General features: G+C 44.8%; 400 non-coding genes across 400 annotated transcripts; all 400 read left to right on the forward strand.

Annotated features, from left to right (window-relative positions):
- Nucleotides 1–4,129: 4,129 nt before the first annotated feature.
- On the forward strand, nucleotides 4,130–4,201 carry TRNAG-CCC (transfer RNA glycine (anticodon CCC)). The gene has a single exon. It is a non-coding gene; the product is annotated as a tRNA-Gly (tRNA).
- Nucleotides 4,202–5,711: 1,510 nt separating this feature from the next.
- On the forward strand, nucleotides 5,712–5,783 carry TRNAG-UCC (transfer RNA glycine (anticodon UCC)). The gene has a single exon. It is a non-coding gene; the product is annotated as a tRNA-Gly (tRNA).
- Nucleotides 5,784–13,611: 7,828 nt separating this feature from the next.
- Nucleotides 13,612–13,683, forward strand: TRNAG-CCC (transfer RNA glycine (anticodon CCC)). The gene has a single exon. It is a non-coding gene; the product is annotated as a tRNA-Gly (tRNA).
- A 3,108-nt stretch (nucleotides 13,684–16,791) lies between these two features.
- TRNAG-UCC (transfer RNA glycine (anticodon UCC)) lies at nucleotides 16,792–16,863 on the forward strand. The gene has a single exon. It is a non-coding gene; the product is annotated as a tRNA-Gly (tRNA).
- A 3,123-nt stretch (nucleotides 16,864–19,986) lies between these two features.
- On the forward strand, nucleotides 19,987–20,058 carry TRNAG-UCC (transfer RNA glycine (anticodon UCC)). Its single transcript has one exon. It is a non-coding gene; the product is annotated as a tRNA-Gly (tRNA).
- Nucleotides 20,059–21,569: 1,511 nt separating this feature from the next.
- Nucleotides 21,570–21,641, forward strand: TRNAG-CCC (transfer RNA glycine (anticodon CCC)). The gene has a single exon. It is a non-coding gene; the product is annotated as a tRNA-Gly (tRNA).
- Nucleotides 21,642–23,166: 1,525 nt separating this feature from the next.
- On the forward strand, nucleotides 23,167–23,238 carry TRNAG-UCC (transfer RNA glycine (anticodon UCC)). The gene has a single exon. It is a non-coding gene; the product is annotated as a tRNA-Gly (tRNA).
- A 1,524-nt stretch (nucleotides 23,239–24,762) lies between these two features.
- TRNAG-CCC (transfer RNA glycine (anticodon CCC)) lies at nucleotides 24,763–24,834 on the forward strand. The gene has a single exon. It is a non-coding gene; the product is annotated as a tRNA-Gly (tRNA).
- A 9,395-nt stretch (nucleotides 24,835–34,229) lies between these two features.
- On the forward strand, nucleotides 34,230–34,301 carry TRNAG-CCC (transfer RNA glycine (anticodon CCC)). Its single transcript has one exon. It is a non-coding gene; the product is annotated as a tRNA-Gly (tRNA).
- Nucleotides 34,302–37,398: 3,097 nt separating this feature from the next.
- TRNAG-CCC (transfer RNA glycine (anticodon CCC)) lies at nucleotides 37,399–37,470 on the forward strand. Its single transcript has one exon. It is a non-coding gene; the product is annotated as a tRNA-Gly (tRNA).
- A 3,097-nt stretch (nucleotides 37,471–40,567) lies between these two features.
- Nucleotides 40,568–40,639, forward strand: TRNAG-CCC (transfer RNA glycine (anticodon CCC)). The gene has a single exon. It is a non-coding gene; the product is annotated as a tRNA-Gly (tRNA).
- Nucleotides 40,640–43,736: 3,097 nt separating this feature from the next.
- TRNAG-CCC (transfer RNA glycine (anticodon CCC)) lies at nucleotides 43,737–43,808 on the forward strand. The gene has a single exon. It is a non-coding gene; the product is annotated as a tRNA-Gly (tRNA).
- Nucleotides 43,809–45,333: 1,525 nt separating this feature from the next.
- Nucleotides 45,334–45,405, forward strand: TRNAG-UCC (transfer RNA glycine (anticodon UCC)). The gene has a single exon. It is a non-coding gene; the product is annotated as a tRNA-Gly (tRNA).
- A 4,691-nt stretch (nucleotides 45,406–50,096) lies between these two features.
- TRNAG-CCC (transfer RNA glycine (anticodon CCC)) lies at nucleotides 50,097–50,168 on the forward strand. Its single transcript has one exon. It is a non-coding gene; the product is annotated as a tRNA-Gly (tRNA).
- Nucleotides 50,169–51,685: 1,517 nt separating this feature from the next.
- TRNAG-UCC (transfer RNA glycine (anticodon UCC)) lies at nucleotides 51,686–51,757 on the forward strand. The gene has a single exon. It is a non-coding gene; the product is annotated as a tRNA-Gly (tRNA).
- Nucleotides 51,758–53,268: 1,511 nt separating this feature from the next.
- On the forward strand, nucleotides 53,269–53,340 carry TRNAG-CCC (transfer RNA glycine (anticodon CCC)). Its single transcript has one exon. It is a non-coding gene; the product is annotated as a tRNA-Gly (tRNA).
- A 1,517-nt stretch (nucleotides 53,341–54,857) lies between these two features.
- Nucleotides 54,858–54,929, forward strand: TRNAG-UCC (transfer RNA glycine (anticodon UCC)). Its single transcript has one exon. It is a non-coding gene; the product is annotated as a tRNA-Gly (tRNA).
- Nucleotides 54,930–56,439: 1,510 nt separating this feature from the next.
- On the forward strand, nucleotides 56,440–56,511 carry TRNAG-CCC (transfer RNA glycine (anticodon CCC)). Its single transcript has one exon. It is a non-coding gene; the product is annotated as a tRNA-Gly (tRNA).
- A 3,108-nt stretch (nucleotides 56,512–59,619) lies between these two features.
- TRNAG-CCC (transfer RNA glycine (anticodon CCC)) lies at nucleotides 59,620–59,691 on the forward strand. Its single transcript has one exon. It is a non-coding gene; the product is annotated as a tRNA-Gly (tRNA).
- Nucleotides 59,692–61,208: 1,517 nt separating this feature from the next.
- Nucleotides 61,209–61,280, forward strand: TRNAG-UCC (transfer RNA glycine (anticodon UCC)). Its single transcript has one exon. It is a non-coding gene; the product is annotated as a tRNA-Gly (tRNA).
- A 1,343-nt stretch (nucleotides 61,281–62,623) lies between these two features.
- Nucleotides 62,624–62,695, forward strand: TRNAG-CCC (transfer RNA glycine (anticodon CCC)). Its single transcript has one exon. It is a non-coding gene; the product is annotated as a tRNA-Gly (tRNA).
- Nucleotides 62,696–64,221: 1,526 nt separating this feature from the next.
- TRNAG-UCC (transfer RNA glycine (anticodon UCC)) lies at nucleotides 64,222–64,293 on the forward strand. Its single transcript has one exon. It is a non-coding gene; the product is annotated as a tRNA-Gly (tRNA).
- A 1,511-nt stretch (nucleotides 64,294–65,804) lies between these two features.
- TRNAG-CCC (transfer RNA glycine (anticodon CCC)) lies at nucleotides 65,805–65,876 on the forward strand. The gene has a single exon. It is a non-coding gene; the product is annotated as a tRNA-Gly (tRNA).
- Nucleotides 65,877–68,984: 3,108 nt separating this feature from the next.
- TRNAG-CCC (transfer RNA glycine (anticodon CCC)) lies at nucleotides 68,985–69,056 on the forward strand. The gene has a single exon. It is a non-coding gene; the product is annotated as a tRNA-Gly (tRNA).
- A 1,517-nt stretch (nucleotides 69,057–70,573) lies between these two features.
- Nucleotides 70,574–70,645, forward strand: TRNAG-UCC (transfer RNA glycine (anticodon UCC)). Its single transcript has one exon. It is a non-coding gene; the product is annotated as a tRNA-Gly (tRNA).
- A 1,343-nt stretch (nucleotides 70,646–71,988) lies between these two features.
- On the forward strand, nucleotides 71,989–72,060 carry TRNAG-CCC (transfer RNA glycine (anticodon CCC)). The gene has a single exon. It is a non-coding gene; the product is annotated as a tRNA-Gly (tRNA).
- A 1,526-nt stretch (nucleotides 72,061–73,586) lies between these two features.
- TRNAG-UCC (transfer RNA glycine (anticodon UCC)) lies at nucleotides 73,587–73,658 on the forward strand. The gene has a single exon. It is a non-coding gene; the product is annotated as a tRNA-Gly (tRNA).
- A 3,100-nt stretch (nucleotides 73,659–76,758) lies between these two features.
- On the forward strand, nucleotides 76,759–76,830 carry TRNAG-UCC (transfer RNA glycine (anticodon UCC)). Its single transcript has one exon. It is a non-coding gene; the product is annotated as a tRNA-Gly (tRNA).
- A 7,850-nt stretch (nucleotides 76,831–84,680) lies between these two features.
- TRNAG-CCC (transfer RNA glycine (anticodon CCC)) lies at nucleotides 84,681–84,752 on the forward strand. The gene has a single exon. It is a non-coding gene; the product is annotated as a tRNA-Gly (tRNA).
- Nucleotides 84,753–87,860: 3,108 nt separating this feature from the next.
- TRNAG-CCC (transfer RNA glycine (anticodon CCC)) lies at nucleotides 87,861–87,932 on the forward strand. The gene has a single exon. It is a non-coding gene; the product is annotated as a tRNA-Gly (tRNA).
- Nucleotides 87,933–91,010: 3,078 nt separating this feature from the next.
- On the forward strand, nucleotides 91,011–91,082 carry TRNAG-CCC (transfer RNA glycine (anticodon CCC)). The gene has a single exon. It is a non-coding gene; the product is annotated as a tRNA-Gly (tRNA).
- A 3,108-nt stretch (nucleotides 91,083–94,190) lies between these two features.
- On the forward strand, nucleotides 94,191–94,262 carry TRNAG-CCC (transfer RNA glycine (anticodon CCC)). Its single transcript has one exon. It is a non-coding gene; the product is annotated as a tRNA-Gly (tRNA).
- A 1,525-nt stretch (nucleotides 94,263–95,787) lies between these two features.
- TRNAG-UCC (transfer RNA glycine (anticodon UCC)) lies at nucleotides 95,788–95,859 on the forward strand. The gene has a single exon. It is a non-coding gene; the product is annotated as a tRNA-Gly (tRNA).
- A 4,703-nt stretch (nucleotides 95,860–100,562) lies between these two features.
- On the forward strand, nucleotides 100,563–100,634 carry TRNAG-UCC (transfer RNA glycine (anticodon UCC)). Its single transcript has one exon. It is a non-coding gene; the product is annotated as a tRNA-Gly (tRNA).
- A 7,862-nt stretch (nucleotides 100,635–108,496) lies between these two features.
- On the forward strand, nucleotides 108,497–108,568 carry TRNAG-CCC (transfer RNA glycine (anticodon CCC)). Its single transcript has one exon. It is a non-coding gene; the product is annotated as a tRNA-Gly (tRNA).
- Nucleotides 108,569–110,096: 1,528 nt separating this feature from the next.
- TRNAG-UCC (transfer RNA glycine (anticodon UCC)) lies at nucleotides 110,097–110,168 on the forward strand. Its single transcript has one exon. It is a non-coding gene; the product is annotated as a tRNA-Gly (tRNA).
- Nucleotides 110,169–118,030: 7,862 nt separating this feature from the next.
- On the forward strand, nucleotides 118,031–118,102 carry TRNAG-CCC (transfer RNA glycine (anticodon CCC)). The gene has a single exon. It is a non-coding gene; the product is annotated as a tRNA-Gly (tRNA).
- A 1,514-nt stretch (nucleotides 118,103–119,616) lies between these two features.
- TRNAG-CCC (transfer RNA glycine (anticodon CCC)) lies at nucleotides 119,617–119,688 on the forward strand. Its single transcript has one exon. It is a non-coding gene; the product is annotated as a tRNA-Gly (tRNA).
- A 3,103-nt stretch (nucleotides 119,689–122,791) lies between these two features.
- TRNAE-CUC (transfer RNA glutamic acid (anticodon CUC)) lies at nucleotides 122,792–122,863 on the forward strand. The gene has a single exon. It is a non-coding gene; the product is annotated as a tRNA-Glu (tRNA).
- Nucleotides 122,864–124,380: 1,517 nt separating this feature from the next.
- TRNAG-CCC (transfer RNA glycine (anticodon CCC)) lies at nucleotides 124,381–124,452 on the forward strand. Its single transcript has one exon. It is a non-coding gene; the product is annotated as a tRNA-Gly (tRNA).
- Nucleotides 124,453–129,156: 4,704 nt separating this feature from the next.
- Nucleotides 129,157–129,228, forward strand: TRNAG-CCC (transfer RNA glycine (anticodon CCC)). Its single transcript has one exon. It is a non-coding gene; the product is annotated as a tRNA-Gly (tRNA).
- Nucleotides 129,229–130,744: 1,516 nt separating this feature from the next.
- TRNAG-CCC (transfer RNA glycine (anticodon CCC)) lies at nucleotides 130,745–130,816 on the forward strand. Its single transcript has one exon. It is a non-coding gene; the product is annotated as a tRNA-Gly (tRNA).
- Nucleotides 130,817–132,324: 1,508 nt separating this feature from the next.
- On the forward strand, nucleotides 132,325–132,396 carry TRNAG-CCC (transfer RNA glycine (anticodon CCC)). Its single transcript has one exon. It is a non-coding gene; the product is annotated as a tRNA-Gly (tRNA).
- Nucleotides 132,397–133,912: 1,516 nt separating this feature from the next.
- Nucleotides 133,913–133,984, forward strand: TRNAG-CCC (transfer RNA glycine (anticodon CCC)). The gene has a single exon. It is a non-coding gene; the product is annotated as a tRNA-Gly (tRNA).
- A 1,515-nt stretch (nucleotides 133,985–135,499) lies between these two features.
- Nucleotides 135,500–135,571, forward strand: TRNAG-CCC (transfer RNA glycine (anticodon CCC)). Its single transcript has one exon. It is a non-coding gene; the product is annotated as a tRNA-Gly (tRNA).
- A 1,516-nt stretch (nucleotides 135,572–137,087) lies between these two features.
- TRNAG-CCC (transfer RNA glycine (anticodon CCC)) lies at nucleotides 137,088–137,159 on the forward strand. The gene has a single exon. It is a non-coding gene; the product is annotated as a tRNA-Gly (tRNA).
- A 3,096-nt stretch (nucleotides 137,160–140,255) lies between these two features.
- On the forward strand, nucleotides 140,256–140,327 carry TRNAG-CCC (transfer RNA glycine (anticodon CCC)). Its single transcript has one exon. It is a non-coding gene; the product is annotated as a tRNA-Gly (tRNA).
- A 3,125-nt stretch (nucleotides 140,328–143,452) lies between these two features.
- Nucleotides 143,453–143,524, forward strand: TRNAG-CCC (transfer RNA glycine (anticodon CCC)). The gene has a single exon. It is a non-coding gene; the product is annotated as a tRNA-Gly (tRNA).
- Nucleotides 143,525–145,039: 1,515 nt separating this feature from the next.
- On the forward strand, nucleotides 145,040–145,111 carry TRNAG-CCC (transfer RNA glycine (anticodon CCC)). The gene has a single exon. It is a non-coding gene; the product is annotated as a tRNA-Gly (tRNA).
- Nucleotides 145,112–146,637: 1,526 nt separating this feature from the next.
- TRNAG-CCC (transfer RNA glycine (anticodon CCC)) lies at nucleotides 146,638–146,709 on the forward strand. The gene has a single exon. It is a non-coding gene; the product is annotated as a tRNA-Gly (tRNA).
- A 1,527-nt stretch (nucleotides 146,710–148,236) lies between these two features.
- Nucleotides 148,237–148,308, forward strand: TRNAG-CCC (transfer RNA glycine (anticodon CCC)). The gene has a single exon. It is a non-coding gene; the product is annotated as a tRNA-Gly (tRNA).
- A 4,704-nt stretch (nucleotides 148,309–153,012) lies between these two features.
- Nucleotides 153,013–153,084, forward strand: TRNAG-CCC (transfer RNA glycine (anticodon CCC)). Its single transcript has one exon. It is a non-coding gene; the product is annotated as a tRNA-Gly (tRNA).
- Nucleotides 153,085–154,600: 1,516 nt separating this feature from the next.
- TRNAG-CCC (transfer RNA glycine (anticodon CCC)) lies at nucleotides 154,601–154,672 on the forward strand. The gene has a single exon. It is a non-coding gene; the product is annotated as a tRNA-Gly (tRNA).
- A 1,517-nt stretch (nucleotides 154,673–156,189) lies between these two features.
- Nucleotides 156,190–156,261, forward strand: TRNAG-CCC (transfer RNA glycine (anticodon CCC)). Its single transcript has one exon. It is a non-coding gene; the product is annotated as a tRNA-Gly (tRNA).
- A 1,515-nt stretch (nucleotides 156,262–157,776) lies between these two features.
- Nucleotides 157,777–157,848, forward strand: TRNAG-CCC (transfer RNA glycine (anticodon CCC)). The gene has a single exon. It is a non-coding gene; the product is annotated as a tRNA-Gly (tRNA).
- A 1,516-nt stretch (nucleotides 157,849–159,364) lies between these two features.
- TRNAG-CCC (transfer RNA glycine (anticodon CCC)) lies at nucleotides 159,365–159,436 on the forward strand. The gene has a single exon. It is a non-coding gene; the product is annotated as a tRNA-Gly (tRNA).
- Nucleotides 159,437–160,962: 1,526 nt separating this feature from the next.
- TRNAG-CCC (transfer RNA glycine (anticodon CCC)) lies at nucleotides 160,963–161,034 on the forward strand. The gene has a single exon. It is a non-coding gene; the product is annotated as a tRNA-Gly (tRNA).
- A 1,516-nt stretch (nucleotides 161,035–162,550) lies between these two features.
- Nucleotides 162,551–162,622, forward strand: TRNAG-CCC (transfer RNA glycine (anticodon CCC)). The gene has a single exon. It is a non-coding gene; the product is annotated as a tRNA-Gly (tRNA).
- A 4,694-nt stretch (nucleotides 162,623–167,316) lies between these two features.
- On the forward strand, nucleotides 167,317–167,388 carry TRNAG-CCC (transfer RNA glycine (anticodon CCC)). Its single transcript has one exon. It is a non-coding gene; the product is annotated as a tRNA-Gly (tRNA).
- Nucleotides 167,389–168,914: 1,526 nt separating this feature from the next.
- Nucleotides 168,915–168,986, forward strand: TRNAG-CCC (transfer RNA glycine (anticodon CCC)). Its single transcript has one exon. It is a non-coding gene; the product is annotated as a tRNA-Gly (tRNA).
- Nucleotides 168,987–172,091: 3,105 nt separating this feature from the next.
- Nucleotides 172,092–172,163, forward strand: TRNAG-CCC (transfer RNA glycine (anticodon CCC)). Its single transcript has one exon. It is a non-coding gene; the product is annotated as a tRNA-Gly (tRNA).
- Nucleotides 172,164–173,692: 1,529 nt separating this feature from the next.
- TRNAG-CCC (transfer RNA glycine (anticodon CCC)) lies at nucleotides 173,693–173,764 on the forward strand. Its single transcript has one exon. It is a non-coding gene; the product is annotated as a tRNA-Gly (tRNA).
- A 3,105-nt stretch (nucleotides 173,765–176,869) lies between these two features.
- Nucleotides 176,870–176,941, forward strand: TRNAG-CCC (transfer RNA glycine (anticodon CCC)). The gene has a single exon. It is a non-coding gene; the product is annotated as a tRNA-Gly (tRNA).
- A 1,516-nt stretch (nucleotides 176,942–178,457) lies between these two features.
- On the forward strand, nucleotides 178,458–178,529 carry TRNAG-CCC (transfer RNA glycine (anticodon CCC)). The gene has a single exon. It is a non-coding gene; the product is annotated as a tRNA-Gly (tRNA).
- A 3,106-nt stretch (nucleotides 178,530–181,635) lies between these two features.
- TRNAG-CCC (transfer RNA glycine (anticodon CCC)) lies at nucleotides 181,636–181,707 on the forward strand. The gene has a single exon. It is a non-coding gene; the product is annotated as a tRNA-Gly (tRNA).
- A 1,516-nt stretch (nucleotides 181,708–183,223) lies between these two features.
- Nucleotides 183,224–183,295, forward strand: TRNAG-CCC (transfer RNA glycine (anticodon CCC)). Its single transcript has one exon. It is a non-coding gene; the product is annotated as a tRNA-Gly (tRNA).
- A 3,105-nt stretch (nucleotides 183,296–186,400) lies between these two features.
- TRNAG-CCC (transfer RNA glycine (anticodon CCC)) lies at nucleotides 186,401–186,472 on the forward strand. Its single transcript has one exon. It is a non-coding gene; the product is annotated as a tRNA-Gly (tRNA).
- A 1,511-nt stretch (nucleotides 186,473–187,983) lies between these two features.
- On the forward strand, nucleotides 187,984–188,055 carry TRNAG-CCC (transfer RNA glycine (anticodon CCC)). The gene has a single exon. It is a non-coding gene; the product is annotated as a tRNA-Gly (tRNA).
- Nucleotides 188,056–191,170: 3,115 nt separating this feature from the next.
- TRNAG-CCC (transfer RNA glycine (anticodon CCC)) lies at nucleotides 191,171–191,242 on the forward strand. The gene has a single exon. It is a non-coding gene; the product is annotated as a tRNA-Gly (tRNA).
- A 3,115-nt stretch (nucleotides 191,243–194,357) lies between these two features.
- TRNAE-CUC (transfer RNA glutamic acid (anticodon CUC)) lies at nucleotides 194,358–194,429 on the forward strand. Its single transcript has one exon. It is a non-coding gene; the product is annotated as a tRNA-Glu (tRNA).
- Nucleotides 194,430–197,544: 3,115 nt separating this feature from the next.
- TRNAG-CCC (transfer RNA glycine (anticodon CCC)) lies at nucleotides 197,545–197,616 on the forward strand. Its single transcript has one exon. It is a non-coding gene; the product is annotated as a tRNA-Gly (tRNA).
- A 3,115-nt stretch (nucleotides 197,617–200,731) lies between these two features.
- On the forward strand, nucleotides 200,732–200,803 carry TRNAG-CCC (transfer RNA glycine (anticodon CCC)). The gene has a single exon. It is a non-coding gene; the product is annotated as a tRNA-Gly (tRNA).
- A 3,115-nt stretch (nucleotides 200,804–203,918) lies between these two features.
- On the forward strand, nucleotides 203,919–203,990 carry TRNAG-CCC (transfer RNA glycine (anticodon CCC)). Its single transcript has one exon. It is a non-coding gene; the product is annotated as a tRNA-Gly (tRNA).
- A 3,115-nt stretch (nucleotides 203,991–207,105) lies between these two features.
- Nucleotides 207,106–207,177, forward strand: TRNAG-CCC (transfer RNA glycine (anticodon CCC)). The gene has a single exon. It is a non-coding gene; the product is annotated as a tRNA-Gly (tRNA).
- Nucleotides 207,178–208,697: 1,520 nt separating this feature from the next.
- Nucleotides 208,698–208,770, forward strand: TRNAG-CCC (transfer RNA glycine (anticodon CCC)). The gene has a single exon. It is a non-coding gene; the product is annotated as a tRNA-Gly (tRNA).
- A 1,527-nt stretch (nucleotides 208,771–210,297) lies between these two features.
- TRNAG-CCC (transfer RNA glycine (anticodon CCC)) lies at nucleotides 210,298–210,369 on the forward strand. Its single transcript has one exon. It is a non-coding gene; the product is annotated as a tRNA-Gly (tRNA).
- A 1,516-nt stretch (nucleotides 210,370–211,885) lies between these two features.
- TRNAG-CCC (transfer RNA glycine (anticodon CCC)) lies at nucleotides 211,886–211,957 on the forward strand. The gene has a single exon. It is a non-coding gene; the product is annotated as a tRNA-Gly (tRNA).
- Nucleotides 211,958–213,484: 1,527 nt separating this feature from the next.
- TRNAG-CCC (transfer RNA glycine (anticodon CCC)) lies at nucleotides 213,485–213,556 on the forward strand. The gene has a single exon. It is a non-coding gene; the product is annotated as a tRNA-Gly (tRNA).
- Nucleotides 213,557–215,072: 1,516 nt separating this feature from the next.
- On the forward strand, nucleotides 215,073–215,144 carry TRNAG-CCC (transfer RNA glycine (anticodon CCC)). Its single transcript has one exon. It is a non-coding gene; the product is annotated as a tRNA-Gly (tRNA).
- A 1,523-nt stretch (nucleotides 215,145–216,667) lies between these two features.
- Nucleotides 216,668–216,739, forward strand: TRNAG-CCC (transfer RNA glycine (anticodon CCC)). Its single transcript has one exon. It is a non-coding gene; the product is annotated as a tRNA-Gly (tRNA).
- A 4,868-nt stretch (nucleotides 216,740–221,607) lies between these two features.
- TRNAG-CCC (transfer RNA glycine (anticodon CCC)) lies at nucleotides 221,608–221,679 on the forward strand. The gene has a single exon. It is a non-coding gene; the product is annotated as a tRNA-Gly (tRNA).
- A 1,516-nt stretch (nucleotides 221,680–223,195) lies between these two features.
- TRNAG-CCC (transfer RNA glycine (anticodon CCC)) lies at nucleotides 223,196–223,267 on the forward strand. The gene has a single exon. It is a non-coding gene; the product is annotated as a tRNA-Gly (tRNA).
- A 1,517-nt stretch (nucleotides 223,268–224,784) lies between these two features.
- Nucleotides 224,785–224,856, forward strand: TRNAG-CCC (transfer RNA glycine (anticodon CCC)). The gene has a single exon. It is a non-coding gene; the product is annotated as a tRNA-Gly (tRNA).
- Nucleotides 224,857–226,372: 1,516 nt separating this feature from the next.
- On the forward strand, nucleotides 226,373–226,444 carry TRNAG-CCC (transfer RNA glycine (anticodon CCC)). Its single transcript has one exon. It is a non-coding gene; the product is annotated as a tRNA-Gly (tRNA).
- Nucleotides 226,445–227,961: 1,517 nt separating this feature from the next.
- On the forward strand, nucleotides 227,962–228,033 carry TRNAG-CCC (transfer RNA glycine (anticodon CCC)). Its single transcript has one exon. It is a non-coding gene; the product is annotated as a tRNA-Gly (tRNA).
- Nucleotides 228,034–229,560: 1,527 nt separating this feature from the next.
- On the forward strand, nucleotides 229,561–229,632 carry TRNAG-CCC (transfer RNA glycine (anticodon CCC)). Its single transcript has one exon. It is a non-coding gene; the product is annotated as a tRNA-Gly (tRNA).
- Nucleotides 229,633–231,148: 1,516 nt separating this feature from the next.
- On the forward strand, nucleotides 231,149–231,220 carry TRNAG-CCC (transfer RNA glycine (anticodon CCC)). The gene has a single exon. It is a non-coding gene; the product is annotated as a tRNA-Gly (tRNA).
- Nucleotides 231,221–232,747: 1,527 nt separating this feature from the next.
- On the forward strand, nucleotides 232,748–232,819 carry TRNAG-CCC (transfer RNA glycine (anticodon CCC)). Its single transcript has one exon. It is a non-coding gene; the product is annotated as a tRNA-Gly (tRNA).
- Nucleotides 232,820–234,335: 1,516 nt separating this feature from the next.
- Nucleotides 234,336–234,407, forward strand: TRNAG-CCC (transfer RNA glycine (anticodon CCC)). The gene has a single exon. It is a non-coding gene; the product is annotated as a tRNA-Gly (tRNA).
- A 1,527-nt stretch (nucleotides 234,408–235,934) lies between these two features.
- Nucleotides 235,935–236,006, forward strand: TRNAG-CCC (transfer RNA glycine (anticodon CCC)). The gene has a single exon. It is a non-coding gene; the product is annotated as a tRNA-Gly (tRNA).
- A 1,516-nt stretch (nucleotides 236,007–237,522) lies between these two features.
- Nucleotides 237,523–237,594, forward strand: TRNAG-CCC (transfer RNA glycine (anticodon CCC)). The gene has a single exon. It is a non-coding gene; the product is annotated as a tRNA-Gly (tRNA).
- A 1,517-nt stretch (nucleotides 237,595–239,111) lies between these two features.
- On the forward strand, nucleotides 239,112–239,183 carry TRNAG-CCC (transfer RNA glycine (anticodon CCC)). Its single transcript has one exon. It is a non-coding gene; the product is annotated as a tRNA-Gly (tRNA).
- A 1,523-nt stretch (nucleotides 239,184–240,706) lies between these two features.
- Nucleotides 240,707–240,778, forward strand: TRNAG-CCC (transfer RNA glycine (anticodon CCC)). The gene has a single exon. It is a non-coding gene; the product is annotated as a tRNA-Gly (tRNA).
- Nucleotides 240,779–242,293: 1,515 nt separating this feature from the next.
- Nucleotides 242,294–242,365, forward strand: TRNAG-CCC (transfer RNA glycine (anticodon CCC)). Its single transcript has one exon. It is a non-coding gene; the product is annotated as a tRNA-Gly (tRNA).
- Nucleotides 242,366–243,882: 1,517 nt separating this feature from the next.
- On the forward strand, nucleotides 243,883–243,954 carry TRNAG-CCC (transfer RNA glycine (anticodon CCC)). The gene has a single exon. It is a non-coding gene; the product is annotated as a tRNA-Gly (tRNA).
- Nucleotides 243,955–245,470: 1,516 nt separating this feature from the next.
- On the forward strand, nucleotides 245,471–245,542 carry TRNAG-CCC (transfer RNA glycine (anticodon CCC)). The gene has a single exon. It is a non-coding gene; the product is annotated as a tRNA-Gly (tRNA).
- Nucleotides 245,543–247,059: 1,517 nt separating this feature from the next.
- TRNAG-CCC (transfer RNA glycine (anticodon CCC)) lies at nucleotides 247,060–247,131 on the forward strand. Its single transcript has one exon. It is a non-coding gene; the product is annotated as a tRNA-Gly (tRNA).
- Nucleotides 247,132–248,648: 1,517 nt separating this feature from the next.
- On the forward strand, nucleotides 248,649–248,720 carry TRNAG-CCC (transfer RNA glycine (anticodon CCC)). Its single transcript has one exon. It is a non-coding gene; the product is annotated as a tRNA-Gly (tRNA).
- Nucleotides 248,721–250,236: 1,516 nt separating this feature from the next.
- Nucleotides 250,237–250,308, forward strand: TRNAG-CCC (transfer RNA glycine (anticodon CCC)). The gene has a single exon. It is a non-coding gene; the product is annotated as a tRNA-Gly (tRNA).
- A 1,516-nt stretch (nucleotides 250,309–251,824) lies between these two features.
- Nucleotides 251,825–251,896, forward strand: TRNAG-CCC (transfer RNA glycine (anticodon CCC)). The gene has a single exon. It is a non-coding gene; the product is annotated as a tRNA-Gly (tRNA).
- A 1,516-nt stretch (nucleotides 251,897–253,412) lies between these two features.
- TRNAG-CCC (transfer RNA glycine (anticodon CCC)) lies at nucleotides 253,413–253,484 on the forward strand. The gene has a single exon. It is a non-coding gene; the product is annotated as a tRNA-Gly (tRNA).
- A 1,517-nt stretch (nucleotides 253,485–255,001) lies between these two features.
- On the forward strand, nucleotides 255,002–255,073 carry TRNAG-CCC (transfer RNA glycine (anticodon CCC)). Its single transcript has one exon. It is a non-coding gene; the product is annotated as a tRNA-Gly (tRNA).
- A 3,105-nt stretch (nucleotides 255,074–258,178) lies between these two features.
- On the forward strand, nucleotides 258,179–258,250 carry TRNAG-CCC (transfer RNA glycine (anticodon CCC)). The gene has a single exon. It is a non-coding gene; the product is annotated as a tRNA-Gly (tRNA).
- A 1,515-nt stretch (nucleotides 258,251–259,765) lies between these two features.
- Nucleotides 259,766–259,837, forward strand: TRNAG-CCC (transfer RNA glycine (anticodon CCC)). The gene has a single exon. It is a non-coding gene; the product is annotated as a tRNA-Gly (tRNA).
- Nucleotides 259,838–261,353: 1,516 nt separating this feature from the next.
- TRNAG-CCC (transfer RNA glycine (anticodon CCC)) lies at nucleotides 261,354–261,425 on the forward strand. The gene has a single exon. It is a non-coding gene; the product is annotated as a tRNA-Gly (tRNA).
- A 1,516-nt stretch (nucleotides 261,426–262,941) lies between these two features.
- On the forward strand, nucleotides 262,942–263,013 carry TRNAG-CCC (transfer RNA glycine (anticodon CCC)). The gene has a single exon. It is a non-coding gene; the product is annotated as a tRNA-Gly (tRNA).
- Nucleotides 263,014–264,530: 1,517 nt separating this feature from the next.
- Nucleotides 264,531–264,602, forward strand: TRNAG-CCC (transfer RNA glycine (anticodon CCC)). Its single transcript has one exon. It is a non-coding gene; the product is annotated as a tRNA-Gly (tRNA).
- Nucleotides 264,603–266,118: 1,516 nt separating this feature from the next.
- Nucleotides 266,119–266,190, forward strand: TRNAG-CCC (transfer RNA glycine (anticodon CCC)). Its single transcript has one exon. It is a non-coding gene; the product is annotated as a tRNA-Gly (tRNA).
- A 3,113-nt stretch (nucleotides 266,191–269,303) lies between these two features.
- Nucleotides 269,304–269,375, forward strand: TRNAG-CCC (transfer RNA glycine (anticodon CCC)). Its single transcript has one exon. It is a non-coding gene; the product is annotated as a tRNA-Gly (tRNA).
- A 1,516-nt stretch (nucleotides 269,376–270,891) lies between these two features.
- On the forward strand, nucleotides 270,892–270,963 carry TRNAG-CCC (transfer RNA glycine (anticodon CCC)). The gene has a single exon. It is a non-coding gene; the product is annotated as a tRNA-Gly (tRNA).
- A 1,517-nt stretch (nucleotides 270,964–272,480) lies between these two features.
- On the forward strand, nucleotides 272,481–272,552 carry TRNAG-CCC (transfer RNA glycine (anticodon CCC)). Its single transcript has one exon. It is a non-coding gene; the product is annotated as a tRNA-Gly (tRNA).
- A 1,527-nt stretch (nucleotides 272,553–274,079) lies between these two features.
- Nucleotides 274,080–274,151, forward strand: TRNAG-CCC (transfer RNA glycine (anticodon CCC)). The gene has a single exon. It is a non-coding gene; the product is annotated as a tRNA-Gly (tRNA).
- Nucleotides 274,152–275,668: 1,517 nt separating this feature from the next.
- TRNAG-CCC (transfer RNA glycine (anticodon CCC)) lies at nucleotides 275,669–275,740 on the forward strand. The gene has a single exon. It is a non-coding gene; the product is annotated as a tRNA-Gly (tRNA).
- Nucleotides 275,741–277,267: 1,527 nt separating this feature from the next.
- Nucleotides 277,268–277,339, forward strand: TRNAG-CCC (transfer RNA glycine (anticodon CCC)). The gene has a single exon. It is a non-coding gene; the product is annotated as a tRNA-Gly (tRNA).
- A 1,517-nt stretch (nucleotides 277,340–278,856) lies between these two features.
- TRNAG-CCC (transfer RNA glycine (anticodon CCC)) lies at nucleotides 278,857–278,928 on the forward strand. The gene has a single exon. It is a non-coding gene; the product is annotated as a tRNA-Gly (tRNA).
- A 1,527-nt stretch (nucleotides 278,929–280,455) lies between these two features.
- Nucleotides 280,456–280,527, forward strand: TRNAG-CCC (transfer RNA glycine (anticodon CCC)). The gene has a single exon. It is a non-coding gene; the product is annotated as a tRNA-Gly (tRNA).
- A 1,516-nt stretch (nucleotides 280,528–282,043) lies between these two features.
- Nucleotides 282,044–282,115, forward strand: TRNAG-CCC (transfer RNA glycine (anticodon CCC)). The gene has a single exon. It is a non-coding gene; the product is annotated as a tRNA-Gly (tRNA).
- A 4,704-nt stretch (nucleotides 282,116–286,819) lies between these two features.
- TRNAG-CCC (transfer RNA glycine (anticodon CCC)) lies at nucleotides 286,820–286,891 on the forward strand. The gene has a single exon. It is a non-coding gene; the product is annotated as a tRNA-Gly (tRNA).
- Nucleotides 286,892–288,407: 1,516 nt separating this feature from the next.
- Nucleotides 288,408–288,479, forward strand: TRNAG-CCC (transfer RNA glycine (anticodon CCC)). Its single transcript has one exon. It is a non-coding gene; the product is annotated as a tRNA-Gly (tRNA).
- A 1,514-nt stretch (nucleotides 288,480–289,993) lies between these two features.
- Nucleotides 289,994–290,065, forward strand: TRNAG-CCC (transfer RNA glycine (anticodon CCC)). The gene has a single exon. It is a non-coding gene; the product is annotated as a tRNA-Gly (tRNA).
- A 1,516-nt stretch (nucleotides 290,066–291,581) lies between these two features.
- On the forward strand, nucleotides 291,582–291,653 carry TRNAG-CCC (transfer RNA glycine (anticodon CCC)). Its single transcript has one exon. It is a non-coding gene; the product is annotated as a tRNA-Gly (tRNA).
- A 1,515-nt stretch (nucleotides 291,654–293,168) lies between these two features.
- On the forward strand, nucleotides 293,169–293,240 carry TRNAG-CCC (transfer RNA glycine (anticodon CCC)). The gene has a single exon. It is a non-coding gene; the product is annotated as a tRNA-Gly (tRNA).
- A 1,527-nt stretch (nucleotides 293,241–294,767) lies between these two features.
- Nucleotides 294,768–294,839, forward strand: TRNAG-CCC (transfer RNA glycine (anticodon CCC)). Its single transcript has one exon. It is a non-coding gene; the product is annotated as a tRNA-Gly (tRNA).
- A 1,516-nt stretch (nucleotides 294,840–296,355) lies between these two features.
- Nucleotides 296,356–296,427, forward strand: TRNAG-CCC (transfer RNA glycine (anticodon CCC)). The gene has a single exon. It is a non-coding gene; the product is annotated as a tRNA-Gly (tRNA).
- Nucleotides 296,428–299,532: 3,105 nt separating this feature from the next.
- TRNAG-CCC (transfer RNA glycine (anticodon CCC)) lies at nucleotides 299,533–299,604 on the forward strand. The gene has a single exon. It is a non-coding gene; the product is annotated as a tRNA-Gly (tRNA).
- Nucleotides 299,605–301,131: 1,527 nt separating this feature from the next.
- Nucleotides 301,132–301,203, forward strand: TRNAG-CCC (transfer RNA glycine (anticodon CCC)). Its single transcript has one exon. It is a non-coding gene; the product is annotated as a tRNA-Gly (tRNA).
- A 1,516-nt stretch (nucleotides 301,204–302,719) lies between these two features.
- Nucleotides 302,720–302,791, forward strand: TRNAG-CCC (transfer RNA glycine (anticodon CCC)). The gene has a single exon. It is a non-coding gene; the product is annotated as a tRNA-Gly (tRNA).
- A 1,517-nt stretch (nucleotides 302,792–304,308) lies between these two features.
- TRNAG-CCC (transfer RNA glycine (anticodon CCC)) lies at nucleotides 304,309–304,380 on the forward strand. The gene has a single exon. It is a non-coding gene; the product is annotated as a tRNA-Gly (tRNA).
- A 1,516-nt stretch (nucleotides 304,381–305,896) lies between these two features.
- TRNAG-CCC (transfer RNA glycine (anticodon CCC)) lies at nucleotides 305,897–305,968 on the forward strand. The gene has a single exon. It is a non-coding gene; the product is annotated as a tRNA-Gly (tRNA).
- Nucleotides 305,969–309,083: 3,115 nt separating this feature from the next.
- On the forward strand, nucleotides 309,084–309,155 carry TRNAG-CCC (transfer RNA glycine (anticodon CCC)). Its single transcript has one exon. It is a non-coding gene; the product is annotated as a tRNA-Gly (tRNA).
- A 4,690-nt stretch (nucleotides 309,156–313,845) lies between these two features.
- On the forward strand, nucleotides 313,846–313,917 carry TRNAG-CCC (transfer RNA glycine (anticodon CCC)). The gene has a single exon. It is a non-coding gene; the product is annotated as a tRNA-Gly (tRNA).
- A 1,527-nt stretch (nucleotides 313,918–315,444) lies between these two features.
- TRNAG-CCC (transfer RNA glycine (anticodon CCC)) lies at nucleotides 315,445–315,516 on the forward strand. Its single transcript has one exon. It is a non-coding gene; the product is annotated as a tRNA-Gly (tRNA).
- Nucleotides 315,517–317,032: 1,516 nt separating this feature from the next.
- TRNAG-CCC (transfer RNA glycine (anticodon CCC)) lies at nucleotides 317,033–317,104 on the forward strand. The gene has a single exon. It is a non-coding gene; the product is annotated as a tRNA-Gly (tRNA).
- Nucleotides 317,105–320,209: 3,105 nt separating this feature from the next.
- Nucleotides 320,210–320,281, forward strand: TRNAG-CCC (transfer RNA glycine (anticodon CCC)). Its single transcript has one exon. It is a non-coding gene; the product is annotated as a tRNA-Gly (tRNA).
- Nucleotides 320,282–321,797: 1,516 nt separating this feature from the next.
- On the forward strand, nucleotides 321,798–321,869 carry TRNAG-CCC (transfer RNA glycine (anticodon CCC)). The gene has a single exon. It is a non-coding gene; the product is annotated as a tRNA-Gly (tRNA).
- Nucleotides 321,870–323,386: 1,517 nt separating this feature from the next.
- On the forward strand, nucleotides 323,387–323,458 carry TRNAG-CCC (transfer RNA glycine (anticodon CCC)). Its single transcript has one exon. It is a non-coding gene; the product is annotated as a tRNA-Gly (tRNA).
- Nucleotides 323,459–326,564: 3,106 nt separating this feature from the next.
- On the forward strand, nucleotides 326,565–326,636 carry TRNAG-CCC (transfer RNA glycine (anticodon CCC)). The gene has a single exon. It is a non-coding gene; the product is annotated as a tRNA-Gly (tRNA).
- Nucleotides 326,637–328,153: 1,517 nt separating this feature from the next.
- On the forward strand, nucleotides 328,154–328,225 carry TRNAG-CCC (transfer RNA glycine (anticodon CCC)). Its single transcript has one exon. It is a non-coding gene; the product is annotated as a tRNA-Gly (tRNA).
- A 1,517-nt stretch (nucleotides 328,226–329,742) lies between these two features.
- On the forward strand, nucleotides 329,743–329,814 carry TRNAG-CCC (transfer RNA glycine (anticodon CCC)). The gene has a single exon. It is a non-coding gene; the product is annotated as a tRNA-Gly (tRNA).
- A 1,527-nt stretch (nucleotides 329,815–331,341) lies between these two features.
- TRNAG-CCC (transfer RNA glycine (anticodon CCC)) lies at nucleotides 331,342–331,413 on the forward strand. The gene has a single exon. It is a non-coding gene; the product is annotated as a tRNA-Gly (tRNA).
- Nucleotides 331,414–332,929: 1,516 nt separating this feature from the next.
- TRNAG-CCC (transfer RNA glycine (anticodon CCC)) lies at nucleotides 332,930–333,001 on the forward strand. Its single transcript has one exon. It is a non-coding gene; the product is annotated as a tRNA-Gly (tRNA).
- A 1,527-nt stretch (nucleotides 333,002–334,528) lies between these two features.
- TRNAG-CCC (transfer RNA glycine (anticodon CCC)) lies at nucleotides 334,529–334,600 on the forward strand. Its single transcript has one exon. It is a non-coding gene; the product is annotated as a tRNA-Gly (tRNA).
- Nucleotides 334,601–336,127: 1,527 nt separating this feature from the next.
- TRNAG-CCC (transfer RNA glycine (anticodon CCC)) lies at nucleotides 336,128–336,199 on the forward strand. Its single transcript has one exon. It is a non-coding gene; the product is annotated as a tRNA-Gly (tRNA).
- Nucleotides 336,200–339,312: 3,113 nt separating this feature from the next.
- Nucleotides 339,313–339,384, forward strand: TRNAG-CCC (transfer RNA glycine (anticodon CCC)). Its single transcript has one exon. It is a non-coding gene; the product is annotated as a tRNA-Gly (tRNA).
- A 3,104-nt stretch (nucleotides 339,385–342,488) lies between these two features.
- On the forward strand, nucleotides 342,489–342,560 carry TRNAG-CCC (transfer RNA glycine (anticodon CCC)). Its single transcript has one exon. It is a non-coding gene; the product is annotated as a tRNA-Gly (tRNA).
- Nucleotides 342,561–345,663: 3,103 nt separating this feature from the next.
- TRNAG-CCC (transfer RNA glycine (anticodon CCC)) lies at nucleotides 345,664–345,735 on the forward strand. The gene has a single exon. It is a non-coding gene; the product is annotated as a tRNA-Gly (tRNA).
- Nucleotides 345,736–347,250: 1,515 nt separating this feature from the next.
- Nucleotides 347,251–347,322, forward strand: TRNAG-CCC (transfer RNA glycine (anticodon CCC)). Its single transcript has one exon. It is a non-coding gene; the product is annotated as a tRNA-Gly (tRNA).
- Nucleotides 347,323–348,849: 1,527 nt separating this feature from the next.
- TRNAG-CCC (transfer RNA glycine (anticodon CCC)) lies at nucleotides 348,850–348,921 on the forward strand. The gene has a single exon. It is a non-coding gene; the product is annotated as a tRNA-Gly (tRNA).
- Nucleotides 348,922–352,036: 3,115 nt separating this feature from the next.
- TRNAG-CCC (transfer RNA glycine (anticodon CCC)) lies at nucleotides 352,037–352,108 on the forward strand. Its single transcript has one exon. It is a non-coding gene; the product is annotated as a tRNA-Gly (tRNA).
- Nucleotides 352,109–353,624: 1,516 nt separating this feature from the next.
- Nucleotides 353,625–353,696, forward strand: TRNAG-CCC (transfer RNA glycine (anticodon CCC)). Its single transcript has one exon. It is a non-coding gene; the product is annotated as a tRNA-Gly (tRNA).
- A 1,527-nt stretch (nucleotides 353,697–355,223) lies between these two features.
- TRNAG-CCC (transfer RNA glycine (anticodon CCC)) lies at nucleotides 355,224–355,295 on the forward strand. The gene has a single exon. It is a non-coding gene; the product is annotated as a tRNA-Gly (tRNA).
- A 1,527-nt stretch (nucleotides 355,296–356,822) lies between these two features.
- Nucleotides 356,823–356,894, forward strand: TRNAG-CCC (transfer RNA glycine (anticodon CCC)). The gene has a single exon. It is a non-coding gene; the product is annotated as a tRNA-Gly (tRNA).
- A 1,516-nt stretch (nucleotides 356,895–358,410) lies between these two features.
- Nucleotides 358,411–358,482, forward strand: TRNAG-CCC (transfer RNA glycine (anticodon CCC)). Its single transcript has one exon. It is a non-coding gene; the product is annotated as a tRNA-Gly (tRNA).
- Nucleotides 358,483–359,998: 1,516 nt separating this feature from the next.
- Nucleotides 359,999–360,070, forward strand: TRNAG-CCC (transfer RNA glycine (anticodon CCC)). Its single transcript has one exon. It is a non-coding gene; the product is annotated as a tRNA-Gly (tRNA).
- Nucleotides 360,071–363,196: 3,126 nt separating this feature from the next.
- On the forward strand, nucleotides 363,197–363,268 carry TRNAG-CCC (transfer RNA glycine (anticodon CCC)). The gene has a single exon. It is a non-coding gene; the product is annotated as a tRNA-Gly (tRNA).
- A 1,516-nt stretch (nucleotides 363,269–364,784) lies between these two features.
- TRNAG-CCC (transfer RNA glycine (anticodon CCC)) lies at nucleotides 364,785–364,856 on the forward strand. Its single transcript has one exon. It is a non-coding gene; the product is annotated as a tRNA-Gly (tRNA).
- A 1,516-nt stretch (nucleotides 364,857–366,372) lies between these two features.
- TRNAG-CCC (transfer RNA glycine (anticodon CCC)) lies at nucleotides 366,373–366,444 on the forward strand. The gene has a single exon. It is a non-coding gene; the product is annotated as a tRNA-Gly (tRNA).
- A 1,516-nt stretch (nucleotides 366,445–367,960) lies between these two features.
- Nucleotides 367,961–368,032, forward strand: TRNAG-CCC (transfer RNA glycine (anticodon CCC)). The gene has a single exon. It is a non-coding gene; the product is annotated as a tRNA-Gly (tRNA).
- A 3,114-nt stretch (nucleotides 368,033–371,146) lies between these two features.
- Nucleotides 371,147–371,218, forward strand: TRNAG-CCC (transfer RNA glycine (anticodon CCC)). Its single transcript has one exon. It is a non-coding gene; the product is annotated as a tRNA-Gly (tRNA).
- Nucleotides 371,219–372,745: 1,527 nt separating this feature from the next.
- TRNAG-CCC (transfer RNA glycine (anticodon CCC)) lies at nucleotides 372,746–372,817 on the forward strand. Its single transcript has one exon. It is a non-coding gene; the product is annotated as a tRNA-Gly (tRNA).
- A 4,703-nt stretch (nucleotides 372,818–377,520) lies between these two features.
- TRNAG-CCC (transfer RNA glycine (anticodon CCC)) lies at nucleotides 377,521–377,592 on the forward strand. The gene has a single exon. It is a non-coding gene; the product is annotated as a tRNA-Gly (tRNA).
- A 1,517-nt stretch (nucleotides 377,593–379,109) lies between these two features.
- On the forward strand, nucleotides 379,110–379,181 carry TRNAG-CCC (transfer RNA glycine (anticodon CCC)). The gene has a single exon. It is a non-coding gene; the product is annotated as a tRNA-Gly (tRNA).
- Nucleotides 379,182–380,708: 1,527 nt separating this feature from the next.
- Nucleotides 380,709–380,780, forward strand: TRNAG-CCC (transfer RNA glycine (anticodon CCC)). Its single transcript has one exon. It is a non-coding gene; the product is annotated as a tRNA-Gly (tRNA).
- Nucleotides 380,781–382,296: 1,516 nt separating this feature from the next.
- TRNAG-CCC (transfer RNA glycine (anticodon CCC)) lies at nucleotides 382,297–382,368 on the forward strand. The gene has a single exon. It is a non-coding gene; the product is annotated as a tRNA-Gly (tRNA).
- A 1,527-nt stretch (nucleotides 382,369–383,895) lies between these two features.
- On the forward strand, nucleotides 383,896–383,967 carry TRNAG-CCC (transfer RNA glycine (anticodon CCC)). The gene has a single exon. It is a non-coding gene; the product is annotated as a tRNA-Gly (tRNA).
- Nucleotides 383,968–385,495: 1,528 nt separating this feature from the next.
- Nucleotides 385,496–385,567, forward strand: TRNAG-CCC (transfer RNA glycine (anticodon CCC)). The gene has a single exon. It is a non-coding gene; the product is annotated as a tRNA-Gly (tRNA).
- A 1,516-nt stretch (nucleotides 385,568–387,083) lies between these two features.
- On the forward strand, nucleotides 387,084–387,155 carry TRNAG-CCC (transfer RNA glycine (anticodon CCC)). The gene has a single exon. It is a non-coding gene; the product is annotated as a tRNA-Gly (tRNA).
- A 1,516-nt stretch (nucleotides 387,156–388,671) lies between these two features.
- TRNAG-CCC (transfer RNA glycine (anticodon CCC)) lies at nucleotides 388,672–388,743 on the forward strand. The gene has a single exon. It is a non-coding gene; the product is annotated as a tRNA-Gly (tRNA).
- A 6,279-nt stretch (nucleotides 388,744–395,022) lies between these two features.
- TRNAG-CCC (transfer RNA glycine (anticodon CCC)) lies at nucleotides 395,023–395,094 on the forward strand. Its single transcript has one exon. It is a non-coding gene; the product is annotated as a tRNA-Gly (tRNA).
- Nucleotides 395,095–396,610: 1,516 nt separating this feature from the next.
- On the forward strand, nucleotides 396,611–396,682 carry TRNAG-CCC (transfer RNA glycine (anticodon CCC)). Its single transcript has one exon. It is a non-coding gene; the product is annotated as a tRNA-Gly (tRNA).
- A 1,527-nt stretch (nucleotides 396,683–398,209) lies between these two features.
- On the forward strand, nucleotides 398,210–398,281 carry TRNAG-CCC (transfer RNA glycine (anticodon CCC)). The gene has a single exon. It is a non-coding gene; the product is annotated as a tRNA-Gly (tRNA).
- Nucleotides 398,282–399,797: 1,516 nt separating this feature from the next.
- Nucleotides 399,798–399,869, forward strand: TRNAG-CCC (transfer RNA glycine (anticodon CCC)). The gene has a single exon. It is a non-coding gene; the product is annotated as a tRNA-Gly (tRNA).
- Nucleotides 399,870–401,385: 1,516 nt separating this feature from the next.
- On the forward strand, nucleotides 401,386–401,457 carry TRNAG-CCC (transfer RNA glycine (anticodon CCC)). The gene has a single exon. It is a non-coding gene; the product is annotated as a tRNA-Gly (tRNA).
- A 1,527-nt stretch (nucleotides 401,458–402,984) lies between these two features.
- On the forward strand, nucleotides 402,985–403,056 carry TRNAG-CCC (transfer RNA glycine (anticodon CCC)). Its single transcript has one exon. It is a non-coding gene; the product is annotated as a tRNA-Gly (tRNA).
- Nucleotides 403,057–404,572: 1,516 nt separating this feature from the next.
- On the forward strand, nucleotides 404,573–404,644 carry TRNAG-CCC (transfer RNA glycine (anticodon CCC)). The gene has a single exon. It is a non-coding gene; the product is annotated as a tRNA-Gly (tRNA).
- A 1,515-nt stretch (nucleotides 404,645–406,159) lies between these two features.
- TRNAG-CCC (transfer RNA glycine (anticodon CCC)) lies at nucleotides 406,160–406,231 on the forward strand. Its single transcript has one exon. It is a non-coding gene; the product is annotated as a tRNA-Gly (tRNA).
- Nucleotides 406,232–407,756: 1,525 nt separating this feature from the next.
- Nucleotides 407,757–407,828, forward strand: TRNAG-CCC (transfer RNA glycine (anticodon CCC)). Its single transcript has one exon. It is a non-coding gene; the product is annotated as a tRNA-Gly (tRNA).
- A 1,516-nt stretch (nucleotides 407,829–409,344) lies between these two features.
- On the forward strand, nucleotides 409,345–409,416 carry TRNAG-CCC (transfer RNA glycine (anticodon CCC)). Its single transcript has one exon. It is a non-coding gene; the product is annotated as a tRNA-Gly (tRNA).
- Nucleotides 409,417–410,932: 1,516 nt separating this feature from the next.
- On the forward strand, nucleotides 410,933–411,004 carry TRNAG-CCC (transfer RNA glycine (anticodon CCC)). The gene has a single exon. It is a non-coding gene; the product is annotated as a tRNA-Gly (tRNA).
- A 1,526-nt stretch (nucleotides 411,005–412,530) lies between these two features.
- TRNAG-CCC (transfer RNA glycine (anticodon CCC)) lies at nucleotides 412,531–412,602 on the forward strand. The gene has a single exon. It is a non-coding gene; the product is annotated as a tRNA-Gly (tRNA).
- Nucleotides 412,603–414,129: 1,527 nt separating this feature from the next.
- Nucleotides 414,130–414,201, forward strand: TRNAG-CCC (transfer RNA glycine (anticodon CCC)). The gene has a single exon. It is a non-coding gene; the product is annotated as a tRNA-Gly (tRNA).
- Nucleotides 414,202–415,717: 1,516 nt separating this feature from the next.
- TRNAG-CCC (transfer RNA glycine (anticodon CCC)) lies at nucleotides 415,718–415,789 on the forward strand. The gene has a single exon. It is a non-coding gene; the product is annotated as a tRNA-Gly (tRNA).
- Nucleotides 415,790–417,316: 1,527 nt separating this feature from the next.
- Nucleotides 417,317–417,388, forward strand: TRNAG-CCC (transfer RNA glycine (anticodon CCC)). The gene has a single exon. It is a non-coding gene; the product is annotated as a tRNA-Gly (tRNA).
- Nucleotides 417,389–420,503: 3,115 nt separating this feature from the next.
- On the forward strand, nucleotides 420,504–420,575 carry TRNAG-CCC (transfer RNA glycine (anticodon CCC)). Its single transcript has one exon. It is a non-coding gene; the product is annotated as a tRNA-Gly (tRNA).
- A 4,714-nt stretch (nucleotides 420,576–425,289) lies between these two features.
- On the forward strand, nucleotides 425,290–425,361 carry TRNAG-CCC (transfer RNA glycine (anticodon CCC)). Its single transcript has one exon. It is a non-coding gene; the product is annotated as a tRNA-Gly (tRNA).
- Nucleotides 425,362–428,487: 3,126 nt separating this feature from the next.
- On the forward strand, nucleotides 428,488–428,559 carry TRNAG-CCC (transfer RNA glycine (anticodon CCC)). Its single transcript has one exon. It is a non-coding gene; the product is annotated as a tRNA-Gly (tRNA).
- A 1,527-nt stretch (nucleotides 428,560–430,086) lies between these two features.
- Nucleotides 430,087–430,158, forward strand: TRNAG-CCC (transfer RNA glycine (anticodon CCC)). Its single transcript has one exon. It is a non-coding gene; the product is annotated as a tRNA-Gly (tRNA).
- A 3,115-nt stretch (nucleotides 430,159–433,273) lies between these two features.
- Nucleotides 433,274–433,345, forward strand: TRNAG-CCC (transfer RNA glycine (anticodon CCC)). Its single transcript has one exon. It is a non-coding gene; the product is annotated as a tRNA-Gly (tRNA).
- Nucleotides 433,346–436,460: 3,115 nt separating this feature from the next.
- Nucleotides 436,461–436,532, forward strand: TRNAG-CCC (transfer RNA glycine (anticodon CCC)). The gene has a single exon. It is a non-coding gene; the product is annotated as a tRNA-Gly (tRNA).
- Nucleotides 436,533–438,048: 1,516 nt separating this feature from the next.
- TRNAG-CCC (transfer RNA glycine (anticodon CCC)) lies at nucleotides 438,049–438,120 on the forward strand. The gene has a single exon. It is a non-coding gene; the product is annotated as a tRNA-Gly (tRNA).
- Nucleotides 438,121–441,235: 3,115 nt separating this feature from the next.
- TRNAG-CCC (transfer RNA glycine (anticodon CCC)) lies at nucleotides 441,236–441,307 on the forward strand. The gene has a single exon. It is a non-coding gene; the product is annotated as a tRNA-Gly (tRNA).
- Nucleotides 441,308–442,823: 1,516 nt separating this feature from the next.
- TRNAG-CCC (transfer RNA glycine (anticodon CCC)) lies at nucleotides 442,824–442,895 on the forward strand. The gene has a single exon. It is a non-coding gene; the product is annotated as a tRNA-Gly (tRNA).
- A 1,527-nt stretch (nucleotides 442,896–444,422) lies between these two features.
- Nucleotides 444,423–444,494, forward strand: TRNAG-CCC (transfer RNA glycine (anticodon CCC)). The gene has a single exon. It is a non-coding gene; the product is annotated as a tRNA-Gly (tRNA).
- A 1,516-nt stretch (nucleotides 444,495–446,010) lies between these two features.
- On the forward strand, nucleotides 446,011–446,082 carry TRNAG-CCC (transfer RNA glycine (anticodon CCC)). The gene has a single exon. It is a non-coding gene; the product is annotated as a tRNA-Gly (tRNA).
- A 1,527-nt stretch (nucleotides 446,083–447,609) lies between these two features.
- TRNAG-CCC (transfer RNA glycine (anticodon CCC)) lies at nucleotides 447,610–447,681 on the forward strand. The gene has a single exon. It is a non-coding gene; the product is annotated as a tRNA-Gly (tRNA).
- A 3,116-nt stretch (nucleotides 447,682–450,797) lies between these two features.
- Nucleotides 450,798–450,869, forward strand: TRNAG-CCC (transfer RNA glycine (anticodon CCC)). Its single transcript has one exon. It is a non-coding gene; the product is annotated as a tRNA-Gly (tRNA).
- A 1,527-nt stretch (nucleotides 450,870–452,396) lies between these two features.
- Nucleotides 452,397–452,468, forward strand: TRNAG-CCC (transfer RNA glycine (anticodon CCC)). Its single transcript has one exon. It is a non-coding gene; the product is annotated as a tRNA-Gly (tRNA).
- A 1,516-nt stretch (nucleotides 452,469–453,984) lies between these two features.
- On the forward strand, nucleotides 453,985–454,056 carry TRNAG-CCC (transfer RNA glycine (anticodon CCC)). Its single transcript has one exon. It is a non-coding gene; the product is annotated as a tRNA-Gly (tRNA).
- A 1,516-nt stretch (nucleotides 454,057–455,572) lies between these two features.
- TRNAG-CCC (transfer RNA glycine (anticodon CCC)) lies at nucleotides 455,573–455,644 on the forward strand. Its single transcript has one exon. It is a non-coding gene; the product is annotated as a tRNA-Gly (tRNA).
- Nucleotides 455,645–460,358: 4,714 nt separating this feature from the next.
- On the forward strand, nucleotides 460,359–460,430 carry TRNAG-CCC (transfer RNA glycine (anticodon CCC)). Its single transcript has one exon. It is a non-coding gene; the product is annotated as a tRNA-Gly (tRNA).
- A 1,516-nt stretch (nucleotides 460,431–461,946) lies between these two features.
- On the forward strand, nucleotides 461,947–462,018 carry TRNAG-CCC (transfer RNA glycine (anticodon CCC)). Its single transcript has one exon. It is a non-coding gene; the product is annotated as a tRNA-Gly (tRNA).
- Nucleotides 462,019–463,545: 1,527 nt separating this feature from the next.
- On the forward strand, nucleotides 463,546–463,617 carry TRNAG-CCC (transfer RNA glycine (anticodon CCC)). The gene has a single exon. It is a non-coding gene; the product is annotated as a tRNA-Gly (tRNA).
- Nucleotides 463,618–465,133: 1,516 nt separating this feature from the next.
- On the forward strand, nucleotides 465,134–465,205 carry TRNAG-CCC (transfer RNA glycine (anticodon CCC)). The gene has a single exon. It is a non-coding gene; the product is annotated as a tRNA-Gly (tRNA).
- Nucleotides 465,206–466,721: 1,516 nt separating this feature from the next.
- Nucleotides 466,722–466,793, forward strand: TRNAG-CCC (transfer RNA glycine (anticodon CCC)). Its single transcript has one exon. It is a non-coding gene; the product is annotated as a tRNA-Gly (tRNA).
- A 4,714-nt stretch (nucleotides 466,794–471,507) lies between these two features.
- On the forward strand, nucleotides 471,508–471,579 carry TRNAG-CCC (transfer RNA glycine (anticodon CCC)). The gene has a single exon. It is a non-coding gene; the product is annotated as a tRNA-Gly (tRNA).
- A 1,516-nt stretch (nucleotides 471,580–473,095) lies between these two features.
- TRNAG-CCC (transfer RNA glycine (anticodon CCC)) lies at nucleotides 473,096–473,167 on the forward strand. The gene has a single exon. It is a non-coding gene; the product is annotated as a tRNA-Gly (tRNA).
- Nucleotides 473,168–474,694: 1,527 nt separating this feature from the next.
- TRNAG-CCC (transfer RNA glycine (anticodon CCC)) lies at nucleotides 474,695–474,766 on the forward strand. The gene has a single exon. It is a non-coding gene; the product is annotated as a tRNA-Gly (tRNA).
- A 1,516-nt stretch (nucleotides 474,767–476,282) lies between these two features.
- On the forward strand, nucleotides 476,283–476,354 carry TRNAG-CCC (transfer RNA glycine (anticodon CCC)). Its single transcript has one exon. It is a non-coding gene; the product is annotated as a tRNA-Gly (tRNA).
- A 1,527-nt stretch (nucleotides 476,355–477,881) lies between these two features.
- On the forward strand, nucleotides 477,882–477,953 carry TRNAG-CCC (transfer RNA glycine (anticodon CCC)). Its single transcript has one exon. It is a non-coding gene; the product is annotated as a tRNA-Gly (tRNA).
- Nucleotides 477,954–481,057: 3,104 nt separating this feature from the next.
- TRNAG-CCC (transfer RNA glycine (anticodon CCC)) lies at nucleotides 481,058–481,129 on the forward strand. Its single transcript has one exon. It is a non-coding gene; the product is annotated as a tRNA-Gly (tRNA).
- A 1,516-nt stretch (nucleotides 481,130–482,645) lies between these two features.
- Nucleotides 482,646–482,717, forward strand: TRNAG-CCC (transfer RNA glycine (anticodon CCC)). The gene has a single exon. It is a non-coding gene; the product is annotated as a tRNA-Gly (tRNA).
- A 1,516-nt stretch (nucleotides 482,718–484,233) lies between these two features.
- On the forward strand, nucleotides 484,234–484,305 carry TRNAG-CCC (transfer RNA glycine (anticodon CCC)). The gene has a single exon. It is a non-coding gene; the product is annotated as a tRNA-Gly (tRNA).
- Nucleotides 484,306–485,821: 1,516 nt separating this feature from the next.
- TRNAG-CCC (transfer RNA glycine (anticodon CCC)) lies at nucleotides 485,822–485,893 on the forward strand. The gene has a single exon. It is a non-coding gene; the product is annotated as a tRNA-Gly (tRNA).
- A 4,701-nt stretch (nucleotides 485,894–490,594) lies between these two features.
- TRNAG-CCC (transfer RNA glycine (anticodon CCC)) lies at nucleotides 490,595–490,666 on the forward strand. The gene has a single exon. It is a non-coding gene; the product is annotated as a tRNA-Gly (tRNA).
- A 1,516-nt stretch (nucleotides 490,667–492,182) lies between these two features.
- Nucleotides 492,183–492,254, forward strand: TRNAG-CCC (transfer RNA glycine (anticodon CCC)). Its single transcript has one exon. It is a non-coding gene; the product is annotated as a tRNA-Gly (tRNA).
- A 3,116-nt stretch (nucleotides 492,255–495,370) lies between these two features.
- On the forward strand, nucleotides 495,371–495,442 carry TRNAG-CCC (transfer RNA glycine (anticodon CCC)). The gene has a single exon. It is a non-coding gene; the product is annotated as a tRNA-Gly (tRNA).
- A 1,514-nt stretch (nucleotides 495,443–496,956) lies between these two features.
- On the forward strand, nucleotides 496,957–497,028 carry TRNAG-CCC (transfer RNA glycine (anticodon CCC)). The gene has a single exon. It is a non-coding gene; the product is annotated as a tRNA-Gly (tRNA).
- Nucleotides 497,029–500,142: 3,114 nt separating this feature from the next.
- Nucleotides 500,143–500,214, forward strand: TRNAG-CCC (transfer RNA glycine (anticodon CCC)). Its single transcript has one exon. It is a non-coding gene; the product is annotated as a tRNA-Gly (tRNA).
- Nucleotides 500,215–503,329: 3,115 nt separating this feature from the next.
- Nucleotides 503,330–503,401, forward strand: TRNAG-CCC (transfer RNA glycine (anticodon CCC)). Its single transcript has one exon. It is a non-coding gene; the product is annotated as a tRNA-Gly (tRNA).
- Nucleotides 503,402–504,917: 1,516 nt separating this feature from the next.
- On the forward strand, nucleotides 504,918–504,989 carry TRNAG-CCC (transfer RNA glycine (anticodon CCC)). Its single transcript has one exon. It is a non-coding gene; the product is annotated as a tRNA-Gly (tRNA).
- A 1,516-nt stretch (nucleotides 504,990–506,505) lies between these two features.
- Nucleotides 506,506–506,577, forward strand: TRNAG-CCC (transfer RNA glycine (anticodon CCC)). The gene has a single exon. It is a non-coding gene; the product is annotated as a tRNA-Gly (tRNA).
- Nucleotides 506,578–509,692: 3,115 nt separating this feature from the next.
- TRNAG-CCC (transfer RNA glycine (anticodon CCC)) lies at nucleotides 509,693–509,764 on the forward strand. The gene has a single exon. It is a non-coding gene; the product is annotated as a tRNA-Gly (tRNA).
- A 4,714-nt stretch (nucleotides 509,765–514,478) lies between these two features.
- Nucleotides 514,479–514,550, forward strand: TRNAG-CCC (transfer RNA glycine (anticodon CCC)). The gene has a single exon. It is a non-coding gene; the product is annotated as a tRNA-Gly (tRNA).
- A 3,115-nt stretch (nucleotides 514,551–517,665) lies between these two features.
- Nucleotides 517,666–517,737, forward strand: TRNAG-CCC (transfer RNA glycine (anticodon CCC)). The gene has a single exon. It is a non-coding gene; the product is annotated as a tRNA-Gly (tRNA).
- A 1,516-nt stretch (nucleotides 517,738–519,253) lies between these two features.
- TRNAG-CCC (transfer RNA glycine (anticodon CCC)) lies at nucleotides 519,254–519,325 on the forward strand. The gene has a single exon. It is a non-coding gene; the product is annotated as a tRNA-Gly (tRNA).
- Nucleotides 519,326–520,841: 1,516 nt separating this feature from the next.
- TRNAG-CCC (transfer RNA glycine (anticodon CCC)) lies at nucleotides 520,842–520,913 on the forward strand. The gene has a single exon. It is a non-coding gene; the product is annotated as a tRNA-Gly (tRNA).
- Nucleotides 520,914–524,028: 3,115 nt separating this feature from the next.
- Nucleotides 524,029–524,100, forward strand: TRNAG-CCC (transfer RNA glycine (anticodon CCC)). The gene has a single exon. It is a non-coding gene; the product is annotated as a tRNA-Gly (tRNA).
- A 3,115-nt stretch (nucleotides 524,101–527,215) lies between these two features.
- Nucleotides 527,216–527,287, forward strand: TRNAG-CCC (transfer RNA glycine (anticodon CCC)). The gene has a single exon. It is a non-coding gene; the product is annotated as a tRNA-Gly (tRNA).
- Nucleotides 527,288–528,803: 1,516 nt separating this feature from the next.
- On the forward strand, nucleotides 528,804–528,875 carry TRNAG-CCC (transfer RNA glycine (anticodon CCC)). The gene has a single exon. It is a non-coding gene; the product is annotated as a tRNA-Gly (tRNA).
- Nucleotides 528,876–531,990: 3,115 nt separating this feature from the next.
- On the forward strand, nucleotides 531,991–532,062 carry TRNAG-CCC (transfer RNA glycine (anticodon CCC)). Its single transcript has one exon. It is a non-coding gene; the product is annotated as a tRNA-Gly (tRNA).
- A 1,515-nt stretch (nucleotides 532,063–533,577) lies between these two features.
- On the forward strand, nucleotides 533,578–533,649 carry TRNAG-CCC (transfer RNA glycine (anticodon CCC)). Its single transcript has one exon. It is a non-coding gene; the product is annotated as a tRNA-Gly (tRNA).
- A 4,713-nt stretch (nucleotides 533,650–538,362) lies between these two features.
- On the forward strand, nucleotides 538,363–538,434 carry TRNAG-CCC (transfer RNA glycine (anticodon CCC)). The gene has a single exon. It is a non-coding gene; the product is annotated as a tRNA-Gly (tRNA).
- A 3,104-nt stretch (nucleotides 538,435–541,538) lies between these two features.
- Nucleotides 541,539–541,610, forward strand: TRNAG-CCC (transfer RNA glycine (anticodon CCC)). Its single transcript has one exon. It is a non-coding gene; the product is annotated as a tRNA-Gly (tRNA).
- A 1,516-nt stretch (nucleotides 541,611–543,126) lies between these two features.
- Nucleotides 543,127–543,198, forward strand: TRNAG-CCC (transfer RNA glycine (anticodon CCC)). Its single transcript has one exon. It is a non-coding gene; the product is annotated as a tRNA-Gly (tRNA).
- Nucleotides 543,199–544,714: 1,516 nt separating this feature from the next.
- Nucleotides 544,715–544,786, forward strand: TRNAG-CCC (transfer RNA glycine (anticodon CCC)). The gene has a single exon. It is a non-coding gene; the product is annotated as a tRNA-Gly (tRNA).
- Nucleotides 544,787–549,499: 4,713 nt separating this feature from the next.
- Nucleotides 549,500–549,571, forward strand: TRNAG-CCC (transfer RNA glycine (anticodon CCC)). The gene has a single exon. It is a non-coding gene; the product is annotated as a tRNA-Gly (tRNA).
- Nucleotides 549,572–552,675: 3,104 nt separating this feature from the next.
- TRNAG-CCC (transfer RNA glycine (anticodon CCC)) lies at nucleotides 552,676–552,747 on the forward strand. Its single transcript has one exon. It is a non-coding gene; the product is annotated as a tRNA-Gly (tRNA).
- Nucleotides 552,748–554,263: 1,516 nt separating this feature from the next.
- On the forward strand, nucleotides 554,264–554,335 carry TRNAG-CCC (transfer RNA glycine (anticodon CCC)). The gene has a single exon. It is a non-coding gene; the product is annotated as a tRNA-Gly (tRNA).
- A 1,516-nt stretch (nucleotides 554,336–555,851) lies between these two features.
- Nucleotides 555,852–555,923, forward strand: TRNAG-CCC (transfer RNA glycine (anticodon CCC)). The gene has a single exon. It is a non-coding gene; the product is annotated as a tRNA-Gly (tRNA).
- A 1,527-nt stretch (nucleotides 555,924–557,450) lies between these two features.
- Nucleotides 557,451–557,522, forward strand: TRNAG-CCC (transfer RNA glycine (anticodon CCC)). The gene has a single exon. It is a non-coding gene; the product is annotated as a tRNA-Gly (tRNA).
- A 3,115-nt stretch (nucleotides 557,523–560,637) lies between these two features.
- Nucleotides 560,638–560,709, forward strand: TRNAG-CCC (transfer RNA glycine (anticodon CCC)). The gene has a single exon. It is a non-coding gene; the product is annotated as a tRNA-Gly (tRNA).
- Nucleotides 560,710–562,224: 1,515 nt separating this feature from the next.
- On the forward strand, nucleotides 562,225–562,296 carry TRNAG-CCC (transfer RNA glycine (anticodon CCC)). The gene has a single exon. It is a non-coding gene; the product is annotated as a tRNA-Gly (tRNA).
- Nucleotides 562,297–563,823: 1,527 nt separating this feature from the next.
- Nucleotides 563,824–563,895, forward strand: TRNAG-CCC (transfer RNA glycine (anticodon CCC)). The gene has a single exon. It is a non-coding gene; the product is annotated as a tRNA-Gly (tRNA).
- A 1,527-nt stretch (nucleotides 563,896–565,422) lies between these two features.
- TRNAG-CCC (transfer RNA glycine (anticodon CCC)) lies at nucleotides 565,423–565,494 on the forward strand. Its single transcript has one exon. It is a non-coding gene; the product is annotated as a tRNA-Gly (tRNA).
- A 1,516-nt stretch (nucleotides 565,495–567,010) lies between these two features.
- Nucleotides 567,011–567,082, forward strand: TRNAG-CCC (transfer RNA glycine (anticodon CCC)). Its single transcript has one exon. It is a non-coding gene; the product is annotated as a tRNA-Gly (tRNA).
- A 3,115-nt stretch (nucleotides 567,083–570,197) lies between these two features.
- On the forward strand, nucleotides 570,198–570,269 carry TRNAG-CCC (transfer RNA glycine (anticodon CCC)). Its single transcript has one exon. It is a non-coding gene; the product is annotated as a tRNA-Gly (tRNA).
- A 1,515-nt stretch (nucleotides 570,270–571,784) lies between these two features.
- TRNAG-CCC (transfer RNA glycine (anticodon CCC)) lies at nucleotides 571,785–571,856 on the forward strand. Its single transcript has one exon. It is a non-coding gene; the product is annotated as a tRNA-Gly (tRNA).
- A 1,515-nt stretch (nucleotides 571,857–573,371) lies between these two features.
- TRNAG-CCC (transfer RNA glycine (anticodon CCC)) lies at nucleotides 573,372–573,443 on the forward strand. The gene has a single exon. It is a non-coding gene; the product is annotated as a tRNA-Gly (tRNA).
- Nucleotides 573,444–578,156: 4,713 nt separating this feature from the next.
- Nucleotides 578,157–578,228, forward strand: TRNAG-CCC (transfer RNA glycine (anticodon CCC)). The gene has a single exon. It is a non-coding gene; the product is annotated as a tRNA-Gly (tRNA).
- Nucleotides 578,229–579,744: 1,516 nt separating this feature from the next.
- TRNAG-CCC (transfer RNA glycine (anticodon CCC)) lies at nucleotides 579,745–579,816 on the forward strand. The gene has a single exon. It is a non-coding gene; the product is annotated as a tRNA-Gly (tRNA).
- A 1,516-nt stretch (nucleotides 579,817–581,332) lies between these two features.
- Nucleotides 581,333–581,404, forward strand: TRNAG-CCC (transfer RNA glycine (anticodon CCC)). Its single transcript has one exon. It is a non-coding gene; the product is annotated as a tRNA-Gly (tRNA).
- Nucleotides 581,405–582,920: 1,516 nt separating this feature from the next.
- On the forward strand, nucleotides 582,921–582,992 carry TRNAG-CCC (transfer RNA glycine (anticodon CCC)). Its single transcript has one exon. It is a non-coding gene; the product is annotated as a tRNA-Gly (tRNA).
- Nucleotides 582,993–584,508: 1,516 nt separating this feature from the next.
- On the forward strand, nucleotides 584,509–584,580 carry TRNAG-CCC (transfer RNA glycine (anticodon CCC)). Its single transcript has one exon. It is a non-coding gene; the product is annotated as a tRNA-Gly (tRNA).
- Nucleotides 584,581–587,706: 3,126 nt separating this feature from the next.
- Nucleotides 587,707–587,778, forward strand: TRNAG-CCC (transfer RNA glycine (anticodon CCC)). The gene has a single exon. It is a non-coding gene; the product is annotated as a tRNA-Gly (tRNA).
- Nucleotides 587,779–590,893: 3,115 nt separating this feature from the next.
- TRNAG-CCC (transfer RNA glycine (anticodon CCC)) lies at nucleotides 590,894–590,965 on the forward strand. The gene has a single exon. It is a non-coding gene; the product is annotated as a tRNA-Gly (tRNA).
- Nucleotides 590,966–594,081: 3,116 nt separating this feature from the next.
- On the forward strand, nucleotides 594,082–594,153 carry TRNAG-CCC (transfer RNA glycine (anticodon CCC)). The gene has a single exon. It is a non-coding gene; the product is annotated as a tRNA-Gly (tRNA).
- Nucleotides 594,154–597,272: 3,119 nt separating this feature from the next.
- Nucleotides 597,273–597,344, forward strand: TRNAG-CCC (transfer RNA glycine (anticodon CCC)). The gene has a single exon. It is a non-coding gene; the product is annotated as a tRNA-Gly (tRNA).
- A 1,527-nt stretch (nucleotides 597,345–598,871) lies between these two features.
- TRNAG-CCC (transfer RNA glycine (anticodon CCC)) lies at nucleotides 598,872–598,943 on the forward strand. Its single transcript has one exon. It is a non-coding gene; the product is annotated as a tRNA-Gly (tRNA).
- A 1,516-nt stretch (nucleotides 598,944–600,459) lies between these two features.
- Nucleotides 600,460–600,531, forward strand: TRNAG-CCC (transfer RNA glycine (anticodon CCC)). Its single transcript has one exon. It is a non-coding gene; the product is annotated as a tRNA-Gly (tRNA).
- Nucleotides 600,532–602,047: 1,516 nt separating this feature from the next.
- Nucleotides 602,048–602,119, forward strand: TRNAG-CCC (transfer RNA glycine (anticodon CCC)). Its single transcript has one exon. It is a non-coding gene; the product is annotated as a tRNA-Gly (tRNA).
- Nucleotides 602,120–603,635: 1,516 nt separating this feature from the next.
- On the forward strand, nucleotides 603,636–603,707 carry TRNAG-CCC (transfer RNA glycine (anticodon CCC)). Its single transcript has one exon. It is a non-coding gene; the product is annotated as a tRNA-Gly (tRNA).
- Nucleotides 603,708–605,223: 1,516 nt separating this feature from the next.
- On the forward strand, nucleotides 605,224–605,295 carry TRNAG-CCC (transfer RNA glycine (anticodon CCC)). Its single transcript has one exon. It is a non-coding gene; the product is annotated as a tRNA-Gly (tRNA).
- Nucleotides 605,296–608,410: 3,115 nt separating this feature from the next.
- On the forward strand, nucleotides 608,411–608,482 carry TRNAG-CCC (transfer RNA glycine (anticodon CCC)). Its single transcript has one exon. It is a non-coding gene; the product is annotated as a tRNA-Gly (tRNA).
- A 3,115-nt stretch (nucleotides 608,483–611,597) lies between these two features.
- TRNAG-CCC (transfer RNA glycine (anticodon CCC)) lies at nucleotides 611,598–611,669 on the forward strand. Its single transcript has one exon. It is a non-coding gene; the product is annotated as a tRNA-Gly (tRNA).
- A 3,118-nt stretch (nucleotides 611,670–614,787) lies between these two features.
- On the forward strand, nucleotides 614,788–614,859 carry TRNAG-CCC (transfer RNA glycine (anticodon CCC)). Its single transcript has one exon. It is a non-coding gene; the product is annotated as a tRNA-Gly (tRNA).
- A 1,527-nt stretch (nucleotides 614,860–616,386) lies between these two features.
- TRNAG-CCC (transfer RNA glycine (anticodon CCC)) lies at nucleotides 616,387–616,458 on the forward strand. The gene has a single exon. It is a non-coding gene; the product is annotated as a tRNA-Gly (tRNA).
- Nucleotides 616,459–619,574: 3,116 nt separating this feature from the next.
- On the forward strand, nucleotides 619,575–619,646 carry TRNAG-CCC (transfer RNA glycine (anticodon CCC)). Its single transcript has one exon. It is a non-coding gene; the product is annotated as a tRNA-Gly (tRNA).
- Nucleotides 619,647–621,165: 1,519 nt separating this feature from the next.
- Nucleotides 621,166–621,237, forward strand: TRNAG-CCC (transfer RNA glycine (anticodon CCC)). The gene has a single exon. It is a non-coding gene; the product is annotated as a tRNA-Gly (tRNA).
- Nucleotides 621,238–622,753: 1,516 nt separating this feature from the next.
- On the forward strand, nucleotides 622,754–622,825 carry TRNAG-CCC (transfer RNA glycine (anticodon CCC)). The gene has a single exon. It is a non-coding gene; the product is annotated as a tRNA-Gly (tRNA).
- Nucleotides 622,826–624,352: 1,527 nt separating this feature from the next.
- Nucleotides 624,353–624,424, forward strand: TRNAG-CCC (transfer RNA glycine (anticodon CCC)). Its single transcript has one exon. It is a non-coding gene; the product is annotated as a tRNA-Gly (tRNA).
- Nucleotides 624,425–625,951: 1,527 nt separating this feature from the next.
- TRNAG-CCC (transfer RNA glycine (anticodon CCC)) lies at nucleotides 625,952–626,023 on the forward strand. The gene has a single exon. It is a non-coding gene; the product is annotated as a tRNA-Gly (tRNA).
- A 1,519-nt stretch (nucleotides 626,024–627,542) lies between these two features.
- Nucleotides 627,543–627,614, forward strand: TRNAG-CCC (transfer RNA glycine (anticodon CCC)). The gene has a single exon. It is a non-coding gene; the product is annotated as a tRNA-Gly (tRNA).
- Nucleotides 627,615–629,130: 1,516 nt separating this feature from the next.
- TRNAG-CCC (transfer RNA glycine (anticodon CCC)) lies at nucleotides 629,131–629,202 on the forward strand. Its single transcript has one exon. It is a non-coding gene; the product is annotated as a tRNA-Gly (tRNA).
- A 1,527-nt stretch (nucleotides 629,203–630,729) lies between these two features.
- Nucleotides 630,730–630,801, forward strand: TRNAG-CCC (transfer RNA glycine (anticodon CCC)). Its single transcript has one exon. It is a non-coding gene; the product is annotated as a tRNA-Gly (tRNA).
- Nucleotides 630,802–632,328: 1,527 nt separating this feature from the next.
- Nucleotides 632,329–632,400, forward strand: TRNAG-CCC (transfer RNA glycine (anticodon CCC)). The gene has a single exon. It is a non-coding gene; the product is annotated as a tRNA-Gly (tRNA).
- An 11,035-nt stretch (nucleotides 632,401–643,435) lies between these two features.
- TRNAG-CCC (transfer RNA glycine (anticodon CCC)) lies at nucleotides 643,436–643,507 on the forward strand. Its single transcript has one exon. It is a non-coding gene; the product is annotated as a tRNA-Gly (tRNA).
- Nucleotides 643,508–645,033: 1,526 nt separating this feature from the next.
- On the forward strand, nucleotides 645,034–645,105 carry TRNAG-CCC (transfer RNA glycine (anticodon CCC)). The gene has a single exon. It is a non-coding gene; the product is annotated as a tRNA-Gly (tRNA).
- A 1,516-nt stretch (nucleotides 645,106–646,621) lies between these two features.
- On the forward strand, nucleotides 646,622–646,693 carry TRNAG-CCC (transfer RNA glycine (anticodon CCC)). Its single transcript has one exon. It is a non-coding gene; the product is annotated as a tRNA-Gly (tRNA).
- Nucleotides 646,694–648,219: 1,526 nt separating this feature from the next.
- Nucleotides 648,220–648,291, forward strand: TRNAG-CCC (transfer RNA glycine (anticodon CCC)). The gene has a single exon. It is a non-coding gene; the product is annotated as a tRNA-Gly (tRNA).
- A 3,115-nt stretch (nucleotides 648,292–651,406) lies between these two features.
- Nucleotides 651,407–651,478, forward strand: TRNAG-CCC (transfer RNA glycine (anticodon CCC)). Its single transcript has one exon. It is a non-coding gene; the product is annotated as a tRNA-Gly (tRNA).
- Nucleotides 651,479–654,593: 3,115 nt separating this feature from the next.
- TRNAG-CCC (transfer RNA glycine (anticodon CCC)) lies at nucleotides 654,594–654,665 on the forward strand. Its single transcript has one exon. It is a non-coding gene; the product is annotated as a tRNA-Gly (tRNA).
- A 1,516-nt stretch (nucleotides 654,666–656,181) lies between these two features.
- Nucleotides 656,182–656,253, forward strand: TRNAG-CCC (transfer RNA glycine (anticodon CCC)). Its single transcript has one exon. It is a non-coding gene; the product is annotated as a tRNA-Gly (tRNA).
- Nucleotides 656,254–657,769: 1,516 nt separating this feature from the next.
- Nucleotides 657,770–657,841, forward strand: TRNAG-CCC (transfer RNA glycine (anticodon CCC)). Its single transcript has one exon. It is a non-coding gene; the product is annotated as a tRNA-Gly (tRNA).
- Nucleotides 657,842–667,296: 9,455 nt separating this feature from the next.
- On the forward strand, nucleotides 667,297–667,368 carry TRNAG-CCC (transfer RNA glycine (anticodon CCC)). The gene has a single exon. It is a non-coding gene; the product is annotated as a tRNA-Gly (tRNA).
- Nucleotides 667,369–668,894: 1,526 nt separating this feature from the next.
- Nucleotides 668,895–668,966, forward strand: TRNAG-CCC (transfer RNA glycine (anticodon CCC)). Its single transcript has one exon. It is a non-coding gene; the product is annotated as a tRNA-Gly (tRNA).
- Nucleotides 668,967–670,482: 1,516 nt separating this feature from the next.
- Nucleotides 670,483–670,554, forward strand: TRNAG-CCC (transfer RNA glycine (anticodon CCC)). The gene has a single exon. It is a non-coding gene; the product is annotated as a tRNA-Gly (tRNA).
- Nucleotides 670,555–672,080: 1,526 nt separating this feature from the next.
- TRNAG-CCC (transfer RNA glycine (anticodon CCC)) lies at nucleotides 672,081–672,152 on the forward strand. Its single transcript has one exon. It is a non-coding gene; the product is annotated as a tRNA-Gly (tRNA).
- Nucleotides 672,153–675,267: 3,115 nt separating this feature from the next.
- Nucleotides 675,268–675,339, forward strand: TRNAG-CCC (transfer RNA glycine (anticodon CCC)). Its single transcript has one exon. It is a non-coding gene; the product is annotated as a tRNA-Gly (tRNA).
- Nucleotides 675,340–676,855: 1,516 nt separating this feature from the next.
- Nucleotides 676,856–676,927, forward strand: TRNAG-CCC (transfer RNA glycine (anticodon CCC)). Its single transcript has one exon. It is a non-coding gene; the product is annotated as a tRNA-Gly (tRNA).
- A 1,527-nt stretch (nucleotides 676,928–678,454) lies between these two features.
- Nucleotides 678,455–678,526, forward strand: TRNAG-CCC (transfer RNA glycine (anticodon CCC)). The gene has a single exon. It is a non-coding gene; the product is annotated as a tRNA-Gly (tRNA).
- Nucleotides 678,527–680,042: 1,516 nt separating this feature from the next.
- TRNAG-CCC (transfer RNA glycine (anticodon CCC)) lies at nucleotides 680,043–680,114 on the forward strand. The gene has a single exon. It is a non-coding gene; the product is annotated as a tRNA-Gly (tRNA).
- A 1,527-nt stretch (nucleotides 680,115–681,641) lies between these two features.
- TRNAG-CCC (transfer RNA glycine (anticodon CCC)) lies at nucleotides 681,642–681,713 on the forward strand. The gene has a single exon. It is a non-coding gene; the product is annotated as a tRNA-Gly (tRNA).
- Nucleotides 681,714–683,240: 1,527 nt separating this feature from the next.
- Nucleotides 683,241–683,312, forward strand: TRNAG-CCC (transfer RNA glycine (anticodon CCC)). Its single transcript has one exon. It is a non-coding gene; the product is annotated as a tRNA-Gly (tRNA).
- A 1,515-nt stretch (nucleotides 683,313–684,827) lies between these two features.
- TRNAG-CCC (transfer RNA glycine (anticodon CCC)) lies at nucleotides 684,828–684,899 on the forward strand. Its single transcript has one exon. It is a non-coding gene; the product is annotated as a tRNA-Gly (tRNA).
- A 1,527-nt stretch (nucleotides 684,900–686,426) lies between these two features.
- Nucleotides 686,427–686,498, forward strand: TRNAG-CCC (transfer RNA glycine (anticodon CCC)). Its single transcript has one exon. It is a non-coding gene; the product is annotated as a tRNA-Gly (tRNA).
- Nucleotides 686,499–688,014: 1,516 nt separating this feature from the next.
- On the forward strand, nucleotides 688,015–688,086 carry TRNAG-CCC (transfer RNA glycine (anticodon CCC)). The gene has a single exon. It is a non-coding gene; the product is annotated as a tRNA-Gly (tRNA).
- Nucleotides 688,087–689,602: 1,516 nt separating this feature from the next.
- Nucleotides 689,603–689,674, forward strand: TRNAG-CCC (transfer RNA glycine (anticodon CCC)). The gene has a single exon. It is a non-coding gene; the product is annotated as a tRNA-Gly (tRNA).
- A 3,114-nt stretch (nucleotides 689,675–692,788) lies between these two features.
- Nucleotides 692,789–692,860, forward strand: TRNAG-CCC (transfer RNA glycine (anticodon CCC)). Its single transcript has one exon. It is a non-coding gene; the product is annotated as a tRNA-Gly (tRNA).
- A 1,527-nt stretch (nucleotides 692,861–694,387) lies between these two features.
- On the forward strand, nucleotides 694,388–694,459 carry TRNAG-CCC (transfer RNA glycine (anticodon CCC)). Its single transcript has one exon. It is a non-coding gene; the product is annotated as a tRNA-Gly (tRNA).
- A 1,515-nt stretch (nucleotides 694,460–695,974) lies between these two features.
- On the forward strand, nucleotides 695,975–696,046 carry TRNAG-CCC (transfer RNA glycine (anticodon CCC)). The gene has a single exon. It is a non-coding gene; the product is annotated as a tRNA-Gly (tRNA).
- Nucleotides 696,047–697,573: 1,527 nt separating this feature from the next.
- Nucleotides 697,574–697,645, forward strand: TRNAG-CCC (transfer RNA glycine (anticodon CCC)). The gene has a single exon. It is a non-coding gene; the product is annotated as a tRNA-Gly (tRNA).
- A 1,516-nt stretch (nucleotides 697,646–699,161) lies between these two features.
- Nucleotides 699,162–699,233, forward strand: TRNAG-CCC (transfer RNA glycine (anticodon CCC)). Its single transcript has one exon. It is a non-coding gene; the product is annotated as a tRNA-Gly (tRNA).
- Nucleotides 699,234–700,749: 1,516 nt separating this feature from the next.
- On the forward strand, nucleotides 700,750–700,821 carry TRNAG-CCC (transfer RNA glycine (anticodon CCC)). The gene has a single exon. It is a non-coding gene; the product is annotated as a tRNA-Gly (tRNA).
- A 1,516-nt stretch (nucleotides 700,822–702,337) lies between these two features.
- TRNAG-CCC (transfer RNA glycine (anticodon CCC)) lies at nucleotides 702,338–702,409 on the forward strand. The gene has a single exon. It is a non-coding gene; the product is annotated as a tRNA-Gly (tRNA).
- Nucleotides 702,410–703,935: 1,526 nt separating this feature from the next.
- On the forward strand, nucleotides 703,936–704,007 carry TRNAG-CCC (transfer RNA glycine (anticodon CCC)). The gene has a single exon. It is a non-coding gene; the product is annotated as a tRNA-Gly (tRNA).
- A 1,515-nt stretch (nucleotides 704,008–705,522) lies between these two features.
- TRNAG-CCC (transfer RNA glycine (anticodon CCC)) lies at nucleotides 705,523–705,594 on the forward strand. The gene has a single exon. It is a non-coding gene; the product is annotated as a tRNA-Gly (tRNA).
- Nucleotides 705,595–707,121: 1,527 nt separating this feature from the next.
- TRNAG-CCC (transfer RNA glycine (anticodon CCC)) lies at nucleotides 707,122–707,193 on the forward strand. Its single transcript has one exon. It is a non-coding gene; the product is annotated as a tRNA-Gly (tRNA).
- Nucleotides 707,194–708,709: 1,516 nt separating this feature from the next.
- Nucleotides 708,710–708,781, forward strand: TRNAG-CCC (transfer RNA glycine (anticodon CCC)). The gene has a single exon. It is a non-coding gene; the product is annotated as a tRNA-Gly (tRNA).
- Nucleotides 708,782–710,297: 1,516 nt separating this feature from the next.
- Nucleotides 710,298–710,369, forward strand: TRNAG-CCC (transfer RNA glycine (anticodon CCC)). The gene has a single exon. It is a non-coding gene; the product is annotated as a tRNA-Gly (tRNA).
- Nucleotides 710,370–711,885: 1,516 nt separating this feature from the next.
- On the forward strand, nucleotides 711,886–711,957 carry TRNAG-CCC (transfer RNA glycine (anticodon CCC)). Its single transcript has one exon. It is a non-coding gene; the product is annotated as a tRNA-Gly (tRNA).
- A 4,713-nt stretch (nucleotides 711,958–716,670) lies between these two features.
- Nucleotides 716,671–716,742, forward strand: TRNAG-CCC (transfer RNA glycine (anticodon CCC)). Its single transcript has one exon. It is a non-coding gene; the product is annotated as a tRNA-Gly (tRNA).
- Nucleotides 716,743–718,258: 1,516 nt separating this feature from the next.
- On the forward strand, nucleotides 718,259–718,330 carry TRNAG-CCC (transfer RNA glycine (anticodon CCC)). Its single transcript has one exon. It is a non-coding gene; the product is annotated as a tRNA-Gly (tRNA).
- A 6,290-nt stretch (nucleotides 718,331–724,620) lies between these two features.
- Nucleotides 724,621–724,692, forward strand: TRNAG-CCC (transfer RNA glycine (anticodon CCC)). The gene has a single exon. It is a non-coding gene; the product is annotated as a tRNA-Gly (tRNA).
- A 4,714-nt stretch (nucleotides 724,693–729,406) lies between these two features.
- On the forward strand, nucleotides 729,407–729,478 carry TRNAG-CCC (transfer RNA glycine (anticodon CCC)). The gene has a single exon. It is a non-coding gene; the product is annotated as a tRNA-Gly (tRNA).
- A 4,486-nt stretch (nucleotides 729,479–733,964) lies between these two features.
- TRNAG-CCC (transfer RNA glycine (anticodon CCC)) lies at nucleotides 733,965–734,036 on the forward strand. The gene has a single exon. It is a non-coding gene; the product is annotated as a tRNA-Gly (tRNA).
- Nucleotides 734,037–735,553: 1,517 nt separating this feature from the next.
- TRNAG-CCC (transfer RNA glycine (anticodon CCC)) lies at nucleotides 735,554–735,625 on the forward strand. Its single transcript has one exon. It is a non-coding gene; the product is annotated as a tRNA-Gly (tRNA).
- Nucleotides 735,626–737,142: 1,517 nt separating this feature from the next.
- TRNAG-CCC (transfer RNA glycine (anticodon CCC)) lies at nucleotides 737,143–737,214 on the forward strand. Its single transcript has one exon. It is a non-coding gene; the product is annotated as a tRNA-Gly (tRNA).
- Nucleotides 737,215–743,133: 5,919 nt separating this feature from the next.
- On the forward strand, nucleotides 743,134–743,205 carry TRNAG-CCC (transfer RNA glycine (anticodon CCC)). Its single transcript has one exon. It is a non-coding gene; the product is annotated as a tRNA-Gly (tRNA).
- Nucleotides 743,206–746,310: 3,105 nt separating this feature from the next.
- TRNAG-CCC (transfer RNA glycine (anticodon CCC)) lies at nucleotides 746,311–746,382 on the forward strand. Its single transcript has one exon. It is a non-coding gene; the product is annotated as a tRNA-Gly (tRNA).
- A 3,115-nt stretch (nucleotides 746,383–749,497) lies between these two features.
- TRNAG-CCC (transfer RNA glycine (anticodon CCC)) lies at nucleotides 749,498–749,569 on the forward strand. The gene has a single exon. It is a non-coding gene; the product is annotated as a tRNA-Gly (tRNA).
- Nucleotides 749,570–754,168: 4,599 nt separating this feature from the next.
- On the forward strand, nucleotides 754,169–754,240 carry TRNAG-CCC (transfer RNA glycine (anticodon CCC)). The gene has a single exon. It is a non-coding gene; the product is annotated as a tRNA-Gly (tRNA).
- A 1,516-nt stretch (nucleotides 754,241–755,756) lies between these two features.
- Nucleotides 755,757–755,828, forward strand: TRNAG-CCC (transfer RNA glycine (anticodon CCC)). The gene has a single exon. It is a non-coding gene; the product is annotated as a tRNA-Gly (tRNA).
- A 1,517-nt stretch (nucleotides 755,829–757,345) lies between these two features.
- Nucleotides 757,346–757,417, forward strand: TRNAG-CCC (transfer RNA glycine (anticodon CCC)). The gene has a single exon. It is a non-coding gene; the product is annotated as a tRNA-Gly (tRNA).
- Nucleotides 757,418–760,532: 3,115 nt separating this feature from the next.
- Nucleotides 760,533–760,604, forward strand: TRNAG-CCC (transfer RNA glycine (anticodon CCC)). The gene has a single exon. It is a non-coding gene; the product is annotated as a tRNA-Gly (tRNA).
- Nucleotides 760,605–762,131: 1,527 nt separating this feature from the next.
- TRNAG-CCC (transfer RNA glycine (anticodon CCC)) lies at nucleotides 762,132–762,203 on the forward strand. The gene has a single exon. It is a non-coding gene; the product is annotated as a tRNA-Gly (tRNA).
- A 1,509-nt stretch (nucleotides 762,204–763,712) lies between these two features.
- On the forward strand, nucleotides 763,713–763,784 carry TRNAG-CCC (transfer RNA glycine (anticodon CCC)). The gene has a single exon. It is a non-coding gene; the product is annotated as a tRNA-Gly (tRNA).
- A 4,725-nt stretch (nucleotides 763,785–768,509) lies between these two features.
- Nucleotides 768,510–768,581, forward strand: TRNAG-CCC (transfer RNA glycine (anticodon CCC)). Its single transcript has one exon. It is a non-coding gene; the product is annotated as a tRNA-Gly (tRNA).
- Nucleotides 768,582–771,696: 3,115 nt separating this feature from the next.
- TRNAG-CCC (transfer RNA glycine (anticodon CCC)) lies at nucleotides 771,697–771,768 on the forward strand. The gene has a single exon. It is a non-coding gene; the product is annotated as a tRNA-Gly (tRNA).
- A 3,115-nt stretch (nucleotides 771,769–774,883) lies between these two features.
- On the forward strand, nucleotides 774,884–774,955 carry TRNAG-CCC (transfer RNA glycine (anticodon CCC)). The gene has a single exon. It is a non-coding gene; the product is annotated as a tRNA-Gly (tRNA).
- Nucleotides 774,956–776,482: 1,527 nt separating this feature from the next.
- Nucleotides 776,483–776,554, forward strand: TRNAG-CCC (transfer RNA glycine (anticodon CCC)). The gene has a single exon. It is a non-coding gene; the product is annotated as a tRNA-Gly (tRNA).
- A 1,509-nt stretch (nucleotides 776,555–778,063) lies between these two features.
- TRNAG-CCC (transfer RNA glycine (anticodon CCC)) lies at nucleotides 778,064–778,135 on the forward strand. The gene has a single exon. It is a non-coding gene; the product is annotated as a tRNA-Gly (tRNA).
- A 4,725-nt stretch (nucleotides 778,136–782,860) lies between these two features.
- Nucleotides 782,861–782,932, forward strand: TRNAG-CCC (transfer RNA glycine (anticodon CCC)). Its single transcript has one exon. It is a non-coding gene; the product is annotated as a tRNA-Gly (tRNA).
- A 4,599-nt stretch (nucleotides 782,933–787,531) lies between these two features.
- On the forward strand, nucleotides 787,532–787,603 carry TRNAG-CCC (transfer RNA glycine (anticodon CCC)). The gene has a single exon. It is a non-coding gene; the product is annotated as a tRNA-Gly (tRNA).
- Nucleotides 787,604–789,119: 1,516 nt separating this feature from the next.
- On the forward strand, nucleotides 789,120–789,191 carry TRNAG-CCC (transfer RNA glycine (anticodon CCC)). The gene has a single exon. It is a non-coding gene; the product is annotated as a tRNA-Gly (tRNA).
- Nucleotides 789,192–790,719: 1,528 nt separating this feature from the next.
- On the forward strand, nucleotides 790,720–790,791 carry TRNAG-CCC (transfer RNA glycine (anticodon CCC)). Its single transcript has one exon. It is a non-coding gene; the product is annotated as a tRNA-Gly (tRNA).
- A 1,524-nt stretch (nucleotides 790,792–792,315) lies between these two features.
- On the forward strand, nucleotides 792,316–792,387 carry TRNAG-CCC (transfer RNA glycine (anticodon CCC)). Its single transcript has one exon. It is a non-coding gene; the product is annotated as a tRNA-Gly (tRNA).
- Nucleotides 792,388–793,900: 1,513 nt separating this feature from the next.
- On the forward strand, nucleotides 793,901–793,972 carry TRNAG-CCC (transfer RNA glycine (anticodon CCC)). The gene has a single exon. It is a non-coding gene; the product is annotated as a tRNA-Gly (tRNA).
- Nucleotides 793,973–795,499: 1,527 nt separating this feature from the next.
- On the forward strand, nucleotides 795,500–795,571 carry TRNAG-CCC (transfer RNA glycine (anticodon CCC)). The gene has a single exon. It is a non-coding gene; the product is annotated as a tRNA-Gly (tRNA).
- A 1,527-nt stretch (nucleotides 795,572–797,098) lies between these two features.
- On the forward strand, nucleotides 797,099–797,170 carry TRNAG-CCC (transfer RNA glycine (anticodon CCC)). The gene has a single exon. It is a non-coding gene; the product is annotated as a tRNA-Gly (tRNA).
- Nucleotides 797,171–798,698: 1,528 nt separating this feature from the next.
- On the forward strand, nucleotides 798,699–798,770 carry TRNAG-CCC (transfer RNA glycine (anticodon CCC)). Its single transcript has one exon. It is a non-coding gene; the product is annotated as a tRNA-Gly (tRNA).
- Nucleotides 798,771–803,484: 4,714 nt separating this feature from the next.
- TRNAG-CCC (transfer RNA glycine (anticodon CCC)) lies at nucleotides 803,485–803,556 on the forward strand. The gene has a single exon. It is a non-coding gene; the product is annotated as a tRNA-Gly (tRNA).
- Nucleotides 803,557–805,083: 1,527 nt separating this feature from the next.
- On the forward strand, nucleotides 805,084–805,155 carry TRNAG-CCC (transfer RNA glycine (anticodon CCC)). The gene has a single exon. It is a non-coding gene; the product is annotated as a tRNA-Gly (tRNA).
- Nucleotides 805,156–806,683: 1,528 nt separating this feature from the next.
- Nucleotides 806,684–806,755, forward strand: TRNAG-CCC (transfer RNA glycine (anticodon CCC)). Its single transcript has one exon. It is a non-coding gene; the product is annotated as a tRNA-Gly (tRNA).
- Nucleotides 806,756–811,469: 4,714 nt separating this feature from the next.
- TRNAG-CCC (transfer RNA glycine (anticodon CCC)) lies at nucleotides 811,470–811,541 on the forward strand. The gene has a single exon. It is a non-coding gene; the product is annotated as a tRNA-Gly (tRNA).
- A 1,524-nt stretch (nucleotides 811,542–813,065) lies between these two features.
- TRNAG-CCC (transfer RNA glycine (anticodon CCC)) lies at nucleotides 813,066–813,137 on the forward strand. Its single transcript has one exon. It is a non-coding gene; the product is annotated as a tRNA-Gly (tRNA).
- Nucleotides 813,138–814,653: 1,516 nt separating this feature from the next.
- TRNAG-CCC (transfer RNA glycine (anticodon CCC)) lies at nucleotides 814,654–814,725 on the forward strand. The gene has a single exon. It is a non-coding gene; the product is annotated as a tRNA-Gly (tRNA).
- An 11,108-nt stretch (nucleotides 814,726–825,833) lies between these two features.
- Nucleotides 825,834–825,905, forward strand: TRNAG-CCC (transfer RNA glycine (anticodon CCC)). Its single transcript has one exon. It is a non-coding gene; the product is annotated as a tRNA-Gly (tRNA).
- A 3,123-nt stretch (nucleotides 825,906–829,028) lies between these two features.
- Nucleotides 829,029–829,100, forward strand: TRNAG-CCC (transfer RNA glycine (anticodon CCC)). Its single transcript has one exon. It is a non-coding gene; the product is annotated as a tRNA-Gly (tRNA).
- Nucleotides 829,101–832,233: 3,133 nt separating this feature from the next.
- TRNAG-CCC (transfer RNA glycine (anticodon CCC)) lies at nucleotides 832,234–832,305 on the forward strand. Its single transcript has one exon. It is a non-coding gene; the product is annotated as a tRNA-Gly (tRNA).
- Nucleotides 832,306–833,832: 1,527 nt separating this feature from the next.
- TRNAG-CCC (transfer RNA glycine (anticodon CCC)) lies at nucleotides 833,833–833,904 on the forward strand. Its single transcript has one exon. It is a non-coding gene; the product is annotated as a tRNA-Gly (tRNA).
- A 1,527-nt stretch (nucleotides 833,905–835,431) lies between these two features.
- On the forward strand, nucleotides 835,432–835,503 carry TRNAG-CCC (transfer RNA glycine (anticodon CCC)). The gene has a single exon. It is a non-coding gene; the product is annotated as a tRNA-Gly (tRNA).
- Nucleotides 835,504–837,027: 1,524 nt separating this feature from the next.
- TRNAG-CCC (transfer RNA glycine (anticodon CCC)) lies at nucleotides 837,028–837,099 on the forward strand. The gene has a single exon. It is a non-coding gene; the product is annotated as a tRNA-Gly (tRNA).
- Nucleotides 837,100–838,614: 1,515 nt separating this feature from the next.
- TRNAG-CCC (transfer RNA glycine (anticodon CCC)) lies at nucleotides 838,615–838,686 on the forward strand. Its single transcript has one exon. It is a non-coding gene; the product is annotated as a tRNA-Gly (tRNA).
- Nucleotides 838,687–840,201: 1,515 nt separating this feature from the next.
- TRNAG-CCC (transfer RNA glycine (anticodon CCC)) lies at nucleotides 840,202–840,273 on the forward strand. The gene has a single exon. It is a non-coding gene; the product is annotated as a tRNA-Gly (tRNA).
- A 4,725-nt stretch (nucleotides 840,274–844,998) lies between these two features.
- On the forward strand, nucleotides 844,999–845,070 carry TRNAG-CCC (transfer RNA glycine (anticodon CCC)). Its single transcript has one exon. It is a non-coding gene; the product is annotated as a tRNA-Gly (tRNA).
- Nucleotides 845,071–846,598: 1,528 nt separating this feature from the next.
- On the forward strand, nucleotides 846,599–846,670 carry TRNAG-CCC (transfer RNA glycine (anticodon CCC)). The gene has a single exon. It is a non-coding gene; the product is annotated as a tRNA-Gly (tRNA).
- Nucleotides 846,671–848,185: 1,515 nt separating this feature from the next.
- Nucleotides 848,186–848,257, forward strand: TRNAG-CCC (transfer RNA glycine (anticodon CCC)). Its single transcript has one exon. It is a non-coding gene; the product is annotated as a tRNA-Gly (tRNA).
- Nucleotides 848,258–852,982: 4,725 nt separating this feature from the next.
- On the forward strand, nucleotides 852,983–853,054 carry TRNAG-CCC (transfer RNA glycine (anticodon CCC)). Its single transcript has one exon. It is a non-coding gene; the product is annotated as a tRNA-Gly (tRNA).
- A 4,716-nt stretch (nucleotides 853,055–857,770) lies between these two features.
- TRNAG-CCC (transfer RNA glycine (anticodon CCC)) lies at nucleotides 857,771–857,842 on the forward strand. Its single transcript has one exon. It is a non-coding gene; the product is annotated as a tRNA-Gly (tRNA).
- Nucleotides 857,843–859,369: 1,527 nt separating this feature from the next.
- TRNAG-CCC (transfer RNA glycine (anticodon CCC)) lies at nucleotides 859,370–859,441 on the forward strand. The gene has a single exon. It is a non-coding gene; the product is annotated as a tRNA-Gly (tRNA).
- A 1,515-nt stretch (nucleotides 859,442–860,956) lies between these two features.
- Nucleotides 860,957–861,028, forward strand: TRNAG-CCC (transfer RNA glycine (anticodon CCC)). The gene has a single exon. It is a non-coding gene; the product is annotated as a tRNA-Gly (tRNA).
- A 3,126-nt stretch (nucleotides 861,029–864,154) lies between these two features.
- On the forward strand, nucleotides 864,155–864,226 carry TRNAG-CCC (transfer RNA glycine (anticodon CCC)). The gene has a single exon. It is a non-coding gene; the product is annotated as a tRNA-Gly (tRNA).
- Nucleotides 864,227–865,753: 1,527 nt separating this feature from the next.
- TRNAG-CCC (transfer RNA glycine (anticodon CCC)) lies at nucleotides 865,754–865,825 on the forward strand. The gene has a single exon. It is a non-coding gene; the product is annotated as a tRNA-Gly (tRNA).
- A 1,527-nt stretch (nucleotides 865,826–867,352) lies between these two features.
- On the forward strand, nucleotides 867,353–867,424 carry TRNAG-CCC (transfer RNA glycine (anticodon CCC)). The gene has a single exon. It is a non-coding gene; the product is annotated as a tRNA-Gly (tRNA).
- Nucleotides 867,425–868,939: 1,515 nt separating this feature from the next.
- TRNAG-CCC (transfer RNA glycine (anticodon CCC)) lies at nucleotides 868,940–869,011 on the forward strand. Its single transcript has one exon. It is a non-coding gene; the product is annotated as a tRNA-Gly (tRNA).
- A 1,515-nt stretch (nucleotides 869,012–870,526) lies between these two features.
- On the forward strand, nucleotides 870,527–870,598 carry TRNAG-CCC (transfer RNA glycine (anticodon CCC)). Its single transcript has one exon. It is a non-coding gene; the product is annotated as a tRNA-Gly (tRNA).
- A 7,913-nt stretch (nucleotides 870,599–878,511) lies between these two features.
- TRNAG-CCC (transfer RNA glycine (anticodon CCC)) lies at nucleotides 878,512–878,583 on the forward strand. The gene has a single exon. It is a non-coding gene; the product is annotated as a tRNA-Gly (tRNA).
- Nucleotides 878,584–881,713: 3,130 nt separating this feature from the next.
- Nucleotides 881,714–881,785, forward strand: TRNAG-CCC (transfer RNA glycine (anticodon CCC)). The gene has a single exon. It is a non-coding gene; the product is annotated as a tRNA-Gly (tRNA).
- A 1,527-nt stretch (nucleotides 881,786–883,312) lies between these two features.
- TRNAG-CCC (transfer RNA glycine (anticodon CCC)) lies at nucleotides 883,313–883,384 on the forward strand. The gene has a single exon. It is a non-coding gene; the product is annotated as a tRNA-Gly (tRNA).
- A 4,725-nt stretch (nucleotides 883,385–888,109) lies between these two features.
- Nucleotides 888,110–888,181, forward strand: TRNAG-CCC (transfer RNA glycine (anticodon CCC)). Its single transcript has one exon. It is a non-coding gene; the product is annotated as a tRNA-Gly (tRNA).
- Nucleotides 888,182–889,708: 1,527 nt separating this feature from the next.
- On the forward strand, nucleotides 889,709–889,780 carry TRNAG-ACC (transfer RNA glycine (anticodon ACC)). Its single transcript has one exon. It is a non-coding gene; the product is annotated as a tRNA-Gly (tRNA).
- Nucleotides 889,781–892,906: 3,126 nt separating this feature from the next.
- On the forward strand, nucleotides 892,907–892,978 carry TRNAG-CCC (transfer RNA glycine (anticodon CCC)). The gene has a single exon. It is a non-coding gene; the product is annotated as a tRNA-Gly (tRNA).
- Nucleotides 892,979–897,703: 4,725 nt separating this feature from the next.
- TRNAG-CCC (transfer RNA glycine (anticodon CCC)) lies at nucleotides 897,704–897,775 on the forward strand. The gene has a single exon. It is a non-coding gene; the product is annotated as a tRNA-Gly (tRNA).
- A 4,725-nt stretch (nucleotides 897,776–902,500) lies between these two features.
- Nucleotides 902,501–902,572, forward strand: TRNAG-CCC (transfer RNA glycine (anticodon CCC)). Its single transcript has one exon. It is a non-coding gene; the product is annotated as a tRNA-Gly (tRNA).
- A 4,715-nt stretch (nucleotides 902,573–907,287) lies between these two features.
- TRNAG-CCC (transfer RNA glycine (anticodon CCC)) lies at nucleotides 907,288–907,359 on the forward strand. The gene has a single exon. It is a non-coding gene; the product is annotated as a tRNA-Gly (tRNA).
- A 3,126-nt stretch (nucleotides 907,360–910,485) lies between these two features.
- On the forward strand, nucleotides 910,486–910,557 carry TRNAG-CCC (transfer RNA glycine (anticodon CCC)). Its single transcript has one exon. It is a non-coding gene; the product is annotated as a tRNA-Gly (tRNA).
- Nucleotides 910,558–913,673: 3,116 nt separating this feature from the next.
- On the forward strand, nucleotides 913,674–913,745 carry TRNAG-CCC (transfer RNA glycine (anticodon CCC)). The gene has a single exon. It is a non-coding gene; the product is annotated as a tRNA-Gly (tRNA).
- Nucleotides 913,746–915,272: 1,527 nt separating this feature from the next.
- Nucleotides 915,273–915,344, forward strand: TRNAG-CCC (transfer RNA glycine (anticodon CCC)). The gene has a single exon. It is a non-coding gene; the product is annotated as a tRNA-Gly (tRNA).
- Nucleotides 915,345–918,460: 3,116 nt separating this feature from the next.
- On the forward strand, nucleotides 918,461–918,532 carry TRNAG-CCC (transfer RNA glycine (anticodon CCC)). Its single transcript has one exon. It is a non-coding gene; the product is annotated as a tRNA-Gly (tRNA).
- Nucleotides 918,533–923,259: 4,727 nt separating this feature from the next.
- On the forward strand, nucleotides 923,260–923,331 carry TRNAG-CCC (transfer RNA glycine (anticodon CCC)). The gene has a single exon. It is a non-coding gene; the product is annotated as a tRNA-Gly (tRNA).
- Nucleotides 923,332–929,644: 6,313 nt separating this feature from the next.
- TRNAG-CCC (transfer RNA glycine (anticodon CCC)) lies at nucleotides 929,645–929,716 on the forward strand. The gene has a single exon. It is a non-coding gene; the product is annotated as a tRNA-Gly (tRNA).
- A 1,517-nt stretch (nucleotides 929,717–931,233) lies between these two features.
- TRNAG-CCC (transfer RNA glycine (anticodon CCC)) lies at nucleotides 931,234–931,305 on the forward strand. Its single transcript has one exon. It is a non-coding gene; the product is annotated as a tRNA-Gly (tRNA).
- A 3,116-nt stretch (nucleotides 931,306–934,421) lies between these two features.
- Nucleotides 934,422–934,493, forward strand: TRNAG-CCC (transfer RNA glycine (anticodon CCC)). Its single transcript has one exon. It is a non-coding gene; the product is annotated as a tRNA-Gly (tRNA).
- A 1,527-nt stretch (nucleotides 934,494–936,020) lies between these two features.
- On the forward strand, nucleotides 936,021–936,092 carry TRNAG-CCC (transfer RNA glycine (anticodon CCC)). The gene has a single exon. It is a non-coding gene; the product is annotated as a tRNA-Gly (tRNA).
- Nucleotides 936,093–939,222: 3,130 nt separating this feature from the next.
- On the forward strand, nucleotides 939,223–939,294 carry TRNAG-CCC (transfer RNA glycine (anticodon CCC)). The gene has a single exon. It is a non-coding gene; the product is annotated as a tRNA-Gly (tRNA).
- A 9,520-nt stretch (nucleotides 939,295–948,814) lies between these two features.
- Nucleotides 948,815–948,886, forward strand: TRNAG-CCC (transfer RNA glycine (anticodon CCC)). Its single transcript has one exon. It is a non-coding gene; the product is annotated as a tRNA-Gly (tRNA).
- A 4,713-nt stretch (nucleotides 948,887–953,599) lies between these two features.
- Nucleotides 953,600–953,671, forward strand: TRNAG-CCC (transfer RNA glycine (anticodon CCC)). Its single transcript has one exon. It is a non-coding gene; the product is annotated as a tRNA-Gly (tRNA).
- Nucleotides 953,672–955,186: 1,515 nt separating this feature from the next.
- On the forward strand, nucleotides 955,187–955,258 carry TRNAG-CCC (transfer RNA glycine (anticodon CCC)). The gene has a single exon. It is a non-coding gene; the product is annotated as a tRNA-Gly (tRNA).
- Nucleotides 955,259–956,785: 1,527 nt separating this feature from the next.
- Nucleotides 956,786–956,857, forward strand: TRNAG-CCC (transfer RNA glycine (anticodon CCC)). The gene has a single exon. It is a non-coding gene; the product is annotated as a tRNA-Gly (tRNA).
- Nucleotides 956,858–958,385: 1,528 nt separating this feature from the next.
- On the forward strand, nucleotides 958,386–958,457 carry TRNAG-CCC (transfer RNA glycine (anticodon CCC)). Its single transcript has one exon. It is a non-coding gene; the product is annotated as a tRNA-Gly (tRNA).
- A 1,515-nt stretch (nucleotides 958,458–959,972) lies between these two features.
- TRNAG-CCC (transfer RNA glycine (anticodon CCC)) lies at nucleotides 959,973–960,044 on the forward strand. The gene has a single exon. It is a non-coding gene; the product is annotated as a tRNA-Gly (tRNA).
- A 3,126-nt stretch (nucleotides 960,045–963,170) lies between these two features.
- On the forward strand, nucleotides 963,171–963,242 carry TRNAG-CCC (transfer RNA glycine (anticodon CCC)). Its single transcript has one exon. It is a non-coding gene; the product is annotated as a tRNA-Gly (tRNA).
- A 3,126-nt stretch (nucleotides 963,243–966,368) lies between these two features.
- On the forward strand, nucleotides 966,369–966,440 carry TRNAG-CCC (transfer RNA glycine (anticodon CCC)). The gene has a single exon. It is a non-coding gene; the product is annotated as a tRNA-Gly (tRNA).
- A 7,901-nt stretch (nucleotides 966,441–974,341) lies between these two features.
- On the forward strand, nucleotides 974,342–974,413 carry TRNAG-CCC (transfer RNA glycine (anticodon CCC)). Its single transcript has one exon. It is a non-coding gene; the product is annotated as a tRNA-Gly (tRNA).
- A 1,519-nt stretch (nucleotides 974,414–975,932) lies between these two features.
- TRNAG-CCC (transfer RNA glycine (anticodon CCC)) lies at nucleotides 975,933–976,004 on the forward strand. The gene has a single exon. It is a non-coding gene; the product is annotated as a tRNA-Gly (tRNA).
- A 3,119-nt stretch (nucleotides 976,005–979,123) lies between these two features.
- On the forward strand, nucleotides 979,124–979,195 carry TRNAG-CCC (transfer RNA glycine (anticodon CCC)). Its single transcript has one exon. It is a non-coding gene; the product is annotated as a tRNA-Gly (tRNA).
- A 1,519-nt stretch (nucleotides 979,196–980,714) lies between these two features.
- On the forward strand, nucleotides 980,715–980,786 carry TRNAG-CCC (transfer RNA glycine (anticodon CCC)). The gene has a single exon. It is a non-coding gene; the product is annotated as a tRNA-Gly (tRNA).
- A 1,529-nt stretch (nucleotides 980,787–982,315) lies between these two features.
- On the forward strand, nucleotides 982,316–982,387 carry TRNAG-CCC (transfer RNA glycine (anticodon CCC)). Its single transcript has one exon. It is a non-coding gene; the product is annotated as a tRNA-Gly (tRNA).
- A 4,732-nt stretch (nucleotides 982,388–987,119) lies between these two features.
- Nucleotides 987,120–987,191, forward strand: TRNAG-CCC (transfer RNA glycine (anticodon CCC)). Its single transcript has one exon. It is a non-coding gene; the product is annotated as a tRNA-Gly (tRNA).
- A 4,716-nt stretch (nucleotides 987,192–991,907) lies between these two features.
- Nucleotides 991,908–991,979, forward strand: TRNAG-CCC (transfer RNA glycine (anticodon CCC)). The gene has a single exon. It is a non-coding gene; the product is annotated as a tRNA-Gly (tRNA).
- Nucleotides 991,980–996,264: the final 4,285 nt, after the last annotated feature.

Consider the following 996,264-nt stretch of genomic DNA (forward strand, 5'->3'; position numbering starts at 1 on the left):
CAAACGCTCAAAAGCCTCACACCGGGCAAGCCCTCACCGGGTAGATCTCTGGCTCCCAGTTAAAATCAAATCCTGAGCATGCTAGCGCTAGGATCAAAGAGAGAGGAGAGGGTTAGAGAGCTGCTATCTTGGTAAAGGCCTGAAACTGCTAGTTCCCAAGAGGGTCTGCACTTTCAGTTATGACTGACTGTGAGACGAGAAGATGAAGATTTTCTGCACCCAGCATACATTGCAGCATGCTTAGGCAAATGAGGAGCGAGACCCACCAATCCCTCGCCACTTCGCTGAAAGCTCCTCATCTGCATAAAGAGAACACTTTTACAAGGGAGCAGAGTGGCGCAGCGGAAGCGTGCTGGGCCCATAACCCAGAGGTCGATGGATCGAAACCATCCTCTGCTAATGTTACTTGATTTTTCCTCTGAGGACCAATCTTTCATTTCCACGCTGCCAGCATGGAAAAACGCAGGCTTGTGCTAGCTAGGTGAGAAAAGACTTCTCAACTATCTGTCTCTGCTGAAATACAAGAAAGTGATCATCAAAGGATCAACCCCATACTTTGAAAGTGAAGATACCCAATTATAAGCATAAATGACTGGTGGGACCTTCACATGTTTTTCCGGGCACGCTTTGAATTTCATTCTTGCCTTTTTGTTCTGCACTTATCAATCTTCTGGGCATTTCATGGAAGGCACTCTCTTTCTCTTCGCTGCTTTGCTTCCAAAGCTGCCTAAAGATGCTCATATTCACTATTGGTGCTGCTTCTTTCCATTTCTTCTCTTCTGCACAGCTTTATCCTTGGTTTCAATCCCCAGTTTCTTACCGTCTGCAAGAAAATTTCCACTGCTTTTCATGTTGGTATCTAAACCAAATGCACCATTGAAGCTGGTGCAAGATAGTCTCTGAACTCGGGGTTGTAATGTCTAGAACTGAGAGCACACATGTCAGAGAGCGTTGGTGGTATAGTGGTGAGCATAGCTGCCATCCAAGCAGTTGACCCGGGTTCGATTCCCGGACAACGCAATGCAAATATTTATATATTCTCCAGGCAGGATATATTTTAATGCAATATGTCACAAAACGGAAATATCATAAACAGATTAATCAGCCGGTATATAAAAAAAATAAACAAATACGTAGGCAGGCATCTCGATCGCCCCATCTGCTACATTCATTGTCCTAATATATACTATTTTCCATAAAGCAGAGTCACCACTCACATGTGCTGGTAATAAATATGTTGCAGGGGGCAGACAATGAAAGGGCCGAGCCCCGATCAGACATTATAACTCCAGCATCTCTAGGTTAAAAAGCATTTCTAGGCAATATCTAGCCTTTCAAAAAATTGGCAAGATCCCCCGATAAATCTAGCAAAAGTCCCAACGATTTTGTGCATACTTGTGCTCTCACCTGAATGCAGCGCCACCTTGTAGCCATCGGAGGTAACTGCGGCTCTCAAAATGTTTTATCAGAGGCCAAGTGGAGAGGACTCCAAGAAGCAGATGGCCACGGAAAGAGCCTCTGACTGCAGCAGGAAGGGTGGATACTTCAAATTGGTATCGTTTCCTGTCCAACGTCCTCTCACGTCCCAAACGCTCCCAAACGCACAAAAGCCTCACACCGGGTAGATCGCTGGCTCTCAGGTAAAGCCAAATCCTGAGCATGCTAGCGCTAGGATCACAGAGAGAAGAGAGGGTCAGAGAGCTCCTGTCCTGGTAAAGGCCTGAAACGGCTAGTGCCGAAGAGGGTCTGCACTTTCAGTTATGACTGACTGTGAGAGGGGAAGATGAAGATTTTCTGCACCCAGCATACCTTGCGACATGCTTAGGCAAATGAGGAGAGAGCCCCACCAATCCCTTGCCACTCCGCTTAAAGCTCCTCCTCTGCATAAAGAGAACACTTTTACAAGGGAGCAGAGTGGCGCAGCGGAAGCGTGCTGGGCCCATAACCCAGAGGTCAATGGATCGAAACCATCCTCTGCTATAATATTTCTTGTTTTTTCTTCTGAGGACCAATCTGTCATTTCCACGCTACCAGCAAGGAAAAGCGCAGGCTTGTGCTAGCTATGTGAGAAAAGACTTCTCAACTATCTGTCTCTGCTGAAATACAAGAGAGTGATCGCCAAAGAATCAACCCCATACTTTGAAAGTAAAGATACCCAATTATAAGCATAAATGACTGGTGGGACCGTCACACGTTTTTCTGGGCATGCTTTGAATGCCATTCTTGCCTTTTCGTTCTGCTCTTATCATTCTCTTGGGCATTTCATGGAAGGCACTCTCTTTCTCTTCGCTGCTTTGCTTCCAATGCTGCCTAAATATGTTCATTTCCACTATTTGTACTACTGCTTTCCATTTCTTCTCTTCTGCACAGATTTGGCCTTGGTTTCAATCCCCAGTTCCTTACCCTCTACAAGAAACTTTCTACTGCTTTTCATGTTGGTATCTAAACCAAATGCACCATTGAAACTGGTGCAAGATAGTCATTGAACTCGGGGTTGTAATCTTTAGAACCGAGAGCAACCACATCATAGGGCGTTGGTGGTATAGTGGTGAGCATAGCTGCTTCCCAAGCAGTTGACCCAGGTTCGATTCCCGGCCAATGCAGTGCAAATTTTTATATGTTCTCCAAGCAGGATTTGTTTTAATGCAACATGTCACAAAACGGAAATATCATGAACAGATTAATCAGACGTTAAATTAAAAAAAAAAAAAATACTTAGGCAGGCATCTCGATCGCCCCATCTGCTACATTCATTGTCCTATTAGATGCTATTTTTCAAAAAGCAGAGTCACCACTCACATGTGCTGGTAATAAATATGTTGCGGGCGGTAGACAATGAAAGGGCTGAACCCCGACCAGACATTCTAACTCTAGCATCTCTATATTAAAAAGCCTTTCTAGGCAATATCTAGCATGTGAATAAAAGTAGGCAAGATCCACCGATGAATCTGGCAAAAGTCCCCAACGATTTTGTGCACACTTGTTCTCTCACCTGAATGCAGCGCCACCTTGTAGCAATCGGATGTAACTGCAGCTCACAAAATGTTATATCAGAGAGCAAGTTGAGAGGACTCCAAGAGGCAGATGTCCATGGAAAGAGCCTCTCACGACAGCAGGAAGGTTGGATATTTCAAGATGGCAACATTTCCTGTCCAACGTCCTCACGTCCCGAACGCTCCCAAACGCTCAAAAGCCTCACACCGGGCAAGCCCTCACCGGGTAGATCTCTGGCTCCCAGTTAAAATCAAATCCTGAGCATGCTAGCGCTAGGATCAAAGAGAGAGGAGAGGGTTAGAGAGCTGCTATCTTGGTAAAGGCCTGAAACTGCTAGTTCCCAAGAGGGTCTGCACTTTCAGTTATGACTGACTGTGAGACGAGAAGATGAAGATTTTCTGCACCCAGCATACCTTGCAGCATGCTTAGGCAAATGAGGAGAGAGCCCCACCAATCCCTTGCCACTCCGCTGAAAGCTCCTCCTCTTCATAAAGAGAACACTTTTACAAGGGAGCAGAGTGGTGCAGCGGAAGCATGCTGGGCCCATAACCCAGAGGTCAATGGATCAAAGCCATCCTCTGCTATAATATTTCTTGTTTTTTCTTCTGAGGACCAATCTGTCATTTCCACGCTACCAGCAAGGAAAAGCGCAGGCTTGTGCTAGCTATGTGAGAAAAGACTTCTCAACTATCTGTCTCTGCTGAAATACAAGAGAGTGATCGCCAAAGGATCAACCCCATACTTTGAAAGTAAAGATACCCAATTATAAGCATAATTGACTGGTGGGACCTTCACACGTTTTTCTGGGCATGCTTTGAATGTCATTCTTGCATTTTCGTTCTGCTCTTATCATTCTCCAGGGCATTTCATGGAAGGCACTCTCTTTCTCTTCGCTGCTTTGCTTCCAATGCTGCCTAAATATGTTCATTTCCACTATTTGTACTACTGCTTTCCATTTCTTCTCTTCTGCACAGATTTGGCCTTGGTTTCAATCCCCAGTTCCTTACCCTCTACAAGAAACTTTCTACTGCTTTTCATGTTGGTATCTAAACCAAATGCACCATTGAAACTGGTGCAATATAGTCATTGAACTCGGGATTGTAATCTTTAGAACCGAGAGTACCCACATCATAGGGCGTTGGTGGTATAGTGGTGAGCATAGCTGCTTCCCAAGCAGTTGACCCGGGTTCGATTCCCGGCCAATGCAGTGCAAATTTTTATATGTTCTCCAAGCAGGATTTGTTTTAATGCAACATGTCACAAAACGGAAATATCATGAACAGATTAATCAGACGTTAAATTTAAAAAAAAATGAAATTCTTAGGCAGGCATCTCGATCGCCCCATCTGCTACATTCATTGTCCTATTAGATGCTATTTTCCATAAAGCAGAGTCACCACTCACATGTGCTGGTAATAAATATGTTGCGGGCGGTAGACAATGAAAGGGCTGAGCCCCGACCAGACATTCTAACTCTAGCATCTCTATATTAAAAAGCATTTCTAGGCAATATCTAGCATGTGAATAAAAGTAGGCAAGATCCACTGATGAATCTGGCAAAAGTCCACAACGATTTTGTGCACACTTGTTCTCTCACCTCAATGCAGCGCCACCTTGTAGCCATCGGATGTAACTGCAGCTCACAAAATGTTATATCAGAGGGCAAGTTGAGAGGACTCCAAGAGGCAGATGTCCATGGAAAGAGCCTCTCACGACAGCAGGAAGGTTGGATATTTCAAGATGGCAACATTTCCTGTCCAACGTCCTCACGTCCTGAACGCTCCCAAACGCTCAAAAGCCTCTCACCGGGTAGATCTCTGGCTCCCAGTTAAAATCAAATCCTGAGCATGCTAGCGCTAGGATCAAAGTGAGAGGAGAGGGTTAGAGAGCTGCTATCTTGGTAAAGGCCTGAAACTGCTAGTTCCCAAGAGGGTCTGCACTTTCAGTTATGACTGACTGTGAGAGGAAAAGATGAAGATTTTCTGCACCCAGCATACATTGCAGCATGCTTAGGCAAATGAGGAGCGAGACCCACCAATCCCTCGCCACTTCGCTGAAAGCTCCTCATCTGCATAAAGAGAACACTTTTACAAGGGAGCAGAGTGGCGCAGCGGAAGCGTGCTGGGCCCATAACCCAGAGGTCGATGGATGGAAACCATCCTCTGCTAATGTTACTTGATTTTACCTCTGAGGACCAATCTTTCATTTCCACGCTGCCAGCATGGAAAAACGCAGGCTTGTGCTAGCTAGGTGAGAAAAGACTTCTCAACTATCTGTCTCTGCTGAAATACAAGAAAGTGATCATCAAAGGATCAACCCCATACTTTGAAAGTAAAGATACCCAATTATAAGCATAAATGACTGGTGGGACCTTCACATGTTTTTCCGGGCACGCTTTGAATTTCATTCTTGCCTTTTTGTTCTGCACTTATCAATCTTCTGGGCATTTCATGGAAGGCACTCTCTTTGTCTTCGCTGCTTTGCTTCCAAAGCTGCCTAAAGATGCTCATATTCACTATTGGTGCTGCTTCTTTCCATTTCTTCTCTTCTGCACAGCTTTATCCTTGGTTTCAATCCCCAGTTTCTTACCGTCTGCAAGAAAATTTCCACTGCTTTTCATGTTGGTATCTAAACCAAAGGCACCATTGAAGCTGGTGCAAGATAGTCACTGAACTCGGGGTTGTAATGTCTAGAACTGAGAGCACACATGTCAGAGAGCGTTGGTGGTATAGTGGTGAGCATAACTGCCTTCCAAGCAGTTGACCCGGGTTCGATTCCCGGCCAATGCAATGCAAATATTTATATATTCTCCAGGCAGGATATATTTTAATGCAATATGTCACAAAACGGAAATATCATAAACAGATTAATCAGCCGGTATATAAAAAAAATAAACAAATACGTAGGCAGGCATCTCGATCGCCCCATCTGCTACATTCATTGTCCTAATATATACTATTTTCCATAAAGCAGAGTCACCACTCACATGTGCTGGTAATAAATATGTTGCAGGGGGCAGACAATGAAAGGGCCGAGCCCCGATCAGACATTATAACTCCAGCATCTCTAGGTTAAAAAGCATTTCTAGGCAATATCTAGCCTTTCAAAAAATTGGCAAGATCCCCCGATAAATCTAGCAAAAGTCCCAACGATTTTGTGCATACTTGTGCTCTCACCTGAATGCAGCGCCACCTTGTAGCCATCGGAGGTATCTGCGGCTCTCAAAATGTTTTATCTGAGGCCAAGTTGAGAGGACTCCAAGAAGCAGATGGCCACGGAAAGAGCCTCTGACTGCAGCAGGAAGGGTGGATACTTCAAATTGGCATAGTTTCCTGTCCAACGTCCTCTCACGTCCCAAATGCTCCCAAACGCGCAAAAGCCTCACACCGGGTAGATCTCTGGCTCCCAGGGATCACAGAGAGAAGTGAGGGTCAGAGAGCTCCTGTCTTGGTAAAGGCGTGAAACGGCTAGTGCCGAAGAGAGTCTGCACTTTCAGTTATGACTGACTGTGAGAGGGGAAGATGAAGATTTTCTGCACCCAGCATACCTTGCGACATGCTTAGGCAAATGAGGAGAGAGCCCCACCAATCCCTTGCCACTCCGCTGAAAGCTCCTCCTCTGCATAAAGAGAACACTTTTACAAGGGAGCAGAGTGGCGCAGCGGAAGCGTGCTGGGCCCATAACCCAGAGGTCGATGGATCGTAACCATCCTCTGCTATAATATTTCTTGTTTTTTCTTCTGAGGAACAATCTGTCATTTCCACGCTACCAGCAAGGAAAAGCGCAGGCTTGTGCTAGCTATGTGAGAAAAGACTTCTCAACTATCTGTCTCTGCTGAAATACAAGAGAGTGATCGCCAAAGGATCAACCCCATACTTTGAAAGTAAAGATACCCAATTATAAGCATAAATGACTGGTGGGACCGTCACACGTTTTTCTGGGCATGCTTTGAATGTCATTCTTGCCTTTTCGTTCTGCTCTTATCATTCTCCTGGGCATTTCATGGAAGGCACTCTCTTTCTCTTCGCTGCTTTGCTTCCAATGCTGCCTAAATATGTTCATTTCCACTACTTGTACTACTGCTTTCCATTTCTTCTCTTCTGCACAGATTTGGCCTTGGTTTCAATCCCCAGTTCCTTACCCTCTACAAGAAACTTTCTACTGCTTTTCATGTTGGTATCTAAACCAAATGCACCATTGAAACTGTTGCAAGATAGTCATTGAACTCGGGGTTGTAATCTTTAGAACTGAGAGCACCCACATCATAGGGCGTTGGTGGTATAGTGGTGAGCATAGCTGCTTCCCAAGCAGTTGACCCGGGTTCGATTCCCTGCCAATGCAGTGTAAATTTTTATATGTTCTCCAAGCAGGACTTGTTTTAATGCAACGTGTCACAAAACGGAAATATCATGAACAGATTAATCAGACGTTAAATTAAAAAAAAAATGAAATACTTAGGCAGGCATCTCGATCGCCCCATCTGCTACATTCATTGTCCTATTAGATGCTATTTTCCAAAACGCAGAGTCTCCACTCACATGTGCTGGTAATAAATATGTTGCGGGCGGTAGACAATGAAAGGGCTGAACCCCGACCAGACATTCTAACTCTAGCATCTCTATATTAAAAAGCATTTCTAGGCAATATCTAGCATGTGAATAAAAGTAGGCAAGATCCACTGATGAATCTGGCAAAAGTCCCCAATGATTTTGTGCACACTTGTTCTCTCACCTGAATGCAGCGCCACCTTGTAGCCATCGGATGTAACTGCAGCTCACAAAATGTTATATCAGAGGGCAAGTTGAGAGGACTCCAAGAGACAGATGTCCATGGAAAGAGCCTCTCACGACAGCAGGAAGGTTGGATATTTCAAGATGGCAACATTTCCTGTCCAACGTCCTCACGTCCCGAACGCTCCCAAACGCTCAAAAGCCTCCCTCACCGGGTAGATCTCTGGCTCCCAGTTAAAATCAAATCCTGAGCATGCTAGCGCTAGGATCAAAGAGAGAGGAGAGGGTTAGAGAGCTGCTATCTTGGTAAAGGCCTGAAACTGCTAGTTCCCAAGAGGGTCTGCACTTTCAGTTATGACTGACTGTGAGACGAGAAGATGAAGATTTTCTGCACCCAGCATACATTGCACCATGCTTAGGCAAATGAGGAGCGAGACCCGCCAATCCCTTGCCACTTCGGTGAAAGCTCCTCATCTGCATAAAGAGAACACTTTTACAAGGGAGCAGAGTGGCGCAGCGGAAGCGTGCTGGGCCCATAACCCAGAGGTCGATGGATCGAAACCATCCTCTGCTAATGTTACTTGATTTTTCCTCTGAGGACCAATCTTTCATTTCCACGCTGCCAGCATGGAAAAACGCAGGCTTGTGCTAGCTAGGTGAGAAAAGACTTCTCAACTATCTGTCTCTGCTGAAATACAAGAAAGTGATCATCAAAGGATCAACCCCATACTTTGAAAGTGAAGATACCCAATTATAAGCATAAATGACTGGTGGGGCCTTCACATGTTTTTCCGGGCACGCTTTGAATTTCATTCTTGCCTTTTTGTTCTGCACTTATCAATCTTCTGGGCATTTCATGGAAGGCACTCTCTTTCTCTTCGCTGCTTTGCTTCCAAAGCTGCCTAAAGATGCTCATATTCACTATTGGTGCTGCTTCTTTCCATTTCTTCTCTTCTGCAAAGCTTTATCCTTGGTTTCAATTCCCAGTTTCTTACCATCTGCAAGAAAATTTCCACTGCTTTTCATGTTGGTATCTAAACCAAATGCACCATTGAAGCTGGTGCAAGATAGTCACTGAACTCGGGATTGTAATGTCTAGAACTGAGAGCACACATGTCAGAGAGCGTTGGTGGTATAGTGGTGAGCATAGCTGCCTTCCAAGCAGTTGACCTGGGTTCGATTCCCGGCCAACGCCATGCAAATATTTATATATTCTCCAGGCAGGATATATTTTAATGCAATATGTCACAAAACGGAAATATCATCAACAGGTTAATCAGCCGGTATATAAAAAAAATAAACAAATACGTAGGCAGGCATCTCGATCGCCCCATCTGCTACATTCATTGTCCTAATATATACTATTTTCCATAAAGCAGAGTCACCACTCACATGTGCTGGTAATAAATATGTTGCAGGGGGCAGACAATGAAAGGGCCGAGCCCCGATCAGACATTATAACTCCAGCATCTCTAGGTTAAAAAGCATTTCTAGGCAATATCTAGCCTTTCAAAAAATTGGCAAGATCCCCCCATAAATCTAGCAAAAGTCCCAACGATTTTGTGCATACTTGTGCTCTCACCTGAATGCAGCGCCACCTTGTAGCCATCGGAGGTAACTGCGGCTCTCAAAATGTTTTATCAGAGGCCAAGTTGAGAGGACTCCAAGAAGCAGATGGCCACGGAAAGAGCCTCTGACTGCAGCAGGAAGGGTGGATACTTCAAATTGGCATAGTTTCCTGTCCAACGTCCTCTCACGTCCCAAACGCTCCCAAACGCGCAAAAGCCTCACACCGGGTAGATCTCTGGCTCTCAGGTAAAGCCAAATCCTGAGCATGCTAGCGCTAGGATCACAGAGAGAAGAGAGGGTCAGAGAGCTCCTGTCCTGGTAAAGGCCTGAAACGGCCAGTGCCGAAGAGGGTCTGCACTTTCAGTTATGACTGACTGTGAGAGGGGAAGATGAAGATTTTCTACACCCAGCATACCTTGCGACATGCTTAGGCAAATGAGGAGAGAGCCCCACCAATCCCTTGCCACTCCGCTGAAAGCTCCTCCTCTGCATAAAGAGAACACTTTTACAAGGGAGCAGAGTGGCGCAGCGGAAGCGTGCTGGGCCCATAACCCAGAGGTCGATGGATCGAAACCATCCTCTGCTATAATATTTCTTGTTTTATCTTCTGAGGACCAATCTGTCATTTCCACGCTACCAGCAAGGAAAAGCGCAGGCTTGTGCTAGCTATGTGAGAAAAGACTTCTCAACTATCTGTCTCTGCTGAAATACAAGAGAGTGATCGCCAAAGGATCAACCCCATACTTTGAAAGTAAAGATACCCAATTATAAGCATAAATGACTGGTGGGACCGTCACACGTTTTTCTGGGCATGCTTTGAATGTCATTCTTGCCTTTTCGTTCTCCTCTTATCATTCTCCAGGGCATTTCATGGAAGGCACTCTCTTTCTCTTCGCTGCTTTGCTTCCAATGCTGCCTAAATATGTTCATTTCCACTATTTGTACTACTGCTTTTCATTTCTTCTCTTCTGCACAGATTTGGCCTTGGTTTCAATCCCCAGTTCCTTACCCTCTACAAGAAACTTTCTACTGCTTTTCATGTTGGTATCTAAACCAAATGCACCATTGAAACTGGTGCAAGATAGTCATTGAACTCGGGGTTGTAATCTTTAGAACCGAGAGCACCCACATCATAGGGCGTTGGTGGTATAGTGGTGAGCATAGCTGCTTCCCAAACAGTTGACCCGGGTTCGATTCCCGGCCAATGCAGTGCAAATTTTTATATGTTCTCCAAGCAGGATTTGTTTTAATGCAACATGTCACAAAACGGAAATATCATGAACAGATTAATCAGACGTTAAATTTAAAAAAAAAATGAAATACTTAGGCAGGCATCTCGATCGCCCCATCTGCTACATTCATTGTCCTATTAGATGCTATTTTCCAAAAAGCAGAGTCACCACTCACATGTGCTGGTAATAAATATGTTTCGGGCGGTAGACAATGAAAGGGCTGAACCCCGACCAGACATTCTAACTCTAGCATCTCTATATTAAAAAGCATTTCTAGGCAATATCTAGCATGTGAATAAAAGTAGGCAAGATCCACCGATGAATCTGGCAAAAGTCCCCAACGATTTTGTGCACACTTGTTCTCTCACCTGAATGCAGCGCCACCTTGTAGCCATCGGATGTAACTGCAGCTCACAAAATGTTATATCAGAGAGCAAGTTGAGAGGACTCCAAGAGGCAGATGTCCATGGAAAGAGCCTCTCACGACAGCAGGAAGGTTGGATATTTCAAGATGGCAACATTTCCTGTCCAACGTCCTCACGTCCCGAACGCTCCCAAACGCTCAAAAGCCTCACACCGGGCAAGCCCTCACCGGGTAGATCTCTGGCTCCCAGTTAAAATCAAATCCTGAGCATGCTAGCGCTAGGATCAAAGAGAGAGGAGAGGGTTAGAGAGCTGCTATCTTGGTAAAGGCCTGAAACTGATAGTTCCCAAGAGGGTCTGCACTTTCAGTTATGACTGACTGTGAGACGAGAAGATGAAGATTTTCTGCACCCAGCATACATTGCAGCATGCTTAGGCAAATGAGGAGCGAGACCCGCCAATCCCTTGCCACTTCGGTGAAAGCTTCTCATCTGCATAAAGAGAACACTTTCACAAGGGAGCAGAGTAGCGCAGCGGAAGCGTGCTGGGCCCATAACCCAGAGGTCGATGGATCGAAACAATCCTCTGCTAATGTTACTTGATTTTTCCTCTGAGGACCAATCTTTCATTTCCACGCTGCCAGCATGGAAAAACGCAGGCTTGTGCTAGCTAGGTGAGAAAAGACTTCTCAACTATCTGTCTCTGCTGAAATACAAGAAAGTGATCATCAAAGGATCAACCCCATACTTTGAAAGTAAAGATACCCAATTATAAGCATAAATGACTGGTGGGACCTTCACATGTTTTTCCGGGCACGCTTTGAATTTCATTCTTGCCTTTTTGTTCTGCCCTTATCAATCTTCTGGGCATTTCATGGAAGGCACTCTCTTTCTCTTCGCTGCTTTGCTTCCAAAGCTGCCTAAAGATGCTCATATTCACTATTGGTGCTGCTTCTTTCCATTTCTTCTCTTCTGCAAAGCTTTATCCTTGGTTTCAATTCCCAGTTTCTTACCGTCTGCAAGAAAATTTCCACTGCTTTTCATGTTGGTATCTAAACAAAATGCACCATTGAAGCTGGTGCAAGATAGTCACTGAACTCGGGGTTGTAATGTCTAGAACTGAGAGCACACATGTCAGAGAGCGTTGGTGGTATAGTGGTGAGCATAGCTGCCTTCCAAGCAGTTGACCCGGGTTTGATTCCCGGCCAACGCAATGCAAATATTTATATATTCTCCAGGCAGGATATATTTTAATGCAATATGTCACAAAACGGAAATATCATAAACAGGTTAATCAGCCGGTATATAAAAAAAATAAACAAATACGTAGGCAGGCATCTCGATCGCCCCATCTGCTACATTCATTGTCCTAATATATACTATTTTCCATAAAGCAGAGTCACCACTCACATGTGCTGGTAATAAATATGTTGCAGGGGGCAGACAATGAAAGGGCCGAGCACCGATCAGACATTATAACTACAGCATCTATAGGTTAAAAAGCATTTCTAGGCAATATCTAGCCTTTCAAAAAATTGGCAAGATCCCCCGATAAATCTAGCAAAAGTCCCAACGATTTTGTGCATACTTGTGCTCTCACCTGAATGCAGCGCCACCTTGTAGCCATCGGAGGTAACTGCGGCTCTCAAAATGTTTTATCAGAGGCCAAGTTGAGAGGACTCCAAGAAGCAGATGGCCACGGAAAGAGCCTCTGACTGCTGCAGGAAGGGTGGATACTTCAAATTGGCATAGTTTCCTGTCCAACGTCCTCTCACGTCCCAAACGCTCCCAAACGCGCAAAAGCCTCACACCGGGTAGATCTCTGGCTCTCAGGTAAAGCCAAATCCTGAGCATGCTAGCGCTAGGATCACAGAGAGAAGAGAGGGTCAGAGAGCTCCTGTCCTGGTAAAGGCCTGAAACGGCTAGTGCCGAAGAGGGTCTGCACTTTCAGTTATGACTGACTGTGAGAGGGGAAGATGAAGATTTTCTGCACCCAGCATACCTTGCGACATGCTTAGGCAAATGAGGAGAGAGCCCCACCAATCCCTTGCCACTCCGCTGAAAGCTCCTCCTCTGCATAAAGAGAACACTTTTACAAGGGAGCAGAGTGGCGCAGCGGAAGCGTGCTGGGCCCATAACCCAGAGGTCGATGGATCGAAACCATCCTCTGCTATAATATTTCTTGTTTTTTCTTCTGAGGACCAATCTGTCATTTCCACGCTACCAGCAAGGAAAAGCGCAGGCTTGTGCTAGCTATGTGAGAAAAGACTTCTCAACTATCTGTCTCTGCTGAAATACAAGAGAGTAATCGCCAAAGGATCAACCCCATACTTTGAAAGTAAAGATACCCAATTATAAGCATAAATGACTGGTGGGACCGTCACACGTTTTTCTGGGCATGCTTTGAATGTCATTCTTGCCTTTTCGTTCTGCTCTTATCATTCTCCTGGGCATTTCATGGAAGGCACTCTCTTTCTCTTCGCTGCTTTGCTTCCAATGCTGCCTAAATATGTTAATTTCCACTATTTGTACCACTGCTTTCCATTTCTTCTCTTCTGCACAGATTTGGCCTTGGTTTCAATCCCCAGTTCCTTACCCTCTACAAGAAACTTTCTACTGCTTTTCATGTTGGTATCTAAACCAAATGCACCATTGAAACTGGTGCAAGATAGTCATTGAACTCGGGGTTGTAATCTTTAGAACCGAGAGCACCCACATCATAGGGCGTTGGTGGTATAGTGGTGAGCATAGCTGCTTCCCAAGCAGTTGACCCGGGTTCGATTCCCGGCCAATGCAGTGCAAATTTTTATATGTTCTCCAAGCAGGATTTGTTTTAATGCAACATGTCACAAAACGGAAATATCATGAACAGATTAATCAGACGTTAAATTAAAAAAAAAATGAAATACTTAGGCAGGCATCTCGATCGCCCCATCTGCTACATTCATTGTCCTATTAGATGCTATTTTCCAAAAAGTAGAGTCACCACTCACATGTGCTGGTAATAAATATGTTGCGGGCGGTAGACAATGAAAGGGCTGAACCCCGACCAGACATTCTAACTCTAGCATCTCTATATTAAAAAGCATTTCTAGGCAATATCTAGCATGTGAATAAAAGTAGGCAAGATCCACCGATGAATCTGGCAAAAGTCCCCAACGATTTTGTGCACACTTGTTCTCTCACCTGAATGCAGCGCCACCTTGTAGCCATCGGATGTAACTGCAGCTCACAAAATGTTATATCAGAGAGCAAGTTGAGAGGACTCCAAGAGGCAGATGTCCATGGAAAGAGCCTCTCACGACAGCAGGAAGGTTGGATATTTCAAGATGGCAACATTTCCTGTCCAACGTCCTCACGTCCCGAACGCTCCCAAACGCTCAAAAGCCTCACACCGGGCAAGCCCTCACCGGGTAGATCTCTGGCTCCCAGTTAAAATCAAATCCTGAGCATGCTAGCGCTAGGATCAAAGAGAGAGGAGAGGGTTAGAGAGCTGCTATCTTGGTAAAGACCTGAAACTGCTAGTTCCCAAGAGGGTCTGCACTTTCAGTTATGACTGACTGTGAGACGAGAAGATGAAGATTTTCTGCACCCAGCATACATTGCAGCATGCTTAGGCAAATGAGGAGCGAGACCCACCAATCCCTCACCACTTCGCTGAAAGCTCCTCATCTGCATAAAGAGAACACTTTTACAAGGGAGCAGAGTGGCGCAGCGGAAGCGTGCTGGGCCCATAACCCAGAGGTCGATGGATCGAAACCATCCTCTGCTAATGTTACTTGGTTTTTCCTCTGAGGACCAATCTTTCATTTCCACGCTGCCAGCATGGAAAAACGCAGGCTTGTGCTAGCTAGGTGAGAAAAGACTTCTCAACTATCTGTCTCTGCTGAAATACAAGAAAGTGATCATCAAAGGATCAACCCCATACTTTGAAAGTAAAGATACCCAATTATAAGCATAAATGACTGGTGGGACCTTCACATGTTTTTCCGGGCACGCTTTGAATTTCATACTTGCCTTTTTGTTCTGCCCTTATCAATCTTCTGGGCATTTCATGGAAGGCACTCTCTTTCTCTTCGCTGCTTTGCTTCCAAAGCTGCCTAAAGATGCTCATATTCACTATTGGTGCTGCTTCTTTCCATTTCTTCTCTTCTGCAAAGCTTTATCCTTGGTTTCAATTCCCAGTTTCTTACCGTCTGCAAGAAAATTTCCACTGCTTTTCATGTTGGTATCTAAACCAAATGCACAATTGAAGCTGGTGCAAGATAGTCACTGAACTCGGGGTTGTAATGTCTAGAACTGAGAGCACACATGTCAGAGAGCGTTGGTGGTATAGTGGTGAGCATAGCTGCCTTCCAAGCAGTTTACCTGGGTTCGATTCCCGGCCAACGCAATGCAAATATTTATATATTCTCCAGGCAGGATATATTTTAATGCAATATGTCACAAAACGGAAATATCATAAACAGGTTAATCAGCCGGTATATAAAAAAAATAAACAAATACGTAGGCAGGCATCTCGATCGCCCCATCTGCTACATTCATTGTCCTAATATATACTATTTTCCATAGAGCAGAGTCACCACTCACATGTGCTGGTAATAAATATGTTGCAGGGGGCAGACAATGAAAGGGCCGAGCCCCGATCAGACATTATAACTCCAGCATCTCTAGGTTAGAAAGCATTTCTAGGCAATATCTAGCCTTTCAAAAAATTGGCAAGATCCCCCGATAAATCTAGCAAAAGTCCCAACGATTTTGTGCATACTTGTGCTCTCACCTGAATGCAGCGCCACCTTGTAGCCATCGGAGGTAACTGCGGCTCTCAAAATGTTTTATCAGAGGCCAAGTTGAGAGGACTCCAAGAAGCAGATGGCCACGGAAAGAGCCTCTGACTGCAGCAGGAAGGTTGGATACTTCAAATTGGCATAGTTTCCTGTCCAACGTCCTCTCACGTCCCAAACGCTCCCAAACGCGCAAAAGCCTCACACCGGGTAGATCTCTGGCTCTCAGGTAAAGCCAAATCCTGAGCATGCTAGCGCTAGGATCACAGAGAGAAGAGAGGGTCAGAGAGCTCCTGTCCTGGTAAAGGCCTGAAACGGCTAGTGCCGAAGAGGGTCTGCACTTTCAGTTATGACTGACTGTGAGAGGGGAAGATGAAGATTTTCTGCACCCAGCATACCTTGCGACATGCTTAGGCAAATGAGGAGAGAGCCCCACCAATCCCTTGCCACTCCGCTGAAAGCTCCTCCTCTGCATAAAGAGAACACTTTTACAAGGGAGCAGAGTGGCGCAGCGGAAGCGTGCTGGGCCCATAACCCAGAGGTCAATGGATCGAAACCATCCTGTGCTATAATATTTCTTGTTTTTTCTTCTGAGGACCAATCTGTCATTTCCACGCTACCAGCAAGGAAAAGCGCAGGCTTGTGCTAGCTATGTGAGAAAAGACTTCTCAACTATCTGTCTCTGCTGAAATACAAGAGAGTGATCGCCAAAGAATCAACCCCATACTTTGAAAGTAAAGATACCCAATTATAAGCATAAATGACTGGTGGGACCTTCACATGTTTTTCCGGGCACGCTTTGAATTTCATTCTTGCCTTTTTGTTATGCACTTATCAATCTTCTGGGCATTTCATGGAAGGCACTCTCTTTCTCTTCGCTGCTTTGCTTCCAAAGCTGCCTAAAGATGCTCATATTCACTATTTGTGCTGCTTCTTTCCATTTCTTCTCTTCTGCACAGCTTTATCCTTGGTTTCAATTCCCAGTTTCTTACCGTCTGCAAGAAAATTTCCACTGCTTTTCATGTTGGTATCTAAACCAAATGCACCATTGAAGCTGGTGCAAGATAGTCACTGAACTCGGGGTTGTAATGTCTAGAACTGAGAGCACACATGTCAGAGAGCGTTGGTGGTATAGTGGTGAGCATAGCTGCCTTCCAAGCAGTTGACCCGGGTTCGATTCCCGGCCAACGCAATGCAAATATTTATATATTCTCCAGGCAGGATATATTTTAATGCAATATGTCACAAAACGGAAATATCATAAACAGGTTAATCAGCCGGTATATAAAAAAAATAAACAAATACGTAGGCAGGCATCTCGATAGCCCCATCTGCTACATTCATTGTCCTAATATATACTATTTTCCATAAAGCAGAGTCACCACTCACATGTGCTGGTAATAAATATGTTGCAGCGGGCAGACAATGAAAGGGCCGAGCCCCGATCAGACATTATAACTCCAGCATCTCTAGGTTAAAAAGCATTTCTAGGCAATATCTAGCCTTTCAAAAAATTGGCAAGATCCCCCGATAAATCTAGCAAAAGTCCCAACGATTTTGTGCATACTTGTGCTCTCACCTGAATGCAGCGCCACCTTGTAGCCATCGGAGGTAACTGCGGCTCTCAAAATGTTTTATCAGAGGCCAAGTTGAGAGGACTCCAAGAAGCAGATGGCCACGGAAAGAGCCTCTGACTGCAGCAGGAAGGGTGGATACGACAAATTGGCATAGTTTCCTGTCCAACGTCCTCTCACGTCCCAAACGCTCCCAAACGCTCAAAAGCCTCACACCGGGCAAGCCCTCACCGGGTAGATCTCTGGCTCCCAGTTAAAATCAAATCCTGAGCATGCTAGCGCTAGGATCAAAGAGAGAGGAGAGGGTTAGAGAGCTGCTATCTTGGTAAAGGCCTGAAACTGCTAGTTCCCAAGACGGTCTGCACTTTCAGTTATGACTGACTGTGAGACGAGAAGATGAAGATTTTCTGCACCCAGCATACATTGCAGCATGCTTAGGCAAATGAGGAGCGAGACCCACCAATCCCTCGCCACTTCGCTGAAAGCTCCTCATCTGCATAAAGAGAACACTTTTACAAGAGAGCAGAGTGGCGCAGCGGAAGCGTGCTGGGCCCATAACCCAGAGGTCGATGGATCGAAACCATCCTCTGCTATTATATTTCTTGTTTTTTCTTCTGAGGACCAATCTGTCATTTCCACGCTACCAGCAAGGAAAAGCGCAGGCTTGTGCTAGCTATGTGAGAAAAGACTTCTCAACTATCTGTCTCTGCTGAAACACAAGAGAGTGATCGCCAAAGGATCAACCCCATACTTTGAAAGTAAAGATACCCAATTATAAGCAGAAATGACTGGTGGCACCGTCACACATTTTTCTGGGCATGCTTTGAATGTCATTCTTGCCTTTTCGTTCTGCTCTTATCATTCTCCTGGGCATTTCATGGAAGGCACTCTCTTTCTCTTCGCTGCTTTGCTTCCAATGCTGCCTAAATATGTTCATTTCCACTATTTGTACTACTGCTTTCCATTTCTTCTCTTCTGCACAGATTTGGCCTTGGTTTCAATCCCCAGTTCCTTACCCTCTACAAGAAACTTTCTACTGCTTTTCATGTTGGTATCTAAACCAAATGCACCATTGAAACTGGTGCAAGATAGTCATTGAACTCGGGGTTGTAATCTTTAGAACCGAGAGCACCCACATCATAGGGCGTTGGTGGTATAGTGGTGAGCATAGCTGCTTCCCAAGCAGTTGACCCGGGTTCGATTCCTGGCCAATGCAGTGCAAATTTTTATATGTTCTCCAAGCAGGATTTGTTTTAATGCAACATGTCACAAAACGGAAATATCATGAACAGATTAATCAGACGTTAAATAAAAAAAAAAATGAAATACTTAGGCAGGCATCTCGATCGCCCCATCTGCTACATTCATTGTCCTATTAGATGCTATTTTCCAAAAAGCAGAGTCACCACTCACATGTGCTGGTAATAAATATGTTGCGGGCGGTAGACAATGAAAGGGCTGAACCCCGACAAGACATTCTAACTCTAGCATCTCTATATTAAAAAGCATTTCTAGGCAATATCTAGCATGTGAATAAAAGTAGGCAAGATCCACCGATGAATCTGGCAAAAGTCCCCAACGATTTTGTGCACACTTGTTCTCTCACCTGAATGCAGCGCCACCTTGTAGCCATCGGATGTAACTGCAGCTCACAAAATATTATATCAGAGAGCAAGTTGAGAGGACTCCAAGAGGCAGATGTCCATGGAAAGAGCCTCTCACGACAGCAGGAAGGTTGGATATTTCAAGATGGCAACATTTCCTGTCCAACGTCCTCACGTCCCGAACGCTCCCAAACGCTCAAAAGCCTCACACCGGGCTAGCCCTCACCGGGTAGATCTCTGGCTCCCAGTTAAAATCAAATCCTGAGCATGCTAGCGCTAGGATCAAAGAGAGAGGAGAGGGTTAGAGAGCTGCTATCTTGGTAAAGGCCTGAAACTGCTAGTTCCCAAGAGGGTCTGCACTTTCAGTTATGACTGACTGTGAGACGAGAAGATGAAGATTTTCTGCACCCAGCATACATTGCAGCATGCTTAGGCAAATGAGGAGCGAGACCCACCAATCCCTCGCCACTTCGCTGAAAGCTCCTCATCTGCATAAAGAGAACACTTTTACAAGGGAGCAGAGTGGCGCAGCGGAAGCGTGCTGGGCCCATAACCCAGAGGTCGATGGATCAAAACCATCCTCTGCTAATGTTACTTGATTTTTCCTCTGAGGACCAATCTTTCATTTCCACGCTGCCAGCATGGAAAAACGCAGGCTTGTGCTAGCTATGTGAGAAAAGACTTCTCAACTATCTGTCTCTGCTGAAATACAAGAAAGTGATCATCAAAGGATCAACCCCATACTTTGAAAGTAAAGATACCCAATTATAAGCATAAATGACTGGTGGGACCTTCACATGTTTTTCCGGGCACGCTTTGAATTTCATTCTTGCCTTTTTGTTCTGCACTTATCAATCTTCTGGGCATTTCATGGAAGGCACTCTCTTTCTCTTCGCTGCTTTGCTTCCAAAGCTGCCTAAAGATGCTCATATTCACTATTGGTGCTGCTTCTTTCCATTTCTTCTCTTCTGCACAGCTTTATCCTTGGTTTCAATCCCCAGTTTCTTACAGTCTGCAAGAAAATTTCCACTGCTTTTCATGTTGGTATCTAAACCAAATGCACCATTGAAGCTGGTGCAAGATAGTCTCTGAACTCGGGGTTGTAATGTCTAGAACTGAGAGCATTTATGTCAGAGAGCGTTGGTGGTATAGTGGTGAGCATAGCTGCCTTCCAAGCAGTTGACCCGGGTTCGATTCCCGGCCAACGCAATGCAAATATTTATATATTCTCCAGGCAGGATATATTTTAATGCAATATGTCACAAAACGGAAATATCATAAACAGGTTAATCAGCCGGTATATAAAAAAAATAAACAAATACGTAGGCAGGCATCTCGATCGCCCCATCTGCTACATTCATTGTCCTAATATATACTATTTTCCATAAAGCAGAGTCACCCCTCACATGTGCTGGTAATAAATATGTTGCAGGGGGCAGACAATGAAAGGGTCGAGCCCCGATCAGACATTATAACTCCAGCATCTCTAGGTTAAAAAGCATTTCTAGGCAATATCTAGCCTTTCAAAAAATTGGCAAGATCCCCCGATAAATCTAGCAAAAGTCCCAACGATTTTGTGCATACTTGTGCTCTCACCTGAATGCAGCGCCACCTTGTAGCCATCGGAGGGAACTGCGGCTCTCAAAATGTTTTATCAGAGGCCAAGTTGAGAGGACTCCAAGAAGCAGATGGCCACGGAAAGAGCCTCTGACTGCAGCAGGAAGGGTGGATTCTTCAAATTGGCATAGTTTCCTGTCCAACGTCCTCTCACGTCCCAAACGCTCCCAAACGCGCAAAAGCCTCACACCGGGTAGATCTCTGGCTCTCAGGTAAAGCCAAATCCTGAGCATGCTAGCGCTAGGATCACAGAGAGAAGAGAGGGTCAGAGAGCTCCTGTCCTGGTAAAGCCCTGAAACGGCTAGTGCCGAAGAGGGTCTGCACTTTCAGTTATGACTGACTGTGAGAGGGGAAGATGAAGATTTTCTGCACCCAGCATACCTTGCGACATGCTTAGGCAAATGAGGAGAGAGCCCCACCAATCCCTTGCCACTCCGCTGAAAGCTCCTCCTCTGCATAAAGAGAACACTTTTACAAGGGAGCAGAGTGGCGCAGTGGAAGCGTGCTGGGCCCATAACCCAGAGGTCGATGGATCGAAACCATCCTCTGCTATAATATTTCTTGTTTTTTCTTCTGAGGACCAATCTGTCATTTCCATGCTACCAGCAAGGAAAAGCGCAGGCTTGTGCTAGCTATGTGAGAAAAGACTTCTCAACTATCTGTCTCTGCTGAAATACAAGAGAGTGATCGCCAAAGGATCAACCCCATACTTTGAAAGTAAAGATACCCAATTATAAGCATAAATGACTGGTGGGACCGTCACACGTTTTTCTGGGCATGCTTTGAATGTCATTCTTGCCTTTTCGTTCTGCTCTTATCATTCTCCTGGGCATTTCATGGAAGGCACTCTCTTTCTCTTCGCTGCTTTGCTTCCAATGCTGCCTAAATATGTTCATTTCCACTATTTGTACTACTGCTTTCCATTTCTTCTCTTCTGCACAGATTTGGCCTTGGTTTCAATCCCCAGTTCCTTAGCCTCTACAAGAAACTTTCTACTGCTTTTCATGTTGGTATCTAAACCAAATGCACCATTGAAACTGGTGCAAGATAGTCATTGAACTCGGGGTTGTAATCTTTAGAACCGAGAGCCCCCAAATCATAGGGCGTTGGTGGTATAGAGGTGAGCATAGCTGCTTCCCAAGCAGTTGACCCGGGTTCGATTCCCGGCCAATGCAGTGCAAATTTTTATATGTTCTCCAAGCAGGATTTGTTTTAATGCAACATGTCACAAAAAGGAAATATCATGAACAGATTAATCAGACGTTAAATTTTTTAAAAAATGAAATACTTAGGCAGGCATCTCGATCGCCCCATCTGCTACATTCATTGTCCTATTAGATGCTATTTTCCAAAAAGCAGAGTCACCACTCACATGTGCTGGTAATAAATATGTTGCGGGCGGAAGACAATGAAAGGGCTGAACCCCGACCAGACATTCTAACTCTAGCATCTCTATATTAAAAAGCATTTCTAGGCAATATCTAGCATGTGAATAAAAGTAGGCAAGATCCACCGATGAATCTGGCAAAAGTCCCCAACGATTTTGTGCACACTTGTTCTCTCACCTGAATGCAGCGCCAACTTGTAGCCATCGGATGTAACTGCAGCTCACAAAATGTTATATCAGAGAGCAAGTTGAGAGGACTCCAAGAGGCAGATGTCCATGGAAAGAGCCTCTCACGACAGCAGGAAGGTTCGATATTTCAAGATGGCAACATTTCCTGTCCAACGTCCTCACGTCCCGAACGCTCCCAAATGCTCAAAAGCCTCACACCGGGCAAGCCCTCACCGGGTAGATCTCTGGCTCCCAGTTAAAATCAAATCCTGAGCATGCTAGCGCTATGATCAAAGAGAGAGGAGAGGGTTAGAGAGCTGCTATCTTGGTAAAGGCCTGAAACTGCTAGTTCCCAAGAGGGTCTGCACTTTCAGTTATGACTGACTGTGAGACGAGAAGATGAAGATTTTCTGCACCCAGCATACATTGCAGCATGCTTAGGCAAATGAGGAGCGAGACCCACCAATCCCTCGCCACTTCGCTGAAAGCTCCTCATCTGCATAAAGAGAACACTTTTACAAAGGAGCAGAGTGGCGCAGCGGAAGCGTGCTGGGCCCATAACCCAGAGGTCGATGGATCGAAACCATCCTCTGCTAATGTTACTTGATTTTTCCTCTGAGGACCAATCTTTCATTTCCACGCTGCCAGCATGGAAAAACGCAGGCTTGTGCTAGCTAGGTGAGAAAAGACTTCTCAACTATCTGTCTCTGCTGAAATACAAGAAAGTGATCATCAAAGGATCAACCCCATACTTTGAAAGTGAAGATACCCAATTATAAGCATAAATGACTGGTGGGACCTTCACATGTTTTTCCGGGCACGCTTTGAATTTCATTCTTGCCTTTTTGTTCTGCACTTATCAATCTTCTGGGCATTTCATGGAAGGCACTCTCTTTCTCTTCGCTGCTTTGCTTCCAAAGCTGCCTAAAGATGCTCATATTCACTATTTGTGCTGCTTCTTTCCATTTCTTCTCTTCTGCACAGCTTTAACCTTGGTTTCAATCCCCAGTTTCTTACCGTCTGCAAGAACATTTCCACCGCTTTTCATGTTGGTATCTAAACCAAATGCACCATTGAAGCTGGTGCAAGATAGTCACTGAACTCGGGGTTGTAATGTCTAGAACTGAGAGCACACATGTCAGAGAGCGTTGGTGGTATAGTGGTGAGCATAGCTGCCTTCCAAGCAGTTGACCCGGGTTCGATTCCCGGCCAACGCAATGCAAATATTTATATATTCTCCAGGCAGGATATATTTTAATGCAATATGTCACAAAACGGAAATATCATAAACAGGTTAATCAGCCGGTATATAAAAAAAATAAACAAATACGTATGCAGGCATCTCGATCGCCCCATCTGCTACATTCATTGTCCTAATATATACTATTTTCCATAAAGCAGAGTCACCACTCACATGTGCTGGTAATAAATATGTTGCAGGAGGCAGATAATGAAAGGGCCGAGCCCCGATCAGACATTATAACTCCTGCATCTCTAGGTAAAAAAGCATTTCTAGGCAATATCTAGCCTTTCAAAAAATTGGCAAGATCCCCTGATAAATCTAGCAAAAGTCCCAACGATTTTGTGCATACTTGTGCTCTCACCTGAATGCAGCGCCACCTTGTAGCCATCGGAGGTAACTGCGGCTCTCAAAATGTTTTATCAGAGGCCAAGTTGAGAGGACTCCAAGAAGCAGATGGCCACGGAAAGAGCCTCTGACTGCAGCAGGAAGGGTGGATACTTCAAATTGGCATAGTTTCCTGTCCAACGTCCTCTCACGTCCCAAACGCTCCCAAACGCTCAAAAGCCTCACACCGGGCAAGCCCTCACCGGGTAGATCTCTGGCTCCCAGTTAAAATCAAATCCTGAGCATGCTAGCGCTAGGATCAAAGAGAGAGGAGAGGGTTAGAGAGCTGCTATCTTGGTAAAGGCCTGAAACTGCTAGTTCCCAAGAGGGTCTGCACTTTCAGTTATGACTGACTGTGAGACGAGAAGATGAAGATTTTCTGCTCCCAGCATACATTGCAGCATGCTTAGGCAAATGAGGAGAGAGCCCCACCAATCCCTTGCCACTCCGCTGAAAGTTTCTCCTCTGCATAAAGAGAACACTTTTACAAGGGAGCAGAGTGGCGCAGCGGAAGCGTGCTGGGCCCATAACCCAGAGGTTGATGGATCGAAACCATCCTCTGCTATAATATTTCTTGTTTTTTCTTCTGAGGACCAATCTGTCATTTCCACGCTACCAGCAAGGAAAAGCGCAGGCTTGTGCTAGCTATTTGAGAAAAGACTTCTCAACTATCTGTCTGCTAAAATACAAGAGAGTGATCGCCAAAGGATCAACCCCATACTTTGAAAGTAAAGATACCCAATTATAAGCATAAATGACTGGTGGGACCGTCACACGTTTTTCTGGGCATGCTTTGAATGTCATTCTTGCCTTTTCGTTCTGCTCTTATCATTCTCCTGGGCATTTCATGGAAGGCACTCTCTTTCTCTTCGCTGCTTTGCTTCCAATGCTGCCTAAATATGTTCATTTCCACTATTTGTACTACTGCTTTCCATTTCTTCTCTTCTGCACAGATTTGGCCTTGGTTTCAATCCCCAGTTCCTTACCCTCTACAAGAAACTTTCTACTGCTTTTCATGTTGGTATCTAAACCAAATGCACCATTGAAACTGGTGCAAGATAGTCATTGAACTCGGGGTTGGAATCTTTAGAACCGAGAGCAACCACATCATAGGGCGTTGGTGGTATAGTGGTGAGCATAGCTGCTTCCCAAGCAGTTGACCCGGGTTCGATTCCCGGCCAATGCAGTGCAAATTTTTATATGTTCTCCAAGCAGGATTTGTTTTAATGCAACATGTCACAAAACGGAAATATCATGAACAGATTAATCAGACGTTAAATTAAAAAAAAAATGAAATACTTAGGCAGGCATCTCGATCGCCCCATCTGCTACATTCATTGTCCTATTAGATGCTATTTTTCAAAAAGCAGAGTCACCACTCACATGTGCTGGTAATAAATATGTTGCGGGCGGTAGACAATGAAAGGGCTGAACCCCGACCAGACATTCTAACTCTAGCATCTCTATATTAAAAAGCATTTCTAGGCAATATCTAGCATGTGAATAAAAGTAGGCAAGATCCACCGATGAATCTGGCAAAAGTCCCCAACGATTTTGTGCACACTTGTTCTCTCACCTGAATGCAGCGCCACCTTGTAGCAATCGGATGTAACTGCAGCTCACAAAATGTTATATCAGAGAGCAAGTTGAGAGGACTCCAAGAGGCAGATGTCCATGGAAAGAGCCTCTCACGACAGCAGGAAGGTTGGATATTTCAAGATGGCAACATTTCCTGTCCAACGTCCTCACGTCCCGAACGCTCCCAAACGCTCAAAAGCCTCAGCCCTCACCGGGTAGATCTCTGGCTCCCAGTTAAAATCAAATCCTGAGCATGCTAGCGCTAGGATCAAAGAGAGAGGAGAGGGTTAGAGAGCTGCTATCTTGGTAAAGGCCTGAAACTGCTAGTTCCCAAGAGGGTCTGCACTTTCAGTTATGACTGACTGTGAGACGAGAAGATGAAGATTTTCTGCACCCAGCATACATTGCAGCATGCTTAGGCAAATGAGGAGCGAGACCCACCAATCCCTCGCCACTTCGCTGAAAGCTCCTCATCTGCATAAAGAGAACACTTTTACAAGGGAGCAGAGTGGCGCAGCGGAAGCGTGCTGGGCCCATAACCCAGAGGTCGATGGATCAAAACCATCCTCTGCTAATGTTACTTGATTTTTCCTCTGAGGACCAATCTTTCATTTCCACGCTGCCAGCATGGAAAAACGCAGGCTTGTGCTAGCTAGGTGAGAAAAGACTTCTCAACTATCTGTCTCTGCTGAAATACAAGAAAGTGATCATCAAAGGATCAACCCCATACTTTGAAAGTGAAGATACCCAATTATAAGCATAAATGACTGGTGGGACCTTCACATGTTTTTCCGGGCACGCTTTGAATTTCATTCTTGCCTTTTTGTTCTGCTTTTGTGCCGCTCGCCGAGGAGTAATTGACCCGTGTTGCCTGCAGCTACTGGAGCCCCGTAGGGCATTGGCCTCACCTAACCTGTGTCCAGGGAGCCCCGTTGGGCATTGGAAGTTGATAGGTGAGCCGCTGTATAGGAGGACGGGACTGCGAGGACCAGCAGGCTGTGCGTGTTCCATCCAGCACACCTGCCGCCTCTTCCCGTGACTCCGCCCCCTGCTGACCGCTGAAAACTGCTCGCGGCCCCCGCTTCGCGGGAGCCGCTCGCCGAGGAGTAATTGACCCGTGTTGCCTGCAGCTACTGGAGCCCCGTAGGGCATTGGCCTCACCTAACCTGTGTCCAGGGAGCCCCGTTGGGCATTGGAAGTTGATAGGTGAGCCGCTGTATAGGAGGACGGGACTGCGAGGACCAGCAGGCTGTGCGTGTTCCATCCAGCACACCTGCCGCCTCTTCCCGTGACTCCGCCCCCTCTATCTCCAGCCAGTATAAGATCTGAAGGTATTACGCGTCAGCGGGACGCGTTTGCGGGACATCACCCGGGACAAAGCCCGGACTAAGGGCGGACCCTCTGAGACCCTCCGAGGCCGATCGAGGCTGGGCTGGGCCAGGAGTGACTCCGCTGCATTGTGGTAATTGGGAGTTTCTTCTTCATTTTCTTTCAAAAATTGCCATGGATTCTAGTGTGAATGTCATGCCTGGGGAGAAACCAAGGCCAGTGGTAAATGGCCCCCTTGACAGTTATTTTAAAAAATCCTACGTAATGGATAAGGAGCTGGACACTACCCTGGAGGAGCGTAGACTAGAACGTCGTCGCTCAATTGAAAACATGAAACGTAGAGCTCCAGAGGTTGTCTCCCCAAACATTCCTGCTGTTGATAGTGGTAGCAATGGTGTAAACGACACCCCCCTCTCGCAAGAGGGTGTTCCGCTATTATTACGTGACTGTTCGCCCTCAAACTGTGTCCCTAGTGTTCAGGTTATCAGCGACTCTCTCCCCCCACATGCCACAAGTCATTCTAAAATTTTCAATACGCGCCTTGTGGGACGGGGGGTAGGAAAAAAGGCTAAGAATCTGAACAAGGGGATTACTCACGGCCCTCCTCCCAGAAAAAAAAGGCGTAGGGTGGGGGTGATCAATGGGCCCAGGACACTGCATTCAGAATTTGGCCACTATCCTTCTAATGGGTCTGTTTCAGGGTTATTAATTGGGCCAGATCATAGCCAGACGACGGCCATTAGTACAAGTTCAAAGGCTGTGGACCCTGTTGTGACCCCCTTAGAGCCTGCTCTATCAACTGTAGTTATCCCACAGGTGCCTATTCCCACAGATTTTTTACCCCAACTGGGGGATATGATTAGCATTCTCCTTTTACCCATTACTGACATCTTAAGGAAGTTGGAGTATAGGCTAGCAAACATCGAATCTACAATGAGAAATATGGCCGTTGTAGGTAAGGTTACAAAGGATGGTACTAGTAAACAGGCTGGAGCTCCCCCTATAAATCTACCTAGGGAACCTCCTGATCTTAGTAGGAACGTAATGCAGACTGCGGCCCACCTAGTTCCGGACCAGGGCAGAAATGAACCTTTGTTGCCGAAGGAACATTTAGTTAGCAAGCCCGTCATGGAGTTGGGGGAGGAAGCCAGTATTGCCCCAGTAGGGAGTACCGTCCAGGCGCAGGGTAACCCTAGGTGGGAGGGGGCCCCTGGGATTCATGGTCTTCGGGTTGATTTACCCCCAGAAGCTGCACCCTTAGTGGTGGTGTTGACTGGGGTTCCTGTTTTAACTGATAATAAGAGTGAGGATTACGCCCAGCTTAAAAATAAAACTATCCACTGGTTAAGAACATATAGACCCATAAATAGGGAAGTAAATGGTGAGATATTACATGTTAGACGTCTCCCATGGCTTGGTGGAAGGAATAAAGACGTGGATGGAGATATAGTTCTGATCAATTTCAGAGACCCAGAAGCGGTAGCTTCTATATTGAACTGGCCTCTGGGCAACGGTAATAGCCAAATTCGCCCTCGATCTTTGACCTATTTCTATCCTAGGTCTTTGGTTTTCCCCACATCCTATGTAAGGAAAAATCGCTCAGTCTACACTAATGACCCCACTGCCCTTTATGCACCAAATCAGCGAATCGATCACCAAGGTTGGAATATGGTCCCCCCTAGCGGCCCCAGGAATAACAACATTCGGAGAATGGAGTACCTGAGGCCTTTTACTCCTTTAGAATTAGGGAATAGGTTTGATGTTTTTTCCAGCATGGATGATTGTGATTGAAAATTACAGTTTGGGCAGGGGAAGCGGGAGAGTCCAATTGGAGGTGGAGTTGTGGGGAACGTTACTGTGTTACCCAATGTGGTTGATGACCCTCAAAGCAGTGATGGGCTTCTCCAGGATGCGGAAAACATCACTCTAAGAACTTCTAATGTGTCAGATACCACCATATGTACTGCCGAAAAATGTATGATAAATCCAACAATATCATCGGCCACAATAGTTACCAACCCATCCCATGTCGCCTTAGAAGAGAACCTAAGGGCTATTACATGGAATATAGCTGGGCTAGCTTCTAAGGTAAACACCCCCATATGGGCTGATTTTATTAAACAAGGTTACGATATTATTTTCCTGCAAGAAACTTGGGATAGGGCTGAAGTACATGTTGAGGGCTATACTTCCTTTAATGTGCAGGCTGTGGCATCCCAAGCTGGTCGAGCCAAGGGCGGACTCGTGACCCTGATATCCACTGCACTGACTGAGTTCTGTGCTAGTGATCATGTAGTTCTAGGTGAACATGCCTCGGTTCTGCGTATGGTTCATAGCGGTTGCAGAGACTTAATAATAGTGAACTTTTATAACAACATAGCCGGGCACAAACAGGGAAAGTTTATTTCTGACATAGAGCAGGCCATTGATGCCTTTTTATTGAGTACACCCAAACCTGCTGCCATCATATGGGTGGGAGATTTTAACATTAAATCATGTACCTATGCACTCAAGGGGGCTTGTGGCCATAGGGAGGAGTACTCGGGAAGGGAAACAACATGTGTATATAATCATTTCCCGCATAACAACTATGGTAGTGCTCTGAATAACCTATTGGCCAAATATGATCTGGACCTCCTAGAGTGTGATAAGAACAAAAACAATGTTAGATGTCCGACATTTCACGGGAGGAACAGTCAATCATTTATTGATCATATTATGATATCTTGCTCTGTAGCTTATATCAATGTTTGGGTGATTGAACAAAAGGTCAGTGATCACAACAGTGTAACCGTTGAACTATTGGGTTGGGGAATCAAAAGGAATACCTTTGGTAAACCAATTCAGGACATTGTTGCAGTAAGACCGAATGGGATGAGAGTGAAATGGATAAAAGTTGACCCTACTAAACTTGTTGCCAATGTGATCACAAACTGTTGTGGTGAGGTTGAGTATTGCTTGTTGCTGGACCCATGCCCACGAATTCTGCTATCCAAATTCCTAACTATTACAAAAACCATTGAGAAATCCCTGACACACAAACCTCGGAAATTAAGGAAAGTTAAGGCGGTGTGGTTCGATGACCATTGTGCGCAGTCATTAAAAAGGTTAAAAATTTCACTTGATGCCACACCAAGAGACGTTTGTAAGATCAGGGAAGAGCGCCTTAACTATAAAACTGCACTCTCCATTAGGAAGAAGGAATTGCAGGATGCGGCATGGGAAAAATTAGATCTGGCTGCAGATACCAAAGATCATAAACTTTTTTGGGACACTGTAAATAGTCCATTCCTGAAGAACGACAATGTCCCTGAACTAACCTCGCATGTCAGTTGTCAGGCCTGGATAGCTCACTTCACTGGGATTTTTAATTCTGATTTTACTACTGTTTTTAATTCTAATGTTTTAATTGATACTCCAACCTGTTTTAAATGGGAGAAATTATTGTTCTCGGTGACACTAAGCGAGGTGATTGTGGCAATTGAAAAGAGTAAGGGGGGGAAAGCCCCGGGTCCAGATGGGGTCCCCGTGGACTTCTTCAAATCTGAGATTGTTTTATGGGCCCCCATTTTAACCCGTTATTTTAATGCTGCAATCGAGGACGAGTTACCAACCTCATGGGGTCAATCCATCTTAGTACCACTTTTTAAAAAGGGTTCTAGGGCTGAAGCACGAAATTATCGCCCAATTTCACTTTTAGACTCGTCGTTAAAGATTTTGAGTCGTATACTTCTGGTGAGACTAGAGACCTGGGCCGAGGACAATAATGTTCTTTCGCCTATTCAGTTTGGGTTCCGAAGGGGTCTAGGAACTATGGAGCAGTGCGTGAACCTTGAACTTATCATCGGCAAGTACACTAAAGCCAAGGAGGGGAATTTGTTTATGTGCTTTGCCGATCTAAGTTCTGCTTTTGATTTAGTGGAACACGCACTGCTCTGGCCAGTACTACTTGACATGGGCGCACCACCTGAAATCATCCACCTCTTGGCTAGAATGTATAGTAATCTTTCAAGTAAGGTTAGATTCGGAACAAATGGTGAATGCACCCCCCTTTTTAAAATTGGTAGAGGGATCCGACAAGGGTGTGTGCTTGCTCCCCTTTTATTCTCCCTTTTTATAAATCAGGTTGATCGATTTTTACAAGAATTTTATGCTGATGCTCCCATCATCAATGGTAAGCAAATACCCGTCCTATTATATGCGGACGACGCGGTCCTGATTTCCAGGACCGCGAATGGGTTGCAAAAGTTAATCGAGAAGTTTCATATTTTTATTCAGGGCAGAAAGCTTAAAATTAACAAGGGTAAGACTATGACTATGACCTGTGGTAAGAAAATAAAGAAAAACAAGTCATTCTTTTTAGATGGGGATAAACTTGAGGCAGTTCGACATTTCTGCTACTTAGGTATCACCTTTTCAGGTGATGGGAGATGGGTAAACGAGCAATCCTGTGTTGGTATGAAGATGACCAGAAATACAAATTGCATCTTCAGATTCGCCTCGAAATTGGGGGGTCGTAGAATTCGAGAGATGATTTCCATCTATAATTCAAGGTGCATGTCCTCTGTTTTGTATGGAGCAGGGATATGGGGATATAATCGCCAGATTGCGCTGTCCATCCAGCAAGAGGAAAACAAGTACTTGAAACGACTATTATGCCTTCCTGCTTCTGCCTCAAACGAGATTACCCACAGAGAGCTAGGCATAAATTATGTCACAGATCTGATTGCATTGCGTTCCTTGTCCCTATGGCGGTCCATATGGGCCAAAGAAGAAACTAGGTTTACCCAGGAAGTAATTTTGGACTGTATCCAATTAGATAGGCATTGGAAAATCCCCTGGTTAGAACATATTCACTCCTGGTATAAGATTCTCTTTGGCCAGGATATTTTTAAAGATATTTTAACAACATCGGTTTTAACAAAGCGTAACCTTAAAACCACTTACTTGGACCATACAAAAGGGACCAGAACGAAGGAGTATGCAATGCAAAGTACGTTCAAATTATATTTGGAGTATAACCTTAGTACAAGATTCCCACCTTATCTTACATTTGTTAGTATTAATTCTCATCGCTTCGTTCTAGCACGCCTGAGGTTGGGAATAGTCCACCATTTGGTGGCTTTCCCAACCGTAAAAAAACCCGGGTTATGTCTGTGCCCATGCGATGGGAAATCTAAACAGAGCATCTGCCACTTTTTACTCTTTTGTAATTTTTATTCTGGTTTTAGAAAGTTTTATTTGAAGCAATTATTTTTAGAATATAAGACATACAATACAAGAGCCGCAATACAATTGTTGTTTGATTTGGCTTCCCCAAATGTGTGCTATCGCGTGGCCACCTACATTTTAAAATGCACCTGGCACAGGAAATCAATTATTATATGATTCCCTCCTTCCGTTATCCCCGTTCACCCCGTTGGCTATTATATTTATGACTATTGGTGATTTACTGTTAAGTTACATTGTTTGTTGTGTATTTATTTTTGTACTGACATCTGCACAAACTTTTATTACAAACAAACTGCTGCTAAAATGTCTAAATTGAATTAACTCCCCCCCTAATAACCATTACTAAAATGTACTTAATGATTAAATTTAATTCTGTATTCAATGTGATATACTTTATTGATTTAACAATCTTGGCATGGATTGTGATGTGATTTTAAATGTTTTTTTTATTTTTTTTTTATTATTTTTATTTTCATAAATTTGATTTTTTATTGTTTTGATATATGTTGCTATATGGTTGTACCTGTACATACCGAATAAAGCATTTTGAATTGTTGAATTGTTCTGCACTTATCAATCTTTTGGGCATTTCATGGAAGGCACTCTCTTTCTCTTCGCTGCTTTGCTTCCAAAGCTGCCTAAAGATGCTCATATTCACTATTGGTGCTGCTTCTTTCCATTTCTTCTCTTCTGCACAGCTTTATCCTTGGTTTCAATCCCCAGTTTCTTACCGTCTGCAAGAAAATTTCCACTGCTTTTCATGTTGGTATCTAAACCAAATGCACCATTGAAGCTGGTGCAAGATAGTCTCTGAACTCGGGGTTGTAATGTCTAGAACTGAGAGCACACATGTCAGAGAGCGTTGGTGGTATAGTGGTGAGCATAGCTGCCTTCAAAGCAGTTGACCTGGGTTCGATTCCCGGCCAATGCAATGCAAATATTTATATATTCTCCAGGCAGGATATATTTTAATGCAATATGTCACAAATCGGAAATATCATAAACAGATTAATCAGCCGGTATATAAAAAAAATAAACAAATACGTAGGCAGGCATCTCGATCGCCCCATCTGCTACATTCATTGTCCTAATATATACTATTTTCCATAAAGCAGAGTCACCACTCACATGTGCTGGTAATAAATATGTTGCAGGGGGCAGACAATGAAAGGGCCGAGCCCCGATCAGACATTATAACTCCAGCATCTCTAGGTTAAAAAGCATTTCTAGGCAATATCTAGCCTTTCAAAAAATTGGCAAGATCCCCCGATAAATCTAGCAAAAGTCCCAACGATTTTGTGCATACTTGTGCTCTCACCTGAATGCAGCGCCACCTTGTAGCCATCGGAGGTAACTGCGGCTCTCAAAATGTTTTATCAGAGGCCAAGTTGAGAGGACTCCAAGAAGCAGATGGCCACGGAAAGAGCCTCTGACTGCAGCAGGAAGGGTGGATACTTCAAATTGACATAGTTTCCTGTCCAACGTCCTCTCATGTCCCAAACGCTCCCAAACGCACAAAAGCCTCACACCGGGTAGATCGCTGGCTCTCAGGTAAAGCCAAATCCTGAGCATGCTAGCGCTAGGATCACAGAGAGAAGAGAGGGTCAGAGAGCTCCTGTCCTGGTAAAGGCCTGAAACGGCTAGTGCCGAAGAGGGTCTGCACTTTCAGTTATGACTGACTGTGAGAGGGGAAGATGAAGATTTTCTGCACCCAGCATACCTTGCGACATGCTTAGGCAAATGAGGAGAGAGCCCCACCAATCCCTTGCCACTCCGCTGAAAGCTCCTCCTCTGCATAAAGAGAACACTTTTACAAGGGAGCAGAGTGGCGCAGCGGAAGCGTGCTGGGCCCATAACCCAGAGGTCGATGGATCGAAACCATCCTCTGCTATAATATTTCTTGTTTTTTCTTCTGAGGACCAATCTGTCATTTCCACGCTACCAGCAAGGAAAAGCGCAGGCTTGTGCTAGCTATGTGAGAAAAGACTTCTCAACTATCTGTCTCTGCTGAAATACAAGAGAGTGATCGCTAAAGAATCAACCCCATACTTTGAAAGTAAAGATACCCAATTATAAGCATAAATGACTGGTGGGACCGTCACACGTTTTTCTGGGCATGCTTTGAATGTCATTCTTGCCTTTTCGTTCTGCTCTTATCATTCTCTTGAGCATTTCATGGAAGGCACTCTCTTTCTCTTCGCTGCTTTGCTTCCAATGCTGCCTAAATATGTTCATTTCCACTATTTGTACTACTGCTTTCCATTTCTTCTCTTCTGCACAGATTTGGCCTTGGTTTCAATCCCCAGTTCCTTACCCTCTACAAGAAACTTTCTACTGCTTTTCATGTTGGTATCTAAACCAAATGCACCATTGAAACTGGTGCAAGATAGTCATTGAACTCGGGCTTGTAATCTTTAGAACCGAGAGCAACAACATCATAGGGCGTTGGTGGTATAGTGGTGAGCATAGCTGCTTCCCAAGCAGTTGACCCGGGTTCGATTCCCGGCCAATGCAGTGCAAATTTTTATATGTTCTCCAAGCAGGATTTGTTTTAATGCAACATGTCACAAAACGGAAATATCATGAACAGATTAATCAGACGTTAAATTAAAAAAAAAATGAAATACTTAGGCAGGCATCTCGATCGCCCCATCTGCTACATTCATTGTCCTATTAGATGCTATTTTTCAAAAAGCAGAGTCACCACTCACATGTGCTGGTAATAAATATGTTGCGGGCGGTAGACAATGAAAGGGCTGAACCCCGACCAGACATTCTAACTCTAGCATCTCTATATTAAAAAGCATTTCTAGGCAATATCTAGCATGTGAATAAAAGTAGGCAAGATCCACCGATGAATCTGGCAAAAGTCCCCAACGATTTTGTGCACACTTGTTCTCTCACCTGAATGCAGCGCCACCTTGTAGCAATCGGATGTAATTGCAGCTCACAAAATGTTATATCAGAGAGCAAGTTGAGAGGACTCCAAGAGGCAGATGTCCATGGAAAGAGCCTCTCACGACAGCAGGAAGGTTGGATATTTCAAGATGGCAACATTTCCTGTCCAACGTCCTCACGTCCCGAACGCTCCCAAACGCTCAAAAGCCTCGCCCTCACCGGGTAGATCTCTGGCTCCCAGTTAAAATCAAATCCTGAGCATGCTAGCGCTAGGATCAAAGAGAGAGGAGAGGGTTAGAGAGCTGCTATCTTGGTAAAGGCCTGAAACTGCTAGTTCCCAAGAGGGTCTGCACTTTCAGTTATGACTGACTGTGAGACGAGAAGATGAAGATTTTCTGCACCCAGCATACATTGCAGCATGCTTAGGCAAATGAGGAGCGAGACCCACCAATCCCTCGCCACTTCGCTGAAAGCTCCTCATCTGCATAAAGAGAACACTTTTACAGGGGAGCAGAGTGGCGCAGCGGAAGCGTGCTGGGCCCATAACCCAGAGGTCGATGGATCGAAACCATCCTCTGCTAATGTTACTTGGTTTTTCCTCTGAGGACCAATCTTTCATTTCCACGCTGCCAGCATGGAAAAACGCAGGCTTGTGCTAGCTAGGTGAGAAAAGACTTCTCAACTATCTGTCTCTGCTGAAATACAAGAAAGTGATCATCAAAGGATCAACCCCATACTTTGAAAGTGAAGATACCCAATTATAAGCATAAATGACTGGTGGGACCTTCACATGTTTTTCCGGGCACGCTTTGAATTTCATTCTTGCCTTTTTGTTCTGCACTTATCAATCTTCTGGGCATTTCATGGAAGGCACTCTCTTTCTCTTCGCTGCTTTGCTTCCAAAGCTGCCTAAAGATGCTCATATTCACTATTGGTGCTGCTTATTTCCATTTCTTCTCTTCTGCACAGCTTTATCCTTGGTTTCAATCCCCAGTTTCTTACCGTCTGCAAGAAAATTTCCACTGCTTTTCATGTTGGTATCTAAACCAAATGCACCATTGAAGCTGGTGCAATATAGTCTCTGAACTCGGGGTTGTAATGTCTAGAACTGAGAGCACACATGTCAGAGAGCGTTGGTGGTATAGTGGTGAGCATAGCTGCCTTCCAAGCAGTTGACTCGGGTTCGATTCCCGGCCAACGCAATGCAAATATTTATATATTCTCCAGGCAGGATATATTTTAATGCAATATGTCACAAAACGGAAATATCATAAACAGATTAATCAGCCGGTATATAAAAAAAATAAACAAATACGTAGGCAGGCATCTCGATCGCCCCATCTGCTACATTCATTGTCCTAATATATACTATTTTCCATAAAGCAGAGTCACCACTCACATGTGCTGGTAATAAATATGTTGCAGGGGGCAGACAATGAAAGGGCCGAGCCCCGATCAGACATTATAACTCCAGCATCTCTAGGTTAAAAAGCATTTCTAGGCAATATCTAGCCTTTCAAAAAATTGGCAAGATCCCCCGATAAATCTAGCAAAAGTCCCAACGATTTTGTGCATACTTGTGCTCTCACCTGAATGCAGCGCCACCTTGTAGCCATCGGAGGTAACTGCGGCTCTCAAAATGTTTTATCAGAGGCCAAGTTGAGAGGACTCCAAGAAGCAGATGGCCACGGAAAGAGCCTCTGACTGCAGCAGGAAGGGTGGATACTTCAAATTGGCATAGTTTCCTGTCCAACGTCCTCTCATGTCCCAAACGCTCCCAAACGCACAAAAGCCTCACACCGGGTAGATCGCTGGCTCTCAGGTAAAGCCAAATCCTGAGCATGCTAGCGCTAGGATCACAGAGAGAAGAGAGGGTCAGAGAGCTCCTGTCCTGGTAAAGGCCTGAAACGGCTAGTGCCGAAGAGGGTCTGCACTTTCAGTTATGACTGACTGTGAGAGGGGAAGATGAAGATTTTCTGCACCCAGCATACCTTGCGACATGCTTAGGCAAATGAGGAGAGAGCCCCACCAATCCCTTGCCACTCCGCTGAAAGCTCCTCCTCTGCATAAAGAGAACACTTTTACAAGGGAGCAGAGTGGCGCAGCGGAAGCGTGCTGGGCCCATAACCCAGAGGTCGATGGATCGAAACCATCCTCTGCTATAATATTTCTTGTTTTTTCTTCTGAGGACCAATCTGTCATTTCCACGCTACCAGCAAGGAAAAGCGCAGGCTTGTGCTAGCTATGTGAGAAAAGACTTCTCAACTATCTGTCTCTGCTGAAATACAAGAGAGTGATCGCTAAAGAATCAACCCCATACTTTGAAAGTAAAGATACCCAATTATAAGCATAAATGACTGGTGGGACCGTCACACGTTTTTCTGGGCATGCTTTGAATGTCATTCTTGCCTTTTCGTTCTGCTCTTATCATTCTCTTGAGCATTTCATGGAAGGCACTCTCTTTCTCTTCGCTGCTTTGCTTCCAATGCTGCCTAAATATGTTCATTTCCACTATTTGTACTACTGCTTTCCATTTCTTCTCTTCTGCACAGATTTGGCCTTGGTTTCAATCCCCAGTTCCTTACCCTCTACAAGAAACTTTCTACTGCTTTTCATGTTGGTATCTAAACCAAATGCACCATTGAAACTGGTGCAAGATAGTCATTGAACTCGGGCTTGTAATCTTTAGAACCGAGAGCAACAACATCATAGGGCGTTGGTGGTATAGTGGTGAGCATAGCTGCTTCCCAAGCAGTTGACCCGGGTTCGATTCCCGGCCAATGCAGTGCAAATTTTTATATGTTCTCCAAGCAGGATTTGTTTTAATGCAACATGTCACAAAACGGAAATATCATGAACAGATTAATCAGACGTTAAATTAAAAAAAAAATGAAATACTTAGGCAGGCATCTCGATCGCCCCATCTGCTACATTCATTGTCCTATTAGATGCTATTTTTCAAAAAGCAGAGTCACCACTCACATGTGCTGGTAATAAATATGTTGCGGGCGGTAGACAATGAAAGGGCTGAACCCCGACCAGACATTCTAACTCTAGCATCTCTATATTAAAAAGCATTTCTAGGCAATATCTAGCATGTGAATAAAAGTAGGCAAGATCCACCGATGAATCTGGCAAAAGTCCCCAACGATTTTGTGCACACTTGTTCTCTCACCTGAATGCAGCGCCACCTTGTAGCAATCGGATGTAATTGCAGCTCACAAAATGTTATATCAGAGAGCAAGTTGAGAGGACTCCAAGAGGCAGATGTCCATGGAAAGAGCCTCTCACGACAGCAGGAAGGTTGGATATTTCAAGATGGCAACATTTCCTGTCCAACGTCCTCACGTCCCAAACGCTCCCAAACGCTCAAAAGCCTCGCCCTCACCGGGTAGATCTCTGGCTCCCAGTTAAAATCAAATCCTGAGCATGCTAGCGCTAGGATCAAAGAGAGAGGAGAGGGTTAGAGAGCTGCTATCTTGGTAAAGGCCTGAAACTGCTAGTTCCCAAGAGGGTCTGCACTTTCAGTTATGACTGACTGTGAGACGAGAAGATGAAGATTTTCTGCACCCAGCATACATTGCAGCATGCTTAGGCAAATGAGGAGCGAGACCCACCAATCCCTCGCCACTTCGCTGAAAGCTCCTCATCTGCATAAAGAGAACACTTTTACAGGGGAGCAGAGTGGCGCAGCGGAAGCGTGCTGGGCCCATAACCCAGAGGTCGATGGATCGAAACCATCCTCTGCTAATGTTACTTGATTTTTCCTCTGAGGACCAATCTTTCATTTCCACGCTGCCAGCATGGAAAAACGCAGGCTTGTGCTAGCTAGGTGAGAAAAGACTTCTCAACTATCTGTCTCTGCTGAAATACAAGAAAGTGATCATCAAAGGATCAACCCCATACTTTGAAAGTGAAGATACCCAATTATAAGCATAAATGACTGGTGGGACCTTCACATGTTTTTCCGGGCACGCTTTGAATTTCATTCTTGCCTTTTTGTTCTGCACTTATCAATCTTCTGGGCATTTCATGGAAGGCACTCTCTTTCTCTTCGCTGCTTTGCTTCCAAAGCTGCCTAAAGATGCTCATATTCACTATTGGTGCTGCTTATTTCCATTTCTTCTCTTCTGCACAGCTTTATCCTTGGTTTCAATCCCCAGTTTCTTACCGTCTGCAAGAAAATTTCCACTGCTTTTCATGTTGGTATCTAAACCAAATGCACCATTGAAGCTGGTGCAATATAGTCTCTGAACTCGGGGTTGTAATGTCTAGAACTGAGAGCACACATGTCAGAGAGCGTTGGTGGTATAGTGGTGAGCATAGCTGCCTTCCAAGCAGTTGACTCGGGTTCGATTCCCGGCCAACGCAATGCAAATATTTATATATTCTCCAGGCAGGATATATTTTAATGCAATATGTCACAAAACGGAAATATCATAAACAGATTAATCAGCCGGTATATAAAAAAAATAAACAAATACGTAGGCAGGCATCTCGATCGCCCCATCTGCTACATTCATTGTCCTAATATATACTATTTTCCATAAAGCAGAGTCACCACTCACATGTGCTGGTAATAAATATGTTGCAGGGGGCAGACAATGAAAGGGCCGAGCCCCGATCAGACATTATAACTCCAGCATCTCTAGGTTAAAAAGCATTTCTAGGCAATATCTAGCCTTTCAAAAAATTGGCAAGATCCCCCGATAAATCTAGCAAAAGTCCCAACGATTTTGTGCATACTTGTGCTCTCACCTGAATGCAGCGCCACCTTGTAGCCATCGGAGGTAACTGCGGCTCTCAAAATGTTTTATCAGAGTCCAAGTTGAGAGGACTCCAAGAAGCAGATGGCCACGGAAAGAGCCTCTGACTGCAGCAGGAAGGGTGGATACTTCAAATTGGCATAGTTTCCTGTCCAACGTCCTCTCACGTCCCAAACGCTCCCAAACGCACAAAAGCCTCACACCGGGTAGATCGCTGGATCTCAGGTAAAGCCAAATCCTGAGCATGCTAGCGCTAGGATCACAGAGAGAAGAGAGGGTCAGAGAGCTCCTGTCCTGGTAAAGGCCTGAAACGGCTAGTGCCGAAGAGGGTCTGCACTTTCAGTTATGACTGACTGTGAGAGGGGAAGATGAAGATTTTCTGCACCCAGCATACCTTGCGACATGCTTAGGCAAATGAGGAGAGAGCCCCACCAATCCCTTGCCACTCCGCTGAAAGCTCCTCCTCTGCATAAAGAGAACACTTTTACAAGGGAGCAGAGTGGCGCAGCGGAAGCGTGCTGGGCCCATAACCCAGAGGTCGATGGATCGAAACCATCCTCTGCTATAATATTTCTTGTTTTTTCTTCTGAGGACCAATCTGTCATTTCCACGCTACCAGCAAGGAAAAGCGCAGGCTTGTGCTAGCTATGTGAGAAAAGACTTCTCAACTATCTGTCTCTGCTGAAATACAAGAGAGTGATCGCTAAAGAATCAACCCCATACTTTGAAAGTAAAGATACCCAATTATAAGCATAAATGACTGGTGGGACCGTCACACGTTTTTCTGGGCATGCTTTGAATGTCATTCTTGCCTTTTCGTTCTGCTCTTATCATTCTCTTGAGCATTTCATGGAAGGCACTCTCTTTCTCTTCGCTGCTTTGCTTCCAATGCTGCCTAAATATGTTCATTTCCACTATTTGTACTACTGCTTTCCATTTCTTCTCTTCTGCACAGATTTGGCCTTGGTTTCAATCCCCAGTTCCTTACCCTCTACAAGAAACTTTCTACTGCTTTTCATGTTGGTATCTAAACCAAATGCACCATTGAAACTGGTGCAAGATAGTCATTGAACTCGGGCTTGTAATCTTTAGAACCGAGAGCAACAACATCATAGGGCGTTGGTGGTATAGTGGTGAGCATAGCTGCTTCCCAAGCAGTTGACCCGGGTTCGATTCCCGGCCAATGCAGTGCAAATTTTTATATGTTCTCCAAGCAGGATTTGTTTTAATGCAACATGTCACAAAACGGAAATATCATGAACAGATTAATCAGACGTTAAATTAAAAAAAAAATGAAATACTTAGGCAGGCATCTCGATCGCCCCATCTGCTACATTCATTGTCCTATTAGATGCTATTTTTCAAAAAGCAGAGTCACCACTCACATGTGCTGGTAATAAATATGTTGCGGGCGGTAGACAATGAAAGGGCTGAACCCCGACCAGACATTCTAACTCTAGCATCTCTATATTAAAAAGCATTTCTAGGCAATATCTAGCATGTGAATAAAAGTAGGCAAGATCCACCGATGAATCTGGCAAAAGTCCCCAACGATTTTGTGCACACTTGTTCTCTCACCTGAATGCAGCGCCACCTTGTAGCAATCGGATGTATTTGCAGCTCACAAAATGTTATATCAGAGAGCAAGTTGAGAGGACTCCAAGAGGCAGATGTCCATGGAAAGAGCCTCTCACGACAGCAGGAAGGTTGGATATTTCAAGATGGCAACATTTCCTGTCCAACGTCCTCACGTCCCGAACGCTCCCAAACGCTCAAAAGCCTCGCCCTCACCGGGTAGATCTCTGGCTCCCAGTTAAAATCAAATCCTGAGCATGCTAGCGCTAGGATCAAAGAGAGAGGAGAGGGTTAGAGAGCTGCTATCTTGGTAAAGGCCTGAAACTGCTAGTTCCCAAGAGGGTCTGCACTTTCAGTTATGACTGACTGTGAGACGAGAAGATGAAGATTTTCTGCACCCAGCATACATTGCAGCATGCTTAGGCAAATGAGGAGCGAGACCCACCAATCCCTCGCCACTTCGCTGAAAGCTCCTCATCTGCATAAAGAGAACACTTTTACAGGGGAGCAGAGTGGCGCAGCGGAAGCGTGCTGGGCCCATAACCCAGAGGTCGATGGATCGAAACCATCCTCTGCTAATGTTACTTGATTTTTCCTCTGAGGACCAATCTTTCATTTCCACGCTGCCAGCATGGAAAAACGCAGGCTTGTGCTAGCTAGGTGAGAAAAGACTTCTCAACTATCTGTCTCTGCTGAAATACAAGAAAGTGATCATCAAAGGATCAACCCCATACTTTGAAAGTGAAGATACCCAATTATAAGCATAAATGACTGGTGGGACCTTCACATGTTTTTCCGGGCACGCTTTGAATTTCATTCTTGCCTTTTTGTTCTGCACTTATCAATCTTCTGGGCATTTCATGGAAGGCACTCTCTTTCTCTTCGCTGCTTTGCTTCCAAAGCTGCCTAAAGATGCTCATATTCACTATTGGTGCTGCTTATTTCCATTTCTTCTCTTCTGCACAGCTTTATCCTTGGTTTCAATCCCCAGTTTCTTACCGTCTGCAAGAAAATTTCCACTGCTTTTCATGTTGGTATCTAAACCAAATGCACCATTGAAGCTGGTGCAATATAGTCTCTGAACTCGGGGTTGTAATGTCTAGAACTGAGAGCACACATGTCAGAGAGCGTTGGTGGTATAGTGGTGAGCATAGCTGCCTTCCAAGCAGTTGACTCGGGTTCGATTCCCGGCCAACGCAATGCAAATATTTATATATTCTCCAGGCAGGATATATTTTAATGCAATATGTCACAAAACGGAAATATCATAAACAGATTAATCAGCCGGTATATAAAAAAAATAAACAAATACGTAGGCAGGCATCTCGATCGCCCCATCTGCTACATTCATTGTCCTAATATATACTATTTTCCATAAAGCAGAGTCACCACTCACATGTGCTGGTAATAAATATGTTGCAGGGGGCAGACAATGAAAGGGCCGAGCCCCGATCAGACATTATAACTCCAGCATCTCTAGGTTAAAAAGCATTTCTAGGCAATATCTAGCCTTTCAAAAAATTGGCAAGATCCCCCGATAAATCTAGCAAAAGTCCCAACGATTTTGTGCATACTTGTGCTCTCACCTGAATGCAGCGCCACCTTGTAGCCATCGGAGGTAACTGCGGCTCTCAAAATGTTTTATCAGAGGCCAAGTTGAGAGGACTCCAAGAAGCAGATGGCCACGGAAAGAGCCTCTGACTGCAGCAGGAAGGGTGGATACTTCAAATTGGCATAGTTTCCTGTCCAACGTCCTCTCACGTCCCAAACGCTCCCAAACGCACAAAAGCCTCACACCGGGTAGATCGCTGGATCTCAGGTAAAGCCAAATCCTGAGCATGCTAGCGCTAGGATCACAGAGAGAAGAGAGGGTCAGAGAGCTCCTGTCCTGGTAAAGGCCTGAAACGGCTAGTGCCGAAGAGGGTCTGCACTTTCAGTTATGACTGACTGTGAGAGGGGAAGATGAAGATTTTCTGCACCCAGCATACCTTGCGACATGCTTAGGCAAATGAGGAGAGAGCCCCACCAATCCCTTGCCACTCCGCTGAAAGCTCCTCCTCTGCATAAAGAGAACACTTTTACAAGGGAGCAGAGTGGCGCAGCGGAAGCGTGCTGGGCCCATAACCCAGAGGTCGATGGATCGAAACCATCCTCTGCTATAATATTTCTTGTTTTTTCTTCTGAGGACCAATCTGTCATTTCCACGCTACCAGCAAGGAAAAGCGCAGGCTTGTGCTAGCTATGTGAGAAAAGACTTCTCAACTATCTGTCTCTGCTGAAATACAAGAGAGTGATCGCCAAAGAATCAACCCCATACTTTGAAAGTAAAGATACCCAATTATAAGCATAAATGACTGGTGGGACCGTCACACGTTTTTCTGGGCATGCTTTGAATGCCATTCTTGCCTTTTCGTTCTGCTCTTATCATTCTCTTGGGCATTTCATGGAAGGCACTCTCTTTCTCTTCGCTGCTTTGCTTCCAATGCTGCCTAAATATGTTCATTTCCACTATTTGTACTACTGCTTTCCATTTCTTCTCTTCTGCACAGATTTGGCCTTGGTTTCAATCCCCAGTTCCTTACCCTCTACAAGAAACTTTCTACTGCTTTTCATGTTGGTATCTAAACCAAATGCACCATTGAAACTGGTGCAAGATAGTCATTGAACTCGGGATTGTAATCTTTAGAACCGAGAGCAACCACATCATAGGGCGTTGGTGGTATAGTGGTGAGCATAGCTGCTTCCCAAGCAGTTGACCCGGGTTCGATTCCCGGCCAATGCAGTGCAAATTTTTATATGTTCTCCAAGCAGGATTTATTTTAATGCAACATGTCACAAAACGGAAATATCATGAACAGATTAATCAGACGTTAAATTAAAAAAAAAATGAAATACTTAGGCAGGCATCTCGATCGCCCCATCTGCTACATTCATTGTCCTATTAGATGCTATTTTTCAAAAAGCAGAGTCACCACTCACATGTGCTGGTAATAAATATATTGCGGCCGGTAGACAATGAAAGGGCTGAACCCCGACCAGACATTCTAACTCTAGCATCTCTATATTAAAAAGCATTTCTAGGCAATATCTAGCATGTGAATAAAAGTAGGCAAGATCCACCGATGAATCTGGCAAAAGTCCCCAACGATTTTGTGCACACTTGTTCTCTCACCTGAATGCAGCGCCACCTTGTAGCAATCGGATGTAACTGCAGCTCACAAAATGTTATATCAGAGAGCAAGTTGAGAGGACTCCAAGAGGCAGATGTCCATGGAAAGAGCCTCTCACGACAGCAGGAAGGTTGGATATTTCAAGATGGCAACATTTCCTGTCCAACATCCTCACGTCCCGAACGCTCCCAAACGCTCAAAAGCCTCACACCGGGCAAGCCCTCACCGGGTAGATCTCTGGCTCCCAGTTAAAATCAAATCCTGAGCATGCTAGCGCTAGGATCAAAGAGAGAGGAGAGGGTTAGAGAGCTGCTATCTTGGTAAAGGCCTGAAACTGCTAGTTCCCAAGAGGGTCTGCACTTTCAGTTATGACTGACTGTGAGACGAGAAGATGAAGATTTTCTGCACCCAGCATACATTGCAGCATGCTTAGGCAAATGAGGAGCGAGACCCACCAATCCCTCGCCACTTCGCTGAAAGCTCCTCATCTGCATAAAGAGAACACTTTTACAAGGGAGCAGAGTGGCGCAGCGGAAGCGTGCTGGGCCCATAACCCAGAGGTCGATGGATCGAAACCATCCTCTGCTAATGTTACTTGATTTTTCCTCTGAGGACCAATCTTTCATTTCCACGCTGCCAGCATGGAAAAACGCAGGCTTGTGCTAGCTAGGTGAGAAAAGACGTCTCAACTATCTGTCTCTGCTGAAATACAAGAAAGTGATCATCAAAGGATCAACCCCATACTTTGAAAGTGAAGATACCCAATTATAAGCATAAATGACTGGTGGGACCTTCACATGTTTTTCCGGGCACGCTTTGAATTTCATTCTTGCCTTTTTGTTCTGCACTTATCAATCTTCTGGGCATTTCATGGAAGGCACTCTCTTTCTCTTCGCTGCTTTGCTTCCAAAGCTGCCATAAGATGCTCATATTCACTATTGGTGCTGCTTCTTTCCATTTCTTCTCTTCTGCACAGCTTTATCCTTGGTTTCAATCCCCAGTTTCTTACCGTCTGCAAGAAAATTTCCACTGCTTTTCATGTTGGTATCTAAACCAAATGCACCATTGAAGCTGGTGCAAGATAGTCTCTGAACTCGGGGTTGTAATGTCTAGAACTGAGAGCACACATGTCAGAGAGCGTTGGTGGTATAGTGGTGAGCATAGCTGCCTTCCAAGCAGTTGACCCGGGTTCGATTCCCGGCCAACGCAATGCAAATATTTATATATTCTCCAGGCAGGATATATTTTAATGCAATATGTCACAAAACGGAAATATCATAAACAGATTAATCAGCCGGTATATAAAAAAAATAAACAAATACGTAGGCAGGCATCTCGATCGCCCCATCTGCTACATTCATTGTCCTAATATATACTATTTTCCATAAAGCAGAGTCACCACTCACATGTGCTGGTAATAAATATGTTGCAGGGGGCAGACAATGAAAGGGCCGAGCCCCGATCAGACAATATAACTCCAGCATCTCTAGGTTAAAAAGCATTTCTAGGCAATATCTAGCCTTTCAAAAAATTGGCAAGATCCCCCGATAAATCTAGCAAAAGTCCCAACGATTTTGTGCATACTTGTGCTCTCACCTGAATGCAGCGCCACCTTGTAGCCATCGGAGGTAACTGCGGCTCTCAAAATGTTTTATCAGAGGCCAAGTTGAGAGGACTCCAAGAAGCAGATGGCCACGGAAAGAGCCTCTGACTGCAGCAGGAAGGGTGGATACTTCAAATTGGCATAGTTTCCTGTCCAACGTCCTCTCACGTCCCAAACGCTCCCAAACGCACAAAAGCCTCACACCGGGTAGATCGCTGGCTCTCAGGTAAAGCCAAATCCTGAGCATGCTAGCGCTAGGATCACAGAGAGAAGAGAGGGTCAGAGAGCTCCTGTCCTGGTAAAGGCCTGAAACGGCTAGTGCCGAAGAGGGTCTGCACTTTCAGTTATGACTGACTGTGAGAGGGGAAGATGAAGATTTTCTGCACCCAGCATACCTTGCGACATGCTTAGGCAAATGAGGAGAGAGCCCCACCAATCCCTTGCCACTCCGCTGAAAGCTCCTTCTCTGCATAAAGAGATCACTTTTACAAGGGAGCAGAGTGGCGCAGCGGAAGCGTGCTGGGCCCATAACCCAGAGGTCGATGGATCGAAACCATCCTCTGCTATAATATTTCTTGTTTTTTCTTCTGAGGACCAATCTGTCATTTCCACGCTACCAGCAAGGAAAAGCGCAGGCTTGTGCTAGCTATGTGAGAAAAGACTTCTCAACTATCTGTCTCTGCTGAAATACAAGAGAGTGATCGCCAAAGAATCAACCCCATACTTTGAAAGTAAAGATACCCAATTATAAGCATAAATGACTGGTGGGACCGTCACACGTTTTTCTGGGCATGCTTTGAATGCCATTCTTGCCTTTTCCTTCTGCTCTTATCATTCTCCTGGGCATTTCATGGAAGGCACTCTATTTCTCTTCGCTGCTTTGCTTCCAATGCTGCCTAAATATGTTCATTTCCACTATTTGTACTACTGCTTTCCATTTCTTCTCTTCTGCACAGATTTGGCCTTGGTTTCAATCCCCAGTTCCTTACCCTCTACAAGAAACTTTCTACTGCTTTTCATGTTGGTATCTAAACCAAATGCACCATTGAAACTGGTGCAAGATAGTCATTGAACTCGGGGTTGTAATCTTTAGAACCGAGAGCACCCACATCATAGGGCGTTGGTGGTATAGTGGTGAGCATAGCTGCTTCCCAAGCAGTTGACCCAGGTTCGATTCCCGGCCAATGCAGTGCAAATTTTTATATGTTCTCCAAGCAGGATTTGTTTTAATGCAACATGTCACAAAACGGAAATATCATGAACAGATTAATCAGACGTTAAATTAAAAAAAAAAAGAAATACTTAGGCAGGCATCTCGATCGCCCCATCTGCTACATTCATTGTCCTATTAGATGCTATTTTTCAAAAAGCAGAGTCACCACTCACATGTGCTGGTAATAAATATGTTGCGGGCGGTAGACAATGAAAGGGCTGAACCCCGACCAGACATTCTAACTCTAGCATCTCTATATTAAAAAGCCTTTCTAGGCAATATCTAGCATGTGAATAAAAGTAGGCAAGATCCACCGATGAATCTGGCAAAAGTCCCCAACGATTTTGTGCACACTTGTTCTCTCACCTGAATGCAGCGCCACCTTGTAGCAATCGGATGTAACTGCAGCTCACAAAATGTTATATCAGAGAGCAAGTTGAGAGGACTCCAAGAGGCAGATGTCCATGGAAAGAGCCTCTCACGACAGCAGGAAGGTTGGATATTTCAAGATGGCAACATTTCCTGTCCAACGTCCTCACGTCCCGAACGCTCCCAAACGCTCAAAAGCCTCACACCGGGCAAGCCCTCACCGGGTAGATCTCTGGCTCCCAGTTAAAATCAAATCCTGAGCATGCTAGCGCTAGGATCAAAGAGAGAGGAGAGGGTTAGAGAGCTGCTATCTTGGTAAAGGCCTGAAACTGCTAGTTCCCAAGAGGGTCTGCACTTTCAGTTATGACTGACTGTGAGACGAGAAGATGAAGATTTTCTGCACCCAGCATACATTGCAGCATGCTTAAGCAAATGAGGAGCGAGACCCACCAATCCCTCGCCACTTCGCTAAAAGCTCCTCATCTGCATAAAGAGAACACTTTTACAAGGGAGCAGAGTGGCGCAGCGGAAGCGTGCTGGGCCCATAACCCAGAGGTCGATGGATCGAAACCATCCTCTGCTAATGTTACTTGATTTTTCCTCTGAGGACCAATCTTTCATTTCCACGCTGCCAGCATGGAAAAACGCAGGCTTGTGCTAGCTAGGTGAGAAAAGACTTCTCAACTATCTGTCTCTGCTGAAATACAAGAAAGTGATCATCAAAGGATCAACCCCATACTTTGAAAGTGAAGATACCCAATTATAAGCATAAATGACTGGTGGGACCTTCACATGTTTTTCCGGGCACGCTTTGAATTTCATTCTTGCCTTTTTGTTCTGCACTTATCAATCTTCTGGGCATTTCATGGAAGGCACTCTCTTTCTCTTCGCTGCTTTGCTTCCAAAGCTGCCTAAAGATGCTCATATTCACTATTGGTGCTGCTTCTTTCCATTTCTTCTCTTTTGCACAGCTTTATCCTTGGTTTCAATCCCCAGTTTCTTACCGTCTGCAAGAAAATTTCCACTGCTTTTCATGTTGGTATCTAAACCAAATGCACCATTGAAGCTGGTGCAAGATAGTCTCTGAACTCGGGGTTGTAATGTCTAGAACTGAGAGCACACATGTCAGAGAGCGTTGGTGGTATAGTGGTGAGCATAGCTGCCTTCCAAGCAGTTGACCCGGGTTCGATTCCTGGCCAACGCAATGCAAATATTTATATATTCTCCAGGCAGGATATATTTTAATGCAATATGTCACAAAACGGAAATATCATAAACAGATTAATCAGCCGGTATATAAAAAAAATAAACAAATACGTAGGCAGGCATCTCGATCGCCCCATCTGCTACATTCATTGTCCTAATATATACTATTTTCCATAAAGCAGAGTCACCACTCACATGTGCTGGTAATAAATATGTTGCAGGGGGCAGACAATGAAAGGGCCGAGCCCCGATCAGACATTATAACTCTAGCATCTCTAGGTTAAAAAGCATTTCTAGGCAATATCTAGCCTTTCAAAAAATTGGCAAGATCCCCCGATAAATCTAGCAAAAGTCCCAACGATTTTGTGCATACTTGTGCTCTCACCTGAATGCAGCGCCACCTTGTAGCCATCGGAGGTAACTGCGGCTCTCAAAATGTTTTATCAGAGGCCAAGTTGAGAGGACTCCAAGAAGCAGATGGCCACGGAAAGAGCCTCTGACTGCAGCAGGAAGGGTGGATACTTCAAATTGGCATAGTTTCCTGTCCAACGTCCTCTCACGTCCCAAACGCTCCCAAACGCACAAAAGCCTCACACCGGGTAGATCGCTGGCTCTCAGGTAAAGCCAAATCCTGAGCATGCTAGCGCTAGGATCACAGAGAGAAGAGAGGGTCAGAGAGCTCCTGTCCTGGTAAAGGCCTGAAACGGCTAGTGCCGAAGAGGGTCTGCACTTTCAGTTATGACTGACTGTGAGAGGGGAAGATGAAGATTTTCTGCACCCAGCATACCTTGCGACATGCTTAGGCAAATGAGGAGAGAGCCCCACCAATCCCTTGCCACTCCGCTGAAAGCTCCTCCTCTGCATAAAGAGAACACTTTTACAAGGGAGCAGAGTGGCGCAGCGGAAGCGTGCTGGGCCCATAACCCAGAGGTCGATGGATCGAAACCATCCTCTGCTATAATATTTCTTGTTTTTTCTTCTGAGGACCAATCTGTCATTTCCACGCTACCAGCAAGGAAAAGCGCAGGCTTGTGCTAGCTATGTGAGAAAAGACTTCTCAACTATCTGTCTCTGCTGAAATACAAGAGAGTGATCGCCAAAGAATCAACCCCATATTTTGAAAGTAAAGATACCCAATTATAAGCATAAATGACTGGTGGGACCGTCACACGTTTTTCTGGGCATGCTTTGAATGCCATTCTTGCCTTTTCCTTCTGCTCTTATCATTCTCCTGGGCATTTCATGGAAGGCACTCTCTTTCTCTTCGCTGCTTTGCTTCCAATGCTGCCTAAATATGTTCATTTCCACTATTTGTACTACTGCTTTCCATTTCTTCTCTTCTGCACAGATTTGGCCTTGGTTTCAATCCCCAGTTCCTTACCCTCTACAAGAAACTTTCTACTGCTTTTCATGTTGGTATCTAAACCAAATGCACCATTGAAACTGGTGCAAGATAGTCATTGAACTCGGGGTTGTAATCTTTAGAACCGAGAGCACCCACATCATAGGGCGTTGGTGGTATAGTGGTGAGCATAGCTGCTTCCCAAGCAGTTGACCCGGGTTCGATTCCCGGCCAATGCAGTGCAAATTTTTATATGTTCTCCAAGCAGGATTTGTTTTAATGCAACATGTCACAAAACGGAAATATCATGAACAGATTAATCAGACGTTAAATTAAAAAAAAAATGAAATACTTAGGCAGGCATCTCGATCGCCCCATCTGCTACATTCATTGTCCTATTAGATGCTATTTTTCAAAAAGCAGAGTCACCACTCACATGTGCTGGTAATAAATATGTTGCGGGCGGTAGACAATGAAAGGGCTGAACCCCGACCAGACATTCTAACTCTAGCATCTCTATATTAAAAAGCATTTCTAGGCAATATCTAGCATGTGAATAAAAGTAGGCAAGATCCACCGATGAATCTGGCAAAAGTCCCCAACGATTTTGTGCACACTTGTTCTCTCACCTGAATGCAGCGCCACCTTGTAGCAATCGGATGTAACTGCAGCTCACAAAATGTTATATCAGAGAGCAAGTTGAGAGGACTCCAAGAGGCAGATGTCCATGGAAAGAGCCTCTCACGACAGCAGGAAGGTTGGATATTTCAAGATGGCAACATTTCCTGTCCAACGTCCCGAACGCTCCCAAACGCTCAAAAGCCTCACACCGGGCAAGCCCTCACCGGGTAGATCTCTGGCTCCCAGTTAAAATCAAATCCTGAGCATGCTAGCGCTAGGATCAAAGAGAGAGGAGAGGGTTAGAGAGCTGCTATCTTGGTAAAGGCCTGAAACTGCTAGTTCCCAAGAGGGTCTGCACTTTCAGTTATGACTGACTGTGAGACGAGAAGATGAAGATTTTCTGCACCCAGCATACATTGCAGCATGCTTAGGCAAATGAGGAGCGAGACCCACCAATCCCTCGCCACTTCGCTGAAAGCTCCTCATCTGCATAAAGAGAACACTTTTACAATGGAGCAGAGTGGCGCAGCGGAAGCGTGCTGGGCCCATAACCCAGAGGTCGATGGATCGAAACCATCCTCTGCTAATGTTACTTGATTTTTCCTCTGAGGACCAATCTTTCATTTCCACGCTGCCAGCATGGAAAAACGCAGGCTTGTGCTAGCTAGGTGAGAAAAGACTTCTCAACTATCTGTCTCTGCTGAAATACAAGAAAGTGATCATCAAAGGATCAACCCCATACTTTGAAAGTGAAGATACCCAATTATAAGCATAAATGACTGGTGGGACCTTCACATGTTTTTCCGGGCACGCTTTGAATTTCATTCTTGCCTTTTTGTTCTGCACTTATCAATCTTCTGGGCATTTCATGGAAGGCACTCTCTTTCTCTTCGCTGCTTTGCTTCCAAAGCTGCCTAAAGATGCTCATATTCACTATTGGTGCTGCTTCTTTCCATTTCTTCTCTTTTGCACAGCTTTATCCTTGGTTTCAATCCCCAGTTTCTTACCGTCTGCAAGAAAATTTCCACTGCTTTTCATGTTGGTATCTAAACCAAATGCACCATTGAAGCTGGTGCAAGATAGTCTCTGAACTCGGGATTGTAATGTCTAGAACTGAGAGCACACATGTCAGAGAGCGTTGGTGGTATAGTGGTGAGCATAGCTGCCTTCCAAGCAGTTGACCCGGGTTCGATTCCCGGCCAACGCAATGCAAATATTTATATATTCTCCAGGCAGGATATATTTTAATGCAATATGTCACAAAACGGAAATATCATAAACAGATTAATCAGCCGGTATATAAAAAAAATAAACAAATACGTAGGCAGGCATCTCGATCGCCCCATCTGCTACATTCATTGTCCTAATATATACTATTTTCCATAAAGCAGAGTCACCACTCACATGTGCTGGTAATAAATATGTTGCAGGGGGCAGACAATGAAAGGGCCGAGCCCCGATCAGACATTATAACTCCAGCATCTCTAGGTTAAAAAGCATTTCTAGGCAATATCTAGCCTTTCAAAAAATTGGCAAGATCCCCCGATAAATCTAGCAAAAGTCCCAACGATTTTGTGCATACTTGTGCTCTCACCTGAATGCAGCGCCACCTTGTAGCCATCGGAGGTAACTGCGGCTCTCAAAATGTTTTATCAGAGGCCAAGTTGAGAGGACTCCAAGAAGCAGATGGCCACGGAAAGAGCCTCTGACTGCAGCAGGAAGGGTGGATACTTCAAATTTGCATAGTTTCCTGTCCAACGTCCTCTCACGTCCCAAACGCTCCCAAACGCACAAAAGCCTCACACCGGGTAGATCTCTGGCTCTCAGGTAAAGCCAAATCCTGAGCATGCTAGCGCTAGGATCACAGAGAGAAGAGAGGGTCAGAGAGCTCCTGTCCTGGTAAAGGCCTGAAACGGCTAGTGCCGAAGAGGGTCTGCACTTTCAGTTATGACTGACTGTGAGAGGGGAAGATGAAGATTTTCTGCACCCAGCATACCTTGCGACATGCTTAGGCAAATGAGGAGAGAGCCCCACCAATCCCTTGCCACTCCGCTGAAAGCTCCTCCTCTGCATAAAGAAAACACTTTTACAAGGGAGCAGAGTGGCGCAGCGGAAGCGTGCTGGGCCCATAACCCAGAGGTCGATGGATTGAAACCATCCTCTGCTATAATATTTCTTGTTTTTTCTTCTGAGGACCAATCTGTCATTTCCACGCTACCAGCAAGGAAAAGCGCAGGCTTGTGCTAGCTATGTGAGAAAAGACTTCTCAACTATCTGTCTCTGCTGAAATACAAGAGAGTGATCGCCAAAGGATCAACCCCATACTTTGAAAGTAAAGATACCCAATTATAAGCATAAATGACTGGTGGGACCGTCACACGTTTTTCTGGGCATGCTTTGAATGTCATTCTTGCCTTTTCGTTCTGCTCTTATCATTCTCCTGGGCATTTCATGGCAGGCACTCTCTTTCTCTTCGCTTCTTTGCTTCCAATGCTGCCTAAATATGTTCATTTCCACTATTTGTACTACTGCTTTCCATTTCTTCTCTTCTGCACAGATTTGGCCTTGGTTTCAATCCCCAGTTCCTTATCCTCTACAAGAAACTTTCTACTGCTTTTCATGTTGGTATCTAAACCAAATGCACCATTGAAACTGGTGCAAGATAGTCATTGAACTCGGGGTTGTAATCTTTAGAACCGAGAGCACCCACATCATAGGGCGTTGGTGGTATAGTGGTGAGCATAGCTGCTTCCCAAGCAGTTGACCCGGGTTCGATTCCCGGCCAATGCAGTGCAAATTTTTATATGTTCTCCAAGCAGGATTTGTTTTAATGCAACATGTCACAAAACGGAAATATCATGAACAGATTAATCAGACGTTAAATTAAAAAAAAAATGAAATACTTAGGCAGGCATCTCGATCGCCCCATCTGCTACATTCATTGTCCTATTAGATGCTATTTTTCAAAAAGCAGAGTCACCACTCACATGTGCTGGTAATAAATATGTTGCGGGCGGTAGACAATGAAAGGGCTGAACCCCGACCAGACATTCTAACTCTAGCATCTCTATATTAAAAAGCATTTCTAGGCAATATCTAACATGTGAATAAAAGTAGGCAAGATCCACCGATGAATCTGGCAAAAGTCCCCAACGATTTTGTGCACACTTGTTCTCTCACCTGAATGCAGCGCCACCTTGTAGCCATCGGATGTAACTGCAGCTCACGAAATGTTATATCAGAGAGCAAGTTGAGAGGACTCCAAGAGGCAGATGTCCATGGAAAGAGCCTCTCACGACAGCAGGAAGGTTGGATATTTCAAGATGGCAACATTTCCTGTCCAACGTCCTCAACGCTCCCAAACGCTCAAAAGCCTCACACCGGGCAAGCCCTCACCGGGTAGATCTCTGGCTCCCAGTTAAAATCAAATCCTGAGCATGCTAGCGCTAGGATCAAAGAGAGAGGAGAGGGTTAGAGCGCTGCTATCTTGGTAAAGGCCTGAAACTGCTAGTTCCCAAGAGGGTCTGCACTTTCAGTTATGACTGACTGTGAGACGAGAAGATGAAGATTTTCTGCACCCAGCATACATTGCAGCATGCTTAGGCAAATGAGGAGCGAGACCCACCAATCCCTCGCCACTTCGCTGAAAGCTCCTCATCTGCATAAAGAGAACACTTTTACAAGGGAGCAGAGTGGCGCAGCGGAAGCGTGCTGGGCCCATAACCCAGATGTCGATGGATCGAAACCATCCTCTGCTAATGTTACTTGATTTTTCCTCTGAGGACCAATCTTTCATTTTCACGCTGCCAGCATGGAAAAACGCAGGCTTGTGCTAGCTAGGTGAGAAAAGACTTCTCAACTATCTGTCTCTGCTGAAATACAAGAAAGTGATCATCAAAGGATCAACCTCATACTTTGAAAGTAAAGATACCCAATTATAAGCATAAATGACTGGTGGGACCTTCACATGTTTTTCCGGGCACGCTTTGAATTTCATTCTTGCCTTTTTGTTCTGCACTTATCAATCTTCTGGGCATTTCATGGAAGGCACTCTCTTTCTCTTCGCTGCTTTGCTTCCAAAGCTGACTAAAGATGCTCATATTCACTATTGGTGCTGCTTCTTTCCATTTCTTCTCTTCTGCACAGCTTTATCCTTGGTTTCAATCCCCAGTTTCTTACCGTCTGCAAGAAAATTTCCACTGCTTTTCATGTTGGTATCTAAACCAAATGCACCATTGAAGCTGGTGCAAGATAGTCTCTGAACTCGTGGTTGTAATGTCTAGAATTGAGAGCACACATGTCAGAGAGCGTTGGTGGTATAGTGGTGAGCATAGCTGCCTTCCAAGCAGTTGACCCGGGTTCGATTCCCGGCCAACGCAATGCAAATATTTATATATTCTCCAGGCAGGATATATTTTAATGCAATATGTCACAAAACGGAAATATCATAAACAGGTTAATCAGCCGGTATATAAAAAAATAAACAAATACGTAGGCAGGCATCTCGATCGCCCCATCTGCTACATTCATTGTCCTAATATATACTATTTTCCATAAAGCAGAGTCACCACTCACATGTGTTGGTAATAAATATGTTGCAGGGGGCAGACAATGAAAGGGCCGAGCCCCGATCAGACATTATAACTCCAGCATCTCTAGGTTAAAAAGCATTTCTAGGAAATATCTAGCCTTTCAAAAAATTGGCAAGATCCCCCGATAAATCTAGCAAAAGTCCCAACGATTTTGTGCATACTTGTGCTTTCACCTGAATGCAGCGCCACCTTGTAGCCATCGGAGGTAACTGCGGCTCTCAAAATGTTTTATCAGAGGCCAAGTTGAGAGGACTCCAAGAAGCAGATGGCCACGGAAAGAGCCTCTGACTGCAGCAGGAAGGGTGGATACTTCAAATTGGCATAGTTTCCTGTCCAACGTCCTCTCACGTCCCAAACGCTCCCAAACGCGCAAAAGCCTCACATCGGGTAGATCTCTGGCTCTCAGGTAAAGCCAAATCCTGAGCATGCTAGCGCTAGGATCACAGAGAGAAGAGAGGGTCAGAGAGCTCCTGTCCTGGTAAAGGCCTGAAACGGCTAGTGCCGAAGAGGGTCTGCACTTTCAGTTATGACTGACTGTGAGAGGGGAAGATGAAGATTTTCTGCACCCAGCATACCTTGCGACATGCTTAGGCAAATGAGGAGAGAGCCCCACCAATCCCTTGCCACTCCGCTGAAAGCTCCTCCTCTGCATAAAGAAAACACTTTTACAAGGGAGCAGAGTGGCGCAGCGGAAGCGTGCTGGGCCCATAACCCAGAGGTCGATGGATCGAAACCATCCTCTGCTATAATATTTCTTGTTTTTTCTTCTGAGGACCAATCTGTCATTTCCACGCTACCAGCAAGGAAAAGCGCAGGCTTGTGCTAGCTATGTGAGAAAAGACTTCTCAACTATCTGTCTCTGCTGAAATACAAGAGAGTGATCGCCAAAGGATCAACCCCATACTTTGAAAGTAAAGATACCCAATTATAAGCATAAATGACTGGTGGGACCGTCACACGTTTTTCTGGGCATGCTTTGAATGTCATTCTTGCCTTTTCGTTCTGCTCTTATCATTCTCCTGGGCATTTCATGGCAGGCACTCTCTTTCTCTTCGCTTCTTTGCTTCCAATGCTGCCTAAATATGTTCATTTCCACTATTTGTACTACTGCTTTCCATTTCTTCTCTTCTGCACAGATTTGGCCTTGGTTTCAATCCCCAGTTCCTTATCCTCTACAAGAAACTTTCTACTGCTTTTCATGTTGGTATCTAAACCAAATGCACCATTGAAACTGGTGCAAGATAGTCATTGAACTCGGGGTTGTAATCTTTAGAACCGAGAGCACCCACATCATAGGGCGTTGGTGGTATAGTGGTGAGCATAGCTGCTTCCCAAGCAGTTGACCCGGGTTCGATTCCCGGCCAATGCAGTGCAAATTTTTATATGTTCTCCAAGCAGGATTTGTTTTAATGCAACATGTCACAAAACGGAAATATCATGAACAGATTAATCAGACGTTAAATTAAAAAAAAAATGAAATACTTAGGCAGGCATCTCGATCGCCCCAGCTGCTACATTCATTGTCCTATTAGATGCTATTTTCCAAAAAGCAGAGTCACCACTCACATGTGCTGGTAATAAATATGTTGCGGGCGGTAGACAATGAAAGGGCTGAACCCCGACCAGACATTCTAACTCTAGCATCTCTATATTAAAAAGCATTTCTAGGCAATATCTAACATGTGAATAAAAGTAGGCAAGATCCACCGATGAATCTGGCAAAAGTCCCCAACGATTTTGTGCACACTTGTTCTCTCACCTGAATGCAGCGCCACCTTCTATCCATCGGATGTAACTGCAGCTCACGAAATCTTATATCAGAGAGCAAGTTGAGAGGACTCCAAGAGGCAGATGTCCATGGAAAGAGCCTCTCACGACAGCAGGAAGGTTGGATATTTCAAGATGGCAACATTTCCTGTCCAACGTCCTCACGTCCCGAACGCTCCCAAACGCTCAAAAGCCTCACACCGGGCAAGCCCTCACCGGGTAGATCTCCGGCTCCCAGTTAAAATCAAATCCTGAGCATGCTAGCGCTCGGATCAAAGAGAGAGGAGAGGGTTAGAGAGCTGCTATCTTGGTAAAGGCCTGAAACTGCTAGTTCCCAAGAGGGTCTGCACTTTCAGTTATGACTGACTGTGAGACGAGAAGATGAAGATTTTCTGCACCCAGCATACATTGCAGCATGCTTAGGCAAATGAGGAGCGAGACCCACCAATCCCTCGCCACTTCGCTGAAAGCTCCTCATCTGCATAAAGAGAACAGTTTTACAAGGGAGCAGAGTGGCGCAGCGGAAGCGTGCTGGGCCCATAACCCAGAGGTCGATGGATCGAAACCATCCTCTGCTAATGTTACTTGATTTTTCCTCTGAGGACCAATCTTTCATTTCCACGCTGCCAGCATGGAAAAACGCAGGCTTGTGCTAGCTAGGTGAGAAAAGACTTCTCAACTATCTGTCTCTGCTGAAATACAAGAAAGTGATCATCAAAGGATCAACCCCATACTTTGAAAGTAAAGATACCCAATTATAAGCATAAATGACTGGTGGGACCTTCACATGTTTTTCCGGGCACGCTTTGAATTTCATTCTTGCCTTTTTGTTCTGCACTTATCAATCTTCTGGGCATTTCATGGAAGGCACTCTCTTTCTCTTCGCTGCTTTGCTTCCAAAGCTGCCTAAAGATGCTCATATTCACTATTGGTGCTGCTTCTTTCCATTTCTTCTCTTCTGCACAGCTTTATCCTTGGTTTCAATCCCCAGTTTCTTACCGTCTGCAAGAAAATTTCCACTGCTTTTCATGTTGGTATCTAAACCAAATGCACCATTGAAGCTGGTGCAAGATAGTCTCTGAACTCGGGGTTGTAATGTCTAGAACTGAGAGCACACATGTCAGAGAGTGTTGGTGGTATAGTGGTGAGCATAGCTGCCTTCCAAGCAGTTGACCCGGGTTCGATTCCCGGCCAACGCAATGCAAATATTTATATATTCTCCAGGCAGGATATATTTTAATGCAATATGTCACAAAACGGAAATATCATAAACAGGTTAATCAGCCGGTATATAAAAAAAATAAACAAATACGTAGGCAGGCATCTCGATCGCCCCATCTGCTACATTCATTGTCCTAATATATACTATTTTCCATAAAGCAGAGTCACCACTCACATGTGCTGGTAATAAATATGTTGCAGGGGGCAGACAATGAAAGGGCCGAGCCCCGATCAGACATTATAACTCCAGCATCTCTAGGTTAAAAAGCATTTCTAGGCAATATCTAGCCTTTCAAAAAATTGGCAAGATCCCCCGATAAATCTAGCAAAAGTCCCAACGATTTTGTGCATACTTGTGCTCTCACCTGAATGCAGCGCCACCTTGTAGCCATCGGAGGTAACTGCGGCTCTCAAAATGTTTTATCAGAGGCCAAGTTGAGAGGACTCCAAGAAGCAGATGGCCACGGAAAGAGCCTCTGACTGCAGCAGGAAGGGTGGATACTTCAAATTGGCATAGTTTCCTGTCCAACGTCCTCTCACGTCCCAAACGCTCCCAAACGCGCAAAAGCCTCACATCGGGTAGATCTCTGGCTCTCAGGTAAAGCCAAATCCTGAGCATGCTAGCGCTAGGATCACAGAGAGAAGAGAGGGTCAGAGAGCTCCTGTCCTGGTAAAGGCCTGAAACGGCTAGTGCCGAAGAGGGTCTGCACTTTCAGTTATGACTGACTGTGAGAGGGGAAGATGAAGATTTTCTGCACCCAGCATACCTTGCGACATGCTTAGGCAAATGAGGAGAGAGCCCCACCAATCCCTTGCCACTCCGCTGAAAGCTCCTCCTCTGCATAAAGAGAACACTTTTACAAGGGAGCAGAGTGGCGCAGCGGAAGCGTGCTGGGCCCATAACCCAGAGGTCGATGGATCAAAACCATCCTCTGCTATAATATTTCTTGTTTTTTCTTCTGAGGACCAATCTGTCATTTCCACGCTACCAGCAAGGAAAAGCGCAGGCTTGTGCTAGCTATGTGAGAAAAGACTTCTCAACTATCTGTCTCTGCTGAAATACAAGAGAGTGATCGCCAAAGGATCAACCCCATACTTTGAAAGTAAAGATACCCAATTATAAGCATAAATGACTGGTGGGACCGTCACACGTTTTTCTGGGCATGCTTTGAATGTCATTCTTGCCTTTTCGTTCTGCTCTTATCATTCTCCTGGGCATTTCATGGAAGGCAGTCTCTTTCTCTTCTCTGCTTTGCTTCCAATGCTGCCTAAATATGTTCATTTCCACTATTTGTACTACTGCTTTCCATTTCTTCTCTTCTGCACAGATTTGGCCTTGCTTTCAATCCCCAGTTCCTTACCCTCTACAAGAAACTTTCTACTGCTTTTCATGTTGGTATCTAAACCAAATGCACCATTAAAACTGGTGCAAGATAGTCATTGAACTCGGGGTTGTAATCTTTAGAACCGAGAGCACCCACATCATAGGGCGTTGGTGGTATAGTGGTGAGCATAGCTGCTTCCCAAGCAGTTGACCCGGGTTCGATTCCCGGCCAATGCAGTGCAAATTTGTATATGTTCTCCAAGCAGGATTTGTTTTAATGCAACATGTCACAAAACGGAAATATCATGAACAGATTAATCAGACGTTAAATTTTAAAAAAAATGAAATACTTAGGCAGGCATCTCGATCGCCCCATCTGCTACATTCATTGTCCTATTAGATGCTATTTTCCAAAAAGCAGAGTCACCACTCACATGTGCTGGTAATAAATATGTTGCGGGCGGTAGACAATGAAAGGGCTGAACCCCGACCAGACATTCTAACTCTAGCATCTCTATATTAAAAAGCATTTCTAGGCAATATCTAGCATGTGAATAAAAGTAGGCAAGATCCACCGATGAATCTGGCAAAAGTCCCCAACGATTTTGTGCACACTTGTTCTCTCACCTGAATGCAGCGCCACCTTGTAGCCATCGGATGTAACTGCAGCTCACAAAATGTTATATCAGAGAGCAAGTTGAGAGGACTCCAAGAGGCAGATGTCCATTGAAAGAGCCTCTCACGACAGCAGGAAGGTTGGATATTTCAAGATGGCAACATTTCCTGTCCAACGTCCTCAACGCTCCCAAACGCTCAAAAGCCTCACACCGGGCAAGCCCTCACCGGGTAGATCTCTGGCTCCCAGTTAAAATCAAATCCTGAGCATGCTAGCGCTAGGATCAAAGAGAGAGGAGAGGGTTAGAGAGCTGCTATCTTGGTAAAGGCCTGAAACTGCTAGTTCCCAAGAGGGTCTGCACTTTCAGTTATGACTGACTGTGAGACGAGAAGATGAAGATTTTCTGCACCCAGCATACATTGCAGCATGCTTAGGCAAATGAGGAGCGAGACCCACCAATCCCTCGCCACTTCGCTGAAAGCTCCTCATCTGCATAAAGAGAGCACTTTTACAAGGGAGCAGATTGGCGCAGCGGAAGCGTGCTGGGCCCATAACCCAGAGGTCGATGGATCGAAACCATCCTCTGCTAATGTTACTTGATTTTTCCTCTGAGGACCAATCTTTCATTTCCACGCTGCCAGCATGGAAAAACGCAGGCTTGTGCTAGCTAGGTGAGAAAAGACTTCTCAACTATCTGTCTCTGCTGAAATACAAGAAAGTGATCATCAAAGGATCAACCCCATACTTTGAAAGTGAAGATACCCAATTATAAGCATAAATGACTGGTGGGACCTTCACATGTTTTTCCGGGCACGCTTTGAATTTCATTCTTGCCTTTTTGTTCTGCACTTATCAATCTTCTGGGCATTTCATGGAAGGCACTCTCTTTCTCTTCGCTGCTTTGCTTCCAAAGCTGCCTGAAGATGCTCATATTCACTATTGGTGCTGCTTCTTTCCATTTCTTCTCTTCTGCACAGCTTTATCCTTGGTTTCAATTCCCAGTTTCTTACCGTCTGCAAGAAAATTTCCACTGCTTTTCATGTTGGTATCTAAACCAAATGCACCATTGAAGCTGGTGCAAGATAGTCACTGAACTCGGGGTTGTAATGTCTAGAACTGAGAGCACACATGTCAGAGAGCGTTGGTGGTATAGTGGTGAGCATAGCTGCCTTCCAAGCAGTTGACCCGGGTTCGATTCCCGGCCAACACAATGCAAATATTTATATATTCTCCAGGCAGGATATATTTTAATGCAATATGTCACAAAACGGAAATATCATAAACAGGTTAATCAGCCGGTATATAAAAAAAATAAACAAATACGTAGGCAGGCATCTCGATCGCCCCATCTGCTACATTCATTGTCCTAATATATACTATTTTCCATAAAGCAGAGTCACCACTCACATGTGCTGGTAATAAATATGTTGCAGGGGGCAGACAATAAAAGGGCCGAGCCCCGATCAGACATTATAACTCCAGCATCTCTAGGTTAAAAAGCATTTCTAGGCAATATCTAGCCTTTCAAAAAATTGGCAAGATCCCCTGATAAATCTAGCAAAAGTCCCAACGATTTTGTGCATACTTGTGCTCTCACCTGAATGCAGCGCCACCTTGTAGCCATCGGAGGTAACTGCGGCTCTCAAAATGTTTTATCAGAGGCCAAGTTGAGAGGACTCCAAGAAGCAGATGGCCACGGAAAGAGCCTCTGACTGCTGCAGAGCTCCTGTCCTGGTAAAGGCCTGAAACGGCTAGTGCCGAAGAGGGTCTGCACTTTCAATTATGACTGACTGTGAGAGGGGAAGATGAAGATTTTCTGCACTCAGCATACCTTGCGACATGCTTAGGCAAATGAGGAGCGAGACCCACCAATCCCTCGCCACTCCGCTGAAAGCTCCTCCTCTGCATAAAGAGAACACTTTGACAAGGGAGCAGAGTGGCGCAGCGGAAGCGTGCTGGGCCCATAACCCAGAGGTCGATGGATCGAAACCATCCTCTGCTATAATATTTCTTGTTTTTTCTTCTGAGGACCAATCTGTCATTTCCACGCTACCAGCAAGGAAAAGCGCAGGCTTGTGCTAGCTATGTGAGAAAAGACTTCTCAACTATCTGTCTCTGCTGAAATACAAGAGAGTGATCGCCAAAGGATCAACCCCATACTTTGAAAGTAAAGATACCCAATTATAAGCATAAATGACTGGTGGGACCGTCACACATTTTTCTGGGCATGCTTTGAATGTCATTCTTGCCTTTTCGTTCTGCTCTTATCATTCTCCTGGGCATTTCATGGAAGGCACTCTCTTTCTCTTCGCTTCTTTGCTTCCAATGCTGCCTAAATATGTTCATTTCCACTATTTGTACTACTGCTTTCCATTTCTTCTCTTCTGCACAGATTTGGCCTTGGTTTCAATCCCCAGTTCCTTACCCTCTACAAGAAACTTTCTACTGCTTTTCATGTTGGTATCTAAACCAAATGCACCATTGAAACTGGTGCAAGATAGTCATTGAACTCGGGGTTGTAATCTTTAGAACCGAGAGCACCCACATCATAGGGCGTTGGTGGTATAGTGGTGAGCATAGCTGCTTCCCAAGCAGTTAACCCGGGTTCGATTCCCGGCCAATGCAGTGCACATTTTTATATGTTCTCCAAGCAGGATTTGTTTTAATGCAACATGTCACAAAACGGAAATATCATGAACAGATTAATCAGACGTTAAATAAAAAAACAAAATGAAATACTTAGGCAGGCATCTTGATCGCCCCATCTGCTACATTCATTGTCCTATTAGATGCTATTTTCCAAAAAGCAGAGTCACCACTCACATGTGCTGGTAATAAATATGTTGCGGGCGGTAGACAATGAAAGGGCTGAACCCCGACCAGACATTCTAACTCTAGCATCTCTATATTAAAAAGCATTTCTAGGCAATATCTAGCATGTGAATAAAAGTAGGCAAGATCCACCGATGAATCTGGCAAAAGTCCCCAACGATTTTGTGCACACTTGTTCTCTCACCTGAATGCAGCGCCACCTTGTAGCCATCGGATGTAACTGCAGCTCACGAAATGTTATATCAGAGAGCAAGTTGAGAGGACTCCAAGAGGCAGATGTCCATGGAAAGAGCCTCTCACGACAGCAGGAAGGTTGGATATTTCAAGATGGCAACATTTCCTGTCCAACGTCCTCACGTCCCGAACGCTCCCAAACGCTCAAAAGCCTCACACCGGGCAAGCCCTCACCGGGTAGATCTCTGGCTCTCAGTTAAAATCAAATCCTGAGCATGCTAGCGCTCGGATCAAAGAGAGAGGAGATGGTTAGAGAGCTGCTATCTTGGTAAAGGCCTTTAACTGCTAGTTCCCAAGAGGGTCTGCACTTTCAGTTATGACTGACTGTGAGACGAGAAGATGAAGATTTTCTGCACCCAGCATACATTGCAGCATGCTTAGGCAAATGAGGAGCGAGACCCACCAATCCCTCGCCACTTCGCTGAAAGCTCCTCATCTGCATAAAGAGAACAGTTTTATAAGGGAGCAGAGTGGCGCAGCGGAAGCGTGCTGGGCCCATAACCCAGAGGTCGATGGATCGAAACCATCCTCTGCTAATGTTACTTGATTTTTCCTCTGAGGACCAATCTTTCATTTCCACGCTGCCAGCATGGAAAAACGCAGGCTTGTGCTAGCTAGGTGAGAAAAGACTTCTCAACTATCTGTCTCTGCTGAAATACAAGAAAGTGATCATCAAAGGATCAACCCCATACTTTGAAAGTGAAGATACCCAATTATAAGCATAAATGACTGGTGGGACCTTCACATGTTTTTCCGGGCACGCTTTGAATTTCATTCTTGCCTTTTTGTTCTGCACTTATCAATCTTCTGGGCATTTCATGGAAGGCACTCTCTTTCTCTTCGCTGCTTTGCTTCCAAAGCTGACTAAAGATGCTCATATTCACTATTGGTGCTGCTTCTTTCCATTTCTTCTCTTCTGCACAGCTTTATCCTTGGTCTCAATCCCCAGTTTCTTACCGTCTGCAAGAAAATTTCCACTGCTTTTCATGTTGGTATCTAAACCAAATGCACCATTGAAGCTGGTGCAAGATAGTCTCTGAACTCGGGGTTGTAATGTCTAGAACTGAGAGCACACATGTCAGAGAGCGTTGGTGGTATAGTGGTGAGCATAGCTGCCTTCCAAGCAGTTGACCCGGGTTCGATTCCCGGCCAACGCAATGCAAATATTTATATATTCTCCAGGCAGGATATATTTTAATGCAATATGTCACAAAACGGAAATATCATAAACAGGTTAATCAGCCGGTATATAAAAAAAATAAACAAATACGTAGGCAGGCATCTCGATCGCCCCATCTGCTAAATTCATTGTCCTAATATATACTATTTTCCATAAAGCAGAGTCACCACTCACATGTGCTGGTAATAAATATGTTGCAGGGGGCAGACAATGAAAGGGCCGAGCCCCGATCAGACATTATAACTCCAGCATCTCTAGGTTAAAAAGCATTTCTAGGCAATATCTAGCCTTTCAAAAAATTGGCAAGATCCCCCGATAAATCTAGCAAAAGTCCCAACGATTTTGTGCATACTTGTGCTCTCACCTGAATGCAGCGCCACCTTGTAGCCATCGGAGGTAACTGCGGCTCTCAAAATGTTTTATCAGAGGCCAAGTTGAGAGGACTCCAAGAAGCAGATGGCCACGGAAAGAGCCTCTGACTGCAGCAGGAAGGGTGGATACTTCAAATTGGCATAGTTTCCTGTCCAACGTCCTCTCACGTCCCAAACGCTCCCAAACGCGCAAAAGCCTCACATCGGGTAGATCTCTGGCTCTCAGGTAAAGCCAAATCCTGAGCATGCTAGCGCTAGGATCACAGAGAGAAGAGACGGTCAGAGAGCTCCTGTCCTGGTAAAGGCCTGAAACGGCTAGTGCCGAAGAGGGTCTGCACTTTCAGTTATGACTGACTGTGAGAGGGGAAGATGAATATTTTCTGCACCCAGCATACCTTGCGACATGCTTAGGCAAATGAGGAGAGAGCCCCACCAATCCCTTGCCACTCCGCTGAAAGCTCCTCCTCTGCATAAAGAAAACACTTTTACAAGGGAGCAGAGTGGCGCAGCGGAAGCGTGCTGGGCCCATAACCCAGAGGTCGATGGATCAAAACCATCCTCTGCTATAATATTTCTTGTTTTTTCTTCTGAGGACCAATCTGTCATTTCCACGCTACCAGCAAGGAAAAGCGCAGGCTTGTGCTAGCTATGTGAGAAAAGACTTCTCAAATATCTGTCTCTGCTGAAATACAAGAGAGTGATCGCCAAAGGATCAACCCCATACTTTGAAAGTAAAGATACCCAATTATAAGCATAAATGACTGGTGGGACCGTCACACGTTTTTCTGGGCATGCTTTGAATGTCATTCTTGCCTTTTCGTTCTGCTCTTATCATTCTCCTGGGCATTTCATGGCAGGCACTCTCTTTCTCTTCGCTTCTTTGCTTCCAATGCTGCCTAAATATGTTCATTTCCACTATTTGTACTACTGCTTTCCATTTCTTCTCTTCTGCACAGATTTGGCCTTGGTTTCAATCCCCAGTTCCTTATCCTCTACAAGAAACTTTCTACTGCTTTTCATGTTGGTATCTAAACCAAATGCACCATTGAAACTGGTGCAAGATAGTCATTGAACTCGGGGTTGTAATCTTTAGAACCGAGAGCACCCACATCATAGGGCGTTGGTGGTATAGTGGTGAGCATAGCTGCTTCCCAAGCAGTTGACCCGGGTTCGATTCCCGGCCAATGCAGTGCAAATTTTTATATGTTCTCCAAGCAGGATTTGTTTTAATGCAACATGTCACAAAACGGAAATATCATGAACAGATTAATCAGACGTTAAATTAAAAAAAAAATGAAATACTTAGGCAGGCATCTCGATCGCCCCAGCTGCTACATTCATTGTCCTATTAGATGCTATTTTCCAAAAAGCAGAGTCACCACTCACATGTGCTGGTAATAAATATGTTGCGGGCGGTAGACAATGAAAGGGCTGAACCCCGACCAGACATTCTAACTCTAGCATCTCTATATTAAAAAGCATTTCTAGGCAATATCTAACATGTGAATAAAAGTAGGCAAGATCCACCGATGAATCTGGCAAAAGTCCCCAACGATTTTGTGCACACTTGTTCTCTCACCTGAATGCAGCGCCACCTTCTATCCATCGGATGTAACTGCAGCTCACGAAATCTTATATCAGAGAGCAAGTTGAGAGGACTCCAAGAGGCAGATGTCCATGGAAAGAGCCTCTCACGACAGCAGGAAGGTTGGATATTTCAAGATGGCAACATTTCCTGTCCAACGTCCTCACGTCCCGAACGCTCCCAAACGCTCAAAAGCCTCACACCGGGCAAGCCCTCACCGGGTAGATCTCCGGCTCCCAGTTAAAATCAAATCCTGAGCATGCTAGCGCTCGGATCAAAGAGAGAGGAGAGGGTTAGAGAGCTGCTATCTTGGTAAAGGCCTGAAACTGCTAGTTCCCAAGAGGGTCTGCACTTTCAGTTATGACTGACTGTGAGACGAGAAGATGAAGATTTTCTGCACCCAGCATACATTGCAGCATGCTTAGGCAAATGAGGAGCGAGACCCACCAATCCCTCGCCACTTCGCTGAAAGCTCCTCATCTGCATAAAGAGAACAGTTTTACAAGGGAGCAGAGTGGCGCAGCGGAAGCGTGCTGGGCCCATAACCCAGAGGGCGATGGATCGAAACCATCCTCTGCTAATGTTACTTGATTTTTCCTCTGAGGACCAATCTTTCATTTCCACGCTGCCAGCATGGAAAAACGCAGGCTTGTGCTAGCTAGGTGAGAAAAGACTTCTCAACTATCTGTCTCTGCTGAAATACAAGAAAGTGATCATCAAAGGATCAACCCCATACTTTGAAAGTAAAGATACCCAATTATAAGCATAAATGACTGGTGGGACCTTCACATGTTTTTCCGGGCACGCTTTGAATTTCATTCTTGCCTTTTTGTTCTGCACTTATCAATCTTCTGGGCATTTCATGGAAGGCACTCTCTTTCTCTTCGCTGCTTTGCTTCCAAAGCTGCCTAAAGATGCTCATATTCACTATTGGTGCTGCTTCTTTCCATTTCTTCTCTTCTGCACAGCTTTATCCTTGGTTTCAATCCCCAGTTTCTTACCGTCTGCAAGAAAATTTCCACTGCTTTTCATGTTGGTATCTAAACCAAATGCACCATTGAAGCTGGTGCAAGATAGTCTCTGAACTCGGGGTTGTAATGTCTAGAACTGAGAGCACACATGTCAGAGAGTGTTGGTGGTATAGTGGTGAGCATAGCTGCCTTCCAAGCAGTTGACCCGGGTTCGATTCCCGGCCAACGCAATGCAAATATTTATATATTCTCCAGGCAGGATATATTTTAATGCAATATGTCACAAAACGGAAATATCATAAACAGGTTAATCAGCCGGTATATAAAAAAAATAAACAAATACGTAGGCAGGCATCTCGATCGCCCCATCTGCTACATTCATTGTCCTAATATATACTATTTTCCATAAAGCAGAGTCACCACTCACATGTGCTGGTAATAAATATGTTGCAGGGGGCAGACAATGAAAGGGCCGAGCCCCGATCAGACATTATAACTCCAGCATCTCTAGGTTAAAAAGCATTTCTAGGCAATATCTAGCCTTTCAAAAAATTGGCAAGATCCCCCGATAAATCTAGCAAAAGTCCCAACGATTTTGTGCATACTTGTGCTCTCACCTGAATGCAGCGCCACCTTGTAGCCATCGGAGGTAACTGCGGCTCTCAAAATGTTTTATCAGAGGCCAAGTTGAGAGGACTCCAAGAAGCAGATGGCCACGGAAAGAGCCTCTGACTGCAGCAGGAAGGGTGGATACTTCAAATTGGCATAGTTTCCTGTCCAACGTCCTCTCACGTCCCAAACGCTCCCAAACGCGCAAAAGCCTCACATCGGGTAGATCTCTGGCTCTCAGGTAAAGCCAAATCCTGAGCATGCTAGCGCTAGGATCACAGAGAGAAGAGAGGGTCAGAGAGCTCCTGTCCTGGTAAAGGCCTGAAACGGCTAGTGCCGAAGAGGGTCTGCACTTTCAGTTATGACTGACTGTGAGAGGGGAAGATGAAGATTTTCTGCACCCAGCATACCTTGCGACATGCTTAGGCAAATGAGGAGAGAGCCCCACCAATCCCTTGCCACTCCGCTGAAAGCTCCTCCTCTGCATAAAGAGAACACTTTTACAAGGGAGCAGAGTGGCGCAGCGGAAGCGTGCTGGGCCCATAACCCAGAGGTCGATGGATCGAAACCATCCTCTGCTATAATATTTCTTGTTTTTTCTTCTGAGGACCAATCTGTCATTTCCACGCTACCAGCAAGGAAAAGCGCAGGCTTGTGCTAGCTATGTGAGAAAAGACTTCTCAACTATCTGTCTCTGCTGAAATACAAGAGAGTGATCGCCAAAGGATCAACCCCATACTTTGAAAGTAAAGATACCCAATTATAAGCATAAATGACTGGTGGGACCGTCACACGTTTTTCTGGGCATGCTTTGAATGTCATTCTTGCCTTTTCGTTCTGCTCTTATCATTCTCCTGGGCATTTCATGGAAGGCAGTCTCTTTCTCTTCTCTGCTTTGCTTCCAATGCTGCCTAAATATGTTCATTTCCACTATTTGTACTACTGCTTTCCATTTCTTCTCTTCTGCACAGATTTGGCCTTGCTTTCAATCCCCAGTTCCTTACCCTCTACAAGAAACTTTCTACTGCTTTTCATGTTGGTATCTAAACCAAATGCACCATTAAAACTGGTGCAAGATAGTCATTGAACTCGGGGTTGTAATCTTTAGAACCGAGAGCACCCACATCATAGGGCGTTGGTGGTATAGTGGTGAGCATAGCTGCTTCCCAAGCAGTTGACCCGGGTTCGATTCCCGGCCAATGCAGTGCAAATTTGTATATGTTCTCCAAGCAGGATTTGTTTTAATGCAACATGTCACAAAACGGAAATATCATGAACAGATTAATCAGACGTTAAATTTTAAAAAAAATGAAATACTTAGGCAGGCATCTCGATCGCCCCATCTGCTACATTCATTGTCCTATTAGATGCTATTTTCCAAAAAGCAGAGTCACCACTCACATGTGCTGGTAATAAATATGTTGCGGGCGGTAGACAATGAAAGGGCTGAACCCCGACCAGACATTCTAACTCTAGCATCTCTATATTAAAAAGCATTTCTAGGCAATATCTAGCATGTGAATAAAAGTAGGCAAGATCCACCGATGAATCTGGCAAAAGTCCCCAACGATTTTGTGCACACTTGTTCTCTCACCTGAATGCAGCGCCACCTTGTAGCCATCGGATGTAACTGCAGCTCACAAAATGTTATATCAGAGAGCAAGTTGAGAGGACTCCAAGAGGCAGATGTCCATTGAAAGAGCCTCTCACGACAGCAGGAAGGTTGGATATTTCAAGATGGCAACATTTCCTGTCCAACGTCCTCAACGCTCCCAAACGCTCAAAAGCCTCACACCGGGCAAGCCCTCACCGGGTAGATCTCTGGCTCCCAGTTAAAATCAAATCCTGAGCATGCTAGCGCTAGGATCAAAGAGAGAGGAGAGGGTTAGAGAGCTGCTATCTTGGTAAAGGCCTGAAACTGCTAGTTCCCAAGAGGGTCTGCACTTTCAGTTATGACTGACTGTGAGACGAGAAGATGAAGATTTTCTGCACCCAGCATACATTGCAGCATGCTTAGGCAAATGAGGAGCGAGACCCACCAATCCCTCGCCACTTCGCTGAAAGCTCCTCATCTGCATAAAGAGAGCACTTTTACAAGGGAGCAGATTGGCGCAGCGGAAGCGTGCTGGGCCCATAACCCAGAGGTCGATGGATCGAAACCATCCTCTGCTAATGTTACTTGATTTTTCCTCTGAGGACCAATCTTTCATTTCCACGCTGCCAGCATGGAAAAACGCAGGCTTGTGCTAGCTAGGTGAGAAAAGACTTCTCAACTATCTGTCTCTGCTGAAATACAAGAAAGTGATCATCAAAGGATCAACCCCATACTTTGAAAGTGAAGATACCCAATTATAAGCATAAATGACTGGTGGGACCTTCACATGTTTTTCCGGGCACGCTTTGAATTTCATTCTTGCCTTTTTGTTCTGCACTTATCAATCTTCTGGGCATTTCATGGAAGGCACTCTCTTTCTCTTCGCTGCTTTGCTTCCAAAGCTGCCTGAAGATGCTCATATTCACTATTGGTGCTGCTTCTTTCCATTTCTTCTCTTCTGCACAGCTTTATCCTTGGTTTCAATTCCCAGTTTCTTACCGTCTGCAAGAAAATTTCCACTGCTTTTCATGTTGGTATCTAAACCAAATGCACCATTGAAGCTGGTGCAAGATAGTCACTGAACTCGGGGTTGTAATGTCTAGAACTGAGAGCACACATGTCAGAGAGCGTTGGTGGTATAGTGGTGAGCATAGCTGCCTTCCAAGCAGTTGACCCGGGTTCGATTCCCGGCCAACACAATGCAAATATTTATATATTCTCCAGGCAGGATATATTTTAATGCAATATGTCACAAAACGGAAATATCATAAACAGGTTAATCAGCCGGTATATAAAAAAAATAAACAAATACGTAGGCAGGCATCTCGATCGCCCCATCTGCTACATTCATTGTCCTAATATATACTATTTTCCATAAAGCAGAGTCACCACTCACATGTGCTGGTAATAAATATGTTGCAGGGGGCAGACAATAAAAGGGCCGAGCCCCGATCAGACATTATAACTCCAGCATCTCTAGGTTAAAAAGCATTTCTAGGCAATATCTAGCCTTTCAAAAAATTGGCAAGATCCCCTGATAAATCTAGCAAAAGTCCCAACGATTTTGTGCATACTTGTGCTCTCACCTGAATGCAGCGCCACCTTGTAGCCATCGGAGGTAACTGCGGCTCTCAAAATGTTTTATCAGAGGCCAAGTTGAGAGGACTCCAAGAAGCAGATGGCCACGGAAAGAGCCTCTGACTGCTGCAGAGCTCCTGTCCTGGTAAAGGCCTGAAACGGCTAGTGCCGAAGAGGGTCTGCACTTTCAATTATGACTGACTGTGAGAGGGGAAGATGAAGATTTTCTGCACTCAGCATACCTTGCGACATGCTTAGGCAAATGAGGAGCGAGACCCACCAATCCCTCGCCACTCCGCTGAAAGCTCCTCCTCTGCATAAAGAGAACACTTTGACAAGGGAGCAGAGTGGCGCAGCGGAAGCGTGCTGGGCCCATAACCCAGAGGTCGATGGATCGAAACCATCCTCTGCTATAATATTTCTTGTTTTTTCTTCTGAGGACCAATCTGTCATTTCCACGCTACCAGCAAGGAAAAGCGCAGGCTTGTGCTAGCTATGTGAGAAAAGACTTCTCAACTATCTGTCTCTGCTGAAATACAAGAGAGTGATCGCCAAAGGATCAACCCCATACTTTGAAAGTAAAGATACCCAATTATAAGCATAAATGACTGGTGGGACCGTCACACATTTTTCTGGGCATGCTTTGAATGTCATTCTTGCCTTTTCGTTCTGCTCTTATCATTCTCCTGGGCATTTCATGGAAGGCACTCTCTTTCTCTTCGCTTCTTTGCTTCCAATGCTGCCTAAATATGTTCATTTCCACTATTTGTACTACTGCTTTCCATTTCTTCTCTTCTGCACAGATTTGGCCTTGGTTTCAATCCCCAGTTCCTTACCCTCTACAAGAAACTTTCTACTGCTTTTCATGTTGGTATCTAAACCAAATGCACCATTGAAACTGGTGCAAGATAGTCATTGAACTCGGGGTTGTAATCTTTAGAACCGAGAGCACCCACATCATAGGGCGTTGGTGGTATAGTGGTGAGCATAGCTGCTTCCCAAGCAGTTAACCCGGGTTCGATTCCCGGCCAATGCAGTGCACATTTTTATATGTTCTCCAAGCAGGATTTGTTTTAATGCAACATGTCACAAAACGGAAATATCATGAACAGATTAATCAGACGTTAAATAAAAAAACAAAATGAAATACTTAGGCAGGCATCTTGATCGCCCCATCTGCTACATTCATTGTCCTATTAGATGCTATTTTCCAAAAAGCAGAGTCACCACTCACATGTGCTGGTAATAAATATGTTGCGGGCGGTAGACAATGAAAGGGCTGAACCCCGACCAGACATTCTAACTCTAGCATCTCTATATTAAAAAGCATTTCTAGGCAATATCTAGCATGTGAATAAAAGTAGGCAAGATCCACCGATGAATCTGGCAAAAGTCCCCAACGATTTTGTGCACACTTGTTCTCTCACCTGAATGCAGCGCCACCTTGTAGCCATCGGATGTAACTGCAGCTCACGAAATGTTATATCAGAGAGCAAGTTGAGAGGACTCCAAGAGGCAGATGTCCATGGAAAGAGCCTCTCACGACAGCAGGAAGGTTGGATATTTCAAGATGGCAACATTTCCTGTCCAACGTCCTCACGTCCCGAACGCTCCCAAACGCTCAAAAGCCTCACACCGGGCAAGCCCTCACCGGGTAGATCTCTGGCTCTCAGTTAAAATCAAATCCTGAGCATGCTAGCGCTCGGATCAAAGAGAGAGGAGATGGTTAGAGAGCTGCTATCTTGGTAAAGGCCTTTAACTGCTAGTTCCCAAGAGGGTCTGCACTTTCAGTTATTACTGACTGTGAGACGAGAAGATGAAGATTTTCTGCACCCAGCATACATTGCAGCATGCTTAGGCAAATGAGGAGCGAGACCCACCAATCCCTCGCCACTTCGCTGAAAGCTCCTCATCTGCATAAAGAGAACAGTTTTATAAGGGAGCAGAGTGGCGCAGCGGAAGCGTGCTGGGCCCATAACCCAGAGGTCGATGGATCGAAACCATCCTCTGCTAATGTTACTTGATTTTTCCTCTGAGGACCAATCTTTCATTTCCACGCTGCCAGCATGGAAAAACGCAGGCTTGTGCTAGCTAGGTGAGAAAAGACTTCTCAACTATCTGTCTCTGCTGAAATACAAGAAAGTGATCATCAAAGGATCAACCCCATACTTTGAAAGTGAAGATACCCAATTATAAGCATAAATGACTGGTGGGACCTTCACATGTTTTTCCGGGCACGCTTTGAATTTCATTCTTGCCTTTTTGTTCTGCACTTATCAATCTTCTGGGCATTTCATGGAAGGCACTCTCTTTCTCTTCGCTGCTTTGCTTCCAAAGCTGACTAAAGATGCTCATATTCACTATTGGTGCTGCTTCTTTCCATTTCTTCTCTTCTGCACAGCTTTATCCTTGGTCTCAATCCCCAGTTTCTTACCGTCTGCAAGAAAATTTCCACTGCTTTTCATGTTGGTATCTAAACCAAATGCACCATTGAAGCTGGTGCAAGATAGTCTCTGAACTCGGGGTTGTAATGTCTAGAACTGAGAGCACACATGTCAGAGAGCGTTGGTGGTATAGTGGTGAGCATAGCTGCCTTCCAAGCAGTTGACCCGGGTTCGATTCCCGGCCAACGCAATGCAAATATTTATATATTCTCCAGGCAGGATATATTTTAATGCAATATGTCACAAAACGGAAATATCATAAACAGGTTAATCAGCCGGTATATAAAAAAAATAAACAAATACGTAGGCAGGCATCTCGATCGCCCCATCTGCTAAATTCATTGTCCTAATATATACTATTTTCCATAAAGCAGAGTCACCACTCACATGTGCTGGTAATAAATATGTTGCAGGGGGCAGACAATGAAAGGGCCGAGCCCCGATCAGACATTATAACTCCAGCATCTCTAGGTTAAAAAGCATTTCTAGGCAATATCTAGCCTTTCAAAAAATTGGCAAGATCCCCCGATAAATCTAGCAAAAGTCCCAACGATTTTGTGCATACTTGTGCTCTCACCTGAATGCAGCGCCACCTTGTAGCCATCGGAGGTAACTGCGGCTCTCAAAATGTTTTATCAGAGGCCAAGTTGAGAGGACTCCAAGAAGCAGATGGCCACGGAAAGAGCCTCTGACTGCAGCAGGAAGGGTGGATACTTCAAATTGGCATAGTTTCCTGTCCAACGTCCTCTCACGTCCCAAACGCTCCCAAACGCGCAAAAGCCTCACATCGGGTAGATCTCTGGCTCTCAGGTAAAGCCAAATCCTGAGCATGCTAGCGCTAGGATCACAGAGAGAAGAGACGGTCAGAGAGCTCCTGTCCTGGTAAAGGCCTGAAACGGCTAGTGCCGAAGAGGGTCTGCACTTTCAGTTATGACTGACTGTGAGAGGGGAAGATGAATATTTTCTGCACCCAGCATACCTTGCGACATGCTTAGGCAAATGAGGAGAGAGCCCCACCAATCCCTTGCCACTCCGCTGAAAGCTCCTCCTCTGCATAAAGAAAACACTTTTACAAGGGAGCAGAGTGGCGCAGCGGAAGCGTGCTGGGCCCATAACCCAGAGGTCGATGGATCAAAACCATCCTCTGCTATAATATTTCTTGTTTTTTCTTCTGAGGACCAATCTGTCATTTCCACGCTACCAGCAAGGAAAAGCGCAGGCTTGTGCTAGCTATGTGAGAAAAGACTTCTCAAATATCTGTCTCTGCTGAAATACAAGAGAGTGATCGCCAAAGGATCAACCCCATACTTTGAAAGTAAAGATACCCAATTATAAGCATAAATGACTGGTGGGACCGTCACACGTTTTTCTGGGCATGCTTTGAATGTCATTCTTGCCTTTTCGTTCTGCTCTTATCATTCTCCTGGGCATTTCATGGCAGGCACTCTCTTTCTCTTCGCTGCTTTGCTTCCAATGCTGCCTAAATATGTTCATTTCCACTATTTGTACTACTGCTTTCCATTTCTTCTCTTCTGCACAGATTTGGCCTTGGTTTCAATCCCCAGTTCCTTACCCTCTACAAGAAACTTTCTACTGCTTTTCATGTTGGTATCTAAACCAAATGCACCATTGAAACTGCTGCAAGATAGTCATTGAACTCGGGGTTGTAATCTTTAGAACCGAGAGCACCCACATCATAGGGCGTTGGTGGTATAGTGGTGAGCATAGCTGCTTCCCAAGCAGTTGACCCGGGTTCGATTCCCAGCCAATGCAGTGCAACTTTTTATATGTTCTCCAAGCAGGATTTGTTTTAATGCAACATGTCACAAAACGGAAATATCATGAACAGATTAATCAGACGTTAAATTTAAAAAAAAATGATATACTTAGGCAGGCATCTCGATCGCCCCATCTGCTACATTCATTGTCCTATTAGATGCTATTTTCCAAAAAGCAGAGTCACCACTCACATGTGCTGGTAATAAATATGTTGCGGGCGGTAGACAATGAAAGGGCTGAACCCCGACCAGACATTCTAACTCTAGCATCTCTATATTAAAAAGCATTTCTAGGCAATATCTAGCATGTGAATAAAAGTAGGCAAGATCCACCGATGAATCTGGCAAAAGTCCCCAACGATTTTGTGATCACTTGTTCTCTCACCTGAATGCAGCGCCACCTTGTAGCCATCAGATGTAACTGCAGCTCACAAAATGTTATATCAGAGAGCAAGTTGAGAGGACTCCAAGAGGCAGATGTCCATGGAAAGAGCCTCTCACGACAGCAGGAAGGTTGGATATTTCAAGATGGCAACATTTCCTGTCCAACGTCCTCAACGCTCCCAAACGCTCAAAAGCCTCACACCGGGCAAGCCCTCACCGGGTAGATCTCTGGCTCCCAGTTAAAATCAAATCCTGAGCATGCTAGCGCTAGGATCAACGAGAGAGGAGAGGGTTAGAGAGCTGCTATCTTGGTAAAGGCCTGAAACTGCTAGTTCCCAAGAGGGTCTGCACTTTCAGTTATGACTGACTGTGAGACGAGAAGATGAAGATTTTCTGCACCCAGCATACATTGCAGCATGCTTAGGCAAATGAGGAGCGAGACCCACCAATCCCTCGCCACTTCGCTGAAAGCTCCTCATCTGCATAAAGAGAGCACTTTTACAAGGGAGCAGAGTGGCGCAGCGGAAGCGTGCTGGGCCCATAACCCAGAGGTCGATGGATCGAAACCATCCTCTGCTAATGTTACTTGATTTTTCCTCTGAGGACCAATCTTTCATTTCCACGCTGCCAGCATGGAAAAACGCAGGCTTGTGCTAGCTAGGTGAGAAAAGACTTCTCAACTATCTGTCTCTGCTGAAATACAAGAAAGTGATCATCAAAGGATCAACCCCACACTTTGAAAGTAAAGATAACCAATTATAAGCATAAATGACTGGTGGGACCTTCACATGTTTTTCCGGGCACGCTTTGAATTTCATTCTTGCCTTTTTGTTCTGCACTTATCAATCTTCTGGGCATTTCATGGAAGGCACTCTCTTTCTCTTCGCTGCTTTGCTTCCAAAGCTGCCTAAAGATGCTCATATTCACTATTGGTGCTGCTTCTTTCCATTTCTTCTCTTCTGCACAGCTTTATCCTTGGTTTCAATTCCCAGTTTCTTACCGTCTGCAAGAAAATTTCCACTGCTTTTCATGTTGGTATCTAAACCAAATGCACCATTGAAGCTGGTGCAAGATATTCACTGAACTCGGGGTTGTAATGTCTAGAACTGAGAGCACACATGTCAGAGAGCGTTGGTGGTATAGTGGTGAGCATAGCTGCCTTCCAAGCAGTTGACCCGGGTTCGATTCCCGGCCAACGCAATGCAAATATTTATATATTCTCCAGGCAGGATATATTTTAATGCAATATGTCACAAAACGGAAATATCATAAACAGGTTAATCAGCCGGTATATAAAAAAAATAAACAAATACGTAGGCAGGCATCTCGATCGCCCCATCTGCTACATTCATTGTCCTAATATATACTATTTTCCATAAAGCAGAGTCACCACTCACATGTGCTGGTAATAAATATGTTGCAGGGGGCAGACAATGAAAGGGCCGAGCCCCGATCAGACATTATAACTCCAGCATCTCTAGGTTAAAAAGCATTTCTAGGCAATATCTAGCCTTTCAAAAAATTGGCAAGATCCCCTGATAAATCTAGCAAAAGTCCCAACGATTTTGTGCATACTTGTATTCTCACCTGAATGCAGCGCCACCTTGTAGCCATCGGAGGTAACTGCGGCTCTCAAAATGTTTTATCAGAGGCCAAGTTGAGAGGACTCCAAGAAGCAGATGGCCACGGAAAGAGCCTCTGACTGCAGCAGGAAGGGTGGATACTTCAAATTGGCATAGTTTCCTGTCCAACGTCCTCTCACGTCCCAAACGCTCCCAAACGCACAAAAGCCTCACACCGGGTAGATCTCTGGCTCTCAGGTAAAGCCAAATCCTGAGCATGCTAGCGCTAGGATCACAGAGAGAAGAGAGGGTCAGAGAGCTCCTGTCCTGGTAAAGGCCTGAAACGGCTAGTGCCGAAGAGGGTCTGCACTTTCAGTTATGACTGACTGTGAGAGGGGAAGATGAAGATTTTCTGCACTCAGCATACCTTGCGACATGCTTAGGCAAATGAGGAGAGAGCCCCATCAATCCCTTGCCACTCCGCTGAAAGCTCCTCCTCTGCATAAAGAGAACACTTTTACAAGGGAGCAGATTGGCGCAGCGGAAGCGTGCTGGGCCCATAACCCAGAGGTCGATGGATCGAAACCATCCTCTGCTATAATATTTCTTGTTTTTTCTTCTGAGGACCAATCTGTCATTTCCACGCTACCAGCAAGGAAAAGCGCAGGCTTTTGCTAGCTATGTGAGAAAAGACTTCTCAAATATGTGTCTCTGCTGAAATACAAGAGAGTGATCGCCAAAGGATCAACCCCATACTTTGAAAGTAAAGATACCCAATTATAAGCATAAATGACTGGTGGGACCGTCACACGTTTTTCTGGGCATGCTTTGAATGTCATTCTTGCCTTTTCGTTCTGCTCTTATCATTCTCCTGGGCATTTCATGGAAGGCACTCTCTTTCTCTTCGCTGCTTTGCTTCCAATGCTGCCTAAATATGTTCATTTCCACTATTTGTACTACTGCTTTCCATTTCTTCTCTTCTGCACAGATTTGGCCTTGGTTTCAATCCCCAGTTCCTTACCCTCTACAAGAAACTTTCTACTGCTTTTCATGTTGGTATCTAAACCAAATGCACCATTGAAACTGGTGCAAGATAGTCATTGAACTCGGGGTTGTAATCTTTAGAACCGAGAGCACCCACATCATAGGGCGTTGGTGGTATAGTGGTGAGCATAGCTGCTTCCCAAGCAATTGACCCGGGTTCGATTCCCGGCCAATGCAGTGCAAATTTTTATATGTTCTCCAAGCAGGATTTGTTTTAATGCAACATGTCACAAAACGGAAATATCATGAACAGATTAATCAGACGTTAAATTTAAAAAAAAATGAAATACTTAGGCAGGCATCTCGATCGCCCCATCTGCTACATTCATTGTCCTATTAGATGCTATTTTCCAAAAAGCAGAGTCACCACTCACATGTGCTGGTAATAAATATGTTGCGGGCGGTAGACAATGAAAGGGCTGAACCCCGACCAGACATTCTAACTCTAGCATCTCTATATTAAAAAGCATTTCTAGGCAATATCTAGCATGTGAATAAAAGTAGGCAAGATCCACCGATGAATCTGGCAAAAGTCCCCAACGATTTTGTGCACACTTGTTCTCTCACCTGAATGCAGCGCCACCTTGTAGCCATCGGATGTAACTGCAGCTCACAAAATGTTATATCAGAGAGCAAGTTGAGAGGACTCCAAGAGGCAGATGTCCATGGAAAGAGCCTCTCACGACAGCAGGAAGGTTGGATATTTCAAGATGGCAACATTTCCTGTCCAACGTCCTCCAGTCCCGAACGCTCCCAAACGCTCAAAAGCCTCGCCCTCACCGGGTAGATCTCTGGCTCCCAGTTAAAATCAAATCCTGAGCTTGCTAGCGCTAGGATCAAAGAGAGAGGAGAGGGTTAGAGAGCTGCTATCTTGGTAAAGGCCTGAAACTGCTAGTTCCCAAGAGGGTCTGCACTTTCAGTTATGACTGACTGTGAGACGAGAAGATGAAGATTTTCTGCACCCAGCATACATTGCAGCATGCTTAGGCAAATGAGGAGCGAGACCCACCAATCCCTCGCCACTTCGCTGAAAGCTCCTCATCTGCATAAAGAGAACACTTTTGCAAGGGAGCAGAGTGGCGCAGCGGAAGCGTGCTGGGCCCATAACCCAGAGGTCGATGGATCGAAACCATCCTCTGCTAATGTTACTTGATTTTTCCTCTGAGGACCAATCTTTCATTTCCACGCTGCCAGCATGGAAAAACGCAGGCTTGTGCTAGCTAGGTGAGAAAAGACTTCTCAACTATCTGTCTCTGCTGAAATACAAGAAAGTGATCATCAAAGGATCAACCCCATACTTTGAAAGTAAAGATACCCAATTATAAGCATAAATGACTGGTGGGACCTTCACATGTTTTTCCGGGCACGCTTTGAATTTCATTCTTGCCTTTTTGTTCTGCACTTATCAATCTTCTGGGCATTTCATGGAAGGCACTCTCTTTCTCTTCGCTGCTTTGCTTCCAAAGCTGCCTAAAGATGCTCATATTCACTATTGGTGCTGCTTCTTTCCATTTCTTCTCTTCTGCACAGCTTTATCCTTGGTTTCAATTCCCAGTTTCTTACCGTCTGCAAGAAAATTTCCACTGCTTTTCATGTTGGTATCTAAACCAAATGCACCATTGAAGCTGGTGCAAGACAGTCACTGAACTCGGGGTTGTAATGTCTAGAACTGAGAGCACACATGTCAGAGAGCGTTGGTGGTATAGTGGTGAGCATAGCTGCCTTCCAAGCAGTTGACCTGGGTTCGATTCCCGGCCAACACAATGCAAATATTTATATATTCTCCAGGCAGGATATATTTTAATGCAATATGTCACAACACGGAAATATCATAAACAGGTTAATCAGCCGGTATATAAAAAAAATAAACAAATACGTAGGCAGGCATCTCGATCGCCCCATCTGCTACATTCATTGTCCTAATATATACTATTTTCCATAAAGCAGAGTCACCACTCACATGTGCTGGTAATAAATATTTTGCAGGGGGCAGACAATGAAAGGGCCGAGCCCCGATCAGACATTATAACTCCAGCATCTCTAGGTTAAAAAGCATTTCTAGGCAATATCTAGCCTTTCAAAAAATTGGCAAGATCCCCCGATAAATCTTGCAAAAGTCCCAACGATTTTGTGCATACTTGTGCTCTCACCTGAATGCAGCGCCACCTTGTAGCCATCGGAGGTAACTGCGGCTCTCAAAATGTTTTATCAGAGGCCAAGTTGAGAGGACTCCAAGAAGCAGATGGCCACGGAAAGAGCCTCTGACTGCAGCAGGAAGGGTGGATACTTCAAATTGGCATAGTTTCCTGTCCAACGTCCTCTCACATCCCAAACGCTCCCAAACGCACAAAAGCCTCACACCGGGTAGATCTCTGGCTCTCAGGTAAAGCCAAATCCTGAGCATGCTAGCGCTAGGATCACAGAGAGAAGAGAGGGTCAGAGAGCTCCTGTCCTGGTAAAGGCCTGAAACGTCTAGTGCCGAAGAGGGTCTGCACTTTCAGTTATGACTGACTGTGAGAGGGGAAGATGAAGATTTTCTGCACCCAGCATACCTTGCGACATGCTTAGGCAAATGAGGAGAGAGCCCCACCAATCCCTTGCCACTCCGCTGAAAGCTCCTCCTCTGCATAAAGAGAACACTTTTACAAGGGAGCAGAGTGGCGCAGCGGAAGCGTGCTGGGCCCATAACCCAGAAGTCGATGGATCGAAACCATCCTATGCTATAATATTTCTTGTTTTTTCTTCTGAGGACCAATCTGTCATTTCCACGCTACCAGCAAGGAAAAGCGCAGGCTTGTGCTAGCTATGTGAGAAAAGACTTCTCAACTATCTGTCTCTGCTGAAATACAAGAGAGTGATCGCCAAAGGATCAACCCCATACTTTGAAAGTAAAGATACCCAATTATAAGCATAAATGACTGGTGGGACCGTCACACGTTTTTCTGGGCATGCTTTGAATGTCATTCTTGCCTTTTCGTTCTGCTCTTATCATTCTCCAGGGCATTTCATGGAAGGCACTCTCTTTCTCTTCGCTGCTTTGCTTCCAATGCTGCCTAAATATGTTCATTTCCACTATTTGTACTACTGCTTTCCATTTCTTCTCTTCTGCACAGATTTGGCCTTGGTTTCAATCCCCAGTTCCTTACCCTCTACAAGAAACTTTCTACTGCTTTTCATGTTGGTATCTAAACCAAATGCACCATTGAAACTGGTGCAAGATAGTCATTGAACTCAGGGTTGTAATCTTTAGAACCGAGAGCACCCACATCATAGGGCGTTGGTGGTATAGTGGTGAGCATAGCTGCTTCCCAAGCAGTTGACCGGGGTTCGATTCCCGGCCAATGCAGTGCAAATTTTTATATGTTCTCCAAGCAGGATTTGTTTTAATGCAACATGTCACAAAACGGAAATATCATGAACAGATTAATCAGACGTTAAATTAAAAAAAAAATGAAATACTTAGGCAGGCATCTCGATCGCCCCATCTGCTACATTCATTGTCCTATTAGATGCTATTTTCCAAAAAGCAGAGTCACCACTCACATGTGCTGGTAATAAATATGTTGCGGGCGGTAGACAATGAAAGGGCTGAACCCCGACCAGACATTCTAACTCTAGCATCTCTATATTAAAAAGCATTTCTAGGCAATATCTAGCATGTGAATAAAAGTAGGCAAGATCCACCGATGAATCTGGCAAAAGTCCCCAACGATTTTGTGCACACTTGTTCTCTCACCTGAATGCAGCGCCATCTTGTAGCCATCGGATGTAACTGCAGCTCACAAAATGTTATATCAGAGAGCAAGTTGAGAGGACTCCAAGAGGCAGATGTCCATGGAAAGAGCCTCTCACGACAGCAGGAAGGTTGGATATTTCAAGATGGCAACATTTCCTGTCCAACGTCCTCACGTCCCGAACGCTCAAAAGCCTCACACCGGGCAAGCCCTCACCGGGTAGATCTCTGGCTCCCAGTTAAAATCAAATCCTGAGCATGCTAGCGCTAGGATCAAAGAGAGAGGAGAGGGTTAGAGAGCTGCTATCTTGGTAAAGGCCTGAAACTGCTAGTTCCCAAGAGGGTCTGCACTTTGAGTTATGACTGACTGTGAGACGAGAAGATGAAGATTTTCTGCACCCAGCATACATTGCAGCATGCTTAGGCAAATGAGGAGCGAGACCCACCAATCCCTCGCCACTTCGCTGAAAGCTCCTCCTCTGCATAAAGAGAACACTTTTACAAGGGAGCAGAGTGGCGCAGCGGAAGCGTGCTGGGCCCATAACCCAGAGGTCGATGGATCGAAACCATCCTCTGCTAATGTTACTTGATTTTTCCTCTGAGGACCAATCATTCATTTCCACGCTGCCAGCATGGAAAAACGCAGGCTTGTGCTAGCTAGGTGAGAAAAGACTTCTCAACTATCTGTCTCTGCTGAAATACAAGAAAGTGATCATCAAAGGATCAACCCCATACTTTGAAAGTAAAGATACCCAATTATAAGCATAAATGACTGGTGGGACCTTCACATGTTTTTCCGGGCACGCTTTGAATTTCATTCTTGCCTTTTTGTTCTGCACTTATCAATCTTCTGGGCATTTCATGGAAGGCACTCTCTTTCTCTTCGCTGCTTTGCTTCCAAAGCTGCCTAAAGATGCTCATATTCACTATTAGTGCTGCTTCTTTCCATTTCTTCTCTTCTGCAAAGCTTTATCCTTGGTTTCAATTCCCAGTTTCTTACCGTCTGCCAGAAAATTTCCACCGCTTTTCATGTTGGTATCTAAACCAAATGCACTATTGAAGCTGGTGCAAGATAGTCACTGAATTCGGGGTTGGAATGTCTAGAACTGAGATCACACATGTCAGAGAGCGTTGGTGGTATAGTGGTGAGCATAGCTGCCTTCCAAGCAGTTGACCCGGGTTCGATTCCCAGCCAACGCAATGCAAATATTTATATATTCTCCAGGCAGGATATATTTTAATGCAATATGTCACAAAACGGAAATATCATAAACAGGTTAATCAGCCGGTATATAAAAAAAATAAACAAATACGTAGGCAGGCATCTCGATCGCCCCATCTGCTACATTCATTTTCCTAACATATACTATTTTCCACAAAGCAGAGTCACCACTCACATGTGCTGGTAATAAATATGTTGCACGGGGCAGACAATGAAAGGGCCGAGCCCCGATCAGACATTATAACACCAGCATCTCTAGGTTAAAAAGCATGTCTAGGCAATATCTAGCCTTTCAAAAAATTGGCAAGATCCCCCGATAAATCTAGCAAAAGTCCCAACGATTTTGTGCATACTTGTGCTCTCACCTGAATGCAGCGCCACCTTGTAGCCATCGGAGGTAACTGCGGCTCTCAAAATGTTTTATCAGAGGCCAAGTTGAGAGGACTCCAAGAAGCAGATGGCCACAGAAAGAGTCTCTGACTGCAGCAGGAAGGGTGGATACTTCAAATTGGCATAGTTTCCTGTCCAACGTCCTCTCACGTCCCAAACGCTCCCAAACGCACAAAAGCCTCACACCGGGTAGATCTCTGGCTCTCAGGTAAAGCCAAATCCTGAGCATGCTAGCGCTAGGATCACAGAGAGAAGAGAGGGTCAGAGAGCACCTGTCCTGGTAAAGGCGTGAAACGGCTAGTGCCGAAGAGGGTCTGCACTTTCAGTTATGACTGACTGTGAGAGGGGAAGATGAAGATTTTCTGCACCCAGCATACCTTGCGACATGCTTAGGCAAATGAGGAGAGAGCCCCACCAATCCCTTGCCACTCCACTGAAAGCTCCTCCTCTGCATAAAGAGAACACTTTTACAAGGGAGCAGAGTGGCGCAGCGGAAGCGTGCTGGGCCCATAACCCAGAGGTCGATGGATCGAAACCATCCTCTGCTATATTATTTCTTGTTTTTTCTTCTGAGGAACAATCTGTCATTTCCACGCTACCAGCAAGGAAAAGCGCAGGCTTGTGCTAGCTATGTGAGAAAAGACTTCTCAACTATCTGTCTCTGCTGAAATACAAGAGAGTGATCGCCAAAGGATCAACCCCATACTTTGAAAGTAAAGATACCCAATTATAAGCATAAATGACTGGTGGGACCGTCACACGTTTTTCTGGGCATGCTTTGAATGTCATTCTTGCCTTTTCGTTCTGCTCTTATCATTCTCCTGGGCATTTCATGGAAGGCACTCTCTTTCTCTTCGCTGCTTTGCTTCCAATGCTGCCTAAATAAGTTCATTTCCACTATTTGTACTACTGCTTTCCATTTCTTCTCTTCTGCACAGATTTGTCCTTGGTTTCAATCCCCAGTTCCTTACCCTCTACAAGAAACTTTCTACTGCTTTTCATGTTGGTATCTAAACCAAATGCACCATTGAAACTGGTGCAAGATAGTCATTGAACTCGGGGTTGTAATCTTTAGAACCGAGAGCACTCACATTATAGGGCGTTGGTGGTATAGTGGTGAGCATAGCTGCTTCCCAAGCAGTTGACCTGGGTTCGATTCCCGGCCAATGCAGTGCAAATTTTTATATGTTCTCCAAGCAGGATTTGTTTTAATGCAACATGTCACAAAACGGAAATATCATGAACAGATTAATCAGACGTTAAATTTTAAAAAAAATGAAATACTTAGGCAGGCATCTCGATCGCCCCATCTGCTACATTCATTGTCCTATTAGATGCTATTTTCCAAAAAGCAGAGTCACCACTCACATGTGCTGGTAATAAATATGTTGCGGACGGTAGACAATGAAAGGGCTGAACCCCGACCAGACATTCTAACTCTAGCATCTCTATATTAAAAAGCATTTCTAGGCAATATCTAGCATGTGAATAAAAGTAGGCAAGATCCACCGATGAATCTGGCAAAAGTCCCCAACGATTTTGTGCACACTTGTTCTCTCACCTGAATGCAGCGCCACCTTGTAGCCATCGGATGTAACTGCAGCTCTCAAAATGTTATATCAGAGAGCAAGTTGAGAGGACTCCAAGAGGCAGATGTCCATGGAAAGAGCCTCTCACGACAGCAGGAAGGTTGGATATTTCAAGATGGCAACATTTCCTGTCCAACGTCCTCACGTCACGAACCCTCCCAAACGCTCAAAAGCCTCACACCGGGCAAGCCCTCACCGGGTAGATCTCTGGCTCCCAGTTAAAATCAAATCCTGAGCATGCTAGCGCTAGGATCAAAGAGAGAGGAGAGGGTTAGAGAGCTGCTATCTTGGTAAAGGCCTGAAACTGCTAGTTCCCAAGAGGGTCTGCACTTTCAGTTATGACTGACTGTGAGACGAGAAGATGAAGATTTTCTGCACCCAGCATACATTGCAGCATGCTTAGGCAAATGAGGAGCGAGACCCACCAATCCCTCGCCACTTCGCTGAAAGCTCCTCATCTGCATAAAGAGAACACTTTTACAAGGGAGCAGAGTGGCGCAGCGGAAGCGTGCTGGGCCCATAACCCAGAGGTCGATGGATCGAAACCATCCTCTGCTAATGTTACTTGATTTTTCCTCTGAGGACCAATCTTTCATTTCCACGCTGCCAGCATGGAAAAACGCAGGCTTGTGCTAGCTAGGTGAGAAAAGACTTCTCAACTATCTGTCTCTGCTGAAATACAAGAAAGTGATCATCAAAGGATCAACCCCACACTTTGAAAGTAAAGATACCCAATTATAAGCATAAATGACTGGTGGGACCTTCACATGTTTTTCCGGGCACGCTTTGAATTTCATTCTTGCCTTTTTGTTCTGCACTTATCAATCTTCTGGGCATTTCATGGAAGGCACTCTCTTTCTCTTCGCTGCTTTGCTTCCAAAGCTGCCTAAAGATGCTCATATTCACTATTGGTGCTGCTTCTTTCCATTTCTTCTCTTCTGCACAGCTTTATCCTTGGTTTCAATTCCCAGTTTCTTACCGTCTGCAAGAAAATGTCCACTGCTTTTCATGTTGGTATCTAAACCAAATGCACCATTGAAGCTGGTGCAAGATAGTCTCTGAACTCGGGGTTGTAATGTCTTGAACTGAGAGCACACATGTCAGAGAGCGTTGGTGGTATAGTGGTGAGCATAGCTGCCTTCCAAGCAGTTGACCCGGGTTCGATTCCTGGCCAACGCAATGCAAATATTTATATATTCTCCAGGCAGGATATATTTTAATGCAATATGTCACAAAACGGAAATATCATAAACAGGTTAATCAGCCGGTATATAAAAAAAATAAACAAATACGTAGGCAGGCATCTCGATCGCCCCATCTGCTACATTCATTGTCCTAATATATACTATTTTCCATAAAGCAGAGTCACCACTCACATGTGCTGGTAATAAATATGTGGAAGGGGGCAGACAATGAAAGGGCCGAGCCCCGATCAGACATTATAACTCCAGCATCTCTAGGTCAAAAAGCATTTCTAGGCAATATCTAGCCTTTCAAAAAATTGGCAAGATCCCCCGATAAATCTAGCAAAAGTCCCAACGATTTTGTGCATACTTGTGCTCTCACCTGAATGCAGCGCCACCTTGTAGCCATCAGAGGTAACTGCGGCTCTCAAAATGTTTTATCAGAGGCCAAGTTGAGAGGACTCCAAGAAGCAGATGGCCACGGAAAGAGCCTCTGACTGCAGCAGGAAGGGTGGATACGACAAATTGGCATAGTTTCCTGTCCAACGTGCTCTCACGTCCCAAACGCTCCCTAACGCACAAAAGCCTCACACCGGGTAGATCTCTGGCTCTCAGGTAAAGCCAAATCCTGAGCATGCTAGCGCTAGGATCACAGAGAGAAGAGAGGGTCAGAGAGCTCCTGTCCTGGTAAAGGCGTGAAACGGCTAGTGCCGAAGACGGTCTGCACTTTCAGTTATGACTGACTGTGAGAGGGGAAGATGAAGATTTTCTGCACCCAGCATACCTTGCGACATGCTTAGGCAAATGAGGAGAGAGCCCCACCAATCCCTTGCCACTCCGCTGAAAGCTCCTCCTCTATATAAAGAGAACAATTTTACAAGGGAGCAGAGTGGCGCAGCGGAAGCGTGCTGGGCCCATAACCCAGAGGTCAATGGATCGAAACCATCCTCTGCTATATTATTTCTTGTTTTTTCTTCTGAGGAACAATCTGTCATTTCCACGCTACCAGCAAGGAAAAGCGCAGGCTTGTGCTAGCTATGTGAGAAAAGACTTCTCAACTATCTGTCTCTGCTGAAATACAAGAGAGTGATCGCCAAAGGATCAACCCCATACTTTGAAAGTAAAGATACCCAATTATAAGCATAAATGACTGGTGGGACCGTCACACGTTTATCTGGGCATGCTTTGAATGTCATTCTTGCCTTTTCGTTCTGCTCTTATAATTCTCCTGGGCATTTCATGGAAGGCACTCTCTTTCTCTTCGCTGCTTTGCTTCCAATGCTGCCTAAATAAGTTAATTTCCACTATTTGTACTACTGCTTTCCATTTCTTCTCTTCTGCCCAGATTTGGCCTTGGTTTCAATCCCCAGTTCCTTACCCTCTACAAGAAACTTTCTACTGCTTTTCATGTTGGTATCTAAACCAAATGCACCATTGAAACTGGTGCAAGATAGTCATTGAACTCGGGGTTGTAATCTTTAGAACCAAGAGCACCCACATCATAGGGCGTTGGTGGTATAGTGGTGAGCATAGCTGCTTCCCAAGCAGTTGACCCGGGTTCGATTCCCGGCCAATGCAGTGCAAATTTTTATATGTTCTCCAAGCAGGATTTGTTTTAATGCAACATGTCACAAAACGGAAATATCATGAACAGATTAATCAGACGTTAAATTTTAAAAAAAATGAAATACTTAGGCAGGCATCTCGATCGCCCCATCTGCTACATTCATTGTCCTATTAGATGCTATTTTCCAAAAAGCAGAGTCACCACTCACATGTGCTGGTAATAAATATGTTGCGGGCGGTAGACAATGAAAGGGCTGAACCCCGACCAGACATTCTAACTCTAGCATCTCTATATTAAAAAGCATTTCTAGGCAATATCTAGCATGTGAATAAAAGTAGGCAAGATCCACCAATGAATCTGGCAAAAGTCCCCAACGATTTTGTGCACACTTGTTCTCTCACCTGAATGCAGCGCCACCTTGTAGCCATCGGATGTAACTGCAGCTCACAAAATGTTATATTAGAGAGCAAGTTGAGAGGACTCCAAGAGGCAGATGTCCATGGAAAGAGCCTCTCACGACAGCAGGAAGGTTGGATATTTCAAGATGGCAACATTTCCTGTCCAACGTCCTCACGTCCCGAACGCTCCCAAACGCTCAAAAGCCTCACACCGGGCAAGCCCTCACCGGGTAGATCTCTGGCTCCCAGTTAAAATCAAATCCTGAGCATGCTAGCGCTAGGATCAAAGAGAGAGGAGAGGGTTAGAGAGCTGCTATCTTGGTAAAGGCCTGAAACTGCTAGTTCCCAAGAGGGTCTGCACTTTCAGTTATGACTGACTGTGAGACGAGAAGATGAAGATTTTCTGCACCCAGCATACATTGCAGCATGCTTAGGCAAATGAGGAGCGAGACCCGCCAATCCCTTGCCACTTCAGTGAAAGCTCCTCATCTGCATAAAGAGAACACTTTTACAAGGGAGCAGAGTGGCGCAGCGGAAGCGTGCTGGGCCCATAACCCAGAGGTCGATGGATCGAAACCATCCTCTGCTAATGTTACCTGATTTTTCCTCTGAGGACCAATCTTTCATTTCCACGCTGCCAGCATGGAAAAACGCAGGCTTGTGCTAGCTAGGTGAGAAAAGACAAGAAAGTGATCATCAAAGGATCAACCCCATACTTTGAAAGTGAAGATACCCAATTATAAGCATAAATGACTGGTGGGACCTTCACATGTTTTTCCGGGCACGCTTTGAATTTCATTCTTGCCTTTTTGTTCTGCACTTATCAATCTTCTGGGCATTTCATGGAAGGCACTCTCTTTCTCTTCGCTGCTTTGCTTCCAAAGCTGCCTAAAGATGCTCTTATTCACTATTGGTGCTGCTTCTTTCCAATTCTTCTCTTCTGCACAGCTTTATCCTTGGTTTCAATTCCCAGTTTCTTACCGTCTGCAAGAAAATGTCCACTGCTTTTCATGTTGGTATCTAAACCAAATGCACCATTGAAGCTGGTGCAAGATAGTCACTGAACTCGGGGTTGTAATGTCTAGAACTGAGAGCACACATGTCAGAGAGCGTTGGTGGTATAGTGGTGAGCATAGCTACCTTCCAAGCAGTTGACCCGGGTTCGATTCCCGGCCAACGCAATGCAAATATTTATATATTCTCCAGGCAGGATATATTTTAATGCAAATGTCACAAAACGGAAATATCATAAACAGGTTAATCAGCCGGTATATAAAAAAAATAAACAAATACGTAGGCAGGCATCTCGATCGCCCCATCTGCTACATTCATTGTCCTAATATATACTATTTTCCATAAAGCAGAGTCACCACTCACATGTGCTGGTAATAAATATGTTGCAGGGGGCAGACAATGAAAGGGCCGAGCCCCGATCAGACATTATAACTCCAGCATCTCTAGGTCAAAAAGCATTTCTAGGCAATATCTAGCCTTTCAAAAAATTGGCAAGATCCCCCGATAAATCTAGCAAAAGTCCCAACGATTTTGTGCATACTTGTGCTCTCACCTGAATGCAGCGCCACCTTGTAGCCATCAGAGGTAACTGCGGCTCTCAAAATGTTTTATCAGAGGCCAAGTTGAGAGGACTCCAAGAAGCAGATGGCCACGGAAAGAGCCTCTGACTGCAGCAGGAAGGGTGGATACGACAAATTGGCATAGTTTCCTGTCCAACGTGCTCTCACGTCCCAAACGCTCCCAAACGCACAAAAGCCTCACACCGGGTAGATCTCTGGCTCTCAGGTAAAGCCAAATCCTGAGCATGCTAGCGCTAGGATCACAGAGAGAAGAGAGGGTCAGAGAGCTCCTGTCCTGGTAAAGGCATGAAACGGCTAGTGCCGAAGAGGGTCTGCACTTTCAGTTATGACTGACTGTGAGAGGGGAAGATGAAGATTTTCTGCACCCAGCATACCTTGCGACATGCTTAGGCAAATGAGGAGAGAGCCCCACCAATCCCTTGCCACTCCGCTGAAAGCTCCTCCTCTGCATAAAGAGAGCACTTTTACAAGGGAGCAGAGTGGCGCAGCGGAAGCGTGCTGGGCCCATAACCCAGAGGTCGATGGATCGAAACCATCCTCTGCTATATTATTTCTTGTTTTTTCTTCTGAGGAACAATCTGTCATTTCCACGCTACCAGCAAGGAAAAGCGCAGGCTTGTGCTAGCTATGTGAGAAAAGACTTCTCAACTATCTGTCTCTGCTGAAATACAAGAGAGTGATCGCCAAAGGATCAACCCCATACTTTGAAAGTAAAGATACCCAATTATAAGCATAAATGACTGGTGGGACCGTCACACGTTTTTCTGGGCATGCTTTGAATGTCATTCTTGCCTTTTCGTTCTGCTCTTATCATTCTCCTGGGCATTTCATGGAAGGCACTCTCTTTCTCTTCGTTGCTTTGCTTCCAATGCTGCCTAAATAAGTTCATTTCCACTATTTGTACTACTGCTTTCCATTTCTTCTCTTCTGCACAGATTTGCCCTTGGTTTCAATCCCCAGTTCCTTACCCTCTACAAGAAACTTTCTACTGCTTTTCATGTTGGTATCTAAACCAAATGCACCATTGAAACTGGTGCAAGATAGTCATTGAACTCGGGGTTGTAATCTTTAGAACCGAGAGCACTCACATCATAGGGCGTTGGTGGTATAGTGGTGAGCATAGCTGCTTCCCAAGCAGTTGACCTGGGTTCGATTCCCGGCCAATGCAGTGCAAATTTTTATATGTTCTCCAAGCAGGATTTGTTTTAATGCAACATGTCACAAAACGGAAATATCATGAACAGATTAATCAGACGTTAAATTTAAAAAAAAATGAAATACTTAGGCAGGCATCTCGATCGCCCCATCTGCTACATTCATTGTCCTATTAGATGCTATTTTCCAAAAAGCAGAGTCACCACTCACATGTGCTGGTAATAAATATGTTGCGGGCGGTAGACAATGAAAGGGCTGAACTCCGACCAGACATTCTAACTCTAGCATCTCTATATTAAAAAGCATTTCTAGGCAATATCTAGCATGTGAATAAAAGTAGGCAAGATCCACCGATGAATCTGGCAAAAGTCCCCAACGATTTTGTGCACACTTGTTCTCTCACCTGAATGCAGCGCCAACTTGTAGCCATCGGATGTAACTGCAGCTCTCAAAATGTTATATCAGAGAGCAAGTTGAGAGGACTCCAAGAGGCAGATGTCCATGGAAAGAGCCTCTCACGACAGCAGGAAGGTTGGATATTTCAAGATGGCAACATTTCCTGTCCAACGTCCTCACGTCACGAACGCTCCCAAACGCTCAAAAGCCTCACACCGGGCAAGCCCTCACCGGGTAGATCTCTGGCTCCCAGTTAAAATCAAATCCTGTGCATGCTAGCGCTAGGATCAAAGAGAGAGGAGAGGGTTAGAGAGCTGCTATCTTGGTAAAGGCCTGAAACTGCTAGTTCCCAAGAGGGTCTGCACTTTCAGTTATGACTGACTGTGAGACGAGAAGATGAAGATTTTCTGCACCCAGCATACATTGCAGCATGCTTAGGCAAATGAGGAGCGAGACCCACCAATCCCTCGCCACTTCGCTGAAAGCTCCTCATCTGCATAAAGAGAACACTTTTACAAGGGAGCAGAGTGGCGCAGCGGAAGCGTGCTGGGCCCATATCCCAGAGGTCGATGGATCGAAACCATTCTCTGCTAATGTTACTTGATTTTTCCTCTGAGGTCCAATCTTTCATTTCCACGCTGCCAGCATGGAAAAACGCAGGCTTGTGCTAGCTAGGTGAGAAAAGACTTCTCAACTATCTGTCTCTGCTGAAATACAAGAAAGTGATCGCCAAAGGATCAACCCCATACTTTGAAAGTAAAGATACCCAATTATAAGCATAAATGACTGGTGGGACCTTCACATGTTTTTCCGGGCACGCTTTGAATTTCATTCTTGCCTTTTTGTTCTGCACTTATCAATCTTCTGGGCATTTCATGGAAGGCACTCTCTTTCTCTTCGCTGCTTTGCTTCCAAAGCTGCCTAAAGATGCTCATATTCACTATTGGTGCTGCTTCTTTCCATTTCTTCTCTTCTGCACAGCTTTATCCTTGGTTTCAATTCCCAGTTTCTTACCGTCTGCAAGAAAATGTCCACTGCTTTTCATGTTGGTATCTAAACCAAATGCACCATTGAAGCTGGTGCAAGATAGTCTCTGAACTCGGGGTTGTAATGTCTTGAACTGAGAGCACACATGTCAGAGAGCGTTGGTGGTATAGTGGTGAGCATAGCTGCCTTCCAAGCAGTTGACCCGGGTTCGATTCCTGGCCAACGCAATGCAAATATTTATATATTCTCCAGGCAGGATATATTTTAATGCAATATGTCACAAAACGGAAATATCATAAACAGGTTAATCAGCCGGTATATAAAAAAAATAAACAAATACGTAGGCAGGCATCTCGATCGCCCCATCTGCTACATTCATTGTCCTAATATATACTATTTTCCATAAAGCAGAGTCACCACTCACATGTGCTGGTAATAAATATGTGGAAGGGGGCAGACAATGAAAGGGCCGAGCCCCGATCAGACATTATAACTCCAGCATCTCTAGGTCAAAAAGCATTTCTAGGCAATATCTAGCCTTTCAAAAAATTGGCAAGATCCCCCGATAAATCTAGCAAAAGTCCCAACGATTTTGTGCATACTTGTGCTCTCACCTGAATGCAGCGCCACCTTGTAGCCATCAGAGGTAACTGCGGCTCTCAAAATGTTTTATCAGAGGCCAAGTTGAGAGGACTCCAAGAAGCAGATGGCCACGGAAAGAGCCTCTGACTGCAGCAGGAAGGGTGGATACGACAAATTGGCATAGTTTCCTGTCCAACGTGCTCTCACGTCCCAAACGCTCCCTAACGCACAAAAGCCTCACACCGGGTAGATCTCTGGCTCTCAGGTAAAGCCAAATCCTGAGCATGCTAGCGCTAGGATCACAGAGAGAAGAGAGGGTCAGAGAGCTCCTGTCCTGGTAAAGGCGTGAAACGGCTAGTGCCGAAGACGGTCTGCACTTTCAGTTATGACTGACTGTGAGAGAGGAAGATGAAGATTTTCTGCACCCAGCATACCTTGCGACATGCTTAGGCAAATGAGGAGAGAGCCCCACCAATCCCTTGCCACTCCGCTGAAAGCTCCTCCTCTGCATAAAGAGAACACTTTTACAAGGGAGCAGAGTGGCGCAGCGGAAGCGTGCTGGGCCCATAACCCAGAGGTCGATGGATCGAAACCATCCTCTGCTATATTATTTCTTGTTTTTTCTTCTGAGGAACAATCTGTCATTTCCACGCTACCAGCAAGGAAAAGCGCAGGCTTGTGTTAGCTATGTGAGAAAAGACTTCTCAACTATCTGTCTCTGCTGAAATACAAGAGAGTGATCGCCAAAGGATCAACCCCATACTTTGAAAGTAAAGATACCCAATTATAAGCATAAATGACTGGTGGGACCGTCACACGTTTATCTGGGCATGATTTGAATGTCATTCTTGCCTTTTCGTTCTGCTCTTATCATTCTCCTGGGCATTTCATGGAAGGCACTCTCTTTCTCTTCGCTGCTTTGCTTCCAATGCTGCCTAAATAAGTTCATTTCCACTATTTGTACTACTGCTTTCCATTTCTTCTCTTCTGCCCAGATTTGGCCTTGATTTCAATCCCCAGTTCCTTACCCTCTACAAGAAACTTTCTACTGCTTTTCATGTTGGTATCTAAACCAAATGCACCATTGAAACTGGTGCAAGATAGTCATTGAACTCGGGGTTGTAATCTTTAGAACCAAGAGCACCCACATCATAGGGCGTTGGTGGTATAGTGGTGAGCATAGCTGCTTCCCAAGCAGTTGACCCGGGTTCGATTCCCGGCCAATGCAGTGCAAATTTTTATATGTTCTCCAAGCAGGATTTGTTTTAATGCAACATGTCACAAAACGGAAATATCATGAACAGATTAATCAGACGTTAAATTTAAAAAAAAATGAAATACTTAGGCAGGCATCTCGATCGCCCCATCTGCTACATTCATTGTCCTATTAGATGCTATTTTCCAAAAAGCAGAGTCACCACTCACATGTGCTGGTAATAAATATGTTGCGGGCGGTAGACAATGAAAGGGCTGAACCCCGACCAGACATTCTAACTCTAGCATCTCTATATTAAAAAGCATTTCTAGGCAATATCTAGCATGTGAATAAAAGTAGGCAAGATCCACCAATGAATCTGGCAAAAGTCCCCAACGATTTTGTGCACACTTGTTCTCTCACCTGAATGCAGCGCCACCTTGTAGCCATCGGGTGTAACTGCAGCTCACAAAATGTTATCTCAGAGAGCAAGTTGAGAGGACTCCAAGAGGCAGATGTCCATGGAAAGAGCCTCTCACGACAGCAGGAAGGTTGGATATTTCAAGATGGCAACATTTCCTGTCCAACGTCCTCACGTCCCGAACGCTCCCAAACGCTCAAAAGCCTCACACCGGGCAAGCCCTCACCGGGTAGATCTCTGGCTCCCAGTTAAAATCAGATCCTGAGCATGCTAGCGCTAGGATCAAAGAGAGAGGAGAGGGTTAGAGAGCTGCTATCTTGGTAAAGGCCTGAAACTGCTAGTTCCCAAGAGGGTCTGCACTTTCAGTTATGACTGACTGTGAGACGAGAAGATGAAGATTTTCTGCACCCAGCATACATTGCAGCATGCTTAGGCAAATGAGGAGCGAGACCCACCAATCCCTCGCCACTTCGCTGAAAGCTCCTCATCTGCAGAAAGAGAACACTTATACAAGGGAGCAGAGTGGCGCAGCGGAAGCGTGCTGGGCCCATAACCCAGAGGTCGATGGATCGAAACGATCCTCTGCTAATGTTACTTGATTTTTCCTCTGAGGACCAATCTTTCATTTCCACGCTGCCAGCATGGAAAAACGCAGGCTTGTGCTAGCTAGGTGAGAAAAGACTTCTCAACTATCTGTCGCTGCTGAAATACAAGAAAGTGATCATCAAAGGATCAACCCCATACTTTGAAAGTAAAGATACCCAATTATAAGCATAAATGACTGGTGGGACCTTCACATGTTTTTCCGGGCACGCTTTGAATTTCATTCTTGCCTTTTTGTTCTGCACTTATCAATCTTCTGGGCATTTCATGGAAGGCACTCTCTTTCTCTTCGCTGCTTTGCTTCCAAAGCTGCCTAAAGATGCTCATATTCACTATTGGTGCTGCTTCTTTCCATTTCTTCTCTTCTGCACAGCTTTATCCTTGGTTTCAATTCCCAGTTTCTTACCGTCTGCAAGAAAATTTCCACTGCTTTTCATGTTGGTATCTAAACCAAATGCACCATTGAAGCTGGTGCAAGATAGTCACTGAACTCGGGGTTGTAATGTCTAGAACTGAGAGCACACATGTCAGAGAGCGTTGGTGGTATAGTGGTGAGCATAGCTGCCTTCCAAGCAGTTGACCTGGGTTCGATTCCCGGCCAACGCAATGCAAATATTTATATATTCTCCAGGCAGGATATTTTTTATTGCAATATGTCACAAAACGGAAATATCATAAACAGGTTAATCAGCCGGTATATAAAAAAAAAAAAAAAATACGTAGGCAGGCATCTCGATCGCCCCATCTGCTACATTCATTGTCCTAATATATACTATTTTCCATAAAGCAGAGTCACCACTCACATGTGCTGGTAATAAATATGTTGCAGGGGGCAGACAATGAAAGGGCCGAGCCCCGATCAGACATTATAACTCCAGCATCTCTAGGTTAAAAAGCATTTCTAGGCAATATCTAGCCTTTCAAAAAATTGGCAAGATCCCCCGATAAATCTAGCAAAAGTCCCAACGATTTTGTGCATACTTGTGCTCTCACCTGAATGCAGCGCCACCTTGTAGCCATCGGAGGTAACTGCGGCTCTCAAAATGTTTTATGAGAGGCCAAGTTGAGAGGACTCCAAGAAGCAGATGGCCACGGAAAGAGCCTCTGACTGCAGCAGGAAGGGTGGATACTTCAAATTGGCATAGTTTCCTGTCCAACGTCCTCTCACGTCCCAAACGCTCCCAAACGCGCAAAAGCCTCACACCGGGTAGATCTCTGGCTCTCAGGTAAAGCCAAATCCTGAGCATGCTAGCGCTAGGATCACAGAGAGAAGAGAGGGTCAGAGAGCTCCTGTCCTGGTAAAGGCCTGAAATGGCTAGTGCCGAAGAGGGTCTGCACTTTCAGTTATGACTGACTGTGAGAGGGGAAGATGAAGATTTTCTGCACCCAGCATACCTTGCGACATGCTTAGGCAAATGAGGAGAGAGCCCCACCAATCCCTTGCCACTCCGCTGAAAGCTCCTCCTCTGCATAAAGAGAACACTTTTACAAGGGAGCAGAGTGGCGCAGCGGAAGCGTGCTGGGCCCATAACCCAGAGGTCGATGGATCGAAACCATCCTCTGCTATAATATTTCTTGTTTTATCTTCTGAGGACCAATCTGTCATTTCCACGCTACCAGCAAGGAAAAGCGCAGGCTTGTGCTAGCTATGTGAGAAAAGACTTCTCAACTATCTGTCTCTGCTGAAATACAAGAGAGTGATCACCAAAGGATCAACCCCATACTTTGAAAGTAAAGATACCCAATTATAAGCATAAATGACTGGTGGGACCGCCACACGTTTTTCTGGGCATGCTTTGAATGTAATTCTTGCCTTTTCGTTCTGCTCTTATCATTCTCCTGGGCATTTCATGGAAGGCACTCTCTTTCTCTTCGCTGCTTTGCTTCCAATGCTGCCTATGTTCATTTCCACTATTTGTACTACTGCTTTTCATTTCTTCTCTTCTGCACAGATTTGGCCTTGGTTTCAATCCCCAGTTCCTTACCCTCTACAAGAAACTTTCTACTGCTTTTCATGTTGGTATCTAAACCAAATGCACCATTGAAACTGGTGCAAGATAGTCATTGAACTCGGGGTTGTAATCTTTAGAACCGAGAGCACCCACATCATAGGGCGTTGGTGGTATAGGTGTGAGTATAGCTGCTTCCCAAGCAGTTGACCCAGGTTCGATTCCCAGCCAATGCAGTGCAAATTTTTATATGTTCTCCAAGCAGGATTTGTTTTAATGCAACATGTCACAAAACGGAAATATCATGAACAGATTAATCAGACGTTAAATTTAAAACAAAATGAAATACTTAGGCAGGCATCTCGATCGCCCCATCTGCTACATTCATTGTCCTATTAGATGCTATTTTCCAAAAAGCAGAGTACCACTCACATGTGCTGGTAATAAATATCTTGCGGGCGGTAGACAATGAAAGGGCTGAACCCCGACCAGACATTCTAACTCTAGCATCTCTATATTAAAAAGCATTTCTAGGCAATATCTAGCATGTGAATAAAAGTAGGCAAGATCCACCGATGAATCTGGCAAAAGTCCCCAACGATTTTGTGCACACTTGTTCTCTCACCTGAATGCAGCGCCACCTTGTAGCCATCGGATGTAACTGCAGCTCACAAAATGTTATATCAGAGGGCAAGTTGAGAGGACTCCAAGAGGCAGATGTCCATGGAAAGAGCCTCTCACGACAGCAGGAAGGTTGGATATTTCAAGATGGCAACATTTCCTGTCCAACATCCTCACGTCCCGAACGCTCCCAAACGCTCAAAAGCCTCACACCGGGCAAGCCCTCACCGGGTAGATCTCTGGCTCCCAGTTAAAATCAAATCCTGAGCATGCTAGCGCTAGGATCAAAGAGAGAGGAGAGGGTTAGAGAGCTGCTATCTTGCTAAAGGCCTGAAACTGCTAGTTCCCAAGAGGGTCTGCACTTTCAGTTATGACTGACTGTGAGACGAGAAGATGAAGATTTTCTGCACCCAGCATACATTGCAGCATGCTTAGGCAAATGAGGAGCGAGACCCGCCAATCCCTTGCCACTTCGGTGAAAGCTCCTCATCTGCATAAAGAGAACACTTTTACAAGGGAGCAGAGTGGCGCAGCGGAAGCGTGCTGGGCCCATAACCCAGAGGTCGATGGATCGAAACCATCCTCTGCTATAATATTTCTTGTTTTTTCTTCTGAGGACCAATCTGTCATTTCCACGCTACCAGCAAGGAAAAGCGCAGGCTTGTGCTAGCTATGTGAGAAAAGACTTCTCAACTATCTGTCTCTGCTGAAATACAAGAGAGTGATCGCCAAAGGATCAACCCCATACTTTGAAAGTAAAGATACCCAATTATAAGCATAAATGACTGGTGGGACTGTCACACGTTTTTCTGGGCATGCTTTGAATGTCATTCTTGCCTTTTCGTTCTGCTCTTATCATTCTCCTGGGCATTTCATGGAAGGCACTCTCTTTCCCTTCGCTGCTTTGCTTCCAATGCTGCCTAAATATGTTCATTTCCACTATTTGTACTACTGCTTTCCATTTCTTCTCTTCTGCACAGATTTGGCCTTGGTTTCGATCCCCAGTTCCTTACCCTCTACAAGAAACTTTCTACTGCTTTTCATGTTGGTATCTAAACCAAATGCACCATTGAAACTGGTGCAAGATAGTCATTGAACTCGGGGTTGTAATCTTTAGAACCGAGAGCACCCACATCATAGGGCGTTGGTGGTATAGTGGTGAGCATAGCTGCTTCCCAAGCAGTTGACCCAGGTTTGATTCCCGGCCAATGCAGTGCAAATTTTTATATGTTCTCCAAGCAGGATTTGTTTTAATGCAACATGTCACAAAACGGAAATATCATGAACAGATTAATCAGACGTTAAATTTAAAAAAAAATGAAATACTTAGGCAGGCATCTCGATCGCCCCATCTGCTACATTCATTGTCCTATTAGATGCTATTTTCCAAAAAGCAGAGTCACCACTCACATGTGCTGGTAATAAATATGTTGCGGCCGGTAGACAATGAAAGGGCTGAACCCCGACCAGACATTCTAACTCTAGCATCTCTATATTAAAAATCATTTCTAGGCAATATCTAGCGTGTGAATAAAAGTAGGCAAGATCCACCGATGAATCTGGCAAAAGTCCCCAACGATTTTGTGCACACTTGTTCTCTCACCTGAATGCAGCGCCACCTTGTAGCCATCGGATGTAACTGCAGCTCACAAAATGTTATATCAGAGAGCAAGTTGAGAGGACTCCAAGAGGCAGATGTCCATGGAAAGAGCCTCTCACGACAGCAGGAAGGTTGGATATTTCAAGATGGCAACATTTCCTGTCCAACGTCCTCAACGCTCCCAAACGCTCCCAAACGCTCAAAAGCCTCACACCGGGCAAGCCCTCACCGGGTAGATCTCTGGCTCCCAGTTAAAATCAGATCCTGAGCATGCTAGCGCTAGGATCAAAGAGAGAGGAGAGGGTTAGAGAGCTGCTATCTTGGTAAAGGCCTGAAACTGCTAGTTCCCAAGAGGGTCTGCACTTTCAGTTATGACTGACTGAGACGAGAAGATGAAGATTTTCTGCACCCAGCATACATTGCAGCATGCTTAGGCAAATGAGGAGCGAGACCCACCAATCCCTCGCCACTTCGCTGAAAGCTCCTCATCTGCATAAAGAGAACACTTTTACAAGGGAGCAGAGTGGCGCAGCGGAAGCGTGCTGGGCCCATAACCCAGAGGTCGATGGATCGAAACCATCCTCTGCTAATGTTACTTGATTTTTCCTCTGAGGACCAATCTTTCATTTCCACGCTGCCAGCATGGAAAAACGCAGGCTTGTGCTAGCTAGGTGAGAAAAGACTTCTCAACTATCTGTCTCTGCTGAAATACAAGAAAGTGATCATCAAAGGATCAACCCCATACTTTGAAAGTAAAGATACCCAATTATAAGCATAAATGACTGGTGGGACCTTCACATGTTTTTCCGGGCACGCTTTGAATTTAATTCTTGCCTTTTTGTTCTGCACTTATCAATCTTCTGGGCATTTCATGGAAGGCACTCTCTTTCTCTTCGCTGCTTTGCTTCCAAAGCTGCCTAAAGATGCTCATATTCACTATTGGTGCTGATTCTTTCCATTTCTTCTCTTCTGCACAGCTTTATCCTTGGTTTCAATTCCCAGTTTCTTACCGTCTGCAAGAAAATTTCCACTGCTTTTCATGTTGGTATCGAAAACCAAATGCACCATTGAAGCTGGTGCAAGATAGTCACTGAACTCGGGGTTGTAATGTCTAGAACTGAGAGCACACATGTCAGAGAGCGTTGGTGGTATAGTGGTGAGCATAGCTGCCTTCCAAGCAGTTGACCTGGGTTCGATTCCCGGCTAACGCAATGCAAATATTTATATATTCTCCAGGCAGGATATATTTTAATGCAATATGTCACAAAACGGAAATATCATAAACAGGTTAATCAGCCGGTATATAAAAAAAATAAACAAATCCGTAGGCAGGCATCTCGATCGCCCCATCTGCTACATTCATTGTCCTAATATATACTATTTTCCATAAAGCAGAGTCACCACTCACATGTGCTGGTAATAAAGATGTTGCAGGGGGCAGACAATGAAAGGGCCGAGCCCCGATCAGACATTATAACTCCAGCATCTCTAGGTCAAAAAGCATTTCTAGGCAATATCTAGCCTTTCAAAAAATTGGCAAGATCCCCCGATAAATCTAGCAAAAGTCCCAACGATTTTGTGCATACTTGTGCTCTCACCTGAATGTAGCGCCACCTTGTAGCCATCGGAGGTAACTGCGGCTCTCAAAATGTTTTATCAGAGGCCAAGTTGAGAGGACTCCAAGAAGCAGATGGCCACGGAAAGAGCCTCTGACTGCAGCAGGAAGGGTGGATACTTCAAATTGGCATAGTTTCCTGTCCAACGTCCTCTCACGTCCCAAACGCTCCCAAACGCGCAAAAGCCTCACACCGGGTAGATCTCTGGCTCTCAGGTAAAGCCAAATCCTGAGCATGCTAGCGCTAGGATCACAGAGAGAAGAGAGGGTCAGAGAGCTCCTGTCCTGGTAAAGGCCTGAAACGGCTAGTGCCGAAGAGGGTCTGCACTTTCAGTTATGACTGACTGTGAGAGGGGAAGATGAAGATTTTCTGCACCCAGCATACCTTGCGACATGCTTAGGCAAATGAGGAGAGAGCCCCACCAATCCCTTGCCACTCCGCTGAAAGCTCCTCCTCTGCATAAAGAGAACACTTTTACAAGGGAGCAGAGTGGCGCAGCGGAAGCGTGCTGGGCCCATAACCCAGAGGTCGATGGATCGAAACCATCCTCTGCTATAATATTTCTTGTTTTATCTTCTGAGGACCAATCTGTCATTTCCACGCTACCAGCAAGGAAAAGCGCAGACTTGTGCTAGCTATGTGAGAAAAGACTTCTCAACTATCTGTCTCTGCTGAAATACAAGAGAGTGATCGCCAAAGGATCAACCCCATACTTTGAAAGTAAAGATACCCAATTATAAGCATAAATGACTGGTGGGACCGTCACACGTTTTTCTGGGCATGCTTTGAATGTAATTCTTGCCTTTTCGTTCTGCTCTTATCATTCTCCAGGGCATTTCATGGAAGGCACTCTCTTTCTCTTCGCTGCTTTGCTTCCAATGCTGCCTATGTTCATTTCCACTATTTGTACTACTGCTTTCCATTTCTTCACTTCTGCACAGATTTGGCCTTGGTTTCAATCCCCAGTTCCTTACCCTCTACAAGAAACTTTCTACTGCTTTTCATGTTGGTATCTAAACCAAATGCACCATTGAAACTGGTGCAAGATAGTCATTGAACTCGGGGTTGTAATCTTTAGAACCGAGAGCACCCACATCATAGGGCGTTGGTGGTATAGGTGTGAGTATAGCTGCTTCCCAAGCAGTTGACCTGGGTTCGATTCCCAGCCAATGCAGTGCAAATTTTTATATGTTCTCCAAGCAGGATTTGTTTTAATGCAACATGTCACAAAACGGAAATATCATGAACAGATTAATCAGACGTTAAATTTAAAACAAAATGAAATACTTAGGCAGGCATCTCGATCGCCCCATCTGCTACATTCATTGTCCTATTAGATGCTATTTTCCAAAAAGCAGAGTACCACTCACATGTGCTGGTAATAAATATCTTGCGGGCGGTAGACAATGAAAGGGCTGAACCCCGACCAGACATTCTAACTCTAGCATCTCTATATTAAAAAGCATTTCTAGGCAATATCTAGCATGTGAATAAAAGTAGGCAAGATCCACCGATGAATCTGGCAAAAGTCCCCAACGATTTTGTGCACACTTGTTCTCTCACCTGAATGCAGCGCCACCTTGTAGCCATCGGATGTAACTGCAGCTCACAAAATGTTATATCAGAGGGCAAGTTGAGAGGACTCCAAGAGGCAGATGTCCATGGAAAGAGCCTCTCACGACAGCAGGAAGGTTGGATATTTCAAGATGGCAACATTTCCTGTTCAACGTCCTCAACGCTCCCAAACGCTCAAAAGCCTCACACCGGGCAAGCCCTCACTGGGTAGATCTCTGGCTCCCAGTTAAAATCAAATCCTGAGCATGCTAGCGCTAGGATCAAAGAGAGAGGAGAGGGTTAGAGAGCTGCTATCTTGGTAAAGGCCTGAAACTGCTAGTTCCCAAGAGGGTCTGCACTTTCAGTTATGACTGACTGTGAGACGAGAAGATGAAGATTTTCTGCACCCAGCATACATTGCAGCATGCTTAGGCAAATGAGGAGCGAGACCCGCCAATCCCTTGTCACTTCGGTGAAAGCTCCTCATCTGCATAAAGAGAGCACTTTTACAAGGGAGCAGAGTGGCGCAGCGGAAGCGTGCTGGGCCCATAACCCAGAGGTCGATGGATCGAAACCATCCTCTGCTAATGTTACTTGATTTTTCCTCTGAGGACCAATCTTTCATTTCCACGCTGCCAGCATGGAAAAACGCAGGCTTGTGCTAGCTAGGTGAGAAAAGACTTCTCAACTATCTGTCTCTGCTGAAATACAAGAAAGTGATCATCAAAGGATCAACCCCACACTTTGAAAGTAAAGATACCCAATTATAAGCATAAATGACTGGTGGGGCCTTCACATGTTTTTCCGGGCACGCTTTGAATTTCATTCTTGCCTTTTTGTTCTGCACTTATCAATCTTCTGGGCATTTCATGGAAGGCACTCTCTTTCTCTTTGCTGCTTTGCTTCCAAAGCTGCCTAAAGATGCTCATATTCACTATTGGTGCTGCTTCTTTCCATTTCTTCTCTTCTGCACAGCTTTATCCTTGGTTTCAATCCCCAGTTTCTTACCGTCTGCAAGAAAATTTCCACTGCTTTTCATGTTGGTATCTAAACCAAATGCACCATTGAAGCTGGTGCAAGATAGTCACTGAACTCGGGGTTGTAATGTCTAGAACTGAGAGCACACATGTCAGAGAGCGTTGGTGGTATAGTGGTGAGCATAGCTGCCTTCCAAGCAGTTGACCTGGGTTCGATTCCCGGCCAACGCCATGCAAATATTTATATATTCTCCAGGCAGGATATATTTTAATGCAATATATCACAAAACGGAAATATCATAAACAGGTTAATCAGCCGGTATATAAAAAAAAATAAACAAATACGTAGGCAGGCATCTCGATCGCCCCATCTGCTACATTCATTGTCCTAATATATACTATTTTCCATAAAGCAGAGTCACCACTCACATGTGCTGGTAATAAATATGTTGCAGGGGGCAGACAATGAAAGGGCCGAGCCCCGATCAGACATTATAACTCCAGCATCTCTAGGTTAAAAAGCATTTCTGGGCAATATCTAGCCTTTCAAAAAATTGGCAAGATCCCCCGATAAATCTAGCAAAAGTCCCAACGATTTTGTGCATACTTGTGCTCTCACCTGAATGCAGCGCCACCTTGTAGCCATTGGAGGTAACTGCGGCTCTCAAAATGTTTTTATCAGAGGCCAAGTTGAGAGGACTCCAAGAAGCAGATGGCCACGGAAAGAGCCTCTGACTGCAGCAGGAAGGGTGGATACTTCAAATTGGCATAGTTTCCTGTCCAACGTCCTCTCACGTCCCAAACGCTCCCAAACGAACAAAAGCCTCACACCGGGTAGATCTCTGGCTCTCAGGTAAAGCCAAATCCTGAGCATGCTAGCGCTAGGATCACAGAGAGAAGAGAGGGTCAGAGAGCTCCTGTCCTGGTAAAGCCCTGAAACGGCTAGTGCCGAAGAGGGTCTGCACTTTCAGTTATGACTGACTGTGAGAGGGGAAGATGAAGATTTTCTGCACCCAGCATACCTTGCGACATGCTTAGGCAAATAAGGAGAGAGCCCCACCAATCCCTTGCCACTCCGCTGAAAGCTCCTCCTCTGCATAAAGAAAACACTTTTACAAGGGAGCAGAGTGGCGCAGCGGAAGCGTGCTGGGCCCATAACCCAGAGGTCGATGGATCGAAACCATCCTCTGCTATAATATTTCTTGTTTTTTCTTCTGAGGACCAATCTGTCATTTCCACGCTACCAGCAAGGAAAAGCGCAGGCTTGTGCTAGCTATGTGAGAAAAGACTTCTCAACTATCTGTCTCTGCTGAAATACAAGAGAGTGATCGCCAAAGGATCAACCCCATACTTTGAAAGTAAAGATACCCAATTATAAGCATAAATGACTGGTGGGACTGTCACACGTTTTTCTGGGCATGCTTTGAATGTCATTCTTGCCTTTTCGTTCTGCTCTTATCATTCTCCTGGGCATTTCATGGAAGGCACTCTCTTTCCCTTCGCTGCTTTGCTTCCAATGCTGCCTAAATATGTTCATTTCCACTATTTGTACTACTGCTTTCCATTTCTTCTCTTCTGCACAGATTTGGCCTTGGTTTCGATCCCCAGTTCCTTACCCTCTACAAGAAACTTTCTACTGCTTTTCATGTTGGTATCTAAACCAAATGCACCATTGAAACTGGTGCAAGATAGTCATTGAACTCGGGGTTGTAATCTTTAGAACCGAGAGCACCCACATCATAGGGCGTTGGTGGTATAGTGGTGAGCATAGCTGCTTCCCAAGCAGTTGACCCAGGTTCGATTCCCGGCCAATGCAGTGCAAATTTTTATATGTTCTCCAAGCAGGATTTGTTTTAATGCAACATGTCACAAAACGGAAATATCATGAACAGATTAATCAGACGTTAAATTTTTAAAAAAATGAAATACTTAGGCAGGCATCTCGATCGCCCCATCTGCTACATTCATTGTCCTATTAGATGCTATTTTCCAAAAAGCAGAGTCACCACTCACATGTGCTGGTAATAAATATGTTGCGGCCGGTAGACAATGAAAGGGCTGAACCCCGACCAGACATTCTAACTCTAGCATCTCTATATTAAAAATCATTTCTAGGCAATATCTAGCGTGTGAATAAAAGTAGGCAAGATCCACCGATGAATCTGGCAAAAGTCCCCAACGATTTTGTGCACACTTGTTCTCTCACCTGAATGCAGCACCACCTTGTAGCCATCGGATGTAACTGCAGCTCACAAAATGTTATATCAGAGAGCAAGTTGAGAGGACTCCAAGAGGCAGATGTCCATGGAAAGAGCCTCTCACGACAGCAGGAAGGTTGGATATTTCAAGATGGCAACATTTCCTGTCCAACGTCCTCAACGCTCCCAAACGCTCCCAAACGCTCAAAAGCCTCACACCGGGCAAGCCCTCACCGGGTAGATCTCTGGCTCCCAGTTAAAATCAGATCCTGAGCATGCTAGCGCTAGGATCAAAGAGAGAGGAGAGGGTTAGAGAGCTGCTATCTTGGTAAAGGCCTGAAACTGCTAGTTCCCAAGAGGGTCTGCACTTTCAGTTATGACTGACTGTGAGACGAGAAGATGAAGATTTTCTGCACCCAGCATACATTGCAGCATGCTTAGGCAAATGAGGAGCGAGACCCACCAATCCCTCGCCACTTCGCTGAAAGCTCCTCATCTGCATAAAGAGAACACTTTTACAAGGGAGCAGAGTGGCGCAGCGGAAGCGTGCTGGGCCCATAACCCAGAGGTCGATGGATCGAAACCATCCTCTGCTAATGTTACTTGATTTTTCCTCTGAGGACCAATCTTTCATTTCCACGCTGCCAGCATGGAAAAACGCAGGCTTGTGCTAGCTAGGTGAGAAAAGACTTCTCAACTATCTGTCTCTGCTGAAATACAAGAAAGTGATCATCAAAGGATCAACCCCATACTTTGAAAGTGAAGATACCCAATTATAAGCATAAATGACTGGTGGGACCTTCACATGTTTTTCCGGGCACGCTTTGAATTTAATTCTTGCCTTTTTGTTCTGCACTTATCAATCTTCTGGGCATTTCATGGAAGGCACTCTCTTTCTCTTCGCTGCTTTGCTTCCAAAGCTGCCTAAAGATGCTCATATTCACTATTGGTGCTGCTTCTTTCCATTTCTTCTCTTCTGCACAGCTTTATCCTTGGTTTCAATCCCCAGTTTCTTACCGTCTGCAAGAAAATTTCCACTGCTTTTCATGGTTGTATCTAAACCAAATGCACCATTGAAGCTGGTGCAAGATAGTCTCTGAACTCGGGGTTGTAATGTCTAGAACTGAGAGCACACATGTCAGAGAGCGTTGGTGGTATAGTGGTGAGCATAGCTGCCTTTCAAGCAGTTGACCCGGGTTCGATTCCTGGCCAACGCAATACAAATATTTATATAGTCTCCAGGCAGGATATATTTTAATGCAATATGTCACAAAACGGAAATATCATAAACAGGTTAATCAGCCGGTATATAAAAAAAATACACAAATACGTAGGCATGCATCTCGATCGCCCCATCTGCTACATTCATTGTCCTAATATATACTATTTTCCATAAAGCAGAGTCACCACTCACATGTGCTGGTAATAAATATGTTGCAGGGGGTAGACAATGAAAGGGCCGAGCCCCGATCAGACATTATAACTCCAGCATCTCTAGGTTAAAATGCATTTCTAGGCAATATCTAGCCTTTCAAAAAATTGGCAAGATCCCCCGATAAATCTAGCAAAAGTCCCAACGATTTTGTGCATACTTGTGCTCTCACCTGAATGCAGCGCCACCTTGTAGCCATCGGAGGTAACTGCGGCTCTCAAAATGTTTTATCAGAGGCCAAGTTGAGAGGACTCCAAGAAGCAGATGGCCACGGAAAGAGTCTCTGACTGCAGCAGGAAGGGTGGATACTTCAAATTGGCATAGTTTCCTGTCCAACGTCCTCTCACGTCCCAAACGCTCCCAAACGCGCAAAAGCCTCACACCGGGTAGATCTCTGGCTCTCAGGTAAAGCCAAATCCTGAGCATGCTAGCGCTAGGATCACAGAGAGAAGAGAGGGTCAGAGAGCTCCTGTCCTGGTAAAGGCCTGAAACGGCTAGTGCCGAAGAGGGTCTGCACTTTCAGTTATGACTGACTGTGAGAGGGGAAGATGAAGATTTTCTGCACCCAGCATACCTTGCGACATGCTTAGGCAAATGAGGAGAGAGCCCCACCAATCCCTTGCCACTCCGCTGAAAGCTCCTCCTCTGCATAAAGAGAACACTTTTACAAGGGAGCAGAGTGGCGCAGCGGAAGCGTGCTGGGCCCATAACCCAGAGGTCGATGGATCGAAACCATCCTCTGCTATAATATTTCTTTTTTTTTCTTCTGAGGACCAATCTGTCATTTCCACGCTACCAGCAAGGAAAAGCGCAGGCTTGTGCTAGCTATGTGAGAAAAGACTTCTCAACTATCTGTCTCTGCTGAAATACAAGAGAGTGATCGCCAAAGGATCAACCCCATACTTTGAAAGTAAAGATACCCAATTATAAGCATAAATGACTGGTGGGACCGTCACACGTTTTTCTGGGCATGCTTTGAATGTCATTCTTGCCTTTTCGTTCTGCTCTTATCATTCTCCTGGGCATTTCATGGAAGGCACTCTCTTTCTCTTCGCTGCTTTGCTTCCAATGCTGCCTAAATATGTTCATTTCCACTATTTGTACTACTGCTTTCCATTTCTTCTCTTCTGCACAGATTTGGCCTTGGTTTCAATACCCAGTTCCTTACCCTCTACAAGAAACTTTCTACTGCTTTTCATGTTGGTATCTAAACCAAATGCACCATTGAAACTGGTGCAAGATAGTCATTGAACTCGGGGTTGTAATCTTTAGAACCGAGAGCACTCACATCATAGGGCGTTGGTGGTATAGTGGTGAGCATAGCTGCTTCCCAAGCAGTTGACCCGGGTTCGATTCCCGGCCAATGCAGTGCAAATTTTTATATGTTCTCCAAGCAGGATTTGTTTTAATGCAACATGTCACAAAACGGAAATATCATGAACAGATTGAGCAAACGTTAAATTAAAAAAAAAATGAAATACTTAGGAAGGCATCTCGATCGCCCCATCTGCTACATTCATTGTCCTATTAGATGCTATTTTCCAAAAAGCAGAGTCACCACTCACATGTGCTGGTAATAAATATGTTGCGGCCGGTAGACAATGAAAGGGCTGAACCCCGACCAGACATTCTAACTCTAGCATCTCTATATTAAAAATCATTTCTAGGCAATATCTAGCGTGTGAATAAAAGTAGGCAAGATCCACCGATGAATCTGGCAAAAGTCCCCAACGATTTTGTGCACACTTGTTCTCTCACCTGAATGCAGCGCCACCTTGTAGCCATCGGATGTAACTGCAGCTCACAAAATGTTATATCAGAGAGCAAGTTGAGAGGACTCCAAGAGGCAGATGTCCATGGAAAGAGCCTCTCACGACAGCAGGAAGGTTGGATATTTCAAGATGGCAACATTTCCTGTCCAACGTCCTCAACGCTCCCAAACGCTCCCAAACGCTCAAAAGCCTCACACCGGGCAAGCCCTCACCGGGTAGATCTCTGGCTCCCAGTTAAAATCAGATCCTGAGCATGCTAGCGCTAGGATCAAAGAGAGAGGAGAGGGTTAGAGAGCTGCTATCTTGGTAAAGGCCTGAAACTGCTAGTTCCCAAGAGGGTCTGCACTTTCAGTTATGACTGACTGTGAGACGAGAAGATGAAGATTTTCTGCACCCAGCATACATTGCAGCATGCTTAGGCAAATGAGGAGCGAGACCCACCAATCCCTCGCCACTTCGCTGAAAGCTCCTCATCTGCATAAAGAGAACACTTTTACAAGGGAGCAGAGTGGCGCAGCGGAAGCGTGCTGGGCCCATAACCCAGAGGTCGATGGATCGAAACCATCCTCTGCTAATGTTACTTGATTTTTCCTCTGAGGACCAATCTTTCATTTCCACGCTGCCAGCATGGAAAAACGCAGGCTTGTGCTAGCTAGGTGAGAAAAGACTTCTCAACTATCTGTCTCTGCTGAAATACAAGAAAGTGATCATCAAAGGATCAACCCCATACTTTGAAAGTAAAGATACCCAATTATAAGCATAAATGACTGGTGGGACCTTCACATGTTTTTCCGGGCACGCTTTGAATTTAATTCTTGCCTTTTTGTTCTGCACTTATCAATCTTCTGGGCATTTCATGGAAGGCACTCTCTTTCTCTTCGCTGCTTTGCTTCCAAAGCTGCCTAAAGATGCTCATATTCACTATTGGTGCTGATTCTTTCCATTTCTTCTCTTCTGCACAGCTTTATCCTTGGTTTCAATTCCCAGTTTCTTACCGTCTGCAAGAAAATTTCCACTGCTTTTCATGTTGGTATCGAAAACCAAATGCACCATTGAAGCTGGTGCAAGATAGTCACTGAACTCGGGGTTGTAATGTCTAGAACTGAGAGCACACATGTCAGAGAGCGTTGGTGGTATAGTGGTGAGCATAGCTGCCTTCCAAGCAGTTGACCTGGGTTCGATTCCCGGCCAACGCAATGCAAATATTTATATATTCTCCAGGCAGGATATATTTTAATGCAATATGTCACAAAACGGAAATATCATAAACAGGTTAATCAGCCGGTATATAAAAAAAATAAACAAATACGTAGGCAGGCATCTCGATCGCCCCATCTGCTACATTCATTGTCCTAATATATACTATTTTCCATAAAGCAGAGTCACCACTCACATGTGCTGGTAATAAAGATGTTGCAGGGGGCAGACAATGAAAGGGCCGAGCCCCGATCAGACATTATAACTCCAGCATCTCTAGGTCAAAAAGCATTTCTAGGCAATATCTAGCCTTTCAAAAAATTGGCAAGATCCCCCGATAAATCTAGCAAAAGTCCCAACGATTTTGTGCATACTTGTGCTCTCACCTGAATGTAGCGCCACCTTGTAGCCATCGGAGGTAACTGCGGCTCTCAAAATGTTTTATCAGAGGCCAAGTTGAGAGGACTCCAAGAAGCAGATGGCCACGGAAAGAGCCTCTGACTGCAGCAGGAAGGGTGGATACTTCAAATTGGCATAGTTTCCTGTCCAACGTCCTCTCACGTCCCAAACGCTCCCAAACGCGCAAAAGCCTCACACCGGGTAGATCTCTGGCTCTCAGGTAAAGCCAAATCCTGAGCATGCTAGCGCTAGGATCACAGAGAGAAGAGAGGGTCAGAGAGCTCCTGTCCTGGTAAAGGCCTGAAACGGCTAGTGCCGAAGAGGGTCTGCACTTTCAGTTATGACTGACTGTGAGAGGGGAAGATGAAGATTTTCTGCACCCAGCATACCTTGCGACATGCTTAGGCAAATGAGGAGAGAGCCCCACCAATCCCTTGCCACTCCGCTGAAAGCTCCTCCTCTGCATAAAGAGAACACTTTTACAAGGGAGCAGAGTGGCGCAGCGGAAGCGTGCTGGGCCCATAACCCAGAGGTCGATGGATCGAAACCATCCTCTGCTATAATATTTCTTGTTTTATCTTCTGAGGACCAATCTGTCATTTTCACGCTACCAGCAAGGAAAAGCGCAGGCTTGTGCTAGCTATGTGAGAAAAGACTTCTCAACTATCTGTCTCTGCTGAAATACAAGAGAGTGATCGCCAAAGGATCAACCCCATACTTTGAAAGTAAAGATACCCAATTATAAGCATAAATGACTGGTGGGACCGTCACACGTTTTTCTGGGCATGCTTTGAATGTAATTCTTGCCTTTTCGTTCTGCTCTTATCATTCTCCAGGGCATTTCATGGAAGGCACTCTCTTTCTCTTCGCTGCTTTGCTTCCAATGCTGCCTATGTTCATTTCCACTATTTGTACTACTGCTTTCCATTTCTTCACTTCTGCACAGATTTGGCCTTGGTTTCAATCCCCAGTTCCTTACCCTCTACAAGAAACTTTCTACTGCTTTTCATGTTGGTATCTAAACCAAATGCACCATTGAAACTGGTGCAAGATAGTCATTGAACTCGGGGTTGTAATCTTTAGAACCGAGAGCACCCACATCATAGGGCGTTGGTGGTATAGGTGTGAGTATAGCTGCTTCCCAAGCAGTTGACCCGGGTTCGATTCCCAGCCAATGCAGTGCAAATTTTTATATGTTCTCCAAGCAGGATTTGTTTTAATGCAACATGTCACAAAACGGAAATATCATGAACAGATTAATCAGACGTTAAATTTAAAACAAAATGAAATACTTAGGCAGGCATCTCGATCGCCCCATCTGCTACATTCATTGTCCTATTAGATGCTATTTTCCAAAAAGCAGAGTACCACTCACATGTGCTGGTAATAAATATCTTGCGGGCGGTAGACAATGAAAGGGCTGAACCCCGACCAGACATTCTAACTCTAGCATCTCTATATTAAAAAGCATTTCTAGGCAATATCTAGCATGTGAATAAAAGTAGGCAAGATCCACCGATGAATCTGGCAAAAGTCCCCAACGATTTTGTGCACACTTGTTCTCTCACCTGAATGCAGCGCCACCTTGTAGCCATCGGATGTAACTGCAGCTCACAAAATGTTATATCAGAGGGCAAGTTGAGAGGACTCCAAGAGGCAGATGTCCATGGAAAGAGCCTCTCACGACAGCAGGAAGGTTGGATATTTCAAGATGGCAACATTTCCTGTTCAACGTCCTCAACGCTCCCAAACGCTCAAAAGCCTCACACCGGGCAAGCCCTCACTGGGTAGATCTCTGGCTCCCAGTTAAAATCAAATCCTGAGCATGCTAGCGCTAGGATCAAAGAGAGAGGAGAGGGTTAGAGAGCTGCTATCTTGGTAAAGGCCTGAAACTGCTAGTTCCCAAGAGGGTCTGCACTTTCAGTTATGACTGACTGTGAGACGAGAAGATGAAGATTTTCTGCACCCAGCATACATTGCAGCATGCTTAGGCAAATGAGGAGCGAGACCCGCCAATCCCTTGTCACTTCGGTGAAAGCTCCTCATCTGCATAAAGAGAGCACTTTTACAAGGGAGCAGAGTGGCGCAGCGGAAGCGTGCTGGGCCCATAACCCAGAGGTCGATGGATCGAAACCATCCTCTGCTAATGTTACTTGATTTTTCCTCTGAGGACCAATCTTTCATTTCCACGCTGCCAGCATGGAAAAACGCAGGCTTGTGCTAGCTAGGTGAGAAAAGACTTCTCAACTATCTGTCTCTGCTGAAATACAAGAAAGTGATCATCAAAGGATCAACCCCACACTTTGAAAGTAAAGATACCCAATTATAAGCATAAATGACTGGTGGGGCCTTCACATGTTTTTCCGGGCACGCTTTGAATTTCATTCTTGCCTTTTTGTTCTGCACTTATCAATCTTCTGGGCATTTCATGGAAGGCACTCTCTTTCTCTTTGCTGCTTTGCTTCCAAAGCTGCCTAAAGATGCTCATATTCACTATTGGTGCTGCTTCTTTCCATTTCTTCTCTTCTGCACAGCTTTATCCTTGGTTTCAATCCCCAGTTTCTTACCGTCTGCAAGAAAATTTCCACTGCTTTTCATGTTGGTATCTAAACCAAATGCACCATTGAAGCTGGTGCAAGATAGTCACTGAACTCGGGGTTGTAATGTCTAGAACTGAGAGCACACATGTCAGAGAGCGTTGGTGGTATAGTGGTGAGCATAGCTGCCTTCCAAGCAGTTGACCTGGGTTCGATTCCCGGCCAACGCCATGCAAATATTTATATATTCTCCAGGCAGGATATATTTTAATGCAATATATCACAAAACGGAAATATCATAAACAGGTTAATCAGCCGGTATATAAAAAAAAATAAACAAATACGTAGGCAGGCATCTCGATCGCCCCATCTGCTACATTCATTGTCCTAATATATACTATTTTCCATAAAGCAGAGTCACCACTCACATGTGCTGGTAATAAATATGTTGCAGGGGGCAGACAATGAAAGGGCCGAGCCCCGATCAGACATTATAACTCCAGCATCTCTAGGTTAAAAAGCATTTCTGGGCAATATCTAGCCTTTCAAAAAATTGGCAAGATCCCCCGATAAATCTAGCAAAAGTCCCAACGATTTTGTGCATACTTGTGCTCTCACCTGAATGCAGCGCTACCTTGTAGCCATTGGAGGTAACTGCGGCTCTCAAAATGTTTTTATCAGAGGCCAAGTTGAGAGGACTCCAAGAAGCAGATGGCCACGGAAAGAGCCTCTGACTGCAGCAGGAAGGGTGGATACTTCAAATTGGCATAGTTTCCTGTCCAACGTCCTCTCACGTCCCAAACGCTCCCAAACGAACAAAAGCCTCACACCGGGTAGATCTCTGGCTCTCAGGTAAAGCCAAATCCTGAGCATGCTAGCGCTAGGATCACAGAGAGAAGAGAGGGTCAGAGAGCTCCTGTCCTGGTAAAGCCCTGAAACGGCTAGTGCCGAAGAGGGTCTGCACTTTCAGTTATGACTGACTGTGAGAGGGGAAGATGAAGATTTTCTGCACCCAGCATACCTTGCGACATGCTTAGGCAAATGAGGAGAGAGCCCCACCAATCCCTTGCCACTCCGCTGAAAGCTCCTCCTCTGCATAAAGAAAACACTTTTACAAGGGAGCAGAGTGGCGCAGCGGAAGCGTGCTGGGCCCATAACCCAGAGGTCGATGGATCGAAACCATCCTCTGCTATAATATTTCTTGTTTTTTCTTCTGAGGACCAATCTGTCATTTCCACGCTACCAGCAAGGAAAAGCGCAGGCTTGTGCTAGCTATGTGAGAAAAGACTTCTCAACTATCTGTCTCTGCTGAAATACAAGAGAGTGATCGCCAAAGGATCAACCCCATACTTTGAAAGTAAAGATACCCAATTATAAGCATAAATGACTGGTGGGACTGTCACACGTTTTTCTGGGCATGCTTTGAATGTCATTCTTGCCTTTTCGTTCTGCTCTTATCATTCTCCTGGGCATTTCATGGAAGGCACTCTCTTTCCCTTCGCTGCTTTGCTTCCAATGCTGCCTAAATATGTTCATTTCCACTATTTGTACTACTGCTTTCCATTTCTTCTCTTCTGCACAGATTTGGCCTTGGTTTCGATCCCCAGTTCCTTACCCTCTACAAGAAACTTTCTACTGCTTTTCATGTTGGTATCTAAACCAAATGCACCATTGAAACTGGTGCAAGATAGTCATTGAACTCGGGGTTGTAATCTTTAGAACCGAGAGCACCCACATCATAGGGCGTTGGTGGTATAGTGGTGAGCATAGCTGCTTCCCAAGCAGTTGACCCAGGTTCGATTCCCGGCCAATGCAGTGCAAATTTTTATATGTTCTCCAAGCAGGATTTGTTTTAATGCAACATGTCACAAAACGGAAATATCATGAACAGATTAATCAGACGTTAAATTTTTAAAAAAATGAAATACTTAGGCAGGCATCTCGATCGCCCCATCTGCTACATTCATTGTCCTATTAGATGCTATTTTCCAAAAAGCAGAGTCACCACTCACATGTGCTGGTAATAAATATGTTGCGGCCGGTAGACAATGAAAGGGCTGAACCCCGACCAGACATTCTAACTCTAGCATCTCTATATTAAAAATCATTTCTAGGCAATATCTAGCGTGTGAATAAAAGTAGGCAAGATCCACCGATGAATCTGGCAAAAGTCCCCAACGATTTTGTGCACACTTGTTCTCTCACCTGAATGCAGCGCCACCTTGTAGCCATCGGATGTAACTGCAGCTCACAAAATGTTATATCAGAGAGCAAGTTGAGAGGACTCCAAGAGGCAGATGTCCATGGAAAGAGCCTCTCACGACAGCAGGAAGGTTGGATATTTCAAGATGGCAACATTTCCTGTCCAACGTCCTCAACGCTCCCAAACGCTCCCAAACGCTCAAAAGCCTCACACCGGGCAAGCCCTCACCGGGTAGATCTCTGGCTCCCAGTTAAAATCAGATCCTGAGCATGCTAGCGCTAGGATCAAAGAGAGAGGAGAGGGTTAGAGAGCTGCTATCTTGGTAAAGGCCTGAAACTGCTAGTTCCCAAGAGGGTCTGCACTTTCAGTTATGACTGACTGTGAGACGAGAAGATGAAGATTTTCTGCACCCAGCATACATTGCAGCATGCTTAGGCAAATGAGGAGCGAGACCCACCAATCCCTCGCCACTTCGCTGAAAGCTCCTCATCTGCATAAAGAGAACACTTTTACAAGGGAGCAGAGTGGCGCAGCGGAAGCGTGCTGGGCCCATAACCCAGAGGTCGATGGATCGAAACCATCCTCTGCTAATGTTACTTGATTTTTCCTCTGAGGACCAATCTTTCATTTCCACGCTGCCAGCATGGAAAAACGCAGGCTTGTGCTAGCTAGGTGAGAAAAGACTTCTCAACTATCTGTCTCTGCTGAAATACAAGAAAGTGATCATCAAAGGATCAACCCCATACTTTGAAAGTGAAGATACCCAATTATAAGCATAAATGACTGGTGGGACCTTCACATGTTTTTCCGGGCACGCTTTGAATTTAATTCTTGCCTTTTTGTTCTGCACTTATCAATCTTCTGGGCATTTCATGGAAGGCACTCTCTTTCTCTTCGCTGCTTTGCTTCCAAAGCTGCCTAAAGATGCTCATATTCACTATTGGTGCTGCTTCTTTCCATTTCTTCTCTTCTGCACAGCTTTATCCTTGGTTTCAATCCCCAGTTTCTTACCGTCTGCAAGAAAATTTCCACTGCTTTTCATGGTTGTATCTAAACCAAATGCACCATTGAAGCTGGTGCAAGATAGTCTCTGAACTCGGGGTTGTAATGTCTAGAACTGAGAGCACACATGTCAGAGAGCGTTGGTGGTATAGTGGTGAGCATAGCTGCCTTCCAAGCAGTTGACCCGGGTTCGATTCCTGGCCAACGCAATACAAATATTTATATAGTCTCCAGGCAGGATATATTTTAATGCAATATGTCACAAAACGGAAATATCATAAACAGGTTAATCAGCCGGTATATAAAAAAAATACACAAATACGTAGGCATGCATCTCGATCGCCCCATCTGCTACATTCATTGTCCTAATATATACTATTTTCCATAAAGCAGAGTCACCACTCACATGTGCTGGTAATAAATATGTTGCAGGGGGTAGACAATGAAAGGGCCGAGCCCCGATCAGACATTATAACTCCAGCATCTCTAGGTTAAAATGCATTTCTAGGCAATATCTAGCCTTTCAAAAAATTGGCAAGATCCCCCGATAAATCTAGCAAAAGTCCCAACGATTTTGTGCATACTTGTGCTCTCACCTGAATGCAGCGCCACCTTGTAGCCATCGGAGGTAACTGCGGCTCTCAAAATGTTTTATCAGAGGCCAAGTTGAGAGGACTCCAAGAAGCAGATGGCCACGGAAAGAGTCTCTGACTGCAGCAGGAAGGGTGGATACTTCAAATTGGCATAGTTTCCTGTCCAACGTCCTCTCACGTCCCAAACGCTCCCAAACGCGCAAAAGCCTCACACCGGGTAGATCTCTGGCTCTCAGGTAAAGCCAAATCCTGAGCATGCTAGCGCTAGGATCACAGAGAGAAGAGAGGGTCAGAGAGCTCCTGTCCTGGTAAAGGCCTGAAACGGCTAGTGCCGAAGAGGGTCTGCACTTTCAGTTATGACTGACTGTGAGAGGGGAAGATGAAGATTTTCTGCACCCAGCATACCTTGCGACATGCTTAGGCAAATGAGGAGAGAGCCCCACCAATCCCTTGCCACTCCGCTGAAAGCTCCTCCTCTGCATAAAGAGAACACTTTTACAAGGGAGCAGAGTGGCGCAGCGGAAGCGTGCTGGGCCCATAACCCAGAGGTCGATGGATCGAAACCATCCTCTGCTATAATATTTCTTTTTTTTTCTTCTGAGGACCAATCTGTCATTTCCACGCTACCAGCAAGGAAAAGCGCAGGCTTGTGCTAGCTATGTGAGAAAAGACTTCTCAACTATCTGTCTCTGCTGAAATACAAGAGAGTGATCGCCAAAGGATCAACCCCATACTTTGAAAGTAAAGATACCCAATTATAAGCATAAATGACTGGTGGGACCGTCACACGTTTTTCTGGGCATGCTTTGAATGTCATTCTTGCCTTTTCGTTCTGCTCTTATCATTCTCCTGGGCATTTCATGGAAGGCACTCTCTTTCTCTTCGCTGCTTTGCTTCCAATGCTGCCTAAATATGTTCATTTCCACTATTTGTACTACTGCTTTCCATTTCTTCTCTTCTGCACAGATTTGGCCTTGGTTTCAATACCCAGTTCCTTACCCTCTACAAGAAACTTTCTACTGCTTTTCATGTTGGTATCTAAACCAAATGCACCATTGAAACTGGTGCAAGATAGTCATTGAACTCGGGGTTGTAATCTTTAGAACCGAGAGCACTCACATCATAGGGCGTTGGTGGTATAGTGGTGAGCATAGCTGCTTCCCAAGCAGTTGACCCGGGTTCGATTCCCGGCCAATGCAGTGCAAATTTTTATATGTTCTCCAAGCAGGATTTGTTTTAATGCAACATGTCACAAAACGGAAATATCATGAACAGATTGAGCAAACGTTAAATTAAAAAAAAAATGAAATACTTAGGAAGGCATCTCGATCGCCCCATCTGCTACATTCATTGTCCTATTAGATGCTATTTTCCAAAAAGCAGAGTCACCACTCACATGTGCTGGTAATAAATATGTTGCGGCCGGTAGACAATGAAAGGGCTGAACCCCGACCAGACATTCTAACTCTAGCATCTCTATATTAAAAATCATTTCTAGGCAATATCTAGCGTGTGAATAAAAGTAGGCAAGATCCACCGATGAATCTGGCAAAAGTCCCCAACGATTTTGTGCACACTTGTTCTCTCACCTGAATGCAGCGCCACCTTGTAGCCATCGGATGTAACTGCAGCTCACAAAATGTTATATCAGAGAGCAAGTTGAGAGGACTCCAAGAGGCAGATGTCCATGGAAAGAGCCTCTCACGACAGCAGGAAGGTTGGATATTTCAAGATGGCAACATTTCCTGTCCAACGTCCTCACGTCCCGAACGCTCCCAAACGCTCAAAAGCCTCGCCCTCACCGGGTAGATCTCTGGCTCCCAGTTAAAATCAAATCCTGAGCATGCTAGCGCTAGGATCAAAGAGAGAGGAGAGGGTTAGAGAGCTGCTATCTTGGTAAAGGCCTGAAACTGCTAGTTCCCAAGAGGGTCTGCACTTTCAGTTATGACTGACTGTGAGACGAGAAGATGAAGATTTTCTGCACCCAGCATACATTGCAGCATGCTTAGGCAAATGAGGAGCGAGACCCACCAATCCCTCGCCACTTCGCTGAAAACTCCTCATCTGCATAAAGAGAACACTTTTACAAGGGAGCAGAGTGGCGCAGCGGAAGCGTGCTGGGCCCATAACCCAGAGGTCGATGGATCGAAACCATCCTCTGCTAATGTTACTTGATTTTTCCTCTGAGGACCAATCTGTCATTTCCACGCTACCAGCAAGGAAAAGCGCAGGCTTGTGCTAGCTATGTGAGAAAAGACTTCTCAACTATCTGTCTCTGCTGAAATACAAGAGAGTGATCGCCAAAGGATCAACCCCATACTTTGAAAGTAAAGATACCCAATTATAAGCATAAATGACTGGTGGGACCGTCACACGTTTTTCTGGGCATGCTTTGAATGTCATTCTTGCCTTTTCGTTCTGCTCTTATCATTCTCCTGGGCATTTCATGGAAGGCACTCTCTTTCTCTTCGCTGCTTTGCTTCCAATGCTGCCTAAATATGTTCATTTCCACTATTTGTACTACTGCTTTCCATTTCTTCTCTTCTGCACAGATTTGGCCTTGGTTTCAATACCCAGTTCCTTACCCTCTACAAGAAACTTTCTACTGCTTTTCATGTTGGTATCTAAACCAAATGCACCATTGAAACTGGTGCAAGATAGTCATTGAACTCGGGGTTGTAATCTTTAGAACCGAGAGCACTCACATCATAGGGCGTTGGTGGTATAGTGGTGAGCATAGCTGCTTCCCAAGCAGTTGACCCGGGTTCGATTCCCGGCCAATGCAGTGCAAATTTTTATATGTTCTCCAAGCAGGATTTGTTTTAATGCAACATGTCACAAAACGGAAATATCATGAACAGATTGAGCAAACGTTAAATTAAAAAAAAAATGAAATACTTAGGCAGGCATCTCGATCGCCCCATCTGCTACATTCATTGTCCTATTAGATGCTATTTTCCAAAAAGCAGAGTCACCACTCACATGTGCTGGTAATAAATATGTTGCGGGCGGTAGACAATGAAAGGGCTGAACCCCGACCAGACATTCTAACTCTAGCATCTCTATATTAAAAAGCATTTCTAGGCAATATCTAGCATGTGAATAAAAGTAGGCAAGATCCACCGATGAATCTGGCAAAAGTCCCCAACGATTTTGCGCACACTTGTTCTCTCACCTGAATGCAGCGCCACCTTGTAGCCATCGGATGTAACTGCAGCTCACAAAATGTTATATCAGAGAGCAAGTTGAGAGGACTCCAAGAGGCAGATGTCCATGGAAAGAGCCTCTCACGACAGCAGGAAGGTTGGATATTTCAAGATGGCAACATTTCCTGTCCAACGTCCTCACGTCCCGAACGCTCCCAAACGCTCAAAAGCCTCGCCCTCACCGGGTAGATCTCTGGCTCCCAGTTAAAATCAAATCCTGAGCATGCTAGCGCTAGGATCAAAGAGAGAGGAGAGGGTTAGAGAGCTGCTATCTTGGTAAAGGCCTGAAACTGCTAGTTCCCAAGAGGGTCTGCACTTTCAGTTATGACTGACTGTGAGACGAGAAGATGAAGATTTTCTGCACCCAGCATACATTGCAGCATGCTTAGGCAAATGAGGAGCGAGACCCACCAATCCCTCGCCACTTCGCTGAAAGCTCCTCATCTGCATAAAGAGAACACTTTTACAAGGGAGCAGAGTGGCGCAGCGGAAGCGTGCTGGGCCCATAACCCAGAGGTCGATGGATCGAAACCATCCTCTGCTAATGTTACTTGATTTTTCCTCTGAGGACCAATCTTTCATTACCACGCTGCCAGCATGGAAAAACGCAGGCTTGTGCTAGCTATGTGAGAAAAGACTACTCAACTATCTGTCTCTGCTGAAATACAAGAGAGTGATTGCCAAAGGATCAACCCCATACTTTGAAAGTAAAGATACCCAATTATAAGCATAAATGACTGGTGGGACCGTCACACGTTTTTCTGGGCATGCTTTGAATGTCATTCTTGCCTTTTCGTTCTGCTCTTATCATTCTCCTGGGCATTTCATGGAAGGCACTCTCTTTCTCTTCGCTGCTTTGCTTCCAATGCTGCCTAAATATGTTCATTTCCACTATTTGTACTACTGCTTTCCATTTCTTCTCTTCTGCACAGATTTGGCCTTGGTTTCAATCCCCAGTTCCTTACCCTCTACAAGAAACTTTCTACTGCTTTTCATGTTGGTATCTAAACCAAATGCACCATTGAAACTGGTGCAAGATAGTCATTGAACTCGGGGTTGTAATCTTTAGAACCGAGAGCACCCACATCATAGGGGGTTGGTGGTATAGTGGTGAGCATAGCTGCTTCCGAAGCAGTTGACCCAGGTTCGATTCCCGGCCAATGCTGTGCAAATTTTTATATGTTCTCCAAGCAGGATTTGTTTTAATGCAACATGTCACAAAACGGAAATATCATGAACAGATTATTAAGACGTTAAATAAAAAAAAAAAATGAAATACTTAGGCAGGCATCTCGATCGCCCCATCTGCTACATTCATTGTCCTATTAGATGCTATTTTCCAAAAAGCAGAGTCACCACTCACATGTGCTGGTAATAAATATGTTGCGGGCGGTAGACAATGAAAGGGCTGAACCCTGACCAGACATTCTAACTCTAGCATCTCTATATTAAAAAGCCTTTCTAGGCAATATCTAGCATGTGAATAAAAGTAGGCAAGATCCACCGATGAATCTGGCAAAAGTCCCCAACGATTTTATGCACACTTGTTCTCTCACCTGAATGCAGCGCCATCTTGTAGCCATCGGATGTAACTGCAGCTCACAAAATGTTATATCAGAGAGCAAGTTGAGAGGATTCCAAGAGGCAGATGTCCATGGAAAGAGCCTCTCACGACAGCAGGAAGGTTGGATATTTCAAGATGGCAACATTTCCTGTCCAATGTCCTCACGTCCCGAACGCTCCCAAACGCTCAAAAGCCTCGCCCTCACCGGGTAGATCTCTGGCTCCCAGTTAAAATCAAATCCTGAGCATGCTAGCGCTAGGATCAAAGAGAGAGGAGAGGGTTAGAGAGCTGCTATCTTGGTAAAGGCCTGAAACTGCTAGTTCCCAAGAGGGTCTGCACTTTCAGTTATGACTGACTGTGAGACGAGAAGATGAAGATTTTCTGCACCCAGCATACATTGCAGCATGCTTAGGCAAATGAGGAGCGAGACCCACCAATCCCTCGCCACTTCGCTGAAAGCTCCTCCTCTGCATAAAGAGAACACTTTTACAAGGGAGCAGAGTGGCGCAGCGGAAGCGTGCTGGGCCCATAACCCAGAGGTCGATGGATCGAAACCATCCTCTGCTATAATATTTCTTGTTTTTTCTTCTGAGAACCAATCTGTCATTTCCACGCTACCAGCAAGGAAAAGCGCAGGCTTGTGCTAGCTATGTGAGAAAAGACTTCTCAACTATCTGTCTCTGCTGAAATACAAGAGAGTGATCGCCAAAGGATCAACCCCATACTTTGAAAGTAAAGATACCCAATTATAAGCATAAATGACTGGTGGGACCGTCACACGTTTTTCTGGGCATGCTTTGAATGTCATTCTTGCCTTTTCGTTCTGCTCTTATCATTCTCCTGGGCATTTCATGGAAGGCACTCTCTTTCTCTTCGCTGCTTTGCTTCCAATGCTGCCTAAATATGTTCATTTCCACTATTTGTACTACTGCTTTCCATTTCTTCTCTTCTGCACAGATTTGGCCTTGGTTTCAATCCCCAGTTCCTTACCCTCTACAAGAAACTTTCTACTGCTTTTCATGTTGGTATCTAAACCAAATGCACCATTGAAACTGGTGCAAGATAGTCATTGAACTCGGGGTTGTAATCTTTAGAACCGAGAGCAACCACAACATAGGGCGTTGGTGGTATAGTGGTGAGCATAGCTGCTTCTCAAGCAGTTGACCCGGGTTCGATTCCCGGCCAATGCAGTGCAAATTTTTATATGTTCTCCAAGCAGGATTTGTTTTAATGCAACATGTCACAAAACGGAAATATCATGAACAGATTAATCAGACGTTAAATTAAAAAAAAACATGAAATACTTAGGCAGGCATCTCGATCGCCCCATCTGCTACATTCATTGTCCTATTAGATGCTATTTTCCAAAAAGCAGAGTCACCACTCACATGTGCTGGTAATAAATATGATGCGGGCGGTAGACAATGAAAGGGCTGAACCCTGACCAGACATTCTAACTCTAGCATCTCTATATTAAAAAGCCTTTCTAGGCAATATCTAGCATGTGAATAAAAGTAGGCAAGATCCACCGATGAATCTGGCAAAAGTCCCCAACGATTTTGTGCACACTTGTTCTCTCACCTGAATGCAGCGCCATCTTGTAGCCATCGGATGTAACTGCAGCTCACAAAATGTTATATCAGAGAGCAAGTTGAGAGGACTCCAAGAGGCAGATGTCCATGGAAAGAGCCTCTCACGACAGCAGGAAGGTTGGATATTTCAAGATGGCAACATTTCCTGTCCAACGTCCTCACGTCCCGAACGCTCCCAAACGCTCAAAAGCCTCGCCCTCACCGGGTAGATCTCTGGCTCCCAGTTAAAATCAAATCCTGAGCATGCTAGCGCTAGGATCAAAGAGAGAGGAGAGGGTTAGAGAGCTGCTATCTTGGTAAAGGACTGAAACTGCTAGTTCCCAAGAGGGTCTGCACTTTCAGTTATGACTGACTGTGAGACGAGAAGATGAAGATTTTCTGCACCCAGCATACATTGCAGCATGCTTAGGCAAATGAGGAGCGAGACCCACCAATCCCTCGCCACTTCGCTGAAAGCTCCTCCTCTGCATAAAGAGAACACTTTTACAAGGGAGCAGAGTGGCGCAGCGGAGGCGTGCTGGGCCCATAACCCAGAGGTCGATGGATCGAAACCATTCTCTGCTATAATATTTCTTGTTTTTTCTTCTGAGAACCAATCTGTCATTTCCACGCTACCAGCAAGGAAAAGCGCAGGCTTGTGCTAGCTATGTGAGAAAAGACTTCTCAACTATCTGTCTCTGCTGAAACACAACAGAGTGATCGCCAAAGGATCAACCCCATACTTTGAAAGTAAAGATACCCAATTATAAGCATAAATGACTGGTGGGACCGTCACACGTTTTTCTGGGCATGCTTTGAATGTCATTCTTGCCTTTTCGTTCTGCTCTTATCATTCTCCTGGGCATTTCATGGAAGGCACTCTCTTTCTCTTCGCTGCTTTGCTTCCAATGCTGCCTAAATATGTTCATTTCCACTATTTGTACTACTGCTTTCCATTTCTTCTCTTCTGCACAGATTTGGCCTTGGTTTCAATCCCCAGTTCCTTACCCTCTACAAGAAACTTTCTACTGCTTTTCATGTTGGTATCTAAACCAAATGCACCATTGAAACTGGTGCAAGATAGTCATTGAACTCGGGATTGTAATCTTTAGAACCGAGAGCACCCACATCATAGGGCGTTGGTGGTATAGTGGTGAGCATAGCTGCTTCCCAAGCAGTTGACCCGGGTTCGATTCCCGGCCAATGCAGTGCAAATTTTTATATGTTCTCCAAGCAGGATTTGTTTTAATGCAACATGTCACAAAACGGAAATATCATGAACAGATTAATCAGACGTTAAATAAAAAAAAAAATGAAATACTTAGGCAGGCATCTCGATCGCCCCATCTGCTACATTCATTGTCCTATTAGATGCTATTTTCCAAAAAGCAGAGTCACCACTCACATGTGCTGGTAATAAATATGTTGCGGGCGGTAGACAATGAAAGGGCTGAACCCTGACCAGACATTCTAACTCTAGCATCTTTATATTAAAAAGCCTTTCTAGGCAATATCTAGCATGTGAATAAAAGTAGGCAAGATCCACCGATGAATCTGGCAAAAGTCCCCAACGATTTTGTGCACACTTGTTCTCTCACCTGAATGCAGCGCCATCTTGTAGCCATCGGATGTAACTGCAGCTCACAAAATGTTATATCAGAGAGCAAGTTGAGAGGACTCCAAGAGGCAGATGTCCATGGAAAGAGCCTCTCACGACAGCAGGAAGGTTGGATATTTCAAGATGGCAACATTTCCTGTCCAACGTCCTCACGTCCCGAACGCTCCCAAACGCTCAAAAGCCTCACACCGGGCAAGCCCTCACCGGGTAGATCTCTGGCTCCCAGTTAAAATCAAATCCTGAGCATGCTAGCGCTAGGATCAAAGAGAGAGGAGAGGGTTAGAGAGCTGCTATCTTGGTAAAGGCCTGAAACTGCTAGTTCCCAAGAGGGTCTGCACTTTCAGTTATGACTGACTGTGAGACGAGAAGATGAAGATTTTCTGCACCCAGCATACATTGCAGCATGCTTAGGCAAATGAGGAGCGAGACCCACCAATCCCTCGCCACTTCGCTGAAAGCTCCTCCTCTGCATAAAGAGAACACTTTTACAAGGGAGCAGAGTGGCGCAGCGGAAGCGTGCTGGGCCCATAACCCAGAGGTCGATGGATCGAAACCATCCTCTGCTATAATATTTCTTGTTTTTTCTTCTGAGAACCAATCTGTCATTTCCACGCTACCAGCAAGGAAAAGCGCAGGCTTGTGCTAGCTATGTGAGAAAAGACTTCTCAACTATCTGTCTCTGCTGAAACACAACAGAGTGATCGCCAAAGGATCAACCCCATACTTTGAAAGTAAAGATACCCAATTATAAGCATAAATGACTGGTGGGACCGTCACACGTTTTTCTGGGCATGCTTTGAATGTCATTCTTGCCTTTTCGTTCTGCTCTTATCATTCTCCTGGGCATTTCATGGAAGGCACTCTCTTTCTCTTCGCTGCTTTGCTTCCAATGCTGCCTAAATATGTTCATGTCCACTATTTGTACTACTGCTTTCCATTTCTTCTCTTCTGCACAGATTTGGCCTTGGTTTCAATCCCCAGTTCCTTACCCTCTACAAGAAACTTTCTACTGCTTTTCATGTTGGTATCTAAACCAAATGCACCATTGAAACTGGTGCAAGATAGTCATTGAACTCGGGGTTGTAATCTTTAGAACCGAGAGCACCCACTTCATAGGGCGTTGGTGGTATAGTGGTGAGCATAGCTGCTTCCCAAACAGTTGACCTGGGTTCGATTCCCGGCCAATGCAGTGCAAATTATTATATGTTCTCCAAGCAGGATTTGTTTTAATGCAACATGTCACAAAACGGAAATATCATGAACAGATTAATCAGACGTTAAATTAAAAAAAAAATGAAATACTTAGGCAGGCATCTCGATCGCCCCATCTGCTACATTCATTGTCCTATTAGATGCTATTTTCCAAAAAGCAGAGTCACCACTCACATGTGCTGGTAATAAATATGTTGCGGGCGGTAGACAATGAAAGGGCTGAACCCCGACCAGACATTCTAACTCTAGCATCTCTATATTAAAAAGCATTTCTAGGCAATATCTAGCATGTGAATAAAAGTAGGCAAGATCCACCGATGAATCTGGCAAAAGTCCCCAACGATTTTGTGCACACTTGTTCTCTCACCTGAATGCAGCGCCACCTTGTAGCCATCGGATGTAACTGCAGCTCACAAAATGTTATATCAGAGAGCAAGTTGAGAGGACTCCAAGAGGCAGATGTCCATGGAAAGAGCCTCTCACGATAGCAGGAAGGTTGGATATTTCAAGATGGCAACATTTCCTGTCCAATGTCCTCACGTCCCGAACGCTCCCAAACGCTCAAAAGCCTCGCCCTCACCGGGTAGATCTCTGGCTCCCAGTTAAAATCAAATCCTGAGCATGCTAGCGCTAGGATCAAAGAGAGAGGAGAGGGTTAGAGAGCTGCTATCTTGGTAAAGGCCTGAAACTGCTAGTTCCCAAGAGGGTCTGCACTTTCAGTTATGACTGACTGTGAGACGAGAAGATGAAGATTTTCTGCACCCAGCATACATTGCAGCATGCTTAGGCAAATGAGGAGCGAGACCCACCAATCCCTCGCCACTTCGCTGAAAGCTCCTCCTCTGCATAAAGGGAACACTTTTACAAGGGAGCAGAGTGGCGCAGCGGAAGCGTGCTGGGCCCATAACCCAGAGGTCGATGGATCGAAACCATCCTCTGCTATAATATTTCTTGTTTTTTCTTCTGAGAACCAATCTGTCATTTCCACGCTACCAGCAAGGAAAAGCGCAGGCTTGTGCTAGCTATGTGAGAAAAGACTTCTCAACTATCTGTCTCTGCTGAAATACAAGAGAGTGATCGCCAAAGGATCAACCCCATACTTTGAAAGTAAAGATACCCAATTATAAGCATAAATGACTGGTGGGACCGTCACACGTTTTTCTGGGCATGCTTTGAATGTCATTCTTGCCTTTTCGTTCTGCTCTTATCATTCTCCTGGGCATTTCATGGAAGGCACTCTCTTTCTCTTCGCTGCTTTGCTTCCAATGCTGCCTAAATATGTTCATTTCCACTATTTGTACTACTGCTTTCCATTTCTTCTCTTCTGCACAGATTTGGCCTTGGTTTCAATCCCCAGTTCCTTACCCTCTACAAGAAACTTTCTACTGCTTTTCATGTTGGTATCTAAACCAAATGCACCATTGAAACTGTTGCAAGATAGTCATTGAACTCGGGGTTGTAATCTTTAGAACCGAGAGCAACCACAACATAGGGCGTTGGTGGTATAGTGGTGAGCATAGCTGCTTCCCAAGCAGTTGACCCGGGTTCGATTCCCAGCCAATGCAGTGCAAATTTTTATATGTTCTCCAAGCAGGATTTGTTTTAATGCAACACGTCACAAAACGGAAATATCATGAACAGATTAATCAGACGTTAAATTAAAAAAAAACATGAAATACTTAGGCAGGCATCTCGATCGCCCCATCTGCTACATTCATTGTCCTATTAGATGCTATTTTCCAAAAAGCAGAGTCACCACTCACATGTGCTGGTAATAAATATGTTGCGGGCGGTAGACAATGAAAGGGCTGAACCCCGACCAGACATTCTAACTCTAGCATCTCTATATTAAAAAGCCTTTCTAGGCAATATCTAGCATGTGAATAAAAGTAGGCAAGATCCACCGATGAATCTGGCAAAAGTCCCCAACGATTTTGTGCACACTTGTTCTCTCACCTGAATGCAGCGCCATCTTGTAGCCATCGGATGTAACTGCAGCTCACAAAATGTTATATCAGAGAGCAAGTTGAGAGGACTCCAAGAGGCAGATGTCCATGGAAAGAGCCTCTCACGACAGCAGGAAGGTTGGATATTTCAAGATGGCAACATTTCCTGTCCAACGTCCTCACGTCCCGAACGCTCCCAAACGCTCAAAAGCCTCGCCCTCACCGGGTAGATCTCTGGCTCCCAGTTAAAATTAAATCCTGAGCATGCTAGCGCTAGGATCAAAGAGAGAGGAGAGGGTTAGAGAGCTGCTATCTTGGTAAAGGCCTGAAACTGCTAGTTCCCAAGAGGGTCTGCACTTTCAGTTATGACTGACTGTGAGACGAGAAGATGAAGATTTTCTGCACCCAGCATACATTGCAGCATGCTTAGGCAAATGAGGAGCGAGACCCACCAATCCCTCGCCACTTCGCTGAAAGCTCCTCCTCTGCATAAAGAGAACACTTTTACAAGGGAGCAGAGTGGCGCAGCGGAAGCGTGCTGGGCCCATAACCCAGAGGTCGATGGATCGAAACCATCCTCTGCTATAATATTTCTTGTTTTTTCTTCTGAGAACCAATCTGTCATTTCCACGCTACCAGCAAGGAAAAGCGCAGGCTTGTGCTAGCTATGTGAGAAAAGACTTCTCAACTATCTGTCTCTGCTGAAACACAACAGAGTGATCGCCAAAGGATCAACCCCATACTTTGAAAGTAAAGATACCCAATTATAAGCATAAATGACTGGTGGGACCGTCACACGTTTTTCTGGGCATGCTTTGAATGTCATTCTTGCCTTTTCGTTCTGCTCTTATCATTCTCCTGGGCATTTCATGGAAGGCACTCTCTTTCTCTTCGCTGCTTTGCTTCCAATGCTGCCTAAATATGTTCATTTCCACTATTTGTACTACTGCTTTCCATTTCTTCTCTTCTGCACAGATTTGGCCTTGGTTTCAATCCCCAGTTCCTTACCCTCTACAAGAAACTTTCTACTGCTTTTCATGTTGGTATCTAAACCAAATGCACCATTGAAACTGGTGCAAGATAGTCATTGAACTCGGGGTTGTAATCTTTAGAACCGAGAGCAACCACAACATAGGGCGTTGGTGGTATAGTGGTGAGCATAGCTGCTTCCCAAGCAGTTGACCCGGGTTCGATTCCCGGCCAATGCAGTGCAAATTTTTATATGTTCTCCAAGCAGGATTTGTTTTAATGCAACATGTCACAAAACGGAAATATCATGAACAGATTAATCAGACGTTAAATTAAAAAAAAAATGAAATACTTAGGCAGGCATCTCGATCGCCCCATCTGCTACATTCATTGTCCTATTAGATGCTATTTTCCAAAAAGCAGAGTCACCACTCACATGTGCTGGTAATAAATATGTTGCGGGCGGTAGACAATGAAAGGGCTGAACCCTGACCAGACATTCTAACTCTAGCATCTCTATATTAAAAAGCCTTTCTAGGCAATATCTAGCATGTGAATAAAAGTAGGCAAGATCCACCGATGAATCTGGCAAAAGTCCCCAACGATTTTGTGCACACTTGTTCTCTCACCTGAATGCAGCGCCACCTTGTAGCCATCGGATGTAACTGCAGCTCACAAAATGTTATATCAGAGAGCAAGTTGAGAGGACTCCAAGAGGCAGATGTCCATGGAAAGAGCCTCTCACGACAGCAGGAAGGTTGGATATTTCAAGATGGCAACATTTCCTGTCCAATGTCCTCACGTCCCAAACGCTCCCAAACGCTCAAAAGCCTCGCCCTCACCAGGTAGATCTCTGGCTCCCAGTTAAAATCAAATCCTGAGCATGCTAGCGCTAGGATCAAAGAGAGAGGAGAGGGTTAGAGAGCTGCTATCTTGGTAAAGGCCTGAAACTGCTAGTTCCCAAGAGGGTCTGCACTTTCAGTTATGACTGACTGTGAGACGAGAAGATGAAGATTTTCTGCACCCAGCATACATTGCAGCATGCTTAGGCAAATGAGGAGCGAGACCCACCAATCCCTCGCCACTTCGCTGAAAGCTCCTCCTCTGCATAAAGAGAACACTTTTACAAGGGAGCAGAGTGGCGCAGCGGAAGCGTGCTGGGCCCATAACCCAGAGGTCGATGGATCGAAACCATCCTCTGCTATAATATTTCTTGTTTTTATTTCTGAGAACCAATCTGTCATTTCCACGCTACCAGCAAGGAAAAGCGCAGGCTTGTGCTAGCTATGTGAGAAAAGACTTCTCAACTATCTGTCTCTGCTGAAACACAACAGAGTGATCGCCAAAGGATCAACCCCATACTTTGAAAGTAAAGATACCCAATTATAAGCATAAATGACTGGTGGGACCGTCACACGTTTTTCTGGGCATGCTTTGAATGTCATTCTTGCCTTTTCGTTCTGCTCTTATCATTCTCCTGGGCATTTCATGGAAGGCACTCTCTTTCTCTTCGCTGCTTTGCTTCCAATGCTGCCTAAATATGTTCATTTCCACTATTTGTACTACTGCTTTCCATTTCTTCTCTTCTGCACAGATTTGGCCTTGGTTTCAATCCCCAGTTCCTTACCCTCTACAAGAAACTTTCTACTGCTTTTCATGTTGGTATCTAAACCAAATGCACCATTGAAACTGGTGCAAGATAGTCATTGAACTCGGGGTTGTAATCTTTAGAACCGAGAGCAACCACAACATAGGGCGTTGGTGGTATAGTGGTGAGCATAGCTGCTTCCCAAGCAGTTGACCCGGGTTCGATTCCCGGCCAATGCAGTGCAAATTTTTATATGTTCTCCAAGCAGGATTTGTTTTAATGCAACATGTCACAAAACGGAAATATCATGAACAGATTAATCAGACGTTAAATAAAAAAAAAAATGAAATACTTAGGCAGGCATCTCGATCGCCCCATCTGCTACATTCATTGTCCTATTAGATGCTATTTTCCAAAAAGCAGAGTCACCACTCACATGTGCTGGTATGTTGCGGGCGGTAGACAATGAAAGGGCTGAACCCTGACCAGACATTCTAACTCTAGCATCTCTATATTAAAAAGCCTTTCTAGGCAATATCTAGCATGTGAATAAAAGTAGGCAAGATCCACCGATGAATCTGGCAAAAGTCCCCAACGATTTTGTGCACACTTGTTCTCTCACCTGAATGCAGCGCCACCTTGTAGCCATCGGATGTAACTGCAGCTCACAAAATGTTATATCAGAGAGCAAGTTGAGAGGACTCCAAGAGGCAGATGTCCATGGAAAGAGCCTCTCACGACAGCAGGAAGGTTGGATATTTCAAGATGGCAACATTTCCTGTCCAATGTCCTCACGTCCCAAACGCTCCCAAACGCTCAAAAGCCTCGCCTTCACCGGGTAGATCTCTGGCTCCCAGTTAAAATCAAATCCTGAGCATGCTAGCGCTAGGATCAAAGAGAGAGGAGAGGGTTAGAGAGCTGCTATCTTGGTAAAGGCCTGAAACTGCTAGTTCCCAAGAGGGTCTGCACTTTCAGTTATGACTGACTGTGAGACGAGAAGATGAAGATTTTCTGCACCCAGCATACATTGCAGCATGCTTAGGCAAATGAGGAGCGAGACCCACCAATCCCTCGCCACTTCGCTGAAAGCTCCTCCTCTGCATAAAGAGAACACTTTTACAAGGGAGCAGAGTGGCGCAGCGGAAGCGTGCTGGGCCCATAACCCAGAGGTCGATGGATCGAAACCATCCTCTGCTATAATATTTCTTGTTTTTTCTTCTGAGAACCAATCTGTCATTTCCACGCTACCAGCAAGGAAAAGCGCAGGCTTGTGCTAGCTATGTGAGAAAAGACTTCTCAACTATCTGTCTCTGCTGAAACACAACAGAGTGATCGCCAAAGGATCAACCCCATACTTTGAAAGTAAAGATACCCAATTATAAGCATAAATGACTGGTGGGACCGTCACACGTTTTTCTGGGCATGCTTTGAATGTCATTCTTGCCTTTTCGTTCTGCTCTTATCATTCTCCTGGGCATTTCATGGAAGGCACTCTCTTTCTCTTCGCTGCTTTGCTTCCAATGCTGCCTAAATATGTTCATTTCCACTATTTGTACTACTGCTTTCCATTTCTTCTCTTCTGCACAGATTTGGCCTTGGTTTCAATCCCCAGTTCCTTACCCTCTACAAGAAACTTTCTACTGTTTTTCATGTTGGTATCTAACCAAATGCACCATTGAAACTGGTGCAAGATAGTCATTGAACTCGGGGTTGTAATCTTTAGAACCGAGAGCACCCACATCATAGGGCGTTGGTGGTATAGTGGTGAGCATAGCTGCTTCCCAAGCAGTTGACCCGGGTTCGATTCCCGGCCAATGCAGTACAAATTTTTATATGTTCTCCAAGCAGAATTTGTTTTAATGCAACATGTCACAAAACGGAAATATCATGAACAGATTAATCAGACGTTAAATTAAAAAAAAAATGAAATACTTAGGCAGGCATCTCGATCGCCCCATCTGCTACATTCATTGTCCTATTAGATGCTATTTTCCAAAAAGCAGAGTCACCACTCACATGTGCTGGTAATAAATATGTTGCGGGCGGTAGACAATGAAAGGGCTGAACCCCGACCAGACATTCTAACTCTAGCATCTCTATATTAAAAAGCATTTCTAGGCAATATCTAGCATTTGAATAAAAGAAGGCAAGATCCACCGATGAATCTGGCAAAAGTCCCCAACGATTTTGTGCACACTTGTTCTCTCACCTGAATGCAGCGCCACCTTGTAGCCATCGGATGTAACTGCAGCTCACAAAATGTTATATCAGAGAGCAAGTTGAGAGGACTCCAAGAGGCAGATGTCCATGGAAAGAGCCTCTCACGACAGCAGGAAGGTTGGATATTTCAAGATGGCAACATTTCCTGTCCAATGTCCTCACGTCCCGAACGCTCCCAAACGCTCAAAAGCCTCGCCCTCACCGGGTAGATCTCTGGCTCCCAGTTAAAATCAAATCCTGAGCATGCTAGCGCTAGGATCAAAGAGAGAGGAGAGGGTTAGAGAGCTGCTATCTTGGTAAAGGCCTGAAACTGCTAGTTCCCAAGAGGGTCTGCACTTTCAGTTATGACTGACTGTGAGACGAGAAGATGAAGATTTTCTGCACCCAGCATACATTGCAGCATGCTTAGGCAAATGAGGAGCGAGACCCACCAATCCCTCGCCACTTCGCTGAAAGCTCCTCCTCTGCATAAAGAGAACACTTTTACAAGGGAGCAGAGTGGCGCAGCGGAAGCGTGCTGGGCCCATAACCCAGAGGTCGATGGATCGAAACCATCCTCTGCTATAATATTTCTTGTTTTTTCTTCTGAGAACCAATCTGTCATTTCCACGCTACCAGCAAGGAAAAGCGCAGGCTTGTGCTAGCTATGTGAGAAAAGACTTCTCAACTATCTGTCTCTGCTGAAATACAAGAGAGTGATCGCCAAAGGATCAACCCCATACTTTGAAAGTAAAGATACCCAATTATAAGCATAAATGACTGGTGGGACCGTCACACGTTTTTCTGGGCATGCTTTGAATGTCATTCTTGCCTTTTCGTTCTGCTCTTATCATTCTCCTGGGCATTTCATGGAAGGCACTCTCTTTCTCTTCGCTGCTTTGCTTCCAATGCTGCCTAAATATGTTCATTTCCACTATTTGTACTACTGCTTTCCATTTCTTCTCTTCTGCACAGATTTGGCCTTGGTTTCAATCCCCAGTTCCTTACCCTCTACAAGAAACTTTCTACTGCTTTTCATGTTGGTATCTAAACCAAATGCACCATTGAAACTGTTGCAAGATAGTCATTGAACTCGGGGTTGTAATCTTTAGAACCGAGAGCAACCACAACATAGGGCGTTGGTGGTATAGTGGTGAGCATAGCTGCTTCCCAAGCAGTTGACCCGGGTTCGATTCCCGGCCAATGCAGTGCAAATTTTTATATGTTCTCCAAGCAGGATTTGTTTTAATGCAACATGTCACAAAACGGAAATATCATGAACAGATTAATCAGACGTTAAATAAAAAAAAAATGAAATACTTAGGCAGGCATCTCGATCGCCCCATCTGCTACATTCATTGTCCTATTAGATGCTATTTTCCAAAAAGCAGAGTCACCACTCACATGTGCTGGTAATAAATATGTTGCGGGCGGTAGACAATGAAAGGGCTGAACCCCGACCAGACATTCTAACTCTAGCATCTCTATATTAAAAAGCCTTTCTAGGCAATATCTAGCATGTGAATAAAAGTAGGCAAGATCCACCGATGAATCTGGCAAAAGTCCCCAACGATTTTGTGCACACTTGTTCTCTCACCTGAATGCAGCGCCATCTTGTAGCCATCGGATGTAACTGCAGCTCACAAAATGTTATATCAGAGAGCAAGTTGAGAGGACTCCAAGAGGCAGATGTCCATGGAAAGAGCCTCTCACGACAGCAGGAAGGTTGGATATTTCAAGATGGCAACATTTCCTGTCCAACGTCCTCACGTCCCGAACGCTCCCAAACGCTCAAAAGCCTCGCCCTCACCGGGTAGATCTCTGGCTCCCAGTTAAAATTAAATCCTGAGCATGCTAGCGCTAGGATCAAAGAGAGAGGAGAGGGTTAGAGAGCTGCTATCTTGGTAAAGGCCTGAAACTGCTAGTTCCCAAGAGGGTCTGCACTTTTAGTTATGACTGACTGTGAGACGAGAAGATGAAGATTTTCTGCACCCAGCATACATTGCAGCATGCTTAGGCAAATGAGGAGCGAGACCCACCAATCCCTCGCCACTTCGCTGAAAGCTCCTCCTCTGCATAAAGAGAACACTTTTACAAGGGAGCAGAGTGGCGCAGCGGAAGCGTGCTGGGCCCATAACCCAGAGGTCGATGGATCGAAACCATCCTCTGCTATAATATTTCTTGTTTTTTCTTCTGAGAACCAATCTGTCATTTCCACGCTACCAGCAAGGAAAAGCGCAGGCTTGTGCTAGCTATGTGAGAAAAGACTTCTCAACTATCTGTCTCTGCTGAAACACAACAGAGTGATCGCCAAAGGATCAACCCCATACTTTGAAAGTAAAGATACCCAATTATAAGCATAAATGACTGGTGGGACCGTCACACGTTTTTCTGGGCATGCTTTGAATGTCATTCTTGCCTTTTCGTTCTGCTCTTATCATTCTCCTGGGCATTTCATGGAAGGCACTCTCTTTCTCTTCGCTGCTTTGCTTCCAATGCTGCCTAAATATGTTCATTTCCACTATTTGTACTACTGCTTTCCATTTCTTCTCTTCTGCACAGATTTGGCCTTGGTTTCAATCCCCAGTTCCTTACCCTCTACAAGAAACTTTCTACTGCTTTTCATGTTGGTATCTAAACCAAATGCACCATTGAAACTGGTGCAAGATAGTCATTGAACTCGGGGTTGTAATCTTTAGAACCGAGAGCAACCACAACATAGGGCGTTGGTGGTATAGTGGTGAGCATAGCTGCTTCCCAAGCAGTTGACCCGGGTTCGATTCCCGGCCAATGCAGTGCAAATTTTTATATGTTCTCCAAGCAGGATTTGTTTTAATGCAACATGTCACAAAACGGAAATATCATGAACAGATTAATCAGACGTTAAATTAAAAAAAAAATGAAATACTTAGGCAGGCATCTCGATCGCCCCATCTGCTACATTCATTGTCCTATTAGATGCTATTTTCCAAAAAGCAGAGTCACCACTCACATGTGCTGGTAATAAATATGTTGCGGGCGGTAGACAATGAAAGGGCTGAACCCTGACCAGACATTCTAACTCTAGCATCTCTATATTAAAAAGCCTTTCTAGGCAATATCTAGCATGTGAATAAAAGTAGGCAAGATCCACCGATGAATCTGGCAAAAGTCCCCAACGATTTTGTGCACACTTGTTCTCTCACCTGAATGCAGCGCCACCTTGTAGCCATCGGATGTAACTGCAGCTCACAAAATGTTATATCAGAGAGCAAGTTGAGAGGACTCCAAGAGGCAGATGTCCATGGAAAGAGCCTCTCACGACAGCAGGAAGGTTGGATATTTCAAGATGGCAACATTTCCTGTCCAATGTCCTCACGTCCCAAACGCTCCCAAACGCTCAAAAGCCTCGCCCTCACCAGGTAGATCTCTGGCTCCCAGTTAAAATCAAATCCTGAGCATGCTAGCGCTAGGATCAAAGAGAGAGGAGAGGGTTAGAGAGCTGCTATCTTGGTAAAGGCCTGAAACTGCTAGTTCCCAAGAGGGTCTGCACTTTCAGTTATGACTGACTGTGAGACGAGAAGATGAAGATTTTCTGCACCCAGCATACATTGCAGCATGCTTAGGCAAATGAGGAGCGAGACCCACCAATCCCTCGCCACTTCGCTGAAAGCTCCTCCTCTGCATAAAGAGAACACTTTTACAAGGGAGCAGAGTGGCGCAGCGGAAGCGTGCTGGGCCCATAACCCAGAGGTCGATGGATCGAAACCATCCTCTGCTATAATATTTCTTGTTTTTATTTCTGAGAACCAATCTGTCATTTCCACGCTACCAGCAAGGAAAAGCGCAGGCTTGTGCTAGCTATGTGAGAAAAGACTTCTCAACTATCTGTCTCTGCTGAAACACAACAGAGTGATCGCCAAAGGATCAACCCCATACTTTGAAAGTAAAGATACCCAATTATAAGCATAAATGACTGGTGGGACCGTCACACGTTTTTCTGGGCATGCTTTGAATGTCATTCTTGCCTTTTCGTTCTGCTCTTATCATTCTCCTGGGCATTTCATGGAAGGCACTCTCTTTCTCTTCGCTGCTTTGCTTCCAATGCTGCCTAAATATGTTCATTTCCACTATTTGTACTACTGCTTTCCATTTCTTCTCTTCTGCACAGATTTGGCCTTGGTTTCAATCCCCAGTTCCTTACCCTCTACAAGAAACTTTCTACTGCTTTTCATGTTGGTATCTAAACCAAATGCACCATTGAAACTGGTGCAAGATAGTCATTGAACTCGGGGTTGTAATCTTTAGAACCGAGAGCAACCACAACATAGGGCGTTGGTGGTATAGTGGTGAGCATAGCTGCTTCCCAAGCAGTTGACCCGGGTTCGATTCCCGGCCAATGCAGTGCAAATTTTTATATGTTCTCCAAGCAGGATTTGTTTTAATGCAACATGTCACAAAACGGAAATATCATGAACAGATTAATCAGACGTTAAATAAAAAAAAAAATGAAATACTTAGGCAGGCATCTCGATCGCCCCATCTGCTACATTCATTGTCCTATTAGATGCTATTTTCCAAAAAGCAGAGTCACCACTCACATGTGCTGGTATGTTGCGGGCGGTAGACAATGAAAGGGCTGAACCCTGACCAGACATTCTAACTCTAGCATCTCTATATTAAAAAGCCTTTCTAGGCAATATCTAGCATGTGAATAAAAGTAGGCAAGATCCACCGATGAATCTGGCAAAAGTCCCCAACGATTTTGTGCACACTTGTTCTCTCACCTGAATGCAGCGCCACCTTGTAGCCATCGGATGTAACTGCAGCTCACAAAATGTTATATCAGAGAGCAAGTTGAGAGGACTCCAAGAGGCAGATGTCCATGGAAAGAGCCTCTCACGACAGCAGGAAGGTTGGATATTTCAAGATGGCAACATTTCCTGTCCAATGTCCTCACGTCCCAAACGCTCCCAAACGCTCAAAAGCCTCGCCTTCACCGGGTAGATCTCTGGCTCCCAGTTAAAATCAAATCCTGAGCATGCTAGCGCTAGGATCAAAGAGAGAGGAGAGGGTTAGAGAGCTGCTATCTTGGTAAAGGCCTGAAACTGCTAGTTCCCAAGAGGGTCTGCACTTTCAGTTATGACTGACTGTGAGACGAGAAGATGAAGATTTTCTGCACCCAGCATACATTGCAGCATGCTTAGGCAAATGAGGAGCGAGACCCACCAATCCCTCGCCACTTCGCTGAAAGCTCCTCCTCTGCATAAAGAGAACACTTTTACAAGGGAGCAGAGTGGCGCAGCGGAAGCGTGCTGGGCCCATAACCCAGAGGTCGATGGATCGAAACCATCCTCTGCTATAATATTTCTTGTTTTTTCTTCTGAGAACCAATCTGTCATTTCCACGCTACCAGCAAGGAAAAGCGCAGGCTTGTGCTAGCTATGTGAGAAAAGACTTCTCAACTATCTGTCTCTGCTGAAACACAACAGAGTGATCGCCAAAGGATCAACCCCATACTTTGAAAGTAAAGATACCCAATTATAAGCATAAATGACTGGTGGGACCGTCACACGTTTTTCTGGGCATGCTTTGAATGTCATTCTTGCCTTTTCGTTCTGCTCTTATCATTCTCCTGGGCATTTCATGGAAGGCACTCTCTTTCTCTTCGCTGCTTTGCTTCCAATGCTGCCTAAATATGTTCATTTCCACTATTTGTACTACTGCTTTCCATTTCTTCTCTTCTGCACAGATTTGGCCTTGGTTTCAATCCCCAGTTCCTTACCCTCTACAAGAAACTTTCTACTGTTTTTCATGTTGGTATCTAACCAAATGCACCATTGAAACTGGTGCAAGATAGTCATTGAACTCGGGGTTGTAATCTTTAGAACCGAGAGCACCCACATCATAGGGCGTTGGTGGTATAGTGGTGAGCATAGCTGCTTCCCAAGCAGTTGACCCAGGTTCGATTCCCGGCCAATGCAGTACAAATTTTTATATGTTCTCCAAGCAGAATTTGTTTTAATGCAACATGTCACAAAACGGAAATATCATGAACAGATTAATCAGACGTTAAATTAAAAAAAAAATGAAATACTTAGGCAGGCATCTCGATCGCCCCATCTGCTACATTCATTGTCCTATTAGATGCTATTTTCCAAAAAGCAGAGTCACCACTCACATGTGCTGGTAATAAATATGTTGCGGGCGGTAGACAATGAAAGGGCTGAACCCCGACCAGACATTCTAACTCTAGCATCTCTATATTAAAAAGCATTTCTAGGCAATATCTAGCATTTGAATAAAAGAAGGCAAGATCCACCGATGAATCTGGCAAAAGTCCCCAACGATTTTGTGCACACTTGTTCTCTCACCTGAATGCAGCGCCACCTTGTAGCCATCGGATGTAACTGCAGCTCACAAAATGTTATATCAGAGAGCAAGTTGAGAGGACTCCAAGAGGCAGATGTCCATGGAAAGAGCCTCTCACGACAGCAGGAAGGTTGGATATTTCAAGATGGCAACATTTCCTGTCCAATGTCCTCACGTCCCGAACGCTCCCAAACGCTCAAAAGCCTCGCCCTCACCGGGTAGATCTCTGGCTCCCAGTTAAAATCAAATCCTGAGCATGCTAGCGCTAGGATCAAAGAGAGAGGAGAGGGTTAGAGAGCTGCTATCTTGGTAAAGGCCTGAAACTGCTAGTTCCCAAGAGGGTCTGCACTTTCAGTTATGACTGACTGTGAGACGAGAAGATGAAGATTTTCTGCACCCAGCATACATTGCAGCATGCTTAGGCAAATGAGGAGCGAGACCCACCAATCCCTCGCCACTTCGCTGAAAGCTCCTCCTCTGCATAAAGAGAACACTTTTACAAGGGAGCAGAGTGGCGCAGCGGAAGCGTGCTGGGCCCATAACCCAGAGGTCGATGGATCGAAACCATCCTCTGCTATAATATTTCTTGTTTTTTCTTCTGAGAACCAATCTGTCATTTCCACGCTACCAGCAAGGAAAAGCGCAGGCTTGTGCTAGCTATGTGAGAAAAGACTTCTCAACTATCTGTCTCTGCTGAAATACAAGAGAGTGATCGCCAAAGGATCAACCCCATACTTTGAAAGTAAAGATACCCAATTATAAGCATAAATGACTGGTGGGACCGTCACACGTTTTTCTGGGCATGCTTTGAATGTCATTCTTGCCTTTTCGTTCTGCTCTTATCATTCTCCTGGGCATTTCATGGAAGGCACTCTCTTTCTCTTCGCTGCTTTGCTTCCAATGCTGCCTAAATATGTTCATTTCCACTATTTGTACTACTGCTTTCCATTTCTTCTCTTCTGCACAGATTTGGCCTTGGTTTCAATCCCCAGTTCCTTACCCTCTACAAGAAACTTTCTACTGCTTTTCATGTTGGTATCTAAACCAAATGCACCATTGAAACTGTTGCAAGATAGTCATTGAACTCGGGGTTGTAATCTTTAGAACCGAGAGCAACCACAACATAGGGCGTTGGTGGTATAGTGGTGAGCATAGCTGCTTCCCAAGCAGTTGACCCGGGTTCGATTCCCGGCCAATGCAGTGCAAATTTTTATATGTTCTCCAAGCAGGATTTGTTTTAATGCAACATGTCACAAAACGGAAATATCATGAACAGATTAATCAGACGTTAAATAAAAAAAAAATGAAATACTTAGGCAGGCATCTCGATCGCCCCATCTGCTACATTCATTGTCCTATTAGATGCTATTTTCCAAAAAGCAGAGTCACCACTCACATGTGCTGGTAATAAATATGTTGCGGGCGGTAGACAATGAAAGGGCTGAACCCTGACCAGACATTCTAACTCTAGCATCTCTATATTAAAAAGCCTTTCTAGGCAATATCTAGCATGTGAATAAAAGTAGGCAAGATCCACCGATGAATCTGGCAAAAGTCCCCAACGATTTTGTGCACACTTGTTCTCTCACCTGAATGCAGCGCCATCTTGTAGCCATCGGATGTAACTGCAGCTCACAAAATGTTATATCAGAGAGCAAGTTGAGAGGACTCCAAGAGGCAGATGTCCATGGAAAGAGCCTCTCACGACAGCAGGAAGGTTGGATATTTCAAGATGGCAACATTTCCTGTCCAACGTCCTCACGTCCCGAACGCTCCCAAACGCTCAAAAGCCTCACACCGAGCAAGCCCTCACCGGGTAGATCTCTGGCTCCCAGTTAAAATCAAATCCTGAGCATGCTAGCGCTAGGATCAAAGAGAGAGGAGAGGGTTAGAGAGCTGCTATCTTGGTAAAGGCCTGAAACTGCTAGTTCCCAAGAGGGTCTGCACTTTCAGTTATGACTGACTGTGAGACGAGAAGATGAAGATTTTCTGCACCCAGCATACATTGCAGCATGCTTAGGCAAATGAGGAGCGAGACCCACCAATCCCTCGCCACTTCGCTGAAAGCTCCTCCTCTGCATAAAGAGAACACTTTTACAAGGGAGCAGAGTGGCGCAGCGGAAGCGTGCTGGGCCCATAACCCAGAGGTCGATGGATCGAAACCATCCTCTGCTATAATATTTCTTGTTTTTTCTTCTGAGAACCAATCTGTCATTTCCACGCTACCAGCAAGGAAAAGCGCAGGCTTGTGCTAGCTATGTGAGAAAAGACTTCTCAACTATCTGTCTCTGCTGAAACACAACAGAGTGATCGCCAAAGGATCAACCCCATACTTTGAAAGTAAAGATACCCAATTATAAGCATAAATGACTGGTGGGACCGTCACACGTTTTTCTGGGCATGCTTTGAATGTCATTCTTGCCTTTTCGTTCTGCTCTTATCATTCTCCTGGGCATTTCATGGAAGGCACTCTCTTTCTCTTCGCTGCTTTGCTTCCAATGCTGCCTAAATATGTTCATTTCCACTATTTGTACTACTGCTTTCCATTTCTTCTCTTCTGCACAGATTTGGCCTTGGTTTCAATCCCCAGTTCCTTACCCTCTACAAGAAACTTTCTACTGTTTTTCATGTTGGTATCTAAACCAAATGCACCATTGAAACTGGTGCAAGATAGTCATTGAACTCGGGGTTGTAATCTTTAGAACCGAGAGCACCCACATCATAGGGCGTTGGTGGTATAGTGGTGAGCATAGCTGCTTCCCAAGCAGTTGACCAGGGTTCGATTCCCGGCCAATGCAGTGCAAATTTTTATATGTTCTCCAAGCAGGATTTGTTTTAATGCAACATGTCACAAAACGGAAATATCATGAACAGATTAATCAGACGTTAAATTAAAAAAAAAATGAAATACTTAGGCAGGCATCTCGATCGCCCCATCTGCTACATTCATTGTCCTATTAGATGCTATTTTCCAAAAAGCAGAGTCACCACTCACATGTGCTGGTAATAAATATGTTGCGGGCGGTAGACAATGAAAGGGCTGAACCCCGACCAGACATTCTAACTCTAGCATCTCTATATTAAAAAGCATTTCTAGGCAATATCTAGCATTTGAATAAAAGTAGGCAAGATCCACCGATGAATCTGGCAAAAGTCCCCAACGATTTTGTGCACACTTGTTCTCTCACCTGAATGCAGCGCCACCTTGTAGCCATCGGATGTAACTGCAGCTCACAAAATGTTATATCAGAGAGCAAGTTGAGAGGACTCCAAGAGGCAGATGTCCATGGAAAGAGCCTCTCACGACAGCAGGAAGGTTGGATATTTCAAGATGGCAACATTTCCTGTCCAACGTCCTCACGTCCCGAACGCTCCCAAACGCTCAAAAGCCTCACACCGGGCAAGCCCTCACCGGGTAGATCTCTGGCTCCTAGTTAAAATCAAATCCTGAGCATGCTAGCGCTAGGATCAAAGAGAGAGGAGAGGGTTAGAGAGCTGCTATCTTGGTAAAGGCCTGAAACTGCTAGTTCCCAAGAGGGTCTGCACTTTCAGTTATGACTGACTGTGAGACGAGAAGATGAAGATTTTCTGCACCCAGCATACATTGCAGCATGCTTAGGCAAATGAGGAGCGAGACCCACCAATCCCTCGCCACTTCGCTGAAAGCTCCTCCTCTGCATAAAGAGAACACTTTTACAAGGGAGCAGAGTGGCGCAGCGGAAGCGTGCTGGGCCCATAACCCAGAGGTCGATGGATCGAAACCATCCTCTGCTATAATATTTCTTGTTTTTTCTTCTGAGAACCAATCTGTCATTTCCACGCTACCAGCAAGGAAAAGCGCAGGCTTGTGCTAGCTATGTGAGAAAAGACTTCTCAACTATCTGTCTCTGCTGAAACACAACAGAGTGATCGCCAAAGGATCAACCCCATACTTTGAAAGTAAAGATACCCAATTATAAGCATAAATGACTGGTGGGACCGTCACACGTTTTTCTGGGCATGCTTTGAATGTCATTCTTGCCTTTTCGTTCTGCTCTTATCATTCTCCTGGGCATTTCATGGAAGGCACTCTCTTTCTCTTCGCTGCTTTGCTTCCAATGCTGCCTAAATATGTTCATTTCCACTATTTGTACTACTGCTTTCCATTTCTTCTCTTCTGCACAGATTTGGCCTTGGTTTCAATCCCCAGTTCCTTACCCTCTACAAGAAACTTTCTACTGCTTTTCATGTTGGTATCTAAACCAAATGCACCATTGAAACTGGTGCAAAATAGTCATTGAACTCGGGGTTGTAATCTTTAGAACCGAGAGCACCCACATCATAGGGCGTTGGTGGTATAGTGGTGAGCATAGCTGCTTCCCAAGCAGTTGACCCGGGTTCGATTCCCGGCCAATGCAGTGCAAATTTTTATATGTTCTCCAAGCAGGATTTGTTTTAATGCAACATGTCACAAAACGGAAATATCATGAACAGATTAATCAGACGTTAAATAAAAAAAAAATGAAATACTTAGGCAGGCATCTCGATCGCCCCATCTGCTACATTCATTGTCCTATTAGATGCTATTTTCCAAAAAGCAGAGTCACCACTCACATGTGCTGGTAATAAATATGTTGCGGGCGGTAGACAATGAAAGGGCTGAACCCCGACCAGACATTCTAACTCTAGCATCTCTATATTAAAAAGCATTTCTAGGCAATATCTAGCATTTGAATAAAAGAAGGCAAGATCCACCGATGAATCTGGCAAAAGTCCCCAACGATTTTGTGCACACTTGTTCTCTCACCTGAATGCAGCGCCACCTTGTAGCCATCGGATGTAACTGCAGCTCACAAAATGTTATATCAGAGAGCAAGTTGAGAGGACTCCAAGAGGCAGATGTCCATGGAAAGAGCCTCTCACGACAGCAGGAAGGTTGGATATTTCAAGATGGCAACATTTCCTGTCCAATGTCCTCACGTCCCGAACGCTCCCAAACGCTCAAAAGCCTCGCCCTCACCGGGTAGATCTCTGGCTCCCAGTTAAAATCAAATCCTGAGCATGCTAGCGCTAGGATCAAAGAGAGAGGAGAGGGTTAGAGAGCTGCTATCTTGGTAAAGGCCTGAAACTGCTAGTTCCCAAGAGGGTCTGCACTTTCAGTTATGACTGACTGTGAGACGAGAAGATGAAGATTTTCTGCACCCAGCATACATTGCAGCATGCTTAGGCAAATGAGGAGCGAGACCCACCAATCCCTCGCCACTTCGCTGAAAGCTCCTCCTCTGCATAAAGAGAACACTTTTACAAGGGAGCAGAGTGGCGCAGCGGAAGCGTGCTGGGCCCATAACCCAGAGGTCGATGGATCGAAACCATCCTCTGCTATAATATTTCTTGTTTTTTCTTCTGAGAACCAATCTGTCATTTCCACGCTACCAGCAAGGAAAAGCGCAGGCTTGTGCTAGCTATGTGAGAAAAGACTTCTCAACTATCTGTCTCTGCTGAAATACAAGAGAGTGATCGCCAAAGGATCAACCCCATACTTTGAAAGTAAAGATACCCAATTATAAGCATAAATGACTGGTGGGACCGTCACACGTTTTTCTGGGCATGCTTTGAATGTCATTCTTGCCTTTTCGTTCTGCTCTTATCATTCTCCTGGGCATTTCATGGAAGGCACTCTCTTTCTCTTCGCTGCTTTGCTTCCAATGCTGCCTAAATATGTTCATTTCCACTATTTGTACTACTGCTTTCCATTTCTTCTCTTCTGCACAGATTTGGCCTTGGTTTCAATCCCCAGTTCCTTACCCTCTACAAGAAACTTTCTACTGCTTTTCATGTTGGTATCTAAACCAAATGCACCATTGAAACTGTTGCAAGATAGTCATTGAACTCGGGGTTGTAATCTTTAGAACCGAGAGCAACCACAACATAGGGCGTTGGTGGTATAGTGGTGAGCATAGCTGCTTCCCAAGCAGTTGACCCGGGTTCGATTCCCGGCCAATGCAGTGCAAATTTTTATATGTTCTCCAAGCAGGATTTGTTTTAATGCAACATGTCACAAAACGGAAATATCATGAACAGATTAATCAGACGTTAAATAAAAAAAAAATGAAATACTTAGGCAGGCATCTCGATCGCCCCATCTGCTACATTCATTGTCCTATTAGATGCTATTTTCCAAAAAGCAGAGTCACCACTCACATGTGCTGGTAATAAATATGTTGCGGGCGGTAGACAATGAAAGGGCTGAACCCTGACCAGACATTCTAACTCTAGCATCTCTATATTAAAAAGCCTTTCTAGGCAATATCTAGCATGTGAATAAAAGTAGGCAAGATCCACCGATGAATCTGGCAAAAGTCCCCAACGATTTTGTGCACACTTGTTCTCTCACCTGAATGCAGCGCCATCTTGTAGCCATCGGATGTAACTGCAGCTCACAAAATGTTATATCAGAGAGCAAGTTGAGAGGACTCCAAGAGGCAGATGTCCATGGAAAGAGCCTCTCACGACAGCAGGAAGGTTGGATATTTCAAGATGGCAACATTTCCTGTCCAACGTCCTCACGTCCCGAACGCTCCCAAACGCTCAAAAGCCTCACACCGAGCAAGCCCTCACCGGGTAGATCTCTGGCTCCCAGTTAAAATCAAATCCTGAGCATGCTAGCGCTAGGATCAAAGAGAGAGGAGAGGGTTAGAGAGCTGCTATCTTGGTAAAGGCCTGAAACTGCTAGTTCCCAAGAGGGTCTGCACTTTCAGTTATGACTGACTGTGAGACGAGAAGATGAAGATTTTCTGCACCCAGCATACATTGCAGCATGCTTAGGCAAATGAGGAGCGAGACCCACCAATCCCTCGCCACTTCGCTGAAAGCTCCTCCTCTGCATAAAGAGAACACTTTTACAAGGGAGCAGAGTGGCGCAGCGGAAGCGTGCTGGGCCCATAACCCAGAGGTCGATGGATCGAAACCATCCTCTGCTATAATATTTCTTGTTTTTTCTTCTGAGAACCAATCTGTCATTTCCACGCTACCAGCAAGGAAAAGCGCAGGCTTGTGCTAGCTATGTGAGAAAAGACTTCTCAACTATCTGTCTCTGCTGAAACACAACAGAGTGATCGCCAAAGGATCAACCCCATACTTTGAAAGTAAAGATACCCAATTATAAGCATAAATGACTGGTGGGACCGTCACACGTTTTTCTGGGCATGCTTTGAATGTCATTCTTGCCTTTTCGTTCTGCTCTTATCATTCTCCTGGGCATTTCATGGAAGGCACTCTCTTTCTCTTCGCTGCTTTGCTTCCAATGCTGCCTAAATATGTTCATTTCCACTATTTGTACTACTGCTTTCCATTTCTTCTCTTCTGCACAGATTTGGCCTTGGTTTCAATCCCCAGTTCCTTACCCTCTACAAGAAACTTTCTACTGTTTTTCATGTTGGTATCTAAACCAAATGCACCATTGAAACTGGTGCAAGATAGTCATTGAACTCGGGGTTGTAATCTTTAGAACCGAGAGCACCCACATCATAGGGCGTTGGTGGTATAGTGGTGAGCATAGCTGCTTCCCAAGCAGTTGACCAGGGTTCGATTCCCGGCCAATGCAGTGCAAATTTTTATATGTTCTCCAAGCAGGATTTGTTTTAATGCAACATGTCACAAAACGGAAATATCATGAACAGATTAATCAGACGTTAAATTAAAAAAAAAATGAAATACTTAGGCAGGCATCTCGATCGCCCCATCTGCTACATTCATTGTCCTATTAGATGCTATTTTCCAAAAAGCAGAGTCACCACTCACATGTGCTGGTAATAAATATGTTGCGGGCGGTAGACAATGAAAGGGCTGAACCCCGACCAGACATTCTAACTCTAGCATCTCTATATTAAAAAGCATTTCTAGGCAATATCTAGCATTTGAATAAAAGTAGGCAAGATCCACCGATGAATCTGGCAAAAGTCCCCAACGATTTTGTGCACACTTGTTCTCTCACCTGAATGCAGCGCCACCTTGTAGCCATCGGATGTAACTGCAGCTCACAAAATGTTATATCAGAGAGCAAGTTGAGAGGACTCCAAGAGGCAGATGTCCATGGAAAGAGCCTCTCACGACAGCAGGAAGGTTGGATATTTCAAGATGGCAACATTTCCTGTCCAACGTCCTCACGTCCCGAACGCTCCCAAACGCTCAAAAGCCTCACACCGGGCAAGCCCTCACCGGGTAGATCTCTGGCTCCTAGTTAAAATCAAATCCTGAGCATGCTAGCGCTAGGATCAAAGAGAGAGGAGAGGGTTAGAGAGCTGCTATCTTGGTAAAGGCCTGAAACTGCTAGTTCCCAAGAGGGTCTGCACTTTCAGTTATGACTGACTGTGAGACGAGAAGATGAAGATTTTCTGCACCCAGCATACATTGCAGCATGCTTAGGCAAATGAGGAGCGAGACCCACCAATCCCTCGCCACTTCGCTGAAAGCTCCTCCTCTGCATAAAGAGAACACTTTTACAAGGGAGCAGAGTGGCGCAGCGGAAGCGTGCTGGGCCCATAACCCAGAGGTCGATGGATCGAAACCATCCTCTGCTATAATATTTCTTGTTTTTTCTTCTGAGAACCAATCTGTCATTTCCACGCTACCAGCAAGGAAAAGCGCAGGCTTGTGCTAGCTATGTGAGAAAAGACTTCTCAACTATCTGTCTCTGCTGAAACACAACAGAGTGATCGCCAAAGGATCAACCCCATACTTTGAAAGTAAAGATACCCAATTATAAGCATAAATGACTGGTGGGACCGTCACACGTTTTTCTGGGCATGCTTTGAATGTCATTCTTGCCTTTTCGTTCTGCTCTTATCATTCTCCTGGGCATTTCATGGAAGGCACTCTCTTTCTCTTCGCTGCTTTGCTTCCAATGCTGCCTAAATATGTTCATTTCCACTATTTGTACTACTGCTTTCCATTTCTTCTCTTCTGCACAGATTTGGCCTTGGTTTCAATCCCCAGTTCCTTACCCTCTACAAGAAACTTTCTACTGCTTTTCATGTTGGTATCTAAACCAAATGCACCATTGAAACTGGTGCAAAATAGTCATTGAACTCGGGGTTGTAATCTTTAGAACCGAGAGCACCCACATCATAGGGCGTTGGTGGTATAGTGGTGAGCATAGCTGCTTCCCAAGCAGTTGACCCGGGTTCGATTCCCGGCCAATGCAGTGCAAATTTTTATATGTTCTCCAAGCAGGATTTGTTTTAATGCAACATGTCACAAAACGGAAATATCATGAACAGATTAATCAGACGTTAAATAAAAAAAAAAATGAAATACTTAGGCAGGCATCTCGATCGCCCCATCTGCTACATTCATTGTCCTATTAGATGCTATTTTCCAAAAAGCAGAGTCACCACTCACATGTGCTGGTAATAAATATGTTGCGGGCGGTAGACAATGAAAGGGCTGAACCCTGACCAGACATTCTAACTCTAGCATCTTTATATTAAAAAGCCTTTCTAGGCAATATCTAGCATGTGAATAAAAGTAGGCAAGATCCACCGATGAATCTGGCAAAAGTCCCCAACGATTTTGTGCACACTTGTTCTCTCACCTGAATGCAGCGCCATCTTGTAGCCATCGGATGTAACTGCAGCTCACAAAATGTTATATCAGAGAGCAAGTTGAGAGGACTCCAAGAGGCAGATGTCCATGGAAAGAGCCTCTCACGACAGCAGGAAGGTTGGATATTTCAAGATGGCAACATTTCCTGTCCAACGTCCTCACGTCCCGAACGCTCCCAAACGCTCAAAAGCCTCACACCGGGCAAGCCCTCACCGGGTAGATCTCTGGCTCCCAGTTAAAATCAAATCCTGAGCATGCTAGCGCTAGGATCAAAGAGAGAGGAGAGGGTTAGAGAGCTGCTATCTTGGTAAAGGCCTGAAACTGCTAGTTCCCAAGAGGGTCTGCACTTTCAGTTATGACTGACTGTGAGACGAGAAGATGAAGATTTTCTGCACCCAGCATACATTGCAGCATGCTTAGGCAAATGAGGAGCGAGACCCACCAATCCCTCGCCACTTCGCTGAAAGCTCCTCCTCTGCATAAAGAGAACACTTTCACAAGGGAGCAGAGTGGCGCAGCGGAAGCGTGCTGGGCCCATAACCCAGAGGTCGATGGATCGAAACCATCCTCTGCTATAATATTTCTTTTTTTTTCTTCTGAGAACCAATCTGTCATTTCCACGCTACCAGCAAGGAAAAGCGCAGGCTTGTGCTAGCTATGTGAGAAAAGACTTCTCAACTATCTGTCTCTGCTGAAACACAACAGAGTGATCGCCAAAGGATCAACCCCATACTTTGAAAGTAAAGATACCCAATTATAAGCATAAATGACTGGTGGGACCGTCACACGTTTTTCTGGGCATGCTTTGAATGTCATTCTTGCCTTTTCGTTCTGCTCTTATCATTCTCCTGGGCATTTCATGGAAGGCACTCTCTTTCTCTTCGCTGCTTTGCTTCCAATGCTGCCTAAATATGTTCATTTCCACTATTTGTACTACTGCTTTCCATTTCTTCTCTTCTGCACAGATTTGGCCTTGGTTTCAATCCCCAGTTCCTTACCCTCTACAAGAAACTTTCTACTGCTTTTCATGTTGGTATCTAAACCAAATGCACCATTGAAACTGGTGCAAGATAGTCATTGAACTCGGGGTTGTAATCTTTAGAACCGAGAGCACCCACTTCATAGGGCGTTGGTGGTATAGTGGTGAGCATAGCTGCTTCCCAAACAGTTGACCTGGGTTCGATTCCCGGCCAATGCAGTGCAAATTATTATATGTTCTCCAAGCAGGATTTGTTTTAATGCAACATGTCACAAAACGGAAATATCATGAACAGATTAATCAGACGTTAAATAAAAAAAAAAATGAAATACTTAGGCAGGCATCTCGATCGCCCCATCTGCTACATTCATTGTCCTATTAGATGCTATTTTCCAAAAAGCAGAGTCACCACTCACATGTGCTGGTAATAAATATGTTGCGGGCGGTAGACAATGAAAGGGCTGAACCCCGACCAGACATTCTAACTCTAGCATCTCTATATTAAAAAGCATTTCTAGGCAATATCTAGCATGTGAATAAAAGTAGGCAAGATCCACCGATGAATCTGGCAAAAGTCCCCAACGATTTTGTGCACACTTGTTCTCTCACCTGAATGCAGCGCCACCTTGTAGCCATCGGATGTAACTGCAGCTCACAAAATGTTATATCAGAGAGCAAGTTGAGAGGACTCCAAGAGGCAGATGTCCATGGAAAGAGCCTCTCACGACAGCAGGAAGGTTGGATATTTCAAGATGGCAACATTTCCTGTCCAATGTCCTCACGTCCCGAACGCTCCCAAACGCTCAAAAGCCTCGCCCTCACCGGGTAGATCTCTGGCTCCCAGTTAAAATCAAATCCTGAGCATGCTAGCGCTAGGATCAAAGAGAGAGGAGAGGGTTAGAGAGCTGCTATCTTGGTAAAGGCCTGAAACTGCTAGTTCCCAAGAGGGTCTGCACTTTCAGTTATGACTGACTGTGAGACGAGAAGATGAAGATTTTCTGCACCCAGCATACATTGCAGCATGCTTAGGCAAATGAGGAGCGAGACCCACCAATCCCTCGCCACTTCGCTGAAAGCTCCTCCTCTGCATAAAGAGAACACTTTTACAAGGGAGCAGAGTGGCGCAGCGGAAGCGTGCTGGGCCCATAACCCAGAGGTCGATTGATCGAAACCATCCTCTGCTATAATATTTCTTGTTTTTTCTTCTGAGAACCAATCTGTCATTTCCACGCTACCAGCAAGGAAAAGCGCAGGCTTGTGCTAGCTATGTGAGAAAAGACTTCTCAACTATCTGTCTCTGCTGAAATACAAGAGAGTGATCGCCAAAGGATCAACCCCATACTTTGAAAGTAAAGATACCCAATTATAAGCATAAATGACTGGTGGGACCGTCACACGTTTTTCTGGGCATGCTTTGAATGTCATTCTTGCCTTTTCGTTCTGCTCTTATCATTCTCCTGGGCATTTCATGGAAGGCACTCTCTTTCTCTTCGCTGCTTTGCTTCCAATGCTGCCTAAATATGTTCATTTCCACTATTTGTACTACTGCTTTCCATTTCTTCTCTTCTGCACAGATTTGGCCTTGGTTTCAATCCCCAGTTCCTTACCCTCTACAAGAAACTTTCTACTGCTTTTCATGTTGGTATCTAAACCAAATGCACCATTGAAACTGTTGCAAGATAGTCATTGAACTCGGGGTTGTAATCTTTAGAACCGAGAGCAACCACAACATAGGGCGTTGGTGGTATAGTGGTGAGCATAGCTGCTTCCCAAGCAGTTGACCCGGGTTCGATTCCCAGCCAATGCAGTGCAAATTTTTATATGTTCTCCAAGCAGGATTTGTTTTAATGCAACATGTCACAAAACGGAAATATCATGAACAGATTAATCAGACGTTAAATTAAAAAAAAACATGAAATACTTAGGCAGGCATCTCGATCGCCCCATCTGCTACATTCATTGTCCTATTAGATGCTATTTTCCAAAAAGCAGAGTCACCACTCACATGTGCTGGTAATAAATATGTTGCGGGCGGTAGACAATGAAAGGGCTGAACCCCGACCAGACATTCTAACTCTAGCATCTCTATATTAAAAAGCCTTTCTAGGCAATATCTAGCATGTGAATAAAAGTAGGCAAGATCCACCGATGAATCTGGCAAAAGTCCCCAACGATTTTGTGCACACTTGTTCTCTCACCTGAATGCAGCGCCATCTTGTAGCCATCGGATGTAACTGCAGCTCACAAAATGTTATATCAGAGAGCAAGTTGAGAGGACTCCAAGAGGCAGATGTCCATGGAAAGAGCCTCTCACGACAGCAGGAAGGTTGGATATTTCAAGATGGCAACATTTCCTGTCCAACGTCCTCACGTCCCGAACGCTCCCAAACGCTCAAAAGCCTCGCCCTCACCGGGTAGATCTCTGGCTCCCAGTTAAAATTAAATCCTGAGCATGCTAGCGCTAGGATCAAAGAGAGAGGAGAGGGTTAGAGAGCTGCTATCTTGGTAAAGGCCTGAAACTGCTAGTTCCCAAGAGGGTCTGCACTTTCAGTTATGACTGACTGTGAGACGAGAAGATGAAGATTTTCTGCACCCAGCATACATTGCAGCATGCTTAGGCAAATGAGGAGCGAGACCCACCAATCCCTCGCCACTTCGCTGAAAGCTCCTCCTCTGCATAAAGAGAACACTTTTACAAGGGAGCAGAGTGGCGCAGCGGAAGCGTGCTGGGCCCATAACCCAGAGGTCGATGGATCGAAACCATCCTCTGCTATAATATTTCTTGTTTTTTCTTCTGAGAACCAATCTGTCATTTCCACGCTACCAGCAAGGAAAAGCGCAGGCTTGTGCTAGCTATGTGAGAAAAGACTTCTCAACTATCTGTCTCTGCTGAAACACAACAGAGTGATCGCCAAAGGATCAACCCCATACTTTGAAAGTAAAGATACCCAATTATAAGCATAAATGACTGGTGGGACCGTCACACGTTTTTCTGGGCATGCTTTGAATGTCATTCTTGCCTTTTCGTTCTGCTCTTATCATTCTCCTGGGCATTTCATGGAAGGCACTCTCTTTCTCTTCGCTGCTTTGCTTCCAATGCTGCCTAAATATGTTCATTTCCACTATTTGTACTACTGCTTTCCATTTCTTCTCTTCTGCACAGATTTGGCCTTGGTTTCAATCCCCAGTTCCTTACCCTCTACAAGAAACTTTCTACTGCTTTTCATGTTGGTATCTAAACCAAATGCACCATTGAAACTGGTGCAAGATAGTCATTGAACTCGGGGTTGTAATCTTTAGAACCGAGAGCAACCACAACATAGGGCGTTGGTGGTATAGTGGTGAGCATAGCTGCTTCCCAAGCAGTTGACCCGGGTTCGATTCCCGGCCAATGCAGTGCAAATTTTTATATGTTCTCCAAGCAGGATTTGTTTTAATGCAACATGTCACAAAACGGAAATATCATGAACAGATTAATCAGACGTTAAATTAAAAAAAAAATGAAATACTTAGGCAGGCATCTCGATCGCCCCATCTGCTACATTCATTGTCCTATTAGATGCTATTTTCCAAAAAGCAGAGTCACCACTCACATGTGCTGGTAATAAATATGTTGCGGGCGGTAGACAATGAAAGGGCTGAACCCTGACCAGACATTCTAACTCTAGCATCTCTATATTAAAAAGCCTTTCTAGGCAATATCTAGCATGTGAATAAAAGTAGGCAAGATCCACCGATGAATCTGGCAAAAGTCCCCAACGATTTTGTGCACACTTGTTCTCTCACCTGAATGCAGCGCCACCTTGTAGCCATCGGATGTAACTGCAGCTCACAAAATGTTATATCAGAGAGCAAGTTGAGAGGACTCCAAGAGGCAGATGTCCATGGAAAGAGCCTCTCACGACAGCAGGAAGGTTGGATATTTCAAGATGGCAACATTTCCTGTCCAATGTCCTCACGTCCCAAACGCTCCCAAACGCTCAAAAGCCTCGCCCTCACCAGGTAGATCTCTGGCTCCCAGTTAAAATCAAATCCTGAGCATGCTAGCGCTAGGATCAAAGAGAGAGGAGAGGGTTAGAGAGCTGCTATCTTGGTAAAGGCCTGAAACTGCTAGTTCCCAAGAGGGTCTGCACTTTCAGTTATGACTGACTGTGAGACGAGAAGATGAAGATTTTCTGCACCCAGCATACATTGCAGCATGCTTAGGCAAATGAGGAGCGAGACCCACCAATCCCTCGCCACTTCGCTGAAAGCTCCTCCTCTGCATAAAGAGAACACTTTTACAAGGGAGCAGAGTGGCGCAGCGGAAGCGTGCTGGGCCCATAACCCAGAGGTCGATGGATCGAAACCATCCTCTGCTATAATATTTCTTGTTTTTATTTCTGAGAACCAATCTGTCATTTCCACGCTACCAGCAAGGAAAAGCGCAGGCTTGTGCTAGCTATGTGAGAAAAGACTTCTCAACTATCTGTCTCTGCTGAAACACAACAGAGTGATCGCCAAAGGATCAACCCCATACTTTGAAAGTAAAGATACCCAATTATAAGCATAAATGACTGGTGGGACCGTCACACGTTTTTCTGGGCATGCTTTGAATGTCATTCTTGCCTTTTCGTTCTGCTCTTATCATTCTCCTGGGCATTTCATGGAAGGCACTCTCTTTCTCTTCGCTGCTTTGCTTCCAATGCTGCCTAAATATGTTCATTTCCACTATTTGTACTACTGCTTTCCATTTCTTCTCTTCTGCACAGATTTGGCCTTGGTTTCAATCCCCAGTTCCTTACCCTCTACAAGAAACTTTCTACTGCTTTTCATGTTGGTATCTAAACCAAATGCACCATTGAAACTGGTGCAAGATAGTCATTGAACTCGGGGTTGTAATCTTTAGAACCGAGAGCAACCACAACATAGGGCGTTGGTGGTATAGTGGTGAGCATAGCTGCTTCCCAAGCAGTTGACCCGGGTTCGATTCCCGGCCAATGCAGTGCAAATTTTTATATGTTCTCCAAGCAGGATTTGTTTTAATGCAACATGTCACAAAACGGAAATATCATGAACAGATTAATCAGACGTTAAATTAAAAAAAAACATGAAATACTTAGGCAGGCATCTCGATCGCCCCATCTGCTACATTCATTGTCCTATTAGATGCTATTTTCCAAAAAGCAGAGTCACCACTCACATGTGCTGGTAATAAATATGTTGCGGGCGGTAGACAATGAAAGGGCTGAACCCCGACCAGACATTCTAACTCTAGCATCTCTATATTAAAAAGCCTTTCTAGGCAATATCTAGCATGTGAATAAAAGTAGGCAAGATCCACCGATGAATCTGGCAAAAGTCCCCAACGATTTTGTGCACACTTGTTCTCTCACCTGAATGCAGCGCCATCTTGTAGCCATCGGATGTAACTGCAGCTCACAAAATGTTATATCAGAGAGCAAGTTGAGAGGACTCCAAGAGGCAGATGTCCATGGAAAGAGCCTCTCACGACAGCAGGAAGGTTGGATATTTCAAGATGGCAACATTTCCTGTCCAACGTCCTCACGTCCCGAACGCTCCCAAACGCTCAAAAGCCTCGCCCTCACCGGGTAGATCTCTGGCTCCCAGTTAAAATTAAATCCTGAGCATGCTAGCGCTAGGATCAAAGAAAGAGGAGAGGGTTAGAGAGCTGCTATCTTGGTAAAGGCCTGAAACTGCTAGTTCCCAAGAGGGTCTGCACTTTCAGTTATGACTGACTGTGAGACGAGAAGATGAAGATTTTCTGCACCCAGCATACATTGCAGCATGCTTAGGCAAATGAGGAGCGAGACCCACCAATCCCTCGCCACTTCGCTGAAAGCTCCTCCTCTGCATAAAGAGAACACTTTTACAAGGGAGCAGAGTGGCGCAGCGGAAGCGTGCTGGGCCCATAACCCAGAGGTCGATGGATCGAAACCATCCTCTGCTATAATATTTCTTGTTTTTTCTTCTGAGAACCAATCTGTCATTTCCACGCTACCAGCAAGGAAAAGCGCAGGCTTGTGCTAGCTATGTGAGAAAAGACTTCTCAACTATCTGTCTCTGCTGAAACACAACAGAGTGATCGCCAAAGGATCAACCCCATACTTTGAAAGTAAAGATACCCAATTATAAGCATAAATGACTGGTGGGACCGTCACACGTTTTTCTGGGCATGCTTTGAATGTCATTCTTGCCTTTTCGTTCTGCTCTTATCATTCTCCTGGGCATTTCATGGAAGGCACTCTCTTTCTCTTCGCTGCTTTGCTTCCAATGCTGCCTAAATATGTTCATTTCCACTATTTGTACTACTGCTTTCCATTTCTTCTCTTCTGCACAGATTTGGCCTTGGTTTCAATCCCCAGTTCCTTACCCTCTACAAGAAACTTTCTACTGCTTTTCATGTTGGTATCTAAACCAAATGCACCATTGAAACTGGTGCAAGATAGTCATTGAACTCGGGGTTGTAATCTTTAGAACCGAGAGCAACCACAACATAGGGCGTTGGTGGTATAGTGGTGAGCATAGCTGCTTCCCAAGCAGTTGACCCGGGTTCGATTCCCGGCCAATGCAGTGCAAATTTTTATATGTTCTCCAAGCAGGATTTGTTTTAATGCAACATGTCACAAAACGGAAATATCATGAACAGATTAATCAGACGTTAAATTAAAAAAAAAATGAAATACTTAGGCAGGCATCTCGATCGCCCCATCTGCTACATTCATTGTCCTATTAGATGCTATTTTCCAAAAAGCAGAGTCACCACTCACATGTGCTGGTAATAAATATGTTGCGGGCGGTAGACAATGAAAGGGCTGAACCCTGACCAGACATTCTAACTCTAGCATCTCTATATTAAAAAGCCTTTCTAGGCAATATCTAGCATGTGAATAAAAGTAGGCAAGATCCACCGATGAATCTGGCAAAAGTCCCCAACGATTTTGTGCACACTTGTTCTCTCACCTGAATGCAGCGCCACCTTGTAGCCATCGGATGTAACTGCAGCTCACAAAATGTTATATCAGAGAGCAAGTTGAGAGGACTCCAAGAGGCAGATGTCCATGGAAAGAGCCTCTCACGACAGCAGGAAGGTTGGATATTTCAAGATGGCAACATTTCCTGTCCAATGTCCTCACGTCCCAAACGCTCCCAAACGCTCAAAAGCCTCGCCCTCACCAGGTAGATCTCTGGCTCCCAGTTAAAATCAAATCCTGAGCATGCTAGCGCTAGGATCAAAGAGAGAGGAGAGGGTTAGAGAGCTGCTATCTTGGTAAAGGCCTGAAACTGCTAGTTCCCAAGAGGGTCTGCACTTTCAGTTATGACTGACTGTGAGACGAGAAGATGAAGATTTTCTGCACCCAGCATACATTGCAGCATGCTTAGGCAAATGAGGAGCGAGACCCACCAATCCCTCGCCACTTCGCTGAAAGCTCCTCCTCTGCATAAAGAGAACACTTTTACAAGGGAGCAGAGTGGCGCAGCGGAAGCGTGCTGGGCCCATAACCCAGAGGTCGATGGATCGAAACCATCCTCTGCTATAATATTTCTTGTTTTTATTTCTGAGAACCAATCTGTCATTTCCACGCTACCAGCAAGGAAAAGCGCAGGCTTGTGCTAGCTATGTGAGAAAAGACTTCTCAACTATCTGTCTCTGCTGAAACACAACAGAGTGATCGCCAAAGGATCAACCCCATACTTTGAAAGTAAAGATACCCAATTATAAGCATAAATGACTGGTGGGACCGTCACACGTTTTTCTGGGCATGCTTTGAATGTCATTCTTGCCTTTTCGTTCTGCTCTTATCATTCTCCTGGGCATTTCATGGAAGGCACTCTCTTTCTCTTCGCTGCTTTGCTTCCAATGCTGCCTAAATATGTTCATTTCCACTATTTGTACTACTGCTTTCCATTTCTTCTCTTCTGCACAGATTTGGCCTTGGTTTCAATCCCCAGTTCCTTACCCTCTACAAGAAACTTTCTACTGTTTTTCATGTTGGTATCTAACCAAATGCACCATTGAAACTGGTGCAAGATAGTCATTGAACTCGGGGTTGTAATCTTTAGAACCGAGAGCAACCACATCATAGGGCGTTGGTGGTATAGTGGTGAGCATAGCTGCTTCCCAAGCAGTTGACCCGGGTTCGATTCCCGGCCAATGCAGTACAAATTTTTATATGTTCTCCAAGCAGGATTTGTTTTAATGCAACATGTCACAAAACGGAAATATCATGAACAGATTAATCAGACGTTAAATAAAAAAAAAAATGAAATACTTAGGCAGGCATCTCGATCGCCCCATCTGCTACATTCATTGTCCTATTAGATGCTATTTTCCAAAAAGCAGAGTCACCACTCACATGTGCTGGTAATAAATATGTTGCGGGCGGTAGACAATGAAAGGGCTGAACCCTGACCAGACATTCTAACTCTAGCATCTCTATATTAAAAAGCCTTTCTAGGCAATATCTAGCATTTGAATAAAAGTAGGCAAGATCCACCGATGAATCTGGCAAAAGTCCCCAACGATTTTGTGCACACTTGTTCTCTCACCTGAATGCAGCGCCACCTTGTAGCCATCGGATGTAACTGCAGCTCACAAAATGTTATATCAGAGAGCAAGTTGAGAGGACTCCAAGAGGCAGATGTCCATGGAAAGAGCCTCTCACGACAGCAGGAAGGTTGGATATTTCAAGATGGCAACATTTCCTGTCCAATGTCCTCACGTCCCAAACGCTCCCAAACGCTCAAAAGCCTCGCCCTCACCGGGTAGATCTCTGGCTCCCAGTTAAAATCAAATCCTGAGCATGCTAGCGCTAGGATCAAAGAGAGAGGAGAGGGTTAGAGAGCTGCTATCTTGGTAAAGGCCTGAAACTGCTAGTTCCCAAGAGGGTCTGCACTTTCAGTTATGACTGACTGTGAGACGAGAAGATGAAGATTTTCTGCACCCAGCATACATTGCAGCATGCTTAGGCAAATGAGGAGCGAGACCCACCAATCCCTCGCCACTTCGCTGAAAGCTCCTCCTCTGCATAAAGAGAACACTTTTACAAGGGAGCAGAGTGGCGCAGCGGAAGCGTGCTGGGCCCATAACCCAGAGGTCGATGGATCGAAACCATCCTCTGCTATAATATTTCTTGTTTTTTCTTCTGAGAACCAATCTGTCATTTCCACGCTACCAGCAAGGAAAAGCGCAGGCTTGTGCTAGCTATGTGAGAAAAGACTTCTCAACTATCTGTCTCTGCTGAAATACAAGAGAGTGATCGCCAAAGGATCAACCCCATACTTTGAAAGTAAAGATACCCAATTATAAGCATAAATGACTGGTGGGACCGTCACACGTTTTTCTGGGCATGCTTTGAATGTCATTCTTGCCTTTTCGTTCTGCTCTTATCATTCTCCTGGGCATTTCATGGAAGGCACTCTCTTTCTCTTCGCTGCTTTGCTTCCAATGCTGCCTAAATATGTTCATTTCCACTATTTGTACTACTGCTTTCCATTTCTTCTCTTCTGCACAGATTTGGCCTTGGTTTCAATCCCCAGTTCCTTACCCTCTACAAGAAACTTTCTACTGCTTTTCATGTTGGTATCTAAACCAAATGCACCATTGAAACTGTTGCAAGATAGTCATTGAACTCGGGGTTGTAATCTTTAGAACCGAGAGCAACCACAACATAGGGCGTTGGTGGTATAGTGGTGAGCATAGCTGCTTCCCAAGCAGTTGACCTGGGTTCGATTCCCGGCCAATGCAGTGCAAATTTTTATATGTTCTCCAAGCAGGATTTGTTTTAATGCAACATGTCACAAAACGGAAATATCATGAACAGATTAATCAGACGTTAAATAAAAAAAAAATGAAATACTTAGGCAGGCATCTCGATCGCCCCATCTGCTACATTCATTGTCCTATTAGATGCTATTTTCCAAAAAGCAGAGTCACCACTCACATGTGCTGGTAATAAATATGTTGCGGGCGGTAGACAATGAAAGGGCTGAACCCTGACCAGACATTCTAACTCTAGCATCTCTATATTAAAAAGCCTTTCTAGGCAATATCTAGCATGTGAATAAAAGTAGGCAAGATCCACCGATGAATCTGGCAAAAGTCCCCAACGATTTTGTGCACACTTGTTCTCTCACCTGAATGCAGCGCCATCTTGTAGCCATCGGATGTAACTGCAGCTCACAAAATGTTATATCAGAGAGCAAGTTGAGAGGACTCCAAGAGGCAGATGTCCATGGAAAGAGCCTCTCACGACAGCAGGAAGGTTGGATATTTCAAGATGGCAACATTTCCTGTCCAACGTCCTCACGTCCCGAACGCTCCCAAACGCTCAAAAGCCTCACACCGGGCAAGCCCTCACCGGGTAGATCTCTGGCTCCCAGTTAAAATCAAATCCTGAGCATGCTAGCGCTAGGATCAAAGAGAGAGGAGAGGGTTAGAGAGCTGCTATCTTGGTAAAGGCCTGAAACTGCTAGTTCCCAAGAGGGTCTGCACTTTCAGTTATGACTGACTGTGAGACGAGAAGATGAAGATTTTCTGCACCCAGCATACATTGCAGCATGCTTAGGCAAATGAGGAGCGAGACCCACCAATCCCTCGCCACTTCGCTGAAAGCTCCTCCTCTGCATAAAGAGAACACTTTTACAAGGGAGCAGAGTGGCGCAGCGGAAGCGTGCTGGGCCCATAACCCAGAGGTCGATGGATCGAAACCATCCTCTGCTATAATATTTCTTGTTTTTTCTTCTGAGAACCAATCTGTCATTTCCACGCTACCAGCAAGGAAAAGCGCAGGCTTGTGCTAGCTATGTGAGAAAAGACTTCTCAACTATCTGTCTCTGCTGAAACACAACAGAGTGATCGCCAAAGGATCAACCCCATACTTTGAAAGTAAAGATACCCAATTATAAGCATAAATGACTGGTGGGACCGTCACACGTTTTTCTGGGCATGCTTTGAATGTCATTCTTGCCTTTTCGTTCTGCTCTTATCATTCTCCTGGGCATTTCATGGAAGGCACTCTCTTTCTCTTCGCTGCTTTGCTTCCAATGCTGCCTAAATATGTTCATTTCCACTATTTGTACTACTGCTTTCCATTTCTTCTCTTCTGCACAGATTTGGCCTTGGTTTCAATCCCCAGTTCCTTACCCTCTACAAGAAACTTTCTACTGTTTTTCATGTTGGTATCTAAACCAAATGCACCATTGAAACTGGTGCAAGATAGTCATTGAACTCGGGGTTGTAATCTTTAGAACCGAGAGCACCCACATCATAGGGCGTTGGTGGTATAGTGGTGAGCATAGCTGCTTCCCAAGCAGTTGACCCGGGTTCGATTCCCGGCCAATGCAGTGCAAATTTTTATATGTTCTCCAAGCAGGATTTGTTTTAATGCAACATGTCACAAAACGGAAATATCATGAACAGATTAATCAGACGTTAAATTAAAAAAAAAATGAAATACTTAGGCAGGCATCTCGATCGCCCCATCTGCTACATTCATTGTCCTATTAGATGCTATTTTCCAAAAAGCAGAGTCACCACTCACATGTGCTGGTAATAAATATGTTGCGGGCGGTAGACAATGAAAGGGCTGAACCCCGACCAGACATTCTAACTCTAGCATCTCTATATTAAAAAGCATTTCTAGGCAATATCTAGCATTTGAATAAAAGTAGGCAAGATCCACCGATGAATCTGGCAAAAGTCCCCAACGATTTTGTGCACACTTGTTCTCTCACCTGAATGCAGCGCCACCTTGTAGCCATCGGATGTAACTGCAGCTCACAAAATGTTATATCAGAGAGCAAGTTGAGAGGACTCCAAGAGGCAGATGTCCATGGAAAGAGCCTCTCACGACAGCAGGAAGGTTGGATATTTCAAGATGGCAACATTTCCTGTCCAATGTCCTCATGTCCCGAACGCTCCCAAACGCTCAAAAGCCTCGCCCTCACCGGGTAGATCTCTGGCTCCCAGTTAAAATCAAATCCTGAGCATGCTAGCGCTAGGATCAAAGAGAGAGGAGAGGGTTAGAGAGCTGCTATCTTGGTAAAGGCCTGAAACTGCTAGTTCCCAAGAGGGTCTGCACTTTCAGTTATGACTGACTGTGAGACGAGAAGATGAAGATTTTCTTCACCCAGCATACATTGCAGCATGCTTAGGCAAATGAGGAGCGAGACCCACCAATCCCTCGCCACTTCGCTGAAAGCTCCTCCTCTGCATAAAGAGAACACTTTTACAAGGGAGCAGAGTGGCGCAGCGGAAGCGTGCTGGGCCCATAACCCAGAGGTCGATGGATCGAAACCATCCTCTGCTATAATATTTCTTGTTTTTTCTTCTGAGAACCAATCTGTCATTTCCACGCTACCAGCAAGGAAAAGCGCAGGCTTGTGCTAGCTATGTGAGAAAAGACTTCTCAACTATCTGTCTCTGCTGAAATACAAGAGAGTGATCGCCAAAGGATCAACCCCATACTTTGAAAGTAAAGATACCCAATTATAAGCATAAATGACTGGTGGGACCGTCACACGTTTTTCTGGGCATGCTTTGAATGTCATTCTTGCCTTTTCGTTCTGCTCTTATCATTCTCCTGGGCATTTCATGGAAGGCACTCTCTTTCTCTTCGCTGCTTTGCTTCCAATGCTGCCTAAATATGTTCATTTCCACTATTTGTACTACTGCTTTCCATTTCTTCTCTTCTGCACAGATTTGGCCTTGGTTTCAATCCCCAGTTCCTTACCCTCTACAAGAAACTTTCTACTGCTTTTCATGTTGGTATCTAAACCAAATGCACCATTGAAACTGTTGCAAGATAGTCATTGAACTCGGGGTTGTAGTCTTTAGAACCGAGAGCAACCACAACATAGGGCGTTGGTGGTATAGTGGTGAGCATAGCTGCTTCCCAAGCAGTTGACCCGGGTTCGATTCCCGGCCAATGCAGTGCAAATTTTTATATGTTCTCCAAGCAGGATTTGTTTTAATGCAACATGTCACAAAACGGAAATATCATGAACAGATTAATCAGACGTTAAATTAAAAAAAAACATGAAATACTTAGGCAGGCATCTCGATCGCCCCATCTGCTACATTCATTGTCCTATTAGATGCTATTTTCCAAAAAGCAGAGTCACCACTCACATGTGCTGGTAATAAATATGTTGCGGGCGGTAGACAATGAAAGGGCTGAACCCCGACCAGACATTCTAACTCTAGCATCTCTATATTAAAAAGCATTTCTAGGCAATATCTAGCATGTGAATAAAAGTAGGCAAGATCCACCGATGAATCTGGCAAAAGTCCCCAACGATTTTGTGCACACTTGTTCTCTCACCTGAATGCAGCGCCACCTTGTAGCAATCGGATGTAACTGCAGCTCACAAAATGTTATATCAGAGAGCAAGTTGAGAGGACTCCAAGAGGCAGATGTCCATGGAAAGAGCCTCTCACGACAGCAGGAAGGTTGGATAATTCAAGATGGCAACATTTCCTGTCCAATGTCCTCACGTCCCGAACGCTCCCAAACGCTCAAAAGCCTCGCCCTCACCGGGTAGATCTCTGGCTCCCAGTTAAAATCAAATCCTGAGCATGCTAGCGCTAGGATCAAAGAGAGAGGAGAGGGTTAGAGAGCTGCTATCTTGGTAAAGGCCTGAAACTGCTAGTTCCCAAGAGGGTCTGCACTTTCAGTTATGACTGACTGTGAGACGAGAAGATGAAGATTTTCTGTACCCAGCATACATTGCAGCATGCTTAGGCAAATGAGGAGCGAGGCCCACCAATCCCTCGCCACTTCGCTGAAAGCTCCTCCTCTGCATAAAGAGAACACTTTTACAAGGGAGCAGAGTGGCGCAGCGGAAGCGTGCTGGGCCCATAACCCAGAGGTCGATGGATCGAAACCATCCTCTGCTATAATATTTCTTGTTTTTTCTTCTGAGAACCAATCTGTCATTTCCACGCTACCAGCAAGGAAAAGCGCAGGCTTGTGCTAGCTATGTGAGAAAAGACTTCTCAACTATCTGTCTCTGCTGAAATACAAGAGAGTGATCGCCAAAGGATCAACCCCATACTTTGAAAGTAAAGATACCCAATTATAAGCATAAATGACTGGTGGGACCGTCACACGTTTTTCTGGGCATGCTTTGAATGTCATTCTTGCCTTTTCGTTCTGCTCTTATCATTCTCCTGGGCATTTCATGGAAGGCACTCTCTTTCTCTTCGCTGCTTTGCTTCCAATGCTGCCTAAATATGTTCATTTCCACTATTTGTACTACTGCTTTCCATTTCTTCTCTTCTGCACAGATTTGGCCTTGGTTTCAATCCCCAGTTCCTTACCCTCTACAAGAAACTTTCTACTGCTTTTCATGTTGGTATCTAAACCAAATGCACCATAGAAACTGTTGCAAGATAGTCATTGAACTCGGGGTTGTAGTCTTTAGAACCGAAAGCAACCACAACATAGGGCGTTGGTGGTATAGTGGTGAGCATAGCTGCTTCCCAAGCAGTTGACCCGGGTTCGATTCCTGGCCAATGCAGTGCAAATTTTTATATGTTCTCCAAGCAGGATTTGTTTTAATGCAACATGTCACAAAACGGAAATATCATGAACAGATTAATCAGACGTTAAATTAAAAAAAAACATGAAATACTTAGGCAGGCATCTCGATCGCCCCATCTGCTACATTCATTGTCCTATTAGATGCTATTTTCCAAAAAGCAGAGTCACCACTCACATGTGCTGGTAATAAATATGTTGCGGGCGGTAGACAATGAAAGGGCTGAACCCTGACCAGACATTCTAACTCTAGCATCTCTATATTAAAAAGCCTTTCTAGGCAATATCTAGCATGTGAATAAAAGTAGGCAAGATCCACCGATGAATCTGGCAAAAGTCCCCAACGATTTTGTGCACACTTGTTCTCTCACCTGAATGCAGCGCCATCTTGTAGCCATCGGATGTAACTGCAGCTCACAAAATGTTATATCAGAGAGCAAGTTGAGAGGACTCCAAGAGGCAGATGTCCATGGAAAGAGCCTCTCACGACAGCAGAAAGGTTGGATATTTCAAGATGGCAACATTTCCTGTCCAACGTCCTCACGTCCCGAACGCTCCCAAACGCTCAAAAGCCTCGCCCTCGCCGGGTAGATCTCTGGCTCCCAGTTAAAATCAAATCCTGAGCATGCTAGCGCTAGGATCAAAGAGAGAGGAGAGGGTTAGAGAGCTGCTATCTTGGTAAAGGCCTGAAACTGCTAGTTCCCAAGAGGGTCTGCACTTTCAGTTATGACTGACTGTGAGACGAGAAGATGAAGATTTTCTGCACCCAGCATACATTGCAGCATGCTTAGGCAAATGAGGAGCGAGACCCACCAATCCCTCGCCACTTCGCTGAAAGCTCCTCCTCTGCATAAAGAGAACACTTTTACAAGGGAGCAGAGTGGCGCAGCGGAAGCGTGCTGGGCCCATAACCCAGAGGTCGATGGATCAAAACCATCCCCTGCTATAATATTTCTTGTTTTTTCTTCTGTGAACCAATCTGTCATTTCCACGCTACCAGCAAGGAAAAGCGCAGGCTTGTGCTAGCTATGTGAGAAAAGACTTCTCAACTATCTGTCTCTGCTGAAACACAACAGAGTGATCGCCAAAGGATCAACCCCATACTTTGAAAGTAAAGATACCCAATTATAAACATAAATGACTGGTGGGACCGTCACACGTTTTTCTGGGCATGCTTTGAATGTCATTCTTGCCTTTTCGTTCTGCTCTTATCATTCTCCTGGGCATTTCATGGAAGGCACTCTCTTTCTCTTCGCTGCTTTGCTTCCAATGCTGCCTAAATATGTTCATTTCCACTATTTGCACTACTGCTTTCCATTTCTTCTCTTCTGCACAGATTTGGCCTTGGTTTCAATCCCCAGTTCCTTACCCTCTACAAGAAACTTTCTACTGCTTTTCATGTTGGTATCTAAACCAAATGCACCATTGAAACTGGTGCAAGATAGTCATTGAACTCGGGGTTGTAATCTTTAGAACCGAGAGCACCCACATCATAGGGAGTTGGTGGTATAGTGGTGAGCATAGCTGCTTCCCAAGCAGTTGACCCGGGTTCGATTCCCGGCCAATGCAGTGCAAATTTTTATATGTTCTCCAAGCAGGATTTGTTTTAATGCAACATGTCACAAAACGGAAATATCATGAACAGATTAATCAGACGTTAAATTAAAAAAAAAATGAAATACTTAGGCAGGCATCTCGATCGCCCCATCTGCTACATTCATTGTCCTATTAGATGCTATTTTCCAAAAAGCAGAGTCACCACTCACATGTGCTGGTAATAAATATGTTGCGGGCGGTAGACAATGAAAGGGCTGAACCCCGACCAGACATTCTAACTCTAGCATCTCTATATTAAAAAGCATTTCTAGGCAATATCTAGCATGTGAATAAAAGTAGGCAAGATCCACCGATGAATCTGGCAAAAGTCCCCAACGATTTTGTGCACACTTGTTCTCTCACCTGAATGCAGCGCCACCTTGTAGCCATCGGATGTAACTGCAGCTCACAAAATGTTATATCAGAGAGCAAGTTGAGAGGACTCCAAGAGGCAGATGTCCATGGAAAGAGCCTCTCACGACAGCAGGAAGGTTGGATATTTCAAGATGGCAACATTTCCTGTCCAATGTCCTCACGTCCCGAACGCTCCCAAACGCTCAAAAGCCTCGCCCTCACCGGGTAGATCTCTGGCTCCCAGTTAAAATCAAATCCTGAGCATGCTAGCGCTAGGATCAAAGAGAGAGGAGAGGGTTAGAGAGCTGCTATCTTGGTAAAGGCCTGAAACTGCGAGTTCCCAAGAGGGTCTGCACTTTCAGTTATGACTGACTGTGAGACGAGAAGATGAAGATTTTCTGCACCCAGCATACATTGCAGCATGCTTAGGCAAATGAGGAGCGAGACCCACCAATCCCTCGCCACTTCGCTGAAAGCTCCTCCTCTGCATAAAGAGAACACTTTTACAAGGGAGCAGAGTGGCGCAGCGGAAGCGTGCTGGGCCCATAACCCAGAGGTCGATGGATCGAAACCATCCTCTGCTATAATATTTCTTGTTTTTTCTTCTGAGAACCAATCTGTCATTTCCACGCTACCAGCAAGGAAAAGCGCAGGCTTGTGCTAGCTATGTGAGAAAAGACTTCTCAACTATCTGTCTCTGCTGAAATACAAGAGAGTGATCGCCAAAGGATCAACCCCATACTTTGAAAGTAAAGATACCCAATTATAAGCATAAATGACTGGTGGGACCGTCACACGTTTTTCTGGGCATGCTTTGAATGTCATTCTTGCCTTTTCGTTCTGCTCTTATCATTCTCCTGGGCATTTCATGGAAGGCACTCTCTTTCTCTTCTCTGCTTTGCTTCCAATGCTGCCTAAATATGTTCATTTCCACTATTTGTACTACTGCTTTCCATTTCTTCTCTTCTGCACAGATTTGGCCTTGGTTTCAATCCCCAGTTCCTTACCCTCTACAAGAAACTTTCTACTGCTTTTCATGTTGGTATCTAAACCAAATGCACCATTGAAACTGTTGCAAGATAGTCATTGAACTCGGGGTTGTAATCTTTAGAACCGAGAGCAACCACAACATAGGGCGTTGGTGGTATAGTGGTGAGCATAGCTGCTTCCCAAGCAGTTGACCCGGGTTCGATTCCCGGCCAATGCAGTGCAAATTTTTATATGTTCTCCAAGCAGGATTTGTTTTAATGCAACATGTCACAAAACGGAAATATCATGAACAGATTAATCAGACGTTAAATAAAAAAAAAATGAAATAATTAGGCAGGCATCTCGATCGCCCCATCTGCTACATTCATTGTCCTATTAGATGCAATTTTCCAAAAAGCAGAGTCACCACTCACATGTGCTGGTAATAAATATGTTGCGGGCGGTAGACAATGAAAGGGCTGAACCCTGACCAGACATTCTAACTCTAGCATCTCTATATTAAAAAGCCTTTCTAGGCAATATCTAGCATGTGAATAAAAGTAGGCAAGATCCACCGATGAATCTGGCAAAAGTCCCCAACGATTTTGTGCACACTTGTTCTCTCACCTGAATGCAGCGCCATCTTGTAGCCATCGGATGTAACTGCAGCTCACAAAATGTTATATCAGAGAGCAAGTTGAGAGGACTCCAAGAGGCAGATGTCCATGGAAAGAGCCTCTCACGACAGCAGGAAGGTTGGATATTTCAAGATGGCAACATTTCCTGTCCAACGTCCTCACGTCCCGAACGCTCCCAAACGCTCAAAAGCCTCACACCGGGCAAGCCCTCACCGGGTAGATCTCTGGCTCCCAGTTAAAATCAAATCCTGAGCATGCTAGCGCTAGGATCAAAGAGAGAGGAGAGGGTTAGAGAGCTGCTATCTTGGTAAAGGCCTGAAACTGCTAGTTCCCAAGAGGGTCTGCACTTTCAGTTATGACTGACTGTGAGACGAGAAGATGAAGATTTTCTGCACCCAGCATACATTGCAGCATGCTTAGGCAAATGAGGAGCGAGACCCACCAATCCCTCGCCACTTCGCTGAAAGCTCCTCCTCTGCATAAAGAGAACACTTTTACAAGGGAGCAGAGTGGCGCAGCGGAAGCGTGCTGGGCCCATAACCCAGAGGTCGATGGATCGAAACCATCCTCTGCTATAATATTTCTTGTTTTTTCTTCTGAGAACCAATCTGTCATTTCCACGCTACCAGGAAGGAAAAGCGCAGGCTTGTGCTAGCTATGTGAGAAAAGACTTCTCAACTATCTGTCTCTGCTGAAACACAACAGAGTGATCGCCAAAGGATCAACCCCATACTTTGAAAGTAAAGATACCCAATTAGAAGCATAAATGACTGGTGGGACCGTCACACGTTTTTCTGGGCATGCTTTGAATGTCATTCTTGCCTTTTCGTTCTGCTCTTATCATTCTCCTGGGCATTTCATGGAAGGCACTCTCTTTCTCTTCGCTGCTTTGCTTCCAATGCTGCCTAAATATGTTCATTTCCACTATTTGTACTACTGCTTTCCATTTCTTCTCTTCTGCACAGATTTGGCCTTGGTTTCAATCCCCAGTTCCTTACCCTCTACAAGAAACTTTCTACTGCTTTTCATGTTGGTATCTAAACAAAATGCACCATTGAAACTGGTGCAAGATAGTCATTGAACTCGGGGTTGTAATCTTTAGAACCGAGAGCACCCACATCATAGGGCGTTGGTGGTATAGTGGTGAGCATAGCTGCTTCCCAAGCAGTTGACCCGGGTTCGATTCCCGGCCAATGCAGTGCAAATTTTTATATGTTCTCCAAGCAGGATTTGTTTTAATGCAACATGTCACAAAACGGAAATATCATGAACAGATTAATCAGACGTTAAATTAAAAAAAAAATGAAATACTTAGGCAGGCATCTCGATCGCCCCATCTGCTACATTCATTGTCCTATTAGATGCTATTTTCCAAAAAGCAGAGTCACCACTCACATGTGCTGGTAATAAATATGTTGCGGGCGGTAGACAATGAAAGGGCTGAACCCCGACCAGACATTCTAACTCTAGCATCTCTATATTAAAAAGCATTTCTAGGCAATATCTAGCATGTGAATAAAAGTAGGCAAGATCCACCGATGAATCTGGCAAAAGTCCCCAACGATTTTGTGCACACTTGTTCTCTCACCTGAATGCAGCGCCACCTTGTAGCCATCGGATGTAACTGCAGCTCACAAAATGTTATATCAGAGAGCAAGTTGAGAGGACTCCAAGAGGCAGATGTCCATGGAAAGAGCCTCTCACGACAGCAGGAAGGTTGGATATTTCAAGATGGCAACATTTCCTGTCCAATGTCCTCACGTCCCGAACGCTCCCAAACGCTCAAAAGCCTCGCCCTCACCGGGTAGATCTCTGGCTCCCAGTTAAAATCAAATCCTGAGCATGCTAGCGCTAGGATCAAAGAGAGAGGAGAGGGTTAGAGAGCTGCTATCTTGGTAAAGGCCTGAAACTGCTAGTTCCCAAGAGGGTCTGCACTTTCAGTTATGACTGACTGTGAGACGAGAAGATGAAGATTTTCTGCACCCAGCATACATTGCAGCATGCTTAGGCAAATGAGGAGCGAGACCCACCAATCCCTCGCCACTTCGCTGAAAGCTCCTCCTCTGCATAAAGAGAACACTTTTACAAGGGAGCAGAGTGGCGCAGCGGAAGCGTGCTGGGCCCATAATCCAGAGGTCGATGGATCGAAACCATCCTCTGCTATAATATTTCTTGTTTTTTCTTCTGAGAACCAATCTGTCATTTCCACGCTACCAGCAAGGAAAAGCGCAGGCTTGTGCTAGCTATGTGAGAAAAGACTTCTCAACTATCTGTCTCTGCTGAAATACAAGAGAGTGATCGCCAAAGGATCAACCCCATACTTTGAAAGTAAAGATACCCAATTATAAGCATAAATGACTGGTGGGACCGTCACACGTTTTTCTGGGCATGCTTTGAATGTCATTCTTGCCTTTTCGTTCTGCTCTTATCATTCTCCTGGGCATTTCATGGAAGGCACTCTCTTTCTCTTCGCTGCTTTGCTTCCAATGCTGCCTAAATATGTTCATTTCCACTATTTGTACTACTGCTTTCCATTTCTTCTCTTCTGCACAGATTTGGCCTTGGTTTCCATCCCCAGTTCCTTACCCTCTACAAGAAACTTTCTACTGCTTTTCATGTTGGTATCTAAACCAAATGCACCATTGAAACTGTTGCAAGATAGTCATTGAACTCGGGGTTGTAATCTTTAGAACCGAGAGCAACCACAACATAGGGCGTTGGTGGTATAGTGGTGAGCATAGCTGCTTCCCAAGCAGTTGACCCGGGTTCGATTCCTGGCCAATGCAGTGCAAATTTTTATATGTTCTCCAAGCAGGATTTGTTTTAATGCAACATGTCACAAAACGGAAATATCATGAACAGATTAATCAGACGTTAAATTAAAAAAAAACATGAAATACTTAGGCAGGCATCTCGATCGCCCCATCTGCTACATTCATTGTCCTATTAGATGCTATTTTCCAAAAAGCAGAGTCACCACTCACATGTGCTGGTAATAAATATGTTGCGGGCGGTAGACAATGAAAGGGCTGAACCCTGACCAGACATTCTAACTCTAGCATCTCTATATTAAAAAGCCTTTCCAGGCAATATCTAGCATGTGAATAAAAGTAGGCAAGATCCACCGATGAATCTGGCAAAAGTCCCCAACGATTTTGTGCACACTTGTTCTCTCACCTGAATGCAGCGCCATCTTGTAGCCATCGGATGTAACTGCAGCTCACAAAATGTTATATCAGAGAGCAAGTTGAGAGGACTCCAAGAGGCAGATGTCCATGGAAAGAGCCTCTCACGACAGCAGGAAGGTTGGATATTTCAAGATGGCAACATTTCCTGTCCAACGTCCTCACGTCCCGAACGCTCCCAAACGCTCAAAAGCCTCGCCCTCACCGGGTAGATCTCTGGCTCCCAGATAAAATCAAATCCTGAGCATGCTAGCGCTAGGATCAAAGAGAGAGGAGAGGGTTAGAGAGCTGCTATCTTGGTAAAGGCCTGAAACTGCTAGTTCCCAAGAGGGTCTGCACTTTCAGTTATGACCGACTGTGAGACGAGAAGATGAAGATTTTCTGCACCCAGCATACATTGCAGCATGCTTAGGCAAATGAGGAGCGAGACCCACCAATCCCTCGCCACTTCGCTGAAAGCTCCTCCTCTGCATAAAGAGAACACTTTTACAAGGGAGCAGAGTGGCGCAGCGGAAGCGTGCTGGGCCCATAACCCAGAGGTCGATGGATCGAAACCATCCTCTGCTATAATATTTCTTGTTTTTTCTTCTGAGAACCAATCTGTCATTTTCACGCTACCAGCAAGGAAAAGCGCAGGCTTGTGCTAGCTATGTGAGAAAAGACTTCTCAACTATCTGTCTCTGCTGAAATACAAGAGAGTGATCGCCAAAGGATCAACCCCATACTTTGAAAGTAAAGATACCCAATTATAAGCATAAATGACTGGTGGGACCGTCACACGTTTTTCTGGGCATGCTTTGAATGTCATTCTTGCCTTTTCGTTCTGCTCTTATCATTCTCCTGGGCATTTCATGGAAGGCACTCTCTTTCTCTTCGCTGCTTTGCTTCCAATGCTGCCTAAATATGTTCATTTCCACTATTTGTACTACTGCTTTCCATTTCTTCTCTTCTGCACAGATTTGGCCTTGGTTTCAATCCCCAGTTCCTTACCCTCTACAAGAAACTTTCTACTGCTTTTCATGTTGGTATCTAAACCAAATGCACCATTGAAACTGTTGCAAGATAGTCATTGAACTCGGGGTTGTAATCTTTAGAACTGAGAGCAACCACAACATAGGGCGTTGGTGGTATAGTGGTGAGCATAGCTGCTTCCCAAGCAGTTGACCCGGGTTCGATTCCCGGCCAATGCAGTGCAAATTTTTATATGTTCTCCAAGCAGGATTTGTTTTAATGCAACATGTCACAAAACGGAAATATCATGAACAGATTAATCAGACGTTAAATAAAAAAAAAAATGAAATAATTAGGCAGGCATCTCGATCGCCCCATCTGCTACATTCATTGTCCTATTAGATGCAATTTTCCAAAAAGCAGAGTCACCACTCACATGTGCTGGTAATAAATATGTTGCGGGCGGTAGACAATGAAAGGGCTGAACCCTGACCAGACATTCTAACTCTAGCATCTCTATATTAAAAAGCCTTTCTAGGCAATATCTAGCATGTGAATAAAAGTAGGCAAGATCCACCGATGAATCTGGCAAAAGTCCCCAACGATTTTGTGCACACTTGTTCTCTCACCTGAATGCAGCGCCATCTTGTAGCCATCGGATGTAACTGCAGCTCACAAAATGTTATATCAGAGAGCAAGTTGAGAGGACTCCAAGAGGCAGATGTCCATGGAAAGAGCCTCTCACGACAGCAGGAAGGTTGGATATTTCAAGATGGCAACATTTCCTGTCCAACGTCCTCACGTCCCGAACGCTCCCAAACGCTCAAAAGCCTCACACCGGGCAAGCCCTCACCGGGTAGATCTCTGGCTCCCAGTTAAAATCAAATCCTGAGCATGCTAGCGCTAGGATCAAAGAGAGAGGAGAGGGTTAGAGAGCTGCTATCTTGGTAAAGGCCTGAAACTGCTAGTTCCCAAGAGGGTCTGCACTTTCAGTTATGACTGACTGTGAGACGAGAAGATGAAGATTTAATCTGCACCCAGCATACATTGCAGCATGCTTAGGCAAATGAGGAGCGAGACCCACCAATCCCTCGCCACTTCGCTGAAAGCTCCTCCTCTGCATAAAGAGAACACTTTTACAAGGGAGCAGAGTGGCGCAGCGGAAGCGTGCTGGGCCCATAACCCAGAGGTCGATGGATCGAAACCATCCTCTGCTATAATATTTCTTGTTTTTTCTTCTGAGAACCAATCTGTCATTTCCACGCTACCAGGAAGGAAAAGCGCAGGCTTGTGCTAGCTATGTGAGAAAAGACTTCTCAACTATCTGTCTCTGCTGAAACACAACAGAGTGATCGCCAAAGGATCAACCCCATACTTTGAAAGTAAAGATACCCAATTAGAAGCATAAATGACTGGTGGGACCGTCACACGTTTTTCTGGGCATGCTTTGAATGTCATTCTTGCCTTTTCGTTCTGCTCTTATCATTCTCCTGGGCATTTCATGGAAGGCACTCTCTTTCTCTTCGCTGCTTTGCTTCCAATGCTGCCTAAATATGTTCATTTCCACTATTTGTACTACTGCTTTCCATTTCTTCTCTTCTGCACAGATTTGGCCTTGGTTTCAATCCCCAGTTCCTTACCCTCTACAAGAAACTTTCTACTGCTTTTCATGTTGGTATCTAAACAAAATGCACCATTGAAACTGGTGCAAGATAGTCATTGAACTCGGGGTTGTAATCTTTAGAACCGAGAGCACCCACATCATAGGGCGTTGGTGGTATAGTGGTGAGCATAGCTGCTTCCCAAGCAGTTGACCCGGGTTCGATTCCCGGCCAATGCAGTGCAAATTTTTATATGTTCTCCAAGCAGGATTTGTTTTAATGCAACATGTCACAAAACGGAAATATCATGAACAGATTAATCAGACGTTAAATTAAAAAAAAAATGAAATACTTAGGCAGGCATCTCGATCGCCCCATCTGCTACATTCATTGTCCTATTAGATGCTATTTTCCAAAAAGCAGAGTCACCACTCACATGTGCTGGTAATAAATATGTTGCGGGCGGTAGACAATGAAAGGGCTGAACCCCGACCAGACATTCTAACTCTAGCATCTCTATATTAAAAAGCATTTCTAGGCAATATCTAGCATGTGAATAAAAGTAGGCAAGATCCACCGATGAATCTGGCAAAAGTCCCCAACGATTTTGTGCACACTTGTTCTCTCACCTGAATGCAGCGCCACCTTGTAGCCATCGGATGTAACTGCAGCTCACAAAATGTTATATCAGAGAGCAAGTTGAGAGGACTCCAAGAGGCAGATGTCCATGGAAAGAGCCTCTCACGACAGCAGGAAGGTTGGATATTTCAAGATGGCAACATTTCCTGCCCAATGTCCTCACGTCCCGAACGCTCCCAAACGCTCAAAAGCCTCGCCCTCACCGGGTAGATCTCTGGCTCCCAGTTAAAATCAAATCCTGAGCATGCTAGCGCTAGGATCAAAGAGAGAGGAGAGGGTTAGAGAGCTGCTATCTTGGTAAAGGCCTGAAACTGCTAGTTCCCAAGAGGGTCTGCACTTTCAGTTATGACTGACTGTGAGACGAGAAGATGAAGATTTTCTGCACCCAGCATACATTGCAGCATGCTTAGGCAAATGAGGAGCGAGACCCACCAATCCCTCGCCACTTCGCTGAAAGCTCCTCCTCTGCATAAAGAGAACACTTTTACAAGGGAGCAGAGTGGCGCAGCGGAAGCGTGCTGGGCCCATAATCCAGAGGTCGATGGATCGAAACCATCCTCTGCTATAATATTTCTTGTTTTTTCTTCTGAGAACCAATCTGTCATTTCCACGCTACCAGCAAGGAAAAGCGCAGGCTTGTGCTAGCTATGTGAGAAAAGACTTCTCAACTATCTGTCTCTGCTGAAATACAAGAGAGTGATCGCCAAAGGATCAACCCCATACTTTGAAAGTAAAGATACCCAATTATAAGCATAAATGACTGGTGGGACCGTCACACGTTTTTCTGGGCATGCTTTGAATGTCATTCTTGCCTTTTCGTTCTGCTCTTATCATTCTCCTGGGCATTTCATGGAAGGCACTCTCTTTCTCTTCGCTGCTTTGCTTCCAATGCTGCCTAAATATGTTCATTTCCACTATTTGTACTACTGCTTTCCATTTCTTCTCTTCTGCACAGATTTGGCCTTGGTTTCCATCCCCAGTTCCTTACCCTCTACAAGAAACTTTCTACTGCTTTTCATGTTGGTATCTAAACCAAATGCACCATTGAAACTGTTGCAAGATAGTCATTGAACTCGGGGTTGTAATCTTTAGAACCGAGAGCAACCACAACATAGGGCGTTGGTGGTATAGTGGTGAGCATAGCTGCTTCCCAAGCAGTTGACCCGGGTTCGATTCCTGGCCAATGCAGTGCAAATTTTTATATGTTCTCCAAGCAGGATTTGTTTTAATGCAACATGTCACAAAACGGAAATATCATGAACAGATTAATCAGATGTTAAATTAAAAAAAAACATGAAATACTTAGGCAGGCATCTCGATCGCCCCATCTGCTACATTCATTGTCCTATTAGATGCTATTTTCCAAAAAGCAGAGTCACCACTCACATGTGCTGGTAATAAATATGTTGCGGGCGGTAGACAATGAAAGGGCTGAACCCTGACCAGACATTCTAACTCTAGCATCTCTATATTAAAAAGCCTTTCCAGGCAATATCTAGCATGTGAATAAAAGTAGGCAAGATCCACCGATGAATCTGGCAAAAGTCCCCAACGATTTTGTGCACACTTGTTCTCTCACCTGAATGCAGCGCCATCTTGTAGCCATCGGATGTAACTGCAGCTCACAAAATGTTATATCAGAGAGCAAGTTGAGAGGACTCCAAGAGGCAGATGTCCATGGAAAGAGCCTCTCACGACAGCAGGAAGGTTGGATATTTCAAGATGGCAACATTTCCTGTCCAACGTCCTCACGTCCCGAACGCTCCCAAACGCTCAAAAGCCTCGCCCTCACCGGGTAGATCTCTGGCTCCCAGATAAAATCAAATCCTGAGCATGCTAGCGCTAGGATCAAAGAGAGAGGAGAGGGTTAGAGAGCTGCTATCTTGGTAAAGGCCTGAAACTGCTAGTTCCCAAGAGGGTCTGCACTTTCAGTTATGACCGACTGTGAGACGAGAAGATGAAGATTTTCTGCACCCAGCATACATTGCAGCATGCTTAGGCAAATGAGGAGCGAGACCCACCAATCCCTCGCCACTTCGCTGAAAGCTCCTCCTCTGCATAAAGAGAACACTTTTACAAGGGAGCAGAGTGGCGCAGCGGAAGCGTGCTGGGCCCATAACCCAGAGGTCGATGGATCGAAACCATCCTCTGCTATAATATTTCTTGTTTTTTCTTCTGAGAACCAATCTGTCATTTCCACGCTACGAGCAAGGAAAAGCGCAGGCTTGTGCTAGCTATGTGAGAAAAGACTTCTCAACTATCTGTCTCTGCTGAAATACAAGAGAGTGATCGCCAAAGGATCAACCCCATACTTTGAAAGTAAAGATACCCAATTATAAGCATAAATGACTGGTGGGACCGTCACACGTTTTTCTGGGCATGCTTTGAATGTCATTCTTGCCTTTTCGTTCTGCTCTTATCATTCTCCTGGGCATTTCATGGAAGGCACTCTATTTCTCTTCGCTGCTTTGCTTCCAATGCTGCATAAATATGTTCATTTCCACTATTTGTACTACTGCTTTCCATTTCTTCTCTTCTGCACAGATTTGGCCTTGGTTTCAATCCCCAGTTCCTTACCCTCTACAAGAAACTTTCTACTGCTTTTCATGTTGGTATTTAAACCAAATGCACCATTGAAACTGGTGCAAGATAGTCATTGAACTCGGGGTTGTAATCTTTAGAACCGAGAGCAACCACATCATAGGGCGTTGGTGGTATAGTGGTGAGCATAGCTGCTTCCCAAGCAGTTGACCCGGGTTCGATTCCCGGCCAATGCAGTGCAAATTTTTATATGTTCTCCAAGCAGGATTTGTTTTAATGCAACATGTCACAAAACGGAAATATCATGAACAGATTAATCAGACGTTAAATTAAAAAAAAAATGAAATACTTAGGCAGGCATCTCGATCGCCCCATCTGCTACATTCATTGTCCTATTAGATGCTATTTTCCAAAAAGCAGAGTCACCACTCACATGTGCTGGTAATAAATATGTTGCGGGCGGTAGACAATGAAAGGGCTGAACCCCGACCAGACATTCTAACTCTAGCATCTCTATATTAAAAAGCATTTCTAGGCAATATCTAGCATGTGAATAAAAGTAGGCAAGATCCACCGATGAATCTGGCAAAAGTGCCCAACGATTTTGTGCACACTTGTTCTCTCACCTGAATGCAGCGCCATCTTGTAGCCATCGGATGTAACTGCAGCTCACAAAATGTTATATCAGAGAGCAAGTTGAGAGGACTCCAAGAGGCAGATGTCCATGGAAAGAGCCTCTCACGACAGCAGGAAGGTTGGATATTTCAAGATGGCAACATTTCCTGTCCAATGTCCTCACGTCCCGAACGCTCCCAAACGCTCAAAAGCCTCGCCCTCACTGGGTAGATCTCTGGCTCCCAGTTAAAATCAAATCCTGAGCATGCTAGCGCTAGGATCAAAGAGAGAGGAGAGGGTTAGAGAGCTGCTATCTTGGTAAAGGCCTGAAACTGCTAGTTCCCAAGAGGGTCTGCACTTTCAGTTATGACTGACTGTGAGACGAGAAGATGAAGATTTTCTGCACCCAGCATACATTGCAGCATGCTTAGGCAAATGAGGAGCGAGACCCACCAATCCCTCACCACTTCGCTGAAAGCTCCTCCTCTGCATAAAGAGAACACTTTTACAAGGGAGCAGAGTGGCGCAGCGGAAGCGTGCTGGGCCCATAACCCAGAGGTCGATGGATCGAAACCATCCTCTGCTATAATATTTCTTGTTTTTTCTTCTGAGAACCAATCTGTCATTTCCACGCTACCAGCAAGGAAAAGCGCAGGCTTGTGCTAGCTATGTGAGAAAAGACTTCTCAACTATCTGTCTCTGCTGAAACACAACAGAGTGATCGCCAAAGGATCAACCCCATACTTTGAAAGTAAAGATACCCAATTATAAGCATAAATGACTGGTGGGACCGTCACACGTTTTTCTGGGCATGCTTTGAATGTCATTCTTGCCTTTTCGTTCTGCTCTTATCATTCTCCTGGGCATTTCATGGAAGGCACTCTCTTTCTCTTCGCTGCTTTGCTTCCAATGCTGCCTAAATATGTTCATTTCCACTATTTGTACTACTGCTTTCCATTTCTTCTCTTCTGCACAGATTTGGCCTTGGTTTCAATCCCCAGTTCCTTACCCTCTACAAGAAACTTTCTACTGCTTTTCATGTTGGTATCTAAACCAAATGCACCATTGAAACTGGTGCAAGATAGTCATTGAACTCGGGGTTGTAATCTTTAGAACCGAGAGCACCCACATCATAGGGCATTGGTGGTATAGTGGTGAGCATAGCTGCTTCCCAAGCAGTTGACCCGGGTTCGATTCCCGGCCAATGCAGTGCAAATTTTTATATGTTCTCCAAGCAGGATTTGTTTTAATGCAACATGTCACAAAACGGAAATATCATGAACAGATTAATCAGACGTTAAATTAAAAAAAAAAATGAAATACTTAGGCAGGCATCTCGATCGCCCCATCTGCTACATTCATTGTCCTATTAGATGCTATTTTCCAAAAAGCAGAGTCACCACTCACATGTGCTGGTAATAAATATGTTGCGGGCGGTAGACAATGAAAGGGCTGAACCCCGACCAGACATTCTAACTCTAGCATCTCTATATTAAAAAGCATTTCTAGGCAATATCTAGCATGTGAATAAAAGTAGGCAAGATCCACCGATGAATCTGGCAAAAGTCCCCAACGATTTTGTGCACACTTGTTCTCTCACCTGAATGCAGCGCCACCTTGTAGCCATCGGATGTAACTGCAGCTCACAAAATGTTATATCAGAGAGCAAGTTGAGAGGACTCCAAGAGGCAGATGTCCATGGAAAGAGCCTCTCACGACAGCAGGAAGGTTGGATATTTCAAGATGGCAACATTTCCTGTCCAATGTCCTCACGTCCCGAACGCTCCCAAACGCTCAAAAGCCTCGCCCTCACCGGGTAGATCTCTGGCTCCCAGTTAAAATCAAATCCTGAGCATGCTAGCGCTAGGATCAAAGAGAGAGGAGAGGGTTAGAGAGCTGCTATCTTGGTAAAGGCCTGAAACTGCTAGTTCCCAAGAGGGTCTGCACTTTCAGTTATGACTGACTGTGAGACGAGAAGATGAAGATTTTCTGCACCCAGCATACATTGCAGCATGCTTAGGCAAATGAGGAGCGAGACCCACCAATCCCTCGCCACTTCGCTGAAAGCTCCTCCTCTGCATAAAGAGAACACTTTTACAAGGGAGCAGAGTGGCGCAGCGGAAGCGTGCTGGGCCCATAATCCAGAGGTCGATGGATCGAAACCATCCTCTGCTATAATATTTCTTGTTTTTTCTTCTGAGAACCAATCTGTCATTTCCACGCTACCAGCAAGGAAAAGCGCAGGCTTGTGCTAGCTATGTGAGAAAAGACTTCTCAACTATCTGTCTCTGCTGAAATACAAGAGAGTGATCGGCAAAGGATCAACCCCATACTTTGAAAGTAAAGATACCCAATTATAAGCATAAATGACTGGTGGGACCGTCACACGTTTTTCTGGGCATGCTTTGAATGTCATTCTTGCCTTTTCGTTCTGCTCTTATCATTCTCCTGGGCATTTCATGGAAGGCACTCTCTTTCTCTTCGCTGCTTTGCTTCCAATGCTGCCTAAATATGTTCATTTCCACTATTTGTACTACTGCTTTCCATTTCTTCTCTTCTGCACAGATTTGGCCTTGGTTTCCATCCCCAGTTCCTTACCCTCTACAAGAAACTTTCTACTGCTTTTCATGTTGGTATCTAAACCAAATGCACCATTGAAACTGTTGCAAGATAGTCATTGAACTCGGGGTTGTAATCTTTAGAACCGAGAGCAACCACAACATAGGGCGTTGGTGGTATAGTGGTGAGCATAGCTGCTTCCCCAGCAGTTGACCCGGGTTCGATTCCTGGCCAATGCAGTGCAAATTTTTATATGTTCTCCAAGCAGGATTTGTTTTAATGCAACATGTCACAAAACGGAAATATCATGAACAGATTAATCAGATGTTAAATTAAAAAAAAACATGAAATACTTAGGCAGGCATCTCGATCGCCCCATCTGCTACATTCATTGTCCTATTAGATGCTATTTTCCAAAAAGCAGAGTCACCACTCACATGTGCTGGTAATAAATATGTTGCGGGCGGTAGACAATGAAAGGGCTGAACCCTGACCAGACATTCTAACTCTAGCATCTCTATATTAAAAAGCCTTTCCAGGCAATATCTAGCATGTGAATAAAAGTAGGCAAGATCCACCGATGAATCTGGCAAAAGTCCCCAACGATTTTGTGCACACTTGTTCTCTCACCTGAATGCAGCGCCATCTTGTAGCCATCGGATGTAACTGCAGCTCACAAAATGTTATATCAGAGAGCAAGTTGAGAGGACTCCAAGAGGCAGATGTCCATGGAAAGAGCCTCTCACGACAGCAGGAAGGTTGGATATTTCAAGATGGCAACATTTCCTGTCCAACGTCCTCACGTCCCGAACGCTCCCAAACGCTCAAAAGCCTCGCCCTCACCGGGTAGATCTCTGGCTCCCAGATAAAATCAAATCCTGAGCATGCTAGCGCTAGGATCAAAGAGAGAGGAGAGGGTTAGAGAGCTGCTATCTTGGTAAAGGCCTGAAACTGCTAGTTCCCAAGAGGGTCTGCACTTTCAGTTATGACCGACTGTGAGACGAGAAGATGAAGATTTTCTGCACCCAGCATACATTGCAGCATGCTTAGGCAAATGAGGAGCGAGACCCACCAATCCCTCGCCACTTCGCTGAAAGCTCCTCCTCTGCATAAAGAGAACACTTTTACAAGGGAGCAGAGTGGCGCAGCGGAAGCGTGCTGGGCCCATAACCCAGAGGTCGATGGATCGAAACCATCCTCTGCTATAATATTTCTTGTTTTTTCTTCTGAGAACCAATCTGTCATTTCCACGCTACGAGCAAGGAAAAGCGCAGGCTTGTGCTAGCTATGTGAGAAAAGACTTCTCAACTATCTGTCTCTGCTGAAATACAAGAGAGTGATCGCCAAAGGATCAACCCCATACTTTGAAAGTAAAGATACCCAATTATAAGCATAAATGACTGGTGGGACCGTCACACGTTTTTCTGGGCATGCTTTGAATGTCATTCTTGCCTTTTCGTTCTGCTCTTATCATTCTCCTGGGCATTTCATGGAAGGCACTCTATTTCTCTTCGCTGCTTTGCTTCCAATGCTGCATAAATATGTTCATTTCCACTATTTGTACTACTGCTTTCCATTTCTTCTCTTCTGCACAGATTTGGCCTTGGTTTCAATCCCCAGTTCCTTACCCTCTACAAGAAACTTTCTACTGCTTTTCATGTTGGTATTTAAACCAAATGCACCATTGAAACTGGTGCAAGATAGTCATTGAACTCGGGGTTGTAATCTTTAGAACCGAGAGCAACCACATCATAGGGCGTTGGTGGTATAGTGGTGAGCATAGCTGCTTCCCAAGCAGTTGACCCGGGTTCGATTCCCGGCCAATGCAGTGCAAATTTTTATATGTTCTCCAAGCAGGATTTGTTTTAATGCAACATGTCACAAAACGGAAATATCATGAACAGATTAATCAGACGTTAAATTAAAAAAAAAATGAAATACTTAGGCAGGCATCTCGATCGCCCCATCTGCTACATTCATTGTCCTATTAGATGCTATTTTCCAAAAAGCAGAGTCACCACTCACATGTGCTGGTAATAAATATGTTGCGGGCGGTAGACAATGAAAGGGCTGAACCCCGACCAGACATTCTAACTCTAGCATCTCTATATTAAAAAGCATTTCTAGGCAATATCTAGCATGTGAATAAAAGTAGGCAAGATCCACCGATGAATCTGGCAAAAGTCCCCAACGATTTTGTGCACACTTGTTCTCTCACCTGAATGCAGCGCCATCTTGTAGCCATCGGATGTAACTGCAGCTCACAAAATGTTATATCAGAGAGCAAGTTGAGAGGACTCCAAGAGGCAGATGTCCATGGAAAGAGCCTCTCACGACAGCAGGAAGGTTGGATATTTCAAGATGGCAACATTTCCTGTCCAATGTCCTCACGTCCCGAACGCTCCCAAACGCTCAAAAGCCTCGCCCTCACTGGGTAGATCTCTGGCTCCCAGTTAAAATCAAATCCTGAGCATGCTAGCGCTAGGATCAAAGAGAGAGGAGAGGGTTAGAGAGCTGCTATCTTGGTAAAGGCCTGAAACTGCTAGTTCCCAAGAGGGTCTGCACTTTCAGTTATGACTGACTGTGAGACGAGAAGATGAAGATTTTCTGCACCCAGCATACATTGCAGCATGCTTAGGCAAATGAGGAGCGAGACCCACCAATCCCTCACCACTTCGCTGAAAGCTCCTCCTCTGCATAAAGAGAACACTTTTACAAGGGAGCAGAGTGGCGCAGCGGAAGCGTGCTGGGCCCATAACCCAGAGGTCGATGGATCGAAACCATCCTCTGCTATAATATTTCTTGTTTTTTCTTCTGAGAACCAATCTGTCATTTCCACGCTACCAGCAAGGAAAAGCGCAGGCTTGTGCTAGCTATGTGAGAAAAGACTTCTCAACTATCTGTCTCTGCTGAAACACAACAGAGTGATCGCCAAAGGATCAACCCCATACTTTGAAAGTACAGATACCCAATTATAAGCATAAATGACTGGTGGGACCGTCACACGTTTTTCTGGGCATGCTTTGAATGTCATTCTTGCCTTTTCGTTCTGCTCTTATCATTCTCCTGGGCATTTCATGGAAGGCACTCTCTTTCTCTTCGCTGCTTTGCTTCCAATGCTGCCTAAATATGTTCATTTCCACTATTTGTACTACTGCTTTCCATTTCTTCTCTTCTGCACAGATTTGGCCTTGGTTTCAATCCCCAGTTCCTTACCCTCTACAAGAAACTTTCTACTGCTTTTCATGTTGGTATCTAAACCAAATGCACCATTGAAACTGGTGCAAGATAGTCATTGAACTCGGGGTTGTAATCTTTAGAACCGAGAGCACCCACATCATAGGGCGTTGGTGGTATAGTGGTGAGCATAGCTGCTTCCCAAGCAGTTGACCCGGGTTCGATTCCCGGCCAATGCAGTGCAAATTTTTATATGTTCTCCAAGCAGGATTTGTTTTAATGCAACATGTCACAAAACGGAAATATCATGAACAGATTAATCAGACGTTAAATTAAAAAAAAAATGAAATACTTAGGCAGGCATCTCGATCGCCCCATCTGCTACATTCATTGTCCTATTAGATGCTATTTTCCAAAAAGCAGAGTCACCACTCACATGTGCTGGTAATAAATATGTTGCGGGCGGTAGACAATGAAAGGGCTGAACCCCGACCAGACATTCTAACTCTAGCATCTCTATATTAAAAAGCATTTCTAGGCAATATCTAGCATGTGAATAAAAGTAGGCAAGATCCACCGATGAATCTGGCAAAAGTCCCCAACGATTTTGTGCACACTTGTTCTCTCACCTGAATGCAGCGCCACCTTGTAGCCATCGGATGTAACTGCAGCTCACAAAATGTTATATCAGAGAGCAAGTTGAGAGGACTCCAAGAGGCAGATGTCCATGGAAAGAGCCTCTCACGACAGCAGGAAGGTTGGATATTTCAAGATGGCAACATTTCCTGTCCAATGTCCTCACGTCCCGAACGCTCCCAAACGCTCAAAAGCCTCGCCCTCACCGGGTAGATCTCTGGCTCCCAGTTAAAATCAAATCCTGAGCATGCTAGCGCTAGGATCAAAGAGAGAGGAGAGGGTTAGAGAGCTGCTATCTTGGTAAAGGCCTGAAACTGCTAGTTCCCAAGAGGGTCTGCACTTTCAGTTATGACTGACTGTGAGACGAGAAGATGAAGATTTTCTGCACCCAGCATACATTGCAGCATGCTTAGGCAAATGAGGAGCGAGACCCACCAATCCCTCGCCACTTCGCTGAAAGCTCCTCCTCTGCATAAAGAGAACACTTTTACAAGGGAGCAGAGTGGCGCAGCGGAAGCGTGCTGGGCCCATAATCCAGAGGTCGATGGATCGAAACCATCCTCTGCTATAATATTTCTTGTTTTTTCTTCTGAGAACCAATCTGTCATTTCCACGCTACCAGCAAGGAAAAGCGCAGGCTTGTGCTAGCTATGTGAGAAAAGACTTCTCAACTATCTGTCTCTGCTGAAATACAAGAGAGTGATCGCCAAAGGATCAACCCCATACTTTGAAAGTAAAGATACCCAATTATAAGCATAAATGACTGGTGGGACCGTCACACGTTTTTCTGGGCATGCTTTGAATGTCATTCTTGCCTTTTCGTTCTGCTCTTATCATTCTCCTGGGCATTTCATGGAAGGCACTCTCTTTCTCTTCGCTGCTTTGCTTCCAATGCTGCCTAAATATGTTCATTTCCACTATTTGTACTACTGCTTTCCATTTCTTCTCTTCTGCACAGATTTGGCCTTGGTTTCCATCCCCAGTTCCTTACCCTCTACAAGAAACTTTCTACTGCTTTTCATGTTGGTATCTAAACCAAATGCACCATTGAAACTGTTGCAAGATAGTCATTGAACTCGGGGTTGTAATCTTTAGAACCGAGAGCAACCACAACATAGGGCGTTGGTGGTATAGTGGTGAGCATAGCTGCTTCCCAAGCAGTTGACCCGGGTTCGATTCCTGGCCAATGCAGTGCAAATTTTTATATGTTCTCCAAGCAGGATTTGTTTTAATGCAACATGTCACAAAACGGAAATATCATGAACAGATTAATCAGACGTTAAATAAAAAAAAAACATGAAATACTTAGGCAGGCATCTCGATCGCCCCATCTGCTACATTCATTGTCCTATTAGATGCTATTTTCCAAAAAGCAGAGTCACCACTCACATGTGCTGGTAATAAATATGTTGCGGGCGGTAGACAATGAAAGGGCTGAACCCTGACCAGACATTCTAACTCTAGCATCTCTATATTAAAAAGCCTTTCCAGGCAATATCTAGCATGTGAATAAAAGTACGCAAGATCCACCGATGAATCTGGCAAAAGTCCCCAACGATTTTGTGCACACTTGTTCTCTCACCTGAATGCAGCGCCATCTTGTAGCCATCGGATGTAACTGCAGCTCACAAAATGTTATATCAGAGAGCAAGTTGAGAGGACTCCAAGAGGCAGATGTCCATGGAAAGAGCCTCTCACGACAGCAGGAAGGTTGGATATTTCAAGATGGCAACATTTCCTGTCCAACGTCCTCACGTCCCGAACGCTCCCAAACGCTCAAAAGCCTCGCCCTCACCGGGTAGATCTCTGGCTCCCAGATAAAATCAAATCCTGAGCATGCTAGCGCTAGGATCAAAGAGAGAGGAGAGGGTTAGAGAGCTGCTATCTTGGTAAAGGCCTGAAACTGCTAGTTCCCAAGAGGGTCTGCACTTTCAGTTATGACCGACTGTGAGACGAGAAGATGAAGATTTTCTGCACCCAGCATACATTGCAGCATGCTTAGGCAAATGAGGAGCGAGACCCACCAATCCCTCGCCACTTCGCTGAAAGCTCCTCCTCTGCATAAAGAGAACACTTTTACAAGGGAGCAGAGTGGCGCAGCGGAAGCGTGCTGGGCCCATAACCCAGAGGTCGATGGATCGAAACCATCCTCTGCTATAATATTTCTTGTTTTTTCTTCTGAGAACCAATCTGTCATTTCCACGCTACGAGCAAGGAAAAGCGCAGGCTTGTGCTAGCTATGTGAGAAAAGACTTCTCAACTATCTGTCTCTGCTGAAATACAAGAGAGTGATCGCCAAAGGATCAACCCCATACTTTGAAAGTAAAGATACCCAATTATAAGCATAAATGACTGGTGGGACCGTCACACGTTTTTCTGGGCATGCTTTGAATGTCATTCTTGCCTTTTCGTTCTGCTCTTATCATTCTCCTGGGCATTTCATGGAAGGCACTCTATTTCTCTTCGCTGCTTTGCTTCCAATGCTGCATAAATATGTTCATTTCCACTATTTGTACTACTGCTTTCCATTTCTTCTCTTCTGCACAGATTTGGCCTTGGTTTCAATCCCCAGTTCCTTACCCTCTACAAGAAACTTTCTACTGCTTTTCATGTTGGTATTTAAACCAAATGCACCATTGAAACTGGTGCAAGATAGTCATTGAACTCGGGGTTGTAATCTTTAGAACCGAGAGCAACCACATCATAGGGCGTTGGTGGTATAGTGGTGAGCATAGCTGCTTCCCAAGCAGTTGACCCGGGTTCGATTCCCGGCCAGTGCAAATTTTTATATGTTCTCCAAGCAGGATTGGTTTTAATGCAACATGTCACAAAACGGAAATATCATGAACAGATTAATCAGACGTTAAATTAAAAAAAAAATGAAATACTTAGGCAGGCATCTCGATCGCCCCATCTGCTACATTCATTGTCCTATTAGATGCTATTTTCCAAAAAGCAGAGTCACCACTCACATGTGCTGGTAATAAATATGTTGCGGGCGGTAGACAATGAAAGGGCTGAACCCCGACCAGACATTCTAACTCTAGCATCTCTATATTAAAAAGCATTTCTAGGCAATATCTAGCATGTGAATAAAAGTAGGCAAGATCCACCGATGAATCTGGCAAAAGTCCCCAACGATTTTGTGCACACTTGTTCTCTCACCTGAATGCAGCGCCATCTTGTAGCCATCGGATGTAACTGCAGCTCACAAAATGTTATATCAGAGAGCAAGTTGAGAGGACTCCAAGAGGCAGATGTCCATGGAAAGAGCCTCTCACGACAGCAGGAAGGTTGGATATTTCAAGATGGCAACATTTCCTGTCCAATGTCCTCACGTCCCGAACGCTCCCAAACGCTCAAAAGCCTCGCCCTCACTGGGTAGATCTCTGGCTCCCAGTTAAAATCAAATCCTGAGCATGCTAGCGCTAGGATCAAAGAGAGAGGAGAGGGTTAGAGAGCTGCTATCTTGGTAAAGGCCTGAAACTGCTAGTTCCCAAGAGGGTCTGCACTTTCAGTTATGACTGACTGTGAGACGAGAAGATGAAGATTTTCTGCACCCAGCATACATTGCAGCATGCTTAGGCAAATGAGGAGCGAGACCCACCAATCCCTCACCACTTCGCTGAAAGCTCCTCCTCTGCATAAAGAGAACACTTTTACAAGGGAGCAGAGTGGCGCAGCGGAAGCGTGCTGGGCCCATAACCCAGAGGTCGATGGATCGAAACCATCCTCTGCTATAATATTTCTTGTTTTTTCTTCTGAGAACCAATCTGTCATTTCCACGCTACCAGCAAGGAAAAGCGCAGGCTTGTGCTAGCTATGTGAGAAAAGACTTCTCAACTATCTGTCTCTGCTGAAACACAACAGAGTGATCGCCAAAGGATCAACCCCATACTTTGAAAGTAAAGATACCCAATTATAAGCATAAATGACTGGTGGGACCGTCACACGTTTTTCTGGGCATGCTTTGAATGTCATTCTTGCCTTTTCGTTCTGCTCTTATCATTCTCCTGGGCATTTCATGGAAGGCACTCTCTTTCTCTTCGCTGCTTAGCTTCCAATGCTGCCTAAATATGTTCATTTCCACTATTTGTACTACTGCTTTCCATTTCTTCTCTTCTGCACAGATTTGGCCTTGGTTTCAATCCCCAGTTCCTTACCCTCTACAAGAAACTTTCTACTGCTTTTCATGTTGGTATCTAAACCAAATGCACCATTGAAACTGGTGCAAGATAGTCATTGAACTCGGGGTTGTAATCTTTAGAACCGAGAGCACCCACATCATAGGGCGTTGGTGGTATAGTGGTGAGCATAGCTGCTTCCCAAGCAGTTGACCCGGGTTCGATTCCCGGCCAATGCAGTGCAAATTTTTATATGTTCTCCAAGCAGGATTTGTTTTAATGCAACATGTCACAAAACGGAAATATCATGAACAGATTAATCAGACGTTAAATTAAAAAAAAAATGAAATACTTAGGCAGGCATCTCGATCGCCCCATCTGCTACATTCATTGTCCTATTAGATGCTATTTTCCAAAAAGCAGAGTCACCACTCACATGTGCTGGTAATAAATATGTTGCGGGCGGTAGACAATGAAAGGGCTGAACCCCGACCAGACATTCTAACTCTAGCATCTCTATATTAAAAAGCATTTCTAGGCAATATCTAGCATGTGAATAAAAGTAGGCAAGATCCACCGATGAATCTGGCAAAAGTCCCCAACGATTTTGTGCACACTTGTTCTCTCACCTGAATGCAGCGCCACCTTGTAGCCATCGGATGTAACTGCAGCTCACAAAATGTTATATCAGAGAGCAAGTTGAGAGGACTCCAAGAGGCAGATGTCCATGGAAAGAGCCTCTCACGACAGCAGGAAGGTTGGATATTTCAAGATGGCAACATTTCCTGTCCAATGTCCTCACGTCCCGAACGCTCCCAAACGCTCAAAAGCCTCGCCCTCACCGGGTAGATCTCTGGCTCCCAGATAAAATCAAATCCTGAGCATGCTAGCGCTAGGATCAAAGAGAGAGGAGAGGGTTAGAGAGCTGCTATCTTGGTAAAGGCCTGAAACTGCTAGTTCCCAAGAGGGTCTGCACTTTCAGTTATGACTGACTGTGAGACGAGAAGATGAAGATTTTCTGCACCCAGCATACATTGCAGCATGCTTAGGCAAATGAGGAGCGAGACCCACCAATCCCTCGCCACTTCGTTGAAAGCTCCTCCTCTGCATAAAGAGAACACTTTTACAAGGGAGCAGAGTGGCGCAGCGGAAGCGTGCTGGGCCCATAACCCAGAGGTCGATGGATCGAAACCATCCTCTGCTATAATATTTCTTGTTTTTTCTTCTGAGAACCAATCTGTCATTTCCACGCTACCAGCAAGGAAAAGCGCAGGCTTGTGCTAGCTATGTGAGAAAAGACTTCTCAACTATCTGTCTCTGCTGAAATACAAGAGAGTGATCGCCAAAGGATCAACCCCATACTTTGAAAGTAAAGATACCCAATTATAAGCATAAATGACTGGTGGGACCGTCACACGTTTTTCTGGGCATGCTTTGAATGTCATTCTTGCCTTTTCGTTCTGCTCTTATCATTCTCCTGGGCATTTCATGGAAGGCACTCTCTTTCTCTTCGCTGCTTTGCTTCCAATGCTGCATAAATATGTTCATTTCCACTATTTGTACTACTGCTTTCCATTTCTTCTCTTCTGCACAGATTTGGCCTTGGTTTCAATCCCCAGTTCCTTACCCTCTACAAGAAACTTTCTACTGCTTTTCATGTTGGTATCTAAACCAAATGCACCATTGAAACTGGTGCAAGATAGTCATTGAACTCGGGGTTGTAATCTTTAGAACCGAGAGCAACCACATCATAGGGCGTTGGTGGGATAGTGGTGAGCATAGCTGCTTCCCAAGCAGTTGACCCGGGTTCGATTCCCGGCCAATGCAGTGCAAATTTTTATATGTTCTCCAAGCAGGATTTGTTTTAATGCAACATGTCACAAAACGGAAATATCATGAACAGATTAATCAGACGTTAAATTAAAAAAAAAATGAAATACTTAGGCAGGCATCTCGATCGCCCCATCTGCTACATTCATTGTCCTATTAGATGCTATTTTCCAAAAAGCAGAGTCACCACTCACATGTGCTGGTAATAAATATGTTGCGGGCGGTAGACAATGAAAGGGCTGAACCCCGACCAGACATTCTAACTCTAGCATCTCTATATTAAAAAGCATTTCTAGGCAATATCTAGCATGTGAATAAAAGTAGGCAAGATCCACCGATGAATCTGGCAAAAGTCCCCAACGATTTTGTGCACACTTGTTCTCTCACCTGAATGCAGCGCCATCTTGTAGCCATCGGATGTAACTGCAGCTCACAAAATGTTATATCAGAGAGCAAGTTGAGAGGACTCCAAGAGGCAGATGTCCATGGAAAGAGCCTCTCACGACAGCAGGAAGGTTGGATATTTCAAGATGGCAACATTTCCTGTCCAATGTCCTCACGTCCCGAACGCTCCCAAACGCTCAAAAGCCTCACACCGGGCAAGTCCTCACCGGGTAGATCTCTGGCTCCCAGTTAAAATCAAATCCTGAGCATGCTAGCGCTAGGATCAAAGAGAGAGGAGAGGGTTAGAGAGCTGCTATCTTGGTAAAGGCCTGAAACTGCTAGTTCCCAAGAGGGTCTGCACTTTCAGTTATGACTGACTGTGAGACGAGAAGATGAATATTTTCTGCACCCAGCATACATTGCAGCATGCTTAGGCAAATGAGGAGCGAGACCCACCAATCCCTCACCACTTCGCTGAAAGCTCCTCCTCTGCATAAAGAGAACACTTTTACAAGGGAGCAGAGTGGCGCAGCGGAAGCGTGCTGGGCCCATAACCCAGAGGTCGATGGATCGAAACCATCCTCTGCTATAATATTTCTTGTTTTTTCTTCTGAGAACCAATCTGTAATTTCCACGCTACCAGCAAGGAAAAGCGCAGGCTTGTGCTAGCTATGTGAGAAAAGACTTCTCAACTATCTGTCTCTGCTGAAACACAACAGAGTGATCGCCAAAGGATCAACCCCATACTTTGAAAGTAAAGATACCCAATTATAAGCATAAATGACTGGTGGGACCGTCACACGTTTTTCTGGGCATGCTTTGAATGTCATTCTTGCCTTTTCGTTCTGCTCTTATCATTCTCCTGGGCATTTCATGGAAGGCACTCTCTTTCTCTTCGCTGCTTTGCTTCCAATGCTGCCTAAATATGTTCATTTCCACTATTTGTACTACTGCTTTCCATTTCTTCTCTTCTGCACAGATTTGGCCTTGGTTTCAATCCCCAGTTCCTTACCCTCTACAAGAAACTTTCTACTGCTTTTCATGTTGGTATCTAAACCAAATGCACCATTGAAACTGGTGCAAGATAGTCATTGAACTCGGGGTTGTAATCTTTAGAACCGAGAGCACCCACATCATAGGGCGTTGGTGGTATAGTGGTGAGCATAGCTGCTTCCCAAGCAGTTGACCCGGGTTCGATTCCCGGCCAATGCAGTGCAAATTTTTATATGTTCTCCAAGCAGGATTTGTTTTAATGCAACATGTCACAAAACGGAAATATCATGAACAGATTAATCAGACGTTAAATTTAAAAAAAAATGAAATACTTAGGCAGGCATCTCGATCGCCCCATCTGCTACATTCATTGTCCTATTAGATGCTATTTTCCAAAAAGCAGAGTCACCACTCACATGTGCTGGTAATAAATATGTTGCGGGCGGTAGACAATGAAAGGGCTGAACCCCGACCAGACATTCTAACTCTAGCATCTCTATATTAAAAAGCATTTCTAGGCAATATCTAGCATGTGAATAAAAGTAGGCAAGATCCACCGATGAATCTGGCAAAAGTCCCCAACGATTTTGTGCACACTTGTTCTCTCACCTGAATGCAGCGCCACCTTGTAGCCATCGGATGTAACTGCAGCTCACAAAATGTTATATCAGAGAGCAAGTTGAGAGGACTCCAAGAGGCAGATGTCCATGGAAAGAGCCTCTCACGACAGCAGGAAGGTTGGATATTTCAAGATGGCAACATTTCCTGTCCAATGTCCTCACGTCCCGAACGCTCCCAAACGCTCAAAAGCCTCGCCCTCACCGGGTAGATCTCTGGCTCCCAGATAAAATCAAATCCTGAGCATGCTAGCGCTAGGATCAAAGAGAGAGGAGAGGGTTAGAGAGCTGCTATCTTGGTAAAGGCCTGAAACTGCTAGTTCCCAAGAGGGTCTGCACTTTCAGTTATGACTGACTGTGAGACGAGAAGATGAAGATTTTCTGCACCCAGCATACATTGCAGCATGCTTAGGCAAATGAGGAGCGAGACCCACCAATCCCTCGCCACTTCGCTGAAAGCTCCTCCTCTGCATAAAGAGAACACTTTTACAAGGGAGCAGAGTGGCGCAGCGGAAGCGTGCTGGGCCCATAACCCAGAGGTCGATGGATCGAAACCATCCTCTGCTATAATATTTCTTGTTTTTTCTTCTGAGAACCAATCTGTCATTTCCACGCTACCAGCAAGGAAAAGCGCAGGCTTGTGCTAGCTATGTGAGAAAAGACTTCTCAACTATCTGTCTCTGCTGAAATACAAGAGAGTGATCGCCAAAGGATCAACCCCATACTTTGAAAGTAAAGATACCCAATTATAAGCATAAATGACTGGTGGGACCGTCACACGTTTTTCTGGGCATGCTTTGAATGTCATTCTTGCCTTTTCGTTCTGCTCTTATCATTCTCCTGGGCATTTCATGGAAGGCACTCTCTTTCTCTTCGCTGCTTTGCTTCCAATGCTGCATAAATATGTTCATTTCCACTATTTGTACTACTGCTTTCCATTTCTTCTCTTCTGCACAGATTTGGCCTTGGTTTCAATCCCCAGTTCCTTACCCTCTACAAGAAACTTTCTACTGCTTTTCATGTTGGTATCTAAACCAAATGCACCATTGAAACTGGTGCAAGATAGTCATTGAACTCGGGGTTGTAATCTTTAGAACCGAGAGCAACCACATCATAGGGCGTTGGTGGGATAGTAGTGAGCATAGCTGCTTCCCAAGCAGTTGACCCGGGTTCGATTCCCGGCCAATGCAGTGCAAATTTTTATATGTTCTCCAAGCAGGATTTGTTTTAATGCAACATGTCACAAAACGGAAATATCATGAACAGATTAATCAGACGTTAAATTAAAAAAAAAATGAAATACTTAGGCAGGCATCTCGATCGCCCCATCTGCTACATTCATTGTCCTATTAGATGCTATTTTCCAAAAAGCAGAGTCACCACTCACATGTGCTGGTAATAAATATGTTGCGGGCGGTAGACAATGAAAGGGCTGAACCCCGACCAGACATTCTAACTCTAGCATCTCTATATTAAAAAGCATTTCTAGGCAATATCTAGCATGTGAATAAAAGTAGGCAAGATCCACCGATGAATCTGGCAAAAGTCCCCAACGATTTTGTGCACACTTGTTCTCTCACCTGAATGCAGCGCCATCTTGTAGCCATCGGATGTAACTGCAGCTCACAAAATGTTATATCAGAGAGCAAGTTGAGAGGACTCCAAGAGGCAGATGTCCATGGAAAGAGCCTCTCACGACAGCAGGAAGGTTGGATATTTCAAGATGGCAACATTTCCTGTCCAATGTCCTCACGCCCCGAACGCTCCCAAACGCTCAAAAGCCTCACACCGGGCAAGCCCTCACCGGGTAGATCTCTGGCTCCCAGTTAAAATCAAATCCTGAGCATGCTAGCGCTAGGATCAAAGAGAGAGGAGAGGGTTAGAGAGCTGCTATCTTGGTAAAGGCCTGAAACTGCTAGTTCCCAAGAGGGTCTGCACTTTCAGTTATGACTGACTGTGAGACGAGAAGATGAAGATTTTCTGCACCCAGCATACATTGCAGCATGCTTAGGCAAATGAGGAGCGAGACCCACCAATCCCTCGCCACTTCGCTGAAAGCTCCTCCTCTGCATAAAGAGAACACTTTTACAAGGGAGCAGAGTGGCGCAGCGGAAGCGTGCTGGGCCCATAACCCAGAGGTCGATGGATCGAAACCATCCTCTGCTATAATATTTCTTGTTTTTTCTTCTGAGAACCAATCTGTCATTTCCACGCTACCAGCAAGGAAAAGCGCAGGCTTGTGCTAGCTATGTGAGAAAAGACTTCTCAACTATCTGTCTCTGCTGAAACACAACAGAGTGATCGCCAAAGGATCAACCCCATACTTTGAAAGTAAAGATACCCAATTATAAGCATAAATGACTGGTGGGACCGTCACACGTTTTTCTGGGCATGCTTTGAATGTCATTCTTGCCTTTTCGTTCTGCTCTTATCATTCTCCTGGGCATTTCATGGAAGGCACTCTCTTTCTCTTCGCTGCTTTGCTTCCAATGCTGCCTAAATATGTTCATTTCCACTATTTGTACTACTGCTTTCCATTTCTTCTCTTCTGCACAGATTTGGCCTTGGTTTCAATCCCCAGTTCCTTACCCTCTACAAGAAACTTTCTACTGCTTTTCATGTTGGTATCTAAACCAAATGCACCATTGAAACTGGTGCAAGATAGTCATTGAACTCGGGGTTGTAATCTTTAGAACCGAGAGCACCCACATCATAGGGCGTTGGTGGTATAGTGGTGAGCATAGCTGCTTCTCAAGCAGTTGACCCGGGTTCGATTCCCGGCCAATGCAGTGCAAATTTTTATATGTTCTCCAAGCAGGATTTGTTTTAATGCAACATGTCACAAAACGGAAATATCATGAACAGATTAATCAGACGTTAAATTTAAAAAAAAATGAAATACTTAGGCAGGCATCTCGATCGCCCCATCTGCTACATTCATTGTCCTATTAGATGCTATTTTCCAAAAAGCAGAGTCACCACTCACATGTGCTGGTAATAAATATGTTGCGGGCGGTAGACAATGAAAGGGCTGAACCCCGACCAGACATTCTAACTCTAGCATCTCTATATTAAAAAGCATTTCTAGGCAATATCTAGCATGTGAATAAAAGTAGGCAAGATCCACCGATGAATCTGGCAAAAGTCCCCAACGATTTTGTGCACACTTGTTCTCTCACCTGAATGCAGCGCCACCTTGTAGCCATCGGATGTAACTGCAGCTCACAAAATGTTATATCAGAGAGCAAGTTGAGAGGACTCCAAGAGGCAGATGTCCATGGAAAGAGCCTCTCACGACAGCAGGAAGGTTGGATATTTCAAGATGGCAACATTTCCTGTCCAATGTCCTCACGTCCCGAATGCTCCCAAACGCTCAAAAGCCTCGCCCTCACCGGGTAGATCTCTGGCTCCCAGATAAAATCAAATCCTGAGCATGCTAGCGCTAGGATCAAAGAGAGAGGAGAGGGTTAGAGAGCTGCTATCTTGGTAAAGGCCTGAAACTGCTAGTTCCCAAGAGGGTCTGCACTTTCAGTTATGACTGACTGTGAGACGAGAAGATGAAGATTTTCTGCACCCAGCATACATTGCAGCATGCTTAGGCAAATGAGGAGCGAGACCCACCAATCCCTCGCCACTTCGCTGAAAGCTCCTCCTCTGCATAAAGAGAACACTTTTACAAGGGAGCAGAGTGGCGCAGCGGAAGCGTGCTGGGCCCATAACCCAGAGGTCGATGGATCGAAACCATCCTCTGCTATAATATTTCTTGTTTTTTCTTCTGAGAACCAATCTGTCATTTCCACGCTACCAGCAAGGAAAAGCGCAGGCTTGTGCTAGCTATGTGAGAAAAGACTTCTCAACTATCTGTCTCTGCTGAAATACAAGAGAGTGATCGCCAAAGGATCAACCCCATACTTTGAAAGTAAAGATACCCAATTATAAGCATAAATGACTGGTGGGACCGTCACACGTTTTTCTGGGCATGCTTTGAATGTCATTCTTGCCTTTTCGTTCTGCTCTTATCATTCTCCTGGGCATTTCATGGAAGGCACTCTCTTTCTCTTCGCTGCTTTGCTTCCAATGCTGCATAAATATGTTCATTTCCACTATTTGTACTACTGCTTTCCATTTCTTCTCTTCTGCACAGATTTGGCCTTGGTTTCAATCCCCAGTTCCTTACCCTCTACAAGAAACTTTCTACTGCTTTTCATGTTGGTATCTAAACCAAATGCACCATTGAAACTGGTGCAAGATAGTCATTGAACTCGGGGTTGTAATCTTTAGAACCGAGAGCAACCACATCATAGGGCGTTGGTGGGATAGTGGTGAGCATAGCTGCTTCCCAAGCAGTTGACCCGGGTTCGATTCCCGGCCAATGCAGTGCAAATTTTTATATGTTCTCCAAGCAGGATTTGTTTTAATGCAACATGTCACAAAACGGAAATATCATGAACAGATTAATCAGACGTTAAATTAAAAAAAAAATGAAATACTTAGGCAGGCATCTCGATCGCCCCATCTGCTACATTCATTGTCCTATTAGATGCTATTTTCCAAAAAGCAGAGTCACCACTCACATGTGCTGGTAATAAATATGTTGCGGGCGGTAGACAATGAAAGGGCTGAACCCCGACCAGACATTCTAACTCTAGCATCTCTATATTAAAAAGCATTTCTAGGCAATATCTAGCATGTGAATAAAAGTAGGCAAGATCCACCGATGAATCTGGCAAAAGTCCCCAACGATTTTGTGCACACTTGTTCTCTCACCTGAATGCAGCGCCATCTTGTAGCCATCGGATGTAACTGCAGCTCACAAAATGTTATATCAGAGAGCAAGTTGAGAGGACTCCAAGAGGCAGATGTCCATGGAAAGAGCCTCTCACGACAGCAGGAAGGTTGGATATTTCAAGATGGCAACATTTCCTGTCCAATGTCCTCACGTCCCGAACGCTCCCAAACGCTCAAAAGCCTCACACCGGGCAAGCCCTCACCGGGTAGATCTCTGGCTCCCAGTTAAAATCAAATCCTGAGCATGCTAGCGCTAGGATCAAAGAGAGAGGAGAGGGTTAGAGAGCTGCTATCTTGGTAAAGGCCTGAAACTGCTAGTTCCCAAGAGGGTCTGCACTTTCAGTTATGACTGACTGTGAGACAAGAAGATGAAGATTTTCTGCACCCAGCATACATTGCAGCATGCTTAGGCAAATGAGGAGCGAGACCCACCAATCCCTCGCCACTTCGCTGAAAGCTCCTCCTCTGCATAAAGAGAACACTTTTACAAGGGAGCAGAGTGGCGCAGCGGAAGCGTGCTGGGCCCATAACCCAGAGGTCGATGGATCGAAACCATCCTCTGCTATAATATTTCTTGTTTTTTCTTCTGAGAACCAATCTGTCATTTCCACGCTACCAGCAAGGAAAAGCGCAGGCTTGTGCTAGCTATGTGAGAAAAGACTTCTCAACTATCTGTCTCTGCTGAAACACAACAGAGTGATCGCCAAAGGATCAACCCCATACTTTGAAAGTAAAGATACCCAATTATAAGCATAAATGACTGGTGGGACCGTCACACGTTTTTCTGGGCATGCTTTGAATGTCATTCTTGCCTTTTCGTTCTGCTCTTATCATTCTCCTGGGCATTTCATGGAAGGCACTCTCTTTCTCTTCACTGCTTTGCTTCCAATGCTGCCTAAATATGTTCATTTCCACTATTTGTACTACTGCTTTCCATTTCTTCTCTTCTGCACAGATTTGGCCTTGGTTTCAATCCCCAGTTCCTTACCCTCTACAAGAAACTTTCTACTGCTTTTCATGTTGGTATCTAAACCAAATGCACCATTGAAACTGGTGCAAGATAGTCATTGAACTCGGGGTTGTAATCTTTAGAACCGAGAGCACCCACATCATAGGGCGTTGGTGGTATAGTGGTGAGCATAGCTGCTTCCCAAGCAGTTGACCCGGGTTCGATTCCCGGCCAATGCAGTGCAAATTTTTATATGTTCTCCAAGCAGGATTTGTTTTAATGCAACATGTCACAAAACGGAAATATCATGAACAGATTAATCAGACGTTAAATTTAAAAAAAAATGAAATACTTAGGCAGGCATCTCGATCGCCCCATCTGCTACATTCATTGTCCTATTAGATGCTATTTTCCAAAAAGCAGAGTCACCACTCACATGTGCTGGTAATAAATATGTTGCGGGCGGTAGACAATGAAAGGGCTGAACCCCGACCAGACATTCTAACTCTAGCATCTCTATATTAAAAAGCATTTCTAGGCAATATCTAGCATGTGAATAAAAGTAGGCAAGATCCACCAATGAATCTGGCAAAAGTCCCCAACGATTTTGCGCACACTTGTTCTCTCACCTGAATGCAGCGCCACCTTGTAGCCATCGGATGTAACTGCAGCTCACAAAATGTTATATCAGAGAGCAAGTTGAGAGGACTCCAAGAGGCAGATGTCCATGGAAAGAGCCTCTCACGACAGCAGGAAGGTTGGATATTTCAAGATGGCAACATTTCCTGTCCAATGTCCTCACGTCCCGAACGCTCCCAAACGCTCAAAAGCCTCGCCCTCACCGGGTAGATCTCTGGCTCCCAGATAAAATCAAATCCTGAGCATGCTAGCGCTAGGATCAAAGAGAGAGGAGAGGGTTAGAGAGCTGCTATCTTGGTAAAGGCCTGAAACTGCTAGTTCCCAAGAGGGTCTGCACTTTCAGTTATGACTGACTGTGAGACGAGAAGATGAAGATTTTCTGCACCCAGCATACATTGCAGCATGCTTAGGCAAATGAGGAGCGAGACCCACCAATCCCTCGCCACTTCGCTGAAAGCTCCTCCTCTGCATAAAGAGAACACTTTTACAAGGGAGCAGAGTGGCGCAGCGGAAGCGTGCTGGGCCCATAACCCAGAGGTCGATGGATCGAAACCATCCTCTGCTATAATATTTCTTGTTTTTTCTTCTGAGAACCAATCTGTCATTTCCACGCAACCAGCAAGGAAAAGCGCAGGCTTGTGCTAGCTATGTGAGAAAAGACTTCTCAACTATCTGTCTCTGCTGAAATACAAGAGAGTGATCGCCAAAGGATCAACCCCATACTTTGAAAGTAAAGATACCCAATTATAAGCATAAATGACTGGTGGGACCGTCACACGTTTTTCTGGGCATGCTTTGAATGTCATTCTTGCCTTTTCGTTCTGCTCTTATCATTCTCCTGGGCATTTCATGGAAGGCACTCTCTTTCTCTTCGCTGCTTTGCTTCCAATGCTGCATAAATATGTTCATTTCCACTATTTGTACTACTGCTTTCCATTTCTTCTCTTCTGCACAGATTTGGCCTTGGTTTCAATCCCCAGTTCCTTACCCTCTACAAGAAACTTTCTACTGCTTTTCATGTTGGTATCTAAACCAAATGCACCATTGAAACTGGTGCAAGATAGTCATTGAACTCGGGGTTGTAATCTTTAGAACCGAGAGCAACCACATCATAGGGCGTTGGTGGGATAGTGGTGAGCATAGCTGCTTCCCAAGCAGTTGACCCGGGTTCGATTCCCGGCCAATGCAGTGCAAATTTTTATATGTTCTCCAAGCAGGATTTGTTTTAATGCAACATGTCACAAAACGGAAATATCATGAACAGATTAATCAGACGTTAAATTAAAAAAAAAATGAAATACTTAGGCAGGCATCTCGATCGCCCCATCTGCTACATTCATTGTCCTATTAGATGCTATTTTCCAAAAAGCAGAGTCACCACTCACATGTGCTGGTAATAAATATGTTGCGGGCGGTAGACAATGAAAGGGCTGAACCCCGACCAGACATTCTAACTCTAGCATCTCTATATTAAAAAGCATTTCTAGGCAATATCTAGCATGTGAATAAAAGTAGGCAAGATCCACCGATGAATCTGGCAAAAGTCCCCAACGATTTTGTGCACACTTGTTCTCTCACCTGAATGCAGCGCCATCTTGTAGCCATCGGATGTAACTGCAGCTCACAAAATGTTATATCAGAGAGCAAGTTGAGAGGACTCCAAGAGGCAGATGTCCATGGAAAGAGCCTCTCACGACAGCAGGAAGGTTGGATATTTCAAGATGGCAACATTTCCTGTCCAATGTCCTCACGTGCCGAACGCTCCCAAACGCTCAAAAGCCTCACACCGGGCAAGCCCTCACCGGGTAGATCTCTGGCTCCCAGTTAAAATCAAATCCTGAGCATGCTAGCGCTAGGATCAAAGAGAGAGGAGAGGGTTAGAGAGCTGCTATCTTGGTAAAGGCCTGAAACTGCTAGTTCCCAAGAGGGTCTGCACTTTCAGTTATGACTGACTGTGAGACGAGAAGATGAAGATTTTCTGCACCCAGCATACATTGCAGCATGCTTAGGCAAATGAGGAGCGAGACCCACCAATCCCTCGCCACTTCGCTGAAAGCTCCTCCTCTGCATAAAGAGAACACTTTTACAAGGGAGCAGAGTGGCGCAGCGGAAGCGTGCTGGGCCCATAACCCAGAGGTCGATGGATCGAAACCATCCTCTGCTATAATATTTCTTGTTTTTTCTTCTGAGAACCAATCTGTCATTTCCACGCTACCAGCAAGGAAAAGCGCAGGCTTGTGCTAGCTATGTGAGAAAAGACTTCTCAACTATCTGTCTCTGCTGAAACACAACAGAGTGATCGCCAAAGGATCAACCCCATACTTTGAAAGTAAAGATACCCAATTATAAGCATAAATGACTGGTGGGACCGTCACACGTTTTTCTGGGCATGCTTTGAATGTCATTCTTGCCTTTTCGTTCTGCTCTTATCATTCTCCTGGGCATTTCATGGAAGGCACTCTCTTTCTCTTCACTGCTTTGCTTCCAATGCTGCCTAAATATGTTCATTTCCACTATTTGTACTACTGCTTTCCATTTCTTCTCTTCTGCACAGATTTGGCCTTGGTTTCAATCCCCAGTTCCTTACCCTCTACAAGAAACTTTCTACTGCTTTTCATGTTGGTATCTAAACCAAATGCACCATTGAAACTGGTGCAAGATAGTCATTGAACTCGGGGTTGTAATCTTTAGAACCGAGAGCACCCACATCATAGGGCGTTGGTGGTATAGTGGTGAGCATAGCTGCTTCCCAAGCAGTTGACCCGGGTTCGATTCCCGGCCAATGCAGTGCAAATTTTTATATGTTCTCCAAGCAGGATTTGTTTTAATGCAACATGTCACAAAACGGAAATATCATGAACAGATTAATCAGACGTTAAATGTAAAAAAAAATGAAATACTTAGGCAGGCATCTCGATCGCCCCATCTGCTACATTCATTGTCCTATTAGATGCTATTTTCCAAAAAGCAGAGTCACCACTCACATGTGCTGGTAATAAATATGTTGCGGGCGGTAGACAATGAAAGGGCTGAACCCCGACCAGACATTCTAACTCTAGCATCTCTATATTAAAAAGCATTTCTAGGCAATATCTAGCATGTGAATAAAAGTAGGCAAGATCCACCGATGAATCTGGCAAAAGTCCCCAACGATTTTGTGCACACTTGTTCTCTCACCTGAATGCAGCGCCACCTTGTAGCCATCGGATGTAACTGCAGCTCACAAAATGTTATATCAGAGAGCAAGTTGAGAGGACTCCAAGAGGCAGATGTCCATGGAAAGAGCCTCTCACGACAGCAGGAAGGTTGGATATTTCAAGATGGCAACATTTCCTGTCCAATGTCCTCACGTCCCGAACGCTCCCAAACGCTCAAAAGCCTCGCCCTCACCGGGTAGATCTCTGGCTCCCAGATAAAATCAAATCCTGAGCATGCTAGCGCTAGGATCAAAGAGAGAGGAGAGGGTTAGAGAGCTGCTATCTTGGTAAAGGCCTGAAACTGCTAGTTCCCAAGAGGGTCTGCACTTTCAGTTATGACTGACTGTGAGACGAGAAGATGAAGATTTTCTGCACCCAGCATACATTGCAGCATGCTTAGGCAAATGAGGAGCGAGACCCACCAATCCCTCGCCACTTCGCTGAAAGCTCCTCCTCTGCATAAAGAGAACACTTTTACAAGGGAGCAGAGTGGCGCAGCGGAAGCGTGCTGGGCCCATAACCCAGAGGTCGATGGATCGAAACCATCCTCTGCTATAATATTTCTTGTTTTTTCTTCTGAGAACCAATCTGTCATTTCCACGCTACCAGCAAGGAAAAGCGCAGGCTTGTGCTAGCTATGTGAGAAAAGACTTCTCAACTATCTGTCTCTGCTGAAATACAAGAGAGTGATCGCCAAAGGATCAACCCCATACTTTGAAAGTAAAGATACCCAATTATAAGCATAAATGACTGGTGGGACCGTCACACGTTTTTCTGGGCATGCTTTGAATGTCATTCTTGCCTTTTCGTTCTGCTCTTATCATTCTCCTGGGCATTTCATGGAAGGCACTCTCTTTCTCTTCGCTGCTTTGCTTCCAATGCTGCATAAATATGTTCATTTCCACTATTTGTACTACTGCTTTCCATTTCTTCTCTTCTGCACAGATTTGGCCTTGGTTTCAATCCCCAGTTCCTTACCCTCTACAAGAAACTTTCTACTGCTTTTCATGTTGGTATCTAAACCAAATGCACCATTGAAACTGGTGCAAGATAGTCATTGAACTCGGGGTTGTAATCTTTAGAACCGAGAGCAACCACATCATAGGGCGTTGGTGGGATAGTGGTGAGCATAGCTGCTTCCCAAGCAGTTGACCCGGGTTCGATTCCCGGCCAATGCAGTGCAAATTTTTATATGTTCTCCAAGCAGGATTTGTTTTAATGCAACATGTCACAAAACGGAAATATCATGAACAGATTAATCAGACGTTAAATTAAAAAAAAAATGAAATACTTAGGCAGGCATCTCGATCGCCCCATCTGCTACATTCATTGTCCTATTAGATGCTATTTTCCAAAAAGCAGAGTCACCACTCACATGTGCTGGTAATAAATATGTTGCGGGCGGTAGACAATGAAAGGGCTGAACCCTGACCAGACATTCTAACTCTAGCATCTCTATATTAAAAAGCCTTTCTAGGCAATATCTAGCATGTGAATAAAAGTAGGCAAGATCCACCGATGAATCTGGCAAAAGTCCCCAACGATTTTGTGCACACTTGTTCTCTCACCTGAATGCAGCGCCATCTTGTAGCCATCGGATGTAACTGCAGCTCACAAAATGTTATATCAGAGAGCAAGTTGAGAGGACTCCAAGAGGCAGATGTCCATGGAAAGAGCCTCTCACGACAGCAGGAAGGTTGGATATTTCAAGATGGCAACATTTCCTGTCCAATGTCCTCACGTCCCGAACGCTCCCAAACGCTCAAAAGCCTCACACCGGGCAAGCCCTCACCGGGTAGATCTCTGGCTCCCAGTTAAAATCAAATCCTGAGCATGCTAGCGCTAGGATCAAAGAGAGAGGAGAGGGTTAGAGAGCTGCTATCTTGGTAAAGGCCTGAAACTGCTAGTTCCCAAGAGGGTCTGCACTTTCAGTTATGACTGACTGTGAGACGAGAAGATGAAGATTTTCTGCACCCAGCATACATTGCAGCATGCTTAGGCAAATGAGGAGCGAGACCCACCAATCCCTCGCCACTTCGCTGAAAGCTCCTCCTCTGCATAAAGAGAACACTTTTACAAGGGAGCAGAGTGGCGCAGCGGAAGCGTGCTGGGCCCATAACCCAGAGGTCGATGGATCGAAACCATCCTCTGCTATAATATTTCTTGTTTTTTCTTCTGAGAACCAATCTGTCATTTCCACGCTACCAGCAAGGAAAAGCGCAGGCTTGTGCTAGCTATGTGAGAAAAGACTTCTCAACTATCTGTCTCTGCTGAAACACAACAGAGTGATCGCCAAAGGATCAACCCCATACTTTGAAAGTAAAGATACCCAATTATAAGCATAAATGACTGGTGGGACCGTCACACGTTTTTCTGGGCATGCTTTGAATGTCATTCTTGCCTTTTCGTTCTGCTCTTATCATTCTCCTGGGCATTTCATGGAAGGCACTCTCTTTCTCTTCACTGCTTTGCTTCCAATGCTGCCTAAATATGTTCATTTCCACTATTTGTACTACTGCTTTCCATTTCTTCTCTTCTGCACAGATTTGGCCTTGGTTTCAATCCCCAGTTCCTTACCCTCTACAAGAAACTTTCTACTGCTTTTCATGTTGGTATCTAAACCAAATGCACCATTGAAACTGGTGCAAGATAGTCATTGAACTCGGGGTTGTAATCTTTAGAACCGAGAGCACCCACATCATAGGGCGTTGGTGGTATAGTGGTGAGCATAGCTGCTTCCCAAGCAGTTGACCCGGGTTCGATTCCCGGCCAATGCAGTGCAAATTTTTATATGTTCTCCAAGCAGGATTTGTTTTAATGCAACATGTCACAAAACGGAAATATCATGAACAGATTAATCAGACGTTAAATTTAAAAAAAAATGAAATACTTAGGCAGGCATCTCGATCGCCCCATCTGCTACATTCATTGTCCTATTAGATGCTATTTTCCAAAAAGCAGAGTCACCACTCACATGTGCTGGTAATAAATATGTTGCGGGCGGTAGACAATGAAAGGGCTGAACCCCGACCAGACATTCTAACTCTAGCATCTCTATATTAAAAAGCATTTCTAGGCAATATCTAGCATGTGAATAAAAGTAGGCAAGATCCACCGATGAATCTGGCAAAAGTCCCCAACGATTTTGTGCACACTTGTTCTCTCACCTGAATGCAGCGCCACCTTGTAGCCATCGGATGTAACTGCAGCTCACAAAATGTTATATCAGAGAGCAAGTTGAAAGGACTCCAAGAGGCAGATGTCCATGGAAAGAGCCTCTCACGACAGCAGGAAGGTTGGATATTTCAAGATGGCAACATTTCCTGTCCAATGTCCTCACGTCTCGAACGCTCCCAAACGCTCAAAAGCCTCGCCCTCACCGGGTAGATCTCTGGCTCCCAGATAAAATCAAATCCTGAGCATGCTAGCGCTAGGATCAAAGAGAGAGGAGAGGGTTAGAGAGCTGCTATCTTGGTAAAGGCCTGAAACTGCTAGTTCCCAAGAGGGTCTGCACTTTCAGTTATGACTGACTGTGAGACGAGAAGATGAAGATTTTCTGCACCCAGCATACATTGCAGCATGCTTAGGCAAATGAGGAGCGAGACCCACCAATCCCTCGCCACTTCGCTGAAAGCTCCTCCTCTGCATAAAGAGAACACTTTTACAAGGGAGCAGAGTGGTGCAGCGGAAGCGTGCTGGGCCCATAACCCAGAGGTCGATGGATCGAAACCATCCTCTGCTATAATATTTCTTGTTTTTTCTTCTGAGAACCAATCTGTCATTTCCACGCTACCAGCAAGGAAAAGCGCAGGCTTGTGCTAGCTATGTGAGAAAAGACTTCTCAACTATCTGTCTCTGCTGAAATACAAGAGAGTGATCGCCAAAGGATCAACCCCATACTTTGAAAGTAAAGATACCCAATTATAAGCATAAATGACTGGTGGGACCGTCACACGTTTTTCTGGGCATGCTTTGAATGTCATTCTTGCCTTTTCGTTCTGCTCTTATCATTCTCCTGGGCATTTCATGGAAGGCACTCTCTTTCTCTTCGCTGCTTTGCTTCCAATGCTGCATAAATATGTTCATTTCCACTATTTGTACTACTGCTTTCCATTTCTTCTCTTCTGCACAGATTTGGCCTTGGTTTCAATCCCCAGTTCCTTACCCTCTACAAGAAACTTTCTACTGCTTTTCATGTTGGTATCTAAACCAAATGCACCATTGAAACTGGTGCAAGATAGTCATTGAACTCGGGGTTGTAATCTTTAGAACCGAGAGCAACCACATCATAGGGCGTTGGTGGGATAGTGGTGAGCATAGCTGCTTCCCAAGCAGTTGACCCGGGTTCGATTCCCGGCCAATGCAGTGCAAATTTTTATATGTTCTCCAAGCAGGATTTGTTTTAATGCAACATGTCACAAAACGGAAATATCATGAACAGATTAATCAGACATTAAATTAAAAAAAAAATGAAATACTTAGGCAGGCATCTCGATCGCCCCATCTGCTACATTCATTGTCCTATTAGATGCTATTTTCCAAAAAGCAGAGTCACCACTCACATGTGCTGGTAATAAATATGTTGCGGGCGGTAGACAATGAAAGGGCTGAACCCCGACCAGACATTCTAACTCTAGCATCTCTATATTAAAAAGCATTTCTAGGCAATATCTAGCATGTGAATAAAAGTAGGCAAGATCCACCGATGAATCTGGCAAAAGTCCCCAACGATTTTGTGCACACTTGTTCTCTCACCTGAATGCAGCGCCATCTTGTAGCCATCGGATGTAACTGCAGCTCACAAAATGTTATATCAGAGAGCAAGTTGAGAGGACTCCAAGAGGCAGATGTCCATGGAAAGAGCCTCTCACGACAGCAGGAAGGTTGGATATTTCAAGATGGCAACATTTCCTGTCCAATGTCCTCACGTCCCGAACGCTCCCAAACGCTCAAAAGCCTCACACCGGGCAAGCCCTCACCGGGTAGATCTCTGGCTCCCAGTTAAAATCAAATCCTGAGCATGCTAGCGCTAGGATCAAAGAGAGAGGAGAGGGTTAGAGAGCTGCTATCTTGGTAAAGGCCTGAAACTGCTAGTTCCCAAGAGGGTCTGCACTTTCAGTTATGACTGACTGTGAGACGAGAAGATGAAGATTTTCTGCACCCAGCATACATTGCAGCATGCTTAGGCAAATGAGGAGCGAGACCCACCAATCCCTCGCCACTTCGCTGAAAGCTCCTCCTCTGCATAAAGAGAACACTTTTACAAGGGAGCAGAGTGGCGCAGCGGAAGCGTGCTGGGCCCATAACCCAGAGGTCGATGGATCGAAACCATCCTCTGCTATAATATTTCTTGTTTTTTCTTCTGAGAACCAATCTGTCATTTCCACGCTACCAGCAAGGAAAAGCGCAGGCTTGTGCTAGCTATGTGAGAAAAGACTTCTCAACTATCTGTCTCTGCTGAAACACAACAGAGTGATCGCCAAAGGATCAACCCCATACTTTGAAAGTAAAGATACCCAATTATAAGCATAAATGACTGGTGGGACCGTCACACGTTTTTCTGGGCATGCTTTGAATGTCATTCTTGCCTTTTCGTTCTGCTCTTATCATTCTCCTGGGCATTTCATGGAAGGCACTCTCTTTCTCTTCACTGCTTTGCTTCCAATGCTGCCTAAATATGTTCATTTCCACTATTTGTACTACTGCTTTCCATTTCTTCTCTTCTGCACAGATTTGGCCTTGGTTTCAATCCCCAGTTCCTTACCCTCTACAAGAAACTTTCTACTGCTTTTCATGTTGGTATCTAAACCAAATGCACCATTGAAACTGGTGCAAGATAGTCATTGAACTCGGGGTTGTAATCTTTAGAACCGAGAGCACCCACATCATAGGGCGTTGGTGGTATAGTGGTGAGCATAGCTGCTTCCCAAGCAGTTGACCCGGGTTCGATTCCCGGCCAATGCAGTGCAAATTTTTATATGTTCTCCAAGCAGGATTTGTTTTAATGCAACATGTCACAAAACGGAAATATCATGAACAGATTAATCAGACGTTAAATTAAAAAAAAAATGAAATACTTAGGCAGGCATCTCGATCGCCCCATCTGCTACATTCATTGTCCTATTAGATGCTATTTTCCAAAAAGCAGAGTCACCACTCACATGTGCTGGTAATAAATATGTTGCGGGCGGTAGACAATGAAAGGGCTGAACCCCGACCAGACATTCTAACTCTAGCATCTCTATATTAAAAAGCATTTCTAGGCAATATCTAGCATGTGAATAAAAGTAGGCAAGATCCACCGATGAATCTGGCAAAAGTCCCCAACGATTTTGTGCACACTTGTTCTCTCACCTGAATGCAGCGCCACCTTGTAGTCATCGGATGTAACTGCAGCTCACAAAATGTTATATCAGAGAGCAAGTTGAGAGGACTCCAAGAGGCAGATGTCCATGGAAAGAGCCTCTCACGACAGCAGGAAGGTTGGATATTTCAAGATGGCAACATTTCCTGTCCAATGTCCTCACGTCCCGAACGCTCCCAAACGCTCAAAAGCCTCACACCGGGCAAGCCCTCACCGGGTAGATCTCTGGCTCCCAGTTAAAATCAAATCCTGAGCATGCTAGCGCTAGGATCAAAGAGAGAGGAGAGGGTTAGAGAGCTGCTATCTTGGTAAAGGCCTGAAACTGCTAGTTCCCAAGAGGGTCTGCACTTTCAGTTATGACTGACTGTGAGACGAGAAGATGAAGATTTTCTGCACCCAGCATACATTGCAGCATGCTTAGGCAAATGAGGAGCGAGACCCACCAATCCCTCGCCACTTCACTGAAAGCTCCTGCTCTGCATAAAGAGAACACTTTTACAAGGGAGGAGAGTGGCGCAGCGGAAGCGTGCTGGGCCCAGAAGTCGAAGGATCGAAACCATCCTCTGCTATAATATTTCTTGTTTTTTCTTCTGAGAACCAATCTGTCATTTCCACGCTACCAGCAAGGAAAAGCGCAGGCTTGTGCTAGCTATGTGAGAAAAGACTTCTCAACTATCTGTCTCTGCTGAAATACAAGAGAGTGATCGCCAAAGGATCAACCCCATACTTTGAAAGTAAAGATACCCAATTATAAGCATAAATGACTGGTGGGACCGTCACACGTTTTTCTGGGCATGCTTTGAATGTCATTCTTGCCTTTTCGTTCTGCTCTTATCATTCTCCTGGGCATTTCATGGAAGGCACTCTCTTTCTCTTCGCTGCTTTGCTTCCAATGCTGCCTAAATATGTTCATTTCCACTATTTGTACTACTGCTTTCCATTTCTTCTCTTCTGCACAGATTTGGCCTTGGTTTCAATCCCCAGTTCCTTACCCTCTACAAGAAACTTTCTACTGCTTTTCATGTTGGTATCTAAACCAAATGCACCATTGAAACTGTTGCAAGATAGTCATTGAACTCGGGGTTGTAATCTTTAGAACCGAGAGCAACCACAACATAGGGCGTTGGTGGTATAGTGGTGAGCTATAGCTGCTTCCCAAGCAGTTGACCCGGGTTCGATTCCCGGCCAATGCAGTGCAAATTTTTATATGTTCTCCAAGCAGGATTTGTTTTAATGCAACATGTCACAAAACGGAAATATCATGAACAGATTAATCAGACGTTAAATTAAAAAAAAAATGAAATACTTAGGCAGGCATCTCGATCGCCCCATCTGCTACATTCATTGTCCTATTAGATGCTATTTTCCAAAAAGCAGAGTCACCACTCACATGTGCTGGTAATAAATATGTTGCGGGCGGTAGACAATGAAAGGGCTGAACCCTGACCAGACATTCTAACTCTAGCATCTCTATATTAAAAAGCCTTTCTAGGCAATATCTAGCATGTGAATAAAAGTAGGCAAGATCCACCGATGAATCTGGCAAAAGTCCCCAACGATTTTGTGCACACTTGTTCTCTCACCTGAATGCAGCGCCATCTTGTAGCCATCGGATGTAACTGCAGCTCACAAAATGTTATATCAGAGAGCAAGTTGAGAGGACTCCAAGAGGCAGATGTCCATGGGAAGAGCCTCTCACGACAGCAGGAAGGTTGGATATTTCAAGATGGCAACATTTCCTGTCCAACGTCCTCACGTCCCGAACGCTCCCAAATGCTCAAAAGCCTCACACCGGGCAAGCCCTCACCAGGTAGATCTCTGGCTCCCAGTTAAAATCAAATCCTGAGCATGCTAGCGCTAGGATCAAAGAGAGAGGAGAGGGTTAGAGAGCTGCTATCTTGGTAAAGGCCTGAAACTGCTAGTTCCCAAGAGGGTCTGCACTTTCAGTTATGACTGACTGTGCGACGAGAAGATGAAGATTTTCTGCACCCAGCATACATTGCAGCATGCTTAGGCAAATGAGGAGCGAGACCCACCAATCCCTCGCCACTTCGCTGAAAGCTCCTCCTCTGCATAAAGAGAACACTTTTACAAGGGAGCAGAGTGGCGCAGCGGAAGCGTGCTGGGCCCATAACCCAGAGGTCGATGGATCGAAACCATCCTCTGCTATAATATTTCTTGTTTTTTCTTCTGAGAACCAATCTGTCATTTCCACGCTACCAGCAAGGAAAAGCGCAGGCTTGTGCTAGCTATGTGAGAAAAGACTTCTCAACTATCTGTCTCTGCTGAAACACAACAGAGTGATCGCCAAAGGATCAACCCCATACTTTGAAAGTAAAGATACCCAATTATAAGCATAAATGACTGGTGGGACCGTCACACGTTTTTCTGGGCATGCTTTGAATGTCATTCTTGCCTTTTCGTTCTGCTCTTATCATTCTCCTGGGCATTTCATGGAAGGCACTCTCTTTCTCTTCGCTGCTTTGCTTCCAATGCTGCCTAAATATGTTCATTTCCACTATTTGTACTACTGCTTTCCATTTCTTCTCTTCTGCACAGATTTGGCCTTGGTTTCAATCCCCAGTTCCTTACCCTCTACAAGAAACTTTCTACTGCTTTTCATGTTGGTATCTAAACCAAATGCACCATTGAAACTGGTGCAAGATAGTCATTGAACTCGGGGTTGTAATCTTTAGAACCGAGAGCACCCACATCATAGGGCGTTGGTGGTATAGTGGTGAGCATAGCTGCTTCCCAAGCAGTTGACCCGGGTTCGATTCCCGGCCAATGCAGTGCAAATTTTTATATGTTCTCCAAGCAGGATTTGTTTTAATGCAACATGTCACAAAACGGAAATATCATGAACAGATTATTCAGACGTTAAATTAAAAAAAAAATGAAATACTTAGGCAGGCATCTCGATCGCCCCATCTGCTACATTCATTGTCCTATTAGATGCTATTTTCCAAAAAGCAGAGTCACCACTCACATGTGCTGGTAATAAATATGTTGCGGGCGGTAGACAATGAAAGGGCTGAACCCCGACCAGACATTCTAACTCTAGCATCTCTATATTAAAAAGCATTTCTAGGCAATATCTAGCATGTGAATAAAAGTAGGCAAGATCCACCGATGAATCTGGCAAAAGTCCCCAACGATTTTGTGCACACTTGTTCTCTCACCTGAATGCAGCGCCACCTTGTAGCCATCGGATGTAACTGCAGCTCACAAAATGTTATATCAGAGAGCAAGTTGAGAGGACTCCGAGAGGCAGATGTACATGGAAAGAGCCTCTCACGACAGCAGGAAGGTTGGATATTTCAAGATGGCAACATTTCCTGTCCAATGTCCTCACGTCCCGAACGCTCCCAAACGCTCAAAAGCCTCGCCCTCACCGGGTAGATCTCTGGCTCCCAGTTAAAATCAAATCCTGAGCATGCTAGCGCTAGGATCAAAGAGAGAGGAGAGGGTTAGAGAGCTGCTATCTTGGTAAAGGCCTGAAACTGCTAGTTCCCAAGAGGGTCTGCACTTTCAGTTATGACTGACTGTGAGACGAGAAGATGAAGATTTTCTGCACCCAGCATACATTGCAGCATGCTTAGGCAAATGAGGAGCGAGACCCACCAATCCCTCGCCACTTCGCTGAAAGCTCCTCCTCTGCATAAAGAGAACACTTTTACAAGGGAGCAGAGTGGCGCAGCGGAAGCGTGCTGGGCCCATAACCCAGAGGTCGATGGATCGAAACCATCCTCTGCTATAATATTTCTTGTTTTTTCTTCTGAGAACCAATCTGTCATTTCCACGCTACCAGCAAGGAAAAGCGCAGGCTTGTGCTAGCTATGTGAGAAAAGACTTCTCAACTATCTGTCTCTGCTGAAATACAAGAGAGTGATCGCCAAAGGATCAACCCCATACTTTGAAAGTAAAGATACCCAATTATAAGCATAAATGACTGGTGGGACCGTCACACGTTTTTCTGGGCATGCTTTGAATGTCATTCTTGCCTTTTCGTTCTGCTCTTATCATTCTCCTGGGCATTTCATGGAAGGCACTCTCTTTCTCTTCGCTGCTTTGCTTCCAATGCTGCATAAATATGTTCATTTCCACTTTTTGTACTACTGCTTTCCATTTCTTCTCTTCTGCACAGATTTGGCCTTGGTTTCAATCCCCAGTTCCTTACCCTCTACAAGAAACTTTCTACTGCTTTTCATGTTGGTATCTAAACCAAATGCACCATTGAAACTGTTGCAAGATAGTCATTGATCTCGGGGTTGTAATCTTTAGAACCGAGAGCAACCACAACATAGGGCGTTGGTGGTATAGTGGTGAGCATAGCTGCTTCCCAAGCAGTTGACCCGGGTTCGATTCCCGGCCAATGCAGTGCAAATTTTTATATGTTCTCCAAGCAGGATTTGTTTTAATGCAACATGTCACAAAACGGAAATATCATGAACAGATTAATCAGACGTTAAATTAAAAAAAAAATGAAATACTTAGGCAGGCATCTCGATCGCCCCATCTGCTACATTCATTGTCCTATTAGATGCTATTTTCCAAAAAGCAGAGTCACCACTCACATGTGCTGGTAATAAATATGTTGCGGGCGGTAGACAATGAAAGGGCTGAACCCTGACCAGACATTCTAACTCTAGCATCTCTATATTAAAAAGCCTTTCTAGGCAATATCTAGCATGTGAATAAAAGTAGGCAAGATCCACCGATGAATCTGGCAAAAGTCCCCAACGATTTTGTGCACACTTGTTCTCTCACCTGAATGCAGCGCCATCTTGTAGCCATCGGATGTAACTGCAGCTCACAAAATGTTATATCAGAGAGCAAGTTTAGAGGACTCCAAGAGGCAGATGTCCATGGAAAGAGCCTCTCACGACAGCAGGAAGGTTGGATATTTCAAGATGGCAACATTTCCTGTCCAACGTCCTCACGTCCCGAACGCTCCCAAACGCTCAAAAGCCTCACACCGGGCAAGCCCTCACCGGGTAGATCTCTGGCTCCCAGTTAAAATCAAATCCTGAGCATGCTAGCGCTAGGATCAAAGAGAGAGGAGAGGGTTAGAGAGCTGCTATCTTGGTAAAGGCCTGAAACTGCTAGTTCCCAAGAGGGTCTGCACTTTCAGTTATGACTGACTGTGAGACGAGAAGATGAAGATTTTCTGCACCCAGCATACATTGCAGCATGCTTAGGCAAATGAGGAGCGAGACCCACCAATCCCTCACCACTTCGCTGAAAGCTCCTCCTCTGCATAAAGAGAACACTTTTACAAGGGAACAGAGTGGCGCAGCGGAAGCGTGCTGGGCCCATAACCCAGAGGTCGATGGATCGAAACCATCCTCTGCTATAATATTTCTTGTTTTTTCTTCTGAGAACCAATCTGTCATTTCCACGCTACCAGCAAGGAAAAGCGCAGGCTTGTGCTAGCTATGTGAGAAAAGACTTCTCAACTATCTGTCTCTGCTGAAACACAACAGAGTGATCGCCAAAGGATCAACCCCATACTTTGAAAGTAAAGATACCCAATTATAAGCATAAATGACTGGTGGGACCGTCACACGTTTTTCTGGGCATGCTTTGAATGTCATTCTTGCCTTTTCGTTCTGCTCTTATCATTCTCCTGGGCATTTCATGGAAGGCACTCTCTTTCTCTTCGCTGCTTTGCTTCCAATGCTGCCTAAATATGTTCATTTCCACTATTTGTACTACTGCTTTCCATTTCTTCTCTTCTGCACAGATTTGGCCTTGGTTTCAATCCCCAGTTCCTTACCCTCTACAAGAAACTTTCTACTGCTTTTCATGTTGGTATCTAAACCAAATGCACCATTGAAACTGGTGCAAGATAGTCATTGAACTCGGGGTTGTAATCTTTAGAACCGAGAGCACCCACATCATAGGGCGTTGGTGGTATAGTGGTGAGCATAGCTGCTTCCCAAGCAGTTGACCCGGGTTCGATTCCCGGCCAATGCAGTGCAAATTTTTATATGTTCTCCAAGCAGGATTTGTTTTAATGCAACATGTCACAAAACGGAAATATCATGAACAGATTAATCAGACGTTAAATTAAAAAAAAAATGAAATACTTAGGCAGGCATCTCGATCGCCCCATCTGCTACATTCATTGTCCTATTAGATGCTATTTTCCAAAAAGCAGAGTCACCACTCACATGTGCTGGTAATAAATATGTTGCGGGCGGTAGACAATGAAAGGGCTGAACCCCGACCAGACATTCTAACTCTAGCATCTCTATATTAAAAAGCATTTCTAGGCAATATCTAGCATGTGAATAAAAGTAGGCAAGATCCACCGATGAATCTGGCAAAAGTCCCCAACGATTTTGTGCACACTTGTTCTCTCACCTGAATGCAGCGCCACCTTGTAGCCATCGGATGTAACTGCAGCTCACAAAATGTTATATCAGAGAGCAAGTTGAGAGGACTCCGAGAGGCAGATGTCCATGGAAAGAGCCTCTCACGACAGCAGGAAGGTTGGATATTTCAAGATGGCAACATTTCCTGTCCAATGTCCTCACGTCCCGAACGCTCCCAAACGCTCAAAAGCCTCGCCCTCACCGGGTAGATCTCTGGCTCCCAGTTAAAATCAAATCCTGAGCATGCTAGCGCTAGGATCAAAGAGAGAGGAGAGGGTTAGAGAGCTGCTATCTTGGTAAAGGCCTGAAACTGCTAGTTCCCAAGAGGGTCTGCACTTTCAGTTATGACTGACTGTGAGACGAGAAGATGAAGATTTTCTGCACCCAGCATACATTGCAGCATGCTTAGGCAAATGAGGAGCGAGACCCACCAATCCCTCGCCACTTCGCTGAAAGCTCCTCCTCTGCATAAAGAGAACACTTTTACAAGGGAGCAGAGTGGCGCAGCGGAAGCGTGCTGGGCCCATAACCCAGAGGTCGATGGATCGAAACCATCCTCTGCTATAATATTTCTTGTTTTTTCTTCTGAGAACCAATCTGTCATTTCCACGCTACCAGCAAGAAAAAGCGCAGGCTTGTGCTAGCTATGTGAGAAAAGACTTCTCAACTATCTGTCTCTGCTGAAATACAAGAGAGTGATCGCCAAAGGATCAACCCCATACTTTGAAAGTAAAGATACCCAATTATAAGCATAAATGACTGGTGGGACCGTCACACGTTTTTCTGGGCATGCTTTGAATGTCATTCTTGCCTTTTCGTTCTGCTCTTATCATTCTCCTGGGCATTTCATGGAAGGCACTCTCTTTCTCTTCGCTGCTTTGCTTCCAATGCTGCCTAAATATGTTCATTTCCACTATTTGTACTACTGCTTTCCATTTCTTCTCTTCTGCACAGATTTGGCCTTGGTTTCAATCCCCAGTTCCTTACCCTCTACAAGAAACTTTCTACTGCTTTTCATGTTGGTATCTAAACCAAATGCACCATTGAAACTGTTGCAAGATAGTCATTGAACTCGGGGTTGTAATCTTTAGAACCGAGAACAACCACAACATAGGGCTTTGGTGGTATAGTGGTGAGCATAGCTGCTTCCCAAGCAGTTGACCCGGGTTCGATTCCCGGCCAATGCAGAGCAAATTTTTATATGTTCTCCAAGCAGGATTTGTTTTAATGCAACATGTCACAAAACGGAAATATCATGAACAGATTAATCAGACGTTAAATTAAAAAAAAAATGAAATACTTAGGCAGGCATCTCGATCGCCCCATCTGCTACATTCATTGTCCTATTAGATGCTATTTTCCAAAAAGCAGAGTCACCACTCACATGTGCTGGTAATAAATATGTTGCGGGCGGTAGACAATGAAAGGGCTGAACCCTGACCAGACATTCTAACTCTAGCATCTCTATATAAGCCTTTCTAGGCAATATCTAGCATGTGAATAAAAGTAGGCAAGATCCACCGATGAATCTGGCAAAAGTCCCCAACGATTTTGTGCACACTTGTTCTCTCACCTGAATGCAGCGCCATCTTGTAGCCATCGGATGTAACTGCAGCTCACAAAATGTTATATCAGAGAGCAAGTTGAGAGGACTCCAAGAGGCAGATGTCCATGGAAAGAGCCTCTCACGACAGCAGGAAGGTTGGATATTTCAAGATGGCAACATTTCCTGTCCAACGTCCTCACGTCCCGAACGCTCCCAAACGCTCAAAAGCCTCACACCGGGCAAGCCCTCACCGGGTAGATCTCTGGCTCCCAGTTAAAATCAAATCCTGAGCATGCTAGCGCTAGGATCAAAGAGAGAGGAGAGGGTTAGAGAGCTGCTATCTTGGTAAAGGCCTGAAACTGCTAGTTCCCAAGAGGGTCTGCACTTTCAGTTATGACTGACTGTGAGACGAGAAGATGAAGATTTTCTGCACCCAGCATACATTGCAGCATGCTTAGGCAAATGAGGAGCGAGACCCACCAATCCCTCGCCACTTCGCTGAAAGCTCCTCCTCTGCATAAAGAGAACACTTTTACAAGGGAGCGGAGTGGCGCAGCGGAAGCGTGCTGGGCCCATAACCCAGAGGTCGATGGATCGAAACCATCCTCTGCTATAATATTTCTTGTTTTTTCTTCTGAGAACCAATCTGTCATTTCCACGCTACCAGCAAGGAAAAGCGCAGGCTTGTGCTAGCTATGTGAGAAAAGACTTCTCAACTATCTGTCTCTGCTGAAACACAACAGAGTGATCGCCAAAGGATCAACCCCATACTTTGAAACTAAAGATACCCAATTATAAGCATAAATGACTGGTGGGACCGTCACACGTTTTTCTGGGCATGCTTTGAATGTCATTCTTGCCTTTTCGTTCTGCTCTTATCATTCTCCTGGGCATTTCATGGAAGGCACTCTCTTTCTCTTCGCTGCTTTGCTTCCAATGCTGCCTAAATATGTTCATTTCCACTATTTGTACTACTGCTTTCCATTTCTTCTCTTCTGCACAGATTTGGCCTTGGTTTCAATCCCCAGTTCCTTACCCTCTACAAGAAACTTTCTACTGCTTTTTATGTTGGTATCTAAACCAAATGCACCATTGAAACTGGTGCAAGATAGTCATTGAACTCGGGGTTGTAATCTTTAGAACCGAGAGCACCCACATCATAGGGCGTTGGTGGTATAGTGGTGAGCATAGCTGCTTCCCAAGCAGTTGACCCGGGTTCGATTCCCGGCCAATGCAGTGCAAATTTTTATATGTTCTCCAAGCAGGATTTGTTTTAATGCAACATGTCACAAAACGGAAATATAATGAACAGTTTAATCAGACGTTAAATTAAAAAAAAAATGAAATACTTAGGCAGGCATCTCGATCGCCCCATCTGCTACATTCATTGTCCTATTAGATGCTATTTTCCAAAAAGCAGAGTCACCACTCACATGTGCTGGTAATAAATATGTTGCGGGCGGTAGACAATGAAAGGGCTGAACCCCGACCAGACATTCTAACTCTAGCATCTCTATATTAAAAAGCATTTCTAGGCAATATCTAGCATGTGAATAAAAGTAGGCAAGATCCACCGATGAATCTGGCAAAAGTCCCCAACGATTTTGTGCACACTTGTTCTCTCACCTGAATGCAGCGCCACCTTGTAGCCATCGGATGTAACTGCAGCTCACAAAATGTTATATCAGAGAGCAAGTTGAGAGGACTCCAAGAGGCAGATGTCCATGGAAAGAGCCTCTCACGACAGCAGGAAGGTTGGATATTTCAAGATGGCAACATTTCCTGTCCAATGTCCTCACGTCCCGAACGCTCCCAAACGCTCAAAAGCCTCGCCCTCACCGGGTAGATCTCTGGCTCCCAGTTAAAATCAAATCCTGAGCATGCTAGCGCTAGGATCAAAGAGAGAGGAGAGGGTTAGAGAGCTGCTATCTTGGTAAAGGCCTGAAACTGCTAGTTCCCAAGAGGGTCTGCACTTTCAGTTATGACTGACTGTTATGTTATGTTATGTTAAATTGGATTTGTTGAGCGCTTAATACCGAAAAGGTCTCTAAGCGCTGTAGAGGAAGAGTAGCATAGAAACCCAGCAGTTCACTTGATCGCTAAATTAAGCCCCAGGCTTCCACAAAGAGAATGGTTTTCAGTTGTTTCCTAAAAGGGAGAAGGCTGTCTTCAGCTCGAAGTTGACTGGGAAGCTTGTTCCAGAGAGTGGGAATTACGGAGGAGAATGCTCTCCCTCCTTTGGAGACATAGTTGAAGCTGGGACAGTATAGCAGACTCCCTGTGGAGGACCTGAGTACACGTCCAGGTACGTATTTTGTGAGGCGCTGTTTGATATAGGAGGGAGCTTGGCCATAGATGGCTTTATGGGCGATGCACAGGCCCTTGAATTTAGCCCTTTGTTTCACCGGAAGCCAGTGAAGGCGTTGGAGAAGAGTCGAGGCTGGAGTGTGTCTCGGTAATTTGAAAATGAGCCTGGCGGCATCATTCATTGCTATCTGCAGTCTTCTAACCAAGAAGTCAGGAAGGCCAATGTACAGGGAGTTGGCGTAATCGAGCCGGGCCAAGATAATGGCTGAAACAATGGTTCTCATAGTAGAAAATGAGAGAATGGGGGACAGTCTCCTTAGCAGTCGGAGAAGTCCTACACAGGTGCCAAAGACCGTGGAAAATTGGTTGGCCAGGGTGAGCTTGTCATCTATTTTGATGCCCAGGCTTTTGACTACCGGGATCGGGACAGGGGCCTCACCCAGCTCCTGGGGCCAGTACCGGGAGTTCCACGGATTGTGGTCATCTGATAATGCCAGGACTTCGGTTTTGTCAGGGTTGATTTTCAATGAATTTGCCATCATCCAGTTAACCGTAAAGCTTAGAATCTCTTTTGCTCTGGCTTGTGCATGGGGGGAGTTCTCGATGTGGAGAATGAGCTGTGTGTCATCTGCATAGTTAAAAATCTGGCAGTCCATGTCCGATAAGGCCTTGATTAAAGGACTGAGGTATATGTTGAACAGAAGAGGTGAGAGTGCGGACCCTTGCGGGACTCCACAGGTAATAGGGCCTTTCTCTGAGACCCACTCGCCCATCTGGATTCTTTGGGTGCGATCTGTCAGAAAGGAGGCGACCCATTGTAGGGCAGGTCCCACCACTCCCAGAGAGCGTAATCTTTCCAGCAGAGTGACATGGTTGACCGTGTCGAAAGCCGCCGACAGGTCAAGAAGGATCAACACGCAAGGCTTCTTCTTGTCAGCATTTAATCTAATATTGTCAAGAACCGATAGCATTACCAGTTCAGTGCTATGGTGTGCCCGAAAGCCTGCTTGCCTATCCCCCAGGAGATGGTGATCTTCAAAGAATCTAGAAAGATTCTGCAGCACGTGCTGTTCGAGTATTTTAGCGAGGAAGGGGAGTTGGGAAATGGGGCGGTAGTTCTTCATATTGGATATCTCAGCGCCGGGTTTTTTTAGGAGGGGGGTGATTCTAGCTTCCTTGAAGCTGTTAGGAACCATCCCTAAGCGTAGGGAGGCATTGAGAAGGGCCAGGATGTCATGCTCGATTTCTGGGAATGCAAGATTAAAAATCCTAGGCGGGCAGGGGTCGGCTGGAGAGCCAGATTTAGTCTTTTTGGCCAGGTCTTGGAGGGCCTCTATTCCCAAAAGTGGGAAGGAGGAAAGGGACTCGGCCATCCTGACCTGTGAGTCGACCACTACCTTGGGTAAAGGTGTACAGGGAGAAGTGCCGATCTCCATCAGGATGTCCTGAATTTTCTTTGAAAAGTATGTGAGGAAGTTATTACATTGTTCCTTGCTGGGTGGGGTGGTCTGTGATTGTTTTTGACTTAGTTCCTTCAGGATTCTAAACGTTTCTTTTTGTTTATTTGGGGCAGACAGGATTCTGTTTTCATAGAAAATTGCCTTGTTACGCAGCAGTGCTTTTTTATATGAGGCTAGTTCTCTTCTGTAGTCTGCCAGTGCCTGAGGGTTATAGTGTTTCCGCCATAATCGTTCATGCTGGCGGAGAACTCGTTTGGAAGTCCTAAGTTCTTCCGAGAACCACGGGGACCCATTGCCTTTAATACAGATTTTAACTTTCTTTTCCGGGGCCACTGTGTTAATTGCTGCAGAAAGTCGATCGGAGAAGGCAGCGACCCCCCCTTCTAGATCAACCTCAGATTCTGAATCCGCTGACGCCCATTTAATAGGAGGGAGATCGCGGAGGACGTTTAGCAGCGTCTGGCCTTCTATTTTGGACCAGGTACGCACAAGCTTCCAAGTCGCAGTGGGTGGCCTTGTGTGTTCAGTAAGGGGAAGTATCAAATGAATACAGGAGTGGTCAGACCAAGGGCATGGAACGACTTCTTTGAGTAATAAGGAAGGGATGGTGGACCAGACCAGGTCCAGGATGTGTCCCTGCACATGAGTAGGAGTGGTAATTAATTGGGAGAAACCGAGCTCGGTTAGAGTCTCTTCTAATTGACGAGCCTGAGCCTCCCTGGGTTGTTGATCCCAGTGGAAATTAAAATCTCCCATTACCAGGAGGTGTTGGAAGCGTGAACGGAGGTTGGTGATATATTCGATTAAAAGGTTAGTAGAGTTGGGGGGGCATTTCGGGGGGCGGTATAGCATAGAGATCGTGATGCTCGAGGAGTGATGACAGACCTTAATGGTCAGCATGTCAGCCCCTGCCAGAGTTTCACCAGACACTTTCTCTATCCTTAAGTGTTTTTTGAAAAGGAACGCTACCCCTCCACCTCTTTTACCGGTGGGGCGATTGTGCCAGACTATGTCATAACCGTCTGGGAGCGCCGCCAGTATAGTGGGTCCCGAATCTTCATCCAACCAAGTTTCCGACAAGGCCAGGATGTCTGGGGCCTCGTTTTGTAGAAACGTGAGAATTTCTATGGCATGTTTTTGGAGGGAGCGTGTATTCAGGACCATTACTTTCAGTGCTTGAGGCGTCGAAGTGGGGGGGGTCTGGGCCTGGGTGGGACTGGGGCGTGTGGGCCTATCCTCTGCTGGTATGAGGAGGCCTTCTCTCCTAAGAACACCGGTAGTCTCCCTATTCAAGGGGTAGTGGTCTCGGTTAAGGGTTCTTAATTCTACACTAGTGTAGAGTCGAGTTCGGGCAGAGATTTTGGCCCCTGGGCCCGGCAGGGCGCGGACGGGCGCAGACGGGCTTGCCTTTAGCGCGCCTTCGGCGCGCCAGCGGCGCGCCCGCTGCGCGCGTCCGCTGCGCGTCCGCTCCAGTGTAAAGAATATATACCCCCGTGACCCCAGGCTCCTCCCCGCCAATCGGCCCTGCTGTGCAGCAGCTGACACCCTCACAGTCTCTAGACCTTCGTGAGCGCGTGTGAGACGAGAAGATGAAGATTTTCTGCACCCAGCATACATTGCAGCATGCTTAGGCAAATGAGGAGCGAGACCCACCAATCCCTCGCCACTTCGCTGAAAGCTCCTCCTCTGCATAAAGAGAACACTTTTACAAGGGAGCAGAGTGGCGCAGCGGAAGCGTGCTGGGCCCATAACCCAGAGGTCGATGGATCGAAACCATCCTCTGCTATAATATTTCTTGTTTTTTCTTCTGAGAACCAATCTGTCATTTCCACGCTACCAGCAAGGAAAAGCGCAGGCTTGTGCTAGCTATGTGAGAAAAGACTTCTCAACTATCTGTCTCTGCTGAAACACAACAGAGTGATCGCCAAAGGATCAACCCCATACTTTGAAAGTAAAGATACCCAATTATAAGCATAAATGACTGGTGGGACCGTCACACGTTTTTCTGGGCATGCTTTGAATGTCATTCTTGCCTTTTCGTTCTGCTCTTATCATTCTCCTGGGCATTTCATGGAAGGCACTCTCTTTCTCTTCGCTGCTTTGCTTCCAATGCTGCCTAAATATGTTCATTTCCACTATTTGTACTACTGCTTTCCATTTCTTCTCTTCTGCACAGATTTGGCCTTGGTTTCAATCCCCAGTTCCTTACCCTCTACAAGAAACTTTCTACTGCTTTTCATGTTGGTATCTAAACCAAATGCACCATTGAAACTGGTGCAAGATAGTCATTGAACTCGGGGTTGTAATCTTTAGAACCGAGAGCACCCACATCATAGGGCGTTGGTGGTATAGTGGTGAGCATAGCTGCTTCCCAAGCAGTTGACCCGGGTTCGATTCCCGGCCAATGCAGTGCAAATTTTTATATGTTCTCCAAGCAGGATTTGTTTTAATGCAACATGTCACAAAACGGAAATATCATGAACAGATTAATCAGACGTTAAATTAAAAAAAAAATGAAATACTTAGGCAGGCATCTCGATCGCCCCATCTGCTACATTCATTGTCCTATTAGATGCTATTTTCCAAAAAGCAGAGTCACCACTCACATGTGCTGGTAATAAATATGTTGCGGGCGGTAGACAATGAAAGGGCTGAACCCCGACCAGACATTCTAACTCTAGCATCTCTATATTAAAAAGCATTTCTAGGCAATATCTAGCATGTGAATAAAAGTAGGCAAGATCCACCGATGAATCTGGCAAAAGTCCCCAACGATTTTGTGCACACTTGTTCTCTCACCTGAATGCAGCGCCACCTTGTAGCCATCGGATGTAACTGCAGCTCACAAAATGTTATATCAGAGAGCAAGTTGAGAGGACTCCAAGAGGCAGATGTCCATGGAAAGAGCCTCTCACGACAGCAGGAAGGTTGGATATTTCAAGATGGCAACATTTCCTGTCCAATGTCCTCACGTCCCGAACGCTCCCAAACGCTCAAAAGCCTCGCCCTCACCGGGTAGATCTCTGGCTCCCAGTTAAAATCAAATCCTGAGCATGCTAGCGCTCGGATCAAAGAGAGAGGAGAGGGTTAGAGAGCTGCTATCTTGGTAAAGGCCTGAAACTGCTAGTTCCCAAGAGGGTCTGCACTTTCAGTTATGACTGACTGTGAGACGAGAAGATGAAGATTTTCTGCACCCAGCATACATTGCAGCATGCTTAGGCAAATGAGGAGCGAGACCCACCAATCCCTCGCCACTTCGCTGAAAGCTCCTCCTCTGCATAAAGAGAACACTTTTACAAGGGAGCAGAGTGGCGCAGCGGAAGCGTGCTGGGCCCATAACCCAGAGGTCGATGGATCGAAACCATCCTCTGCTATAATATTTCTTGTTTTTTCTTCTGAGAACCAATCTGTCATTTCCACGCTACCAGCAAGGAAAAGCGCAGGCTTGTGCTAGCTATGTGAGAAAAGACTTCTCAACTATCTGTCTCTGCTGAAATACAAGAGAGTGATCGCCAAAGGATCAACCCCATACTTTGAAAGTAAAGATACCCAATTATAAGCATAAATGACTGGTGGGACCGTCACACGTTTTTCTGGGCATGCTTTGAATGTCATTCTTGCCTTTTCGTTCTGCTCTTATCATTCTCCTGGGCATTTCATGGAAGGCACTCTCTTTCTCTTCGCTGCTTTGCTTCCAATGCTGCCTAAATATGTTCATTTCCACTATTTGTACTACTGCTTTCCATTTCTTCTCTTCTGCACAGATTTGGCCTTGGTTTCAATCCCCAGTTCCTTACCCTCTACAAGAAACTTTCTACTGCTTTTCATGTTGGTATCTAAACCAAATGCACCATTGAAACTGTTGCAAGATAGTCATTGAACTCGGGGTTGTAATCTTTAGAACCGAGAGCAACCACAACATAGGGCGTTGGTGGTATAGTGGTGAGCATAGCTGCTTCCCAAGCAGTTGACCCGGGTTCGATTCCCGGCCAATGCAGTGTAAATTTTTATATGTTCTCCAAGCAGGATTTGTTTTAATGCAACATGTCACAAAACGGAAATATCATGAACAGATTAATCAGACGTTAAATAAAAAAAAAACATGAAATACTTAGGCAGGCATCTCGATCGCCCCATCTGCTACATTCATTGTCCTATTAGATGCTATTTTCCAAAAAGCAGAGTCACCACTCACATGTGCTGGTAATAAATATGTTGCGGGCGGTAGACAATGAAAGGGCTGAACCCTGACCAGACATTCTAACTCTAGCATCTCTATATTAAAAAGCCTTTCTAGGCAATATCTAGCATGTGAATAAAAGTAGGCAAGATCCACCGATGAATCTGGCAAAAGTCCCCAACGATTTTGTGCACACTTGTTCTCTCACCTGAATGCAGCGCCATCTTGTAGCCATCGGATGTAACTGCAGCTCACAAAATGTTATATCAGAGAGCAAGTTGAGAGGACTCCAAGAGGCAGATGTCCATGGAAAGAGCCTCTCACGACAGCAGGAAGGTTGGATATTTCAAGATGGCAACATTTCCTGTCCAACGTCCTCACGTCCCGAACGCTCCCAAACGCTCAAAAGCCTCGCCCTCACCGGGTAGATCTCTGGCTCCCAGTTAAAATCAAATCCTGAGCATGCTAGCGCAAGGATCAAAGAGAGAGGAGAGGGTTAGAGAGCTGCTATCTTGGTAAAGGCCTGAAACTGCTAGTTCCCAAGAGGGTCTGCACTTTCAGTTATGACTGACTGTGAGACGAGAAGATGAAGATTTTCTGCACCCAGCATACATTGCAGCATGCTTAGGCAAATGAGGAGCGAGACCCACCAATCCCTCGCCACTTCGCTGAAAGCTCCTCCTCTGCATAAAGAGAACACTTTTACAAGGGAGCAGAGTGGCGCAGCGGAAGCGTGCTGGGCCCATAACCCAGAGGTCGATGGATCGAAACCATCCTCTGCTATAATATTTCTTGTTTTTTCTTCTGAGAACCAATCTGTCATTTCCACGCTACCAGCAAGGAAAAGCGCAGGCTTGTGCTAGCTATGTGAGAAAAGACTTCTCAACTATCTGTCTCTGCTGAAACACAACAGAGTGATCGCCAAAGGATCAACCCCATACTTTGAAAGTAAAGATACCCAATTATAAGCATAAATGACTGGTGGGACCGTCACACGTTTTTCTGGGCATGCTTTGAATGTCATTCTTGCCTTTTCGTTCTGCTCTTATCATTCTCCTGGGCATTTCATGGAAGGCACTCTCTTTCTCTTCGCTGCTTTGCTTCCAATGCTGCCTAAATATGTTCATTTCCACTATTTGTACTACTGCTTTCCATTTCTTCTCTTCTGCACAGATTTGGCCTTGGTTTCAATCCCCAGTTCCTTACCCTCTACAAGAAACTTTCTACTGCTTTTCATGTTGGTATCTAAACCAAATGCACCATTGAAACTGGTGCAAGATAGTCATTGAACTCGGGGTTGTAATCTTTAGAACCGAGAGCACCCACATCATAGGGCGTTGGTGGTATAGTGGTGAGCATAGCTGCTTCCCAAGCAGTTGACCCGGGTTCGATTCCCGGCCAATGCAGTGCAAATTTTTATATGTTCTCCAAGCAGGATTTGTTTTAATGCAACATGTCACAAAACGGAAATATCATGAACAGATTAATCAGACGTTAAATTAAAAAAAAAATGAAATACTTAGGCAGGCATCTCGATCGCCCCATCTGCTACATTCATTGTCCTATTAGATGCTATTTTCCAAAAAGCAGAGTCACCACTCACATGTGCTGGTAATAAATATGTTGCGGGCGGTAGACAATGAAAGGGCTGAACCCCGACCAGACATTCTAACTCTAGCATCTCTATATTAAAAAGCATTTCTAGGCAATATCTAGCATGTGAATAAAAGTAGGCAAGATCCACCGATGAATCTGGCAAAAGTCCCCAACGATTTTGTGCACACTTGTTCTCTCACCTGAATGCAGCGCCACCTTGTAGCCATCGGATGTAACTGCAGCTCACAAAATGTTATATCAGAGAGCAAGTTGAGAGGACTCCAAGAGGCAGATGTCCATGGAAAGAGCCTCTCACGACAGCAGGAAGGTTGGATATTTCAAGATGGCAACATTTCCTGTCCAATGTCCTCACGTCCCAAACGCTCCCAAACGCTCAAAAGCCTCGCCCTCACCGGGTAGATCTCTGGCTCCCAGTTAAAATCAAATCCTGAGCATGCTAGCGCTAGGATCAAAGAGAGAGGAGAGGGTTAGAGAGCTGCTATCTTGGTAAAGGCCTGAAACTGCTAGTTCCCAAGAGGGTCTGCACTTTCAGTTATGACTGACTGTGAGACGAGAAGATGAAGATTTTCTGCACCCAGCATACATTGCAGCATGCTTAGGCAAATGAGGAGCGAGACCCACCAATCCCTCGCCACTTCGCTGAAAGCTCCTCCTCTGCATAAAGAGAACACTTTTACAAGGGAGCAGAGTGGCGCAGCGGAAGCGTGCTGGGCCCATAACCCAGAGGTCGATGGATCGAAACCATCCTCTGCTATAATATTTCTTGTTTTTTCTTCTGAGAACCAATCTGTCATTTCCACGCTACCAGCAAGGAAAAGCGCAGGCTTGTGCTAGCTATGTGAGAAAAGACTTCTCAACTATCTGTCTCTGCTGAAATACAAGAGAGTGATCGCCAAAGGATCAACCCCATACTTTGAAAGTAAAGATACCCAATTATAAGCATAAATGACTGGTGGGACCGTCACACGTTTTTCTGGGCATGCTTTGAATGTCATTCTTGCCTTTTCGTTCTGCTCTTATCATTCTCCTGGGCATTTCATGGAAGGCACTCTCTTTCTCTTCGCTGCTTTGCTTCCAATGCTGCCTAAATATGTTCATTTCCACTATTTGTACTACTGCTTTCCATTTCTTCTCTTCTGCACAGATTTGGCCTTGGTTTCAATCCCCAGTTCCTTACCCTCTACAAGAAACTTTCTACTGCTTTTCATGTTGGTATCTAAACCAAATGCACCATTGAAACTGTTGCAAGATAGTCATTGAACTCGGGGTTGTAATCTTTAGAACCGAGAGCAACCACAACATAGGGCGTTGGTGGTATAGTGGTGAGCATAGCTGCTTCCCAAGCAGTTGACCCGGGTTCGATTCCCGGCCAATGCAGTGTAAATTTTTATATGTTCTCCAAGCAGGATTTGTTTTAATGCAACATGTCACAAAACGGAAATATCATGAACAGATTAATCAGACGTTAAATAAAAAAAAAACATGAAATACTTAGGCAGGCATCTCGATCGCCCCATCTGCTACATTCATTGTCCTATTAGATGCTATTTTCCAAAAAGCAGAGTCACCACTCACATGTGCTGGTAATAAATATGTTGCGGGCGGTAGACAATGAAAGGGCTGAACCCTGACCAGACATTCTAACTCTAGCATCTCTATATTAAAAAGCCTTTCTAGGCAATATCTAGCATGTGAATAAAAGTAGGCAAGATCCACCGATGAATCTGGCAAAAGTCCCCAACGATTTTGTGCACACTTGTTCTCTCACCTGAATGCAGCGCCATCTTGTAGCCATCGGATGTAACTGCAGCTCACAAAATGTTATATCAGAGAGCAAGTTGAGAGGACTCCAAGAGGCAGATGACCATGGAAAGAGCCTCTCACGACAGCAGGAAGGTTGGATATTTCAAGATGGCAACATTTCCTGTCCAACGTCCTCACGTCCCGAACGCTCCCAAACGCTCAAAAGCCTCGCCCTCACCGGGTAGATCTCTGGCTCCCAGTTAAAATCAAATCCTGAGCATGCTAGCGCAAGGATCAAAGAGAGAGGAGAGGGTTAGAGAGCTGCTATCTTGGTAAAGGCCTGAAACTGCTAGTTCCCAAGAGGGTCTGCACTTTCAGTTATGACTGACTGTGAGACGAGAAGATGAAGATTTTCTGCACCCAGCATACATTGCAGCATGCTTAGGCAAATGAGGAGCGAGACCCACCAATCCCTCGCCACTTCGCTGAAAGCTCCTCCTCTGCATAAAGAGAACACTTTTACAAGGGAGCAGAGTGGCGCAGCGGAAGCGTGCTGGGCCCATAACCCAGAGGTCGATGGATCGAAACCATCCTCTGCTATAATATTTCTTGTTTTTTCTTCTGAGAACCAATCTGTCATTTCCACGCTACCAGCAAGGAAAAGCGCAGGCTTGTGCTAGCTATGTGAGAAAAGACTTCTCAACTATCTGTCTCTGCTGAAACACAACAGAGTGATCGCCAAAGGATCAACCCCATACTTTGAAAGTAAAGATACCCAATTATAAGCATAAATGACTGGTGGGACCGTCACACGTTTTTCTGGGCATGCTTTGAATGTCATTCTTGCCTTTTCGTTCTGCTCTTATCATTCTCCTGGGCATTTCATGGAAGGCACTCTCTTTCTCTTCGCTGCTTTGCTTCCAATGCTGCCTAAATATGTTCATTTCCACTATTTGTACTACTGCTTTCCATTTCTTCTCTTCTGCACAGATTTGGCCTTGGTTTCAATCCCCAGTTCCTTACCCTCTACAAGAAACTTTCTACTGCTTTTCATGTTGGTATCTAAACCAAATGCACCATTGAAACTGGTGCAAGATAGTCATTGAACTCGGGGTTGTAATCTTTAGAACCGAGAGCACCCACATCATAGGGCGTTGGTGGTATAGTGGTGAGCATAGCTGCTTCCCAAGCAGTTGACCCGGGTTCGATTCCCGGCCAATGCAGTGCAAATTTTTATATGTTCTCCAAGCAGGATTTGTTTTAATGCAACATGTCACAAAACGGAAATATCATGAACAGATTAATCAGACGTTAAATTAAAAAAAAAATGAAATACTTAGGCAGGCATCTCGATCGCCCCATCTGCTACATTCATTGTCCTATTAGATGCTATTTTCCAAAAAGCAGAGTCACCACTCACATGTGCTGGTAATAAATATGTTGCGGGCGGTAGACAATGAAAGGGCTGAACCCTGACCAGACATTCTAACTCTAGCATCTCTATATTAAAAAGCCTTTCTAGGCAATATCTAGCATGTGAATAAAAGTAGGCAAGATCCACCGATGAATCTGGCAAAAGTCCCCAACGATTTTGTGCACACTTGTTCTCTCACCTGAATGCAGCGCCATCTTGTAACCATCGGATGTAACTGCAGCTCACAAAATGTTATATCAGAGAGCAAGTTGAGAGGACTCCAAGAGGCAGATGTCCATGGAAAGAGCCTCTCACGACAGCAGGAAGGTTGGATATTTCAAGATGGCAACATTTCCTGTCCAACGTCCTCACGTCCCGAACGCTCCCAAACGCTCAAAAGCCTCACACCGGGCAAGCCCTCACCGGGTAGATCTCTGGCTCCCAGTTAAAATCAAATCCTGAGCATGCTAGCGCTAGGATCAAAGAGAGAGGAGAGGGTTAGAGAGCTGCTATCTTGGTAAAGGTCTGAAACTGCTAGTTCCCAAGAGGGTCTGCACTTTCAGTTATGACTGACTGTGAGACGAGAAGATGAAGATTTTCTGCACCCAGCATACATTGCAGCATGCTTAGGCAAATGAGGAGCGAGACCCACCAATCCCTCGCCACTTCGCTGAAAGCTCCTCCTCTGCATAAAGAGAACACTTTTACAAGGGAGCAGAGTGGCGCAGCGGAAGCGTGCTGGGCCCATAACCCAGAGGTCGATGGATCGAAACCATCCTCTGCTATAATATTTCTTGTTTTTTCTTCTGAGAACCAATCTGTCATTTCCACGCTACCAGCAAGGAAAAGCGCAGGCTTGTGCTAGCTATGTGAGAAAAGACTTCTCAACTATCTGTCTCTGCTGAAACACAACAGAGTGATCGCCAAAGGATCAACCCCATACTTTGAAAGTAAAGATACCCAATTATAAGCATAAATGACTGGTGGGACCGTCACACGTTTTTCTGGGCATGCTTTGAATGTCATTCTTGCCTTTTCGTTCTGCTCTTATCATTCTCCTGGGCATTTCATGGAAGGCACTCTCTTTCTCTTCGCTGCTTTGCTTCCAATGCTGCCTAAATATGTTCATTTCCACTATTTGTACTACTGCTTTCCATTTCTTCTCTTCTGCACAGATTTGGCCTTGGTTTCAATCCCCAGTTCCTTACCCTCTACAAGAAACTTTCTACTGTTTTTCATGTTGGTATCTAAACCAAATGCACCATTGAAACTGGTGCAAGATAGTCATTGAACTCGGGGTTGTAATCTTTAGAACCGAGAGCACCCACATCATAGGGCGTTGGTGGTATAGTGGTGAGCATAGCTGCTTCCCAAGCAGTTGACCCGGGTTCGATTCCCGGCCAATGCAGTGCAAATTTTTATATGTTCTCCAAGCAGGATTTGTTTTAATGCAACATGTCACAAAACGGAAATATCATGAACAGATTATTCAGACGTTAAATTAAAAAAAAAATGAAATACTTAGGCAGGCATCTCGATCGCCCCATCTGCTACATTCATTGTCCTATTAGATGCTATTTTCCAAAAAGCAGAGTCACCACTCACATGTGCTGGTAATAAATATGTTGCGGGCGGTAGACAATGAAAGGGCTGAACCCCGACCAGACATTCTAACTCTAGCATCTCTATATTAAAAAGCATTTCTAGGCAATATCTAGCATGTGAATAAAAGTAGGCAAGATCCACCGATGAATCTGGCAAAAGTCCCCAACGATTTTGTGCACACTTGTTCTCTCACCTGAATGCAGCGCCACCTTGTAGCCATCGGATGTAACTGCAGCTCACAAAATGTTATATCAGAGAGCAAGTTGAGAGGACTCCAAGAGGCAGATGTCCATGGAAAGAGCCTCTCACGACAGCAGGAAGGTTGGATATTTCAAGATGGCAACATTTCCTGTCCAATGTCCTCACGTCCCGAACGCTCCCAAACGCTCAAAAGCCTCGCCCTCACCGGGTAGATCTCTGGCTCCCAGTTAAAATCAAATCCTGAGCATGCTAGCGCTAGGATCAAAGAGAGAGGAGAGGGTTAGAGAGCTGCTATCTTGGTAAAGGCCTGAAACTGCTAGTTCCCAAGAGGGTCTGCACTTTCAGTTATGACTGACTGTGAGACGAGAAGATGAAGATTTTCTGCACCCAGCATACATTGCAGCATGCTTAGGCAAATGAGGAGCGAGACCCACCAATCCCTCGCCACTTCGCTGAAAGCTCCTCCTCTGCATAAAGAGAACACTTTTACAAGGGAGCAGAGTGGCGCAGCGGAAGCGTGCTGGGCCCATAACCCAGAGGTCGATGGATCGAAACCATCCTCTGCTATAATATTTCTTGTTTTTTCTTCTGAGAACCAATCTGTCATTTCCACGCTACCAGCAAGGAAAAGCGCAGGCTTGTGCTAGCTATGTGAGAAAAGACTTCTCAACTATCTGTCTCTGCTGAAATACAAGAGAGTGATCGCCAAAGGATCAACCCCATACTTTGAAAGTAAAGATACCCAATTATAAGCATAAATGACTGGTGGGACCGTCACACGTTTTTCTGGGCATGCTTTGAATGTCATTCTTGCCTTTTCGTTCTGCTCTTATCATTCTCCTGGGCATTTCATGGAAGGCACTCTCTTTCTCTTCGCTGCTTTGCTTCCAATGCTGCCTAAATATGTTCATTTCCACTATTTGTACTACTGCTTTCCATTTCTTCTCTTCTGCACAGATTTGGCCTTGGTTTCAATCCCCAGTTCCTTACCCTCTACAAGAAACTTTCTACTGCTTTTCATGTTGGTATCTAAACCAAATGCACCATTGAAACTTTTGCAAGATAGTCATTGAACTCGGGGTTGTAATCTTTAGAACCGAGAGCAACCACAACATAGGGCGTTGGTGGTATAGTGGTGAGCATAGCTGCTTCCCAAGCAGTTGACCCGGGTTCGATTCCCGGCCAATGCAGTGCAAATTTTTATATGTTCTCCAAGCAGGATTTGTTTTAATGCAACATGTCACAAAACGGAAATATCATGAACAGATTAATCAGACGTTAAATTTAAAAAAAAATGAAATACTTAGGCAGGCATCTCGATCGCCCCATCTGCTACATTCATTGTCCTATTAGATGCTATTTTCCAAAAAGCAGAGTCACCACTCACATGTGCTGGTAATAAATATGTTGCGGGCGGTAGACAATGAAAGGGCTGAACCCTGACCAGACATTCTAACTCTAGCATCTCTATATTAAAAAGCCTTTCTAGGCAATATCTAGCATGTGAATAAAAGTAGGCAAGATCCACCGATGAATCTGGCAAAAGTCCCCAACGATTTTGTGCACACTTGTTCTCTCACCTGAATTCAGCGCCATCTTGTAACCATCGGATGTAACTGCAGCTCACAAAATGTTATATCAGAGAGCAAGTTGAGAGGACTCCAAGAGGCAGATGTCCATGGAAAGAGCCTCTCACGACAGCAGGAAGGTTGGATATTTCAAGATGGCAACATTTCCTGTCCAACGTCCTCACGTCCCGAACGCTCCCAAACGCTCAAAAGCCTCACACCGGGCAAGCCCTCACCGGGTAGATCTCTGGCTCCCAGTTAAAATCAAATCCTGAGCATGCTAGCGCTAGGATCAAAGAGAGAGGAGAGGGTTAGAGAGCTGCTATCTTGGTAAAGGCCTGAAACTGCTAGTTCCCAAGAGGGTCTGCACTTTCAGTTATGACTGACTGTGAGACGAGAAGATGAAGATTTTCTGCACCCAGCATACATTGCAGCATGCTTAGGCAAATGAGGAGCGAGACCCACCAATCCCTCGCCACTTCGCTGAAAGCTCCTCCTCTGCATAAAGAGAACACTTTTACAAGGGAGCAGAGTGGCGCAGCGGAAGCGTGCTGGGCCCATAACCCAGAGGTCGATGGATCGAAACCATCCTCTGCTATAATATTTCTTGTTTTTTCTTCTGAGAACCAATCTGTCATTTCCACGCTACCAGCAAGGAAAAGCGCAGGCTTGTGCTAGCTATGTGAGAAAAGACTTCTCAACTATCTGTCTCTGCTGAAACACAACAGAGTGATCGCCAAAGGATCAACCCCATACTTTGAAAGTAAAGATACCCAATTATAAGCATAAATGACTGGTGGGACCGTCACACGTTTTTCTGGGCATGCTTTGAATGTCATTCTTGCCTTTTCGTTCTGCTCTTATCATTCTCCTGGGCATTTCATGGAAGGCACTCTCTTTCTCTTCGCTGCTTTGCTTCCAATGCTGCCTAAATATGTTCATTTCCACTATTTGTACTACTGCTTTCCATTTCTTCTCTTCTGCACAGATTTGGCCTTGGTTTCAATCCCCAGTTCCTTACCCTCTACAAGAAACTTTCTACTGTTTTTCATGTTGGTATCTAAACCAAATGCACCATTGAAACTGGTGCAAGATAGTCATTAAACTCGGGGTTGTAATCTTTAGAACCGAGAGAACCCACATCATAGGGCGTTGGTGGTATAGTGGTGAGCATAGCTGCTTCCCAAGCAGTTGACCCGGGTTCGATTCCCGGCCAATGCAGTGCAAATTTTTATATGTTCTCCAAGCAGGATTTGTTTTAATGCAACATGTCACAAAACGGAAATATCATGAACAGATTATTCAGACGTTAAATTAAAAAAAAAATGAAATACTTAGGCAGGCATCTCGATCGCCCCATCTGCTACATTCATTGTCCTATTAGATGCTATTTTCCAAAAAGCAGAGTCACCACTCACATGTGCTGGTAATAAATATGTTGCGGGCGGTAGACAATGAAAGGGCTGAACCCCGACCAGACATTCTAACTCTAGCATCTCTATATTAAAAAGCATTTCTAGGCAATATCTAGCATGTGAATAAAAGTAGGCAAGATCCACCGATGAATCTGGCAAAAGTCCCCAACGATTTTGTGCACACTTGTTCTCTCACCTGAATGCAGCGCCACCTTGTAGCCATCGGATGTAACTGCAGCTCACAAAATGTTATATCAGAGAGCAAGTTGAGAGGACTCCAAGAGGCAGATGTCCATGGAAAGAGCCTCTCACGACAGCAGGAAGGTTGGATATTTCAAGATGGCAACATTTCCTGTCCAATGTCCTCACGTCCCGAACGCTCCCAAACGCTCAAAAGCCTCGCCCTCACCGGGTAGATCTCTGGCTCCCAGTTAAAATCAAATCCTGAGCATGCTAGCGCTAGGATCAAAGAGAGAGGAGAGGGTTAGAGAGCTGCTATCTTGGTAAAGGCCTGAAACTGCTAGTTCCCAAGAGGGTCTGCACTTTCAGTTATGACTGACTGTGAGACGAGAAGATGAAGATTTTCTGCACCCAGCATACATTGCAGCATGCTTAGGCAAATGAGGAGCGAGACCCACCAATCCCTCGCCACTTCGCTGAAAGCTCCTCCTCTGCATAAAGAGAACACTTTTACAAGGGAGCAGAGTGGCGCAGCGGAAGCGTGCTGGGCCCATAACCCAGAGGTCGATGGATTGAAACCATCCTCTGCTATAATATTTCTTGTTTTTTCTTCTGAGAACCAATCTGTCATTTCCACGCTACCAGCAAGGAAAAGCGCAGGCTTGTGCTAGCTATGTGAGAAAAGACTTCTCAACTATCTGTCTCTGCTGAAATACAAGAGAGTGATCGCCAAAGGATCAACCCCATACTTTGAAAGTAAAGATACCCAATTATAAGCATAAATGACTGGTGGGACCGTCACACGTTTTTCTGGGCATGCTTTGAATGTCATTCTTGCCTTTTCGTTCTGCTCTTATCATTCTCCTGGGCATTTCATGGAAGGCACTCTCTTTCTCTTCGCTGCTTTGCTTCCAATGCTGCCTAAATATGTTCATTTCCACTATTTGTACTACTGCTTTCCATTTCTTCTCTTCTGCACAGATTTGGCCTTGGTTTCAATCCCCAGTTCCTTACCCTCTACAAGAAACTTTCTACTGCTTTTCATGTTGGTATCTAAACCAAATGCACCATTGAAACTGTTGCAAGATAGTCATTGAACTCGGGGTTGTAATCTTTAGAACCGAGAGCAACCACAACATAGGGCGTTGGTGGTATAGTGGTGAGCATAGCTGCTTCCCAAGCAGTTGACCCGGGTTCGATTCCCGGCCAATGCAGTGCAAATTTTTATATGTTCTCCAAGCAGGATTTGTTTTAATGCAACATGTCACAAAACGGAAATATCATGAACAGATTAATCAGACGTTAAATTAAAAAAAAAATGAAATACTTAGGCAGGCATCTCGATCGCCCCATCTGCTACATTCATTGTCCTATTAGATGCTATTTTCCAAAAAGCAGAGTCACCACTCACATGTGCTGGTAATAAATATGTTGCGGGCGGTAGACAATGAAAGGGCTGAACCCTGACCAGACATTCTAACTCTAGCATCTCTATATTAAAAAGCCTTTCTAGGCAATATCTAGCATGTGACTAAAAGTAGGCAAGATCCACCGATGAATCTGGCAAAAGTCCCCAACGATTTTGTGCACACTTGTTCTCTCACCTGAATGCAGCGCCATCTTGTAGCCATCGGATGTAACTGCAGCTCACAAAATGTTATATCAGAGAGCAAGTTGAGAGGACTCCAAGAGGCAGATGTCCATGGAAAGAGCCTCTCACGACAGCAGGAAGGTTGGATATTTCAAGATGGCAACATTTCCTGTCCAACGTCCTCACGTCCCGAACGCTCCCAAACGCTCAAAAGCCTCACACCGGGCAAGCCCTCACCGGGTAGATCTCTGGCTCCCAGTTAAAATCAAATCCTGAGCATGCTAGCGCTAGGATCAAAGAGAGAGGAGAGGGTTAGAGAGCTGCTATCTTGGTAAAGGCCTGAAACTGCTAGTTCCCAAGAGGGTCTGCACTTTCAGTTATGACTGACTGTGAGACGAGAAGATGAAGATTTTCTGCACCCAGCATACATTGCAGCATGCTTAGGCAAATGAGGAGCGAGACCCACCAATCCCTCGCCACTTCGCTGAAAGCTCCTCCTCTGCATAAAGAGAACACTTTTACAAGGGAGCGGAGTGGCGCAGCGGAAGCGTGCTGGGCCCATAACCCAGAGGTCGATGGATCGAAACCATCCTCTGCTATAATAATTCTTGTTTTTTCTTCTGAGAACCAATCTGTCATTTCCACGCTACCAGCAAGGAAAAGCGCAGGCTTGTGCTAGCTATGTGAGAAAAGACTTCTCAACTATCTGTCTCTGCTGAAACACAACAGAGTGATCGCCAAAGGATCAACCCCATACTTTGAAAGTAAAGATACCCAATTATAAGCATAAATGACTGGTGGGACCGTCACACGTTTTTCTGGGCATGCTTTGAATGTCATTCTTGCCTTTTCGTTCTGCTCTTATCATTCTCCTGGGCATTTCATGGAAGGCACTCTCTTTCTCTTCGCTGCTTTGCTTCCAATGCTGCCTAAATATGTTCATTTCCACTATTTGTACTACTGCTTTCCATTTCTTCTCTTCTGCACAGATTTGGCCTTGGTTTCAATCCCCAGTTCCTTACCCTCTACAAGAAACTTTCTACTGCTTTTCATGTTGGTATCTAAACCAAATGCACCATTGAAACTGGTGCAAGATAGTCATTGAACTCGGGGTTGTAATCTTTAGAACCGAGAGCACCCACATCATAGGGCGTTGGTGGTATAGTGGTGAGCATAGCTGCTTCCCAAGCAGTTGACCCGGGTTCGATTCCCGGCCAATGCAGTGCAAATTTTTATATGTTCTCCAAGCAGGATTTGTTTTAATGCAACATGTCACAAAACGGAAATATAATGAACAGATTAATCAGACGTTAAATTAAAAAAAAAATGAAATACTTAGGCAGGCATCTCGATCGCCCCATCTGCTACATTCATTGTCCTATTAGATGCTATTTTCCAAAAAGCAGAGTCCCCACTCACATGTGCTGGTAATAAATATGTTACGGGCGGTAGACAATGAAAGGGCTGAACCCCGACCAGACATTCTAACTCTAGCATCTCTATATTAAAAAGCATTTCTAGGCAATATCTAGCACGTGAATAAAAGTAGGCAAGATCCACCGATGAATCTGGCAAAAGTCCCCAACGATTTTGTGCACACTTGTTCTCTCACCTGAATGCAGCGCCACCTTGTAGCCATCGGATGTAACTGCAGCTCACAAAATGTTATATCAGAGAGCAAGTTGAGAGGACTCCAAGAGGCAGATGTCCATGGAAAGAGCCTCTCACGACAGCAGGAAGGTTGGATATTTCAAGATGGCAACATTTCCTGTCCTATGTCCTCACGTCCCGAACGCTCCCAAACGCTCAAAAGCCTCGCCCTCACCGGGTAGATCTCTGGCTCCCAGTTAAAATCAAATCCTGAGCATGCTAGCGCTAGGATCAAAGAGAGAGGAGAGGGTTAGAGAGCTGCTATCTTGGTAAAGGCCTGAAACTGCTAGTTCCCAAGAGGGTCTGCACTTTCAGTTATGACTGACTGTGAGACGAGAAGATGAAGATTTTCTGCACCCAGCATACATTGCAGCATGCTTAGGCAAATGAGGAGCGAGACCCACCAATCCCTCGCCACTTCGCTGAAAGCTCCTCCTCTGCATAAAGAGAACACTTTTACAAGGGAGCAGAGTGGCGCAGCGGAAGCGTGCTGGGCCCATAACCCAGAGGTCGATGGATCGAAACCATCCTCTGCTATAATATTTCTTGTTTTTTCTTCTGAGAACCAATCTGTCATTTCCACGCTACCAGCAAGGAAAAGCGCAGGCTTGTGCTAGCTATGTGAGAAAAGACTTCTCAACTATCTGTCTCTGCTGAAATACAAGAGAGTGATCGCCAAAGGATCAACCCCATACTTTGAAAGTAAAGATACCCAATTATAAGCATAAATGACTGGTGGGACCGTCACACGTTTTTCTGGGCATGCTTTGAATGTCATTCTTGCCTTTTCGTTCTGCTCTTATCATTCTCCTGGGCATTTCATGGAAGGCACTCTCTTTCTCTTCTCTGCTTTGCTTCCAATGCTGCCTAAATATGTTCATTTCCACTATTTGTACTACTGCTTTCCATTTCTTCTCTTCTGCACAGATTTGGCCTTGGTTTCAATCCCCAGTTCCTTACCCTCTACAAGAAACTTTCTACTGCTTTTCATGTTGGTATCTAAACCAAATGCACCATTGAAACTGTTGCAAGATAGTCATTGAACTCGGGGTTGTAATCTTTAGAACCGAGAGCAACCACAACATAGGGCGTTGGTGGTATAGTGGTGAGCATAGCTGCTTCCCAAGCAGTTGACCCGGGTTCGATTCCCGGCCAATGCAGTGCAAATTTTTATATGTTCTCCAAGCAGGATTTGTTTTAATGCAACATGTCACAAAACGGAAATATCATGAACAGATTAATCAGACGTTAAATTAAAAAAAAACATGAAATACTTAGGCAGGCATCTCGATCGCCCCATCTGCTACATTCATTGTCCTATTAGATGCTATTTTCCAAAAAGCAGAGTCACCACTCACATGTGCTGGTAATAAATATGTTGCGGGCGGTAGACAATGAAAGGGCTGAACCCTGACCAGACATTCTAACTCTAGCATCTCTATATTAAAAAGCCTTTCTAGGCAATATCTAGCATGTGAATAAAAGTAGGCAAGATCCACCGATGAATCTGGCAAAAGTCCCCAACGATTTTGTGCACACTTGTTCTCTCACCTGAATGCAGCGCCATCATGTAGCCATCGGATGTAACTGCAGCTCACAAAATGTTATATCAGAGAGCAAGTTGAGAGGACTCCAAGAGGCAGATGTCCATGGAAAGAGCCTCTCACGACAGCAGGAAGGTTGGATATTTCAAGATGGCAACATTTCCTGTCCAACGTCCTCACGTCCCGAACGCTCCCAAACGCTCAAAAGCCTCGCCCTCACCGGGTAGATCTCTGGCTCCCAGTTAAAATCAAATCCTGAGCATGCTAGCGCTAGGATCAAAGAGAGAGGAGAGGGTTAGAGAGCTGCTATCTTGGTAAAGGCCTGAAACTGCTAGTTCCCAAGAGGGTCTGCACTTTCAGTTATGACTGACTGTGAGACGAGAAGATGAAGATTTTCTGCACCCAGCATACATTGCAGCATGCTTAGGCAAATGAGGAGCGAGACCCACCAATCCCTCGCCACTTCGCTGAAAGCTCCTCCTCTGCATAAAGAGAACACTTTTACAAGGGAGCGGAGTGGCGCAGCGGAAGCGTGCTGGGCCCATAACCCAGAGGTCGATGGATCGAAACCATCCTCTGCTATAATATTTCTTGTTTTTTCTTCTGAGAACCAATCTGTCATTTCCACGCTACCAGCAAGGAAAAGCGCAGGCTTGTGCTAGCTATGTGAGAAAAGACTTCTCAACTATCTGTCTCTGCTGAAACACAACAGAGTGATCGCCAAAGGATCAACCCCATACTTTGAAAGTAAAGATACCCAATTATAAGCATAAATGACTGGTGGGACCGTCACACGTTTTTCTGGGCATGCTTTGAATGTCATTCTTGCCTTTTCGTTCTGCTCTTATCATTCTCCTGGGCATTTCATGGAAGGCACTCTCTTTCTCTTCGCTGCTTTGCTTCCAATGCTGCCTAAATATGTTCATTTCCACTATTTGTACTACTGCTTTCCATTTCTTCTCTTCTGCACAGATTTGGCCTTGGTTTCAATCCCCAGTTCCTTACCCTCTACAAGAAACTTTCTACTGCTTTTCATGTTGGTATCTAAACCAAATGCACCATTGAAACTGGTGCAAGATAGTCATTGAACTCGGGGTTGTAATCTTTAGAACCGAGAGCACCCACATCATAGGGCGTTGGTGGTATAGTGGTGAGCATAGCTGCTTCCCAAGCAGTTGACCCGGGTTTGATTCCCGGCCAATGCAGTGCAAATTTTTATATGTTCTCCAAGCAGGATTTGTTTTAATGCAACATGTCACAAAACGGAAATATAATGAACAGATTAATCAGACGTTAAATTAAAAAAAAAATGAAATACTTAGGCAGGCATCTCGATCGCCCCATCTGCTACATTCATTGTCCTATTAGATGCTATTTTCCAAAAAGCAGAGTCCCCACTCACATGTGCTGGTAATAAATATGTTGCGGGCGGTAGACAATGAAAGGGCTGAACCCCGACCAGACATTCTAACTCTAGCATCTCTATATTAAAAAGCATTTCTAGGCAATATCTAGCATGTGAATAAAAGTAGGCAAGATCCACCGATGAATCTGGCAAAAGTCCCCAACGATTTTGTGCACACTTGTTCTCTCACCTGAATGCAGCGCCACCTTGTAGCCATCGGATGTAACTGCAGCTCACAAAATGTTATATCAGAGAGCAAGTTGAGAGGACTCCAAGAGGCAGATGTCCATGGAAAGAGCCTCTCACGACAGCAGGAAGGTTGGATATTTCAAGATGGCAACATTTCCTGTCCAATGTCCAATGTCCTCACGTCCCGAACGCTCCCAAACGCTCAAAAGCCTCACCCTCACCGGGTAGATCTCTGGCTCCCAGTTAAAATCAAATCCTGAGCATGCTAGCGCTAGGATCAAAGAGAGAGGAGAGGGTTAGAGAGCTGCTATCTTGGTAAAGGCCTGAAACTGCTAGTTCCCAAGAGGGTCTGCACTTTCAGTTATGACTGACTGTGAGACGAGAAGATGAAGATTTTCTGCACCCAGCATACATTGCAGCATGCTTAGGCAAATGAGGAGCGAGACCCACCAATCCCTCGCCACTTCGCTGAAAGCTCCTCCTCTGCATAAAGAGAACACTTTTACAAGGGAGCAGAGTGGCGCAGCGGAAGCGTGCTGGGCCCATAACCCAGAGGTCGATGGATCGAAACCATCCTCTGCTATAATATTTCTTGTTTTTTCTTCTGAGAACCAATCTGTCATTTCCACGCTACCAGCAAGGAAAAGCGCAGGCTTGTGCTAGCTATGTGAGAAAAGACTTCTCAACTATCTGTCTCTGCTGAAACACAACAGAGTGATCGCCAAAGGATCAACCCCATACTTTGAAAGTAAAGATACCCAATTATAAGCATAAATGACTGGTGGGACCGTCACACGTTTTTCTGGGCATGCTTTGAATGTCATTCTTGCCTTTTCGTTCTGCTCTTATCATTCTCCTGGGCATTTCATGGAAGGCACTCTCTTTCTCTTCGCTGCTTTGCTTCCAATGCTGCCTAAATATGTTCATTTCCACTATTTGTACTACTGCTTTCCATTTCTTCTCTTCTGCACAGATTTGGCCTTGGTTTCAATCCCCAGTTCCTTACCCTCTACAAGAAACTTTCTACTGTTTTTCATGTTGGTATCTAAACCAAATGCACCATTGAAACTGGTGCAAGATAGTCATTAAACTCGGGGTTGTAATCTTTAGAACCGAGAGCACCCACATCATAGGGCGTTGGTGGTATAGTGGTGAGCATAGCTGCTTCCCAAGCAGTTGACCCGGGTTCGATTCCCGGCCAATGCAGTGCAAATTTTTATATGTTCTCCAAGCAGGATTTGTTTTAATGCAACATGTCACAAAACGGAAATATCATGAACAGATTATTCAGACGTTAAATTAAAAAAAAATGAAATACTTAGGCAGGCATCTCGATCGCCCCATCTGCTACATTCATTGTCCTATTAGATGCTATTTTCCAAAAAGCAGAGTCACCACTCACATGTGCTGGTAATAAATATGTTGCGGGCGGTAGACAATGAAAGGGCTGAACCCCGACCAGACATTCTAACTCTAGCATCTCTATATTAAAAAGCATTTCTAGGCAATATCTAGCATGTGAATAAAAGTAGGCAAGATCCACCGATGAATCTGGCAAAAGTCCCCAACGATTTTGTGCACACTTGTTCTCTCACCTGAATGCAGCGCCACCTTGTAGCCATCGGATGTAACTGCAGCTCACAAAATGTTATATCAGAGAGCAAGTTGAGAGGACTCCAAGAGGCAGATGTCCATGGAAAGAGCCTCTCACGACAGCAGGAAGGTTGGATATTTCAAGATGGCAACATTTCCTGTCCAATGTCCTCACGTCCCGAACGCTCCCAAACGCTCAAAAGCCTCGCCCTCACCGGGTAGATCTCTGGCTCCCAGTTAAAATCAAATCCTGAGCATGCTAGCGCTAGGATCAAAGAGAGAGGAGAGGGTTAGAGAGCTGCTATCTTGGTAAAGGCCTGAAACTGCTAGTTCCCAAGAGGGTCTGCACTTTCAGTTATGACTGACTGTGAGACGAGAAGATGAAGATTTTCTGCACCCAGCATACATTGCAGCATGCTTAGGCAAATGAGGAGCGAGACCCACCAATCCCTCGCCACTTCGCTGAAAGCTCCTCCTCTGCATAAAGAGAACACTTTTACAAGGGAGCAGAGTGGCGCAGCGGAAGCGTGCTGGGCCCATAACCCAGAGGTCGATGGATTGAAACCATCCTCTGCTATAATATTTCTTGTTTTTTCTTCTGAGAACCAATCTGTCATTTCCACGCTACCAGCAAGGAAAAGCGCAGGCTTGTGCTAGCTATGTGAGAAAAGACTTCTCAACTATCTGTCTCTGCTGAAATACAAGAGAGTGATCGCCAAAGGATCAACCCCATACTTTGAAAGTAAAGATACCCAATTATAAGCATAAATGACTGGTGGGACCGTCACACGTTTTTCTGGGCATGCTTTGAATGTCATTCTTGCCTTTTCGTTCTGCTCTTATCATTCTCCTGGGCATTTCATGGAAGGCACTCTCTTTCTCTTCGCTGCTTTGCTTCCAATGCTGCCTAAATATGTTCATTTCCACTATTTGTACTACTGCTTTCCATTTCTTCTCTTCTGCACAGATTTGGCCTTGGTTTCAATCCCCAGTTCCTTACCCTCTACAAGAAACTTTCTACTGCTTTTCATGTTGGTATCTAAACCAAATGCACCATTGAAACTGTTGCAAGATAGTCATTGAACTCGGGGTTGTAATCTTTAGAACCGAGAGCAACCACAACATAGGGCGTTGGTGGTATAGTGGTGAGCATAGCTGCTTCCCAAGCAGTTGACCCGGGTTCGATTCCCGGCCAATGCAGTGCAAATTTTTATATGTTCTCCAAGCAGGATTTGTTTTAATGCAACATGTCACAAAACGGAAATATCATGAACAGATTAATCAGACGTTAAATTAAAAAAAAAATGAAATACTTAGGCAGGCATCTCGATCGCCCCATCTGCTACATTCATTGTCCTATTAGATGCTATTTTCCAAAAAGCAGAGTCACCACTCACATGTGCTGGTAATAAATATGTTGCGGGCGGTAGACAATGAAAGGGCTGAACCCTGACCAGACATTCTAACTCTAGCATCTCTATATTAAAAAGCCTTTCTAGGCAACATCTAGCATGTGACTAAAAGTAGGCAAGATCCACCGATGAATCTGGCAAAAGTCCCCAACGATTTTGTGCACACTTGTTCTCTCACCTGAATGCAGCGCCATCTTGTAGCCATCGGATGTAACTGCAGCTCACAAAATGTTATATCAGAGAGCAAGTTGAGAGGACTCCAAGAGGCAGATGTCCATGGAAAGAGCCTCTCACGACAGCAGGAAGGTTGGATATTTCAAGATGGCAACATTTCCTGTCCAACGTCCTCACGTCCCGAACGCTCAAAAGCCTCACACCGGGCAAGCCCTCACCGGGTAGATCTCTGGCTCCCAGTTAAAATCAAATCCTGAGCATGCTAGCGCTAGGATCAAAGAGAGAGGAGAGGGTTAGAGAGCTGCTATCTTGGTAAAGGCCTGAAACTGCTAGTTCCCAAGAGGGTCTGCACTTTCAGTTATGACTGACTGTGAGACGAGAAGATGAAGATTTTCTTCACCCAGCATACATTGCAGCATGCTTAGGCAAATGAGGAGCGAGACCCACCAATCCCTCGCCACTTCGCTGAAAGCTCCTCCTCTGCATAAAGAGAACACTTTTACAAGGGAGCGGAGTGGCGCAGCGGAAGCGTGCTGGGCCCATAACCCAGAGGTCGATGGATCGAAACCATCCTCTGCTATAACATTTCTTGTTTTTTCTTCTGAGAACCAATCTGTCATTTCCACGCTACCAGCAAGGAAAAGCGCAGGCTTGTGCTAGCTATGTGAGAAAAGACTTCTCAACTATCTGTCTCTGCTGAAACACAACAGAGTGATCGCCAAAGGATCAACCCCATACTTTGAAAGTAAAGATACCCAATTATAAGCATAAATGACTGGTGGGACCGTCACACGTTTTTCTGGGCATGCTTTGAATGTCATTCTTGCCTTTTCGTTCTGCTCTTATCATTCTCCTGGGCATTTCATGGAAGGCACTCTCTTTCTCTTCGCTGCTTTGCTTCCAATGCTGCCTAAATATGTTCATTTCCACTATTTGTACTACTGCTTTCCATTTCTTCTCTTCTGCACAGATTTGGCCTTGGTTTCAATCCCCAGTTCCTTACCCTCTACAAGAAACTTTCTACTGCTTTTCATGTTGGTATCTAAACCAAATGCACCATTGAAACTGGTGCAAGATAGTCATTGAACTCGGGGTTGTAATCTTTAGAACCGAGAGCACCCACATCATAGGGCGTTGGTGGTATAGTGGTGAGCATAGCTGCTTCCCAAGCAGTTGACCCGGGTTCGATTCCCGGCCAATGCAGTGCAAATTTTTATATGTTCTCCAAGCAGGATTTGTTTTAATGCAACATGTCACAAAACGGAAATATAATGAACAGATTAATCAGACGTTAAATTTAAAAAAAAATGAATTACTTAGGCAGGCATCTCGATCGCCCCATCTGCTACATTCATTGTCCTATTAGATGCTATTTTCCAAAAAGCAGAGTCCCCACTCACATGTGCTGGTAATAAATATGTTGCGGGCGGTAGACAATGAAAGGGCTGAACCCCGACCAGACATTCTAACTCTAGCATCTCTATATTAAAAAGCATTTCTAGGCAATATCTAGCATGTGAATAAAAGTAGGCAAGATCCACCGATGAATCTGGCAAAAGTCCCCAACGATTTTGTGCACACTTGTTCTCTCACCTGAATGCAGCGCCACCTTGTAGCCATCGGATGTAACTGCAGCTCACAAAATGTTATATCAGAGAGCAAGTTGAGAGGACTCCAAGAGGCAGATGTCCATGGAAAGAGCCTCTCACGACAGCAGGAAGGTTGGATATTTCAAGATGGCAACATTTCCTGTCCAATGTCCTCACGTCCCGAACGCTCCCGAACGCTCAAAAGCCTCGCCCTCACCGGGTAGATCTCTGGCTCCCAGTTAAAATCAAATCCTGAGCATGCTAGCGCTAGGATCAAAGAGAGAGGAGAGGGTTAGAGAGCTGCTATCTTGGTAAAGGCCTGAAACTGCTAGTTCCCAAGAGGGTCTGCACTTTCAGTTATGACTGACTGTGAGACGAGAAGATGAAGATTTTCTGCACCCAGCATACATTGCAGCATGCTTAGGCAAATGAGGAGCGAGACCCACCAATCCCTCGCCACTTCGCTGAAAGCTCCTCCTCTGCATAAAGAGAACACTTTTACAAGGGAGCAGAGTGGCGCAGCGGAAGCGTGCTGGGCCCATAACCCAGAGGTCGATGGATCGAAACCATCCTCTGCTATAATATTTCTTGTTTTTTCTTCTGAGAACCAATCTGTCATTTCCACGCTACCAGCAAGGAAAAGCGCAGGCTTGTGCTAGCTATGTGAGAAAAGACTTCTCAACTATCTGTCTCTGCTGAAATACAAGAGAGTGATCGCCAAAGGATCAACCCCATACTTTGAAAGTAAAGATACCCAATTATAAGCATAAATGACTGGTGGGACCGTCACACGTTTTTCTGGGCATGCTTTGAATGTCATTCTTGCCTTTTCGTTCTGCTCTTATCATTCTCCTGGGCATTTCATGGAAGGCACTCTCTTTCTCTTCGCTGCTTTGCTTCCAATGCTGCCTAAATATGTTCATTTCCACTATTTGTACTACTGCTTTCCATTTCTTCTCTTCTGCACAGATTTGGCCTTGGTTTCAATCCCCAGTTCCTTACCCTCTACAAGAAACTTTCTACTGCTTTTCATGTTGGTATCTAAACCAAATGCACCATTGAGACTGTTGCAAGATAGTCATTGAACTCGGGGTTGTAATCTTTAGAACCGAGAGCAACCACAACATAGGGCGTTGGTGGTATAGTGGTGAGCATAGCTGCTTCCCAAGCAGTTGACCCGGGTTCGATTCCCGGCCAATGCAGTGCAAATTTTTATATGTTCTCCAAGCAGGATTTGTTTTAATGCAACATGTCACAAAACGGAAATATCATGAACAGATTAATCAGACGTTAAATTAAAAAAAAACATGAAATACTTAGGCAGGCATCTCGATCGCCCCATCTGCTACATTCATTGTCCTATTAGATGCTATTTTCCAAAAAGCAGAGTCACCACTCACATGTGCTGGTAATAAATATGTTGCGGGCGGTAGACAATGAAAGGGCTGAACCCTGACCAGACATTCTAACTCTAGCATCTCTATATTAAAAAGCCTTTCTAGGCAATATCTAGCATGTGAATAAAAGTAGGCAAGATCCACCGATGAATCTGGCAAAAGTCCCCAACGATTTTGTGCACACTTGTTCTCTCACCTGAATGCAGCGCCATCATGTAGCCATCGGATGTAACTGCAGCTCACAAAATGTTATATCAGAGAGCAAGTTGAGAGGACTCCAAGAGGCAGATGTCCATGGAAAGAGCCTCTCACGACAGCAGGAAGGTTGGATATTTCAAGATGGCAACATTTCCTGTCCAACGTCCTCACGTCCCGAACGCTCCCAAACGCTCAAAAGCCTCGCCCTCACCGGGTAGATCTCTGGCTCCCAGTTAAAATCAAATCCTGAGCATGCTAGCGCTAGGATCAAAGAGAGAGGAGAGGGTTAGAGAGCTGCTATCTTGGTAAAGGCCTGAAACTGCTAGTTCCCAAGAGGGTCTGCACTTTCAGTTATGACTGACTGTGAGACGAGAAGATGAAGATTTTCTGCACCCAGCATACATTGCAGCATGCTTAGGCAAATGAGGAGCGAGACCCACCAATCCCTCGCCACTTCGCTGAAAGCTCCTCCTCTGCATAAAGAGAACACTTTTACAAGGGAGCGGAGTGGCGCAGCGGAAGCGTGCTGGGCCCATAACCCAGAGGTCGATGGATCGAAACCATCCTCTGCTATAATATTTCTTGTTTTTTCTTCTGAGAACCAATCTGTCATTTCCACGCTACCAGCAAGGAAAAGCGCAGGCTTGTGCTAGCTATGTGAGAAAAGACTTCTCAACTATCTGTCTCTGCTGAAACACAACAGAGTGATCGCCAAAGGATCAACCCCATACTTTGAAAGTAAAGATACCCAATTATAAGCATAAATGACTGGTGGGACCGTCACACGTTTTTCTGGGCATGCTTTGAATGTCATTCTTGCCTTTTCGTTCTGCTCTTATCATTCTCCTGGGCATTTCATGGAAGGCACTCTCTTTCTCTTCGCTGCTTTGCTTCCAATGCTGCCTAAATATGTTCATTTCCACTATTTGTACTACTGCTTTCCATTTCTTCTCTTCTGCACAGATTTGGCCTTGGTTTCAATCCCCAGTTCCTTACCCTCTACAAGAAACTTTCTACTGCTTTTCATGTTGGTATCTAAACCAAATGCACCATTGAAACTGGTGCAAGATAGTCATTGAACTCGGGGTTGTAATCTTTAGAACCGAGAGCACCCACATCATAGGGCGTTGGTGGTATAGTGGTGAGCATAGCTGCTTCCCAAGCAGTTGACCCGGGTTTGATTCCCGGCCAATGCAGTGCAAATTTTTATATGTTCTCCAAGCAGGATTTGTTTTAATGCAACATGTCACAAAACGGAAATATAATGAACAGATTAATCAGACGTTAAATTAAAAAAAAAAATGAAATACTTAGGCAGGCATCTCGATCGCCCCATCTGCTACATTCATTGTCCTATTAGATGCTATTTTCCAAAAAGCAGAGTCCCCACTCACATGTGCTGGTAATAAATATGTTGCGGGCGGTAGACAATGAAAGGGCTGAACCCCGACCAGACATTCTAACTCTAGCATCTCTATATTAAAAAGCATTTCTAGGCAATATCTAGCATGTGAATAAAAGTAGGCAAGATCCACCGATGAATCTGGCAAAAGTCCCCAACGATTTTGTGCACACTTGTTCTCTCACCTGAATGCAGCGCCACCTTGTAGCCATCGGATGTAACTGCAGCTCACAAAATGTTATATCAGAGAGCCAGTTGAGAGGACTCCAAGAGGCAGATGTCCATGGAAAGAGCCTCTCACGACAGCAGGAAGGTTGGATATTTCAAGATGGCAACATTTCCTGTCCAATGTCCTCACGTCCCGAATGCTCCCAAACGCTCAAAAGCCTCACCCTCACCGGGTAGATCTCTGGCTCCCAGTTAAAATCAAATCCTGAGCATGCTAGCGCTAGGATCAAAGAGAGAGGAGAGGGTTAGAGAGCTGCTATCTTGGTAAAGGCCTGAAACTGCTAGTTCCCAAGAGGGTCTGCACTTTCAGTTATGACTGACTGTGAGACGAGAAGATGAAGATTTTCTGCACCCAGCATACATTGCAGCATGCTTAGGCAAATGAGGAGCGAGACCCACCAATCCCTCGCCACTTCGCTGAAAGCTCCTCCTCTGCATAAAGAGAACACTTTTAAAAGGGAGCAGAGTGGCGCAGCGGAAGCGTGCTGGGCCCATAACCCAGAGGTCGATGGATCGAAACCATCCTCTGCTATAATATTTCTTGTTTTTTCTTCTGAGAACCAATCTGTCATTTCCACGCTACCAGCAAGGAAAAGCGCAGGCTTGTGCTAGCTATGTGAGAAAAGACTTCTCAACTATCTGTCTCTGCTGAAACACAACAGAGTGATCGCCAAAGGATCAACCCCATACTTTGAAAGTAAAGATACCCAATTATAAGCATAAATGACTGGTGGGACCGTCACACGTTTTTCTGGGCATGCTTTGAATGTCATTCTTGCCTTTTCGTTCTGCTCTTATCATTCTCCTGGGCATTTCATGGAAGGCACTCTCTTTCTCTTCGCTGCTTTGCTTCCAATGCTGCCTAAATATGTTCATTTCCACTATTTGTACTACTGCTTTCCATTTCTTCTCTTCTGCACAGATTTGGCCTTGGTTTCAATCCCCAGTTCCTTACCCTCTACAAGAAACTTTCTACTGTTTTTCATGTTGGTATCTAAACCAAATGCACCATTGAAACTGGTGCAAGATAGTCATTAAACTCGGGGTTGTAATCTTTAGAACCGAGAGCACCCACATCATAGGGCGTTGGTGGTATAGTGGTGAGCATAGCTGCTTCCCAAGCAGTTGACCCGGGTTCGATTCCCGGCCAATGCAGTGCAAATTTTTATATGTTCTCCAAGCAGGATTTGTTTTAATGCAACATGTCACAAAACGGAAATATCATGAACAGATTATTCAGACGTTAAATTAAAAAAAAAATGAAATACTTAGGCAGGCATCTCGATCGCCCCATCTGCTACATTCATTGTCCTATTAGATGCTATTTTCCAAAAAGCAGAGTCACCACTCACATGTGCTGGTAATAAATATGTTGCGGGCGGTAGACAATGAAAGGGCTGAACCCCGACCAGACATTCTAACTCTAGCATCTCTATATTAAAAAGCCTTTCTAGGCAATATCTAGCATGTGAATAAAAGTAGGCAAGATCCACCGATGAATCTGGCAAAAGTCCCCAAGTATTTTGTGCACACTTGTTCTCTCACCTGAATGCAGCGCCATCTTGTAGCCATCGGATGTAACTGCAGCTCACAAAATGTTATATCAGAGAGCAAGTTGAGAGGACTCCAAGAGGCAGATGTCCATGGAAAGAGCCTCTCACGACAGCAGGAAGGTTGGATATTTCAAGATGGCAACATTTCCTGTCCAATGTCCTCACGTCCCGAACGCTCCCAAACGCTCAAAAGCCTCGCCCTCACCGGGTAGATCTCTGGCTCCCAGTTAAAATCAAATCCTGAGCATGCTAGCGCTAGGATCAAAGAGAGAGGAGAGGGTTAGAGAGCTGCTATCTTGGTAAAGGCCTGAAACTGCTAGTTCCCAAGAGGGTCTGCACTTTCAGTTATGACTGACTGTGAGACGAGAAGATGAAGATTTTCTGCACCCAGCATACATTGCAGCATGCTTAGGCAAATGAGGAGCGAGACCCACCAATCCCTCGCCACTTCGCTGAAAGCTCCTCCTCTGCATAAAGAGAACACTTTTACAAGGGAGCGGAGTGGCGCAGCGGAAGCGTGCTGGGCCCATAACCCAGAGGTCGATGGATCGAAACCATCCTCTGCTATAATATTTCTTGTTTTTTCTTCTGAGAACCAATCTGTCATTTCCACGCTACCAGCAAGGAAAAGCGCAGGCTTGTGCTAGCTATGTGAGAAAAGACTTCTCAACTATCTGTCTCTGCTGAAACACAACAGAGTGATCGCCAAAGGATCAACCCCATACTTTGAAAGTAAAGATACCCAATTATAAGCATAAATGACTGGTGGGACCGTCACACGTTTTTCTGGGCATGCTTTGAATGTCATTCTTGCCTTTTCGTTCTGCTCTTATCATTCTCCTGGGCATTTCATGGAAGGCACTCTCTTTCTCTTCGCTGCTTTGCTTCCAATGCTGCCTAAATATGTTCATTTCCACTATTTGTACTACTGCTTTCCATTTCTTCTCTTCTGCACAGATTTGGCCTTGGTTTCAATCCCCAGTTCCTTACCCTCTACAAGAAACTTTCTACTGCTTTTCATGTTGGTATCTAAACCAAATGCACCATTGAAACTGGTGCAAGATAGTCATTGAACTCGGGGTTGTAATCTTTAGAACCGAGAGCACCCACATCATAGGGCGTTGGTGGTATAGTGGTGAGCATAGCTGCTTCCCAAGCAGTTGACCCGGGTTTGATTCCCGGCCAATGCAGTGCAAATTTTTATATGTTCTCCAAGCAGGATTTGTTTTAATGCAACATGTCACAAAACGGAAATATAATGAACAGATTAATCAGACGTTAAATTAAAAAAAAAAATGAAATACTTAGGCAGGCATCTCGATCGCCCCATCTGCTACATTCATTGTCCTATTAGATGCTATTTTCCAAAAAGCAGAGTCCCCACTCACATGTGCTGGTAATAAATATGTTGCGGGCGGTAGACAATGAAAGGGCTGAACCCCGACCAGACATTCTAACTCTAGCATCTCTATATTAAAAAGCATTTCTAGGCAATATCTAGCATGTGAATAAAAGTAGGCAAGATCCACCGATGAATCTGGCAAAAGTCCCTAAGTATTTTGTGCACACTTGTTCTCTCACCTGAATGCAGCGCCATCTTGTAGCCATCGGATGTAACTGCAGCTCACAAAATGTTATATCAGAGAGCAAGTTGAGAGGACTCCAAGAGGCAGATGTCCATGGAAAGAGCCTCTCACGACAGCAGGAAGGTTGGATATTTCAAGATGGCAACATTTCCTGTCCAATGTCCTCACGTCCCGAACGCTCCCAAACGCTCAAAAGCCTCACCCTCACCGGGTAGATCTCTGGCTCCCAGTTAAAATCAAATCCTGAGCATGCTAGCGCTAGGATCAAAGAGAGAGGAGAGGGTTAGAGAGCTGCTATCTTGGTAAAGGCCTGAAACTGCTAGTTCCCAAGAGGGTCTGCACTTTCAGTTATGACTGACTGTGAGACGAGAAGATGAAGATTTTCTGCACCCAGCATACATTGCAGCATGCTTAGGCAAATGAGGAGCGAGACCCACCAATCCCTCGCCACTTCGCTGAAAGCTCCTCCTCTGCATAAAGAGAACACTTTTACAAGGGAGCAGAGTGGCGCAGCGGAAGCGTGCTGGGCCCATAACCCAGAGGTCGATGGATCGAAACCATCCTCTGCTATAATATTTCTTGTTTTTTCTTCTGAGAACCAATCTGTCATTTCCACGCTACCAGCAAGGAAAAGCGCAGGCTTGTGCTAGCTATGTGAGAAAAGACTTCTCAACTATCTGTCTCTGCTGAAATACAAGAGAGTGATCGCCAAAGGATCAACCCCATACTTTGAAAGTAAAGATACCCAATTATAAGCATAAATGACTGGTGGGACCGTCACACGTTTTTCTGGGCATGCTTTGAATGTCATTCTTACCTTTTCGTTCTGCTCTTATCATTCTCCTGGGCATTTCATGGAAGGCACTCTCTTTCTCTTCGCTGCTTTGCTTCCAATGCTGCCTAAATATGTTCATTTCCACTATTTGTACTACTGCTTTCCATTTCTTCTCTTCTGCACAGATTTGGCCTTGGTTTCAATCCCCAGTTCCTTACCCTCTACAAGAAACTTTCTACTGCTTTTCTTGTTGGTATCTAAACCAAATGCACCATTGAAACTGTTGCAAGATAGTCATTGAACTCGGGGTTGTAATCTTTAGAACCGAGAGCAACTTAACATAGGGCGTTGGTGGTATAGTGGTGAGCATAGCTGCTTCCCAAGCAGTTGACCCGGGTTCGATTCCCGGCCAATGCAGTGCAAGTTTTTATATGTTCTCCAAGCAGGATTTGTTTTAATGCAACATGTCACAAAACGGAAATATCATGAACAGATTAATCAGACGTTAAATTAAAAAAAAAATGAAATACTTAGGCAGGCATCTCGATCGCCCCATCTGCTACATTCATTGTCCTATTAGATGCTATTTTCCAAAAAGCAGAGTCACCACTCACATGTGCTGGTAATAAATATGTTGCGGGCGGTAGACAATGAAAGGGCTGAACCCCGACCAGACATTCTAACTCTAGCATCTCTATATTAAAAAGCATTTCTAGGCAATATCTAGCATGTGAATAAAAGTAGGCAAGATCCACCGATGAATCTGGCAAAAGTCCCCAACGATTTTGTGCACACTTGTTCTCTCACCTGAATGCAGCGCCACCTTGTAGCCATCGGATGTAAATGCAGCTCACAAAATGTTATATCAGAGAGCAAGTTGAGAGGACTCCAAGAGGCAGATGTCCATGGAAAGAGCCTCTCACGACAGCAGGAAGGTTGGATATTTCAAGATGGCAACATTTCCTGTCCAATGTCCTCACGTCCCGAACGCTCCCAAACGCTCAAAAGCCTCGCCCTCACCGGGTAGATCTCTGGCTCCCAGTTAAAATCAAATCCTGAGCATGCTAGCGCTAGGATCAAAGAGAGAGGAGAGGGTTAGAGAGCTGCTATCTTGGTAAAGGCCTGAAACTGCTAGTTCCCAAGAGGGTCTGCACTTTCAGTTATGACTGACTGTGAGACGAGAAGATGAAGATTTTCTGCACCCAGCATACATTGCAGCATGCTTAGGCAAATGAGGAGCGAGACCCACCAATCCCTCGCCACTTCGCTGAAAGCTCCTCCTCTGCATAAAGAGAACACTTTTACAAGGGAGCGGAGTGGCGCAGCGGAAGCGTGCTGGGCCCATAACCCAGAGGTCGATGGATCGAAACCATCCTCTGCTATAATATTTCTTGTTTTTTCTTCTGAGAACCAATCTGTCATTTCCACGCTACCAGCAAGGAAAAGCGCAGGCTTGTGCTAGCTATGTGAGAAAAGACTTCTCAACTATCTGTCTCTGCTGAAACACAACAGAGTGATCGCCAAAGGATCAACCCCATACTTTGAAAGTAAAGATACCCAATTATAAGCATAAATGACTGGTGGGACCGTCACACGTTTTTCTGGGCATGCTTTGAATGTCATTCTTGCCTTTTCGTTCTGCTCTTATCATTCTCCTGGGCATTTCATGGAAGGCACTCTCTTTCTCTTCGCTGCTTTGCTTCCAATGCTGCCTAAATATGTTCATTTCCACTATTTGTACTACTGCTTTCCATTTCTTCTCTTCTGCACAGATTTGGCCTTGGTTTCAATCCCCAGTTCCTTACCCTCTACAAGAAACTTTCTACTGCTTTTCATGTTGGTATCTAAACCAAATGCACCATTGAAACTGGTGCAAGATAGTCATTGAACTCGGGGTTGTAATCTTTAGAACCGAGAGCACCCACATCATAGGGCGTTGGTGGTATAGTGGTGAGCATAGCTGCTTCCCAAGCAGTTGACCCGGGTTTGATTCCCGGCCAATGCAGTGCAAATTTTTATATGTTCTCCAAGCAGGATTTGTTTTAATGCAACATGTCACAAAACGGAAATATAATGAACAGATTAATCAGACGTTAAATTAAAAAAAAAAATGAAATACTTAGGCAGGCATCTCGATCGCCCCATCTGCTACATTCATTGTCCTATTAGATGCTATTTTCCAAAAAGCAGAGTCCCCACTCACATGTGCTGGTAATAAATATGTTGCGGGCGGTAGACAATGAAAGGGCTGAACCCCGACCAGACATTCTAACTCTAGCATCTCTATATTAAAAAGCATTTCTAGGCAATATCTAGCATGTGAATAAAAGTAGGCAAGATCCACCGATGAATCTGGCAAAAGTCCCCAACGATTTTGTGCACACTTGTTCTCTCACCTGAATGCAGCGCCACCTTGTAGCCATCGGATGTAACTGCAGCTCACAAAATGTTATATCAGAGAGCCAGTTGAGAGGACTCCAAGAGGCAGATGTCCATGGAAAGAGCCTCTCACGACAGCAGGAAGGTTGGATATTTCAAGATGGCAACATTTCCTGTCCAATGTCCTCACGTCCCGAATGCTCCCAAACGCTCAAAAGCCTCACCCTCACCGGGTAGATCTCTGGCTCCCAGTTAAAATCAAATCCTGAGCATGCTAGCGCTAGGATCAAAGAGAGAGGAGAGGGTTAGAGAGCTGCTATCTTGGTAAAGGCCTGAAACTGCTAGTTCCCAAGAGGGTCTGCACTTTCAGTTATGACTGACTGTGAGACGAGAAGATGAAGATTTTCTGCACCCAGCATACATTGCAGCATGCTTAGGCAAATGAGGAGCGAGACCCACCAATCCCTCGCCACTTCGCTGAAAGCTCCTCCTCTGCATAAAGAGAACACTTTTAAAAGGGAGCAGAGTGGCGCAGCGGAAGCGTGCTGGGCCCATAACCCAGAGGTCGATGGATCGAAACCATCCTCTGCTATAATATTTCTTGTTTTTTCTTCTGAGAACCAATCTGTCATTTCCACGCTACCAGCAAGGAAAAGCGCAGGCTTGTGCTAGCTATGTGAGAAAAGACTTCTCAACTATCTGTCTCTGCTGAAACACAACAGAGTGATCGCCAAAGGATCAACCCCATACTTTGAAAGTAAAGATACCCAATTATAAGCATAAATGACTGGTGGGACCGTCACACGTTTTTCTGGGCATGCTTTGAATGTCATTCTTGCCTTTTCGTTCTGCTCTTATCATTCTCCTGGGCATTTCATGGAAGGCACTCTCTTTCTCTTCGCTGCTTTGCTTCCAATGCTGCCTAAATATGTTCATTTCCACTATTTGTACTACTGCTTTCCATTTCTTCTCTTCTGCACAGATTTGGCCTTGGTTTCAATCCCCAGTTCCTTACCCTCTACAAGAAACTTTCTACTGTTTTTCATGTTGGTATCTAAACCAAATGCACCATTGAAACTGGTGCAAGATAGTCATTAAACTCGGGGTTGTAATCTTTAGAACCGAGAGCACCCACATCATAGGGCGTTGGTGGTATAGTGGTGAGCATAGCTGCTTCCCAAGCAGTTGACCCGGGTTCGATTCCCGGCCAATGCAGTGCAAATTTTTATATGTTCTCCAAGCAGGATTTGTTTTAATGCAACATGTCACAAAACGGAAATATCATGAACAGATTATTCAGACGTTAAATTAAAAAAAAAATGAAATACTTAGGCAGGCATCTCGATCGCCCCATCTGCTACATTCATTGTCCTATTAGATGCTATTTTCCAAAAAGCAGAGTCACCACTCACATGTGCTGGTAATAAATATGTTGCGGGCGGTAGACAATGAAAGGGCTGAACCCCGACCAGACATTCTAACTCTAGCATCTCTATATTAAAAAGCCTTTCTAGGCAATATCTAGCATGTGAATAAAAGTAGGCAAGATCCACCGATGAATCTGGCAAAAGTCCCCAAGTATTTTGTGCACACTTGTTCTCTCACCTGAATGCAGCGCCATCTTGTAGCCATCGGATGTAACTGCAGCTCACAAAATGTTATATCAGAGAGCAAGTTGAGAGGACTCCAAGAGGCAGATGTCCATGGAAAGAGCCTCTCACGACAGCAGGAAGGTTGGATATTTCAAGATGGCAACATTTCCTGTCCAATGTCCTCACGTCCCGAACGCTCCCAAACGCTCAAAAGCCTCGCCCTCACCGGGTAGATCTCTGGCTCCCAGTTAAAATCAAATCCTGAGCATGCTAGCGCTAGGATCAAAGAGAGAGGAGAGGGTTAGAGAGCTGCTATCTTGGTAAAGGCCTGAAACTGCTAGTTCCCAAGAGGGTCTGCACTTTCAGTTATGACTGACTGTGAGACGAGAAGATGAAGATTTTCTGCACCCAGCATACATTGCAGCATGCTTAGGCAAATGAGGAGCGAGACCCACCAATCCCTCGCCACTTCGCTGAAAGCTCCTCCTCTGCATAAAGAGAACACTTTTACAAGGGAGCGGAGTGGCGCAGCGGAAGCGTGCTGGGCCCATAACCCAGAGGTCGATGGATCGAAACCATCCTCTGCTATAATATTTCTTGTTTTTTCTTCTGAGAACCAATCTGTCATTTCCACGCTACCAGCAAGGAAAAGCGCAGGCTTGTGCTAGCTATGTGAGAAAAGACTTCTCAACTATCTGTCTCTGCTGAAACACAACAGAGTGATCGCCAAAGGATCAACCCCATACTTTGAAAGTAAAGATACCCAATTATAAGCATAAATGACTGGTGGGACCGTCACACGTTTTTCTGGGCATGCTTTGAATGTCATTCTTGCCTTTTCGTTCTGCTCTTATCATTCTCCTGGGCATTTCATGGAAGGCACTCTCTTTCTCTTCGCTGCTTTGCTTCCAATGCTGCCTAAATATGTTCATTTCCACTATTTGTACTACTGCTTTCCATTTCTTCTCTTCTGCACAGATTTGGCCTTGGTTTCAATCCCCAGTTCCTTACCCTCTACAAGAAACTTTCTACTGCTTTTCATGTTGGTATCTAAACCAAATGCACCATTGAAACTGGTGCAAGATAGTCATTGAACTCGGGGTTGTAATCTTTAGAACCGAGAGCACCCACATCATAGGGCGTTGGTGGTATAGTGGTGAGCATAGCTGCTTCCCAAGCAGTTGACCCGGGGTTGATTCCCGGCCAATGCAGTGCAAATTTTTATATGTTCTCCAAGCAGGATTTGTTTTAATGCAACATGTCACAAAACGGAAATATAATGAACAGATTAATCAGACGTTAAATTAAAAAAAAAAATGAAATACTTAGGCAGGCATCTCGATCGCCCCATCTGCTACATTCATTGTCCTATTAGATGCTATTTTCCAAAAAGCAGAGTCCCCACTCACATGTGCTGGTAATAAATATGTTGCGGGCGGTAGACAATGAAAGGGCTGAACCCCGACCAGACATTCTAACTCTAGCATCTCTATATTAAAAAGCATTTCTAGGCAATATCTAGCATGTGAATAAAAGTAGGCAAGATCCACCGATGAATCTGGCAAAAGTCCCCAACGATTTTGTGCACACTTGTTCTCTCACCTGAATGCAGCGCCACCTTGTAGCCATCGGATGTAACTGCAGCTCACAAAATGTTATATCAGAGAGCCAGTTGAGAGGACTCCAAGAGGCAGATGTCCATGGAAAGAGCCTCTCACGACAGCAGGAAGGTTGGATATTTCAAGATGGCAACATTTCCTGTCCAATGTCCTCACGTCCCGAATGCTCCCAAACGCTCAAAAGCCTCACCCTCACCGGGTAGATCTCTGGCTCCCAGTTAAAATCAAATCCTGAGCATGCTAGCGCTAGGATCAAAGAGAGAGGAGAGGGTTAGAGAGCTGCTATCTTGGTAAAGGCCTGAAACTGCTAGTTCCCAAGAGGGTCTGCACTTTCAGTTATGACTGACTGTGAGACGAGAAGATGAAGATTTTCTGCACCCAGCATACATTGCAGCATGCTTAGGCAAATGAGGAGCGAGACCCACCAATCCCTCGCCACTTCGCTGAAAGCTCCTCCTCTGCATAAAGAGAACACTTTTACAAGGGAGCAGAGTGGCGCAGCGGAAGCGTGCTGGGCCCATAACCCAGAGGTTGATGGATCGAAACCATCCTCTGCTATAATATTTCTTGTTTTTTCTTCTGAGAACCAATCTGTCATTTCCACGCTACCAGCAAGGAAAAGCGCAGGCTTGTGCTAGCTATGTGAGAAAAGACTTCTCAACTATCTGTCTCTGCTGAAACACAACAGAGTGATCGCCAAAGGATCAACCCCATACTTTGAAAGTAAAGATACCCAATTATAAGCATAAATGACTGGTGGGACCGTCACACGTTTTTCTGGGCATGCTTTGAATGTCATTCTTGCCTTTTCGTTCTGCTCTTATCATTCTCCTGGGCATTTCATGGAAGGCACTCTCTTTCTCTTCGCTGCTTTGCTTCCAATGCTGCCTAAATATGTTCATTTCCACTATTTGTACTACTGCTTTCCATTTCTTCTCTTCTGCACAGATTTGGCCTTGGTTTCAATCCCCAGTTCCTTACCCTCTACAAGAAACTTTCTACTGTTTTTCATGTTGGTATCTAAACCAAATGCACCATTGAAACTGGTGCAAGATAGTCATTAAACTCGGGGTTGTAATCTTTAGAACCGAGAGCACCCACATCATAGGGCGTTGGTGGTATAGTGGTGAGCATAGCTGCTTCCCAAGCAGTTGACCCGGGTTCGATTCCCGGCCAATGCAGTGCAAATTTTTATATGTTCTCCAAGCAGGATTTGTTTTAATGCAACATGTCACAAAACGGAAATATCATGAACAGATTATTCAGACGTTAAATTAAAAAAAAAATGAAATACTTAGGCAGGCATCTCGATCGCCCCATCTGCTACATTCATTGTCCTATTAGATGCTATTTTCCAAAAAGCAGAGTCACCACTCACATGTGCTGGTAATAAATATGTTGCGGGCGGTAGACAATGAAAGGGCTGAACCCCGACCAGACATTCTAACTCTAGCATCTCTATATTAAAAAGCCTTTCTAGGCAATATCTAGCATGTGAATAAAAGTAGGCAAGATCCACCGATGAATCTGGCAAAAGTCCCTAAGTATTTTGTGCACACTTGTTCTCTCACCTGAATGCAGCGCCATCTTGTAGCCATCGGATGTAACTGCAGCTCACAAAATGTTATATCAGAGAGCAAGTTGAGAGGACTCCAAGAGGCAGATGTCCATGGAAAGAGCCTCTCACGACAGCAGGAAGGTTGGATATTTCAAGATGGCAACATTTCCTGTCCAATGTCCTCACGTCCCGAACGCTCCCAAACGCTCAAAAGCCTCACCCTCACCGGGTAGATCTCTGGCTCCCAGTTAAAATCAAATCCTGAGCATGCTAGCGCTAGGATCAAAGAGAGAGGAGAGGGTTAGAGAGCTGCTATCTTGGTAAAGGCCTGAAACTGCTAGTTCCCAAGAGGGTCTGCACTTTCAGTTATGACTGACTGTGAGACGAGAAGATGAAGATTTTCTGCACCCAGCATACATTGCAGCATGCTTAGGCAAATGAGGAGCGAGACCCACCAATCCCTCGCCACTTCGCTGAAAGCTCCTCCTCTGCATAAAGAGAACACTTTTACAAGGGAGCAGAGTGGCGCAGCGGAAGCGTGCTGGGCCCATAACCCAGAGGTCGATGGATCGAAACCATCCTCTGCTATAATATTTCTTGTTTTTTCTTCTGAGAACCAATCTGTCATTTCCACGCTACCAGCAAGGAAAAGCGCAGGCTTGTGCTAGCTATGTGAGAAAAGACTTCTCAACTATCTGTCTCTGCTGAAATACAAGAGAGTGATCGCCAAAGGATCAACCCCATACTTTGAAAGTAAAGATACCCAATTATAAGCATAAATGACTGGTGGGACCGTCACACGTTTTTCTGGGCATGCTTTGAATGTCATTCTTACCTTTTCGTTCTGCTCTTATCATTCTCCTGGGCATTTCATGGAAGGCACTCTCTTTCTCTTCGCTGCTTTGCTTCCAATGCTGCCTAAATATGTTCATTTCCACTATTTGTACTACTGCTTTCCATTTCTTCTCTTCTGCACAGATTTGGCCTTGGTTTCAATCCCCAGTTCCTTACCCTCTACAAGAAACTTTCTACTGCTTTTCTTGTTGGTATCTAAACCAAATGCACCATTGAAACTGTTGCAAGATAGTCATTGAACTCGGGGTTGTAATCTTTAGAACCGAGAGCAACTTAACATAGGGCGTTGGTGGTATAGTGGTGAGCATAGCTGCTTCCCAAGCAGTTGACCCGGGTTCGATTCCCGGCCAATGCAGTGCAAGTTTTTATATGTTCTCCAAGCAGGATTTGTTTTAATGCAACATGTCACAAAACGGAAATATCATGAACAGATTAATCAGACGTTAAATTAAAAAAAAAATGAAATACTTAGGCAGGCATCTCGATCGCCCCATCTGCTACATTCATTGTCCTATTAGATGCTATTTTCCAAAAAGCAGAGTCACCACTCACATGTGCTGGTAATAAATATGTTGCGGGCGGTAGACAATGAAAGGGCTGAACCCCGACCAGACATTCTAACTCTAGCATCTCTATATTAAAAAGCATTTCTAGGCAATATCTAGCATGTGAATAAAAGTAGGCAAGATCCACCGATGAATCTGGCAAAAGTCCCCAACGATTTTGTGCACACTTGTTCTCTCACCTGAATGCAGCGCCACCTTGTAGCCATCGGATGTAAATGCAGCTCACAAAATGTTATATCAGAGAGCAAGTTGAGAGGACTCCAAGAGGCAGATGTCCATGGAAAGAGCCTCTCACGACAGCAGGAAGGTTGGATATTTCAAGATGGCAACATTTCCTGTCCAATGTCCTCACGTCCCGAACGCTCCCAAACGCTCAAAAGCCTCGCCCTCACCGGGTAGATCTCTGGCTCCCAGTTAAAATCAAATCCTGAGCATGCTAGCGCTAGGATCAAAGAGGGAGGAGAGGGTTAGAGAGCTGCTATCTTGGTAAAGGCCTGAAACTGCTAGTTCCCAAGAGGGTCTGCACTTTCAGTTATGACTGACTGTGAGACGAGAAGATGAAGATTTTCTGCACCCAGCATACATTGCAGCATGCTTAGGCAAATGAGGAGCGAGACCCACCAATCCCTCGCCACTTCGCTGAAAGCTCCTCCTCTGCATAAAGAGAACACTTTTACAAGGGAGCAGAGTGGCGCAGCGGAAGCGTGCTGGGCCCATAACCCAGAGGTCGATGGATCGAAACCATCCTCTGCTATAATATTTCTTGTTTTTTCTTCTGAGAACCAATCTGTCATTTCCACGCTACCAGCAAGGAAAAGCGCAGGCTTGTGCTAGCTATGTGAGAAAAGACTTCTCAACTATCTGTCTCTGCTGAAATACAAGAGAGTGATCGTCAAAGGATCAACCCCATACTTTGAAAGTAAAGATACCCAATTATAAGCATAAATGACTGGTGGGACCGTCACACGTTTTTCTGGGCATGCTTTGAATGTCATTCTTGCCTTTTCGTTCTGCTCTTATCATTCTCCTGGGCATTTCATGGAAGGCACTCTCTTTCTCTTCGCTGCTTTGCTTCCAATGCTGCCTAAATATGTTCATTTCCACTATTTGTACTACTGCTTTCCATTTCTTCTCTTCTGCACAGATTTGGCCTTGGTTTCAATCCCCAGTTCCTTACCCTCTACAAGAAACTTTCTACTGCTTTTCATGTTGGTATCTAAACCAAATGCACCATTGAAACTGTTGCAAGATAGTCATTGAACTCGGGGTTGTAATCTTTAGAACCGAGAGCAACCACAACATAGGGCGTTGGTGGTATAGTGGTGAGCATAGCTGCTTCCCAAGCAGTTGACCCGGGTTCGATTCCCGGCCAATGCAGTGCAAATTTTTATATGTTCTCCAAGCAGGATTTGTTTTAATGCAACATGTCACAAAACGGAAATATCATGAACAGATTAATCAGACGTTAAATAAAAAAAAAAATGAAATACTTAGGCAGGCATCTCGATCGCCCCATCTGCTACATTCATTGTCCTATTAGATGCTATTTTCCAAAAAGCAGAGTCACCACTCACATGTGCTGGTAATAAATATGTTGCGGGCGGTAGACAATGAAAGGGCTGAACCCTGACCAGACATTCTAACTCTAGCATCTCTATATTAAAAAGCCTTTCTAGGCAATATCTAGCATGTGAATAAAAGTAGGCAAGATCCACCGATGAATCTGGCAAAAGTCCCCAACGATTTTGTGCACACTTGTTCTCTCACCTGAATGCAGCGCCATCTTGTAGCCATCGGATGTAACTGCAGCTCACAAAATGTTATATCAGAGAGCAAGTTGAGAGGACTCCAAGAGGCAGATGTCCATGGAAATAGCCTCTCACGACAGCAGGAAGGTTGGATATTTCAAGATGGCAACATTTCCTGTCCAACGTCCTCACGTCCCGAACGCTCCCAAACGCTCAAAAGCCTCGCCCTCACCGGGTAGATCTCTGGCTCCCAGTTAAAATCAAATCCTGAGCATGCTAGCGCTAGGATCAAAGAGAGAGGAGAGGGTTAGAGAGCTGCTATCTTGGTAAAGGCCTGAAACTGCTAGTTCCCAAGAGGGTCTGCACTTTCAGTTATGACTGACTGTGAGACGAGAAGATGAAGATTTTCTGCACCCAGCATACATTGCAGCATGCTTAGGCAAATGAGGAGCGAGACCCACCAATCCCTCGCCACTTCGCTGAAAGCTCCTCCTCTGCATAAAGAGAACACTTTTACAAGGGAGCAGAGTGGCGCAGCGGAAGTGTGCTGGGCCCATAACCCAGAGGTCGATGGATCGAAACCATCCTCTGCTATAATATTTCTTGTTTTTTCTTCTGAGAACCAATCTGTCATTTCCACGCTACCAGCAAGGAAAAGCGCAGGCTTGTGCTAGCTATGTGAGAAAAGACTTCTCAACTATCTGTCTCTGCTGAAATACAAGAGAGTGATCGCCAAAGGATCAACCCTATACTTTGAAAGTAAAGATACCCAATTATAAGCATAAATGACTGGTGGGACCGTCACACGTTTTTCTGGGCATGCTTTGAATGTCATTCTTGCCTTTTCGTTCTGCTCTTATCATTCTCCTGGGCATTTCATGGAAGGCACTCTCTTTCTCTTCGCTGCTTTGCTTCCAATGCTGCCTAAATATGTTCATTTCCACTATTTGTACTACTGCTTTCCATTTCTTCTCTTCTGCACAGATTTGGCCTTGGTTTCAATCCCCAGTTCCTTACCCTCTACAAGAAACTTTCTACTGCTTTTCATGTTGGTATCTAAACCAAATGCACCATTGAAACTGTTGCAAGATAGTCATTGAACTCGGGGTTGTAATCTTTAGAACCGAGAGCAACCACAACATAGGGCGTTGGTGGTATAGTGGTGAGCATAGCTGCTTCCCAAGCAGTTGACCCGGGTTCGATTCCCGGCCAATGCAGTGCAAATTTTTATATGTTCTCCAAGCAGGATTTGTTTTAATGCAACATGTCACAAAACGGAAATATCATGAACAGATTAATCAGACGTTAAATTAAAAAAAAACATGAAATACTTAGGCAGGCATCTCGATCGCCCCATCTGCTACATTCATTGTCCTATTAGATGCTATTTTCCAAAAAGCAGAGTCACCACTCACATGTGCTGGTAATAAATATGTTGCGGGCGGTAGACAATGAAAGGGCTGAACCCTGACCAGACATTCTAACTCTAGCATCTCTATATTAAAAAGCCTTTCTAGGCAATATCTAGCATGTGAATAAAAGTAGGCAAGATCCACCGATGAATCTGGCAAAAGTCCCCAAGTATTTTGTGCACACTTGTTCTCTCACCTGAATGCAGCGCCATCTTGTAGCCATCGGATGTAACTGCAGCTCACAAAATGTTATATCAGAGAGCAAGTTGAGAGGACTCCAAGAGGCAGATGTCCATGGAAAGAGCCTCTCACGACAGCAGGAAGGTTGGATATTTCAAGATGGCAACATTTCCTGTCCAACGTCCTCACGTCCCGAACGCTCCCAAACGCTCAAAAGCCTCGCCCTCACCGGGTAGATCTCTGGCTCCCAGTTAAAATCAAATCCTGAGCATGCTAGCGCTAGGATCAAAGAGAGAGGAGAGGGTTAGAGAGCTGCTATCTTGGTAAAGGCCTGAAACTGCTAGTTCCCAAGAGGGTCTGCACTTTCAGTTATGACTGACTGTGAGACGAGAAGATGAAGATTTTCTGCACCCAGCATACATTGCAGCATGCTTAGGCAAATGAGGAGCGAGACCCACCAATCCCTCGCCACTTCGCTGAAAGCTCCTCCTCTGCATAAAGAGAACACTTTTACAAGGGAGCAGAGTGGCGCAGCGGAAGCGTGCTGGGCCCATAACCCAGAGGTCGATGGATCGAAACCATCCTCTGCTATAATATTTCTTGTTTTTTCTTCTGAGAACCAATCTGTCATTTCCACGCTACCAGCAAGGAAAAGCGCAGGCTTGTGCTAGCTATGTGAGAAAAGACTTCTCAACTATCTGTCTCTGCTGAAATACAAGAGAGTGATCGCCAAAGGATCAACCCCATACTTTGAAAGTAAAGATACCCAATTATAAGCATAAATGACTGGTGGGACCGTCACACGTTTTTCTGGGCATGCTTTGAATGTCATTCTTGCCTTTTTGTTCTGCTCTTATCATTCTCCTGGGCATTTCATGGAAGGCACTCTCTTTCTCTTCGCTGCTTTGCTTCCAATGCTGCCTAAATATGTTCATTTCCACTATTTGTACTACTGCTTTCCATTTCTTCTCTTCTGCACAGATTTGGCCTTGGTTTCAATCCCCAGTTCCTTACCCTCTACAAGAAACTTTCTACTGCTTTTCATGTTGGTATCTAAACCAAATGCACCATTGAAACTGTTGCAAGATAGTCATTGAACTCGGGGTTGTAATCTTTAGAACCGAGAGCAACCACAACATAGGGCGTTGGTGGTATAGTGGTGAGCATAGCTGCTTCCCAAGCAGTTGACCCGGGTTCGATTCCCGGCCAATGCAGTGCAAATTTTTATATGTTCTCCAAGCAGGATTTGTTTTAATGCAACATGTCACAAAACGGAAATATCATGAACAGATTAATCAGACGTTAAATAAAAAAAAAAATGAAATACTTAGGCAGGCATCTCGATCGCCCCATCTGCTACATTCATTGTCCTATTAGATGCTATTTTCCAAAAAGCAGAGTCACCACTCACATGTGCTGGTAATAAATATGGTGCGGGCGGTAGACAATGAAAGGGCTGAACCCTGACCAGACATTCTAACTCTAGCATCTCTATATTAAAAAGCCTTTCTAGGCAATATCTAGCATGTGAATAAAAGTAGTCAAGATCCACCGATGAATCTGGCAAAAGTCCCCAACGATTTTGTGCACACTTGTTCTCTCACCTGAATGCAGCGCCACCTTGTAGCCATCGGATGTAACTGCAGCTCACAAAATGTTATATCAGAGAGCCAGTTGAGAGGACTCCAAGAGGCAGATGTCCATGGAAAGAGCCTCTCACGACAGCAGGAAGGTTGGATATTTCAAGATGGCAACATTTCCTGTCCAATGTCCTCACGTCCCGAATGCTCCCAAACGCTCAAAAGCCTCACCCTCACCGGGTAGATCTCTGGCTCCCAGTTAAAATCAAATCCTGAGCATGCTAGCGCTAGGATCAAAGAGAGAGGAGAGGGTTAGAGAGCTGCTATCTTGGTAAAGGCCTGAAACTGCTAGTTCCCAAGAGGGTCTGCACTTTCAGTTATGACTGACTGTGAGACGAGAAGATGAAGATTTTCTGCACCCAGCATACATTGCAGCATGCTTAGGCAAATGAGGAGCGAGACCCACCAATCCCTCGCCACTTCGCTGAAAGCTCCTCCTCTGCATAAAGAGAACACTTTTACAAGGGAGCAGAGTGGCGCAGCGGAAGCGTGCTGGGCCCATAACCCAGAGGTCGATGGATCGAAACCATCCTCTGCTATAATATTTCTTGTTTTTTCTTCTGAGAACCAATCTGTCATTTCCACGCTACCAGCAAGGAAAAGCGCAGGCTTGTGCTAGCTATGTGAGAAAAGACTTCTCAACTATCTGTCTCTGCTGAAACACAACAGAGTGATCGCCAAAGGATCAACCCCATACTTTGAAAGTAAAGATACCCAATTATAAGCATAAATGACTGGTGGGACCGTCACACGTTTTTCTGGGCATGCTTTGAATGTCATTCTTGCCTTTTCGTTCTGCTCTTATCATTCTCCTGGGCATTTCATGGAAGGCACTCTCTTTCTCTTCGCTGCTTTGCTTCCAATGCTGCCTAAATATGTTCATTTCCACTATTTGTACTACTGCTTTCCATTTCTTCTCTTCTGCACAGATTTGGCCTTGGTTTCAATCCCCAGTTCCTTACCCTCTACAAGAAACTTTCTACTGTTTTTCATGTTGGTATCTAAACCAAATGCACCATTGAAACTGGTGCAAGATAGTCATTAAACTCGGGGTTGTAATCTTTAGAACCGAGAGCACCCACATCATAGGGCGTTGGTGGTATAGTGGTGAGCATAGCTGCTTCCCAAGCAGTTGACCCGGGTTCGATTCCCGGCCAATGCAGTGCAAATTTTTATATGTTCTCCAAGCAGGATTTGTTTTAATGCAACATGTCACAAAACGGAAATATCATGAACAGATTATTCAGACGTTAAATTAAAAAAAAAATGAAATACTTAGGCAGGCATCTCGATCGCCCCATCTGCTACATTCATTGTCCTATTAGATGCTATTTTCCAAAAAGCAGAGTCACCACTCACATGTGCTGGTAATAAATATGTTGCGGGCGGTAGACAATGAAAGGGCTGAACCCCGACCAGACATTCTAACTCTAGCATCTCTATATTAAAAAGCCTTTCTAGGCAATATCTAGCATGTGAATAAAAGTAGGCAAGATCCACCGATGAATCTGGCAAAAGTCCCCAAGTATTTTGTGCACACTTGTTCTCTCACCTGAATGCAGCGCCATCTTGTAGCCATCGGATGTAACTGCAGCTCACAAAATGTTATATCAGAGAGCAAGTTGAGAGGACTCCAAGAGGCAGATGTCCATGGAAAGAGCCTCTCACGACAGCAGGAAGGTTGGATATTTCAAGATGGCAACATTTCCTGTCCAATGTCCTCACGTCCCGAACGCTCCCAAACGCTCAAAAGCCTCACCCTCACCGGGTAGATCTCTGGCTCCCAGTTAAAATCAAATCCTGAGCATGCTAGCGCTAGGATCAAAGAGAGAGGAGAGGGTTAGAGAGCTGCTATCTTGGTAAAGGCCTGAAACTGCTAGTTCCCAAGAGGGTCTGCACTTTCAGTTATGACTGACTGTGAGACGAGAAGATGAAGATTTTCTGCACCCAGCATACATTGCAGCATGCTTAGGCAAATGAGGAGCGAGACCCACCAATCCCTCGCCACTTCGCTGAAAGCTCCTCCTCTGCATAAAGAGAACACTTTTACAAGGGAGCAGAGTGGCGCAGCGGAAGCGTGCTGGGCCCATAACCCAGAGGTCGATGGATCGAAACCATCCTCTGCTATAATATTTCTTGTTTTTTCTTCTGAGAACCAATCTGTCATTTCCACGCTACCAGCAAGGAAAAGCGCAGGCTTGTGCTAGCTATGTGAGAAAAGACTTCTCAACTATCTGTCTCTGCTGAAATACAAGAGAGTGATCGCCAAAGGATCAACCCCATACTTTGAAAGTAAAGATACCCAATTATAAGCATAAATGACTGGTGGGACCGTCACACGTTTTTCTGGGCATGCTTTGAATGTCATTCTTACCTTTTCGTTCTGCTCTTATCATTCTCCTGGGCATTTCATGGAAGGCACTCTCTTTCTCTTCGCTGCTTTGCTTCCAATGCTGCCTAAATATGTTCATTTCCACTATTTGTACTACTGCTTTCCATTTCTTCTCTTCTGCACAGATTTGGCCTTGGTTTCAATCCCCAGTTCCTTACCCTCTACAAGAAACTTTCTACTGCTTTTCTTGTTGGTATCTAAACCAAATGCACCATTGAAACTGTTGCAAGATAGTCATTGAACTCGGGGTTGTAATCTTTAGAACCGAGAGCAATTTAACATAGGGCGTTGGTGGTATAGTGGTGAGCATAGCTGCTGCCCAAGCAGTTGACCCGGGTTCGATTCCCGGCCAATGCAGTGCAAATTTTTATATGTTCTCCAAGCAGGATTTGTTTTAATGCAACATGTCACAAAACGGAAATATCATGAACAGATTAATCAGACGTTAAATAAAAAAAAAAATGAAATACTTAGGCAGGCATCTCGATCGCCCCATCTGCTACATTCATTGTCCTATTAGATGCTATTTTCCAAAAAGCAGAGTCACCACTCACATGTGCTGGTAATAAATATGTTGCGGGCGGTAGACAATGAAAGGGCTGAACCCTGACCAGACATTCTAACTCTAGCATCTCTATATTAAAAAGCCTTTCTAGGCAATATCTAGCATGTGAATAAAAGTAGGCAAGATCCACCGATGAATCTGGCAAAAGTCCCCAACGATTTTGTGCACACTTGTTCTCTCACCTGAATGCAGCGCCATCTTGTAGCCATCGGATGTAACTGCAGCTCACAAAATGTTATATCAGAGAGCAAGTTGAGAGGACTCCAAGAGGCAGATGTCCATGGAAAGAGCCTCTCACGACAGCAGGAAGGTTGGATATTTCAAGATGGCAACATTTCCTGTCCAACGTCCTCACGTCCCGAACGCTCCCAAACGCTCAAAAGCCTCACACCGAGCAAGCCCTCACCGGGTAGATCTCTGGCTCCCAGTTAAAATCAAATCCTGAGCATGCTAGCGCTAGGATCAAAGAGAGAGGAGAGGGTTAGAGAGCTGCTATCTTGGTAAAGGCCTGAAACTGCTAGTTCCCAAGAGGGGCTGCACTTTCAGTTATGACTGACTGTGAGACGAGAAGATGAAGATTTTCTGCACCCAGCATACATTGCAGCATGCTTAGGCAAATGAGGAGCGAGACCCACCAATCCCTCGCCACTTCGCTGAAAGCTCCTCCTCTGCATAAAGAGAACACTTTTACAAGGGAGCAGAGTGGCGCAGCGGAAGCGTGCTGGGCCCATAACCCAGAGGTCGATGGATCGAAACCATCCTCTGCTATAATATTTCTTGTTTTTTCTTCTGAGAACCAATCTGTCATTTCCACGCTACCAGCAAGGAAAAGCGCAGGCTTGTGCTAGCTATGTGAGAAAAGACTTCTCAACTATCTGTCTCTGCTGAAACACAACAGAGTGATCGCCAAAGGATCAACCCCATACTTTGAAAGTAAAGATACCCAATTATAAGCATAAATGACTGGTGGGACCGTTACACGTTTTTCTGGGCATGCTTTGAATGTCATTCTTGCCTTTTCGTTCTGCTCTTATCATTCTCCTGGGCATTTCTGGAAGGCACTCTCTTTCTCTTCGCTGCTTTGCTTCCAATGCTGCCTAAATATGTTCATTTCCACTATTTGTACTACTGCTTTCCATTTCTTCTCTTCTGCACAGATTTGGCCTTGGTTTCAATCCCCAGTTCCTTACCCTCTACAAGAAACTTTCTACTGCTTTTCATGTTGGTATCTAAACCAAATGCACCATTGAAACTGGTGCAAGATAGTCATTGAACTCGGGGTTGTAATCTTTAGAACCGAGAGCACCCACATCATAGGGCGTTGGTGGTATAGTGGTGAGCATAGCTGCTTCCCAAGCAGTTGACCCGGGTTCGATTCCCGGCCAATGCAGTGCAAGTTTTTATATGTTCTCCAAGCAGGATTTGTTTTAATGCAACATGTCACAAAACGGAAATATCATGAACAGATTAATCAGACGTTAAATTAAAAAAAAAATGAAATACTTAGGCAGGCATCTCGATCGCCCCATCTGCTACATTCATTGTCCTATTAGATGCTATTTTCCAAAAAGCAGAGTCACCACTCACATGTGCTGGTAATAAATATGTTGCGGGCGGTAGACAATGAAAGGGCTGAACCCCGACCAGACATTCTAACTCTAGCATCTCTATATTAAAAAGCATTTCTAGGCAATATCTAGCATGTGAATAAAAGTAGGCAAGATCCACCGATGAATCTGGCAAAAGTCCCCAACGATTTTGTGCACACTTGTTCTCTCACCTGAATGCAGCGCCACCTTGTAGCCATCGGATGTAAATGCAGCTCACAAAATGTTATATCAGAGAGCAAGTTGAGAGGACTCCAAGAGGCAGATGTCCATGGAAAGAGCCTCTCACGACAGCAGGAAGGTTGGATATTTCAAGATGGCAACATTTCCTGTCCAATGTCCTCACGTCCCGAACGCTCCCAAACGCTCAAAAGCCTCGCCCTCACCGGGTAGATCTCTGGCTCCCAGTTAAAATCAAATCCTGAGCATGCTAGCGCTAGGATCAAAGAGAGAGGAGAGGGTTAGAGAGCTGCTATCTTGGTAAAGGCCTGAAACTGCTAGTTCCCAAGAGGGTCTGCACTTTCAGTTATGACTGACTGTGAGACGAGAAGATGAAGATTTTCTGCACCCAGCATACATTGCAGCATGCTTAGGCAAATGAGGAGCGAGACCCACCAATCCCTCGCCACTTCGCTGAAAGCTCCTCCTCTGCATAAAGAGAACACTTTTACAAGGGAGCAGAGTGGCGCAGCGGAAGTGTGCTGGGCCCATAACCCAGAGGTCGATGGATCGAAACCATCCTCTGCTATAATATTTCTTGTTTTTTCTTCTGAGAACCAATCTGTCATTTCCACGCTACCAGCAAGGAAAAGCGCAGGCTTGTGCTAGCTATGTGAGAAAAGACTTCTCAACTATCTGTCTCTGCTGAAATACAAGAGAGTGATCGCCAAAGGATCAACCCTATACTTTGAAAGTAAAGATACCCAATTATAAGCATAAATGACTGGTGGGACCGTCACACGTTTTTCTGGGCATGCTTTGAATGTCATTCTTGCCTTTTCGTTCTGCTCTTATCATTCTCCTGGGCATTTCATGGAAGGCACTCTCTTTCTCTTCGCTGCTTTGCTTCCAATGCTGCCTAAATATGTTCATTTCCACTATTTGTACTACTGCTTTCCATTTCTTCTCTTCTGCACAGATTTGGCCTTGGTTTCAATCCCCAGTTCCTTACCCTCTACAAGAAACTTTCTACTGCTTTTCATGTTGGTATCTAAACCAAATGCACCATTGAAACTGTTGCAAGATAGTCATTGAACTCGGGGTTGTAATCTTTAGAACCGAGAGCAACCACAACATAGGGCGTTGGTGGTATAGTGGTGAGCATAGCTGCTTCCCAAGCAGTTGACCCGGGTTCGATTCCCGGCCAATGCAGTGCAAATTTTTATATGTTCTCCAAGCAGGATTTGTTTTAATGCAACATGTCACAAAACGGAAATATCATGAACAGATTAATCAGACGTTAAATTAAAAAAAAACATGAAATACTTAGGCAGGCATCTCGATCGCCCCATCTGCTACATTCATTGTCCTATTAGATGCTATTTTCCAAAAAGCAGAGTCACCACTCACATGTGCTGGTAATAAATATGTTGCGGGCGGTAGACAATGAAAGGGCTGAACCCTGACCAGACATTCTAACTCTAGCATCTCTATATTAAAAAGCCTTTCTAGGCAATATCTAGCATGTGAATAAAAGTAGGCAAGATCCACCGATGAATCTGGCAAAAGTCCCCAAGTATTTTGTGCACACTTGTTCTCTCACCTGAATGCAGCGCCATCTTGTAGCCATCGGATGTAACTGCAGCTCACAAAATGTTATATCAGAGAGCAAGTTGAGAGGACTCCAAGAGGCAGATGTCCATGGAAAGAGCCTCTCACGACAGCAGGAAGGTTGGATATTTCAAGATGGCAACATTTCCTGTCCAACGTCCTCACGTCCCGAACGCTCCCAAACGCTCAAAAGCCTCGCCCTCACCGGGTAGATCTCTGGCTCCCAGTTAAAATCAAATCCTGAGCATGCTAGCGCTAGGATCAAAGAGAGAGGAGAGGGTTAGAGAGCTGCTATCTTGGTAAAGGCCTGAAACTGCTAGTTCCCAAGAGGGTCTGCACTTTCAGTTATGACTGACTGTGAGACGAGAATATGAAGATTTTCTGCACCCAGCATACATTGCAGCATGCTTAGGCAAATGAGGAGCGAGACCCACCAATCCCTCGCCACTTCGCTGAAAGCTCCTCCTCTGCATAAAGAGAACACTTTTACAAGGGAGCAGAGTGGCGCAGCGGAAGCGTGCTGGGCCCATAACCCAGAGGTCGATGGATCGAAACCATCCTCTGCTATAATATTTCTTGTTTTTTCTTCTGAGAACCAATCTGTCATTTCCACGCTACCAGCAAGGAAAAGCGCAGGCTTGTGCTAGCTATGTGAGAAAAGACTTCTCAACTATCTGTCTCTGCTGAAATACAAGAGAGTGATCGCCAAAGGATCAACCCCATACTTTGAAAGTAAAGATACCCAATTATAAGCATAAATGACTGGTGGGACCGTCACACGTTTTTCTGGGCATGCTTTGAATGTCATTCTTGCCTTTTTGTTCTGCTCTTATCATTCTCCTGGGCATTTCATGGAAGGCACTCTCTTTCTCTTCGCTGCTTTGCTTCCAATGCTGCCTAAATATGTTCATTTCCACTATTTGTACTACTGCTTTCCATTTCTTCTCTTCTGCACAGATTTGGCCTTGGTTTCAATCCCCAGTTCCTTACCCTCTACAAGAAACTTTCTACTGCTTTTCATGTTGGTATCTAAACCAAATGCACCATTGAAACTGTTGCAAGATAGTCATTGAACTCGGGGTTGTAATCTTTAGAACCGAGAGCAACCACAACATAGGGCGTTGGTGGTATAGTGGTGAGCATAGCTGCTTCCCAAGCAGTTGACCCGGGTTCGATTCCCGGCCAATGCAGTGCAAATTTTTATATGTTCTCCAAGCAGGATTTGTTTTAATGCAACATGTCACAAAACGGAAATATCATGAACAGATTAATCAGACGTTAAATAAAAAAAAAAATGAAATACTTAGGCAGGCATCTCGATTGCCCCATCTGCTACATTCATTGTCCTATTAGATGCTATTTTCCAAAAAGCAGAGTCACCACTCACATGTGCTGGTAATAAATATGTTGCGGGCGGTAGACAATGAAAGGGCTGAACCCTGACCAGACATTCTAACTCTAGCATCTCTATATTAAAAAGCCTTTCTAGGCAATATCTAGCATGTGAATAAAAGTAGTCAAGATCCACCGATGAATCTGGCAAAAGTCCCCAACGATTTTGTGCACACTTGTTCTCTCACCTGAATGCAGCGCCATCTTGTAGCCATCGGATGTAACTGCAGCTCACAAAATGTTATATCAGAGAGCAAGTTGAGAGGACTCCAAGAGGCAGATGTCCATGGAAAGAAACTCTCACGACAGCAGGAAGGTTGGATATTTCAAGATGGCAACATTTCCTGTCCAACGTCCTCACGTCCCGAACGCTCCCAAACGCTCAAAAGCCTCACACCGGGCAAGCCCTCACCGGGTAGATCTCTGGCTCCCAGTTAAAATCAAATCCTGAGCATGCTAGCGCTAGGATCAAAGAGAGAGGAGAGGGTTAGAGAGCTGCTATCTTGGTAAAGGCCTGAAACTGCTAGTTCCCAAGAGGGTCTGCACTTTCAGTTATGACTGACTGTGAGACGAGAAGATGAAGATTTTCTGCACCCAGCATACATTGCAGCATGCTTAGGCAAATGAGGAGCGAGACCCACCAATCCCTCGCCACTTCGCTGAAAGCTCCTCCTCTGCATAAAGAGAACACTTTTACAAGGGAGCAGAGTGGCGCAGCGGAAGCGTGCTGGGCCCATAACCCAGAGGTCGATGGATCGAAACCATCCTCTGCTATAATATTTCTTGTTTTTTCTTCTGAGAACCAATCTGTCATTTCCACGCTACCAGCAAGGAAAAGCGCAGGCTTGTGCTAGCTATGTGAGAAAAGACTTCTCAACTATCTGTCTCTGCTGAAACACAACAGAGTGATCGCCAAAGGATCAACCCCATACTTTGAAAGTAAAGATACCCAATTATAAGCATAAATGACTGGTGGGACCGTCACACGTTTTTCTGGGCATGCTTTGAATGTCATTCTTGCCTTTTCGTTCTGCTCTTATCATTCTCCTGGGCATTTCATGGAAGGCACTCTCTTTCTCTTCGCTGCTTTGCTTCCAATGCTGCCTAAATATGTTCATTTCCACTATTTGTACTACTGCTTTCCATTTCTTCTCTTCTGCACAGATTTGGCCTTGGTTTCAATCCCCAGTTCCTTACCCTCTACAAGAAACTTTCTACTGCTTTTCATGTTGGTATCTAAACCAAATGCACCATTGAAACTGGTGCAAGATAGTCATTGAACTCGGGGTTGTAATCTTTAGAACCGAGAGCACCCACATCATAGGGCGTTGGTGGTATAGTGGTGAGCATAGCTGCTTCCCAAGCAGTTGACCCGGGTTTGATTCCCGGCCAATGCAGTGCAAGTTTTTATATGTTCTCCAAGCAGGATTTGTTTTAATGCAACATGTCACAAAACGGAAATATCATGAACAGATTAATCAGACGTTAAATTAAAAAAAAAAATGAAATACTTAGGCAGGCATCTCGATCGCCCCATCTGCTACATTCATTGTCCTATTAGATGCTATTTTCCAAAAAGCAGAGTCACCACTCACATGTGCTGGTAATAAATATGTTGCGGGCGGTAGACAATGAAAGGGCTGAACCCCGACCAGACATTCTAACTCTAGCATCTCTATATTAAAAAGCATTTCTAGGCAATATCTAGCATGTGAATAAAAGTAGGCAAGATCCACCGATGAATCTGGCAAAAGTCCCCAACGATTTTGTGCACACTTGTTCTCTCACCTGAATGCAGCGCCACCTTGTAGCCATCGGATGTAAATGCAGCTCACAAAATGTTATATCAGAGAGCAAGTTGAGAGGACTCCAAGAGGCAGATGTCCATGGAAAGAGCCTCTCACGACAGCAGGAAGGTTGGATATTTCAAGATGGCAACATTTCCTGTCCAATGTCCTCACGTCCCGAACGCTCCCAAACGCTCAAAAGCCTCGCCCTCACCGGGTAGATCTCTGGCTCCCAGTTAAAATCAAATCCTGAGCATGCTAGCGCTAGGATCAAAGAGGGAGGAGAGGGTTAGAGAGCTGCTATCTTGGTAAAGGCCTGAAACTGCTAGTTCCCAAGAGGGTCTGCACTTTCAGTTATGACTGACTGTGAGACGAGAAGATGAAGATTTTCTGCACCCAGCATACATTGCAGCATGCTTAGGCAAATGAGGAGCGAGACCCACCAATCCCTCGCCACTTCGCTGAAAGCTCCTCCTCTGCATAAAGAGAACACTTTTACAAGGGAGCAGAGTGGCGCAGCAGAAGCGTGCTGGGCCCATAACCCAGAGGTCGATGGATCGAAACCATCCTCTGCTATAATATTTCTTGTTTTTTCTTCTGAGAACCAATCTGTCATTTCCACGCTACCAGCAAGGAAAAGCGCAGGCTTGTGCTAGCTATGTGAGAAAAGACTTCTCAACTATCTGTCTCTGCTGAAATACAAGAGAGTGATCGTCAAAGGATCAACCCCATACTTTGAAAGTAAAGATACCCAATTATAAGCATAAATGACTGGTGGGACCGTCACACGTTTTTCTGGGCATGCTTTGAATGTCATTCTTGCCTTTTCGTTCTGCTCTTATCATTCTCCTGGGCATTTCATGGCAGGCACTCTCTTTCTCTTCGCTGCTTTGCTTCCAATGCTGCCTAAATATGTTCATTTCCACTATTTGTACTACTGCTTTCCATTTCTTCTCTTCTGCACAGATTTGGCCTTGGTTTCAATCCCCAGTTCCTTACCCTCTACAAGAAACTTTCTACTGCTTTTCATGTTGGTATCTAAACCAAATGCACCATTGAAACTGTTGCAAGATAGTCATTGAACTCGGGGTTGTAATCTTTAGAACCGAGAGCAACCACAAGATAGGGCGTTGGTGGTATAGTGGTGAGCATAGCTGCTTCCCAAGCAGTTGACCCGGGTTCGATTCCCGGCCAATGCAGTGCAAATTTTTATATGTTCTCCAAGCAGGATTTGTTTTAATGCAACATGTCACAAAACGGAAATATCATGAACAGATTAATCAGACGTTAAATAAAAAAAAAAATGAAATACTTAGGCAGGCATCTCGATCGCCCCATCTGCTACATTCATTGTCCTATTAGATGCTATTTTCCAAAAAGCAGAGTCACCACTCACATGTGCTGGTAATAAATATGTTGCGGGCGGTAGACAATGAAAGGGCTGAACCCTGACCAGACATTCTAACTCTAGCATCTCTATATTAAAAAGCCTTTCTAGGCAATATCTAGCATGTGAATAAAAGTAGTCAAGATCCACCGATGAATCTGGCAAAAGTCCCCAACGATTTTGTGCACACTTGTTCTCTCACCTGAATGCAGCGCCATCTTGTAGCCATCGGATGTAACTGCAGCTCACAAAATGTTATATCAGAGAGCAAGTTGAGAGGACTCCAAGAGGCAGATGTCCATGGAAAGAAACTCTCACGACAGCAGGAAGGTTGGATATTTCAAGATGGCAACATTTCCTGTCCAACGTCCTCACGTCCCGAACGCTCCCAAACGCTCAAAAGCCTCACACCGGGCAAGCCCTCACCGGGTAGATCTCTGGCTCCCAGTTAAAATCAAATCCTGAGCATGCTAGCGCTAGGATCAAAGAGAGAGGAGAGGGTTAGAGAGCTGCTATCTTGGTAAAGGCCTGAAACTGCTAGTTCCCAAGAGGGTCTGCACTTTCAGTTATGACTGACTGTGAGACGAGAAGATGAAGATTTTCTGCACCCAGCATACATTGCAGCATGCTTAGGCAAATGAGGAGCGAGACCCACCAATCCCTCGCCACTTCGCTGAAAGCTCCTCCTCTGCATAAAGAGAACACTTTTACAAGGGAGCAGAGTGGCGCAGCGGAAGCGTGCTGGGCCCATAACCCAGAGGTCGATGGATCGAAACCATCCTCTGCTATAATATTTCTTGTTTTTTCTTCTGAGAACCAATCTGTCATTTCCACGCTACCAGCAAGGAAAAGCGCAGGCTTGTGCTAGCTATGTGAGAAAAGACTTCTCAACTATCTGTCTCTGCTGAAACACAACAGAGTGATCGCCAAAGGATCAACCCCATACTTTGAAAGTAAAGATACCCAATTATAAGCATAAATGACTGGTGGGACCGTCACACGTTTTTCTGGGCATGCTTTGAATGTCATTCTTGCCTTTTCGTTCTGCTCTTATCATTCTCCTGGGCATTTCATGGAAGGCACTCTCTTTCTCTTCGCTGCTTTGCTTCCAATGCTGCCTAAATATGTTCATTTCCACTATTTGTACTACTGCTTTCCATTTCTTCTCTTCTGCACAGATTTGGCCTTGGTTTCAATCCCCAGTTCCTTACCCTCTACAAGAAACTTTCTACTGCTTTTCATGTTGGTATCTAAACCAAATGCACCATTGAAACTGGTGCAAGATAGTCATTGAACTCGGGGTTGTAATCTTTAGAACCGAGAGCACCCACATCATAGGGCGTTGGTGGTATAGTGGTGAGCATAGCTGCTTCCCAAGCAGTTGACCCGGGTTTGATTCCCGGCCAATGCAGTGCAAGTTTTTATATGTTCTCCAAGCAGGATTTGTTTTAATGCAACATGTCACAAAACGGAAATATCATGAACAGATTAATCAGACGTTAAATTAAAAAAAAAAATGAAATACTTAGGCAGGCATCTCGATCGCCCCATCTGCTACATTCATTGTCCTATTAGATGCTATTTTCCAAAAAGCAGAGTCACCACTCACATGTGCTGGTAATAAATATGTTGCGGGCGGTAGACAATGAAAGGGCTGAACCCCGACCAGACATTCTAACTCTAGCATCTCTATATTAAAAAGCATTTCTAGGCAATATCTAGCATGTGAATAAAAGTAGGCAAGATCCACCGATGAATCTGGCAAAAGTCCCCAACGATTTTGTGCACACTTGTTCTCTCACCTGAATGCAGCGCCACCTTGTAGCCATCGGATGTAAATGCAGCTCACAAAATGTTATATCAGAGAGCAAGTTGAGAGGACTCCAAGAGGCAGATGTCCATGGAAAGAGCCTCTCACGACAGCAGGAAGGTTGGATATTTCAAGATGGCAACATTTCCTGTCCAATGTCCTCACGTCCCGAACGCTCCCAAACGCTCAAAAGCCTCGCCCTCACCGGGTAGATCTCTGGCTCCCAGTTAAAATCAAATCCTGAGCATGCTAGCGCTAGGATCAAAGAGGGAGGAGAGGGTTAGAGAGCTGCTATCTTGGTAAAGGCCTGAAACTGCTAGTTCCCAAGAGGGTCTGCACTTTCAGTTATGACTGACTGTGAGACGAGAAGATGAAGATTTTCTGCACCCAGCATACATTGCAGCATGCTTAGGCAAATGAGGAGCGAGACCCACCAATCCCTCGCCACTTCGCTGAAAGCTCCTCCTCTGCATAAAGAGAACACTTTTACAAGGGAGCAGAGTGGCGCAGCAGAAGCGTGCTGGGCCCATAACCCAGAGGTCGATGGATCGAAACCATCCTCTGCTATAATATTTCTTGTTTTTTCTTCTGAGAACCAATCTGTCATTTCCACGCTACCAGCAAGGAAAAGCGCAGGCTTGTGCTAGCTATGTGAGAAAAGACTTCTCAACTATCTGTCTCTGCTGAAATACAAGAGAGTGATCGTCAAAGGATCAACCCCATACTTTGAAAGTAAAGATACCCAATTATAAGCATAAATGACTGGTGGGACCGTCACACGTTTTTCTGGGCATGCTTTGAATGTCATTCTTGCCTTTTCGTTCTGCTCTTATCATTCTCCTGGGCATTTCATGGCAGGCACTCTCTTTCTCTTCGCTGCTTTGCTTCCAATGCTGCCTAAATATGTTCATTTCCACTATTTGTACTACTGCTTTCCATTTCTTCTCTTCTGCACAGATTTGGCCTTGGTTTCAATCCCCAGTTCCTTACCCTCTACAAGAAACTTTCTACTGCTTTTCATGTTGGTATCTAAACCAAATGCACCATTGAAACTGTTGCAAGATAGTCATTGAACTCGGGGTTGTAATCTTTAGAACCGAGAGCAACCACAAGATAGGGCGTTGGTGGTATAGTGGTGAGCATAGCTGCTTCCCAAGCAGTTGACCCGGGTTTGATTCCCGGCCAATGCAGTGCAAATTTTTATATGTTCTCCAAGCAGGATTTGTTTTAATGCAACATGTCACAAAACGGAAATATCATGAACAGATTAATCAGACGTTAAATAAAAAAAAAAATGAAATACTTAGGCAGGCATCTCGATCGCCCCATCTGCTACATTCATTGTCCTATTAGATGCTATTTTCCAAAAAGCAGAGTCACCACTCACATGTGCTGGTAATAAATATGTTGCGGGCGGTAGACAATGAAAGGGCTGAACCCTGACCAGACATTCTAACTCTAGCATCTCTATATTAAAAAGCCTTTCTAGGCAATATCTAGCATGTGAATAAAAGTAGGCAAGATCCACCGATGAATCTGGCAAAAGTCCCCAACGATTTTGTGCACACTTGTTCTCTCACCTGAATGCAGCGCCATCTTGTAGCCATCGGATGTAACTGCAGCTCACAAAATGTTATATCAGAGAGCAAGTTGAGAGGACTCCAAGAGGCAGATGTCCATGGAAATAGCCTCTCACGACAGCAGGAAGGTTGGATATTTCAAGATGGCAACATTTCCTGTCCAACGTCCTCACGTCCCGAACGCTCCCAAACGCTCAAAAGCCTCACACCGGGCAAGCCCTCACCGGGTAGATCTCTGGCTCCCAGTTAAAATCAAATCCTGAGCATGCTAGCGCTAGGATCAAAGAGAGAGGAGAGGGTTAGAGAGCTGCTATCTTGGTAAAGGCCTGAAACTGCTAGTTCCCAAGAGGGTCTGCACTTTCAGTTATGACTGACTGTGAGACGAGAAGATGAAGATTTTCTGCACCCAGCATACATTGCAGCATGCTTAGGCAAATGAGGAGCGAGACCCACCAATCCCTCGCCACTTCGCTGAAAGCTCCTCCTCTGCATAAAGAGAACAATTTTACAAGGGAGCAGAGTGGCGCAGCGGAAGTGTGCTGGGCCCATAACCCAGAGGTCGATGGATCGAAACCATCCTCTGCTATAATATTTCTTGTTTTTTCTTCTGAGAACCAATCTGTCATTTCCACGCTACCAGCAAGGAAAAGCGCAGGCTTGTGCTAGCTATGTGAGAAAAGACTTCTCAACTATCTGTCTCTGCTGAAACACAACAGAGTGATCGCCAAAGGATCAACCCCATACTTTGAAAGTAAAGATACCCAATTATAAGCATAAATGACTGGTGGGACCGTCACACGTTTTTCTGGGCATGCTTTGAATGTCATTCTTGCCTTTTCGTTCTGCTCTTATCATTCTCCTGGGCATTTCATGGAAGGCACTCTCTTTCTCTTCGCTGCTTTGCTTCCAATGCTGCCTAAATATGTTCATTTCCACTATTTGTACTACTGCTTTCCATTTCTTCTCTTCTGCACAGATTTGGCCTTGGTTTCAATCCCCAGTTCCTTACCCTCTACAAGAAACTTTCTACTGCTTTTCATGTTGGTATCTAAACCAAATGCACCATTGAAACTGGTGCAAGATAGTCATTGAACTCGGGGTTGTAATCTTTAGAACCGAGAGCACCCACATCATAGGGCGTTGGTGGTATAGTGGTGAGCATAGCTGCTTCCCAAGCAGTTGACCCGGGTTCGATTCCCGGCCAATGCAGTGCAAATTTTTATATGTTCTCCAAGCAGGATTTGTTTTAATGCAACATGTCACAAAACGGAAATATCATGAACAGATTAATCAGACGTTAAATTAAAAAAAAAATGAAATACTTAGGCAGGCATCTCGATCGCCCCATCTGCTACATTCATTGTCCTATTAGATGCTATTTTCCAAAAAGCAGAGTCACCACTCACATGTGCTGGTAATAAATATGTTGCGGGCGGTAGACAATTAAAGGGCTGAACTCCGACCAGACATTCTAACTCTAGCATCTCTATATTAAAAAGCATTTCTAGGCAATATCTAGCATGTGAATAAAAGTAGGCAAGATCCACCGATGAATCTGGCAAAAGTCCCCAACGATTTTGTGCACACTTGTTCTCTCACCTGAATGCAGCGCCACCTTGTAGCCATCGGATGTAACTGCAGCTCACAAAATGTTATATCAGAGAGCAAGTTGAGAGGACTCCAAGAGGCAGATGTCCATGGAAAGAGCCTCTCACGACAGCAGGAAGGTTGGATATTTCAAGATGGCAACATTTCCTGTCCAATGTCCTCACGTCCCGAACGCTCCCAAACGCTCAAAAGCCTCGCCCTCACCGGGTAGATCTCTGGCTCCCAGTTAAAATCAAATCCTGAGCATGCTAGCGCTAGGATCAAAGAGAGAGGAGAGGGTTAGAGAGCTGCTATCTTGGTAAAGGCCTGAAACTGCTAGTTCCCAAGAGGGTCTGCACTTTCAGTTATGACTGACTGTGAGACGAGAAGATGAAGATTTTCTGCACCCAGCATACATTGCAGCATGCTTAGGCAAATGAGGAGCGAGACCCACCAATCCCTCGCCACTTCGCTGAAAGCTCCTCCTCTGCATAAAGAGAACACTTTTAAAAGGGAGCAGAGTGGCGCAGCGGAAGCGTGCTGGGCCCATAACCCAGAGGTCGATGGATCGAAAGCATCCTCTGCTATAATATTTCTTGTTTTTTCTTCTGAGAACCAATCTGTCATTTCCACGCTACCAGCAAGGAAAAGCGCAGGCTTGTGCTAGCTATGTGAGAAAAGACTTCTCAACTATCTGTCTCTGCTGAAATACAAGAGAGTGATCGCCAAAGGATCAACCCCATACTTTGAAAGTAAAGATACCCAATTATAAGCATAAATGACTGGTGGGACCGTCACACGTTTTTCTGGGCATGCTTTGAATGTCATTCTTGCCTTTTCGTTCTGCTCTTATCATTCTCCTGGGCATTTCATGGAAGGCACTCTCTTTCTCTTCGCTGCTTTGCTTCCAATGCTGCCTAAATATGTTCATTTCCACTATTTGTACTACTGCTTTCCATTTCTTCTCTTCTGCACAGATTTGGCCTTGGTTTCAATCCCCAGTTCCTTACCCTCTACAAGAAACTTTCTACTGCTTTTCATGTTGGTATCTAAACCAAATGCACCATTGAAACTGGTGCAAGATAGTCATTGAACTCGGGGTTGTAATCTTTAGAACCGAGAGCAACCACAACATAGGGCATTGGTGGTATAGTGGTGAGCATAGCTGCTTCCCAAGCAGTTGACCCGGGTTCGATTCCCGGCCAATGCAGTGCAAATTTTTATATGTTCTCCAAGCAGGATTTGTTTTAATGCAACATGTCACAAAACGGAAATATCATGAACAGATTAATCAGACGTTAAATTAAAAAAAAACATGAAATACTTAGGCAGGCATCTCGATCGCCCCATCTGCTACATTCATTGTCCTATTAGATGCTATTTTCCAAAAAGCAGAGTCACCACTCACATGTGCTGGTAATAAATATGTTGCGGGCGGTAGACAATGAAAGGGCTGAACCCTGACCAGACATTCTAACTCTAGCATCTCTATATTAAAAAGCCTTTCTAGGCAATATCTAGCATGTGAATAAAAGTAGGCAAGATCCACCGATGAATCTGGCAAAAGTCCCCAACGATTTTGTGCACACTTGTTCTCTCACCTGAATGCAGCGCCATCTTGTAGCCATCGGATGTAACTGCAGCTCACAAAATGTTATATCAGAGAGCAAGTTGAGAGGACTCCAAGAGGCAGATGTCCATGGAAAGAGCCTCTCACGACAGCAGGAAGGTTGGATATTTCAAGATGGCAACATTTCCTGTCCAACGTCCTCACGTCCCGAACGCTCCCAAACGCTCAAAAGCCTCGCCCTCACCGGGTAGATCTCTGGCTCCCAGTTAAAATCAAATCCTGAGCATGCTAGCGCAAGGATCAAAGAGAGAGGAGAGGGTTAGAGAGCTGCTATCTTGGTAAAGGCCTGAAACTGCTAGTTCCCAAGAGGGTCTGCACTTTCAGTTATGACTGACTGTGAGACGAGAAGATGAAGATTTTCTGCACCCAGCATACATTGCAGCATGCTTAGGCAAATGAGGAGCGAGACCCACCAATCCCTCGCCACTTCGCTGAAAGCTCCTCCTCTGCATAAAGAGAACACTTTTACAAGGGAGCAGAGTGGCGCAGCGGAAGCGTGCTGGGCCCATAACCCAGAGGTCGATGGATCGAAACCATCCTCTGCTATAATATTTCTTGTTTTTTCTTCTGAGAACCAATCTGTCATTTCCACGCTACCAGCAAGGAAAAGCGCAGGCTTGTGCTAGCTATGTGAGAAAAGACTTCTCAACTATCTGTCTCTGCTGAAACACAACAGAGTGATCGCCAAAGGATCAACCCCATACTTTGAAAGTAAAGATACCCAATTATAAGCATAAATGACTGGTGGGACCGTCACACGTTTTTCTGGGCATGCTTTGAATATCATTCTTGCCTTTTCGTTCTGCTCTTATCATTCTCCTGGGCATTTCATGGAAGGCACTCTCTTTCTCTTCGCTGCTTTGCTTCCAATGCTGCCTAAATATGTTCATTTCCACTATTTGTACTACTGCTTTCCATTTCTTCTCTTCTGCACAGATTTGGCCTTGGTTTCAATCCCCAGTTCCTTACCCTCTACAAGAAACTTTCTACTGTTTTTCATGTTGGTATCTAAACCAAATGCACCATTGAAACTGGTGCAAGATAGTCATTGAACTCGGGGTTGTAATCTTTAGAACCGAGAGCACCCACATCATAGGGCGTTGGTGGCATAGTGGTGAGCATAGCTGCTTCCCAAGCAGTTGACCCGGGTTCGATCCCTGGCCAATGCAGTGCAAATTTTTATATGTTCTCCAAGCAGGATTTGTTTTAATGCAACATGTCACAAAACGGAAATATCATGAACAGATTATTCAGACGTTAAATTAAAAAAAAAATGAAATACTTAGGCAGGCATCTCGATCGCCCCATCTGCTACATTCATTGTCCTATTAGATGCTATTTTCCAAAAAGCAGAGTCACCACTCACATGTGCTGGTAATAAATATGTTGCGGGCGGTAGACAATGAAAGGGCTGAACCCCGACCAGACATTCTAACTCTAGCATCTCTATATTAAAAAGCATTTCTAGGCAATATCTAGCATGTGAATAAAAGTAGGCAAGATCCACCGATGAATCTGGCAAAAGTCCCCAACGATTTTGTGCACACTTGTTCTCTCACCTGAATGCAGCGCCACCTTGTAGCCATCGGATGTAACTGCAGCTCACAAAATGCTATATCAGAGAGCAAGTTGAGAGGACTCCAAGAGGCAGATGTCCATGGAAAGAGCCTCTCACGACAGCAGGAAGGTTGGATATTTCAAGATGGCAACATTTCCTGTCCAATGTCCTCACGTCCCGAACGCTCCCAAACGCTCAAAAGCCTCGCCCTCACCGGGTAGATCTCTGGCTCCCAGTTAAAATCAAATCCTGAGCATGCTAGCGCTAGGATCAAAGAGAGAGGAGAGGGTTAGAGAGCTGCTATCTTGGTAAAGGCCTGAAACTGCTAGTTCCCAAGAGGGTCTGCACTTTCAGTTATGACTGACTGTGAGACGAGAAGATGAAGATTTTCTGCACCCAGCATACATTGCAGCATGCTTAGGCAAATGAGGAGCGAGACCCACCAATCCCTCGCCACTTCGCTGAAAGCTCCTCCTCTGCATAAAGAGAACACTTTTACAAGGGAGCAGAGTGGCGCAGCGGAAGCGTGCTGGGCCCATAACCCAGAGGTCGATGGATCGAAACCATCCTCTGCTATAATATTTCTTGTTTTTTCTTCTGAGAACCAATCTGTCATTTCCACGCTACCAGCAAGGAAAAGCGCAGGCTTGTGCTAGCTATGTGAGAAAAGACTTCTCAACTATCTGTCTCTGCTGAAATACAAGAGAGTGATCGCCAAAGGATCAACCCCATACTTTGAAAGTAAAGATACCCAATTATAAGCATAAATGACTGGTGGGACCGTCACACGTTTTTCTGGGCATGCTTTGAATGTCATTCTTGCCTTTTCGTTCTGCTCTTATCATTCTCCTGGGCATTTCATGGAAGGCACTCTCTTTCTCTTCGCTGCTTTGCTTCCAATGCTGCCTAAATATGTTCATTTCCACTATTTGTACTACTGCTTTCCATTTCTTCTCTTCTGCACAGATTTGGCCTTGGTTTCAATCCCCAGTTCCTTACCCTCTACAAGAAACTTTCTACTGCTTTTCATGTTGGTATCTAAACCAAATGCACCATTGAAACTGTTGCAAGATAGTCATTGAACTCGGGGTTGTAATCTTTAGAACCGAGAGCAACCACAACATAGGGCGTTGGTGGTATAGTGGTGAGCATAGCTGCTTCCCAAGCAGTTGACCCGGGTTCGATTGCCGGCCAATGCAGTGCAAATTTTTATATGTTCTCCAAGCAGGATTTGTTTTAATGCAACATGTCACAAAACGGAAATATCATGAACAGATTAATCAGACGTTAAATTAAAAAAAAAATGAAATACTTAGGCAGGCATCTCGATCGCCCCATCTGCTACATTCATTGTCCTATTAGATGCTATTTTCCAAAAAGCAGAGTCACCACTCACATGTGCTGGTAATAAATATGTTGCGGGCGGTAAACAATGAAAGGGCTGAACCCTGACCAGACATTCTAACTCTAGCATCTCTATATTAAAAAGCCTTTCTAGGCAATATCTAGCATGTGAATAAAAGTAGGCAAGATCCACCGATGAATCTGGCAAAAGTCCCCAACGATTTTGTGCACACTTGTTCTCTCACCTGAATGCAGCGCCATCTTGTAGCCATCGGATGTAACTGCAGCTCAAAAAATGTTATATCAGAGAGCAAGTTGAGAGGACTCCAAGAGGCAGATGTCCATGGAAAGAGCCTCTCACGACAGCAGGAAGGTTGGATATTTCAAGATGGCAACATTTCCTGTCCAACGTCCTCACGTCCCGAACGCTCCCAAACGCTCAAAAGCCTCACACCGGGCAAGCCCTCACCGGGTAGATCTCTGGCTCCCAGTTAAAATCAAATCCTGAGCATGCTAGCGCTAGGATCAAAGAGAGAGGAGAGGGTTAGAGAGCTGCTATCTTGGTAAAGGCCTGAAACTGCTAGTTCCCAAGAGGGTCTGCACTTTCAGTTATGACTGACTGTGAGACGAGAAGATGAAGATTTTCTGCACCCAGCATACATTGCAGCATGCTTAGGCAAATGAGGAGCGAGACCCACCAATCCCTCGCCACTTCGCTGAAAGCTCCTCCTCTGCATAAAGAGAACACTTTTACAAGGGAGCGGAGTGGCGCAGCGGAAGCGTGCTGGGCCCATAACCCAGAGGTCGATGGATCGAAACCATCCTCTGCTATAATATTTCTTGTTTTTTCTTCTGAGAACCAATCTGTCATTTCCACGCTACCAGCAAGGAAAAGCGCAGGCTTGTGCTAGCTATGTGAGAAAAGACTTCTCAACTATCTGTCTCTGCTGAAACACAACAGAGTGATCGCCAAAGGATCAACCCCATACTTTGAAAGTAAAGATACCCAATTATAAGCATAAATGACTGGTGGGACCGTCACACGTTTTTCTGGGCATGCTTTGAATGTCATTCTTGCCTTTTCGTTCTGCTCTTATCATTCTCCTGGGCATTTCATGGAAGGCACTCTCTTTCTCTTCGCTGCTTTGCTTCCAATGCTGCCTAAATATGTTCATTTCCACTATTTGTACTACTGCTTTCCATTTCTTCTCTTCTGCACAGATTTGGCCTTGGTTTCAATCCCCAGTTCCTTACCCTCTACAAGAAACTTTCTACTGCTTTTCATGTTGGTATCTAAACCAAATGCACCATTGAAACTGGTGCAAGATAGTCATTGAACTCGGGGTTGTAATCTTTAGAACCGAGAGCACCCACATCATAGGGCGTTGGTGGTATAGTGGTGAGCATAGCTGCTTCCCAAGCAGTTGACCCGGGTTCGATTCCCGGCCAATGCAGTGCAAATTTTTATATGTTCTCCAAGCAGGATTTGTTTTAATGCAACATGTCACAAAACGGAAATATAATGAACAGATTAATCAGACGTTAAATTAAAAAAAAAATGAAATACTTAGGCAGGCATCTCGATCGCCCCATCTGCTACATTCATTGTCCTATTAGATGCTATTTTCCAAAAAGCAGAGTCCCCACTCACATGTGCTGGTAATAAATATGTTGCGGGCGGTAGACAATGAAAGGGCTGAACCCCGACCAGACATTCTAACTCTAGCATCTCTATATTAAAAAGCATTTCTAGGCAATATCTAGCATGTGAATAAAAGTAGGCAAGATCCACCGATGAATCTGGCAAAAGTCCCCAACGATTTTGTGCACACTTGTTCTCTCACCTGAATGCAGCGCCACCTTGTAGCCATCGGATGTAACTGCAGCTCCCAAAATGTTATATCAGAGAGCAAGTTGAGAGGACTCCAAGAGGCAGATGTCCATGGAAAGAGCCTCTCACGACAGCAGGAAGGTTGGATATTTCAAGATGGCAACATTTCCTGTCCAATGTCCTCACGTCCCGAACGCTCCCAAACGCTCAAAAGCCTCGCCCTCACCGGGTAGATCTCTGGCTCCCAGTTAAAATCAAATCCTGAGCATGCTAGCGCTAGGATCAAAGAGAGAGGAGAGGGTTAGAGAGCTGCTATCTTGGTAAAGGCCTGAAACTGCTAGTTCCCAAGAGGGTCTGCACTTTCAGTTATGACTGACTGTGAGACGAGAAGATGAAGATTTTCTGCACCCAGCATACATTGCAGCATGCTTAGGCAAATGAGGAGCGAGACCCACCAATCCCTCGCCACTTCGCTGAAAGCTCCTCCTCTGCATAAAGAGAACACTTTTACAAGGGAGCAGAGTGGCGCAGCGGAAGCGTGCTGGGCCCATAACCCAGAGGTCGATGGATCGAAACCATCCTCTGCTATAATATTTCTTGTTTTTTCTTCTGAGAACCAATCTGTCATTTCCACGCTACCAGCAAGGAAAAGCGCAGGCTTGTGCTAGCTATGTGAGAAAAGACTTCTCAACTATCTGTCTCTGCTGAAATACAAGAGAGTGATCGCCAAAGGATCAACCCCATACTTTGAAAGTAAAGATACCCAATTATAAGCATAAATGACTGGTGGGACCGTCACACGTTTTTCTGGGCATGCTTTGAATGTCATTCTTGCCTTTTTGTTCTGCTCTTATCATTCTCCTGGGCATTTCATGGAAGGCACTCTCTTTCTCTTCGCTGCTTTGCTTCCAATGCTGCCTAAATATGTTCATTTCCACTATTTGTTCTACTGCTTTCCATTTCTTCTCTTCTGCACAGATTTGGCCTTGGTTTCAATCCCCAGTTCCTTACCCTCTACAAGAAACTTTCTACTGCTTTTCATGTTGGTATCTAAACCAAATGCACCATTGAAACTGTTGCAAGATAGTCATTGAACTCGGGGTTGTAATCTTTAGAACCGAGAGCAACCACAACATAGGGCGTTGGTGGTATAGTGGTGAGCATAGCTGCTTCCCAAGCAGTTGACCCGGGTTCGATTCCCGGCCAATGCAGTGCAAATTTTTATATGTTCTCCAAGCAGGATTTGTTTTAATGCAACATGTCACAAAACGGAAATATCATGAACAGATTAATCAGACGTTAAATAAAAAAAAATGAAATACTTAGGCAGGCATCTCGATCGCCCCATCTGCTACATTCATTGTCCTATTAGATGCTATTTTCCAAAAAGCAGAGTCACCACTCACATGTGCTGGTAATAAATATGTTGCGGGCGGTAGACAATGAAAGGGCTGAACCCTGACCAGACATTCTAACTCTAGCATCTCTATATTAAAAAGCCTTTCTAGGCAATATCTAGCATGTGAATAAAAGTAGGCAAGATCCACCGATGAATCTGGCAAAAGTCCCCAACGATTTTGTGCACACTTGTTCTCTCACCTGAATGCAGCGCCATCTTGTAGCCATCGGATGTAACTGCAGCTCACAAAATGTTATATCAGAGAGCAAGTTGAGAGGACTCCAAGAGGCAGATGTCCATGGAAATAGCCTCTCACGACAGCAGGAAGGTTGGATATTTCAAGATGGCAACATTTCCTGTCCAACGTCCTCACGTCCCGAACGCTCCCAAACGCTCAAAAGCCTCGCCCTCACCGGGTAGATCTCTGGCTCCCAGTTAAAATCAAATCCTGAGCATGCTAGCGCTAGGATCAAAGAGAGAGGAGAGGGTTAGAGAGCTGCTATCTTGGTAAAGGCCTGAAACTGCTAGTTCCCAAGAGGGTCTGCACTTTCAGTTATGACTGACTGTGAGACGAGAAGATGAAGATTTTCTGCACCCAGCATACATTGCAGCATGCTTAGGCAAATGAGGAGCGAGACCCACCAATCCCTCGCCACTTCGCTGAAAGCTCCTCCTCTGCATAAAGAGAACACTTTTACAAAGGAGCAGAGTGGCGCAGCGGAAGTGTGCTGGGCCCATAACCCAGAGGTCGATGGATCGAAACCATCCTCTGCTATAATATTTCTTGTTTTTTCTTCTGAGAACCAATCTGTCATTTCCACGCTACCAACAAGGAAAAGCGCAGGCTTGTGCTAGCTATGTGAGAAAAGACTTCTCAACTATCTGTCTCTGCTGAAACACAACAGAGTGATCGCCAAAGGATCAACCCCATACTTTGAAAGTAAAGATACCCAATTATAAGCATAAATGACTGGTGGGACCGTCACACGTTTTTCTGGGCATGCTTTGAATGTCATTCTTGCCTTTTCGTTCTGCTCTTATCATTCTCCTGGGAATTTCATGGAAGGCACTCTCTTTCTCTTCGCTGCTTTGCTTCCAATGCTGCCTAAATATGTTCATTTCCACTATTTGTACTACTGCTTTCCATTTCTTCTCTTCTGCACAGATTTGGCCTTGGTTTCAATCCCCAGTTCCTTACCCTCTACAAGAAACTTTCTACTGCTTTTCATGTTGGTATCTAAACCAAATGCACCATTGAAACTGGTGCAAGATAGTCATTGAACTCGGGGTTGTAATCTTTAGAACCGAGAGCACCCACATCATAGGGCGTTGGTGGTATAGTGGTGAGCATAGCTGCTTCCCAAGCAGTTGACCCGGGTTCGATTCCCGGCCAATGCAGTGCAAATTTTTATATGTTCTCCAAGCAGGATTTGTTTTAATGCAACATGTCACAAAACGGAAATATCATGAACAGATTAATCAGACGTTAAATTAAAAAAAAAATGAAATACTTAGGCAGGCATCTCGATCGCCCCATCTGCTACATTCATTGTCCTATTAGATGCTATTTTCCAAAAAGCAGAGTCACCACTCACATGTGCTGGTAATAAATATGTTGCGGGCGGTAGACAATGAAAGGGCTGAACCCCGACCAGACATTCTAACTCTAGCATCTCTATATTAAAAAGCATTTCTAGGCAATATCTAGCATGTGAATAAAAGTAGGCAAGATCCACCGATGAATCTGGCAAAAGTCCCCAACGATTTTGTGCACACTTGTTCTCTCACCTGAATGCAGCGCCACCTTGTAGCCATCGGATGTAACTGCAGCTCACAAAATGTTATATCAGAGAGCAAGTTGAGAGGACTCCAAGAGGCAGATGTCCATGGAAAGAGCCTCTCACGACAGCAGGAAGGTTGGATATTTCAAGATGGCAACATTTCCTGTCCAATGTCCTCACGTCCCGAACGCTCCCAAACGCTCAAAAGCCTCGCCCTCACCGGGTAGATCTCTGGCTCCCAGTTAAAATCAAATCCTGAGCATGCTAGCGCTAGGATCAAAGAGAGAGGAGAGGGTTAGAGAGCTGCTATCTTGGTAAAGGCCTGAAACTGCTAGTTCCCAAGAGGGTCTGCACTTTCAGTTATGACTGACTGTGAGACGAGAAGATGAAGATTTTCTGCACCCAGCATACATTGCAGCATGCTTAGGCAAATGAGGAGCGAGACCCACCAATCCCTCGCCACTTCGCTGAAAGCTCCTCCTCTGCATAAAGAGAACACTTTTACAAGGGAGCGGAGTGGCGCAGCGGAAGCGTGCTGGGCCCATAACCCAGAGGTCGATGTATCGAAACCATCCTCTGCTATAATATTTCTTGTTTTTTCTTCGGAGAACCAATCTGTCATTTCCACGCTACCAGCAAGGAAAAGCGCAGGCTTGTGCTAGCTATGTGAGAAAAGACTTCTCAACTATCTGTCTCTGCTGAAACACAACAGAGTGATCGCCAAAGGATCAACCCCATACTTTGAAAGTAAAGATACCCAATTATAAGCATAAATGACTGGTGGGACCGTCACACGTTTTTCTGGGCATGCTTTGAATGTCATTCTTGCCTTTTCATTCTGCTCTTATCATTCTCCTGGGCATTTCATGGAAGGCACTCTCTTTCTCTTCGCTGCTTTGCTTCCAATGCTGCCTAAATATGTTCATTTCCACTATTTGTACTACTGCTTTCCATTTCTTCTCTTCTGCACAGATTTGGCCTTGGTTTCAATCCCCAGTTCCTTACCCTCTACAAGAAACTTTCTACTGCTTTTCATGTTGGTATCTAAACCAAATGCACCATTGAAACTGGTGCAAGATAGTCATTGAACTCGGGGTTGTAATCTTTAGAACCGAGAGCACCCACATCATAGGGCGTTGGTGGTATAGTGGTGAGCATAGCTGCTTCCCAAGCAGTTGACCCGGGTTCGATTCCCGGCCAATGCAGTGCAAATTTTTATATGTTCTCCAAGCAGGATTTGTTTTAATGCAACATGTCACAAAACGGAAATATAATGAACAGATTAATCAGACGTTAAATTAAAAAAAAAATGAAATACTTAGGCAGGCATCTCGATCGCCCCATCTGCTACATTCATTGTCCTATTAGATGCTATTTTCCAAAAAGCAGAGTCCCCACTCACATGTGCTGGTAATAAATATGTTGCGGGCGGTAGACAATGAAAGGGCTGAACCCCGACCAGACATTCTAACTCTAGCATCTCTATATTAAAAAGCATTTCTAGGCAATATCTAGCATGTGAATAAAAGTAGGCAAGATCCACCGATGAATCTGGCAAAAGTCCCCAACGATTTTGTGCACACTTGTTCTCTCACCTGAATGCAGCGCCACCTTGTAGCCATCGGATGTAACTGCAGCTCACAAAATGTTATATCAGAGAGAAAGTTGAGAGGACTCCAAGAGGCAGATGTCCATGGAAAGAGCCTCTCACGACAGCAGGAAGGTTGGATATTTCAAGATGGCAACATTTCCTGTCCAATGTCCTCACGTCCCGAACGCTCCCAAACGCTCAAAAGCCTCACCCTCACCGGGTAGATCTCTGGCTCCCAGTTAAAATCAAATCCTGAGCATGCTAGCGCTAGGATCAAAGAGAGAGGAGAGGGTTAGAGAGCTGCTATCTTGGTAAAGGCCTGAAACTGCTAGTTCCCAAGAGGGTCTGCACTTTCAGTTATGACTGACTGTGAGACGAGAAGATGAAGATTTTCTGCACCCAGCATACATTGCAGCATGCTTAGGCAAATGAGGAGCGAGACCCACCAATCCCTCGCCACTTCGCTGAAAGCTCCTCCTCTGCATAAAGAGAACACTTTTACAAGGGAGCAGAGTGGCGCAGCGGAAGCGTGCTGGGCCCATAACCCAGAGGTCGATGGATCGAAACCATCCTCTGCTATAATATTTCTTGTTTTTTCTTCTGAGAACCAATCTGTCATTTCCACGCTACCAGCAAGGAAAAGCGCAGGCTTGTGCTAGCTATGTGAGAAAAGACTTCTCAACTATCTGTCTCTGCTGAAATACAAGAGAGTGATCGCCAAAGGATCAACCCCATACTTTGAAAGTAAAGATACCCAATTATAAGCATAAATGACTGGTGGGACCGTCACACGTTTTTCTGGGCATGCTTTGAATGTCATTCTTGCCTTTTCGTTCTGCTCTTATCATTCTCCTGGGCATTTCATGGAAGGCACTCTCTTTCTCTTCGCTGCTTTGCTTCCAATGCTGCCTAAATATGTTCATTTCCACTATTTGTACTACTGCTTTCCATTTCTTCTCTTCTGCACAGATTTGGCCTTGGTTTCAATCCCCAGTTCCTTACCCTCTACAAGAAACTTTCTACTGCTTTTCATGTTGGTATCTAAACCAAATGCACCATTGAAACTGTTGCAAGATAGTCATTGAACTCGGGGTTGTAATCTTTAGAACCGAGAGCAATTTAACATAGGGCGTTGGTGGTATAGTGGTGAGCATAGCTGCTTCCCAAGCAGTTGACCCGGGTTCGATTCCCGGCCAATGCAGTGCAAATTTTTATATGTTCTCCAAGCAGGATTTGTTTTAATGCAACATGTCACAAAACGGAAATATCATGAACAGATTAATCAGACGTTAAATTAAAAAAAAAATGAAATACTTAGGCAGGCATCTCGATCGCCCCATCTGCTACATTCATTGTCCTATTAGATGCTATTTTCCAAAAAGCAGAGTCACCACTCACATGTGCTGGTAATAAATATGTTGCGGGCGGTAGACAATGAAAGGGCTGAACCCTGACCAGACATTCTAACTCTAGCATCTCTATATTAAAAAGCCTTTCTAGGCAATATCTAGCATGTGAATAAAAGTAGGCAAGATCCACCGATGAATCTGGCAAAAGTCCCCAACGATTTTGTGCACACTTGTTCTCTCACCTGAATGCAGCGCCATCTTGTAGCCATCGGATGTAACTGCAGCTCACAAAATGTTATATCAGAGAGCAAGTTGAGAGGACTCCAAGAGGCAGATGTCCATGGAAAGAGCCTCTCACGACAGCAGGAAGGTTGGATATTTCAAGATGGCAACATTTCCTGTCCAACGTCCTCACGTCCCGAACGCTCCCAAACGCTCAAAAGCCTCACACCGGGCAAGCCCTCACCGGGTAGATCTCTGGCTCCCAGTTAAAATCAAATCCTGAGCATGCTAGCGCTAGGATCAAAGAGAGAGGAGAGGGTTAGAGAGCTGCTATCTTGGTAAAGGCCTGAAACTGCTAGTTCCCAAGAGGGTCTGCACTTTCAGTTATGACTGACTGTGAGACGAGAAGATGAAGATTTTCTGCACCCAGCATACATTGCAGCATGCTTAGGCAAATGAGGAGCGAGACCCACCAATCCCTCGCCACTTCGCTGAAAGCTCCTCCTCTGCATAAAGAGAACACTTTTACAAGGGAGCGGAGTGGCGCAGCGGAAGCGTGCTGGGCCCATAACCCAGAGGTCGATGGATCGAAACCATCCTCTGCTATAATATTTCTTGTTTTTTCTTCTGAGAACCAATCTGTCATTTCCACGCTACCAGCAAGGAAAAGCGCAGGCTTGTGCTAGCTATGTGAGAAAAGACTTCTCAACTATCTGTCTCTGCTGAAACACAACAGAGTGATCGCCAAAGGATCAACCCCATACTTTGAAAGTAAAGATACCCAATTATAAGCATAAATGACTGGTGGGACCGTCACACGTTTTTCTGGGCATGCTTTGAATGTCATTCTTGCCTTTTCGTTCTGCTCTTATCATTCTCCTGGGCATTTCATGGAAGGCACTCTCTTTCTCTTCGCTGCTTTGCTTCCAATGCTGCCTAAATATGTTCATTTCCACTATTTGTACTACTGCTTTCCATTTCTTCTCTTCTGCACAGATTTGGCCTTGGTTTCAATCCCCAGTTCCTTACCCTCTACAAGAAACTTTCTACTGCTTTTCATGTTGGTATCTAAACCAAATGCACCATTGAAACTGGTGCAAGATAGTCATTGAACTCGGGGTTGTAATCTTTAGAACCGAGAGCACCCACATCATAGGGCGTTGGTGGTATAGTGGTGAGCATAGCTGCTTCCCAAGCAGTTGACCTGGGTTCGATTCCCGGCCAATGCAGTGCAAATTTTTATATGTTCTCCAAGCAGGATTTGTTTTAATGCAACATGTCACAAAACGGAAATATAATGAACAGATTAATCAGACGTTAAATTAAAAAAAAAATGAAATACTTAGGCAGGCATCTCGATCGCCCCATCTGCTACATTCATTGTCCTATTAGATGCTATTTTCCAAAAAGCAGAGTCCCCACTCACATGTGCTGGTAATAAATATGTTGCGGGCGGTAGACAATGAAAGGGCTGAACCCCGACCAGACATTCTAACTCTAGCATCTCTATATTAAAAAGCATTTCTAGGCAATATCTAGCATGTGAATAAAAGTAGGCAAGATCCACCGATGAATCTGGCAAAAGTCCCCAACGATTTTGTGCACACTTGTTCTCTCACCTGAATGCAGCGCCACCTTGTAGCCATCGGATGTAACTGCAGCTCACAAAATGTTATATCAGAGAGCAAGTTGAGAGGACTCCAAGAGGCAGATGTCCATGGAAAGAGCCTCTCACGACAGCAGGAAGGTTGGATATTTCAAGATGGCAACATTTCCTGTCCAATGTCCTCACGTCCCGAACGCTCCCAAACGCTCAAAAGCCTCGCCCTCACCGGGTAGATCTCTGGCTCCCAGTTAAAATCAAATCCTGAGCATGCTAGCGCTAGGATCAAAGAGAGAGGAGAGGGTTAGAGAGCTGCTATCTTGGTAAAGGCCTGAAACTGCTAGTTCCCAAGAGGGTCTGCACTTTCAGTTATGACTGACTGTGAGACGAGAAGATGAAGATTTTCTGCACCCAGCATACATTGCAGCATGCTTAGGCAAATGAGGAGCGAGACCCACCAATCCCTCGCCACTTCGCTGAAAGCTCCTCCTCTGCATAAAGAGAACACTTTTACAAGGGAGCAGAGTGGCGCAGCGGAAGCGTGCTGGGCCCATAACCCAGAGGTCGATGGATCGAAACCATCCTCTGCTATAATATTTCTTGTTTTTTCTTCTGAGAACCAATCTGTCATTTCCACGCTACCAGCAAGGAAAAGCGCAGGCTTGTGCTAGCTATGTGAGAAAAGACTTCTCAACTATCTGTCTCTGCTGAAATACAAGAGAGTGATCGCCAAAGGATCAACCCCATACTTTGAAAGTAAAGATACCCAATTATAAGCATAAATGACTGGTGGGACCGTCACACGTTTTTCTGGGCATGCTTTGAATGTCATTCTTGCCTTTTTGTTCTGCTCTTATCATTCTCCTGGGCATTTCATGGAAGGCACTCTCTTTCTCTTCGCTGCTTTGCTTCCAATGCTGCCTAAATATGTTCATTTCCACTATTTGTTCTACTGCTTTCCATTTCTTCTCTTCTGCACAGATTTGGCCTTGGTTTCAATCCCCAGTTCCTTACCCTCTACAAGAAACTTTCTACTGCTTTTCATGTTGGTATCTAAACCAAATGCACCATTGAAACTGTTGCAAGATAGTCATTGAACTCGGGGTTGTAATCTTTAGAACCGAGAGCAACCACAACATAGGGCGTTGGTGGTATAGTGGTGAGCATAGCTGCTTCCCAAGCAGTTGACCCGGGTTCGATTCCCGGCCAATGCAGTGCAAATTTTTATATGTTCTCCAAGCAGGATTTGTTTTAATGCAACATGTCACAAAACGGAAATATCATGAACAGATTAATCAGACGTTAAATAAAAAAAAAAATGAAATACTTAGGCAGGCATCTCGATCGCCCCATCTGCTACATTCATTGTCCTATTAGATGCTATTTTCCAAAAAGCAGAGTCACCACTCACATGTGCTGGTAATAAATATGTTGCGGGCGGTAGACAATGAAAGGGCTGAACCCTGACCAGACATTCTAACTCTAGCATCTCTATATTAAAAAGCCTTTCTAGGCAATATCTAGCATGTGAATAAAAGTAGGCAAGATCCACCGATGAATCTGGCAAAAGTCCCCAACGATTTTGTGCACACTTGTTCTCTCACCTGAATGCAGCGCCATCTTGTAGCCATCGGATGTAACTGCAGCTCACAAAATGTTATATCAGAGAGCAAGTTGAGAGGACTCCAAGAGGCAGATGTCCATGGAAAGAGCCTCTCACGACAGCAGGAAGGTTGGATATTTCAAGATGGCAACATTTCCTGTCCAATGTCCTCACGTCCCGAACGCTCCCAAACGCTCAAAAGCCTCGCCCTCACCGGGTAGATCTCTGGCTCCCAGTTAAAATCAAATCCTGAGCATGCTAGCGCCAGGATCAAAGAGAGAGGAGAGGGTTAGAGAGCTGCTATCTTGGTAAAGGCCTGAAACTGCTAGTTCCCAAGAGGGTCTTCACTTTCAGTTATGACTGACTGTGAGACGAGAAGATGAAGATTTTCTGCACCCAGCATACATTGCAGCATGCTTAGGCAAATGAGGAGCGAGACCCACCAATCCCTCGCCACTTCGCTGAAAGCTCCTCCTCTGCATAAAGATTACAGTTTTACAAGGGAGCAGAGTGGCGCAGCGGAAGCATGCTGGGCCCATAACCCAGAGGTCGATGGATCGAAACCATCCTCTGCTATAATATTTCTTGTTTTTTCTTCTGAGAACCAATCTGTCATTTCCACGCTACCAGCAAGGAAAAGCGCAGGCTTGTGCTAGCTATGTGAGAAAAGACTTCTCAACTATCTGTCTCTGCTGAAATACAAGAGAGTGATCGCCAAAGGATCAACCCCATACTTTGAAAGTAAAGATACCCAATTATAAGCATAAATGACTGGTGGGACCGTCACACGTTTTTCTGGGCATGCTTTGAATGTCATTCTTGCCTTTTCGTTCTGCTCTTATCATTCTCCTGGGCATTTCATGGAAGGCACTCTCTTTCTCTTCGCTGCTTTGCTTCCAATGCTGCCTAAATATGTTCATTTCCACTATTTGTACTACTGCTTTCCATTTCTTCTCTTCTGCACAGATTTGGCCTTGGTTTCAATCCCCAGTTCCTTACCCTCTACAAGAAACTTTCTACTGCTTTTCATGTTGGTATCTAAACCAAATGCACCATTGAAACTGTTGCAAGATAGTCATTGAACTCGGGGTTGTAATCTTTAGAACCGAGAGCAACCACAACATAGGGCGTTGGTGGTATAGTGGTGAGCATAGCTGCTTCCCAAGCAGTTGACCCGGGTTCGATTCCTGGCCAATGCAGTGCAAATTTTTATATGTTCTCCAAGCAGGATTTGTTTTAATGCAACATGTCACAAAACGGAAATATCATGAACAGATTAACCAGACGTTAAATTAAAAAAAAACATGAAATACTTAGGCAGGCATCTCGATCGCCCCATCTGCTACATTCATTGTCCTATTAGATGCTATTTTCCAAAAAGCAGAGTCACCACTCACATGTGCTGGTAATAAATATGTTGCGGGCGGTAGACAATGAAAGGGCTGAACCCTGACCAGACATTCTAACTCTAGCATCTCTATATTAAAAAGCCTTTCTAGGCAATATCTAGCATGTGAATAAAAGTAGGCAAGATCCACCGATGAATCTGGCAAAAGTCCCCAACGATTTTGTGCACACTTGTTCTCTCACCTGAATGCAGCGCCACCTTTTAGCCATCGGATGTAACTGCAGCTCACAAAATGTTATATCAGAGAGCAAGTTGAGAGGACTCCAAGAGGCAGATGTCCATGGAAAGAGCCTCTCACGACAGCAGGAAGGTTGGATATTTCAAGATGGCAACATTTCCTGTCCAATGTCCTCACGTCCCGAACGCTCCCAAACGCTCAAAAGCCTCGCCCTCACCGGGTAGATCTCTGGCTCCCAGTTAAAATCAAATCCTGAGCATGCTAGCGCTAGGATCAAAGAGGGAGGAGAGGGTTAGAGAGCTGCTATCTTGGTAAAGGCCTGAAACTGCTAGTTCCCAAGAGGGTCTGCACTTTCAGTTATGACTGACTGTGAGACGAGAAGATGAAGATTTTCTGCACCCAGCATACATTGCAGCATGCTTAGGCAAATGAGGAGCGAGACCCACCAATCCCTCGCCACTTCGCTGAAAGCTCCTCCTCTGCATAAAGAGAACACTTTTACAAGGGAGCAGAGTGGCGCAGCAGAAGCGTGCTGGGCCCATAACCCAGAGGTCGATGGATCGAAACCATCCTCTGCTATAATATTTCTTGTTTTTTCTTCTGAGAACCAATCTGTCATTTCCACGCTACCAGCAAGGAAAAGCGCAGGCTTGTGCTAGCTATGTGAGAAAAGACTTCTCAACTATCTGTCTCTGCTGAAATACAAGAGAGTGATCGTCAAAGGATCAACCCCATACTTTGAAAGTAAAGATACCCAATTATAAGCATAAATGACTGGTGGGACCGTCACACGTTTTTCTGGGCATGCTTTGAATGTCATTCTTGCCTTTTCGTTCTGCTCTTATCATTCTCCTGGGCATTTCATGGCAGGCACTCTCTTTCTCTTCGCTGCTTTGCTTCCAATGCTGCCTAAATATGTTCATTTCCACTATTTGTACTACTGCTTTCCATTTCTTCTCTTCTGCACAGATTTGGCCTTGGTTTCAATCCCCAGTTCCTTACCCTCTACAAGAAACTTTCTACTGCTTTTCATGTTGGTATCTAAACCAAATGCACCATTGAAACTGTTGCAAGATAGTCATTGAACTCGGGGTTGTAATCTTTAGAACCGAGAGCAACCACAAGATAGGGCGTTGGTGGTATAGTGGTGAGCATAGCTGCTTCCCAAGCAGTTGACCCGGGTTCAATTCCCGGCCAATGCAGTGCAAATTTTTATATGTTCTCCAAGCAGGATTTGTTTTAATGCAACATGTCACAAAACGGAAATATCATGAACAGATTAATCAGACGTTAAATTAAAAAAAAAATGAAATACTTAGGCAGGCATCTCGATCGCCCCATCTGCTACATTCATTGTCCTATTAGATGCTATTTTCCAAAAAGCAGAGTCACCACTCACATGTGCTGGTAATAAATATGTTGCGGGCGGTAGACAATGAAAGGGCTGAACCCTGACCAGACATTCTAACTCTAGCATCTCTATATTAAAAAGCCTTTCTAGGCAATATCTAGCATGTGAATAAAAGTAGGCAAGATCCACCGATGAATCTGGCAAAAGTCCCCAACGATTTTGTGCACACTTGTTCTCTCACCTGAATGCAGCGCCATCTTGTAGCCATCGGATGTAACTGCAGCTCACAAAATGTTATATCAGAGAGCAAGTTGAGAGGACTCCAAGAGGCAGATGTCCATGGAAATAGCCTCTCACGACAGCAGGAAGGTTGGATATTTCAAGATGGCAACATTTCCTGTCCAACGTCCTCACGTCCCGAACGCTCCCAAACGCTCAAAAGCCTCACACCGGGCAAGCCCTCACCGGGTAGATCTCTGGCTCCCAGTTAAAATCAAATCCTGAGCATGCTAGCGCTAGGATCAAAGAGAGAGGAGAGGGTTAGAGAGCTGCTATCTTGGTAAAGGCCTGAAACTGCTAGTTCCCAAGAGGGTCTGCACTTTCAGTTATGACTGACTGTGAGACGAGAAGATGAAGATTTTCTGCACCCAGCATACATTGCAGCATGCTTAGGCAAATGAGGAGCGAGACCCACCAATCCCTCGCCACTTCGCTGAAAGCTCCTCCTCTGCATAAAGAGAACAATTTTACAAGGGAGCAGAGTGGCGCAGCGGAAGTGTGCTGGGCCCATAACCCAGAGGTCGATGGATCGAAACCATCCTCTGCTATAATATTTCTTGTTTTTTCTTCTGAGAACCAATCTGTCATTTCCACGCTACCAGCAAGGAAAAGCGCAGGCTTGTGCTAGCTATGTGAGAAAAGACTTCTCAACTATCTGTCTCTGCTGAAACACAACAGAGTGATCGCCAAAGGATCAACCCCATACTTTGAAAGTAAAGATACCCAATTATAAGCATAAATGACTGGTGGGACCGTCACACGTTTTTCTGGGCATGCTTTGAATGTCATTCTTGCCTTTTCGTTCTGCTCTTATCATTCTCCTGGGCATTTCATGGAAGGCACTCTCTTTCTCTTCGCTGCTTTGCTTCCAATGCTGCCTAAATATGTTCATTTCCACTATTTGTACTACTGCTTTCCATTTCTTCTCTTCTGCACAGATTTGGCCTTGGTTTCAATCCCCAGTTCCTTACCCTCTACAAGAAACTTTCTACTGCTTTTCATGTTGGTATCTAAACCAAATGCACCATTGAAACTGGTGCAAGATAGTCATTGAACTCGGGGTTGTAATCTTTAGAACCGAGAGCACCCACATCATAGGGCGTTGGTGGTATAGTGGTGAGCATAGCTGCTTCCCAAGCAGTTGACCAGGGTTCGATTCCCGGCCAATGCAGTGCAAATTTTTATATGTTCTCCAAGCAGGATTTGTTTTAATGCAACATGTCACAAAACGGAAATATCATGAACAGATTAATCAGACGTTAAATTAAAAAAAAAATGAAATACTTAGGCAGGCATCTCGATCGCCCCATCTGCTACATTCATTGTCCTATTAGATGCTATTTTCCAAAAAGCAGAGTCACCACTCACATGTGCTGGTAATAAATATGTTGCGGGCGGTAGACAATTAAAGGGCTGAACTCCGACCAGACATTCTAACTCTAGCATCTCTATATTAAAAAGCATTTCTAGGCAATATCTAGCATGTGAATAAAAGTAGGCAAGATCCACCGATGAATCTGGCAAAAGTCCCCAACGATTTTGTGCACACTTGTTCTCTCACCTGAATGCAGCGCCACCTTGTAGCCATCGGATGTAACTGCAGCTCACAAAATGTTATATCAGAGAGCAAGTTGAGAGGACTCCAAGAGGCAGATGTCCATGGAAAGAGCCTCTCACGACAGCAGGAAGGTTGGATATTTCAAGATGGCAACATTTCCTGTCCAATGTCCTCACGTCCCGAACGCTCCCAAACGCTCAAAAGCCTCGCCCTCACCGGGTAGATCTCTGGCTCCCAGTTAAAATCAAATCCTGAGCATGCTAGCGCTAGGATCAAAGAGAGAGGAGAGGGTTAGAGAGCTGCTATCTTGGTAAAGGCCTGAAACTGCTAGTTCCCAAGAGGGTCTGCACTTTCAGTTATGACTGACTGTGAGACGAGAAGATGAAGATTTTCTGCACCCAGCATACATTGCAGCATGCTTAGGCAAATGAGGAGCGAGACCCACCAATCCCTCGCCACTTCGCTGAAAGCTCCTCCTCTGCATAAAGAGAACACTTTTACAAGGGAGCAGAGTGGCGCAGCGGAAGCGTGCTGGGCCCATAACCCAGAGGTCGATGGATCGAAAGCATCCTCTGCTATAATATTTCTTGTTTTTTCTTCTGAGAACCAATCTGTCATTTCCACGCTACCAGCAAGGAAAAGCGCAGGCTTGTGCTAGCTATGTGAGAAAAGACTTCTCAACTATCTGTCTCTGCTGAAATACAAGAGAGTGATCGCCAAAGGATCAACCCCATACTTTGAAAGTAAAGATACCCAATTATAAGCATAAATGACTGGTGGGACCGTCACACGTTTTTCTGGGCATGCTTTGAATGTCATTCTTGCCTTTTCGTTCTGCTCTTATCATTCTCCTGGGCATTTCATGGAAGGCACTCTCTTTCTCTTCGCTGCTTTGCTTCCAATGCTGCCTAAATATGTTCATTTCCACTATTTGTACTACTGCTTTCCATTTCTTCTCTTCTGCACAGATTTGGCCTTGGTTTCAATCCTCAGTTCCTTACCCTCTACAAGAAACTTTCTACTGCTTTTCATGTTGGTATCTAAACCAAATGCACCATTGAAACTGGTGCAAGATAGTCATTGAACTCGGGGTTGTAATCTTTAGAACCGAGAGCAACCACAACATAGGGCATTGATGGTATAGTGGTGAGCATAGCTGCTTCCCAAGCAGTTGACCCGGGTTCGATCCCCGGCCAATGCAGTGCAAATTTTTATATGTTCTCCAAGCAGGATTTGTTTTAATGCAACATGTCACAAAACGGAAATATCATGAACAGATTAATCAGACGTTAAATTAAAAAAAAACATGAAATACTTAGGCAGGCATCTCGATCGCCCCATCTGCTACATTCATTGTCCTATTAGATGCTATTTTCCAAAAAGCAGAGTCACCACTCACATGTGCTGGTAATAAATATGTTGCGGGCGGTAGACAATGAAAGGGCTGAACCCTGACCAGACATTCTAACTCTAGCATCTCTATATTAAAAAGCCTTTCTAGGCAATATCTAGCATGTGAATAAAAGTAGGCAAGATCCACCGATGAATCTGGCAAAAGTCCCCAACGATTTTGTGCACACTTGTTCTCTCACCTGAATGCAGCGCCATCTTGTAGCCATCGGATGTAACTGCAGCTCACAAAATGTTATATCAGAGAGCAAGTTGAGAGGACTCCAAGAGGCAGATGTCCATGGAAAGAGCCTCTCACGACAGCAGGAAGGTTGGATATTTCAAGATGGCAACATTTCCTGTCCAACGTCCTCACGTCCCGAACGCTCCCAAACGCTCAAAAGCCTCGCCCTCACCGGGTAGATCTCTGGCTCCCAGTTAAAATCAAATCCTGAGCATGCTAGCGCAAGGATCAAAGAGAGAGGAGAGGGTTAGAGAGCTGCTATCTTGGTAAAGGCCTGAAACTGCTAGTTCCCAAGAGGGTCTGCACTTTCAGTTATGACTGACTGTGAGACGAGAAGATGAAGATTTTCTGCACCCAGCATACATTGCAGCATGCTTAGGCAAATGAGGAGCGAGACCCACCAATCCCTCGCCACTTCGCTGAAAGCTCCTCCTCTGCATAAAGAGAACACTTTTACAAGGGAGCAGAGTGGCGCAGCGGAAGCGTGCTGGGCCCATAACCCAGAGGTCGATGGATCGAAACCATCCTCTGCTATAATATTTCTTGTTTTTTCTTCTGAGAACCAATCTGTCATTTCCACGCTACCAGCAAGGAAAAGCGCAGGCTTGTGCTAGCTATGTGAGAAAAGACTTCTCAACTATCTGTCTCTGCTGAAACACAACAGAGTGATCGCCAAAGGATCAACCCCATACTTTGAAAGTAAAGATACCCAATTATAAGCATAAATGACTGGTGGGACCGTCACACGTTTTTCTGGGCATGCTTTGAATATCATTCTTGCCTTTTCGTTCTGCTCTTATCATTCTCCTGGGCATTTCATGGAAGGCACTCTCTTTCTCTTCGCTGCTTTGCTTCCAATGCTGCCTAAATATGTTCATTTCCACTATTTGTACTACTGCTTTCCATTTCTTCTCTTCTGCACAGATTTGGCCTTGGTTTCAATCCCCAGTTCCTTACCCTCTACAAGAAACTTTCTACTGTTTTTCATGTTGGTATCTAAACCAAATGCACCATTGAAACTGGTGCAAGATAGTCATTGAACTCGGGGTTGTAATCTTTAGAACCGAGAGCACCCACATCATAGGGCGTTGGTGGCATAGTGGTGAGCATAGCTGCTTCCCAAGCAGTTGACCCGGGTTCGATCCCCGGCCAATGCAGTGCAAATTTTTATATGTTCTCCAAGCAGGATTTGTTTTAATGCAACATGTCACAAAACGGAAATATCATGAACAGATTATTCAGACGTTAAATTAAAAAAAAAATGAAATACTTAGGCAGGCATCTCGATCGCCCCATCTGCTACATTCATTGTCCTATTAGATGCTATTTTCCAAAAAGCAGAGTCACCACTCACATGTGCTGGTAATAAATATGTTGCGGGCGGTAGACAATGAAAGGGCTGAACCCTGACCAGACATTCTAACTCTAGCATCTCTATATTAAAAAGCCTTTCTAGGCAATATCTAGCATGTGAATAAAAGTAGGCAAGATCCACCGATGAATCTGGCAAAAGTCCCCAACGATTTTGTGCACACTTGTTCTCTCACCTGAATGCAGCGCCATCTTGTAGCCATCGGATGTAACTGCAGCTCACAAAATGTTATATCAGAGAGCAAGTTGAGAGGACTCCAAGAGGCAGATGTCCATGGAAAGAGCCTCTCACGACAGCAGGAAGGTTGGATATTTCAAGATGGCAACATTTCCTGTCCAACGTCCTCACGTCCCGAACGCTCCCAAACGCTCAAAAGCCTCGCCCTCACCGGGTAGATCTCTGGCTCCCAGTTAAAATCAAATCCTGAGCATGCTAGCGCAAGGATCAAAGAGAGAGGAGAGGGTTAGAGAGCTGCTATCTTGGTAAAGGCCTGAAACTGCTAGTTCCCAAGAGGGTCTGCACTTTCAGTTATGACTGACTGTGAGACGAGAAGATGAAGATTTTCTGCACCCAGCATACATTGCAGCATGCTTAGGCAAATGAGGAGCGAGACCCACCAATCCCTCGCCACTTCGCTGAAAGCTCCTCCTCTGCATAAAGAGAACACTTTTACAAGGGAGCAGAGTGGCGCAGCGGAAGCGTGCTGGGCCCATAACCCAGAGGTCGATGGATCGAAACCATCCTCTGCTATAATATTTCTTGTTTTTTCTTCTGAGAACCAATCTGTCATTTCCACGCTACCAGCAAGGAAAAGCGCAGGCTTGTGCTAGCTATGTGAGAAAAGACTTCTCAACTATCTGTCTCTGCTGAAACACAACAGAGTGATCGCCAAAGGATCAACCCCATACTTTGAAAGTAAAGATACCCAATTATAAGCATAAATGACTGGTGGGACCGTCACACGTTTTTCTGGGCATGCTTTGAATATCATTCTTGCCTTTTCGTTCTGCTCTTATCATTCTCCTGGGCATTTCATGGAAGGCACTCTCTTTCTCTTCGCTGCTTTGCTTCCAATGCTGCCTAAATATGTTCATTTCCACTATTTGTACTACTGCTTTCCATTTCTTCTCTTCTGCACAGATTTGGCCTTGGTTTCAATCCCCAGTTCCTTACCCTCTACAAGAAACTTTCTACTGTTTTTCATGTTGGTATCTAAACCAAATGCACCATTGAAACTGGTGCAAGATAGTCATTGAACTCGGGGTTGTAATCTTTAGAACCGAGAGCACCCACATCATAGGGCGTTGGTGGCATAGTGGTGAGCATAGCTGCTTCCCAAGCAGTTGACCCGGGTTCGATCCCCGGCCAATGCAGTGCAAATTTTTATATGTTCTCCAAGCAGGATTTGTTTTAATGCAACATGTCACAAAACGGAAATATCATGAACAGGTTATTCAGACGTTAAATTAAAAAAAAAATGAAATACTTAGGCAGGCATCTCGATCGCCCCATCTGCTACATTCATTGTCCTATTAGATGCTATTTTCCAAAAAGCAGAGTCACCACTCACATGTGCTGGTAATAAATATGTTGCGGGCGGTAGACAATGAAAGGGCTGAACCCCGACCAGACATTCTAACTCTAGCATCTCTATATTAAAAAGCATTTCTAGGCAATATCTAGCATGTGAATAAAAGTAGGCAAGATCCACCGATGAATCTGGCAAAAGTCCCCAACGATTTTGTGCACACTTGTTCTCTCACCTGAATGCAGCGCCACCTTGTAGCCATCGGATGTAACTGCAGCTCACAAAATGTTATATCAGAGAGCAAGTTGAGAGGACTCCAAGAGGCAGATGTCCATGGAAAGAGCCTCTCACGACAGCAGGAAGGTTGGATATTTCAAGATGGCAACATTTCCTGTCCAATGTCCTCACGTCCCGAACGCTCCCAAACGCTCAAAAGCCTCGCCCTCACCGGGTAGATCTCTGGCTCCCAGTTAAAATCAAATCCTGAGCATGCTAGCGCTAGGATCAAAGAGAGAGGAGAGGGTTAGAGAGCTGCTATCTTGGTAAAGGCCTGAAACTGCTAGTTCCCAAGAGGGTCTGCACTTTCAGTTATGACTGACTGTGAGACGAGAAGATGAAGATTTTCTGCACCCAGCATACATTGCAGCATGCTTAGGCAAATGAGGAGCGAGACCCACCAATCCCTCGCCACTTCGCTGAAAGCTCCTCCTCTGCATAAAGAGAACACTTTTACAAGGGAGCAGAGTGGCGCAGCGGAAGCGTGCTGGGCCCATAACCCAGAGGTCGATGGATCGAAACCATCCTCTGCTATAATATTTCTTGTTTTTTCTTCTGAGAACCAATCTGTCATTTCCACGCTACCAGCAAGGAAAAGCGCAGGCTTGTGCTAGCTATGTGAGAAAAGACTTCTCAACTATCTGTCTCTGCTGAAATACAAGAGAGTGATCGCCAAAGGATCAACCCCATACTTTGAAAGTAAAGATACCCAATTATAAGCATAAATGACTGGTGGGACCGTCACACGTTTTTCTGGGCATGCTTTGAATGTCATTCTTGCCTTTTCGTTCTGCTCTTATCATTCTCCTGGGCATTTCATGGAAGGCACTCTCTTTCTCTTCGCTGCTTTGCTTCCAATGCTGCCTAAATATGTTCATTTCCACTATTTGTACTACTGCTTTCCATTTCTTCTCTTCTGCACAGATTTGGCCTTGGTTTCAATCCCCAGTTCCTTACCCTCTACAAGAAACTTTCTACTGCTTTTCATGTTGGTATCTAAACCAAATGCACCATTGAAACTGTTGCAAGATAGTCATTGAACTCGGGGTTGTAATCTTTAGAACCGAGAGCAACCACAACATAGGGCGTTGGTGGTATAGTGGTGAGCATAGCTGCTTCCCAAGCAGTTGACCCGGGTTCGATTGCCGGCCAATGCAGTGCAAATTTTTATATGTTCTCCAAGCAGGATTTGTTTTAATGCAACATGTCACAAAACGGAAATATCATGAACAGATTAATCAGACGTTAAATTAAAAAAAAAATGAAATACTTAGGCAGGCATCTCGATCGCCCCATCTGCTACATTCATTGTCCTATTAGATGCTATTTTCCAAAAAGCAGAGTCACCACTCACATGTGCTGGTAATAAATATGTTGCGGGCGGTAAACAATGAAAGGGCTGAACCCTGACCAGACATTCTAACTCTAGCATCTCTATATTAAAAAGCCTTTCTAGGCAATATCTAGCATGTGAATAAAAGTAGGCAAGATCCACCGATGAATCTGGCAAAAGTCCCCAACGATTTTGTGCACACTTGTTCTCTCACCTGAATGCAGCGCCATCTTGTAGCCATCGGATGTAACTGCAGCTCAAAAAATGTTATATCAGAGAGCAAGTTGAGAGGACTCCAAGAGGCAGATGTCCATGGAAAGAGCCTCTCACGACAGCAGGAAGGTTGGATATTTCAAGATGGCAACATTTCCTGTCCAACGTCCTCACGTCCCGAACGCTCCCAAACGCTCAAAAGCCTCACACCGGGCAAGCCCTCACCGGGTAGATCTCTGGCTCCCAGTTAAAATCAAATCCTGAGCATGCTAGCGCTAGGATCAAAGAGAGAGGAGAGGGTTAGAGAGCTGCTATCTTGGTAAAGGCCTGAAACTGCTAGTTCCCAAGAGGGTCTGCACTTTCAGTTATGACTGACTGTGAGACGAGAAGATGAAGATTTTCTGCACCCAGCATACATTGCAGCATGCTTAGGCAAATGAGGAGCGAGACCCACCAATCCCTCGCCACTTCGCTGAAAGCTCCTCCTCTGCATAAAGAGAACACTTTTACAAGGGAGCGGAGTGGCGCAGCGGAAGCGTGCTGGGCCCATAACCCAGAGGTCGATGGATCGAAACCATCCTCTGCTATAATATTTCTTGTTTTTTCTTCTGAGAACCAATCTGTCATTTCCACGCTACCAGCAAGGAAAAGCGCAGGCTTGTGCTAGCTATGTGAGAAAAGACTTCTCAACTATCTGTCTCTGCTGAAACACAACAGAGTGATCGCCAAAGGATCAACCCCATACTTTGAAAGTAAAGATACCCAATTATAAGCATAAATGACTGGTGGGACCGTCACACGTTTTTCTGGGCATGCTTTGAATGTCATTCTTGCCTTTTCGTTCTGCTCTTATCATTCTCCTGGGCATTTCATGGAAGGCACTCTCTTTCTCTTCGCTGCTTTGCTTCCAATGCTGCCTAAATATGTTCATTTCCACTATTTGTACTACTGCTTTCCATTTCTTCTCTTCTGCACAGATTTGGCCTTGGTTTCAATCCCCAGTTCCTTACCCTCTACAAGAAACTTTCTACTGCTTTTCATGTTGGTATCTAAACCAAATGCACCATTGAAACTGGTGCAAGATAGTCATTGAACTCGGGGTTGTAATCTTTAGAACCGAGAGCACCCACATCATAGGGCGTTGGTGGTATAGTGGTGAGCATAGCTGCTTCCCAAGCAGTTGACCCGGGTTCGATTCCCGGCCAATGCAGTGCAAATTTTTATATGTTCTCCAAGCAGGATTTGTTTTAATGCAACATGTCACAAAACGGAAATATAATGAACAGATTAATCAGACGTTAAATTAAAAAAAAAATGAAATACTTAGGCAGGCATCTCGATCGCCCCATCTGCTACATTCATTGTCCTATTAGATGCTATTTTCCAAAAAGCAGAGTCCCCACTCACATGTGCTGGTAATAAATATGTTGCGGGCGGTAGACAATGAAAGGGCTGAACCCCGACCAGACATTCTAACTCTAGCATCTCTATATTAAAAAGCATTTCTAGGCAATATCTAGCATGTGAATAAAAGTAGGCAAGATCCACCGATGAATCTGGCAAAAGTCCCCAACGATTTTGTGCACACTTGTTCTCTCACCTGAATGCAGCGCCACCTTGTAGCCATCGGATGTAACTGCAGCTCCCAAAATGTTATATCAGAGAGCAAGTTGAGAGGACTCCAAGAGGCAGATGTCCATGGAAAGAGCCTCTCACGACAGCAGGAAGGTTGGATATTTCAAGATGGCAACATTTCCTGTCCAATGTCCTCACGTCCCGAACGCTCCCAAACGCTCAAAAGCCTCGCCCTCACCGGGTAGATCTCTGGCTCCCAGTTAAAATCAAATCCTGAGCATGCTAGCGCTAGGATCAAAGAGAGAGGAGAGGGTTAGAGAGCTGCTATCTTGGTAAAGGCCTGAAACTGCTAGTTCCCAAGAGGGTCTGCACTTTCAGTTATGACTGACTGTGAGACGAGAAGATGAAGATTTTCTGCACCCAGCATACATTGCAGCATGCTTAGGCAAATGAGGAGCGAGACCCACCAATCCCTCGCCACTTCGCTGAAAGCTCCTCCTCTGCATAAAGAGAACACTTTTACAAGGGAGCAGAGTGGCGCAGCGGAAGCGTGCTGGGCCCATAACCCAGAGGTCGATGGATCGAAACCATCCTCTGCTATAATATTTCTTGTTTTTTCTTCTGAGAACCAATCTGTCATTTCCACGCTACCAGCAAGGAAAAGCGCAGGCTTGTGCTAGCTATGTGAGAAAAGACTTCTCAACTATCTGTCTCTGCTGAAATACAAGAGAGTGATCGCCAAAGGATCAACCCCATACTTTGAAAGTAAAGATACCCAATTATAAGCATAAATGACTGGTGGGACCGTCACACGTTTTTCTGGGCATGCTTTGAATGTCATTCTTGCCTTTTTGTTCTGCTCTTATCATTCTCCTGGGCATTTCATGGAAGGCACTCTCTTTCTCTTCGCTGCTTTGCTTCCAATGCTGCCTAAATATGTTCATTTCCACTATTTGTTCTACTGCTTTCCATTTCTTCTCTTCTGCACAGATTTGGCCTTGGTTTCAATCCCCAGTTCCTTACCCTCTACAAGAAACTTTCTACTGCTTTTCATGTTGGTATCTAAACCAAATGCACCATTGAAACTGTTGCAAGATAGTCATTGAACTCGGGGTTGTAATCTTTAGAACCGAGAGCAACCACAACATAGGGCGTTGGTGGTATAGTGGTGAGCATAGCTGCTTCCCAAGCAGTTGACCCGGGTTCGTTTCCCGGCCAATGCAGTGCAAATTTTTATATGTTCTCCAAGCAGGATTTGTTTTAATGCAACATGTCACAAAACGGAAATATCATGAACAGATTAATCAGACGTTAAATAAAAAAAAAATGAAATACTTAGGCAGGCATCTCGATCGCCCCATCTGCTACATTCATTGTCCTATTAGATGCTATTTTCCAAAAAGCAGAGTCACCACTCACATGTGCTGGTAATAAATATGTTGCGGGCGGTAGACAATGAAAGGGCTGAACCCTGACCAGACATTCTAACTCTAGCATCTCTATATTAAAAAGCCTTTCTAGGCAATATCTAGCATGTGAATAAAAGTAGGCAAGATCCACCGATGAATCTGGCAAAAGTCCCCAACGATTTTGTGCACACTTGTTCTCTCACCTGAATGCAGCGCCATCTTGTAGCCATCGGATGTAACTGCAGCTCACAAAATGTTATATCAGAGAGCAAGTTGAGAGGACTCCAAGAGGCAGATGTCCATGGAAATAGCCTCTCACGACAGCAGGAAGGTTGGATATTTCAAGATGGCAACATTTCCTGTCCAACGTCCTCACGTCCCGAACGCTCCCAAACGCTCAAAAGCCTCGCCCTCACCGGGTAGATCTCTGGCTCCCAGTTAAAATCAAATCCTGAGCATGCTAGCGCTAGGATCAAAGAGAGAGGAGAGGGTTAGAGAGCTGCTATCTTGGTAAAGGCCTGAAACTGCTAGTTCCCAAGAGGGTCTGCACTTTCAGTTATGACTGACTGTGAGACGAGAAGATGAAGATTTTCTGCACCCAGCATACATTGCAGCATGCTTAGGCAAATGAGGAGCGAGACCCACCAATCCCTCGCCACTTCGCTGAAAGCTCCTCCTCTGCATAAAGAGAACACTTTTACAAGGGAGCAGAGTGGCGCAGCGGAAGTGTGCTGGGCCCATAACCCAGAGGTCGATGGATCGAAACCATCCTCTGCTATAATATTTCTTGTTTTTTCTTCTGAGAACCAATCTGTCATTTCCACGCTACCAACAAGGAAAAGCGCAGGCTTGTGCTAGCTATGTGAGAAAAGACTTCTCAACTATCTGTCTCTGCTGAAACACAACAGAGTGATCGCCAAAGGATCAACCCCATACTTTGAAAGTAAAGATACCCAATTATAAGCATAAATGACTGGTGGGACCGTCACACGTTTTTCTGGGCATGCTTTGAATGTCATTCTTGCCTTTTCGTTCTGCTCTTATCATTCTCCTGGGCATTTCATGGAAGGCACTCTCTTTCTCTTCGCTGCTTTGCTTCCAATGCTGCCTAAATATGTTCATTTCCACTATTTGTACTACTGCTTTCCATTTCTTCTCTTCTGCACAGATTTGGCCTTGGTTTCAATCCCCAGTTCCTTACCCTCTACAAGAAACTTTCTACTGCTTTTCATGTTGGTATCTAAACCAAATGCACCATTGAAACTGGTGCAAGATAGTCATTGAACTCGGGGTTGTAATCTTTAGAACCGAGAGCAACCACATCATAGGGCGTTGGTGGTATAGTGGTGAGCATAGCTGCTTCCCAAGCAGTTGACCCGGGTTCGATTCCCGGCCAATGAAGTGCACATTTTTATATGTTCTCCAAGCAGGATTTGTTTTAATGCAACATGTCACAAAACGGAAATATCATGAACAGATTAATCAGACGTTAAATTAAAAAAAAAATGAAATACTTAGGCAGGCATCTCGATCGCCCCATCTGCTACATTCATTGTCCTATTAGATGCTATTTTCCAAAAAGCAGAGTCCCCACTCACATGTGCTGGTAATAAATATGTTGCGGGCGGTAGACAATGAAAGGGCTGAACCCCGACCAGACATTCTAACTCTAGCATCTCTATATTAAAAAGCATTTCTAGGCAATATCTAGCATGTGAATAAAAGTAGGCAAGATCCACCGATGAATCTGGCAAAAGTCCCCAACGATTTTGTGCACACTTGTTCTCTCACCTGAATGCAGCGCCACCTTGTAGCCATCGGATGTAACTGCAGCTCACAAAATGTTATATCAGAGAGAAAGTTGAGAGGACTCCAAGAGGCAGATGTCCATGGAAAGAGCCTCTCACGACAGCAGGAAGGTTGGATATTTCAAGATGGCAACATTTCCTGTCCAATGTCCTCACGTCCCGAACGCTCCCAAACGCTCAAAAGCCTCACCCTCACCGGGTAGATCTCTGGCTCCCAGTTAAAATCAAATCCTGAGCATGCTAGCGCTAGGATCAAAGAGAGAGGAGAGGGTTAGAGAGCTGCTATCTTGGTAAAGGCCTGAAACTGCTAGTTCCCAAGAGGGTCTGCACTTTCAGTTATGACTGACTGTGAGACGAGAAGATGAAGATTTTCTGCACCCAGCATACATTGCAGCATGCTTAGGCAAATGAGGAGCGAGACCCACCAATCCCTCGCCACTTCGCTGAAAGCTCCTCCTCTGCATAAAGAGAACACTTTTACAAGGGAGCAGAGTGGCGCAGCGGAAGCGTGCTGGGCCCATAACCCAGAGGTCGATGGATCGAAACCATCCTCTGCTATAATATTTCTTGTTTTTTCTTCTGAGAACCAATCTGTCATTTCCACGCTACCAGCAAGGAAAAGCGCAGGCTTGTGCTAGCTATGTGAGAAAAGACTTCTCAACTATCTGTCTCTGCTGAAATACAAGAGAGTGATCGCCAAAGGATCAACCCCATACTTTGAAAGTAAAGATACCCAATTATAAGCATAAATGACTGGTGGGACCGTCACACGTTTTTCTGGGCATGCTTTGAATGTCATTCTTGCCTTTTCGTTCTGCTCTTATCATTCTCCTGGGCATTTCATGGAAGGCACTCTCTTTCTCTTCGCTGCTTTGCTTCCAATGCTGCCTAAATATGTTCATTTCCACTATTTGTACTACTGCTTTCCATTTCTTCTCTTCTGCACAGATTTGGCCTTGGTTTCAATCCCCAGTTCCTTACCCTCTACAAGAAACTTTCTACTGCTTTTCATGTTGGTATCTAAACCAAATGCACCATTGAAACTGTTGCAAGATAGTCATTGAACTCGGGGTTGTAATCTTTAGAACCGAGAGCAATTTAACATAGGGCGTTGGTGGTATAGTGGTGAGCATAGCTGCTTCCCAAGCAGTTGACCCGGGTTCGATTCCCGGCCAATGCAGTGCAAATTTTTATATGTTCTCCAAGCAGGATTTGTTTTAATGCAACATGTCACAAAACGGAAATATCATGAACAGATTAATCAGACGTTAAATTAAAAAAAAAATGAAATACTTAGGCAGGCATCTCGATCGCCCCATCTGCTACATTCATTGTCCTATTAGATGCTATTTTCCAAAAAGCAGAGTCACCACTCACATGTGCTGGTAATAAATATGTTGCGGGCGGTAGACAATGAAAGGGCTGAACCCTGACCAGACATTCTAACTCTAGCATCTCTATATTAAAAAGCCTTTCTAGGCAATATCTAGCATGTGAATAAAAGTAGGCAAGATCCACCGATGAATCTGGCAAAAGTCCCCAACGATTTTGTGCACACTTGTTCTCTCACCTGAATGCAGCGCCATCTTGTAGCCATCGGATGTAACTGCAGCTCACAAAATGTTATATCAGAGAGCAAGTTGAGAGGACTCCAAGAGGCAGATGTCCATGGAAAGAGCCTCTCACGACAGCAGGAAGGTTGGATATTTCAAGATGGCAACATTTCCTGTCCAACGTCCTCACGTCCCGAACGCTCCCAAACGCTCAAAAGCCTCACACCGGGCAAGCCCTCACCGGGTAGATTTCTGGCTCCCAGTTAAAATCAAATCCTGAGCATGCTAGCGCTAGGATCAAAGAGAGAGGAGAGGGTTAGAGAGCTGCTATCTTGGTAAAGGCCTGAAACTGCTAGTTCCCAAGAGGGTCTGCACTTTCAGTTATGACTGACTGTGAGACGAGAAGATGAAGATTTTCTGCACCCAGCATACATTGCAGCATGCTTAGGCAAATGAGGAGCGAGACCCACCAATCCCTCGCCACTTCGCTGAAAGCTCCTCCTCTGCATAAAGAGAACACTTTTACAAGGGAGCGGAGTGGCGCAGCGGAAGCGTGCTGGGCCCATAACCCAGAGGTCGATGGATCGAAACCATCCTCTGCTATAATATTTCTTGTTTTTTCTTCTGAGAACCAATCTGTCATTTCCACGCTACCAGCAAGGAAAAGCGCAGGCTTGTGCTAGCTATGTGAGAAAAGACTTCTCAACTATCTGTCTCTGCTGAAACACAACAGAGTGATCGCCAAAGGATCAACCCCATACTTTGAAAGTAAAGATACCCAATTATAAGCATAAATGACTGGTGGGACCGTCACACGTTTTTCTGGGCATGCTTTGAATGTCATTCTTGCCTTTTCGTTCTGCTCTTATCATTCTCCTGGGCATTTCATGGAAGGCACTCTCTTTCTCTTCGCTGCTTTGCTTCCAATGCTGCCTAAATATGTTCATTTCCACTATTTGTACTACTGCTTTCCATTTCTTCTCTTCTGCACAGATTTGGCCTTGGTTTCAATCCCCAGTTCCTTACCCTCTACAAGAAACTTTCTACTGCTTTTCATGTTGGTATCTAAACCAAATGCACCATTGAAACTGGTGCAAGATAGTCATTGAACTCGGGGTTGTAATCTTTAGAACCGAGAGCACCCACATCATAGGGCGTTGGTGGTATAGTGGTGAGCATAGCTGCTTCCCAAGCAGTTGACCTGGGTTCGATTCCCGGCCAATGCAGTGCAAATTTTTATATGTTCTCCAAGCAGGATTTGTTTTAATGCAACATGTCACAAAACGGAAATATAATGAACAGATTAATCAGACGTTAAATTAAAAAAAAAATGAAATACTTAGGCAGGCATCTCGATCGCCCCATCTGCTACATTCATTGTCCTATTAGATGCTATTTTCCAAAAAGCAGAGTCCCCACTCACATGTGCTGGTAATAAATATGTTGCGGGCGGTAGACAATGAAAGGGCTGAACCCCGACCAGACATTCTAACTCTAGCATCTCTATATTAAAAAGCATTTCTAGGCAATATCTAGCATGTGAATAAAAGTAGGCAAGATCCACCGATGAATCTGGCAAAAGTCCCCAACGATTTTGTGCACACTTGTTCTCTCACCTGAATGCAGCGCCACCTTGTAGCCATCGGATGTAACTGCAGCTCACAAAATGTTATATCAGAGAGCAAGTTGAGAGGACTCCAAGAGGCAGATGTCCATGGAAAGAGCCTCTCACGACAGCAGGAAGGTTGGATATTTCAAGATGGCAACATTTCCTGTCCAATGTCCTCACGTCCCGAACGCTCCCAAACGCTCAAAAGCCTCGCCCTCACCGGGTAGATCTCTGGCTCCCAGTTAAAATCAAATCCTGAGCATGCTAGCGCTAGGATCAAAGAGAGAGGAGAGGGTTAGAGAGCTGCTATCTTGGTAAAGGCCTGAAACTGCTAGTTCCCAAGAGGGTCTGCACTTTCAGTTATGACTGACTGTGAGACGAGAAGATGAAGATTTTCTGCACCCAGCATACATTGCAGCATGCTTAGGCAAATGAGGAGCGAGACCCACCAATCCCTCGCCACTTCGCTGAAAGCTCCTCCTCTGCATAAAGAGAACACTTTTACAAGGGAGCAGAGTGGCGCAGCGGAAGCGTGCTGGGCCCATAACCCAGAGGTCGATGGATCGAAACCATCCTCTGCTATAATATTTCTTGTTTTTTCTTCTGAGAACCAATCTGTCATTTCCACGCTACCAGCAAGGAAAAGCGCAGGCTTGTGCTAGCTATGTGAGAAAAGACTTCTCAACTATCTGTCTCTGCTGAAATACAAGAGAGTGATCGCCAAAGGATCAACCCCATACTTTGAAAGTAAAGATACCCAATTATAAGCATAAATGACTGGTGGGACCGTCACACGTTTTTCTGGGCATGCTTTGAATGTCATTCTTGCCTTTTTGTTCTGCTCTTATCATTCTCCTGGGCATTTCATGGAAGGCACTCTCTTTCTCTTCGCTGCTTTGCTTCCAATGCTGCCTAAATATGTTCATTTCCACTATTTGTTCTACTGCTTTCCATTTCTTCTCTTCTGCACAGATTTGGCCTTGGTTTCAATCCCCAGTTCCTTACCCTCTACAAGAAACTTTCTACTGCTTTTCATGTTGGTATCTAAACCAAATGCACCATTGAAACTGTTGCAAGATAGTCATTGAACTCGGGGTTGTAATCTTTAGAACCGAGAGCAACCACAACATAGGGCGTTGGTGGTATAGTGGTGAGCATAGCTGCTTCCCAAGCAGTTGACCCGGGTTCGATTCCCGGCCAATGCAGTGCAAATTTTTATATGTTCTCCAAGCAGGATTTGTTTTAATGCAACATGTCACAAAACGGAAATATCATGAACAGATTAATCAGACGTTAAATAAAAAAAAAAATGAAATACTTAGGCAGGCATCTCGATCGCCCCATCTGCTACATTCATTGTCCTATTAGATGCTATTTTCCAAAAAGCAGAGTCACCACTCACATGTGCTGGTAATAAATATGTTGCGGGCGGTAGACAATGAAAGGGCTGAACCCTGACCAGACATTCTAACTCTAGCATCTCTATATTAAAAAGCCTTTCTAGGCAATATCTAGCATGTGAATAAAAGTAGGCAAGATCCACCGATGAATCTGGCAAAAGTCCCCAACGATTTTGTGCACACTTGTTCTCTCACCTGAATGCAGCGCCATCTTGTAGCCATCGGATGTAACTGCAGCTCACAAAATGTTATATCAGAGAGCAAGTTGAGAGGACTCCAAGAGGCAGATGTCCATGGAAAGAGCCTCTCACGACAGCAGGAAGGTTGGATATTTCAAGATGGCAACATTTCCTGTCCAATGTCCTCACGTCCCGAACGCTCCCAAACGCTCAAAAGCCTCGCCCTCACCGGGTAGATCTCTGGCTCCCAGTTAAAATCAAATCCTGAGCATGCTAGCGCCAGGATCAAAGAGAGAGGAGAGGGTTAGAGAGCTGCTATCTTGGTAAAGGCCTGAAACTGCTAGTTCCCAAGAGGGTCTTCACTTTCAGTTATGACTGACTGTGAGACGAGAAGATGAAGATTTTCTGCACCCAGCATACATTGCAGCATGCTTAGGCAAATGAGGAGCGAGACCCACCAATCCCTCGCCACTTCGCTGAAAGCTCCTCCTCTGCATAAAGATTACAGTTTTACAAGGGAGCAGAGTGGCGCAGCGGAAGCATGCTGGGCCCATAACCCAGAGGTCGATGGATCGAAACCATCCTCTGCTATAATATTTCTTGTTTTTTCTTCTGAGAACCAATCTGTCATTTCCACGCTACCAGCAAGGAAAAGCGCAGGCTTGTGCTAGCTATGTGAGAAAAGACTTCTCAACTATCTGTCTCTGCTGAAATACAAGAGAGTGATCGCCAAAGGATCAACCCCATACTTTGAAAGTAAAGATACCCAATTATAAGCATAAATGACTGGTGGGACCGTCACACGTTTTTCTGGGCATGCTTTGAATGTCATTCTTGCCTTTTCGTTCTGCTCTTATCATTCTCCTGGGCATTTCATGGAAGGCACTCTCTTTCTCTTCGCTGCTTTGCTTCCAATGCTGCCTAAATATGTTCATTTCCACTATTTGTACTACTGCTTTCCATTTCTTCTCTTCTGCACAGATTTGGCCTTGGTTTCAATCCCCAGTTCCTTACCCTCTACAAGAAACTTTCTACTGCTTTTCATGTTGGTATCTAAACCAAATGCACCATTGAAACTGTTGCAAGATAGTCATTGAACTCGGGGTTGTAATCTTTAGAACCGAGAGCAACCACAACATAGGGAGTTGGTGGTATAGTGGTGAGCATAGCTGCTTCCCAAGCAGTTGACCCGGGTTCGATTCCTGGCCAATGCAGTGCAAATTTTTATATGTTCTCCAAGCAGGATTTGTTTTAATGCAACATGTCACAAAACGGAAATATCATGAACAGATTAACCAGACGTTAAATTAAAAAAAAACATGAAATACTTAGGCAGGCATCTCGATCGCCCCATCTGCTACATTCATTGTCCTATTAGATGCTATTTTCCAAAAAGCAGAGTCACCACTCACATGTGCTGGTAATAAATATGTTGCGGGCGGTAGACAATGAAAGGGCTGAACCCTGACCAGACATTCTAACTCTAGCATCTCTATATTAAAAAGCCTTTCTAGGCAATATCTAGCATGTGAATAAAAGTAGGCAAGATCCACCGATGAATCTGGCAAAAGTCCCCAACGATTTTGTGCACACTTGTTCTCTCACCTGAATGCAGCGCCATCTTGTAGCCATCGGATGTAACTGCAGCTCACAAAATGTTATATCAGAGAGCAAGTTGAGAGGACTCCAAGAGGCAGATGTCCATGGAAAGAGCCTCTCACGACAGCAGGAAGGTTGGATATTTCAAGATGGCAACATTTCCTGTCCAACGTCCTCACGTCCCGAACGCTCCCAAACGCTCAAAAGCCTCGCCCTCACCGGGTAGATCTCTGGCTCCCAGTTAAAATCAAATCCTGAGCATGCTAGCGCTAGGATCAAAGAGAGAGGAGAGGGTTAGAGAGCTGCTATCTTGGTAAAGGCCTGAAACTGCTAGTTCCCAAGAGGGTCTGCACTTTCAGTTATGACTGACTGTGAGACGAGAAGATGAAGATTTTCTGCACCCAGCATACATTGCAGCATGCTTAGGCAAATGAGGAGCGAGACCCACCAATCCCTCGCCACTTCGCTGAAAGCTCCTCCTCTGCATAAAGAGAACACTTTTACAAGGGAGCGGAGTGGCGCAGCGGAAGCGTGCTGGGCCCATAACCCAGAGGTCGATGGATCGAAACCATCCTCTGCTATAATATTTCTTGTTTTTTCTTCTGAGAACCAATCTGTCATTTCCACGCTACCAGCAAGGAAAAGCGCAGGCTTGTGCTAGCTATGTGAGAAAAGACTTCTCAACTATCTGTCTCTGCTGAAACACAACAGAGTGATCGCCAAAGGATCAACCCCATACTTTGAAAGTAAAGATACCCAATTATAAGCATAAATGACTGGTGGGACCGTCACACGTTTTTCTGGGCATGCTTTGAATGTCATTCTTGCCTTTTCGTTCTGCTCTTATCGTTCTCCTGGGCATTTCATGGAAGGCACTCTCTTTCTCTTCGCTGCTTTGCTTCCAATGCTGCCTAAATATGTTCATTTCCACTATTTGTACTACTGCTTTCCATTTCTTCTCTTCTGCACAGATTTGGCCTTGGTTTCAATCCCCAGTTCCTTACCCTCTACAAGAAACTTTCTACTGCTTTTCATGTTGGTATCTAAACCAAATGCACCATTGAAACTGTTGCAAGATAGTCATTGAACTCGGGGTTGTAATCTTTAGAACCGAGAGCAACCACAACATAGGGCGTTGGTGGTATAGTGGTGAGCATAGCTGCTTCCCAAGCAGTTGACCCGGGTTCGATTCCCGGCCAATGCAGTGCAAATTTTTATATGTTCTCCAAGCAGGATTTGTTTTAATGCAACATGTCACAAAACGGAAATATCATGAACAGATTAATCAGACGTTAAATTAAAAAAAAAATGAAATACTTAGGCAGGCATCTCGATCGCCCCATCTGCTACATTCATTGTCCTATTAGATGCTATTTTCCAAAAAGCAGAGTCACCACTCACATGTGCTGGTAATAAATATGTTGCGGGCGGTAGACAATGAAAGGGCTGAACCCCGACCAGACATTCTAACTCTAGCATCTCTATATTAAAAAGCATTTCTAGGCAATATCTAGCATGTGAATAAAAGTAGGCAAGATCCACCGATGAATCTGGCAAAAGTCCCCAACGATTTTGTGCACACTTGTTCTCTCACCTGAATGCAGCGCCACCTTGTAGCCATCGGATGTAACTGCAGCTCACAAAATGTTATATCAGAGAGCAAGTTGAGAGGACTCCAAGAGGCAGATGTCCATGGAAAGAGCCTCTCACGACAGCAGGAAGGTTGGATATTTCAAGATGGCAACATTTCCTGTCCAATGTCATCACGTCCCGAACGCTCCCAAACGCTCAAAAGCCTCGCCCTCACCGGGTAGATCTCTGGCTCCCAGTTAAAATCAAATCCTGAGCATGCTAGCGCTAGGATCAAAGAGAGAGGAGAGGGTTAGAGAGCTGCTATCTTGGTAAAGGCCTGAAACTGCTAGTTCCCAAGAGGGTCTGCACTTTCAGTTATGACTGACTGTGAGACGAGAAGATGAAGATTTTCTGCACCCAGCATACATTGCAGCATGCTTAGGCAAATGAGGAGCGAGACCCACCAATCCCTCGCCACTTCGCTGAAAGCTCCTCCTCTGCATAAAGAGAACACTTTTACAAGGGAGCAGAGTGGCGCAGCGGAAGCGTGCTGGGCCCATAACCCAGAGGTCGATGGATCGAAAGCATCCTCTGCTATAATATTTCTTGTTTTTTCTTCTGAGAACCAATCTGTCATTTCCACGCTACCAGCAAGGAAAAGCGCAGGCTTGTGCTAGCTATGTGAGAAAAGACTTCTCAACTATCTGTCTCTGCTGAAATACAAGAGAGTGATCGCCAAAGGATCAACCCTATACTTTGAAAGTAAAGATACCCAATTATAAGCATAAATGACTGGTGGGACCGTCACACGTTTTTCTGGGCATGCTTTGAATGTCATTCTTGCCTTTTCGTTCTGCTCTTATCATTCTCCTGGGCATTTCATGGAAGGCACTCTCTTTCTCTTCGCTGCTTTGCTTCCAATGCTGCTTAAATATGTTCATTTCCACTATTTGTACTACTGCTTTCCATTTCTTCTCTTCTGCACAGATTTGGCCTTGGTTTCAATCCCCAGTTCCTTACCCTCTACAAGAAACTTTCTACTGCTTTTCATGTTGGTATCTAAACCAAATGCACCATTGAAACTGTTGCAAGATAGTCATTGAACTCGGGGTTGTAATCTTTAGAACCGAGAGCAACCACAACATAGGGCGTTGGTGGTATAGTGGTGAGCATAGCTGCTTCCCAAGCAGTTGACCCGGGTTCGATTCCCGGCCAATGCAGTGCAAATTTTTATATGTTCTCCAAGCAGGATTTGTTTTAATGCAACATGTCACAAAACGGAAATATCATGAACAGATTAATCAGACGTTAAATTAAAAAAAAACATGAAATACTTAGGCAGGCATCTCGATCGCCCCATCTGCTACATTCATTGTCCTATTAGATGCTATTTTCCAAAAAGCAGAGTCACCACTCACATGTGCTGGTAATAAATATGTTGCGGGCGGTAGACAATGAAAGGGCTGAACCCTGACCAGACATTCTAACTCTAGCATCTCTATATTAAAAAGCCTTTCTAGGCAATATCTAGCATGTGAATAAAAGTAGGCAAGATCCACCGATGAATCTGGCAAAAGTCCCCAAGTATTTTGTGCACACTTGTTCTCTCACCTGAATGCAGCGCCATCTTGTAGCCATCGGATGTAACTGCAGCTCACAAAATGTTATATCAGAGAGCAAGTTGAGAGGACTCCAAGAGGCAGATGTCCATGGAAAGAGCCTCTCACGACAGCAGGAAGGTTGGATATTTCAAGATGGCAACATTTCCTGTCCAACGTCCTCACGTCCCGAACGCTCCCAAACGCTCAAAAGCCTCGCCCTCACCGGGTAGATCTCTGGCTCCCAGTTAAAATCAAATCCTGAGCATGCTAGCGCTAGGATCAAAGAGAGAGGAGAGGGTTAGAGAGCTGCTATCTTGGTAAAGGCCTGAAACTGCTAGTTCCCAAGAGGGTCTGCACTTTCAGTTATGACTGACTGTGAGACGAGAAGATGAAGATTTTCTGCACCCAGCATACATTGCAGCATGCTTAGGCAAATGAGGAGCGAGACCCACCAATCCCTCGCCACTTCGCTGAAAGCTCCTCCTCTGCATAAAGAGAACACTTTTACAAGGGAGCAGAGTGGCGCAGCGGAAGCGTGCTGGGCCCATAACCCAGAGGTCGATGGATCGAAACCATCCTCTGCTATAATATTTCTTGTTTTTTCTTCTGAGAACCAATCTGTCATTTCCACGCTACCAGCAAGGAAAAGCGCAGGCTTGTGCTAGCTATGTGAGAAAAGACTTCTCAACTATCTGTCTCTGCTGAAATACAAGAGAGTGATCGCCAAAGGATCAACCCCATACTTTGAAAGTAAAGATACCCAATTATAAGCATAAATGACTGGTGGGACCGTCACACGTTTTTCTGGGCATGCTTTGAATGTCATTCTTGCCTTTTTGTTCTGCTCTTATCATTCTCCTGGGCATTTCATGGAAGGCACTCTCTTTCTCTTTGCTGCTTTGCTTCCAATGCTGCCTAAATATGTTCATTTCCACTATTTGTACTACTGCTTTCCATTTCTTCTCTTCTGCACAGATTTGGCCTTGGTTTCAATCCCCAGTTCCTTACCCTCTACAAGAAACTTTCTACTGCTTTTCATGTTGGTATCTAAACCAAATGCACCATTGAAACTGTTGCAAGATAGTCATTGAACTCGGGGTTGTAATCTTTAGAACCGAGAGCAACCACAACATAGGGCGTTGGTGGTATAGTGGTGAGCATAGCTGCTTCCCAAGCAGTTGACCCGGGTTCGATTCCCGGCCAATGCAGTGCAAATTTTTATATGTTCTCCAAGCAGGATTTGTTTTAATGCAACATGTCACAAAACGGAAATATCATGAACAGATTAATCAGACGTTAAATAAAAAAAAAAAATGAAATACTTAGGCAGGCATCTCGATCGCCCCATCTGCTACATTCATTGTCCTATTAGATGCTATTTTCCAAAAAGCAGAGTCACCACTCACATGTGCTGGTAATAAATATGTTGCGGGCGGTAGACAATGAAAGGGCTGAACCCTGACCAGACATTCTAACTCTAGCATCTCTATATTAAAAAGCCTTTCTAGGCAATATCTAGCATGTGAATAAAAGTAGTCAAGATCCACCGATGAATCTGGCAAAAGTCCCCAACGATTTTGTGCACACTTGTTCTCTCACCTGAATGCAGCGCCATCTTGTAGCCATCGGATGTAACTGCAGCTCACAAAATGTTATATCAGAGAGCAAGTTGAGAGGACTCCAAGAGGCAGATGTCCATGGAAAGAGCCTCTCACGACAGCAGGAAGGTTGGATATTTCAAGATGGCAACATTTCCTGTCCAATGTCCTCACGTCCCAAACGCTCAAAAGCCTCACACCGGGCAAGCCCTCACCGGGTAGATCTCTGGCTCCCAGTTAAAATCAAATCCTGAGCATGCTAGCGCTAGGATCAAAGAGAGAGGAGAGGGTTAGAGAGCTGCTATCTTGGTAAAGGCCTGAAACTGCTAGTTCCCAAGAGGGTCTGCACTTTCAGTTATGACTGACTGTGAGACGAGAAGATGAAGATTTTCTGCACCCAGCATACATTGCAGCATGCTTAGGCAAATGAGGAGCGAGACCCACCAATCCCTCGCCACTTCGCTGAAAGCTCCTCCTCTGCATAAAGAGAACAATTTTACAAGGGAGCAGAGTGGCGCAGCGGAAGTGTGCTGGGCCCATAACCCAGAGGTCGATGGATCGAAACCATCCTCTGCTATAATATTTCTTGTTTTTTCTTCTGAGAACCAATCTGTCATTTCCACGCTACCAGCAAGGAAAAGCGCAGGCTTGTGCTAGCTATGTGAGAAAAGACTTCTCAACTATCTGTCTCTGCTGAAACACAACAGAGTGATCGCCAAAGGATCAACCCCATACTTTGAAAGTAAAGATACCCAATTATAAGCATAAATGACTGGTGGGACCGTCACACGTTTTTCTGGGCATGCTTTGAATGTCATTCTTGCCTTTTCGTTCTGCTCTTATCATTCTCCTGGGCATTTCATGGAAGGCACTCTCTTTCTCTTCGCTGCTTTGCTTCCAATGCTGCCTAAATATGTTCATTTCCACTATTTGTACTACTGCTTTCCATTTCTTCTCTTCTGCACAGATTTGGCCTTGGTTTCAATCCCCAGTTCCTTACCCTCTACAAGAAACTTTCTACTGCTTTTCATGTTGGTATCTAAACCAAATGCACCATTGAAACTGGTGCAAGATAGTCATTGAACTCGGGGTTGTAATCTTTAGAACCGAGAGCACCCACATCATAGGGCGTTGGTGGTATAGTGGTGAGCATAGCTGCTTCCCAAGCAGTTGACCCGGGTTCGATTCCCAGCCAATGCAGTGCAAATTTTTATATGTTCTCCAAGCAGGATTTGTTTTAATGCAACATGTCACAAAACGGAAATATCATGAACAGATTAATCAGACGTTAAATTAAAAAAAAAATGAAATACTTAGGCAGGCATCTCGATCGCCCCATCTGCTACATTCATTGTCCTATTAGATGCTATTTTCCAAAAAGCAGAGTCACCACTCACATGTGCTGGTAATAAATATGTTGCGGGCGGTAGACAATGAAAGGGCTGAACTCCGACCAGACATTCTAACTCTAGCATCTCTATATTAAAAAGCATTTCTAGGCAATATCTAGCATGTGAATAAAAGTAGGCAAGATCCACCGATGAATCTGGCAAAAGTCCCCAACGATTTTGTGCACACTTGTTCTCTCACCTGAATGCAGCGCCACCTTGTAGCCATCGGATGTAACTGCAGCTCACAAAATGTTATATCAGAGAGCAAGTTGAGAGGACTCCAAGAGGCAGATGTCCATGGAAAGAGCCTCTCACGACAGCAGGAAGGTTGGATATTTCAAGATGGCAACATTTCCTGTCCAATGTCCTCACGTCCCGAACGCTCCCAAACGCTCAAAAGCCTCGCCCTCACCGGGTAGATCTCTGGCTCCCAGTTAAAATCAAATCCTGAGCATGCTAGCACTAGGATCAAAGAGAGAGGAGAGGGTTAGAGAGCTGCTATCTTGGTAAAGGCCTGAAACTGCTAGTTCCCAAGAGGGTCTGCACTTTCAGTTATGACTGACTGTGAGACGAGAAGATGAAGATTTTCTGCACCCAGCATACATTGCAGCATGCTTAGGCAAATGAGGAGCGAGACCCACCAATCCCTCGCCACTTCGCTGAAAGCTCCTCCTCTGCATAAAGAGAACACTTTTACAAGGGAGCAGAGTGGCGCAGCGGAAGCGTGCTGGGCCCATAACCCAGAGGTCGATGGATCGAAAGCATCCTCTGCTATAATATTTCTTGTTTTTTCTTCTGAGAACCAATCTGTCATTTCCACGCTACCAGCAAGGAAAAGCGCAGGCTTGTGCTAGCTATGTGAGAAAAGACTTCTCAACTATCTGTCTCTGCTGAAATACAAGAGAGTGATCGCCAAAGGATCAACCCCATACTTTGAAAGTAAAGATACCCAATTATAAGCATAAATGACTGGTGGGACCGTCACACGTTTTTCTGGGCATGCTTTGAATGTCATTCTTGCCTTTTCGTTCTGCTCTTATCATTCTCCTGGGCATTTCATGGAAGGCACTCTCTTTCTCTTCGCTGCTTTGCTTCCAATGCTGCCTAAATATGTTCATTTCCACTATTTGTACTACTGCTTTCCATTTCTTCTCTTCTGCACAGATTTGGCCTTGGTTTCAATCCCCAGTTCCTTACCCTCTACAAGAAACTTTCTACTGCTTTTCATGTTGGTATCTAAACCAAATGCACCATTGAAACTGGTGCAAGATAGTCATTGAACTCGGGGTTGTAATCTTTAGAACCGAGAGCAACCACAACATAGGGCGTTGGTGGTATAGTGGTGAGCATAGCTGCTTCCCAAGCAGTTGACCCGGGTTCGATTCCCGGCCAATGCAGTGCAAATTTTTATATGTTCTCCAAGCACGATTTGTTTTAATGCAACATGTCACAAAACGGAAATATCATGAACAGATTAATCAGACGTTAAATTAAAAAAAAACATGAAATACTTAGGCAGGCATCTCGATCGCCCCATCTGCTACATTCATTGTCCTATTAGATGCTATTTTCCAAAAAGCAGAGTCACCACTCACATGTGCTGGTAATAAATATGTTGCGGGCGGTAGACAATGAAAGGGCTGAACCCTGACCAGACATTCTAACTCTAGCATCTCTATATTAAAAAGCCTTTCTAGGCAATATCTAGCATGTGAATAAAAGTAGGCAAGATCCACCGATGAATCTGGCAAAAGTCCGCAACGATTTTGTGCACACTTGTTCTCTCACCTGAATGCAGCGCCATCTTGTAGCCATCGGATGTAACTGCAGCTCACAAAATGTTATATCAGAGAGCAAGTTGAGAGGACTCCAAGAGGCAGATGTCCATGGAAAGAGCCTCTCACGACAGCAGGAAGGTTGGATATTTCAAGATGGCAACATTTCCTGTCCAACGTCCTCACGTCCCGAACGCTCCCAAACGCTCAAAAGCCTCGCCCTCACCGGGTAGATCTCTGGCTCCCAGTTAAAATCAAATCCTGAGCATGCTAGCGCTAGGATCAAAGAGAGAGGAGAGGGTTAGAGAGCTGCTATCTTGGTAAAGGCCTGAAACTGCTAGTTCCCAAGAGGGTCTGCACTTTCAGTTATGACTGACTGTGAGACGAGAAGATGAAGATTTTCTGCACCCAGCATACATTGCAGCATGCTTAGGCAAATGAGGAGCGAGACCCACCAATCCCTCGCCACTTCGCTGAAAGCTCCTCCTCTGCATAAAGAGAACACTTTTACAAGGGAGCAGAGTGGCGCAGCGGAAGCGTGCTGGGCCCATAACCCAGAGGTCGATGGATCGTAACCATCCTCTGCTATAATATTTCTTGTTTTTTCTTCTGAGAACCAATCTGTCATTTCCACGCTACCAGCAAGGAAAAGCGCAGGCTTGTGCTAGCTATGTGAGAAAAGACTTCTCAACTATCTGTCTCTGCTGAAACACAACAGAGTGATCGCCAAAGGATCAACCCCATACTTTGAAAGTAAAGATACCCAATTATAAGCATAAATGACTGGTGGGACCGTCACACGTTTTTCTGGGCATGCTTTGAATGTCATTCTTGCCTTTTCGTTCTGCTCTTATCATTCTCCTGGGCATTTCATGGAAGGCACTCTCTTTCTCTTCGCTGCTTTGCTTCCAATGCTGCCTAAATATGTTCATTTCCACTATTTGTACTACTGCTTTCCATTTCTTCTCTTCTGCACAGATTTGGCCTTGGTTTCAATCCCCAGTTCCTTACCCTCTACAAGAAACTTTCTACTGCTTTTCATGTTGGTATCTAAACCAAATGCACCATTGAAACTGGTGCAAGATAGTCATTGAACTCGGGGTTGTAATCTTTAGAACCGAGAGCACCCACATCATAGGGCGTTGGTGGTATAGTGGTGAGCATAGCTGCTTCCCAAGCAGTTGACCCGGGTTCGATTCCCGGCCAATGCAGTGCAAGTTTTTATATGTTCTCCAAGCAGGATTTGTTTTAATGCAACATGTCACAAAACGGAAATATCATGAACAGATTAATCAGACGTTAAATTAAAAAAAAAAATGAAATACTTAGGCAGGCATCTCGATCGCCCCATCTGCTACATTCATTGTCCTATTAGATGCTATTTTCCAAAAAGCAGAGTCACCACTCACATGTGCTGGTAATAAATATGTTGCGGGCGGTAGACAATGAAAGGGCTGAACCCCGACCAGACATTCTAACTCTAGCATCTCTATATTAAAAAGCATTTCTAGGCAATATCTAGCATGTGAATAAAAGTAGGCAAGATCCACCGATGAATCTGGCAAAAGTCCCCAACGATTTTGTGCACACTTGTTCTCTCACCCGAATGCAGCGCCACCTTGTAGCCATCGGATGTAAATGCAGCTCACAAAATGTTATATCAGAGAGCAAGTTGAGAGGACTCCAAGAGGCAGATGTCCATGGAAAGAGCCTCTCACGACAGCAGGAAGGTTGGATATTTCAAGATGGCAACATTTCCTGTCCAATGTCCTCACGTCCCGAACGCTCCAAAACGCTCAAAAGCCTCGCCCTCACCGGGTAGATCTCTGGCTCCCAGTTAAAATCAAATCCTGAGCATGCTAGCGCTAGGATCAAAGAGGGAGGAGAGGGTTAGAGAGCTGCTATCTTGGTAAAGGCCTGAAACTGCTAGTTCCCAAGAGGGTCTGCACTTTCAGTTATGACTGACTGTGAGACGAGAAGATGAAGATTTTCTGCACCCAGCATACATTGCAGCATGCTTAGGCAAATGAGGAGCGAGACCCACCAATCCCTCGCCACTTCGCTGAAAGCTCCTCCTCTGCATAAAGAGAACACTTTTACAAGGGAGCAGAGTGGCGCAGCGGAAGCGTGCTGGGCCCATAACCCAGAGGTCGATGGATCGAAACCATCCTCTGCTATAATATTTCTTGTTTTTTCTTCTGAGAACCAATCTGTCATTTCCACGCTACCAGCAAGGAAAAGCGCAGGCTTGTGCTAGCTATGTGAGAAAAGACTTCTCAACTATCTGTCTCTGCTGAAATACAAGAGAGTGATCGTCAAAGGATCAACCCCATACTTTGAAAGTAAAGATACCCAATTATAAGCATAAAAGACTGGTGGGACCGTCACACGTTTTTCTGGGCATGCTTTGAATGTCATTCTTGCCTTTTCGTTCTGCTCTTATCATTCTCCTGGGCATTTCATGGCAGGCACTCTCTTTCTCTTCGCTGCTTTGCTTCCAATGCTGCCTAAATATGTTCATTTCCACTATTTGTACTACTGCTTTCCATTTCTTCTCTTCTGCACAGATTTGGCCTTGGTTTCAATCCCCAGTTCCTTACCCTCTACAAGAAACTTTCTACTGCTTTTCATGTTGGTATCTAAACCAAATGCACCATTGAAACTGTTGCAAGATAGTCATTGAACTCGGGGTTGTAATCTTTAGAACCGAGAGCAACCACAACATAGGGCGTTGGTGGTATAGTGGTGAGCATAGCTGCTTCCCAAGCAGTTGACCCGGGTTCGATTCCCGGCCAATGCAGTGCAAATTTTTATATGTTCTCCAAGCAGGATTTGTTTTAATGCAACATGTCACAAAACGGAAATATCATGAACAGATTAATCAGACGTTAAATAAAAAAAAAAATGAAATACTTAGGCAGGCATCTCGATCGCCCCATCTGCTACATTCATTGTCCTATTAGATGCTATTTTCCAAAAAGCAGAGTCACCACTCACATGTGCTGGTAATAAATATGTTGCGGGCGGTAGACAATGAAAGGGCTGAACCCTGACCAGACATTCTAACTCTAGCATCTCTATATTAAAAAGCCTTTCTAGGCAATATCTAGCATGTGAATAAAAGTAGGCAAGATCCACCGATGAATCTGGCAAAAGTCCCCAACGATTTTGTGCACACTTGTTCTCTCACCTGAATGCAGCGCCACCTTGTAGCCATCGGATGTAACTGCAGCTCACAAAATGTTATATCAGAGAGCAAGTTGAGAGGACTCCAAGAGGCAGATGTCCATGGAAAGAGCCTCTCACGACAGCAGGAAGGTTGGATATTTCAAGATGGCAACATTTCCTGTCCAATGTCCTCACGTCCCGAACGCTCCCAAACGCTCAAAAGCCTCACACCGGGCAAGCCCTCACCGGGTAGATCTCTGGCTCCCAGTTAAAATCAAATCCTGAGCATGCTAGCGCTAGGATCAAAGAGAGAGGAGAGGGTTAGAGAGCTGCTATCTTGGTAAAGGCCTGAAACTGCTAGTTCCCAAGAGGGTCTGCACTTTCAGTTATGACTGACTGTGAGACGAGAAGATGAAGATTTTCTGCACCCAGCATACATTGCAGCATGCTTAGGCAAATGAGGAGCGAGACCCACCAATCCCTCGCCACTTCGCTGAAAGCTCCTCCTCTGCATAAAGAGAACACTTTTACAAGGGAGCAGAGTGGCGCAGCGGAAGTGTGCTGGGCCCATAACCCAGAGGTCGATGGATCGAAACCATCCTCTGCTATAATATTTCTTGTTTTTTCTTCTGAGAACCAATCTGTCATTTCCACGCTACAAGCAAGGAAAAGCGCAGGCTTGTGCTAGCTATGTGAGAAAAGACTTCTCAACTATCTGTCTCTGCTGAAACACAACAGAGTGATCGCCAAAGGATCAACCCCATACTTTGAAAGTAAAGATACCCAATTATAAGCATAAATGACTGGTGGGACCGTCACACGTTTTTCTGGGCATGCTTTGAATGTCATTCTTGCCTTTTCGTTCTGCTCTTATCATTCTCCTGGGCATTTCATGGAAGGCACTCTCTTTCTCTTCGCTGCTTTGCTTCCAATGCTGCCTAAATATGTTCATTTCCACTATTTGTACTACTGCTTTCCATTTCTTCTCTTCTGCACAGATTTGGCCTTGGTTTCAATCCCCAGTTCCTTACCCTCTACAAGAAACTTTCTACTGCTTTTCATGTTGGTATCTAAACCAAATGCACCATTGAAACTGGTGCAAGATAGTCATTGAACTCGGGGTTGTAATCTTTAGAACCGAGAGCACCCACATCATAGGGCGTTGGTGGTATAGTGGTGAGCATAGCTGCTTCCCAAGCAGTTGACCCGGGTTCGATTCCCGGCCAATGCAGTGCAAATTTTTATATGTTCTCCAAGCAGGATTTGTTTTAATGCACCATGTCACAAAACGGAAATATCATGAACAGATTAATCAGACGTTAAATTAAAAAAAAAATGAAATACTTAGGCAGGCATCTCGATCGCCCCATCTGCTACATTCATTGTCCTATTAGATGCTATTTTCCAAAAAGCAGAGTCACCACTCACATGTGCTGGTAATAAATATGTTGCGGGCGGTAGACAATGAAAGGGCTGAACTCCGACCAGACATTCTAACTCTAGCATCTCTATATTAAAAAGCATTTCTAGGCAATATCTAGCATGTGAATAAAAGTAGGCAAGATCCACCGATGAATCTGGCAAAAGTCCCCAACGATTTTGTGCACACTTGTTCTCTCACCTGAATGCAGCGCCACCTTGTAGCCATCGGATGTAACTGCAGCTCACAAAATGTTATATCAGAGAGCAAGTTGAGAGGACTCCAAGAGGCAGATGTCCATGGAAAGAGCCTCTCACGACAGCAGGAAGGTTGGATATTTCAAGATGGCAACATTTCCTGTCCAATGTCCTCACGTCCCGAACGCTCCCAAACGCTCAAAAGCCTCGCCCTCACCGGGTAGATCTCTGGCTCCCAGTTAAAATCAAATCCTGAGCATGCTAGCGCTAGGATCAAAGAGAGAGGAGAGGGTTAGAGAGCTGCTATCTTGGTAAAGGCCTGAAACTGCTAGTTCCCAAGAGGGTCTGCACTTTCAGTTATGACTGACTGTGAGACGAGAAGATGAAGATTTTCTGCACCCAGCATACATTGCAGCATGCTTAGGCAAATGAGGAGCGAGACCCACCAATCCCTCGCCACTTCGCTGAAAGCTCCTCCTCTGCATAAAGAGAACACTTTTACAAGGGAGCAGAGTGGCGCAGCGGAAGCGTGCTGGGCCCATAACCCAGAGGTCGATGGATCGAAACCATCCTCTGCTATAATATTTCTTGTTTTTTCTTCTGAGAACCAATCTGTCATTTCCACGCTACCAGCAAGGAAAAGCGCAGGCTTGTGCTAGCTATGTGAGAAAAGACTTCTCAACTATCTGTCTCTGCTGAAACACAACAGAGTGATCGCCAAAGGATCAACCCCATACTTTGAAAGTAAAGATACCCAATTATAAGCATAAATGACTGGTGGGACCGTCACACGTTTTTCTGGGCATGCTTTGAATGTCATTCTTGCCTTTTCGTTCTGCTCTTATCATTCTCCTGGGCATTTCATGGAAGGCACTCTCTTTCTCTTCGCTGCTTTGCTTCCAATGCTGCCTAAATATGTTCATTTCCACTATTTGTACTACTGCTTTCCATTTCTTCTCTTCTGCACAGATTTGGCCTTGGTTTCAATCCCCAGTTCCTTACCCTCTACAAGAAACTTTCTACTGCTTTTCATGTTGGTATCTAAACCAAATGCACCATTGAAACTGGTGCAAGATAGTCATTGAACTCGGGGTTGTAATCTTTAGAACCGAGAGCACCCACATCATAGGGCGTTGGTGGTATAGTGGTGAGCATAGCTGCTTCCCAAGCAGTTGACCTGGGTTCGATTCCCGGCCAATGCAGTGCAAATTTGTATATGCTCTCCAAGCAGGATTTGTTTTAATGCAACATGTCACAAAACGGAAATATCATGAACAGATTAATCAGAAGTTAAATTAAAAAAAAAATGAAATACTTAGGCAGGCATCTCGATCGCCCCATCTGCTACATTCATTGTCCTATTAGATGCTATTTTCCAAAAAGCAGAGTCACCACTCACATGTGCTGGTAATAAATATGTTGCGGGCGGTAGACAATGAAAGGGCTGAACCCTGACCAGACATTCTAACTCTAGCATCTCTATATTAAAAAGCCTTTCTAGGCAATATCTAGCATATGAATAAAAGTAGGCAAGATCCACCGATGAATCTGGCAAAAGTCCCCAACGATTTTGTGCACACTTGTTCTCTCACCTGAATGCAGCGCCATCTTGTAGCCATCGGATGTAACTGCAGCTCACAAAATGTTATATCAGAGAGCAAGTTGAGAGGACTCCAAGAGGCAGATGTCCATGGAAAGAGCCTCTCACGACAGCTGGAAGGTTGGATATTTCAAGATGGCAACATTTCCTGTCCAACGTCCTCACGTCCCGAACGCTCCCAAACGCTCAAAAGCCTCACACCGGGCAAGCCCTCACTGGGTAGATCTCTGGCTCCCAGTTAAAATCAAATCCTGAGCATGCTAGCGCTAGGATCAAAGAGAGAGGAGAGGGTTAGAGAGCTGCTATCTTGGTAAAGGCCTGAAACTGCTAGTTCCCAAGAGGGTCTGCACTTTCAGTTATGACTGACTGTGAGACGAGAAGATGAAGATTTTCTGCACCCAGCATACATTGCAGCATGCTTAGGCAAATGAGGAGCGAGACCCACCAATCCCTCGCCACTTCGCTGAAAGCTCCTCCTCTGCATAAAGAGAACACTTTTACAAGGGAGCAGAGTGGCGCAGCGGAAGCGTGCTGGGCCCATAACCCAGAGGTCGATGGATCGAAACCATCCTCTGCTATAATATTTCTTGTTTTTTCTTCTGAGAACCAATCTGTCATTTCCACACTACCAGCAAGGAAAAGCACAGGCTTGTGCTAGCTATGTGAGAAAAGACTTCTCAACTATCTGTCTCTGCTGAAACACAACAGAGTGATCGCCAAAGGATCAACCCCATACTTTGAAAGTAAAGATACCCATTTATAAGCATAAATGACTGGTGGGACCGTCACACGTTTTTCTGGGCATGCTTTGAATGTCATTCTTGCCTTTTCGTTCTGCTCTTATCATTCTCCTGGGCATTTCATGGAAGGCACTCTCTTTCTCTTCGCTGCTTTGCTTCCAATGCTGCCTAAATATGTTCATTTCCACTATTTGTACTACTGCTTTCCATTTCTTCTCTTCTGCACAGATTTGGCCTTGGTTTCAATCCCCAGTTCCTTACCCTCTACAAGAAACTTTCTACTGCTTTTCATGTTGGTATCTAAACCAAATGCACCATTGAAACTGGTGCAAGATAGTCATTGAACTCGGGGTTGTAATCTTTAGAACCGAGAGCACCCACATCATAGGGCGTTGGTGGTATAGTGGTGAGCATAGCTGCTTCCCAAGCAGTTGACCCGGGTTCGATTCCCGGCCAATGCAGTGCAAATTTTTATATGTTCTCCAAGCAGGATTTGTTTTAATGCAACATGTCACAAAACGGAAATATCATGAACAGATTAATCAGACGTTAAATTAAAAAAAAAATGAAATACTTAGGCAGGCATCTCGATCGCCCCATCTGCTACATTCATTGTCCTATTAGATGCTATTTTCCAAAAAGCAGAGTCACCACTCACATGTGCTGGTAATAAATATGTTGCGGGCGGTAGACAATGAAAGGGCTGAACCCCGACCAGACATTCTAACTCTAGCATCTCTATATTAAAAAGCATTTCTAGGCAATATCTAGCATGTGAATAAAAGTAGGCAAGATCCACCGATGAATCTGGCAAAAGTCCCCAACGATTTTGTGCACACTTGTTCTCTCACCTGAATGCAGCGCCACCTTGTAGCCATCGGATGTAACTGCAGCTCACAAAATGTTATATCAGAGAGCAAGTTGAGAGGACTCCAAGAGGCAGATGTCCATGGAAAGAGCCTCTCACGACAGCAGGAAGGTTGGATATTTCAAGATGCCAACATTTCCTGTCCAATGTCCTCACGTCCCGAACGCTCCCAAACGCTCAAAAGCCTCACACCGGGCAAGCCCTCACCGGGTAGATCTCTGGCTCCCAGTTAAAATCAAATCCTGAGCATGCTAGCGCTAGGATCAAAGAGAGAGGAGAGGGTTAGAGAGCTGCTATCTTGGTAAAGGCCTGAAACTGCTAGTTCCCAAGAGGGTCTGCACTTTTAGTTATGACTGACTGTGAGACGAGAAGATGAAGATTTTCTGCACCCAGCATACATTGCAGCATGCTTAGGCAAATGAGGAGCGAGACCCACCAATCCCTCGCCACTTCGCTGAAAGCTCCTCCTCTGCATAAAGAGAACACTTTTACAAGGGAGCAGAGTGGCGCAGCGGAAGCGTGCTGGGCCCATAACCCAGAGGTCGATGGATCGAAACCATCCTCTGCTATAATATTTCTTGTTTTTTCTTCTGAGAACCAATCTGTCATTTCCACGCTACCAGCAAGGAAAAGCGCAGGCTTGTGCTAGCTATGTGAGAAAAGACTTCTCAACTATCTGTCTCTGCTGAAACACAACAGAGTGATCGCCAAAGGATCAACCCCATACTTTGAAAGTAAAGATACCCAATTATAAGCATAAATGACTGGTGGGACCGTCACACGTTTTTCTGGGCATGCTTTGAATGTCATTCTTGCCTTTTCGTTCTGCTCTTATCATTCTCCTGGGCATTTCATGGAAGGCACTCTCTTTCTCTTCGCTGCTTTGCTTCCAATGCTGCCTAAATATGTTCATTTCCACTATTTGTACTACTGCTTTCCATTTCTTCTCTTCTGCACAGATTTGGCCTTGGTTTCAATCCCCAGTTCCTTACCCTCTACAAGAAACTTTCTACTGCTTTTCATGTTGGTATCTAAACCAAATGCACCATTGAAACTGGTGCAAGATAGTCATTGAACTCGGGGTTGTAATCTTTAGAACCGAGAGCACCCACATCATAGGGCGTTGGTGGTATAGTGGTGAGCATAGCTGCTTCCCAAGCAGTTGACCCGGGTTCGATTCCCGGCCAATGCAGTGCAAACTTTTATATGTTCTCCAAGCAGGATTTGTTTTAATGCAACATGTCACAAAACGGAAATATCATAAACAGATTAATCAGACGTTAAATTAAAAAAAAAAAAAATACTTAGGCAGGCATCTCGATCGCCCCATCTGCTACATTCATTGTCCTATTAGATGCTATTTTCCAAAAAGCAGAGTCACCACTCACATGTGCTGGTAATAAATATGTTGCGGGCGGTAGACAATGAAAGGGCTGAACCCCGACCAGACATTCTAACTCTAGCATCTCTATATTAAAAAGCATTTCTAGGCAATATCTAGCATGTGAATAAAAGTAGGCAAGATCCACCGATGAATCTGGCAAAAGTCCCCAACGATTTTGTGCACATTTGTTCTCTCACCTGAATGCAGCGCCACCTTGTAGCCATCGGATGTAACTGCAGCTCACAAAATGTTATATCAGAGAGCAAGTTGAGAGGACTCCAAGAGGCAGATGTCCATGGAAAGAGCCTCTCACGACAGCAGGGAGGTTGGATATTTCAAGATGGCAACATTTCCTGTCCAATGTCCTCACGTCCCGAACGCTCCCAAACGCTCAAAAGCCTCGCCCTCACCGGGTAGATCTCTGGCTCCCAGTTAAAATCAAATCCTGAGCATGCTAGCGCTAGGATCAAAGAGAGAGGAGAGGGTTAGAGAGCTGCTATCTTGGTAAAGGCCTGAAACTGCTAGTTCCCAAGAGGGTCTGCACTTTCAGTTATGACTGACTGTGAGACGAGAAGATGAAGATTTTCTGCACCCAGCATACATTGCAGCATGCTTAGGCAAATGAGGAGCGAGACCCACCAATCCTTCGCCACTTCGCTGAAAGCTCCTCCTCTGCATAAAGAGAACACTTTTACAAGGGAGCAGAGTGGCGCAGCGGAAGCGTGCTGGGCCCATAACCCAGAGGTCGATGGATCGAAGCCATCCTCTGCTATAATATTTCTTGTTTTTTCTTCTGAGAACCAATCTGTCATTTCCACGCTACCAGCAAGGAAAAGCGCAGGCTTGTGCTAGCTATGTGAGAAAAGACTTCTCAACTATCTGTCTCTGCTGAAATACAAGAGAGTGATCGCCAAAGGATCAACCCCATACTTTGAAAGTAAAGATACCCAATTATAAGCATAAATGACTGGTGGGACCGTCACACGTTTTTCTGGGCATGCTTTGAATGTCATTCTTGCCTTTTCGTTCTGCTCTTATCATTCTCCTGGGCATTTCATGGAAGGCACTCTCTTTCTCTTCGCTGCTTTGCTTCCAATGCTGCCTAAATATGTTCATTTCCACTATTTGTACTACTGCTTTCCATTTCTTCTCTTCTGTACAGATTTGGCCTTGGTTTCAATCCCCAGTTCCTTACCCTCTACAAGAAACTTTCTACTGCTTTTCATGTTGGTATCTAAACCAAATGCACCATTGAAACTGTTGCAAGATAGTCATTGAACTCGGGGTTGTAATCTTTAGAACCGAGAGCAACCACAACATAGGGCGTTGGTGGTATAGTGGTGAGCATAGCTGCTTCCCAAGCAGTTGACCCGGGTTCGATTCCTGGCCAATGCAGTGCAAATTTTTATATGTTCTCCAAGCAGGATTTGTTTTAATGCAACATGTCACAAAACGGAAATATCATGAACAGATTAATCAGACGTTAAATAAAAAAAAAAATGAAATACTTAGGCAGGCATCTCGATCGCCCCATCTGCTACATTCATTGTCCTATTAGATGCTATTTTCCAAAAAGCAGAGTCACCACTCACATGTGCTGGTAATAAATATGTTGCGGGCGGTAGACAATGAAAGGGCTGAACCCTGACCAGACATTCTAACTCTACATCTCTATATTAAAAAGCCTTTCTAGGCAATATCTAGCATGTGAATAAAAGTAGGCAAGATCCACCGATGAATCTGGCAAAAGTCCCCAACGATTTTGTGCACACTTGTTCTCTCACCTGAATGCAGCGCCATCTTGTAGCCATCGGATGTAACTGCAGCTCACAAAATGTTATATCAGAGAGCAAGTTGAGAGGACTCCAAGAGGCAGATGTCCATGGAAAGAGCCTCTCACGACAGCAGGAAGGTTGGATATTTCAAGATGGCAACATTTCCTGTCCAACGTCCTCACGTCCCGAACGCTCCCAAACGCTCAAAAGCCTCACACCGGGCAAGCCCTCACCGGGTAGATCTCTGGCTCCCAGTTAAAATCAAATCCTGAGCATGCTAGCGCTAGGATGAAAGAGAGAGGAGAGGGTTAGAGAGCTGCTATCTTGGTAAAGGCCTGAAACTGCTAGTTCCCAAGAGGGTCTGCACTTTCAGTTATGATTGACTGTGAGACGAGAAGATGAAGATTTTCTGCACCCAGCATACATTGCAGCATGCTTAGGCAAATGAGGAGCGAGACCCACCAATCCCTCGCCACTTCGCTGAAAGCTCCTCCTCTGCATAAAGAGAACACTTTTACAAGGGAGCAGAGTGGCGCAGCGGAAGCGTGCTGGGCCCATAACCCAGAGGTCGATGGATCGAAACCATCCTCTGCTATAATATTTCTTGTTTTTTCTTCTGAGAACCAATCTGTCATTTCCACGCTACCAGCAAGGAAAAGCGCAGGCTTGTGCTAGCTATGTGAGAAAAGACTTCTCAACTATCTGTCTCTGCTGAAACACAACAGAGTGATCGCCAAAGGATCAACCCCATACTTTGAAAGTAAAGATACCCAATTATAAGCATAAATGACTGGTGGGACCGTCACACGTTTTTCTGGGCATGCTTTGAATGTCATTCTTGCCTTTTCGTTCTGCTCTTATCATTCTCCTGGGCATTTCATGGAAGGCACTCTCTTTCTCTTCGCTGCTTTGCTTCCAATGCTGCCTAAATATGTTCATTTCCACTATTTGTACTACTGCTTTCCATTTCTTCTCTTCTGCACAGATTTGGCCTTGGTTTCAATCCCCAGTTCCTTACCCTCTACAAGAAACTTTCTACTGCTTTTCATGTTGGTATCTAAACCAAATGCACCATTGAAACTGTTGCAAGATAGTCATTGAACTCGGGGTTGTAATCTTTAGAACCGAGAGCAACCACAACATAGGGCGTTGGTGGTATAGTGGTGAGCATAGCTGCTTCCCAAGCAGTTGACCCGGGTTCGATTCCCGGCCAATGCAGTGCAAATTTTTATATGTTCTCCAAGCAGGATTTGTTTTAATGCAACATGTCACAAAACGGAAATATCATGAACAGATTAATCAGACGTTAAATTAAAAAAAAAATGAAATACTTAGGCAGGCATCTCGATCGCCCCATCTGCTACATTCATTGTCCTATTAGATGCTATTTTCCAAAAAGCAGAGTCACCACTCACATGTGCTGGTAATAAATATGTTGCGGGCGGTAGACAATGAAAGGGCTGAACCCTGACCAGACATTCTAACTCTAGCATCTCTATATTAAAAAGCCTTTCTAGGCAATATCTAGCATGTGAATAAAAGTAGGCAAGATCCACCGATGAATCTGGCAAAAGTCCCCAACGATTTTGTGCACACTTGTTCTCTCACCTGAATGCAGCGCCATCTTGTAGCCATCGGATGTAACTGCAGCTCACAAAATGTTATATCAGAGAGCAAGTTGAGAGGACTCCAAGAGGCAGATGTCCATGGAAAGAGCCTCTCACGACAGCAGGAAGGTTGGATATTTCAAGATGGCAACATTTCCTGTCCAACGTCCTCACGTCCCGAACGCTCCCAAACGCTCAAAAGCCTCGCCCTCACCGGGTAGATCTCTGGCTCCCAGTTAAAATCAAATCCTGAGCATGCTAGCGCTAGGATGAAAGAGAGAGGAGAGGGTTAGAGAGCTGCTATCTTGGTAAAGGCCTGAAACTGCTAGTTCCCAAGAGGGTCTGCACTTTCAGTTATGATTGACTGTGAGACGAGAAGATGAAGATTTTCTGCACCCAGCATACATTGCAGCATGCTTAGGCAAATGAGGAGCGAGACCCACCAATCCCTCGCCACTGCGGTGAAAGCTCCTCCTCTGCATAAAGAGAACACTTTTACAAGGGAGCAGAGTGGCGCAGCGGAAGCGTGCTGGGCCCATAACCCAGAGGTCGATGGATCGAAACCATCCTCTGCTATAATATTTCTTGTTTTTTCTTCTGAGAACCAATCTGTCATTTCCACGCTACCAGCAAGGAAAAGCGCAGGCTTGTGCTAGCTATGTGAGAAAAGACTTCTCAACTATCTGTCTCTGCTGAAACACAACAGAGTGATCGCCAAAGGATCAACCCCATACTTTGAAAGTAAAGATACCCAATTATAAGCATAAATGACTGGTGGGACCGTCACACGTTTTTCTGGGCATGCTTTGAATGTCATTCTTGCCTTTTCGTTCTGCTCTTATCATTCTCCTGGGCATTTCATGGAAGGCACTCTCTTTCTCTTCGCTGCTTTGCTTCCAATGCTGCCTAAATATGTTCATTTCCACTATTTGTACTACTGCTTTCCATTTCTTCTCTTCTGCACAGATTTGGCCTTGGTTTCAATCCCCAGTTCCTTACCCTCTACAAGAAACTTTCTACTGCTTTTCATGTTGGTATCTAAACCAAATGCACCATTGAAACTGGTGCAAGATAGTCATTGAACTCGGGGTTGTAAGCTTTAGAACCGAGAGCAACCACATCATAGGGCGTTGGTGGTATAGTGGTGAGCATAGCTGCTTCCCAAGCAGTTGACCCGGGTTCGATTCACAGCCAATGCAGTGCAAATTTGTATATGTTCTCCAAGCAGGATTTGTTTTAATGCAACATGTCACAAAACGGAAATATCATGAACAGATTAATCAGACGTTAAATTAAAAAAAAAATGAAATACTTAGGTAGGCATCTCGATCGCCCCATCTGCTACATTCTTTGTCCTATTAGATGCTATTTTCCAAAAAGCAGAGTCACCACTCACATGTGCTGGTAATAAATATGTTGCGGGCGGTAGACAATGAAAGGGCTGAACCCCGACCAGACATTCTAACTCTAGCATCTCTATATTAAAAAGCATTTCTAGGCAATATCTAGCATGTGAATAAAAGTAGGCAAGATCCACCGATGAATCTGGCAAAAGTCCCCAACGATTTTGTGCACACTTGTTCTCTCACCTGAATGCAGCGCCACCTTGTAGCCATCGGATGTAACTGCAGCTCACAAAATGTTATATCAGAGAGCAAGTTGAGAGGACTCCAAGAGGCAGATGTCCATGGAAAGAGCCTCTCACGACAGCAGGAAGGTTGGATATTTCAAGATGGCAACATTTCCTGTCCAACGTCCTCACGTCCCGAATGCTCCCAAACGCTCAAAAGCCTCGCCCTCACCGGGTAGATCTCTGGCTCCCAGTTAAAATCAAATCCTGAGCATGCTAGCGCTAGGATCAAAGAGAGAGGAGAGGGTTAGAGAGCTGCTATCTTGGTAAAGGCCTGAAACTGCTAGTTCTCAAGAGGGTCTGCACTTTCAGTTATGACTGACTGTGAGACGAGAAGATGAAGATTTTCTGCACCCAGCATACATTGCAGCATGCTTAGGCAAATGAGGAGCGAGACCCACCAATCCCTCGCCACTTCGCTGAAAGCTCCTCCTCTGCATAAAGAGAACACTTTTACAAGGGAGCAGAGTGGCGCAGCGGAAGCGTGCTGGGCCCATAACCCAGAGGTCGATGGATCGAAACCATCCTCTGCTATAATATTTCTTGTTTTTTCTTCTGAGAACCAATCTGTCATTTCCACGCTACCAGCAAGGAAAAGCGCAGGCTTGTGCTAGCTATGTGAGAAAAGACTTCTCAACTATCTGTCTCTGCTGAAACACAACAGAGTGATCGCCAAAGGATCAACCCCATACTTTGAAAGTAAAGATACCCAATTATAAGCATAAATGACTGGTGGGACCGTCACACGTTTTTCTGGGCATGCTTTGAATGTCATTCTTGCCTTTTCGTTCTGCTCTTATCATTCTCCTGGGCATTTCATGGAAGGCACTCTCTTTCTCTTCGCTGCTTTGCTTCCAATGCTGCCTAAATATGTTCATTTCCACTATTTGTACTACTGCTTTCCATTTCTTCTCTTCTGCACAGATTTGGCCTTGGTTTCAATCCCCAGTTCCTTACCCTCTACAAGAAACTTTCTACTGCTTTTCATGTTGGTATCTAAACCAAATGCACCATTGAAACTGGTGCAAGATAGTCATTGAACTCGGGGTTGTAATCTTTAGAACCGAGCGCACCCACATCATAGGGCGTTGGTGGTATAGTGGTGAGCATAGCTGCTTCCCAAGCAGTTGACCCGGGTTCGATTCCCGGCCAATGCAGTGCAAATTTTTATATGTTCTCCAAGCAGGATTTGTTTTAATGCAACATGTCACAAAACGGAAATATCATGAACAGATTAATCAGACGTTAAATTAAAAAAAAATTAAATACTTAGGCAGGCATCTCGATCGCCCCATCTGCTACATTCATTGTCCTATTAGATGCTATTTTCCAAAAAGCAGAGTCACCACTCACATGTGCTGGTAATAAATATGTTGCGGGCGGTAGACAATGAAAGGGCTGAACCCCGACCAGACATTCTAACTCTAGCATCTCTATATTAAAAAGCATTTCTAGGCAATATCTAGCATGTGAATAAAAGTAGGCAAGATCCACCGATGAATCTGGCAAAAGTCCCCAACGATTTTGTGCACACTTGTTCTCTCACCTGAATGCAGCGCCACCTTGTAGCCATCGGATGTAACTGCAGCTCACAAAATGTTATATCAGAGAGCAAGTTGAGAGGACTCCAAGAGGCAGATGTCCATGGAAAGAGCCTCTCACGACAGCAGGAAGGTTGGATATTTCAAGATGGCAACATTTCCTGTCCAATGTCCTCACGTCCCGAACGCTCCCAAACGCTCAAAAGCCTCGCCCTCACCGGGTAGATCTCTGGCTCCCAGTTAAAATCAAATCCTGAGCATGCTAGTGCTAGGATCAAAGAGAGAGGAGAGGGTTAGAGAGCTGCTATCTTGGTAAAGGCCTGAAACTGCTAGTTCCCAAGAGGGTCTGCACTTTCAGTTATAACTGACTGTGAGACGAGAAGATGAAGATTTTCTGCACCCAGCATACATTGCAGCATGCTTAGGCAAATTAGGAGCGAGACCCACCAATCCCTCGCCACTTCGCTGAAAGCTCCTCCTCTGCATAAAGAGAACACTTTTAAAAGGGAGCAGAGTGGCGCAGCGGAAGCGTACTGGGCCCATAACCCAGAGGTCGATGGATCGAAACCATCCTCTGCTATAATATTTCTTGTTTTTTCTTCTGAGAACCAATCTGTCATTTCCACGCTACCAGCAAGGAAAAGCGCAGGCTTGTGCTAGCTATGTGAGAAAAGACTTCTCAACTATCTGTCTCTGCTGAAATACAAGAGAGTGATCGCCAAAGGATCAACCCCATACTTTGAAAGTAAAGATACCCAATTATAAGCATAAATGACTGGTGGGACCGTCACACGTTTTTCTGGGCATGCTTTGAATGTCATTCTTGCCTTTTCGTTCTGCTCTTATCATTCTCCTGGGCATTTCATGGAAGGCACTCTCTTTCTCTTCGCTGCTTTGCTTCCAATGCTGCCTAAATATGTTCATTTCCACTATTTGTACTACTGCTTTCCATTTCTTCTCTTCTGCACAGATTTGGCCTTGGTTTCAATCCCCAGTTCCTTACCCTCTACAAGAAACTTTCTACTGCTTTTCATGTTGGTATCTAAACCAAATGCACCATTGAAACTGGTGCAAGATAGTCATTGAACTCCTGGTTGTAAGCTTTAGAACCGAGAGCAACCACATCATAGGGCGTTGGTGGTATAGTGGTGAGCATAGCTGCTTCCCAAGCAGTTGACCCGGGTTCGATTCACAGCCAATGCAGTGCAAATTTGTATATGTTCTCCAAGCAGGATTTGTTTTAATGCAACATGTCACAAAACGGAAATATCATGAACAGATTAATCAGACGTTAAATTAAAAAAAAAATGAAATACTTAGGTAGGCATCTCGATCGCCCCATCTGCTACATTCTTTGTCCTATTAGATGCTATTTTCCAAAAAGCAGAGTCACCACTCACATGTGCTGGTAATAAATATGTTGCGGGCGGTAGACAATGAAAGGGCTGAACCCCGACCAGACATTCTAACTCTAGCATTTCTATATTAAAAAGCATTTCTAGGCAATATCTAGCATGTGAATAAAAGTAGGCAAGATCCACCGATGAATCTGGCAAAAGTCCCCAACGATTTTGTGCACACTTGTTCTCTCACCTGAATGCAGCGCCACCTTGTAGCCATCGGATGTAACTGCAGCTCACAAAATGTTATATCAGAGAGCAAGTTGAGAGGACTCCAAGAGGCAGATGTCCATGGAAAGAGCCTCTCACGACAGCAGGAAGGTTGGATATTTCAAGATGGCAACATTTCCTGTCCAACGTCCTCACGTCCCGAATGCTCCCAAACGCTCAAAAGCCTCGCCCTCACCGGGTAGATCTCTGGCTCCCAGTTAAAATCAAATCCTGAGCATGCTAGCGCTAGGATCAAAGAGAGAGGAGAGGGTTAGAGAGCTGCTATCTTGGTAAAGGCCTGAAACTGCTAGTTCCCAAGAGGGTCTGCACTTTCAGTTATGACTGACTGTGAGACGAGAAGATGAAGATTTTCTGCACCCAGCATACATTGCAGCATGCTTAGGCAAATGAGGAGCGAGACCCACCAATCCCTCGCCACTTCGCTGAAAGCTCCTCCTCTGCATAAAGAGAACACTTTTACAAGGGAGCAGAGTGGCGCAGCGGAAGCGTGCTGGGCCCATAACCCAGAGGTCGATGGATCGAAACCATCCTCTGCTGTAATATTTCTTGTTTTTTCTTCTGAGAACCAATCTGTCATTTCCACGCTACCAGCAAGGAAAAGCGCAGGCTTGTGCTAGCTATGTGAGAAAAGACTTCTCAACTATCTGTCTCTGCTGAAACACAACAGAGTGATCGCCAAAGGATCAACCCCATACTTTGAAAGTAAAGATACCCAATTATAAGCATAAATGACTGGTGGGACCGTCACACGTTTTTCTGGGCATGCTTTGAATGTCATTCTTGCCTTTTCGTTCTGCTCTTATCATTCTCCTGGGCATTTCATGGAAGGCACTCTCTTTCTCTTCGCTGCTTTGCTTCCAATGCTGCCTAAATATGTTCATTTCCACTATTTGTACTACTGCTTTCCATTTCTTCTCTTCTGCACAGATTTGGCCTTGGTTTCAATCCCCAGTTCCTTACCCTCTACAAGAAACTTTCTACTGCTTTTCATGTTGGTATCTAAACCAAATGCACCATTGAAACTGGTGCAAGATAGTCATTGAACTCGGGGTTGTAATCTTTAGAACCGAGCGCACCCACATCATAGGGCGTTGGTGGTATAGTGGTGAGCATAGCTGCTTCCCAAGCAGTTGACCCGGGTTCGATTCCCGGCCAATGCAGTGCAAATTTTTATATGTTCTCCAAGCAGGATTTGTTTTAATGCAACATGTCACAAAACGGAAATATCATGAACAGATTAATCAGACGTTAAATTAAAAAAAAATTAAATACTTAGGCAGGCATCTCGATCGCCCCATCTGCTACATTCATTGTCCTATTAGATGCTATTTTCCAAAAAGCAGAGTCACCACTCACATGTGCTGGTAATAAATATGTTGCGGGCGGTAGACAATGAAAGGGCTGAACCCCGACCAGACATTCTAACTCTAGCATCTCTATATTAAAAAGCATTTCTAGGCAATATCTAGCATGTGAATAAAAGTAGGCAAGATCCACCGATGAATCTGGCAAAAGTCCCCAACGATTTTGTGCACACTTGTTCTCTCACCTGAATGCAGCGCCACCTTGTAGCCATCGGATGTAACTGCAGCTCACAAAATGTTATATCAGAGAGCAAGTTGAGAGGACTCCAAGAGGCAGATGTCCATGGAAAGAGCCTCTCACGACAGCAGAAAGGTTGGATATTTCAAGATGGCAACATTTCCTGTCCAATGTCCTCACGTCCCGAACGCTCCCAAACGCTCAAAAGCCTCGCCCTCACCGGGTAGATCTCTGGCTCCCAGTTAAAATCAAATCCTGAGCATGCTAGTGCTAGGATCAAAGAGAGAGGAGAGGGTTAGAGAGCTGCTATCTTGGTAAAGGCCTGAAACTGCTAGTTCCCAAGAGGGTCTGCACTTTCAGTTATAACTGACTGTGAGACGAGAAGATGAAGATTTTCTGCACCCAGCATACATTGCAGCATGCTTAGGCAAATTAGGAGCGAGACCCACCAATCCCTCGCCACTTCGCTGAAAGCTCCTCCTCTGCATAAAGAGAACACTTTTACAAGGGAGCAGAGTGGCGCAGCGGAAGCGTGCTGGGCCCATAACCCAGAGGTCGATGGATCGAAACCATCCTCTGCTATAATATTTCTTGTTTTTTCTTCTGAGAACCAATCTGTCATTTCCACGCTACCAGCAAGGAAAAGCGCAGGCTTGTGCTAGCTATGTGAGAAAAGACTTCTCAACTATCTGTCTCTGCTGAAATACAAGAGAGTGATCGCCAAAGGATCAACCCCATACTTTGAAAGTAAAGATACCCAAGTATAAGCATAAATGACTGGTGGGACCGTCACACGTTTTTCTGGGCATGCTTTGAATGTCATTCTTGCCTTTTCGTTCTGCTCTTATCATTCTCCTGGGCATTTCATGGAAGGCACTCTCTTTCTCTTCGCTGCTTTGCTTCCAATGCTGCCTAAATATGTTCATTTCCACTATTTGTACTACTGCTTTCCATTTCTTCTCTTCTGCACAGATTTGGCCTTGGTTTCAATCCCCAGTTCCTTACCCTCTACAAGAAACTTTCTACTGCTTTTCATGTTGGTATCTAAACCAAATGCACCATTGAAACTGGTGCAAGATAGTCATTGAACTCGGGGTTGTAATCTTTAGAACCGAGAGCAACCACATCATAGGGCGTTGGTGGTATAGTGGTGAGCATAGCTGCTTCCCAAGCAGTTGACCTGGGTTCGATTCCCGGCCAATGCAGTGCAAATTTTTATATGTTCTCCAAGCAGGATTTGTTTTAATGCAACATGTCACAAAACGGAAATATCATGAACAGATTAATCAGACGTTAAATTAAAAAAAAAATGAAAAACTTAGGCAGGCATCTCGATCGCCCCATCTGCTACATTAATTGTCCTATTAGATGCTATTTTCCAAAAAGCAGAGTCACCACTCACATGTGCTGGTAATAAATATGTTGCGGGCGGTAGACAATGAAAGGGCTGAACCCCGACCAGACATTCTAACTCTAGCATCTCTATATTAAAAAGCATTTCTAGGCAATATCTAGCATGTGAATAAAAGTAGGCAAGATCCACCGATGAATCTGGCAAAAGTCCCCAACGATTTTGTGCACACTTGTTCTCTCACCTGAATGCAGCGCCACCTTTTAGCCATCGGATGTAACTGCAGCTCACAAAATGTTATATCAGAGAGCAAGTTGAGAGGACTCCAAGAGGCAGATGTCCATGGAAAGAGCCTCTCACGACAGCAGGAAGGTTGGATATTTCAAGATGGCAACATTTCCTGTCCAATGTCCTCACGTCCCGAACGCTCCCAAACGCTCAAAAGCCTCACACCGGGCAAGCCCTCAGCGGGTAGATCTCTGGCTCCCAGTTAAAATCAAATCCTGAGCATGCTAGCGCTAGGATCAAAGAGAGAGGAGAGGGTTAGAGAGCTGCTATCTTGGTAAAGGCCTGAAACTGCTAGTTCCCAAGAGGGTCTGCACTTTCAGTTATGACTGACTGTGAGACGAGAAGATGATGATTTTCTGCACCCAGCATACATTGCAGCATGCTTAGGCAAATGAGGAGCGAGACCCACCAATCCCTCGCCACTTCGCTGAAAGCTCCTCCTCTGCATAAAGAGAACACTTTTACAAGGGAGCAGAGTGGCGCAGCGGAAGCGTGCTGGGCCCATAACCCAGAGGTCGATGGATCGAAACCATCCTCTGCTATAATATTTCTTGTTTTTTCTTCTGAGAACCAATCTGTCATTTCCACGCTACCAGCAAGGAAAAGCGCAGGCTTGTGCTAGCTATGTGAGAAAAGACTTCTCAACTATCTGTCTCTGCTGAAATACAAGAGAGTGATCGCCAAAGGATCAACCCCATACTTTGAAAGTAAAGATACCCAATTATAAGCATAAATGACTGGTGGGACCGTCACACGTTTTTCTGGGCATGCTTTGAATGTCATTCTTGCCTTTTCGTTCTGCTCTTATCATTCTCCTGGGCATTTCATGGAAGGCACTCTCTTTCTCTTCGCTGCTTTGCTTCCAATGCTGCCTAAATATGTTCATTTCCACTATTTGTACTACTACTTTCCATTTCTTCTCTTCTGCACAGATTTGGCCTTGGTTTCAATCCCCAGTTCCTTACCCTCTACAAGAAACTTTCTACTGCTTTTCATGTTGGTATCTAAACCAAATGCACCATTGAAACTGGTGCAAGATAGTCATTGAACTCGGGGTTGTAATCTTTAGAACCGAGAGCAACCACATCATAGGGCGTTGGTGGTATAGTGGTGAGCATAGCTGCTTCCCAAGCAGTTGACCCGGGTTCGATTCCCGGCCAATGCAGTGCAAATTTTTATATGTTCTCCAAGCAGGATTTGTTTTAATGCAACATGTCACAAAACGGAAATATCATGAACAGATTAATCAGACGTTAAATTAAAAAAAAAATGAAATACTTAGGCAGGCATCTCGATCGCCCCATCTGCTACATTCATTGTCCTATTAGATGCTATTTTCCAAAAAGCAGAGTCACCACTCACATGTGCTGGTAATAAATATGTTGCGGGCGGTAGACAATGAAAGGGCTGAACCCCGACCAGACATTCTAACTGTAGCATCTCTATATTAAAAAGCATTTCTAGGCAATATCTAGCATGTGAATAAAAGTAGGCAAGATCCACCGATGAATCTGGCAAAAGTCCCCAACGATTTTGTGCACACTTGTTCTCTCACCTGAATGCAGCGCCACCTTGTAGCCATCGGATGTAACTGCAGCTCACAAAATGTTATATCAGAGAGCAAGTTGAGAGGACTCCAAGAGGCAGATGTCCATGGAAAGAGCCTCTCACGACAGCAGGAAGGTTGGATAATTCAAGATGGCAACATTTCCTGTCCAACGTCCTCACGTCCCGAACGCTCCCAAACGCTCAAAAGCCTCACACCGGGCAAGCCCTCACCGGGTAGATCTCTGGCTCCCAGTTAAAATCAAATCCTGAGCATGCTAGCGCTAGGATCAAAGAGAGAGGAGAGGGTTAGAGAGCTGCTATCTTAGTAAAGGCCTGAAACTGCTAGTTCCCAAGAGGGTCTGCACTTTCAGTTATGACTGACTGTGAGATGAGAAGATGAAGATTTTCTGCACCCAGCATACATTGCAGCATGCTTAGGCAAATGAGGAGCGAGACCCACCAATCCCTCGCCACTTCGCTGAAAGCTCCTCCTCTGCATAAAGAGAACACTTTTACAAGGGAGCAGAGTGGCGCAGCGGAAGCGTGCTGGGCCCATAACCCAGAGGTCGATGGATCGAAACCATCCTCTGCTATAATATTTCTTGTTTTTTCTTCTGAGAACCAATCTGTCATTTCCACGCTACCAGCAAGGAAAAGCGCAGGCTTGTGCTAGCTATGTGAGAAAAGACTTCTCAACTATCTGTCTCTGCTGAAATACAAGAGAGTGATCGCCAAAGGATCAACCCCATACTTTGAAAGTAAAGATACCCAATTATAAGCATAAATGACTGGTGGGACCGTCACACGTTTTTCTGGGCATGCTTTGAATGTCATTCTTGCCTTTTCGTTCTGCTCTTATCATTCTCCTGGGCATTTCATGGAAGGCACTCTATTTCTCTTCGCTGCTTTGCTTCCAATGCTGCCTAAATATGTTCATTTCCACTATTTGTACTACTGCTTTCCATTTCTTCTCTTCTGCACAGATTTGGCCTTGGTTTCAATCCCCAGTTCCTTACCCTCTACAAGAAACTTTCTACTGCTTTTCATGTTGGTATCTAAACCAAATGCACCATTGAAACTGGTGCAAGATAGTCATTGAACTCGGGGTTGTAAGCTTTAGAACCGAGAGCAACCACATCATAGGGCGTTGGTGGTATAGTGGTGAGCATAGCTGCTTCCCAAGCAGTTGACCCGGGTTCGATTCACAGCCAATGCAGTGCAAATTTTTATATGTTCTCCAAGCAGGATTTGTTTTAATGCAACATGTCACAAAACGGAAATATCATGAACAGATTAATCAGACGTTAAATTAAAAAAAAAATGAAATACTTAGGTAGGCATCTCGATCGCCCCATCTGCTACATTCATTGTCCTATTAGATGCTATTTTCCAAAAAGCAGAGTCACCACTCACATGTGCTGGTAATAAATATGTTGCGGGCGGTAGACAATGAAAGGGCTGAACCCCGACCAGACATTCTAACTCTAGCATCTCTATATTAAAAAGCATTTCTAGGCAATATCTAGCATGTGAATAAAAGTAGGCAAGATCCACCGATGAATCTGGCAAAAGTCCCCAACGATTTTGTGCACACTTGTTCTCTCACCTGAATGCAGCGCCACCTTGTAGCCATCGGATGTAACTGCAGCTCACAAAATGTTATATCAGAGAGCAAGTTGAGAGGACTCCAAGAGGCAGATGTCCATGGAAAGAGCCTCTCACGACAGCAGGAAGGTTGGATATTTCAAGATGGCAACATTTCCTGTCCAACGTCCTCACGTCCCGAACGCTCCCAAACGCTCAAAAGCCTCGCCCTCACCGGGTAGATCTCTGGCTCCCAGTTAAAATCAAATCCTGAGCATGCTAGCGCTAGGATCAAAGAGAGAGGAGAGGGTTAGAGAGCTGCTATCTTGGTAAAGGCCTGAAACTGCTAGTTCCCAAGAGGGTCTGCACTTTCAGTTATGACTGACTGTGAGACGAGAAGATGAAGATTTTCTGCACCCAGCATACATTGCAGCATGCTTAGGCAAATGAGGAGCGAGACCCACCAATCCCTCGCCACGTCGCTGAAAGCTCCTCCTCTGCATAAAGAGAACACTTTTACAAGGGAGCAGAGTGGCGCAGCGGAAGCGTGCTGGGCCCATAACCCAGAGGTCGATGGATCGAAACCATCCTCTGCTATAATATTTCTTGTTTTTTCTTCTGAGAACCAATCTGTCATTTCCACGCTACCAGCAAGGAAAAGCGCAGGCTTGTGCTAGCTATGTGAGAAAAGACTTCTCAACTATCTGTCTCTGCTGAAATACAAGAGAGTGATCGCCAAAGGATCAACCCCATACTTTGAAAGTAAAGATACCCAATTATAAGCATAAATGACTGGTGGGACCGTCACACGTTTTTCTGGGCATGCTTTGAATGTCATTCTTGCCTTTTCGTTCTGCTCTTATCATTCTCCTGGGCATTTCATGGAAGGCACTCTCTTTATCTTCGCTGCTTTGCTTCCAATGCTGCCTAAATATGTTCATTTCCACTATTTGTACTACTGCTTTCCATTTCTTCTCTTCTGCACAGATTTGGCCTTGGTTTCAATCCCCAGTTCCTTACCCTCTACAAGAAACTTTCTACTGCTTTTCATGTTGGTATCTAAACCAAATGCACCATTGAAACTGGTGCAAGATAGTCATTGAACTCTGGGTTGTAATCTTTAGAACCGAGAGCAACAACATCATAGGGCGTTGGTGGTATAGTGGTGAGCATAGCTGCTTCCCAAGCAGTTGACCCGGGTTCGATTCCCGGCCAATGCTGTGCAAATTTTTATATGTTCTCCAAGCAGGATTTGTTTTAATGCAACATGTCACAAAACGGAAATATCATGAACAGATTAATCAGACGTTAAATTAAAAAAAAAATGAAATACTTAGGCAGGCATCTCGATCGCCCCATCTGCTACATTCATTGTCCTATTAGATGCTATTTTCCAAAAAGCAGAGTCACCACTCACATGTGCAGGTAATAAATATGTTGCGGGCGGTAGACAATGAAAGGGCTGAACCCCGACCAGACATTCTAACTCTAGCATCTCTATATTAAAAAGCATTTCTAGGCAATATCTAGCGTGTGAATAAAAGTAGGCAAGATCCACCGATGAATCTGGCAAAAGTCCCCAACGATTTTGTGCACACTTGTTCTCTCACCTGAATGCAGCGCCACCTTGTAGCCATCGGATGTAACTGCAGCTCACAAAATGTTATATCAGAGAGCAAGTTGAGAGGACTCCAAGAGGCAGATGTCCATGGAAAGAGCCTCTCACGACAGCAGGAAGGTTGGATATTTCAAGATGGCAACATTTCCTGTCCAACGTCCTCACGTCCCGAACGCTCCCAAACGCTCAAAAGCCTCGCCCTCACCGGGTAGATCTCTGGCTCCCAGTTAAAATCAAATCCTGAGCATGCTAGCGCTAGGATCAAAGAGAGAGGAGAGGGTTAGAGAGCTGCTATCTTGGTAAAGGCCTGAAACTGCTAGTTCCCAAGAGGGTCTGCACTTTCAGTTATGACTGACTGTGAGACGAGAAGATGAAGATTTTCTGCACCCAGCATACATTGCAGCATGCTTAGGCAAATGAGGAGCGAGACCCAGCAATCCCTCGCCACTTCGCTGAAAGCTCCTCCTCTGCATAAAGAGAACACTTTTACAAGGGAGCAGAGTGGCGCAGCGGAAGCGTGCTGGGCCCATAACCCAGAGGTCGATGGATCGAAACCATCCTCTGCTATAATATTTCTTGTTTTTTCTTCTGAGAACCAATCTGTCATTTCCACGCTACCAGCAAGGAAAAGCGCAGGCTTGTGCTAGCTATGTGAGAAAAGACTTCTCAACTATCTGTCTCTGCTGAAATACAAGAGAGTGATCGCCAAAGGATCAACCCCATACTTTGAAAGTAAAGCTACCCAATTATAAGCATAAATGACTGGTGGGACCGTCACACGTTTTTCTGGGCATGCTTTGAATGTCATTCTTGCCTTTTCGTTCTGCTCTTATCATTCTCCTGGGCATTTCATGGAAGGCACTCTCTTTCTCTTCGCTGCATGGCTTCCAATGCTGCCTAAATATGTTCATTTCCACTATTTGTACTACTGCTTTCCATTTCTTCTCTTCTGCACAGATTTGGCCTTGGTTTCAATCCCCAGTTCCTTACCCTCTACAAGAAACTTTCTACTGCTTTTCATGTTGGTATCTAAACCAAATGCACCATTGAAACTGGTGCAAGATAGTCATTGAACTCGGGGTTGTAATCTTTAGAACCGAGAGCAACCACATCATAGGGCGTTGGTGGTATAGTGGTGAGCATAGCTGCTTCCCAAGCAGTTGACCCGGGTTCGATTCCCGGCCAATGCAGTGCAAATTTTTATATGTTCTCCAAGCAGGATTTGTTTTAATGCAACATGTCACAAAACGGAAATATCATGAACAGATTAATCAGACGTTAAATTAAAAAAAAAATGAAATACTTAGGCAGGCATCTCGATCGCCCCATCTGCTACATTCATTGTCCTATTAGATGCTATTTTCCAAAAAGCAGAGTCACCACTCACATGTGCTGGTAATAAATATGTTGCGGGCGGTAGACAATGAAAGGGCTGAACCCCGACCAGACATTCTAACTCTAGCATCTCTATATTAAAAAGCATTTCTAGGCAATATCTAGCATGTGAATAAAAGTAGGCAAGATCCACCGATGAATCTGGCAAAAGTCCCCAACGATTTTGTGCACACTTGTTCTCTCACCTGAATGCAGCTTCATCTTGTAGCCATCGGATGTAACTGCAGCTCACAAAATGTTATATCAGAGAGCAAGTTGAGAGGACTCCAAGAGGCAGATGTCCATGGAAAGAGCCTCTCACGACAGCAGGAAGGTTGGATATTTCAAGATGGCAACATTTCCTGTCCAACGTCCTCACGTCCCGAACGCTCCCAAACGCTCAAAAGCCTCACACCGGGCAAGCCCTCACCGGGTAGATCTCTGGCTCCCAGTTAAAATCAAATCCTGAGCATGCTAGCGCTAGGATCAAAGAGAGAGGAGAGGGTTAGAGAGCTGCTATCTTGGTAAAGGCCTGAAACTGCTAGTTCCCAAGAGGGTCTGCACTTTCAGTTATGACTGACTGTGAGACGAGAAGATGAAGATTTTCTGCACCCAGCATACATTGCAGCATGCTTAGGCAAATGAGGAGCGAGACCCACCAATCCCGCGCCACTTCGCTGAAAGCTCCTCCTCTGCATAAAGAGAACACTTTTACAAGGGAGCAGAGTGGCGCAGCGGAAGCGTGCTGGGCCCATAACCCAGAGGTCGATGGATCGAAACCATCCTCTGCTATAATATTTCTTGTTTTTTCTTCTGAGAACCAATCTGTCATTTCCACGCTACCAGCAAGGAAAAGCGCAGGCTTTTGCTAGCTATGTGAGAAAAGACTTCTCAACTATCTGTCTCTGCTGAAACACAACAGAGTGATCGCCAAAGGATCAACCCCATACTTTGAAAGTAAAGATACCCAATTATAAGCATAAATGACTGGTGGGACCGTCACACGTTTTTCTGGGCATGCTTTGAATGTCATTCTTGCCTTTTCGTTCTGCTCTTATCATTCTCCTGGGCATTTCATGGAAGGCACTCTCTTTCTCTTCGCTGCTTTGCTTCCAATGCTGCCTAAATATGTTCATTTCCACTATTTGTACTACTGCTTTCCATTTCTTCTCTTCTGCACAGATTTGGCCTTGGTTTCAATCCCCAGTTCCTTACCCTCTACAAGAAACTTTCTACTGCTTTTCATGTTGGTATCTAAACCAAATGCACCATTGAAACTGGTGCAAGATAGTCATTGAACTCGGGGTTGTAATCTTTAGAACCGAGAGCAACCACATCATAGGGCGTTGGTGGTATAGTGGTGAGCATAGCTGCTTCCCAAGCAGTTGACCCGGGTTCGATTCCCGGCCAATGCAGTGCAAATTTTTATATGTTCTCCAAGCAGGATTTGTTTTAATGCAACATGTCACAAAACGGAAATATCATGAACAGATTAATCAGACGTTAAATTAAAAAAAAAATGAAATACTTAGGCAGGCATCTCGATCGCCCCATCTGCTACATTCATTGTCCTATTAGATGCTATTTTCCAAAAAGCAGAGTCACCACTCACATGTGCTGGTAATAAATATGTTGCGGGCGGTAGACAATGAAAGGGCTGAACCCCGACCAGACATTCTAACTCTAGCATCTCTATATTAAAAAGCATTTCTAGGCAATATCTAGCATGTGAATAAAAGTAGGCAAGATCCACCGATGAATCTGGCAAAAGTCCCCAACGATTTTGTGCACACTTGTTCTCTCACCTGAATGCAGCTTCATCTTGTAGCCATCGGATGTAACTGCAGCTCACAAAATGTTATATCAGAGAGCAAGTTGAGAGGACTCCAAGAGGCAGATGTCCATGGAAAGAGCCTCTCACGACAGCAGGAAGGTTGGATATTTCAAGATGGCAACATTTCCTGTCCAACGTCCTCACGTCCCGAACGCTCCCAAACGCTCAAAAGCCTCACACCGGGCAAGCCCTCACCGGGTAGATCTCTGGCTCCCAGTTAAAATCAAATCCTGAGCATGCTAGCGCTAGGATCAAAGAGAGAGGAGAGGGTTAGAGAGCTGCTATCTTGGTAAAGGCCTGAAACTGCTAGTTCCCAAGAGGGTCTGCACTTTCAGTTATGACTGACTGTGAGACGAGAAGATGAAGATTTTCTGCACCCAGCATACATTGCAGCATGCTTAGGCAAATGAGGAGCGAGACCCACCAATCCCGCGCCACTTCGCTGAAAGCTCCTCCTCTGCATAAAGAGAACACTTTTACAAGGGAGCAGAGTGGCGCAGCGGAAGCGTGCTGGGCCCATAACCCAGAGGTCGATGGATCGAAACCATCCTCTGCTATAATATTTCTTGTTTTTTCTTCTGAGAACCAATCTGTCATTTCCACGCTACCAGCAAGGAAAAGCGCAGGCTTGTGCTAGCTATGTGAGAAAAGACTTCTCAACTATCTGTCTCTGCTGAAACACAACAGAGTGATCGCCAAAGGATCAACCCCATACTTTGAAAGTAAAGATACCCAATTATAAGCATAAATGACTGGTGGGACCGTCACACGTTTTTCTGGGCATGCTTTGAATGTCATTCTTGCCTTTTCGTTCTGCTCTTATCACTCTCCTGGGCATTTCATGGAAGGCACTCTCTTTCTCTTCGCTGCTTTGCTTCCAATGCTGCCTAAATATGTTCATTTCCACTATTTGTACTACTGCTTTCCATTTCTTCTCTTCTGCACAGATTTGGCCTTGGTTTCAATCCCCAGTTCCTTACCCTCTACAAGAAACTTTCTACTGCTTTTCATGTTGGTATCTAAACCAAATGCACCATTGAAACTGGTGCAAGATAGTCATTGAACTCGGGGTTGTAATCTTTAGAACCGAGAGCATCCACATCATAGGGCGTTGGTGGTATAGTGGTGAGCATAGCTGCTTCCCAAGCAGTTGACCCGGGTTCGATTCCCGGCCAATGCAGTGCAAATTTTTAGATGTTCTCCAAGCAGGATTTGTTTTAATGCAACATGTCACAAAACGGAAATATCATGAACAGATTAATCAGACGTTAAATTAAAAAAAAAATGAAATACTTAGGCAGGCATCTCGATCGCCCCATCTGCTACATTCATTGTCCTATTAGATGCTATTTTCCAAAAAGCAGAGTCACCACTCACATGTGCTGGTAATAAATATGTTGCGGGCGGTAGACAATGAAAGGGCTGAACCCCGACCAGACATTCTAACTCTAGCATCTCTATATTAAAAAGCATTTCTAGGCAATATCTAGCATGTGAATAAAAGTAGGCAAGATCCACCGATGAATCTGGCAAAAGTCCCCAACGATTTTGTGCACACTTGTTCTCTCACCTGAATGCAGCGCCACCTTGTAGCCATCGGATGTAACTGCAGCTCACAAAATGTTATATCAGAGAGCAAGTTGAGAGGACTCCAAGAGGCAGATGTCCATGGAAAGAGCCTCTCACGACAGCAGGAAGGTTGGATATTTCAAGATGGCAACATTTCCTGTCCAATGTCCTCACGTCCCGAATGCTCCCAAACGCTCAAAAGCCTCGCCCTCACCGGGTAGATCTCTGGCTCCCAGTTAAAATCAAATCCTGAGCATGCTAGCGCTAGGATCAAAGAGAGAGGAGAGGGTTAGAGAGCTGCTATCTTGGTAAAGGCCTGAAACTGCTAGTTCCCAAGAGGGTCTGCACTTTCAGTTATGACTGACTGTGAGACGAGAAGATGAAGATTTTCTGCACCCAGCATACATTGCAGAATGCTTAGGCAAATGAGGAGCGAGACCCACCAATCCCTCGCCACTTCGCTGAAAGCTCCTCCTCTGCATAAAGAGAACACTTTTACAAGGGAGCAGAGTGGCGCAGCGGAAGCGTGCTGGGCCCATAACCCAGAGGTCGATGGATCGAAACCATCCTCTGCTATAATATTTCTTGTTTTTTCTTCTGAGAACCAATCTGTCATTTCCACGCTACCAGCAAGGAAAAGCGCAGGCTTTTGCTAGCTATGTGAGAAAAGACTTCTCAACTATCTGTCTCTGCTGAAACACAACAGAGTGATCGCCAAAGGATCAACCCCATACTTTGAAAGTAAAGATACCCAATTATAAGCATAAATGACTGGTGGGACCGTCACACGTTTTTCTGGGCATGCTTTGAATGTCATTCTTGCCTTTTCGTTCTGCTCTTATCATTCTCCTGGGCATTTCATGGAAGGCACTCTCTTTCTCTTCGCTGCTTTGCTTCCAATGCTGCCTAAATATGTTCATTTCCACTATTTGTACTACTGCTTTCCATTTCTTCTCTTCTGCACAGATTTGGCCTTGGTTTCAATCCCCAGTTCCTTACCCTCTACAAGAAACTTTCTACTGCTTTTCATGTTGGTATCTAAACCAAATGCACCATTGAAACTGGTGCAAGATAGTCATTGAACTCGGGGTTGTAATCTTTAGAACCGAGAGCACCCACATCATAGGGCGTTGGTGGTATAGTGGTGAGCATAGCTGCTTCCCAAGCAGTTGACCCGGGTTCGATTCCCGGCCAATGCAGTGCAAATTTTTAGATGTTCTCCAAGCAGGATTTGTTTTAATGCAACATGTCACAAAACGGAAATATCATGAACAGATTAATCAGACGTTAAATTAAAAAAAAAATGAAATACTTAGGCAGGCATCTCGATCGCCCCATCTGCTACATTCATTGTCCTATTAGATGCTATTTTCCAAAAAGCAGAGTCACCACTCACATGTGCTGGTAATAAATATGTTGCGGGCGGTAGACAATGAAAGGGCTGAACCCCGACCAGACATTCTAACTCTAGCATCTCTATATTAAAAAGCATTTCTAGGCAATATCTAGCATGTGAATAAAAGTAGGCAAGATCCACCGATGAATCTGGCAAAAGTCCCCAACGATTTTGTGCACACTTGTTCTCTCACCTGAATGCAGCGCCACCTTGTAGCCATCGGATGTAACTGCAGCTCACAAAATGTTATATCAGAGAGCAAGTTGAGAGGACTCCAAGAGGCAGATGTCCATGGAAAGAGCCTCTCACGACAGCAGGAAGGTTGGATATTTCAAGATGGCAACATTTCCTGTCCAATGTCCTCACGTCCCGAACGCTCCCAAACGCTCAAAAGCCTCGCCCTCACCGGGTAGATCTCTGGCTCCCAGTTAAAATCAAATCCTGAGCATGCTAGCGCTAGGATCAAAGAGAGAGGAAAGGGTTAGAGAGCTGCTATCTTGGTAAAGGCCTGAAACTGCTAGTTCCCAAGAGGGTCTGCACTTTCAGTTATGACTGGCTGTGAGACGAGAAGATGAAGATTTTCTGCACCCAGCATACATTGCAGCATGCTTAGGCAAATGAGGAGCGAGACCCACCAATCCCTCGCCACTTCGCTGAAAGCTCCTCCTCTGCATAAAGAGAACACTTTTACAAGGGAGCAGAGTGGCGCAGCGGAAGCGTGCTGGGCCCATAACCCAGAGGTCGATGGATCGAAACCATCCTCTGCTATAATATTTCTTGTTTTTTCTTCTGAGAACCAATCTGTCATTTCCACGCTACCAGCAAGGAAAAGCGCAGGCTTGTGCTAGCTATGTGAGAAAAGACTTCTCAACTATCTGTCTCTGCTGAAATACAAGAGAGTGATCGCCAAAGGATCAACCCCATACTTTGAAAGTAAAGATACCCAATTATAAGCATAAATGACTGGTGGGACCGTCACACGTTTTTCTGGGCATGCTTTGAATGTCATTCTTGCCTTTTCGTTCTGCTCTTATCATTCTCCTGGGCATTTCATGGAAGGCACTCTCTTTCCCTTCGCTGCTTTGCTTCCAATGCTGCCTAAATATGTTCATTTCCACTATTTGTTTTACTGCTTTCCATTTCTTCTCTTCTGCACAGATTTGGCCTTGGTTTCAATCCCCAGTTCCTTACCCTCTACAAGAAACTTTCTACTGCTTTTCATGTTGGTATCTAAACCAAATGCACCATTGAAACTGTTGCAAGATAGTCATTGAACTCGGGGTTGTAATCTTTAGAACCGAGAGAAACCACAACATAGGGCGTTGGTGGTATAGTGGTGAGCATAGCTGCTTCCCAAGCAGTTGACCCGGGTTCGATTCCCGCCCAATGCAGTGCAAATTTTTATATGTTCTCCAAGCAGGATTTGTTTTAATGCAACATGTCACAAAACGGAAATATCATGAACAGATTAATCAGACGTTAAATTTAAAAAAAAATGAAATACTTAGGCAGGCATCTCGATCGCCCCATCTGCTACATTCATTGTCCTATTAGATGCTATTTTCCAAAAAGCAGAGTCACCACTCACATGTGCTGGTAATAAATATGTTGCGGGCGGTAGACAATGAAAGGGCTGAACCCTGACCAGACATTCTAACTCTAGCATCTCTATATTAAAAAGCCTTTCTAGGCAATATCTAGCATGTGAATAAAAGTAGGCAAGATCCACCGATGAATCTGGCAAAAGTCCCCAACGGATTTGTGCACACTTGTTCTCTCACCTGAATGCAGCGCCATCTTGTAGCCATCGGATGTAACTGCAGCTCACAAAATGTTATATCAGAGAGCAAGTTGAGAGGACTCCAAGAGGCAGATGTCCATGGAAAGAGCCTCTCACGACAGCAGGAAGGTTGGATATTTCAAGATGGCAACATTTCCTGTCCAACGTCCTCACGCCCCGAACGCTCCCAAACGCTCAAAAGCCTCACACCTGGCAAGCCCTCACCGGGTAGATCTCTGGCTCCCAGTTAAAATCAAATCCTGAGCATGCTAGCGCTAGGATCAAAGAGAGAGGAGAGCGTTAGAGAGCTGCTATCTTGGTAAAGGCCTGAAACTGCTAGTTCCCAAGAGGGTCTGCACTTTCAGTTATGACTGACTGTGAGACGAGAAGATGAAGATTTTCTGCACCCAGCATACATTGCAGCATGCTTAGGCAAATGAGGAGCGAGACCCACCAATCCCTCGCCACTTCGCTGAAAGCTCCTCCTCTGCATAAAGAGAACACTTTTACAAGGGAGCAGAGTGGCGCAGCGGAAGCGTGCTGGGCCCATAACCCAGAGGTCGATGGATCGAAACCATCCTCTGCTATAATATTTCTTGTTTTTTCTTCTGAGAACCAATCTGTCATTTCCACGCTACCAGCAAGGAAAAGCGCAGGCTTGTGCTAGCTATGTGAGAAAAGACTTCTCAACTATCTGTCTCTGCTGAAACACAACAGAGTGATCGCCAAAGGATCAACCCCATACTTTGAAAGTAAAGATACCCAATTATAAACATAAATGACTGGTGGGACCGTCACACGTTTTTCTGGGCATGCTTTGAATGTCATTCTTGCCTTTTCGTTCTGCTCTTATCATTCTCCTGGGCATTTCATGGAAGGCACTCTCTTTCTCTTCGCTGCTTTGCTTCCAATGCTGCCTAAATATTTTCAGTTCCACTATTTGTACTACTGCTTTCCATTTCTTCTCTTCTGCACAGATTTGGCCTTGGTTTCAATTCCCAGTTCCTTACCCTCTACAAGAAACTTTCTACTGCTTTTCATGTTGGTATCTAAACCAAATGCACCATTGAAACTGGTGCAAGATAGTCATTGAACTCGGGATTGTAATCTTTAGAACCGAGAGCAACCACATCATAGGGCGTTGGTCGTATAGTGGTGAGCATAGCTGCTTCCCAAGCAGTTGACCCGGGTTCGATTCCCGGCCAATGCAGTGCAAATTTTTATATGTTCTCCAAGCAGGATTTGTTTTAATGCAACATGTCACAAAATGGAAATATCATGAACAGATTAATCAGACGTTAAATTAAAAAAAAAATGAAATACTTAGGCAGGCATCTCGATCGCCCCATCTGCTACATTCATTGTCCTATTAGATGCTATTTTCCAAAAAGCAGAGTCACCACTCACATGTGCTGGTAATAAATATGTTGCGGGCGGTAGAAAATGAAAGGGCTGAACCCCGACCAGACATTCTAACTCTAGCATCTCTATATTAAAAAGCATTTCTAGGCAATATCTAGCATGTGAATAAAAGTAGGCAAGATCCACCGATGAATCTGGCAAAAGTCCCCAATGATTTTGTGCACACTTGTTCTCTCACCTGAATGCAGCGCCACCTTGTAGCCATCGGATGTAACTGCAGCTCACAAAATGTTATATCAGAGAGCAAGTTGAGAGGACTCCAAGAGGCAGATGTCCATGGAAAGAGCATCTCACGACAGCAGGAAGGTTGGATATTTCAAGATGGCAACATTTCCTGTCCAACGTCCTCACGTCCCGAACGCTCCCAAACGCTCAAAAGTCTCACACCGGGCAAGCCCTCACCGGGTAGATCTCTGGCTCCCAGTTAAAATCAAATCCTGAGCATGCTAGCGCTAGGATCAAAGAGAGAGGAGAGGGTTAGAGAGCTGCTATCTTGGTAAAGGCCTGAAACTGCTAGTTCCCAAGAGGGTCTGCACTTTCAGTTATGACTGACTGTGAGACGAGAAGATGAAGATTTTCTGCACCCAGCATACATTGCAGCATGCTTAGGCAAATGAGGAGCGAGACCCACCAATCCCTCGCCACTTCGCTGAAAGCTCCTCCTCTGCATAAAGAGAACACTTTTACAAGGGAGCAGAGTGGCGCAGCGGAAGCGTGCTGGGCCCATAACCCAGAGGTCGATGGATCGAAACCATCCTCTGCTATAATATTTCTTGTTTTTTCTTCTGAGGACCAATCTGTCATTTCCACGCTACCAGCAAGGAAAAGCGCAGGCTTGTGCTAGCTATGTGAGAAAAGACTTCTCAACTATCTGTCTCTGCTGAAATACAAGAGAGTGATCGCCAAAGGATCAAACCCATACTTTGAAAGTAAAGATACCCAATTATAAGCATAAATGACTGGTGGGACCGTCACACGATTTTCTGGGCATGCTTTGAATGTCATTCTTGCCTTTTCGTTCTGCTCTTATCATTCTCCTGGGCATTTCATGGAAGGCACTCTCTTTCTCTTCGCTGCTTTGCTTCCAATGCTGCCTAAATATGTTCATTTCCACTATTTGTACTACTGCTTTCCATTTCTTCTCTTCTGCACAGATTTGGCCTTGGTTTCAATCCCCAGTTCCTTACCCTCTACAAGAAACTTTCTACTGCTTTTCATGTTGGTATCTAAACCAAATGCACCATTGAAACTGGTGCAAGATAGTCATTGAACTCGGGGTTGTAATCTTTAGAACCGAGAGCACCCACATCATAGGGCGTTGGTGGTATAGTGGTGAGCATAGCTGCTTCCCAAGCAGTTGACCCGGGTTCGATTCCCGGCCAATGCAGTGCAAATTTTTATATGTTCTCCAAGCAGGATTTGTTTTAATGCAACATGTCACAAAACGGAAATATCATGAACAGATTGATCAGACGTTAAATTAAAAAAAAAATGAAATACTTAGGCAGGCATCTCGATCGCCCCATCTGCTACATTAATTGTCCTATTAGATGCTATTTTCCAAAAAGCAGAGTCACCACTCACATGTGCTGGTAATAAATATGTTGCGGGCGGTAGACAATGAAAGGGCTGAACCCCGACCAGACATTCTAACTCTAGCATCTCTATATTAAAAAGCATTTCTAGGCAATATCTAGCATGTGAATAAAAGTAGGCAAGATCCACCGATGAATCTGGCAAAAGTCACCAACGATTTTGTGCACACTTGTTCTCTCACCTGAATGCAGCGCCACCTTGTAGCCATCGGATGTAACTGCAGCTCACAAAATGTTATATCAGAGAGCAAGTTGAGAGGACTCCAAGAGGCAGATGTCCATGGAAAGAGCCTCTCACGACAGCAGGAAGGTTGGATATTTCAAGATGGCAACATTTCCTGTCCAATGTCCTCACGTCCCGAACGCTCCCAAACGCTCAAAAGACTCGCCCTCACCGGGTAGATCTCTGGCTCCCAGTTAAAATCAAATACTGAGCATGCTAGCGCTAGGATCAAAGAGAGAGGAAAGGGTTAGAGAGCTGCTATCTTGGTAAAGGCCTGAAACTGCTAGTTCCCAAGAGGGTCTGCACTTTCAGTTATGACTGACTGTGAGACGAGAAGATGAAGATTTTCTGCACCCAGCATACATTGCAGCATGCTTAGGCAAATGAGGAGCGAGACCCACCAATCCCTCGCCACTTCGCTGAAAGCTCCTCCTCTGCATAAAGAGAACACTTTTACAAGGGAGCAGAGTGGCGCAGCGGAAGCGTGCTGGGCCCATAACCCAGAGGTCGATGGTTCGAAACCATCCTCTGCTATTATATTTCTTGTTTTTTCTTCTGAGAACCAATCTGTCATTTCCACGCTACCAGCAAGGAAAAGCGCAGGCTTGTGCTAGCTATGTGAGAAAAGACTTCTCAACTATCTGTCTCTGCTGAAATACAAGAGAGTGATCGCCAAAGGATCAACCCCATACTTTGAAAGTAAAGATACCCAATTATAAGCATAAATGACTGGTGGGACCGTCACACGTTTTTCTGGGCATGCTTTGAATGTCATTCTTGCCTTTTCGTTCTGCTCTTATCATTCTCCTGGGCATTTCATGGAAGGCACTCTCTTTCTCTTCGCTGCTTTGCTTCCAATGCTGCCTAAATATGTTCATTTCCACTATTTGTACTACTGCTTTCCATTTCTTCTCTTCTGCACAGATTTGGCCTTGGTTTCAATCCCCAGTTCCTTACCCTCTACAAGAAACTTTCTACTGCTTTTCATGTTGGTATCTAAACCAAATGCACCATTGAAACTGTTGCAAGATAGTCATTGAACTCGGGGTTGTAATCTTTAGAACCGAGAGCAACCACAACATAGGGCGTTGGTGGTATAGTGGTGAGCATAGCTGCTTCCCAAGCAGTTGACCCGGGTTCGATTCCCGGCCAATGCAGTGCAAATTTTTATATGTTCTCCAAGCAGGATTTGTTTTAATGCAACATGTCACAAAACGGAAATATCATGAACAGATTAATCAGACGTTAAATTAAAAAAAAAATGAAATACTTAGGCAGGCATCTCGATCGCCCCATCTGCTACATTCATTGTCCTATTAGATGCTATTTTCCAAAAAGCAGAGTCACCACTCACATGTGCTGGTAATAAATATGTTGCGGGCGGTAGACAATGAAAGGGCTGAACCCTGACCAGACATTCTAACTCTAGCATCTCTATATTAAAAAGCCTTTCTAGGCAATATCTAGCATGTGAATAAAAGTAGGCAAGATCCACCGATGAATCTGGCAAAAGTCCCCAACGATTTTGTGCACACTTGTTCTCTCACCTGAATGCAGCGCCACCTTGTAGCCATCGGATGTAACTGCAGCTCACAAAATGTTATATCAGAGAGCAAGTTGAGAGGACTCCAAGAGGCAGATGTCCATGGAAAGAGCCTCTCACGACAGCAGGAAGGTTGGATATTTCAAGATGGCAACATTTCCTGTCCAATGTCCTCACGTCCCGAACGCTCCCAAACGCTCAAAAGCCTCGCCCTCACCGGGTAGATCTCTGGCTCCCAGTTAAAATCAAATCCTGAGCATGCTAGCGCTAGGATCAAAGAGAGAGGAAAGGGTTAGAGAGCTGCTATCTTGGTAAAGGCCTGAAACTGCTAGTTCCCAAGAGGGTCTGCACTTTCAGTTATGACTGACTGTGAGACGAGAAGATGAAGATTTTCTGCACCCAGCATACATTGCAGCATGCTTAGGCAAATGAGGAGCGAAACCCACCAATCCCGCGCCACTTCGCTGAAAGCTCCTCCTCTGCATAAAGAGAACACTTTTACAAGGGAGCAGAGTGGCGCAGCGGAAGCGTGCTGGGCCCATAACCCAGAGGTCGATGGATCGAAACCATCCTCTGCTATAATATTTCTTGTTTTTTCTTCTGAGAACCAATCTGTCATTTCCACGCTACCAGCAAGGAAAAGCGCAGGCTTGTGCTAGCTATGTGAGAAAAGACTTCTCAACTATCTGTCTCTGCTGAAACACAACAGAGTGATCGCCAAAGGATCAACCCCATACTTTGAAAGTAAAGATACCCAATTATAAGCATAAATGACTGGTGGGACCGTCACACGTTTTTCTGGGCATGCTTTGAATGTCATTCTTGCCTTTTCGTTCTGCTCTTATCATTCTCCTGGGCATTTCATGGAAGGCACTCCCTTTCTCTTCGCTGCTTTGCTTCCAATGCTGCCTAAATATGTTCATTTCCACTATTTGTACTACTGCTTTCCATTTCTTCTCTTCTGCACAGATTTGGCCTTGGTTTCAATCCCCAGTTCCTTACCCTCTACAAGAAACTTTCTACTGCTTTTCATGTTGGTATCTAAACCAAATGCACCATTGAAACTGGTGCAAGATAGTCATTGAACTCGGGGTTGTAATCTTTAGAACCGAGAGCACCCACATCATAGGGCGTTGGTGGTATAGTGGTGAGCATAGCTGCTTCCCAAGCAGTTGACCCGGGTTCGATTCCCGGCCAATGCAGTGCAAATTTTTAGATGTTCTCCAAGCAGGATTTGTTTTAATGCAACATGTCACAAAACGGAAATATCATGAACAGATTAATCAGACGTTAAATTAAAAAAAAAATGAAATACTTAGGCAGGCATCTCGATCGCCCCATCTGCTACATTCATTGTCCTATTAGATGCTATTTTCCAAAAAGCAGAGTCACCACTCACATGTGCTGGTAATAAATATGTTGCGGGCGGTAGACAATGAAAGGGCTGAACCCCGACCAGACATTCTAACTCTAGCATCTCTATATTAAAAAGCATTTCTAGGCAATATCTAGCATGTGAATAAAAGTAGGCAAGATCCACCGATGAATCTGGCAAAAGTCCCCAACGATTTTGTGCACACTTGTTCTCTCACCTGAATGCAGCGCCACCTTGTAGCCATCGGATGTAACTGCAGCTCACAAAATGTTATATCAGAGAGCAAGTTGAGAGGACTCCAAGAGGCAGATGTCCATGGAAAGAGCCTCTCACGACAGCAGGAAGGTTGGATATTTCAAGATGGCAACATTTCCTGTCCAATGTCCTCACGTCCCGAATGCTCCCAAACGCTCAAAAGCCTCGCCCTCACCGGGTAGATCTCTGGCTCCCAGTTAAAATCAAATCCTGAGCATGCTAGCGCTAGGATCAAAGAGAGAGGAGAGGGTTAGAGAGCTGCTATCTTGGTAAAGGCCTGAAACTGCTAGTTCCCAAGAGGGTCTGCACTTTCAGTTATGACTGACTGTGAGACGAGAAGATGAAGATTTTCTGCACCCAGCATACATTGCAGAATGCTTAGGCAAATGAGGAGCGAGACCCACCAATCCCTCGCCACTTCGCTGAAAGCTCCTCCTCTGCATAAAGAGAACACTTTTACAAGGGAGCAGAGTGGCGCAGCGGAAGCGTGCTGGGTCCATAACCCAGAGGTCGATGGATCGAAACCATCCTCTGCTATAATATTTCTTGTTTTTTCTTCTGAGAACCAATCTGTCATTTCCACGCTACCAGCAAGGAAAAGCGCAGGCTTTTGCTAGCTATGTGAGAAAAGACTTCTCAACTATCTGTCTCTGCTGAAACACAACAGAGTGATCGCCAAAGGATCAACCCCATACTTTGAAAGTAAAGATACCCAATTATAAGCATAAATGACTGGTGGGACCGTCACACGTTTTTCTGGGCATGCTTTGAATGTCATTCTTGCCTTTTCGTTCTGCTCTTATCATTCTCCTGGGCATTTCATGGAAGGCACTCTCTTTCTCTTCGCTGCTTTGCTTCCAATGCTGCCTAAATATGTTCATTTCCACTATTTGTACTACTGCTTTCCATTTCTTCTCTTCTGCACAGATTTGGCCTTGGTTTCAATCCCCAGTTCCTTACCCTCTACAAGAAACTTTCTACTGCTTTTCATGTTGGTATCTAAACCAAATGCACCATTGAAACTGGTGCAAGATAGTCATTGAACTCGGGGTTGTAATCTTTAGAACCGAGAGCACCCACATCATAGGGCGTTGGTGGTATAGTGGTGAGCATAGCTGCTTCCCAAGCAGTTGACCCGGGTTCGATTCCCGGCCAATGCAGTGCAAATTTTTATATGTTCTCCAAGCAGGATTTGTTTTAATGCAACATGTCACAAAACGGAAATATCATGAACAGATTAATCAGACGTTAAATTAAAAAAAAAATGAAATACTTAGGCAGGCATCTCGATCGCCCCATCTGCTACATTCATTGTCCTATTAGATGCTATTTTCCAAAAAGCAGAGTCACCACTCACATGTGCTGGTAATAAATATGTTGCGGGCGGTAGACAATGAAAGGGCTGAACCCCGACCAGACATTCTAACTCTAGCATCTCTATATTAAAAAGCATTTCTAGGCAATATCTAGCATGTGAATAAAAGTAGGCAAGATCCACCGATGAATCTGGCAAAAGTCCCCAACGATTTTGTGCACACTTGTTCTCTCACCTGAATGCAGCGCCACCTTGTAGCCATCGGATGTAACTGCAGCTCACAAAATGTTATATCAGAGAGCAAGTTGAGAGGACTCCAAGAGGCAGATGTCCATGGAAAGAGCCTCTCACGACAGCAGGAAGGTTGGATATTTCAAGATGGCAACATTTCCTGTCCAATGTCCTCACGTCCCGAACGCTCCCAAACGCTCAAAAGCCTCGCCCTCACCGGGTAGATCTCTGGCTCCCAGTTAAAATCAAATCCTGAGCATGCTAGCGCTAGGATCAAAGAGAGAGGAAAGGGTTAGAGAGCTGCTATCTTGGTAAAGGCCTGAAACTGCTAGTTCCCAAGAGGGTCTGCACTTTCAGTTATGACTGGCTGTGAGACGAGAAGATGAAGATTTTCTGCACCCAGCATACATTGCAGCATGCTTAGGCAAATGAGGAGCGAGACCCACCAATCCCTCGCCACTTCGCTGAAAGCTCCTCCTCTGCATAAAGAGAACACTTTTACAAGGGAGCAGAGTGGCGCAGCGGAAGCGTGCTGGGCCCATAACCCAGAGGTCGATGGATCGAAACCATCCTCTGCTATAATATTTCTTGTTTTTTCTTCTGAGAACCAATCTGTCATTTCCACGCTACCAGCAAGGAAAAGCGCAGGCTTGTGCTAGCTATGTGAGAAAAGACTTCTCAACTATCTGTCTCTGCTGAAATACAAGAGAGTGATCGCCAAAGGATCAACCCCATACTTTGAAAGTAAAGATACCCAATTATAAGCATAAATGACTGGTGGGACCGTCACACGTTTTTCTGGGCATGCTTTGAATGTCATTCTTGCCTTTTCGTTCTGCTCTTATCATTCTCCTGGGCATTTCATGGAAGGCACTCTCTTTCTCTTCGCTGCTTTGCTTCCAATGCTGCCTAAATATGTTCATTTCCACTATTTGTTTTACTGCTTTCCATTTCTTCTCTTCTGCACAGATTTGGCCTTGGTTTCAATCCCCAGTTCCTTACCCTCTACAAGAAACTTTCTACTGCTTTTCATGTTGGTATCTAAACCAAATGCACCATTGAAACTGTTGCAAGATAGTCATTGAACTCGGGGTTGTAATCTTTAGAACCGAGAGAAACCACAACATAGGGCGTTGGTGGTATAGTGGTGAGCATAGCTGCTTCCCAAGCAGTTGACCCGGGTTCGATTCCCAGCCAATGCAGTGCAAATTTTTATATGTTCTCCAAGCAGGATTTGTTTTAATGCAACATGTCACAAAACGGAAATATCATGAACAGATTAATCAGACGTTAAATTAAAAAAAAAATGAAATACTTAGGCAGGCATCTCGATCGCCCCATCTGCTACATTCATTGTCCTATTAGATGCTATTTTCCAAAAAGCAGAGTCACCACTCACATGTGCTGGTAATAAATATGTTGCGGGCGGTAGACAATGAAAGGGCTGAACCCTGACCAGACATTCTAACTCTAGCATCTCTATATTAAAAAGCCTTTCTAGGCAATATCTAGCATGTGAATAAAAGTAGGCAAGATCCACCGATGAATCTGGCAAAAGTCCCCAACGGATTTGTGCACACTTGTTCTCTCACCTGAATGCAGCGCCATCTTGTAGACATCGGATGTAACTGCAGCTCACAAAATGTTATATCAGAGAGCAAGTTGAGAGGACTCCAAGAGGCAGATGTCCATGGAAAGAGCCTCTCACGACAGCAGGAAGGTTGGATATTTCAAGATGGCAACATTTCCTGTCCAACGTCCTCACGTCCCGAACGCTCCCAAACGCTCAAAAGCCTCACACCTGGCAAGCCCTCACCGGGTAGATCTCTGGCTCCCAGTTAAAATCAAATTCTGAGCATGCTAGCGCTAGGATCAAAGAGAGAGGAGAGCGTTAGAGAGCTGCTATCTTGGTAAAGGCCTGAAACTGCTAGTTCCCAAGAGGGTCTGCACTTTCAGTTATGACTGACTGTGAGACGAGAAGATGAAGATTTTCTGCACCCAGCATACATTGCAGCATGCTTAGGCAAATGAGGAGCGAGACCCACCAATCCCTCGCCACTTCGCTGAAAGCTCCTCCTCTGCATAAAGAGAACACTTTTACAAGGGAGCAGAGTGGCGCAGCGGAAGCGTGCTGGGCCCATAACCCAGAGGTCGATGGATCGAAACCATCCTCTGCTATAATATTTCTTGTTTTTTCTTCTGAGAACCAATCTGTCATTTCCACGCTACCAGCAAGGAAAAGCGCAGGCTTGTGCTAGCTATGTGAGAAAAGACTTCTCAACTATCTGTCTCTGCTGAAACACAACAGAGTGATCGCCAAAGGATCAACCCCATACTTTGAAAGTAAAGATACCCAATTATAAGCATAAATGACTGGTGGGACCGTCACACGTTTTTCTGGGCATGCTTTGAATGTCATTCTTGCCTTTTCGTTCTGCTCTTATCATTCTCCTGGGCATTTCATGGAAGGCACTCTCTTTCTCTTCGCTGCTTTGCTTCCAATGCTGCCTAAATATGTTCATTTCCACTATTTGTACTACTGCTTTCCATTTCTTCTCTTCTGCACAGATTTGGCCTTGGTTTCAATCCCCAGTTCCTTACCCTCTACAAGAAACTTTCTACTGCTTTTCATGTTGGTATCTAAACCAAATGCACCATTGAAACTGGTGCAAGATAGTCATTGAACTCGGGATTGTAATCTTTAGAACGAGAGCAACCACATCATAGGGCGTTGGTGGTATAGTGGTGAGCATAGCTGCTTCCCAAGCAGTTGACCCGGGTTCGATTCCCGGCCAATGCAGTGCAAATTTTTATATGTTCTCCAAGCAGGATTTGTTTTAATGCAACATGTCACAAAATGGAAATATCATGAACAGATTAATCAGACGTTAAATTAAAAAAAAAATGAAATACTTAGGCAGGCATCTCGATCGCCCCATCTGCTACATTCATTGTCCTATTAGATGCTATTTTCCAAAAAGCAGAGTCACCACTCACATGTGCTGGTAATAAATATGTTGCGGGCGGTAGACAATGAAAGGGCTGAACCCCGACCAGACATTCTAACTCTAGCATCTCTATATTAAAAAGCATTTCTAGGCAATATCTAGCATGTGAATAAAAGTAGGCAAGATCCACCGATGAATCTGGCAAAAGTCCCCAATGATTTTGTGCACACTTGTTCTCTCACCTGAATGCAGCGCCACCTTGTAGCCATCGGATGTAACTGCAGCTCACAAAATGTTATATCAGAGAGAAAGTTGAGAGGACTCCAAGAGGCAGATGTCCATGGCAAGAGCATCTCACGACAGCAGGAAGGTTGGATATTTCAAGATGGCAACATTTCCTGTCCAACGTCCTCACGTCCCGAACGCTCCCAAACGCTCAAAAGCCTCACACCGGGCAAGCCCTCACCGGGTAGATCTCTGGCTCCCAGTTAAAATCAAATCCTGAGCATGCTAGCGCTAGGATCAAAGAGAGAGGAGAGGGTTAGAGAGCTGCTATCTTGGTAAAGGCCTGAAACTGCTAGTTCCCAAGAGGGTCTGCACTTTCAGTTATGACTGACTGTGAGACGAGAAGATGAAGATTTTCTGCACCCAGCATACATTGCAGCATGCTTAGGCAAATGAGGAGCGAGACCCACCAATCCCTCGCCACTTCGCTGAAAGCTCCTCCTCTGCATAAAGAGAACACTTTTACAAGGGAGCAGAGTGGCGCAGCGGAAGCGTGCTGGGCCCATAACCCAGAGGTCGATGGATCGAAACCATCCTCTGCTATAATATTTCTTGTTTTTTCTTCTGAGGACCAATCTGTCATTTCCACGCTACCAGCAAGGAAAAGCGCAGGCTTGTGCTAGCTATGTGAGAAAAGACTTCTCAACTATCTGTCTCTGCTGAAATACAAGAGAGTGATCGCCAAAGGATCAAACCCATACTTTGAAAGTAAAGATACCCAATTATAAGCATAAATGACTGGTGGGACCGTCACACGTTTTTCTGGGCATGCTTTGAATGTCATTCTTGCCTTTTCGTTCTGCTCTTATCATTCTCCTGGGCATTTCATGGAAGGCACTCTCTTTCTCTTCGCTGCTTTGCTTCCAATGCTGCCTAAATATGTTCATTTCCACTATTTGTACTACTGCTTTCCATTTCTTCTCTTCTGCACAGATTTGGCCTTGGTTTCAATCCCCAGTTCCTTACCCTCTACAAGAAACTTTCTACTGCTTTTCATGTTGGTATCTAAACCAAATGCACCATTGAAACTGGTGCAAGATAGTCATTGAACTCGGGGTTGTAATCTTTAGAACCGAGAGCACCCACATCATAGGGCGTTGGTGGTATAGTGGTGAGCATAGCTGCTTCCCAAGCAGTTGACCCGGGTTCGATTCCCGGCCAATGCAGTGCAAATTTTTATATGTTCTCCAAGCAGGATTTGTTTTAATGCAACATGTCACAAAACGGAAATATCATGAACAGATTAATCAGACGTTAAATTAAAAAAAAAATGAAATACTTAGGCAGGCATCTCGATCGCCCCATCTGCTACATTAATTGTCCTATTAGATGCTATTTTCCAAAAAGCAGAGTCACCACTCACATGTGCTGGTAATAAATATGTTGCGGGCGGTAGACAATGAAAGGGCTGAACCCCGACCAGACATTCTAACTCTAGCATCTCTATATTAAAAAGCATTTCTAGGCAATATCTAGCATGTGAATAAAAGTAGGCAAGATCCACCGATGAATCTGGCAAAAGTCACCAACGATTTTGTGCACACTTGTTCTCTCACCTGAATGCAGCGCCACCTTGTAGCCATCGGATGTAACTGCAGCTCACAAAATGTTATATCAGAGAGCAAGTTGAGAGGACTCCAAGAGGCAGATGTCCATGGAAAGAGCCTCTCACGACAGCAGGAAGGTTGGATATTTCAAGATGGCAACATTTCCTGTCCGATGTCCTCACGTCCCGAACGCTCCCAAACGCTCAAAAGCCTCGCCCTCACCGGGTAGATCTCTGGCTCCCAGTTAAAATCAAATACTGAGCATGCTAGCGCTAGGATCAAAGAGAGAGGAAAGGGTTAGAGAGCTGCTATCTTGGTAAAGGCCTGAAACTGCTAGTTCCCAAGAGGGTCTGCACTTTCAGTTATGACTGACTGTGAGACGAGAAGATGAAGATTTTCTGCACCCAGCATACATTGCAGCATGCTTAGGCAAATGAGGAGCGAGACCCACCAATCCCTCGCCACTTCGCTGAAAGCTCCTCCTCTGCATAAAGAGAACACTTTTACAAGGGAGCAGAGTGGCGCAGCGGAAGCGTGCTGGGCCCATAACCCAGAGGTCGATGGTTCGAAACCATCCTCTGCTATAATATTTCTTGTTTTTTCTTCTGAGAACCAATCTGTCATTTCCACGCTACCAGCAAGGAAAAGCGCAGGCTTGTGCTAGCTATGTGAGAAAAGACTTCTCAACTATCTGTCTCTGCTGAAATACAAGAGAGTGATCGCCAAAGGATCAACCCCATACTTTGAAAGTAAAGATACCCAATTATAAGCATAAATGACTGGTGGGACCGTCACACGTTTTTCTGGGCATGCTTTGAATGTCATTCTTGCCTTTTCGTTCTGCTCTTATCATTCTCCTGGGCATTTCATGGAAGGCACTCTCTTTCTCTTCGCTGCTTTGCTTCCAATGCTGCCTAAATATGTTCATTTCCACTATTTGTACTACTGCTTTCCATTTCTTCTCTTCTGCACAGATTTGGCCTTGGTTTCAATCCCCAGTTCCTTACCCTCTACAAGAAACTTTCTACTGCTTTTCATGTTGGTATCTAAACCAAATGCACCATTGAAACTGTTGCAAGATAGTCATTGAACTCGGGGTTGTAATCTTTAGAACCGAGAGCAACCACAACATAGGGCGTTGGTGGTATAGTGGTGAGCATAGCTGCTTCCCAAGCAGTTGACGCGGGTTCGATTCCCGGCCAATGCAGTGCAAATTTTTATATGTTCTCCAAGCAGGATTTGTTTTAATGCAACATGTCACAAAACGGAAATATCATGAACAGATTAATCAGACGTTAAATTAAAAAAAAAATGAAATACTTAGGCAGGCATCTCGATCGCCCCATCTGCTACATTCATTGTCCTATTAGATGCTATTTTCCAAAAAGCAGAGTCACCACTCACATGTGCTGGTAATAAATATGTTGCGGGCGGTAGACAATGAAAGGGCTGAACCCTGACCAGACATTCTAACTCTAGCATCTCTATATTAAAAAGCCTTTCTAGGCAATATCTAGCATGTGAATAAAAGTAGGCAAGATCCACCGATGAATCTGGCAAAAGTCCCCAACGATTTTGTGCACACTTGTTCTCTCACCTGAATGCAGCGCCACCTTGTAGCCATCGGATGTAACTGCAGCTCACAAAATGTTATATCAGAGAGCAAGTTGAGAGGACTCCAAGAGGCAGATGTCCATGTAAAGAGCCTCTCACGACAGCAGGAAGGTTGGATATTTCAAGATGGCAACATTTCCTGTCCAATGTCCTCACGTCCCGAACGCTCCCAAACGCTCAAAAGCCTCGCCCTCACCAGGTAGATCTCTGGCTCCCAGTTAAAATCAAATCCTGAGCATGCTAGCGCTAGGATCAAAGAGAGAGGAGAGGGTTAGAGAGCTGCTATCTTGGTAAAGGCCTGAAACTGCTAGTTCCCAAGAGGGTCTGCACTTTCAGTTATGACTGACTGTGAGACGAGAAGATGAAGATTTTCTGCACCCAGCATACATTGCAGCATGCTTAGGCAAATGAGGAGCGAGACCCACCAATCCCTCGCCACATCGCTGAAAGCTCCTCCTCTGCATAAAGAGAACACTTTTACAAGGGAGCAGAGTGGCGCAGCGGAAGCGTGCTGGGCCCATAACCCAGAGGTCGATGGATCGAAACCGTCCTCTGCTATAATATTTCTTGTTTTTTCTTCTGAGAACCAATCTGTCATTTCCACGCTACCAGCAAGGAAAAGCGCAGGCTTGTGCTAGCTATGTGAGAAAAGACTTCTCAACTATCTGTCTCTGCTGAAACACAACAGAGTGATCGCCAAAGGATCAACCCCATACTTTGAAAGTAAAGATACCCAATTATAAGCATAAATGACTGGTGGGACCGTCACACGTTTTTCTGGGCATGCTTTGAATGTCATTCTTGCCTTTTCGTTCTGCTCTTATCATTCTCCTGGGCATTTCATGGAAGGCACTCTCTTTCTCTTCGCTGCTTTGCTTCCAATGCTGCCTAAATATGTTCATTTCCACTATTTGTACTACTGCTTTCCATTTCTTCTCTTCTGCACAGATTTGGCCTTGGTTTCAATCCCCAGTTCCTTACCCTCTACAAGAAACTTTCTACTGCTTTTCATGTTGGTATCTAAACCAAATGCACCATTGAAACTGGTGCAAGATAGTCATTGAACTCGGGGTTGTAATCTTTAGAGCCGAGAGCAACCACATCATAGGGCGTTAGTGGTATAGTGGTGAGCATAGCTGCTTCCCAAGCAGTTGACCCGGGTTCGATTCCCGGCCAATGCAGTGCAAATTTTTATATGTTCTCCAAGCAGGATTTGTTTTAATGCAACATGTCACAAAATGGAAATATCATGAACAGATTAATCAGACGTTAAATTAAAAAAAAAATGAAATACTTAGTCAGGCATCTCGATCGCCCCATCTGCTACATTCATTGTCCTATTAGATGCTATTTTCCAAAAAGCAGAGTCACCACTCACATGTGCTGGTAATAAATATGTTGCGGGCGGTAGACAATGAAAGGGCTGAACCCCGACCAGACATTCTAACTCTAGCATCTCTATATTAAAAAGCATTTCTCGGCAATATCTAGCATGTGAATAAAAGTAGGCAAGATCCACCGATGAATCTGGCAAAAGTCCCCAATGATTTTGTGCACACTTGTTCTCTCACCTGAATGCAGCGCCACCTTGTAGCCATCGGATGTAACTGCAGCTCACAAAATGTTATATCAGAGAGCAAGTTGAGAGGACTCCAAGAGGCAGATGTCCATGGAAAGAGCATCTCACGACAGCAGGAAGGTTGGATATTTCAAGATGGCAACATTTCCTGTCCAACGTCCTCACGTCCCGAACGCTCCCAAACGCTCAAAAGCCTCACACCGGGCAAGCCCTCACCGGGTAGATCTCTGGCTCCCAGTTAAAATCAAATCCTGAGCATGCTAGCGCTAGGATCAAAGAGAGAGGAGAGGGTTAGAGAGCTGCTATCTTGGTAAAGGCCTGAAACTGCTAGTTCCCAAGAGGGTCTGCACTTTCAGTTATGACTGACTGTGAGACGAGAAGATGAAGATTTTCTGCACCCAGCATACATTGCAGCATGCTTAGGCAAATGAGGAGCGAGACCCACCAATCCCTCGCCACTTCGCTGAAAGCTCCTCCTCTGCATAAAGAGAACACTTTTACAAGGGAGCAGAGTGGCGCAGCGGAAGCGTGCTGGGCCCATAACCCAGAGGTCGATGGATCGAAACCATCCTCTGCTATAATATTTCTTGTTTTTTCTTCTGAGAACCAATCTGTCATTTCCACGCTACCAGCAAGGAAAAGCGCAGGCTTGTGCTAGCTATGTGAGAAAAGACTTCTCAACTATCTGTCTCTGCTGAAATACAAGAGAGTGATCGCCAAAGGATCAACCCCATACTTTGAAAGTAAAGATACCCAATTATAAGCATAAATGACTGGTGGGACCGTCACACGTTTTTCTGGGCATGCTTTGAATGTCATTCTTGCCTTTTCGTTCTGCTCTTATCATTCTCCTGGGCATTTCATGGAAGGCACTCTCTTTCTCTTCGCTGCTTTGCTTCCAATGCTGCCTAAATATGTTCATTTCCACTATTTGTACTACTGCTTTCCATTTCTTCTCTTCTGCACAGATTTGGCCTTGGTTTCAATCCCCAGTTCCTTACCCTCTACAAGAAACTTTCTACTGCTTTTCATGTTGGTATCTAAACCAAATGCACCATTGAAACTGGTGCAAGATAGTCATTGAACTCGGGGTTGTAATCTTTAGAACCGAGAGCACCCACATCATAGGGCGCTGGTGGTATAGTGGTGAGCATAGCTGCTTCCCAAGCAGTTGACCCGGGTTCGATTCCCGGCCAATGCAGTGCAAATTTTTTATATGTTCTCCAAGCAGGATTTGTTTTAATGCAACATGTCACAAAACGGAAATATCATGAACAGATTAATCAGACGTTAAATTAAAAAAAAAATGAAATACTTAGGCAGGCATCTCGATCGCCCCATCTGCTACATTAATTGTCCTATTAGATGCTATTTTCCAAAAAGCAGAGTCACCACTCACATGTGCTGGTAATAAATATGTTGCGGGCGGTAGACAATGAAAGGGCTGAACCCCGACCAGACATTCTAACTCTAGCATCTCTATATTAAAAAGCATTTCTAGGCAATATCTAGCATGTGAATAAAAGTAGGCAAGATCCACCGATGAATCTGGCAAAAGTCCCCAACGATTTTGTGCACACTTGTTCTCTCACCTGAATGCAGCGCCACCTTGTAGCCATCGGATGTAACTGCAGCTCACAAAATGTTATATCAGAGAGCAAGTTGAGAGGACTCCAAGAGGCAGATGTCCATGGAAAGAGCCTCTCACGACAGCAGGAAGGTTGGATATTTCAAGATGGCAACATTTCCTGTCCAATGTCCTCACGTCCCGAACGCTCCCAAACGCTCAAAAGCCTCGCCCTCACCGGGTAGATCTCTGGCTCCCAGTTAAAATCAAATCCTGAGCATGCTAGCGCTAGGATCAAAGAGAGAGGAAAGGGTTAGAGAGCTGCTATCTTGGTAAAGGCCTGAAACTGCTAGTTCCCAAGAGGGTCTGCACTTTCAGTTATGACAGACTGTGAGACGAGAAGATGAAGATTTTCTGCACCCAGCATACATTGCAGCATGCTTAGGCAAATGAGGAGCGAGACCCACCAATCCCTCGCCACTTCGCTGAAAGCTCCTCCTCTGCATAAAGAGAGCACTTTTACAAGGGAGCAGAGTGGCGCAGCGGAAGCGTGCTGGGCCCATAACCCAGAGGTCGATGGATCGAAACCATCCTCTGCTATAATATTTCTTGTTTTTTCTTCTGAGAACCAATCTGTCATTTCCACGCTACCAGCAAGGAAAAGCGCAGGCTTGTGCTAGCTATGTGAGAAAAGACTTCTCAACTATCTGTCTCTGCTGAAATACAAGAGAGTGATCGCCAAAGGATCAACCCCATACTTTGAAAGTAAAGATACCCAATTATAAGCATAAATGACTGGTGGGACCGTCACACGTTTTTCTGGGCATGCTTTGAATGTCATTCTTGCCTTTTCGTTCTGCTCTTATCATTCTCCTGGGCATTTCATGGAAGGCACTCTCTTTCTCTTCGCTGCTTTGCTTCCAATGCTGCCTAAATATGTTCATTTCCACTATTTGTACTACTGCTTTCCATTTCTTCTCTTCTGCACAGATTTGGCCTTGGTTTCAATCCCCAGTTCCTTACCCTCTACAAGAAACTTTCTACTGCTTTTCATGTTGGTATCTAAACCAAATGCACCATTGAAACTGTTGCAAGATAGTCATTGAACTCGGGGTTGTAATCTTTAGAACCGAGAGCAACCACAACATAGGGCGTTGGTGGTATAGTGGTGAGCATAGCTGCTTCCCAAGCAGTTGACCCGGGTTCGATTCCCGGCCAATGCAGTGCAAATTTTTATATGTTCTCCAAGCAGGATTTGTTTTAATGCAACATGTCACAAAATGGAAATATCATGAACAGATTAATCAGACGTTAAATTAAAAAAAAAATGAAATACTTAGGCAGGCATCTCGATCGCCCCATCTGCTACATTCATTGTCCTATTAGATGCTATTTTCCAAAAAGCAGAGTCACCACTCACATGTGCTGGTAATAAATATGTTGCGGGCGGTAGACAATGAAAGGGCTGAACCCCGACCAGACATTCTAACTCTAGCATCTCTATATTAAAAAGCATTTCTAGGCAATATCTAGCATGTGAATAAAAGTAGGCAAGATCCACCGATGAATCTGGCAAAAGTCCCCAATGATTTTGTGCACACTTGTTCTCTCACCTGAATGCAGCGCCACCTTGTAGCCATCGGATGTAACTGCAGCTCACAAAATGTTATATCAGAGAGCAAGTTGAGAGGACTCCAAGAGGCAGATGTCCATGGAAAGAGCATCTCACGACAGCAGGAAGGTTGGATATTTCAAGATGGCAACATTTCCTGTCCAACGTCCTCACGTCCCGAACGCTCCCAAACGCTCAAAAGCCTCACACCGGGCAAGCCCTCACCGGGTAGATCTCTGGCTCCCAGTTAAAATCAAATCCTGAGCATGCTAGCGCTAGGATCAAAGAGAGAGGAGAGGGTTAGAGAGCTGCTATCTTGGTAAAGGCCTGAAACTGCTAGTTCCCAAGAGGGTCTGCACTTTCAGTTATGACTGACTGTGAGACGAGAAGATGAAGATTTTCTGCACCCAGCATACATTGCAGCATGCTTAGGCAAATGAGGAGCGAGACCCACCAATCCCTCGCCACTTCGCTGAAAGCTCCTCCTCTGCATAAAGAGAACACTTTTACAAGGGAGCAGAGTGGCGCAGCGGAAGCGTGCTGGGCCCATAACCCAGAGGTCGATGGATCGAAACCATCCTCTGCTATAATATTTCTTGTTTTTTCTTCTGAGGACCAATCTGTCATTTCCACGCTACCAGCAAGGAAAAGCGCAGGCTTGTGCTAGCTATGTGAGAAAAGACTTCTCAACTATCTGTCTCTGCTGAAATACAAGAGAGTGATCGCCAAAGGATCAACCCCATACTTTGAAAGTAAAGATACCCAATTATAAGCATAAATGACTGGTGGGACCGTCACACGTTTTTCTGGGCATGCTTTGAATGTCATTCTTGCCTTTTCGTTCTGCTCTTATCATTCTCCTGGGCATTTCATGGAAGGCACTCTCTTTCTCTTCGCTGCTTTGCTTCCAATGCTGCCTAAATATGTTCATTTCCACTATTTGTACTACTGCTTTCCATTTCTTCTCTTCTGCACAGATTTGGCCTTGGTTTCAATCCCCAGTTCCTTACCCTCTACAAGAAACTTTCTACTGCTTTTCATGTTGGTATCTAAACCAAATGCACCATTGAAACTGGTGCAAGATAGTCATTGAACTCGGGGTTGTAATCTTTAGAACCGAGAGCACCCACATCATAGGGCGTTGGTGGTATAGTGGTGAGCATAGCTGCTTCCCAAGCAGTTGACCCGGGTTCGATTCCCGGCCAATGCAGTGCAAATTTTTATATGTTCTCCAAGCAGGATTTGTTTTAATGCAACATGTCACAAAACGGAAATATCATGAACAGATTAATCAGACGTTAAATTAAAAAAAAAATGAAATACTTAGGCAGGCATCTCGATCGCCCCATCTGCTACATTCATTGTCCTATTAGATGCTATTTTCCAAAAAGCAGAGTCACCACTCACATGTGCTGGTAATAAATATGTTGCGGGCGGTAGACAATGAAAGGGCTGAACCCCGACCAGACATTCTAACTCTAGCATCTCTATATTAAAAAGCATTTCTAGGCAATATCTAGCATGTGAATAAAAGTAGGCAAGATCCACCGATGAATCTGGCAAAAGTCCCCAATGATTTTGTGCACACTTGTTCTCTCACCTGAATGCAGCGCCACCTTGTAGCAATCGGATGTAACTGCAGCTCACAAAATGTTATATCAGAGAGCAAGTTGAGAGGACTCCAAGAGGCAGATGTCCATGGAAAGAGCCTCTCACGACAGCAGGAAGGTTGGATATTTCAAGATGGCAACATTTCCTGTCCAATGTCCTCACGTCCCGAACGCTCCCAAACGCTCAAAAGCCTCGCCCTCACCGGGTAGATCTCTGGCTCCCAGTTAAAATCAAATCCTGAGCATGCTAGCGCTAGGATCAAAGAGAGAGGAAAGGGTTAGAGAGCTGCTATCTTGGTAAAGGCCTGAAACTGCTAGTTCCCAAGAGGGTCTGCACTTTCAGTTATGACTGACTGTGAGACGAGAAGATGAAGATTTTCTGCACCCAGCATACATTGCAGCATGCTTAGGCAAATGAGGAGCGAGACCCACCAATCCCTCGCCACTTCGCTGAAAGCTCCTCCTCTGCATAAAGAGAACACTTTTACAAGGGAGCAGAGTGGCGCAGCGGAAGCGTGCTGGGCCCATAACCCAGAGGTCGATGGATCGAAACCATCCTCTGCTATAATATTTCTTGTTTTTTCTTCTGAGAACCAATCTGTCATTTCCACGCTACCAGCAAGGAAAAGCGCAGGCTTGTGCTAGCTATGTGAGAAAAGACTTCTCAACTATCTGTCTCTGCTGAAATACAAGAGAGTGATCGCCAAAGGATCAACCCCATACTTTGAAAGTAAAGATACCCAATTATAAGCATAAATGACTGGTGGGACCGTCACACGTTTTTCTGGGCATGCTTTGAATGTCATTCTTGCCTTTTCGTTCTGCTCTTATCATTCTCCTGGGCATTTCATGGAAGGCACTCTCTTTCTCTTCGCTGCTTTGCTTCCAATGCTGCCTAAATATGTTCATTTCCACTATTTGTACTACTGCTTTCCATTTCTTCTCTTCTGCACAGATTTGGCCTTGGTTTCAATCCCCAGTTCCTTACCCTCTACAAGAAACTTTCTACTGCTTTTCATGTTGGTATCTAAACCAAATGCACCATTGAAACTGTTGCAAGATAGTCATTGAACTCGGGGTTGTAATCTTTAGAACCGAGAGCAACCACAACATAGGGCGTTGGTGGTATAGTGGTGAGCATAGCTGCTTCCCAAGCAGTTGTCCCGGGTTCGATTCCCGGCCAATGCAGTGCAAATTTTTATATGTTCTCCAAGCAGGATTTGTTTTAATGCAACATGTCACAAAACGGAAATATCATGAACAGATTAATCAGACGTTAAATTAAAAAAAAAATGAAATACTTAGGCAGGCATCTCGATCGCCCCATCTGCTACATTCATTGTCCTATTAGATGCTATTTTCCAAAAAGCAGAGTCACCACTCACATGTGCTGGTAATAAATATGTTGCGGGCGGTAGACAATGAAAGGGCTGAACCCTGACCAGACATTCTAACTCTAGCATCTCTATATTAAAAAGCCTTTCTAGGCAATATCTAGCATGTGAATAAAAGTAGGCAAGATCAACCGATGAATCTGGCAAAAGTCCCCAACGATTTTGTGCACACTTGTTCTCTCACCTGAATGCAGCGCCATCTTGTAGCCATCGGATGTAACTGCAGGTCACAAAATGTTATATCAGAGAGCAAGTTGAGAGGACTCCAAGAGGCAGATGTCCATGGAAAGAGCCTCTCACGACAGCAGGAAGGTTGGATATTTCAAGATGGCAACATTTCCTGTCCAACGTCCTCACGTCCCGAACGCTCCCAAATGCTCAAAAGCCTCACACCGGGCAAGCCCTCACCGGGTAGATCTCTGGCTCCCAGTTAAAATCAAATCCTGAGCATGCTAGCGCTAGGATCAAAGAGAGAGGAGAGGGTTAGAGAGCTGCTATCTTGGTAAAGGCCTGAAACTGCTAGTTCCCAAGAGGGTCTGCACTTTCAGTTATGACTGACTGTGAGACGAGAAGATGAAGATTTTCTGCACCCAGCATACATTGCAGCATGCTTAGGCAAATGAGGAGCGAGACCCACCAATCCCTCGCCACTTCGCTGAAAGCTCCTCCTCTGCATAAAGAGAACACTTTTACAAGGGAGCAGAGTGGCGCAGCGGAAGCGTGCTGGGCCCATAACCCAGAGGTCGATGGATCGAAACCATCCTCTGCTATAATATTTCTTGTTTTTTCTTCTGAGGACCAATCTGTCATTTCCACGCTACCAGCAAGGAAAAGCGCAGGCTTGTGCTAGCTATGTGAGAAAAGACTTCTCAACTATCTGTCTCTGCTGAAATACAAGAGAGTGATCGCCAAAGGATCAACCCCATACTTTGAAAGTAAAGATACCCAATTATAAGCATAAATGACTGGTGGGACCGTCACACGTTTTTCTGGGCATGCTTTGAATGTCATTCTTGCCTTTTCGTTCTGCTCTTATCATTCTCCTGGGCATTTCATGGAAGGCACTCTCTTTCTCTTCGCTGCTTTGCTTCCAATGCTGCCTAAATATGTTCATTTCCACTATTTGTACTACTGCTTTCCATTTCTTCTCTTCTGCACAGATTTGGCCTTGGTTTCAATCCCCAGTTCCTTACCCTCTACAAGAAACTTTCTACTGCTTTTCATGTTGGTATCTAAACCAAATGCACCATTGAAACTGGTGCAAGATAGTCATTGAACTCGGGGTTGTAATCTTTAGAACCGAGAGCACCCACATCATAGGGCGTTGGTGGTATAGTGGTGAGCATAGCTGCTTCCCAAGCAGTTGACCCGGGTTTGATTCCCGGCCAATGCAGTGCAAATTTTTATATGTTCTCCAAGCAGGATTTGTTTTAATGCAACATGTCACAAAACGGAAATATCATGAACAGATTAATCAGACGTTAAATTAAAAAAAAAAATGAAATACTTAGGCAGGCATCTCGATCGCCCCATCTGCTACATTAATTGTCCTATTAGATGCTATTTTCCAAAAAGCAGAGTCACCACTCACATGTGCTGGTAATAAATATGTTGCGGGCGGTAGACAATGAAAGGGCTGAACCCCGACCAGACATTCTAACTCTAGCATCTCTATATTAAAAAGCATTTCTAGGCAATATCTAGCATGTGAATAAAAGTAGGCAAGATCCACCGATGAATCTGGCAAAAGTCCCCAACGATTTTGTGCACACTTGTTCTCTCACCTGAATGCAGCGCCACCTTCTAGCCATCGGATGTAACTGCAGCTCACAAAATGTTATATCAGAGAGCAAGTTGAGAGGACTCCAAGAGGCAGATGTCCATGGAAAGAGCCTCTCACGACAGCAGGAAGGTTGGATATTTCAAGATGGCAACATTTCCTGTCCAATGTCCTCACGTCCCGAACGCTCCCAAACGCTCAAAAGCCTCACACCGGGCAAGCCCTCACCGGGTAGATCTCTGGCTCCCAGTTAAAATCAAATCCTGAGCATGCTAGCGCTAGGATCAAAGAGAGAGGAGAGGGTTAGAGAGCTGCTATCTTGGTAAAGGCCTGAAACTGCTAGTTCCCAAGAGGGTCTGCACTTTCAGTTATGACTGACTGTGAGACGAGAAGATGAAGATTTTCTGCACCCAGCATACATTGCAGCATGCTTAGGCAAATGAGGAGCGAGACCCACCAATCCCTCGCCACTTCGCTGAAAGCTCCTCCTCTGCATAAAGAGAACACTTTTACAAGGGAGCAGAGTGGCGCAGCGGAAGCGTGCTGGGCCCATAACCCAGAGGTCGATGGATCGAAACCATCCTCAGCTATAATATTTCTTGTTTTTTCTTCTGAGAACCAATCTGTCATTTCCACGCTACCAGCAAGGAAAAGCGCAGGCTTGTGCTAGCTATGTGAGAAAAGACTTCTCAACTATCTGTCTCTGCTGAAACACAACAGAGTGATCGCCAAAGGATCAACCCCATACTTTGAAAGTAAAGATACCCAATTATAAGCATAAATGACTGGTGGGACCGTCACACGTTTTTCTGGGCATGCTTTGAATGTCATTCTTGCCTTTTCGTTCTGCTCTTATCATTCTCCTGGGCATTTCATGGAAGGCACTCTCTTTCTCTTCGCTGCTTTGCTTCCAATGCTGCCTAAATATGTTCATTTCCACTATTTGTACTACTGCTTTCCATTTCTTCTCTTCTGCACAGATTTGGCCTTGGTTTCAATCCCCAGTTCCTTACCCTCTACAAGAAACTTTCTACTGCTTTTCATGTTGGTATCTAAACCAAATGCACCATTGAAACTGGTGCAAGATAGTCATTGAACTCGGGGTTGTAATCTTTAGAACCGAGAGCAACCACATCATAGGGCGTTGGTGGTATAGTGGTGAGCATAGCTGCTTCCCAAGCAGTTGACCCGGGTTCGATTCCCGGCCAATGCAGTGCAAATTTTTATATGTTCTCCAAGCAGGATTTGTTTTAATGCAACATGTCACAAAATGGAAATATCATGAACAGATTAATCAGACGTTAAATAAAAAAAAAAATGAAATACTTAGGCAGGCATCTCGATCGCCCCATCTGCTACATTCATTGTCCTATTAGATGCTATTTTCCAAAAAGCAGAGTCACCACTCACATGTGCTGGTAATAAATATGTTGCGGGCGGTAGACAATGAAAGGGCTGAACCCCGACCAGACATTCTAACTCTAGCATCTCTATATTAAAAAGCATTTCTAGGCAATATCTAGCATGTGAATAAAAGTAGGCAAGATCCACCGATGAATCTGGCAAAAGTCCCCAATGATTTTGTGCACACTTGTTCTCTCACCTGAATGCAGCGCCATCTTGTAGCCATCGGATGTAACTGCAGCTCACAAAATGTTATATCAGAGAGCAAGTTGAGAGGACTCCAAGAGGCAGATGTCCATGGAAAGAGCATCTCACGACAGCAGGAAGGTTGGATATTTCAAGATGGCAACATTTCCTGTCCAACGTCCTCACGTCCCGAACGCTCCCAAACGCTCAAAAGCCTCGCCCTCACCGGGTAGATCTCTGGCTCCCAGTTAAAATCAAATCCTGAGCATGCTAGCGCTAGGATCAAAGAGAGAGGGGAGGGTTAGAGAGCTGCTATCTTGGTAAAGGCCTGAAACTGCTAGTTCCCAAGAGGGTCTGCACTTTCAGTTATGACTGACTGTGAGACGAGAAGATGAAGATTTTCTGCACCCAGCATACATTGCAGCATGCTTAGGCAAATGAGGAGCGAGACCCACCAATCCCTCGCCACTTCGCTGAAAGCTCCTCCTCTGCATAAAGAGAACACTTTTACAAGGGAGCAGAGTGGCGCAGCGGAAGCGTGCTGGGCCCATAACCCAGAGGTCGATGGATCGAAACCATCCTCAGCTATAATATTTCTTGTTTTTTCTTCTGAGAACCAATCTGTCATTTCCACGCTACCAGCAAGGAAAAGCGCAGGCTTGTGCTAGCTATGTGAGAAAAGACTTCTCAACTATCTGTCTCTGCTGAAACACAACAGAGTGATCGCCAAAGGATCAACCCCATACTTTGAAAGTAAAGATACCCAATTATAAGCATAAATGACTGGTGGGACCGTCACACGTTTTTCTGGGCATGCTTTGAATGTCATTCTTGCCTTTTCGTTCTGCTCTTATCATTCTCCTGGGCATTTCATGGAAGGCACTCTCTTTCTCTTCGCTGCTTTGCTTCCAATGCTGCCTAAATATGTTCATTTCCACTATTTGTACTACTGCTTTCCATTTCTTCTCTTCTGCACAGATTTGGCCTTGGTTTCAATCCCCAGTTCCTTACCCTCTACAAGAAACTTTCTACTGCTTTTCATGTTGGTATCTAAACCAAATGCACCATTGAAACTGGTGCAAGATAGTCATTGAACTCGGGGTTGTAATCTTTAGAACCGAGAGCAACCACATCATAGGGCGTTGGTGGTATAGTGGTGAGCATAGCTGCTTCCCAAGCAGTTGACCCGGGTTCGATTCCCGGCCAATGCAGTGCAAATTTTTATATGTTCTCCAAGCAGGATTTGTTTTAATGCAACATGTCACAAAATGGAAATATCATGAACAGATTAATCAGACGTTAAATTAAAAAAAAAATGAAATACTTAGGCAGGCATCTCGATCGCCCCATCTGCTACATTCATTGTCCTATTAGATGCTATTTTCCAAAAAGCAGAGTCACCACTCACATGTGCTGGTAATAAATATGTTGCGGGCGGTAGACAATGAAAGGGCTGAACCCCGACCAGACATTCTAACTCTAGCATCTCTATATTAAAAAGCATTTCTAGGCAATATCTAGCATGTGAATAAAAGTAGGCAAGATACACCGATGAATCTGGCAAAAGTCCCCAATGATTTTGTGCACACTTGTTCTCTCACCTGAATGCAGCGCCATCTTGTAGCCATCGGATGTAACTGCAGCTCACAAAATGTTATATCAGAGAGCAAGTTGAGAGGACTCCAAGAGGCAGATGTCCATGGAAAGAGCATCTCACGACAGCAGGAAGGTTGGATATTTCAAGATGGCAACATTTCCTGTCCAACGTCCTCACGTCCCGAACGCTCCCAAACGCTCAAAAGCCTCGCCCTCACCGGGTAGATCTCTGGCTCCCAGTTAAAATCAAATCCTGAGCATGCTAGCGCTAGGATCAAAGAGAGAGGAGAGGGTTAGAGAGCTGCTATCTTGGTAAAGGCCTGAAACTGCTAGTTCCCAAGAGGGTCTGCACTTTCAGTTATGACTGACTGTGAGACGAGAAGATGAAGATTTTCTGCACCCAGCATACATTGCAGCATGCTTAGGCAAATGAGGAGCGAGACCCACCAATCCCTCGCCACTTCGCTGAAAGCTCCTCCTCTGCATAAAGAGAACACTTTTACAAGGGAGCAGAGCGGCGCAGCGGAAGCGTGCTGGGCCCATAACCCAGAGGTCGATGGATCGAAACCATCCTCTGCTATAATATATCTTGTTTTTTCTTCTGAGGACCAATCTGTCATTTCCACGCTACCAGCAAGGAAAAGCGCAGGCTTGTGCTAGCTATGTGAGAAAAGACTTCTCAACTATCTGTCTCTGCTGAAATACAAGAGAGTGATCGCCAAAGGATCAACCCCATACTTTGAAAGTAAAGATACCCAATTATAAGCATAAATGACTGGTGGGACCGTCACACGTTTTTCTGGGCATGCTTTGAATGTCATTCTTGCCTTTTCGTTCTGCTCTTATCATTCTCCTGGGCATTTCATGGAAGGCACTCTCTTTCTCTTCGCTGCTTTGCTTCCAATGCTGCCTAAATATGTTCATTTCCTCTATTTGTACTACTGCTTTCCATTTCTTCTCTTCTGCACAGATTTGGCCTCGGTTTCAATCCCCAGTTCCTTACCCTCTACAAGAAACTTTCTACTGCTTTTCATGTTGGTATCTAAACCAAATGCACCATTGAAACTGGTGCAAGATAGTCATTGAACTCGGGGTTGTAATCTTTAGAACCGAGAGCACCCACATCATAGGGCGTTGGTGGTATAGTGGTGAGCATAGCTGCTTCCCAAGCAGTTGACCCGGGTTCGATTCCCGGCCAATGCAGTGCAAATTTTTATATGTTCTCCAAGCAGGATTTGTTTTAATGCAACATGTCACAAAACGGAAATATCATGAACAGATTAATCAGACGTTAAATTAAAAAAAAAATGAAATACTTAGGCAGGCATCTCGATCGCCCCATCTGCTACATTAATTGTCCTATTAGATGCTATTTTCCAAAAAGCAGAGTCACCACTCACATGTGCTGGTAATAAATATGTTGCGGGCGGTAGACAATGAAAGGGCTGAACCCCGACCAGACATTCTAACTCTAGCATCTCTATATTAAAAAGCATTTCTAGGCAATATCTAGCATGTGAATAAAAGTAGGCAAGATCCACCGATGAATCTGGCAAAAGTCCCCAACGATTTTGTGCACACTTGTTCTCTCACCTGAATGCAGCGCCACCTTGTAGCCATCGGATGTAACTGCAGCTCACAAAATGTTATATCAGAGAGCAAGTTGAGAGGACTCCAAGAGGCAGATGTCCATGGAAAGAGCCTCTCACGACAGCAGGAAGGTTGGATATTTCAAGATGGCAACATTTCCTGTCCAATGTCCTCACGTCCCGAACGCTCCCAAACGCTCAAAAGCCTCGCCCTCACCGGGTAGATCTCTGGCTCCCAGTTAAAATCAAATCCTGAGCATGCTAGCGCTAGGATCAAAGAGAGAGGAAAGGGTTAGAGAGCTGCTATCTTGGTAAAGGCCTGAAACTGCTAGTTCCCAAGAGGGTCTGCACTTTCAGTTATGACTGACTGTGAGACGAGAAGATGAAGATTTTCTGCACCCAGCATACATTGCAGCATGCTTAGGCAAATGAGGAGCGAGACCCACCAATCCCTCGCCACTTCGCTGAAAGCTCCTCCTCTGCATAAAGAGAACACTTTTACAAGGGAGCAGAGTGGCGCAGCGGAAGCGTGCTGGGCCCATAACCCAGAGGTCGATGGATCGAAACCATCCTCTGCTATAATATATCTTGTTTTTTCTTCTGAGGACCAATCTGTCATTTCCACGCTACCAGCAAGGAAAAGCGCAGGCTTGTGCTAGCTATGTGAGAAAAGACTTCTCAACTATCTGTCTCTGCTGAAATACAAGAGAGTGATCGCCAAAGGATCAACCCCATACTTTGAAAGTAAAGATACCCAATTATAAGCATAAATGACTGGTGGGACCGTCACACGTTTTTCTGGGCATGCTTTGAATGTCATTCTTGCCTTTTCGTTCTGCTCTTATCATTCTCCTGGGCATTTCATGGAAGGCACTCTATTTCTCTTCGCTGCTTTGCTTCCAATGCTGCCTAAATATGTTCATTTCCACTATTTGCACTACTGCTTTCCATTTCTTCTCTTCTGCACAGATTTGCCCTTGGTTTCAATCCCCAGTTCCTTACCCTCTACAAGAAACTTTCTACTGCTTTTCATGTTGGTATCTAAACCAAATGCACCATTGAAACTGGTGCAAGATAGTCATTGAACTCGGGGTTGTAAGCTTTAGAACCGAGACCAACCACATCATAGGGCGTTGGTGGTATAGTGGTGAGCATAGCTGCTTCCCAAGCAGTTGACCCGGGTTCGATTCACAGCCAATGCAGTGCACATTTTTATATGTTCTCCAAGCAGGATTTGTTTTAATGCAACATGTCACAAAACGGAAATATCATGAACAGATTAATCAGACGTTAAATAAAAAAAAAAATGAAATACATAGGTAGGCATCTCGATCGCCCCATCTGCTACATTCATTGTCCTATTAGATGCTATTTTCCAAAAAGCAGAGTCACCACTCACATGTGCTGGTAATAAATATGTTGCGGGCGGTAGACAATGAAAGGGCTGAACCTCGACCAGACATTCTAACTCTAGCATCTCTATATTAAAAAGCATTTCTAGGCAATATCTAGTATGTGAATAAAAGTAGGCAAGATCCACCGATGAATCTGGCAAAAGTCCCCAACGATTTTGTGCACACTTGTTTTCTCACCTGAATGCAGCGCCACCTTGTAGCCATCGGATGTAACTGCAGCTCACAAAATGTTATATCAGAGAGCAAGTTGAGAGGACTCCAAGAGGCAGATGTCCATGGAAAGAGCCTCTCACGACAGCAGGAAGGTTGGATATTTCAAGATGGCAACATTTCCTGTCCAACGTCCTCACGTCCCGAACGCTCCCAAACGCTCAAAAGCCTCGCCCTCACCGGGTAGATCTCTGGCTCCCAGTTAAAATCAAATCCTGAGCATGCTAGCGCTAGGATCAAAGAGAGAGGAGAGGGTTAGAGAGCTGCTATCTTGGTAAAGGCCTGAAACTGCTAGTTCCCAAGAGGGTCTGCACTTTCAGTTATGACTGACTGTGAGACGAGAAGATGAAGATTTTCTGCACCCAGCATACATTGCAGCATGCTTAGGCAAATGAGGAGCGAGACCCACCAATCCCTCGCCACTTCGTTGAAAGCTCCTCCTCTGCATAAAGAGAACACTTTTACAAGGGAGCAGAGTGGCGCAGCGGAAGCGTGCTGGGCCCATAACCCAGAGGTCGATGGATCGAAACCATCCTCTGCTATAATATTTCTTGTTTTTTCTTCTGAGAACCAATCTGTCATTTCCACGCTACCAGCAAGGAAAAGCGCAGGCTTGTGCTAGCTATGTGAGAAAAGACTTCTCAACTATCTGTCTCTGCTGAAATACAAGAGAGTGATCGCCAAAGGATCAACCCCATACTTTGAAAGTAAAGATACCCAATTATAAGCATAAATGACTGGTGGGACCGTCACACGTTTTTCTGGGCATGCTTTGAATGTCATTCTTGCCTTTTCGTTCTGCTCTTATCATTCTCCTGGGCATTTCATGGAAGGCACTCTCTTTATCTTCGCTGCTTTGCTTCCAATGCTGCCTAAATATGTTCATTTCCACTATTTGTACTACTGCTTTCCATTTCTTCTCTTCTGCACAGATTTGGCCTTGGTTTCAATCCCCAGTTCCTTACCCTCTACAAGAAACTTTCTACTGCTTTTCATGTTGGTATCTAAACCAAATGCACCATTGAAACTGGTGCAAGATAGTCATTGAACTCTGGGTTGTAATCTTTAGAACCGAGAGCAACAACATCATAGGTCGTTGGTGGTATAGTGGTGAGCATAGCTGCTTCCCAAGCAGTTGACCCGGGTTCGATTCCCGGCCAATGCTGTGCAAATTTTTATATGTTCTCCAAGCAGGATTTGTTTTAATGCAACATGTCACAAAACGGAAATATCATGAACAGATTAATCAGACGTTAAATTAAAAAAAAAATGAAATACTTAGGCAGGCATCTCGATCGCCCCATCTGCTACATTCATTGTCCTATTAGATGCTATTTTCCAAAAAGCAGAGTCACCACTCACATGTGCAGGTAATAAATATGTTGCGGGCGGTAGACAATGAAAGGGCTGAACCCCGACCAGACATTCTAACTCTAGCATCTCTATATTAAAAAGCATTTCTAGGCAATATCTAGCATGTGAATAAAAGTAGGCAAGATCCACCGATGAATCTGGCAAAAGTCCCCAACGATTTTGTGCACACTTGTTCTCTCACCTGAATGCAGCGCCACCTTGTAGCCATCGGATGTAACTGCAGCTCACAAAATGTTATATCAGAGAGCAAGTTGAGAGGACTCCAAGAGGCAGATGTCCATGGAAAGAGCCTCTCACGACAGCAGGAAGGTTGGATATTTCAAGATGGCAACATTTCCTGTCCAACGTCCTCACGTCCCGAACGCTCCCAAACGCTCAAAAGCCTCGCCCTCACCGGGTAGATCTCTGGCTCCCAGTTAAAATCAAATCCTGAGCATGCTAGCGCTAGGATCAAAGAGAGAGGAGAGGGTTAGAGAGCTGCTATCTTGGTAAAGGCCTGAAACTGCTAGTTCCCAAGAGGGTCTGCACTTTCAGTTATGACTGACTGTGAGACGAGAAGATGAAGATTTTCTGCACCCAGCATACATTGCAGCATGCTTAGGCAAATGAGGAGCGAGACCCACCAATCCCTCGCCACTTCGCTGAAAGCTCCTCCTCTGCATAAAGAGAACACTTTTACAAGGGAGCAGAGTGGCGCAGCGGAAGCGTGCTGGGCCCATAACCCAGAGGTCGATGGATCGAAACCATCCTCTGCTATAATATTTCTTGTTTTTTCTTCTGAGAACCAATCTGTCATTTCCACGCTACCAGCAAGGAAAAGCGCAGGCTTGTGCTAGCTATTTGAGAAAAGACTTCTCAACTATCTGTCTCTGCTGAAATACAAGAGAGTGATCGCCAAAGGATCAACCCCATACTTTGAAAGTAAAGCTACCCAATTATAAGCATAAATGACTGGTGGGACCGTCACACGTTTTTCTGGGCATGCTTTGAATGTCATTCTTGCCTTTTCGTTCTGCTCTTATCATTCTCCTGGGCATTTCATGGAAGGCACTCTCTTTCTCTTCGCTGCTTGGCTTCCAATGCTGCCTAAATATGTTCATTTCCACTATTTGTACTACTGCTTTCCATTTCTTCTCTTCTGCACAGATTTGGCCTTGGTTTCAATCCCCAGTTCCTTACCCTCTACAAGAAACTTTCTACTGCTTTTCATGTTGGTATCTAAACCAAATGCACCATTTAAACTGGTGCAAGATAGTCATTGAACTCGGGGTTGTAATCTTTAGAACCGAGAGCAAGCACATCATAGGGCGTTGGTGGTATAGTGGTGAGCATAGCTTCTTCCCAAGCAGTTGACCTGGGTTCGAGTCCCGGCCAATGCAGTGCAAATTTTTATATGTTCTCCAAGCAGGATTTGTTTTAATGCAACATGTCACAAAACGGAAATATCATGAACAGATTAATCAGACGTTAAATTAAAAAAAAAATGAAATACTTAGGCAGGCATCTCGATCGCCCCATCTGCTACATTCATTGTCCTATTAGATGCTATTTTCCAAAAAGCAGAGTCACCACTCACATGTGCTGGTAATAAATATGTTGCGGGAGGTAGACAATGAAAGGGCTGAACCCCGACCAGACATTCTAACTCTAGCATCTCTATATTAAAAAGCATTTCTAGGCAATATCTAGCATGTGAATAAAAGTAGGCAAGATCCACCGATGAATCTGGCAAAAGTCCCCAACGATTTTGTGCACACTTGTTCTCTCACCTGAATGCAGCTTCATCTTGTAGCCATCGGATGTAACTGCAGCTCACAAAATGTTATATCAGAGAGCAAGTTGAGAGGACTCCAAGAGGCAGATGTCCATGGAAAGAGCCTCTCACGACAGCAGGAAGGTTGGATATTTCAAGATGGCAACATTTCCTGTCCAACGTCCTCACGTCCCGAACGCTCCCAAACGCTCAAAAGCCTCGCCCTCACCGGGTAGATCTCTGGCTCCCAGTTAAAATCAAATCCTGAGCATGCTAGCGCTAGGATCAAAGAGAGAGGAGAGGGTTAGAGAGCTGCTATCTTGGTAAAGGCCTGAAACTGCTAGTTCCCAAGAGGGTCTGCACTTTCAGTTATGACTGACTGTGAGACGAGAAGATGAAGATTTTCTGCACCCAGCATACATTGCAGCATGCTTAGGCAAATGAGGAGCGAGACCCACCAATCCCGCGCCACTTCGCTGAAAGCTCCTCCTCTGCATAAAGAGAACACTTTTACAAGGGAGCAGAGTGGCGCAGCGGAAGCGTGCTGGGCCCATAACCCAGAGGTCGATGGATCGAAACCATCCTCTGCTATAATATTTCTTGTTTTTTCTTCTGAGAACCAATCTGTCATTTCCACGCTACCAGCAAGGAAAGCGCAGGCTTGTGCTAGCTATGTGAGAAAAGACTTCTCAACTATCTGTCTCTGCTGAAACACAACAGAGTGATCGCCAAAGGATCAACCCCATACTTTGAAAGTAAAGATACCCAATTATAAGCATAAATGACTGGTGGGACCGTCACACGTTTTTCTGGGCATGCTTTGAATGTCATTCTTGCCTTTTCGTTCTGCTCTTATCACTCTCCTGGGCATTTCATGGAAGGCACTCTCTTTCTCTTCGCTGCTTTGCTTCCAATGCTGCCTAAATATGTTCATTTCCACTATTTGTACTACTGCTTTCCATTTCTTCTCTTCTGCACAGATTTGGCCTTGGTTTCAATCCCCAGTTCCTTACCCTCTACAAGAAACTTTCTACTGCTTTTCATGTTGGTATCTAAACCAAATGCACCATTGAAACTGGTGCAAGATAGTCATTGAACTCGGGGTTGTAATCTTTAGAACCGAGAGCACCCACATCATAGGGCGTTGGTGGTATAGTGGTGAGCATAGCTGCTTCCCAAGCAGTTGACCCGGGTTCGATTCCCGGCCAATGCAGTGCAAATTTTTAGATGTTCTCCAAGCAGGATTTGTTTTAATGCAACATGTCACAAAACGGAAATATCATGAACAGATTAATCAGACGTTAAATTAAAAAAAAAATGAAATACTTAGGCAGGCATCTCGATCGCCCCATCTGCTACATTCATTGTCCTATTAGATGCTATTTTCCAAAAAGCAGAGTCACCACTCACATGTGCTGGTAATAAATATGTTGCGGGCGGTAGACAATGAACGAGCTGAACCCCGACCAGACATTCTAACTCTAGCATCTCTATATTAAAAAGCATTTCTAGGCAATATCTAGCATGTGAATAAAAGTAGGCAAGATCCACCGATGAATCTGGCAAAAGTCCCCAACGATTTTGTGCACACTTGTTCTCTCACCTGAATGCAGCGCCACCTTGTAGCCATCGGATGTAACTGCAGCTCACAAAATGTTATATCAGAGAGCAAGTTGAGAGGACTCCAAGAGGCAGATGTCCATGGAAAGAGCCTCTCATGACAGCAGGAAGGTTGGATATTTCAAGATGGCAACATTTCCTGTCCAATGTCCTCACGTCCCGAATGCTCCCAAACGCTCAAAAGCCTCGCCCTCACCGGGTAGATCTCTGGCTCCCAGTTAAAATCAAATCCTGAGCATGCTAGCGCTAGGATCAAAGAGAGAGGAGAGGGTTAGAGAGCTGCTATCTTGGTAAAGGCCTGAAACTGCTAGTTCCCAAGAGGGTCTGCACTTTCAGTTATGACTGACTGTGAGACGAGAAGATGAAGATTTTCTGCACCCAGCATACATTGCAGAATGCTTAGGCAAATGAGGAGCGAGACCCACCAATCCCTTGCTACTTCGCTGAAAGCTCCTCCTCTGCATAAAGAGAACACTTTTACAAGGGAGCAGAGTGGCGCAGCGGAAGCGTGCTGGGCCCATAACCCAGAGGTCGATGGATCGAAACCATCCTCTGCTATAATATTTCTTGTTTTTTCTTCTGAGAACCAATCTGTCATTTCCACGCTACCAGCAAGGAAAAGCGCAGGCTTTTGCTAGCTATGTGAGAAAAGACTTCTCAACTATCTGTCTCTGCTGAAACACAACAGAGTGATCGCCAAAGGATCAACCCCATACTTTGAAAGTAAAGATACCCAATTATAAGCATAAATGACTGGTGGGACCGTCACACGTTTTTCTGGGCATGCTTTGAATGTCATTCTTGCCTTTTCGTTCTGCTCTTATCATTCTCCTGGGCATTTCATGGAAGGCACTCTCTTTCTCTTCGCTGCTTTGCTTCCAATGCTGCCTAAATATGTTCATTTCCACTATTTGTACTACTGCTTTCCATTTCTTCTCTTCTGCACAGATTTGGCCTTGGTTTCAATCCCCAGTTCCTTACCCTCTACAAGAAACTTTCTACTGCTTTTCATGTTGGTATCTAAACCAAATGCACCATTGAAACTGGTGCAAGATAGTCATTGAACTCGGGGTTGTAATCTTTAGAACCGAGAGCAACCACATCATAGGGCGTTGGTGGTATAGTGGTGAGCATAGCTGCTTCCCAAGCAGTTGACCCGGGTTCGATTCCCGGCCAATGCAGTGCAAATTTTTATATGTTCTCCAAGCAGGATTTGTTTTAATGCAACATGTCACAAAACGGAAATATCATGAACAGATTAATCAGACGTTAAATTTAAAAAAAAATGAAATACTTAGGCAGGCATCTCGATCGCCCCATCTGCTACATTCATTGTCCTATTAGATGCTATTTTCCAAAAAGCAGAGTCACCACTCACATGTGCTGGTAATAAATATGTTGCGGGCGGTAGACAATGAAAGGGCTGAACCCCGACCAGACATTCTAACTCTAGCATCTCTATATTAAAAAGCATTTCTAGGCAATATCTAGCATGTGAATAAAAGTAGGCAAGATCCACCGATGAATCTGGCAAAAGTCCCCAACGATTTTGTGCACACTTGTTCTCTCACCTGAATGCAGCTTCATCTTGTAGCCATCGGATGTAACTGCAGCTCACAAAATGTTATATCAGAGAGCAAGTTGAGAGGACTCCAAGAGGCAGATGTCCATGGAAAGAGCCTCTCACGACAGCAGGAAGGTTGGATATTTCAAGATGGCAACATTTCCTGTCCAACGTCCTCACGTCCCGAACGCTCCCAAACGCTCAAAAGCCTCACACCGGGCAAGCCCTCACCGGGTAGATCTCTGGCTCCCAGTTAAAATCAAATCCTGAGCATGCTAGCGCTAGGATCAAAGAGAGAGGAGAGGGTTAGAGAGCTGCTATCTTGGTAAAGGCCTGAAACTGCTAGTTCCCAAGAGGGTCTGCACTTTCAGTTATGACTGACTGTGAGACGAGAAGATGAAGATTTTCTGCACCCAGCATACATTGCAGCATGCTTAGGCAAATGAGGAGCGAGACCCACCAATCCCGCGCCACTTCGCTGAAAGCTCCTCCTCTGCATAAAGAGAACACTTTTACAAGGGAGCAGAGTGGCGCAGCGGAAGCGTGCTGGGCCCATAACCCAGAGGTCGATGGATCGAAACCATCCTCTGCTATAATATTTCTTGTTTTTTCTTCTGAGAACCAATCTGTCATTTCCACGCTACCAGCAAGGAAAAGCGCAGGCTTGTGCTAGCTATGTGAGAAAAGACTTCTCAACTATCTGTCTCTGCTGAAACACAACAGAGTGATCGCCAAAGGATCAACCCCATACTTTGAAAGTAAAGATACCCAATTATAAGCATAAATGACTGGTGGGACCGTCACACGTTTTTCTGGGCATGCTTTGAATGTCATTCTTGCCTTTTCGTTCTGCTCTTATCACTCTCCTGGGCATTTCATGGAAGGCACTCTCTTTCTCTTCGCTGCTTTGCTTCCAATGCTGCCTAAATATGTTCATTTCCACTATTTGTACTACTGCTTTCCATTTCTTCTCTTCTGCACAGATTTGGCCTTGGTTTCAATCCCCAGTTCCTTACCCTCTACAAGAAACTTTCTACTGCTTTTCATGTTGGTATCTAAACCAAATGCACCATTGAAACTGGTGCAAGATAGTCATTGAACTCGGGGTTGTAATCTTTAGAACCGAGAGCACCCACATCATAGGGCGTTGGTGGTATAGTGGTGAGCATAGCTGCTTCCCAAGCAGTTGACCCGGGTTCGATTCCCGGCCAATGCAGTGCAAATTTTTAGATGTTCTCCAAGCAGGATTTGTTTTAATGCAACATGTCACAAAACGGAAATATCATGAACAGATTAATCAGACGTTAAATTAAAAAAAAAATGAAATACTTAGGCAGGCATCTCGATCGCCCCATCTGCTACATTCATTGTCCTATTAGATGCTATTTTCCAAAAAGCAGAGTCACCACTCACATGTGCTGGTAATAAATATGTTGCGGGCGGTAGACAATGAAAGGGCTGAACCCCGACCAGACATTCTAACTCTAGCATCTCTATATTAAAAAGCATTTCTAGGCAATATCTAGCATGTGAATAAAAGTAGGCAAGATCCACCGATGAATCTGGCAAAAGTCCCCAACGATTTTGTGCACACTTGTTCTCTCACCTGAATGCAGCGCCACCTTGTAGCCATCGGATGTAACTGCAGCTCACAAAATGTTATATCAGAGAGCAAGTTGAGAGGACTCCAAGAGGCAGATGTCCATGGAAAGAGCCTCTCACGACAGCAGGAAGGTTGGATATTTCAAGATGGCAACATTTCCTGTCCAATGTCCTCACGTCCCGAATGCTCCCAAACGCTCAAAAGCCTCGCCCTCACCGGGTAGATCTCTGGCTCCCAGTTAAAATCAAATCCTGAGCATGCTAGCGCTAGGATCAAAGAGAGAGGAGAGGGTTAGAGAGCTGCTATCTTGGTAAAGGCCTGAAACTGCTAGTTCCCAAGAGGGTCTGCACTTTCAGTTATGACTGACTGTGAGACGAGAAGATGAAGATTTTCTGCACCCAGCATACATTGCAGAATGCTTAGGCAAATGAGGAGCGAGACCCACCAATCCCTCGCCACTTCGCTGAAAGCTCCTCCTCTGCATAAAGAGAAGACTTTTACAAGGGAGCAGAGTGGCGCAGCGGAAGCGTGCTGGGCCCATAACCCAGAGGTCGATGGATCGAAACCATCCTCTGCTATAATATTTCTTGTTTTTTCTTCTGAGAACCAATCTGTCATTTCCACGCTACCAGCAAGGAAAAGCGCAGGCTTTTGCTAGCTATGTGAGAAAAGACTTCTCAACTATCTGTCTCTGCTGAAACACAACAGAGTGATCGCCAAAGGATCAACCCCATACTTTGAAAGTAAAGATACCCAATTATAAGCATAAATGACTGGTGGGACCGTCACACGTTTTTCTGGGCATGCTTTGAATGTCATTCTTGCCTTTTCGTTCTGCTCTTATCATTCTCCTGGGCATTTCATGGAAGGCACTCTCTTTCTCTTCGCTGCTTTGCTTCCAATGCTGCCTAAATATGTTCATTTCCACTATTTGTACTACTGCTTTCCATTTCTTCTCTTCTGCACAGATTTGGCCTTGGTTTCAATCCCCAGTTCGTTACCCTCTACAAGAAACTTTCTACTGCTTTTCATGTTGGTATCTAAACCAAATGCACCATTGAAACTGGTGCAAGATAGTCATTGAACTCGGGGTTGTAATCTTTAGAACCGAGAGCACCCACATCATAGGGCGTTGGTGGTATAGTGGTGAGCATAGCTGCTTCCCAAGCAGTTGACCTGGGTTCGATTCCCGGCCAATGCAGTGCAAATTTTTAGATGTTCTCCAAGCAGGATTTGTTTTAATGCAACATGTCACAAAACGGAAATATCATGAACAGATTAATCAGACGTTAAATTAAAAAAAAAATGAAATACTTAGGCAGGCATCTCGATCGCCCCATCTGCTACATTCATTGTCCTATTAGATGCTATTTTCCAAAAAGCAGAGTCACCACTCACATGTGCTGGTAATAAATATGTTGCGGGCGGTAGACAATGAAAGGGCTGAACCCCGACCAGACATTCTAACTCTAGCATCTCTATATTAAAAAGCATTTCTAGGCAATATCTAGCATGTGAATAAAAGTAGGCAAGATCCACCGATGAATCTGGCAAAAGTCCCCAACGATTTTGTGCACACTTGTTCTCTCACCTGAATGCAGCGCCACCTTGTAGCCATCGGATGTAACTGCAGCTCACAAAATGTTATATCAGAGAGCAAGTTGAGAGGACTCCAAGAGGCAGATGTCCATGGAAAGAGCCTCTCACGACAGCAGGAAGGTTGGATATTTCAAGATGGCAACATTTCCTGTCCAATGTCCTCACGTCCCGAACGCTCCCAAACGCTCAAAAGCCTCGCCCTCACCGGGTAGATCTCTGGCTCCCAGTTAAAATCAAATCCTGAGCATGCTAGCGCTAGGATCAAAGAGAGAGGAGAGCGTTAGAGAGCTGCTATCTTGGTAAAGGCCTGAAACTGCTAGTTCCCAAGAGGGTCTGCACTTTCAGTTATGACTGACTGTGAGACGAGAAGATGAAGATTTTCTGCACCCAGCATACATTGCAGCATGCTTAGGCAAATGAGGAGCGAGACCCACCAATCCCTCGCCACTTCGCTGAAAGCTCCTCCTCTGCATAAAGAGAACACTTTTACAAGGGAGCAGAGTGGCGCAGCGGAAGCGTGCTGGGCCCATAACCCAGAGGTCGATGGATCGAAACCATCCTCTGCTATAATATTTCTTGTTTTTTCTTCTGAGAACCAATCTGTCATTTCCACGCTACCAGCAAGGAAAAGCGCAGGCTTGTGCTAGCTATGTGAGAAAAGACTTCTCAACTATCTGTCTCTGCTGAAACACAACAGAGTGATCGCCAAAGGATCAACCCCATACTTTGAAAGTAAAGATACCCAATTATAAGCATAAATGACTGGTGGGACCGTCACACGTTTTTCTGGGCATGCTTTGAATGTCATTCTTGCCTTTTCGTTCTGCTCTTATCATTCTCCTGGGCATTTCATGGAAGGCACTCTCTTTCTCTTCGCTGCTTTGCTTCCAATGCTGCCTAAATATTTTCAGTTCCACTATTTGTACTACTGCTTTCCATTTCTTCTCTTCTGCACAGATTTGGCCTTGGTTTCAATTCCCAGTTCCTTACCCTCTACAAGAAACTTTCTACTGCTTTTCATGTTGGTATCTAAACCAAATGCACCATTGAAACTGGTGCAAGATAGTCATTGAACTCAGGATTGTAATCTTTAGAACCGAGAGCAACCACATCATAGGGCGTTGGTGGTATAGTGGTGAGCATAGCTGCTTCCCAAGCAGTTGACCCGGGTTCGATTCCCGGCCAATGCAGTGCAAATTTTTATATGTTCTCCAAGCAGGATTTGTTTTAATGCAACATGTCACAAAATGGAAATATCATGAACAGATTAATCAGACGTTAAATTTAAAAAAAAATGAAATACTTAGGCAGGCATCTCGATCGCCCCATCTGCTACATTCATTGTCCTATTAGATGCTATTTTCCGAAAAGCAGAGTCACCACTCACATGTGCTGGTAATAAATATGTTGCGGGCGGTAGACAATGAAAGGGCTGAACCCCGACCAGACATTCTAACTCTAGCATCTCTATATTAAAAAGCATTTCTAGGCAATATCTAGCATGTGAATAAAAGTAGGCAAGATCCACCGATGAATCTGGCAAAAGTCCCCAATGATTTTGTGCACACTTGTTCTCTCACCTGAATGCAGCGCCACCTTGTAGCCATCGGATGTAACTGCAGCTCACAAAATGTTATATCAGAGAGCAAGTTGAGAGGACTCCAAGAGGCAGATGTCCATGGAAAGAGCATCTCACGACAGCAGGAAGGTTGGATATTTCAAGATGGCAACATTTCCTGTCCAACGTCCTCACGTCCCGAACGCTCCCAAACGCTCAAAAGCCTCACACCGGGCAAGCCCTCACCGGGTAGATCTCTGGCTCCCAGTTAAAATCAAATCCTGAGCATGCTAGCGCTAGGATCAAAGAGAGAGGAGAGGGTTAGAGAGCTGCTATCTTGGTAAAGGCCTGAAACTGCTAGTTCCCAAGAGGGTCTGCACTTTCAGTTATGACTGACTGTGAGACGAGAAGATGAAGATTTTCTGCACCCAGCATACATTGCAGCATGCTTAGGCAAATGAGGAGCGAGACCCACCAATCCCTCGCCACTTCGCTGAAAGCTCCTCCTCTGCATAAAGAGAACACTTTTACAAGGGAGCAGAGTGGCGCAGCGGAAGCGTGCTGGGCCCATAACCCAGAGGTCGATGGATCGAAACCATCCTCTGCTATAATATTTCTTGTTTTTTCTTCTGAGGACCAATCTGTCATTTCCACGCTACCAGCAAGGAAAAGCGCAGGCTTGTGCTAGCTATGTGAGAAAAGACTTCTCAACTATCTGTCTCTGCTGAAATACAAGAGAGTGATCGCCAAAGGATCAAACCCATACTTTGAAAGTAAAGATACCCAATTATAAGCATAAATGACTGGTGGGACCGTCACACGTTTTTCTGGGCATGCTTTGAATGTCATTCTTGCCTTTTCGTTCTGCTCTTATCATTCTCCTGGGCATTTCATGGAAGGCACTCTCTTTCTCTTCGCTGCTTTGCTTCCAATGCTGCCTAAATATGTTCATTTCCACTATTTGTACTACTGCTTTCCATTTCTTCTCTTCTGCACAGATTTGGCCTTGGTTTCAATCCCCAGTTCCTTACCCTCTACAAGAAACTTTCTACTGCTTTTCATGTTGGTATCTAAACCAAATGCACCATTGAAACTGGTGCAAGATAGTCATTGAACTCGGGGTTGTAATCTTTAGAACCGAGAGCACCCACATCATAGGGCGTTGGTGGTATAGTGGTGAGCATAGCTGCTTCCCAAGCAGTTGACCCGGGTTCGATTCCCGGCCAATGCAGTGCAAATTTTTATATGTTCTCCAAGCAGGATTTGTTTTAATGCAACATGTCACAAAACGGAAATATCATGAACAGATTAATCAGACGTTAAATTAAAAAAAAAATGAAATACTTAGGCAGGCATCTCGATCGCCCCATCTGCTACATTAATTGTCCTATTAGATGCTATTTTCCAAAAAGCAGAGTCACCACTCACATGTGCTGGTAATAAATATGTTGCGGGCGGTAGACAATGAAAGGGCTGAACCCCGACCAGACATTCTAACTCTAGCATCTCTATATTAAAAAGCATTTCTAGGCAATATCTAGCATGTGAATAAAAGTAGGCAAGATCCACCGATGAATCTGGCAAAAGTCACCAACGATTTTGTGCACACTTGTTCTCTCACCTGAATGCAGCGCCACCTTGTAGCCATCGGATGTAACTGCAGCTCACAAAATGTTATATCAGAGAGCAAGTTGAGAGGACTCCAAGAGGCAGATGTCCATGGAAAGAGCCTCTCACGACAGCAGGAAGGTTGGATATTTCAAGATGGCAACATTTCCTGTCCAATGTCCTCACGTCCCGAACGCTCCCAAACGCTCAAAAGACTCGCCCTCACCGGGTAGATCTCTGGCTCCCAGTTAAAATCAAATACTGAGCATGCTAGCGCTAGGATCAAAGAGAGAGGAAAGGGTTAGAGAGCTGCTATCTTGGTAAAGGCCTGAAACTGCTAGTTCCCAAGAGGGTCTGCACTTTCAGTTATGACTGACTGTGAGACGAGAAGATGAAGATTTTCTGCACCCAGCATACATTGCAGCATGCTTAGGCAAATGAGGAGCGAGACCCACCAATCCCTCGCCACTTCGCTGAAAGCTCCTCCTCTGCATAAAGAGAACACTTTTACAAGGGAGCAGAGTGGCGCAGCGGAAGCGTGCTGGGCCCATAACCCAGAGGTCGATGGTTCGAAACCATCCTCTGCTATAATATTTCTTGTTTTTTCTTCTGAGAACCAATCTGTCATTTCCACGCTACCAGCAAGGAAAAGCGCAGGCTTGTGCTAGCTATGTGAGAAAAGACTTCTCAACTATCTGTCTCTGCTGAAATACAAGAGAGTGATCGCCAAAGGATCAACCCCATACTTTGAAAGTAAAGATACCCAATTATAAGCATAAATGACTGGTGGGACCGTCACACGTTTTTCTGGGCATGCTTTGAATGTCATTCTTGCCTTTTCGTTCTGCTCTTATCATTCTCCTGGGCATTTCATGGAAGGCACTCTCTTTCTCTTCGCTGCTTTGCTTCCAATGCTGCCTAAATATGTTCATTTCCACTATTTGTACTACTGCTTTCCATTTCTTCTCTTCTGCACAGATTTGGCCTTGGTTTCAATCCCCAGTTCCTTACCCTCTACAAGAAACTTTCTACTGCTTTTCATGTTGGTATCTAAACCAAATGCACCATTGAAACTGTTGCAAGATAGTCATTGAACTCGGGGTTGTAATCTTTAGAACCGAGAGCAACCACAACATAGGGCGTTGGTGGTATAGTGGTGAGCATAGCTGCTTCCCAAGCAGTTGACCCGGGTTCGATTCCCGGCCAATGCAGTGCAAATTTTTATATGTTCTCCAAGCAGGATTTGTTTTAATGCAACATGTCACAAAACGGAAATATCATGAACAGATTAATCAGACGTTAAATTAAAAAAAAAATGAAATACTTAGGCAGGCATCTCGATCGCCCCATCTGCTACATTCATTGTCCTATTAGATGCTATTTTCCAAAAAGCAGAGTCACCACTCACATGTGCTGGTAATAAATATGTTGCGGGCGGTAGACAATGAAAGGGCTGAACCCTGACCAGACATTCTAACTCTAGCATCTCTATATTAAAAAGCCTTTCTAGGCAATATCTAGCATGTGAATAAAAGTAGGCAAGATCCACCGATGAATCTGGCAAAAGTCCCCAACGATTTTGTGCACACTTGTTCTCTCACCTGAATGCAGCGCCACCTTGTAGCCATCGGATGTAACTGCAGCTCACAAAATGTTATATCAGAGAGCAAGTTGAGAGGACTCCAAGAGGCAGATGTCCATGGAAAGAGCCTCTCACGACAGCAGGAAGGTTGGATATTTCAAGATGGCAACATTTCCTGTCCAATGTCCTCACGCCCCGAACGCTCCCAAACGCTCAAAAGCCTCGCCCTCACCGGGTAGATCTCTGGCTCCCAGTTAAAATCAAATCCTGAGCATGCTAGCGCTAGGATCAAAGAGAGAGGAAAGGGTTAGAGAGCTGCTATCTTGGTAAAGGCCTGAAACTGCTAGTTCCCAAGAGGGTCTGCACTTTCAGTTATGACTGACTGTGAGACGAGAAGATGAAGATTTTCTGCACCCAGCATACATTGCAGCATGCTTAGGCAAATGAGGAGCGAGACCCACCAATCCCTCGCCACTTCGCTGAAAGCTCCTCCTCTGCATAAAGAGAACACTTTTACAAGGGAGCAGAGTGGCGCAGCGGAAGCGTGCTGGGCCCATAACCCAGAGGTCGATGGATCGAAACCATCCTCTGCTATAATATTTCTTGTTTTTTCTTCTGAGAACCAATCTGTCATTTCCACGCTACCAGCAAGGAAAAGCGCAGGCTTGTGCTAGCTATGTGAGAAAAGACTTCTCAACTATCTGTCTCTGCTGAAATACAAGAGAGTGATCGCCAAAGGATCAACCCCATACTTTGAAAGTAAAGCTACCCAATTATAAGCATAAATGACTGGGGGACCGTCACACGTTTTTCTGGGCATGCTTTGAATGTCATTCTTGCCTTTTCGTTCTGCTCTTATCATTCTCCTGGGCATTTCATGGAAGGCACTCTCTTTCTCTTCGCTGCTTGGCTTCCAATGCTGCCTAAATATGTTAATTTCCACTATTTGTACTACTGCTTTCCATTTCTTCTCTTCTGCACAGATTTGGCCTTGGTTTCAATCCCCAGTTCCTTACCCTCTACAAGAAACTTTCTACTGCTTTTCATGTTGGTATCTAAACCAAATGCACCATTGAAACTGGTGCAAGATAGTCATTGAACTCGGGGTTGTAATCTTTAGAACCGAGAGCAACCACATCATAGGGCGTTGGTGGTATAGTGGTGAGCATAGCTGCTTCCCAAGCAGTTGACCCGGGTTCGATTCCCGGCCAATGCAGTGCAAATTTTTATATGTTCTCCAAGCAGGATTTGTTTTAATGCAACATGTCACAAAACGGAAATATCATGAACAGATTAATCAGACGTTAAATTAAAAAAAAAATGAAATACTTAGGCAGGCATCTCGATCGCCCCATCTGCTACATTCATTGTCCTATTAGATGCTATTTTCCAAAAAGCAGAGTCACCACTCACATGTGCTGGTAATAAATATGTTGCGGGCGGTAGACAATGAAAGGGCTGAACCCCGACCAGACATTCTAACTCTAGCATCTCTATATTAAAAAGCATTTCTAGGCAATATCTAGCATGTGAATAAAAGTAGGCAAGATCCACCGATGAATCTGGCAAAAGTCCCCAACGATTTTGTGCACACTTGTTCTCTCACCTGAATGCAGCTTCATCTTGTAGCCATCGGATGTAACTGCAGCTCACAAAATGTTATATCAGAGAGCAAGTTGAGAGGACTCCAAGAGGCAGATGTCCATGGAAAGAGCCTCTCACGACAGCAGGAAGGTTGGATATTTCAAGATGGCAACATTTCCTGTCCAACGTCCTCACGTCCCGAACGCTCCCAAACGCTCAAAAGCCTCACACCGGGCAAGCCCTCACCGGGTAGATCTCTGGCTCCCAGTTAAAATCAAATCCTGAGCATGCTAGCGCTAGGATCAAAGAGAGAGGAGAGGGTTGGAGCTGCTATCTTGGTAAAGGCCTGAAACTGCTAGTTCCCAAGAGGGTCTGCACTTTCAGTTATGACTGACTGTGAGACGAGAAGATGAAGATTTTCTGCACCCAGCATACATTGCAGCATGCTTAGGCAAATGAGGAGCGAGACCCACCAATCCCGCGCCACTTCGCTGAAAGCTCCTCCTCTGCATAAAGAGAACACTTTTACAAGGGAGCAGAGTGGCGCAGCGGAAGCGTGCTGGGCCCATAACCCAGAGGTCGATGGATCGAAACCATCCTCTGCTATAATATTTCTTGTTTTTTCTTCTGAGAACCAATCTGTCATTTCCACGCTACCAGCAAGGAAAAGCGCAGGCTTGTGCTAGCTATGTGAGAAAAGACTTCTCAACTATCTGTCTCTGCTGAAACACAACAGAGTGATCGCCAAAGGATCAACCCCATACTTTGAAAGTAAAGATACCCAATTATAAGCATAAATGACTGGTGGGACCGTCACACGTTTTTCTGGGCATGCTTTGAATGTCATTCTTGCCTTTTCGTTCTGCTCTTATCATTCTCCTGGGCATTTCATGGAAGGCACTCTCTTTCTCTTCGCTGCTTTGCTTCCAATGCTGCCTAAATATGTTCATTTCCACTATTTGTACTACTGCTTTCCATTTCTTCTCTTCTGCACAGATTTGGCCTTGGTTTCAATCCCCAGTTCCTTACCCTCTACAAGAAACTTTCTACTGCTTTTCATGTTGGTATCTAAACCAAATGCACCATTGAAACTGGTGCAAGATAGTCATTGAACTCGGGGTTGTAATCTTTAGAACCGAGAGCACCCACATCATAGGGCGTTGGTGGTATAGTGGTGAGCATAGCTGCTTCCCAAGCAGTTGACCCGGGTTCGATTCCCGGCCAATGCAGTGCAAATTTTTAGATGTTCTCCAAGCAGGATTTGTTTTAATGCAACATGTCACAAAACGGAAATATCATGAACAGATTAATCAGACGTTAAATTAAAAAAAAAATGAAATACTTAGGCAGGCATCTCGATCGCCCCATCTGCTACATTCATTGTCCTATTAGATGCTATTTTCCAAAAAGCAGAGTCACCACTCACATGTGCTGGTAATAAATATGTTGCGGGCGGTAGACAATGAAAGGGCTGAACCCCGACCAGACATTCTAACTCTAGCATCTCTATATTAAAAAGCATTTCTAGGCAATATCTAGCATGTGAATAAAAGTAGGCAAGATCCACCGATGAATCTGGCAAAAGTCCCCAACGATTTTGTGCACACTTGTTCTCTCACCTGAATGCAGCGCCACCTTGTAGCCATCGGATGTAACTGCAGCTCACAAAATGTTATATCAGAGAGCAAGTTGAGAGGACTCCAAGAGGCAGATGTCCATGGAAAGAGCCTCTCACGACAGCAGGAAGGTTGGATATTTCAAGATGGCAACATTTCCTGTCCAATGTCCTCACGTCCCGAATGCTCCCAAACGCTCAAAAGCCTCGCCCTCACCGGGTAGATCTCTGGCTCCCAGTTAAAATCAAATCCTGAGCATGCTAGCGCTAGGATCAAAGAGAGAGGAGAGGGTTAGAGAGCTGCTATCTTGGTAAAGGCCTGAAACTGCTAGTTCCCAAGAGGGTCTGCACTTTCAGTTATGACTGACTGTGAGACGAGAAGATGAAGATTTTCTGCACCCAGCATACATTGCAGAATGCTTAGGCAAATGAGGAGCGAGACCCACCAATCCCTCGCCACTTCGCTGAAAGCTCCTCCTCTGCATAAAGAGAACACTTTTACAAGGGAGCAGAGTGGCGCAGCGGAAGCGTGCTGGGCCCATAACCCAGAGGTCGATGGATCGAAACCATCCTCTGCTATAATATTTCTTGTTTTTTCTTCTGAGAACCAATCTGTCATTTCCACGCTACCAGCAAGGAAAAGCGCAGGCTTTTGCTAGCTATGTGAGAAAAGACTTCTCAACTATCTGTCTCTGCTGAAACACAACAGAGTGATCGCCAAAGGATCAACCCCATACTTTGAAAGTAAAGATACCCAATTATAAGCATAAATGACTGGTGGGACCGTCACACGTTTTTCTGGGCATGCTTTGAATGTCATTCTTGCCTTTTCGTTCTGCTCTTATCATTCTCCTGGGCATTTCATGGAAGGCACTCTCTTTCTCTTCGCTGCTTTGCTTCCAATGCTGCCTAAATATGTTCATTTCCACTATTTGTACTACTGCTTTCCATTTCTTCTCTTCTGCACAGATTTGGCCTTGGTTTCAATCCCCAGTTCCTTACCCTCTACAAGAAACTTTCTACTGCTTTTCATGTTGGTATCTAAACCAAATGCACCATTGAAACTGGTGCAAGATAGTCATTGAACTCGGGGTTGTAATCTCTAGAACCGAGAGCACCCACATCATAGGGCGTTGGTGGTATAGTGGTGAGCATAGCTGCTTCCCAAGCAGTTAACCCGGGTTCGATTCCCGGCCAATGCAGTGCAAATTTTTATATGTTCTCCAAGCAGGATTTGTTTTAATGCAACATGTCACAAAACGGAAATATCATGAACAGATTAATCAGACGTTAAATTAAAAAAAAAATGAAATACTTAGGCAGGCATCTCGATCGCCCCATCTGCTACATTCATTGTCCTATTAGATGCTATTTTCCAAAAAGCAGAGTCACCACTCACATGTGCTGGTAATAAATATGTTGCGGGCGGTAGACAATGAAAGGGCTGAACCCCGACCAGACATTCTAACTCTAGCATCTCTATATTAAAAAGCATTTCTAGGCAATATCTAGCATGTGAATAAAAGTAGGCAAGATCCACCGATGAATCTGGCAAAAGTCCCCAACGATTTTGTGCACACTTGTTCTCTCACCTGAATGCAGCGCCACCTTGTAGCCATCGGATGTAACTGCAGCTCACAAAATGTTATATCAGAGAGCAAGTTGAGAGGACTCCAAGAGGCAGATGTCCATGGAAAGAGCCTCTCACGACAGCAGGAAGGTTGGATATTTCAAGATGGCAACATTTCCTGTCCAATGTCCTCACGTCCCGAACGCTCCCAAACGCTCAAAAGCCTCGCCCTCACCGGGTGGATCTCTGGCTCCCAGTTGAAATCAAATCCTGAGCATGCTAGCGCTAGGATCAAAGAGAGAGGAAAGGGTTAGAGAGCTGCTATCTTGGTAAAGGCCTGAAACTGCTAGTTCCCAAGAGGGTCTGCACTTTCAGTTATGACTGGCTGTGAGACGAGAAGATGAAGATTTTCTGCACCCAGCATACATTGCAGCATGCTTAGGCAAATGAGGAGCGAGACCCACCAATCCCTCGCCACTTCGCTGAAAGCTCCTCCTCTGCATAAAGAGAACACTTTTACAAGGGAGCAGAGTGGCGCAGCGGAAGCGTGCTGGGCCCATAACCCAGAGGTCGATGGATCGAAACCATCCTCTGCTATAATATTTCTTGTTTTTTCTTCTGAGAACCAATCTGTCATTTCCACGCTACCAGCAAGGAAAAGCGCAGGCTTGTGCTAGCTATGTGAGAAAAGACTTCTCAACTATCTGTCTCTGCTGAAATACAAGAGAGTGATCGCCAAAGGATCAACCCCATACTTTGAAAGTAAAGATACCCAATTATAAGCATAAATGACTGGTGGGACCGTCACACGTTTTTCTGGGCATGCTTTGAATGTCATTCTTGCCTTTTCGTTCTGCTCTTATCATTCTCCTGGGCATTTCATGGAAGGCACTCTCTTTCTCTTCGCTGCTTTGTTTCCAATGCTGCCTAAATATGTTCATTTCCACTATTTGTTTTACTGCTTTCCATTTCTTCTCTTCTGCACAGATTTGGCCTTGGTTTCAATCCCCAGTTCCTTACCCTCTACAAGAAACTTTCTACTGCTTTTCATGTTGGTATCTAAACCAAATGCACCATTGAAACTGTTGCAAGATAGTCATTGAACTCGGGGTTGTAATCTTTAGAACCGAGAGAAACCACAACATAGGGCGTTGGTGGTATAGTGGTGAGCATAGCTGCTTCCCAAGCAGTTGACCCGGGTTCGATTCCCGGCCAATGCAGTGCAAATTTTTATATGTTCTCCAAGCAGGATTTGTTTTAATGCAACATGTCACAAAACGGAAATATCATGAACAGATTAATCAGACGTTAAATTAAAAAAAAAATGAAATACTTAGGCAGGCATCTCGATCGCCCCATCTGCTACATTCATTGTCCTATTAGATGCTATTTTCCAAAAAGCAGAGTCACCACTCACATGTGCTGGTAATAAATATGTTGCGGGCGGTAGACAATGAAAGGGCTGAACCCTGACCAGACATTCTAACTCTAGCATCTCTATATTAAAAAGCCTTTCTAGGCAATATCTAGCATGTGAATAAAAGTAGGCAAGATCCACCGATGAATCTGGCAAAAGTCCCCAACGGATTTGTGCACACTTGTTCTCTCACCTGAATGCAGCGCCATCTTGTAGCCATCGGATGTAACTGCAGCTCACAAAATGTTATATCAGAGAGCAAGTTGAGAGGACTCCAAGAGGCAGATGTCCATGGAAAGAGCCTCTCACGACAGCAAGAAGGTTGGATATTTCAAGATGGCAACATTTCCTGTCCAACGTCCTCACGTCCCGAACGCTCCCAAACGCTCAAAAGCCTCACACCTGGCAAGCCCTCACCGGGTAGATCTCTGGCTCCCAGTTAAAATCAAATTCTGAGCATGCTAGCGCTAGGATCAAAGAGAGAGGAGAGCGTTAGAGAGCTGCTATCTTGGTAAAGGCCTGAAACTGCTAGTTCCCAAGAGGGTCTGCACTTTCAGTTATGACTGACTGTGAGACGAGAAGATGAAGATTTTCTGCACCCAGCATACATTGCAGCATGCTTAGGCAAATGAGGAGCGAGACCCACCAATCCCTCGCCACTTCGCTGAAAGCTCCTCCTCTGCATAAAGAGAACACTTTTACAAGGGAGCAGAGTGGCGCAGCGGAAGCGTGCTGGGCCCATAACCCAGAGGTCGATGGATCGAAACCATCCTCTGCTATAATATTTCTTGTTTTTTCTTCTGAGAACCAATCTGTCATTTCCACGCTACCAGCAAGGAAAAGCGCAGGCTTGTGCTAGCTATGTGAGAAAAGACTTCTCAACTATCTGTCTCTGCTGAAACACAACAGAGTGATCGCCAAAGGATCAACCCCATACTTTGAAAGTAAAGATACCCAATTATAAGCATAAATGACTGGTGGGACCGTCACACGTTTTTCTGGGCATGCTTTGAATGTCATTCTTGCCTTTTCGTTCTGCTCTTATCATTCTCCTGGGCATTTCATGGAAGGCACTCTCTTTCTCTTCGCTGCTTTGCTTCCAATGCTGCCTAAATATGTTCATTTCCACTATTTGTACTACTGCTTTCCATTTCTTCTCTTCTGCACAGATTTGGCCTTGGTTTCAATCCCCAGTTCCTTACCCTCTACAAGAAACTTTCTACTGCTTTTCATGTTGGTATCTAAACCAAATGCACCATTGAAACTGGTGCAAGATAGTCATTGAACTCGGGATTGTAATCTTTAGAACGAGAGCAACCACATCATAGGGCGTTGGTGGTATAGTGGTGAGCATAGCTGCTTCCCAAGCAGTTGACCCGGGTTCGATTCCCGGCCAATGCAGTGCAAATTTTTATATGTTCTCCAAGCAGGATTTGTTTTAATGCAACATGTCACAAAATGGAAATATCATGAACAGATTAATCAGACGTTAAATTAAAAAAAAAATGAAATACTTAGGCAGGCATCTCGATCGCCCCATCTGCTACATTCATTGTCCTATTAGATGCTATTTTCCAAAAAGCAGAGTCACCACTCACATGTGCTGGTAATAAATATGTTGCGGGCGGTAGACAATGAAAGGGCTGAACCCCGACCAGACATTCTAACTCTAGCATCTCTATATTAAAAAGCATTTCTAGGCAATATCTAGCATGTGAATAAAAGTAGGCAAGATCCACCGATGAATCTGGCAAAAGTCCCCAATGATTTTGTGCACACTTGTTCTCTCACCTGAATGCAGCGCCACCTTGTAGCCATCGGATGTAACTGCAGCTCACAAAATGTTATATCAGAGAGCAAGTTGAGAGGACTCCAAGAGGCAGATGTCCATGGAAAGAGCATCTCACGACAGCAGGAAGGTTGGATATTTCAAGATGGCAACATTTCCTGTCCAACGTCCTCACGTCCCGAACGCTCCCAAACGCTCAAAAGCCTCACACCGGGCAAGCCCTCACCGGGTAGATCTCTGGCTCCCAGTTAAAATCAAATCCTGAGCATGCTAGCGCTAGGATCAAAGAGAGAGGAGAGGGTTAGAGAGCTGCTATCTTGGTAAAGGCCTGAAACTGCTAGTTCCCAAGAGGGTCTGCACTTTCAGTTATGACTGACTGTGAGACGAGAAGATGAAGATTTTCTGCACCCAGCATACATTGCAGCATGCTTAGGCAAATGAGGAGCGAGACCCACCAATCCCTCGCCACTTCGCTGAAAGCTCCTCCTCTGCATAAAGAGAACACTTTTACAAGGGAGCAGAGTGGCGCAGCGGAAGCGTGCTGGGCCCATAACCCAGAGGTCGATGGATCGAAACCATCCTCTGCTATAATATTTCTTGTTTTTTCTTCTGAGGACCAATCTGTCATTTCCACGCTACCAGCAAGGAAAAGCGCAGGCTTGTGCTAGCTATGTGAGAAAAGACTTCTCAACTATCTGTCTCTGCTGAAATACAAGAGAGTGATCGCCAAAGGATCAAACCCATACTTTGAAAGTAAAGATACCCAATTATAAGCATAAATGACTGGTGGGACCGTCACACGTTTTTCTGGGCATGCTTTGAATGTCATTCTTGCCTTTTCGTTCTGCTCTTATCATTCTCCTGGGCATTTCATGGAAGGCACTCTCTTTCTCTTCGCTGCTTTGCTTCCAATGCTGCCTAAATATGTTCATTTCCACTATTTGTACTACTGCTTTCCATTTCTTCTCTTCTGCACAGATTTGGCCTTGGTTTCAATCCCCAGTTCCTTACCCTCTACAAGAAACTTTCTACTGCTTTTCATGTTGGTATCTAAACCAAATGCACCATTGAAACTGGTGCAAGATAGTCATTGAACTCGGGGTTGTAATCTTTAGAACCGAGAGCACCCACATCATAGGGCGTTGGTGGTATAGTGGTGAGCATAGCTGCTTCCCAAGCAGTTGACCCGGGTTCGATTCCCGGCCAATGCAGTGCAAATTTTTATATGTTCTCCAAGCAGGATTTGTTTTAATGCAACATGTCACAAAACGGAAATATCATGAACAGATTAATCAGACGTTAAATTAAAAAAAAAATGAAATACTTAGGCAGGCATCTCGATCGCCCCATCTGCTACATTAATTGTCCTATTAGATGCTATTTTCCAAAAAGCAGAGTCACCACTCACATGTGCTGGTAATAAATATGTTGCGGGCGGTAGACAATGAAAGGGCTGAACCCCGACCAGACATTCTAACTCTAGCATCTCTATATTAAAAAGCATTTCTAGGCAATATCTAGCATGTGAATAAAAGTAGGCAAGATCCACCGATGAATCTGGCAAAAGTCCCCAACGATTTTGTGCACACTTGTTCTCTCACCTGAATGCAGCGCCACCTTGTAGCCATCGGATGTAACTGCAGCTCACAAAATGTTATATCAGAGAGCAAGTTGAGAGGACTCCAAGAGGCAGATGTCCATGGAAAGAGCCTCTCACGACAGCAGGAAGGTTGGATATTTCAAGATGGCAACATTTCCTGTCCAATGTCCTCACGTCCCGAACGCTCCCAAACGCTCAAAAGACTCGCCCTCACCGGGTAGATCTCTGGCTCCCAGTTAAAATCAAATACTGAGCATGCTAGCGCTAGGATCAAAGAGAGAGGAAAGGGTTAGAGAGCTGCTATCTTGGTAAAGGCCTGAAACTGCTAGTTCCCAAGAGGGTCTGCACTTTCAGTTATGACTGACTGTGAGACGAGAAGATGAAGATTTTCTGCACCCAGCATACATTGCAGCATGCTTAGGCAAATGAGGAGCGAGACCCACCAATCCCTCGCCACTTCGCTGAAAGCTCCTCCTCTGCATAAAGAGAACACTTTTACAAGGGAGCAGAGTGGCGCAGCGGAAGCGTGCTGGGCCCATAACCCAAAGGTCGATGGATCGAAACCATCCTCTGCTATAATATTTCTTGTTTTTTCTTCTGAGAACCAATCTGTCATTTCCACGCTACCAGCAAGGAAAAGCGCAGGCTTGTGCTAGCTATGTGAGAAAAGACTTCTCAACTATCTGTCTCTGCTGAAACACAACAGAGTGATCGCCAAAGGATCAACCCCATACTTTGAAAGTAAAGATACCCATTTATAAGCATAAATGACTGGTGGGACCGTCACACGTTTTTCTGGGCATGCTTTGAATGTCATTCTTGCCTTTTCGTTCTGCTCTTATCATTCTCCTGGGCATTTCATGGAAGGCACTCTCTTTCTCTTCGCTGCTTTGCTTCCAATGCTGCCTAAATATGTTCATTTCCACTATTTGTACTACTGCTTTCCATTTCTTCTCTTCTGCACAGATTTGGCCTTGGTTTCAATCCCCAGTTCCTTACCCTCTACAAGAAACTTTCTACTGCTTTTCATGTTGGTATCTAAACCAAATGCACCATTGAAACTGGTGCAAGATAGTCATTGAACTCGGGGTTGTAATCTTTAGAGCCGAGAGCAGGCACATCATAGGGCGTTGGTGGTATAGTGGTGAGCATAGCTGCTTCCCAAGCAGTTGACCCGGGTTCGATTCCCGGCCAATGCAGTGCAAATTTTTATATGTTCTCCAAGCAGGATTTGTTTTAATGCAACATGTCACAAAATGGAAATATCATGAACAGATTAATCAGACGTTAAATTAAAAAAAAAATGAAATACTTAGTCAGGCATCTCGATCGCCCCATCTGCTACATTCATTGTCCTATTAGATGCTATTTTCCAAAAAGCAGAGTCACCACTCACATGTGCTGGTAATAAATATGTTGCGGGCGGTAGACAATGAAAGGGCTGAACCCCGACCAGACATTCTAACTCTAGCATCTCTATATTAAAAAGCATTTCTCGGCAATATCTAGCATGTGAATAAAAGTAGGCAAGATCCACCGATGAATCTGGCAAAAGTCCCCAATGATTTTGTGCACACTTGTTCTCTCACCTGAATGCAGCGCCACCTTGTAGCCATCGGATGTAACTGCAGCTCACAAAATGTTATATCAGAGAGCAAGTTGAGAGGACTCCAAGAGGCAGATGTCCATGGAAAGAGCATCTCACGACAGCAGGAAGGTTGGATATTTCAAGATGGCAACATTTCCTGTCCAACGTCCTCACGTCCTGAACGCTCCCAAACGCTCAAAAGCCTCACACCGGGCAAGCCCTCACCGGGTAGATCTCTGGCTCCCAGTTAAAATCAAATCCTGAGCATGCTAGCGCTAGGATCAAAGAGAGAGGAGAGGGTTAGAGAGCTGCTATCTTGGTAAAGGCCTGAAACTGCTAGTTCCCAAGAGGGTCTGCACTTTCAGTTATGACTGACTGTGAGACGAGAAGATGAAGATTTTCTGCACCCAGCATACATTGCAGCATGCTTAGGCAAATGAGGAGCGAGACCCACCAATCCCTCGCCACTTCGCTGAAAGCTCCTTCTCTGCATAAAGAGAACACTTTTACAAGGGAGCAGAGTAGCGCAGCGGAAGCGTGCTGGGCCCATAACCCAGAGGTCGATGGATCGAAACCATCCTCTGCTATAATATTTCTTGTTTTTTCTTCTGAGGACCAATCTGTCATTTCCACGCTACCAGCAAGGAAAAGCGCAGGCTTGTGCTAGCTATGTGAGAAAAGACTTCTCAACTATCTGTCTCTGCTGAAATACAAGAGAGTGATCGCCAAAGGATCAACCCCATACTTTGAAAGTAAAGATACCCAATTATAAGCATAAATGACTGGTGGGACCGTCACACGTTTTTCTGGGCATGCTTTGAATGTCATTCTTGCCTTTTCGTTCTGCTCTTATCATTCTCCTGGGCATTTCATGGAAGGCACTCTCTTTCTCTTCGCTGCTTTGCTTCCAATGCTGCCTAAATATGTTCATTTCCACTATTTGTACTACTGCTTTCCATTTCTTCTCTTCTGCACAGATTTGGCCTTGGTTTCAATCCCCAGTTCCTTACCCTCTACAAGAAACTTTCTACTGCTTTTCATGTTGGTATCTAAACCAAATGCACCATTGAAACTGGTGCAAGATAGTCATTGAACTCGGGGTTGTAATCTTTAGAACCGAGAGCACCCACATCATAGGGCTTTGGTGGTATAGTGGTGAGCATAGCTGCTTCCCAAGCAGTTGACCCGGGTTCGATTCCCGGCCAATGCAGTGCAAATTTTTATATGTTCTCCAAGCAGGATTTGTTTTAATGCAACATGTCACAAAACGGAAATATCATGAACAGATTAATCAGACGTTAAATTAAAAAAAAAATGAAATACTTAGGCAGGCATCTCGATCGCCCCATCTGCTACATTAATTGTCCTATTAGATGCTATTTTCCAAAAAGCAGAGTCACCACTCACATGTGCTGGTAATAAATATGTTGCGGGCGGTAGACAATGAAAGGGCTGAACCCCGACCAGACATTCTAACTCTAGCATCTCTATATTAAAAAGCATTTCTAGGCAATATCTAGCATGTGAATAAAAGTAGGCAAGATCCACCGATGAATCTGGCAAAAGTCCCCAACGATTTTGTGCACACTTGTTCTCTCACCTGAATGCAGCGCCACCTTGTAGCCATCGGATGTAACTGCAGCTCACAAAATGTTATATCAGAGAGCAAGTTGAGAGGACTCCAAGAGGCAGATGTCCATGGAAAGAGCCTCTCACGACAGCAGGAAGGTTGGATATTTCAAGATGGCAACATTTCCTGTCCAACGTCCTCACGTCCCGAACGCTCCCAAACGCTCAAAAGCCTCACACCGGGCAAGCCCTCACCGGGTAGATCTCTGGCTCCCAGTTAAAATCAAATCCTGAGCATGCTAGCGCTAGGATCAAAGAGAGAGGAGAGGGTTAGAGAGCTGCTATATTGGTAAAGGCCTGAAACTGCTAGTTCCCAAGAGGGTCTGCACTTTCAGTTATGACTGACTGTGAGACGAGAAGATGAAGATTTTCTGCACCCAGCATACATTGCAGCATGCTTAGGCAAATGAGGAGCGAGACCCACCAATCCCTCGCCACATCGCTGAAAGCTCCTCCTCTGCATAAAGAGAACACTTTTACAAGGGAGCAGAGTGGCGCAGCGGAAGCGTGCTGGGCCCATAACCCAAAGGTCGATGGATCGAAACCATCCTCTGCTATAATATTTCTTGTTTTTTCTTCTGAGAACCAATCTGTCATTTCCACGCTACCAGCAAGGAAAAGCGCAGGCTTGTGCTAGCTATGTGAGAAAAGACTTCTCAACTATCTGTCTCTGCTGAAACACAACAGAGTGATCGCCAAAGGATCAACCCCATACTTTGAAAGTAAAGATACCCATTTATAAGCATAAATGACTGGTGGGACCGTCACACGTTTTTCTGGGCATGCTTTGAATGTCATTCTTGCCTTTTCGTTCTGCTCTTATCATTCTCCTGGGCATTTCATGGAAGGCACTCTCTTTCTCTTCGCTGCTTTGCTTCCAATGCTGCCTAAATATGTTCATTTCCACTATTTGTACTACTGCTTTCCATTTCTTCTCTTCTGCACAGATTTGGCCTTGGTTTCAATCCCCAGTTCCTTACCCTCTACAAGAAACTTTCTACTGCTTTTCATGTTGGTATCTAAACCAAATGCACCATTGAAACTGTTGCAAGATAGTCATTGAACTCGGGGTTGTAATCTTTAGAACCGAGAGCAACCACAACATAGGGCGTTGGTGGTATAGTGGTGAGCATAGCTGCTTCCCAAGCACTTGACCCGGGTTCGATTCCCGGCCAATGCAGTGCAAATTTTTATATGTTCTCCAAGCAGGATTTGTTTTAATGCAACATGTCACAAAACGGAAATATCATGAACAGATTAATCAGACGTTAAATTAAAAAAAAAATGAAATACTTAGGCAGGCATCTCGATCGCCCCATCTGCTACATTCATTGTCCTATTAGATGCTATTTTCCAAAAAGCAGAGTCACCACTCACATGTGCTGGTAATAAATATGTTGCGGGCGGTAGACAATGAAAGGGCTGAACCCTGACCAGACATTCTAACTCTAGCATCTCTATATTAAAAAGCCTTTCTAGGCAATATCTAGCATGTGAATAAAAGTAGGCAAGATCTACCGATGAATCTGGCAAAAGTCCCCAACGATTTTGTGCACACTTGTTCTCTCACCTGAATGCAGCGCCACCTTGTAGCCATCGGATGTAACTGCAGCTCACAAAATGTTATATCAGAGAGCAAGTTGAGAGGACTCCAAGAGGCAGATGTCCATGGAAAGAGCCTCTCAGGACAGCAGGAAGGTTGGATATTTCAAGATGGCAACATTTCCTGTCCAATGTCCTCACGTCCCGAACGCTCCCAAACGCTCAAAAGCCTCGCCCTCACCAGGTAGATCTCTGGCTCCCAGTTAAAATCAAATCCTGAGCATGCTAGCGCTAGGATCAAAGAGAGAGGAAAGGGTTAGAGAGCTGCTATCTTGGTAAAGGCCTGAAACTGCTAGTTCCCAAGAGGGTCTGCACTTTCAGTTATGACTGACTGTGAGACGAGAAGATGAAGATTTTCTGCACCCAGCATACATTGCAGCATGCTTAGGCAAATGAGGAGCGAGACCCACCAATCCCTCGCCACTTCGCTGAAAGCTCCTCCCCTGCATAAAGAGAACACTTTTACAAGGGAGCAGAGTGGCGCAGCGGAAGCGTGCTGGGCCCATAACCCAGAGGTCGATGGATCGAAACCATCCTCTGCTATAATATTTCTTGTTTTTTCTTCTGAGAACCAATCTGTCATTTCCACGCTACCAGCAAGGAAAAGCGCAGGCTTGTGCTAGCTATGTGAGAAAAGACTTCTCAACTATCTGTCTCTGCTGAAATACAAGAGAGTGATCGCCAAAGGATCAACCCCATACTTTGAAAGTAAAGATACCCAATTATAAGCATAAATGACTGGTGGGACCGTCACACGTTTTTCTGGGCATGCTTTGAATGTCATTCTTGCCTTTTCGTTCTGCTCTTATCATTCTCCTGGGCATTTCATGGAAGGCACTCTCTTTCTCTTCGCTGCTTTGCTTCCAATGCTGCCTAAATATGTTCATTTCCACTATTTGTACTACTGCTTTCCATTTCTTCTCTTCTGCACAGATTTGGCCTTGGTTTCAATCCCCAGTTCCTTACCCTCTACAAGAAACTTTCTACTGCTTTTCATGTTGGTATCTAAACCAAATGCACCATTGAAACTGTTGCAAGATAGTCATTGAACTCGGGGTTGTAATCTTTAGAACCGAGAGCAACCACAACATAGGGCGTTGGTGGTATAGTGGTGAGCATAGCTGCTTCCCAAGCAGTTGACCCGGGTTCGATTCCCGGCCAATGCAGTGCAAATTTTTATATGTTCTCCAAGCAGGATTTGTTTTAATGCAACATGTCACAAAACGGAAATATCATGAACAGATTAATCAGACGTTAAATTAAAAAAAAAATGAAATACTTAGGTCGGCATCTCGATCGCCCCATCTGCTACATTCATTGTCCTATTAGATGCTATTTTCCAAAAAGCAGAGTCACCACTCACATGTGCTGGTAATAAATATGTTGCGGGCGGTAGACAATGAAAGGGCTGAACCCTGACCAGACATTCTAACTCTAGCATCTCTATATTAAAAAGCCTTTCTAGGCAATATCTAGCATGTGAATAAAAGTAGGCAAGATCCACCGATGAATCTGGCAAAAGTCCCCAACGATTTTGTGCACACTTGTTCTCTCACCTGAATGCAGCGCCATCTTGTAGCCATCGGATGTAACTGCAGCTCACAAAATGTTATATCAGAGAGCAAGTTGAGAGGACTCCAAGAGGCAGATGTCCATGGAAAGAGCCTCTCACGACAGCAGGAAGGTTGGATATTTCAAGATGGCAACATTTCCTGTCCAACGTCCTCACGTCCCGAACGCTCCCAAACGCTCAAAAGCCTCACACCGGGCAAGCCCTCACCGGGTAGATCTCTGGCTCCCAGTTAAAATCAAATCCTGAGCATGCTAGCGCTAGGATCAAAGAGAGAGGAGAGGGTTAGAGAGCTGCTATCTTGGTAAAGGCCTGAAACTGCTAGTTCCCAAGAGGGTCTGCACTTTCAGTTATGACTGACTGTGAGACGAGAAGATGAAGATTTTCTGCACCCAGCATACATTGCAGCATGCTTAGGCAAATGAGGAGCGAGACCCACCAATCCCTCGCCACATCGCTGAAAGCTCCTCCTCTGCATAAAGAGAACACTTTTACAAGGGAGCAGAGTGGCGCAGCGGAAGCGTGCTGGGCCCATAACCCAAAGGTCGATGGATCGAAACCATCCTCTGCTATAATATTTCTTGTTTTTTCTTCTGAGAACCAATCTGTCATTTCCACGCTACCAGCAAGGAAAAGCGCAGGCTTGTGCTAGCTATGTGAGAAAAGACTTCTCAACTATCTGTCTCTGCTGAAACACAACAGAGTGATCGCCAAAGGATCAACCCCATACTTTGAAAGTAAAGATACCCATTTATAAGCATAAATGACTGGTGGGACCGTCACACGTTTTTCTGGGCATGCTTTGAATGTCATTCTTGCCTTTTCGTTCTGCTCTTATCATTCTCCTGGGCATTTCATGGAAGGCACTCTCTTTCTCTTCGCTGCTTTGCTTCCAATGCTGCCTAAATATGTTCATTTCCACTATTTGTACTACTGCTTTCCATTTCTTCTCTTCTGCACAGATTTGGCCTTGGTTTCAATCCCCAGTTCCTTACCCTCTACAAGAAACTTTCTACTGCTTTTCATGTTGGTATCTAAACCAAATGCACCATTGAAACTGGTGCAAGATAGTCATTGAACTCGGGGTTGTAATCTTTAGAACCGAGAGCAACCACATCATAGGGCGTTGGTGGTATAGTGGTGAGCATAGCTGCTTCCCAAGCAGTTGACCCGGGTTCGATTCCCAGCCAATGCAGTGCAAATTTTTATATGTTCTCCAAGCAGGATTTGTTTTAATGCAACATGTCACAAAATGGAAATATCATGAACAGATTAATCAGACGTTAAATTTAAAAAAAAATGAAATACTTAGGCAGGCATCTCGATCGCCCCATCTGCTACATTCATTGTCCTATTAGATGCTATTTTCCAAAAAGCAGAGTCACCACTCACATGTGCTGGTAATAAATATGTTGCGGGCGGTAGACAATGAAAGGGCTGAACCCCGACCAGACATTCTAACTCTAGCATCTCTATATTAAAAAGCATTTCTAGGCAATATCTAGCATGTGAATAAAAGTAGGCAAGATCCACCGATGAATCTGGCAAAAGTCCCCAACGATTTTGTGCACACTTGTTCTCTCACCTGAATGCAGCGCCACCTTGTAGCCATCGGATGTAACTGCAGCTCACAAAATGTTATATCAGAGAGCAAGTTGAGAGGACTCCAAGAGGCAGATGTCCATGGAAAGAGCCTCTCACGACAGCAGGAAGGTTGGATATTTCAAGATGGCAACATTTCCTGTCCAACGTCCTCACGTCCCGAACGCTCCCAAACGCTCAAAAGCCTCACACCGGGCAAGCCCTCACCGGGTAGATCTCTGGCTCCCAGTTAAAATCAAATCCTGAGCATGCTAGCGCTAGGATCAAAGAGAGAGGAGAGGGTTAGAGAGCTGCTATCTTGGTAAAGGCCTGAAACTGCTAGTTCCCAAGAGGGTCTGCACTTTCAGTTATGACTGACTGTGAGACGAGAAGATGAAGATTTTCTGCACCCAGCATACATTGCAGCATGCTTAGGCAAATGAGGAGCGAGACCCACCAATCCCTCGCCACATCGCTGAAAGCTCCTCCTCTGCATAAAGAGAACACTTTTACAAGGGAGCAGAGTGGCGCAGCGGAAGCGTGCTGGGCCCATAACCCAAAGGTCGATGGATCGAAACCATCCTCTGCTATAATATTTCTTGTTTTTTCTTCTGAGAACCAATCTGTCATTTCCACGCTACCAGCAAGGAAAAGCGCAGGCTTGTGCTAGCTATGTGAGAAAAGACTTCTCAACTATCTGTCTCTGCTGAAACACAACAGAGTGATCGCCAAAGGATCAACCCCATACTTTGAAAGTAAAGATACCCATTTATAAGCATAAATGACTGGTGGGACCGTCACACGTTTTTCTGGGCATGCTTTGAATGTCATTCTTGCCTTTTCGTTCTGCTCTTATCATTCTCCTGGGCATTTCATGGAAGGCACTCTCTTTCTCTTCGCTGCTTTGCTTCCAATGCTGCCTAAATATGTTCATTTCCACTATTTGTACTACTGCTTTCCATTTCTTCTCTTCTGCACAGATTTGGCCTTGGTTTCAATCCCCAGTTCCTTACCCTCTACAAGAAACTTTCTACTGCTTTTCATGTTGGTATCTAAACCAAATGCACCATTGAAACTGTTGCAAGATAGTCATTGAACTCGGGGTTGTAATCTTTAGAACCGAGAGCAACCACAACATAGGGCGTTGGTGGTATAGTGGTGAGCATAGCTGCTTCCCAAGCACTTGACCCGGGTTCGATTCCCGGCCAATGCAGTGCAAATTTTTATATGTTCTCCAAGCAGGATTTGTTTTAATGCAACATGTCACAAAACGGAAATATCATGAACAGATTAATCAGACGTTAAATTAAAAAAAAAATGAAATACTTAGGCAGGCATCTCGATCGCCCCATCTGCTACATTCATTGTCCTATTAGATGCTATTTTCCAAAAAGCAGAGTCACCACTCACATGTGCTGGTAATAAATATGTTGCGGGCGGTAGACAATGAAAGGGCTGAACCCTGACCAGACATTCTAACTCTAGCATCTCTATATTAAAAAGCCTTTCTAGGCAATATCTAGCATGTGAATAAAAGTAGGCAAGATCTACCGATGAATCTGGCAAAAGTCCCCAACGATTTTGTGCACACTTGTTCTCTCACCTGAATGCAGCGCCACCTTGTAGCCATCGGATGTAACTGCAGCTCACAAAATGTTATATCAGAGAGCAAGTTGAGAGGACTCCAAGAGGCAGATGTCCATGGAAAGAGCCTCTCACGACAGCAGGAAGGTTGGATATTTCAAGATGGCAACATTTCCTGTCCAATGTCCTCACGTCCCGAACGCTCCCAAACGCTCAAAAGCCTCGCCCTCACCAGGTAGATCTCTGGCTCCCAGTTAAAATCAAATCCTGAGCATGCTAGCGCTAGGATCAAAGAGAGAGGAAAGGGTTAGAGAGCTGCTATCTTGGTAAAGGCCTGAAACTGCTAGTTCCCAAGAGGGTCTGCACTTTCAGTTATGACTGACTGTGAGACGAGAAGATGAAGATTTTCTGCACCCAGCATACATTGCAGCATGCTTAGGCAAATGAGGAGCGAGACCCACCAATCCCTCGCCACTTCGCTGAAAGCTCCTCCCCTGCATAAAGAGAACACTTTTACAAGGGAGCAGAGTGGCGCAGCGGAAGCGTGCTGGGCCCATAACCCAGAGGTCGATGGATCGAAACCATCCTCTGCTATAATATTTCTTGTTTTTTCTTCTGAGAACCAATCTGTCATTTCCACGCTACCAGCAAGGAAAAGCGCAGGCTTGTGCTAGCTATGTGAGAAAAGACTTCTCAACTATCTGTCTCTGCTGAAATACAAGAGAGTGATCGCCAAAGGATCAACCCCATACTTTGAAAGTAAAGATACCCAATTATAAGCATAAATGACTGGTGGGACCGTCACACGTTTTTCTGGGCATGCTTTGAATGTCATTCTTCCCTTTTCGTTCTGCTCTTATCATTCTCCTGGGCATTTCATGGAAGGCACTCTCTTTCTCTTCGCTGCTTTGCTTCCAATGCTGCCTAAATATGTTCATTTCCACTATTTGTACTACTGCTTTCCATTTCTTCTCTTCTGCACAGATTTGGCCTTGGTTTCAATCCCCAGTTCCTTACCCTCTACAAGAAACTTTCTACTGCTTTTCATGTTGGTATCTAAACCAAATGCACCATTGAAACTGTTGCAAGATAGTCATTGAACTCGGGGTTGTAATCTTTAGAACCGAGAGCAACCACAACATAGGGCGTTGGTGGTATAGTGGTGAGCATAGCTGCTTCCCAAGCAGTTGACCCGGGTTCGATTCCCGGCCAATGCAGTGCAAATTTTTATATGTTCTCCAAGCAGGATTTGTTTTAATGCAACATGTCACAAAACGGAAATATCATGAACAGATTAATCAGACGTTAAATTAAAAAAAAAATGAAATACTTAGGTCGGCATCTCGATCGCCCCATCTGCTACATTCATTGTCCTATTAGATGCTATTTTCCAAAAAGCAGAGTCACCACTCACATGTGCTGGTAATAAATATGTTGCGGGCGGTAGACAATGAAAGGGCTGAACCCTGACCAGACATTCTAACTCTAGCATCTCTATATTAAAAAGCCTTTCTAGGCAATATCTAGCATGTGAATAAAAGTAGGCAAGATCCACCGATGAATCTGGCAAAAGTCCCCAACGATTTTGTGCACACTTGTTCTCTCACCTGAATGCAGCGCCATCTTGTAGCCATCGGATGTAACTGCAGCTCACAAAATGTTATATCAGAGAGCAAGTTGAGAGGACTCCAAGAGGCAGATGTCCATGGAAAGAGCCTCTCACGACAGCAGGAAGGTTGGATATTTCAAGATGGCAACATTTCCTGTCCAACGTCCTCACGTCCCGAACGCTCCCAAACGCTCAAAAGCCTCACACCGGGCAAGCCCTCACCGGGTAGATCTCTGGCTCCCAGTTAAAATCAAATCCTGAGCATGCTAGCGCTAGGATCAAAGAGAGAGGAGAGGGTTAGAGAGCTGCTATCTTGGTAAAGGCCTGAAACTGCTAGTTCCCAAGAGGGTCTGCACTTTCAGTTATGACTGACTGTGAGACGAGAAGATGAAGATTTTCTGCACCCAGCATACATTGCAGCATGCTTAGGCAAATGAGGAGCGAGACCCACCAATCCCTCGCCACATCGCTGAAAGCTCCTCCTCTGCATAAAGAGAACACTTTTACAAGGGAGCAGAGTGGCGCAGCGGAAGCGTGCTGGGCCCATAACCCAAAGGTCAATGGATCGAAACCATCCTCTGCTATAATATTTCTTGTTTTTTCTTCTGAGAACCAATCTGTCATTTCCACGCTACCAGCAAGGAAAAGCGCAGGCTTGTGCTAGCTATGTGAGAAAAGACTTCTCAACTATCTGTCTCTGCTGAAACACAACAGAGTGATCGCCAAAGGATCAACCCCATACTTTGAAAGTAAAGATACCCATTTATAAGCATAAATGACTGGTGGGACCGTCACACGTTTTTCTGGGCATGCTTTGAATGTCATTCTTGCCTTTTCGTTCTGCTCTTATCATTCTCCTGGGCATTTCATGGAAGGCACTCTCTTTCTCTTCGCTGCTTTGCTTCCAATGCTGCCTAAATATGTTCATTTCCACTATTTGTACTACTGCTTTCCATTTCTTCTCTTCTGCAGAGATTTGGCCTTGGTTTCAATCCCCAGTTCCTTACCCTCTACAAGAAACTTTCTACTGCTTTTCATGTTGGTATCTAAACCAAATGCACCATTGAAACTGGTGCAAGATAGTCATTGAACTCGGGGTTGTAATCTTTAGAACCGAGAGCAACCACATCATAGGGCGTTGGTGGTATAGTGGTGAGCATAGCTGCTTCCCAAGCAGTTGACCCGGGTTCGATTCCCAGCCAATGCAGTGCAAATTTTTATATGTTCTCCAAGCAGGATTTGTTTTAATGCAACATGTCACAAAATGGAAATATCATGAACAGATTAATCAGACGTTACATTTAAAAAAAAATGAAATACTTAGGCAGGCATCTCGATCGCCCCATCTGCTACATTCATTGTCCTATTAGATGCTATTTTCCAAAAAGCAGAGTCACCACTCACATGTGCTGGTAATAAATATGTTGCGGGCGGTAGACAATGAAAGGGCTGAACCCCGACCAGACATTCTAACTCTAGCATCTCTATATTAAAAAGCATTTCTAGGCAATATCTAGCATGTGAATAAAAGTAGGCAAGATCCACCGATGAATCTGGCAAAAGTCCCCAATGATTTTGTGCACACTTGTTCTCTCACCTGAATGCAGCGCCACCTTGTAGCCATCGGATGTAACTGCAGCTCACAAAATGTTATATCAGAGAGCAAGTTGAGAGGACTCCAAGAGGCAGATGTCCATGGAAAGAGCCTCTCACGACAGCAGGAAGGTTGGATATTTCAAGATGGCAACATTTCCTGTCCAACGTCCTCACGTCCCGAACGCTCCCAAACGCTCAAAAGCCTCACACCGGGCAAGCCCTCACCGGGTAGATCTCTGGCTCCCAGTTAAAATCAAATCCTGAGCATGCTAGCGCTAGGATCAAAGAGAGAGGAGAGGGTTAGAGAGCTGCTATCTTGGTAAAGGCCTGAAACTGCTAGTTCCCAAGAGGGTCTGCACTTTCAGTTATGACTGACTGTGAGACGAGAAGATGAAGATTTTCTGCACCCAGCATACATTGCAGCATGCTTAGGCAAATGAGGAGCGAGACCCACCAATCCCTCGCCACATCGCTGAAAGCTCCTCCTCTGCATAAAGAGAACACTTTTACAAGGGAGCAGAGTGGCGCAGCGGAAGCGTGCTGGGCCCATAACCCAAAGGTCGATGGATCGAAACCATCCTCTGCTATAATATTTCTTGTTTTTTCTTCTGAGAACCAATCTGTCATTTCCACGCTACCAGCAAGGAAAAGCGCAGGCTTGTGCTAGCTATGTGAGAAAAGACTTCTCAACTATCTGTCTCTGCTGAAACACAACAGAGTGATCGCCAAAGGATCAACCCCATACTTTGAAAGTAAAGATACCCATTTATAAGCATAAATGACTGGTGGGACCGTCACACGTTTTTCTGGGCATGCTTTGAATGTCATTCTTGCCTTTTCGTTCTGCTCTTATCATTCTCCTGGGCATTTCATGGAAGGCACTCTCTTTCTCTTCGCTGCTTTGCTTCCAATGCTGCCTAAATATGTTCATTTCCACTATTTGTACTACTGCTTTCCATTTCTTCTCTTCTGCACAGATTTGGCCTTGGTTTCAATCCCCAGTTCCTTACCCTCTACAAGAAACTTTCTACTGCTTTTCATGTTGGTATCTAAACCAAATGCACCATTGAAACTGGTGCAAGATAGTCATTGAACTCGGGGTTGTAATCTTTAGAGCCGAGAGCAGGCACATCATAGGGCGTTGGTGGTATAGTGGTGAGCATAGCTGCTTCCCAAGCAGTTGACCCGGGTTCGATTCCCGGCCAATGCAGTGCAAATTTTTATATGTTCTCCAAGCAGGATTTGTTTTAATGCAACATGTCACAAAATGGAAATATCATGAACAGATTAATCAGACGTTAAATTAAAAAAAAAATGAAATACTTAGTCAGGCATCTCGATCGCCCCATCTGCTACATTCATTGTCCTATTAGATGCTATTTTCCAAAAAGCAGAGTCACCACTCACATGTGCTGGTAATAAATATGTTGCGGGCGGTAGACAATGAAAGGGCTGAACCCCGACCAGACATTCTAACTCTAGCATCTCTATATTAAAAAGCATTTCTCGGCAATATCTAGCATGTGAATAAAAGTAGGCAAGATCCACCGATGAATCTGGCAAAAGTCCCCAATGATTTTGTGCACACTTGTTCTCTCACCTGAATGCAGCGCCACCTTGTAGCCATCGGATGTAACTGCAGCTCACAAAATGTTATATCAGAGAGCAAGTTGAGAGGACTCCAAGAGGCAGATGTCCATGGAAAGAGCATCTCACGACAGCAGGAAGGTTGGATATTTCAAGATGGCAACATTTCCTGTCCAACGTCCTCACGTCCTGAACGCTCCCAAACGCTCAAAAGCCTCACACCGGGCAAGCCCTCACCGGGTAGATCTCTGGCTCCCAGTTAAAATCAAATCCTGAGCATGCTAGCGCTAGGATCAAAGAGAGAGGAGAGGGTTAGAGAGCTGCTATCTTGGTAAAGGCCTGAAACTGCTAGTTCCCAAGAGGGTCTGCACTTTCAGTTATGACTGACTGTGAGACGAGAAGATGAAGATTTTCTGCACCCAGCATACATTGCAGCATGCTTAGGCAAATGAGGAGCGAGACCCACCAATCCCTCGCCACTTCGCTGAAAGCTCCTTCTCTGCATAAAGAGAACACTTTTACAAGGGAGCAGAGTAGCGCAGCGGAAGCGTGCTGGGCCCATAACCCAGAGGTCGATGGATCGAAACCATCCTCTGCTATAATATTTCTTGTTTTTTCTTCTGAGGACCAATCTGTCATTTCCACGCTACCAGCAAGGAAAAGCGCAGGCTTGTGCTAGCTATGTGAGAAAAGACTTCTCAACTATCTGTCTCTGCTGAAATACAAGAGAGTGATCGCCAAAGGATCAACCCCATACTTTGAAAGTAAAGATACCCAATTATAAGCATAAATGACTGGTGGGACCGTCACACGTTTTTCTGGGCATGCTTTGAATGTCATTCTTGCCTTTTCGTTCTGCTCTTATCATTCTCCTGGGCATTTCATGGAAGGCACTCTCTTTCTCTTCGCTGCTTTGCTTCCAATGCTGCCTAAATATGTTCATTTCCACTATTTGTACTACTGCTTTCCATTTCTTCTCTTCTGCACAGATTTGGCCTTGGTTTCAATCCCCAGTTCCTTACCCTCTACAAGAAACTTTCTACTGCTTTTCATGTTGGTATCTAAACCAAATGCACCATTGAAACTGGTGCAAGATAGTCATTGAACTCGGGGTTGTAATCTTTAGAACCGAGAGCACCCACATCATAGGGCTTTGGTGGTATAGTGGTGAGCATAGCTGCTTCCCAAGCAGTTGACCCGGGTTCGATTCCCGGCCAATGCAGTGCAAATTTTTATATGTTCTCCAAGCAGGATTTGTTTTAATGCAACATGTCACAAAACGGAAATATCATGAACAGATTAATCAGACGTTAAATTAAAAAAAAAATGAAATACTTAGGCAGGCATCTCGATCGCCCCATCTGCTACATTAATTGTCCTATTAGATGCTATTTTCCAAAAAGCAGAGTCACCACTCACATGTGCTGGTAATAAATATGTTGCGGGCGGTAGACAATGAAAGGGCTGAACCCCGACCAGACATTCTAACTCTAGCATCTCTATATTAAAAAGCATTTCTAGGCAATATCTAGCATGTGAATAAAAGTAGGCAAGATCCACCGATGAATCTGGCAAAAGTCCCCAACGATTTTGTGCACACTTGTTCTCTCACCTGAATGCAGCGCCACCTTGTAGCCATCGGATGTAACTGCAGCTCACAAAATGTTATATCAGAGAGCAAGTTGAGAGGACTCCAAGAGGCAGATGTCCATGGAAAGAGCCTCTCACGACAGCAGGAAGGTTGGATATTTCAAGATGGCAACATTTCCTGTCCAACGTCCTCACGTCCCGAACGCTCCCAAACGCTCAAAAGCCTCACACCGGGCAAGCCCTCACCGGGTAGATCTCTGGCTCCCAGTTAAAATCAAATCCTGAGCATGCTAGCGCTAGGATCAAAGAGAGAGGAGAGGGTTAGAGAGCTGCTATCTTGGTAAAGGCCTGAAACTGCTAGTTCCCAAGAGGGTCTGCACTTTCAGTTATGACTGACTGTGAGACGAGAAGATGAAGATTTTCTGCACCCAGCATACATTGCAGCATGCTTAGGCAAATGAGGAGCGAGACCCACCAATCCCTCGCCACATCGCTGAAAGCTCCTCCTCTGCATAAAGAGAACACTTTTACAAGGGAGCAGAGTGGCGCAGCGGAAGCGTGCTGGGCCCATAACCCAAAGGTCGATGGATCGAAACCATCCTCTGCTATAATATTTCTTGTTTTTTCTTCTGAGAACCAATCTGTCATTTCCACGCTACCAGCAAGGAAAAGCGCAGGCTTGTGCTAGCTATGTGAGAAAAGACTTCTCAACTATCTGTCTCTGCTGAAACACAACAGAGTGATCGCCAAAGGATCAACCCCATACTTTGAAAGTAAAGATACCCATTTATAAGCATAAATGACTGGTGGGACCGTCACACGTTTTTCTGGGCATGCTTTGAATGTCATTCTTGCCTTTTCGTTCTGCTCTTATCATTCTCCTGGGCATTTCATGGAAGGCACTCTCTTTCTCTTCGCTGCTTTGCTTCCAATGCTGCCTAAATATGTTCATTTCCACTATTTGTACTACTGCTTTCCATTTCTTCTCTTCTGCACAGATTTGGCCTTGGTTTCAATCCCCAGTTCCTTACCCTCTACAAGAAACTTTCTACTGCTTTTCATGTTGGTATCTAAACCAAATGCACCATTGAAACTGTTGCAAGATAGTCATTGAACTCGGGGTTGTAATCTTTAGAACCGAGAGCAACCACAACATAGGGCGTTGGTGGTATAGTGGTGAGCATAGCTGCTTCCCAAGCACTTGACCCGGGTTCGATTCCCGGCCAATGCAGTGCAAATTTTTATATGTTCTCCAAGCAGGATTTGTTTTAATGCAACATGTCACAAAACGGAAATATCATGAACAGATTAATCAGACGTTAAATTAAAAAAAAAATGAAATACTTAGGCAGGCATCTCGATCGCCCCATCTGCTACATTCATTGTCCTATTAGATGCTATTTTCCAAAAAGCAGAGTCACCACTCACATGTGCTGGTAATAAATATGTTGCGGGCGGTAGACAATGAAAGGGCTGAACCCTGACCAGACATTCTAACTCTAGCATCTCTATATTAAAAAGCCTTTCTAGGCAATATCTAGCATGTGAATAAAAGTAGGCAAGATCTACCGATGAATCTGGCAAAAGTCCCCAACGATTTTGTGCACACTTGTTCTCTCACCTGAATGCAGCGCCACCTTGTAGCCATCGGATGTAACTGCAGCTCACAAAATGTTATATCAGAGAGCAAGTTGAGAGGACTCCAAGAGGCAGATGTCCATGGAAAGAGCCTCTCACGACAGCAGGAAGGTTGGATATTTCAAGATGGCAACATTTCCTGTCCAATGTCCTCACGTCCCGAACGCTCCCAAACGCTCAAAAGCCTCGCCCTCACCAGGTAGATCTCTGGCTCCCAGTTAAAATCAAATCCTGAGCATGCTAGCGCTAGGATCAAAGAGAGAGGAAAGGGTTAGAGAGCTGCTATCTTGGTAAAGGCCTGAAACTGCTAGTTCCCAAGAGGGTCTGCACTTTCAGTTATGACTGACTGTGAGACGAGAAGATGAAGATTTTCTGCACCCAGCATACATTGCAGCATGCTTAGGCAAATGAGGAGCGAGACCCACCAATCCCTCGCCACTTCGCTGAAAGCTCCTCCCCTGCATAAAGAGAACACTTTTACAAGGGAGCAGAGTGGCGCAGCGGAAGCGTGCTGGGCCCATAACCCAGAGGTCGATGGATCGAAACCATCCTCTGCTATAATATTTCTTGTTTTTTCTTCTGAGAACCAATCTGTCATTTCCACGCTACCAGCAAGGAAAAGCGCAGGCTTGTGCTAGCTATGTGAGAAAAGACTTCTCAACTATCTGTCTCTGCTGAAATACAAGAGAGTGATCGCCAAAGGATCAACCCCATACTTTGAAAGTAAAGATACCCAATTATAAGCATAAATGACTGGTGGGACCGTCACACGTTTTTCTGGGCATGCTTTGAATGTCATTCTTGCCTTTTCGTTCTGCTCTTATCATTCTCCTGGGCATTTCATGGAAGGCACTCTCTTTCTCTTCGCTGCTTTGCTTCCAATGCTGCCTAAATATGTTCATTTCCACTATTTGTACTACTGCTTTCCATTTCTTCTCTTCTGCACAGATTTGGCCTTGGTTTCAATCCCCAGTTCCTTACCCTCTACAAGAAACTTTCTACTGCTTTTCATGTTGGTATCTAAACCAAATGCACCATTGAAACTGTTGCAAGATAGTCATTGAACTCGGGGTTGTAATCTTTAGAACCGAGAGCAACCACAACATAGGGCGTTGGTGGTATAGTGGTGAGCATAGCTGCTTCCCAAGCAGTTGACCCGGGTTCGATTCCCGGCCAATGCAGTGCAAATTTTTATATGTTCTCCAAGCAGGATTTGTTTTAATGCAACATGTCACAAAACGGAAATATCATGAACAGATTAATCAGACGTTAAATTAAAAAAAAAATGAAATACTTAGGTCGGCATCTCGATCGCCCCATCTGCTACATTCATTGTCCTATTAGATGCTATTTTCCAAAAAGCAGAGTCACCACTCACATGTGCTGGTAATAAATATGTTGCGGGCGGTAGACAATGAAAGGGCTGAACCCTGACCAGACATTCTAACTCTAGCATCTCTATATTAAAAAGCCTTTCTAGGCAATATCTAGCATGTGAATAAAAGTAGGCAAGATCCACCGATGAATCTGGCAAAAGTCCCCAACGATTTTGTGCACACTTGTTCTCTCACCTGAATGCAGCGCCATCTTGTAGCCATCGGATGTAACTGCAGCTCACAAAATGTTATATCAGAGAGCAAGTTGAGAGGACTCCAAGAGGCAGATGTCCATGGAAAGAGCCTCTCACGACAGCAGGAAGGTTGGATATTTCAAGATGGCAACATTTCCTGTCCAACGTCCTCACGTCCCGAACGCTCCCAAACGCTCAAAAGCCTCACACCGGGCAAGCCCTCACCGGGTAGATCTCTGGCTCCCAGTTAAAATCAAATCCTGAGCATGCTAGCGCTAGGATCAAAGAGAGAGGAGAGGGTTAGAGAGCTGCTATCTTGGTAAAGGCCTGAAACTGCTAGTTCCCAAGAGGGTCTGCACTTTCAGTTATGACTGACTGTGAGACGAGAAGATGAAGATTTTCTGCACCCAGCATACATTGCAGCATGCTTAGGCAAATGAGGAGCGAGACCCACCAATCCCTCGCCACATCGCTGAAAGCTCCTCCTCTGCATAAAGAGAACACTTTTACAAGGGAGCAGAGTGGCGCAGCGGAAGCGTGCTGGGCCCATAACCCAAAGGTCAATGGATCGAAACCATCCTCTGCTATAATATTTCTTGTTTTTTCTTCTGAGAACCAATCTGTCATTTCCACGCTACCAGCAAGGAAAAGCGCAGGCTTGTGCTAGCTATGTGAGAAAAGACTTCTCAACTATCTGTCTCTGCTGAAACACAACAGAGTGATCGCCAAAGGATCAACCCCATACTTTGAAAGTAAAGATACCCATTTATAAGCATAAATGACTGGTGGGACCGTCACACGTTTTTCTGGGCATGCTTTGAATGTCATTCTTGCCTTTTCGTTCTGCTCTTATCATTCTCCTGGGCATTTCATGGAAGGCACTCTCTTTCTCTTCGCTGCTTTGCTTCCAATGCTGCCTAAATATGTTCATTTCCACTATTTGTACTACTGCTTTCCATTTCTTCTCTTCTGCACAGATTTGGCCTTGGTTTCAATCCCCAGTTCCTTACCCTCTACAAGAAACTTTCTACTGCTTTTCATGTTGGTATCTAAACCAAATGCACCATTGAAACTGGTGCAAGATAGTCATTGAACTCGGGGTTGTAATCTTTAGAACCGAGAGCAACCACATCATAGGGCGTTGGTGGTATAGTGGTGAGCATAGCTGCTTCCCAAGCAGTTGACCCGGGTTCGATTCCCAGCCAATGCAGTGCAAATTTTTATATGTTCTCCAAGCAGGATTTGTTTTAATGCAACATGTCACAAAATGGAAATATCATGAACAGATTAATCAGACGTTACATTTAAAAAAAAATGAAATACTTAGGCAGGCATCTCGATCGCCCCATCTGCTACATTCATTGTCCTATTAGATGCTATTTTCCAAAAAGCAGAGTCACCACTCACATGTGCTGGTAATAAATATGTTGCGGGCGGTAGACAATGAAAGGGCTGAACCCCGACCAGACATTCTAACTCTAGCATCTCTATATTAAAAAGCATTTCTAGGCAATATCTAGCATGTGAATAAAAGTAGGCAAGATCCACCGATGAATCTGGCAAAAGTCCCCAATGATTTTGTGCACACTTGTTCTCTCACCTGAATGCAGCGCCACCTTGTAGCCATCGGATGTAACTGCAGCTCACAAAATGTTATATCAGAGAGCAAGTTGAGAGGACTCCAAGAGGCAGATGTCCATGGAAAGAGCATCTCACGACAGCAGGAAGGTTGGATATTTCAAGATGGCAACATTTCCTGTCCAACGTCCTCACGTCCCGAACGCTCCCAAATGCTCAAAAGCCTCGCCCTCACCGGGTAGATCTCTGGCTCCCAGTTAAAATCAAATCCTGAGCATGCTAGCGCTAGGATCAAAGAGAGAGGAGAGGGTTAGAGAGCTGCTATCTTGGTAAAGGCCTGAAACTGCTAGTTCCCAAGAGGGTCTGCACTTTCAGTTATGACTGACTGTGAGACGAGAAGATGAAGATTTTCTGCACCCAGCATACATTGCAGCATGCTTAGGCAAATGAGGAGCGAGACCCACCAATCCCTCGCCACTTCGCTGAAAGCTCCTCCTCTGCATAAAGAGAACACTTTTACAAGGGAGTAGAGTGGCGCAGCGGAAGCGTGCTGGGCCCATAACCCAGAGGTCGATGGATCGAAACCATCCTCAGCTATAATATTTCTTGTTTTTTCTTCTGAGAACCAATCTGTCATTTCCACGCTACCAGCAAGGAAAAGCGCAGGCTTGTGCTAGCTATGTGAGAAAAGACTTCTCAACTATCTGTCTCTGCTGAAACACAACAGAGTGATCGCCAAAGGATCAACCCCATACTTTGAAAGTAAAGATACCCAATTATAAGCATAAATGACTGGTGGGACCGTCACACGTTTTTCTGGGCATGCTTTGAATGTCATTCTTGCCTTTTCGTTCTGCTCTTATCATTCTCCTGGGCATTTCATGGAAGGCACTCTCTTTCTCTTCGCTGCTTTGCTTCCAATGCTGCCTAAATATGTTCATTTCCACTATTTGTACTACTGCTTTCCATTTCTTCTCTTCTGCACAGATTTGGCCTTGGTTTCAATCCCCAGTTCCTTACCCTCTACAAGAAACTTTCTACTGCTTTTCATGTTGGTATCTAAACCAAATGCACCATTGAAACTGGTGCAAGATAGTCATTGAACTCGGGGTTGTAATCTTTAGAACCGAGAGCAACCACATCATAGGGCGTTGGTGGTATAGTGGTGAGCATAGCTGCTTCCCAAGCAGTTGACCCGGGTTCGATTCCCGGCCAATGCAGTGCAAATTTTTATATGTTCTCCAAGCAGGATTTGTTTTAATGCAACATGTCACAAAATGGAAATATCATGAACAGATTAATCAGACGTTAAATTAAAAAAAAAATGAAATACTTAGGCAGGCATCTCGATCGCCCCATCTGCTACATTCATTGTCCTATTAGATGCTATTTTCCAAAAAGCAGAGTCACCACTCACATGTGCTGGTAATAAATATGTTGCGGGCGGTAGACAATGAAAGGGCTGAACCCCGACCAGACATTCTAACTCTAGCATCTCTATATTAAAAAGCATTTCTAGGCAATATCTAGCATGTGAATAAAAGTAGGCAAGATCCACCGATGAATCTGGCAAAAGTCCCCAATGATTTTGTGCACACTTGTTCTCTCACCTGAATGCAGCGCCATCTTGTAGCCATCGGATGTAACTGCAGCTCACAAAATGTTATATCAGAGAGCAAGTTGAGAGGACTCCAAGAGGCAGATGTCCATGGAAAGAGCATCTCACGACAGCAGGAAGGTTGGATATTTCAAGATGGCAACATTTCCTGTCCAACGTCCTCACGTCCCGAACGCTCCCAAACGCTCAAAAGCCTCGCCCTCACCGGGTAGATCTCTGGCTCCCAGTTAAAATCAAATCCTGAGCATGCTAGCGCTAGGATCAAAGAGAGAGGAGAGGGTTAGAGAGCTGCTATCTTGGTAAAGGCCTGAAACTGCTAGTTCCCAAGAGGGTCTGCACTTTCAGTTATGACTGACTGTGAGACGAGAAGATGAAGATTTTCTGCACCCAGCATACATTGCAGCATGCTTAGGCAAATGAGGAGCGAGACCCACCAATCCCTCGCCACTTCGCTGAAAGCTCCTCCTCTGCATAAAGAGAACACTTTTACAAGGGAGCAGAGTGGCGCAGCGGAAGCGTGCTGGGCCCATAACCCAGAGGTCGATGGATCGAAACCATCCTCTGCTATAATATATCTTGTTTTTTCTTCTGAGGACCAATCTGTCATTTCCACGCTACCAGCAAGGAAAAGCGCAGGCTTGTGCTAGCTATGTGAGAAAAGACTTCTCAACTATCTGTCTCTGCTGAAATACAAGAGAGTGATCGCCAAAGGATCAACCCCATACTTTGAAAGTAAAGATACCCAATTATAAGCATAAATGACTGGTGGGACCGTCACACGTTTTTCTGGGCATGCTTTGAATGTCATTCTTGCCTTTTCGTTCTGCTCTTATCATTCTCCTGGGCATTTCATGGAAGGCACTCTCTTTCTCTTCGCTGCTTTGCTTCCAATGCTGCCTAAATATGTTCATTTCCACTATTTGTACTACTGCTTTCCATTTCTTCTCTTCTGCACAGATTTGGCCTCGGTTTCAATCCCCAGTTCCTTACCCTCTACAAGAAACTTTCTACTGCTTTTCATGTTGGTATCTAAACCAAATGCACCATTGAAACTGGTGCAAGATAGTCATTGAACTCGGGGTTGTAACCTTTAGAACCGAGAGCACCCACATCATAGGGCGTTGGTGGTATAGTGGTGAGCATAGCTGCTTCCCAAGCAGTTGACCCGGGTTCGATTCCCGGCCAATGCAGTGCAAATTTTTATATGTTCTCCAAGCAGGATTTGTTTTAATGCAACATGTCACAAAACGGAAATATCATGAACAGATTAATCAGACGTTAAATTAAAAAAAAAATGAAATACTTAGGCAGGCATCTCGATCGCCCCATCTGCTACATTAATTGTCCTATTAGATGCTATTTTCCAAAAAGCAGAGTCACCACTCACATGTGCTGGTAATAAATATGTTGCGGGCGGTAGACAATGAAAGGGCTGAACCCCGACCAGACATTCTAACTCTAGCATCTCTATATTAAAAAGCATTTCTAGGCAATATCTAGCATGTGAATAAAAGTAGGCAAGATCCACCGATGAATCTGGCAAAAGTCCCCAACGATTTTGTGCACACTTGTTCTCTCACCTGAATGCAGCGCCACCTTGTAGCCATCGGATGTAACTGCAGCTCACAAAATGTTATATCAGAGAGCAAGTTGAGAGGACTCCAAGAGGCAGATGTCCATGGAAAGAGCCTCTCACGACAGCAGGAAGGTTGGATATTTCAAGATGGCAACATTTCCTGTCCAATGTCCTCACGTCCCGAACGCTCCCAAACGCTCAAAAGCCTCGCCCTCACCGGGTAGATCTCTGGCTCCCAGTTAAAATCAAATCCTGAGCATGCTAGCGCTAGGATCAAAGAGAGAGGAAAGGGTTAGAGAGCTGCTATCTTGGTAAAGGCCTGAAACTGCTAGTTCCCAAGAGGGTCTGCACTTTCAGTTATGACTGACTGTGAGACGAGAAGATGAAGATTTTCTGCACCCAGCATACATTGCAGCATGCTTAGGCAAATGAGGAGCGAGACCCACCAATCCCTCGCCACTTCGCTGAAAGCTCCTCCTCTGCATAAAGAGAACACTTTTACAAGGGAGCAGAGTGGCGCAGCGGAAGCGTGCTGGGCCCATAACCCAGAGGTCGATGGATCGAAACCATCCTCTGCTATAATATATCTTGTTTTTTCTTCTGAGGACCAATCTGTCATTTCCACGCTACCAGCAAGGAAAAGCGCAGGCTTGTGCTAGCTATGTGAGAAAAGACTTCTCAACTATCTGTCTCTGCTGAAATACAAGAGAGTGATCGCCAAAGGATCAACCCCATACTTTGAAAGTAAAGATACCCAATTATAAGCATAAATGACTGGTGGGACCGTCACACGTTTTTCTGGGCATGCTTTGAATGTCATTCTTGCCTTTTCGTTCTGCTCTTATCATTCTCCTGGGCATTTCATGGAAGGCACTCTCTTTCTCTTCGCTGCTTTGCTTCCAATGCTGCCTAAATATGTTCATTTCCACTATTTGTACTACTGCTTTCCATTTCTTCTCTTCTGCACAGATTTGGCCTTGGTTTCAATCCCCAGTTCCTTACCCTCTACAAGAAACTTTCTACTGCTTTTCATGTTGGTATCTAAACCAAATGCACCATTGAAACTGGTGCAAGATAGTCATTGAACTCGGGGTTGTAATCTTTAGAACCGAGAGCACCCACATCATAGGGCATTGGTGGCATAGTGGTGAGCATAGCTGCTTGCCAAGCAGTTGACCTGGGTTTGATTCCCGGCCAATGCAGTGCAAATTTTTATATGTTCTCCAAGCAGGATTTGTTTTAATGCAACATGTCACAAAACGGAAATATCATGAACAGATTAATCAGACGTTAAATTAAAAAAAAAATGAAATACTTAGGCAGGCATCTCGATCGCCCCATCTGCTACATTCATTGTCCTATTAGATGCTATTTTCCAAAAAGCAGAGTCACCACTCACATGTGCTGGTAATAAATATGTTGCGGGCGGTAGACAATGAAAGGGCTGAACCCCGACCAGACATTCTAACTCTAGCATCTCTATATTAAAAAGCATTTCTAGGCAATATCTAGCATGTGAATAAAAGTAGGCAAGATCCACCGATGAATCTGGCAAAAGTCCCCAACGATTTTGTGCACACTTGTTCTCTCACCTGAATGCAGCGCCACCTTGTAGCCATCGGATGTAACTGCAGCTCACAAAATGTTATATCAGAGAGCAAGTTGAGAGGACTCCAAGAGGCAGATGTCCATGGAAAGAGCCTCTCACGACAGCAGGAAGGTTGGATATTTCAAGATGGCAACATTTCCTGTCCAATGTCCTCACGTCCCGAACGCTCCCAAACGCTCAAAAGCCTCACACCGGGCAAGCCCTCACCGGGTAGATCTCTGGCTCCCAGTTAAAATCAAATCCTGAGCATGCTAGCGCTAGGATCAAAGAGAGAGGAGAGGGTTAGAGAGCTGCTATCTTGGTAAAGGCCTGAAACTGCTAGTTCCCAAGAGGGTCTGCACTTTCAGTTATGACTGACTGTGAGACGAGAAGATGAAGATTTTCTGCACCCAGCATACATTGCAGCATGCTTAGGCAAATGAGGAGCGAGACCCACCAATCCCTCGCCACTTCGCTGAAAGCTCCTCCTCTGCATAAAGAGAACACTTTTACAAGGGAGCAGAGTGGCGCAGCGGAAGCGTGCTGGGCCCATAACCCAGAGGTCGATGGATCGAAACCATCCTCTGCTATAATATATCTTGTTTTTTCTTCTGAGGACCAATCTGTCATTTCCACGCTACCAGCAAGGAAAAGCGCAGGCTTGTGCTAGCTATGTGAGAAAATACTTCTCAACTATCTGTCTCTGCTGAAATACAAGAGAGTGATCGCCAAAGGATCAACCCCATACTTTGAAAGTAAAGATACCCAATTATAAGCATAAATGACTGGTGGGACCGTCACACGTTTTTCTGGGCATGCTTTGAATGTCATTCTTGCCTTTTCGTTCTGCTCTTATCATTCTCCTGGGCATTTCATGGAAGGCACTCTCTTTCTCTTCGCTGCTTTGCTTCCAATGCTGCCTAAATATGTTCATTTCCACTATTTGTACTACTGCTTTCCATTTCTTCTCTTCTGCACAGATTTGGCCTCGGTTTCAATCCCCAGTTCCTTACCCTCTACAAGAAACTTTCTACTGCTTTTCATGTTGGTATCTAAACCAAATGCACCATTGAAACTGGTGCAAGATAGTCATTGAACTCGGGGTTGTAATCTTTAGAACCGAGAGCACCCACATCATAGGGCGTTGGTGGTATAGTGGTGAGCATAGCTGCTTCCCAAGCAGTTGACCCGGGTTCGATTCCCGGCCAATGCAGTGCAAATTTTTATATGTTCTCCAAGCAGGATTTGTTTTAATGCAACATGTCACAAAACGGAAATATCATGAACAGATTAATCAGACGTTAAATTAAAAAAAAAATGAAATACTTAGGCAGGCATCTCGATCGCCCCATCTGCTACATTAATTGTCCTATTAGATGCTATTTTCCAAAAAGCAGAGTCACCACTCACATGTGCTGGTAATAAATATGTTGCGGGCGGTAGACAATGAAAGGGCTGAACCCCGACCAGACATTCTAACTCTAGCATCTCTATATTAAAAAGCATTTCTAGGCAATATCTAGCATGTGAATAAAAGTAGGCAAGATCCACCTATGAATCTGGCAAAAGTCCCCAACGATTTTGTGCACACTTGTTCTCTCACCTGAATGCAGCGCCACCTTGTAGCCATCGGATGTAACTGCAGCTCACAAAATGTTATATCAGAGAGCAAGTTGAGAGGACTCCAAGAGGCAGATGTCCATGGAAAGAGCCTCTCACGACAGCAGGAAGGTTGGATATTTCAAGATGGCAACATTTCCTGTCCAACGTCCTCACGTCCCGAACGCTCCCAAACGCTCAAAAGCCTCGCCCTCACCGGGTAGATCTCTGGCTCCCAGTTAAATTCAAATCCTGAGCATGCTAGCGCTAGGATCAAAGAGAGAGGAGAGGGTTAGAGAGCTGCTATCTTGGTAAAGGCCTGAAACTGCTAGTTCCCAAGAGGGTCTGCACTTTCAGTTATGACTGACTGTGAGACGAGAAGATGAAGATTTTCTGCACCCAGCATACATTGCAGCATGCTTAGGCAAATGAGGAGCGAGACCCACCAATCCCTCACCACTTCGCTGAAAGCTCCTCCTCTGCATAAAGAGAACACTTTTACAAGGGAGCAGAGTGGCGCAGCGGAAGCGTGCTGGGCCCATAACCCAGAGGTCGATGGATCGAAACCATCCTCTGCTATAAAATTTCTTGTTTTTTCTTCTGAGAACCAATCTGTCATTTCCACGCTACCAGCAAGGAAAAGCGCAGGTTTGTGCTAGCTATGTGAGAAAAGACTTCTCAACTATCTGTCTCTGCTGAAACACAACAGAGTGATCGCCAAAGGATCAACCCCATACTTTGAAAGTAAAGATACCCAATTATAAGCATAAATGACTGGTTGGACCGTCACACGTTTTTCTGGGCATGCTTTGAATGTCATTCTTGCCTTTTCGTTCTGCTCTTATCATTCTCCTGGGCATTTCATGGAAGGCACTCTCTTTCTCTTCGCTGCTTTGCTTCCAATGCTGCCTAAATATGTTCATTTCCACTATTTGTACTACTGCTTTCCATTTCTTCTCTTCTGCACAGATTTGGCCTTGGTTTCAATCCCCAGTTCCTTACCCTCTACAAGAAACTTTCTACTGCTTTTCATGTTGGTATCTAAACCAAATGCACCATTGAAACTGGTGCAAGATAGTCATTGAACTCGGGGTTGTAATCTTTAGAACCGAGAGCAACCACATCATAGGGCGTTGGTGGTATAGTGGTGAGCATAGCTGCTTCCCAAGCAGTTGACCCGGGTTCGATTCCCGGCCAATGCAGTGCAAATTTTTATATGTTCTCCAAGCAGGATTTGTTTTAATGCAACATGTCACAAAATGGAAATATCATGAACAGATTAATCAGACGTTAAATTTAAAAAAAAATGAAATACTTAGGCAGGCATCTCGATCGCCCCATCTGCTACATTCATTGTCCTATTAGATGCTATTTTCCAAAAAGCAGAGTCACCACTCACATGTGCTGGTAATAAATATGTTGCGGGCGGTAGACAATGAAAGGGCTGAACCCCGACCAGACATTCTAACTCTAGCATCTCTATATTAAAAAGCATTTCTAGGCAATATCTAGCATGTGAATAAAAGTAGGCAAGATCCACCGATGAATCTGGCAAAAGTCCCCAATGATTTTGTGCACACTTGTTCTCTCACCTGAATGCAGCGCCACCTTGTAGCCATCGGATGTAACTGCAGCTCACAAAATGTTATATCAGAGAGCAAGTTGAGAGGACTCCAAGAGGCAGATGTCAATGGAAAGAGCATCTCACGACAGCAGGAAGGTTGGATATTTCAAGATGGCAACATTTCCTGTCCAACGTCCTCACGTCCCGAACGCTCCCAAACGCTCAAAAGCCTCACACCGGGCAAGCCCTCACCGGGTAGATCTCTGGCTCCCAGTTAAAATCAAATCCTGAGCATGCTAGCGCTAGGATAAAAGAGAGAGGAGAGGGTTAGAGAGCTGCTATCTTGGTAAAGGCCTGAAACTGCTAGTTCCCAAGAGGGTCTGCACTTTCAGTTATGACTGACTGTGAGACGAGAAGATGAAGATTTTCTGCACCCAGCATACATTGCAGCATGCTTAGGCAAATGAGGAGCGAGACCGACCAATCCCTCGCCACTTCGCTGAAAGCTCCTCCTCTGCATAAAGAGAACACTTTTACAAGGGGGCAGAGTGGCGCAGCGGAAGCGTGCTGGGCCCATAACCCAGAGGTCGATGGATCAAAACCATCCTCTGCTATAATATTTCTTGTTTTTTCTTCTGAGAACCAATCTGTCATTTCCACGCTACCAGCAAGGAAAAGCGCAGGCTTGTGCTAGCTATGTGAGAAAAGACTTCTCAACTATCTGTCTCTGCTGAAATACAAGAGAGTGATCGCCAAAGGATCAACCCCATACTTTGAAAGTAAAGATACCCAATTATAAGCATAAATGACTGGTGGGACCGTCACACGTTTTTCTGGGCATGCTTTGAATGTCATTCTTGCCTTTTCGTTCTGCTCTTATCATTCTCCTGGGCATTTCATGGAAGGCACTCTCTTTCTCTTCGCTGCTTTGCTTCCAATGCTGCCTAAATATGTTCATTTCCACTATTTGTACTACTGCTTTCCATTTCTTCTCTTCTGCACAGATTTGGCCTTGGTTTCAATCCCCAGTTCCTTACCCTCTACAAGAAACTTTCTACTGCTTTTCATGTTGGTATCTAAACCAAATGCACCATTGAAACTGGTGCAAGATAGTCATTGAACTCGGGGTTGTAATCTTTAGAACCGAGAGCATCCACATCATAGGGCATTGGTGGTATAGTGGTGAGCATAGCTGCTTCCCAAGCAGTTGACCCGGGTTCGATTCCCGGCCAATGCAGTGCAAATTTTTATATGTTCTCCAAGCAGGATTTGTTTTAATGCAACATGTCACAAAACGGAAATATCATGAACAGATTAATCAGACGTTAAATTAAAAAAAAAATGAAATACTTAGGCAGGCATCTCGATCGCCCCATCTGCTACATTAATTGTCCTATTAGATGCTATTTTCCAAAAAGCAGAGTCACCACTCACATGTGCTGGTAATAAATATGTTGCGGGCGGTAGACAATGAAAGGGCTGAACCCCGACCAGACATTCTAACTCTAGCATCTCTATATTAAAAAGCATTTCTAGGCAATATCTAGCATGTGAATAAAAGTAGGCAAGATCCACCGATGAATCTGGCAAAAGTCCCCAACGATTTTGTGCACGCTTGTTCTCTCACCTGAATGCAGCGCCACCTTGTAGCCATCGGATGTAACTGCAGCTCACAAAATGTTATATCAGAGAGCAAGTTGAGAGGACTCCAAGAGGCAGATGTCCATGGAAAGAGCCTCTCACGACAGCAGGAAGGTTGGATATTTCAAGATGGCAACATTTCCTGTCCAATGTCCTCACGTCCCGAACGCTCCCAAATGCTCAAAAGCCTCGCCCTCACCGGGTAGATCTCTGGCTCCCAGTTAAAATCAAATCCTGAGCATGCTAGCGCTAGGATCAAAGAGAGAGGAAAGGGTTAGAGAGCTGCTATCTTGGTAAAGGCCTGAAACTGCTAGTTCCCAAGAGGGTCTGCACTTTCAGTTATGACTGACTGTGAGACGAGAAGATGAAGATTTTCTGCACCCAGCATACATTGCAGCATGCTTAGGCAAATGAGGAGCGAGACCCACCAATCCCTCGCCACTTCGCTGAAAGCTCCTCCTCTGCATAAAGAGAACACTTTTACAAGGGAGCAGAGTGGCGCAGCGGAAGCGTGCTGGGCCCATAACCCAGAGGTCGATGGATCGAAACCATCCTCTGCTATAATATTTCTTGTTTTTTCTTCTGAGAACCAATCTGTCATTTCCACGCTACCAGCAAGGAAAAGCGCAGGCTTGTGCTAGCTATGTGAGAAAAGACTTCTCAACTATCTGTCTCTGCTGAAATACAAGAGAGTGATCGCCAAAGGATCAACCCCATACTTTGAAAGTAAAGATACCCAATTATAAGCATAAATGACTGGTGGGACCGTCACACGTTTTTCTGGGCATGCTTTGAATGTCATTCTTGCCTTTTCGTTCTGCTCTTATCATTCTCCTGGGCATTTCATGGAAGGCACTCTCTTTCTCTTCGCTGCTTTGCTTCCAATGCTGCCTAAATATGTTCATTTCCACTATTTGTACTACTGCTTTCCATTTCTTCTCTTCTGCACAGATTTGGCCTTGGTTTCAATCCCCAGTTCCTTACCCTCTACAAGAAACTTTCTACTGCTTTTCATGTTGGTATCTAAACCAAATGCACCATTGAAACTGTTGCAAGATAGTCATTGAACTCGGGGTTGTAATCTTTAGAACCGAGAGCAACCACAACATAGGGTGTTGGTGGTATAGTGGTGAGCATAGCTGCTTCCCAAGCAGTTGACCCGGGTTCGATTCCCGGCCAATGCAGTGCAAATTTTTATATGTTCTCCAAGCAGGATTTGTTTTAATGCAACATGTCACAAAACGGAAATATCATGAACAGATTAATCAGACGTTAAATTAAAAAAAAAATGAAATACTTAGGCAGGCATCTCGATCGCCCCATCTGCTACATTAATTGTCCTATTAGATGCTATTTTCCAAAAAGCAGAGTCACCACTCACATGTGCTGGTAATAAATATGTTGCGGGCGGTAGACAATGAAAGGGCTGAACCCTGACCAGACATTCTAACTCTAGCATCTCTATATTAAAAAGCCTTTCTAGGCAATATCTAGCATGTGAATAAAAGTAGGCAAGATCCACCGATGAATCTGGCAAAAGTCCCCAACGATTTTGTGCACACTTGTTCTCTCACCTGAATGCAGCGCCATCTTGTAGCCATCGGATGTAACTGCAGCTCACAAAATGTTATATCAGAGAGCAAGTTGAGAGGACTCCAAGAGGCAGATGTCCATGGAAAGAGCCTCTCACGACAGCAGGAAGGTTGGATATTTCAAGATGGCAACATTTCCTGTCCAACGTCCTCACGTCCCGAACGCTCCCAAACGCTCAAAAGCCTCACACCGGGCAAGCCCTCACCGGGTAGATCTCTGGCTCCCAGTTAAAATCAAATCCTGAGCATGCTAGCGCTAGGATCAAAGAGAGAGGAGAGGGTTAGAGAGCTGCTATCTTGGTAAAGGCCTGAAACTGCTGGTTCCCAAGAGGGTCTGCACTTTCAGTTATGACTGACTGTGAGACGAGAAGATGAAGATTTTCTGCACCCAGCATACATTGCAGCATGCTTAGGCAAATGAGGAGTGAGACCCACCAATCCCTCGCCACTTCGCTGAAAGCTCCTCCTCTGCATAAAGAGAACTCTTTTACAAGGGAGCAGAGTGGCGCAGCGGAAGCGTGCTGGGCCCATAACCCAGAGGTCGATGGATCGAAACCATCCTCTGCTATAATATTTCTTGTTTTTTCTTCTGAGGACCAATCTGTCATTTCCACGCTACCAGCAAGGAAAAGCGCAGGCTTGTGCTAGCTATGTGAGAAAAGACTTCTCAACTATCTGTCTCTGCTGAAATACAAGAGAGTGATCGCCAAAGGATCAACCCCATACTTTGAAAGTAAAGATACCCAATTATAAGCATAAATGACTGGTGGGACCGTCACACGTTTTTCTGGGCATGCTTTGAATGTCATTCTTGCCTTTTCGTTCTGCTCTTATCATTCTCCTGGGCATTTCATGGAAGGCACTCTCTTTCTCTTCGCTGCTTTGCTTCCAATGCTGCCTAAATATGTTCATTTCCACTATTTGTACTACTGCTTTCCATTTCTTCTCTTCTGCACAGATTTGGCCTTGGTTTCAATCCCCAGTTCCTTACCCTCTACAAGAAACTTTCTACTGCTTTTCATGTTGGTATCTAAACCAAATGCACCATTGAAACTGTTGCAAGATAGTCATTGAACTCGGGGTTGTAATCTTTAGAACCGAGAGCAACCACAACATAGGGTGTTGGTGGTATAGTGGTGAGCATAGCTGCTTCCCAAGCAGTTGACCCGGGTTCGATTCCCGGCCAATGCAGTGCAAATTTTTATATGTTCTCCAAGCAGGATTTGTTTTAATGCAACATGTCACAAAACGGAAATATCATGAACAGATTAATCAGACGTTAAATTAAAAAAAAAATGAAATACTTAGGCAGGCATCTCGATCGCCCCATCTGCTACATTAATTGTCCTATTAGATGCTATTTTCCAAAAAGCAGAGTCACCACTCACATGTGCTGGTAATAAATATGTTGCGGGCGGTAGACAATGAAAGGGCTGAACCCTGACCAGACATTCTAACTCTAGCATCTCTATATTAAAAAGCCTTTCTAGGCAATATCTAGCATGTGAATAAAAGTAGGCAAGATCCACCGATGAATCTGGCAAAAGTCCCCAACGATTTTGTGCACACTTGTTCTCTCACCTGAATGCAGCGCCATCTTGTAGCCATCGGATGTAACTGCAGCTCACAAAATGTTATATCAGAGAGCAAGTTGAGAGGACTCCAAAAGGCAGATGTCCATGGAAAGAGCCTCTCACGACAGCAGGAAGGTTGGATATTTCAAGATGGCAACATTTCCTGTCCAACGTCCTCACGTCCCGAACGCTCCCAAACGCTCAAAAGCCTCACACCGGGCAAGCCCTCACCGGGTAGATCTCTGGCTCCCAGTTAAAATCAAATCCTGAGCATGCTAGCGCTAGGATCAAAGAGAGAGGAGAGGGTTAGAGAGCTGCTATCTTGGTAAAGGCCTGAAACTGCTGGTTCCCAAGAGGGTCTGCACTTTCAGTTATGACTGACTGTGAGACGAGAAGATGAAGATTTTCTGCACCCAGCATACATTGCAGCATGCTTAGGCAAATGAGGAGTGAGACCCACCAATCCCTCGCCACTTCGCTGAAAGCTCCTCCTCTGCATAAAGAGAACTCTTTTACAAGGGAGCAGAGTGGCGCAGCGGAAGCGTGCTGGGCCCATAACCCAGAGGTCGATGGATCGAAACCATCCTCTGCTATAATATTTCTTGTTTTTTCTTCTGAGGACCAATCTGTCATTTCCACGCTACCAGCAAGGAAAAGCGCAGGCTTGTGCTAGCTATGTGAGAAAAGACTTCTCAACTATCTGTCTCTGCTGAAATACAAGAGAGTGATCGCCAAAGGATCAACCCCATACTTTGAAAGTAAAGATACCCAATTATAAGCATAAATGACTGGTGGGACCGTCACACGTTTTTCTGGGCATGCTTTGAATGTCATTCTTGCCTTTTCGTTCTGCTCTTATCATTCTCCTGGGCATTTCATGGAAGGCACTCTCTTTCTCTTCGCTGCTTTGCTTCCAATGCTGCCTAAATATGTTCATTTCCACTATTTGTACTACTGCTTTCCATTTCTTCTCTTCTGCACAGATTTGGCCTTGGTTTCAATCCCCAGTTCCTTACCCTCTACAAGAAACTTTCTACTGCTTTTCATGTTGGTATCTAAACCAAATGCACCATTGAAACTGGTGCAAGATAGTCATTGAACTCGGGGTTGTAATCTTTAGAACCGAGAGCAAACACATCATAGGGCGTTGGTGGTATAGTGGTGAGCATAGCTGCTTCCCAAGCAGTTGACCCGGGTTCGATTCCCAGCTAATGCAGTGCAAATTTTTATATGTTCTCCAAGCAGGATTTGTTTTAATGCAACATGTCACAAAACGGAAATATCATGAACAGATTAATCAGACGTTAAATTTAAAAAAAAAATGAAATACTTAGGCAGGCATCTCGATCGCCCCATCTGCTACATTCATTGTCCTATTAGATGCTATTTTCCAAAAAGCAGAGTCACCACTCACATGTGCTGGTAATAAATATGTTGCGGGCGGTAGACAATGAAAGGGCTGAACCCCGACTAGACATTCTAACTCTAGCATCTCTATATTAAAAAGCATTTCTAGGCAATATCTAGCATGTGAATAAAAGTAGGCAAGATCCACCGATGAATCTGGCAAAAGTCCCCAACGATTTTGTGCACACTTGTTCTCTCACCTGAATGCAGCGCCACCTTGTAGCCATCGGATGTAACTGCAGCTCACAAAATGTTATATCAGAGAGCAAGTTGAGAGGACTCCAAGAAGTAGATGTCCATGGAAAGAGCCTCTCACGACAGCAGGAAGGTTGGATATTTCAAGATGGCAACATTTCCTGTCCAATGTCCTCACGTCCCGAACGCTCCCAAACGCTCAAAAGCCTCGCCCTCACCGGGTAGATCTCTGGCTCCCAGTTAAAATCAAATCCTGAGCATGCTAGCGCTAGGATCAAAGAGAGAGGAAAGGGTTAGAGAGCTGCTATCTTGGTAAAGGCCTGAAACTGCTAGTTCCCAAGAGGGTCTGCACTTTCAGTTATGACTGACTGTGAGACGAGAAGATGAAGATTTTCTGCACCCAGCATACATTGCAGCATGCTTAGGCAAATGAGGAGCGAGACCCACCAATCCCTCGCCACTTCGCTGAAAGCTCCTCCTCTGCATATAGAGAACACTTTTCCAAGGGAGCAGAGTGGCGCAGCGGAAGCGTGCTGGGCCCATAACCCAGAGGTCGATGGATCGAAACCATCCTCTGCTATAATATTTCTTGTTTTTTCTTCTGAGGACCAATCTGTCATTTCCACGCTACCAGCAAGGAAAAGCGCAGGCTTGTGCTAGCTATGTGAGAAAAGACTTCTCAACTATCTGTCTCTGCTGAAATACAAGAGAGTGATCGCCAAAGGATCAACCCCATACTTTGAAAGTAAAGATACCCAATTATAAGCATAAATGACTGGTGGGACCGTCACACGTTTTTCTGGGCATGCTTTGAATGTCATTCTTGCCTTTTCGTTCTGCTCTTATCATTCTCCTGGGCATTTCATGGAAGGCACTCTCTTTCTCTTCGCTGCTTTGCTTCCAATGCTGCCTAAATATGTTCATTTCCACTATTTGTACTACTGCTTTCCATTTCTTCTCTTCTGCACAGATTTGGCCTTGGTTTCAATCCCCAGTTCCTTACCCTCTACAAGAAACTTTCTACTGCTTTTCATGTTGGTATCTAAACCAAATGCACCATTGAAACTGGTGCAAGATAGTCATTGAACTCGGGGTTGTAATCTTTAGAACCGAGAGCACCCACATCATAGGGCGTTGGTGGTATAGTGGTGAGCATAGCTGCTTCCCAAGCAGTTGACCCGGGTTTGATTCCCGGCCAATGCAGTGCAAATTTTTATATGTTCTCCAAGCAGGATTTGTTTTAATGCAACATGTCACAAAACGGAAATATCATGAACAGATTAATGAGACGTTAAATTAAAAAAAAAATGAAATACTTAGGCAGGCATCTCGATCGCCCCATCTGCTACATTAATTGTCCTATTAGATGCTATTTTCCAAAAAGCAGAGTCACCACTCACATCTGCTGGTAATAAATATGTTGCGGGCGGTAGACAATGAAAGGGCTGAACCCCGACCAGACATTCTAACTCTAGCATCTCTATATTAAAAAGCATTTCTAGGCAATATCTAGCATGTGAATAAAAGTAGGCAAGATCCACCGATGAATCTGGCAAAAGTCCCCAACGATTTTGTGCACACTTGTTCTCTCACCTGAATGCAGCGCCACCTTCTAGCCATCGGATGTAACTGCAGCTCACAAAATGTTATATCAGAGAGCAAGTTGAGAGGACTCCAAGAGGCAGATGTCCATGGAAAGAGCCTCTCACGACAGCAGGAAGGTTGGATATTTCAAGATGGCAACATTTCCTGTCCAATGTCCTCACGTCCCGAACGCTCCCAAACGCTCAAAAGCCTCACACCGGGCAAGCCCTCACCGGGTAGATCTCTGGCTGCCAGTTAAAATCAAATCCTGAGCATGCTAGCGCTAGGATCAAAGAGAGAGGAGAGGGTTAGAGAGCTGCTATCTTGGTAAAGGCCTGAAACTGCTAGTTCCCAAGAGGGTCTGCACTTTCAGTTATGACTGACTGTGAGACGAGAAGATGAAGATTTTCTGCACCCAGCATACATTGCAGCATGCTTAGGCAAATGAGGAGCGAGACCCACCAATCCCTCGCCACTTCGCTGAAAGCTCCTCCTCTGCATAAAGAGAACACTTTTACAAGGGAGCAGAGTGGCGCAGCGGAAGCGTGCTGGGCCCATAACCCAGAGGTCGATGGATCGAAACCATCCTCAGCTATAATATTTCTTGTTTTTTCTTCTGAGAACCAATCTGTCATTTCCACGCTACCAGCAAGGAAAAGCGCAGGCTTGTGCTAGCTATGTGAGAAAAGACTTCTCAACTATCTGTCTCTGCTGAAACACAACAGAGTGATCGCCAAAGGATCAACCCCATACTTTGAAAGTAAAGATACCCAATTATAAGCATAAATGACTGGTGGGACCGTCACACGTTTTTCTGGGCATGCTTTGAATGTCATTCTTGCCTTTTCGTTCTGCTCTTATCATTCTCCTGGGCATTTCATGGAAGGCACTCTCTTTCTCTTCGCTGCTTTGCTTCCAATGCTGCCTAAATATGTTCATTTCCACTATTTGTACTACTGCTTTCCATTTCTTCTCTTCTGCACAGATTTGGCCTTGGTTTCAATCCCCAGTTCCTTACCCTCTACAAGAAACTTTCTACTGCTTTTCATGTTGGTATCTAAACCAAATGCACCATTGAAACTGGTGCAAGATAGTCATTGAACTCGGGGTTGTAATCTTTAGAACCAAGAGCAACCACATCATAGGGCGTTGGTGGTATAGTGGTGAGCATAGCTGCTTCCCAAGCAGTTGACCCGGGTTCGATTCCCGGCCAATGCAGTGCAAATTTTTATATGTTCTCCAAGCAGGATTTGTTTTAATGCAACATGTCACAAAATGGAAATATCATGAACAGATTAATCAGACGTTAAATTAAAAAAAAAATGAAATACTTAGGCAGGCATCTCGATCGCCCCATCTGCTACATTCATTGTCCTATTAGATGCTATTTTCCAAAAAGCAGAGTCACCACTCACATGTGCTGGTAATAAATATGTTGCGGGCGGTAGACAATGAAAGGGCTGAACCCCGACCAGACATTCTAACTCTAGCATCTCTATATTAAAAAGCATTTCTAGGCAATATCTAGCATGTGAATAAAAGTAGGCAAGATCCACCGATGAATCTGGCAAAAGTCCCCAATGATTTTGTGCACACTTGTTCTCTCACCTGAATGCAGCGCCATCTTGTAGCCATCGGATGTAACTGCAGCTCACAAAATGTTATATCAGAGAGCAAGTTGAGAGGACTCCAAGAGGCAGATGTCCATGGAAAGAGCATCTCACGACAGCAGGAAGGTTGGATATTTCAAGATGGCAACATTTCCTGTCCAACGTCCTCACGTCCCGAACGCTCCCAAACGCTCAAAAGCCTCGCCCTCACCGGGTAGATCTCTGGCTCCCAGTTAAAATCAAATCCTGAGCATGCTAGCGCTAGGATCAAAGAGAGAGGAGAGGGTTAGAGAGCTGCTATCTTGGTAAAGGCCTGAAACTGCTAGTTCCCAAGAGGGTCTGCACTTTCAGTTATGACTGACTGTGAGACGAGAAGATGAAGATTTTCTGCACCCAGCATACATTGCAGCATGCTTAGGCAAATGAGGAGCGAGACCCACCAATCCCTCGCCACTTCGCTGAAAGCTCCTCCTCTGCATAAAGAGAACACTTTTACAAGGGAGCAGAGTGGCGCAGCGGAAGCGTGCTGGGCCCATAACCCAGAGGTCGATGGATCGAAACCATCCTCTGCTATAATATATCTTGTTTTTTCTTCTGAGGACCAATCTGTCATTTCCACGCTACCAGCAAGGAAAAGCGCAGGCTTGTGCTAGCTATGTGAGAAAAGACTTCTCAACTATCTGTCTCTGCTGAAATACAAGAGAGTGATCGCCAAAGGATCAACCCCATACTTTGAAAGTAAAGATACCCAATTATAAGCATAAATGACTGGTGGGACCGTCACACGTTTTTCTGGGCATGCTTTGAATGTCATTCTTGCCTTTTCGTTCTGCTCTTATCATTCTCCTGGGCATTTCATGGAAGGCACTCTCTTTCTCTTCGCTGCTTTGCTTCCAATGCTGCCTAAATATGTTCATTTCCACTATTTGTACTACTGCTTTCCATTTCTTCTCTTCTGCACAGATTTGGCCTCGGTTTCAATCCCCAGTTCCTTACCCTCTACAAGAAACTTTCTACTGCTTTTCATGTTGGTATCTAAACCAAATGCACCATTGAAACTGGTGCAAGATAGTCATTGAACTCGGGGTTGTAATCTTTAGAACCGAGAGCACCCACATCATAGGGCGTTGGTGGTATAGTGGTGAGCATAGCTGCTTCCCAAGCAGTTGACCCGGGTTCGATTCCCGGCCAATGCAGTGCAAATTTTTATATGTTCTCCAAGCAGGATTTGTTTTAATGCAACATGTCACAAAACGGAAATATCATGAACAGATTAATCAGACGTTAAATTAAAAAAAAAATGAAATACTTAGGCAGGCATCTCGATCGCCCCATCTGCTACATTAATTGTCCTATTAGATGCTATTTTCCAAAAAGCAGAGTCACCACTCACATGTGCTGGTAATAAATATGTTGCGGGCGGTAGACAATGAAAGGGCTGAACCCCGACCAGACATTCTAACTCTAGCATCTCTATATTAAAAAGCATTTCTAGGCAATATCTAGCATGTGAATAAAAGTAGGCAAGATCCACCGATGAATCTGGCAAAAGTCCCCAACGATTTTGTGCACACTTGTTCTCTCACCTGAATGCAGCGCCACCTTGTAGCCATCGGATGTAACTGCAGCTCACAAAATGTTATATCAGAGAGCAAGTTGAGAGGACTCCAAGAGGCAGATGTCCATGGAAAGAGCCTCTCACGAAAGCAGGAAGGTTGGATATTTCAAGATGGCAACATTTCCTGTCCAATGTCCTCACGTCCCGAACGCTCCCAAACGCTCAAAAGCCTCGCCCTCACCGGGTAGATCTCTGGCTCCCAGTTAAAATCAAATCCTGAGCATGCTAGCGCTAGGATCAAAGAGAGAGGAAAGGGTTAGAGAGCTGCTATCTTGGTAAAGGCCTGAAACTGCTAGTTCCCAAGAGGGTCTGCACTTTCAGTTATGACTGACTGTGAGACGAGAAGATGAAGATTTTCTGCACCCAGCATACATTGCAGCATGCTTAGGCAAATGAGGAGCGAGACCCACCAATCCCTCGCCACTTCGCTGAAAGCTCCTCCTCTGCATAAAGAGAACACTTTTACAAGGGAGCAGAGTGGCGCAGCGGAAGCATGCTGGGCCCATAACCCAGAGGTCGATGGATCGAAACCATCCTCTGCTATAATATATCTTGTTTTTTCTTCTGAGGACCAATCTGTCATTTCCACGCTACCAGCAAGGAAAAGCGCAGGCTTGTGCTAGCTATGTGAGAAAAGACTTCTCAACTATCTGTCTCTGCTGAAATACAAGAGAGTGATCGCCAAAGGATCAACCCCATACTTTGAAAGTAAAGATACCCAATTATAAGCATAAATGACTGGTGGGACCGTCACACGTTTTTCTGGGCATGCTTTGAATGTCATTCTTGCCTTTTCGTTCTGCTCTTATCATTCTCCTGGGCATTTCATGGAAGGCACTCTCTTTCTCTTCGCTGCTTTGCTTCCAATGCTGCCTAAATATGTTCATTTCCACTATTTGTACTACTGCTTTCCATTTCTTCTCTTCTGCACAGATTTGGCCTTGGTTTCAATCCCCAGTTCCTTACCCTCTACAAGAAACTTTCTACTGCTTTTCATGTTGGTATCTAAACCAAATGCACCATTGAAACTGGTGCAAGATAGTCATTGAACTCGGGGTTGTAATCTTTAGAACCGAGAGCACCCACATCATAGGGCATTGGTGGTATAGTGGTGAGCATAGCTGCTTCCCAAGCAGTTGACCCGGGTTTGATTCCCGGCCAATGCAGTGCAAATTTTTATATGTTCTCCCAGCAGGATTTGTTTTAATGCAACATGTCACAAAACGGAAATATCATGAACAGATTAATCAGACGTTAAATAAAAAAAAAAATGAAATACTTAGGCAGGCATCTCGATCGCCCCATCTGCTACATTAATTGTCCTATTAGATGCTATTTTCCAAAAAGCAGAGTCACCACTCACATGTGCTGGTAATAAATATGTTGCGGGCGGTAGACAATGAAAGGGCTGAACCCCGACCAGACATTCTAACTCTAGCATCTCTATATTAAAAAGCATTTCTAGGCAATATCTAGCATGTGAATAAAAGTAGGCAAGATCCACCGATGAATCTGGCAAAAGTCCCCAACGATTTTGTGCACACTTGTTCTCTCACCTGAATGCAGCGCCACCTTGTAGCCATCGGATGTAACTGCAGCTCACAAAATGTTATATCAGAGAGCAAGTTGAGAGGACTCCAAGAGGCAGATGTCCATGGAAAGAGCCTCTCACGACAGCAGGAAGGTTGGATATTTCAAGATGGCAACATTTCCTGTCCAATGTCCTCACGTCCCGAACGCTCCCAAACGCTCAAAAGCCTCGCCCTCACCGGGTAGATCTCTGGCTCCCAGTTAAAATCAAATCCTGAGCATGCTAGCGCTAGGATCAAAGAGAGAGGAAAGGGTTAGAGAGCTGCTATCTTGGTAAAGGCCTGAAACTGCTAGTTCCCAAGAGGGTCTGCACTTTCAGTTATGACTGACTGTGAGACGAGAAGATGAAGATTTTCTGCACCCAGCATACATTGCAGCATGCTTAGGCAAATGAGGAGCGAGACCCACCAATCCCTCGCCACTTCGCTGAAAGCTCCTCCTCTGCATAAAGAGAACACTTTTACAAGGGAGCAGAGTGGCGCAGCGGAAGCGTGCTGGGCCCATAACCCAGAGGTCGATGGATCGAAACCATCCTCTGCTATAATATTTCTTGTTTTTTCTTCTGAGGACCAATCTGTCATTTCCACGCTACCAGCAAGGAAAAGCGCAGGCTTGTGCTAGCTATGTGAGAAAAGACTTCTCAACTATCTGTCTCTGCTGAAATACAAGAGAGTGATCGCCAAAGGATCAACCCCATACTTTGAAAGTAAAGATACCCAATTATAAGCATAAATGACTGGTGGGACCGTCACACGTTTTTCTGGGCATGCTTTGAATGTCATTCTTGCCTTTTCGTTCTGCTCTTATCATTCTCCTGGGCATTTCATGGAAGGCACTCTCTTTCTCTTCGCTGCTTTGCTTCCAATGCTGCCTAAATATGTTCATTTCCACTATTTGTACTACTGCTTTCCATTTCTTCTCTTCTGCACAGATTTGGCCTTGGTTTCAATCCCCAGTTCCTTACCCTCTACAAGAAACTTTCTACTGCTTTTCATGTTGGTATCTAAACCAAATGCACCATTGAAACTGGTGCAAGATAGTCATTGAACTCGGGGTTGTAATCTTTAGAACCGAGAGCAACCACATCATAGGGCGTTGGTGGTATAGTGGTGAGCATAGCTGCTTCCCAAGCAGTTGACCCGGGTTCGATTCACGGCCAATGCAGTGCAAATTTTTATATGTTCTCCAAGCAGGATTTGTTTTAATGCAACATGTCACAAAACGGAAATATCATGAACAGATTAATCAGACGTTAAATTAAAAAAAAAATGAAATACTTAGGTAGGCATCTCGATCGCCCCATCTGCTACATTCATTGTCCTATTAGATGCTATTTTCCAAAAAGCAGAGTCACCACTCACATGTGCTGGTAATAAATATGTTGCGGGCGGTAGACAATGAAAGGGCTGAACCCCGACCAGACATTCTAACTCTAGCATCTCTATATTAAAAAGCATTTCTAGGCAATATCTAGCATGTGAATAAAAGTAGGCAAGATCCACCGATGAATCTGGCAAAAGTCCCCAACGATTTTGTGCACACTTGTTCTCTCACCTGAATGCAGCGCCACCTTGTAGCCATCGGATGTAACTGCAGCTCACAAAATGTTATATCAGAGAGCAAGTTGAGAGGACTCCAAGAGGCAGATGTCCATGGAAAGAGCCTCTCACGACAGCAGGAAGGTTGGATATTTCAAGATGGCAACATTTCCTGTCCAATGTCCTCACGTCCCGAACGCTCCCAAACGCTCAAAAGCCTCACACCGGGCAAGCCCTCACCGGGTAGATCTCTGGCTCCCAGTTAAAATCAAATCCTGAGCATGCTAGCGCTAGGATCAAAGAGAGAGGAGAGGGTTAGAGAGCTGCTATCTTGGTAAAGGCCTGAAACTGCTAGTTCCCAAGAGGGTCTGCACTTTCAGTTATGACTGACTGTGAGACGAGAAGATGAAGATTTTCTGCACCCAGCATACATTGCAGCATGCTTAGGCAAATGAGGAGCGAGACCCACCAATCCCTCACCACTTCGCTGAAAGCTCCTCCTCTGCATAAAGAGAACACTTTTACAAGGGAGCAGAGTGGCGCAGCGGAAGCGTGCTGGGCCCATAACCCAGAGGTCGATGGATCGAAACCATCCTCTGCTATAAAATTTCTTGTTTTTTCTTCTGAGAACCAATCTGTCATTTCCACGCTACCAGCAAGGAAAAGCGCAGGCTTGTGCTAGCTATGTGAGAAAAGACTTCTCAACTATCTGTCTCTGCTGAAACACAACAGAGTGATCGCCAAAGGATCAACCCCATACTTTGAAAGTAAAGATACCCAATTATAAGCATAAATGACTGGTTGGACCGTCACACGTTTTTCTGGGCATGCTTTGAATGTCATTCTTGCCTTTTCGTTCTGCTCTTATCATTCTCCTGGGCATTTCATGGAAGGCACTCTCTTTCTCTTCGCTGCTTTGCTTCCAATGCTGCCTAAATATGTTCATTTCCACTATTTGTACTACTGCTTTCCATTTCTTCTCTTCTGCACAGATTTGGCCTTGGTTTCAATCCCCAGTTCCTTACCCTCTACAAGAAACTTTCTACTGCTTTTCATGTTGGTATCTAAACCAAATGCACCATTGAAACTGGTGCAAGATAGTCATTGAACTCGGGGTTGTAATCTTTAGAACCGAGAGCAAACACATCATAGGGCGTTGGTGGTATAGTGGTGAGCATAGCTGCTTCCCAAGCAGTTGACCCGGGTTCGATTCCCAGCCAATGCAGTGCAAATTTTTATATGTTCTCCAAGCAGGATTTGTTTTAATGCAACATGTCACAAAACGGAAATATCATGAACAGATTAATCAGACGTTAAATTAAAAAAAAAATGAAATACTTAGGCAGGCATCTCGATCGCCCCATCTGCTACATTCATTGTCCTATTAGATGCTATTTTCCAAAAAGCAGAGTCACCACTCACATGTGCTGGTAATAAATATGTTGCGGGCGGTAGACAATGAAAGGGCTGAACCCCGACCAGACATTCTAACTCTAGCATCTCTATATTAAAAAGCATTTCTAGGCAATATCTAGCATGTGAATAAAAGTAGGCAAGATCCACCGATGAATCTGGCAAAAGTCCCCAATGATTTTGTGCACACTTGTTCTCTCACCTGAATGCAGCGCCACCTTGTAGCCATCGGATGTAACTGCAGCTCACAAAATGTTATATCAGAGAGCAAGTTGAGAGGACTCCAAGAGGCAGATGTCCATGGAAAGAGCATCTCACGACAGCAGGAAGGTTGGATATTTCAAGATGGCAACATTTCCTGTCCAACGTCCTCACGTCCCGAACGCTCCCAAACGCTCAAAAGCCTCACACCGGGCAAGCCCTCACCGGGTAGATCTCTGGCTCCCAGTTAAAATCAAATCCTGAGCATGCTAGCGCTAGGACCAAAGAGAGAGGAGAGGGTTAGAGAGCTGCTATCTTGGTAAAGGCCTGAAACTGCTAGTTCCCAAGAGGGTCTGCACTTTCAGTTATGACTGACTGTGAGACGAGAAGATGAAGATTTTCTGCACCCAGCATACATTGCAGCATGCTTAGGCAAATGAGGAGCGAGACCGACCAATCCCTCGCCACTTCGCTGAAAGCTCCTCCTCTGCATAAAGAGAACACTTTTACAAGGGGGCAGAGTGGCGCAGCGGAAGCGTGCTGGGCCCATAACCCAGAGGTCGATGGATCGAAACCATCCTCTGCTATAATATTTCTTGTTTTTTCTTCTGAGAACCAATCTGTCATTTCCACGCTACCAGCAAGGAAAAGCGCAGGCTTGTGCTAGCTATGTGAGAAAAGACTTCTCAACTATCTGTCTCTGCTGAAATACAAGAGAGTGATCGCCAAAGGATCAACCCCATACTTTGAAAGTAAAGATACCCAATTATAAGCATAAATGACTGGTGGGACCGTCACACGTTTTTCTGGGCATGCTTTGAATGTCATTCTTGCCTTTTCGTTCTGCTCTTATCATTCTCCTGGGCATTTCATGGAAGGCACTCTCTTTCTCTTCGCTGCTTTGCTTCCAATGCTGCCTAAATATGTTCATTTCCACTATTTGTACTACTGCTTTCCATTTCTTCTCTTCTGCACAGATTTGGCCTTGGTTTCAATCCCCAGTTCCTTACCCTCTACAAGAAACTTTCTACTGCTTTTCATGTTGGTATCTAAACCAAATGCACCATTGAAACTGGTGCAAGATAGTCATTGAACTCGGGGTTGTAATCTTTAGAACCGAGAGCATCCACATCATAGGGCATTGGTGGTATAGTGGTGAGCATAGCTGCTTCCCAAGCAGTTGACCCGGGTTCGATTCCCGGCCAATGCAGTGCAAATTTTTATATGTTCTCCAAGCAGGATTTGTTTTAATGCAACATGTCACAAAACGGAAATATCATGAACAGATTAATCAGACGTTAAATTAAAAAAAAAATGAAATACTTAGGCAGGCATCTCGATCGCCCCATCTGCTACATTAATTGTCCTATTAGATGCTATTTTCCAAAAAGCAGAGTCACCACTCACATGTGCTGGTAATAAATATGTTGCGGGCGGTAGACAATGAAAGGGCTGAACCCCGACCAGACATTCTAACTCTAGCATCTCTATATTAAAAAGCATTTCTAGGCAATATCTAGCATGTGAATAAAAGTAGGCAAGATCCACCGATGAATCTGGCAAAAGTCCCCAACGATTTTGTGCACGCTTGTTCTCTCACCTGAATGCAGCGCCACCTTGTAGCCATCGGATGTAACTGCAGCTCACAAAATGTTATATCAGAGAGCAAGTTGAGAGGACTCCAAGAGGCAGATGTCCATGGAAAGAGCCTCTCACGACAGCAGGAAGGTTGGATATTTCAAGATGGCAACATTTCCTGTCCAATGTCCTCACGTCCCGAACGCTCCCAAATGCTCAAAAGCCTCGCCCTCACCGGGTAGATCTCTGGCTCCCAGTTAAAATCAAATCCTGAGCATGCTAGCGCTAGGATCAAAGAGAGAGGAAAGGGTTAGAGAGCTGCTATCTTGGTAAAGGCCTGAAACTGCTAGTTCCCAAGAGGGTCTGCACTTTCAGTTATGACTGACTGTGAGACGAGAAGATGAAGATTTTCTGCACCCAGCATACATTGCAGCATGCTTAGGCAAATGAGGAGCGAGACCCACCAATCCCTCGCCACTTCGCTGAAAGCTCCTCCTCTGCATAAAGAGAACACTTTTACAAGGGAGCAGAGTGGCGCAGCGGAAGCGTGCTGGGCCCATAACCCAGAGGTCGATGGATCGAAACCATCCTCTGCTATAATATTTCTTGTTTTTTCTTCTGAGAACCAATCTGTCATTTCCACGCTACCAGCAAGGAAAAGCGCAGGCTTGTGCTAGCTATGTGAGAAAAGACTTCTCAACTATCTGTCTCTGCTGAAATACAAGAGAGTGATCGCCAAAGGATCAACCCCATACTTTGAAAGTAAAGATACCCAATTATAAGCATAAATGACTGGTGGGACCGTCACACGTTTTTCTGGGCATGCTTTGAATGTCATTCTTGCCTTTTCGTTCTGCTCTTATCATTCTCCTGGGCATTTCATGGAAGGCACTCTCTTTCTCTTCGCTGCTTTGCTTCCAATGCTGCCTAAATATGTTCATTTCCACTATTTGTACTACTGCTTTCCATTTCTTCTCTTCTGCACAGATTTGGCCTTGGTTTCAATCCCCAGTTCCTTACCCTCTACAAGAAACTTTCTACTGCTTTTCATGTTGGTATCTAAACCAAATGCACCATTGAAACTGTTGCAAGATAGTCATTGAACTCGGGGTTGTAATCTTTAGAACCGAGAGCAACCACAACATAGGGTGTTGGTGGTATAGTGGTGAGCATAGCTGCTTCCCAAGCAGTTGACCCGGGTTCGATTCCCGGCCAATGCAGTGCAAATTTTTATATGTTCTCCAAGCAGGATTTGTTTTAATGCAACATGTCACAAAACGGAAATATCATGAACAGATTAATCAGACGTTAAATTAAAAAAAAAATGAAATACTTAGGCAGGCATCTCGATCGCCCCATCTGCTACATTAATTGTCCTATTAGATGCTATTTTCCAAAAAGCAGAGTCACCACTCACATGTGCTGGTAATAAATATGTTGCGGGCGGTAGACAATGAAAGGGCTGAACCCTGACCAGACATTCTAACTCTAGCATCTCTATATTAAAAAGCCTTTCTAGGCAATATCTAGCATGTGAATAAAAGTAGGCAAGATCCACCGATGAATCTGGCAAAAGTCCCCAACGATTTTGTGCACACTTGTTCTCTCACCTGAATGCAGCGCCATCTTGTAGCCATCGGATGTAACTGCAGCTCACAAAATGTTATATCAGAGAGCAAGTTGAGAGGACTCCAAGAGGCAGATGTCCATGGAAAGAGCCTCTCACGACAGCAGGAAGGTTGGATATTTCAAGATGGCAACACTTCCTGTCCAACGTCCTCACGTCCCGAACGCTCCCAAACGCTCAAAAGCCTCACACCGGGCAAGCCCTCACCGGGTAGATCTCTGGCTCCCAGTTAAAATCAAATCCTGAGCATGCTAGCGCTAGGATCAAAGAGAGAGGAGAGGGTTAGAGAGCTGCTATCTTGGTAAAGGCCTGAAACTGCTGGTTCCCAAGAGGGTCTGCACTTTCAGTTATGACTGACTGTGAGACGAGAAGATGAAGATTTTCTGCACCCAGCATACATTGCAGCATGCTTAGGCAAATGAGGAGTGAGACCCACCAATCCCTCGCCACTTCGCTGAAAGCTCCTCCTCTGCATAAAGAGAACTCTTTTACAAGGGAGCAGAGTGGCGCAGCGGAAGCGTGCTGGGCCCATAACCCAGAGGTCGATGGATCGAAACCATCCTCTGCTATAATATTTCTTGTTTTTTCTTCTGAGGACCAATCTGTCATTTCCACGCTACCAGCAAGGAAAAGCGCAGGCTTGTGCTAGCTATGTGAGAAAAGACTTCTCAACTATCTGTCTCTGCTGAAATACAAGAGAGTGATCGCCAAAGGATCAACCCCATACTTTGAAAGTAAAGATACCCAATTATAAGCATAAATGACTGGTGGGACCGTCACACGTTTTTCTGGGCATGCTTTGAATGTCATTCTTGCCTTTTCGTTCTGCTCCTATCATTCTCCTGGGCATTTCATGGAAGGCACTCTCTTTCTCTTCGCTGCTTTGCTTCCAATGCTGCCTAAATATGTTCATTTCCACTATTTGTACTACTGCTTTCCATTTCTTCTCTTCTGCACAGATTTGGCCTTGGTTTCAATCCCCAGTTCCTTACCCTCTACAAGAAACTTTCTACTGCTTTTCATGTTGGTATCTAAACCAAATGCACCATTGAAACTGGTGCAAGATAGTCATTGAACTCGGGGTTGTAATCTTTAGAACCGAGAGCAAACACATCATAGGGCGTTGGTGGTATAGTGGTGAGCATAGCTGCTTCCCAAGCAGTTGACCCGGGTTCGATTCCCGGCCAATGCAGTGCAAATTTTTATATGTTCTCCAAGCAGGATTTGTTTTAATGCAACATGTCACAAAACGGAAATATCATGAACAGATTAATCAGACGTTAAATTTAAAAAAAAATGAAATACTTAGGCAGGCATCTCGATCGCCCCATCTGCTACATTCATTGTCCTATTAGATGCTATTTTCCAAAAAGCAGAGTCACCACTCACATGTGCTGGTAATAAATATGTTGCGGGCGGTAGACAATGAAAGGGCTGAACCCCGACTAGACATTCTAACTCTAGCATCTCTATATTAAAAAGCATTTCTAGGCAATATCTAGCATGTGAATAAAAGTAGGCAAGATCCACCGATGAATCTGGCAAAAGTCCCCAACGATTTTGTGCACACTTGTTCTCTCACCTGAATGCAGCGCCTCCTTGTAGCCATCGGATGTAACTGCAGCTCACAAAATGTTATATCAGAGAGCAAGTTGAGAGGACTCCAAGAGGTAGATGTCCATGGAAAGAGCCTCTCACGACAGCAGGAAGGTTGGATATTTCAAGATGGCAACATTTCCTGTCCAACATCCTCACGTCCCGAACGCTCCCAAACGCTCAAAAGCCTCGCCCTCACCGGGTAGATCTCTGGCTCCCAGTTAAAATCAAATCCTGAGCATGCTAGCGCTAGGATCAAAGAGAGAGGAGAGGGTTAGAGAGCTGCTATCTTGGTAAAGGCCTGAAACTGCTAGTTCCCAAGAGGGTCTGCACTTTCAGTTATGACTGACTGTGAGACGAGAAGATGAAGATTTTCTGCACCCAGCATACATTGCAGCATGCTTAGGCAAATGAGGAGCGAGACCCACCAATCCCTCGCCACTTCGCTGAAAGCTCCTCCTCTGCATAAAGAGAACACTTTTACAAGGGAGCAGAGTGGCGCAGCGGAAGCGTGCTGGGCCCATAACCCAGAGGTCGATGGATCGAAACCATCCTCAGCTATAATATTTCTTGTTTTTTCTTCTGAGAACCAATCTGTCATTTCCACGCTACCAGCAAGGAAAAGCGCAGGCTTGTGCTAGCTATGTGAGAAAAGACTTCTCAACTATCTGTCTCTGCTGAAACACAACAGAGTGATCGCCAAAGGATCAACCCCATACTTTGAAAGTAAAGATACCCAATTATAAGCATAAATGACTGGTGGGACCGTCACACGTTTTTCTGGGCATGCTTTGAATGTCATTCTTGCCTTTTCGTTCTGCTCTTATCATTCTCCTGGGCATTTCATGGAAGGCACTCTCTTTCTCTTCGCTGCTTTGCTTCCAATGCTGCCTAAATATGTTCATTTCCACTATTTGTACTACTGCTTTCCATTTCTTCTCTTCTGCACAGATTTGGCCTTGGTTTCAATCCCCAGTTCCTTACCCTCTACAAGAAACTTTCTACTGCTTTTCATGTTGGTATCTAAACCAAATGCACCATTGAAACTGGTGCAAGATAGTCATTGAACTCGGGGTTGTAATCTTTAGAACCAAGAGCAACCACATCATAGGGCGTTGGTGGTATAGTGGTGAGCATAGCTGCTTCCCAAGCAGTTGACCCGGGTTCGATTCCCGGCCAATGCAGTGCAAATTTTTATATGTTCTCCAAGCAGGATTTGTTTTAATGCAACATGTCACAAAATGGAAATATCATGAACAGATTAATCAGACGTTAAATTAAAAAAAAAATGAAATACTTAGGCAGGCATCTCGATCGCCCCATCTGCTACATTCATTGTCCTATTAGATGCTATTTTCCAAAAAGCAGAGTCACCACTCACATGTGCTGGTAATAAATATGTTGCGGGCGGTAGACAATGAAAGGGCTGAACCCCGACCAGACATTCTAACTCTAGCATCTCTATATTAAAAAGCATTTCTAGGCAATATCTAGCATGTGAATAAAAGTAGGCAAGATCCACCGATGAATCTGGCAAAAGTCCCCAATGATTTTGTGCACACTTGTTCTCTCACCTGAATGCAGCGCCATCTTGTAGCCATCGGATGTAACTGCAGCTCACAAAATGTTATATCAGAGAGCAAGTTGAGAGGACTCCAAGAGGCAGATGTCCATGGAAAGAGCCTCTCACGACAGCAGGAAGGTTGGATATTTCAAGATGGCAACATTTCCTGTCCAATGTCCTCACGTCCCGAACGCTCCCAAACGCTCAAAAGCCTCGCCCTCACCGGGTAGATCTCTGGCTCCCAGTTAAAATCAAATCCTGAGCATGCTAGCGCTAGGATCAAAGAGAGAGGAAAGGGTTAGAGAGCTGCTATCTTGGTAAAGGCCTGAAACTGCTAGTTCCCAAGAGGGTCTGCACTTTCAGTTATGACTGACTGTGAGACGAGAAGATGAAGATTTTCTGCACCCAGCATACATTGCAGCATGCTTAGGCAAATGAGGAGCGAGACCCACCAATCCCTCGCCACTTCGCTGAAAGCTCCTCCTCTGCATAAAGAGAACACTTTTACAAGGGAGCAGAGTGGCGCAGCGGAAGCATGCTGGGCCCATAACCCAGAGGTCGATGGATCGAAACCATCCTCTGCTATAATATATCTTGTTTTTTCTTCTGAGGACCAATCTGTCATTTCCACGCTACCAGCAAGGAAAAGCGCAGGCTTGTGCTAGCTATGTGAGAAAAGACTTCTCAACTATCTGTCTCTGCTGAAATACAAGAGAGTGATCGCCAAAGGATCAACCCCATACTTTGAAAGTAAAGATACCCAATTATAAGCATAAATGACTGGTGGGACCGTCACACGTTTTTCTGGGCATGCTTTGAATGTCATTCTTGCCTTTTCGTTCTGCTCTTATCATTCTCCTGGGCATTTCATGGAAGGCACTCTCTTTCTCTTCGCTGCTTTGCTTCCAATGCTGCCTAAATATGTTCATTTCCACTATTTGTACTACTGCTTTCCATTTCTTCTCTTCTGCACAGATTTGGCCTTGGTTTCAATCCCCAGTTCCTTACCCTCTACAAGAAACTTTCTACTGCTTTTCATGTTGGTATCTAAACCAAATGCACCATTGAAACTGGTGCAAGATAGTCATTGAACTCGGGGTTGTAATCTTTAGAACCGAGAGCACCCACATCATAGGGCATTGGTGGTATAGTGGTGAGCATAGCTGCTTCCCAAGCAGTTGACCCGGGTTTGATTCCCGGCCAATGCAGTGCAAATTTTTATATGTTCTCCCAGCAGGATTTGTTTTAATGCAACATGTCACAAAACGGAAATATCATGAACAGATTAATCAGACGTTAAATTAAAAAAAAAATGAAATACTTAGGCAGGCATCTCGATCGCCCCATCTGCTACATTAATTGTCCTATTAGATGCTATTTTCCAAAAAGCAGAGTCACCACTCACATGTGCTGGTAATAAATATGTTGCGGGCGGTAGACAATGAAAGGGCTGAACCCCGACCAGACATTCTAACTCTAGCATCTCTATATTAAAAAGCATTTCTAGGCAATATCTAGCATGTGAATAAAAGTAGGCAAGATCCACCGATGAATCTGGCAAAAGTCCCCAACGATTTTGTGCACACTTGTTCTCTCACCTGAATGCAGCGCCACCTTGTAGCCATCGGATGTAACTGCAGCTCACAAAATGTTATATCAGAGAGCAAGTTGAGAGGACTCCAAGAGGCAGATGTCCATGGAAAGAGCCTCTCACGACAGCAGGAAGGTTGGATATTTCAAGATGGCAACATTTCCTGTCCAATGTCCTCACGTCCCGAACGCTCCCAAACGCTCAAAAGCCTCGCCCTCACCGGGTAGATCTCTGGCTCCCAGTTAAAATCAAATCCTGAGCATGCTAGCGCTAGGATCAAAGAGAGAGGAAAGGGTTAGAGAGCTGCTATCTTGGTAAAGGCCTGAAACTGCTAGTTCCCAAGAGGGTCTGCACTTTCAGTTATGACTGACTGTGAGACGAGAAGATGAAGATTTTCTGCACCCAGCATACATTGCAGCATGCTTAGGCAAATGAGGAGCGAGACCCACCAATCCCTCGCCACTTCGCTGAAAGCTCCTCCTCTGCATAAAGAGAACACTTTTACAAGGGAGCAGAGTGGCGCAGCGGAAGCGTGCTGGGCCCATAACCCAGAGGTCGATGGATCGAAACCATCCTCTGCTATAATATTTCTTGTTTTTTCTTCTGAGGACCAATCTGTCATTTCCACGCTACCAGCAAGGAAAAGCGCAGGCTTGTGCTAGCTATGTGAGAAAAGACTTCTCAACTATCTGTCTCTGCTGAAATACAAGAGAGTGATCGCCAAAGGATCAACCCCATACTTTGAAAGTAAAGATACCCAATTATAAGCATAAATGACTGGTGGGACCGTCACACGTTTTTCTGGGCATGCTTTGAATGTCATTCTTGCCTTTTCGTTCTGCTCTTATCATTCTCCTGGGCATTTCATGGAAGGCACTCTCTTTCTCTTCGCTGCTTTGCTTCCAATGCTGCCTAAATATGTTCATTTCCACTATTTGTACTACTGCTTTCCATTTCTTCTCTTCTGCACAGATTTGGCCTTGGTTTCAATCCCCAGTTCCTTACCCTCTACAAGAAACTTTCTACTGCTTTTCATGTTGGTATCTAAACCAAATGCACCATTGAAACTGGTGCAAGATAGTCATTGAACTCGGGGTTGTAATCTTTAGAACCGAGAGCAACCACATCATAGGGCGTTGGTGGTATAGTGGTGAGCATAGCTGCTTCCCAAGCAGTTGACCCGGGTTCGATTCACGGCCAATGCAGTGCAAATTTTTATATGTTCTCCAAGCAGGATTTGTTTTAATGCAACATGTCACAAAACGGAAATATCATGAACAGATTAATCAGACGTTAAATTAAAAAAAAAATGAAATACTTAGGTAGGCATCTCGATCGCCCCATCTGCTACATTCATTGTCCTATTAGATGCTATTTTCCAAAAAGCAGAGTCACCACTCACATGTGCTGGTAATAAATATGTTGCGGGCGGTAGACAATGAAAGGGCTGAACCCCGACCAGACATTCTAACTCTAGCATCTCTATATTAAAAAGCATTTCTAGGCAATATCTAGCATGTGAATAAAAGTAGGCAAGATCCACCGATGAATCTGGCAAAAGTCCCCAACGATTTTGTGCACACTTGTTCTCTCACCTGAATGCAGCGCCACCTTGTAGCCATCGGATGTAACTGCAGCTCACAAAATGTTATATCAGAGAGCAAGTTGAGAGGACTCCAAGAGGCAGATGTCCATGGAAAGAGCCTCTCACGACAGCAGGAAGGTTGGATATTTCAAGATGGCAACATTTCCTGTCCAATGTCCTCACGTCCCGAACGCTCCCAAACGCTCAAAAGCCTCACACCGGGCAAGCCCTCACCGGGTAGATCTCTGGCTCCCAGTTAAAATCAAATCCTGAGCATGCTAGCGCTAGGATCAAAGAGAGAGGAGAGGGTTAGAGAGCTGCTATCTTGGTAAAGGCCTGAAACTGCTAGTTCCCAAGAGGGTCTGCACTTTCAGTTATGACTGACTGTGAGACGAGAAGATGAAGATTTTCTGCACCCAGCATACATTGCAGCATGCTTAGGCAAATGAGGAGCGAGACCCACCAATCCCTCACCACTTCGCTGAAAGCTCCTCCTCTGCATAAAGAGAACACTTTTACAAGGGAGCAGAGTGGCGCAGCGGAAGCGTGCTGGGCCCATAACCCAGAGGTCGATGGATCGAAACCATCCTCTGCTATAAAATTTCTTGTTTTTTCTTCTGAGAACCAATCTGTCATTTCCACGCTACCAGCAAGGAAAAGCGCAGGCTTGTGCTAGCTATGTGAGAAAAGACTTCTCAACTATCTGTCTCTGCTGAAACACAACAGAGTGATCGCCAAAGGATCAACCCCATACTTTGAAAGTAAAGATACCCAATTATAAGCATAAATGACTGGTTGGACCGTCACACGTTTTTCTGGGCATGCTTTGAATGTCATTCTTGCCTTTTCGTTCTGCTCTTATCATTCTCCTGGGCATTTCATGGAAGGCACTCTCTTTCTCTTCGCTGCTTTGCTTCCAATGCTGCCTAAATATGTTCATTTCCACTATTTGTACTACTGCTTTCCATTTCTTCTCTTCTGCACAGATTTGGCCTTGGTTTCAATCCCCAGTTCCTTACCCTCTACAAGAAACTTTCTACTGCTTTTCATGTTGGTATCTAAACCAAATGCACCATTGAAACTGGTGCAAGATAGTCATTGAACTCGGGGTTGTAATCTTTAGAACCGAGAGCAAACACATCATAGGGCGTTGGTGGTATAGTGGTGAGCATAGCTGCTTCCCAAGCAGTTGACCCGGGTTCGATTCCCAGCCAATGCAGTGCAAATTTTTATATGTTCTCCAAGCAGGATTTGTTTTAATGCAACATGTCACAAAACGGAAATATCATGAACAGATTAATCAGACGTTAAATTAAAAAAAAAATGAAATACTTAGGCAGGCATCTCGATCGCCCCATCTGCTACATTCATTGTCCTATTAGATGCTATTTTCCAAAAAGCAGAGTCACCACTCACATGTGCTGGTAATAAATATGTTGCGGGCGGTAGACAATGAAAGGGCTGAACCCCGACCAGACATTCTAACTCTAGCATCTCTATATTAAAAAGCATTTCTAGGCAATATCTAGCATGTGAATAAAAGTAGGCAAGATCCACCGATGAATCTGGCAAAAGTCCCCAATGATTTTGTGCACACTTGTTCTCTCACCTGAATGCAGCGCCACCTTGTAGCCATCGGATGTAACTGCAGCTCACAAAATGTTATATCAGAGAGCAAGTTGAGAGGACTCCAAGAGGCAGATGTCCATGGAAAGAGCATCTCACGACAGCAGGAAGGTTGGATATTTCAAGATGGCAACATTTCCTGTCCAACGTCCTCACGTCCCGAACGCTCCCAAACGCTCAAAAGCCTCACACCGGGCAAGCCCTCACCGGGTAGATCTCTGGCTCCCAGTTAAAATCAAATCCTGAGCATGCTAGCGCTAGGATCAAAGAGAGAGGAGAGGGTTAGAGAGCTGCTATCTTGGTAAAGGCCTGAAACTGCTAGTTCCCAAGAGGGTCTGCACTTTCAGTTATGACTGACTGTGAGACGAGAAGATGAAGATTTTCTGCACCCAGCATACATTGCAGCATGCTTAGGCAAATGAGGAGCGAGACCGACCAATCCCTCGCCACTTCGCTGAAAGCTCCTCCTCTGCATAAAGAGAACACTTTTACAAGGGGGCAGAGTGGCGCAGCGGGAGCGTGCTGGGCCCATAACCCAGAGGTCGATGGATCGAAACCATCCTCTGCTATAATATTTCTTGTTTTTTCTTCTGAGAACCAATCTGTCATTTCCACGCTACCAGCAAGGAAAAGCGCAGGCTTGTGCTAGCTATGTGAGAAAAGACTTCTCAACTATCTGTCTCTGCTGAAATACAAGAGAGTGATCGCCAAAGGATCAACCCCATACTTTGAAAGTAAAGATACCCAATTATAAGCATAAATGACTGGTGGGACCGTCACACGTTTTTCTGGGCATGCTTTGAATGTCATTCTTGCCTTTTCGTTCTGCTCTTATCATTCTCCTGGGCATTTCATGGAAGGCACTCTCTTTCTCTTCGCTGCTTTGCTTCCAATGCTGCCTAAATATGTTCATTTCCACTATTTGTACTACTGCTTTCCATTTCTTCTCTTCTGCACAGATTTGGCCTTGGTTTCAATCCCCAGTTCCTTACCCTCTACAAGAAACTTTCTACTGCTTTTCATGTTGGTATCTAAACCAAATGCACCATTGAAACTGGTGCAAGATAGTCATTGAACTCGGGGTTGTAATCTTTAGAACCGAGAGCATCCACATCATAGGGCATTGGTGGTATAGTGGTGAGCATAGCTGCTTCCCAAGCAGTTGACCCGGGTTCGATTCCCGGCCAATGCAGTGCAAATTTTTATATGTTCTCCAAGCAGGATTTGTTTTAATGCAACATGTCACAAAACGGAAATATCATGAACAGATTAATCAGACGTTAAATTAAAAAAAAAATGAAATACTTAGGCAGGCATCTCGATCGCCCCATCTGCTACATTAATTGTCCTATTAGATGCTATTTTCCAAAAAGCAGAGTCACCACTCACATGTGCTGGTAATAAATATGTTGCGGGCGGTAGACAATGAAAGGGCTGACCCCCGACCAGACATTCTAACTCTAGCATCTCTATATTAAAAAGCATTTCTAGGCAATATCTAGCATGTGAATAAAAGTAGGCAAGATCCACCGATGAATCTGGCAAAAGTCCCCAACGATTTTGTGCACGCTTGTTCTCTCACCTGAATGCAGCGCCACCTTGTAGCCATCGGATGTAACTGCAGCTCACAAAATGTTATATCAGAGAGCAAGTTGAGAGGACTCCAAGAGGCAGATGTCCATGGAAAGAGCCTCTCACGACAGCAGGAAGGTTGGATATTTCAAGATGGCAACATTTCCTGTCCAATGTCCTCACGTCCCGAACGCTCCCAAATGCTCAAAAGCCTCGCCCTCACCGGGTAGATCTCTGGCTCCCAGTTAAAATCAAATCCTGAGCATGCTAGCGCTAGGATCAAAGAGAGAGGAAAGGGTTAGAGAGCTGCTATCTTGGTAAAGGCCTGAAACTGCTAGTTCCCAAGAGGGTCTGCACTTTCAGTTATGACTGACTGTGAGACGAGAAGATGAAGATTTTCTGCACCCAGCATACATTGCAGCATGCTTAGGCAAATGAGGAGCGAGACCCACCAATCCCTCGCCACTTCGCTGAAAGCTCCTCCTCTGCATAAAGAGAACACTTTTACAAGGGAGCAGAGTGGCGCAGCGGAAGCGTGCTGGGCCCATAACCCAGAGGTCGATGGATCGAAACCATCCTCTGCTATAATATTTCTTGTTTTTTCTTCTGAGAACCAATCTGTCATTTCCACGCTACCAGCAAGGAAAAGCGCAGGCTTGTGCTAGCTATGTGAGAAAAGACTTCTCAACTATCTGTCTCTGCTGAAATACAAGAGAGTGATCGCCAAAGGATCAACCCCATACTTTGAAAGTAAAGATACCCAATTATAAGCATAAATGACTGGTGGGACCGTCACACGTTTTTCTGGGCATGCTTTGAATGTCATTCTTGCCTTTTCGTTCTGCTCTTATCATTCTCCTGGGCATTTCATGGAAGGCACTCTCTTTCTCTTCGCTGCTTTGCTTCCAATGCTGCCTAAATATGTTCATTTCCACTATTTGTACTACTGCTTTCCATTTCTTCTCTTCTGCACAGATTTGGCCTTGGTTTCAATCCCCAGTTCCTTACCCTCTACAAGAAACTTTCTACTGCTTTTCATGTTGGTATCTAAACCAAATGCACCATTGAAACTGTTGCAAGATAGTCATTGAACTCGGGGTTGTAATCTTTAGAACCGAGAGCAACCACAACATAGGGTGTTGGTGGTATAGTGGTGAGCATAGCTGCTTCCCAAGCAGTTGACCCGGGTTCGATTCCCGGCCAATGCAGTGCAAATTTTTATATGTTCTCCAAGCAGGATTTGTTTTAATGCAACATGTCACAAAACGGAAATATCATGAACAGATTAATCAGACGTTAAATTAAAAAAAAAATGAAATACTTAGGCAGGCATCTCGATCGCCCCATCTGCTACATTAATTGTCCTATTAGATGCTATTTTCCAAAAAGCAGAGTCACCACTCACATGTGCTGGTAATAAATATGTTGCGGGCGGTAGACAATGAAAGGGCTGAACCCTGACCAGACATTCTAACTCTAGCATCTCTATATTAAAAAGCCTTTCTAGGCAATATCTAGCATGTGAATAAAAGTAGGCAAGATCCACCGATGAATCTGGCAAAAGTCCCCAACGATTTTGTGCACACTTGTTCTCTCACCTGAATGCAGCGCCATCTTGTAGCCATCGGATGTAACTGCAGCTCACAAAATGTTATATCAGAGAGCAAGTTGAGAGGACTCCAAGAGGCAGATGTCCATGGAAAGAGCCTCTCACGACAGCAGGAAGGTTGGATATTTCAAGATGGCAACATTTCCTGTCCAACGTCCTCACGTCCCGAACGCTCCCAAACGCTCAAAAGCCTCACACCGGGCAAGCCCTCACCGGGTAGATCTCTGGCTCCCAGTTAAAATCAAATCCTGAGCATGCTAGCGCTAGGATCAAAGAGAGAGGAGAGGGTTAGAGAGCTGCTATCTTGGTAAAGGCCTGAAACTGCTGGTTCCCAAGAGGGTCTGCACTTTCAGTTATGACTGACTGTGAGACGAGAAGATGAAGATTTTCTGCACCCAGCATACATTGCAGCATGCTTAGGCAAATGAGGAGTGAGACCCACCAATCCCTCGCCACTTCGCTGAAAGCTCCTCCTCTGCATAAAGAGAACTCTTTTACAAGGGAGCAGAGTGGCGCAGCGGAAGCGTGCTGGGCCCATAACCCAGAGGTCGATGGATCGAAACCATCCTCTGCTATAATATTTCTTGTTTTTTCTTCTGAGGACCAATCTGTCATTTCCACGCTACCAGCAAGGAAAAGCGCAGGCTTGTGCTAGCTATGTGAGAAAAGACTTCTCAACTATCTGTCTCTGCTGAAATACAAGAGAGTGATCGCCAAAGGATCAACCCCATACTTTGAAAGTAAAGATACCCAATTATAAGCATAAATGACTGGTGGGACCGTCACACGTTTTTCTGGGCATGCTTTGAATGTCATTCTTGCCTTTTCGTTCTGCTCCTATCATTCTCCTGGGCATTTCATGGAAGGCACTCTCTTTCTCTTCGCTGCTTTGCTTCCAATGCTGCCTAAATATGTTCATTTCCACTATTTGTACTACTGCTTTCCATTTCTTCTCTTCTGCACAGATTTGGCCTTGGTTTCAATCCCCAGTTCCTTACCCTCTACAAGAAACTTTCTACTGCTTTTCATGTTGGTATCTAAACCAAATGCACCATTGAAACTGGTGCAAGATAGTCATTGAACTCGGGGTTGTAATCTTTAGAACCGAGAGCAAACACATCATAGGGCGTTGGTGGTATAGTGGTGAGCATAGCTGCTTCCCAAGCAGTTGACCCGGGTTCGATTCCCGGCCAATGCAATGCAAATTTTTATATGTTCTCCAAGCAGGATTTGTTTTAATGCAACATGTCACAAAACGGAAATATCATGAACAGATTAATCAGACGTTAAATTTTAAAAAAAATGAAATACTTAGGCAGGCATCTCGATCGCCCCATCTGCTACATTCATTGTCCTATTAGATGCTATTTTCCAAAAAGCAGAGTCACCACTCACATGTGCTGGTAATAAATATGTTGCGGGCGGTAGACAATGAAAGGGCTGAACCCCGACTAGACATTCTAACTCTAGCATCTCTATATTAAAAAGCATTTCTAGGCAATATCTAGCATGTGAATAAAAGTAGGCAAGATCCACCGATGAATCTGGCAAAAGTCCCCAACGATTTTGTGCACACTTGTTCTCTCACCTGAATGCAGCGCCTCCTTGTAGCCATCGGATGTAACTGCAGCTCACAAAATGTTATATCAGAGAGCAAGTTGAGAGGACTCCAAGAGGTAGATGTCCATGGAAAGAGCCTCTCACGACAGCAGGAAGGTTGGATATTTCAAGATGGCAACATTTCCTGTCCAACATCCTCACGTCCCGAACGCTCCCAAACGCTCAAAAGCCTCGCCCTCACCGGGTAGATCTCTGGCTCCCAGTTAAAATCAAATCCTGAGCATGCTAGCGCTAGGATCAAAGAGAGAGGAGAGGGTTAGAGAGCTGCTATCTTGGTAAAGGCCTGAAACTGCTAGTTCCCAAGAGGGTCTGCACTTTCAGTTATGACTGACTGTGAGACGAGAAGATGAAGATTTTCTGCACCCAGCATACATTGCAGCATGCTTAGGCAAATGAGGAGCGAGACCCACCAATCCCTCGCCACTTCGCTGAAAGCTCCTCCTCTGCATAAAGAGAACACTTTTACAAGGGAGCAGAGTGGCGCAGCGGAAGCGTGCTGGGCCCATAACCCAGAGGTCGATGGATCGAAACCATCCTCTGCTATAATATTTCTTGTTTTTTCTTCTGAGGACCAATCTGTCATTTCCACGCTACCAGCAAGGAAAAGCGCAGGCTTGTGCTAGCTATGTGAGAAAAGACTTCTCAACTCACTGTCTCTGCTGAAACACAACAGAGTGATCGCCAAAGGATCAACCCCATACTTTGAAAGTAAAGATACCCAATTATAAGCATAAATGACTGGTGGGACCGTCACACGTTTTTCTGGGCATGCTTTGAATGTCATTCTTGCCTTTTCGTTCTGCTCTTATCATTCTCCTGGGCATTTCATGGAAGGCACTCTCTTTCTCTTCGCTGCTTTGCTTCCAATGCTGCCTAAATATGTTCATTTCCACTATTTGTACTACTGCTTTCCATTTCTTCTCTTCTGCACAGATTTGGCCTTGGTTTCAATCCCCAGTTCCTTACCCTCTACAAGAAACTTTCTACTGCTTTTCATGTTGGTATCTAAACCAAATGCACCATTGAAACTGTTGCAAGATAGTCATTGAACTCGGGGTTGTAATCTTTAGAACCGAGAGCAACCACAACATAGGGCGTTGGTGGTATAGTGGTGAGCATAGCTGCTTCCCAAGCAGTTGACCCGGGTTAGATTCCCGGCCAATGCAGTGCAAATTTTTATATGTTCTCCAAGCAGGATTTGTTTTAATGCAACATGTCACAAAATGGAAATATCATGAACAGATTAATCAGACGTTAAATTAAAAAAAAAATGAAATACTTAGGCAGGCATCTCGATCGCCCCATCTGCTACATTCATTGTCCTATTAGATGCTATTTTCCAAAAAGCAGAGTCACCACTCACATGTGCTGGTAATAAATATGTTGCGGGCGGTAGACAATGAAAGGGCTGAACCCTGACCAGACATTCTAACTCTAGCATCTCTATATTAAAAAGCCTTTCTAGGCAATATCTAGCATGTGAATAAAAGTAGGCAAGATCCACCGATGAATCTGGCAAAAGTCCCCAACGATTTTGTGCACACTTGTTCTCTCACCTGAATGCAGCGCCATCTTGTAGCCATCGGATGTAACTGCAGCTCACAAAATGTTATATCAGAGAGCAAGTTGAGAGGACTCCAAGAGGCAGATGTCCATGGAAAGAGCCTCTCACGACAGCAGGAAGGTTGGATATTTCAAGATGGCAACATTTCCTGTCCAACGTCCTCACGTCCCGAACGCTCCCAAATGCTCAAAAGCCTCACACCGGGCAAGCCCTCACCGGGTAGATCTCTGGCTCCCAGTTAAAATCAAATCCTGAGCATGCTAGCGCTAGGATCAAAGAGAGAGGAGAGGGTTAGAGAGCTGCTATCTTGGTAAAGGCCTGAAACTGCTAGTTCCCAAGAGGGTCTGCACTTTCAGTTATGACTGACTGTGAGACGAGAAGATGAAGATTTTCTGCACCCAGCATACATTGCAGCATGCTTAGGCAAATGAGGAGCGAGACCCACCAATCCCTCGCCACTTCGCTGAAAGCTCCTCCTCTGCATAAAGAGAACACTTTTACAAGGGAGCAGAGTGGCGCAGCGGAAGCGTGCTGGGCCCATAACCCAGAGGTCGATGGATCGAAACCATCCTCTGCTATAATATTTCTTGTTTTTTCTTCTGAGAACCAATCTGTCATTTCCACACTACCAGCAAGGAAAAGCGCAGGCTTGTGCTAGCTATGTGAGAAAAGACTTCTCAACTCACTGTCTCTGCTGAAACACAACAGAGTGATCGCCAAAGGATCAACCCCATACTTTGAAAGTAAAGATACCCAATTATAAGCATAAATGACTGGTGGGACCGTCACACGTTTTTCTGGGCATGCTTTGAATGTCATTCTTGCCTTTTCGTTCTGCTCTTATCATTCTCCTGGGCATTTCATGGAAGGCACTCTCTTTCTCTTCGCTGCTTTGCTTCCAATGCTGCCTAAATATGTTCATTTCCACTATTTGTACTACTGCTTTCCATTTCTTCTCTTCTGCACAGATTTGGCCTTGGTTTCAATCCCCAGTTCCTTACCCTCTACAAGAAACGTTCTACTGCTTTTCATGTTGGTATCTAAACCAAATGCACCATTGAAACTGGTGCAAGATAGTCATTGAACTCGGGGTTGTAATCTTTAGAACCGAGAGCAACCACATCATAGGGCGTTGGTGGTATAGTGGTGAGCATAGCTGCTTCCCAAGCAGTTGACCCGGGTTAGATTCCCGGCCAATGCAGTGCAAATTTTTATATGTTCTCCAAGCAGGATTTGTTTTAATGCAACATGTCACAAAATGGAAATATCATGAACAGATTAATCAGACGTTAAATTAAAAAAAAAATGAAATACTTAGGCAGGCATCTCGATCGCCCCATCTGCTACATTCATTGTCCTATTAGATGCTATTTTCCAAAAAGCAGAGTCACCACTCACATGTGCTGGTAATAAATATGTTGCGGGCGGTAGACAATGAAAGGGCTGAACCCCGACCAGACATTCTAACTCTAGCATCTCTATATTAAAAAGCATTTCTAGGCAATATCTAGCATGTGAATAAAAGTAGGCAAGATCCACCGATGAATCTGGCAAAAGTCCCCAATGATTTTGTGCACACTTGTTCTCTCACCTGAATGCAGCGCCACCTTGTAGCCATCGGATGTAACTGCAGCTCACAAAATGTTATATCAGAGAGCAAGTTGAGAGGACTCCAAGAGGCAGATGTCCATGGAAAGAGCATCTCACGACAGCAGGAAGGTTGGATATTTCAAGATGGCAACATTTCCTGTCCAACGTCCTCACGTCCCGAACGCTCCCAAACGCTCAAAAGCCTCGCCCTCACCGGGTAGATCTCTGGCTCCCAGTTAAAATCAAATCCTGAGCATGCTAGCGCTAGGATCAAAGAGAGAGGAGAGGGTTAGAGAGCTGCTATCTTGGTAAAGGCCTGAAACTGCTAGTTCCCAAGAGGGTCTGCACTTTCAGTTATGACTGACTGTGAGACGAGAAGATGAAGATTTTCTGCACCCAGCATACATTGCAGCATGCTTAGGCAAATGAGGAGCGAGACCCACCAATCCCTCGCCACTTCGCTGAAAGCTCCTCCTCTGCATAAAGAGAACACTTTTACAAGGGAGCAGAGTGGCGCAGCGGAAGCGTGCTGGGCCCATAACCCAGAGGTCGATGGATCGAAACCATCCTCTGCTATAATATATCTTGTTTTTTCTTCTGAGGACCAATCTGTCATTTCCACGCTACCAGCAAGGAAAAGCGCAGGCTTGTGCTAGCTATGTGAGAAAAGACTTCTCAACTATCTGTCTCTGCTGAAATACAAGAGAGTGATCGCCAAAGGATCAACCCCATACTTTGAAAGTAAAGATACCCAATTATAAGCATAAATGACTGGTGGGACCGTCACACGTTTTTCTGGGCATGCTTTGAATGTCATTCTTGCCTTTTCGTTCTGCTCTTATCATTCTCCTGGGCATTTCATGGAAGGCACTCTCTTTCTCTTCGCTGCTTTGCTTCCAATGCTGCCTAAATATGTTCATTTCCACTATTTGTACTACTGCTTTCCATTTCTTCTCTTCTGCACAGATTTGGCCTCGGTTTCAATCCCCAGTTCCTTACCCTCTACAAGAAACTTTCTACTGCTTTTCATGTTGGTATCTAAACCAAATGCACCATTGAAACTGGTGCAAGATAGTCATTGAACTCGGGGTTGTAATCTTTAGAACCGAGAGCACCCACATCATAGGGCGTTGGTGGTATAGTGGTGAGCATAGCTGCTTCCCAAGCAGTTGACCCGGCTTCGATTCCCGGCCAATGCAGTGCAAATTTTTATATGTTCTCCAAGCAGGATTTGTTTTAATGCAACATGTCACAAAACGGAAATATCATGAACAGATTAATCAGACGTTAAATTAAAAAAAAAATGAAATACTTAGGCAGGCATCTCGATCGCCCCATCTGCTACATTAATTGTCCTATTAGATGCTATTTTCCAAAAAGCAGAGTCACCACTCACATGTGCTGGTAATAAATATGTTGCGGGCGGTAGACAATGAAAGGGCTGAACCCCGACCAGACATTCTAACTCTAGCATCTCTATATTAAAAAGCATTTCTAGGCAATATCTAGCATGTGAATAAAAGTAGGCAAGATCCACCGATGAATCTGGCAAAAGTCCCCAACGATTTTGTGCACACTTGTTCTCTCACCTGAATGCAGCGCCACCTTGTAGCCATCGGATGTAACTGCAGCTCACAAAATGTTATATCAGAGAGCAAGTTGAGAGGACTCCAAGAGGCAGATGTCCATGGAAAGAGCCTCTCACGACAGCAGGAAGGTTGGATATTTCAAGATGGCAACATTTCCTGTCCAATGTCCTCACGTCCCGAACGCTCCCAAACGCTCAAAAGCCTTGCCCTCACCGGGTAGATCTCTGGCTCCCAGTTAAAATCAAATCCTGAGCATGCTAGCGCTAGGATCAAAGAGAGAGGAGAGGGTTAGAGAGCTGCTATCTTGGTAAAGGCCTGAAACTGCTAGTTCCCAAGAGGGTCTGCACTTTCAGTTATGACTGACTGTGAGACGAGAAGATGAAGATTTTCTGCACCCAGCATACATTGCAGCATGCTTAGGCAAATGAGGAGCGAGACCCACCAATCCCTCGCCACTTCGCTGAAAGCTCCTCCTCTGCATAAAGAGAACACTTTTACAAGGGAGCAGAGTGGCGCAGCGGAAGCGTGCTGGGCCCATAACCCAGAGGTCGATGGATCGAAACCATCCTCTGCTATAATATTTCTTGTTTTTTCTTCTGAGGACCAATCTGTCATTTCCACGCTACCAGCAAGGAAAAGCGCAGGCTTGTGCTAGCTATGTGAGAAAAGACTTCTCAACTATCTGTCTCTGCTGAAATACAAGAGAGTGATCGCCAAAGGATCAACCCCATACTTTGAAAGTAAAGATACCCAATTATAAGCATAAATGACTGGTGGGACCGTCACACGTTTTTCTGGGCATGCTTTGAATGTCATTCTTGCCTTTTCGTTCTGCTCTTATCATTCTCCTGGGCATTTCATGGAAGGCACTCTCTTTCTCTTCGCTGCTTTGCTTCCAATGCTGCCTAAATATGTTCATTTCCACTATTTGTACTACTGCTTTCCATTTCTTCTCTTCTGCACAGATTTGGCCTTGGTTTCAATCCCCAGTTCCTTACCCTCTACAAGAAACTTTCTACTGCTTTTCATGTTGGTATCTAAACCAAATGCACCATTGAAACTGGTGCAAGATAGTCATTGAACTCGGGGTTGTAATCTTTAGAACCGAGAGCAACCACATCATAGGGCGTTGGTGGTATAGTGGTGAGCATAGCTGCTTCCCAAGCAGTTGACCCGGGTTCGATTCCCGGCCAATGCAGTGCACATTTTTATATGTTCTCCAAGCAGGATTTGGTTTAATGCAACATGTCACAAAACGGAAATATCATGAACAGATTAATCAGACGTTAAATTAAAAAAAAAATGAAATACTTAGGCAGGCATCTCGATCGCCCCATCTGCTACATTAATTGTCCTATTAGATGCTATTTTCCAAAAAGCAGAGTCACCACTCACATGTGCTGGTAATAAATATGTTGCGGGCGGTAGACAATGAAAGGGCTGAACCCCGACCAGACATTCTAACTCTAGCATCTCTATATTAAAAAGCATTTCTAGGCAATATCTAGCATGTGAATAAAAGTAGGCAAGATCCACCTATGAATCTGGCAAAAGTCCCCAACGATTTTGTGCACACTTGTTCTCTCACCTGAATGCAGCGCCACCTTGTAGCCATCGGATGTAACTGCAGCTCACAAAATGTTATATCAGAGAGCAAGTTGAGAGGACTCCAAGAGGCAGATGTCCATGGAAAGAGCCTCTCACGACAGCAGGAAGGTTGGATATTTCAAGATGGCAACATTTCCTGTCCAACGTCCTCACGTCCCGAACGCTCCCAAACGCTCAAAAGCCTCGCCCTCACCGGGTAGATCTCTGGCTCCCAGTTAAAATCAAATCCTGAGCATGCTAGCGCTAGGATCAAAGAGAGAGGAGAGGGTTAGAGAGCTGCTATCTTGGTAAAGGCCTGAAATTGCTAGTTCCCAAGAGGGTCTGCACTTTCAGTTATGACTGACTGTGAGACGAGAAGATGAAGATTTTCTGCACCCAGCATACATTGCAGCATGCTTAGGCAAATGAGGAGCGAGACCCACCAATCCCTCACCACTTCGCTGAAAGCTCCTCCTCTGCATAAAGAGAACACTTTTTCAAGGGAGCAGAGTGGCGCAGCGGAAGCGTGCTGGGCCCATAACCCAGAGGTCGATGGATCGAAACCATCCTCTGCTATAAAATTTCTTGTTTTTTCTTCTGAGAACCAATCTGTCATTTCCACGCTACCAGCAAGGAAAAGCGCAGGCTTGCGCTAGCTATGTGAGAAAAGACTTCTCAACTATCTGTCTCTGCTGAAACACAACAGAGTGATCGCCAAAGGATCAACCCCATACTTTGAAAGTAAAGATACCCAATTATAAGCATAAATGACTGGTTGGACCGTCACACGTTTTTCTGGGCATGCTTTGAATGTCATTCTTGCCTTTTCGTTCTGCTCTTATCATTCTCCTGGGCATTTCATGGAAGGCACTCTCTTTCTCTTCGCTGCTTTGCTTCCAATGCTGCCTAAATATGTTCATTTCCACTATTTGTACTACTGCTTTCCATTTCTTCTCTTCTGCACAGATTTGGCCTTGGTTTCAATCCCCAGTTCCTTACCCTCTACAAGAAACTTTCTACTGCTTTTCATGTTGGTATCTAAACCAAATGCACCATTGAAACTGGTGCAAGATAGTCATTGAACTCGGGGTTGTAATCTTTAGAACCGAGAGCAACCACATCATAGGGCGTTGGTGGTATAGTGGTGAGCATAGCTGCTTCCCAAGCAGTTGACCTGGGTTCGATTCCCAGCCAATGCAGTGCAAATTTTTATATGTTCTCCAAGCAGGATTTGTTTTAATGCAACATGTCACAAAATGGAAATATCATGAACAGATTAATCAGACGTTAAATTTAAAAAAAAATGAAATACTTAGGCAGGCATCTCGATCGCCCCATCTGCTACATTCATTGTCCTATTAGATGCTATTTTCCAAAAAGCAGAGTCACCACTCACATGTGCTGGTAATAAATATGTTGCGGGCGGTAGACAATGAAAGGGCTGAACCCCGACCAGACATTCTAACTCTAGCATCTCTATATTAAAAAGCATTTCTAGGCAATATCTAGCATGTGAATAAAAGTAGGCAAGATCCACCGATGAATCTGGCAAAAGTCCCCAATGGTTTTGTGCACACTTGTTCTCTCACCTGAATGCAGCGCCACCTTGTAGCCATCGGATGTAACTGCAGCTCACAAAATGTTATATCAGAGAGCAAGTTGAGAGGACTCCAAGAGGCAGATGTCCATGGAAAGAGCATCTCACGACAGCAGGAAGGTTGGATATTTCAAGATGGCAACATTTCCTGTCCAACGTCCTCACGTCCCGAACGCTCCCAAACAAACAAAAGCCTCGCCCTCACCGGGTAGATCTCTGGCTCCCAGTTAAAATCAAATCCTGAGCATGCTAGCGCTAGGATCAAAGAGAGAGGAGAGGGTTAGAGAGCTGCTATCTTGGTAAAGGCCTGAAACTGCTAGTTCCCAAGAGGGTCTGCACTTTCAGTTATGACTGACTGTGAGACGAGAAGATGAAGATTTTCTGCACCCAGCATACATTGCAGCATGCTTAGGCAAATGAGGAGCGAGACCGACCAATCCCTCGCCACTTCGCTGAAAGCTCCTCCTCTGCATAAAGAGAACACTTTTACAAGGGGGCAGAGTGGCACAGCGGAAGCGTGCTGGGATCATAACCCAGAGGTCGATGGATCGAAACCATCCTCTGCTATAATATTTCTTGTTTTTTCTTCTGAGAACCAATCTGTCATTTCCACGCTACCAGCAAGGAAAAGCGCAGGCTTGTGCTAGCTATGTGAGAAAAGACTTCTCAACTATCTGTCTCTGCTGAAATACAAGAGAGTGATCGCCAAAGGATCAACCCCATACTTTGAAAGTAAAGATACCCAATTATAAGCATAAATGACTGGTGGGACCGTCACACGTTTTTCTGGGCATGCTTTGAATGTCATTCTTGCCTTTTCGTTCTGCTCTTATCATTCTCCTGGGCATTTCATGGAAGGCACTCTCTTTCTCTTCGCTGCTTTGCTTCCAATGCTGCCTAAATATGTTCATTTCCACTATTTGTACTACTGCTTTCCATTTCTTCTCTTCTGCACAGATTTGGCCTTGGTTTCAATCCCCAGTTCCTTACCCTCTACAAGAAACTTTCTACTGCTTTTCATGTTGGTATCTAAACCAAATGCACCATTGAAACTGGTGCAAGATAGTCATTGAACTCGGGGTTGTAATCTTTAGAACCGAGAGCACCCACATCATAGGGCATTGGTGGTATAGTGGTGAGCATAGCTGCTTCCCAAGCAGTTGACCCGGGTTCGATTCCCGACCAATGCAGTGCAAATTTTTATATGTTCTCCAAGCAGGATTTGTTTTAATGCAACATGTCACAAAACGGAAATATCATGAACAGATTAATCAGACGTTAAATTAAAAAAAAAATGAAATACTTAGGCAGGCATCTCGATCGCCCCATCTGCTACATTAATTGTCCTATTAGATGCTATTTTCCAAAAAGCAGAGTCACCACTCACATGTGCTGGTAATAAATATGTTGCGGGCGGTAGACAATGAAAGGGCTGAACCCCGACCAGACATTCTAACTCTAGCATCTCTATATTAAAAAGCATTTCTAGGCAATATCTAGCATGTGAATAAAAGTAGGCAAGATCCACCGATGAATCTGGCAAAAGTCCCCAACGATTTTGTGCACACTTGTTCTCTCACCTGAATGCAGCGCCACCTTGTAGCCATTGGATGTAACTGCAGCTCACAAAATGTTATATCAGAGAGCAAGTTGAGAGGACTCCAAGAGGCAGATGTCCATGGAAAGAGCCTCTCACGACAGCAGGAAGGTTGGATATTTCAAGATGGCAACATTTCCTGTCCAATGTCCTAACGTCCCGAACGCTCCCAAATGCTCAAAAGCCTCGCCCTCACCGGGTAGATCTCTGGCTCCCAGTTAAAATCAAATCCTGAGCATGCTAGCGCTAGGATCAAAGAGAGAGGAAAGGGTTAGAGAGCTGCTATCTTGGTAAAGGCCTGAAACTGCTAGTTCCCAAGAGGGTCTGCACTTTCAGTTATGACTGACTGTGAGACGAGAAGATGAAGATTTTCTGCACCCAGCATACATTGCAGCATGCTTAGGCAAATGAGGAGCGAGACCCACCAATCCCTCGCCACTTCGCTGAAAGCTCCTCCTCTGCATAAAGAGAACACTTTTACAAGGGAGCAGAGTGGCGCAGCGGAAGCGTGCTGGGCCCATAACCCAGAGGTCGATGGATCGAAACCATCCTCTGCTATAATATTTCTTGTTTTTTCTTCTGAGAACCAATCTGTCATTTCCACGCTACCAGCAAGGAAAAGCGCAGGCTTGTGCTAGCTATGTGAGAAAAGACTTCTCAACTATCTGTCTCTGCTGAAATACAAGAGAGTGATCGCCAAAGGATCAACCCCATACTTTGAAAGTAAAGATACCCAATTATAAGCATAAATGACTGGTGGGACCGTCACACGTTTTTCTGGGCATGCTTTGAATGTCATTCTTGCCTTTTCGTTCTGCTCTTATCATTCTCCTGGGCATTTCATGGAAGGCACTCTCTTTCTCTTCGCTGCTTTGCTTCCAATGCTGCCTAAATATGTTCATTTCCACTATTTGTACTACTGCTTTCCATTTCTTCTCTTCTGCACAGATTTGGCCTTGGTTTCAATCCCCAGTTCCTTACCCTCTACAAGAAACTTTCTACTGCTTTTCATGTTGGTATCTAAACCAAATGCACCATTGAAACTGTTGCAAGATAGTCATTGAACTCGGGGTTGTAATCTTTAGAACCGAGAGCAACCACAACATAGGGTGTTGGTGGTATAGTGGTGAGCATAGCTGCTTCCCAAGCAGTTGACCCGGGTTCGATTCCCGGCCAATGCAGTGCAAATTTTTATATGTTCTCCAAGCAGGATTTGTTTTAATGCAACATGTCACAAAACGGAAATATCATGAACAGATTAATCAGACGTTAAATTAAAAAAAAAATGAAATACTTAGGCAGGCATCTCGATCGCCCCATCTGCTACATTAATTGTCCTATTAGATGCTATTTTCCAAAAAGCAGAGTCACCACTCACATGTGCTGGTAATAAATATGTTGCGGGCGGTAGACAATGAAAGAGCTGAACCCTGACCAGACATTCTAACTCTAGCATCTCTATATTAAAAAGCCTTTCTAGGCAATATCTAGCATGTGAATAAAAGTAGGCAAGATCCACCGATGAATCTGGCAAAAGTCCCCAACGATTTTGTGCACACTTGTTCTCTCACCTGAATGCAGCGCCATCTTGTAGCCATCGGATGTAACTGCAGCTCACAAAATGTTATATCAGAGAGCAAGTTGAGAGGACTCCAAGAGGCAGATGTCCATGGAAAGAGCCTCTCACGACAGCAGGAAGGTTGGATATTTCAAGATGGCAACATTTCCTGTCCAACGTCCTCACGTCCCGAACGCTCCCAAACGCTCAAAAGCCTCGCCCTCACCGGGTAGATCTCTGGCTCCCAGTTAAAATCAAATCCTGAGCATGCTAGCGCTAGGATCAAAGAGAGAGGAGAGGGTTAGAGAGCTGCTATCTTGGTAAAGGCCTGAAACTGCTGGTTCCCAAGAGGGTCTGCACTTTCAGTTATGACTGACTGTGAGACGAGAAGATGAAGATTTTCTGCACCCAGCATACATTGCAGCATGCTTAGGCAAATGAGGAGTGAGACCCACCAATCCCTCGCCACTTCGCTGAAAGCTCCTCCTCTGCATAAAGAGAACACTTTTACAAGGGAGCAGAGTGGCGCAGCGGAAGCGTGCTGGGCCCATAACCCAGAGGTCGATGGATCGAAACCATCCTCTGCTATAATATTTCTTGTTTTTTCTTCTGAGGACCAATCTGTCATTTCCACGCTACCAGCAAGGAAAAGCGCAGGCTTGTGCTAGCTATGTGAGAAAAGACTTCTCAACTATCTGTCTCTGCTGAAATACAAGAGAGTGATCGCCAAAGGATCAACCCCATACTTTGAAAGTAAAGATACCCAATTATAAGCATAAATGACTGGTGGGACCGTCACACGTTTTTCTGGGCATGCTTTGAATGTCATTCTTGCCTTTTCGTTCTGCTCTTATCATTCTCCTGGGCATTTCATGGAAGGCACTCTCTTTCTCTTCGCTGCTTTGCTTCCAATGCTGCCTAAATATGTTCATTTCCACTATTTGTACTACTGCTTTCCATTTCTTCTCTTCTGCACAGATTTGGCCTTGGTTTCAATCCCCAGTTCCTTACCCTCTACAAGAAACTTTCTACTGCTTTTCATGTTGGTATCTAAACCAAATGCACCATTGAAACTGGTGCAAGATAGTCATTGAACTCGGGATTGTAATCTTTAGAACCGAGAGCAAACACATCATAGGGCGTTGGTGGTATAGTGGTGAGCATAGCTGCTTCCCAAGCAGTTGACCCGGGTTCGATTCCCAGCCAATGCAGTGCAAATTTTTATATGTTCTCCAAGCAGGATTTGTTTTAATGCAACATGTCACAAAACGGAAATATCATGAACAGATTAATCAGACGTTAAATTAAAAAAAAAATGAAATACTTAGGCAGGCATCTCGATCGCCCCATCTGCTACATTCATTGTCCTATTAGATGCTATTTTCCAAAAAGCAGAGTCACCACTCACATGTGCTGGTAATAAATATGTTGCGGGCGGTAGACAATGAAAGGGCTGAACCCCGACTAGACATTCTAACTCTAGCATCTCTATATTAAAAAGCATTTCTAGGCAATATCTAGCATGTGAATAAAAGTAGGCAAGATCCACCGATGAATCTGGCAAAGTCCCCAACGATTTTGTGCACACTTGTTCTCTCACCTGAATGCAGCGCCACCTTGTAGCCATCGGATGTAACTGCAGCTCACAAAATGTTATATCAGAGAGCAAGTTGAGAGGACTCCAAGAGGTAGATGTCCATGGAAAGAGCCTCTCACGACAGCAGGAAGGTTGGATATTTCAAGATGGCAACATTTCCTGTCCAACATCCTCACGTCCCGAACGCTCCCAAACGCTCAAAAGCCTCGCCCTCACCGGGTAGATCTCTGGCTCCCAGTTAAAATCAAATCCTGAGCATGCTAGCGCTAGGATCAAAGAGAGAGGAGAGGGTTAGAGAGCTGCTATCTTGGTAAAGGCCTGAAACTGCTAGTTCCCAAGAGGGTCTGCACTTTCAGTTATGACTGACTGTGAGACGAGAAGATGAAGATTTTCTGCACCCAGCATACATTGCAGCATGCTTAGGCAAATGAGGAGCGAGACCCACCAATCCCTCGCCACTTCGCTGAAAGCTCCTCCTCTGCATAAAGAGAACACTTTTACAAGGGAGCAGAGTGGCGCAGCGGAAGCGTGCTGGGCCCATAACCCAGAGGTCGATGGATCGAAACCATCCTCTGCTATAATATTTCTTGTTTTTTCTTCTGAGAACCAATCTGTCATTTCCACGCTACCAGCAAGGAAAAGCGCAGGCTTGTGCTAGCTATGTGAGAAAAGACTTCTCAACTATCTGTCTCTGCTGAAATACAAGAGAGTGATCGCCAAAGGATCAACCCCATACTTTGAAAGTAAAGATACCCAATTATAAGCATAAATGACTGGTGGGACCGTCACACGTTTTTCTGGGCATGCTTTGAATGTCATTCTTGCCTTTTCGTTCTGCTCTTATCATTCTCCTGGGCATTTCATGGAAGGCACTCTCTTTCTCTTCGCTGCTTTGCTTCCAATGCTGCCTAAATATGTTCATTTCCACTATTTGTACTACTGCTTTCCATTTCTTCTCTTCTGCACAGATTTGGCCTTGGTTTCAATCCCCAGTTCCTTACCCTCTACAAGAAACTTTCTACTGCTTTTCATGTTGGTATCTAAACCAAATGCACCATTGAAACTGGTGCAAGATAGTCATTGAACTCGGGGTTGTAATCTTTAGAACCGAGAGCAACCACATCATAGGGCGTTGGTGGTATAGTGGTGAGCATAGCTGCTTCCCAAGCAGTTGACCCGGCTTCGATTCCCGGGCAATGCAGTGCAAATTTTTATATGTTCTCCAAGCAGGATTTGTTTTAATGCAACATGTCACAAAACGGAAATATCATGAACAGATTAATCAGACGTTAAATTAAAAAAAAAATGAAATACTTAGGCAGGCATCTCGATCGCCCCATCTGCTACATTCATTGTCCTATTAGATGCTATTTTCCAAAAAGCAGAGTCACCACTCACATGTGCTGGTAATAAATATGTTGCGGGCGGTAGACAATGAAAGGGCTGAACCCCGACCAGACATTCTAACTGTAGCATCTCTATATTAAAAAGCATTTCTAGGCAATATCTAGCATGTGAATAAAAGTAGGCAAGATCCACCGATGAATCTGGCAAAAGTCCCCAACGATTTTGTGCACACTTGTTCTCTCACCTGAATGCAGCGCCACCTTGTAGCCATCGGATGTAACTGCAGCTCACAAAATGTTATATCAGAGAGCAGTTGAGAGGACTCCAAGAGGCAGATGTCCATGGAAAGAGCCTCTCACGACAGCAGGAAGGTTGGATATTTCAAGATGGCAACATTTCCTGTCCAACGTCCTCACGTCCCGAACGCTCCCAAATGCTCAAAAGCCTCACACCGGGCAAGCCCTCAGCGGGTAGATCTCTGGCTCCCAGTTAAAATCAAATCCTGAGCATGCTAGCGCTAGGATCAAAGAGAGAGGAGAGGGTTAGAGAGCTGCTATCTTGGTAAAGGCCTGAAACTGCTAGTTCCCAAGAGGGTCTGCACTTTCAGTTATGACTGACTGTGAGACGAGAAGATGAAGATTTTCTGCACCCAGCATACATTGCAGCATGCTTAGGCAAATGAGGAGCGAGACCCACCAATCCCTCGCCACTTCGCTGAAAGCTCCTCCTCTGCATAAAGAGAACACTTTTACAAGGGAGCAGAGTGGCGCAGCGGAAGCGTGCTGGGCCCATAACCCAGAGGTCGATGGATCGAAACCATCCTCTGCTATAATATTTCTTGTTTTTTCTTCTGAGAACCAATCTGTCATTTCCACGCTACCAGCAAGGAAAAGCGCAGGCTTGTGCTAGCTATGTGAGAAAAGACTTCTCAACTATCTGTCTCTGCTGAAATACAAGAGAGTGATCGCCAAAGGATCAACCCCATACTTTGAAAGTAAAGATACCCAATTATAAGCATAAATGACTGGTGGGACCGTCACACGTTTTTCTGGGCATGCTTTGAATGTCATTCTTGCCTTTTCGTTCTGCTCTTATCATTCTCCTGGGCATTTCATGGAAGGCACTCTCTTTCTCTTCGCTGCTTTGCTTCCAATGCTGCCTAAATATGTTCATTTCCACTATTTGTACTACTGCTTTCCATTTCTTCTCTTCTGCACAGATTTGGCCTTGGTTTCAATCCCCAGTTCCTTACCCTCTACAAGAAACTTTCTACTGCTTTTCATGTTGGTATCTAAACCAAATGCACCATTGAAACTGGTGCAAGATAGTCATTGAACTCAGGGTTGTAATCTTTAGAACCGAGAGCAAACACATCATAGGGCGTTGGTGGTATAGTGGTGAGCATAGCTGCTTCCCAAGCAGTTGACCCGGGTTCAATTCCCGGCCAATGCAGTGCAACTTTTTATATGTTCTCCAAGCAGGATTTGTTTTAATGCAACATGTCACAAAACGGAAATATCATGAACAGATTAATCAGACGTTAAATTTAAAAAAAAATGAAATACTTAGGCAGGCATCTCGATCGCCCCATCTGCTACATTCATTGTCCTATTAGATGCTATTTTCCAAAAAGCAGAGTCACCACTCACATGTGCTGGTAATAAATATGTTGCGGGCGGTAGACAATGAAAGGGCTGAACCCCGACCAGACATTCTAACTCTAGCATCTCTATATTAAAAAGCATTTCTAGGCAATATCTAGCATGTGAATAAAAGTAGGCAAGATCCACCGATGAATCTGGCAAAAGTCCCCAACGATTTTGTGCACACTTGTTCTCTCACCTGAATGCAGCGCCACCTTGTAGCCATCGGATGTAACTGCAGCTCATAAAATGTTATATCAGAGAGCAAGTTGAGAGGACTCCAAGAGGCAGATGTCCATGGAAAGAGCCTCTCACGACAGCAGGAAGGTTGGATATTTCAAGATGGCAACATTTCCTGTCCAACGTCCTCACGTCCCGAACGCTCCCAAACGCTCAAAAGCCTCGCCCTCACCGGGTAGATCTCTGGCTCCCAGTTAAAATCAAATCCTGAGCATGCTAGCGCTAGGATCAAAGAGAGAGGAGAGGGTTAGAGAGCTGCTATCTTGGTAAAGGCCTGAAACTGCTAGTTCCCAAGAGGGTCTGCACTTTCAGTTATGACTGACTGTGAGACGAGAAGATGAAGATTTTCTGCACCCAGCATACATTGCAGCATGCTTAGGCAAATGAGGAGCGAGACCCACCAATCCCTCACCACTTCGCTGAAAGCTCCTCCTCTGCATAAAGAGAACACTTTTACAAGGGAGCAGAGTGGCGCAGCGGAAGCGTGCTGGGCCCATAACCCAGAGGTCGATGGATCGAAACCATCCTCTGCTATAATATTTCTTGTTTTTTCTTCTGAGAACCAATCTGTCATTTCCACGCTACCAGCAAGGAAAAGCGTAGGCTTGTGCTAGCTATGTGAGAAAAGACTTCTCAACTATCTGTCTCTGCTGAAATACAAGAGAGTGATCGCCAAAGGATCAACCCCATACTTTGAAAGTAAAGATACCCAATTATAAGCATAAATGACTGGTGGGACCGTCACACGTTTTTCTGGGCATGCTTTGAATGTCATTCTTGCCTTTTCGTTCTGCTCTTATCATTCTCCTGGGCATTTCATGGAAGACACTCTCTTTCTCTTCGCTGCTTTGCTTCCAATGCTGCCTAAATATGTTCATTTCCACTATTTGTACTACTGCTTTCCATTTCTTCTCTTCTGCACAGATTTGGCCTTGGTTTCAATCCCCAGTTCCTTACCCTCTACAAGAAACTTTCTACTGCTTTTCATGTTGGTATCTAAACCAAATGCACCATTGAAACTGGTGCAAGATAGTCATTGAACTCGGGATTGTAATCTTTAGAACCGAGAGAAACCACATCATAGGGCGTTGGTGGTATAGTGGTGAGCATAGCTGCTTCCCAAGCAGTTGACCCGGGTTTGATTCCCGGCCAATGCAGTGCAAATTTTTGTATGTTCTCCAAGCAGGATTTGTTTTAATGCAACATGTCACAAAACGGAAATATCATGAACAGATTAATCAGACGTTAAATTTAAAAAAAAAATGAAATACTTAGGTAGGCATCTCGATCGCCCCATCTGCTACATTCATTGTCCTATTAGATGCTATTTTCCAAAAAGCAGAGTCACCACTCACATGTGCTGGTAATAAATATGTTGCGGGCGGTAGACAATGAAAGGGCTGAACCCCGACCAGACATTCTAACTCTAGCATCTCTATATTAAAAAGCATTTCTAGGCAATATCTAGCATGTGAATAAAAGTAGGCAAGATCCACCGATGAATCTGGCAAAAGTCCCCAACGATTTTGTGCACACTTGTTCTCTCACCTGAATGCAGCGCCACCTTGTAGCCATCGGATGTAACTGCAGCTCACAAAATGTTATATCAGAGAGCAAGTTGAGAGGACTCCAAGAGGCAGATGTCCATGGAAAGAGCCTCTCACGACAGCAGGAAGGTTGGATATTTCAAGATGGCAACATTTCCTGTCCAATGTCCTCACGTCCCGAACGCTCCCAAACGCTCAAAAGCCTCACACCGGGCAAGCCCTCACCGGGTAGATCTCTGGCTCCCAGTTAAAATCAAATCCTGAGCATGCTAGCGCTAGGATCAAAGAGAGAGGAGAGGGTTAGAGAGCTGCTATCTTGGTAAAGGCCTGAAACTGCTAGTTCCCAAGAGGGTCTGCACTTTCAGTTATGACTGACTGTGAGACGAGAAGATGAAGATTTTCTGCACCCAGCATACATTGCAGCATGCTTAGGCAAATGAGGAGCGAGACCCACCAATCCCTCGCCACTTCGCTGAAAGCTCCTCCTCTGCATAAAGAGAACACTTTTACAAGGGAGCAGAGTGGCGCAGCGGAAGCGTGCTGGGCCCATAACCCAGAGGTCGATGGATCGAAACCATCCTCTGCTATAATATTTCTTGTTTTTTCTTCTGAGAACCAATCTGTCATTTCCACGCTACCAGCTAGGAAAAGCGCAGGCTTGTGCTAGCTATGTGAGAAAAGACTTCTCAACTATCTGTCTCTGCTGAAATACAAGAGAGTGATCGCCAAAGGATCAACCCCATACTTTGAAAGTAAAGATACCCAATTATAAGCATAAATGACTGGTGGGACCGTCACACGTTTTTCTGGGCATGCTTTGAATGTCATTCTTGCCTTTTCGTTCTGCTCTTATCATTCTCCTGGGCATTTCATGGAAGGCACTCTCTTTCTCTTCGCTGCTTTGCTTCCAATGCTGCCTAAATATGTTCATTTCCACTATTTGTACTACTGCTTTCCATTTCTTCTCTTCTGCACAGATTTGGCCTTGGTTTCAATCCCCAGTTCCTTACCCTCTACAAGAAACTTTCTACTGCTTTTCATGTTGGTATCTAAACCAAATGCACCATTGAAACTGGTGCAAGATAGTCATTGAACTCGGGGTTGTAATCTTTAGAACCGAGAGCAACCACATCATAGGGCGTTGGTGGTATAGTGGTGAGCATAACTGCTTCCCAAGCAGTTGACCCGGGTTCGATTCCCAGCCAATGCAGTGCAAATTTTTATATGTTCTCCAAGCAGGATTTGTTTTAATGCAACATGTCACAAAACGGAAATATCATGAACAGATTAATCAGACGTTAAATTAAAAAAAAAATGAAATACTTAGGCAGGCATCTCGATCGCCCCATCTGCTACATTAATTGTCCTATTAGATGCTATTTTCCAAAAAGCAGAGTCACCACTCACATGTGCTGGTAATAAATATGTTGCGGGCGGTAGACAATGAAAGGGCTGAACCCCGACCAGACATTCTAACTCTAGCATCTCTATATTAAAAAGCATTTCTAGGCAATATCTAGCATGTGAATAAAAGTAGGCAAGATCCACCTATGAATCTGGCAAAAGTCCCCAACGATTTTGTGCACACTTGTTCTCTCACCTGAATGCAGCGCCACCTTGTAGCCATCGGATGTAACTGCAGCTCACAAAATGTTATATCAGAGAGCAAGTTGAGAGGACTCCAAGAGGCAGATGTCCATGGAAAGAGCCTCTCACGACAGCAGGAAGGTTGGATATTTCAAGATGGCAACATTTCCTGTCCAACGTCCTCACGTCCCGAACGCTCCCAAACGCTCAAAAGCCTCGCCCTCACCGGGTAGATCTCTGGCTCCCAGTTAAAATCAAATCCTGAGCATGCTAGCGCTAGGATCAAAGAGAGAGGAGAGGGTTAGAGAGCTGCTATCTTGGTAAAGGCCTGAAACTGCTAGTTCCCAAGAGGGTCTGCACTTTCAGTTATGACTGACTGTGAGACGAGAAGATGAAGATTTTCTGCACCCAGCATACATTGCAGCATGCTTAGGCAAATGAGGAGCGAGACCCACCAATCCCTCACCACTTCGCTGAAAGCTCCTCCTCTGCATAAAGAGAACACTTTTACAAGGGAGCAGAGTGGCGCAGCGGAAGCGTGCTGGGCCCATAACCCAGAGGTCGATGGATCGAAACCATCCTCTGCTATAAAATTTCTTGTTTTTTCTTCTGAGAACCAATCTGTCATTTCCACGCTACCAGCAAGGAAAAGCGCAGGCTTGTGCTAGCTATGTGAGAAAAGACTTCTCAACTATCTGTCTCTGCTGAAACACAACAGAGTGATCGCCAAAGGATCAACCCCATACTTTGAAAGTAAAGATACCCAATTATAAGCATAAATGACTGGTTGGACCGTCACACGTTTTTCTGGGCATGCTTTGAATGTCATTCTTGCCTTTTCGTTCTGCTCTTATCATTCTCCTGGGCATTTCATGGAAGGCACTCTCTTTCTCTTCGCTGCTTTGCTTCCAATGCTGCCTAAATATGTTCATTTCCACTATTTGTACTACTGCTTTCCATTTCTTCTCTTCTGCACAGATTTGGCCTTGGTTTCAATCCCCAGTTCCTTACCCTCTACAAGAAACTTTCTACTGCTTTTCATGTTGGTATCTAAACCAAATGCACCATTGAAACTGGTGCAAGATAGTCATTGAACTCGGGGTTGTAATCTTTAGAACCGAGAGCAACCATATCATAGGGCGTTGGTGGTATAGTGGTGAGCATAGCTGCTTCCCAAGCAGTTGACCCGGGTTCGATTCCCGGCCAATGCAGTGCAAATTTTTATATGTTCTCCAAGCAGGATTTGTTTTAATGCAACATGTCACAAAATGGAAATATCATGAACAGATTAATCAGACGTTAAATTTAAAAAAAAATGAAATACTTAGGCAGGCATCTCGATCGCCCCATCTGCTACATTCATTGTCCTATTAGATGCTATTTTCCAAAAAGCAGAGTCACCACTCACATGTGCTGGTAATAAATATGTTGCGGGCGGTAGACAATGAAAGGGCTGAACCCCGACCAGACATTCTAACTCTAGCATCTCTATATTAAAAAGCATTTCTAGGCAATATCTAGCATGTGAATAAAAGTAGGCAAGATCCACCGATGAATCTGGCAAAAGTCCCCAATGATTTTGTGCACACTTGTTCTCTCACCTGAATGCAGCGCCACCTTGTAGCCATCGGATGTAACTGCAGCTCACAAAATGTTATATCAGAGAGCAAGTTGAGAGGACTCCAAGAGGCAGATGTCCATGGAAAGAGCATCTCACGACAGCAGGAAGGTTGGATATTTCAAGATGGCAACATTTCCTGTCCAACGTCCTCACGTCCCGAACGCTCCCAAACGCTCAAAAGCCTCGCCCTCACCGGGTAGATCTCTGGCTCCCAGTTAAAATCAAATCCTGAGCATGCTAGCGCTAGGATCAAAGAGAGAGGAGAGGGTTAGAGAGCTGCTATCTTGGTAAAGGCCTGAAACTGCTAGTTCCCAAGAGGGTCTGCACTTTCAGTTATGACTGACTGTGAGACGAGAAGATGAAGATTTTCTGCACCCAGCATACATTGCAGCATGCTTAGGCAAATGAGGAGCGAGACCGACCAATCCCTCGCCACTTCGCTGAAAGCTCCTCCTCTGCATAAAGAGAACACTTTTACAAGGGGGCAGAGTGGCACAGCGGAAGCGTGCTGGGCCCATAACCCAGAGGTCGATGGATCGAAACCATCCTCTGCTATAATATTTCTTGTTTTTTCTTCTGAGAACCAATCTGTCATTTCCACGCTACCAGCAAGGAAAAGCGCAGGCTTGTGCTAGCTATGTGAGAAAAGACTTCTCAACTATCTGTCTCTGCTGAAATACAAGAGTGATCGCCAAAGGATCAACCCCATACTTTGAAAGTAAAGATACCCAATTATAAGCATAAATGACTGGTGGGACCGTCACACGTTTTTCTGGGCATGCTTTGAATGTCATTCTTGCCTTTTCGTTCTGCTCTTATCATTCTCCTGGGCATTTCATGGAAGGCACTCTCTTTCTCTTCGCTGCTTTGCTTCCAATGCTGCCTAAATATGTTCATTTCCACTATTTGTACTACTGCTTTCCATTTCTTCTCTTCTGCACAGATTTGGCCTTGGTTTCAATCCCCAGTTCCTTACCCTCTACAAGAAACTTTCTACTGCTTTTCATGTTGGTATCTAAACCAAATGCACCATTGAAACTGGTGCAAGATAGTCATTGAACTCGGGGTTGTAATCTTTAGAACCGAGAGCACCCACATCATAGGGCTTTGGTGGTATAGTGGTGAGCATAGCTGCTTCCCAAGCAGTTGACCCGGGTTCGATTCCCGGCCAATGCAGTGCAAATTTTTATATGTTCTCCAAGCAGGATTTGTTTTAATGCAACATGTCACAAAACGGAAATATCATGAACAGATTAATCAGACGTTAAATTAAAAAAAAATGAAATACTTAGGCAGGCATCTCGATCGCCCCATCTGCTACATTAATTGTCCTATTAGATGCTATTTTCCAAAAAGCAGAGTCACCACTCACATGTGCTGGTAATAAATATGTTGCGGGCGGTAGACAATGAAAGGGCTGAACCCCGACCAGACATTCTAACTCTAGCATCTCTATATTAAAAAGCATTTCTAGGCAATATCTAGCATGTGAATAAAAGTAGGCAAGATCCACCGATGAATCTGGCAAAAGTCCCCAACGATTTTGTGCACACTTGTTCTCTCACCTGAATGCAGCGCCACCTTGTAGCCATCGGATGTAACTGCAGCTCACAAAATGTTATATCAGAGAGCAAGTTGAGAGGACTCCAAGAGGCAGATGTCCATGGAAAGAGCCTCTCACGACAGCAGGAAGGTTGGATATTTCAAGATGGCAACATTTCCTGTCCAATGTCCTCACGTCCCGAACGCTCCCAAATGCTCAAAAGCCTCGCCCTCACCGGGTAGATCTCTGGCTCCCAGTTAAAATCAAATCCTGAGCATGCTAGCGCTAGGATCAAAGAGAGAGGAAAGGGTTAGAGAGCTGCTATCTTGGTAAAGGCCTGAAACTGATAGTTCCCAAGAGGGTCTGCACTTTCAGTTATGACTGACTGTGAGACGAGAAGATGAAGATTTTCTGCACCCAGCATACATTGCAGCATGCTTAGGCAAATGAGGAGCGAGACCCACCAATCCCTCGCCACTTCGCTGAAAGCTCCTCCTCTGCATAAAGAGAACACTTTTACAAGGGAGCAGAGTGGCGCAGCGGAAGCGTGCTGGGCCCATAACCCAGAGGTCGATGGATCGAAACCATCCTCTGCTATAATATTTCTTGTTTTTTCTTCTGAGAACCAATCTGTCATTTCCACGCTACCAGCAAGTAAAAGCGCAGGCTTGTGCTAGCTATGTGAGAAAAGACTTCTCAACTATCTGTCTCTGCTGAAATACAAGAGAGTGATCGCCAAAGGATCAACCCCATACTTTGAAAGTAAAGATACCCAATTATAAGCATAAATGACTGGTGGGACCGTCACACGTTTTTCTGGGCATGCTTTGAATGTCATTCTTGCCTTTTCGTTCTGCTCTTATCATTCTCCTGGGCATTTCATGGAAGGCACTCTCTTTCTCTTCGCTGCTTTGCTTCCAATGCTGCCTAAATATGTTCATTTCCACTATTTGTACTACTGCTTTCCATTTCTTCTCTTCTGCACAGATTTGGCCTTGGTTTCAATCCCCAGTTCCTTACCCTCTACAAGAAACTTTCTACTGCTTTTCATGTTGGTATCTAAACCAAATGCACCATTGAAACTGTTGCAAGATAGTCATTGAACTCGGGGTTGTAATCTTTAGAACCGAGAGCAACCACAACATAGGGTGTTGGTGGTATAGTGGTGAGCATAGCTACTTCCCAAGCAGTTGACCCGGGTTCGATTCCTGGCCAATGCAGTGCAAATTTTTATATGTTCTCCAAGCAGGATTTGTTTTAATGCAACATGTCACAAAACGGAAATATCATGAACAGATTAATCAGACGTTAAATTAAAAAAAAAATGAAATACTTAGGCAGGCATCTCGATCGCCCCATCTGCTACATTAATTGTCCTATTAGATGCTATTTTCCAAAAAGCAGAGTCACCACTCACATGTGCTGGTAATAAATATGTTGCGGGCGGTAGACAATGAAAGGGCTGAACCCTGACCAGACATTCTAACTCTAGCATCTCTATATTAAAAAGCCTTTCTAGGCAATATCTAGCATGTGAATAAAAGTAGGCAAGATCCACCGATGAATCTGGCAAAAGTCCCCAACGATTTTGTGCACACTTGTTCTCTCACCTGAATGCAGCGCCATCTTGTAGCCATCGGATGTAACTGCAGCTCACAAAATGTTATATCAGAGAGCAAGTTGAGAGGACTCCAAGAGGCAGATGTCCATGGAAAGAGCCTCTCACGACAGCAGGAAGGTTGGATATTTCAAGATGGCAACATTTCCTGTCCAACGTCCTCACGTCCCGAACGCTCCCAAACGCTCAAAAGCCTCACACCGGGCAAGCCCTCACCGGGTAGATCTCTGGCTCCCAGTTAAAATCAAATCCTGAGCATGCTAGCGCTAGGATCAAAGAGAGAGGAGAGGGTTAGAGAGCTGCTATCTTGGTAAAGGCCTGAAACTGCTGGTTCCCAAGAGGGTCTGCACTTTCAGTTATGACTGACTGTGAGACGAGAAGATGAAGATTTTCTGCACCCAGCATACATTGCAGCATGCTTAGGCAAATGAGGAGTGAGACCCACCAATCCCTCGCCACTTCGCTGAAAGCTCCTCCTCTGCATAAAGAGAACACTTTTACAAGGGAGCAGAGTGGCGCAGCGGAAGCGTGCTGGGCCCATAACCCAGAGGTCGATGGATCGAAACCATCCTCTGCTATAATATTTCTTGTTTTTTCTTCTGAGGACCAATCTGTCATTTCCACGCTACCAGCAAGGAAAAGCGCAGGCTTGTGCTAGCTATGTGAGAAAAGACTTCTCAACTATCTGTCTCTGCTGAAATACAAGAGAGTGATCGCCAAAGGATCAACCCCATACTTTGAAAGTAAAGATACCCAATTATAAGCATAAATGACTGGTGGGACCGTCACACGTTTTTCTGGGCATGCTTTGAATGTCATTCTTGCCTTTTCGTTCTGCTCTTATCATTCTCCTGGGCATTTCATGGAAGACACTCTCTTTCTCTTCGCTGCTTTGCTTCCAATGCTGCCTAAATATGTTCATTTCCACTATTTGTACTACTGCTTTCCATTTCTTCTCTTCTGCACAGATTTGGCCTTGGTTTCAATCCCCAGTTCCTTACCCTCTACAAGAAACTTTCTACTGCTTTTCATGTTGGTATCTAAACCAAATGCACCATTGAAACTGGTGCAAGATAGTCATTGAACTCGGGGTTGTAATCTTTAGAACCGAGAGCAACCACATCATAGGGCGTTGGTGGTATAGTGGTGAGCATAGCTGCTTCCCAAGCAGTTGACCCGGGTTTGATTCCCGGCCAATGCAGTGCAAATTTTTGTATGTTCTCCAAGCAGGATTTGTTTTAATGCAACATGTCACAAAACGGAAATATCATGAACAGATTAATCAGACGTTAAATTTAAAAAAAAATGAAATACTTAGGTAGGCATCTCGATCGCCCCATCTGCTACATTCATTGTCCTATTAGATGCTATTTTCCAAAAAGCAGAGTCACCACTCACATGTGCTGGTAATAAATATGTTGCGGGCGGTAGACAATGAAAGGGCTGAACCCCGACCAGACATTCTAACTCTAGCATCTCTATATTAAAAAGCATTTCTAGGCAATATCTAGCATGTGAATAAAAGTAGGCAAGATCCACCGATGAATCTGGCAAAAGTCCCCAACGATTTTGTGCACACTTGTTCTCTCACCTGAATGCAGCGCCACCTTGTAGCCATCGGATGTAACTGCAGCTCACAAAATGTTATATCAGAGAGCAAGTTGAGAGGACTCCAAGAGGCAGATGTCCATGGAAAGAGCCTCTCACGACAGCAGGAAGGTTGGATATTTCAAGATGGCAACATTTCCTGTCCAATGTCCTCACGTCCCGAACGCTCCCAAACGCTCAAAAGCCTCACACCGGGCAAGCCCTCACCGGGTAGATCTCTGGCTCCCAGTTAAAATCAAATCCTGAGCATGCTAGCGCTAGGATCAAAGAGAGAGGAGAGGGTTAGAGAGCTGCTATCTTGGTAAAGGCCTGAAACTGCTAGTTCCCAAGAGGGTCTGCACTTTCAGTTATGACTGACTGTGAGACGAGAAGATGAAGATTTTCTGCACCCAGCATACATTGCAGCATGCTTAGGCAAATGAGGAGCGAGACCCACCAATCCCTCGCCACTTCGCTGAAAGCTCCTCCTCTGCATAAAGAGAACACTTTTACAAGGGAGCAGAGTGGCGCAGCGGAAGCGTGCTGGGCCCATAACCCAGAGGTCGATGGATCGAAACCATCCTCTGCTATAATATTTCTTGTTTTTTCTTCTGAGAACCAATCTGTCATTTCCACGCTACCAGCAAGGAAAAGCGCAGGCTTGTGCTAGCTATGTGAGAAAAGACTTCTCAACTATCTGTCTCTGCTGAAATACAAGAGAGTGATCGCCAAAGGATCAACCCCATACTTTGAAAGTAAAGATACCCAATTATAAGCATAAATGACTGGTGGGACCGTCACACGTTTTTCTGGGCATGCTTTGAATGTCATTCTTGCCTTTTCGTTCTGCTCTTATCATTCTCCTGGGCATTTCATGGAAGGCACTCTCTTTCTCTTCGCTGCTTTGCTTCCAATGCTGCCTAAATATGTTCATTTCCACTATTTGTACTACTGCTTTCCATTTCTTCTCTTCTGCACAGATTTGGCCTTGGTTTCAATCCCCAGTTCCTTACCCTCTACAAGAAACTTTCTACTGCTTTTCATGTTGGTATCTAAACCAAATGCACCATTGAAACTGGTGCAAGATAGTCATTGAACTCGGGGTTGTAATCTTTAGAACCGAGAGCAACCACATCATAGGGCGTTGGTGGTATAGTGGTGAGCATAACTGCTTCCCAAGCAGTTGACCCGGGTTCGATTCCCAGCCAATGCAGTGCAAATTTTTATATGTTCTCCAAGCAGGATTTGTTTTAATGCAACATGTCACAAAACGGAAATATCATGAACAGATTAATCAGACGTTAAATTAAAAAAAAAATGAAATACTTAGGCAGGCATCTCGATCGCCCCATCTGCTACATTAATTGTCCTATTAGATGCTATTTTCCAAAAAGCAGAGTCACCACTCACATGTGCTGGTAATAAATATGTTGCGGGCGGTAGACAATGAAAGGGCTGAACCCCGACCAGACATTCTAACTCTAGCATCTCTATATTAAAAAGCATTTCTAGGCAATATCTAGCATGTGAATAAAAGTAGGCAAGATCCACCTATGAATCTGGCAAAAGTCCCCAACGATTTTGTGCACACTTGTTCTCTCACCTGAATGCAGCGCCACCTTGTAGCCATCGGATGTAACTGCAGCTCACAAAATGTTATATCAGAGAGCAAGTTGAGAGGACTCCAAGAGGCAGATGTCCATGGAAAGAGCCTCTCACGACAGCAGGAAGGTTGGATATTTCAAGATGGCAACATTTCCTGTCCAACGTCCTCACGTCCCGAACGCTCCCAAACGCTCAAAAGCCTCGCCCTCACCGGGTAGATCTCTGGCTCCCAGTTAAAATCAAATCCTGAGCATGCTAGCGCTAGGATCAAAGAGAGAGGAGAGGGTTAGAGAGCTGCTATCTTGGTAAAGGCCTGAAACTGCTAGTTCCCAAGAGGGTCTGCACTTTCAGTTATGACTGACTGTGAGACGAGAAGATGAAGATTTTCTGCACCCAGCATACATTGCAGCATGCTTAGGCAAATGAGGAGCGAGACCCACCAATCCCTCACCACTTCGCTGAAAGCTCCTCCTCTGCATAAAGAGAACACTTTTACAAGGGAGCAGAGTGGCGCAGCGGAAGCGTGCTGGGCCCATAACCCAGAGGTCGATGGATCGAAACCATCCTCTGCTATAAAATTTCTTGTTTTTTCTTCTGAGAACCAATCTGTCATTTCCACGCTACCAGCAAGGAAAAGCGCAGGCTTGTGCTAGCTATGTGAGAAAAGACTTCTCAACTATCTGTCTCTGCTGAAATACAAGAGAGTGATCGCCAAAGGATCAACCCCATACTTTGAAAGTAAAGATACCCAATTATAAGCATAAATGACTGGTGGGACCGTCACACGTTTTTCTGGGCATGCTTTGAATGTCATTCTTGCCTTTTCGTTCTGCTCTTATCATTCTCCTGGGCATTTCATGGAAGGCACTCTCTTTCTCTTCGCTGCTTTGCTTCCAATGCTGCCTAAATATGTTCATTTCCACTATTTGTACTACTGCTTTCCATTTCTTCTCTTCTGCACAGATTTGGCCTTGGTTTCAATCCCCAGTTCCTTACCCTCTACAAGAAACTTTCTACTGCTTTTCATGTTGGTATCTAAACCAAATGCACCATTGAAACTGGTGCAAGATAGTCATTGAACTCGGGGTTGTAATCTTTAGAACCGAGAGCACCCACATCATAGGGCGTTGGTGGTATAGTGGTGAGCATAGCTGCTTCCCAAGCAGTTGACCCGGGTTCGATTCCCGGCCAATGTAGTGCAAATTTTTATATGTTCTCCAAGCAGGATTTGTTTTAATGCAACATGTCACAAAACGGAAATATCATGAACAGATTAATCAGACGTTAAATTAAAAAAAAAATGAAATACTTAGGCAGGCATCTCGATCGCCCCATCTGCTACATTAATTGTCCTATTAGATGCTATTTTCCAAAAAGCAGAGTCACCACTCACATGTGCTGGTAATAAATATGTTGCTGGCGGTGGACAATGAAAGGGCTGAACCCCGACCAGACATTCTAACTCTAGCATCTCTATATTAAAAAGCATTTCTAGGCAATATCTAGCATGTGAATAAAAGTAGGCAAGATCCACCGATGAATCTGGCAAAAGTCCCCAACGATTTTGTGCACACTTGTTCTCTCAACTGAATGCAGCGCCACCTTGTAGCCATCGGATGTAACTGCAGCTCACAAAATGTTATATCAGAGAGCAAGTTGAGAGGACTCCAAGAGGCAGATGTCCATGGAAAGAGCCTCTCACGACAGCAGGAAGGTTGGATATTTCAAGATGGCAACATTTCCTGTCCAACGTCCTCACGTCCCGAACGCTCCCAAACGCTCAAAAGCCTCGCCCTCACCGGGTAGATCTCTGGCTCCCAGTTAAAATCAAATCCTGAGCATGCTAGCGCTAGGATCAAAGAGAGAGGAGAGGGTTAGAGAGCTGCTATCTTGGTAAAGGCCTGAAACTGCTAGTTCCCAAGAGGGTCTGCACTTTCAGTTATGACTGACTGTGAGACGAGAAGATGAAGATTTTCTGCACCCAGCATACATTGCAGCATGCTTAGGCAAATGAGGAGCGAGACCCACCAATCCCTCACCACTTCGCTGAAAGCTCCTCCTCTGCATAAAGAGAACACTTTTACAAGGGAGCAGAGTGGCGCAGCGGAAGCGTGCTGGGCCCATAACCCAGAGGTCGATGGATCGAAACCATCCTCTGCTATAAAATTTCTTGTTTTTTCTTCTGAGAACCAATCTGTCATTTCCACGCTACCAGCAAGGAAAAGCGCAGGCTTGTGCTAGCTATGTGAGAAAAGACTTCTCAACTATCTGTCTCTGCTGAAACACAACAGAGTGATCGCCAAAGGATCAACCCCATACTTTGAAAGTAAAGATACCCAATTATAAGCATAAATGACTGGTTGGACCGTCACACGTTTTTCTGGGCATGCTTTGAATGTCATTCTTGCCTTTTCGTTCTGCTCTTATCATTCTCCTGGGCATTTCATGGAAGGCACTCTCTTTCTCTTCGCTGCTTTGCTTCCAATGCTGCCTAAATATGTTCATTTCCACTATTTGTACTACTGCTTTCCATTTCTTCTCTTCTGCACAGATTTGGCCTTGGTTTCAATCCCCAGTTCCTTACCCTCTACAAGAAACTTTCTACTGCTTTTCATGTTGGTATCTAAACCAAATGCACCATTGAAACTGGTGCAAGATAGTCATTGAACTCGGGGTTGTAATCTTTAGAACCGAGAGCAACCATATCATAGGGCGTTGGTGGTATAGTGGTGAGCATAGCTGCTTCCCAAGCAGTTGACCTGGGTTCGATTCCCGGCCAATGCAGTGCAAATTTTTATATGTTCTCCAAGCAGGATTTGTTTTAATGCAACATGTCACAAAATGGAAATATCATGAACAGATTAATCAGACGTTAAATTTAAAAAAAAATGAAATACTTAGGCAGGCATCTCGATCGCCCCATCTGCTACATTCATTGTCCTATTAGATGCTATTTTCCAAAAAGCAGAGTCACCACTCACATGTGCTGGTAATAAATATGTTGCGGGCGGTAGACAATGAAAGGGCTGAACCCCGACCAGACATTCTAACTCTAGCATCTCTATATTAAAAAGCATTTCTAGGCAATATCTAGCATGTGAATAAAAGTAGGCAAGATCCACCGATGAATCTGGCAAAAGTCCCCAATGATTTTGTGCACACTTGTTCTCTCACCTGAATGCAGCGCCACCTTGTAGCCATCGGATGTAACTGCAGCTCACAAAATGTTATATCAGAGAGCAAGTTGAGAGGACTCCAAGAGGCAGATGTCCATGGAAAGAGCATCTCACGACAGCAGGAAGGTTGGATATTTCAAGATGGCAACATTTCCTGTCCAACGTCCTCACGTCCCGAACGCTCCCAAACGCTCAAAAGCCTCGCCCTCACCGGGTAGATCTCTGGCTCCCAGTTAAAATCAAATCCTGAGCATGCTAGCGCTAGGATCAAAGAGAGAGGAGAGGGTTAGAGAGCTGCTATCTTGGTAAAGGCCTGAAACTGCTAGTTCCCAAGAGGGTCTGCACTTTCAGTTATGACTGACTGTGAGACGAGAAGATGAAGATTTTCTGCACCCAGCATACATTGCAGCATGCTTAGGCAAATGAGGAGCGAGACCGACCAATCCCTCGCCACTTCGCTGAAAGCTCCTCCTCTGCATAAAGAGAACACTTTTACAAGGGGGCAGAGTGGCGCAGCGGAAGCGTGCTGGGCCCATAACCCAGAGGTCGATGGATCGAAACCATCCTCTGCTATAATATTTCTTGTTTTTTCTTCTGAGAACCAATCTGTCATTTCCACGCTACCAGCAAGGAAAAGCGCAGGCTTGTGCTAGCTATGTGAGAAAAGACTTCTCAACTATCTGTCTCTGCTGAAATACAAGAGAGTGATCGCCAAAGGATCAACCCCATACTTTGAAAGTAAAGATACCCAATTATAAGCATAAATGACTGGTGGGACCGTCACACGTTTTTCTGGGCATGCTTTGAATGTCATTCTTGCCTTTTCGTTCTGCTCTTATCATTCTCCTGGGCATTTCATGGAAGGCACTCTCTTTCTCTTCGCTGCTTTGCTTCCAATGCTGCCTAAATATGTTCATTTCCACTATTTGTACTACTGCTTTCCATTTCTTCTCTTCTGCACAGATTTGGCCTTGGTTTCAATCCCCAGTTCCTTACCCTCTACAAGAAACTTTCTACTGCTTTTCATGTTGGTATCTAAACCAAATGCACCATTGAAACTGGTGCAAGATAGTCATTGAACTCGGGGTTGTAATCTTTAGAACCGAGAGCACCCACATCATAGGGCTTTGGTGGTATAGTGGTGAGCATAGCTGCTTCCCAAGCAGTTGACCCGGGTTCGATTCCCGGCCAATGCAGTGCAAATTTTTATATGTTCTCCAAGCAGGATTTGTTTTAATGCAACATGTCACAAAACGGAAATATCATGAACAGATTAATCAGACGTTAAATTAAAAAAAAAATGAAATACTTAGGCAGGCATCTCGATCGCCCCATCTGCTACATTAATTGTCCTATTAGATGCTATTTTCCAAAAAGCAGAGTCACCACTCACATGTGCTGGTAATAAATATGTTGCGGGCGGTAGACAATGAAAGGGCTGAACCCCGACCAGACATTCTAACTCTAGCATCTCTATATTAAAAAGCATTTCTAGGCAATATCTAGCATGTGAATAAAAGTAGGCAAGATCCACCGATGAATCTGGCAAAAGTCCCCAACGATTTTGTGCACACTTGTTCTCTCACCTGAATGCAGCGCCACCTTGTAGCCATCGGATGTAACTGCAGCTCACAAAATGTTATATCAGAGAGCAAGTTGAGAGGACTCCAAGAGGCAGATGTCCATGGAAAGAGCCTCTCACGACAGCAGGAAGGTTGGATATTTCAAGATGGCAACATTTCCTGTCCAATGTCCTCACGTCCCGAACGCTCCCAAATGCTCAAAAGCCTCGCCCTCACCGGGTAGATCTCTGGCTCCCAGTTAAAATCAAATCCTGAGCATGCTAGCGCTAGGATCAAAGAGAGAGGAAAGGGTTAGAGAGCTGCTATCTTGGTAAAGGCCTGAAACTGCTAGTTCCCAAGAGGGTCTGCACTTTCAGTTATGACTGACTGTGAGACGAGAAGATGAAGATTTTCTGCACCCAGCATACATTGCAGCATGCTTAGGCAAATGAGGAGCGAGACCCACCAATCCCTCGCCACTTCGCTGAAAGCTCCTCCTCTGCATAAAGAGAACACTTTTACAAGGGAGCAGAGTGGCGCAGCGGAAGCGTGCTGGGCCCATAACCCAGAGGTCGATGGATCGAAACCATCCTCTGCTATAATATTTCTTGTTTTTTCTTCTGAGAACCAATCTGTCATTTCCACGCTACCAGCAAGTAAAAGCGCAGGCTTGTGCTAGCTATGTGAGAAAAGACTTCTCAACTATCTGTCTCTGCTGAAATACAAGAGAGTGATCGCCAAAGGATCAACCCCATACTTTGAAAGTAAAGATACCCAATTATAAGCATAAATGACTGGTGGGACCGTCACACGTTTTTCTGGGCATGCTTTGAATGTCATTCTTGCCTTTTCGTTCTGCTCTTATCATTCTCCTGGGCATTTCATGGAAGGCACTCTCTTTCTCTTCGCTGCTTTGCTTCCAATGCTGCCTAAATATGTTCATTTCCACTATTTGTACTACTGCTTTCCATTTCTTCTCTTCTGCACAGATTTGGCCTTGGTTTCAATCCCCAGTTCCTTACCCTCTACAAGAAACTTTCTACTGCTTTTCATGTTGGTATCTAAACCAAATGCACCATTGAAACTGTTGCAAGATAGTCATTGAACTCGGGGTTGTAATCTTTAGAACCGAGAGCAACCACAACATAGGGTGTTGGTGGTATAGTGGTGAGCATAGCTACTTCCCAAGCAGTTGACCCGGGTTCGATTCCTGGCCAATGCAGTGCAAATTTTTATATGTTCTCCAAGCAGGATTTGTTTTAATGCAACATGTCACAAAACGGAAATATCATGAACAGATTAATCAGACGTTAAATTAAAAAAAAAATGAAATACTTAGGCAGGCATCTCGATCGCCCCATCTGCTACATTAATTGTCCTATTAGATGCTATTTTCCAAAAAGCAGAGTCACCACTCACATGTGCTGGTAATAAATATGTTGCGGGCGGTAGACAATGAAAGGGCTGAACCCTGACCAGACATTCTAACTCTAGCATCTCTATATTAAAAAGCCTTTCTAGGCAATATCTAGCATGTGAATAAAAGTAGGCAAGATCCACCGATGAATCTGGCAAAAGTCCCCAACGATTTTGTGCACACTTGTTCTCTCACCTGAATGCAGCGCCATCTTGTAGCCATCGGATGTAACTGCAGCTCACAAAATGTTATATCAGAGAGCAAGTTGAGAGGACTCCAAGAGGCAGATGTCCATGGAAAGAGCCTCTCACGACAGCAGGAAGGTTGGATATTTCAAGATGGCAACATTTCCTGTCCAACGTCCTCACGTCCCGAACGCTCCCAAACGCTCAAAAGCCTCACACCGGGCAAGCCCTCACCGGGTAGATCTCTGGCTCCCAGTTAAAATCAAATCCTGAGCATGCTAGCGCTAGGATCAAAGAGAGAGGAGAGGGTTAGAGAGCTGCTATCTTGGTAAAGGCCTGAAACTGCTGGTTCCCAAGAGGGTCTGCACTTTCAGTTATGACTGACTGTGAGACGAGAAGATGAAGATTTTCTGCACCCAGCATACATTGCAGCATGCTTAGGCAAATGAGGAGTGAGACCCACCAATCCCTCGCCACTTCGCTGAAAGCTCCTCCTCTGCATAAAGAGAACACTTTTACAAGGGAGCAGAGTGGCGCAGCGGAAGCGTGCTGGGCCCATAACCCAGAGGTCGATGGATCGAAACCATCCTCTGCTATAATATTTCTTGTTTTTTCTTCTGAGGACCAATCTGTCATTTCCACGCTACCAGCAAGGAAAAGCGCAGGCTTGTGCTAGCTATGTGAGAAAAGACTTCTCAACTATCTGTCTCTGCTGAAATACAAGAGAGTGATCGCCAAAGGATCAACCCCATACTTTGAAAGTAAAGATACCCAATTATAAGCATAAATGACTGGTGGGACCGTCACACGTTTTTCTGGGCATGCTTTGAATGTCATTCTTGCCTTTTCGTTCTGCTCTTATCATTCTCCTGGGCATTTCATGGAAGACACTCTCTTTCTCTTCGCTGCTTTGCTTCCAATGCTGCCTAAATATGTTCATTTCCACTATTTGTACTACTGCTTTCCATTTCTTCTCTTCTGCACAGATTTGGCCTTGGTTTCAATCCCCAGTTCCTTACCCTCTACAAGAAACTTTCTACTGCTTTTCATGTTGGTATCTAAACCAAATGCACCATTGAAACTGGTGCAAGATAGTCATTGAACTCGGGGTTGTAATCTTTAGAACCGAGAGCAACCACATCATAGGGCGTTGGTGGTATAGTGGTGAGCATAGCTGCTTCCCAAGCAGTTGACCCGGGTTTGATTCCCGGCCAATGCAGTGCAAATTTTTGTATGTTCTCCAAGCAGGATTTGTTTTAATGCAACATGTCACAAAACGGAAATATCATGAACAGATTAATCAGACGTTAAATTTAAAAAAAAATGAAATACTTAGGTAGGCATCTCGATCGCCCCATCTGCTACATTCATTGTCCTATTAGATGCTATTTTCCAAAAAGCAGAGTCACCACTCACATGTGCTGGTAATAAATATGTTGCGGGCGGTAGACAATGAAAGGGCTGAACCCCGACCAGACATTCTAACTCTAGCATCTCTATATTAAAAAGCATTTCTAGGCAATATCTAGCATGTGAATAAAAGTAGGCAAGATCCACCGATGAATCTGGCAAAAGTCCCCAACGATTTTGTGCACACTTGTTCTCTCACCTGAATGCAGCGCCACCTTGTAGCCATCGGATGTAACTGCAGCTCACAAAATGTTATATCAGAGAGCAAGTTGAGAGGACTCCAAGAGGCAGATGTCCATGGAAAGAGCCTCTCACGACAGCAGGAAGGTTGGATATTTCAAGATGGCAACATTTCCTGTCCAATGTCCTCACGTCCCGAACGCTCCCAAACGCTCAAAAGCCTCACACCGGGCAAGCCCTCACCGGGTAGATCTCTGGCTCCCAGTTAAAATCAAATCCTGAGCATGCTAGCGCTAGGATCAAAGAGAGAGGAGAGGGTTAGAGAGCTGCTATCTTGGTAAAGGCCTGAAACTGCTAGTTCCCAAGAGGGTCTGCACTTTCAGTTATGACTGACTGTGAGACGAGAAGATGAAGATTTTCTGCACCCAGCATACATTGCAGCATGCTTAGGCAAATGAGGAGCGAGACCCACCAATCCCTCGCCACTTCGCTGAAAGCTCCTCCTCTGCATAAAGAGAACACTTTTACAAGGGAGCAGAGTGGCGCAGCGGAAGCGTGCTGGGCCCATAACCCAGAGGTCGATGGATCGAAACCATCCTCTGCTATAATATTTCTTGTTTTTTCTTCTGAGAACCAATCTGTCATTTCCACGCTACCAGCAAGGAAAAGCGCAGGCTTGTGCTAGCTATGTGAGAAAAGACTTCTCAACTATCTGTCTCTGCTGAAATACAAGAGAGTGATCGCCAAAGGATCAACCCCATACTTTGAAAGTAAAGATACCCAATTATAAGCATAAATGACTGGTGGGACCGTCACACGTTTTTCTGGGCATGCTTTGAATGTCATTCTTGCCTTTTCGTTCTGCTCTTATCATTCTCCTGGGCATTTCATGGAAGGCACTCTCTTTCTCTTCGCTGCTTTGCTTCCAATGCTGCCTAAATATGTTCATTTCCACTATTTGTACTACTGCTTTCCATTTCTTCTCTTCTGCACAGATTTGGCCTTGGTTTCAATCCCCAGTTCCTTACCCTCTACAAGAAACTTTCTACTGCTTTTCATGTTGGTATCTAAACCAAATGCACCATTGAAACTGGTGCAAGATAGTCATTGAACTCGGGGTTGTAATCTTTAGAACCGAGAGCAACCACATCATAGGGCGTTGGTGGTATAGTGGTGAGCATAACTGCTTCCCAAGCAGTTGACCCGGGTTCGATTCCCAGCCAATGCAGTGCAAATTTTTATATGTTCTCCAAGCAGGATTTGTTTTAATGCAACATGTCACAAAACGGAAATATCATGAACAGATTAATCAGACGTTAAATTAAAAAAAAAATGAAATACTTAGGCAGGCATCTCGATCGCCCCATCTGCTACATTAATTGTCCTATTAGATGCTATTTTCCAAAAAGCAGAGTCACCACTCACATGTGCTGGTAATAAATATGTTGCGGGCGGTAGACAATGAAAGGGCTGAACCCCGACCAGACATTCTAACTCTAGCATCTCTATATTAAAAAGCATTTCTAGGCAATATCTAGCATGTGAATAAAAGTAGGCAAGATCCACCTATGAATCTGGCAAAAGTCCCCAACGATTTTGTGCACACTTGTTCTCTCACCTGAATGCAGCGCCACCTTGTAGCCATCGGATGTAACTGCAGCTCACAAAATGTTATATCAGAGAGCAAGTTGAGAGGACTCCAAGAGGCAGATGTCCATGGAAAGAGCCTCTCACGACAGCAGGAAGGTTGGATATTTCAAGATGGCAACATTTCCTGTCCAACGTCCTCACGTCCCGAACGCTCCCAAACGCTCAAAAGCCTCGCCCTCACCGGGTAGATCTCTGGCTCCCAGTTAAAATCAAATCCTGAGCATGCTAGCGCTAGGATCAAAGAGAGAGGAGAGGGTTAGAGAGCTGCTATCTTGGTAAAGGCCTGAAACTGCTAGTTCCCAAGAGGGTCTGCACTTTCAGTTATGACTGACTGTGAGACGAGAAGATGAAGATTTTCTGCACCCAGCATACATTGCAGCATGCTTAGGCAAATGAGGAGCGAGACCCACCAATCCCTCACCACTTCGCTGAAAGCTCCTCCTCTGCATAAAGAGAACACTTTTACAAGGGAGCAGAGTGGCGCAGCGGAAGCGTGCTGGGCCCATAACCCAGAGGTCGATGGATCGAAACCATCCTCTGCTATAAAATTTCTTGTTTTTTCTTCTGAGAACCAATCTGTCATTTCCACGCTACCAGCAAGGAAAAGCGCAGGCTTGTGCTAGCTATGTGAGAAAAGACTTCTCAACTATCTGTCTCTGCTGAAATACAAGAGAGTGATCGCCAAAGGATCAACCCCATACTTTGAAAGTAAAGATACCCAATTATAAGCATAAATGACTGGTGGGACCGTCACACGTTTTTCTGGGCATGCTTTGAATGTCATTCTTGCCTTTTCGTTCTGCTCTTATCATTCTCCTGGGCATTTCATGGAAGGCACTCTCTTTCTCTTCGCTGCTTTGCTTCCAATGCTGCCTAAATATGTTCATTTCCACTATTTGTACTACTGCTTTCCATTTCTTCTCTTCTGCACAGATTTGGCCTTGGTTTCAATCCCCAGTTCCTTACCCTCTACAAGAAACTTTCTACTGCTTTTCATGTTGGTATCTAAACCAAATGCACCATTGAAACTGGTGCAAGATAGTCATTGAACTCGGGGTTGTAATCTTTAGAACCGAGAGCAACCACAACATAGGGTGTTGGTGGTATAGTGGTGAGCATAGCTACTTCCCAAGCAGTTGACCCGGGTTCGATTCCTGGCCAATGCAGTGCAAATTTTTATATGTTCTCCAAGCAGGATTTGTTTTAATGCAACATGTCACAAAACGGAAATATCATGAACAGATTAATCAGACGTTAAATTAAAAAAAAAATGAAATACTTAGGCAGGCATCTCGATCGCCCCATCTGCTACATTAATTGTCCTATTAGATGCTATTTTCCAAAAAGCAGAGTCACCACTCACATGTGCTGGTAATAAATATGTTGCGGGCGGTAGACAATGAAAGGGCTGAACCCTGACCAGACATTCTAACTCTAGCATCTCTATATTAAAAAGCCTTTCTAGGCAATATCTAGCATGTGAATAAAAGTAGGCAAGATCCACCGATGAATCTGGCAAAAGTCCCCAACGATTTTGTGCACACTTGTTCTCTCACCTGAATGCAGCGCCATCTTGTAGCCATCGGATGTAACTGCAGCTCACAAAATGTTATATCAGAGAGCAAGTTGAGAGGACTCCAAGAGGCAGATGTCCATGGAAAGAGCCTCTCACGACAGCAGGAAGGTTGGATATTTCAAGATGGCAACATTTCCTGTCCAACGTCCTCACGTCCCGAACGCTCCCAAACGCTCAAAAGCCTCACACCGGGCAAGCCCTCACCGGGTAGATCTCTGGCTCCCAGTTAAAATCAAATCCTGAGCATGCTAGCGCTAGGATCAAAGAGAGAGGAGAGGGTTAGAGAGCTGCTATCTTGGTAAAGGCCTGAAACTGCTGGTTCCCAAGAGGGTCTGCACTTTCAGTTATGACTGACTGTGAGACGAGAAGATGAAGATTTTCTGCACCCAGCATACATTGCAGCATGCTTAGGCAAATGAGGAGTGAGACCCACCAATCCCTCGCCACTTCGCTGAAAGCTCCTCCTCTGCATAAAGAGAACACTTTTACAAGGGAGCAGAGTGGCGCAGCGGAAGCGTGCTGGGCCCATAACCCAGAGGTCGATGGATCGAAACCATCCTCTGCTATAATATTTCTTGTTTTTTCTTCTGAGGACCAATCTGTCATTTCCACGCTACCAGCAAGGAAAAGCGCAGGCTTGTGCTAGCTATGTGAGAAAAGACTTCTCAACTATCTGTCTCTGCTGAAATACAAGAGAGTGATCGCCAAAGGATCAACCCCATACTTTGAAAGTAAAGATACCCAATTATAAGCATAAATGACTGGTGGGACCGTCACACGTTTTTCTGGGCATGCTTTGAATGTCATTCTTGCCTTTTCGTTCTGCTCTTATCATTCTCCTGGGCATTTCATGGAAGACACTCTCTTTCTCTTCGCTGCTTTGCTTCCAATGCTGCCTAAATATGTTCATTTCCACTATTTGTACTACTGCTTTCCATTTCTTCTCTTCTGCACAGATTTGGCCTTGGTTTCAATCCCCAGTTCCTTACCCTCTACAAGAAACTTTCTACTGCTTTTCATGTTGGTATCTAAACCAAATGCACCATTGAAACTGGTGCAAGATAGTCATTGAACTCGGGGTTGTAATCTTTAGAACCGAGAGCAACCACATCATAGGGCGTTGGTGGTATAGTGGTGAGCATAGCTGCTTCCCAAGCAGTTGACCCGGGTTTGATTCCCGGCCAATGCAGTGCAAATTTTTGTATGTTCTCCAAGCAGGATTTGTTTTAATGCAACATGTCACAAAACGGAAATATCATGAACAGATTAATCAGACGTTAAATTTAAAAAAAAATGAAATACTTAGGTAGGCATCTCGATCGCCCCATCTGCTACATTCATTGTCCTATTAGATGCTATTTTCCAAAAAGCAGAGTCACCACTCACATGTGCTGGTAATAAATATGTTGCGGGCGGTAGACAATGAAAGGGCTGAACCCCGACCAGACATTCTAACTCTAGCATCTCTATATTAAAAAGCATTTCTAGGCAATATCTAGCATGTGAATAAAAGTAGGCAAGATCCACCGATGAATCTGGCAAAAGTCCCCAACGATTTTGTGCACACTTGTTCTCTCACCTGAATGCAGCGCCACCTTGTAGCCATCGGATGTAACTGCAGCTCACAAAATGTTATATCAGAGAGCAAGTTGAGAGGACTCCAAGAGGCAGATGTCCATGGAAAGAGCCTCTCACGACAGCAGGAAGGTTGGATATTTCAAGATGGCAACATTTCCTGTCCAATGTCCTCACGTCCCGAACGCTCCCAAACGCTCAAAAGCCTCACACCGGGCAAGCCCTCACCGGGTAGATCTCTGGCTCCCAGTTAAAATCAAATCCTGAGCATGCTAGCGCTAGGATCAAAGAGAGAGGAGAGGGTTAGAGAGCTGCTATCTTGGTAAAGGCCTGAAACTGCTAGTTCCCAAGAGGGTCTGCACTTTCAGTTATGACTGACTGTGAGACGAGAAGATGAAGATTTTCTGCACCCAGCATACATTGCAGCATGCTTAGGCAAATGAGGAGCGAGACCCACCAATCCCTCGCCACTTCGCTGAAAGCTCCTCCTCTGCATAAAGAGAACACTTTTACAAGGGAGCAGAGTGGCGCAGCGGAAGCGTGCTGGGCCCATAACCCAGAGGTCGATGGATCGAAACCATCCTCTGCTATAATATTTCTTGTTTTTTCTTCTGAGAACCAATCTGTCATTTCCACGCTACCAGCAAGGAAAAGCGCAGGCTTGTGCTAGCTATGTGAGAAAAGACTTCTCAACTATCTGTCTCTGCTGAAATACAAGAGAGTGATCGCCAAAGGATCAACCCCATACTTTGAAAGTAAAGATACCCAATTATAAGCATAAATGACTGGTGGGACCGTCACACGTTTTTCTGGGCATGCTTTGAATGTCATTCTTGCCTTTTCGTTCTGCTCTTATCATTCTCCTGGGCATTTCATGGAAGGCACTCTCTTTCTCTTCGCTGCTTTGCTTCCAATGCTGCCTAAATATGTTCATTTCCACTATTTGTACTACTGCTTTCCATTTCTTCTCTTCTGCACAGATTTGGCCTTGGTTTCAATCCCCAGTTCCTTACCCTCTACAAGAAACTTTCTACTGCTTTTCATGTTGGTATCTAAACCAAATGCACCATTGAAACTGGTGCAAGATAGTCATTGAACTCGGGGTTGTAATCTTTAGAACCGAGAGCAACCACATCATAGGGCGTTGGTGGTATAGTGGTGAGCATAACTGCTTCCCAAGCAGTTGACCCGGGTTCGATTCCCAGCCAATGCAGTGCAAATTTTTATATGTTCTCCAAGCAGGATTTGTTTTAATGCAACATGTCACAAAACGGAAATATCATGAACAGATTAATCAGACGTTAAATTTAAAAAAAAATGAAATACTTAGGCAGGCATCTCGATCGCCCCATCTGCTACATTAATTGTCCTATTAGATGCTATTTTCCAAAAAGCAGAGTCACCACTCACATGTGCTGGTAATAAATATGTTGCGGGCGGTAGACAATGAAAGGGCTGAACCCCGACCAGACATTCTAACTCTAGCATCTCTATATTAAAAAGCATTTCTAGGCAATATCTAGCATGTGAATAAAAGTAGGCAAGATCCACCTATGAATCTGGCAAAAGTCCCCAACGATTTTGTGCACACTTGTTCTCTCACCTGAATGCAGCGCCACCTTGTAGCCATCGGATGTAACTGCAGCTCACAAAATGTTATATCAGAGAGCAAGTTGAGAGGACTCCAAGAGGCAGATGTCCATGGAAAGAGCCTCTCACGACAGCAGGAAGGTTGGATATTTCAAGATGGCAACATTTCCTGTCCAACGTCCTCACGTCCCGAACGCTCCCAAACGCTCAAAAGCCTCGCCCTCACCGGGTAGATCTCTGGCTCCCAGTTAAAATCAAATCCTGAGCATGCTAGCGCTAGGATCAAAGAGAGAGGAGAGGGTTAGAGAGCTGCTATCTTGGTAAAGGCCTGAAACTGCTAGTTCCCAAGAGGGTCTGCACTTTCAGTTATGACTGACTGTGAGACGAGAAGATGAAGATTTTCTGCACCCAGCATACATTGCAGCATGCTTAGGCAAATGAGGAGCGAGACCCACCAATCCCTCACCACTTCGCTGAAAGCTCCTCCTCTGCATAAAGAGAACACTTTTACAAGGGAGCAGAGTGGCGCAGCGGAAGCGTGATGGGCCCATAACCCAGAGGTCGATGGATCGAAACCATCCTCTGCTATAAAATTTCTTGTTTTTTCTTCTGAGAACCAATCTGTCATTTCCACGCTACCAGCAAGGAAAAGCGCAGGCTTGTGCTAGCTATGTGAGAAAAGACTTCTCAACTATCTGTCTCTGCTGAAATACAAGAGAGTGATCGCCAAAGGATCAACCCCATACTTTGAAAGTAAAGATACCCAATTATAAGCATAAATGACTGGTGGGACCGTCACACGTTTTTCTGGGCATGCTTTGAATGTCATTCTTGCCTTTTCGTTCTGCTCTTATCATTCTCCTGGGCATTTCATGGAAGGCACTCTCTTTCTCTTCGCTGCTTTGCTTCCAATGCTGCCTAAATATGTTCATTTCCACTATTTGTACTACTGCTTTCCATTTCTTCTCTTCTGCACAGATTTGGCCTTGGTTTCAATCCCCAGTTCCTTACCCTCTACAAGAAACTTTCTACTGCTTTTCATGTTGGTATCTAAACCAAATGCACCATTGAAACTGGTGCAAGATAGTCATTGAACTCGGGGTTGTAATCTTTAGAACCGAGAGCACCCACATCATAGGGCGTTGGTGGTATAGTGGTGAGCATAGCTGCTTCCCAAGCAGTTGACCCGGGTTCGATTCCCGGCCAATGTAGTGCAAATTTTTATATGTTCTCCAAGCAGGATTTGTTTTAATGCAACATGTCACAAAACGGAAATATCATGAACAGATTAATCAGACGTTAAATTAAAAAAAAAATGAAATACTTAGGCAGGCATCTCGATCGCCCCATCTGCTACATTAATTGTCCTATTAGATGCTATTTTCCAAAAAGCAGAGTCACCACTCACATGTGCTGGTAATAAATATGTTGCTGGCGGTGGACAATGAAAGGGCTGAACCCCGACCAGACATTCTAACTCTAGCATCTCTATATTAAAAAGCATTTCTAGGCAATATCTAGCATGTGAATAAAAGTAGGCAAGATCCACCGATGAATCTGGCAAAAGTCCCCAACGATTTTGTGCACACTTGTTCTCTCAACTGAATGCAGCGCCACCTTGTAGCCATCGGATGTAACTGCAGCTCACAAAATGTTATATCAGAGAGCAAGTTGAGAGGACTCCAAGAGGCAGATGTCCATGGAAAGAGCCTCTCACGACAGCAGGAAGGTTGGATATTTCAAGATGGCAACATTTCCTGTCCAACGTCCTCACGTCCCGAACGCTCCCAAACGCTCAAAAGCCTCGCCCTCACCGGGTAGATCTCTGGCTCCCAGTTAAAATCAAATCCTGAGCATGCTAGCGCTAGGATCAAAGAGAGAGGAGAGGGTTAGAGAGCTGCTATCTTGGTAAAGGCCTGAAACTGCTAGTTCCCAAGAGGGTCTGCACTTTCAGTTATGACTGACTGTGAGACGAGAAGATGAAGATTTTCTGCACCCAGCATACATTGCAGCATGCTTAGGCAAATGAGGAGCGAGACCCACCAATCCCTCACCACTTCGCTGAAAGCTCCTCCTCTGCATAAAGAGAACACTTTTACAAGGGAGCAGAGTGGCGCAGCGGAAGCGTGCTGGGCCCATAACCCAGAGGTCGATGGATCGAAACCATCCTCTGCTATAAAATTTCTTGTTTTTTCTTCTGAGAACCAATCTGTCATTTCCACGCTACCAGCAAGGAAAAGCGCAGGCTTGTGCTAGCTATGTGAGAAAAGACTTCTCAACTATCTGTCTCTGCTGAAACACAACAGAGTGATCGCCAAAGGATCAACCCCATACTTTGAAAGTAAAGATACCCAATTATAAGCATAAATGACTGGTTGGACCGTCACACGTTTTTCTGGGCATGCTTTGAATGTCATTCTTGCCTTTTCGTTCTGCTCTTATCATTCTCCTGGGCATTTCATGGAAGGCACTCTCTTTCTCTTCGCTGCTTTGCTTCCAATGCTGCCTAAATATGTTCATTTCCACTATTTGTACTACTGCTTTCCATTTCTTCTCTTCTGCACAGATTTGGCCTTGGTTTCAATCCCCAGTTCCTTACCCTCTACAAGAAACTTTCTACTGCTTTTCATGTTGGTATCTAAACCAAATGCACCATTGAAACTGGTGCAAGATAGTCATTGAACTCGGGGTTGTAATCTTTAGAACCGAGAGCAACCATATCATAGGGCGTTGGTGGTATAGTGGTGAGCATAGCTGCTTCCCAAGCAGTTGACCTGGGTTCGATTCCCGGCCAATGCAGTGCAAATTTTTATATGTTCTCCAAGCAGGATTTGTTTTAATGCAACATGTCACAAAATGGAAATATCATGAACAGATTAATCAGACGTTAAATTTAAAAAAAAATGAAATACTTAGGCAGGCATCTCGATCGCCCCATCTGCTACATTCATTGTCCTATTAGATGCTATTTTCCAAAAAGCAGAGTCACCACTCACATGTGCTGGTAATAAATATGTTGCGGGCGGTAGACAATGAAAGGGCTGAACCCCGACCAGACATTCTAACTCTAGCATCTCTATATTAAAAAGCATTTCTAGGCAATATCTAGCATGTGAATAAAAGTAGGCAAGATCCACCGATGAATCTGGCAAAAGTCCCCAATGATTTTGTGCACACTTGTTCTCTCACCTGAATGCAGCGCCACCTTGTAGCCATCGGATGTAACTGCAGCTCACAAAATGTTATATCAGAGAGCAAGTTGAGAGGACTCCAAGAGGCAGATGTCCATGGAAAGAGCATCTCACGACAGCAGGAAGGTTGGATATTTCAAGATAGCAACATTTCCTGTCCAACGTCCTCACGTCCCGAACGCTCCCAAACGCTCAAAAGCCTCGCCCTCACCGGGTAGATCTCTGGCTCCCAGTTAAAATCAAATCCTGAGCATGCTAGCGCTAGGATCAAAGAGAGAGGAGAGGGTTAGAGAGCTGCTATCTTGGTAAAGGCCTGAAACTGCTAGTTCCCAAGAGGGTCTGCACTTTCAGTTATGACTGACTGTGAGACGAGAAGATGAAGATTTTCTGCACCCAGCATACATTGCAGCATGCTTAGGCAAATGAGGAGCGAGACCGACCAATCCCTCGCCACTTCGCTGAAAGCTCCTCCTCTGCATAAAGAGAACACTTTTACAAGGGGGCAGAGTGGCGCAGCGGAAGCGTGCTGGGCCCATAACCCAGAGGTCGATGGATCGAAACCATCCTCTGCTATAATATTTCTTGTTTTTTCTTCTGAGAACCAATCTGTCATTTCCACGCTACCAGCAAGGAAAAGCGCAGGCTTGTGCTAGCTATGTGAGAAAAGACTTCTCAACTATCTGTCTCTGCTGAAATACAAGAGAGTGATCGCCAAAGGATCAACCCCATACTTTGAAAGTAAAGATACCCAATTATAAGCATAAATGACTGGTGGGACCGTCACACGTTTTTCTGGGCATGCTTTGAATGTCATTCTTGCCTTTTCGTTCTGCTCTTATCATTCTCCTGGGCATTTCATGGAAGGCACTCTCTTTCTCTTCGCTGCTTTGCTTCCAATGCTGCCTAAATATGTTCATTTCCACTATTTGTACTACTGCTTTCCATTTCTTCTCTTCTGCACAGATTTGGCCTTGGTTTCAATCCCCAGTTCCTTACCCTCTACAAGAAACTTTCTACTGCTTTTCATGTTGGTATCTAAACCAAATGCACCATTGAAACTGGTGCAAGATAGTCATTGAACTCGGGGTTGTAATCTTTAGAACCGAGAGCACCCACATCATAGGGCTTTGGTGGTATAGTGGTGAGCATAGCTGCTTCCCAAGCAGTTGACCCGGGTTCGATTCCCGGCCAATGCAGTGCAAATTTTTATATGTTCTCCAAGCAGGATTTGTTTTAATGCAACATGTCACAAAACGGAAATATCATGAACAGATTAATCAGACGTTAAATTAAAAAAAAAATGAAATACTTAGGCAGGCATCTCGATCGCCCCATCTGCTACATTAATTGTCCTATTAGATGCTATTTTCCAAAAAGCAGAGTCACCACTCACATGTGCTGGTAATAAATATGTTGCGGGCGGTAGACAATGAAAGGGCTGAACCCCGACCAGACATTCTAACTCTAGCATCTCTATATTAAAAAGCATTTCTAGGCAATATCTAGCATGTGAATAAAAGTAGGCAAGATCCACCGATGAATCTGGCAAAAGTCCCCAACGATTTTGTGCACACTTGTTCTCTCACCTGAATGCAGCGCCACCTTGTAGCCATCGGATGTAACTGCAGCTCACAAAATGTTATATCAGAGAGCAAGTTGAGAGGACTCCAAGAGGCAGATGTCCATGGAAAGAGCCTCTCACGACAGCAGGAAGGTTGGATATTTCAAGATGGCAACATTTCCTGTCCAATGTCCTCACGTCCCGAACGCTCCCAAATGCTCAAAAGCCTCGCCCTCACCGGGTAGATCTCTGGCTCCCAGTTAAAATCAAATCCTGAGCATGCTAGCGCTAGGATCAAAGAGAGAGGAAAGGGTTAGAGAGCTGCTATCTTGGTAAAGGCCTGAAACTGCTAGTTCCCAAGAGGGTCTGCACTTTCAGTTATGACTGACTGTGAGACGAGAAGATGAAGATTTTCTGCACCCAGCATACATTGCAGCATGCTTAGGCAAATGAGGAGCGAGACCCACCAATCCCTCGCCACTTCGCTGAAAGCTCCTCCTCTGCATAAAGAGAACACTTTTACAAGGGAGCAGAGTGGCGCAGCGGAAGCGTGCTGGGCCCATAACCCAGAGGTCGATGGATCGAAACCATCCTCTGCTATAATATTTCTTGTTTTTTCTTCTGAGAACCAATCTGTCATTTCCACGCTACCAGCAAGTAAAAGCGCAGGCTTGTGCTAGCTATGTGAGAAAAGACTTCTCAACTATCTGTCTCTGCTGAAATACAAGAGAGTGATCGCCAAAGGATCAACCCCATACTTTGAAAGTAAAGATACCCAATTATAAGCATAAATGACTGGTGGGACCGTCACACGTTTTTCTGGGCATGCTTTGAATGTCATTCTTGCCTTTTCGTTCTGCTCTTATCATTCTCCTGGGCATTTCATGGAAGGCACTCTCTTTCTCTTCGCTGCTTTGCTTCCAATGCTGCCTAAATATGTTCATTTCCACTATTTGTACTACTGCTTTCCATTTCTTCTCTTCTGCACAGATTTGGCCTTGGTTTCAATCCCCAGTTCCTTACCCTCTACAAGAAACTTTCTACTGCTTTTCATGTTGGTATCTAAACCAAATGCACCATTGAAACTGTTGCAAGATAGTCATTGAACTCGGGGTTGTAATCTTTAGAACCGAGAGCAACCACAACATAGGGTGTTGGTGGTATAGTGGTGAGCATAGCTACTTCCCAAGCAGTTGACCCGGGTTCGATTCCTGGCCAATGCAGTGCAAATTTTTATATGTTCTCCAAGCAGGATTTGTTTTAATGCAACATGTCACAAAACGGAAATATCATGAACAGATTAATCAGACGTTAAATTAAAAAAAAAATGAAATACTTAGGCAGGCATCTCGATCGCCCCATCTGCTACATTAATTGTCCTATTAGATGCTATTTTCCAAAAAGCAGAGTCACCACTCACATGTGCTGGTAATAAATATGTTGCGGGCGGTAGACAATGAAAGGGCTGAACCCTGACCAGACATTCTAACTCTAGCATCTCTATATTAAAAAGCCTTTCTAGGCAATATCTAGCATGTGAATAAAAGTAGGCAAGATCCACCGATGAATCTGGCAAAAGTCCCCAACGATTTTGTGCACACTTGTTCTCTCACCTGAATGCAGCGCCATCTTGTAGCCATCGGATGTAACTGCAGCTCACAAAATGTTATATCAGAGAGCAAGTTGAGAGGACTCCAAGAGGCAGATGTCCATGGAAAGAGCCTCTCACGACAGCAGGAAGGTTGGATATTTCAAGATGGCAACATTTCCTGTCCAACGTCCTCACGTCCCGAACGCTCCCAAACGCTCAAAAGCCTCACACCGGGCAAGCCCTCACCGGGTAGATCTCTGGCTCCCAGTTAAAATCAAATCCTGAGCATGCTAGCGCTAGGATCAAAGAGAGAGGAGAGGGTTAGAGAGCTGCTATCTTGGTAAAGGCCTGAAACTGCTGGTTCCCAAGAGGGTCTGCACTTTCAGTTATGACTGACTGTGAGACGAGAAGATGAAGATTTTCTGCACCCAGCATACATTGCAGCATGCTTAGGCAAATGAGGAGTGAGACCCACCAATCCCTCGCCACTTCGCTGAAAGCTCCTCCTCTGCATAAAGAGAACACTTTTACAAGGGAGCAGAGTGGCGCAGCGGAAGCGTGCTGGGCCCATAACCCAGAGGTCGATGGATCGAAACCATCCTCTGCTATAATATTTCTTGTTTTTTCTTCTGAGGACCAATCTGTCATTTCCACGCTACCAGCAAGGAAAAGCGCAGGCTTGTGCTAGCTATGTGAGAAAAGACTTCTCAACTATCTGTCTCTGCTGAAATACAAGAGAGTGATCGCCAAAGGATCAACCCCATACTTTGAAAGTAAAGATACCCAATTATAAGCATAAATGACTGGTGGGACCGTCACACGTTTTTCTGGGCATGCTTTGAATGTCATTCTTGCCTTTTCGTTCTGCTCTTATCATTCTCCTGGGCATTTCATGGAAGACACTCTCTTTCTCTTCGCTGCTTTGCTTCCAATGCTGCCTAAATATGTTCATTTCCACTATTTGTACTACTGCTTTCCATTTCTTCTCTTCTGCACAGATTTGGCCTTGGTTTCAATCCCCAGTTCCTTACCCTCTACAAGAAACTTTCTACTGCTTTTCATGTTGGTATCTAAACCAAATGCACCATTGAAACTGGTGCAAGATAGTCATTGAACTCGGGGTTGTAATCTTTAGAACCGAGAGCAACCACATCATAGGGCGTTGGTGGTATAGTGGTGAGCATAGCTGCTTCCCAAGCAGTTGACCCGGGTTTGATTCCCGGCCAATGCAGTGCAAATTTTTGTATGTTCTCCAAGCAGGATTTGTTTTAATGCAACATGTCACAAAACGGAAATATCATGAACAGATTAATCAGACGTTAAATTTAAAAAAAAATGAAATACTTAGGTAGGCATCTCGATCGCCCCATCTGCTACATTCATTGTCCTATTAGATGCTATTTTCCAAAAAGCAGAGTCACCACTCACATGTGCTGGTAATAAATATGTTGCGGGCGGTAGACAATGAAAGGGCTGAACCCCGACCAGACATTCTAACTCTAGCATCTCTATATTAAAAAGCATTTCTAGGCAATATCTAGCATGTGAATAAAAGTAGGCAAGATCCACCGATGAATCTGGCAAAAGTCCCCAACGATTTTGTGCACACTTGTTCTCTCACCTGAATGCAGCGCCACCTTGTAGCCATCGGATGTAACTGCAGCTCACAAAATGTTATATCAGAGAGCAAGTTGAGAGGACTCCAAGAGGCAGATGTCCATGGAAAGAGCCTCTCACGACAGCAGGAAGGTTGGATATTTCAAGATGGCAACATTTCCTGTCCAATGTCCTCACGTCCCGAACGCTCCCAAACGCTCAAAAGCCTCACACCGGGCAAGCCCTCACCGGGTAGATCTCTGGCTCCCAGTTAAAATCAAATCCTGAGCATGCTAGCGCTAGGATCAAAGAGAGAGGAGAGGGTTAGAGAGCTGCTATCTTGGTAAAGGCCTGAAACTGCTAGTTCCCAAGAGGGTCTGCACTTTCAGTTATGACTGACTGTGAGACGAGAAGATGAAGATTTTCTGCACCCAGCATACATTGCAGCATGCTTAGGCAAATGAGGAGCGAGACCCACCAATCCCTCGCCACTTCGCTGAAAGCTCCTCCTCTGCATAAAGAGAACACTTTTACAAGGGAGCAGAGTGGCGCAGCGGAAGCGTGCTGGGCCCATAACCCAGAGGTCGATGGATCGAAACCATCCTCTGCTATAATATTTCTTGTTTTTTCTTCTGAGAACCAATCTGTCATTTCCACGCTACCAGCAAGGAAAAGCGCAGGCTTGTGCTAGCTATGTGAGAAAAGACTTCTCAACTATCTGTCTCTGCTGAAATACAAGAGAGTGATCGCCAAAGGATCAACCCCATACTTTGAAAGTAAAGATACCCAATTATAAGCATAAATGACTGGTGGGACCGTCACACGTTTTTCTGGGCATGCTTTGAATGTCATTCTTGCCTTTTCGTTCTGCTCTTATCATTCTCCTGGGCATTTCATGGAAGGCACTCTCTTTCTCTTCGCTGCTTTGCTTCCAATGCTGCCTAAATATGTTCATTTCCACTATTTGTACTACTGCTTTCCATTTCTTCTCTTCTGCACAGATTTGGCCTTGGTTTCAATCCCCAGTTCCTTACCCTCTACAAGAAACTTTCTACTGCTTTTCATGTTGGTATCTAAACCAAATGCACCATTGAAACTGGTGCAAGATAGTCATTGAACTCGGGGTTGTAATCTTTAGAACCGAGAGCAACCACATCATAGGGCGTTGGTGGTATAGTGGTGAGCATAACTGCTTCCCAAGCAGTTGACCCGGGTTCGATTCCCAGCCAATGCAGTGCAAATTTTTATATGTTCTCCAAGCAGGATTTGTTTTAATGCAACATGTCACAAAACGGAAATATCATGAACAGATTAATCAGACGTTAAATTAAAAAAAAAATGAAATACTTAGGCAGGCATCTCGATCGCCCCATCTGCTACATTAATTGTCCTATTAGATGCTATTTTCCAAAAAGCAGAGTCACCACTCACATGTGCTGGTAATAAATATGTTGCGGGCGGTAGACAATGAAAGGGCTGAACCCCGACCAGACATTCTAACTCTAGCATCTCTATATTAAAAAGCATTTCTAGGCAATATCTAGCATGTGAATAAAAGTAGGCAAGATCCACCTATGAATCTGGCAAAAGTCCCCAACGATTTTGTGCACACTTGTTCTCTCACCTGAATGCAGCGCCACCTTGTAGCCATCGGATGTAACTGCAGCTCACAAAATGTTATATCAGAGAGCAAGTTGAGAGGACTCCAAGAGGCAGATGTCCATGGAAAGAGCCTCTCACGACAGCAGGAAGGTTGGATATTTCAAGATGGCAACATTTCCTGTCCAACGTCCTCACGTCCCGAACGCTCCCAAACGCTCAAAAGCCTCGCCCTCACCGGGTAGATCTCTGGCTCCCAGTTAAAATCAAATCCTGAGCATGCTAGCGCTAGGATCAAAGAGAGAGGAGAGGGTTAGAGAGCTGCTATCTTGGTAAAGGCCTGAAACTGCTAGTTCCCAAGAGGGTCTGCACTTTCAGTTATGACTGACTGTGAGACGAGAAGATGAAGATTTTCTGCACCCAGCATACATTGCAGCATGCTTAGGCAAATGAGGAGCGAGACCCACCAATCCCTCACCACTTCGCTGAAAGCTCCTCCTCTGCATAAAGAGAACACTTTTACAAGGGAGCAGAGTGGCGCAGCGGAAGCGTGCTGGGCCCATAACCCAGAGGTCGATGGATCGAAACCATCCTCTGCTATAAAATTTCTTGTTTTTTCTTCTGAGAACCAATCTGTCATTTCCACGCTACCAGCAAGGAAAAGCGCAGGCTTGTGCTAGCTATGTGAGAAAAGACTTCTCAACTATCTGTCTCTGCTGAAATACAAGAGAGTGATCGCCAAAGGATCAACCCCATACTTTGAAAGTAAAGATACCCAATTATAAGCATAAATGACTGGTGGGACCGTCACACGTTTTTCTGGGCATGCTTTGAATGTCATTCTTGCCTTTTCGTTCTGCTCTTATCATTCTCCTGGGCATTTCATGGAAGGCACTCTCTTTCTCTTCGCTGCTTTGCTTCCAATGCTGCCTAAATATGTTCATTTCCACTATTTGTACTACTGCTTTCCATTTCTTCTCTTCTGCACAGATTTGGCCTTGGTTTCAATCCCCAGTTCCTTACCCTCTACAAGAAACTTTCTACTGCTTTTCATGTTGGTATCTAAACCAAATGCACCATTGAAACTGGTGCAAGATAGTCATTGAACTCGGGGTTGTAATCTTTAGAACCGAGAGCACCCACATCATAGGGCGTTGGTGGTATAGTGGTGAGCATAGCTGCTTCCCAAGCAGTTGACCCGGGTTCGATTCCCGGCCAATGTAGTGCAAATTTTTATATGTTCTCCAAGCAGGATTTGTTTTAATGCAACATGTCACAAAACGGAAATATCATGAACAGATTAATCAGACGTTAAATTAAAAAAAAAATGAAATACTTAGGCAGGCATCTCGATCGCCCCATCTGCTACATTAATTGTCCTATTAGATGCTATTTTCCAAAAAGCAGAGTCACCACTCACATGTGCTGGTAATAAATATGTTGCTGGCGGTGGACAATGAAAGGGCTGAACCCCGACCAGACATTCTAACTCTAGCATCTCTATATTAAAAAGCATTTCTAGGCAATATCTAGCATGTGAATAAAAGTAGGCAAGATCCACCGATGAATCTGGCAAAAGTCCCCAACGATTTTGTGCACACTTGTTCTCTCAACTGAATGCAGCGCCACCTTGTAGCCATCGGATGTAACTGCAGCTCACAAAATGTTATATCAGAGAGCAAGTTGAGAGGACTCCAAGAGGCAGATGTCCATGGAAAGAGCCTCTCACGACAGCAGGAAGGTTGGATATTTCAAGATGGCAACATTTCCTGTCCAACGTCCTCACGTCCCGAACGCTCCCAAACGCTCAAAAGCCTCGCCCTCACCGGGTAGATCTCTGGCTCCCAGTTAAAATCAAATCCTGAGCATGCTAGCGCTAGGATCAAAGAGAGAGGAGAGGGTTAGAGAGCTGCTATCTTGGTAAAGGCCTGAAACTGCTAGTTCCCAAGAGGGTCTGCACTTTCAGTTATGACTGACTGTGAGACGAGAAGATGAAGATTTTCTGCACCCAGCATACATTGCAGCATGCTTAGGCAAATGAGGAGCGAGACCCACCAATCCCTCGCCACTTCGCTGAAAGCTCCTCCTCTGCATAAAGAGAACACTTTTACAAGGGGGCAGAGTGGCGCAGCGGAAGCGTGCTGGGCCCATAACCCAGAGGTCGATGGATCGAAACCATCCTCTGCTATAATATTTCTTGTTTTTTCTTCTGAGAACCAATCTGTCATTTCCACGCTACCAGCAAGGAAAAGCGCAGGCTTGTGCTAGCTATGTGAGAAAAGACTTCTCAACTATCTGTCTCTGCTGAAATACAAGAGAGTGATCGCCAAAGGATCAACCCCATACTTTGAAAGTAAAGATACCCAATTATAAGCATAAATGACTGGTGGGACCGTCACACGTTTTTCTGGGCATGCTTTGAATGTCATTCTTGCCTTTTCGTTCTGCTCTTATCATTCTCCTGGGCATTTCATGGAAGGCACTCTCTTTCTCTTCGCTGCTTTGCTTCCAATGCTGCCTAAATATGTTCATTTCCACTATTTGTACTACTGCTTTCCATTTCTTCTCTTCTGCACAGATTTGGCCTTGGTTTCAATCCCCAGTTCCTTACCCTCTACAAGAAACTTTCTACTGCTTTTCATGTTGGTATCTAAACCAAATGCACCATTGAAACTGGTGCAAGATAGTCATTGAACTCGGGGTTGTAATCTTTAGAACCGAGAGCACCCACATCATAGGGCTTTGGTGGTATAGTGGTGAGCATAGCTGCTTCCCAAGCAGTTGACCCGGGTTCGATTCCCGGCCAATGCAGTGCAAATTTTTATATGTTCTCCAAGCAGGATTTGTTTTAATGCAACATGTCACAAAACGGAAATATCATGAACAGATTAATCAGACGTTAAATTAAAAAAAAAATGAAATACTTAGGCAGGCATCTCGATCGCCCCATCTGCTACATTAATTGTCCTATTAGATGCTATTTTCCAAAAAGCAGAGTCACCACTCACATGTGCTGGTAATAAATATGTTGCGGGCGGTAGACAATGAAAGGGCTGAACCCCGACCAGACATTCTAACTCTAGCATCTCTATATTAAAAAGCATTTCTAGGCAATATCTAGCATGTGAATAAAAGTAGGCAAGATCCACCGATGAATCTGGCAAAAGTCCCCAACGATTTTGTGCACACTTGTTCTCTCACCTGAATGCAGCGCCACCTTGTAGCCATCGGATGTAACTGCAGCTCACAAAATGTTATATCAGAGAGCAAGTTGAGAGGACTCCAAGAGGCAGATGTCCATGGAAAGAGCCTCTCACGACAGCAGGAAGGTTGGATATTTCAAGATGGCAACATTTCCTGTCCAATGTCCTCACGTCCCGAACGCTCCCAAATGCTCAAAAGCCTCGCCCTCACCGGGTAGATCTCTGGCTCCCAGTTAAAATCAAATCCTGAGCATGCTAGCGCTAGGATCAAAGAGAGAGGAAAGGGTTAGAGAGCTGCTATCTTGGTAAAGGCCTGAAACTGCTAGTTCCCAAGAGGGTCTGCACTTTCAGTTATGACTGACTGTGAGACGAGAAGATGAAGATTTTCTGCACCCAGCATACATTGCAGCATGCTTAGGCAAATGAGGAGCGAGACCCACCAATCCCTCGCCACTTCGCTGAAAGCTCCTCCTCTGCATAAAGAGAACACTTTTACAAGGGAGCAGAGTGGCGCAGCGGAAGCGTGCTGGGCCCATAACCCAGAGGTCGATGGATCGAAACCATCCTCTGCTATAATATTTCTTGTTTTTTCTTCTGAGAACCAATCTGTCATTTCCACGCTACCAGCAAGGAAAAGCGCAGGCTTGTGCTAGCTATGTGAGAAAAGACTTCTCAACTATCTGTCTCTGCTGAAATACAAGAGAGTGATCGCCAAAGGATCAACCCCATACTTTGAAAGTAAAGATACCCAACTATAAGCATAAATGACTGGTGGGACTGTCACACGTTTTTCTGGGCATGCTTTGAATGTCATTCTTGCCTTTTCGTTCTGCTCTTATCATTCTCCTGGGCATTTCATGGAAGGCACTCTCTTTCTCTTCGCTGCTTTGCTTCCAATGCTGCCTAAATATGTTCATTTCCACTATTTGTACTACTGCTTTCCATTTCTTCTCTTCTGCACAGATTTGGCCTTGGTTTCAATCCCCAGTTCCTTACCCTCTACAAGAAACTTTCTACTGCTTTTCATGTTGGTATCTAAACCAAATGCACCATTGAAACTGTTGCAAGATAGTCATTGAACTCGGGGTTGTAATCTTTAGAACCGAGAGCAACCACAACATAGGGTGTTGGTGGTATAGTGGTGAGCATAGCTACTTCCCAAGCAGTTGACCCGGGTTCGATTCCTGGCCAATGCAGTGCAACTTTTTATATGTTCTCCAAGCAGGATTTGTTTTAATGCAACATGTCACAAAACGGAAATATCATGAACAGATTAATCAGACGTTAAATTAAAAAAAAAATGAAATACTTAGGCAGGCATCTCGATCGCCCCATCTGCTACATTAATTGTCCTATTAGATGCTATTTTCCAAAAAGCAGAGTCACCACTCACATGTGCTGGTAATAAATATGTTGCGGGCGGTAGACAATGAAAGGGCTGAACCCTGACCAGACATTCTAACTCTAGCATCTCTATATTAAAAAGCCTTTCTAGGCAATATCTAGCATGTGAATAAAAGTAGGCAAGATCCACCGATGAATCTGGCAAAAGTCCCCAACGATTTTGTGCACACTTGTTCTCTCACCTGAATGCAGCGCCATCTTGTAGCCATCGGATGTAACTGCAGCTCACAAAATGTTATATCAGAGAGCAAGTTGAGAGGACTCCAAGAGGCAGATGTCCATGGAAAGAGCCTCTCACGACAGCAGGAAGGTTGGATATTTCAAGATGGCAACATTTCCTGTCCAACGTCCTCACGTCCCGAACGCTCCCAAACGCTCAAAAGCCTCACACCGGGCAAGCCCTCACCGGGTAGATCTCTGGCTCCCAGTTAAAATCAAATCCTGAGCATGCTAGCGCTAGGATCAAAGAGAGAGGAGAGGGTTAGAGAGCTGCTATCTTGGTAAAGGCCTGAAACTGCTGGTTCCCAAGAGGGTCTGCACTTTCAGTTATGACTGACTGTGAGACGAGAAGATGAAGATTTTCTGCACCCAGCATACATTGCAGCATGCTTAGGCAAATGAGGAGTGAGACCCACCAATCCCTCGCCACTTCGCTGAAAGCTCCTCCTCTGCATAAAGAGAACACTTTTACAAGGGAGCAGAGTGGCGCAGCGGAAGCGTGCTGGGCCCATAACCCAGAGGTCGATGGATCGAAACCATCCTCTGCTATAATATTTCTTGTTTTTTCTTCTGAGGACCAATCTGTCATTTCCACGCTACCAGCAAGGAAAAGCGCAGGCTTGTGCTAGCTATGTGAGAAAAGACTTCTCAACTATCTGTCTCTGCTGAAATACAAGAGAGTGATCGCCAAAGGATCAACCCCATACTTTGAAAGTAAAGATACCCAATTATAAGCATAAATGACTGGTGGGACCGTCACACGTTTTTCTGGGCATGCTTTGAATGTCATTCTTGCCTTTTCGTTCTGCTCTTATCATTCTCCTGGGCATTTCATGGAAGGCACTCTCTTTCTCTTCGCTGCTTTGCTTCCAATGCTGCCTAAATATGTTCATTTCCACTATTTGTACTACTGCTTTCCATTTCTTCTCTTCTGCACAGATTTGGCCTTGGTTTCAATCCCCAGTTCCTTACCCTCTACAAGAAACTTTCTACTGCTTTTCATGATGGTATCTAAACCAAATGCACCATTGAAACTGGTGCAAGATAGTCATTGAACTCGGGGTTGTAATCTTTAGAACCGAGAGCAAACACATCATAGGGCGTTGGTGGTATAGTGGTGAGCATAGCTGCTTCCCAAGCAGTTGACCCGGGTTCGATTCCCGGCCAATGCAGTGCAAATTTTTATATGTTCTCCAAGCAGGATTTGTTTTAATGCAACATGTCACAAAACGGAAATATCATGAACAGATTAATCAGACGTTAAATTTAAAAAAAAATGAAATACTTAGGCAGGCATCTCGATCGCCCCATCTGCTACATTCATTGTCCTATTAGATGCTATTTTCCAAAAAGCAGAGTCACCACTCACATGTGCTGGTAATAAATATGTTGCGGGCGGTAGACAATGAAAGGGCTGAACCCCGACTAGACATTCTAACTCTAGCATCTCTATATTAAAAAGCATTTCTAGGCAATATCTAGCATGTGAATAAAAGTAGGCAAATCCACCGATGAATCTGGCAAAAGTCCCCAACGATTTTGTGCACACTTGTTCTCTCACCTGAATGCAGCGCCACCTTGTAGCCATCGGATGTAACTGCAGCTCACAAAATGTTATATCAGAGAGCAAGTTGAGAGGACTCCAAGAGGTAGATGTCCATGGAAAGAGCCTCTCACGACAGCAGGAAGGTTGGATATTTCAAGATGGCAACATTTCCTGTCCAACATCCTCACGTCCCGAACGCTCCCAAACGCTCAAAAGCCTCGCCCTCACCGGGTAGATCTCTGGCTCCCAGTTAAAATCAAATCCTGAGCATGCTAGCGCTAGGATCAAAGAGAGAGGAGAGGGTTAGAGAGCTGCTATCTTGGTAAAGGCCTGAAACTGCTAGTTCCCAAGAGGGTCTGCACTTTCAGTTATGACTGACTGTGAGACGAGAAGATGAAGATTTTCTGCACCCAGCATACATTGCAGCATGCTTAGGCAAATGAGGAGCGAGACCCACCAATCCCTCACCACTTCGCTGAAAGCTCCTCCTCTGCATAAAGAGAACACTTTTACAAGGGAGCAGAGTGGCGCAGCGGAAGCGTGCTGGGCCCATAACCCAGAGGTCGATGGATCGAAACCATCCTCTGCTATAATATTTCTTGTTTTTTCTTCTGAGAACCAATCTGTCATTTCCACGCTACCAGCAAGGAAAAGCGCAGGCTTGTGCTAGCTATGTGAGAAAAGACTTCTCAACTATCTGTCTCTGCTGAAATACAAGAGAGTGATCGCCAAAGGATCAACCCCATACTTTGAAAGTAAAGATACCCAATTATAAGCATAAATGACTGGTGGGACCGTCACACGTTTTTCTGGGCATGCTTTGAATGTCATTCTTGCCTTTTCGTTCTGCTCTTATCATTCTCCTGGGCATTTCATGGAAGGCACTCTCTTTCTCTTCGCTGCTTTGCTTCCAATGCTGCCTAAATATGTTCATTTCCACTATTTGTACTACTGCTTTCCATTTCTTCTCTTCTGCACAGATTTGGCCTTGGTTTCAATCCCCAGTTCCTTACCCTCTACAAGAAACTTTCTACTGCTTTTCATGTTGGTATCTAAACCAAATGCACCATTGAAACTGGTGCAAGATAGTCATTGAACTCGGGGTTGTAATCTTTAGAACCGAGAGCACCCACATCATAGGGCGTTGGTGGTATAGTGGTGAGCATAGCTGCTTCCCAAGCAGTTGACCCGGGTTCGATTCCCGGCCAATGCAGTGCAAATTTTTATATGTTCTCCAAGCAGGATTTGTTTTAATGCAACATGTCACAAAACGGAAATATCATGAACAGATTAATCAGACGTTAAATTAAAAAAAAAATGAAATACTTAGGCAGGCATCTCGATCGCCCCATCTGCTACATTAATTGTCCTATTAGATGCTATTTTCCAAAAAGCAGAGTCACCACTCACATGTGCTGGTAATAAATATGTTGCTGGCGGTGGACAATGAAAGGGCTGAACCCCGACCAGACATTCTAACTCTAGCATCTCTATATTAAAAAGCATTTCTAGGCAATATCTAGCATGTGAATAAAAGTAGGCAAGATCCACCGATGAATCTGGCAAAAGTCCCCAACGATTTTGTGCACACTTGTTCTCTCACCTGAATGCAGCGCCACCTTGTAGCCATCGGATGTAACTGCAGCTCACAAAATGTTATATCAGAGAGCAAGTTGAGAGGACTCCAAGAGGCAGATGTCCATGGAAAGAGCCTCTCACGACAGCAGGAAGGTTGGATATTTCAAGATGGCAACATTTCCTGTCCAATGTCCTCACGTCCCGAACGCTCCCAAACGCTCAAAAGCCTCACACCGGGCAAGCCCTCACCGGGTAGATCTCTGGCTCCCAGTTAAAATCAAATCCTGAGCATGCTAGCGCTAGGATCAAAGAGAGAGGAGAGGGTTAGAGAGCTGCTATCTTGGTAAAGGCCTGAAACTGCTAGTTCCCAAGAGGGTCTGCACTTTCAGTTATGACTGACTGTGAGACGAAAAGATGAAGATTTTCTGCACCCAGCATACATTGCAGCATGCTTAGGCAAATGAGGAGCGAGACCCACCAATCCCTCACCACTTCGCTGAAAGCTCCTCCTCTGCATAAAGAGAACACTTTTACAAGGGAGCAGAGTGGCGCAGCGGAAGCGTGCTGGGCCCATAACCCAGAGGTCGATGGATCGAAACCATCCTCTGCTATAATATTTCTTGTTTTTTCTTCTGAGAACCAATCTGTCATTTCCACGCTACCAGCAAGGAAAAGCGTAGGCTTGTGCTAGCTATGTGAGAAAAGACTTCTCAACTATCTGTCTCTGCTGAAATACAAGAGAGTAATCACCAAAGGATCAACCCCATACTTTGAAAGTAAAGATACCCAATTATAAGCATAAATGACTGGTGGGACCGTCACACGTTTTTCTGGGCATGCTTTGAATGTCATTCTTGCCTTTTCGTTCTGCTCTTATCATTCTCCTGGGCATTTCATGGAAGACACTCTCTTTCTCTTCGCTGCTTTGCTTCCAATGCTGCCTAAATATGTTCATTTCCACTATTTGTACTACTGCTTTCCATTTCTTCTCTTCTGCACAGATTTGGCCTTGGTTTCAATCCCCAGTTCCTTACCCTCTACAAGAAACTTTCTACTGCTTTTCATGTTGGTATCTAAACCAAATGCACCATTGAAACTGGTGCAAGATAGTCATTGAACTCGGGGTTGTAATCTTTAGAACCGAGAGCAAGCACATCATAGGGCGTTGGTGGTATAGTGGTGAGCATAGCTGCTTCCCAAGCAGTTGACCCGGGTTCGATTCACGGCCAATGCAGTGCAAATTTTTGTATGTTCTCCAAGCAGGATTTGTTTTAATGCAACATGTCACAAAACGGAAATATCATGAACAGATTAATCAGACGTTAAATTTTAAAAAAAATGAAATACTTAGGTAGGCATCTCGATCGCCCCATCTGCTACATTCATTGTCCTATTAGATGCTATTTTCCAAAAAGCAGAGTCACCACTCACATGTGCTGGTAATAAATATGTTGCGGGCGGTAGACAATGAAAGGGCTGAACCCCGACCAGACATTCTAACTCTAGCATCTCTATATTAAAAAGCATTTCTAGGCAATATCTAGCATGTGAATAAAAGTAGGCAAGATCCACCGATGAATCTGGCAAAAGTCCCCAACGATTTTGTGCACACTTGTTCTCTCACCTGAATGCAGCGCCACCTTGTAGCCATCGGATGTAACTGCAGCTCACAAAATGTTATATCAGAGAGCAAGTTGAGAGGACTCCAAGAGGCAGATGTCCATGGAAAGAGCCTCTCACGACAGCAGGAAGGTTGGATATTTCAAGATGGCAACATTTCCTGTCCAACGTCCTCACGTCCCGAACGCTCCAAACGCTCAAAAGCCTCACACCGGGCAAGCCCTCACCGGGTAGATCTCTGGCTCCCAGTTAAAATCAAATCCTGAGCATGCTAGCGCTAGGATCAAAGAGAGAGGAGAGGGTTAGAGAGCTGCTATCTTGGTAAAGGCCTGAAACTGCTAGTTCCCAAGAGGGTCTGCACTTTCAGTTATGACTGACTGTGAGACAAGAAGATGAAGATTTTCAGCACCCAGCATACATTGCAGCATGCTTAGGCAAATGAGGAGCGAGACCCACCAATCCCTCGCCACGTCGCTGAAAGCTCCTCCTCTGCATAAAGAGAACACTTTTACAAGGGAGCAGAGTGGCGCAGCGGAAGCGTGATGGGCCCATAACCCAGAGGTCGATGGATCGAAACCATCCTCTGCTATAATATTTCTTGTTTTTTCTTCTGAGAACCAATCTGTCATTTCCACGCTACCAGCAAGGAAAAGCGCAGGCTTGTGCTAGCTATGTGAGAAAAGACTTCTCAACTATCTGTCTCTGCTGAAATACAAGAGAGTGATCGCCAAAGGATCAACCCCATACTTTGAAAGTAAAGATACCCAATTATAAGCATAAATGACTGGTGGGACCGTCACACGTTTTTCTGGGCATGCTTTGAATGTCATTCTTGCCTTTTTGTTCTGCTCTTATCATTCTCCTGGGCATTTCATGGAAGGCACTCTCTTTCTCTTCGCTGCTTTGCTTCCAATGCTGCCTAAATATGTTCATTTCCACTATTTGTACTACTGCTTTCCATTTCTTCTCTTCTGCACAGATTTGGCCTTGGTTTCAATCCCCAGTTCCTTACCCTCTACAAGAAACTTTCTACTGCTTTTCATGTTGGTATCTAAACCAAATGCACCATTGAAACTGGTGCAAGATAGTCATTGAACTCGGGGTTGTAATCTTTAGAACCGAGAGCAACCACATCATAGGGCGTTGGTGGAATAGTGGTGAGCATAGCTGCTTCCCAAGCAGTTGACCCGGGTTCGATTCCCGGCCAATGCAGTGCAAATTTTTATATGTTCTCCAAGCAGGATTTGTTTTAATGCAACATGTCACAAAACGGAAATATCATGAACAGATTAATCAGACGTTAAATTAAAAAAAAAATGAAATACTTAGGCAGGCATCTCGATCGCCCCATCTGCTACATTCATTGTCCTATTAGATGCTATTTTCCAAAAAGCAGAGTCACCACTCACATGTGCTGGTAATAAATATGTTGCGGGCGGTAGACAATGAAAGGGCTGAACCCCGACCAGACATTCTAACTCTAGCATCTCTATATTAAAAAGCATTTCTAGGCAATATCTAGCATGTGAATAAAAGTAGGCAAGATCCACCGATGAATCTGGCAAAAGTCCCCAACGATTTTGTGCACACTTGTTCTCTCACCTGAATGCAGCGCCACCTTGTAGCCATCGGATGTAACTGCAGCTCACAAAATGTTATATCAGAGAGCAAGTTGAGAGGACTCCAAGAGGCAGATGTCCATGGAAAGAGCCTCTCACGACAGCAGGAAGGTTGGATATTTCAAGATGGCAACATTTCCTGTCCAACGTCCTCACGTCCCGAACGCTCCCAAACGCTCAAAAGCCTCGCCCTCACCGGGTAGATCTCTGGCTCCCAGTTAAAATCAAATCCTGAGCATGCTAGCGCTAGGATCAAAGAGAGAGGAGAGGGTTAGAGAGCTGCTATCTTGGTAAAGGCCTGAAACTGCTAGTTCCCAAGAGGGTCTGCACTTTCAGTTATGACTGACTGTGAGACGAGAAGATGAAGATTTTCTGCACCCAGCATACATTGCAGCATGCTTAGGCAAATGAGGAGCGAGACCCACCAATCCCTCGCCACTTCGCTGAAAGCTCCTCCTCTGCATAAAGAGAACACTTTTACAAGGGAGCAGAGTGGCGCAGCGGAAGCGTGCTGGGCCCATAACCCAGAGGTCGATGGATCGAAACCATCCTCTGCTATAATATTTCTTGTTTTTTCTTCTGAGAACCAATCTGTCATTTCCACGCTACCAGCAAGGAAAAGCGCAGGCTTGTGCTAGCTATGTGAGAAAAGACTTCTCAACTATCTGTCTCTGCTGAAATACAAGAGAGTGATCGCCAAAGGATCGACCCCATACTTTGAAAGTAAAGATACCCAATTATAAGCATAAATGACTGGTGGGACCGTCACACGTTTTTCTGGGCATGCTTTGAATGTCATTCTTGCCTTTTCGTTCTGCTCTTATCATTCTCCTGGGCATTTCATGGAAGGCACTCTCTTTCTCTTCGCTGCTTTGCTTCCAATGCTGCCTAAATATGTTCATTTCCACTATTTGTACTACTGCTTTCCATTTCTTCTCTTCTGCACAGATTTGGCCTTGGTTTCAATCCCCAGTTCCTTACCCTCTACAAGAAACTTTCTACTGCTTTTCATGTTGGTATCTAAACCTAATGCACCATTGAAACTGGTGCAAGATAGTCATTGAACTCGGGGTTGTAATCTTTAGAACCGAGAGCAAACACATCATAGGGCGTTGGTGGTATAGTGGTGAGCATAGCTGCTTCCCAAGCAGTTGACCCGGGTTCGATTCCCGGCCAATGCAGTGCAAATTTTTATATGTTCTCCAAGCAGGATTTGTTTTAATGCAACATGTCACAAAACGGAAATATCATGAACAGATTAATCAGACGTTAAATTTAAAAAAAAATGAAATACTTAGGCAGGCATCTCGATCGCCCCATCTGCTACATTCATTGTCCTATTAGATGCTATTTTCCAAAAAGCAGAGTCACCACTCACATGTGCTGGTAATAAATATGTTGCGGGCGGTAGACAATGAAAGGGCTGAACCCCGACCAGACATTCTAACTCTAGCATCTCTATATTAAAAAGCATTTCTAGGCAATATCTAGCATGTGAATAAAAGTAGGCAAGATCCACCGATGAATCTGGCAAAAGTCCCCAACGATTTTGTGCACACTTGTTCTCTCACCTGAATGCAGCGCCACCTTGTAGCCATCGGATGTAACTGCAGCTCACAAAATGTTATATCAGAGAGCAAGTTGAGAGGACTCCAAGAGATAGATGTCCATGGAAAGAGCCTCTCACGACAGCAGGAAGGTTGGATATTTCAAGATGGCAACATTTCCTGTCCAACGTCCTCACGTCCCGAACGCTCCCAAACGCTCAAAAGCCTCGCCCTCACCGGGTAGATCTCTGGCTCCCAGTTAAAATCAAATCCTGAGCATGCTAGCGCTAGGATCAAAGAGAGAGGAGAGGGTTAGAGAGCTGCTATCTTGGTAAAGGCCTTAAACTGCTAGTTCCCAAGAGGGTCTGCACTTTCAGTTATGACTGACTGTGAGACGAGAAGATGAAGATTTTCTGCACCCAGCATACATTGCAGCATGCTTAGGCAAATGAGGAGCGAGACCCACCAATCCCTCGCCACTTCGCTGAAAGCTCCTCCTCTGCATAAAGAGAACACTTTTACAAGGGAACAGAGTGGCGCAGCGGAAGCGTGCTGGGCCCATAACCCAGAGGTCGATGGATCGAAACCATCCTCTGCTATAATATTTCTTGTTTTTTCTTCTGAGAACCAATCTGTCATTTCCACGCTACCAGCAAGGAAAAGCGCAGGCTTGTGCTAGCTATGTGAGAAAAGACTTCTCAACTATCTGTCTCTGCTGAAATACAAGAGAGTGATCGCCAAAGGATCAACCCCATACTTTGAAAGTAAAGATACCCAATTATAAGCATAAATGACTGGTGGGACCGTCACACGTTTTTCTGGGCATGCTTTGAATGTCATTCTTGCCTTTTCGTTCTGCTCTTATCATTCTCCTGGGCATTTCATGGAAGGCACTCTCTTTCTCTTCGCTGCTTTGCTTCCAATGCTGCCTAAATATGTTCATTTCCACTATTTGTACTACTGCTTTCCATTTCTTCTCTTCTGCACAGATTTGGCCTTGGTTTCAATCCCCAGTTCCTTACCCTCTACAAGAAACTTTCTACTGCTTTTCATGTTGGTATCTAAACCTAATGCACCATTGAAACTGGTGCAAGATAGTCATTGAACTCGGGGTTGTAATCTTTAGAACCGAGAGCAAACACATCATAGGGCGTTGGTGGTATAGTGGTGAGCATAGCTGCTTCCCAAGCAGTTGACCCGGCTTCGATTCCCGGCCAATGCAGTGCAAATTTTTATATGTTCTCCAAGCAGGATTTGTTTTAATGCAACATGTCACAAAACGGAAATATCATGCACAGATTAATCAGACGTTAAATTTAAAAAAAAATGAAATACTTTGGCAGGCATCTCGATCGCCCCATCTGCTACATTCATTGTCCTATTAGATGCTATTTTCCAAAAAGCAGAGTCACCACTCACATGTGCTGGTAATAAATATGTTGCGGGCGGTAGACAATGAAAGGGCTGAACCCCGACCAGACATTCTAACTCTAGCATCTCTATATTAAAAAGCATTTCTAGGCAATATCTAGCATGTGAATAAAAGTAGGCAAGATCCACCGATGAATCTGGCAAAAGTCCCCAACGATTTTGTGCACACTTGTTCTCTCACCTGAATGCAGCGCCACCTTGTAGCCATCGGATGTAACTGCAGCTCACAAAATGTTATATCAGAGAGCAAGTTGAGAGGACTCCAAGAGGCAGATGTCCATGGAAAGAGCCTCTCACGACAGCAGGAAGGTTGGATATTTCAAGATGGCAACATTTCCTGTCCAACGTCCTCACGTCCCGAACGCTCCCAAACGCTCAAAAGCCTCGCCCTCACCGGGTAGATCTCTGGCTCCCAGTTAAAATCAAATCCTGAGCATGCTAGCGCTAGGATCAAAGAGAGAGGAGAGGGTTAGAGAGCTGCTATCTTGGTAAAGGCCTGAAACTGCTAGTTCCCAAGAGGGTCTGCACTTTCAGTTATGACTGACTGTGAGACGAGAAGATGAAGATTTTCTGCACCCAGCATACATTGCAGCATGCTTAGGCAAATGAGGAGCGAGACCCACCAATCCCTCGCCACTTCGCTGAAAGCTCCTCCTCTGCATAAAGAGAACACTTTTACAAGGGAGCAGAGTGGCGCAGCGGAAGCGTGCTGGGCCCATAACCCAGAGGTCGATGGATCGAAACCATCCTCTGCTATAATATTTCTTGTTTTTTCTTCTGAGAACCAATCTGTCATTTCCACGCTACCAGCAAGGAAAAGCGCAGGCTTGTGCTAGCTATGTGAGAAAAGACTTCTCAACTATCTGTCTCTGCTGAAATACAAGAGAGTGATCGCCAAAGGATCGACCCCATACTTTGAAAGTAAAGATACCCAATTATAAGCATAAATGACTGGTGGGACCGTCACACGTTTTTCTGGGCATGCTTTGAATGTCATTCTTGCCTTTTCGTTCTGCTCTTATCATTCTCCTGGGCATTTCATGGAAGGCACTCTCTTTCTCTTCGCTGCTTTGCTTCCAATGCTGCCTAAATATGTTCATTTCCACTATTTGTACTACTGCTTTCCATTTCTTCTCTTCTGCACAGATTTGGCCTTGGTTTCAATCCCCAGTTCCTTACCCTCTACAAGAAACTTTCTACTGCTTTTCATGTTGGTATCTAAACCTAATGCACCATTGAAACTGGTGCAAGATAGTCATTGAACTCGGGGTTGTAATCTTTAGAACCGAGAGCAAACACATCATAGGGCGTTGGTGGTATAGTGGTGAGCATAGCTGCTTCCCAAGCAGTTGACCCGGGTTCGATTCCCGGCCAATGCAGTGCAAATTTTTATATGTTCTCCAAGCAGGATTTGTTTTAATGCAACATGTCACAAAACGGAAATATCATGAACAGATTAATCAGACGTTAAATTTAAAAAAAAATGAAATACTTAGGCAGGCATCTCGATCGCCCCATCTGCTACATTCATTGTCCTATTAGATGCTATTTTCCAAAAAGCAGAGTCACCACTCACATGTGCTGGTAATAAATATGTTGCGGGCGGTAGACAATGAAAGGGCTGAACCCCGACCAGACATTCTAACTCTAGCATCTCTATATTAAAAAGCATTTCTAGGCAATATCTAGCATGTGAATAAAAGTAGGCAAGATCCACCGATGAATCTGGCAAAAGTCCCCAACGATTTTGTGCACACTTGTTCTCTCACCTGAATGCAGCGCCACCTTGTAGCCATCGGATGTAACTGCAGCTCACAAAATGTTATATCAGAGAGCAAGTTGAGAGGACTCCAAGAGATAGATGTCCATGGAAAGAGCCTCTCACGACAGCAGGAAGGTTGGATATTTCAAGATGGCAACATTTCCTGTCCAACGTCCTCACGTCCCGAACGCTCCCAAACGCTCAAAAGCCTCGCCCTCACCGGGTAGATCTCTGGCTCCCAGTTAAAATCAAATCCTGAGCATGCTAGCGCTAGGATCAAAGAGAGAGGAGAGGGTTAGAGAGCTGCTATCTTGGTAAAGGCCTTAAACTGCTAGTTCCCAAGAGGGTCTGCACTTTCAGTTATGACTGACTGTGAGACGAGAAGATGAAGATTTTCTGCACCCAGCATACATTGCAGCATGCTTAGGCAAATGAGGAGCGAGACCCACCAATCCCTCGCCACTTCGCTGAAAGCTCCTCCTCTGCATAAAGAGAACACTTTTACAAGGGAACAGAGTGGCGCAGCGGAAGCGTGCTGGGCCCATAACCCAGAGGTCGATGGATCGAAACCATCCTCTGCTATAATATTTCTTGTTTTTTCTTCTGAGAACCAATCTGTCATTTCCACGCTACCAGCAAGGAAAAGCGCAGGCTTGTGCTAGCTATGTGAGAAAAGACTTCTCAACTATCTGTCTCTGCTGAAATACAAGAGAGTGATCGCCAAAGGATCAACCCCATACTTTGAAAGTAAAGATACCCAATTATAAGCATAAATGACTGGTGGGACCGTCACACGTTTTTCTGGGCATGCTTTGAATGTCATTCTTGCCTTTTCGTTCTGCTCTTATCATTCTCCTGGGCATTTCATGGAAGGCACTCTCTTTCTCTTCGCTGCTTTGCTTCCAATGCTGCCTAAATATGTTCATTTCCACTATTTGTACTACTGCTTTCCATTTCTTCTCTTCTGCACAGATTTGGCCTTGGTTTCAATCCCCAGTTCCTTACCCTCTACAAGAAACTTTCTACTGCTTTTCATGTTGGTATCTAAACCTAATGCACCATTGAAACTGGTGCAAGATAGTCATTGAACTCGGGGTTGTAATCTTTAGAACCGAGAGCAAACACATCATAGGGCGTTGGTGGTATAGTGGTGAGCATAGCTGCTTCCCAAGCAGTTGACCCGGGTTCGATTCCCGGCCAATGCAGTGCAAATTTTTATATGTTCTCCAAGCAGGATTTGTTTTAATGCAACATGTCACAAAACGGAAATATCATGCACAGATTAATCAGACGTTAAATTTAAAAAAAAATGAAATACTTAGGCAGGCATCTCGATCGCCCCATCTGCTACATTCATTGTCCTATTAGATGCTATTTTCCAAAAAGCAGAGTCACCACTCACATGTGCTGGTAATAAATATGTTGCGGGCGGTAGACAATGAAAGGGCTGAACCCCGACCAGACATTCTAACTCTAGCATCTCTATATTAAAAAGCATTTCTAGGCAATATCTAGCATGTGAATAAAAGTAGGCAAGATCCACCGATGAATCTGGCAAAAGTCCCCAACGATTTTGTGCACACTTGTTCTCTCACCTGAATGCAGCGCCACCTTGTAGCCATCGGATGTAACTGCAGCTCACAAAATGTTATATCAGAGAGCAAGTTGAGAGGACTCCAAGAGGTAGATGTCCATGGAAAGAGCCTCTCACGACAGCAGGAAGGTTGGATATTTCAAGATGGCAACATTTCCTGTCCAACGTCCTCACGTCCCGAACGCTCCCAAACGCTCAAAAGCCTCGCCCTCACCGGGTAGATCTCTGGCTCCCAGTTAAAATCAAATCCTGAGCATGCTAGCGCTAGGATCAAAGAGAGAGGAGAGGGTTAGAGAGCTGCTATCTTGGTAAAGGCCTGAAACTGCTAGTTCCCAAGAGGGTCTGCACTTTCAGTTATGACTGACTGTGAGACGAGAAGATGAAGATTTTCTGCACCCAGCATACATTGCAGCATGCTTAGGCAAATGAGGAGCGAGACCCACCAATCCCTCGCCACTTCGCTGAAAGCTCCTCCTCTGCATAAAGAGAACACTTTTACAAGGGAGCAGAATGGCGCAGCGGAAGCGTGCTGGGCCCATAACCCAGAGGTCGATGGATCGAAACCAACCTCTGCTATAATATTTCTTGTTTTTTCTTCTGAGGACCAATCTGTCATTTCCACGCTACCAGCAAGGAAAAGCGCAGGCTTGTGCTAGCTATGTGAGAAAAGACTTCTCAACTATCTGTCTCTGCTGAAATACAAGAGAGTGATCGCCAAAGGATCAACCCCATACTTTGAAAGTAAAGATACCCAATTATAAGCATAAATGACTGGTGGGACCGTCACACGTTTTTCTGGGCATGCTTTGAATGTCATTCTTGCCTTTTCGTTCTGCTCTTATCATTCTCCTGGGCATTTCATGGAAGGCACTCTCTTTCTCTTCGCTGCTTTGCTTCCAATGCTGCCTAAATATGTTCATTTCCACTATTTGTACTACTGCTTTCCATTTCTTCTCTTCTGCACAGATTTGGCCTTGGTTTCAATCCCCAGTTCCTTACCCTCTACAAGAAACTTTCTACTGCTTTTCATGTTGGTATCTAAACCAAATGCACCATTGAAACTGGTGCAAGATAGTCATTGAACTCGGGGTTGTAATCTTTAGAACCGAGAGCACCCACATCATAGGGCGTTGGTGGTATAGTGGTGAGCATAGCTGCTTCCCAAGCAGTTGACCCGGGTTCGATTCCCGGCCAATGCAGTGCAAATTTTTATATGTTCTCCAAGCAGGATTTGTTTTAATGCAACATGTCACAAAACGGAAATATCATGAACAGATTAATCAGACGTTAAATTTAAAAAAAAATGAAATACTTAGGCAGGCATCTCGATCGCCCCATCTGCTACATTAATTGTCCTATTAGATGCTATTTTTCAAAAAGCAGAGTCACCACTCACATGTGCTGGTAATAAATATGTTGCGGACGGTAGACAATGAAAGGGCTGAACCCCGACCAGACATTCTAACTCTAGCATCTCTATATTAAAAAGCATTTCTAGGCAAAATCTAGCATGTGAATAAAAGTAGGCAAGATCCACCGATGAATCTGGCAAAAGTCCCCAACGATTTTGTGCACACTTGTTCTCTCACCTGAATGCAGCGCCACCTTGTAGCCATCGGATGTAACTGCAGCTCACAAAATGTTATATCAGAGAGCAAGTTGAGAGGACTCCAAGAGGCAGATGTCCATGGAAAGAGCCTCTCACGACAGCAGGAAGGTTGGATATTTCAAGATGGCAACATTTCCTGTCCAATGTCCTCACGTCCCGAACGCTCCCAAACGCTCAAAAGCCTCACACCGGGCAAGCCCTCACCGGGTAGATCTCTGGCTCCCAGTTAAAATCAAATCCTGAGCATGCTAGCGCTAGGATCAAAGAGAGAGGAGAGGGTTAGAGAGCTGCTATCTTGGTAAAGGCCTGAAACTGCTAGTTCCCAAGAGGGTCTGCACTTTCAGTTATGACTGACTGTGAGACGAGAAGATGAAGATTTTCTGCACCCAGCATACATTGCAGCATGCTTAGGCAAATGAGGAGCGAGACCCACCAATCCCTCGCCACTTCGCTGAAAGCTCCTCCTCTGCATAAAGAGAACACTTTTACAAGGGAGCAGAGTGGCGCAGCGGAAGCGTGCTGGGCCCATAACCCAGAGGTCGATGGATCGAAACCATCCTCTGCTATAATATTTCTTGTTTTTTCTTCTGAGAACCAATCTGTCATTTCCACGCTACCAGCAAGGAAAAGCGCAGGCTTGTGCTAGCTATGTGAGAAAAGACTTCTCAACTATCTGTCTCTGCTGAAATACAAGAGAGTGATCGCCAAAGGATCAACCCCATACTTTGAAAGTAAAGATACCCAATTATAAGCATAAATGACTGGTGGGACCGTCACACGTTTTTCTGGGCATGCTTTGAATGTCATTCTTGCCTTTTCGTTCTGCTCTTATCATTCTCCTGGGCATTTCATGGAAGGCACTCTCTTTCTCTTCGCTGCTTTGCTTCCAATGCTGCCTAAATATGTTCATTTCCACTATTTGTACTACTGCTTTCCATTTCTTCTCTTCTGCACAGATTTGGCCTTGGTTTCAATCCCCAGTTCCTTACCCTCTACAAGAAACTTTCTACTGCTTTTCATGTTGGTATCTAAACCAAATGCACCATTGAAACTGGTGCAAGATAGTCATTGAACTCGGGGTTGTAATCTTTAGAACCGAGAGCAAGCACATCATAGGGCGTTGGTGGTATAGTGGTGAGCATAGCTGCTTCCCAAGCAGTTGACCCGGGTTCGATTCACGGCCAATGCAGTGCAAATTTTTGTATGTTCTCCAAGCAGGATTTGTTTTAATGCAACATGTCACAAAACGGAAATATCATGAACAGATTAATCAGACGTTAAATTTTAAAAAAAATGAAATACTTAGGTAGGCATCTCGATCGCCCCATCTGCTACATTCATTGTCCTATTAGATGCTATTTTCCAAAAAGCAGAGTCACCACTCACATGTGCTGGTAATAAATATGTTGCGGGCGGTAGACAATGAAAGGGCTGAACCCCGACCAGACATTCTAACTCTAGCATCTCTATATTAAAAAGCATTTCTAGGCAATATCTAGCATGTGAATAAAAGTAGGCAAGATCCACCGATGAATCTGGCAAAAGTCCCCAACGATTTTGTGCACACTTGTTCTCTCACCTGAATGCAGCGCCACCTTGTAGCCATCGGATGTAACTGCAGCTCACAAAATGTTATATCAGAGAGCAAGTTGAGAGGACTCCAAGAGGCAGATGTCCATGGAAAGAGCCTCTCACGACAGCAGGAAGGTTGGATATTTCAAGATGGCAACATTTCCTGTCCAACGTCCTCACGTCCCGAACGCTCCAAACGCTCAAAAGCCTCACACCGGGCAAGCCCTCACCGGGTAGATCTCTGGCTCCCAGTTAAAATCAAATCCTGAGCATGCTAGCGCTAGGATCAAAGAGAGAGGAGAGGGTTAGAGAGCTGCTATCTTGGTAAAGGCCTGAAACTGCTAGTTCCCAAGAGGGTCTGCACTTTCAGTTATGACTGACTGTGAGACAAGAAGATGAAGATTTTCAGCACCCAGCATACATTGCAGCATGCTTAGGCAAATGAGGAGCGAGACCCACCAATCCCTCGCCACGTCGCTGAAAGCTCCTCCTCTGCATAAAGAGAACACTTTTACAAGGGAGCAGAGTGGCGCAGCGGAAGCGTGATGGGCCCATAACCCAGAGGTCGATGGATCGAAACCATCCTCTGCTATAATATTTCTTGTTTTTTCTTCTGAGAACCAATCTGTCATTTCCACGCTACCAGCAAGGAAAAGCGCAGGCTTGTGCTAGCTATGTGAGAAAAGACTTCTCAACTATCTGTCTCTGCTGAAATACAAGAGAGTGATCGCCAAAGGATCAACCCCATACTTTGAAAGTAAAGATACCCAATTATAAGCATAAATGACTGGTGGGACCGTCACACGTTTTTCTGGGCATGCTTTGAATGTCATTCTTGCCTTTTTGTTCTGCTCTTATCATTCTCCTGGGCATTTCATGGAAGGCACTCTCTTTCTCTTCGCTGCTTTGCTTCCAATGCTGCCTAAATATGTTCATTTCCACTATTTGTACTACTGCTTTCCATTTCTTCTCTTCTGCACAGATTTGGCCTTGGTTTCAATCCCCAGTTCCTTACCCTCTACAAGAAACTTTCTACTGCTTTTCATGTTGGTATCTAAACCAAATGCACCATTGAAACTGGTGCAAGATAGTCATTGAACTCGGGGTTGTAATCTTTAGAACCGAGAGCAACCACATCATAGGGCGTTGGTGGAATAGTGGTGAGCATAGCTGCTTCCCAAGCAGTTGACCCGGGTTCGATTCCCGGCCAATGCAGTGCAAATTTTTATATGTTCTCCAAGCAGGATTTGTTTTAATGCAACATGTCACAAAACGGAAATATCATGAACAGATTAATCAGACGTTAAATTAAAAAAAAAATGAAATACTTAGGCAGGCATCTCGATCGCCCCATCTGCTACATTCATTGTCCTATTAGATGCTATTTTCCAAAAAGCAGAGTCACCACTCACATGTGCTGGTAATAAATATGTTGCGGGCGGTAGACAATGAAAGGGCTGAACCCCGACCAGACATTCTAACTCTAGCATCTCTATATTAAAAAGCATTTCTAGGCAATATCTAGCATGTGAATAAAAGTAGGCAAGATCCACCGATGAATCTGGCAAAAGTCCCCAACGATTTTGTGCACACTTGTTCTCTCACCTGAATGCAGCGCCACCTTGTAGCCATCGGATGTAACTGCAGCTCACAAAATGTTATATCAGAGAGCAAGTTGAGAGGACTCCAAGAGGCAGATGTCCATGGAAAGAGCCTCTCACGACAGCAGGAAGGTTGGATATTTCAAGATGGCAACATTTCCTGTCCAACGTCCTCACGTCCCGAACGCTCCCAAACGCTCAAAAGCCTCGCCCTCACCGGGTAGATCTCTGGCTCCCAGTTAAAATCAAATCCTGAGCATGCTAGCGCTAGGATCAAAGAGAGAGGAGAGGGTTAGAGAGCTGCTATCTTGGTAAAGGCCTGAAACTGCTAGTTCCCAAGAGGGTCTGCACTTTCAGTTATGACTGACTGTGAGACGAGAAGATGAAGATTTTCTGCACCCAGCATACATTGCAGCATGCTTAGGCAAATGAGGAGCGAGACCCACCAATCCCTCGCCACTTCGCTGAAAGCTCCTCCTCTGCATAAAGAGAACACTTTTACAAGGGAGCAGAGTGGCGCAGCGGAAGCGTGCTGGGCCCATAACCCAGAGGTCGATGGATCGAAACCATCCTCTGCTATAATATTTCTTGTTTTTTCTTCTGAGAACCAATCTGTCATTTCCACGCTACCAGCAAGGAAAAGCGCAGGCTTGTGCTAGCTATGTGAGAAAAGACTTCTCAACTATCTGTCTCTGCTGAAATACAAGAGAGTGATCGCCAAAGGATCGACCCCATACTTTGAAAGTAAAGATACCCAATTATAAGCATAAATGACTGGTGGGACCGTCACACGTTTTTCTGGGCATGCTTTGAATGTCATTCTTGCCTTTTCGTTCTGCTCTTATCATTCTCCTGGGCATTTCATGGAAGGCACTCTCTTTCTCTTCGCTGCTTTGCTTCCAATGCTGCCTAAATATGTTCATTTCCACTATTTGTACTACTGCTTTCCATTTCTTCTCTTCTGCACAGATTTGGCCTTGGTTTCAATCCCCAGTTCCTTACCCTCTACAAGAAACTTTCTACTGCTTTTCATGTTGGTATCTAAACCTAATGCACCATTGAAACTGGTGCAAGATAGTCATTGAACTCGGGGTTGTAATCTTTAGAACCGAGAGCAAACACATCATAGGGCGTTGGTGGTATAGTGGTGAGCATAGCTGCTTCCCAAGCAGTTGACCCGGGTTAGATTCCCGGCCAATGCAGTGCAAATTTTTATATGTTCTCCAAGCAGGATTTGTTTTAATGCAACATGTCACAAAACGGAAATATCATGAACAGATTAATCAGACGTTAAATTTAAAAAAAAATGAAATACTTAGGCAGGCATCTCGATCGCCCCATCTGCTACATTCATTGTCCTATTAGATGCTATTTTCCAAAAAGCAGAGTCACCACTCACATGTGCTGGTAATAAATATGTTGCGGGCGGTAGACAATGAAAGGGCTGAACCCCGACCAGACATTCTAACTCTAGCATCTCTATATTAAAAAGCATTTCTAGGCAATATCTAGCATGTGAATAAAAGTAGGCAAGATCCACCGATGAATCTGGCAAAAGTCCCCAACGATTTTGTGCACACTTGTTCTCTCACCTGAATGCAGCGCCACCTTGTAGCCATCGGATGTAACTGCAGCTCACAAAATGTTATATCAGAGAGCAAGTTGAGAGGACTCCAAGAGATAGATGTCCATGGAAAGAGCCTCTCACGACAGCAGGAAGGTTGGATATTTCAAGATGGCAACATTTCCTGTCCAACGTCCTCACGTCCCGAACGCTCCCAAACGCTCAAAAGCCTCGCCCTCACCGGGTAGATCTCTGGCTCCCAGTTAAAATCAAATCCTGAGCATGCTAGCGCTAGGATCAAAGAGAGAGGAGAGGGTTAGAGAGCTGCTATCTTGGTAAAGGCCTTAAACTGCTAGTTCCCAAGAGGGTCTGCACTTTCAGTTATGACTGACTGTGAGACGAGAAGATGAAGATTTTCTGCACCCAGCATACATTGCAGCATGCTTAGGCAAATGAGGAGCGAGACCCACCAATCCCTCGCCACTTCGCTGAAAGCTCCTCCTCTGCATAAAGAGAACACTTTTACAAGGGAACAGAGTGGCGCAGCGGAAGCGTGCTGGGCCCATAACCCAGAGGTCGATGGATCGAAACCATCCTCTGCTATAATATTTCTTGTTTTTTCTTCTGAGAACCAATCTGTCATTTCCACGCTACCAGCAAGGAAAAGCGCAGGCTTGTGCTAGCTATGTGAGAAAAGACTTCTCAACTATCTGTCTCTGCTGAAATACAAGAGAGTGATCGCCAAAGGATCAACCCCATACTTTGAAAGTAAAGATACCCAATTATAAGCATAAATGACTGGTGGGACCGTCACACGTTTTTCTGGGCATGCTTTGAATGTCATTCTTGCCTTTTCGTTCTGCTCTTATCATTCTCCTGGGCATTTCATGGAAGGCACTCTCTTTCTCTTCGCTGCTTTGCTTCCAATGCTGCCTAAATATGTTCATTTCCACTATTTGTACTACTGCTTTCCATTTCTTCTCTTCTGCACAGATTTGGCCTTGGTTTCAATCCCCAGTTCCTTACCCTCTACAAGAAACTTTCTACTGCTTTTCATGTTGGTATCTAAACCTAATGCACCATTGAAACTGGTGCAAGATAGTCATTGAACTCGGGGTTGTAATCTTTAGAACCGAGAGCAAACACATCATAGGGCGTTGGTGGTATAGTGGTGAGCATAGCTGCTTCCCAAGCAGTTGACCCGGCTTCGATTCCCGGCCAATGCAGTGCAAATTTTTATATGTTCTCCAAGCAGGATTTGTTTTAATGCAACATGTCACAAAACGGAAATATCATGCACAGATTAATCAGACGTTAAATTTAAAAAAAAATGAAATACTTTGGCAGGCATCTCGATCGCCCCATCTGCTACATTCATTGTCCTATTAGATGCTATTTTCCAAAAAGCAGAGTCACCACTCACATGTGCTGGTAATAAATATGTTGCGGGCGGTAGACAATGAAAGGGCTGAACCCCGACCAGACATTCTAACTCTAGCATCTCTATATTAAAAAGCATTTCTAGGCAATATCTAGCATGTGAATAAAAGTAGGCAAGATCCACCGATGAATCTGGCAAAAGTCCCCAACGATTTTGTGCACACTTGTTCTCTCACCTGAATGCAGCGCCACCTTGTAGCCATCGGATGTAACTGCAGCTCACAAAATGTTATATCAGAGAGCAAGTTGAGAGGACTCCAAGAGGCAGATGTCCATGGAAAGAGCCTCTCACGACAGCAGGAAGGTTGGATATTTCAAGATGGCAACATTTCCTGTCCAACGTCCTCACGTCCCGAACGCTCCCAAACGCTCAAAAGCCTCGCCCTCACCGGGTAGATCTCTGGCTCCCAGTTAAAATCAAATCCTGAGCATGCTAGCGCTAGGATCAAAGAGAGAGGAGAGGGTTAGAGAGCTGCTATCTTGGTAAAGGCCTGAAACTGCTAGTTCCCAAGAGGGTCTGCACTTTCAGTTATGACTGACTGTGAGACGAGAAGATGAAGATTTTCTGCACCCAGCATACATTGCAGCATGCTTAGGCAAATGAGGAGCGAGACCCACCAATCCCTCGCCACTTCGCTGAAAGCTCCTCCTCTGCATAAAGAGAACACTTTTACAAGGGAGCAGAGTGGCGCAGCGGAAGCGTGCTGGGCCCATAACCCAGAGGTCGATGGATCGAAACCATCCTCTGCTATAATATTTCTTGTTTTTTCTTCTGAGAACCAATCTGTCATTTCCACGCTACCAGCAAGGAAAAGCGCAGGCTTGTGCTAGCTATGTGAGAAAAGACTTCTCAACTATCTGTCTCTGCTGAAATACAAGAGAGTGATCGCCAAAGGATCGACCCCATACTTTGAAAGTAAAGATACCCAATTATAAGCATAAATGACTGGTGGGACCGTCACACGTTTTTCTGGGCATGCTTTGAATGTCATTCTTGCCTTTTCGTTCTGCTCTTATCATTCTCCTGGGCATTTCATGGAAGGCACTCTCTTTCTCTTCGCTGCTTTGCTTCCAATGCTGCCTAAATATGTTCATTTCCACTATTTGTACTACTGCTTTCCATTTCTTCTCTTCTGCACAGATTTGGCCTTGGTTTCAATCCCCAGTTCCTTACCCTCTACAAGAAACTTTCTACTGCTTTTCATGTTGGTATCTAAACCTAATGCACCATTGAAACTGGTGCAAGATAGTCATTGAACTCGGGGTTGTAATCTTTAGAACCGAGAGCAAACACATCATAGGGCGTTGGTGGTATAGTGGTGAGCATAGCTGCTTCCCAAGCAGTTGACCCGGGTTCGATTCCCGGCCAATGCAGTGCAAATTTTTATATGTTCTCCAAGCAGGATTTGTTTTAATGCAACATGTCACAAAACGGAAATATCATGAACAGATTAATCAGACGTTAAATTTAAAAAAAAATGAAATACTTAGGCAGGCATCTCGATCGCCCCATCTGCTACATTCATTGTCCTATTAGATGCTATTTTCCAAAAAGCAGAGTCACCACTCACATGTGCTGGTAATAAATATGTTGCGGGCGGTAGACAATGAAAGGGCTGAACCCCGACCAGACATTCTAACTCTAGCATCTCTATATTAAAAAGCATTTCTAGGCAATATCTAGCATGTGAATAAAAGTAGGCAAGATCCACCGATGAATCTGGCAAAAGTCCCCAACGATTTTGTGCACACTTGTTCTCTCACCTGAATGCAGCGCCACCTTGTAGCCATCGGATGTAACTGCAGCTCACAAAATGTTATATCAGAGAGCAAGTTGAGAGGACTCCAAGAGATAGATGTCCATGGAAAGAGCCTCTCACGACAGCAGGAAGGTTGGATATTTCAAGATGGCAACATTTCCTGTCCAACGTCCTCACGTCCCGAACGCTCCCAAACGCTCAAAAGCCTCGCCCTCACCGGGTAGATCTCTGGCTCCCAGTTAAAATCAAATCCTGAGCATGCTAGCGCTAGGATCAAAGAGAGAGGAGAGGGTTAGAGAGCTGCTATCTTGGTAAAGGCCTTAAACTGCTAGTTCCCAAGAGGGTCTGCACTTTCAGTTATGACTGACTGTGAGACGAGAAGATGAAGATTTTCTGCACCCAGCATACATTGCAGCATGCTTAGGCAAATGAGGAGCGAGACCCACCAATCCCTCGCCACTTCGCTGAAAGCTCCTCCTCTGCATAAAGAGAACACTTTTACAAGGGAACAGAGTGGCGCAGCGGAAGCGTGCTGGGCCCATAACCCAGAGGTCGATGGATCGAAACCATCCTCTGCTATAATATTTCTTGTTTTTTCTTCTGAGAACCAATCTGTCATTTCCACGCTACCAGCAAGGAAAAGCGCAGGCTTGTGCTAGCTATGTGAGAAAAGACTTCTCAACTATCTGTCTCTGCTGAAATACAAGAGAGTGATCGCCAAAGGATCAACCCCATACTTTGAAAGTAAAGATACCCAATTATAAGCATAAATGACTGGTGGGACCGTCACACGTTTTTCTGGGCATGCTTTGAATGTCATTCTTGCCTTTTCGTTCTGCTCTTATCATTCTCCTGGGCATTTCATGGAAGGCACTCTCTTTCTCTTCGCTGCTTTGCTTCCAATGCTGCCTAAATATGTTCATTTCCACTATTTGTACTACTGCTTTCCATTTCTTCTCTTCTGCACAGATTTGGCCTTGGTTTCAATCCCCAGTTCCTTACCCTCTACAAGAAACTTTCTACTGCTTTTCATGTTGGTATCTAAACCTAATGCACCATTGAAACTGGTGCAAGATAGTCATTGAACTCGGGGTTGTAATCTTTAGAACCGAGAGCAAACACATCATAGGGCGTTGGTGGTATAGTGGTGAGCATAGCTGCTTCCCAAGCAGTTGACCCGGGTTCGATTCCCGGCCAATGCAGTGCAAATTTTTATATGTTCTCCAAGCAGGATTTGTTTTAATGCGACATGTCACAAAACGGAAATATCATGCACAGATTAATCAGACGTTAAATTTAAAAAAAAATGAAATACTTAGGCAGGCATCTCGATCGCCCCATCTGCTACATTCATTGTCCTATTAGATGCTATTTTCCAAAAAGCAGAGTCACCACTCACATGTGCTGGTAATAAATATGTTGCGGGCGGTAGACAATGAAAGGGCTGAACCCCGACCAGACATTCTAACTCTAGCATCTCTATATTAAAAAGCATTTCTAGGCAATATCTAGCATGTGAATAAAAGTAGGCAAGATCCACCGATGAATCTGGCAAAAGTCCCCAACGATTTTGTGCACACTTGTTCTCTCACCTGAATGCAGCGCCACCTTGTAGCCATCGGATGTAACTGCAGCTCACAAAATGTTATATCAGAGAGCAAGTTGAGAGGACTCCAAGAGGTAGATGTCCATGGAAAGAGCCTCTCACGACAGCAGGAAGGTTGGATATTTCAAGATGGCAACATTTCCTGTCCAACGTCCTCACGTCCCGAACGCTCCCAAACGCTCAAAAGCCTCGCCCTCACCGGGTAGATCTCTGGCTCCCAGTTAAAATCAAATCCTGAGCATGCTAGCGCTAGGATCAAAGAGAGAGGAGAGGGTTAGAGAGCTGCTATCTTGGTAAAGGCCTGAAACTGCTAGTTCCCAAGAGGGTCTGCACTTTCAGTTATGACTGACTGTGAGACGAGAAGATGAAGATTTTCTGCACCCAGCATACATTGCAGCATGCTTAGGCAAATGAGGAGCGAGACCCACCAATCCCTCGCCACTTCGCTGAAAGCTCCTCCTCTGCATAAAGAGAACACTTTTACAAGGGAGCAGAATGGCGCAGCGGAAGCGTGCTGGGCCCATAACCCAGAGGTCGATGGATCGAAACCAACCTCTGCTATAATATTTCTTGTTTTTTCTTCTGAGGACCAATCTGTCATTTCCACGCTACCAGCAAGGAAAAGCGCAGGCTTGTGCTAGCTATGTGAGAAAAGACTTCTCAACTATCTGTCTCTGCTGAAATACAAGAGAGTGATCGCCAAAGGATCAACCCCATACTTTGAAAGTAAAGATACCCAATTATAAGCATAAATGACTGGTGGGACCGTCACACGTTTTTCTGGGCATGCTTTGAATGTCATTCTTGCCTTTTCGTTCTGCTCTTATCATTCTCCTGGGCATTTCATGGAAGGCACTCTCTTTCTCTTCGCTGCTTTGCTTCCAATGCTGCCTAAATATGTTCATTTCCACTATTTGTACTACTGCTTTCCATTTCTTCTCTTCTGCACAGATTTGGCCTTGGTTTCAATCCCCAGTTCCTTACCCTCTACAAGAAACTTTCTACTGCTTTTCATGTTGGTATCTAAACCAAATGCACCATTGAAACTGGTGCAAGATAGTCATTGAACTCGGGGTTGTAATCTTTAGAACCGAGAGCACCCACATCATAGGGCGTTGGTGGTATAGTGGTGAGCATAGCTGCTTCCCAAGCAGTTGACCCGGGTTCGATTCCCGGCCAATGCAGTGCAAATTTTTATATGTTCTCCAAGCAGGATTTGTTTTAATGCAACATGTCACAAAACGGAAATATCATGAACAGATTAATCAGACGTTAAATTTAAAAAAAAATGAAATACTTAGGCAGGCATCTCGATCGCCCCATCTGCTACATTAATTGTCCTATTAGATGCTATTTTCCAAAAAGCAGAGTCACCACTCACATGTGCTGGTAATAAATATGTTGCGGGCGGTAGACAATGAAAGGGCTGAACCCCGACCAGACATTCTAACTCTAGCATCTCTATATTAAAAAGCATTTCTAGGCAAAATCTAGCATGTGAATAAAAGTAGGCAAGATCCACCGATGAATCTGGCAAAAGTCCCCAACGATTTTGTGCACACTTGTTCTCTCACCTGAATGCAGCGCCACCTTGTAGCCATCGGATGTAACTGCAGCTCACAAAATGTTATATCAGAGAGCAAGTTGAGAGGACTCCAAGAGGCAGATGTCCATGGAAAGAGCCTCTCACGACAGCAGGAAGGTTGGATATTTCAAGATGGCAACATTTCCTGTCCAATGTCCTCACGTCCCGAACGCTCCCAAACGCTCAAAAGCCTCACACCGGGCAAGCCCTCACCGGGTAGATCTCTGGCTCCCAGTTAAAATCAAATCCTGAGCATGCTAGCGCTAGGATCAAAGAGAGAGGAGAGGGTTAGAGAGCTGCTATCTTGGTAAAGGCCTGAAACTGCTAGTTCCCAAGAGGGTCTGCACTTTCAGTTATGACTGACTGTGAGACGAGAAGATGAAGATTTTCTGCACCCAGCATACATTGCAGCATGCTTAGGCAAATGAGGAGCGAGACCCACCAATCCCTCGCCACTTCGCTGAAAGCTCCTCCTCTGCATAAAGAGAACACTTTTACAAGGGAGCAGAGTGGCGCAGCGGAAGCGTGCTGGGCCCATAACCCAGAGGTCGATGGATCGAAACCATCCTCTGCTATAATATTTCTTGTTTTTTCTTCTGAGAACCAATCTGTCATTTCCACGCTACCAGCAAGGAAAAGCGCAGGCTTGTGCTAGCTATGTGAGAAAAGACTTCTCAACTATCTGTCTCTGCTGAAATACAAGAGAGTGATCGCCAAAGGATCAACCCCATACTTTGAAAGTAAAGATACCCAATTATAAGCATAAATGACTGGTGGGACCGTCACACGTTTTTCTGGGCATGCTTTGAATGTCATTCTTGCCTTTTCGTTCTGCTCTTATCATTCTCCTGGGCATTTCATGGAAGGCACTCTCTTTCTCTTCGCTGCTTTGCTTCCAATGCTGCCTAAATATGTTCATTTCCACTATTTGTACTACTGCTTTCCATTTCTTCTCTTCTGCACAGATTTGGCCTTGGTTTCAATCCCCAGTTCCTTACCCTCTACAAGAAACTTTCTACTGCTTTTCATGTTGGTATCTAAACCAAATGCACCATTGAAACTGGTGCAAGATAGTCATTGAACTCGGGGTTGTAATCTTTAGAACCGAGAGCAACCACATCATAGGGCGTTGGTGGTATAGTGGTGAGCATAGCTGCTTCCCAAGCAGTTGACCCGGGTTCGATTCCCGGCCAATGCAGTGCAAATTTTTATATGTTCTCCAAGCAGGATTTGTTTTAATGCAACATGTCACAAAACGGAAATATCATGAACAGATTAATCAGACGTTAAATAAAAAAAAAAATGAAATACTTAGGCAGGCATCTCGATCGCCCCATCTGCTACATTCATTGTCCTATTAGATGCTATTTTCCAAAAAGCAGAGTCACCACTCACATGTGCTGGTAATAAATATGTTGCGGGCGGTAGACAATGAAAGGGCTGAACCCCGACCAGACATTCTAACTCTAGCATCTCTATATTAAAAAGCATTTCTAGGCAATATCTAGCATGTGAATAAAAGTAGGCAAGATCCACCGATGAATCTGGCAAAAGTCCCCAACGATTTTGTGCACACTTGTTCTCTCACCTGAATGCAGCGCCACCTTGTAGCCATCGGATGTAACTGCAGCTCACAAAATGTTATATCAGAGAGCAAGTTGAGAGGACTCCAAGAGGCAGATGTCCATGGAAAGAGCCTCTCACGACAGCAGGAAGGTTGGATATTTCAAGATGGCAACATTTCCTGTCCAACGTCCTCACGTCCCGAACGCTCCCAAACGCTCAAAAGCCTCACACCGGGCAAGCCCTCAGCGGGTAGATCTCTGGCTCCCAGTTAAAATCAAATCCTGAGCATGCTAGCGCTAGGATCAAAGAGAGAGGAGAGGGTTAGAGAGCTGCTATCTTGGTAAAGGCCTGAAACTGCTAGTTCCCAAGAGGGTCTGCACTTTCAGTTATGACTGACTGTGAGACGAGAAGATGAAGATTTTCTGCACCCAGCATACATTGCAGCATGCTTAGGCAAATGAGGAGCGAGACCCACCAATCCCTCGCCACTTCGCTGAAAGCTCCTCCTCTGCATAAAGAGAACACTTTTACAAGGGAGCAGAGTGGCGCAGCGGAAGCGTGCTGGGCCCATAACCCAGAGGTCGATGGATCGAAACCATCCTCTGCTATAACATTTCTTGTTTTTTCTTCTGAGAACCAATCTGTCATTTCCACGCTACCAGCAAGGAAAAGCGCAGGCTTGTGCTAGCTATGTGAGAAAAGACTTCTCAACTATCTGTCTCTGCTGAAATACAAGAGAGTGATCGCCAAAGGATCGACCCCATACTTTGAAAGTAAAGATACCCAATTATAAGCATAAATGACTGGTGGGACCGTCACACGTTTTTCTGGGCATGCTTTGAATGTCATTCTTGCCTTTTCGTTCTGCTCTTATCATTCTCCTGGGCATTTCATGGAAGGCACTCTCTTTCTCTTCGCTGCTTTGCTTCCAATGCTGCCTAAATATGTTCATTTCCACTATTTGTACTACTGCTTTCCATTTCTTCTCTTCTGCACAGATTTGGCCTTAGTTTCAATCCCCAGTTCCTTACCCTCTACAAGAAACTTTCTACTGCTTTTCATGTTGGTATCTAAACCTAATGCACCATTGAAACTGGTGCAAGATAGTCATTGAACTCGGGGTTGTAATCTTTAGAACCGAGAGCAAACACATCATAGGGCGTTGGTGGTATAGTGGTGAGCATAGCTGCTTCCCAAGCAGTTGACCCGGGTTCGATTCCTGGCCAATGCAGTGCAAATTTTTATATGTTCTCCAAGCAGGATTTGTTTTAATGCAACATGTCACAAAACGGAAATATCATGAACAGATTAATCAGACGTTAAATTTAAAAAAAAATGAAATACTTAGGCAGGCATCTCGATCGCCCCATCTGCTACATTCATTGTCCTATTAGATGCTATTTTCCAAAAAGCAGAGTCACCACTCACATGTGCTGGTAATAAATATGTTGCGGGCGGTAGACAATGAAAGGGCTGAACCCCGACCAGACATTCTAACTCTAGCATCTCTATATTAAAAAGCATTTCTAGGCAATATCTAGCATGTGAATAAAAGTAGGCAAGATCCACCGATGAATCTGGCAAAAGTCCCCAACGATTTTGTGCACACTTGTTCTCTCACCTGAATGCAGCGCCACCTTGTAGCCATCGGATGTAACTGCAGCTCACAAAATGTTATATCAGAGAGCAAGTTGAGAGGACTCCAAGAGATAGATGTCCATGGAAAGAGCCTCTCACGACAGCAGGAAGGTTGGATATTTCAAGATGGCAACATTTCCTGTCCAACGTCCTCACGTCCCGAACGCTCCCAAACGCTCAAAAGCCTTGCCCTCACCGGGTAGATCTCTGGCTCCCAGTTAAAATCAAATCCTGAGCATGCTAGCGCTAGGATCAAAGAGAGAGGAGAGGGTTAGAGAGCTGCTATCTTGGTAAAGGCCTGAAACTGCTAGTTCCCAAGAGGGTCTGCACTTTCAGTTATGACTGACTGTGAGACGAGAAGATGAAGATTTTCTGCACCCAGCATACATTGCAGCATGCTTAGGCAAATGAGGAGCGAGACCCACCAATCCCTCGCCACTTCGCTGAAAGCTCCTCCTCTGCATAAAGAGAACACTTTTACAAGGGAGCAGAGTGGCGCAGCGGAAGCGTGCTGGGCCCATAACCCAGAGGTCGATGGATCGAAACCATCCTCTGCTATAATATTTCTTGTTTTTTCTTCTGAGAACCAATCTGTCATTTCCACGCTACCAGCAAGGAAAAGCGCAGGCTTGTGCTAGCTATGTGAGAAAAGACTTCTCAACTATCTGTCTCTGCTGAAATACAAGAGAGTGATCGCCAAAGGATCAACCCCATACTTTGAAAGTAAAGATACCCAATTATAAGCATAAATGACTGGTGGGACCGTCACACGTTTTTCTGGGCATGCTTTGAATGTCATTCTTGCCTTTTCGTTCTGCTCTTATCATTCTCCTGGGCATTTCATGGAAGGCACTCTCTTTCTCTTCGCTGCTTTGCTTCCAATGCTGCCTAAATATGTTCATTTCCACTATTTGTACTACTGCTTTCCATTTCTTCTCTTCTGCACAGATTTGGCCTTGGTTTCAATCCCCAGTTCCTTACCCTCTACAAGAAACTTTCTACTGCTTTTCATGATGGTATCTAAACCAAATGCACCATTGAAACTGGTGCAAGATAGTCATTGAACTCGGGGTTGTAATCTTTAGAACCGAGAGCAAACACATCATAGGGCGTTGGTGGTATAGTGGTGAGCATAGCTGCTTCCCAAGCAGTTGACCCGGGTTCGATTCCCGGCCAATGCAGTGCAAATTTTTATATGTTCTCCAAGCAGGATTTGTTTTAATGCAACATGTCACAAAACGGAAATATCATGAACAGATTAATCAGACGTTAAATTTAAAAAAAAATGAAATACTTAGGCAGGCATCTCGATCGCCCCATCTGCTACATTCATTGTCCTATTAGATGCTATTTTCCAAAAAGCAGAGTCACCACTCACATGTGCTGGTAATAAATATGTTGCGGGCGGTAGACAATGAAAGGGCTGAACCCCGACTAGACATTCTAACTCTAGCATCTCTATATTAAAAAGCATTTCTAGGCAATATCTAGCATGTGAATAAAAGTAGGCAAATCCACCGATGAATCTGGCAAAAGTCCCCAACGATTTTGTGCACACTTGTTCTCTCACCTGAATGCAGCGCCACCTTGTAGCCATCGGATGTAACTGCAGCTCACAAAATGTTATATCAGAGAGCAAGTTGAGAGGACTCCAAGAGGTAGATGTCCATGGAAAGAGCCTCTCACGACAGCAGGAAGGTTGGATATTTCAAGATGGCAACATTTCCTGTCCAACATCCTCACGTCCCGAACGCTCCCAAACGCTCAAAAGCCTCGCCCTCACCGGGTAGATCTCTGGCTCCCAGTTAAAATCAAATCCTGAGCATGCTAGCGCTAGGATCAAAGAGAGAGGAGAGGGTTAGAGAGCTGCTATCTTGGTAAAGGCCTGAAACTGCTAGTTCCCAAGAGGGTCTGCACTTTCAGTTATGACTGACTGTGAGACGAGAAGATGAAGATTTTCTGCACCCAGCATACATTGCAGCATGCTTAGGCAAATGAGGAGCGAGACCCACCAATCCCTCACCACTTCGCTGAAAGCTCCTCCTCTGCATAAAGAGAACACTTTTACAAGGGAGCAGAGTGGCGCAGCGGAAGCGTGCTGGGCCCATAACCCAGAGGTCGATGGATCGAAACCATCCTCTGCTATAATATTTCTTGTTTTTTCTTCTGAGAACCAATCTGTCATTTCCACGCTACCAGCAAGGAAAAGCGCAGGCTTGTGCTAGCTATGTGAGAAAAGACTTCTTAACTATCTGTCTCTGCTGAAATACAAGAGAGTGATCGCCAAAGGATCAACCCCATACTTTGAAAGTAAAGATACCCAATTATAAGCATAAATGACTGGTGGGACCGTCACACGTTTTTCTGGGCATGCTTTGAATGTCATTCTTGCCTTTTCGTTCTGCTCTTATCATTCTCCTGGGCATTTCATGGAAGGCACTCTCTTTCTCTTCGCTGCTTTGCTTCCAATGCTGCCTAAATATGTTCATTTCCACTATTTGTACTACTGCTTTCCATTTCTTCTCTTCTGCACAGATTTGGCCTTGGTTTCAATCCCCAGTTCCTTACCCTCTACAAGAAACTTTCTACTGCTTTTCATGTTGGTATCTAAACCAAATGCACCATTGAAACTGGTGCAAGATAGTCATTGAACTCGGGGTTGTAATCTTTAGAACCGAGAGCACCCACATCATAGGGCGTTGGTGGTATAGTGGTGAGCATAGCTGCTTCCCAAGCAGTTGACCCGGGTTCGATTCCCGGCCAATGCAGTGCAAATTTTTATATGTTCTCCAAGCAGGATTTGTTTTAATGCAACATGTCACAAAACGGAAATATCATGAACAGATTAATCAGACGTTAAATTAAAAAAAAAATGAAATACTTAGGCAGGCATCTCGATCGCCCCATCTGCTACATTAATTGTCCTATTAGATGCTATTTTCCAAAAAGCAGAGTCACCACTCACATGTGCTGGTAATAAATATGTTGCTGGCGGTGGACAATGAAAGGGCTGAACCCCGACCAGACATTCTAACTCTAGCATCTCTATATTAAAAAGCATTTCTAGGCAATATCTAGCATGTGAATAAAAGTAGGCAAGATCCACCGATGAATCTGGCAAAAGTCCCCAACGATTTTGTGCACACTTGTTCTCTCAACTGAATGCAGCGCCACCTTGTAGCCATCGGATGTAACTGCAGCTCACAAAATGTTATATCAGAGAGCAAGTTGAGAGGACTCCAAGAGGCAGATGTCCATGGAAAGAGCCTCTCACGACAGCAGGAAGGTTGGATATTTCAAGATGGCAACATTTCCTGTCCAATGTCCTCACGTCCCGAACGCTCCCAAACGCTCAAAAGCCTCACACCGGGCAAGCCCTCACCGGGTAGATCTCTGGCTCCCAGTTAAAATCAAATCCTGAGCATGCTAGCGCTAGGATCAAAGAGAGAGGAGAGGGTTAGAGAGCTGCTATCTTGGTAAAGGCATGAAACTGCTAGTTCCCAAGAGGGTCTGCACTTTCAGTTATGACTGACTGTGAGACGAGAAGATGAAGATTTTCTGCACCCAGCATACATTGCAGCATGCTTAGGCAAATGAGGAGCGAGACCCACCAATCCCTCACCACTTCGCTGAAAGCTCCTCCTCTGCATAAAGAGAACACTTTTACAAGGGAGCAGAGTGGCGCAGCGGAAGCGTGCTGGGCCCATAACCCAGAGGTCGATGGATCGAAACCATCCTCTGCTATAATATTTCTTGTTTTTTCTTCTGAGAACCAATCTGTCATTTCCACGCTACCAGCAAGGAAAAGCGTAGGCTTGTGCTAGCTATGTGAGAAAAGACTTCTCAACTATCTGTCTCTGCTGAAATACAAGAGAGTGATCGCCAAAGGATCAACCCCATACTTTGAAAGTAAAGATACCCAATTATAAGCATAAATGACTGGTGGGACCGTCACACGTTTTTCTGGGCATGCTTTGAATGTCATTCTTGCCTTTTCGTTCTGCTCTTATCATTCTCCTGGGCATTTCATGGAAGACACTCTCTTTCTCTTCGCTGCTTTGCTTCCAATGCTGCCTAAATATGTTCATTTCCACTATTTGTACTACTGCTTTCCATTTCTTCTCTTCTGCACAGATTTGGCCTTGGTTTCAATCCCCAGTTCCTTACCCTCTACAAGAAACTTTCTACTGCTTTTCATGTTGGTATCTAAACCAAATGCACCATTGAAACTGGTGCAAGATAGTCATTGAACTCGGGGTTGTAATCTTTAGAACCGAGAGCAACCACATCATAGGGCGTTGGTGGTATAGTGGTGAGCATAGCTGCTTCCCAAGCAGTTGACCCGGGTTTGATTCCCGGCCAATGCAGTGCAAATTTTTGTATGTTCTCCAAGCAGGATTTGTTTTAATGCAACATGTCACAAAACGGAAATATCATGAACAGATTAATCAGACGTTAAATTAAAAAAAAAATGAAATACTTAGGTAGGCATCTCGATCGCCCCATCTGCTACATTCATTGTCCTATTAGATGCTATTTTCCAAAAAGCAGAGTCACCACTCACATGTGCTGGTAATAAATATGTTGCGGGCGGTAGACAATGAAAGGGCTGAACCCCGACCAGACATTCTAACTCTAGCATCTCTATATTAAAAAGCATTTCTAGGCAATATCTAGCATGTGAATAAAAGTAGGCAAGATCCACCGATGAATCTGGCAAAAGTCCCCAACGATTTTGTGCACACTTGTTCTCTCACCTGAATGCAGCGCCACCTTGTAGCCATCGGATGTAACTGCAGCTCACAAAATGTTATATCAGAGAGCAAGTTGAGAGGACTCCAAGAGGCAGATGTCCATGGAAAGAGCCTCTCACGACAGCAGGAAGGTTGGATATTTCAAGATGGCAACATTTCCTGTCCAATGTCCTCACGTCCCGAACGCTCCCAAACGCTCAAAAGCCTCACACCGGGCAAGCCCTCACCGGGTAGATCTCTGGCTCCCAGTTAAAATCAAATCCTGAGCATGCTAGCGCTAGGATCAAAGAGAGAGGAGAGGGTTAGAGAGCTGCTATCTTGGTAAAGGCCTGAAACTGCTAGTTCCCAAGAGGGTCTGCACTTTCAGTTATGACTGACTGTGAGACGAGAAGATGAAGATTTTCTGCACCCAGCATACATTGCAGCATGCTTAGGCAAATGAGGAGCGAGACCCACCAATCCCTCGCCACTTCGCTGAAAGCTCCTCCTCTGCATAAAGAGAACACTTTTACAAGGGAGCAGAGTGGCGCAGCGGAAGCGTGCTGGGCCCATAACCCAGAGGTCGATGGATCGAAACCATCCTCTGCTATAATATTTCTTGTTTTTTCTTCTGAGAACCAATCTGTCATTTCCACGCTACCAGCAAGGAAAAGCGCAGGCTTGTGCTAGCTATGTGAGAAAAGACTTCTCAACTATCTGTCTCTGCTGAAATACAAGAGAGTGATCGCCAAAGGATCAACCCCATACTTTGAAAGTAAAGATACCCAATTATAAGCATAAATGACTGGTGGGACCGTCACACGTTTTTCTGGGCATGCTTTGAATGTCATTCTTGCCTTTTCGTTCTGCTCTTATCATTCTCCTGGGCATTTCATGGAAGGCACTCTCTTTCTCTTCGCTGCTTTGCTTCCAATGCTGCCTAAATATGTTCATTTCCACTATTTGTACTACTGCTTTCCATTTCTTCTCTTCTGCACAGATTTGGCCTTGGTTTCAATCCCCAGTTCCTTACCCTCTACAAGAAACTTTCTACTGCTTTTCATGTTGGTATCTAAACCAAATGCACCATTGAAACTGGTGCAAGATAGTCATTGAACTCGGGGTTGTAATCTTTAGAACCGAGAGCAACCATATCATAGGGCGTTGGTGGTATAGTGGTGAGCATAGCTGCTTCCCAAGCAGTTGACCTGGGTTCGATTCCCGGCCAATGCAGTGCAAATTTTTATATGTTCTCCAAGCAGGATTTGTTTTAATGCAACATGTCACAAAATGGAAATATCATGAACAGATTAATCAGACGTTAAATTTAAAAAAAAATGAAATACTTAGGCAGGCATCTCGATCGCCCCATCTGCTACATTCATTGTCCTATTAGATGCTATTTTCCAAAAAGCAGAGTCACCACTCACATGTGCTGGTAATAAATATGTTGCGGGCGGTAGACAATGAAAGGGCTGAACCCCGACCAGACATTCTAACTCTAGCATCTCTATATTAAAAAGCATTTCTAGGCAATATCTAGCATGTGAATAAAAGTAGGCAAGATCCACCGATGAATCTGGCAAAAGTCCCCAATGATTTTGTGCACACTTGTTCTCTCACCTGAATGCAGCGCCACCTTGTAGCCATCGGATGTAACTGCAGCTCACAAAATGTTATATCAGAGAGCAAGTTGAGAGGACTCCAAGAGGCAGATGTCCATGGAAAGAGCATCTCACGACAGCAGGAAGGTTGGATATTTCAAGATGGCAACATTTCCTGTCCAACGTCCTCACGTCCCGAACGCTCCCAAACGCTCAAAAGCCTCGCCCTCACCGGGTAGATCTCTGGCTCCCAGTTAAAATCAAATCCTGAGCATGCTAGCGCTAGGATCAAAGAGAGAGGAGAGGGTTAGAGAGCTGCTATCTTGGTAAAGGCCTGAAACTGCTAGTTCCCAAGAGGGTCTGCACTTTCAGTTATGACTGACTGTGAGACGAGAAGATGAAGATTTTCTGCACCCAGCATACATTGCAGCATGCTTAGGCAAATGAGGAGCGAGACCGACCAATCCCTCGCCACTTCGCTGAAAGCTCCTCCTCTGCATAAAGAGAACACTTTTACAAGGGGGCAGAGTGGCGCAGCGGAAGCGTGCTGGGCCCATAACCCAGAGGTCGATGGATCGAAACCATCCTCTGCTATAATATTTCTTGTTTTTTCTTCTGAGAACCAATCTGTCATTTCCACGCTACCAGCAAGGAAAAGCGCAGGCTTGTGCTAGCTATGTGAGAAAAGACTTCTCAACTATCTGTCTCTGCTGAAATACAAGAGAGTGATCGCCAAAGGATCAACCCCATACTTTGAAAGTAAAGATACCCAATTATAAGCATAAATGACTGGTGGGACCGTCACACGTTTTTCTGGGCATGCTTTGAATGTCATTCTTGCCTTTTCGTTCTGCTCTTATCATTCTCCTGGGCATTTCATGGAAGGCACTCTCTTTCTCTTCGCTGCTTTGCTTCCAATGCTGCCTAAATATGTTCATTTCCACTATTTGTACTACTGCTTTCCATTTCTTCTCTTCTGCACAGATTTGGCCTTGGTTTCAATCCCCAGTTCCTTACCCTCTACAAGAAACTTTCTACTGCTTTTCATGTTGGTATCTAAACCAAATGCACCATTGAAACTGGTGCAAGATAGTCATTGAACTCGGGGTTGTAATCTTTAGAACCGAGAGCACCCACATCATAGGGCTTTGGTGGTATAGTGGTGAGCATAGCTGCTTCCCAAGCAGTTGACCCGGGTTCGATTCCCGGCCAATGCAGTGCAAATTTTTATATGTTCTCCAAGCAGGATTTGTTTTAATGCAACATGTCACAAAACGGAAATATCATGAACAGATTAATCAGACGTTAAATTAAAAAAAAAATGAAATACTTAGGCAGGCATCTCGATCGCCCCATCTGCTACATTAATTGTCCTATTAGATGCTATTTTCCAAAAAGCAGAGTCACCACTCACATGTGCTGGTAATAAATATGTTGCGGGCGGTAGACAATGAAAGGGCTGAACCCCGACCAGACATTCTAACTCTAGCATCTCTATATTAAAAAGCATTTCTAGGCAATATCTAGCATGTGAATAAAAGTAGGCAAGATCCACCGATGAATCTGGCAAAAGTCCCCAACGATTTTGTGCACACTTGTTCTCTCACCTGAATGCAGCGCCACCTTGTAGCCATCGGATGTAACTGCAGCTCACAAAATGTTATATCAGAGAGCAAGTTGAGAGGACTCCAAGAGGCAGATGTCCATGGAAAGAGCCTCTCACGACAGCAGGAAGGTTGGATATTTCAAGATGGCAACATTTCCTGTCCAATGTCCTCACGTCCCGAACGCTCCCAAATGCTCAAAAGCCTCGCCCTCACCGGGTAGATCTCTGGCTCCCAGTTAAAATCAAATCCTGAGCATGCTAGCGCTAGGATCAAAGAGAGAGGAAAGGGTTAGAGAGCTGCTATCTTGGTAAAGGCCTGAAACTGCTAGTTCCCAAGAGGGTCTGCACTTTCAGTTATGACTGACTGTGAGACGAGAAGATGAAGATTTTCTGCACCCAGCATACATTGCAGCATGCTTAGGCAAATGAGGAGCGAGACCCACCAATCCCTCGCCACTTCGCTGAAAGCTCCTCCTCTGCATAAAGAGAACACTTTTACAAGGGAGCAGAGTGGCGCAGCGGAAGCGTGCTGGGCCCATAACCCAGAGGTCGATGGATCGAAACCATCCTCTGCTATAATATTTCTTGTTTTTTCTTCTGAGAACCAATCTGTCATTTCCACGCTACCAGCAAGGAAAAGCGCAGGCTTGTGCTAGCTATGTGAGAAAAGACTTCTCAACTATCTGTCTCTGCTGAAATACAAGAGAGTGATCGCCAAAGGATCAACCCCATACTTTGAAAGTAAAGATACCCAATTATAAGCATAAATGACTGGTGGGACTGTCACACGTTTTTCTGGGCATGCTTTGAATGTCATTCTTGCCTTTTCGTTCTGCTCTTATCATTCTCCTGGGCATTTCATGGAAGGCACTCTCTTTCTCTTCGCTGCTTTGCTTCCAATGCTGCCTAAATATGTTCATTTCCACTATTTGTACTACTGCTTTCCATTTCTTCTCTTCTGCACAGATTTGGCCTTGGTTTCAATCCCCAGTTCCTTACCCTCTACAAGAAACTTTCTACTGCTTTTCATGTTGGTATCTAAACCAAATGCACCATTGAAACTGTTGCAAGATAGTCATTGAACTCGGGGTTGTAATCTTTAGAACCGAGAGCAACCACAACATAGGGTGTTGGTGGTATAGTGGTGAGCATAGCTACTTCCCAAGCAGTTGACCCGGGTTCGATTCCTGGCCAATGCAGTGCAAATTTTTATATGTTCTCCAAGCAGGATTTGTTTTAATGCAACATGTCACAAAACGGAAATATCATGAACAGATTAATCAGACGTTAAATTAAAAAAAAAATGAAATACTTAGGCAGGCATCTCGATCGCCCCATCTGCTACATTAATTGTCCTATTAGATGCTATTTTCCAAAAAGCAGAGTCACCACTCACATGTGCTGGTAATAAATATGTTGCGGGCGGTAGACAATGAAAGGGCTGAACCCTGACCAGACATTCTAACTCTAGCATCTCTATATTAAAAAGCCTTTCTAGGCAATATCTAGCATGTGAATAAAAGTAGGCAAGATCCACCGATGAATCTGGCAAAAGTCCCCAACAATTTTGTGCACACTTGTTCTCTCACCTGAATGCAGCGCCATCTTGTAGCCATCGGATGTAACTGCAGCTCACAAAATGTTATATCAGAGAGCAAGTTGAGAGGACTCCAAGAGGCAGATGTCCATGGAAAGAGCCTCTCACGACAGCAGGAAGGTTGGATATTTCAAGATGGCAACATTTCCTGTCCAACGTCCTCACGTCCCGAACGCTCCCAAACGCTCAAAAGCCTCACACCGGGCAAGCCCTCACCGGGTAGATCTCTGGCTCCCAGTTAAAATCAAATCCTGAGCATGCTAGCGCTAGGATCAAAGAGAGAGGAGAGGGTTAGAGAGCTGCTATCTTGGTAAAGGCCTGAAACTGCTGGTTCCCAAGAGGGTCTGCACTTTCAGTTATGACTGACTGTGAGACGAGAAGATGAAGATTTTCTGCACCCAGCATACATTGCAGCATGCTTAGGCAAATGAGGAGTGAGACCCACCAATCCCTCGCCACTTCGCTGAAAGCTCCTCCTCTGCATAAAGAGAACACTTTTACAAGGGAGCAGAGTGGCGCAGCGGAAGCGTGCTGGGCCCATAACCCAGAGGTCGATGGATCGAAACCATCCTCTGCTATAATATTTCTTGTTTTTTCTTCTGAGGACCAATCTGTCATTTCCACGCTACCAGCAAGGAAAAGCGCAGGCTTGTGCTAGCTATGTGAGAAAAGACTTCTCAACTATCTGTCTCTGCTGAAATACAAGAGAGTGATCGCCAAAGGATCAACCCCATACTTTGAAAGTAAAGATACCCAATTATAAGCATAAATGACTGGTGGGACCGTCACACGTTTTTCTGGGCATGCTTTGAATGTCATTCTTGCCTTTTCGTTCTGCTCTTATCATTCTCCTGGGCATTTCATGGAAGGCACTCTCTTTCTCTTCGCTGCTTTGCTTCCAATGCTGCCTAAATATGTTCATTTCCACTATTTGTACTACTGCTTTCCATTTCTTCTCTTCTGCACAGATTTGGCCTTGGTTTCAATCCCCAGTTCCTTACCCTCTACAAGAAACTTTCTACTGCTTTTCATGATGGTATCTAAACCAAATGCACCATTGAAACTGGTGCAAGATAGTCATTGAACTCGGGGTTGTAATCTTTAGAACCGAGAGCAAACACATCATAGGGCGTTGGTGGTATAGTGGTGAGCATAGCTGCTTCCCAAGCAGTTGACCTGGGTTCGATTCCCGGCCAATGCAGTGCAAATTTTTATATGTTCTCCAAGCAGGATTTGTTTTAATGCAACATGTCACAAAACGGAAATATCATGAACAGATTAATCAGACGTTAAATTTAAAAAAAAATGAAATACTTAGGCAGGCATCTCGATCGCCCCATCTGCTACATTCATTGTCCTATTAGATGCTATTTTCCAAAAAGCAGAGTCACCACTCACATGTGCTGGTAATAAATATGTTGCGGGCGGTAGACAATGAAAGGGCTGAACCCCGACTAGACATTCTAACTCTAGCATCTCTATATTAAAAAGCATTTCTAGGCAATATCTAGCATGTGAATAAAAGTAGGCAAATCCACCGATGAATCTGGCAAAAGTCCCCAACGATTTTGTGCACACTTGTTCTCTCACCTGAATGCAGCGCCACCTTGTAGCCATCGGATGTAACTGCAGCTCACAAAATGTTATATCAGAGAGCAAGTTGAGAGGACTCCAAGAGGTAGATGTCCATGGAAAGAGCCTCTCACGACAGCAGGAAGGTTGGATATTTCAAGATGGCAACATTTCCTGTCCAACATCCTCACGTCCCGAACGCTCCCAAACGCTCAAAAGCCTCGCCCTCACCGGGTAGATCTCTGGCTCCCAGTTAAAATCAAATCCTGAGCATGCTAGCGCTAGGATCAAAGAGAGAGGAGAGGGTTAGAGAGCTGCTATCTTGGTAAAGGCCTGAAACTGCTAGTTCCCAAGAGGGTCTGCACTTTCAGTTATGACTGACTGTGAGACGAGAAGATGAAGATTTTCTGCACCCAGCATACATTGCAGCATGCTTAGGCAAATGAGGAGCGAGACCCACCAATCCCTCACCACTTCGCTGAAAGCTCCTCCTCTGCATAAAGAGAACACTTTTACAAGGGAGCAGAGTGGCGCAGCGGAAGCGTGCTGGGCCCATAACCCAGAGGTCGATGGATCGAAACCATCCTCTGCTATAATATTTCTTGTTTTTTCTTCTGAGGACCAATCTGTCATTTCCACGCTACCAGCAAGGAAAAGCGCAGGCTTGTGCTAGCTATGTGAGAAAAGACTTCTCAACTATCTGTCTCTGCTGAAATACAAGAGAGTGATCGCCAAAGGATCAACCCCATACTTTGAAAGTAAAGATACCCAATTATAAGCATAAATGACTGGTGGGACCGTCACACGTTTTTCTGGGCATGCTTTGAATGTCATTCTTGCCTTTTCGTTCTGCTCTTATCATTCTCCTGGGCATTTCATGGAAGGCACTCTCTTTCTCTTCGCTGCTTTGCTTCCAATGCTGCCTAAATATGTTCATTTCCACTATTTGTACTACTGCTTTCCATTTCTTCTCTTCTGCACAGATTTGGCCTTGGTTTCAATCCCCAGTTCCTTACCCTCTACAAGAAACTTTCTACTGCTTTTCATGATGGTATCTAAACCAAATGCACCATTGAAACTGGTGCAAGATAGTCATTGAACTCGGGGTTGTAATCTTTAGAACCGAGAGCAAACACATCATAGGGCGTTGGTGGTATAGTGGTGAGCATAGCTGCTTCCCAAGCAGTTGACCCGGGTTCGATTCCCGGCCAATGCAGTGCAAATTTTTATATGTTCTCCAAGCAGGATTTGTTTTAATGCAACATGTCACAAAACGGAAATATCATGAACAGATTAATCAGACGTTAAATTTAAAAAAAAATGAAATACTTAGGCAGGCATCTCGATCGCCCCATCTGCTACATTCATTGTCCTATTAGATGCTATTTTCCAAAAAGCAGAGTCACCACTCACATGTGCTGGTAATAAATATGTTGCGGGCGGTAGACAATGAAAGGGCTGAACCCCGACTAGACATTCTAACTCTAGCATCTCTATATTAAAAAGCATTTCTAGGCAATATCTAGCATGTGAATAAAAGTAGGCAAATCCACCGATGAATCTGGCAAAAGTCCCCAACGATTTTGTGCACACTTGTTCTCTCACCTGAATGCAGCGCCACCTTGTAGCCATCGGATGTAACTGCAGCTCACAAAATGTTATATCAGAGAGCAAGTTGAGAGGACTCCAAGAGGTAGATGTCCATGGAAAGAGCCTCTCACGACAGCAGGAAGGTTGGATATTTCAAGATGGCAACATTTCCTGTCCAACATCCTCACGTCCCGAACGCTCCCAAACGCTCAAAAGCCTCGCCCTCACCGGGTAGATCTCTGGCTCCCAGTTAAAATCAAATCCTGAGCATGCTAGCGCTAGGATCAAAGAGAGAGGAGAGGGTTAGAGAGCTGCTATCTTGGTAAAGGCCTGAAACTGCTAGTTCCCAAGAGGGTCTGCACTTTCAGTTATGACTGACTGTGAGACGAGAAGATGAAGATTTTCTGCACCCAGCATACATTGCAGCATGCTTAGGCAAATGAGGAGCGAGACCCACCAATCCCTCACCACTTCGCTGAAAGCTCCTCCTCTGCATAAAGAGAACACTTTTACAAGGGAGCAGAGTGGCGCAGCGGAAGCGTGCTGGGCCCATAACCCAGAGGTCGATGGATCGAAACCATCCTCTGCTATAATATTTCTTGTTTTTTCTTCTGAGAACCAATCTGTCATTTCCACGCTACCAGCAAGGAAAAGCGCAGGCTTGTGCTAGCTATGTGAGAAAAGACTTCTCAACTATCTGTCTCTGCTGAAATACAAGAGAGTGATCGCCAAAGGATCAACCCCATACTTTGAAAGTAAAGATACCCAATTATAAGCATAAATGACTGGTGGGACCGTCACACGTTTTTCTGGGCATGCTTTGAATGTCATTCTTGCCTTTTCGTTCTGCTCTTATCATTCTCCTGGGCATTTCATGGAAGGCACTCTCTTTCTCTTCGCTGCTTTGCTTCCAATGCTGCCTAAATATGTTCATTTCCACTATTTGTACTACTGCTTTCCATTTCTTCTCTTCTGCACAGATTTGGCCTTGGTTTCAATCCCCAGTTCCTTACCCTCTACAAGAAACTTTCTACTGCTTTTCATGTTGGTATCTAAACCAAATGCACCATTGAAACTGGTGCAAGATAGTCATTGAACTCGGGGTTGTAATCTTTAGAACCGAGAGCACCCACATCATAGGGCGTTGGTGGTATAGTGGTGAGCATAGCTGCTTCCCAAGCAGTTGACCCGGGTTCGATTCCCGGCCAATGCAGTGCAAATTTTTATATGTTCTCCAAGCAGGATTTGTTTTAATGCAACATGTCACAAAACGGAAATATCATGAACAGATTAATCAGACGTTAAATTAAAAAAAAAATGAAATACTTAGGCAGGCATCTCGATCGCCCCATCTGCTACATTAATTGTCCTATTAGATGCTATTTTCCAAAAAGCAGAGTCACCACTCACATGTGCTGGTAATAAATATGTTGCTGGCGGTGGACAATGAAAGGGCTGAACCCCGACCAGACATTCTAACTCTAGCATCTCTATATTAAAAAGCATTTCTAGGCAATATCTAGCATGTGAATAAAAGTAGGCAAGATCCACCGATGAATCTGGCAAAAGTCCCCAACGATTTTGTGCACACTTGTTCTCTCACCTGAATGCAGCGCCACCTTGTAGCCATCGGATGTAACTGCAGCTCACAAAATGTTATATCAGAGAGCAAGTTGAGAGGACTCCAAGAGGCAGATGTCCATGGAAAGAGCCTCTCACGACAGCAGGAAGGTTGGATATTTCAAGATGGCAACATTTCCTGTCCAATGTCCTCACGTCCCGAACGCTCCCAAACGCTCAAAAGCCTCACACCGGGCAAGCCCTCACCGGGTAGATCTCTGGCTCCCAGTTAAAATCAAATCCTGAGCATGCTAGCGCTAGGATCAAAGAGAGAGGAGAGGGTTAGAGAGCTGCTATCTTGGTAAAGGCCTGAAACTGCTAGTTCCCAAGAGGGTCTGCACTTTCAGTTATGACTGACTGTGAGACGAAAAGATGAAGATTTTCTGCACCCAGCATACATTGCAGCATGCTTAGGCAAATGAGGAGCGAGACCCACCAATCCCTCACCACTTCGCTGAAAGCTCCTCCTCTGCATAAAGAGAACACTTTTACAAGGGAGCAGAGTGGCGCAGCGGAAGCGTGCTGGGCCCATAACCCAGAGGTCGATGGATCGAAACCATCCTCTGCTATAATATTTCTTGTTTTTTCTTCTGAGAACCAATCTGTCATTTCCACGCTACCAGCAAGGAAAAGCGTAGGCTTGTGCTAGCTATGTGAGAAAAGACTTCTCAACTATCTGTCTCTGCTGAAATACAAGAGAGTAATCACCAAAGGATCAACCCCATACTTTGAAAGTAAAGATACCCAATTATAAGCATAAATGACTGGTGGGACCGTCACACGTTTTTCTGGGCATGCTTTGAATGTCATTCTTGCCTTTTCGTTCTGCTCTTATCATTCTCCTGGGCATTTCATGGAAGACACTCTCTTTCTCTTCGCTGCTTTGCTTCCAATGCTGCCTAAATATGTTCATTTCCACTATTTGTACTACTGCTTTCCATTTCTTCTCTTCTGCACAGATTTGGCCTTGGTTTCAATCCCCAGTTCCTTACCCTCTACAAGAAACTTTCTACTGCTTTTCATGTTGGTATCTAAACCAAATGCACCATTGAAACTGGTGCAAGATAGTCATTGAACTCGGGGTTGTAATCTTTAGAACCGAGAGCAACCACATCATAGGGCGTTGGTGGTATAGTGGTGAGCATAGCTGCTTCCCAAGCAGTTGACCCGGGTTCGATTCACGGCCAATGCAGTGCAAATTTTTGTATGTTCTCCAAGCAGGATTTGTTTTAATGCAACATGTCACAAAACGGAAATATCATGAACAGATTAATCAGACGTTAAATTAAAAAAAAAATGAAATACTTAGGTAGGCATCTCGATCGCCCCATCTGCTACATTCATTGTCCTATTAGATGCTATTTTCCAAAAAGCAGAGTCACCACTCACATGTGCTGGTAATAAATATGTTGCGGGCGGTAGACAATGAAAGGGCTGAACCCCGACCAGACATTCTAACTCTAGCATCTCTATATTAAAAAGCATTTCTAGGCAATATCTAGCATGTGAATAAAAGTAGGCAAGATCCACCGATGAATCTGGCAAAAGTCCCCAACGATTTTGTGCACACTTGTTCTCTCACCTGAATGCAGCGCCACCTTGTAGCCATCGGATGTAACTGCAGCTCACAAAATGTTATATCAGAGAGCAAGTTGAGAGGACTCCAAGAGGCAGATGTCCATGGAAAGAGCCTCTCACGACAGCAGGAAGGTTGGATATTTCAAGATGGCAACATTTCCTGTCCAACGTCCTCACGTCCCGAACGCTCCAAACGCTCAAAAGCCTCACACCGGGCAAGCCCTCACCGGGTAGATCTCTGGCTCCCAGTTAAAATCAAATCCTGAGCATGCTAGCGCTAGGATCAAAGAGAGAGGAGAGGGTTAGAGAGCTGCTATCTTGGTAAAGGCCTGAAACTGCTAGTTCCCAAGAGGGTCTGCACTTTCAGTTATGACTGACTGTGAGACAAGAAGATGAAGATTTTCAGCACCCAGCATACATTGCAGCATGCTTAGGCAAATGAGGAGCGAGACCCACCAATCCCTCGCCACGTCGCTGAAAGCTCCTCCTCTGCATAAAGAGAACACTTTTACAAGGGAGCAGAGTGGCGCAGCGGAAGCGTGATGGGCCCATAACCCAGAGGTCGATGGATCGAAACCATCCTCTGCTATAATATTTCTTGTTTTTTCTTCTGAGAACCAATCTGTCATTTCCACGCTACCAGCAAGGAAAAGCGCAGGCTTGTGCTAGCTATGTGAGAAAAGACTTCTCAACTATCTGTCTCTGCTGAAATACAAGAGAGTGATCGCCAAAGGATCAACCCCATACTTTGAAAGTAAAGATACCCAATTATAAGCATAAATGACTGGTGGGACCGTCACACGTTTTTCTGGGCATGCTTTGAATGTCATTCTTGCCTTTTTGTTCTGCTCTTATCATTCTCCTGGGCATTTCATGGAAGGCACTCTCTTTCTCTTCGCTGCTTTGTTTCCAATGCTGCCTAAATATGTTCATTTCCACTATTTGTACTACTGCTTTCCATTTCTTCTCTTCTGCACAGATTTGGCCTTGGTTTCAATCCCCAGTTCCTTACCCTCTACAAGAAACTTTCTACTGCTTTTCATGTTGGTATCTAAACCAAATGCACCATTGAAACTGGTGCAAGATAGTCATTGAACTCGGGGTTGTAATCTTTAGAACCGAGAGCAACCACATCATAGGGCGTTGGTGGAATAGTGGTGAGCATAGCTGCTTCCCAAGCAGTTGACCCGGGTTCGATTCCCGGCCAATGCAGTGCAAATTTTTATATGTTCTCCAAGCAGGATTTGTTTTAATGCAACATGTCACAAAACGGAAATATCATGAACAGATTAATCAGACGTTAAATTAAAAAAAAAATGAAATACTTAGGCAGGCATCTCGATCGCCCCATCTGCTACATTCATTGTCCTATTAGATGCTATTTTCCAAAAAGCAGAGTCACCACTCACATGTGCTGGTAATAAATATGTTGCGGGCGGTAGACAATGAAAGGGCTGAACCCCGACCAGACATTCTAACTCTAGCATCTCTATATTAAAAAGCATTTCTAGGCAATATCTAGCATGTGAATAAAAGTAGGCAAGATCCACCGATGAATCTGGCAAAAGTCCCCAACGATTTTGTGCACACTTGTTCTCTCACCTGAATGCAGCGCCACCTTGTAGCCATCGGATGTAACTGCAGCTCACAAAATGTTATATCAGAGAGCAAGTTGAGAGGACTCCAAGAGGCAGATGTCCATGGAAAGAGCCTCTCACGACAGCAGGAAGGTTGGATATTTCAAGATGGCAACATTTCCTGTCCAACGTCCTCACGTCCCGAACGCTCCCAAACGCTCAAAAGCCTCGCCCTCACCGGGTAGATCTCTGGCTCCCAGTTAAAATCAAATCCTGAGCATGCTAGCGCTAGGATCAAAGAGAGAGGAGAGGGTTAGAGAGCTGCTATCTTGGTAAAGGCCTGAAACTGCTAGTTCCCAAGAGGGTCTGCACTTTCAGTTATGACTGACTGTGAGACGAGAAGATGAAGATTTTCTGCACCCAGCATACATTGCAGCATGCTTAGGCAAATGAGGAGCGAGACCCACCAATCCCTCGCCACTTCGCTGAAAGCTCCTCCTCTGCATAAAGAGAACACTTTTACAAGGGAGCAGAGTGGCGCAGCGGAAGCGTGCTGGGCCCATAACCCAGAGGTCGATGGATCGAAACCATCCTCTGCTATAATATTTCTTGTTTTTTCTTCTGAGAACCAATCTGTCATTTCCACGCTACCAGCAAGGAAAAGCGCAGGCTTGTGCTAGCTATGTGAGAAAAGACTTCTCAACTATCTGTCTCTGCTGAAATACAAGAGAGTGATCGCCAAAGGATCGACCCCATACTTTGAAAGTAAAGATACCCAATTATAAGCATAAATGACTGGTGGGACCGTCACACGTTTTTCTGGGCATGCTTTGAATGTCATTCTTGCCTTTTCGTTCTGCTCTTATCATTCTCCTGGGCATTTCATGGAAGGCACTCTCTTTCTCTTCGCTGCTTTGCTTCCAATGCTGCCTAAATATGTTCATTTCCACTATTTGTACTACTGCTTTCCATTTCTTCTCTTCTGCACAGATTTGGCCTTGGTTTCAATCCCCAGTTCCTTACCCTCTACAAGAAACTTTCTACTGCTTTTCATGTTGGTATCTAAACCTAATGCACCATTGAAACTGGTGCAAGATAGTCATTGAACTCGGGGTTGTAATCTTTAGAACCGAGAGCAAACACATCATAGGGCGTTGGTGGTATAGTGGTGAGCATAGCTGCTTCCCAAGCAGTTGACCTGGGTTCGATTCCCGGCCAATGCAGTGCAAATTTTTATATGTTCTCCAAGCAGGATTTGTTTTAATGCAACATGTCACAAAACGGAAATATCATGAACAGATTAATCAGACGTTAAATTTAAAAAAAAATGAAATACTTAGGCAGGCATCTCGATCGCCCCATCTGCTACATTCATTGTCCTATTAGATGCTATTTTCCAAAAAGCAGAGTCACCACTCACATGTGCTGGTAATAAATATGTTGCGGGCGGTAGACAATGAAAGGGCTGAACCCCGACCAGACATTCTAACTCTAGCATCTCTATATTAAAAAGCATTTCTAGGCAATATCTAGCATGTGAATAAAAGTAGGCAAGATCCACCGATGAATCTGGCAAAAGTCCCCAACGATTTTGTGCACACTTGTTCTCTCACCTGAATGCAGCGCCACCTTGTAGCCATCGGATGTAACTGCAGCTCACAAAATGTTATATCAGAGAGCAAGTTGAGAGGACTCCAAGAGATAGATGTCCATGGAAAGAGCCTCTCACGACAGCAGGAAGGTTGGATATTTCAAGATGGCAACATTTCCTGTCCAACGTCCTCACGTCCCGAACGCTCCCAAACGCTCAAAAGCCTCGCCCTCACCGGGTAGATCTCTGGCTCCCAGTTAAAATCAAATCCTGAGCATGCTAGCGCTAGGATCAAAGAGAGAGGAGAGGGTTAGAGAGCTGCTATCTTGGTAAAGGCCTTAAACTGCTAGTTCCCAAGAGGGTCTGCACTTTCAGTTATGACTGACTGTGAGACGAGAAGATGAAGATTTTCTGCACCCAGCATACATTGCAGCATGCTTAGGCAAATGAGGAGCGAGACCCACCAATCCCTCGCCACTTCGCTGAAAGCTCCTCCTCTGCATAAAGAGAACACTTTTACAAGGGAACAGAGTGGCGCAGCGGAAGCGTGCTGGGCCCATAACCCAGAGGTCGATGGATCGAAACCATCCTCTGCTATAATATTTCTTGTTTTTTCTTCTGAGAACCAATCTGTCATTTCCACGCTACCAGCAAGGAAAAGCGCAGGCTTGTGCTAGCTATGTGAGAAAAGACTTCTCAACTATCTGTCTCTGCTGAAATACAAGAGAGTGATCGCCAAAGGATCAACCCCATACTTTGAAAGTAAAGATACCCAATTATAAGCATAAATGACTGGTGGGACCGTCACACGTTTTTCTGGGCATGCTTTGAATGTCATTCTTGCCTTTTCGTTCTGCTCTTATCATTCTCCTGGGCATTTCATGGAAGGCACTCTCTTTCTCTTCGCTGCTTTGCTTCCAATGCTGCCTAAATATGTTCATTTCCACTATTTGTACTACTGCTTTCCATTTCTTCTCTTCTGCACAGATTTGGCCTTGGTTTCAATCCCCAGTTCCTTACCCTCTACAAGAAACTTTCTACTGCTTTTCATGTTGGTATCTAAACCTAATGCACCATTGAAACTGGTGCAAGATAGTCATTGAACTCGGGGTTGTAATCTTTAGAACCGAGAGCAAACACATCATAGGGCGTTGGTGGTATAGTGGTGAGCATAGCTGCTTCCCAAGCAGTTGACCCGGGTTCGATTCCCGGCCAATGCAGTGCAAATTTTTATATGTTCTCCAAGCAGGATTTGTTTTAATGCAACATGTCACAAAACGGAAATATCATGCACAGATTAATCAGACGTTAAATTTAAAAAAAAATGAAATACTTTGGCAGGCATCTCGATCGCCCCATCTGCTACATTCATTGTCCTATTAGATGCTATTTTCCAAAAAGCAGAGTCACCACTCACATGTGCTGGTAATAAATATGTTGCGGGCGGTAGACAATGAAAGGGCTGAACCCCGACCAGACATTCTAACTCTAGCATCTCTATATTAAAAAGCATTTCTAGGCAATATCTAGCATGTGAATAAAAGTAGGCAAGATCCACCGATGAATCTGGCAAAAGTCCCCAACGATTTTGTGCACACTTGTTCTCTCACCTGAATGCAGCGCCACCTTGTAGCCATCGGATGTAACTGCAGCTCACAAAATGTTATATCAGAGAGCAAGTTGAGAGGACTCCAAGAGGCAGATGTCCATGGAAAGAGCCTCTCACGACAGCAGGAAGGTTGGATATTTCAAGATGGCAACATTTCCTGTCCAACGTCCTCACGTCCCGAACGCTCCCAAACGCTCAAAAGCCTCGCCCTCACCGGGTAGATCTCTGGCTCCCAGTTAAAATCAAATCCTGAGCATGCTAGCGCTAGGATCAAAGAGAGAGGAGAGGGTTAGAGAGCTGCTATCTTGGTAAAGGCCTGAAACTGCTAGTTCCCAAGAGGGTCTGCACTTTCAGTTATGACTGACTGTGAGACGAGAAGATGAAGATTTTCTGCACCCAGCATACATTGCAGCATGCTTAGGCAAATGAGGAGCGAGACCCACCAATCCCTCGCCACTTCGCTGAAAGCTCCTCCTCTGCATAAAGAGAACACTTTTACAAGGGAGCAGAGTGGCGCAGCGGAAGCGTGCTGGGCCCATAACCCAGAGGTCGATGGATCGAAACCATCCTCTGCTATAATATTTCTTGTTTTTTCTTCTGAGAACCAATCTGTCATTTCCACGCTACCAGCAAGGAAAAGCGCAGGCTTGTGCTAGCTATGTGAGAAAAGACTTCTCAACTATCTGTCTCTGCTGAAATACAAGAGAGTGATCGCCAAAGGATCGACCCCATACTTTGAAAGTAAAGATACCCAATTATAAGCATAAATGACTGGTGGGACCGTCACACGTTTTTCTGGGCATGCTTTGAATGTCATTCTTGCCTTTTCGTTCTGCTCTTATCATTCTCCTGGGCATTTCATGGAAGGCACTCTCTTTCTCTTCGCTGCTTTGCTTCCAATGCTGCCTAAATATGTTCATTTCCACTATTTGTACTACTGCTTTCCATTTCTTCTCTTCTGCACAGATTTGGCCTTGGTTTCAATCCCCAGTTCCTTACCCTCTACAAGAAACTTTCTACTGCTTTTCATGTTGGTATCTAAACCTAATGCACCATTGAAACTGGTGCAAGATAGTCATTGAACTCGGGGTTGTAATCTTTAGAACCGAGAGCAAACACATCATAGGGCGTTGGTGGTATAGTGGTGAGCATAGCTGCTTCCCAAGCAGTTGACCCGGGTTCGATTCCCGGCCAATGCAGTGCAAATTTTTATATGTTCTCCAAGCAGGATTTGTTTTAATGCAACATGTCACAAAACGGAAATATCATGAACAGATTAATCAGACGTTAAATTTAAAAAAAAATGAAATACTTAGGCAGGCATCTCGATCGCCCCATCTGCTACATTCATTGTCCTATTAGATGCTATTTTCCAAAAAGCAGAGTCACCACTCACATGTGCTGGTAATAAATATGTTGCGGGCGGTAGACAATGAAAGGGCTGAACCCCGACCAGACATTCTAACTCTAGCATCTCTATATTAAAAAGCATTTCTAGGCAATATCTAGCATGTGAATAAAAGTAGGCAAGATCCACCGATGAATCTGGCAAAAGTCCCCAACGATTTTGTGCACACTTGTTCTCTCACCTGAATGCAGCGCCACCTTGTAGCCATCGGATGTAACTGCAGCTCACAAAATGTTATATCAGAGAGCAAGTTGAGAGGACTCCAAGAGATAGATGTCCATGGAAAGAGCCTCTCACGACAGCAGGAAGGTTGGATATTTCAAGATGGCAACATTTCCTGTCCAACGTCCTCACGTCCCGAACGCTCCCAAACGCTCAAAAGCCTCGCCCTCACCGGGTAGATCTCTGGCTCCCAGTTAAAATCAAATCCTGAGCATGCTAGCGCTAGGATCAAAGAGAGAGGAGAGGGTTAGAGAGCTGCTATCTTGGTAAAGGCCTTAAACTGCTAGTTCCCAAGAGGGTCTGCACTTTCAGTTATGACTGACTGTGAGACGAGAAGATGAAGATTTTCTGCACCCAGCATACATTGCAGCATGCTTAGGCAAATGAGGAGCGAGACCCACCAATCCCTCGCCACTTCGCTGAAAGCTCCTCCTCTGCATAAAGAGAACACTTTTACAAGGGAACAGAGTGGCGCAGCGGAAGCGTGCTGGGCCCATAACCCAGAGGTCGATGGATCGAAACCATCCTCTGCTATAATATTTCTTGTTTTTTCTTCTGAGAACCAATCTGTCATTTCCACGCTACCAGCAAGGAAAAGCGCAGGCTTGTGCTAGCTATGTGAGAAAAGACTTCTCAACTATCTGTCTCTGCTGAAATACAAGAGAGTGATCGCCAAAGGATCAACCCCATACTTTGAAAGTAAAGATACCCAATTATAAGCATAAATGACTGGTGGGACCGTCACACGTTTTTCTGGGCATGCTTTGAATGTCATTCTTGCCTTTTCGTTCTGCTCTTATCATTCTCCTGGGCATTTCATGGAAGGCACTCTCTTTCTCTTCGCTGCTTTGCTTCCAATGCTGCCTAAATATGTTCATTTCCACTATTTGTACTACTGCTTTCCATTTCTTCTCTTCTGCACAGATTTGGCCTTGGTTTCAATCCCCAGTTCCTTACCCTCTACAAGAAACTTTCTACTGCTTTTCATGTTGGTATCTAAACCTAATGCACCATTGAAACTGGTGCAAGATAGTCATTGAACTCGGGGTTGTAATCTTTAGAACCGAGAGCAAACACATCATAGGGCGTTGGTGGTATAGTGGTGAGCATAGCTGCTTCCCAAGCAGTTGACCCGGGTTCGATTCCCGGCCAATGCAGTGCAAATTTTTATATGTTCTCCAAGCAGGATTTGTTTTAATGCAACATGTCACAAAACGGAAATATCATGCACAGATTAATCAGACGTTAAATTTAAAAAAAAATGAAATACTTAGGCAGGCATCTCGATCGCCCCATCTGCTACATTCATTGTCCTATTAGATGCTATTTTCCAAAAAGCAGAGTCACCACTCACATGTGCTGGTAATAAATATGTTGCGGGCGGTAGACAATGAAAGGGCTGAACCCCGACCAGACATTCTAACTCTAGCATCTCTATATTAAAAAGCATTTCTAGGCAATATCTAGCATGTGAATAAAAGTAGGCAAGATCCACCGATGAATCTGGCAAAAGTCCCCAACGATTTTGTGCACACTTGTTCTCTCACCTGAATGCAGCGCCACCTTGTAGCCATCGGATGTAACTGCAGCTCACAAAATGTTATATCAGAGAGCAAGTTGAGAGGACTCCAAGAGGTAGATGTCCATGGAAAGAGCCTCTCACGACAGCAGGAAGGTTGGATATTTCAAGATGGCAACATTTCCTGTCCAACGTCCTCACGTCCCGAACGCTCCCAAACGCTCAAAAGCCTCGCCCTCACCGGGTAGATCTCTGGCTCCCAGTTAAAATCAAATCCTGAGCATGCTAGCGCTAGGATCAAAGAGAGAGGAGAGGGTTAGAGAGCTGCTATCTTGGTAAAGGCCTGAAACTGCTAGTTCCCAAGAGGGTCTGCACTTTCAGTTATGACTGACTGTGAGACGAGAAGATGAAGATTTTCTGCACCCAGCATACATTGCAGCATGCTTAGGCAAATGAGGAGCGAGACCCACCAATCCCTCGCCACTTCGCTGAAAGCTCCTCCTCTGCATAAAGAGAACACTTTTACAAGGGAGCAGAATGGCGCAGCGGAAGCGTGCTGGGCCCATAACCCAGAGGTCGATGGATCGAAACCAACCTCTGCTATAATATTTCTTGTTTTTTCTTCTGAGGACCAATCTGTCATTTCCACGCTACCAGCAAGGAAAAGCGCAGGCTTGTGCTAGCTATGTGAGAAAAGACTTCTCAACTATCTGTCTCTGCTGAAATACAAGAGAGTGATCGCCAAAGGATCAACCCCATACTTTGAAAGTAAAGATACCCAATTATAAGCATAAATGACTGGTGGGACCGTCACACGTTTTTCTGGGCATGCTTTGAATGTCATTCTTGCCTTTTCGTTCTGCTCTTATCATTCTCCTGGGCATTTCATGGAAGGCACTCTCTTTCTCTTCGCTGCTTTGCTTCCAATGCTGCCTAAATATGTTCATTTCCACTATTTGTACTACTGCTTTCCATTTCTTCTCTTCTGCACAGATTTGGCCTTGGTTTCAATCCCCAGTTCCTTACCCTCTACAAGAAACTTTCTACTGCTTTTCATGTTGGTATCTAAACCAAATGCACCATTGAAACTGGTGCAAGATAGTCATTGAACTCGGGGTTGTAATCTTTAGAACCGAGAGCACCCACATCATAGGGCGTTGGTGGTATAGTGGTGAGCATAGCTGCTTCCCAAGCAGTTGACCCGGGTTCGATTCCCGGCCAATGCAGTGCAAATTTTTATATGTTCTCCAAGCAGGATTTGTTTTAATGCAACATGTCACAAAACGGAAATATCATGAACAGATTAATCAGACGTTAAATTTAAAAAAAAATGAAATACTTAGGCAGGCATCTCGATCGCCCCATCTGCTACATTAATTGTCCTATTAGATGCTATTTTCCAAAAAGCAGAGTCACCACTCACATGTGCTGGTAATAAATATGTTGCGGGCGGTAGACAATGAAAGGGCTGAACCCCGACCAGACATTCTAACTCTAGCATCTCTATATTAAAAAGCATTTCTAGGCAAAATCTAGCATGTGAATAAAAGTAGGCAAGATCCACCGATGAATCTGGCAAAAGTCCCCAACGATTTTGTGCACACTTGTTCTCTCACCTGAATGCAGCGCCACCTTGTAGCCATCGGATGTAACTGCAGCTCACAAAATGTTATATCAGAGAGCAAGTTGAGAGGACTCCAAGAGGCAGATGTCCATGGAAAGAGCCTCTCACGACAGCAGGAAGGTTGGATATTTCAAGATGGCAACATTTCCTGTCCAATGTCCTCACGTCCCGAACGCTCCCAAACGCTCAAAAGCCTCACACCGGGCAAGCCCTCACCGGGTAGATCTCTGGCTCCCAGTTAAAATCAAATCCTGAGCATGCTAGCGCTAGGATCAAAGAGAGAGGAGAGGGTTAGAGAGCTGCTATCTTGGTAAAGGCCTGAAACTGCTAGTTCCCAAGAGGGTCTGCACTTTCAGTTATGACTGACTGTGAGACGAGAAGATGAAGATTTTCTGCACCCAGCATACATTGCAGCATGCTTAGGCAAATGAGGAGCGAGACCCACCAATCCCTCGCCACTTCGCTGAAAGCTCCTCCTCTGCATAAAGAGAACACTTTTACAAGGGAGCAGAGTGGCGCAGCGGAAGCGTGCTGGGCCCATAACCCAGAGGTCGATGGATCGAAACCATCCTCTGCTATAATATTTCTTGTTTTTTCTTCTGAGAACCAATCTGTCATTTCCACGCTACCAGCAAGGAAAAGCGCAGGCTTGTGCTAGCTATGTGAGAAAAGACTTCTCTACTATCTGTCTCTGCTGAAATACAAGAGAGTGATCGCCAAAGGATCAACCCCATACTTTGAAAGTAAAGATACCCAATTATAAGCATAAATGACTGGTGGGACCGTCACACGTTTTTCTGGGCATGCTTTGAATGTCATTCTTGCCTTTTCGTTCTGCTCTTATCATTCTCCTGGGCATTTCATGGAAGGCACTCTCTTTCTCTTCGCTGCTTTGCTTCCAATGCTGCCTAAATATGTTCATTTCCACTATTTGTACTACTGCTTTCCATTTCTTCTCTTCTGCACAGATTTGGCCTTGGTTTCAATCCCCAGTTCCTTACCCTCTACAAGAAACTTTCTACTGCTTTTCATGTTGGTATCTAAACCAAATGCACCATTGAAACTGGTGCAAGATAGTCATTGAACTCGGGGTTGTAATCTTTAGAACCGAGAGCAACCACATCATAGGGCGTTGGTGGTATAGTGGTGAGCATAGCTGCTTCCCAAGCAGTTGACCCGGGTTCGATTCCTGGCCAATGCAGTGCAAATTTTTATATGTTCTCCAAGCAGGATTTGTTTTAATGCAACATGTCACAAAACGGAAATATCATGAACAGATTAATCAGACGTTAAATTTTAAAAAAAATGAAATACTTAGGCAGGCATCTCGATCGCCCCATCTGCTACATTCATTGTCCTATTAGATGCTATTTTCCAAAAAGCAGAGTCACCACTCACATGTGCTGGTAATAAATATGTTGCGGGCGGTAGACAATGAAAGGGCTGAACCCCGACCAGACATTCTAACTCTAGCATCTCTATATTAAAAAGCATTTCTAGGCAATATCTAGCATGTGAATAAAAGTAGGCAAGATCCACCGATGAATCTGGCAAAAGTCCCCAACGATTTTGTGCACACTTGTTCTCTCACCTGAATGCAGCGCCACCTTGTAGCCATCGGATGTAACTGCAGCTCACAAAATGTTATATCAGAGAGCAAGTTGAGAGGACTCCAAGAGGCAGATGTCCATGGAAAGAGCCTCTCACGACAGCAGGAAGGTTGGATATTTCAAGATGGCAACATTTCCTGTCCAATGTCCTCACGTCCCGAACGCTCCCAAACGCTCAAAAGCCTCACACCGGGCAAGCCCTCACCGGGTAGATCTCTGGCTCCCAGTTAAAATCAAATCCTGAGCATGCTAGCGCTAGGATCAAAGAGAGAGGAGAGGGTTAGAGAGCTGCTATCTTGGTAAAGGCCTGAAACTGCTAGTTCCCAAGAGGGTCTGCACTTTCAGTTATGACTGACTGTGAGACGAGAAGATGAAGATTTTCTGCACCCAGCATACATTGCAGCATGCTTAGGCAAATGAGGAGCGAGACCCACCAATCCCTCGCCACTTCGCTGAAAGCTCCTCCTCTGCATAAAGAGAACACTTTTACAAGGGAGCAGAGTGGCGCAGCGGAAGCGTGCTGGGCCCATAACCCAGAGGTCGATGGATCGAAACCATCCTCTGCTATAATATTTCTTGTTTTTTCTTCTGAGAACCAATCTGTCATTTCCACGCTACCAGCAAGGAAAAGCGCAGGCTTGTGCTAGCTATGTGAGAAAAGACTTCTCTACTATCTGTCTCTGCTGAAATACAAGAGAGTGATCGCCAAAGGATCAACCCCATACTTTGAAAGTAAAGATACCCAATTATAAGCATAAATGACTGGTGGGACCGTCACACGTTTTTCTGGGCATGCTTTGAATGTCATTCTTGCCTTTTCGTTCTGCTCTTATCATTCTCCTGGGCATTTCATGGAAGGCACTCTCTTTCTCTTCGCTGCTTTGCTTCCAATGCTGCCTAAATATGTTCATTTCCACTATTTGTACTACTGCTTTCCATTTCTTCTCTTCTGCACAGATTTGGCCTTGGTTTCAATCCCCAGTTCCTTACCCTCTACAAGAAACTTTCTACTGCTTTTCATGTTGGTATCTAAACCAAATGCACCATTGAAACTGGTGCAAGATAGTCATTGAAGTCGGGGTTGTAATCTTTAGAACCGAGAGCAACCACATCATAGGGCGTTGGTGGTATAGTGGTGAGCATAGCTGCTTCCCAAGCAGTTGACCCGGGTTCGATTCCCGGCCAATGCAGTGCAAATTTTTATATGTTCTCCAAGCAGGATTTGTTTTAATGCAACATGTCACAAAACGGAAATATCATGAACAGATTAATCAGACGTTAAATAAAAAAAAAAATGAAATACTTAGGCAGGCATCTCGATCGCCCCATCTGCTACATTCATTGTCCTATTAGATGCTATTTTCCAAAAAGCAGAGTCACCACTCACATGTGCTGGTAATAAATATGTTGCGGGCGGTAGACAATGAAAGGGCTGAACCCCGACCAGACATTCTAACTCTAGCATCTCTATATTAAAAAGCATTTCTAGGCAATATCTAGCATGTGAATAAAAGTAGGCAAGATCCACCGATGAATCTGGCAAAAGTCCCCAACGATTTTGTGCACACTTGTTCTCTCACCTGAATGCAGCGCCACCTTGTAGCCATCGGATGTAACTGCAGCTCACAAAATGTTATATCAGAGAGCAAGTTGAGAGGACTCCAAGAGGCAGATGTCCATGGAAAGAGCCTCTCACGACAGCAGGAAGGTTGGATATTTCAAGATGGCAACATTTCCCGTCCAACGTCCTCACGTCCCGAACGCTCCCAAATGCTCAAAAGCCTCACACCGGGCAAGCCCTCAGCGGGTAGATCTCTGGCTCCCAGTTAAAATCAAATCCTGAGCATGCTAGCGCTAGGATCAAAGAGAGAGGAGAGGGTTAGAGAGCTGCTATCTTGGTAAAGGCCTGAAACTGCTAGTTCCCAAGAGGGTCTGCACTTTCAGTTATGACTGACTGTGAGACGAGAAGATGAAGATTTTCTGCACCCAGCATACATTGCAGCATGCTTAGGCAAATGAGGAGCGAGACCCACCAATCCCTCGCCACTTCGCTGAAAGCTCCTCCTCTGCATAAAGAGAACACTTTTACAAGGGAGCAGAGTGGCGCAGCGGAAGCGTGCTGGGCCCATAACCCAGAGGTCGATGGATCGAAACCATCCTCTGCTATAATATTTCTTGTTTTTTCTTCTGAGAACCAATCTGTCATTTCCACGCTACCAGCAAGGAAAAGCGCAGGCGTGTGCTAGCTATGTGAGAAAAGACTTCTCAACTATCTGTCTCTGCTGAAATACAAGAGAGTGATCGCCAAAGGATCGACCCCATACTTTGAAAGTAAAGATACCCAATTATAAGCATAAATGACTGGTGGGACCGTCACACGTTTTTCTGGGCATGCTTTGAATGTCATTCTTGCCTTTTCGTTCTGCTCTTATCATTCTCCTGGGCATTTCATGGAAGGCACTCTCTTTCTCTTCGCTGCTTTGCTTCCAATGCTGCCTAAATATGTTCATTTCCACTATTTGTACTACTGCTTTCCATTTCTTCTCTTCTGCACAGATTTGGCCTTGGTTTCAATCCCCAGTTCCTTACCCTCTACAAGAAACTTTCTACTGCTTTTCATGTTGGTATCTAAACCTAATGCACCATTGAAACTGGTGCAAGATAGTCATTGAACTCGGGGTTGTAATCTTTAGAACCGAGAGCAAACACATCATAGGGCGTTGGTGGTATAGTGGTGAGCATAGCTGCTTCCCAAGCAGTTGACCCGGGTTCGATTCCTGGCCAATGCAGTGCAAATTTTTATATGTTCTCCAAGCAGGATTTGTTTTAATGCAACATGTCACAAAACGGAAATATCATGAACAGATTAATCAGACGTTAAATTTTAAAAAAAATGAAATACTTAGGCAGGCATCTCGATCGCCCCATCTGCTACATTCATTGTCCTATTAGATGCTATTTTCCAAAAAGCAGAGTCACCACTCACATGTGCTGGTAATAAATATGTTGCGGGCGGTAGACAATGAAAGGGCTGAACCCCGACCAGACATTCTAACTCTAGCATCTCTATATTAAAAAGCATTTCTAGGCAATATCTAGCATGTGAATAAAAGTAGGCAAGATCCACCGATGAATCTGGCAAAAGTCCCCAACGATTTTGTGCACACTTGTTCTCTCACCTGAATGCAGCGCCACCTTGTAGCCATCGGATGTAACTGCAGCTCACAAAATGTTATATCAGAGAGCAAGTTGAGAGGACTCCAAGAGATAGATGTCCATGGAAAGAGCCTCTCACGACAGCAGGAAGGTTGGATATTTCAAGATGGCAACATTTCCTGTCCAACGTCCTCACGTCCCGAACGCTCCCAAACGCTCAAAAGCCTCGCCCTCACCGGGTAGATCTCTGGCTCCCAGTTAAAATCAAATCCTGAGCATGCTAGCGCTAGGATCAAAGAGAGAGGAGAGGGTTAGAGAGCTGCTATCTTGGTAAAGGCCTGAAACTGCTAGTTCCCAAGAGGGTCTGCACTTTCAGTTATGACTGACTGTGAGACGAGAAGATGAAGATTTTCTGCACCCAGCATACATTGCAGCATGCTTAGGCAAATGAGGAGCGAGACCCACCAATCCCTCGCCACTTCGCTGAAAGCTCCTCCTCTGCATAAAGAGAACACTTTTACAAGGGAACAGAGTGGCGCAGCGGAAGCGTGCTGGGCCCATAACCCAGAGGTCGATGGATCGAAACCATCCTCTGCTATAATATTTCTTGTTTTTTCTTCTGAGAACCAATCTGTCATTTCCACGCTACCAGCAAGGAAAAGCGCAGGCTTGTGCTAGCTATGTGAGAAAAGACTTCTCAACTATCTGTCTCTGCTGAAATACAAGAGAGTGATCGCCAAAGGATCAACCCCATACTTTGAAAGTAAAGATACCCAATTATAAGCATAAATGACTGGTGGGACCGTCACACGTTTTTCTGGGCATGCTTTGAATGTCATTCTTGCCTTTTCGTTCTGCTCTTATCATTCTCCTGGGCATTTCATGGAAGGCACTCTCTTTCTCTTCGCTGCTTTGCTTCCAATGCTGCCTAAATATGTTCATTTCCACTTTTTGTACTACTGCTTTCCATTTCTTCTCTTCTGCACAGATTTGGCCTTGGTTTCAATCCCCAGTTCCTTACCCTCTACAAGAAACTTTCTACTGCTTTTCATGTTGGTATCTAAACCTAATGCACCATTGAAACTGGTGCAAGATAGTCATTGAACTCGGGGTTGTAATCTTTAGAACCGAGAGCAAACACATCATAGGGCGTTGGTGGTATAGTGGTGAGCATAGCTGCTTCCCAAGCAGTTGACCCGGGTTCGATTCCCGGCCAATGCAGTGCAAATTTTTATATGTTCTCCAAGCAGGATTTGTTTTAATGCAACATGTCACAAAACGGAAATATCATGAACAGATTAATCAGACGTTAAATGAAAAAAAAAAATGAAATACTTAGGCAGGCATCTCGATCGCCCCATCTGCTACATTCATTGTCCTATTAGATGCTATTTTCCAAAAAGCAGAGTCACCACTCACATGTGCTGGTAATAAATATGTTGCGGGCGGTAGACAATGAAAGGGCTGAACCCCGACCAGACATTCTAACTGTAGCATCTCTATATTAAAAAGCATTTCTAGGCAATATCTAGCATGTGAATAAAAGTAGGCAAGATCCACCGATGAATCTGGCAAAAGTCCCCAACGATTTTGTGCACACTTGTTCTCTCACCTGAATGCAGCGCCACCTTGTAGCCATCGGATGTAAATGCAGCTCACAAAATGTTATATCAGAGAGCAAGTTGAGAGGACTCCAAGAGGCAGATGTCCATGGAAAGAGCCTCTCACGACAGCAGGAAGGTTGGATATTTCAAGATGGCAACATTTCCCGTCCAACGTCCTCACGTCCCGAACGCTCCCAAACGCTCAAAAGCCTCACACCGGGCAAGCCCTCAGCGGGTAGATCTCTGGCTCCCAGTTAAAATCAAATCCTGAGCATGCTAGCGCTAGGATCAAAGAGAGAGGAGAGGGTTAGAGAGCTGCTATCTTGGTAAAGGCCTGAAACTGCTAGTTCCCAAGAGGGTCTGCACTTTCAGTTATGACTGACTGTGAGACGAGAAGATGAAGATTTTCTGCACCCAGCATACATTGCAGCATGCTTAGGCAAATGAGGAGCGAGACCCACCAATCCCTCGCCACTTCGCTGAAAGCTCCTCCTCTGCATAAAGAGAACACTTTTACAAGGGAGCAGAGTGGCGCAGCGGAAGCGTGCTGGGCCCATAACCCAGAGGTCGATGGATCGAAACCATCCTCTGCTATAATATTTCTTGTTTTTTCTTCTGAGAACCAATCTGTCATTTCCACGCTACCAGCAAGGAAAAGCGCAGGCTTGTGCTAGCTATGTGAGAAAAGACTTCTCAACTATCTGTCTCTGCTGAAATACAAGAGAGTGATCGCCAAAGGATCAACCCCATACTTTGAAAGTAAAGATACCCAATTATAAGCATAAATGACTGGTGGGACCGTCACACGTTTTTCTGGGCATGCTTTGAATGTCATTCTTGCCTTTTCGTTCTGCTCTTATCATTCTCCTGGGCATTTCATGGAAGGCACTCTCTTTCTCTTCGCTGCTTTGCTTCCAATGCTGCCTAAATATGTTCATTTCCACTATTTGTACTACTGCTTTCCATTTCTTCTCTTCTGCACAGATTTGGCCTTGGTTTCAATCCCCAGTTCCTTACCCTCTACAAGAAACTTTCTACTGCTTTTCATGTTGGTATCTAAACCTAATGCACCATTGAAACTGGTGCAAGATAGTCATTGAACTCGGGGTTGTAATCTTTAGAACCGAGAGCAAACACATCATAGGGAGTTGGTGGATTAGTGGTGAGCATAGCTGCTTCCCAAGCAGTTGACCCGGGTTCGATTCCCGGCCAATGCAGTGCAAATTTTTATATGTTCTCCAAGCAGGATTTGTTTTAATGCAACATGTCACAAAACGGAAATATCATGCACAGATTAATCAGACGTTAAATTTTAAAAAAAATGAAATACTTAGGCAGGCATCTCGATCGCCCCATCTGCTACATTCATTGTCCTATTAGATGCTATTTTCCAAAAAGCAGAGTCACCACTCACATGTGCTGGTAATAAATATGTTGCGGGCGGTAGACAATGAAAGGGCTGAACCCCGACCAGACATTCTAACTCTAGCATCTCTATATTAAAAAGCATTTCTAGGCAATATCTAGCATGTGAATAAAAGTAGGCAAGATCCACCTATGAATCTGGCAAAAGTCCCCAACGATTTTGTGCACACTTGTTCTCTCACCTGAATGCAGCGCCACCTTGTAGCCATCGGATGTAACTGCAGCTCACAAAATGTTATATCAGAGCGCAAGTTGAGAGGACTCCAAGAGGTAGATGTCCATGGAAAGAGCCTCTCACGACAGCAGGAAGGTTGGATATTTCAAGATGGCAACATTTCCTGTCCAACGTCCTCACGTCCCGAACGCTCCCAAACGCTCAAAAGCCTCGCCCTCACCGGGTAGATCTCTGGCTCCCAGTTAAAATCAAATCCTGAGCATGCTAGCGCTAGGATCAAAGAGAGAGGAGAGGGTTAGAGAGCTGCTATCTTGGTAAAGGCCTGAAACTGCTAGTTCCCAAGAGGGTCTGCACTTTCAGTTATGACTGACTGTGAGACGAGAAGATGAAGATTTTCTGCACCCAGCATACATTGCAGCATGCTTAGGCAAATGAGGAGCGAGACCCACCAATCCCTCACCACTTCGCTGAAAGCTCCTCCTCTGCATAAAGAGAACACTTTTACAAGGGAGCAGAGTGGCGCAGCGGAAGCGTGCTGGGCCCATAACCCAGAGGTCGATGGATCGAAACCATCCTCTGCTATAATATTTCTTGTTTTTTCTTCTGAGAACCAATCTGTCATTTCCACGCTACCAGCAAGGAAAAGCGCAGGCTTGTGCTAGCTATGTGAGAAAAGACTTCTCAACTATCTGTCTCTGCTGAAATACAAGAGAGTGATCGCCAAAGGATCAACCCCATACTTTGAAAGTAAAGATACCCAATTATAAGCATAAATGACTGGTGGGACCGTCACACGTTTTTCTGGGCATGCTTTGAATGTCATTCTTGCCTTTTCGTTCTGCTCTTATCATTCTCCTGGGCATTTCATGGAAGGCACTCTCTTTCTCTTCGCTGCTTTGCTTCCAATGCTGCCTAAATATGTTCATTTCCACTATTTGTACTACTGCTTTCCATTTCTTCTCTTCTGCACAGATTTGGCCTTGGTTTCAATCCCCAGTTCCTTACCCTCTACAAGAAACTTTCTACTGCTTTTCATGTTGGTATCTAAACCAAATGCACCATTGAAACTGGTGCAAGATAGTCATTGAACTCGGGGTTGTAATCTTTAGAACCGAGAGCACCCACATCATAGGGCGTTGGTGGTATAGTGGTGAGCATAGCTGCTTCCCAAGCAGTTGACCCGGGTTCGATTCCCGGCCAATGCAGTGCAAATTTTTATATGTTCTCCAAGCAGGATTTGTTTTAATGCAACATGTCACAAAACGGAAATATCATGAACAGATTAATCAGACGTTAAATTAAAAAAAAAATGAAATACTTAGGCAGGCATCTCGATCGCCCCATCTGCTACATTAATTGTCCTATTAGATGCTATTTTCCAAAAAGCAGAGTCACCACTCACATGTGCTGGTAATAAATATGTTGCGGGCGGTAGACAATGAAAGGGCTGAACCCCGACCAGACATTCTAACTCTAGCATCTCTATATTAAAAAGCATTTCTAGGCAATATCTAGCATGTGAATAAAAGTAGGCAAGATCCACCGATGAATCTGGCAAAAGTCCCCAACGATTTTGTGCACACTTGTTCTCTCACCTGAATGCAGCGCCACCTTGTAGCCATCGGATGTAACTGCAGCTCACAAAATGTTATATCAGAGAGCAAGTTGAGAGGACTCCAAGAGGCAGATGTCCATGGAAAGAGCCTCTCACGACAGCAGGAAGGTTGGATATTTCAAGATGGCAACATTTCCTGTCCAATGTCCTCACGTCCCGAACGCTCCCAAACGCTCAAAAGCCTCACACCGGGCAAGCCCTCACCGGGTAGATCTCTGGCTCCCAGTTAAAATCAAATCCTGAGCATGCTAGCGCTAGGATCAAAGAGAGAGGAGAGGGTTAGAGAGCTGCTATCTTGGTAAAGGCCTGAAACTGCTAGTTCCCAAGAGGGTCTGCACTTTCAGTTATGACTGACTGTGAGACGAGAAGATGAAGATTTTCTGCACCCAGCATACATTGCAGCATGCTTAGGCAAATGAGGAGCGAGACCCACCAATCCCTCGCCACTTCGCTGAAAGCTCCTCCTCTGCATAAAGAGAACACTTTTACAAGGGAGCAGAGTGGCGCAGCGGAAGCGTGCTGGGCCCAGAGGTCGATGGATCGAAACCATCCTCTGCTATAATATTTCTTGTTTTTTCTTCTGAGAACCAATCTGTCATTTCCACGCTACCAGCAAGGAAAAGCTCAGGCTTGTGCTAGCTATGTGAGAAAAGACTTCTCAACTATCTGTCTCTGCTGAAATACAAGAGAGTGATCGCCAAAGGATCAACCCCATACTTTGAAAGTAAAGATACCCAATTATAAGCATAAATGACTGGTGGGACCGTCACACGTTTTTCTGGGCATGCTTTGAATGTCATTCTTGCCTTTTTGTTCTGCTCTTATCATTCTCCTGGGCATTTCATGGAAGGCACTCTCTTTCTCTTCGCTGCTTTGCTTCCAATGCTGCCTAAATATGTTCATTTCCACTATTTGTACTACTGCTTTCCATTTCTTCTCTTCTGCACAGATTTGGCCTTGGTTTCAATCCCCAGTTCCTTACCCTCTACAAGAAACTTTCTACTGCTTTTCATGTTGGTATCTAAACCAAATGCACCATTGAAACTGGTGCAAGATAGTCATTGAACTCGGGGTTGTAATCTTTAGAACCGAGAGCAACCACATCATAGGGCGTTGGTGGTATAGTGGTGAGCATAGCTGCTTCCCAAGCAGTTGACCCAGCTTCGATTCCCGGCCAATGCAGTGCAAATTTTTATATGTTCTCCAAGCAGGATTTGTTTTAATGCAACATGTCACAAAACGGAAATATCATGAACAGATTAATCAGACGTTAAATTAAAAAAAAAATGAAATACTTAGGCAGGCATCTCGATCGCCCCATCTGCTACATTCATTGTCCTATTAGATGCTATTTTCCAAAAAGCAGAGTCACCACTCACATGTGCTGGTAATAAATATGTTGCGGGCGGTAGACAATGAAAGGGCTGAACCCCGACCAGACATTCTAACTGTAGCATCTCTATATTAAAAAGCATTTCTAGGCAATATCAAGCATGTGAATAAAAGTAGGCAAGATCCACCGATGAATCTGGCAAAAGTCCCCAACGATTTTGTGCACACTTGTTCTCTCACCTGAATGCAGCGCCACCTTGTAGCCATCGGATGTAACTGCAGCTCACAAAATGTTATATCAGAGAGCAAGTTGAGAGGACTCCAAGAGGCAGATGTCCATGGAAAGAGCCTCTCACGACAGCAGGAAGGTTGGATATTTCAAGATGGCAACATTTCCTGTCCAATGTCCTCACGTCCCGAACGCTCCCAAACGCTCAAAAGCCTCACACCGGGCAAGCCCTCACCGGGTAGATCTCTGGCTCCCAGTTAAAATCAAATCCTGAGCATGCTAGCGCTAGGATCAAAGAGAGAGGAGAGGGTTAGAGAGCTGCTATCTTGGTAAAGGCCTGAAACTGCTAGTTCCCAAGAGGGTCTGCACTTTCAGTTATGACTGACTGTGAGACGAGAAGATGAAGATTTTCTGCACCCAGCATACATTGCAGCATGCTTAGGCAAATGAGGAGCGAGACCCACCAATCCCTCGCCACTTCGCTGAAAGCTCCTCCTCTGCATAAAGAGAACACTTTTACAAGTGAGCAGAGTGGCGCAGCGGAAGCGTGCTGGGCCCATAACCCAGAGGTCGATGGATCGAAACCATCCTCTGCTATAATATTTCTTGTTTTTTCTTCTGAGAACCAATCTGTCATTTCCACGCTACCAGCAAGGAAAAGCGCAGGCTTGTGCTAGCTATGTGAGAAAAGACTTCTCAACTATCTGTCTCTGCTGAAATACAAGAGAGTGATCGCCAAAGGATCAACCCCATACTTTGAAAGTAAAGATACCCAATTATAAGCATAAATGACTGGTGGGACCGTCACACGTTTTTCTGGGCATGCTTTGAATGTCATTCTTGCCTTTTCGTTCTGCTCTTATCATTCTCCTGGGCATTTCATGGAAGGCACTCTCTTTCTCTTCGCTGCTTTGCTTCCAATGCTGCCTAAATATGTTCATTTCCACTATTTGTACTACTGCTTTCCATTTCTTCTCTTCTTCACAGATTTGGCCTTGGTTTCAATCCCCAGTTCCTTACCCTCTACAAGAAACTTTCTACTGCTTTTCATGTTGGTATCTAAACCAAATGCACCATTGAAACTGTTGCAAGATAGTCATTGAACTCGGGGTTGTAATCTTTAGAACCGAGAGCAACCACAACATAGGGCGTTGGTGGTATAGTGGTGAGCATAGCTGCTTCCCAAGCAGTTGACCCGGGTTCAATTCCCGGCCAATGCAGTGCAAATTTTTATATGTTCTCCAAGCAGGATTTGTTTTAATGCAACATGTCACAAAACGGAAATATCATGAACAGATTAATCAGACGTTAAATAAAAAAAAAAATGAAATACTTAGGCAGGCATCTCGATCGCCCCATCTGCTACATTCATTGTCCTATTAGATGCTATTTTCCAAAAAGCAGAGTCACCACTCACATGTGCTGGTAATAAATATGTTGCGGGCGGTAGACAATGAAAGGGCTGAACCCCGACCAGACATTCTAACTCTAGCATCTCTATATTAAAAAGCATTTCTAGGCAATATCTAGCATGTGAATAAAAGTAGGCAAGATCCACCGATGAATCTGGCAAAAGTCCCCAACGATTTTGTGCACACTTGTTCTCTCACCTGAATGCAGCGCCATCGTGTAGCCATCGGATGTAACTGCAGCTCACAAAATGTTATATCAGAGAGCAAGTTGAGAGGACTCCAAGAGGCAGATGTCCATGGAAAGAGCCTCTCACGACAGCAGGAAGGTTGGATATTTCAAGATGGCAACATTTCCTGTCCAACGTCCTCACGTCCCGAACGCTCCCAAACGCTCAAAAGCCTCACACCGGGCAAGCCCTCACCGGGTAGATCTCTGGCTCCCAGTTAAAATCAAATCCTGAGCATGCTAGCGCTAGGATCAAAGAGAGAGGAGAGGGTTAGAGAGCTGCTATCTTGGTAAAGGCCTGAAACTGCTAGTTCCCAAGAGGGTCTGCACTTTCAGTTATGACTGACTGTGAGACGAGAAGATGAAGATTTTCTGCACCCAGCATACATTGCAGCATGCTTAGGCAAATGAGGAGCGAGACCCACCAATCCCTCGCCACTTCGCTGAAAGCTCCTCCTCTGCATAAAGAGAACACTTTTACAAGGGAGCAGAGTGGCGCAGCGGAAGCGTGCTGGGCCCATAACCCAGAGGTCGATGGATCGAAACCAACCTCTGCTATAATATTTCTTGTTTTTTCTTCTGAGGACCAATCTGTCATTTCCACGCTACCAGCAAGGAAAAGCGCAGGCTTGTGCTAGCTATGTGAGAAAAGACTTCTCAACTATCTGTCTCTGCTGAAATACAAGAGAGTGATCGCCAAAGGATCAACCCCATACTTTGAAAGTAAAGATACCCAATTATAAGCATAAATGACTGGTGGGACCGTCACACGTTTTTCTGGGCATGCTTTGAATGTCATTCTTGCCTTTTCGTTCTGCTCTTATCATTCTCCTGGGCATTTCATGGAAGGCACTCTCTTTCTCTTCGCTGCTTTGCTTCCAATGCTGCCTAAATATGTTCATTTCCACTATTTGTACTACTGCTTTCCATTTCTTCTCTTCTGCACAGATTTGGCCTTGGTTTCAATCCCCAGTTCCTTACCCTCTACAAGAAACTTTCTACTGCTTTTCATGTTGGTATCTAAACCTAATGCACCATTGAAACTGGTGCAAGATAGTCATTGAACTCGGGGTTGTAATCTTTAGAACCGAGAGCAAACACATCATAGGGCGTTGGTGGTATAGTGGTGAGCATAGCTGCTTCCCAAGCAGTTGACCCGGGTTCGATTCCCGGCCAATGCAGTGCAAAATTTTATATGTTCTCCAAGCAGGATTTGTTTTAATGCAACATGTCACAAAACGGAAATATCATGAACAGATTAATCAGACGTTAAATTTAAAAAAAAATGAAATACTTAGGCAGGCATCTCGATCGCCCCATCTGCTACATTCATTGTCCTATTAGATGCTATTTTCCAAAAAGCAGAGTCACCACTCACATGTGCTGGTAATAAATATGTTGCGGGCGGTAGACAATGAAAGGGCTGAACCCCGACCAGACATTCTAACTCTAGCATCTCTATATTAAAAAGCATTTCTAGGCAATATCTAGCATGTGAATAAAAGTAGGCAAGATCCACCGATGAATCTGGCAAAAGTCCCCAACGATTTTGTGCACACTTGTTCTCTCACCTGAATGCAGCGCCACCTTGTAGCCATCGGATGTAACTGCAGCTCACAAAATGTTATATCAGAGAGCAAGTTGAGAGGACTCCAAGAGATAGATGTCCATGGAAAGAGCCTCTCACGACAGCAGGAAGGTTGGATATTTCAAGATGGCAACATTTCCTGTCCAACGTCCTCACGTCCCGAACGCTCCCAAACGCTCAAAAGCCTCGCCCTCACCGGGTAGATCTCTGGCTCCCAGTTAAAATCAAATCCTGAGCATGCTAGCGCTAGGATCAAAGAGAGAGGAGAGGGTTAGAGAGCTGCTATCTTGGTAAAGGCCTTAAACTGCTAGTTCCCAAGAGGGTCTGCACTTTCAGTTATGACTGACTGTGAGACGAGAAGATGAAGATTTTCTGCACCCAGCATACATTGCAGCATGCTTAGGCAAATGAGGAGCGAGACCCACCAATCCCTCGCCACTTCGCTGAAAGCTCCTCCTCTGCATAAAGAGAACACTTTTACAAGGGAACAGAGTGGCGCAGCGGAAGCGTGCTGGGCCCATAACCCAGAGGTCGATGGATCGAAACCATCCTCTGCTATAATATTTCTTGTTTTTTCTTCTGAGAACCAATCTGTCATTTCCACGCTACCAGCAAGGAAAAGCGCAGGCTTGTGCTAGCTATGTGAGAAAAGACTTCTCAACTATCTGTCTCTGCTGAAATACAAGAGAGTGATCGCCAAAGGATCAACCCCATACTTTGAAAGTAAAGATACCCAATTATAAGCATAAATGACTGGTGGGACCGTCACACGTTTTTCTGGGCATGCTTTGAATGTCATTCTTGCCTTTTCGTTCTGCTCTTATCATTCTCCTGGGCATTTCATGGAAGGCACTCTCTTTCTCTTCGCTGCTTTGCTTCCAATGCTGCCTAAATATGTTCATTTCCACTATTTGTACTACTGCTTTCCATTTCTTCTCTTCTGCACAGATTTGGCCTTGGTTTCAATCCCCAGTTCCTTACCCTCTACAAGAAACTTTCTACTGCTTTTCATGTTGGTATCTAAACCTAATGCACCATTGAAACTGGTGCAAGATAGTCATTGAACTCGGGGTTGTAATCTTTAGAACCGAGAGCAAACACATCATAGGGCGTTGGTGGTATAGTGGTGAGCATAGCTGCTTCCCAAGCAGTTGACCCGGGTTCGATTCCCGGCCAATGCAGTGCAAATTTTTATATGTTCTCCAAGCAGGATTTGTTTTAATGCAACATGTCACAAAACGGAAATATCATGCACAGATTAATCAGACGTTAAATTTAAAAAAAAATGAAATACTTTGGCAGGCATCTCGATCGCCCCATCTGCTACATTCATTGTCCTATTAGATGCTATTTTCCAAAAAGCAGAGTCACCACTCACATGTGCTGGTAATAAATATGTTGCGGGCGGTAGACAATGAAAGGGCTGAACCCCGACCAGACATTCTAACTCTAGCATCTCTATATTAAAAAGCATTTCTAGGCAATATCTAGCATGTGAATAAAAGTAGGCAAGATCCACCGATGAATCTGGCAAAAGTCCCCAACGATTTTGTGCACACTTGTTCTCTCACCTGAATGCAGCGCCACCTTGTAGCCATCGGATGTAACTGCAGCTCACAAAATGTTATATCAGAGAGCAAGTTGAGAGGACTCCAAGAGGCAGATGTCCATGGAAAGAGCCTCTCACGACAGCAGGAAGGTTGGATATTTCAAGATGGCAACATTTCCTGTCCAACGTCCTCACGTCCCGAACGCTCCCAAACGCTCAAAAGCCTCGCCCTCACCGGGTAGATCTCTGGCTCCCAGTTAAAATCAAATCCTGAGCATGCTAGCGCTAGGATCAAAGAGAGAGGAGAGGGTTAGAGAGCTGCTATCTTGGTAAAGGCCTGAAACTGCTAGTTCCCAAGAGGGTCTGCACTTTCAGTTATGACTGACTGTGAGACGAGAAGATGAAGATTTTCTGCACCCAGCATACATTGCAGCATGCTTAGGCAAATGAGGAGCGAGACCCACCAATCCCTCGCCACTTCGCTGAAAGCTCCTCCTCTGCATAAAGAGAACACTTTTACAAGGGAGCAGAGTGGCGCAGCGGAAGCGTGCTGGGCCCATAACCCAGAGGTCGATGGATCGAAACCATCCTCTGCTATAATATTTCTTGTTTTTTCTTCTGAGAACCAATCTGTCATTTCCACGCTACCAGCAAGGAAAAGCGCAGGCTTGTGCTAGCTATGTGAGAAAAGACTTCTCAACTATCTGTCTCTGCTGAAATACAAGAGAGTGATCGCCAAAGGATCGACCCCATACTTTGAAAGTAAAGATACCCAATTATAAGCATAAATGACTGGTGGGACCGTCACACGTTTTTCTGGGCATGCTTTGAATGTCATTCTTGCCTTTTCGTTCTGCTCTTATCATTCTCCTGGGCATTTCATGGAAGGCACTCTCTTTCTCTTCGCTGCTTTGCTTCCAATGCTGCCTAAATATGTTCATTTCCACTATTTGTACTACTGCTTTCCATTTCTTCTCTTCTGCACAGATTTGGCCTTGGTTTCAATCCCCAGTTCCTTACCCTCTACAAGAAACTTTCTACTGCTTTTCATGTTGGTATCTAAACCTAATGCACCATTGAAACTGGTGCAAGATAGTCATTGAACTCGGGGTTGTAATCTTTAGAACCGAGAGCAAACACATCATAGGGCGTTGGTGGTATAGTGGTGAGCATAGCTGCTTCCCAAGCAGTTGACCCGGGTTCGATTCCCGGCCAATGCAGTGCAAATTTTTATATGTTCTCCAAGCAGGATTTGTTTTAATGCAACATGTCACAAAACGGAAATATCATGAACAGATTAATCAGACGTTAAATTTAAAAAAAAATGAAATACTTAGGCAGGCATCTCGATCGCCCCATCTGCTACATTCATTGTCCTATTAGATGCTATTTTCCAAAAAGCAGAGTCACCACTCACATGTGCTGGTAATAAATATGTTGCGGGCGGTAGACAATGAAAGGGCTGAACCCCGACCAGACATTCTAACTCTAGCATCTCTATATTAAAAAGCATTTCTAGGCAATATCTAGCATGTGAATAAAAGTAGGCAAGATCCACCGATGAATCTGGCAAAAGTCCCCAACGATTTTGTGCACACTTGTTCTCTCACCTGAATGCAGCGCCACCTTGTAGCCATCGGATGTAACTGCAGCTCACAAAATGTTATATCAGAGAGCAAGTTGAGAGGACTCCAAGAGATAGATGTCCATGGAAAGAGCCTCTCACGACAGCAGGAAGGTTGGATATTTCAAGATGGCAACATTTCCTGTCCAACGTCCTCACGTCCCGAACGCTCCCAAACGCTCAAAAGCCTCGCCCTCACCGGGTAGATCTCTGGCTCCCAGTTAAAATCAAATCCTGAGCATGCTAGCGCTAGGATCAAAGAGAGAGGAGAGGGTTAGAGAGCTGCTATCTTGGTAAAGGCCTTAAACTGCTAGTTCCCAAGAGGGTCTGCACTTTCAGTTATGACTGACTGTGAGACGAGAAGATGAAGATTTTCTGCACCCAGCATACATTGCAGCATGCTTAGGCAAATGAGGAGCGAGACCCACCAATCCCTCGCCACTTCGCTGAAAGCTCCTCCTCTGCATAAAGAGAACACTTTTACAAGGGAACAGAGTGGCGCAGCGGAAGCGTGCTGGGCCCATAACCCAGAGGTCGATGGATCGAAACCATCCTCTGCTATAATATTTCTTGTTTTTTCTTCTGAGAACCAATCTGTCATTTCCACGCTACCAGCAAGGAAAAGCGCAGGCTTGTGCTAGCTATGTGAGAAAAGACTTCTCAACTATCTGTCTCTGCTGAAATACAAGAGAGTGATCGCCAAAGGATCAACCCCATACTTTGAAAGTAAAGATACCCAATTATAAGCATAAATGACTGGTGGGACCGTCACACGTTTTTCTGGGCATGCTTTGAATGTCATTCTTGCCTTTTCGTTCTGCTCTTATCATTCTCCTGGGCATTTCATGGAAGGCACTCTCTTTCTCTTCGCTGCTTTGCTTCCAATGCTGCCTAAATATGTTCATTTCCACTATTTGTACTACTGCTTTCCATTTCTTCTCTTCTGCACAGATTTGGCCTTGGTTTCAATCCCCAGTTCCTTACCCTCTACAAGAAACTTTCTACTGCTTTTCATGTTGGTATCTAAACCTAATGCACCATTGAAACTGGTGCAAGATAGTCATTGAACTCGGGGTTGTAATCTTTAGAACCGAGAGCAAACACATCATAGGGCGTTGGTGGTATAGTGGTGAGCATAGCTGCTTCCCAAGCAGTTGACCCGGGTTCGATTCCCGGCCAATGCAGTGCAAATTTTTATATGTTCTCCAAGCAGGATTTGTTTTAATGCAACATGTCACAAAACGGAAATATCATGCACAGATTAATCAGACGTTAAATTTAAAAAAAAATGAAATACTTAGGCAGGCATCTCGATCGCCCCATCTGCTACATTCATTGTCCTATTAGATGCTATTTTCCAAAAAGCAGAGTCACCACTCACATGTGCTGGTAATAAATATGTTGCGGGCGGTAGACAATGAAAGGGCTGAACCCCGACCAGACATTCTAACTCTAGCATCTCTATATTAAAAAGCATTTCTAGGCAATATCTAGCATGTGAATAAAAGTAGGCAAGATCCACCGATGAATCTGGCAAAAGTCCCCAACGATTTTGTGCACACTTGTTCTCTCACCTGAATGCAGCGCCACCTTGTAGCCATCGGATGTAACTGCAGCTCACAAAATGTTATATCAGAGAGCAAGTTGAGAGGACTCCAAGAGGTAGATGTCCATGGAAAGAGCCTCTCACGACAGCAGGAAGGTTGGATATTTCAAGATGGCAACATTTCCTGTCCAACGTCCTCACGTCCCGAACGCTCCCAAACGCTCAAAAGCCTCGCCCTCACCGGGTAGATCTCTGGCTCCCAGTTAAAATCAAATCCTGAGCATGCTAGCGCTAGGATCAAAGAGAGAGGAGAGGGTTAGAGAGCTGCTATCTTGGTAAAGGCCTGAAACTGCTAGTTCCCAAGAGGGTCTGCACTTTCAGTTATGACTGACTGTGAGACGAGAAGATGAAGATTTTCTGCACCCAGCATACATTGCAGCATGCTTAGGCAAATGAGGAGCGAGACCCACCAATCCCTCGCCACTTCGCTGAAAGCTCCTCCTCTGCATAAAGAGAACACTTTTACAAGGGAGCAGAGTGGCGCAGCGGAAGCGTGCTGGGCCCATAACCCAGAGGTCGATGGATCGAAACCATCCTCTGCTATAATATTTCTTGTTTTTTCTTCTGAGAACCAATCTGTCATTTCCACGCTACCAGCAAGGAAAAGCGCAGGCTTGTGCTAGCTATGTGAGAAAAGACTTCTCTACTATCTGTCTCTGCTGAAATACAAGAGAGTGATCGCCAAAGGATCAACCCCATACTTTGAAAGTAAAGATACCCAATTATAAGCATAAATGACTGGTGGGACCGTCACACGTTTTTCTGGGCATGCTTTGAATGTCATTCTTGCCTTTTCGTTCTGCTCTTATCATTCTCCTGGGCATTTCATGGAAGGCACTCTCTTTCTCTTCGCTGCTTTGCTTCCAATGCTGCCTAAATATGTTCATTTCCACTATTTGTACTACTGCTTTCCATTTCTTCTCTTCTGCACAGATTTGGCCTTGGTTTCAATCCCCAGTTCCTTACCCTCTACAAGAAACTTTCTACTGCTTTTCATGTTGGTATCTAAACCAAATGCACCATTGAAACTGGTGCAAGATAGTCATTGAACTCGGGGTTGTAATCTTTAGAACCGAGAGCAACCACATCATAGGGCGTTGGTGGTATAGTGGTGAGCATAGCTGCTTCCCAAGCAGTTGACCCGGGTTCGATTCCCGGCCAATGCAGTGCAAATTTTTATATGTTCTCCAAGCAGGATTTGTTTTAATGCAACATGTCACAAAACGGAAATATCATGAACAGATTAATCAGACGTTAAATAAAAAAAAAAATGAAATACTTAGGCAGGCATCTCGATCGCCCCATCTGCTACATTCATTGTCCTATTAGATGCTATTTTCCAAAAAGCAGAGTCACCACTCACATGTGCTGGTAATAAATATGTTGCGGGCGGTAGACAATGAAAGGGCTGAACCCCGACCAGACATTCTAACTCTAGCATCTCTATATTAAAAAGCATTTCTAGGCAATATCTAGCATGTGAATAAAAGTAGGCAAGATCCACCGATGAATCTGGCAAAAGTCCCCAACGATTTTGTGCACACTTGTTCTCTCACCTGAATGCAGCGCCACCTTGTAGCCATCGGATGTAACTGCAGCTCACAAAATGTTATATCAGAGAGCAAGTTGAGAGGACTCCAAGAGGCAGATGTCCATGGAAAGAGCCTCTCACGACAGCAGGAAGGTTGGATATTTCAAGATGGCAACATTTCCCGTCCAACGTCCTCACGTCCCGAACGCTCCCAAATGCTCAAAAGCCTCACACCGGGCAAGCCCTCAGCGGGTAGATCTCTGGCTCCCAGTTAAAATCAAATCCTGAGCATGCTAGCGCTAGGATCAAAGAGAGAGGAGAGGGTTAGAGAGCTGCTATCTTGGTAAAGGCCTGAAACTGCTAGTTCCCAAGAGGGTCTGCACTTTCAGTTATGACTGACTGTGAGACGAGAAGATGAAGATTTTCTGCACCCAGCATACATTGCAGCATGCTTAGGCAAATGAGGAGCGAGACCCACCAATCCCTCGCCACTTCGCTGAAAGCTCCTCCTCTGCATAAAGAGAACACTTTTACAAGGGAGCAGAGTGGCGCAGCGGAAGCGTGCTGGGCCCATAACCCAGAGGTCGATGGATCGAAACCATCCTCTGCTATAATATTTCTTGTTTTTTCTTCTGAGAACCAATCTGTCATTTCCACGCTACCAGCAAGGAAAAGCGCAGGCTTGTGCTAGCTATGTGAGAAAAGACTTCTCAACTATCTGTCTCTGCTGAAATACAAGAGAGTGATCGCCAAAGGATCGACCCCATACTTTGAAAGTAAAGATACCCAATTATAAGCATAAATGACTGGTGGGACCGTCACACGTTTTTCTGGGCATGCTTTGAATGTCATTCTTGCCTTTTCGTTCTGCTCTTATCATTCTCCTGGGCATTTCATGGAAGGCACTCTCTTTCTCTTCGCTGCTTTGCTTCCAATGCTGCCTAAATATGTTCATTTCCACTATTTGTACTACTGCTTTCCATTTCTTCTCTTCTGCACAGATTTGGCCTTGGTTTCAATCCCCAGTTCCTTACCCTCTACAAGAAACTTTCTACTGCTTTTCATGTTGGTATCTAAACCTAATGCACCATTGAAACTGGTGCAAGATAGTCATTGAACTCGGGGTTGTAATCTTTAGAACCGAGAGCAAACACATCATAGGGCGTTGGTGGTATAGTGGTGAGCATAGCTGCTTCCCAAGCAGTTGACCCGGGTTCGATTCCTGGCCAATGCAGTGCAAATTTTTATATGTTCTCCAAGCAGGATTTGTTTTAATGCAACATGTCACAAAACGGAAATATCATGAACAGATTAATCAGACGTTAAATTTAAAAAAAAATGAAATACTTAGGCAGGCATCTCGATCGCCCCATCTGCTACATTCATTGTCCTATTAGATGCTATTTTCCAAAAAGCAGAGTCACCACTCACATGTGCTGGTAATAAATATGTTGCGGGCGGTAGACAATGAAAGGGCTGAACCCCGACCAGACATTCTAACTCTAGCATCTCTATATTAAAAAGCATTTCTAGGCAATATCTAGCATGTGAATAAAAGTAGGCAAGATCCACCGATGAATCTGGCAAAAGTCCCCAACGATTTTGTGCACACTTGTTCTCTCACCTGAATGCAGCGCCACCTTGTAGCCATCGGATGTAACTGCAGCTCACAAAATGTTATATCAGAGAGCAAGTTGAGAGGACTCCAAGAGATAGATGTCCATGGAAAGAGCCTCTCACGACAGCAGGAAGGTTGGATATTTCAAGATGGCAACATTTCCTGTCCAACGTCCTCACGTCCCGAACGCTCCCAAACGCTCAAAAGCCTCGCCCTCACCGGGTAGATCTCTGGCTCCCAGTTAAAATCAAATCCTGAGCATGCTAGCGCTAGGATCAAAGAGAGAGGAGAGGGTTAGAGAGCTGCTATCTTGGTAAAGGCCTGAAACTGCTAGTTCCCAAGAGGGTCTGCACTTTCAGTTATGACTGACTGTGAGACGAGAAGATGAAGATTTTCTGCACCCAGCATACATTGCAGCATGCTTAGGCAAATGAGGAGCGAGACCCACCAATCCCTCGCCACTTCGCTGAAAGCTCCTCCTCTGCATAAAGAGAACACTTTTACAAGGGAACAGAGTGGCGCAGCGGAAGCGTGCTGGGCCCATAACCCAGAGGTCGATGGATCGAAACCATCCTCTGCTATAATATTTCTTGTTTTTTCTTCTGAGAACCAATCTGTCATTTCCACGCTACCAGCAAGGAAAAGCGCAGGCTTGTGCTAGCTATGTGAGAAAAGACTTCTCAACTATCTGTCTCTGCTGAAATACAAGAGAGTGATCGCCAAAGGATCAACCCCATACTTTGAAAGTAAAGATACCCAATTATAAGCATAAATGACTGGTGGGACCGTCACACGTTTTTCTGGGCATGCTTTGAATGTCATTCTTGCCTTTTCGTTCTGCTCTTATCATTCTCCTGGGCATTTCATGGAAGGCACTCTCTTTCTCTTCGCTGCTTTGCTTCCAATGCTGCCTAAATATGTTCATTTCCACTTTTTGTACTACTGCTTTCCATTTCTTCTCTTCTGCACAGATTTGGCCTTGGTTTCAATCCCCAGTTCCTTACCCTCTACAAGAAACTTTCTACTGCTTTTCATGTTGGTATCTAAACCTAATGCACCATTGAAACTGGTGCAAGATAGTCATTGAACTCGGGGTTGTAATCTTTAGAACCGAGAGCAAACACATCATAGGGCGTTGGTGGTATAGTGGTGAGCATAGCTGCTTCCCAAGCAGTTGACCCGGGTTCGATTCCCGGCCAATGCAGTGCAAATTTTTATATGTTCTCCAAGCAGGATTTGTTTTAATGCAACATGTCACAAAACGGAAATATCATGAACAGATTAATCAGACGTTAAATTAAAAAAAAAATGAAATACTTAGGCAGGCATCTCGATCGCCCCATCTGCTACATTCATTGTCCTATTAGATGCTATTTTCCAAAAAGCAGAGTCACCACTCACATGTGCTGGTAATAAATATGTTGCGGGCGGTAGACAATGAAAGGGCTGAACCCCGACCAGACATTCTAACTGTAGCATCTCTATATTAAAAAGCATTTCTAGGCAATATCTAGCATGTGAATAAAAGTAGGCAAGATCCACCGATGAATCTGGCAAAAGTCCCCAACGATTTTGTGCACACTTGTTCTCTCACCTGAATGCAGCGCCACCTTGTAGCCATCGGATGTAAATGCAGCTCACAAAATGTTATATCAGAGAGCAAGTTGAGAGGACTCCAAGAGGCAGATGTCCATGGAAAGAGCCTCTCACGACAGCAGGAAGGTTGGATATTTCAAGATGGCAACATTTCCCGTCCAACGTCCTCACGTCCCGAACGCTCCCAAACGCTCAAAAGCCTCACACCGGGCAAGCCCTCAGCGGGTAGATCTCTGGCTCCCAGTTAAAATCAAATCCTGAGCATGCTAGCGCTAGGATCAAAGAGAGAGGAGAGGGTTAGAGAGCTGCTATCTTGGTAAAGGCCTGAAACTGCTAGTTCCCAAGAGGGTCTGCACTTTCAGTTATGACTGACTGTGAGACGAGAAGATGAAGATTTTCTGCACCCAGCATACATTGCAGCATGCTTAGGCAAATGAGGAGCGAGACCCACCAATCCCTCGCCACTTCGCTGAAAGCTCCTCCTCTGCATAAAGAGAACACTTTTACAAGGGAGCAGAGTGGCGCAGCGGAAGCGTGCTGGGCCCATAACCCAGAGGTCGATGGATCGAAACCATCCTCTGCTATAATATTTCTTGTTTTTTCTTCTGAGAACCAATCTGTCATTTCCACGCTACCAGCAAGGAAAAGCGCAGGCTTGTGCTAGCTATGTGAGAAAAGACTTCTCAACTATCTGTCTCTGCTGAAATACAAGAGAGTGATCGCCAAAGGATCAACCCCATACTTTGAAAGTAAAGATACCCAATTATAAGCATAAATGACTGGTGGGACCGTCACACGTTTTTCTGGGCATGCTTTGAATGTCATTCTTGCCTTTTCGTTCTGCTCTTATCATTCTCCTGGGCATTTCATGGAAGGCACTCTCTTTCTCTTCGCTGCTTTGCTTCCAATGCTGCCTAAATATGTTCATTTCCACTATTTGTACTACTGCTTTCCATTTCTTCTCTTCTGCACAGATTTGGCCTTGGTTTCAATCCCCAGTTCCTTACCCTCTACAAGAAACTTTCTACTGCTTTTCATGTTGGTATCTAAACCTAATGCACCATTGAAACTGGTGCAAGATAGTCATTGAACTCGGGGTTGTAATCTTTAGAACCGAGAGCAAACACATCATAGGGAGTTGGTGGATTAGTGGTGAGCATAGCTGCTTCCCAAGCAGTTGACCCGGGTTCGATTCCCGGCCAATGCAGTGCAAATTTTTATATGTTCTCCAAGCAGGATTTGTTTTAATGCAACATGTCACAAAACGGAAATATCATGCACAGATTAATCAGACGTTAAATTTAAAAAAAAATGAAATACTTAGGCAGGCATCTCGATCGCCCCATCTGCTACATTCATTGTCCTATTAGATGCTATTTTCCAAAAAGCAGAGTCACCACTCACATGTGCTGGTAATAAATATGTTGCGGGCGGTAGACAATGAAAGGGCTGAACCCCGACCAGACATTCTAACTCTAGCATCTCTATATTAAAAAGCATTTCTAGGCAATATCTAGCATGTGAATAAAAGTAGGCAAGATCCACCTATGAATCTGGCAAAAGTCCCCAACGATTTTGTGCACACTTGTTCTCTCACCTGAATGCAGCGCCACCTTGTAGCCATCGGATGTAACTGCAGCTCACAAAATGTTATATCAGAGAGCAAGTTGAGAGGACTCCAAGAGGTAGATGTCCATGGAAAGAGCCTCTCACGACAGCAGGAAGGTTGGATATTTCAAGATGGCAACATTTCCTGTCCAACGTCCTCACGTCCCGAACGCTCCCAAACGCTCAAAAGCCTCGCCCTCACCGGGTAGATCTCTGGCTCCCAGTTAAAATCAAATCCTGAGCATGCTAGCGCTAGGATCAAAGAGAGAGGAGAGGGTTAGAGAGCTGCTATCTTGGTAAAGGCCTGAAACTGCTAGTTCCCAAGAGGGTCTGCACTTTCAGTTATGACTGACTGTGAGACGAGAAGATGAAGATTTTCTGCACCCAGCATACATTGCAGCATGCTTAGGCAAATGAGGAGCGAGACCCACCAATCCCTCACCACTTCGCTGAAAGCTCCTCCTCTGCATAAAGAGAACACTTTTACAAGGGAGCAGAGTGGCGCAGCGGAAGCGTGCTGGGCCCATAACCCAGAGGTCGATGGATCGAAACCATCCTCTGCTATAATATTTCTTGTTTTTTCTTCTGAGAACCAATCTGTCATTTCCACGCTACCAGCAAGGAAAAGCGCAGGCTTGTGCTAGCTATGTGAGAAAAGACTTCTCAACTATCTGTCTCTGCTGAAATACAAGAGAGTGATCGCCAAAGGATCAACCCCATACTTTGAAAGTAAAGATACCCAATTATAAGCATAAATGACTGGTGGGACCGTCACACGTTTTTCTGGGCATGCTTTGAATGTCATTCTTGCCTTTTCGTTCTGCTCTTATCATTCTCCTGGGCATTTCATGGAAGGCACTCTCTTTCTCTTCGCTGCTTTGCTTCCAATGCTGCCTAAATATGTTCATTTCCACTATTTGTACTACTGCTTTCCATTTCTTCTCTTCTGCACAGATTTGGCCTTGGTTTCAATCCCCAGTTCCTTACCCTCTACAAGAAACTTTCTACTGCTTTTCATGTTGGTATCTAAACCAAATGCACCATTGAAACTGGTGCAAGATAGTCATTGAACTCGGGGTTGTAATCTTTAGAACCGAGAGCACCCACATCATAGGGCGTTGGTGGTATAGTGGTGAGCATAGCTGCTTCCCAAGCAGTTGACCCGGGTTCGATTCCCGGCCAATGCAGTGCAAATTTTTATATGTTCTCCAAGCAGGATTTGTTTTAATGCAACATGTCACAAAACGGAAATATCATGAACAGTAAATCAGACGTTAAATTAAAAAAAAAATGAAATACTTAGGCAGGCATCTCGATCGCCCCATCTGCTACATTAATTGTCCTATTAGATGCTATTTTCCAAAAAGCAGAGTCACCACTCACATGTGCTGGTAATAAATATGTTGCGGGCGGTAGACAATGAAAGGGCTGAACCCCGACCAGACATTCTAACTCTAGCATCTCTATATTAAAAAGCATTTCTAGGCAATATCTAGCATGTGAATAAAAGTAGGCAAGATCCACCGATGAATCTGGCAAAAGTCCCCAACGATTTTGTGCACACTTGTTCTCTCACCTGAATGCAGCGCCACCTTGTAGCCATCGGATGTAACTGCAGCTCACAAAATGTTATATCAGAGAGCAAGTTGAGAGGACTCCAAGAGGCAGATGTCCATGGAAAGAGCCTCTCACGACAGCAGGAAGGTTGGATATTTCAAGATGGCAACATTTCCTGTCCAATGTCCTCACGTCCCGAACGCTCCCAAACGCTCAAAAGCCTCACACCGGGCAAGCCCTCACCGGGTAGATCTCTGGCTCCCAGTTAAAATCAAATCCTGAGCATGCTAGCGCTAGGATCAAAGAGAGAGGAGAGGGTTAGAGAGCTGCTATCTTGGTAAAGGCCTGAAACTGCTAGTTCCCAAGAGGGTCTGCACTTTCAGTTATGACTGACTGTGAGACGAGAAGATGAAGATTTTCTGCACCCAGCATACATTGCAGCATGCTTAGGCAAATGAGGAGCGAGACCCACCAATCCCTCGCCACTTCGCTGAAAGCTCCTCCTCTGCATAAAGAGAACACTTTTACAAGGGAGCAGAGTGGCGCAGCGGAAGCGTGCTGGGCCCAGAGGTCGATGGATCGAAACCATCCTCTGCTATAATATTTCTTGTTTTTTCTTCTGAGAACCAATCTGTCATTTCCACGCTACCAGCAAGGAAAAGCTCAGGCTTGTGCTAGCTATGTGAGAAAAGACTTCTCAACTATCTGTCTCTGCTGAAATACAAGAGAGTGATCGCCAAAGGATCAACCCCATACTTTGAAAGTAAAGATACCCAATTATAAGCATAAATGACTGGTGGGACCGTCACACGTTTTTCTGGGCATGCTTTGAATGTCATTCTTGCCTTTTTGTTCTGCTCTTATCATTCTCCTGGGCATTTCATGGAAGGCACTCTCTTTCTCTTCGCTGCTTTGCTTCCAATGCTGCCTAAATATGTTCATTTCCACTATTTGTACTACTGCTTTCCATTTCTTCTCTTCTGCACAGATTTGGCCTTGGTTTCAATCCCCAGTTCCTTACCCTCTACAAGAAACTTTCTACTGCTTTTCATGTTGGTATCTAAACCAAATGCACCATTGAAACTGGTGCAAGATAGTCATTGAACTCGGGGTTGTAATCTTTAGAACCGAGAGCAACCACATCATAGGGCGTTGGTGGTATAGTGGTGAGCATAGCTGCTTCCCAAGCAGTTGACCCGGCTTCGATTCCCGGCCAATGCAGTGCAAATTTTTATATGTTCTCCAAGCAGGATTTGTTTTAATGCAACATGTCACAAAACGGAAATATCATGAACAGATTAATCAGACGTTAAATTAAAAAAAAAATGAAATACTTAGGCAGGCATCTCGATCGCCCCATCTGCTACATTCATTGTCCTATTAGATGCTATTTTCCAAAAAGCAGAGTCACCACTCACATGTGCTGGTAATAAATATGTTGCGGGCGGTAGACAATGAAAGGGCTGAACCCCGACCAGACATTCTAACTGTAGCATCTCTATATTAAAAAGCATTTCTAGGCAATATCAAGCATGTGAATAAAAGTAGGCAAGATCCACCGATGAATCTGGCAAAAGTCCCCAACGATTTTGTGCACACTTGTTCTCTCACCTGAATGCAGCGCCACCTTGTAGCCATCGGATGTAACTGCAGCTCACAAAATGTTATATCAGAGAGCAAGTTGAGAGGACTCCAAGAGGCAGATGTCCATGGAAAGAGCCTCTCACGACAGCAGGAAGGTTGGATATTTCAAGATGGCAACATTTCCTGTCCAATGTCCTCACGTCCCGAACGCTCCCAAACGCTCAAAAGCCTCACACCGGGCAAGCCCTCACCGGGTAGATCTCTGGCTCCCAGTTAAAATCAAATCCTGAGCATGCTAGCGCTAGGATCAAAGAGAGAGGAGAGGGTTAGAGAGCTGCTATCTTGGTAAAGGCCTGAAACTGCTAGTTCCCAAGAGGGTCTGCACTTTCAGTTATGACTGACTGTGAGACGAGAAGATGAAGATTTTCTGCACCCAGCATACATTGCAGCATGCTTAGGCAAATGAGGAGCGAGACCCACCAATCCCTCGCCACTTCGCTGAAAGCTCCTCCTCTGCATAAAGAGAACACTTTTACAAGTGAGCAGAGTGGCGCAGCGGAAGCGTGCTGGGCCCATAACCCAGAGGTCGATGGATCGAAACCATCCTCTGCTATAATATTTCTTGTTTTTTCTTCTGAGAACCAATCTGTCATTTCCACGCTACCAGCAAGGAAAAGCGCAGGCTTGTGCTAGCTATGTGAGAAAAGACTTCTCAACTATCTGTCTCTGCTGAAATACAAGAGAGTGATCGCCAAAGGATCAACCCCATACTTTGAAAGTAAAGATACCCAATTATAAGCATAAATGACTGGTGGGACCGTCACACGTTTTTCTGGGCATGCTTTGAATGTCATTCTTGCCTTTTCGTTCTGCTCTTATCATTCTCCTGGGCATTTCATGGAAGGCACTCTCTTTCTCTTCGCTGCTTTGCTTCCAATGCTGCCTAAATATGTTCATTTCCACTATTTGTACTACTGCTTTCCATTTCTTCTCTTCTTCACAGATTTGGCCTTGGTTTCAATCCCCAGTTCCTTACCCTCTACAAGAAACTTTCTACTGCTTTTCATGTTGGTATCTAAACCAAATGCACCTTTGAAACTGTTGCAAGATAGTCATTGAACTCGGGGTTGTAATCTTTAGAACCGAGAGCAACCACAACATAGGGCGTTGGTGGTATAGTGGTGAGCATAGCTGCTTCCCAAGCAGTTGACCCGGGTTCAATTCCCGGCCAATGCAGTGCAAATTTTTATATGTTCTCCAAGCAGGATTTGTTTTAATGCAACATGTCACAAAACGGAAATATCATGAACAGATTAATCAGACGTTAAATAAAAAAAAAAATGAAATACTTAGGCAGGCATCTCGATCGCCCCATCTGCTACATTCATTGTCCTATTAGATGCTATTTTCCAAAAAGCAGAGTCACCACTCACATGTGCTGGTAATAAATATGTTGCGGGCGGTAGACAATGAAAGGGCTGAACCCCGACCAGACATTCTAACTCTAGCATCTCTATATTAAAAAGCATTTCTAGGCAATATCTAGCATGTGAATAAAAGTAGGCAAGATCCACCGATGAATCTGGCAAAAGTCCCCAACGATTTTGTGCACACTTGTTCTCTCACCTGAATGCAGCGCCATCGTGTAGCCATCGGATGTAACTGCAGCTCACAAAATGTTATATCAGAGAGCAAGTTGAGAGGACTCCAAGAGGCAGATGTCCATGGAAAGAGCCTCTCACGACAGCAGGAAGGTTGGATATTTCAAGATGGCAACATTTCCTGTCCAACGTCCTCACGTCCCGAACGCTCCCAAACGCTCAAAAGCCTCACACCGGGCAAGCCCTCACCGGGTAGATCTCTGGCTCCCAGTTAAAATCAAATCCTGAGCATGCTAGCGCTAGGATCAAAGAGAGAGGAGAGGGTTAGAGAGCTGCTATCTTGGTAAAGGCCTGAAACTGCTAGTTCCCAAGAGGGTCTGCACTTTCAGTTATGACTGACTGTGAGACGAGAAGATGAAGATTTTCTGCACCCAGCATACATTGCAGCATGCTTAGGCAAATGAGGAGCGAGACCCACCAATCCCTCGCCACTTCGCTGAAAGCTCCTCCTCTGCATAAAGAGAACACTTTTACAAGGGAGCAGAGTGGCGCAGCGGAAGCGTGCTGGGCCCATAACCCAGAGGTCGATGGATCGAAACCAACCTCTGCTATAATATTTCTTGTTTTTTCTTCTGAGGACCAATCTGTCATTTCCACGCTACCAGCAAGGAAAAGCGCAGGCTTGTGCTAGCTATGTGAGAAAAGACTTCTCAACTATCTGTCTCTGCTGAAATACAAGAGAGTGATCGCCAAAGGATCAACCCCATACTTTGAAAGTAAAGATACCCAATTATAAGCATAAATGACTGGTGGGACCGTCACACGTTTTTCTGGGCATGCTTTGAATGTCATTCTTGCCTTTTCGTTCTGCTCTTATCATTCTCCTGGGCATTTCATGGAAGGCACTCTCTTTCTCTTCGCTGCTTTGCTTCCAATGCTGCCTAAATATGTTCATTTCCACTATTTGTACTACTGCTTTCCATTTCTTCTCTTCTGCACAGATTTGGCCTTGGTTTCAATCCCCAGTTCCTTACCCTCTACAAGAAACTTTCTACTGCTTTTCATGTTGGTATCTAAACCAAATGCACCATTGAAACTGGTGCAAGATAGTCATTGAACTCGGGGTTGTAATCTTTAGAACCGAGAGCACCCACATCATAGGGCGTTGGTGGTATAGTGGTGAGCATAGCTGCTTCCCAAGCAGTTGACCCGGGTTCGATTCCCGGCCAATGCAGTGCAAATTTTTATATGTTCTCCAAGCAGGATTTGTTTTAATGCAACATGTCACAAAACGGAAATATCATGAACAGATTAATCAGACGTTAAATTAAAAAAAAAATGAAATACTTAGGCAGGCATCTCGATCGCCCCATCTGCTACATTAATTGTCCTATTAGATGCTATTTTCCAAAAAGCAGAGTCACCACTCACATGTGCTGGTAATAAATATGTTGCGGGCGGTAGACAATGAAAGGGCTGAACCCCGACCAGACATTCTAACTCTAGCATCTCTATATTAAAAAGCATTTCTAGGCAAAATCTAGCATGTGAATAAAAGTAGGCAAGATCCACCGATGAATCTGGCAAAAGTCCCCAACGATTTTGTGCACACTTGTTCTCTCACCTGAATGCAGCGCCACCTTGTAGCCATCGGATGTAACTGCAGCTCACAAAATGTTATATCAGAGAGCAAGTTGAGAGGACTCCAAGAGGCAGATGTCCATGGAAAGAGCCTCTCACGACAGCAGGAAGGTTGGATATTTCAAGATGGCAACATTTCCTGTCCAATGTCCTCACGTCCCGAACGCTCAAAAGCCTCACACCGGGCAAGCCCTCACCGGGTAGATCTCTGGCCCCCAGTTAAAATCAAATCCTGAGCATGCTAGCGCTAGGATCAAAGAGAGAGGAGAGGGTTAGAGAGCTGCTATCTTGGTAAAGGCCTGAAACTGCTAGTTCCCAAGAGGGTCTGCACTTTCAGTTATGACTGACTGTGAGACGAGAAGATGAAGATTTTCTGCACCCAGCATACATTGCAGCATGCTTAGGCAAATGAGGAGCGAGACCCACCAATCCCTCGCCACTTCGCTGAAAGCTCCTCCTCTGCATAAAGAGAACACTTTTACAAGGGAGCAGAGTGGCGCAGCGGAAGCGTGCTGGGCCCATAACCCAGAGGTCGATGGATCGAAACCATCCTCTGCTATAATATTTCTTGTTTTTTCTTCTGAGAACCAATCTGTCATTTCCACGCTACCAGCAAGGAAAAGCGCAGGCTTGTGCTAGCTATGTGAGAAAAGACTTCTCAACTATCTGTCTCTGCTGAAATACAAGAGAGTGATCGCCAAAGGATCAACCCCATACTTTGAAAGTAAAGATACCCAATTATAAGCATAAATGACTGGTGGGACCGTCACACGTTTTTCTGGGCATGCTTTGAATGTCATTCTTGCCTTTTCGTTCTGCTCTTATCATTCTCCTGGGCATTTCATGGAAGGCACTCTCTTTCTCTTCGCTGCTTTGCTTCCAATGCTGCCTAAATATGTTCATTTCCACTATTTGTACTACTGCTTTCCATTTCTTCTCTTCTGCACAGATTTGGCCTTGGTTTCAATCCCCAGTTCCTTACCCTCTACAAGAAACTTTCTACTGCTTTTCATGTTGGTATCTAAACCAAATGCACCATTGAAACTGGTGCAAGATAGTCATTGAACTCGGGGTTGTAATCTTTAGAACCGAGAGCAACCACATCATAGGGCGTTGGTGGTATAGTGGTGAGCATAGCTGCTTCCCAAGCAGTTGACCCGGGTTCGATTCCTGGCCAATGCAGTGCAAATTTTTATATGTTCTCCAAGCAGGATTTGTTTTAATGCAACATGTCACAAAACGGAAATATCATGAACAGATTAATCAGACGTTAAATAAAAAAAAAAATGAAATACTTAGGCAGGCATCTCGATCGCCCCATCTGCTACATTCATTGTCCTATTAGATGCTATTTTCCAAAAAGCAGAGTCACCACTCACATGTGCTGGTAATAAATATGTTGCGGGCGGTAGACAATGAAAGGGCTGAACCCCGACCAGACATTCTAACTCTAGCATCTCTATATTAAAAAGCATTTCTAGGCAATATCTAGCATGTGAATAAAAGTAGGCAAGATCCACCGATGAATCTGGCAAAAGTCCCCAACGATTTTGTGCACACTTGTTCTCTCACCTGAATGCAGCGCCACCTTGTAGCCATCGGATGTAACTGCAGCTCACAAAATGTTATATCAGAGAGCAAGTTGAGAGGACTCCAAGAGGCAGATGTCCATGGAAAGAGCCTCTCACGACAGCAGGAAGGTTGGATATTTCAAGATGGCAACATTTCCTGTCCAACGTCCTCACGTCCCGAACGCTCCCAAACGCTCAAAAGCCTCACACCGGGCAAGCCCTCAGCGGGTAGATCTCTGGCTCCCAGTTAAAATCAAATCCTGAGCATGCTAGCGCTAGGATCAAAGAGAGAGGAGAGGGTTAGAGAGCTGCTATCTTGGTAAAGGCCTGAAACTGCTAGTTCCCAAGAGGGTCTGCACTTTCAGTTATGACTGACTGTGAGACGAGAAGATGAAGATTTTCTGCACCCAGCATACATTGCAGCATGCTTAGGCAAATGAGGAGCGAGACCCACCAATCCCTCGCCACTTCGCTGAAAGCTCCTCCTCTGCATAAAGAGAACACTTTTACAAGGGAGCAGAGTGGCGCAGCGGAAGCGTGCTGGGCCCATAACCCAGAGGTCGATGGATCGAAACCATCCTCTGCTATAATATTTCTTGTTTTTTCTTCTGAGAACCAATCTGTCATTTCCACGCTACCAGCAAGGAAAAGCGCAGGCTTGTGCTAGCTATGTGAGAAAAGACTTCTCAACTATCTGTCTCTGCTGAAATACAAGAGAGTGATCGCCAAAGGATCAACCCCATACTTTGAAAGTAAAGATACCCAATTATAAGCATAAATGACTGGTGGGACCGTCACACGTTTTTCTGGGCATGCTTTGAATGTCATTCTTGCCTTTTCGTTCTGCTCTTATCATTCTCCTGGGCATTTCATGGAAGGCACTCTCTTTCTCTTCGCTGCTTTGCTTCCAATGCTGCCTAAATATGTTCATTTCCACTATTTGTACTACTGCTTTCCATTTCTTCTCTTCTGCACAGATTTGGCCTTGGTTTCAATCCCCAGTTCCTTACCCTCTACAAGAAACTTTCTACTGCTTTTCATGTTGGTATCTAAACCAAATGCACCATTGAAACTGGTGCAAGATAGTCATTGAACTCGGGGTTGTAATCTTTAGAACCGAGAGCAACCACATCATAGGGCGTTGGTGGTATAGTGGTGAGCATAGCTGCTTCCCAAGCAGTTGACCCGGGTTCGATTCCCGGCCAATGCAGTGCAAATTTTTATATGTTCTCCAAGCAGGATTTGTTTTAATGCAATATGTCACAAAACGGAAATATCATGAACAGATTAATCAGACGTTAAATTAAAAAAAAAATGAAATACTTAGGCAGGCATCTCGATCGCCCCATCTGCTACATTCATTGTCCTATTAGATGCTATTTTCCAAAAAGCAGAGTCACCACTCACATGTGCTGGTAATAAATATGTTGCGGGCGGTAGACAATGAAAGGGCTGAACCCCGACCAGACATTCTAACTGTAGCATCTCTATATTAAAAAGCATTTCTAGGCAATATCTAGCATGTGAATAAAAGTAGGCAAGATCCACCGATGAATCTGGCAAAAGTCCCCAACGATTTTGTGCACACTTGTTCTCTCACCTGAATGCAGCGCCACCTTGTAGCCATCGGATGTAACTGCAGCTCACAAAATGTTATATCAGAGAGCAAGTTGAGAGGACTCCAAGAGGCAGATGTCCATGGAAAGAGCCTCTCACGACAGCAGGAAGGTTGGATATTTCAAGATGGCAACATTTCCCGTCCAACGTCCTCAACGCTCCCAAACGCTCAAAAGCCTCACACCGGGCAAGCCCTCAGCGGGTAGATCTCTGGCTCCCAGTTAAAATCAAATCCTGAGCATGCTAGCGCTAGGATCAAAGAGAGAGGAGAGGGTTAGAGAGCTGCTATCTTGGTAAAGGCCTGAAACTGCTAGTTCCCAAGAGGGTCTGCACTTTCAGTTATGACTGACTGTGAGACGAGAAGATGAAGATTTTCTGCACCCAGCATACATTGCAGCATGCTTAGGCAAATGAGGAGCGAGACCCACCAATCCCTCGCCACTTCGCTGAAAGCTCCTCCTCTGCATAAAGAGAACACTTTTACAAGGGAGCAGAGTGGCGCAGCGGAAGCGTGCTGGGCCCATAACCCAGAGGTCGATGGATCGAAACCATCCTCTGCTATAATATTTCTTGTTTTTTCTTCTGAGAACCAATCTGTCATTTCCACGCTACCAGCAAGGAAAAGCGCAGGCTTGTGCTAGCTATGTGAGAAAAGACTTCTCAACTATCTGTCTCTGCTGAAATACAAGAGAGTGATCGCCAAAGGATCGACCCCATACTTTGAAAGTAAAGATACCCAATTATAAGCATAAATGACTGGTGGGACCGTCACACGTTTTTCTGGGCATGCTTTGAATGTCATTCTTGCCTTTTCGTTCTGCTCTTATCATTCTCCTGGGCATTTCATGGAAGGCACTCTCTTTCTCTTCGCTGCTTTGCTTCCAATGCTGCCTAAATATGTTCATTTCCACTATTTGTACTACTGCTTTCCATTTCTTCTCTTCTGCACAGATTTGGCCTTGGTTTCAATCCCCAGTTCCTTACCCTCTACAAGAAACTTTCTACTGCTTTTCATGTTGGTATCTAAACCTAATGCACCATTGAAACTGGTGCAAGATAGTCATTGAACTCGGGGTTGTAATCTTTAGAACCGAGAGCAAACACATCATAGGGCGTTGGTGGTATAGTGGTGAGCATAGCTGCTTCCCAAGCAGTTGACCCGGGTTCGATTCCCGGCCAATACAGTGCAAATTTTTATATGTTCTCCAAGCAGGATTTGTTTTAATGCAACATGTCACAAAACGGAAATATCATGAACAGATTAATCAGACGTTAAATTTAAAAAAAAATGAAATACTTAGGCAGGCATCTCGATCGCCCCATCTGCTACATTCATTGTCCTATTAGATGCTATTTTCCAAAAAGCAGAGTCACCACTCACATGTGCTGATAATAAATATGTTGCGGGCGGTAGACAATGAAAGGGCTGAACCCCGACCAGACATTCTAACTCTAGCATCTCTATATTAAAAAGCATTTCTAGGCAATATCTAGCATGTGAATAAAAGTAGGCAAGATCCACCGATGAATCTGGCAAAAGTCCCCAACGATTTTGTGCACACTTGTTCTCTCACCTGAATGCAGCGCCACCTTGTAGCCATCGGATGTAACTGCAGCTCACAAAATGTTATATCAGAGAGCAAGTTGAGAGGACTCCAAGAGATAGATGTCCATGGAAAGAGCCTCTCACGACAGCAGGAAGGTTGGATATTTCAAGATGGCAACATTTCCTGTCCAACGTCCTCACGTCCCGAACGCTCCCAAACGCTCAAAAGCCTCGCCCTCACCGGGTAGATCTCTGGCTCCCAGTTAAAATCAAATCCTGAGCATGCTAGCGCTAGGATCAAAGAGAGAGGAGAGGGTTAGAGAGCTGCTATCTTGGTAAAGGCCTGAAACTGCTAGTTCCCAAGAGGGTCTGCACTTTCAGTTATGACTGACTGTGAGACGAGAAGATGAAGATTTTCTGCACCCAGCATACATTGCAGCATGCTTAGGCAAATGAGGAGCGAGACCCACCAATCCCTCGCCACTTCGCTGAAAGCTCCTCCTCTGCATAAAGAGAACACTTTTACAAGGGAACAGAGTGGCGCAGCGGAAGCGTGCTGGGCCCATAACCCAGAGGTCGATGGATCGAAACCATCCTCTGCTATAATATTTCTTGTTTTTTCTTCTGAGAACCAATCTGTCATTTCCACGCTACCAGCAAGGAAAAGCGCAGGCTTGTGCTAGCTATGTGAGAAAAGACTTCTCAACTATCTGTCTCTGCTGAAATACAAGAGAGTGATCGCCAAAGGATCAACCCCATACTTTGAAAGTAAAGATACCCAATTATAAGCATAAATGACTGGTGGGACCGTCACACGTTTTTCTGGGCATGCTTTGAATGTCATTCTTGCCTTTTCGTTCTGCTCTTATCATTCTCCTGGGCATTTCATGGAAGGCACTCTCTTTCTCTTCGCTGCTTTGCTTCCAATGCTGCCTAAATATGTTCATTTCCACTATTTGTACTACTGCTTTCCATTTCTTCTCTTCTGCACAGATTTGGCCTTGGTTTCAATCCCCAGTTCCTTACCCTCTACAAGAAACTTTCTACTGCTTTTCATGTTGGTATCTAAACCTAATGCACCATTGAAACTGGTGCAAGATAGTCATTGAACTCGGGGTTGTAATCTTTAGAACCGAGAGCAAACACATCATAGGGCGTTGGTGGTATAGTGGTGAGCATAGCTGCTTCCCAAGCAGTTGACCCGGGTTCGATTCCCGGCCAATGCAGTGCAAATTTTTATATGTTCTCCAAGCAGGATTTGTTTTAATGCAACATGTCACAAAACGGAAATATCATGAACAGATTAATCAGACGTTAAATTAAAAAAAAAATGAAATACTTAGGCAGGCATCTCGATCGCCCCATCTGCTACATTCATTGTCCTATTAGATGCTATTTTCCAAAAAGCAGAGTCACCACTCACATGTGCTGGTAATAAATATGTTGCAAGCGGTAGACAATGAAAGGGCTGAACCCCGACCAGACATTCTAACTGTAGCATCTCTATATTAAAAAGCATTTCTAGGCAATATCTAGCATGTGAATAAAAGTAGGCAAGATCCACCGATGAATCTGGCAAAAGTCCCCAACGATTTTGTGCACACTTGTTCTCTCACCTGAATGCAGCGCCACCTTGTAGCCATCGGATGTAAATGCAGCTCACAAAATGTTATATCAGAGAGCAAGTTGAGAGGACTCCAAGAGGCAGATGTCCATGGAAAGAGCCTCTCACGACAGCAGGAAGGTTGGATATTTCAAGATGGCAACATTTCCCGTCCAACGTCCTCACGTCCCGAACGCTCCCAAACGCTCAAAAGCCTCACACCGGGCAAGCCCTCAGCGGGTAGATCTCTGGCTCCCAGTTAAAATCAAATCCTGAGCATGCTAGCGCTAGGATCAAAGAGAGAGGAGAGGGTTAGAGAGCTGCTATCTTGGTAAAGGCCTGAAACTGCTAGTTCCCAAGAGGGTCTGCACTTTCAGTTATGACTGACTGTGAGACGAGAAGATGAAGATTTTCTGCACCCAGCATACATTGCAGCATGCTTAGGCAAATGAGGAGCGAGACCCACCAATCCCTCGCCACTTCGCTGAAAGCTCCTCCTCTGCATAAAGAGAACACTTTTACAAGGGAGCAGAGTGGCGCAGCGGAAGCGTGCTGGGCCCATAACCCAGAGGTCGATGGATCAAAACCATCCTCTGCTATAATATTTCTTGTTTTTTCTTCTGAGAACCAATCTGTCATTTCCACGCTACCAGCAAGGAAAAGCGCAGGCTTGTGCTAGCTATGTGAGAAAAGACTTCTCAACTATCTGTCTCTGCTGAAATACAAGAGAGTGATCGCCAAAGGATCAACCCCATACTTTGAAAGTAAAGATACCCAATTATAAGCATAAATGACTGGTGGGACCGTCACACGTTTTTCTGGGCATGCTTTGAATGTCATTCTTGCCTTTTCGTTCTGCTCTTATCATTCTCCTGGGCATTTCATGGAAGGCACTCTCTTTCTCTTCGCTGCTTTGCTTCCAATGCTGCCTAAATATGTTCATTTCCACTATTTGTACTACTGCTTTCCATTTCTTCTCTTCTGCACAGATTTGGCCTTGGTTTCAATCCCCAGTTCCTTACCCTCTACAAGAAACTTTCTACTGCTTTTCATGTTGGTATCTAAACCTAATGCACCATTGAAACTGGTGCAAGATAGTCATTGAACTCGGGGTTGTAATCTTTAGAACCGAGAGCAAACACATCATAGGGCGTTGGTGGTATAGTGGTGAGCATAGCTGCTTCCCAAGCAGTTGACCCGGGTTCGATTCCCGGCCAATGCAGTGCAAATTTTTATATGTTCTCCAAGCAGGATTTGTTTTAATGCAACATGTCACAAAACGGAAATATCATGCACAGATTAATCAGACGTTAAATTTAAAAAAAAATGAAATACTTAGGCAGGCATCTCGATCGCCCCATCTGCTACATTCATTGTCCTATTAGATGCTATTTTCCAAAAAGCAGAGTCACCACTCACATGTGCTGGTAATAAATATGTTGCGGGCGGTAGACAATGAAAGGGCTGAACCCCGACCAGACATTCTAACTCTAGCATCTCTATATTAAAAAGCATTTCTAGGCAATATCTAGCATGTGAATAAAAGTAGGCAAGATCCACCGATGAATCTGGCAAAAGTCCCCAACGATTTTGTGCACACTTGTTCTCTCACCTGAATGCAGCGCCACCTTGTAGCCATCGGATGTAAATGCAGCTCACAAAATGTTATATCAGAGAGCAAGTTGAGAGGACTCCAAGAGGCAGATGTCCATGGAAAGAGCCTCTCACGACAGCAGGAAGGTTGGATATTTCAAGATGGCAACATTTCCCGTCCAACGTCCTCACGTCCCGAACGCTCCCAAACGCTCAAAAGCCTCACACCGGGCAAGCCCTCAGCGGGTAGATCTCTGGCTCCCAGTTAAAATCAAATCCTGAGCATGCTAGCGCTAGGATCAAAGAGAGAGGAGAGGGTTAGAGAGCTGCTATCTTGGTAAAGGCCTGAAACTGCTAGTTCCCAAGAGGGTCTGCACTTTCAGTTATGACTGACTGTGAGACGAGAAGATGAAGATTTTCTGCACCCAGCATACATTGCAGCATGCTTAGGCAAATGAGGAGCGAGACCCACCAATCCCTCGCCACTTCGCTGAAAGCTCCTCCTCTGCATAAAGAGAACACTTTTACAAGGGAGCAGAGTGGCGCAGCGGAAGCGTGCTGGGCCCATAACCCAGAGGTCGATGGATCGAAACCATCCTCTGCTATAATATTTCTTGTTTTTTCTTCTGAGAACCAATCTGTCATTTCCACGCTACCAGCAAGGAAAAGCGCAGGCTTGTGCTAGCTATGTGAGAAAAGACTTCTCAACTATCTGTCTCTGCTGAAATACAAGAGAGTGATCGCCAAAGGATCAACCCCATACTTTGAAAGTAAAGATACCCAATTATAAGCATAAATGACTGGTGGGACCGTCACACGTTTTTCTGGGCATGCTTTGAATGTCATTCTTGCCTTTTCGTTCTGCTCTTATCATTCTCCTGGGCATTTCATGGAAGGCACTCTCTTTCTCTTCGCTGCTTTGCTTCCAATGCTGCCTAAATATGTTCATTTCCACTATTTGTACTACTGCTTTCCATTTCTTCTCTTCTGCACAGATTTGGCCTTGGTTTCAATCCCCAGTTCCTTACCCTCTACAAGAAACTTTCTACTGCTTTTCATGTTGGTATCTAAACCAAATGCACCATTGAAACTGGTGCAAGATAGTCATTGAACTCGGGGTTGTAATCTTTAGAACCGAGAGCAACCACATCATAGGGCGTTGGTGGTATAGTGGTGAGCATAGCTGCTTCCCAAGCAGTTGACCCGGGTTCGATTCCCGGCCAATGCAGTGCAAATTTTTATATGTTCTCCAAGCAGGATTTGTTTTAATGCAACATGTCACAAAACGGAAATATCATGAACAGATTAATCAGACGTTAAATTAAAAAAAAAATGAAATACTTAGGCAGGCATCTCGATCGCCCCATCTGCTACATTCATTGTCCTATTAGATGCTATTTTCCAAAAAGCAGAGTCACCACTCACATGTGCTGGTAATAAATATGTTGCGGGCGGTAGACAATGAAAGGGCTGAACCCCGACCAGACATTCTAACTGTAGCATCTCTATATTAAAAAGCATTTCTAGGCAATATCTAGCATGTGAATAAAAGTAGGCAAGATCCACCGATGAATCTGGCAAAAGTCCCCAACGATTTTGTGCACACTTGTTCTCTCACCTGAATGCAGCGCCACCTTGTAGCCATCGGATGTAACTGCAGCTCACAAAATGTTATATCAGAGAGCAAGTTGAGAGGACTCCAAGAGGCAGATGTCCATGGAAAGAGCCTCTCACGACAGCAGGAAGGTTGGATATTTCAAGATGGCAACATTTCCCGTCCAACGTCCTCAACGCTCCCAAACGCTCAAAAGCCTCACACCGGGCAAGCCCTCAGCGGGTAGATCTCTGGCTCCCAGTTAAAATCAAATCCTGAGCATGCTAGCGCTAGGATCAAAGAGAGAGGAGAGGGTTAGAGAGCTGCTATCTTGGTAAAGGCCTGAAACTGCTAGTTCCCAAGAGGGTCTGCACTTTCAGTTATGACTGACTGTGAGACGAGAAGATGAAGATTTTCTGCACCCAGCATACATTGCAGCATGCTTAGGCAAATGAGGAGCGAGACCCACCAATCCCTCGCCACTTCGCTGAAAGCTCCTCCTCTGCATAAAGAGAACACTTTTACAAGGGAGCAGAGTGGCGCAGCGGAAGCGTGCTGGGCCCATAACCCAGAGGTCGATGGATCGAAACCATCCTCTGCTATAATATTTCTTGTTTTTTCTTCTGAGAACCAATCTGTCATTTCCACGCTACCAGCAAGGAAAAGCGCAGGCTTGTGCTAGCTATGTGAGAAAAGACTTCTCAACTATCTGTCTCTGCTGAAATACAAGAGAGTGATCGCCAAAGGATCGACCCCATACTTTGAAAGTAAAGATACCCAATTATAAGCATAAATGACTGGTGGGACCGTCACACGTTTTTCTGGGCATGCTTTGAATGTCATTCTTGCCTTTTCGTTCTGCTCTTATCATTCTCCTGGGCATTTCATGGAAGGCACTCTCTTTCTCTTCGCTGCTTTGCTTCCAATGCTGCCTAAATATGTTCATTTCCACTATTTGTACTACTGCTTTCCATTTCTTCTCTTCTGCACAGATTTGGCCTTGGTTTCAATCCCCAGTTCCTTACCCTCTACAAGAAACTTTCTACTGCTTTTCATGTTGGTATCTAAACCTAATGCACCATTGAAACTGGTGCAAGATAGTCATTGAACTCGGGGTTGTAATCTTTAGAACCGAGAGCAAACACATCATAGGGCGTTGGTGGTATAGTGGTGAGCATAGCTGCTTCCCAAGCAGTTGACCCGGGTTCGATTCCCGGCCAATACAGTGCAAATTTTTATATGTTCTCCAAGCAGGATTTGTTTTAATGCAACATGTCACAAAACGGAAATATCATGAACAGATTAATCAGACGTTAAATTTAAAAAAAAATGAAATACTTAGGCAGGCATCTCGATCGCCCCATCTGCTACATTCATTGTCCTATTAGATGCTATTTTCCAAAAAGCAGAGTCACCACTCACATGTGCTGATAATAAATATGTTGCGGGCGGTAGACAATGAAAGGGCTGAACCCCGACCAGACATTCTAACTCTAGCATCTCTATATTAAAAAGCATTTCTAGGCAATATCTAGCATGTGAATAAAAGTAGGCAAGATCCACCGATGAATCTGGCAAAAGTCCCCAACGATTTTGTGCACACTTGTTCTCTCACCTGAATGCAGCGCCACCTTGTAGCCATCGGATGTAACTGCAGCTCACAAAATGTTATATCAGAGAGCAAGTTGAGAGGACTCCAAGAGATAGATGTCCATGGAAAGAGCCTCTCACGACAGCAGGAAGGTTGGATATTTCAAGATGGCAACATTTCCTGTCCAACGTCCTCACGTCCCGAACGCTCCCAAACGCTCAAAAGCCTCGCCCTCACCGGGTAGATCTCTGGCTCCCAGTTAAAATCAAATCCTGAGCATGCTAGCGCTAGGATCAAAGAGAGAGGAGAGGGTTAGAGAGCTGCTATCTTGGTAAAGGCCTGAAACTGCTAGTTCCCAAGAGGGTCTGCACTTTCAGTTATGACTGACTGTGAGACGAGAAGATGAAGATTTTCTGCACCCAGCATACATTGCAGCATGCTTAGGCAAATGAGGAGCGAGACCCACCAATCCCTCGCCACTTCGCTGAAAGCTCCTCCTCTGCATAAAGAGAACACTTTTACAAGGGAACAGAGTGGCGCAGCGGAAGCGTGCTGGGCCCATAACCCAGAGGTCGATGGATCGAAACCATCCTCTGCTATAATATTTCTTGTTTTTTCTTCTGAGAACCAATCTGTCATTTCCACGCTACCAGCAAGGAAAAGCGCAGGCTTGTGCTAGCTATGTGAGAAAAGACTTCTCAACTATCTGTCTCTGCTGAAATACAAGAGAGTGATCGCCAAAGGATCAACCCCATACTTTGAAAGTAAAGATACCCAATTATAAGCATAAATGACTGGTGGGACCGTCACACGTTTTTCTGGGCATGCTTTGAATGTCATTCTTGCCTTTTCGTTCTGCTCTTATCATTCTCCTGGGCATTTCATGGAAGGCACTCTCTTTCTCTTCGCTGCTTTGCTTCCAATGCTGCCTAAATATGTTCATTTCCACTATTTGTACTACTGCTTTCCATTTCTTCTCTTCTGCACAGATTTGGCCTTGGTTTCAATCCCCAGTTCCTTACCCTCTACAAGAAACTTTCTACTGCTTTTCATGTTGGTATCTAAACCTAATGCACCATTGAAACTGGTGCAAGATAGTCATTGAACTCGGGGTTGTAATCTTTAGAACCGAGAACAAACACATCATAGGGTGTTGGTGGTATAGTGGTGAGCATAGCTGCTTCCCAAGCAGTTGACCCGGGTTCGATTCCCGGCCAATGCAGTGCAAATTTTTATATGTTCTCCAAGCAGGATTTGTTTTAATGCAACATGTCACAAAACGGAAATATCATGAACAGATTAATCAGACGTTAAATTAAAAAAAAAATGAAATACTTAGGCAGGCATCTCGATCGCCCCATCTGCTACATTCATTGTCCTATTAGATGCTATTTTCCAAAAAGCAGAGTCACCACTCACATGTGCTGGTAATAAATATGTTGCAAGCGGTAGACAATGAAAGGGCTGAACCCCGACCAGACATTCTAACTGTAGCATCTCTATATTAAAAAGCATTTCTAGGCAATATCTAGCATGTGAATAAAAGTAGGCAAGATCCACCGATGAATCTGGCAAAAGTCCCCAACGATTTTGTGCACACTTGTTCTCTCACCTGAATGCAGCGCCACCTTGTAGCCATCGGATGTAAATGCAGCTCACAAAATGTTATATCAGAGAGCAAGTTGAGAGGACTCCAAGAGGCAGATGTCCATGGAAAGAGCCTCTCACGACAGCAGGAAGGTTGGATATTTCAAGATGGCAACATTTCCCGTCCAACGTCCTCACGTCCCGAACGCTCCCAAACGCTCAAAAGCCTCACACCGGGCAAGCCCTCAGCGGGTAGATCTCTGGCTCCCAGTTAAAATCAAATCCTGAGCATGCTAGCGCTAGGATCAAAGAGAGAGGAGAGGGTTAGAGAGCTGCTATCTTGGTAAAGGCCTGAAACTGCTAGTTCCCAAGAGGGTCTGCACTTTCAGTTATGACTGACTGTGAGACGAGAAGATGAAGATTTTCTGCACCCAGCATACATTGCAGCATGCTTAGGCAAATGAGGAGCGAGACCCACCAATCCCTCGCCACTTCGCTGAAAGCTCCTCCTCTGCATAAAGAGAACACTTTTACAAGGGAGCAGAGTGGCGCAGCGGAAGCGTGCTGGGCCCATAACCCAGAGGTCGATGGATCAAAACCATCCTCTGCTATAATATTTCTTGTTTTTTCTTCTGAGAACCAATCTGTCATTTCCACGCTACCAGCAAGGAAAAGCGCAGGCTTGTGCTAGCTATGTGAGAAAAGACTTCTCAACTATCTGTCTCTGCTGAAATACAAGAGAGTGATCGCCAAAGGATCAACCCCATACTTTGAAAGTAAAGATACCCAATTATAAGCATAAATGACTGGTGGGACCGTCACACGTTTTTCTGGGCATGCTTTGAATGTCATTCTTGCCTTTTCGTTCTGCTCTTATCATTCTCCTGGGCATTTCATGGAAGGCACTCTCTTTCTCTTCGCTGCTTTGCTTCCAATGCTGCCTAAATATGTTCATTTCCACTATTTGTACTACTGCTTTCCATTTCTTCTCTTCTGCACAGATTTGGCCTTGGTTTCAATCCCCAGTTCCTTACCCTCTACAAGAAACTTTCTACTGCTTTTCATGTTGGTATCTAAACCTAATGCACCATTGAAACTGGTGCAAGATAGTCATTGAACTCGGGGTTGTAATCTTTAGAACCGAGAGCAAACACATCATAGGGCGTTGGTGGTATAGTGGTGAGCATAGCTGCTTCCCAAGCAGTTGACCCGGGTTCGATTCCCGGCCAATGCAGTGCAAATTTTTATATGTTCTCCAAGCAGGATTTGTTTTAATGCAACATGTCACAAAACGGAAATATCATGCACAGATTAATCAGACGTTAAATTTAAAAAAAAATGAAATACTTAGGCAGGCATCTCGATCGCCCCATCTGCTACATTCATTGTCCTATTAGATGCTATTTTCCAAAAAGCAGAGTCACCACTCACATGTGCTGGTAATAAATATGTTGCGGGCGGTAGACAATGAAAGGGCTGAACCCCGACCAGACATTCTAACTCTAGCATCTCTATATTAAAAAGCATTTCTAGGCAATATCTAGCATGTGAATAAAAGTAGGCAAGATCCACCGATGAATCTGGCAAAAGTCCCCAACGATTTTGTGCACACTTGTTCTCTCACCTGAATGCAGCGCCACCTTGTAGCCATCGGATGTAAATGCAGCTCACAAAATGTTATATCAGAGAGCAAGTTGAGAGGACTCCAAGAGGCAGATGTCCATGGAAAGAGCCTCTCACGACAGCAGGAAGGTTGGATATTTCAAGATGGCAACATTTCCCGTCCAACGTCCTCACGTCCCGAACGCTCCCAAACGCTCAAAAGCCTCACACCGGGCAAGCCCTCAGCGGGTAGATCTCTGGCTCCCAGTTAAAATCAAATCCTGAGCATGCTAGCGCTAGGATCAAAGAGAGAGGAGAGGGTTAGAGAGCTGCTATCTTGGTAAAGGCCTGAAACTGCTAGTTCCCAAGAGGGTCTGCACTTTCAGTTATGACTGACTGTGAGACGAGAAGATGAAGATTTTCTGCACCCAGCATACATTGCAGCATGCTTAGGCAAATGAGGAGCGAGACCCACCAATCCCTCGCCACTTCGCTGAAAGCTCCTCCTCTGCATAAAGAGAACACTTTTACAAGGGAGCAGAGTGGCGCAGCGGAAGCGTGCTGGGCCCATAACCCAGAGGTCGATGGATCGAAACCATCCTCTGCTATAATATTTCTTGTTTTTTCTTCTGAGAACCAATCTGTCATTTCCACGCTACCAGCAAGGAAAAGCGCAGGCTTGTGCTAGCTATGTGAGAAAAGACTTCTCAACTATCTGTCTCTGCTGAAATACAAGAGAGTGATCGCCAAAGGATCAACCCCATACTTTGAAAGTAAAGATACCCAATTATAAGCATAAATGACTGGTGGGACCGTCACACGTTTTTCTGGGCATGCTTTGAATGTCATTCTTGCCTTTTCGTTCTGCTCTTATCATTCTCCTGGGCATTTCATGGAAGGCACTCTCTTTCTCTTCGCTGCTTTGCTTCCAATGCTGCCTAAATATGTTCATTTCCACTATTTGTACTACTGCTTTCCATTTCTTCTCTTCTGCACAGATTTGGCCTTGGTTTCAATCCCCAGTTCCTTACCCTCTACAAGAAACTTTCTACTGCTTTTCATGTTGGTATCTAAACCTAATGCACCATTGAAACTGGTGCAAGATAGTCATTGAACTCGGGGTTGTAATCTTTAGAACCGAGAGCAAACACATCATAGGGCGTTGGTGGTATAGTGGTGAGCATAGCTGCTTCCCAAGCAGTTGACCCGGGTTCGATTCCCGGCCAATGCAGTGCAAATTTTTATATGTTCTCCAAGCAGGATTTGTTTTAATGCAACATGTCACAAAACGGAAATATCATGCACAGATTAATCAGACGTTAAATTTAAAAAAAAATGAAATACTTAGGCAGGCATCTCGATCGCCCCATCTGCTACATTCATTGTCCTATTAGATGCTATTTTCCAAAAAGCAGAGTCACCACTCACATGTGCTGGTAATAAATATGTTGCGGGCGGTAGACAATGAAAGGGCTGAACCCCGACCAGACATTCTAACTCTAGCATCTCTATATTAAAAAGCATTTCTAGGCAATATCTAGCATGTGAATAAAAGTAGGCAAGATCCACCGATGAATCTGGCAAAAGTCCCCAACGATTTTGTGCACACTTGTTCTCTCACCTGAATGCAGCGCCACCTTGTAGCCATCGGATGTAACTGCAGCTCACAAAATGTTATATCAGAGAGCAAGTTGAGAGGACTCCAAGAGGTAGATGTCCATGGAAAGAGCCTCTCACGACAGCAGGAAGGTTGGATATTTCAAGATGGCAACATTTCCTGTCCAACGTCCTCACGTCCCGAACGCTCCCAAACGCTCAAAAGCCTCGCCCTCACCGGGTAGATCTCTGGCTCCCAGTTAAAATCAAATCCTGAGCATGCTAGCGCTAGGATCAAAGAGAGAGGAGAGGGTTAGAGAGCTGCTATCTTGGTAAAGGCCTGAAACTGCTAGTTCCCAAGAGGGTCTGCACTTTCAGTTATGACTGACTGTGAGACGAGAAGATGAAGATTTTCTGCACCCAGCATACATTGCAGCATGCTTAGGCAAATGAGGAGCGAGACCCACCAATCCCTCACCACTTCGCTGAAAGCTCCTCCTCTGCATAAAGAGGACACTTTTACAAGGGAGCAGAGTGGCGCAGCGGAAGCGTGCTGGGCCCATAACCCAGAGGTCGATGGATCGAAACCATCCTCTGCTATAATATTTCTTGTTTTTTCTTCTGAGAACCAATCTGTCATTTCCACGCTACCAGCAAGGAAAAGCGCAGGCTTGTGCTAGCTATGTGAGAAAAGACTTCTCAACTATCTGTCTCTGCTGAAATACAAGAGAGTGATCGCCAAAGGATCAACCCCATACTTTGAAAGTAAAGATACCCAATTATAAGCATAAATGACTGGTGGGACCGTCACACGTTTTTCTGGGCATGCTTTGAATGTCATTCTTGCCTTTTCGTTCTGCTCTTATCATTCTCCTGGGCATTTCATGGAAGGCACTCTCTTTCTCTTCGCTGCTTTGCTTCCAATGCTGCCTAAATATGTTCATTTCCACTATTTGTACTACTGCTTTCCATTTCTTCTCTTCTGCACAGATTTGGCCTTGGTTTCAATCCCCAGTTCCTTACCCTCTACAAGAAACTTTCTACTGCTTTTCATGTTGGTATCTAAACCAAATGCACCATTGAAACTGGTGCAAGATAGTCATTGAACTCGGGGTTGTAATCTTTAGAACCGAGAGCACCCACATCATAGGGCGTTGGTGGTATAGTGGTGAGCATAGCTGCTTCCCAAGCAGTTGACCCGGGTTCGATGCCCGGCCAATGCAGTGCAAATTTTTATATGTTCTCCAAGCAGGATTTGTTTTAATGCAACATGTCACAAAACGGAAATATCATGAACAGATTAATCAGACGTTAAATTAAAAAAAAAATGAAATACTTAGGCAGGCATCTCGATCGCCCCATCTGCTACATTAATTGTCCTATTAGATGCTATTTTCCAAAAAGCAGAGTCTCCACTCACATGTGCTGGTAATAAATATGTTGCGGGCGGTAGACAATGAAAGGGCTGAACCCCGACCAGACATTCTAACTCTAGCATCTCTATATTAAAAAGCATTTCTAGGCAATATCTAGCATGTGAATAAAAGTAGGCAAGATCCACCGATGAATCTGGCAAAAGTCCCCAACGATTTTGTGCACACTTGTTCTCTCACCTGAATGCAGCGCCACCTTGTAGCCATCGGATGTAACTGCAGCTCACAAAATGTTATATCAGAGAGCAAGTTGAGAGGACTCCAAGAGGCAGATGTCCATGGAAAGAGCCTCTCACGACAGCAGGAAGGTTGGATATTTCAAGATGGCAACATTTCCTGTCCAATGTCCTCACGTCCCGAACGCTCCCAAACGCTCAAAAGCCTCACACCGGGCAAGCCCTCACCGGGTAGATCTCTGGCTCCCAGTTAAAATCAAATCCTGAGCATGCTAGCGCTAGGATCAAAGAGAGAGGAGAGGGTTAGAGAGCTGCTATCTTGGTAAAGGCCTGAAACTGCTAGTTCCCAAGAGGGTCTGCACTTTCAGTTATGACTGACTGTGAGACGAGAAGATGAAGATTTTCTGCACCCAGCATACATTGCAGCATGCTTAGGCAAATGAGGAGCGAGACCCACCAATCCCTCGCCACTTCGCTGAAAGCTCCTCCTCTGCATAAAGAGAACACTTTTACAAGGGAGCAGAGTGGCGCAGCGGAAGCGTGCTGGGCCCAGAGGTCGATGGATCGAAACCATCCTCTGCTATAATATTTCTTGTTTTTTCTTCTGAGAACCAATCTGTCATTTCCACGCTACCAGCAAGGAAAAGCTCAGGCTTGTGCTAGCTATGTGAGAAAAGACTTCTCAACTATCTGTCTCTGCTGAAATACAAGAGAGTGATCGCCAAAGGATCAACCCCATACTTTGAAAGTAAAGATACCCAATTATAAGCATAAATGACTGGTGGGACCGTCACACGTTTTTCTGGGCATGCTTTGAATGTCATTCTTGCCTTTTCGTTCTGCTCTTATCATTCTCCTGGGCATTTCATGGAAGGCACTCTCTTTCTCTTCGCTGCTTTGCTTCCAATGCTGCCTAAATATGTTCATTTCCACTATTTGTACTACTGCTTTCCATTTCTTCTCTTCTGCACAGATTTGGCCTTGGTTTCAATCCCCAGTTCCTTACCCTCTACAAGAAACTTTCTACTGCTTTTCATGTTGGTATCTAAACCAAATGCACCATTGAAACTGGTGCAAGATAGTCATTGAACTCGGGGTTGTAATCTTTAGAACCGAGAGCAACCACATCATAGGGCGTTGGTGGTATAGTGGTGAGCATAGCTGCTTCCCAAGCAGTTGACCCGGCTTCGATTCCCGGCCAATGCAGTGCAAATTTTTATATGTTCTCCAAGCAGGATTTGTTTTAATGCAACATGTCACAAAACGGAAATATCATGAACAGATTAATCAGACGTTAAATTAAAAAAAAAATGAAATACTTAGGCAGGCATCTCGATCGCCCCATCTGCTACATTCATTGTCCTATTAGATGCTATTTTCCAAAAAGCAGAGTCACCACTCACATGTGCTGGTAATAAATATGTTGCGGGCGGTAGACAATGAAAGGGCTGAACCCCGACCAGACATTCTAACTGTAGCATCTCTATATTAAAAAGCATTTCTAGGCAATATCTAGCATGTGAATAAAAGTAGGCAAGATCCACCGATGAATCTGGCAAAAGTCCCCAACGATTTTGTGCACACTTGTTCTCTCACCTGAATGCAGCGCCACCTTGTAGCCATCGGATGTAACTGCAGCTCACAAAATGGTATATCAGAGAGCAAGTTGAGAGGACTCCAAGAGGCAGATGTCCATGGAAAGAGCCTCTCACGACAGCAGGAAGGTTGGATATTTCAAGATGGCAACATTTCCTGTCCAACGTCCTCAACGCTCCCAAACGCTCAAAAGCCTCACACCGGGCAAGCCCTCACCGGGTAGATCTCTAGCTCCCAGTTAAAATCAAATCCTGAGCATGCTAGCGCTAGGATCAAAGAGAGAGGAGAGGGTTAGAGAGCTGCTATCTTGGTAAAGGCCTGAAACTGCTAGTTCCCAAGAGGGTCTGCACTTTCAGTTATGACTGACTGTGAGACGAGAAGATGAAGATTTTCTGCACCCAGCATACATTGCAGCATGCTTAGGCAAATGAGGAGCGAGACCCACCAATCCCTCGCCACTTCGCTGAAAGCTCCTCCTCTGCATAAAGAGAACACTTTTACAAGGGAGCAGAGTGGCGCAGCGGAAGCGTGCTGGGCCCAGAGGTCGATGGATCGAAACCATCCTCTGCTATAATATTTCTTGTTTTTTCTTCTGAGAACCAATCTGTCATTTCCACGCTACCAGCAAGGAAAAGCTCAGGCTTGTGCTAGCTATGTGAGAAAAGACTTCTCAACTATCTGTCTCTGCTGAAATACAAGAGAGTGATCGCCAAAGGATCAACCCCATACTTTGAAAGTAAAGATACCCAATTATAAGCATAAATGACTGGTGGGACCGTCACACGTTTTTCTGGGCATGCTTTGAATGTCATTCTTGCCTTTTCGTTCTGCTCTTATCATTCTCCTGGGCATTTCATGGAAGGCACTCTCTTTCTCTTCGCTGCTTTGCTTCCAATGCTGCCTAAATATGTTCATTTCCACTATTTGTACTACTGCTTTCCATTTCTTCTCTTCTGCACAGATTTGGCCTTGGTTTCAATCCCCAGTTCCTTACCCTCTACAAGAAACTTTCTACTGCTTTTCATGTTGGTATCTAAACCAAATGCACCATTGAAACTGGTGCAAGATAGTCATTGAACTCGGGGTTGTAATCTTTAGAACCGAGAGCAACCACATCATAGGGCGTTGGTGGTATAGTGGTGAGCATAGCTGCTTCCCAAGCAGTTGACCCGGCTTCGATTCCCGGCCAATGCAGTGCAAATTTTTATATGTTCTCCAAGCAGGATTTGTTTCAATGCAACATGTCACAAAACGGAAATATCATGAACAGATTAATCAGACGTTAAATTAAAAAAAAAATGAAATACTTAGGCAGGCATCTCGATCGCCCCATCTGCTACATTCATTGTCCTATTAGATGCTATTTTCCAAAAAGCAGAGTCACCACTCACATGTGCTGGTAATAAATATGTTGCGGGCGGTAGACAATGAAAGGGCTGAACCCCGACCAGACATTCTAACTGTAGCATCTCTATATTAAAAAGCATTTCTAGGCAATATCTAGCATGTGAATAAAAGTAGGCAAGATCCACCGATGAATCTGGCAAAAGTCCCCAACGATTTTGTGCACACTTGTTCTCTCACCTGAATGCAGCGCCACCTTGTAGCCATCGGATGTAACTGCAGCTCACAAAATGTTATATCAGAGAGCAAGTTGAGAGGACTCCAAGAGGCAGATGTCCATGGAAAGAGCCTCTCACGACAGCAGGAAGGTTGGATATTTCAAGATGGCAACATTTCCTGTCCAACGTCCCGAACGCTCCCAAACGCTCAAAAGCCTCGCCCTCACCGGGTAGATCTCTGGCTCCCAGTTAAAATCAAATCCTGAGCATGCTAGCGCTAGGATCAAAGAGAGAGGAGAGGGTTAGAGAGCTGCTATCTTGGTAAAGGCCTGAAACTGCTAGTTCCCAAGAGGGTCTGCACTTTCAGTTATGACTGACTGTGAGACGAGAAGATGAAGATTTTCTACACCCAGCATACATTGCAGCATGCTTAGGCAAATGAGGAGCGAGACCCACCAATCCCTCGCCACTTCGTTGAAAGCTCCTCCTCTGCATAAAGAGAACACTTTTACAAGGGAGCAGAGTGGCGCAGCGGAAGCGTGCTGGGCCCATAACCCAGAGGTCGATGGATCGAAACCATCCTCTGCTATAATATTTCTTGTTTTTTCTTCTGAGAACCAATCTGTCATTTCCACGCTACCAGCAAGGAAAAGCGCAGGCTTGTGCTAGCTATGTGAGAAAAGACTTCTCAACTATCTGTCTCTGCTGAAATACAAGAGAGTGATCGCCAAAGGATCAACCCCATACTTTGAAAGTAAAGATACCCAATTATAAGCATAAATGACTGGTGGGACCGTCACACGTTTTTCTGGGCATGCTTTGAATGTCATTCTTGCCTTTTCGTTCTGCTCTTATCATTCTCCTGGGCATTTCATGGAAGACACTCTCTTTCTCTTCGCTGCTTTGCTTCCAATGCTGCCTAAATATGTTCATTTCCACTATTTGTACTACTGCTTTCCATTTCTTCTCTTCTGCACAGATTTGGCCTTGGTTTCAATCCCCAGTTCCTTACCCTCTACAAGAAACTTTCTACTGCTTTTCATGTTGGTATCTAAACCAAATGCACCATTGAAACTGGTGCAAGATAGTCATTGAACTCTGGGTTGTAATCTTTAGAACCGAGAGCAACCACATCATAGGGCGTTGGTGGTATAGTGGTGAGCATAGCTGCTTCCCAAGCAGTTGACCCGGGTTCGATTCACGGCCAATGCAGTGCAAATTTTTATATGTTCTCCAAGCAGGATTTGTTTTAATGCAACATGTCACAAAACGGAAATATCATGAACAGATTAATCAGACGTTAAATTAAAAAAAAAATGAAATACTTAGGTAGGCATCTCGATCGCCCCATCTGCTACATTCATTGTCCTATTAGATGCTATTTTCCAAAAAGCAGAGTCACCACTCACATGTGCGGGTAATAAATATGTTGCGGGCGGTAGACAATGAAAGGGCTGAACCCCGACCAGACATTCTAACTGTAGCATCTCTATATTAAAAAGCATTTCTAGGCAATATCTAGCATGTGAATAAAAGTAGGCAAGATCCACCGATGAATCTGGCAAAAGTCCCCAACGATTTTGTGCACACTTGTTCTCTCACCTGAATGCAGCGCCACCTTGTAGCCATCGGATGTAACTGCAGCTCACAAAATGGTATATCAGAGAGCAAGTTGAGAGGACTCCAAGAGGCAGATGTCCATGGAAAGAGCCTCTCACGACAGCAGGAAGGTTGGATATTTCAAGATGGCAACATTTCCTGTCCAACGTCCTCAACGCTCCCAAACGCTCAAAAGCCTCACACCGGGCAAGCCCTCACCGGGTAGATCTCTAGCTCCCAGTTAAAATCAAATCCTGAGCATGCTAGCGCTAGGATGAAAGAGAGAGGAGAGGGTTAGAGAGCTGCTATCTTGGTAAAGGCCTGAAACTGCTAGTTCCCAAGAGGGTCTGCACTTTCAGTTATGACTGACTGTGAGACGAGAAGATGAAGATTTTCTGCACCCAGCATACATTGCAGCATGCTTAGGCAAATGAGGAGCGAGACCCACCAATCCCTCGCCACTTCGCTGAAAGCTCCTCCTCTGCATAAAGAGAACACTTTTACAAGGGAGCAGAGTGGCGCAGCGGAAGCGTGCTGGGCCCAGAGGTCGATGGATCGAAACCATCCTCTGCTATAATATTTCTTGTTTTTTTTTCTGAGAACCAATCTGTCATTTCCACGCTACCAGCAAGGAAAAGCTCAGGCTTGTGCTAGCTATGTGAGAAAAGACTTCTCAACTATCTGTCTCTGCTGAAATACAAGAGAGTGATCGCCAAAGGATCAACCCCATACTTTGAAAGTAAAGATACCCAATTATAAGCATAAATGACTGGTGGGACCGTCACACGTTTTTCTGGGCATGCTTTGAATGTCATTCTTGCCTTTTCGTTCTGCTCTTATCATTCTCCTGGGCATTTCATGGAAGGCACTCTCTTTCTCTTCGCTGCTTTGCTTCCAATGCTGCCTAAATATGTTCATTTCCACTATTTGTACTACTGCTTTCCATTTCTTCTCTTCTGCACAGATTTGGCCTTGGTTTCAATCCCCAGTTCCTTACCCTCTACAAGAAACTTTCTACTGCTTTTCATGTTGGTATCTAAACCAAATGCACCATTGAAACTGGTGCAAGATAGTCATTGAACTCGGGGTTGTAATCTTTAGAACCGAGAGCAACCACATCATAGGGCGTTGGTGGTATAGTGGTGAGCATAGCTGCTTCCCAAGCAGTTGACCCGGCTTCGATTCCCGGCCAATGCAGTGCAAATTTTTATATGTTCTCCAAGCAGGATTTGTTTCAATGCAACATGTCACAAAACGGAAATATCATGAACAGATTAATCAGACGTTAAATTAAAAAAAAAATGAAATACTTAGGCAGGCATCTCGATCGCCCCATCTGCTACATTCATTGTCCTATTAGATGCTATTTTCCAAAAAGCAGAGTCACCACTCACATGTGCTGGTAATAAATATGTTGCGGGCGGTAGACAATGAAAGGGCTGAACCCCGACCAGACATTCTAACTGTAGCATCTCTATATTAAAAAGCATTTCTAGGCAATATCTAGCATGTGAATAAAAGTAGGCAAGATCCACCGATGAATCTGGCAAAAGTCCCCAACGATTTTGTGCACACTTGTTCTCTCACCTGAATGCAGCGCCACCTTGTAGCCATCGGATGTAACTGCAGCTCACAAAATGTTATATCAGAGAGCAAGTTGAGAGGACTCCAAGAGGCAGATGTCCATGGAAAGAGCCTCTCACGACAGCAGGAAGGTTGGATATTTCAAGATGGCAACATTTCCTGTCCAACGTCCCGAACGCTCCCAAACGCTCAAAAGCCTCGCCCTCACCGGGTAGATCTCTGGCTCCCAGTTAAAATCAAATCCTGAGCATGCTAGCGCTAGGATCAAAGAGAGAGGAGAGGGTTAGAGAGCTGCTATCTTGGTAAAGGCCTGAAACTGCTAGTTCCCAAGAGGGTCTGCACTTTCAGTTATGACTGACTGTGAGACGAGAAGATGAAGATTTTCTACACCCAGCATACATTGCAGCATGCTTAGGCAAATGAGGAGCGAGACCCACCAATCCCTCGCCACTTCGCTGAAAGCTCCTCCTCTGCATAAAGAGAACACTTTTACAAGGGAGCAGAGTGGCGCAGCGGAAGCGTGCTGGGCCCATAACCCAGAGGTCGATGGATCGAAACCATCCTCTGCTATAATATTTCTTGTTTTTTCTTCTGAGAACCAATCTGTCATTTCCACGCTACCAGCAAGGAAAAGCGCAGGCTTGTGCTAGCTATGTGAGAAAAGACTTCTCAACTATCTGTCTCTGCTGAAATACAAGAGAGTGATCGCCAAAGGATCAACCCCATACTTTGAAAGTAAAGATACCCAATTATAAGCATAAATGACTGGTGGGACCGTCACACGTTTTTCTGGGCATGCTTTGAATGTCATTCTTGCCTTTTCGTTCTGCTCTTATCATTCTCCTGGGCATTTCATGGAAGACACTCTCTTTCTCTTCGCTGCTTTGCTTCCAATGCTGCCTAAATATGTTCATTTCCACTATTTGTACTACTGCTTTCCATTTCTTCTCTTCTGCACAGATTTGGCCTTGGTTTCAATCCCCAGTTCCTTACCCTCTACAAGAAACTTTCTACTGCTTTTCATGTTGGTATCTAAACCAAATGCACCATTGAAACTGGTGCAAGATAGTCATTGAACTCGGGGTTGTAATCTTTAGAACCGAGAGCAACCACATCATAGGGCGTTGGTGGTATAGTGGTGAGCATAGCTGCTTCCCAAGCAGTTGACCCGGGTTCGATTCACGGCCAATGCAGTGCAAATTTTTATATGTTCTCCAAGCAGGATTTGTTTTAATGCAACATGTCACAAAACGGAAATATCATGAACAGATTAATCAGACGTTAAATTAAAAAAAAAATGAAATACTTAGGTAGGCATCTCGATCGCCCCATCTGCTACATTCATTGTCCTATTAGATGCTATTTTCCAAAAAGCAGAGTCACCACTCACATGTGCGGGTAATAAATATGTTGCGGGCGGTAGACAATGAAAGGGCTGAACCCCGACCAGACATTCTAACTCTAGCATCTCTATATTAAAAAGCATTTCTAGGCAATATCTAGCATGTGAATTAAAGTAGGCAAGATCCACCGATGAATCTGGCAAAAGTCCCCAACGATTTTGTGCACACTTTTTCTCTCACCTGAATGCAGCGCCACCTTGTAGCCATCGGATGTAACTGCAGCTCACAAAATGTTATATCAGAGAGCAAGTTGAGAGGACTCCAAGAGGCAGATGTCCATGGAAAGAGCCTCTCACGACAGCAGGAAGGTTGGATATTTCAAGATGGCAACATTTCCTGTCCAACGTCCTCACGTCCCGAACGCTCCCAAACGCTCAAAAGCCTCACACCGGGCAAGCCCTCAGCGGGTAGATCTCTGGCTCCCAGTTAAAATCAAATCCTGAGCATGCTAGCGCTAGGATCAAAGAGAGAGGAGAGGGTTAGAGAGCTGCTATCTTGGTAAAGGCCTGAAACTGCTAGTTCCCAAGAGGGTCTGCACTTTCAGTTATGACTGACTGTGAGACGAGAAGATGAAGATTTTCTGCACCCAGCATACATTGCAGCATGCTTAGGCAAATGAGGAGCGAGACCCACCAATCCCTCGCCACTTCGCTGAAAGCTCCTCCTCTGCATAAAGAGAACACTTTTACAAGGGAGCAGAGTGGCGCAGCGGAAGCGTGCTGGGCCCATAACCCAGAGGTCGATGGATCGAAACCATCCTCTGCTATAATATTTCTTGTTTTTTCTTCTGAGAACCAATCTGTCATTTCCACGCTACCAGCAAGGAAAAGCGCAGGCTTGTGCTAGCTATGTGAGAAAAGACTTCTCAACTATCTGTCTCTGCTGAAATACAAGAGAGTGATCGCCAAAGGATCAACCCCATACTTTGAAAGTAAAGATACCCAATTATAAGCATAAATGACTGGTGGGACCGTCACACGTTTTTCTGGGCATGCATTGAATGTCATTCTTGCCTTTTCGTTCTGCTCTTATCATTCTCCTGGGCATTTCATGGAAGGCACTCTCTTTCTCTTCGCTGCTTTGCTTCCAATGCTGCCTAAATATGTTCATTTCCACTATTTGTACTACTGCTTTCCATTTCTTCTCTTCTGCACAGATTTGGCCTTGGTTTCAATCCCCAGTTCCTTACCCTCTACAAGAAACTTTCTACTGCTTTTCATGTTGGTATCTAAACCAAATGCACCATTGAAACTGGTGCAAGATAGTCATTGAACTCGGGATTGTAATCTTTAGAACCGAGAGCAACCACATCATAGGGCGTTGGTGGTATAGTGGTGAGCATAGCTGCTTCCCAAGCAGTTGACCCGGGTTCGATTCCCGGCCAATGCAGTGCAAATTTTTATATGTTCTCCAAGCAGGATTTGTTTTAATGCAACATGTCACAAAACGGAAATATCATGAACAGATTAATCAGACGTTAAATTAAAAAAAAATTAAATACTTAGGCAGGCATCTCGATCGCCCCATCTGCTACATTCATTGTCCTATTAGATGCTATTTTCCAAAAAGCAGAGTCACCACTCACATGTGCTGGTAATAAATATGTTGCGGGCGGTAGACAATGAAAGGGCTGAACCCCGACCAGACATTCTAACTCTAGCATCTCTATATTAAAAAGCATTTCTAGGCAATATCTAGCATGTGAATAAAAGTAGGCAAGATCCACCGATGAATCTGGCAAAAGTCCCCAACGATTTTGTGCACACTTGTTCTCTCACCTGAATGCAGCGCCACCTTGTAGCCATCGGATGTAACTGCAGCTCACAAAATGTTATATCAGAGAGCAAGTTGAGAGGACTCCAAGAGGCAGATGTCCATGGAAAGAGCCTCTCACGACAGCAGGAAGGTTGGATATTTCAAGATGGCAACATTTCCTGTCCAACGTCCTCACGTCCCGAACGCTCCCAAACGCTCAAAAGCCTCACACCGGGCAAGCCCTCACCGGGTAGATCTCTGGCTCCCAGTTAAAATCAAATCCTGAGCATGCTAGCGCTAGGATCAAAGAGAGAGGAGAGGGTTAGAGAGCTGCTATCTTGGTAAAGGCCTGAAACTGCTAGTTCCCAAGAGGGTCTGCACTTTCAGTTATGACTGACTGTGAGACGAGAAGATGAAGATTTTCTGCACCCAGCATACATTGCAGCATGCTTAGGCAAATGAGGAGCGAGACCCACCAATCCCTCGCCACTTCGCTGAAAGCTCCTCCTCTGCATAAAGAGAACACTTTTACAAGGGAGCAGAGTGGCGCAGCGGAAGCGTGCTGGGCCCATAACCCAGAGGTCGATGGATCGAAACCATCCTCTGCTATAATATTTCTTGTTTTTTCTTCTGAGAACCAATCTGTCATTTCCACGCTACCAGCAAGGAAAAGCGCAGGCTTGTGCTAGCTATGTGAGAAAAGACTTCTCAACTATCTGTCTCTGCTGAAATACAAGAGAGTGATTGCCAAAGGATCAACCCCATACTTTGAAAGTAAAGATACCCAATTATAAGCATAAATAACTGGTGGGACCGTCACACGTTTTTCTGGGCATGCTTTGAATGTCATTCTTGCCTTTTCGTTCTGCTCTTATCATTCTCCTGGGCATTTCATGGAAGGCACTCTCTTTCTCTTCGCTGCTTTGCTTCCAATGCTGCCTAAATATGTTCATTTCCACTATTTGTACTACTGCTTTCCATTTCTTCTCTTCTGCACAGATTTGGCCTTGGTTTCAATCCCCAGTTCCTTACCCTCTACAAGAAACTTTCTACTGCTTTTCATGTTGGTATCTAAACCAAATGCACCATTGAAACTGGTGCAAGATAGTCATTGAACTCGGGGTTGTAATCTTTAGAACCGAGAGCAACCACATCATAGGGCGTTGGTGGTATAGTGGTGAGCATAGCTGCTTCCCAAGCAGTTGACCCGGGTTTGATTCCCGGCCAATGCAGTGCAAATTTTTATATGTTCTCCAAGCAGGATTTGTTTTAATGCAACATGTCACAAAACGGAAATATCATGAACAGATTAATCAGACGTTAAATTTAAAAAAAAATGAAATACTTAGGCAGGCATCTCGATCGCCCCATCTGCTACATTCATTGTCCTATTAGATGCTATTTTCCAAAAAGCAGAGTCACCACTCACATGTGCTGGTAATAAATATGTTGCGGGCGGTAGACAATGAAAGGGCTGAACCCCGACCAGACATTCTAACTCTAGCATCTCTATATTAAAAAGCATTTCTAGGCAATATCTAGCATGTGAATAAAAGTAGGCAAGATCCACTGATGAATCTGGCAAAAGTCCCCAACGATTTTGTGCACACTTGTTCTCTCACCTGAATGCAGCGCCACCTTGTAGCCATCGGATGTAACTGCAGCTCACAAAATGTTATATCAGAGAGCAAGTTGAGAGGACTCCAAGAGGCAGATGTCCATGGAAAGAGCCTCTCACGACAGCAGGAAGGTTGGATATTTCAAGATGGCAACATTTCCTGTCCAACGTCCTCACGTCCCGAACGCTCCCAAACGCTCAAAAGCCTCGCCCTCACCGGGTAGATCTCTGGCTCCCAGTTAAAATCAAATCCTGAGCATGCTAGCGCTAGGATCAAAGAGAGAGGAGAGGGTTAGAGAGCTGCTATCTTGGTAAAGGCCTGAAACTGCTAGTTCCCAAGAGGGTCTGCACTTTCAGTTATGACTGACTGTGAGACGAGAAGATGAAGATTTTCTGCACCCAGCATACATTGCAGCATGCTTAGGCAAATGAGGAGCGAGACCCACCAATCCCTCGCCACTTCGCTGAAAGCTCCTCCTCTGCATAAAGAGAACACTTTTACAAGGGAGCAGAGTGGCGCAGCGGAAGCGTGCTGGGCCCATAACCCAGAGGTCGATGGATCGAAACCATCCTCTGCTATAATATTTCTTGTTTTTTCTTCTGAGAACCAATCTGTCATTTCCACGCTACCAGCAAGGAAAAGCGCAGGCTTGTGCTAGCTATGTGAGAAAAGACTTCTCAACTATCTGTCTCTGCTGAAATACAAGAGAGTGATCGCCAAAGGATCAACCCCATACTTTGAAAGTAAAGATACCCAATTATAAGCATAAATGACTGGTGGGACCGTCACACGTTTTTCTGGGCATGCATTGAATGTCATTCTTGCCTTTTCGTTCTGCTCTTATCATTCTCCTGGGCATTTCATGGAAGGCACTCTCTTTCTCTTCGCTGCTTTGCTTCCAATGCTGCCTAAATATGTTCATTTCCACTATTTGTACTACTGCTTTCCATTTCTTCTCTTCTGCACAGATTTGGCCTTGGTTTCAATCCCCAGTTCCTTACCCTCTACAAGAAACTTTCTACTGCTTTTCATGTTGGTATCTAAACCAAATGCACCATTGAAACTGGTGCAAGATAGTCATTGAACTCGGGATTGTAATCTTTAGAACCGAGAGCAACCACATCATAGGGCGTTGGTGGTATAGTGGTGAGCATAGCTGCTTCCCAAGCAGTTGACCCGGGTTCGATTCCCGGCCAATGCAGTGCAAATTTTTATATGTTCTCCAAGCAGGATTTGTTTTAATGCAACATGTCACAAAACGGAAATATCATGAACAGATTAATCAGACGTTAAATTAAAAAAAAATTAAATACTTAGGCAGGCATCTCGATCGCCCCATCTGCTACATTCATTGTCCTATTAGATGCTATTTTCCAAAAAGCAGAGTCACCACTCACATGTGCTGGTAATAAATATGTTGCGGGCGGTAGACAATGAAAGGGCTGAACCCCGACCAGACATTCTAACTCTAGCATCTCTATATTAAAAAGCATTTCTAGGCAATATCTAGCATGTGAATAAAAGTAGGCAAGATCCACCGATGAATCTGGCAAAAGTCCCCAACGATTTTGTGCACACTTGTTCTCTCACCTGAATGCAGCGCCACCTTGTAGCCATCGGATGTAACTGCAGCTCACAAAATGTTATATCAGAGAGGAAGTTGAGAGGACTCCAAGAGGCAGATGTCCATGGAAAGAGCCTCTCACGACAGCAGGAAGGTTGGATATTTCAAGATGGCAACATTTCCTGTCCAACGTCCTCACGTCCCGAACGCTCCCAAACGCTCAAAAGCCTCACACCGGGCAAGCCCTCACCGGGTAGATCTCTGGCTCCCAGTTAAAATCAAATCCTGAGCATGCTAGCGCTAGGATCAAAGAGAGAGGAGAGGGTTAGAGAGCTGCTATCTTGGTAAAGGCCTGAAACTGCTAGTTCCCAAGAGGGTCTGCACTTTCAGTTATGACTGACTGTGAGACGAGAAGATGAAGATTTTCTGCACCCAGCATACATTGCAGCATGCTTAGGCAAATGAGGAGCGAGACCCACCAATCCCTCGCCACTTCGCTGAAAGCTCCTCCTCTGCATAAAGAGAACACTTTTACAAGGGAGCAGAGTGGCGCAGCGGAAGCGTGCTGGGCCCATAACCCAGAGGTCGATGGATCGAAACCATCCTCTGCTATAATATTTCTTGTTTTTTCTTCTGAGAACCAATCTGTCATTTCCACGCTACCAGCAAGGAAAAGCGCAGGCTTGTGCTAGCTATGTGAGAAAAGACTTCTCAACTATCTGTCTCTGCTGAAATACAAGAGAGTGATTGCCAAAGGATCAACCCCATACTTTGAAAGTAAAGATACCCAATTATAAGCATAAATGACTGGTGGGACCGTCACACGTTTTTCTGGGCATGCTTTGAATGTCATTCTTGCCTTTTCGTTCTGCTCTTATCATTCTCCTGGGCATTTCATGGAAGGCACTCTCTTTCTCTTCGCTGCTTTGCTTCCAATGCTGCCTAAATATGTTCATTTCCACTATTTGTACTACTGCTTTCCATTTCTTCTCTTCTGCACAGATTTGGCCTTGGTTTCAATCCCCAGTTCCTTACCCTCTACAAGAAACTTTCTACTGCTTTTCATGTTGGTATCTAAACCAAATGCACCATTGAAACTGGTGCAAGATAGTCATTGAACTCGGGGTTGTAATCTTTAGAACCGAGAGCAACCACATCATAGGGCGTTGGTGGTATAGTGGTGAGCATAGCTGCTTCCCAAGCAGTTGACCCGGGTTTGATTCCCGGCCAATGCAGTGCAAATTTTTATATGTTCTCCAAGCAGGATTTGTTTTAATGCAACATGTCACAAAACGGAAATATCATGAACAGATTAATCAGACGTTAAATTTAAAAAAAAATGAAATACTTAGGCAGGCATCTCGATCGCCCCATCTGCTACATTCATTGTCCTATTAGATGCTATTTTCCAAAAAGCAGAGTCACCACTCACATGTGCTGGTAATAAATATGTTGCGGGCGGTAGACAATGAAAGGGCTGAACCCCGACCAGACATTCTAACTCTAGCATCTCTATATTAAAAAGCATTTCTAGGCAATATCTAGCATGTGAATAAAAGTAGGCAAGATCCACTGATGAATCTGGCAAAAGTCCCCAACGATTTTGTGCACACTTGTTCTCTCACCTGAATGCAGCGCCACCTTGTAGCCATCGGATGTAACTGCAGCTCACAAAATGTTATATCAGAGAGCAAGTTGAGAGGACTCCAAGAGGCAGATGTCCATGGAAAGAGCCTCTCACGACAGCAGGAAGGTTGGATATTTCAAGATGGCAACATTTCCTGTCCAACGTCCTCACGTCCCGAACGCTCCCAAACGCTCAAAAGCCTCGCCCTCACCGGGTAGATCTCTGGCTCCCAGTTAAAATCAAATCCTGAGCATGCTAGCGCTAGGATCAAAGAGAGAGGAGAGGGTTAGAGAGCTGCTATCTTGGTAAAGGCCTGAAACTGCTAGTTCCCAAGAGGGTCTGCACTTTCAGTTATGACTGACTGTGAGACGAGAAGATGAAGATTTTCTGCACCCAGCATACATTGCAGCATGCTTAGGCAAATGAGGAGCGAGACCCACCAATCCCTCGCCACTTCGCTGAAAGCTCCTCCTCTGCATAAAGAGAACACTTTTACAAGGGAGCAGAGTGGCGCAGCGGAAGCGTGCTGGGGCCATAACCCAGAGGTCGATGGATCGAAACCATCCTCTGCTATAATATTTCTTGTTTTTTCTTCTGAGAACCAATCTGTCATTTCCACGCTACCAGCAAGGAAAAGCGCAGGCTTGTGCTAGCTATGTGAGAAAAGACTTCTCAACTATCTGTCTCTGCTGAAATACAAGAGAGTGATCGCCAAAGGATCAACCCCATACTTTGAAAGTAAAGATACCCAATTATAAGCATAAATGACTGGTGGGACCGTCACACGTTTTTCTGGGCATGCTTTGAATGTCATTCTTGCCTTTTCGTTCTGCTCTTATCATTCTCCTGGGCATTTCATGGAAGGCACTCTCTTTCTCTTCGCTGCTTTGCTTCCAATGCTGCCTAAATATGTTCATTTCCACTATTTGTACTACTGCTTTCCATTTCTTCTCTTCTGCACAGATTTGGCCTTGGTTTCAATCCCCAGTTCCTTACCCTCTACAAGAAACTTTCTACTGCTTTTCATGTTGGTATCTAAACCAAATGCACCATTGAAACTGGTGCAAGATAGTCATTGAACTTGGGGTTGTAATCTTTAGAACCGAGAGCACCCACATCATAGGGCGTTGGTGGTATAGTGGTGAGCATAGCTGCTTCCCAAGCAGTTGACCCGGGTTCGATTCCCAGCCAATGCAGTGCAAATTTTTATATGTTCTCCAAGCAGGATTTGTTTTAATGCAACATGTCACAAAACGGAAATATCATGAACAGATTAATCAGACGTTAAATTAAAAAAAAAATGAAATACTTAGGCAGGCATCTCGATCGCCCCATCTGCTACATTAATTGTCCTATTAGATGCTATTTTCCAAAAAGCAGAGTCACCACTCACATGTGCTGGTAATAAATATGTTGCGGGCGGTAGACAATGAAAGGGCTGAACCCCGACCAGACATTCTAACTCTAGCATCTCTATATTAAAAAGCATTTCTAGGCAATATCTAGCATGTGAATAAAAGTAGGCAAGATCCACCGATGAATCTGGCAAAAGTCCCCAACGATTTTGTGCACACTTGTTCTCTCACCTGAATGCAGCGCCACCTTGTAGCCATCGGATGTAACTGCAGCTCACAAAATGTTATATCAGAGAGCAAGTTGAGAGGACTCCAAGAGGCAGATGTCCATGGAACGAGCCTCTCACGACAGCAGGAAGGTTGGATATTTCAAGATGGCAACATTTCCTGTCCAATGTCCTCACGCCCCGAACGCTCCCAAACGCTCAAAAGCCTCACACCGGGCAAGCCCTCACCGGGTAGATCTCTGGCTCCCAGTTAAAATCAAATCCTGAGCATGCTAGCGCTAGGATCAAAGAGAGAGGAGAGGGTTAGAGAGCTGCTATCTTGGTAAAGGCCTGAAACTGCTAGTTCCCAAGAGGGTCTGCACTTTCAGTTATGACTGACTGTGAGACGAGAAGATGAAGATTTTCTGCACCCAGCATACATTGCAGCATGCTTAGGCAAATGAGGAGCGAGACCCACCAATCCCTCGCCACTTCGCTGAAAGCTCCTCCTCTGCATAAAGAGAACACTTTTACAAGGGAGCAGAGTGGCGCAGCGGAAGCGTGCTGGGCCCATAACCCAGAGGTCGATGGATCGAAACCATCCTCTGCTATAATATTTCTTGTTTTTTCTTCTGAGAACCAATCTGTCATTTCCACGCTACCAGCAAGGAAAAGCGCAGGCTTGTGCTAGCTATGTGAGAAAAGACTTCTCAACTATCTGTCTCTGCTGAAATACAAGAGAGTGATTGCCAAAGGATCAACCCCATACTTTGAAAGTAAAGATACCCAATTATAAGCATAAATGACTGGTGGGACCGTCACACGTTTTTCTGGGCATGCTTTGAATGTCATTCTTGCCTTTTCGTTCTGCTCTTATCATTCTCCTGGGCATTTCATGGAAGGCACTCTCTTTCTCTTCGCTGCTTTGCTTCCAATGCTGCCTAAATATGTTCATTTCCACTATTTGTACTACTGCTTTCCATTTCTTCTCTTCTGCACAGATTTGGCCTTGGTTTCAATCCCCAGTTCCTTACCCTCTACAAGAAACTTTCTACTGCTTTTCATGTTGGTATCTAAACCAAATGCACCATTGAAACTGGTGCAAGATAGTCATTGAACTCGGGGTTGTAATCTTTAGAACCGAGAGCAACCACATCATAGGGCGTTGGTGGTATAGTGGTGAGCATAGCTGCTTCCCAAGCAGTTGACCCGGGTTTGATTCCCGGCCAATGCAGTGCAAATTTTTATATGTTCTCCAAGCAGGATTTGTTTTAATGCAACATGTCACAAAACGGAAATATCATGAACAGATTAATCAGACGTTAAATTAAAAAAAAAATGAAATACTTAGGCAGGCATCTCGATCGCCCCATCTGCTACATTCATTGTCCTATTAGATGCTATTTTCCAAAAAGCAGAGTCACCACTCACATGTGCTGGTGATAAATATGTTGCGGGCGGTAGACAATGAAAGGGCTGAACCCCGACCAGACATTCTAACTCTAGCATCTCTATATTAAAAAGCATTTCTAGGCAATATCTAGCATGTGAATAAAAGTAGGCAAGATCCACTGATGAATCTGGCAAAAGTCCCCAACGATTTTGTGCACACTTGTTCTCTCACCTGAATGCAGCGCCACCTTGTAGCCATCGGATGTAACTGCAGCTCACAAAATGTTATATCAGAGAGCAAGTTGAGAGGACTCCAAGAGGCAGATGTCCATGGAAAGAGCCTCTCACGACAGCAGGAAGGTTGGATATTTCAAGATGGCAACATTTCCTGTCCAACGTCCTCACGTCCCGAACGCTCCCAAACGCTCAAAAGCCTCGCCCTCACCGGGTAGATCTCTGGCTCCCAGTTAAAATCAAATCCTGAGCATGCTAGCGCTAGGATCAAAGAGAGAGGAGAGGGTTAGAGAGCTGCTATCTTGGTAAAGGCCTGAAACTGCTAGTTCCCAAGAGGGTCTGCACTTTCAGTTATGACTGACTGTGAGACGAGAAGATGAAGATTTTCTGCACCCAGCATACATTGCAGCATGCTTAGGCAAATGAGGAGCGAGACCCACCAATCCCTCGCCACTTCGCTGAAAGCTCCTCCTCTGCATAAAGAGAACACTTTTACAAGGGAGCAGAGTGGCGCAGCGGAAGCGTGCTGGGGCCATAACCCAGAGGTCGATGGATCGAAACCATCCTCTGCTATAATATTTCTTGTTTTTTCTTCTGAGAACCAATCTGTCATTTCCACGCTACCAGCAAGGAAAAGCGCAGGCTTGTGCTAGCTATGTGAGAAAAGACTTCTCAACTATCTGTCTCTGCTGAAATACAAGAGAGTGATCGCCAAAGGATCAACCCCATACTTTGAAAGTAAAGATACCCAATTATAAGCATAAATGACTGGTGGGACCGTCACACGTTTTTCTGGGCATGCTTTGAATGTCATTCTTGCCTTTTCGTTCTGCTCTTATCATTCTCCTGGGCATTTCATGGAAGGCACTCTCTTTCTCTTCGCTGCTTTGCTTCCAATGCTGCCTAAATATGTTCATTTCCACTATTTGTACTACTGCTTTCCATTTCTTCTCTTCTGCACAGATTTGGCCTTGGTTTCAATCCCCAGTTCCTTACCCTCTACAAGAAACTTTCTACTGCTTTTCATGTTGGTATCTAAACCAAATGCACCATTGAAAGTGGTGCAAGATAGTCATTGAACTTGGGGTTGTAATCTTTAGAACCGAGAGCACCCACATCATAGGGCGTTGGTGGTATAGTGGTGAGCATAGCTGCTTCCCAAGCAGTTGACCCGGGTTCGGTTCCCGGCCAATGCAGTGCAAATTTTTATATGTTCTCCAAGCAGGATTTGTTTTAATGCAACATGTCACAAAACGGAAATATCATGAACAGATTAATCAGACGTTAAATTAAAAAAAAAATGAAATACTTAGGCAGGCATCTCGATCGCCCCATCTGCTACATTAATTGTCCTATTAGATGCTATTTTCCAAAAAGCAGAGTCACCACTCACATGTGCTGGTAATAAATATGTTGCGGGCGGTAGACAATGAAAGGGCTGAACCCCGACCAGACATTCTAACTCTAGCATCTCTATATTAAAAAGCATTTCTAGGCAATATCTAGCATGTGAATAAAAGTAGGCAAGATCCACCGATGAATCTGGCAAAAGTCCCCAACGATTTTGTGCACACTTGTTCTCTCACCTGAATGCAGCGCCACCTTGTAGCCATCGGATGTAACTGCAGCTCACAAAATGTTATATCAGAGAGCAAGTTGAGAGGACTCCAAGAGGCAGATGTCCATGGAACGAGCCTCTCACGACAGCAGGAAGGTTGGATATTTCAAGATGGCAACATTTCCTGTCCAATGTCCTCACGTCCCGAACGCTCCCAAACGCTCAAAAGCCTCACACCGGGCAAGCCCTCACCGGGTAGATCTCTGGCTCCCAGTTAAAATCAAATCCTGAGCATGCTAGCGCTAGGATCAAAGAGAGAGGAGAGGGTTAAAGAGCTGCTATCTTGGTAAAGGCCTGAAACTGCTAGTTCCCAAGAGGGTCTGCACTTTCAGTTATGACTGACTGTGAGACGAGAAGATGAAGATTTTCTGCACCCAGCATACATTGCAGCATGCTTAGGCAAATGAGGAGCGAGACCCACCAATCCCTCGCCACTTCGCTGAAAGCTCCTCCTCTGCATAAAGAGAACACTTTTACAAGGGAGCAGAGTGGCGCAGCGGAAGCGTGCTGGGCCCATAACCCAGAGGTCGATGGATCGAAACCATCCTCTGCTATAATATTTCTTGTTTTTTCTTCTGAGAACCAATCTGTCATTTCCACGCTACCAGCAAGGAAAAGCGCAGGCTTGTGCTAGCTATGTGAGAAAAGACTTCTCAACTATCTGTCTCTGCTGAAATACAAGAGAGTGATTGCCAAAGGATCAACCCCATACTTTGAAAGTAAAGATACCCAATTATAAGCATAAATGACTGGTGGGACCGTCACACGTTTTTCTGGGCATGCTTTGAATGTCATTCTTGCCTTTTCGTTCTGCTCTTATCATTCTCCTGGGCATTTCATGGAAGGCACTCTCTTTCTCTTCGCTGCTTTGCTTCCAATGCTGCCTAAATATGTTCATTTCCACTATTTGTACTACTGCTTTCCATTTCTTCTCTTCTGCACAGATTTGGCCTTGGTTTCAATCCCCAGTTCCTTACCCTCTACAAGAAACTTTCTACTGCTTTTCATGTTGGTATCTAAACCAAATGCACCATTGAAACTGGTGCAGGATAGTCATTGAACTCGGGGTTGTAATCTTTAGAACCGAGAGCAACCACATCATAGGGCGTTGGTGGTATAGTGGTGAGCATAGCTGCTTCCCAAGCAGTTGACCCGGGTTTGATTCCCGGCCAATGCAGTGCAAATTTTTATATGTTCTCCAAGCAGGATTTGTTTTAATGCAACATGTCACAAAACGGAAATATCATGAACAGATTAATCAGACGTTAAATTAAAAAAAAAATGAAATACTTAGGCAGGCATCTCGATCGCCCCATCTGCTACATTCATTGTCCTATTAGATGCTATTTTCCAAAAAGCAGAGTCACCACTCACATGTGCTGGTAATAAATATGTTGCGGGCGGTAGACAATGAAAGGGCTGAACCCCGACCAGACATTCTAACTTTAGCATCTCTATATTAAAAAGCATTTCTAGGCAATATCTAGCATGTGAATAAAAGTAGGCAAGATCCACTGATGAATCTGGCAAAAGTCCCCAACGATTTTGTGCACACTTGTTCTCTCACCTGAATGCAGCGCCACCTTGTAGCCATCGGATGTAACTGCAGCTCACAAAATGTTATATCAGAGAGCAAGTTGAGAGGACTCCAAGAGGCAGATGTCCATGGAAAGAGCCTCTCATGACAGCAGGAAGGTTGGATATTTCAAGATGGCAACATTTCCTGTCCAACGTCCTCACGTCCCGAACGCTCCCAAACGCTCAAAAGCCTCGCCCTCACCGGGTAGATCTCTGGCTCCCAGTTAAAATCAAATCCTGAGCATGCTAGCGCTAGGATCAAAGAGAGAGGAGAGGGTTAGAGAGCTGCTATCTTGGTAAAGGCCTGAAACTGCTAGTTCCCAAGAGGGTCTGCACTTTCAGTTATGACTGACTGTGAGACGAGAAGATGAAGATTTTCTGCACCCAGCATACATTGCAGCATGCTTAGGCAAATGAGGAGCGAGACCCACCAATCCCTCGCCACTTCGCTGAAAGCTCCTCCTCTGCATAAAGAGAACACTTTTACAAGGGAGCAGAGTGGCGCAGCGGAAGCGTGCTGGGGCCATAACCCAGAGGTCGATGGATCGAAACCATCCTCTGCTATAATATTTCTTGTTTTTTCTTCTGAGAACCAATCTGTCATTTCCACGCTACCAGCAAGGAAAAGCGCAGGCTTGTGCTAGCTATGTGAGAAAAGACTTCTCAACTATCTGTCTCTGCTGAAATACAAGAGAGTGATCGCCAAAGGATCAACCCCATACTTTGAAAGTAAAGATACCCAATTATAAGCATAAATGACTGGTGGGACCGTCACACGTTTTTCTGGGCATGCTTTGAATGTCATTCTTGCCTTTTCGTTCTGCTCTTATCATTCTCCTGGGCATTTCATGGAAGGCACTCTCTTTCTCTTCGCTGCTTTGCTTCCAATGCTGCCTAAATATGTTCATTTCCACTATTTGTACTACTGCTTTCCATTTCTTCTCTTCTGCACAGATTTGGCCTTGGTTTCAATCCCCAGTTCCTTACCCTCTACAAGAAACTTTCTACTGCTTTTCATGTTGGTATCTAAACCAAATGCACCATTGAAACTGGTGCAAGATAGTCATTGAACTTGGGGTTGTAATCTTTAGAACCGAGAGCACCCACATCATAGGGCGTTGGTGGTATAGTGGTGAGCATAGCTGCTTCCCAAGCAGTTGACCCGGGTTCGATTCCCGGCCAATGCAGTGCAAATTTTTATATGTTCTCCAAGCAGGATTTGTTTTAATGCAACATGTCACAAAACGGAAATATCATGAACAGATTAATCAGACGTTAAATTAAAAAAAAAATGAAATACTTAGGTAGGCATCTCGATCGCCCCATCTGCTACATTCTTTGTCCTATTAGATGCTATTTTCCAAAAAGCAGAGTCACCACTCACATGTGCTGGTAATAAATATGTTGCGGGCGGTAGACAATGAAAGGGCTGAACCCCGACCAGACATTCTAACTCTAGCATCTCTATATTAAAAAGCATTTCTAGGCAATATCTAGCATGTGAATAAAAGTAGGCAAGATCCACCGATGAATCTGGCAAAAGTCCCCAACGATTTTGTGCACACTTGTTCTCTCACCTGAATGCAGCGCCACCTTGTAGCCATCGGATGTAACTGCAGCTCACAAAATGTTATATCAGAGAGCAAGTTGAGAGGACTCCAAGAGGCAGATGTCCATGGAAAGAGCCTCTCACGACAGCAGGAAGGTTGGATATTTCAAGATGGCAACATTTCCTGTCCAACGTCCTCACGTCCCGAACGCTCCCAAACGCTCAAAAGCCTCGCCCTCACCGGGTAGATCTCTGGCTCCCAGTTAAAATCAAATCCTGAGCATGCTAGCGCTAGGATCAAAGAGAGAGGAGAGGGTTAGAGAGCTGCTATCTTGGTAAAGGCCTGAAACTGCTAGTTCCCAAGAGGGTCTGCACTTTCAGTTATGACTGACTGTGAGACGAGAAGATGAAGATTTTCTGCACCCAGCATACATTGCAGCATGCTTAGGCAAATGAGGAGCGAGACCCACCAATCCCTCGCCACTTCGCTGAAAGCTCCTCCTCTGCATAAAGAGAACACTTTTACAAGGGAGCAGAGTGGCGCAGCGGAAGCGTGCTGGGCCCATAACCCAGAGGTCGATGGATCGAAACCATCCTCTGCTATAATATTTCTTGTTTTTTCTTCTGAGAACCAATCTGTCATTTCCACGCTACCAGCAAGGAAAAGCGCAGGCTTGTGCTAGCTATGTGAGAAAAGACTTCTCAACTATCTGTCTCTGCTGAAATACAAGAGAGTGATCGCCAAAGGATCAACCCCATACTTTGAAAGTAAAGATACCCAATTATAAGCATAAATGACTGGTGGGACCGTCACACGTTTTTCTGGGCATGCTTTGAATGTCATTCTTGCCTTTTCGTTCTGCTCTTATCATTCTCCTGGGCATTTCATGGAAGGCACTCTCTTTCTCTTCGCTGCTTTGCTTCCAATGCTGCCTAAATATGTTCATTTCCACTATTTGTACTACTGCTTTCCATTTCTTCTCTTCTGCACAGATTTGGCCTTGGTTTCAATCCCCAGTTCCTTACCCTCTACAAGAAACTTTCTACTGCTTTTCATGTTGGTATCTAAACCTAATGCACCATTGAAACTGGTGCAAGATAGTCATTGAACTCGGGGTTGTAATCTTTAGAACCGAGAGCAAACACATCATAGGGCGTTGGTGGTATAGTGGTGAGCATAGCTGCTTCCCAAGCAGTTGACCCGGGTTCGATTCCCGGCCAATGCAGTGCAAATTTTTATATGTTCTCCAAGCAGGATTTGTTTTAATGCAACATGTCACAAAACGGAAATATCATGCACAGATTAATCAGACGTTAAATTTAAAAAAAAATGAAATACTTAGGCAGGCATCTCGATCGCCCCATCTGCTACATTCATTGTCCTATTAGATGCTATTTTCCAAAAAGCAGAGTCACCACTCACATGTGCTGGTAATAAATATGTTGCGGGCGGTAGACAATGAAAGGGCTGAACCCCGACCAGACATTCTAACTCTAGCATCTCTATATTAAAAAGCATTTCTAGGCAATATCTAGCATGTGAATAAAAGTAGGCAAGATCCACCGATGAATCTGGCAAAAGTCCCCAACGATTTTGTGCACACTTGTTCTCTCACCTGAATGCAGCGCCACCTTGTAGCCATCGGATGTAACTGCAGCTCACAAAATGTTATATCAGAGAGCAAGTTGAGAGGACTCCAAGAGGTAGATGTCCATGGAAAGAGCCTCTCACGACAGCAGGAAGGTTGGATATTTCAAGATGGCAACATTTCCTGTCCAACGTCCTCACGTCCCGAACGCTCCCAAACGCTCAAAAGCCTCGCCCTCACCGGGTAGATCTCTGGCTCCCAGTTAAAATCAAATCCTGAGCATGCTAGCGCTAGGATCAAAGAGAGAGGAGAGGGTTAGAGAGCTGCTATCTTGGTAAAGGCCTGAAACTGCTAGTTCCCAAGAGGGTCTGCACTTTCAGTTATGACTGACTGTGAGACGAGAAGATGAAGATTTTCTGCACCCAGCATACATTGCAGCATGCTTAGGCAAATGAGGAGCGAGACCCACCAATCCCTCACCACTTCGCTGAAAGCTCCTCCTCTGCATAAAGAGGACACTTTTACAAGGGAGCAGAGTGGCGCAGCGGAAGCGTGCTGGGCCCATAACCCAGAGGTCGATGGATCGAAACCATCCTCTGCTATAATATTTCTTGTTTTTTCTTCTGAGAACCAATCTGTCATTTCCACGCTACCAGCAAGGAAAAGCGCAGGCTTGTGCTAGCTATGTGAGAAAAGACTTCTCAACTATCTGTCTCTGCTGAAATACAAGAGAGTGATCGCCAAAGGATCAACCCCATACTTTGAAAGTAAAGATACCCAATTATAAGCATAAATGACTGGTGGGACCGTCACACGTTTTTCTGGGCATGCTTTGAATGTCATTCTTGCCTTTTCGTTCTGCTCTTATCATTCTCCTGGGCATTTCATGGAAGGCACTCTCTTTCTCTTCGCTGCTTTGCTTCCAATGCTGCCTAAATATGTTCATTTCCACTATTTGTACTACTGCTTTCCATTTCTTCTCTTCTGCACAGATTTGGCCTTGGTTTCAATCCCCAGTTCCTTACCCTCTACAAGAAACTTTCTACTGCTTTTCATGTTGGTATCTAAACCAAATGCACCATTGAAACTGGTGCAAGATAGTCATTGAACTCGGGGTTGTAATCTTTAGAACCGAGAGCACCCACATCATAGGGCGTTGGTGGTATAGTGGTGAGCATAGCTGCTTCCCAAGCAGTTGACCCGGGTTCGATGCCCGGCCAATGCAGTGCAAATTTTTATATGTTCTCCAAGCAGGATTTGTTTTAATGCAACATGTCACAAAACGGAAATATCATGAACAGATTAATCAGACGTTAAATTAAAAAAAAAATGAAATACTTAGGCAGGCATCTCGATCGCCCCATCTGCTACATTAATTGTCCTATTAGATGCTATTTTCCAAAAAGCAGAGTCTCCACTCACATGTGCTGGTAATAAATATGTTGCGGGCGGTAGACAATGAAAGGGCTGAACCCCGACCAGACATTCTAACTCTAGCATCTCTATATTAAAAAGCATTTCTAGGCAATATCTAGCATGTGAATAAAAGTAGGCAAGATCCACCGATGAATCTGGCAAAAGTCCCCAACGATTTTGTGCACACTTGTTCTCTCACCTGAATGCAGCGCCACCTTGTAGCCATCGGATGTAACTGCAGCTCACAAAATGTTATATCAGAGAGCAAGTTGAGAGGACTCCAAGAGGCAGATGTCCATGGAAAGAGCCTCTCACGACAGCAGGAAGGTTGGATATTTCAAGATGGCAACATTTCCTGTCCAATGTCCTCACGTCCCGAACGCTCCCAAACGCTCAAAAGCCTCACACCGGGCAAGCCCTCACCGGGTAGATCTCTGGCTCCCAGTTAAAATCAAATCCTGAGCATGCTAGCGCTAGGATCAAAGAGAGAGGAGAGGGTTAGAGAGCTGCTATCTTGGTAAAGGCCTGAAACTGCTAGTTCCCAAGAGGGTCTGCACTTTCAGTTATGACTGACTGTGAGACGAGAAGATGAAGATTTTCTGCACCCAGCATACATTGCAGCATGCTTAGGCAAATGAGGAGCGAGACCCACCAATCCCTCGCCACTTCGCTGAAAGCTCCTCCTCTGCATAAAGAGAACACTTTTACAAGGGAGCAGAGTGGCGCAGCGGAAGCGTGCTGGGCCCAGAGGTCGATGGATCGAAACCATCCTCTGCTATAATATTTCTTGTTTTTTCTTCTGAGAACCAATCTGTCATTTCCACGCTACCAGCAAGGAAAAGCTCAGGCTTGTGCTAGCTATGTGAGAAAAGACTTCTCAACTATCTGTCTCTGCTGAAATACAAGAGAGTGATCGCCAAAGGATCAACCCCATACTTTGAAAGTAAAGATACCCAATTATAAGCATAAATGACTGGTGGGACCGTCACACGTTTTTCTGGGCATGCTTTGAATGTCATTCTTGCCTTTTCGTTCTGCTCTTATCATTCTCCTGGGCATTTCATGGAAGGCACTCTCTTTCTCTTCGCTGCTTTGCTTCCAATGCTGCCTAAATATGTTCATTTCCACTATTTGTACTACTGCTTTCCATTTCTTCTCTTCTGCACAGATTTGGCCTTGGTTTCAATCCCCAGTTCCTTACCCTCTACAAGAAACTTTCTACTGCTTTTCATGTTGGTATCTAAACCAAATGCACCATTGAAACTGGTGCAAGATAGTCATTGAACTCGGGGTTGTAATCTTTAGAACCGAGAGCAACCACATCATAGGGCGTTGGTGGTATAGTGGTGAGCATAGCTGCTTCCCAAGCAGTTGACCCGGCTTCGATTCCCGGCCAATGCAGTGCAAATTTTTATATGTTCTCCAAGCAGGATTTGTTTTAATGCAACATGTCACAAAACGGAAATATCATGAACAGATTAATCAGACGTTAAATTAAAAAAAAAATGAAATACTTAGGCAGGCATCTCGATCGCCCCATCTGCTACATTCATTGTCCTATTAGATGCTATTTTCCAAAAAGCAGAGTCACCACTCACATGTGCTGGTAATAAATATGTTGCGGGCGGTAGACAATGAAAGGGCTGAACCCCGACCAGACATTCTAACTGTAGCATCTCTATATTAAAAAGCATTTCTAGGCAATATCTAGCATGTGAATAAAAGTAGGCAAGATCCACCGATGAATCTGGCAAAAGTCCCCAACGATTTTGTGCACACTTGTTCTCTCACCTGAATGCAGCGCCACCTTGTAGCCATCGGATGTAACTGCAGCTCACAAAATGGTATATCAGAGAGCAAGTTGAGAGGACTCCAAGAGGCAGATGTCCATGGAAAGAGCCTCTCACGACAGCAGGAAGGTTGGATATTTCAAGATGGCAACATTTCCTGTCCAACGTCCTCAACGCTCCCAAACGCTCAAAAGCCTCACACCGGGCAAGCCCTCACCGGGTAGATCTCTAGCTCCCAGTTAAAATCAAATCCTGAGCATGCTAGCGCTAGGATCAAAGAGAGAGGAGAGGGTTAGAGAGCTGCTATCTTGGTAAAGGCCTGAAACTGCTAGTTCCCAAGAGGGTCTGCACTTTCAGTTATGACTGACTGTGAGACGAGAAGATGAAGATTTTCTGCACCCAGCATACATTGCAGCATGCTTAGGCAAATGAGGAGCGAGACCCACCAATCCCTCGCCACTTCGCTGAAAGCTCCTCCTCTGCATAAAGAGAACACTTTTACAAGGGAGCAGAGTGGCGCAGCGGAAGCGTGCTGGGCCCAGAGGTCGATGGATCGAAACCATCCTCTGCTATAATATTTCTTGTTTTTTCTTCTGAGAACCAATCTGTCATTTCCACGCTACCAGCAAGGAAAAGCTCAGGCTTGTGCTAGCTATGTGAGAAAAGACTTCTCAACTATCTGTCTCTGCTGAAATACAAGAGAGTGATCGCCAAAGGATCAACCCCATACTTTGAAAGTAAAGATACCCAATTATAAGCATAAATGACTGGTGGGACCGTCACACGTTTTTCTGGGCATGCTTTGAATGTCATTCTTGCCTTTTCGTTCTGCTCTTATCATTCTCCTGGGCATTTCATGGAAGGCACTCTCTTTCTCTTCGCTGCTTTGCTTCCAATGCTGCCTAAATATGTTCATTTCCACTATTTGTACTACTGCTTTCCATTTCTTCTCTTCTGCACAGATTTGGCCTTGGTTTCAATCCCCAGTTCCTTACCCTCTACAAGAAACTTTCTACTGCTTTTCATGTTGGTATCTAAACCAAATGCACCATTGAAACTGGTGCAAGATAGTCATTGAACTCGGGGTTGTAATCTTTAGAACCGAGAGCAACCACATCATAGGGCGTTGGTGGTATAGTGGTGAGCATAGCTGCTTCCCAAGCAGTTGACCCGGCTTCGATTCCCGGCCAATGCAGTGCAAATTTTTATATGTTCTCCAAGCAGGATTTGTTTCAATGCAACATGTCACAAAACGGAAATATCATGAACAGATTAATCAGACGTTAAATTAAAAAAAAAATGAAATACTTAGGCAGGCATCTCGATCGCCCCATCTGCTACATTCATTGTCCTATTAGATGCTATTTTCCAAAAAGCAGAGTCACCACTCACATGTGCTGGTAATAAATATGTTGCGGGCGGTAGACAATGAAAGGGCTGAACCCCGACCAGACATTCTAACTGTAGCATCTCTATATTAAAAAGCATTTCTAGGCAATATCTAGCATGTGAATAAAAGTAGGCAAGATCCACCGATGAATCTGGCAAAAGTCCCCAACGATTTTGTGCACACTTGTTCTCTCACCTGAATGCAGCGCCACCTTGTAGCCATCGGATGTAACTGCAGCTCACAAAATGTTATATCAGAGAGCAAGTTGAGAGGACTCCAAGAGGCAGATGTCCATGGAAAGAGCCTCTCACGACAGCAGGAAGGTTGGATATTTCAAGATGGCAACATTTCCTGTCCAACGTCCCGAACGCTCCCAAACGCTCAAAAGCCTCGCCCTCACCGGGTAGATCTCTGGCTCCCAGTTAAAATCAAATCCTGAGCATGCTAGCGCTAGGATCAAAGAGAGAGGAGAGGGTTAGAGAGCTGCTATCTTGGTAAAGGCCTGAAACTGCTAGTTCCCAAGAGGGTCTGCACTTTCAGTTATGACTGACTGTGAGACGAGAAGATGAAGATTTTCTACACCCAGCATACATTGCAGCATGCTTAGGCAAATGAGGAGCGAGACCCACCAATCCCTCGCCACTTCGTTGAAAGCTCCTCCTCTGCATAAAGAGAACACTTTTACAAGGGAGCAGAGTGGCGCAGCGGAAGCGTGCTGGGCCCATAACCCAGAGGTCGATGGATCGAAACCATCCTCTGCTATAATATTTCTTGTTTTTTCTTCTGAGAACCAATCTGTCATTTCCACGCTACCAGCAAGGAAAAGCGCAGGCTTGTGCTAGCTATGTGAGAAAAGACTTCTCAACTATCTGTCTCTGCTGAAATACAAGAGAGTGATCGCCAAAGGATCAACCCCATACTTTGAAAGTAAAGATACCCAATTATAAGCATAAATGACTGGTGGGACCGTCACACGTTTTTCTGGGCATGCTTTGAATGTCATTCTTGCCTTTTCGTTCTGCTCTTATCATTCTCCTGGGCATTTCATGGAAGACACTCTCTTTCTCTTCGCTGCTTTGCTTCCAATGCTGCCTAAATATGTTCATTTCCACTATTTGTACTACTGCTTTCCATTTCTTCTCTTCTGCACAGATTTGGCCTTGGTTTCAATCCCCAGTTCCTTACCCTCTACAAGAAACTTTCTACTGCTTTTCATGTTGGTATCTAAACCAAATGCACCATTGAAACTGGTGCAAGATAGTCATTGAACTCTGGGTTGTAATCTTTAGAACCGAGAGCAACCACATCATAGGGCGTTGGTGGTATAGTGGTGAGCATAGCTGCTTCCCAAGCAGTTGACCCGGGTTCGATTCACGGCCAATGCAGTGCAAATTTTTATATGTTCTCCAAGCAGGATTTGTTTTAATGCAACATGTCACAAAACGGAAATATCATGAACAGATTAATCAGACGTTAAATTAAAAAAAAAATGAAATACTTAGGTAGGCATCTCGATCGCCCCATCTGCTACATTCATTGTCCTATTAGATGCTATTTTCCAAAAAGCAGAGTCACCACTCACATGTGCGGGTAATAAATATGTTGCGGGCGGTAGACAATGAAAGGGCTGAACCCCGACCAGACATTCTAACTGTAGCATCTCTATATTAAAAAGCATTTCTAGGCAATATCTAGCATGTGAATAAAAGTAGGCAAGATCCACCGATGAATCTGGCAAAAGTCCCCAACGATTTTGTGCACACTTGTTCTCTCACCTGAATGCAGCGCCACCTTGTAGCCATCGGATGTAACTGCAGCTCACAAAATGGTATATCAGAGAGCAAGTTGAGAGGACTCCAAGAGGCAGATGTCCATGGAAAGAGCCTCTCACGACAGCAGGAAGGTTGGATATTTCAAGATGGCAACATTTCCTGTCCAACGTCCTCAACGCTCCCAAACGCTCAAAAGCCTCACACCGGGCAAGCCCTCACCGGGTAGATCTCTAGCTCCCAGTTAAAATCAAGTCCTGAGCATGCTAGCGCTAGGATGAAAGAGAGAGGAGAGGGTTAGAGAGCTGCTATCTTGGTAAAGGCCTGAAACTGCTAGTTCCCAAGAGGGTCTGCACTTTCAGTTATGACTGACTGTGAGACGAGAAGATGAAGATTTTCTGCACCCAGCATACATTGCAGCATGCTTAGGCAAATGAGGAGCGAGACCCACCAATCCCTCGCCACTTCGCTGAAAGCTCCTCCTCTGCATAAAGAGAACACTTTTACAAGGGAGCAGAGTGGCGCAGCGGAAGCGTGCTGGGCCCAGAGGTCGATGGATCGAAACCATCCTCTGCTATAATATTTCTTGTTTTTTCTTCTGAGAACCAATCTGTCATTTCCACGCTACCAGCAAGGAAAAGCTCAGGCTTGTGCTAGCTATGTGAGAAAAGACTTCTCAACTATCTGTCTCTGCTGAAATACAAGAGAGTGATCGCCAAAGGATCAACCCCATACTTTGAAAGTAAAGATACCCAATTATAAGCATAAATGACTGGTGGGACCGTCACACGTTTTTCTGGGCATGCTTTGAATGTCATTCTTGCCTTTTCGTTCTGCTCTTATCATTCTCCTGGGCATTTCATGGAAGACACTCTCTTTCTCTTCGCTGCTTTGCTTCCAATGCTGCCTAAATATGTTCATTTCCACTATTTGTACTACTGCTTTCCATTTCTTCTCTTCTGCACAGATTTGGCCTTGGTTTCAATCCCCAGTTCCTTACCCTCTACAAGAAACTTTCTACTGCTTTTCATGTTGGTATCTAAACCAAATGCACCATTGAAACTGGTGCAAGATAGTCATTGAACTCGGGGTTGTAATCTTTAGAACCGAGAGCAACCACATCATAGGGCGTTGGTGGTATAGTGGTGAGCATAGCTGCTTCCCAAGCAGTTGACCCGGGTTCGATTCACGGCCAATGCAGTGCAAATTTTTATATGTTCTCCAAGCAGGATTTGTTTTAATGCAACATGTCACAAAACGGAAATATCATGAACAGATTAATCAGACGTTAAATTAAAAAAAAAATGAAATACTTAGGTAGGCATCTCGATCGCCCCATCTGCTACATTCATTGTCCTATTAGATGCTATTTTCCAAAAAGCAGAGTCACCACTCACATGTGCGGGTAATAAATATGTTGCGGGCGGTAGACAATGAAAGGGCTGAACCCCGACCAGACATTCTAACTCTAGCATCTCTATATTAAAAAGCATTTCTAGGCAATATCTAGCATGTGAATTAAAGTAGGCAAGATCCACCGATGAATCTGGCAAAAGTCCCCAACGATTTTGTGCACACTTTTTCTCTCACCTGAATGCAGCGCCACCTTGTAGCCATCGGATGTAACTGCAGCTCACAAAATGTTATATCAGAGAGCAAGTTGAGAGGACTCCAAGAGGCAGATGTCCATGGAAAGAGCCTCTCACGACAGCAGGAAGGTTGGATATTTCAAGATGGCAACATTTCCTGTCCAACGTCCTCACGTCCCGAACGCTCCCAAACGCTCAAAAGCCTCACACCGGGCAAGCCCTCAGCGGGTAGATCTCTGGCTCCCAGTTAAAATCAAATCCTGAGCATGCTAGCGCTAGGATCAAAGAGAGAGGAGAGGGTTAGAGAGCTGCTATCTTGGTAAAGGCCTGAAACTGCTAGTTCCCAAGAGGGTCTGCACTTTCAGTTATGACTGACTGTGAGACGAGAAGATGAAGATTTTCTGCACCCAGCATACATTGCAGCATGCTTAGGCAAATGAGGAGCGAGACCCACCAATCCCTCGCCACTTCGCTGAAAGCTCCTCCTCTGCATAAAGAGAACACTTTTACAAGGGAGCAGAGTGGCGCAGCGGAAGCGTGCTGGGCCCATAACCCAGAGGTCGATGGATCGAAACCATCCTCTGCTATAATATTTCTTGTTTTTTCTTCTGAGAACCAATCTGTCATTTCCACGCTACCAGCAAGGAAAAGCGCAGGCTTGTGCTAGCTATGTGAGAAAAGACTTCTCAACTATCTGTCTCTGCTGAAATACAAGAGAGTGATCGCCAAAGGATCAACCCCATACTTTGAAAGTAAAGATACCCAATTATAAGCATAAATGACTGGTGGGACCGTCACACGTTTTTCTGGGCATGCATTGAATGTCATTCTTGCCTTTTCGTTCTGCTCTTATCATTCTCCTGGGCATTTCATGGAAGGCACTCTCTTTCTCTTCGCTGCTTTGCTTCCAATGCTGCCTAAATATGTTCATTTCCACTATTTGTACTACTGCTTTCCATTTCTTCTCTTCTGCACAGATTTGGCCTTGGTTTCAATCCCCAGTTCCTTACCCTCTACAAGAAACTTTCTACTGCTTTTCATGTTGGTATCTAAACCAAATGCACCATTGAAACTGGTGCAAGATAGTCATTGAACTCGGGATTGTAATCTTTAGAACCGAGAGCAACCACATCATAGGGCGTTGGTGGTATAGTGGTGAGCATAGCTGCTTCCCAAGCAGTTGACCCGGGTTCGATTCCCGGCCAATGCAGTGCAAATTTTTATATGTTCTCCAAGCAGGATTTGTTTTAATGCAACATGTCACAAAACGGAAATATCATGAACAGATTAATCAGACGTTAAATTAAAAAAAAATTAAATACTTAGGCAGGCATCTCGATCGCCCCATCTGCTACATTCATTGTCCTATTAGATGCTATTTTCCAAAAAGCAGAGTCACCACTCACATGTGCTGGTAATAAATATGTTGCGGGCGGTAGACAATGAAAGGGCTGAACCCCGACCAGACATTCTAACTCTAGCATCTCTATATTAAAAAGCATTTCTAGGCAATATCTAGCATGTGAATAAAAGTAGGCAAGATCCACCGATGAATCTGGCAAAAGTCCCCAACGATTTTGTGCACACTTGTTCTCTCACCTGAATGCAGCGCCACCTTGTAGCCATCGGATGTAACTGCAGCTCACAAAATGTTATATCAGAGAGCAAGTTGAGAGGACTCCAAGAGGCAGATGTCCATGGAAAGAGCCTCTCACGACAGCAGGAAGGTTGGATATTTCAAGATGGCAACATTTCCTGTCCAACGTCCTCACGTCCCGAACGCTCCCAAACGCTCAAAAGCCTCACACCGGGCAAGCCCTCACCGGGTAGATCTCTGGCTCCCAGTTAAAATCAAATCCTGAGCATGCTAGCGCTAGGATCAAAGAGAGAGGAGAGGGTTAGAGAGCTGCTATCTTGGTAAAGGCCTGAAACTGCTAGTTCCCAAGAGGGTCTGCACTTTCAGTTATGACTGACTGTGAGACGAGAAGATGAAGATTTTCTGCACCCAGCATACATTGCAGCATGCTTAGGCAAATGAGGAGCGAGACCCACCAATCCCTCGCCACTTCGCTGAAAGCTCCTCCTCTGCATAAAGAGAACACTTTTACAAGGGAGCAGAGTGGCGCAGCGGAAGCGTGCTGGGCCCATAACCCAGAGGTCGATGGATCGAAACCATCCTCTGCTATAATATTTCTTGTTTTTTCTTCTGAGAACCAATCTGTCATTTCCACGCTACCAGCAAGGAAAAGCGCAGGCTTGTGCTAGCTATGTGAGAAAAGACTTCTCAACTATCTGTCTCTGCTGAAATACAAGAGAGTGATTGCCAAAGGATCAACCCCATACTTTGAAAGTAAAGATACCCAATTATAAGCATAAATAACTGGTGGGACCGTCACACGTTTTTCTGGGCATGCTTTGAATGTCATTCTTGCCTTTTCGTTCTGCTCTTATCATTCTCCTGGGCATTTCATGGAAGGCACTCTCTTTCTCTTCGCTGCTTTGCTTCCAATGCTGCCTAAATATGTTCATTTCCACTATTTGTACTACTGCTTTCCATTTCTTCTCTTCTGCACAGATTTGGCCTTGGTTTCAATCCCCAGTTCCTTACCCTCTACAAGAAACTTTCTACTGCTTTTCATGTTGGTATCTAAACCAAATGCACCATTGAAACTGGTGCAAGATAGTCATTGAACTCGGGGTTGTAATCTTTAGAACCGAGAGCAACCACATCATAGGGCGTTGGTGGTATAGTGGTGAGCATAGCTGCTTCCCAAGCAGTTGACCCGGGTTTGATTCCCGGCCAATGCAGTGCAAATTTTTATATGTTCTCCAAGCAGGATTTGTTTTAATGCAACATGTCACAAAACGGAAATATCATGAACAGATTAATCAGACGTTAAATTTAAAAAAAAATGAAATACTTAGGCAGGCATCTCGATCGCCCCATCTGCTACATTCATTGTCCTATTAGATGCTATTTTCCAAAAAGCAGAGTCACCACTCACATGTGCTGGTAATAAATATGTTGCGGGCGGTAGACAATGAAAGGGCTGAACCCCGACCAGACATTCTAACTCTAGCATCTCTATATTAAAAAGCATTTCTAGGCAATATCTAGCATGTGAATAAAAGTAGGCAAGATCCACTGATGAATCTGGCAAAAGTCCCCAACGATTTTGTGCACACTTGTTCTCTCACCTGAATGCAGCGCCACCTTGTAGCCATCGGATGTAACTGCAGCTCACAAAATGTTATATCAGAGAGCAAGTTGAGAGGACTCCAAGAGGCAGATGTCCATGGAAAGAGCCTCTCACGACAGCAGGAAGGTTGGATATTTCAAGATGGCAACATTTCCTGTCCAACGTCCTCACGTCCCGAACGCTCCCAAACGCTCAAAAGCCTCGCCCTCACCGGGTAGATCTCTGGCTCCCAGTTAAAATCAAATCCTGAGCATGCTAGCGCTAGGATCAAAGAGAGAGGAGAGGGTTAGAGAGCTGCTATCTTGGTAAAGGCCTGAAACTGCTAGTTCCCAAGAGGGTCTGCACTTTCAGTTATGACTGACTGTGAGACGAGAAGATGAAGATTTTCTGCACCCAGCATACATTGCAGCATGCTTAGGCAAATGAGGAGCGAGACCCACCAATCCCTCGCCACTTCGCTGAAAGCTCCTCCTCTGCATAAAGAGAACACTTTTACAAGGGAGCAGAGTGGCGCAGCGGAAGCGTGCTGGGCCCATAACCCAGAGGTCGATGGATCGAAACCATCCTCTGCTATAATATTTCTTGTTTTTTCTTCTGAGAACCAATCTGTCATTTCCACGCTACCAGCAAGGAAAAGCGCAGGCTTGTGCTAGCTATGTGAGAAAAGACTTCTCAACTATCTGTCTCTGCTGAAATACAAGAGAGTGATCGCCAAAGGATCAACCCCATACTTTGAAAGTAAAGATACCCAATTATAAGCATAAATGACTGGTGGGACCGTCACACGTTTTTCTGGGCATGCATTGAATGTCATTCTTGCCTTTTCGTTCTGCTCTTATCATTCTCCTGGGCATTTCATGGAAGGCACTCTCTTTCTCTTCGCTGCTTTGCTTCCAATGCTGCCTAAATATGTTCATTTCCACTATTTGTACTACTGCTTTCCATTTCTTCTCTTCTGCACAGATTTGGCCTTGGTTTCAATCCCCAGTTCCTTACCCTCTACAAGAAACTTTCTACTGCTTTTCATGTTGGTATCTAAACCAAATGCACCATTGAAACTGGTGCAAGATAGTCATTGAACTCGGGATTGTAATCTTTAGAACCGAGAGCAACCACATCATAGGGCGTTGGTGGTATAGTGGTGAGCATAGCTGCTTCCCAAGCAGTTGACCCGGGTTCGATTCCCGGCCAATGCAGTGCAAATTTTTATATGTTCTCCAAGCAGGATTTGTTTTAATGCAACATGTCACAAAACGGAAATATCATGAACAGATTAATCAGACGTTAAATTAAAAAAAAATTAAATACTTAGGCAGGCATCTCGATCGCCCCATCTGCTACATTCATTGTCCTATTAGATGCTATTTTCCAAAAAGCAGAGTCACCACTCACATGTGCTGGTAATAAATATGTTGCGGGCGGTAGACAATGAAAGGGCTGAACCCCGACCAGACATTCTAACTCTAGCATCTCTATATTAAAAAGCATTTCTAGGCAATATCTAGCATGTGAATAAAAGTAGGCAAGATCCACCGATGAATCTGGCAAAAGTCCCCAACGATTTTGTGCACACTTGTTCTCTCACCTGAATGCAGCGCCACCTTGTAGCCATCGGATGTAACTGCAGCTCACAAAATGTTATATCAGAGAGGAAGTTGAGAGGACTCCAAGAGGCAGATGTCCATGGAAAGAGCCTCTCACGACAGCAGGAAGGTTGGATATTTCAAGATGGCAACATTTCCTGTCCAACGTCCTCACGTCCCGAACGCTCCCAAACGCTCAAAAGCCTCACACCGGGCAAGCCCTCACCGGGTAGATCTCTGGCTCCCAGTTAAAATCAAATCCTGAGCATGCTAGCGCTAGGATCAAAGAGAGAGGAGAGGGTTAGAGAGCTGCTATCTTGGTAAAGGCCTGAAACTGCTAGTTCCCAAGAGGGTCTGCACTTTCAGTTATGACTGACTGTGAGACGAGAAGATGAAGATTTTCTGCACCCAGCATACATTGCAGCATGCTTAGGCAAATGAGGAGCGAGACCCACCAATCCCTCGCCACTTCGCTGAAAGCTCCTCCTCTGCATAAAGAGAACACTTTTACAAGGGAGCAGAGTGGCGCAGCGGAAGCGTGCTGGGCCCATAACCCAGAGGTCGATGGATCGAAACCATCCTCTGCTATAATATTTCTTGTTTTTTCTTCTGAGAACCAATCTGTCATTTCCACGCTACCAGCAAGGAAAAGCGCAGGCTTGTGCTAGCTATGTGAGAAAAGACTTCTCAACTATCTGTCTCTGCTGAAATACAAGAGAGTGATTGCCAAAGGATCAACCCCATACTTTGAAAGTAAAGATACCCAATTATAAGCATAAATGACTGGTGGGACCGTCACACGTTTTTCTGGGCATGCTTTGAATGTCATTCTTGCCTTTTCGTTCTGCTCTTATCATTCTCCTGGGCATTTCATGGAAGGCACTCTCTTTCTCTTCGCTGCTTTGCTTCCAATGCTGCCTAAATATGTTCATTTCCACTATTTGTACTACTGCTTTCCATTTCTTCTCTTCTGCACAGATTTGGCCTTGGTTTCAATCCCCAGTTCCTTACCCTCTACAAGAAACTTTCTACTGCTTTTCATGTTGGTATCTAAACCAAATGCACCATTGAAACTGGTGCAAGATAGTCATTGAACTCGGGGTTGTAATCTTTAGAACCGAGAGCAACCACATCATAGGGCGTTGGTGGTATAGTGGTGAGCATAGCTGCTTCCCAAGCAGTTGACCCGGGTTTGATTCCCGGCCAATGCAGTGCAAATTTTTATATGTTCTCCAAGCAGGATTTGTTTTAATGCAACATGTCACAAAACGGAAATATCATGAACAGATTAATCAGACGTTAAATTTAAAAAAAAATGAAATACTTAGGCAGGCATCTCGATCGCCCCATCTGCTACATTCATTGTCCTATTAGATGCTATTTTCCAAAAAGCAGAGTCACCACTCACATGTGCTGGTAATAAATATGTTGCGGGCGGTAGACAATGAAAGGGCTGAACCCCGACCAGACATTCTAACTCTAGCATCTCTATATTAAAAAGCATTTCTAGGCAATATCTAGCATGTGAATAAAAGTAGGCAAGATCCACTGATGAATCTGGCAAAAGTCCCCAACGATTTTGTGCACACTTGTTCTCTCACCTGAATGCAGCGCCACCTTGTAGCCATCGGATGTAACTGCAGCTCACAAAATGTTATATCAGAGAGCAAGTTGAGAGGACTCCAAGAGGCAGATGTCCATGGAAAGAGCCTCTCACGACAGCAGGAAGGTTGGATATTTCAAGATGGCAACATTTCCTGTCCAACGTCCTCACGTCCCGAACGCTCCCAAACGCTCAAAAGCCTCGCCCTCACCGGGTAGATCTCTGGCTCCCAGTTAAAATCAAATCCTGAGCATGCTAGCGCTAGGATCAAAGAGAGAGGAGAGGGTTAGAGAGCTGCTATCTTGGTAAAGGCCTGAAACTGCTAGTTCCCAAGAGGGTCTGCACTTTCAGTTATGACTGACTGTGAGACGAGAAGATGAAGATTTTCTGCACCCAGCATACATTGCAGCATGCTTAGGCAAATGAGGAGCGAGACCCACCAATCCCTCGCCACTTCGCTGAAAGCTCCTCCTCTGCATAAAGAGAACACTTTTACAAGGGAGCAGAGTGGCGCAGCGGAAGCGTGCTGGGGCCATAACCCAGAGGTCGATGGATCGAAACCATCCTCTGCTATAATATTTCTTGTTTTTTCTTCTGAGAACCAATCTGTCATTTCCACGCTACCAGCAAGGAAAAGCGCAGGCTTGTGCTAGCTATGTGAGAAAAGACTTCTCAACTATCTGTCTCTGCTGAAATACAAGAGAGTGATCGCCAAAGGATCAACCCCATACTTTGAAAGTAAAGATACCCAATTATAAGCATAAATGACTGGTGGGACCGTCACACGTTTTTCTGGGCATGCTTTGAATGTCATTCTTGCCTTTTCGTTCTGCTCTTATCATTCTCCTGGGCATTTCATGGAAGGCACTCTCTTTCTCTTCGCTGCTTTGCTTCCAATGCTGCCTAAATATGTTCATTTCCACTATTTGTACTACTGCTTTCCATTTCTTCTCTTCTGCACAGATTTGGCCTTGGTTTCAATCCCCAGTTCCTTACCCTCTACAAGAAACTTTCTACTGCTTTTCATGTTGGTATCTAAACCAAATGCACCATTGAAACTGGTGCAAGATAGTCATTGAACTTGGGGTTGTAATCTTTAGAACCGAGAGCACCCACATCATAGGGCGTTGGTGGTATAGTGGTGAGCATAGCTGCTTCCCAAGCAGTTGACCCGGGTTCGATTCCCAGCCAATGCAGTGCAAATTTTTATATGTTCTCCAAGCAGGATTTGTTTTAATGCAACATGTCACAAAACGGAAATATCATGAACAGATTAATCAGACGTTAAATTAAAAAAAAAATGAAATACTTAGGCAGGCATCTCGATCGCCCCATCTGCTACATTAATTGTCCTATTAGATGCTATTTTCCAAAAAGCAGAGTCACCACTCACATGTGCTGGTAATAAATATGTTGCGGGCGGTAGACAATGAAAGGGCTGAACCCCGACCAGACATTCTAACTCTAGCATCTCTATATTAAAAAGCATTTCTAGGCAATATCTAGCATGTGAATAAAAGTAGGCAAGATCCACCGATGAATCTGGCAAAAGTCCCCAACGATTTTGTGCACACTTGTTCTCTCACCTGAATGCAGCGCCACCTTGTAGCCATCGGATGTAACTGCAGCTCACAAAATGTTATATCAGAGAGCAAGTTGAGAGGACTCCAAGAGGCAGATGTCCATGGAACGAGCCTCTCACGACAGCAGGAAGGTTGGATATTTCAAGATGGCAACATTTCCTGTCCAATGTCCTCACGCCCCGAACGCTCCCAAACGCTCAAAAGCCTCACACCGGGCAAGCCCTCACCGGGTAGATCTCTGGCTCCCAGTTAAAATCAAATCCTGAGCATGCTAGCGCTAGGATCAAAGAGAGAGGAGAGGGTTAGAGAGCTGCTATCTTGGTAAAGGCCTGAAACTGCTAGTTCCCAAGAGGGTCTGCACTTTCAGTTATGACTGACTGTGAGACGAGAAGATGAAGATTTTCTGCACCCAGCATACATTGCAGCATGCTTAGGCAAATGAGGAGCGAGACCCACCAATCCCTCGCCACTTCGCTGAAAGCTCCTCCTCTGCATAAAGAGAACACTTTTACAAGGGAGCAGAGTGGCGCAGCGGAAGCGTGCTGGGCCCATAACCCAGAGGTCGATGGATCGAAACCATCCTCTGCTATAATATTTCTTGTTTTTTCTTCTGAGAACCAATCTGTCATTTCCACGCTACCAGCAAGGAAAAGCGCAGGCTTGTGCTAGCTATGTGAGAAAAGACTTCTCAACTATCTGTCTCTGCTGAAATACAAGAGAGTGATTGCCAAAGGATCAACCCCATACTTTGAAAGTAAAGATACCCAATTATAAGCATAAATGACTGGTGGGACCGTCACACGTTTTTCTGGGCATGCTTTGAATGTCATTCTTGCCTTTTCGTTCTGCTCTTATCATTCTCCTGGGCATTTCATGGAAGGCACTCTCTTTCTCTTCGCTGCTTTGCTTCCAATGCTGCCTAAATATGTTCATTTCCACTATTTGTACTACTGCTTTCCATTTCTTCTCTTCTGCACAGATTTGGCCTTGGTTTCAATCCCCAGTTCCTTACCCTCTACAAGAAACTTTCTACTGCTTTTCATGTTGGTATCTAAACCAAATGCACCATTGAAACTGGTGCAAGATAGTCATTGAACTCGGGGTTGTAATCTTTAGAACCGAGAGCAACCACATCATAGGGCGTTGGTGGTATAGTGGTGAGCATAGCTGCTTCCCAAGCAGTTGACCCGGGTTTGATTCCCGGCCAATGCAGTGCAAATTTTTATATGTTCTCCAAGCAGGATTTGTTTTAATGCAACATGTCACAAAACGGAAATATCATGAACAGATTAATCAGACGTTAAATTAAAAAAAAAATGAAATACTTAGGCAGGCATCTCGATCGCCCCATCTGCTACATTCATTGTCCTATTAGATGCTATTTTCCAAAAAGCAGAGTCACCACTCACATGTGCTGGTAATAAATATGTTGCGGGCGGTAGACAATGAAAGGGCTGAACCCCGACCAGACATTCTAACTCTAGCATCTCTATATTAAAAAGCATTTCTAGGCAATATCTAGCATGTGAATAAAAGTAGGCAAGATCCACTGATGAATCTGGCAAAAGTCCCCAACGATTTTGTGCACACTTGTTCTCTCACCTGAATGCAGCGCCACCTTGTAGCCATCGGATGTAACTGCAGCTCACAAAATGTTATATCAGAGAGCAAGTTGAGAGGACTCCAAGAGGCAGATGTCCATGGAAAGAGCCTCTCACGACAGCAGGAAGGTTGGATATTTCAAGATGGCAACATTTCCTGTCCAACGTCCTCACGTCCCGAACGCTCCCAAACGCTCAAAAGCCTCGCCCTCACCGGGTAGATCTCTGGCTCCCAGTTAAAATCAAATCCTGAGCATGCTAGCGCTAGGATCAAAGAGAGAGGAGAGGGTTAGAGAGCTGCTATCTTGGTAAAGGCCTGAAACTGCTAGTTCCCAAGAGGGTCTGCACTTTCAGTTATGACTGACTGTGAGACGAGAAGATGAAGATTTTCTGCACCCAGCATACATTGCAGCATGCTTAGGCAAATGAGGAGCGAGACCCACCAATCCCTCGCCACTTCGCTGAAAGCTCCTCCTCTGCATAAAGAGAACACTTTTACAAGGGAGCAGAGTGGCGCAGCGGAAGCGTGCTGGGGCCATAACCCAGAGGTCGATGGATCGAAACCATCCTCTGCTATAATATTTCTTGTTTTTTCTTCTGAGAACCAATCTGTCATTTCCACGCTACCAGCAAGGAAAAGCGCAGGCTTGTGCTAGCTATGTGAGAAAAGACTTCTCAACTATCTGTCTCTGCTGAAATACAAGAGAGTGATCGCCAAAGGATCAACCCCATACTTTGAAAGTAAAGATACCCAATTATAAGCATAAATGACTGGTGGGACCGTCACACGTTTTTCTGGGCATGCTTTGAATGTCATTCTTGCCTTTTCGTTCTGCTCTTATCATTCTCCTGGGCATTTCATGGAAGGCACTCTCTTTCTCTTCGCTGCTTTGCTTCCAATGCTGCCTAAATATGTTCATTTCCACTATTTGTACTACTGCTTTCCATTTCTTCTCTTCTGCACAGATTTGGCCTTGGTTTCAATCCCCAGTTCCTTACCCTCTACAAGAAACTTTCTACTGCTTTTCATGTTGGTATCTAAACCAAATGCACCATTGAAAGTGGTGCAAGATAGTCATTGAACTTGGGGTTGTAATCTTTAGAACCGAGAGCACCCACATCATAGGGCGTTGGTGGTATAGTGGTGAGCATAGCTGCTTCCCAAGCAGTTGACCCGGGTTCGATTCCCGGCCAATGCAGTGCAAATTTTTATATGTTCTCCAAGCAGGATTTGTTTTAATGCAACATGTCACAAAACGGAAATATCATGAACAGATTAATCAGACGTTAAATTAAAAAAAAAATGAAATACTTAGGCAGGCATCTCGATCGCCCCATCTGCTACATTAATTGTCCTATTAGATGCTATTTTCCAAAAAGCAGAGTCACCACTCACATGTGCTGGTAATAAATATGTTGCGGGCGGTAGACAATGAAAGGGCTGAACCCCGACCAGACATTCTAACTCTAGCATCTCTATATTAAAAAGCATTTCTAGGCAATATCTAGCATGTGAATAAAAGTAGGCAAGATCCACCGATGAATCTGGCAAAAGTCCCCAACGATTTTGTGCACACTTGTTCTCTCACCTGAATGCAGCGCCACCTTGTAGCCATCGGATGTAACTGCAGCTCACAAAATGTTATATCAGAGAGCAAGTTGAGAGGACTCCAAGAGGCAGATGTCCATGGAACGAGCCTCTCACGACAGCAGGAAGGTTGGATATTTCAAGATGGCAACATTTCCTGTCCAATGTCCTCACGTCCCGAACGCTCCCAAACGCTCAAAAGCCTCACACCGGGCAAGCCCTCACCGGGTAGATCTCTGGCTCCCAGTTAAAATCAAATCCTGAGCATGCTAGCGCTAGGATCAAAGAGAGAGGAGAGGGTTAAAGAGCTGCTATCTTGGTAAAGGCCTGAAACTGCTAGTTCCCAAGAGGGTCTGCACTTTCAGTTATGACTGACTGTGAGACGAGAAGATGAAGATTTTCTGCACCCAGCATACATTGCAGCATGCTTAGGCAAATGAGGAGCGAGACCCACCAATCCCTCGCCACTTCGCTGAAAGCTCCTCCTCTGCATAAAGAGAACACTTTTACAAGGGAGCAGAGTGGCGCAGCGGAAGCGTGCTGGGCCCATAACCCAGAGGTCGATGGATCGAAACCATCCTCTGCTATAATATTTCTTGTTTTTTCTTCTGAGAACCAATCTGTCATTTCCACGCTACCAGCAAGGAAAAGCGCAGGCTTGTGCTAGCTATGTGAGAAAAGACTTCTCAACTATCTGTCTCTGCTGAAATACAAGAGAGTGATTGCCAAAGGATCAACCCCATACTTTGAAAGTAAAGATACCCAATTATAAGCATAAATGACTGGTGGGACCGTCACACGTTTTTCTGGGCATGCTTTGAATGTCATTCTTGCCTTTTCGTTCTGCTCTTATCATTCTCCTGGGCATTTCATGGAAGGCACTCTCTTTCTCTTCGCTGCTTTGCTTCCAATGCTGCCTAAATATGTTCATTTCCACTATTTGTACTACTGCTTTCCATTTCTTCTCTTCTGCACAGATTTGGCCTTGGTTTCAATCCCCAGTTCCTTACCCTCTACAAGAAACTTTCTACTGCTTTTCATGTTGGTATCTAAACCAAATGCACCATTGAAACTGGTGCAGGATAGTCATTGAACTCGGGGTTGTAATCTTTAGAACCGAGAGCAACCACATCATAGGGCGTTGGTGGTATAGTGGTGAGCATAGCTGCTTCCCAAGCAGTTGACCCGGGTTTGATTCCCGGCCAATGCAGTGCAAATTTTTATATGTTCTCCAAGCAGGATTTGTTTTAATGCAACATGTCACAAAACGGAAATATCATGAACAGATTAATCAGACGTTAAATTAAAAAAAAAATGAAATACTTAGGCAGGCATCTCGATCGCCCCATCTGCTACATTCATTGTCCTATTAGATGCTATTTTCCAAAAAGCAGAGTCACCACTCACATGTGCTGGTAATAAATATGTTGCGGGCGGTAGACAATGAAAGGGCTGAACCCCGACCAGACATTCTAACTTTAGCATCTCTATATTAAAAAGCATTTCTAGGCAATATCTAGCATGTGAATAAAAGTAGGCAAGATCCACTGATGAATCTGGCAAAAGTCCCCAACGATTTTGTGCACACTTGTTCTCTCACCTGAATGCAGCGCCACCTTGTAGCCATCGGATGTAACTGCAGCTCACAAAATGTTATATCAGAGAGCAAGTTGAGAGGACTCCAAGAGGCAGATGTCCATGGAAAGAGCCTCTCATGACAGCAGGAAGGTTGGATATTTCAAGATGGCAACATTTCCTGTCCAACGTCCTCACGTCCCGAACGCTCCCAAACGCTCAAAAGCCTCGCCCTCACCGGGTAGATCTCTGGCTCCCAGTTAAAATCAAATCCTGAGCATGCTAGCGCTAGGATCAAAGAGAGAGGAGAGGGTTAGAGAGCTGCTATCTTGGTAAAGGCCTGAAACTGCTAGTTCCCAAGAGGGTCTGCACTTTCAGTTATGACTGACTGTGAGACGAGAAGATGAAGATTTTCTGCACCCAGCATACATTGCAGCATGCTTAGGCAAATGAGGAGCGAGACCCACCAATCCCTCGCCACTTCGCTGAAAGCTCCTCCTCTGCATAAAGAGAACACTTTTACAAGGGAGCAGAGTGGCGCAGCGGAAGCGTGCTGGGGCCATAACCCAGAGGTCGATGGATCGAAACCATCCTCTGCTATAATATTTCTTGTTTTTTCTTCTGAGAACCAATCTGTCATTTCCACGCTACCAGCAAGGAAAAGCGCAGGCTTGTGCTAGCTATGTGAGAAAAGACTTCTCAACTATCTGTCTCTGCTGAAATACAAGAGAGTGATCGCCAAAGGATCAACCCCATACTTTGAAAGTAAAGATACCCAATTATAAGCATAAATGACTGGTGGGACCGTCACACGTTTTTCTGGGCATGCTTTGAATGTCATTCTTGCCTTTTCGTTCTGCTCTTATCATTCTCCTGGGCATTTCATGGAAGGCACTCTCTTTCTCTTCGCTGCTTTGCTTCCAATGCTGCCTAAATATGTTCATTTCCACTATTTGTACTACTGCTTTCCATTTCTTCTCTTCTGCACAGATTTGGCCTTGGTTTCAATCCCCAGTTCCTTACCCTCTACAAGAAACTTTCTACTGCTTTTCATGTTGGTATCTAAACCAAATGCACCATTGAAACTGGTGCAAGATAGTCATTGAACTTGGGGTTGTAATCTTTAGAACCGAGAGCACCCACATCATAGGGCGTTGGTGGTATAGTGGTGAGCATAGCTGCTTCCCAAGCAGTTGACCCGGGTTCGATTCCCGGCCAATGCAGTGCAAATTTTTATATGTTCTCCAAGCAGGATTTGTTTTAATGCAACATGTCACAAAACGGAAATATCATGAACAGATTAATCAGACGTTAAATTAAAAAAAAAATGAAATACTTAGGCAGGCATCTCGATCGCCCCATCTGCTACATTAATTGTCCTATTAGATGCTATTTTCCAAAAAGCAGAGTCACCACTCACATGTGCTGGTAATAAATATGTTGCGGGCGGTAGACAATGAAAGGGCTGAACCCCGACCAGACATTCTAACTCTAGCATCTCTATATTAAAAAGCATTTCTAGGCAATATCTAGCATGTGAATAAAAGTAGGCAAGATCCACCGATGAATCTGGCAAAAGTCCCCAACGATTTTGTGCACACTTGTTCTCTCACCTGAATGCAGCGCCACCTTGTAGCCATCGGATGTAACTGCAGCTCACAAAATGTTATATCAGAGAGCAAGTTGAGAGGACTCCAAGAGGCAGATGTCCATGGAACGAGCCTCTCACGACAGCAGGAAGGTTGGATATTTCAAGATGGCAACATTTCCTGTCCAATCTCCTCACGTCCCGAACGCTCCCAAACGCTCAAAAGCCTCACACCGGGCAAGCCCTCACCGGGTAGATCTCTGGCTCCCAGTTAAAATCAAATCCTGAGCATGCTAGCGCTAGGATCAAAGAGAGAGGAGAGGGTTAGAGAGCTGCTATCTTGGTAAAGGCCTGAAACTGCTAGTTCCCAAGAGGGTCTGCACTTTCAGTTATGACTGACTGTGAGACGAGAAGATGAAGATTTTCTGCACCCAGCATACATTGCAGCATGCTTAGGCAAATGAGGAGCAAGACCCACCAATCCCTCGCCACTTCGCTGAAAGCTCCTCCTCTGCATAAAGAGAACACTTTTACAAGGGAGCAGAGTGGCGCAGCGGAAGCGTGCTGGGGCCATAACCCAGAGGTCGATGGATCGAAACCATCCTCTGCTATAATATTTCTTGTTTTTTCTTCTGAGAACCAATCTGTCATTTCCACGCTACCAGCAAGGAAAAGCGCAGGCTTGTGCTAGCTATGTGAGAAAAGACTTCTCAACTATCTGTCTCTGCTGAAATACAAGAGAGTGATCGCCAAAGGATCAACCCCATACTTTGAAAGTAAAGATACCCAATTATAAGCATAAATGACTGGTGGGACCGTCACACGTTTTTCTGGGCATGCTTTGAATGTCATTCTTGCCTTTTCGTTCTGCTCTTATCATTCTCCTGGGCATTTCATGGAAGGCACTCTCTTTCTCTTCGCTGCTTTGCTTCCAATTCTGCCTAAATATGTTCATTTCCACTATTTGTACTACTGCTTTCCATTTCTTCTCTTCTGCACAGATTTGGCCTTGGTTTCAATCCCCAGTTCCTTACCCTCTACAAGAAACTTTCTACTGCTTTTCATGTTGGTATCTAAACCAAATGCACCATTGAAAGTGGTGCAAGATAGTCATTGAACTTGGGGTTGTAATCTTTAGAACCGAGAGCACCCACATCATAGGGCGTTGGTGGTATAGTGGTGAGCATAGCTGCTTCCCAAGCAGTTGACCCGGGTTCGATTCCCGGCCAATGCAGTGCAAATTTTTATATGTTCTCCAAGCAGGATTTGTTTTAATGCAACATGTCACAAAACGGAAATATCATGAACAGATTAATCAGACGTTAAATTAAAAAAAAAATGAAATACTTAGGCAGGCATCTCGATCGCCCCATCTGCTACATTAATTGTCCTATTAGATGCTATTTTCCAAAAAGCAGAGTCACCACTCACATGTGCTGGTAATAAATATGTTGCGGGCGGTAGACAATGAAAGGGCTGAACCCCGACCAGACATTCTAACTCTAGCATCTCTATATTAAAAAGCATTTCTAGGCAATATCTAGCATGTGAATAAAAGTAGGCAAGATCCACCGATGAATCTGGCAAAAGTCCCCAACGATTTTGTGCACACTTGTTCTCTCACCTGAATGCAGCGCCACCTTGTAGCCATCGGATGTAACTGCAGCTCACAAAATGTTATATCAGAGAGCAAGTTGAGAGGACTCCAAGAGGCAGATGTCCATGGAACGAGCCTCTCACGACAGCAGGAAGGTTGGATATTTCAAGATGGCAACATTTCCTGTCCAATGTCCTCACGTCCCGAACGCTCCCAAACGCTCAAAAGCCTCACACCGGGCAAGCCCTCACCGGGTAGATCTCTGGCTCCCAGTTAAAATCAAATCCTGAGCATGCTAGCGCTAGGATCAAAGAGAGAGGAGAGGGTTAGAGAGCTGCTATCTTGGTAAAGGCCTGAAACTGCTAGTTCCCAAGAGGGTCTGCACTTTCAGTTATGACTGACTGTGAGACGAGAAGATGAAGATTTTCTGCACCCAGCATACATTGCAGCATGCTTAGGCAAATGAGGAGCGAGACCCACCAATCCCTCGCCACTTCGCTGAAAGCTCCTCCTCTGCATAAAGAGAACACTTTTACAAGGGAGCAGAGTGGCGCAGCGGAAGCGTGCTGGGCCCATAACCCAGAGGTCGATGGATCGAAACCATCCTCTGCTATAATATTTCTTGTTTTTTCTTCTGAGAACCAATCTGTCATTTCCACGCTACCAGCAAGGAAAAGCGCAGGCTTGTGCTAGCTATGTGAGAAAAGACTTCTCAACTATCTGTCTCTGCTGAAATACAAGAGAGTGATTGCCAAAGGATCAACCCCATACTTTGAAAGTAAAGATACCCAATTATAAGCATAAATGACTGGTGGGACCGTCACACGTTTTTCTGGGCATGCTTTGAATGTCATTCTTGCCTTTTCGTTCTGCTCTTATCATTCTCCTGGGCATTTCATGGAAGGCACTCTCTTTCTCTTCGCTGCTTTGCTTCCAATGCTGCCTAAATATGTTCATTTCCACTATTTGTACTACTGCTTTCCATTTCTTCTCTTCTGCACAGATTTGGCCTTGGTTTCAATCCCCAGTTCCTTACCCTCTACAAGAAACTTTCTACTGCTTTTCATGTTGGTATCTAAACCAAATGCACCATTGAAACTGGTGCAAGATAGTCATTGAACTCGGGGTTGTAATCTTTAGAACCGAGAGCAACCACATCATAGGGCGTTGGTGGTATAGTGGTGAGCATAGCTGCTTCCCAAGCAGTTGACCCGGGTTTGATTCCCGGCCAATGCAGTGCAAATTTTTATATGTTCTCCAAGCAGGATTTGTTTTAATGCAACATGTCACAAAACGGAAATATCATGAACAGATTAATCAGACGTTAAATTAAAAAAAAAATGAAATACTTAGGCAGGCATCTCGATCGCCCCATCTGCTACATTCATTGTCCTATTAGATGCTATTTTCCAAAAAGCAGAGTCACCACTCACATGTGCTGGTAATAAATATGTTGCGGGCGGTAGACAATGAAAGGGCTGAACCCCGACCAGACATTCTAACTCTAGCATCTCTATATTAAAAAGCATTTCTAGGCAATATCTAGCATGTGAATAAAAGTAGGCAAGATCCACTGATGAATCTGGCAAAAGTCCCCAACGATTTTGTGCACACTTGTTCTCTCACCTGAATGCAGCGCCACCTTGTAGCCATCGGATGTAACTGCAGCTCACAAAATGTTATATCAGAGAGCAAGTTGAGAGGACTCCAAGAGGCAGATGTCCATGGAAAGAGCCTCTCACGACAGCAGGAAGGTTGGATATTTCAAGATGGCAACATTTCCTGTCCAACGTCCTCACGTCCCGAACACTCCCAAACGCTCAAAAGCCTCGCCCTCACCGGGTAGATCTCTGGCTCCCAGTTAAAATCAAATCCTGAGCATGCTAGCGCTAGGATCAAAGAGAGAGGAGAGGGTTAGAGAGCTGCTATCTTGGTAAAGGCCTGAAACTGCTAGTTCCCAAGAGGGTCTGCACTTTCAGTTATGACTGACTGTGAGACGAGAAGATGAAGATTTTCTGCACCCAGCATACATTGCAGCATGCTTAGGCAAATGAGGAGCGAGACCCACCAATCCCTCGCCACTTCGCTGAAAGCTCCTCCTCTGCATAAAGAGAACACTTTTACAAGGGAGCAGAGTGGCGCAGCGGAAGCGTGCTGGGGCCATAACCCAGAGGTCGATGGATCGAAACCATCCTCTGCTATAATATTTCTTGTTTTTTCTTCTGAGAACCAATCTGTCATTTCCACGCTACCAGCAAGGAAAAGCGCAGGCTTGTGCTAGCTATGTGAGAAAAGACTTCTCAACTATCTTTCTCTGCTGAAATACAAGAGAGTGATCGCCAAAGGATCAACCCCATACTTTGAAAGTAAAGATACCCAATTATAAGCATAAATGACTGGTGGGACCGTCACACGTTTTTCTGGGCATGCTTTGAATGTCATTCTTGCCTTTTCGTTCTGCTCTTATCATTCTCCTGGGCATTTCATGGAAGGCACTCTCTTTCTCTTCGCTGCTTTGCTTCCAATGCTGCCTAAATATGTTCATTTCCACTATTTGTACTACTGCTTTCCATTTCTTCTCTTCTGCACAGATTTGGCCTTGGTTTCAATCCCCAGTTCCTTACCCTCTACAAGAAACTTTCTACTGCTTTTCATGTTGGTATCTAAACCAAATGCACCATTGAAACTGGTGCAAGATAGTCATTGAACTTGGGGTTGTAATCTTTAGAACGAGAGCAACCACATCATAGGGCGTTGGTGGTATAGTGGTGAGCATAGCTGCTTCCCAAGCAGTTGACCCGGGTTCGATTCCCGGCCAATGCAGTGCAAATTTTTATATGTTCTCCAAGCAGGATTTGTTTTAATGCAACATGTCACAAAACGGAAATATCATGAACAGATTAATCAGACGTTAAATTAAAAAAAAAATGAAATACTTAGGCAGGCATCTCGATCGCCCCATCTGCTACATTAATTGTCCTATTAGATGCTATTTTCCAAAAAGCAGAGTCACCACTCACATGTGCTGGTAATAAATATGTTGCGGGCGGTAGACAATGAAAGGGCTGAACCCCGACCAGACATTCTAACTCTAGCATCTCTATATTAAAAAGCATTTCTAGGCAATATCTAGCATGTGAATAAAAGTAGGCAAGATCCACCGATGAATCTGGCAAAAGTCCCCAACGATTTTGTGCACACTTGTTCTCTCACCTGAATGCAGCGCCACCTTGTAGCCATCGGATGTAACTGCAGCTCACAAAATGTTATATCAGAGAGCAAGTTGAGAGGACTCCAAGAGGCAGATGTCCATGGAACGAGCCTCTCACGACAGCAGGAAGGTTGGATATTTCAAGATGGCAACATTTCCTGTCCAATCTCCTCACGTCCCGAACGCTCCCAAACGCTCAAAAGCCTCACACCGGGCAAGCCCTCACCGGGTAGATCTCTGGCTCCCAGTTAAAATCAAATCCTGAGCATGCTAGCGCTAGGATCAAAGAGAGAGGAGAGGGTTAGAGAGCTGCTATCTTGGTAAAGGCCTGAAACTGCTAGTTCCCAAGAGGGTCTGCACTTTCAGTTATGACTGACTGTGAGACGAGAAGATGAAGATTTTCTGCACCCAGCATACATTGCAGCATGCTTAGGCAAATGAGGAGCGAGACCCACCAATCCCTCGCCACTTCGCTGAAAGCTCCTCCTCTGCATAAAGAGAACACTTTTACAAGGGAGCAGAGTGGCGCAGCGGAAGCGTGCTGGGGCCATAACCCAGAGGTCGATGGATCGAAACCATCCTCTGCTATAATATTTCTTGTTTTTTCTTCTGAGAACCAATCTGTCATTTCCACGCTACCAGCAAGGAAAAGCGCAGGCTTGTGCTAGCTATGTGAGAAAAGACTTCTCAACTATCTGTCTCTGCTGAAATACAAGAGAGTGATCGCCAAAGGATCAACCCCATACTTTGAAAGTAAAGATACCCAATTATAAGCATAAATGACTGGTGGGACCGTCACACGTTTTTCTGGGCATGCTTTGAATGTCATTCTTGCCTTTTCGTTCTGCTCTTATCATTCTCCTGGGCATTTCATGGAAGGCACTCTCTTTCTCTTCGCTGCTTTGCTTCCAATGCTGCCTAAATATGTTCATTTCCACTATTTGTACTACTGCTTTCCATTTCTTCTCTTCTGCACAGATTTGGCCTTGGTTTCAATCCCCAGTTCCTTACCCTCTACAAGAAACTTTCTACTGCTTTTCATGTTGGTATCTAAACCAAATGCACCATTGAAACTGGTGCAAGATAGTCATTGAACTTGGGGTTGTAATCTTTAGAACCGAGAGCACCCACATCATAGGGCGTTGGTGGTATAGTGGTGAGCATAGCTGCTTCCCAAGCAGTTGACCCGGGTTCGATTCCCGGCCAATGCAGTGCAAATTTTTATATGTTCTCCAAGCAGGATTTGTTTTAATGCAACATGTCACAAAACGGAAATATCATGAACAGATTAATCAGACGTTAAATTAAAAAAAAAATGAAATACTTAGGCAGGCATCTCGATCGCCCCATCTGCTACATTAATTGTCCTATTAGATGCTATTTTCCAAAAAGCAGAGTCACCACTCACATGTGCTGGTAATAAATATGTTGCGGGCGGTAGACAATGAAAGGGCTGAACCCCGACCAGACATTCTAACTCTAGCATCTCTATATTAAAAAGCATTTCTAGGCAATATCTAGCATGTGAATAAAAGTAGGCAAGATCCACCGATGAATCTGGCAAAAGTCCCCAACGATTTTGTGCACACTTGTTCTCTCACCTGAATGCAGCGCCACCTTGTAGCCATCGGATGTAACTGCAGCTCACAAAATGTTATATCAGAGAGCAAGTTGAGAGGACTCCAAGAGGCAGATGTCCATGGAAAGAGCCTCTCACGACAGCAGGAAGGTTGGATATTTCAAGATGGCAACATTTCCTGTCCAACGTCCTCACGTCCCGAACGCTCCCAAACGCTCAAAAGCCTCGCCCTCACCGGGTAGATCTCTGGCTCCCAGTTAAAATCAAATCCTGAGCATGCTAGCGCTAGGATCAAAGAGAGAGGAGAGGGTTAGAGAGCTGCTATCTTGGTAAAGGCCTGAAACTGCTAGTTCCCAAGAGGGTCTGCACTTTCAGTTATGACTGACTGTGAGACGAGAAGATGAAGATTTTCTGCACCCAGCATACATTGCAGCATGCTTAGGCAAATGAGGAGCGAGACCCACCAATCCCTCGCCACTTCTCTGAAAGCTCCTCCTCTGCATAAAGAGAACACTTTAACAAGGGAGCAGAGTGGCGCAGCGGAACCGTGCTGGGCCCATAACCCAGAGGTCGATGGATCGAAACCATCCTCTGCTATAATATTTCTTGTTTTTTCTTCTGAGAACCAATCTGTCATTTCCACGCTACCAGCAAGGAAAAGCGCAGGCTTGTGCTAGCTATGTGAGAAAAGACTTCTCAACTATCTGTCTCTGCTGAAATACAAGAGAGTGATCGCCAAAGGATCAACCCCATACTTTGAAAGTAAAGATACCCAATTATAAGCATAAATGACTGGTGGGACCTTCACACGTTTTTCTGGGCATGCTTTGAATGTCATTCTTGCCTTTTCGTTCTGCTCTTATCATTCTCCTGGGCATTTCATGGAAGGCACTCTCTTTCTCTTCGCTGTTTTGCTTCCAATGCTGCCTAAATATGTTCATTTCCACTATTTGTACTACTGCTTTCCATTTCTTCTCTTCTGCACAGATTTGGCCTTGGTTTCAATCCCCAGTTCCTTACCCTCTACAAGAAACTTTCTACTGCTTTTCATGTTGGTATCTAAACCAAATGCACCATTGAAACTGGTGCAAGATAGTCATTGAACTCGGGGTTGTAATCTTTAGAACCGAGAGCAACCACATCATAGGGCGTTGGTGGTATAGTGGTGAGCATAGCTGCTTCCCAAGCAGTTGACCCGGGTTCGATTCCCGGCCAATGCAGTGCAAATTTTTATATGTTCTCCAAGCAGGATTTGTTTTAATGCAACATGTCACAAAACGGAAATATCATGAACAGATTAATCAGACGTTAAATAAAAAAAAAAATGAAATACTTAGGCAGGCATCTCGATCGCCCCATCTGCTACATTCATTGTCCTATTAGATGCTATTTTCCAAAAAGCAGAGTCACCACTCACATGTGCTGGTAATAAATATGTTGCGGGCGGTAGACAATGAAAGGGCTGAACCCCGACCAGACATTTTAACTGTAGCATCTCTATATTAAAAAGCATTTCTAGGCAATATCTAGCATGTGAATAAAAGTAGGCAAGATCCACCGATGAATCTGGCAAAAGTCCCCAACGATTTTGTGCACACTTGTTCTCTCACCTGAATGCAGCGCCACCTTGTAGCCATCGGATGTAACTGCAGCTCACAAAATGTTATATCAGAGAGCAAGTTGAGAGGACTCCAAGAGGCAGATGTCCATGGAAAGAGCCTCTCACGACAGCAGGAAGGTTGGATATTTCAAGATGGCAACATTTCCTGTCCAACGTCCTCACGTCCCGAACGCTCCCAAACGCTCAAAAGCCTCGCCCTCACCGGGTAGATCTCTGGCTCCCAGTTAAAATCAAATCCTGAGCATGCTAGCGCTAGGATCAAAGAGAGAGGAGAGGGTTAGAGAGCTGCTATCTTGGTAAAGGCCTGAAACTGCTAGTTCCCAAGAGGGTCTGCACTTTCAGTTATGACTGACTGTGAGACGAGAAGATGAAGATTTTCTGCACCCAGCATACATTGCAGCATGCTTAGGCAAATGAGGAGCGAGACCCACCAATCCCTCGCCACTTCGCTGAAAGCTCCTCCTCTGCATAAAGAGAACACTTTTACAAGGGAGCAGAGTGGCGCAGCGGAAGCGTGCTGGGGCCATAACCCAGAGGTCGATGGATCGAAACCATCCTCTGCTATAATATTTCTTGTTTTTTCTTCTGAGAACCAATCTGTCATTTCCACGCTACCAGCAAGGAAAAGCGCAGGCTTGTGCTAGCTATGTGAGAAAAGACTTCTCAACTATCTGTCTCTGCTGAAATACAAGAGAGTGATCGCCAAAGGATCAACCCCATACTTTGAAAGTAAAGATACCCAATTATAAGCATAAATGACTGGTGGGACCGTCACACGTTTTTCTGGGCATGCTTTGAATGTCATTCTTGCCTTTTCGTTCTGCTCTTATCATTCTCCTGGGCATTTCATGGAAGGCACTCTCTTTCTCTTCGCTGCTTTGCTTCCAATGCTGCCTAAATATGTTCATTTCCACTATTTGTACTACTGCTTTCCATTTCTTCTCTTCTGCACAGATTTGGCCTTGGTTTCAATCCCCAGTTCCTTACCCTCTACAAGAAACTTTCTACTGCTTTTCATGTTGGTATCTAAACCAAATGCACCATTGAAACTGGTGCAAGATAGTGATTGAACTCGGGGTTGTAATCTTTAGAACCGAGAGCAAACACATCATAGGGCGTTGGTGGTATAGTGGTGAGCATAGCTGCTTCCCAAGCAGTTGACCCGGGTTCGATTCCCGGCCAATGCAGTGCAAATTTTTATATGTTCTCCAAGCAGGATTTGTTTTACTGCAACATGTCACAAAACGGAAATATCATGAACAGATTAATCAGACGTTAAATTTAAAAAAAAATGAAATACTTAGGTAGGCATCTCGATCGCCCCATCTGCTACATTCATTGTCCTATTAGATGCTATTTTCCAAAAAGCAGAGTCACCACTCACATGTGCTGGTAATAAATATGTTGCGGGCAGTAGACAATGAAAGGGCTGAACCCCGACCAGACATTCTAACTCTAGCATCTCTATATTAAAAAGCATTTCTAGGCAATATCTAGCATGTGAATAAAAGTAGGCAAGATCCACCGATGAATCTGGCAAAAGTCCCCAACGATTTTGTGCACACTTGTTCTCTCACCTGAATGCAGCGCCACCTTGTAGCCATCGGATGTAACTGCAGCTCACAAAATGTTATATCAGAGAGCAAGTTGAGAGGACTCCAAGAGGCAGATGTCCATGGAAAAAGCCTCTCACGACAGCAGGAAGGTTGGATATTTCAAGATGGCAACATTTCCTGTCCAACGTCCTCACGTCCCGAACGCTCCCAAACGCTCAAAAGCCTCGCCCTCACCGGGTAGATCTCTGGCTCCCAGTTAAAATCAAATCCTGAGCATGCTAGCGCTAGGATCAAAGAGAGAGGAGAGGGTTAGAGAGCTGCTATCTTGGTAAAGGCCTGAAACTGCTAGTTCCCAAGAGGGTCTGCACTTTCAGTTATGACTGACTGTGAGACGAGAAGATGAAGATTTTCTGCACCCAGCATACATTGCAGCATGCTTAGGCAAATGAGGAGCGAGACCCACCAATCCCTCACCACTTCGCTGAAAGCTCCTCCTCTGCATAAAGAGAACACTTTTACAAGGGAGCAGAGTGGCACAGCGGAAGCGTGCTGGGCCCATAACCCAGAGGTCGATGGATCGAAACCATCCTCTGCTATAATATTTCTTGTTTTTTCTTCTGAGAACCAATCTGTCATTTCCACGCTACCAGCAAGGAAAAGCGCAGGCTTGTGCTAGCTATGTGAGAAAAGACTTCTCAACTATCTGTCTCTGCTGAAATACAAGAGAGTGATCGCCAAAGGATCAACCCCATACTTTGAAAGTAAAGATACCCAATTATAAGCATAAATGACTGGTGGGACCTTCACACGTTTTTCTGGGCATGCTTTGAATGTCATTCTTGCCTTTTCGTTCTGCTCTTATCATTCTCCTGGGCATTTCATGGAAGGCACTCTCTTTCTCTTCGCTGTTTTGCTTCCAATGCTGCCTAAATATGTTCATTTCCACTATTTGTACTACTGCTTTCCATTTCTTCTCTTCTGCACAGATTTGGCCTTGGTTTCAATCCCCAGTTCCTTACCCTCTACAAGAAACTTTCTACTGCTTTTCATGTTGGTATCTAAACCAAATGCACCATTGAAACTGGTGCAAGATAGTCATTGAACTCGGGGTTGTAATCTTTAGAACCGAGAGCACCCACATCATAGGGCGTTGGTGGTATACTGGTGAGCATAGCTGCTTCCCAAGCAGTTGACCCGGGTTCGATTCCCGGCCAATGCAGTGCAAATTTTTATATGTTCTCCAAGCAGGATTTGTTTTAATGCAACATGTCACAAAACGGAAATATCATGAACAGATTAATCAGACGTTAAATTAAAAAAAAATGAAATACTTAGGCAGGCATCTCGATCGCCCCATCTGCTACATTAATTGTCCTATTAGATGCTATTTTCCAAAAAGCAGAGTCACCACTCACATGTGCTGGTAATAAATATGTTGCGGGCGGTAGACAATGAAAGGGCTGAACCCCGACCAGACATTCTAACTCTAGCATCTCTATATTAAAAAGCATTTCTAGGCAATATCTAGCATGTGAATAAAAGTAGGCAAGATCCACCGATGAATCTGGCAAAAGTCCCCAACGATTTTGTGCACACTTGTTCTCTCACCTGAATGCAGCGCCACCTTGTAGCCATCGGATGTAACTGCAGCTCACAAAATGTTATATCAGAGAGCAAGTTGAGAGGACTCCAAGAGGCAGATGTCCATGGAAAGAGCCTCTCACGACAGCAGGAAGGTTGGATATTTCAAGATGGCAACATTTCCTGTCCAATGTCCTCACGTCCCGAACGCTCTCAAATGCTCAAAAGCCTCACACCGGGCAAGCCCTCACCGGGTAGATCTCTGGCTCCCAGTTAAAATCAAATCCTGAGCATGCTAGCGCTAGGATCAAAGAGAGAGGAGAGGGTTAGAGAGCTGCTATCTTGGTAAAGGCCTGAAACTGCTAGTTCCCAAGAGGGTCTGCACTTTCAGTTATGACTGACTGTGAGACGAGAAGATGAAGATTTTCTGCACCCAGCATACATTGCAGCATGCTTAGGCAAATGAGGAGCGAGACCCACCAATCCCTCGCCACTTCGCTGAAAGCTCCTCCTCTGCATAAAGAGAACACTTTTACAAGGGAGCAGAGTGGCGCAGCGGAAGCGTGCTGGGCCCATAACCCAGAGGTCGATGGATCGAAACCATCCTCTGCTATAATATTTCTTGTTTTTTCTTCTTAGAACCAATCTGTTATTTCCACGCTACCAGCAAGGAAAAGCGCAGGCTTGTGCTAGCTATGTGAGAAAAGACTTCTCAACTATCTGTCTCTGCTGAAATACAAGAGAGTGATCGCCAAAGGATCAACCCCATACTTTGAAAGTAAAGATACCCAATTATAAGCATAAATGACAGGTGGGACCGTCACACGTTTTTCTGGGCATGCTTTGAATGTCATTCTTGCCTTTTCGTTCTGCTCTTATCATTCTCCTGGGCATTTCATGGAAGGCACTCTCTTTCTCTTCGCTGCTTTGCTTCCAATGCTGCCTAAATATGTTCATTTCCACTATTTGTACTACTGCTTTCCATTTCTTCTCTTCTGCACAGATTTGGCCTTGGTTTCAATCCCCAGTTCCTTACCCTCTACAAGAAACTTTCTACTGCTTTTCATGTTGGTATCTAAACCAAATGCACCATTGAAACTGGTGCAAGATAGTCATTGAACTCGGGGTTGTAATCTTTAGAACCGAGAGCAACCACATCATAGGGCGTTGGTGGTATAGTGGTGAGCATAGCTGCTTCCCAAGCAGTTGACCCGGGTTCGATTCCCGGCCAATGCAGTGCAAATTTTTATATGTTCTCCAAGCAGGATTTGTTTTAATGCAACATGTCACAAAACGGAAATATCATGAACAGATTAATCAGACGTTAAATTAAAAAAAAAATGAAATACTTAGGCAGGCATCTCGATCGCCCCATCTGCTACATTAATTGTCCTATTAGATGCTATTTTCCAAAAAGCAGAGTCACCACTCACATGTGCTGGTAATAAATATGTTGCGGGCGGTAGACAATGAAAGGGCTGAACCCCGACCAGACATTCTAACTCTAGCATCTCTATATTAAAAAGCATTTCTAGGCAATATCTAGCATGTGAATAAAAGTAGGCAAGATCCACCGATGAATCTGGCAAAAGTCCCCAACGATTTTGTGCACACTTGTTCTCTCACCTGAATGCAGCGCCACCTTGTAGCCATCGGATGTAACTGCAGCTCACAAAATGTTATATCAGAGAGCAAGTTGAGAGGACTCCAAGAGGCAGATGTCCATGGAACGAGCCTCTCACGACAGCAGGAAGGTTGGATATTTCAAGATGGCAACATTTCCTGTCCAATCTCCTCACGTCCCGAACGCTCCCAAACGCTCAAAAGCCTCACACCGGGCAAGCCCTCACCGGGTAGATCTCTGGCTCCCAGTTAAAATCAAATCCTGAGCATGCTAGCGCTAGGATCAAAGAGAGAGGAGAGGGTTAGAGAGCTGCTATCTTGGTAAAGGCCTGAAACTGCTAGTTCCCAAGAGGGTCTGCACTTTCAGTTATGACTGACTGTGAGACGAGAAGATGAAGATTTTCTGCACCCAGCATACATTGCAGCATGCTTAGGCAAATGAGGAGCAAGACCCACCAATCCCTCGCCACTTCGCTGAAAGCTCCTCCTCTGCATAAAGAGAACACTTTTACAAGGGAGCAGAGTGGCGCAGCGGAAGCGTGCTGGGGCCATAACCCAGAGGTCGATGGATCGAAACCATCCTCTGCTATAATATTTCTTGTTTTTTCTTCTGAGAACCAATCTGTCATTTCCACGCTACCAGCAAGGAAAAGCGCAGGCTTGTGCTAGCTATGTGAGAAAAGACTTCTCAACTATCTGTCTCTGCTGAAATACAAGAGAGTGATCGCCAAAGGATCAACCCCATACTTTGAAAGTAAAGATACCCAATTATAAGCATAAATGACTGGTGGGACCGTCACACGTTTTTCTGGGCATGCTTTGAATGTCATTCTTGCCTTTTCGTTCTGCTCTTATCATTCTCCTGGGCATTTCATGGAAGGCACTCTCTTTCTCTTCGCTGCTTTGCTTCCAATTCTGCCTAAATATGTTCATTTCCACTATTTGTACTACTGCTTTCCATTTCTTCTCTTCTGCACAGATTTGGCCTTGGTTTCAATCCCCAGTTCCTTACCCTCTACAAGAAACTTTCTACTGCTTTTCATGTTGGTATCTAAACCAAATGCACCATTGAAAGTGGTGCAAGATAGTCATTGAACTTGGGGTTGTAATCTTTAGAACCGAGAGCACCCACATCATAGGGCGTTGGTGGTATAGTGGTGAGCATAGCTGCTTCCCAAGCAGTTGACCCGGGTTTGATTCCCGGCCAATGCAGTGCAAATTTTTATATGTTCTCCAAGCAGGATTTGTTTTAATGCAACATGTCACAAAACGGAAATATCATGAACAGATTAATCAGACGTTAAATTAAAAAAAAAATGAAATACTTAGGCAGGCATCTCGATCGCCCCATCTGCTACATTCATTGTCCTATTAGATGCTATTTTCCAAAAAGCAGAGTCACCACTCACATGTGCTGGTAATAAATATGTTGCGGGCGGTAGACAATGAAAGGGCTGAACCCCGACCAGACATTCTAACTCTAGCATCTCTATATTAAAAAGCATTTCTAGGCAATATCTAGCATGTGAATAAAAGTAGGCAAGATCCACTGATGAATCTGGCAAAAGTCCCCAACGATTTTGTGCACACTTGTTCTCTCACCTGAATGCAGCGCCACCTTGTAGCCATCGGATGTAACTGCAGCTCACAAAATGTTATATCAGAGAGCAAGTTGAGAGGACTCCAAGAGGCAGATGTCCATGGAAAGAGCCTCTCACGACAGCAGGAAGGTTGGATATTTCAAGATGGCAACATTTCCTGTCCAACGTCCTCACGTCCCGAACACTCCCAAACGCTCAAAAGCCTCGCCCTCACCGGGTAGATCTCTGGCTCCCAGTTAAAATCAAATCCTGAGCATGCTAGCGCTAGGATCAAAGAGAGAGGAGAGGGTTAGAGAGCTGCTATCTTGGTAAAGGCCTGAAACTGCTAGTTCCCAAGAGGGTCTGCACTTTCAGTTATGACTGACTGTGAGACGAGAAGATGAAGATTTTCTGCACCCAGCATACATTGCAGCATGCTTAGGCAAATGAGGAGCGAGACCCACCAATCCCTCGCCACTTCGCTGAAAGCTCCTCCTCTGCATAAAGAGAACACTTTTACAAGGGAGCAGAGTGGCGCAGCGGAAGCGTGCTGGGGCCATAACCCAGAGGTCGATGGATCGAAACCATCCTCTGCTATAATATTTCTTGTTTTTTCTTCTGAGAACCAATCTGTCATTTCCACGCTACCAGCAAGGAAAAGCGCAGGCTTGTGCTAGCTATGTGAGAAAAGACTTCTCAACTATCTTTCTCTGCTGAAATACAAGAGAGTGATCGCCAAAGGATCAACCCCATACTTTGAAAGTAAAGATACCCAATTATAAGCATAAATGACTGGTGGGACCGTCACACGTTTTTCTGGGCATGCTTTGAATGTCATTCTTGCCTTTTCGTTCTGCTCTTATCATTCTCCTGGGCATTTCATGGAAGGCACTCTCTTTCTCTTCGCTGCTTTGCTTCCAATGCTGCCTAAATATGTTCATTTCCACTATTTGTACTACTGCTTTCCATTTCTTCTCTTCTGCACAGATTTGGCCTTGGTTTCAATCCCCAGTTCCTTACCCTCTACAAGAAACTTTCTACTGCTTTTCATGTTGGTATCTAAACCAAATGCACCATTGAAACTGGTGCAAGATAGTCATTGAACTTGGGGTTGTAATCTTTAGAACGAGAGCAACCACATCATAGGGCGTTGGTGGTATAGTGGTGAGCATAGCTGCTTCCCAAGCAGTTGACCCGGGTTCGATTCCCGGCCAATGCAGTGCAAATTTTTATATGTTCTCCAAGCAGGATTTGTTTTAATGCAACATGTCACAAAACGGAAATATCATGAACAGATTAATCAGACGTTAAATTAAAAAAAAAATGAAATACTTAGGCAGGCATCTCGATCGCCCCATCTGCTACATTAATTGTCCTATTAGATGCTATTTTCCAAAAAGCAGAGTCACCACTCACATGTGCTGGTAATAAATATGTTGCGGGCGGTAGACAATGAAAGGGCTGAACCCCGACCAGACATTCTAACTCTAGCATCTCTATATTAAAAAGCATTTCTAGGCAATATCTAGCATGTGAATAAAAGTAGGCAAGATCCACCGATGAATCTGGCAAAAGTCCCCAACGATTTTGTGCACACTTGTTCTCTCACCTGAATGCAGCGCCACCTTGTAGCCATCGGATGTAACTGCAGCTCACAAAATGTTATATCAGAGAGCAAGTTGAGAGGACTCCAAGAGGCAGATGTCCATGGAACGAGCCTCTCACGACAGCAGGAAGGTTGGATATTTCAAGATGGCAACATTTCCTGTCCAATCTCCTCACGTCCCGAACGCTCCCAAACGCTCAAAAGCCTCACACCGGGCAAGCCCTCACCGGGTAGATCTCTGGCTCCCAGTTAAAATCAAATCCTGAGCATGCTAGCGCTAGGATCAAAGAGAGAGGAGAGGGTTAGAGAGCTGCTATCTTGGTAAAGGCCTGAAACTGCTAGTTCCCAAGAGGGTCTGCACTTTCAGTTATGACTGACTGTGAGACGAGAAGATGAAGATTTTCTGCACCCAGCATACATTGCAGCATGCTTAGGCAAATGAGGAGCGAGACCCACCAATCCCTCGCCACTTCGCTGAAAGCTCCTCCTCTGCATAAAGAGAACACTTTTACAAGGGAGCAGAGTGGCGCAGCGGAAGCGTGCTGGGGCCATAACCCAGAGGTCGATGGATCGAAACCATCCTCTGCTATAATATTTCTTGTTTTTTCTTCTGAGAACCAATCTGTCATTTCCACGCTACCAGCAAGGAAAAGCGCAGGCTTGTGCTAGCTATGTGAGAAAAGACTTCTCAACTATCTGTCTCTGCTGAAATACAAGAGAGTGATCGCCAAAGGATCAACCCCATACTTTGAAAGTAAAGATACCCAATTATAAGCATAAATGACTGGTGGGACCGTCACACGTTTTTCTGGGCATGCTTTGAATGTCATTCTTGCCTTTTCGTTCTGCTCTTATCATTCTCCTGGGCATTTCATGGAAGGCACTCTCTTTCTCTTCGCTGCTTTGCTTCCAATGCTGCCTAAATATGTTCATTTCCACTATTTGTACTACTGCTTTCCATTTCTTCTCTTCTGCACAGATTTGGCCTTGGTTTCAATCCCCAGTTCCTTACCCTCTACAAGAAACTTTCTACTGCTTTTCATGTTGGTATCTAAACCAAATGCACCATTGAAACTGGTGCAAGATAGTCATTGAACTTGGGGTTGTAATCTTTAGAACCGAGAGCACCCACATCATAGGGCGTTGGTGGTATAGTGGTGAGCATAGCTGCTTCCCAAGCAGTTGACCCGGGTTCGATTCCCGGCCAATGCAGTGCAAATTTTTATATGTTCTCCAAGCAGGATTTGTTTTAATGCAACATGTCACAAAACGGAAATATCATGAACAGATTAATCAGACGTTAAATTAAAAAAAAAATGAAATACTTAGGCAGGCATCTCGATCGCCCCATCTGCTACATTAATTGTCCTATTAGATGCTATTTTCCAAAAAGCAGAGTCACCACTCACATGTGCTGGTAATAAATATGTTGCGGGCGGTAGACAATGAAAGGGCTGAACCCCGACCAGACATTCTAACTCTAGCATCTCTATATTAAAAAGCATTTCTAGGCAATATCTAGCATGTGAATAAAAGTAGGCAAGATCCACCGATGAATCTGGCAAAAGTCCCCAACGATTTTGTGCACACTTGTTCTCTCACCTGAATGCAGCGCCACCTTGTAGCCATCGGATGTAACTGCAGCTCACAAAATGTTATATCAGAGAGCAAGTTGAGAGGACTCCAAGAGGCAGATGTCCATGGAAAGAGCCTCTCACGACAGCAGGAAGGTTGGATATTTCAAGATGGCAACATTTCCTGTCCAACGTCCTCACGTCCCGAACGCTCCCAAACGCTCAAAAGCCTCGCCCTCACCGGGTAGATCTCTGGCTCCCAGTTAAAATCAAATCCTGAGCATGCTAGCGCTAGGATCAAAGAGAGAGGAGAGGGTTAGAGAGCTGCTATCTTGGTAAAGGCCTGAAACTGCTAGTTCCCAAGAGGGTCTGCACTTTCAGTTATGACTGACTGTGAGACGAGAAGATGAAGATTTTCTGCACCCAGCATACATTGCAGCATGCTTAGGCAAATGAGGAGCGAGACCCACCAATCCCTCGCCACTTCTCTGAAAGCTCCTCCTCTGCATAAAGAGAACACTTTATCAAGGGAGCAGAGTGGCGCAGCGGAACCGTGCTGGGCCCATAACCCAGAGGTCGATGGATCGAAACCATCCTCTGCTATAATATTTCTTGTTTTTTCTTCTGAGAACCAATCTGTCATTTCCACGCTACCAGCAAGGAAAAGCGCAGGCTTGTGCTAGCTATGTGAGAAAAGACTTCTCAACTATCTGTCTCTGCTGAAATACAAGAGAGTGATCGCCAAAGGATCAACCCCATACTTTGAAAGTAAAGATACCCAATTATAAGCATAAATGACTGGTGGGACCTTCACACGTTTTTCTGGGCATGCTTTGAATGTCATTCTTGCCTTTTCGTTCTGCTCTTATCATTCTCCTGGGCATTTCATGGAAGGCACTCTCTTTCTCTTCGCTGTTTTGCTTCCAATGCTGCCTAAATATGTTCATTTCCACTATTTGTACTACTGCTTTCCATTTCTTCTCTTCTGCACAGATTTGGCCTTGGTTTCAATCCCCAGTTCCTTACCCTCTACAAGAAACTTTCTACTGCTTTTCATGTTGGTATCTAAACCAAATGCACCATTGAAACTGGTGCAAGATAGTCATTGAACTCGGGGTTGTAATCTTTAGAACCGAGAGCAACCACATCATAGGGCGTTGGTGGTATAGTGGTGAGCATAGCTGCTTCCCAAGCAGTTGACCCGGGTTCGATTCCCGGCCAATGCAGTGCAAATTTTTATATGTTCTCCAAGCAGGATTTGTTTTAATGCAACATGTCACAAAACGGAAATATCATGAACAGATTAATCAGACGTTAAATAAAAAAAAAAATGAAATACTTAGGCAGGCATCTCGATCGCCCCATCTGCTACATTCATTGTCCTATTAGATGCTATTTTCCAAAAAGCAGAGTCACCACTCACATGTGCTGGTAATAAATATGTTGCGGGCGGTAGACAATGAAAGGGCTGAACCCCGACCAGACATTTTAACTGTAGCATCTCTATATTAAAAAGCATTTCTAGGCAATATCTAGCATGTGAATAAAAGTAGGCAAGATCCACCGATGAATCTGGCAAAAGTCCCCAACGATTTTGTGCACACTTGTTCTCTCACCTGAATGCAGCGCCACCTTGTAGCCATCGGATGTAACTGCAGCTCACAAAATGTTATATCAGAGAGCAAGTTGAGAGGACTCCAAGAGGCAGATGTCCATGGAAAGAGCCTCTCACGACAGCAGGAAGGTTGGATATTTCAAGATGGCAACATTTCCTGTCCAACGTCCTCACGTCCCGAACGCTCCCAAACGCTCAAAAGCCTCGCCCTCACCGGGTAGATCTCTGGCTCCCAGTTAAAATCAAATCCTGAGCATGCTAGCGCTAGGATCAAAGAGAGAGGAGAGGGTTAGAGAGCTGCTATCTTGGTAAAGGCCTGAAACTGCTAGTTCCCAAGAGGGTCTGCACTTTCAGTTATGACTGACTGTGAGACGAGAAGATGAAGATTTTCTGCACCCAGCATACATTGCAGCATGCTTAGGCAAATGAGGAGCGAGACCCACCAATCCCTCGCCACTTCGCTGAAAGCTCCTCCTCTGCATAAAGAGAACACTTTTACAAGGGAGCAGAGTGGCGCAGCGGAAGCGTGCTGGGGCCATAACCCAGAGGTCGATGGATCGAAACCATCCTCTGCTATAATATTTCTTGTTTTTTCTTCTGAGAACCAATCTGTCATTTCCACGCTACCAGCAAGGAAAAGCGCAGGCTTGTGCTAGCTATGTGAGAAAAGACTTCTCAACTATCTGTCTCTGCTGAAATACAAGAGAGTGATCGCCAAAGGATCAACCCCATACTTTGAAAGTAAAGATACCCAATTATAAGCATAAATGACTGGTGGGACCGTCACACGTTTTTCTGGGCATGCTTTGAATGTCATTCTTGCCTTTTCGTTCTGCTCTTATCATTCTCCTGGGCATTTCATGGAAGGCACTCTCTTTCTCTTCGCTGCTTTGCTTCCAATGCTGCCTAAATATGTTCATTTCCACTATTTGTACTACTGCTTTCCATTTCTTCTCTTCTGCACAGATTTGGCCTTGGTTTCAATCCCCAGTTCCTTACCCTCTACAAGAAACTTTCTACTGCTTTTCATGTTGGTATCTAAACCAAATGCACCATTGAAACTGGTGCAAGATAGTGATTGAACTCGGGGTTGTAATCTTTAGAACCGAGAGCAAACACATCATAGGGCGTTGGTGGTATAGTGGTGAGCATAGCTGCTTCCCAAGCAGTTGACCCGGGTTCGATTCCCGGCCAATGCAGTGCAAATTTTTATATGTTCTCCAAGCAGGATTTGTTTTACTGCAACATGTCACAAAACGGAAATATCATGAACAGATTAATCAGACGTTAAATTTAAAAAAAAATGAAATACTTAGGTAGGCATCTCGATCGCCCCATCTGCTACATTCATTGTCCTATTAGATGCTATTTTCCAAAAAGCAGAGTCACCACTCACATGTGCTGGTAATAAATATGTTGCGGGCAGTAGACAATGAAAGGGCTGAACCCCGACCAGACATTCTAACTCTAGCATCTCTATATTAAAAAGCATTTCTAGGCAATATCTAGCATGTGAATAAAAGTAGGCAAGATCCACCGATGAATCTGGCAAAAGTCCCCAACGATTTTGTGCACACTTGTTCTCTCACCTGAATGCAGCGCCACCTTGTAGCCATCGGATGTAACTGCAGCTCACAAAATGTTATATCAGAGAGCAAGTTGAGAGGACTCCAAGAGGCAGATGTCCATGGAAAAAGCCTCTCACGACAGCAGGAAGGTTGGATATTTCAAGATGGCAACATTTCCTGTCCAACGTCCTCACGTCCCGAACGCTCCCAAACGCTCAAAAGCCTCGCGCTCACCGGGTAGATCTCTGGCTCCCAGTTAAAATCAAATCCTGAGCATGCTAGCGCTAGGATCAAAGAGAGAGGAGAGGGTTAGAGAGCTGCTATCTTGGTAAAGGCCTGAAACTGCTAGTTCCCAAGAGGGTCTGCACTTTCAGTTATGACTGACTGTGAGACGAGAAGATGAAGATTTTCTGCACCCAGCATACATTGCAGCATGCTTAGGCAAATGAGGAGCGAGACCCACCAATCCCTCACCACTTCGCTGAAAGCTCCTCCTCTGCATAAAGAGAACACTTTTACAAGGGAGCAGAGTGGCACAGCGGAAGCGTGCTGGGCCCATAACCCAGAGGTCGATGGATCGAAACCATCCTCTGCTATAATATTTCTTGTTTTTTCTTCTGAGAACCAATCTGTCATTTCCACGCTACCAGCAAGGAAAAGCGCAGGCTTGTGCTAGCTATGTGAGAAAAGACTTCTCAACTATCTGTCTCTGCTGAAATACAAGAGAGTGATCGCCAAAGGATCAACCCCATACTTTGAAAGTAAAGATACCCAATTATAAGCATAAATGACTGGTGGGACCTTCACACGTTTTTCTGGGCATGCTTTGAATGTCATTCTTGCCTTTTCGTTCTGCTCTTATCATTCTCCTGGGCATTTCATGGAAGGCACTCTCTTTCTCTTCGCTGTTTTGCTTCCAATGCTGCCTAAATATGTTCATTTCCACTATTTGTACTACTGCTTTCCATTTCTTCTCTTCTGCACAGATTTGGCCTTGGTTTCAATCCCCAGTTCCTTACCCTCTACAAGAAACTTTCTACTGCTTTTCATGTTGGTATCTAAACCAAATGCACCATTGAAACTGGTGCAAGATAGTCATTGAACTCGGGGTTGTAATCTTTAGAACCGAGAGCACCCACATCATAGGGCGTTGGTGGTATAGTGGTGAGCATAGCTGCTTCCCAAGCAGTTGACCCGGGTTCGATTCCCGGCCAATGCAGTGCAAATTTTTATATGTTCTCCAAGCAGGATTTGTTTTAATGCAACATGTCACAAAACGGAAATATCATGAACAGATTAATCAGACGTTAAATTAAAAAAAAATGAAATACTTAGGCAGGCATCTCGATCGCCCCATCTGCTACATTAATTGTCCTATTAGATGCTATTTTCCAAAAAGCAGAGTCACCACTCACATGTGCTGGTAATAAATATGTTGCGGGCGGTAGACAATGAAAGGGCTGAACCCCGACCAGACATTCTAACTCTAGCATCTCTATATTAAAAAGCATTTCTAGGCAATATCTAGCATGTGAATAAAAGTAGGCAAGATCCACCGATGAATCTGGCAAAAGTCCCCAACGATTTTGTGCACACTTGTTCTCTCACCTGAATGCAGCGCCACCTTGTAGCCATCGGATGTAACTGCAGCTCACAAAATGTTATATCAGAGAGCAAGTTGAGAGGACTCCAAGAGGCAGATGTCCATGGAAAGAGCCTCTCACGACAGCAGGAAGGTTGGATATTTCAAGATGGCAACATTTCCTGTCCAATGTCCTCACGTCCCGAACGCTCCCAAATGCTCAAAAGCCTCACACCGGGCAAGCCCTCACCGGGTAGATCTCTGGCTCCCAGTTAAAATCAAATCCTGAGCATGCTAGCGCTAGGATCAAAGAGAGAGGAGAGGGTTAGAGAGCTGCTATCTTGGTAAAGGCCTGAAACTGCTAGTTCCCAAGAGGGTCTGCACTTTCAGTTATGACTGACTGTGAGACGAGAAGATGAAGATTTTCTGCACCCAGCATACATTGCAGCATGCTTAGGCAAATGAGGAGCGAGACCCACCAATCCCTCGCCACTTCGCTGAAAGCTCCTCCTCTGCATAAAGAGAACACTTTTACAAGGGAGCAGAGTGGCGCAGCGGAAGCGTGCTGGGCCCATAACCCAGAGGTCGATGGATCGAAACCATCCTCTGCTATAATATTTCTTGTTTTTTCTTCTTAGAACCAATCTGTTATTTCCACGCTACCAGCAAGGAAAAGCGCAGGCTTGTGCTAGCTATGTGAGAAAAGACTTCTCAACTATCTGTCTCTGCTGAAATACAAGAGAGTGATCGCCAAAGGATCAACCCCATACTTTGAAAGTAAAGATACCCAATTATAAGCATAAATGACTGGTGGGACCGTCACACGTTTTTCTGGGCATGCTTTGAATGTCATTCTTGCCTTTTCGTTCTGCTCTTATCATTCTCCTGGGCATTTCATGGAAGGCACTCTCTTTCTCTTCGCTGCTTTGCTTCCAATTCTGCCTAAATATGTTCATTTCCACTATTTGTACTACTGCTTTCCATTTCTTCTCTTCTGCACAGATTTGGCCTTGGTTTCAATCCCCAGTTCCTTACCCTCTACAAGAAACTTTCTACTGCTTTTCATGTTGGTATCTAAACCAAATGCACCATTGAAAGTGGTGCAAGATAGTCATTGAACTTGGGGTTGTAATCTTTAGAACCGAGAGCACCCACATCATAGGGCGTTGGTGGTATAGTGGTGAGCATAGCTGCTTCCCAAGCAGTTGACCCGGGTTTGATTCCCGGCCAATGCAGTGCAAATTTTTATATGTTCTCCAAGCAGGATTTGTTTTAATGCAACATGTCACAAAACGGAAATATCATGAACAGATTAATCAGACGTTAAATTAAAAAAAAAATGAAATACTTAGGCAGGCATCTCGATCGCCCCATCTGCTACATTCATTGTCCTATTAGATGCTATTTTCCAAAAAGCAGAGTCACCACTCACATGTGCTGGTAATAAATATGTTGCGGGCGGTAGACAATGAAAGGGCTGAACCCCGACCAGACATTCTAACTCTAGCATCTCTATATTAAAAAGCATTTCTAGGCAATATCTAGCATGTGAATAAAAGTAGGCAAGATCCACTGATGAATCTGGCAAAAGTCCCCAACGATTTTGTGCACACTTGTTCTCTCACCTGAATGCAGCGCCACCTTGTAGCCATCGGATGTAACTGCAGCTCACAAAATGTTATATCAGAGAGCAAGTTGAGAGGACTCCAAGAGGCAGATGTCCATGGAAAGAGCCTCTCACGACAGCAGGAAGGTTGGATATTTCAAGATGGCAACATTTCCTGTCCAACGTCCTCACGTCCCGAACACTCCCAAACGCTCAAAAGCCTCGCCCTCACCGGGTAGATCTCTGGCTCCCAGTTAAAATCAAATCCTGAGCATGCTAGCGCTAGGATCAAAGAGAGAGGAGAGGGTTAGAGAGCTGCTATCTTGGTAAAGGCCTGAAACTGCTAGTTCCCAAGAGGGTCTGCACTTTCAGTTATGACTGACTGTGAGACGAGAAGATGAAGATTTTCTGCACCCAGCATACATTGCAGCATGCTTAGGCAAATGAGGAGCGAGACCCACCAATCCCTCGCCACTTCGCTGAAAGCTCCTCCTCTGCATAAAGAGAACACTTTTACAAGGGAGCAGAGTGGCGCAGCGGAAGCGTGCTGGGGCCATAACCCAGAGGTCGATGGATCGAAACCATCCTCTGCTATAATATTTCTTGTTTTTTCTTCTGAGAACCAATCTGTCATTTCCACGCTACCAGCAAGGAAAAGCGCAGGCTTGTGCTAGCTATGTGAGAAAAGACTTCTCAACTATCTTTCTCTGCTGAAATACAAGAGAGTGATCGCCAAAGGATCAACCCCATACTTTGAAAGTAAAGATACCCAATTATAAGCATAAATGACTGGTGGGACCGTCACACGTTTTTCTGGGCATGCTTTGAATGTCATTCTTGCCTTTTCGTTCTGCTCTTATCATTCTCCTGGGCATTTCATGGAAGGCACTCTCTTTCTCTTCGCTGCTTTGCTTCCAATGCTGCCTAAATATGTTCATTTCCACTATTTGTACTACTGCTTTCCATTTCTTCTCTTCTGCACAGATTTGGCCTTGGTTTCAATCCCCAGTTCCTTACCCTCTACAAGAAACTTTCTACTGCTTTTCATGTTGGTATCTAAACCAAATGCACCATTGAAACTGGTGCAAGATAGTCATTGAACTTGGGGTTGTAATCTTTAGAACGAGAGCAACCACATCATAGGGCGTTGGTGGTATAGTGGTGAGCATAGCTGCTTCCCAAGCAGTTGACCCGGGTTCGATTCCCGGCCAATGCAGTGCAAATTTTTATATGTTCTCCAAGCAGGATTTGTTTTAATGCAACATGTCACAAAACGGAAATATCATGAACAGATTAATCAGACGTTAAATTAAAAAAAAAATGAAATACTTAGGCAGGCATCTCGATCGCCCCATCTGCTACATTAATTGTCCTATTAGATGCTATTTTCCAAAAAGCAGAGTCACCACTCACATGTGCTGGTAATAAATATGTTGCGGGCGGTAGACAATGAAAGGGCTGAACCCCGACCAGACATTCTAACTCTAGCATCTCTATATTAAAAAGCATTTCTAGGCAATATCTAGCATGTGAATAAAAGTAGGCAAGATCCACCGATGAATCTGGCAAAAGTCCCCAACGATTTTGTGCACACTTGTTCTCTCACCTGAATGCAGCGCCACCTTGTAGCCATCGGATGTAACTGCAGCTCACAAAATGTTATATCAGAGAGCAAGTTGAGAGGACTCCAAGAGGCAGATGTCCATGGAACGAGCCTCTCACGACAGCAGGAAGGTTGGATATTTCAAGATGGCAACATTTCCTGTCCAATCTCCTCACGTCCCGAACGCTCCCAAACGCTCAAAAGCCTCACACCGGGCAAGCCCTCACCGGGTAGATCTCTGGCTCCCAGTTAAAATCAAATCCTGAGCATGCTAGCGCTAGGATCAAAGAGAGAGGAGAGGGTTAGAGAGCTGCTATCTTGGTAAAGGCCTGAAACTGCTAGTTCCCAAGAGGGTCTGCACTTTCAGTTATGACTGACTGTGAGACGAGAAGATGAAGATTTTCTGCACCCAGCATACATTGCAGCATGCTTAGGCAAATGAGGAGCGAGACCCACCAATCCCTCGCCACTTCGCTGAAAGCTCCTCCTCTGCATAAAGAGAACACTTTTACAAGGGAGCAGAGTGGCGCAGCGGAAGCGTGCTGGGGCCATAACCCAGAGGTCGATGGATCGAAACCATCCTCTGCTATAATATTTCTTGTTTTTTCTTCTGAGAACCAATCTGTCATTTCCACGCTACCAGCAAGGAAAAGCGCAGGCTTGTGCTAGCTATGTGAGAAAAGACTTCTCAACTATCTGTCTCTGCTGAAATACAAGAGAGTGATCGCCAAAGGATCAACCCCATACTTTGAAAGTAAAGATACCCAATTATAAGCATAAATGACTGGTGGGACCGTCACACGTTTTTCTGGGCATGCTTTGAATGTCATTCTTGCCTTTTCGTTCTGCTCTTATCATTCTCCTGGGCATTTCATGGAAGGCACTCTCTTTCTCTTCGCTGCTTTGCTTCCAATGCTGCCTAAATATGTTCATTTCCACTATTTGTACTACTGCTTTCCATTTCTTCTCTTCTGCACAGATTTGGCCTTGGTTTCAATCCCCAGTTCCTTACCCTCTACAAGAAACTTTCTACTGCTTTTCATGTTGGTATCTAAACCAAATGCACCATTGAAACTGGTGCAAGATAGTCATTGAACTTGGGGTTGTAATCTTTAGAACCGAGAGCACCCACATCATAGGGCGTTGGTGGTATAGTGGTGAGCATAGCTGCTTCCCAAGCAGTTGACCCGGGTTCGATTCCCGGCCAATGCAGTGCAAATTTTTATATGTTCTCCAAGCAGGATTTGTTTTAATGCAACATGTCACAAAACGGAAATATCATGAACAGATTAATCAGACGTTAAATTAAAAAAAAAATGAAATACTTAGGCAGGCATCTCGATCGCCCCATCTGCTACATTAATTGTCCTATTAGATGCTATTTTCCAAAAAGCAGAGTCACCACTCACATGTGCTGGTAATAAATATGTTGCGGGCGGTAGACAATGAAAGGGCTGAACCCCGACCAGACATTCTAACTCTAGCATCTCTATATTAAAAAGCATTTCTAGGCAATATCTAGCATGTGAATAAAAGTAGGCAAGATCCACCGATGAATCTGGCAAAAGTCCCCAACGATTTTGTGCACACTTGTTCTCTCACCTGAATGCAGCGCCACCTTGTAGCCATCGGATGTAACTGCAGCTCACAAAATGTTATATCAGAGAGCAAGTTGAGAGGACTCCAAGAGGCAGATGTCCATGGAAAGAGCCTCTCACGACAGCAGGAAGGTTGGATATTTCAAGATGGCAACATTTCCTGTCCAACGTCCTCACGTCCCGAACGCTCCCAAACGCTCAAAAGCCTCGCCCTCACCGGGTAGATCTCTGGCTCCCAGTTAAAATCAAATCCTGAGCATGCTAGCGCTAGGATCAAAGAGAGAGGAGAGGGTTAGAGAGCTGCTATCTTGGTAAAGGCCTGAAACTGCTAGTTCCCAAGAGGGTCTGCACTTTCAGTTATGACTGACTGTGAGACGAGAAGATGAAGATTTTCTGCACCCAGCATACATTGCAGCATGCTTAGGCAAATGAGGAGCGAGACCCACCAATCCCTCGCCACTTCTCTGAAAGCTCCTCCTCTGCATAAAGAGAACACTTTAACAAGGGAGCAGAGTGGCGCAGCGGAACCGTGCTGGGCCCATAACCCAGAGGTCGATGGATCGAAACCATCCTCTGCTATAATATTTCTTGTTTTTTCTTCTGAGAACCAATCTGTCATTTCCACGCTACCAGCAAGGAAAAGCGCAGGCTTGTGCTAGCTATGTGAGAAAAGACTTCTCAACTATCTGTCTCTGCTGAAATACAAGAGAGTGATCGCCAAAGGATCAACCCCATACTTTGAAAGTAAAGATACCCAATTATAAGCATAAATGACTGGTGGGACCTTCACACGTTTTTCTGGGCATGCTTTGAATGTCATTCTTGCCTTTTCGTTCTGCTCTTATCATTCTCCTGGGCATTTCATGGAAGGCACTCTCTTTCTCTTCGCTGTTTTGCTTCCAATGCTGCCTAAATATGTTCATTTCCACTATTTGTACTACTGCTTTCCATTTCTTCTCTTCTGCACAGATTTGGCCTTGGTTTCAATCCCCAGTTCCTTACCCTCTACAAGAAACTTTCTACTGCTTTTCATGTTGGTATCTAAACCAAATGCACCATTGAAACTGGTGCAAGATAGTCATTGAACTCGGGGTTGTAATCTTTAGAACCGAGAGCAACCACATCATAGGGCGTTGGTGGTATAGTGGTGAGCATAGCTGCTTCCCAAGCAGTTGACCCGGGTTCGATTCCCGGCCAATGCAGTGCAAATTTTTATATGTTCTCCAAGCAGGATTTGTTTTAATGCAACATGTCACAAAACGGAAATATCATGAACAGATTAATCAGACGTTAAATAAAAAAAAAAATGAAATACTTAGGCAGGCATCTCGATCGCCCCATCTGCTACATTCATTGTCCTATTAGATGCTATTTTCCAAAAAGCAGAGTCACCACTCACATGTGCTGGTAATAAATATGTTGCGGGCGGTAGACAATGAAAGGGCTGAACCCCGACCAGACATTTTAACTGTAGCATCTCTATATTAAAAAGCATTTCTAGGCAATATCTAGCATGTGAATAAAAGTAGGCAAGATCCACCGATGAATCTGGCAAAAGTCCCCAACGATTTTGTGCACACTTGTTCTCTCACCTGAATGCAGCGCCACCTTGTAGCCATCGGATGTAACTGCAGCTCACAAAATGTTATATCAGAGAGCAAGTTGAGAGGACTCCAAGAGGCAGATGTCCATGGAAAGAGCCTCTCACGACAGCAGGAAGGTTGGATATTTCAAGATGGCAACATTTCCTGTCCAACGTCCTCACGTCCCGAACGCTCCCAAACGCTCAAAAGCCTCGCCCTCACCGGGTAGATCTCTGGCTCCCAGTTAAAATCAAATCCTGAGCATGCTAGCGCTAGGATCAAAGAGAGAGGAGAGGGTTAGAGAGCTGCTATCTTGGTAAAGGCCTGAAACTGCTAGTTCCCAAGAGGGTCTGCACTTTCAGTTATGACTGACTGTGAGACGAGAAGATGAAGATTTTCTGCACCCAGCATACATTGCAGCATGCTTAGGCAAATGAGGAGCGAGACCCACCAATCCCTCGCCACTTCGCTGAAAGCTCCTCCTCTGCATAAAGAGAACACTTTTACAAGGGAGCAGAGTGGCGCAGCGGAAGCGTGCTGGGGCCATAACCCAGAGGTCGATGGATCGAAACCATCCTCTGCTATAATATTTCTTGTTTTTTCTTCTGAGAACCAATCTGTCATTTCCACGCTACCAGCAAGGAAAAGCGCAGGCTTGTGCTAGCTATGTGAGAAAAGACTTCTCAACTATCTGTCTCTGCTGAAATACAAGAGAGTGATCGCCAAAGGATCAACCCCATACTTTGAAAGTAAAGATACCCAATTATAAGCATAAATGACTGGTGGGACCGTCACACGTTTTTCTGGGCATGCTTTGAATGTCATTCTTGCCTTTTCGTTCTGCTCTTATCATTCTCCTGGGCATTTCATGGAAGGCACTCTCTTTCTCTTCGCTGCTTTGCTTCCAATGCTGCCTAAATATGTTCATTTCCACTATTTGTACTACTGCTTTCCATTTCTTCTCTTCTGCACAGATTTGGCCTTGGTTTCAATCCCCAGTTCCTTACCCTCTACAAGAAACTTTCTACTGCTTTTCATGTTGGTATCTAAACCAAATGCACCATTGAAACTGGTGCAAGATAGTGATTGAACTCGGGGTTGTAATCTTTAGAACCGAGAGCAAACACATCATAGGGCGTTGGTGGTATAGTGGTGAGCATAGCTGCTTCCCAAGCAGTTGACCCGGGTTCGATTCCCGGCCAATGCAGTGCAAATTTTTATATGTTCTCCAAGCAGGATTTGTTTTACTGCAACATGTCACAAAACGGAAATATCATGAACAGATTAATCAGACGTTAAATTTAAAAAAAAATGAAATACTTAGGTAGGCATCTCGATCGCCCCATCTGCTACATTCATTGTCCTATTAGATGCTATTTTCCAAAAAGCAGAGTCACCACTCACATGTGCTGGTAATAAATATGTTGCGGGCAGTAGACAATGAAAGGGCTGAACCCCGACCAGACATTCTAACTCTAGCATCTCTATATTAAAAAGCATTTCTAGGCAATATCTAGCATGTGAATAAAAGTAGGCAAGATCCACCGATGAATCTGGCAAAAGTCCCCAACGATTTTGTGCACACTTGTTCTCTCACCTGAATGCAGCGCCACCTTGTAGCCATCGGATGTAACTGCAGCTCACAAAATGTTATATCAGAGAGCAAGTTGAGAGGACTCCAAGAGGCAGATGTCCATGGAAAAAGCCTCTCACGACAGCAGGAAGGTTGGATATTTCAAGATGGCAACATTTCCTGTCCAACGTCCTCACGTCCCGAACGCTCCCAAACGCTCAAAAGCCTCGCGCTCACCGGGTAGATCTCTGGCTCCCAGTTAAAATCAAATCCTGAGCATGCTAGCGCTAGGATCAAAGAGAGAGGAGAGGGTTAGAGAGCTGCTATCTTGGTAAAGGCCTGAAACTGCTAGTTCCCAAGAGGGTCTGCACTTTCAGTTATGACTGACTGTGAGACGAGAAGATGAAGATTTTCTGCACCCAGCATACATTGCAGCATGCTTAGGCAAATGAGGAGCGAGACCCACCAATCCCTCACCACTTCGCTGAAAGCTCCTCCTCTGCATAAAGAGAACACTTTTACAAGGGAGCAGAGTGGCACAGCGGAAGCGTGCTGGGCCCATAACCCAGAGGTCGATGGATCGAAACCATCCTCTGCTATAATATTTCTTGTTTTTTCTTCTGAGAACCAATCTGTCATTTCCACGCTACCAGCAAGGAAAAGCGCAGGCTTGTGCTAGCTATGTGAGAAAAGACTTCTCAACTATCTGTCTCTGCTGAAATACAAGAGAGTGATCGCCAAAGGATCAACCCCATACTTTGAAAGTAAAGATACCCAATTATAAGCATAAATGACTGGTGGGACCTTCACACGTTTTTCTGGGCATGCTTTGAATGTCATTCTTGCCTTTTCGTTCTGCTCTTATCATTCTCCTGGGCATTTCATGGAAGGCACTCTCTTTCTCTTCGCTGTTTTGCTTCCAATGCTGCCTAAATATGTTCATTTCCACTATTTGTACTACTGCTTTCCATTTCTTCTCTTCTGCACAGATTTGGCCTTGGTTTCAATCCCCAGTTCCTTACCCTCTACAAGAAACTTTCTACTGCTTTTCATGTTGGTATCTAAACCAAATGCACCATTGAAACTGGTGCAAGATAGTCATTGAACTCGGGGTTGTAATCTTTAGAACCGAGAGCACCCACATCATAGGGCGTTGGTGGTATAGTGGTGAGCATAGCTGCTTCCCAAGCAGTTGACCCGGGTTCGATTCCCGGCCAATGCAGTGCAAATTTTTATATGTTCTCCAAGCAGGATTTGTTTTAATGCAACATGTCACAAAACGGAAATATCATGAACAGATTAATCAGACGTTAAATTAAAAAAAAATGAAATACTTAGGCAGGCATCTCGATCGCCCCATCTGCTACATTAATTGTCCTATTAGATGCTATTTTCCAAAAAGCAGAGTCACCACTCACATGTGCTGGTAATAAATATGTTGCGGGCGGTAGACAATGAAAGGGCTGAACCCCGACCAGACATTCTAACTCTAGCATCTCTATATTAAAAAGCATTTCTAGGCAATATCTAGCATGTGAATAAAAGTAGGCAAGATCCACCGATGAATCTGGCAAAAGTCCCCAACGATTTTGTGCACACTTGTTCTCTCACCTGAATGCAGCGCCACCTTGTAGCCATCGGATGTAACTGCAGCTCACAAAATGTTATATCAGAGAGCAAGTTGAGAGGACTCCAAGAGGCAGATGTCCATGGAAAGAGCCTCTCACGACAGCAGGAAGGTTGGATATTTCAAGATGGCAACATTTCCTGTCCAATGTCCTCACGTCCCGAACGCTCCCAAATGCTCAAAAGCCTCACACCGGGCAAGCCCTCACCGGGTAGATCTCTGGCTCCCAGTTAAAATCAAATCCTGAGCATGCTAGCGCTAGGATCAAAGAGAGAGGAGAGGGTTAGAGAGCTGCTATCTTGGTAAAGGCCTGAAACTGCTAGTTCCCAAGAGGGTCTGCACTTTCAGTTATGACTGACTGTGAGACGAGAAGATGAAGATTTTCTGCACCCAGCATACATTGCAGCATGCTTAGGCAAATGAGGAGCGAGACCCACCAATCCCTCGCCACTTCGCTGAAAGCTCCTCCTCTGCATAAAGAGAACACTTTTACAAGGGAGCAGAGTGGCGCAGCGGAAGCGTGCTGGGCCCATAACCCAGAGGTCGATGGATCGAAACCATCCTCTGCTATAATATTTCTTGTTTTTTCTTCTTAGAACCAATCTGTTATTTCCACGCTACCAGCAAGGAAAAGCGCAGGCTTGTGCTAGCTATGTGAGAAAAGACTTCTCAACTATCTGTCTCTGCTGAAATACAAGAGAGTGATCGCCAAAGGATCAACCCCATACTTTGAAAGTAAAGATACCCAATTATAAGCATAAATGACAGGTGGGACCGTCACACGTTTTTCTGGGCATGCTTTGAATGTCATTCTTGCCTTTTCGTTCTGCTCTTATCATTCTCCTGGGCATTTCATGGAAGGCACTCTCTTTCTCTTCGCTGCTTTGCTTCCAATGCTGCCTAAATATGTTCATTTCCACTATTTGTACTACTGCTTTCCATTTCTTCTCTTCTGCACAGATTTGGCCTTGGTTTCAATCCCCAGTTCCTTACCCTCTACAAGAAACTTTCTACTGCTTTTCATGTTGGTATCTAAACCAAATGCACCATTGAAACTGGTGCAAGATAGTCATTGAACTCGGGGTTGTAATCTTTAGAACCGAGAGCAACCACATCATAGGGCGTTGGTGGTATAGTGGTGAGCATAGCTGCTTCCCAAGCAATTGACCCGGGTTCGATTCCCGGCCAATGCAGTGCAAATTTTTATATGTTCTCCAAGCAGGATTTGTTTTAATGCAACATGTCACAAAACGGAAATATCATGAACAGATTAATCAGACGTTAAATTAAAAAAAAAATGAAATACTTAGGCAGGCATCTCGATCGCCCCATCTGCTACATTCATTGTCCTATTAGATGCTATTTTCCAAAAAGCAGAGTCACCACTCACATGTGCTGGTAATAAATATGTTGCGGGCGGTAGACAATGAAAGGGCTGAACCCCGACCAGACATTCTAACTGTAGCATCTCTATATTAAAAAGCATTTCTAGGCAATATCTAGCATGTGAATAAAAGTAGGCAAGATCCACCGATGAATCTGGCAAAAGTCCCCAACGATTTTGTGCACACTTGTTCTCTCACCTGAATGCAGCGCCACCTTGTAGCCATCGGATGTAACTGCAGCTCACAAAATGTTATATCAGAGAGCAAGTTGAGAGGACTCCAAGAGGCAGATGTCCATGGAAAGAGCCTCTCACGACAGCAGGAAGGTTGGATATTTCAAGATGGCAACATTTCCTGTCCAACGTCCTCACGTCCCGAACGCTCCCAAACGCTCAAAAGCCTCACACCGGGCAAGCCCTCAGCGGGTAGATCTCTGGCTCCCAGTTAAAATCAAATCCTGAGCATGCTAGCGCTAGGATCAAAGAGAGAGGAGAGGGTTAGAGAGCTGCTATCTTGGTAAAGGCCTGAAACTGCTAGTTCCCAAGAGGGTCTGCACTTTCAGTTATGACTGACTGTGAGACGAGAAGATGAAGATTTTCTGCACCCAGCATACATTGCAGCATGCTTAGGCAAATGAGGAGCGAGACCCACCAATCCCTCGCCACTTCGCTGAAAGCTCCTCCTCTGCATAAAGAGAACACTTTTACAAGGGAGCAGAGTGGCGCAGCGGAAGCGTGCTGGGCCCATAACCCAGAGGTCGATGGATCGAAACCATCCTCTGCTATAATATTTCTTGTTTTTTCTTCTGAGAACCAATCTGTCATTTCCACGCTACCAGCAAGGAAAAGCGCAGGCTTGTGCTAGCTATGTGAGAAAAGACTTCTCAACTATCTGTCTCTGCTGAAATACAAGAGAGTGATCGCCAAAGGATCAACCCCATACTTTGAAAGTAAAGATACCCAATTATAAGCATAAATGACTGGTGGGACCGTCACACGTTTTTCTGGGCATGCTTTGAATGTCATTCTTGCCTTTTCGTTCTGCTCTTATCATTCTCCTGGGCATTTCATGGAAGGCACTCTCTTTCTCTTCGCTGCTTTGCTTCCAATGCTAGCTAAATATGTTCATTTCCACTATTTGTACTACTGCTTTCCATTTCTTCTCTTCTGCACAGATTTGGCCTTGGTTTCAATCCCCAGTTCCTTACCCTCTACAAGAAACTTTCTACTGCTTTTCATGTTGGTATCTAAACCAAATGCACCATTGAAACTGGTGCAAGATAGTCATTGAACTCGGGGTTGTAATCTTTAGAACCGAGAGCAACCACATCATAGGGCGTTGGTGGTATAGTGGTGAGCATAGCTGCTTCCCAAGCAGTTGACCCGGGTTCGATTCCCGGCCAATGAAGTGCACATTTTTATATGTTCTCCAAGCAGGATTTGTTTTAATGCAACATGTCACAAAACGGAAATATCATGAACAGATTAATCAGACGTTAAATTAAAAAAAAAATGAAATACTTAGGCAGGCATCTCGATCGCCCCATCTGCTACATTCATTGTCCTATTAGATGCTATTTTCCAAAAAGCAGAGTCACCACTCACATGTGCTGGTAATAAATATGTTGCGGGCGGTAGACAATGAAAGGGCTGAACCCCGACCAGACATTCTAACTGTAGCATCTCTATATTAAAAAGCATTTCTAGGCAATATCTAGCATGTGAATAAAAGTAGGCAAGATCCACCGATGAATCTGGCAAAAGTCCCCAACGATTTTGTGCACACTTGTTCTCTCACCTGAATGCAGCGCCACCTTGTAGCCATCGGATGTAACTGCAGCTCACAAAATGTTATATCAGAGAGCAAGTTGAGAGGACTCCAAGAGGCAGATGTCCATGGAAAGAGCCTCTCACGACAGCAGGAAGGTTGGATATTTCAAGATGGCAACATTTCCTGTCCAACGTCCTCACGTCCCGAACGCTCCCAAACGCTCAAAAGCCTCGCCCTCACCGGGTAGATCTCTGGCTCCCAGTTAAAATCAAATCCTGAGCATGCTAGCGCTAGGATCAAAGAGAGAGGAGAGGGTTAGAGAGCTGCTATCTTGGTAAAGGCCTGAAACTGCTAGTTCCCAAGAGGGTCTGCACTTTCAGTTATGACTGACTGTGAGACGAGAAGATGAAGATTTTCTGCACCCAGCATACATTGCAGCATGCTTAGGCAAATGAGGAGCGAGACCCACCAATCCCTCGCCACTTCTCTGAAAGCTCCTCCTCTGCATAAAGAGAACACTTTTACAAGGGAGCAGAGTGGCGCAGCGGAACCGTGCTGGGCCCATAACCCAGAGGTCGATGGATCGAAACCATCCTCTGCTATAATATTTCTTGTTTTTTCTTCTGAGAACCAATCTGTCATTTCCACGCTACCAGCAAGGAAAAGCGCAGGCTTGTGCTAGCTATGTGAGAAAAGACTTCTCAACTATCTGTCTCTGCTGAAATACAAGAGAGTGATCGCCAAAGGATCAACCCCATACTTTGAAAGTAAAGATACCCAATTATAAGCATAAATGACTGGTGGGACCTTCACACGTTTTTCTGGGCATGCTTTGAATGTCATTCTTGCCTTTTCGTTCTGCTCTTATCATTCTCCTGGGCATTTCATGGAAGGCACTCTCTTTCTCTTCGCTGTTTTGCTTCCAATGCTGCCTAAATATGTTCATTTCCACTATTTGTACTACTGCTTTCCATTTCTTCTCTTCTGCACAGATTTGGCCTTGGTTTCAATCCCCAGTTCCTTACCCTCTACAAGAAACTTTCTACTGCTTTTCATGTTGGTATCTAAACCAAATGCACCATTGAAACTGGTGCAAGATAGTCATTGAACTCAGGGTTGTAATCTTTAGAACCGAGAGCAACCACATCATAGGGCGTTGGTGGTATAGTGGTGAGCATAGCTGCTTCCCAAGCAGTTGACCCGGGTTCGATTCCCGGCCAATGCAGTGCAAATTTTTATATGTTCTCCAAGCAGGATTTGTTTTAATGCAACATGTCACAAAACGGAAATATCATGAACAGATTAATCAGACGTTAAATAAAAAAAAAAATGAAATACTTAGGCAGGCATCTCGATCGCCCCATCTGCTACATTCATTGTCCTATTAGATGCTATTTTCCAAAAAGCAGAGTCACCACTCACATGTGCTGGTAATAAATATGTTGCGGGCGGTAGACAATGAAAGGGCTGAACCCCGACCAGACATTTTAACTGTAGCATCTCTATATTAAAAAGCATTTCTAGGCAATATCTAGCATGTGAATAAAAGTAGGCAAGATCCACCGATGAATCTGGCAAAAGTCCCCAACGATTTTGTGCACACTTGTTCTCTCACCTGAATGCAGCGCCACCTTGTAGCCATCGGATGTAACTGCAGCTCACAAAATGTTATATCAGAGAGCAAGTTGAGAGGACTCCAAGAGGCAGATGTCCATGGAAAGAGCCTCTCACGACAGCAGGAAGGTTGGATATTTCAAGATGGCAACATTTCCTGTCCAACGTCCTCACGTCCCGAACGCTCCCAAACGCTCAAAAGCCTCGCCCTCACCGGGTAGATCTCTGGCTCCCAGTTAAAATCAAATCCTGAGCATGCTAGCGCTAGGATCAAAGAGAGAGGAGAGGGTTAGAGAGCTGCTATCTTGGTAAAGGCCTGAAACTGCTAGTTCCCAAGAGGGTCTGCACTTTCAGTTATGACTGACTGTGAGACGAGAAGATGAAGATTTTCTGCACCCAGCATACATTGCAGCATGCTTAGGCAAATGAGGAGCGAGACCCACCAATCCCTCGCCACTTCGCTGAAAGCTCCTCCTCTGCATAAAGAGAACACTTTTACAAGGGAGCAGAGTGGTGCAGCGGAAGCGTGCTGGGGCCATAACCCAGAGGTCGATGGATCGAAACCATCCTCTGCTATAATATTTCTTGTTTTTTCTTCTGAGAACCAATCTGTCATTTCCACGCTACCAGCAAGGAAAAGCGCAGGCTTGTGCTAGCTATGTGAGAAAAGACTTCTCAACTATCTGTCTCTGCTGAAATACAAGAGAGTGATCGCCAAAGGATCAACCCCATACTTTGAAAGTAAAGATACCCAATTATAAGCATAAATGACTGGTGGGACCGTCACACGTTTTTCTGGGCATGCTTTGAATGTCATTCTTGCCTTTTCGTTCTGCTCTTATCATTCTCCTGGGCATTTCATGGAAGGCACTCTCTTTCTCTTCGCTGCTTTGCTTCCAATGCTGCCTAAATATGTTCATTTCCACTATTTGTACTACTGCTTTCCATTTCTTCTCTTCTGCACAGATTTGGCCTTGGTTTCAATCCCCAGTTCCTTACCCTCTACAAGAAACTTTCTACTGCTTTTCATGTTGGTATCTAAACCAAATGCACCATTGAAACTGGTGCAAGATAGTCATTGAACTCGGGGTTGTAATCTTTAGAACCGAGAGCAAACACATCATAGGGCGTTGGTGGTATAGTGGTGAGCATAGCTGCTTCCCAAGCAGTTGACCCGGGTTCGATTCCCGGCCAATGCAGTGCAAATTTTTATATGTTCTCCAAGCAGGATTTGTTTTAATGCAACATGTCACAAAACGGAAATATCATGAACAGATTAATCAGACGTTAAATTTTAAAAAAAATGAAATACTTAGGTAGGCATCTCGATCGCCCCATCTGCTACATTCATTGTCCTATTAGATGCTATTTTCCAAAAAGCAGAGTCACCACTCACATGTGCTGGTAATAAATTTGTTGCGGGCAGTAGACAATGAAAGGGCTGAACCCCGACCAGACATTCTAACTCTAGCATCTCTATATTAAAAAGCATTTCTAGGCAATATCTAGCATGTGAATAAAAGTAGGCAAGATCCACCGATGAATCTGGCAAAAGTCCCCAACGATTTTGTGCACACTTGTTCTCTCACCTGAATGCAGCGCCACCTTGTAGCCATCGGATGTAACTGCAGCTCACAAAATGTTATATCAGAGAGCAAGTTGAGAGGACTCCAAGAGGCAGATGTCCATGGAAAAAGCCTCTCACGACAGCAGGAAGGTTGGATATTTCAAGATGGCAACATTTCCTGTCCAACGTCCTCACGTCCCGAACGCTCCCAAACGCTCAAAAGCCTCGCCCTCACCGGGTAGATCTCTGGCTCCCAGTTAAAATCAAATCCTGAGCATGCTAGCGCTAGGATCAAAGAGAGAGGAGAGGGTTAGAGAGCTGCTATCTTGGTAAAGGCCTGAAACTGCTAGTTCCCAAGAGGGTCTGCACTTTCAGTTATGACTGACTGTGAGACGAGAAGATGAAGATTTTCTGCACCCAGCATACATTGCAGCATGCTTAGGCAAATGAGGAGCGAGACCCACCAATCCCTCACCACTTCGCTGAAAGCTCCTCCTCTGCATAAAGAGAACACTTTTACAAGGGAGCAGAGTGGCACAGCGGAAGCGTGCTGGGCCCATAACCCAGAGGTCGATGGATCGAAACCATCCTCTGCTATAATATTTCTTGTTTTTTCTTCTGAGAACCAATCTGTCATTTCCACGCTACCAGCAAGGAAAAGCGCAGGCTTGTGCTAGCTATGTGAGAAAAGACTTCTCAACTATCTGTCTCTGCTGAAATACAAGAGAGTGATCGCCAAAGGATCAACCCCATACTTTGAAAGTAAAGATACCCAATTATAAGCATAAATGACTGGTGGGACCTTCACACGTTTTTCTGGGCATGCTTTGAATGTCATTCTTGCCTTTTCGTTCTGCTCTTATCATTCTCCTGGGCATTTCATGGAAGGCACTCTCTTTCTCTTCGCTGTTTTGCTTCCAATGCTGCCTAAATATGTTCATTTCCACTATTTGTACTACTGCTTTCCATTTCTTCTCTTCTGCACAGATTTGGCCTTGGTTTCAATCCCCAGTTCCTTACCCTCTACAAGAAACTTTCTACTGCTTTTCATGTTGGTATCTAAACCAAATGCACCATTGAAACTGGTGCAAGATAGTCATTGAACTCGGGGTTGTAATCTTTAGAACCGAGAGCACCCACATCATAGGGCGTTGGTGGTATAGTGGTGAGCATAGCTGCTTCCCAAGCAATTGACCCGGGTTCGATTCCCGGCCAATGCAGTGCAAATTTTTATATGTTCTCCAAGCAGGATTTGTTTTAATGCAACATGTCACAAAACGGAAATATCATGAACAGATTAATCAGACGTTAAATTAAAAAAAAATGAAATACTTAGGCAGGCATCTCGATCGCCCCATCTGCTACATTAATTGTCCTATTAGATGCTATTTTCCAAAAAGCAGAGTCACCACTCACATGTGCTGGTAATAAATATGTTGCGGGCGGTAGACAATGAAAGGGCTGAACCCCGACCAGACATTCTAACTCTAGCATCTCTATATTAAAAAGCATTTCTAGGCAATATCTAGCATGTGAATAAAAGTAGGCAAGATCCACCGATGAATCTGGCAAAAGTCCCCAACGATTTTGTGCACACTTGTTCTCTCACCTGAATGCAGCGCCACCTTGTAGCCATCGGATGTAACTGCAGCTCACAAAATGTTATATCAGAGAGCAAGTTGAGAGGACTCCAAGAGGCAGATGTCCATGGAAAGAGCCTCTCACGACAGCAGGAAGGTTGGATATTTCAAGATGGCAACATTTCCTGTCCAATGTCCTCACGTCCCGAACGCTCCCAAATGCTCAAAAGCCTCGCCCTCACCGGGTAGATCTCTGGCTCCCAGTTAAAATCAAATCCTGAGCATGCTAGCGCTAGGATCAAAGAGAGAGGAGAGGGTTAGAGAGCTGCTATCTTGGTAAAGGCCTGAAACTGCTAGTTCCCAAGAGGGTCTGCACTTTCAGTTATGACTGACTGTGAGACGAGAAGATGAAGATTTTCTGCACCCAGCATACATTGCAGCATGCTTAGGCAAATGAGGAGCGAGACCCACCAATCCCTCGCCACTTCGCTGAAAGCTCCTCCTCTGCATAAAGAGAACACTTTTACAAGGGAGCAGAGTGGCGCAGCGGAAGCGTGCTGGGCCCATAACCCAGAGGTCGATGGATCGAAACCATCCTCTGCTATAATATTTCTTGTTTTTTCTTCTTAGAACCAATCTGTTATTTCCACGCTACCAGCAAGGAAAAGCGCAGGCTTGTGCTAGCTATGTGAGAAAAGACTTCTCAACTATCTGTCTCTGCTGAAATACAAGAGAGTGATCGCCAAAGGATCAACCCCATACTTTGAAAGTAAAGATACCCAATTATAAGCATAAATGACAGGTGGGACCGTCACACGTTTTTCTGGGCATGCTTTGAATGTCATTCTTGCCTTTTCGTTCTGCTCTTATCATTCTCCTGGGCATTTCATGGAAGGCACTCTCTTTCTCTTCGCTGCTTTGCTTCCAATGCTGCCTAAATATGTTCATTTCCACTATTTGTACTACTGCTTTCCATTTCTTCTCTTCTGCACAGATTTGGCCTTGGTTTCAATCCCCAGTTCCTTACCCTCTACAAGAAACTTTCTACTGCTTTTCATGTTGGTATCTAAACCAAATGCACCATTGAAACTGGTGCAAGATAGTCATTGAACTCGGGGTTGTAATCTTTAGAACCGAGAGCAACCACATCATAGGGCGTTGGTGGTATAGTGGTGAGCATAGCTGCTTCCCAAGCAATTGACCCGGGTTCGATTACCGGCCAATGCAGTGCAAATTTTTATATGTTCTCCAAGCAGGATTTGTTTTAATGCAACATGTCACAAAACGGAAATATCATGAACAGATTAATCAGACGTTAAATTAAAAAAAAAATGAAATACTTAGGCAGGCATCTCGATCGCCCCATCTGCTACATTCATTGTCCTATTAGATGCTATTTTCCAAAAAGCAGAGTCACCACTCACATGTGCTGGTAATAAATATGTTGCGGGCGGTAGACAATGAAAGGGCTGAACCCCGACCAGACATTCTAACTGTAGCATCTCTATATTAAAAAGCATTTCTAGGCAATATCTAGCATGTGAATAAAAGTAGGCAAGATCCACCGATGAATCTGGCAAAAGTCCCCAACGATTTTGTGCACACTTGTTCTCTCACCTGAATGCAGCGCCACCTTGTAGCCATCGGATGTAACTGCAGCTCACAAAATGTTATATCAGAGAGCAAGTTGAGAGGACTCCAAGAGGCAGATGTCCATGGAAAGAGCCTCTCACGACAGCAGGAAGGTTGGATATTTCAAGATGGCAACATTTCCTGTCCAACGTCCTCACGTCCCGAACGCTCCCAAACGCTCAAAAGCCTCACACCGGGCAAGCCCTCAGCGGGTAGATCTCTGGCTCCCAGTTAAAATCAAATCCTGAGCATGCTAGCGCTAGGATCAAAGAGAGAGGAGAGGGTTAGAGAGCTGCTATCTTGGTAAAGGCCTGAAACTGCTAGTTCCCAAGAGGGTCTGCACTTTCAGTTATGACTGACTGTGAGACGAGAAGATGAAGATTTTCTGCACCCAGCATACATTGCAGCATGCTTAGGCAAATGAGGAGCGAGACCCACCAATCCCTCGCCACTTCGCTGAAAGCTCCTCCTCTGCATAAAGAGAACACTTTTACAAGGGAGCAGAGTGGCGCAGCGGAAGCGTGCTGGGCCCATAACCCAGAGGTCGATGGATCGAAACCATCCTCTGCTATAATATTTCTTGTTTTTTCTTCTGAGAACCAATCTGTCATTTCCACGCTACCAGCAAGGAAAAGCGCAGGCTTGTGCTAGCTATGTGAGAAAAGACTTCTCAACTATCTGTCTCTGCTGAAATACAAGAGAGTGATCGCCAAAGGATCAACCCCATACTTTGAAAGTAAAGATACCCAATTATAAGCATAAATGACTGGTGGGACCGTCACACGTTTTTCTGGGCATGCTTTGAATGTCATTCTTGCCTTTTCGTTCTGCTCTTATCATTCTCCTGGGCATTTCATGGAAGGCACTCTCTTTCTCTTCGCTGCTTTGCTTCCAATGCTAGCTAAATATGTTCATTTCCACTATTTGTACTACTGCTTTCCATTTCTTCTCTTCTGCACAGATTTGGCCTTGGTTTCAATCCCCAGTTCCTTACCCTCTACAAGAAACTTTCTACTGCTTTTCATGTTGGTATCTAAACCAAATGCACCATTGAAACTTGTGCAAGATAGTCATTGAACTCGGGGTTGTAATCTTTAGAACCGAGAGCAACCACATCATAGGGCATTGGTGGTATAGTGGTGAGCATAGCTGCTTCCCAAGCAGTTGACCCGGGTTCGATTCCCGGCCAATGAAGTGCAAATTTTTATATGTTCTCCAAGCAGGATTTGTTTTAATGCAACATGTCACAAAACGGAAATATCATGAACAGATTAATCAGACGTTAAATTAAAAAAAAAATGAAATACTTAGGCAGGCATCTCGATCGCCCCATCTGCTACATTCATTGTCCTATTAGATGCTATTTTCCAAAAAGCAGAGTCACCACTCACATGTGCTGGTAATAAATATGTTGCGGGCGGTAGACAATGAAAGGGCTGAACCCCGACCAGACATTCTAACTGTAGCATCTCTATATTAAAAAGCATTTCTAGGCAATATCTAGCATGTGAATAAAAGTAGGCAAGATCCACCGATGAATCTGGCAAAAGTCCCCAACGATTTTGTGCACACTTGTTCTCTCACCTGAATGCAGCGCCACCTTGTAGCCATCGGATGTAACTGCAGCTCACAAAATGTTATATCAGAGAGCAAGTTGAGAGGACTCCAAGAGGCAGATGTCCATGGAAAGAGCCTCTCACGACAGCAGGAAGGTTGGATATTTCAAGATGGCAACATTTCCTGTCCAACGTCCTCACGTCCCGAACGCTCCCAAACGCTCAAAAGCCTCGCCCTCACCGGGTAGATCTCTGGCTCCCAGTTAAAATCAAATCCTGAGCATGCTAGCGCTAGGATCAAAGAGAGAGGAGAGGGTTAGAGAGCTGCTATCTTGGTAAAGGCCTGAAACTGCTAGTTCCCAAGAGGGTCTGCACTTTCAGTTATGACTGACTGTGAGATGAGAAGATGAAGATTTTCTGCACCCAGCATACATTGCAGCATGCTTAGGCAAATGAGGAGCGAGACCCACCAATCCCTCGCCACTTCGCTGAAAGCTCCTCCTCTGCATAAAGAGAACACTTTTACAAGGGAGCAGAGTGGCGCAGCGGAAGCGTGCTGGGCCCATAACCCAGAGGTCGATGGATCGAAACCATCCTCTGCTATAATATTTCTTGTTTTTTCTTCTGAGAACCAATCTGTCATTTCCACGCTACCAGCAAGGAAAAGCGCAGGCTTGTGCTAGCTATGTGAGAAAAGACTTCTCAACTATCTGTCTCTGCTGAAATACAAGAGAGTGATCGCCAAAGGATCAACCCCATACTTTGAAAGTAAAGATACCCAATTATAAGTATAAATGACTGGTGGGCCTGTCACACGTTTTTCTGGGCATGCTTTGAATGTCATTCTTGCCTTTTCGTTCTGCTCTTATCATTCTCCTGGGCATTTCATGGAAGGCACTCTCTTTCTCTTCGCTGCTTTGCTTCCAGTGCTGCCTAAATATGTTCATTTCCACTATTTGTACTACTGCTTTCCATTTCTTCTCTTCTGCACAGATTTGTCCTTGGTTTCAATCCCCAGTTCCTTACCCTCTACAAGAAACTTTCTACTGCTTTTCATGTTGGTATCTAAACCAAATGCACCATTGAAACTGGTGCAAGATAGTCATTGAGCTCGGGGTTGTAATCTTTAGAACCAAGAGCAACCACATCATAGAGCGTTGGTGGTATAGTGGTGAGCATAGCTGCTTCCCAAGCAGTTGACCCGGGTTCGATTCCCGGCCAATGCAGTGCAAATTTTTATATGTTCTCCAAGCAGGATTTGTTTTAATGCAACATGTCACAAAACGGAAATATCATGAACAGATTAATCAGACGTTAAATTTTAAAAAAAATGAAATACTTAGGCAGGCATCTCGATCGCCCCATCTGCTACATTCATTGTCCTATTAGATGCTATTTTCCAAAAAGCAGAGTCACCACTCACATGTGCTGGTAATAAATATGTTGCGGGCGGTAGACAATGAAAGGGCTGAACCCCGACCAGACATTCTAACTCTAGCATCTCTATATTAAAAAGCATTTCTAGGCAATATCTAGCATGTGAATAAAAGTAGGCAAGATCCACCGATGAATCTGGCAAAAGTCCCCAACGATTTTGTGCACACTTGTTCTCTCACCTGAATGCAGCGCCACCTTGTAGCCATCGGATGTAACTGCAGCTCACAAAATGTTATATCAGAGAGCAAGTTGAGAGGACTCCAAGAGGCAGATGTCCATGGAAAGAGCCTCTCACGACAGCAGGAAGGTTGGATATTTCAAGATGGCAACATTTCCTGTCCAACGTCCTCACGTCCCGAACGCTCCCAAACGCTCAAAAGCCTCGCCGTCACCGGGTAGATCTCTGGCTCCCAGTTAAAATCAAATCCTGAGCATGCTAGCGCTAGGATCAAAGAGAGAGGAGAGGGTTAGAGAGCTGCTATCTTGGTAAAGGCCTGAAACTGCTAGTTCCCAAGAGGGTCTGCACTTTCAGTTATGACTGACTGTGAGACGAGAAGATGAAGATTTTCTGCACCCAGCATACATTGCAGCATGCTTAGGCAAATGAGGAGCGAGACCCACCAATCCCTCGCCACTTCGCTGAAAGCTCCTCCTCTGCATAAAGAGAACACTTTTACAAGGGAGCAGAGTGGCGCAGCGGAAGCGTGCTGGGCCCATAACCCAGAGGTCGATGGATCGAAACCATCCTCTGCTATAATATTTCTTGTTTTTTCTTCTGAGAACCAATCTGTCATTTCCACGCTACCAGCAAGGAAAAGCGCAGGCTTGTGCTAGCTATGTGAGAAAAGACTTCTCAACTATCTGTCTCTGCTGAAATACAAGAGAGTGATCGCCAAAGGATCAACCCCATACTTTGAAAGTAAAGATACCCAATTATAAGCATAAATGACTGGTGGGACCGTCACACGTTTTTCTGGGCATGCTTTGAATGTCATTCTTGCCTTTTCGTTCTGCTCTTATCATTCTCCTGGGCATTTCATGGAAGGCACTCTATTTCTCTTCGCTGCTTTGCTTCCAATGCTGCCTAAATATGTTCATTTCCACTATTTGTACTACTGCTTTCCATTTCATCTCTTCTGCACAGATTTGGCCTTGGTTTCAATCCCCAGTTCCTTACCCTCTACAAGAAACTTTCTACTGCTTTTCATGTTGGTATCTAAACCAAATGCACCATTGAAACTGGTGCAAGATAGTCATTGAACTCGGGGTTGTAATCTTTAGAACCGAGAGCAACCACATCATAGGGCGTTGGTGGTATAGTGGTGAGCATAGCTGCTTCCCAAGCAGTTGACCCGGGTTCGATTCACAGCCAATGCAGTGCAAATTTTTATATGTTCTCCAAGCAGGATTTGTTTTAATGCAACATGTCACAAAACGGAAATATCATGAACAGATTAATCAGACGTTAAATTTAAAAAAAAATGAAATACTTAGGTAGGCATCTCGATCGCCCCATCTGCTACATTCATTGTCCTATTAGATGCTATTTTCCAAAAAGCAGAGTCACCACTCACATGTGCTGGTAATAAATATGTTGCGGGCGGTAGACAATGAAAGGGCTGAACCCCGACCAGACATTCTAACTCTAGCATCTCTATATTAAAAAGCATTTCTAGGCAATATCTAGCATGTGAATAAAAGTAGGCAAGATCCACCGATGAATCTGGCAAAAGTCCCCAACGATTTTGTGCACACTTGTTCTCTCACCTGAATGCAGCGCCACCTTGTAGCCATCGGATGTAACTGCAGCTCACAAAATGTTATATCAGAGAGCAAGTTGAGAGGACTCCAAGAGGCAGATGTCCATGGAAAGAGCCTCTCACGACAGCAGGAAGGTTGGATATTTCAAGATGGCAACATTTCCTGTCCAACGTCCTCACGTCCCGAACGCTCCCAAACGCTCAAAAGCCTCACACCGGGCAAGCCCTCACCGGGTAGATCTCTGGCTCCCAGTTAAAATCAAATCCTGAGCATGCTAGCGCTAGGATCAAAGAGAGAGGAGAGGGTTAGAGAGCTGCTATCTTGGTAAAGGCCTGAAACTGCTAGTTCCCAAGAGGGTCTGCACTTTCAGTTATGACTGACTGTGAGACGAGAAGATGAAGATTTTCTGCACCCAGCATACATTGCAGCATACTTAGGCAAATGAGGAGCGAGATCCACCAATCCCTCGCCACTTCGCTGAAAGCTCCTCCTCTGCATAAAGAGAACACTTTTACAAGGGAGCAGAGTGGCGCAGCGGAAGCGTGCTGGGCCCATAACCCAGAGGTCGATGGATCGAAACCATCCTCTGCTATAATATTTCTTGTTTTTTCTTCTGAGAACCAATCTGTCATTTCCACGCTACCAGCAAGGAAAAGCGCAGGCTTGTGCTAGCTATGTGAGAAAAGACTTCTCAACTATCTGTCTCTGCTGAAATACAAGAGAGTGATCGCCAAAGGATCAACCCCATACTTTGAAAGTAAAGATACCCAATTATAAGCATAAATGACTGGTGGGACCGTCACACGTTTTTCTGGGCATGCTTTGAATGTCATTCTTGCCTTTTCGTTCTGCTCTTATCATTCTCCTGGGCATTTCATGGAAGGCACTCTATTTCTCTTCGCTGCTTTGCTTCCAATGCTGCCTAAATATGTTCATTTCCACTATTTGTACTACTGCTTTCCATTTCTTCTCTTCTGCACAGATTTGGCCTTGGTTTCAATCCCCAGTTCCTTACCCTCTACAAGAAACTTTCTACTGCTTTTCATGTTGGTATCTAAACCAAATGCACCATTGAAACTGGTGCAAGATAGTCATTGAACTCGGGGTTGTAATCTTTAGAACCGAGAGCAACCACATCATAGGGCGTTGGTGGTATAGTGGTGAGCATAGCTGCTTCCCAAGCAATTGACCCGGGTTCGATTCCCGGCCAATGCAGTGCAAATTTTTATATGTTCTCCAAGCAGGATTTGTTTTAATGCAACATGTCACAAAACGGAAATATCATGAACAGATTAATCAGACGTTAAATTTAAAAAAAAATGAAATACTTAGGCAGGCATCTCGATCGCCCCATCTGCTACATTCATTGTCCTATTAGATGCTATTTTCCAAAAAGCAGAGTCACCACTCACATGTGCTGGTAATAAATATGTTGCGGGCGGTAGACAATGAAAGGGCTGAACCCCGACCAGACATTCTAACTGTAGCATCTCTATATTAAAAAGCATTTCTAGGCAATATCTAGCATGTGAATAAAAGTAGGCAAGATCCACCGATGAATCTGGCAAAAGTCCCCAACGATTTTGTGCACACTTGTTCTCTCACCTGAATGCAGCGCCACCTTGTAGCCATCGGATGTAACTGCAGCTCACAAAATGTTATATCAGAGAGCAAGTTGAGAGGACTCCAAGAGGCAGATGTCCATGGAAAGAGCCTCTCACGACAGCAGGAAGGTTGGATATTTCAAGATGGCAACATTTCCTGTCCAACGTCCTCACGTCCCGAACGCTCCCAAACGCTCAAAAGCCTCACACCGGGCAAGCCCTCAGCGGGTAGATCTCTGGCTCCCAGTTAAAATCAAATCCTGAGCATGCTAGCGCTAGGATCAAAGAGAGAGGAGAGGGTTAGAGAGCTGCTATCTTGGTAAAGGCCTGAAACTGCTAGTTCCCAAGAGGGTCTGCACTTTCAGTTATGACTGACTGTGAGACGAGAAGATGAAGATTTTCTGCACCCAGCATACATTGCAGCATGCTTAGGCAAATGAGGAGCGAGACCCACCAATCCCTCGCCACTTCGCTGAAAGCTCCTCCTCTGCATAAAGAGAACACTTTTACAAGGGAGCAGAGTGGCGCAGCGGAAGCGTGCTGGGCCCATAACCCAGAGGTCGATGGATCGAAACCATCCTCTGCTATAATATTTCTTGTTTTTTCTTCTGAGAACCAATCTGTCATTTCCACGCTACCAGCAAGGAAAAGCGCAGGCTTGTGCTAGCTATGTGAGAAAAGACTTCTCAACTATCTGTCTCTGCTGAAATACAAGAGAGTGATCGCCAAAGGATCAACCCCATACTTTGAAAGTAAAGATACCCAATTATAAGCATAAATGACTGGTGGGACCGTCACACGTTTTTCTGGGCATGCTTTGAATGTCATTCTTGCCTTTTCGTTCTGCTCTTATCATTCTCCTGGGCATTTCATGGAAGGCACTCTCTTTCTCTTCGCTGCTTTGCTTCCAATGCTGCCTAAATATGTTCATTTCCACTATTTGTACTACTGCTTTCCATTTCTTCTCTTCTGCACAGATTTGGCCTTGGTTTCAATCCCCAGTTCCTTACCCTCTACAAGAAACTTTCTACTGCTTTTCATGTTGGTATCTAAACCAAATGCACCATTGAAACTGGTGCAAGATAGTCATTGAACTCGGGGTTGTAATCTTTAGAACCGAGAGCAACCACATCATAGGGCGTTGGTGGTATAGTGGTGAGCATAGCTGCTTCCCAAGCAGTTGACCCGGGTTCGATTCCCGGCCAATGCAGTGCAAATTTTTATATGTTCTCCAAGCAGGATTTGTTTTAATGCAACATGTCACAAAACGGAAATATCATGAACAGATTAATCAGACGTTAAATAAAAAAAAAAATGAAATACTTAGGCAGGCATCTCGATCGCCCCATCTGCTACATTCATTGTCCTATTAGATGCTATTTTCCAAAAAGCAGAGTCACCACTCACATGTGCTGGTAATAAATATGTTGCGGGCGGTAGACAATGAAAGGGCTGAACCCCGACCAGACATTCTAACTGTAGCATCTCTATATTAAAAAGCATTTCTAGGCAATATCTAGCATGTGAATAAAAGTAGGCAAGATCCACCGATGAATCTGGCAAAAGTCCCCAACGATTTTGTGCACACTTGTTCTCTCACCTGAATGCAGCGCCACCTTGTAGCCATCGGATGTAACTGCAGCTCACAAAATGTTATATCAGAGAGCAAGTTGAGAGGACTCCAAGAGGCAGATGTCCATGGAAAGAGCCTCTCACGACAGCAGGAAGGTTGGATATTTCAAGATGGCAACATTTCCTGTCCAACGTCCTCACGTCCCGAACGCTCCCAAACGCTCAAAAGCCTCGCCCTCACCGGGTAGATCTCTGGCTCCCAGTTAAAATCAAATCCTGAGCATGCTAGCGCTAGGATCAAAGAGAGAGGAGAGGGTTAGAGAGCTGCTATCTTGGTAAAGGCCTGAAACTGCTAGTTCCCAAGAGGGTCTGCACTTTCAGTTATGACTGACTGTGAGACGAGAAGATGAAGATTTTCTGCACCCAGCATACATTGCAGCATGCTTAGGCAAATGAGGAGCGAGACCCACCAATCCCTCGCCACTTCGCTGAAAGCTCCTCCTCTGCATAAAGAGAACACTTTTACAAGGGAGCAGAGTGGCGCAGCGGAAGCGTGCTGGGCCCATAACCCAGAGGTCGATGGATTGAAACCATCCTCTGCTATAATATTTCTTGTTTTTTCTTCTGAGAACCAATCTGTCATTTCCACGCTACCAGCAAGGAAAAGCGCAGGCTTGTGCTAGCTATGTGAGAAAAGACTTCTCAACTATCTGTCTCTGCTGAAATACAAGAGAGTGATCGCCAAAGGATCAACCCCATACTTTGAAAGTAAAGATACCCAATTATAAGCATAAATGACTGGTGGGACTGTCACACGTTTTTCTGGGCATGCTTTGAATGTCATTCTTGCCTTTTCGTTCTGCTCTTATCATTCTCCTGGGCATTTCATGGAAGGCACTCTCTTTCTCTTCGCTGCTTTGCTTCCAATGCTGCCTAAATATGTTCATTTCCACTATTTGTACTACTGCTTTCCATTTCTTCTCTTCTGCACAGATTTGGCCTTGGTTTCAATCCCCAGTTCCTTACCCTCTACAAGAAACTTTCTACTGCTTTTCATGTTGGTATCTAAACCAAATGCACCATTGAAACTGGTGCAAGATAGTCATTGAACTCGGGGTTGTATTCTTTAGAACCGAGAGCAACCACATCATAGGGCGTTGGTGGTATAGTGGTGAGCATAGCTGCTTCCCAAGCAGTTGACCCGGGTTCGATTCACGGCCAATGCAGTGCAAATTTTTATATGTTCTCCAAGCAGGATTTGTTTTAATGCAACATGTCACAAAACGGAAATATCATGAACAGATTAATCAGACGTTAAATTAAAAAAAAAATGAAATACTTAGGTAGGCATCTCGATCGCCCCATCTGCTACATTCATTGTCCTATTAGATGCTATTTTCCAAAAAGCAGAGTCACCACTCACATGTGCTGGTAATAAATATGTTGCGGGCGGTAGACAATGAAAGGGCTGAACCCCGACCAGACATTCTAACTCTAGCATCTCTATATTAAAAAGCATTTCTAGGCAATATCTAGCATGTGAATAAAAGTAGGCAAGATGCACCGATGAATCTGGCAAAAGTCCCCAACGATTTTGTGCACACTTGTTCTCTCACCTGAATGCAGCGCCACCTTGTAGCCATCGGTGGCAACATTTCCTGTCCAACGTCCTCACGTCCCGAACGCTCCCAAACGCTCAAAAGCCTCACACCGGGCAAGCCCTCACCGGGTAGATCTCTGGCTCCCAGTTAAAATCAAATCCTGAGCATGCTAGCGCTAGGATCAAAGAGAGAGGAGAGGGTTAGAGAGCTGCTATCTTGGTAAAGGCCTGAAACTGCTAGTTCCCAAGAGGGTCTGCACTTTCAGTTATGACTGACTGTGAGACGAGAAGATGAAGATTTTCTGCACCCAGCATACATTGCAGCATGCTTAGGCAAATGAGGAGCGAGACCCACCAATCCCTCGCCACTTCGCTGAAAGCTCCTCCTCTGCATAAAGAGAACACTTTTACAAGGGAGCAGAGTGGCGCAGCGGAAGCGTGCTGGGCCCATAACCCAGAGGTCGATGGATTGAAACCATCCTCTGCTATAATATTTCTTGTTTTTTCTTCTGAGAACCAATCTGTCATTTCCACGCTACCAGCAAGGAAAAGCGCAGGCTTGTGCTAGCTATGTGAGAAAAGACTTCTCAACTATCTGTCTCTGCTGAAATACAAGAGAGTGATCGCCAAAGGATCAACCCCATACTTTGAAAGTAAAGATACCCAATTATAAGCATAAATGACTGGTGGGACTGTCACACGTTTTTCTGGGCATGCTTTGAATGTCATTCTTGCCTTTTCGTTCTGCTCTTATCATTCTCCTGGGCATTTCATGGAAGGCACTCTCTTTCTCTTCGCTGCTTTGCTTCCAATGCTGCCTAAATATGTTCATTTCCACTATTTGTACTACTGCTTTCCATTTCTTCTCTTCTGCACAGATTTGGCCTTGGTTTCAATCCCCAGTTCCTTACCCTCTACAAGAAACTTTCTACTGCTTTTCATGTTGGTATCTAAACCAAATGCACCATTGAAACTGGTGCAAGATAGTCATTGAACTCGGGGTTGTATTCTTTAGAACCGAGAGCAACCACATCATAGGGCGTTGGTGGTATAGTGGTGAGCATAGCTGCTTCCCAAGCAGTTGACCCGGGTTCGATTCACGGCCAATGCAGTGCAAATTTTTATATGTTCTCCAAGCAGGATTTGTTTTAATGCAACATGTCACAAAACGGAAATATCATGAACAGATTAATCAGACGTTAAATTAAAAAAAAAATGAAATACTTAGGTAGGCATCTCGATCGCCCCATCTGCTACATTCATTGTCCTATTAGATGCTATTTTCCAAAAAGCAGAGTCACCACTCACATGTGCTGGTAATAAATATGTTGCGGGCGGTAGACAATGAAAGGGCTGAACCCCGACCAGACATTCTAACTCTAGCATCTCTATATTAAAAAGCATTTCTAGGCAATATCTAGCATGTGAATAAAAGTAGGCAAGATGCACCGATGAATCTGGCAAAAGTCCCCAACGATTTTGTGCACACTTGTTCTCTCACCTGAATGCAGCGCCACCTTGTAGCCATCGGTGGCAACATTTCCTGTCCAACGTCCTCACGTCCCGAACGCTCCCAAACGCTCAAAAGCCTCACACCGGGCAAGCCCTCACCGGGTAGATCTCTGGCTCCCAGTTAAAATCAAATCCTGAGCATGCTAGCGCTAGGATCAAAGAGAGAGGAGAGGGTTAGAGAGCTGCTATCTTGGTAAAGGCCTGAAACTGCTAGTTCCCAAGAGGGTCTGCACTTTCAGTTATGACTGATTGTGAGACGAGAAGATGAAGATTTTCTGCACCCAGCATACATTGCAGCATGCTTAGGCAAATGAGGAGCGAGACCCACCAATCCCTCGCCACTTCGCTGAAAGCTCCTCCTCTGCATAAAGAGAACACTTTTACAAGGGAGCAGAGTGGCGCAGCGGAAGCGTGGTGGGCCCATAACCCAGAGGTCGATGGATCGAAACCATCCTCTGCTATAATATTTCTTGTTTTTTCTTCTGAGAACCAATCTGTCATTTCCACGCTACCAGCAAGGAAAAGCGCAGGCTTGTGCTAGCTATGTGAGAAAAGACTTCTCAACTATCTGTCTCTGCTGAAATACAAGAGAGTGATCGCCAAAGGATCAACCCCATACTTTGAAAGTAAAGATACCCAATTATAAGCATAAATGACTGGTGGGACCGTCACACGTTTTTCTGGGCATGCTTTGAATGTCATTCTTGCCTTTTCGTTCTGCTCTTATCATTCTCCTGGGCATTTCATGGAAGGCACTCTCTTTCTCTTCGCTGCTTTGCTTCCAATGCTAGCTAAATATGTTCATTTCCACTATTTGTACTACTGCTTTCCATTTCTTCTCTTCTGCACAGATTTGGCCTTGGTTTCAATCCCCAGTTCCTTACCCTCTACAAGAAACTTTCTACTGCTTTTCATGTTGGTATCTAAACCAAATGCACCATTGAAACTGGTGCAAGATAGTCATTGAACTCGGGGTTGTAATCTTTAGAACCGAGAGCAACCACATCATAGGGCGTTGGTGGTATAGTGGTGAGCATAGCTGCTTCCCAAGCAGTTGACCCGGGTTCGATTCCCGGCCAATGCAGTGCAAATTTTTATATGTTCTCCAAGCAGGATTTGTTTTAATGCAACATGTCACAAAACGGAAATATCATGAACAGATTAATCAGACGTTAAATTAAAAAAAAAATGAAATACTTAGGCAGGCATCTCGATCGCCCCATCTGCTACATTCATTGTCCTATTAGATGCTATTTTCCAAAAAGCAGAGTCACCACTCACATGTGCTGGTAATAAATATGTTGCGGGCGGTAGACAATGAAAGGGCTGAACCCCGACCAGACATTCTAACTGTAGCATCTCTATATTAAAAAGCATTTCTAGGCAATATCTAGCATGTGAATAAAAGTAGGCAAGATCCACCGATGAATCTGGCAAAAGTCCCCAACGATTTTGTGCACACTTGTTCTCTCACCTGAATGCAGCGCCACCTTGTAGCCATCGGATGTAACTGCAGCTCACAAAATGTTATATCAGAGAGCAAGTTGAGAGGACTCCAAGAGGCAGATGTCCATGGAAAGAGCCTCTCACGACAGCAGGAAGGTTGGATATTTCAAGATGGCAACATTTCCTGTCCAACGTCCTCACGTCCCGAACGCTCCCAAACGCTCAAAAGCCTCGCCCTCACCGGGTAGATCTCTGGCTCCCAGTTAAAATCAAATCCTGAGCATGCTAGCGCTAGGATCAAAGAGAGAGGAGAGGGTTAGAGAGCTGCTATCTTGGTAAAGGCCTGAAACTGCTAGTTCCCAAGAGGGTCTGCACTTTCAGTTATGACTGACTGTGAGATGAGAAGATGAAGATTTTCTGCACCCAGCATACATTGCAGCATGCTTAGGCAAATGAGGAGCGAGACCCACCAACTCCCTCGCCACTTCGCTGAAAGCTCCTCCTCTGCATAAAGAGAACACTTTTACAAGGGAGCAGAGTGGCGCAGCGGAAGCGTGCTGGGCCCATAACCCAGAGGTCGATGGATCGAAACCATCCTCTGCTATAATATTTCTTGTTTTTTCTTCTGAGAACCAATCTGTCATTTCCACGCTACCAGCAAGGAAAAGCGCAGGCTTGTGCTAGCTATGTGAGAAAAGACTTCTCAACTATCTGTCTCTGCTGAAATACAAGAGAGTGATCGCCAAAGGATCAACCCCATACTTTGAAAGTAAAGATACCCAATTATAAGCATAAATGACTGGTGGGACCGTCACACGTTTTTCTGGGCATGCTTTGAATGTCATTCTTGCCTTTTCGTTCTGCTCTTATCATTCTCCTGGGCATTTCATGGAAGGCACTCTCTTTCTCTTCGCTGCTTTGCTTCCAATGCTGCCTAAATATGTTCATTTCCACTATTTGTACTACTGCTTTCCATTTCTTCTCTTCTGCACAGATTTGGCCTTGGTTTCAATCCCCAGTTCCTTACCCTCTACAAGAAACTTTCTACTGCTTTTCATGTTGGTATCTAAACCAAATGCACCATTGAAACTGGTGCAAGATAGTCATTGAACTCGGGGTTGTAATCTTTAGAACCGAGAGCAACCACATCATAGGGCATTGGTGGTATAGTGGTGAGCATAGCTGCTTCCCAAGCAGTTGACCCGGGTTCGATTCCCGGCCAATGCAGAGCAAATTTTTATATGTTCTCCAAGCAGGATTTGTTTTAATGCAACATGTCACAAAACGGAAATATCATGAACAGATTAATCAGACGTTAAATTAAAAAAAAAAATGAAATACTTAGGCAGGCATCTCGATCGCCCCATCTGCTACATTCATTGTCCTATTAGATGCTATTTTCCAAAAAGCAGAGTCACCACTCACATGTGCTGGTAATAAATATGTTGCGGGCGGTAGACAATGAAAGGGCTGAACCCCGACCAGACATTCTAACTGTAGCATCTCTATATTAAAAAGCATTTCTAGGCAATATCTAGCATGTGAATAAAAGTAGGCAAGATCCACCGATGAATCTGGCAAAAGTCCCCAACGATTTTGTGCACACTTGTTCTCTCACCTGAATGCAGCGCCACCTTGTAGCCATCGGATGTAACTGCAGCTCACAAAATGTTATATCAGAGAGCAAGTTGAGAGGACTCCAAGAGGCAGATGTCCATGGAAAGAGCCTCTCACGACAGCAGGAAGGTTGGATATTTCAAGATGGCAACATTTCCTGTCCAACGTCCTCACGTCCCGAACGCTCCCAAACGCTCAAAAGCCTCACCCTCACCGGGTAGATCTCTGGCTCCCAGTTAAAATCAAATCCTGAGCATGCTAGCGCTAGGATCAAAGAGAGAGGAGAGGGTTAGAGAGCTGCTATCTTGGTAAAGGCCTGAAACTGCTAGTTCCCAAGAGGGTCTGCACTTTCAGTTATGACTGACTGTGAGACGAGAAGATGAAGATTTTCTGCACCCAGCATACTTTGCAGCATGCTTAGGCAAATGAGGAGCGAGACCCACCAATCCCTCGCCACTTCGCTGAAAGCTCCTCCTCTGCATAAAGAGAACACTTTTACAAGGGAGCAGAGTGGCGCAGCGGAAGCGTGCTGGGCCCATAACCCAGAGGTCGATGGATCGAAACCATCCTCTGCTATAATATTTCTTGTTTTTTCTTCTGAGAACCAATCTGTCATTTCCACGCTACCAGCAAGGAAAAGCGCAGGCTTGTGCTAGCTATGTGAGAAAAGACTTCTCAACTATCTGTCTCTGCTGAAATACAAGAGAGTGATCGCCAAAGGATCAACCCCATACTTTGAAAGTAAAGATACCCAATTATAAGCATAAATGACTGGTGGGCCTGTCACACGTTTTTCTGGGCATGCTTTGAATGTCATTCTTGCCTTTTCGTTCTGCTCTTATCATTCTCCTGGGCATTTCATGGAAGGCACTCTCTTTCTCTTCGCTGCTTTGCTTCCAGTGCTGCCTAAATATGTTCATTTCCACTATTTGGACTACTGCTTTCCATTTCTTCTCTTCTGCACAGATTTGTCCTTGGTTTCAATCCCCAGTTCCTTACCCTCTACATGAAACTTTCTACTGCTTTTCATGTTGGTATCTAAACCAAATGCACCATTGAAACTGGTGCAAGATAGTCATTGAACTCGGGGTTGTAATCTTTAGAACCAAGAGCAACCACATCATAGAGCGTTGGTGGTATAGTGGTGAGCATAGCTGCTTCCCAAGCAGTTGACCCGGGTTCGATTCCCGGCCAATGCAGTGCAAATTTTTATATGTTCTCCAAGCAGGATTTGTTTTAATGCAACATGTCACAAAACGGAAATATCATGAACAGATTAATCAGATGTTAAATTTTAAAAAAAATGAAATACTTAGGCAGGCATCTCGATCGCCCCATCTGCTACATTCATTGTCCTATTAGATGCTATTTTCCAAAAAGCAGAGTCACCACTCACATGTGCTGGTAATAAATATGTTGCGGGCGGTAGACAATGAAAGGGCTGAACCCCGACCAGACATTCTAACTCTAGCATCTCTATATTAAAAAGCATTTCTAGGCAATATCTAGCATGTGAATAAAAGTAGGCAAGATCCACCGATGAATCTGGCAAAAGTCCCCAACGATTTTGTGCACACTTGTTCTCTCACCTGAATGCAGCGCCACCTTGTAGCCATCGGATGTAACTGCAGCTCACAAAATGTTATATCAGAGAGCAAGTTGAGAGGACTCCAAGAGGCAGATGTCCATGGAAAGAGCCTCTCACGACAGCAGGAAGGTTGGATATTTCAAGATGGCAACATTTCCTGTCCAACGTCCTCACGTCCCGAACGCTCCCAAACGCTCAAAAGCCTCGCCGTCACCGGGTAGATCTCTGGCTCCCAGTTAAAATCAAATCCTGAGCATGCTAGCGCTAGGATCAAAGAGAGAGGAGAGGGTTAGAGAGCTGCTATCTTGGTAAAGGCCTGAAACTGCTAGTTCCCAAGAGGGTCTGCACTTTCAGTTATGACTGACTGTGAGAAGAGAAGATGAAGATTTTCTGCACCCAGCATACATTGCAGCATGCTTAGGCAAATGAGGAGCGAGACCCACCAATCCCTCGCCACTTCGCTGAAAGCTCCTCCTCTGCATAAAGAGAACACTTTTACAAGGGAGCAGAGTGGCGCAGCGGAAGCGTGCTGGGCCCATAACCCAGAGGTCGATGGATCGAAACCATCCTCTGCTATAATATTTCTTGTTTTTTCTTCTGAGAACCAATCTGTCATTTCCACGCTACCAGCAAGGAAAAGCGCAGGCTTGTGCTAGCTATGTGAGAAAAGACTTCTCAACTATCTGTCTCTGCTGAAATACAAGAGAGTGATCGCCAAAGGATCAACCCCATACTTTGAAAGTAAAGATACCCAATTATAAGCATAAATGACTGGTGGGACCGTCACACGTTTTTCTGGGCATGCTTTGAATGTCATTCTTGCCTTTTCGTTCTGCTCTTATCATTCTCCTGGGCATTTCATGGAAGGCACTCTATTTCTCTTCGCTGCTTTGCTTCCAATGCTGCCTAAATATGTTCATTTCCACTATTTGTACTACTGCTTTCCATTTCATCTCTTCTGCACAGATTTGGCCTTGGTTTCAATCCCCAGTTCCTTACCCTCTACAAGAAACTTTCTACTGCTTTTCATGTTGGTATCTAAACCAAATGCACCATTGAAACTGGTGCAAGATAGTCATTGAACTCGGGGTTGTAATCTTTAGAACCGAGAGCAACCACATCATAGGGCGTTGGTGGTATAGTGGTGAGCATAGCTGCTTCCCAAGCAGTTGACCCGGGTTCGATTCACAGCCAATGCAGTGCAAATTTTTATATGTTCTCCAAGCAGGATTTGTTTTAATGCAACATGTCACAAAACGGAAATATCATGAACAGATTAATCAGACGTTAAATTTAAAAAAAAATGAAATACTTAGGTAGGCATCTCGATCGCCCCATCTGCTACATTCATTGTCCTATTAGATGCTATTTTCCAAAAAGCAGAGTCACCACTCACATGTGCTGGTAATAAATATGTTGCGGGCGGTAGACAATGAAAGGGCTGAACCCCGACCAGACATTCTAACTGTAGCATCTCTATATTAAAAAGCATTTCTAGGCAATATCTAGCATGTGAATAAAAGTAGGCAAGATCCACCGATGAATCTGGCAAAAGTCCCCAACGATTTTGTGCACACTTGTTCTCTCACCTGAATGCAGCGCCACCTTGTAGCCATCGGATGTAACTGCAGCTCACAAAATGTTATATCAGAGAGCAAGTTGAGAGGACTCCAAGAGGCAGATGTCCATGGAAAGAGCCTCTCACGACAGCAGGAAGGTTGGATATTTCAAGATGGCAACATTTCCTGTCCAACGTCCTCACGTCAAGAACGCTCCCAAACGCTCAAAAGCCTCACACCGGGCAAGCCCTCACCGGGTAGATCTCTGGCTCCCAGTTAAAATCAAATCCTGAGCATGCTAGCGCTAGGATCAAAGAGAGAGGAGAGGGTTAGAGAGCTGCTATCTTGGTAAAGGCCTGAAACTGCTAGTTCCCAAGAGGGTCTGCACTTTCAGTTATGACTGACTGTGAGACGAGAAGATGAAGATTTTCTGCACCCAGCATACATTGCAGCATGCTTAGGCAAATGAGGAGCGAGACCCACCAATCCCTCGCCACTTCGCTGAAAGCTCCTCCTCTGCATAAAGAGAACACTTTTACAAGGGAGCAGAGTGGCGCAGCGGAAGCGTGCTGGGCCCATAACCCAGAGGTCGATGGATAGAAACCATCCTCTGCTATAATATTTCTTGTTTTTTCTTCTGAGAACCAATCTGTCATTTCCACGCTACCAGCAAGGAAAAGCGCAGGCTTGTGCTAGCTATGTGAGAAAAGACTTCTCAACTATCTGTCTCTGCTGAAATACAAGAGAGTGATCGCCAAAGGATCAACCCCATACTTTGAAAGTAAAGATACCCAATTATAAGCATAAATGACTGGTGGGACCGTCACACGTTTTTCTGGGCATGCTTTGAATGTCATTCTTGCCTTTTCGTTCTGCTCTTATCATTCTCCTGGGCATTTCATGGAAGGCACTCTCTTTATCTTCGCTGCTTTGCTTCCAATGCTGCCTAAATATGTTCATTTCCACTATTTGTACTACTGCTTTCCATTTCTTCTCTTCCGCACAGATTTGGCCTTGGTTTCAATCCCCAGTTCCTTACCCTCTACAAGAAACTTTCTACTGCTTTTCATGTTGGTATCTAAACCAAATGCACCATTGAAACTGGTGCAAGATAGTCATTGAACTCGGGGTTGTAATCTTTAGAACCGAGAGCAACCACATCATAGGGCGTTGGTGGTATAGTGGTGAGCATAGCTGCTTCCCAAGCAGTTGACCCGGGTTCGATTCACGGCCAATGCAGTGCACGTTTTTATATGTTCTCCAAGCAGGATTTGTTTTAATGCAACATGTCACAAAACGGAAATATCATGAACAGATTAATCAGACGTTAAATTAAAAAAAAAATGAAATACTTAGGTAGGCATCTCGATCGCCCCATCTGCTACATTCATTGTCCTATTAGATGCTATTTTCCAAAAAGCAGAGTCACCACTCACATGTGCTGGTAATAAATATGTTGCGGGCGGTAGACAATGAAAGGGCTGAACCCCGACCAGACATTCTAACTCTAGCATCTCTATATTAAAAAGCATTTCTAGACAATATCTAGCATGTGAATAAAAGTAGGCAAGATCCACCGATGAATCTGGCAAAAGTCCCCAACGATTTTGTGCACACTTGTTCTCTCACCTGAATGCAGCGCCACCTTGTAGCCATCGGATGTAACTGCAGCTCACAAAATGTTATATCAGAGAGCAAGTTGAGAGGACTCCAAGAGGCAGATGTCCATGGAAAGAGCCTCTCACGACAGCAGGAAGGTTGGATATTTCAAGATGGCAACATTTCCTGTCCAACGTCCTCACGTCCCGAACACTCAAAAGCCTCGCCCTCACCGGGTAGATCTCTGGCTCCCAGTTAAAATCAAATCCTGAGCATGCTAGCGCTAGGATCAAAGAGAGAGGAGAGGGTTAGAGAGCTGCTATCTTGGTAAAGGCCTGAAACTGCTAGTTCCCAAGAGGGTCTGCACTTTCAGTTATGACTGACTGTGAGACGAGAAGATGAAGATTTTCTGCACCCAGCATACATTGCAGCATACTTAGGCAAATGAGGAGCGAGATCCACCAATCCCTCGCCACTTCGCTGAAAGCTCCTCCTCTGCATAAAGAGAACACTTTTACAAGGGAGCAGAGTGGCGCAGCGGAAGCGTGCTGGGCCCATAACCCAGAGGTCGATGGATCGAAACCATCCTCTGCTATAATATTTCTTGTTTTTTCTTCTGAGAACCAATCTGTCATTTCCACGCTACCAGCAAGGAAAAGCGCAGGCTTGTGCTAGCTATGTGAGAAAAGACTTCTCAACTATCTGTCTCTGCTGAAATACAAGAGAGTGATCGCCAAAGGATCAACCCCATACTTTGAAAGTAAAGATACCCAATTATAAGCATAAATGACTGGTGGGACCGTCACACGTTTTTCTGGGCATGCTTTGAATGTCATTCTTGCCTTTTCGTTCTGCTCTTATCATTCTCCTGGGCATTTCATGGAAGGCACTCTATTTCTCTTCGCTGCTTTGCTTCCAATGCTGCCTAAATATGTTCATTTCCACTATTTGTACTACTGCTTTCCATTTCTTCTCTTCTGCACAGATTTGGCCTTGGTTTCAATCCCCAGTTCCTTACCCTCTACAAGAAACTTTCTACTGCTTTTCATGTTGGTATCTAAACCAAATGCACCATTGAAACTGGTGCAAGATAGTCATTGAACTCGGGGTTGTAATCTTTAGAACCGAGAGCAACCACATCATAGGGCGTTGGTGGTATAGTGGTGAGCATAGCTGCTTCCCAAGCAGTTGACCCGGGTTCGATTCACAGCCAATGCAGTGCAAATTTTTATATGTTCTCCAAGCAGGATTTGTTTTAATGCAACATGTCACAAAACGGTAACTGCAGCTCACAAAATGTTATATCAGAGAGCAAGTTGAGAGGACTCCAAGAGGCAGATGTCCATGGAAAGAGCATCTCACGACAGCAGGAAGGTTGGATATTTCAAGATGGCAACATTTCCTGTCCAACGTCCTCACGTCCCGAACGCTCCCAAACGCTCAAAAGCCTCGCCCTCACCGGGTAGATCTCTGGCTCCCAGTTAAAATCAAATCCTGAGCATGCTAGCGCTAGGATCAAAGAGAGAGGAGAGGGTTAGAGAGCTGCTATCTTGGTAAAGGCCTGAAACTGCTAGTTCCCAAGAGGGTCTGCACTTTCAGTTATGACTGACTGTGAGACGAGAAGATGAAGATTTTCTGCACCCAGCATACATTGCAGCATGCTTAGGCAAATGAGGAGCGAGACCCACCAATCCCTCGCCACTTCGCTGAAAGCTCCTCCTCTGCTTAAAGAGAACACTTTTACAAGGGAGCAGAGTGGCGCAGCGGAAGCGTGCTGGGCCCATAACCCAGAGGTCGATGGATCGAAACCATCCTCTGCTATAATTTTTCTTGTTTTTTCTTCTGAGAACCAATCTGTCATTTCCACGCTACCAGCAAGGAAAAGCGCAGGCTTGTGCTAGCTATGTGAGAAAAGACTTCTCAACTATCTGTCTCTGCTGAAATACAAGAGAGTGATCGCCAAAGGATCAACCCCATACTTTGAAAGTAAAGATACCCAATTATAAGCATAAATGACTGGTGGAACCGTCACACGTTTTTCTGGGCATGCTTTGAATGTCATTCTTGCCTTTTCGTTCTGCTCTTATCATTCTCCTGGGCATTTCATGGAAGGCACTCTCTTTCTCTTCGCTGCTTTGCTTCCAATGCTGCCTAAATATGTTCATTTCCACTATTTGTACTACTGCTTTCCATTTCTTCTCTTCTGCACAGATTTGGCCTTGGTTTCAATCCCCAGTTCCTTACCCTCTACAAGAAACTTTCTACTGCTTTTCATGTTGGTATCTAAACCAAATGCACCATTGAAACTGGTGCAAGATAGTCATTGAACTCGGGGTTGTAATCTTTAGAACCGAGAGCAACCACATCATAGGGCGTTGGTGGTATAGTGGTGAGCATAGCTGCTTCCCAAGCAGTTGACCCGGGTTCGATTCCCGCCCAATGCAGTGCAACTTTTTATATGTTCTCCAAGCAGGATTTGGTTTAATGCAACATGTCACAAAACGGAAATATCATGAACAGATTAATCAGACGTTAAATTAAAAAAAAAATGAAATACTTAGGCAGGCATCTCGATCGCCCCATATGCTACATTCATTGTCCTATTAGATGCTATTTTCCAAAAAGCAGAGTCACCACTCACATGTGCTGGTAATAAATATGTTGCGGGCGGTAGACAATGAAAGGGCTGAACCCCGACCAGACATTCTAACTGTAGCATCTCTATATTAAAAAGCATTTCTAGGCAATATCTAGCATGTGAATAAAAGTAGGCAAGATCCACCGATGAATCTGGCAAAAGTCCCCAACGATTTTGTGCACACTTGTTCTCTCACCTGAATGCAGCGCCACCTTGTAGCCATCGGATGTAACTGCAGCTCACAAAATGTTATATCAGAGAGCAAGTTGAGAGGACTCCAAGAGGCAGATGTCCATGGAAAGAGCCTCTCACGACAGCAGGAAGGTTGGATATTTCAAGATGGCAACATTTCCTGTCCAACGTCCTCACGTCCCGAACGCTCCCAAACGCTCAAAAGCCTCGCCCTCACCGGGTAGATCTCTGGCTCCCAGTTAAAATCAAATCCTGAGCATGCTAGCGCTAGGATCAAAGAGAGAGGAGAGGGTTAGAGAGCTGCTATCTTGGTAAAGGCCTGAAACTGCTAGTTCCCAAGAGGGTCTGCACTTTCAGTTATGACTGACTGTGAGACGAGAAGATGAAGATTTTCTGCACCCAGCATACATTGCAGCATGCTTAGGCAAATGAGGAGCGAGACCCACCAATCCCTCGCCACTTCGCTGAAAGCTCCTCCTCTGCATAAAGAGAACACTTTTACAAGGGAGCAGAGTGGCGCAGCGGAAGCGTGCTGGGCCCATAACCCAGAGGTCGATGGATCGAAACCATCCTCTGCTATAATATTTCTTGTTTTTTCTTCTGAGAACCAATCTGTCATTTCCACGCTACCAGCAAGGAAAAGCGCAGGCTTGTGCTAGCTATGTGAGAAAAGACTTCTCAACTATCTGTCTCTGCTGAAATACAAGAGAGTGATCGCCAAAGGATCAACCCCATACTTTGAAAGTAAAGATACCCAATTATAAGCATAAATGACTGGTGGGACCGTCACACGTTTTTCTGGGCATGCTTTGAATGTCATTCTTGCCTTTTCGTTCTGCTCTTATCATTCTCCTGGGCATTTCATGGAAGGCACTCTCTTTCTCTTCGCTGCTTTGCTTCCAATGCTGCCTAAATATGTTCATTTCCACTATTTGTACTACTGCTTTCCATTTCTTCTCTTCTGCACAGATTTGGCCTTGGTTTCAATCCCCAGTTCCTTACCCTCTACAAGAAACTTTCTACTGCTTTTCATGTTGGTATCTAAACCAAATGCACCATTGAAACTGGTGCAAGATAGTCATTGAACTCGGGGTTGTAATCTTTAGAACCGAGAGCAACCACATCATAGGGCGTTGGTGGTATAGTGGTGAGCATAGCTGCTTCCCAAGCAGTTGACCTGGGTTCAATTCACGGCCAATGCAGTGCAAATTTTTATATGTTCTCCAAGCAGGATTTGTTTTAATGCAACATGTAACAAAACGGAAATATCATGAACAGATTAATCAGACGTTAAATTAAAAAAAAAATGAAATACTTAGGTAGGCATCTCGATCGCCCCATCTGCTACATTCATTGTCCTATTAGATGCTATTTTCCAAAAAGCAGAGTCACCACTCACATGTGCTGGTAATAAATATGTTGCGGGCGGTAGACAATGAAAGGGCTGAACCCCGACCAGACATTCTAACTCTAGCATCTCTATATTAAAAAGCATTTCTAGACAATATCTAGCATGTGAATAAAAGTAGGCAAGATCCACCGATGAATCTGGCAAAAGTCCCCAACGATTTTGTGCACACTTGTTCTCTCACCTGAATGCAGCGCCACCTTGTAGCCATCGGATGTAACTGCAGCTCACAAAATGTTATATCAGAGAGCAAGTTGAGAGGACTCCAAGAGGCAGATGTCCATGGAAAGAGCCTCTCACGACAGCAGGAAGGTTGGATATTTCAAGATGGCAACATTTCCTGTCCAACGTCCTCACGTCCCGAACGCTCAAAAGCCTCACACCGGGCAAGCCCTCACCGGGTAGATGTCTGGCTCCCAGTTAAAATCAAATCCTGAGCATGCTAGCGCTAGGATCAAAGAGAGAGGAGAGGGTTAGAGAGCTGCTATCTTGGTAAAGGCCTGAAACTGCTAGTTCCCAAGAGGGTCTGCACTTTCAGTTATGACTGACTGTGAGACGAGAAGATGAAGATTTTCTGCACCCAGCATACATTGCAGCATGCTTAGGCAAATGAGGAGCGAGACCCACCAATCCCTCGCCACTTCGCTGAAAGCTCCTCCTCTGCTTAAAGAGAACACTTTTACAAGGGAGCAGAGTGGCGCAGCGGAAGCGTGCTGGGCCCATAACCCAGAGGTCGATGGATCGAAACCATCCTCTGCTATAATTTTTCTTGTTTTTTCTTCTGAGAACCAATCTGTCATTTCCACGCTACCAGCAAGGAAAAGCGCAGGCTTGTGCTAGCTATGTGAGAAAAGACTTCTCAACTATCTGTCTCTGCTGAAATACAAGAGAGTGATCGCCAAAGGATCAACCCCATACTTTGAAAGTAAAGATACTCAATTATAAGCATAAATGACTGGTGGGACCTTCACACGTTTTTCTGGGCATGCTTTGAATGTCATTCTTGCCTTTTCGTTCTGCTCTTATCATTCTCCTGGGCATTTCATGGAAGGCACTCTCTTTCTCTTCGCTGTTTTGCTTCCAATGCTGCCTAAATATGTTCATTTCCACTATTTGTACTACTGCTTTCCATTTCTTCTCTTCTGCACAGATTTGGCCTTGGTTTCAATCCCCAGTTCCTTACCCTCTACAAGAAACTTTCTACTGCTTTTCATGTTGGTATCTAAACCAAATGCACCATTGAAACTGGTGCAAGATAGTCATTGAACTCGGGGTTGTAATCTTTAGAACCGAGAGCAACCACATCATAGGGCGTTGGTGGTATAGTGGTGAGCATAGCTGCTTCCCAAGCAGTTGACCCGGGTTCGATTCCCGGCCAATGCAGTGCAAATTTTTATATGTTCTCCAAGCAGGATTTGTTTTAATGCAACATGTCACAAAACGGAAATATCATGAACAGATTAATCAGACGTTAAATAAAAAAAAAAATGAAATACTTAGGCAGGCATCTCGATCGCCCCATCTGCTACATTCATTGTCCTATTAGATGCTATTTTCCAAAAAGCAGAGTCACCACTCACATGTGCTGGTAATAAATATGTTGCGGGCGGTAGACAATGAAAGGGCTGAACCCCGACCAGACATTTTAACTGTAGCATCTCTATATTAAAAAGCATTTCTAGGCAATATCTAGCATGTGAATAAAAGTAGGCAAGATCCACCGATGAATCTGGCAAAAGTCCCCAACGATTTTGTGCACACTTGTTCTCTCACCTGAATGCAGCGCCACCTTGTAGCCATCGGATGTAACTGCAGCTCACAAAATGTTATATCAGAGAGCAAGTTGAGAGGACTCCAAGAGGCAGATGTCCATGGAAAGAGCCTCTCACGACAGCAGGAAGGTTGGATATTTCAAGATGGCAACATTTCCTGTCCAACGTCCTCACGTCCCGAACGCTCCCAAACGCTCAAAAGCCTCACACCGGGCAAGCCCTCAGCGGGTAGATCTCTGGCTCCCAGTTAAAATCAAATCCTGAGCATGCTAGCGCTAGGATCAAAGAGAGAGGAGAGGGTTAGAGAGCTGCTATCTTGGTAAAGGCCTGAAACTGCTAGTTCCCAAGAGGGTCTGCACTTTCAGTTATGACTGACTGTGAGACGAGAAGATGAAAATTTTCTGCACCCAGCATACATTGCAGCATGCTTAGGCAAATGAGGAGCGAGACCCACCAATCCCGCGCCACTTCGCTGAAAGCTCCTCCTCTGCATAAAGAGAACACTTTTACAAGAGAGCAGAGTGGCGCAGCGGAAGCGTGCTGGGCCCATAACCCAGAGGTCGGTGGATCGAAACCATCCTCTGCTATAATATTTCTTGTTTTTTCTTCTGAGAACCAATCTGTCATTTCCACGCTACCAGCAAGGAAAAGCGCAGGCTTGTGCTAGCTATGTGAGAAAAGACTTCTCAACTATCTGTCTCTGCTGAAATACAAGAGAGTGATCGCCAAAGGATCAACCCCATACTTTGAAAGTAAAGATACCCAATTATAAGCATAAATGACTGGTGGGACCGTCACACGTTTTTCTGGGCATGCTTTGAATGTCATTCTTGCCTTTTCGTTCTGCTCTTATCATTCTCCTGGGCATTTCATGTTAGGCACTCTCTTTCTCTTCGCTGCTTTGCTTCCAATGCTGCCTAAATATGTTCATTTCCACTATTTGTACTACTGCTTTCCATTTCTTCTCTTCTGCACAGATTTGGCCTTGGTTTCAATCCCCAGTTCCTTACCCTCTACAAGAAACTTTCTACTGCTTTTCATGTTGGTATCTAAACCAAATGCACCATTGAAACTGGTGCAAGATAGTCATTGAACTCGGGGTTGTAATCTTTAGAACCGAGAGCAAACACATCATAGGGCGTTGGTGGTATAGTGGTGAGCATAGCTGCTTCCCAAGCAGTTGACCCGAGTTCGATTCCCAGCCAATGCAGTGCAAATTTTTATATGTTCTCCAAGCAGGATTTGTTTTAATGCAACATGTCACAAAACGGAAATATCATGAACAGATTAATCAGACGTTAAATTTAAAAAAAAATGAAATACTTAGGCAGGCATCTCGATCGCCCCATCTGCTACATTCATTGTCCTATTAGATGCTATTTTCCAAAAAGCAGAGTCACCACTCACATGTGCTGGTAATAAATATGTTGCGGGCAGTAGACAATGAAAGGGCTGAACCCCGACCAGACATTCTAACTCTAGCATCTCTATATTAAAAAGCATTTCTAGGCAATATCTAGCATGTGAATAAAAGTAGGCAAGATCCACCGATGAATCTGGCAAAAGTCCCCAACGATTTTGTGCACACTTGTTCTCTCACCTGAATGCAGCGCCACCTTGTAGCCATCGGATGTAACTGCAGCTCACAAAATGTTATATCAGAGAGCAAGTTGAGAGGACTCCAAGAGGCAGATGTCCATGGAAAAAGCCTCTCACGACAGCAGGAAGGTTGGATATTTCAAGATGGCAACATTTCCTGTCCAACGTCCTCACGTCCCGAACGCTCCCAAACGCTCAAAAGCCTCGCCCTCACCGGGTAGATCTCTGGCTCCCAGTTAAAATCAAATCCTGAGCATGCTAGCGCTAGGATCAAAGAGAGAGGAGAGGGTTAGAGAGCTGCTATCTTGGTAAAGGCCTGAAACTGCTAGTTCCCAAGAGGGTCTGCACTTTCAGTTATGACTGACTGTGAGACGAGAAGATGAAGATTTTCTGCACCCAGCATACATTGCAGCATGCTTAGGCAAATGAGGAGCGAGACCCACCAATCCCTCACCACTTCGCTGAAAGCTCCTCCTCTGCATAAAGAGAACACTTTTACAAGGGAGCAGAGTGGCACAGCGGAAGCGTGCTGGGCCCATAACCCAGAGGTCGATGGATCGAAACCATCCTCTGCTATAATATTTCTTGTTTTTTCTTCTGAGAACCAATCTGTCATTTCCACGCTACCAGCAAGGAAAAGCGCAGGCTTGTGCTAGCTATGTGAGAAAAGACTTCTCAACTATCTGTCTCTGCTGAAATACAAGAGAGTGATCGCCAAAGGATCAACCCCATACTTTGAAAGTAAAGATACCCAATTATAAGCATAAATGACTGGTGGGACCGTCACACGTTTTTCTGGGCATGCTTTGAATGTCATTCTTGCCTTTTCGTTCTGCTCTTATCATTCTCCTGGGCATTTCATGGAAGGCACTCTCTTTCTCTTCGCTGCTTTGCTTCCAATGCTGCCTAAATATGTTCATTTCCACTATTTGTACTACTGCTTTCCATTTCTTCTCTTCTGCACAGATTTGGCCTTGGTTTCAATCCCCAGTTCCTTACCCTCTACAAGAAACTTTCTACTGCTTTTCATGTTGGTATCTAAACCAAATGCACCATTGAAACTGGTGCAAGATAGTCATTGAACTCGGGGTTGTAATCTTTAGAACCGAGAGCACCCACATCATAGGGCGTTGGTGGTATAGTGGTGAGCATAGCTGCTTCCCAAGCAGTTGACCCGGGTTCGATTCCCGGCCAATGCAGTGCAAATTTTTATATGTTCTCCAAGCAGGATTTGTTTTAATGCAACATGTCACAAAACGGAAATATCATGAACAGATTAATCAGACGTTAAATAAAAAAAAAATGAAATACTTAGGCAGGCATCTCGATCGCCCCATCTGCTACATTAATTGTCCTATTAGATGCTATTTTCCAAAAAGCAGAGTCACCACTCACATGTGCTGGTAATAAATATGTTGCGGGCGGTAGACAATGAAAGGGCTGAACCCCGACCAGACATTCTAACTCTAGCATCTCTATATTAAAAAGCATTTCTAGGCAATATCTAGCATGTGAATAAAAGTAGGCAAGATCCACCGATGAATCTGGCAAAAGTCCCCAACGATTTTGTGCACACTTGTTCTCTCACCTGAATGCAGCGCCACCTTGTAGCCATCGGATGTAACTGCAGCTCACAAAATGTTATATCAGAGAGCAAGTTGAGAGGACTCCAAGAGGCAGATGTCCATGGAAAGAGCCTCTCACGACAGCAGGAAGGTTGGATATTTCAAGATGGCAACATTTCCTGTCCAATGTCCTCACGTCCCGAACGCTCCCAAATGCTCAAAAGCCTCACACCGGGCAAGCCCTCACCGGGTAGATCTCTGGCTCCCAGTTAAAATCAAATCCTGAGCATGCTAGCGCTAGGATCAAAGAGAGAGGAGAGGGTTAGAGAGCTGCTATCTTGGTAAAGGCCTGAAACTGCTAGTTCCCAAGAGGGTCTGCACTTTCAGTTATGACTGACTGTGAGACGAGAAGATGAAGATTTTCTGCACCCAGCATACATTGCAGCATGCTTAGGCAAATGAGGAGCGAGACCCACCAATCCCTCGCCACTTCGTTGAAAGCTCCTCCTCTGCATAAAGAGAACACTTTTACAAGGGAGCAGAGTGGCGCAGCGGAAGCGTGCTGGGCCCATAACCCAGAGGTCGATGGATCGAAACCATCCTCTGCTATAATATTTCTTGTTTTTTCTTCTGAGAACCAATCTGTCATTTCCACGCTACCAGCAAGGAAAAGCGCAGGCTTGTGCTAGCTATGTGAGAAAAGACTTCTCAACTATCTGTCTCTGCTGAAATACAAGAGAGTGATCGCCAAAGGATCAACCCCATACTTTGAAAGTAAAGATACCCAATTATAAGCATAAATGACAGGTGGGACCGTCACACGTTTTTCTGGGCATGCTTTGAATGTCATTCTTGCCTTTTCGTTCTGCTCTTATCATTCTCCTGGGCATTTCATGGAAGGCACTCTCTTTCTCTTCGCTGCTTTGCTTCCAATGCTGCCTAAATATGTTCATTTCCACTATTTGTACTACTGCTTTCCATTTCTTCTCTTCTGCACAGATTTGGCCTTGGTTTCAATCCCCAGTTCCTTACCCTCTACAAGAAACTTTCTACTGCTTTTCATGTTGGTATCTAAACCAAATGCACCATTGAAACTGGTGCAAGATAGTCATTGAACTCGGGGTTGTAATCTTTAGAACCGAGAGCAACCACACCATAGGGCGTTGGTGGTATAGTGGTGAGCATAGCTGCTTCCCAAGCAATTGACCCGGGTTCGATTCCCGGCCAATGCAGAGCAAATTTTTATATGTTCTCCAAGCAGGATTTGTTTTAATGCAACATGTCACAAAACGGAAATATCATGAACAGATTAATCAGACGTTAAATTAAAAAAAAAATGAAATACTTAGGCAGGCATCTCGATCGCCCCATCTGCTACATTCATTGTCCTATTAGATGCTATTTTCCAAAAAGCAGAGTCACCACTCACATGTGCTGGTAATAAATATGTTGCGGGCGGTAGACAATGAAAGGGCTGAACCCCGACCAGACATTCTAACTCTAGCATCTCTATATTAAAAAGCATTTCTAGGCAATATCTAGCATGTGAATAAAAGTAGGCAAGATCCACCGATGAATCTGGCAAAAGTCCCCAACGATTTTGTGCACACTTGTTCTCTCACCTGAATGCAGCGCCACCTTGTAGCCATCGGATGTAACTGCAGCTCACAAAATGTTATATCAGAGAGCAAGTTGAGAGGACTCCAAGAGGCAGATGTCCATGGAAAGAGCCTCTCACGACAGCAGGAAGGTTGGATATTTCAAGATGGCAACATTTCCTGTCCAACGTCCTCACGTCCCGAACGCTCCCAAACGCTCAAAAGCCTCGCCCTCACCGGGTAGATCTCTGGCTCCCAGTTAAAATCAAATCCTGAGCATGCTAGCGCTAGGATCAAAGAGAGAGGAGAGGGTTAGAGAGCTGCTATCTTGGTAAAGGCCTGAAAATGCTAGTTCCCAAGAGGGTCTGCACTTTCAGTTATGACTGACTGTGAGACGAGAAGATGAAGATTTTCTGCACCCAGCATACATTGCAGCATGCTTAGGCAAATGAGGAGCGAGACCCACCAATCCCTCGCCACTTCGCTGAAAGCTCCTCCTCTGCATAAAGAGAACACTTTTACAAGGGAGCAGAGTGGCGCAGCGGAAGCGTGCTGGGCCCATAACCCAGAGGTCGATGGATTGAAACCATCCTCTGCTATAATATTTCTTGTTTTTTCTTCTGAGAACCAATCTGTCATTTCCACGCTACCAGCAAGGAAAAGCGCAGGCTTGTGCTAGCTATGTGAGAAAAGACTTCTCAACTATCTGTCTCTGCTGAAATACAAGAGAGTGATCGCCAAAGGATCAACCCCATACTTTGAAAGTAAAGATACCCAATTATAAGCATAAATGACTGGTGGGACCGTCACACGTTTTTCTGGGCATGCTTTGAATGTCATTCTTGCCTTTTCGTTCTGCTCTTATCATTCTCCTGGGCATTTCATGGAAGGCACTCTCTTTCTCTTCGCTGCTTTGCTTCCAATGCTGCCTAAATATGTTCATTTCCACTATTTGTACTACTGCTTTCCATTTCTTCTCTTCTGCACAGATTTGGAATTGGTTTCAATCCCCAGTTCCTTACCCTCTACAAGAAACTTTCTACTGCTTTTCATGTTGGTATCTAAACCAAATGCACCATTGAAACTGGTGCAAGATAGTCATTGAACTCGGGGTTGTATTCTTTAGAACCGAGAGCAACCACATCATAGGGCGTTGGTGGTATAGTGGTGAGCATAGCTGCTTCCCAAGCAGTTGACCCGGGTTCGATTCACGGCCAATGCAGTGCAAATTTTTATATGTTCTCCAAGCAGGATTTGTTTTAATGCAACATGTCACAAAACGGAAATATCATGAACAGATTAATCAGACGTTAAATTAAAAAAAAAATGAAATACTTAGGTAGGCATCTCGATCGCCCCATCTGCTACATTCATTGTCCTATTAGATGCTATTTTCCAAAAAGCAGAGTCACCACTCACATGTGCTGGTAATAAATATGTTGCGGGCGGTAGACAATGAAAGGGCTGAACCCCGACCAGACATTCTAACTCTAGCATCTCTATATTAAAAAGCATTTCTAGGCAATATCTAGCATGTGAATAAAAGTAGGCAAGATCCACCGATGAATCTGGCAAAAGTCCCCAACGATTTTGTGCACACTTGTTCTCTCACCTGAATGCAGCGCCACCTTGTAGCCATCGGTGGCAACATTTCCTGTCCAACGTCCTCACGTCCCGAACGCTCCCAAACGCTCAAAAGCCTCACACCGGGCAAGCCCTCACCGGGTAGATCTCTGGCTCCCAGTTAAAATCAAATCCTGAGCATGCTAGCGCTAGGATCAAAGAGAGAGGAGAGGGTTAGAGAGCTGCTATCTTGGTAAAGGCCTGAAACTGCTAGTTCCCAAGAGGGTCTGCACTTTCAGTTATGACTGACTGTGAGACGAGAAGATGAAGATTTTCTGCACCCAGCATACATTGCAGCATGCTTAGGCAAATGAGGAGCGAGACCCACCAATCCCTCGCCACTTCGCTGAAAGCTCCTCCTCTGCATAAAGAGAACACTTTTACAAGGGAGCAGAGTGGCGCAGCGGAAGCGTGCTGGGCCCATAACCCAGAGGTCGATGGATCGAAACCATCCTCTGCTATAATATTTCTTGTTTTTTCTTCTGAGAACCAATCTGTCATTTCCACGCTACCAGCAAGGAAAAGCGCAGGCTTGTGCTAGCTATGTGAGAAAAGACTTCTCAACTATCTGTCTCTGCTGAAATACAAGAGAGTGATCGCCAAAGGATCAACCCCATACTTTGAAAGTAAAGATACCCAATTATAAGCATAAATGACTGGTGGGACCGTCACACGTTTTTCTGGGCATGCTTTGAATGTCATTCTTGCCTTTTCGTTCTGCTCTTATCATTCTCCTGGGCATTTCATGGAAGGCACTCTCTTTCTCTTCGCTGCTTTGCTTCCAATGCTAGCTAAATATGTTCATTTCCACTATTTGTACTACTGCTTTCCATTTCTTCTCTTCTGCACAGATTTGGCCTTGGTTTCAATCCCCAGTTCCTTACCCTCTACAAGAAACTTTCTACTGCTTTTCATGTTGGTATCTAAACCAAATGCACCATTGAAACTGGTGCAAGATAGTCATTGAACTCGGGGTTGTAATCTTTAGAACCGAGAGCAACCACATCATAGGGCGTTGGTGGTATAGTGGTGAGCATAGCTGCTTCCCAAGCAGTTGACCCGGGTTCGATTCCCGGCCAATGCAGTCCAAATTTTTATATGTTCTCCAAGCAGGATTTGTTTTAATGCAACATGTCACAAAACGGAAATATCATGAACAGATTAATCAGACGTTAAATTAAAAAAAAAATGAAATACTTAGGCAGGCATCTCGATCGCCCCATCTGCTACATTCATTGTCCTATTAGATGCTATTTTCCAAAAAGCAGAGTCACCACTCACATGTGCTGGTAATAAATATGTTGCGGGCGGTAGACAATGAAAGGGCTGAACCCCGACCAGACATTCTAACTGTAGCATCTCTATATTAAAAAGCATTTCTAGGCAATATCTAGCATGTGAATAAAAGTAGGCAAGATCCACCGATGAATCTGGCAAAAGTCCCCAACGATTTTGTGCACACTTGTTCTCTCACCTGAATGCAGCGCCACCTTGTAGCCATCGGATGTAACTGCAGCTCACAAAATGTTATATCAGAGAGCAAGTTGAGAGGACTCCAAGAGGCAGATGTCCATGGAAAGAGCCTCTCACGACAGCAGGAAGGTTGGATATTTCAAGATGGCAACATTTCCTGTCCAACGTCCTCACGTCCCGAACGCTCCCAAACGCTCAAAAGCCTCGCCCTCACCGGGTAGATCTCTGGCTCCCAGTTAAAATCAAATCCTGAGCATGCTAGCGCTAGGATCAAAGAGAGAGGAGAGGGTTAGAGAGCTGCTATCTTGGTAAAGGCCTGAAACTGCTAGTTCCCAAGAGGGTCTGCACTTTCAGTTATGACTGACTGTGAGATGAGAAGATGAAGATTTTCTGCACCCAGCATACATTGCAGCATGCTTAGGCAAATGAGGAGCGAGACCCACCAATCCCTCGCCACTTCGCTGAAAGCTCCTCCTCTGCATAAAGAGAACACTTTTACAAGGGAGCAGAGTGGCGCAGCGGAAGCGTGCTGGGCCCATAACCCAGAGGTCGATGGATCGAAACCATCCTCTGCTATAATATTTCTTGTTTTTTCTTCTGAGAACCAATCTGTCATTTCCACGCTACCAGCAAGGAAAAGCGCAGGCTTGTGCTAGCTATGTGAGAAAAGACTTCTCAACTATCTGTCTCTGCTGAAATACAAGAGAGTGATCGCCAAAGGATCAACCCCATACTTTGAAAGTAAAGATACCCAATTATAAGCATAAATGACTGGTGGGACCGTCACACGTTTTTCTGGGCATGCTTTGAATGTCATTCTTGCCTTTTCGTTCTGCTCTTATCATTCTCCTGGGCATTTCATGGAAGGCACTCTCTTTCTCTTCGCTGCTTTGCTTCCAATGCTGCCTAAATATGTTCATTTCCACTATTTGTACTACTGCTTTCCATTTCTTCTCTTCTGCACAGATTTGGCCTTGGTTTCAATCCCCAGTTCCTTACCCTCTACAAGAAACTTTCTACTGCTTTTCATGTTGGTATCTAAACCAAATGCACCATTGAAACTGGTGCAAGATAGTCATTGAACTCGGGGTTGTAATCTTTAGAACCGAGAGCAACCACATCATAGGGCATTGGTGGTATAGTGGTGAGCATAGCTGCTTCCCAAGCAGTTGACCCGGGTTCGATTCCCGGCCAATGCAGTGCAAATTTTTATATGTTCTCCAAGCAGGATTTGTTTTAATGCAACATGTCACAAAACGGAAATATCATGAACAGATTAATCAGACGTTAAATTAAAAAAAAAAATGAAATACTTAGGCAGGCATCTCGATCGCCCCATCTGCTACATTCATTGTCCTATTAGATGCTATTTTCCAAAAAGCAGAGTCACCACTCACATGTGCTGGTAATAAATATGTTGCGGGCGGTAGACAATGAAAGGGCTGAACCCCGACCAGACATTCTAACTGTAGCATCTCTATATTAAAAAGCATTTCTAGGCAATATCTAGCATGTGAATAAAAGTAGGCAAGATCCACCGATGAATCTGGCAAAAGTCCCCAACGATTTTGTGCACACTTGTTCTCTCACCTGAATGCAGCGCCACCTTGTAGCCATCGGATGTAACTGCAGCTCACAAAATGTTATATCAGAGAGCAAGTTGAGAGGACTCCAAGAGGCAGATGTCCATGGAAAGAGCCTCTCACGACAGCAGGAAGGTTGGATATTTCAAGATGGCAACATTTCCTGTCCAACGTCCTCACGTCCCGAACGCTCCCAAACGCTCAAAAGCCTCGCCCTCACCGGGTAGATCTCTGGCTCCCAGTTAAAATCAAATCCTGAGCATGCTAGCGCTAGGATCAAAGAGAGAGGAGAGGGTTAGAGAGCTGCTATCTTGGTAAAGGCCTGAAACTGCTAGTTCCCAAGAGGGTCTGCACTTTCAGTTATGACTGACTGTGAGACGAGAAGATGAAGATTTTCTGCACCCAGCATACATTGCAGCATGCTTAGGCAAATGAGGAGCGAGACCCACCAATCCCTCGCCACTTCGCTGAAAGCTCCTCCTCTGCATAAAGAGAACACTTTTACAAGGGAGCAGAGTGGCGCAGCGGAAGCGTGCTGGGCCCATAACCCAGAGGTCGATGGATCGAAACCATCCTCTGCTATAATATTTCTTGTTTTTTCTTCTGAGAACCAATCTGTCATTTCCACGCTACCAGCAAGGAAAAGCGCAGGCTTGTGCTAGCTATGTGAGAAAAGACTTCTCAACTATCTGTCTCTGCTGAAATACAAGAGAGTGATCGCCAAAGGATCAACCCCATACTTTGAAAGTAAAGATACCCAATTATAAGCATAAATGACTGGTGGGCCTGTCACACGTTTTTCTGGGCATGCTTTGAATGTCATTCTTGCCTTTTCGTTCTGCTCTTATCATTCTCCTGGGCATTTCATGGAAGGCACTCTCTTTCTCTTCGCTGCTTTGCTTCCAGTGCTGCCTAAATATGTTCATTTCCACTATTTGTACTACTGCTTTCCATTTCTTCTCTTCTGCACAGATTTGTCCTTGGTTTCAATCCCCAGTTCCTTACCCTCTACAAGAAACTTTCTACTGCTTTTCTTGTTGGTATCTAAACCAAATGCACCATTGAAACTGGTGCAAGATAGTCATTGAACTCGGGGTTGTAATCTTTAGAACCAAGAGCAACCACATCATAGAGCGTTGGTGGTATAGTGGTGAGCATAGCTGCTTCCCAAGCAGTTGACCCGGGTTCGATTCCCGGCCAATGCAGTGCAAATTTTTATATGTTCTCCAAGCAGGATTTGTTTTAATGCAACATGTCACAAAACGGAAATATCATGAACAGATTAATCAGACGTTAAATTTAAAAAAAAATGAAATACTTAGGCAGGCATCTCGATCGCCCCATCTGCTACATTCATTGTCCTATTAGATGCTATTTTCCAAAAAGCAGAGTCACCACTCACATGTGCTGGTAATAAATATGTTGCGGGCGGTAGACAATGAAAGGGCTGAACCCCGACCAGACATTCTAACTGTAGCATCTCTATATTAAAAAGCATTTCTAGGCAATATCTAGCATGTGAATAAAAGTAGGCAAGATCCACCGATGAATCTGGCAAAAGTCCCCAACGATTTTGTGCACACTTGTTCTCTCACCTGAATGCAGCGCCACCTTGTAGCCATCGGATGTAACTGCAGCTCACAAAATGTTATATCAGAGAGCAAGTTGAGAGGACTCCAAGAGGCAGATGTCCATGGAAAGAGCCTCTCACGACAGCAGGAAGGTTGGATATTTCAAGATGGCAACATTTCCTGTCCAACGTCCTCACGTCCCGAACGCTCAAAAGCCTCACACCGGGCAAGCCCTCACCGGGTAGATCTCTGGCTCCCAGTTAAAATCAAATCCTGAGCATGCTAGCGCTAGGATCAAAGAGAGAGGAGAGGGTTAGAGAGCTGCTATCTTGGTAAAGGCCTGAAACTGCTAGTTCCCAAGAGGGTCTGCACTTTCAGTTATGACTGACTGTGAGACGAGAAGATGAAGATTTTCTGCACCCAGCATACATTGCAGCATGCTTAGGCAAATGAGGAGCGAGACCCACCAATCCCTCGCCACTTCGCTGAAAGCTCCTCCTCTGCATAAAGAGAACACTTTTACAAGGGAGCAGAGTGGCGCAGCGGAAGCGTGCTGCGCCCATAACCCAGAGGTCGATGGATCAAAACCATCCTCTGCTATAATATTTCTTGTTTTTTCTTCTGAGAACCAATCTGTCATTTCCACGCTACCAGCAAGGAAAAGCGCAGGCTTGTGCTAGCTATGTGAGAAAAGACTTCTCAACTATCTGTCTCTGCTGAAATACAAGAGAGTGATCGCCAAAGGATCAACCCCATACTTTGAAAGTAAAGATACCCAATTATTAGCATAAATGACTGGTGGGACCGTCACACGTTTTTCTGGGCATGCTTTGAATGTCATTCTTGCCTTTTCGTTCTGCTCTTATCATTCTCCTGGGCATTTCATGGAAGGCACTCTCTTTCTCTTCGCTGCTTTGCTTCCAATGCTGCCTAAATATGTTCATTTCCACTATTTGTACTACTGCTTTCCATTTCTTCTCTTCTGCACAGATTTGGCCTTGGTTTCAATCCCCAGTTTCTTACCCTCTACAATAAACTTTCTACTGCTTTTCATGTTGGTATCTAAACCAAATGCACCATTGAAACTGGTGCAAGATAGTCATTGAACTCGGGTTGTAATCTTTAGAACCGAGAGCAACCACATCATAGGGCGTTGGTGGTATAGTGGTGAGCATAGCTGCTGCCCAAGCAGTTGACCCGGGTTCGATTCCTGGCCACTGCAGTGCAAATTTTTATATGTTCTCCAAGCAGGATTTGTTTTAATGCAACATGTCACAAAACGAAAATATCATGAACAGATTAAGCAGACGTTAAATTAAAAAAAAAATGAAATACTTAGGCAGGCATCTCGATCGCCCCATCTGCTACATTCATTGTCCTATTAGATGCTATTTTCCAAAAAGCAGAGTCACCACTCACATGTGCTGGTAATAAATATGTTGCGGGCGGTAGACAATGAAAGGGCTGAACCCCGACCAGACATTCTAACGTTAGCATCTCTATATTAAAAAGCATTTCTAGGCAATATCTAGCATGTGAATAAAAGTAGGCAAGAGCCACCGATGAATCTGGCAAAAGTCCCCAACGATTTTGTGCACACTTGTTCTCTCACCTGAATGCAGCGCCACCTTGTAGCCATCGGATGTAACTGCAGCTCACAAAATGTTATATCAGAGAGCAAGTTGAGAGGACTCCAAGAGGCAGATGTCCATGGAAAGAGCCTCTCACGACAGCAGGAAGGTTGGATATTTCAAGATGGCAACATTTCCTGTCCAACGTCCTCACGTCCCGAACGCTCCCAAAAGCTCAAAAGCCTCACACCGGGCAAGCCCTCACCGGGTAGATCTCTGGCTCCCAGTTAAAATCAAATCCTGAGCATGCTAGCGCTAGGATCAAAGAGAGAGGAGAGGGTTAGAGAGCTGCTATCTTGGTAAAGGCCTGAAACTGCTAGTTCCCAAGAGGGTCTGCACTTTCAGTTATGACTGACTGTGAGACGAGAAGATGAAGATTTTCTGCACCCAGCATACATTGCAGCATGCTTAGGCAAATGAGGAGCGAGACCCACCAATCCCTCGCCACTTCGCTGAAAGCTCCTCCTCTGCATAAAGAGAACACTTTTACAAGGGAGCAGAGTGGCGCAGCGGAAGCGTGCTGCGCCCATAACCCAGAGGTCGATGGATCGAAACCATCCTCTGCTATAATATTTCTTGTTTTTTCTTCTGAGAACCAATCTGTCATTTCCACGCTACCAGCAAGGAAAAGCGCAGGCTTGTGCTAGCTATGTGAGAAAAGACTTCTCAACTATCTGTCTCTGCTGAAATACAAGCGAGTGATCGCCAAAGGATCAACCCCATACTTTGAAAGTAAAGATACCCAATTATAAGCATAAATGACTGGTGGGACCGTCACACGTTTTTCTGGGCCTGCTTTGAATGTCATTCTTGCCTTTTCGTTCTGCTCTTATCATTCTCCTGGGCATTTCATGGAAGGCACTCTCTTTCTCTTCGCTGCTTTGCTTCCAATGCTGCCTAAATATGTTCATTTCCACTATTTGTACTACTGCTTTCCATTTCTTCTCTTCTGCACAGATTTGGCCTTGGTTTCAATCCCCAGTTCCTTACCCTCTACAAGAAACTTTCTACTGCTTTTCATGTTGGTATCTAAACCAAATGCACCATTGAAACTGGTGCAAGATAGTCATTGAACTCGGGGTTGTAATCTTTAGAACCGAGAGCAACCACATCATAGGGCGTTGGTGGTATAGTGGTGAGCATAGCTGCTTCCCAAGCAGTTGACCCGGGTTCGATTCCCGGCCAATGCAGTGCAAATTTTTATATGTACTCCAAGCAGGATTTGTTTTAATGCAACATGTCACAAAACGGAAATATCATGAACAGATTAATCAGACGTTAAATTTAAAAAAAAATGAAATACTTAGGCAGGCATCTCGATCGCCCCATCTGCTAAATTCATTGTCCTATTAGATGCTATTTTCCAAAAAGCAGAGTCACCACTCACATGTGCTGGTAATAAATATGTTGCGGGCGGTAGACAATGAAAGGGCTGAACCCCGACCAGACATTCTAACTCTAGCATCTCTATATTAAAAAGCATTTCTAGGCAATATCTAGCATGTGAATAAAAGTAGGCAAGATCCACCGATGAATCTGGCAAAAGTCCCCAACGATTTTGTGCACACTTGTTCTCTCACCTGAATGCAGCGCCACCTTGTAGCCATCGGATGTAACTGCAGCTCACAAAATGTTATATCAGAGAGCAAGTTGAGAGGACTCCAAGAGGCAGATGTCCATGGAAAGAGCCTCTCACGACAGCAGGAAGGTTGGATATTTCAAGATGGCAACATTTCCTGTCCAATGTCCTCACGTCCCGAACGCTCCCAAACGCTCAAAAGCCTCACACCGGGCAAGCCTTCACCGGGTAGATCTCTGGCTCCCAGTTAAAATCAAATCCTGAGCATGCTAGCGCTAGGATCAAAGAGAGAGGAGAGGGTTAGAGAGCTGCTATCTTGGTAAAGGCCTGAAACTGCTAGTTCCCAGGAGGGTCTGCACTTTCAGTTATGACTGACTGTGAGACGAGAAGATGAAGATTTTCTGCACCCAGCATACATTGCAGCATGCTTAGGCAAATGAGGAGCGAGACCCACCAATCCCTCGCCACTTCGCTGAAAGCTCCTCCTCTGCATAAAGAGAACACTTTTACAAGGGAGCAGAGTGGCGCAGCGGAAGCGTGCTGGGCCCATAACCCAGAGGTCGATGGATCGAAACCATCCTCTGCTATAATATGTCTTGTTTTTTCTTCTGAGAACCAATCTGTCATTTCCACGCTACCAGCAAGGAAAAGCGCAGGCTTGTGCTAGCTATGTGAGAAAAGACTTCTCAACTATCTGTCTCAGCTGAAATACAAGAGAATGATCGCCAAAGGATCAACCCCATACTTTGAAAGTAAAGATACCCAATTATTAGCATAAATGACTGGTGGGACCGTCACACGTTTTTCTGGGCATGCTTTGAATGTCATTCTTGCCTTTTCGTTCTGCTCTTATCATTCTCCTGGGCATTTCATGGAAGGCACTCTCTTTCTCTTCGCTGCTTTGCTTCCAATGCTGCCTAAATATGTTCATTTCCACTATTTGTACTACTGCTTTCCATTTCTTCTCTTCTGCACAGATTTGGCCTTGGTTTCAATCCCCAGTTTCTTACCCTCTACAAGAAACTTTCTACTGCTTTTCATGTTGGTATCTAAACCAAATGCACCATTGAAACTGGTGCAAGATAGTCATTGAACTCGGGGTTGTAATCTTTAGAACCGAGAGCAACCACATCATAGGGCGTTGGTGGTATAGTGGTGAGCATAGCTGCTTCCCAAGCAGTTGACCCGGGTTCGATTCCCGGCCAATGCAGTGCAAATTTTTATATGTTCTCCAAGCAGGATTTGTTTTAATGCAACATGTCACAAAACGGAAATATCATGAACAGATTAAGCAGACGTTAAATTAAAAAAAAAATGAAATACTTAGGCAGGCATCTCAATCGCCCCATCTGCTACATTCATTGTCCTATTAGATGCTATTTTCCAAAAAGCAGAGTCACCACTCACATGTGCTGGTAATAAATATGTTGCGGGCGGTAGACAATGAAAGGGCTGAACCCCGACCAGACATTCTAACTCTAGCATCTCTATATTAAAAAGCATTTCTAGGCAATATCTAGCATGTGAATAAAAGTAGGCAAGAGCCACCGATGAATCTGGCAAAAGTCCCCAACGATTTTGTGCACACTTGTTCTCTCACCTGAATGCAGCGCCACCTTGTAGCCATCGGATGTAACTGCAGCTCACAAAATGTTATATCAGAGAGCAAGTTGAGAGGACTCCAAGAGGCAGATGTCCATGGAAAGAGCCTCTCACGACAGCAGGAAGGTTGGATATTTCAAGATGGCAACATTTCCTGTCCAACGTCCTGAACGCTCCCAAACGCTCAAAAGCCTCAGCCCTCACCGGGTAGATCTCTGGCTCCCAGTTAAAATCAAATCCTGAGCATGCTAGCGCTAGGATCAAAGAGAGAGGAGAGGGTTAGAGAGCTGCTATCTTGGTAAAGGCCTGAAACTGCTAGTTCCCAAGAGGGTCTGCACTTTCAGTTATGACTGACTGTGAGACGAGAAGATGAAGATTTTCTGCACCCAGCATACATTGCAGCATGCTTAGGCAAATGAGGAGCGAGACCCACCAATCCCTCGCCACTTCGCTGAAAGCTCCTCCTCTGCATAAAGAGAACACTTTTACAAGGGAGCAGAGTGGCGCAGCGGAAGCGTGCTGCGCCCATAACCCAGAGGTCGATGGATCGAAACCATCCTCTGCTATAATATTTCTTGTTTTTTCTTCTGAGAACCAATCTGTCATTTCCACGTTACCAGCAAGGAAAAGCGCAGGCTTGTGCTTGCTATGTGAGAAAAGACTTCTCAACTCTCTGTCTCTGCTGAAATACAAGCGAGTGATCGCCAAAGGATCAACCCCATACTTTGAAAGTAAAGATACCCAATTATAAGCATAAATGACTGGTGGGACCATCACACGTTTTTCTGGGCCTGCTTTGAATGTCATTCTTGCCTTTTCGTTCTGCTCTTATCATTCTCCTGGGCATTTCATGGAAGGCACTCTCTTTCTCTTCGCTGCTTTGCTTCCAATGCTGCCTAAATATGTTCATTTCCACTATTTGTACTACTGCTTTCCATTTCTTCTCTTCTGCACAGATTTGGCCTTGGTTTCAATCCCCAGTTCCTTACCCTCTACAAGAAACTTTCTACTGCTTTTCATGTTGGTATCTAAACCAAATGCACCATTGAAACTGGTGCAAGATAGTCATTGAACTCGGGGTTGTAATCTTTAGAACCGAGAGCAACCATATCACAGGGCGTTGGTGGTATAGTGGTGAGCATAGCTGCTTCCCAAGCAGTTGACCCGGGTTCGATTCCCGGCCAATGCAGTGCAAATTTTTATATGTTCTCCAAGCAGGATTTGTTTTAATGCAACATGTCACAAAACGGAAATATCATGAACAGATTAATCAGACGTTAAATTAAAAAAAAAATGAAATACTTAGGCAGGCATCTCGATCGCCCCATCTGCTACATTCATTGTCCTATTAGATGCTATTTTCCAAAAAGCAGAGTCACCACTCACATGTGCTGGTAATAAATATGTTGCGGGCGGTAGACAATGAAAGGGCTGAACCCCGACCAGACATTCTAACTCTAGCATCTCTATATTAAAAAGCATTTCTAGGCAATATCTAGCATGTGAATAAAAGTAGGCAAGATCCACCGATGAATCTGGCAAAAGTCCCCAACGATTTTGTGCACACTTGTTCTCTCACCTGAATGCAGCGCCACCTTGTAGCCATCGGATGTAACTGCAGCTCACAAAATGTTATATCAGAGAGCAAGTTGAGAGGACTCCAAGAGGCAGATGTCCATGGAAAGAGCCTCTCACGACAGCAGGAAGGTTGGATATTTCAAGATGGCAACATTTCCTGTCCAACGTCCTCACGTCCCGAACGCTCCCAAACGCTCAAAAGCCTCACACCGGGCAAGCCCTCACCGGGTAGATCTCTGGCTCCCAGTTAAAATCAAATCCTGAGCATGCTAGCGCTAGGATCAAAGAGAGAGGAGAGGGTTAGAGAGCTGCTATCTTGGTAAAGGCCTGAAACTGCTAGTTCCCAAGAGGGTCTGCACTTTCAGTTATGACTGACTGTGAGACGAGAAGATGAAGATTTTCTGCACCCAGCATACATTGCAGCATGCTTAGGCAAATGAGGAGCGAGACCCACCAATCCCTCGCCACTTCGCTGAAAGCTCCTCCTCTGCATAAAGAAAACACTTTTACAAGGGAGCAGAGTGGCGCAGCGGAAGCGTGCTGGGCCCATAACCCAAAGGTCGATGCATCGAAAGCATCCTCTGCTATAATATTTCTTGTTTTTTCTTCTGAGAACCAATCTGTCATTTCCACGCTACCAGCAAGGAAAAGCGCAGGCTTGTGCTAGCTATGTGAGAAAAGACTTCTCAACTATCTGTCTCTGCTGAAATACAAGAGAGTGATCGCCAAAGGATCAACCCCATACTTTGAAAGTAAAGATACCCAATTATTAGCATAAATGACTGGTGGGACCGTCACACGTTTTTCTGGGCATGCTTTGAATGTCATTCTTGCCTTTTCGTTCTGCTCTTATCATTCTCCTGGGCATTTCATGGAAGGCACTCTCTTTCTCTTCGCTGCTTTGCTTCCAATGCTGCCTAAATATGTTCATTTCCACTATTTGTACTACTGCTTTCCATTTCTTCTCTTCTGCACAGATTTGGCCTTGGTTTCAATCCCCAGTTTCTTACCCTCTACAATAAACTTTCTACTGCTTTTCATGTTGGTATCTAAACCAAATGCACCATTGAAACTGGTGCAAGATAGTCATTGAACTCGGGGTTGTAATCTTTAGAACCGAGAGCAACCACATCATAGGGCGTTGGTGGTATAGTGGTGAGCATAGCTGCTGCCCAAGCAGTTGACCCGGGTTCGATTCCCGGCCAATGCAGTGCAACTTTTTATATGTTCTCCAAGCAGGATTTGTTTTAATGCAACATGTCACAAAACGGAAATATCATGAACAGATTAAGCAGACGTTAAATTAAAAAAAAAATGAAATACTTAGGCAGGCATCTCGATCGCCCCATCTGCTACATTCATTGTCCTATTAGATGCTATTTTCCAAAAAGCAGAGTCACCACTCACATGTGCTGGTAATAAATATGTTGCGGGCGGTAGACAATGAAAGGGCTGAACCCCGACCAGACATTCTAACTCTAGCATCTCTATATTAAAAAGCATTTCTAGGCAATATCTAGCATGTGAATAAAAGTAGGCAAGAGCCACCGATGAATCTGGCAAAAGTCCCCAACGATTTTGTGCACACTTGTTCTCTCACCTGAATGCAGCGCCACCTTGTAGCCATCGGATGTAACTGCAGCTCACAAAATGTTATATCAGAGAGCAAGTTGAGAGGACTCCAAGAGGCAGATGTCCATGGAAAGAGCCTCTCACGACAGCAGGAAGGTTGGATATTTCAAGATGGCAACATTTCCTGTCCAACGTCCTCACGTCCCGAACGCTCCCAAATGCTCAAAAGCCTCACACCGGGCAAGCCCTCACCGGGTAGATCTCTGGCTCCCAGTTAAAATCAAATCCTGAGCATGCTAGCGCTAGGATCAAAGAGAGAGGAGAGGGTTAGAGAGCTGCTATCTTGGTAAAGGCCTGAAACTGCTAGTTCCCAAGAGGGTCTGCACTTTCAGTTATGACTGACTGTGAGACGAGAAGATGAAGATTTTCTGCACCCAGCATACATTGCAGCATGCTTAGGCAAATGAGGAGCGAGACCCACCAATCCCTTGCCACTTCGCTGAAAGCTCCTCCTCTGCATAAAGAGAACACTTTTACAAGGGAGCAGAGTGGCGCAGCGGAAGCGTGCTGCGCCCATAACCCAGAGGTCGATGGATCGAAACCATCCTCTGCTATAATATTTCTTGTTTTTTCTTCTGAGAACCAATCTGTCATTTCCACGCTACCAGCAAGGAAAAGCGCAGGCTTGTGCTAGCTATGTGAGAAAAGACTTCTCAACTATCTGTCTCTGCTGAAATACAAGCGAGTGATCGCCAAAGGATCAACCCCATACTTTGAAAGTAAAGATACCCAATTATAAGCATAAATGACTGGTGGGACCGTCACACGTTTTTCTGGGCCTGCTTTGAATGTCATTCTTGCCTTTTCGTTCTGCTCTTATCATTCTCCTGGGCATTTCATGGAAGGCACTCTCTTTCTCTTCGCTGCTTTGCTTCCAATGCTGCCTAAATATGTTCATTTCCACTATTTGTACTACTGCTTTCCATTTCTTCTCTTCTGCACAGATTTGGCCTTGGTTTCAATCCCCAGTTCCTTACCCTCTACAAGAAACTTTCTACTGCTTTTCATGTTGGTATCTAAACCAAATGCACCATTGAAACTGGTGCAAGATAGTCATTGAACTCGGGGTTGTAATCTTTAGAACCGAGAGCAACCACATCATAGGGCGTTGGTGGTATAGTGGTGAGCAGAGCTGCTTCCCAAGCAGTTGACCCGGGTTCGATTCCCGGCCAATGCAGTGCAAATTTTTATATGTTCTCCAAGCAGGATTTGTTTTAATGCAACATGTCACAAAACGGAAATATCATGAACAGATTAATCAGACGTTAAATTAAAAAAAAAATGAAATACTTAGGCAGGCATCTCGATCGCCCCATCTGCTACATTCATTGTCCTATTAGATGCTATTTTCCAAAAAGCAGAGTCACCACTCACATGTGCTGGTAATAAATATGTTGCGGGCGGTAGACAATGAAAGGGCTGAACCCCGACAAGACATTCTAACTCTAGCATCTCTATATTAAAAAACATTTCTAGGCAATATCTAGCATGTGAATAAAAGTAGGCAAGATCCACCGATGAATCTGGCAAAAGTCCCCAACGATTTTGTGCACACTTGTTCTCTCACCTGAATGCAGCGCCACCTTGTAGCCATCGGATGTAACTGCAGCTCACAAAATGTTATATCAGAGAGCAAGTTGAGAGGACTCCAAGAGGCAGATGTCCATGGAAAGAGCCTCTCACGACAGCAGGAAGGTTGGATATTTCAAGATGGCAACATTTCCTGTCCAACGTCCTCACGTCCCGAACGCTCCCAAACGCTCAAAAGCCTCACACCGGGCAAGCCCTCACCGGGTAGATCTCTGGCTCCCAGTTAAAATCAAATCCTGAGCATGCTAGCGCTAGGATCAAAGAGAGAGGAGAGGGTTAGAGAGCTGCTATCTTGGTAAAGGCCTGAAACTGCTAGTTCCCAAGAGGGTCTGCACTTTTAGTTATGACTGACTGTGAGACGAGAAGATGAAGATTTTCTGCACCCAGCATACATTGCAGCATGCTTAGGCAAATGAGGAGCGAGACCCACCAATCCCTCGCCACTTCGCTGAAAGCTCCTCCTCTGCATAAAGAGAACACTTTTACAAGGGAGCAGAGTGGCGCAGCGGAAGCGTGCTGGGCCCATAACCCAGAGGTCGATGGATCGAAACCATCCTCTGCTGTAATATTTCTTGTTTTTTCTTCTGAGAACCAATCTGTCATTTCCACGCTACCAGCAAGGAAAAGCGCAGGCTTGTGCTAGCTATGTGAGAAAAGACTTCTCAACTATCTGTCTCTGCTGAAATACAAGAGAGTGATCGCCAAAGGATCAACCCCATACTTTGAAAGTAAAGATACCCAATTATAAGCATAAATGACTGGTGGGACCGTCACACGTTTTTCTGGGCATGCTTTGAATGTCATTCTTGCCTTTTCGTTCTGCTCTTATCATTCTCCTGGGCATTTCATGGAAGGCACTCTCTTTCTCTTCGCTGCTTTGCTTCCAATGCTGCCTAAATATGTTCATTTCCACTATTTGTACTACTGCTTTCCATTTCTTCTCTTCTGCACAGATTTGGCCTTGGTTTCAATCCCCAGTTCCTTACCCTCTACAAGAAACTTTCTACTGCTTTTCATGTTGGTATCTAAACCAAATGCACCATTGAAACTGGTGCAAGATAGTCATTGAACTCGGGGTTGTAATCTTTAGAACCGAGAGCACCCACATCATAGGGCGTTGGTGGTATAGTGGTGAGCATAGCTGCTTCCCAAGCAGTTGACCCGGGTTCGATTCCCGGCCAATGCAGTGCAAATTTTTATATGTTCTCCAAGCAGGATTTGTTTTAATGCAACATGTCACAAAACGGAAATATCATGAACAGATTAATCAGACGTTAAATTAAAAAAAAATGAAATACTTAGGCAGGCATCTCGATCGCCCCATCTGCTACATTAATTGTCCTATTAGATGCTATTTTCCAAAAAGCAGAGTCACCACTCACATGTGCTGGTAATAAATATGTTGCGGGCGGTAGACAATGAAAGGGCTGAACCCCGACCAGACATTCTAACTCTAGCATCTCTATATTAAAAAGCATTTCTAGGCAATATCTAGCATGTGAATAAAAGTAGGCAAGATCCACCGATGAATCTGGCAAAAGTCCCCAACGATTTTGTGCACACTTGTTCTCTCACCTGAATGCAGCGCCACCTTGTAGCCATCGGATGTAACTGCAGCTCACAAAATGTTATATCAGAGAGCAAGTTGAGAGGACTCCAAGAGGCAGATGTCCATGGAAAGAGCCTCTCACGACAGCAGGAAGGTTGGATATTTCAAGATGGCAACATTTCCTGTCCAATGTCCTCACGTCCCGAACGCTCCCAAATGCTCAAAAGCCTCACACCGGGCAAGCCCTCACCGGGTAGATCTCTGGCTCCCAGTTAAAATCAAATCCTGAGCATGCTAGCGCTAGGATCAAAGAGAGAGGAGAGGGTTAGAGAGCTGCTATCTTGGTAAAGGCCTGAAACTGCTAGTTCCCAAGAGGGTCTGCACTTTCAGTTATGACTGACTGTGAGACGAGAAGATGAAGATTTTCTGCACCCAGCATACATTGCAGCATGCTTAGGCAAATGAGGAGCGAGACCCACCAATCCCTCGCCACTTCGTTGAAAGCTCCTCCTCTGCATAAAGAGAACACTTTTACAAGGGAGCAGAGTGGCGCAGCGGAAGCGTGCTGGGCCCATAACCCAGAGGTCGATGGATCGAAACCATCCTCTGCTATAATATTTCTTGTTTTTTCTTCTGAGAACCAATCTGTCATTTCCACGCTACCAGCAAGGAAAAGCGCAGGCTTGTGCTAGCTATGTGAGAAAAGACTTCTCAACTATCTGTCTCTGCTGAAATACAAGAGAGTGATCGCCAAAGGATCAACCCCATACTTTGAAAGTAAAGATACCCAATTATAAGCATAAATGACAGGTGGGACCGTCACACGTTTTTCTGGGCATGCTTTGAATGTCATTCTTGCCTTTTCGTTCTGCTCTTATCATTCTCCTGGGCATTTCATGGAAGGCACTCTCTTTCTCTTCGCTGCTTTGCTTCCAATGCTGCCTAAATATGTTCATTTCCACTATTTGTACTACTGCTTTCCATTTCTTCTCTTCTGCACAGATTTGGCCTTGGTTTCAATCCCCAGTTCCTTACCCTCTACAAGAAACTTTCTACTGCTTTTCATGTTGGTATCTAAACCAAATGCACCATTGAAACTGGTGCAAGATAGTCATTGAACTCGGGGTTGTAATCTTTAGAACCGAGAGCAACCACACCATAGGGCGTTGGTGGTATAGTGGTGAGCATAGCTGCTTCCCAAGCAATTGACCCGGGTTCGATTCCCGGCCAATGCAGTGCAAATTTTTATATGTTCTCCAAGCAGGATTTGTTTTAATGCAACATGTCACAAAACGGAAATATCATGAACAGATTAATCAGACGTTAAATTAAAAAAAAAAATGAAATACTTAGGCAGGCATCTCGATCGCCCCATCTGCTACATTCATTGTCCTATTAGATGCTATTTTCCAAAAAGCAGAGTCACCACTCACATGTGCTGGTAATAAATATGTTGCGGGCGGTAGACAATGAAAGGGCTGAACCCCGACCAGACATTCTAACTGTAGCATCTCTATATTAAAAAGCATTTCTAGGCAATATCTAGCATGTGAATAAAAGTAGGCAAGATCCACCGATGAATCTGGCAAAAGTCCCCAACGATTTTGTGCACACTTGTTCTCTCACCTGAATGCAGCGCCACCTTGTAGCCATCGGATGTAACTGCAGCTCACAAAATGTTATATCAGAGAGCAAGTTGAGAGGACTCCAAGAGGCAGATGTCCATGGAAAGAGCCTCTCACGACAGCAGGAAGGTTGGATATTTCAAGATGGCAACATTTCCTGTCCAACGTCCTCACGTCCCGAACGCTCCCAAACGCTCAAAAGCCTCGCCCTCACCGGGTAGATCTCTGGCTCCCAGTTAAAATCAAATCCTGAGCATGCTAGCGCTAGGATCAAAGAGAGAGGAGAGGGTTAGAGAGCTGCTATCTTGGTAAAGGCCTGAAACTGCTAGTTCCCAAGAGGGTCTGCACTTTCAGTTATGACTGACTGTGAGACGAGAAGATGAAGATTTTCTGCACCCAGCATACATTGCAGCATGCTTAGGCAAATGAGGAGCGAGACCCACCAATCCCTCGCCACTTCGCTGAAAGCTCCTCCTCTGCATAAAGAGAACACTTTTACAAGGGAGCAGAGTGGCGCAGCGGAAGCGTGCTGGGCCCATAACCCAGAGGTCGATGGATCGAAACCATCCTCTGCTATAATATTTCTTGTTTTTTCTTCTGAGAACCAATCTGTCATTTCCACGCTACCAGCAAGGAAAAGCGCAGGCTTGTGCTAGCTATGTGAGAAAAGACTTCTCAACTATCTGTCTCTGCTGAAATACAAGAGAGTGATCGCCAAAGGATCAACCCCATACTTTGAAAGTAAAGATACCCAATTATAAGCATAAATGACTGGTGGGCCTGTCACACGTTTTTCTGGGCATGCTTTGAATGTCATTCTTGCCTTTTCGTTCTGCTCTTATCATTCTCCTGGGCATTTCATGGAAGGCACTCTCTTTCTCTTCGCTGCTTTGCTTCCAGTGCTGCCTAAATATGTTCATTTCCACTATTTGTACTACTGCTTTCCATTTCTTCTCTTCTGCACAGATTTGTCCTTGGTTTCAATCCCCAGTTCCTTACCCTCTACAAGAAACTTTCTACTGCTTTTCTTGTTGGTATCTAAACCAAATGCACCATTGAAACTGGTGCAAGATAGTCATTGAACTCGGGGTTGTAATCTTTAGAACCAAGAGCAACCACATCATAGAGCGTTGGTGGTATAGTGGTGAGCATAGCTGCTTCCCAAGCAGTTGACCCGGGTTCGATTCCCGGCCAATGCAGTGCAAATTTTTATATGTTCTCCAAGCAGGATTTGTTTTAATGCAACATGTCACAAAACGGAAATATCATGAACAGATTAATCAGACGTTAAATTTAAAAAAAAATGAAATACTTAGGCAGGCATCTCGATCGCCCCATCTGCTACATTCATTGTCCTATTAGATGCTATTTTCCAAAAAGCAGAGTCACCACTCACATGTGCTGGTAATAAATATGTTGCGGGCGGTAGACAATGAAAGGGCTGAACCCCGACCAGACATTCTAACTGTAGCATCTCTATATTAAAAAGCATTTCTAGGCAATATCTAGCATGTGAATAAAAGTAGGCAAGATCCACCGATGAATCTGGCAAAAGTCCCCAACGATTTTGTGCACACTTGTTCTCTCACCTGAATGCAGCGCCACCTTGTAGCCATCGGATGTAACTGCAGCTCACAAAATGTTATATCAGAGAGCAAGTTGAGAGGACTCCAAGAGGCAGATGTCCATGGAAAGAGCCTCTCACGACAGCAGGAAGGTTGGATATTTCAAGATGGCAACATTTCCTGTCCAACGTCCTCACGTCCCGAACGCTCAAAAGCCTCACACCGGGCAAGCCCTCACCGGGTAGATCTCTGGCTCCCAGTTAAAATCAAATCCTGAGCATGCTAGCGCTAGGATCAAAGAGAGAGGAGAGGGTTAGAGAGCTGCTATCTTGGTAAAGGCCTGAAACTGCTAGTTCCCAAGAGGGTCTGCACTTTCAGTTATGACTGACTGTGAGACGAGAAGATGAAGATTTTCTGCACCCAGCATACATTGCAGCATGCTTAGGCAAATGAGGAGCGAGACCCACCAATCCCTCGCCACTTCGCTGAAAGCTCCTCCTCTGCATAAAGAGAACACTTTTACAAGGGAGCAGAGTGGCGCAGCGGAAGCGTGCTGCGCCCATAACCCAGAGGTCGATGGATCAAAACCATCCTCTGCTATAATATTTCTTGTTTTTTCTTCTGAGAACCAATCTGTCATTTCCACGCTACCAGCAAGGAAAAGCGCAGGCTTGTGCTAGCTATGTGAGAAAAGACTTCTCAACTATCTGTCTCTGCTGAAATACAAGAGAGTGATCGCCAAAGGATCAACCCCATACTTTGAAAGTAAAGATACCCAATTATTAGCATAAATGACTGGTGGGACCGTCACACGTTTTTCTGGGCATGCTTTGAATGTCATTCTTGCCTTTTCGTTCTGCTCTTATCATTCTCCTGGGCATTTCATGGAAGGCACTCTCTTTCTCTTCGCTGCTTTGCTTCCAATGCTGCCTAAATATGTTCATTTCCACTATTTGTACTACTGCTTTCCATTTCTTCTCTTCTGCACAGATTTGGCCTTGGTTTCAATCCCCAGTTTCTTACCCTCTACAATAAACTTTCTACTGCTTTTCATGTTGGTATCTAAACCAAATGCACCATTGAAACTGGTGCAAGATAGTCATTGAACTCGGGTTGTAATCTTTAGAACCGAGAGCAACCACATCATAGGGCGTTGGTGGTATAGTGGTGAGCATAGCTGCTGCCCAAGCAGTTGACCCGGGTTCGATTCCTGGCCACTGCAGTGCAAATTTTTATATGTTCTCCAAGCAGGATTTGTTTTAATGCAACATGTCACAAAACGAAAATATCATGAACAGATTAAGCAGACGTTAAATTAAAAAAAAAATGAAATACTTAGGCAGGCATCTCGATCGCCCCATCTGCTACATTCATTGTCCTATTAGATGCTATTTTCCAAAAAGCAGAGTCACCACTCACATGTGCTGGTAATAAATATGTTGCGGGCGGTAGACAATGAAAGGGCTGAACCCCGACCAGACATTCTAACTCTAGCATCTCTATATTAAAAAGCATTTCTAGGCAATATCTAGCATGTGAATAAAAGTAGGCAAGAGCCACCGATGAATCTGGCAAAAGTCCCCAACGATTTTGTGCACACTTGTTCTCTCACCTGAATGCAGCGCCACCTTGTAGCCATCGGATGTAACTGCAGCTCACAAAATGTTATATCAGAGAGCAAGTTGAGAGGACTCCAAGAGGCAGATGTCCATGGAAAGAGCCTCTCACGACAGCAGGAAGGTTGGATATTTCAAGATGGCAACATTTCCTGTCCAACGTCCTCACGTCCCGAACGCTCCCAAATGCTCAAAAGCCTCACACCGGGCAAGCCCTCACCGGGTAGATCTCTGGCTCCCAGTTAAAATCAAATCCTGAGCATGCTAGCGCTAGGATCAAAGAGAGAGGAGAGGGTTAGAGAGCTGCTATCTTGGTAAAGGCCTGAAACTGCTAGTTCCCAAGAGGGTCTGCACTTTCAGTTATGACTGACTGTGAGACGAGAAGATGAAGATTTTCTGCACCCAGCATACATTGCAGCATGCTTAGGCAAATGAGGAGCGAGACCCACCAATCCCTCGCCACTTCGCTGAAAGCTCCTCCTCTGCATAAAGAGAACACTTTTACAAGGGAGCAGAGTGGCGCAGCGGAAGCGTGCTGCGCCCATAACCCAGAGGTCGATGGATCGAAACCATCCTCTGCTATAATATTTCTTGTTTTTTCTTCTGAGAACCAATCTGTCATTTCCACGCTACCAGCAAGGAAAAGCGCAGGCTTGTGCTAGCTATGTGAGAAAAGACTTCTCAACTATCTGTCTCTGCTGAAATACAAGCGAGTGATCGCCAAAGGATCAACCCCATACTTTGAAAGTAAAGATACCCAATTATAAGCATAAATGACTGGTGGGACCGTCACACGTTTTTCTGGGCCTGCTTTGAATGTCATTCTTGCCTTTTCGTTCTGCTCTTATCATTCTCCTGGGCATTTCATGGAAGGCACTCTCTTTCTCTTCGCTGCTTTGCTTCCAATGCTGCCTAAATATGTTCATTTCCACTATTTGTACTACTGCTTTCCATTTCTTCTCTTCTGCACAGATTTGGCCTTGGTTTCAATCCCCAGTTCCTTACCCTCTACAAGAAACTTTCTACTGCTTTTCATGTTGGTATCTAAACCAAATGCACCATTGAAACTGGTGCAAGATAGTCATTGAACTCGGGGTTGTAATCTTTAGAACCGAGAGCAACCACATCATAGGGCGTTGGTGGTATAGTGGTGAGCATAGCTGCTTCCCAAGCAGTTGACCCGGGTTTGATTCCCGGCCAATGCAGTGCAAATTTTTATATGTACTCCAAGCAGGATTTGTTTTAATGCAACATGTCACAAAACGGAAATATCATGAACAGATTAATCAGACGTTAAATTTAAAAAAAAATGAAATACTTAGGCAGGCATCTCGATCGCCCCATCTGCTAAATTCATTGTCCTATTAGATGCTATTTTCCAAAAAGCAGAGTCACCACTCACATGTGCTGGTAATAAATATGTTGCGGGCGGTAGACAATGAAAGGGCTGAACCCCGACCAGACATTCTAACTCTAGCATCTCTATATTAAAAAGCATTTCTAGGCAATATCTAGCATGTGAATAAAAGTAGGCAAGATCCACCGATGAATCTGGCAAAAGTCCCCAACGATTTTGTGCACACTTGTTCTCTCACCTGAATGCAGCGCCACCTTGTAGCCATCGGATGTAACTGCAGCTCACAAAATGTTATATCAGAGAGCAAGTTGAGAGGACTCCAAGAGGCAGATGTCCATGGAAAGAGCCTCTCACGACAGCAGGAAGGTTGGATATTTCAAGATGGCAACATTTCCTGTCCAATGTCCTCACGTCCCGAACGCTCCCAAACGCTCAAAAGCCTCACACCGGGCAAGCCTTCACCGGGTAGATCTCTGGCTCCCAGTTAAAATCAAATCCTGAGCATGCTAGCGCTAGGATCAAAGAGAGAGGAGAGGGTTAGAGAGCTGCTATCTTGGTAAAGGCCTGAAACTGCTAGTTCCCAGGAGGGTCTGCACTTTCAGTTATGACTGACTGTGAGACGAGAAGATGAAGATTTTCTGCACCCAGCATACATTGCAGCATGCTTAGGCAAATGAGGAGCGAGACCCACCAATCCCTCGCCACTTCGCTGAAAGCTCCTCCTCTGCATAAAGAGAACACTTTTACAAGGGAGCAGAGTGGCGCAGCGGAAGCGTGCTGGGCCCATAACCCAGAGGTCGATGGATCGAAACCATCCTCTGCTATAATATGTCTTGTTTTTTCTTCTGAGAACCAATCTGTCATTTCCACGCTACCAGCAAGGAAAAGCGCAGGCTTGTGCTAGCTATGTGAGAAAAGACTTCTCAACTATCTGTCTCAGCTGAAATACAAGAGAATGATCGCCAAAGGATCAACCCCATACTTTGAAAGTAAAGATACCCAATTATTAGCATAAATGACTGGTGGGACCGTCACACGTTTTTCTGGGCATGCTTTGAATGTCATTCTTGCCTTTTCGTTCTGCTCTTATCATTCTCCTGGGCATTTCATGGAAGGCACTCTCTTTCTCTTCGCTGCTTTGCTTCCAATGCTCCCTAAATATGTTCATTTCCACTATTTGTACTACTGCTTTCCATTTCTTCTCTTCTGCACAGATTTGGCCTTGGTTTCAATCCCCAGTTTCTTACCCTCTACAAGAAACTTTCTACTGCTTTTCATGTTGGTATCTAAACCAAATGCACCATTGAAACTGGTGCAAGATAGTCATTGAACTCGGGGTTGTAATCTTTAGAACCGAGAGCAACCACATCATAGGGCGTTGGTGGTATAGTGGTGAGCATAGCTGCTTCCCAAGCAGTTGACCCGGGTTCGATTCCCGGCCAATGCAGTGCAAATTTTTATATGTTCTCCAAGCAGGATTTGTTTTAATGCAACATGTCACAAAACGGAAATATCATGAACAGATTAAGCAGACGTTAAATTAAAAAAAAAATGAAATACTTAGGCAGGCATCTCAATCGCCCCATCTGCTACATTCATTGTCCTATTAGATGCTATTTTCCAAAAAGCAGAGTCACCACTCACATGTGCTGGTAATAAATATGTTGCGGGCGGTAGACAATGAAAGGGCTGAACCCCGACCAGACATTCTAACTCTAGCATCTCTATATTAAAAAGCATTTCTAGGCAATATCTAGCATGTGAATAAAAGTAGGCAAGAGCCACCGATGAATCTGGCAAAAGTCCCCAACGATTTTGTGCACACTTGTTCTCTCACCTGAATGCAGCGCCACCTTGTAGCCATCGGATGTAACTGCAGCTCACAAAATGTTATATCAGAGAGCAAGTTGAGAGGACTCCAAGAGGCAGATGTCCATGGAAAGAGCCTCTCACGACAGCAGGAAGGTTGGATATTTCAAGATGGCAACATTTCCTGTCCAACGTCCTGAACGCTCCCAAACGCTCAAAAGCCTCAGCCCTCACCGGGTAGATCTCTGGCTCCCAGTTAAAATCAAATCCTGAGCATGCTAGCGCTAGGATCAAAGAGAGAGGAGAGGGTTAGAGAGCTGCTATCTTGGTAAAGGCCTGAAACTGCTAGTTCCCAAGAGGGTCTGCACTTTCAGTTATGACTGACTGTGAGACGAGAAGATGAAGATTTTCTGCACCCAGCATACATTGCAGCATGCTTAGGCAAATGAGGAGCGAGACCCACCAATCCCTCGCCACTTCGCTGAAAGCTCCTCCTCTGCATAAAGAGAACACTTTTACAAGGGAGCAGAGTGGCGCAGCGGAAGCGTGCTGCGCCCATAACCCAGAGGTCGATGGATCGAAACCATCCTCTGCTATAATATTTCTTGTTTTTTCTTCTGAGAACCAATCTGTCATTTCCACGTTACCAGCAAGGAAAAGCGCAGGCTTGTGCTTGCTATGTGAGAAAAGACTTCTCAACTCTCTGTCTCTGCTGAAATACAAGCGAGTGATCGCCAAAGGATCAACCCCATACTTTGAAAGTAAAGATACCCAATTATAAGCATAAATGACTGGTGGGACCATCACACGTTTTTCTGGGCCTGCTTTGAATGTCATTCTTGCCTTTTCGTTCTGCTCTTATCATTCTCCTGGGCATTTCATGGAAGGCACTCTCTTTCTCTTCGCTGCTTTGCTTCCAATGCTGCCTAAATATGTTCATTTCCACTATTTGTACTACTGCTTTCCATTTCTTCTCTTCTGCACAGATTTGGCCTTGGTTTCAATCCCCAGTTCCTTACCCTCTACAAGAAACTTTCTACTGCTTTTCATGTTGGTATCTAAACCAAATGCACCATTGAAACTGGTGCAAGATAGTCATTGAACTCGGGGTTGTAATCTTTAGAACCGAGAGCAACCATATCACAGGGCGTTGGTGGTATAGTGGTGAGCATAGCTGCTTCCCAAGCAGTTGACCCGGGTTCGATTCCCGGCCAATGCAGTGCAAATTTTTATATGTTCTCCAAGCAGGATTTGTTTTAATGCAACATGTCACAAAACGGAAATATCATGAACAGATTAATCAGACGTTAAATTAAAAAAAAAATGAAATACTTAGGCAGGCATCTCGATCGCCCCATCTGCTACATTCATTGTCCTATTAGATGCTATTTTCCAAAAAGCAGAGTCACCACTCACATGTGCTGGTAATAAATATGTTGCGGGCGGTAGACAATGAAAGGGCTGAACCCCGACCAGACATTCTAACTCTAGCATCTCTATATTAAAAAGCATTTCTAGGCAATATCTAGCATGTGAATAAAAGTAGGCAAGATCCACCGATGAATCTGGCAAAAGTCCCCAACGATTTTGTGCACACTTGTTCTCTCACCTGAATGCAGCGCCACCTTGTAGCCATCGGATGTAACTGCAGCTCACAAAATGTTATATCAGAGAGCAAGTTGAGAGGACTCCAAGAGGCAGATGTCCATGGAAAGAGCCTCTCACGACAGCAGGAAGGTTGGATATTTCAAGATGGCAACATTTCCTGTCCAACGTCCTCACGTCCCGAACGCTCCCAAACGCTCAAAAGCCTCACACCGGGCAAGCCCTCACCGGGTAGATCTCTGGCTCCCAGTTAAAATCAAATCCTGAGCATGCTAGCGCTAGGATCAAAGAGAGAGGAGAGGGTTAGAGAGCTGCTATCTTGGTAAAGGCCTGAAACTGCTAGTTCCCAAGAGGGTCTGCACTTTCAGTTATGACTGACTGTGAGACGAGAAGATGAAGATTTTCTGCACCCAGCATACATTGCAGCATGCTTAGGCAAATGAGGAGCGAGACCCACCAATCCCTCGCCACTTCGCTGAAAGCTCCTCCTCTGCATAAAGAAAACACTTTTACAAGGGAGCAGAGTGGCGCAGCGGAAGCGTGCTGGGCCCATAACCCAAAGGTCGATGCATCGAAAGCATCCTCTGCTATAATATTTCTTGTTTTTTCTTCTGAGAACCAATCTGTCATTTCCACGCTACCAGCAAGGAAAAGCGCAGGCTTGTGCTAGCTATGTGAGAAAAGACTTCTCAACTATCTGTCTCTGCTGAAATACAAGAGAGTGATCGCCAAAGGATCAACCCCATACTTTGAAAGTAAAGATACCCAATTATTAGCATAAATGACTGGTGGGACCGTCACACGTTTTTCTGGGCATGCTTTGAATGTCATTCTTGCCTTTTCGTTCTGCTCTTATCATTCTCCTGGGCATTTCATGGAAGGCACTCTCTTTCTCTTCGCTGCTTTGCTTCCAATGCTGCCTAAATATGTTCATTTCCACTATTTGTACTACTGCTTTCCATTTCTTCTCTTCTGCACAGATTTGGCCTTGGTTTCAATCCCCAGTTTCTTACCCTCTACAATAAACTTTCTACTGCTTTTCATGTTGGTATCTAAACCAAATGCACCATTGAAACTGGTGCAAGATAGTCATTGAACTCGGGGTTGTAATCTTTAGAACCGAGAGCAACCACATCATAGGGCGTTGGTGGTATAGTGGTGAGCATAGCTGCTGCCCAAGCAGTTGACCCGGGTTCGATTCCCGGCCAATGCAGTGCAACTTTTTATATGTTCTCCAAGCAGGATTTGTTTTAATGCAACATGTCACAAAACGGAAATATCATGAACAGATTAAGCAGACGTTAAATTAAAAAAAAAATGAAATACTTAGGCAGGCATCTCGATCGCCCCATCTGCTACATTCATTGTCCTATTAGATGCTATTTTCCAAAAAGCAGAGTCACCACTCACATGTGCTGGTAATAAATATGTTGCGGGCGGTAGACAATGAAAGGGCTGAACCCCGACCAGACATTCTAACTCTAGCATCTCTATATTAAAAAGCATTTCTAGGCAATATCTAGCATGTGAATAAAAGTAGGCAAGAGCCACCGATGAATCTGGCAAAAGTCCCCAACGATTTTGTGCACACTTGTTCTCTCACCTGAATGCAGCGCCACCTTGTAGCCATCGGATGTAACTGCAGCTCACAAAATGTTATATCAGAGAGCAAGTTGAGAGGACTCCAAGAGGCAGATGTCCATGGAAAGAGCCTCTCACGACAGCAGGAAGGTTGGATATTTCAAGATGGCAACATTTCCTGTCCAACGTCCTCACGTCCCGAACGCTCCCAAATGCTCAAAAGCCTCACACCGGGCAAGCCCTCACCGGGTAGATCTCTGGCTCCCAGTTAAAATCAAATCCTGAGCATGCTAGCGCTAGGATCAAAGAGAGAGGAGAGGGTTAGAGAGCTGCTATCTTGGTAAAGGCCTGAAACTGCTAGTTCCCAAGAGGGTCTGCACTTTCAGTTATGACTGACTGTGAGACGAGAAGATGAAGATTTTCTGCACCCAGCATACATTGCAGCATGCTTAGGCAAATGAGGAGCGAGACCCACCAATCCCTTGCCACTTCGCTGAAAGCTCCTCCTCTGCATAAAGAGAACACTTTTACAAGGGAGCAGAGTGGCGCAGCGGAAGCGTGCTGCGCCCATAACCCAGAGGTCGATGGATCGAAACCATCCTCTGCTATAATATTTCTTGTTTTTTCTTCTGAGAACCAATCTGTCATTTCCACGCTACCAGCAAGGAAAAGCGCAGGCTTGTGCTAGCTATGTGAGAAAAGACTTCTCAACTATCTGTCTCTGCTGAAATACAAGCGAGTGATCGCCAAAGGATCAACCCCATACTTTGAAAGTAAAGATACCCAATTATAAGCATAAATGACTGGTGGGACCGTCACACGTTTTTCTGGGCCTGCTTTGAATGTCATTCTTGCCTTTTCGTTCTGCTCTTATCATTCTCCTGGGCATTTCATGGAAGGCACTCTCTTTCTCTTCGCTGCTTTGCTTCCAATGCTGCCTAAATATGTTCATTTCCACTATTTGTACTACTGCTTTCCATTTCTTCTCTTCTGCACAGATTTGGCCTTGGTTTCAATCCCCAGTTCCTTACCCTCTACAAGAAACTTTCTACTGCTTTTCATGTTGGTATCTAAACCAAATGCACCATTGAAACTGGTGCAAGATAGTCATTGAACTCGGGGTTGTAATCTTTAGAACCGAGAGCAACCACATCATAGGGCGTTGGTGGTATAGTGGTGAGCAGAGCTGCTTCCCAAGCAGTTGACCCGGGTTCGATTCCCGGCCAATGCAGTGCAAATTTTTATATGTTCTCCAAGCAGGATTTGTTTTAATGCAACATGTCACAAAACGGAAATATCATGAACAGATTAATCAGACGTTAAATTAAAAAAAAAATGAAATACTTAGGCAGGCATCTCGATCGCCCCATCTGCTACATTCATTGTCCTATTAGATGCTATTTTCCAAAAAGCAGAGTCACCACTCACATGTGCTGGTAATAAATATGTTGCGGGCGGTAGACAATGAAAGGGCTGAACCCCGACAAGACATTCTAACTCTAGCATCTCTATATTAAAAAACATTTCTAGGCAATATCTAGCATGTGAATAAAAGTAGGCAAGATCCACCGATGAATCTGGCAAAAGTCCCCAACGATTTTGTGCACACTTGTTCTCTCACCTGAATGCAGCGCCACCTTGTAGCCATCGGATGTAACTGCAGCTCACAAAATGTTATATCAGAGAGCAAGTTGAGAGGACTCCAAGAGGCAGATGTCCATGGAAAGAGCCTCTCACGACAGCAGGAAGGTTGGATATTTCAAGATGGCAACATTTCCTGTCCAACGTCCTCACGTCCCGAACGCTCCCAAACGCTCAAAAGCCTCACACCGGGCAAGCCCTCACCGGGTAGATCTCTGGCTCCCAGTTAAAATCAAATCCTGAGCATGCTAGCGCTAGGATCAAAGAGAGAGGAGAGGGTTAGAGAGCTGCTATCTTGGTAAAGGCCTGAAACTGCTAGTTCCCAAGAGGGTCTGCACTTTTAGTTATGACTGACTGTGAGACGAGAAGATGAAGATTTTCTGCACCCAGCATACATTGCAGCATGCTTAGGCAAATGAGGAGCGAGACCCACCAATCCCTCGCCACTTCGCTGAAAGCTCCTCCTCTGCATAAAGAGAACACTTTTACAAGGGAGCAGAGTGGCGCAGCGGAAGCGTGCTGGGCCCATAACCCAGAGGTCGATGGATCGAAACCATCCTCTGCTGTAATATTTCTTGTTTTTTCTTCTGAGAACCAATCTGTCATTTCCACGCTACCAGCAAGGAAAAGCGCAGGCTTGTGCTAGCTATGTGAGAAAAGACTTCTCAACTATCTGTCTCTGCTGAAATACAAGAGAGTGATCGCCAAAGGATCAACCCCATACTTTGAAAGTAAAGATACCCAATTATAAGCATAAATGACTGGTGGGACCGTCACACGTTTTTCTGGGCATGCTTTGAATGTCATTCTTGCCTTTTCGTTCTGCTCTTATCATTCTCCTGGGCATTTCATGGAAGGCACTCTCTTTCTCTTCGCTGCTTTGCTTCCAATGCTGCCTAAATATGTTCATTTCCACTATTTGTACTACTGCTTTCCATTTCTTCTCTTCTGCACAGATTTGGCCTTGGTTTCAATCCCCAGTTCCTTACCCTCTACAAGAAACTTTCTACTGCTTTTCATGTTGGTATCTAAACCAAATGCACCATTGAAACTGGTGCAAGATAGTCATTGAACTCGGGGTTGTAATCTTTAGAACCGAGAGCACCCACATCATAGGGCGTTGGTGGTATAGTGGTGAGCATAGCTGCTTCCCAAGCAGTTGACCCGGGTTCGATTCCCGGCCAATGCAGTGCAAATTTTTATATGTTCTCCAAGCAGGATTTGTTTTAATGCAACATGTCACAAAACGGAAATATCATGAACAGATTAATCAGACGTTAAATTAAAAAAAAATGAAATACTTAGGCAGGCATCTCGATCGCCCCATCTGCTACATTAATTGTCCTATTAGATGCTATTTTCCAAAAAGCAGAGTCACCACTCACATGTGCTGGTAATAAATATGTTGCGGGCGGTAGACAATGAAAGGGCTGAACCCCGACCAGACATTCTAACTCTAGCATCTCTATATTAAAAAGCATTTCTAGGCAATATCTAGCATGTGAATAAAAGTAGGCAAGATCCACCGATGAATCTGGCAAAAGTCCCCAACGATTTTGTGCACACTTGTTCTCTCACCTGAATGCAGCGCCACCTTGTAGCCATCGGATGTAACTGCAGCTCACAAAATGTTATATCAGAGAGCAAGTTGAGAGGACTCCAAGAGGCAGATGTCCATGGAAAGAGCCTCTCACGACAGCAGGAAGGTTGGATATTTCAAGATGGCAACATTTCCTGTCCAATGTCCTCACGTCCCGAACGCTCCCAAATGCTCAAAAGCCTCACACCGGGCAAGCCCTCATCGGGTAGATCTCTGGCTCCCAGTTAAAATCAAATCCTGAGCATGCTAGCGCTAGGATCAAAGAGAGAGGAGAGGGTTAGAGAGCTGCTATCTTGGTAAAGGCCTGAAACTGCTAGTTCCCAAGAGGGTCTGCACTTTCAGTTATGACTGACTGTGAGACGAGAAGATGAAGATTTTCTGCACCCAGCATACATTGCAGCATGCTTAGGCAAATGAGGAGCGAGACCCACCAATCCCTCGCCACTTCGTTGAAAGCTCCTCCTCTGCATAAAGAGAACACTTTTACAAGGGAGCAGAGTGGCGCAGCGGAAGCGTGCTGGGCCCATAACCCAGAGGTCGATGGATCGAAACCATCCTCTGCTATAATATTTCTTGTTTTTTCTTCTGAGAACCAATCTGTCATTTCCACGCTACCAGCAAGGAAAAGCGCAGGCTTGTGCTAGCTATGTGAGAAAAGACTTCTCAACTATCTGTCTCTGCTGAAATACAAGAGAGTGATCGCCAAAGGATCAACCCCATACTTTGAAAGTAAAGATACCCAATTATAAGCATAAATGACAGGTGGGACCGTCACACGTTTTTCTGGGCATGCTTTGAATGTCATTCTTGCCTTTTCGTTCTGCTCTTATCATTCTCCTGGGCATTTCATGGAAGGCACTCTCTTTCTCTTCGCTGCTTTGCTTCCAATGCTGCCTAAATATGTTCATTTCCACTATTTGTACTACTGCTTTCCATTTCTTCTCTTCTGCACAGATTTGGCCTTGGTTTCAATCCCCAGTTCCTTACCCTCTACAAGAAACTTTCTACTGCTTTTCATGTTGGTATCTAAACCAAATGCACCATTGAAACTGGTGCAAGATAGTCATTGAACTCGGGGTTGTAATCTTTAGAACCGAGAGCAACCACACCATAGGGCGTTGGTGGTATAGTGGTGAGCATAGCTGCTTCCCAAGCAATTGACCCGGGTTCGATTCCCGGCCAATGCAGTGCAAATTTTTATATGTTCTCCAAGCAGGATTTGTTTTAATGCAACATGTCACAAAACGGAAATATCATGAACAGATTAATCAGACGTTAAATTAAAAAAAAAATGAAATACTTAGGCAGGCATCTCGATCGCCCCATCTGCTACATTCATTGTCCTATTAGATGCTATTTTCCAAAAAGCAGAGTCACCACTCACATGTGCTGGTAATAAATATGTTGCGGGCGGTAGACAATGAAAGGGCTGAACCCCGACCAGACATTCTAACTCTAGCATCTCTATATTAAAAAGCATTTCTAGGCAATATCTAGCATGTGAATAAAAGTAGGCAAGATCCACCGATGAATCTGGCAAAAGTCCCCAACGATTTTGTGCACACTTGTTCTCTCACCTGAATGCAGCGCCACCTTGTAGCCATCGGATGTAACTGCAGCTCACAAAATGTTATATCAGAGAGCAAGTTGAGAGGACTCCAAGAGGCAGATGTCCATGGAAAGAGCCTCTCACGACAGCAGGAAGGTTGGATATTTCAAGATGGCAACATTTCCTGTCCAACGTCCTCACGTCCCGAACGCTCCCAAACGCTCAAAAGCCTCGCCCTCACCGGGTAGATCTCTGGCTCCCAGTTAAAATCAAATCCTGAGCATGCTAGCGCTAGGATCAAAGAGAGAGGAGAGGGTTAGAGAGCTGCTATCTTGGTAAAGGCCTGAAAATGCTAGTTCCCAAGAGGGTCTGCACTTTCAGTTATGACTGACTGTGAGACGAGAAGATGAAGATTTTCTGCACCCAGCATACATTGCAGCATGCTTAGGCAAATGAGGAGCGAGACCCACCAATCCCTCGCCACTTCGCTGAAAGCTCCTCCTCTGCATAAAGAGAACACTTTTACAAGGGAGCAGAGTGGCGCAGCGGAAGCGTGCTGGGCCCATAACCCAGAGGTCGATGGATTGAAACCATCCTCTGCTATAATATTTCTTGTTTTTTCTTCTGAGAACCAATCTGTCATTTCCACGCTACCAGCAAGGAAAAGCGCAGGCTTGTGCTAGCTATGTGAGAAAAGACTTCTCAACTATCTGTCTCTGCTGAAATACAAGAGAGTGATCGCCAAAGGATCAACCCCATACTTTGAAAGTAAAGATACCCAATTATAAGCATAAATGACTGGTGGGACCGTCACACGTTTTTCTGGGCATGCTTTGAATGTCATTCTTGCCTTTTCGTTCTGCTCTTATCATTCTCCTGGGCATTTCATGGAAGGCACTCTCTTTCTCTTCGCTGCTTTGCTTCCAATGCTGCCTAAATATGTTCATTTCCACTATTTGTACTACTGCTTTCCATTTCTTCTCTTCTGCACAGATTTGGAATTGGTTTCAATCCCCAGTTCCTTACCCTCTACAAGAAACTTTCTACTGCTTTTCATGTTGGTATCTAAACCAAATGCACCATTGAAACTGGTGCAAGATAGTCATTGAACTCGGGGTTGTATTCTTTAGAACCGAGAGCAACCACATCATAGGGCGTTGGTGGTATAGTGGTGAGCATAGCTGCTTCCCAAGCAGTTGACCCGGGTTCGATTCACGGCCAATGCAGTGCAAATTTTTATATGTTCTCCAAGCAGGATTTGTTTTAATGCAACATGTCACAAAACGGAAATATCATGAACAGATTAATCAGACGTTAAATTAAAAAAAAAATGAAATACTTAGGTAGGCATCTCGATCGCCCCATCTGCTACATTCATTGTCCTATTAGATGCTATTTTCCAAAAAGCAGAGTCACCACTCACATGTGCTGGTAATAAATATGTTGCGGGCGGTAGACAATGAAAGGGCTGAACCCCGACCAGACATTCTAACTCTAGCATCTCTATATTAAAAAGCATTTCTAGGCAATATCTAGCATGTGAATAAAAGTAGGCAAGATCCACCGATGAATCTGGCAAAAGTCCCCAACGATTTTGTGCACACTTGTTCTCTCACCTGAATGCAGCGCCACCTTGTAGCCATCGGTGGCAACATTTCCTGTCCAACGTCCTCACGTCCCGAACGCTCCCAAACGCTCAAAAGCCTCACACCGGGCAAGCCCTCACCGGGTAGATCTCTGGCTCCCAGTTAAAATCAAATCCTGAGCATGCTAGCGCTAGGATCAAAGAGAGAGGAGAGGGTTAGAGAGCTGCTATCTTGGTAAAGGCCTGAAACTGCTAGTTCCCAAGAGGGTCTGCACTTTCAGTTATGACTGACTGTGAGACGAGAAGATGAAGATTTTCTGCACCCAGCATACATTGCAGCATGCTTAGGCAAATGAGGAGCGAGACCCACCAATCCCTCGCCACTTCGCTGAAAGCTCCTCCTCTGCATAAAGAGAACACTTTTACAAGGGAGCAGAGTGGCGCAGCGGAAGCGTGCTGGGCCCATAACCCAGAGGTCGATGGATCGAAACCATCCTCTGCTATAATATTTCTTGTTTTTTCTTCTGAGAACCAATCTGTCATTTCCACGCTACCAGCAAGGAAAAGCGCAGGCTTGTGCTAGCTATGTGAGAAAAGACTTCTCAACTATCTGTCTCTGCTGAAATACAAGAGAGTGATCGCCAAAGGATCAACCCCATACTTTGAAAGTAAAGATACCCAATTATAAGCATAAATGACTGGTGGGACCGTCACACGTTTTTCTGGGCATGCTTTGAATGTCATTCTTGCCTTTTCGTTCTGCTCTTATCATTCTCCTGGGCATTTCATGGAAGGCACTCTCTTTCTCTTCGCTGCTTTGCTTCCAATGCTAGCTAAATATGTTCATTTCCACTATTTGTACTACTGCTTTCCATTTCTTCTCTTCTGCACAGATTTGGCCTTGGTTTCAATCCCCAGTTCCTTACCCTCTACAAGAAACTTTCTACTGCTTTTCATGTTGGTATCTAAACCAAATGCACCATTGAAACTGGTGCAAGATAGTCATTGAACTCGGGGTTGTAATCTTTAGAACCGAGAGCAACCACATCATAGGGCGTTGGTGGTATAGTGGTGAGCATAGCTGCTTCCCAAGCAGTTGACCCGGGTTCGATTCCCGGCCAATGCAGTCCAAATTTTTATATGTTCTCCAAGCAGGATTTGTTTTAATGCAACATGTCACAAAACGGAAATATCATGAACAGATTAATCAGACGTTAAATTAAAAAAAAAATGAAATACTTAGGCAGGCATCTCGATCGCCCCATCTGCTACATTCATTGTCCTATTAGATGCTATTTTCCAAAAAGCAGAGTCACCACTCACATGTGCTGGTAATAAATATGTTGCGGGCGGTAGACAATGAAAGGGCTGAACCCCGACCAGACATTCTAACTGTAGCATCTCTATATTAAAAAGCATTTCTAGGCAATATCTAGCATGTGAATAAAAGTAGGCAAGATCCACCGATGAATCTGGCAAAAGTCCCCAACGATTTTGTGCACACTTGTTCTCTCACCTGAATGCAGCGCCACCTTGTAGCCATCGGATGTAACTGCAGCTCACAAAATGTTATATCAGAGAGCAAGTTGAGAGGACTCCAAGAGGCAGATGTCCATGGAAAGAGCCTCTCACGACAGCAGGAAGGTTGGATATTTCAAGATGGCAACATTTCCTGTCCAACGTCCTCACGTCCCGAACGCTCCCAAACGCTCAAAAGCCTCGCCCTCACCGGGTAGATCTCTGGCTCCCAGTTAAAATCAAATCCTGAGCATGCTAGCGCTAGGATCAAAGAGAGAGGAGAGGGTTAGAGAGCTGCTATCTTGGTAAAGGCCTGAAACTGCTAGTTCCCAAGAGGGTCTGCACTTTCAGTTATGACTGACTGTGAGATGAGAAGATGAAGATTTTCTGCACCCAGCATACATTGCAGCATGCTTAGGCAAATGAGGAGCGAGACCCACCAATCCCTCGCCACTTCGCTGAAAGCTCCTCCTCTGCATAAAGAGAACACTTTTACAAGGGAGCAGAGTGGCGCAGCGGAAGCGTGCTGGGCCCATAACCCAGAGGTCGATGGATCGAAACCATCCTCTGCTATAATATTTCTTGTTTTTTCTTCTGAGAACCAATCTGTCATTTCCACGCTACCAGCAAGGAAAAGCGCAGGCTTGTGCTAGCTATGTGAGAAAAGACTTCTCAACTATCTGTCTCTGCTGAAATACAAGAGAGTGATCGCCAAAGGATCAACCCCATACTTTGAAAGTAAAGATACCCAATTATAAGCATAAATGACTGGTGGGACCGTCACACGTTTTTCTGGGCATGCTTTGAATGTCATTCTTGCCTTTTCGTTCTGCTCTTATCATTCTCCTGGGCATTTCATGGAAGGCACTCTCTTTCTCTTCGCTGCTTTGCTTCCAATGCTGCCTAAATATGTTCATTTCCACTATTTGTACTACTGCTTTCCATTTCTTCTCTTCTGCACAGATTTGGCCTTGGTTTCAATCCCCAGTTCCTTACCCTCTACAAGAAACTTTCTACTGCTTTTCATGTTGGTATCTAAACCAAATGCACCATTGAAACTGGTGCAAGATAGTCATTGAACTCGGGGTTGTAATCTTTAGAACCGAGAGCAACCACATCATAGGGCATTGGTGGTATAGTGGTGAGCATAGCTGCTTCCCAAGCAGTTGACCCGGGTTCGATTCCCGGCCAATGCAGTGCAAATTTTTATATGTTCTCCAAGCAGGATTTGTTTTAATGCAACATGTCACAAAACGGAAATATCATGAACAGATTAATCAGACGTTAAATTAAAAAAAAAAATGAAATACTTAGGCAGGCATCTCGATCGCCCCATCTGCTACATTCATTGTCCTATTAGATGCTATTTTCCAAAAAGCAGAGTCACCACTCACATGTGCTGGTAATAAATATGTTGCGGGCGGTAGACAATGAAAGGGCTGAACCCCGACCAGACATTCTAACTGTAGCATCTCTATATTAAAAAGCATTTCTAGGCAATATCTAGCATGTGAATAAAAGTAGGCAAGATCCACCGATGAATCTGGCAAAAGTCCCCAACGATTTTGTGCACACTTGTTCTCTCACCTGAATGCAGCGCCACCTTGTAGCCATCGGATGTAACTGCAGCTCACAAAATGTTATATCAGAGAGCAAGTTGAGAGGACTCCAAGAGGCAGATGTCCATGGAAAGAGCCTCTCACGACAGCAGGAAGGTTGGATATTTCAAGATGGCAACATTTCCTGTCCAACGTCCTCACGTCCCGAACGCTCCCAAACGCTCAAAAGCCTCACACCGGGCAAGCCCTCACCGGGTAGATCTCTGGCTCCCAGTTAAAATCAAATCCTGAGCATGCTAGCGCTAGGATCAAAGAGAGAGGAGAGGGTTAGAGAGCTGCTATCTTGGTAAAGGCCTGAAACTGCTAGTTCCCAAGAGGGTCTGCACTTTCAGTTATGACTGACTGTGAGACGAGAAGATGAAGATTTTCTGCACCCAGCATACATTGCAGCATGCTTAGGCAAATGAGGTGCGAGACCCACCAATCCCTCGCCACTTCGCTGAAAGCTCCTCCTCTGCATAAAGAGAACACTTTTACAAGGGAGCAGAGTGGCGCAGCGGAAGCGTGCTGGGCCCATAACCCAGAGGTCGATGGATCGAAACCATCCTCTGCTATAATATTTCTTGTTTTTTCTTCTGAGAACCAATCTGTCATTTCCACGCTACCAGCAAGGAAAAGCGCAGGCTTGTGCTAGCTATGTGAGAAAAGACTTCTCAACTATCTGTCTCTGCTGAAATACAAGAGAGTGATCGCCAAAGGATCAACCCCATACTTTGAAAGTAAAGATACCCAATTATAAGCATAAATGACTGGTGGGACCGTCACACGTTTTTCTGGGCATGCTTTGAATGTCATTCTTGCCTTTTCGTTCTGCTCTTATCATTCTCCTGGGCATTTCATGGAAGGCACTCTCTTTCTCTTCGCTGCTTTGCTTCCAATGCTGCCTAAATATGTTCATTTCCACTATTTGTACTACTGCTTTCCATTTCTTCTCTTCTGCACAGATTTGGCCTTGGTTTCAATCCCCAGTTCCTTACCCTCTACAAGAAACTTTCTACTGCTTTTCATGTTGGTATCTAAACCAAATGCACCATTGAAACTGGTGCAAGATAGTCATTGAACTCGGGGTTGTAATCTTTAGAACCGAGAGCAACCACATCATAGGGCGTTGGTGGTATAGTGGTGAGCATAGCTGCTTCCCAAGCAGTTGACCCGGGTTCGATTCCCGGCCAATGCAGTGCAAATTTTTATATGTTCTCCAAGCAGGATTTGTTTTAATGCAACATGTCACAAAACGGAAATATCATGAACAGATTAATCAGACGTTAAATTAAAAAAAAAATGAAATACTTAGGCAGGCATCTCGATCGCCCCATCTGCTACATTCATTGTCCTATTAGATGCTATTTTCCAAAAAGCAGAGTCCCCACTCACATGTGCTGGTAATAAATATGTTGCGGGCGGTAGACAATAAAAGGGCTGAACCCCGACCAGACATTCTAACTCTAGCATCTCTATATTAAAAAGCATTTCTAGGCAATATCTAGCATGTGAATAAAAGTAGGCAAGATCCACCGATGAATCTGGCAAAAGTCCCCAACGATTTTGTGCACACTTGTTCTCTCACCTGAATGCAGCGCCACCTTGTAGCCATCGGATGTAACTGCAGCTCACAAAATGTTATATCAGAGAGCAAGTTGAGAGGACTCCAAGAGGCAGATGTCCATGGAAAGAGCCTCTCACGACAGCAGGAAGGTTGGATATTTCAAGATGGCAACATTTCCTGTCCAACGTCCTCACGTCCCGAACGCTCCCAAACGCTCAAAAGCCTCACACCGGGCAAGCCCTCACCGGGTAGATCTCTGGCTCCCAGTTAAAATCAAATCCTGAGCATGCTAGCGCTAGGATCAAAGAGAGAGGAGAGGGTTAGAGAGCTGCTATCTTGGTAAAGGCCTGAAACTGCTAGTTCCCAAGAGGGTCTGCACTTTCAGTTATGACTGACTGTGAGACGAGAAGATGAAGATTTTCTGCACCCAGCATACATTGCAGCATGCTTAGGCAAATGAGGAGCGAGACCCACCAATCCCTCGCCACTTCGCTGAAAGCTCCTCCTCTGCATAAAGAGAACACTTTTACAAGGGAGCAGAGTGGCGCAGCGGAAGCGTGCTGCGCCCATAACCCAGAGGTCGATGGATCGAAACCATCCTCTGCTATATTTCTTGTTTTTTCTTCTGAGAACCAATCTGTCATTTCCACGCTACCAGCAAGGAAAAGCGCAGGCTTGTGCTAGCTATGTGAGAAAAGACTTCTCAACTATCTGTCTCTGCTGAAATACAAGAGAGTGATCGCCAAAGGATCAACCCCATACTTTGAAAGTAAAGATACCCAATTATAAGCATAAATGACTGGTGGGACCGTCACACGTTTTTCTGGGCATGCTTTGAATGTCATTCTTGCCTTTTCGTTCTGCTCTTATCATTCTCCTGGGCATTTCATGGAAGGCACTCTCTTTCTCTTCGCTGCTTTGCTTCCAATGCTGCCTAAATATGTTCATTTCCACTATTTGTACTACTGCTTTCCATTTCTTCTCTTCTGCACAGATTTGGCCTTGGTTTCAATCCCCAGTTCCTTACCCTCTACAAGAAACTTTCTACTGCTTTTCATGTTGGTATCTAAACCAAATGCACCATTGAAACTGGTGCAAGATAGTCATTGAACTCGGGGTTGTAATCTTTAGAACCGAGAGCAACCACATCATAGGGCGTTGGTGGTATAGTGGTGAGCATAGCTGCTTCCCAAGCAGTTGACCCGGGTTCGATTCCCGGCCAATGCAGTGCAAATTTTTATATGTTCTCCAAGCAGGATTTGTTTTAATGCAACATGTCACAAAACGGAAATATCATGAACAGATTAATCAGACGTTAAATTAAAAAAAAAATGAAATACTTAGGCAGGCATCTCGATCGCCCCATCTGCTACATTCATTGTCCTATTAGATGCTATTTTCCAAAAAGCAGAGTCCCCACTCACATGTGCTGCTAATAAATATGTTGCGGGCGGTAGACAATAAAAGGGCTGAACCCCGACCAGACATTCTAACTCTAGCATCTCTATATTAAAAAGCATTTCTAGGCAATATCTAGCATGTGAATAAAAGTAGGCAAGATCCACCGATGAATCTGGCAAAAGTCCCCAACGATTTTGTGCACACTTGTTCTCTCACCTGAATGCAGCGCCACCTTGTAGCCATCGGATGTAACTGCAGCTCACAAAATGTTATATCAGAGAGCAAGTTGAGAGGACTCCAAGAGGCAGATGTCCATGGAAAGAGCCTCTCACGACAGCAGGAAGGTTGGATATTTCAAGATGGCAACATTTCCTGTCCAACGTCCTCACGTCCCGAACGCTCCCAAACGCTCAAAAGCCTCGCCCTCACCGGGTAGATCTCTGGCTCCCAGTTAAAATCAAATCCTGAGCATGCTAGCGCTAGGATCAAAGAGAGAGGAGAGGGTTAGAGAGCTGCTATCTTGGTAAAGGCCTGAAACTGCTAGTTCCCAAGAGGGTCTGCACTTTCAGTTATGACTGACTGTGAGACGAGAAGATGAAGATTTTCTGCACCCAGCATACATTGCAGCATGCTTAGGCAAATGAGGAGCGAGACCCACCAATCCCTCGCCACTTCGCTGAAAGCTCCTCCTCTGCATAAAGAGAACACTTTTACAAGGGAGCAGAGTGGCGCAGCGGAAGCGTGCTGCGCCCATAACCCAGAGGTCGATGGATCGAAACCATCCTCTGCTATATTTCTTGTTTTTTCTTCTGAGAACCAATCTGTCATTTCCACGCTACCAGCAAGGAAAAGCGCAGGCTTGTGCTAGCTATGTGAGAAAAGACTTCTCAACTATCTGTCTCTGCTGAAATACAAGCGAGTGATCGCCAAAGGATCAACCCCATACTTTGAAAGTAAAGATACCCAATTATAAGCATAAATGACTGGTGGGACCGTCACACGTTTTTCTGGGCCTGCTTTGAATGTCATTCTTGCCTTTTCGTTCTGCTCTTATCATTCTCCTGGGCATTTCATGGAAGGCACTCTCTTTCTCTTCGCTGCTTTGCTTCCAATGCTGCCTAAATATGTTCATTTCCACTATTTGTACTACTGCTTTCCATTTCTTCTCTTCTGCACAGATTTGGCCTTGGTTCCAATCCCCAGTTCCTTACCCTCTACAAGAAACTTTCTACTGCTTTTCATGTTGGTATCTAAACCAAATGCACCATTGAAACTGGTGCAAGATAGTCATTGAACTCGGGGTTGTAATCTTTAGAACCGAGAGCAACCACATCATAGGGCGTTGGTGGTATAGTGGTGAGCATAGCTGCTTCCCAAGCAGTTGACCCGGGTTCGATTCCCGGCCAATGCAGTGCAAATTTTTATATGTTCTCCAAGCAGGATTTGTTTTAATGCAACATGTCACAAAACGGAAATATCATGAACAGATTAATCAGACGTTAAATTAAAAAAAAAATGAAATACTTAGGCAGGCATCTCGATCGCCCCATCTGCTAAATTCATTGTCCTATTAGATGCTATTTTCCAAAAAGCAGAGTCACCACTCACATGTGCTGGTAATAAATATGTTGCGGGCGGTAGACAATGAAAGGGCTGAACCCCGACCAGACATTCTAACTCTAGCATCTCTATATTAAAAAGCATTTCTAGGCAATATCTATCATGTGAATAAAAGTAGGCAAGATCCACCGATGAATCTGGCAAAAGTCCCCAACGATTTTGTGCACACTTGTTCTCTCACCTGAATGCAGCGCCACCTTGTAGCCATCGGATGTAACTGCAGCTCACAAAATGTTATATCAGAGAGCAAGTTGAGAGGACTCCAAGAGGCAGATGTCCATGGAAAGAGCCTCTCACGACAGCAGGAAGGTTGGATATTTCAAGATGGCAACATTTCCTGTCCAATGTCCTCACGTCCCGAACGCTCCCAAACGCTCAAAAGCCTCACACCGGGCAAGCCCTCACCGGGTAGATCTCTGGCTCCCAGTTAAAATCACAACCTGAGCATGCTAGCGCTAGGATCAAAGAGAGAGGAGAGGGTTAGAGAGCTGCTATCTTGGTAAAGGCCTGAAACTGCTAGTTCCCAAGAGGGTCTGCACTTTCAGTTATGACTGACTGTGAGACGAGAAGATGAAGATTTTCTGCACCCAGCATACATTGCAGCATGCTTAGGCAAATGAGGAGCGAGACCCACCAATCCCTCGCCACTTCGCTGAAAGCTCCTCCTCTGCATAAAGAGAACACTTTTACAAGGGAGCAGAGTGGCGCAGCGGAAGCGTGCTGAGCCCATAACCCAGAGGTCGATGGATCGAAACCATCCTCTGCTATAACATTTCTTGTTTTTTCTTCTGAGAACCAATCTGTCATTTCCACGCTACCAGCAAGGAAAAGCGCAGGCTTGTGCTAGCTATGTGAGAAAAGACTTCTCAACTATCTGTCTCTGCTGAAATACAAGAGAGTGATCGTCAAAGGATCAACCCCATACTTTGAAAGTAAAGATACCCAATTATAAGCATAAATGACTGGTGGGACCGTCACACGTTTTTCTGGGCATGCTTTGAATGTCATTCTTGCCTTTTCGTTCTGCTCTTATCATTCTCCTGGGCATTTCATGGAAGGCACTCTCTTTCTCTTCGCTGCTTTGCTTCCAATGCTGCCTAAATATGTTCATTTCCACTATTTGTACTACTGCTTTCCATTTCTTCTCTTCTGCACAGATTTGGCCTTGGTTTCAATCCCCAGTTCCTTACCCTCTACAAGAAACTTTCTACTGCTTTTCATGATGGTATCTAAACCAAATGCACCATTGAAACTGGTGCAAGATAGTCATTGAACTCGGGGTTGTAATCTTTAGAACCGAGAGCAACCACATCATAGGGCGTTGGTGGTATAGTGGTGAGCATAGCTGCTTCCCAAGCAGTTGACCCGGGTTCGATTCCCGGCCAATGCAGTGCAAATTTTTATATGTTCTCCAAGCAGGATTTGTTTTAATGCAACATGTCACAAAACGGAAATATCATGAACAGATTAATCAGACGTTAAATTAAAAAAAAAATGAAATACTTAGGCAGGCATCTCGATCGCCCCATCTGCTACATTCATTGTCCTATTAGATGCTATTTTCCAAAAAGCAGAGTCACCACTCACATGTGCTGGTAATAAATATGTTGCGGGCGGTAGACAATGAAAGGGCTGAACCCCGACCAGAAATTCTAACTCTAGCATCTCTATATTAAAAAGCATTTCTAGGCAATATCTAGCATGTGAATAAAAGTAGGCAAGATCCACCGATGAATCTGGCAAAAGTCCCCAACGATTTTGTGCACACTTGTTCTCTCACCTGAATGCAGCGCCACCTTGTAGCCATCGGATGTAACTGCAGCTCACAAAATGTTATATCAGAGAGCAAGTTGAGAGGACTCCAAGAGGCAGATGTCCATGGAAAGAGCCTCTCACGACAGCAGGAAGGTTGGATATTTCAAGATGGCAACATTTCCTGTCCAACGTCCTCACGTCCCGAACGCTCCCAAACGCTCAAAAGCCTCACACCGGGCAAGCCCTCACCGGGTAGATCTCTGGCTCCCAGTTAAAATCAAATCCTGAGCATGCTAGCGCTAGGATCAAAGAGAGAGGAGAGGGTTAGAGAGCTGCTATCTTGGTAAAGGCCTGAAACTGCTAGTTCCCAAGAGGGTCTGCACTTTCAGTTATGACTGACTGTGAGACGAGAAGATGAAGATTTTCTGCACCCAGCATACATTGCAGCATGCTTAGGCAAATGAGGAGCGAGACCCACCAATCCCTCGCCACTTCGCTGAAAGCTCCTCCTCTGCATAAAGAGAACACTTTTACAAGGGAGCAGAGTGGCGCAGCGGAAGCGTGCTGGGCCCATAACCCAGAGGTCGATGGATCGAAACCATCCTCTGCTATAATATTTCTTGTTTTTTCTTCTGAGAACCAATCTGTCATTTCCACGCTACCAGCAATGAAAAGCGCAGGCTTGTGCTAGCTATGTGAGAAAAGACTTCTCAACTATCTGTCTCTGCTGAAATACAAGAGAGTGATCGCCAAAGGATCAACCCCATACTTTGAAAGTAAAGATACCCAATTATAAGCATAAATGACTGGTGGGACCGTCACACGTTTTTCTGGGCATGCTTTGAATGTCATTCTTGCCTTTTCGTTCTGCTCTTATCATTCTCCTGGGCATTTCATGGAAGGCACTCTCTTTCTCTTCGCTGCTTTGCTTCCAATGCTGCCTAAATATGTTCATTTCCACTATTTGTACTACTGCTTTCCATTTCTTCTCTTCTGCACAGATTTGGCCTTGGTTTCAATCCCCAGTTCCTTACCCTCTACAAGAAACTTTCTACTGCTTTTCATGTTGGTATCTAAACCAAATGCACCATTGAAACTGGTGCAAGATAGTCATTGAACTCGGGGTTGTAATCTTTAGAACCGAGAGCAACCACATCATAGGGCGTTGGTGGTATAGTGGTGAGCATAGCTGCTTCCCAAGCAGTTGACCCGGGTTCGATTCCCGGCCAATGCAGTGCAAATTTTTATATGTTCTCCAAGCAGGATTTGTTTTAATGCAACATGTCACAAAACAGAAATATCATGAACAGATTAAGCAGACGTTAAATTAAAAAAATAAATGAAATACTTAGGCAGGCATCTCGATCGCCCCATCTGCTACATTCATTGTCCTATTAGATGCTATTTTCCAAAAATCAGAGTCACCACTCACATGTGCTGGTAATAAATATGTTGCGGGCGGTAGACAATAAAAGGGCTGAACCCCGACCAGACATTCTAACTCTAGCATCTCTATATTAAAAAGCATTTCTAGGCAATATCTAGCATGTGAATAAAAGTAGGCAAGATCCATCGATGAATCTGGCAAAAGTCCCCAACGATTTTGTGCACACTTGTTCTCTCACCTGAATGCAGCGCCACCTTGTAGCCATCGGATGTAATTGCAGCTCACAAAATTTTATATCAGAGAGCAAGTTGAGAGGACTCCAAGAGGCAGATGTCCATGGAAAGAGCCTCTCACGACAGCAGGAAGGTTGGATATTTCAAGATGGCAACATTTCCTGTCCAACGTCCTCACGTCCCGAACGCTCGCAAACGCTCAAAAGCCTCACACCGGGCAAGCCCTCACCGGGTAGATCTCTGGCTCCCAGTTAAAATCAAATCCTGAGCATGCTAGCGCTAGGATCAAAGAGAGAGGAGAGGGTTAGAGAGCTGCTATCTTGGTAAAGGCCTGAAACTGCTAGTTCCCAAGAGGGTCTGCACTTTCAGTTATGACTGACTGTGAGACGAGAAGATGAAGATTTTCTGCACCCAGCATACATTGCAGCATGCTTAGGCAAATGAGGAGCGAGACCCACCAATCCCTCGCCACTTCGCTGAAAGCTCCTCCTCTGCATAAAGAGAACACTTTTACAAGGGAGCAGAGTGGCGCAGCGGAAGCGTGCTGGGCCCATAACCCAGAGGTCGATGGATCAAAAGCATCCTCTGCTATAATATTTCTTGTTTTTTCTTCTGAGAACCAATCTGTCATTTCCACGCTACCAGCAAGGAAAAGCGCAGGCTTGTGCTAGCTATGTGAGAAAAGACTTCTCAACTATCTGTCTCTGCTGAAATACAAGAGAGTGATCGCCAAAGGATCAACCCCATACTTTGAAAGTAAAGATACCCAATTATAAGCATAAATGACTGGTGGGACCGTCACACGTTTTTCTGGGCATGCTTTGAATGTCATTCTTGCCTTTTCGTTCTGCTCTTATCATTCTCCTGGGCATTTCATGGAAGGCACTCTCTTTCTCTTCGCTGCTTTGCTTCCAATGCTGCCTAAATATGTTCATTTCCACTATTTGTACTACTGCTTTCCATTTCTTCTCTTCTGCACAGATTTGGCCTTGGTTTCAATCCCCAGTTCCTTACCCTCTACAAGAAACTTTCTACTGCTTTTCATGTTGGTATCTAAACCAAATGCACCATTGAAACTGGTGCAAGATAGTCATTGAACTCGGGGTTGTAATCTTTAGAACCGAGAGCAACCACATCATAGGGCGTTGGTGGTATAGTGGTGAGCATAGCTGCTTCCCAAGCAGTTGACCCGGGTTCGATTCCCGGCCAATGCAGTGCAAATTTTTATATGTTCTCCAAGCAGGATTTGTTTTAATGCAACATGTCACAAAACGGAAATATCATGAACAGATTAATCAGACGTTAAATTAAAAAAAAAATGAAATACTTAGGCAGGCATCTCGATCGCCCCATCTGCTACATTCATTGTCCTATTAGATGCTATTTTCCAAAAAGCAGAGTCACCACTCACATGTGCTGGTAATAAATATGTTGCGGGCGGTAGACAATGAAAGGGCTGAACCCCGACCAGACATTCTAACTCTAGCATCTCTATATTAAAAAGCATTTCTAGGCAATATCTAGCATGTGAATAAAAGTAGGCAAGATCCATCGATGAATCTGGCAAAAGTCCCCAACGATTTTGTGCACACTTGTTCTCTCACCTGAATGCAGCGCCACCTTGTAGCCATCGGATGTAACTGCAGCTCACAAAATGTTATATCAGAGAGCAAGTTGAGAGGACTCCAAGAGGCAGATGTCCATGGAAAGAGCCTCTCACGACAGCAGGAAGGTTGGATATTTCAAGATGGCAACATTTCCTGTCCAACGTCCTCACGTCCCGAACGCTCCCAAACGCTCAAAAGCCTCGCCCTCACCGGGTAGATCTCTGGCTCCCAGTTAAAATCAAATCCTGAGCATGCTAGCGCTAGGATCAAAGAGAGAGGAGAGGGTTAGAGAGCTGCTATCTTGGTAAAGGCCTGAAACTGCTAGTTCCCAAGAGGGTCTGCACTTTCAGTTATGACTGACTGTGAGACGAGAAGATGAAGATTTTCTGCACCCAGCATACATTGCAGCATGCTTAGGCAAATGAGGAGCGAGACCCACCAATCCCTCGGCACTTTGCTGAAAGCTCCTCCTCTGCATAAAGAGAACACTTTTACAAGGGAGCAGAGTGGCGCAGCGGAAGCGTGCTGGGCCCATAACCCAGAGGTCGATGGATCGAAAGCATCCTCTGCTATAATATTTCTTGTTTTTTCTTCTGAGAACCAATCTGTCATTTCCACGCTACCAGCAAGGAAAAGCGCAGGCTTGTGCTAGCTATGTGAGAAAAGACTTCTCAACTATCTGTCTCTGCTGAAATACAAGAGAGTGATCGCCAAAGGATCAACCCCATACTTTGAAAGTAAAGATACCCAATTATAAGCATAAATGACTGGTGGGACCGTCACACGTTTTTCTGGGCATGCTTTGAATGTCATTCTTGCCTTTTCGTTCTGCTCTTATCATTCTCCTGGGCATTTCAGGGAAGGCACTCTCTTTCTCTTCGCTGCTTTGCTTCCAATGCTGCCTAAATATGTTCATTTCCACTATTTGTACTACTGCTTTCCATTTCTTCTCTTCTGCACAGATTTGGCCTTGGTTTCAATCCCCAGTTTCTTACCCTCTACAAAAAACTTTCTACTGCTTTTCATGTTGGTATCTAAACCAAATGCACCATTGAAACTGGTGCAAGATAGTCATTGAACTCGGGGTTGTAATCTTTAGAACCGAGAGCAACCACATCATAGGGCGTTGGTGGTATAGTGGTGAGCATAGCTGCTGCCCAAGCAGTTGACCCGGGTTCGATTCCCGGCCAATGCAGTGCAAATTTTTATATGTTCTCCAAGCAGGATTTGTTTTAATGCAACATGTCACAAAACGGAAATATCATGAACAGATTAAGCAGACGTTAAATTAAAAAAAAAATGAAATACTTAGGCAGGCATCTCGATCGCCCCATCTGCTACATTCATTGTCCTATTAGATGCTATTTTCCAAAAAGCAGAGTCACCACTCACATGTGCTGGTAATAAATATGTTGCGGGCGGTAGACAATGAAAGGGCTGAACCCCGACCAGACATTCTAACTCTAGCATCTCTATATTAAAAAGCATTTCTAGGCAATATCTAGTATGTGAATAAAAGTAGGCAAGATCCACCGATGAATCTGGCAAAAGTCCCCAACGATTTTGTGCACACTTGTTCTCTCACCTGAATGCAGCGCCACCTTGTAGCCATCGGATGTAACTGCAGCTCACAAAATGTTATATCAGAGAGCAAGTTGAGAGGACTCCAAGAGGCAGATGTCCATGGAAAGAGCCTCTCACGACAGCAGGAAGGTTGGATATTTCAAGATGGCAACATTTCCTGTCCAATGTCCTCACGTCCCGAACGCTCCCAAACGCTCAAAAGCCTCACACCGGTCAAGCCCTCACCGGGTAGATCTCTGGCTCCCAGTTAAAATCAAATCCTGAGCATGCTAGCGCTAGGATCAAAGAGAGAGGAGAGGGTTAGAGAGCTGCTATCTTGGTAAAGGCCTGAAACTGCTAGTTCCCAAGAGGGTCTGCACTTTCAGTTATGACTGACTGTGAGACGAGAAGATGAAGATTTTCTGCACCCAGCATACATTGCAGCATGCTTAGGCAAATGAGGAGCGAAACCCACCAATCCCTCGCCACTTCGCTGAAAGCTCCTCCTCTGCATAAAGAGAACACTTTTACAAGGGAGCAGAGTGGCGCAGCGGAAGCGTGCTGGGCCCATAACCCAGAGGTCGATGGATCGAAAGCATCCTCTGCTATAATGTTTCTTGTTTTTTCTTCTGAGAACCAATCTGTCATTTCCACGCTACCAGCAAGGAAAAGCGCAGGCTTGTGCTAGCTATGTGAGAAAAGACTTCTCAACTATCTGTCTCTGCTGAAATACAAGAGAGTGATCGCCAAAGGATCAACCCCATACTTTGAAAGTAAAGATACCCAATTATAAGCATAAATGACTGGTGGGACCGTCACACGTTTTTCTGGGCATGCTTTGAATGTCATTCTTGCCTTTTCGTTCTGCTCTTATCATTCTCCTGGGCATTTCATGGAAGGCACTCTCTTTCTCTTCGCTGCTTTGCTTCCAATGCTGCCTAAATATGTTAATTTCCACTATTTGTACTACTGCTTTCCATTTCTTCTCTTCTGCACAGATTTGGCCTTGGTTTCAATCCCCAGTTTCTTACCCTCTACAAGAAAGTTTCTACTGCTTTTCATGTTGGTATCTAAACCAAATGCACCATTGAAACTGGTGCAAGATAGTCATTGAACTCGGGGTTGTAATCTTTAGAACCGAGAGCAACCACATCATAGGGCGTTGGTGGTATAGTGGTGAGCATAGCTGCTGTCCAAGCAGTTGACCCGGGTTCGATTCCCGGCCAATGCAGTGTAAATTTTTATATGTTCTCCAAGCAGGATTTGTTTTAATGCAACATGTCACAAAACGGAAATATCATGAACAGATTAATCAGACGTTAAATTTAAAAAAAAATGAAATACTTAGGCAGGCATCTCGATCGCCCCATCTGCTAAATTCATTGTCCTATTAGATGCTATTTTCCAAAAAGCAGAGTCACCACTCACATGTGCTGGTAATAAATATGTTGCGGGCGGTAGACAATGAAAGGGCTGAACCCCGACCAGACATTCTAACTCTAGCATCTCTATATTAAAAAGCATTTCTAGGCAATATCTAGCATGTGAATAAAAGTAGGCAAGATCCACCGATGAATCTGGCAAAAGTCCCCAACGATTTTGTGCACACTTGTTCTCTCACCTGAATGCAGCGCCACCTTGTAGCCATCGGATGTAACTGCAGCTCACAAAATGTTATATCAGAGAGCAAGTTGAGAGGACTCCAAGAGGCAGATGTCCATGGAAAGAGCCTCTCACGACAGCAGGAAGGTTGGATATTTCAAGATGGCAACATTTCCTGTCCAATGTCCTCACGTCCCGAACGCTCCCAAACGCTCAAAAGCCTCACACCGGGCAAGCCCTCACCGGGTAGATCTCTGGCTCCCAGTTAAAATCACAACCTGAGCATGCTAGCGCTAGGATCAAAGAGAGAGGAGAGGGTTAGAGAGCTGCTATCTTGGTAAAGGCCTGAAACTGCTAGTTCCCAAGAGGGTCTGCACTTTCAGTTATGACTGACTGTGAGACGAGAAGATGAAGATTTTCTGCACCCAGCATACATTGCAGCATGCTTAGGCAAATGAGGAGCGAGACCCACCAATCCCTCGCCACTTCGCTGAAAGCTCCTCCTCTGCATAAAGAGAACACTTTTACAAGGGAGCAGAGTGGCGCAGCGGAAGCGTGCTGAGCCCATAACCCAGAGGTCGATGGATCGAAACCATCCTCTGCTATAACATTTCTTGTTTTTTCTTCTGAGAACCAATCTGTCATTTCCACGCTACCAGCAAGGAAAAGCGCAGGCTTGTGCTAGCTATGTGAGAAAAGACTTCTCAACTATCTGTCTCTGCTGAAATACAAGAGAGTGATCGTCAAAGGATCAACCCCATACTTTGAAAGTAAAGATACCCAATTATAAGCATAAATGACTGGTGGGACCGTCACACGTTTTTCTGGGCATGCTTTGAATGTCATTCTTGCCTTTTCGTTCTGCTCTTATCATTCTCCTGGGCATTTCATGGAAGGCACTCTCTTTCTCTTCGCTGCTTTGCTTCCAATGCTGCCTAAATATGTTCATTTCCACTATTTGTACTACTGCTTTCCATTTCTTCTCTTCTGCACAGATTTGGCCTTGGTTTCAATCCCCAGTTCCTTACCCTCTACAAGAAACTTTCTACTGCTTTTCATGATGGTATCTAAACCAAATGCACCATTGAAACTGGTGCAAGATAGTCATTGAACTCGGGGTTGTAATCTTTAGAACCGAGAGCAACCACATCATAGGGCGTTGGTGGTATAGTGGTGAGCATAGCTGCTTCCCAAGCAGTTGACCCGGGTTCGATTCCCGGCCAATGCAGTGCAAATTTTTATATGTTCTCCAAGCAGGATTTGTTTTAATGCAACATGTCACAAAACGGAAATATCATGAACAGATTAATCAGACGTTAAATTAAAAAAAAAATGAAATACTTAGGCAGGCATCTCGATCGCCCCATCTGCTACATTCATTGTCCTATTAGATGCTATTTTCCAAAAAGCAGAGTCACCACTCACATGTGCTGGTAATAAATATGTTGCGGGCGGTAGACAATGAAAGGGCTGAACCCCGACCAGAAATTCTAACTCTAGCATCTCTATATTAAAAAGCATTTCTAGGCAATATCTAGCATGTGAATAAAAGTAGGCAAGATCCACCGATGAATCTGGCAAAAGTCCCCAACGATTTTGTGCACACTTGTTCTCTCACCTGAATGCAGCGCCACCTTGTAGCCATCGGATGTAACTGCAGCTCACAAAATGTTATATCAGAGAGCAAGTTGAGAGGACTCCAAGAGGCAGATGTCCATGGAAAGAGCCTCTCACGACAGCAGGAAGGTTGGATATTTCAAGATGGCAACATTTCCTGTCCAACGTCCTCACGTCCCGAACGCTCCCAAACGCTCAAAAGCCTCACACCGGGCAAGCCCTCACCGGGTAGATCTCTGGCTCCCAGTTAAAATCAAATCCTGAGCATGCTAGCGCTAGGATCAAAGAGAGAGGAGAGGGTTAGAGAGCTGCTATCTTGGTAAAGGCCTGAAACTGCTAGTTCCCAAGAGGGTCTGCACTTTCAGTTATGACTGACTGTGAGACGAGAAGATGAAGATTTTCTGCACCCAGCATACATTGCAGCATGCTTAGGCAAATGAGGAGCGAGACCCACCAATCCCTCGCCACTTCGCTGAAAGCTCCTCCTCTGCATAAAGAGAACACTTTTACAAGGGAGCAGAGTGGCGCAGCGGAAGCGTGCTGGGCCCATAACCCAGAGGTCGATGGATCGAAACCATCCTCTGCTATAATATTTCTTGTTTTTTCTTCTGAGAACCAATCTGTCATTTCCACGCTACCAGCAATGAAAAGCGCAGGCTTGTGCTAGCTATGTGAGAAAAGACTTCTCAACTATCTGTCTCTGCTGAAATACAAGAGAGTGATCGCCAAAGGATCAACCCCATACTTTGAAAGTAAAGATACCCAATTATAAGCATAAATGACTGGTGGGACCGTCACACGTTTTTCTGGGCATGCTTTGAATGTCATTCTTGCCTTTTCGTTCTGCTCTTATCATTCTCCTGGGCATTTCATGGAAGGCACTCTCTTTCTCTTCGCTGCTTTGCTTCCAATGCTGCCTAAATATGTTCATTTCCACTATTTGTACTACTGCTTTCCATTTCTTCTCTTCTGCACAGATTTGGCCTTGGTTTCAATCCCCAGTTCCTTACCCTCTACAAGAAACTTTCTACTGCTTTTCATGTTGGTATCTAAACCAAATGCACCATTGAAACTGGTGCAAGATAGTCATTGAACTCGGGGTTGTAATCTTTAGAACCGAGAGCAACCACATCATAGGGCGTTGGTGGTATAGTGGTGAGCATAGCTGCTTCCCAAGCAGTTGACCCGGGTTCGATTCCCGGCCAATGCAGTGCAAATTTTTATATGTTCTCCAAGCAGGATTTGTTTTAATGCAACATGTCACAAAACAGAAATATCATGAACAGATTAAGCAGACGTTAAATTAAAAAAATAAATGAAATACTTAGGCAGGCATCTCGATCGCCCCATCTGCTACATTCATTGTCCTATTAGATGCTATTTTCCAAAAATCAGAGTCACCACTCACATGTGCTGGTAATAAATATGTTGCGGGCGGTAGACAATAAAAGGGCTGAACCCCGACCAGACATTCTAACTCTAGCATCTCTATATTAAAAAGCATTTCTAGGCAATATCTAGCATGTGAATAAAAGTAGGCAAGATCCATCGATGAATCTGGCAAAAGTCCCCAACGATTTTGTGCACACTTGTTCTCTCACCTGAATGCAGCGCCACCTTGTAGCCATCGGATGTAATTGCAGCTCACAAAATGTTATATCAGAGAGCAAGTTGAGAGGACTCCAAGAGGCAGATGTCCATGGAAAGAGCCTCTCACGACAGCAGGAAGGTTGGATATTTCAAGATGGCAACATTTCCTGTCCAACGTCCTCACGTCCCGAACGCTCGCAAACGCTCAAAAGCCTCACACCGGGCAAGCCCTCACCGGGTAGATCTCTGGCTCCCAGTTAAAATCAAATCCTGAGCATGCTAGCGCTAGGATCAAAGAGAGAGGAGAGGGTTAGAGAGCTGCTATCTTGGTAAAGGCCTGAAACTGCTAGTTCCCAAGAGGGTCTGCACTTTCAGTTATGACTGACTGTGAGACGAGAAGATGAAGATTTTCTGCACCCAGCATACATTGCAGCATGCTTAGGCAAATGAGGAGCGAGACCCACCAATCCCTCGCCACTTCGCTGAAAGCTCCTCCTCTGCATAAAGAGAACACTTTTACAAGGGAGCAGAGTGGCGCAGCGGAAGCGTGCTGGGCCCATAACCCAGAGGTCGATGGATCAAAAGCATCCTCTGCTATAATATTTCTTGTTTTTTCTTCTGAGAACCAATCTGTCATTTCCACGCTACCAGCAAGGAAAAGCGCAGGCTTGTGCTAGCTATGTGAGAAAAGACTTCTCAACTATCTGTCTCTGCTGAAATACAAGAGAGTGATCGCCAAAGGATCAACCCCATACTTTGAAAGTAAAGATACCCAATTATAAGCATAAATGACTGGTGGGACCGTCACACGTTTTTCTGGGCATGCTTTGAATGTCATTCTTGCCTTTTCGTTCTGCTCTTATCATTCTCCTGGGCATTTCATGGAAGGCACTCTCTTTCTCTTCGCTGCTTTGCTTCCAATGCTGCCTAAATATGTTCATTTCCACTATTTGTACTACTGCTTTCCATTTCTTCTCTTCTGCACAGATTTGGCCTTGGTTTCAATCCCCAGTTCCTTACCCTCTACAAGAAACTTTCTACTGCTTTTCATGTTGGTATCTAAACCAAATGCACCATTGAAACTGGTGCAAGATAGTCATTGAACTCGGGGTTGTAATCTTTAGAACCGAGAGCAACCACATCATAGGGCGTTGGTGGTATAGTGGTGAGCATAGCTGCTTCCCAAGCAGTTGACCCGGGTTCGATTCCCGGCCAATGCAGTGCAAATTTTTATATGTTCTCCAAGCAGGATTTGTTTTAATGCAACATGTCACAAAACGGAAATATCATGAACAGATTAATCAGACGTTAAATTAAAAAAAAAATGAAATACTTAGGCAGGCATCTCGATCGCCCCATCTGCTACATTCATTGTCCTATTAGATGCTATTTTCCAAAAAGCAGAGTCACCACTCACATGTGCTGGTAATAAATATGTTGCGGGCGGTAGACAATGAAAGGGCTGAACCCCGACCAGACATTCTAACTCTAGCATCTCTATATTAAAAAGCATTTCTAGGCAATATCTAGCATGTGAATAAAAGTAGGCAAGATCCATCGATGAATCTGGCAAAAGTCCCCAACGATTTTGTGCACACTTGTTCTCTCACCTGAATGCAGCGCCACCTTGTAGCCATCGGATGTAACTGCAGCTCACAAAATGTTATATCAGAGAGCAAGTTGAGAGGACTCCAAGAGGCAGATGTCCATGGAAAGAGCCTCTCACGACAGCAGGAAGGTTGGATATTTCAAGATGGCAACATTTCCTGTCCAACGTCCTCACGTCCCGAACGCTCCCAAACGCTCAAAAGCCTCGCCCTCACCGGGTAGATCTCTGGCTCCCAGTTAAAATCAAATCCTGAGCATGCTAGCGCTAGGATCAAAGAGAGAGGAGAGGGTTAGAGAGCTGCTATCTTGGTAAAGGCCTGAAACTGCTAGTTCCCAAGAGGGTCTGCACTTTCAGTTATGACTGACTGTGAGACGAGAAGATGAAGATTTTCTGCACCCAGCATACATTGCAGCATGCTTAGGCAAATGAGGAGCGAGACCCACCAATCCCTCGGCACTTTGCTGAAAGCTCCTCCTCTGCATAAAGAGAACACTTTTACAAGGGAGCAGAGTGGCGCAGCGGAAGCGTGCTGGGCCCATAACCCAGAGGTCGATGGATCGAAAGCATCCTCTGCTATAATATTTCTTGTTTTTTCTTCTGAGAACCAATCTGTCATTTCCACGCTACCAGCAAGGAAAAGCGCAGGCTTGTGCTAGCTATGTGAGAAAAGACTTCTCAACTATCTGTCTCTGCTGAAATACAAGAGAGTGATCGCCAAAGGATCAACCCCATACTTTGAAAGTAAAGATACCCAATTATAAGCATAAATGACTGGTGGGACCGTCACACGTTTTTCTGGGCATGCTTTGAATGTCATTCTTGCCTTTTCGTTCTGCTCTTATCATTCTCCTGGGCATTTCAGGGAAGGCACTCTCTTTCTCTTCGCTGCTTTGCTTCCAATGCTGCCTAAATATGTTCATTTCCACTATTTGTACTACTGCTTTCCATTTCTTCTCTTCTGCACAGATTTGGCCTTGGTTTCAATCCCCAGTTTCTTACCCTCTACAAAAAACTTTCTACTGCTTTTCATGTTGGTATCTAAACCAAATGCACCATTGAAACTGGTGCAAGATAGTCATTGAACTCGGGGTTGTAATCTTTAGAACCGAGAGCAACCACATCATAGGGCGTTGGTGGTATAGTGGTGAGCATAGCTGCTGCCCAAGCAGTTGACCCGGGTTCGATTCCCGGCCAATGCAGTGCAAATTTTTATATGTTCTCCAAGCAGGATTTGTTTTAATGCAACATGTCACAAAACGGAAATATCATGAACAGATTAAGCAGACGTTACATTAAAAAAAAAATGAAATACTTAGGCAGGCATCTCGATCGCCCCATCTGCTACATTCATTGTCCTATTAGATGCTATTTTCCAAAAAGCAGAGTCACCACTCACATGTGCTGGTAATAAATATGTTGCGGGCGGTAGACAATGAAAGGGCTGAACCCCGACCAGACATTCTAACTCTAGCATCTCTATATTAAAAAGCATTTCTAGGCAATATCTAGTATGTGAATAAAAGTAGGCAAGATCCACCGATGAATCTGGCAAAAGTCCCCAACGATTTTGTGCACACTTGTTCTCTCACCTGAATGCAGCGCCACCTTGTAGCCATCGGATGTAACTGCAGCTCACAAAATGTTATATCAGAGAGCAAGTTGAGAGGACTCCAAGAGGCAGATGTCCATGGAAAGAGCCTCTCACGACAGCAGGAAGGTTGGATATTTCAAGATGGCAACATTTCCTGTCCAATGTCCTCACGTCCCGAACGCTCCCAAACGCTCAAAAGCCTCACACCGGTCAAGCCCTCACCGGGTAGATCTCTGGCTCCCAGTTAAAATCAAATCCTGAGCATGCTAGCGCTAGGATCAAAGAGAGAGGAGAGGGTTAGAGAGCTGCTATCTTGGTAAAGGCCTGAAACTGCTAGTTCCCAAGAGGGTCTGCACTTTCAGTTATGACTGACTGTGAGACGAGAAGATGAAGATTTTCTGCACCCAGCATACATTGCAGCATGCTTAGGCAAATGAGGAGCGAAACCCACCAATCCCTCGCCACTTCGCTGAAAGCTCCTCCTCTGCATAAAGAGAACACTTTTACAAGGGAGCAGAGTGGCGCAGCGGAAGCGTGCTGGGCCCATAACCCAGAGGTCGATGGATCGAAAGCATCCTCTGCTATAATGTTTCTTGTTTTTTCTTCTGAGAACCAATCTGTCATTTCCACGCTACCAGCAAGGAAAAGCGCAGGCTTGTGCTAGCTATGTGAGAAAAGACTTCTCAACTATCTGTCTCTGCTGAAATACAAGAGAGTGATCGCCAAAGGATCAACCCCATACTTTGAAAGTAAAGATACCCAATTATAAGCATAAATGACTGGTGGGACCGTCACACGTTTTTCTGGGCATGCTTTGAATGTCATTCTTGCCTTTTCGTTCTGCTCTTATCATTCTCCTGGGCATTTCATGGAAGGCACTCTCTTTCTCTTCGCTGCTTTGCTTCCAATGCTGCCTAAATATGTTAATTTCCACTATTTGTACTACTGCTTTCCATTTCTTCTCTTCTGCACAGATTTGGCCTTGGTTTCAATCCCCAGTTTCTTACCCTCTACAAGAAAGTTTCTACTGCTTTTCATGTTGGTATCTAAACCAAATGCACCATTGAAACTGGTGCAAGATAGTCATTGAACTCGGGGTTGTAATCTTTAGAACCGAGAGCAACCACATCATAGGGCGTTGGTGGTATAGTGGTGAGCATAGCTGCTGCCCAAGCAGTTGACCCGGGTTCGATTCCCGGCCAATGCAGTGTAAATTTTTATATGTTCTCCAAGCAGGATTTGTTTTAATGCAACATGTCACAAAACGGAAATATCATGAACAGATTAATCAGACGTTAAATTTAAAAAAAAATGAAATACTTAGGCAGGCATCTCGATCGCCCCATCTGCTAAATTCATTGTCCTATTAGATGCTATTTTCCAAAAAGCAGAGTCACCACTCACATGTGCTGGTAATAAATATGTTGCGGGCGGTAGACAATGAAAGGGCTGAACCCCGACCAGACATTCTAACTCTAGCATCTCTATATTAAAAAGCATTTCTAGGCAATATCTAGCATGTGAATAAAAGTAGGCAAGATACACCGATGAATCTGGCAAAAGTCCCCAACGATTTTGTGCACACTTGTTCTCTCACCTGAATGCAGCGCCACCTTGTAGCCATCGGATGTAACTGCAGCTCACAAAATGTTATATCAGAGAGCAAGTTGAGAGGACTCCAAGAGGCAGATGTCCATGGAAAGAGCCTCTCACGACAGCAGGAAGGTTGGATATTTCAAGATGGCAACATTTCCTGTCCAACGTCCTCACGTCCCGAACGCTCCCAAACGCTCAAAAGCCTCACACCGGGCAAGCCCTCACCGGGTAGATCTCTGGCTCCCAGTTAAAATCAAATCCTGAGCATGCTAGCGCTAGGATCAAAGAGAGAGGAGAGGGTTAGAGAGCTGCTATCTTGGTAAAGGCCTGAAACTGCTAGTTCCCAAGAGGGTCTGCACTTTCAGTTATGACTGACTGTGAGACGAGAAGATGAAGATTTTCTGCACCCAGCATACATTGCAGCATGCTTAGGCAAATGAGGAGCGAGACCCACCAATCCCTCGCCACTTCGCTGAAAGCTCCTCCTCTGCATAAAGAGAACACTTTTACAAGGGAGCAGAGTGGCGCAGCGGAAGCGTGCTGGGCCCATAACCCAGAGGTCGATGGATCGAAACCATCCTCTGCTATAATATTTCTTGTTTTTTCTTCTGAGAACCAATCTGTCATTTCCACGCTACCAGCAAGGAAAAGCGCAGGCTTGTGCTAGCTATGTGAGAAAAGACTTCTCAACTATCTGTCTCTGCTGAAATACAAGAGAGTGATCGCCAAAGGATCAACCCCATACTTTGAAAGTAAAGATACCCAATTATAAGCATAAATGACTGGTGGGACCGTCACACGTTTTTCTGGGCATGCTTTGAATGTCATTCTTGCCTTTTCGTTCTGCTCTTATCATTCTCCTGGGCATTTCATGGAAGGCACTCTCTTTCTCTTCGCTGCTTTGCTTCCAATGCTGCCTAAATATGTTCATTTCCACTATTTGTACTACTGCTTTCCATTTCTTCTCTTCTGCACAGATTTGGCCTTGGTTTCAATCCCCAGTTCCTTACCCTCTACAAGAAACTTTCTACTGCTTTTCATGTTGGTATCTAAACCAAATCCACCATTGAAACTGGTGCAAGATAGTCATTGAACTCGGGGTTGTAATCTTTAGAACCGAGAGCAACCACATCATAGGGCGTTGGTGGTATAGTGGTGAGCATAGCTGCTTCCCAAGCAGTTGACCCGGGTTCGATTCCCGGCCAATGCAGTGCAAATTTTTATATGTTCTCCAAGCAGGATTTGTTTTAATGCAACATGTCACAAAACGGAAATATCATGAACAGATTAATCAGACGTTAAATTAAAAAAAAAATGAAATACTTAGGCAGGCATCTCGATCGCCCCATCTGCTACATTCATTGTCCTATTAGATGCTATTTTCCAAAAAGCAGAGTCCCCACTCACATGTGCTGGTAATAAATATGTTGCGGGCGGTAGACAATAAAAGGGCTGAACCCCGACCAGACATTCTAACTCTAGCATCTCTATATTAAAAAGCATTTCTAGGCAATATCTAGCATGTGAATAAAAGTAGGCAAGATCCACCGATGAATCTGGCAAAAGTCCCCAACGATTTTGTGCACACTTGTTCTCTCACCTGAATGCAGCGCCACCTTGTAGCCATCGGATGTAACTGCAGCTCACAAAATGTTATATCAGAGAGCAAGTTGAGAGGACTCCAAGAGGCAGATGTCCATGGAAAGAGCCTCTCACGACAGCAGGAAGGTTGGATATTTCAAGATGGCAACATTTCCTGTCCAACGTCCTCACGTCCCGAACGCTCCCAAACGCTCAAAAGCCTCACACCGGGCAAGCCCTCACCGGGTAGATCTCTGTCTCCCAGTTAAAATCAAATCCTGAGCATGCTAGCGCTAGGATCAAAGAGAGAGGAGAGGGTTAGAGAGCTGCTATCTTGGTAAAGGCCTGAAACTGCTAGTTCCCAAGAGGGTCTGCACTTTCAGTTATGACTGACTGTGAGACGAGAAGATGAAGATTTTCTGCACCCAGCATACATTGCAGCATGCTTAGGCAAATGAGGAGCGAGACCCACCAATCCCTCGCCACTTCGCTGAAAGCTCCTCCTCTGCATAAAGAGAACACTTTTACAAGGGAGCAGAGTGGCGCAGCGGAAGCGTGCTGCGCCCATAACCCAGAGGTCGATGGATCGAAACCATCCTCTGCTATATTTCTTGTTTTTTCTTCTGAGAACCAATCTGTCATTTCCACGCTACCAGCAAGGAAAAGCGCAGGCTTGTGCTAGCTATGTGAGAAAAGACTTCTCAACTATCTGTCTCTGCTGAAATACAAGAGAGTGATCGCCAAAGGATCAACCCCATACTTTGAAAGTAAAGATACCCAATTATAAGCATAAATGACTGGTGGGACCGTCACACGTTTTTCTGGGCATGCTTTGAATGTCATTCTTGCCTTTTCGTTCTGCTCTTATCATTCTCCTGGGCATTTCATGGAAGGCACTCTCTTTCTCTTCGCTGCTTTGCTTCCAATGCTGCCTAAATATGTTCATTTCCACTATTTGTACTACTGCTTTCCATTTCTTCTCTTCTGCACAGATTTGGCCTTGGTTTCAATCCCCAGTTCCTTACCCTCTACAAGAAACTTTCTACTGCTTTTCATGTTGGTATCTAAACCAAATGCACCATTGAAACTGGTGCAAGATAGTCATTGAACTCGGGGTTGTAATCTTTAGAACCGAGAGCAACCACATCATAGGGCGTTGGTGGTATAGTGGTGAGCATAGCTGCTTCCCAAGCAGTTGACCCGGGTTCGATTCCCGGCCAATGCAGTGCAAATTTTTATATGTTCTCCAAGCAGGATTTGTTTTAATGCAACATGTCACAAAACGGAAATATCATGAACAGATTAATCAGACGTTAAATTAAAAAAAAAATGAAATACTTAGGCAGGCATCTCGATCGCCCCATCTGCTACATTCATTGTCCTATTAGATGCTATTTTCCAAAAAGCAGAGTCCCCACTCACATGTGCTGCTAATAAATATGTTGCGGGCGGTAGACAATAAAAGGGCTGAACCCCGACCAGACATTCTAACTCTAGCATCTCTATATTAAAAAGCATTTCTAGGCAATATCTAGCATGTGAATAAAAGTAGGCAAGATCCACCGATGAATCTGGCAAAAGTCCCCAACGATTTTGTGCACACTTGTTCTCTCACCTGAATGCAGCACCACCTTGTAGCCATCGGATGTAACTGCAGCTCACAAAATGTTATATCAGAGAGCAAGTTGAGAGGACTCCAAGAGGCAGATGTCCATGGAAAGAGCCTCTCACGACAGCAGGAAGGTTGGATATTTCAAGATGGCAACATTTCCTGTCCAACGTCCTCACGTCCCGAACGCTCCCAAACGCTCAAAAGCCTCGCCCTCACCGGGTAGATCTCTGGCTCCCAGTTAAAATCAAATCCTGAGCATGCTAGCGCTAGGATCAAAGAGAGAGGAGAGGGTTAGAGAGCTGCTATCTTGGTAAAGGCCTGAAACTGCTAGTTCCCAAGAGGGTCTGCACTTTCAGTTATGACTGACTGTGAGACGAGAAGATGAAGATTTTCTGCACCCAGCATACATTGCAGCATGCTTAGGCAAATGAGGAGCGAGACCCACCAATCCCTCGCCACTTCGCTGAAAGCTCCTCCTCTGCATAAAGAGAACACTTTTACAAGGGAGCAGAGTGGCGCAGCGGAAGCGTGCTGGGCCCATAACCCAGAGGTCGATGGATCGAAACCATCCTCTGCTATAATATTTCTTGTTTTTTCTTCTGAGAACCAATCTGTCATTTCCACGCTACCAGCAAGGAAAAGCGCAGGCTTGTGCTAGCTATGTGAGAAAAGACTTCTCAACTATCTGTCTCTGCTGAAATACAAGAGAGTGATCGCCAAAGGATCAACCCCATACTTTGAAAGTAAAGATACCCAATTATAAGCATAAATGACTGGTGGGACCGTCACACGTTTTTCTGGGCATGCTTTGAATGTCATTCTTGCCTTTTCGTTCTGCTCTTATCATTCTCCTGGGCATTTCATGGAAGGCACTCTCTTTCTCTTCGCTGCTTTGCTTCCAATGCTGCCTAAATATGTTCATTTCCACTATTTGTACTACTGCTTTCCATTTCTTCTCTTCTGCACAGATTTGGCCTTGGTTTCAATCCCCAGTTCCTTACCCTCTACAAGAAACTTTCTACTGCTTTTCATGTTGGTATCTAAACCAAATGCACCATTGAAACTGGTGCAAGATAGTCATTGAACTCGGGGTTGTAATCTTTAGAACCGAGAGCAACCACATCATAGGGCGTTGGTGGTATAGTGGTGAGCATAGCTGCTTCCCAAGCAGTTGACCTGGGTTCGATTCCCGGCCAATGCAGTGCAAATTTTTATATGTTCTCCAAGCAGGATTTGTTTTAATGCAACATGTCACAAAACGGAAATATCATGAACAGATTAATCAGACGTTAAATTAAAAAAAAAATGAAATACTTAGGCAGGCATCTCGATCGCCCCATCTGCTACATTCATTGTCCTATTAGATGCTATTTTCCAAAAAGCAGAGTCCCCACTCACATGTGCTGGTAATAAATATGTTGCGGGCGGTAGACAATAAAAGGGCTGAACCCCGACCAGACATTCTAACTCTAGCATCTCTATATTAAAAAGCATTTCTAGGCAATATCTAGCATGTGAATAAAAGTAGGCAAGATCCACCGATGAATCTGGCAAAAGTCCCCAACGATTTTGTGCACACTTGTTCTCTCACCTGAATGCAGCGCCACCTTGTAGCCATCGGATGTAACTGCAGCTCACAAAATGTTATATCAGAGAGCAAGTTGAGAGGACTCCAAGAGGCAGATGTCCATGGAAAGAGCCTCTCACGACAGCAGGAAGGTTGGATATTTCAAGATGGCAACATTTCCTGTCCAATGTCCTCACGTCCCGAACGCTCCCAAACGCTCAAAAGCCTCACACCGGGCAAGCCCTCACCGGGTAGATCTCTGGCTCCCAGTTAAAATCAAATCCTGAGCATGCTAGCGCTAGGATCAAAGAGAGAGGAGAGGGTTAGAGAGCTGCTATCTTGGTAAAGGCCTGAAACTGCTAGTTCCCAAGAGGGTCTGCACTTTCAGTTATGACTGACTGTGAGACGAGAAGATGAAGATTTTCTGCACCCAGCATACATTGCAGCATGCTTAGGCAAATGAGGAGCGAGACCCACCAATCCCTCGCCACTTTGCTGAAAGCTCCTCCTCTGCATAAAGAGAACACTTTTACAAGGGAGCAGAGTGGCGCAGCGGAAGCGTGCTGGGCCCATAACCCAGAGGTCGATGGATCGAAAGCATCCTCTGCTATAATATTTCTTGTTTTTTCTTCTGAGAACCAATCTGTCATTTCCACGCTACCAGCAAGGAAAAGCGCAGGCTTGTGCTAGCTATGTGAGAAAAGACTTCTCAACTATCTGTCTCTGCTGAAATACAAGAGAGTGATCGCCAAAGGATCAACCCCATACTTTGAAAGTAAAGATACCCAATTATAAGCATAAATGACTGGTGGGACCGTCACACGTTTTTCTGGGCATGCTTTGAATGTCATTCTTGCCTTTTCGTTCTGCTCTTATCATTCTCCTGGGCATTTCATGGAAGGCACTCTCTTTCTCTTCGCTGCTTTGCTTCCAATGCTGCCTAAATATGTTCATTTCCACTATTTGTACTACTGCTTTCCATTTCTTCTCTTCTGCACAGATTTGGCCTTGGTTTCAATCCCCAGTTTCTTACCCTCTACAAAAAACTTTCTACTGCTTTTCATGTTGGTATCTAAACCAAATGCACCATTGAAACTGGTGCAAGATAGTCATTGAACTCGGGGTTGTAATCTTTAGAACCGAGAGCAACCACATCATAGGGCGTTGGTGGTATAGTGGTGAGCATAGCTGCTGCCCAAGCAGTTGACCCGGGTTCGATTCCCGGCCAATGCAGTGCAAATTTTTATATGTTCTCCAAGCAGGATTTGTTTTAATGCAACATGTCACAAAACGGAAATATCATGAACAGATTAAGCAGACGTTAAATTAAAAAAAAAATGAAATACTTAGGCAGGCATCTCGATCGCCCCATCTGCTACATTCATTGTCCTATTAGATGCTATTTTCCAAAAAGCAGAGTCACCACTCACATGTGCTGGTAATAAATATGTTGCGGGCGGTAGACAATGAAAGGGCTGAACCCCGACCAGACATTCTAACTCTAGCATCTCTATATTAAAAAGCATTTCTAGGCAATATCTAGCATGTGAATAAAAGTAGGCAAGATCCACCGATGAATCTGGCAAAAGTCCCCAACGATTTTGTGCACACTTGTTCTCTCACCTGAATGCAGCGCCACCTTGTAGCCATCGGATGTAACTGCAGCTCACAAAATGTTATATCAGAGAGCAAGTTGAGAGGACTCCAAGAGGCAGATGTCCATGGAAAGAGCCTCTCACGACAGCAGGAAGGTTGGATATTTCAAGATGGCAACATTTCCTGTCCAATGTCCTCACGTCCCAAACGCTCCCAAACGCTCAAAAGCCTCACACCGGTCAAGCCCTCACCGGGTAGATCTCTGGCTCCCAGTTAAAATCAAATCCTGAGCATGCTAGCGCTAGGATCAAAGAGAGAGGAGAGGGTTAGAGAGCTGCTATCTTGGTAAAGGCCTGAAACTGCTAGTTCCCAAGAGGGTCTGCACTTTCAGTTATGACTGACTGTGAGACGAGAAGATGAAGATTTTCTGCACCCAGCATACATTGCAGCATGCTTAGGCAAATGAGGGGCGAAACCCACCAATCCCTCGCCACTTCGCTGAAAGCTCCTCCTCTGCATAAAGAGAACACTTTTACAAGGGAGCAGAGTGGCGCAGCGGAAGCGTGCTGGGCCCATAACCCAGAGGTCGATGGATCGAAAGCATCCTCTGCTATAATATTTCTTGTTTTTTCTTCTGAGAACCAATCTGTCATTTCCACGCTACCAGCAAGGAAAAGCGCAGGCTTGTGCTAGCTATGTGAGAAAAGACTTCTCAACTATCTGTCTCTGCTGAAATACAAGAGAGTGATCGCCAAAGGATCAACCCCATACTTTGAAAGTAAAGATACCCAATTATAAGCATAAATGACTGGTGGGACCGTCACACGTTTTTCTGGGCATGCTTTGAATGTCATTCTTGCCTTTTCGTTCTGCTCTTATCATTCTCCTGGGCATTTCATGGAAGGCACTCTCTTTCTCTTCGCTGCTTTGCTTCCAATGCTGCCTAAATATGTTAATTTCCACTATTTGTACTACTGCTTTCCATTTCTTCTCTTCTGCACAGATTTGGCCTTGGTTTCAATCCCCAGTTTCTTACCCTCTACAAGAAAGTTTCTACTGCTTTTCATGTTGGTATCTAAACCAAATGCACCATTGAAACTGGTGCAAGATAGTCATTGAACTCGGGGTTGTAATCTTTAGAACCGAGAGCAACCACATCATAGGGCGTTGGTGGTATAGTGGTGAGCATAGCTGCTGCCCAAGCAGTTGACCCGGGTTCGATTCCCGGCCAATGCAGTGTAAATTTTTATATGTTCTCCAAGCAGGATTTGTTTTAATGCAACATGTCACAAAACGGAAATATCATGAACAGATTAATCAGACGTTAAATTTAAAAAAAAATGAAATACTTAGGCAGGCATCTCGATCGCCCCATCTGCTAAATTCATTGTCCTATTAGATGCTATTTTCCAAAAAGCAGAGTCACCACTCACATGTGCTGGTAATAAATATGTTGCGGGCGGTAGACAATGAAAGGGCTGAACCCCGACCAGACATTCTAACTCTAGCATCTCTATATTAAAAAGCATTTCTAGGCAATATCTAGCATGTGAATAAAAGTAGGCAAGATACACCGATGAATCTGGCAAAAGTCCCCAACGATTTTGTGCACACTTGTTCTCTCACCTGAATGCAGCGCCACCTTGTAGCCATCGGATGTAACTGCAGCTCACAAAATGTTATATCAGAGAGCAAGTTGAGAGGACTCCAAGAGGCAGATGTCCATGGAAAGAGCCTCTCACGACAGCAGGAAGGTTGGATATTTCAAGATGGCAACATTTCCTGTCCAACGTCCTCACGTCCCGAACGCTCCCAAACGCTCAAAAGCCTCACACCGGTCAAGCCCTCACCGGGTAGATCTCTGGCTCCCAGTTAAAATCAAATCCTGAGCATGCTAGCGCTAGGATCAAAGAGAGAGGAGAGGGTTAGAGAGCTGCTATCTTGGTAAAGGCCTGAAACTGGTAGTTCCCAAGAAGGTCTGCACTTTCAGTTATGACTGACTGTGAGACGAGAAGATGAAGATTTTCTGCACCCAGCATACATTGCAGCATGCTTAGGCAAATGAGGAGCGAAACCCACCAATCCCTCGCCACTTCGCTGAAAGCTCCTCCTCTGCATAAAGAGAACACTTTTACAAGGGAGCAGAGTGGCGCAGCGGAAGCGTGCTGGGCCCATAACCCAGAGGTCGATGGATCGAAAGCATCCTCTGCTATAATATTTCTTGTTTTTTCTTCTGAGAACCAATCTGTCATTTCCACGCTACCAGCAAGGAAAAGCGCAGGCTTGTGCTAGCTATGTGAGAAAAGACTTCTCAACTATCTGTCTCTGCTGAAATACAAGAGAGTGATCGCCAAAGGATCAACCCCATACTTTGAAAGTAAAGATACCCAATTATAAGCATAAATGACTGGTGGGACTGTCACACGTTTTTCTGGGCATGCTTTGAATGTCATTCTTGCCTTTTCGTTCTGCTCTTATCATTCTCCTGGGCATTTCATGGAAGGCACTCTCTTTCTCTTCGCTGCTTTGCTTCCAATGCTGCCTAAATATGTTCATTTCCACTATTTGTACTACTGCTTTCCATTTCTTCTCTTCTGCACAGATTTGGCCTTGGTTTCAATCCCCAGTTTCTTACCCTCTACAAAAAACTTTCTACTGCTTTTCATGTTGGTATCTAAACCAAATGCACCATTGAAACTGGTGCAAGATAGTCATTGAACTCGGGGTTGTAATCTTTAGAACCGAGAGCAACCACATCATAGGGCGTTGGTGGTATAGTGGTGAGCATAGCTGCTGCCCAAGCAGTTGACCCGGGTTCGATTCCCGGCCAATGCAGTGCAAATTTTTATATGTTCTCCAAGCAGGATTTGTTTTAATGCAACATGTCACAAAACGGAAATATCATGAACAGATTAAGCAGACGTTAAATTAAAAAAAAAATGAAATACTTAGGCAGGCATCTCGATCGCCCCATCTGCTACATTCATTGTCCTATTAGATGCTATTTTCCAAAAAGCAGAGTCACCACTCACATGTGCTGGTAATAAATATGTTGCGGGCGGTAGACAATGAAAGGGCTGAACCCCGACCAGACATTCTAACTCTAGCATCTCTATATCAAAAAGCATTTCTAGGCAATATCTAGTATGTGAATAAAAGTAGGCAAGATCCACCGATGAATCTGGCAAAAGTCCCCAACGATTTTGTGCACACTTGTTCTCTCACCTGAATGCAGCGCCACCTTGTAGCCATCGGATGTAACTGCAGCTCACAAAATGTTATATCAGAGAGCAAGTTGAGAGGACTCCAAGAGGCAGATGTCCATGGAAAGAGCCTCTCACGACAGCAGGAAGGTTGGATATTTCAAGATGGCAACATTTCCTGTCCAATGTCCTCACGTCCCGAACGCTCCCAAACGCTCAAAAGCCTCACACCGGTCAAGCCCTCACCGGGTAGATCTCTGGCTCCCAGTTAAAATCAAATCCTGAGCATGCTAGCGCTAGGATCAAAGAGAGAGGAGAGGGTTAGAGAGCTGCTATCTTGGTAAAGGCCTGAAACTGCTAGTTCCCAAGAGGGTCTGCACTTTCAGTTATGACTGACTGTGAGACGAGAAGATGAAGATTTTCTGCACCCAGCATACATTGCAGCATGCTTAGGCAAATGAGGAGCGAGACCCACCAATCCCTCGCCACTTCGCTGAAAGCTCCTCCTCTGCATAAAGAGAACACTTTTACAAGGGAGCAGAGTGGCGCAGCGGAAGCGTGCTGGGCCCATAACCCAGAGGTCGATGGATCGAAACCATCCTCTGCTATAATATTTCTTGTTTTTTCTTCTGAGAACCAATCTGTCATTTCCACGCTACCAGCAAGGAAAAGCGCAGGCTTGTGCTAGCTATGTGAGAAAAGACTTCTCAACTATCTGTCTCTGCTGAAATACAAGAGAGTGATCGCCAAAGGATCAACCCCATACTTTGAAAGTAAAGATACCCAATTATAAGCATAAATGACTGGTGGGACCGTCACACGTTTTTCTGGGCATGCTTTGAATGTCATTCTTGCCTTTTCGTTCTGCTCTTATCATTCTCCTGGGCATTTCATGGAAGGCACTCTCTTTCTCTTCGCTGCTTTGCTTCCAATGCTGCCTAAATATGTTCATTTCCACTATTTGTACTACTGCTTTCCATTTCTTCTCTTCTGCACAGATTTGGCCTTGGTTTCAATCCCCAGTTCCTTACCCTCTACAAGAAACTTTCTACTGCTTTTCATGTTGGTATCTAAACCAAATGCACCATTGAAACTGGTGCAAGATAGTCATTGAACTCGGGGTTGTAATCTTTAGAACCGAGAGCAACCACACCATAGGGCGTTGGTGGTATAGTGGTGAGCATAGCTGCTTCCCAAGCAGTTGACCTGGTTTGATTCCCGGCCAATGCAGTGCAAATTTTTATATGTTCTCCAAGCAGGATTTGTTTTAATGCAACATGTCACAAAACGGAAATATCATGAACAGATTAATCAGACGTTAAATTAAAAAAAAAATGAAATACTTAGGCAGGCATCTCGATCGCCCCATCTGCTACATTCATTGTCCTATTAGATGCTATTTTCCAAAAAGCAGAGTCCCCACTCACATGTGCTGGTAATAAATATGTTGCGGGCGGTAGACAATAAAAGGGCTGAACCCCGACCAGACATTCTAACTCTAGCATCTCTATATTAAAAAGCATTTCTAGGCAATATCTAGCATGTGAATAAAAGTAGGCAAGATCCACCGATGAATCTGGCAAAAGTCCCCAACGATTTTGTGCACACTTGTTCTCTCACCTGAATGCAGCGCCACCTTGTAGCCATCGGATGTAACTGCAGCTCACAAAATGTTATATCAGAGAGCAAGTTGAGAGGACTCCAAGAGGCAGATGTCCATGGAAAGAGCCTCTCACGACAGCAGGAAGGTTGGATATTTCAAGATGGCAACATTTCCTGTCCAATGTCCTCACGTCCCGAACGCTCCCAAACGCTCAAAAGCCTCACACCGGGCAAGCCCTCACCGGGTAGATCTCTGGCTCCCAGTTAAAATCAAATCCTGAGCATGCTAGCGCTAGGATCAAAGAGAGAGGAGAGGGTTAGAGAGCTGCTATCTTGGTAAAGGCCTGAAACTGCTAGTTCCCAAGAGGGTCTGCACTTTCAGTTATGACTGACTGTGAGACGAGAAGATGAAGATTTTCTGCACCCAGCATACATTGCAGCATGCTTAGGCAAATGAGGAGCGAGACCCACCAATCCCTCGCCACTTTGCTGAAAGCTCCTCCTCTGCATAAAGAGAACACTTTTACAAGGGAGCAGAGTGGCGCAGCGGAAGCGTGCTGGGCCCATAACCCAGAGGTCGATGGATCGAAAGCATCCTCTGCTATAATATTTCTTGTTTTTTCTTCTGAGAACCAATCTGTCATTTCCACGCTACCAGCAAGGAAAAGCGCAGGCTTGTGCTAGCTATGTGAGAAAAGACTTCTCAACTATCTGTCTCTGCTGAAATACAAGAGAGTGATCGCCAAAGGATCAACCCCATACTTTGAAAGTAAAGATACCCAATTATAAGCATAAATGACTGGTGGGACCGTCACACGTTTTTCTGGGCATGCTTTGAATGTCATTCTTGCCTTTTCGTTCTGCTCTTATCATTCTCCTGGGCATTTCATGGAAGGCACTCTCTTTCTCTTCGCTGCTTTGCTTCCAATGCTGCCTAAATATGTTCATTTCCACTATTTGTACTACTGCTTTCCATTTCTTCTCTTCTGCACAGATTTGGCCTTGGTTTCAATCCCCAGTTTCTTACCCTCTACAAAAAACTTTCTACTGCTTTTCATGTTGGTATCTAAACCAAATGCACCATTGAAACTGGTGCAAGATAGTCATTGAACTCGGGGTTGTAATCTTTAGAACCGAGAGCAACCACATCATAGGGCGTTGGTGGTATAGTGGTGAGCATAGCTGCTGCCCAAGCAGTTGACCCGGGTTCGATTCCCGGCCAATGCAGTGCAAATTTTTATATGTTCTCCAAGCAGGATTTGTTTTAATGCAACATGTCACAAAACGGAAATATCATGAACAGATTAAGCAGACGTTAAATTAAAAAAAAAATGAAATACTTAGGCAGGCATCTCGATCGCCCCATCTGCTACATTCATTGTCCTATTAGATGCTATTTTCCAAAAAGCAGAGTCACCACTCACATGTGCTGGTAATAAATATGTTGCGGGCGGTAGACAATGAAAGGGCTGAACCCCGACCAGACATTCTAACTCTAGCATCTCTATATTAAAAAGCATTTCTAGGCAATATCTAGCATGTGAATAAAAGTAGGCAAGATCCACCGATGAATCTGGCAAAAGTCCCCAACGATTTTGTGCACACTTGTTCTCTCACCTGAATGCAGCGCCACCTTGTAGCCATCGGATGTAACTGCAGCTCACAAAATGTTATATCAGAGAGCAAGTTGAGAGGACTCCAAGAGGCAGATGTCCATGGAAAGAGCCTCTCACGACAGCAGGAAGGTTGGATATTTCAAGATGGCAACATTTCCTGTCCAATGTCCTCACGTCCCGAACGCTCCCAAACGCTCAAAAGCCTCACACCGGTCAAGCCCTCACCGGGTAGATCTCTGGCTCCCAGTTAAAATCAAATCCTGAGCATGCTAGCGCTAGGATCAAAGAGAGAGGAGAGGGTTAGAGAGCTGCTATCTTGGTAAAGGCCTGAAACTGCTAGTTCCCAAGAGGGTCTGCACTTTCAGTTATGACTGACTGTGAGACGAGAAGATGAAGATTTTCTGCACCCAGCATACATTGCAGCATGCTTAGGCAAATGAGGAGCGAAACCCACCAATCCCTCGCCACTTCGCTGAAAGCTCCTCCTCTGCATAAAGAGAACACTTTTACAAGGGAGCAGAGTGGCGCAGCGGAAGCGTGCTGGGCCCATAACCCAGAGGTCGATGGATCGAAAGCATCCTCTGCTATAATATTTCTTGTTTTTTCTTCTGAGAACCAATCTGTCATTTCCACGCTACCAGCAAGGAAAAGCGCAGGCTTGTGCTAGCTATGTGAGAAAAGACTTCTCAACTATCTGTCTCTGCTGAAATACAAGAGAGTGATCGCCAAAGGATCAACCCCATACTTTGAAAGTAAAGATACCCAATTATAAGCATAAATGACTGGTGGGACCGTCACACGTTTTTCTGGGCATGCTTTGAATGTCATTCTTGCCTTTTCGTTCTGCTCTTATCATTCTCCTGGGCATTTCATGGAAGGCACTCTCTTTCTCTTCGCTGCTTTGCTTCCAATGCTGCCTAAATATGTTAATTTCCACTATTTGTACTACTGCTTTCCATTTCTTCTCTTCTGCACAGATTTGGCCTTGGTTTCAATCCCCAGTTTCTTACCCTCTACAAGAAAGTTTCTACTGCTTTTCATGTTGGTATCTAAACCAAATGCACCATTGAAACTGGTGCAAGATAGTCATTGAACTCGGGGTTGTAATCTTTAGAACCGAGAGCAACCACATCATAGGGCGTTGGTGGTATAGTGGTGAGCATAGCTGCTGCCCAAGCAGTTGACCCGGGTTCGATTCCCGGCCAATGCAGTGTAAATTTTTATATGTTCTCCAAGCAGGATTTGTTTTAATGCAACATGTCACAAAACGGAAATATCATGAACAGATTAATCAGACGTTAAATTTTAAAAAAAATGAAATACTTAGGCAGGCATCTCGATCGCCCCATCTGCTAAATTCATTGTCCTATTAGATGCTATTTTCCAAAAAGCAGAGTCACCACTCACATGTGCTGGTAATAAATATGTTGCGGGCGGTAGACAATAAAAGGGCTGAACCCCGACCAGACATTCTAACTCTAGCATCTCTATATTAAAAAGCATTTCTAGGCAATATCTAGCATGTGAATAAAAGTAGGCAAGATCCATCGATGAATCTGGCAAAAGTCCCCAACGATTTTGTGCACACTTGTTCTCTCACCTGAATGCAGCGCCACCTTGTAGCCATCGGATGTAACTGCAGCTCACAAAATGTTATATCAGAGAGCAAGTTGAGAGGACTCCAAGAGGCAGATGTCCATGGAAAGAGCCTCTCACGACAGCAGGAAGGTTGGATATTTCAAGATGGCAACATTTCCTGTCCAACGTCCTCACGTCCCGAACGCTTGCAAACGCTCAAAAGCCTCCCCTCACCGGGTAGATCTCTGGCTCCCAGTTAAAATCAAATCCTGAGCATGCTAGCGCTAGGATCAAAGAGAGAGGAGAGGGTTAGAGAGCTGCTATCTTGGTAAAGGCCTGAAACTGCTAGTTCCCAAGAGGGTCTGCACTTTCAGTTATGACTGACTGTGAGACGAGAAGATGAAGATTTTCTGCACCCAGCATACATTGCAGCATGCTTAGGCAAATGAGGAGCGAGACCCACCAATCCCTCGCCACTTCGCTGAAAGCTCCTCCTCTGCATAAAGAGAACACTTTTACATGGGAACAGAGTGGCGCAGCGGAAGCGTGCTGGGCCCATAACCCAGAGGTCGATGGATCGAAACCATCCTCTGCTATAATATTTCTTGTTTTTTCTTCTGAGAACCAATCTGTCATTTCCACGCTACCAGCAAGGAAAAGCGCAGGCTTGTGCTAGCTATGTGAGAAAAGACTTCTCAACTATCTGTCTCTGCTGAAATACAAGAGAGTGATCGCCAAAGGATCAACCCCATACTTTGAAAGTAAAGATACCCAATTATAAGCATAAATGACTGGTGGGACCGTCACACGTTTTTCTGGGCATGCTTTGAATGTCATTCTTGCCTTTTCGTTCTGCTCTTATCATTCTCCTGGGCATTTCATGGAAGGCACTCTCTTTCTCTTCGCTGCTTTGCTTCCAATGCTGCCTAAATATGTTCATTTCCACTATTTGTACTACTGCTTTCCATTTCTTCTCTTCTGCACAGATTTGGCCTTGGTTTCAATCCCCAGTTCCTTACCCTCTACAAGAAACTTTCTACTGCTTTTCATGTTGGTATCTAAACCTAATGCACCATTGAAACTGGTGCAAGATAGTCATTGAACTCGGGGTTGTAATCTTTAGAACCGAGAGCAAACACATCATAGGGCGTTGGTGGTATAGTGGTGAGCATAGCTGCTTCCCAAGCAGTTGACCCGGGTTCGATTCCCGGCCAATGCAGTGCAAATTTTTATATGTTCTCCAAGCAGGATTTGTTTTAATGCAACATGTCACAAAACGGAAATATCATGAACAGATTAAGCAGACGTTAAATTAAAAAAAAAATGAAATACTTAGGCAGGCATCTCGATCGCCCCATCTGCTACATTCATTGTCCTATTAGATGCTATTTTCCAAAAAGCAGAGTCACCACTCACATGTGCTGGTAATAAATATGTTGCGGGCGGTAGACAATGAAAGGGCTGAACCCCGACCAGACATTCTAACTCTAGCATCTCTATATTAAAAAGCATTTCTAGGCAATATCTAGCATGTGAATAAAAGTAGGCAAGATCCACCGATGAATCTGGCAAAAGTCCCCAACGATTTTGTGCACACTTGTTCTCTCACCTGAATGCAGCGCCACCTTGTAGCCATCGGATGTAACTGCAGCTCACAAAATGTTATATCAGAGAGCAAGTTGAGAGGACTCCAAGAGGCAGATGTCCATGGAAAGAGCCTCTCACGACAGCAGGAAGGTTGGATATTTCAAGATGGCAACATTTCCTGTCCAATGTCCTCACGTCCCGAACGCTCCCAAACGCTCAAAAGCCTCACACCGGTCAAGCCCTCACCGGGTAGATCTCTGGCTCCCAGTTAAAATCAAATCCTGAGCATGCTAGCGCTAGGATCAAAGAGAGAGGAGAGGGTTAGAGAGCTGCTATCTTGGTAAAGGCCTGAAACTGCTAGTTCCCAAGAGGGTCTGCACTTTCAGTTATGACTGACTGTGAGACGAGAAGATGAAGATTTTCTGCACCCAGCATACATTGCAGCATGCTTAGGCAAATGAGGAGCGAAACCCACCAATCCCTCGCCACTTCGCTGAAAGCTCCTCCTCTGCATAAAGAGAACACTTTTACAAGGGAGCAGAGTGGCGCAGCGGAAGCGTGCTGGGCCCATAACCCAGAGGTCGATGGATCGAAACCATCCTCTGCTATATTTCTTGTTTTTTCTTCTGAGAACCAATCTGTCATTTCCACGCTACCAGCAAGGAAAAGCGCAGGCTTGTGCTAGCTATGTGAGAAAAGACTTCTCAACTATCTGTCTCTGCTGAAATACAAGAGAGTGATCGCCAAAGGATCAACCCCATACTTTGAAAGTAAAGATACCCAATTATAAGCATAAATGACTGGTGGGACCGTCACACGTTTTTCTGGGCATGCTTTGAATGTCATTCTTGCCTTTTCGTTCTGCTCTTATCATTCTCCTGGGCATTTCATGGAAGGCACTCTCTTTCTCTTCGCTGCTTTGCTTCCAATGCTGCCTAAATATGTTAATTTCCACTATTTGTACTACTGCTTTCCATTTCTTCTCTTCTGCACAGATTTGGCCTTGGTTTCAATCCCCAGTTTCTTACCCTCTACAAGAAAGTTTCTACTGCTTTTCATGTTGGTATCTAAACCAAATGCACCATTGAAACTGGTGCAAGATAGTCATTGAACTCGGGGTTGTAATCTTTAGAACCGAGAGCAACCACATCATAGGGCGTTGGTGGTATAGTGGTGAGCATAGCTGCTGCCCAAGCAGTTGACCCGGGTTCGATTCCCGGCCAATGCAGTGCAAATTTTTATATGTTCTCCAAGCAGGATTTGTTTTAATGCAACATGTCACAAAACGGAAATATCATGAACAGATTAAGCAGACGTTAAATTAAAAAAAAAATGAAATACTTAGGCAGGCATCTCGATCGCCCCATCTGCTACATTCATTGTCCTATTAGATGCTATTTTCCAAAAAGCAGAGTCACCACTCACATGTGCTGGTAATAAATATGTTGCGGGCGGTAGACAATGAAAGGGCTGAACCCCGACCAGACATTCTAACTCTAGCATCTCTATATTAAAAAGCATTTCTAGGCAATATCTAGCATGTGAATAAAAGTAGGCAAGATCCACCGATGAATCTGGCAAAAGTCCCCAACGATTTTGTGCACACTTGTTCTCTCACCTGAATGCAGCGCCACCTTGTAGCCATCGGATGTAACTGCAGCTCACAAAATGTTATATCAGAGAGCAAGTTGAGAGGACTCCAAGAGGCAGATGTCCATGGAAAGAGCCTCTCACGACAGCAGGAAGGTTGGATATTTCAAGATGGCAACATTTCCTGTCCAATGTCCTCACGTCTCGAACGCTCCCAAACGCTCAAAAGCCTCACACCGGGCAAGCCCTCACCGGGTAGATCTCTGGCTCCCAGTTAAAATCAAATCCTGAGCATGCTAGCGCTAGGATCAAAGAGAGAGGAGAGGGTTAGAGAGCTGCTATCTTGGTAAAGGCCTGAAACTGCTAGTTCCCAAGAGGGTCTGCACTTTCAGTTATGACTGACTGTGAGACGAGAAGATGAAGATTTTCTGCACCCAGCATACATTGCAGCATGCTTAGGCAAATGAGGAGCGAGACCCACCAATCCCTCGCCACTTCGCTGAAAGCTCCTCCTCTGCATAAAGAGAACACTTTTACAAGGGAGCAGAGTGGCGCAGCGGAAGCGTGCTGGGCCCATAACCCAGAGGTCGATGGATCGAAAGCATCCTCTGCTATAATATTTCTTGTTTTTTCTTCTGAGAACCAATCTGTCATTTCCACGCTACCAGCAAGGAAAAGCGCAGGCTTGTGCTAGCTATGTGAGAAAAGACTTCTCAACTATCTGTCTCTGCTGAAATACAAGAGAGTGATCGTCAAAGGATCAACCCCATACTTTGAAAGTAAAGATACCCAATTATAAGCATAAATGACTGGTGGGACCGTCACACGTTTTTCTGGGCATGCTTTGACTGTCATTCTTGCCTTTTCGTTCTGCTCTTATCATTCTCCTGGGCATTTCATGGAAGGCACTCTCTTTCTCTTCGCTGCTTTGCTTCCAATGCTGCCTAAATATGTTCATTTCCACTATTTGTACTACTGCTTTCCATTTCTTCTCTTCTGCACAGATTTGGCCTTGGTTTCAATCCCCAGTTCCTTACCCTCTACAAGAAACTTTCTACTGCTTTTCATGTTGGTATCTAAACCAAATGCACCATTGAAACTGGTGCAAGATAGTCATTGAACTCGGGGTTGGAATCTTTAGAACCGAGAGCAACCACATCATAGGGCGTTGGTGGTATAGTGGTGAGCATAGCTGCTTCCCAAGCAGTTGACCCGGGTTCGATTCCCGGCCAATGCAGTGCAAATTTTTATATGTTCTCCAAGCAGGATTTGTTTTAATGCAACATGTCACAAAACGGAAATATCATGAACAGATTAATCAGACGTTAAATTAAAAAAAAAATGAAATACTTAGGCAGGCATCTCGATCGCCCCATCTGCTACATTCATTGTCCTATTAGATGCTATTTTCCAAAAAGCAGAGTCACCACTCACATGTGCTGGTAATAAATATGTTGCGGGCGGTAGACAATGAAAGGGCTGAACCCCGACCAGACATTCTAACTCTAGCATCTCTATATTAAAAAGCATTTCTAGGCAATATCTAGCATGTGAATAAAAGTAGGCAAGATCCACCGATGAATCTGGCAAAAGTCCCCAACGATTTTGTGCACACTTGTTCTCTCACCTGAATGCAGCGCCACCTTGTAGCCATCGGATGTAACTGCAGCTCACAAAATGTTATATCAGAGAGCAAGTTGAGAGGACTCCAAGAGGCAGATGTCCATGGAAAGAGCCTCTCACGACAGCAGGAAGGTTGGATATTTCAAGATGGCAACATTTCCTGTCCAATGTCCAATGTCCTCACGTCCCGAACGCTCCCAAACGCTCAAAAGCCTCACACCGGGCAAGCCCCCACCGGGTAGATCTCTGGCTCCCAGTTAAAATCAAATCCTGAGCATGCTAGCGCTAGGATCAAAGAGAGAGGAGAGGGTTAGAGAGCTGCTATCTTGGTAAAGGCCTGAAACTGCTAGTTCCCAAGAGGGTCTGCACTTTCAGTTATGACTGACTGTGAGACGAGAAGATGAAGATTTTCTGCACCCAGCATACATTGCAGCATGCTTAGGCAAATGAGGAGCGAGACCCACCAATCCCTCGCCACTTCGCTGAAAGCTCCTCCTCTGCATAAAGAGAACACTTTTACAAGGGAGCAGAGTGGCGCAGCGGAAGCGTGCTGGGCCCATAACCCAGAGGTCGATGGATCGAAAGCATCCTCTGCTATAATATTTCTTGTTTTTTCTTCTGAGAACCAATCTGTCATTTCCACGCTACCAGCAAGGAAAAGCGCAGGCTTGTGCTAGCTATGAGAGAAAAGACTTCTCAACTATCTGTCTCTGCTGAAATACAAGAGAGTGATCGCCAAAGGATCAACCCCATACTTTGAAAGTAAAGATACCCAATTATAAGCATAAATGACTGGTGGGACCGTCACACGTTTTTCTGGGCATGCTTTGAATGTCATTCTTGCCTTTTCGTTCTGCTCTTATCATTCTCCTGGGCATTTCATGGAAGGCACTCTCTTTCTCTTCGCTGCTTTGCTTCCAATGCTGCCTAAATATGTTCATTTCCACTATTTGTACTACTGCTTTCCATTTCTTCTCTTCTGCACAGATTTGGCCTTGGTTTCAATCCCCAGTTTCTTACCCTCTACAAAAAACTTTCTACTGCTTTTCATGTTGGTATCTAAACCAAATGCACCATTGAAACTGGTGCAAGATAGTCATTGAACTCGGGGTTGTAATCTTTAGAACCGAGAGCAACCACATCATAGGGCGTTGGTGGTATAGTGGTGAGCATAGCTGCTGCCCAAGCAGTTGACCCGGGTTCGATTCCCGGCCAATGCAGTGCAAATTTTTATATGTTCTCCAAGCAGGATTTGTTTTAATGCAACATGTCACAAAACGGAAATATCATGAACAGATTAAGCAGACGTTAAATTAAAAAAAAAATGAAATACTTAGGCAGGCATCTCGATCGCCCCATCTGCTACATTCATTGTCCTATTAGATGCTATTTTCCAAAAAGCAGAGTCACCACTCACATGTGCTGGTAATAAATATGTTGCGGGCGGTAGACAATGAAAGGGCTGAACCCCGACCAGACATTCTAACTCTAGCATCTCTATATTAAAAAGCATTTCTAGGCAATATCTAGCATGTGAATAAAAGTAGGCAAGATCCACCGATGAATCTGGCAAAAGTCCCCAACGATTTTGTGCACACTTGTTCTCTCACCTGAATGCAGCGCCACCTTGTAGCCATCGGATGTAACTGCAGCTCACAAAATGTTATATCAGAGAGCAAGTTGAGAGGACTCCAAGAGGCAGATGTCCATGGAAAGAGCCTCTCACGACAGCAGGAAGGTTGGATATTTCAAGATGGCAACATTTCCTGTCCAATGTCCTCACGTCTCGAACGCTCCCAAACGCTCAAAAGCCTCACACCGGGCAAGCCCTCACCGGGTAGATCTCTGGCTCCCAGTTAAAATCAAATCCTGAGCATGCTAGCGCTAGGATCAAAGAGAGAGGAGAGGGTTAGAGAGCTGCTATCTTGGTAAAGGCCTGAAACTGCTAGTTCCCAAGAGGGTCTGCACTTTCAGTTATGACTGACTGTGAGACGAGAAGATGAAGATTTTCTGCACCCAGCATACATTGCAGCATGCTTAGGCAAATGAGGAGCGAGACCCACCAATCCCTCGCCACTTCGCTGAAAGCTCCTCCTCTGCATAAAGAGAACACTTTTACAAGGGAGCAGAGTGGCGCAGCGGAAGCGTGCTGGGCCCATAACCCAGAGGTCGATGGATCGAAAGCATCCTCTGCTATAATATTTCTTGTTTTTTCTTCTGAGAACCAATCTGTCATTTCCACGCTACCAGCAAGGAAAAGCGCAGGCTTGTGCTAGCTATGTGAGAAAAGACTTCTCAACTATCTGTCTCTGCTGAAATACAAGAGAGTGATCGTCAAAGGATCAACCCCATACTTTGAAAGTAAAGATACCCAATTATAAGCATAAATGACTGGTGGGACCGTCACACGTTTTTCTGGGCATGCTTTGACTGTCATTCTTGCCTTTTCGTTCTGCTCTTATCATTCTCCTGGGCATTTCATGGAAGGCACTCTCTTTCTCTTCGCTGCTTTGCTTCCAATGCTGCCTAAATATGTTCATTTCCACTATTTGTACTACTGCTTTCCATTTCTTCTCTTCTGCACAGATTTGGCCTTGGTTTCAATCCCCAGTTCCTTACCCTCTACAAGAAACTTTCTACTGCTTTTCATGTTGGTATCTAAACCAAATGCACCATTGAAACTGGTGCAAGATAGTCATTGAACTCGGGGTTGTAATCTTTAGAACCGAGAGCAACCACATCATAGGGCGTTGGTGGTATAGTGGTGATCATAGCTGCTTCCCAAGCAGTTGACCCGGGTTCGATTCCCGGCCAATGCAGTGCAAATTTTTATATGTTCTCCAAGCAGGATTTGTTTTAATGCAACATGTCACAAAACGGAAATATCATGAACAGATTAATCAGACGTTAAATTAAAAAAAAAATGAAATACTTAGGCAGGCATCTCGATCGCCCCATCTGCTACATTCATTGTCCTATTAGATGCTATTTTCCAAAAAGCAGAGTCACCACTCACATGTGCTGGTAATAAATATGTTGCGGGCGGTAGACAATGAAAGGGCTGAACCCCGACCAGACATTCTAACTCTAGCATCTCTATATTAAAAAGCATTTCTAGGCAATATCTAGCATGTGAATAAAAGTAGGCAAGATCCACCGATGAATCTGGCAAAAGTCCCCAACGATTTTGTGCACACTTGTTCTCTCACCTGAATGCAGCGCCACCTTGTAGCCATCGGATGTAACTGCAGCTCACAAAATGTTATATCAGAGAGCAAGTTGAGAGGACTCCAAGAGGCAGATGTCCATGGAAAGAGCCTCTCACGACAGCAGGAAGGTTGGATATTTCAAGATGGCAACATTTCCTGTCCAATGTCCTCACGTCCCGAACGCTCCCAAACGCTCAAAAGCCTCACACCGGTCAAGCCCTCACCGGGTAGATCTCTGGCTCCCAGTTAAAATCAAATCCTGAGCATGCTAGCGCTAGGATCAAAGAGAGAGGAGAGGGTTAGAGAGCTGCTATCTTGGTAAAGGCCTGAAACTGCTAGTTCCCAAGAGGGTCTGCACTTTCAGTTATGACTGACTGTGAGACGAGAAGATGAAGATTTTCTGCACCCAACATACATTGCAGCATGCTTAGGCAAATGAGGAGCGAGACCCACCAATCCCTCGCCACTTCGCTGAAAGCTCCTCCTCTGCATAAAGAGAACACTTTTACAAGGGAGCAGAGTGGCGCAGCGGAAGCGTGCTGGGCCCATGACCCAGAGGTCGATGGATCGAAAGCATCCTCTGCTATAATATTTCTTGTTTTTTCTTCTGAGAACCAATCTGTCATTTCCACGCTACCAGCAAGGAAAAGCGCAGGCTTGTGCTAGCTATGTGAGAAAAGACTTCTCAACTATCTGTCTCTGCTGAAATACAAGAGAGTGATCGTCAAAGGATCAACCCCATACTTTGAAAGTAAAGATACCCAATTATAAGCATAAATGACTGGTGGGACCGTCACACGTTTTTCTGGGCATGCTTTGAATGTCATTCTTGCCTTTTCGTTCTGCTCTTATCATTCTCCTGGGCATTTCATGGAAGGCACTCTCTTTCTCTTCGCTGCTTTGCTTCCAATGCTGCCTAAATATGTTCATTTCCACTATTTGTACTACTGCTTTCCATTTCTTCTCTTCTGCACAGATTTGGCCTTGGTTTCAATCCCCAGTTCCTTACCCTCTACAAGAAACTTTCTACTGCTTTTCATGTTGGTATCTAAACCAAATGCACCATTGAAACTGGTGCAAGATAGTCATTGAACTCGGGGTTGTAATCTTTAGAACCGAGAGCAACCACATCATAGGGCGTTGGTGGTATAGTGGTGAGCATAGCTGCTTCCCAAGCAGTTGACCCGGGTTCGATTCCCGGCCAATGCAGTGCATATTTTTATATGTTCTCCAAGCAGGATTTGTTTTAATGCAACATGTCACAAAACGGAAATATCATGAACAGATTAATCAGACGTTAAATTAAAAAAAAAATGAAATACTTAGGCAGGCATCTCGATCGCCCCATCTGCTACATTCATTGTCCTATTAGATGCTATTTTCCAAAAATCAGAGTCACCACTCACATGTGCTGGTAATAAATATGTTGCGGGCGGTAGACAATGAAAGGGCTGAACCCCGACCAGACATTCTAACTCTAGCATCTCTATATTAAAAAGCATTTCTAGGCAATATCTAGCATGTGAATAAAAGTAGGCAAGATCCACCGATGAATCTGGCAAAAGTCCCCAACGATTTTGTGCACACTTGTTCTCTCACCTGAATGCAGCGCCACCTTGTAGCCATCGGATGTAACTGCAGCTCACAAAATGTTATATCAGAGAGCAAGTTGAGAGGACTCCAAGAGGCAGATGTCCATGGAAAGAGCCTCTCACGACAGCAGGAAGGTTGGATATTTCAAGATGGCAACATTTCCTGTCCAATGTCCTCACGTCCCGAACGCTCCCAAATGCTCAAAAGCCTCACACCGGTCAAGCCCTCACCGGGTAGATCTCTGGCTCCCAGTTAAAATCAAATCCTGAGCATGCTAGCGCTAGGATCAAAGAGAGAGGAGAGGGTTAGAGAGCTGCTATCTTGGTAAAGGCCTGAAACTGCTAGTTCCCAAGAGGGTCTGCACTTTCAGTTATGACTGACTGTGAGACGAGAAGATGAAGATTTTCTGCACCCAGCATACATTGCAGCATGCTTAGGCAAATGAGGAGCGAGACCCACCAATCCCTCGCCACTTCGCTGAAAGCTCCTCCTCTGCATAAAGAGAACACTTTTACAAGGGAGCAGAGTGGCGCAGCGGAAGCGTGCTGGGCCCATAACCCAGAGGTCGATGGATCGAAAGCATCCTCTGCTATAATATTTCTTGTTTTTTCTTCTGAGAACCAATCTGTCATTTCCACGCTACCAGCAAGGAAAAGCGCAGGCTTGTGCTAGCTATGTGAGAAAAGACTTCTCAACTATCTGTCTCTGCTGAAATACAAGAGAGTGATCGTCAAAGGATCAACCCCATACTTTGAAAGTAAAGATACCCAATTATAAGCATAAATGACTGGTGGGACCGTCACACGTTTTTCTGGGCCTGCTTTGAATGTCATTCTTGCCTTTTCGTTCTGCTCTTATCATTCTCCTGGGCATTTCATGGAAGGCACTCTCTTTCTCTTCGCTGCTTTGCTTCCAATGCTGCCTAAATATGTTCATTTCCACTATTTGTACTACTGCTTTCCATTTCTTCTCTTCTGCACAGATTTGGCCTTGGTTTCAATCCCCAGTTCCTTACCCTCTACAAGAAACTTTCTACTGCTTTTCATGTTGGTATCTAAACCAAATGCACCATTGAAACTGGTGCAAGATAGTCATTGAACTCGGGGTTGTAATCTTTAGAACCGAGAGCAACCACATCATAGGGCGTTGGTGGTATAGTGGTGAGCATAGCTGCTTCCCAAGCAGTTGACCCGGGTTCGATTCCCGGCCAATGCAGTGCAAATTTTTATATGTTCTCCAAGCAGGATTTGTTTTAATGCAACATGTCACAAAACGGAAATATCATGAACAGATTAATCAGACGTTAAATTAAAAAAAAAATGAAATACTTAGGCAGGCATCTCGATCGCCCCATCTGCTACATTCATTGTCCTATTAGATGCTATTTTCCAAAAAGCAGAGTCACCACTCACATGTGCTGGTAATAAATATGTTGCGGGCGGTAGACAATGAAAGGGCTGAACCCCGACCAGACATTCTAACTCTAGCATCTCTATATTAAAAAGCATTTCTAGGCAATATCTAGCATGTGAATAAAAGTAGGCAAGATCCACCGATGAATCTGGCAAAAGTCCCCAACGATTTTGTGCACACTTGTTCTCTCACCTGAATGCAGCGCCACCTTGTAGCCATCGGATGTAACTGCAGCTCACAAAATGTTATATCAGAGAGCAAGTTGAGAGGACTCCAAGAGGCAGATGTCCATGGAAAGAGCCTCTCACGACAGCAGGAAGGTTGGATATTTCAAGATGGCAACATTTCCTGTCCAATGTCCTCACGTCCCGAACGCTCCCAAACGCTCAAAAGCCTCACACCGGGCAAGCCCTCACCGGGTAGATCTCTGGCTCCCAGTTAAAATCAAATCCTGAGCATGCTAGCGCTAGGATCAAAGAGAGAGGAGAGGGTTAGAGAGCTGCTATCTTGGTAAAGGCCTGAAACTGCTAGTTCCCAAGAGGGTCTGCACTTTCAGTTATGACTGACTGTGAGACGAGAAGATGAAGATTTTCTGCACCCAGCATACATTGCAGCATGCTTAGGCAAATGAGGAGCGAGACCCACCAATCCCTCGCCACTTCGCTGAAAGCTCCTCCTCTGCATAAAGAGAACACTTTTACAAGGGAGCAGAGTGGCGCAGCGGAAGCGTGCTGGGCCCATAACCCAGAGGTCGATGGATCGAAAGCATCCTCTGCTATATTTCTTGTTTTTTCTTCTGAGAACCAATCTGTCATTTCCACGCTACCAGCAAGGAAAAGCGCAGGCTTGTGCTAGCTATGTGAGAAAAGACTTCTCAACTATCTGTCTCTGCTGAAATACAAGAGAGTGATCGCCAAAGGATCAACCCCATACTTTGAAAGTAAAGATACCCAATTATAAGCATAAATGACTGGTGGGACCGTCACACGTTTTTCTGGGCATGCTTTGAATGTCATTCTTGCCTTTTCGTTCTGCTCTTATCATTCTCCTGGGCATTTCATGGAAGGCACTCTCTTTCTCTTCGCTGCTTTGCTTCCAATGCTGCCTAAATATGTTCATTTCCACTATTTGTACTACTGCTTTCCATTTCTTCTCTTCTGCACAGATTTGGCCTTGGTTTCAATCCCCAGTTCCTTACCCTCTACAAGAAACTTTCTACTGCTTTTCATGTTGGTATCTAAACCAAATGCACCATTGAAACTGGTGCAAGATAGTCATTGAACTCGGGGTTGTAATCTTTAGAACCGAGAGCAACCACATCATAGGGCGTTGGTGGTATAGTGGTGAGCATAGCTGCTTCCCAAGCAGTTGACCCGGGTTCGATTCCCGGCCAATGCAGTGCAAATTTTTATATGTTCTCCAAGCAGGATTTGTTTTAATGCAACATGTCACAAAACGGAAATATCATGAACAGATTAATCAGACGACAAATTAAAAAAAAAATGAAATACTTAGGCAGGCATCTCGATCGCCCCATCTGCTACATTCATTGTCCTATTAGATGCTATTTTCCAAAAATCAGAGTCACCACTCACATGTGCTGGTAATAAATATGTTGCGGGCGGTAGACAATAAAAGGGCTGAACCCCGACCAGACATTCTAACTCTAGCATCTCTATATTAAAAAGCATTTCTAGGCAATATCTAGCATGTGAATAAAAGTAGGCAAGATCCATCGATGAATCTGGCAAAAGTCCCCAACGATTTTGTGCACACTTGTTCTCTCACCTGAATGCAGCGCCACCTTGTAGCCATCGGATGTAACTGCAGCTCACAAAATGTTATATCAGAGAGCAAGTTGAGAGGACTCCAAGAGGCAGATGTCCATGGAAAGAGCCTCTCACGACAGCAGGAAGGTTGGATATTTCAAGATGGCAACATTTCCTGTCCAACGTCCTCACGTCCCGAACGCTCGCAAACGCTCAAAAGCCTCCCCTCACCGGGTAGATCTCTGGCTCCCAGTTAAAATCAAATCCTGAGCATGCTAGCGCTAGGATCAAAGAGAGAGGAGAGGGTTAGAGAGCTGCTATCTTGGTAAAGGCCTGAAACTGCTAGTTCCCAAGAGGGTCTGCACTTTCAGTTATGACTGACTGTGAGACGAGAAGATGAAGATTTTCTGCACCCAGCATACATTGCAGCATGCTTAGGCAAATGAGGAGCGAGACCCACCAATCCCTCGCCACTTCGCTGAAAGCTCCTCCTCTGCATAAAGAGAACACTTTTACAAGGGAGCAGAGTGGCGCAGCGGAAGCGTGCTGGGCCCATAACCCAGAGGTCGATGGATCGAAAGCATCCTCTGCTATAATATTTCTTGTTTTTTCTTCTGAGAACCAATCTGTCATTTCCACGCTACCAGCAAGGAAAAGCGCAGGCTTGTGCTAGCTATGTGAGAAAAGACTTCTCAACTATCTGTCTCTGCTGAAATACAAGAGAGTGATCGTCAAAGGATCAACCCCATACTTTGAAAGTAAAGATACCCAATTATAAGCATAAATGACTGGTGGGACCGTCACACGTTTTTCTGGGCATGCTTTGAATGTCATTCTTGCCTTTTCGTTCTGCTCTTATCATTCTCCTGGGCATTTCATGGAAGGCACTCTCTTTCTCTTCGCTGCTTTGCTTCCAATGCTGCCTAAATATGTTCATTTCCACTATTTGTACTACTGCTTTCCATTTCTTCTCTTCTGCACAGATTTGGCCTTGGTTTCAATCCCCAGTTCCTTACCCTCTACAAGAAACTTTCTACTGCTTTTCATGTTGGTATCTAAACCAAATGCACCATTGAAACTGGTGCAAGATAGTCATTGAACTCGGGGTTGTAATCTTTAGAACCGAGAGCAACCACATCATAGGGCGTTGGTGGTATAGTGGTGAGCATAGCTGCTTCCCAAGCAGTTGACCCGGGTTCGATTCCCGGCCAATGCAGTGCAAATTTTTATATGTTCTCCAAGCAGGATTTGTTTTAATGCAACATGTCACAAAACGGAAATATCATGAACAGATTAATCAGACGATAAATTAAAAAAAAAATGAAATACTTAGGCAGGCATCTCGATCGCCCCATCTGCTACATTCATTGTCCTATTAGATGCTATTTTCCAAAAATCAGAGTCACCACTCACATGTGCTGGTAATAAATATGTTGCGGGCGGTAGACAATAAAAGGGCTGAACCCCGACCAGACATTCTAACTCTAGCATCTCTATATTAAAAAGCATTTCTAGGCAATATCTAGCATGTGAATAAAAGTAGGCAAGATCCATCGATGAATCTGGCAAAAGTCCCCAACGATTTTGTGCACACTTGTTCTCTCACCTGAATGCAGCGCCACCTTGTAGCCATCGGATGTAACTGCAGCTCACAAAATGTTATATCAGAGAGCAAGTTGAGAGGACTCCAAGAGGCAGATGTCCATGGAAAGAGCCTCTCACGACAGCAGGAAGGTTGGATATTTCAAGATGGCAACATTTCCTGTCCAACGTCCTCACGTCCCGAACGCTTGCAAACGCTCAAAAGCCTCCCCTCACCGGGTAGATCTCTGGCTCCCAGTTAAAATCAAATCCTGAGCATGCTAGCGCTAGGATCAAAGAGAGAGGAGAGGGTTAGAGAGCTGCTATCTTGGTAAAGGCCTGAAACTGCTAGTTCCCAAGAGGGTCTGCACTTTCAGTTATGACTGACTGTGAGACGAGAAGATGAAGATTTTCTGCACCCAGCATACATTGCAGCATGCTTAGGCAAATGAGGAGCGAGACCCACCAATCCCTCGCCACTTCGCTGAAAGCTCCTCCTCTGCATAAAGAGAACACTTTTACAAGGGAGCAGAGTGGCGCAGCGGAAGCGTGCTGGGCCCATAACCCAGAGGTCGATGGATCGAAAGCATCCTCTGCTATAATATTTCTTGTTTTTTCTTCTGAGAACCAATCTGTCATTTCCACGCTACCAGCAAGGAAAAGCGCAGGCTTGTGCTAGCTATGTGAGAAAAGACTTCTCAACTATCTGTCTCTGCTGAAATACAAGAGAGTGATCGTCAAAGGATCAACCCCATACTTTGAAAGTAAAGATACCCAATTATAAGCATAAATGACTGGTGGGACCGTCACACGTTTTTCTGGGCCTGCTTTGAATGTCATTCTTGCCTTTTCGTTCTGCTCTTATCATTCTCCTGGGCATTTCATGGAAGGCACTCTCTTTCTCTTCGCTGCTTTGCTTCCAATGCTGCCTAAATATGTTCATTTCCACTATTTGTACTACTGCTTTCCATTTCTTCTCTTCTGCACAGATTTGGCCTTGGTTTCAATCCCCAGTTCCTTACCCTCTACAAGAAACTTTCTACTGCTTTTCATGTTGGTATCTAAACCAAATGCACCATTGAAACTGGTGCAAGATAGTCATTGAACTCGGGGTTGTAATCTTTAGAACCGAGAGCAACCACATCATAGGGCGTTGGTGGTATAGTGGTGAGCATAGCTGCTTCCCAAGCAGTTGACCCGGGTTCGATTCCCGGCCAATGCAGTGCAAATTTTTATATGTTCTCCAAGCAGGATTTGTTTTAATGCAACATGTCACAAAACGGAAATATCATGAACAGATTAATCAGACGTTAAATTAAAAAAAAAATGAAATACTTAGGCAGGCATCTCGATCGCCCCATCTGCTACATTCATTGTCCTATTAGATGCTATTTTCCAAAAAGCAGAGTCACCACTCACATGTGCTGGTAATAAATATGTTGCGGGCGGTAGACAATGAAAGGGCTGAACCCCGACCAGACATTCTAACTCTAGCATCTCTATATTAAAAAGCATTTCTAGGCAATATCTAGCATGTGAATAAAAGTAGGCAAGATCCACCGATGAATCTGGCAAAAGTCCCCAACGATTTTGTGCACACTTGTTCTCTCACCTGAATGCAGCGCCACCTTGTAGCCATCGGATGTAACTGCAGCTCACAAAATGTTATATCAGAGAGCAAGTTGAGAGGACTCCAAGAGGCAGATGTCCATGGAAAGAGCCTCTCACGACAGCAGGAAGGTTGGATATTTCAAGATGGCAACATTTCCTGTCCAATGTCCTCACGTCCCGAACGCTCCCAAACGCTCAAAAGCCTCACACCGGTCAAGCCCTCACCGGGTAGATCTCTGGCTCCCAGTTAAAATCAAATCCTGAGCATGCTAGCGCTAGGATCAAAGAGAGAGGAGAGGGTTAGAGAGCTGCTATCTTGGTAAAGGCCTGAAACTGCTAGTTCCCAAGAGGGTCTGCACTTTCAGTTATGACTGACTGTGAGACGAGAAGATGAAGATTTTCTGCACCCAGCATACATTGCAGCATGCTTAGGCAAATGAGGAGCGAGACCCACCAATCCCTCGCCACTTCGCTGAAAGCTCCTCCTCTGCATAAAGAGAACACTTTTACAAGGGAGCAGAGTGGCGCAGCGGAAGCGTGCTGGGCCCATGACCCAGAGGTCGATGGATCGAAAGCATCCTCTGCTATAATATTTCTTGTTTTTTCTTCTGAGAACCAATCTGTCATTTCCACGCTACCAGCAAGGAAAAGCGCAGGCTTGTGCTAGCTATGTGAGAAAAGACTTCTCAACTATCTGTCTCTGCTGAAATACAAGAGAGTGATCGTCAAAGGATCAACCCCATACTTTGAAAGTAAAGATACCCAATTATAAGCATAAATGACTGGTGGGACCGTCACACGTTTTTCTGGGCATGCTTTGAATGTCATTCTTGCCTTTTCGTTCTGCTCTTATCATTCTCCTGGGCATTTCATGGAAGGCACTCTCTTTCTCTTCGCTGCTTTGCTTCCAATGCTGCCTAAATATGTTCATTTCCACTATTTGTACTACTGCTTTCCATTTCTTCTCTTCTGCACAGATTTGGCCTTGGTTTCAATCCCCAGTTCCTTACCCTCTACAAGAAACTTTCTACTGCTTTTCATGTTGGTATCTAAACCAAATGCACCATTGAAACTGGTGCAAGATAGTCATTGAACTCGGGGTTGTAATCTTTAGAACCGAGAGCAACCACATCATAGGGCGTTGGTGGTATAGTGGTGAGCATAGCTGCTGCCCAAGCAGTTGACCCGGGTTCGATTCCCGGCCAATGCAGTGCAAATTTTTATATGTTCTCCAAGCAGGATTTGTTTTAATGCAACATGTCACAAAACGGAAATATCATGAACAGATTAATCAGACGTTAAATTAAAAAAAAAATGAAATACTTAGGCAGGCATCTCGATCGCCCCATCTGCTACATTCATTGTCCTATTAGATGCTATTTTCCAAAAATCAGAGTCACCACTCACATGTGCTGGTAATAAATATGTTGCGGGCGGTAGACAATGAAAGGGCTGAACCCCGACCAGACATTCTAACTCTAGCATCTCTATATTAAAAAGCATTTCTAGGCAATATCTAGCATGTGAATAAAAGTAGGCAAGATCCACCGATGAATCTGGCAAAAGTCCCCAACGATTTTGTGCACACTTGTTCTCTCACCTGAATGCAGCGCCACCTTGTAGCCATCGGATGTAACTGCAGCTCACAAAATGTTATATCAGAGAGCAAGTTGAGAGGACTCCAAGAGGCAGATGTCCATGGAAAGAGCCTCTCACGACAGCAGGAAGGTTGGATATTTCAAGATGGCAACATTTCCTGTCCAATGTCCTCACGTCCCGAACGCTCCCAAACGCTCAAAAGCCTCACACCGGTCAAGCCCTCACCGGGTAGATCTCTGGCTCCCAGTTAAAATCAAATCCTGAGCATGCTAGCGCTAGGATCAAAGAGAGAGGAGAGGGTTAGAGAGCTGCTATGTTGGTAAAGGCCTGAAACTGCTAGTTCCCAAGAGGGTCTGCACTTTCAGTTATGACTGACTGTGAGACGAGAAGATGAAGATTTTCTGCACCCAGCATACATTGCAGCATGCTTAGGCAAATGAGGAGCGAGACCCACCAATCCCTCGCCACTTCGCTGAAAGCTCCTCCTCTGCATAAAGAGAACACTTTTACAAGGGAGCAGAGTGGCGCAGCGGAAGCGTGCTGGGCCCATAACCCAGAGGTCGATGGATCGAAAGCATCCTCTGCTATAATATTTCTTGTTTTTTCTTCTGAGAACCAATCTGTCATTTCCACGCTACCAGCAAGGAAAAGCGCAGGCTTGTGCTAGCTATGTGAGAAAAGACTTCTCAACTATCTGTCTCTGCTGAAATACAAGAGAGTGATCGTCAAAGGATCAACCCCATACTTTGAAAGTAAAGATACCCAATTATAAGCATAAATGACTGGTGGGACCGTCACACGTTTTTCTGGGCCTGCTTTGAATGTCATTCTTGCCTTTTCGTTCTGCTCTTATCATTCTCCTGGGCATTTCATGGAAGGCACTCTCTTTCTCTTCGCTGCTTTGCTTCCAATGCTGCCTAAATATGTTCATTTCCACTATTTGTACTACTGCTTTCCATTTCTTCTCTTCTGCACAGATTTGGCCTTGGTTTCAATCCCCAGTTCCTTACCCTCTACAAGAAACTTTCTACTGCTTTTCATGTTGGTATCTAAACCAAATGCACCATTGAAACTGGTGCAAGATAGTCATTGAACTCGGGGTTGTAATCTTTAGAACCGAGAGCAACCACATCATAGGGCGTTGGTGGTATAGTGGTGAGCATAGCTGCTTCCCAAGCAGTTGACCCGGGTTCGATTCTCGGCCAATGCAGTGCAAATTTTTATATGTTCTCCAAGCAGGATTTGTTTTAATGCAACATGTCACAAAACGGAAATATCATGAACAGATTAATCAGACGTTAAATTAAAAAAAAAATGAAATACTTAGGCAGGCATCTCGATCGCCCCATCTGCTACATTCATTGTCCTATTAGATGCTATTTTCCAAAAAGCAGAGTCACCACTCACATGTGCTGGTAATAAATATGTTGCGGGCGGTAGACAATGAAAGGGCTGAACCCCGACCAGACATTCTAACTCTAGCATCTCTATATTAAAAAGCATTTCTAGGCAATATCTAGCATGTGAATAAAAGTAGGCAAGATCCACCGATGAATCTGGCAAAAGTCCCCAACGATTTTGTGCACACTTGTTCTCTCACCTGAATGCAGCGCCACCTTGTAGCCATCGGATGTAACTGCAGCTCACAAAATGTTATATCAGAGAGCAAGTTGAGAGGACTCCAAGAGGCAGATGTCCATGGAAAGAGCCTCTCACGACAGCAGGAAGGTTGGATATTTCAAGATGGCAACATTTCCTGTCCAATGTCCTCACGTCCCGAACGCTCCCAAACGCTCAAAAGCCTCACACCGGTCAAGCCCTCACCGGGTAGATCTCTGGCTCCCAGTTAAAATCAAATCCTGAGCATGCTAGCGCTAGGATCAAAGAGAGAGGAGAGGGTTAGAGAGCTGCTATCTTGGTAAAGGCCTGAAACTGCTAGTTCCCAAGAGGGTCTGCACTTTCAGTTATGACTGACTGTGAGACGAGAAGATGAAGATTTTCTGCACCCAGCATACATTGCAGCATGCTTAGGCAAATGAGGAGCGAGACCCACCAATCCCTCGCCACTTCGCTGAAAGCTCCTCCTCTGCATAAAGAGAACACTTTTACAAGGGAGCAGAGTGGCGCAGCGGAAGCGTGCTGGGCCCATAACCCAGAGGTCGATGGATCGAAAGCATCCTCTGCTATAATATTTCTTGTTTTTTCTTCTGAGAACCAATCTGTCATTTCCACGCTACCAGCAAGGAAAAGCGCAGGCTTGTGCTAGCTATGTGAGAAAAGACTTCTCAACTATCTGTCTCTGCTGAAATACAAGAGAGTGATCGTCAAAGGATCAACCCCATACTTTGAAAGTAAAGATACCCAATTATAAGCATAAATGACTGGTGGGACCGTCACACGTTTTTCTGGGCATGCTTTGAATGTCATTCTTGCCTTTTCGTTCTGCTCTTATCATTCTCCTGGGCATTTCATGGAAGGCACTCTCTTTCTCTTCGCTGCTTTGCTTCCAATGCTGCCTAAATATGTTCATTTCCACTATTTGTACTACTGCTTTCCATTTCTTCTCTTCTGCACAGATTTGGCCTTGGTTTCAATCCCCAGTTCCTTACCCTCTACAAGAAACTTTCTACTGCTTTTCATGTTGGTATCTAAACCAAATGCACCATTGAAACTGGTGCAAGATAGTCATTGAACTCGGGGTTGTAATCTTTAGAACCGAGAGCAACCACATCATAGGGCGTTGGTGGTATAGTGGTGAGCATAGCTGTTTCCCAAGCAGTTGACCCGGGTTCGATTCCCGGCCAGTGCAGTGCAAATTTTTATATGTTCTCCAAGCAGGATTTGTTTTAATGCAACATGTCACAAAACGGAAATATCATGAACAGATTAATCAGACGTTAAAATTAAAAAAAAAATGAAATACTTAGGCAGGCATCTCGATCGCCCCATCTGCTACATTCATTGTCCTATTAGATGCTATTTTCCAAAAAGCAGAGTCACCACTCACATGTGCTGGTAATAAATATGTTGCGGGCGGTAGACAATGAAAGGGCTGAACCCCGACCAGACATTCTAACTCTAGCATCTCTATATTAAAAAGCATTTCTAGGCAATATCTAGCATGTGAATAAAAGTAGGCAAGATCCACCGATGAATCTGGCAAAAGTCCCCAACGATTTTGTGCACACTTGTTCTCTCACCTGAATGCAGCGCCACCTTGTAGCCATCGGATGTAACTGCAGCTCACAAAATGTTATATCAGAGAGCAAGTTGAGAGGACTCCAAGAGGCAGATGTCCATGGAAAGAGCCTCTCACCACAGCAGGAAGGTTGGATATTTCAAGATGGCAACATTTCCTGTCCAATGTCCTCACGTCCCGAACGCTCCCAAACGCTCAAAAGCCTCACACCGGTCAAGCCCTCACCGGGTAGATCTCTGGCTCCCAGTTAAAATCAAATCCTGAGCATGCTAGCGCTAGGATCAAAGAGAGAGGAGAGGGTTAGAGAGCTGCTATCTTGGTAAAGGCCTGAAACTGCTAGTTCCCAAGAGGGTCTGCACTTTCAGTTATGACTGACTGTGAGACGAGAAGATGAAGATTTTCTGCACCCAGCATACATTGCAGCATGCTTAGGCAAATGAGGAGCGAGACCCACCAATCCCTCGCCACTTCGCTGAAAGCTCCTCCTCTGCATAAAGAGAACACTTTTACAAGGGAGCAGAGTGGCGCAGCGGAAGCGTGCTGGGCCCATAACCCAGAGGTCGATGGATCGAAAGCATCCTCTGCTATAATATTTCTTGTTTTTTCTTCTGAGAACCAATCTGTCATTTCCACGCTACCAGCAAGGAAAAGCGCAGGCTTGTGCTAGCTATGTGAGAAAAGACTTCTCAACTATCTGTCTCTGCTGAAATACAAGAGAGTGATCGTCAAAGGATCAACCCCATACTTTGAAAGTAAAGATACCCAATTATAAGCATAAATGACTGGTGGGACCGTCACACGTTTTTCTGGGCATGCTTTGAATGTCATTCTTGCCTTTTCGTTCTGCTCTTATCATTCTCCTGGGCATTTCATGGAAGGCACTCTCTTTCTCTTCGCTGCTTTGCTTCCAATGCTGCCTAAATATGTTCATTTCCACTATTTGTACTACTGCTTTCCATTTCTTCTCTTCTGCACAGATTTGGCCTTGGTTTCAATCCCCAGTTCCTTACCCTCTACAAGAAACTTTCTACTGCTTCTCATGTTGGTATCTAAACCAAATGCACCATTGAAACTGGTGCAAGATAGTCATTGAACTCGGGGTTGTAATCTTTAGAACCGAGAGCAACCACATCATAGGGCGTTGGTGGTATAGTGGTGAGCATAGCTGCTTCCCAAGCAGTTGACCCGGGTTCGATTCCCGGCCAATGCAGTGCAAATTTTTATATGTTCTCCAAGCAGGATTTGTTTTAATGCAACATGTCACAAAACGGAAATATCATGAACAGATTAATCAGACGATAAATTAAAAAAAAAATGAAATACTTAGGCAGGCATCTCGATCGCCCCATCTGCTACATTCATTGTCCTATTAGATGCTATTTTCCAAAAATCAGAGTCACCACTCACATGTGCTGGTAATAAATATGTTGCGGGCGGTAGACAATAAAAGGGCTGAACCCCGACCAGACATTCTAACTCTAGCATCTCTATATTAAAAAGCATTTCTAGGCAATATCTAGCATGTGAATAAAAGTAGGCAAGATCCATCGATGAATCTGGCAAAAGTCCCCAACGATTTTGTGCACACTTGTTCTCTCACCTGAATGCAGCGCCACCTTGTAGCCATCGGATGTAACTGCAGCTCACAAAATGTTATATCAGAGAGCAAGTTGAGAGGACTCCAAGAGGCAGATGTCCATGGAAAGAGCCTCTCACGACAGCAGGAAGGTTGGATATTTCAAGATGGCAACATTTCCTGTCCAACGTCCTCACGTCCCGAACGCTTGCAAACGCTCAAAAGCCTCCCCTCACCGGGTAGATCTCTGGCTCCCAGTTAAAATCAAATCCTGAGCATGCTAGCGCTAGGATCAAAGAGAGAGGAGAGGGTTAGAGAGCTGCTATCTTGGTAAAGGCCTGAAACTGCTAGTTCCCAAGAGGGTCTGCACTTTCAGTTATGACTGACTGTGAGACGAGAAGATGAAGATTTTCTGCACCCAGCATACATTGCAGCATGCTTAGGCAAATGAGGAGCGAGACCCACCAATCCCTCGCCACTTCGCTGAAAGCTCCTCCTCTGCATAAAGAGAACACTTTTACAAGGGAGCAGAGTGGCGCAGCGGAAGCGTGCTGGGCCCATAACCCAGAGGTCGATGGATCGAAAGCATCCTCTGCTATAATATTTCTTGTTTTTTCTTCTGAGAACCAATCTGTCATTTCCACGCTACCAGCAAGGAAAAGCGCAGGCTTGTGCTAGCTATGTGAGAAAAGACTTCTCAACTATCTGTCTCTGCTGAAATACAAGAGAGTGATCGTCAAAGGATCAACCCCATACTTTGAAAGTAAAGATACCCAATTATAAGCATAAATGACTGGTGGGACCGTCACACGTTTTTCTGGGCCTGCTTTGAATGTCATTCTTGCCTTTTCGTTCTGCTCTTATCATTCTCCTGGGCATTTCATGGAAGGCACTCTCTTTCTCTTCGCTGCTTTGCTTCCAATGCTGCCTAAATATGTTCATTTCCACTATTTGTACTACTGCTTTCCATTTCTTCTCTTCTGCACAGATTTGGCCTTGGTTTCAATCCCCAGTTCCTTACCCTCTACAAGAAACTTTCTACTGCTTTTCATGTTGGTATCTAAACCAAATGCACCATTGAAACTGGTGCAAGATAGTCATTGAACTCGGGGTTGTAATCTTTAGAACCGAGAGCAACCACATCATAGGGCGTTGGTGGTATAGTGGTGAGCATAGCTGCTTCCCAAGCAGTTGACCCGGGTTCGATTCCCGGCCAATGCAGTGCAAATTTTTATATGTTCTCCAAGCAGGATTTGTTTTAATGCAACATGTCACAAAACGGAAATATCATGAACAGATTAATCAGACGTTAAATTAAAAAAAAAATGAAATACTTAGGCAGGCATCTCGATCGCCCCATCTGCTACATTCATTGTCCTATTAGATGCTATTTTCCAAAAAGCAGAGTCACCACTCACATGTGCTGGTAATAAATATGTTGCGGGCGGTAGACAATGAAAGGGCTGAACCCCGACCAGACATTCTAACTCTAGCATCTCTATATTAAAAAGCATTTCTAGGCAATATCTAGCATGTGAATAAAAGTAGGCAAGATCCACCGATGAATCTGGCAAAAGTCCCCAACGATTTTGTGCACACTTGTTCTCTCACCTGAATGCAGCGCCACCTTGTAGCCATCGGATGTAACTGCAGCTCACAAAATGTTATATCAGAGAGCAAGTTGAGAGGACTCCAAGAGGCAGATGTCCATGGAAAGAGCCTCTCACGACAGCAGGAAGGTTGGATATTTCAAGATGGCAACATTTCCTGTCCAATGTCCTCACGTCCCGAACGCTCCCAAACGCTCAAAAGCCTCACACCGGTCAAGCCCTCACCGGGTAGATCTCTGGCTCCCAGTTAAAATCAAATCCTGAGCATGCTAGCGCTAGGATCAAAGAGAGAGGAGAGGGTTAGAGAGCTGCTATCTTGGTAAAGGCCTGAAACTGCTAGTTCCCAAGAGGGTCTGCACTTTCAGTTATGACTGACTGTGAGACGAGAAGATGAAGATTTTCTGCACCCAGCATACATTGCAGCATGCTTAGGCAAATGAGGAGCGAGACCCACCAATCCCTCGCCACTTCGCTGAAAGCTCCTCCTCTGCATAAAGAGAACACTTTTACAAGGGAGCAGAGTGGCGCAGCGGAAGCGTGCTGGGCCCATGACCCAGAGGTCGATGGATCGAAAGCATCCTCTGCTATAATATTTCTTGTTTTTTCTTCTGAGAACCAATCTGTCATTTCCACGCTACCAGCAAGGAAAAGCGCAGGCTTGTGCTAGCTATGTGAGAAAAGACTTCTCAACTATCTGTCTCTGCTGAAATACAAGAGAGTGATCGTCAAAGGATCAACCCCATACTTTGAAAGTAAAGATACCCAATTATAAGCATAAATGACTGGTGGGACCGTCACACGTTTTTCTGGGCATGCTTTGAATGTCATTCTTGCCTTTTCGTTCTGCTCTTATCATTCTCCTGGGCATTTCATGGAAGGCACTCTCTTTCTCTTCGCTGCTTTGCTTCCAATGCTGCCTAAATATGTTCATTTCCACTATTTGTACTACTGCTTTCCATTTCTTCTCTTCTGCACAGATTTGGCCTTGGTTTCAATCCCCAGTTCCTTACCCTCTACAAGAAACTTTCTACTGCTTTTCATGTTGGTATCTAAACCAAATGCACCATTGAAACTGGTGCAAGATAGTCATTGAACTCGGGGTTGTAATCTTTAGAACCGAGAGCAACCACATCATAGGGCGTTGGTGGTATAGTGGTGAGCATAGCTGCTGCCCAAGCAGTTGACCCGGGTTCGATTCCCGGCCAATGCAGTGCAAATTTTTATATGTTCTCCAAGCAGGATTTGTTTTAATGCAACATGTCACAAAACGGAAATATCATGAACAGATTAATCAGACGTTAAATTAAAAAAAAAATGAAATACTTAGGCAGGCATCTCGATCGCCCCATCTGCTACATTCATTGTCCTATTAGATGCTATTTTCCAAAAATCAGAGTCACCACTCACATGTGCTGGTAATAAATATGTTGCGGGCGGTAGACAATGAAAGGGCTGAACCCCGACCAGACATTCTAACTCTAGCATCTCTATATTAAAAAGCATTTCTAGGCAATATCTAGCATGTGAATAAAAGTAGGCAAGATCCACCGATGAATCTGGCAAAAGTCCCCAACGATTTTGTGCACACTTGTTCTCTCACCTGAATGCAGCGCCACCTTGTAGCCATCGGATGTAACTGCAGCTCACAAAATGTTATATCAGAGAGCAAGTTGAGAGGACTCCAAGAGGCAGATGTCCATGGAAAGAGCCTCTCACGACAGCAGGAAGGTTGGATATTTCAAGATGGCAACATTTCCTGTCCAATGTCCTCACGTCCCGAACGCTCCCAAACGCTCAAAAGCCTCACACCGGTCAAGCCCTCACCGGGTAGATCTCTGGCTCCCAGTTAAAATCAAATCCTGAGCATGCTAGCGCTAGGATCAAAGAGAGAGGAGAGGGTTAGAGAGCTGCTATGTTGGTAAAGGCCTGAAACTGCTAGTTCCCAAGAGGGTCTGCACTTTCAGTTATGACTGACTGTGAGACGAGAAGATGAAGATTTTCTGCACCCAGCATACATTGCAGCATGCTTAGGCAAATGAGGAGCGAGACCCACCAATCCCTCGCCACTTCGCTGAAAGCTCCTCCTCTGCATAAAGAGAACACTTTTACAAGGGAGCAGAGTGGCGCAGCGGAAGCGTGCTGGGCCCATAACCCAGAGGTCGATGGATCGAAAGCATCCTCTGCTATAATATTTCTTGTTTTTTCTTCTGAGAACCAATCTGTCATTTCCACGCTACCAGCAAGGAAAAGCGCAGGCTTGTGCTAGCTATGTGAGAAAAGACTTCTCAACTATCTGTCTCTGCTGAAATACAAGAGAGTGATCGTCAAAGGATCAACCCCATACTTTGAAAGTAAAGATACCCAATTATAAGCATAAATGACTGGTGGGACCGTCACACGTTTTTCTGGGCCTGCTTTGAATGTCATTCTTGCCTTTTCGTTCTGCTCTTATCATTCTCCTGGGCATTTCATGGAAGGCACTCTCTTTCTCTTCGCTGCTTTGCTTCCAATGCTGCCTAAATATGTTCATTTCCACTATTTGTACTACTGCTTTCCATTTCTTCTCTTCTGCACAGATTTGGCCTTGGTTTCAATCCCCAGTTCCTTACCCTCTACAAGAAACTTTCTACTGCTTTTCATGTTGGTATCTAAACCAAATGCACCATTGAAACTGGTGCAAGATAGTCATTGAACTCGGGGTTGTAATCTTTAGAACCGAGAGCAACCACATCATAGGGCGTTGGTGGTATAGTGGTGAGCATAGCTGCTTCCCAAGCAGTTGACCCGGGTTCGATTCTCGGCCAATGCAGTGCAAATTTTTATATGTTCTCCAAGCAGGATTTGTTTTAATGCAACATGTCACAAAACGGAAATATCATGAACAGATTAATCAGACGTTAAATTAAAAAAAAAATGAAATACTTAGGCAGGCATCTCGATCGCCCCATCTGCTACATTCATTGTCCTATTAGATGCTATTTTCCAAAAAGCAGAGTCACCACTCACATGTGCTGGTAATAAATATGTTGCGGGCGGTAGACAATGAAAGGGCTGAACCCCGACCAGACATTCTAACTCTAGCATCTCTATATTAAAAAGCATTTCTAGGCAATATCTAGCATGTGAATAAAAGTAGGCAAGATCCACCGATGAATCTGGCAAAAGTCCCCAACGATTTTGTGCACACTTGTTCTCTCACCTGAATGCAGCGCCACCTTGTAGCCATCGGATGTAACTGCAGCTCACAAAATGTTATATCAGAGAGCAAGTTGAGAGGACTCCAAGAGGCAGATGTCCATGGAAAGAGCCTCTCACGACAGCAGGAAGGTTGGATATTTCAAGATGGCAACATTTCCTGTCCAATGTCCTCACGTCCCGAACGCTCCCAAACGCTCAAAAGCCTCACACCGGTCAAGCCCTCACCGGGTAGATCTCTGGCTCCCAGTTAAAATCAAATCCTGAGCATGCTAGCGCTAGGATCAAAGAGAGAGGAGAGGGTTAGAGAGCTGCTATCTTGGTAAAGGCCTGAAACTGCTAGTTCCCAAGAGGGTCTGCACTTTCAGTTATGACTGACTGTGAGACGAGAAGATGAAGATTTTCTGCACCCAGCATACATTGCAGCATGCTTAGGCAAATGAGGAGCGAGACCCACCAATCCCTCGCCACTTCGCTGAAAGCTCCTCCTCTGCATAAAGAGAACACTTTTACAAGGGAGCAGAGTGGCGCAGCGGAAGCGTGCTGGGCCCATAACCCAGAGGTCGATGGATCGAAAGCATCCTCTGCTATAATATTTCTTGTTTTTTCTTCTGAGAACCAATCTGTCATTTCCACGCTACCAGCAAGGAAAAGCGCAGGCTTGTGCTAGCTATGTGAGAAAAGACTTCTCAACTATCTGTCTCTGCTGAAATACAAGAGAGTGATCGTCAAAGGATCAACCCCATACTTTGAAAGTAAAGATACCCAATTATAAGCATAAATGACTGGTGGGACCGTCACACGTTTTTCTGGGCATGCTTTGAATGTCATTCTTGCCTTTTCGTTCTGCTCTTATCATTCTCCTGGGCATTTCATGGAAGGCACTCTCTTTCTCTTCGCTGCTTTGCTTCCAATGCTGCCTAAATATGTTCATTTCCACTATTTGTACTACTGCTTTCCATTTCTTCTCTTCTGCACAGATTTGGCCTTGGTTTCAATCCCCAGTTCCTTACCCTCTACAAGAAACTTTCTACTGCTTTTCATGTTGGTATCTAAACCAAATGCACCATTGAAACTGGTGCAAGATAGTCATTGAACTCGGGGTTGTAATCTTTAGAACCGAGAGCAACCACATCATAGGGCGTTGGTGGTATAGTGGTGAGCATAGCTGTTTCCCAAGCAGTTGACCCGGGTTCGATTCCCGGCCAGTGCAGTGCAAATTTTTATATGTTCTCCAAGCAGGATTTGTTTTAATGCAACATGTCACAAAACGGAAATATCATGAACAGATTAATCAGACGTTAAAATTAAAAAAAAAATGAAATACTTAGGCAGGCATCTCGATCGCCCCATCTGCTACATTCATTGTCCTATTAGATGCTATTTTCCAAAAAGCAGAGTCACCACTCACATGTGCTGGTAATAAATATGTTGCGGGCGGTAGACAATGAAAGGGCTGAACCCCGACCAGACATTCTAACTCTAGCATCTCTATATTAAAAAGCATTTCTAGGCAATATCTAGCATGTGAATAAAAGTAGGCAAGATCCACCGATGAATCTGGCAAAAGTCCCCAACGATTTTGTGCACACTTGTTCTCTCACCTGAATGCAGCGCCACCTTGTAGCCATCGGATGTAACTGCAGCTCACAAAATGTTATATCAGAGAGCAAGTTGAGAGGACTCCAAGAGGCAGATGTCCATGGAAAGAGCCTCTCACCACAGCAGGAAGGTTGGATATTTCAAGATGGCAACATTTCCTGTCCAATGTCCTCACGTCCCGAACGCTCCCAAACGCTCAAAAGCCTCACACCGGTCAAGCCCTCACCGGGTAGATCTCTGGCTCCCAGTTAAAATCAAATCCTGAGCATGCTAGCGCTAGGATCAAAGAGAGAGGAGAGGGTTAGAGAGCTGCTATCTTGGTAAAGGCCTGAAACTGCTAGTTCCCAAGAGGGTCTGCACTTTCAGTTATGACTGACTGTGAGACGAGAAGATGAAGATTTTCTGCACCCAGCATACATTGCAGCATGCTTAGGCAAATGAGGAGCGAGACCCACCAATCCCTCGCCACTTCGCTGAAAGCTCCTCCTCTGCATAAAGAGAACACTTTTACAAGGGAGCAGAGTGGCGCAGCGGAAGCGTGCTGGGCCCATAACCCAGAGGTCGATGGATCGAAAGCATCCTCTGCTATAATATTTCTTGTTTTTTCTTCTGAGAACCAATCTGTCATTTCCACGCTACCAGCAAGGAAAAGCGCAGGCTTGTGCTAGCTATGTGAGAAAAGACTTCTCAACTATCTGTCTCTGCTGAAATACAAGAGAGTGATCGTCAAAGGATCAACCCCATACTTTGAAAGTAAAGATACCCAATTATAAGCATAAATGACTGGTGGGACCGTCACACGTTTTTCTGGGCATGCTGTGAATGTCATTCTTGCCTTTTCGTTCTGCTCTTATCATTCTCCTGGGCATTTCATGGAAGGCACTCTCTTTCTCTTCGCTGCTTTGCTTCCAATGCTGCCTAAATATGTTAATTTCCACTATTTGTACTACTGCTTTCCATTTCTTCTCTTCTGCACAGATTTGGCCTTGGTTTCAATCCCCAGTTCCTTACCCTCTACAAGAAACTTTCTACTGCTTTTCATGTTGGTATCTAAACCAAATGCACCATTGAAACTGGTGCAAGATAGTCATTGAACTCGGGGTTGTAATCTTTAGAACCGAGAGCAACCACATCATAGGGCGTTGGTGGTATAGTGGTGAGCATAGCTGCTGCCCAAGCAGTTGACCTGGGTTCGATTCCCGGCCAATGCAGTGCAAATTTTTATATGTTCTCCAAGCAGGATTTGTTTTAATGCAACATGTCACAAAACGGAAATATCATGAACAGATTAATCAGACGTTAAATTAAAAAAAAAATGAAATACTTAGGCAGGCATCTCGATCGCCCCATCTGCTACATTCATTGTCCTATTAGATGCTATTTTCCAAAAAGCAGAGTCACCACTCACATGTGCTGGTAATAAATATGTTGCGGGCGGTAGACAATGAAAGGGCTGAACCCCGACCAGACATTCTAACTCTAGCATCTCTATATTAAAAAGCATTTCTAGGCAATATCTAGCATGTGAATAAAAGTAGGCAAGATCCACCGATGAATCTGGCAAAAGTCCCCAACGATTTTGTGCACACTTGTTCTCTCACCTGAATGCAGCGCCACCTTGTAGCCATCGGATGTAACTGCAGCTCACAAAATGTTATATCAGAGAGCAAGTTGAGAGGACTCCAAGAGGCAGATGTCCATGGAAAGAGCCTCTCACGACAGCAGGAAGGTTGGATATTTCAAGATGGCAACATTTCCTGTCCAATGTCCTCACGTCCCGAACGCTCCCAAATGCTCAAAAGCCTCACACCGGTCAAGCCCTCACCGGGTAGATCTCTGGCTCCCAGTTAAAATCAAATCCTGAGCATGCTAGCGCTAGGATCAAAGAGAGAGGAGAGGGTTAGAGAGCTGCTATCTTGGTAAAGGCCTGAAACTGCTAGTTCCCAAGAGGGTCTGCACTTTCAGTTATGACTGACTGTGAGACGAGAAGATGAAGATTTTCTGCACCCAGCATACATTGCAGCATGCTTAGGCAAATGAGGAGCGAGACCCACCAATCCCTCGCCACTTCGCTGAAAGCTCCTCCTCTGCATAAAGAGAACACTTTTACAAGGGAGCAGAGTGGCGCAGCGGAAGCGTGCTGGGCCCATAACCCAGAGGTCGATGGATCGAAACCATCCTCTGCTATAATATTTCTTGTTTTTTCTTCTGAGAACCAATCTGTCATTTCCACGCTACCAGCAAGGAAAAGCGCAGGCTTGTGCTAGCTATGTGAGAAAAGACTTCTCAACTATCTGTCTCTGCTGAAATACAAGAGAGTGATCGTCAAAGGATCAACCCCATACTTTGAAAGTAAAGATACCCAATTATAAGCATAAATGACTGGTGGGACCGTCACACGTTTTTCTGGGCATGCTTTGAATGTCATTCTTGCCTTTTCGTTCTGCTCTTATCATTCTCCTGGGCATTTCATGGAAGGCACTCTCTTTCTCTTCGCTGCTTTGCTTCCAATGCTGCCTAAATATGTTCATTTCCACTATTTGTACTACTGCTTTCCATTTCTTCTCTTCTGCACAGATTTGGCCTTGGTTTCAATCCCCAGTTACTTACCCTCTACAAGAAACTTTCTACTGCTTTTCATGTTGGTATCTAAACCAAATGCACCATTGAAACTGGTGCAAGATAGTCATTGAACTCGGGGTTGTAATCTTTAGAACCGAGAGCAACCACATCATAGGGCGTTGGTGGTATAGTGGTGAGCATAGCTGCTTCCCAAGCAGTTGACCCGGGTTCGATTCCCAGCCAATGCAGTGCAAATTTTTATATGTTCTCCAAGCAGGATTTGTTTTAATGCAACATGTCACAAAACGGAAATATCATGAACAGATTAATCAGACGTTAAATTAAAAAAAAAATGAAATACTTAGGCAGGCATCTCGATCGCCCCATCTGCTACATTCATTGTCCTATTAGATGCTATTTTCCAAAAAGCAGAGTCACCACTCACATGTGCTGGTAATAAATATGTTGCGGGCGGTAGACAATGAAAGGGCTGAACCCCGACCAGACATTCTAACTCTAGCATCTCTATATTAAAAAGCATTTCTAGGCAATATCTAGCATGTGAATAAAAGTAGGCAAGATCCACCGATGAATCTGGCAAAAGTCCCCAACGATTTTGTGCACACTTGTTCTCTCACCTGAATGCAGCGCCACCTTGTAGCCATCGGATGTAACTGCAGCTCACAAAATGTTATATCAGAGAGCAAGTTGAGAGGACTCCAAGAGGCAGATGTCCATGGAAAGAGCCTCTCACGACAGCAGGAAGGTTGGATATTTCAAGATGGCAACATTTCCTGTCCAACGTCCTCACGTCCCGAACGCTCAAAAGCCTCACACCGGGCAAGCCCTCACCGGGTAGATCTCTGGCTCCCAGTTAAAATCAAATCCTGAGCATGCTAGCGCTAGGATCAAAGAGAGAGGAGAGGGTTAGAGAGCTGCTATCTTGGTAAAGGCCTGAAACTGCTAGTTCCCAAGAGGGTCTGCACTTTCAGTTATGACTGACTGTGAGACGAGAAGATGAAGATTTTCTGCACCCAGCATACATTGCAGCATGCTGAGGCAAATGAGGAGCGAGACCCACCAATCCCTCGCCACTTCGCTGAAAGCTCCTCCTCTGCATAAAGAGAACACTTTTACAAGGGAGCAGAGTGGCGCAGCGGAAGCGTGCTGGGCCCATAACCCAGAGGTCGATGGATCGAAACCATCCTCTGCTATAATATTTCTTGTTTTTTCTTCTGAGAACCAATCTGTCATTTCCACGCTACCAGCAAGGAAAAGCGCAGGCTTGTGCTAGCTATGTGAGAAAAGACTTCTCAACTATCTGTCTCTGCTGAAATACAAGAGAGTGATCGTCAAAGGATCAACCCCATACTTTGAAAGTAAAGATACCCAATTATAAGCATAAATGACTGGTGGGACCGTCACACGTTTTTCTGGGCATGCTTTGAATGTCATTCTTGCCTTTTCGTTCTGCTCTTATCATTCTCCTGGGCATTTCATGGAAGGCACTCTCTTTCTCTTCGCTGCTTTGCTTCCAATGCTGCCTAAATATGTTCATTTCCACTATTTGTACTACTGCTTTCCATTTCTTCTCTTCTGCACAGATTTGGCCTTGGTTTCAATCCCCAGTTCCTTACCCTCTACAAGAAACTTTCTACTGCTTTTCATGTTGGTATCTAAACCAAATGCACCATTGAAACTGGTGCAAGATAGTCATTGAACTCGGGGTTGTAATCTTTAGAACCGAGAGCAACCACATCATAGGGCGTTGGTGGTATAGTGGTGAGCATAGCTGCTTCCCAAGCAGTTGACCTGGGTTCGATTCCCGGCCAATGCAGTGCAAATTTTTATATGTTCTCCAAGCAGGATTTGTTTTAATGCAACATGTCACAAAACGGAAATATCATGAACAGATTAATCAGACGTTAAATTAAAAAAAAAATGAAATACTTAGGCAGGCATCTCGATCGCCCCATCTGCTACATTCATTGTCCTATTAGATGCTATTTTCCAAAAAGCAGAGTCACCACTCACATGTGCTGGTAATAAATATGTTGCGGGCGGTAGACAATGAAAGGGCTGAACCCCGACCAGACATTCTAACTCTAGCATCTCTATATTAAAAAGCATTTCTAGGCAATATCTAGCATGTGAATAAAAGTAGGCAAGATCCACCGATGAATCTGGCAAAAGTCCCCAACGATTTTGTGCACACTTGTTCTCTCACCTGAATGCAGCGCCACCTTGTAGCCATCGGATGTAACTGCAGCTCACAAAATGTTATATCAGAGAGCAAGTTGAGAGGACTCCAAGAGGCAGATGTCCATGGAAAGAGCCTCTCACGACAGCAGGAAGGTTGGATATTTCAAGATGGCAACATTTCCTGTCCAATGTCCTCACGTCCCGAACGCTCCCAAATGCTCAAAAGCCTCACACCGGTCAAGCCCTCACCGGGTAGATCTCTGGCTCCCAGTTAAAATCAAATCCTGAGCATGCTAGCGCTAGGATCAAAGAGAGAGGAGAGGGTTAGAGAGCTGCTATCTTGGTAAAGGCCTGAAACTGCTAGTTCCCAAGAGGGTCTGCACTTTCAGTTATGACTGACTGTGAGACGAGAAGATGAAGATTTTCTGCACCCAGCATACATTGCAGCATGCTTAGGCAAATGAGGAGCGAGACCCACCAATCCCTCGCCACTTCGCTGAAAGCTCCTCCTCTGCATAAAGAGAACACTTTTACAAGGGAGCAGAGTGGCGCAGCGGAAGCGTGCTGGGCCCATAACCCAGAGGTCGATGGATCGAAAGCATCCTCTGCTATAATATTTCTTGTTTTTTCTTCTGAGAACCAATCTGTCATTACCACGCTACCAGCAAGGAAAAGCGCAGGCTTGTGCTAGCTATGTGAGAAAAGACTTCTCAACTATCTGTCTCTGCTGAAATACAAGAGAGTGATCGTCAAAGGATCAACCCCATACTTTGAAAGTAAAGATACCCAATTATAAGCATAAATGACTGGTGGGACCGTCACACGTTTTTCTGGGCATGCTTTGAATGTCATTCTTGCCTTTTCGTTCTGCTCTTATCATTCTCCTGGGCATTTCATGGAAGGCACTCTCTTTCTCTTCGCTGCTTTGCTTCCAATGCTGCCTAAATATGTTCATTTCCACTATTTGTACTACTGCTTTCCATTTCTTCTCTTCTGCACAGATTTGGCCTTGGTTTCAATCCCCAGTTCCATACCCTCTACAAGAAACTTTCTACTGCTTTTCATGTTGGTATCTAAACCAAATGCACCATTGAAACTGGTGCAAGATAGTCATTGAACTCGGGGTTGTAATCTTTAGAACCGAGAGCAACCACATCATAGGGCGTTGGTGGTATAGTGGTGAGCATAGCTGCTTCCCAAGCAGTTGACCCGGGTTCGATTCCCGGCCAATGCAGTGCAAATTTTTATATGTTCTCCAAGCAGGATTTGTTTTAATGCAACATGTCACAAAACGGAAATATCATGAACAGATTAATCAGACGATAAATTAAAAAAAAAATGAAATACTTAGGCAGGCATCTCGATCGCCCCATCTGCTACATTCATTGTCCTATTAGATGCTATTTTCCAAAAATCAGAGTCACCACTCACATGTGCTGGTAATAAATATGTTGCGGGCGGTAGACAATAAAAGGGCTGAACCCCGACCAGACATTCTAACTCTAGCATCTCTATATTAAAAAGCATTTCTAGGCAATATCTAGCATGTGAATAAAAGTAGGCAAGATCCATCGATGAATCTGGCAAAAGTCCCCAACGATTTTGTGCACACTTGTTCTCTCACCTGAATGCAGCGCCACCTTGTAGCCATCGGATGTAACTGCAGCTCACAAAATGTTATATCAGAGAGCAAGTTGAGAGGACTCCAAGAGGCAGATGTCCATGGAAAGAGCCTCTCACGACAGCAGGAAGGTTGGATATTTCAAGATGGCAACATTTCCTGTCCAACGTCCTCACGTCCCGAACGCTTGCAAACGCTCAAAAGCCTCCCCTCACCGGGTAGATCTCTGGCTCCCAGTTAAAATCAAATCCTGAGCATGCTAGCGCTAGGATCAAAGAGAGAGGAGAGGGTTAGAGAGCTGCTATCTTGGTAAAGGCCTGAAACTGCTAGTTCCCAAGAGGGTCTGCACTTTCAGTTATGACTGACTGTGAGACGAGAAGATGAAGATTTTCTGCACCCAGCATACATTGCAGCATGCTTAGGCAAATGAGGAGCGAGACCCACCAATCCCTCGCCACTTCGCTGAAAGCTCCTCCTCTGCATAAAGAGAACACTTTTACAAGGGAGCAGAGTGGCGCAGCGGAAGCGTGCTGGGCCCATAACCCAGAGGTCGATGGATCGAAAGCATCCTCTGCTATAATATTTCTTGTTTTTTCTTCTGAGAACCAATCTGTCATTTCCACGCTACCAGCAAGGAAAAGCGCAGGCTTGTGCTAGCTATGTGAGAAAAGACTTCTCAACTATCTGTCTCTGCTGAAATACAAGAGAGTGATCGTCAAAGGATCAACCCCATACTTTGAAAGTAAAGATACCCAATTATAAGCATAAATGACTGGTGGGACCGTCACACGTTTTTCTGGGCCTGCTTTGAATGTCATTCTTGCCTTTTCGTTCTGCTCTTATCATTCTCCTGGGCATTTCATGGAAGGCACTCTCTTTCTCTTCGCTGCTTTGCTTCCAATGCTGCCTAAATATGTTCATTTCCACTATTTGTACTACTGCTTTCCATTTCTTCTCTTCTGCACAGATTTGGCCTTGGTTTCAATCCCCAGTTCCTTACCCTCTACAAGAAACTTTCTACTGCTTTTCATGTTGGTATCTAAACCAAATGCACCATTGAAACTGGTGCAAGATAGTCATTGAACTCGGGGTTGTAATCTTTAGAACCGAGAGCAACCACATCATAGGGCGTTGGTGGTATAGTGGTGAGCATAGCTGCTTCCCAAGCAGTTGACCCGGGTTCGATTCCCGGCCAATACAGTGCAAATTTTTATATGTTCTCCAAGCAGGATTTGTTTTAATGCAACATGTCACAAAACGGAAATATCATGAACAGATTAATCAGACGTTAAATTAAAAAAAAAATGAAATACTTAGGCAGGCATCTCGATCGCCCCATCTGCTACATTCATTGTCCTATTAGATGCTATTTTCCAAAAAGCAGAGTCACCACTCACATGTGCTGGTAATAAATATGTTGCGGGCGGTAGACAATGAAAGGGCTGAACCCCGACCAGACATTCTAACTCTAGCATCTCTATATTAAAAAGCATTTCTAGGCAATATCTAGCATGTGAATAAAAGTAGGCAAGATCCACCGATGAATCTGGCAAAAGTCCCCAACGATTTTGTGCACACTTGTTCTCTCACCTGAATGCAGCGCCACCTTGTAGCCATCGGATGTAACTGCAGCTCACAAAATGTTATATCAGAGAGCAAGTTGAGAGGACTCCAAGAGGCAGATGTCCATGGAAAGAGCCTCTCACGACAGCAGGAAGGTTGGATATTTCAAGATGGCAACATTTCCTGTCCAATGTCCTCACGTCCCGAACGCTCCCAAACGCTCAAAAGCCTCACACCGGGCAAGCCCTCACCGGGTAGATCTCTGGCTCCCAGTTAAAATCAAATCCTGAGCATGCTAGCGCTAGGATCAAAGAGAGAGGAGAGGGTTAGAGAGCTGCTATCTTGGTAAAGGCCTGAAACTGCTAGTTCCCAAGAGGGTCTGCACTTTCAGTTATGACTGACTGTGAGACGAGAAGATGAAGATTTTCTGCACCCAGCATACATTGCAGCATGCTTAGGCAAATGAGGAGCGAGACCCACCAATCCCTCGCCACTTCGCTGAAAGCTCCTCCTCTGCATAAAGAGAACACTTTTACAAGGGAGCAGAGTGGCGCAGCGGAAGCGTGCTGGGCCCATAACCCAGAGGTCGATGGATCGAAAGCATCCTCTGCTATAATATTTCTTGTTTTTTCTTCTGAGAACCAATCTGTCATTTCCACGCTACCAGCAAGGAAAAGCGCAGGCTTGTGCTAGCTATGTGAGAAAAGACTTCTCAACTATCTGTCTCTGCTGAAATACAAGAGAGTGATCGCCAAAGGATCAACCCCATACTTTGAAAGTAAAGATACCCAATTATAAGCATAAATGACTGGTGGGACCGTCACACGTTTTTCTGGGCATGCTTTGAATGTCATTCTTGCCTTTTCGTTCTGCTCTTATCATTCTCCTGGGCATTTCATGGAAGACACTCTCTTTCTCTTCGCTGCTTTGCTTCCAATGCTGCCTAAATATGTTCATTTCCACTATTTGTACTACTGCTTTCCATTTCTTCTCTTCTGCACAGATTTGGCCTTGGTTTCAATCCCCAGTTTCTTACCCTCTACAAAAAACTTTCTACTGCTTTTCATGTTGGTATCTAAACCAAATGCACCATTGAAACTGGTGCAAGATAGTCATTGAACTCGGGGTTGTAATCTTTAGAACCGAGAGCAACCACATCATAGGGCGTTGGTGGTATAGTGGTGAGCATAGCTGCTGCCCAAGCAGTTGACCCGGGTTCGATTCCCGGCCAATGCAGTGCAAATTTTTATATGTTCTCCAAGCAGGATTTGTTTTAATGCAACATGTCACAAAACGGAAATATCATGAACAGATTAAGCAGACGTTAAATTAAAAAAAAAATGAAATACTTAGGCAGGCATCTCGATCTCCCCATCTGCTACATTCATTGTCCTATTAGATGCTATTTTCCAAAAAGCAGAGTCACCACTCACATGTGCTGGTAATAAATATGTTGCGGGCGGTAGACAATGAAAGGGCTGAACCCCGACCAGACATTCTAACTCTAGCATCTCTATATTAAAAAGCATTTCTAGGCAATATCTAGCATGTGAATAAAAGTAGGCAAGATCCACCGATGAATCTGGCAAAAGTCCCCAACGATTTTGTGCACACTTGTTCTCTCACCTGAATGCAGCGCCACCTTGTAGCCATCGGATGTAACTGCAGCTCACAAAATGTTATATCAGAGAGCAAGTTGAGAGGACTCCAAGAGGCAGATGTCCATGGAAAGAGCCTCTCACGACAGCAGGAAGGTTGGATATTTCAAGATGGCAACATTTCCTGTCCAATGTCCTCACGTCTCGAACGCTCCCAAACGCTCAAAAGCCTCACACCGGGCAAGCCCTCACCGGGTAGATCTCTGGCTCCCAGTTAAAATCAAATCCTGAGCATGCTAGCGCTAGGATCAAAGAGAGAGGAGAGGGTTAGAGAGCTGCTATCTTGGTAAAGGCCTGAAACTGCTAGTTCCCAAGAGGGTCTGCACTTTCAGTTATGACTGACTGTGAGACGAGAAGATGAAGATTTTCTGCACCCAGCATACATTGCAGCATGCTTAGGCAAATGAGGAGCGAGACCCACCAATCCCTCGCCACTTCGCTGAAAGCTCCTCCTCTGCATAAAGAGAACACTTTTACAAGGGAGCAGAGTGGCGCAGCGGAAGCGTGCTGGGCCCATAACCCAGAAGTCGATGGATCGAAAGCATCCTCTGCTATAATATTTCTTGTTTTTTCTTCTGAGAACCAATCTGTCATTTCCACGCTACCAGCAAGGAAAAGCGCAGGCTTGTGCTAGCTATGTGAGAAAAGACTTCTCAACTATCTGTCTCTGCTGAAATACAAGAGAGTGATCGTCAAAGGATCAACCCCATACTTTGAAAGTAAAGATACCCAATTATAAGCATAAATGACTGGTGGGACCGTCACACGTTTTTCTGGGCATGCTTTGAATGTCATTCTTGCCTTTTCGTTCTGCTCTTATCATTCTCCTGGGCATTTCATGGAAGGCACTCTCTTTCTCTTCGCTGCTTTGCTTCCAATGCTGCCTAAATATGTTCATTTCCACTATTTGTACTACTGCTTTCCATTTCTTCTCTTCTGCACAGATTTGGCCTTGGTTTCAATCCCCAGTTCCTTACCCTCTACAAGAAACTTTCTACTGCTTTTCATGTTGGTATCTAAACCAAATGCACCATTGAAACTGGTGCAAGATAGTCATTGAACTCGGGGTTGTAATCTTTAGAACCGAGAGCAACCACATCATAGGGCGTTGGTGGTATAGTGGTGAGCATAGCTGCTTCCCAAGCAGTTGACCCGGGTTCGATTCCCGGCCAATGCAGTGCAAATTTTTATATGTTCTCCAAGCAGGATTTGTTTTAATGCAACATGTCACAAAACGGAAATATCATGAACAGATTAATCAGACGTTAAATTAAAAAAAAAATGAAATACTTAGGCAGGCATCTCGATCGCCCCATCTGCTACATTCATTGTCCTATTAGATGCTATTTTCCAAAAAGCAGAGTCACCACTCACATGTGCTGGTAATAAATATGTTGCGGGCGGTAGACAATGAAAGGGCTGAACCCCGACCAGACATTCTAACTCTAGCATCTCTATATTAAAAAGCATTTCTAGGCAATATCTAGCATGTGAATAAAAGTAGGCAAGATCCACCGATGAATCTGGCAAAAGTCCCCAACGATTTTGTGCACACTTGTTCTCTCACCTGAATGCAGCGCCACCTTGTAGCCATCGGATGTAACTGCAGCTCACAAAATGTTATATCAGAGAGCAAGTTGAGAGGACTCCAAGAGGCAGATGTCCATGGAAAGAGCCTCTCACGACAGCAGGAAGGTTGGATATTTCAAGATGGCAACATTTCCTGTCCAATGTCCTCACGTCCCGAACGCTCCCAAACGCTCAAAAGCCTCACACCGGTCAAGCCCTCACCGGGTAGATCTCTGGCTCCCAGTTAAAATCAAATCCTGAGCATGCTAGCGCTAGGATCAAAGAGAGAGGAGAGGGTTAGAGAGCTGCTATCTTGGTAAAGGCCTGAAACTGCTAGTTCCCAAGAGGGTCTGCACTTTCAGTTATGACTGACTGTGAGACGAGAAGATGAAGATTTTCTGCACCCAGCATACATTGCAGCATGCTTAGGCAAATGAGGAGCGAGACCCACCAATCCCTCGCCACTTCGCTGAAAGCTCCTCCTCTGCATAAAGAGAACACTTTTACAAGGGAGCAGAGTGGCGCAGCGGAAGCGTGCTGGGCCCATGACCCAGAGGTCGATGGATCGAAAGCATCCTCTGCTATAATATTTCTTGTTTTTTCTTCTGAGAACCAATCTGTCATTTCCACGCTACCAGCAAGGAAAAGCGCAGGCTTGTGCTAGCTATGTGAGAAAAGACTTCTCAACTATCTGTCTCTGCTGAAATACAAGAGAGTGATCGTCAAAGGATCAACCCCTTACTTTGAAAGTAAAGATACCCAATTATAAGCATAAATGACTGGTGGGACCGTCACACGTTTTTCTGGGCATGCTGTGAATGTCATTCTTGCCTTTTCGTTCTGCTCTTATCATTCTCCTGGGCATTTCATGGAAGGCACTCTCTTTCTCTTCGCTGCTTTGCTTCCAATGCTGCCTAAATATGTTAATTTCCACTATTTGTACTACTGCTTTCCATTTCTTCTCTTCTGCACAGATTTGGCCTTGGTTTCAATCCCCAGTTCCTTACCCTCTACAAGAAACTTTCTACTGCTTTTCATGTTGGTATCTAAACCAAATGCACCATTGAAACTGGTGCAAGATAGTCATTGAACTCGGGGTTGTAATCTTTAGAACCGAGAGCAACCACATCATAGGGCGTTGGTGGTATAGTGGTGAGCATAGCTGCTTCCCAAGCAGTTGACCCGGGTTCGATTCCCGGCCAATGCAGTGCAAATTTTTATATGTTCTCCAAGCAGGATTTGTTTTAATGCAACATGTCACAAAACGGAAATATCATGAACAGATTAATCAGACGTTAAATTAAAAAAAAAATGAAATACTTAGGCAGGCATCTCGATCGCCCCATCTGCTACATTCATTGTCCTATTAGATGCTATTTTCCAAAAAGCAGAGTCACCACTCACATGTGCTGGTAATAAATATGTTGCGGGCGGTAGACAATGAAAGGGCTGAACCCCGACCAGACATTCTAACTCTAGCATCTCTATATTAAAAAGCATTTCTAGGCAATATCTAGCATGTGAATAAAAGTAGGCAAGATCCACCGATGAATCTGGCAAAAGTCCCCAACGATTTTGTGCACACTTGTTCTCTCACCTGAATGCAGCGCCACCTTGTAGCCATCGGATGTAACTGCAGCTCACAAAATGTTATATCAGAGAGCAAGTTGAGAGGACTCCAAGAGGCAGATGTCCATGGAAAGAGCCTCTCACGACAGCAGGAAGGTTGGATATTTCAAGATGGCAACATTTCCTGTCCAATGTCCTCACGTCCCGAACGCTCCCAAACGCTCAAAAGCCTCACACCGGGCAAGCCCTCACCGGGTAGATCTCTGGCTCCCAGTTAAAATCAAATCCTGAGCATGCTAGCGCTAGGATCAAAGAGAGAGGAGAGGGTTAGAGAGCTGCTATCTTGGTAAAGGCCTGAAACTGCTAGTTCCCAAGAGGGTCTGCACTTTCAGTTATGACTGACTGTGAGACGAGAAGATGAAGATTTTCTGCACCCAGCATACATTGCAGCATGCTTAGGCAAATGAGGAGCGAGACCCACCAATCCCTCGCCACTTCGCTGAAAGCTCCTCCTCTGCATAAAGAGAACACTTTTACAAGGGAGCAGAGTGGCGCAGCGGAAGCGTGCTGGGCCCATAACCCAGAGGTCGATGGATCGAAAGCATCCTCTGCTATAATATTTCTTGTTTTTTCTTCTGAGAACCAATCTGTCATTTCCACGCTACCAGCAAGGAAAAGCGCAGGCTTGTGCTAGCTATGTGAGAAAAGACTTCTCAACTATCTGTCTCTGCTGAAATACAAGAGAGTGATCGCCAAAGGATCAACCCCATACTTTGAAAGTAAAGATACCCAATTATAAGCATAAATGACTGGTGGGACCGTCACACGTTTTTCTGGGCATGCTTTGAATGTCATTCTTGCCTTTTCGTTCTGCTCTTATCATTCTCCTGGGCATTTCATGGAAGGCACTCTCTTTCTCTTCGCTGCTTTGCTTCCAATGCTGCCTAAATATGTTCATTTCCACTATTTGTACTACTGCTTTCCATTTCTTCTCTTCTGCACAGATTTGGCCTTGGTTTCAATCCCCAGTTCCTTACCCTCTACAAGAAACTTTCTACTGCTTTTCATGTTGGTATCTAAACCAAATGCACCATTGAAACTGGTGCAAGATAGTCATTGAACTCGGGGTTGTAATCTTTAGAACCGAGAGCACCCACATCATAGGGCGTTGGTGGTATAGTGGTGAGCATAGCTGCTTCCCAAGCAGTTGACCCGGGTTCGATTCCCGGCCAATGCAGTGCAAATTTTTATATGTTCTCCAAGCAGGATTTGTTTTAATGCAACATGTCACAAAACGGAAATATCATGAACAGATTAATCAGACGATAAATTAAAAAAAAAATGAAATACTTAGGCAGGCATCTCGATCGCCCCATCTGCTACATTCATTGTCCTATTAGATGCTATTTTCCAAAAATCAGAGTCACCACTCACATGTGCTGGTAATAAATATGTTGCGGGCGGTAGACAATAAAAGGGCTGAACCCCGACCAGACATTCTAACTCTAGCATCTCTATATTAAAAAGCATTTCTAGGCAATATCTAGCATGTGAATAAAAGTAGGCAAGATCCATCGATGAATCTGGCAAAAGTCCCCAACGATTTTGTGCACACTTGTTCTCTCACCTGAATGCAGCGCCACCTTGTAGCCATCGGATGTAACTGCAGCTCACAAAATGTTATATCAGAGAGCAAGTTGAGAGGACTCCAAGAGGCAGATGTCCATGGAAAGAGCCTCTCACGACAGCAGGAAGGTTGGATATTTCAAGATGGCAACATTTCCTGTCCAACGTCCTCACGTCCCGAAAGCTCGCAAACGCTCAAAAGCCTCCCCTCACCGGGTAGATCTCTGGCTCCCAGTTAAAATCAAATCCTGAGCATGCTAGCGCTAGGATCAAAGAGAGAGGAGAGGGTTAGAGAGCTGCTATCTTGGTAAAGGCCTGAAACTGCTAGTTCCCAAGAGGGTCTGCACTTTCAGTTATGACTGACTGTGAGACGAGAAGATGAAGATTTTCTGCACCCAGCATACATTGCAGCATGCTTAGGCAAATGAGGAGCGAGACCCACCAATCCCTCGCCACTTCGCTGAAAGCTCCTCCTCTGCATAAAGAGAACACTTTTACAAGGGAGCAGAGTGGCGCAGCGGAAGCGTGCTGGGCCCATAACCCAGAGGTCGATGGATCGAAAGCATCCTCTGCTATAATATTTCTTGTTTTTTCTTCTGAGAACCAATCTGTCATTTCCACGCTACCAGCAAGGAAAAGCGCAGGCTTGTGCTAGCTATGTGAGAAAAGACTTCTCAACTATCTGTCTCTGCTGAAATACAAGAGAGTGATCGTCAAAGGATCAACCCCATACTTTGAAAGTAAAGATACCCAATTATAAGCATAAATGACTGGTGGGACCGTCACACGTTTTTCTGGGCATGCTTTGAATGTCATTCTTGCCTTTTCGTTCTGCTCTTATCATTCTCCTGGGCATTTCATGGAAGGCACTCTCTTTCTCTTCGCTGCTTTGCTTCCAATGCTGCCTAAATATGTTCATTTCCACTATTTGTACTACTGCTTTCCATTTCTTCTCTTCTGCACAGATTTGGCCTTGGTTTCAATCCCCAGTTCCTTACCCTCTACAAGAAACTTTCTACTGCTTTTCATGTTGGTATCTAAACCAAATGCACCATTGAAACTGGTGCAAGATAGTCATTGAACTCGGGGTTGTAATCTTTAGAACCGAGAGCAACCACATCATAGGGCGTTGGTGGTATAGTGGTGAGCATAGCTGCTTCCCAAGCAGTTGACCCGGGTTCGATTCCCGGCCAATGCAGTGCAAATTTTTATATGTTCTCCAAGCAGGATTTGTTTTAATGCAACATGTCACAAAACGGAAATATCATGAACAGATTAATCAGACGATAAATTAAAAAAAAAATGAAATACTTAGGCAGGCATCTCGATCGCCCCATCTGCTACATTCATTGTCCTATTAGATGCTATTTTCCAAAAATCAGAGTCACCACTCACATGTGCTGGTAATAAATATGTTGCGGGCGGTAGACAATAAAAGGGCTGAACCCCGACCAGACATTCTAACTCTAGCATCTCTATATTAAAAAGCATTTCTAGGCAATATCTAGCATGTGAATAAAAGTAGGCAAGATCCATCGATGAATCTGGCAAAAGTCCCCAACGATTTTGTGCACACTTGTTCTCTCACCTGAATGCAGCGCCACCTTGTAGCCATCGGATGTAACTGCAGCTCACAAAATGTTATATCAGAGAGCAAGTTGAGAGGACTCCAAGAGGCAGATGTCCATGGAAAGAGCCTCTCACGACAGCAGGAAGGTTGGATATTTCAAGATGGCAACATTTCCTGTCCAACGTCCTCACGTCCCGAACGCTTGCAAACGCTCAAAAGCCTCCCCTCACCGGGTAGATCTCTGGCTCCCAGTTAAAATCAAATCCTGAGCATGCTAGCGCTAGGATCAAAGAGAGAGGAGAGGGTTAGAGAGCTGCTATCTTGGTAAAGGCCTGAAACTGCTAGTTCCCAAGAGGGTCTGCACTTTCAGTTATGACTGACTGTGAGACGAGAAGATGAAGATTTTCTGCACCCAGCATACATTGCAGCATGCTTAGGCAAATGAGGAGCGAGACCCACCAATCCCTCGCCACTTCGCTGAAAGCTCCTCCTCTGCATAAAGAGAACACTTTTACAAGGGAGCAGAGTGGCGCAGCGGAAGCGTGCTGGGCCCATAACCCAGAGGTCGATGGATCGAAAGCATCCTCTGCTATAATATTTCTTGTTTTTTCTTCTGAGAACCAATCTGTCATTTCCACGCTACCAGCAAGGAAAAGCGCAGGCTTGTGCTAGCTATGTGAGAAAAGACTTCTCAACTATCTGTCTCTGCTGAAATACAAGAGAGTGATCGTCAAAGGATCAACCCCATACTTTGAAAGTAAAGATACCCAATTATAAGCATAAATGACTGGTGGGACCGTCACACGTTTTTCTGGGCCTGCTTTGAATGTCATTCTTGCCTTTTCGTTCTGCTCTTATCATTCTCCTGGGCATTTCATGGAAGACACTCTCTTTCTCTTCGCTGCTTTGCTTCCAATGCTGCCTAAATATGTTCATTTCCACTATTTGTACTACTGCTTTCCATTTCTTCTCTTCTGCACAGATTTGGCCTTGGTTTCAATCCCCAGTTCCTTACCCTCTACAAGAAACTTTCTACTGCTTTTCATGTTGGTATCTAAACCAAATGCACCATTGAAACTGGTGCAAGATAGTCATTGAACTCGGGGTTGTAATCTTTAGAACCGAGAGCAACCACATCATAGGGCGTTGGTGGTATAGTGGTGAGCATAGCTGCTTCCCAAGCAGTTGACCTGGGTTCGATTCCCGGCCAATGCAGTGCAAATTTTTATATGTTCTCCAAGCAGGATTTGTTTTAATGCAACATGTCACAAAACGGAAATATCATGAACAGATTAATCAGACGTTAAATTAAAAAAAAAATGAAATACTTAGGCAGGCATCTCGATCGCCCCATCTGCTACATTCATTGTCCTATTAGATGCTATTTTCCAAAAAGCAGAGTCACCACTCACATGTGCTGGTAATAAATATGTTGCGGGCGGTAGACAATGAAAGGGCTGAACCCCGACCAGACATTCTAACTCTAGCATCTCTATATTAAAAAGCATTTCTAGGCAATATCTAGCATGTGAATAAAAGTAGGCAAGATCCACCGATGAATCTGGCAAAAGTCCCCAACGATTTTGTGCACACTTGTTCTCTCACCTGAATGCAGCGCCACCTTGTAGCCATCGGATGTAACTGCAGCTCACAAAATGTTATATCAGAGAGCAAGTTGAGAGGACTCCAAGAGGCAGATGTCCATGGAAAGAGCCTCTCACGACAGCAGGAAGGTTGGATATTTCAAGATGGCAACATTTCCTGTCCAATGTCCTCACGTCCCGAACGCTCCCAAACGCTCAAAAGCCTCACACCGGGCAAGCCCTCACCGGGTAGATCTCTGGCTCCCAGTTAAAATCAAATCCTGAGCATGCTAGCGCTAGGATCAAAGAGAGAGGAGAGGGTTAGAGAGCTGCTATCTTGGTAAAGGCCTGAAACTGCTAGTTCCCAAGAGGGTCTGCACTTTCAGTTATGACTGACTGTGAGACGAGAAGATGAAGATTTTCTGCACCCAGCATACATTGCAGCATGCTTAGGCAAATGAGGAGCGAGACCCACCAATCCCTCGCCACTTCGCTGAAAGCTCCTCCTCTGCATAAAGAGAACACTTTTACAAGGGAGCAGAGTGGCGCAGCGGAAGCGTGCTGGGCCCATAACCCAGAGGTCGATGGATCGAAAGCATCCTCTGCTATAATATTTCTTGTTTTTTCTTCTGAGAACCAATCTGTCATTTCCACGCTACCAGCAAGGAAAAGCGCAGGCTTGTGCTAGCTATGAGAGAAAAGACTTCTCAACTATCTGTCTCTGCTGAAATACAAGAGAGTGATCGCCAAAGGATCAACCCCATACTTTGAAAGTAAAGATACCCAATTATAAGCATAAATGACTGGTGGGACCGTCACACGTTTTTCTGGGCATGCTTTGAATGTCATTCTTGCCTTTTCGTTCTGCTCTTATCATTCTCCTGGGCATTTCATGGAAGGCACTCTCTTTCTCTTCGCTGCTTTGCTTCCAATGCTGCCTAAATATGTTCATTTCCACTATTTGTACTACTGCTTTCCATTTCTTCTCTTCTGCACAGATTTGGCCTTGGTTTCAATCCCCAGTTTCTTACCCTTTACAAAAAACTTTCTACTGCTTTTCATGTTGGTATCTAAACCAAATGCACCATTGAAACTGGTGCAAGATAGTCATTGAACTCGGGGTTGTAATCTTTAGAACCGAGAGCAACCACATCATAGGGCGTTGGTGGTATAGTGGTGAGCATAGCTGCTGCCCAAGCAGTTGACCCGGGTTCGATTCCCGGCCAATGCAGTGCAAATTTTTATATGTTCTCCAAGCAGGATTTGTTTTAATGCAACATGTCACAAAACGGAAATATCATGAACAGATTAAGCAGACGTTAAATTAAAAAAAAAATGAAATACTTAGGCAGGCATCTCGATCGCCCCATCTGCTACATTCATTGTCCTATTAGATGCTATTTTCCAAAAAGCAGAGTCACCACTCACATGTGCTGGTAATAAATATGTTGCGGGCGGTAGACAATGAAAGGGCTGAACCCCGACCAGACATTCTAACTCTAGCATCTCTATATTAAAAAGCATTTCTAGGCAATATCTAGCATGTGAATAAAAGTAGGCAAGATCCACCGATGAATCTGGCAAAAGTCCCCAACGATTTTGTGCACACTTGTTCTCTCACCTGAATGCAGCGCCACCTTGTAGCCATCGGATGTAACTGCAGCTCACAAAATGTTATATCAGAGAGCAAGTTGAGAGGACTCCAAGAGGCAGATGTCCATGGAAAGAGCCTCTCACGACAGCAGGAAGGTTGGATATTTCAAGATGGCAACATTTCCTGTCCAATGTCCTCACGTCCCGAACGCTCCCAAACGCTCAAAAGCCTCACACCGGGCAAGCCCTCACCGGGTAGATCTCTGGCTCCCAGTTAAAATCAAATCCTGAGCATGCTAGCGCTAGGATCAAAGAGAGAGGAGAGGGTTAGAGAGCTGCTATCTTGGTAAAGGCCTGAAACTGCTAGTTCCCAAGAGGGTCTGCACTTTCAGTTATGACTGACTGTGAGACGAGAAGATGAAGATTTTCTGCACCCAGCATACATTGCAGCATGCTTAGGCAAATGAGGAGCGAGACCCACCAATCCCTCGCCACTTCGCTGAAAGCTCCTCCTCTGCATAAAGAGAACACTTTTACAAGGGAGCAGAGTGGCGCAGCGGAAGCGTGCTGGGCCCATAACCCAGAGGTCGATGGATCGAAAGCATCCTCTGCTATAATATTTCTTGTTTTTTCTTCTGAGAACCAATCTGTCATTTCCACGCTACCAGCAAGGAAAAGCGCAGGCTTGTGCTAGCTATGAGAGAAAAGACTTCTCAACTATCTGTCTCTGCTGAAATACAAGAGAGTGATCGCCAAAGGATCAACCCCATACTTTGAAAGTAAAGATACCCAATTATAAGCATAAATGACTGGTGGGACCGTCACACGTTTTTCTGGGCATGCTTTGAATGTCATTCTTGCCTTTTCGTTCTGCTCTTATCATTCTCCTGGGCATTTCATGGAAGGCACTCTCTTTCTCTTCGCTGCTTTGCTTCCAATGCTGCCTAAATATGTTCATTTCCACTATTTGTACTACTGCTTTCCATTTCTTCTCTTCTGCACAGATTTGGCCTTGGTTTCAATCCCCAGTTTCTTACCCTCTACAAAAAACTTTCTACTGCTTTTCATGTTGGTATCTAAACCAAATGCACCATTGAAACTGGTGCAAGATAGTCATTGAACTCGGGGTTGTAATCTTTAGAACCGAGAGCAACCACATCATAGGGCGTTGGTGGTATAGTGGTGAGCATAGCTGCTGCCCAAGCAGTTGACCCGGGTTCGATTCCCGGCCAATGCAGTGCAAATTTTTATATGTTCTCCAAGCAGGATTTGTTTTAATGCAACATGTCACAAAACGGAAATATCATGAACAGATTAAGCAGACGTTAAATTAAAAAAAAAATGAAATACTTAGGCAGGCATCTCGATCGCCCCATCTGCTACATTCATTGTCCTATTAGATGCTATTTTCCAAAAAGCAGAGTCACCACTCACATGTGCTGGTAATAAATATGTTGCGGGCGGTAGACAATGAAAGGGCTGAACCCCGACCAGACATTCTAACTCTAGCATCTCTATATTAAAAAGCATTTCTAGGCAATATCTAGCATGTGAATAAAAGTAGGCAAGATCCACCGATGAATCTGGCAAAAGTCCCCAACGATTTTGTGCACACTTGTTCTCTCACCTGAATGCAGCGCCACCTTGTAGCCATCGGATGTAACTGCAGCTCACAAAATGTTATATCAGAGAGCAAGTTGAGAGGACTCCAAGAGGCAGATGTCCATGGAAAGAGCCTCTCACGACAGCAGGAAGGTTGGATATTTCAAGATGGCAACATTTCCTGTCCAATGTCCTCACGTCTCGAACGCTCCCAAACGCTCAAAAGCCTCACACCGGGCAAGCCCTCACCGGGTAGATCTCTGGCTCCCAGTTCAAATCAAATCCTGAGCATGCTAGCGCTAGGATCAAAGAGAGAGGAGAGGGTTAGAGAGCTGCTATCTTGGTAAAGGCCTGAAACTGCTAGTTCCCAAGAGGGTCTGCACTTTCAGTTATGACTGACTGTGAGACGAGAAGATGAAGATTTTCTGCACCCAGCATACATTGCAGCATGCTTAGGCAAATGAGGAGCGAGACCCACCAATCCCTCGCCACTTCGCTGAAAGCTCCTCCTCTGCATAAAGAGAACACTTTTACAAGGGAGCAGAGTGGCGCAGCGGAAGCGTGCTGGGCCCATAACCCAGAGGTCGATGGATCGAAAGCATCCTCCGCTATAATATTTCTTGTTTTTTCTTCTGAGAACCAATCTGTCATTTCCACGCTACCAGCAAGGAAAAGCGCAGGCTTGTGCTAGCTATGTGAGAAAAGACTTCTCAACTATCTGTCTCTGCTGAAATACAAGAGAGTGATCGTCAAAGGATCAACCCCATACTTTGAAAGTAAAGATACCCAATTATAAGCATAAATGACTGGTGGGACCGTCACACGTTTTTCTGGGCATGCTGTGAATGTCATTCTTGCCTTTTCGTTCTGCTCTTATCATTCTCCTGGGCATTTCATGGAAGGCACTCTCTTTCTCTTCGCTGCTTTGCTTCCAATGCTGCCTAAATATGTTAATTTCCACTATTTGTACTACTGCTTTCCATTTCTTCTCTTCTGCACAGATTTGGCCTTGGTTTCAATCCCCAGTTCCTTACCCTCTACAAGAAACTTTCTACTGCTTTTCATGTTGGTATCTAAACCAAATGCACCATTGAAACTGGTGCAAGATAGTCATTGAACTCGGGGTTGTAATCTTTAGAACCGAGAGCAACCACATCATAGGGCGTTGGTGGTATAGTGGTGAGCATAGCTGCTGCCCAAGCAGTTGACCTGGGTTCGATTCCCGGCCAATGCAGTGCAAATTTTTATATGTTCTCCAAGCAGGATTTGTTTTAATGCAACATGTCACAAAACGGAAATATCATGAACAGATTAATCAGACGTTAAATTAAAAAAAAAATGAAATACTTAGGCAGGCATCTCGATCGCCCCATCTGCTACATTCATTGTCCTATTAGATGCTATTTTCCAAAAAGCAGAGTCACCACTCACATGTGCTGGTAATAAATATGTTGCGGGCGGTAGACAATGAAAGGGCTGAACCCCGACCAGACATTCTAACTCTAGCATCTCTATATTAAAAAGCATTTCTAGGCAATATCTAGCATGTGAATAAAAGTAGGCAAGATCCACCGATGAATCTGGCAAAAGTCCCCAACGATTTTGTGCACACTTGTTCTCTCACCTGAATGCAGCGCCACCTTGTAGCCATCGGTTGTAACTGCAGCTCACAAAATGTTATATCAGAGAGCAAGTTGAGAGGACTCCAAGAGGCAGATGTCCATGGAAAGAGCCTCTCACGACAGCAGGAAGGTTGGATATTTCAAGATGGCAACATTTCCTGTCCAATGTCCTCACGTCCCGAACGCTCCCAAATGCTCAAAAGCCTCACACCGGTCAAGCCCTCACCGGGTAGATCTCTGGCTCCCAGTTAAAATCAAATCCTGAGCATGCTAGCGCTAGGATCAAAGAGAGAGGAGAGGGTTAGAGAGCTGCTATCTTGGTAAAGGCCTGAAACTGCTAGTTCCCAAGAGGGTCTGCACTTTCAGTTATGACTGACTGTGAGACGAGAAGATGAAGATTTTCTGCACCCAGCATACATTGCAGCATGCTTAGGCAAATGAGGAGCGAGACCCACCAATCCCTCGCCACTTCGCTGAAAGCTCCTCCTCTGCATAAAGAGAACACTTTTACAAGGGAGCAGAGTGGCGCAGCGGAAGCGTGCTGGGCCCATAACCCAGAGGTCGATGGATCGAAACCATCCTCTGCTATAATATTTCTTGTTTTTTCTTCTGAGAACCAATCTGTCATTTCCACGCTACCAGCAAGGAAAAGCGCAGGCTTGTGCTAGCTATGTGAGAAAAGACTTCTCAACTATCTGTCTCTGCTGAAATACAAGAGAGTGATCGTCAAAGGATCAACCCCATACTTTGAAAGTAAAGATACCCAATTATAAGCATAAATGACTGGTGGGACCGTCACACGTTTTTCTGGGCATGCTTTGAATGTCATTCTTGCCTTTTCGTTCTGCTCTTATCATTCTCCTGGGCATTTCATGGAAGGCACTCTCTTTCTCTTCGCTGCTTTGCTTCCAATGCTGCCTAAATATGTTCATTTCCACTATTTGTACTACTGCTTTCCATTTCTTCTCTTCTGCACAGATTTGGCCTTGGTTTCAATCCCCAGTTACTTACCCTCTACAAGAAACTTTCTACTGCTTTTCATGTTGGTATCTAAACCAAATGCACCATTGAAACTGGTGCAAGATAGTCATTGAACTCGGGGTTGTAATCTTTAGAACCGAGAGCAACCACATCATAGGGCGTTGGTGGTATAGTGGTGAGCATAGCTGCTTCCCAAGCAGGTGACCCGGGTTCGATTCCCAGCCAATGCAGTGCAAATTTTTATATGTTCTCCAAGCAGGATTTGTTTTAATGCAACATGTCACAAAACGGAAATATCATGAACAGATTAATCAGACGTTAAATTAAAAAAAAAATGAAATACTTAGGCAGGCATCTCGATCGCCCCATCTGCTACATTCATTGTCCTATTAGATGCTATTTTCCAAAAAGCAGAGTCACCACTCACATGTGCTGGTAATAAATATGTTGCGGGCGGTAGACAATGAAAGGGCTGAACCCCGACCAGACATTCTAACTCTAGCATCTCTATATTAAAAAGCATTTCTAGGCAATATCTAGCATGTGAATAAAAGTAGGCAAGATCCACCGATGAATCTGGCAAAAGTCCCCAACGATTTTGTGCACACTTGTTCTCTCACCTGAATGCAGCGCCACCTTGTAGCCATCGGATGTAACTGCAGCTCACAAAATGTTATATCAGAGAGCAAGTTGAGAGGACTCCAAGAGGCAGATGTCCATGGAAAGAGCCTCTCACGACAGCAGGAAGGTTGGATATTTCAAGATGGCAACATTTCCTGTCCAACGTCCTCACGTCCCGAACGCTCAAAAGCCTCACACCGGGCAAGCCCTCACCGGGTAGATCTCTGGCTCCCAGTTAAAATCAAATCCTGAGCATGCTAGCGCTAGGATCAAAGAGAGAGGAGAGGGTTAGAGAGCTGCTATCTTGGTAAAGGCCTGAAACTGCTAGTTCCCAAGAGGGTCTGCACTTTCAGTTATGACTGACTGTGAGACGAGAAGATGAAGATTTTCTGCACCCAGCATACATTGCAGCATGCTGAGGCAAATGAGGAGCGAGACCCACCAATCCCTCGCCACTTCGCTGAAAGCTCCTCCTCTGCATAAAGAGAACACTTTTACAAGGGAGCAGAGTGGCGCAGCGGAAGCGTGCTGGGCCCATAACCCAGAGGTCGATGGATCGAAACCATCCTCTGCTATAATATTTCTTGTTTTTTCTTCTGAGAACCAATCTGTCATTTCCACGCTACCAGCAAGGAAAAGCGCAGGCTTGTGCTAGCTATGTGAGAAAAGACTTCTCAACTATCTGTCTCTGCTGAAATACAAGAGAGTGATCGTCAAAGGATCAACCCCATACTTTGAAAGTAAAGATACCCAATTATAAGCATAAATGACTGGTGGGACCGTCACACGTTTTTCTGGGCATGCTTTGAATGTCATTCTTGCCTTTTCGTTCTGCTCTTATCATTCTCCTGGGCATTTCATGGAAGGCACTCTCTTTCTCTTCGCTGCTTTGCTTCCAATGCTGCCTAAATATGTTCATTTCCACTATTTGTACTACTGCTTTCCATTTCTTCTCTTCTGCACAGATTTGGCCTTGGTTTCAATCCCCAGTTCCTTACCCTCTACAAGAAACTTTCTACTGCCTTTCATGTTGGTATCTAAACCAAATGCACCATTGAAACTGGTGCAAGATAGTCATTGAACTCGGGGTTGTAATCTTTAGAACCGAGAGCAACCACATCATAGGGCGTTGGTGGTATAGTGGTGAGCATAGCTGCTTCCCAAGCAGTTGACCTGGGTTCGATTCCCGGCCAATGCAGTGCAAATTTTTATATGTTCTCCAAGCAGGATTTGTTTTAATGCAACATGTCACAAAACGGAAATATCATGAACAGATTAATCAGACGTTAAATTAAAAAAAAAATGAAATACTTAGGCAGGCATCTCGATCGCCCCATCTGCTACATTCATTGTCCTATTAGATGCTATTTTCCAAAAAGCAGAGTCACCACTCACATGTGCTGGTAATAAATATGTTGCGGGCGGTAGACAATGAAAGGGCTGAACCCCGACCAGACATTCTAACTCTAGCATCTCTATATTAAAAAGCATTTCTAGGCAATATCTAGCATGTGAATAAAAGTAGGCAAGATCCACCGATGAATCTGGCAAAAGTCCCCAACGATTTTGTGCACACTTGTTCTCTCACCTGAATGCAGCGCCACCTTGTAGCCATCAGATGTAACTGCAGCTCACAAAATGTTATATCAGAGAGCAAGTTGAGAGGACTCCAAGAGGCAGATGTCCATGGAAAGAGCCTCTCACGACAGCAGGAAGGTTGGATATTTCAAGATGGCAACATTTCCTGTCCAATGTCCTCACGTCCCGAACGCTCCCAAATGCTCAAAAGCCTCACACCGGTCAAGCCCTCACCGGGTAGATCTCTGGCTCCCAGTTAAAATCAAATCCTGAGCATGCTAGCGCTAGGATCAAAGAGAGAGGAGAGGGTTAGAGAGCTGCTATCTTGGTAAAGGCCTGAAACTGCTAGTTCCCAAGAGGGTCTGCACTTTCAGTTATGACTGACTGTGAGACGAGAAGATGAAGATTTTCTGCACCCAGCATACATTGCAGCATGCTTAGGCAAATGAGGAGCGAGACCCACCAATCCCTCGCCACTTCGCTGAAAGCTCCTCCTCTGCATAAAGAGAACACTTTTACAAGGGAGCAGAGTGGCGCAGCGGAAGCGTGCTGGGCCCATAACCCAGAGGTCGATGGATCGAAACCATCCTCTGCTATAATATTTCTTGTTTTTTCTTCTGAGAACCAATCTGTCATTTCCACGCTACCAGCAAGGAAAAGCGCAGGCTTGTGCTAGCTATGTGAGAAAAGACTTCTCAACTATCTGTCTCTGCTGAAATACAAGAGAGTGATCGTCAAAGGATCAACCCCATACTTTGAAAGTAAAGATACCCAATTATAAGCATAAATGACTGGTGGGACCGTCACACGTTTTTCTGGGCATGCTTTGAATGTCATTCTTGCCTTTTCGTTCTGCTCTTATCATTCTCCTGGGCATTTCATGGAAGGCACTCTCTTTCTCTTCGCTGCTTTGCTTCCAATGCTGCCTAAATATGTTCATTTCCACTATTTGTACTACTGCTTTCCATTTCTTCTCTTCTGCACAGATTTGGCCTTGGTTTCAATCCCCAGTTCCTTACCCTCTACAAGAAACTTTCTACTGCTTTTCATGTTGGTATCTAAACCAAATGCACCATTGAAACTGGTGCAAGATAGTCATTGAACTCGGGGTTGTAATCTTTAGAACCGAGAGCAGCCACATCATAGGGCGTTGGTGGTATAGTGGTGAGCATAGCTGCTGCCCAAGCAGTTGACCCGGGTTTGATTCCCAGCCAATGCAGTGCAAATTTTTATATGTTCTCCAAGCAGGATTTGTTTTAATGCAACATGTCACAAAACGGAAATATCATGAACAGATTAATCAGACGTTAAATTAAAAAAAAAATGAAATACTTAGGCAGGCATCTCGATCGCCCCATCTGCTACATTCATTGTCCTATTAGATGCTATTTTCCAAAAAGCAGAGTCACCACTCACATGTGCTGGTAATAAATATGTTGCGGGCGGTAGACAATGAAAGGGCTGAACCCCGACCAGACATTCTAACTCTAGCATCTCTATATTAAAAAGCATTTCTAGGCAATATCTAGCATGTGAATAAAAGTAGGCAAGATCCACCGATGAATCTGGCAAAAGTCCCCAACGATTTTGTGCACACTTGTTCTCTCACCTGAATGCAGCGCCCGCCACCTTGTAGCCATCGGATGTAACTGCAGCTCACAAAATGTTATATCAGAGAGCAAGTTGAGAGGACTCCAAGAGGCAGATGTCCATGGAAAGAGCCTCTCACGACAGCAGGAAGGTTGGATATTTCAAGATGGCAACATTTCCTGTCCAATGTCCTCACGTCCCGAACGCTCCCAAACGCTCAAAAGCCTCACACCGGGCAAGCCCTCACCGGGTAGATCTCTGGCTCCCAGTTAAAATCAAATCCTGAGCATGCTAGCGCTAGGATCAAAGAGAGAGGAGAGGGTTAGAGAGCTGCTATCTTGGTAAAGGCCTGAAACTGCTAGTTCCCAAGAGGGTCTGCACTTTCAGTTATGACTGACTGTGAGACGAGAAGATGAAGATTTTCTGCACCCAGCATACATTGCAGCATGCTTAGGCAAATGAGGAGCGAGACCCACCAATCCCTCGCCACTTCGCTGAAAGCTCCTCCTCTGCATAAAGAGAACACTTTTACAAGGGAGCAGAGTGGCGCAGCGGAAGCGTGCTGGGCCCATAACCCAGAGGTCGATGGATCGAAAGCATCCTCTGCTATAATATTTCTTGTTTTTTCTTCTGAGAACCAATCTGTCATTTCCACGCTACCAGCAAGGAAAAGCGCAGGCTTGTGCTAGCTATGTGAGAAAAGACTTCTCAACTATCTGTCTCTGCTGAAATACAAGAGAGTGATCGCCAAAGGATCAACCCCATACTTTGAAAGTAAAGATACCCAATTATAAGCATAAATGACTGGTGGGACCGTCACACGTTTTTCTGGGCATGCTTTGAATGTCATTCTTGCCTTTTCGTTCTGCTCTTATCATTCTCCTGGGCATTTCATGGAAGGCACTCTCTTTCTCTTCGCTGCTTTGCTTCCAATGCTGCCTAAATATGTTCATTTCCACTATTTGTACTACTGCTTTCCATTTCTTCTCTTCTGCACAGATTTGGCCTTGGTTTCAATCCCCAGTTCCTTACCCTCTACAAGAAACTTTCTACTGCTTTTCATGTTGGTATCTAAACCAAATGCACCATTGAAACTGGTGCAAGATAGTCATTGAACTCGGGGTTGTAATCTTTAGAACCGAGAGCAACCACATCATAGGGCGTTGGTGGTATAGTGGTGAGCATAGCTGCTTCCCAAGCAGTTGACCCGGGTTCGATTCCCGGCCAATGCAGTGCAAATTTTTATATGTTCTCCAAGCAGGATTTGTTTTAATGCAACATGTCACAAAACGGAAATATCATGAACAGATTAATCAGACGTTAAATAAAAAAAAAAATGAAATACTTAGGCAGGCATCTCGATCGCCCCATCTGCTACATTCATTGTCCTATTAGATGCTATTTTCCAAAAAGCAGAGTCACCACTCACATGTGCTGGTAATAAATATGTTGCGGGCGGTAGACAATGAAAGGGCTGAACCCCGACCAGACATTCTAACTCTAGCATCTCTATATTAAAAAGCATTTCTAGGCAATATCTAGCATGTGAATAAAAGTAGGCAAGATCCATCGATGAATCTGGCAAAAGTCCCCAACGATTTTGTGCACACTTGTTCTCTCACCTGAATGCAGCGCCACCTTGTAGCCATCGGATGTAACTGCAGCTCACAAAATGTTATATCAGAGAGCAAGTTGAGAGGACTCCAAGAGGCAGATGTCCATGGAAAGAGCCTCTCACGACAGCAGGAAGGTTGGATATTTCAAGATGGCAACATTTCCTGTCCAACGTCCTCACGTCCCGAACGCTCGCAAACGCTCAAAAGCCTCACACCGGGCAAGCCCTCACCGGGTAGATCTCTGGCTCCCAGTTAAAATCAAATCCTGAGCATGCTAGCGCTAGGATCAAAGAGAGAGGAGAGGGTTAGAGAGCTGCTATCTTGGTAAAGGCCTGAAACTGCTAGTTCCCAAGAGGGTCTGCACTTTCAGTTATGACTGACTGTGAGACGAGAAGATGAAGATTTTCTGCACCCAGCATACATTGCAGCATGCTTAGGCAAATGAGGAGCGAGACCCACCAATCCCTCGCCACTTCGCTGAAAGCTCCTCCTCTGCATAAAGAGAACACTTTTACAAGGGAGCAGAGTGGCGCAGCGGAAGCGTGCTGGGCCCATAACCCAGAGGTCGATGGATCGAAAGCATCCTCTGCTATAATATTTCTTGTTTTTTCTTCTGAGAACCAATCTGTCATTTCCACGCTACCAGCAAGGAAAAGCGCAGGCTTGTGCTAGCTATGTGAGAAAAGACTTCTCAACTATCTGTCTCTGCTGAAATACAAGAGAGTGATCGTCAAAGGATCAACCCCATACTTTGAAAGTAAAGATACCCAATTATAAGCATAAATGACTGGTGGGACCGTCACACGTTTTTCTGGGCCTGCTTTGAATGTCATTCTTGCCTTTTCGTTCTGCTCTTATCATTCTCCTGGGCATTTCATGGAAGGCACTCTCTTTCTCTTCGCTGCTTTGCTTCCAATGCTGCCTAAATATGTTCATTTCCACTATTTGTACTACTGCTTTCCATTTCTTCTCTTCTGCACAGATTTGGCCTTGGTTTCAATCCCCAGTTCCTTACCCTCTACAAGAAACTTTCTACTGCTTTTCATGTTGGTATCTAAACCAAATGCACCATTGAAACTGGTGCAAGATAGTCATTGAACTCGGGGTTGTAATCTTTAGAACCGAGAGCAACCACATCATAGGGCGTTGGTGGTATAGTGGTGAGCATAGCTGCTTCCCAAGCAGTTGACCCGGGTTCGATTCCCGGCCAATGCAGTGCAAATTTTTATATGTTCTCCAAGCAGGATTTGTTTTAATGCAACATGTCACAAAACGGAAATATCATGAACGGATTAATCAGACGTTAAATTAAAAAAAAAATGAAATACTTAGGCAGGCATCTCGATCGCCCCATCTGCTACATTCATTGTCCTATTAGATGCTATTTTCCAAAAAGCAGAGTCACCACTCACATGTGCTGGTAATAAATATGTTGCGGGCGGTAGACAATGAAAGGGCTGAACCCCGACCAGACATTCTAACTCTAGCATCTCTATATTAAAAAGCATTTCTAGGCAATATCTAGCATGTGAATAAAAGTAGGCAAGATCCACCGATGAATCTGGCAAAAGTCCCCAACGATTTTGTGCACACTTGTTCTCTCACCTGAATGCAGCGCCACCTTGTAGCCATCGGATGTAACTGCAGCTCACAAAATGTTATATCAGAGAGCAAGTTGAGAGGACTCCAAGAGGCAGATGTCCATGGAAAGAGCCTCTCACGACAGCAGGAAGGTTGGATATTTCAAGATGGCAACATTTCCTATCCAATGTCCTCACATCCCGAAAGCTCCCAATCGCTCAAAAGCCTCACACCGGGCAAGCCCTCACCGGGTAGATCTCTGGCTCCCAGTTAAAATCAAATCCTGAGCATGCTAGCGCTAGGATCAAAGAGAGAGGAGAGGGTTAGAGAGCTGCTATCTTGGTAAAGGCCTGAAACTGCTAGTTCCCAAGAGGGTCTGCACTTTCAGTTATGACTGACTGTGAGACGAGAAGATGAAGATTTTCTGCACCCAGCATACATTGCAGCATGCTTAGGCAAATGAGGAGCGAGACCCACCAATCCCTCGCCACTTCGCTGAAAGCTCCTCCTCTGCATAAAGAGAACACTTTTACAAGGGAGCAGAGTGGCGCAGCGGAAGCGTGCTGGGCCCATAACCCAGAGGTCGATGGATCGAAAGCATCCTCTGCTATAATATTTCTTGTTTTTTCTTCTGAGAACCAATCTGTCATTTCCACGCTACCAGCAAGGAAAAGCGCAGGCTTGTGCTAGCTATGTGAGAAAAGACTTCTCAACTATCTGTCTCTGCTGAAATACAAGAGAGTGATCGCCAAAGGATCAACCCCATACTTTGAAAGTAAAGATACCCAATTATAAGCATAAATGACTGGTGGGACCGTCACACGTTTTTCTGGGCATGCTTTGAATGTCATTCTTGCCTTTTCGTTCTGCTCTTATCATTCTCCTGGGCATTTCATGGAAGGCACTCTCTTTCTCTTCGCTGCTTTGCTTCCAATGCTGCCTAAATATGTTCATTTCCACTATTTGTACTACTGCTTTCCATTTCTTCTCTTCTGCACAGATTTGGCCTTGGTTTCAATCCCCAGTTTCTTACCCTCTACAAAAAACTTTCTACTGCTTTTCATGTTGGTATCTAAACCAAATGCACCATTGAAACTGGTGCAAGATAGTCATTGAACTCGGGGTTGTAATCTTTAGAACCGAGAGCAACCACATCATAGGGCGTTGGTGGTATAGTGGTGAGCATAGCTGCTGCCCAAGCAGTTGACCCGGGTTCGATTCCCGGCCAATGCAGTGCAAATTTTTATATGTTCTCCAAGCAGGATTTGTTTTAATGCAACATGTCACAAAACGGAAATATCATGAACAGATTAAGCAGACGTTAAATTAAAAAAAAAATGAAATACTTAGGCAGGCATCTCGATCGCCCCATCTGCTACATTCATTGTCCTATTAGATGCTATTTTCCAAAAAGCAGAGTCACCACTCACATGTGCTGGTAATAAATATGTTGCGGGCGGTAGACAATGAAAGGGCTGAACCCCGACCAGACATTCTAACTCTAGCATCTCTATATTAAAAAGCATTTCTAGGCAATATCTAGCATGTGAATAAAAGTAGGCATGATCCACCGATGAATCTGGCAAAAGTCCCCAACGATTTTGTGCACACTTGTTCTCTCACCTGAATGCAGCGCCACCTTGTAGCCATCGGATGTAACTGCAGCTCACAAAATGTTATATCAGAGAGCAAGTTGAGAGGACTCCAAGAGGCAGATGTCCATGGAAAGAGCCTCTCACGACAGCAGGAAGGTTGGATATTTCAAGATGGCAACATTTCCTGTCCAATGTCCTCACGTCCCGAACGCTCCCAAACGCTCAAAAGCCTCACACCGGTCAAGCCCTCACCGGGTAGATCTCTGGCTCCCAGTTAAAATCAAATCCTGAGCATGCTAGCGCTAGGATCAAAGAGAGAGGAGAGGGTTAGAGAGCTGCTATCTTGGTAAAGGCCTGAAACTGCTAGTTCCCAAGAGGGTCTGCACTTTCAGTTATGACTGACTGTGAGACGAGAAGATGAAGATTTTCTGCACCCAGCATACATTGCAGCATGCTTAGGCAAATGAGGAGCGAAACCCACCAATCCCTCGCCACTTCGCTGAAAGCTCCTCCTCTGCATAAAGAGAACACTTTTACAAGCGAGCAGAGTGGCGCAGCGGAAGCGTGCTGGGCCCATAACCCAGAGGTCGATGGATCGAAAGCATCCTCTGCTATAATATTTCTTGTTTTTTCTTCTGAGAACCAATCTGTCATTTCCACGCTACCAGCAAGGAAAAGCGCAGGCTTGTGCTAGCTATGTGAGAAAAGACTTCTCAACTATCTGTCTCTGCTGAAATACAAGAGAGTGATCGCCAAAGGATCAACCCCATACTTTGAAAGTAAAGATACCCAATTATAAGCATAAATGACTGGTGGGACCGTCACACGTTTTTCTGGGCATGCTTTGAATGTCATTCTTGCCTTTTCGTTCTGCTCTTATCATTCTCCTGGGCATTTCATGGAAGGCACTCTCTTTCTCTTCGCTGCTTTGCTTCCAATGCTGCCTAAATATGTTAATTTCCACTATTTGTACTACTGCTTTCCATTTCTTCTCTTCTGCACAGATTTGGCCTTGGTTTCAATCCCCAGTTTCTTACCCTCTACAAGAAAGTTTCTACTGCTTTTCATGTTGGTATCTAAACCAAATGCACCATTGAAACTGGTGCAAGAAAGTCATTGAACTCGGGATTGTAATCTTTAGAACCGAGAGCAACCACATCATAGGGCGTTGGTGGTATAGTGGTGAGCATAGCTGCTGCCCAAGCAGTTGACCCGGGTTCGATTCCCGGCCAATGCAGTGTACATTTTTATATGTTCTCCAAGCAGGATTTGTTTTAATGCAACATGTCACAAAACAGAAATATCATGAACAGATTAATCAGACGTTAAATTTAAAAAAAAATGAAATACTTAGAAAGGCATCTCGATCGCCCCATCTGCTAAATTCATTGTCCTATTAGATGCTATTTTCCAAAAAGCAGAGTCACCACTCACATGTGCTGGTAATAAATATGTTGCGGGCGGTAGACAATGAAAGGGCTGAACCCCGACCAGACATTCTAACTCTAGCATCTCTATATTAAAAAGCATTTCTAGGCAATATCTAGCATGTGAATAAAAGTAGGCAAGATCCACCGATGAATCTGGCAAAAGTCCCCAACGATTTTGTGCACACTTGTTCTCTCACCTGAATGCAGCGCCACCTTGTAGCCATCGGATGTAACTGCAGCTCACAAAATGTTATATCAGAGAGCAAGTTGAGAGGACTCCAAGAGGCAGATGTCCATGGAAAGAGCCTCTCACAACAGCAGGAAGGTTGGATATTTCAAGATGGCAACATTTCCTGTCCAATGTCCTCACGTCCCGAACGCTCCCAAACGCTCAAGAGCCTCACACCGGGCAAGCCCTCACCGGGTAGATCTCTGGCTCCCAGTTAAAATCAAATCCTGAGCATGCTAGCGCTAGGATCAAAGAGAGAGGAGAGGGTTAGAGAGCTGCTATCTTGGTAAAGGCCTGAAACTGCTAGTTCCCAAGAGGGTCTGCACTTTCAGTTATGACTGACTGTGAGACGAGAAGATGAAGATTTTCTGCACCCAGCATACATTGCAGCATGCTTAGGCAAATGAGGAGCGAGACCCACCAATCCCTCGCCACTTCGCTGAAAGCTCCTCCTCTGCATAAAGAGAACACTTTTACAAGGGAGCAGAGTGGCGCAGCGGAAGCGTGCTGGGCCCATAACCCAGAGGTCGATGGATCGAAAGCATCCTCTGCTATAATATTTCTTGTTTTTTCTTCTGAGAACCAATCTGTCATTTCCACGCTACCAGCAAGGAAAAGCGCAGGCTTGTGCTAGCTATGTGAGAAAAGACTTCTCAACTATCTGTCTCTGCTGAAATACAAGAGAGTGATCGTCAAAGGATCAACCCCATACTTTGAAAGTAAAGATACCCAATTATAAGCATAAATGACTGGTGGGACCGTCACACGTTTTTCTGGGCATGCTTTGAATGTCATTCTTGCCTTTTCGTTCTGCTCTTATCATTCTCCTGGGCATTTCATGGAAGGCACTCTCTTTCTCTTCGCTGCTTTGCTTCCAATGCTGCCTAAATATGTTCATTTCCACTATTTGTACTACTGCTTTCCATTTCTTCTCTTCTGCACAGATTTGGCCTTGGTTTCAATCCCCAGTTCCTTACCCTCTACAAGAAACTTTCTACTGCTTTTCATGTTGGTATCTAAACCAAATGCACCATTGAAACTGGTGCAAGATAGTCATTGAACTCGGGGTTGTAATCTTTAGAACCGAGAGCAACCACATCATAGGGCGTTGGTGGTATAGTGGTGAGCATAGCTGCTTCCCAAGCAGTTGACCCGGGTTCGATTCCCGGCCAATGCAGTGCAAATTTTTATATGTTCTCCAAGCAGGATTTGTTTTAATGCAACATGTCACAAAACGGAAATATCATGAACAGATTAATCAGACGTTAAATTAAAAAAAAAATGAAATACTTAGGCAGGCATCTCGATCGCCCCATCTGCTACATTCATTGTCCTATTAGATGCTATTTTCCAAAAAGCAGAGTCACCACTCACATGTGCTGGTAATAAATATGTTGCGGGCGGTAGACAATGAAAGGGCTGAACCCCGACCAGACATTCTAACTCTAGCATCTCTATATTAAAAAGCATTTCTAGGCAATATCTAGCATGTGAATAAAAGTAGGCAAGATCCACCGATGAATCTGGCAAAAGTCCCCAACGATTTTGTGCACACTTGTTCTCTCACCTGAATGCAGCGCCACCTTGTAGCCATCGGATGTAACTGCAGCTCACAAAATGTTATATCAGAGAGCAAGTTGAGAGGACTCCAAGAGGCAGATGTCCATGGAAAGAGCCTCTCACGACAGCAGGAAGGTTGGATATTTCAAGATGGCAACATTTCCTGTCCAATGTCCTCACGTCCCGAACGCTCCCAAACGCTCAAAAGCCTCACACCGGTCAAGCCCTCACCGGGTAGATCTCTGGCTCCCAGTTAAAATCAAATCCTGAGCATGCTAGCGCTAGGATCAAAGAGAGAGGAGAGGGTTAGAGAGCTGCTATCTTGGTAAAGGCCTGAAACTGCTAGTTCCCAAGAGGGTCTGCACTTTCAGTTATGACTGACTGTGAGACGAGAAGATGAAGATTTTCTGCACCCAGCATACATTGCAGCATGCTTAGGCAAATGAGGAGCGAGACCCACCAATCCCTCGCCACTTCGCTGAAAGCTCCTCCTCTGCATAAAGAGAACACTTTTACAAGGGAGCAGAGTGGCGCAGCGGAAGCGTGCTGGGCCCATAACCCAGAGGTCGATGGATCGAAAGCATCCTCTGCTATAATATTTCTTGTTTTTTCTTCTGAGAACCAATCTGTCATTTCCACGCTACCAGCAAGGAAAAGCGCAGGCTTGTGCTAGCTATGTGAGAAAAGACTTCTCAACTATCTGTCTCTGCTGAAATACAAGAGAGTGATCGCCAAAGGATCAACCCCATACTTTGAAAGTAAAGATACCCAATTATAAGCATAAATGACTGGTGGGACCGTCACACGTTTTTCTTGGCATGCTTTGAATGTCATTCTTGCCTTTTCGTTCTGCTCTTATCATTCTCCTGGGCATTTCATGGAAGGCACTCTCTTTCTCTTCGCTGCTTTGCTTCCAATGCTGCCTAAATATGTTAATTTCCACTATTTGTACTATTGCTTTCCATTTCTTCTCTTCTGCACAGATTTGGCCTTGGTTTCAATCCCCAGTTTCTTACCCTCTACAAGAAAGTTTCTACTGCTTTTCATGTTGGTATCTAAACCAAATGCACCATTGAAACTGGTGCAAGATAGTCATTGAACTCGGGGTTGTAATCTTTAGAACCGAGAGCAACCACATCATAGGGCGTTGGTGGTATAGTGGTGAGCATAGCTGCTGACCAAGCAGTTGACCCGGGTTCGATTCCCGGCCAATGCAGTGTAAATTTTTATATGTTCTCCAAGCAGGATTTGTTTTAATGCAACATGTCACAAAACAGAAATATCATGAACAGATTAATCAGACGTTAAATTAAAAAAAAAATGAAATACTTAGGCAGGCATCTCGATCGCCCCATCTGCTAAATTCATTGTCCTATTAGATGCTATTTTCCAAAAAGCAGAGTCACCACTCACATGTGCTGGTAATAAATATGTTGCGGGCGGTAGACAATGAAAGGGCTGAACCCCGACCAGACATTCTAACTCTAGCATCTCTATATTAAAAAGCATTTCTAGGCAATATCTAGCATGTGAATAAAAGTAGGCAAGATCCACCGATGAATCTTGCAAAAGTCCCCAACGATTTTGTGCACACTTGTTCTCTCACCTGAATGCAGCGCCACCTTGTAGCCATCGGATGTAACTGCAGCTCACAAAATGTTATATCAGAGAGCAAGTTGAGAGGACTCCAAGAGGCAGATGTCCATGGAAAGAGCCTCTCACGACAGCAGGAAGGTTGGATATTTCAAGATGGCAACATTTCCTGTCCAATGTCCTCACGTCCCGAACGCTCCCAAACGCTCAAAAGCCTCACACCGGGCAAGCCCTCACCGGGTAGATCTCTGGCTCCCAGTTAAAATCAAATCCTGAGCATGCTAGCGCTAGGATCAAAGAGAGAGGAGAGGGTTAGAGAGCTGCTATCTTGGTAAAGGCCTGAAACTGCTAGTTCCCAAGAGGGTCTGCACTTTCAGTTATGACTGACTGTGAGACGAGAAGATGAAGATTTTCTGCACCCAGCATACATTGCAGCATGCTTAGGCAAATGAGGAGCGAGACCCACCAATCCCTCGCCACTTCGCTGAAAGCTCCTCCTCTGCATAAAGAGAACACTTTTACAAGGGAGCAGAGTGGCGCAGCGGAAGCGTGCTGGGCCCATAACCCAGAGGTCGATGGATCGAAAGCATCCTCTGCTATAATATTTCTTGTTTTTTCTTCTGAGAACCAATCTGTCATTTCCACGCTACCAGCAAGGAAAAGCGCAGGCTTGTGCTAGCTATGAGAGAAAAGACTTCTCAACTATCTGTCTCTGCTGAAATACAAGAGAGTGATCGCCAAAGGATCAACCCCATACTTTGAAAGTAAAGATACCCAATTATAAGCATAAATGACTGGTGGGACCGTCACACGTTTTTCTGGGCATGCTTTGAATGTCATTCTTGCCTTTTCGTTCTGCTCTTATCATTCTCCTGGGCATTTCATGGAAGGCACTCTCTTTCTCTTCGCTGCTTTGCTTCCAATGCTGCCTAAATATGTTCATTTCCACTATTTGTACTACTGCTTTCCATTTCTTCTCTTCTGCACAGATTTGGCCTTGGTTTCAATCCCCAGCTTCTTACCCTCTACAAAAAACTTTCTACTGCTTTTCATGTTGGTATCTAAACCAAATGCACCATTGAAACTGGTGCAAGATAGTCATTGAACTCGGGGTTGTAATCTTTAGAACCGAGAGCAACCACATCATAGGGCGTTGGTGGTATAGTGGTGAGCATAGCTGCTGCCCAAGCAGTTGACCCGGGTTCGATTCCCGGCCAATGCAGTGCAAATTTTTATATGTTCTCCAAGCAGGATTTGTTTTAATGCAACATGTCACAAAACGGAAATATCATGAACAGATTAAGCAGACGTTAAATTAAAAAAAAAATGAAATACTTAGGCAGGCATCTCGATCGCCCCATCTGCTACATTCATTGTCCTATTAGATGCTATTTTCCAAAAAGCAGAGTCACCACTCACATGTGCTGGTAATAAATATGTTGCGGGCGGTAGACAATGAAAGGGCTGAACCCCGACCAGACATTCTAACTCTAGCATCTCTATATTAAAAAGCATTTCTAGGCAATATCTAGCATGTGAATAAAAGTAGGCAAGATCCACCGATGAATCTGGCAAAAGTCCCCAACGATTTTGTGCACACTTGTTCTCTCACCTGAATGCAGCGCCACCTTGTAGCCATCGGATGTAACTGCAGCTCACAAAATGTTATATCAGAGAGCAAGTTGAGAGGACTCCAAGAGGCAGATGTCCATGGAAAGAGCCTCTCACGACAGCAGGAAGGTTGGATATTTCAAGATGGCAACATTTCCTGTCCAATGTCCTCACGTCTCGAACGCTCCCAAACGCTCAAAAGCCTCACACCGGGCAAGCCCTCACCGGGTAGATCTCTGGCTCCCAGTTAAAATCAAATCCTGAGCATGCTAGCGCTAGGATCAAAGAGAGAGGAGAGGGTTAGAGAGCTGCTATCTTGGTAAAGGCCTGAAACTGCTAGTTCCCAAGAGGGTCTGCACTTTCAGTTATGACTGACTGTGAGACGAGAAGATGAAGATTTTCTGCACCCAGCATACATTGCAGCATGCTTAGGCAAATGAGGAGCGAGACCCACCAATCCCTCGCCACTTCGCTGAAAGCTCCTCCTCTGCATAAAGAGAACACTTTTACAAGGGAGCAGAGTGGCGCAGCGGAAGCGTGCTGGGCCCATAACCCAGAGGTCGATGGATCGAAAGCATCCTCTGCTATAATATTTCTTGTTTTTTCTTCTGAGAACCAATCTGTCATTTCCACGCTACCAGCAAGGAAAAGCGCAGGCTTGTGCTAGCTATGTGAGAAAAGACTTCTCAATTATCTGTCTCTGCTGAAATACAAGAGAGTGATCGTCAAAGGATCAACCCCATACTTTGAAAGTAAAGATACCCAATTATAAGCATAAATGACTGGTGGGACCGTCACACGTTTTTCTGGGCATGCTTTGAATGTCATTCTTGCCTTTTCGTTCTGCTCTTATCATTCTCCTGGGCATTTCATGGAAGGCACTCTCTTTCTCTTCGCTGCTTTGCTTCCAATGCTGCCTAAATATGTTCATTTCCACTATTTGTACTACTGCTTTCCATTTCTTCTCTTCTGCACAGATTTGGCCTTGGTTTCAATCCCCAGTTCCTTACCCTCTACAAGAAACTTTCTACTGCTTTTCATGTTGGTATCTAAACCAAATGCACCATTGAAACTGGTGCAAGATAGTCATTGAACTCGGGGTTGTAATCTTTAGAACCGAGAGCAACCACATCATAGGGCGTTGGTGGTATAGTGGTGAGCATAGCTGCTTCCCAAGCAGTTGACCCGGGTTCGATTCCCGGCCAATGCAGTGCAAATTTTTATATGTTCTCCAAGCAGGATTTGTTTTAATGCAACATGTCACAAAACGGAAATATCATGAACAGATTAATCAGACGTTAAATTTAAAAAAAAATGAAATACTTAGGCAGGCATCTCGATCGCCCCATCTGCTACATTCATTGTCCTATTAGATGCTATTTTCCAAAAAGCAGAGTCACCACTCACATGTGCTGGTAATAAATATGTTGCGGGAGGTAGACAATGAAAGGGCTGAACCCCGACCAGACATTCTAACTCTAGCATCTCTATATTAAAAAGCATTTCTAGGCAATATCTAGCATGTGAATAAAAGTAGGCAAGATCCACCGATGAATCTGGCAAAAGTCCCCAACGATTTTGTGCACACTTGTTCTCTCACCTGAATGCAGCGCCACCTTGTAGCCATCGGATGTAACTGCAGCTCACAAAATGTTATATCAGAGAGCAAGTTGAGAGGACTCCAAGAGGCAGATGTCCATGGAAAGAGCCTCTCACGACAGCAGGAAGGTTGGATATTTCAAGATGGCAACATTTCCTGTCCAATGTCCTCACGTCCCGAACGCTCCCAAACGCTCAAAAGCCTCACACCGGTCAAGCCCTCACCGGGTAGATCTCTGGCTCCCAGTTAAAATCAAATCCTGAGCATGCTAGCGCTAGGATCAAAGAGAGAGGAGAGGGTTAGAAAGCTGCTATCTTGGTAAAGGCCTGAAACTGCTAGTTCCCAAGAGGGTCTGCACTTTCAGTTATGACTGACTGTGAGACGAGAAGATGAAGATTTTCTGCACCCAGCATACATTGCAGCATGCTTAGGCAAATGAGGAGCGAGACCCACCAATCCCTCGCCACTTCGCTGAAAGCTCCTCCTCTGCATAAAGAGAACACTTTTACAAGGGAGCAGAGTGGCGCAGCGGAAGCGTGCTGGGCCCATAACCCAGAGGTCGATGGATCGAAAGCATCCTCTGCTATAATATTTCTTGTTTTTTCTTCTGAGAACCAATCTGTCATTTCCACGCTACCAGCAAGGAAAAGCGCAGGCTTGTGCTAGCTATGTGAGAAAAGACTTCTCAACTATCTGTCTCTGCTGAAATACAAGAGAGTGATCGCCAAAGGATCAACCCCATACTTTGAAAGTAAAGATACCCAATTATAAGCATAAATGACTGGTGGGACCGTCACACGTTTTTCTGGGCATGCTTTGAATGTCATTCTTGCCTTTTCGTTCTGCTCTTATCATTCTCCTGGGCATTTCATGGAAGGCACTCTCTTTCTCTTCGCTGCTTTGCTTCCAATGCTGCCTAAATATGTTCATTTCCACTATTTGTACTACTGCTTTCCATTTCTTCTCTTCTGCACAGATTTGGCCTTGGTTTCAATCCCCAGTTTCTTACCCTCTACAAAAAACTTTCTACTGCTTTTCATGTTGGTATCTAAACCAAATGCACCATTGAAACTGGTGCAAGATAGTCATTGAACTCGGGGTTGTAATCTTTAGAACCGAGAGCAACCACATCATAGGGCGTTGGTGGTATAGTGGTGAGCATAGCTGCTGCCCAAGCAGTTGACCCGTGTTCGATTCCCGGCCAATGCAGTGCAAATTTTTATATGTTCTCCAAGCAGGATTTGTTTTAATGCAACATGTCACAAAACGGAAATATCATGAACAGATTAAGCAGACGTTAAATTAAAAAAAAAATGAAATACTTAGGCAGGCATCTCGATCGCCCCATCTGCTACATTCATTGTCCTATTAGATGCTATTTTCCAAAAAGCAGAGTCACCACTCACATGTGCTGGTAATAAATATGTTGCGGGCGGTAGACAATGAAAGGGCTGAACCCCGACCAGACATTCTAACTCTAGCATCTCTATATTAAAAAGCATTTCTAGGCAATATCTAGCATGTGAATAAAAGTAGGCAAGATCCACCGATGAATCTGGCAAAAGTCCCCAACGATTTTGTGCACACTTGTTCTCTCACCTGAATGCAGCGCCACCTTGTAGCCATCGGATGTAACTGCAGCTCACAAAATGTTATATCAGAGAGCAAGTTGAGAGGACTCCAAGAGGCAGATGTCCATGGAAAGAGCCTCTCACGACAGCAGGAAGGTTGGATATTTCAAGATGGCAACATTTCCTGTCCAATGTCCTCACGTCCCGAACGCTCCCAAACGCTCAAAAGCCTCACACCGGTCAAGCCCTCACCGGGTAGATCTCTGGCTCCCAGTTAAAATCAAATCCTGAGCATGCTAGCGCTAGGATCAAAGAGAGAGGAGAGGGTTAGAGAGCTGCTATCTTGGTAAAGGCCTGAAACTGCTAGTTCCCAAGAGGGTCTGCACTTTCAGTTATGACTGACTGTGAGACGAGAAGATGAAGATTTTCTGCACCCAGCATACATTGCAGCATGCTTAGGCAAATGAGGAGCGAAACCCACCAATCCCTCGCCACTTCGCTGAAAGCTCCTCCTCTGCATAAAGAGAACACTTTTACAAGCGAGCAGAGTGGTGCAGCGGAAGCGTGCTGGGCCCATAACCCAGAGGTCGATGGATCGAAAGCATCCTCTGCTATAATATTTCTTGTTTTTTCTTCTGAGAACCAATCTGTCATTTCCACGCTACCAGCAAGGAAAAGCGCAGGCTTGTGCTAGCTATGTGAGAAAAGACTTCTCAACTATCTGTCTCTGCTGAAATACAAGAGAGTGATCGCCAAAGGATCAACCCCATACTTTGAAAGTAAAGATACCCAATTATAAGCATAAATGACTGGTGGGACCGTCACACGTTTTTCTGGGCATGCTTTGAATGTCATTCTTGCCTTTTCGTTCTGCTCTTATCATTCTCCTGGGCATTTCATGGAAGGCACTCTCTTTCTCTTCGCTGCTTTGCTTCCAATGCTGCCTAAATATGTTAATTTCCACTATTTGTACTACTGCTTTCCATTTCTTCTCTTCTGCACAGATTTGGCCTTGGTTTCAATCCCCAGTTTCTTACCCTCTACAAGAAAGTTTCTACTGCTTTTCATGTTGGTATCTAAACCAAATGCACCATTGAAACTGGTGCAAGAAAGTCATTGAACTCGGGATTGTAATCTTTAGAACCGAGAGCAACCACATCATAGGGCGTTGGTGGTATAGTGGTGAGCATAGCTGCTGCCCAAGCAGTTGACCCGGGTTCGATTCCCGGCCAATGCAGTGTAAATTTTTATATGTTCTCCAAGCAGGATTTGTTTTAATGCAACATGTCACAAAACAGAAATATCATGAACAGATTAATCAGACGTTAAATTTAAAAAAAAATGAAATACTTAGGCAGGCATCTCGATCGCCCCATCTGCTAAATTCATTGTCCTATTAGATGCTATTTTCCAAAAAGCAGAGTCACCACTCACATGTGCTGGTAATAAATATGTTGCGGGCGGTAGACAATGAAAGGGCTGAACCCCGACCAGACATTCTAACTCTAGCATCTCTATATTAAAAAGCATTTCTAGGCAATATCTAGCATGTGAATAAAAGTAGGCAAGATCCACCGATGAATCTGGCAAAAGTCCCCAACGATTTTGTGCACACTTGTTCTCTCACCTGAATGCAGCGCCACCTTGTAGCCATCGGATGTAACTGCAGCTCACAAAATGTTATATCAGAGAGCAAGTTGAGAGGACTCCAAGAGGCAGATGTCCATGGAAAGAGCCTCTCACAACAGCAGGAAGGTTGGATATTTCAAGATGGCAACATTTCCTGTCCAATGTCCTCACGTCCCGAACGCTCCCAAACGCTCAAGAGCCTCACACCGGGCAAGCCCTCACCGGGTAGATCTCTGGCTCCCAGTTAAAATCAAATCCTGAGCATGCTAGCGCTAGGATCAAAGAGAGAGGAGAGGGTTAGAGAGCTGCTATCTTGGTAAAGGCCTGAAACTGCTAGTTCCCAAGAGGGTCTGCACTTTCAGTTATGACTGACTGTGAGACGAGAAGATGAAGATTTTCTGCACCCAGCATACATTGCAGCATGCTTAGGCAAATGAGGAGCGAGACCCACCAATCCCTCGCCACTTCGCTGAAAGCTCCTCCTCTGCATAAAGAGAACACTTTTACAAGGGAGCAGAGTGGCGCAGCGGAAGCGTGCTGGGCCCATAACCCAGAGGTCGATGGATCGAAAGCATCCTCTGCTATAATATTTCTTGTTTTTTCTTCTGAGAACCAATCTGTCATTTCCACGCTACCAGCAAGGAAAAGCGCAGGCTTGTGCTAGCTATGTGAGAAAAGACTTCTCAACTATCTGTCTCTGCTGAAATACAAGAGAGTGATCGTCAAAGGATCAACCCCATACTTTGAAAGTAAAGATACCCAATTATAAGCATAAATGACTGGTGGGACCGTCACACGTTTTTCTGGGCATGCTTTGAATGTCATTCTTGCCTTTTCGTTCTGCTCTTATCATTCTCCTGGGCATTTCATGGAAGGCACTCTCTTTCTCTTCGCTGCTTTGCTTCCAATGCTGCCTAAATATGTTCATTTCCACTATTTGTACTACTGCTTTCCATTTCTTCTCTTCTGCACAGATTTGGCCTTGGTTTCAATCCCCAGTTCCTTACCCTCTACAAGAAACTTTCTACTGCTTTTCATGTTGGTATCTAAACCAAATGCACCATTGAAACTGGTGCAAGATAGTCATTGAACTCGGGGTTGTAATCTTTAGAACCGAGAGCAACCACATCATAGGGCGTTGGTGGTATAGTGGTGAGCATAGCTGCTTCCCAAGCAGTTGACCCGGGTTCGATTCCCGGCCAATGCAGTGCAAATTTTTATATGTTCTCCAAGCAGGATTTGTTTTAATGCAACATGTCACAAAACGGAAATATCATGAACAGATTAATCAGACGTTAAATTAAAAAAAAAATGAAATACTTAGGCAGGCATCTCGATCGCCCCATCTGCTACATTCATTGTCCTATTAGATGCTATTTTCCAAAAAGCAGAGTCACCACTCACATGTGCTGGTAATAAATATGTTGCGGGCGGTAGACAATGAAAGGGCTGAACCCCGACCAGACATTCTAACTCTAGCATCTCTATATTAAAAAGCATTTCTAGGCAATATCTAGCATGTGAATAAAAGTAGGCAAGATCCACCGATGAATCTGGCAAAAGTCCCCAACGATTTTGTGCACACTTGTTCTCTCACCTGAATGCAGCGCCACCTTGTAGCCATCGGATGTAACTGCAGCTCACAAAATGTTATATCAGAGAGCAAGTTGAGAGGACTCCAAGAGGCAGATGTCCATGGAAAGAGCCTCTCACGACAGCAGGAAGGTTGGATATTTCAAGATGGCAACATTTCCTGTCCAATGTCCTCACGTCCCGAACGCTCCCAAACGCTCAAAAGCCTCACACCGGTCAAGCCCTCACCGGGTAGATCTCTGGCTCCCAGTTAAAATCAAATCCTGAGCATGCTAGCGCTAGGATCAAAGAGAGAGGAGAGGGTTAGAGAGCTGCTATCTTGGTAAAGGCCTGAAACTGCTAGTTCCCAAGAGGGTCTGCACTTTCAGTTATGACTGACTGTGAGACGAGAAGATGAAGATTTTCTGCACCCAGCATACATTGCAGCATGCTTAGGCAAATGAGGAGCGAGACCCACCAATCCCTCGCCACTTCGCTGAAAGCTCCTCCTCTGCATAAAGAGAACACTTTTACAAGGGAGCAGAGTGGCGCAGCGGAAGCGTGCTGGGCCCATAACCCAGAGGTCGATGGATCGAAAGCATCCTCTGCTATAATATTTCTTGTTTTTTCTTCTGAGAACCAATCTGTCATTTCCACGCTACCAGCAAGGAAAAGCGCAGGCTTGTGCTAGCTATGTGAGAAAAGACTTCTCAACTATCTGTCTCTGCTGAAATACAAGAGAGTGATCGCCAAAGGATCAACCCCATACTTTGAAAGTAAAGATACCCAATTATAAGCATAAATGACTGGTGGGACCGTCACACGTTTTTCTGGGCATGCTTTGAATGTCATTCTTGCCTTTTCGTTCTGCTCTTATCATTCTCCTGGGCATTTCATGGAAGGCACTCTCTTTCTCTTCGCTGCTTTGCTTCCAATGCTGCCTAAATATGTTCATTTCCACTATTTGTACTACTGCTTTCCATTTCTTCTCTTCTGCACAGATTTGGCCTTGGTTTCAATCCCCAGTTCCTTACCCTCTACAAGAAACTTTCTACTGCTTTTCATGTTGGTATCTAAACCAAATGCACCATTGAAACTGGTGCAAGATAGTCATTGAACTCGGGGTTGTAATCTTTAGAACCGAGAGCAACCACATCATAGGGCGTTGGTGGTATAGTGGTGAGCATAGCTGCTGCCCAAGCAGTTGACCCGGGTTCGATTCCCGGCCAATGCAGTGTAAATTTTTATATGTTCTCCAAGCAGGATTTGTTTTAATGCAACATGTCACAAAACAGAAATATCATGAACAGATTAATCAGACGTTAAATTAAAAAAAAAATGAAATACTTAGGCAGGCATCTCGATCGCCCCATCTGCTAAATTCATTGTCCTATTAGATGCTATTTTCCAAAAAGCAGAGTCACCACTCACATGTGCTGGTAATAAATATGTTGCGGGCGGTAGACAATGAAAGGGCTGAACCCCGACCAGACATTCTAACTCTAGCATCTCTATATTAAAAAGCATTTCTAGGCAATATCTAGCATGTGAATAAAAGTAGGCAAGATCCACCGATGAATCTTGCAAAAGTCCCCAACGATTTTGTGCACACTTGTTCTCTCACCTGAATGCAGCGCCACCTTGTAGCCATCGGATGTAACTGCAGCTCACAAAATGTTATATCAGAGAGCAAGTTGAGAGGACTCCAAGAGGCAGATGTCCATGGAAAGAGCCTCTCACGACAGCAGGAAGGTTGGATATTTCAAGATGGCAACATTTCCTGTCCAATGTCCTCACGTCCCGAACGCTCCCAAACGCTCAAAAGCCTCACACCGGGCAAGCCCTCACCGGGTAGATCTCTGGCTCCCAGTTAAAATCAAATCCTGAGCATGCTAGCGCTAGGATCAAAGAGAGAGGAGAGGGTTAGAGAGCTGCTATCTTGGTAAAGGCCTGAAACTGCTAGTTCCCAAGAGGGTCTGCACTTTCAGTTATGACTGACTGTGAGACGAGAAGATGAAGATTTTCTGCACCCAGCATACATTGCAGCATGCTTAGGCAAATGAGGAGCGAGACCCACCAATCCCTCGCCACTTCGCTGAAAGCTCCTCCTCTGCATAAAGAGAACACTTTTACAAGGGAGCAGAGTGGCGCAGCGGAAGCGTGCTGGGCCCATAACCCAGAGGTCGATGGATCGAAAGCATCCTCTGCTATAATATTTCTTGTTTTTTCTTCTGAGAACCAATCTGTCATTTCCACGCTACCAGCAAGGAAAAGCGCAGGCTTGTGCTAGCTATGAGAGAAAAGACTTCTCAACTATCTGTCTCTGCTGAAATACAAGAGAGTGATCGCCAAAGGATCAACCCCATACTTTGAAAGTAAAGATACCCAATTATAAGCATAAATGACTGGTGGGACCGTCACACGTTTTTCTGGGCATGCTTTGAATGTCATTCTTGCCTTTTCGTTCTGCTCTTATCATTCTCCTGGGCATTTCATGGAAGGCACTCTCTTTCTCTTCGCTGCTTTGCTTCCAATGCTGCCTAAATATGTTCATTTCCACTATTTGTACTACTGCTTTCCATTTCTTCTCTTCTGCACAGATTTGGCCTTGGTTTCAATCCCCAGTTTCTTACCCTCTACAAAAAACTTTCTACTGCTTTTCATGTTGGTATCTAAACCAAATGCACCATTGAAACTGGTGCAAGATAGTCATTGAACTCGGGGTTGTAATCTTTAGAACCGAGAGCAACCACATCATAGGGCGTTGGTGGTATAGTGGTGAGCATAGCTGCTGCCCAAGCAGTTGACCCGGGTTCGATTCCCGGCCAATGCAGTGCAAATTTTTATATGTTCTCCAAGCAGGATTTGTTTTAATGCAACATGTCACAAAACGGAAATATCATGAACAGATTAAGCAGACGTTAAATTAAAAAAAAAATGAAATACTTAGGCAGGCATCTCGATCGCCCCATCTGCTACATTCATTGTCCTATTAGATGCTATTTTCCAAAAAGCAGAGTCACCACTCACATGTGCTGGTAATAAATATGTTGCGGGCGGTAGACAATGAAAGGGCTGAACCCCGACCAGACATTCTAACTCTAGCATCTCTATATTAAAAAGCATTTCTAGGCAATATCTAGCATGTGAATAAAAGTAGGCAAGATCCACCGATGAATCTGGCAAAAGTCCCCAACGATTTTGTGCACACTTGTTCTCTCACCTGAATGCAGCGCCACCTTGTAGCCATCGGATGTAACTGCAGCTCACAAAATGTTATATCAGAGAGCAAGTTGAGAGGACTCCAAGAGGCAGATGTCCATGGAAAGAGCCTCTCACGACAGCAGGAAGGTTGGATATTTCAAGATGGCAACATTTCCTGTCCAATGTCCTCACGTCTCGAACGCTCCCAAACGCTCAAAAGCCTCACACCGGGCAAGCCCTCACCGGGTAGATCTCTGGCTCCCAGTTAAAATCAAATCCTGAGCATGCTAGCGCTAGGATCAAAGAGAGAGGAGAGGGTTAGAGAGCTGCTATCTTGGTAAAGGCCTGAAACTGCTAGTTCCCAAGAGGGTCTGCACTTTCAGTTATGACTGACTGTGAGACGAGAAGATGAAGATTTTCTGCACCCAGCATACATTGCAGCATGCTTAGGCAAATGAGGAGCGAGACCCACCAATCCCTCGCCACTTCGCTGAAAGCTCCTCCTCTGCATAAAGAGAACACTTTTACAAGGGAGCAGAGTGGCGCAGCGGAAGCGTGCTGGGCCCATAACCCAGAGGTCGATGGATCGAAAGCATCCTCTGCTATAATATTTCTTGTTTTTTCTTCTGAGAACCAATCTGTCATTTCCACGCTACCAGCAAGGAAAAGCGCAGGCTTGTGCTAGCTATGTGAGAAAAGACTTCTCAATTATCTGTCTCTGCTGAAATACAAGAGAGTGATCGTCAAAGGATCAACCCCATACTTTGAAAGTAAAGATACCCAATTATAAGCATAAATGACTGGTGGGACCGTCACACGTTTTTCTGGGCATGCTTTGAATGTCATTCTTGCCTTTTCGTTCTGCTCTTATCATTCTCCTGGGCATTTCATGGAAGGCACTCTCTTTCTCTTCGCTGCTTTGCTTCCAATGCTGCCTAAATATGTTCATTTCCACTATTTGTACTACTGCTTTCCATTTCTTCTCTTCTGCACAGATTTGGCCTTGGTTTCAATCCCCAGTTCCTTACCCTCTACAAGAAACTTTCTACTGCTTTTCATGTTGGTATCTAAACCAAATGCACCATTGAAACTGGTGCAAGATAGTCATTGAACTCGGGGTTGTAATCTTTAGAACCGAGAGCAACCACATCATAGGGCGTTGGTGGTATAGTGGTGAGCATAGCTGCTTCCCAAGCAGTTGACCCGGGTTCGATTCCCGGCCAATGCAGTGCAAATTTTTATATGTTCTCCAAGCAGGATTTGTTTTAATGCAACATGTCACAAAACGGAAATATCATGAACAGATTAATCAGACGTTAAATTAAAAAAAAAATGAAATACTTAGGCAGGCATCTCGATCGCCCCATCTGCTACATTCATTGTCCTATTAGATGCTATTTTCCAAAAAGCAGAGTCACCACTCACATGTGCTGGTAATAAATATGTTGCGGGAGGTAGACAATGAAAGGGCTGAACCCCGACCAGACATTCTAACTCTAGCATCTCTATATTAAAAAGCATTTCTAGGCAATATCTAGCATGTGAATAAAAGTAGGCAAGATCCACCGATGAATCTGGCAAAAGTCCCCAACGATTTTGTGCACACTTGTTCTCTCACCTGAATGCAGCGCCACCTTGTAGCCATCGGATGTAACTGCAGCTCACAAAATGTTATATCAGAGAGCAAGTTGAGAGGACTCCAAGAGGCAGATGTCCATGGAAAGAGCCTCTCACGACAGCAGGAAGGTTGGATATTTCAAGATGGCAACATTTCCTGTCCAATGTCCTCACGTCCCGAACGCTCCCAAACGCTCAAAAGCCTCACACCGGTCAAGCCCTCACCGGGTAGATCTCTGGCTCCCAGTTAAAATCAAATCCTGAGCATGCTAGCGCTAGGATCAAAGAGAGAGGAGAGGGTTAGAGAGCTGCTATCTTGGTAAAGGCCTGAAACTGCTAGTTCCCAAGAGGGTCTGCACTTTCAGTTATGACTGACTGTGAGACGAGAAGATGAAGATTTTCTGCACCCAGCATACATTGCAGCATGCTTAGGCAAATGAGGAGCGAGACCCACCAATCCCTCGCCACTTCGCTGAAAGCTCCTCCTCTGCATAAAGAGAACACTTTCACAAGGGAGCAGAGTGGCGCAGCGGAAGCGTGCTGGGCCCATAACCCAGAGGTCGATGGATCGAAAGCATCCTCTGCTATAATATTTCTTGTTTTTTCTTCTGAGAACCAATCTGTCATTTCCACGCTACCAGCAAGGAAAAGCGCAGGCTTGTGCTAGCTATGTGAGAAAAGACTTCTCAACTATCTGTCTCTGCTGAAATACAAGAGAGTGATCGCCAAAGGATCAACCCCATACTTTGAAAGTAAAGATACCCAATTATAAGCATAAATGACTGGTGGGACCGTCACACGTTTTTCTGGGCATGCTTTGAATGTCATTCTTGCCTTTTCGTTCTGCTCTTATCATTCTCCTGGGCATTTCATGGAAGGCACTCTCTTTCTCTTCGCTGCTTTGCTTCCAATGCTGCCTAAATATGTTCATTTCCACTATTTGTACTACTGCTTTCCATTTCTTCTCTTCTGCACAGATTTGGCCTTGGTTTCAATCCCCAGTTCCTTACCCTCTACAAGAAACTTTCTACTGCTTTTCATGTTGGTATCTAAACCAAATGCACCATTGAAACTGGTGCAAGATAGTCATTGAACTCGGGGTTGTAATCTTTAGAACCGAGAGCAACCACATCATAGGGCGTTGGTGGTATAGTGGTGAGCATAGCTGCTTCCCAAGCAGTTGACCCGGGTTCGATTCCCAGCCAATGCAGTGCAAATTTTTATATGTTCTCCAAGCAGGATTTGTTTTAATGCAACATGTCACAAAACGGAAATATCATGAACAGATTAATCAGACGTTAAATTAAAAAAAAAATGAAATACTTAGGCAGGCATCTCGATCGCCCCATCTGCTACATTCATTGTCCTATTAGATGCTATTTTCCAAAAAGCAGAGTCACCACTCACATGTGCTGGTAATAAATATGTTGCGGGCGGTAGACAATGAAAGGGCTGAACCCCGACCAGACATTCTAACTCTAGCATCTCTATATTAAAAAGCATTTCTAGGCAATATCTAGCATGTGAATAAAAGTAGGCAAGATCCACCGATGAATCTGGCAAAAGTCCCCAACGATTTTGTGCACACTTGTTCTCTCACCTGAATGCAGCGCCACCTTGTAGCCATCGGATGTAACTGCAGCTCACAAAATGTTATATCAGAGAGCAAGTTGAGAGGACTCCAAGAGGCAGATGTCCATGGAAAGAGCCTCTCACGACAGCAGGAAGGTTGGATATTTCAAGATGGCAACATTTCCTGTCCAATGTCCTCACGTCTCGAACGCTCCCAAACGCTCAAAAGCCTCACACCGGGCAAGCCCTCACCGGGTAGATCTCTGGCTCCCAGTTAAAATCAAATCCTGAGCATGCTAGCGCTAGGATCAAAGAGAGAGGAGAGGGTTAGAGAGCTGCTATCTTGGTAAAGGCCTGAAACTGCTAGTTCCCAAGAGGGTCTGCACTTTCAGTTATGACTGACTGTGAGACGAGAAGATGAAGATTTTCTGCACCCAGCATACATTGCAGCATGCTTAGGCAAATGAGGAGCGAGACCCACCAATCCCTCGCCACTTCGCTGAAAGCTCCTCCTCTGCATAAAGAGAACACTTTTACAAGGGAGCAGAGTGGCGCAGCGGAAGCGTGCTGGGCCCATAACCCAGAGGTCGATGGATCGAAAGCATCCTCTGCTATAATATTTCTTGTTTTTTCTTCTGAGAACCAATCTGTCATTTCCACGCTACCAGCAAGGAAAAGCGCAGGCTTGTGCTAGCTATGTGAGAAAAGACTTCTCAACTATCTGTCTCTGCTGAAATACAAGAGAGTGATCGTCAAAGGATCAACCCCATACTTTGAAAGTAAAGATACCCAATTATAAGCATAAATGACTGGTGGGACCGTCACACGTTTTTCTGGGCATGCTTTGAATGTCATTCTTGCCTTTTCGTTCTGCTCTTATCATTCTCCTGGGCATTTCATGGAAGGCACTCTCTTTCTCTTCGCTGCTTTGCTTCCAATGCTGCCTAAATATGTTCATTTCCACTATTTGTACTACTGCTTTCCATTTCTTCTCTTCTGCACAGATTTGGCCTTGGTTTCAATCCCCAGTTTCTTACCCTCTACAAAAAACTTTCTACTGCTTTTCATGTTGGTATCTAAACCAAATGCACCATTGAAACTGGTGCAAGATAGTCATTGAACTCGGGGTTGTAATCTTTAGAACCGAGAGCAACCACATCATAGGGTGTTGGTGGTATAGTGGTGAGCATAGCTGCTGCCCAAGCAGTTGACCCGGGTTCGATTCCCGGCCAATGCAGTGCAAATTTTTATATGTTCTCCAAGCAGGATTTGTTTTAATGCAACATGTCACAAAACGGAAATATCATGAACAGATTAAGCAGACGTTAAATTAAAAAAAAAAATGAAATACTTAGGCAGGCATCTCGATCGCCCCATCTGCTACATTCATTGTCCTATTAGATGCTATTTTCCAAAAAGCAGAGTCACCACTCACATGTGCTGGTAACAAATATGTTGCGGGCGGTAGACAATGAAAGGGCTGAACCCCGACCAGACATTCTAACTCTAGCATCTCTATATTAAAAAGCATTTCTAGGCAATATCTAGCATGTGAATAAAAGTAGGCAAGATCCACCGATGAATCTGGCAAAAGTCCCCAACGATTTTGTGCACACTTGTTCTCTCACCTGAATGCAGCGCCACCTTGTAGCCATCGGATGTAACTGCAGCTCACAAAATGTTATATCAGAGAGCAAGTTGAGAGGACTCCAAGAGGCAGATGTCCATGGAAAGAGCCTCTCACGACAGCAGGAAGGTTGGATATTTCAAGATGGCAACATTTCCTGTCCAATGTCCTCACGTCTCGAACGCTCCCAAACGCTCAAAAGCCTCGCCCTCACCGGGTAGATCTCTGGCTCCCAGTTAAAATCAAATCCTGAGCATGCTAGCGCTAGGATCAAAGAGAGAGGAGAGGGTTAGAGAGCTGCTATCTTGGTAAAGGCCTGAAACTGCTAGTTCCCAAGAGGGTCTGCACTTTCAGTTATGACTGACTGTGAGACGAGAAGATGAAGATTTTCTGCACCCAGCATACATTGCAGCATGCTTAGGCAAATGAGGAGCGAGACCCACCAATCCCTCGCCACTTCGCTGAAAGCTCCTCCTCTGCATAAAGAGAACACTTTTACAAGGGAGCAGAGTGGCGCAGCGGAAGCGTGCTGGGCCCATAACCCAGAGGTCGATGGATCGAAAGCATCCTCTGCTATAATATTTCTTGTTTTTTCTTCTGAGAACCAATCTGTCATTTCCACGCTACCAGCAAGGAAAAGCGCAGGCTTGTGCTAGCTATGTGAGAAAAGACTTCTCAACTATCTGTCTCTGCTGAAATACAAGAGAGTGATCGTCAAAGGATCAACCCCATACTTTGAAAGTAAAGATACCCAATTATAAGCATAAATGACTGGTGGGACCGTCACACGTTTTTCTGGGCATGCTTTGAATGTCATTCTTGCCTTTTCGTTCTGCTCTTATCATTCTCCTGGGCATTTCATGGAAGGCACTCTCTTTCTCTTCGCTGCTTTGCTTCCAATGCTGCCTAAATATGTTCATTTCCACTATTTGTACTACTGCTTTCCATTTCTTCTCTTCTGCACAGATTTGGCCTTGGTTTCAATCCCCAGTTCCTTACCCTCTACAAGAAACTTTCTACTGCTTTTCATGTTGGTATCTAAACCAAATGCACCATTGAAACTGGTGCAAGATAGTCATTGAACTCGGGGTTGTAATCTTTAGAACCGAGAGCAACCACATCATAGGGCGTTGGTGGTATAGTGGTGAGCATAGCTGCTTCCCAAGCAGTTGACCCGGGTTCGATTCCCGGCCAATGCAGTGCAAATTTTTATATGTTCTCCAAGCAGGATTTGTTTTAATGCAACATGTCACAAAACGGAAATATCATGAACAGATTAATCAGACGTTAAATTAAAAAAAAAATGAAATACTTAGGCAGGCATCTCGATCGCCCCATCTGCTACATTCATTGTCCTATTAGATGCTATTTTCCAAAAAGCAGAGTCACCACTCACATGTGCTGGTAATAAATATGTTGCGGGCGGTAGACAATGAAAGGGCTGAACCCCGACCAGACATTCTAACTCTAGCATCTCTATATTAAAAAGCATTTCTAGGCAATATCTAGCATGTGAATAAAAGTAGGCAAGATCCACCGATGAATCTGGCAAAAGTCCCCAACGATTTTGTGCACACTTGTTCTCTCACCTGAATGCAGCGCCACCTTGTAGCCATCGGATGTAACTGCAGCTCACAAAATGTTATATCAGAGAGCAAGTTGAGAGGACTCCAAGAGGCAGATGTCCATGGAAAGAGCCTCTCACGACAGCAGGAAGGTTGGATATTTCAAGATGGCAACATTTCCTGTCCAATGTCCTCACGTCCCGAACGCTCCCAAACGCTCAAAAGCCTCACACCGGTCAAGCCCTCACCGGGTAGATCTCTGGCTCCCAGTTAAAATCAAATCCTGAGCATGCTAGCGCTAGGATCAAAGAGAGAGGAGAGGGTTAGAGAGCTGCTATCTTGGTAAAGGCCTGAAACTGCTAGTTCCCAAGAGGGTCTGCACTTTCAGTTATGACTGACTGTGAGACGAGAAGATGAAGATTTTCTGCACCCAGCATACATTGCAGCATGCTTAGGCAAATGAGGAGCGAGACCCACCAATCCCTCGCCACTTCGCTGAAAGCTCCTCCTCTGCATAAAGAGAACACTTTTACAAGGGAGCAGAGTGGCGCAGCGGAAGCGTGCTGGGCCCATAACCCAGAGGTCGATGGATCGAAAGCATCCTCTGCTATAATATTTCTTGTTTTTTCTTCTGAGAACCAATCTGTCATTTCCACGCTACCAGCAAGGAAAAGCGCAGGCTTGTGCTAGCTATGTGAGAAAAGACTTCTCAACTATCTGTCTCTGCTGAAATACAAGAGAGTGATCGCCAAAGGATCAACCCCATACTTTGAAAGTAAAGATACCCAATTATAAGCATAAATGACTGGTGGGACCGTCACACGTTTTTCTGGGCATGCTTTGAATGTCATTCTTGCCTTTTCGTTCTGCTCTTATCATTCTCCTGGGCATTTCATGGAAGGCACTCTCTTTCTCTTCGCTGCTTTGCTTCCAATGCTGCCTAAATATGTTAATTTCCACTATTTGTACTACTGCTTTCCATTTCTTCTCTTCTGCACAGATTTGGCCTTGGTTTCAATTCCCAGTTTCTTACCCTCTACAAGAAAGTTTCTACTGCTTTTCATGTTGGTATCTAAACCAAATGCACCATTGAAACTGGTGCAAGATAGTCATTGAACTCGGGGTTGTAATCTTTAGAACCGAGAGCAACCACATCATAGGGCGTTGGTGGTATAGTGGTGAGCATAGCTACTGCCCAAGCAGTTGACCCGGGTTCGATTCCCGGCCAATGCAGTGTAAATTTTTATATGTTCTCCAAGCAGGATTTGTTTTAATGCAACATGTCACAAAACAGAAATATCATGAACAGATTAATCAGACGTTAAATTAAAAAAAAAATGAAATACTTAGGCAGGCATCTCGATCGCCCCATCTGCTAAATTCATTGTCCTATTAGATGCTATTTTCCAAAAAGCAGAGTCACCACTCACATGTGCTGGTAATAAATATGTTGCGGGCGGTAGACAATGAAAGGGCTGAACCCCGACCAGACATTCTAACTCTAGCATCTCTATATTAAAAAGCATTTCTAGGCAATATCTAGCATGTGAATAAAAGTAGGCAAGATCCACCGATGAATCTGGCAAAAGTCCCCAACGATTTTGTGCACACTTGTTCTCTCACCTGAATGCAGCGCCACCTTGTAGCCATCGGATGTAACTGCAGCTCACAAAATGTTACATCAGAGAGCAAGTTGAGAGGACTCCAAGAGGCAGATGTCCATGGAAAGAGCCTCTCACGACAGCAGGAAGGTTGGATATTTCAAGATGGCAACATTTCCTGTCCAATGTCCTCACATCCCGAACGCTCCCAAACGCTCAAAAGCCTCACACCGGGCAAGCCCTCACCGGGTAGATCTCTGGCTCCCAGTCAAAATCAAATCCTGAGCATGCTAGCGCTAGGATCAAAGAGAGAGGAGAGGGTTAGAGAGCTGCTATCTTGGTAAAGGCCTGAAACTGCTAGTTCCCAAGAGGGTCTGCACTTTCAGTTATGACTGACTGTGAGACGAGAAGATGAAGATTTTCTGCACCCAGCATACATTGCAGCATGCTTAGGCAAATGAGGAGCGAGACCCACCAATCCCTCGCCACTTCGCTGAAAGCTCCTCCTCTGCATAAAGAGAACACTTTTACAAGGGAGCAGAGTGGCGCAGCGGAAGCGTGCTGGGCCCATAACCCAGAGGTCGATGGATCGAAAGCATCCTCTGCTATAATATTTCTTGTTTTTTCTTCAGAGAACCAGTCTGTAATTTCCACGCTACCAGCAAGGAAAAGCGCAGGCTTGTGCTAGCTATGTGAGAAAAGACTTCTCAACTATCTGTCTCTGCTGAAATACAAGAGAGTGATCGTCAAAGGATCAACCCCATACTTTGAAAGTAAAGATACCCAATTATAAGCATAAATGACTGATGGGACCGTCACACGTTTTTCTGGGCATGCTTTGAATGTCATTCTTGCCTTTTCGTTCTGCTCTTATCATTCTCCTGGGCATTTCATGGAAGGCACTCTCTTTCTCTTCGCTGCTTTGCTTCCAATGCTGCCTAAATATGTTCATTTCCACTATTTGTACTACTGCTTTCCATTTCTTCTCTTCTGCACAGATTTGGCCTTGGTTTCAATCCCCAGTTCCTTACCCTCTACAAGAAACTTTCTACTGCTTTTCATGTTGGTATCTAAACCAAATGCACCATTGAAACTGGTGCAAGATAGTCATTGAACTCGGGGTTGTAATCTTTAGAACCGAGAGCAACCACATCATAGGGCGTTGGTGGTATAGTGGTAAGCATAGCTGCTTCCCAAGCAGTTGACCTGGGTTCGATTCCCGGCCAATGCAGTGCAAATTTTTATATGTTCTCCAAGCAGGATTTGTTTTAATGCAACATGTCACAAAACGGAAATATCATGAACAGATTAATCAGACGTTAAATTAAAAAAAAAATGAAATACTTAGGCAGGCATCTCGATCGCCCCATCTGCTACATTCATTGTCCTATTAGATGCTATTTTCCAAAAAGCAGAGTCACCACTCACATGTGCTGGTAATAAATATGTTGCGGGCGGTAGACAATGAAAGGGCTGAACCCCGACCAGACATTCTAACTCTAGCATCTCTATATTAAAAAGCATTTCTAGGCAATATCTAGCATGTGAATAAAAGTAGGCAAGATCCACCGATGAATCTGGCAAAAGTCCCCAACGATTTTGTGCACACTTGTTCTCTCACCTGAATGCAGCGCCACCTTGTAGCCATCGGATGTAACTGCAGCTCACAAAATGTTATATCAGAGAGCAAGTTGAGAGGACTCCAAGAGGCAGATGTCCATGGAAAGAGCCTCTCACGACAGCAGGAAGGTTGGATATTTCAAGATGGCAACATTTCCTGTCCAATGTCCTCACGTCCCGAACGCTCCCAAATGCTCAAAAGCCTCACACCGGTCAAGCCCTCACCGGGTAGATCTCTGGCTCCCATTTAAAATCAAATCCTGAGCATGCTAGCGCTAGGATCAAAGAGAGAGGAGAGGGTTAGAGAGCTGCTATCTTGGTAAAGGCCTGAAACTGCTAGTTCCCAAGAGGGTCTGCACTTTCAGTTATGACTGACTGTGAGACGAGAAGATGAAGATTTTCTGCACCCAGCATACATTGCAGCATGCTTAGGCAAATGAGGAGCGAGACCCACCAATCCCTCGCCACTTCGCTGAAAGCTCCTCCTCTGCATAAAGAGAACACTTTTACAAGGGAGCAGAGTGGCGCAGCGGAAGCGTGCTGGGCCCATAACCCAGAGGTCGATGGATCGAAACCATCCTCTGCTATAATATTTCTTTTTTTTTCTTCTGAGAACCAATCTGTCATTTCCACGCTACCAGCAAGGAAAAGCGCAGGCTTGTGCTAGCTATGTGAGAAAAGACTTCTCAACTATCTGTCTCTGCTGAAATACAAGAGAGTGATCGTCAAAGGATCAACCCCATACTTTGAAAGTAAAGATACCCAATTATAAGCATAAATGACTGGTGGGACCGTCACACGTTTTTCTGGGCATGCTTTGAATGTCATTCTTGCCTTTTCGTTCTGCTCTTATCATTCTCCTGGGCATTTCATGGAAGGCACTCTCTTTCTCTTCGCTGCTTTGCTTCCAATGCTGCCTAAATATGTTCATTTCCACTATTTGTACTACTGCTTTCCATTTCTTCTCTTCTGCACAGATTTGGCCTTGGTTTCAATCCCCAGTTCCTTACCCTCTACAAGAAACTTTCTACTGCTTTTCATGTTGGTATCTAAACCAAATGCACCATTGAAACTGGTGCAAGATAGTCATTGAACTCGGGGTTGTAATCTTTAGAACCGAGAGCAACCACATCATAGGGCGTTGGTGGTATAGTGGTGAGCATAGCTGCTTCCCAAGCAGTTGACCCGGGTTCGATTCCCAGCCAATGCAATGCAAATTTTTATATGTTCTCCAAGCAGGATTTGTTTTAATGCAACATGTCACAAAACGGAAATATCATGAACAGATTAATCAGACGTTAAATTAAAAAAAAAATGAAATACTTAGGCAGGCATCTCGATCGCCCCATCTGCTACATTCATTGTCCTATTAGATGCTATTTTCCAAAAAGCAGAGTCACCACTCACATGTGCTGGTAATAAATATGTTGCGGGCGGTAGACAATGAAAGGGCTGAACCCCGACCAGACATTCTAACTCTAGCATCTCTATATTAAAAAGCATTTCTAGGCAATATCTAGCATGTGAATAAAAGTAGGCAAGATCCACCGATGAATCTGGCAAAAGTCCCCAACGATTTTGTGCACACTTGTTCTCTCACCTGAATGCAGCGCCACCTTGTAGCCATCGGATGTAACTCCAGCTCACAAAATGTTATATCAGAGAGCAAGTTGAGAGGACTCCAAGAGGCAGATGTCCATGGAAAGAGCCTCTCACGACAGCAGGAAGGTTGGATATTTCAAGATGGCAACATTTCCTGTCCAACGTCCTCACGTCCCGAACGCTCAAAAGCCTCACACCGGGCAAGCCCTCACCGGGTAGATCTCTGGCTCCCAGTTAAAATCAAATCCTGAGCATGCTAGCGCTAGGATCAAAGAGAGAGGAGAGGGTTAGAGAGCTGCTATCTTGGTAAAGGCCTGAAACTGCTAGTTCCCAAGAGGGTCTGCACTTTCAGTTATGACTGACTGTGAGACGAGAAGATGAAGATTTTCTGCACCCAGCATACATTGCAGCATGCTTAGGCAAATGAGGAGCGAGACCCACCAATCCCTCGCCACTTCGCTGAAAGCTCCTCCTCTGCATAAAGAGAACACTTTTACAAGGGAGCCAAGTGGCGCAGCGGAAGCGTGCTGGGCCCATAACCCAGAGGTCGATGGATCAAAACCATCCTCTGCTATAATATTTCTTGTTTTTTCTTCTGAGAACCAATCTGTCATTTCCACGCTACCAGCAAGGAAAAGCGCAGGCTTGTGCTAGCTATGTGAGAAAAGACTTCTCAACTATCTGTCTCTGCTGAAATACAAGAGAGTGATCGTCAAAGGATCAACCCCATACTTTGAAAGTAAAGATACCCAATTATAAGCATAAATGACTCGTGGGACCGTCACACGTTTTTCTGGGCATGCTTTGAATGTCATTCTTGCCTTTTCGTTCTGCTCTTATCATTCTCCTGGGCATTTCATGGAAGGCACTCTCTTTCTCTTCGCTGCTTTGCTTCCAATGCTGCCTAAATATGTTCATTTCCACTATTTGTACTACTGCTTTCCATTTCTTCTCTTCTGCACAGATTTGGCCTTGGTTTCAATCCCCAGTTCCTTACCCTCTACAAGAAACTTTCTACTGCTTTTCATGTTGGTATCTAAACCAAATGCACCATTGAAACTGGTGCAAGATAGTCATTGAACTCGGGGTTGTAATCTTTAGAACCGAGAGCAACCACATCATAGGGCGTTGGTGGTATAGTGGTGAGCATAACTGCTTCCCAAGCAGTTGACCCGGGTTCGATTCCCGGCCAATGCAGTGCAAATTTTTATATGTTCTCCAAGCAGGATTTGTTTTAATGCAACATGTCACAAAACGGAAATATCATGAACAGATTAATCAGACGTTAAATTAAAAAAAAAATGAAATACTTAGGCAGGCATCTCGATCGCCCCATCTGCTAAATTCATTGTCCTATTAGATGCTATTTTCCAAAAAGCAGAGTCACCACTCACATGTGCTGGTAATAAATATGTTGCGGGCGGTAGACAATGAAAGGGCTGAACCCCGACCAGACATTCTAACTCTAGCATCTCTATATTAAAAAGCATTTCTAGGCAATATCTAGCATGTGAATAAAAGTAGGCAAGATCCACCGATGAATCTGGCAAAAGTCCCCAACGATTTTGTGCACACTTGTTCTCTCACCTGAATGCAGCGCCACCTTGTAGCCATCGGATGTAACTGCAGCTCACAAAATGTTACATCAGAGAGCAAGTTGAGAGGACTCCAAGAGGCAGATGTCCATGGAAAGAGCCTCTCACGACAGCAGGAAGGTTGGATATTTCAAGATGGCAACATTTCCTGTCCAATGTCCTCACATCCCGAACGCTCCCAAACGCTCAAAAGCCTCACACCGGGCAAGCCCTCACCGGGTAGATCTCTGGCTCCCAGTTAAAATCAAATCCTGAGCATGCTAGCGCTAGGATCAAAGAGAGAGGAGAGGGTTAGAGAGCTGCTATCTTGGTAAAGGCCTGAAACTGCTAGTTCCCAAGAGGGTCTGCACTTTCAGTTATGACTGACTGTGAGACGAGAAGATGAAGATTTTCTGCACCCAGCATACATTGCAGCATGCTTAGGCAAATGAGGAGCGAGACCCACCAATCCCTCGCCACTTCGCTGAAAGCTCCTCCTCTGCATAAAGAGAACACTTTTACAAGGGAGCAGAGTGGCGCAGCGGAAGCGTGCTGGGCCCATAACCCAGAGGTCGATGGATCGAAAGCATCCTCTGCTATAATATTTCTTGTTTTTTCTTCAGAGAACCAATCTGTCATTTCCACGCTACCAGCAAGGAAAAGCGCAGGCTTGTGCTAGCTATGTGAGAAAAGACTTCTCAACTATCTGTCTCTGCTGAAATACAAGAGAGTGATCGTCAAAGGATCAACCCCATACTTTGAAAGTAAAGATACCCAATTATAAGCATAAATGACTGGTGGGACCGTCACACGTTTTTCTGGGCATGCTTTGAATGTCATTCTTGCCTTTTCGTTCTGCTCTTATCATTCTCCTGGGCATTTCATGGAAGGCACTCTCTTTCTCTTCGCTGCTTTGCTTCCAATGCTGCCTAAATATGTTCATTTCCACTATTTGTACTACTGCTTTCCATTTCTTCTCTTCTGCACAGATTTGGCCTTGGTTTCAATCCCCAGTTCCTTACCCTCTACAAGAAACTTTCTACTGCTTTTCATGTTGGTATCTAAACCAAATGCACCATTGAAACTGGTGCAAGATAGTCATTGAACTCGGGGTTGTAATCTTTAGAACCGAGAGCAACCACATCATAGGGCGTTGGTGGTATAGTGGTGAGCATAGCTGCTTCCCAAGCAGTTGACCTGGGTTCGATTCCCGGCCAATGCAGTGCAAATTTTTATATGTTCTCCAAGCAGGATTTGTTTTAATGCAACATGTCACAAAACGGAAATATCATGAACAGATTAATCAGACGTTAAATTAAAAAAAAAATGAAATACTTAGGCAGGCATCTCGATCGCCCCATCTGCTACATTCATTGTCCTATTAGATGCTATTTTCCAAAAAGCAGAGTCACCACTCACATGTGCTGGTAATAAATATGTTGCGGGCGGTAGACAATGAAAGGGCTGAACCCCGACCAGACATTCTAACTCTAGCATCTCTATATTAAAAAGCATTTCTAGGCAATATCTAGCATGTGAATAAAAGTAGGCAAGATCCACCGATGAATCTGGCAAAAGTCCCCAACGATTTTGTGCACACTTGTTCTCTCACCTGAATGCAGCGCCACCTTGTAGCCATCGGATGTAACTGCAGCTCACAAAATGTTATATCAGAGAGCAAGTTGAGAGGACTCCAAGAGGCAGATGTCCATGGAAAGAGCCTCTCACGACAGCAGGAAGGTTGGATATTTCAAGATGGCAACATTTCCTGTCCAATGTCCTCACGTCCCGAACGCTCCCAAATGCTCAAAAGCCTCACACCGGTCAAGCCCTCACCGGGTAGATCTCTGGCTCCCAGTTAAAATCAAATCCTGAGCATGCTAGCGCTAGGATCAAAGAGAGAGGAGAGGGTTAGAGAGCTGCTATCTTGGTAAAGGCCTGAAACTGCTAGTTCCCAAGAGGGTCTGCACTTTCAGTTATGACTGACTGTGAGACGAGAAGATGAAGATTTTCTGCACCCAGCATACATTGCAGCATGCTTAGGCAAATGAGGAGCGAGACCCACCAATCCCTTGCCACTTCGCTGAAAGCTCCTCCTCTGCATAAAGAGAACACTTTTACAAGGGAGCAGAGTGGCGCAGCGGAAGCGTGCTGGGCCCATAACCCAGAGGTCGATGGATCGAAAGCATCCTCTGCTATAATATTTCTTGTTTTTTCTTCTGAGAACCAATCTGTCATTTCCACGCTACCAGCAAGGAAAAGCGCAGGCTTGTGCTAGGTATGTGAGAAAAGACTTCTCAACTATCTGTCTCTGCTGAAATAAAAGAGAGTGATCGTCAAAGGATCAACCCCATACTTTGAAAGTAAAGATACCCAATTATAAGCATAAATGACTGGTGGGACCGTCACACGTTTTTCTGGGCATGCTTTGAATGTCATTCTTGCCTTTTCGTTCTGCTCTTATCATTCTCCTGGGCATTTCATGGAAGGCACTCTCTTTCTCTTCGCTGCTTTGCTTCCAATGCTGCCTAAATATGTTCATTTCCACTATTTGTACTACTGCTTTCCATTTCTTCTCTTCTGCACAGATTTGGCCTTGGTTTCAATCCCCAGTTCCTTACCCTCTACAAGAAACTTTCTACTGCTTTTCATGTTGGTATCTAAACCAAATGCACCATTGAAACTGGTGCAAGATAGTCATTGAACTCGGGGTTGTAATCTTTAGAACCGAGAGCAACCACATCATAGGGCGTTGGTGGTATAGTGGTGAGCATAGCTGCTTCCCAAGCAGTTGACCCGGGTTCGATTCCCAGCCAATGCAGTGCAAATTTTTATATGTTCTCCAAGCAGGATTTGTTTTAATGCAACATGTCACAAAACGGAAATATCATGAACAGATTAATCAGACGTTAAATTAAAAAAAAAATGAAATACTTAGGCAGGCATCTCGATCGCCCCATCTGCTACATTCATTGTCCTATTAGATGCTATTTTCCAAAAAGCAGAGTCACCACTCACATGTGCTGGTAATAAATATGTTGCGGGCGGTAGACAATGAAAGGGCTGAACCCCGACCAGACATTCTAACTCTAGCATCTCTATATTAAAAAGCATTTCTAGGCAATATCTAGCATGTGAATAAAAGTAGGCAAGATCCACCGATGAATCTGGCAAAAGTCCCCAACGATTTTGTGCACACTTGTTCTCTCACCTGAATGCAGCGCCACCTTGTAGCCATCGGATGTAACTGCAGCTCACAAAATGTTATATCAGAGAGCAAGTTGAGAGGACTCCAAGAGGCAGATGTCCATGGAAAGAGCCTCTCACGCCAGCAGGAAGGTTGGATATTTCAAGATGGCAACATTTCCTGTCCAACGTCCTCACATCCCGAACGCTCAAAAGCCTCACACCGGGCAAGCCCTCACCGGGTAGATCTCTGGCTCCCAGTTAAAATCAAATCCTGAGCATGCTAGCGCTAGGATCAAAGAGAGAGGAGAGGGTTAGAGAGCTGCTATCTTGGTAAAGGCCTGAAACTGCTAGTTCCCAAGAGGGTCTGCACTTTCAGTTATGACTGACTGTGAGACGAGAAGATGAAGATTTTCTGCACCCAGCATACATTGCAGCATGCTTAGGCAAATGAGGAGCGAGACCCACCAATCCCTCGCCACTTCGCTGAAAGCTCCTCCTCTGCATAAAGAGAACACTTTTACAAGGGAGCAGAGTGGCGCAGCGGAAGCGTGCTGGGCCCATAACCCAGAGGTCGATGGATCGAAACCATCCTCTGCTATAATATTTCTTGTTTTTTCTTCTGAGAACCAATCTGTCATTTCCACGCTACTAGCAAGGAAAAGCGCAGGCTTGTGCTAGCTATGTGAGAAAAGACTTCTCAACTATCTGTCTCTGCTGAAATACAAGAGAGTGATCGTCAAAGGATCAACCCCATACTTTGAAAGTAAAGATACCCAATTATAAGCATAAATGACTCGTGGGACCGTCACACGTTTTTCTGGGCATGCTTTGAATGTCATTCTTGCCTTTTCGTTCTGCTCTTATCATTCTCCTGGGCATTTCATGGAAGGCACTCTCTTTCTCTTCGCTGCTTTGCTTCCAATGCTGCCTAAATATGTTCATTTCCACTATTTGTACTACTGCTTTCCATTTCTTCTCTTCTGCACAGATTTGGCCTTGGTTTCAATCCCCAGTTCCTTACCCTCTACAAGAAACTTTCTACTGCTTTTCATGTTGGTATCTAAACCAAATGCACCATTGAAACTGGTGCAAGATAGTCATTGAACGCGGGGTTGTAATCTTTAGAACCGAGAGCAACCACATCATAGGGCGTTGGTGGTATAGTGGTGAGCATAGCTGCTTCCCAAGCAGTTGACCCGGGTTCGATTCCCGGCCAATGCAGTGCAAATTTTTATATGTTCTCCAAGCAGGATTTGTTTTAATGCAACATGTCACAAAACGGAAATATCATGAACAGATTAATCAGACGTTAGATTAAAAAAAAAATGAAATACTTAGGCAGGCATCTCGATCGCCCCATCTGCTAAATTCATTGTCCTATTAGATGCTATTTTCCAAAAAGCAGAGTCACCACTCACATGTGCTGGTAATAAATATGTTGCGGGCGGTAGACAATGAAAGGGCTGAACCCCGACCAGACATTCTAACTCTAGCATCTCTATATTAAAAAGCATTTCTAGGCAATATCTAGCATGTGAATAAAAGTAGGCAAGATCCACCGATGAATCTGGCAAAAGTCCCCAACGATTTTGTGCACACTTGTTCTCTCACCTGAATGCAGCGCCACCTTGTAGCCATCGGATGTAACTGCAGCTCACAAAATGTTATATCAGAGAGCAAGTTGAGAGGACTCCAAGAGGCAGATGTCCATGGAAAGAGCCTCTCACGACAGCAGGAAGGTTGGATATTTCAAGATGGCAACATTTCCTGTCCAGCGTCCTCTCACGTCCCGAACGCTCCCAAACGCTCAAAAGCCTCACACCGGGCAAGCCCTCACCGGGTAGATCTCTGGCTCCCAGTTAAAATCAAATCCTGAGCATGCTAGCGCTAGGATCAAAGAGAGAGGAGAGGGTTAGAGAGCTGCTATCTTGGTAAAGGCCTGAAACTGCTAGTTCCCAAGAGGGTCTGCACTTTCAGTTATGACTGACTGTGAGACGAGAAGATGAAGATTTTCTGCACCCAGCATACATTGCAGCATGCTTAGGCAAATGAGGAGCGAGACCCACCAATCCCTCGCCACTTCGCTGAAAGCTCCTCCTCTGCATAAAGAGAACACTTTTACAAGGGAGCAGAGTGGCGCAGCGGAAGCGTGCTGGGCCCATAACCCAGAGGTCGATGGATCGAAAGCATCCTCTGCTATAATATTTCTTGTTTTTTCTTCTGAGAACCAATCTGTCATTTCCACGCTACCAGCAAGGAAAAGCGCAGGCTTGTGCTAGCTATGTGAGAAAAGACTTCTCAACTATCTGTCTCTGCTGAAATACAAGAGAGTGATCGCCAAAGGATCAACCCCATACTTTGAAAGTAAAGATACCCAATTATAAGCATAAATGACTGGTGGGACCGTCACACGTTTTTCTGGGCATGCTTTGAATGTCATTCTTGCCTTTTCGTTCTGCTCTTATCATTCTCCTGGGCATTTCATGGAAGGCACTCTCTTTCTCTTCGCTGCTTTGCTTCCAATGCTGCCTAAATATGTTAATTTCCACTATTTGTACTACTGCTTTCCATTTCTTCTCTTCTGCACAGATTTGGCCTTGGTTTCAATCCCCAGTTTCTTACCCTCTACAAGAAAGTTTCTACTGCTTTTCATGTTGGTATCTAAACCAAATGCACCATTGAAACTGGTGCAAGATAGTCATTGAACTCGGGGTTGTAATCTTTAGAACCGAGAGCAACCACATCATAGGGCGTTGGTGGTATAGTGGTGAGCATAGCTGCTGCCCAAGCAGTTGACCCGGGTTCGATTCCCGGCCAATGCAGTGTAAATTTTTATATGTTCTCCAAGCAGGATTTGTTTTAATGCAACATGTCACAAAACAGAAATATCATGAACAGATTAATCAGACGTTAAATTAAAAAAAAAATGAAATACTTAGGCAGGCATCTCGATCGCCCCATCTGCTAAATTCATTGTCCTATTAGATGCTATTTTCCAAAAAGCAGAGTCACCACTCACATGTGCTGGTAATAAATATGTTGCGGGCGGTAGACAATGAAAGGGCTGAACCCCGACCAGACATTCTAACTCTAGCATCTCTATATTAAAAAGCATTTCTAGGCAATATCTAGCATGTGAATAAAAGTAGGCAAGATCCACCGATGAATCTTGCAAAAGTCCCCAACGATTTTGTGCACACTTGTTCTCTCACCTGAATGCAGCGCCACCTTGTAGCCATCGGATGTAACTGCAGCTCACAAAATGTTATATCAGAGAGCAAGTTGAGAGGACTCCAAGAGGCAGATGTCCATGGAAAGAGCCTCTCACGACAGCAGGAAGGTTGGATATTTCAAGATGGCAACATTTCCTGTCCAATGTCCTCACGTCCCGAACGCTCCCAAACGCTCAAAAGCCTCACACCGGGCAAGCCCTCACCGGGTAGATCTCTGGCTCCCAGTTAAAATCAAATCCTGAGCATGCTAGCGCTAGGATCAAAGAGAGAGGAGAGGGTTAGAGAGCTGCTATCTTGGTAAAGGCCTGAAACTGCTAGTTCCCAAGAGGGTCTGCACTTTCAGTTATGACTGACTGTGAGACGAGAAGATGAAGATTTTCTGCACCCAGCATACATTGCAGCATGCTTAGGCAAATGAGGAGCGAGACCCACCAATCCCTCGCCACTTTGCTGAAAGCTCCTCCTCTGCATAAAGAGAACACTTTTACAAGGGAGCAGAGTGGCGCAGCGGAAGCGTGCTGGGCCCATAACCCAGAGGTCGATGGATCGAAAGCATCCTCTGCTATAATATTTCTTGTTTTTTCTTCTGAGAACCAATCTGTCATTTCCACGCTACCAGCAAGGAAAAGCGCAGGCTTGTGCTAGCTATGAGAGAAAAGACTTCTCAACTATCTGTCTCTGCTGAAATACAAGAGAGTGATCGCCAAAGGATCAACCCCATACTTTGAAAGTAAAGATACCCAATTATAAGCATAAATGACTGGTGGGACCGTCACACGTTTTTCTGGGCATGCTTTGAATGTCATTCTTGCCTTTTCGTTCTGCTCTTATCATTCTCCTGGGCATTTCATGGAAGGCACTCTCTTTCTCTTCGCTGCTTTGCTTCCAATGCTGCCTAAATATGTTCATTTCCACTATTTGTACTACTGCTTTCCATTTCTTCTCTTCTGCACAGATTTGGCCTTGGTTTCAATCCCCAGTTCCTTACCCTCTACAAGAAACTTTCTACTGCTTTTCATGTTGGTATCTAAACCAAATGCACCATTGAAACTGGTGCAAGATAGTCATTGAACTCGGGGTTGTAATCTTTAGAACCGAGAGCAACCACATCATAGGGCGTTGGTGGTATAGTGGTGAGCATAGCTGCTGCCCAAGCAGTTGACCCGGGTTCGATTCCCGGCCAATGCAGTGCAAATTTTTATATGTTCTCCAAGCAGGATTTGTTTTAATGCAACATGTCACAAAACGGAAATATCATGAACAGATTAAGCAGACGTTAAATTAAAAAAAAAATGAAATACTTAGGCAGGCATCTCGATCGCCCCATCTGCTACATTCATTGTCCTATTAGATGCTATTTTCCAAAAAGCAGAGTCACCACTCACATGTGCTGGTAATAAATATGTTGCGGGCGGTAGACAATGAAAGGGCTGAACCCCGACCAGACATTCTAACTCTAGCATCTCTATATTAAAAAGCATTTCTAGGCAATATCTAGCATGTGAATAAAAGTAGGCAAGATCCACCGATGAATCTGGCAAAAGTCCCCAACGATTTTGTGCACACTTGTTCTCTCACCTGAATGCAGCGCCACCTTGTAGCCATCGGATGTAACTGCAGCTCACAAAATGTTATATCAGAGAGCAAGTTGAGAGGACTCCAAGAGGCAGATGTCCATGGAAAGAGCCTCTCACGACAGCAGGAAGGTTGGATATTTCAAGATGGCAACATTTCCTGTCCAATGTCCTCACGTCTCGAACGCTCCCAAACGCTCAAAAGCCTCACACCGGGCAAGCCCTCACCGGGTAGATCTCTGGCTCCCAGTTAAAATCAAATCCTGAGCATGCTAGCGCTAGGATCAAAGAGAGAGGAGAGGGTTAGAGAGCTGCTATCTTGGTAAAGGCCTGAAACTGCTAGTTCCCAAGAGGGTCTGCACTTTCAGTTATGACTGACTGTGAGACGAGAAGATGAAGATTTTCTGCACCCAGCATACATTGCAGCATGCTTAGGCAAATGAGGAGCGAGACCCACCAATCCCTCGCCACTTCGCTGAAAGCTCCTCCTCTGCATAAAGAGAACACTTTTACAAGGGAGCAGAGTGGCGCAGCGGAAGCGTGCTGGGCCCATAACCCAGAGGTCGATGGATCGAAAGCATCCTCTGCTATAATATTTCTTGTTTTTTCTTCTGAGAACCAATCTGTCATTTCCACGCTACCAGCAAGGAAAAGCGCAGGCTTGTGCTAGCTATGTGAGAAAAGACTTCTCAACTATCTGTCTCTGCTGAAATACAAGAGAGTGATCGTCAAAGGATCAACCCCATACTTTGAAAGTAAAGATACCCAATTATAAGCATAAATGACTGGTGGGACCGTCACACGTTTTTCTGGGCATGCTTTGAATGTCATTCTTGCCTTTTCGTTCTGCTCTTATCATTCTCCTGGGCATTTCATGAAAGGCACTCTCTTTCTCTTCGCTGCTTTGCTTCCAATGCTGCCTAAATATGTTCATTTCCACTATTTGTACTACTGCTTTCCATTTCTTCTCTTCTGCACAGATTTGGCCTTGGTTTCAATCCCCAGTTCCTTACCCTCTACAAGAAACTTTCTACTGCTTTTCATGTTGGTATCTAAACCAAATGCACCATTGAAACTGGTGCAAGATAGTCATTGAACTCGGGGTTGTAATCTTTAGAACCGAGAGCAACCACATCATAGGGCGTTGGTGGTATAGTGGTGAGCATAGCTGCTTCCCAAGCAGTTGACCCGGGTTCGATTCCCGGCCAATGCAGTGCAAATTTTTATATGTTCTCCAAGCAGGATTTGTTTTAATGCAACATGTCACAAAACGGAAATATCATGAACAGATTAATCAGACGTTAAATTAAAAAAAAAATGAAATACTTAGGCAGGCATCTCGATCGCCCCATCTGCTACATTCATTGTCCTATTAGATGCTATTTTCCAAAAAGCAGAGTCACCACTCACATGTGCTGGTAATAAATATGTTGCGGGCGGTAGACAATGAAAGGGCTGAACCCCGACCAGACATTCTAACTCTAGCATCTCTATATTAAAAAGCATTTCTAGGCAATATCTAGCATGTGAATAAAAGTAGGCAAGATCCACCGATGAATCTGGCAAAAGTCCCCAACGATTTTGTGCACACTTGTTCTCTCACCTGAATGCAGCGCCACCTTGTAGCCATCGGATGTAACTGCAGCTCACAAAATGTTATATCAGAGAGCAAGTTGAGAGGACTCCAAGAGGCACATGTCCATGGAAAGAGCCTCTAACGACAGCAGGAAGGTTGGATATTTCAAGATGGCAACATTTCCTGTCCAATGTCCTCACGTCCCGAACGCTCCCAAACGCTCAAAAGCCTCACACCGGTCAAGCCCTCACCGGGTAGATCTCTGGCTCCCAGTTAAAATCAAATCCTGAGCATGCTAGCGCTAGGATCAAAGAGAGAGGAGAGGGTTAGAGAGCTGCTATCTTGGTAAAGGCCTGAAACTGCTAGTTCCCAAGAGGGTCTGCACTTTCAGTTATGACTGACTGTGAGACGAGAAGATGAAGATTTTCTGCACCCAGCATACATTGCAGCATGCTTAGGCAAATGAGGAGCGAGACCCACCAATCCCTCGCCACTTCGCTGAAAGCTCCTCCTCTGCATAAAGAGAACACTTTTACAAGGGAGCAGAGTGGTGCAGCGGAAGCGTGCTGGGCCCATAACCCAGAGGTCGATGGATCGAAAGCATCCTCTGCTATAATATTTCTTGTTTTTTCTTCTGAGAACCAATCTGTCATTTCCACGCTACCAGCAAGGAAAAGCGCAGGCTTGTGCTAGCTATGTGAGAAAAGACTTCTCAACTATCTGTCTCTGCTGAAATACAAGAGAGTGATCGCCAAAGGATCAACCCCATACTTTGAAAGTAAAGATACCCAATTATAAGCATAAATGACTGGTGGGACCGTCACACGTTTTTCTGGGCATGCTTTGAATGTCATTCTTGCCTTTTCGTTCTGCTCTTATCATTCTCCTGGGCATTTCATGGAAGGCACTCTCTTTCTCTTCGCTGCTTTGCTTCCAATGCTGCCTAAATATGTTCATTTCCACTATTTGTACTACTGCTTTCCATTTCTTCTCTTCTGCACAGATTTGGCCTTGGTTTCAATCCCCAGTTCCTTACCCTCTACAAGAAACTTTCTACTGCTTTTCATGTTGGTATCTAAACCAAATGCACCATTGAAACTGGTGCAAGATAGTCATTGAACTCGGGATTGTAATCTTTAGAACCGAGAGCAATCACATCATAGGGCGTTGGTGGTATAGTGGTGAGCATAGCTGCTTCCCAAGCAGTTGACCCGGGTTCGATTCCCAGCCAATGCAGTGCAAATTTTTATATGTTCTCCAAGCAGGATTTGTTTTAATGCAACATGTCACAAAACGGAAATATCATGAACAGATTAATCAGACGTTAAATTAAAAAAAAAATGAAATACTTAGGCAGGCATCTCGATCGCCCCATCTGCTACATTCATTGTCCTATTAGATGCTATTTTCCAAAAAGCAGAGTCACCACTCACATGTGCTGGTAATAAATATGTTGCGGGCGGTAGACAATGAAAGGGCTGAACCCCGACCAGACATTCTAACTCTAGCATCTCTATATTAAAAAGCATTTCTAGGCAATATCTAGCATGTGAATAAAAGTAGGCAAGATCCACCGATGAATCTGGCAAAAGTCCCCAACGATTTTGTGCACACTTGTTCTCTCACCTGAATGCAGCGCCACCTTGTAGCCATCGGATGTAACTGCAGCTCACAAAATGTTATATCAGAGAGCAAGTTGAGAGGACTCCAAGAGGCAGATGTCCATGGAAAGAGCCTCTCACGACAGCAGGAAGGTTGGATATTTCAAGATGGCAACATTTCCTGTCCAATGTCCTCACGTCTCGAACGCTCCCAAACGCTCAAAAGCCTCACACCGGGCAAGCCCTCACCGGGTAGATCTCTGGCTCCCAGTTAAAATCAAATCCTGAGCATGCTAGCGCTAGGATCAAAGAGAGAGGAGAGGGTTAGAGAGCTGCTATCTTGGTAAAGGCCTGAAACTGCTAGTTCCCAAGAGGGTCTGCACTTTCAGTTATGACTGACTGTGAGACGAGAAGATGAAGATTTTCTGCACCCAGCATACATTGCAGCATGCTTAGGCAAATGAGGAGCGAGACCCACCAATCCCTCGCCACTTCGCTGAAAGCTCCTCCTCTGCATAAAGAGAACACTTTTACAAGGGAGCAGAGTGGCGCAGCGGAAGCGTGCTGGGCCCATAACCCAGAGGTCGATGGATCGAAAGCATCCTCTGCTATAATATTTCTTGTTTTTTCTTCTGAGAACCAATCTGTCATTTCCACGCTACCAGCAAGGAAAAGCGCAGGCTTGTGCTAGCTATGTGAGAAAAGACTTCTCAACTATCTGTCTCTGCTGAAATACAAGAGAGTGATCGTCAAAGGATCAACCCCATACTTTGAAAGTAAAGATACCCAATTATAAGCATAAATGACTGGTGGGACCGTCACACGTTTTTCTGGGCATGCTTTGAATGTCATTCTTGCCTTTTCGTTCTGCTCTTATCATTCTCCTGGGCATTTCATGGAAGGCACTCTCTTTCTCTTCGCTGCTTTGCTTCCAATGCTGCCTAAATATGTTCATTTCCACTATTTGTACTACTGCTTTCCATTTCTTCTCTTCTGCACAGATTTGGCCTTGGTTTCAATCCCCAGTTCCTTACCCTCTACAAGAAACTTTCTACTGCTTTTCATGTTGGTATCTAAACCAAATGCACCATTGAAACTGGTGCAAGATAGTCATTGAACTCGGGGTTGTAATCTTTAGAACCGAGAGCAACCACATCATAGGGCGTTGGTGGTATAGTGGTGAGCATAGCTGCTTCCCAAGCAGTTGACCCGTTTTCGATTCCCGGCCAATGCAGTGCAAATTTTTATATGTTCTCCAAGCAGGATTTGTTTTAATGCAACATGTTACAAAACGGAAATATCATGAACAGATTAATCAGACGTTAAATTAAAAAAAAAATGAAATACTTAGGCAGGCATCTCGATCGCCCCATCTGCTACATTCATTGTCCTATTAGATGCTATTTTCCAAAAAGCAGAGTCACCACTCACATGTGCTGGTAATAAATATGTTGCGGGCGGTAGACAATGAAAGGGCTGAACCCCGACCAGACATTCTAACTCTAGCATCTCTATATTAAAAAGCATTTCTAGGCAATATCTAGCATGTGAATAAAAGTAGGCAAGATCCACCGATGAATCTGGCAAAAGTCCCCAACGATTTTGTGCACACTTGTTCTCTCACCTGAATGCAGCGCCACCTTGTAGCCATCGGATGTAACTGCAGCTCACAAAATGTTATATCAGAGAGCAAGTTGAGAGGACTCCAAGAGGCAGATGTCCATGGAAAGAGCCTCTCACGACAGCAGGAAGGTTGGATATTTCAAGATGGCAACATTTCCTGTCCAATGTCCTCACGTCCCGAACGCTCCCAAACGCTCAAAAGCCTCACACCGGTCAAGCCCTCACCGGGTAGATCTCTGGCTCCCAGTTAAAATCAAATCCTGAGCATGCTAGCGCTAGGATCAAAGAGAGAGGAGAGGGTTAGAGAGCTGCTATCTTGGTAAAGGCCTGAAACTGCTAGTTCCCAAGAGGGTCTGCACTTTCAGTTATGACTGACTGTGAGACGAGAAGATGAAGATTTTCTGCACCCAGCATACATTGCAGCATGCTTAGGCAAATGAGGAGCGAGACCCACCAATCCCTCGCCACTTCGCTGAAAGCTCCTCCTCTGCATAAAGAGAACACTTTTACAAGGGAGCAGAGTGGCGCAGCGGAAGCGTGCTGGGCCCATAACCCAGAGGTCGATGGATCGAAAGCATCCTCTGCTATAATATTTCTTGTTTTTTCTTCTGAGAACCAATCTGTCATTTCCACGCTACCAGCAAGGAAAAGCGCAGGCTTGTGCTAGCTATGTGAGAAAAGACTTCTCAACTATCTGTCTCTGCTGAAATACAAGAGAGTGATCGCCAAAGGATCAACCCCATACTTTGAAAGTAAAGATACCCAATTATAAGCATAAATGACTGGTGGGACCGTCACACGTTTTTCTGGGCATGCTTTGAATGTCATTCTTGCCTTTTCGTTCTGCTCTTATCATTCTCCTGGGCATTTCATGGAAGGCACTCTCTTTCTCTTCGCTGCTTTGCTTCCAATGCTGCCTAAATATGTTAATTTCCACTATTTGTACTACTGCTTTCCATTTCTTCTCTTCTGCACAGATTTGGCCTTGGTTTCAATCCCCAGTTTCTTACCCTCTACAAGAAAGTTTCTACTGCTTTTCATGTTGGTATCTAAACCAAATGCACCATTGAAACTGGTGCAAGATAGTCATTGAACTCGGGGTTGTAATCTTTAGAACCCAGAGCAAACACATCATAGGGCGTTGGTGGTATAGTGGTGAGCATAGCTACTGCCCAAGCAGTTGACCCGGGTTCGATTCCCGGCCAATGCAGTGTAAATTTTTATATGTTCTCCAAGCAGGATTTGTTTTAATGCAACATGTCACAAAACAGAAATATCATGAACAGATTAATCAGACGTTAAATTAAAAAAAAAAATGAAATACTTAGGCAGGCATCTCGATCGCCCCATCTGCTAAATTCATTGTCCTATTAGATGCTATTTTCCAAAAAGCAGAGTCACCACTCACATGTGCTGGTAATAAATATGTTGCGGGCGGTAGACAATGAAAGGGCTGAACCCCGACCAGACATTCTAACTCTAGCATCTCTATATTAAAAAGCATTTCTAGGCAATATCTAGCATGTGAATAAAAGTAGGCAAGATCCACCGATGAATCTGGCAAAAGTCCCCAACGATTTTGTGCACACTTGTTCTCTCACCTGAATGCAGCGCCACCTTGTAGCCATCGGATGTAACTGCAGCTCACAAAATGTTACATCAGAGAGCAAGTTGAGAGGACTCCAAGAGGCAGATGTCCATGGAAAGAGCCTCTCACGACAGCAGGAAGGTTGGATATTTCAAGATGGCAACATTTCCTGTCCAATGTCCTCACATCCCGAACGCTCCCAAACGCTCAAAAGCCTCCCCTCACCGGGTAGATCTCTGGCTCCCAGTCAAAATCAAATCCTGAGCATGCTAGCGCTAGGATCAAAGAGAGAGGAGAGGGTTAGAGAGCTGCTATCTTGGTAAAGGCCTGAAACTGCTAGTTCCCAAGAGGGTCTGCACTTTCAGTTATGACTGACTGTGAGACGAGAAGATGAAGATTTTCTGCACCCAGCATACATTGCAGCATGCTTAGGCAAATGAGGAGCGAGACCCACCAATCCCTCGCCACTTCGCTGAAAGCTCCTCCTCTGCATAAAGAGAACACTTTTACAAGGGAGCAGAGTGGCGCAGCGGAAGCGTGCTGGGCCCATAACCCAGAGGTCGATGGATCGAAAGCATCCTCTGCTATAATATTTCTTGTTTTTTCTTCAGAGAACCAATCTGTCATTTCCACGCTACCAGCAAGGAAAAGCGCAGGCTTGTGCTAGCTATGTGAGAAAAGACTTCTCAACTATCTGTCTCTGCTGAAATACAAGAGAGTGATCGTCAAAGGATCAACCCCATACTTTGAAAGTAAAGATACCCAATTATAAGCATAAATGACTGATGGGACCGTCACACGTTTTTCTGGGCATGCTTTGAATGTCATTCTTGCCTTTTCGTTCTGCTCTTATCATTCTCCTGGGCATTTCATGGAAGGCACTCTCTTTCTCTTCGCTGCTTTGCTTCCAATGCTGCCTAAATATGTTCATTTCCACTATTTGTACTACTGCTTTCCATTTCTTCTCTTCTGCACAGATTTGGCCTTGGTTTCAATCCCCAGTTCCTTACCCTCTACAAGAAACTTTCTACTGCTTTTCATGTTGGTATCTAAACCAAATGCACCATTGAAACTGGTGCAAGATAGTCATTGAACTCGGGGTTGTAATCTTTAGAACCGAGAGCAACCACATCATAGGGCGTTGGTGGTATAGTGGTGAGCATAGCTGCTTCCCAAGCAGTTGACCTGGGTTCGATTCCCGGCCAATGCAGTGCAAATTTTTATATGTTCTCCAAGCAGGATTTGTTTTAATGCAACATGTCACAAAACGGAAATATCATGAACAGATTAATCAGACGTTAAATTAAAAAAAAAATGAAATACTTAGGCAGGCATCTCGATCGCCCCATCTGCTACATTCATTGTCCTATTAGATGCTATTTTCCAAAAAGCAGAGTCACCACTCACATGTGCTGGTAATAAATATGTTGCGGGCGGTAGACAATGAAAGGGCTGAACCCCGACCAGACATTCTAACTCTAGCATCTCTATATTAAAAAGCATTTCTAGGCAATATCTAGCATGTGAATAAAAGTAGGCAAGATCCACCGATGAATCTGGCAAAAGTCCCCAACGATTTTGTGCACACTTGTTCTCTCACCTGAATGCAGCGCCACCTTGTAGCCATCGGATGTAACTGCAGCTCACAAAATGTTATATCAGAGAGCAAGTTGAGAGGACTCCAAGAGGCAGATGTCCATGGAAAGAGCCTCTCACGACAGCAGGAAGGTTGGATATTTCAAGATGGCAACATTTCCTGTCCAACGTCCTCACGTCCCGAACGCTCAAAAGCCTCACACCGGGCAAGCCCTCACCGGGTAGATCTCTGGCTCCCAGTTAAAATCAAATCCTGAGCATGCTAGCGCTAGGATCAAAGAGAGAGGAGAGGGTTAGAGAGCTGCTATCTTGGTAAAGGCCTGAAACTGCTAGTTCCCAAGAGGGTCTGCACTTTCAGTTATGACTGACTGTGAGACGAGAAGATGAAGATTTTCTGCACCCAGCATACATTGCAGCATGCTTAGGCAAATGAGGAGCGAGACCCACCAATCCCTCGCCACTTCGCTGAAAGCTCCTCCTCTGCATAAAGAGAACACTTTTACAAGGGAGCCAAGTGGCGCAGCGGAAGCGTGCTGGGCCCATAACCCAGAGGTCGATGGATCGAAACCATCCTCTGCTATAATATTTCTTGTTTTTTCTTCTGAGAACCAATCTGTCATTTCCACGCTACCAGCAAGGAAAAGCGCAGGCTTGTGCTAGCTATGTGAGAAAAGACTTCTCAACTATCTGTCTCTGCTGAAATACAAGAGAGTGATCGTCAAAGGATCAACCCCATACTTTGAAAGTAAAGATACCCAATTATAAGCATAAATGACTCGTGGGACCGTCACACGTTTTTCTGGGCATGCTTTGAATGTCATTCTTGCCTTTTCGTTCTGCTCTTATCATTCTCCTGGGCATTTCATGGAAGGCACTCTCTTTCTCTTCGCTGCTTTGCTTCCAATGCTGCCTAAATATGTTCATTTCCACTATTTGTACTACTGCTTTCCATTTCTTCTCTTCTGCACAGATTTGGCCTTGGTTTCAATCCCCAGTTCCTTACCCTCTACAAGAAACTTTCTACTGCTTTTCATGTTGGTATCTAAACCAAATGCACCATTGAAACTGGTGCAAGATAGTCATTGAACTCGGGGTTGTAATCTTTAGAACCGAGAGCAACCACATCATAGGGCGTTGGTGGTATAGTGGTGAGCATAACTGCTTCCCAAGCAGTTGACCCGGGTTCGATTCCCGGCCAATGCAGTGCAAATTTTTATATGTTCTCCAAGCAGGATTTGTTTTAATGCAACATGTCACAAAACGGAAATATCATGAACAGATTAATCAGACGTTAAATTAAAAAAAAAATGAAATACTTAGGCAGGCATCTCGATCGCCCCATCTGCTAAATTCATTGTCCTATTAGATGCTATTTTCCAAAAAGCAGAGTCACCACTCACATGTGCTGGTAATAAATATGTTGCGGGCGGTAGACAATGAAAGGGCTGAACCCCGACCAGACATTCTAACTCTAGCATCTCTATATTAAAAAGCATTTCTAGGCAATATCTAGCATGTGAATAAAAGTAGGCAAGATCCACCGATGAATCTGGCAAAAGTCCCCAACGATTTTGTGCACACTTGTTCTCTCACCTGAATGCAGCGCCACCTTGTAGCCATCGGATGTAACTGCAGCTCACAAAATGTTACATCAGAGAGCAAGTTGAGAGGACTCCAAGAGGCAGATGTCCATGGAAAGAGCCTCTCACGACAGCAGGAAGGTTGGATATTTCAAGATGGCAACATTTCCTGTCCAATGTCCTCACATCCCGAACGCTCCCAAACGCTCAAAAGCCTCACACCGGGCAAGCCCTCACCGGGTAGATCTCTGGCTCCCAGTTAAAATCAAATCCTGAGCATGCTAGCGCTAGGATCAAAGAGAGAGGAGAGGGTTAGAGAGCTGCTATCTTGGTAAAGGCCTGAAACTGCTAGTTCCCAAGAGGGTCTGCACTTTCAGTTATGACTGACTGTGAGACGAGAAGATGAAGATTTTCTGCACCCAGCATACATTGCAGCATGCTTAGGCAAATGAGGAGCGAGACCCACCAATCCCTCGCCACTTCGCTGAAAGCTCCTCCTCTGCATAAAGAGAACACTTTTACAAGGGAGCAGAGTGGCGCAGCGGAAGCGTGCTGGGCCCATAACCCAGAGGTCGATGGATCGAAAGCATCCTCTGCTATAATATTTCTTGTTTTTTCTTCAGAGAACCAATCTGTCATTTCCACGCTACCAGCAAGGAAAAGCGCAGGCTTGTGCTAGCTATGTGAGAAAAGACTTCTCAACTATCTGTCTCTGCTGAAATACAAGAGAGTGATCGTCAAAGGATCAACCCCATACTTTGAAAGTAAAGATACCCAATTATAAGCATAAATGACTGGTGGGACCGTCACACGTTTTTCTGGGCATGCTTTGAATGTCATTCTTGCCTTTTCGTTCTGCTCTTATCATTCTCCTGGGCATTTCATGGAAGGCACTCTCTTTCTCTTCGCTGCTTTGCTTCCAATGCTGCCTAAATATGTTCATTTCCACTATTTGTACTACTGCTTTCCATTTCTTCTCTTCTGCACAGATTTGGCCTTGGTTTCAATCCCCAGTTCCTTACCCTCTACAAGAAACTTTCTACTGCTTTTCATGTTGGTATCTAAACCAAATGCACCATTGAAACTGGTGCAAGATAGTCATTGAACTCGGGGTTGTAATCTTTAGAACCGAGAGCAACCACATCATAGGGCGTTGGTGGTATAGTGGTGAGCATAGCTGCTTCCCAAGCAGTTGACCCGGGTTCGATTCCCAGCCAATGCAGTGCAAATTTTTATATGTTCTCCAAGCAGGATTTGTTTTAATGCAACATGTCACAAAACGGAAATATCATGAACAGATTAATCAGACGTTAAATTAAAAAAAAAATGAAATACTTAGGCAGGCATCTCGATCGCCCCATCTGCTACATTCATTGTCCTATTAGATGCTATTTTCCAAAAAGCAGAGTCACCACTCACATGTGCTGGTAATAAATATGTTGCGGGCGGTAGACAATGAAAGGGCTGAACCCCGACCAGACATTCTAACTCTAGCATCTCTATATTAAAAAGCATTTCTAGGCAATATCTAGCATGTGAATAAAAGTAGGCAAGATCCACCGATGAATCTGGCAAAAGTCCCCAACGATTTTGTGCACACTTGTTCTCTCACCTGAATGCAGCGCCACCTTGTAGCCATCGGATGTAACTGCAGCTCACAAAATGTTATATCAGAGAGCAAGTTGAGAGGACTCCAAGAGGCAGATGTCCATGGAAAGAGCCTCTCACGACAGCAGGAAGGTTGGATATTTCAAGATGGCAACATTTCCTGTCCAACGTCCTCACGTCCCGAACGCTCAAAAGCCTCACACCGGGCAAGCCCTCACCGGGTAGATCTCTGGCTCCCAGTTAAAATCAAATCCTGAGCATGCTAGCGCTAGGATCAAAGAGAGAGGAGAGGGTTAGAGAGCTGCTATCTTGGTAAAGGCCTGAAACTGCTAGTTCCCAAGAGGGTCTGCACTTTCAGTTATGACTGACTGTGAGACGAGAAGATGAAGATTTTCTGCACCCAGCATACATTGCAGCATGCTTAGGCAAATGAGGAGCGAGACCCACCAATCCCTCGCCACTTCGCTGAAAGCTCCTCCTCTGCATAAAGAGAACACTTTTACAAGGGAGCAGAGTGGCGCAGCGGAAGCGTGCTGGGCCCATAACCCAGAGGTCGATGGATCGAAACCATCCTCTGCTATAATATTTCTTGTTTTTTCTTCTGAGAACCAATCTGTCATTTCCACGCTACCAGCAAGGAAAAGCGCAGGCTTGTGCTAGCTATGTGAGAAAAGACTTCTCAACTATCTGTCTCTGCTGAAATACAAGAGAGTGATCGTCAAAGGATCAACCCCATACTTTGAAAGTAAAGATACCCAATTATAAGCATAAATGACTCGTGGGACCGTCACACGTTTTTCTGGGCATGCTTTGAATGTCATTCTTGCCTTTTCGTTCTGCTCTTATCATTCTCCTGGGCATTTCATGGAAGGCACTCTCTTTCTCTTCGCTGCTTTGCTTCCAATGCTGCCTAAATATGTTCATTTCCACTATTTGTACTACTGCTTTCCATTTCTTCTCTTCTGCACAGATTTGGCCTTGGTTTCAATCCCCAGTTCCTTACCCTCTACAAGAAACTTTCTACTGCTTTTCATGTTGGTATCTAAACCAAATGCACCATTGAAACTGGTGCAAGATAGTCATTGAACGCGGGGTTGTAATCTTTAGAACCGAGAGCAACCACATCATAGGGCGTTGGTGGTATAGTGGTGAGCATAACTGCTTCCCAAGCAGTTGACCCGGGTTCGATTCCCGGCCAATGCAGTGCAAATTTTTATATGTTCTCCAAGCAGGATTTGTTTTAATGCAACATGTCACAAAACGGAAATATCATGAACAGATTAATCAGACGTTAAATTAAAAAAAAAATGAAATACTTAGGCAGGCATCTCGATCGCCCCATCTGCTAAATTCATTGTCCTATTAGATGCTATTTTCCAAAAAGCAGAGTCACCACTCACATGTGCTGGTAATAAATATGTTGCGGGCGGTAGACAATGAAAGGGCTGAACCCCGACCAGACATTCTAACTCTAGCATCTCTATATTAAAAAGCATTTCTAGGCAATATCTAGCATGTGAATAAAAGTAGGCAAGATCCACCGATGAATCTGGCAAAAGTCCCCAACGATTTTGTGCACACTTGTTCTCTCACCTGAATGCAGCGCCACCTTGTAGCCATCGGATGTAACTGCAGCTCACAAAATGTTATATCAGAGAGCAAGTTGAGAGGACTCCAAGAGGCAGATGTCCATGGAAAGAGCCTCTCACGACAGCAGGAAGGTTGGATATTTCAAGATGGCAACATTTCCTGTCCAACGTCCTCACGTCCCGAACGCTCCCAAACGCTCAAAAGCCTCACACCGGGCAAGCCCTCACCGGGTAGATCTCTGGCTCCCAGTTAAAATCAAATCCTGAGCATGCTAGCGCTAGGATCAAAGAGAGAGGAGAGGGTTAGAGAGCTGCTATCTTGGTAAAGGCCTGAAACTGCTAGTTCCCAAGAGGGTCTGCACTTTCAGTTATGACTGACTGTGAGACGAGAAGATGAAGATTTTCTGCACCCAGCATACATTGCAGCATGCTTAGGCAAATGAGGAGCGAGACGCACCAATCCCTCGCCACTTCACTGAAAGCTCCTCCTCTGCATAAAGAGAACATTTTTACAAGGGAGCAGAGTGGCGCAGCGGAAGCGTGCTGGGCCCATAACCCAGAGGTCGATGGATCGAAAGCATCCTCTGCTATAATATTTCTTGTTTTTTCTTCTGAGAACCAATCTGTCATTTCCACGCTACCAGCAAGGAAAAGCGCAGGCTTGTGCTAGCTATGTGAGAAAAGACTTCTCAACTATCTGTATCTGCTGAAATACAAGCGAGTGATCGCCAAAGGATCAACCCCATACTTTGAAAGTAAAGATACCCAATTATAAGCATAAATGACTGGTGGGACCGTCACACGTTTTTCTGGGCCTGCTTTGAATGTCATTCTTGCCTTTTCGTTCTGCTCTTATCATTCTCCTGGGCATTTCATGGAAGGCACTCTCTTTCTCTTCGCTGCTTTGCTTCCAATGCTGCCTAAATATGTTCATTTCCACTATTTGTACTACTGCTTTCCATTTCTTCTCTTCTGCACAGATTTGGCCTTGGTTCCAATCCCCAGTTCCTTACCCTCTACAAGAAACTTTCTACTGCTTTTCATGTTGGTATCTAAACCAAATGCACCATTGAAACTGGTGCAAGATAGTCATTGAACTCGGGGTTGTAATCTTTGGAACCGAGAGCAACCACATGATAGGGCGTTGGTGGTATAGTGGTGAGCATAGCTGCTTCCCAAGCAGTTGACCCGGGTTCGACTCCCGGCCAATGCAGTGCAAATTTTTATATGTTCTCCAAGCAGGATTTGTTTTAATGCAACATGTCACAAAACGGAAATATCATGAACAGATTAATCAGACGTTAGATTAAAAAAAAAATGAAATACTTAGGCAGGCATCTCGATCGCCCCATCTGCTACATTCATTGTCCTATTAGATGCTATTTTCCAAAAAGCAGAGTCACCACTCACATGTGCTGGTAATAAATATGTTGCGGGCGGTAGACAATGAAAGGGCTGAACCCCGACCAGACATTCTAACTCTAGCATCTCTATATTAAAAAGCATTTCTAGGCAATATCTAGCATGTGAATAAAAGTAGGCAAGATCCACCGATGAATCTGGCAAAAGTCCCCAACGATTTTGTGCACACTTGTTCTCTCACCTGAATGCAGCGCCACCTTGTAGCCATCGGATGTAACTGCAGCTCACAAAATGTTATATCAGAGAGCAAGTTGAGAGGACTCCAAGAGGCAGATGTCCATGGAAAGAGCCTCTCACGACAGCAGGAAGGTTGGATATTTCAAGATGGCAACATTTCCTGTCCAGCGTCCTCTCACGTCCCGAACGCTCCCAAACGCTCAAAAGCCTCACACCGGGCAAGCCCTCACCGGGTAGATCTCTGGCTCCCAGTTAAAATCAAATCCTGAGCATGCTAGCGCTAGGATCAAAGAGAGAGGAGAGGGTTAGAGAGCTGCTATCTTGGTAAAGGCCTGAAACTGCTAGTTCCCAAGAGGGTCTGCACTTTCAGTTATGACTGACTGTGAGACGAGAAGATGAAGATTTTCTGCACCCAGCATACATTGCAGCATGCTTAGGCAAATGAGGAGCGAGACCCACCAATCCCTCGCCACTTCGCTGAAAGCTCCTCCTCTGCATAAAGAGAACACTTTTACAAGGGAGCAGAGTGGCGCAGCGGAAGCGTGCTGGGCCCATAACCCAGAGGTCAATGGATCGAAACCATCCTCTGCTATAATATTTCTTGTTTTTTCTTCTGAGAACCAATCTGTCATTTCCACGCTACCAGCAAGGAAAAGCGCAGGCTTGTGCTAGCTATGTGAGAAAAGACTTCTCAACTATCTGTCTCTGCTGAAATACAAGAGAGTGATCGCCAAAGGATCAACCCCATACTTTGAAAGTAAAGATACCCAATTATAAGCATAAATGACTGGTGGGACCGTCACACGTTTTTCTGGGCATGCTTTGAATGTTATTCTTGCCTTTTCGTTCTGCTCTTATCATTCTCCTGGGCATTTCATGGAAGGCACTCTCTTTCTCTTCGCTGCTTTGCTTCCAATGCTGCCTAAATATGTTCATTTCCACTATTTGTACTACTGCTTTCCATTTCTTCTCTTCTGCACAGATTTGGCCTTGGTTTCAATCCCCAGTTCCTTACCCTCTACAAGAAACTTTCTACTGCTTTTCATGTTGGTATCTAAACCAAATGCTCCATTGAAACTGGTGCAAGATAGTCATTGAACTCGGGGTTGTAATCTTTAGAACCGAGAGCAACCACATCATTGGGTGTTGGTGGTATAGTGGTGAGCATTGCTGCTTCCCAAGCAGTTGACCCGGGTTCAATTCCCGGCCAATGCAGTGCAAATTTTTATATGTTCTCCAAGCAGGATTTGTTTAAATGCAACATGTCACAAAACGGAAATATCATGAACAGATTAATCAGACGTTAGATTAAAAAAAAAATGAAATACTTAGGCAGGCATCTCGATCGCCCCATCTGCTAAATTCATTGTCCTATTAGATGCTATTTTCCAAAAAGCAGAGTCACCACTCACATGTGCTGGTAATAAATATGTTGCGGGCGGTAGACAATGAAAGGGCTGAACCCCGACCAGACATTCTAACTCTAGCATCTCTATATTAAAAAGCATTTCTAGGCAATATCTAGCATGTGAATAAAAGTAGGCAAGATCCACCGATGAATCTGGCAAAAGTCCCCAACGATTTTGTGCACACTTGTTCTCTCACCTGAATGCAGCGCCACCTTGTAGCCATCGGATGTAACTGCAGCTCACAAAATGTTATATCAGAGAGCAAGTTGAGAGGACTCCAAGAGGCAGATGTCCATGGAAAGAGCCTCTCACGACAGCAGGAAGGTTGGATATTTCAAGATGGCAACATTTCCTGTCCAGCGTCCTCTCACGTCCCGAACGCTCCCAAACGCTCAAAAGCCTCACACCGGGCAAGCCCTCACCGGGTAGATCTCTGGCTCCCAGTTAAAATCAAATCCTGAGCATGCTAGCGCTAGGATCAAAGAGAGAGGAGAGGGTTAGAGAGCTGCTATCTTGGTAAAGGCCTGAAACTGCTAGTTCCCAAGAGGGTCTGCACTTTCAGTTATGACTGACTGTGAGACGAGAAGATGAAGATTTTCTGCACCCAGCATACATTGCAGCATGCTTAGGCAAATGAGGAGCGAGACGCACCAATCCCTCGCCACTTCACTGAAAGCTCCTCCTCTGCATAAAGAGAACATTTTTACAAGGGAGCAGAGTGGCGCAGCGGAAGCGTGCTGGGCCCATAACCCAGAGGTCGATGGATCGAAAGCATCCTCTGCTATAATATTTCTTGTTTTTTCTTCTGAGAACCAATCTGTCATTTCCACGCTACCAGCAAGGAAAAGCGCAGGCTTGTGCTAGCTATGTGAGAAAAGACTTCTCAACTATCTGTATCTGCTGAAATACAAGCGAGTGATCGCCAAAGGATCAACCCCATACTTTGAAAGTAAAGATACCCAATTATAAGCATAAATGACTGGTGGGACCGTCACACGTTTTTCTGGGCCTGCTTTGAATGTCATTCTTGCCTTTTCGTTCTGCTCTTATCATTCTCCTGGGCATTTCATGGAAGGCACTCTCTTTCTCTTCGCTGCTTTGCTTCCAATGCTGCCTAAATATGTTCATTTCCACTATTTGTACTACTGCTTTCCATTTCTTCTCTTCTGCACAGATTTGGCCTTGGTTCCAATCCCCAGTTCCTTACCCTCTACAAGAAACTTTCTACTGCTTTTCATGTTGGTATCTAAACCAAATGCACCATTGAAACTGGTGCAAGATAGTCATTGAACTCGGGGTTGTAATCTTTGGAACCGAGAGCAACCACATGATAGGGCGTTGGTGGTATAGTGGTGAGCATAGCTGCTTCCCAAGCAGTTGACCCGGGTTCGATTCCCGGCCAATGCAGTGCAAATTTTTATATGTTCTCCAAGCAGGATTTGTTTTAATGCAACATGTCACAAAACGGAAATATCATGAACAGATTAATCAGACGTTAGATTAAAAAAAAAATGAAATACTTAGGCAGGCATCTCGATCGCCCCATCTGCTACATTCATTGTCCTATTAGATGCTATTTTCCAAAAAGCAGAGTCACCACTCACATGTGCTGGTAATAAATATGTTGCGGGCGGTAGACAATGAAAGGGCTGAACCCCGACCAGACATTCTAACTCTAGCATCTCTATATTAAAAAGCATTTCTAGGCAATATCTAGCATGTGAATAAAAGTAGGCAAGATCCACCGATGAATCTGGCAAAAGTCCCCAACGATTTTGTGCACACTTGTTCTCTCACCTGAATGCAGCGCCACCTTGTAGCCATCGGATGTAACTGCAGCTCACAAAATGTTATATCAGAGAGCAAGTTGAGAGGACTCCAAGAGGCAGATGTCCATGGAAAGAGCCTCTCACGACAGCAGGAAGGTTGGATATTTCAAGATGGCAACATTTCCTGTCCAGCGTCCTCTCACGTCCCGAACGCTCCCAAACGCTCAAAAGCCTCACACCGGGCAAGCCCTCACCGGGTAGATCTCTGGCTCCCAGTTAAAATCAAATCCTGAGCATGCTAGCGCTAGGATCAAAGAGAGAGGAGAGGGTTAGAGAGCTGCTATCTTGGTAAAGGCCTGAAACTGCTAGTTCCCAAGAGGGTCTGCACTTTCAGTTATGACTGACTGTGAGACGAGAAGATGAAGATTTTCTGCACCCAGCATACATTGCAGCATGCTTAGGCAAATGAGGAGCGAGACCCACCAATCCCTCGCCACTTCGCTGAAAGCTCCTCCTCTGCATAAAGAGAACACTTTTACAAGGGAGCAGAGTGGCGCAGCGGAAGCGTGCTGGGCCCATAACCCAGAGGTCAATGGATCGAAACCATCCTCTGCTATAATATTTCTTGTTTTTTCTTCTGAGAACCAATCTGTCATTTCCACGCTACCAGCAAGGAAAAGCGCAGGCTTGTGCTAGCTATGTGAGAAAAGACTTCTCAACTATCTGTCTCTGCTGAAATACAAGAGAGTGATCGCCAAAGGATCAACCCCATACTTTGAAAGTAAAGATACCCAATTATAAGCATAAATGACTGGTGGGACCGTCACACGTTTTTCTGGGCATGCTTTGAATGTTATTCTTGCCTTTTCGTTCTGCTCTTATCATTCTCCTGGGCATTTCATGGAAGGCACTCTCTTTCTCTTCGCTGCTTTGCTTCCAATGCTGCCTAAATATGTTCATTTCCACTATTTGTACTACTGCTTTCCATTTCTTCTCTTCTGCACAGATTTGGCCTTGGTTTCAATCCCCAGTTCCTTACCCTCTACAAGAAACTTTCTACTGCTTTTCATGTTGGTATCTAAACCAAATGCACCATTGAAACTGGTGCAAGATAGTCATTGAACTCGGGGTTGTAATCTTTAGAACCGAGAGCAACCACATCATTGGGTGTTGGTGGTATAGTGGTGAGCATTGCTGCTTCCCAAGCAGTTGACCCGGGTTCAATTCCCGGCCAATGCAGTGCAAATTTTTATATGTTCTCCAAGCAGGATTTGTTTTAATGCAACATGTCACAAAACGGAAATATCATGAACAGATTAATCAGACGTTAGATTAAAAAAAAAATGAAATACTTAGGCAGGCATCTCGATCGCCCCATCTGCTAAATTCATTGTCCTATTAGATGCTATTTTCCAAAAAGCAGAGTCACCACTCACATGTGCTGGTAATAAATATGTTGCGGGCGGTAGACAATGAAAGGGCTGAACCCCGACCAGACATTCTAACTCTAGCATCTCTATATTAAAAAGCATTTCTAGGCAATATCTAGCATGTGAATAAAAGTAGGCAAGATCCACCGATGAATCTGGCAAAAGTCCCCAACGATTTTGTGCACACTTGTTCTCTCACCTGAATGCAGCGCCACCTTGTAGCCATCGGATGTAACTGCAGCTCACAAAATGTTATATCAGAGAGCAAGTTGAGAGGACTCCAAGAGGCAGATGTCCATGGAAAGAGCCTCTCACGACAGCAGGAAGGTTGGATATTTCAAGATGGCAACATTTCCTGTCCAGCGTCCTCTCACGTCCCGAACGCTCCCAAACGCTCAAAAGCCTCCCCTCACCGGGTAGATCTCTGGCTCCCAGTTAAAATCAAATCCTGAGCATGCTAGCGCTAGGATCAAAGATAGAGGAGAGGGTTAGAGAGCTGCTATCTTGGTAAAGGCCTGAAACTGCTAGTTCCCAAGAGGGTCTGCACTTTCAGTTATGACTGACTGTGAGACGAGAAGATGAAGATTTTCTGCACCCAGCATACATTGCAGCATGCTTAGGCAAATGAGGAGCGAGACCCACCAATCCCTCGCCACTTCGCTGAAAGCTCCTCCTTTGCATAAAGAGAACACTTTTACAAGGGAGCAGAGTGGCGCAGCGGAAGCGTGCTGGGCCCATAACCCAGAGGTCAATGGATCGAAACCATCCTCTGCTATAATATTTCTTGTTTTTTCTTCTGAGAACCAATCTGTCATTTCCACGCTACCAGCAAGGAAAAGCGCAGGCTTGTGCTAGCTATGTGAGAAAAGACTTCTCAACTATCTGTCTCTGCTGAAATACAAGAGAGTGATCGCCAAAGGATCAACCCCATACTTTGAAAGTAAAGATACCCAATTATAAGCATAAATGACTGGTGGGACCGTCACACGTTTTTCTGGGCATGCTTTGAATGTTATTCTTGCCTTTTCGTTCTGCTCTTATCATTCTCCTGGGCATTTCATGGAAGGCACTCTCTTTCTCTTCGCTGCTTTGCTTCCAATGCTGCCTAAATATGTTAATTTCCACTATTTGTACTACTGCTTTCCATTTCTTCTCTTCTGCACAGATTTGGCCTTGGTTTCAATCCCCAGTTCCTTACCCTCTACAAGAAACTTTCTACTGCTTTTCATGTTGATATCTAAACCAAATGCACCATTGAAACTGGTGCAAGATAGTCATTGAACTCGGGGTTGTAATCTTTAGAACCGAGAGAAACCACATCATTGGGTGTTGGTGGTATAGTGGTGAGCATTGCTGCTTCCCAAGCAGTTGACCCGGGTTCAATTCCCGGCCAATGCAGTGCAAATTTTTATATGTTCTCCAAGCAGGATTTGTTTAAATGCAACATGTCACAAAACGGAAATATCATAAACAGATTAATCAGACGTTAGATTAAAAAAAAAATGAAATACTTAGGCAGGCATCTCGATCGCCCCATCTGCTAAATTCATTGTCCTATTAGATGCTATTTTCCAAAAAGCAGAGTCACCACTCACATGTGCTGGTAATAAATATGTTGCGGGCGGTAGACAATGAAAGGGCTGAACCCCGACCAGACATTCTAACTCTAGCATCTCTATATTAAAAAGCATTTCTAGGCAATATCTAGCATGTGAATAAAAGTAGGCAAGATCCACCGATGAATCTGGCAAAAGTCCCCAACGATTTTGTGCACACTTGTTCTCTCACCTGAATGCAGCGCCACCTTGTAGCCATCGGATGTAACTGCAGCTCACAAAATGTTATATCAGAGAGCAAGTTGAGAGGACTCCAAGAGGCAGATGTCCATGGAAAGAGCCTCTCACGACAGCAGGAAGGTTGGATATTTCAAGATGGCAACATTTCCTGTCCAGCGTCCTCTCACGTCCCGAACGCTCCCAAACGCTCAAAAGCCTCACACCGGGCAAGCCCTCACCGGGTAGATCTCTGGCTCCCAGTTAAAATCAAATCCTGAGCATGCTAGCGCTAGGATCAAAGAGAGAGGAGAGGGTTAGAGAGCTGCTATCTTGGTAAAGGCCTGAAACTGCTAGTTCCCAAGAGGGTCTGCACTTTCAGTTATGACTGACTGTGAGACGAGAAGATGAAGATTTTCTGCACCCAGCATACATTGCAGCATGCTTAGGCAAATGAGGAGCGAGACCCACCAATCCCTCGCCACTTCGCTGAAAGCTCCTCCTCTGCATAAAGAGAACACTTTTACAAGGGAGCAGAGTGGCGCAGCGGAAGCGTGCTGGGCCCATAACCCAGAGGTCGATGGATCGAAACCATCCTCTGCTATAATATTTCTTGTTTTTTCTTCTGAGAACCAATCTGTCATTTCCACGCTACCAGCAAGGAAAAGCGCAGGCTTGTGCTAGCTATGTGAGAAAAGACTTCTCAACTATCTGTCTCTGCTGAAATACAAGAGAGTGATCGCCAAAGGATCAACCCCATACTTTGAAAGTAAAGATACCCAATTATAAGCATAAATGACTGGTGGGACCGTCACACGTTTTTCTGGGCATGCTTTGAATGTCATTCTTGCCTTTTCGTTCTGCTCTTATCATTCTCCTGGGCATTTCATGGAAGGTACTCTCTTTCTCTTCGCTGCTTTGCTTCCAATGCTGCCTAAATATGTTAATTTCCACTATTTGTACTACTGCTTTCCATTTCTTCTCTTCTGCACAGATTTGGCCTTGGTTTCAATCCCCAGTTTCTTACCCTCTACAAGAAACTTTCTACTGCTTTTCATGTTGGTATCTAAACCAAATGCACCATTGAAACTGGTGCAAGATAGTCATTGAACTCGGGGTTGTAATCTTTAGAACCGAGAGCAACCACATCATAGGGCGTTGGTGGTATAGTGGTGAGCATAGCTGCTGCCCAAGCAGTTGACCCGGGTTCGATTCCCGGCCAATGCAGTGTAAATTTTTATATGTTCTCCAAGCAGGATTTGTTTTAATGCAACATGTCACAAAACGGAAATATCATGAACAGATTAATCAGACGTTAAAATAAAAAAAAAATGAAATACTTAGGCAGGCATCTCGATCGCCCCATCTGCTAAATTCATTGTCCTATTAGATGCTATTTTCCAAAAAGCAGAGTCACCACTCACATGTGCTGGTAATAAATATGTTGCGGGCGGTAGACAATGAAAGGGCTGAACCCCGACCAGACATTCTAACTCTAGCATCTCTATATTAAAAAGCATTCCTAGGCAATATCTAGCATGTGAATAAAAGTAGGCAAGATCCACCGATGAATCTGGCAAAAGTCCCCAACGATTTTGTGCACACTTGTTCTCTCACCTGAATGCAGCGCCACCTTGTAGCCATCGGATGTAACTGCAGCTCACAAAATGTTATATCAGAGAGCAAGTTGAGAGGACTCCAAGAGGCAGATGTCCATGGAAAGAGCCTCTCACGACAGCAGGAAGGTTGGATATTTCAAGATGGCAACATTTCCTGTCCAATGTCCTCACGTCCCGAACGCTCCCAAACGCTCAAAAGCCTCACACCGGGCAAGCCCTCACCGGGTAGATCTCTGGCTCCCAGTTAAAATCAAATCCTGAGCATGCTAGCGCTAGGATCAAAGAGAGAGGAGAGGGTTAGAGAGCTGCTATCTTGGTAAAGGCCTGAAACTGCTAGTTCCCAAGAGGGTCTGCACTTTCAGTTATGACTGACTGTGAGACGAGAAGATGAAGATTTTCTGCACCCAGCATACATTGCAGCATGCTTAGGCAAATGAGGAGCGAGACCCACCAATCCCTCGCCACTTCGCTGAAAGCTCCTCCTCTGCATAAAGAGAACACTTTTACAAGGGAGCAGAGTGGCGCAGCGGAAGCGTGCTGGGCCCATAACCCAGAGGTCGATGGATCGAAAGCATCCTCTGCTATAATATTTCTTGTTTTTTCTTCTGAGAACCAATCTGTCATTTCCACGCTACCAGCAAGGAAAAGCGCAGGCTTGTGCTAGCTATGTGAGAAAAGACTTCTCAACTATCTGTCTCTGCTGAAATACAAGAGAGTGATCGCCAAAGGATCAACCCCATACTTTGAAAGTAAAGATACCCAATTATAAGCATAAATGACTGGTGGGACCGTCACACGTTTTTCTGGGCATGCTTTGAATGTCATTCTTGCCTTTTCGTTCTGCTCTTATCATTCTCCTGGGCATTTCATGGAAGGCACTCTCTTTCTCTTCGCTGCTTTGCTTCCAATGCTGCCTAAATATGTTCATTTCCACTATTTGTACTACTGCTTTCCATTTCTTCTCTTCTGCACAGATTTGGCCTTGGTTTCAATCCCCAGTTTCTTACCCTCTACAAAAAACTTTCTACTGCTTTTCATGTTGGTATCTAAACCAAATGCACCATTGAAACTGGTGCAAGATAGTCATTGAACTCGGGGTTGTAATCTTTAGAACCGAGAGCAACCACATCATAGGGCGTTGGTGGTATAGTGGTGAGCATAGCTGCTGCCCAAGCAGTTGACCCGGGTTCGATTCCCGGCCAATGCAGTGCAAATTTTTATATGTTCTCCAAGCAGGATTTGTTTTAATGCAACATGTCACAAAACGGAAATATCATGAACAGATTAAGCAGACGTTAAATTAAAAAAAAAATGAAATACTTAGGCAGGCATCTCGATCGCCCCATCTGCTACATTCATTGTCCTATTAGATGCTATTTTCCAAAAAGCAGAGTCACCACTCACATGTGCTGGTAATAAATATGTTGCGGGCGGTAGACAATGAAAGGGCTGAACCCCGACCAGATATTCTAACTCTAGCATCTCTATATTAAAAAGCATTTCTAGGCAATATCTAGCATGTGAATAAAAGTAGGCAAGATCCACCGATGAATCTGGCAAAAGTCCCCAACGATTTTGTGCACACTTGTTCTCTCACCTGAATGCAGCGCCACCTTGTAGCCATCGGATGTAACTGCAGCTCACAAAATGTTATATCAGAGAGCAAGTTGAGAGGACTCCAAGAGGCAGATGTCCATGGAAAGAGCCTCTCACGACAGCAGGAAGGTTGGATATTTCAAGATGGCAACATTTCCTGTCCAGCGTCCTCTCACGTCCCGAACGCTCCCAAACACTCAAAAGCCTCACACCGGGCAAGCCCTCACCGGGTAGATCTCTGGCTCCCAGTTAAAATCAAATCCTGAGCATGCTAGCGCTAGGATCAAAGAGAGAGGAGAGGGTTAGAGAGCTGCTATCTTGGTAAAGGCCTGAAACTGCTAGTTCCCAAGAGGGTCTGCACTTTCAGTTATGACTGACTGTGAGACGAGAAGATGAAGATTTTCTGCACCCAGCATACATTGCAGCATGCTTAGGCAAATGAGGAGCGAGACCCACCAATCCCTCGCCACTTCGCTGAAAGCTCCTCCTCTGCATAAAGAGAACACTTTTACAAGGGAGCAGAGTGGCGCAGCGGAAGCGTGCTGGGCCCATAACCCAGAGGTCAATGGATCGAAACCATCCTCTGCTATAATATTTCTTGTTTTTTCTTCTGAGAACCAATCTGTCATTTCCACGCTACCAGCAAGGAAAAGCGCAGGCTTGTGCTAGCTATGTGAGAAAAGACTTCTCAACTATCTGTCTCTGCTGAAATACAAGAGAGTGATCGCCAAAGGATCAACCCCATACTTTGAAAGTAAAGATACCCAATTATAAGCATAAATGACTGGTGGGACCGTCACACGTTTTTCTGGGCATGCTTTGAATGTTATTCTTGCCTTTTCGTTCTGCTCTTATCATTCTCCTGGGCATTTCATGGAAGGCACTCTCTTTCTCTTCGCTGCTTTGCTTCCAATGCTGCCTAAATATGTTCATTTCCACTATTTGTACTACTGCTTTCCATTTCTTCTCTTCTGCACAGATTTGGCCTTGGTTTCAATCCCCAGTTCCTTACCCTCTACAAGAAACTTTCTACTGCTTTTCATGTTGGTATCTAAACCAAATGCACCATTGAAACTGGTGCAAGATAGTCATTGAACTCGGGGTTGTAATCTTTAGAACCGAGAGCAACCACATCATTGGGTGTTGGTGGTATAGTGGTGAGCATTGCTGCTTCCCAAGCAGTTGACCCGGGTTCAATTCCCGGCCAATGCAGTGCAAATTTTTATATGTTCTCCAAGCAGGATTTGTTTTAATGCAACATGTCACAAAACGGAAATATCATGAACAGATTAATCAGACGTTAGATTAAAAAAAAAATGAAATACTTAGGCAGGCATCTCGATCGCCCCATCTGCTAAATTCATTGTCCTATTAGATGCTATTTTCCAAAAAGCAGAGTCACCACTCACATGTGCTGGTAATAAATATGTTGCGGGCGGTAGACAATAAAAGGGCTGAACCCCGACCAGACATTCTAACTCTAGCATCTCTATATTAAAAAGCATTTCTAGGCAATATCTAGCATGTGAATAAAAGTAGGCAGGATCCACCGATGAATCTGGCAAAAGTCCCCAACGATTTTGTGCACACTTGTTCTCTCACCTGAATGCAGCGCCACCTTGTAGCCATCGGATGTAACTGCAGCTCACAAAATGTTATATCAGAGAGCAAGTTGAGAGGACTCCAAGAGGCAGATGTCCATGGAAAGAGCCTCTCACGACAGCAGGAAGGTTGGATATTTCAAGATGGCAACATTTCCTGTCCAGCGTCCTCTCACGTCCCGAACGCTCCCAAACGCTCAAAAGCCTCACACCGGGCAAGCCCTCACCGGGTAGATCTCTGGCTCCCAGTTAAAATCAAATCCTGAGCATGCTAGCGCTAGGATCAAAGAGAGAGGAGAGGGTTAGAGAGCTGCTATCTTGGTAAAGGCCTGAAACTGCTAGTTCCCAAGAGGGTCTGCACTTTCAGTTATGACTGACTGTGAGACGAGAAGATGAAGATTTTCTGCACCCAGCATACATTGCAGCATGCTTAGGCAAATGAGGAGCGAGACCCACCAATCCCTCGCCACTTCGCTGAAAGCTCCTCCTCTGCATAAAGAGAACACTTTTACAAGGGAGCAGAGTGGCGCAGCGGAAGCGTGCTGGGCCCATAACCCAGAGGTCGATGGATCGAAACCATCCTCTGCTATAATATTTCTTGTTTTTTCTTCTGAGAACCAATCTGTCATTTCCACGCTACCAGCAAGGAAAAGCGCAGGCTTGTGCTAGCTATGTGAGAAAAGACTTCTCAACTATCTGTCTCTGCTGAAATACAAGAGAGTGATCGCCAAAGGATCAACCCCATACTTTGAAAGTAAAGATACCCAATTATAAGCATAAATGACTGGTGGGACCGTCACACGTTTTTCTGGGCATGCTTTGAATGTCATTCTTGCCTTTTCGTTCTGCTCTTATCATTCTCCTGGGCATTTCATGGAAGGCACTCTCTTTCTCTTCGCTGCTTTGCTTCCAATGCTGCCTAAATATGTTAATTTCCACTATTTGTACTACTGCTTTCCATTTCTTCTCTTCTGCACAGATTTGGCCTTGGTTTCAATCCCCAGTTTCTTACCCTCTACAAGAAAGTTTCTACTGCTTTTCATGTTGGTATCTAAACCAAATGCACCATTGAAACTGGTGCAAGATAGTCATTGAACTCGGGGTTGTAATCTTTAGAACCGAGAGCAACCACATCATAGGGCGTTGGTGGTATAGTGGTGAGCATAGCTGCTTCCCAAGCAGTTGACCCGGGTTCGATTCCCGGCCAATGCAGTGCAAATTTTTATATGTTCTCCAAGCAGGATTTGTTTTAATGCAACATGTCACAAAACGGAAATATCATGAACAGATTAATCAGACGTTAAATTAAAAAAAAAATGAAATACTTAGGCAGGCATCTCGATCGCCCCATCTGCTACATTCATTGTCCTATTAGATGCTATTTTCCAAAAATCAGAGTCACCACTCACATGTGCTGGTAATAAATATGTTGCGGGCGGTAGACAATAAAAGGGCTGAACCCCGACCAGACATTCTAACTCTAGCATCTCTATATTAAAAAGCATTTCTAGGCAATATCTAGCATGTGAATAAAAGTAGGCAAGATCCATCGATGAATCTGGCAAAAGTCCCCAACGATTTTGTGCACACTTGTTCTCTCACCTGAATGCAGCGCCACCTTGTAGCCATCGGATGTAACTGCAGCTCACAAAATGTTATATCAGAGAGCAAGTTGAGAGGACTCCAAGAGGCAGATGTCCATGGAAAGAGCCTCTCACGACAGCAGGAAGGTTGGATATTTCAAGATGGCAACATTTCCTGTCCAACGTCCTCACGTCCCGAACGCTCGCAAACGCTCAAAAGCCTCCCCTCACCGGGTAGATCTCTGGCTCCCAGTTAAAATCAAATCCTGAGCATGCTAGCGCTAGGATCAAAGAGAGAGGAGAGGGTTAGAGAGCTGCTATCTTGGTAAAGGCCTGAAACTGCTAGTTCCCAAGAGGGTCTGCACTTTCAGTTATGACTGACTGTGAGACGAGAAGATGAAGATTTTCTGCACCCAGCATACATTGCAGCATGCTTAGGCAAATGAGGAGCGAGACCCACCAATCCCTCGCCACTTCGCTGAAAGCTCCTCCTCTGCATAAAGAGAACACTTTTACAAGGGAGCAGAGTGGCGCAGCAGAAGCGTGCTGGGCCCATAACCCAGAGGTCGATGGATCGAAAGCATCCTCTGCTATAATATTTCTTGTTTTTTCTTCTGAGAACCAATCTGTCATTTCCACGCTACCAGCAAGGAAAAGCGCAGGCTTGTGCTAGCTATGTGAGAAAAGACTTCTCAACTATCTGTCTCTGCTGAAATACAAGAGAGTGATCGTCAAAGGATCAACCCCATACTTTGAAAGTAAAGATACCCAATTATAAGCATAAATGACTGGTGGGACCGTCACACGTTTTTCTGGGCATGCTTTGAATGTCATTCTTGCCTTTTCGTTCTGCTCTTATCATTCTCCTGGGCATTTCATGGAAGGCACTCTCTTTCTCTTCGCTGCTTTGCTTCCAATGCTGCCTAAATATGTTCATTTCCACTATTTGTACTACTGCTTTCCATTTCTTCTCTTCTGCACAGATTTGGCCTTGGTTTCAATCCCCAGTTCCTTACCCTCTACAAGAAACTTTCTACTGCTTTTCATGTTGGTATCTAAACCAAATGCACCATTGAAACTGGTGCAAGATAGTCATTGAACTCGGGGTTGTAATCTTTAGAACCGAGAGCAACCACATCATAGGGCGTTGGTGGTATAGTGGTGAGCATAGCTGCTTCCCAAGCAGTTGACCCGGGTTCGATTCCCAGCCAATGCAGTGCAAATTTTTATATGTTCTCCAAGCAGGATTTGTTTTAATGCAACATGTCACAAAACGGAAATATCATGAACAGATTAATCAGACGTTAAATTAAAAAAAAAATGAAATACTTAGGCAGGCATCTCGATCGCCCCATCTGCTACATTCATTGTCCTATTAGATGCTATTTTCCAAAAAGCAGAGTCACCACTCACATGTGCTGGTAATAAATATGTTGCGGGCGGTAGACAATGAAAGGGCTGAACCCCGACCAGACATTCTAACTCTAGCATCTCTATATTAAAAAGCATTTCTAGGCAATATCTAGCATGTGAATAAAAGTAGGCAAGATCCACCGATGAATCTGGCAAAAGTCCCCAACGATTTTGTGCACACTTGTTCTCTCACCTGAATGCAGCGCCACCTTGTAGCCATCGGATGTAACTGCAGCTCACAAAATGTTATATCAGAGAGCAAGTTGAGAGGACTCCAAGAGGCAGATGTCCATGGAAAGAGCCTCTCACGACAGCAGGAAGGTTGGATATTTCAAGATGGCAACATTTCCTGTCCAATGTCCTCACGTCCCGAACGCTCCCAAACGCTCAAAAGCCTCACACCGGGCAAGCCCTCACCGGGTAGATCTCTGGCTCCCAGTTAAAATCAAATCCTGAGCATGCTAGCGCTAGGATCAAAGAGAGAGGAGAGGGTTAGAGAGCTGCTATCTTGGTAAAGGCCTGAAACTGCTAGTTCCCAAGAGGGTCTGCACTTTCAGTTATGACTGACTGTGAGACAAGAAGATGAAGATTTTCTGCACCCAGCATACATTGCAGCATGCTTAGGCAAATGAGGAGCGAGACCCACCAATCCCTCGCCACTTCACTGAAAGCTCCTCCTCTGCATAAAGAGAACACTTTTACAAGGGAGCAGAGTGGCGCAGCGGAAGCGTGCTGGGCCCATAACCCAGAGGTCGATGGATCGAAAGCATCCTCTGCTATAATATTTCTTGTTTTTTCTTCTGAGAACCAATCTGTCATTTCCACGCTACCAGCAAGGAAAAGCGCAGGCTTGTGCTAGCTATGTGAGAAAAGACTTCTCAACTATCTGTCTCTGCTGAAATACAAGAGAGTGATCGTCAAAGGATCAACCCCATACTTTGAAAGTAAAGATACCCAATTATAAGCATAAATGACTGGTGGGACCGTCACACGTTTTCCTGGGCATGCTTTGAATGTCATTCTTGCCTTTTCGTTCTGCTCTTATCATTCTCCTGGGCATTTCATGGAAGGCACTCTCTTTCTCTTGGCTGCTTTGCTTCCAATGCTGCCTAAATATGTTCATTTCCACTATTTGTACTACTGCTTTCCATTTCTTCTCTTCTGCACAGATTTGGCCTTGGTTTCAATCCCCAGTTCCTTACCCTCTACAAGAAACTTTCTACTGCTTTTCATGTTGGTATCTAAACCAAATGCACCATTGAAACTGGTGCAAGATAGTCATTGAACTCGGGGTTGTAATCTTTAGAACCGAGAGCAACCACATCATAGGGCGCTGGTGGTATAGTGGTGAGCATAGCTGCTTCCCAAACAGTTGACCCGGGTTCGATTCCCGGCCAATGCAGTGCAAATTTTTATATGTTCTCCAAGCAGGATTTGTTTTAATGCAACATGTCACAAAACGGAAATATCATGAACAGATTAATCAGACGTTAAATTAAAAAAAAAATGAAATACTTAGGCAGGTATCTCGATCGCCCCATCTGCTACAATTATTGTCCTATTAGATGCTATTTTCCAAAAAGCAGAGTCACCACTCACATGTGCTGGTAATAAATATGTTGCGGGCGGTAGACAATGAAAGGGCTGAACCCCGACCAGACATTCTAACTCTAGCATCTCTATATTAAAAAGCATTTCTAGGCAATATCTAGCATGTGAATAAAAGTAGGCAAGATCCACCGATGAATCTGGCAAAAGTCCCCAACGATTTTGTGCACACTTGTTCTCTCACCTGAATGCAGCGCCACCTTGTAGCCATCGGATGTAACTGCAGCTCACAAAATGTTATATCAGAGAGCAAGTTGAGAGGACTCCAAGAGGCAGATGTCCATGGAAAGAGCCTCTCACGACAGCAGGAAGGTTGGATATTTCAAGATGGCAACATTTCCTGTCCAATGTCCTCACGTCCCGAACGCTCCCAAACGCTCAAAAGCCTCACACCGGTCAAGCCCTCACCGGGTAGATCTCTGGCTCCCAGTTAAAATCAAATCCTGAGCATGCTAGCGCTAGGATCAAAGAGAGAGGAGAGGGTTAGAGAGCTGCTATCTTGGTAAAGGCCTGAAACTGCTAGTTCCCAAGAGGGTCTGCACTTTCAGTTATGACTGACTGTGAGACGAGAAGATGAAGATTTTCTGCACCCAGCATACATTGCAGCATGCTTAGGCAAATGAGGAGCGAAACCCACCAATCCCTCGCCACTTCGCTGAAAGCTCCTCCTCTGCATAAAGAGAACACTTTTACAAGGGAGCAGAGTGGCGCAGCGGAAGCGTGCTGGGCCCATAACCCAGAGGTCGATGGATCGAAAGCATCCTCTGCTATAATATTTCTTGTTTTTTCTTCTGAGAACCAATCTGTCATTTCCACGCTACCAGCAAGGAAAAGCGCAGGCTTGTGCTAGCTATGTGAGAAAAGACTTCTCAACTATCTGTCTCTGCTGAAATACAGGAGAGTGATCGCCAAAGGATCAACCCCATACTTTGAAAGTAAAGATACCCAATTATAAGCATAAATGACTGGTGGGACCGTCACACGTTTTTCTGGGCATGCTTTGAATGTCATTCTTGCCTTTTCGTTCTGCTCTTATCATTCTCCTGGGCATTTCATGGAAGGCACTCTCTTTCTCTTCGCTGCTTTGCTTCCAATGCTGCCTAAATATGTTAATTTCCACTATTTGTACTACTGCTTTCCATTTCTTCTCTTCTGCACAGATTTGGCCTTGGTTTCAATCCCCAGTTTCTTACCCTCTACAAGAAAGTTTCTACTGCTTTTCATGTTGGTATCTAAACCAAATGCACCATTGAAACTGGTGCAAGATAGTCATTGAACTCGGGGTTGTAATCTTTAGAACCGAGAGCAACCACATCATAGGGCGTTGGTGGTATAGTGGTGAGCATAGCTGCTTCCCAAGCAGTTGACCCGGGTTCGATTCCCGGCCAATGCAGTGCAAATTTTTATATGTTCTCCAAGCAGGATTTGTTTTAATGCAACATGTCACAAAACGGAAATATCATGAACAGATTAATCAGACGTTAAATTAAAAAAAAAATGAAATACTTAGGCAGGCATCTCGATCGCCCCATCTGCTACATTCATTGTCCTATTAGATGCTATTTTCCAAAAATCAGAGTCACCACTCACATGTGCTGGTAATAAATATGTTGCGGGCGGTAGACAATAAAAGGGCTGAACCCCGACCAGACATTCTAACTCTAGCATCTCTATATTAAAAAGCATTTCTAGGCAATATCTAGCATGTGAATAAAAGTAGGCAAGATCCATCGATGAATCTGGCAAAAGTCCCCAACGATTTTGTGCACACTTGTTCTCTCACCTGAATGCAGCGCCACCTTGTAGCCATCGGATGTAACTGCAGCTCACAAAATGTTATATCAGAGAGCAAGTTGAGAGGACTCCAAGAGGCAGATGTCCATGGAAAGAGCCTCTCACGACAGCAGGAAGGTTGGATATTTCAAGATGGCAACATTTCCTGTCCAACGTCCTCACGTCCCGAACGCTCGCAAACGCTCAAAAGCATCCCCTCACCCGGTAGATCTCTGGCTCCCAGTTAAAATCAAATCCTGAGCATGCTAGCGCTAGGATCAAAGAGAGAGGAGAGGGTTAGAGAGCTGCTATCTTGGTAAAGGCCTGAAACTGCTAGTTCCCAAGAGGGTCTGCACTTTCAGTTATGACTGACTGTGAGACGAGAAGATGAAGATTTTCTGCACCCAGCATACATTGCAGCATGCTTAGGCAAATGAGGAGCGAGACCCACCAATCCCTCGCCACTTCGCTGAAAGCTCCTCCTCTGCATAAAGAGAACACTTTTACAAGGGAGCAGAGTGGCGCAGCGGAAGCGTGCTGGGCCCATAACCCAGAGGTCGATGGATCAAAAGCATCCTCTGCTATAATATTTCTTGTTTTTTCTTCTGAGAACCAATCTGTCATTTCCACGCTACCAGCAAGGAAAAGCGCAGGCTTGTGCTAGCTATGTGAGAAAAGACTTCTCAACTATCTGTCTCTGCTGAAATACAAGAGAGTGATCGTCAAAGGATCAACCCCATACTTTGAAAGTAAAGATACCCAATTATAAGCATAAATGACTGGTGGGACCGTCACACGTTTTTCTGGGCCTGCTTTGAATGTCATTCTTGCCTTTTCGTTCTGCTCTTATCATTCTCCTGGGCATTTCATGGAAGGCACTCTCTTTCTCTTCGCTGCTTTGCTTCCAATGCTGCCTAAATATGTTCATTTCCACTATTTGTACTACTGCTTTCCATTTCTTCTCTTCTGCACAGATTTGGCCTTGGTTTCAATCCCCAGTTCCTTACCCTCTACAAGAAACTTTCTACTGCTTTTCATGTTGGTATCTAAACCAAATGCACCATTGAAACTGGTGCAAGATAGTCATTGAACTCGGGGTTGTAATCTTTAGAACCGAGAGCAACCACATCATAGGGCGTTGGTGGTATAGTGGTGAGCATAGCTGCTTCCCAAGCAGTTGACCCGGGTTCGATTCCCGGCCAATGCAGTGCAAATTTTTATATGTTCTCCAAGCAGGATTTGTTTTAATGCAACATGTCACAAAACGGAAATATCATGAACAGATTAATCAGACGTTAAATTAAAAAAAAAATGAAATACTTAGGCAGGCATCTCGATCGCCCCATCTGCTACATTCATTGTCCTATTAGATGCTATTTTCCAAAAAGCAGAGTCACCACTCACATGTGCTGGTAATAAATATGTTGCGGGCGGTAGACAATGAAAGGGCTGAACCCCGACCAGACATTCTAACTCTAGCATCTCTATATTAAAAAGCATTTCTAGGCAATATCTAGCATGTGAATAAAAGTAGGCAAGATCCACCGATGAATCTGGCAAAAGTCCCCAACGATTTTGTGCACACTTGTTCTCTCACCTGAATGCAGCGCCACCTTGTAGCCATCGGATGTAACTGCAGCTCACAAAATGTTATATCAGAGAGCAAGTTGAGAGGACTCCAAGAGGCAGATGTCCATGGAAAGAGCCTCTCACGACAGCAGGAAGGTTGGATATTTCAAGATGGCAACATTTCCTGTCCAATGTCCTCACGTCCCGAACGCTCCCAAACGCTCAAAAGCCTCACACCGGGCAAGCCCTCACCGAGTAGATCTCTGGCTCCCAGTTAAAATCAAATCCTGAGCATGCTAGCGCTAGGATCAAAGAGAGAGGAGAGGGTTAGAGAGCTGCTATCTTGGTAAAGGCCTGAAACTGCTAGTTCCCAAGAGGGTCTGCACTTTCAGTTATGACTGACTGTGAGACGAGAAGATGAAGATTTTCTGCACCCAGCATACATTGCAGCATGCTTAGGCAAATGAGGAGCGAGACCCACCAATCCCTCGCCACTTCACTGAAAGCTCCTCCTCTGCATAAAGAGAACACTTTTAGAAGGGAGCAGAGTGGCGCAGCGGAAGCATGCTGGGCCCATAACCCAGAGGTCGATGGATCGAAAGCATCCTCTGCTATAATATTTCTTGTTTTTTCTTCTGAGAACCAATCTGTCATTTCCACGCTACCAGCAAGGAAAAGCGCAGGCTTGTGCTAGCTATGTGAGAAAAGACTTCTCAACTATCTGTCTCTGCTGAAACACAACAGAGTGATCGCCAAAGGATCAACCCCATACTTTGAAAGTAAAGATACCCAATTATAAGCATAAATGACTGGTGGGACCGTCACACGTTTTTCTGGGCATGCTTTGAATGTCATTCTTGCCTTTTCGTTCTGCTCTTATCATTCTCCTGGGCATTTCATGGAAGGTACTCTCTTTCTCTTCGCTGCTTTGCTTCCAATGCTGCCTAAATATGTTAATTTCCACTATTTGTACTACTGCTTTCCATTTCTTCTCTTCTGCACAGATTTGGCCTTGGTTTCAATCCCCAGTTTCTTACCCTCTACAAGAAACTTTCTACTGCTTTTCATGTTGGTATCTAAACCAAATGCACCATTGAAACTGGTGCAAGATAGTCATTGAACTCGGGGTTGTAATCTTTAGAACCGAGAGCAACCACATCATAGGGCGTTGGTGGTATAGTGGTGAGCATAGCTGCTTCCCAAGCAGTTGACCCGGGTTCAATTCCCGGCCAATGCAGTGCAAATTTTTATATGTTCTCCAAGCAGGATTTGTTTTAATGCAACATGTCACAAAACGGAAATATCATGAACAGATTAATCAGACGTTAAATTAAAAAAAAAAATGAAATACTTAGGCAGGCATCTCGATCGCCCCATCTGCTACATTCATTGTCCTATTAGATGCTATTTTCCAAAAAGCAAAGTCACCACTCACATGTGCTGGTAATAAATATGTTGCGGGCGGTAGACAATGAAAGGGCTGAACCCCGACCAGACATTCTAACTCTAGCATCTCTATATTAAAAAGCATTTCTAGGCAATATCTAGCATGTGAATAAAAGTAGGCAAGATCCACCGATGAATCTGGCAAAAGTCCCCAACGATTTTGTGCACACTTGTTCTCTCACCTGAATGCAGCGCCACCTTGTAGCCATCGGATGTAACTGCAGCTCACAAAATGTTATATCAGAGAGCAAGTTGAGAGGACTCCAAGAGGCAGATGTCCATGGAAAGAGCCTCTCACGACAGCAGGAAGGTTGGATATTTCAAGATGGCAACATTTCCTGTCCAATGTCCTCACGTCCCGAACGCTCCCAAACGCTCAAAAGCCTCACACCGGGCAAGCCCTCACCGGGTAGATCTCTGGCTCCCAGTTAAAATCAAATCCTGAGCATGCTAGCGCTAGGATCAAAGAGAGAGGAGAGGGTTAGAGAGCTGCTATCTTGGTAAAGGCCTGAAACTGCTAGTTCCCAAGAGGGTCTGCACTTTCAGTTATGACTGACTGTGAGACGAGAAGATGAAGATTTTCTGCACCCAGCATACATTGCAGCATGCTTAGGCAAATGAGGAGTGAAACCCACCAATCCCTCGCCACTTCGCTGAAAGCTCCTCCTCTGCATAAAGAGAACACTTTTACAAGGGAGCAGAGTGGCGCAGCGGAAGCGTGCTGGGCCCATAACCCAGAGGTCGATGGATCGAAAGCATCCTCTGCTATAATATTTCTTGTTTTTTCTTCTGAGAACCAATCTGTCATTTCCACGCTACCAGCAAGGAAAAGCGCAGGCTTGTGCTAGCTATGTGAGAAAAGACTTCTCAACTATCTGTCTCTGCTGAAATACAGGAGAGTGATCGCCAAAGGATCAACCCCATACTTTGAAAGTAAAGATACCCAATTATAAGCATAAATGACTGGTGGGACCGTCACACGTTTTTCTGGGCATGCTTTGAATGTCATTCTTGCCTTTTCGTTCTGCTCTTATCATTCTCCTGGGCATTTCATGGAAGGCACTCTCTTTCTCTTCGCTGCTTTGCTTCCAATGCTGCCTAAATATGTTAATTTCCACTATTTGTACTACTGCTTTCCATTTCTTCTCTTCTGCACAGATTTGGCCTTGGTTTCAATCCCCAGTTTCTTACCCTCTACAAGAAAGTTTCTACTGCTTTTCATGTTGGTATCTAAACCAAATGCACCATTGAAACTGGTGCAAGATAGTCATTGAACTCGGGGTTGTAATCTTTAGAACCGAGAGCAACCACATCATAGGGCGTTGGTGGTATAGTGGTGAGCATAGCTGCTTCCCAAGCAGTTGACCCGGGTTCGATTCCCGGCCAATGCAGTGCAAATTTTTATATGTTCTCCAAGCAGGATTTGTTTTAATGCAACATGTCACAAAACGGAAATATCATGAACAGATTAATCAGACGTTAAATTAAAAAAAAAATGAAATACTTAGGCAGGCATCTCGATCGCCCCATCTGCTACATTCATTGTCCTATTAGATGCTATTTTCCAAAAATCAGAGTCACCACTCACATGTGCTGGTAATAAATATGTTGCGGGCGGTAGACAATAAAAGGGCTGAACCCCGACCAGACATTCTAACTCTAGCATCTCTATATTAAAAAGCATTTCTAGGCAATATCTAGCATGTGAATAAAAGTAGGCAAGATCCATCGATGAATCTGGCAAAAGTCCCCAACGATTTTGTGCACACTTGTTCTCTCACCTGAATGCAGCGCCACCTTGTAGCCATCGGATGTAACTGCAGCTCACAAAATGTTATATCAGAGAGCAAGTTGAGAGGACTCCAAGAGGCAGATGTCCATGGAAAGAGCCTCTCACGACAGCAGGAAGGTTGGATATTTCAAGATGGCAACCTTTCCTGTCCAACGTCCTCACGTCCCGAACGCTCGCAAACGCTCAAAAGCCTCCCCTCACCCGGTAGATCTCTGGCTCCCAGTTAAAATCAAATCCTGAGCATGCTAGCGCTAGGATCAAAGAGAGAGGAGAGGGTTAGAGAGCTGCTATCTTGGTAAAGGCCTGAAACTGCTAGTTCCCAAGAGGGTCTGCACTTTCAGTTATGACTGACTGTGAGACGAGAAGATGAAGATTTTCTGCACCCAGCATACATTGCAGCATGCTTAGGCAAATGAGGAGCGAGACCCACCAATCCCTCGCCACTTCGCTGAAAGCTCCTCCTCTGCATAAAGAGAACACTTTTACAAGGGAGCAGAGTGGCGCAGCGGAAGCGTGCTGGGCCCATAACCCAGAGGTCGATGGATCAAAAGCATCCTCTGCTATAATATTTCTTGTTTTTTCTTCTGAGAACCAATCTGTCATTTCCACGCTACCAGCAAGGAAAAGCGCAGGCTTGTGCTAGCTATGTGAGAAAAGACTTCTCAACTATCTGTCTCTGCTGAAATACAAGAGAGTGATCGTCAAAGGATCAACCCCATACTTTGAAAGTAAAGATACCCAATTATAAGCATAAATGACTGGTGGGACCGTCACACGTTTTTCTGGGCCTGCTTTGAATGTCATTCTTGCCTTTTCGTTCTGCTCTTATCATTCTCCTGGGCATTTCATGGAAGGCACTCTCTTTCTCTTCGCTGCTTTGCTTCCAATGCTGCCTAAATATGTTCATTTCCACTATTTGTACTACTGCTTTCCATTTCTTCTCTTCTGCACAGATTTGGCCTTGGTTTCAATCCCCAGTTCCTTACCCTCTACAAGAAACTTTCTACTGCTTTTCATGTTGGTATCTAAACCAAATGCACCATTGAAACTGGTGCAAGATAGTCATTGAACTCGGGGTTGTAATCTTTAGAACCGAGAGCAACCACATCATAGGGCGTTGGTGGTATAGTGGTGAGCATAGCTGCTTCCCAAGCAGTTGACCCGGGTTCGATTCCCGGCCAATGCAGTGCAAATTTTTATATGTTCTCCAAGCAGGATTTGTTTTAATGCAACATGTCACAAAACGGAAATATCATGAACAGATTAATCAGACGTTAAATTAAAAAAAAAATGAAATACTTAGGCAGGCATCTCGATCGCCCCATCTGCTACATTCATTGTCCTATTAGATGCTATTTTCCAAAAAGCAGAGTCACCACTCACATGTGCTGGTAATAAATATGTTGCGGGCGGTAGACAATGAAAGGGCTGAACCCCGACCAGACATTCTAACTCTAGCATCTCTATATTAAAAAGCATTTCTAGGCAATATCTAGCATGTGAATAAAAGTAGGCAAGATCCACCGATGAATCTGGCAAAAGTCCCCAACGATTTTGTGCACACTTGTTCTCTCACCTGAATGCAGCGCCACCTTGTAGCCATCGGATGTAACTGCAGCTCACAAAATGTTATATCAGAGAGCAAGTTGAGAGGACTCCAAGAGGCAGATGTCCATGGAAAGAGCCTCTCACGACAGCAGGAAGGTTGGATATTTCAAGATGGCAACATTTCCTGTCCAATGTCCTCACGTCCCGAACGCTCCCAAACGCTCAAAAGCCTCACACCGGGCAAGCCCTCACCGAGTAGATCTCTGGCTCCCAGTTAAAATCAAATCCTGAGCATGCTAGCGCTAGGATCAAAGAGAGAGGAGAGGGTTAGAGAGCTGCTATCTTGGTAAAGGCCTGAAACTGCTAGTTCCCAAGAGGGTCTGCACTTTCAGTTATGACTGACTGTGAGACGAGAAGATGAAGATTTTCTGCACCCAGCATACATTGCAGCATGCTTAGGCAAATGAGGAGCGAGACCCACCAATCCCTCGCCACTTCACTGAAAGCTCCTCCTCTGCATAAAGAGAACACTTTTACAAGGGAGCAGAGTGGCGCAGCGGAAGCATGCTGGGCCCATAACCCAGAGGTCGATGGATCGAAAGCATCCTCTGCTATAATATTTCTTGTTTTTTCTTCTGAGAACCAATCTGTCATTTCCACGCTACCAGCAAGGAAAAGCGCAGGCTTGTGCTAGCTATGTGAGAAAAGACTTCTCAACTATCTGTCTCTGCTGAAATACAAGAGAGTGATCGCCAAAGGATCAACCCCATACTTTGAAAGTAAAGATACCCAATTATAAGCATAAATGACTGGTGGGACCGTCACACGTTTTTCTGGGCATGCTTTGAATGTCATTCTTGCCTTTTCGTTCTGCTCTTATCATTCTCCTGGGCATTTCATGGAAGGCACTCTCTTTCTCTTCGCTGCTTTGCTTCCAATGCTGCCTAAATATGTTCATTTCCACTATTTGTACTACTGCTTTCCATTTCTTCTCTTCTGCACAGATTTGGCCTTGGTTTCAATCCCCAGTTTCTTACCCTCTACAAAAAACTTTCTACTGCTTTTCATGTTGGTATCTAAACCAAATGCACCATTGAAACTGGTGCAAGATAGTCATTGAACTCGGGGTTGTAATCTTTAGAACCGAGAGCAACCACATCATAGGGCGTTGGTTGTATAGTGGTGAGCATAGCTGCTGCCCAAGCAGTTGACCCGGGTTCGATTCCCAGCCAATGCAGTGCAAATTTTTATATGTTCTCCAAGCAGGATTTGTTTTAATGCAACATGTCACAAAACGGAAATATCATGAACAGATTAAGCAGACGTTAAATTAAAAAAAAAATGAAATACTTAGGCAGGCATCTCGATCGCCCCATCTGCTACATTCATTGTCCTATTAGATGCTATTTTCCAAAAAGCAGAGTCACCACTCACATGTGCTGGTAATAAATATGTTGCGGGCGGTAGACAATGAAAGGGCTGAACCCCGACCAGACATTCTAACTCTAGCATCTCTATATTAAAAAGCATTTCTAGGCAATATCTAGCATGTGAATAAAAGTAGGCAAGATCCACCGATGAATCTGGCAAAAGTCCCCAACGATTTTGTGCACACTTGTTCTCTCACCTGAATGCAGCGCCACCTTGTAGCCATCGGATGTAACTGCAGCTCACAAAATGTTATATCAGAGAGCAAGTTGAGAGGACTCCAAGAGGCAGATGTCCATGGAAAGAGCCTCTCACGACAGCAGGAAGGTTGGATATTTCAAGATGGCAACATTTCCTGTCCAATGTCTTCACGTCTCGAACGCTCCCAAACGCTCAAAAGCCTCACACCAGGCAAGCCCTCACCGGGTAGATCTCTGGCTCCCAGTTAAAATCAAATCCTGAGCATGCTAGCGCTAGGATCAAAGAGAGAGGAGAGGGTTAGAGAGCTGCTATCTTGGTAAAGGCCTGAAACTGCTAGTTCCCAAGAGGGTCTGCACTTTCAGTTATGACTGACTGTGAGACGAGAAGATGAAGATTTTCTGCACCCAGCATACATTGCAGCATGCTTAGGCAAATGAGGAGCGAGACCCACCAATCCCTCGCCACTTCGCTGAAAGCTCCTCCTCTGCATAAAGAGAACACTTTTACAAGGGAGCAGAGTGGCGCAGCGGAAGCGTGCTGGGCCCATAACCCAGAGGTCGATGGATCGAAACCATCCTCTGCTATAATATTTCTTGTTTTTTCTTCTGAGAACCAATCTGTCATTTCCACGCTACCAGCAAGGAAAAGCGCAGGCTTGTGCTAGCTATGTGAGAAAAGACTTCTCAACTATCTGTCTCTGCTGAAATACAAGAGAGTGATCGTCAAAGGATCAACCCCATACTTTGAAAGTAAAGATACCCAATTATAAGCATAAATGACTGGTGGGACCGTCACACGTTTTTCTGGGCATGCTTTGAATGTCATTCTTGCCTTTTCGTTCTGCTCTTATCATTCTCCTGGGCATTTCATGGAAGGTACTCTCTTTCTCTTCGCTGCTTTGCTTCCAATGCTGCCTAAATATGTTAATTTCCACTATTTGTACTACTGCTTTCCATTTCTTCTCTTCTGCACAGATTTGGCCTTGGTTTCAATCCCCAGTTTCTTACCCTCTACAAGAAACTTTCTACTGCTTTTCATGTTGGTATCTAAACCAAATGCACCATTGAAACTGGTGCAAGATAGTCATTGAACTCGGGGTTGTAATCTTTAGAACCGAGAGCAACCACATCATAGGGCGTTGGTGGTATAGTGGTGAGCATAGCTGCTTCCCAAGCAGTTGACCCGGGTTCAATTCCCGGCCAATGCAGTGCAAATTTTTATATGTTCTCCAAGCAGGATTTGTTTTAATGCAACATGTCACAAAACGGAAATATCATGAACAGATTAATCAGACGTTAAATTAAAAAAAAAATGAAATACTTAGGCAGGCATCTCGATCGCCCCATCTGCTACATTCATTGTCCTATTAGATGCTATTTTCCAAAAAGCAGAGTCACCACTCACATGTGCTGGTAATAAATATGTTGCGGGCGGTAGACAATGAAAGGGCTGAACCCCGACCAGACATTCTAACTCTAGCATCTCTATATTAAAAAGCATTTCTAGGCAATATCTAGCATGTGAATAAAAGTAGGCAAGATCCACCGATGAATCTGGCAAAAGTCCCCAACGATTTTGTGCACACTTGTTCTCTCACCTGAATGCAGCGCCACCTTGTAGCCATCGGATGTAACTGCAGCTCACAAAATGTTATATCAGAGAGCAAGTTGAGAGGACTCCAAGAGGCAGATGTCCATGGAAAGAGCCTCTCACGACAGCAGGAAGGTTGGATATTTCAAGATGGCAACATTTCCTGTCCAATGTCCTCACGTCCCGAACGCTCCCAAACGATCAAAAGCCTCACACCGGGCAAGCCCTCACCGGGTAGATCTCTGGCTCCCAGTTAAAATCAAATCCTGAGCATGCTAGCGCTAGGATCAAAGAGAGAGGAGAGGGTTAGAGAGCTGCTATCTTGGTAAAGGCCTGAAACTGCTAGTTCCCAAGAGGGTCTGCACTTTCAGTTATGACTGACTGTGAGACGAGAAGATGAAGATTTTCTGCACCCAGCATACATTGCAGCATGCTTAGGCAAATGAGGAGCGAGACCCACCAATCCCTCGCCACTTCACTGAAAGCTCCTCCTCTGCATAAAGAGAACACTTTTACAAGGGAGCAGAGTGGCGCAGCGGAAGCATGCTGGGCCCATAACCCAGAGGTCGATGGATCGAAAGCATCCTCTGCTATAATATTTCTTGTTTTTTCTTCTGAGAACCAATCTGTCATTTCCACGCTACCAGCAAGGAAAAGCGCAGGCTTGTGCTAGCTATGTGAGAAAAGACTTCTCAACTATCTGTCTCTGCTGAAATACAAGAGAGTGATCGCCAAAGGATCAACCCCATACTTTGAAAGTAAAGATACCCAATTATAAGCATAAATGACTGGTGGGACCGTCACACGTTTTTCTGGGCATGCTTTGAATGTCATTCTTGCCTTTTCGTTCTGCTCTTATCATTCTCCTGGGCATTTCATGGAAGGCACTCTCTTTCTCTTCGCTGCTTTGCTTCCAATGCTGCCTAAATATGTTCATTTCCACTATTTGTACTACTGCTTTCCATTTCTTCTCTTCTGCACAGATTTGGCCTTGGTTTCAATCCCCAGTTTCTTACCCTCTACAAAAAACTTTCTACTGCTTTTCATGTTGGTATCTGAACCAAATGCACCATTGAAACTGGTGCAAGATAGTCATTGAACTCGGGGTTGTAATCTTTAGAACCGAGAGCAACCACATCATAGGGCGTTGGTGGTATAGTGGTGAGCATAGCTGCTGTCCAAGCAGTTGACCCGGGTTCGATTCCCAGCCAATGCAGTGCAAATTTTTATATGTTCTCCAAGCAGGATTTGTTTTAATGCAACATGTCACAAAACGGAAATATCATGAACAGATTAAGCAGACGTTAAATTAAAAAAAAAATGAAATACTTAGGCAGGCATCTCGATCGCCCCATCTGCTACATTCATTGTCCTATTAGATGCTATTTTCCAAAAAGCAGAGTCACCACTCACATGTGCTGGTAATAAATATGTTGCGGGCGGTAGACAATGAAAGGGCTGAACCCCGACCAGACATTCTAACTCTAGCATCTCTATATTAAAAAGCATTTCTAGGCAATATCTAGCATGTGAATAAAAGTAGGCAAGATCCACCGATGAATCTGGCAAAAGTCCCCAACGATTTTGTGCACACTTGTTCTCTCACCTGAATGCAGCGCCACCTTGTAGCCATCGGATGTAACTGCAGCTCACAAAATGTTATATCAGAGAGCAAGTTGAGAGGACTCCAAGAGGCAGATGTCCATGGAAAGAGCCTCTCACGACAGCAGGAAGGTTGGATATTTCAAGATGGCAACATTTCCTGTCCAATGTCCTCACGTCTCGAACGCTCCCAAACGCTCAAAAGCCTCACACCGGGCAAGCCCTCACCGGGTAGATCTCTGGCTCCCAGTTAAAATCAAATCCTGAGCATGCTAGCGCTAGGATCAAAGAGAGAGGAGAGGGTTAGAGAGCTGCTATCTTGGTAAAGGCCTGAAACTGCTAGTTCCCAAGAGGGTCTGCACTTTCAGTTATGACTGACTGTGAGACGAGAAGATGAAGATTTTCTGCACCCAGCATACATTGCAGCATGCTTAGGCAAATGAGGAGCGAGACCCACCAATCCCTCGCCACTTCGCTGAAAGCTCCTCCTCTGCATAAAGAGAACACTTTTACAAGGGAGCAGAGTGGCGCAGCGGAAGCGTGCTGGGCCCATAACCCAGAGGTCGATGGATCGAAACCATCCTCTGCTATAATATTTCTTGTTTTTTCTTCTGAGAACCAATCTGTAATTTCCACGCTACCAGCAAGGAAAAGCGCAGGCTTGTGCTAGCTATGTGAGAAAAGACTTCTCAACTATCTGTCTCTGCTGAAATACAAGCGAGTGATCGCCAAAGGATCAACCCCATACTTTGAAAGTAAAGATACCCAATTATAAGCATAAATGACTGGTGGGACCGTCACACATTTTTCTGGGCCTGCTTTGAATGTCATTCTTGCCTTTTCGTTCTGCTCTTATCATTCTCCTGGGCATTTCATGGAAGGCACTCTCTTTCTCTTCGCTGCTTTGCTTCCAATGCTGCCTAAATATGTTCATTTCCACTATTTGTACTACTGCTTTCCATTTCTTCTCTTCTGCACAGATTTGGCCTTGGTTCCAATCCCCAGTTCCTTACCCTCTACAAGAAACTTTCTACTGCTTTTCATGTTGGTATCTAAACCAAATGCACCATTGAAACTGGTGCAAGATAGTCATTGAACTCGGGGTTGTAATCTTTAGAACCGAGAGCAACCACATCATAGGGCGTTGGTGGTATAGTGGTGAGCATAGCTGCTTCCCAAGCAGTTGACCCGGGTTCGATTCCCGGCCAGTGCAGTGCAAATTTTTATATGTTCTCCAAGCAGGATTTGTTTTAATGCAACATGTCACAAAACGGAAATATCATGAACAGATTAATCAGACGTTAAATTAAAAAAAAAATGAAATACTTAGGCAGGCATCTCGATCGCCCCATCTGCTAAATTCATTGTCCTATTAGATGCTATTTTCCAAAAAGCAGAGTCACCACTCACATGTGCTGGTAATAAATATGTTGCGGGCGGTAGACAATGAAAGGGCTGAACCCCGACCAGACATTCTAACTCTAGCATCTCTATATTAAAAAGCATTTCTAGGCAATATCTAGCATGTGAATAAAAGTAGGCAAGATCCACCGATGAATCTGGCAAAAGTCCCCAACGATTTTGTGCACACTTGTTCTCTCACCTGAATGCAGCGCCACCTTGTAGCCATCGGATGTAACTGCAGCTCACAAAATGTTATATCAGAGAGCAAGTTGAGAGGACTCCAAGAGGCAGATGTCCATGGAAAGAGCCTCTCACGACAGCAGGAAGGTTGGATATTTCAAGATGGCAACATTTCCTGTCCAGCGTCCTCTCACGTCCCGAACGCTCCCAAACGCTCAAAAGCCTCACACCGGGCAAGCCCTCACCGGGTAGATCTCTGGCTCCCAGTTAAAATCAAATCCTGAGCATGCTAGCGCTAGGATCAAAGAGAGAGGAGAGGGTTAGAGAGCTGCTATCTTGGTAAAGGCCTGAAACTGCTAGTTCCCAAGAGGGTCTGCACTTTCAGTTATGACTGACTGTGAGACGAGAAGATGAAGATTTTCTGCACCCAGCATACATTGCAGCATGCTTAGGCAAATGAGGAGCGAGACCCACCAATCCCTCGCCACTTCGCTGAAAGCTCCTCCTCTGCATAAAGAGAACACTTTTACAAGGGAGCAGAGTGGCGCAGCGGAAGCGTGCTGGGCCCATAACCCAGAGGTCAATGGATCGAAACCATCCTCTGCTATAATATTTCTTGTTTTTTCTTCTGAGAACCAATCTGTCATTTCCACGCTACCAGCAAGGAAAAGCGCAGGCTTGTGCTAGCTATGTGAGAAAAGACTTCTCAACTATCTGTCTCTGCTGAAATACAAGAGAGTGATCGCCAAAGGATCAACCCCATACTTTGAAAGTAAAGATACCCAATTATAAGCATAAATGACTGGTGGGACCGTCACACGTTTTTCTGGGCATGCTTTGAATGTCATTCTTGCCTTTTCGTTCTGCTCTTATCATTCTCCTGGGCATTTCATGGAAGGCACTCTCTTTCTCTTCGCTGCTTTGCTTCCAATGCTGCCTAAATATGTTCATTTCCACTATTTGTACTACTGCTTTCCATTTCTTCTCTTCTGCACAGATTTGGCCTTGGTTTCAATCCCCAGTTCCTTACCCTCTACAAGAAACTTTCTACTGCTTTTCATGTTGGTATCTAAACCAAATGCACCATTGAAACTGGTGCAAGATAGTCATTGAACTCGGGGTTGTAATCTTTAGAACCGAGAGCAACCACATCATTGGGTGTTGGTGGTATAGTGGTGAGCATTGCTGCTTCCCAAGCAGTTGACCCGGGTTCAATTCCCGGCCAATGCAGTGCAAATTTTTATGTTCTCCAAGCAGGATTTGTTTTAATGCAACATGTCACAAAACGGAAATATCATGAACAGATTAATCAGACGTTAAATTAAAAAAAAAATGAAATACTTAGGCAGGCATCTCGATCGCCCCATCTGCTACATTCATTGTCCTATTAGATGCTATTTTCCAAAAAGCAGAGTCACCACTCACATGTGCTGGTAATAAATATGTTGCGGGCGGTAGACAATGAAAGGGCTGAACCCCGACCAGACATTCTAACTCTAGCATCTCTATATTAAAAAGCATTTCTAGGCAATATCTAGCATGTGAATAAAAGTAGGCAAGATCCACCGATGAATCTGGCAAAAGTCCCCAACGATTTTGTGCACACTTGTTCTCTCACCTGAATGCAGCGCCACCTTGTAGCCATCGGATATAACTGCAGCTCACAAAATGTTATATCAGAGAGCAAGTTGAGAGGACTCCAAGAGGCAGATGTCCATGGAAAGAGCCTCTCACGACAGCAGGAAGGTTGGATATTTCAAGATGGCAACATTTCCTGTCCAATGTCCTCACGTCCCGAACGCTCCCAAACGCTCAAAAGCCTCACACCAGTCAAGCCCTCACCGGGTAGATCTCTGGCTCCCAGTTAAAATAAAATCCTGAGCATGCTAGCGCTAGGATCAAAGAGAGAGGAGAGGGTTAGAGAGCTGCTATCTTGGTAAAGGCCTGAAACTGCTAGTTCCCAAGAGGGTCTGCACTTTCAGTTATGACTGACTGTGAGACGAGAAGATGAAGATTTTCTGCACCCAGCATACATTGCAGCATGCTTAGGCAAATGAGGAGCGAGACCCACCAATCCCTCGCCACTTCGCTGAAAGCTCCTCCTCTGCATAAAGAGAACACTTTTACAAGGGAGCAGAGTGGCGCAGCGGAAGCGTGCTGGGCCCATAACCCAGAGGTCGATGGATCGAAAGCATCCTCTGCTATAATATTTCTTGTTTTTTCTTCTGAGAACCAATCTGTCATTTCCACGCTACCAGCAAGGAAAAGCGCAGGCTTGTGCTAGCTATGTGAGAAAAGACTTCTCAACTATCTGTCTCTGCTGAAATACAAGAGAGTGATCGCCAAAGGATCAACCCCATACTTTGAAAGTAAAGATACCCAATTATAAGCATAAATGACTGGTGGGACCGTCACACGTTTTTCTGGGCATGCTTTGAATGTCATTCTTGCCTTTTCGTTCTGCTCTTATCATTCTCCTGGGCATTTCATGGAAGGTACTCTCTTTCTCTTCGCTGCTTTGCTTCCAATGCTGCCTAAATATGTTAATTTCCACTATTTGTACTACTGCTTTCCATTTCTTCTCTTCTGCACAGATTTGGCCTTGGTTTCAATCCCCAGTTTCTTACCCTCTACAAGAAACTTTCTACTGCTTTTCATGTTGGTATCTAAACCAAATGCACCATTGAAACTGGTGCAAGATAGTCATTGAACTCGGGGTTGTAATCTTTAGAACCGAGAGCACCCACATCATAGGGCGTTGGTGGTATAGTGGTGAGCATAGCTGCTGCCCAAGCAGTTGACCCGGGTTCGATTCCCGGCCAATGCAGTGTAAATTTTTATATGTTCTCCAAGCAGGATTTGTTTTAATGCAACATGTCACAAAACGGAAATATCATGAACAGATTAATCAGACGTTAAAATAAAAAAAAAATGAAATACTTAGGCAGGCATCTCGATCGCCCCATCTGCTAAATTCATTGTCCTATTAGATGCTATTTTCCAAAAAGCAGAGTCACCACTCACATGTGCTGGTAATAAATATGTTGCGGGCGGTAGACAATGAAAGGGCTGAACCCCGACCAGACATTCTAACTCTAGCATCTCTATATTAAAAAGCATTTCTAGGCAATATCTAGCATGTGAATAAAAGTAGGCAAGATCCACCGATGAATCTGGCAAAAGTCCCCAACGATTTTGTGCACACTTGTTCTCTCACCTGAATGCAGCGCCACCTTGTAGCCATCGGATGTAACTGCAGCTCACAAAATGTTATATCAGAGAGCAAGTTGAGAGGACTCCAAGAGGCAGATGTCCCTGGAAAGAGCCTCTCACGACAGCAGGAAGGTTGGATATTTCAAGATGGCAACATTTCCTGTCCAATGTCCTCACGTCCCGAACGCTCCCAAACGCTCAAAAGCCTCGCCCTCACCGGGTAGATCTCTGGCTCCCAGTTAAAATCAAATCCTGAGCATGCTAGCGCTAGGATCAAAGAGAGAGGAGAGGGTTAGAGAGCTGCTATCTTGGTAAAGGCCTGAAACTGCTAGTTCCCAAGAGGGTCTGCACTTTCAGTTATGACTGACTGTGAGACGAGAAGATGAAGATTTTCTGCACCCAGCATACATTGCAGCATGCTTAGGCAAATGAGGAGCGAGACCCACCAATCCCTCGCCACTTCGCTGAAAGCTCCTCCTCTGCATAAAGAGAACACTTTTACAAGGGAGCAGAGTGGCGCAGCGGAAGCGTGCTGGGCCCATAACCCAGAGGTCGAAGGATCGAAACCATCCTCTGCTATAATAGTTCTTGTTTTTTCTTCTGAGAACCAATCTGTCATTTCCACGCTACCAGCAAGGAAAAGCGCAGGCTTGTGCTAGCTATGTGAGAAAAGACTTCTCAACTATCTGTCTCTGCTGAAATACAAGAGAGTGATCGCCAAAGGATCAACCCCATACTTTGAAAGTAAAGATACCCAATTATAAGCATAAATGACTGGTGGGACCGTCACACGTTTTTCTGGGCATGCTTTGAATGTCATTCTTGCCTTTTCGTTCTGCTCTTATCATTCTCCTGGGCATTTCATGGAAGGCACTCTCTTTCTCTTCGCTGCTTTGCTTCCAATGCTGCCTAAATATGTTCATTTCCACTATTTGTACTACTGCTTTCCATTTCTTCTCTTCTGCACAGATTTGGCCTTGGTTTCAATCCCCAGTTCCTTACCCTCTACAAGAAACTTTCTACTGCTTTTCATGTTGGTATCTAAACCAAATGCACCATTGAAACTGGTGCAAGATAGTCATTGAACTCGGGGTTGTAATCTTTAGAACCGAGAGCAACCACATCATAGGGCGTTGGTGGTATAGTGGTGAGCATAGCTGCTTCCCAAGCAGTGGACCCGGGTTCGATTCCCAGCCAATGCAGTGCAAATTTTTATATGTTCTCCAAGCAGGATTTGTTTTAATGCAACATGTCACAAAACGGAAATATCATGAACAGATTAATCAGACGTTAAATTAAAAAAAAAATGAAATACTTAGGCAGGCATCTCGATCGCCCCATCTGCTACATTCATTGTCCTATTAGATGCTATTTTCCAAAAAGCAGAGTCACCACTCACATGTGCTGGTAATAAATATGTTGCGGGCGGTAGACAATGAAAGGGCTGAACCCCGACCAGACATTCTAACTCTAGCATCTCTATATTAAAAAGCATTTCTAGGCAATATCTAGCATGTGAATAAAAGTAGGCAAGATCCACCGATGAATCTGGCAAAAGTCCCCAACAATTTTGTGCACACTTGTTCTCTCACCTGAATGCAGCGCCACCTTGTAGCCATCGGATGTAACTGCAGCTCACAAAATGTTATATCAGAGAGCAAGTTGAGAGGACTCCAAGAGGCAGATGTCCATGGAAAGAGCCTCTCACGACAGCAGGAAGGTTGGATATTTCAAGATGGCAACATTTCCTGTCCAATGTCCTCACATCCCGAACGCTCCCAAACGCTCAAAAGCCTCACACCGGGCAAGCCCTCACCGGGTAGATCTCTGGCTCCCAGTTAAAATCAAATCCTGAGCATGCTAGCGCTAGGATCAAAGAGAGAGGAGTGGGTTAGAGAGCTGCTATCTTGGTAAAGGCCTGAAACTGCTAGTTCCCAAGAGGGTCTGCACTTTCAGTTATGACTGACTGTGAGACGAGAAGATGAAGATTTTCTGCACCCAGCATACATTGCAGCATGCTTAGGCAAATGAGGAGCGAGACCCACCAATCCCTCGCCACTTCGCTGAAAGCTCCTCCTCTGCATAAAGAGAACACTTTTACAAGGGAGCAGAGTGGCGCAGCGGAAGCGTGCTGGGCCCATAACCCAGAGGTCGATGGATCGAAAGCATCTTCTGCTATAATATTTCTTGTTTTTTCTTCTGAGAACCAATCTGTCATTTCCACGCTACCAGCAAGGAAAAGCTCAGGCTTGTGCTAGCTATGTGAGAAAAGACTTCTCAACTATCTGTCTCTGCTGAAATACAAGAGAGTGATCGCCAAAGGATCAACCCCATACTTTGAAAGTAAAGATACCCAATTATAAGCATAAATGACTGGTGGGACCGTCACACGTTTTTCTGGGCATGCTTTGAATGTCATTCTTGCCTTTTCGTTCTGCTCTTATCATTCTCCTGGGCATTTCATGGAAGGCACTCTCTTTCTCTTCGCTGCTTTGCTTCCAATGCTGCCTAAATATGTTCATTTCCACTATTTGTACTACTGCTTTCCATTTCTTCTCTTCTGCACAGATTTGGCCTTGGTTTCAATCCCCAGTTTCATACCCTCTACAAGAAACTTTCTACTGCTTTTCATGTTGGTATCTAAACCAAATGCACCATTGAAACTGGTGCAAGATAGTCATTGAACTCGGGGTTGTAATCTTTAGAACCGAGAGCAACCACATCATAGGGCGTTGGTGGTATAGTGGTGAGCATAGCTGCTGCCCAAGCAGTTGACCCGGGTTCGATTCCCGGCCAATGCAGTGCAAATTTTTATATGTTCTCCAAGCAGGATTTGTTTTAATGCAACATGTCACAAAACGGAAATATCATGAACAGATTAAGCAGACATTAAATAAAAAAAAAAATGAAATACTTAGGCAGGCATCTCGATCGCCCCATCTGCTACATTCATTGTCCTATTAGATGCTATTTTCCAAAAAGCAGAGTCACCACTCACATGTGCTGGTAATAAATATGTTGCGGGCGGTAGACAATGAAAGGGCTGAACCCCGACCAGACATTCTAACTCTAGCATCTCTATATTAAAAAGCATTTCTAGGCAATATCTAGCATGTGAATAAAAGTAGGCAAGATCCACCGATGAATCTGGCAAAAGTCCCCAACGATTTTGTGCACACTTGTTCTCTCACCTGAATGCAGCGCCACCTTGTAGCCATCGGATGTAACTGCAGCTCACAAAATGTTATATCAGAGAGCAAGTTGAGAGGACTCCAAGAGGCAGATGTCCATGGAAAGAGCCTCTCACGACAGCAGGAAGGTTGGATATTTCAAGATGGCAACATTTCCTGTCCAACGTCCTCACGTCCCGAACGCTCCCAAACGCTCAAAAGCCTCGCCCTCACCGGGTAGATCTCTGGCTCCCAGTTAAAATCAAATCCTGAGCATGCTAGCGCTAGGATCAAAGAGAGAGGAGAGGGTTAGAGAGCTGCTATCTTGGTAAAGGCCTGAAACTGCTAGTTCCCAAGAGGGTCTGCACTTTCAGTTATGACTGACTGTGAGACGAGAAGATGAAGATTTTCTGCACCCAGCATACATTGCAGCATGCTTAGGCAAATGAGGAGCGAGACCCACCAATCCCTCGCCACTTCGCTGAAAGCTCCTCCTCTGCATAAAGAGAACACTTTTACAAGGGAGCAGAGTGGCGCAGCGGAAGCGTGCTGGGCCCATAACCCAGAGGTCGATGGATCGAAACCATCCTCTGCTATAATATTTCTTGTTTTTTCTTCTGAGAACCAATCTGTCATTTCCACGCTACCAGCAAGGAAAAGCGCAGGCTTGTGCTAGCTATGTGAGAAAAGACTTCTCAACTATCTGTCTCTGCTGAAATACAAGAGAGTGATCGCCAAAGGATCAACCCCATACTTTGAAAGTAAAGATACCCAATTATAAGCATAAATGACTGGTGGGACCGTCACACGTTTTTCTGGGCATGCTTTGAATGTCATTCTTGCCTTTTCGTTCTGCTCTTATCATTCTCCTGGGCATTTCATGGAAGGCACTCTCTTTCTCTTCGCTGCTTTGCTTCCAATGCTGCCTAAATATGTTCATTTCCACTATTTGTACTACTGCTTTCCATTTCTTCTCTTCTGCACAGATTTGGCCTTGGTTTCAATCCCCAGTTCCTTACCCTCTACAAGAAACTTTCTACTGCTTTTCATGTTGGTATCTAAACCAAATGCACCATTGAAACTGGTGCAAGATAGTCATTGAACTCGGGGTTGTAATCTTTAGAACCGAGAGCAACCACATCATAGGGCGTTGGTGGTATAGTGGTGAGCATAGCTGCTTCCCAAGCAGTTGACCCGGGTTCGATTCCCGGCCAATGCAGTGCAAATTTTTATATGTTCTCCAAGCAGGATTTGTTTTAATGCAACATGTCACAAAACGGAAATATCATGAACAGATTAATCAGACGTTAAATTAAAAAAAAAATGAAATACTTAGGCAGGCATCTCGATCGCCCCATCTGCTACATTCATTGTCCTATTAGATGCTATTTTCCAAAAAGCAGAGTCACCACTCACATGTGCTGGTAATAAATATGTTGCGGGCGGTAGACAATGAAAGGGCTGAACCCCGACCAGACATTCTAACTCTAGCATCTCTATATTAAAAAGCATTTCTAGGCAATATCTAGCATGTGAATAAAAGTAGGCAAGATCCACCGATGAATCTGGCAAAAGTCCCCAACGATTTTGTGCACACTTGTTCTCTCACCTGAATGCAGCGCCACCTTGTAGCCATCGGATGTAACTGCAGCTCACAAAATGTTATATCAGAGAGCAAGTTGAGAGGACTCCAAGAGGCAGATGTCCATGGAAAGAGCCTCTCACGACAGCAGGAAGGTTGGATATTTCAAGATGGCAACATTTCCTGTCCAACGTCCTCAACGCTCCCAAACGCTCAAAAGCCTCACACCGGGCAAGCCCTCACCGGGTAGATCTCTGGCTCCCAGTTAAAATCAAATCCTGAGCATGCTAGCGCTAGGATCAAAGAGAGAGGAGAGGGTTAGAGAGCTGCTATCTTGGTAAAGGCCTGAAACTGCTAGTTCCCAAGAGGGTCTGCACTTTCAGTTATGACTGACTGTGAGACGAGAAGATGAAGATTTTCTGCACCCAGCATACATTGCAGCATGCTTAGGCAAATGAGGAGCGAGACCCACCAATCCCTCGCCACTTCGCTGAAAGCTCCTCCTCTGCATAAAGAGAACACTTTTACAAGGGAGCAGAGTGGCGCAGCGGAAGCGTGCTGCGCCCATAACCCAGAGGTCGATGGATCGAAACCATCCTCTGCTATAATATTTCTTGTTTTTTCTTCTGAGAACCAATCTGTCATTTCCACGCTACCAGCAAGGAAAAGCGCAGGCTTTTGCTAGCTATGTGAGAAAAGACTTCTCAACTATCTGTCTCTGCTGAAATACAAGCGAGTGATCGCCAAAGGATCAACCCCATACTTTGAAAGTAAAGATACCCAATTATAAGCATAAATGACTGGTGGGACCGTCACACGTTTTTCTGGGCCTGCTTTGAATGTCATTCTTGCCTTTTCGTTCTGCTCTTATCATTCTCCTGGGCATTTCATGGAAGGCACTCTCTTTCTCTTCGCTGCTTTGCTTCCAATGCTGCCTAAATATGTTCATTTCCACTATTTGTACTACTGCTTTCCATTTCTTCTCTTCTGCACAGATTTGGCCTTGGTTCCAATCCCCAGTTCCTTACCCTCTACAAGAAACTTTCTACTGCTTTTCATGTTGGTATCTAAACCAAATGCACCATTGAAACTGGTGCAAGATAGTCATTGAACTCGGGGTTGTAATCTTTAGAACCGAGAGCAACCACATCATAGGGCGTTGGTGGTATAGTGGTGAGCATAGCTGCTTCCCAAGCAGTTGACCCGGGTTCGATTCCCGGCCAATGCAGTGCAAATTTTTATATGTTCTCCAAGCAGGATTTGTTTTAATGCAACATGTCACAAAACGGAAATATCATGAACAGATTAATCAGACGTTAAATTAAAAAAAAAATGAAATACTTAGGCAGGCATCTCGATCGCCCCATCTGCTAAATTCATTGTCCTATTAGATGCTATTTTCCAAAAAGCAGAGTCACCACTCACATGTGCTGGTAATAAATATGTTGCGGGCGGTAGACAATGAAAGGGCTGAACCCCGACCAGACATTCTAACTCTAGCATCTCTATATTAAAAAGCATTTCTAGGCAATATCTAGCATGTGAATAAAAGTAGGCAAGATCCACCGATGAATCTGGCAAAAGTCCCCAACGATTTTGTGCACACTTGTTCTCTCACCTGAATGCAGCGCCACCTTGTAGCCATCGGATGTAACTGCAGCTCACAAAATGTTATATCAGAGAGCAAGTTGAGAGGACTCCAAGAGGCAGATGTCCATGGAAAGAGCCTCTCACGACAGCAGGAAGGTTGGATATTTCAAGATGGCAACATTTCCTGTCCAGCGTCCTCTCACGTCCCGAACGCTCCCAAACGCTCAAAAGCCTCACACCGGGCAAGCCCTCACCGGGTAGATCTCTGGCTCCCAGTTAAAATCAAATCCTGAGCATGCTAGCGCTAGGATCAAAGAGAGAGGAGAGGGTTAGAGAGCTGCTATCTTGGTAAAGGCCTGAAACTGCTAGTTCCCAAGAGGGTCTGCACTTTCAGTTATGACTGACTGTGAGACGAGAAGATGAAGATTTTCTGCACCCAGCATACATTGCAGCATGCTTAGGCAAATGAGGAGCGAGACCCACCAATCCCTCGCCACTTCGCTGAAAGCTCCTCCTCTGCATAAAGAGAACACTTTTACAAGGGAGCAGAGTGGCGCAGCTGAAGCGTGCTGCGCCCATAACCCAGAGGTCGATGGATCGAAAGCATCCTCTGCTATAATATTTCTTGTTTTTTCTTCTGAGAACCAATCTGTCATTTCCACGCTACCAGCAAGGAAAAGCGCAGGCTTGTGCTAGCTATGTGAGAAAAGACTTCTCAACTATCTGTCTCTGCTGAAATACAAGCGAGTGATCGCCAAAGGATCAACCCCATACTTTGAAAGTAAAGATACCCAATTATAAGCATAAATGACTGGTGGGACCGTCACACGTTTTTCTGGGCCTCCTTTGAATGTCATTCTTGCCTTTTCGTTCTGCTCTTATCATTCTCCTGGGCATTTCATGGAAGGCACTCTCTTTCTCTTCGCTGCTTTGCTTCCAATGCTGCCTAAATATGTTCATTTCCACTATTTGTACTACTGCTTTCCATTTCTTCTCTTCTGCACAGATTTGGCCTTGGTTCCAATCCCCAGTTCATTACCCTCTACAAGAAACTTTCTACTGCTTTTCATGTTGGTATCTAAACCAAATGCACCATTGAAACTGGTGCAAGATAGTCATTGAACTCGGGGTTGTAATCTTTAGAACCGAGAGCAACCACATCATAGGGCATTGGTGGTATAGTGGTGAGCATAGCTGCTTCCCAAGCAGTTGACCCGGGTTCGATTCCCAGCCAATACAGTGCAAATTTGTATATGTTCTCCAAGCAGGATTTGTTTTAATGCAACATGTCACAAAACGGAAATATCATGAACAGATTAATCAGACGTTAAATTAAAAAAAAAATGAAATACTTAGGCAGGCATCTCGATCGCCCCATCTGCTAAATTCATTGTCCTATTAGATGCTATTTTCCAAAAAGCAGAGTCACCACTCACATGTGCTGGTAATAAATATGTTGCGGGCGGTAGACAATGAAAGGGCTGAACCCCGACCAGACATTCTAACTCTAGCATCTCTATATTAAAAAGCATTTCTAGGCAATATCTAGCATGTGAATAAAAGTAGGCAAGATCCACCGATGAATCTGGCAAAAGTCCCCAACGATTTTGTGCACACTTGTTCTCTCACCTGAATGCAGCGCCACCTTGTAGCCATCGGATGTAACTGCAGCTCACAAAATGTTATATCAGAGAGCAAGTTGAGAGGACTCCAAGAGGCAGATGTCCATGGAAAGAGCCTCTCACGACAGCAGGAAGGTTGGATATTTCAAGATGGCAACATTTCCTGTCCAGCGTCCTCTCACGTCCCGAACGCTCCCAAACGCTCAAAAGCCTCGCCCTCACCGGGTAGATCTCTGGCTCCCAGTTAAAATCAAATCCTGAGCATGCTAGCGCTAGGATCAAAGAGAGAGGAGAGGGTTAGAGAGCTGCTATCTTGGTAAAGGCCTGAAACTGCTAGTTCCCAAGAGGGTCTGCACTTTCAGTTATGACTGACTGTGAGACGAGAAGATGAAGATTTTCTGCACCCAGCATACATTGCAGCATGCTTAGGCAAATGAGGAGCGAGACCCACCAATCCCTCGCCACTTCGCTGAAAGCTCCTCCTCTGCATAAAGAGAACACTTTTACAAGGGAGCAGAGTGGCGCAGCGGAAGCGTGCTGGGCCCATAACCCAGAGGTCGATGGATCAAAACCATCCTCTGCTATAATATTTCTTGTTTTTTCTTCTGAGAACCAATCTGTCATTTCCACGCTACCAGCAAGGAAAAGCGCAGGCTTGTGCTAGCTATGTGAGAAAAGACTTCTCAACTATCTGTCTCTGCTGAAATACAAGAGAGTGATCGCCAAAGGATCAACCCCATACTTTGAAAGTAAAGATACCCAATTATAAGCATAAATGACTGGTGGGACCGTCACACGTTTTTCTGGGCATGCTTTGAATGTCATTCTTGCCTTTTCGTTCTGCTCTTATCATTCTCCTGGGCATTTCATGGAAGGCACTCTCTTTCTCTTCGCTGCTTTGCTTCCAATGCTGCCTAAATATGTTCATTTCCACTATTTGTACTACTGCTTTCCATTTCTTCTCTTCTGCACAGATTTGGCCTTGGTTTCAATCCCCAGTTCCTTACCCTCTACAAGAAACTTTCTACTGCTTTTCATGTTGGTATCTAAACCAAATGCACCATTGAAACTGGTGCAAGATAGTCATTGAACTCGGGGTTGTAATCTTTAGAACCGAGAGCAACCACATCATAGGGCGTTGGTGGTATAGTGGTGAGCATAGCTGCTTCCCAAGCAGTTGACCTGGGTTCGATTCCCGGCCAATGCAGTGCAAATTTTTATATGTTCTCCAAGCAGGATTTGTTTTAATGCAACATGTCACAAAACGGAAATATCATGAACAGATTAATCAGACGTTAAATTAAAAAAAAAATGAAATACTTAGGCAGGCATCTCGATCGCCCCATCTGCTACATTCATTGTCCTATTAGATGCTATTTTCCAAAAAGCAGAGTCACCACTCACATGTGCTGGTAATAAATATGTTGCGGGCGGTAGACAATGAAAGGGCTGAACCCCGACCAGACATTCTAACTCTAGCATCTCTATATTAAAAAGCATTTCTAGGCAATATCTAGCATGTGAATAAAAGTAGGCAAGATCCACCGATGAATCTGGCAAAAGTCCCCAACGATTTTGTGCACACTTGTTCTCTCACCTGAATGCAGCGCCACCTTGTAGCCATCGGATGTAACTGCAGCTCACAAAATGTTATATCAGAGAGCAAGTTGAGAGGACTCCAAGAGGCAGATGTCCATGGAAAGAGCCTCTCACGACAGCAGGAAGGTTGGATATTTCAAGATGGCAACATTTCCTGTCCAACGTCCTCAACGCTCCCAAACGCTCAAAAGCCTCACACCGGGCAAGCCCTCACCGGGTAGATCTCTGGCTCCCAGTTAAAATCAAATCCTGAGCATGCTAGCGCTAGGATCAAAGAGAGAGGAGAGGGTTAGAGAGCTGCTATCTTGGTAAAGGCCTGAAACTGCTAGTTCCCAAGAGGGTCTGCACTTTCAGTTATGACTGACTGTGAGACGAGAAGATGAAGATTTTCTGCACCCAGCATACATTGCAGCATGCTTAGGCAAATGAGGAGCGAGACCCACCAATGCCTCGCCACTTCGCTGAAAGCTCCTCCTCTGCATAAAGAAAACACTTTTACAAGGGAGCAGAGTGGCGCAGCGGAAGCGTGCTGCGCCCATAACCCAGAGGTCGATGGATCGAAACCATCCTCTGCTATAATATTTCTTGTTTTTTCTTCTGAGAACCAATCTGTCATTTCCACGCTACCAGCAAGGAAAAGCGCAGGCTTTTGCTAGCTATGTGAGAAAAGACTTCTCAACTATCTGTCTCTGCTGAAATACAAGCGAGTGATCGCCAAAGGATCAACCCCATACTTTGAAAGTAAAGATACCCAATTATAAGCATAAATGACTGGTGGGACCGTCACACGTTTTTCTGGGCCTGCTTTGAATGTCATTCTTGCCTTTTCGTTCTGCTCTTATCATTCTCCTGGGCATTTCATGGAAGGCACTCTCTTTCTCTTCGCTGCTTTGCTTCCAATGCTGCCTAAATATGTTCATTTCCACTATTTGTACTACTGCTTTCCATTTCTTCTCTTCTGCACAGATTTGGCCTTGGTTCCAATCCCCAGTTCCTTACCCTCTACAAGAAACTTTCTACTGCTTTTCATGTTGGTATCTAAACCAAATGCACCATTGAAACTGGTGCAAGATAGTCATTGAACTCGGGGTTGTAATCTTTAGAACCGAGAGCAACCACATCATAGGGTGTTGGTGGTATAGTGGTGAGCATAGCTGCTTCCCAAGCAGTTGACCCGGGTTCGATTCCCGGCCAATGCAGTGCAAATTTTTATATGTTCTCCAAGCAGGATTTGTGTTAATGCAACATGTCACAAAACGGAAATATCATGAACAGATTAATCAGACGTTAAATTAAAAAAAAAATGAAATACTTAGGCAGGCATCTCGATCGCCCCATCTGCTAAATTCATTGTCCTATTAGATGCTATTTTCCAAAAAACAGAGTCACCACTCACATGTGCTGGTAATAAATATGTTGCGGGCGGTAGACAATGAAAGGGCTGAACCCCGACCAGACATTCTAACTCTAGCATCTCTATATTAAAAAGCATTTCTAGGCAATATCTAGCATGTGAATAAAAGTAGGCAAGATCCACCGATGAATCTGGCAAAAGTCCCCAACGATTTTGTGCACACTTGTTCTCTCACCTGAATGCAGCGCCACCTTGTAGCCATCGGATGTAACTGCAGCTCACAAAATGTTATATCAGAGAGCAAGTTGAGAGGACTCCAAGAGGCAGATGTCCATGGAAAGAGCCTCTCACGACAGCAGGAAGGTTGGATATTTCAAGATGGCAACATTTCCTGTCCAGCGTCCTCTCACGTCCCGAACGCTCCCAAACGCTCAAAAGCCTCACACCGGGCAAGCCCTCACCGGGTAGATCTCTGGCTCCCAGTTAAAATCAAATCCTGAGCATGCTAGCGCTAGGATCAAAGAGAGAGGAGAGGGTTAGAGAGCTGCTATCTTGGTAAAGGCCTGAAACTGCTAGTTCCCAAGAGGGTCTGCACTTTCAGTTATGACTGACTGTGAGACGAGAAGATGAAGATTTTCTGCACCCAGCATACATTGCAGCATGCTTAGGCAAATGAGGAGCGAGACCCACCAATCCCTCGCCACTTCGCTGAAAGCTCCTCCTCTGCATAAAGAGAACACTTTTACAAGGGAGCAGAGTGGCGCAGCGGAAGCGTGCTGGGCCCATAACCCAGAGGTCAATGGATCAAAACCATCCTCTGCTATAATATTTCTTGTTTTTTCTTCTGAGAACCAATCTGTCATTTCCACGATACCAGCAAGGAAAAGCGCAGGCTTGTGCTAGCTATGTGAGAAAAGACTTCTCAACTATCTGTCTCTGCTGAAATACAAGCGAGTGATCGCCAAAGGATCAACCCCATACTTTGAAAGTAAAGATACCCAATTATAAACATAAATGACTGGTGGGACCGTCACACGTTTTTCTGGGCATGCTTTGAATGTCATTCTTGCCTTTTCGTTCTGCTCTTATCATTCTCCTGGGCATTTCATGGAAGGCACTCTCTTTCTCTTCGCTGCTTTGCTTCCAATGCTGCCTAAATATGTTCATTTCCACTATTTGTACTACTGCTTTCCATTTCTTCTCTTCTGCACAGATTTAGCCTTGGTTTCAATCCCCAGTTCCTTACCCTCTACAAGAAACTTTCTACTGCTTTTCATGTTGGTATCTAAACCAAATGCACCATTGAAACTGGTGCAAGATAGTCATTGAACTCGGGGTTGTAATCTTTAGAACCGAGAGCAACCACATCATAGGGCGTTGGTGGTATAGTGGTGAGCATAGCTGCTTCCCAAGCAGTTGACCCGGGTTCGATTCCCGGCCAATGCAGTGCAAATTTTTATATGTTCTCCAAGCAGGATTTGTTTTAATGCAACATGTCACAAAACGGAAATATCATGAACAGATTAATCAGACGTTAAATTTAAAAAAAAATGAAATACTTAGGCAGGCATCTCGATCGCCCCATCTGCTACATTCATTGTCCTATTAGATGCTATTTTCCAAAAAGCAGAGTCACCACTCACATGTGCTGGTAATAAATATGTTGCGGGCGGTAGACAATGAAAGGGCTGAACCCCGACCAGACATTCTAACTCTAGCATCTCTATATTAAAAAGCATTTCTAGGCAATATCTAGCATGTGAATAAAAGTAGGCAAGATCCACCGATGAATCTGGCAAAAGTCCCCAACGATTTTGTGCACACTTGTTCTCTCACCTGAATGCAGCGCCACCTTGTAGCCATCGGATGTAACTGCAGCTCACAAAATGTTATATCAGAGAGCAAGTTGAGAGGACTCCAAGAGGCAGATGTCCATGGAAAGAGCCTCTCACGACAGCAGGAAGGTTGGATATTTCAAGATGGCAACATTTCCTGTCCAACGTCCTCACGTCCCGAACGCTCCCAAACGCTCAAAAGCCTCACACCGGGCAAGCCCTCACCGGGTAGATCTCTGGCTCCCACTTAAAATCAAATCCTGAGCATGCTAGCGCTAGGATCAAAGAGAGAGGAGAGGGTTAGAGAGCTGCTATCTTGGTAAAGGCCTGAAACTGCTAGTTCCCAAGAGGGTCTGCACTTTCAGTTATGACTGACTGTGAGACGAGAAGATGAAGATTTTCTGCACCCAGCATACATTGCAGCATGCTTAGGCAAATGAGGAGCGAGACCCACCAATCCCTCGCCACTTCGCTGAAAGCTCCTCCTCTGCATAAAGAGAACACTTTTACAAGGGAGCAGAGTGGCGCAGCGGAGGCGTGCTGCGCCCATAACCCAGAGGTCGATGGATCGAAAGCATCCTCTGCTATAATATTTCTTGTTTTTTCTTCTGAGAACCAATCTGTCATTTCCACGCTACCAGCAAGGAAAAGTGCAGGCTTGTGCTAGCTATGTGAGAAAAGACTTCTCAACTATCTGTCTCTGCTGAAATACAAGCGAGTGATCGCCAAAGGATCAACCCCATACTTTGAAAGTAAAGATACCCAATTATAAGCATAAATGACTGATGGGACCGTCACACGTTTTTCTGGGCCTCCTTTGAATGTCATTCTTGCCTTTTCGTTCTGCTCTTATCATTCTCCTGGGCATTTCATGGAAGGCACTCCCTTTCTCTTCGCTGCTTTGCTTCCAATGCTGCCTAAATATGTTCATTTCCACTATTTGTACTACTGCTTTCCATTTCTTCTCTTCTGCACAGATTTGGCCTTGGTTCCAATCCCCAGTTCCTTACCCTCTACAAGAAACTTTCTACTGCTTTTCATGTTGGTATCTAAACCAAATGCACCATTGAAACTGGTGCAAGATAGTCATTGAACTCGGAGTTGTAATCTTTAGAACCGAGAGCAACCACATCATAGGGCGTTGGTGGTATAGTGGTGAGCATAGCTGCTTCCCAAGCAGTTGACCCGGGTTCGGGTTCGATTCCCGGCCAATGCAGTGCAAATTTGCATATGTTCTCCAAGCAGGATTTGTTTTAATGCAACATGTCACAAAACGGAAATATCATGAACAGATTAATCAGACGTTAAATTTTAAAAAAAATGAAATACTTAGGCAGGCATCTCGATCGCCCCATCTGCTAAATTCATTGTCCTATTAGATGCTATTTTCCAAAAAGCAGAGTCACCACTCACATGTGCTGGTAATAAATATGTTGCGGGCGGTAGACAATGAAAGGGCTGAACCCCGACCAGACATTCTAACTCTAGCATCTCTATATTAAAAAGCATTTCTAGGCAATATCTAGCATGTGAATAAAAGTAGGCAAGATCCACCGATGAATCTGGCAAAAGTCCCCAACGATTTTGTGCACACTTGTTCTCTCACCTGAATGCAGCGCCACCTTGTAGCCATCGGATGTAACTGCAGCTCACAAAATGTTATATCAGAGAGCAAGTTGAGAGGACTCCAAGAGGCAGATGTCCATGGAAAGAGCCTCTCACGACAGCAGGAAGGTTGGATATTTCAAGATGGCAACATTTCCTGTCCAGCGTCCTCTCACGTCCCGAACGCTCCCAAACGCTCAAAAGCCTCACACCGGGCAAGCCCTCACCGGGTAGATCTCTGGCTCCCAGTTAAAATCAAATCCTGAGCATGCTAGCGCTAGGATCAAAAAGAGAGGAGAGGGTTAGAGAGCTGCTATCTTGGTAAAGGCCTGAAACTGCTAGTTCCCAAGAGGGTCTGCACTTTCAGTTATGACTGACTGTGAGACGAGAAGATGAAGATTTTCTGCACCCAGCATACATTGCAGCATGCTTAGGCAAATGAGGAGCGAGACCCACCAATCCCTCGCCACTTCGCTGAAAGCTCCTCCTCTGCATAAAGAGAACACTTTTACAAGGGAGCAGAGTGGCGCAGCGGAAGCGTGCTGGGCCCATAACCCAGAGGTCAATGGATCGAAACCTTCCTCTGCTATAATATTTCTTGTTTTTTCTTCTGAGAACCAATTTGTCATTTCCACGCTACCAGCAAGGAAAAGCGCAGGCTTGTGCTAGCTATGTGAGAAAAGACTTCTCAACTATCTGTCTCTGCTGAAATACAAGAGAGTGATCGCCAAAGGATCAACCCCATACTTTGAAAGTAAAGATACCCAATTATAAGCATAAATGACTGGTGGGACCGTCACACGTTTTTCTGGGCATGCTTTGAATGTCATTCTTGCCTTTTCGTTCTGCTCTTATCATTCTCCTGGGCATTTCATGGAAGGCACTCTCTTTCTCTTCGCTGCTTTGCTTCCAATGCTGCCTAAATATGTTCATTTCCACTATTTGTACTACTGCTTTCCATTTCTTCTCTTCTGCACAGATTTGGCCTTGGTTTCAATCCCCAGTTTCATACCCTCTACAAGAAACTTTCTACTGCTTTTCATGTTGGTATCTAAACCAAATGCACCATTGAAACTGGTGCAAGATAGTCATTGAACTCGGGGTTGTAATCTTTAGAACCGAGAGCAACCACATCATTGGGTGTTGGTGGTATAGTGGTGAGCATAGCTGCTTCCCAAGCAGTTGACCCGGGTTCAATTCCCGGCCAATGCAGTGCAAATTTTTATATGTTCTCCAAGCAGGATTTGTTTTAATGCAACATGTCACAAAACGGAAATATCATGAACAGATTAATCAGACGTTAAATTAAAAAAAAATGAAATACTTAGGCAGGCATCTCGATCGCCCCATCTGCTACATTCATTGTCCTATTAGATGCTATTTTCCAAAAAGCAGAGTCACCACTCACATGTGCTGGTAATAAATATGTTGCGGGCGGTAGACAATGAAAGGGCTGAACCCCGACCAGACATTCTAACTCTAGCATCTCTATATTAAAAAGCATTTCTAGGCAATATCTAGCATGTGAATAAAAGTAGGCAAGATCCACCGATGAATCTGGCAAAAGTCCCCAACGATTTTGTGCACACTTGTTCTCTCACCTGAATGCAGCGCCACCTTGTAGCCATCGGATATAACTGCAGCTCACAAAATGTTATATCAGAGAGCAAGTTGAGAGGACTCCAAGAGGCAGATGTCCATGGAAAGAGCCTCTCACGACAGCAGGAAGGTTGGATATTTCAAGATGGCAACATTTCCTGTCCAATGTCCTCACGTCCCGAACGCTCCCAAACGCTCAAAAGCCTCACACCGGGCAAGCCCTCACCGGGTAGATCTCTGGCTCCCACTTAAAATCAAATCCTGAGCATGCTAGCGCTAGGATCAAAGAGAGAGGAGAGGGTTAGAGAGCTGCTATCTTGGTAAAGGCCTGAAACTGCTAGTTCCCAAGAGGGTCTGCACTTTCAGTTATGACTGACTGTGAGACGAGAAGATGAAGATTTTCTGCACCCAGCATACATTGCAGCATGCTTAGGCAAATGAGGAGCGAGACCCACCAATCCCTCGCCACTTCGCTGAAAGCTCCTCCTCTGCATAAAGAGAACACTTTTACAAGGGAGCAGAGTGGCGCAGCGGAAGCGTGCTGCGCCCATAACCCAGAGGTCGATGGATCGAAAGCATCCTCTGCTATAATATTTCTTGTTTTTTCTTCTGAGAACCAATCTGTCATTTCCACGCTACCAGCAAGGAAAAGCGCAGGCTTGTGCTAGCTATGTGAGAAAAGACTTCTCAACTATCTGTCTCTGCTGAAATACAAGCGAGTGATCGCCAAAGGATCAACCCCATACTTTGAAAGTAAAGATACCCAATTATAAGCATAAATGACTGGTGGGACCGTCACACGTTTTTCTGGGCCTCCTTTGAATGTCATTCTTGCCTTTTCGTTCTGCTCTTATCATTCTCCTGGGCATTTCATGGAAGGCACTCTCTTTCTCTTCGCTGCTTTGCTTCCAATGCTGCCTAAATATGTTCATTTCCACTATTTGTACTACTGCTTTCCATTTCTTCTCTTCTGCACAGATTTGGCCTTGGTTCCAATCCCCAGTTCCTTACCCTCTACAAGAAACTTTCTACTGCTTTTCATGTTGGTATCTAAACCAAATGCACCATTGAAACTGGTGCAAGATAGTCATTGAACTCGGGGTTGTAATCTTTAGAACCGAGAGCAACCACATCATAGGGCGTTGGTGGTATAGTGGTGAGCATAGCTGCTTCCCAAGCAGTTGACCTGGGTTCGATTCCCAGCCAATGCAGTGCAAATTTGTATATGTTCTCCAAGCAGGATTTGTTTTAATGCAACATGTCACAAAACGGAAATATCATGAACAGATTAATCAGACGTTAAATTAAAAAAAAAATGAAATACTTAGGCAGGCATCTCGATCGCCCCATCTGCTAAATTCATTGTCCTATTAGATGCTATTTTCCAAAAAGCAGAGTCACCACTCACATGTGCTGGTAATAAATATGTTGCGGGCGGTAGACAATGAAAGGGCTGAACCCCGACCAGACATTCTAACTCTAGCATCTCTATATTAAAAAGCATTTCTAGGCAATATCTAGCATGTGAATAAAAGTAGGCAAGATCCACCGTTGAATCTGGCAAAAGTCCCCAACGATTTTGTGCACACTTGTTCTCTCACCTGAATGCAGCGCCACCTTGTAGCCATCGGATGTAACTGCAGCTCACAAAATGTTATATCAGAGAGCAAGTTGAGAGGACTCCAAGAGGCAGATGTCCATGGAAAGAGCCTCTCACGACAGCAGGAAGGTTGGATATTTCAAGATGGCAACATTTCCTGTCCAGCGTCCTCTCACGTCCCGAACGCTCCCAAACGCTCAAAAGCCTCGCCCTCACCGGGTAGATCTCTGGCTCCCAGTTAAAATCAAATCCTGAGCATGCTAGCGCTAGGATCAAAGAGAGAGGAGAGGGTTAGAGAGCTGCTATCTTGGTAAAGGCCTGAAACTGCTAGTTCTCAAGAGGGTCTGCACTTTCAGTTATGACTGACTGTGAGACGAGAAGATGAAGATTTTCTGCACCCAGCATACATTGCAGCATGCTTAGGCAAATGAGGAGCGAGACCCACCAATCCCTCGCCACTTTGCTGAAAGCTCCTCCTCTGCATAAAGAGAACACTTTTACAAGGGAGCAGAGTGGCGCAGCGGAAGCGTGCTGGGCCCATAACCCAGAGGTCAATGGATCGAAACCATCCTCTGCTATAATATTTCTTGTTTTTTCTTCTGAGAACCAATCTGTCATTTCCACGCTACCAGCAAGGAAAAGCGCAGGCTTGTGCTAGCTATGTGAGAAAAGACTTCTCAACTATCTGTCTCTGCTGAAATACAAGAGAGTGATCGCCAAAGGATCAACCCCATACTTTGAAAGTAAAGATACCCAATTATAAGCATAAATGACTGGTGGGACCGTCACACGTTTTTCTGGGCATGCTTTGAATGTCATTCTTGCCTTTTCGTTCTGCTCTTATCATTCTCCTGGGCATTTCATGGAAGGCACTCTCTTTCTCTTCGCTGCTTTGCTTCCAATGCTGCCTAAATATGTTCATTTCCACTATTTGTACTACTGCTTTCCATTTCTTCTCTTCTGCACAGATTTGGCCTTGGTTTCAATCCCCAGTTCCTTACCCTCTACAAGAAACTTTCTACTGCTTTTCATGTTGGTATCTAAACCAAATGCACCATTGAAACTGGTGCAAGATAGTCATTGAACTCGGGGTTGTAATCTTTAGAACCGAGAGCAACCACATCATCGGGTGTTGGTGGTATAGTGGTGAGCATAGCTGCTTCCCAAGCAGTTGACCCGGGTTCAATTCCCGGCCAATGCAGTGCAAATTTTTATATGTTCTCCAAGCAGGATTTGTTTTAATGCAACATGTCACAAAACGGAAATATCATGAACAGATTAATCAGACGTTAAATAAAAAAAAAAATGAAATACTTAGGCAGGCATCTCGATCGCCCCATCTGCTACATTCATTGTCCTATTAGATGCTATTTTCCAAAAAGCAGAGTCACCACTCACATGTGCTGGTAATAAATATGTTGCGGGCGGTAGACAATGAAAGGGCTGAACCCCGACCAGACATTCTAACTCTAGCATCTCTATATTAAAAAGCATTTCTAGGCAATATCTAGCATGTGAATAAAAGTAGGCAAGATCCACCGATGAATCTGGCAAAAGTCCCCAACGATTTTGTGCACACTTGTTCTCTCACCTGAATGCAGCGCCACCTTGTAGCCATCGGATATAACTGCAGCTCACAAAATGTTATATCAGAGAGCAAGTTGAGAGGACTCCAAGAGGCAGATGTCCATGGAAAGAGCCTCTCACGACAGCAGGAAGGTTGGATATTTCAAGATGGCAACATTTCCTGTCCAATGTCCTCACGTCCCGAACGCTCCCAAACGCTCAAAAGCCTCACACCGGTCAAGCCCTCACCGGGTAGATCTCTGGCTCCCAGTTAAAATCAAATCCTGAGCATGCTAGCGCTAGGATCAAAGAGAGAGGAGAGGGTTAGAGAGCTGCTATCTTGGTAAAGGCCTGAAACTGCTAGTTCCCAAGAGGGTCTGCACTTTCAGTTATGACTGACTGTGAGACGAGAAGATGAAGATTTTCTGCACCCAGCATACATTGCAGCATGCTTAGGCAAATGAGGAGCGAGACCCACCAATCCCTCGCCACTTCGCTGAAAGCTCCTCCTCTGCATAAAGAGAACACTTTTACAAGGGAGCAGAGTGGCGCAGCGGAAGCGTGCTGGGCCCATAACCCAGAGGTCAATGGATCGAAACCATCCTCTGCTATAATATTTCTTGTTTTTTCTTCTGAGAACCAATCTGTCATTTCCACGCTACCAGCAAGGAAAATCGCAGGCTTGTGCTAGCTATGTGAGAAAAGACTTCTCAACTATCTGTCTCTGCTGAAATACAAGAGAGTGATCGCCAAAGGATCAACCCCATACTTTGAAAGTAAAGATACCCAATTATAAGCATAAATGACTGGTGGGACCATCACACGTTTTTCTGGGCATGCTTTGAATGTCATTCTTGCCTTTTCGTTCTGCTCTTATCATTCTCCTGGGCATTTCATGGAAGGCACTCTCTTTCTCTTCGCTGCTTTGCTTCCAATGCTGCCTAAATATGTTCATTTCCACTATTTGTACTACTGCTTTCCATTTCTTCTCTTCTGCACAGATTTGGCCTTGGTTTCAATCCCCAGTTCCTTACCCTCTACAAGAAACTTTCTACTGCTTTTCATGTTGGTATCTAAACCAAATGCACCATTGAAACTGGTGCAAGATAGTCATTGAACTCGGGGTTGTAATCTTTAGAACCGAGAGCAACCACATCATCGGGTGTTGGTGGTATAGTGGTGAGCATAGCTGCTTCCCAAGCAGTTGACCCAGGTTCAATTCCCGGCCAATGCAGTGCAAATTTTTATATGTTCTCCAAGCAGGATTTGTTTTAATGCAACATGTCACAAAACGGAAATATCATGAACAGATTAATCAGACGTTAAATTAAAAAAAAAATGAAATACTTAGGCAGGCATCTCGATCGCCCCATCTGCTACATTCATTGTCCTATTAGATGCTATTTTCCAAAAAGCAGAGTCACCACTCACATGTGCTGGTAATAAATATGTTGCGGGCGGTAGACAATGAAAGGGCTGAACCCCGACCAGACATTCTAACTCTAGCATCTCTATATTAAAAAGCATTTCTAGGCAATATCTAGCATGTGAATAAAAGTAGGCAAGATCCACCGATGAATCTGGCAAAAGTCCCCAACGATTTTGTGCACACTTGTTCTCTCACCTGAATGCAGCGCCACCTTGTAGCCATCGGATATAACTGCAGCTCACAAAATGTTATATCAGAGAGCAAGTTGAGAGGACTCCAAGAGGCAGATGTCCATGGAAAGAGCCTCTCACGACAGCAGGAAGGTTGGATATTTCAAGATGGCAACATTTCCTGTCCAATGTCCTCACGTCCCGAACGCTCCCAAACGCTCAAAAGCCTCACACCGGTCAAGCCCTCACCGGGTAGATCTCTGGCTCCCAGTTAAAATCAAATCCTGAGCATGCTAGCGCTAGGATCAAAGAGAGAGGAGAGGGTTAGAGAGCTGCTATCTTGGTAAAGGCCTGAAACTGCTAGTTCCCAAGAGGGTCTGCACTTTCAGTTATGACTGACTGTGAGACGAGAAGATGAAGATTTTCTGCACCCAGCATACATTGCAGCATGCTTAGGCAAATGAGGAGCGAGACCCACCAATCCCTCGCCACTTCGCTGAAAGCTCCTCCTCTGCATAAAGAGAACACTTTTACAAGGGAGCAGAGTGGCGCAGCGGAAGCGTGCTGGGCCCATAACCCAGAGGTCAATGGATCGAAACCATCCTCTGCTATAATATTTCTTGTTTTTTCTTCTGAGAACCAATCTGTCATTTCCACGCTACCAGCAAGGAAAAGCGCAGGCTTGTGCTAGCTATGTGAGAAAAGACTTCTCAACTATCTGTCTCTGCTGAAATACAAGAGAGTGATCGCCAAAGGATCAACCCCATACTTTGAAAGTAAAGATACCCCATTATAAACATAAATGACTGGTGGGACCGTCACACGTTTTTCTGGGCATGCTTTGAATGTCATTCTTGCCTTTTCGTTCTGCTCTTATCATTCTCCTGGGCATTTCATGGAAGGCACTCTCTTTCTCTTCGCTGCTTTGCTTCCAATGCTGCCTAAATATGTTCATTTCCACTATTTGTACTACTGCTTTCCATTTCTTCTCTTCTGCACAGATTTAGCCTTGGTTTCAATCCCCAGTTCCTTACCCTCTACAAGAAACTTTCTACTGCTTTTCATGTTGGTATCTAAACCAAATGCACCATTGAAACTGGTGCAAGATAGTCATTGAACTCGGGGTTGTAATCTTTAGAACCGAGAGCAACCACATCATAGGGCGTTGGTGGTATAGTGGTGAGCATAGCTGCTTCCCAAGCAGTTGACCCGGGTTCGATTCCCGGCCAATGCAGTGCAAATTTTTATATGTTCTCCAAGCAGGATTTGTTTTAATGCAACATGTCACAAAACGGAAATATCATGAACAGATTAATCAGACGTTAAATTTAAAAAAAAATGAAATACTTAGGCAGGCATCTCGATCGCCCCATCTGCTACATTCATTGTCCTATTAGATGCTATTTTCCAAAAAGCAGAGTCACCACTCACATGTGCTGGTAATAAATATGTTGCGGGCGGTAGACAATGAAAGGGCTGAACCCCGACCAGACATTCTAACTCTAGCATCTCTATATTAAAAAGCATTTCTAGGCAATATCTAGCATGTGAATAAAAGTAGGCAAGATCCACCGATGAATCTGGCAAAAGTCCCCAACGATTTTGTGCACACTTGTTCTCTCACCTGAATGCAGCGCCACCTTGTAGCCATCGGATGTAACTGCAGCTCACAAAATGTTATATCAGAGAGCAAGTTGAGAGGACTCCAAGAGGCAGATGTCCATGGAAAGAGCCTCTCACGACAGCAGGAAGGTTGGATATTTCAAGATGGCAACATTTCCTGTCCAACGTCCTCACGTCCCGAACGCTCCCAAACGCTCAAAAGCCTCACACCGGGCAAGCCCTCACCGGGTAGATCTCTGGCTCCCACTTAAAATCAAATCCTGAGCATGCTAGCGCTAGGATCAAAGAGAGAGGAGAGGGTTAGAGAGCTGCTATCTTGGTAAAGGCCTGAAACTGCTAGTTCCCAAGAGGGTCTGCACTTTCAGTTATGACTGACTGTGAGACGAGAAGATGAAGATTTTCTGCACCCAGCATACATTGCAGCATGCTTAGGCAAATGAGGAGCGAGACCCACCAATCCCTCGCCACTTCGCTGAAAGCTCCTCCTCTGCATAAAGAGAACACTTTTACAAGGGAGCAGAGTGGCGCAGCGGAGGCGTGCTGCGCCCATAACCCAGAGGTCGATGGATCGAAAGCATCCTCTGCTATAATATTTCTTGTTTTTTCTTCTGAGAACCAATCTGTCATTTCCACGCTACCAGCAAGGAAAAGCGCAGGCTTGTGCTAGCTATGTGAGAAAAGACTTCTCAACTATCTGTCTCTGCTGAAATACAAGCGAGTGATCGCCAAAGGATCAACCCCATACTTTGAAAGTAAAGATACCCAATTATAAGCATAAATGACTGGTGGGACCGTCACACGTTTTTCTGGGCCTCCTTTGAATGTCATTCTTGCCTTTTCGTTCTGCTCTTATCATTCTCCTGGGCATTTCATGGAAGGCACTCCCTTTCTCTTCGCTGCTTTGCTTCCAATGCTGCCTAAATATGTTCATTTCCACTATTTGTACTACTGCTTTCCATTTCTTCTCTTCTGCACAGATTTGGCCTTGGTTCCAATCCCCAGTTCCTTACCCTCTACAAGAAACTTTCTACTGCTTTTCATGTTGGTATCTAAACCAAATGCACCATTGAAACTGGTGCAAGATAGTCATTGAACTCAGAGTTGTAATCTTTAGAACCGAGAGCAACCACATCATAGGGCGTTGGTGGTATAGTGGTGAGCATAGCTGCTTCCCAAGCAGTTGACCCGGGTTCGGGTTCGATTCCCGGCCAATGCAGTGCAAATTTGCATATGTTCTCCAAGCAGGATTTGTTTTAATGCAACATGTCACAAAACGGAAATATCATGAACAGATTAATCAGACGTTAAATTTAAAAAAAAATGAAATACTTAGGCAGGCATCTCGATCGCCCCATCTGCTAAATTCATTGTCCTATTAGATGCTATTTTCCAAAAAGCAGAGTCACCACTCACATGTGCTGGTAATAAATATGTTGCGGGCGGTAGACAATGAAAGGGCTGAACCCCGACCAGACATTCTAACTCTAGCATCTCTATATTAAAAAGCATTTCTAGGCAATATCTAGCATGTGAATAAAAGTAGGCAAGATCCACCGATGAATCTGGCAAAAGTCCCCAACGATTTTGTGCACACTTGTTCTCTCACCTGAATGCAGCGCCACCTTGTAGCCATCGGATATAACTGCAGCTCACAAAATGTTATATCAGAGAGCAAGTTGAGAGGACTCCAAGAGGCAGATGTCCATGGAAAGAGCCTCTCACGACAGCAGGAAGGTTGGATATTTCAAGATGGCAACATTTCCTGTCCAATGTCCTCACGTCCCGAACGCTCCCAAACGCTCAAAAGCCTCACACCGGGCAAGCCCTCACCGGGTAGATCTCTGGCTCCCACTTAAAATCAAATCCTGAGCATGCTAGCGCTAGGATCAAAGAGAGAGGAGAGGGTTAGAGAGCTGCTATCTTGGTAAAGGCCTGAAACTGCTAGTTCCCAAGAGGGTCTGCACTTTCAGTTATGACTGACTGTGAGACGAGAAGATGAAGATTTTCTGCACCCAGCATACATTGCAGCATGCTTAGGCAAATGAGGAGCGAGACCCACCAATCCCTCGCCACTTCGCTGAAAGCTCCTCCTCTGCATAAAGAGAACACTTTTACAAGGGAGCAGAGTGGCGCAGCGGAAGCGTGCTGCGCCCATAACCCAGAGGTCGATGGATCGAAAGCATCCTCTGCTATAATATTTCTTGTTTTTTCTTCTGAGAACCAATCTGTCATTTCCACGCTACCAGCAAGGAAAAGCGCAGGCTTGTGCTAGCTATGTGAGAAAAGACTTCTCAACTATCTGTCTCTGCTGAAATACAAGCGAGTGATCGCCAAAGGATCAACCCCATACTTTGAAAGTAAAGATACCCAATTATAAGCATAAATGACTGGTGGGACCGTCACACGTTTTTCTGGGCCTCCTTTGAATGTCATTCTTGCCTTTTCGTTCTGCTCTTATCATTCTCCTGGGCATTTCATGGAAGGCACTCTCTTTCTCTTCGCTGCTTTGCTTCCAATGCTGCCTAAATATGTTCATTTCCACTATTTGTGGTACTGCTTTCCATTTCTTCTCTTCTGCACAGATTTGGCCTTGGTTCCAATCCCCAGTTCCTTACCCTCTACAAGAAACTTTCTACTGCTTTTCATGTTGGTATCTAAACCAAATGCACCATTGAAACTGGTGCAAGATAGTCATTGAACTCGGGGTTGTAATCTTTAGAACCGAGAGCAACCACATCATAGGGCGTTGGTGGTATAGTGGTGAGCATAGCTGCTTCCCAAGCAGTTGACCCGGGTTCGATTCCCAGCCAATGCAGTGCAAATTTGTATATGTTCTCCAAGCAGGATTTGTTTTAATGCAACATGTCACAAAACGGAAATATCATGAACAGATTAATCAGACGTTAAATTAAAAAAAAAATGAAATACTTAGGCAGGCATCTCGATCGCCCCATCTGCTAAATTCATTGTCCTATTAGATGCTATTTTCCAAAAAGCAGAGTCACCACTCACATGTGCTGGTAATAAATATGTTGCGGGCGGTAGACAATGAAAGGGCTGAACCCCGACCAGACATTCTAACTCTAGCATCTCTATATTAAAAAGCATTTCTAGGCAATATCTAGCATGTGAATAAAAGTAGGCAAGATCCACCGTTGAATCTGGCAAAAGTCCCCAACGATTTTGTGCACACTTGTTCTCTCACCTGAATGCAGCGCCACCTTGTAGCCATCGGATGTAACTGCAGCTCACAAAATGTTATATCAGAGAGCAAGTTGAGAGGACTCCAAGAGGCAGATGTCCATGGAAAGAGCCTCTCACGACAGCAGGAAGGTTGGATATTTCAAGATGGCAACATTTCCTGTCCAGCGTCCTCTCACGTCCCGAACGCTCCCAAACGCTCAAAAGCCTCGCCCTCACCGGGTAGATCTCTGGCTCCCAGTTAAAATCAAATCCTGAGCATGCTAGCGCTAGGATCAAAGAGAGAGGAGAGGGTTAGAGAGCTGCTATCTTGGTAAAGGCCTGAAACTGCTAGTTCCCAAGAGGGTCTGCACTTTCAGTTATGACTGACTGTGAGACGAGAAGATGAAGATTTTCTGCACCCAGCATACATTGCAGCATGCTTAGGCAAATGAGGAGCGAGACCCACCAATCCCTCGCCACTTTGCTGAAAGCTCCTCCTCTGCATAAAGAGAACACTTTTACAAGGGAGCAGAGTGGCGCAGCGGAAGCGTGCTGGGCCCATAACCCAGAGGTCAATGGATCGAAACCATCCTCTGCTATAATATTTCTTGTTTTTTCTTCTGAGAACCAATCTGTCATTTCCACGCTACCAGCAAGGAAAAGCGCAGGCTTGTGCTAGCTATGTGAGAAAAGACTTCTCAACTATCTGTCTC

Source organism: Triturus cristatus, chromosome 11 (assembly GCF_964204655.1).
Source record: "Triturus cristatus chromosome 11, aTriCri1.1, whole genome shotgun sequence".
Lineage (NCBI taxonomy): Eukaryota > Metazoa > Chordata > Amphibia > Caudata > Salamandridae > Triturus > Triturus cristatus.